Genomic DNA, 1,153,433 nt, shown 5'->3' with positions numbered 1-1,153,433 from the left:
TCTTTTCCTCCTTTTCTCTATCTCTACTGACACCATCTTTTTGTCAAACCATCATCATCTTTTTCATGACTACTACAGTAGCTTCTTCACCAATTTCCTAATTCCATAGCCAAGTGAGTCCTCTAAAAATACAAGTCAGATTTTAGTAGTTCCTTTGGTTGCTTCTCATTACATTTAGAATAAAATTTGAATTTATCATGGCCTATAAAGCATGACATGATCTAGTTCTGAATTCTGTGATCATGTTTTCTACAATTCTTAACCTCACTGCATGTTCTTTTAAAAAAACTTAGATTTTGTCATTTTGGCTCTATGTAATGGAAAACCTGACTAATGATGCCTTGAACAGAAAGGGATTTATTTTTCTCAGAAAACAAGAAATCCCTAGTAGGCAGTTGTTGAGTATTTGTGCAGCTGTTTAATGAATCCATGAAGTCCTCAGATTCTGTCTTTTCAATCTGTTGGCTTTTGACCTCATGCTTGCTGACTCGTGCTCCTAAGACGGCTCTTACAGCTTCAGGCATCACATCTACATCATCCATGTTCAAGTTAGGAAAAGGCAAGAGGTAAGAGCTAAACCAGCAAGCTCATTTCTGCTTTAGGGCCCTTGCATTTCTCATTTTCTGTAGTTGGAGTGCATTTTTCCACAGACTTTCATATGGTTTGCTCTTTGTAACCATTCAGGTCACATTGCAAACTTCATATCAGAGACATCACTTACTAATCTAAAGTAGCAGGTCCTAGTTGATTCCCATCGCTGTCCATTTTTTCTTATAGAACTCCATTGTCTAACACTAATTTTTTTCATTGAACTTCTATACAACCCCTCCCCATTGGAAGAAAAGTTTCATGATGGCATGTTTGCCTTGCTCACCACTATCACTAGAGCTTAGAATAGTCTATGGACATGGCGTATGTTCAGTAAAGATATGTTGAATGAATGGATGATTGCTAATCATAACCACCATTTATGGAGTCTTTATAATGTACATATATAAAGCACTTTTATATCCTCTCTTCTTTGACTCCCACAATAATACAAAGAAGTAGGCACTACATGTATACCCCTTTTACAAATTAGGAAAGCTTGGAGATATAGTGAGTATAGAGAGTACAACTATGGCTATACTAGCCTGGAAGGCAATAAAGTCTGGGATGGCTCCAGCAAATATTAAGGAAAAAGTCCTCTGAGATATCTTTGTTATCTTTGATTGGTCATATTGGATCATGACTAGATGAGAAGACAGAAAATGAGAATATTTGTAGGGTGGCAAATCTTCTACAAAAGGTGAGTTATTAAGTATTTCAGGCTTCCAGGCCAAATGGTCTCTGTTCCAACTACTCAACATTGCCACTGTAGTGCAAAAGCAGTTGCAAGCAATACATTAACAAATGACTGTGGCTATGCTCCAGAAATCTTTATTTATAAAAGCAGGTAGCAAGCTGAATTTGGCCATTAACTACTGTGCCAATGCCTGAATTATGGAAAACTTCATTTTGAATTTTTTTCTTAAAATTAAATTAATTTTATGAATTTAGAGAAACAGTGCTAAATTGCAGTCTTTGAAATGACCAGTGTTCGCTTCCTGGCTTTAGATAGGGCTGTGCTAAGCCATTCAAAGCCTAAGAGAAATGCACAGAAGACAATCTATATATGTCTTCTGCAATATTGTCTCCCTCTGGAAAATTCTTATCACTTCATGTTATAGTGCTAGCTTATTTCCTCAGTGAAGATGGAAGAGAATTGCTGGGAAGGAGGAGAGTTCAAAGGGCCAGGTACAAAGTCAGTCAATGCCTAGTTTCATTCTTGACTCAGAGATGGACAAACTGGTACCTTTGGCACCAGTTATTTCAGTTCTTCACGAGTTGTTTTCATTTCTGATGGGGTCAGAAAAAAATCTTATTCATCAAATGGTGTAGTCCTCATTTCATCTTAGTGGTAATCTGGATAAAAACACTTGATAAGTGGGGGAAAGTAGCTTAATTTAAGGGTGCTGAAAAATTCTACCCCGTTGCTGATTCTGTGAGATTTTCAGCTTATGAGTTCTGGTACCCTTTAGACCTTGATGTGTTTCTTGTGTTGTCTTCTGATTATAGGCCTTAGGAAATTAGTCTGACTTTTCCCCTTCTTTCTTTTTCCCTTCTTTCTACTCTCCTCAACTGTACTCCTTAGGGTTCTTCTTTTTTCAGATCTGAACTCAGAGCAAGATGGAGTTTGCCATCTCCCCCAGCCCCTATCCCCAATAATAATGTCCTATGGACCCATTTCTATCTCATTTTAAGTCGTGGCTCTGGGAAACAGAGATAATAGCAATAGTGAACATGGGAGTTATTCCACTGATGAAGATTTTACAAAAGTGGGCCCTGGTCTGATATTCCTCTATGTCTTAATTTTCTTTTTTTTAAAAATGAGACTTTTTCTTTCCTTTTCTTTTTTTTAACATGCGCAGGCACCGGGAACCAAACCTGGATCTCCGGCATGGCAGGTAAGAACTCTGCCAGTAAGCCACTGTGGCCTGCCCCTTAATTTTCTTTTTTAAAAAAAAAAAAAAACCTTAACCTTGCTTGGTATGATAAGAGCAACACATGTGCCGCTATTTTTGGCAATACAGTAGACTAAATATCCTGAAAAACATCCCAGTGCAAAACTAGGAATGCTCGATAAAATAGAACAATGATCATTTAAATATATAACTGAAATCATAAAAAGGTAAGAGAAATCTCAAGCAACCAAAAAACAAAGAATGAGCTGGAAACCTGTGTGGCAAGTTCAATGACTTCACTGGGAACGTTTGTCAATTTTAGTAACCAAGAGACATTCTTTACTTTTTAAAATTGTGCTAACATATATCATAAAACTTGCCATTTTAACCATTGTTAAGGATAAAATTCACTGGTGTTCATTCCATTTTATCATGTTGTGTTACCATAGACATTATCTGTTACCAAAACTGTATCAATCAAAACAGAAACTCTGTCCCCATTAAGCAATGTCTGTCCCTTCCTGTCCCCTTAATCCTGCTAATCTCTAATCTACTTTCTCTCTATGCTTCTTCTAGATCGTTCATATATGTGGGATCTTACAATATTTGTCCTTTTGTGTGTGGCTTATTTCACATAGAATAATGATTTCAAGGTTCGTCTATGTTGTATCATGTATCAGAAATTAGTTCCTTTTATGACTGGATAATATTCCTTTGTATGTTTGTGCCATATTTTGTTTATCCACTCATTGGTTGATGGATACTATTGCTTCCACCTCTGGTTATGGTGAATAATGCTGCTATGAACATTGGTGTGCAAATAGGATTTTGAATCCCTGCTCTCAGTTCTTTTGGGTATATGCCTAAGAGTGAAATTGTCAGGTCATATATAAGTCTATATTTAATATTTTGAGGAACTGCCAAACTGTTTTCTACAGTGGTTACATCATTTTACATTCCCACCAGCAATGCATAAGGGTTCCAATTTTTCCACATCCTTGCCAATTTTTCCACATCCTTTATTATCTTTTTAAAATAATAGCCACCCTCATGGGTGTAAAATGGTATCTCATTGTCATCTTTTCATGTGCTTATTGACCATTTGTATATAAACCTGGAGAACTATCCAAGTCCTTTGCCCATTTTTAATTTGGATTGTTTGTCTTCTTGCTGTTAAATTGTATTCTGTATATTAAACCATTATCAGATATGGCTTCCAAATATTTTCTCTCCACTATATAAGTTGACTTCTCACTGTCTTGATAATTCACAGACGTTCTTAATTTTTTATGATGTGCAATTTATTTAATTTTTCTTTTGTTGCTTGTGCTTTTCATATCTAAGAATCTATTGCCAAATATAATGTCCTGAAGAATTTCCCCTATGCAGTCTTCTAAGAGTTTTATAGTTTTAGCTCTTATATTTAGGTTGCTGATCCATCTTAGGTTAATTTTTGTAAATAGTGTGAACTGGGGCTCCAGTTTCATTCTTTTACATGTAGTTACCCAGTTTTCTCACCACCGTTTGTTGAAATGACTGTTCTTTCCCATTGGACTTGGCATCCTTGTTGAAAATCAATTGGCTGTAGATGTGGGTTAAGGGTCTTTCATTTTAATGGTTGAAAAGGAGATAGGAAATGAGGTTTTGGATCCATGCAGAAAGTGGAATTGGAAGTCTGAGACTCCTCTATAGCAAGGAGCCTCAAGAGATGCACTCTGAATAAATGAACTACTAAAAAGAAATTCTACCCACTGGCAAAAAGAGATGGCAAGGATACTTGTCTATGTTGGCCTAAGATCTGGGTTGTAAATAATAGCTTCCCTAATATAATCAAAACCTTCCCATATATGGGTTTTGGATTTGAACTTATACTACTTGAAAGCCTAGCAAACCCTAGTCTGACAAACTGAAGTCGTCCCCTGACACACAGCTGGATGCCTGCGCCTCAAATCAGGCTTTACCTCAAATCATACGAAACTCCAAATATAAGCGCACAATCCGCATTTCCAAGACACACCAGAACCATACATGCACCACTACAACAATGTTAACCAAAAGGACAGAGCAAAATTAGATCCTTAAGACCTTCTGATATTGGAATTATTTGATACAGGATATAAATTAAGTAGGTTTAATATGTTGAAAGAAATAAAAAAATGTAATAAACATGGAAAGAACAGGATATTGTAAAGAAAGCTAGGAATAGTAGGGGAAAGCAATTAGAACTTCAAAAAATAAATATGTAATCATTGAAAATAAGAACTTAAAAGTTGAATGAAATAACAGATAGGATCCAGCTGTTGAGACAAGTAGTAAACTAGAAAATAGAGCTACAGAATTTATACAGAAAGCACAATATAGCAAGAAAATGATGGGAAACATAAAAATAAAAATACATATAGGATAAGAATGAGTAGGGCTGATATATGTATATATATATATATATAATATAAATATATATAAAATGGGATTTCCTGAAGAAGAGAATTGAGAGAGAAGATTTATTGGATAATAATTTTCCAGATTTTATAAAAGGATACAAATATTTAGATTCAGGAAATATAAAAAATTCCAAATAAAATAAACCAACAAAAGCCATACCTAGTCTTATATCAAGAAAAAAATTGTAGAACATTAAAAGAAAAGAGTGTATTTAAAAAGTTGTCAGATAGAAATTACTATTTACAAAAAATGCACAAAAGACTTTTCAATGCTGATAATAGAAGCCACAAGACAGATGGTCAGTTTAGTTGAACACCATTAAGTACATGAAATCTTGAATAGGGTGTAAGATCTTGTTGGTTTGTCCACATAAGTGTGATGTCCCAATATACCCCAGAGTAATTTGGGCAGTGAATAAAGAATTATTTGCAAGGTCCCCTTGTGGAACTGGAGAGAAAGGAGGAAATATTCAACTTCCTCATCTGGAGAATTCCTGATATTCTTGCAAGCAGTGGGGACAAACAAATCAATAGGCTGAGCCCTTTATCTTGAGGTTTGCCCCTATGAAACTTATCATTCCAGCAAAGGATAGGCTAAGCCTACTTAAAATCAGGCCTAAGTGTCACCCCCAGAGAACCTCTTTTGTTGCTCAGATGTGGCCTCTCTCTAAGCCAACTCGGCAGGTGAATTCACTGCCCTCCCCCTCTATGTGGGACATGACTCCCAGGGCTATAAATCTCCCTGACAATATGGGACAGAAGTCCTGGGATAAGCCAGGACCTGGCATCAAGGGATTGAGAAAGTCTTCTTGACCAAAAGGGGGAAGAGAGAAATGAGACAAAATAACGTTTCAGTGGCTGAGAGATTTCAAACAGAGCTGAGAGGTTATCCTGGAGGTTATTCTTATGCATTATTTAGATATCTCTTTTTAGTTCATGGTGTATTGGAGTGACTGGAAGGAAGTACCTGAAACTGTTTAGCTGTATTCCAGTAGCCTTGGTTCTTGAAGAGAATTGTATTAACAATCTAACTTTTATAATATGACTTGTGGGACTGTGAAAATCTTGTGTCTGTTGCTCCTTCTATCCAGGATATGGACTGATGAGTGAAAAATCTATGGATAAAAAATAAACAAACAATAGGGGGACAAAGGGTAAAATAGGCAGATAGAAATACTAGTAGTCGATGAGAGAGAAAGGTAAAGGGTATGGTATGTATGAATTTTTTATTTTTATTTCTTTTTCTGGAGTGATACAAATCCTCTAAAAAATGATCATGGTGATTGTACTGGTTTGAATCTGTGGTGGACCCCAGAAAAGCCATGTCCTTTAATCCTCATTCATTATTGCTGGGTGAAAACTTAGTTAGATTATCTCCATGGCAGTGTGACTACATTTAATTAAATGGAATTGTTTTCCTACCCATTCCAGGTGGGTCTTGATTAGTTTACTGGAATCCTTTAAAAGAGAAAGCATTCTGGAGAGAGAGGGCGACAGAGTCGCTAGAACCATAAGAGCCCACACAGTCAGAGCCCTTTGGAGATGAAGAAGGAAAACTTCTTTGAAGGAGCTTTGTGAAAGAAGAAGTCTGGAGAGAAAGCTAGCAGATGATGCCATATTCACCATGTGCCCTTCCAGTTGAGAGAGAAACCCTGAACTTCATCGACTTTTCCTGAATGAAGGTAACCTCTTATTAATGCCTTAATTTGGACATTTTTATAGACTTGCTATAATTAGCACATTTTCATGGCCTTAGAACTATTAACTTGCAACTTAATAAATTCCCCCTTTTAAAAGCCATTCCATTTCTGGCATATCACAGTCTAGCAGCTAGCAAGCTAGAACAGTGATGAATACAACTATGTGATATTGTGAGTCATTGATTGCACACCATGTATGAAAAGTATGTGTGTGAAGATTTATCAACAAAAATATAAAAATAAATAAATTAAAAAAATAAAAAGCCAGAAGACAAAGGAATAATACCTTCCATCTGCTGGCAGAAACTCTTTATCTAGAATTATTTGCTCAAACTACCACTTAAGGATGAAAGTGGAAACAATTCTTCCTTTGTGCCCTTCCTTCCGACCCTGGCCCAGTAAGAATGTTTCCACGAAGAAGGGTAGAAAAAAGAAGAAGGGCTGTGCTGCCAGTGAGGAGATGACCAGTTTCAACACCATAAACATTTATAAGAGCATCCATGGAGTGGGCTCCAAGGAGTGTCCTGGGTAAAAAGAGATTCTGAAATGTGCCCCAAAGGATTTAGGAGTCCCAGGTGTGCACACTGACTCCAGACTCATCCCAGCTGCCTAAGGAATTAGGAATGCCCCATACTGTGTCCATGTATGGTTGTGGAGAAGAACGTGATGAGGCCGAGGAGTCACCAAACAAGCTCTGTATTGATTACCTATGTATCTGTTACTACTTTCAAAAACCTACTGTAGCATGGATGAAAACTAGCAGCTGCTTATCAAATAAAATTATAAAATAATTACACAAAAAGAATGAAAGTATTAGTTAGGGTTCTCTAGAGAAACAGAATCAACAGGGAACACTTGCAAATATAAAATTTATGAAAGTGTCTCACGTGACCGCAGGAATGCAGAGTCCAAAATCCACAGGGCAGGCTGCGAAGCCGATGACTCCAATGGATGGCCTGGATGAACTCCACAGGAGAGGCTCACCAGCCAAAGCAGGAATGCCACCTGTCTCCTCTGAGTCCTCCTTAAAAGGCTTCCCATGATTGGATTTAGCATCACTAATTGCAGAAGACACTCCCCTTTGGCTGATTACAAATGCAATCAGCTGTGGATGTAGCTGACGTGATCATGACCTAATCCTATGAAATGTCCTCATTGCAACAGACAGGCCAGCGCTTGCCCAATCAGATGAACAGGTACCACAACTTGGCCATATTGACACCTGTCCCTAACCATGACAGTGGCATAGAGAAATTTCAGTTTAAAGAAGAAAACAAAAGCCAAATCAGAAAAACTATGACATTTATTCAGAGAGGAAAAGAATATATCTACACATACACACACACACAAACAAGTAAATGTTAACCAAACTAAAATGGGCATAACTCTATTGATATACAACAAAAAGACTGAAAAATGAGACCATTATTAGCAATGTATTGTAACACAATGATAAATTTAATAGTATAAGAAGACATAATTCTAAATTTAAATGTGCATAATAAAATAAGTCAGAAATATGAACTATAACTTAAGTAGAAATTTAAAAATCCATCATCAACCTGGGACACTGCAAGATTTAGGAATCCCCAAAGCCACCTTCACTTCTGGCACTGTTTCAGTTTGCTAAAGTGGCTGGAATGTTACATACCAGAAGTGTGTTAGCTTTTCCGATGGGGATTTATTAAGTTACAAAGTTACAGATCCAAGGCCATGAGCATGTCCAAATTAAGGCAGCAAGAGGAAGATGCTATCTCTGACAAAAGGCTGAGGCATCTGGGGTTCCTTTGTCACATAGAAAGACACATGGCCAGCATCTGCTGGTCCTTAGCACCTGGGTTCCATTGCTTTCAGCATCTGATTCCAGCAGCTTTCTTTCTGAGCATCCATGGGTCCTCTCTTAGCATCTCTGGGGCATTTCTAACTCTCCAAATGTTTCAGCCTTTTATCCTCTCATAAAGGACTCCAGTAAAGGATTAAGATCCACCTTGAATGGGCTGGGTCACATCTCAATTGGAACAACCTAATCAAGAGGTTCCACCCACAAATGGGTCTGCACCCACAGGGATGATGAAAAGAAATAGTCTTTTCTGGGGTACATAACAAATTCAAACCAGAACAGGCACCAACTGTAAATTTGGGGGTTTCCAAGACCATCCTCAGGTTTAATAATTCACTAGACCTCTCAGAACTCAGTAAAGCCATTATGTTTATAATTTCAATTTATGATAGCAGAAGAATACAGGTTAAAGTCAGAGGGAAGAGGCACATAGGGCAGGGTCCAGAAGATACCATGGTGCAAAGTTTTCAGTTCTCTCCCAGTGGAGCTATGGCCCAAAATCTACTTCTCCAAGCAACTGCATGTGACAGGAAGCACAGAGTTTTGCGAATTATAGAAGCTAACCTAAGGCTTGATGTCCTGAGTTTTTACTGGGGCTTGGTCATACAGACATGGTTTACCACCTACCTACATGGCTGACCTTATCTTCATTCCCTCCAGAGGTTGAACTGATACCACAGAGCTCATCTTCATCCTGGGGTTTCTTGCACTCCTCTGCATACTGAATCCATGAAAAGCATGGACATGGGGGAAATTCAAGCACTGAGTGGTAGAAACTAGTTAGTTCCATTTAATGGTTTAGGAAGCTAGAGCCTACAGAGGTTAAATAACTAGCTAAAGTTTATGAAGTTAGTCAGTGTCAGACTTAGGTTTTGAACCAGAGTCCACTATTTCTGATCTGATTTGCTTTTCTAGACCCCAGGCAGGCTACGTGTACCCAGGTTAAATAGTTATCAGCGCTGCCCTCCCCCCAAACATTGCATTCATTTTTAGTGCCTTTCTGTTAAACTCTAAATGTGCCTGTTGACTCTGGTTAAAATTATGCTATATTTTTGATGATGCATGTTATATTCTTGAGATACTTAGATAAGTAGATTAAAATCTCCACTTTCTACCGCAGGAAAAGCTTTGCTTTGTTTTCCTTTCTCTCATTTACAATATGAAGAGGGGATGGGGAGAAAGAGGGAGTACATTTGCCCTAAAAAAGATCTGGTTTAGTTTGGATGATGAATTGTGGTCGGAGAGTTTCTAAGAAAATTAATAGAGAACTGAAGGAAAGATTTTTTATTTTTTAATATTTTTATTGAGAAATCTTTACACACACATTCCATATATGGCGTACAATCAATGGTTCACAATATTGTCACATAGTTTGTATTCATCACCATGATCATGTTTAGAACGTTTGTATCACTCCAGAAAAAGAAAAAAATAAAAACTCATACATACTGTATACCTTAACCCTCCCTTTCATTGATCACTAGTATTTTCATCTACCCAATTTATTTTATCTTTTGTCCCTGCAATTATTTATTTATTTTTATCCATATTTTTTAATTCATCTGTTCATACCCTGGATAAAAGGAGCATCAGGCTTAAGGTTTTCACAATCACACAGTCACATTGTAAATGTTATATTGAAGAAAAGTTTTTAACAGACTGGTCATTCAAGGAGAAACTGCTTGATGGTGGTTGTGCTGGTTTAAAAGGATGTATGGATCCTAGAAAAGCCATGTTTTAATCAAAATCCCATTTCATAAAGGCAGAATAGAGCCTGTTCAATACTGCATGTTTGAAACTGTAATCAGATCATCTCCCTGGTGAGTGATGTAATTGATAGTGGTCGTTAAACTGGATTAGGTGACGACATGTCTCCACCCATTTGGGTGGGTCTTGATTAGTTTCTAAAGTCCTATGAAAGAGGAAACATTTTGGAGAATGGAGATTCAGAGAGAGCAGAGCAGAACAACATAGCCACAAGGAGCAGAAGTCCAATAACTAGTGACCTTTGGAGATGAAGAAGAAAAATGCCTCCCAGGGAGCTTCATGAAACAGGAAGCCAGGAGAAGAAGCTAGCAGATGACGCCATGTTCACCATGTGCCCTTCCAGATGAGACAAGGATCCCTGACTGTGTTCACCGTGTGCCTTTCCAGATAAGAGAAAAACTGTGACTGTGTTCGCCGTGTGCCTTTCACTTGAGAAAGAAGCCCTGAACTTCATCAGCCTTCTTGAACCAAGATATCTTTCCCTGGATGCCTTAGATTGGACATTTCTATAGACTTGCTTTAATTGGGACATTTTCTTGGCCTTAGAACTGTAAACTAGCAACTTATTAAATTCCCCTTTTTAAAAGCCATTCTGTTTCTGGTGTATTGCATTCTGGCAGCCAGCAAACTAGAACAGTAGTTTGTGAATAGGACATCAGTATGCTGCTTTTCTTATATCAGGTGCAGCAGCTGCCAGAATGCACGGGAAATAATTCTAACCAATTTAGGTGCTGGGGAGTGAATGGAGACCAGAAGCAGAACAGATATGGGAAACAATGATGACAATGTTTTTGCTATATAACTTCAAGGGATTGGAGCCTTGATCACTTTAGGAAAACCCAGGGAGAGAACCTTAAAGAGACATCCAGTGGCCATTCTTTTATAACACAGAGTACCTTGATTAAGGTATTACACTGTTCACAGTTAACAGACAGTAGAGTTCCAAATGGAGATGTGGAAGAATATCTGGGAAAAATTTCATTCCTGGCTTTCAGTGGAATTCCTTAGATTAAAACAAGGCAGACAATGACATGATTTATCTTTGCAAAGGAAACTGTAGAAGAGATCCTAAGAAAAATGGATATGTATTTGTTATGTAAGTGTAATTGCCAATTACAAACAAAAGCAGAGCCAGTGGAAAATAAATTCAGCACCAGAAGGCAGATCCAACAGGACCACAGGTTGAAGGCTCAATGCAATTAAATTTGCTTAATCAAAAGCTGCCATCACAACCATTATACAATAATCAGGTCAAGGGCACACAACACATTTGAAAGTGGAGGATATCAGTTTCTAAAGTCCATTGGCCCAGTGGCCAACAGAAGGCAGACAGCTTCGGTGGAAGTTCCAAAGCTATCTGCAAAAGGTGCTGGTCTCAGTGTGGGGGCCGGGGCGGCAGCCTCACAGCACAGCCCAGACGTTTAGAGCTGGGAGTCAGAGGGACCCGTGTCAGCCTGCCTCAACCTGATGCTCACCGAAACGGCGGCGTCTGCACTGGGTTTTTATGCCTCAGAGCTCTGGCTTATTGAGGGAGTACTCCTCCGGCACGGGTCTGGCAAGTGCATTTTATACCCTTGCACAAATGTCTGGTTATTGCTTCTTACAAAAACATATTTTTCTCAATTTTTTCATATTCTATTTGTGGTCAACATATTTAAAATACTTTGGAGATTCAGGATCTAGAACACGACAGTATCATATAATCATCTTTCTGGACCTGAATGAGAGCTTCTGGGGTGGTGACAGTCCCATAGCAGGATTTATACCCCCACCCCCACTCCCCCACCCCTCCATTGAAAAGGGAAATTTAAGCAAGTTCCTGGGAACTGCTCCTTTACATATGTTTGCTTTTAAGTATTTTGGGTACAACCAGTGGCTTTCTGCATAGCAGAAATGAAGAACACAGAGCTTTCCCATTACTAGCTGGAATCTCCTGAGAGATTTTCTGTTTTGCTTGTTTTTATCTCCTTGGACTCTTCAGATTGCTTCCCTGCTTTGTCTTCTTTCCAGTTTTGGAAAGAGTTTTGGCTCTGTGATTTTTATCTTGAAGCTAGAGCCAGGGATAGTGGGTGTTGTTAGTTCCAAAGGAACCAAAACAGTTGAAGGTATTGTCAAATAAGAAACAGATCCGGGCTTGGTAAGGGGAAACTTTATTTGAAAGGATGATTGCAAAGAGGGAAAGGGGTTGTTGTAATAGAGGGGCAGGAGGGGTGGAGTGGTGTGATGTCGCAACAGGAGGCTGCTCTGACCAGAAAGTCCACAAATGTCTCAAGAATTAGGCAAAAGGCAGATGTGTATATCTGGACAAATTCTTGGTCTCCCTGGGCCTCAGTCGAATCTGCAAAATTGGGACAATAAAACCCACCCTATAGGAAAAAGAAAAAAAAAGAGTTAGGCAAAAGGGTTTTTCTCTTATGGAGAAGAAAGAACTGGGTGTAGGGAAGTGGAGGAAACAATTAGTGGGATCAGTTAGATCTGAGAATGTTCTGTGCCGGAGCAGCCTATTTTCTGGGAGGTATCCATGAAGTTCAGAGGCCGGAAGGAAGGAAGGAGAGAATCTTAACCAAATTCTGGTTACAAGCACTTTTATTCAGGTTAATCGGTTGGAACAAGTTAATCACTTATGAGGCAAAGAAGGGGAATTTGGAGGGTCGGAGACATCTGTGAATCTTCCCTAAGTCGTGTGAGGAAGGGGGCATCTTCACAGTAAGCTGTTTCCTGGAGTTAAAAAGGGTAGGGTTTTCTTAATCTTCCTTGTTCTCTAGGATCACAGAGCTTGGCTGAATTTCACCATTGCCAGTTACATTTGCTTTGTTAATTTAAAGACGAAGTAGAGGGAAATGATAAATTTTTCATGCAGGTTAGAATCTCACAGCTTAATTGAGTGATTCATGAAAGGAGCAGCATTCCATTCAGAAAGTAGAAGGGTGCTCTACTATAACCAAGAAATTAGGATTTAAGGGATGATTTTGATTACTGAGTCATCTTATGGATATTCCTTTTTGCTTTCTGGTGCATTGGAGTAGACAGAGGGAAGTACCTGAAACCTCTGAATTGTAATCCAGCTGCCTTGATCTCTGATAATGGTTGTATAGGCTTTTATTTTCTGCCCCTGTGATTGTAAAAACCTTGTGACTAACTTTCACTGGTACCCGTTTAGCCAGTTTTTCTACTTTAGAGCCTTGTAATCACTAAAAACAATTTCCTATTGTTTATTAATGGAAAGGTCTTTGGTCTGCCCAGAACTAACCCACCCTAAGTCTAAAGTTATCTTGATAACTGAGACTGGATCTAACCAAAAAGGCCCTCCTGACATGCGCAGTAGCTAGGGCTTGAACTTGCATGTCACCTATACCCCACTCTAATACTAAACATCATGCCTGTCAGCATATTAAGGCCACCATTTCCTTATACACATTCTGTGACTAAGCGTGAAATCAATCTGCGCATGCTCAGTAATTATTTCACCTCTAATAACGTCATCTGGGGGCCTTGTGCTCATTATTGTAAAACCTGCCCATCTTTTAATTCTATGAAACTATCATAATTACTGCAGTTCAGGGAGACAGGTTTTGGGCTGATAGGCCATCTGCTCTCCTGCTGCCAACCTAGTAATAAACATTTGCTCTCTTTGAAACCCCGGTATCCCGGGAATTGGTCATTTTTTGAAAATGTTTTTATTATAAACAGTGAACCGACATGCAAACATTCTTGACACGGTTACAATCAATGGCTCATGATATCATCACAAAGCTGGGTATTCATCATGATCATTTTTTTGAACATATGCCTATCTCCAGCAAAAGAAAGAAAAAAGAGAAAACCCATACATGCCATACCCCTTACCATTCCCTTTCATTAACCACCAGTATTTTTTTATTTTTAACTTTTTTATTGTATACTGTAACTTTTATACACAGCAAAGAAATAAAAAAGCAATAGTTTTCAATGCACTCTTCAACAAGTAGTTACAGGACAGATCCCAGAGTTTTTCATGGGCTACTATACGATCCCCTCATATTTTTCCTTCCAGCTGCTCTAGAATATAGGAGGGAAGAGGGCTTAAATATTATTTTATCATCACAATCGACTTTTTCTCCTTTTTTGTGTGTGAAAAATAACATACATACAAAAAAGCTATACATTTCAAAGCAAAGCACCACAATTAGAACTTATTTCAGAGTTTGACATGGGTTACAATTTCACAACTGTAAGTTTTTACTTCTAGCTGCTCTAAGGTACTGGAGACTAAAGGAGATATCAATTTAATGATTTAGCATTCATATTCATTTATTAAATCCTATCTTCTCTGTATAACTTTGATCTTTCCATCCGTCTCTTTAGGGGTGTTTGGCCTATGACAATTCTAAATTTTTGATATTGGAAGGGTCTGTCACTAATATGGAGAAGGGAGATGAAACTATCTGATGTTCTGGAGAGGCTGGGCTAGGTTTCAGGACTTATTTGGACCAGAGATGCATCTAGAGGTTGTAGCTTTCTGGAAAGTTACTCTAGTGCCTGGAACCCTTGAGATATTATGATATTGCCTTAGGTGTTGTTTAAGATTGGCCAGAAGGGTCCTGGCTGGGGGTTGGCAGGTTATGATAGGTAGCAATGTCTACCTGAAGCTTTAGTAAGAGCAACCCCCAGAGTAGCCTCTCAACTCTATTTGAACTCTCTCTGCCATTGATATTTTATTAATTACACTTCTTTCCCCCCTTTTGGTCAGGATGTAATTGCTCATCTCACAGTGCCAGGTCTGGATTCATCCCAGATGAAATGACCCTGGGAGTCATTTCCCACGTTGCCAGGGAAACTTTCAACCATGGATGTCATGTCCCAAGTAGGGGGGAGGGCAGGGCTTAGAGAGAGTGAGGTCACATCTGAGCAACAAGAGAGGTCCTCCAGAAGTAACTCTTAGGCATGCCTATAGGTAGGCTAAGCTTCTTTGCTATCTACATAGGCTTCACAAGAGTAAGCCTCATGATCGAAGGCACGGCCTATTGACTTGGGTCTCCCTCAAGTTTGATACAGTATCAGGGGATTCTCTGATGGTAAGGTTTAATAGTTCCATAGTCTTTCTCCCATCCCTCAGAGGACTTTGCCAATACTTTTTGATTATCTGCTTAATATACATTATCCAGGCATTACAATGATCTATACAGGACTTCTTTCTTATTCTGTGCTCCCTGTGTTTCAGGAATTGGTCATTTGAGTGCATCCAGCAAAGGAATGCTCAGCCTTTGTCTGGTAACACCACCAAGAGGGTGGATAGGGGATGTGAATAGGGGTGAATGTGAAGCAGGTGTGATGAGTTCAGTCCCTGGATTTTGGTGTGGTCAGTGCTTGTAGTCGGTCCTGTACCACAGAGCAGGTGATTTATCTTTGGTTTCCTCACTGGTAACCAAGATTTATCAACACCCTGACTCATGTCAAGCCACAATGAGAAGAGACAAATGGCAAGGTATTTTGTAACCATAAATGTGCCTATCCTCGCTGAACGTTAGGGGCCAGTCTTCTTGCTCTAGTGAAGTATCTTCATGTGAAGTGGATATAATCACAAGAACTAGGCGTGATCAGGGTCAAGTTCCAAATGAAAAGATCTTGGAGGTCCATTCTGGTATGTTAACTGAAAAGAAATCAAATCCCTCCAGTACTGCAAAGGATCCTATGTGTTAAACAGCCCCAGGAAACAGGAGGCAAGGGGTTTTTAGGGCCATCTGCAACGTTTTTTTTTGGGTGGGAAATGGAAATGCTGTTCTTTAAAGAGCATTTACAAAAATGTCTCATAACAAAAGGAAGACATCTCCCCAAATAAAATGAAAGCCTCATGGCCACAGCTGGTTATCCCAGGATTGTTTTCCCTCAATTTACACTTGAATGCCCTGTGGAATCTCTGCCTCCCCACCCCTCCCCTCCGGAATGCTGCAAAGTTTCCACCTTATCAAGAGAATTGTCATCAGACTCCTGGAATCTGAGCGTGCCCCTGCTCGAAGAGCCCTCAGAGGAGCAGGAGCTAGGGACAGAAGAGACATGGTCGTTTTCACTGGGGCATTCATCAGATTCTTGCTTCCATTTTCCTCTTCTCAAAGTCTTTCAGTGGTTCACTATTGCCTATCAAAGGTAAAACTCCCCTGCTGCATTCCTGGTGGTCTGATCTATATTTCCAGATGGTTAATGTGCCATAATTACCCCAGATATGACTCAAGGGCAGGAGTTAGCCAAAACAACACTTGCCCAATGTTTGTCCTGCAAACCTATCACACATTCACCTCACCCCCAAACCTTGTATCCACAGTAATGAAGGGTGACAAGGGAGAACATGCAAGAGTTTTAATGACCTAAACAGTTTTTCAAAAGATGTCCTCTAGAGAAGGAAACAGGAGAAAAATAATTTGTACTCCCGCCAGTTAATATCCCTCTTGGTTACTGATATGGGAAAACTGAAGGACTTAAAAAGGAAATGGAATATACTTGGGCATCTATTTCAGATATTTTAAATCATTTCATTAAATTTGCAAATGGTACCAAACATTCTAAATCCCTTTAGAAAGTGATTAATAAAAAGTACTCAGTTTATGGATAGAAAAGGATTTGGGCTGAACTTTAAATCTTTTCTGATTTGCAACTTTAATACACTAAATATAATTTTTAAAATCAAAGCAAATCTGAGTAACCTTTTCTGGGCACAAAGACTGCCCTTGAAGGCCCCAACCCATACTTCCCGGGACCTCTGGGACGTGGTCAGGGGCCTCAGGTGAGACTGGATTTAAGTTACCCTGTGTACTTCTTTTGAACAGCTTGGGATTTTTTTTTTTTTTTTTTTGTATATAAAGGGAATTTATTACATTACAAGTTTACAGTTCCAAGGCGATCAAAATGTCCAAACTAAGGCACCAAGAATAAGGTAACTTGACTCAAGAAAGACCAATCTGGGAGGGTGCATGGCTGACATCTGTTGGCCCTTTGGCTTGGGATTATTTTTAGCACCATGTTGTGCTTCTTTTATAATCGTTCATTCCTACCCAGTTTAGCCCCAAGACCAGAGAACATGCTGGCACGGGGTCACCCATGAGTTTAATTACGGATTTAGGAACAGGAGAAGGTTCTTCCCCATGGCAGCTGGTTGGGAAATGGAAATGAGCATTCCGCACAAAAGAGAGGAGTGTAACCTGAGTGGCTTATAAAAGTTGAGGTCCATAGGGTGTGACAGTGGAACCTCGGCAGGGTCTGAGATTTGGCTGGGGTGGGGGTATTTCAATGACATTCGTCCCCCACCCCCACCCCCACCCCGGGGGTCCGTTGTCAGTCTGTCTTTGGGGCATGTAGGTGCCACATGCAGTGACTTACTCTCTAATGGAGGAGGGAGCGGATCCTGGGCTCTGGAGTCTCATAATGTTCTTTTTTTAAATAATTTTTTAAAAAGTTGCTTGAAAATTCTCTGCAATAAAGTTGACTAACTTCAGATTCAGTAACAGAATAATGTTGGCAAGAAGTCCCTGAGAAGATGACACTGGGCCCAGTGCCTGGCGGGTGTCAGAAAATTGCCAATTATTTAAGATCTCATCATTTCCCCCAAACTGAGAAGTGATAGTTCACTTATGAGACAGACTTCTAGTTGTTCCTTTTTTGGGCTTATAATGTTCAAAGGGAGGAAGGACATTATTGGTAGCCGTCCCAAAAGCTTTAGTTAGTGATCACAGAGGAGGCTTCCTGGTGACCCAGTTACATAATATATTTGACTTATGGTTTTAAGTCATTAGAGATTTAAACTTGCCCCCAAAATCAAAGCATAGAATGTCTTAATCTGGATTATATATTGTTCAGAATTAAAAAAAAAATTTTTATAATGAGATTATCCTTGATATGTGCCATTATTTCCCCTCTTTGCACCCAGGCTCTTCAGGTCCACATAGAGCTTTTCTGAGATTTACAGAGACTTCTCTCTCTCTGGGTGACACTGCCCACTCTAATCACCATTTGGCAAGCAGAACATATCTTTATGCAATTAGAAAAAGGCACCCCTGGCTCCCGGCAGGTGCAGCCCTGCCCGGGGCACATGGCACAGTGAGTGTGGTGGGCTGGTTCCCACCCCCCACCTGGTCTCTAGGCTTGGTGCTGTGCCGAGGGCTTAATCCCAACAGCTGTCCACAGCAGCTCCACCTCCAATGTTCCTAGAAAAACCGTGTTCCAAGGTAACTGCAAGCTACGAAAAAGACTTTATTAATGCCATTGAACTATACACTTAAAAATGTTAAAATGAAAAATTTTATGTTACGTTACCACAATGAACTACATAATTTTAGATATCATCTATACAGACGTGCACATTTATCTGGGTGACACATAATCAATCACTACTAAACAGCAGATATTGGCCCTGTATAGAAACATTAAGACAATTAAAGGGGGAGCAGACAGGAGTATTGTTTGTAAAAATGAATTTATTAAAATGTTCGTAATTATAAAATATTAAAATGCACAGATTAATTTTAACAAACATTAAATACAAACTTTACATCTCATGCCACAGTGTATGAAAAGCATCATGAATATTTCAGTTCTATTTTAGTTAAGCTGCTCTTACATTTTAACTTTTCAAAGATTGTAAAATATGAACATGAAAAAATGGTACAAGGAGTATTTCAACAACAGATAACATTCTGTCCCCCAATGGCGAATTACCGTTTTCTGAAATCAAGATGCACGTGCAATGAAAAGGGAAGGATCTGGTGGCAGTTTACAAGATGGCTTAGTTTAGTTTTAAAACAAAAAGGATAGTACTCTCTTTCTAATATGAGGGATACATTAAGGAAAATTTCCTGAGTGTTTTGGGCAAATGGTTCAATCCATTACAATCACAGGTATTACAAAGGATAGGAAACTAAAATGTCTCTAGCGGTTAACACTGGGCAGGGCTGAGACCAGAGTCTCCTTTCACAGGTCCCTCACCAGCCGGGCACTCCATTTTCCCAGGGCTGCCACCTCTGGCACATTTACAGACACAGCCTGGTACTGCCTGCAGACAGAGCCCCACCGTTTCCTGGCCCACAAGTCAGCACCAGACTTACAGTAACACGGCCATGTCTTGGGTAGCCCTGGGTCTCCACTACAGCTCAGCGTCTTTGGCATTTTGGCAGTGCCAAATGGCACATTTTCTGCCTTCAAAAATACTGGGGTTTCTCTCTCCTGTCCATGGCAGCACATACTAAACTAAGAAGTTGGGAGAATCATCAACTGGGACCACGGTAACATGAATCCACATTTCTTTTTAAACTCGATGCTACATTTATGAAGATGAAGGAAAAAAATTCCTTTACTATGCTGACATAGTAATTGTGACACCCAAACATGTGATAGTCAGATGCTTCAGAGAAGAGAAGAGGTAAAACGGGAGGAAGCAGCACCCACACCCAGCAGCACCACCACAGGAGAGGGGGAAAGGAACAGTGGTACTCCCAGCTCAGCTGTGTGGAAAGAGGGGGGGAATCCATTTCTCCTCCCAGTGCAGAGTTAGACCCCCACGTGGCCTGTCTTGAGCATTCTCTGACCCCATCATTAACATTATCAAGAAAGTTAGTGGAATGACCCTGACTGCTGGGACAATTCAGAAGCCCGGAATATAGTCTTGAGCCATATATAGATACTGTTTTACAAAGTGGAGACATTTTTGGCAGCCATTTAAAATTGTGATTTGGAGTTAAGCTACTTTATGGCTCACTACCATCTAAAATCTGATCATCGAAATGCTTCACTCTCCTTTGAATGTTTCACTTTACCAAGGACTCCTGCAGCACCTGAGCATTTAACAGCCTCAGTGGATGGAGACCCATCCGGCAAGAACACGGTACAGCTACACCCAGCACAGACCTGTTGACCTGTTACGAGTCCAAGTGAGACAGTATCTTCTCCAGGGCCTGGCACTGAATTGGCAGTCAAGAGCAGGAAAAGCGGCTAAGGTGGACCAAACCAAGAGCAAGATACGTATGCCTAGTGTAGGAGTTCAGTAGGAAGTTACCTCCAAATGTTAGGGCTTGTGACCCAACTATTCTCCTTTTTAATACTGAACTGCCCGATTGACTCTAAAGGAGGCTGGAAGCTCAGTCAAATCCACAGTCTTTTCGGGATTGGAATAATTTCAGTATCTTTCTGTCTCTACCCCTACTTGCTTCCTCACCCCCATATCCCTAGTACAAACACACATTACAAACCTGTTCCTGGGCCCGGAATAAGAGAATGGCGGGTTCAAGGAAGTGCCATTTACTATGGCAGGTGCTTTGGTATGCTGGTCACTTTGGCATACAGAAATAAAGCCAAGCCATGCAGAATCTCTGAGGAAGGCACATCCCAGACTGGGAAACACAATCGGTATGAGCCACAATTAGGAAGCTTGCCATTCTTTTAACCACGCACAGCATTATCCTATCACAATGGATGAACAGTGAAGTCATTCATAATGATGCTTGATGACTTGTAACACTATTCATCCTGTGTCTAGTGAATAAAGGTCAACTGATGGGAATTTATGGGCTTATCATTTCCAGGCCATTATGTTGATAAAAGTGTAATTCTGATCATTTGATTTCATTTTTTTTTCAAGAAGCTACACATCTGTAGAAGAGGCAAATTAATTACCCTGGTCAACATGAGTTACAATTCTATTTGAACTTGTAACTTTCCCCACTTTTGTCATCTTATTCCTTTGAGGTTTGCAAAGCAGTCAACATTGATTAGGCATAGAACATTCTAGGAGTGCTCCTGGAAGATAAAAGGTGTCACTATAGATTCGTCCAAATACGCTCCAAAACCCTGCTATCTTCATTCCAATCCTCTAAGAGTGTTGCTTTGAGACGGAAAGATAGGCCAATTGAGGACTGAAACTATTTCCTCTTATTAACTGAGGTTTCCCTTTCTGTGAGGGAACAATAATGCACCGAAATATGTTGAGTTCTTGAGTCTATTTGCTACCTAATAGAGGATTCAAACTCAATTCTGAGTTGGTTATTTTTAATCACACTGAAACTATTAAGGAGGTAGGATATCTAGTCTTTGATGATGGTCCTATTTACTGGGATAGATTTGACAAAAGTGAAGAAATGAAATACTGCCTAAAAATAAAGGAGATCATGTGCTTGAAAACAGAATAGAGTGAAAAGTAATCAAATTGAAGGAAAAAAAGAATTCATTCTGCTTTAGGATGGGATGGTTTTAAGCACATTAAGAGACTTTTCTCTTACTAAAATTCCAATTTATCAAAAAAAGTAACATTTTTGGTTTTCCAAGTGATAAGTTTTATGCCCTTCTTGATCTAAGTTTTACATTTTCCAATTCCTATTTTACTAGGTGAAACTGAAAAATAATCTACATGAAATGGCAATAGTTAAGACTCATATTTGCCAAAGTAATTTAACTTAAAACATTCTCATTAGTGACTCATAATATATTTTGACACGGCTAAATTCTTTAAAGTGTGTCTTGGACCATAAAGCTCTTATTCTAATTTTGGTCGTAAATTCTTATCTACTACGTCTATCACCTTCTCAGCTATAACCCCAATATTTTCTGTCACATCTTTGAGGTGATTCTCACGAAGAAGCTTTTGGGTTAGGTATTTTTCTCTCTTGATCTTGCTCTTCGTGTTTTTTGAAACATCTGGAATTGCATAGGAAATGAAAAACTTCACTGAGTAGATGAGATGCTAAGGGAGAGAAAAAGAAAAATGTCAATCACCATGAAATGAAGGGAAGCACAATTTCTTTCATTCATTTTTGCTAGTGATTAGGGCAGTATATCTGCACTAGGCTGTGGAGATTCTGCTCTACCTCCAGACACTCAGACCCCAGTGAGCACTGTGATGTGTGGCTCTGCCTATGACACTTTGCTACTTATCAAATAGTATTCTTTTTTACATTTGTAATGGAGTAAAGAGCATATCTAGTATCTATATTAGTTGTAAAGGATTAAACAAATACCAACACACCCATAACGAAATTTAACAACTAGAAAACAGAATTACCACATGACTCCACAATCCCACTTCTAGGTATATACCTAAAAGAATTGAAAGCAGGGCCCCAAAGAGATATTTGCACACCAATGTTCATAGTAGCATTATTCACAATTGCCAAAAGGTGGAAGCAACCCAAGTGCCCATCAACCGATAAGCAAAATATAGTATATACACACAATGGAATATTATTCAGCTGTAAAAAGGAATGAAGTTCGGACACATGCGACAACACAGTTGACCCTCGAAGACGTCATGTTGAGTGAAATAACCCAGACACCGATGTATGATCTCACTGATATGAGATAATTAGAATAAACAAATCCACAGGGTAGGGAATGGGGAGTTAATGCCTGCATCGCACAGAGTTTCTATTTGGGGTGATGGAAAAATTTTGGTTAAGGATGGTGATGATGGTAGCACAACACTGTCAACATAACTGATACCATGGAATGATCTATCCGAGAATGTGGTTAACGGGGTAAATGGTAGGTTGTATATATGTTAATGGAATGAAACTTAAAAAAAAAAAGATACAAAACCACAGGACTGTAAAACATACACAGTGAACCCTCATGTAAAAAAAAGTATGGATTACAGTTAATAATACAATCATAATATTATTCCACCAATTGTAAAAAAAGATACCAAACTAATGCAAGGGGTTAATAATGGGGAGTAGGGGGAATACAGGAACTATTTTAGGCATGATTTCTTTGTGCATAAAAACCTACTTGTCTAATGAAAAAGTGCCTTAAACCTAGTAACTAGGACACTGACAATGCTATTGTATCTCTGTGTTCCTTTCCTATCTTATTCCCATATTTCTTCCCTAAAAGTAAACACTGTGCTGTCTGTGCATGTTTCATGTGTAACATTATTTTATTAAAAAAAATACTTTAATAAAATATATATATCTTAAAATATTTTTTAGTTTTGCTTGACTTGAGCTTTATAAAACCAGTATGATACTGTACATATTCTTTTGAAAATGGTTTTTTTCCACTCAAAACTAAGATTCTTCCATATTATCCATATAACCAGAATCCATTCATTTTCCTTGCTGTATAATATTCCCACTATCTGACCACACTACAATTGATTTATCTGTTCTCCTATCAATGGGCAAGTAGATTGTTTCTAGTTTTTGTTATTATGAAACATGCTGTTGTGAATGTTTTGGGCTTATATCCTAGAGTGTATCTGTAAGAGTTTCCCAAGAATATGCCCCTAGGAGTGGAACTGCTGTTCGTGAATATTCAATTTTACAAGAGAGGACCACAATATTTTTCAAAGCAGTTATACCACCTTATACTCTTACCACCAATGTGACACAGTTTCAGTAAAACACAATAAATTTAAGTCACAAAAGATGGGTTTTCTGGTTCTTGAAGCTAAATGTAATCCTAATAACACACTAATCAAGCTTCTAAGGCTTGTAATTAGGTGGTAAATATTCACTTAGGGTAAGAAGTGGGCTAGACCAATTGCAAATTTACAGCATTTTTAGTCATTTTTCAGAGTTAGTCAATTGTAGGAATATAAAAATGTTATGCTAAGAAGTTGGTATACAATGAAAAATTGAGATACTTAATAACAAGAAAACAAGTTATTATAGCAATAAAGTCCCTCAAGGGCAGAGATAACATCTTTATTCATTTTGAATGGGCCCTTATAAAGCCTAATGTGCAGCCCAGTGTCCCAAATTTAAAAGAGAGGGGTGGGGCACACAATTATACTGAATTGAATGGAATTGAGTCCCCCTTTCACACAACATGCTTTTAACCTTTAAAGCAGATAATGAACATCATTCAATTAATGAGGGTGTTATGAGTATCTCAGGTCCAACATGATTAGTATGCCCTAAAATATTTTTTTTTAGCAAGAGCTAAGGAAGAAAGTGTCATACATTTAAAGTACAGAGTTGGTATCACTTAAAGTTAATAGAAGTTCTGCAAATACACAGTCTTATAAACTATTTCCAAGTATTCTTTGCATACCTCCATGACGATGATAAAAGCCAGCTTGGCTGCTATCACATGCCAATAGTAGATGTTGTGTTTGTATTCCTGTGGGTGTCCAGGAGGGTACCGGAAATCACGATACCTGGAAACAAAACAGATGCATAATGGGAGATAATTTGTCATGGTCAAACGCTGTCAAGAAGGGCTCATCTGAAAAGAAGACATATTTAATATAATGCTCTTTTAAACTGAACATCTTATACATTTTCTCCTAAGAGCTCAATTTGGTAACTCTTCAGTAATATCTCATTTAACATAGGAAGATGATGGCAATGATGGATTCCGCCCTTTGTAAAGAGAAGTCCATCTTGATAAAAGAACAAAAGTATCTTAAATTTTCTTTTGGCAGAGCTTGTTCCCTGCTTTCTTACAGGTGTAACTGAAACAATTTAGCCTATTTAAGGGTCATGTTTATGAATTTGTTTATTTAGTGATACAAAGGTATGGGGCTATCTGGCCCTTTATATGAAATTGTCCCAGAGTACGATCTACTTTTTAGAATTGTTTGCCTAATTCCTTGTTGTTAGAAGTCATATGTCACTGCTGTACCCCAGGTAGTACATCTCTTATTTTCTGTCTGTAATCTATTCGACCTAGCAGAGTGAATTATGTATTCAAATTGTGTTAAGTAAGAATAAGCAGATTGGGTGGGCCACGGCAGCTCAGTGGCAGAGTTCTCGCCTGCCATGCTGGAGATCCGGGTTCGATTCCCGGTGCCTGCCCACATGAAAAAAAAAAAAAAGAAAAAGCAGATTCAACTGGGATTCTAAGAGGCTCTATGACATATGATTTTTTTTTTAATTAATTTTTAATTTTTTAAAAAAATGCCATAAAACATCAAACAAATGTAAATATTTATAACTTTTGATCATTCTGTTCTACACTATAATCAGTAAGTCACAATATCATCACATAGTTGCATAGTCATCATCATGATCATTTCTTGGAACATTTGCATGTATTCAGAAAAAGAAATAAAAAGAAAACAGAAAAAATTTCATACATACCATACCCCCACCCGTCCCCCTCACCGATCACCAGCATTTCATTCTAAATTTATTTTAACATTTGTTCCCCCTATTATTCATCTTTATTCCATATGTTTTACTCGTCTGTTGATAAGGTAGATAAAAGGAGCATCAGATACAAGGTTTTCACAATCACACATATGGATTGTGAAATCACACATATGGACATGCAATTTTGAACCACTTATTTTGGGCTTATTTCTGGTGCCTTGGTTCACATTGCATATTATTAAGAATTTTGAATCAGTGAAGGCTCTGAGGAATTAGACGAATAAACTTTAAAAGCACCTTTATCTTTAAAACTCTTTGACTGAAAGCAAATTCTACAATTTATAGTCAACAAACTTTATGAATTGGTAATTTAAATGGTCTGATCTCACCAGCCATTAAAATCAATGCAGAGAGCTTTGGAATACTTCTAGAGAATACTCCTATTAGAGTTGTGGTATTTACAACACGTCTTTGCATTTCTTTGCTAAGTGAGGTGCTGATTTGCAGTCATTCAATATCTTCAAGTTGTGTTTGAATAACACATTAGTTATAACAACTGAATTATCTTGCTTTTCAAAACTCTTGGAGTTTCTCCATTTCTAAGATATAAGAGTTTTCCCCTGGATTACCTCCCTAACATCACTGGAAATCTTATCTTTAAATCTTGGTTCAAAGTTTGGTTTGAAAGTTCTAACCCCATTCTGTATTCACTTTTCTATCTTATCTCTTTCTTAAGTTTGCTTGTAAAGAAAGCTATGGGGAAAGTGTCTCTAGCAGTTTTGACTTAGATGACACCAGACAGAGTTATAGTACAAGGAAAGTCCTAAAGGCGACGCGCATTTGCAAACATCGTAAAGAAGAGCTTGCCTGCATGTGGTGTGGTTGCCAAGCCCCGAGTATGGATTTCCGCGGCTTTTGTTTATGAAGTCCACGACTTTGAAGACGGAGAGCGTGTTGTTAATGTAGCCGTTCATGGTGTACTGGGTGTGGTCTCCGTAGGGAGGGACAGAGAAGGACCAGTAATACACCAGGCGGGGGATCATGTCTGAAGTGAAAGCAATGATCATGGCCTATGTCGGGAAGAAAACAAAGGGGGTGTCAATGCAGAGCCTTCGAGGCTGTGGTTAACAAACATATCAGAGTTATTGTTTCCATCAAATCGAACTTTTTTAAATTCAAGAACCAGAAACCTTAGTTTAACTGTGAAATGTATATAAATAGGGAATGTCCTAAAATCTTTGAGCAGTTGCTTCGAAGTACAGCAGTTCCTTTCCTTTCGGTCTTCAATTCTAAAGGAACATGCAGAAGTCCACCTGTGGTTCGGCTGCAGAGGCGTCACTGATTGTCACCTCGGATGCTCTGTAAGTACACTAAACGCCCGTTTTTATCCAGAATGGTTGTAGAATAGGTTACTGTGGGTAACTTGAGAGCTGCTGCACAGATATGTAAATTATTTTTTAAAAAATTTACAACATAAGAAAATTCAATAAACCTTACAGCTTTATACAATTTCTTTATGAATAATTAATCGACACAAACCTATTTTTTGCCACTTGTTTCTCATAAAAATAGCATGTAAACTGTTTATTTTCTTTGGTTTAAATTAAGTAAATAACTGCCTTCAAATTCACACTCTTTATTTCCACTATAGTGTCTTGACTTCTTTATTTTAAACCCACGGCCTGATTTATTTTAAACTCTCAGCATAGACTTACATCATTTACTTCCCCAGGGAGCAATATTTTAAAATTAATTTTAATAAAATGTGGGCAGCAGGAAACTATACTGGGGCTGCTCCATTCACATACTCAAGCAATGATATCTGTTTTGTTAGATTTATTGTCTAGGCCTCTAAACTTCTTAGAGATTAAATGGATAAAATGATGAAAGGTATAAATTACTAAATAACAAAGGAACTTTACTGAGTTCCCAGATGAAAGGAATGAGTTAATCTTAAACCTGGATTTGGGTCAGGCTGACAGCTATTAAAATGTAAAGCTACCATGAATTAAATACATTTTCTCTAAAATTTGTTAATTTGGGTTTTAAAACTTTCAAATTTATAAAATTAGTGTGAAAGGAGAAAGGAGAGAATGTATTTTAAACAAAATTCTAGCATATATTTTAAACCAAATTCTGTGTGAAGAAACAAAGCTATGTAATCCAGTCATTAATAGACACAGAACAACAGACATGTTCTTGGCTCAACATGATTTTTAATAGTTTTCATCTGAACATATGGATTAAGACACAGTGAGACCATAAACTAACAAACAAGATCTCAGCAAAGGAAGAAAAACAACTAGGGGGGTTTTCTACTGCAAACTGATCTCGAAGAATCCAGCTTTGTCATTTCCTCTGAAGCGAAAATCTGTGTATATGAGTGTGTGCATGGGCGTGTCTCGTGAGAGGCAAGAATATTTCACTTCTTTCCAGATTTGAATAGATTAAGCTGCCCTGTTACCATTTAACTCAACTGTATCTTCAACTATATCTATCTTTTTATAGAATCACCTGCAGATATGCTATAGTTAGAAAAAGGCCAGTAAGAAAGAATTCCATTGTCTTCCGACAAGATGCTTTTTCTTCTGAGTTGAGTTGCTTTTGAGAGACATGCTGCAGCAGTGCAAATAAATGCAGTGTGCTTCATTTCCCATGCTGTTTAGAACACAGTTTTCTATTTATATCAAAATAAATTAAAATTGGTCTTTAATAGCGAATACTCTGGCATGACAGCATGCTGTCATCCAGCTTAGTTACTGAAGCAGCAGATTGGTTTTATACCAAACTCCTGCTTGATACGCACTCTCGTCTGGTGGCTACTCTCTCCTCAAAAAAAAAAGTCCCATTGAAAGTTAGCCTTTTTTTTTGTACACTTTAGATTGTAGAAACACACATTATCTATACGAAGGGTTAAGGTTATCAAGGTGAAGGGATAAAAGGTGCATGACTTGCACCTTGGAAACTGCTACAAATCCTAATACTATGGAAAAAGGATTGTTCATAGTCTTAATTGATATCACAAATCAAATAAACAATTGTCTTAGGGTATAATAACATGATGTGTAAGCAATAAGAAAAAATAACTATAGGATATCAGTATCGCCAATCAGCTGGTGTGTTTGTACGTATATATATACACGTGCACAGAGGGTAGCCTTGGAAACACAGCTACTACTCCATCTGTGCTAATGGAACTCAGCCACTATCCAGCCTGGATACTGGGAAAAGGTGCCTTATACAATCGAACTAGAATGCTTAAGGAATGAGCAGTTTGAAACAACCGAATTTTCTAGTTAGCTGAAGGTCAAACAAAAGCCCTTTTAGTTGCAAACCCTGTTGCTGGAAATTTTCCTAAAGCACACGTTCCTGCCTCGCTTAGCGTAGCACAGCATATTGAACGTGACAGATTTGTTCTCGTATGACTTTGGAACTTGAAAGGCTTCCCTGTCATATGTCTGAACATCAGTCTTCATTTCACAGCACAGTGCATATTGAAGATATGGGCTATTTGGGTGAATGGAAACCCATATATTCTACCTGTTGTGTGATTTGCAACTTTTTCCTAAAAGTAGAGATGGCATATGCAATACAGATAAATTGGGGGTGGGGGTGGAAGGTGAAATCTGGGTTCCAGGTAATGTGGTTTGTGGTATAAAAATCTGACCATGGCCCACACAGTGGCACGTTTTGAAATGCTGCAGCTTTAGTTAAGGCCCTTGTCAGAGTCCACAGGTTGTTGTTGATGGTGATGATGATGATGATATGCTGATGAATAATGAAGATAACATAAGAGCAAGTAACATTCAATGAGACCAGGCTGCACGCATTAACTTCTTGAAGTTCCCCGACCACTCTCTGTGATATGTACGATTCTTATAATATATGGTAGGGAATTACACATTTTACAAGTGATAAAATGAAGCTCTGAAATAAGGCCTCCCCAAGACTACACTGCTTAGGACCTGCAGCGCTTAGCATCATTCCTCATTGCAGAGGCTGACCCACAGAGATTGCCTCCTTTGTTCTGCATCGGAATACGTTCAGGGGGGTAAGGCTTGATTAAGAAATTAAACCTGGGAAATCCTTTTGTTTGAAAGTTGACCTAGAAGCAAGGACAGCAATGAAATAAGGGAGGAAATGACCCTGGATATAAGCACGTTTCTAGGGAAAGAGAAACATGATGGGCTGTGGTAGGAAACGCTTCCCCCAGGAGCTCCTTGACCTGGGTGCAAGAAAACGAGACTCTTCAGACTGATCCATTACTCACACAGGTTGGAAACAAATGAGTTCTGTCCCCCCACAGCTAGGACACACGCAGGGCATGAGGCTGCTTCAGCCAATGACCACAGTGTGGATGCAAAAACCAGGGTGGGGCAGGTAGGGGGAGGAGCTGTGGGAAGTCCCCTAATCCTACCTCCTTCAAAAACCTCTGCCTTGGGGCCAAGGAAGATAACACACAATCAGGAATGGTTGAGGTATTTAAACTGCACCACAAACAGTTAACATTTTAAGTTAGAATATATAAATTATAGGTCTTACTTAAAAGGTTTTAAAACTCAATGCATAGATTTCTACTGCATTATAAAAGCACTATTGAATAATTTTTATAGTCATTTGAGGATCAAAAGTATTTCTTATTACTACTACCATCATGTTTCTATTCAATAAAAATTAGCAAATGAGCAAGAATAGCACAGTGGTAGCTTTTTAGCAACTGCCTCTCCATAGGTCTTGACTTTGCAAGTCTAGAATGATAATTTTAAACCAACAAAATTATAAACCAACAAAATTAACAAGAATAATAGAGTGATAGCAACTATTTCGTTTACATGGATGATATTCTTGGCATCTTTTTCTCACTTTAAAAAACAATAAGCATTGCATTCCCCAGGTAGCAACGTTGCTGCATTTTTGGATGTTTCAAGGTCTTTACCCTGTAAAGCCTACATCTACTCACATTGGTCACCACAGCCAGAATTGCTATTCCTTGCATGATGGGCTGCCACGCTCCGATGTCTTGGGCTTTTTCTGGCACCATGCGTCTATACTGGGTAGTCAGTTTCCAAGCATCCACTCTTATTTCCAATATATTGTTCACCAGAGCCAACAGAGGTGCCAGTGGAAAAGAGGCCACAAATAAGGTGACGAACCCAAACTGAATAACTGTCAATGGAATGGACACACATCATGGGGTGGTGGGTAGATGGAAGGACAACATGTTTTTCTTTACTCTTGTAAAGAAAGAGGCTAACACACAACTAAGTCCCAAAGAGAAAACACATCTATGGTAAATTGTAACTTAACATTGAACAGTGAAAGAATTCAAACAAAATACAAATATGAAATCTCTGGAAATTAAACTAATTATAGCCTATTTTTTCATATATATACACTTAACAGGAACGATCTATTTTAAATATTTAATTGAACAGAATTATTTGCTGGTAATAAACTTGAGATGCTCTAAGTATATTTTTGTTCTTAGTGTTGAGCTAACAGAATGCTGGAAGACAATTCATGACTTAGGATTAAAAAAAAGGAAAGGAATACAATGAAAGTAAACAGTTAAAAAGACAAAAGAAATATACCCCTGGGAAAGTTATAGTTTATAGAATGTTTGAGGAAATGTGCTGAAAAAAGACAAATGAGTGTGCTCCCCTGAGTCTCTGAATGCAAATATAGCGTATTCAGAGAATTTGTTATTACAAATCACAGAAATATGTGATAAATGTGCCTTAATAAGCCATAATATAGTCCTCCTTTAGGGACCTTTATCTGGAAATTGTTGCAGTCCAATGTGGCCACAATAAGCCAAGATTCTTTTTTCCATATCTGTACTTTACATGATTTCACCCTACATGGGACAGCAGAGATTTGGAGGTAAACCATACCCTGGGGAGAGGTAAAAAATAACCTAGATATCTAAAATAAGCACTGTTGGTTTTAGATCTTTCCCTCCTAACTGGCAGACTATTCGAGTATATTAGAGCAGATATGCAAATAAGGGTGTGGTTGAGGGGAAATTTGCAGCCCCTTAGGACTTTAGTTCAGACAAGGGGCAGAGACCACTCCTGTCATGAAAGACAAAAATGTAAACTATTTTCTTCTGGTCTGAGGAGTCAAGGGCATGTTGCAGAAGAGCAGCGAGGGCTGGAAGGAACTGGCAGGCCCCATAGGTCAGGCAAGAGTGGTACTATTCAGGGAAGTCAACAGGCAAGGACCAGAATTAATGATGCCATGGGGTCAGCAGCAGGAGCCACAGGCAGTGATGTGCACGTCCTTGTCTATGGCTTATCCAATCCTAAAGAAACTCATCCACCTACAGGGGCCAGCCAAGTAACAGAAATGCACAGAGGGGATGCAGAGCTGACCCTGGTAAGTTGGCAAGTATGTGTCCTGCTGAAAGGGAGGAGAGGTTACTCAGCCCCAGCCCACTGCTGCTACGTTGGAAGGAGGACCCAAGGTAGCCAGAACTCTAGACTGTTCAAGAGAAACCCAAAACTAGGATTATATCAGCAATAACCTCATTAAAAACCCAAAGGAGAAAAGATAACATCATGATGACAAAAGCACAGACAATTTAGGGATAAATTAATGAGAAATGACAGATTCCTCATGATAATGGAATAAGGAAAAATGAATAATGAATGGGATGGGTGGATGTATCCTTTATTCGGCAGATTCAATTTTGGGGACATATCAAGTCTTTTGTTTTTATTTCCTACAGAATAATTTAGAATGGAATGTAAAATCCAGTAATAATCTAATCCCAAATTGATTTAAGGAAAAAAAACCCTGAAAGGTGATCTTAAAATTCTCCAAGAAATACAAACAAGTAGGCGGGTAAAATAATGAGGAGGGATGTTTGCAAGGCCAACATTAGGGACATTCGGAAAAATAAGAATAATAAAATGGGACTAGCTCTAGGAGAAAATAAAATGTATTATAATGTTATGGTAATTGACACAATTTAGAGATAGTGTATGAATTGAACAGTAGATTCAGAAAGTAGCAACATTTATGATATTTTAGCATAAAAGTGAAACTTCGAATTGGTGGATTCAAGTTTTGGGACAACTAGCTAAATCATCGAAGCTCACCACTTTGACACCAAGATAAAAATTCCAGATGGACTGAAAAGTTTAAATTAAAATAATTAAGCACCAAGAAAAAACCAACATGATATACAATCTGTTTTGATATTCATGTGAGAAGAACTTTCTAAACAACTTTTGAAACTAAGAACCATCCCACCCTACCCCCAAAAGAGATGAAAGCAAAGACTGATCAATTCAGCAAGGCAAAAACACACCTATTCAGAAAACAAGAACAACGCTCCCCTGAAACTTTTTCATGAGTCTCCAATTACGTCCTATGTTTTCTTTTTCACATTATAGTTTCTTGAAGGAAAAAATACCTACACTGATTACCTCTTTTTCTCCATCACTCATTACCTCCTCAAAACCCTATTTCCTGCTGTGGCCCCTGTCATTGCATTGAAGCTCCTCTTGCTAACTTTGCCAATGAACTGGACATTCCAAAGCCAATATACACTTGTGATCCTTATTTGATTACCTGGCAGCTTCTGACACGGCCAAACATTCTCCTCTCCTTGGAACATTTTTTCCCCCTTCTATTTTGTTTTACTTAAATAATTTTAAAAAGCCAAGTTAAGTTTTATATTAGGAGATGGGGTAGGGGAGAAAAATTACCTAGCTATAGTGCTTCTTCCACTTTTCCCCATAATCCCAGCCATTAAGTGTGGACGTTAGCTCTTCCCCCACCCTCTGTATTTTTCATGATGCTCTTTTTTGTCCATCTTCAAATCCCTTTTAAGCATCTCTGTGCCCTCCAAGACTTCCCTGGGTTGATACCACTCTCCTGGACATCTTCCAACTACACTGCTGTTCTTCCCCCTCTTTGTGGACTACGCTTTCCTCCATTCATCCTTAAAATGCCTGTTGTCCCCAGGGCTTCATCATCAATCCTCTGCCCAACTGCTCTCAATATTCTTGCCTGGCATGTCTAATTCACTCGGGCCTCACCACAGGTGGCTCCTTGGAGCTCCTGATTTGTTGTTTCCACTTTTGTAATGGGCAGTATCGCTCAGATGTCCCATAGGTACCTCACACTCAAATTGTCTAGCACCGAACCATTTTCTCAAAATCAGCTCCTTTTATTTTCCACTCTGCATATTCAATCTCCTGGAAGTTTGTAAACAATTCTATTCCTCACCAGCTATAGGACTAGTTATCTCTTTATAGCTTATCAAATACGAACTCCCTATTGCTATTCCTATGCCGACAGCTTCTATTTAGCTACTTATCACCTGTTTGGGAAGCCTGCCATAGTCTCCTGTATTATCTCCCTCCCACCCGATATGGCCCCTGTCCAAAATATTATCTTCTGTTCTGCTGCTAGAATAACCTGATCTTCTTCAACATAAACATTATATGATTCTCTTGCTTACAAATATTCTAATGCATCCTTATTTCTTAAAGGCTAAAGTGCTAGTTCCTTGGCTAAGCACACAAGACACATCATGTATGACCTTGCTTTCCTGATATTCCATCTACAGATCCTTTGTTCAGGTCATAGTTTGTTTACTTGCCCTTCCTTGAGCTTGCCAAGCTGTTTCATGCTTTATGCTTTTAAACGTGTCTACCTCTCTGCGTAAAATCTCTCTTCCCTTCATGATCTAGGTAGCTAACTTCCATTAACCCTTCAAAATCCAGTTAAATATCACTCTCCCTAAGAAATCTGATTGGCATTTAATCTTCTCAACAACCCACTGAGTGCTTACTCTCCTCCTTCAGCTCCATGAAGAACCCAGTTTTACTTGTCTTGGTATCACCAACAACTGATACACTGTTTGGCACAAGCTGGTGTTCAATAAAAGTTTATAAATGAATGAAGGGAGGAAGGAAGATATAGAAGGTCTGCAAATCTTCCCTATAGTCATCAACCTACCATTTTGGAAAGCTCATTCTGCAAAGACTAGAAAATTTCAATGTGGGTTATGGATAGGAATGGGGTAAAGATGTATGAATGGGAAAAGGAAGACTGAGTCCTGGAGAGCTCATGGGGGGCTCTGGTGGGTGTAGTATAGGAAAGGGAGGAATCAAATGGGGGTGAGTTCAAGGAGATGATGAGGAAATTTGATACCAATTATAATAAATTGAACAGATAATAATACTTGATAGTTAACTGTTTTAATGGATTTTTAAAAAATTAATTTGGAAGTAGAGGAAGGTAAGGTTGACATGGCAAGGACAGAGGAGGAGTATCAGAGACAAATGGAGCTCATTGTATCACTTTACTATACTTCATTTACAGTTACTCACTGGGAGGATACCACCAAGTTCTCAAGATATCTGCTTCTGAGTTGTAGTACTCTATGTATAAAAGAATATCTTATGGTGTCCAGATTTTAAGATTGACAGGCTATTTCTCTTATGCTCTTGTGTCTGAGTTCTTAAAGGTCAAAACCAAACACTAGGGAAGGCAATCCTAGTTATCAGGCCAGGGTTACTTGAATGATCTCAAAAGATGTTGCAAAATTCACCAAATAAAATAAGTACAATTTCACCCAAAAACATTATATTACATAGAATTTTGTGGAGGTTGGTGGAACAATGTTGTAAAACCAGCCAACAGTTGTACGCACACGCACGCGCGTGTGTGTGTACATCTGGAGCTCTAAATTCAAGTCAGTTAAATATTTATGAGCACAGGTTGCAGGCATTAGTACTAGAAGCTGAGGTCTGACAGCTGCAAAAGACTTCGTAGCTACTTTACAGAGGTACAGTCTAGGCTGGGAGGGAGTCATGCATACAATTATATATCGTGTGTTAAGTACCAGGACCAAGGTAGCTCTTAAGAGCAGCTAATACCCAGAGTAAAAAGCAGCAAATCTGTGTGATCAGCTGAGAAGCGGTACTGGGGCACAACGGGAATTCACATTGGGTAGAAAAGACGGGAGGAGGCATTTCAGGCAATGTGAATTTGAGTTCCCTCCATGGGGTGGAGGCAAATTGAGCTGGATGGCCACGTACAAGGTCTAAGCAAGGGTGGGGGACCCCAGAATTGGTTGCTGAAAGATGTTCCCTCAAACTGCCAGCAGCCTCGATTAAAGCGGTAGATGGCAGTGTCTTTAATGGCTGTGGGAAGATGGGAAGTAGGGAACTGTGTGTGGTAAGACCACGACCCAAGATGCTCAGTATTTTTAGAGGAACAAAAATAATTCAGAAGGCCTTTGGAAATTCTATTTTCTACAAACTAGGACAAAAAATAGATTTTACTCTACTGTTGCATACAGAATAACAGACTTCCTTCTCTTAGAAACTGAAGAATTTCTAAGACATTAAACAGTGTTTGGATAATAGGAAAACAATTTTAAAAAATCTAAAAATCTGTCTATAACAGCTGTTAATCCATCCTTTCTTGTAGGGTAGGATGAGACCAAATTATTTGGTTGTAACTATTTTGATGAAACTATGAAATTCTAAGAAACATATCAGCTTTCCCCCAAAGCATGACCATATAACTTTTCCTCTCCATACCATTCATTTGACTAATCAAATACAATAAAATAACTCTGTTTCTAGGTTGTTGTTTTTTTTAATGTGTGCAATAGAAAATGATATTTGCCACAGGATGGTATTATTAATGATGATAATAGCTCTTATAAGAAACATTTACAATTATGACTCATTTTAGAGTAACAGGTAATTGGCCTGCAGTTCTTTTGAAAATAGACTTAGTGTTCCTTCTACATTAAATACTGCAGCTACACCCTTAAAAGCACCTGGCCATGAAACACAGCAAAAGCAAAACTGAAATTCAAATGAGACTCCAGGCTGCTGCAGAGTATCGTTGACTAAAGAAGCCTCGAGATGAACCTCTCACTCACAAAAGGAAGCAGATGTGCTTCCATGTATAATGTATATTTTTAAAAGCAATTGTTTTATATATAGAATATGATTTAATAAAATCACCCCTTAACTGCAGGCTTGTAAATAGGAGTCACAAAGGGTACCTCCACAAACACTCAAACTCCCATGCATATATGCAAGGCCTGTCAACCAAAACGCTGTGCCTCCTTTTCTATTTCCCTAAACAAAAAATAAAATAAATTCAATGCAATGGTTCGCTTAAAGGGCAGATACAAAACATGTAAATTGTTAAGCTTCTATTAGATATAAGCATGTTATGCATAACAGAAAACTGGTGTTTCCTATAGAAATCTATTTTGAGATGCATCCATTGAAAGGCAACTTGGAGTTCAAAATCAAGTTCAACTCAAGAGAAACAGAGCCCAAGCAAATGATAAACAAATGGACAAAGACATTCAGGAAGCAGGGGATTGTGCCAAATTGAAATTCCAGACCAGAATAAGCATTCTGAATTCAAGCCAGCAATTAGCCATGAGATCACTGAAGGAATAAGGCAGAGACCACTGGCAAAAAAACCCACAAAAAAACAGAAATTCTGTCAAAAGCAGGGCTGAAATGTAAAAGGGGGGGACCTTGTGATCACTCCTGCCACGAAGCAGCATGCTCCTATGGGTTTACTTAAATGACCTGGTTCAAAGTTTTTCTGCCAACAGCTGTGCCTGCATGCACCCCAGCTCCAAGCTGAATCACATCTAATATTAGTCATGGAGTTCACTCTCAGACAACGTAGTTAGAAGATTGGGAGATTAATGGTGAAGATATATCTCAGTGACTATTCGTTTCACTGCTTGGTAAAAAACCTTCAGCAATGCATGACAACAATGGTACACACAGCCAGCTACTTTATTTGAAAGCCTGATTGTATAGTTTTATCTGGTGCAGAGAAATGTACTCATCATTTCAATACACTAAATAATTATTTGGCTCCATAACAGATGCTTTTGAGATCCAAAACATATTTCAACATATTTTATAAGACTCAAAACTTTCAGTAACAACTTACTCATTTCAAGATATTCATAAAATAATCCCAGTTTGCCCATGAGCTGCAGATGGTAGTCCTGTTCCCAGCGTGGGGTTATCTTTTCTGATCCTGAAACTGTGCGACACCGTCCAATTAGATTCATGACCCAGCTGCCAAACAGATAAAATTATAAATTAGAGTATTATCAGATCAAGGCTATAAAAATATTTTGCCAAAATCTCAAAACTGAATATGTCATCCTTTCTTAAAATTGATTTCTGGTTTGCATGCTAGATGTAGAACAATGAAAATCTCTTCTCTACTTTTGCATTCCCTATCCCAAAATATTTTGAAAAAATAGGACTATATATCTGTATTTATCAAAATTGTAGCTGCTACTATTTTTCTCCTACTTCATTTCCATGTGGGCAGATTAGTATTTAAAAGATATTTTCCTTCATTTGATTAATTTCAGTAGTATCTCTCTTCTTTTCCATTTGTCCTCTATTCAAAATGATCTTTCCATTATAAAAATCACATGGTTGAAGACTAAGGATTGTGCTCCCTTTGAGAATCCTTAGTCCTATTATTTATAATGATTCTCCTTGCCCTTTCCACTCCAGTATGGATCAAAGGCAAGAGTGAGGTAGATGTGACAGTACAGAGCAATTCAAATTAAGGAGAAATCAACTGCACAAAGGGGGAAAGCCCACTTTTATGTTCTCCAGTGGTGAAGAGAATGTGTTATATGGGCGTGGAAGGCAGGGCAGGTGGCTGCAGAAATGGGTTTACTCCTGGAACTCAGATCTAGATAATGTGAACTTTCAGAAAGCAAGTCAGCACTCTTTATTAAAAGCTTTAAAAATGGTCACAGATGTTTACCTAGTAATTTCACTGGTAGAATATTCTAAGAAAATAAGCAGAAGTACAAAACTCATATTTTAGTAATCCTTATAATAGTACTTATAATAATTACACTGGGGAAAACAAATGTTCAGCCATAAATAAGTAATAGCACATCACCTTTTATGAATTTAAGGTAGCTGTCACTTTACTCAAATAACTTTTAATGACAGGGAAAATGTTCATGACATACTGTTTAATAAAAGTCAACCAGCCAGGTAATAATAATTTGACACTTGCTGTGTTTTCAGTGCTAGGAAAGGTGCTGAGGATAGAGCAATAAGTGGAGACTTAGATCCTAGCTGGGGTAATTATCCTGGTGATAAATGCAAAAGAGGAGTTGCCATGTGCTTGCTAGTATTTAATGAGGACCTCATCTAGTTTGGAGAATCAGTGAAGGTTTCCCTGGGGAAGTCAAATTTATGGTGAGAACTGAAGGACGAGCAGGATAAAAGAAAGCACATATATCATAATCTCAATTTTATTTATATAAGTAAAGTTTATAAACACAGTATCATACTTGATACTACTGCTTTCCAAACTCCTCCTGTTGGAAATATTTCTCCGTTCCTGGAGTACTTCTCACTCTCACTCTTCTAGCACTCCTGATCAGATAACCATTCCTTCTCTGGTATCCTTTCCCCAAGCTATTGGGCCAGATCTTCCAAGAATGTAACAATAACATGAATCCTAGCAAGCAGCCTGTTGGTCTTGGAGACCCATGTAAACCCAATAGCAGCAGATGATGACATTAAATAATGGCAGCTGAAGTAGAGAAAAGGGCTGAACTTAAAGTCAGAGGCTTGTTCAGATTCTAAGTTTGCTCCTTCCTGGCTATGTCTGTCAGTAAGTCCCTTAACCTATCTGGGTTTTCAGTTACTTCTTCTGTAAGCTGGGGTTACAGAAGACATTTGCCACATAGGGTTGTTATCAGTTTTAATTAAGAGCATGGCTGTGGCTGGGTCTAGCCTAGCGCCTAGTATGTATTATGTTTTAGTTTCCATGGTTGCTCAAGCAAATTTTGTGTAATTGGCCAGGTTAAACAATGGGAATTTATTCACTCATGTTTGAGGCTGGGAAAAGTCCAAATCAAGGTGTCATCATGGTGATGCTTTCTTCCCAAAGACTGTGGCATTCTGGGGCTGGCTGGGGCCACTCTTTGGTCCTTAAAGAGTCACATGGCAAGGCATATGGTGGCTCTCCTGGCCTCTCCCTTCTCTTCTGGGTTCCGATGATGTTCAGCTTCTCGTTTCCTGTGGCATTCTTTCTCTGTGTCTGAAGTTTATTCTTTTATAAAGGACCCCAGTAACAGGATTAAGACTCATCCGGGGCCATACCTTAACTGAACTGACCACATCAAAAGGTCCTACTTACAATGAGTCACACCCACAGAAATGGATTAGGTTTAAGAACATGTTTTCTACATACAAAATACATTCATTCCATCACAATATCCCAAAAGCTTCAAGTCATTTTAGAAATAATTCTAAGTACAAAATCTCATCAGAATAGGTATGGGGTGTGGTCTGCCTTGGGGCACTATTACCCTCTGTCTGTGGACCTGTGAAATGTAGAGAACAAGTTATCTGCTTCCAATATGCAATGGAGAGACAGGCACAGGATAAACATTTCCATTCCAGAAAGAATCTGGAAGGAAAACAGGAGCCCAGGGTCCTAAACAATTTTGAAATCCAGCAGGGTAATCTCAATTAGATTTTCAAGTCTGACAGTCACATACGGATTGATGTTTTCCTCTCCAGGCTGGATGAAGTGGCAGCCCCACTCCTCCAAAGCACTTGTGCAAGTGGCCATGCTCTCTCTTTTTTTTAATTATTATCTTTTTAGATTGATTTTTTTTAGTTTATTTTTAAAATAATATTTTTTATTGAGAATATCTACACATGTACAGTCCAACCATATTATATAATCAATGACTCACAATATCATCACATAGTTGTGTGTTCATCACCATGATCATTTTTAGAACATTTGCATCACTCCAGAAATAAAAGCAAACAAACAAAAAGCACTCATACATCCCCATACCCCTTACCCCTCCCTCTCATTAACCTACAGTATTTCAATCTACCCAATTTTTGTCCTTTATTTCCGCTTACTATTTATTTTTTTATCCTTTTTGTTGTTGTTGTTGTTGTTATTCATCTGTCCATACCCTGGATTAAAGGAGAATCGGACACAAGGTTTTCACAATCACACAGTCACTTTGTAGAAGCTATATAGTCACATGGTTTTCTTCAAGAATAAGGGCTACTGGAACAAGTTCAACAGTTTCAGATATTTCTCTCTAGCCACTCCAATACACTATAAATTAAAAAGGGATATCTATATAATGAATAAGAATAACCTCCAAGATAACCCCTCGACTCTGAAATCTCTTAGCCACTGACACTTTATTTTGTCTCATTTCTCTCTTTCCCCTTTTGGACAAAAGAGTTTCCTCATTCCTATGATGCTGGGTCCAGATCCTTCCCTAGGAGTCAGGTCATGTTTTTGGGTTTTTTTTGCCTTTTTCTTTAGTTTATTTATTTATTTTTTGTCTGTGGCCATGTTCTCTTGAACACAGGGGTAAAGGTTCCACCCTCTCCAAGCATCAGGATGGTGGCCAGGAGTCTACCAACCCAGGGGGCACTGACCTCTCTGAGCACTGGAGTAACTGCCAGGCTCTCTGTGAATGCCAGAACACAGGCCACACACATGCCAAGCACTCGGGTGGCAGCAATCTTCCTGAACAACCTGGTAGAAGGTCTGCACCCGCAAAAAAGCACTGGGGTGGGGCCAAGAAGATGTCTTAGGTGCAGACTTCAGCATCTAAAGTCCTGCCACGGAAGCCATTCTTCCTCCAATTTGTCCATTTTCTCTTCCATTTAGTCTAGACTGGCAGTGGTTCCTCTCACACAAGGCTCACAAAAAACTTGTAGGTTTTGCATGTAGTTCCCAGGGGCCCAAACCATCAGATAATCGAGCCCTCCATAGATCTTTCCTGTATGACTGCATTTCCAATCCTGACTTTCCCTGAAATGGCTGAGTGATACTATGTTCATTCCCCTATTCTCTGGGGACTCACTTTCTAGAAGCTCAGAATTTTCTAAACTATCAATTTCTGGTTTCCTTGTGTCTAGAAGTTCAATCTTCAGCTTATTTCTTTTCTCTCACATTTTACTATAAGCTCAAGGAGAAGCCAGGCTGCACTTTCCATGTTCAGTTTGGAAATCTCCTTAGCAAAAAAGCCAAGTTCATCAATTTCAAGTTCTGCCTTCCATCCGACATCAGAACTCAATTCCACCAAGTTCTCTGCCATTTTAAAACAAGGATCGCCTTTCCTCTAGTTTCCAGTAACACATTCAGTATTTCCATCTAAGACCTCATTGCAAGTAACTTTAGTATTCATATTTCTACCAACAGTTTCCTCAAGCAACTTAGGCTTTTTCTATCAAGTAGCTCAAATTATTCTGGCCTCTATCCACTGGCCAATTCCAAAGGCGTTTCCACATTTTCTGATATTTGCAATGGCAGCAACCTACTCTCCTGGTACTGATATCTGTTTTAGTTTCCTAGCCTGCTCAAGCAAATACCATGAAGTTGATCAGATTAAACAATTGGAATTTATTCACTCATGGTTTGAGGCTGGGAAAGAGTTCAAATCAAGTTGTCATCAAAGTGATACTTTCTTCCCAAAGACTGATGCTCTGGGGCTGGCTGCTGGTGCTCTTTGGTCCTTGGCTTGTCACATGGAAAGGCACATGGTGACATCTCCTGGCCTCTCCCTTCTTTTCTGACTTCTGATGCTGTTCAGCTTCTGATTCCTGTGGCTTTCTCTCCCTGTGTCTGAATTTCATTCTCTTTAAAGGACCCCAGTAATAGGATTAAGACTCATCCTGGGTGATGCCTTAGCTGAAGTAACCTCATCATAAGGTCCTATTTACAATGGTCCACACCCACAGGAAATAATTAGATTTAAGAACATGTTTTTCTGGGGTACATACACACAGCTTCAAACCACCATTAGTTAGTACCCAACAAATGTCAGCTGGATCTGAAGAGAACTTTTGCTTTTTGCTCTCTTAAAAAAAAAAAAGGCAGCAATTAAGACAGGGGAAAAAGAGTGCTGTGAAAGGTTTTACCTATGGCAATGGGAGAATCCTCCCCAAATACCAGGTTCCCCAGGACCTTAAATTGTCTCTGTATAAACAACAGCAGAACATGCCATAGCAAAATGCCAAGTGTGGGGGGCAATCATCACTAATTGACAACAGCACTTTGCCCACCAAGAAGAGAGGTGGCATCCTGACCCTTCTCCATGCAATGCTCCTGGCAGCTACTGCCAAATCCATCCATTCCTGCGTTCACTTGGCCAACATGCATTGAGCTTCTCCTAACTGCCACATGCTGTGAGAGACACTGGTGAAAAAAAAAAAAAGTCAGAAACTGCACTGATGGAATGCCTATTCTGGTGAGGTACCCACAAAATAAATATACGGTGTGTGAGTTGGTGGTAAGGGCTGTGGAGAAGACTAAAGTAGGGAAAGGAATGGAGAATGTGTTTGTATATAGGAAGGAGGGGTGGTGGCCAGGGAAGATCTCACTGGAAATGACACTGGACTAAAGATGTGAAAAAGTTAGAAGAGTGAGCCAAATAGGGGAAGATCATTCCAGAGGGAACTGAGAATGCAAAGACCCTGAGGCAGGAGCGGTCTCCTAGGAGGAAGCAAATCTTTGGATGTTTGGAGGGTGGGTAGCCTAAGAGACCACTGTGAGGATTTGTGCTTTTAATCTGAGGGAAGCGGAGGCCATTGGAAGGCACTGAGCAGAAATGTGACATAATGTGATATTGGACAAAATATTCCCATTTTAAGGCCGAGAGTAGTAAATAACCTCCTCAAGATCACAGAGCTGAGCTCGGAGAAAACAGCCTTGACTCCTGGCTCAATGCCCTGCCAACTACTGAGGACTGCCTCCACAGAGCTGCCTTGCTGTCTCTTCTTACATGTTAGGTTTTCTTCCCTCCCCGTGCCTTGTGGGCCAGATAACTGCTTTCCATTTTCATGACAATTTGTCCTCAAAAGAACTCTGAGCTGGCAGTGAAATGAGGTATGCGCCTATAAAGAACCCCTGTCCCCTCCAGCAACAGGTTGTAGTCTGCTCGTGGAATTTATCAGAAGAGGCACAACAACCACAAACAACTTCAAATGCAGATAGAAACATCTGGCTGAACTTTGACTGATTAAATAGCGCTTGTATGGATTTCAAGTTTGGACAGTGTTCTCATACTATAGAGACAGTTACTGCAAGAAAACGGAGCAGAACCCCATCCTCTCTATCACGTGCACATGCACTGCCACACTCACAGACGCTCAGCCTAAGATCTGGATCACCACTAGCTCTCTACGCTGGGTTTCCTGCTGCTACCAATCTTGGTGTTAACTTTTCACTCACCACTACCCAAGCTTTACTATGGAGAGATTTCTCTACTTGAGAACCTGCCCCTCGCTTCACAGTCTTCCATCCCTTCTTTCTCATCTGTAACATCAGGGAGGCAGCAGGAGGCTGTGGAAAGTGCAGGGGCTACGGAATGACACACCCCTGAATCTGAAACCATGGTTCATTGCTTACTAGCTACTTAACTGAAGTCACTTAAACTCCATTTTCTCACCTATTAAGTGGGGATGATGAAACCTGTAATTCCCAGGCTTGCCATGAGGATTAAATAATTCAAAACAGATAAAGAACTCAACATACTTCCTAATACTTTCATCCCCGGCTGTGTGGGATTTCCTATGGATCAATAAGACAATATGACTGAGGCCAACTGTAAATGTGGCCCAAGTTATTCAGAATCCTGGTTCAGGGACACAATACTATCTAGATTAGTGGTTCTCATGTCAGCACTTACAAGAATGAAGCAAATTCTTATTGAATGTGCATCTTCCCATGCCCCAACCGAATGTTCTGCAATTAGCCTGAGGCATGACCCAGAATCCAGTTTTGCCCCATCCATGGTTCTTTCTAAGGTGGCATCGAAACCACCCATGTCCATTACCTCTCATGACACCCAAACTGGTTTTGGTTTTTATTGCTTTATTTTCTGCAGTACCTCCAATTTACAGCCTCAGTCATTTGCTGAACTGTCTCCATTGCCCAAACAGGCAAGTATTTTTCTCTCTGAGCCCCAAATCCACCACAATTTGGATTCAAGATGAAATTTTTGTCCTGGCAACCACTTAGCATTGCCAACTCCTCTGATGTTTCCTCCTGTACTGTGCTGCCTGCTCCCCTACCCCCCACTCAAAACTAGAAGTCCATATCAGAAGTCTTTCTGATAAGCTTTCTTTGCTTAGCTATAGATTTATACTCTCTTGTTCAGTTTTTCTGAGGTGACCCACACATGAGTAGAAGGAAATGTGGGTTGTAGTCCATGTCTCTGTCCTTGATCTTTTGGATTGTCTACTGAGCTATGATACTAGTACAGGCATCTCAACCTTGACTATACATCTAAATCCCCTGCAGTTGCCCAGACTCTCCTTTGAAAATCTGATTCAGTGAACTTTGGACAAACATTGGTCTTAATGCTTTTACCTGATCACTTGCTGGCTGTTCTTTCAAGCTACCTTTTCCTAGACCCCTAGTTCCATTAAATTGCTAGGTAACTCTATTCTGGCCAACCCCAGAAGATTCCTCTTTCCGTCTGGGGTTACAAATAGTTTCCTGAGTAGTTTACCATGCAAGTTAGAATAACAGTTCACACCATAATATGGTGTTCTTTTCTGAGTAGTTATATATACATGCAAAGCATCGTGTGAAGCACTTTATACCTTTTCTTTCAGCATCTTCATTATCCTATTTATTCCATATACTAAAGACAATCAGCATTTCTATTTAAGACATTCTATAGTATTCTCACTTACTGATTTTGAAATACAAGTATTCCTCTATTTGGTTCTTGAGTTTACAATTTCTGAATAACTGTGTTTAAAAAATAGCCCTCTTTATGGTTAGCTGAATTCCCTACCTACTACAACTTATGCCTCTTTGACTGTCTTTGGTAACAGCTTGGACAGTGAGGGACACCTATTTTTGGGACTCTTTGATTGGCTCATCCCCTACCCAAATCATATCTTAGGCAGGGATATTTTTCCCTTTAACAGTTAACTTTTTTTTATTATACAAGTAGTATACTTTCATTGAGGGAAAATAGAGAAAATATATAAAGGAAGAAAATAGCCATCCATTATCCAAGTTCCAAAGAATGATGCCGCTAGCATTTTGGCACACTTAATTCTATTTATTACCCTTAACATTTTATCATAAATATTTTTCCAGAATGAGCTGCTTAATGTAAAACTTTGGCAAGTACAGAATAAAACAAATTTTTCCAAGAATGCCTCAAACATCAAAATCCTAGGCAAAGAGATGTCTTTTTTTCTAGACTGTGCTAGGCAAGTAAGTCAAGGGCTCTGAGCTTATTCTCTGGGTTCAACAAACAATGCTACTAATTTATTGATTTTATGTATTTGAAGCATAGGCATTGCTCATTCACTCAATTAATTGTTATTCACTCAAGTAATTGCTCATTCACTCAATTAATTAATTGAGTGGCTATGATATGACAGGTACTAGTTAAGTGCTAGAAAGACCCCAAAGGTTCCCAAAGGGAACCTGGAACACCATGCCAGATGTTTCTTTCCTTGCTCTAAGAATCCTCTAAGGGGGTATGGTCCCACAGGTGGGGAATGGAGAAAGGTAAGTTTATCGTGACATATGTTTCATCAGGCTCTTTCTTACGTATTTTAAAAGGGTGCAAACAGCTGCTGAGTGAGAAGGCTCTCATACAGTGTCTGGCACATTCAAGACACTCAATAAATGATTATTAGTGACTTTTAAATGCTTAGTATAAAAGGAAAAGAAGCTGAGAAAAGTTGTGGGAATAGCTGGTCACAGCTCTAGTATGGGTTGTCTTTCAGACAAAAGTGATGAGTTACCAAAGACAGTCAAAGAGGCATAAGCTGTAGCAGGTAGGGAATTCAGCTAACTATAAAGAGGGCTATTTTTTAAACACAGTTATTCAACACTTGATATGTTTACATTGTTGGCTGGGCCAGCTTGTCTGGAGACCTTTAATAACGATAAATTCTAATCCACTTTAGAGGTGGACACACAGCCATGTGGATACACAGGCAAATGATCTGGACAGGTGGGATGTTGTATCTCTATTCTATACTTCTAAGATTATATAGTTCAATACTCACGGTAACAACACTTCTTGTATGTTATTCCAGATTGCTTTTCCTCCCATGATTATCGTCAGCTGAGTTGTCAGTTCAAGGAGACAGCCACCCGGATCACACTGGAATGTTTAAAAGAAAATCCCATTCAAAATTTAGATGGGGACAATTTGGAATAGAATTATTTATTTTATTTTTCTGGTGTCTGTTTAGGTTTTAAAAAAAATCTAAGAACTATGCAATAAGAAGCTATGTATAGGGCAACCAAGATAAAACATGAAGTAGCTTCAATTATCAAGAGCATACAACTCTACATTCATACCTCTTCATTTCTGTATTTTCCCAGCCAATAAACTGGATCTCCTGGGTAACCTACAAATTTGCCCTTAAAGAAAGCTATGTAGAAACACGAAGAATAGTAGTTGACAAATTGGAATAAGAACATCTTCATGGTTAGGCTGTTCTCATAATCGGTTTGAGTTCTTGGGAGTTCTGCAGTGAAAACAAAGAAAAGTAAGATTAAAAAATTGTGAACAAGTTCAAGACCCTAATCAAAGACACCGATGCATGAGTTAGCATAGTAAAAAATAAGTGAATAAAATTCACAGTTTCCATTTATGTTGTTTTGAGTTCCTTAATATAGACACTGTGCTAATTCTAAGCCATCAACAAATTCCCAGGTGGCAAAATATCCACTGTTCCTTAAAATTTACAATTATAATGTTACTGAATGGGTAAGAACTATCTTCACTCAGGTCCAAGTTGACAGAAAATTATTTTGAAAAGCCTGCTAAATGACATTCACTTGTTCTCTTGAATTATAGTAATTAATGTAGGTTTGTTGTAGAAAACAAACAAATGAACAGTGACTTGCTAAAGGTATTTGGGGAAGACAAAACAGGTTATTCTCCCCGTTTGGAATCAGAATTGGTCTGACCATTTTTAGAAATTTCAGGGAATGGCCCAGGCATATGCCGAGTGTGGGAAACATGAAGCTTTGGCCACTACATAGCTGCCTGGGATAAAAGCCAGAATTGATGAGAATGTAGCTGTATTAAAACAAACAGCAAGGTGGAGGTGGGGGGAGACATAATAATGTGATCGCTTGTCCTCTCAGCAACAAACCAGCATATCTGCCATGGCAGCCAAGACCCTATTTCACTTATTTGCAATAAAGAGACTATTTACTTTCAACAACAGGGTAACATGATCTAATGTAACTGAAAATATTATTCAGCACTGCTCTGTTTACACAGAGCTTGGACATTATAATGACTGTCTGCTTTGCCTCTTTTTACCAGGGCAAAGCTGTAGATAATCCATATCCCATAGTCTAGAGAAAAATAGGGTTACATAGAAAACTACTGAAAATTGTAACATACTGGAAAGGAAACACCTGGATGATACAGTCTCTATTTTTACCTGGCTCTAGAAATGTATTAGAAGGTATCTTAGCTACAGTAAGAACTTACCAAAATTAGTAATCATGATTGCCACTTTTTCATAGATGGTGTTTAGAATCATGATAATGATGAAGCTGATGATGGAGGCGGTGATGGACGTGGCTGTCTGCGGAGTCAGATACCTCTGGATTGGGTCTGTCCCATTAAAGTGCTTGGGAAGTTTGGCAGAAAAGACAATGAACACTGAAAGCCTGTAGACAATGATTCCAATGACTGAAGCGATGATCAATAGGATCTGAAAGCACAACACACAGCAGCGTGAATTTCAACAGCCACATTTTTACTGTTAAAAAATTGGCCTCGGCTGGAATTGACATGTGTGAAGTGAGATAAATCTCACATAACTGCCACTGGAGAGGTGGAAAAAATCATGACTGCAAATTTCAAAGAAAGGAAAAAGAATGATGGAAGTCAAAAGAGGGAGTATCTTCAGATGGGGTAAAAACTGGATAACTGAGAGACACTTTTCCTTCTTCCAGAACAGGCTGTGATAGCAGCACCAGTGAAAACATCCTTTCCACAATTACTGAATTATTTAGGTTATAAATTAGTGTTTTCTTTCTTTTTCTCAGTTATAATCTATTAAAGGGATATGTTTCCTTCCAACAAAGAACCTAACCATTTCAGGTCAGCAGGCGCTAGCTCTTGCCTTACTCTCTGTAGCAGGTGAGACTCTAAACAGGAACAGTAAAGCTGCTGGCCAGACAGAGCCCCGATTTAACTGATGGTACCAGTATTAAAGCCTCTAAAAGCTTCACACGCTTTTCACACTCAGATCTGAAACCAGCAGCCATCTATCCTTGCATTGACACAGGATTCATTGCACTAGTGTAGCTGCGGGTATCTGAAGCACAGTTTCACATGGTAGAATTTCACTTCCACATAGGCAGGTTTTCTCTGGCTACTGAATAAGGCACATGAAAGGTCCCATTCATTTCTTCTTATTCGACACACAGGTACAGCCATCAGATGTCACGGGATAGGCATATTGAAACTGTTTGCCGGAAGCATACTTTTTTGGACATATCCAGAGCCAGGTAGTCAGTATGTCTGGCTGCACATGCAGACAGCCATGAGAGAGAAAAGCTATGAAGAATTTCAGGACCAAGCAGATCATGTCATGTGTTTATAGTAACAGTGGAGGGGCTACTGTTCACCTGTGGAGAGCAGCAAAGAGCGGGAGGGGAGACTTAGAGCTCAGACTCCAGAGCCAGATTCTGGCATTTGAATCCGAGCTCTGCCACTAGCTGTGCAGCCTTAGACAAATTACACAACCTTTTAGGCTTCAATTTCTTCACCTATATAATGGGGATAATAATAGCACCTAGCTCATAGGATTGTGAGGATTAAATGATTCACTATAGGTAAAACAAAACAACACTTTGAATATTAAGCCTGGACACATGAAAAACACATATAAATATTTGCTATAATTTTGAGGACCAGCATACTAAAAAGATATATAAATTTTTTTACTTTTTAACAGTTTGTAGAGAAGACATTTTCCCCTGTAACCTATCACATTTTCTCCTTTCTCTCACAGCTTAATATTTGTGAAAAGAGGAACATTTTGTGTTTGTGTGAGTGTGCATGAAAATTAGCTAAGGCTGAAAAGTATCAGAGAAGGTGTGTTCTAGTTTGCTACCTGCCGGAATGCAACAAATCAGAGACAGATTGGCTTTTAATAAAAGGGGATTTATTTTGTTAGTTCTTCAGATGAAAGGCAGCTAACTTTCAACAGAGGTTCTTCCTTACATGGGAAGGCACAGGGTGATCTCTGCTGGCCTTCTCTCCAGGCCTCTGGGTTCCAACAACTTTCCCCGGGGTGATTCCTTTCTGCATGTCCAAAGGCCTGGACTGAGCTGCGAGTGCTGAGATGAGGTATGCTGAGCTGCTTTGGCTGTACTGCGTTGAGTCTCTCATTTAAGCACCAGCCAATTAAGTGAAACATAATTCATTGCAGCAGGCATGCCTCCTAGCTGACTGCAGATATAATCAGCAACAGATGAGGTTCACAAGCCATCAGCTCACGTCCACAGCAACAGAACTAGACACCTTCACCTGGCCAAGTTGACAACTGAATCTAACTATCACAAGGTGTAACAAGTCTTCCTCTCGCCCCACAACATACACAGGCCATTTAATATTTTATTTTGTATTTTAATTATCTGCACAATATTTTTTATAACTATGAGGTAATTAAGATAGTTAGCATTCTTTAATTGCTAAGTATTCACCTGGATCTGGCTCAGCACTTTACATGTGTTTTTTCAATCCTTGTGAGGTAGGTAATATTATATCTCTCTTTATGGGTGAAGAAATAGAGGCCCAAAGAGGTTAAGCAACTTGCCCAACATTAAGCAATATGTGAAAGAATTGGGACACCCAAGCGTACCAGTATCCAAAAGGCACACCACCCTCTTCATGGCACTGCCTCCCAGGTGGTTTAGACTAAACTCTCAGTCATTTCAGAGATTTTACAAATTGCCTCTTTCAGAGTGCTTGATGTGTTCAACACTTCTTCACAGGAGGCAGCGAATCTTTTGTAAGATTGTAAATTTTCTTTTCTGATTATAACTATAATATATGCTCTATAGAAAATTTGAAAACATTCTGTAATGGACATAAATTGCTTTTTTTTAAATGTGTCTCTCTTCAAATATGTATTTCTATATCTGTACATAAATACACAGAGGCAGATATATGATATGTATATCACAGGGAATTTTTTCTTTGTTTGTTTTGGGGTGCAAGGGTGGGGAATTGAACCCAGGTCTTGTGCACTGCAGATGAGAATTCTACCATTGAACTACCCGTGCACCTCCATAAGTTGCTTTTGCTGCTGTGGATGTGTTCCCTATCCTAGAGGACCCAGCTCTGGCGGAATAACTGGCTCTGTTTTTAGCCCTGTGGCCTGGGGATGATTGCCGCAGCCCCTATGCTCCAGACTGGTTTAGGCCAAGTATCTCATTCCATTGGCCTCAGCAGCTGTTTCAGGTATTGACCCAAAAAGAGCCACTGAGATATGAGGAGACATCTGCTAGTACCTATGGGAAAGAGAAGTTTCCTCTATCAAGCAGAGGCCTCTTTGCTTGGATGTGATGTGAGTTCTGGTACTTGGCAGCCATTTTGCTAACATAAGAGGAGTGCCTGGAGCCATCATGACTGGCAGCCACTTGTGGCAGAAAGAAGACAGAGAACAAAACACAGCTGTGGTCATCATTTGGCTTGGAGTATATAATCTTAACCAAAGACATACTCCAGACCTGGAATTTTCAGTTACAGAACCAATAAATTTCTTAAAAAAAGACAAAACCCAGAAAAACAGCTGGAGATGGATCCTCTACCATATAAACTGGAAAAATTCTTAATTACAAAAACAAAGAAAAAAAATAAAAACAGGAAAAAATTTACCTACTATCCATAGATAGGCATAATTCCTTGAGAACTATGCATTGTTTACATATTTTAAATCATTTTATATATTAATTTATCCTTCCTTTTACATATCATGAATCATAGGCATTTTTATATGCCACAAACCACTTATGAACCTACTTTTTCTTAGCTTTACCACATTCCACTGAATGGAAATGTTTAAACAGGATATTTATTTATGTAATAAAAAATGTGATAAATGTCTGTAAATAAGCTTTATTTACCATTTTGAAATATTTCTCATTATAGGTTTTGAAAAACTGAATTAGTTGATTCAGGCATATGAATATTTTTAAGACTCTTGATACATGTTGCAAACCTCTCTCTAGGAAGATTGGACCAGCACAAAATGCCTGCAGCCTGGCATGAGAGGAGCTGATTGCTTCACTTTACACTCACAAACTCTGAGCCATGTCACTTAAAAATGGTTGCTAATTTGAGGTGAAAAATTGTATCTTGTTTTAATATACCATTATTTAATGACTATCAAGGCTTGACATTTTCTTGATGCTTACTGGCCATTATATTTTTTCTTTTGTGAATGTCTCTTCATGTTCCCTGTCTCTTCAACTATTGAGTATTTGGTGCCATCTTTTTTTTTTTTTTTTCTTTTTTGGACATGGGCAGGCTCTGGGAATTGAACCCAGGTCACTGGCATGGCAGACAAGAATTCTGCCACTGAGCCACCACCACCACCCATGCCCTTTTGGTGTCACCTTAAAGGTGATTTGGACTTTCTGTATTAAAGGCATTAACCTTTGCTTGCCTTATATGTTAAAAATGTTTTCCTGATATTTTGTTTAAACTTTGTAACTTTGAAGTATGGAAGTCTTTAAATATTTTCCTTTCAAATTTATTTCCATTGCTATTAAGTTTAGAATGTCTTTTTATATCTTGGGAGCATATATTCATCAATGTTTATTTCTAGTTTTTATGGATTAACATTTATTTTTTAGTATTTCTGGAATTTATTGTAGTATGTGGATTCATGATATGGTTTTAAAACGTTTTTGGCTTTTTTTTCCCCCATGATTGGTAACTTGTTCCATTACCATTTACTGGATAATCTTTACTCATCGTATTGATTTATAATGCCTGCTTCCTCGTATGTTATTAAATTATCAATGATATCAGGGCCAATTTCTGGGCTTCACGTTCTGTTCTATAAGCTGGTGGTCTGTTCTTGAGTTCTTCACTAAATTATTATATCATTAATATGATTTTAATAATAACAGACCTCAAATTAATTTTGTTAAGATCTGACATTTCAGAAATATTCTCTTCTTATCCAGAATCATTTAAGTTTTCTTTCAAAAGTTTTAAAGTTTCCTTTAATAGTTTCTATATCTTTTTAAGGCAATTCCTAGACATTTTATTTGGTTATTGGTTGCTGCTGTTAGAAAAGGGTAGAATTCTTAATGACTTCATTTGGTCTCCATACTAGAAACTGGACAATTCAGACTCACTGATATTCTGAACAAATGAGGTGAAAGAAACTAGAAATACTACCACTGTGAACAGGTAAAGAAAAACCAAGATATTCTGAAACCTCAGGAGTTGCTTCAAGGGTTGGCTGAGTAATTTCCTAAAACCAGTTGTCTTTCTGAGACTTTAGTTTCCAGGCTCAGCTTTTAGTTTCTCTGACATTTAAAATCAGATAAATTATATATATATAATTTAAGTAGCATTTTTTATTTAAAAAAATATATTTATTTTGAAACCTTCACACAATCCATCTATAATCAATGCCTCACAATATCATCACACAGTTGTGTATTCATCACCATGATCATTTTTAGAACATTTTGTATCACTCCAGAAAAAGAAAGAAGAAAAACTCATACATCCCATACCCCTCACTCCTCTCTCTCACTGACCACTAGTATTTCCACCTATCCAATTTTTATTTTTTACCCCTTACCCCCTATTATTTATTTTTCCTTATTATTATTTTTTTAACTCATCTGTCCACACCCTGGATAAAAGGAGTATCAAACACATGGTTTTCACAATCACATGATCACAGTGTAAAAACTAAAGTCATCTTCAAGTATCAAGTCTACAGGAACACAGTTCAGCAGTTTCAGGTACTTCCCTCTAGCCACTCCAAGGTACCAACAACTAAAAAGGATATCTATACAATGCATACAAATAACCTCCAGGATAACCTCTCGACTCTGAAATCTCTCTGCCACTGAAACTTTATTTTGTCTCTCTTCCCCCTTTTGGTCAAGAAGTCTCTCTCAATCCCATCATACTGGGTCCTGATTCATTCTGGGGGTCCTGTCCCACACTGCCAGGGAGATTTACACTCCTGGGGGTCCTGTCCCACACTGCCAGGGAGATTTATACCCCTGGGAGTCCTGTCCCACACTGCCAGGGAGATTTACACTCCTGGAAATCACGTCCCATTTGAGGGGTGGGAGGGCAGTGTGTTAACCTGTGGCATTGACTTACAGATAGAGGCCACATCTGAGCAACAAATGAGGTTCTCTGAGGGTGACTCTTAGGCACAATTGTAAGTAGGCTTAGCTTCTCCATTACAGGAATCAGTTTCCATGATTGAGTGTTCAGCCTGCTTATCTGGTTTTCCCCACTGCTTGTGAGAATAACAGGAATTTTCCAGACATGGAAGTTGAATATTTCCTCCTTTCTCCCTAATCCCCCAGGAGGACTTTGTAAATACTTTAAAATTAGATATTAAAAAGAATTAATAGTCTCTTACCCAGAATAAGACAGCACTTGCACAGAGGGCTATGCGTATACATTTTCCCCACACAGTAAAGGGAACACGTTCTTCTTCCTAATTAAAAAAAAAGTTTAGTCAATCAAGGGATTACTCCAATGAAATTATTTGTCTACTGAGCTGTCAATAAATCTTAGGCTTAATTTAATTTTTTTAATTAGTTTTTTAAACATAAACTTCTTACTCATAATTGCACATTTAAAAAGTAATTTCAAACATACACACAACAAAACATGTGCAGCATTCATTTTAATGAGTTTTTTTTTTTTTTTTTGAAAATGCAAGCACAAATAACAAACTATCTCCTCTGCCATGACTTGTGAGCTCAGGATTCTGGGTATCTGACAATGCCAAGCACCAAAGCTATATGCCAGCCCTTGTCTTATTTAGAAGTTATGGCAATGATTACAGAGTGACCAGGCAGGATGAAAAGTTTCACAGATGTCTTCAAATACTAGTTATCCCCTCTTTCTTTCTTGGTTCAGCTTTATATATCAATATGGTAAAATTACAAATTTTTACTATTTCCATCTTATTGTTTTACAAGAAAATATTCAAATATCTAAGAGAAGTCATGAAGTCTCATGATTTACCTGGATTTTTCAGGCAGCTGTAGTATAACAGCTGCAATTTGGCATTTACTCTATGCCAGCTACTCTTTCAATAGGTTGTATATATTTGCTCAATTAATCCTTACCATAATAACAGACACTTCTATTATTTCCATTTTGTAGATGAGGAAACTGAGGCCCAGAGAAGTTAAATAATTTTTCCAATGTTGCTTGTAAATTGCAATGCTGGGATCTGAACACAATCTCGTTCTTGAGACTTTACTACCACTATAGGCCTCTCTAAACCAATGGAGAACATATCAACAACAAAAATAAAATAAAGAAGAAAGATAAACAAAACGAACCTTCCTCTTCAATTTCAAAATGAACCTTCCTCTTCAATTTCTTAAAAAGCAATGTTTCAATGGGAAAATCACTTATAAATTGGCATTTAAGCTAAACCAAATTGGCTTTCTTCAGTATTTTTCTTATATGGCCAGTATTAAAAACTCTCTTTTTGTTTGTTTCTCTGTACTCAAAAGACTCTTTGAATATCAAATTTTGTCTAAGATTCAGCTTTCATTTGTGAGCATACAATCTTTCAACAACACATGCTTTTGACATTGCCTTCCCTAGGAAAAAGCAGGAACTATTCATAACATGGATTATTCAAAGCTTATTACATTGTAAAAGAGAAATGTCACCTTCTATTAATAATTGAAACTCATTCTTTTCCATTTGTACAATGAGGAGGTTGAACTGCTCCCTCCAGCCTCTTTTTAGCTCCAACATTCTATAAATCTTGATTCAATTTATAAAATCTATAGCTGAAGACATTTTCAGATGCTCTAGGTAAAAGCATTTTCTTTCCAAGAGCTATTCGTATTCAGAACCTACTGTCCTCATGCTGATGACTGCAAGTACAATCAGTTCTAAATTTTCTGTGCTGATGGAAAGAAACAACAATGCAGATGATTCAAAAGTCAGTTTTCACTGGCTTTGGAATATTCATACAGAGGTACATGGTTTTATTTTGTATTATTTGTTGCAGCAGTAGTAGTAGCACCAAATTTACCTTTTCCATTATATAAAATGCCTATTATCATGCCCGAACATAGTTGGGCTTCAATAAATTTTTTTCTCTTTCTGTATCGCTTCATCGACTTAAGGATAAGTGCCCCATTATTTCTGCGCATCCCCACCAGACAGTGGAGCAGTGACTGAGGCTTAGTGCTAGATAACCAGGCAGCTAATCTAGGATGAAAAGGGAGCTGTAATAATGAAGGTGCATGTGAAAAATTGAGAATCAACTATAAAAATCAAATGTGTCTGTCCTTATACACCCATGTCACTGAGTCTTTTTTGTTGTTGCTGTTGCATTTTTCTGTTATCACAAAAGAAGTCACCACATTTGCTTCCTCTGTCCACTGTTCTAAGCAGAACCAATGCGGTGGGTTTCGCCTTGCCTGCACAGGAGCTTTAAGAAGTCCCTAGGCCCAGACCGCACCCCAGACTGGTAAATGAGTGTCAACAGTGATGCAACCTAGGCAGCTCCCTGGGTGATTTCAATGTGCAGTCAGGCTTGAGAACCCTTGCATTACACTGACTGAGTTGCATTTGCATAGCATCCTCCTCACCTGAGTGACCTCATTTATCACCACGTGATTACACCGGGCTTCATACTCAGGGCGGGGCTGTTCTTCCTGCTGTAACTCAACAGTGTCCCATTCATACTCAAGCTCCGCCTGGCGCCGCTTCCAAAACTCCAAAAACAGGGTAACTAACAGAGAGAAAGAGATGCAATAGGAAGTTTCAGAAATCTGCACCTAGTACTGTTAATACAGGTGCTATTAATATTTCAAAGGTAGAAAAATGGCTTAAAGCCCTCCTCTTTTTAGAAAAAGTTACTAATTTACACAAGTTGTGAAGATAGACTATAGTTTCCCAGAAATTAATAATGGGATGGTCAGAAGGCAAACATGTCTGTTTATGCTAATCTGCCTGCTCCTAGCACTTTATTGTCAACTAAATAACTCATAATCCAAAAGCAGTTCGTGGGGCAGTGCGACGGTGGCTCAGCAGGCCGAATTCTCGCCTGCCATGCCAGAGCCCTGGGTCTTCCCGGTGCTTGCACAAGCAAAAAAAAGGCAGTCCATGGTCCATCCATTGGTTCCCTTCTCCCTCACTCCCTTCTTCCCTTGGTCCTGCGGGAAAGGGGAACACTTTGCATTCCCAAAACGTCCATTTGCCAGCCCCAAGCCAACGTAAATTAAAATAACATTCTCTCAGGTGGAAAACTGCTATCCTTCTCAATTTTGTGCAAAGAAGAAATCAAATAATTTTTAGAAATCTTTATTATTTGTTAGAATGTATTACCTAAAATACTAAATTAAAACAACATTAATTGAAAATGTAGTGTCAGGATAAATTCCCTGGGCCTTTTCCCCAGTCAGAAAAAAAGAGCTTCCCCTAAGGTCTTCTACACAGATACTCTGGAACTAGCACTATTCTGTCCATAGGTCATTAGCTGAGTGTCTACTACGTGCTGAGAATGAAGATTACAAGACAGTTCCTACCTTCAAGGTGCTCCCGGGTGTGCTATGGTGAACTGGTAATCACAGTATACTGTTTTGAGGGCCATGTGGTAAGCATGGGATTTTATCTTAGTCGGAACGGTTATGGGGGTCATTTCAGGGGAGGCTTTCCCAGATGAGGGGATCCCTCAGGTGAGTTCTGAGAGCTGAGCAGGGGACGGAGATGGCCTGGGGAGGGTGGAGACGGAGCAGTGTATGCAAGGACAAAGAGATCAAAGAGAGTCAGGTACCTTCCAGGAACTGCAAATAATCTGGTAAATGAATGCAGAGTGTAAAGTGGAGGGTGGGGCAGATATTACAAAGGGTTCTGTGTGCCTGGTAAGGCAAGTTTAACCTAAATTGAGACATCGAAGATGTCAGACAATGAGTTATAAGGAACACAGGAGCATGTTTTATTTTGGAAAGATTTCACTTTCTGAGTGAGGAAAGAGTTGTAGAGCAATACTAGAACCCCCCGCAGGCAAACGATGAGGGCCTGCCTGGGCAGCCGGGAGAGAAGCTGGTCTGTCTGACAGCTGGTTAGGAGGTGTGATGGAAGGGGAAGGGAGAGGCAAGGACGTGGCCAGGCTTCTGCAGTTTTCTGCCCTGGGTGATGTCCTACATTCCAGTGGCATTCCCTGAAATAAAAACTGCAGTAAGAGGAGCAGGTCTGAGAGGGAAGACAAGATGCTTGTTCATAAGCAGATTGCTTGCGGGCCAGTCTGGGAGAGATGCCCAGGAGGCAGGTAAAAGTCTAGAACACAGGGAAATGATCTGGACTGAGTTAGAATTTTATTGTGTTAAGCGGTAACTGGAGCCACGAGTGGGTGAGATCATGGAGATAGAGGGTGGTAATTCTCACTCTGGCTGCACAGGAGAAGCACCTGGAGAGTTTTTTAAGAAAAACAGATGCCCAGGACCCACTCCTGAGATTCTGATTTAATTTGTCTGGAATGGGGCCTATCATGGAATAGAGAGCGAAGGGAGCTTGGGATGAAATTCTGCAGCACAGCAAGCATTTGGGCAGCCTGAGATATAGGAGGGAAGTCCTGGGATGTGGATGTAAGGAGCTGAACTTAACCCTCCCCAAGACTGAAGACAACTGAAATGTTTAAAATCATCCATTTTGCAGCAGTGTTTGTTTTGCTTTTACTAATTTCTCAGTAACAATGAGTTGGAGTAGGAATAACCTGGCATTAAAAACAGGATCAAATCCTTTGTGATGCTGACTAGATGTGTGACTATTGGTTAACATGACTCAACTTTCTGAGCCTACTGGAGGGTGGAATCCGTCAAGTCCTGGTCACCCAAATACTACATATTCTCCAAGCAAATAGCTTGTGTGAGAAATGTGAGAGAGACTTAGCTGGCCCACCAGCCAAACCCCTGATTGGGAGGACTGATTTGGCCACTGCTGCTCATAGGAAGGTCATCCTTCTCTTTCTGTGTTCCCTGTGCATTCCTCCTGAGCTCCTTCCTGAGCTTGTGTAATCAGACATAGTACCTCCTGGATTGAAGAAGCCTGTAGTTCATTCATGGGAAAAGAATTATTTGTGCCCCCCAACCAGGACCTTCAAAAATGGACCTCTTGGTGAGAATAGAATTGTGGTTCCACATTTTGTTAGCTCAGCTACCCCACTGCTACCCCACTGCCTCATCTAGGCTAGCTTACAGACAGGGCAAAGGATCTCTTCTACTGATTTTCTTCTCTGCAAAGAAGAAAATCACACGAAAAGCATGGATTGGTGTTTAGGATATCATGAGCCAGCATGGACCATGGGCTGGGGGTTGGCCTAAAAGTGGGGGAGGCAATTTTCAGGTAAGTATATGATTTGTGCAATATTGATTGTAAGAGGTTTTCCACCCTCAACTTTTATAATTCCTAGGAAGCATTAAAATATTCTTTGCAGTTCCACATACATCTGGACACAGAAGAGATGCTACAAGAATATGATGGTGGTGATATGAATAACTTTACATGATCCTCCCACCTGTTCAGTTCTTTTCAGACTTTCTAATGAGTTTCACAGCAGTGGTTCTCAGAAAGCAGAGGTAATGAGGAAAGAGATATAAAGCACTTAAAGAATTCATCACACCTACATATCCTTAAAGATCTACATATGGTGTTACAAGTAGTGCTGAAGTGTTTTCTGCATTCTAAAATCTGATGAAATAAAATCACCAGCCCAATGCATAAGTTGGTTCTATAAACATGGTGTAGTTAATGATGACAGAAAGGAAGGTTTAGGAAATTTGAGGTTTGTCTTTTTAGTGTCAAAATTAATTTTTTTCATTACTTAAAATGTATCCCTTAATTAGGGCTAGCAGCATCCATTAGTATATGGAATTCAATAGATACGTGAGAATTTTATAAATTATGAAGACATGCTGAGACTAAGGATCAAGGCAATAGTTAAAAGTGCTGACCCATATGTTTAGCACATATGCTCTTACTAGAAAATAAAAACGATGTGTTTTATAATGGAGGAATACAGGGGATCTTATTTCATCAATAAATGAATTTGATTTTATTCTTCTATGCATCAAAAATTAGTCAGTGTTTGGTCTCCAGCCAAAACGTGCTACATTTGTCTGAATGACAAGGTAACTTATTAGATAATTTTGGCCATCTTACAGTTTACTTTTTCCAGGACTGGCAACCAATCTCTAACAATGTCCAAAATAATTGGACTGTCTGTTTCATAATCTATTTTATGACCCTTTATTGGCATGACCACTGCAAAAGAGAACTGCTGCTGAGGTCATCCTGTAAAAAAACTGTTGCTGTGATCCTCATGTGTTGGTTGATACGTTGGATTTTCACGAAGCAGAGGCTGGCTTCAGTTTCTTCCCCTACCTTCCTATAGCTTTAATTCCTTTCCCCTTGACTTACACAGTACAATTGGTATGCATTTTCCTTTGAAAATGGCTATTTTTTCCTTCCATGGTAAAATATTTATATCAATTAAACTCTTAAAAGTTTGCATTTAAAGAAAAATGATCATCACCTTATTACATTAATGATGCTATTCAAAGTAAGTAATATAGTGTTAAAGCTCCTATATAGGAGTTATATTCTTTAGGCATATATTTGTTCTATTTGTCAAATAGAATCTGCTATTATTATTGTAAAAGTAGCATGTACTTATTAAATACCCCCTCAAACAGCAGTGCAGAAAGAAGAAAGCTCCCCCATAATCCCTGTGTTGCTACTTCCCTTGCCCCACGAATGCTAGATTGTATCACAGCTGCAGGGATTGCTGCAGTCATGGCTCCTCATGAACCCTATTCCTACTGTACCAAGTCTTTGGTAGTCCTTCCCACATTGATGCTGCCGTAGTCACGTGACTGGCTTTGGACAATGGGACCTTCGCAAACTTGATGAAACCCTAGCTTAAAAAGCATTTGCTTGCCATCTCATTTCTCTCTTGAACTCTGAAACCACCATGTGAAGAATCCTGGGCTAGCCTTCAGAAAACAGCTTAAGCTCCACAGACCAAACCATCCAGCCGAATACCCACAATCCAGCCACGGTCAAGCTACCAGCTCAGTACTGAGTTCAGCTGAGCTGGCCCATTCCTAAGAATTTCCTAGTTGACCCAGGGAATTATGAGAAATAATAAATGTTTGTTGTCTTAAGCTACTATCTTTTGGGAAAACTTTTAATGCAGAAAAAACTCACTGATACAATGGCTTTGGAGTTGTAAATGGAGTCCCAGGGATGCCAAAACTTGGGAAATCAAAGATCCTAGAGTGGATTACTTTGATAGCCTATATAAAATTGTATAACACTATTATATGGGGTGTATTATGATCTTGGATTTTTTTTTTTTATGTTAAGAGGCAAAGTCACATGTAAACTGAAAAGAAAAAGAAAGTAACTTACCCCATACTCCCATAAATACTGCAAAGATTAAGGTTCCAAAGCTGTCAAAGATGCACAATTTCTGTAAAATGCAGTAATGACACATAAGTGAATCACCTTCACCACACACTAAGTATGCAATGCTTTGTGTATTCTACAGTCTGTTCTTTTTAAAGCTGATATCTAGTTTACCAATCATATCTATTATGCACTCATAGATAAGATTTCTCATTCTTTTAAACACAAACAACCCTTACAAGAATGCATTTTCCAACAGAATCATTTCATTTCATGACAAAGGAATATGTGCAACTGCTAAGAATCCACTCAGTTTAAAGCCTCTATCAAGCTTTGGAATAATAGCCTTTTTTTATCGGTTGTTACAGTGAATTTGAGGAAAGAATAAGGTCTTTACAGTATTCTCTCTTCTATATCCAATGACCTTTAATCAACTTTTGTACTTACATTTTGCATCTAATCATCATATCACCCTGGTGGGGAAAATTCCAGAATTTCTGCTTTTCTTGTTAAGGAAGTACAAGGCTGGAGTTCGTTTTGAGATGGCTATCCTCCCCAACCCCCAGGAGAAAACTCATAGCAATGCTTCTTCAAACTCAGCGATGGCTTATCTGTTGTCACTAACAAATGTGTCCATTGGAATAGGAACGCACAGGCACTTTTGCTAACATTAAAATGAGTACAATGATCACGAATGAATGACAACCTTGGGTGAAGGTGGCTCTACATACTAGTTTGGACATGTTTCGTTTCTTTGCTAGAATGTAAAAAGCCCATGGCTTCCTATAAAATTTTTCAATTAGTTACTAGTGTTTCCTTCCTAAAAAATCTATAAAGTCAATGGAAAAAGTGGCATGCCTATAGTATATCAACTTTATGATGGATCATATACAAAGCAAAGAAGACAGGAATTGGAAGGAAAAGAAGCTATAGGTGAGAAAAAAACATTTTCAAATGCTAATTCAAAACTGTTTCTAAGGAAAATTCTACTTTGCTTTAGATATCTTCATGTATTGCCTTTATATTAATGTAAAGTGGGTAAATTTCCATCTTGGTAAAGGCATTAGATCATTTTCATAAAAGAATATCCATCTAGCCACATTCTCATCTGGTTTCTAAAGCAAATAAATGTCTCCTCAATCATCTATACAGGCCCTTATCAGAAAGTACAACCCCATATCACCTTCAACCAATTCCTCTCACAAATTCAGTTCAAGGAAAATAAAATTAATAATCAGTTACTATTCTGGGGGACAAGGCCTTCCACCTGCTTTTCTAGCCATGTGTTGTAGCAGAAACACATGCTACATATTTCAAATCTCTTATCATTGACTTTTATGGAACCATCTTCTTCGAGTTGCTTCTTAATGTTATACCTCATCTTTTACTGAAAATTATGACAAGTTTTATGAAATATTGTTCTGCATATGTTATAATGCTATTATTGTTTTCTGCCCTCTTTTAGAAATCAATACAAGCCTCTTTCTATTTCATACCTCCTACTTGCCCTGACATCCCTACTCCCCCACCCCAGGAAAAAACTTACCTATGAATTCTTAGCCCTACTATACCTATGTTGAGAAAAAGTCAATGGAAGCACATTTGCCAAGGCTAGAGAGAAAAACAGGAGTGGCAATTAACAGCAAGTTTACCGCCAATGCCAGTTCAAGGTGAGACACATGTTTTACGTGCCTGGTTGAAGCTACCATTTTTGCCACAAGTGTAAGTATCAGGGTCACAGGGAAGTGATAAGATGACTGGCCTCTCTGGTCTATGTGCCCCGCAGGCTACATGGAAGTAGGAAGTACAGGAGAAAGGAAGCACAGAGGCTTTCTTGGTAAGAAGCCTAGCCTGGCTTGCTTGGCAGGATGGAATGAGAAAGGGAAAGATGGCCTTGTTAAAAGAGCAGTCCCAAGTGAGCATACTACTGTACTCACATGGAGTAGAAAAAAGAGAAAGAGAGGGTTACATATGTGAGCATCACACTTTTAAGCCTAGGAACTATCAGAAAATGACCATTTGGTATGCTTTACCCTTGAAAAATTCAAATTTTATAGCATGTTTCTATGACAAAATGTCATAACTATGTTTTCCTTTTATCTTACAGCCAGGAAGTTAAGATGCTCAAACACAAAAACATTATGAAGCCCTGTTATTTGTACAATTGTTTTTAAACATCCTTGATGACCCTGATTTAATATTTCTATTCCCATTTTGTTAATTCTTTTAGTATAAATGCCAATTAGTGAACACTTCATCTCTTTTCTAAGGAAAGAGGTACAATGAATTTATAAATAAATTTATTAAAGAAGGAAGAAATCATGAAATTAATCAATAAACAGAAAAGCATGGAAAAGTGCTCTTTCTTTTTCTCCTTTACTAACTTATGTTTCTCATTTAATCCTTTAACTTATATTCTTTTTAGCTCAAACGACATTGGCAAGACCCAAGGGATCCTTCAGGAAACTGGGAGAGAACCAAAATTGCTCATTTTTTCCCAGAACAATGTGGAAAAATGCACACAGGGTCATGTTTGAATGTTATGTGCCTATGGATGGGTAGAAGGGAGTAGAAGAAAGGAGACAAGAGGTGGTGTGTGGAGAGGGAGAGAACTTCTTAAAGAAAATAGAATTTCCACTTGGATTTTGTGGAGTAAAATTTGTCTGGGGTATTACCTTTGGCATCTGCCTTAAATTCCATGCCTTGGGATGCATGCTAACTAGTGGCCTTTAATTTACGAGTCAACATCACTGAAAGGCAGCTTCCCGCTTACTAGCTTTAATTCTTTCATGATGGGAGATCTATGACAGAAATTTATAGCCTTGAATATTTTTTGGTTTGGGAAAGGGCAATAAAATCCATTTCAATTCATAAATTAATTTAAAAAATCCAAGTGTTGACAATTCTCTACAATTGTTGTAATAAACTGGTTCAATGCTTTTCCAAGCTAGATTCAAGAGCCAAGTACCCAGAACCACTGTCAGCCAGCTAGGTGCACAGTAACGGCAGGAAATGCAGATTTGCTGTCAATTTCTGGCTTTGCCAGTTAGTACATGGGTGACCAAATTATTTAATCTCTCAGTCCTCAGTGTTTTAAAAGCAATAAGCACAAGACTTTTGCAAGGTATAAAATATTAAGTGGCACAACTATCATAGCAATATAGCCAGTTAAAATTTCTCAGACTTACATGGAGTAGTTCAGAATATTTTGAGGTCATGTAAGGATTCCTACATTTCCACGACAGAACAAGGGGACAGAAAGATCGTGACAAGGAAGAAGCGTATGCTAGTGTTGTCGAGAAGACTCTTCAACATAAGCAGACCATCTTTCTTTCTCTCTAGAGTTTATGGTCTGCTTTTCAGTAACAGCGCTCAAGCTTCAATATTTGTCCTAAACTTCCTGGATTTTAAAAAGTCATAAAGGCTCAAGACCAGCTGCATGTATAAGGGTTGCCAGATGTGTTTTTTTGTGAATGCTTTGAGACAGAGTATGTATTATTAGTTATAGATAAAACCTTTCTTATGCATAGTTGTAGATAAAGTCTAAATCTGACCACCAGCCATTATTCAGGGTCTTTAAAAATCCCAACATAGCTTCAGTACATTTTGAAAGCTGGAAAATCCAAGTATAAATTTCAGGTTTCCACTCATTTGAATTAACGAAAATACTCATGGTAACAAACTTATTAAATAGAATTCATGAGATAAGCCATATTATTTCTGCTTTGATTACTTGAAATACATGAGTAGTTTAGATTCTAACCGTCCACAGTGACCCTCTATGAGATGTGGATATGGCTTTTAACCTCAATTTGTTATTTGTAAAAAAGGGAGTAAACAATTGTATTCCACATCTATCCTCAGGATGTTTTGAAATTGAGCTGAAAAAATATCTTTCTGAATTCCTCAGAGAAAAAAAACCACAAGCTCTGCATTGTATGAATTTATTATTATTATAATAATTCATATTATTATATGAATTTATTAAAAACTCACTATATGTAAATGTTTGGAAAGACAAAGAATTACCTTTGAGGACTCGCAAGTGATATTGAGTCTCCAGAATGGACAAAGCTTATCACACTGAGGACACATTATAATCTTGCCACCAATTTCAGGGTCACAAACTTCTTTACTAAAGAAAAAAGAAAAATTAAGTTTAATTAAAAAATATTTATTAAATAAGACCTTCTGGTAGTATGATAAAATACAATATTCATTTGTGATAAAAACAAAATGTAACAAAACCCTTAGAAAACTAGGAATAGAAGGAACTTCACTAACTTGATAAGCATGAAACTACTAGAAACTACTAGAATAAACATAATGTTATGTAAAATCAATAGAATACATAAAAAAAAACCAACAATATACTCTGGTTTCTCTACAGATCGTATACATCTTTCACCTTTTACTAAAGATTTCCATGGAGAGAAACAAGCACGAGTTCCTAACCAATTTTTTGAGGCTCTGTTTTTACAGAGCTTATTAAGGTGTGTTGTAATAAAAGACATTGAAAGTGAAAAAAAAAAACAATAGAAAACATCGTAACAGTAAAATGCTGAAAGTATTTCCTTTCAATCAGGAATAAGAAAAGGGGTGCTATTATCACCACTTCTTTTTTATTGGAAATCCCTGCCAGCACATTAAGCCACAGAAAATGAAGATATGAACATTTGCAAAGAAGAAAGAAAACTTTTATGACAGATGATGATTGGTTACATTGGCAACTCAATAGAATCTACAGCAAAGTACTAGAATTAATGTGAGTTTAATTAATATACAAAATTATATTAATATACAAAAAGGAATCGTGTCACTAAACACTCGCAACAGCTAGGAAATTTTTCTTTTTTTTTTTTTTTGCATGGGCAGGCACCAGGAAACAAACCCGGGTCTCCAGCATAGCAGGCGAGAACTCTGCTTGCTGAGCCACAGTGGCCTGCCCAGGAAATAATTTTAAAAGGCAGATACCTTTACAAAAGATTAAAATTATAAAGAGCACAGGAATAAATCTAATTCAAGATGTTTAAAAATTATACAAAAAAATCATAAAACTATGTTGTGAGACACTGAAGAACTATATAAATGGACACATATTTTGTCCATGATTTTATAAGAACCAGTGATTAAAGATGTCAATTCTCTTTTATTTGAGCTGTTGATACAATGGAAAAGGAAAGGACTAAGGGCAAGAAGAACAAGGTGCTATTGGCATAGGTTAAGAAAAACTGACCAAAAGAACAAAACAAATATTTCAGAAACAGAAATATACATAATACATGCATGCATACATAAATACACACACACAAACACACATACACACACAAAATTGATTTGTGGCAGAGATGGCACTGAAAATCAGTCAGGTGATCTTTCAGTAAATGGGGATGGTGCAGTGGAATATCCATATGAAAAAACATGAAAGTGGACTCTTAATCATGTTGTATAAAAAATTCTAGGTGGAAAAAGGCAGTGTCAAAAGTATAAACTTATTAGAAGAAAGTAAAAAAAGAATATCTCCATAACCGTAGGGAGAACTTTCTTAAAAGAGATACCTAAAAACATAAACCTCAAAGGGAAAGCCTGAAGATTTCAAGATCTTTTTAAAGTGTGAATTTATTAAAGATACCATAAAGGGAGAGAAAAAACTAGCAACACAATAGTATAAGATGTTTGCAACACATAAAAATGTCAATGGATTACTAGCTAAAGTATTTAAAGAGTTCCTAAAAATTAATAAGACAGGACAACAAATGAAAGTAGGTTGCACATTGTTCCATCCAGACAAAACTACTCATACAGACTCCTATTTAAACAGGGCTGGAGCTGTGCAGTTAGGTAGCCTTGCAAATAACTCAGTAAAGAAAAAATGGGCATGGGAAGCATTATTGGAATGACTGAGTAAAGGCATCTGAAAATCTCTCCCTCCATAAAAACAATGAGAACACTGGTAAAAGTTGCCAAAATCAGCCTTTTCAGAACTCTGGAAATTAAACCCAAAGATTTACAGCAATCCAAGGAGCATTTATTTGAGACAAATGGCTAAATCTCTGTAAGAATAGTGAACTTCGTGGTGTTTTAGCTTGCCTTGTTCACATCCCATCCCCTTAACTTTGCAGCAGACTTAAAAATCAACAGCCTTGCCATCATGGTAGCTGTTAAACAGCAATCTAGTAGACACTGAAGGGGAAAGTAAGGTTTGGGAGCTACCCCAAATGACCATTCCCAGAGAAACAAATAGAAATTCTGGAGTTGCAAAGTACAATAACTGAACTGAAAAATTCACTAGAGGAGCTCCTCTGCAGTTTTGAACTTGCAGAAGAAAGATTCTGTGAACCCGAAGACTGGTCTATTGAGATCATCCAGTCTGAGGAATAGAAGAAAAAAGAATGAAAAAAACAATCACAGTCTCAGAGACATGAGGAACACCATCAAATGTACCAATAGAAATACATTGGGTTCCAGAGAGAGAGAAAAGAAAGAAAAGAGCAGAAAGAATTTTTGAAGAAATAATGGCTGAATACTTCTCAAATTTGATGAAAAACTCTAATACATATATTTCCAAGGAGTTTAACAAATTCCAAGTAGCAGAAGCTCAGAGATCTAAACCTAGGAATATTGTAGTGAAACTGTCAGAAGACAAAGAGAGAATCTTGAAAGCAACCAGAAAAAAAGTGACTCAGATACAAGGAATCCTCAGTTATATTAACAACTGACTTTTAATTAAAAAGCAGTGAAGAGAAGGCAATGGGTGGTATATTCAAAATGTAAAAAGAAAAAAAAATACTGTCAAATAAGAGTTCTATATCCAGCAAAATTGCCCTTCAAAATTGAAAGAGAAATTAAGAGTTCCACAGAAACAAAAATTGAAAGAAGACATGACTGGCCCTTCTTCCATCTAAGAGATACTAAAAGGTAATCCTTTGGGCTTAAATAAAAGGACATGAGACAGTTACTTGAATCCACCTGAAGAAATAAAGTACACTGGTAAAGGTAAATATATTTACATAGGTAAATATAAAAGACATATAAATATATTTTTATGTAACTATCCTATCTGATTTAGAAGACAACTACATAATACAATATTATAAAACTGCTCATGGACTTATAATTTATAAACATGTAATTTTTTTGACAACAATGGCACAAAGAAAGGGAGGGATGAAGTGATACTAGAGCAAAGTTTTTGTATACTACTGAAATTAAGTTGCCATTAATCCAAACGAGATTGTTTTAAGAGAAGATATTAGTTATAATTTCAGGGCAATAACTGAGAAAATCTCTTTTTTTAAAAATAGGTTAAAAGAAACAATAATGGAATTAACATGGTGTATTAGAAAACATCTGTTTCACACAAAAAAGATAGTAATGGAGGAAGAGAGAAATAGAAAAAACATAAGACATATAGAAAACAAATAGCAAGATGGAAGGAATAAATCCTACCTTACTGAAATTTAAATAGACTAAAACCTCCAATGAAAAGACAAGAATTGGCAGAATGGACTAAAATATAGGGTCCAGTTATGAGCTGTTTAAAAGAAACTTGCTTAAGGCTCAAAGATACAAATAGGTTTATAATGGTTAGGTTCTGGTGTCAACTTGGTCAGGTGGTGATGCCTAGTTGCTGGACAGTCAAGCACTGCCCTGACCATAGCTGCAAGGATATTTCATGGCTGGCTGATAAACTGGAAGGGTAGTTTATTAAATCAATCAATTGATTGCAGCTGTGCTGATTACATCTATGATCAACTAAGGGAGCATCCCCCCCCCCCCAATGGGATAATTCAATCAGTTTAAGACTTTTTAAGGGAGAAGAGAGACTTTTTCACTGCTTCTGCCAGTCAGCCTCCCCTTGGGGTTCATCCAGACCCTTCATCGGTGCTCCCAACTTCACAGCCTGCCCTATGGATTTTGAACTCTTCCATTCCCACGAATGCCTGAGATACCTTTATAAATCTCCTATTATAGATATTTCCTGTTAGTTCTGTTTCTTTCAATAATGCTAATACAAGATTGAAAGTAAAAAGATGGAAAAAAACATACTATGCAAATAGAAACCAAATCAGAACTGGAGTGTACAGTAGTATCACACAATATAGACTTTAAGAAGAAGTTTGTTATTAGACAAAGAAGAACATTTTATAATGATAAAAATGTTAACCCATCAGAGGGACATGACAATTATAAGCACATGCACCTAAAAACAGTGTCCCCAAATATAGGCAGCAACCTTGGATGAATTGAACGAATAGAAAATTCAACGATAATAACTAAAGACTTAAAATCCTACTTTTAATAATGGATAGGACAACCAAGCAGAAGTTCAACACAGAAACAGGTGACTTGAACAACATTATAAACTAACTAGACTTAACACACATCTACACAACCCTACTCAATAACAGCTGACTACATTTTTCTCAAGTTCACAAGCCTCAATAAATGTAAAGGATTGAAGTCATTCAAAGAATTTCCTTTGAACATCATAGAAAGAACTTAGAAATTAGTAGCAGAAGGAAATTTGGGAAATCCACAATATGTGAAATGCAACAACACAATTCTAAATAACCAAAAGGTCAAGAAAGGAATTACAGGAAATCAGAAAATACTTGAAGATTAAAAAAAAAGCATACCCAAACTTATAGGATGCAGTGAAAGCAATACTTTAAAGGAAATGTATGTGTATAAATGCTTACATTAAAACAAGAAGAACTGAAATCAATTATCTGAACTTCCACCTTAAGAAATGAGAAAAGCAAACTAAATGCAAAGCAAATGGAAGAAATAATTAGCATTAGAGTGGAAGTAAATGAAATAGCAAATAGAAAAACAATAGGAAAAAAATGAACAAAACCAGAAGTTGGTTCTGTGAATAGAGCAAAAAACTTACCAGCCATTAGCTAGACTGACTAAGAAAAAGAGAGAAGACTCAAATTACTAAAATCTGCAAGTAAAAGGGGACATTACTACTGACCTTGCAGAAATAAAAAGGATTATTAGGGGAAACTATAAATAACTATGTGCCAGCAAATTAAATATCCTAGAAGCGATGGACTAATTTCTTGAAAGACACAAACTACTGAAAATGACTCAAGAAGAAACAGAAAATCCATATAGACCTATACAAGTAAAGAGATTACATTAGTAAGAAAGATGTTCCACAAAGAAAAGCCCAGGTCTAGACATTTCTTCAAAGAAGATAGGCAAATGGCAAATAAGTACAGAAAATGACACTCAACATTAGGCATTAAGGAATTGCAAATGAAAACCACAATGAAATACCACTTCACAGTCACTTATGAGGGCTAAAATATAAAGCAGACAATAACAAGTGCTGACAAGGATGTGGAAAAATTGGAACCCTCAAACACTGCTGGTAGGAATGTAAAATGAAACATCCATTTTGGAAAACATTTTGGCAGTTCTTCAAAATGTTAAACATAGAGTTACCACATGTCCCAGCAATTCCATTCTTCAGTATAATCCAAGAGAATTGAAAACCTAAGTCCACTAAAAAATTTGTACACAATGTTCAAAGCAGCATTATTCATAATAATCAAAAGGGTAAGAACAACCCAAATGTCCATCAACTAATGAATGTTCATCAACTAATGGATGGATAAACAAATTGTGGCATATGCATAAAACTGAATATTATTCAGTGACAAAAAAGCAATGAAGTACTCATATATGCCAGGATAAAGATGAACCTTGAAGTCATTATGTGATGTGAAAGAAGCCAGTCACAAAAGGCTGCATACTGCATGATTGCATTTATATAAAATGTCCAGAATAGCCAAATCCAGAGATAGAAAGTAGATGAGTGGCTGCCAAGGGCTAAGGGCAGGGGTCTAAGGAGTGCTTGCTAATGGACAGTAGCTTCTTTTTGGGGTAATGAAAATATTCTAAAGCTAAACAGTGATGATGCTTGCACAAGTAAGTGAATGTACCTAAAACCACCGAGAGGTACACTATAAAATGGTGAATTCTATCTTAATAAAACTGTTATTTTAAGAAAGGGGTATAGACTTTTTTTTTTTTTTTTTTTTTACATGGGCAGGCACTGGGAATTGAATCTGGGTCCTCGGACATGGCAGGCAAGCACTCTTACCTGCTGAGCCACCGTGGCCCACCCAGGGGTATAGACTTTTAAGAGGCATTTTTAAGAAGTGGCAATAACTATAGTATACTCCATATATGCATACATATTTTCAAAATACAAAAACTAAATATATGTTGCAGGGACATAAATATATGTGATTAAAAAACAGTATAAGTAAGTAATGAAATGACAAATATAAAATTTAGTATAGACTTCCGGGTCAGGATGGCAGCTTAACAACGTGCACATTTTAGTTTGTCCTCCAGAACAACTACTAAATAACCAGAAACAGTACAGAACAGCTCCTGGGGCCACGTCAGTGACCAGACACACAGCATATCCCAGTCTGGACCAGCTGGACCAGCTGCGAGCACCCCCCAGAACCATGAGTTCCCAAAGCTGTGGCAGCCAGCACCACTCCCCCACAGCCCGCTTCCCAGAGGGGAAAGGAAAGGACTTTACCAGCAGCAGGGACTGTGCACAATCAAACGTCAATTGTGGAACTAATTAACAAACTCTGACTACTAAAAATAGGCCCCCAGCTTAGGTGAACCTGATCAAGGCAGAGGTTGCTCATTTTTGCCCCAGCACCAAGGGGGCAGGACTGACAGAAAAAGGGGGAAAAAAAAAAAAGAAGGAAACAGAGGTTTTTGTGGCTGTGTATCTACAAAGGCTTGACTGCCTCTAGATACAGCAGCAGGACTTTTCAGGCTGCAACTGCCCCAGGCATAGGCAGAAGTGAGCTCTTTTGGGGGCTTATCTGGAGCCTGTGCCTTCCCCAAGGGAGGGGTGAAGCCCGACCCAGGTGGAATCCCTCCATCAAGGAATTCAGACACCAGGGCTTGGTAATTTGAAGCCATTAAAACCAGCCTACAACCTCTCCTCTGTCTCCACCACGCCCCCAGCAGGGAGAGTCTGCCAAAGTTAAAGGTACCGCATCATCTTATGCTGGTGGGACCTGCAGTCAGACAAGAGCCACATACTGGAGAGGATAAGAAAAACAGAGTCCAGAGACTTCACAGGAAAGTCTTTCAACCTGCTGGGTCTCACCCTCAGGGAAAACCAGTGCAGGTGACTCTTTCCTCCTGATAGGAGGCCAGTTTGGTCTGGGAAAATCTGGCTGGGGTCTATAATATCTAAGTAGACCCTCCTAAGTGTGGGGAGGGGAAAGGCACCACACAAGCAGGGAAAGAAATAAGAAAACAAGAACTGAAAAATTCTCCTCTGTTAAACAAAACTTAAGCTAAAGGTCCAGATAAAGCTGAACGGAATGTCAAAGAACAGATAGACAACAAATTCATCCAACAAGAAAACCCTAGATAAAAGAAGTGAAAGCAATCTCCAGAATAAACTAATTAAGGTAATTAAATGCCTAGATGCCAGCAAAAAATAACAAGTCACACTAGGAAAATTGAAGATATGGCCCAGTCAAAGGAACAAAGCAACAATTCAAATGACATACAGGAGCTGAAACAACTAATTCAGAATATACGAACAGACATGTAAAACCTCATCAAAAACCAAATCAATGAATTGAGGGAGGATATAAAGAAGGCAAGGAAAGAACAAAAAGAAGAAACTGAAAGTCTGAAAAAACAAATCACAGAACTTATGGGAATGAAAGACACTACTAGTAGAAGAGATGAAAAAAAAAACAATGGAAACCTACTACACTGGTAGATTCTGAGAGACAGAACATAGGATTTCTGAACTGGAGGACAGAACATCTGAAATCCGACAAGAAACAGAAACTATAGTAAAAAAAATGGAAAAATATGAGCAGGGACTCAGGGAATTGAAAGACACTATGAAGCGCATGAATATACGTGTTGTGGGTGTCCCAGAAGGAGAAGAGAAGGGAAAAGGAGGAGAAAAACTAATGGAGGAAATCGTCACTGAAAATTTACCAACTCTTATGAAAGACTTAAAATTACAGATCCAAGAAGTGCAGCGTACCCCAAAGAGAACAGATCCAAATAGACATACTCCAAGACATTTAATAATCAGAATGTCAGAGGTCAAAGAGAAAGAGAGGATCTTGAAAGCATTAAGAGAAAAGCAATCCATCACATACAAGGGAAGCCCAATAAGACTATGCACAGATCTCTCAGCAGAAGCCATGGAGGCGAGAAGACAGTGGGATAATATATTTAAATTATTAAAAGAGAAAAACTGCCAACCAAGAATTCTATATCCAGCAAAATTGTCCTTCAAAAATGAGGGAGAAATTAAAACATTTTCAGACAAAAAAATCACTGAGAGAATTTGTGACTAAGAGACCAGCTCTGCAAGAAATACTAAAGGGAACAGTAGAGACAGATACAAAAAGACAGAAGAAAGGGGTGTGGAGAAGAGTGTAGAAAGGAAGACTATGAGTAAAGGTAAAAAGAAGGAAAATTAGATATGACATATAAAATCCAGAAGGCAAAATAGTAGAAGAAAGTACTACCCATGCAGTAATAACACTGGATGTTAATGGATTAAACTCTCCAATCAAAAGAAATAGTCTGGCAGAATGGATTAAAAAATAGGACCCATCTATATGCTGTCTCTACTCAAAGGACATGAGGCCAAGGACACAAATGGACATTTACACACCAATGTTTATAGCAGAATTATTAACAATTACCAAGAGATGGAAACAGCCAAAATGTCCATCAACAGACAGTTGGCTAAACAAACTGTGACATTTACATAAGATTGAATATTATGCAGCTGTAAGACAGAATAAAGTTATGAAGTATGTAACAACATGAATGGACCTTAAGGACATTATGTTGAGTGTGATTAGCCAAAACCAAAAGGACAAATACTGTATGGTCTCACTGATAAGAACTGACATTAGTGAATAAACTTGGAATATTTCCTTGGTAACACAGACCATCAGGAGATAGAAATAGGGTAAGATATTGGGTAATTGGAGCTGAAGGGATACAGATTGTGCAACAGGACTGAATATAAAAACTCAGAAATGGACAGCACAATATTACCTAACTATAATACAATTATGTTAAAACACTGAATGAAGCTGCATATGAGAATGATAGAGGGAGGAGGGCTGGGGCATAAATGAAATCACAAAGAAAGATAGATGATAAAGATTGAGATGGTGTAACTAGGAATGCCTAGAGTGTATAATGATAGTGACTAAATGTACAAATTTTAAAAATGTTTTTGCATGAGGAAGAACAAAAGAATGTCATTACTGCAGTGTGCTGAAAATAGATGGTACTTAATATTTTAAAATTTCAACTAATGTGTGAGACTAAAGCAAAAAATATTTGTTTGGTACAAATCTATACGTTGACTAGGGCATCTCCTAATATAACTTATGTAGATAGTTGATTGAACACCTGAAGTACATGGAACTTTGTATAGGACATGAGATTTTGTTGGTTCGTCCAGGTGATGCCCTGATGACTCCCAGAGTGATTTGATCAGTGAGCGGAAAAGTATTTGCAAAGTCCCCTTCGGGACTTATAAAAATGCTACTTTTACACTTTAAAATGTATTTCTGTGATGCCCTTTTTTTGCTGGGACAATATGTAAACAATGAAAGAAGCCAAAGACAATTTAGGCAAAAGGTATCAAATTCAGCATTTAGCCCAAAATTAAACTCTTTTTTGTAAGTGATAAGGGGAGGGAGTATTTCAAAGTCCACGTAAGAAGCCATAATGAGTACAAAGTGCTCAAAATCCTCTGTTAAACAGAATGGCTAATTATGCTTTTGCATCAGAGCCACGATGTGAGCATTCTGCCTTGGGAGCCAGGCTGATATGCTCAGGGCTAGAAAAATTTGGTCATCAGCTCATTCATCACTAGTGCCCCAAAATTTTGATCTGTCATACTTGATAGAGGCCAGGTGATCAAGAGAAAATGCTTGGTTCAGTGTCACATCCCTTCTGAGACTGAGGATGAGACTACCAAAAGCAGAGGACTACATACACAATTCAGAATAATTTTGGTGAAATTCAGAGTGCTCTGGCACCCATGTACGTCTCTACAGACAGTGCACCTGCTGTTTGAATTCTGACATCAAGTGCTCATTCTTTTTTTTTTAATTTGAGAACATTTTCATTGCTCCAAAAAGAAAATCCCATACGCCTTATAATCCCCTATTACTGACAGCAATGATGTGTTACCTTTGTTACAACTGATCAAAGAACATTACAATATTACTGTTATGGTCCATAGTTGCATTAGGATATTTTTCCCCATAAACCACCTTGTTATTAACACCTTGTAATAGCGATGAACATTCGTTCTAGTCCCTGGAAGAGCATTCTTAAATATGTGTACATTTAACCATAGACATCATCTACAACAGGGTTCACTATCTTATACAGTCCCATGTTTTATCCTCTAGCTTTCTTTAGTGATTTACACCACCCTAAACTGCCCCTTACACCCATAATTTGGTGCTATTAATTACATTCACAATAATGTACTACTCTTACCTCTATCTATTTCCAAACATTTAAAATCCACCTTATTAAAAATTCTGCACAAATTAAGTATCAGGTTCCCATTCTCTGCCCTCACTATAGCTCTTGGTAACTATACTGTAGATTTTAACTCCATGAGTTCAAACATTCTTTATCACCACCACTCCCCGCAATGTTCTAGAGAGATAATTTATAAAAAGAAAATGGAAAAAAGAGATCAAACAAGTACTACCTTGCCAGAGACCCGGGTTCGATTCTCAGAGCGTGCCCATGCGAACAAACAAACAAAAAACACCAAGTACTATCTATCACTTGAGTATTTAAATATGAATTTCATAAGATATATATTTCAAGTCACTTCTAAAAGAAGAAGATTGGGCAATTATAAATGCCAGTACCACTGTATTGTATTTTTTGGTCTGTAACACCATGTCCTACTTCCTATAGGTGCTAAAATACAAATGCATAAAAAGTAATGACAAATCTATGGTTTTGGAAAAACAATATATAAAGATAGCATTTGTAAAATACAATAAAAGGTGGGAAAGTGGGGGTGGATAGGAGCAGTACATATAACACTGTTGAAGTCAAGGTGACATCAAATCAAATAATTGCTATATATTTAGGGTGTTAAATTTTGAGCCCATGTAAACGACAGGGAAAATATATGAAAATATTCAATTAAAAAGGAGAGGGGATTCAATATGGTACAATACAAAAAATCAAATAAATATGAATGTAGACATCGACTGAAGAATTGAGGGACAAAAAAGGTCTGCGATTTACAAAGACTACTTTAAACAGCAAAAGGGCAAAAGAAATTCTTGCATTATCAGCAGTGATTTACAATGCAAATGGATTAACCTCCAATCAAAAGGCAGAGATTGACAGAATAGATTAAAAAGCATGACCCAATTATATGCTGTCTACAAAAGACTTGTATAAAAAACAAAGACATAAGTAGGATGAAAGTGAAAGGATGAACAAAATACATACTGTGCAAGGAGTACCTGAAAAGAGCTGGGGTAGCTACATTAATATCAGATAAAATAGACTTAAAATAAAAAAATCTGTTTCAAGGGACACAGAAAGTCATTATATATTGATAAAAGGGTCAATTCAACCAGAAGCTGTAGCAATTATAAAAACATACGCACCTAATAGCAGAGTCCCTAAATACATGATGCAAGAGAGACAGTTCTACAATAATACTGGGAGACTTTAAAATAGCACTTTCAGTAACAGACAGAACACCCAGACAAAAGATCAATAAGGAAACACACAACTAGAACAATAATCTAAGCCAACTAGACCTACCAGATAAATATAGAACACTTTGCCTAACAGCAATAGAAAATATATCTTCTCAAGTACACATGGATTATTCTCCAGGAAAGGCTATATCTAAGGTCACGAAACAATGTCAGCAAATTTAAGAAAACACTGAAATCATGCAAGGTATCTTCTCCAACCAGAATGGAATGAAGCTAGAAACCAAAAAAAAAAAAAGGAAGAAATGGAAAATTCATAAATATGTGGAAATTAAAAAACATACTGTTAAATAGCTAACAGATTTGATAGGAAAAAATTATGTTTTTATAATTGCTACAGAGAAAATGAAAATACAACACACTAAAACATGGGACGCAACAAAGGCAGTGCTAAGAGGGAAATTTATAGCTCTAAATGCTTACTTTAAAGGAGGAAAGATTTCAAATCATAAACCTAACATAAAAAGTGGGAGAACTAGAAAAAGAAGTGCAAACTAAACCCAAAGCAAGCAGAAAAAAATAGCAAAGATTAGAACAGAGATAAATGAAGTAGAGAACAACAACAACAACAACAACAAAAAAAAAAACAGAAGAATCAACAAACCAAAAGTTGTTTCCTTGGAAAGATGAACAAAATTGACAAACCTTTAGTTAGACTGACGAAGAAAAATAATAGAGGATACAATTAAATAAAATCGGTAATGAAAAGGGAGTCATTGCTACTGAATACAATGAAATAAAAAGGAAGATGAGAGGATACTATGATCTAATAAACATTTAAAATGCAGAATACATAAAGAAATTTTATAACTCAACAATTAAAAGGAGAAACCAATTTAAAAACAAGCCAAATAATAAAATAGGTATTTCTCCAAAGAAGATATACAAATGGCCAAAAGCATATGATAAGATGCTCAATAGCATTAGATATCAGGGAAAAGCAAATCAAAACATAATAAGATACCATTTCATACCCACTAGAATGGCTAGTATTAAAAAAAAAGGAAAGGTACAAGTGTTGTAGAGGATGTAGAGAAATAGGAACATATTCATTGTGGATGGGAATGTAAAATGGGGTTGCAGTTGCTGTGAAAGACAGTTTCATAGTTCCTCAGAAAGTTAAGTGTAGAATTACCATGTCTTAGCAATCCAAATAGCAAGTATACACTGAAAAGAAATGAAAGAAGGGACTTGAACAGATATTTTCACATTGTTGTTCAGAATGGCATTATTCACAATTGCCAAAAGATGGAAGCAAACCAAGCGTCCATCAACTGATGAATGGATAAGCACATGTGGTATATACATACAATGGAATATTATTCAGCCAAAAAAAGAATGAAGCCCTGATACATGCAACAACATTAATGAAACCTGAAGACATCACGTGAGTGAAATAAGCCAGACACCAAAGGACAAATAGTGTATGATCTCACTGGTATGAAATAATTAGAATAGGCAAATGTATAGAGTCAGAATCTAGGATATCGATTAACCAGGGGATGCTGTGGGTGTAGGAATAGGACATTAAAGCTTAAAATATATATGGTTCCTATTTGGGATGATGATGGTGATAGTAACAGAACATTCTGAATGTAATTAACGGCTATGAATAATATATTTGAGTGTAGTTAAAAGTAGAAATTTTAGGTTGGATATACCTTAGTAGAATAAAGGTTTTTTTTTTTTTTAAAGATCCATGAAACTACATGACAGACAGAAAACTGAGTTATACCATGATCTATAGTTAATAGTACAATTATTAAAACGTTCTTGCATCAATCATAACAAATGAACCACATCAATGCAAAGCATTAATCACAGGGTGGTATATGGAAATCCTGTATTTTATGCATGACTGTTCTGTAACCCACAACCTCTCTAAAAATAACAAGCAAAAAAAGAAGTAGAGAAGAAGAAAAAGCTATGCTAGTTTCACCAATTTTGCCATCGAAACCCTGAAGAAATTAGAGCTGCTCTTGGCCGACATTGGCAGGGCATGACGCATTCCTCTGGAAGCCAAAAGTTCAAGGACAATCCTGCCTCCTGTCTGCTTTTCTTTTTCAAACAAATTATTGTCTTAAAATACTGGAGTGTTTCCTGGGGGTAATATTCCTGTCAGAGACTGGCTGGGTTATCTAAGAAATTTTTTTTTCCATTTCATTTATTATACTCAGCACAAAGGGATATATCATCTAAAGCAGTAAGTGTTTGGTGATGAGTCTTCCTTTACTAAACAGTTGAAGACCCTGGAAAATGACTTCATGACTAATCAGCATTTCAGCATGGCAACAGGGATTAAACAGAGTTTACCTCCATGTACAGTTATCTTGATTAAGATATCCATAGAGAAAGCAAGCCACTCCTACTATTGCTGCCAGGAGCAACATCTGAGTGTAATAGCCCAGCCAGGCAAAATAGATTCCAATCTTCTCTCCATAATATTTCCTGAAGAAAGATAGAAATTAGTTTTTAGAAGACATAAATAATCACTCTGCAGCTTCATCCTGATATTAATTTCTGATTTTAAATAAAGGCAGCTTTAAGCTTGAACCTCTGACTCAATTCACACTTAAAATATACTCATTTTTATAGCAGGCTCTGAATTCTGATGAGAGAAAAAGTACATTACATATCACAGATGTACCAATCACTGGGCAGCCTATTGAAGCAAAGTAAATTAGAAAGAGCAAGGGAGGGGAACGTGCTGAATATGGAGGAAATAGGAATATCATCGGCATTCTTTGTAAAGACAAGCACAATTTTACACATTCTCCAAACAATTATTCTTAATATGCTTGAAACAAATGAACACGAACAGTCTTTTCACAGTTACATGCTTTTACTTATCTAGGAAACTTCCTTGGAGGAAAGATGAAATGTAAAATAGCAAGAAAATAACTGATAATAACACTAATTAGTAGTGGAATATCTCTGTGATCCTATAATTTATAGAGCTCATTTTGAGAATGGGAGAAGGCAGGATAAGTATAATTGAGAAACCTACTTTTCTCTAGCCTTATATCTAGCACTTCAATTATTTATAAACTTTTAAAGCTGATCAACAGGGTACTTTGGGGCAAAATGGAAGAGGCCAGACAGGTGTGAAGAGAAGAAAAGGGGACCTTAGACAAGAAGCAGTGACAGAGTTGTTTTTGAAAGGGAAACTAAATACACTTAAGCAGAAAGAAAAGGTTTGCAGATGAGGAGAAAACAGTAAGTGGTTGTTCAGGTGAACTGCTGTGGCTAATACTTGTTAAGACTGATCCATTTCTGCCTCAGTCTGACAACTGTGAGAGTACTGGGAGATTGTGTTCGCTCAGGGGCCTATTTGAGGCTGCAGGACAGGCCTAGCACGGACCTGGGCAGAAGGCACACCCTAGCAGGAACTTGCTCTGAGAACAGCCTGGGGGCCAGGGAGACTGATTGGAACAACTCTGTGCTAGACCAGAGCTTACAGGGCAATGCTAGTCTCTAAGGAATAGGTAGGGATGTAGGCCACTTCCATGGAGAAAGAAAAGCTGTGGTCAACACGTAATCAGGAGATGGGGACACAAAATACATTATCTTTGTGGCTTGTAGGCAAACGTCAGGCTCAGGCCAGGGAGAGAAAAGCCTGGGCAATGGGTTTGACCATGTTATGGTCTCATCACCATTTTGCTGTCTGTAATATGTTATAAATCATCTGTGTTGGAAATGCCACATTTAAAACTGGGAAGTATTTTAGAACTTGCCTGGTCCAATTTTCCAGTAGTGAAAATATGCTGCCACAGAGCTGGATGGGCAGTTTCTGTTTGGATATTTACAAATTTACAAGTAGGGAGTTCATTACTTCCTTAGGTATACCCATATTATTGCAGGTAACAAGGTCAGAAAGATGCCAGGCACTCAGTAGGCTCTTTCCATCTGGAAATGCACAACATTCAGTTCTCAGAAATTCTCTTGAAATACTTCTCTGATTTCCTCCCTACATTTTTCTCTGTTCTTGATTCTGGCACTCCTATTATTTGTTCATTGGACCTTCCAACTGATCTAATTTTTATCTTTTTCCTGTTTTATTTTTCTATTGCTATCTTTTTCTCCATATTCTGTACATTTATTCAACTTTAATTCTATAATGTTTTTAATTTCCAAGAGCTACTTTTTATCCTCAGAATGATTTTTTTTTAAGTAGAATTCTGTCATCTTATGGATGCAATAACTATCTAACCTTTGTCACTCTGAGGGTAATAATGAGAGCTTTGTGAGGAGGTTTTCTTTTTTCCTATGCAGTCTGTTTCTTTCAAACTGCCTTTTCTGTTTGTTTGGTTTGCTTTTTTCCCTTCTGGTAATCCCTGGAACCACAGATGGAGGCTTAACAGAATAGATGCTCAAGGGGTTACTAATGGGAAGTAACAAAGAGAAGGAACATAAGGAAATAAGGACTAGCAACTTGTTTCTATTCTCTGAATAGGGAATAGGAAAGTATACTTATAATAGTGGGTTAATCACCCTGCCATTGGGTGACAGGTTCCTCATAAAAGGGCATTAATCACATAAAAATGAAACATGAATGACACCCTCAAATATTTGTATAGACACAAATAAATACTCTCTTTTAAAATCTTATTCTACAAGCTTCCTGTTTTAGTTTGCTAGGCTGGCTGCTGAAAGCAATATACCATGAACTGGGTTGGCTTTTAATAATGAGAATTTATTATAAGTTTACGATTTTGAGGTCATGAAAATATCCAAATCAAGGGATCACCAAGATGGTGTTTTATTCTTGAAAACCAGCTACCAGTGATGCTGGCCTTCTCTGTCACACTGCACAGCATATGGTGGGATCTGCCATTCTATGCCTTCAGGCCTCTGGGTTTTGTTGCTTTCAGTTTCTTGCTTCCATGACTTTTTCTCTCTGTACTCATCCCATTTATAAAGGACTCCAGTAAGAGGATTAAGACACACCCTGGGCCATGCCTTAACTGAAGTAATCTCATGAAATCTTCCTTACAATAGGTTTACACTCACAGAAACGGATTAGCTTTAAGAACATGATTTTCAGGGGAACCTACAGTTCCAAACACCACAGTTCCCAAAGAGTTAATGAGAGAAAGTGTCTCTTTATGAAAGTAATCCACCTAACAAATGAAGAAGGCAGGAATTAGAATATCACCATTTGGCAAATCCGTAATATAAGATAATGAATCTAGGCAATGATCATTAATGGCTGCTATCATCACAAAATAAAGACTGCTGGACATTATGTGCTGCCTTATAGAGGTACACAAATCCAACACATCAGAGTTCTTGCTAAAAACCAAACTTGAATCAGATCAAGACGATACAGGAATCAACTTATTTAAGTAAGTAAGTTCCTCTGTCCCATGACTGAAGAACATGTTTAATGACACCAAAGGGAGGATGAAATCAGCTAAAGAAAGAATGGGAAAACTAATAAATTACAAGGGAATAAAATAGAAGCAAGAGAAATCTACAGATTAAAAAAATGGAAAGACATATTAACTGCAATATCTGGACCTTGTTTAGATCCTAAGTTGAACCAAAAACTGCAAAAAATAATATTTGAACCAATCAGGGAAATGTGAACACTGGTTATTTTATGATATTAAGGAATTTTAATGTTTTTTTTTTAAAAAAGAGCATTCTGGTTATATTTGAGAGACCTTATCAGAAATTTATATTAATGAAATGATATATTTGGAATTTGCTTCAAAATGATCTAACAGAGGGAAGGGAAGTAGGTGGAGATAAACAAGATTGATAAGGAGTTGATAACATTTGGAGCTAGGCAGCAGATAAATGCTGATTTGCTCTACTTTTCTTTCTACTTTAGTATATGTTTGAAACATCCCATGACAAAAACTTTTTAAAAATGCAAAAAATTCTTCAAATGTTTAAAAAATCTCTTACTTTTAAGGTTAAGGCTTTTTCTTAAGTAAATATGCATATACCAGCATGGGATATACAGACTTGAGGATAACTTATCTCCTCTTCTTCTCACCCTCACTTCAATCCATAGCCGAGTCCTCTCAAGTCTACTCCCGAAATACATTCCAAATCTGCTTCCAGGATCTCTCATCTGGAGCCTTCTACTTGGTCTCTCTGCATTCTGTGGCCCCCGTACTCTGTTCTCCACACTATCTTTGTAAAATATGGAGGTACAAATTGCTATCCCTCTAACTTCATGTCTCACTATGAAGACTTTGTCCTGGATTCTTCAGAAGCCTCCTCACTAGTCTTGGGGACTGAGTTTGCTGAAGCGATACAACATTCTTGGAAAGAGGCTCTTAGGGCTTTATTCTGATCCTTTGTTTCTCAGAAATAAAGTACCCCTGAAGCTTCATGCACCTGAAGGACAGGCTGGGAGGCAGCCTGTAGCTTAGCACTGCCTGTCCAAAGTAGTGGAGTCATTGGACCTTTTGGTACTTAGGCTGGGTGTCTGTAGGCTCTGGCTCTGAGGATTAGAACCTTCAGTAACTCACCAACACAGACATGTGACAATGCTTTCTCCTGCTTCCCATTCGTGTGCTCTCTACAACTCACCTGATGAGGTCCAAGGGCTGCTTTTTGTATATGCTTCGAGGATGAGCCCATTCCCTGTACAGAAGGTACCGTTCGCTGGGGCAGCTGGGATCCTCTGACCGGTGACGGAATTTACACTGGGAAGCAGAAAGAAAGAAGTAAGCATCGCAATAACTATATTTTCACAAATCTGTTTACTGAATCTGTGTTTAGTTTGGTACTCTTTGGTACTTATACGTCTCGGTCATTTGTGGAAAAGGGGCCTTCATTTGCTGGAAGGGATGGAAATGCCATTCAATTTAGTGATTCTCAACCAGGACCACTACGTCTTCCTTTAAAAGACCATTTTCAGTGGGGAGGGGGCTTGGTTGTCACACTCCTGGGGAGCACTGCAGTACATAGTGGCATATAAATAGGGCAGTTCTAAACAGTGACAAGTTGGGCCTCCAGAGCACTAAAATCACCAAAGTAAAGGAACACATAATAGTAAAGACCTCTCCTTGGACACCTGGGGAACAAGGGCTTTAGCTGGTTAGTGATAAGGTCAATTCTAAAACCCAGGCCTTTCCTTTCCCCTTTCCTGCCCCATTAAGCAGTTAATCTGGGATAACATGTAGAAAATAAACAACAAAGAAGCTCAATATCAAGTTCAACTTTAGCTTATTTAAAAAACAAAACAAAACAAAAAAACCCTGCTTCAGCTTGAATTTGGTCACTCCTTTCCTTCTTCCTGCACTAGCACCAGATGACCAGCCAGGCGAGCATGGGCCACAGCCTCTGCTCACCTCCCTTCCACAGACCACACAGAAGCATTTCCCAGCCTGGATATGAAGTCACTGAATTGATAAGCAGCTTTGTGGAAAGGGCCAAGACCTGGGCAGATGTCAACGAACACGACAGAACCTTGACATCCCAGATTAATGCTCATGATGAATATTTGCAAGTGTCCCCAAAGTTCATCTAACACTGTAATCACTGATTTTGATGAGGCACAAATAAAAACACATGGATTACTACACTGTGGCTGTTAGCCAGGAAGCTCAACATCTGCTTCTCCTCCCGATTTCCCAGCTCTCTACTTATCCAAGTGTATCAAACAGTTGTTTCCTGAAGGAGCTTGCTGAGCTGCTGTAACCAGACTTTATTCTGCCTCTGTCCTAATTTGATATAATCTTGTACAGCGCATTTAAATATTGTCTTCATCTGCAACTACCAGTACTATAAAGTAATAATTACCAATCTCAGTCATTATATTCCTTCCACTTAAAGATTCAGGTAAATTGATAATGAATGCAAAAAAGTAAGGAAGTAATCTAGTTTTGTATTTATTTCAATGACACAATTTATTTTAAAAGCTTAAGCTATGATGTCTCTATTCATGGAATTAAGGGTGTGAGACAGTCACTATTTCTTTATTACAGAAGCTGTAAGTTTACAGAATAATCATGCACATTTCCTTCCATTCCTTAGTGTTCTACATGTTTCCTTTTTTCTCAAGAAGGGGTACTGGATTTTATTAAAGGCCTTTTCTGCATCAATTGAAATGATCATGTTGTTTTTTTTTCCTTCATTCTGTTAATGCGGTATGCTACATTAATTGATTTTTTTCCATTGAACTACCACTGTATATCTGAAATAATACTACTTGGTCATTTTGTATAATTCTTTTAATGTCCTGTTGGATTTGGTTTGCGAGTATTTTGTTGAGAAGACTTGCATCTATATTCTTAAGTGATATTGGCCTTTAATTTTCTTTTCTTGTGGTGTCTTTAACTGACTTTGGTATGACAATGATGTTGGTCTTGTTAGGTAGTGTTTCCTCCTCTTAAATTTTCTGGAGGAGTTTGAGCAGGCTTCTTCTTAGAATTGTTGGTAGAATTCCCATGAAGCCATCTGCTCCAGGGTGTTTCTTTGTTAGGAAGGTTTGATTTCTGATTCTATCTTTTTTACTAGTTATTGCTTGTTGAGATCTTACATTTCTTCTTGAGTCAGCGTAGAGCACTTGTGTGCTTCTGGGAATATGTGCGTTTCATCCAGGTTCTCTAGTTCACTGGGTACAGTTGTTCATAGTACCCTTTTTATAATCTTTATTTCTGTGGGGTCAGTAGTAATGTTCCTCTTTTCATTTCTGTTTTAATCATTTGTGTCCTCTCTCTTTTTTTTTTTTTTTTTATTTTTTTTTAATTTTTTTTTAAAGGAAAGACAGAGAGAAGGAAGGAAGGATAGAAGGAAGGAAGGAAGGAAGAAAGGGAAACATTTTTAAACATTTTCTTGTTTTTATTGTATTCTGTTTCTCCGTTTTTGTTACATGGGCTGGGGCCGGGAATCGAACCGAGGTCCTCCGGCATAGCAGGCAAGCACTTTGCCCGCTGAGCCACCGCGGCCCGCCCCTCCTCTCTCTTTTTGAATGTGGTAGTATTGCTAAAGGTTTGCCAATTTTATTGATGCTTCTGAAGAACCAACTTGGTTTTGCTGATTCTGTTGAATTTTTTAATTCTCTATTTCATTTATCTCAGCTCCAATCTTTGTATTTTCTTCCTTCTGCTTACTTTGGGTTTAGTTTGCTCTTCTTTTTCTTGTTTCTCTAGTTTTGAGGTTATGTATCTGATTTGAGATCTTAATGTTCACATTTGTAGCTATAAATTCCCCACTGAGCACTGCCTTTGCTGCATCCTGTGAGATCTGTTATATGTTTTTAATCTCCATTCCCCTCAAGACACTTCCTCATTTCCCTTGTGACTTCTTTTTATTTACTGATTAAGAGTATGTTTAATTTCCACATATTTCTGAATTTTCCATTTCTCCTTCTGTTATTGATTACTAGTTTCATTCCAAGATGGTCATAAAATACACATTGTCTGGTTTCAGTATGTTTGAATTTATTGAGACTTATTTTGTGACCCAACATATGATCTATCCTAGAGAATGAGCCATGCATACTAGAAAAGAAAGAATATTCTGTTGCTTTTTTTTTTGGCATGGGCAAGCTCCAGGAATCAAACCTGGTTCTCCAGCATGGCAGGCAAGAATTCTGTCACTGAGCCACCGTTGCACCACCCACTTTGTTGCTTTTGATTGCAGTATTCTATATATGTCTCGTAGGTCTATGGGCTTAAAGTATCATTTAAGTCTTCTATCTTTTATTCATCTTCTGTCCTATCTAATATTGAAAGTGGCATACGAAAGTCTCCTACTATTAATGTAGAACCATTAATTTCTCTTTTTAAATCTGTCAGTATTTGCTTCTTATATTTTGAGGATCTGCTGGAAGGTGCATATATATTTATATTTGTTAAGTTTTCTTATTGAATTGACTGCTTTATCACTACATAAAGACTTATTTTCCCACGTAACGATTTTTGACTTAAAGACTAGTCTACCTGATATTAACGTAGCTACCATAGCTCTCTTTCGATTACTACTTGCATTGTATATTTTTTCCATCCTTTCATTTTCAACCTACTTATGTCTTTGAACTTAATAAGGTGAGTCTCTTGTAAACATCATATATATGTGTTATGTTTTTTCATTCATTCTGCTTATCCCTGCCTTCTGATTGGAGCACTTAATTCATTTATATTTAAAATAACTATTGACAATGAAAGACTTTATTCTGTAATTTTGCTATTTGGTTTTTATGTCTTATACCTTTTTTCCTCTTTCTTCTCTTTCTGGAACTCTCATAATATGTTTATTAGTATGCTTACTGGCATCCTTCAGGTCTTTTAGTCTTTTTTAGCTTTTCTAATCCTTTCCTCGTCCTGCTCCTCAGCCTGACTCATTTCAACTGTCTTGTCTTCAAGTTCACTCATTATTTCTTCTGCAACTCCAAACTCCTGCTGAAACCCTCCTGGGAACTTTTCATTTTGGTTATTGTTGTCTCAACTCCAGTAGTTCTGTTTGATTCCTTTTTAAAATTTCCATCTCTTCACTGAGAGTCTCATATTTTACATTCATTGTTTTCCTGATAGCATCTATTTCCCTCTTGAAGAACATTAAAAAAAAAAAAAATCTGTACTGGTATGTCTATAGTTTGGTCTTCCTCACTGGTGTTTTCTGGATTTTTATCCTCTTCCTTTGCATAGGCCATCATTCCCTGTTTGTTTTGTAGTCTTCTGCTGTACACTGTTAACTGTGGGATTTAATCCCAGAGTAACCTGTTTCTTAGGTCTGTATTCAACCAGTGATTTGACAGAAATTTTCTTGAGTGCCACGACCTAACAAAACCAAACAAACCAATGCAAAAAATGCCTTTCCTAGTCTTTGCAAATTGACTTTGCTGTTGCCATTGCTCTCCTTCAGAATTTAGGCTTTCTTTGAAGGTTAGCCAAAGGTGAATGCAAAGTCCAGGGTCATCCCTGTCTTTTCTGAGCCTGTGTCTCAACCTGGCTTGTGGTTGCTAGTGGCATTAGGAGTCCCCCTATTTACATGAATTTGAATGCCCCTTCTACTCCCTGGTAAACAGACTTTCTCCATCTCCTGGGTGCTCTATCACAGTACTCAAAGCTGGTAAGCTTTTTCCACCCACCCACCTGACTTAATTATGTCTTATACCACTTTTACTGTCCCAAGCTGCTTTTGCTTGGAGGGCATATTATGGGGGTGGGGTACGTACGGGAGAAGAATTTCCTAGTTCAGTCTTTCTCAGCTAGTAGGAAGCCAGTGACTCACAAAGTGAGCACAGACCCACTCTACACTTCCCTGGGAAGGGGGTGAGGAGGGGTGACAATGGGCCAGGTAAGGGTGCCAAGAGCTTCTCCTATGGCTCTTTGAAGCTGCATTTTCTCGAGTCAGCCTTTGCCCAGTAAATGCAGCGTTTTTTCTGTTTTCCATAGTTTTGAGGAGGGAAACAGTCACTTATGTCTATGTGCTTTGAAACAATAGCCACCACCATAGCTTGGACCCCAATGTTCTGAAATAGCTGATCAAAACCAGTGGTCAATGACTGGACTGCACAGCTCCAGATCTTGAAGAACTAGGTCTTTATATCCTACTCTGAATTCTGCAAGTATGCCAGAAGCTGGGGTTGAGGACCTCATGGCTGCCTGCCATGATGCTGAGGGATAGGTAATGGTGGCCACTGCATGGAGAATAAAATTCACCAGTATTTACCAAAATTTACCATCCTCTTCTGCTTTACCCTAGATATTGCATGGTGTTCTACTAGACTCTGGAGTTTTGAAATAGTTGATTCAGACATTTAGTGCCTGTTTAATAGTTGTTCTGCTTGAGGGACAGATTCCTAGAGTTTCCTAATTTGCCATCTTCCCACAGTCCTCTGAGGTGATCACATTTAAAATGTTTTTTCATGGGGAATGTTATCAGTAAGAGAAGTAATCTCATTTGAAAAGTTGTTGAAATCTCAAACCACAGCCCTTAAAAGATGCTAAGAACTTGCTTGTATTTCCATTATTACAAGAACTGTGACATAGGCCTTAAAAAACCCTGGGTTATTACAGGTCATAGTATGATAAACAGTATTTTGGAGGGAAGGGAGGAGAGAATTTACATTACAGAAAGTGATACATAAGAAGGTCTAATGTGTTCTGCTTGCAAAAAGCTCATTCTTATCTAGTTGAGAATAACACCTGTCAGTAAGTAGGGAAATAGCTAACACTCATAGGCCAGGAATTGTTTCAACATTTTACTTGGATAAATTTAATTAATTCACATAACAACTCTATGAGGGAGGTATTGTTCCATTTTATTGCTGAGATAACCAAAGGACAGGGAGGCTAAGTGACTTTGACAAGGTGAGCCTCCTAGAAAGTGGTGGAGCAGGCAGTCTGGTGCCAGATTTCGTACTCTTAACTGGTACTCTATTCTGCTTGACATGTTAACCTTAGGAGAGACACTGTTGTGTTCATTCATCCATTCACTTATTTCAACTGAGTTCCTTCTCTAGGTCTGAGATTCAGCAGTGAACAAAATGACATGGTTCTTGCCCTAAATGAGCTTACGATCTTACTTTGTATTATATTCATTTTACCAAGGAGGTGACTTATGGTCAAGAAGGCTCGCCCTTTCCTAGTGTCAACACTGGAGTACACATTAAGCATTTTATTTCATTTTTGCCATTTGACTTACATCGTGAAGAGGAAAAGCTGCTTTGTAGATCCCAGAGCTTACAAGTTTGTTAATTCCAAACTTGTTAACATTGTTGGTTACTTGATACTTGATCCGAGACAGGATGAAGTAAACCTAAAACGATTCCAAAATACAGTGTATAGTTTATAGAGTATAACTAACTAATCGTTGTTTTCTATTGTAACAGGAACCTGTGGGCATATTTATTCTTTTTTTCAGGTTTTAAAAACAAAAGTAAACCAACCAAAGAAAATCACTAATTATTGGCCAGCAGGTTCCATATCAACCCAAGACAGCAACTAATTTAGGTCTAGACTTACAATACGGCTTCTAGTGGCTGGGTTGAAGAAGGTATCTCTATCACGAATGTAAAAATCATTCATCCGGCCCTTCTCAAATGGGGCAGTGAAAAACTCTTGCTCTGGCTTGATGATACTTTCATCCACTCTGAGGAATTTTGCAAACCAGTTGAAACCACTGAAGGCTGAGAACCGAGTTTTCAGATCATTGGGTTTCAGAGGCAATTTGATGTGCATTATCTCAGCATATGTACATAATACCTCCCAAGGTGCATGGACTTTTACAAAAACAAGCTTGTCATCCAAAACCTATATTGGAAGAATGAAAACACAGATCAGGAAACCAAACCAACTACTTCTACAATAGTTTTAAAACACATAGATCTTTCTTTTGCTGACAGTTTCAAAAGCTTAAAATACAATACTGGTAAAAGGGAAGATGTTATGAAAATAAATTTGCAAACTACTATAAATTTTTGTCTTAAAGGTAATTTCTTGGTTTGAGTTATTGAGAAACTAATTCAAACCCTTATAATTCTTTCATGAAACTACTATTTTAATTGAAGCACACCAAGCTTGTTAATTTGCCCACCACTCCTTCCAAATTAGTGACTAAAAATAAAAGCACTAGGCTATTCATTGTAGTTATAATGAAAAAAAATTAATTTCTTAAACCTAGAAAAGGACTGTTTAATTTACTATCTTTTTCCATAGCATGTTGCATAGTCATTAAAAAGGATGTTGAAAGAATAGTATTATTGATCTAAAAATGCACTTCCTGGATATTAAGGGAAAAATAGAATTTATAAAACTGTGAAATGATAAATGCACTTTTTGAAAGGGAAAAATGTATAATTTGTGCAAAAAATAATTTGGAAAAAATAATTTGGGAAAAAAGGGCTATTTTTGGATTAAGCTATAAATGATTTTTATTTTCCCTATTCTTACATTTTCTAATTTTTTAAATATAAAACTTATTGCCTATATAATAAAATACTTTAAAATCTTATCATAAGCTCTTAAAAGAAGAAAACAATCATTTTCACATTTATTTATTATTGCATTCTTTGGTTATTAAAAAAGATCTGCAGGCTTCTAGCAGAAGCAAATACACATCCCATAATGTAGATTTTGTTGGATTCCCCTCCCAGTCTCATGACTATGGGGCATATGCTGGGTTGCATGTTTCAAATGCCATCTAGTATTCCAAGAGGCTTGCAGATTCCAAAGAGCTGTGGTCAGCCAAGGGTTCCAAAGAGGCCAACATTTACCGATCTTGTTGCTTCAAGCTGCAGGCCATCACAGATGAGGTTAGATTCATATGCTCGTCTTTTTCTCTGTCAAAAGAAATTGAAATATCTTTTAGGCTTTTAGTTTTCCCCACAAAGAAATAGGGCTTTAAGAAAAAAATAGCACAACAAAACCAGTTTGGACCTGATGAAGAGATGCATCTGCTTAAACTGGAACAGAAGCAACGAAGTTGCTCTTTGCTACTGGTGACTTTTAGAAATTTGATTTCTCAGTGGAAGGCTGTGGTGCATACTAGGATCCCCTTGGATGTCCTGTGGGTTTTTGGCCATTTGAGGAGCTTAACAGTTTCCTGCTTTGGCACAATTCCAGGAAACTTTTTTGGCTTATAAGAGATTTTGCACACAAATGGAGCTTTTTGAGAACCATTCACTGATATCATTTTCCAGAGTTAATAAAAGCCCATATTTGACACTCTAGATGTTAAAATTTAATTTCCATACCAGACATTCAAATTATTCAATTACTGAGTATGTACAATTCATGTCTGCATGCCCTGACCAAATGTAATTAAACAATACAGGACAATTTTGCCAAACTTCAAAGAAATCTTCCTCCCTAAAAGAATGGCATATTCAGAAAGCTAGAAACATCTGAATCTACAATAGAGAATTAGTTAATTGATAATATATCTGTGCAATGGCATATTACACAGCCATTTAAAAAGACAGAGAATATATTTATTGATATTAAATTCTATCTGGCTAGGCTTTTGCCACACTGTGTCCTAAAAGCTATAAGGTGGAAAAGGTCAAGGCAGTTAAAAGGGAACTTTTGATGAAACAGTTTTATTGTCTTAATGAAGTAAAGAAAATGGGTGATTGTAAGGGTTAAGACATGAGCTCTGAAATCAGAAGTCTTGAGTTCAAACTTTCATTGCATTATTGGTTAGTTCTACTACCCCTTGGCAGGAAACTTAAACTAACTGTGCCTCATTTTCCCTTTCTGTCAAATAGAGGAAGCTCATTACCGATCTTTTTAGGTTCTCGTGAGGATTATGAGTTAAACCAAATAAAGCACACAGACTAGAATTTCCATTTCTAGTAATTTCAGAAAGCAAATTGGACTAATCTTCCCATTTAAAAAATCTTATCAGTTAATAAGATAGATAGGAATTACCAGGTCAAGGTCTAGATAATCCAGCGGGCCTAGCATCAGGCCCCTTTCCCCAAGGAGCACTGGTCAGTTGGGAAGAGGCAGAGGAAGGGCTGAGCTGCTGGGAGATAGACAGTGCTGGCTCACGGAAAACCCCTAACAAATGCTGAACAGACGATGTTTCATGAAGAAGGCAAAGGTGAAAAGGTGTATGAATACACCTGGTATTTGACTTGGTAAATGTGAGTCCAAGTGGAATCTCTAATATATTCTTGTGGAGGTATCAGAAACAGAATATTGCTTTATCTTTATTTACTTACATTGTATTACATCATATTGCAATACATAATACATTATATAGTATAAAATTATAAAATATAAATATTTAAATATATGATATACTAATATAATAAATATATTTTAACTTTATATTTTTGTTACATGTAGCACGTCAGACATTGTTCTAAGAGATGCGTAAATATAAACACATTTAATTGCTTCCTGCAATTTAAGCATACAACAGAGAAAACTAGGGAAGAGTCAGCAAATGCTACAACCATCTTAAAAAACTGAAGAAGCAGCTTGCCTAGAGATTCCCAAGTCAGATGAGAAATGAAGACAGCTAGAGGTGCAGTCATGCCACTCTGCTCCCAGCAGGTGACTGTCTACTGACTGGCCCCCACCCCTGCCATCTCTGTGATTCCTGAGGGTAAGTTCTTCAGTCTTTTCTACCTCTAATCTGCCATGTCCCCGACCTCAAATTGGGACGTGGACTCAGATTCACCCTGATTTTTTGTTTAAGTGCTATTTCATCACTCAATCCTGTAACCCTCATATTATGATTCTTTCTTTTCTTGATTGCTTCTTTCCTAAATATTGCAGAAAAGCATTTTTGACCATGCAAACAGTGCTCAGCATAGTAGTACTTGGCACAGTATGTGCCCAAAATGTGTTGGTTGAAAGAATACATTCACCACACCCTTAACTCAATCAACAAACTTCCTGAGAGCCCACTCTTTTCCAAGCATCCTTTAAAGGGCTGAAGATTCAAAGATTAATTTAAAATAGTCTGCTATAGAGAACCACAGAGAAACTGAGCTTCCAGCAGCTTAGGACTTTCTCCTGATATAGAAGGCCTGAGACATTTATCCAGGTGTTTCACTGGCACTGTAAAGGACATCTGGCATTTTTATGGCCACTCAACCTTGAATTCCCTCCCACCAGAGCCCTCTTCCATTACAGCAGATGAAAATGCAGACCCTCCCTTTCCTGGTCTCCCAGGAGTTCGGCCTGGCAATGGCATTACCTGCTCTGGACTCCAACAAGGAAGCTAGGGATGCAAAGCAGCCAGGGCAATCAGAATCCATTCTGGGGTGGTTGGAGAGTGAATGCCACTTCTACAGGTGGCAGAGGGAGAGCTTAGGGCAGGGGCTTTCAGGGGCCACTGCCGGCCAGTGGTGCCAGCAGCAGATCTGTGTTCAGGGGAGCAACTGTGCTTGCTCTCCCACGCTCATTCTGCAATGGGATTTGGGACACTGTTTCTGGCTGTCTAGCCTCTAGGCTTGTTTATCCAACCATCCAGGGCAATCTGTGAGTTCCCTATCATCCTATTAAAAAAAACAATTATAACACATATGTAAAGCAAAATTTCCCATCTTAAACATTTAAAAAAATTTTTTTATTAATAAAAAAAATTAATAGACAAACATTAAGATATCATTCCATTCTATATATACAATCAGTAATTCTTAATATCATCATATAGTTGCATAGTCATCATTTCTAGAACATTTGCATCGATTTAGAAAAAAAATAAAAAAGACAACAGAAAAAGAAATAAAATGATAACAGAAAAAAAAAAGATTATACATGCCATACCCCTTACCCCTCGCTTTCATTTACCACTAGCACTTCAAACTAAATTTATTTTTAACATTTGTTCCCCCTATTATTTATTTATTTATTTATTTATTTTTAATTAATTAAAAAAAATTAACACAACATTTAGAAATCATTCCATTCTACATATGCAATCAGTAATTCTTAATATCATCACATAGATGTATGATCATCATTTCTTAGTACATTTGCATCGATTTAGGAAAAGAACTAGCAAAACAACAGAAAAAGATAGAGAATGATAATATAGAGAAAAAATAAAAATAATAATAATAAAATATATATATATATATAAAAACACATACACACAAACAAACAAAAAAAACTATAGCTCAGATGCAGCTTCATTCAGTGTTTTAACAAAATTACATTACAATTAGGTAGTATTGTGCTGTCCATTTTTGAGTTTTTGTATCTAGTCCTGTTGCAGTCTGTATCCCTTCAGCTCCAATTACCCATTATCTTACCCTGTTTCTAACTCCTGCTGGTTTCTGTTACCAATGACATATTTCAAGTTTATTCTCGAATATCGGTTCACATCAGTGGGACCATACAGTATTTGTCCTTTAGTTTTTGGCTAGACTCACTAGCATAATGTTCTCTAGGTCCATCCATGTTATTACATGCTTCATAATTTATTCTGTCTTAAAGCTGCATAATATTCCATCGTATGTATATACCACAGTTTGTTTAGCCACTCATCTGTTGATGGACATTTTGGCTGTTTCCATCTCTTTGCAACTGTAAATAATGCTGCTATAAACATTGGTGTGCAAATGTCCGTTTGTGTCTTTGCCCTTAAGTCCTCTGAGTAGATACCTAGCAATGGTATTGCTGGGTCGTATGGCAATTCTATATTCAGTTTTTTGAGGAACTGCCAAACTGCCTTCTACAGTGGTTGCACCATTTGACATTCCCACCAACGGTGGATAAGTGTGCCTCTTTCTCCGCATCCTCTCCAGCACTTGTCATTTTCTGTTTTGTTGATAATGGCCATTCTGGTAGGTGTGAGATGATATCTCATTGTGGTTTTGATTTGCATTTCTCTAATGGCCAGGGACATTGAGCATCTCTTCATGTGCCTTTTGGCCATTTGTATTTCCTCTTCTGAGAGGTGTCTGTTCAAGTCTTTTTCCCATTTTGTAATTGGGTTGGCTGTCTTTTTGTTGTTGAGTTGAACAATCTCTTTACAAATTCTGGATACTAGGCCTTTATCTGATATGTTGTTTCCAAATATTGTCTCCCATTGTGTAGGCTGTCTTTCTACTTTCTTGATGAAGTTCTTTGATGTACAAAAGTGTTTAACTTTGAGGAGCTCCCATTTCTTTCTTTCTTTCTTCAGTGCTCTTGCTTTAGGTTTAAGGTCCATAAAACCGCCTCCAATTGTAAGTTTCATAAGATATCTCCCTACATTTTCCTCTAACTCTTTTATGGTCTTAGACCTAATGTTTAGATCTTTGATCCATTTTGAGTTAACTTTTGTGTAGGGTGTGAGATATGGGTCTTCTTTCATTCTTTTGCATATGGATATCCAGTTCTCTAGGCACCATTTATTGAAGAGACTGTTCTGTCCCAGGTGAGTTGGCTTGACTGCCTTATCAAAGATCAAATGTCCATAGATGAGAGGGTCTATATCTGAGCACTCTATTCGATTCCATTGGTCGATATATCTATCTTTATGCCAATACCATGCTGTTTTGATCACTGTGGCTTCATAATATGCCTTAAAGTCCGGCAGCGTGAGACCTCCAGCTTCATTTTTTTCCCTCAAGATACTTTTAGCAATTTGGGGCACCCTGCCCTTCCAGATAAATTTGCTTATTGGTTTTTCTATTTCTGAAAAATAAGTTGTTGGGATTTTGATTGGTATTGCATTGAATCTGTAAATCAATTTAGGTAGGATTGACATCTTAACTATATTTAGTCTTCCAATCCATGAACACGGTATGCCCTTCCATCTATTTAGGTCTTCTGTGATTTCTTTTAACAGTTTTTTGTAGTTTTCTTTGTATAGGTTTTTTGTCTCTTTAGTTAAATTTATTCCTAGGTATTTTATTCTTTTAGTTGCAATTGTGGAATTCGTTTCTTGATTTCCCCCTCAGCTTGTTCATTGCTGGTGTATAGAAATGCTACAGATTTTTGAATGTTGATCTTGTAACCTGCTACTTTGCTGTACTCATTTATTAGCTCTAGTAGTTTTGTTGTGGATTTTTCAGGGTTTTCGACGTATAGTATCATATCGTCTGCAAACAGTGATAGTTTTACTTCTTCCTTTCCAATTTTGATGCCTTGTATTTCTTTTTCTTGTCTAATTGCTCTGGCTAGAACTTCCAACATGATGTTGAATAATAATGGTGATAATGGACATCCTTGTCTTGTTCCTGATCTTAGGGGGAAAGTTTTCAATTTTTCCCCATTGAGGATGCCATCTTAAACATTTTTAAGTGAGAATAATTACACTCACAATGTTGTATAATTACCATCACCACTATCCATTACCAAGACTTTTTTTATACTCTCAAACAGAAACTCTATACCCATTAAGCAGTAACGCCCCATTCCTCCTCCATTGTCCCCTAGTAACCTATGACTTACATTCTGTCTCAAATATTTTATGATTCCTAACATCCTTTTGATAAACTCCTTTTCTGCTTACATTAGAGCTCATTTCTGTTACTCATAATCAAGAATTTTTTCCAACAGAGGAGTCACAAGGGAATTGTTAGCCTAAAACCAGAATGACTGCAATGGTGGAGGAAGGGGGTATTCTCAAGGTACCCGGCATGCTGACTTCCTCTCCCCGAGGGGGTGAAGGTGATTCACACTGAGGCTGCACAAAAGGCAATCCAGATGGCCTCACCCTCAGGACACAAGCAGGATCCGTGACTGTGTCTCATGTATGTTGTAAAGTTAGGAATGATATAACAGGTAAAATGCAAGGTTCAGGCCCAAGGATTTAGCTCCTATAGATGTATGTCCTTCTAGTTAAAAAAGTAGGGCTTCTCCTTTGGTTTAATGAGTATTTTAACAATTTTAGTGCTTATAGGAAAAAATCACCAAATGGCATTAACTGGCTTCATAACAAATTCTCAGCAACCACCACTTAGGCCCACCATCAAGCAGCCATCCTCGTTCTGGCCACTACCCATCCATGATGAAGCTGCTCAGATTTTCAAGGTGCTCCTCAAGCTGTCTACACCCAGACTAGCATCCTCCGGAGGTGACCTTGCCTCCTTCCTTGGAGAGAAAATGACAGCCACTTGCTGTGAATTCCTCAAGTTTCCTTCTACTTCTCATTGGCTGAACTCCAACTTTCTTCATGCATCAGAAGATTTCATCCTTTTCAGACTTTTCTTGTGCTTGCTTCAGCAATTCCTTCTCTTTTTCTCTTCATTCTCTTCCTCTTCACTGCTTAATCCTCAGTCAACAAACGCCTCAAGTGTTTCCTACCTTAAGAAAATTAAATCCTTCCATGAACCTGACGGGTCTTTAAGGACCACACACCCTTCCCCAAAGAGATGTTTGTTATTTATTCTTGAGATCCTTAGCCCATGGAATAGACCTACAACTTAGTGGGCTTGTAATAATGTCTGATGAATGAACGGATTGAGTGGATGGGTAAATTGATGGCTCCCTATTATGTGAGAATGGCCTGAAGGAGCATAAATCATGACAGTTTAGCAACTGGGGACTGCTTTTGTGAATCCCCCAAATGTTTTACTTATGAGTATTTTGAAATACAACAGAGAAAGAGAGACATAATTTAATTATGAAGGATACTGGTACCAGATAGCTCAGGGGCATCTAGAGCAGGAAGTGATTTCCAGATACAAGGGGTAAGGTCCAGAGAATGCAGCAGCCCAACAGGAGGGCAGCTCTGTCATCAAACATACGGAATACAAACTACTACCATCTTGGCTGTAGCTAAGTCAGCCATAAATGTAATATGCTGAATTGTACAAGTTAGTCATGGTTCCTTCTCTCTGGAATTTTTAAATTGAGGCCTATAAATCCATATCACCTTCACGGACGTCTCTGCACTCAGGTTCTGTTCTACTAATTAGCTCCTGTAGCTCTTGCAATTTTGGTTTTCTTCTTTCTCCTGAGCATGTGGTTATGTACCAATTCTGCATTAACTTCCTATACCCACTCCCAACCCTAGTCACCTGTATTCAAATTTCTAACCTTATGAATACTCTAATTATTTCATATCAGTGAGATATACAATATTTGTCTTTCTGTGTCTGGCTTATTTCACTCACAAGAAGTCCTCAAGGTTCACCCACATTGTACAGTGTATTAGGACTTCATTCCTTTTTATGGCTGAATAATATTCCACTGTATGTATATACCACATTTTGCTTATCCATTCATCTATCAGTGGACCTTTGGCTTGCTTCCATATTTGGCAGTTGTGAAAATACTACCATGAATATCTGTGTACAATTATCTGTACAAGTTCCTGCTTTCAATACTTTTAGGTATACACCTAGAAGTGGGATTGCAGGGCCATTTGGTAGTTATTTGTTTAACTTACTGAGGAACCACTAAACTGTTTCCCACATTACTGACACCATTTTACATTCCCACCACCAACATATCAGGGTTCCTATTTCTCCACATCCTCACCTCTGCCTCTTATTGTTCTTGTTCTCTGCCTTCCTTCAGGTCTTAGAGGCTCACTACCTTTTTTGTTGCTGAACGTCTGGACAAAATAGGCAATCCAACCTGCTCTGAATCCACACTGTGCACCCAATGACCCCTTAGTCTCTCCAATGTGATGCCATGGACCCACTGCACTGGAACTCTAGGAAATGGATATTAATGCCTTCTTGGCTCTTATACCTCTTGGCACCGAAAGTCCTGGTTCTCTACTTTCGTTGATATCTAATGGATATATATCCTTTTCATTCTCTGAAGGATAATAATACACTTTATAGGTCCTCTCTTTTGCCCCATTTCTATATATAATAAGGGAGGTCACTGATGAGAGTGTGTAGGACATGTGAATAATTTAGATGCAGGAAACATTAGAAATAACTTCTTTTCAATCTCGTTTTAAGGACTTGATGATATTCTTTCCTGGAGATGAAGTGTGGTTTATTTAACCAATCTCAAACTGTTAGATATTTAGATTAGTTCTTATTTTCACTATTATAGAAATCCTTATAGAACAATCTTTGGGAATCCATTATTATTTCCTCAGGATAAAGTCCTAGATGTAGAACTGTTAAATCAAACAACATGTACAATTTTAAGTTTTTAAATATGCATTAACATACTGCCCTCTAGAAAGGTTGTACTAATTTATCCAATTTTAGTTCTTATGTAGTTCTTTATAAAGAACTCCTGAGATATTTACCTGATTTCTCTCAAGATAATTTGTATGCTTTGGAGTTGGCTTATTGTGCCCTCTATTTCACCACTAACTATAAATACTTAAACAGTGGAATCAAGGATAAGACATTTTTATTTGCTTAAACATGTTAATATATTGCCTTGGTGTTACTTTAATAAGGCAGTCCTTGTTATCTTCCTTTGGCATGGCAATTTACAAAGAGCCAGTGGAATATTTTTTAAATTTGATCAAACCAGTTTCCTTGGTCTGTCAGGAAGCTAAAGTAAATTAGCATATGTGCTATATTTGTCAAACGGACATACATCTGGAAAAGACTGCCTACTTAAGAAAAGATTACTTAAATCTAATTAATATAAAATCATCTTTATTTCCCTATAGAATTTACCTTCTATAAGTAACAGTGCTCTTGAATTAAAAAAAATTAAGGTAGAGCTGTATTCCTGTTAAAAATGAAAGATAATTAATATTGAATATGCCTGACATAGCCATCGCTCAGTAAATATTTGTTGAATAAATGAATGACTATCTGAGGTCAAACAATTTTTAACTAAACATGACCTAAGTGCCCTGTTGGAAAATTTTACATTTTAGAACCTAAACTATCTTCTATAGTCAATTATTGGTAGCTGCCCACATGAAATGATTTAACTATACTCATTGGCTCTGAAAAAAAAAAAAGCCAGTCATAAAATAATGTACACTGTAAATTTTTGCATCTCTAGGGGAACAAATTCATCTGTAAATTACAACCTGGACTTATTTTCTTTATATAAATATATAGCCTATTTTTAGTAAAGCCAAAGTAACTGCACCCATCAAGGAATATGTATATCACAAAAACATGCAAATGACCCCATTACTACAGGTGGAGAATGGTATTGGGGCCGTCAAAGTGAAGAGGGACAAGAACATCTGTCACTCCAGAAGCTGAATTCTATTCATATCTCTTTGAGTTTAATAAATCTGTCAGAGAAATAAAGAATAAAGAAGTCAAAACCACAAAGGACAGACTAGCATAATTAAGGAAGCTTTCTGTCCCAACGCACCTTAGATTGCACATCTTGTTTGGCTTTAAAAAGTCAATGTTGTGGAGGATTTTCTTGTGAATTATGCTATAAAAATACTGACTGTAAACACCAATATCTACCATTTTCTTTACATCCAGCCTTTTCAGCATAAGAAGCAGTTGTAATATCTAAGAAATAAAATTACTGACAATGCTGTGATGATAAAGCACAAGCCAACTGGGATTAATGAAATATATGCATAGATTGATTTTATCAAATATTCTTGCAGCTTTCTTGGCAAATCACTGATGTTGCTGTCAGTGAATTTGCAACTCGCCAGCCTTTGCAAAGCTTACACAGATGCATGAGAAGTCAAATAATATCGTATAATTTAAACGATTCTTTTGCACTTGACTTGTACAAAAATTTTCTGTCAAATTACTCTAAGTGCTATTTATTAGTTATATATCATATGCTCAAGAAGGGCTGATACATGGAATAAATTGTTTAATGGGAACTTAATTTAAATTCCCATGTTGGTGTTAAAACAAATGGACTGGTCTGATAAACAATTTACCCAAGTGGGTACTGTGTGTCCATCAAGGAACAGAAAACAGATGAACATTTTAAATGAGTGCAGTGGAAGTGAGTATTTGGCTGAAGTTCACGTCCAACTTTGTTTTCATTTTAAATTAACATTTTTGGTTTAATGACAAAAAAAAAATGAAGACTAATGGCAGGTACCTTAGAAAGTAGAAACTGTCAGATAATAGAGAAAAAAAAATCACCCGTAATCCACCGCTGAGATAACCACTATAAACATTTCAGTGTGGTGTTTTCCAAACCTACCTACTTACAAGAACAACTTGGAGAGGTTGTTTAAAACGTAGGCCCTCCCTGGGACCCTCCCTCTCGATTCTAACTCAGTAGATCTGACATGGGTCTGAGACGATCCATTCTTCTTTTTTTTTTCTGGCATAGGAAGGCTCCAGGAATCGAACCCGGGTCTCCCCTGGACGATCCATTCTTAACAAGCAACCCAGATGACTGTTATTAGACAAGTTGGAAAAATAGTTTTTACAATACACATCTGTGCACATACATGCACATGTATGTACACAAATGCATGTGTGCACACAAAGCTATTTTTTCTGCGTATTTTTCCTCTTCTATGTGAGAATTCAATATAGTTGATTTTACAAAATCCTGTACCTTTTTATATCTAAACCTTAAAAAAAAGTGACACACGGTGACTGCTGGGACAAGGATAAATGACAGACCCTTTATTCAAACCGATGGTTAGATCCCAGAAGGACCAACGAGGAAAAGTATTTTTTTACTCTTTATCTTTGTGAATATGTTGCTCAGGCCATCGGTCAGATGAGCTGGAAAAGTCAGTTTTATTGTGCAGAATTTCACTCTCCTCTGTGTTTGCTTGCCTGTATATCTGTTTTTAAGGTTTGGACCCCAAACACCATCCATTTCAGAAATAAAAAGCGAGTGTAGGTTCATTAATGTTATGCCGGGTACTAAAAAATAAAACCAAACATGCTTATACCAGTAACACATTTCATAGCTGTAATTTGAAAGTGCTGATTCTAATTTAATTTATTCCTTTTAACCTATAATCTTGGCATAAACAAGTAGGGTGTAAAGAAAGGACGAAGATAAAAATATAAAGAGCTCCAGGCCTCAGTGTAAAATACCGAGCAACTGAAGTTAGAGGTGAAGTGAACCACTCAACACTAGATATTCTAATGTGAACCTCAATTTTCCAATTCATGGATTATCTGTAGCAAATAAATAATTATACTCTTCTGTTATATAATAAATCATATCACATAAGTTATACGATTCCTCATAAATCCCTTGTATCATCTCTTTTTTTTCTTTAATTTGGAGAACGTAAATTTTCAATCTATTCAATTATGGCTTCTCTTTATGAGGGCCCATGGGATAAATTTCTCTCCAAAGGGTATTTCTTTTGAACAGCTAGTTTTGTTGAAACTTTGGATAACAATAACTTCCCCTATTTTATTTGGCTACCAGGATGCTCAAAGGCAAATTTGCAGCTGACCTCTAACTTCTGCTAGTTAAGAAAGACTTTACAGTCTATAATTAACAATTTTATTTATTAGCCTAAAGCATGGTCAGTTTATTTGTCTGACCTTTACATTTCTTTTATCCTTATTTCTTCATTTAATTATTTTCATTCTTTCTATATTTTTATAAGTGATCGCAAATGCTTTTTGATGAATTATAAACAAATAAACTATTTTTATCTAACTATTTTTTGCATGGGCAGGCTCCAGGAATTGAACCTGGCCACTAAACCATCAGTATACCACCCTAAACTATTTTTTTTAATGTACTGTTAACATAAATATAATTAGGGACCTAATGACTATTGTCACGGTCAGGTTCATGTGTCAACTTGGCCAAGTGGTGGTACCCATTTGTCTGGTTGGGCAAGTGCTGGCCTGTCTGTTGCTATGAGGACATTTCATAGAATTAAATTATGATCACATAGGCTGCATCCACAGCTGACTCTGTTTGTAATCAGCCAAGGGGAGTGTCTTCTGCAATAAGTGATGCTTAATCTAATCACTGGAAGGATTTTTTTTTTTTATTAATTAACGGAAAAAAAGAAATTAACCCAACATTTAGAAATCATACCATTCTACATATGCAATCAGTAATTCTTAACATCATCACATAGATGCATGATCATCGTTTCTTAGTACATTTGCATTGGTTTAGAGGAACTAGCAACACAACAGAAAAAGATATAGAATGTTAATACAGAGAAAAGAAATAAAAGTAATAATAATAGTAAAAAAAAAACAAAACAACACTGGAAGGATTTTAAGGAAGATTCAGAAGAGACAGGCTCTCTTCCTGCTTCGGCTGGCGAGCCTCTCCTGTGGAGTTCATCCAGACCCTTTATGGGAGTCGTCAGCTTCACAGCCTGCTCTACGGATTTTGGACTCTCTGTGAGACACTTTTATAAATTTTATATTTATGGATATTTCCTGTTGATTCTGTTTCTTAGAGAACCCTAACTAACAGAACTATGAAAACCACACTGCAAATTATAGCCAATAAGAAATGATTTTTTTGATTATCTGGACCGTTAGTTACCATCTTATTAGACATCATAACTATATACTTAATGCACATAAAACTGAGGTCTCAAGCCATGTGATCACCTCAGTAGAGACAAAATAAAGCATTTGATAAAATTTAAAATCCAGTTATTATGAAAACTTATTGAGTAACAGTAGGGAACTTCTTTACTATTTAAAAAATATCTACCAAAAACTTAGAGTTAAGTGTGATATTTCATGGTGAGATTTTAGAAACATTCTCATTAAAACAGGAACAAGACAATGATGACTAAATGTGTTACTGTTTTTAATGAAAAGGTCTCAGCCATTGCACTTACACAAGGAAAAGAAAGTAAAAGGAAGATCAAAACTATCACCATTTGTAGACAATATGTTCATCTTTTAAGAAAACTCAAAAGAAGCATTAGATACTGTTAGAACTAAAAAGAGTTCATCATGGTTATTAAACAGAACTTATAAAAACCAGTAGACATTTTTTAGGTACAATAATCAACCACAAACTGCAATTTAAAATGCTTCTGACAACAGCAACAAGAATTTTAAATAACTAAGAATAGTTAATAAAAATGTATAAGATCTTCATGGGCATTATTATATTACATCCTTTTTGATGAACTTTTTGATGAACTTCAACATATTTCCAAAGAGAAACATCTCGTCCAGGTTCTAAGCTAACTGATCTAGCCTCACGATGACTCGTCTGAAACAATGGGTAACAGTTTTAAAAACTCACAGGATCTGTAACCAATTAAGCAGTTGTCTCATTATTTGAAAGTTTGGATATAATTTAGTTTGATTACTAATTTTTTTAAAGAAATCCTTATTCTACAGCTTCCATTAGCCAGATTATTCTGCTACATGCTAAAGAATTCTCTTTTTTTTAATATTCTAGGAATTTTCATTCATTAAACATTCAGTTTATTCCTTGACAAATGCTATTCTAAGTGTTTAGCAAATTTTAACTCATTTAATTCTCATAATAACCAACAAAAACATAAACATAAAATAAATAAAAAATATAGAGGTAGATAGTATTCATAATTGCCACTTTTTAAAATCAGGAAACTGGGTCAGAGAAGTTAAGTAACTTAATCATTGTCACACAATTAATAGGTGGTGTGCTGGTTTGAAAGGATGTATGTACCCTAGAAAAGCCATGTTTTAATCCTAATCCCATTTTGTAAGGCAACCATTTCTTCTAATCCCTACTCAGCACTGTACATTTCAAACTGTAATTAGATCATCTCCCCGGAGATGTGACTCAATCAAGAGTGGTTGTTAAGCTGAATTAGGCGACTCATGTCTCCACCCATTCGGGTGGGTCTTGATTAGTTTATGGGAATCCTATAAAAGAGGAAGTATTTTGGAGAAAGTGAAAAATTCAGAGAGAGCAGAGAATGCTGCAGCACCACGAAGCAGAGAGTACATCAGCCAGTGACCTCTGAAGATGAAGAAGGAAAATGCCTCCTGGGGAGCTTCATGAAACAGGAAGCCAGGAGGGAAAGCTAGCAAAAACAAAAACAAAAAATCTGCCATGTTTGCCATGTGCCCTTCCAGTCAAGTGAGAAACCCAGACTGTGTTCACCATGTGCCTTCTCACTTGAGAGAAAAACACTAAACCTCATTGGCCCTCTTGAACCAAGGTGTCTTTTCCTGGATGCCTCTGATTGGACATTTCTATAGACTTGTTTTAATTGGGACATTTTCTCAGCTTTAGAGCTATAAACTAGCAACTTATTAAATTCCCCTTTTAAAAAGCCATTCCATTTCTGGTATATTGCATTCCGGCAGCTAGCAAACTACAACAGGTGGCAAAACTAAGAATTGAAACCAAACACCTGGACTTGTACCACTTGGCTGTACAACCTCATTTTTTAAAATATTTTTATTGATAAATCTTATCATACAAACATTCCATACGTGGTGTACAATCAGTGGCTCACAATATCATCACAAAGTTCTGTATTCATCACTATGATCATTTTTTAGAACATTTGTACATGCTAAAGAATTCTTAAGATCAGATAGAAAATACAAATTTATATTTCCATATATAAACTTCATCAGCTTTTAGGAAATACATTTTCCATCATTCTCCAGGAATGATTTCTGCTGATAAAAACTAAATAAAAATAAAACACACATTCAGGATTACTTACACTATTTCTGTGCTGACTGGGCACCCTTCATACCTGGCAAGTATCAGACAAAATAAATAAACTTCTGTCACTTGTTAGCAGTTCTAGCAGAAGGAAGTAGGAAGGAAGAAGGAAGAAACAATTACTAATGAAAATGAGCTAAAGGAATTGGGAAATTACATGGATTTGCTTTATTTAAAACACATTTACTCTTTATAATATGGATTGAACCTACTTAGATATGTTTAATTGTGCACTATGCCAGACACTTCTCCCTTTCTTTATTACTAAGAGCTTCCTGATTTTTTTCAGGTATTGGGTGATCAGTGACTCAAGAGAAGCAGAGCTAAGCTTGATTTTATTCACAGAGAACCAGCACCTGGTTTAAGAATAGAACTGCAATATAATTCGAGACAAGAGTTGTGAAGGAAGGGAAGTCTGCTAGGGCTCTGTAAGGAGAGCTCTTTCTCTTTTTCAAATGGACCATAAGAAAAGATCTTCTCTCCTCTGCCTCTGCAGCCAATTGTGGCCAAACTAGCTAAAGACCAGCCAACAAATTGAGGATGGCAGGGCATCATTTAAACAATAACTGATTTAACTGAGAAATGAGCCTATCTCCAGACTACTTCTTAAATGAGAAAGTAATTGTTTCTTTATCATTTAAGCCATTTTGAGTTTGATTTTCCAGTTATTCACAAGAGGGTGTGGGGGAAAACAAACTGATTCAGGTGTCAAGCAGTATAAGTAGAGCTCTTGTTGTTGAGGCAACTTATAATCACCACCATGTAAAATCCAGGCTTTCTATAGGAAGCTTTCTAAAGGAAAAGCTTTCTAAGAGAAAAAAAAAAAAAAAAAAAGCTTTCTAAGGAAAGCATAAAGGTCTATCTTTCTAAAGGAAGGCGTGACATTTATGAGGTTTTAACTAACATAAGGGTACACAATTACATGCTATTTGGAGTTTTGCTAGAAAAGTCTTTTCTCTTGTTCATTGGAGGATGCAACCTTTTACTACTCTATTATGTGTTTGATGTTTGTGGCCATATCATTTTTTTCATTCTCTAACCCTAAAAAAGCCTTGATGTTGCTTTAGGAATTCAATATGACTTAGATATGAAATTTTTCTCTCAAATAAAATAGGATTTAAAAATAGCCTTTCTTTGGTATTGCCCTAAATCCTGAAAAAGGCCTGACAAGAAGGGTGATAGAACACACAAATGTTTTTCCTATTAACAAAAATGTGGCTCCAAAGCTGCACTTTGAATTTTGATGGAGTCTAAGTCAAGTAATATATACAAATACAGTCTCAAAACACTTCAAAGCACAGTTTATAAAAGCAAAACTCACAGTATGTTAGTCTATGAATTCAAGGATTGCCAAAATTAACAATGACCTTTTTTTTTTCCTCCTGATTTATGAGAGTTATCCTGGGATCCATGTTTCTGTCTATTTCAAACGCAGAACTTATTAATAATGTAAGCAGCTCTAGGGCCCTCTCACCATGGTAGTAAAGCTCTTGTCTAAAACCAGAACTGTTTCCTTTATACTTTAATGGATTAGATCTGCTTAACTTACTTTATAAAGTGCTCAATCCAGCTCTATTGGCATATGGACACTTAATGAATATTTGATGATGGTAACTATGCCTGCATAGAATACATCCTAGCATCCACAGGAAATTGATAAAATCCTACAAGCTATTTTACTCTAGAGATAAAATTGTACAACAACAGAATGAGAGACATGTTTTTACACATACGGTGCACTGGTTTTAAGAAAACATCAAATAAAAGGAAATGATACAGGAATTAACATTTATTATCCAATTTAATTTGGATAATAATTATCCAAATTAATTGTGCCAAAAATTTACATAACATCTATATATGCTGTTTTATTTAATCCTATAGACTAGATATTGGGATTCTCACTATCCTGAAACTAATGTGCCACAGATTATAAGGTGCCATTATTTTATGTACTACACAAAAAAATTAAATCAATGAAGTTATGACATACCATTGTAAGGTGCACCCCAACTTGATTTCTGAGATGTCAAATGAGAAAAGAAAATATACGTCTCAAAAAAATAATATGGAATACTGATAAGAAAACTTGCCCAAGTCAGTTAGTAACTTGATAAAAACAGTTAGTGGCTGTTTACCTACCACTCATGCTCCTCTTGCATAGTATATCTTACCTGCAGGGAAACGGCTGCCTAGATAGAAACTATATTTTTCACCTTCCTAAGTCCTAACCAATAGGATGTGAGCACATCTGATGTCATCACTTATAAGTCAAAGTGGTAAAGAAGCAAGTGCGCCTTGTCCTTCCTCTTTCTTATCCTAAATGCCATTTATGTCGATGCCCAGGATGACCTTGGAAACTGCACGTTAAATACAGCAGAGCTTCGGTGTCAGCCTGGGTCCCTGAAGGACGTGCACGGAGCAGAGCCCTGCCCCTTCCCGCCTAAGCCTATGCCAAACCGGGATGTCACCTGTGGCTGGCTGCGGCCAATAAACAAACTTTCACTGTTAAGCCACTATAACTTGAGAGCTTTTTTTATTACAGCAACTGGAATTATTCCAACTAATATAGCAGCAGAAATAGAATTTGAAAGCTAGGTTCCAAAGCCTGGGCTCAATCAGATGTACCACGCAAACGTAAAACTCCAAATCACTCTTTCTCCTCACAAACAAACAAAACTACCAAAAGCAAAATACCAAGGATTGGTTCTATTTCTAAAAAATTTCATCACTTGGTGTACAAGAATGGGCAGAAATCAATAGACTTGATAGGTATATTTCAAAGGGAAAATCCAAAGATGGACAGTTACAGTTGTGTTTGTGTGTGTCATAGGACACACATGAGAAAAGTACAAAAAAAGGGAATGATTTCCCAAAAGTGCGTAAAAGTGACATTTACATGTATGCTCCATTTTCTTGTTCTGTTTTAGTTTAACGCAATTAGAGTTAGGTAAAGAAGGTCAAGGCAGTATAACCCTGGATTACAGCTTTAATATCTTGAAATAAAGACGGCTTTGTTACCTAAAAGAGCTTGAAGTAAAGGAAAAAGGAACTGGCTCAGCCTGACTGGCAAAGAATGAAAGGCAGAGAAGGAAGATGGCAGAAAAATTGAGAAGTTCTAAGCACAGGTTCTGGAGTCAAGATAAAACAAAAGTTTGAACTCTAGTTTCATTACTTCCTACTCAAAAGTCTATGATCTTGGTCATTTAACCACTGTAAGGGTCAACTTTGCCACCCATAAAATTGCTTAATAATACAGCCCACCTCACAGTGTTCTTATGAGAATTAAATGAGAAGCATGCAAAGTGCATGCACTATACTTGAGAGTGAGCACTCGCTGAAGGCCAGTTATTATTATACTTATTTTTGTCATTACCAATAATTAACTTTCTTCCTCTCTTGGGTGCAAGGCAGGTTAGCTTTTAATATAAAGGTGAGCTTTATATTTAAGTGCCAACTTTATATATAACGTCTCATGCAAAGTGCCAACCTTTGAAAGAGAGTCTGCCTTCAGCTGTGAAACCAACTGAAATTAAGATATCTGAGGGTTTCTGTTTAAAATTAAAAAAAAAAATCATTAACATGCCTTGAGGGAATAAATGATGAAAAGAAAAAATAAGAAAGTATATTTGGTATATGATATTTCAAATACCAGCATTCACTTTAATGCAGACATAAAAACAGTACTTTTTTTTTCATTTCACAATATTATAAGGAATAAAAATAAAGGAAAATAGCATTAAAAACTTACCCTTTGTTTTTCATTTGAACCCTTTTTATTGTTCTCTCTTCTACTTTCATCTTCGTACACGAGAACAAAGTCAATTCTTCGCTGGCCATCATTAAAATAGAGGGAGTTAGGCTTTCCATTAAATTCCTCCTACGTGGATTAGAAAAACATAATACAATTTTTTGAAAAGGTGTCAATTTGTAAGTGTTTGTTTTCTAACTATTATTCATCAATATGTCACAGAGAAAAAGAAAATCATCCATTACCAGTTACTTGACCAAGCAGTCACGGTTACCTTGATCTTTTCGAGCACAGTCTGTTCTCGGTGAAAGAAGCCCTTGAACTGAGCAGTTCATCATTTTTCTATAAATGCATGGGTATACACCAGAATTATGTACATAATAGAATTATTCCCAGCTCAAACAGCAAAAGGAAATGAACACAGTAATGAGAGGTGCCCATCTGAAGGGCTGAAGCTCATTAAACAAGAAGAAAAATCTAGGACAAAGATTGATTGTAAAAATGCCAGTCCTTGGCAAGAATAAATACCATTTTAGATACCCTGTCAATTAGAACTCTACTTCATTTTCATTTTTGAGGGCTTAAAATGTGTACTATTTCACAGGCAGTGCAACAGTGGCCCAGGGTAGAGTTCTCACCTGCCGTGTTGGTGACCCAGGTTCAATTCCCGCTGCCTGCCCATGTAAAAAAAAAAAAGTGCAATATTCCACATCAACACTCTCTCTTTGAGAAGAACGTGACATAGGAATGTCAGTGTATAATTTATTGAACTGGTATTAACCAAGGCCGTAAACTAGGTGTGGCTTTAATATGTTTTCTTATGACAAATAGCACACATGAGATCATCTCCTTAGGCTTCGTGATTAGAAATCTATTTTCAGACAACTTCAAGGTTAAAATATTCCTACTATCCTTTTCTTCAATTCACTAATTCTCTACCTGGAAGAGGGTAGAAGAGAATATTCTTACCTGAAAAGGGGAAGAAAAGATGGTGACTGGGCAGTTTCCAAAATGATATGTGAAATGTCCAACATTTTAACTAAAAAAACTACTGAAAGAAAATTCTACAACATTTCCTAAGCTTGGGAGTGGGGTGGGGGTAGGGGCGCTATGCAAAAAGAGGAGTGAGGAAACATAAAATTAAGATTTGAGACCTTTTCTGGTCTACTCTGGTCTCAGTAGTTTCTAAAGGATCAAAACCATCAGCTGGACAAATAGTTTAGGGATGCTGGAAATCTTTTTCTAGCCACCAGCATTCTCCAGAGACAAAGCATTATGGCCTAGGCACAAAATGGAATTTCTAGAGAAGAAATAAATACCGCAGTAACAGAGACAGGCTGGATGATGTTTGAACACTACAACTGTTTCCTTTGCTGTACAATTTCTGCAGGTTATTTCACCAGATTGCATGATTCAACTCCCAGGGACACTGTTGGTGGCTGTATGAACTAGGGAAAATTAACTTCTGGAAGGCTTAGTTTTTCTCAGTTATAAAATGTTAATAATAATATCTACACTTCATAGGTTTGTGATAAGCATTTAGGGAGATAATTTATGTAAAGATCTTAGTATAAGGCGTGTATTAAATAAATGGTAACCATTATATTAATGATCATCCACTATTCTTGTCACATGCTACATACATTCAATCATTCATTCAGCATTTATGCATTAGCTTCTGCATGGCAGGCACTGTTTAAAGCACTGGAATTATAGCCGTAAGACACATCTTAACTTTCATAGAAATTATATTCCTTAGCGGTGGGGGAGAGGGAGAGAGAGAGGAAAAGAGAGAGAGAGAGAGGGAGGGAGGGCGAAGGAGAGAGAGAGAGAGGGAGGGAGGGCGAAGGAGAAAGAGAAAGCAGCATTCCAAGGAGAGGGCTCATTGCTGCAGAAGTCCTAGGTTGGGAGGGACTTTGCCACAATCCACAAACAAAGAAACAGAGAGGAGACCCGGAAGGGGAAGGAAAGGTAAAGGAGATGAGAGTGGGGAGGCAGGCAGGCTAGATCAAACATGCCAGGACAAGGTATTTACCTTTTTATCTGAGTGCCTTGGGAAGTTATTTAAATAAAGGTAAGATATAATCTGGTTTATAATTTAAAAGATTTCCCCGATTCTGGTATGGAAAAATGTTGCAGGAAAATAATAGGAAGCAGGAAGAGACTTAGAAGGCCACTTTAACAGTCCAAGTGAATCCAAATGGTGGCTTTGGACTGGGTTGGTAGCAGCAAAAAAGGAGAGAAACAGAGCTTAGAATATAGTTCAGATATGTAACTGATGTACTTGCTGATATTTGTACAGAAAGAAAGAACTCCAGGATGTCTCCATGTTTTTGGCTAGAATAATTAAGTGAACGGTGAAGGTTTTCTCAATCTCATGATGCTGGATCCTGGCTCATCCCGGGAGTCCTGTTCCATGTTGCTGGGAGACTTATACCCCTGGGAATCATGACCCATTTCAGGAGGGGAAGGCAGTGAGTCCACCTGCTGAGTTAGCTTAGAGAAAGAGGCCACATTTGAGCAACAAAAGACGGTCTCTCTGGGTGACTGTTAGGTATAATTATAAATAGGCCTAGCTTCTCCTTTGCAGGAATACATTTCATAGGGATGAACCCTAAGGTTGAGGGCTAAGCCTATTGAATTTGTTTGTCCCCACTGCCTGCAAAAATATCAGGAATTCCCCAGATGGGGAAGTTTAATATTTCCACCTTTCTCCTCAGTTCCCCAAGGGGACTCTGCAAATACTTCTTTATTCTCTGCCCAAGTTACCCTGGGATATATTGTACAGGCATATCCTGTACAAACCAACAGGATCTCATGTCCTGTTCAAAGTTCCATGCAATTATGGAGTTCAAACAAATTGATCATACAAGTTAAATTAAGTAATGCATTACCCAATATATAAATTTTCCACCAAATAAACATCCTTTCCTTTGGTCTCATATAGAAGTTGAAGTTTTAAAATATGGATCATATCATCCTTTATGCTTTATTCTGATTTACCATAGTCCTATTGTAATCAGCTTCATTCATTTCATTTTTCAACTATTTTAACGGTTTCTGCATGGGGTAATGCTGGCTTTCATAGCTTCAGTGCTCTGACTCTGAGTCTTAGGTTTCACATAAAAACCGAAGTTTCAGGAAATGACCAGGTTATACGCAAATAGCTCATTATCACAGAATTTAGAAATATCAGTTACAACTTCTAAATATATGTGACTGCTGTAAGAGCTTACAATCTAGGAAACTTTACAATAGGTTCCAAACTGATTTGAATTCTCTGTGTCTATACATTATAATTAGTCCATATGGTTGACGCATGATAGTATATGTCTTTTTGTTTCTGACATATCATTATGATATCCTATACTGAACTGTCCTTAAGGCTCATCACCTCATTGCAGGCGTCACAACTTCATTCCTTCTTGAAGCTACTCAGTAGTCCATTGTATGTAAACACCACAGTTCCCCCTTCCATTCCTCAGTCTTTGTACCCTTAGGCCACCTCCATCCATTGGGAATCTGGAACACTACTGCCAAAACACAGGTGTGCAAAAGTCCAATCATGTCCCCACTCTCAGTTCCTCCAGGTATATATCTAGCAATGGGGTTGCAGGATCATATGGCAACCCCACCCTAGCCTCCTCTGGAACCACCACACTGCCCTCTGGAAGGGCTGCACTTCTCAGCTTCCTTACCAACAGGGAAAAGTGCCTCTCTTTCTCCACATTTTCTTCAGCATTTATTCTCTCTGTTCATTTTTAAAAAGTTTTATTTGCACATCATACAGTTCAATGTCATTAAATAGCCATGCCTTTGCTACCATAATCTAAATGAAGACATTTCCTTTTCTTCCACAAAGAATCCATACCCCTCCCCAAACCACCCTACCCCCAACTGCTTGTTGACATTTACTTTTGGCATAATGCCTTTGTTACATTCAGTGGAAGCATATTACAATGTTAATATAGACAATAGCTCCTGGCTTGCACTGATTGTACTTTTTCTTGTATATCATTCCATTTTCAACACCTTGCAATGGTGACATTCATTTGTTCTCCCTGATGCAAAAATATTTTTATATTTGTACATTAACTCACTATCATTGTCCACTCCAGGCATTCCTAATTCATACTGTTTCAGTCTTTATCCTCTATCTTCCTTTCCACTTACAAACATGCTCCCAGCCCTTCTGCCTCAACCATACTCACATTCAACTTCCTTCAGGGTACTTATATTATTATGCTACCATCAAATAGTATTATGCTATCCATTTCTGATTTTTTGCAATCAATCCTGTTGCAAATCTGTATTCCTCTAGCACAGAATGCCCAAACTTTACCCTATTTCTATCTCCTGATAACCTGTTTTCTTATCTTCAATTTTCAAAGTTCATTCATTAATGTTAGCCCTTAATGAGACCATACAGTATTTGTCCTTTTGTTTCTGGCTAAGTTCACTCAGCATAATATCCTAAAGGTTCATACATGTTGTTACATGTTTCATGACTTCATTCTGTCTTATACCTGTATAATATTCCATCATATGTATGCATATACTACAACTTGTCTAGCCACTCATCTGTTGATGGACATTTGGGCTATTTCCATCTCTTGGTAATCATAAATGAGGCTGCTATAAACATCAGTGTGCAAATGTCTGTGTCCTTGCCTTCAGTTCCTCTAAATACATACCTAGCAATGGGATTGCTGGATCATATGGCAATTCTATACTTAGCTTTCTGAGAAACTGCCAAACTGCCTTCCAGAGCAGTTGTACCATTTTACATTCCCACCAAGAGTGGGTAAGTGTGCCTCTTTCTCCACATCCTCTCCAGCATTTGCCATTTCTGTTTTTTTTTTTTTTATAATGGCCATTCTAGTGGGTGTGATATGATGTCTCATTGTGGTTTTACTTTTAATTTCCCTAATAGCCAGTGAAGTTGAGCATCTTTCATATGCCTTTTAGCCATTTATATCTTCTCTTCTGCAAAGTCTTTTCATGTCTTCTGTTCATGTCTTTTGCCCATTTTTAATTGAGTTGCTTGTCTTTCTGTCGTTGAGTTGAAGAATTTCTTTATATATTCTGTATACTAAACCCTTTGCATTTAATTTTGAGGAGATCCTATTCATTCATTCATTCATTCATTCATTTATCTATTTAGCTCATGCTTTGCATGTAATGTCTAGGAAACCGCCACCTGTTAGAGGATTTGTAAGATATTTCCTTATATTTTCTTCGAAAAGTTTTATGGTCTTAACTCTAATGCTTACATCTCTGGTTTTGAGTTAATTTTTGATAGGGTGTGAGATATGGATCCTCTTTCATTCTTTTGCATATGCATATCCAGTTCTGCAAATGCCATTTCCCAGAAGAGGCTGCTCTATTCCAGGGGGGTTGGCTTGACCATCTTGATCAAAGATCAATTGTCCACAGATAAGAGGGTCTATTTCAGAATACTCAGTTCGATTCCACTGTTCAGAACATCTATCTTTATATCAGTACCATGCTGTTTTGACCATTGTAGCTTTGTAATATGCTTTAAAGTCGGGTAGTGTGATACCTCCCACTTCATTTTTCTTTCTCAAGATATTTTTAGCTATTTAGGGTATGCTGCCCTTCCAAATAAATTTGGTTATTGGTTTTCTATTTCTGCAAATTAAATTGTTGGGATTTTAATTTGCATTGTATTGAATTTATAAATCAATTTGGGTAGAACTGACATCTTAACTATATTTAACCTTCTAATTCACGAACACAGTATGCCCTTCCATTTATTTAGGTCTTCACATGATTTCTTTTAGCAATTCCTTGTAGTTTTCTGAGTATAGGTCTTTTGTATCCTTAATTATTTATTCCTAAATGCTTGATTCTTTTGATTGCCATTGTAAATGGAATTTTTTTCTTGATTTCCTCTTTAGATTGCTCATCATTAGTGTATAGAAACAGTAATGATTTTTGGTGGTTGAGCTTGTACTCTGCCACTTTGCTATACTCATTTAGCTCTAGTGGCTTTGCTGTTTTTCAACATATACTACCATATGATCGGTGAACAATGATAGTTTTACTTCTTACTTTCTAGTACGAAGCCTTTTATTTCTTTTTCTTGTCTAATTGCTCTGCCTAGACATTCCAGCACAACGTGAAATAACAATGATGACAGTGGGCATTCTTGTTTTGTTCCTGATCTTAAAGGGAAAGATTTCAGTCTTTTCCCATTGAGGATGATGTTAGCTGTGGGTTTTTCATATATTCCCTTTATCATATGAGGTAGTTTCCTTCTATTCCTATCCTTTCAAGTATTTTCTTCAAGAAAGGATGTTCAATTTTGTCAAGTGCCTTTTCTGTATCAATTGAAATGATCATGCAACTTTTCTGCTTTGACTTATTGATATGGTATATTACATTAATTGATATTCTTGTGTTGAATCAGTCTTGCATACCTAGAATAAATTCCACCTGGTCATGGTATATAGTTCTTTTAATGTGCTGCTGGATTCAATTTGTAGGTATTTTGTAGAAGATTTTTGCATCTCTATTCATTAAAGAGACTGGTCTATAATTTTCTTTTCTTATAGGATCCTTGTCTGGCTTTGGTATGAGAAGGATGTTGGTTTCATAGAATAAGTTCAGCAGCTTTCCCTCCTCTTCAATTAAGTTGAACAGTTTGAGCCAGATTGGTAGTAATTCTTTCTTGAATGCTTGGTAGAATTTGGTCCTGGACTTTTCTTGATAACCAGTTCAATCTCTTTACTTGGGAATGGTTTGTTGATGTTGTCTATTTCTTTTCAAGTCAATGTTGGTGGACTAGAGATGAAATTGTCCATGTCATATACGTTGTCTAGTTTATTAGCATAGAGTTACCCATGATATCCTCTCATTATCTCCTATACTTATGAGGAGTTGGTGGTTATGTCCTGTCTCCTATGTCTGATTTTATTTATTTTCATCCTCTTTTTTCCCCTTTTTGGTCAGCCTAACTAACGGTCTATCAATTTTATTGATTTTCTCAAAGAACCAACTTCTGGTTTTGTTGATTTTCTTGATTGTTTTCATATTCTCAATTTCATATTTCTGCTCTAATCTTTGTTATTGCTTTCCTTTTGTTTGCTTTGGGGTTAGTTTGCTATTTTTTCTCTAGTTCTTCCAAATGCAGAGTTAAGTTTCTGATTTTTGCTCCTTCTTTTTTAACATAGGCATTTAAGACAATAAATTTCATTCTCAGCACTGCCTTTGCTGCATCCCATAAATTTTGGTATGTTGTGTTTTCAATTTTCATTTGCCTCACTTTATTTACAATTTCTTCTTTGACTCACTGGTTATTTAAGACTGTGTTGTTTAGCTTCCATATATTTGTGAATTTTCTGGCCCTCTGCCTGTTAATGATTTCCAATTCCATTCCATTATGATCCTAGAAAGTGTTTTGTATTATTTCAATCTTTTAAAATTTATTGAGACTTGCTTTGTGACTTAGCATATGGTCTAGCCTTGAGAATGATCCATGAGCATTTGAGAAAAATATGCATCCTTCTGTTGTGGGATATAAAGCTAGGTAAGTGTCTGCTAAGTCTAGTTCATTTCTTGAATTATTCAAAAATCTCCGTTTCCTTATTGATCCTCTGTTTAGATGTTCCATCCATTGAAGAGAGTAAGGGATTGAAGTCCCCAACTATTATAGTAGCAGTGCCTACCTCTCCCTTCAATGTCATCAGCATTTGCCTCATGTGTTTTAAAGCACTCTGGCTCAGTATGTAAATATTTATGATTGCTACATTTTCTTGTTGAATTGTTCCTTTTATTAATACCTTCATCATCGCTTTTGTTTTACATTTGAAGTCTTATTTGTCAGATATTAGCATAGCTCACCCTGCTCTTTTCTGGTTGTTGTTTGCATAAATATCTTTTCCCAATCTCAAACTTTCAAACTATTTTTGTCATTGGAACTAAAGTGAGTCTCCTACAGACAGCACATAGATGGGTCCCATTTTTTAATCTATTCTGCCAGCCTATAGCTTTTGATTGGGGAGTTTAATCCTTTAACATTTAATGTTATTACTGTAAAGGCAGTACTTTCTTCTACCATTTTGTCTCTTGGATTTTATGAGTCAAATCTAATTCTTTTTCTCTTTTTACCTTAACTGATAGCCTTCATTTCTACACTCTTCTCCAGATCTCTCTCTCCTATCTTCTCCTATCTGTTTGTTATGTTCCCTTTAGTATTTCTCATACAGCTGAGAAATAGTTTGCTACTTTTTCTTAGTCACCAATTCTCTCAGTGACTGGTTATCTGAAAATACTTTAATTTCCCCCTTGTTTTTGTAGGACAGTTTTGCTTGGTATAGAATTCTTGGTGGGCAGTTTTTCTCTTTCAGAATCTTAAATTTATCATACCAATGCCTTCTCACCTCCATGTTTTCTGCTGAGAAGTCTTTAACATAGTATTACTGAGCTTCCCTTGTATGTGATGGATTGCTTTTCTCTTGCTGCTTTCAAAATTCTCTCTTTCTCTTTGACATTTGACAATCTGAATAGTAAATGTCTTGGAGTATGTCTACTTGGATCTGTTTGGTGCATGATGCACTAATTGTATCTGTAATTTTATGTCTTTCAGAAGAGATGGGGAATTTTTAGTGATTATTTTCTCTACTAGTACTTCTGTTCCTTTATCCTTCTCTTCTCCTTCCTGGACACCCATAACACTTATATTCATGCACTTCGTGTTGTCATTCAATTCCTTGAGAACTAGCTCATATTTTTCCATTCTTTCCCTATATTTTCTTTTGTGTGTCAGATTTCAGACGTCCAGTCCTCTAGTCACTAATTCTTTCTTCTGCCTTTCAAATCTATTCCTGTATGTTTCCATTTTTTTCATCTCTTCTATTGTGCCTTTCTTTCCCATTTCTGTGATTTTTTTTGACTTTTAAGTTCTTTATATTTGCCCAGTGTCTTCTTTATATCCTTCCTCAACTCACTGATTCGATTTTTGATGAGATTTTGCATGTCTCTTCGAACATTCTGAACTAGCTGTTTCAACCCCTATATCACATTTGAATTGTTGGTTTGTTCCTTTGACTGGGCAGCATGTATACTTTGATTTTCCCAGTATGACTTGTATATTTTGCTGGTGTCTAGGCATTTGATTTCCTTACTTAGTTTACTCTGGGGATTGTTTTCACTCTTACACCTAGGGTTTTCTTGCTGGATGGCTTTGTTCCCTATCTGTTCTTTGACATTCAGTTCAACTTATTCTAGACCTCTAGCATAGGCTATTTAACTGATCAGTATTTTCAGTTCTTGTTTTTGCCTTGCCTATATGGAGCCTCTTTTAGGAGGATCTCCTCAGGTATTATTGACCCAAGTCCAATTTTCCAGACCAGACCGGCCCATGTCTCAGGAGGAGAGAGTAGCCAGCATTGGTGTCCACTGAGGGTGAGGTGCAGCAGGTTGTCAGACTTTCCTATGAAGCCTCTAGACTCGATGCTTTTCCTATTCTGCCCAGCACATGGCACCTGTCTGCCTGTGGCTTCCCACCAGCTTAAAGCAATGTGGTACCTTTAATTTCAGCAGACTCTCCCTGCCAAGGGTGTGGTTGAGACAGAGGCTGACAGAGTAGGTAGCTTTGACTGCTTCTCTTTTCTAGCCCCTGGGGCCTGAATTTTCTGAAGGAGGGCCCCCTTTCTTGGGCAAGACATACCCTTTAGGGAATTAACCCCTTTCACTTTGACTAGTTACTCTGTCTCTCCAACATAACATGCCCTAGTTCCTTCCTTGACTGGGGACAGTCCTGGAATCCAAGAGTGCTTGCAGTTCTGTCTACTGAGCTGTTAAGAAGTTGAAAACAAAAACAAAAACAAAAAGCCTCTTCAGAGTGGGATCCCCTGCTCCCAGGGCTTGCCAATCAAGACCTTGAGTTGGTACATGGCTCTGTGTATCCCCACGTTCTTTGTGCCCTCTTTTCTTGGGGTCAGCCCTTTTCCAGTATTTTGTGCTGTCCAACTCAAAAAGCCTCTTTTTTTTTTTTTTCCTTTTTTTAATCAGTCCCACCCCCTCTCTGCTGGGGTGAAACCTTTTTATTCCAGGTTTATCTGTTCTCAGGGCCTGTTTTCAGTAGTCAGAATTTGTTCATTAATTTCTCAACTGGAGTTTGGTTGAGCTAAGCCTTTGCTCCTAATAAAGTCTGTTTCCTTACCCCTTGGGGAACCAGCCTGCTGTGCCAGTGGGAGAGGGGTGCCAGCTTTGGAGACTTGGAAGACTTACAGTTCTGTGTGGGGTCTCAGCTGTTCCACCCTTTCCAGACTGGTGCATGCTGTCTGTCCAGTCACTGATGCCCCCCAGCAGTTGTTCTATACAGTTCCTGGCTATTTCCTAGCTGCTCTGAAGGACAAACTAAATTCCACACCTCACTATGCCACCATCTTTGCAGTTTTCCCTTGTGAGGAAAGTTGAAGAATGGAATCAAGACAGTATATAATGGGGCTTTCATTACAGCTGCAATATTTTCATTTCTTAAACATAGCTCTGGGGTGAATGTGGCAAAATAATATGATTAAATGTTAGTGGTGGGCAAAAGAGTCTTCATTACATTAATCTCTCTTTGTTGTTTAAAATATTTTATTTTTAAATTAAAAGGGAAAAAAACTTCTTATAGGTCTGGGAAGATTTTCTTAAACATATTATACATATTCTTGTTAAAAAAGTAAGTTAGGCACTAATAGCAACAAATGATAGTCAATTTGCTTCCCAGAGACAAAACCCCTTTCATTTCAGAAAGACAAGAACTTTTTGTTAGTTCCCTGGTTCTTGGATATTCTAATAATCAATTATAATTTAGGCTCCTACTTTTGGTCATTAGTTGCTCTGGTCTAATCTGCTGCATAATGATCTGGAAGACTTCGAGGTGCTGATGCCTAAAGCTTCGTTTTGGAACTATCCTCCAGAAGAACAAAGTTCAGCCTGGGCTTGACCTTTTACCACAGATTCAAGCTTCCTCAGCTTAAAAGGTGAATCCTCAGAGCCTGGGTGACTGTGGTTGGCTTATGATCTCTTTTCCTTCCTCTTTGACTGAATGCACCAGAGGGAACACGAGAAAGATCTACAGGTTTTTTTCAGAATTATAAGTATCTACCAGAAGATAAATTTCTACCATGATTTGTAACATCTTAGACCTATTTTTTGCTCACTTTTACGGTTCCCTATTCATTGGTTCCTCCTGAGAACTGTAGATGGAAACCTCATTCTTCCTACGTCTTATTTTCTAACCTTAGAATCATTTTTCATTACTTTTCTTTGAACCTCATTCCTTTATAGAAGGCACCATTTTATAACCCTAAGGAAATGTTAGATGATGTTAGAGACACACAAAAACTTAACTAGTATTTGGTATTTGTACCTAAATCCACAAATGATCCCACTCATCCCTAACAGACAATTAATTAAAAACAAAACAAAGTAGCAATAACCAAAAAAAAAAAAAAAAAAAATCCTGTAATTTAGAGCTTAAAAGAAACACTTGGAACACAGACCCAAAACAGTTTTGAACATATTACCTATAATAATAAAATAATAACAAAAATTCTCTATTACCATTTAAATTTGGAGAGAGTTGTTTTAATTTGCTCTGAGGAAAAGACTTGAGTTTATGTTTTTCACATAGCTTGGCAGGATTCAGACATTAATTGTGTTGTTTAAAATTCAGACCGCTTTGGTAAATATTCTTAACTGTTTTCAAATTTTTTTCCATTACAAATTGGTGGGGTGATTGCATTTTACAGTCATAGGATACAGCCATTTGTACGTCGACATTGTTGTAGCAAACTTAGTTTCATGAAATGTACTCAGTTCTCCTCTACATTTGGCACCAATTAGTACGTCACTAATTTATGATCACCATTTCCTCCTTCTCCTCACACTTTTGAGATGTATTTTTTGCTAGACACATGAAAGTTAATACTTGCTCTTCCTTTCCTCTTTTCCACTATGGGGCACATGAGGGTTTAATACACCAAGGAACCTGCTGATGTAAGCACCTCGGTGAGCATTCATCTCAGTCTCCTTTAACTAGGAATTTTAACCACAAACAGTGTGACTTTGCCTTGAGACCTTTCCTATCCAGGACATAGAGGGGCCAGGAAAGCAAAGACACATCAAAGTCTTAGACTGATGCCACTACCTGATTCGTTTATTTTCTATTTCAGTTATTTAAAGACAAACTTTAAAAATATTTAAAGCTATATAAAAATGCAAAGCCCTATCTTCTATGGTTCAGTCACAGTCCTTTGTGACCCCCTATAATTTCTCTTCCTTTCAAGTAGGATTTCACTAAGGTGACAATCAGGGCAGTTGCTAGAGGGGAATCTGCATGTGGAGGGGGGAAAAATTTCTCAGAATGGCAAAGGGGAGGTGGTGTCAGGTGGAGTATATTTACAAACACCTGGTGACCACTGCAGTCTGAAAGTATAAAAAAGCAACTTGTTCTCTGTAGCCCACATTCTGTTGCGTTTGGTAGAGTCCAGAAGGGGGCTCGCTGAGCTCAATTCTGAATTAGGTTGGGAATGAAAACCACATGTGCACACAGCTCCAGGCACTCTTCCTGGGCAAGGCCACTTCTCAGTGGCCCAGGTTGGCAGCTTGCTCCCAGATAATCTGGTCTGCACACAAGTCTTTCCTGTGTGATGGAAGACCATGGCCTTTTGTTTGGAGGAAAATCCCACTGACTTGGCAACAGTTGTTTGTAAGAAATAACTGGGTCTAACTCCGATACAGGGTGTTAGTTTGGAAGATTCCAGAATGCAATATATCAGAACAGGCATGGCTGTCAAAAAGGGGCAATTTAATAAGTTATAATGTACATTTCTAAGGAGTGATGGTGTCCAAATTAAGGCACCAACAAGAGGTTACCTTCACTCAAGAAAGGCAAATGGGTCAGGAATAGCTCTGTCAGCTGGTAGTCACGTGACTGGCAGCTGCTGGTCCCTTGCTCCTGGGCCTCTGTTTCTGTGAGGGTTCCTCACTTTACTTCTCTAGGGCTGGCTTTCAGCTCTTGGCTTCTGTTGGTTCTCTCCAAGTTCTGGCTTGCTTAACATCTTATGCCAGGGGGAATCGGTTGTGGACCCCAGAAAAGCCATGTCCTGTAGTCCTCATTCAATATTGTTGGCTGGGAGCTTTTTGATTGTTCACATGGAGCTGTGACCCACTCAACCGTGGATTGTAACTTTTGATTAGATGGCTTCCATGGAGTTGTGACTCAACCCATACCAGATGGGTCTTGATGAATTTACTGGAATCCTTAAAAGAGGAAACATTTGGAAAAAGCTTCAGAGTCCCGAGAGAGCCACAGATCCATGAGAGCCCAGGCAGCTAGAGACCTTTGGAGATGGAGAAGAAAAATACCCCCAGGGGAACTTCATGAAACAAGCCTTGAGTGAAAGCTGGCAGATATCGCCATGTTCACCATGCACCTTTCCAGTTGAGAGAGAAACCCTGAACTTCATTGGACTTTCTTGAGTGAAGGTAACCTCTTGTTGGTGCCTTAATTTGGACATTTTTATGGACTTGCTTTAAGTGGGACATTTTCATGACCTTAGAACTGTAAGCTAGCAACTTAATAAATTCCCCTTTTAAAAGCCATTCCGTTTGTGGTATACCACATTCCATAAGCTGGCACACTAGAACACATCTCATGACAATGTCTGCTGGGCTCCAAACATTTCCAAACATCCATGTCTCTGTTCTCTAAAGCAACTGTTCTCTAAACATCTACATCTGCTCTCTCTGTTGGCTGTGAGGCTTCTGTCATTTCCAACTCTCTCCAAAATGTTCCCTCTTTTAAAGGATTCCAGTAAATTAATCAAGACCCACCTGGAATGGGTGGAGTCACATCTCCATCTAACATAGGTCACACCCACAACTGGGTGTGTCACATCTCTGTGGAGATAATCTATTCAAACGTTTCCAATCCACAGTATTGAATTAGGATTAAAAGAAACTGCTGCCTCCACAAGACTGGATCACAATTAAAACATGGCTTTTCTGGGGTACGTAATACTTTCAAAATGGCACATATGGTATTATTAGAATCCAATGCCAGGGAAAAGACAGTCAATTTTCTACTGCTGTGAAATCCAGGTTTCCCATCTCTTGGCAGGAGACATTCTACTAGGCAATTGAGTAAAAACTAAATGCTGGGGTGGAGAGAACACATAACTGACCTAAATAAAAAGACCGATTTATGAACAAAAATGTGGCTACTTAAAAAAAGTCTCTCTTTCTTTTTTTCAGTAATAAGCTTCCATTAGAGACCCAATGCCCCCACCAATGAATATTGAAATGACAGAAAACTAAAACAACAACAACAATAAAAAAACCCTGCATTTATTGTACACCATGTATGGAATGTTTGTATGTTAAGAATGTACATGCTTGTATGTTGTTTAATCAATGAAAATTAAAATAATAAAAAATGAGAAATTTTTAAAAAGCCCTGCATTCCTATCGTAAAGTTTTGCTTTGCATGGAAGAAGTGAAATCTTAATAATTTCTCAGAATAAATACCAACAATCTTACTTAAATTGCTGCTTATTCATAGATTATTCAGGCATGGACCTCTAGGCCTTCTCTTCGTTGTCTACTCAAACTTTGATTTTTAGTCTTATCTACAAAGTCAAATACCACAAAAAAAGAGCCAAAAACCCTGAAACCCAATTTATCCTGTGTAGTAACTTAAGTTTAAAAACATTTGAAGAAAAGGTTTAAGATTTATCAGGTAGAATCACTTCAGAGGTCAGAGCTTATGTGTAGGTACTGATTTTCCCTTTGGGAAATCTATTAAAAGTCTTAAACTCACCAGGGTAATTTACTAATTGTTAGCAAGTCTTAGGCAAATGTCTTTAATGTCAAGGCAACAAACAGATCTCCAGTTTTTAACACTTTCTTTCTTCCTGGAAACAATATCACATAAATTTCTAATTACAGTTTGGAGTTTATGTACATTATGTCTGTTTATAGCCATTGCCATCTCGGGTCCTGAGGCCATCAGATCCCACTAAACTATCAATCAGCTACTCACTTGTGGCAACCTGGCCTAATACAGTTTTAAAAGATAAAAGCAGCAGTAGGCTAAAGAATCATCAATGTTCACTTCTCATAACATCAAAACGAACCAAAACCACAAGGCCAATCATTGCAGAACAGAGATCTGCCTACCTACATTATCTGCATCTTCAGCTGCTTGGCTTTGACATGTCATCCATGGGATGCTTGGTCTACCAAGGGAGACCTGAGAAACAAGAGCTTGCTGAGTGATCTAGGAGTAAGGTAACGTGAAGTAGATCAGGTGTGATTCCCTCACTCGATGTTTTCCAGGCCTCTCTCCTCATTTGGCTTCTCTCTTTTTACTTGTGGGCAATTCCTTCAAGAAAAGAGCCTCAAATTGCAGGATCCTTCTTACCCAAATCAGGACAAAAATGTAAACAGTAAAATTACTGTCTCCTGCTTTCAAGCTAGAGTTGTAAGTTTAAGACCATCAAAGAAACCAACCAAACAAAATAAGCACATTGTTTTGCTACTAGCTAGAAAGCACATTTGGGTGCCAGTCCTGTCCCAGGTGGTGACCCCCATACTGTAGGACAAGTGGTTGAAAAAGAATGTCCTAGTGGACATTAAGTCCAATGAGCATTTTCCAGTAATCACTTAGTAGGAAAATCTCATAGGCATGGATTATTTCATCTAAATGAAAAAAAAAAAAAAAAAGAAAGAAAAGAAAAGGAAGGAGCAACTAACAGAACTAGTCATCTTTGAATGAAACAAAGCATTGCATTTCTTGAATAAGATGCCTCAACTATAAGAAAGGAGCGATTACATGATGATGAGGTCTATCATCTGGGTGCAAGAAAGGGGCTGGGATAAAGGAAGGCCTAGGAAAACAGCTGCCTGATTCTAATTGCTTGGTGGCATTTAGGTTGGGTATAGCTGAGGACTCCACCCTACTAAGATCCTCCTGGGATCCCCAGGGACTCTGGAATCAGTACTTTGTGGTACATGAAATAACCTGCTCCTTAACATCTGTCCAATCTCACACGTCTCAAGTGTCTCTAAAATGGGTCCTCAAACAACCCTGCAAAACTAGGACTGGAAGTTCCATTTCCCAGTAGATGAATCTACTCCCATTGTTACAAATGCTGAACTTGGTCCTTCCCAGGAGAGTCATGGTCACTTTCCATTTGGCCCTTATTCAGCTTCAAGTTTCTTCCATTAAATCAGATAACCTCACTTGAGCTCGTGGCCTTGTCTGCAAAGCCACAATACAGGAGTCAAAATAGTTTCTCTTCCAGAATGCCTTTATTCTCCATATGGCACAAAATATTTTCCTGAGTATGCAGAGAAAATTCCTGGTGAATCCATACAGAAGCCTTCTGAAGTAGCAAAGGAGTGTAGCATATATCTCATTGGAGGTTCCATTCCTAAAATTATATATTTCAGGCTGGGAAATTAGATATCACCTGTGCCGTGTTTGGATCTGATGGGATGTTACTGGTAAAGTACAGAAAGATCCAACTGTTTGACATTGATGTTCCCGGGAAAATTAAATTTCAAGAATTTCAGACACTGAGTCTTGGTGATAGTTTCCCCATATTTGATACTCCTTGCTGTAGAGTGGGCCTGGGTGTCTGCTACTACATCCACTTTGCAGAGCTTGTGCAAATTTATGCCCTGAGAGGCTGCCAGCTGTTTGTATATCATGGTACTTTTAATTGAACTACTGGAGCTCATTGGGAGTTGCTTCAGCAAGGACAGGCTGTTGACAATCAGGTATACATGACTGTGGCATCTCCTGCCCAGGACGACCAAGCTTCCTATGATGCCACCATCCTGAACCCGAGGGGAGGTCCTAGCCAAAGCTGGCACTGAAGAAACAATCGTGTGTTCAGACACAGACCTGAAGAAGCCGGTGATATACGCCAGCAAATTCCCATTTTTAGCCAAAAGCGATCAAACCTCTAAGCAGTGAAGATGAGAAAGCCCTAAGGTGTATATTTATAACATATCATGGAACAGGAAGATAGGATTCTGCAACATAATCAACTTGCTACTGATTTAATACAGTTTTTTTTTTTTTTTTTTTAATTTCAGCCATTTTTCTTCCTGGGAATGCTCAATTAAGATGATGGCGCCTTAGCACATTGATACTGTCCACGCCATATTAAACAGCTAAAAGCGGGCAGGTCACTTACAGAGACTCAGGCTGGCACTGAAGAAAAGAAGGAAAGGGTGCTGGTTCTGAAGCTTCCTTCATACTTCAGTTGCCTCAGAGTTGTTGGTAAAAAGTATCAGATCTTGGTAATTTGGTGGTTGATTCACAAATATATTTGTGTCATAAACCTCTTCCTCATTTGCTCATGTTGGAACCCAGTATCTAGAAAACATTGTCTGGTGCTATTCTTTTCCTAGTAGTACCTTAAAAGTTACGTTTCTTTTTATTTTTTAATTTTTATTGACAAATCTTCACACACATACATTCCATACATGGTGTACAATCAATGGCTCACAATATGATCACACAGTTGTGTATTCATTACCATGATCATTTTTTATAACATGTGCATCATTCCAGAAAAAGAAAAGAAGAAAAACTGTACATCCCATACTCCCATAACCCCTTACCCCTCCCCCTCTCACTGACCACTAGTATTTCAATCTACTCAATTTATTTTATCCTTTGTCCTTCCTATTATTTATTTATTTTTTATCTTTTTTTTTTACTCATCTGCTCATACTCTGGATAAAAGGAGCATCAGACATAAGGTTTTCACAATCACACAGTCATATTGTAAAAGTTATATCATATAATTGTCTTCAAGAATCAAGCTACTAGAACACAGCTCAACAGTTTCAGGTACTTCCCCCCAGCCACTCCAATATGATATGGTTGTCATTTACTATGAAATTGGGGAGTATTTCAGGCTTACATGGGTTAATAGTCTCAAGCTTTACACATACAGGTTCAAGAAAGATTTATTGCCTAACAATAAAAAAATAAACAATATCAAAACAATCACATAATATAAAGAGCAACTGATATGTGTAAGTGGAAAAATGTTGCACTCTGCAGTTTTTGGGGTTTTTTTGTATGCTTGCTATCTCAGGGTTGCATTTCATTCTTTTTCCATGTGAGTATCACATTATTGCAGCACCACTTGTTGAATTTTTTTTTTTGTTTGCTTGCTTTTGTTGTTTTTTGTTTGTTTGTTTGGGAACTGCATGGGCCAGGAATCAAACCCAGATTTCCCACATGGCAGGCAAGAATTCTACCACTGAACTACCCTTGTACCCCAGCACTTTGCAGTTTTTAAGACTAGCAAAACAAAGTAGTCAATTCCAAGAACATAAGGAAAAATACTTTAATCATAGTAAAGAACTGAAATGAAAATATAAGATCTTCTATTAAAAAAACCTGAATCTATGTACACAACAAGGTCTAGGGAAACAAATTAAAGATTTAAAGCAAAAGCCTTTATGCAAATATTTAGATCTCAAGAAAATATGAAATATACTGAAATGAATTTTATTTACATGTCACACTGTTAGGAATACGATACATTCCTAAGTGTTTTCCCTGACTATGGCATAATTTGGACAGCCTCGAAGCATAAATGATAACTGAATTCTTTTCCCTTTATATATTTGGGCAGAAATACCACAGAGAGAGAAGAAACCAGGTTAGATTTTATTCCTTGTTAATTAGATCATCTCCACAGTCGGTAAATACATTGATATTGGAAAAGCGCAAAGTGCAAAGAAAACACCAAGTACTGAGACAAAAAAAATGCCAAGAACTAAGCAGGCTAAATATCGAAGGTGGGAAAACTAGTACTGTGAGAAGCAGGGGTGGGAAAAAGGAAGGAACGTTATTAGTAGCTGGGATGAGAAGTGACTGGACACACAGGAAGTCTGTGCCTTAAGCAGTGTCTTCTGTCCGGGTAAGGGGGAGTGAACGAGCATGTTTTTCACTGGAGCAGGCTGTCGAGAAAGAAGTGAGGTGGAAAAGCAGCCCATTCAAGGAGGGTGTACCCTAAAGTGAGGACTCCAGGGCTGTTTTAGAGTCAAATGTCTCAGTCTGTTTCAAGAGGATCATGGCTAGTGATGCTGTGATGATCAAGGTGTGTTCAGAGGTGATTGGGATGATTTTTGCACAGATTACACTGATTCCTTCCTCACTCCATTAACCATACTATATACTGTTGGCCTGAGGCCAGGTCTCGTCACCTTTGAACTCTCTGCTGTAGCAGGAGCTCAGTTTATTTTTTCCTTAGAATAAAAGTTGCTATATATTTTTTATGACTGTTAAAATATTATGTGCTCATTACAAAAATAATCTGAAGATACACAAACGTATAAAGAAAAAATAAAAGGCATATATTATCCCATTTCCCAAAGAAGAGCTGAACCTGTTAATATTTTGGAGTACATCGTTTTAGGGTTTCATATGCACACATACTCTGACCACTGTGCGTCATGTTTAGCATGACTTAGTAAAACAGACCTCCACTGATGACACATAATTTGTTTCCAATTTTCTGCTTTTATAAACACTGCTGCAATAAGCATCCTTGTACGTACATATTAGTGCACGTGTCTAATCACTATTTCCTTAGGCTAAATTCTAGAAGCTGATTTTAAGTGGCATGTCCTTTTAACAAAAAATTTCAATATACAGGTTGCTAAATTGTCATCCAAAATATTTATAACAATGAGCATTTCCATGCAGATTATGAGAGGGCCTTGTTCTGCCCTCACCCATGTCAGTCTTTTTCACATTTCTCAATATGATATTCAAAATGTATATCTTTTTCATTTGCACTTCTCAACTGGAGAGCCCTAACATGTTTTTGCTTACTGCCAAACTGCTACTTCTGTGATGTGCCTGTTAATATCCTTGACCTTAATGAATGATTTGATTATTTAATCCCTTTTTAGTAGATTCTCTTGGGGTTTTACTGAAGAGATCCTGAAGACCACATGGAGAGATAAGGCAAGTAGATGAAGGGTGATAGAGAATAGGCCTATAGGATTCAGCATTGTTCAGCCTGGCTGCTAAGAGATGATAGCTAAATAGGGAAGTTCTGCAAGGGTAAGAACTCAGGGTGAGATGTGGAAGGAAGAGATAGGGGAGGGCTCCAAGCAGCCCCAAAGGAGACACACACTGTATCAATTTATTAAGTTGCCAGAATGTGATATACCAGAAACGCAACGGCTTTTAAAAGGGAAATTGATAAGTTGCAAGTTTACAGTTCTAAGGCCAGAAAATGTCCAAATTAAGGCACCAAGAAGGTTACCTTTCCTCAAGAAAGGCTCATGCTGCCAGAACAGCTATGTCAGCTGGGTAGTCACGTGGCTGGCATCTGCTGGTCCCTCGCTCCTGGGCTCCATTGCTTTCACAGCCTCTGTTCCTGTGGGGGTTCCTCGCTTTGCTTCTCCGGGGCTGGCTTCATCTCTTGGCTTCCCTTGGCTCTTTCCAGGTTTTGGCTTGCTTACCATCTCACGAGAAGCCCATGGTGATGTCTGCTGGGATCCAAGCCTCTCCAAACATCCTTGTCTCTGCTCTGCCAGCTCTGAAACAACTGTTCTCCAAGCATCCGCATCTGTGTCCACACCCACAACTGAGCATGCCACATCTCCACAGAGACAATCTAAGCAAAGTTTCTGCCCTACAGTATTGAATCAGGATAGAAAGAAACAGCTGCCTCCACAAGATTGGATCAGGATTAAAATATGACTTTTCTGGGATACATAATAGCTTCAAACTGGCACATGCACCAAGCAATCTAAATGCATTTTAGTAGAAATGGAGATGATTTATAACCACTGCGGACCTTGTTATCCATTTGAACAGGTAGAATGTGCTGCCAGATGAGACACCACCAGAAGGGGCAGCTCCTGGGAGGAGTCCCAGTGCTCTTGGGGGGAATGTGTTTTGTATAAGGAAAAGAGAAGGAATAGTGTTGATAGTAACCTTCGTTACCATTTTTTTTAACCAACTAAATTTCCAAAGAAAAATGGAGATCTATTCCAGGACACGGTCAGCCAGCCCAGGGTTGAGCAATGCTGATGTGTTTTCTGAAATGCAGACATTTAACTAGAGGAGCCACACCAGTTTTAGATGTGCACCGCCCCTCTGCTGACTGACGTCCCATCCCAGCTTACATGCCAACGGTGTAACTACAAAATATCGGTTATTAATTTTGACTCATATATTTGTTTTTAGAACCCACTACTGATCTAGCTTATAAATGATTTCTGTTACAAGTTAAAACCGATGTAGAGAGTCTTTAAAAAGAGTCTTGTGATCTTACATTGGCGATAACCAGTTCCCACATAGCTCAACTTAGTCTTTTCAATATTTCTCATCAGGGACAGATATTGTTCATTTATAAATATCTAGATACAAATTTGCCATGCAAATTCTTTTTGTGTGTTTGCTACACACACAAGGGAATGTTCAAATGCCAAAAGACTTGGCATATGCATTTTGCCTTTGTTTCCCTTCGCCTGGATTAAAATAAACTCTAGGTTTCTATTATTAGAACATCACATTTGAGGTGCCTGGTGAGAGTGAAGGCATAATGCCTCAAGCATAATTATTGTTAAATATTTTTCTCCAGCACATGCCAAGGAAGCAGTAATTTTATCAAATGGAGTGCTTATATGATTTTAAATAATAGATTCTTAACATTTCTTAACTTGCTAAAGGAAATATGAAAATAGAACTTTAAATGACCTTTAAAAGAAAACTTCCTTAAAAGGAATTAAGTTACAAGGGGAGATAATAAGCATTCTATTGTTGGAAGAAAGATGCTAATTTAGGAGCCTTCACATAGGGAATGGATTCTTATTCAACCTTTTCCTTATACCCATAGTTAAGAGTAGAGATTGGAAATTTTTATTAACACAACTTCAAACTTCTTTGCTTTCTTGGTTTCCCAACAGACTTCCCACCATTTTAAAATCTCAGTTAAAACATCCTTTAAGGTGATCTGCAGAAAAGAAGGAGAGAGGTGAAGAAAAGTCAAAAGTAAAAAGAAAAGGAAAAATGTGAAAATGCCTCTAGTAGTTATTTTCATACTTTCTTTTTCTTGCAGAGGTCACTATCCATTTGCACTGTTCTCACCTGGTGGTGGTGATGTCGATAAAAGGAATTTAGGAGAGATTAAGCTGTCAAATATTTCCAATGGGAAGTATTAGGAAAGTTCAAGTGACAGATGTGACAAAGCAAGACAGTGGTACAAGGGGATTTTGTGGGAAAGCGTTACTATCATTCCCCCATGGGAATGATAAGGTTGAATGTCCCCAAAGCATTTTGCTTCCCTTTAATATTCTGTTGTGGGTTTAACAGCAATCCATTTACCCAAAGCTTTTTCGAGTCTATTAGTATTTTCAGTTTCTCTCACATCCTGAGGAAGATATTCCATAAATTTTCCAACAAGGCAATGTGGGGATCCTTTAGGAGCAAACTACCAATATTATATTCCGGAATCATCTAAACCAAAATATTCCTATGGCCAGATTCTTCGTGATTTAGGAGACTTTTATAATATTCTCACTATAACTATATTTAAGATCATTAGTCTTGAGGAACAATAATTGAAGCTCAATTTCAAAACTACAAGTTCCCCTTCACCTACCTCTTGCTCCTCTTAGCTAACGATATGTCAACTGTCTTTAGCATACCTATTTTGAGTTCTCTGAACCCAGCTGGTTATGACTCAAAAATACTAGAAGTTCTCATTTATCATTCCTGTATTTGCAAACTGACCCCTTTTCTCAGTCATCTGTTTCACATGTGACACAGGGTACTAACTTAAATCCCACACTTTTGAATGAATGGCCGCTCTTACAGGAAATTATAATCTGAGAATGAACAAGAAAGAATTTCATGCTAGAGCAGTCCAGACTGTTGAGCTGAAATAAGGTATAACTAAGGGTATAACCAAGGTAGCATGTCTTAAATTCTTTACTAGGTTCCTATGTAATACTTCCTCTGCAGACTCCATTAATGCCCCAGTCCCTCACTCTGTAGTGACACATGTATGACAGTCATCTAAGGATTTTCCTGGCAGAGCAAGATTTCTTTGGTGAGTGCTTCATTTTTCACAGGAGGTTTCCATTTACAATCTAAGAACTGCCCTGAGTTATTTTTAGACTTTCAGCTGCTCAGGGTTTGCAGTGAGCTTATTGCTATCAACAGCGACTTCCTTGTCTGTCCTGTCCTGTGTACCCCCCGGCCATCATCTGCTCAGAGGACTGCTCTGGGAATAGATGTTTGCAACCCCACTGAAGGCGAGAATAAGAAAAACAAATCAGAGCATCGCGCACTGTATCAGCTGGTTAATGTTTTTTATATATTGCATAGATTACGTTCTCTGTTTTAACTCAAGAAGCAGTTTACAAGAATGTCTGTTCTCTGTGAAGAAGATTCTCATGAAAATGAGGATGTACAGATGTTCCCAAAACAACAACAAACCCAAGTGCCTCATTTAAAGCAATGGCTCAAACATGTTTTAAACTGACTATAGATAATAAATAAATAAACCTAACAAAAACCCTCCTCCTGTCAATTATTTGAAATTGTCGAACAAAGTACTCTGAGGAAGTGCATTTTCAGAGAATTAAATGTCATGTCAATGAAAGCACACAAAGAATTTACTTTAACCTTTCTGTGCATCAAATCTTAAATGAAGTTTATAGTATTTTTGATATCTTAAAGAGAGGTTATTAAATATAACAAGCTATTATTATTATTATTATTATTATTATTTAGGAGGTAAAAACGAAAGGAGTTCAAGATAAGGATAAAGAACAATATCTTAAGCAGCAGGCAGAACTAGGTTCAAATCCCAACTCTGCCAAGTAAGGAGCCATGTGCCTTTGTTTGCGTATTTTATCTCTTTAAGGCTAATTTGATTTTTCTGTAAAAAAGGAAGAAAACATAGGAAGAAACACAGGGTTACCGTGGAGATTAAATAAGATAATGTACGCAAAGCAATAACACAGGGCTTGAAACACAGCAAAAGCTCAGTAAATAAATATAAGTTGAGGGTATTCTCTATTTTAACACTTAATAGTTCTTTATTGATTACTGATTATGTTGAGTACATTCACATACCTTATAATCATTAGCAATTTCCACCTGCATCAGGGACACTGAGGACTGAGGACCAGGGAAAGCATAAGGAAGAGAATGCACTAACCACTGAGACAATTGTAACTGATTTTAACATGACATTTGGCACAGTAACTCCTGGCAGCAGAGCAAAAAGGAAATGTGTTCGATGACTGAGCCCTTGCTATCAGAAGAAGAGGAAGCATTCTGATTTTTCTGGCAATGTCTCATGTGCGGCCTTCTATCATTAACACCCAGTTTTTATCCATTTCACAAACTGGCAATGACCTTGGCAAGGAACTGGGTTATAAAATATAATATCCAGGTAACCTTTCACATTTTCCTGTTTAATTCTCATACCACATCTACCTTTGAAGCAATGAGTCTATATTTCACTATGTTCCCATCCATTACCACCACTTTAACCTGCATTCTTGACCCTTATTGATTAGATTACAACCAATACCCCAGTCAATCTTATTACACCCAGTTCTGTCCGCCAGCCCACCTTACATACTGTCACATACAGGGTTTTCCTAAACATGTCCATCAAGTCACAGAATGGGTCAAAAACCTTCAGTCCCTCCCAGTGACCACTGGAGGAAGCCCAAACTTTTCATATAGGTATTCAAGACCTCCCCAAATCTAATTAGATCCCTCTGTGAATTAACTATTACTCTCCAATCCTAACCTTCTAGTCCAAACTCTTACTCATTGTCATTTTGACTGTCATGCCTTTTTCTGCCTCTATTCTTTCATTCATTTAATTTCCACTCCTGAAACATCCCTCCCCTCTCCTTACTATCTATCCAAGCCTTTAAGATCCAACTCAGCTCTTCTTTCCTGAATTCTTCCTGTCAAATTGGGTCCAGGTTTCTTTCTCCCTCACTACGCTATTGTCTGCAACAATGGATGTGTGTTCTGCAGACCTCTCGGGATTCCTGAGCTCCTTTCCGGGGGACCATGAGGTACAACCATTTTTATAACAACACTAAGATGTTATCTGTCTTTCTCATTGTGTTACCATCTGCACTGATATTTCAAAAGCCACGGTGGCTAAACAGCTAGGGTCTTAGAACAAATCAAAGCAGAGGCACCTGTTATAGCAGTTCTGGTATTCTTTACCTCTGTGTGCTCATGTGTGCGTGATCTCTCTCTTCTAACACGCACACCATTTCACTTGTTCTTGAGGAAGTAGTAAAAATCATTGATTTTATTAAATTTTTTTAAAATTTTTAATTTTTTTAAATACCAAAAGACACCAAACACAAACATTCTTAACTGTTGATCATTCCGTTCTACATATATAATCAGTAATTCACAATATCATCACATAGTTGCATATTCATCATCATGATCATTTCTTGGAACATTTGCATCTATTCAGAAAAAGAAATAAAAAGAAAACAGAAAAAATTTATACATAGCATACCCCTTACCCCTCCCTTTCATTGATCACTAGCATTTCAAACTAAATTTATTTTAACATTTGTTCCCCCTATTAGTTATTTTTATTCCACATGCTCTACTTGCCTGTTGACAAGGCAGATAAAAGGAGCATCAGACACAAGGTTTTCACAATCACACAGTCACATTGTGAAGATTTTATTAAATCTTGACCCTTGAGTACATAGTGTGTTTTGTTTTGCATGCTATATGGCAGGGGTCACAGTTCATTATTTTTCCATGTGAGTATCCCGCTACTGCAGCATCATTTGTTGAGTTTTGCTTGTTCATTTGTTTCGCTTGTTTGTTTTTTGGGGGAAGTACATGGATTGGGAATCGAACCTAAGTCTCCCACATTGCAGGTGAGAATTTTACCACTGAACTACCCTTGCATCCTCAGTACACAGTTTTTAAGTGTCCTATGTGACAAAATGGAAGTACCAGCAAGCATCTCTGCTGCACATCCCAGTACTGGATTGTCTCAAGGAAAAGTGCCTGTACAATTGTTTGAATTGTGAGCTGAATAAGTAATACACTGATTTTTTTCATGGAGTACCATCTTTACTTTGCAGACAACAGACGCAAAATTTGGTTATTTAGACTTGGTTTTTCTTAGACATTTTCTCAAAAATGAAAAAAAAAAACCACCGACAGAGTGGGCCATGGTGGCTCAGTGGCATAGTTTCTGCCTGCCATGCTGGAGACTCGGGTTTGATTCCCGGTGCCTGCCCACGTAAAAAGAACACTGACAACATTTATTGTCGATGGTAAAATTTCAAAGTGTCAGGCAACTATTAGAACTTAGGAGATCTTGTATTTGCCACTGTGAACTTGACAGTTTCCCAATATCCAAAGACTTCTGTTGAGACTGGAGGTTATGTTTATAAGCGTGATTTTTTTCACGTTGTATAATGAAATGAGCCAACATCTGGAAGATCTACTTAACCCAGTGAGCCAATATTTTCCACTCACCAACAACGCATAGTGATAAAAACCAGGCATGGGTAAAAAATCCATTTAGAATCCAAGATAGGTCAACGGTTTTTAATAGACAAAAATTTCCTTCATAATGGTTTCACATTCCACAACTAACCTTTAAGAAACTACCACTTGTCAAATTTTAGTGTGATATCAAAGAAAAATATCTACAATTATTTGGGAAGTCTTTAAAATACTTCTCCCTTTTCTAATTACATATCTGTGTAAGGTCAGATGTCTTCACATACTTTGACCAAAATAACAAATTGCAACTTTTTTTTTTTAACAAATTGCAACTTTTGAAAGCAGAAGCAGATATGTGAATCCAGTTGTTTTTTCTTAAAGATATCCACAAAAAAAACAGAAAATATTGCCACTTTTCTTAATTCTTGTTTAAGAAACCAGTTTTAAAATATCATTTATGTTGAGTTACAAATGAGGTTTATTATTGGTGATGTCTAAATGGATTAATAAATATATTTTAAAAATTTTCTGTTTAGATTTCTAATATAATTAATGTCAATAGATATAATACAAAAAAGCTCTCTGGGGTCTTTAATATTTTACTAAGTATGTAAATGGAAGACTAAAACAGTAATAGTTTATTAGTAAACTATTCATTTGGCTTTTAATTACGCATTATATGATATAATTGAAATTATAACAGTATGATACTCTACACATAGTATGTCATCTATTTTTGGCTATGCGTACTATCATTTATTTGGATTATAAGGATGAAAGAAAAAATGTTGTGGTTTCTGTGGTGTGGATTTTTTTTTTTTTAATCTACAGTACCTAGGAAAGTAACAAGAGATGCTTGTTCAGGTCATATATTCAAGTCAGTGCTTAACATATACATTTTATTAAAGGTTCATAACTAGGTTGCAACAGACTATATTAAGGTTGGTTTATCTCATGGTTGTCCAGGGGCTGCTCCAAAAGGCTTGGAAATCAAAGATACCATTTCATTCTAATGTAGCTATCAGTTTCCGCATGCCATCAATATACTTTTTTTGTTTGTTTTTTGCATGGGCAGGCACCTGGAATCAAATCCCGGGTCTCTGGCATGGCAAGTGAGAACTCTGCCTGTTGAGCCATTGTGGCCCACCCACCATCAATATTTATGATGGTAATATTGTATTCTATCAAGCAAAGTAGTTGCTTCCTATTTTCGCACAAGCTGTTCCTTTTTCCAAGAGTCTCCCTCCTTCCCTTTCTCCTAACTCCTCCTCAGGGAAGATGTCCCAGACCTCTTTGGATGCCTTCCTCCTTTTATACTCTCAGAGCATGTTACACTCCTCCCTAAATGTCACTTTTCACAATTTTAATTTAGCTGTTTGTATAATTATTTAATTAATGACTGTCTCTTCCAACTAGCATTTGTCCCCCAAGCGGGTATAGACCGTATCAACTTTTCAATGACGTTTCCCAAAAGAATCCATTTAATAGGGTTACAGCAATATAAAATGGATAAGTATCATTAAATTAATCAATTGAAATAAATTAACCCTTTATCTGGTAACATTCTGTAGTACTGTAGATAAAGTAACAGGGGAAAAAATCCATTACACATCCAAGAAGGAATGATCTCTTACGTGGTCTTAAAGTAATTGCCTAGAAAATAGAATAATGGATGGTAAAAGTGTCTAGGCGGCCACGTGAGACCAAGGAAGAAAGGTGGTGGCCTATTCTGAGGGGTAGCAAAGGAAATGGGGACAAAGAGACAGATTAAAGCTGTAACTGTCATTTTAATTATACTTAAAAACAACAGGCTTGGGGGATTAATACAACGAGCGTGACAGAAATAAAGTGTTAAGGAGGATTTTTGGTTTTCTGTCTTGAGCTGAGAGAATGCCAATGACATGTCCCAAAACTCAGAAAACTGAAAGAAAAACAGATCAGAAGGTGATAACTTGGGAGCTGTTAATGTAGAGCGAGCTGTTAAGTGCATCTAAGGAAGCGGGTATAAGAAGACTGAGTGAGAAAAGACTACCAGGGCTGAGTTCTGAGAAAGTTAACAGACAGAGAGAAAGGGTTTAACAAAAGAAGGGGGTCAAGCAAGGAAGAGAAGAAGTGGCCACACACTGCACACAGCCTTGCATTCTTTCATTCAACCAAACCCGACAACTACCATCAGTTGCATAGCCAACACTTGTCAGACAATAGGACATGTACAGAGGACAGAGGTAAACATTCTCGGCCTTAACAATTGTGGCATTGAGATATATTGCTTTGTAGTCCTTAAAGCACATCAATTAATAAATATTGAACGAGTGAATGATTGAAGAAATGAAAGATATCCTGGAAATTTTAGTGAAACTGATAGTGGTTAATTAAAAATAGTGCATAATTTAAATAGCTTCTTTCTGGGTGAACTGAAAATTCAATTAGCAAGTGTTAACAAGTGCATGGCGTGTTTATTTATTGATAGAATGTGCTGTTGGTATTTTAAAACATTGCTGAACATCATTAATTTTAAACCCACTGATAATTTTGGTGGGCACCTAAGTGCCTGTATTAGGACCCTCCCACATGCAGGAGTCATAAATGATCTCCTCTGCTCCTCTAAGGTGAATAGAACCGAAGTCCTGATAGCAGCAGAATGTGATTTCATTTGAAGGGAATGCGAAGGGGTATGGCTGGGTTGAGCAGCGCAGGGCCACAGCCATTTCCACGCTGGCTAGGTCCTTGCAATGTGCTTAGCTGACTATAAGCATCCATAAATGTTAGATAAGACTCCTCACTGTATTATTATTTTATGAATATGCTTTTAAGTTGGTTAAAACACTTTTCAATCTCTGTGCAGTCACTGAACAACACCCTGGAGAGGAAACCTACTGCTGATTTTTCACCTTTTTATTCATGAGGAAACTGCGATCCTAAAAGAGAAAGTGACTTGCCCACAGGGGACAGAGAGCAGAGCTTTAGTAAGGTCTTCTATTTTCCTGGAGTTCCATCTTGCTTGGCTTCCTGGGGGGATTTCTAGAATGACTTTTACCCAAAAGAAAAAAATTAAATAAGAAGTAAAACTTCTTTTCAAATTCTCAAAAGTATTTCCTCTCATTCAACACACTTTCTTCTTTAACCATGCTTCACATGTCACAAAATGGTATATTTACTTTTTAAAAACACTTAAGGCTGATGAAAGTACATGAAATGGTGGTGATACTATTAGTATTACTGAATGAGCTGTCAAAACTTTATGTGTTTTTATTTTAGGGGATTCGGACTTAGCAATCAAATTTTACTCCGGCTACAATTAGGGCCCTGACTCTAATTCATTCTAACACTGGAAAGATCCATATTATTGGCTTGCCATAATTAATGAAAATGTTCTTCGGTAGTTATTACAATCTGTCAGGTCACATTAATCTACATTTCAAAAGGGGACTTGGAGAAGGAGCTGCAAATGTATTTTTCTTTTGAAGTAGCCATTGGGGTTTTCTGGGTAAAAGCATATTGATGGTGTCTTAACAGAGACTGACTTAAAAAATACATTGAGACTTAAGTAAAGACTTTTTTTTTCATTATTTGTTGAAATGAGGAAAACCCATTAACCAATCAGACTTCAGAAATAAAAGGCTTTCAAATTATCTGTCCAAAGTCCTTAAACCCTACCAAATTAATTTAATTAAGAGTCCAAAATTTGGGGACAGCTGCTGCTGGATTTCCTCTGGTCGTCCCTTTCCAATTTTCCAGGAATCCTGTGGATTTATATCATGTGCACATTTCCACCAAGTTCTATGTGTCTCTTTAAATTTTTATTACAACTTTTTACATTAATGCTGTTTTTAAGGTCACAGCATGGCCAAGCTATTTGCAGACTCTCAACTTAAGCTCAATTCTTTTTTTTGCTTCTGGGGGTTTTCTGGCCATTATTGTAGAATGCTTCCAGATGACACAATCAAGTGAGTTCCATGGTAAGTACTGACATCACGTCTTTGTTCAGAATGCCCTCAGCAGGCTCTACGCTTCCTGCTCTCCTTGTACATGTTTTTATCAAATTAACTTTGACATTTCCCAGATAACTGAGAGGAGCTTGCTGAATTTCAAATGTGATACTCTGTTGGGGCAGGAACTCACAAAACATTTCACAAAGGTTTCTAAAAATAGGGGAATAAAACCAGGTAGAACTAACACCTTTATATGAAGCAAAGGGTTTTAATCAGTTAATAATTTGGCCAATAATGATAATAAGCTGAATGAGGAAAAAGCAAAACGGAAGGAACTCAGATTCATAAAGCAGCCACATTGAACTCACTTGGGTGGCATATTCACGGAAATACCTTCACCTTCCCTCATTCTCCAATTTCCATCAATTACCAAGGCTGCTACATACAAAACATGGGTCCCTGCCTTTCTGCCAGCTCTGACGTGTACTCGTTTCAATGTTCACTGTCCCCTGGTTGGACTGTCATCGGTCTGTCTATATTTGAACTCCTTCGGTGAGAAGGTATTTTAATTATGAGGATGTCTTTCTACTGAAATGAAATCTGCCTGCCTATATGTATCTTCTAGAAATGGGTCTTAATACTGTATTTTGCATTTCCATCTACCAACCACCATCATCAATAATTTAAATCTTATCACATATTTGCCTAAGTGTCAGGACTCTCCACTGGGTTGATCTTTCTTCTTTCAACCTGCTCCATTCTCACACAGAATGGGAAGTGGATTTATCTATTCTGACCAGGAGAAGCCTGGTACTTTCTTGTTCCCGTCACAGAGTCCTAATGCAACCTAGATTTGCATTAACTTTTTGACATTGTTATCACATGCTCAATTCATACTGGGCTTAATTAGCCAAATACCTAGCCTTTTCATGTGATCAGTTGTTAGCCTTGTCTCTTTTGTTCTTTTACTTAAGAAGCTGATATTTATGAATTAGGGGCAAGAGTTTACTCTAATTCATATTGATTTTTGTCTCCTCTAGAAATTGATTCCAATTCCTTATTCCAGTCTTGGGAGATCAATCACCCAGACACACACGTTCTCACTAGGCTCGCATTTCTTCATTCTATATTTAAATACAATTTTTCCACATACCCTGCCAAAATCAAAACACACAAAAATGCCTGTGGCTTTCTCCTGTTTTACTAATAGCCAGCATTAAAAAAAACTTCATGTGCTAAGTTTGGCATGATTTATTTTTATTGAACTCATGTTGGTGTCTGATGACCCTTTTCTAAAGCCTTTTCAAATAACATCTGCTTAAAAATCTTGTTCTGTAATACTCCTGGAGGTTAATGTTCCAGCTTCAATGTCTGCATTTATGAGAATTTAGCTCATGCCCAACATCTACCCTAACCACCAACACGATGTTGAATAATAGTGGTGATAATGGACATCCTTGTCTTGTTCCTGATCACAGCACTTTTTGAAAACTCACATTTGCCCCTCTCATCTTCTGGCACCAGTTCCAGCCCTATTTCTCCTCCAGAATACCAACTGCAGTTCCATGAGCAAATCTACAAGCTCTTCTAAAACCCTGGTTGATATACATATATACATTTTTTAGCTAGGAAATTTAAATTAATTTGTACAATTATATTCTTTTCTAAAATAATCTCATTCAACCTTGGCTTTTATACCCCCTTCACCAGGGCTTGATCCATTTCAATTTAAAGCTCACCCTCATTAGCAGACAAGACAAAAGTGATATAGAACCAATAAACTTTTCTCTTTCATTTCTTACCATGAAATTGTCTTCCTGGAGTTGTGAGCCTATCCCTGCTTCTTTATGCTCCAACATAGCTCAAACTCTCTCTATTTTTCTCTCTATTCATGCTAAGCATTTTCACAAGCCTGAATTCACTCTGGACTTTAGTTTTACTCTTTTTTTTTTTTTCAATATTGCAAAACATAAGACTAGTGGAGTGTTTCAGAGTACCATTAGTACAGGATGACACATGGTTAACACTCTGAGTTAAATTAACTTCAGTGGATCTGATCTGACCAGACCTAGAAGCCATTTGTTAAGACTCTGTTCTCTGGGAAAATACTTTCTTCATTCCAAAGAAGTGATTCAGCAAGAACTCTCCGAATGAGATATTTGCATTTCAGACTGCCTATTTTTGCTTCTAGCCCCAGTCCACCAATTTAGCTTCTGAATCAGCAGCAGAAAGCAAATGACTAGCCCTTTTCCCCCCTATTCAGACAAAACACACATTTCATCACCTTTTATTCTTGAGCACACAAAAAGCTTTCAATATTGAAATGCCACATGAATTCCTACTATAGCAAATGGGCCAATTTAGCAATTCTGACTACAAGTTTATCTTTGATCTCATTTCCCCCTTTTGAGAGTTCTTTTGCCAAATTAATGTCCCTTTGTTTAGCTTCCCTTTATGGTTGAGTTTTTCTCTTCTACTTTGGTAAATTTAGTGCCAAAGATACAAGATGTTATAAACAACCATATTTCTGAGTTAATAGAAGTCACAAGTGTTCAAGTTCAAGTTAAAAAGAAAAAGTTTCAGTGGAAGAGTCTGCCTTATTCTCAGTCTTCCTGATTCTGAAGATCTTGGAAGCTACAGGCAGAACCTTGGAGAAGAGTCTGCCTTATTCTCAGTCTTCCTGACTCTGAAGATCTTGGAAGCTACAGGCAGACCCCTGGAATTTTAGTTGGATTTCTGGGATTAGGATTAAAGACCTTGGCCCAAACTCAAAATGAACCATAGCATCTCTCAATAGCCCCAGCACAGATTTTGTTTTTGCAGAGCCATTTAGACCAGGAATGAACAATATGTCTGGATTTCTGGAAAACACCAAAGATCCTCGAACCCACTTTGAAATAAACCTGTCCAACATCTGCTGACCTGGGGAAAAACTCTCTTGGCCTATGGCACTGAGGACAAGGAAGTAAGACTGATGTTCTCCCTTGTTCCAAAAGTCACTTCCAAACCATAATTCCCCAATCTTCTTGGGTGGGGGGCTGGGGGGTATGAGGAGATAGTGTCTTTAAGGGTCATGGAAGTAGAATATACTCTCAGAGTTTCCTAGAGTGTATTATCCCCTACTTCCAGCTACTGGTCCTTGCTCATGAACAATCTGGCCCCTGACTCACATTTCCCTCTGCATTCCTAGTCCTCCATCATTCCAGAGAGACAAATCAGCATCCACTGGCATGATCAGTACAACTCTTAGCAACTTAACCTCTTTGTCACAAACCACTTTCTTTCTTCCACTAACTGCCATGGTCCCATCCTAGACCTTGTCATCACCTGAAAACTTCCCTTTCCAAATCACTAACTGAAGAATCCTTTCAACCATATCTCCTCATTTCATCATGACCTCAAAAGCCCATTGACTTCTTTAATCAAGCTGCTGATCCTCTTCTTTCTTCTCTCCCCTTCCTTTTCAAAGTTATATTTCACAGTTAACCATTTCACTAACACTTTTTATGACACTCTATGCTTTCCATCACACCCCATCTAGAATAGTCCCTGGTCTGGATGAAGGCTGTTCTGCTTTCTCAGTGTCTGCATGATACTGGAGAATGCCAAACAGCAGGGCAGTTTGATATCATCAATAATTCAGAATCATCAGCCACAGACTATTACTTACCACTGCCCAGAAATTCTAGAACTCTTTCCAAGTTTTTTGGGGTCAGCTTGCTCTCCCGCTCTCTACAATCACTTCAAAGTACCCCCTACCCCCCTCAGTGTTCTCTTCACTCTTGGCACTTGAAAATTAAAGCCGTCAGATGAAAACTCCCTCAACTTCTCTTTATTAAACCTGTAAACCAGTGGCATCTACCCTTTATTCCTGAACTTTAGAAGACACCATTCTTCCTGTCTGTTCTAGTTTACTAGCTGCCAGAATGCAACACACCAGAAATGGATTGGCTTTTACTAAAAGGGGGTTATTTCATTAGTTCTTCAGAGGAAAGGCAGCTAACTTTCAACTGAGGTTCTTTCTTATGTGGGAAGGCACAGGGTGATCTCTGCTGGCCTTCTCTCCAGGCCTCTGGGTTCCAAAAACTTTACCCAGGGTGATTTCTTTCTACATCTCCAAAGGCCTGCGCTGAGCTGTGAGTGCTGAGATGAGGTATGCTGAGCTGCTTGGGCTGTGCTGCATTGCACTCTCATTTAAGCACCAGCCAATTAAGTCAAACATCACTCATTGCAGCAGGCACGCCTCCTAGCCTGTTGTAATCAGCAACAGATGAGGTTCAGGTACCATTGGCTCATGTCCACAGCAACAAAACTAGGTCCTTCACCTGGCCAAGATGACAACTGAATCTAACTACCACACTGTCTGATATTGATTCCTGCACAGGTTGCTTCTGCTGCCCTTTCCAAAGCCATCAGTTAGGGACTGAAATATGTACTCTAGAAAAACATGTTCTTAATCTTAATCTACCCTCCTATGGGTGTGAACTGTTGTGAACAGGACCTTTTGAAGATGTTATTTTTAATTAAGGTGTTGCTAACTGAATCAGTTTGGGCTTTAATCTGGATTACTAGAGTCCTTTATAAGCAAAATGAAATTCAGACAAAGAGAGAGGAAGTCACAGGAAGAGCAAGAAGCTGGAAGTCAGTGGAACCCAGAAGAGAAGGGAGAAGTGCTGCAAGTACAATGCCATGTGAGAGAAAAGCCAAGGATCAAGGATCTCTGGCAACCAGTTCCAGAACACCACAGTCATCAGGGACAAAAGCATCATACTGCTGGCATCTCAACTTTGGATTTCTCCTAGCCAAATTTTGGATTTTTCAAAACTGTGAGCTGATAAATTTCCATTGTTTAAGCCAACCTTCTATACGGTTTTGTTCTAGCAGCTGAGAAACTAATACACCATCCATTTCTATAGATTCCTCTGTAATGGATCCTTCTTACCAATATCTGAACATGTTTGTTCTAGTTTGCTAGCTGCCAGAATGCAATATACCAGAAATGGAATGGCTTTTAAAAGGGGGAATTTAATGAGTTGCTAGTTTACAGTTCTAAGGCTGAGAAAATGTCCCAATTAAAACAAGTCTGTAAAAATGCCCAATCAAAGGCATCCAGGGAAAGATACCTTGGTTCAAGAAGGCCAGTGAAGTTCAGGGTCCCTCTCTCAAGTGAGAAGGCACACGGTGAACATAGTCAGGGCTTCTCTCTTGGCTGGAAGGGCACATGGCAAGTATGGTGTCATCTGCTAGCTTTCTCTCTTGGCTTCCGGTTTCATGAAGCTTCTTCTTCATCTCCAAAGGTCAGGAGGCATTTTCCTTCTTCATCTCCAAAGGTCGCTGGCTGGTGGACTCTCTGCTTCGTAGTGTTGCTCTCTCTGAATCTCTCATTCTCCAAAATATTTCCTCTTTTATAGGACTCCAATAAACCAGTCAAGACCCATCCAAATGGGTGGAGACATGTCATCCCCTAATCCAGTTTAACAACCACTCTTGACTAAATCACATTATCCAGGGAGATGATCTCATTACAGTTTCAAACATACAGTATTGAATAGAGATTATTCTACCTTTATGAAATGGGATTTATATTAAAACATGGCTTTTCTTAGGGGGCATGCTTCCTTTCGAACCAGCACAATGTTCAAGCCCCTCTCTATGACCAAGGAAATCATCCCTAGTTCCCATATTCTCCTCCAGTTTTAACTTTCTTATCTTCCTCCCCTTCATAGTCAAACCCTAGGAAGAAGAGGTCAGTATTTTCTTTTTTTCCTGTTCATTCCATAATCTACTCTAATCTGTCTGGAATTCCCAATACTCCCTAGAAATAGCTCTAACTAGTGAAACCAGTGACCTCAGTGACTTTTTAGTAGTCATCTAACTCTGTGGTTCTCGAATGGGGGCCACTTTGTTCCCCAGAGGGTTTTGGAAATGTCTGGAGACATTTGGTATTCACAACTGGGGAAAGAGGTGCTATTGGCATCTAGTGGGTAGAGAGACCAGGGGTACCGTTAACCACCCTATAATACACAGGGCAGCCCTCCGCTAGTTATGTGCCCAAATGTCAGCAGTGCTAAAGTTGTGAGATTCTGAAATTACTTGATCCCTATACAACCTCTGAAGCTACTCACCTCTTCATTTGCTTCTTGACCTCTGTTCTGCCACTCTCCTGTTTTTCCTCCTTTCTCTAAGGTCATCTCCTTTTGCAGCCATCTACTGAACCTTAAGTCACTGCCCTGACTCCATGGAAAACTAATTCCTGGCTCCATGTTACTTCTTCAATATATTACTCCTGTCATAATTCTTGGGGATTTCCATATCCATATTTGTGAGCCTCTGATTACCCAACCTTGCAGCTCTACCCTGCCTTAGCCCCTCGTTCCAGTATTCACATCCCAGACCTTGTCTTTACCAGCAACTATAACTCCTTCCTCAATTATAAATATCAGACTTTACAACTACCACCTCCTATTTTTTCAAGTTCAGTCTCACCAATACTTCAACTTCAAAAACTATCTGATTGCCATTAGGATTCCACTGATTGTATCACTTTAGCCTCCTCATGTGGAAGACCCATCGCTCTCTTACAAATACTCTGTAATGCCCTTACTTTTGTCTTGCTGTACTCTATCTATCTGGAGAAATCCTGAAGTTAATTAAACTCTCTGCTCCTTCATACCTGCTTCCCAAAGTTGAACTTGGATGGGGAAAGCCCAAACCCATCATGACCAGTAACTTCAAGCAGACTTTTAGTGCTGTCAGGCAACCATATTATACTTCCCCAGTACATAACTATCTCACTCTTTTAGATGACTCTCTCGTGCCTTCTCCTCTCTTTTCCTTCCTCACTCTTAGCTAATGCCTTGCTTCCCTGATAAGAAGCAACCCAGACAAAACTTCAGCAAGCTCCCACTATTAAATCTACCACCCTAATTCCACCTGTGCTCCAATACTCTGGCATCCCTCCTACTTCTAAGAATGAACATCCCTACATGCATGGCCAACCTCCCATGTATGGAACAGATTCCACCCCCTTCTTGTCCTCTCAAGGACATCATTTCAGAAATTCTTCCCTCTCACTCCTACATCATCAGATCCTCTCTCCTTACAAGGCTGTTCCCACCACTTTACAAACAGTAAACCCTACCATAATATTCAGTTATTTACTTTTTCATAAGTAAATAAATAGCCAAAAAAAAAATTCTCTCTTCAACCTAATTCCCCTTCCAGATACTATCCCCTTTCTCTGTATTCTTGTTCAGCAAAAAATCTTTGAAAGTATTATCTGAATTCCGTGCATCCAATTCCTCTTCTCCCATTCTGCCCTCAATCCTCTCTACCACTCAACTGAGACTTTTCTTAGCAAGGTCTCCTTAATATTGCTAAATCCATTTCTCCATCTTCATCAGTAGCATTTGGTCCCTCCTACCTACTCTATACCCTTTCTTCACTTGGCTTCCAAGACTCCCTTGGTTTTCCTCCTACCTCACAGGCTCTTCCTCCTCAGTCTCCTCTGCTAATTCTTCCTCACCTCCCTGACCTGTAAGCATAGGCACCTGCAAATCTTAGTCCCAGATCTGCTCTTTACTGTATGGATACTCCCTTGCTTCTCTTGTTCAGTCCCATGGCTTTAAACACTATGTATGTGCTGACAACTCCCAGATCTCTAGCTGTAACTCTCTCTTTAAATCTTTAACTCCAGACTCATACATTCAACTGCATATCAACATCTCTACTCTGATGTTTCAAAATTTACAAATCTAATATTAAGTTTTTATTTTTCTCTGCACACCCTCCACCCAAACTGCTCCTTCCATGGTCTTTCAGGCAAAAAAACTTGGAGTCATTCTTTAATATTCTTTCTCTTACACCTAACATCTGATCCACCAACAAATCCTATTTATTCCACTTTCAAAATATGTCCAGAATTTGAGTATACCTCACGACTATTATACCTAATGCTCAGGACCATGGCACCATCATCTCTTACTTAAATTCCTGAATAAGTTTAATAGCTCTCCCTGTGTGCTGGTTTGAGGCTGTTATGTGCCCCAGAAAAGCCATGTTCTTTAATCTTAATCCACACTTGTGGGGCAGATCTATTGTTTAGGGCAGAGGTTTTGGTTAGACTGTCTATTTCCATGGAGATGTGACCCACCAAATTGTGGGTAAGACCTTTTGATTAGGTGGTTTCCATGGAGATGTGTCTCTACCCATTCAAAGTAGGCCTTAATCCACTTACTAAACTCCTTTAAGAGGGAACCATGATGGAAAAAGCTCAGAGCTGACACACACATAGACATTTGGAGGTCCATGGAGAAAGAAACCATTCCCGGGGAAGCTGTTTGAAACAAGAAGCAGGGGAAAGAAAGCTAGCGGGTATACCATGTCCTTTCCAGCTGACAGAGAAACTCCGAACATCAATGACCCTCTCTTGAATCAAGGCATCTCTTTCTCTGGATGCTTAAGTTTGGACATTTGTACAGCCTTGGAATTGTAAATTTTTAATAAATCCCCTTTAAAAAACCAACCCATTTCTGGTATATTGCATTATCCAGCAGCATTAACAAACTAAAATACTCTGTTTCGACCACTACTCTCCCCTCCCTCTGCAGTCTCATCTTAATATAGCCAAAGTGATTCTGTTTAAAAGTAGGTCAGTTCACATTACTGTGCTCAAATCCTTTCAGTTTATCTTATAAAGGCTTAACCCCCAATGACTTCCCAACTCAGAGAAAAAGTAAAGCCTGAGAAGTTTTCTGCTGACTGACTGCCCACTACCTACTATTCTCCTTCATCCTTCATTCTACTCTAACCACACTGTCCTCCTTGCACTTGCTCAAACATACTATTTGCTCTCCTACCTCAAGACCTTTGTTCATGCTATTCCTTCTGCCTGGAATGCTCTTTCTCCAGATTTCCAAATAATTTATTCCATTACCCTTTTCAGATGTTTTCACCTGTCAACTTCTTAATGAGATATGCCCTGAATACTCTATTAAAACTGAAACCCCCCCAACTTCACCCCCAATCCTTATCTTCTTTTTCTCTAAAGGATTTATCATCATCTGACATACTATGTATTTTATTTATTTTTTGTTTTATATCTCCCTCTCTAAAATGTAAGCTCTACAAATGTACAGATACTTCTTTTATTTGTTCACTATAGTCCCTAAAACAGTAAACATCGAATAAATATTTATTGAATGAATATTAAGTCCTCCTTGGAATCACATAGTTTTATCTACTTAAAGATAATAAAATTTGAATTTGAGGGAATCAAGAGTATTTTCTGTAGAGCAGTATCTTCTCTCAAAAAGGGAGCCAGTTATAGAAAATCTCTAATGTAGATAATTACTCTTCAGAGATTCTCCTTTCTTCATAACAATGAGTGCTAAATGGAGGGGGACATATATCTGCTCCACTTTAATATTTATCTTCCTGAGTCTATTTTCCTAGTTTAGTCTTTCTAAATCCTGTGGTTTCTCATCATCTTCCCTGGTTTATCCTATTATAATCCAAATACTTTCTTTTTTTTACTTTTGCATGGGTAGGTACTGGGAATCAAATCCAGGTCTCCAGCATGGCAGGTGGCATGGCAGGCAAGAACTCTGCCACTGAGCCACCATCTCATTGCCCAATCCAAATACTCTTTTCCCAGGTCAAACTCTCTCCTAATATTTACTCTAAATCGGTAGAAACGGATACACAGAAAAACATCACCAGTTGGCAAGAGATAAGAGATGGTAAGAATTTTCCTGCCTTTAAAAAGTAAGGTCAGTTATATGTAAACCTGGAGTTCTGGAAAGGCCTGAAAAGCAGCTATTATTACTAGTGAAACTCACATCATAAAATGTAAGTTCTTTGGCTTCCTCTTTTCTCCCATTATGTGCTTTTATGTTGACAACAACCTTGCTTCCATCCAGGGCAACATCTCCCGGCTAACTGCAAGCAGATTCCCAGCTGCTAGACTAGAGCCCTTCCCCACGCCCTGCCCCTGACCATGTGCACTTGGGGGTCAGTGCCAGCAGAGGCAGGGTTTCTACAAAGAAACCTGACCACTTCTCAACCCACTATCCCCACACGGACCACTCAAGCCCCTGTTATTTTTTTTTCACTCCTTGAGACTTGGAATTAATCTGGGGTTCACTGGGCCAGCAATAACTGCCAAGCCCTGACTGACCCCTCAGATCTCCTTTCCTTTTACCCAAACCAGGGACTGGGAGCGAAAGCTTGGGGTGCCCTACACCTGCATTCAACTATGTTGCACAACAAGCTTTATCAGCTCCATCACCTTGTGGATGACCCCCCATCCTCGCTTTGACCAGTTACTCTGCCTAATTCTACAGCCTCCACTTCTAAATCAGCTCAGCCAGGCTATCTTGGGTCTCTGCTACTCAAATCCCGGCCTTCATCTGGCCAATCCCCTTCCCAGGCCTGATATCTCATCAGGCTTCAGGGTCCAGGCCCCAGAAGGATGGTCACAACTCAGTGGTTCCCAAGCACCTGGCCAAACGCCCATTCCTTGGACTCATTCCCCTTGACTTAACTGCTTTGAATGGTAGGTCTTACAATTAAATTATAGTTTATCAGTACAATGGAACTGATAATATTAGAGAAAATGATAGAGAAGAAAAACAACAGGGAAAAATGTTAATGAAAAAATGTTAAGTTAATAAACAGGCTACAAAAGAGGACATGCAGTTTGACTTTCATTGTGTTTAAATCAAAATCTGGACTGGGATTGAGATGGTTTCCCACCACAGTAGGACCACTAAATTACTCTCTCTGAGGCCAGCATTTAGCCAGGCCCCTTTCACACTGACCCCCACCCACACCTCACCTCACAGTGGGTGTCTAGTCTCAACATGTCAGCTCATGTACTTTATGTCCACGTGTTGCCAAGAACCCATGTACTTTATGTCCACGTCTCTGCTTGTCCCTTTAACATTGCAGCATAGCTCAGCTAAACTCACTTGCCTAGTGTGTACAGAAGAGTGGGAGGTGGAGAAGAGTAATGCTGGCAAGTAGGTCACAGATTGTCAACGGCCAAACTCTGCAGCAAGTTAGTAGAGGAGAAACCAGTGTGGACCCTGCATAAGAACAAGGGGGGCTGCTGTCTCCAAGCCACAAAGGAAGTTCATAATAACATTTACCTGCCCATTATTTACACAGACATTACCTAACTAGTCACATTACAGATATCTAGCTGTGAAGGTGAACTTCAATTTGCTATCATGCCTGTGACCAAGGCTATTCAACAAGCAGTGCATGCAAGGCGTAGTTTCAAATGAAAGAAAAGGAGAAATTCTGTAGGAAACAAACTAATAACAAGCACTTTTTTTCTTCCCGTTGGCCTAACTATATAAATACACTCTGTTGTATAAAAACACTAGGCTCTTGATCCTTCTAAAATCTTAACTATTTGAGGATAAGCCCTCAGTAAGCAGGGTCTATGCCTTGCTTTATTTTAGTTCAATTCTGCAAACCGCAGCTGGAATTCCACAAGGCCAGATGGAAAAAATAATAAAATGCCAATTTTCTTCCTGCTCCTTTTATTCTCCTTAGTCTTCTTTCTGTTGTCAATTTTGCTTAGCTTTTGGTTTCTTTCTCCCCCAGGTTTTACTGCCATCCTCTGATTCTGCATTAAGAAACTTGGTTTAAATCAACTTACCGGATTGTGTCCTGGCATTTGCCTAGTCCACTTGGCCATGCAACTAAAGCTGTCCGTTGACACGGATGCTGTGAACGTCTGCTACAAAAACGGCTCCTCTTAAATATAATGCCTGATTCCCTCGAGTGCCCCGTTCTCCAGGCACCTTTTCTACATCTCGTGTTTGTTTACCACGGAGACAGCCGTTGGAGTAATAATATGTTTACTATGGAACCAAGAGCACACCGGCTGTAGTGATGCTGAGTACGAAATACAAGCAGCTATTTACATGCAACACAGAGAGTAAGGGGCATGAGATGTGCAAAAATCCATAAGGCACAAGAAAATCACAGATTCCTTTCTAAATATGGTATGAACACACATTAAGAGACAGATAATAGCCAGAGCATAGAAATCTGATGTCAGCTACACATAAAGGCAAACTCACTAACAACTTACAGTCTTCCAATTCTACCTAAGTAGTCTGAAAAAGTACTATAGATATTCTTAAGGCATACAGATAAAATAGAATTTAAAAATGGATATCTCCACATCTTGAGTGACCTTAGATTTTTTAAAAATTTTATTTTACTGTGGTAAAGTATTTTACCATGCCACTGTAACCATCTTTAAGTGTACCATTCAGTAGCATAACTACATCTACAGCTGTGCTTTCGTCACCACCATCCATTACCAAACTTCTTCGTTACTCTAAACATTCATCTATTCACACAGAAACTTCCCATTCTCCCCTTCCCCAGCACCTGGAGATCCTAATCTACTTTACTAAGAATGTGCTTATTCTCAATATTTCATATTATTGAAATAATAATATGAAACAAGTATCATATAAGACTTGTCCTTTCAGATTAATTTTAAAAACAGGTCTGTCAGTAGGGTAAAAGATTATCCTGTGATTCTTGAGCGTTGACCCTGGTCATTCTAGCTTAGACGAGTCAATCTTCACACCATGAAAATGGAATATGGTGGTTAAGAAGTTAACACTGGTACAAAGCTTCTATTTGGGGTGATGGAAAAGTCTTGGTAAAGGAGGATAACAGTAGCATAATATTATAAATATATTTATCACCACTGAATCGAATATCTTTAAGTGGTAAAATGACAAATTCTAGGTTGCATATATGTTATCAGAATTTAAAAACCCATAGAACTCACAACACAACAAGTGAACTCTAATGTATATTATGAACTTCATATATAATTATAAAAATACTATTTCATTAATTGTAACAAAGGTACCATATAACGCAAAATGTTTATAATAGGAAAACCTTTGTGTATGTTGGGGGTTGGAGGGAGAGATGGCAACTCTTTACTTCCTACATGTTGTTTTCTGTAAACTTACAACTGTTCTGATAAATTGAAAAATATATTTAAAAAGAAGAAATTAATGCTGAAGTCGAAGGAAGATTACCAGTGTATCAGCTCTGCCTGTGGCAAAGGACACTGCTAAGGCATGCCAATCTCAAACATCATAATATACTACAATCTGTTCTTGAGAAAACTTTTATTTTCACATAAGGAATTGGTGTGTACTGTATATGCGTTTACCAAGCACACCAACACCTTAATGTGCACAGCTCTTTTTAGATAGATTTGTGGTAAGAAAGAGTTTCAACAAAAAGCAGTTTAATAAATAACAAAAAAGGGGAAGGCTCCATGGATTTGCATTAATATCATACTCAAATGTGAACTACCTGTGTCAGTTCCACTTTGGGGCTCTTACTGCAGAAGTTAGAAATACGACAAAACTGCTCTACTTTGAAATGCAAGAATATTGGTGAGCATTCACAATTTTCCTTCACTGAAAATCTCATTGAATATAATATGGAAGTCATTGAATACTATGTCTTTCTATTACATCCAAGTGATTTTCACAGTAGGCAATCTGCTAGTACACCACAGGCATCTCCGCACTTTGAAATAAAATGGCATTGTGGATACAGTTTTATGTGAGCTTCCTTTTAAGCCCAGAGTACTGCCTAGTTTCTTTACTCCTGGTTGAGCTAAGAGGGCAATCCATAAAGAGTGAATGAGAACAGGAAAAGTCCATAATGAATTCTTTTTCTGGCTTTATCAATAATACAGTTGTGCTCTTCCAATTACAGAAGTGGCAATTGTATATCACACTTTGAAAGTAAACCAAAAAAGATTTTTGCATTGCTAAAGTGGTAGACAAGCCATTTGCAGCAGGGGACAAAAATCAGTACGTCTAGATGGATCCTGGGATATTTTTCTTATGCATGTGCAGTAATATGGTACACAGGGTCAGAGAAACATTTCCTTCCAATACCCCTCTCCAAATGAGACTAATAGAAAATCTAATAGGAAGGACATTTTGCACAAGGCATCCTATGCGCTTAATTTTCTTAAACAAGGCATTAATAAAAGCACAGTAGCATCTAATAAGATTTTTAATTCCTTAAGGGTAGGAACCATGGCTAATCTTTAATGAGTCTAATTAAGCAGGAGCATTTAGTTCCCCTCTTGGTAGGAACAACCAGCAGAATATTCCTAGCCCTACAAGATGTTCATACAAGCTGTATCACTGCAGGCTCCAGAAGGAAATGGGAATTGGTCTGTGTCCACCACTATCGACTAGCACTGGCCAATGTACCTATATACGCACACTGAAAACAACTTTTTGAGGTTATTATCACCAGAAACTGATAGCAATGGCATCAATAAAGGAAGAGGGAGTTTTGGAAATGATCTATTTTACTGCAGAATGCGTTCCCATTTGCTATGACACAGTGGTACGAAGGAGCCTTCAGAGCATGATGCTGGGATGCCGCAGTTCAGTAATACATTTCTTGGGGACACTGGGGCTTTGAACAAAGTCACTGCCAGGCCTAACAGCCACTGATGGCAAGAATTTTTAAAAAGCTTTTTCCCCCATTTTAGGAAAAACCTCTAAGCAATACATTTCAAGATAGAGTAGCAGTACTCACAAACTCTGGTGTTCGGAAATCTGGCTGACTCTCCAATGATCCAGAATTGGGGACAAATGTCCGTCCAAGGTTCTCCAGCACTAAAATAAATAAATAAAGCATGAATTTTCACTGGCTCACATACTTTTTTGCTTTTAAATCAGCAGCACTGAGTTATCAACTAAACTTAGCATTTGTGACACATTTAAAGGTTTATATTATTTAACACTTTCAGCATTGGGAACACTCAAAATTTTCAGCGGCTGTTTCCCCTGTTGGACAATACCATGGTTGAAGGCTATGAGGTCTTCAGATAATTCGGAGCTAGATCTACCATGGAAAATCATTTGGCTTCTACACAGAAGGACACAGGAACTAAATGTTATAAAACGCTCACTAAGGAATGCCATTGCTGATGCTCTTGGCTCACTGCATCTCAAGGAACTGATACGGAGTCATTTCAGGGTAACAATTTGCTGTTTTAAAATCTGTTAGACAAATAGTAGGGAAACAGCATTTAAAATAAATTAGGTAGATGGAAATACTAGTGGTCAATGAGAGGGAGGGGTAAGGGGTATGATATGCATGAGGTTTTTCTTTTTTCTTTTTATTTCTTTTTCTGGAGTGATGCAAACGTCCTAAAAATAATCATGGTGATGAATCCACAACGATGTGATGATATTGTGAGCCACTGATTATACACCAAGTATGAAATGCTCATATGTTAAGAATGGTTGTGTTTGTATGTTGTTGCTTTTTAACTTTTTTTTATTGTTTAACATATACTGTATATTGTTTTAGCAATAAAAATACTTTTAAAAAATCTGTTAGAAAAGAACAGTCTGGCAGAAGTATAATGTGAGGCGTATATACATAATTTTGAATTTCCTAGTAGGAACGTTAAAAAGAAAAACAGGCGAATTCACATTTAATAATCTATTTCTATGATCCACTATATTCAAAATATTGTTTGAACATGGACTCAAAGTAAAGGTCAACGATACGTTTTACTTCTCTTTTTCTACTACATCTTAGAAATCCAGTGTGTAGTCACACTCATAGCATGTCTCAATTCTGATAGCCACATTTCAAAAGCTCAGTAGTGGGCGGTGCAATCGTGGCTCAGTTGCAGAGTTCTCGCCTGCCATACTAGAGACCTGGGTTCACTTCTCAGTACCTGCCCATGCAAAAAATAAAAATAAAAAAACTCAGTAGCCACATGTGTCTAGGTTACTATATTGGAAAATGCAATGGTCCAGGAATAGTACCAAACCCAGACTGTGAGTAGATCTATAAGATATTGGTCTTATCTTGTCAACAAGTTACTGACAAATGAAATAGACAGTTCTACGCTAAAAGATCCTGAGAGAAAAATGGCGGAGTAGGATGGGCTGAGTTCACCCCTGCTCCGTGGAACTCGAGAACTGACAAAAGAGTGACCGGGACAGCAGTTCTCAGGTGTAAGTGACCTGAAAAGGTCTTCTACACTATATAGGGAGTTTCTGCATGAAAAGGCTAAGGAACTGGGACAGAGAGAATGGGGTGAGTATGCTTGGTTGTAATCCCACAGGGGATAAGAGGCTGTACCCAGGGAGTAGCTGTCCCTGTAGCTGGCTTGAGAGAACTGCCCTGTCTGCTGCACAACCCGGAGTTCCCTTGGGAAACCCAAAAGTCAGCAAACTTGCTTTCCCTGCTCATACAGACCACCCAGCTAGTACACAGAGCCTACCACTCTTCTTTCCATGCAGAGGCCCAGAACCTCAGCAGTGTGTGGACAGGGAGGCAGGGATGGGGAAGCAAGGAACACCATGTACCCTGTGTCCCACACTACGCCTGGTGTCCCACCCCTGGGCTGTGCCCCACATCCTCATATGCTGCACCCCACCCCCGCCCCGCAGCCCCACTCCATACCCTGACCCCTACCCCATACAAACCCATGCCACCATGCACCACACCCCCACATGGGCAGGTAAAATGCCCAGTCCCACACCCAAGGCCATTCTAAGCAGGAGCCTGGGGGCCACCAGACCCATCAGGCCCACAGGTGGAATCTCCACTGAGGTGTACACTGCCACCCCCCAGCCCTAGGGCTGGCAGCTTTCAGTGTGCACCAGGGCCACGCTGGAATTGCACCAGGTGTCCATTCGGCTCAGCTGGCTGTTGCAGTCAGGAAGAGGGGAGTCTGAGGGGAAGAGGAGGCCCAAGAGCACCATCTGTTGGGAAGAAAGAGAAAGGGCAGTCTGGCAAACTGCCTTCAGTCTAGCTTTAAACATATCCTCAAGTGGAGTTCCATCCTCTGATGAGATATGTACCTTGGTCTGGGGAATTACTGACAAACCAAGTGTAAAAGGAGACTTTCGATGCAAATCCAAGTAAATGCAAGCCTTAGATGACTGAGGTTTCAGAATAACCCTATCAAGAAATCAAACATCTCAAAGCAAACAGAAAATTACAAAGCATATGAAGCAGCAAGCACATATGACCCAGCCAAATGACCACCTTAAACTGCTGCAGGAGACACCAAATTTGGAAGAACTAATCAAAGATGTTCATACAAATCTAAATAAATTCAGTGGGTTCGTTAGTGATGCAAAGGATATCAAGAAGACACTAGAGGAGCATAAGGAAGAATTTGAAAGATAAATAGAAAAATAGAAGATCTCACAGAGATGAAAGATACCACAGGCAAAATTAAAATATAGACTACAGAAACGAACAGCAGATTTGAAAAAGAAGAAGAAAGAATCAGGAATTAGAGAACAGGACAGCTGAATGTGAATGTACAAAAAAACAAATGGCAAAAAAGATGAAAAATTGGAATTGTATCTCAGGGAAATAATGGACAGTATGAAGTACACAAATATAAGAATCATCAGGGTCCCAGAAGGAGAATAGAAAAGCAAAGGACTAGGAAGATTAGTTAAGGAGATAATGGGAGAAAACTTCCAACCCTCATAAAAAACATAAATTTGAAAACCAAGGAAGCCCAACAAACGCCAAATAGAATAAATCCAAATAGGCCTATTCCAAGACATAGACTAATCAGTCTGTCAAATGATGAAGAGAAGCAGGAAATCTTTAAAGTAGCAAGAAAAAAATGCTTACTTCATGCAAAGGAAACCACATAAGACTGAGTTTGAACTACTCAACAAGCACCATGGAGGGAGAAGGCAGTGGTATGATATATTTAAAAACCTGAAAGACCTCCAGCTAAGAATTCTTTATCCAATTAATCTGTCCTTCAAAAGTGAGGGAGAGATTAAGAAATATGATCCATCAATATGTTGTTTACAAGAGACTCATGTTAGACCCCAAAATACAAATAGGTTGAAAGTTAAAGAAGAAAAAAGATGTTCATTCGAGCTACAACCAAAAGAAAGCAGGTATAGCTACACTAATATCAGATAAAATAGTCTTTAAATGTAAAGACACCATAAAAGACAAAAAAGGACAATGCATATTAATAAAAGGGACAATTCACGAAGAAAAAATAACAATCATAAATGTTTATGCTTCTAACCAAGCAGCGCCAAAGCACATGAGTCAAACATTGAAAAAAACTGAAGGGAGTGATAGATGTATAGTAGGAGACTTCAATACACCACTCTCTTCTATAGATAAAACAACCAGACAAAGGACCAACAAGAAAATAGAGAACTTAAACAATGTGGATAAATGAATTAGACCTAACAGACATTTATACATCATTACACCCCAAAACACCAGGATATACAGTCCTCTCTAATGCCCATGGAACATGTTACAAGATAGTTCATATGCACAAAATAGGTCTTTATAAATTTTAAAAGACTGAAATTATTTAAAGTATTGTCTGTGATCACAATGTAATAATGCTGGAAATCAATAAGTGCCAAAGAATCAGAACTTCCACAAATATATGGAGATTAAATAACACACTCTTAAACAATCAGTGATTCAAAAAAGAAATTGCTAGGGAATTTGGTAAATATCTGAAGATGAATGAAAATGATAATTCAACATATCAGAACTTATGGGATACTGCAAAGGCAATGCTGAGAGGGAAATTTATTGCCCTAAATGCCCATATTTAAAAAGAAGAGCAAAAATCAAGGACCTAACTGCTCACCTCGAAGAACTAGAGAAAGAAAAGCAAACGAATCCCAATGGAAATAGAAGAGAAATAATGAAAATTAAAGCAGAAATGAATGAATTAAGAAACAGACAAAAACAATAGAAGGAATCAATAAAACCAAAAGTTGGTTCTTTGAGAAAATCAATAAAAGAGATGGACCCTAGCTGGGTTGACAAAGAAAAAAAAAAGAGAGAGGATGCAAATAAAGTCAGAAATGAGAAGTGGGGGTGGGGGGTAGGGGGGTTACCACCATGGACCCTGTTAAAAAAAATGTCATGAAACGATACTATACACCAACAAACTAGACAATTACATGAACTGAACAAATTTCTGGAAAAACACAAAAAAAGCAAAACTGACTAGAGAAGAAACAGATCTCAACAAAATTTACAAGTAAAGAGATTCAATCACTCATCAAAAAATCTTCCTACCATGAAAAGCCCAGGGCTAGATGGCTTCACAGGGGAATTTTATCAAATATTCTAAAAAGAATTAACACCAATCCTGCTCAAACTCTTCAAAAAATTGAGAAAAAAGGAACACAAGCCGACTCATTTTATGAAGCTAACATGACTCTAATACCAAAATCAGATAAAGAAGCTACAAGCAAGGAAAACTACAGGCCAATCTCCCTGATGAATGTAGATGCAAAATTTCTCAACAAAATACTAGCAAATCAAATGCAACAGCACAATAAAAGAATTACACACCACGATCAAGTGGGTTTATATCAGGAACACAAGGGTGGTTCAATACAAGAAAATCAATCAGTGTAAGGCAGTACATTAATAAATCGAAAGGAAAAAAATCACATGATCATCATGATTGATGCTGAAAAAGCATCCTTTCTTCATATGAACACTTCAAAAGGTATGAATCGAAGGAAACTTCCTCAATTAAAGCACATATATGAAAAACTCATAGCCAGCATCATACTCAGCAGTGAGAGAGCGAAAGCCTTCCTCTTAAGATAAGGAACAAGACAAGGATGCCCTCTGACACCATTTGTATTCTACATTGTACTGGAAGTTATAGCTAGAGCATCAGGAAGGAAAAAGGAATAAAAGGCATCCAAACTGGAAAGGAAGAAGTAAAATTTTCCTTAATTGCAGATGACATGACACTATATTTGGAAAACCCTGAGAAATCTACAACAAAGCTTCTTGAGCTAATAAACAAATTCAGCAAAGTGATGGGATACAGTATTAACGGACAAAAATCACTAATGATTCTATATACAAGCAATGACATAACTGAGGAGACAATTAAGGAAAAATTTCCATTCAAAATAGCAACTAAAAGAATGAAATATCTAGGAATAAGCTTAACCAGGGTTAAGTAAAGGACCTGTACACAGAAGACTACAAAACACTGCTAAAAGAAATCAAAGCACTAAATAGGTGGAAAGACATTCCTTGGTCATGGATAGGATGGTTAAATGTCATTAAGATGTAGTTAAGTCTACCTAAACTCATCTACAGATTCAATGCAATACCAATCAAAATTCCAACAACCTACTTTAGAAGACTTGAAAAGCCAGTTGTCAAATGCATGTAGAAGGGAAAGAGACCTTAAATAGAAAAAACTATCCTAAAAAAGAAAAAATGAAATGGGAGGACTAATACTTCCTGATTTCAAAGCTTGTTATAAAGCACAGTAGTCAAAACAGCATGGTACTGGCACAAAGATAGAAGTATTGACCAATGGAAGCAAATCAACAGTGTGGAAATAGACCACCAAATCTATGGTCAATTGGTCTTCGAGAAAGTCCCCAAATCCACCGAATTGGGACAGAATAGTTTTTTCAATAAATGGGCATGGGAGAACTGGATATCAATAGTCAAAAGAATAAGAGAGGAGCCTTATCTTACACCCTATAGAAAAATTACCTCAAAGTGGATCAAAGACCTAAGTATAAGAACCAGCACCATAAAACTCCTAGAAGAAAATATAGGGAAACATCTTCAAGACCTAGTAATAGGAGGTAGTTTCTTAAACTTATACCCAAAGCACAAGCAATGAAAGAAAAAAGAGATAAATGGGATCTCCTCAAAATCAAATGCTTCTGTGCCTCAAAGGACTCTGTCAAAAAAGTAAAGAGGCACCCAACTCAATGGGAGAAAAAGGTTTTACTTTGTCCAAAACTTTGGAAATCATATATTGGATAAAGGTTTCATAGCCTGTATACGTAAAGAAATCATACAACTCAATAACAAAAGAACAAACAACCCAATTATAACGGGCTAAAGATATGAACATACATTTTTCTGAAGAGCAATTACAGATGGCTAAACAGCACATAATGAAATGTCCATTTTCATTAGCTATAAGGGAAATGCAGATCAAGACTACAACGATATATCACCTTATGACTGTAAGAATGGCTGCTATTAAATGAACAGGAAACCACAAATGTTGGAAAGGATGTGGAGAAATTGGAACACTTATACACTGCTGGTGGAAATGTATAATGGTAAGCCACCATCAAAGACAGTTTGGCAGAACCTTAGAAAACTAAATATTGAGTTGCCCTATGACCTGGCAATATCACTACTCACTGTATACCCAGAAGAGCTGAAAGCAGTGACACAAACAGACATTTACACACTGATGGTTCACAGCAGCATTATTCACAATTGCCAAAAGATGGAAACAATCCAAGTGCCCATCAATAGATGAGTGGATTAACAGAATATGGTGTGTGTGTATATATATACAGAATATATATGTATATATACATATATATATATATATATATATATGTATGATGGGATATTATAGCAGTAGTAAGACAAAATGAGGCCCGAAGCATATAACAACATGGATGAACCTTGATAACATAACGCTGAGTGAAAAAAGCCAGATGCAAAAGGGTAGATACTGTATGATTTTGCTTTTATGAACTTGGTAAAGGTAAACTCAGAGGCTTATAATATAGAATGTAGGGGACCTAGAGATACATGGAAGCTAGAGATGGGTGAATGGTTAGCAAATGAGGTTGCACTTAAATGTGAGGGAATGGATAGACATGAAGGCAGTTCATTAGTGGGTCTATAAGTAATATTACTATATTGAAGGTGAATATGATTGAAAGGGGTTGTAAAGAGCCAAGTAGCCCACTGATTAATACTACAAAAATAAATAAGTTCTTCCACCAACTACTTCAAAATAATGAACCTTGTACAAAGAGTAAATCATATTGGGGCACAGGGAGAAAACTATTGCATGCTATGGTCTGTGTTGAACAAAAAGACATCAACAGTACCACAGCAATACCAGGGATAAATAACTGGGGGGTGGGGGAGGACAAGAGTTGAGGAGAGGTTTGGATTTTCTATTTGGGGAGGGTGTGTTTATCTGTTATTTTTCTCTTTGGAGCAATGAAAATTGTCTAAAGTTGAGAGTACTGATGACTGTACAACTAACTGAAAATAACATGAGACATGGATTGTTGACTTTGGACGTTCTACATGATGCCCAGTGGATGGAGGTGACTGGATGATATACTGACTGAGAAGTAGAATGGCGAGCTGTGGTGTACACATATGATGGAATATCATGCAGCTGTTGAAAGGGACCAAGTCGTGAGGCATACAAGAAGGTGAATGAAACTTGGGGACATTATGTGGTCTAGAATAAGCTAGAAATAAAAGAATAGAGATTGTATGGTATCTTCCAGAAAATACTTATAAGATTGTAAGTTCTTATAGCAGTCATATTCAGTCTGGAGCCGCAAATGTTACTTCTAGATTTTGAAATGCTGCACTATATACACATAACCTGGTTTCTACCTGGAACTTTGGGTACCTGAGTGACATCTAAGACTCAGAGTCGGAGTTCTGAGGAGTTCAAAGTCAGCATTTCTACATACACAATTGCTAAATTGAAAACGAAATTAGGCTTCAATTACAGATGAGAATGAAGCCGATCTGACTGGGACCAAGGTAAATCAGAACACAGAGTTTTAAAGGATGACAAGGTCTGTAGTTTAGAACTTCACCTGCTGTATGAGACCAAAGGAAGGTTTCATTTTGTTCAAAACCTAAATTTTCTGTAGCACATAATCAACTCAACTTGTCTGGATACCTCTTTTAGATAACCCAAACACATGGAGCCCTGAAAGGGAATGAGGACCAATTCTGTACAGCTTACTGTAATATACAGATACATCCCAGAGTATGTTGGGCAGATAATTTAAGTTTTGGCAAAGTCCCATGAATGATAAGGAAAAGAAAAATGAAACTATTAAAATTTACCCCTAGACTGTCTCAAACATTAGGGATTTCCAAGTCAACAGGCTAAACCTTGAGGCTTACTTTTATGAAACATTTTGTAGGAGAGAAGCAAAGCCTACTTATAGTTATGCCTAAGAATTACTTCCAGAAAACCTCTCTGGTTGCTCAGATTTATTCTCCCTCTTTCTAAGCCCAACTACACTCCCCCCTACTTGGAACATGAAATCCAGAGGTGAAAGTCTTCCTGGCAATGTGGGATGTGACTCCTGGAGATCAGCCTAGCCCTGGCACTTTGGGATCAACAATGGTTTTCTGACCATAAGGGAGGAAAGAAATGTAACAGAAGAAGGTATCAGTGACTAAGAAAGTTGAAGGAGTGGAGAGGCTATTCTGGAAGCTTCTGCTATATAGTGCTAATTATCATGGTTTGCGAAACCCTAACCCAAACCCTTCCTGTTAACCCTAAAGAGCTCATAGAGCTCTATCAGAGATTCTACAAAGGTTCCATGCACTAAGATTATGTTCCAGAAACCTACAACCTCCACATTGCTTCTAGGCTAGATCAATTCTGAAACCCAGAGGGGCCACCTCTCTAGAACATCAACTAGTGCCATCCCTCTATCCCATATTAATGACAGCCCTTTCCAACATGAAAAAGTTAGAAACGACAGAGCCCAAATTCCCCTAAGACTGGGAGAGGGAACAAAGGAGGAGGGGCTGTAACAGAGAAGTTAGGAATTAACAATTGAGTATAACTGCTGAATACTGATATTTTTCTCCAGTGTCTTAGAACAGTTACAAGAAAAACCCTGAAATTGTGGAACTGTAACCCATACCACACTCTGAGATCTGCTCTATAACTACTTTTTACAATATATTTAGAAATTTATTGCTTTTTTATATATACGTTATATTTCACAATAAAATGTTAAAAAAAAAAAATCATTCCAAAGCCAAGGGGGTTAAAAAAAGATTCTGAGAAAACAAAACAATCATTTGCAGTGTGTGTAGTCATGGATTGGATTCTGTTTAAATAAACCAGATAGCAAGTCATTTTTGGAAAAAATTGAAAAAAAAACCAACATCTATTGTATTAGATTATATTAAGGAATTATTTTTAATATTGGTTGGTATGACAATAGAATTCGTCTATGTAGGAAAATGGTCTTAGTTAAATAGACTTAAATAAGTATTCTTAAAAATATAAATACCCTATTTAAATAACTTTAAATAAGGATTATTAAATATTTAAATTTAAATAAAGTTCTTATCAACAAGTTCAGCTTCTTCAACAAGTAATCCACATTTAAAAAGGAGACAGTTACAGATTTAAAGAGAGTTAAGGGACCTAGCAACCATTAGCAATATGTAGTCCTGGACTGGATACTAATTTGGACACATCAGCTTTAGTGGACATATTTTTAAAGATGGAGAGATTTCAACATGGAATAAGTATAAAATATGTTCAGGAATTACATTTAATTTTATTATGTATGAGGTCATCTTGGTTTTGTCGGACATGGTTTTTGGTTGTTGTTGTTACTGTCTTTTTGCATACTAATTTTAAAAAGAAATCCATCCGAGGTTTTTGTTGAAAGAGAAAGCTGACCTCCTCTTGATCCAGAAGAATCTCCTTCAGTGGCTTAAAAGAGGAAAGCTGGGCATTTATAGGGGAAATCCATTAAAGATCTAAGTGACTGTTTTACAGAGTTGAAATAGCACAGTTAAGCCAATTCAGTATCAGTTCTTAGGTTTGGCACTACGCTGAGAAGCATCCCAATATCTGGATCAGATTTTGAGTTCAGGCAAAATCTAGGAAAAACACTACCTTAATTTCTCCACTAAACTCACATCACTGCATTTCATTCTACTAGGAGCAATGACGGCACAAATAGGTAATTCTAACTTTTTATAAAAACGTAATTTCTCAGAGGACACCCTGCGTGTGAACCAAAGCAGAGGCAGGAGGCAGATGAAGCCAGCAAAGCCTGAAAAGGTGCAACAAAGCCAAAATTCAGGAGCTTGCCTCTGAGCTCTCCAGGAGGGCGACAGCAATTACTGCACAGTCTGCTTCACTTAGAGTTGTAACCTAATAAACTGGTTATTGCAACATCACAACAACAGTTGTCCAAGATAATTACATGTCCACAGACCACCTTTAAAACTTGCTAAAATGTACTTATATACTAGGCTATGAGAGTGTGCTGTAAATTGGTGTTTGCAGCCTGGTTTACATTTGGAAGAAAAGACCTAACCTTTTTATAGTCCTAAAATAGATACTGAATAAATTATGCCTTGGTTTTGACACATTGTTTTTTGGCAAAATCAGCAAGTCAATGAAACATAAGACTGTAGATTCTGCTTTAAAGGAGTATTATAAATCCGATGGAGTGATGTGATTTTTATATCTTATCTGGATTCCTTTATGATTAGATGCCCAATTTATCTATTACGTATCTGGGGTCAACAGATGGGCCAGAGCTACTGTGGTTGATTTTTTTCCTTTTTTAAATGAAAGAGCAGGCTTAAGAAAGTATGCAATTTGCTTAAAGACAGGAGAAACAAAGATGTATTACCCAGATGTTCTATTAAAGTAAAGGCATCGATGCAGCTTGAAAAGATTTGTGAGAGAAAATAAATAAAGAACTATTTTTAGTTTTTGTTATTCTGCTGGTAATGGAAACTAATAGATTCACTGGGTAATGTCAACACAAAGGAGAAAGTGTTGTGTTTTTATATAAAAACAGAAATGGCTTTATTGAAACATCATCTAGGTAGAACAAAGCAGCAGCTGTTGCTCTCATGACCTAATATAGTACTGAGAAGCAAATGATTTATGATGCTAATATGATAATTATACTTCCAGTACCAAGGAGCTCCAGTTATGGTTTGATATCTCATTTCTGGTAATCTAACACAGCTGAAAATAATCATTTCTCAGCAAAAATAAAGCAGTCAAAATCAAGGTGACATTTTGAGGCCATTTTATTAAAATGAGAGCAGAATCAGGGGAAAACAACACTCTGAAAAAGAAAGTATGTTAATTTTCTTTCTTCATATAAATACTTTTTTATTTAGTGTAATATTTTGGAATATATTTTTAGTATTGTTAAATATGCCTCACTTTATACACCAGAATCACACTATCTTTTTTTTTTTAACTTTTTTATTAATCAAAAAAAAGAAAAGAAATTAACACAACATTTAGAAATCATTCCATTCTACAAATGCACTCAGTAATTCTTAGTATCATCACATAGATGTATGATCATCATTTCTTAGTACATTTGCATTGATTTAGGAAAAGAACTAGCAAAACAGCAGAAAAAGATATAGAATGTTAATATAGAGAAGAGAATTAAAATAATAATACTAATAATATATATATATATAAAAAGGAAAAAGAAAAAAACAAAAACAAAAGATACAAACACACAAACAAACAAACAAAAAACCATATTTCAGGTGCAGCTTCATTCAGTGTTCCAACATAGTTACGTTACACTTAGGTATTATTGTGCTGTCCATTTTTGAGTTTTTGTATCTAGTCCTGTTGCACAGTCTGTATCCCTTCAGCTCCAATTACCCATTATATTACCCTGTTTCTAACTCCTGCTGGTCTCTGTTACCAATGATATATTCCAAGCTGATTCTCGAATGTCGGTTCACATCAGTGGGACCTTACAGTATTTGTCCTTTAGTTTTGGGCTAGACTCACTCAGCATAATGTTCTCTAGGTCCATCCATGTTATTACATGCTTCATAAGTTTAGTCTGTCTTAAAGCTGCATAATATTCCATCGTAGGTATACGCCACAGTTTGTTTAGCCACTCGTCTGTTGATGAACATTTTGGCTGTTTCCATCTCTTTGCAATTGTAGATAATGCTGCTATAAACACTGGTGTGCAAATGTCCGTCTGTGTCTTTGCCCTTAAGTCCTTTGAGTAGATACCTAGCAGTGGTATTGCTGGGTCGTAATCCATTCTGCCATTCTATGTCTTTTGATTGGGAAATTCAGTCCATTAACTTTTAGTATTATTACTGTTTGGATAATATTTTCCTCTACCATTTTGGCTTTTGTATTATATATATCATATCTGATTTTCCTTCTTTCTGCACTTTACTCCATACCTCTCTCTTCTGTCTTTTCGGTTCTGACTCTAGTGCTCCCTTTAGTATTTCTTGCAGAGCTGGTCTCTTGGTCACAAATTCTCTCAGTGACTTTTTGTCTATAAATGTTTTAATTTCTCCCTCATTTTTGAAGGACAATTTTGCTGGATATAGGAGTCTTGGTTGGCAGTTTTTCTCTTTTAGTAATTTAAATATATCATCCCACTGTCTTCTAGCTTCCATGGTTTCTGCTGAGAAATCTACACATAGTCTTATTGGGTTTCCCTTGTATGTGACAGATTGTTTTTCTCTTGCTGCTTTCAAGATCCTCTCTTTCTCTTTGACCTCTGACATTCTAACTAGTAAGTGTCTTGGAGAACGCCTATTTGGGTCTATTCTCTTTGGGGTGCGCTGCACTTCTTGGATCTGCAAATTTAGGTCTTTCATAAGAGTTGGGAAATTTTCAGTGATAATTTCTTCCATTAGTTTTTCTCCTCCTTTTCCCTTCTCTTCTCCTTCTGGGACACCCACAACATGTATATTTGTGCGCTTCATATTGTCATTCAGTTCCCTGATCTCCTGCTCAAGTTTTTCCATTCTTTTCCCTATAGTTTCTGTTTCTTTTTGGAATTCAGATGTTCCATCCTCCAGTTCACTAATTGTAGCTTCTGTCTCTTTAGATCTACCATTGTAGGTATCCATTGTTTTTTCTATTTTTTCTTCTTTGTCCTTCACTCCCATAAGTTCTGTGATTTGTTTTTTCAGATTTTCTATTTCTTCTTTTTGTTCAGCCCATGTCTTCTTCATGTCCTCCCTCAATTTATTGATTTGGTTTTTGAAGAATTTTTCCATTTCTGTTCGTATATTCAGCATTAGTTGTCTCAGCTCCTGTATCTCATTTGAACTATTGGTTTGTTCCTTTGACTGGGCCATATCTTCAATTTTCCGAGCGTCATCCATTATTTTCTGCTGGTGTCTGGGCATTTGATCAGATTTCCCTGGGTGTGGGACCCAGCTGGTTGAAAGCTTTTTCTGTGAAATCTCTGGGCTCTGTTTTTCTTTTCCTGCCCAGTAGGTGGCGCTCATGGTGCTCGTCTGTCTGCACGGCAGTCGGCCCGGGAAACCGCGCATGGAGGTGGGGGTCGCTGGCCGCCGCGGCTTGGGAGAGTGCCGGTCCTAATTGCCCAGCTGGCCCGAAACGCCAAGCGTGACGGGAGGGCCCCGCTATCCAACGTTCCCAGTCAGACTGGGGAGCCACGTGCGTGGAGGGGACCCCAGTCGCCAGCCGCCCTGGCCGGGAAAACGCGCGCCCCTTGGGTATCTCACCGCAGCAGATTCTCCCTGCCCGTTCAGCTGTTCCAGAATGGGGTACGCTGTCTTTTTGGTCTCTGTCGTGACTCCGGGAGCTGTTTCGTATTGTTTCTGTTTCTTTAGTTGCTTTTCTGGAGGAGGAACTAAGACCCGTGCGTCTTACTAAGCCGCCATCTTCTCCGGAAGTCCAGAATCACACTATCTTGACTAGCACTGGATTCGTTCATTTAATTTTAGCACTTGGAATATAAAAAGTATTTGGACCTCAGAGTTATCTGTTCATAGAAAGACTGACTAAATACTAAGAAGTAGTCATTCTAATTTGATGATAAATATATTGGCCTTGACATATCAGTGGAGCTTTGTATGGATACACAATAAAAAGGCAACTGGAGGTCAGGTTCAACAAACATCCATTGCCTACTTCGGATTTTGCACAGACATTGTGCTGTTAGGTCCTGGGGATATTAAGAACCAGACTTGAGTAAAGGAATTAAAGACATGACAAATGTTTATTTCAGTATAATTATTAAAGGCCTTAATAATTAAGATTTTACATGTGTATCAAGTTTACTGTAGAGATCAAACAATTGAGGATTTAAATAAAAAGAAATCCACTAAAGATAATCTTTCCCTAAATTTAATAGCAATTAGTCATATAACAGAAATGAAAGAGAGAACATATGTTAAGCTAGTAAGATGAAATGAATAAAATCCTCGATGGTGGATATGCTGACTTAACTATTTGTCAGGACACACTTAAGGGCCCAATAAAATCCTCTGGAGGACTGGTCATTTTAATGGGTTAATAACAGCTTTGGACCTCACCAGAAATTGGGAGTTCACATTATCACTCACCTATCAATCAGAAATGGAATAACTGAAACTTCTTATTAACTTACTGATTGTGAAACAGGCGAGTAACTTTTACAGCAAAGCTGACTGAGACTTACGTAAATCTAGCAATAAAAAGAGCCCATTTTCTACAATTTTATAACTTAGACCATCTACTATTATGAGAAAACATAAAATGACCTATTAGGAAATAACACAAAAGTACCCAATGGGCAGTGCCCTAGTAATAAAGATAATCAGAATTAGGCATCTACACTATTGAACTTAGAGCACCATAATGACAGGTGGTTGGGGCCAACTGATACATTTATTGTACATATAGTGATTGGTTGCCATTAAAATTATGAGAGACATGAGGAAAGAGCACATAAAAATAGACCAGTGCCTAGTGCAAAGGGCACTGGGTGTGCACTAAGAGGACTGGGTTCCAGTCCTGGTTCTGCAACCTCTTAGCTGCATGGTCCTAGGTGATCATTTGCTCTCCATATCTGAAGGCTGATAACATCACATTCCCTGCTTATCTCACAGGTTGTGCAGAAGATATAGATGCCAATTCAAAACCATGCCATAAAAAATAAAGAACCAGATAAATACACTCAATGACATGAAGAAATGTAACTGTAAATTCACTGAGTGTGTATTTTGTACATGACATTTCTAAATGTCTGATTTTATTTAATCCTATTTTTATCCCCATTTTCAGATGAAAACTACCAGAAATGACAGAAAAGGAACCTGAATGTGTCCAATTCCAAAACTGTACATCTTTTTGAATAAACAAGCTTTCCTCCTGAGCTGCTGTGAAAAATCTGTGGGTCCTGCTGATGTTAAATTTAAGTTGATAAACAATTAAAATAGTGTGTCTTAAGAAAAAAAATCAGGAAAGTATCAGCAAATAACTATTCATTATATAACCAAAGATATAACTTCCTGATAAACAAGCAATGAAAAATACAATGTAGTAGAACTTATTGACAGAGGGGCCACAATTAGAATTTCCCCTAATTATCACCAAAATACAGTAGAAGAACTAATGGAAAAGCTCCACAAAATAAACAAACAGATGCAATATCTAGCAAGTGACTGAAAACATTCAGGTGTCAAGGATGGAGCTAAGTGATGCGAACACAAAGGTCAAGATGAAGATGGTATAGAAACTGCCCTCAGGAAGTCTACAATCTAGTAAAAGTACATCTAAAGAAATGCCACAGGAATGGCTCCTATCACCTTGGGAATAAGGATGTGTTCATATATCCGGTTTGAGCGAGATATCAAATGATCTGCCAGGCTGTGTAGTACCTGATACTCTCTTCGCTCACTTAACTTGAAGTCTCTGAAAACTGTATATCAGCACACATCTTATGTTTGACCTGAATGTCAGCACTCACAAGTAGTTTTCTAAAACTGTCTACACATTGGAGCCACTGTTTCCTATCATTCCTTGATTGTTCCAGATTTCAAGCTTGGCCTGCTCCCTCCTCACTTACAGCTCCCGACCCCCCAAACATCCTATGGTGGTCACATATGACTTCCGAGTTCCATTGTCTCTTTTTCTGGCATCAATTTGATAGGATTACTGTGTTTTCGTGATAGTTAGGGGAAATTCTACTTCCTGTACTATCAAGAGGTAGAAGCCTACAGATTATAGGCCTTTAATATGACAATGAGATTCTGAAGTGGGAACATTCGAAAAGGTCATTAATGAAAGCAAAGTTAATAGGGACACATAAAAGAGAAAGACAGAAGAATTTTTATCAAGGTCAAGATGGGTATATTTTCCCTCATAGGGCAGTGGACTGAGAGCACACAGACCTTTACATTGTCTACTCCTGTGGCTTCAAGGCTGGCCCTGAATGGCAAGCCTCAGTTTCCCCTCAATAAGATGTAGATTATAATATCTACTTCAGAAGGTCACTGTGGAGAATAAATGAATTTACACACATGTAAAAGTTACTCGGAAACTGTTAAGTACTATACAAATATTGGCTTATTATTTTTACCTCAGTCTTTAATAAGTTTTGGCATCTTTAACCTTGTTAAGGTATTGATTTTTCCGACTGACTTTTTGTCCTCTTGCATTCCCTTTCTAAAAAAATAGTAAAATGAATATAACTAAAACATAGGAAAGAATAACATTAATTTAGAAAATTTTTTTTGAATGGCCTCAATGTCCTAAGTGCTGTTGGCTACTTCTTTTCAATGCAAAGAAATGTGAATCAGGATATGTTTTGCCTCTCTTTGCTGAATCTGGGTGGATCAGTATTTTACATCAGCTTTTTATTAGCATGTGAACTCAAAGACTGTAATATTTTACATGGAAAAAATATGGCAGACTTCAAAATAATTTTGGAATACAAGTTCCAAATCCAAGGAAGTACATGGTTACCATTAGAGGTTTTTGCTTTTGCCATCTTGAGAAAAGAGCTTTCTCTCTCCCTTAAACAGATTATTCTGGAAGTGGGAGAAATAGGAGATAAATGGGAAGAGAAAGGGAAGAACATCAACAACAAAAAAAACCCATTCAAGAAGATGTAAACTTTATAGGGTAATAAAATATTTAACTTACAGTGGCTGGGACTCAGTAATAGTCAATAGGCAATTTAGAAAATTAATCAGTTTTTCCCTGCATTATGAATAAAACTGTCTTGTTCCCAAAGCTTCCTCCTAGAGTGTTTGCCTTTTGGCGGGAACCTAGGGTAATCCTTGACTTATCTCTCTCTCTCAGTCTCGACATTTTGTCAGTCACCAAATTCATTTTATTTTCAGCCTCAACCTAAAGCTCTTCTACCTGGAATGCACAGCCTCCCAATCCCCATTTTACCCTTTCTTCAAAAATTTTTTTTTCAGTATCTGTACTGATATTCCAGACTAAGTTACTTGCCTCAGCTTCATACTCCTATAGCACTTTGCATGTCTAGAGAAATTTTGCACATCACTATAGGAGGGGTCCAAAATTCAATCATGTAGAATGCAGGGTTGCATTATTAGTTATCAAAATACAGCATATCGGGCCATGATGGCTCAGTAGGCAGGAATGCTTGCCTGCGATGCCAGAGGACCCAGGTTTGATTCCCAGTGCCTGCCCATGTAAAAAAAAAAAAATATATATATATATATATATATATATACACATATTTCAGTTGGTCTTCCATTAAAGTATGGAAAAATTTTTTTAAAAATAGGTGATTATAAACAGCATTTGCAACTTACATTCAACAAAGTCTCAAACTGTCATATGGTAGTTACTTTCTCATACTGCCCACTACAACAGAAGACAAAAAGCTCGAAGAAAGATAGGTGTCAATCCCTGTTAACACTGTCTGATCATGACTTCTTTTTCTTCTCCACTGGTCCATGAGCTCCTATAGAGCAAGGAATTGTCTTATTCTACACTTTGCCTTCTCAGAACCTGAAATGATACCTAGATGCTCAATAAATGTTTGGTGAATAAATGAATGGATGATGGAATAAATTATAAGTTCTTTGTCACTCCTGAAAAGTTACTAGTGGTTTCCAATTGCTCTGTCAGGATGCAATTCAATTACCTATGTAATAGTAAGAAAGTTTTTCCAGACACATAACACACTGGGTTAGACTGAGACACATATACACACAAAGCAGTCTAATGATATGGTGTCCCTTCAAGACAACATCCTGCAAATGTTTGGACATTTGTATAACAGTGGAGATTCTGTCAGTTCCCCCTTAGCTCTACCCACTGCTCCAGTAAGTTGGCAAACCAGCACATGCTTGTCAGCAGAACAAAATACTCAGGGACAGTTTAGTGGGCTCCCTGGGGGTCTCACCCTCCCATCCTTATCCCAAGCAACAACTCTGAGGATTTCTTCCACCCAGAAACAGCAATCTCCCTGAGAAGAGCTCAGATAACCACAACATTCTCCATCTTTTATGATTTCCAGCACAATTTAGTATTATTTTAGCTCTTCTTACAAACTGCCTCCTCCTGTTCTTACAACCCTCCAGACCCCCCAATAATTCAGCTCTAAAATATACCTAGAAGTTAAATATACATCCTTCAGAAGAACAGGAAAAACACATTATTATTCTCACACCCCCTACCAGATTAGCTAATGCTTTTCCAACCGCAAAAAGTCACAAATTTCTATGAGTCACACTGAATTTATCAGTTTCTTTACCATTTAAATAAACTTTATTTTTTTCAAAAATTAACATTTAACAACATTAACAATAAGCCATCATATAACTGAAGAATGATTTGATTTTACTAATTTTGTGTTGTTTATTAAAGCTTGCCTAAGAGAGAGTTGATGTTCTATTAAGAACATATGGTATTAATTACAGAAGTGTTTTCCAATAACCTCTCTAAAAGCTATCACATCACTTAACAGACAACTGGTTCAGGGCTCCTAAGGCCCGCAGGGCTCCTAGTTGAGCTCCATCCCATATTATAATTGGCTGCAGTTTCAGCTGAAATTTGGTTCTAGTCATTGACTTGTCAGTATCCAGATTGTAATGACTGGACATGCCCTAGAAATAAAGAATTCACCACTCTTAAATTTCTGTTGTCTTCAACCTTAAGTAAACTTTGGGTCACAATTCAGTGCTTAACCTACTCAAGAAGTCTCTAAAACCTACTAGGAGGGGTGGGAATATAGAAATGCAAGAAAACACTATATAGAGAGCTCCACATTCTTTTATCCAAAACCTTTGAAGTCAGATGAGTTTAGAATTCAGAACTTTTTAGAATTGAAAAAGTAAATACTTCTTACATTTGTGTGTGTATGTGTGTGTGTGTGTGTGTGTTTGTGTGTGTGTATATATATATATATATTTTTTTTTTTTTTTTTTACATGAGCAGGCACTGAGAATCGAACCCAGGTCCTCTGGCATCGCAGGCAAGCATTCTTGCCTGCTGAGCCACCATGGCCTGCCCTTACATGTATATATTGAACTTAGCTATTGTATATATTGAACATTGCCATCCAGAAAGCTCATGCCACCTGATGGTGGCTGAGGGGGAGTGTGCTCAGCATTCTTGCCTGCTGAGCCACCATGGCCTGCCCTTACATGTATATATTGAACTTAGCTATAGACAGAGTCTGGGACAGCGAAGCCTGGAACAGACACTCAAACACGTTCATATTTCTGCAGTCTAACATATGAAAATTCATTCTAAGGGGGATAAAATAAAAAAAATATGGCCTCATGTTGATCAAGGTCAGTTTCTCCAAATTGATCAAGCATGTCAGGTTTTGCAACCAAACTAATTACAAAAAAAAAAAAGTTTCCAGCATTTTTTGGATTTTTGCGCTGTGGATAAAGGATTGCAAATCTGTAAATAAGAATGGATTCAGTACACAATCACAAAAAAAACCCTCAAAATCTCATCACATTCATCAACAAATGAAAGGACAAACACAATGTGTAATAAAATAGATTATAACTCAGCATTATAAAGGAATGAACCCAATACACTTGACAACATGGATGAACTTGGAAGACATCATGTTGAGTGAAATAAGCCAGACCCAAAACAACAAATATTGTATGATCTCACTGGTGTGAAATAATCAGAATATGCAAATTCATAGTCAGAAACTAGAATACAGGTTATGAGGGGTAGTAGTGGGGGCATAGAATGGGGAGTTAGTCCTTGATTCATACACAATTCCTGTTCGGGGTAATGGAAAATTTTGGTAATGGATGGTAGTGATGGTGGCACAACCATTGTGTTTGTAACACCACTAAATGATATACCCAAATGACATATGTTACTAGAACAAAATTTTTTTCAAAATTATAGAATGGTACAATATAAACAATGAACCAAATGTAAACTATAGACTACAGTTATAACAAATTTTTTTTAATAATAATAATTCTTTCTTTCATTGTAACAAAGGTACCACACTAATGCAAACTGATAATAGGGAAAACTGTATGGGGGGGTATATGGAAACTCTGTATTTTCTGTATGGTTTCTCTATAAACCCACAACCAACTTCTTTAATAAAAAATAAAAATTAAAAAGCCATTAGAGCAGCTTGTCATATACATGCAGAACAAAAGACTTATAATTGCCTTCGAATGGAAGACCGATCGGAGGGAGAGGAAGAACCACATAGCTGCCATATCTTATCATCAAACAAGTTGAGTTTTTGCCAAACCAATGTCTTCCCCCAGTAACAGGCTTCAAATAAACCCTAACTCTGAAAATGAATCGTAAATTTAGATAAAATCAAAACTAAAATTGATAGACCAATTTTTCATTATCATTATCCAACTAACAGAAACTATTTATTAATGCCTAACATCAGCAAAAGCGCAGACAGCACACTCCCCCTCAGCCACCATCAGGTGGCATGAGCTTTCTGGATGGCAATGTGGCAAATGTAGCAAAAGCTTTAAAACACAATATATTTTAATGTGGAAAAGTCAATTATGAAGCTGTATTTACATTATGATCTAAAATTTATGTGGGGGTAAAAATAAAAGGATAATGGCAGTGGAATGCAACGATTTTGATTTTCTTTTTAATATTTGTCTATAGTTTCTGAAAGTTCTACAATTTACATATGCAAAAAGCATCTCAACCTTAACATGTTCAAACCTAAGTTACTGATTTCCACCCTCCAAAAGAGATTTGCTCTACCCCAGGTCTCACCCATTTCTGTAAATGGCCTCCACATCCACTAATGATATCAGACCAAAAATATTGGGGTTCTTCTTGACTCATCTCTTTGCCTCATGCCCAACAAACAATTCCTCAAGAGATCTTGTCAGCTGAATTTTGAATCTCCCTTAAAACCAGCTACTTCTTACCTCACATGTCCTAGATAATAACAGCTAACACAAAAAGAGTGTTTCACATATCCCAATGCCTAACTTATACCTAAGCTCTTTTCATATAGGAACTTATTTCATCTGCACAACAGCCCTATGAGCTAAGTACTAATGTTAAAATTTTATATCATAAATGAAGAGGCACAGAGAAGTACTTTGCCCAAGATCACATAGCTAATGAACCCATAAGCTGTGCTCTTAACCATTTTATTACACTGCCCCTTGGCTTTGGTAAACTGGCTCTCTTACTATATTCATCTCTGTTTAATCTCTCTGTCTCGGGAGGGGCCATCTCTGAAATCCTAATTTAAACAGCCCCACAGTTGCACCATCATTCTCTATCACCTTGTCCTGCTGTATTTTTCTGCAGCACCTAATTAATAATAATTAATAACTATTAGCTATTAAACATTGAGTATGTGAATTTCTCAAGGGAACTTACCTTGCTCACTGCTGTATCCCATGCATACAGTACAGTGGCTAGCCCAAGCTTGGAACTCTATATTTATTTGTGGAATGAATGGCCAAATGGATGCATAATTTATATCAGGCTATAACACTGGAATCAGGCTTGAATTCAAATCCCAGGCCTACCACTTCCTGACTGTGTGACCTAGGGCAGTTTATATAACCTCTCTATGCGTCAAGCACCTGAAATATGAGGATAATAATAGTCCTTCCCCTCAGAATTGTTTTGAAGATGAAATGAATTGTGGTATATGAAATGTTTAGCACCGTAGTAAACACTAGGTAAGTATTAGCAACTGATATCACACAATGAGAAAAAAAAGGTTATTTTTGAACCTTCTGGAAGATATTTCCAGTCTTTAAGAGGGGTACAACATGTTGGGAAATAAAAGTGCTGACAGTAGTTTATTACATGTTCTGTTACATCAAAGAACAGGACAGCTTATTTGAATTCAGTCTAATCCTGAAAACTAAGGAAACAACAAGCATTTTGCTGTATCTAAATTCCATTTTTATGCATTTTCTACTGTATTACTATTTAGATATTTCTAAATGGCCATTACTTAAATTTTGAATGTACAGGTACATTTCTAACTCATAAAACAGCAGACTGACAACAAAAATTCCTTTCAAATGTATAAGCTTTATTAGTTCAGGGTATTATTTTAGCTACATATAATCGCCTACATAAAATCGAGCATCTAAATCGTTAAGATTAAATTCATATTCAGCCACCAGCTGTCCTGCTACTACTGTGAGAGAAATCAAGTGCAACACAAATAGCAAAGTCCTCATCCTCTTCCCTGTTCATCCTTCAACAGCCCAGTAGCTTCAAGTGAGTTTTCAGAAACAGAACACCCAGATCCAGCCCCCCTATTCCCTTTTCCTGTGGAGGAGTCCTAACTACGGAGGAGGACAGTGACTATGCCGTGGCTAAGCTGTGTGTTCTGAGGGAATCTCAGCCCTTGGGGTAGGGGGTGGGTGCATAGACATTTGTGCAAGAAGCATCAGGCAAGGTGTCTTTAGCACCTTGATGAATTCCCTCCTCCAGGACAGCAACGCTCCTCTCTAGGCTGTCCCTGCATTGCAGATGATGCCACTTGAATCATTTGACAATCTTCTGACTACAACATTTCTCAGCTATGGGTATAATGCTTTAGAAGGTTTGAACCCATGCCATTTGCTCCACAGAAAGATGATAAACTCCTTGTGTGTTGTATTAGTTTTCCAGCTGCTAAAACAAATATACAATGAGTTGGCTTAATTATTGGAATTTATTGGCTCATAGTTTTAAATCTAGGAGAAGTCCAAACAGAGACATCAGCAAGGCTATACTTTCTCTTTCAAGACTGGTGTTCTGGGGCTGACTGCCATCGATCCTTGGTCCTTGGCCCATCACATGGCAAATGCACATGGTAGCAACTTCTTTCGCTTTCCAGTTATGTTGACTTTGATTTTCTTTCCCTGTGGCCTTCTATATAAGGTCTCCAGAAACAGGATTAAGACCAGAAGGTGCTATCTACAATGGGTTAAATCCACAGAAACGGATTAAGATTAAGAAAAGGTTTTTTTCCTGGTACAGAGAACTCCAAACCACCACGTCTTCTTTCATTGTGCTTTATTTCATTCTGTAACTTGAAATTGTCTTTCAGGTGCCAGTTTCAGGTGCCCCCTATTACTCACAATAGATGGGGTGGAGGTGTTGGCAGAGGGCAGGTCACAGTTTCAAGCAAGACCATTCCATACCAATTTGGGGGCTCTTTAATAGGTTGAAGGTCATTTCTTTTAGAATTCCATCAGGGACTTCAATCTTGATTCTTTTCCAGCTAGCCAATTACAGCTAAGGAGGTTCAGGCATTTTTACTGGGAAAATCCCACAATGTAATTCTTTAATTGAGATTTTAAAAAATAAACATTTTTAAAAATAGCTGAATTACCATATGGGCTCAAGGTATTTAAAATGTCTTTAAAATGCACTTAAGATATACTTCCTGGAAGATGGCGGCTTAGTAAGACGCGCGGATCTTAGTTTCTTCTCCAGGACACCTACTAGGGGAGTAGAAACGATACAGAAAGCGCCCAAAGCCACAACAGAGATAAAAAAGACAGCGTACCCCATCCTGGAATGGCTGGCTGGCTGAGAGAAGCAGCTCAGGTGAGATCGCCGAGGCGCGCGGGCCTCACCGGGCGGGGTGGCAAGTGGCTGGAGTTACTCCCTTCCCCCTTCCCGGGCCGGCTGGGAGAATTGGAGAGGCGGTCCCCTGAAACCAAGGCGGCTGGTGCCCACACCACGCGCAGCTCCCCGGACCAACTGAGAGAATTGGTTCGGAAATCCCCAGGCCGTGGAGAATGGTGACGGGTGGGGGAGGCCCCTTCCAAACCCGTAACTCCCGGGGAACGTGCACTCTCTCGGGCGGGCTGCTGCCGCTGGCGCCCTCCCGCCACGCTTGTCGCCCAGGGCCGACTAGGAAATTCGGACGGGCTCTTTCCCGGACTGCGGCGACCAGCAACCCTCCCTGCGTTTGGACCCCGGGCCGGCTCAAGCCGCTTCGGCTAGCGAACCCCCCGGACAGCGAGAGTTTTCCAAAGTTTAAGGTCCCACAGCATCTTTTACTGGTGGGACCCGCAGACAAACGTATGCCACAAGCGCCACCTACTGGGCAGGATAAGAAAAACAGAACCCAGAGATTTCACAGGAAAATCTTCCAAACTTTTGGATCCAATACCCAGGGAAATCTGTCTAAATGCGCAGACGCCAACAGAAGATAACGGATCACGCTCAAATAATTGAAAATATGGCCCAGTCAAAGGAACGAACCAATAGTTCAAATGAGATACAGGAGCTGAGACAACTAATGCTAAATATACGAACAGAAATGGAAAACCTCTTCAAAAACGAAATCGATAAATTGAGGGAGGACATGAAGAAGACATGGGCTGAACATAAAGAAGAAATAGAAAAACTGAAAAAACAAATCACAGAACTTATGGAAGTGAAGGACTAAGTAGAAAAGATAGAAAAAAACAATGGATACCTACAATGATAGATTCAAAGAGACAGAAGATAGAATTAGTGATTTGGAGGATGGAACATCTGAATTCCAAAAAGAAACAGAAACTATCGGGAAAAGAATGGAAAAATTTGAACAGGGTATCAGGGAACTCAAGGACAATGTGAACCGCACAAATATACGTGTTGTGGGTGTCCCAGAAGGAGAAGAGAAGGGAAAAGGAGGAGAAAAACTAATGGAAGAAATTTTCACTGAAAATTTCCCAACTCTTATGAAAGACCTAAAATTACAGATCCAAGAAGTGCAGCGTACCCCAAAGAGATTAGACCCAAATAGGCGTTCTTCAAGACACTTACTAGTTAGAATGTCAGAGGTCAAAGAGAAAGAGAGGATCTTGAAAGCAGCAAGAGAAAAACAATCCATCACATACAAGGGAAACCCAATAAGACTATGTGTAGATTTCTCAGCAGAAACCATGGAGGCTAGAAGACAGTGGGATGATATATTTAAATTACTAAAAGAGAAAAACTGCCAACCAAGACTCCTATATCCAGCAAAATTATCCTTCAAAAATGAGGGAGAAATTAAAACATTCTCAGACAAAAAGTCACTGAGAGAATTTGTGACGAAGAGACCAGCTCTGCAAGAAATACTAAAGGGAGCACTAGAGTCAGAACCGAAAAGACAGAAGAGAGAGGTATGGAGAAGAGTGTAGAAAGAAGGAAAGTCAGATATGATATATATAATACAAAAGGCAAAATGGCAGAGGAAAATATTATCCAAACAGTAATAACACTAAATGTCAATGGACTGAATTCCCCAATCAAAAGACACAGATTGGCAGAATGGATTAAAAAACAGGATCCTTCTATATGCTGTCTACAGGAAACACATCTTAGACCCAAAGATAAACATAGGTTGAAAGTGAAAGGTTGGGAAAAGATATTTCATGCAAATAACAACCAGAAAATAGCAGGAGTGGCTATACTAATATCCAACAACTTAGACTTCAAATGTAAAACAGTTAAAAGAGACAAAGAAGGACACTATATACTAATAAAAGGAACAATTAAACAAGAAGACATAACAATCATAAATATTTATGCACCGAACCAGAATGCCCCAAAATACGTGAGGAATACACTGCAAACACTGAAAAGGGAAATAGACACAAATACCATAATAGTTGGAGACTTCAATTCCCCACTCTCATCAATGGACAGAACATCTAGACAGAGGATCAATAAAGAAATAGAGAATCTGAATATTACTATAAATGAGCTAGACTTAACAGACATTTATAGGACATTACATCCCACAACAGCAGGATACACCTTTTTCTCAAGTGCTCATGGATCATTCTCAAAGATAGACCATATGCTGGGTCACAAAGCAAGTCTTAACAAATTTAAAAAGATTGAAATCATACACAACACTTTCTCGGATCATAAAGGAATGAAGTTGGAAATCAATAATAGGCAGAATGCCAGAAAATTCACAAATACCTGGAGGCTCAACAACACACTCCTAAACAACGAGTGGGTCAAAGAAGAAATTGCAAGAGAAATTAGTAAATACCTCGAGGCAAATGAAAATGAAAACACAACATATCAAAACTTATGGGACGCAGCAAAGGCAGTGCTAAGAGGGAAATTTATTGCCCTAAATGCCTATATCAGAAAAGAAGAAAAGGCAAAAATGCAGGAATTAACTGTTCAATTGGAAGAACTGGAGAAAGAACAGCAAACTAATCCCAAAGCAAGCAAAAGGAAAGAAATAACAAAGATCAGAGCAGAAATAAATGAAATTGAAAACATGAAAACAATAGAGAAAATCAATAAGACCAGAAGTTGGTTCTATGAGAAAATCAATAAGATTGATGGGCCCTTAGCAAGATTGACAAAAAGAAGAGGTGAGAGGATGCAAATAAATAAGATCACAAATGGAAGAGGAGACATAACTACTGACCTCACAGAAATAAAGGAGGTAATAACAGGATACTATGAACAACTTTACGCTAATAAATACAACAATTTAGATGAAATGGACGGATTCCTGGAAAGACATGAACAACCAACTTTGACTCAAGAAGACATAGATGACCTCAACAAACCAATCACAAGTAAAGAAATTGAATCAGTCATTCAAAAGCTTCCTAAAAAGAAAAGTCCAGGACCAGATGGCTTCACATGTGAATTCTACCAAACGTTCCAGAAAGAATTAGTACCAATTCTCCTCAAACTCTTCAGAAAAATTGAAGTGGAGGGAAAACTGCCTAATTCATTCTATGAAGCCAACATCACCCTCATACCAAAACCAGGCAAAGATATTACAAAAAAAGAAAACTACAGACCAATCTCTCTAATGAATACAGACGCAAAAATCCTCAATAAAATTCTAGCAAATCGTATCCAACAACACATTAAAAGAATTATACATCATGACCAAGTAGGATTCATCCCAGGTATGCAAGGATGGTTCAACATAAGAAAATCAATTAATGTAATACACCATATCAACAAATCAAAACAGAAAAATCACATGATCATCTCAATTGATGCAGAGAAGGCATTTGACAAGATTCAACATCCTTTCCTGTTGAAAACACTTCAAAAGATAGGAATACAAGGGAACTTCCTTAAAATGATAGAGGGAATATATGAAAAACCCACAGCTAATATCATCCTCAATGGGGAAAAATTGAAAACTTCCCCCTAAGATCAGGAACAAGACAAGGATGTCCACTATCACCACTATTATTCAACATTGTGTTGGAGGTTCTAGCCAGAGCAATTAGACAAGAAAAAGAAATACAAGGCATCAAAATTGGAAAGGAAGAAGTAAAACTATCACTGTTTGCAGAAGATATGATACTATACGTCGAAAACCCGGAAAAATCCACAACAAAACTACTAGAGCTAATAAATGAGTACAGCAAAGTAGCAGGTTACAAGATCAACATTCAAAAATCTGTAGCATTTCTATACACTAGTAATGAACAAGCTGAGGGGGAAATCAAGAAATGAATCCCATTTACAATTGCAACTAAAAGAATAAAATACCTAGGAATAAATTTAACTAAAGAGACAAAAAACCTATATAAAGAAAACTACAAAAAACTGCTAAAAGAAATCACAGAAGACCTAAACAGATGGAAGGGCATACCGTGTTCATGGATTGGAAGACTAAATATAGTTAAGATGTCAATCCTACCTAAATTGATTTACAGATTCAATGCAATACCAATCAAAATCCCAACAACTTATTTTTCAGAAATAGAAAACCAATAAGCAAATTTATCTGGAAGGGCAGGGTGCCCCGAATTGCTAAAAACATCTTGAGGAAAAAAAACGAAGCTGGAGGTCTCGCGCTGCCTGACTTTAAGGCATATTATGAAGCCACAGTGGTCAAAACAGCATGGTATTGGCATAAAGATAGATATATTGACCAATGGAATCGAATAGAGTGCTCAGATATAGACCCTCTCATCTATGGACATTTGATCTTTGATAAGGCAGTCAAGCCAACTCACCTGGGACAGAACAGTCTCTTCAATAAATGGTGCCTAGAGAACTGGATATCCATATGCAAAAGAATGAAAGAAGACCCATCTCTCACACCCTATACAAAAGTTAACTCAAAATGGATCAAAGATCTAAACATTAGGTCTAAGACCATAAAACAGTTAGAGGAAAATGTTGGGAGATATCTTATGGATCTTACAACTGGAGGCGGTTTTATGGACCTTAAACCTAAAGCAAGAGCACTCAAGAAGGAAATAAATAAATGGGAATTCCTCAAAATTAAACACTTTTGTGCATCAAAGAACTTCATCAAGAAAGTAGAAAGACAGCCTTCACAATGGGAGACAATATTTGGAAATGATATATCAGATAAAGGTCTAGTATCCAGAATTTATAAAGAGATTGTTCATCTCAACAACAAAAAGACAGCCAACCCAATTACAAAATGGGAAAAAGACTTGAACAGACACCTATCAGAAGAGGAAATACAAATGGCCAAAAGGCACATGAAGAGGTGCTCAATGTCCCTGGCCATTAGAGAAATGCAAATCAAAACCACAATGAGATATCATCTCACACCCACCAGAATGGCCATTATCAACAAAACAGAAAATGACAAGTGCTGGAGAGGATGCGGAGAAAGAGGCACACTTATCCACTGTTGGTGGGAATGTCAAATGGTGCAACCACTGTGGAAGGCAGTTTGGCGGTTCCTCAAAAAGCTGAATATAGAATTGCCATACGACCCAGCAATACCATTGCTGGGAATATACTCAAAGGACTTAAGGGCAAAGACACAAACGGACATTAGCACACCAATGTTTATAGCAGCGTTATTTACAATTGCTAAGAGATGGAAACAGCCGAAATCTCCATCAACAGAAGAGTGGCTAAACAAACTGTGGTATATACATACGATGGAATACTATGCAGCTTTAAGACAGGATAAACTTATGAGGCATGTAATAACATGGAAGGACCTAGAGAACATTATGCTGAGTGAGTCTAGCCAAAAACTAAAGGACAAATACTGTATGGTCCCACTGATGTGAACAGACATTCGAGAATAAATTTGGAATATGTCCTTGATAACAGAGTCCAGCAGGAGGTAGAAACAGGGTAAGATAATGGCCAATTGGAGTTGAAGGGATACAGACGGTGTAACAGGACTAGATACAAAAACTCAAAAATGGACAGCACAATAATACCTAATTGTAAAGTAATCATGTTAAAACACTGAATGAAGCTGCATCTGAGCTATAGGTTTTTGTTTTGTTTTGTTTTGTTTTGTTTTGATTTTACTATTATTACTTTTATTTTTTTCTCTATATTAACATTCTATATCTTTTTCGGTTATGTTGCTAGTTCTTCTAAACCAATGCATATGTACTAAGAAATGATGATCATGCATCTATGTGATGATGTTCAGAATTAATGATTGCATATGTAGAATGGTATGAAATCTAAATGTTGGGTTAATTTCTTTTTTTCCATTAATTAAAAAAAAAAAAGAGAAGGGATAATTGGAGCTGAAGGGATACAGACTGTACAAAGGGACTGGATATAAAAACTCAGAAATGGACAGCACAATACTACCCAATTGTAATGCAATTATGTTAAAACTCTGAATGAAGCTGCATGTGAGGTATAGGTTTTTTGTTTTTGTTTTTGTTTTTGTTTTTTTTCTTTCTATTATTGTTTTAATTCTTATTCTGTTGTCTTTTTATTTCTTTTTCTAAATCGATGCAAATGTACTAAGAAATGATGAATATGCAACTATGTGATGTTATTAAGAATTACTGATTGTACATGTAGATTGGAATGATTTCTAATTGTTTTGTTAATTCTTTTTTTAATTAATAAAAAATTTTTAAAAAAATGCACTTAACATGTTAATGATAGAAGTGATATAAATGGCATTGAAATCAGATGGTCCCACCCTAGGGAATAATAATCCTAAAGTTTGTTCTAGATCAAGGTCTTAAATTACTAAACTTTATGACTGTGCCTAATGCCTCCTTTTGTCCTTGTCCTTCCTTTTCAAGTAACAAGTTTATATAAGCATCAGACTTGCACACATAAAATAATAACTATTATTTATTTAGCATGTAAGGTTAGCTAGGCACTATAGAAGGTATTAGAGCTATAAAAATGGCCATTAAGTCATTCATATGTGAAGGCTTCAAGTAAATAAAACATAACTATCTAGGGAGAATAGATGCTTGTACAAAGCTGGGGGAGCCCAAAGAGGAGGCTCCTGAACTAGCTTGGCTAAGGGATGGAGGAGGTGGTCCCTAAAGCTTCACCTGACAGATGCTCAAGAGGAAAGAGAAGACTATATAAAAGGCTGCTGCAATAAGAAAACATAGGCTGGAACTAAAATAGTGGTGGTGGTAGTGGGGATAAACAGAATTAGAAAGAACCCAGTGATATCAAGGGTTAAAAATCAACAGGTCTTGCAGACCTAGATCGGAGAGGAGAGTAGGAGATGCCTTGACTAAGAGTCTTGTCTGACCTTTGTCCTCTAAGCAAGAAGGACCATTGAAATCTTCAATTGCCCCTTCACCAGCAACTGCAGGAAAGCTTATCTCCTGTTTGGCAGAGAAAGTGAAAAAATAGATGCTATCAGATGGAAACATCAAAAAGTTCCACTGTTGAATCAACCAAACTATATTCATTTATTCATATAATGAACAAACATTTGCTGGATTCCTGATATGTGCCGACACCAGGCTAGGCTCTGGGGATGCAGCATTGGCCAAGGATCTGGACCTCAGGCTCCAGCCAACCCTTCTTGCCTCCTTACAAGAGATGGCATCTTCCCTCTGACCTCAGTCCAAAGCTTCCTCCTGTGCCTTGGTTTGCATTCCCTCTGGCCTTCTCTCTACAGATTATTCACCATTTTTTCCTGTGACTTCATCCTACTCTTCTTTATTTCCTTTCTCATCAACATTTCACATGCTCAAATTTTTTTCCATTTGAAAAAAAAAAAAGGCCTCTCTCTTTAGACAATGTGACACTATCAAAATATTAAATGTGCAAACCCTTTGACGCTATACTTCCACGTTAGGACCTTGCTCTACAGAAATATTTCTGTACATACACAGGGATGTTCAGTATAGCAATATGAGTAAAAATACAATATGAGTTTAAATACAGCTCAAATATCTAGAGAATTCTACAGCAGAACAGAATACCATGCTTCTGCTTTAAGCACTATGTCTAAAATAAATAAAAATAGAAACTTCGGCACACCATATAGGAGATAAACCCAAAATTTGTGCTGTGTGTATGCTTGTGTGTGAACACACACACAGAAAAAAGTATATACTGCTTTGGTAACTGAATAAAGTAATAAAGAGGCTATCATAAAAATTAAAAATAACTTAAATCAGCCCTTTCCACTGTGTCCACTGCATTAAAACATAGTCCAAAATCCTTACCACCGCCGGCAAAACTCTAAGGTAAGCTGGCACCCCCTGACGACGTGGTTTCTGCTACTCCTACTCTGCCCTGGCTAAGTTCATCAATGACCTCCATATTGCCAAATCTAATCTCCAGTTTACACTTTTGCCTTCCTTGACATCTAAGCAATCTTTGGCATAACTGACCATGTCTTCATTTGAAGACTCTCTTTTCTTGGTTTTATGACCCCACATTCTCTCAGAGGTGCTCATTTCTCTGGTCTCTTTTGTTGATGCCTCTTCCCTGACTAGACCTTTACTTCTAAAAATATCCAGGGCTCCATCTGAGGCCCTCTTCTCTAAAATCTATCCCATGTCTAGGCTAAAGGCTCCATATTCTTCTCTATTTGGGTATTTCTTTTGAATTTCAGATTCATATGCCCATTGGACAACACCGCTTAAAAATCTCTCCCGGCACCTCAGATGCCGAGTGTTCAAACAGAACTTAGCACATGTACCACCACCCCCCATCCCAAAAGCTACTCTTTCTCCTTTACCTCTTGCCTCAGTAAATGGCCATCTTACCATCTAACCAGTATGTCAAGCCAGAAACCTGGATTCACCCTGATTCCACTTCTCCCTCATTCCTTATTAGAAAGAAAGCTATATCTGGAAGAGAATAAATGCTCACCTGATTGTGGAGAAGAAAAGAATTTATGGATGATTTGGTGAGAATGGGCGCTCAGCAGAAAGATGGTGGCTAGCATGCCAAACAACAGAATGCCACAAATCTTACACCTAAGCCTAGCACGCAGGCCCCGCCCCTGCTTCTCCGCTGACTGGATACTCCAGAGGTTACAGCCTATTCAGAGAGTCTAACTAATCCAAACTTCCCTTCGAAGGTTCCCCCTTTTGATTACGCTTTACATTTCAATGACCCTGGCCATTAAGAATTTGGCACCTATTCTAGGTTTGCATCAGAGGCTCTCCCCTTTCCCTGCCTGTGCCACCTTGTGTGAAAGCTATATTTAATTTTATTCTTACATTCCCTACAGTCAAACATCCACTATCCCGTGGTGCCGAATAATTCTGGAATCTGTACTCCTCTCTCTTTCCCACCCTGGTCCATGTACCCAGCAGCTCTTTCAGAACTATTCTACTACCCACCAGCAACCTTCACCCTCTTCTAATCCATTCTCCCTTCAGCAGCCAAACTGACCTTTTAAACACGAAATTCTGATCTAGGCAGCTTTCTGCTTTAAACCCATCGATGACTCCCCATTAAGAAGCCATTTTGAAATTTATGACAATGGGAATGTGTTATTTCTGTAGTGGGGGAAAAATAAAGTAGAAATTTTTACAGGAACCTGGCTATTAAGAGATAAAGACACTGTAGGCATTATGAAATTGGAGATTTCTGTAGAATTTTGGTGCCTAGTCAAGGCCTTTGCACAGTTGACCCTAATAAATAGTGAATGAATAAATGAGATAAGACAGAATTTAGGATGGCCATAGGTTTATGGAAGGAATGTTTTCACTTTCTGTTTTGCAAGATAAAATTCACATTCATACATATATGTATACACATATGCATTTATACATCTATATATAATGTCTGACAGAAGTGAGAAAAAACACATAGGAGGGGTTACTGATAGAAAGAGGCATATGTGCAAGGGTACAAATGACTTCAATAAATTCTGACATTACAATGCAATTCTCACTCAACCAGGAATTAGGCTAAACTCCACAGATTAAGGGTAATCCTCAACAAGACTGCCCTTCAGACACCAGCCACAAATTCTGGGATTCCTGGGCCACCTGCACTTCTGACCAAATGATTACAAATTCAAGAGTTCCCACTACTCCCTCAGGTTCAACAATTCACTAGAATAACTCACAGAAGCCAGGAAAATGCTATACTTATGATGATAGTTTTATTGCAACACAAACGGATACACAGCAGAAGTCAAAAGAACAGACACATGGGATGAGGTCTGGGAGGGTCTCGCACGCAGCTTCCACGTCCTCTCCATATGGAGTGGAATGGTCACCTCCCAGCCCATCCATGTAGATTATCAATCATGGTAGTGCCCCAACTTTGGGTAAGCAGAGTTTTTATTGGGGTCTATTATACAGACATGATTAATTGAATCAACACTTGTGGTTGAACTCTTATCTCCAGCTCCCTTCTACTGTCAGAAGGCAGACAGGATGATGTGGCAGCTCAAAGTCTCAACCCTCTAATCCCAAGGTTGATCTTTCTAGGCTAGCCTCCTACCCTGAACCACCTGTTAGCATACAATAACAGGTGTGGTCTGGGGCCTACCAAGAATAACGAAATTTCCCTATGAAGGGAAATTCCAAAAATTATAGAGGTTACTTCCCAGGAACTGGGATAAAGATCAGCCAAGTTCTTTGTTATACTTCAAGGGGTTAACTTAATCAGAAAAGAGGAAGGAGAAGCAAAGATGTGTGTAGATGTGTGTGTGTGTATGTGTGTACATACATACATACAAACACATAGTTTGGAGGAAGGGAAAAAAAAACAAGTTAGGACAATGGTCTCTGAAGGTTTCCATTTCCTCTGTGATTTAATAATCAAGATGACCTGGTAAGAGAGAGGGAAGAAGGTGGCACAGAGACTTGAGAAAAGTAGTACAAGCTTGACAAGGTTCCTGTGACTGACACAAAAGCACGAGCTGATTAGCTGTGCTGGGTTCAGTTTCTGCCCTGCTACTCTTTTCTTGAGCTCTGCAAATGCTCAAGACTCTGATTTTTCTTTTTGGCATCCAGTCCCTAAGAATACGGCCCCACAGGTCAGGAGAGTACATGAGTCCAATGTATCATAATGATCAAGGGATTATTATACAATAACAATAACCAAAACAATTCCAATGCCTTGTCCCACAAAGATTCTGTTTTAGTAATTAGGGGTGGGGTACATGGTTCTGAAGAACAATTAAGTTTGTGAAGCCCTGCCCTAAGGAACCGTTTCCACCTTGGTCTCCAGGCCACAAATTCAGTGGCCTCACAGATCACATTTTCTCCTCAGTCACTGCACTGACCACTGCTGGGCACGATGGGTTAGGGATCACACCCACCAGCCAAAACCACAGTGACAAGCAAGGTCCCTGCTCACTGAGAAACAGGAAGTTGGAGAAGAGACACAAAAAAGATGGGGCTATTATCTGGTCACGACTGCTTCGATAGGAAGGGTACACTTCCTGGTGAGGTAAAAAATAAAACAATAGGCTCTTTCTCTATTATCTTTTCTGTGTTTTTTTTTTTCCCTTCAAAACTTACATGTTAACTATCAAGAAATGAATCCAAGTATGCTTTGGAGCTGAACTATTCGCTGAAAATAGCCCAGAGGGGGGAAAAAATTCAGAATTTTAAGCTTCCTGCTCAAGAAATGTGAACTGCAACTTTTCTTAAGACATTAAAGATCTCAGTGTTACAAAGACTGACAAATTCGAAGAGAAGCTTAAATTTCACATTTCTTAGGTTGGCTGCTGAGACTCTGCTTCCTATTCTGATACTCACTTATACATGACTATCCCAACTTCTTGGAAATAAAATAAGTCTACAGGTACAAAGGAACCTTAAAAGTCAACTATTTCAAAGCCCTGTTTCTATAGATATGATGAGAGTGAGCTGCCTAGGATTAAATTGTTTGTAGCAAATCTGGAAATAGAATCCAAGTCTCCTAATATCCCATTCAAGACTTTATGTAACAGAAAGTCTGAACTCCGTAAAAGTTGAGATTAACAGTTTATATAGAAATCTGTTTCACAAGTGTGATCAACTTTAAGTAGCAATTAAAAGATTCATCAGTGAAACAATCATTTAAAGATGGTGTATTGAACACATGCATTTAGCTGTCCTCTCTCCTCAAATATTACTGGAACATAAACTGACAAAAAGAATAGACAAGGAGATAGCACAATTTTGCAAGCAGGGAAGCAAATCTGGTTTAGCAGACTGGAGAAAGCTAAATGCATTCTAGGCAATTGGTCTATGTTTAGTTCAATTAAAAAGAAAAAGAAGGGCGGGCCACGGTGGCTCAGCAGGTAAGAATGCTTGCCTGCCATGCCCGAGGACCCAGGTTTGATTCCCGGTGCCTGCCCATGTTAAAAAAAAGAAAAGAAAAAGAAGATATTCTTTTGTAACACAGCCTGGCCCCAACCTAAATTGGAATTTGGGGAACACTGGCCTGAAACAGAATTTTAAATTATAACAGTATCCTATGATTAGAATAATATAGTAAAAGGGAAGAGAAACGAGACAATTCCATAATAGTCAATCTTGTATGTCTTTGTATTAGAATAAGAATTTGCAAGGGGCAAAATTATCGCCCAAGTGAGTGAATTTTCTATGTCTGTGTTTTGTGTCTGATTTCTGTTAATTTGGTAATGCCAAATTAACAAATGAAAATTCTTAGGAGAGCTCTACTCAAATTGTTAAAGGTAAATAAGCATACACACACACACACACACACACACACACACAATTAGTACTTTCAGAGTACCAGAAATTAGGGAAGCCAAGCTTCCTAATGGTCAGTGAACTCCTACTGTCTTCCCCTCCGTGTCCTGGCTTGGTCTAACTCAGATTATGAACCTGGATACTCAGACCTTTGCCAATTAATTTATAAGATGGCTGGTGAAATTCATGTCAAAATCTGGATAGACAAAACTATTGGGAAGGTGGGGGAGAGGGACTGAGAAAAAGAAATCTTTCCGAGCCAAATAAGGCCCCATAAATCCTCCAGGCCCCAGGGTTAAGGGCCTTAGTATTTGAAACTCCTGTAAATGACCCGGACATAGGGAAAAAACCACCTGGAACTTCCTGAAGGCAGCAGCACCACAAAACAATTCTATCAGAAATATTAAAAAGGAAGGAAAAAACGCTGGCTGCTTTTAACTGCTATTGGGAAACAGCAAAGACCTTTCCAATTGTCCAGGAAATATCTTTAGGTGAAAGAGATCTGATGATTAGAAACAATTAAAAGGAGGGCATAGGAACTCTTGTCAATACTAGAGCCACTTTATCCATCTTAAATCTACCACCCTCATTTGGAACCTTTAAAACCAAGTTCAACAGACCAGGCCTCATTCTTTCTGTCTCACCCTATCCCTGGCCCCAGGGCCTCTTAAATCTTGGCCAAATATGAATGAACCAGTTAGGGTAGGTAAGGCAGGAAAGACGGGTCAGGTGCGGGCTTGGTTTAGAGTTCTGTCCACTGGGCCTGGAGATCAAGAATGACAGGCAGAGGGAAATGTTGTGAATTGGCCATGTTCATTCTGGTGGAATTCCCCAAGTAAAAATTAATTTTTTCCTAATAAGACCATTATGGTGGTAGTCCTGTTAGACAAACCTTAAAACATCTACAGCCTTGGAATGGGAATAACTGAATAAAATCTAGCTGCCAAATTTCAAAAGTTCCAGTAGGTAAAGGAAATGCCCTTGAGAACTATGGAAAAGTTTTCCTGGACTATGCTTGGGACAAATTGAACAACTGCAGTATATTTTCCAGAGCTTGACAGTCAGTGTGCTTTTGAGGTTCATTATAATTTTAGGATATTATGAAAACAAAGAGATTTTTAACCTCCAATGGAGGAAAATAAAACATTTCTTGTTTTAAGAAATTACTGGATGACTAAAGGTTTTGGTTATAATTAAAAGTCCTAGTTATTTTTAGGCGAATATGGAGGGAAACGTTAGTAACCATGAGGCAAATACAGCTGCAAAAATGCAGCAATTTTAAATTCTAGTCCTATTTCTATTCCTATGATGACTTATGAACCAAACAACTCTACTGGAAAAAAAAAGAAAAGAATGGAAAACCCTGGCTGCTTTTATATAAGCCTACAATTAAATCATTTTTAAGCCAGCCCTCCCTATTCACCTCCAGAAAGCTATTTTGGAAATCATTCATAATATAGCTCACTGGAATAATGATAAAATGGTAAACTAAAGGAAGTAATAGTTTTGGGAAACCATCCCCTAAAAATAGCTATGTCCTCTGAACTTTCATTGTTAACTACATAAAAATGGAATGGTCAATGACTGCACTAACTATCTCGGTTTAAGCTTCCACTTTACCCAGAGAATTATGAAGAAGAGAAAGTGGCTAGCTGAGCTAACATACCAGTGATCCTTTGCGGTGGCAACAGAAGTCTCTGCCCCTGTGAGAAAAACAAGTCATAACTGATGACAACAAAGGCTGTCGACATTCACGAGACGGCCCAGATTTTGCGCAAACATTCTGCTCCTGGGGCTTGCTGATTAACCAAACCATGTGCCCAAAGATATTCCGACTGGCATACCTACCCCTCACCTCTTACCCCTCCTCTCCCCTGAGTGTCCATATAAGCTGTCCCCAAACTGCAGCCCTCTGAGACTGTCTCCATTCTGAGACTGTTCCACATACATGCTGCTTTTGCTCAATTAAAACTCATTCTTGGGCGGGCCACCATGGCTCAGGAGGCAGCGTTCTTACCTGCTGTCATGGTTAGGGACAGGTGTCAACTTGGCCAAGTTGTGGTACCTGTTCATCTGATTGGGCAAGCGCTGGCCTGTCTGTTGCAATGAGGACATTTCATAGGATTAGGTCATGATCACGTCAGCTACATCCACAGCTGATTCCATCTGTAATCAGCCAAAGGGGAGTGTCTTCTGCAATTAGTGATGCTAAATCCAATCATGGGAAGCCTTTTAAGGAGGACTCAGAGGAGACAGGTGGCATTCCTGCTTTGGCTGGTGAGCCTCTCCTGTGGAGTTCGTCCAGGCCATCCATTGGAGTCATCGGCTTCGCAGCCTGCCCTGTGGATTTTGGACTCTGCGTTCCTACGGTCACGTGAGACACTTTCATAAATTTTATATTTGCAAGTGTTCCCTGTTGGTTCTGTTTCTCTAGAGAACCCTAACTAATACATCTTGGTACCAGGAGTGGTTCTTAAGGAACAGAATCTAAAAAATGGGTTTTTATGAATGGTTTTCTACTCTGACTGGGCTCAGAGACACTAAGGACTCTGATTCCCATACTCAGAATGACACTCCCAATCCATGGACTGAGTTGGCAAAGGAGATAGTCAAAATATCATCATTTTATTCTCCTAATGCTTCGCTTGTATGAAGCCAGACTCTGGGGGATAATGTTTTTGACACCTTTACAGAGTTTTGTAGGAATAAGAGTTATAGAGATGTTGGTTGGTTGTTGTTAGATACACTGTCTACATTAAAGGGTGAAAGGGATGGGCTTAAGGCTTCAAACAAGAAGCTTAAGTGCCGTCTGAAAGATGTAGAGGTTTCTATGAGTATCCTAAAGGAAAATTTTATTTCCTGTAGCCGTAGACTTGAGGTCTCTGAAAATCAGACTCAGAATCTTATTGTTAGAGTAGCAATTTTACAACGTAAACTGAAATCTCAGTCTTGCATGGTGTCTGCCGTTAAAGTGAGGGCATTGATTGGAAAGGAGTGGGACCCTGAAAAATGGGATGGTGACATATGGATTGATAATGATGTTGGGGGTGAGGTTGAAACCCTAGACCATGCTGAGCCTTCTTTAGATAACCCTGTAATAGTCTGCCCTGAGGACATAGCCACCCACCTCCAGCCTGCCTTGAGGAATTGGCCACCCAACCTCCTCCTGAAGGGATTAGCCCTAGAGTTATTAATCCTGTTTCACCAGATGAAACTGCAAATGAAAGCCCTGAAGCAAATGGCTTGGAAGATATTTCTAATTCTTTTCATGACCCACCCCCACCACTCCTCATTTCTTCTAGACCTATAACTAGACTAAAGTCCCAACAGGCCCCTAAAGGTGAGGTACAAAGTATCACACATGAGGAGGTACGTTATACTCCAAAAGAACTGTGTGAGTTTTCCAATTTATATAGACAGAAATCAGGGGAATATGTGTGGCAATGGATTTTAAGAGTGTGGGATAATGGTGGGAGGAATATAAGGCTGGATCAGGCTGAATTTATTGATATGGGCCCACTAAGCAGAGATTCTGCATTCAATGTTATAGCTAGAGCAGTTAGAAAAGGTGTTAACAGCTTGTTTGGGTGGTTGGTTGAAACATGGATCAAAAGGTGGCCAACATTACCTGAGGTTGAAATGCCAGAACTGCCCTGGTATAATGTAGATGAGGGGATCCAGAGGCTTAGAGAGATTGGGATGTTAGAGTGGATTTATCATGCAAAGCCTGCTCTTACACCCCAGGAATGTCCAGAGGATGCACCTTTTACCAGAACAGTGAGAAATAAATTTGTGAGACTAGCACCATCATTCCTCAAGAGCTCTGTGGTTGCACTTCTCTGTAGGTCAGATATTACTGTAGGAACTGCTGTCACTGAGCTGGAATCCTTAAACACAATGGGGATGACAGGATCCCGAGTTGGCAGAAGCCAGGTGGCAGCACTTAATCACCAAAGACAGGGTAGACGTGGGTATTATAATAGACAACAAACTCAAAGGAGGCATCAAAAATATATGACATGCAGAGATTTGTGGTACTGGCTAGTAAATCATGGGGTGCCTAGAAATACAATAGAAGGGCAGCCTACTAAATTCTTGTTGGAGCTGTATAAACAAAAGAGTTCTAGGTCAAGGGAACAGAAGTCTAACCTGAATTACAAAAACACAGAGTCACGGCCCCTTAACCAATTTCCAGACTTGAAACAGTTTACAGACCCTGAGCCCCTTGAATGAAGGGGAGGCCAGGTCCCTATGGGGAAGAAACCTGTTACACTGCCACAAATTTATACTGTTAACCTTCCTCTAAGTCTTCCCCAAGGAGACCGACGGCCTTTTACCAGGGTAACTGTGCATTGGGGAAAAGGAAATGATCAGATATTTCAGGGATTATTAGACACTGGTTCAGAAGTGACATTAATTCCAGGGGACCCAAAACGTCACTCTGGACCACCAGTCAGAGTGGGGGCTTATGGAGGTCAGGTGATCAATGGAGTTTTAGCTCAGGTCCGTCTCACAGTGGGTCCAGTGGGCCCCCGGACCCATCCTGTAGTTATTTCCCCTGTTCCAGAATGTATAATTGGCATAGACATACTGAGCAACTGGCGGAATCCCCACGTTGGTTCTCTAACTCGTGCAGTAAGGGCTATTATGGTGGGGAAGGCCAAGTGGAAGCCACTAGAACTGCCCCTACCAAGCAAAATAGTAAATCAAAAGCAATATCATATTCCTGGAGGGATTGCAGAGATTACTGCCACTCTTAAGGACTTGAAGGATACAGGGGTGGTGATTCCCACCACATCCCCGTTCAACTCTCCTATTTGGCCTGTGCAGAAAACAGATGGGTCTTGGAGAATGACAGTGGATTATCGTAAACTCAACCAGGTGGTAACTCCAATTGCAGCTGCTGTTCCAGATGTACTATCATTGCTTGAGCAAATCAATACATCCCCTGGTACCTGGTATGCAGCTATTGATCTGGCAAATGCTTTTTTCTCAATAGCTATTAGTAAGGACCACCAGAAACAGTTTGCTTTCAGCTGGCAAGGTCAGCATTATACTTTCACTGTCCTACCTCAGGGGTATATCAACTCTCCAGCCCTATGTCATAATCTTGTTCGCAGAGACCTTGATCATTTCTCCCTCCCACAAGACATCACACTGGTCTATTATATTGATGATATCATGTTGATTGGACCTAGTGAGCAAGAAGTAGCAACTACTCTAGATTTACTGGTAAGGCATTTGCGTGTCAGAGGATGGGAGATAAATCCAACAAAAATACAGGGGCCTTCCACCTCAGTAAAATTTCTAGGTGTCCAGTGGTGTGGGGCATGTCGAGATATCCCTTCTAAGGTGAAGGATAAATTGCTGCATCTGGCCCCTCCCACAACCAAAAAAGAGGCACAATGCCTAGTGGGTCTTTTTGGATTTTGGCGACAACATATTCCTCATTTGGGTGTGCTACTCCGGCCCATTTATCGAGTGACCAGAAAAGCTGCTAATTTTGAGTGGGGACCTGAACAAGAGGAGGCTCTGCGACAGGTCCAGGCTGCTGTGCAAGCTGCTCTGCCACTTGGGCCATATGATCCAGCAGATCCAACGGTGCTGGAAGTGTCAGTGGCAAATAGAGATGCTGTCTGGAGCCTTTGGCAGGCCCCTATAGGAGAATCACAACGCAGACCCTTAGGATTTTGGAGCAAAGCCTTACCATCTGCTGCAGATAACTACTCTCCTTTTGAGAAACAGCTTTTGGCCTGCTACTGGGCCTTAGTAGAGACTGAACGCTTAACCATGGGCCAACAAGTTACCATGAGACCTGAGTTGCCTATCATGAGTTGGGTGTTGTCTGACCCACCAAGCCATAAAGTTAGGCGTGCACAGCAGCACTCTATTGTAAAGTGGAAATGGTATATACGAGATAGAGCCAGAGCAGGTCCTGAAGGCACAAGTAAGTTACATGAAGAAGTGGCACAAATGCCCATGGTTTCCACTCCTGCTGCCACATTACCTTCTCTTTCCCAGACCAGAGCTATGGCCTCTTGGGGAGTTCCTTACAGTGAATTGACTGAGGAAGAGAAAACTCGGGCCTGGTTTACAGATGGGTCAGCACAATATGCAGGTACCACCCGAAAGTGGACAGCTGCAGCATTACAACCCCTTTCCGGGGTGTCCTTGAAGGACAGTGGTGAGTGGAAATCCTCCCAGTGGGCAGAACTTCGAGTAGTGCACCTGGTTGTTCATTTTGCTTGGAAGGAAAACTGGCCAGAGGTGCGTTTGTATACTGACTCATGGGCTGTTGCTAATGGTTTGGCTGGATGGTCAGGGACTTGGAAAGACCATAATTGGAAAATTGGTGACAAAGAGGTCTGGGGAAGAAATATGTGGATAGACCTTTCTGAGTGGGCTAAAAACATGAAGATATTTGTGTCCCATGTGAATGCACACCAGAGGGTGACTTCAGCAGAGGAAGATTTTAATAATCAAGTGGATAAGATGACCCGTTCTATGGATACCAGTCAGCCTCCTTCCTCAGCAACTCCTGTTATTGCCCAATGGGCTCATGAACAAAGTGGCCATGGTGGTAGGGATGGAGGTTATGCATGGGCTCAGCAACATGGACTTCCACTCACCAAGGCTGACCTGGCTACAGCCACTGCTGAGTGCCCAATCTGCCAGCAGCAGAGACCCACACTCAGCCCCCGATATGGCACCATTCCCCGAGGTGACCAGCCAGCTACATGGTGGCAGGTTGATTACATTGGACCACTCCCTTCATGGAAGGGGCAGCGATTTGTTCTAACTGGAATAGACACATACTCTGGATATGGGTTTGCTTTCCCTGCACGCAATGCTTCTGCCAAAACTACTATCCGTGGGCTTACAGAATGCCTTATCCATCGTCATGGTATTCCACATAGCATTGCTTCGGATCAAGGAACACACTTCATAGCAAATGAAGTGCGAGAATGGGCACATGCTCATGGAATTCTCTGGTCTTATCATGTTCCCCATCATCCAGAAGCAGCTGGATTGATAGAACAGTGGAATGGCCTTTTGAAAACTCAATTACGGTGCCAACTAGGTGGCAAAAACTTGAAAGGCTGGGGTAATGTTCTCCAGGAAGCTGTGTACGCTCTGAATCAGCGTCCACTGTATGGTGCTGTTTCTCCCATAGCCAGGATCCATGGGTCCAGGAACCAAGGGGTGGAAATGGGTGTGGTGCCACTCACTATTACTCCTAGTGATCCACTAGGAAAATTTTTGCTTCCTGTCCCTGCTACCCTGAGTTCTGTTGGTCTACAGGTTTTAGTTCCAAAACGGGGTGTGCTTTCTCCAGGAGAAACAACAGTGATACCACTGAACTGGAAGTTAAGATTGCCACCTGGCCACTTTGGGCTACTTATGCCTCTGGATCAACACACCAAGAAGGGGATTACATTATTGTCTGGGGTAACTGACCTGACTATCAGAAGGAAGTAGGACTGCAACTACACAATGGAGGTAAAGAAGAGTTTTCTTGGAATATAGGAGATCCCCTGGGGCGTCTATTAGTACTACCATGCCCTGTGATTAAAATCAATGGAAAACTGCAACAACACAATCCAGGCAGGACCACTAATAGCTCTGAGACTTCAGGAATGAAGGTTTGGGTCACCCCACCAGGCAAAGAACCACGGCCAGCTGAAGTGCTTGCTGAGGGGAAAGGGAACATGGAATGGGTAGTGGAAGAAGGTAGTGATAAATATGAACTTCGACCACGTGATCAGTTACAGAAACGAGGACTGTAATGCTGTTTTGTTTGTGTTATACTATTTAAGTTGTAAGATATCGAGTTTAAGAATGAATGTTGCCCAAGGATTTGCACGCTATTCTGGAGAGATTTAATGTGTTTCCAGTTATATGCAGGACAGTTGAGTATTGTCAGGTAAAAAAAAAAAAAAAATGCGTGCTTATTTGTTTTCATTTGGAAATTAAGTATGGTCTAAGGTGATATATATATATGCCAAGTTGACAAGGGGTGGACTGTCATGGTTAGGGACAGGTGTCAACTTGGCCAAGTTGTGGTACCTGTTCATCTGATTGGGCAAGCGCTGGCCTGTCTGTTGCAATGAGGACATTTCATAGGATTAGGTCATGATCACGTCAGCTACATCCACAGCTGATTCCATTTGTAATCAGCCAAAGGGGAGTGTCTTCTGCAATTAGTGATGCTAAATCCAATCATGGGAAGCCTTTTAAGGAGGACTCAGAGGAGACAGGTGGCATTCCTGCTTTGGCTGGTGAGCCTCTCCTGTGGAGTTCGTCCAGGCCATCCATTGGAGTCATCGGCTTCGCAGCCTGCCCTGTGGATTTTGGACTCTGCGTTCCTACGGTCACGTGAGACACTTTCATAAATTGTATATTTGCAAGTGTTCCCTGTTGGTTCTGTTTCTCTAGAGAACCCTAACTAATACACCTGCCATGCCGGAGACCCGGGTTCAATTCCAGATGCCTGCCCATGAAAAAAAAAAAAGCAGAAACTCATTCTTGCCTTTAGAACCATGTCACTGGTTGTTTCTTTCTGATGGAGAGCTCTGTCATCAGCCAGCCCCTGCCAGAGAGACGAGCATGGTACCTGCTGAGCTCTGCCCTTGAGCATCCATCCTCTCTGAGATGAGACCGTGGGTAGGATGAGTCGGGTAGGGTAAGTTTTGTTGAGCAACAGCCTGGTAAGGCCTTTGTGAATTCATTACTGAACCACCAGTAAGAGGTCTCCATTTTGTTGACTTGGTTTTATTTTATTACTCATGGGGTAATGGGAAAAGAGTCATCTGAGGCCCTCTTGGGGGAAACCTCCTGTCCAAACCAAGGCTTGTTATATGTCTAAGAATTCTGACATCAACCGCTGCAACTATCTTGATAAATGAGTTAAACTGACCTCTGATGAACTTAAACTTTCATGGCCATAATAAGGCAACTTTGAACAGCCAAACTCAATGACCTCGAGCAAAAATGCAACAGCCCAAATCTGAAACTAAGATTGCTGAGTAGGATGCTTTTAATAAATGGAAAGAGAACATAAGGCTCAGTTAGAATCAGTTAAGGAAACTTAAGAGGCAAACCCACAATCTAGCTCAGCAAACTGAAAGTGAGAGCTGTACAACCTCCACGTGCTCAGCTCTCCATCCTAAGGTGCTGCCAAAGCCCCTTTCTCCTCCCCTCCCTACACCCCATCTCCTGCACCCTTCCCCTTCAGGACCTTTAAAAACTAGCCTATCTAACCCAGCCCTAATGTTCCCCTTCAAAATCAAATCTATAGTCTTTCATCAATTGTAACAAATGTTACTGTTAAAAAAAATAGAATTGGACTTCCGGAGAAGATGGCGGCTTAGTAAGACGCGCGGGTCTTAGTTCCTCCTCCAGAAAAGCAACTAAAGAAACAGAAACAATACGAAACAGCTCCCGGAGTCACGACAGACCAAAAAGACAGCGTACCCCATTCTGGAACGGCTGAACGGGCAGGGAGAATCCACTGCGGTGAGATACCCGAGGGGCGCACGTTTTCCCGGCCGGGGCGGCTGGCGACTGGGGTCCCCTCCACGCACGTGGCTCCCCGGTCTGACTGGGAACGTTGGATAGCGGGGCCCTCCCGTCACGCTTGGCGTCTCGGGCCAGCTGGGCAATTTGGACTGGCACTCTCCCAAGCCGCGGCGGCCGGTGACCCCCGCCTCCACGCGCGGTTTCCCAGGCCGACTGCCCTGCAGACAGACGAGCGCCACCTACTGGGCAGGAAAAGAAAAACAGAGCCCAGAGATTCCACAGAAAAACCTTTCAACCAGCTGGGTCCCACACCCAGGGAAATCTGGTCAAATGCCCAGACACCAGCAGAAAATAATGGATGATGCTCGGAAAATTGAAGATATGGCCCAGTCAAAGGAACAAACCAATAGTTCAAATGAGATACAGGAGCTGAGACAACTAATGCTGAATATACGAACAGAAATGGAAAAACTCTTCAAAAACCAAATCAATAAATTGAGGGAGGACATGAAGAAGACATGGGCTGAACAAAAAGAAGAAATAGAAAATCTGAAGAAACAAATCACAGAACTTATGGGAGTGAAGGACAAAGAAGAAAAAATGGAAAAAACAATGGATACCTACAATGGTAGATCTAAAGAGACAGAAGCTACAATTAGTGAACTGGAGGATGGAACATCTGAATTCCAAAAAGAAACAGAAACTATAGGGAAAAGAATGGAAAAACTTGAGCAGAGGATCAGGGAACTGAATGACAATATGAAGCGCACAAATATACGTGTTGTGGGTGTCCCAGAAGGAGAAGAGAAGGGAAAAGGAGGAGAAAAACTAATGGAAGAAATTATCACTGAAAATTTCCCAACTCTTATGAAAGACCTAAATATGCAGATCCAAGAAGTGCAGCGCACCCCAAAGAGAATAGACCCAAATAGGCATTCTCCAAGACACTTACTAGTTAGAATGTCAGAGGTCAAAGAGAAAGAGAGGATCTTGAAAGCAGCAAGAGAAAAACAATCTGTCACATACAAGGGAAACCCAATAAGACTATGTGTAGATTTCTCAGCAGAAACCATGGAAGCTAGAAGACAGTGGGATGATATATTTAAATTACTAAAAGAGAAAAACTGCCAACCAAGACTCCTATATCCAGCAAAATTGTCCTTCAAAAATGAAGGAGAAATTAAAACATTTATAGACAAAAAGTCACTGAGAGAATTTGTGACCAAGAGACCAGCTCTGCAAGAAATACTAAAGGGAGCACTAGAGTCAGATATGAAAAGACAGAAGAGAGAGGTATGGAGTAAAGTGTAGAAAGAAGGAAAATCAGATATGATATATATAATACAAAAGCCAAAATGGTAGAGGAAAATATTATCCAAACAGTAATAACACTAAAAGTTAATGGACTGAATTTCCCAATCAAAAGACATAGAATGGCAGAATGGATTACGACCCAGCAATACCACTGCTAGGTATCTACTCGAAGGACTTAAGGGCAAAGACACAGACGGACATTTGCACACCAGTGTTTATAGCAGCATTATCTACAATTGCAAAGAGATGGAAACAGCCAAAATGTCCATCGACAGAAGAGTGGCTAAACAAACTGTGGCGTATACCTACGATGGAATATTATGCAGCTTTAAGACAGACTAAACTTATGAAGCATGTAATAACATGGATGGACCTAGAGAACATTATGCTGAGTGAGTCTAGCCCAAAACTAAAGGACAAATACTGTATGGTCCCACTGATGTGAACCAACATTCGAGAATCAGCTTGGAATATATCATTGGTAACAGAGACCAGCAGGAGTTAGAAACGGGGTAAGATAATGGGTAATTGGAGCTGAAGGGATACAGACTGTGCAACAGGACTAGATACAAAACTCAAAAATGGACAGCACAATAATACCTAAGTGTAATGTCACTAGGTTGGAACACTGAATGAAGCTGCACCTGAAATATGGTTTTTTGTTTGTTTGTTTGTGTGTTTGTATCTTTTGTTTTTGTTTTTTTCTTTTTCCTTTTTATATATATATATTTTTTATTAGTATTATTATTTTAATTCTCTTCTCTATATTAACACTCTATATCTTTCTCTGCTGTTTTGCTAGTTCTTTTCCTAAATCGATGCAAATGTACTAAGAAATGATGATCATACATCTGTGATGATACTAAGAATTACTGAGTGCATGTGTAGAATGGAATGATTTCTAAATGTTGTGTTAATTTCTTTTCTTTTTTTTGATTAATAAAAAAATTTAAAAAAAAATAGAATTGCACAAAAAAGTGTTATCAAACTGCAACAAACTTTCCACACCAGTACAAGTACTGGTAGTGGGGTGGTATATGGGAAGCGTGTATTCTATGCATGATTATCCTGTAAACCCACAACTTCTCTGATAAAATTTTTTTTAATTAAAAAAAATCAAATCTAAAGTAATTGAAACTGAAGATGAGACAGGAGTCATAGTTCCTCAGTATTCTTTTTTTCCCCCGTGGACCAAGAGCTGGGGTGGGGGATGAGCTGGGAAGGGAAATCCGTGGAGCTAATCCCAGGGTGGCCTGTTTCATTGATATGGGGAGTGGTCACTCAACTGCTTGACTGCTACAGACCTCCATGTGAGTCCAGGACACCCTGAAAACACATCAGGGAATAAAGTACATGTTATAAGAACAAAAGATTGTGAAATGTAGTCAAGATAGCAGACGCACTGCCACTGCAGTCAGCTGCCCATTGTTATGTACAGTACATTCAGCTACAGCAGACTGTAAAAGAGGAATCTACAAATCGAAGGAAGAGTTACAGCAGCTAGTAAGAGATATGTGACATGCTTGTGGGAACAGCTAATAAGAGAGATGACGATATAGAGGTGCTAGCCTCTAAGTTTTTTAAACTAAAAGGTCAGAAAAAAGACCTAGCCAAAGGTTAGAGCTACCTTAGCTCTACTATTGGGATCCAAAAACTTGGAATCTCCAAAAGAAAAAAATAACCAATAAAATTAAAGAATTAGCAAAATTATTTTTTGTCAGACCAGCAAACGGTCTCTTTTTTGTCCAGTAAATGAAACTATCATTGTGAGGGAATACTCTGCTGGGGATATAACTGAATTGGGCAAAACTTTTCTTCCTGGAAACCAAGAAGCAAATGCTTTTTAGCCTGTATCTGCCTGATATGTCCCACACCTGCTGCCTTACGATAACATAAAGAGTGGCCCAGAGGAGCTGCCACGGGGTGGCAAATAGCAACAGCATTAGGAATCCCTCTCAAGTAATCTGATTTAATAACTGTTATACAAGGCTGTGAAGCTTGCTGTCGGCTTCACCCTCTTTCAGTGCCCTATGGTAATGGGCTTATACATAAACCTATTGCGCCTCTAAAGGATTTAACAAACTATAGAAACAAAATGCCTTCTTAGATTTCAAAATTCACAGAAAATTAAATCATTGTGCTTTTTAGGGGGCAGTGTAATAACTATTTGTGCCATTAACTCTTGTTAAAGTGTAATTATACTGTTTCAAAAATGTATTGACTAAAGTTCTTTAAGTCCTGAGCATTATTCCAACAAGTTTAATTTTGATAGTAATCGTATGTTGTAAAATATTTGCTTGAAAACAGTTTCCAAAATTATTTTGGTAACTTACTGTATGTAGGGTATACAAGATGTGTTTTTATTTGAAGCAAAATAGAGTAATTTCATCCTAACTGACTAGTCGTTACAGAATTTAAAAAGAAGAAAATATAGGACAAAACCTGAATAGACATTGAAAGTTGCAGAAAGTTCATGAAAAGGGAAATTTACTTCTTATGGTCAAAGTCGGATAAGATTAATCTGTAAAATTTTTTTAAGGTCTTAGTATCAAATAATATACTGATGCAAAACTAAAATTTCTTTTTCTCTGTATTAAAGTAACAAAGTTTTCTTAAATTATTAGTCTGTTTTTAATAAGAACATATAAAAGTTTTTTCTAATGATCAGTATAAAGGGCAGAAAGTCTATGTTTTATCAGAATAATTGCTTGTATTTTATGATGTTCTTAGTTAAAAAAATCAAATTTGCTCAATTTTAAAAGAATTAAGACTTTTTTCCTATCAGTTGCATGGTTTTGCTCAGTTGCATGCACCTTGAGCTCTGAATGTGCTCAAGGTGAGCTGCAGGTGAGGGCTTCATCTTTAGAAAGAAAAAGAAAAGGGAAGAAGGAACTTTACGCCAGAAGAGGACCAGGTATATAGATTATGTTCTACCCATTAACTGGTGTAACCCTAGTAAAAATGTGAAGAAATTAGACTTCTGTTTTGCACTTATATGTTTAAACCTGGCTCCTGGTACTGTGCATGATGTCTCCCCATTCAAGTTACTGGCTAGGCCTGTTTCTGCAGTCCCTAATATTATAAAGGTATCAGCCACATCACCTGGACATGCTCCAGTAGTAGATGACAATTGCTGCTACTGAAGCCATCTGTGAATCTACGGACTAGAAATGGCTCAATTTCACTGGCTCTATAGTGGAGTGGACCCTACCTCCCCATTAGCTCTGTTTCATAGTCCCTGAGGGCGCTATACAGCAAGCTGATGGAGTCTTGAGCCCCCTGCCCTGTTCTCCAGGGACCAATGATGCTGCACTCCAACAACTGTACAAAGAACATACCTCCCATCAGCTGTACAAAGAACATACCTTCCAGAGCTATGATTGCCACGGTGATGTGGTTAGAACCTAAAAAGAATGCAACTGGCACTAAGGCCTGCTTCTGTGAGGGGACGTGAAAGCCTAATAATGGCTCATTAGCGGCAGATGTCCTAGGCCCCTATAGAAGAAAGTTCTACAGTAATTTTACTCACAGAAGACCACCTTCCCAGTCATGTACCCACTAAACATTTGTATTTGTACCTCTAGTTGTCTTTTCCTGCTTCATCTAAGTTCATCTAATGTCTTCCTTGATGAGCTGTAGCTGTAGCATCATCCCACAACCAGACTGTGGGGTATGCAGATATACCAGCTTCTAGGAGCTCTGGCCTCCCATGGAATATTCTTTCACTGCCTTTAGTTAACTGGAGTAATTGAATAGTAACTGTAAATCATTGATGACCCCCAGGAGGCAATTACCCAATTCTAACATGCTCTATAATTACTCTCTCTCTGTTCAACATGGTACTTCTGCTTTTAGACAACATCTAAAACAAGACCTACCCATCTGTGATATGTTTCGAATAGCTTAACCTGAATAGTTGCTGAATATGGTTTTCTAAGCACCACAACTCCTTCATATATTGAGAGACATAATGATCTGATTTAGCTGCACACCGACACATGAGTTAGACGTCTATGTTAGAAAGTGATCAAAACATCAATGTAGGGGCGGGCCGCGGTGGCTCAGCGGGCAAAGTGCTTGCCTGCTATGCCGGAGGACCTCGGTTCGATTCCCGGCCCCAGCCCATGTAACAAAAACGGAGAAACAGAATACAATAAAACAAGAAAATGTTTAAAAATGTTTCCCTTTCTTCCTTCCTTCCTTCCTTCTATCCTTCCTTCCTTCTGTCTTTCCTTTAAAAAAAAAAAAAAAAAAAAAAAAAAAAAACATCAATGTATAGCAGAAAAATGAACAAAAATTTAAACAGCTCTGAACAAGCCAGAGCAAACTTACCTCCCACCAGGTGCTAGTTAGTTTAGAACACACTTTTGGCCATACCTCCCTTATAATTGTTCAGGCAGATGAACATCAGGGAAGCATACACAAAGTTTTATCCAGTGCATCCCCAAATCTTCCTGCCTTCGAGATCACTTTGGTCTAAGAATAAAATGCTCTATACCATGATGGGAATGGCCCCTTAGAATCTTTCTCCCTAGTACTGGAGCTTTAGATGCCCTAATACAAGTAACAGCTTTAGCCAATTTCATTGCTCATGCTCTTAAAGATACTAAGTATCTTTATAGATAATGGAAAATGTAACTTTGTGTTCAATGAAATTAAGATTCTTTTGAAAGACTTTAAGAATTAGGTTTTGTGGGATGGTTGAAGACAGTTTCAAAGATCTTTTTGGTAACTTAACATATGCAGGTATGCAAAGTACACAGTATGTGCTTTTCTAAGGAAAGGAGTTTAGTTCCATACTGAAGTAAAATGACTGTTTCACATAGAATAAAAAGCAAGAATACGTAGGCAAAACCTGGGTAAAAATGGAAAGTTGTGGCAGATTTAAGGAAATGAATTTTATTTGTCACAGTTGTTGCTGAGTAGGATTTGGTAAGCTTGTTAATAATATTTTTAAAGATGTTTCATATCAAACTTATATTCTTGCAAAACTAGAGTTTGGTTTTCTCTCAAAATAATGAAAGTTTTGCAGATTATTGGTCTGTTCGTAATAGGAAGTTATGAAAAGTTCTTCTTAACCATCTGAGTATCCTGCAAAAAAGACAAGGACTCTGTGTCGTTTCAGAATAACATCCTTGCTAAGGTTTAGATTTACCTTATTACCCTTTATTGTCTGGGAAGACAAATCTCATTTTTAAAGGAAGTCATTCGTTTGTTTGTCTGTTTGTTTTACAAACACATTAACTTCTATTTTGCTCTTTTATTGTCACTGGCTAAATAAGGAACCAAATATTGATCCATGGTGACTCATTTCCCAGTTTAACATAATGTTCAAACCTGATAACTTTTGATATTTTGCTTTCCCAAAATCAAAATTTAAAGAATATCTTTTAATTTCAAACTATTACAGAGAATTTGTTCCTTCACTTTGTAAAGTATGGTGCTAAAAATAGTTAGGTTCCTTTGATAGGTTACAAGTTACATGGGAAGTGTTCAGGAAGTAGTATAAAAATTAAAAGAGATTTTCTCACCTTCTGTTAGTTACATTTATATGGGTAAAATGCTACTCATGAAAATATTTAACGATTCTATAAAATTCCTAAAGACTTGACAATGTTCTCATTATCCCTGTTATGTCCTAACACTGATCTGCATGATATCAGACAGCAGTATGATGCTGTTGGTCACGGTTTTAGATATTTTTTTTAAATGCTATATATGTCAGAGAAACAATCAAATTCCCTTTTCAGCTACACTGTTTTACTCTGATGCTTCTCTGAAAGTGCATGTGGTCAGTTACGCGTCAGAACTTCATCTTCAACAAAAAGGGACTTAAAAAGAGAAAAGACAAGTATACACATTATGTTCTACCTGTTAGCATAACACTGGTAAAAGTTAGGTCAGACAGGAAAAACCTCCTGCTATGGTCTGTGGTTGATGACCACAATATAAATAAAGTGTCAAATGCTTTTCTTTCTGGAAATGGCTTCATTTGGAAAATGCTCATAAGGGAATTAGAGCCTAGATTATAAACTCATGCAGTAGTTACATTTCTTTCTGGCTGGAAAATGTAATTTCTTTCTAAATTCTGAGATGCTTTGCTCTTGTGTGTAACCTGGAACTGTGGGTGTTGTGTGACACGCGAGACTCAAGAGTTGGCGTTCTCTAGCTCTGGAGACACTGCAGAAGCAGCATTAATTCTAAAAGATGAATCCATCCAACAGCTGTTGAAGAAGCTGAAGAAGGTATCAGATTTCAATTAGGAATGTGACTGGGACTGGTTAGGACTAAGGTGAATCAGAATACAGGGTAAAGAGTGATACTGTAAGTATTCTGTGACTTTAATTTTTGTGTAAGACCAAAAGAAGGGAGATTTTTTTTGACCAAAAATTTAAACTTTCTGTGGCACACTTTCTGATTTAAATTGTCTGGTCAGTTTATTTAGACAACCTAAAGCTTTATTTGATATAAAGCCTAGAATAAGGAATCAGAGCACGACATTCTGTAAAGGTAAATGTAATACCTTGATGTTTTTCGAAGTGTTTGGGGCATGAAATGAAAAATACTTATAAGGTCCCTTGAAGCACTGGGGAAGAACAGCATGGAATTGTAAATGTCCCCACTTAGGAAATGCTGCTGTTCTCTCTCAAACAATGGGGATTCCCAATTTACTAAAAGTGTTGTTAAAGAACTTTACAAAGTTAGAATCTATGGATCTAAGATTCATTCCTTTTAGAAAACATAAATCAGCCCCATTTGAATTTATAACAGAGACCTATGAAATCAACTCTGAAATATGATCCTTCTACTCCTTTTTAACTTTACAATCTCCAATTTATTTGTTAAATTTGTTTCTCAGGATCTTAAAGCCTCCAGATTGTTCCCATGCCAAAAAAACCCAGAAACCCAGGAATACCAGTATCTCCAATAATGACAGCCAGCAACTCATGAACATCTTCAACTGCAAGGAAAAAGGTTTCATTCCTCTACCCCCTAAAAACATCACCCCATTTCAGGTTGAAGAAGCCAGCACAGTTATCATCCAAAAACCCCTCAAGATTGAAGAATGGGCAAAAATAAGGTGGGATGTTAACTACTGACTATCGTTGTTTATATTTGTTATTGTAATAGCTGTTTTAGCTTAGTTACTTATTATTGTAATGGTAACAACTCCACCTCCACTTGTGTGAATCCATAAAAACCCTAAGCTCTTTAGGCTTGGGGGAGACAGATTTGAGATTTTTTTTTTTCCATGGGCAGGCACCGGGAATCGAACCCGGGTCCTCTGGCATGGCAGGCAAGCATTCTTGCGTGCTGAGCCACCATGGCCCGCCCATACCTGTCTCCTTTCTTGATGACCATGAGATAAAGCCCTTTCTCTCGCTGAAGCAACAAACCTACAGTTTTCACCAACACTAGGAAAGCCTAGAAGAAATTCACTGAATTCTGGAAAACACACAGTAGACTCAGGGACCAGCAGCACAAAGTCCCTCTAAGAAGTGGTGGGGCAGGAAAATATGTTGTAAATCTGTTTAGGAATTAGTTAGACTCCCACATTCTCTGCCTTACTCCCGGAAGACCAGTGATTCTCTGGCAATCCATCCTGCCCCCTTCCCACCTCGGATATTAGAAATGTATTCTCTGCAAATTGTCAACAGAGGATCTCTGGGCTGGAGGGTTATCAGGCAAAGCTGAGATGAGAACTCCAAGTGGAAAAAAGAGGTTAATAATAAATCACTGATAAATGCTGACATACCAGACACCTCATACATAGCTTTCTACCTGGCCAGATTTTCTCTGGGGTGTCTGATCAGCCCAAAGAAAAGACCTAAAATATTAACATCAAAGTTACCTTAAAAAAAAAAGCCTAGCCAGATTACCCTAGCATAAACCCATAATTGCCAAATTCCATGCACTATGACAGAATCTCTTTAGATTACTACACTAAAACAGGAGACAGCAAGATTTTCCAGACATTAGGGGAAGCCTCTGACAAACAGAAAAGTAACCTGGAGAAGAGAGAAATTCTCAAGAAGATGCCACTTAATAAAAATATATAAATAAATAATCTCCACTATCATCAGAAATATGAGAAAAATGCCTCCATGAAATAACGACAAGATGCTATCAAATAGACAGAAAAAGAGACATATTTAGAATATTAAAAAGAGCTATTAGAAATTAAAATAATGGCAGTTATTAATAACTCAATAGAAGACTTGAAAGATAAAATTCAAGAAATGTCCAAGAAATTGAACAAAAAGACAGGAATGGAAAATAGGAAAGATGGAAGATTTGGGGACTGGCATGGTCAGGTTTATGTATCAACTTGGCCAGGTGGTGGTACCTGGTTGTCTGATCAGACAATCGCTAGCCTGTCTGTTGCTATGATATGCATTTGCAATCAGCTAAGGGGAATGTCTTCTGCAACAAGTGATGCTTAATCTAATCACCAGAAGGCTTTTAATGAGGATTCAGAAGAGACAACTACGTTCCCTGCTTCAGGCCCCAGCCTCTCCTGAGAGTTTGCTGAAGACCTTCATTGGAGCTGCCAGCTCACAGCCTGTCCTACAGACCTCGGACTCTGCATCCCCATAGTTATATGAGACACTTTTATACATTTTATATTTACAGATAGCTCCTGCTGATTCTGTTTCTCTAGAGAATCCCAGCCAGTACAGGGACCAATTCAGGATAGACAATATTCAAACAATAGAGGATTCATGATCAAAGACAACGGATACCAAAGAAAGAAAATTCCTCAGTATTAAAGGTCTCCCCCTCCTAGAATTCAAGGACATTTTACTTTTTCTTTTCAAAAATAGGGGAGAGGGAGGTTTTCAAAGTAAAAAGCCCTACCATATTTCCAGCATATTAAATGGAAATAGACCTCCGCGGAGGCCCATCATTTTGGAATTCATTTGAAAAGACTTCAAAATTCCAAAGAGAAGATAAGTTTTCATACAAAGGATCATTAAGTCAGGATGGTAGGAACTTCTCAAGAACAACTCTGAAAAGTTAAGGCATCAAAATTCTGAAAGAAGATTAACTTCCACCTTAGAATCACAAACTTAGTCAAGCTATCAACTAAAATTCAGGTTAGAATAAAGGTACAACACTGCAAATCTCAGAAATTACTTCTCCTATACCCTTTCTGAATAAGGCACTGGCAAATGTGCTCTGCCAAAATGAAATAGTAAACTGAGAAAGAAGAATACATGGGTTCTAGAAATTTAGGGCTCCAATTCAAGAAAAAGGTATAAAGAATCCTTAGAATGGTGGTGACAAGTGATCCCTAGCTGTGTACTAATTCTAGAGAGCCTCCGAGACATACTGCAAAAAGAAGGTCAGAAGGTTCTGGGAAGAATTTCTTAAAAGAAGATGAATTGGAATATTCTCTATATGCTGACTATATTGAGAGATTTGCAACCAGGGAAGAGCTTGAGGTTGAATTATTTATTTGTATGTACATAAAATGCTAAGAAATTAAAAAATCAATATCAGCTGTATGAAAGAGAGAAAAGTAGTCAAACTCTATTACATAGTTCATTTGAAAAAAGTATTAAATAGTTATAATAAAGTAAACACTGAGTACTGATCTTACCAAAATTGCGATACAATTAAAATTGAGAAGATGGGGGGCGGGGAAGTTTGTGTGAGAAGGGGAGAGTGGCAGGGTAGATGAAAGAGAACTGAATATTCTTTTATGTCAGTAGATAATGCCTAAAACTGAAAAACAGTTAACTGTTAAAGACACAGCAGTAATTACTTAAAAAAACAGCTAGAATTGAAAATATTTGCCTTTGCAGAATAGACAATGGAAGGGTAGATGCTGTTTTTCATAACAAATACTGTAATATCTTTGATTTTCCTTTTAACCTCTTTTTAAAAAAATTTTTTTAATTTATTACAGTCACAATGTTGTGCCACCATCCATTACCAAAATTCTTTCATCAACTCAAACAGAAATTCTGTGCCAAATAAGCATTAACCCCCCCCCCCATATTTTTGGCTTTTGAAATTGGGAAGATGGTAGTACCGTTTACTGAAATGCCAAAAATTGGGTTTAAGGGGTGAGGTGAAGGTTTAGAGGGTATTTCAATTTCCTAGGCTGCTCCAGTAAATACCATGAAATGGTTCAAACACTGGAAATTAACATGCTTACAGTTTTGAGGCCAGGAAAATGTCCAAATCAAGGCATCATGAAGGTGATGCTTCCTTGCTGAAGATCAATTGCCATGACCCTTGAGCATTCTGCCACATGGCAAGGTGCATGGCGGTATCTTGCTGGCTGGTTTCTCCCTTCTCTTCTGGGCTTCGCTGATTTCAGTTTCTTGCTTCTGTGGCTTTCTATCTGTCTGAATTTCAATCTCTTATAAAGGACTCCCGTAAGAAGACTAAGACCCATTCTGAATGAAGTGGGTTATACCTTAACTGAAGTAACCTGATCAAAGGGTCTACTCATAATGGGTTCACGCCAACAGGACTGGAATAACTAAAAGAACATATTTTTCTGGGGTATATCCAACTCCAAACGAAGACAGATGGAATATGGGAGCAAATCAAGAGTTCCTCCTTGGGCATGAGGCATCCAAGGGAGATGTCAAGGAAGCAGTTGGCTGTTGAATCCAGAACACAAGAGAGGTCAATGTTGGAGATACTGGCTTAGGGTCATCGGCTAATCTGTGGTATTTAAAATCTTGTGAACAGATGTACATGTAGAGAAAACAGGAGGCCTAAACCACAGCCTGAAGAAATCTCAACACTCAAAGGTCAAGCAGAGAAGGAAATGCCAGCCAGGGATCAAGGAATGGCCAGTGAGGAAGGGGGGAAACAAGTTAGCAGAGAATTTCAAGAAGGGAATCAAAACCTGTGGATAAAGCTACTCAAAGATCCAACAGATAGGACAGGAATGTACCCACTGGCAACAGCAACATGCAGACCTTAAATGAAGCTGATGAAATCAATTTCAGAAGAGTGGTTGGAAAAGACAACAGATTTTAACAGATTGAAGAGTAACGAGCAACAAAGTGGCAAAAGTGCATGGACAGCAGGTAAGAGTGCTTGCCTGCCATGGCCGAGGACCCGGGTTCAATTCCTGGTGCCTGCCCATGTGAAAAAAAAAAAAATGCATGGAGATAACATTTGATAAGTTTCATTTCTTTTAAAAAGTTTTTAAAAGAAACTTTAAAAAAATACAAAATAAACACTCCCTCTCCCCGCCTCAATTATCCTTTCTTTCCCCAGGAACTTTGATTGGCTTTCTATCTCTGCAATTTGCTATTTCTAATCATCTCTTATAAGTAATGTCATACAAATTTTGCCCTTAGGTGCCTTATTTCACTGAGCATGTTTTCAAGGTTAATCTAAGTTGCAAAATGCCTCATAACTTCACTCTCTCTTATAGCCAAATAATACCCTATTATGTGTATGTATCTCATTTTGTTTATTCATTTGTTGATGGATACTTGGGTTGTTTCCAGCTTTGGGCTATTGTGATTAATGTTGCTTTAAATATTGGAATACAAGCATGTCTTTGCAATCCTGTTCACCCTTTTGGAGTATATATCTAGAACCAGGGTTGCTGGGTCAAACAGTAATTCTATAACTTTTTCAGGAACCACCATATTGCTTTCCACAGTGGCTGTACCATTTTACATTCTCACCAACAATGCACAGAGTTCCAATTTTCTTTCACATACTCTCAAACACTTGTTTCTTTCCATTTTTTTTTTGTTTGTTTTCTTGCTTTTTAAATAATAGCCATCCTTGTGTGTATGAACTGGTATCTCATGGTTTTAATTTGCATTTCCCTAATGGCTACTGATGTTCAGCATCTTTGCAGGTATTTATTGGCTATTTGTATACCTTCTTTTGAGAAATGTCTATTCAAGTCCTTGGCCCACATATTTTTTTATTATGAAATATAACATATATACCAAAAAAAGCAAAAAATTTTTTTTGGTATGGAAATATGCTCTCTTTTATTTTTTTCATCACATAGTTGCATATTCATCATCATGATCAATTCTTAGAACATCTGCATCAATTCAGAAAAAGAAATAAAAAGACAACAGAAAAAGAAATAAAACGAAAACAGAAAAAAAAAAGATTATACATACCATACACCTTACCCCTCGCTTTCATTAGCATTTCAATCTAAATTTATTTTAACATTTGTTCCCCCTCCCTATTATTTATTTTTATTTCACATGTTCTACTTGTCTGCTGACAAGGTAGGTAAAAGGAGCCTCAGACACAAGGTTTTCACAATCACACAGTCACATTATATAATCATCATCAAGAAACATGGCTACTGGAGTACAGCTCTACATTTTCAGGCAGTTCCCTCCAGCCTCTTCATTACATCTTGAATAACAAAGGTGATATCTACTTAATGCATAAGAATAACCTCCAGGATAACCTCTCCACTCTGTTTGGAATCTCTCAGCCATTGACACTTTGTCTCATTTTACTCTTCCCCCTTTTGGTCGAGAAGGTTTCCTCAATCCCTTGATGCTGAATCTCAGCTCATTCTAGGATTTCTGTCCCATGCTTCCAGGAAGGTCCACACCCCTGGGAGTCATGTCCCATGTAGACGGAGGCAGGGGGTGAGTTTGCTTGTTGTGTTGGCTGGAGAGAGAGGCCACATCTGAGCAACAAAAGAGGCTCTCTTGGGGGTGACTCTTAGGCCTAATTTTAAGTAGGCTTGACCTATCCTTTGTGGGGTTAAGTTTCATATGAACAAACCCCAAGACTGGGGGCTCAGCCTATTGCTCTGGTTGCCCCCACTGCTTGTGAGGATATCAAGAATTCAACTTGGGGAGGTTGAATTTTCCCCCGTTCTCACCATTACCCGAAGGGGACTTAAAAAGCAATAAATTTTGAAGTACATTTTAAATAGTAGTTATAGAACTGATTTCAAAGTCTGGTATGGGTTACAGTTCCACAATTTCAGGTTTTTCCTTTCAGCTGCTCCAAAACACTGGAGACTAAAAAGAAATATCAATATACTGATTCAGTATACACACTTATTTGTTATATCCTAACTTTTCTATATAACTCCGCCTTCTCCTTTGCTCCTTCTCCCATTCTTTAGGGATATTTGGTCCCCCATTCTAACGTCTTCATGTTGAAAAGGGCTGTCCACAATATGGGACAGGGGGATGTTCTTGTAGAGACTGGCACCTCTGGGTTTCAGGACTTATCTGGCCTGGTAACCATCTGAAGGCTTAAGGTTTCTGAAAAATAAATTTAGTGCATGCAACTATTATAGGATCTTAGATAGCATAGGATCTCAGAGTATTCTTTAGGGTTAACAGGAATGATATTGATTGAGTTTTGGCAAACCAAGCAAGTATCTAGCTGGAGCCTGCATAAGAGTAGCCTCCAGAATAGCCTCTCCACTCTGTTTGAATTCTCTCAGCTACTGATACTTCATTTTATTATATTTCTTTTCCCCCTTTTGCTCAGGAAGGCACTGTTGATTTCACAGTGCCAGGGCCAGGTTCATCCCTGGGAGTCATGTCCCACATTTCCAGGGAGACTCACACCCCTGGATGTCATGTCCCACATAGAGGGGAGGGTAATGATTTTACTTGCAGGGTCCAACTTAGAGAGAGAGGCCACATCTAAGAAACAAAAGACATTCTCTGGAAGGAACTTCTAGGCAAAATTATAGGTAAGTTTAACTTCTCAGCTACAGAAATAAGTTTCATAAGAGCAAGCCTCAAGATCAGGGGCTTGGCCTATTAACTTGGGAGTCTCTAGCATTTGAGAGAGTATCAAAGGTTTCCCAGGTGGGAAAATTTAATAGTGCCATAATTTTTCTCCAGTACCTCAAGGAACTTTGCCTATACTTTTTAATTATCTGCCCAACATACTCTGGGATATATCCACTGTGCCCATACTTTAATTGCACTGTCCTATTGTAATTGTTGTAATATAAACATCCTTTACATATTCTGGATATTAAACCCTTTCTGAGAGATGGTTTAAAACCATTTCTTCCATTCTATAGCTTGTCTACATTTGAGAAGTTATGCTTTAAAAGGGGAAAGATAAAGGGGGTGAGAGATGGAGAGGGATATTAGAGCCCAGCAAGATGTCTAGTTTTTTATTTTTAAGACAGACTTACCAGAGCATTAATTCATTCATTCATTCAGTCTTTCACTACATATTTACTCAGCACCCAGAACAATCTTCTTTGGACCTTACAAACTAGTAGGGGACACAGGCAATAAACAAACACAATGTCTGATGAACAGAAGGGCAAACTGAGATGTATACATAGGATGGCATACCAATCAGCTGCAAAAAGAAATGAATTCACAAGACATACAACTAGGTAAATGAATCTTGAGGATATTGTGTTGAGTGAAATAAGCCAGAAACAAAAGGACAGATATTGTATATAGTCTCTCTAACAAAAACTAACTATAATGAGCAAACTCTGAGAACTGAATCTGAGAGCACAGGTTATCAGGGGACTAGTACGTGGGCAGAGATTGGGCAACTGATTAAATAGTACAGAATGTTCAATAAGGCTCAATTGGAAAGGTTCCTAGATAAAAAGCTCTTAAAGCAGTCACATTTATTCCTGAGTTTTAACTGTGTTATTTCTACATTCAGAGATACTATGCTCTTTGTGTATAACCTGACAGTTCCCTGGAACTTTGGGTATCTGCGTGACACCTGAGGTTCAGATTTAGAGTTCCACAGTTATAAAAGTCAGTATTATCCCAAAGAGCAACTGTTAGAGAAGCTGAAAAAGAGATCAGACTTCAATTAGAGTATGAATGACACAGAACTGGTTAGGACCAAGGTAAATCAGACTACAGGGTAGAGGATGATATTGTCTGTATTTTAAAACTTCAACTTAGTGTGAGACCCAAGGAGGATACGTTTATTTTGTCCAAAATTTAAATTTTCTGTAGCATACTAGCTAATTAACCTGTCTGGTCAGTTTACTTAAACAACCTAATCACATGGAATCTATGATAAGGAATGAGATATTGCTATTCTGTACAGGTTAATGCAATGCCCTGATTCATTCCAGAGTATTCTGGGTAGAAAATTAAAAAACATATTTGCAAAGTCCCCTTAACTGGGGGAAAAAAATGTAGAACTACTAAACTTCCTCATCTTGGGAATTTCTGATATTCTCTCAAGCATCAACCCCAGAGAATCTCTTTTGTTGCTTACATGTGGCCAAATCTGCAAATAAACTCACTACCCTCCCCACTACATGGGACATGACTCCCAGGGGTGTACGTCTCCCTGGCAACATTGAACATGACTGGTAGGGATGAGCCAGGCCCTGACATCATGGAATTGAGAATGCCTTCTTGACTAAAATGGGGCTAAATAGGGTTAAGAAATGAAACAAAATAAAGTTTCAGTGGCTAAGAGACTTCAACTAGAGCTAAGGGGTCATTCTGGAAGTTACTCTTCTACAACTTTCAGTCAGATTTTGCCAATTGCCATAGTAGGACCAACCAACAGTATTCCTGAAAACCCTAAAGAATATCCTGGGTCGTAGCTAAGACTTTATAAAAGTTTCCCTTAGTAAGTTTAATTTTTCAGACGCTTAAGACCTCAGTCTGTTCCTATGCCAGACAAGACTGAAACCCAGAGGTACCACTGTCTACACAACTATCAACCAGTTTCATTCCCTTACACCATAAGGTCAGCACCCCTTTCTAGCATTAAGAAGTTAAAATGGTCATTGCCCAGATACCCCTGACGACTGAGAAAAAGACCAAATGAGAAGGAGGAGGTATGACTGAGAAATTAGGAATTAACAACTGATTATGACTACTGAGTCATTATACAGATCTTTCTTTTTAGTTTCTAGTGTATTCTAATAACCAGAAGTAAATACTCGAAATTGTTGAACTGTAATCCAATAGCCTTGATCAGTCAACCCCTTTGCAGTCAGCCCCCTCCCCTTATTTCCATGCCCTGGAACCATGATTATATAACTATATAGTTTTTATCCGGTGACCATGTGACTGTAGAAATCTTGCAACTGACACTCCTTTTTTCGAGCATATGGGTAGATGAATAATAAAATAAAGGCATGCATGAAAATTACAATAATTACAATAATAGATCAGGAATATAGTGAAAAAACACCCCGATGTAAACTATGCATAGCAGTTATAGTAATACTTTAATAATCTTTCATCAATTGTAACAAACGCGCCTACTAATAAAAACAAAATTACAAAAAAGTATCTAATCAATTACAACAAATTTCCCACATCGAGGCAGGTGTTGGTGGTGGGGTGGTATATGGGAATCCTGTATTTTACCCATGATTGTTCTAGAAACCCACAACTTCTCTAATAAAAAAAATTTTTTTAATTAAAAAAAAATGAGACAGGTTCATTTCCCGGAGCCTGCCTATGTAAAAAAACAAACAAACAAACAAAACATATATATGTTATATACATCAGGAAGTGATCGCTTTAGAACTAAATGTGATCGCTTTAGAACTTTAGAACTAATGAGGTGCAGGAGCCAGCATTCTCAAAGAGGAAGGGTTTGTAAGGTTCAGGGATGTGGAGAGGAAGATAGGGACACTGTTAGGTGAAGGGACGCTAGGAATCCAGTGGGGCTGACACAGCCAGGCAGGCAGAGGGTAAAAGTGAGGACAGAGCCCAGCAGTAGGAGCCTCACAGTATGTGGCTGGGGTTTGGGATCTCAGACAGCTTGTAAAGAAGCCACTACAGTGAGTATGAGGGTATAAGACAGGAGGGTTACTCCGGCCGTTGTATGAATTAGAGACCGTGAGAGGCAAGCCTGGAAGAAGGAAGATGACTCAGGAAGTGACTGCAGAAGTCCAGGCAAGATATGGTCTGGGTTTAATTACGGGGATGGGAGATTAGGAGAGCTTGGATTGGGGATGGTACTAACAGATCTGATACAAATGGTGAGAGAAAAGGGCAGCTGCATGCTTCAGTCTGGGGCCTCAGCAACTGGGTGGAGTTAATGCGGAAATGGAGAGCAATGGACTCCTTAGAAAAGGAATTAAGAACGTGGCTTTGGGCTTGTAAAGTTTGAGATGTGCATTCGACTATCAAGTGAAGAGGCTGAAACAAGCAGCTGAAAAGAAGGGAGAGGTAGGGACTGGAGATAAGTATGTGGATGTCATCGACATACGGATGGTGTTTAAGGCCCTGGAAATGAAGGAGATCACCTAAGGAGTGAGCCAAGAGTTCAGAGAAGTAAGCCCTGAGCCCTCCAAAGTTTAGAGGCCAGGAAGAGGAGGACAAGGATACAGGAGAAGAAACTGAGAAAGAAGAAGTGAGTTGTGACCAGAATCAAGATGGAGCAACATCAGGGAAACCAAATGAAAAAAAACACTTTCAGGAAGGAGGGAGTAGCCAACTCTGCCTGGTCCTGCTGAGATAAACATGTGCGCCCTGAGAAAGCACCAGGGCTGACTCATGATGAATAAACAATGATCTGAGATAACATTCCTCAACCATAAGTATATTTGGGTTACTTAATAATCTACAATGGTCACCCTCAGTTCATGTAGAACACCAACTCTCTGTTCCCGCAAATGCAGCATCACGGGGCATAACCTCCTTCAGGATTCTCCCAAGAAGTAACCCCAGAGATCCCCACATTGTTGAACAGAAAAGACTCTAATGGATAGACCTGAAAAATAGAGAAGCAGACCAGTGCTCACAGCAGAGACAGCAACATTTGCTAGGGCAGGACAAAACTCTGCTCCAGGTTTCTGCATTTTTCCAACCCACACCCTGTTAAAGGAAAATTACAGTAATTATTGCCTCCATTTTATACAGTCACTGAAATGGAGAAGATCTGCCATCCTTTTTGCAACTTCTCATTACTAACTGTTCCTTATCACTATTTTCCCCACTATTTTTTTAAGTCAGGTTTATTTAAGTATGCAGTTTGATGAGGTTTGGTGAAGGTATACTTTCTTGCAACCTCCAATCACAATTAGGATATAGAGTATTTCTATCACTCCAGAAAAATTCCTCCTGTCCCTTTGCAGTTAGCCCCCTCCCCTCATTTCCACCCCTTGGAATCAATGATCCAATTCCTGTCCTACAGTTTTGCTTTTTCCAGAATGTCATACAAACAGAATCGAATAATAAGCAGCCTTTCACATATGGCATCTTTCACTTAGTATAATGAATCTTGAGACCCATTCATGTTTTTGTCCATATCAGTAAGATGTTTCATCTTGCTGCTGAGTGGTATCCCACTGTATGGATGCACCACAGTTTATTCACTTACCAATCGATGAAAATTTGTGTAGTTTCCAGTTTTGCGCTATCATGAATAAAACCACTATAAATTTTGGCAAAAATGTCTTATGTGGACACATGTTCATTTCTCTTAGGTCAACACCTAGGATGGGAACTGTTGGGTAATATTCCATTTAGCTTTTGACCACGAATAATAGCTAACATTTACGGAACACTAGCTTTGCATCCGAAAATGCTGAAAGCTCTTTATATGCCTGTCATTCAATTCTTCAAACAGCTATCAAGAAGTTATTATTGTTCCTATTTTACTGATGGGGTCCAAAGAGATTAGGTGACTTTCCTAAAATCACATGCTAATGGGTAGCAGGACCAGGATTCAAATACAGGAATCTAATGGCAAAGTGTGAATTATCAACCAGTTTGCATTGCTGCTTCACTCAAAACAAATGCATGATTTCTGAGTGGCAAATCACAAAAAATTCTACTTGACACTATATTATGTTTGACTAAAATAAGCTAGCTATTTCTTTCCTCCCTTTATATATCATGGCTATGCAAGACTTGTCTGTGGTATTCTCCAAGAGTCATCACAATAACATGTTATTTGGAAATCAGAAATATTTCCAACTGTTTCACAGAAGTTTACAAACATTAACTTAATGGCGTCTAGCAACAACACTAAGGGAAGCAAACATTGGCCCCCTGCTGCCAGACTTGGAAATACTCCTGGTTAAAAACATATCACTTCTGGGAACTTCTCCACATTCAAGAAATAAGAGATGACATTCAGGGGGAAAACACAGGGACTTTGAAATCAGACATAACGGGATTCAAATTTTGGCTCTGCTCCCTACTGGACAGGTGTGTATATATCATCTGGCATGTAAAAAATAATGTGAATAAACCCTGATTTGCAGGATAGTTATAAAGATTCAGTGGTATAACATGAGTGAAAAACACTGAGTTTTACATATTAATAGACCCCTTCCTTGCTCTCTCTCCTTCTCTTACTGCTGAGACTCTGGAGTTAGTATGAGAGAAGTTGCTTGGAACTTTATTGGTTTACTACATTTTTCATCCAGCTGGCAGCAAAGGAAAGACTGGACAGAGGTAGTTCTTTGAAATGTCCTATTTTATGCCTTAAAAATCATGTAAACATTGCATTTTATTCCACAACATAATCAAAATTATTTTAATATAAAGATGTTTTACATTTATGTCCAGCTAGATTATTTAGCCTTCTTCTGAATTTTTAAAAAATATTTGTTTCAGGAATATTTTCTCTGATAGACAGTGACTTTACTTACTGTCTACCACACCTGGGATAGGAAGGCTCTTGATTATAAAGCATGAACCTAAGACTTTTAAAAATGATTCCACACACCCTGGAATCTCTCCTGTCTACAACATCTTAACATTCTGGGGTCTATCTTACAATACAGTCAGTTTGCAGTCTTGGCTCAAAAATTTTTTTAACTCTGAATTCTCTAATCGGAAACAGGCTTTCTAACATCTCTATAAGGAACCTCTTGGCCACCTGGAAGCCACAGAGAGACTGACTGCAGGCTATTTTTTGAGATAAATCCAATATCTTTAAGAGTAAGTATAAATACTGCAATTCTGAAAGGTTTCTCAAATAAAAATAAGACATTGGCCAACCATGATCTGAAGTAAACTTCTGGATGAAAAAGGAGATTGATTTTTTTTAATCATTTGAAAAGACTTGACTTAAACTTATTAATCCAAGGAAACCAAGGATTTAATTCAGCCACCTTAATGGAACATGACTGAGCAGAGTTATGTATACAGTACAATAAAGGAAATAACTAGGTCCTTAAAACATATTTCCATGTAATAACTATTTTCATCAGAAAAGTTTTTGTCTTAAGGTAATGTCACCTGCTCCCTTTGACTTATACCATAAATACACTTGTAAGTATATTAATCCAAGCTCCCTGTATGTTGTAAATAACCTGAGGAACACATTAAGATCACCAAAATATTTTCATTAGTTTGTCATCAAAATTATCCTTGTTGAATTTTTTTTTTGGCCAAAACTCTTTCTCCTGGAAGACTGAGCTGGGATGTCCTTCTTGGTTATGAAATCCTCATCCACAGTACAGGGGGCGTAGGCAGGTAAGAAATAGCATTTGCTTTTAAGAAGCTAGCTTAAAAGAATGAACTATTTTTAGTAATCCACATGGACTAAATGACACATAAAAAGTTAGGGGCTAAAATTCAACACTATTATCTGGGACCCTACTACATGCCAGCGTAGGAAGATATGCACCCTAACCTCCTGGCGCTGACAGTCCGGGGGGAGTGGGAAATAAGGGGGTTATATGAACATAAAGACAAGGGCATCTTACCCAGACCAGATGAGTGGAGAGTGTGGGGAGTCAGAAAAGGCCTCTTGGAGGCAGGAACGTCACCTAAAGAATGAGGAGGCATCAATGAACATGTTAGACAAATATAAGGGAGTGATTTTAGTCAAGAGAATGGCCACCTGGAGGCAAGTAGATCTGAGTCCCAGATCTGCCTCTGCAACAACCAGGGTGTGACCTTGAGGAAGCCAGCTGACCTTTCTAGTTCTTATTTTACCCCATCTGTGATATGGGATGGTTGGATTACGCTGATGGATTTTATCCTTTGCTGTGCATCAGAATCACCTGGAAGCATTCTAAATATACAGGCTTACTCCCCCAGAATTGCAATTTCAATTGATTGGGCACTAATGTTTCTTTTAAAGGCTCTCCAAGTGATGCTAACATGAACTAGGGCTGAGAACTTCTGAATGAGATGATTTCTCAAGTTTCTATTGACATTTTAGGTCAGTGGTTCTCAACCCTAGATGCACATTTAAAAATCCCAGCATAGGCCCCACCCTAATCAAGAAGGGGAAATGAGATGATCTAGAGTTCTGTCTCCCCACAGAAACTTTGACCAACAAGCAAGAATTGTCAGAAGCATCTTTCTCAGAGCTCCAAAACATAGATGAAGGACTGTAGTAACAGGGTGACCACCAAATCAAGAAAGACCACTTAAACCAACAGAATCTCAGTGCACCATGGCAGGATCCTCCTGCACCCCTCACCAGCTCTGCACTCCTGGGGCTGATTTTTAGTCTCAAAGAGAGCAGAGTAATCATCCTGAACATACTGGAAGGATGTATGCTGGTTCAATCTGGTGGTGACCTGAGGAACTTGCCATCCCAGAACTTGCCTAGCATGTGGAAGGCAGTTCACAGAGCTCTCCTACAGAACGCTATGGGAGAGCAGCCAAGTAGCCGCTAGAGCAAGGGATTGCTGGCTGTGGACGTACAGGGCAGTGCCCGGGGCCATGAGGGACTGTGAGGGACCATGGGGGACATGAAGAAACATTTGTGAGGGAACAGGGGTAAATCAGAACCATGTAAATAAGGGAGCTCCTAGTCCCACACTCACAGAAAGGATCAGCAAGACCCCTACACTCCAGCCTGGAGCCATTCTCTAAATTCATTGTAAAATAAACTAGAAGGAGAACACTTCCACAGATCAATCTGCAAAGACTGAGAAAGGTCGTTTCTTTTTATCCTTTTTTTTCCCCCTCTCTCTCTATTAGCTTTGGGCATTCAAGGAAAGCTCTGTCATAACACTAGCTGGATACAGGCTCAAGGAACAGATCTCTCTGAGTCTAAATTCCACATTAAAATCAAACTGTCCAAGTTTCAACAAAAGGTTACAAAACACACAAACAAGCAGGAAGTGAAAGCCCAGGCAAAGGAGACAATTAAAGCGTTAGAAACTATCAATGAAGAAGACCGGACTTGGGACATACCAAAGACTTTTTTAAAAAAAAATGGTTCTAAATATGTTCAGAGAGCTAAAGGAAAACATGGACAAACAATCAAAGTACATTAAGAAAATAGATGAACACAAAAAGATTATCAATAGAGAGAGGGAAATTATGAAAAGGAACCGAACGGAGTTGAAAATCACAGTAAAAAAATTATAAGTTCCTAAAGGGGTTTAACAGCAGATTGGAGCTGACAGAAGAAAGAGGAAGAAAACTTAAGACAACTGAAATCATCTGGTCTGAGGAGCAGAAAGAAGAAAGAATGAAGAAAAGTGGACAGAGCCTAAGGAACTGATGGGACACCGTCAAGTGTACCAATATACCCACTGAGGGAGTGCCAGAAGAAAAAGTAAGAGAGAAAGGGACAAAGAAGTCACACAGAAATAAAGGGTGAAAACTTCCCAAATTTAACCAAAGATGTTACGAACACATCCAATATGCCTAACAAATTCCAAACAGGATAAACCTAAATATACTCATGGCATATAATACACTGTCAAATGGCAAAAGATAAAGAGAGAATTCTGAAAGCTGCAAGAGAGAACCAGGGTTCTGGATAAGAATTAAGTACTGAGTTCTCATCTGAAACCATGGAGATAAGAAGGCAATGGGATAACTTATTTAAAGTACAGAAATTAAGACACTTCCAGATAAACAAAAGCTAAGGCAGTTTGTCACCACTAGAATGGTCCTACAAGAAATGCTAACGAGCCTTTTGCAGGTTGAAAGGAAAGGACAATAGATCAAGGCTGCATGAAAAATTAAAGATTTCAAAAAATTAAAGTTCTCCAGTGAGGGTAATGACATGGGTAAATATAAATGCCAGTACTGTTGTATTGCAGTTTATAACTCCACTTACTACATTTTATAGGATCTAAAAAGTAAAAGCATAAAATGTAATGATAAATCATTATTTTGGGACTCGTAAAATTACGTTAGAAGAAATGTAATTTTTGATAAGAACTACATAAAGATATCAGGAGGGCAGGGTACAGGAACATAGGTTGTATTCTATTGCAGATAAGTTGGTTTCAAAACAAACAAGATTGTTGCAGATTTAAGATGCTCTACTTAAGCCCCATAGTAACTTTATAAAGAAAATATGGGAAAAGATGTAAACTCATAGAAACAGAAATTAGAGTACAGTTTGTCAGGGGCAGGGAAGTAAGGAGAACGGGGGAATTAATGCATAATGGGCTTAGGTTTCTGTTTGAGGAGATGGGAAAGTTTCAAGAATGGAAGGTGGTGAGGGTATCATAATATTATGAATATGATTAAACACATTGAATGGTAAGCTTAAGAGTAGTTGAGATGGGAAAATTTAAGTTGTATATGTGTTCTCACAATTTAAAAAAAAGAGCAACTAAAGAGACAATGATAATTAGATGCAATGCGTGATCCTGGATGGAATCTAGCAAGAAAGGTAAAGGCTCAAGTGACATTTTTGGAACATGTGAAAAACTTAGAATATAGACTTGAAGCTTTATATCAACGTTAAATTTCTTTAACTTGATAAGGTGGCTACATAAGTGAATATCTTTGTTCTTAGGAAATGTACACGCCAGTGTTAAGTGCTCAAGGAGCACAATGCGTACAACTACACTTGAGTATTCAGAAAATGGACTGACAGGCAAGAATGCTTGCCTGCCATGCCAGAGGACCCGGGTTCGATTCCTGATGCCTGCCCATGTAAAAAAAAAAAAGAAGTATAAAAGAAAGTGGATTGACAGACGGATGAGTGGATGGATAGAATGATAAAGCAAATGAGGCAAAATATTAAAATTGGGGGATCTGGGTATCTGGATGGGGGTGGGTACAGTTATGTTGAAGTTCTCTGTATAGGGTACTATTTTTGTAAATGACCTGTATGTTTGAAGGTATTTCAAAATTGAAGGTTAAAACAAACAAAATCCCGGAATTTCTGTGGGTGGGACCCAGGCATAAGTATTTTTAAAGTTCTCCAGCAGATTCCAGTGTGCAGTCAAGGTGACCAGCCACCATTCCAGGCCCTCTTAATATTTCCCTTCCTATCATGGCCAATGAAGGGGGGAGAGCAAGAATGGAGAAGCTCATGATTTCCTCCCTCCCCCATTCCTTATGTCAAAGTAAAAAGAAAATGGAATACCAAAGGCTTCTGATGGATTTTTAATGGGGCTGTACCACACACTAGGGTTGATGTTATGCATATACATGATTCAAGTTGATGCATGACAGGTGGGAAATGCCCATTCCAAAATGATCTCAGTTCTAAATATAAAACTCAATAGAATACTTCTATAAAATGGCTCCATGGGGCGTTCCCTGCAATACTTTTACTTAGAACGTGATTTGCATGGTTGACTGTAATATGAACATTACATTCTCCACCCCTGAGGTTACTCAAATCCACTTATTAGGCAATGGTGAACTAAACAAACAGTAATTAGAAACACTCCAAACTGCCTTTTAAATCTGTTGCTAAATTAATGTTTTTCCTACACCAAAGCCCATACACACAGCATGTCCACAGGCATCAGGAAACCAAAGCCTCAGAAATATTTACATTAATAAGGGCATTAGCTACCTCTGAGCCATCACATTGGACTCTACAGGGAAGTAAGGGCCTCTTTGGAAGAGGACCTTTCATTACTGTTAGTTCTCACATCTGAGTAAATAAAGGGCTGCCCACATGTGGTTAGAAATCCCAGGTGAAAATGAGCTCTCTGGGGGTCTGGAAATGAAGAACTCCTCTGATACACGGCCTCATTTCCTGAAATGAGTCAGAAATGAAAGTAATTCTTCAGGAAAGAACATCTGTACCGTGCCACAGTTTATAAAATAATGCCAGATGATACCTGTGGCTGAGAGGCTGGGCCTGGGGAGGAGGAGAGAGGGCCTGGAAACCACACTGAGCCCTGGCCTCTGCCCAGCACTTACTTTCAGAGCTGCCGCCATGAGCCTGGAGGGTCTGCAAAGCCAGTGGGGGTGGGGGTGGGGGTGGGGGGCTGGGCTGTAAATCTTAGCAGCGAAACCGCTCACATTCCATTAGAAAGCTGGCTCCTCTCCAAAGGGTGGAGGCCGCCAGACAGGATTCATGTGCTGTCAAGAGCAAGGGAACAGCAATTCTTATAAGAAAAACTGTTTAACTTAACTGAAAATGGCATATATGCCAGTTAATGATTCAGACAGAGCTTTCTTAGGAAGGGGAACTGTGGAGTGATGGCCTCAGGCCTCCAAGGGAAGGGCATACTGACAAATGATCAAGAATTAGAGGATAACAAAGACTAAAATACCGTTCACAAAACTACTCTAGTAAGGAACAATGAATGGGAGCGTGAAAAACCAAGGCTGTTTTCACCAGAATCAGGGCCGGTAATTAGGTAGGTTCATCACTGTTCCTTCCGTCTTGGATTTTTAAAATGAAAAATCCAATTCCCTTCTTTCTTAATTGAAAAGAAAGCACTGAAAAAGTGCCCACTAATAAGCAACTAATCAAATTAAAATCTTATACATACACAATGGAATACCATGTAACCATTTAAAAGATGGTTTATCTGTGTGTGCAGATACTAAGAAATCTGTACATTGATACATTTAAAAAATGCACAATCCTCTTGTGTAAATACTTGTAAATAAGTGGGCTTTGTACAGAAAAGGGGGCCTGGGAGGGAGTGTTATTTTTCTTTTTATACCTTTCAATGCTGATTGAATGATCTTTTTTACGTACCTGCCCCCACCTACTTTTAATGACAATGGACATTAACTGTATGGGGCTATTTTTGGTTTCTTCTTTAAACTAGTCTCTACATATATAACTTAAAACAAATATATGTTATTTTAAGTAGATAAATAGAGGGATGTAATTCACCATAACAGAGCTGGGCACCCACAAAGGGGGCAAAAGTTCACTGTGTCTGCTACACACTACGCAGCCTCATTTGCCATGCAAAGAAGAAATTGGGGTTTAAGGAAATTCTGACTAAATTAGGATTATTCCATTAAGTGGCTTGAGACAAGACTAGAACAGGTTTTCTATCTCCTCATTTGGGACTCTTTCTGCTCATACCAGTTATCTTTTTGATATTTCTAACAAATCCCAAAACTCTAAGGACTAGAGTCCAGGACATTTTATATATTTGTGCCTTTTAAGGCTTAGCTTAACTCCTATGCTGATAATTAATGAAGAGAAGGTTTTCATAGCAATATCATTAATTCAATACTAACAACATAAAAGACCGATACAAGGGTTAAAAAATTTTTCAGAGAAACAAACTATATGCTGTATTTGTGGCCAATCACATTTTTTATACAATTTTACTGCATGTGGTCTCAGACACAATGTAATAATATATCAAAAGAAGCACAGTATGCCAAGGTCTAAATTTCTTTATGAAATTTTACAGATTTTTACAGATAATTCTCCCTTTAATAACTAGAGCTTGGAGATCCAAAGATGCATAAACTCATAGACTCTGACCAACCTTTCACCCAGAAAAGGATAAGAATCAGGCACACGAAAGAAGATCAAACCTGAAAGGTAAATATTTGGTCAAGGCAGCTAGAGGCATTCAGGGGAAAGTAGAATCACTTTTGCCTTGAATGGGTTAGGGAAGTTTCATCAAGGGAGCAGGCTCTATGCCAGCTCAGGATTAGAAAGCGAAAGGTTAAGGGAAGGAGATATATGTCCGCGCCTGATACAAACATTCTGAAGGTAAGAACTACACACCTAAGAGCCTAACAGAGGGCCTGGCAAATAGCAGAGCTCTGTCAGTGCTGGAGCCAGAAAAACAGGCGAAAAAGTACACATAATGTTCATGTGAGGGTAAGTCTGTAGTGTCGAGTTCTTCTAAGGAAGTTATGGGATGCAACATTAAAGTTGGGGCCAACCTGTAGATACACTGAAGTCTGAGCTTCATCTATGCACTATGGTATCTATGAAGGTGTTTCTACAGAGAATATTACAGAGAACAAGGATGGTATGGGCAGTAATGTGCAGGAATGACTGGAGGTGGGAGGAGAAGTACAAGAACTGGGGACATCAAGTGGTCAATCGGGTGATCAGCTGGGAAAAGAAAGAAAGGAACAATTAATAAATCCAGCAATCAACCAAGATCCTTGCAACTCAAAGGAGCAGCTGTACACGAGATGCATAGATATCACCTGGGAGTCTGGAAATGCAGTCTCATTCCCCCAGCCCCAACCTGACCTATGGAGTTAGAACCTGCATTTTACCAAGACCCCAAGAGATCCTTCCACACATGCACATTTGAAAAACACTGTTACTTTGTTTCTATAACTTTAAAGTTTTAACTATGTAGCTGCCTCCTTTCCAAAACATTTCCAGAAAATTATCGTTACAATTGGTCACCTTAAAGTCAGATGTAAACTGCCTTTATATTTGTTTGCTACAATTCAAGATGTTTATAGACAGGATGTAACATATGTGTACGTAATGTCACGCTATCCATGTTTTTTCCTACATTCCCACATCTTCTCCTAATAACCCGCCAGAGCATCCTACACTTAAATAACTTTCCACAGTGAAACATAAAGGTGGAGCAGGTCCAGAAGTATTTACAGAGAACTTGAGCTTTACAAAGGACAGTGGGAATCATCTAATACAATCCCTTCATTGTTTTCGTTGCTCCATCCCCTAAATCTTTTTTGTTTTTAATTTATGAAACATATCCACATACAAACACAACATTCTTACCATATGATCATTCCATTCTTGTTATATAATCAATAACTCACAATACCATTTTACAGTGGAAGTAATCCAGGACGTAGGAAAAGGGTGCTTCCAGGGTCCCTGTAAACTACTCAGAGTCTGGATTAGGACTCAGGGGTCTTCACTCCAGACCAACATACAGGTAACACAACACAATGGTTACAAACACCATCAGGCAGCTGAAATATTTGAGTTCAAATAGCAGCTTTATCACTTTGTTTCTTTTAGCTAAGTCTCAGTTTTCTATTCTGTAAAATGGGCATAATAACTGTCCTTGTAGAGCTGTTATAAATATTAAATGGCTTAGTGAAGGTAATGTGCATGATGCAAAGCCTGACAGTAAGTACTTAAAATACACTTGTTTTTGTTATTACTATTCCATGCTGTAAGATACAGAGATAAATAATCAAAAGAGCAGGTGTAAGGTATGGAGCCAAGGTATATATCTTCTTGGGGTCTCCTCAAGTTCTTTGAAAGAGAAAATGGTAATGGCTATTTGTTTTTTTTGGCGGTGGAATGTGCTGTATTTATTCCTTAGTTCTTTGGAAGTTAATACATGAATAAAGTACATCCAACATAGGAAGGACAGATGACTAAGACAATTTTTAAAATCAAAACACTTCAAAATCAGTTTAAGGTGTTCTTATATAAAGTACCATACAGGAGAATGAGAATGATTTTGAAACACTAAATTAATGGATTTAGCCAAAATCCAGGAAAACCATTTTTGTAACAAACATGCCAATGCCTTTTAAATTAAGCATGGAGCCTGCCTCCCTAAAAGACTTAAGATAAACAGGAAATCATTCCTCTCACTCATCACTGAAAGGGCCTGATAATTCTGAATTGTTCTGAGATTTTGATAACTAGGGATTGTTAAACATCTAAGCAACAGGATTTTCCAAGTACACAATAATCAGTTGATACAGGGTTTCAGAGAATCAGACCAGATTTTGGTGCTCTGATCCTTTTTTTTTTTTTAAAGGAAAATTTATTAAGTTGCTAGTGTACAGTTCTAAGGCCATAAAAAAAATGTCTATATTAAGGTAAGGCTATGAAAACGTCCAAATTAAGGCAGCAACAAGAGGTTACCTTCATTCAAGAAAGGCCAATGAAGAAGAAAAAATGAAAAATGAAAAAAAAGAAAAAGAAAGGCCAATGAAGTTGTTCAGGGTTTCCCTCTCAGCTGGAAGGGGACATGGAACAGTCTGCTAGCTTTCTCTCCTGGCTTCTTGTTTCATGAAGCTCCCAAAGCTTCTTCATCTCCAAAGATCTCTGGTTCCATGGGTGTAAAGCCTTTTCCAAAATGATTCCCTTTGAAAATAAATGCTCTGGTCTTTTAAGTTCCTTTTTCTATTCTTATTATCAGGGGCCCATGGTCCTATATCTAATGTCATTATGTAGACAGGATGCTCTATGAAGACAATTGCATGTTGTCTAAAACAAAGCAATGCTTAACTTTTTTTGTAAAATTGCCCTTAAGAAAGATATACTGTACATTAAAACTTAAAAAAAGATATGTACATTTACACACATATAAACATATGTATTCATAGCAAAGCTTTAGCAATCACCTGCTATCTAGCAGCCATCACGAAACTAATACATCAAAAGTCTGTGCTAACAGTTGTATACTCAACACTAAGGGGCTATTAAATTGTTTACTTTTTGGCCCAGGACCAGACTGTCACATATACTATATCACTAGAGGGTATCTGACTTCTTATAATTAATTTAAAAAAAAAAAAAGGAAGAAAAGAAAATTATTCAAAGGGATTAAATGAGCAAAATAAGACATAACTGATTAGTTTTGCCAGAATCAACCGAAATGTTCCAGTAAACGCAGGCGCCAAGATGAAGAGAGAAGTCAGCAATCAAACAAATTAGCAGGCTAAGGACCATGGTGGAATAAGGACCACACACTCACCAGGAGGTGCGCTGACTGCTGATCGACAGTAGCCAACACATAAATGTATTCAACACCAAAAATGAGTAACATTTTACAAGGAAACTGTAAAAATGGTCAAGAAAAAGTGGGAAGCAGAAAATAATACCTTTAAGGAAAAGAGCAAAGGCTAACAACTGAATGAAGCAAGTAAGGGGAGGATCACAGATAAATCAAGAGCCATGAGTTTGAATCCACTTCTCCATCTAACCAGTCGGTTTCCTTCAGAACATTTTAACTTTTCTAAGCCTCAGAATCTTCATCTGCAATTTGAGTAAGGAAGATTATACCATAATTCAAAAATTTCTTCTGGCTGTGATAACAGTCCAGGAGTTTCTATTTAGATGACAGATTTTTTTTTTAAATAATCATTACAGGCTACTTTTATTTTACTGTGGGCTTCAAGTTCACAAATTGGAATTTTCCACAGATAAATCAAGCTCCATCAGCACACATATGGAGCCACGGCCCTGAAAGCATGAGTCAAATCAAGGCTTCTGACGTGAATACAACAGCGGGACGGTTCACACTTTACCTGTGACGTAGGGTCACTCCAGCTGCAATCCCTTCACTTGTCTTTTCTAACTCTTCCCCATTGGACACATTTATGTCTCAGCCCCAATTCTTCACACAATCCTGCCAGAGGCAGGTTACATACAGGCTTACATACAGTTAACAGAGCTCATAAGATGTAATCAACAATGGAAATGTTTTGTGGCAAGTCCTAACCTTGAGAATGCTGTAGTGGAAAGCAATTACCAATTTAAAAAATACGCCTTGCTGCCTGCTCCCCTCCCCCGCCATTAGAATGAGTAGCCCAGTAATTTCACCCTGCCAAATGTTCATAAAATAGCCTGAAATACAGAAAAATATTTATACCCACAAATATCTTACATTATTTATAATGGAAAAAATAATCTGATATACAAGATCTTCAGTAAAGAAGAAATTATTTTGTAAATTTAATTCCAGTGTTGATTTTCTTTCTATATGCTCTCATAGTCCCCTGTGCTTATCCCTGTATAGGACTGAAGTTGTCTGCTTATTGTCTATTTCCTCCACCAGATTTAAACTGCATGGCAAACACCTTGTTTTGTTCACTGCATTTGCCATAAAGTCTAACTCATAGTAGGCACAAAATATGTATCTGCTGAATGTTTGTTAATAAATGCTGTCAAGCAAATCTATGTGAAGCAATGCTATGCGGTCATTAAATGTGGTTTGTGAAGCATTTTTAAAGACAGGAAATGTTCACAAGGCAAGTAAAGTGAAAAGGCAGGATACAGTGGGTCTAAATTTTAAGTATAGATAGTCCAGAGACATGCCATTTGAGTCAAAATTTTATCTTTACTATATTGGGATGTATTTTTCTTCTTTTTTGCTATGTCAGAAAGCATGCATTTCAGAGTAGTTGCACCATAAATACACTTTGTCCAGACTGAGAAGTAGCAATAGATGGTTGTTTTAGACCTGCAAGCTAACTGGATCAGTTATACACTTGACCTCAGAGGTAATGGTTTTCACAAACCCGTGAGGAGCCAGTCTGGAACTCTCATAGAGAGTGGGGCATCCTGATGGCCTCAGTAAACGCTTGATTGGTCATACTTAGAGATAAATAGAAACAAGGGCTTTGGAGTCATAGATTCAGGATTGAAATAACATAGACTTAGGACAGCCATTTACCACCCACGTTGCCTCAAGCACTCTTGGTCTGTTATCCTGCAAACAAATGAGGATAATTATACTTATCCTTGGGTATTATGAGCAATTATGGGATGATGCTTGTAAATCAGAGATGTACAAAAGCCCAGAGCCTGTGTTAAGTACTCAATGTCATTAGTTACCTTCTCTTTTTCTCTTTAGATCAAGGATCTACGTTGGAAACGCAACCTTGAAAACAACTTGATTGCTAAAAATGATAAACAAGTATCTATAATCTGCTAATGTTAACATGCTAGAGGTGGGGGAAGATACTTTGAACAATCTTCTAACCCACCCCTCAGAAGTCCTCACCACACAGTTCAAAACAATCTTCCTCTCCTTTGGTTCTGATTAATAGGAAAATATTAATCGCTATTCTCTGTGTCCTTCACATACCTGAAGCCTTGAATCACATTTCAGGTTTTTCTTGAGCACCCCCATTTTTAAATCTTGCTTCATTCCTTTTAGCACGTTTGCAGCACCATTGAGCCCTCTATAAGTCCCCTTACACCCCCACATTCTGTTAGTTGGAGTGCTTTGAGCATTACAGCAAGGCACATGCCTGATTCACGCATCAATGTGGCACTTTGAAAAATCAAATGAATTATCAAGCTTTTGAAGGTTACTTGATCCTGTGTCACTGTTGGGGGAGGAAAGGAGGGGTAGAGGAGGGGAGCTGCTCTTGAAAAAGATACAAATGGGACCAATGGTGCCCTCCTGCATGCTCCTGTAACCTTTGACCTTTGCTTTGCCTTGTGGTTACCAACAACAGTAAACTGATACCATTCCAGATTGCATCAGATTTGACAGCGCACCAAATCTCTTCCTTCAAAAGAACAGCTCTATCACTGAAAATATCAGTGATATCCCTTCCTTGATTAGCTCTTTTATTCTAATACTTCACTGAGCAATGCAAGAGGAAAGGGCCTAAACAAAGGATAAGGGAAATCTTCAGCAGTCTTGTTTTGTTTCGTTTTGACTTTGCACAGGCTTAAGTACCATCAGGCTGGTAAGCTCGAGTCCCTTCTTCCAACAAACTTGAGAGCTAAGTGGAAGGCATTCAAAGATAAGGCAGTCCTGCCTTAAGGAAGAAAAGAATATCAACAGTTACATCACAATACGATATGTTCTAAATAGGGCTGTAGAGAAAAACACGTAGAGCAACATGAGGAAGAACGTGGAAAAACCCCAGGAAGAAAACTGGGAACTTCCTGGGCAAGGTTCTAAAAGGTAGATAAATCACACAGTTCTGCACCAGCCTGAGCAATGAATGAGTAGACCTATGTGGTTTTGGGGGGATAATATCGTTGCAGTGGTTAATGCAGTCTATTTGATATCACTGCCATCAACTGCGTTGATTACTGGTTTAGTTTCCTAGCTGCAACACCATACAATGTGTTGGCTTACCAGGTGGTTATAAGCTCACAGACTCAGGTTTCTAGAACCCTTTTCTCCCAGGGTTGGTATCCTCTGGCTGGCTGGCAATTGTTGGGGTTCCTTCACTTTTCTCTCACATAGCAATGACCTTTCCTTTCAGGCTCTGTTGATGTTCAGCTTCTCCTTTGTTATGGACTCCTCTTCTGTGTCCAAGTTCCTTTACTCATAAGGATTTCAACCACACTGGACTAAGGCTGAGCCTCATTTAGTCTGGGCACACTTAACTAATAACATCCTCAAAAGTCCTATTAAAATGCGTTCACATCCACAGGACCAGGAGTTGGGACCTGGACATGCCTTTCATGAGAGGCATAAATCAATTTCTGGCACTTACTGCACTTGCTTTCCTGCTCTCCTCATACATTTACCTCCCAAATTAGATTCAAAACAAAATATCCTGTCCCCAGGTTTTCAGCCCCATCATGTTACATGCAAAGCTGCTTTGCCTATCAGGGAAAGAACACTGAAACGGCTTGGTTGGAAGAACCGAGAAGCACCTTTTCAGAAGTGTCATTATGGCAAGGCTGGTGACGAAGCCTCCCGCACCTGAATCCCTGCCCTCTGGACCTCAGGTTCCTCCCTTCAGCTGTGGCTGAGAACAGTGAATCTTCAAATCACCTCATGCATTTTTAGTTATATAATTCTTGTCAAAATAGTGGGGTGGTCCTTAACCTTTTAGGCCATGGAACCACTGAGAGATTCTAATGAAATCCAAGGATCTTCTTCCCAGAAAATATCTCAGAAGCACATAAACAGAAAACACTGTGTTCAACTTCAGGGGACTCACAACCCCCCAGGGGCTCATACACAGATCCCAGGATGAAGCATAAAGTTCAGTTTAAGTATTTTTGAGCCTCTTTACCATGTGCCAAGCAACATAGAGACCCTACCCTAAACTCAACCCTTCACCATTCTGAATGTCTGCCCACTCTCCCAAACTTTAAAATCACCTCTTAAATGAAAATGTTCAGAATCGTTCACCCTAACTCACAACACACACACACACACACAGCCCCATCCCTTATTACTCCCTCTGTGGTAGTTAGATTCAGTTGTCAACTTGGCCAGGTGAAGGTGCCTAGTTCTGTTGCTGCAGACATGAACCAGTGGTATGTGAACCTCATCTTTTGCTGATTACATCTGCAGTCGGCTAGGAGGCGTGCCTGCTTTAATGAATGATGTTTGACTTAACTGGCTGGTGCTTAAATGAGAGAGCTCAATGTAGCACAGCTCAAGCAGCTCAGCATACCTCATCTCAGCACTCACGGCTCAGCCCAGGCCTTTAGAGATGCAGAAAGGAATCACCCCCCAGGAAAGTTGTTGGAACCCAGAGGCCTGGAGAGAAGGCCAGCAGAGATTACCCTGAGCCTTTCCACGTAAGAAAGAACCTCAGAGGAAAGTTAGCTGCCTTTCCTCTGAAGAACTAATGAAATAAATCCCCTTTTATTAAAAGCCAATCTGTCTCTGGTGTTTTGCATTCCGGCAGCTAGCAAACTAGAACACCCTCCTTTCTTGTGAACCGTGCAATGCAGTTTTTTTTGTTTTTTTTTTTGCAGCTGTGAATTTCATGTCTTTCACCCTCTGCTAGACAATATAAGCAACCTGAGGGTGTGGGCTCCACCTCAATCATCTTTTATTTCCAGCTTCTAGTAAAGTATCCAAACTAAAGAACATTCTATCCGGAAAAACAGACACATAATCAGATAATCTTAATAAAGAGCTCCTTCAATTTGATGGGATCAGTGGTTTTGAGCTAAATCTTTAAAGAAAAGCAGTAACCTAAACTGAGTTAGGGGTGGCATTATAGGCAGCGGGGAAGTAAAGCATGCATTCAGGAACTAGAGGGCATATAGGGAATAAAGTTATTCAGGATTTGGAGAGCCTAAAAAAGTAGTTCGGGGGAAGCTGTAAGAGACAGGCTAGAGAAGTAAAGAGATGAGGCCATGGAGGATACTGAAGGAGTTGTAAGGAAGCTTGGGTTTATCCTAGAGGAGAAAAGTCACTGATTGATTTTTTTTTTCTTTTCTACTTAGAAAAGCAACAAATGATCATTGCAAAAAATGGAGAAAAGATGCAAACAAGAAAAAATTCATTGTACCACCATACAGAAACAACCATTGTTACTATTTCATTTTCTTATGTGTTACGTAAACATATACAAACGGGTATGTGAATGTGGTTGAGTTATTTTGATTTCACTACCGTTTACTGAGAATTACTATGTACCACTTTGCCAAATACACTACATGCATTAAGTCATTTAATCCTCACAATTAATTTTTAGAGATCATTACTTACTATTGTAATCTCATTTTATTTTTATTAGAGAAGTTGCAGAGTTACAGAGCAATCAGGCATAAAACACAGGGTTCCCACATTTCCCTTGATTATTAATGCTTTAAAGCAGTGTGGTACACCCCCAGAGAACAGAGAACCCCCCCTCCCCTTTTTTTTTTTAACATGGGCATGCACTGAGAATCAAACCCAGGTCTCCTGGCCTGGCAAGCGAGAACTCTGTCACTGAGCCACTATGGCCCAGCCAGAGAGCCTCTTTTGTTGCTCAGATGTGGCCTCTCTCTCTCAGCCAACACAACAAGCAAACTCACTGCCCTCCCCCTCTCTACGTGGGACATGACTCCCAGGGGTGTAAACCTCCCTGGCAATGTGGGACAGAAATCCTAGAAAGAGCTGGGACTCAGCATCAAGGGATTGAGAAAACCTTCTCGACTGAGAGGGGGAAAGAGAAATGAGACAAAACAGAGTGTCAGTGGCTGAGAGATTTCAGAGTTGAGAGGTTATCCTGGAGATTATTCTTACACATTATATAGATATCACCTTTTTAGTTAAGGTATACTGGAGAGGCTGGAGGGAACTACCTGAAACTGTAGAGCTGTGTTCCAGTAGCCACATTTCTTTAAGATGATTGTATAATGATATAGCTTTCACAATGTGACTGTGTGATTGTGAAAACCTTGGGTCTGATGCTCCTTTTGTCTATGGTACAGACAGATGAGTAAAACATATGGATTAAAAATAAATAAATAATAGGGGGAAGAAATATTAAAATAAATTTAGCAGATTGAAATGCTAGTGATTAATGAAAAGGAGTGATAAGGGGTATAAAAAAATAGGGGAAACAGACTAAAATATATTGGGTATATGGAAATACTAGCAATCAATGAGAGGGAGGCATAAGGGGTACAGTATGTATGAGTTTTTTTTCTTTTTCTTTCTTTATCTGAATTGACGCAGATATTCTAAGACATGATCATGGTGATGAATATGCAACTATGTGATTATATCATGAGTTATTGATTATATACCAAGAATGGAACAATCATGTGGTAAGAATGTTCATGTTTGTATGTTATGTTTAAAAAAATTTTTTTAATTAAAAAAAATAAGATGGTTGTAAATGTGATTGATTTCTCAGCTCTCGATTTGATGCCATTGGCCTATAGTTCTGTCCTTGTGCCAGGGCCATGCTGTTTATATTCCTCCAGTTTAGTAAGAAGTTTTATTCAAGGTTGGGAAATGTGAGCCCTCCAACGTCATTCTTCTTTTTCAAGATGACTTTGACTATTTGGAGCTCCTAACTTTTCCATGGAAGTTTGATGGTTGGCTTTTCCATTTCTGCAAAAAAGCGTTGTTAAAATTGTTATTGGGATTGCATTGAATCTGTATATTATTTAGTGTAGAACTGACGCCTTAACATTTATTCTTCCAATCCAGGAACACAGAATGTCCTTCTACTTCTTTAGGTCTTCTTTGATTTCTTTTAGCAATGTTTTGTAGTTTTCTGTGAATAAGTCCTTATACCCTTGGTTAGATTTACTCCTAGATATTTGATTCTTTTAGTTGCTACTGTAACCGGGATTTTATCCTTATTATTCCAATCGCTTTAGTATATGGAAACACCACTGGCTTTTGGGTGTTGCTTTTACCCTGCCACTTTGTTGAATGTATTAGTGCTAAGACCTTTGTTGTAGATTTTTCAGGATTTCCTATATATAAGATCATGCCACCTGCAAACAGTGAAAGTTTTACTTCCTCCTTTCCAATCTGGATGCTTTTTAGTTCCTTTTCTTGCTTTATTAATCTGGCAAGAAGCTCCAGTAAAATGTCAACAGCGGTGACAATGAACATTGTTGTCTTGTTCCTGATGTTAGAGGGAAAACTTTCAGACTTTAACTTCAGTATAATTGTAAGCTTTGGGTTTTTCATATACACCTTCTATCACATTGATAAAGTTTCCTTCTATTACTAGTTTTCTAAGTGTTTTATCAAGAAGGGTGCTGGATTTTGTTAAATGACTTTTCTTTATCAATTGATGATCATTTTTTTTTCTTTCACTCTGCTAATATGATATATATATTAATTGACTTTTTTTTTTACATGAACCACGCTTGATTCATGAGACATTATCCCACTTGATCATGATGTATAATACTTTTATGGCACCATTGGATTCAGTTTGCCAGTATGTTGGTGAAGATTTTTGAATCTATATTCATAAGGGATATTGGTCTGTACTTTCCTTTTCTTGTGATATCTTTGTGAGGCTTTGGTATGAGCGTAATGTTGGCCTCACAGAATGAATTAGGGAGTCTTCCCTCTTCATTTTTGGCAGATTTGAATTGTGCTGGTGTTCAATCTTCTTGGAATGCTGATAAAATTCAACAATGAAGCCTTCTATTCCTGGGCTTTTCACTGTTGGGAAGGTGTTTTGTTTGTTTGTTTGATTGGTTGTTTTTTTTAGTATGCAGTATGGTTGGGGTCACATTTCATTCTTTCACCATGTGACTATCTATTGGGAGGGTTTTGATTATTGATTCAATCTCTTCACTAGTCTTTGGCTTCCTGAAATCATCTATTTTTTCTTGAGTGAGTGGAGTTTGTGTTTCTAGGAATTTATCCATTTCATTTAGGTTATCTAATTTGTTGGCATACATTTGTTCATAGTATCTCTTCTTCAATACTTTTTATTTCAGTGGGATCCTTAGTAATGCTCTCCTGTTCATTTCTGATTTTAGTAATAGATATCCTCACTTTTTTTTTTTAACCAGTCTAGCTAAGGGTTTGTCAATTTGTTTAATCTTTTTGAAGAGTCGACTTTGGTTTTTGTTGAAACTTTCCAGTGTTTTTGTTTTGTTTTTTAATTCCCTAATTATCTCTGTTCTCATCATTATTATTTCCTTTCTTTTTTTCCTCTTTGGATTTGGTTTGCTTTTCTTTTTTTTCTCGTTCTCACAGTTGTGAGATTAGGTCTCTGATTTGATATCTTTCTTCTTTTTTTAATGTATGCATTTAGAGCTACACATTTCTCTCTCAGCACTGTCTCTGCTGCATCCTATAAGTTTCATTAAGAATGCATTGTTTAAGTTCTACATATTTGTGAATTTTCCATTTCTTCCTGTTACTGATTCTAGCTTCCTTCCATTCTGGCCAGAGAAGATATACCATATAATTGCAGTATTTTTTATTTTATTGAAACTTGTTTTGTGACCTAATATATGGTCAATCCTTAAGAATGATCCATGTGCACATGAGAATAATGTTTATTCTGTTGCTGCTGGGTGAAGTATTCCATACATATTCCTGTTAGGTATAGTTGGTTTAGAGTATCATTCAAGTCTTGTATTTCCTTATGTGCCTTCTAGTTAAATGGTCTATCCTTTATCGAATCTCTTACTATTAATGTAGAACCATCTATTTCTCCCTTTAAATATGTCAGACTTGGTGCATATATTTTGGAGCTCGGGTGTTATATATGTCAAATCTTCCTGTTGACTTAATTCTTTTATCTGTATAAAATAACCATCTTTGTCCCTCATAACTCTTTTTAACTTAAAGTATATTTTATCTGACATTAGTGTAGCTAGTCCAGCTCTTTTGGTTATTGCTTGCAAGGTATATATTTTTCCCATCCTTTCATTTCAACTTATTTATATCTTTGAATTAAGGTGAGTCTCTTATAGACTGTATACAGCAGGCTTATGCTTTTTTATCCATTCTGCCAATCTCTGCCTTTTGACTGGAGAATGTAATCCATTTACATTTTCCTTTTTTTTTCCCTTTTTGTTTTCTCCCATTTACATTTAAAGTCACTACTAACAATGCAGAACTTTCTTCTCTCATTTTGCTATTTAGCCTTTGCAAGTCTTATACCTTTTTCATCCTCCAATTCTTCTGTGAGTGCCTACTTCCATATTTATTTGATATTTTATATTGTACCACACTGAAACCCTTACCATTTCTATCTGCATATACTTTTCATATATTTTCCTTGTGGTTTCTGAGGGATTAAAATTTAACACCCTAAATATATAATACTATCTTATTTGATACAATTTGATTTGTACACATACACTGCTCCTATACCCCTCCATCCTCTCACCTTTTTTTCTGTACTTGGCACAACTTTGAATACTGTATGTCCAAAACCATTTTTATCATTATATTTTATTCATTTGTATCTTATTACCTGCACAAAGCAATAGTAGAATTACATACTAACAGTTACAGTACAAGTGTACTGGCATTTATACTTACCTAAATAGTTACTTTTACTGAAAGTGTTTATTTACGCACTTGAACCACTGTCTAGTGTCCTTTCCTTTCCATCTGAAGTATGGAACATTGCTTGTAAGGCAGGTCTGGTGGTGTTGAACTCCCTCAGCTTTTACTTATCCAGGGATTTCTTAATCTCTTCCTAGTTTTTGAAACAAAGTTTCTCCAGATATCAAATTCTTGGTTGGCAATTGTTTTCTTTCAGTAGTTAAGTATTGCAACTCATTCCCTTCTTATCCCATGGTTTCTGATGAGAAATCAGCATTGAATCTAATTGAGACTCCCTTGTACTTAACACATTGCTTTCAGAACTCTCTTCTATATGAGGAGAGTTCACAAGAAGAGAGTTGATCAGCATATACATGTTCAAAGAAGAGAGTTGATCTGTATATATACAGCATATTTTTTCTTCAAGTTCAGCCTGTTTAGTTCTTTTTTATAATTTCTCTTTTTTTAGATCCTTGTATTATTCATTCACTGTTTTCCTGATATCCTTCAGTTATTTCTCTGTATTTTCCTTCATTTTCCTTGAGCATAATGAACATCATTTTTATACAGTCTTTGTCCAGTATATCCATGGTATGGCTTCTTCACTGATTTTTCTGGATTTTCACCCCCTTCTTTTGGAAACGTATTTCCTGTTTATTTTGTTGCACACTATATACTTTAATATCTTAAAATGTTACCTTTGTGATTTTGGGGGAGATTCTATTTTTTGAATTTGTAACCAACTAGTGAAATGATAGCAATTTACTTGAGTGTCAGCTCTTCTATCATGAAGGTCAACCCAAGGCAAATGCAAAATGTAGGGTCCTTCCTGTATTTCTGGGCCTATGTCTCATCATAGGCCTGTACTTGACAGTGTGGCCTTATGAGTTTGCCTAGTTACAAGAGTTTAAATATCTCCCCTACTTTCCAGGAGACGCCTTCTCCCTCTCCTGAGTGTTCCACTGCCAGACATAAAGCAGATAAAGCCTTTGCCCCTAGCCACTGGCCTCTGTTGTTTCTTACATTGCTTCTGTAGTCTGAAGCTGCTTTTGCCTAGAGGGCAAATTCTGGAAGGAAAAGCATGCAGGAGTTTCCCAAGTCAATATTTTCCAGCCAGAGCAAGGCCAGGAACACACAAAGGGAGCACTGGCCAGCTCCAAACTGCCCCAGAGAGGGGATGAGAGAAGGGCAAGTAAGGGCACCAGAAATTTCTACTATGTCTCTCTACATCTGCACTTTCTTGACCTACTCAAGAGATGCAGCCTTTCAACTGTCCTTCGCAGCTCTCAAGACATGTACTATCTTTAAATCTCCTTCACCACCTTCCTTTACCCAGGCCTGGTAGAACAACAGTCACCCTCAGAGCCCAGGCTTCAGACATTCCAAATCGCTAATCAGAAGCCATGATTAGTGAGTGGCCCATGCCCACCCCAGATCTTAAAGAAGTGTATTTTTTTACCTTCCTTTCTGGAACCAGCAAACCATGCCAGGAGCCAGACCCACTGCTGCCTACCACGATCGTGGGGGACAGACGATGGTACCACCGCATTGAAAGAGCAACGTACTGGTTGTTACCTATTATAATTTACTAGCCTCTCCCTCCTACTCTTCCTGGACTGTTATGCAGTGTCTATTGGACTCCAGAGTTTCAAAATAGTTGATTCCAACAGTTCCCACCTGTTTAATAATTATTCTGGTGAAGGGACTGATTTCCGGAGCTTTCTACTCCCCCATCTTCCCATAGCCCTCTTTCTCTGTAATCTCATTCTAAGAGGAGAACATAGAACACAGATCGGGGGAAATGTCCAAGGCCACACAGCTAATATGTAGCAGAGTGAGATTCAACACTAAGTTTTCTTTCTTCAAAGACCATGCTTTTAGACTTTTTTTCCCCCTTATTCTGACTTTATTTTCAAGGTGAATGAATTATTTTATTCAATTTTCTTGGAAAAATCCCGTTGAGATTTTAATTAGGGTTGTAATAAACCTAAAAATAACCCTAAAAGAAGTAATACTTTTACTACATATAGCCTTCCCATACAGAGACCATAGAACAGTCCTGGTATTTATTTCAGTCTTTTTGCAGTCTGGGTAAAATTTGTAGTTTTCTTCATCAGCAGCTTATAAGTAGGAGGGTGACACTTCACACATGTGCTTTGGACAATTAATCTTGAATGGAATATGAAAGGAGACAAGTTGGAGAGAATGAGATTAGAAAGCTGAAATACAAACTAGGGAATACAAACACAATCCAGGTGAGAGACACTAAAGCCTGAGTGGAGCAGAAGGAACTGACTGGGAAAACACAGAAAAAAGAATGTAACTGGTATCTGTTTGGATGTGGGACAAAAAGAGGAAGCAGGTTATGTGAGGAGAAACAAGAAATAGTAGAAGGCATCTCGCACTTTTTGGCCTGAGAGTCTCAGTGAATGGTAGATACTATTCATTAAGAGTAAAAATACAAGAAGACACGTGGGTTGAGAGGTGGGGGGATAGAAAATGGGCTAAACTACGAACATCAAATCGCCAAATACATTCCAATGCTTACCACATGCCAGGTGACTTGTTGAGTGTTGGGGAGCCAGAAGTGAACCAGATTGAGGAGGTCAAAGCAGAGTCATGGAGTAGAGAGTATGAAGGAGTAAAAAGCAAGGGCAGTTGGGCGTTATGCCAGTTTGAATCTGTTGTGTACCCCAGAAAAGCCAAGTTCTTTAATCCTCATTTGATATTGCTGGATGGGAATTTTTAAATTATTTCCATGGAGATATGACCCACCCATTTGTGGTTTCCTTTGGACATGTGTCTCCACCCATTCAAGGTGGGGCTGCTTACTGGAGCCCTTTAAGAGGGAACTTTTGGAAAAAGCTTTAGACCTACCAGAACCAACAGAGTCAGCAGAACAGAAACACCTCTGGGGAAGCCATTGAGAGAAAGTTAGCAGATGCTGCCATGCGCCTTTCCAGTTGAGAGAGAAACCCTGAACATCATTAGCCTTCTTGAACAAGGTATTTTTCCCTGGATGCCTTAGTTTGGACACACTTATAGCCTTATCTTAATTTGAACATTCTCATGGCCTGAGATCTGTAAACTTGCTATTTAATAAATTCCCCTTTTTAAAAGCCATTCCAGTTCTGGTGTATCACATTCCATCAGCTTGCAAACTAAAGCAGAATTTGGTGCCAGAGAAGTGGGGTGTTGCTGCAGTTTGCAAATACAAAATATGTTGGAACAGTTTTTTAAATGGATAAGGGGAAAATTGTAGAAGAGTTGTGAGGAGCTTGAGAGAGAAGGCCTAGAATGCTCTGAAGAGACTGTTGGTAGAAATGTGGACTCTAAAGATGTCTCTCTCTGATGAGGCTGCAGGCAGAAATAAGGAATGTGTCACTGCAAACTGGAAAAATGGCGACCCTTGTTTTAAAGTGACACAGAATCTTGCAAAATTGTATACTGATGTTGGATGGGAGTCAAAATTTAAAGGTGAAAAACCCAGTATACTCAGCTGAGATTTTCAAATTAGATGAGTAAAGTGCAGCCTGGCTTCTCCTTACAGCTTATAGCAAAACATGATAGGAAAGAGATAAGTTGAGAACTGAACTCTTAGATGCAGAGAAACCAGAAATTGATAATCTGGAAAATTCTGGGCTTCCAGAAAGACTCGAGAGCCAGAGAAGAATTCTGCCTTAGAACAGACCATGTCTGTAGCTGATTTTGATGAGATTTTGTACTGTTTCTGACTTTGTATTTATTGGTACTGTTACTGAAATGATTTAAGGCTTTCTGATACTATTATACAATGAATGTCTTTTGCATTTAGAAAGACCATGTCTTTTGAGGATCCAAAGGATGGAATGTACCAGTTGGAATCTGTTGTGTACCCCAGAAAAGCCCAGTTCTTTAATCCTCATTCAATATTGCTGGGTGGGAGCTTTATAATTGTTTCCATGGAGAGGTGACCCACTCAATTGTGGGTGGTAACTTTTGATTAGTTTCCATGGAGATGTGTCTCCACCTCTTCGAGGTGGGGTTGCTTACTGGAGCCCTTTAAGAGAGAACTATTTTGGAAAAAGCTTGATAGCCACTAGAACCAACAGAGCCAACAGAATGAAAATGCCTCAGGGGAAGTTGTTGGAGAAGCCTGAAGAGAAAGCTAGCAGATGTCACCATGTGCCTTTTCATTTGAGAGAGAAACCCCAAACATTAGTGGCCTTCTAGAACCAAGGTATCTTTCCCTGGATGCCTTAATTTGGACATTTTCATGGCCTTAGAACTGTAAACTTGCAGCTTAACAATTCTCCTTTTTAAAAACCATTTAGTTTCTGGTATATCACATTCTGGCAGCTTACAAACTAAAATAGGGGTGTGTCTGGTAGAGCTGGCCTGGAATAGGTCTTAAGTTCAAGGGACAGACCAGAACAAATAAACTACAACTGTGAATGAGATTGCCCAGTGAAAACGTGTACAGTTAAAAGAGAACAAGAGTGGGCAAGGCACTTTAAATAACGCAGGTAGTTTAAGTCTAGCAGATAAAGCAGGAGATCAAGAAGGCAGTCACATGCAGGGGAAGAACCAAGAGACCCAGGTTACAGAAGATGAGAAAACTGAAGAGAATAACAACTCATGTTAACACCATAGTGTCCTTGAACTTCTCAGGAAGAGTAATTTTATTTTTTTAATTCAAAGGTCATTTAGTTTTAAACATTAAACAAAACCACATAAAAACTGCCTGATGAGGGTAAGAATTTACATCTCTTGGCTGACTCTCAATGCTTTCCCCACCACGCATATGGAGTTGCTGATTAATATGCAGTAGGAAGCAAATTTAAAATCACATGCTTGCCATTCAAATGGGAAAAGAAATGTTTTTTCTTCAACACACCCAATAATACATTAACATGTCTCCAGTTTAAAATACATTTATGAATAAATTTATACATTTTTATAAATTTTCTGGTAAGAATGATAATAGAACAATCTATTCCACTGTTACGTGAAACAAAAAAGAGGAATGAAAGATTCAGTTAATCAAGGAATTTAATATTCTTTATATTAAATATCAAACAGTCATTACTTGGGCTGCACAAAGGGTATACAGAGGTCAAAAATGATTATAATAGCAAGAGTTTGTGCTCAAATTTATTCAGTCAGTTACTTACATTTGCATAAGAAGTTTCCTCTATTCATGAATTTTTTTACCACATCTGAATGCTAGAAATCAAATTTGTTTTTCCTGATTTATATATGAGCAGTAATAAGATTTTGTAATGATTAACAGTACTAACAATCAAAAATAAATGGAGAACACTAGCCCTTCCAAGGTATGATACAAACCAACAGATATGAAAATAAATGACCTGCATTGCCTTAGGCAAATGTGGTTTAGAAAGCCAAGAAACCGCCAGAATCTGAAATGCTTACTGCACTGGCAGTGTTTGAAGAGGTCAGCAGAAGCAAGACACCATGAATTCTTCACCTTTTGATACTTTCGTCAATAGTGTGTACGTATACGAATGCATACACACACCTGTTTCCGTTTGCTAAGGCTGTCAGAACGCAGTATACCAGAAATGGATTGGCTTTTATAAAGGGGATTTATTAAGGTACAAGTTACAATTTTAAGGCCAAGAAAATGTCCAAGGCAAGGCACCAACAAGAGGATCCCTTGTCAGAGGAAGGGCAGCACCCCAGTTCCTCTGTCACATGGGAAGGCACATGGTGATGCCTGCTGGCCCTTCTCTCCTGAGCTGGTCTCAAAATGACTCTCTCAGGTCCTGTGGGTCCTCCTGGCCACCCCCAGGGAGATTTTCTTCTGCATCCAAACGTCCATGTCCTGGTTTCATCTCTTTGCTCTGTATGTCACCTCTGTGATCTTTCTCTCTTCATAAACTTCTTTAAGGACTCCAGTAAACCTAATTAAGACCCAGGATGAATGGACAGGGTCACAATCCCAAGGAAATTATCTAATAAAAAAGCCCCACTCACAATTGGGTGGTTCACATCTCCATGGAAACAACCTAATCAAAAGATCCTACCCTACAATCGGTCTGCCCCCCAAGACTGGATTAGGATTAAAAGATCATAGTTTTTCTGGGGTGCATAACAGTTTCAAACCAGTTAATTCACACTCAATTCTAAGGCATGCTGACCCTAAGAAGAGATTCAGTAGCTTCAAAATTAGAGTGGAGAGACCTGGGACCAGAAGAAGTGAGATCTACTCATGCAGGAGATGCTGATAAGAGTCAGCTTCCCTTCTTAGCACTTCCTGCTATTTAAATAGGTAATCTGAGATTGTTCCATTAATTCTATTAGGGTGTCTACTACTTATGACTCTGGCTCTGGGAAAATAGCAAAATAAGTTTTGCTTTTATGAAACAAAAAAGACTTTGGAGTGATTTTTCCTGAATTAAGGAGGACCCTATGATTCCAAGATGGTTCCTTTGGGAATAATGCCCAAGAAATAATGTTCACGACAACCTCCTATAGCAACATCTCTGCATTTATGGGGGTAGAGAGGGAAAATGTTGTAATGATGGTTTCTATTCTCTAGGTGTTCAGAAGTAAACAAAATTAAAAATTCAATAAATGCCAGAATAATAAAAGGAGGGAAGGAAGGAGGGAGAAGGAAAGGGATATATGGGTAATTGATAGAAAACAAGACATTATAAAATTAAGAGCACTCTAGTCAACAGGAATAAAATTTGAGTTTGATAATTTGGGCATGTAAAAATTAAAATAAATTAATTTTTTAGAATTTACAATGTAAGGGATTTTTATTTATCTATGGCAAGATTAAGTGGAAAAACTAGCTATTTTCAGTCAATTATAATATATGAAGGACTTGAAATTTGATGATTCTTGATCTGGGTTTCTTAAAATGTGACTATTTCACAGCTTGGCATTCAGATAAAACTAAATAAAACAGCAGAATGAGGAAATCTTGCTTTTATGCATTAAATGTACAGACTTTATTTGTTTACAGAAGAACTTGGCCATGATGCATATTTCTACTTTATATTCAACAGATAACTAGGTCTAACCTTTTATTTTTGTTATTTTGAGAAATGTTCACCATCTCTTTAATTCTAAGTACAGCTAATGAAAAAGAGTTAAATGTCACTATTTTATGTTCATTCCATCAGAGTGTGATAAACATGAGTAGCCAAATTTTAAAACACACCCACAAATTAAAGTGTATTATATTATATAATATTATTTTCCAAAAATAAATTTAAATTGTGGCAGTGAATAGTTAGTTCTTTAAGTACACACAATCATTAATATCTATGAAGTCTTCGACAAGCTGTCCAGTCATACAGTCCTCCTCTTCCAGGAAACAGGACTGTATGGTATTAAGGACACAGATTCTGAAGCCAAACAGACTCAATCCAGTTCCCAGCTCAGCCACTAGCTAGTTTTATATGACCTTGGTCAAGTCACTTAATCTTTCTGTGCCTCAATTTCTTATCTGTTAATAGGGGATAACAGTACCCACCTGGCCAGCCTGCTGTGAGAAATAATGAATTAGAATAGAGCATTTAGTGGAGTACCTGATACACAGTACATACTCAAAAAGGATTCGCTGCTCTTAATGTAATTATCTCATTATTGTTACTATCATCTATCTTGTGAGCGCTCCATGAAACAAAAATTAATTCAGGTCTAAGTGCTAGGTCTAAAACATTAACAGTTACTCCAAAATTCCATACTTTCAGCATACTATAATGAAAATTTAAGGTCTAGGCATCCCTTTGGTGAAATACAATTGATGATTATTGGTCTAATCATCTATTGGTAAGGAGCAGACCTAAGAGTGTTCTCAGGTCTTCTGACTCATGCTGATGCTCCTTCACCTCGTGGTGGCCTCTAACCCTGGCAGGCTTTCAATAAACTACAGCCACAAGTTCAAAAGTAAGACAAATTAATAAAGAATCCACCAAGTTAAATGCTTCCCTACAGAGCACAGCAAAAACAAAGTACATCTTTGTGACCTAGAGTCTTTGACCTGGGATAGACTTCTGAAAACACAAGAAAAGTTATCTTCACTGGGTCAGTCATGGATCACACAGTATTGCCTCCCCCAGGCAATAATCATCAACATAATTCCCATCCTCCACTCTCCCTCTACATTTTGGCCTACCTTTAAGAGGTCTGGACAATTATGTTAAAATTGGGATTTCTAGAGTCTAGGAGTGACCTTCCTTGGCCCTTCAAACAGCAACTCAAAAGCCTTTCCCTGCTCCCTTTTGGTTCCACCCAGTATCCACATCAATCTCCTTATTCTTAATATCAGTGAACTTTCTGGAGACTTCTGAAGAGTTTTTGCCACTCTCAAGCCTAAAACAAACATTCCAAACTTCATGCTAAGGATTATTAATATCCAATCACAGAATCATCAAGTTGGAAGGAATCTTGGATATAATCCAGACCAAACATCTCATTTTACCGATTAGGGAACGATGTTATTGTAACCAAATAAAAGACTGAAAGTAATCTAATGCATTTATATATTTCAATGAAACATTTCAATGATCTGTTTTCGTATTTTGAGACCTTAGATCTTTCGGGTAAGTTTGTGAATCATTGAAATCCAGGGTCTCAATTATACAGTATACACTTATAATCACAGGCAGAGTCGTGAAAAATACTTAAACTTTTTAAATCCTGTGCTTCCATTGATCCCAATTTCATATTTCATTGTTATTAAAGGCATCAACATTACTGTCATAAACTATTCAAAATAACAAAGTTTAATACTCAGTGTTTAATATTTCTGAATTCTAGCGTCTCTTCTCTGCAAGTGGGTCAGTGTGTGGGTTTGGGGGGGAGGGCTTAGAAGTAAGAAGCAAGCTCTGGAATACCACTGACTTCAAGTGGTGCTGCCCAATGGGAATGAGCAGAATGAGGATAATTCTTAAGAACACGCTTCTTTACCTGTGCTCTTGTTTTAAAAAGATGCATATATTATCTCACATTTACTAAACAGAAATCTAACATTCTATGTTTAACAAGTAAAATATAAATTCATACACAAACAAGAAAAGTTATTGTTTAATTCTGTGGATTCAACTTCTGTTTCTCATACATAGATTTAAGCTGATAGAATCAGGCTATGAAACCTTCCAGGCACTCTAAGAGTGGCCCATGTACTAAAGCCAATTGTTTAAAATATATAGCATGTCTATATATGCATGGGAAAATATCCAAAAGGATATAGCCCAAGGCAGATTCTAGCTAGAAGGCATGAATTGTGCAAGGTGAGGATCCATTCTGATTACTTGGTTCCTATTCCATACTGGCTGTTAAATATTTTATTTCACTTCTAACATAAACCAAAATAGGCATTATTATTAAGTGCTGATTTTTTGTTTGATTGGTTAGGATTTCTTTTTGCTTTCTCAGTATATTCTCATTTTCTTCCAGGGATAAAACTTATGTAATCAAACAAATATGGTATCAAACAGCCCAAATTATTCAATGCCCTCTGCTCCCTCTAAGGATCTTGATATATATTGTGCTGGTCTACAAGAATGCTTCACTATCAATAAAGCAAAGGAATTTTTCAACAAAACAAGGAAGGGTTGATAGTTCACAATAAGCCTATAATAAATCTTGCCTCTATAGAGAATAAGGAAGAAAAGTACAATGGCAATTTTTCTCCCTGAGGAAGTCTCAAAAGAAAGATACTGATATCCTCCTTGTGGTGTGATGGTTTCCACAAATCCCCAAAGCTAACTTAGAGAAAGAGATGAATTTCAGTTCCTATCCTTACAGTGATTTGTTCCTCACAGTCAACATCTAAAATTATATTTAATTATGTTGATGACCAGACCATTGTAGACAAAATGCAATAAGATGAAATAATATAACACAAAAAAATGTATATAAGATAAATACTGTTCTGGCCACTACTTCTGCTGACTCTGAGCCTCGGAAAAATTTGAAAATAGTTTTGGCTCAATAGAAGTAAACTGCCTACTACACAGGCTATTACCAACCTGTGTCCAAGGTGCCACTTCTTTGTTTTTTTTTGTGCTCCAACACTACTAAGCATTATGGTCCCTGGGAAACAAAACTCCTTCATAGTAGTGGAATGAATGTTTAATGACAACACTGATTGTCAGCCAAATTTCAGCAGGTCTCTCCATTTGAGAAACAATGGTGAAATGCCATTTCTTATAAACAGTTGCTAATTTTAAAAGTGGTTTAAAAAAAAAAATCACCTAGACATTTTAAAAATGATTGTGCGTCTTTGGAGATGCAGATACATGTTTGTGTTTGGAATTTTCTGACAACCTTCTTGTAATATATGTACTTCAATAACTTCTCTAAACCTTTTACAACTTTTTACCTTTTGGCTATTGTGATTAACAATATTCGGAATAAACACAGTTCTCCTGAGAAATGAGTTCTAGTGTTTTACTTAATTTCAAAAATATGGAAATACGATGCATCAAATCAGTTGCTTAGTCATAAATTGCTATCTGTTTTCCAACTGCTGATGTGATTTTGGGAAGACTGTCTCTGTGCTCTGCCTGGTGAAGATGGCACTAGCATCTCAGCAATCTCATATTAGACATAAAAATGTTGGAAAATATCCCACAGCCTCCTCCCCAATCAAGCCCATGGCACCCTCTCTCAAATTCTACTTTTCAGTATTGTAGTATTCTTTATACTAAATAAAAGCAATAACTAAAAAAAAAAAAAAAAAAAGCTTAAACAGTGATTGAGGGATCCTGAGATGTAGACTGAACAAATAAAATATAAACTTAAAAAATTAAATGATACAAAAATTAGCTCCAAATGGATCAATGACCTAAATGTAACAACCAAAACTATAAAACTCAGAAGAAAACATAGGCAAGTACCTTAAGGATCTTGGATTACACTTTATACCAAAAGCCCAGGCAACAAAAGAAAATATAAACTGTACTTCATAAAAATTAAAAACTTTTCTGCATCTAATAGCATTAGCAAGAAAGTGAAAAGACAGCAAATAAAATGGGAGAAAATATTTGGAAATTATTTTTCTGATAAGGGTTTACTAGTAAGACTATGTAAAGAATTCCAACAACTCAACAAAAAGACAAACAATCCAATGGGAAAATAATCTGAATTGACATTTCTCCAACAAAGACATAAAAATGGTCAATAAGCATATGAAAAGATGCTCATCATCATTAGCTAATAGAGATATGCAAATCAAAACCACAATGAGATACCACTTCACACTCACAAGAATGGCTATTTAAAAAAAAACAGAAAATAAATGCTGACAAATATGCAGAGAAACAGGAACTCTTGTGCACACACTGTTGATGGGAATATAAAATGATGCAGCTGCTATGGAAAACAGTTTGACAGTCCTTCAAAAGGTGAAACAAAGTTACCGTATGACCTAGCAATCCCACTTCTAGGTGCATATCAAAAAGAATTGAAAGTAGGAACTCATATATTCATAAACCAATGTTCACAGAAGCCTTTAATCACAATAGTCAAAAGGTAAAAACAACCCTAATGTCCATCAACAGATGAATGGATAAACAAAATGTGGCATTGTGCTGGTTTGAAAGGATGTACGTCCCTTAGAAAAGCCATGTTTTAATCAAAATCCCATTTCGTAAAGGCAGAATAATCTGTATTCAATACTGTATGTTTGAATCTGTAACTAGATCATCTTCCTGGAGATATAACCCAATCAAGAGTGGTTGTTTAAACTGGATTAGGGGAGATGTGTCTCCACCCATTTGGGTGGGCCTTGATTAGCTTCTGAAGTCCTATAAAAGAGGAAACATTTTGGAGAATGAGAGATTTGGAGAGAGAAGAGAATGCTGCAGCACCACGAAGCACAGAGTCCTCCCTCCTGGGCAGCTTCATGAAACCAGAAGCCAGGAGAGAAAGCTGGCAGATGACGCTGTGCTCACCATGTGCCCTTCCAGCTGAGAGAGAAAAACTTCACCGGCCTTCTTGAACCAAGGTATCTTTCCCTGGATATCTTAGATTAGACATTTCTATAGACTTGTTTAACTGGGACATTTTCCCAGTCTTAGAACTGTAAACTAGCAACTTATTAAATTCCCCTTTTAAAAGCCATTCCATTTCTGGTATATTGCATTCTGGCAGCTAGCAAACTAGGACAGGCATATACACATACAATAGATGATATTACTCAGCTTTAAATAGAAATGAAGCTCTGATACATGTCGCTACATGGATGAACCATGAAGACAACATGTTGAATGATATAAGTCAGACACAAAGACAGTTGTATGGTGCCACTAATTTCATATTAGAAATAGGAAGTAGAATGCAGGTTGCCAGGGGCATGGGAATGAGAAGTTAATGCACAATGTGTGCAGGATTTCTGCCTGTGATGGAAAAGTTCTGGTAACAGATGGTGACAAGGGTAGCATAATACTGTTAATGTGACTAATCCAACTAAATGGTATGCTTGGGAGTGGCTGATTTGGGAAAGATTATGTTGTGTATGTTTCCACAATTAAAATAAAAAAAGAACTAAAGATAACAGTGCCAATTAATTGCAATACAGGATCCTGGATTGGCTGTAATAACAGAGGGAAAAAAACTCAAAGGAACATTATTGGGGCATCGAAAAAAAAATGGAAGATAAACTAAGCTTTATATTAATGATATTAATGCTAAATTGCCTTAACTAGTGAAGTATATCTGAGATGATCACATAAGTAAATATCCTTGCTTTTATGGACGTATTGTGTTCAAAGAGCACAGTATATACAACCTACACTCAAATGTTGAGAACACAGGTCAATAGATAGAAACAATGATTTGGCAAACGTGGCAAAGTGTTAAAATTAGTAGATCTGGGTATTAGGAGGGTAAGGGGGGAAATGGTATGTTTGAGTTCTCTATATAGGTTTTGTATTATTTTTGTGACTGTCCAGAAAGTTTCAAATTATTTCAAAATAGAATTATTAAAAAATTAAATGAACAAGCAAATACTCCAGAAGAATGGACAAGAAAAAAAGATATGGACCACAGAGCGTTAATTTTGGCAATCAGTATTCTCAGGATTTTTTCCATCCTGCCAAGAGTTCAAAGAAGGCTACATTTTTAAAATGCCAGTTTTACCACAATTGAACAAACTTTACCATACAAGGTGAATGGGAATATAATGACCTTAAATGCCCATAAATTCTTTGTAATTACCATCGAGAGAAGTCCTAGCCCCTCCCTTAAATCTGGGTGGGTTTGTGACTGCTTCAACCAATAAGAGAATGATGGAAATGGTGGTATGTGCCTTCCAAAGCTAAGCTATAAAAGGCTGTGCAGCTTCTGTCTTGTTCACTAGAACAGGTCTTTGAACCCCAAGTGGTCATAATAAATCCCTCTACTCTGAGGCTGCCATGCTGGAGATGCCACATGTGAGTGCTCTGATGAATATCCCCAGCTGAGCTCAGCCATCCAGACATCCCTGGCAGGGTCAGAGAAACACGAGTGAAGCCGTCTGGGACCAGCCCACATGCCTAATGCACTCAGACGAGCCCTGGCTGATTTCTCCACAAAATCATGAGATATAATAAATCGGCTATTGCTTTAAGGACAGTTTGCTATGCAGTAACAGAAAGTCATGGAATTTGGAAAAGACTGTAAGAGATCTGCTGGTGAAACACTCTATTTGCTTTTAAGGAAACCGAGAGCCAGACTGGTTAAGTGCCTTGTCCAAGGTCACTGGTTAGTACTCGGGTTAAAACTAGCATGTAGGTTTCCAGGCCCTGACTTCTATTCTTTCAAAAGAACCCATCTTTGTTTTATCACAACCCACCCCTACCTTTTCACTATCTCACTATGTGGACTTAAAACATACTGGGGCATGTTCTTAGGAATTGTATCTTCTCCCCATTTTTAAAAGTTTTTAAGGACAATTTTGACATAGTTTCTTTCTTATGCCTTTATCTTACACACTTCCTTCAGCTGAAATGGGGGGAATTATACTTTTTGGGGAAGATGGAATAAAAATACTAACCAAAATTTGCTTCACTGATACAGACAAATGGTGTTACTTCAAAAAGTACAGGTGAGATTATCTCTAAGGCCTATTTCATAGGAATTATCTTCAAGTGAACATTACTTTTTACTAGTACTTACATGGCCAATACTTTCCTCCAATTAGTTAATTCCAATTAGTTAAGCCCTAGTTTTAGATCTAGTAACATAGCTCTGGAACCTTATTTCTTCAATTAGTTGAAATACATACTTAAAGGTAATACTGAGATTCCCAAGGTTAGTCTTTTGTGTAAGAAAGTTTATAGGGAACATTTCAGGTGCTCTTAAGACTCACTAAGAACCTAAAATTGCAAATTAATGATCTTGTCAGTAAGAAGCTTTCTGATTAAGTATTTTAGTCTTTGGGTAGTGAAAGTGTTAATTAATAAAGAAAAGAAGACAATTTTAAAGATACAGAATCAAGTACTGACAGCTGTTTAAAAAGGAAAAGTAGATCCCATATTGGCATATGCAGGCAACTAACGCATTGTAAGTAATTGGAAGTCACAGGACCACAAAGTTGTTGAATGATTTGGAAAATTATCAGTACCTAACATAATTTCCTAATTTCCCTCCAGGAGAAGGAAATACTACCAAGAGTTTTGAAAGTGAACTTTTTAAACTGATGTTTATCCTCCTTTATCCTGCTCAGTAAGACGCGGTTACCTCCGTGTCCTAGTCCAAAACAAAAAACAGATCCCTGAAATACCTTAAGACGGGAAAGTTTTGCCCTACCAATGAATTAGTCCTCAGCAAAACACAGTGATTTTCAAATGGATGACAGCACCTTCAAGAATTAGAAGGGTTCCACTAAGCCAAGGATTTTCCAGAATTGCAAACCTTTATAAGCTTGCATAACACTTATAAACCAAATACAATTAGGCTGACTGTAATCCAAAGGAATTACAATTACCTCAGAAGAATGACTCAAAATGAAATGCTTATCACCAATTAGAAAATAATATTGGTGAATATCTCATGAACATGATACGAATTAGATAAATTTCCTGTGTGATACACTCTTAATTATCAGAGAATAGATTTTTAATCATGTATTTTGTGAGTCTGCTTCTTTGATACGGAAATTGCCAAGTTCCAGTTCAAACTAAGCTTCCATAAATACAAAGTATTCTGGGTCCAGGACCTTACAGCTGTGGGGATGAGCCTCACATATTTGGACCACATATTTTAATATCAGCTTGCCAATAAAAATCTTTCAAAGCAGCGTCACATCATCTCCGTCATTTCTTCTTCACAGAAGTCCTCTGTGGAACACCAATAGATATCATCAGGATTTTAAGACTTTGAGGACCAGAAAGGTCAAGTAATACACAACAAAATGAACAACAATCTTGACTCAGTTTCCATTTCCACAGTACATTGTTCCTCAAAACAGGAAGTACTGTGAGTGGTGGGCCTTACTTTTGACTGTCCTCTCCTTCAACTGAAGTGGCATTTTAACAATGACTTGGTAAGGACCCACTTCTACCAGTTAGTGGAATGAACCCTCTCAGCTTAAACGGCTTTTGCCAATGTCTTCCTTCCACATTTCTTCAGGTCAATTGACCACAACTTTCTGGTTTTGTTCTAAAAAATTCACTGCTCCTAAGATATCTTTTCTTGCTACCTCATCTATATTCCCTACAAGCATAAGAAAAAACTCAGCCAAAGGCTTCTAAATCATATAGCAAAACAGTGGAAGAAACACAAGCACCGGTGATTACACTTCAATTCTCTCATTTATAAAATGAGTATCGGCCAACTTATCAGATGACTGCTCTAAGAATCAAGTGAGCTGCATAGTGCTTTGTTAATTGTTGAGTGCTATAGCTGTATGAAGTTATTACCACTATACACAAACATGTGAGGGCATGGGGGGTGGGTGTGAGATAGGCAAAGAGCAGTAACTTAAAGGTAACATTCATCAAACTTCTTCTTTTATTAACTCCTAGGACTCATTGTCATGGGGAAGATCAGCTTTCCACTTAGGGAGAGACTACCAAGATTTTCAAGAACATAAAATTAAACTGAAATGAGGTGGTACAGACTGCGAAATAAGGATCATAAACCCTGGGTGCAGTGGTAGAATGCTCGCCTTCCATGCGGGAGACCTGGGTTCAATTCCAGAACCATACACCCCCCCCCCCAAAAAAAAAAAGTTTATTGCTTTTTTTGTATATATGTTATATTTCACAATTTTAAAAATAGCAAATAAATAAAAAGAATCATAAACCCATAGCATATTAGCTAATCAAATATTAATATCTTCTATTGTTTTGTGTTTATCTCTACAAGCTGTTTCCAGTAAGGAAACTCAGGTATTTGAACCTGAATTGCACAGCTGCCTTCACCATTTACTTGCTGTGTGACGTTAGGCAAATAACTTAACTTTTCTTGTCCTCAATTTTATTATCCATAAAAAGGGTATTAAAATAATAGTGCCTACCTAAAAGGATTGTTATGACTATTAAATGTGTTAACATATATAAAGCACTTATAATTGTGCTTGGCACTTAATGTATATTATTCTTTTTATGTACCTTCTTAGTTTTTCACACTGTTAGACATATAGCAGACAATTAATAAATCCTGTGTTGATAGATTTCATTAAAAAGTATGATAGAACTGGCCCACTGAAGTAAGTCATCTGGTCTACCTCCATTTGCAACAGAGCTACACTGAAATACTCATATTAACATCATTGCCATATTTACTTTCAAAACACTCAGGGAAAAAAGTCTATACTTGAACCTAGTTAAGTGTTTAACAAAACATACCATTAATTTAATTGTAAGACTGAATTCCCTAAATCCTCTAGGATTCCTTCTATGCTCATTCCCATTTGTCTGAAGAACAGCTGGATTCTCTATATTATTTTGCTACTGGTCAGCTTTCTCTTTCGAAGCCCAACAAACTCAATCCCATAGTTAGCAATGTTTATTTTCATTTGAATTCCCAAGGATAAACAACTTTTCAGGTACTATACTGACCCAGGGTTAAAAAAAATCCTGAAGAACTCAAAAAGGATTACACTGGAAAGTGCAAGAAAACCAAAAACCACAAAATAAACTTTCAATAGGTTTCAGTCTTTTACTCAGTGGCTCTGAAGAACGTTGCTAATTAATGATTCTGATTGAAACTATTTATTGTAGAAGGTTAATATACTCATTTTCATTCATTCCTATTATTACATTATGAAAAGTAGTAAGCCCCAGGGTTAACTGAATAAGATCACTAGAGGAATAAAATCAATTTAAAATACTGTGTACTTAAACACAGACAGACTTGGAAATTCAATGCTTTAAGCTAATTTCCCTCTTGATGTCTTCAGACCTAATTCTACAACACAAGTAATACTTATTAATAATAATAACGTACCATATGCTATCTCTGTCAATTTAATAATCTTCTTGGCTTTTTTTTTTTGAGAAAAATGTCAGTCTAACTTCTAGAATCCCACCCAAGAGAATCTATGCAAAATTACAGTTAACAGATTCATTCTATAGGCATGATAATTAGCAATGGGACCATTTATGAATGCCTGTAATTAAGTTACTTTACATATTACAGTAATTTTATTTGAAATATGAGATTTATAACCCATTATTTGACTAATATGAACAGCTCCTAGTGCCAGGCACTGTATTAAGCCTTTAAATGTATTACCTCATTTTAACTTTACGATGAGAAAAAAGGCTCAGAGAGACTCAACAACTCCTTAGCATTGTACAGCTAGGAAATGGTGTTCTAACATCACGTGGGCATTCTAACATCAGAGAACTCCTCATAAGTCTTCCATAATGCCTTATACTAGAGAGATATCTGGAAACAACATTCAGTAAAACTGAGAAAAATTAGATTAAGGTAGGGAAAAGATCTTTTCTTTAAAGAGCCATCAGTCCAAGGGGGAAGGTGCTCCACTGAAGGGCCTCATAAAAATCAATTTTAAAAATCAGTTGTAACTTTTTTTTAAAAGACAAAGTAATGTCTTCTTCCTCCAATATGTTTATTAAGAAAAGCAAACAAAATTATTAAATTATTATGAATATTAAAAATTGCATTTCAGAACATTGAAATTGACAGATTATTTCACTGCAGATTTAGTACTAGAAAGAAATGACACAAAAGTTCAAAAGAAATGTGCCCAAGTTGCCATTTTCAATTAATTAACTCCTCTCCCAGCTAGGGCCAATCAAATCCCCTATAACTCCTGTCCAAATTAATGGTTTTCGGGATGGGCACACAATCCCATCTGAGCCATCTGCTGGGTTTTTCTTGCAGATGACACAGTAAAAAGGAATTGACAGATAGGAAACTAACACAACCCCATTGCTACACAAGGAGAGAGGTGGAGCAGCCGGGGCCCCTGCTGGGGAGTCTGAAGGGGAGGCTGGTGCCTGAAGCTAGAACACCTCTGAAGCATTCCCCTATACTTGCACTAACACATTGCACTAACACATCCCCTGCATTCATTGTTCAGGCCATTAGATTTGGGTTTTCTGTCCCCAATGACCAAAGATTACTAACTAAAAGAAGAGTAATCATATATTTTACACTCTCCCCTTTTAAAAATTATCATAATAATATATGTTCCTTAAGTTAAAAAGCCAAAAAAATGAAAAAAAATCATTCTCTACTCCTTCTCTTATCTTCCCCCAGTGTCTAGAGAAACTGCTGTAGTGCATGCATTTTAAAGCAGGTGAACCCCTGAAACACCACTGTGGGAGCTTATGGTGAAACTACAGGAAAGCATTTTCTGTTTCAAAGGCAGCAGTGTTGGTTAACAATTTTACAGCACCACGCAGTTGGCAAACCTTAACTCATGAGTTCTGCACCACAATTATTCCAGTTTTACCGAATTGACAATTCAGTCCTTTTGGATCAAGCCCCATTGAGAACCTGAGGAAAGCTGCAGGTTATTTTTACCGTACAGCTACAAATAAGCAAATGAAACATTTCCCATACATTTTAGGGGATACAAGCACACACACACCCAAGTCCCACCCTGTAGATCTGCACACCCCAAATTAAGAATGCTTACATAATATCAGTGCATGTGCAAATAAGAAACCAGAGATGGAGTAACCAACATCTTGCCAGACAATTTCTCAAAAAAAAGTTATCCACTATCCTTGGGATTCCTCCAAATCTCCTCAAAATACCTGTCAAATACTCAGCTTTAAAGAGCCTTTTTGAATTCCACAAAACCATGAAGGCTTTCATTCATTCATCTTCTATTGGTTACAACAAAGTTAAGGCAGGAATCATAAGGAAAAGAACAAGGAGAGAAACTTTTACTATTCTGTCACCAAATGTGAATTTATAGTGTTACTCTATTTTCCAATTCAATTTTTTAATTATTTGGACAGCTTTATACAGCACTTAAATTTGATTAACTAAAATATTTGTAATTATTTCTATAAAACACAGAGCAAAAGGTCCTTAGTACAATTTTATTTTATACACTGTTCTTATGAGAAAATGAGCCTCAATTTAAGTCATTTTCTCCATTCTGCACATTTCCAGGAGCTAACAGTTGTAAATAAGAAGGGAATCTGTACTATATCTGAAACTCCCTTATTTAATCTGTAGTAATTAATTACACTGAAAATAAATCTTATCTATAATTATCTGTAATAGGACCAAAAAACTGATAAATTCAATCTCTATATACCAGGAAACAGAAATACGTGGAAAAATTAAATACTCTAATCCAGGTTTTGCCATGGTTGAACAATACTAAGGAAGTGGTGCTTTTAAAAGTTCAAAATGCATGGCCAATCTATATACAATAAACTATTTTAACCTTTAAAAAGCTACAAAGCAATTTGTCATGACAATTACTATTATGTAATTCAAATAGAATTTCACTACTTACAGACAAATAAAGTAAATAAATTATGATACATAAAAGAAACCACAGATAAATGATCTATACACTGTATTTGCAAAATATTTATACATTATTATATATTTTGCAAATACATATAAATATTTATACATATATGTATATTGTGTTCTAGTTGCAGAAGAAAAGTAAGTAATCACAATCACATATTCAGTAAATTAAAGGAAGCCATGTGAAAAATTGTGACTTTTTACAAAAAAAAAATATTCAAAAAGGAACCTTTCTCTATTTTTTGGGGGGTGGAGGGTGGGGAGGAGTGCATGGTGGCATTTTACCACTGAACCACCCATGCCAATCCCTACCTTTCACTTCTTTTGTGAGAGATACAAGGAGGGAGCAAGTGCCTGGGAACAAACCAATGCAGGATCAAGGACCTGAAATAACGCGGTGATGGAGAAATGGGAGACAGACTGGCATGGGAAGTTCAGAAATGCCACAAGCATCAAGAAGGGAAGGAAAAAGCCAAGAGTGGTTCTCAACTTTTTGGGTTCTCAGCACATTTGCAAAACACTGGAGTATGCAACTAGGGGACTTTTTCTGAAACTGTGTTGGTGCAAGACTGAGAAAATGTCTATTTTCTATTGTGAATAATGGGGCAGGGCGGTGAGACGGTGTCTCAGTGGCAGAATTCGCGCCTGCCATGCCGGAGACCCGGGTTCAATTTCCGGTGCCTGCCCATGCCAAAAAAAAAAAGGGGGGGGGGGGGAGGGGGTGGTTTACAGTCTCACTTGAAAAGTTTAAAGGTTCATTGGCACCTCTTGCTGAGTGCAAGCTCTGCTCGGTCAGCCTGCTCAACCAGGTCACTCCAAAGCGCTGGGGAACAATTATTGAAAATAATTGTTTACAGCTCGGCACAGACTTTCTATTATGCCCGGGAGGTGGTTTCCCCACATTCCAGCGAACATTTGATCTTTCTTAGGTTCCAGGTTGGAATTAAGTCTCGATCTCTGACTGCAGGAAATTGTATCCCACTCTTACTCACAGCTCTCCTTACACTGCCAGCATAGTATGACTAATGAAGTGTAGCAAAGACAAAAAGGACATTTAGATCACAATTTAGGGCGCAAGATTTGAGGTACCACTGGTAAAAAGCTAAAGGAGGGAAGAGAGGTACAGCTCACTTTATCAAATCTACGGACAGAGGCAGGCCACAACCATCAAGGTCTGCTAAAGGTAAGGGGCAGCTAGAGACCCACATTGCAAAGAGAACTTCATTTGCAGGACAAGAGAGTAATTAGGATACACCGAGGAATTCAAACCAGAACCTAAAGAACAGAAGAGACTGGAGCCCCAGGCATGTTTCTGAGAAAGGAGTTTAGCAACTCGGAAGAAAAAAGGCAAGCCGAATCAGAACTGAAACACAAGATAATAGTTGACCGATACTAAAAGCTGAATTCTTGAATCCTTCCTGCCTCAAACCCAAGTTGATTCCAGAGACTGGTAGGTGGCTGAGCCAGGAGGCAGGACTTAGTCAAGAGCCCCAGGGAAAGAGGTCTGTGAAGGCTGGAATTCAAGCAGAGCCTAAAAGCCTGCTTTAAACCAGTCAGTGAAGATGACTAATAGTGGAAACCAGACTCAAGAAAGCATGAGTCAATAAATAAATAAATAACTCATGAGTCATCCTTAAGGGGAACCAACACTCTGTGTCAATAACTTCTTTGGGAACTTGGGACACATGTGCCTGAACAAATATTAAGGAATTTAATACCTTGCATCAACACTGAATTGCGCCCTCATTCTGGATAGGTTACTTCTCCATTCTCAGAGTTCTTCAGTTACCAAATGAGACCAGTAATCTTGTTCAAAATATATTTACCAGTAAAAAAGCATCAAAAAGAAAAAAGCTGACCTTTTGCAAAAATGTTTTTTTGTTATACTTGAACTCCTCACTCTGAAGGATAGTGTCCAGGAACAGTTGGCTCTGGACTGGTCTCACTCCTTAGTAAACTTGGTGGAAGAAGGCTCAGAATCAGCGTGCAGCTCAGTTCTGCTGTCAGAGCAGGGCAAATAAAATCCAAATTTCTATACAAGAGGACATGAGTTAATTTTCTTCACACACTTCCTTTGCAACTCAAGAAAACACTTGCTAATTTCCTATTACAGGCAAGGTATTGTGTGAACTGCTAAAGAGATTACAAAAATAACTTAGTTACAAATATAACTAAGACCAAAAAAGATTTGACTCTAAAGTTAAAATAGAATTAAAGATTAAGTGTTGTTTAATGTGTTACCTATCAGATGCAGTACTTTCCAAGACTGAATTCAAAATACTTTTCCAGACATTCTTATAGTTAAAATACTACTGGACTATTACTAATACATACATAACATGTATAAATCTCCAAAAATATGATTTGAAAGAAGCCAGGCACAAAAGACTACATTCTATGCAATTCCATTTTATAAGCTTCTAGAACAGGCAAGACCTATTTATGGTAGTACAAGTCATTAAATGCTGATCTGGATTGGGGGCTAGCAAAGGAAACAAGGGTGATGGAAGTGTTTTCTACCTTGTTCTGGATGGCAGTTATACAACTGCCAGAACTTAAACTGAACAATTAACTGTGCATTTTACTGTATGTAAATATACCTTTTAAATGATAACCAAAAATACTACTGGACCAAATTATCATTATTAGGAATAGATGGTTCAGATAAAAGCATGCTACAGGGTAATGGCCTCTTATATTTGATCTCCATGACATTTACTAAGAAAATAATTCCTATTTGGAGGGAATTCGGTGTAATGGATACAGCAATAAGTTTAATAACATAGCCCTATCACCCACTAGATTTCAATCATGTATAAAAAAATCCTAACAGAGAAAAATAAATAATTGGACTTTTTAATAGCAAATGAAACCTGAATCAGAATTTGCATGCTTCTTTCAGTCCTATCAAATGGAAACAAAATGAGTTTGGATTTGCATCTTCCACGTTACCATATTTCCGGAGACCTTTGGCTAGTCACAGGAAAGAAATTCCAGGGAGTGATTCTCTTAGATTGGGATTCTTTCAAGAACAAGCCTCAGGTAAACGAATCAGAATCACCCGTGGGGATTTTCCAACCTCAGGAATTCAGAATTCTGATTCATGCCCTGGGGGCTTGGCTAGGCCTCCCAGCCCAAACCAGCCACTCTGCAGGGAGGGAGGGAGCCACACCCCTGGGTGAGCAGGAGAGGACCAGAGTCTGCCAAGAGTCCAGGAAGTGTCCTCTTTACTAGTTCCCCACCTTGTACCCCCGACCCCCAGTGGAGTATGAGGATCAGATGTAGTCTTCCATCTCTCTTTCCTCCTCCCTTCTCAACTCAGCAGAAACTGTGCAGAATGGCTTGGGCTGGAATGACCAAATTTTGATGCTTTCCAACCCAGTCCTAATATCATATCCAATCTACCAAGGAACAAAGGAGCATAGGACCATACAACAACAGTGCTACTTGCTTATCTTTGCAAGGTGCAATAACACCTGCACAAACCATTAAAAACAAGCTCTTCACAGGGTAGATTCCCCCAGTATAACTAGACTTGTGACCTGAAAACATATGCGGTGTTTTACACGCCTTAATATAATGTATACCTTGCCTCCTGACAGTCCTGTTTTGTGAGAAGATTATAATCTAGGTCTACATCCTTTTGGAGCTATGAAAGTAAGAACTGCATTCGTCAGCCACGTACCAGTTAAGGATCATCCTCTTGAAATGGTTTGGATACAGCGAATTCAGTTTTCAGCTGTGCTATCCTGGTTCAGTTCTCTTTTCACGATCTGTAAATATGCTTTACTGGTATTCTTCATTACCATGTTTGTCTTCCCGGCCAGGCTGCCTGCGCTTCGACGGCAGGGATTGTCTCTGTCTTGTTTATTGCTGAATTCCCTGTGCTTCGCACATAGAAGGCACTGAATAAACATTACTACCTAACACCAGTGGGTTTATGTGCAGGTTTTAAGTTTTGACTTTATCACTTATTAGAATATAAGCTCCACTGAGGATAGGCTGTCCTCTATTCTATTCTGCATCCCCGTGCACATGACCCAAAGGAAGCCTTCAGTACATATTTACTGAATTAAAACAGATTGCGAGATGAGATCCATCCAGTGCTCTGAGCTAAATGAAATCTCTATGCGCATGCATGACTTTTTTAAAGAGCAGTGGACCTGATTTATGAGGTCACTGCTAGCAAATTCCACAGCCAGCTTCCAGAGGAAATTTTTTGCCAAATAAGTAAGTCAAGATTGTGTCTGAACTCTTTAAAACAAGTATCTTGGAGTATAAAACAAGCCACTAGCCACAGTCTGGGCAACTGTAACTCTCAGGAAAACCATGATTATCCCATTGCTCGAAAGCCATTTGCTCTGTTTGCTTACCCTCACACCACGGATGTGAGGCCTGCTTAGAAATCTACACATCTTCTCTATGATTTGTAGGCTGCAATGTTCCTGTTATAGAAACATGTACCCAGTGGGTACTAAATACTACTTTAACTCCAAATGGAGACTGGAAATATGAGACGATCTGCAATCTCCTGGACGGAATACAGGTTGAAACGGAGTAGTCGACAGAACTGCAATTCCAGCGCAATAAACTCAAGGATGGAATCTGGGCTTTGAAAAGTTACTTCCAGAATAATCTTAAACTCTATTTCATTAGTGGATTGAAAACAGGCTTCTTCCCTTCACTTTGCTCTCACCTGCCCAAATATAATCGAAGGTCTGAATTTTTCTCAGGTCTGGATGCTGCCGGAGGGGTCCTCCAACATTTCTTAAGTTCTAACAAGTGGAGATAGGCTGAATCACCCCCAAAGTTCAAGCATGCAAGATAACACCAGGTATTATGCCAGGTATCTTGTATTTTACAGAGTGGATGGAAATTATTTTCATTTTTTATATGATCAAATTTAAAAATAATTTGAACTCTGATGGTAGTGATCTCTGCGTATTCATGTCCGCAGCTTTTAACATTTTGCTCCCTATCATAGTCATCTATTTTAACGTGTTTTAAATGATCTCGAACTTCTCAATAATCTCAAGGAACAGAAAATTTCATATCTTTAGAATATTAAACATTTTAGAATTTTTCCTTTTAAAATAACTGGCTATTCAAATTATAACAAAAAAACCACAAATACAGTTTTATTAAAAGTTCACCTATTAACATGAAGAATGCTATTCCTGAGGCCTCAGTACAAAATACTCTAAGATCTTAAATTTTTACTAGATTAAGAAATGCTCATATTTCTTAGAATTTTTCTTTAGTCTGAGTATTATTTGATTTTCCGTTATAAATCTTTATACTATATTCTCTTACCACCCTCATTAAAATTAAACATTTAAAGTGATTTCTTTTGTGAAATGCATCTACTTGAAAATCCAACTTGAATTACTGAAATAACTTCTATGTCTCCCTTTTTAGTTGTTTTATAATGACAAGGACTATTATGTGTCAGGATGCATCCTTCATATTTTATATATATTAATATCTTAAACCTTACAATAATGCTGGAAGGTATCATTATCCATTTCGTATTATTACACCTACTACATTTTTCTGAGATGGATTCTAAGACTCCACAATGACAAGAACCTGCCCAGGGATTATATTAACCCCTTCAATCAAACCATACAGCTCTTTAATAATCAGTCTCTTTCTTTCATTTACTCATTCAGTCAACAAAGATTTATTTATCGCCTAGTATGTATATGGCACTATGCTGCTGCCTGCAGGTTACAGCTCTCCTCAAGAAGTTCACAATTTAATGGAAAGTCAAAAAGTCACAGTGAGCTATTTAAGTGGAAAGCGTGATCTTGGGAGAAAAGTAAAACCTCTAACACAGTCTGAATTAAGATATAGATTATCCCTTGTATGAATAAAATTACCTCACAATTATGGGGGAGGGCTTTAGTGAATTAGGTACCGCACTAGGCAGTTCTTATAAATTATAAATTACCTCATTCATTTGACACAATTACTCTATGAAGGAGGCACTACTGCTGAGACGTGAAACCAGGCTCAGGAGAGTTATGTTCGCACCAGGTCACACAGCTAGAGAATATCTAGGCCAGGACTTGAACCCATACCCCTACCTGTCTAACCAGGGGTATCCTCCACCTCTGCACAGAACCAGGTTATCTGATCACAATAAAGGAAAAGAGGTAGTATGAAGAAAGCTGAAAGAATGATGGACATTTGGAACACAGTAAAAAGAAGCTGTTGTGGGATAAGTGAAAGTCCCAGAAGCAGCCTGACAGCCAACTTCTTCCTCACCACTGACAGGCTCAATACAACAGGATGCCAGTCCTCAATCACGGCCAAATCAAGGTGAGGCTCCCTATCAGACAGACAGCTGAAACAGTCTTCTAACACTGGAGACATCTGTTCCTCTTAATCTCTAATAGAAGTATTTCTAACCTAATCCAAGTTTTCATCTTCAAATCCAAACCTGGAAAGCGCTCACCTCCACCTGACGCCTACTACCTCCATTCATTCCTAACCAGGGTTCAGGGAGGGGCGGGTCCCCTCAGGAGGAGAAAAGGACAGCCCAGGGCACTCTCTCTTTCTCCCCTCCAGATCCAAGTGGATGTAGATTCCCAAGCCATCCCCTTGGCCCTCAGACAGTGGGTGTTGGGTACACCATGATAGCAGGGGTCTGAGAAGGTCCTCTCTCAAGAAAGGCAAGATTAATTTCCAATTATAAAAGGCATTTAGAAAAGTGAGGGGCCAAAGCAGATACTATCTGCATACACGATGGTCAAAACCTGGAAAGACAGAAAGGGAAGGATGAAAGAAATCAAACAGGTTTTTGACCTTTGCTCAACGACCCCACCCCTTCCCTGTCTCCTGACTGCCCTCTTTCATATTTCCCCATTTCCAGTCATAACTATGGAATCATGCAGAACCCTGACCACGGAGAATCTCATCATCAATCTTCCCCTCCTCTATTGTCCTGTGGTGTTCAAAAGACTCGCTTTGTAATAAAGCTTTTCACTTCCTGCTTCAACATCTCCTTCCTCCCTTCTTGTGTGTACAACTCTCAGCGGATCTATTGGAGCATACACACTTTGGTTTGAACTGCCCAAGAGCAAAGGTCTTGGGAGGATGGGAGAAACCACAGGAAAATCCCTTGACCCAAGAGTCATTGATGGATCTGCAATCCTACGCTCATGAATCATTTTGAGGAGCCTACTATGTCTATGTGTTAGCCTTTATGACCTTTAGCTAGGAATCCCTGAAAGAGATTTTCCCTGAAACAGGTTTCTTAGAATTTAGAGAATACTGCTCTTCTGCCCAGATGTCTGTGAGAGCCCAGGGAATAAAAAAACACCACTCGTACACAATAATTATTTCTTCCCAGAAACCATATGCTCGTCCTCAACTCCTCCATCTTTAAATATATGTGTCCATCACTGCCATGATCATCCTTAACCTGACACTTATTGAGTAGCTCCTGGCTGCAAGGATAATGTTCTACAAAGCAGCACGAAACAGACAGCCACGCCTGGGGGTGGAGATGGCAGAGGTTAACAGCAGCAGTTCTCATGTCTCCTTTAAAGAAAAGACTTGAAGATGACAATATTCTAACAACCTCCATGGCCTGTCTACTGAGTGAAAGACTCAGTGCTTAGCACTGAACGTACTGTCTGACATCCTCCAGCAACCCCACAAAACTGAAGAAACAGGCTCAAAGAGGGCAGGAAACGTCCCTCAGGTGACACAATTGCAGGGGACTGAGCAGACCACCAGCTCAGGTCATCTGGATGCAAAACTGTTCCTCTTTCCTGGGATACAGCTCGCATCAACAGCAGCTAAATACCCTTTACTGCTCATCTTTCTTTCTTTTACTATATATATATTTTTGTTCTCTTTAGGGATTTATTTTCCCTCCAATTAAACCAAGCTCTCTCCTTAAAATCTAGTCTTCTTTCTTTCTAAGCAGCATCTAAGAGCAAGTAACATTTTACCCTGTTTCTTTACTATTCATATCACTTAGAAAAGAACGGTTTTGCTGTTGTTTCAAAAAAGATTATCTTATCTTTTGTACAAATTAAGGATTAAGGGGTTGTTTAGTAAGTAACACCAGAAGAACACAAGATGAAACAATAAATGAATGCAATTACTTCAAATCAATAAAATGAAAAGTACGTTCAAGCGTCTGTTTGAGTTTTACATGGGGGAGGGTGCTATATTAGTTTCATTTATAATTCAGTGAGGAATAATTGTCTTTAAACTTGGCATGAATCAGGAACCTGGACAATCCTGCTTAAGATTGTGCCTATATGATATCAAAACATCTGTATGACACAGAAAAATTTAGCCATAATTTTCCCTTCGTAAAAGCCAAAGATTATTTTTCAAACATCGAGATAAACTATCTGAAGGAACTATGAAAAACTCAATTATTCAAACACAATCTTATATGAAACAAGCTTTATACACAAGCCTGTAATGTGCATAATTGTACTTTGTGAAAGTACATGTATTTTATATGACTTTGACCAGGTCAAAGTTAAGATTAAAATTATAGAAAATAGAATTTTAAAGACCAATGCCCTTTTTTTTCCATTTCATATCAAATTTTGGTTTTTTTTAAAATATCTTTTAAGGATAAAGTCTGTAGTTTATTTAAGATTTTGAAATGCAATAAAAAAATTCCAATCACTCATCTAACTGAAAAAGAAATTGTTGTTACTAGAATTAATAAACACTCTGGTTTGTAAAGTGTAATGAGCAGTATTCACTAAAAAGTAATTCAAGGTAAAAATAAGCAATTAAAATGCCCATTTCTTTAGTTTCTCTAGAAATTGTTTAATTATCTCAATCTATCAAGATTCTAGAAAGAGAAGGATTAAACCAGGTTTTATTGCTCCAAACATACCCCAATTCCCTTATATTGCCCAAAATTAAAACTGTCAATTATGAGATGATTATGATACAACCACTGCAAATCTAAAAGTCTAAATTTTTTAAGAAATCAAAAATACCAAACAGATTCTTAGTACTCTATGTTAAGTGAAGTATATATGTAAAGTAAAATACAAATAAGCTTTAAAACCTGGAATATATATTTTTTGCAAGTATTACATTCTTGGGAATGTAAGCTACAGAATTTTTTTTTCTAAAACTTCAAAACCTTGATACCTGCACATGAAAAATCATAAATAATATCTAGATAAACTGTACAAAGAAACTGACACAGATATGCATACTTCTATAGAAAAGTAAATGCTTCAATAATTGTGTATTTTGGCAAAAGTTTTCAAAGTATGCAAATTTTTAAGTATTAGGCTTTTAAATAATGAATCAGACTATTAGATTTTTATTTTTATTTTTATTTTTTCCTTAAAAAAAACATATCAGGGCGGTGCAATGGTGGCTCAGCAGGCATAATTCTTGCCTGCCATGCTGGAGAACTGGGTTTGATTCCCAGAGCCTGCCCATGTAGAAAAAAACAAAATGCACATCAATAAAATGCAAAATGAAAATCAAAGGTATATGGCACATCATTCTTTTTAGTAAGCTAAAAACAATGGGATGTTTAGTAAGCTCGTTCTTTTTAAAAGGTGGTTTCTTGATTTCTCCCTTACCCCCAAAGGACACACTAATTTATTTAAGCATAGTCTCTTGACATTTAAACTTTTAAGTTCACTGTTGGTAAAATATACTCAGATTTCCTGGTGAAGTGCAATGACTATGCTGAAAAACTTACAAACAATATTAGTAAATTTCACACATTTACTAATCTCCTAAGAATGTACAATAGTATCAATCAGGAAACAATTGTACAAAGTCTTTTTTTTTATATAACTTGGTATAGGTAGAACAGCCAGTTTCTGATCTAAAATAAGTAATGCATTATTTCTATAAAGGTAACAACATGTAAGGCAGTTCAAACAATGCTGAAAAACCAAACAAAATACAATTATTGAATATCTTGCTATTCATATCAGCTCAACTTGTTAAAACACATTGCTCTTAAACCTGTACAGTACTCCACTTTCCACAGAATATCCCCACTCTTGAATAATCTGTTCTAAAGTGCCAGTATTATTTACACATTTTTTTTAGCCAAATGTCTGGCCAATTATTTAGATAACATCAGGTGAAGATGTCATCTGAGTTCTATTATCATTGACATTCACCAAAGGAAATTCTAGAAACTCCGCACTTGTCTCCTGTCCCCAAAAGTTCACCTGTCCATTGGCAGTGCTAAACTCAGTAGCTATCCAGCTATCAAGTCTTTGAACTTTTACTATTTCCCACATTATTTTAAAATACAATGTCCTATAATGAAAGCATTAAATATAAAAGCAAACTCTGTAGTTCACAAAATAATATATTTTCTTTCACATTTTTTTTTGGCTGCTGAATTCAACTTTATTACAGTGGATTCTTTCAATCAGTATTCAGACACACAGCCAGGGCAGTAATACCAAGGCAGAGACAGTTGCCCATTAACCCTTCAACTTGTCTTCTATACACAAGTTCCATTTGGTATGTTTCAGATGAATAGCATCCAAATGGTTCTTTGGTGCATGTCCAAAATATTCTATTGTTGACATATTCATCTAGTATTTTTCAAATTGACTGCTTCCTGGGAAGGATGTTAATTAATTTTAGTTGCAGTATGAAACAGCAAAATGAACTAAAACACATACAAAAACATTACATCAGACAATTATTTGATTGCATTAAATTTCCACAAAATCAATCAGTCAAGAAATACATTTGCTTCATTGAATATAATTGGAAATGATGTTTTCCTGTTCTAAAACAAGACATTTTTGCACAGATTCAGTCCTGACTGCTTTGTACCACAAACAAATCAGGCAGCTTAAATTATATATGGCAAGCAAACCTTCCACTGAAATCTAAAAAACAGCCCTTTAGCAAATATTTGTTAAGTCACTACTAACTTGCAGACATTATGATGTGCTGTGGGGTACAAAGCTTCTCCCTCCAAAACTATAAGCTTTTGTTAAAATGTAATGAATCAGCTATAATACAAAATACAAACCAGTAAATACAACAGAAGAAAACCTAAAAGATTACCTAACAGAGCAGAAACTTTCATCAAAATAAAACCATTTTAATCTAATTTGCTACAAATACCACTGTGAAAGTTCAGTACCATCTTCTAATTTAAAGCTAGATTATAGGATTCTTAACACTACATTATAATGTCCCCTCAAGAATGTCAGAATTTAAATAGTTTTTCTGTTGAAGAGCTTTGTAGGAGCTTTTGGTCTAAAATTCTTGGTCTATAAAAGGAAAAACAATAATAAATGTAGAGCAATCAACATACATGATTGCTGCAACCCCTTGAGAAAACAGAAAGTGGTGTACGTATAGCTGTTTCACTCCTTTAGAGCTATGTTTGTGTCAAATCTAAAGAACAATGAGTTTTCTAAGAGGAGACTGGGGAACCTTTTGGAAGGCAATTATTTGAGAGTTAGACCTAGATGATAAACTGTGACTGTGGATTTGAAATTGAAAATAACAGAAAGATTTACAAAAAAGTGTGAAGCCGTTAAAATAAAGGCTTTAAGGATAGTTTGCTCTGTTTTGTTTTTTTAACAGTCTTCCCCTGGTAGAGAATATAATGCTGATGATATGCATGCCATCGTGAATAAGACAAGGGTAGCAGCAGCACTTGTTTCCTGAGAAATCATAGCACATTAAAGAGAACCCAAACGCTGTTACCCCGGCCCCACTCCCTCACCTGCTGCCTCAGGCCTCCAAGGCTGACTCAGCACCATCTCTACAGCACTGTCCTGGCTTTTTCCCAAGCAACTTATGTGCTTTCTCCTTCATGCCTCACAAACCTGGGACATATCTTGATTACAGCATTAATCACAGATTACTGCAATTATCTGTTCACCCTCCTGTCTTCCTTCTAGATGGTAAGCTTCAGGGACCCCAGAACTAGCACAGTGCCTACTCTGCTAGAACAGTTTTAGAACAAATGACTGAGGGAATCTCAAAGTACCATAGGAATTGAGAATGTTACAAGGGCTACAAGACCAACTAAGCATTATGTTAATCAAATTATTTCAAAAGAGTAATTAATTCTTTCAACAATTATTTGGCAGTTTCCTATGATATGCAGGCACTCTACTCTAGGCACTAGGGAAACAGCTTAGAACAAAATCACAAGGGCACCTGCCTTCAGGGAGCTTCCACTTAAGAGGAGAGTGACGAAGAAGCACATAATTAAATAGATATATCTGGAATGTCTACAACATATGGGATATTTTGTTTTCTCCACAGAGGATCCAAATGGCATAGTCTCAGTCCCCAATAAATTTACAATCTATTCATGGGGATAATAAACATGAAGGTAATGTAAAAAGACAAAATACACGATGAATGCTAATCATGTAGAATAGAAAAATAAGGTGTGCTGGTTTGAAAGGATGTATGTCCCCTAGAAAAGACATGTTTTAATCTAAATCCCATTTCCTAAAGGCAGAATAATCCCTATTCAATACTGTGTGTTTGAAAATTTATCAGATCATCTCCCAGGAGATGTGATTTTATCAAGAGTGGTTGTTAAACTGGATTAGGTGACATGTCTCCACCCATTTGGGTGGGTCTTGATAAGTTTCTGGAGTCCTATAAAAGAGGAAACATTTTGGACAATGAATAAGAGATTCAGAGAGAACAGAGCAGAATAACACAGCCACAAGAAGCAGAGTCTACCAGCCAGCGACCCCTGGAGATGAAGAAGGAAAATGTCTCCTGGGGAGTTTCATGAAACAGGAAGTCAGGAGAAGAAGCTAGCAGATGATGCTGTGTTCACCATGTGCCCTTCCAGATGAGAAGGGAACTCTGACTGTGTTCACCATGTGCCTTCTCACTTGAGAGAGAAACCTTGAACTTCATCAGCCTTCTTGAATCAAGGTATCTTTCCCTGGATGCCTTAGATTGAACATTTCTATAGACTTGTTGTAATTGGGACATTTTCTCAGCCTTAGAACTGTAAACGAGCAACTTACTCAAGTCCCCTTTTTAAAAGCCATTCTGTTCCTGGTATATTGCATTCTGGCAGCTAGCAAACTAGAACATAAGGGCTGGGAGAATTCACCGATGGGCCCTTTGTGCTAGGAGGACCAGTTAGCATCTGCCTAGGTTTGTCATGGGCTTGGAAGAAGGGGAAGTCAGTGAAAAAAAAGAGGAGGTAAGCAGGGCATTACACAGATAGGGAATGGTCTGAACCAAAGCAGAGGGGAAAATTAAGACTTGTAAGAATCAAAGATTCTCCCATCCTGCATACCTACTCTCCTTCTCAGTTTATGCCTCTATATTTCCTCCACTCACTGAGCTCAAATCAGAATTATCCTGAGCTCCTCTCTGTGGCCTTACAGACACCGCCTCTTTCATGAGCTCTCAGACCCTCTGCTCTCCACAGCCATGGCCACTGCAAGCAGTCAGGCTCCTGTCATTTCTGAATCCAACTCCTGCATTCAGCTCTCCCATCTCTTCTCTCCAATCTGTTCTCCACACAGTGGCAAAGAAATATTTCCCAAAGCAAATCTGATCTTAGATCTTCTCACTCCTTTCCTTAAAATCTTTCAGGCACTGCAAATCACAGGGTAAAATCCAAAATCCCTAACATGCATGGAAGATTCTTCATTCCCTGACTTACCAGCCTGCCCAGCCTTGTGACTGCAACCATGGGAACTGCCCGGAGCTCCCTGACTCTCCTGCTCTCGCTGCCACTGCCGCTGCCTGGCCTTCCATACCTGGCCCAACAGCTGCTTCAGTGACGTTCCCTCCCACTCTCCTCCCCAGGTTTACATGTCATTATTGAAATAGCACTCCTTACAAATCCAAGAAACCCTCCTCCTCAAAATCAGGGGGTGTGGCTTACTCTTTTTTTTTCAGTCTTCCTGAGCCTAACCCTGCACCTGGTCCAGAAAGCACGCCTAATTAATATTGATGAAGCAAGACTGGGCCTAGGCCCAGGACTGCAGGTAATCAAACAAGAAGTAGTGAGGGAATGGAAGTGGTATGGGGAGATAAATCTATCTAAAAGTGTGATCGTGAAAAGGCAGCCAATTAAGACATTTGCAAGAGTCAGCTACAATATTATCTCTCAGCGGTGAGATGGACCAAGCAAAGCCTCTGTCCACTCCTCCACTGACACACTGTTAGCTGTGGAGATCAAAGAGCGAACTATCCCATAAATAGACTGGAAACCCCCAAACAAACCAACCAATAAAAACCTGTTTTGCCTGAATTATCTGGCTAGTTCCTGATAGCTCCCTTCTTTTCTGGACTCACTTTTCCTCCCTCAACAGAGTTTGAAACACAGAGAAGACAGAAAAGACCATACTATCATAGCTTCTATGGCTGCAGAAGATGTTCCTATTACTTTCTATCATTGAGAAGAGTTGATGAATTCAACTCACTGATAATGGAGGGCAGGGAGGCTTGAATGCAAAGCAGCCAAGGAATCTCTTCTGCACACCAGGTAGGGAGCACAGAGAACATGCTTCCCAGGGCTCAAGGGGACACATGAGCTCCACCAGGGCAACAAGGGGTGCCAGCCGTGCATTTCCTGCCACTACTGTCTAGGTGTAACCTCATGGTTGGTTGTCAGATTTAGAAAATGAGTGTAATTTTGGAAAAAATGCTCTCATGCTAACAGGGTGCCTCTCACTAGCAAATCTTTGGGGATGGTTTCTAGTGGCCATGAGTTAGACAACAAGGAAAAGACACCCATGGTGAAATTTACCATTTTTAATTCTCTTCATCAGTAAATTCCAAACAAGGATGAAACCCGACACAAAGTATGGAATACTGCTTCAAAAGCAAGGAGGAGCCCATTGCTAAAAAGTTTCTAAGTCTGCCTACCAGAGGGCACCTTTCCACATATTTATATAAAACATTTCTAAGCATAACCTGTGACCACATCTAGTTAGAAAAGCTTCTGTGTCTTGTAACTACAGCCAGTGATCATGGCAGATGTTCTGTCCAGGAACTTGTTTCAAAATAACTCTCCTGTGTTGAATTATAAAGTTACTATATAAAGAAATCTCATAGAAATCTTCGGTTTCTGAGTGCATTTTAAATTATCATGTAACTATAGGTAGTGACAATCAAATACCAGGATAGATATGTCAGTCCATAGCTATTAACATAGCCCTGCATTGCAAAATCTAGGCAAAGGTTAAAATTATAATCTTCATTGCACCATAGTCTCCTCTCCCACAGTTGGAAATTATAACTACTTTGAAAAAGGCTATGCACCATTTTCAGCTCATTTCTGGTAACCTTTAAAGAGATGTATTGCTTTACAATGACAAACTTTCCAATGGCTCGGGAAAACATTTTTCTTGATAGACAATCTTTGTAACCCACATTAAATTCATTAAAAAAATAATAACTAAGATCCATATTAGATATTTGTTGCTTGACAAAACAGGTTGATTTGAAGAGGGGGAGAGGTAGAAGTATTTAACCTTTTATTAAATGTATTGACACTTGTCTCCCTTGTTAGAACCAGCACTAATTACATCTGTAAAAAGAGCTTACTGACACACACTTAAGATAAATTATGATGTCTCATCAGGTAAGCACAGGTCAGAACAAACTAGTTTTCATTCTAAACTGAGATCTATTGATGGCACAGCAAGCTCTGAGCCTCTTGCTTACTTCAGTTGCTGTTTGGGTTTTGAAGCATTTTTATTTACAAGAGTACTCAATATATACAACCACACCTCACTAAAATGGGAAAGAATATTTTCCTATGAAACAAACTATGCCAGTTTTTTAATAACTTTTTAAAGTGTGCTGTTATGATTTACATTTGTATGTAATCATCACTCACTACTAAGTCCTGGTAAATAATAGCATAATGCATTATCTGATTTACTAAATCCTGGTAAATAGTAGCATAATACATTATTCCTGACATTATCTGATAGCCACAGTGTGGCTGAAAGTGTGTTAGTCAGCAACAGTTTTGCAAGTCAGAAAACCTGGGTTTGAATCCTACCAGCAGTGAGACTAAGCAGATAAACCTGTGAGCTTCAGTGTTCCCTCCTTATCAGGAGCTGTACTAGTCTTTGCTCTCTCCACAGTGACAGACATCTAATAAATTGTTCGCAAATGAAAGGTAATGCTAAACCCTAGAATGTAATCTCCTCTATTCAATTAGTCTCTGTTCAATAAGGAAGTTACCAAATTCTTTGGATTTAAACGAGTGCCTAAAATGTGAAAGGAAAAAAAGCCACACCCAACTCCTAAAATTAAGTTACTTTTAAGGTTATCAGAGAAGAATAGGGCTTTATGATTTGAGCAGCTGTTACGTTTTAAAACCAATCTGGCTTACAGGAGAATGATTGAGAGTCTGCTAAACAGACAAGACATGGTAATTTAATTGCCAGTCTTCTAAAGAGATACAATGTCATCATTCCCCGACAGACTTCTCTTTAGCTTTGCTCCCAGCTCCAATTCCTTTTCCCTTTTTCAACTCCTCCCATCCCTTTTGTTTGTTTAAACAGCTCTCCCTCCATTCCATCAGCCACTTTAATGCCTTTTTAAACTTAAGCCCAAGGCATCCAAAGCTTGCTCCCCACACTCCAAAGCCCCTCTGGAAGTGTCGACTCCGAGTCCACCCCAGGGTCAGTGGTCCATCACGCCCGGGCGCTTCCCCTCCAACCACCGATGGAAAAAGGATCCCGATCTTCGCGCGTCAGTTCCCCGGGGCCGCCCAGCCCAGTCCCAACCTCCCTCCTGAAACTGTCCTCTCGCTTTCACTTTACGGAAGATTCAGGTGGGTCACACCCTGCTGTTCAAATCCAGGCCCGCTCCCCGAACCCCGCCTTCCAGGCTCGCTGCCTGGACCGGAGCTCTCCCGGATCCCCAGCGCTCGTTCGAGACGGAGGAAATGACCCAAAAGTTGTTGCTTCTGAGTCAGGACTTCCGCACGCGGAGGCGTCCGCGTATCTAATGTGACTGTGCAGGGGCTGCGCTCCTCGCCCATCCGGCAACTGTTATCTGGGGTCCCCGCGTCCCCCGCGCCCCGGGGGGTGCCATCCGCCGTCCAGCCGCGAGGGAGACTGAGTCCGGGAGCTGCCCGGGCGGGTCCAATCTCGCCCCCGCAGGCCGGAGCCAGCTGCCTTCCCCACCTCCCTCTCCCGGCGCCCGCGCTCCCCTCCGGCAGGCGGAGGGTCCCCCGCAACCTCTGCTCCTCCCCGCGGAGCACAGCGCCCACGCGCAGCCCCAGAACTTCGAGCGTCGGCTCAGGCTTTCGGCTGGGAACGCGGGGATCCGCGCCGACCCACCCCGTCGAGCCCCTCTCTTACCGATATCCCCATCCTCGTCGTCCTCCTCCTCCTCCATTTCTAAGAGAGTGTCCCTGGTCATCATTTGCGCAGCCCCCAAGAAGACGGCTCCGGACTTGGTGCGAGTTGGGAGGCTCCGGGGATCGGGAATGAAGACGCACGGGGGCCGCGGGGACGCGACTGGCTCCCGGCTCAGGGGCCGCAGTGCCCAGCCCGCCCTCGGGGAAGCCGAGCAGAGGCGGCCGCTGACTCGAGCACTGCGCCAAAGGCAACCACTCGCCAGCCGAGCGGGGCCCGGCGACTGAGCATGCCCAGTGAGAGACGAGGAACGCTGCGGAATGACTGAACTTCCCCCGGTTTTATTAGGCGCTCAGAAGGAAGTCGGGAGGAGACGGGGAGTTAGCGTTTGCGTTCTGCGGCCGAGTGAGCTCGCAAAGAGGGAGGGCAGAGAACGCACCAGGGGCAAGCTGCCCCACACGCGGCAGCTTTCGGTTTTAAGGTCATATATGGACACACGTTGAGGCTCGCTTTACAGTTATTACTGCAGAATGGGGAAAATACGCTGCTGCAGGTCGGATGAAGAACCCTGAAGGCGAGCACGTTTGAACGGTGTACAAAGGCGACGTGGAACTAATGGAGTATCTTAAAGCATCAATTAATTATCCTGACCTCAAAGCGGGGAAAAGTGTGCTTTGGAGTGGGGGGGTGTGGGGGGAGAATGACACTACAGAAAAAAAAAGATTCAAAACTGGTAGATAATAAATAACGGAAGAAGAAGATAGACATCTCCTAAAGAACCATGATCCCATTTCCGCATGCAGAGGTTTAAGAGGTAGGAGACGCGCCCCTACCCCGCCCTCGCAGGCACACGCAAAGGGAGTGATCACAGTGATAACAGGTGTGCAGTCCAGTCCACGTCAAAGAGGTAAAAGAAGCCAATGACGTCCACTATGGTTAAATGTACACACTACTCTACAGTAGTGTGGAAAACATAACCAGAGGAAATTAAGGCAGAGTAAAAAAATGTATTCCTGGGGACCAAAGGGAGTTAATATGATAATCTCAAAAGGATTTATACTTTCAAGGTACATGGGGTAGTTTAAACTGCAGATTCCTTGGATTGTGTGTCTGCAAGGCTCTTTTCAAACAAGGTGGTAAAAATCAGATGAGTTAATTTGGACTTCTCAAAGTCAGGTGTGTGTTTGCAATATTGTTCTATTTCAGCTTTTGTCTCCGCAACCCTTCTCAAGGAAACGTTTTATATTTTTCCCCTGAAGTACCAGGTTTATTACAATAAAGCTAAATCTAATGTGCATTTTGTTCCCCCATATATTTGTTTTAATGTTGTCATGTGGAAAATAAAGCAGTTCAATCTCAAGTGGGAAAATAGGCCTGAATACACATTAAAAGGCATGAGAAGATTGTTTCTAAGAAGATATTCAGGAAACATTATACTTGCTTCTTAAGGTACTATTTTAAATGAAGTCAATTATTTTTAACATAAGAAGAATGCACTGCAATATCCTTAAGACAGAAAAAAAAGAGAGAGAGAATTAAAAAAATGATGAGGACAAGAGTTTTCTTTCTCCAGAGTTTGCAGAACCTACTTGAGTAGAAATTCTAGGGGTGTTTTGGTCATGTGATCAGTTTTCACAATTTTTATTTAATAAGGGCTTATGGCATGCTTTTTATATGCCAGGCACAGTTCTAAATGTTTTACAAATATTCAATTACTTAATCATCATAGCAACCCCAAGAGTTGTTGCCACCTTTATACTCTGGCCTAGGGCTGTTAAATAACTTGCCTAAAACCCCAAGGGGAGTAAGTGATAGAGCTAGGATGCAAATACAAGCAGATTGTTCCACAACCTGAGCTCTCTGCCACCTCATAAAACACCTCCAGAAACATTTCTGAATTCATAAAAAGATGTCAAAATGACTTTTTTTTACAAACCAATTCTAAATTCAAATTTTCAACTCCTTGCCATAGTTCTCTTACCAAATGTTCTGCTTTGTTTTATGGCCTACCGCTTCACCCAAAGTTAATTGGTAGTTAGAAAACTTTTGTGGTTGATTTTGCAACAGGTTTCAATGAGTCATTTGAAATGGAAAAAATCCTCACAGATTTTAGTCTTTACCTTTTTCTTGCGTGATAATGTTGCAGGAAGACATTGCTGGCCTTAAATGTTAAAATACTATTGCCAGAAGGGAAATGAATTATTTACTTAGGTTAACTGTGAGTCTGTTATTAGTAAATTCCATCCTTCCCTTTAATCCTTAAATCCTGCAGTGATCTCTCATGCGTTTGTTTTTCAGCTGAGCCATAGATCCTTCAAAAATAGGGGGTGCAACAGTAGTTCAGTGGTAGAGTTCTTGCCTGTGGTGCGGGAGACCTGGGTTCGACCCAGGCACCTTCCCCCCAAAAAACAAAACAAAACAAGCAAACAAACAAAAGTTTAAAAAATGGTGCTGCAATAACACGATACACACATGGAAAAAGAATGAAAGAAGACCCCGCCATACAGCATACAAAAATAATAATAATAAAAAAATAAATAAACAATGTAAGAACTGCAACCCCAGCATAGAAGAATTATCATCCATATCATGAATGGTTTGTGAAATAAAATGTTCATAACAATATATGGTGAGGTTATTTGTATTTACAAAGCTTTTCCAAATCAGGTATTTTCTCATTCACTGAACTTCTGATTATTTATCTTTGTCTGGCCACAGGTTGCTCTTTCTCTCCCCATCCCTTAAATATTGGTGCTTCTCTGGCTTTGCTCCAGACTTCTTTTCCTCCCCTCTTTCCCATCAAACCCATTCAGTCTTATAACTTTAATTACCATCTATTACAAGCAGGACCAGTTTCATGGGCAAGTGACCAGGTTTTAATGGGGCTTTTAATGGTTCTGAAATTGTATAGCATTATCTTTAAATTTTGTTTTCTAAGTGAAGTCCAATGGGACAATGGAGCATGCCTCAGCTCATGTGCAGGCCTGCCTCCTGCCACCTCTCCACCTTCCTGGGATGGTTTCTCAGTTGCCCACTCTAGCACCTCAGCCCTGTTTGACCTCCTCCTTCTCCTCACCCCACCCAGGACCACTGTTATGCCACCTCCATGGGCACAATGAAAGTCAGGATCAGGTCTGTGTACCCACGGTGTCCTGGGCAGAGAGTGGTCACAGTTCTCCCTGCCCTGGACTGACAGGCCACAGTATGTTCAGTGGGAGTCTGGCCAGAGATGAGTCCCTTGCCCATTCCCTATGCAAGGGCATTGTGCCAGTTTAAAGCTATTATGTATCCCAGAAAAGCCATGTCCTTTAATCCTCATTCAATATTGCTTTCCATGGAGATGTGACCCACCCAATTGTGGATGGTAACTTTTTTTTTTTTCGCATGGGCAGGCTCTGGAAAGGGTGTTAACTTTTGATTAGATGGTTTCCATGGAGATGCATCTCCACCCATTCAAGGTGGATTTGCTTACTGGATCCCTTTAAGAGGAAACCATTCTGAAAAAGCTTCAGAGCCAGCAGAACCAACAGAGCCAACAGAACGGACAGAGCCCTGGGAAGTCATTGAAGAAACCTGAAAAGAAAGCTGGCAGACATCACATGTGCCTTTCCAGCTATGAGAGAAACCCTGAACATCATCGGCCTTCTTGAGCCAAGTTATCTTTCCCTGGATGGCTTAATTTGAACATTTTTATAGGCTTGCCTTAATTTGGAAATTTTCATGGCCTTAAAACTGTAAAATTGCAACTTAAGAAATTCCCCTTTTTAAAAGCCATTCTAGTTCTGGTATGTTGCATTCTGCTTGCAAACTGGAGCAGGCATCCTGGCAGGGAAATTGTAATTCTTTGGAGATTGGCCATGCATCATGGATTGGAACAGCATGGCCCATGGGGAGAAAAGATACCTGGCTCAACTTCCCCATCCCTAAGAACATGTTTTGTCAGTCCCACACTTGGCAGGAGGGGCATCTGGCAGCTGAGTAAGAGGGCAGGGTCCCTGGGTACCTATGAGTGTCTGTATTCATCCTACAAGTATCACTGTGCCCATGAGAGTGCCACATTAAACAGTAAAAAAAAAAAAAAAAAGTAGATCAAGAGAGAGACCACAGAAAAAAGTTTGATGCGTTAGTACCTTTAACATAAACTGCTCTTTGAACAATGGGCCCTCCATTTTCATTTTGCACTAGACCTTGCAAATCATGTAGCCAGATTCCCAGATCTGTATTTCCAGCCCACATCTCTCTTCTTTGCTGCAGATGGTATGTCTACATCTCCTCTTGGATAGCTCATAGACATTTCAAATTCAAGAGCTCCAAAACTAAATTAATAAATGTATACTCTCTGCTCCGAACCTGTGTCCCTAATTCAGAGGAAGACACAGTTAATTACATAAGCAAGTAATTTGAGAATCATTTTTGACTCTTTCCTCTCTTATCATTCATATCCAGTCAATTGCTACAAACTATTATGTCTTCCTCTTGGACATCTCAAACACATCCTATATTGGTTGTCTATTGCTGCATAGATTGACATTTTATAAAAACCTGAAGGAAGTAAGACATTAAGATATACAAATACCTGAGGGAATGAAGTTTCAGGCTGAAGAAAAAGCAAGAACAAAAGTCCCAAGTAGGATGGACAAAGAAGCAATGGAGGCTGTGGTATAGCAGATTATCCCCAAAATTAGCAGATTAAAACAACAACAAACATTTACTATCTCACTCAGTTTCTGTGGTTCAGGAATTTGGGAGCAGCTTAATCAAAATGTTCTGGCTTGGGGTTCTCTCGTGAATTGTAATGAAGATGCCAACTGTGCTAATTTGAAACGGTTATGTAACCCAGAAAAGCTATGATATTTTAATCCAATCTCGTAAGGGAAGACCTATTGTTGGGTGGGACCTTTTGATTTAGGTTGTTTCATGGAGAAATGACCCCTCCTATTTAAGGTGGTCTTAATCTACTTACTGGAGTCCTTTAAGAGAGGGATATTTTGGAGAACAGCACAGATGCTTGAAGAAAGAAAACGCCCCAGCCGAAGCCAGTATGACCCATAGTTGTTGAGAGAGCCATTTTGAAACCAACCCAGGAGAGAAGGGCCAGCAGACTCCATGTGCCTTCCCATGTGACAGAGGAACCCAGACGCACTCAGCTTTCCTTCAGTGAAGGTATCCTCTTATTGATGCCTTAATTTGGATATTTCCATAGCCTTAGAAGTATAACTTGTAACTTAAATACCTTCTGAAAAGCCAATCCATTTCTGTTTATATTGCATTCTGGCAGCTTTAGCAAACTGAAACAACAACCAAGGCTATAGTCACTTGAAGGACTGACTTAGGTTGGAGACCAACTTCTAATGATAGTTCCCTCTCATGGTTGTTAGGATGAGTCTCAGTTTCCTTCCATGCAGCCCTCTCTGCAGGCTGCTTGAGTGTCCTCATGACATGATGCTGCTTTCTCCCAAAATGAGCAATCAAAGAGAGTGGACACGGGGAAGTTGCAAGTTTTTTATGACCAAGACTTGGAAGTCACACATGGTCATTTCCTCTGTTGGTTACACAGGTCAGCTCTATTCATTGTGGAGAGGCCTCTATGAGGGCATGAATACTAGGAGGCAGGGATCATTGGGAGCCCTCATGGAGGCTGGTGCCACATAACTCCATGATCACTATTCTAATACATACCACCACCACACTTCATCCTTTCATTAATTCATCCAATAAATATTTACTGAGGACTAACCCCTAGGAAGGCACTTTTCTGGCTATTGGGAATGAAATAGTGGGAAAAAATGTGTCCATGACTTTATGACCATCCTTTCCAAAAGACAGAGCCAAATAAATACATACATATCGGTTGAGGCAATAAGTATGAGTGAGAAAAATGAAGCACGGGAAAATGGATATTTGGGACAGGACATTATGTAGAGGATCAGAAAAAGCCTCTCTGATGAGGTGACATTTTAACACGAAATAAAGAAACAAGTCATATAAGCACCCAAAGGAACAGTTTAAAGAGGAGGGCAGTGCAGATACAAAAGCCCTGAAGAGGAACCATGCTTAGTGTCTTTGAGGAAGGCAAAGAGGCCATGGATTCTGAGGCATAGTGATGGAGGAGGAAAGTGTAGGAGATATGTTGGCAAAGGAGAGGAAGCGCTGAAAATCCTGGGGGCTGAGTGGGCCAACATAAGGACTTCGGCTTTTACTCTGAATAATATGGAAAGCCATTGAAAGCTTTAAATAGTTTAACTTACATTTTAAAAGGATATTTCTGGCTGCCATGTGGAAAATAGGCCTTTAAAGAACCAGTGTGGAAGCTGGGAGACCAGTTAGGAGAGAGTTCTACACTGTAGACAAGAGATGATGGTCTTGAACAAAGGTGGTATGGTGGATGCATATTATAGGTATGTTTTGAGGTAGATTCCTTGGAGATCCAGGGCCTGGGCCCCCCTTCCATATTGAGATTAAGCTGCTGCATGTAGCAACCTACAATAATTGGGACAGAAGTTAAAATTATCAGACCTCCTCAGGGTGGAGGGGGAAAAATGTACAGATAGCATCGTTAACAAAGCATTAAAACTCCCCTTTCAATCTAGAAATACACAGACGCTAGAGATGTGTAAATGGATAGCTAATGAGGTTGAATTTAAATGAAAGAGAATGGATAGAAGTGAAGGAAGTTCATTAGTGGGCTTATAAGTAATATTGCCATATTGAAGGTGAACATGATTGAAAGGGGTTGTAATAGGCCATGTATCCCACCAATTCACAAATATAAATAAGTTCTTGCGTGAACTACTTCAAAATTATGAATCTTGTACAAAGAGTCAGTAATAGAGGGGGATAGAGGGAGAATTACTATTGTATGATGTTCTAGTTTGTAAGCTGTTGAATGCGATAATACCAGAAATGTGAAAGCTTTTAAAAGGGGGAAATTATTAAGTTGCAAGTTTATAGTTCTAAGACCATGAAAATGTCCAAATTATGGCACCAAGGGAAAGGTAACTTAACTCCAAAGAAAGGGCCCATGAAGTTCAGGCTTTCTCTCTCAGCTAGGAGGGCACATGGTGACATCTGCTAGCTTTCTTTCCTCATTTCATAAGGCTTCCCTGGGGGCATTTTCCTCCTTCTCCAAAGGTCTCTGGCTGCTTGGGCTCTGTTGGTTCAGGTGGTTCTAAAGCATTTTTTCCAAAATGATTCCCTCTTAAAAGGCTACAGTAAGCAATCCCACCTTGAATGGGTGGAGATGCATCTCCATGGAAACCATCTAATCAAAGTTACAGCCCACAATTGGTTGGGTCACATCTCCATGGAAACAATCAAAAAGGTCCCACCTAGCAATACTGAATAAGGATTAATGAACATGGCTTTTCTGGGGTACGTAATAGCTTCAAACTGGCACATATGCTATGGCCTATATTTGATAGGAAGACATCAACCGTACCACAACAATACCAGGGATAAATAACTGGGAAGAAAGTACAACAGTTAAAGGGAGGTTTGGACTTTCTATTTGGTGAGAGTATGTCTTGGCTATTTTTCTCTTTGGAGCAATGAAAATTGTCTAAAAATGAGAGTGTTGATGATTGTACAACTAAGTGGGGATAATGTGACACATAGATTATTTATTTTGGACATTATATATGATGTTTAATGGATGGAGGTGGCTGAAGGATACATTGACTGAGAAGTAGAATGATTACTTGTGGCATATACATAGATGGATTGTGTGGCTACAGAAAGGAAGAAGTAACGAGGCATGCAATGAGGTGAATAAAATTTGGGGCATTATAGTGGTATAAAATAAGCCAGAAACAAAATAACAAATATTGCATGTTCTCTTTTAGAAGATACCTCTAAGAAAATTGGGGTCTAGATTGTAAGCTCTTATAGTAGTCATATTTAGTCCAGAGCTGTTACAATTATTTATAGATTTTGAGATGCTGCACTACATATGTAGGTATATATATATATATAACCTGGTATCTCCCTGGAGCTTTGGGCACCTGTGTGACACCTAAGACTCAGAGCTGGAGTTCTGTGGCTCTGAAAGTCAGCATTAATACATATGATGACTGTTAAGATGAAAAGAGGTCAGTCTTCAATTAGAGATTAGAATGAAGCCAATCTGGTCAGGACGAAGGTAAATCAGAATATAGGGGTAAGGATGACATTGTCCATATTTTAGAATTTTACCTACTATATGAGACCAAAGTAAGAGAGGTTTATTTTTTCTAAAACCTAAATTTTCTGTAGCACATAATTTTACACAACCTGTCTGGATAGTGCATTTTAACAACCCAAACACATGGAGACCAGAATGGGAATGAGCACTTGTAATTCTGTATAGCTTAATGTAATACCTGGGTACAACTCACAGTATGTTTGGCAGTTAATTAAAAAGTATTAGCAAAATCCCTTGAGGGATGGGATAAAAAATATGCAACTGTTAAGCATTACCACTGGGCAAACCCCTGATATTGCCTCAAATATTAGGAACTCCTAAGTCAATAGGCCAAGCCTTTTGATCTTGAGGCTTGCTTTTGTGAAGTTTATTTCTGTAATGAAGAAATACAAGCCTACCTATAGTTATGCCTAAGAGTTACTTCCAAAAAATCCCTTTTGTTGCTTAGATGCAGCCTCTCTTTTTCTAAGTCCAACACTTCAAGTAATATCATTACCCTCCCCTCTATGTGGGACATGACATCCAGGGGTGAAAGTCTCCCTGGCATCATGGGACATGACACACAGGGATGTATGTGCCTGGCCCTGGCACTGTAAGGATCAACAATACCTTCCTGATCAAAGATGGAAAAGAAATGTTCAAAATAAGGTTTCGGTGGCTAAGAAAGTTCAAGTAGAGTTGAAAGGTTATGCTGGAGGCTACTCTTATGCAAGCTTTAGCTATATATCGCTACTTACTGTGGCTTGCCAACCCACAACCACAACCATTCCTGTTAGCCCTAAAGAAAACCTAGGAGTCTATCTGAGATCCTACAAAAGTTTCACGTACTACAACAACTTTCCAGAAACCTACAAACTACAGATGGGTTCCTAGGATAGATAAGTCCTGAAACCCAGAGGGGGCAGCCTCTTCAAGAACATCAACCAGTTTCATTCTGCTATCACATATTACTGACACCTCTTTCTAATATGAAAAAAGTTTGAAAGGGCAGAGTCCAAATACCCCTAAAGATTGGGAAATTAATTGAAATTTATTGCTTTTTTGCATATATGCTATATTTCATAATACAAAATATAAAGAAAACTCCCCTCCCTTGTTCACTGTTGATAACAAACCCCAGTCCCTTGCATCACAAGACCCTGCTGAAACTCTTTTGTCACATCCTTGTCTTAAACTCTTATAAATTCTCCCTTGTTCTCCCTACCCTTTGCATAACACTGACTTCCATTTTCACAACAACTGCCACCAGGAAGGATCTTCTGTTCATAAGTCCTAATAAAATCTATGCTTAACTCTCCACCTAGTGTGTTCTTTGTTCTTAGAGCTGTGCTGACCAGAATTCTTCAAAAGCAGGGTTGAAATAACTGGCGAGGCAGCCAGGAGACCAAATAGCCGCAGGCCATAGTGGACTTGAGTGCTGGAAGGGACAATCCATGGGGGAAATCCCAAATTGGCCTCCATCATCCATATGGATAAAGGTGGCTGCTCTCCTAGACAAAGGGGTACTACCACAAGAGTATGAGAATGCTGTGAAAACTCTGGCAGGGCTGCTAACACAGAGGCAGAACAGGAGGCAAAAGCCACAGCCTGCCATCTAGAGGAGGAATTAAAACTAGAAAGAGACAGGTACTTTGCCCAGGCAGAAATGAAGGACTGTCTGATAGATGGCCTGAACCAAGCGGCTGGTCAGTTAGAGACTCTGGCAAGCAGGTATGCCAAAGTCACAGGCAGTAAGTTGTCTCTGGCTTGAGTTCAGAGGATTTTAGCTTCTCCAGAATGGAATCCCAAGGTATGGGACCCTCCAGACTCCTCCTGACAGGAGGAAGGAGAGGCCTGGGAGGTGGAGGAGGATGAAGAGCCCCCATAATACAACAGAAATGGAAGGTGTCACCAGATCAACCTCCTGGGGTTCAGCAATTCCAAACTCCTGAACAGAAATTATACATTATTATGAGAGGATATACCACAGCCAAATTGGGTGATTTGGTATAGTGGTATAGACAAAAAACTAGGGAGTCCCTACCCAATTGGCTTCTGAGGTTATGGGACACTGGAGTAGAGGGGGTGGTGCTTTCTGGAGTGGAGATGAGTTCATTGGTGTCTATTAAAACCTACCCTTTGCTACGACAACACTTGTATGCTACCTCAGCTGAAGCAAAAACCTCCTCTTTGCTGGTATGGCTGATTGATGGCTGTAAGGCTGCATGGCCTAATGAATAAGATATACCACACAATACACCCCTTTGGCAAAATATGGAGGAACTACAAGACAGTTTAAAGGGACTGGGAATGAAACACATTATTTATGCCATGGTTTTCGTGTGTCCTGATTCTGAAGCTTTTAACACAGGAATGAAGGACACGTATTGCACACTGACCCCAACCATTAACATAGGCCTCTTGTGTCTATCCTAAGCCTGCTAGTAGGGCAGCCCATTTCCCTTGCTGCTCAGACTATAGCTGACCTCAGAGAGTCGGAGAGGTTATAGAAAAAGGTTGCCAGGAATAAGGGCAATGGGAAATTGTCCCGTGGGCATGAAGGCCCTAATCAGGTATCCTACAAGCAAATGCCAGTGGATCTCATTGCTGCACGCACAGAGATAGAGGTTAAAGAATGCCACCTTTAGTGCAATGGCTCCAAACATTGCCTTTTACTACAAGGAATTAGCACTCAATTATGTTGTTATCACTTTGTTTTAAATTTAACTAATGCTTTCTTTAGTATTCCTGTAAACAAGGCCAGTCCACCTGCTTTTGCCTTCACCTGGGAAGGAGAACAAAAGACTTTCACCATGCTCCCACAAGGTTATTTATCTGCCACAGTTTTGTGGCAAAGGATTTAACTAAGTGGAAAAGTCCCACAAGCTTAACTCTATTTTACTATATTGTTGGTGTCATGTTAGCCAGTAACTCTCTTTCAGACCTAAAAGGAACCTCAAGCTCATTGCTGTCTTACCTTAAGAGTCAAGGATGAGCAATTAATCACAACAAACTACAATGCCTTGGCTGCTCTGTCAAATTTTTGGGTGTTATATGATTAGGCAAGACAAAAATTATTCCTCCTGCAGCAATTGATAAGGTACAATAGTTTCTTATGCTGCATATGTCAGAACAACTAACGGTTTTCTTGAGGTTGTTGGGGGCATTGGAAATCTTCTGTTCCTCACTTAGCCCAAATGTTAAAACCTTTGATATGCCAATTAGAAAAGGTCATACTTGGAAATGGGAGGATCTCCAGCAGGCTGCTTTTGAAAAGGCAAAAAAGAGCAATAACACAGGCACAAGCACTGGGGGACATAGATCCAGACCTGCCCTGTGAATTGGATGTCGCCAGCACTGGTATTGGCTTTGGGTGGGGTCTGTGGCAGAGGTAACATTCTAAATGAATGCCCCTTGACTTTTGGTCATAATTATGTAAAAGGACAGAACCGAGACACAGCTTCTAGGAAAAGCAATTGTGTGCTGCATATAATGCCTTATTGCAAGTAGTGGGACTGACCAAATTTGCCTAGTCACCTTGAAAATGGCCATCCCCTTTCTAAGCCATCCTCTGGCAATGCCCAGCTGAATACACTGACCAAACAGAAAGCTTACTTGCTAAAGCTCAGCATTTTTAAAACCCAGTCCTCTGAGTGTAGAAATGCATGAGATTCTTGGACCAGTGTCCTATATAGAAGACTCAATAGTTAAAGTCACTACACCTGAAATTGCTGTTGAAATGCCCATTATAGAAGGCATGGGTACCATTCCTGAGCCAGTTTCGTACACTGATGAATCCACTAGTGGGTAGCCTCCCACATGGACAGCTGTGGCAGTACAGCCCAGTACAGACACTGTATGGTGGGAGACTGACACTATGCAAAGCAGTCAATGGGCTAAGTTAAGAGCAGTATGGATGTTAATAGTGCACGAGCCAGGAGATGTTCTAACTATCTGTACTGACAGCTGGGCTGTTTACAAAGGCCTGATGTCCTGGATGGCAGCCTGGAAACAGGAACAATGGACAGTCACAGGTTGCCCCTTCTGGGGACAAGAATTGTCGAAAGACATCTGGGATGCCTGCCGATGATGAAAGGCAACCATCTATCATGTCCCTACCCCTCTCCCAACACATTACCCAGGAATGTGGGAACAGATGGACTCACATGGGTGCAGAGCAGCACAGCTGAAACCAAAGTGTAAGGCCTGGAGGAGAGGATCCCTTCCCCCATGACGTGATCTACCCCTGGCAAATATTTCAGAAAGCCTCTCGCACCCCAATCCATGCCAGCCCACGTCTCCTTCACCCTCCAGCAGTTGCCCCCTTGTGATAACCAAACATTACTTTACCTCCACCCTCAGACAGATGCATTCTTGCAATAAACTCCCTTTACTCAATATCCACTCTCCAGCATTTACAATGCTGCCTAATGCAGTGCTTAAAATTTTAAACTTTACCAATGTAAAGCTGTCAACTCCTAACTTAGCCCCATTTCTGAAAACTGGCAAATAAGAACTTGCCTAACCCTTGCCCCCAACTCTCTAACCCCAAGCCATAAAAGCTCTATCCCCTGCCACCTCGGGGTGGCTGTTTCTCTCTCTCTTGATATGCTGCTCGGGCAGCTCTGTTTCTTCTTGAAATAAAGCCTTTGCCTGAATGCCTTTGTTTCCACCTAGTTCCTGGTGAGTTTGCCTTTCACAAAGAAGCAGTGGAATGGCTTCATCAGAAAAGCAGACACTGAAGGTATCAAACTCTGTGGTATCTGGCCCACCAATTCCAGCTGACAACCATGCACCAGTAGCTAGCTAGTAGACATCACTGGAAAGTTCCCTTCATGTGTCCTACGTCGATCATGTGGACTACCACACAAGATGGAGCACATTGGCTAGTCACAAATATACTGGGGGCAAGTTAGGGTTTTACTGTTGCAGATATGGCTACAGGATGGCTGTTAGCTTTCCCGGTGGGGAAGGTGAACCAACAGAATATGCTACAACATTTGGAGAAAGTGAACACTCTGTGTGGAGTGCCTACACATAGACAATGATTGGGGGACCCCTTTCACTTGGCAAATACCCCAAACTTGGGCCATGGGTCAGGACATCATGTGGATGAGCCATCTACTATTCTGTCTCATAGGTGCAGGCCTTACAGAAAGAATGAATGGTTTGCTAAAGGAATAGCTAAAGTATGATAAGTGGTCCTTGCAGCAGTAGACTAATAGGCTCTATATGGCCTTAACTCACTTGAATGCAATGCCTCAAGCAGCTTCCCACGCCCCTGCTGAAATGCTAATGCAGGACCCATGCAGGCCCTGAGAATTCAAATTAAAGGGACAGCCACTTTGTAGCCAAAAAGGGGAAACGATAATAATTTGTTGTTGCCTGTACCTCAGACCATGGAAAACAAGGAAAATGACGCTCTTTGGCCTTGGTGCTGGCCTATGCAGCTGCATTGGTTGGGAATCCTAAGCCCATGGACTATAGGAGTCACCCAAAGTATTGTAATTGAACCATCATTTATGCAAAAGAATGCATGTTAAAATTTTTTTCACCAATCCAGGGCCTCCTATTTCCATGGGAGCCTTATGCATGACTATATGGACCTTCTTCTGCTCAGATTAATAATTAATGTAATGGTGGAGGACTCTCAAGTTTTGCAGGGGAGAATGTCTGGTATTTAAAACCTCCCGATAAAGTTCCTCTGCCTGGTAACTTGTTATCAACCAATGAAATTCTAGCATGTATATTGTTAAATCCTTCTGTTCCTCATAAGCATCTTTCTCTTCACCCATAGCACCCCAGCAAACACCTTCCTACAGTGGGCTTCAGCAGTGACTCACCCATATAAATCCAGTGTTGGGTTTGGCAGACTTCCCATCTTCAGGCATTACTGGCCTTCCAGGGACTGTGACCCCCGTGAATTGGACTGTACGGAATATCCTGCTGGGCTGGCAGAATTCAATGCAAAAAAAAATCTGTAAAAGAATCTTCTAATTCCCTTTCTTGGCCATTGTGGCGTCTCTTTGTTGGGTTGATACCTCTGTGTGGGAGACTCTTAGTGTCCTGCTGTCCCTTAGACTGTTGTAGGATATGGATGCCATGTCTGTCCTATGGTTAACATCATCAGTTGAGTGGGGATGGATTGTGGAGACCTAGGGCCTGGGCTCCCCCTCTATAGCTACTGCATATAGCCACCTACAATGGTTGAAACAGAAGTTAGAAGTCATCAGACCTCCTCAGTCTTTCTGCCTAGCATGTCTTTGGTCTTAGGGCTGCACCAACCTGAGCTCTTCGAAAGCTGGTTTGAAACAATTTAAAAAGAGTTTCTGATGTACTGGATATGGGGTTTAAGAGATAAAGAGAATTAAGGATGACTCCAAGGTTTGACTCTAGGAACTGGAAGAATGGAGTTGCAGTTTTTGAGATGTGGAAGACTATAGGACAGCGAATCAGGTGGAGGAAGTAGGATACAGGGGTTTAGTTTTGCACCCTTAAGTTCAAATATGATATAAGACATTCACATGGAGATGTCCTGTAGGCATGACTCTGGAGTTTGGAGATGTCTGCACTGGAAATAGGAACAGAGGACTGAGATCACTTGGGAAATGATCTTATATAAAGAGATGAGGTGCAAGGACTAATCTCTGGGATACTCCATTCTAATAAGTACATTATGAAAATGAGGAATAACCAGTGAAAGAGACTGAGAAAAAGTGGCCAGTGAGGAATGAGAAACATTTGGGAAGCATGAGTTTCTAGAACCTCATTAGAAGTTTTTCTAAAGAGGAAATGATCTGTGTCAAACACCTGTGTCAAATGATAGGGTGGCTTTGTAAAGACTTTAGATTTTCTTGTAAACTAGAATAGTTTTCCTTGAGAAAGAAGAGAATTGAGAATCGGCCATTGCATTTGGCAGTGTGGAGGTCATTGGTGTCCTCAGCAATTTCATTGGAGTGCTGGCAGTCAAATACCAGGTATGGGTTCACAGGAGAATAAGGAAAGAGGAAGTCATAGCTATGTGATCATAGTCAACTCTTTTGAGGAGACTTGAAACTCCTTCAGACCAATGAACTCTAGACTTTTAAATCTGATGTAGTTTCCCAGGCTGCTAAGCAAATACCATGAAATGGCTTGGCTTAAATAATGTGAATTTATTCATTCATGGTTTTGAGGCTGGGGAAATGTCCAAATCAAGGAATCATCAAAGTGATATTTTCCTCCTGAAAATAATGGTATTCTGGGGCTGACTGCTTGTGATCCTGGTTCTTTTACAAGGCAGTGTCTCCTGGTCTTTTTATTCTCTTCTGGGTTACACTTTAGCATCTTGCTTTCTCTTTCTGTTACTCGTTCATAAAGGACTCCAGTAATAAGATTAAGACCTATCCTAATTAAGGTAGACTACACCTTCCTTAACTGAACTAACCTCATCAAAAGGTTCTAATTACAGAGGGTTTGCAGTCACAAAAACAGATACAATTTAACTCTATAGTTATATATTAATCTCCAAGAATCAAGGCAACTGGATTACAGTTCAACAGTTTCAGGCATTTCCCTCTAGTTACTCCAATTCACCAAAAAATGAAAAGGGATAGAAACTATTTTTCTGTTTATTCTTTCAAATTCTGCTTTATGCTCTTCTAGCATCTTCTCGATCTCCTTTATGTCATCAGCCATTCCATCGATTTTATTTAGTAGAGTTATATGAACATCTTTGATCAGCTTTTCCATAGTCTGTTGTCTTCTCTGGTGTTTTAATTTGGTCATTAAGCAGGGCTATATCTGTCTGCATGTTGATATGCTTAGTGATCTTCTGTTGCCTTTGAGGGATGTAAACATCTTGATGGGGTTACTGTGGAAGTTGATTTCTTTCAGTAGTCTAAAGCTTCATCTTTGTGGGATGGCTGGGGAGCAGGAAGTGGGATATGGGGCACGGCACAACAGTGCAGTGATGTGTTGTGGCACAGGTATAGGCAGGGGTCAAGGATGCAATGCTAGTGCCTGTCAGCGTGGGGTGCAGGGTGTGGGTTTGTAGAGGTGCAGTGCGGGAGCTGTGGGGGCAGGTGTGGCTCAAGCAGGCCTTGGAGCACCAGAGAAGGGTGCAGCATGCATGGTGGGAGGCAGATGGGGGGGCTATGTGGATGCACAGGGGCTGGGTGGGCAGGTAGGATGTGAGTGGGCACAGGCAGTGTGAGGCATCGTGTGTATCAGGGTGTGGGGTATGGTGCACAGAGGTCAGGGCACAGGAAGGGCAGGGTGTGGGTGTGTCCTTGCACAGAAGGAGGTGTCCAGGGAGGCTGGGATGCAGATGCATGATGTGTAGGGGCAGGGCACAGGTCGTAGGGGTTGCGGGTCGGCGGCAGGTGATGTCAGGTGTGCAGGGCCCTGGCATGGCTGCACAGGTGTGTGGGGTTGGGGCAGGGATGCATGCATGTGCAGGGTAGGGCCTATGTAGTACAGATGCGCATGTGAGCACACGCCAGGTATGAAAGAAAAGGGTGCTTGTGCGGAGGGTGGGGCAAGGGTGTGCATGTGTGCAGTTCCAGGTGGGGTGCAGGGGTCAAGAGGTCGGTGTTTGGATGCGTGGGTGCCTAGCAGGGAGAATGTGGCTGTGTGTGTGTGCATGGGTCCGGGGTCAGGGCCTGGTGTGCATGCATGCCGAGATCAGGGGCAGTGGGGCAGGGGTGGGGCTGCATGTGGTCCGGATGTGCAAGTCAGCCCTTGCCCAGAGCTGGATGGGCGTGGCAGGGGTGTGTGCATGCGCAGATCTGCCCCCACCACTACCCGCCCCGCCACTGATGGCGCATGGACAGAGTTCAGGGGTGGTGGAGCAGCATTGCTCGCCTATATGGGCTGCAAGTGGGTGTGACCTGGGCATGAAGGTGAGTGCCCACAGCCCAGATGCACGGCCCACTGCAGGGAGGGGGATGTGGGGGTCAAGAGGCTGGGCACGGATCTGTGGGTCTCAGGAAGGGCAGTGCTAGACTGCCTGCTTGTGCGGGAGAGGTAGGTCAGGTGAGGCAGGCACGCGTGGGGAGGGAGTACCGGTGGGGGTGCTGAGAGCATGGTGGGGTGGGTGGGTGATGGGGTTCAGGTGCGTGGAGTGCGGGGTGGTTCACGGGGCGGGGGCAGTGCACACATGAGGGTAGCACATTCAAGGAACACAGGTTGGCTTACTTCCTTCTCCCCATCTCCCTGGCTGGGCACTCCTGAGAACTCCAGGCTTCGGGTTGGAAAGGAGCACCTTAGACTGTTTGCACTTGCTGGATGGTCGCCGGTTCTCTGCTCTCAATTCTTCTCCTCTTCAACCGCAGCCTCCCTTTTTTGTGTAGAAGATGCTGGAATCACCATCTTAGTCACCTTCCCATACCTTCTCTAGCTGTTCCTTGGAGCAGGGATGAACTCAGCCCATCCTATTCCGCCATCTTACTGGAACTGCTTCACTTTTTGTACACCAGTTTCCTCCCCTATTTTGGGGTAGGGGTATGATGGAGACAAAAATAACTCATTTTTTTTTAGTTTTCTTTTTTTGGTATTCTGTATGGTGAGGTCATATTTCATTCTTTTCCCATGTGAGTATCCTGTTATCGCAGCGGTTTTTGTTGAATTTTTTTGTGCTTGTTTTTGTTGGTTTCTTTTGTTTGTTTGTTTTGGGAAGTAGGTGGGCCAGGAATCAAACCCAGGTTTCCCGCATGACAGGTAAGAATTCTTCCACTGAACCACCCCCAACTCATATTTTATGTTAATGTTCTCCTTCAACAAATATTTGCTTAGCTTTTACTATATCCTGGGCACTGTGCTGGCACTTGGGATACAGCGGTGAACAAGACACAGAGCCGTCCTTTAATGAGCTTATGGTCTGATGAAAACTTTTGAGTGCCTATTACCTGTATTTTATGCATTTATTAAGGACTTTCATATACCTATTTTCAATCAATCCTCAGCACAGGATGGTTACCACTCAGGATTCCTGACCCCTTGCTTGCAACCTCCATGCCACATGATACGTAGCTGAACGATTGTTCATTCAATAGATATTTGAGTGCCTACTGTGTGCCAGGCACTGGAGATTTAGTGGGAAACCTGTTGGATATGATTAGATGTCATCTAATTTTTAAAAATTTTTTATCAATTAAAAAAATTACAAGAAACAAACATTCCCAACACATACACTCAGCAATTCACAATATCATCACATAGTTGCATATTCATCATCATGATCATTTCCCAGAACATTAGCATCAATTCAGAAAAAGAAATAAAAAGACAACAGAAAAATATAACAAACAGAAAAAAAAAATTTTACAGGCCATACCCCTTCCTGATCCCTTTCACTGATCACTAGCATTTCAAACTAAATCTATTTTAACATTTATTCCCCCTATTTATTTTTATTCCATATGTTCCTCTCATCTGTTGACAAGGTAGATAAAAGGAGCCTCAGACACAAGGTTTTCACAATCACACAGTCACATTGTGAAAGCTGTATCATTATATAATAGATGTCAGCTAATTTATATAATTATTTCCCAAGTTCATTCCAATGACCTCTGGAGTGTCTTAGAGCAGGGTGTCATCTTTTTCAGCTGTTCAATATTCAATCCCCATATTTTTTAGATTCATTGAAAAGATATATGAAAAGCCTGTTCCTTAGTAGCTAAAGGGAAGTAAAAACATTTGTCTACTGTTCATGGGCCGGCTTCTGATCCTTACGTGCATTTTCTCATTTAGTTTTCACACTAGGGACACGAGGTAGGCATTACCCATGTGCAGGAGGCGAAACTGCCGTTCAGAAGGGTTAAACATGAAGGACACTTAATAAGTGTATTTGCGAGGTTATAGCCTGATAAATGTAATCAAGAGAGCGCACATATAGTGCCTTAATTAATTAAATTAAAGTTAATTTGCATTCCTCCTAAACAGTGCCAATGTAAGCATTCAGAGTCATCAGAGAATCTCTGTTTCATGAAGTCATTTCAGGACACTTCATCTGGCCTCTGCCATCTCCTGCTAAAGATCATATCCATCTTCTAGCCTATGGAAAGGAGGAAAGACAATATTCAGGACAGATAGCATTATTCCTAGGAGATGACTGAGAAATTGTGGAAATCGTCTCTGTTCACATCCCGGTGACCTAAACTTCTGTGCATGACCCACATCCAGCTGCAAGGGAGGCTGGGAAATATAGCTTCTGACTGATTAGTCATGTGCCCAGCTAAACCTTAGGAGATTCTATCACTAAACATAAACAAGAATGAATACTATAGCAGTTGATAGACTCTGGCACTGGTAATAAGTGATGAGGCAGGAATTCAAACTCAGATTTGCTTGACTTTAATTTTGCATTACCTCTTTTAGATATGAAAGCTACAGAATTCTAGCTCTCAATCTATTTGTCTGCATGTGAAATAATAATAATAACAATGAGGAGGAGGAGAAGCAATTTTTTTATTGCTTTAGTTTAGGAGCAAGCGATTGGAATCATACGTAAGCCCCTCAGAAGCATAGGGGTATTTTTTTTTCTTTGTATGCTGTATGGTAGGGGTCACATTTCATTCTATTTCCGTGTATATATCCCCTTATTGCAGCACCATTTGTTGAATTTTTGTTTTATTTGGTTTTTTAATTTCTTTGTTTGTTTGGGAAGTGCATGGGTGTTTTGCTTTTAAACTTTTCTTCATGTAAATGCCAATTTTTTTTTCCAGTTTTCTTGAAAACATCTGAAACTTCTAGCATCCTGGGGTTGTGACTCACAGGAACTACTTATTAAATGAGTTACAGAAGAAAGAAAGAAAAATACAGCCGAAGTGCCATCCCTTTGCCAAATCTGTAACTGGAGATATTTTTTAAGTAGTACAGTACAAAAAACTGGAGTTTTGTTAAAGACAGCTCATGCTGAAAGAGTCCATTAGGAAGACTAAGTAAAATGTCCTTTTTTTTTTTCCAAGTTTTCTTTTCTCATCACCAAACAGAAATCTTTAAAATATATTCTAGGAAGAAAAAACAATAAACCATGTTTTTCCATTCTTGGCAAAGAAACAGTGAATTAGCTTTTTTTTTTAAAAAGGCCCTTTCTAGATCAGAGCAGGAAAAATGCCATATCCATTTTAAACTACTGTGTCCATAAAATGGCAAATTCTATTAGTTTGTTTTTATCTATATAAGTAAATTCAATTGTTACAGAGATGTAAGAATTCTTATATAGGGCAAAAGGATAACCCAAGACCATGGATTCCTTAAAAGCTAGTCTTCTTTATCATGGAATTAATCACTTTTCCTCTCTTTCCCCCTCTAGTCAATGGGGTAATCACTAAATCTGGTTGCCTGGAACACCATTATCCCAAACCATTTCCGCTTTGCTTTAGTTTGCAACATGCCAGAATGTGGTATACTGAAAACAGAACAGCTTTTCAAAAAGGAAATTTATTAAGTTGCAAGTTTACAGTTCTAAGGCTGTGAAACGGTCTAAATTAAGGCAAGGCTATGAAAATGTTCAAATTAAGGTATCCAAGGGAAGATTCTTTCATTCAAGAAGGCTGATGATGTTCAGGGTTTCTCTGTTAGCTGGAAAGGCACATGGCAATGTCTGCTGGCTTTCTCCCCAAGAATCTTAAAAGCTTCTCCAGGGCTCTGTCCATTCTCTTGGCTTGGTTAGTTCTGGTGGCTCTAAAGCTTTTTCCAAATTGGTTTGCTCTTAAAGGGCTCCAGTAAGCAACCCCACCTTGAATGGGTGGGCACACATCTCCATGGAAATCATCTAATCAAAGTTTACCCAATTCTCCATGGAAACTATCAGAAAGGTCCCATCCAGCAATAGTGAATGAGGATTAAAGAACATGGCTTTTCTGGGGTACATAATAGTTTTAAACTAGTACACACTTCTTTCATTTTTCCTTAGTCCCTAAAAATATATCCCCCTGATCTTTGATCTAATCCCTTCAATTGTTTTCTGAAAGTTTGCTAAAGATCTCCTAATTGCCAAATTCAATGCTTATATCATCGAGCACTCTTTGTAACCTTTTACTCTACTGACCACTCCCTCCTTTTTGAAACTATCATTTTTATAGATCTGAATATTTTCAAACTTTTGCCCTTGACTGTCCATTCTCTCTGTCCCTATCCCAAGAACCCATCCACCCCACCCCCTCTGAGGCTCTTCTCTTCCATCACTTTAACAGGCATCTCTATGCACATTCAGACGGGTCTCCCCTGAGGTCTGACTTTGTATTTTCACGGCATTTCCAACTCAGCATTTCTGTTAGGATACCCTACCAAAAGCCACAGATGTGACAGTGAACACTTTCTCTTCTCCAAAGCCAGGTCGCTCTCCTAGTCATCACCCTAGCTTGAGACCTTGATAAATGCATCTTGATTAATGGACCCATCATTGATCCTGTCTTTATCCTAGAACCCATATTCCATACCAAAACAGTGACTGAGCCCTGTCAACTCTTCCTTCGTGATGTCTCTCACATCTGCATGCAGATGTCATCCTTTCCATTTCTTCTGCTATCGCAGTGGTTTAGGCCTTCATGTCTAATCTCTGGACAACAGCAGGAATGAACGTGCTACCTTGTCTTCCTGCCCCAGATCTCTCTCCCTCTCCTGGACTCTGCTCCCATGAGAGTCTGCTTCAAGCACTACTTTCATTCTATCAATCTGGGAAATCTTCAATAGCTCCTTGATGACTAAAGTTCCTACACTTTAATCTACCTTTATTTCAACCTTGCCAGACATGTTTCTAGCTATTGGGAGCTAGCTTGAGGGAAGAAGATAAATGTTTTTGTTGTCACAGCTGTTGCTTTTGGTAGTGTTATACCTTTCTCATCCTGTCCCCAAGTACTTCCACTTCTTTACATATCCACAGGTACCATCATAGTTCAAGCAACCATCACCTCATACCTCAAGTATTACCATTACCTCCTAACTGGCCTCCTACTTCCATGCTTGTCTTAGTACAATCCACTCACCACAGCCAGAGTAGTCTTTCAAAAGATAAAGATAAATGACTTCTGTGATAGCTGGCCCACAATGAGCCTTTCAGTGCTCATACCACATGAAGTCCCATCCCCTATTTAATATGAGTATCCTGTTGCTTTTACTAAGACTGCAGTAGAAATGATACTATGCCTATTCTGGGGTGAAGCTTTAAGACGTCTTGGCAGCTTCTGCTTTTGTACTTCTGGAAACCTTGAGCTGTCATGTAAGAGGTTCAGCTATCCTGCTGGAAAGACCACATGGTAGAGAGCCTGACTCTGCATGGATAGGGAGAGAGGCCCAACCATGCCAGCGTCCAGTTGTATCTAACAGTCTAGTCATCTCTGCCAAGGCACCAGACATATAAGGAACTGTTTTGACTGCCTCAGCCAAGTCAAGTCCTCAGAGAACTGCACCCCCAGCTGACATTGCATGAAGCAGAAGAACGTCCCAGCTGAACCCAGTTAATTCACAGAATCATGGGGGATAATAGAATGGTTATTATTTTAAAACACTAAGTTTTGAGATAGTTTGTTATGGAGCAAAAGATAACCAAAACATTTGGAATGAAATCCAGCTTCTCTTTACAGTGGTCTACAGGTCCTCCTGCTGCATATCACTTGAATCTCACATACTATTTCATTCATACATATATGAGATTTATTTTAAGGAATTGGTTCACATGGTTGTGGGGGTTAGCAACTCTGAAATCTCTATGCCAGTAAATTCAGGCAATATTTGATTTTGTGGTTTTGAGTTTGATAGCCATTAGGAGAGGCTTTCAGGCTGGAATCTCAGATGAGAGTTGATGTAGCCTTGAGGCAGAATTTCTTCTATAGGAAACTTTAGTTTTTGTTTTTGTTCCCCACCCCCACCCCTTAAGCCTTCAATTGATTGAATGAGGCCCATCCACATTATTGAGTGTAGGCTCCTTTACTTAAATTAAAATCAGCTGATTATAGATGTTTTCTCATATCTACAAAATACCTCCACGGCAAATTTGAGACTAGTATCTGCTTAAATAACTGGACACCATAGCTTAGTCAATTTGATACATAAAATTAAGCATCACAACTCACTGTGCTCTGCCATATTGGTTTGTATCTGTTTCTCAGACATGACAAAATATACCTCACCTAGACCCTTTGCCTGTAATGCCGTTTGCCTGCCCATGCAGCCCAATCAGAAGCTGCTTTCTCTTTCTCTTCTCCTTCTTCCACAGCAGAGGCATTCTCTATCATGCTGTCTTATTTCCTTCTAAGCACTCATCACTGAAAAAAAAATTCATTTTTTCGCTTGTTTATTCCCCATCTAGCCTCCCCATCCCTTCTAGGATGTAAGCTTCAGTAGAGCAGACCCTTCATCTGTCTGGTCAACCAGATGAAGGGTTACCTTGAAGCTAATAATGCTTCTGCTCAGGGGTCCTCACTTGTATGGTCCTCTTCCAAAACCTTATATCTAATTTTATTCTTATTCTTAAAGAATAAGAATACAAAATTTTCCCAAATTGCTGCAGTTCCACAAAATCTAGATCCACTCTTGTTAATTACTATATCCCCACAGCCTAAAATGGTGCTCACCACATATAAACACTTGGAAAGTGTTTGTTAATGAATGAATGCTGCCTGGCATATTGGGAATTCCTAATGTGTCTTTTCATTCTAGGGTAGGGATTCCCATTCCTTTTACATGCATCCTGCATCTTTGCATCCATGCTAATTCTTTAAAACACCACTTTCATTCTATTCTGTATTCAAGAAATCATCAACAGAGAATAGAGTTCAAATCTCTTAGCCTGTCATTTAAGGTCTGCCATAACCTCCTTTTTCAACTTTTTAAACACTCTACCACAGCCAGACAGGTCTATGTACTGCTCCATGAACATTCATTGCTCCTTCTGTCATCCTAACCTTCACATTAGCTATTTGTCTCATCTGGAGATCAACTTTCTTCCAGCTTTGGCCACCTGGGCACCTTATTCCTACTTTAAGACCCTATTCATGTGGACTTACCACCGACCCAGTGTTCTCTCCCTCTTCTGAACTCTCTGGTCAGGGATGCCAATCATTAGAACTGCCTCATTTTACTAGTCATCGTTTTTTGTCTCTGAGTCCTACCTGCCCTTCTGGTTTATACAAGCACTTAATAGAGGGACCATAGTCTCATTGAAGCCAGTTTAGAGGCTCCAGTGGAGATTGAAGAGGTCCTTGGGAGGTCAGTTGGTCATATATTTGGAGCCACATTGGAAAAAGTAAAATAAGTTTATGGCTTTTTTGGAAACAAATACAATCACCAGAAAAGAGAGAAGAAATAAAGTCATGTAAGAATGGCAGTATAATATTTTTAACGTTAAGTTCCCAAATCATAAATTCTTCAAGGGGCAGCTCTATAAAAGTCCCCTAAAAGTGACTAGTTTAGGGATATTTGTTGCAAGATCGCACCCCCAAAGATATTATAGTTAGTAATTGATAATGTGGTGATGGTGGTGGTGATGATGATGGCAGCAATGCAAAGAATTCTCTGGTCCTTTAAGGTGGATGAGACTTTGGTATTCCTTGATGGGATCCTCCATGAGCAGAATTTACTTCTTTCTATATTTGCAACAACAAAGCAAGCCAAGTTTTTTCAAAGAGAAGTATAATTTATATTTCATTTTTAAAAATAGTTACATTTTCCCCAAGGCATAAAGAAAGAATTTCCTTCAAACAATATATTTCTAGAAAAGAAAGTATGTTTAGGAAATGGGGAAGAGCTTTTTGTTTCCTGCTAGCATCAGGCTTCTTTGTCTTCTTTTGTGTGTATTTCAGTGATAGGAAAAACGACAGTCCTTTAGTAGAAGTTAAAATTATAGCCCTAAAAAATCTACTCAAACACAGTATTTTATTTCAGTTTATGCTCATTTCCAATTGTGCTTAATCTTTTCCAGGCTTGTTATTGCTTTCTTTTACAGTTTCCACTGTGAAATGACTTTTTTAGTCTCTTTTGCCCTCTATTGAATTGCCCTGGTATAACAGTAACTAGCAAAAGGCTAGTTCTCTAGTATGTAAGGAAGACATAAATATTTGATCTCAGATCAGTGGTGTGTGTAATTGTTGCTGTAGAAGAAACCTTTGATTGCTGCCCAAACCTGAAGGCTTATTAAAACTTAATTTCTGGGTCCACTCCATATATATAAAACCCAGAACATTTCATAGCATGGAAGTCAACTCTTTTCTGTTGCTATGGTAAACAGTTCTCCATCCCCCCGGGGTTGGAGCAGGAGGACATGCACCTCACCCATGGAACTAGGATTTAGATATGAGATAATAATTCTTTCAATGAAGGCTGAAAAATTCTGGAAAGAAATATCAAAGGAAATTGTGGATTATCTTCCCTAGGAGTCATTAAAAATAGGATAGATTCTCATTTGTCTGTACATCTGACAGTTATTACTCTTACTAATTTCTGCAAAATCATTAAAAAGCAAAATTGGAAAAAGTAGATATGAAAGTAATGAATACACTAGCTTGGTTTTATAAATATTTTGAAAAGCTGAGTTGATTCCAAAAAAACTGGGAAAACTATGGATTTGTAGCAATTACATACTATTTATAAATCATATTTACAGAATTCCAAAACCATAAAAAGGAAACTATAAAGCAAATATTTTTCAAGTAGCAATGGCATAAATGTAACCTATGACATTTTCTTCCTAATACCCACATTATAAATGTAAATGGGCTTTAGCTGCTGTCTGACTCATTTCATTATATACAGATGAGTGAAGTACTAAAGAAGTAGTTAATCCTGCAGCTTAAATTTTATACATTAGTTTCAAAGTCTCTCAGCTAGCTCTAAAACTGTTATGGTAACACAGTTAACTGATCTATCTTCCACGTCTTCCAGTTGCCCTTCCTCCCTTCTGAAAAAAAAGGATAGCAGTGTATGAACGTAGGTGAGCCAAGAGGGTTAAATATACTTATCTACCCACTGGTAATTCAAGATTGACTAGAGGATAAATGTGAAAAAAGCAATCTAATGTGATTTTTAGACTCTAAGGGACTGGGATTCTCTTGATAGCATGCAGCATGGAAACAATCACCCCACTGAAGATCTAAAAGGCTAAAAGTACAAGTTAAAAAACTAGATGCTAGAATCAAACAATACAAAAATCTAATTCCAGTTATGCACTTAATTGTTGTGTGATCTTAAGCAAATTCCTTAACCTCTTTAGTCCTCAATTTCCTCATTCATATAATGTGAAAAATAAAATCTCATAGAGTTCTAAACATTAATAGAGACAATATCTTTAAAACACTAGGGAAAGACTTGGCCAGAACATCATTCAATTAATGTTAGGCATAATTAGCATTATCACAATGATTATAATTCTCAACATCACCTCCATCATTGTTAGCATTAATAATAGAGATTTTAATAGCCTTAACAGGCAAAATTTCTCTAGGCATTTTCTGGGCAAGAATGCAAAGAGAAGAAGACTGACTTCTATGTGTGCACCCACTGGGAGCTGCCATGAGGCTCCCACCCAACTCACTATTGTGATTGAGGCTGAAACCCAGGCTAGGAAAAGGTCTACAGTAGGCTCTTTCTTTGGCATCACCCATTGTGGTTCCATATTGTGCTTGTTTGAAGCTGCTATACATCCCCATAAAAGGCCATGTTCTCTAAATCCATCCCTGTGGGGGCAGACCTATTGTTGGTTGGGACCTTTTGATTAGGTTGTTTCCATGGAGATGTGACCCAGCTCATTCAAGGTAGGTCTTAATCCCCTTGCTGGGGTCCTTTATGAGAGGATAAAAGATGAAAATCAGACAGCTCAGAGAAGCTAAGTGATGAAATCCAGAGAAAAACCTCTAGAGGACAGAGAGAACCACTGAAACCAGCCCAAGAGAGGGACCAGCAGATGCCACCAAGTGCCTTCCTATGTGACAGAAGAACCTGGGGTGCCGGCAGCCTTTCCTCCAAGATACCTCCAGGTATCTTCTTCTTGATGCCCTAATTTGGACATTTTCATGGGCTTAGAACCATAAATTTGTAGCCTAATAAATCCCCTTTGAAAAAGCCAACCCATTTCTGGTATATTGTATTCTCACAGCTTTAGCAAATGGAAACACATGTCATTGGTTCACTTTGTAAACATGGTTCAGATCTGTTCAGTAAATTGGTCAGCCAAGGGATATAGAAGCCTTGAGCTGCCTGTTAAGTAGTTTTTGTTTCAGGTGTGCATGGTCCTCGTTCGGGCCAAGAATTAACATGAGGGATTTATTTGACAGCTATTGTATAAGGGAACACTGTTGCACAACTCTGGGCCCCCAAAATCATACAAGATGAGACCTGAATTCAAAACACAAGGGCATAATTCTGAAGCAACAAGTAGTAATATGTTTCAAATATAAGAATTCATAAGTTGGGGGCCCAGAGGTTCTTTATTTTCCTTTTCTTTCCAGCTCATACCCCGGTGTTATATCTGTTGTTGGCAGGGAAGAAGTAGGGTTCCTCCACTACAGCACACAAACATAACACAACATATAGAAAAATTTCCTGTGTTGGCCATGAATGAGACCTGATGGCTAGGAGAAACCAATGCCCACTAGTGAAGCTGACCTTGGTCTGTCTCTTCCCTATGTGAAAAAAATTTTCTGTCAGACTTTGTGTGAGTGTACTTTTCTGGTGACTCCGACACCTGTATTGACTGGGTTGAAATTTCTTTAAGTTTTCCTTTTTTCTGACTGATACTTTGGGGTAGTTGGCAGAATTGACAAGAGAAAAGATCAACATTGCACGGTGGAGGTGTAAAAGATCATCAGTCAGTCAACCTAGGGTGGTGCTGTGTCCCCAGAGGGTGCTGAGCTGACATGGGTGCTGGCCTCCAATTGACCAAAAGGGGACAAGTCTCCCTGTTAATGGGAATGAACTGGTGCAGTGGATAAGGGAGGTGGGTTAAGGAAGAGTTGGGAAATTATAACCTGGCTTCTAGCCATCTGCCCTTTACCCCAACACTGCCAATTGCCACAGTGTCTCAAGAGCTGCAAATTGTTCTGGAGCTGAGACTGCAGCTGTACACATAACCTTAAACCATACTTAATCTCTAAGTAAAAAATGACAGCCATATTTTTGCCTAACAATATTCAACTTTCTTATGTACAACCAGAAACATGTTAACTCTCCAGAATAGGATGCAACTCCTTGGGTAATATTCACTCTTAAATTTGATAGCCTATAACTTAAATACTATGACATGAAACTAATACAATTTATGTCATATAATAAGGGGAAATGGAAGAGAACAGAGCTATTAGCTTTATATACATATACAAACATGCAACAAAACAAGGGAGAACTGTTCATAACCATTACACTCCTTATTTCTGTAATTGGTCATAGGGTTGTAATGTGTTTTTGTCACTATTTTCTTCCACTACACATTCCATATTCTCTTTACCCTGAGTGAGAACCAGTTCTTTGCCTGGAAGGGTGGCCCCAAACTTCATTCCTGAAGTTTCTCCCTGGTAATCCTGCCTGGATTGGTTTGTTATAGTTTTCAGCATGGTAGTACTAAGAGACACCCTAGGGATCTCCTATATTCCAGGAAAACTCTTTACATTCATTGCGTAGTTACAGTACTATTTCTGCTTGCTAGTCAGAATTAATCACCCAATACAGTAATTCCCTTCTTTGCCTGTTGATTTGGAGGTTAGAGGATCCCAAAGTGGCCAGTTCAATGAAATCATTGTGTCTCCTTGTGGAAGCACTTCTTCTTTTGAAATTAAGACCTAAAGACCAGGAAAGCTTAAGATTGCAGGGACGGAGCAATATGTTTTAGTGGATCACTAGGGGTAATAGTGAGTGGTGCCATTCCCATTTCCACCACTTGATTCCTGGACCCATGAATTCTGGCTATGGGAGAAAAAGCACCATGGAGTGGATGCTGATTTAGAACATATGCAACACCCTGGAAAACATTGCCCCAGCCCTGCAAGGTATTGTCACATAGTTACTACCGTAATTGAGTCTTCAAAAGGTCATTCCACCATTCTCTCAATCCAGCTGCTTCACAATTATGGGGAACATGGTATAACCAGTGACTCCATGACCATATGCCCACTCCCACTCTTCATTTGCTATGAAGTGGGTTCCTTGATCAGAAGCAATCCTGTGTGGAATACTAGGACAGTTGATAAGGCATTATGCAAGTGCATGGATGGTAGTTTTGCTAGAAGCACTGCCTTCAGGGAAGGCATATCCAAATCTGGAGTATGTGTCTATTCCAGTTAGAACAAATTGTTGCCCCTTCCATGATGGAAGTGGTCCAATATAATCAACTGCCACCAGGTAGCAGACTGATCACCTCAGATAATGATGCCATATTGGGGATTGAGTGTTCTTCTCTACAGGCAGATTGGGCATTCAGCAGTGGCTGTAGGCAGATTGGCCTTGGTGAGTGGAAGTCCATGCTGCTTTGTCTTATCTCCATCCCTACCCCCATGACTACTTTGTTCCTTAACCCATTGGGCAATGAAAGGAGTGGTTAAGGAAAGAGTCTGACTGGTATTTACAGAAAAGGTCATCTTTTCCACTTGATTATTAAAATACTCCTCTGCTGGAGTCACCATCTGGGGATTATTCACATAGGATACAAATATCTTCATCTTTTTTGCCCATTGTGCCAGTTTGAAAGTATTATGTACCCAAGAAAAGTCATGTTTTAAGCCTGATTAAGTCTTCTGGGGGCAGCTGCTTCTTTTAATCCTAGCCCAATACCACAGGGCTGAAACTTTTTATTAGATTATCTCTATGGAGATGTGGCATGTCCAACTGTGGGTGTGACCTTTTGATTAGATGGAGATGTGACTCCATCCATTCTATGTGGGTGTTGATTAGCTTACTGGGGTCTTTAAAAGGGAAAACATGTTGGAGAAATGACAGAGCTGACAGGAACTTCAGAGCAGAGCTGACAGCAGTTGGAGAACAGAGACACAGATGTTTGTAGATGCTTGGAGCCCAGAAGATGTCACCATGAGATGTTAAGTAAGCCAGAACCTGGAGAGAGCCAAGGGAAGCCAAGGGATGAAAGTAAGCCCTGGGGAAGCAAAGTGAAGAACCCCCACAGGAAAAGAGGTGAAAGCAACTGAGCCCAGGAGCAAGAGACCAGCAGATGCTAGCCATGTGACTTCCCAGTTGACAGTGGTGTTCCAGACAGATTGGCCTTCCTTGAATTAAGATACATTTCCATGGATGCCTTAGTTTGGATATTTTTATAGGCTTAGAACTGTAAACTTGTAACTTATTAAATTCCCTTTTAAAAAGTTATTCCAGTTCTGGTAGATTGCATTCTGGGAGCTTGCAAACTAATACACCCACTTAGATCTATCCACATACCTCTTCCCCAGACCTTTTGTTACCAGTTTCCAACCATGTTCCTTCCAAGTCCCTGATCATACAGCCAAACTATTGGTGACAGCCAATGAATCAGTATACAAATGCACCTCTGGCCATTTCTTCTTCAGGATAAACAGGTGATCGAAGTTCTGCCCACTGGGGGGATATCCCCTCGCTACTGTCCTTCAGGGACATCCCATAAAGGGGTTATATTGCTGAAGCTTTCCATTTCTAGTTGGTACCTCCATGCATTAGTCAGGGTTCTCTAGGGAAACAGAACCAACAGGCAATATCTGTTAATATGAGATTTTATAAAAGTGTCTCATGCAACTGTGGGGATGCATGAATCTAAATTCCATAGGGCAGGCTGCAAGCTGGCAACTCTGATGAAAGTCTTTGATGAATTCCCCAGGAGAGGCTGTCTGGCTGAAGAAGAGATGAAAATCCTCTCTTCTGATTGCTGAAGTTATCACTTTTCCATTTAAACCCTTCAATTGATTGGATTAAATATCTCTCACTGTGGAAGACACTCCCCTTAGTTGACTGTAGATGTAATCAGCCATAGATACAATGAACTTACTGATGATTTAAGTCTATGAAATGTCCTTGCAGTAACAGTTAGGCCATTGCTTTCCTGACCAGATAACTGGGCACCATCACCTGGCCAAGTTGACACATGAACCTAACCATCACACTGCATATTGTGTAGAACCATTTGTAAACCAGGTCTGAGTTTTCTCTTCCTCAGTCAACTAATTGTAAGGAACTCCCCAAACAGCCAAGACTATGAGCTGGGAAAGAGAAGGAATGTGGCAGGTTTGGAGGCCAGGGGCACTTGGGCCACCTCCTCATATAACTTATTTGTATCCTCAGGACCTGCTCGAGCCCTATCTGTTATATCTGTTATATACCACTTCAATTTTATGATGGAGTGCTGCTGTGCACACCCAGCTTTAAGGTCATGATAGGCAACTCCATTCTCATGGTAACTTGGTGGCCCATGGTTAAGTGCTCAGTCTCTACTGTAGCAGGTCAAAAGCTGTTTCTCAAAAGGAGAATAGTTATCTGCAGAGGATGGCAAAACTTTTCTCCAAAATCCTGAAGAGTCTACACTGAGATTCTCCTAAAGGAGCATGCAAAAGGCTGCAGACAGCATCTTTATTTGTCACTGATTGTTCCAAAACCATTGGTAGTATCAATTCTCCAGCCCTATGGGAAAGATGTCCCAAGTGGCAGAGCAGCTTGCACAACATCTTGGACTTATCACATAGCTACCTTTTGTTCTGGTCCCCACTCAAAACTAGCAGCTTTTCTGGTTACTCAGTAAATGGGCTGGAGTAGCATACCCAATGAGGAACATGTTGTCTCCAAAATGCAAGAGGTCAACTAGCATTGTGCTTCTTTTTTGGTCAAAGAGAAGTCCAGATGTAACAGTGTATCCTTCACCTTAGAAGGGATATCTCAATATGCTCCATACCACTGGATACCTAGAAATTTCACTGAGGTGGAAGTCCCCTGTATTTTTGTTGGATTTATCTCTCATCCTCTGACATTCAAATGCCTTACCAATAAGTCCAGAGTACTTGCTATTCTTTTCTCACTAGGTACAATTAAACATGACATCATCAATCTAATGGACAAATGTGCTGTCTTGTGGGAGGAAGAAATGATCAAGGTCCCTGTGGACAAGATTATGACAGGGTTAGAGAGTTGATATACCCCAGAGGTAGGGCAGTGAAGGATTATTAGTGACCTTGCCAGCCAAAAGCAAGCTGTTTCTGGTGTTCTTTACTAGCAGTAATTGGGAAAAACAAAAAACAAAACATCTGCCAGATCAATAGCTGCATACCAGGTAGCAGGATATATATATTGATTTGCTTAAGCAATACCATATCTATAACAGCAGCTGCAATTAGAGTCACCACCTGGTTAAGATTACAATAAGCCACTGTCATTCCCCTAGATACAACTATTTTCTGCACAGGCCAAAAAGGATAGTTGGATGAACTGTTGAATGGGAATCACCACCCCTACGTCTCCAAGTCCTTGATGGTGGAATTAATCTCTGCAATCCTTCCAGGAATCCTGTATTGCTTTTGATTTACTATTTTACTAGGTAGGGGGTGGTTCTATTAGCTTCCATGTGGCCTTCCTATCATAATAGCCCTCACTCCACAAGTTATGGAACCAGTGTGGGGTGTTTGCCAGTTGTTGAGCATGTCTATTCCAATTATGCTTTCTGGAACTGGGGAAATAACCAAAGAATTATTCTGGGGACCCAGTGTGAGATATATCTGAGCTAAAACTCTATGGATTGCCTGGCCTCCATAAGCCCCTACTCTGACTTGTGGACCACAGTGACATTTTGAGTCTGCTGGAATTAATGTCACTTCTGAGCCAGCACCTGATAATCCATGAAATGTCTGATCACTTCTTTTTTCCCCAGTGCACTGTTATCCTGGTAAAAGGCCTTACATCTCTTTGGGGAAGGCTGGGAGGAAGGATAACAGTGTAGATTTTTGGCAGTGTACCAATTTCCTTCCCAAAGAGGATCTGGCCTTCCCTTCATTCAAGGGGCTCTGGGTCTGTAAACTGTCTCAAAGTCTAGGAACTGATAAAGAGGCCATCAGAGGTAATATCCATCCCCACATATAGTCCCCTAACTTCTGTCTATATAAATTAGAAAAATCATTCAGTTCCTTTGGACTATGGCATACCTCCTCATGGGCCACACTTTGTACCTTACCTTTTGGGGCCTGTTGGCACATCAGTCTAGTTATAGGTCCAGAAGAAAAGTGGTGGGGGTGGGTCGTGAGAAGAATTAGAACTGTTTTGCAAAGCCAATTACATCAAGGCATTCCATTGCAGTTTTATCTGGTGAAATGGGATTAATCTCTTCAGGCAGAGGAGTGAGAAATGTTTGCTCAGGGGAGGTAGTTACAGGTTTATCAGGCACAGCAGGGTTAATCTCTTTAGGTGGAAGTTGGATGACAGATTCCTCAGGGAAGACCATTACTGGTTTATCTGGCAAAGACTCAGCAGTATCTAAGATTTCAATGTCACCACCATTATCAACACATATGTCCCCACTTCAATTTTCTGGATCCCATTCCTTTCCAGCAATGCACTCACTTTAACAGCAGACACCCTGCAAGGTTGGAAACTTAATTTACATTGTAATTCAGCCACTTACACAGTGAGACTCTGGGTCTACATTTCAGAAATCTCAAGTCTTCAGCTTCAAAAAATAAGATTTTCTGGGTAAGCCACGGTGGCTCAGCAGGCAGAGTTCTCGCCTCCGATGCTGGAGACTGGATTAGCTTCCCGGAGCCTGTCCATGCAAAAATAATAATAATAATAAGATTTTCTTTCAGGCACATGTAGAAACTTTCATGTCCTTCCTGCAGTGCTTAAGTTGCAAATTTTAAGTCTTGGACTCATATCTTTCTTTTATAACTGTATCCAGCATATTCAGGAACAACCAGACAACACCAGTATACCCTTTAACTCCACAAAACTCAGTTAAGGTGTCAAAAACACTTTCAACCAGAAACTTTCTTCTTATAAGCATCTGAGTAGTCATATACAGTGGTGATATTCTGCATATCTCTATTTTCAACTGTGATCTATCAGTGCCATCTTGATTATTGGAAATAGAGTCACTAGTGCCTTTGAATCTAATCAGATTAAAGAACCAATTCCCAGAACCTATTTAGAAATATCACCATTAAGATGCTGTTTCTCAAGAACCATTCCTGGCACCAAAGCTGTATGAATCAGGGTTTCCTAGGGAAAAAGAACCTGTAGGAGATATCTGTAAATATGATATTTTTATAAAAATTGTCTCATGCAACTCTGGGGATGTAAAAGTCTAAGTTCCATAGCGCAGGCTGCAAGCTGGCAACTCTGATGAAGGTTTTTGATGAATATCCCAGGAGAAGTTGGCTGGCTGAAGTAGAGATGGAAAATTTCTCTTCTGACTGCTGAAATCATGACTTCTTTTAAAGCCTGCAACTCATTGGATGAGACATCTCTCATTGCTGAAGGCAATCTCCTCAGTTCTTGTAGATATAATCAACCATAGATGTAATCAACTTACTGATGATTTAAGTCCCCAAAATATCCTCATAGTAACAATCAGACAAGTGCTTTCATAACCAAACAACTTGTTTTAGTTTGTTAAATCTGCCAGAATGCAATATACTTAAATGGAATGGCTTTTAAAAAGATGAGTTAAGTTGCAAGTTTGCAGTTCTAAGGCCATGAAAATATCCAAACTAAGATAACTTGATTCAAGAAAGGCTAGTGGGTCCAGAATACCTCTGTCAGCTGGAAAGGCACATGGTGTCATCTGTTAGCTTTCTCTCCTGGCTCCTCACTTCATAAGGATTCCCCCATGGTGTTCTCCTTCTGAATCTCCAAAGGTCTGGCTGTGTGGACTCTCTTGGCTCTGTTGGTTCTAAAACTTTTTCCAAAATGGTTCCCTCTTAAAAGACTGCAGTAAGCAACCCCACCTTGAATGGGTGGAGACATGTCTACATGGGCACCATCAAATCAAAAGTAACCTCCCACAATTGGGTAGGTCCCATCTTCATGGAAACAATAAAAAAGATCCCACCCGGGAATACTGAATGAAGATTTAAAGGACATGGCTTTCCTGGGGGACATAATAGCTTCAAACCAGCACACAACTGGACACCAACACCTGACCAAGTTGACACATGAACTTGGCATCACATTGGAGGACTCTTATTTCCAATTTAAAAACATATTTGAAAGCAACAGTGATCAGAACAGCATGACATTGACACAGGACAGACATATGGACCAATGGTATCAAACTGAGGATTCAGAATTAAACCCTTCCATCTATGGCCAAATAATTAAAAAAAAATTTTATTAATAAAGCCAATCAACATACAATATGAACATTCTTTTTTTATCACATAGTTGTATATTTATCATCATGATCATTACTTAGAACATTTGCATCAATTCAGAAAAAAGAAATAAAAAAACAAAAAAAAATTTTAAAAAACAAACCCTTACCCCTCCCTTTCATTGATCACTAGCATTTCAATCTACTAAATTTATTTTAACATTTGTCCCCCCTATTATTTATTTATTTTTAATCCATATGTTTTACTCATCTGTCCATAAGGTAGATAAAAGAAGCATCAGACACAAGGTTTTCATAATCACACAGTCACCTTGCAAAAGCTATATCACTACACAATGATCTTCAAGAAACATGGCTGGGTGGGCCATGGTGGCTCAGCAGGCAAGAATGCTTGCCTGCCATGCCAGAGGACCCAGGTTCGATTCCCGGTGCCTGCCCATGTAAAAAATAAAATAAAATAAAAAATAAGAAAAAAAAAAAAAGAAACATGGCTACTAGAACACAGCTCTACATTTATAGGCAGTTCCCTCCAGCCTCTCTGTTATGCCTTAACTAAAAAGGTGATATCTATTTAATGCATAAGAATAACCTCCATGATAACCTCTCAACTCTGTTTGGAATCTCTCAGCCATTGACACTTTATTTTGTCTCATTTCACTCTTCCCCCTTTCGGTCAAGAAGGTTTTCTCAATCCCTTGGTGCTGAGTCCCAGCTTATTCTAGGATTTCTGTCCCACATTGCCTGGAAGGTCCACACCCCTGGGAGTCACGTCCCATGTAGAGAGGGGGAGGGCAGTGAATTAGCTTGTCATGTTTGCTGAGAGAGAGTGGTATGGCCAAGTCATTTTTGACAAGGATGCCAATGGGAAAAGAATAGCCTCTTCAACAATGGTGCTAGAAAAACTGGGTCTTCATATGCAAAAGAATGAAGGTGTACCCCTACCTCACAACAAATAAAAAAATAACTCAAGGATTATCTTGAGTTAATTGATCATCTTGTATTTGGTTCTAAATAAAAGAACCAAAAGTATAAAACTAGAAGAAAACATAGGGAATCATCTACAGGACCTTGTTAGGCAGTGGCTCTTTAGGATTTATACCCAAAGCACAAATTATTATTTTTTTTTAACTTTTTTTATTAATTAAAAAAATTAACAAACAAAACATTAAGAGATCATTCCATTCTACATATACAATCGGTAATTCTTAATATCATCACATAGTTGCATATTCATCATTTCTTAGAACATTTGCATCAATTTAGAAAAAAAATAAAAAGACAACAGAAAAAGAAATAAAATGATAACAGAGAAAAAAAAGATTATACATACCATACCCCTTACCCCTCACTTTCATTCACCACTAGCATTTCAAACTAAATTTATTTTAACATTTGTTCCCCCTATTATTTATTTTTATTCCATATGTTCTACTCTTCTGCTGATATAGTAGCTAAAAGGAGCATCAGACACAAGGTTTTCACATTCACAGAGTCTCATTGTGAAAGCTATATCATTGTTCAATCATCATCAAGAAACATGGCTACTGGAACACAGCTCTACATTTTCAGGCAATTCCCTCCAGCCTCTCCACTACATCTTGAACAACAAGGTGATATTTACTTAATGCATAAGAATAACCTCCAGGATAACCTCTCAACTCTGTTTGGAATCTCTCAGCCATTGACACTTAGTCTCATTTCACTCTTCCCCCTTTGGTCGAGAAGGTTCTCTCAATCCCTTGATGTTAATTCTCAGCTCATTCTAGGGTTTTTTCTCAGTCCCTTGATGCTGAGTCTCAGCTCATTCCAGGATCTCTGTCCCACGTTGCCAGGAAGGTCCACACCCCTGGGAGTCATATCCCACGCAGAGAGGGGAAGGGTGGTGAGACTGCTTGTTGTGTTGGCTGGAGAGAGAGGCCACATCTGAGCAGCAAAAGAGGCTCTCTTGGGGGTGACTCTTAGGCCTAAATTTTAAGTAGACTTGACCTATCCTTTGTGGGGTTAAGTTTCATGTGAACAAACCCCAAGCCTGGGGGCTCAGCCTATAGCTTTGGTTGTCCACACTGCTTGTGAGAATATCAAGAATTCAACTTGGGGAAGTTGAATTTCTCCCCACTCTCACCATTCCCCGAAGGGGGCTTGCAAATACTTTTCCAGTCACTGATCAAATCACTCTGGGATTCATCGGGGCATCACTCTGGACAAACCAACAAAATCTCATATGCTACCTGAGATTCCAAGTACTTATGACATTCACTCAAACTATCTACATGAGTTATATTAGGAAATGCTCTAGTCAAAATATAAATTTTATAACAAATAAACATTTTTGCTTTAGTCTCACACATAAGGTGACATTTTAATGTATTAATTATCATCTATTTTCAACACCCTGCAATAATGACATTCCTTTGTTCTTCCTCAGGCAAAAACATTTCTTAAATTTGTACATTGTACATTTCACTATTAGTATACACTCTAGGCATTCCTAGATTATACCATCTCGATCTTTACCATCTATCTTTCTTTCTGATTTCATTTATGTCCCCAGTCCTCCTGCCTCTATCATTCTCACATGCAGGTTCATTCAGTGTTTTAACATAATTACATTACTGTTAGGTAGTATTGTGCTGTCCATTTCTGAGTTTTTGTATTCAGTCCTGTTGCACAATCTGTATCCCTTCAGCTCCGATCACCCAATATCTCACCCTATTTCTATCTCCAGATGGTCTCTGTTACCAAGGAAATATTCTAAGTTTATTCACTAACGTCAGTTCATGTCAGTGAGACCATACAGTATTTGTCCTTTTGTTTCTGGCTAATCACACTCAGCATAATGTCCTTACGGTCCATTCATGTTGTTACATACTTCATAACTTTATTCTGTCTTACAGCTGCATAATATTCCATCTTATGTAAATGTCACAGTTTGTTTAGTCAACTGTCTGTTGATGGACATTTTGGCTGTTTCCATCACGTGGTAACTGTTAATAATGCTGCTATAAACATGTAAATGTCCATTTGTGTCCTTGGCCTCATGACCTTTGAGTAGAGACAGCATATACATGGGTCCTGTTTTTCAAACCATTCTACCAGACTATGTCTTTTGACTGGAGAGTTTAATCCATTAACATTCAGTGTTATTACTGTATGGGTAGAAATTTCTTCTACTATTTTGCCTTCTGGATTTTATATGTCATATCTAATTTTCCTTCCTTTTACCTTTACTCATAGTCTTCCTTTCTACCCTCTTCTCCACACCTCTCTCTTCTGTCTTCGTATCTGTCTCTAGTGTTCCCTTTAGTATTTCTTGCAGAGCTGGTCTCTTGGTCACAAATTCTCTCAGTGATTTTTTGTCTGAAAATGTTTTCATTTCTCCCTCATTTTTGAAGGACAATTTTGCTGGATATAGAATTCTTGGTTGGCAGTTTTTCTCTTTTAATAATTTAAATATATTATCCCACTGTCTTCTCGCCTCCATGGTTTCTGCTGAGAGATCTGTGCATAGTCTTATTGGGCTTCCCTTGTATGTGATGGATTGCTTTTCTCTTGCTGCTTTCAAGATCCTCTCTTTCTCTTTGACCTTGGACATTCTGATTATTAAATGTCTTGGAGTATGTCTATTTGGATCTGTTCTCTTTGGGGTATGCTGCACTTCTTAGATCTGTAATTTTAAGTCTTTCATAAGAGTTGGGAAATTTTCAGTGATAATTTCCTCCATTAGTTTTTCTCCTCCTTTTCCCTTCTCTTCTCCTTCTGGGACACCCACAACACGTATATTCATGTGCTTCATATTGTCTTTCAATTCCCTGAGTCCCTGCTCATATTTTTCCATTTTTTTTCCTATAGTTTCTATTTCTTGTTGGATTTCAGATGTTCTGTCCTCTGGTTCATTAATCCTATGTTCTGCCTCTCGAAATCTACCATTGTAGGTTTCCATTGTTTTTTTCATCTCTTCTACTGTGTCTTTCATTCCCATAAGATCTGTGATTTGTTTTTTCAGACTTTCAGTTTCTTCTTTTTGTTCCTTCCTTGCCTTTTTTATATACTCCCTCAATTCATTGATTTGGTTTTTGATGAGGTTTTCCATGTCTGTTCGTATATTCTGAATTAGTTGTTTCAGCTCCTGTATGTCATTTGAATTGTTGGTTTGTTCCTTTGACTGGGCCATATCTTCAATTTCCTTAGTGTGATTTGTTATTTTTTGCTGGCATCTAGGCATTTAATTACCTCAATTAGTTTATTCTGGTGATTGCTTTCACTTCTTTTATTTTTTAAATTTTTTTTAAATTTTTTTATTAATCAAAAAAAAGAAAAGAAATTAACACAACATTTAGAAATCATTCCATTCTACAAATGCACTCAGTAATTCTTAGTATCATCACATAGATGTATGATCATCATTTCTTAGTACATTTGCATTGATTTAGGAAAAGAACTAGCAAAACAGCAGAAAAAGATATAGAATGTTAATATAGAGAAGAGAATTAAAATAATAATACTAATAAAATATGTATATATAAAAAGGAAAAAGAAAAAAAACAAAAACAAAAGATACAAACACACAAACAAACAAACAAAAAACCATATTTCAGGTGCAGTTTCATTCAATGTTCCAACCTAGTTACATTACACTTAGATATTATTGTGCTGTCCATTTTGAGTTTTGTATCTAGTCCTGTTGCACAGTCTGTATCCCTTCAGCTCCAATTACCCATTATCTTACCCTGTTTCTAACTCCTGCTGGTCTCTGTTACCAATGATATATTCCAAGCTGATTCTCGAATGTTGGTTCACATCAGTGGGACCATACAGTATTTGTCTTTTAGTTTTGGGCTAGACTCACTCAGCATAATGTTCTCTAGGTCCATCCATGTTATTACATGCTTCATAAGTTTAGTCTGTCTTAAAGCTGCATAATATTCCATCGTAGGTATACACCACAGTTTGTTTAGCCACTCTTCTGTTGATGGACATTTTGGCTGTTTCCATCTCTTTGCAATTGTAGATAATGCTGCTATAAACACTGGTGTGCAAATGTCCACCTGTGTCTTTGCCCTTAAGTCCTTCGAGTAGACACCTAGCAGTGGTATTGCTGGGTCGTAATCCATTCTGCCATTCTATGTCTTTTGATTGGGAAATTCAGTCCATTAACTTTTAGTGTTATTACTGTTTGGATAATATTTTCCTCTACCATTTTGGCTTTTGTATTATATATATCATATCTGATTTTCCTTCTTTCTACACTTTACTCCATACCTCTCTCTTCTGTCTTTTCGTATCTGACTCTAGTGCTCCCTTTAGTATTTCTTGCAGAGCTGGTCTCTTGGTCACAAATTCTCTCAGTGACTTTTTGTCTATAAATGTTTTAATTTCTCCTTCATTTTTGAAGGACAATTTTGATGGACATAGGAGTCTTGGTTGGCAGTTTTTCTCTTTTAGTAATTTAAATATATCATCCCACTGTCTTCTAGCTTCCATGGTTTCTGCTGAGAAATCTACACATAGTCTTATTGGGTTTCCCTTGTATGTGACAGATTGTTTTTCTCTTGCTGCTTTCAAGATCCTCTCTTTCTCTGTGACCTCTGACATTCTAACTAGTAAGTGTCTTGGAGAACGCCTATTTGGGTCTATTCTCTTTGGGGTGTGCTGCACTTCTTGGATCTGCAAATTTAGGTCTTTCATAAGAGTTGGGAAATTTTCAGTGATAATTTCTTCCATTAGTTTTTCTCCTCCTTTTCCCTTCTCTTCTCCTTCTGGGACACCCACAACACGTATATTTGTGCGGTTCATATTGTCATTCAGTTCCCTGATCCCCTGCTCAAGTTTTTCCATTCTTTTCCCTATAGTTTCTGTTTCTTTTTGGAATTCAGATGTTCCATCCTCCAGTTCACTAATTGTAGCTTCTGTCTCTTTAGATCTACCATTGTAGGTATCCATTGTTTTTTCCATTTTTTCTTCTTTGTCCTTCACTCCCATAAGTTCTGTGATTTGTTTTTTCAGTTTTTCTATTTCTTCTTTTTGTTCAGCCCATGTCTTCTTCATGTCCTCCCTGAATTTATTGATTTGGTTTTTGAAGAGTTTTTCCATTTCTGTTCATATATTCAGCATTAGTTGTCTCAGCTCCTGTATCTCATTTGAACTATTGGTTTGTTCCTTTGACCTGGCCATTGTATTAGTTAGGGTTCTCTAGAGAAACAGAATCAACAGGAAACACTTGCAAATATAAAATTTATGAAAGTGTCTCACTTGACCGTAGGAACGCAGAGTCCAAAATCCACAGGGCAGGCTGCGAAGCCGATGACTCCAATGGATGGCCTGGACGAACTCCACAGGAGAGGCTGGCTCACCAGCCAAAGCAGGAATGCCACCTGTCTCCTCTGAGTCCTCCTTAAAAGGCTTCCCATGATTGGATTTAGCATCACTAATTGCAGAAGACACTCCCCTTTGGCTGATTACAAATGGAATCAGCTGTGGATGTAGCTGACGTGATCATGACCTAATCCTATGAAATGTCATCATTGCAACAGACAGGCCAGTGCTTGCCCAATCAGATGAACAGGTACCACAACTTGGCCAAGTTGACACCTGTCCCTAACCATGACAGTCCACCCCTTGTCAACTTGGCACATATATATATATATCACCTTAGACCATACTTAATTTCCAAATGAAAACAAAAGAGCAGACATTTTTTTTTTTTTTTTTTTTTACTTGACAATACTCAACTGTCCTGCATATAACTGGAAACACATTAAATCTCTCCAGAATAGCGTGCAAATCCTTGGGCAACATTCATTCTTAAACTTGATATCTTACAACTTAAATAGTATAACACAAACAAAACAGCATTATAGTCCTCGTTTCTGTAACTGATCACGTGGTCGAAGTTCATATTTATCACTACCTTCTTCCACTACCCATTCCATGTTCCCTTTCCCCTCAGCAAGCACTTCAGCTGGCCGTGGTTCTTTGCCTGGTGGGGTGACCCAAACCTTCATTCCTGAAGTCTCAGAGCCATTAGTGGTCCTGCCTGGATTGTGTTGTTGCAGTTTTCCATTGATTTTAATCACAGGGCATGGTAGTACTAATAGACGCCCCAGGGGATCTCCTATATTCCAAGAAAACTCTTCTTTACCTCCATTATGTAGTTGCAGTCCTACTTCCTTCTGATAGTCAGGGTCAATTACCCCAGACAATAATGTAATCCCCTTCTTGGTGTGCTGATCCAGAGGCATAAGTAGCCCAAAGTGGCCAGGTGGCAATCTTAACTTCCAGTTCAGTGGTATCACTGTTGTTTCTCCTGGAGAAAGCACACCCCATTTTGGAACTAAAACCTGTAGACCAGCAGAACTCAGGGTAGCAGGGACAGGAAGCAAAAATTTTCCTAGTGGATCACTAGGAGTAATAGTGAGTGGCACCACAACCATTTCCACCCCTTGGTTCCTGGACCCATGGATCCTGGCTATGGGAGAAACAGCACCATACAGTGGACACTGATTCAGAGCATACACAGCTTCCTGGAGAACATTACCCCAGCCTTTCAAGTTTTTGCCACCTAGTTGGCACCGTAATTGAGTTTTCAAAAGGCCATTCCACCGTTCTATCAATCCAGCAGCTTCTGGATGATGGGGAACATGGTAAGACCAGAGAATTCCATGAGCATGTGCCCATTCCCGCACTTCATTTGCTGTGAAGTGTGTTCCTTGATCCGAAGCAATGCTATGTGGAATACCATGACGATGGATAAGGCATTCTGTAAGCCCACGGATAGTAGTTTTGGCAGAAGCATTGCGTGCAGGGAAAGCAAACCCATATCCAGAGTATGTGTCTATTCCAGTTAGAACAAATCGCTGCCCCTTCCATGAAGGGAGTGGTCCAATGTAATCAACCTGCCACCATGTAGCTGGCTGGTCACCTCGGGGAATGGTGCCATATCGGGGGCTGAGTGTGGGTCTCTGCTGCTGGCAGATTGGGCACTCAGCAGTGGCTGTAGCCAGGTCAGCCTTGGTGAGTGGAAGTCCATGTTGCTGAGCCCATGCCTAACCTCCATCCCTACCACCATGACCACTTTGTTCATGAGCCCATTGGGCAATAACAGGAGTTGCTGGGGAAAGAGGCTGACTGGTATCCATAGAACGGGTCATCTTATCCACTTGATTATTAAAATCTTCCTCTGCTGAAGTCACCCTCTGGTGTGCATTCACATGGGACACAAATATCTTCATGTTTTTAGCCCACTCAGAAAGGTCTATCCACATACTTCTTCCCCAGACCTCTTTGTCACCAATTTTCCAATTATGGTCTTTCCAAGTCCCTGACCATCCAGCCAAACCATTAGCAACAGCCCATGAGTCAGTATACAAACGCACCTCTGGCCAGTTTTCCTTCCAAGCAAAATGAACAACCAGGTGCACTGCTCGAAGTTCTGCCCACTGGGAGGATTTCCCCTCACCACTGTCCTTCAAGGACACCCCAGAAAGGGGTTGTAATGCTGCAGCTGTCCACTTTCGGGTGGTACCTGCATATCGTGCTGAACCATCTGTAAACCAGGCCCGAGTTTTCTCTTCCTCAGTCAATTCACTGTAAGGAACTCCCCAAGAGGCCATAGCTCTGGTCTGGGAAAGAGAAGGTAATGTGGCAGCAGGAGTGGAAACCATGGGCATTTGTGCCACTTCTTCATGTAACTTACTTGTGCCTTCAGGACCTGCTCTGGCTCTATCTCATATATACCATTTCCACTTTACAATAGAGTGCTGCTGTGCACGCCCAACTTTATGGCTTGGTGGGTCAGACAACACCCAACTCATGATAGGCAACTCAGGTCTCATGGTAACTTGTTGGCCCATGGTTAAGCGTTCAGTCTCTACTAAGGCCCAGTAGCAGGCCAAAAGCTGTTTCTCAAAAGGAGAGTAGTTATCTGCAGCAGATGGTAAGGCTTTGCTCCAAAATCCTAAGGGTCTGCGTTGTGATTCTCCTATAGGGGCCTGCCAAAGGCTCCAGACAGCATCTCTATTTGCCACTGACACTTCCAGCACCATTGGATCTGCTGGATCATATGGCCCAAGTGGCAGAGCAGCTTGCACAGCAGCCTGGACCTGTCGCAGAGCCTCCTCTTGTTCAGGTCCCCACTCAAAATTAGCAGCTTTTCTGGTCACTCGATAAATGGGCCGGAGTAGCACACACAAATGAGGAATATGTTGTCGCCAAAATCCAAAAAGACCCACTAGGCGTTGTGCCTCTTTTTTGGTTGTGGGAGGGGCCAGATGCAGCAATTTATCCTTCACCTTAGAAGGGATATCTCAACATGCCCCACACCACTGGACACCTAGAAATTTTACTGAGGTGGAAGGCCCCTGTATTTTTGTTGGATTTATCTCCCATCCTCTGACACGCAAATGCCTTACCAGTAAATCTAGAGTAGTTGCTACTTCTTGCTCACTAGGTCCAATCAACATGATATCATCAATATAATGGACCAGTGTGATGTCTTGTGGGAGGGAGAAACGATCAAGTTCTCTGCGAACAAGATTATGACATAGGGCTGGAGAGTTGATATACCCCTGAGGTAGGACAGTGAAAGTATATTGCTGACCTTGCCAGCTGAAAGCAAACTGTTTCTGGTGGTCCTTACTAATAGCTATTGAGAAAAAAGCATTTGCCAGATCAATAGCTGCATACCAGGTACCAGGGGATGTATTGATTTGCTCAAGCAATGATACTACATCTGGAACAGCAGTTGCAATTGGAGTTACCACCTGGTTGAGTTTACGATAATCCACTGTCATTCTCCAAGACCCATCTGTTTTCGGCACAGGCCAAATAGGAGAGTTGAATGGGGATGTGGTGGGAATCACCACCCCTGCATCTTTCAAGTCCTTAAGAGTGGCAGTAATCTCTGCAATCCCTCCAGGAATACGGTATTGCTTTTGATTTACTATTTTGCTTGGTAGGGGCAGTTCTAGTGGCTTCCACTTGGCCTTCCCCACCATAATAGCCCTCACTGCACGAGTTAGAGAACCAACGTGGGGATTCTGCCAGTTGCTCAGTATGTCTATGCCAATTATACATTCCGGAACTGGGGAAATAACTACAGGATGGGTCCGGGGGCCCACTGGACCCACTGTGAGACGGACCTGAGCTAAAACTCCATTGATCACCTGGCCTCCATAAGCCCCCACTCTGACTGGTGGTCCAGAGTGACGTTTTGGGTCCCCTGGAATTAATGTCACTTCTGAACCAGTGTCTAATAATCCCCGAAATATCTGATCATTTCCTTTTCCCCAATGCACAGTTACCCTGGTAAAAGGCCGTCGGTCTCCTTGGGGAAGACTTAGAGGAAGGTTAACAGTATAAATTTGTGGCAGTGTAACAGGTTTCTTCCCCATAGGGACCTGGCCTCCCCTTCATTCAAGGGGCTCAGGGTCTGTAAACTGTTTCAAGTCTGGAAATTGGTTAAGGGGCCGTGACTCTGTGTTTTTGTAATTCAGGTTAGACTTCTGTTCCCTTGACCTAGAACTCTTTTGTTTATACAGCTCCAACAAGAATTTAGTAGGCTGCCCTTCTATTGTATTTCTAGGCACCCCATGATTTACTAGCCAATGCCACAAATCTCTGCGTGTCATATAATTTTGATGCCTCCTTTGAGTTTGTTGTCTATTATAATACCCACGTCTACCCTGTCTTTGGTGATTAAGTGCTGCCACCTGGCTTCTGCCAACTCGGGATCCTGTCATCCCCATTGTGTTTAAGGATTCCAGCTCAGTGACAGTAGTTCCTACAGTAATATCTGACCTACAGAGAAGTGCAACCACAGAGCTCTTGAGGGATGATGGTGCTAGTCTCACAAATTTATTTCTCACTGTTCTGGCAAAAGGTGCATCCTCTGGGGTGTAAGAGCAGGCTTTGCATGATAAATCCACTCTAACATCCCAATCTCTCTAAGCCTCTGGATCCCCTCATCTACATTATACCAGGGCATTTCTGGCATTTCAACCTCAGGTAATGTTGGCCACCTTTTGATCCATCTTTCAACCAACCACCGAAACAAGCTGTTAACACCTTTTCTAACTGCTCTAGCTATAACATTGAATGCAGAATCTCTGCTTAGTGGGCCCATATCAATAAATTCAGCCTGATCCAGCCTTATATTCCTCCCACCATTATCCCACACTCTTAAAATCCATTGCCACACATATTCCCCTGATTTCTGTCTATACAAATTGGAAAACTCACACAGTTCTTTTGGAGTATAACGTACCTCCTCATGTGTGATACTTTGTACCTCACCTTTAGGGGCCTGTTGGGACTTTAGTCTAGTTATAGGTCTAGAAGAAATGAGGGGTGGTGGGGGTGGGTCATGAAAAGAATTAGAAATATCTTCCAAGCCATTTGCTTCAGGGCTTTCATTTGCAGTTTCATCTGGTGAAACAGGATTAATAACTCTGGGCTAATCCCTTCAGGAGGAGGTTGGGTGGCCAATTCCTCAAGGCAGGCTGGAGGTGGGGTGGCTATGTCCTCAGGGCAGACTATTACAGGGTTATCTAAAGAAGGCTCAGCATGGTCTAGGGTTTCAACCTCACCCCCAACATCATTATCAATCCATATGTCACTATCCCATTTTTCAGGGTCCCACTCCTTTCCAATCAATGCCCTCACCTTAACGGCAGACACCATGCAAGACTGAGATTTCAGTTTACGTTGTAAAGTTGCTACTCTAACAATAAGATTCTGAGTCTGATTTTCAGAGATCTCAAGTCTACGGCTACAGGAAATAAAATTTTCCTTCAGAATACTCATAGAAACCTCTACATCTTTCAGACGGCACTTAAGCTTCTTGTTTGAAGCCTTAAGCCCATCCCTTTCACCCTTTAATGTAGACAGTGTATCTAACAACAACCAACCAACATCTCTATAACTCTTGTTTCTACAAAACTCTGTAAAGGTGTCAAAAACATTATCCCCCAGAGTCTGGCTTCGTACAAGCGAAGCATTAGGAGAATCGAATGATGATATTTTGACTATCTCCTTTGCCAACTCAGTCCATGGATTGGGAGTGTCATTCTGAGTATGGGAATCAGAGTCCTTAGTGTCTCTGAGCCCAGTCAGAGTAGAAAACCATTCATAAAAACTCATTTTTAAGATTCTGTTCCTTAAGAACCACTCCTGGTACCAAGATGTATTAGTTAGGGTTCTCTAGAGAAACAGAATCAACAGGGAACACTTGCAAATATAAAATTTATGAAAGTGTCTCACGTGACCGCAGGAATGCAGAGTCCAAAATCCACAGGGCAGGCTCCGAAGCCGATGACTCCAATGGATGGCCTGGATGACCTCCACAGGAGAGGCTCACCAGCCAAAGCAGGAATGCCACCTGTCTCCTCTGAGTCCTCCTTAAAAGGCTTCCCATGATTGGATTTAGCATCACTAATTGCAGAAGACACTCCCCTTTGGCTGATTACAAATGGAATCAGCTGTGGATGTAGCTGACATGATCATGACCTAATCCTATGAAATGTCCTCATTGCAACAGACAGGCCAGTGCTTGCCCAATCAGATGAACAGGTACCACAACTTGGCCAAGTTGACACCTGTCCCTAACCATGACAGCCATATCTTCAATTTTCCGAGCATCATCCATTATTTTCTGCTGGTGTCTGGGCATTTGATCAGATTTCCGTGGGTGTGGGACCCAGCTGGTTGAAAGGTTTTTCTGTGGAATCTCTGGGCTCTGTTTTTCTTTTCCTGCCCAGTAGGTGGCGCTTGTGGCGGTCGTCTGTTGGCCCGGGAAACCACGCGTGGAGGCGGGGGTCACTGGCTGCCGCGGCTTGGGGGAGTGCCGGTCCAAATTGCCCAGCTGGCCTTAGACGCCAAGCGTGACAGGAGGGCCCCGCTATCCAACGTTCCCAGTCAGACCGGGGAGCCACGTGCGTGGAGGGGACCCCAGTCGCCAGCCGCCCCGGCCGGGAAAACATGCGCCCCTCGGGTATCTCACCGCACCGGATTCTCCCTGCACTTTCAGCCGTTCCAGAATGGGGTACGCTGTCTTTTTGGTCTCTGTCGTGACTCTGGGAGCTGTTTCGTATTGTTTCTGTTTCTTTAGTTGCTTTTCTGGAGGAGGAACTAAGACCCGCGCGTCTTACTAAGCCGCCATCTTCTCCGGAAGTGCCGCTCTCACTTCTTTTATCTAGGGTTTTCTTGCTGGATGAATTTGTTGTCTATCTGTTCTTTGACATTCTGTTCAGCTTTATCTGAACCTTTAGCTTAGGTTTTGTTTAACAGAGGAGAATTTTTCAGTTCTTGTTTTCTTGTTTCTTGCCCTGCTTGTGTGGTACCTTTCCCCCCCCACACACTTAGGAGGGTCTGCTTAGATATTATAGACCCTAGCCAGATTTTCCCAGACCAAACTGGCCTCCTATCAGGAGGAAAGAGTCACCTGTGTCGGTTTTCCCTGAGCATGAGACCCAGCAGGTTGAAAACTTTCCTGTGAAGTCTCTGGACTCTGTTTTTCTTATCCTGCCCAGTATGTGGCGCTTGTCTGACTGCAGGTCCCACCAGCATAAGCTGATGCGGTACCTTTAACTTTGGCTGGGGGTTTGTTGGAGACAGAGGAGAGGTTGTAGGCTGGTTTTAATGGCTTCAAATTACCAAGCACTGGTGTCTGAATTCCTTGATGGAGGGATTCCACCTGCGTGGGACTTCACCCCTCCCCTGGGGAAGGCACAGGCTCCAGATAAGCCCCCAAAAGAACTCACTTCTGCCTATGCCTGGGGCAGTTGCAGCCTGAAAAGTCCTGCTGCTGTATCCAGAGGCAGTCAAGCCTTTGTAGATACACAGCCACAAAAACCTGTTTCCTTCTTTTTTTCCCCCCTTTTCTGTCAGTCCTGCCCCCTTGGTGCCAGGGCAAAAATGAGCAACCTCCACTTTGATCGGGTTCACCTAAGCTGGGGGCCTATTTTTAGTAGTCAGAATTTGTTAATTAGTTCCACAATTGGCGTTTGATTGTGCCCAGTCACTGCTGCTGGTAAAGTTCTTTCCTTTCCCCTCTGGGAAGTGGCCTGTGGGAGAGGGGTGCTGGCCACCGCAGCTTTGGGAACTCACGGTTTTGGGGGGTGCTTGCAGCTGGTCCAGCTGGTCCAGACCGGGGTACGCTGTGTGTCTGGTCACTGACGTGGCCCCAGGAGCTGTTCTGTACCGTTTCTGGTTATTTAGCAGTTGTTTTGGAAGACGAACTAAAACACGCATGTTGTTAAGCCGCCATCTTGACCCAGCAAAGCACAAATTCTTGTTCTTGTTCTTGAAGCAACAAAAAGAACAATAGATAAATGGGATTTCATCAAAATTAAACATTTTTGTGCAATGGACTTCATTACGAAAGTAAAAAAGATAATCTACAGAAGGGTGGAAAATATTTGGAAACTACAATACCCAGTAAGGGTTTAGTTTCCAAAATATACAGAGAAATCCTGCAATTCAACAATGAACAAACAGCCCAATTAAGAAATGGGGAAAATGAAGGAGACATTGAATGAGAAGTAGAATGGCGAACTGTGGTGTGTATATATAATGAAATATTGTGTGGCTACAGAAAAGAATGAAGTTGTGAGTTATGCAATGAGGCAAATGAAACTTGGGTATATTATATGGTGAAAATAAGCCAGAAACAAAGGAACAAATATTGTATGGTCTCTTTTAGAAACTATCTATATAAGAAAATTGGAGCCTAGACTGTAAGCTCTTATGGCAGTCACATTTAGTCCAGAGCTTTTAAGGTTATTTCTAGATTCTGAGATGCTGTGCTATGTATATATATACCCTGGAACTTTGGATACTAGTGTGACACCTAAGAATCAGAGCTCTGAAAGTCAGCATGGCTACGTACAACAACTGTTAAAGAGGCTTAAAAAAAAGATCAGGTTTCAGTTAGAGATAAGAATGAAAAAAAATGGGGTGCAAGCGTAGCTCAGTGGTAGAATTCTTACCTACCATGCAGGAGACCCAGGTCTGATTCCTGGCCCATGAACTTCCCCACCCCCTACCCCCTAAAAATCAACAAATGGTGCTGCGATAATGGGACAGTCACATGGAAAAAGAATGAAATGTAACCCCCATCATACAGCATACAAAAAAAAAAAGAAGAAGCTGATCTGGTCAGAACAAAGGTGAATCAGAATACGAGGGTAAGGATGAAATTGTCTGTATTTTAGAATTTCACCTACTGTATGAGGCCAAAGAAAGAGAGGTTTATTTTCTCCAAAACCTAAATTTTCTGTAGCATATTGTGCTGGTCTGAATCTGTAGTGGACCCCAGAGAAGTCATGCCCTTTGATCCTCATTCAATATCGCTGGGTGGGAGCATTTTGATTCCTTGAAGATGTGACCCACCCAATTGTGGGTGTAACTTTTGATTAGATGATTTCCATGGAGGTGTGTCTCGACCCACTGAAGGTGGAGTTGCTTGCTGGAATCCTTTAAAAAGGGAAACATTTTGAAGAGAGTCCTTTTTGGTAGAGCCACGTGAAAACCAGCAGATGCCACCATGTTCGCCACGTGCCCTTCTGGCTGAGAGAGAAATTTTGAACGTCGTTGTCCTTCTTGAACCAAGGTATCTTTCCCTGTATGCCTTAAATTGGACATTTCTATAGACTTGTTGTAATTGGGACATTTTCTCGGCCATAGAACTGTAAACTAGCAACTTATTAAATTCCCCTTGTTAAAAGCCATTCCATTTCTGGTAGCTAGCAAACTAGAACATATATAATCTAACTCAACCTATCTGTTGAGTTATCCAAACACATGGTGCCCAGGATGGGAATGAGGGCTTTTAATTCTGTATAGCTCAATGTAATACCCAGATACAACCCAAAGTATGTTGGGCGATTAATTAAAAAATATTGGCAAAAAATTATTGGCAAAGTCCCTTGAGGGCCAGGAGAAAAAATATGGAACTACTAAGATTTACCAGTGGGGAAACCAGTGATATTTGAGACAGTGGTGCTGTCTCATATATAAAGGACTCCCAAAACAATAAGCCAAGCCCTTGACATTAAAAAAAAAATTTATTTATTGACACATCTTCACACACATGTGGTCCATACATGGTGCATAATCAATGGCTCACAGTATCATCCTATAGCTGTGTATTCATCACCATGATCATTTTTTAGAACATTTGTATCACTCTAGAAAAAGAAATAAAGAAAAAAGAAAAAACTTATGCATCCCTCCCTTACCCTTCCCTCTCATTGACCTGTACTAATTCTATCTTCCCAATTTATTTTATCCCTTATTCACCATTATTTATTTTTTATCCATATCTTTTACTCATCTGTCCATACCCTGGTTAAAAGGAGCATCAGACACAAGGTTTTCACAATCACACAGTCACTTGTTCATTTGCATCCTCTCTCTCTGTCAATCTAGCTAATGGCCCATAGATTTTATTGATTTTCTCAAATAACTAACTTCTGGTTTTGTTGCTTTTCTCAATTGTTTTCATGTTCTTAATTTCATTTCTTTCTGCTCCAATCTTTGGTGTTTCTTTCCTTTTGTTTGTTTTGGAGTTAGTTTACTGTTCTTTCTCTAGTTTTTCCAAATGAGCAGTTAATTCCTTGATTTTTACTCATTCTTCTATATTCCAAAATTTTTAATATAGACATTTAAGGCAATTAATTTCCCTCTTCACACTCTCTTTGCTGCATCCCATAAATTTTGAGATGTTGTGTCTTCATTTTCATTTGCCTCAAGATATTTACTGATTTCTCTTGTAATTTCTTCCTTGACCTGCTGGTTGTTTAAGAGTGTGTTGTTTAGCCTCCATATATTTGTGAATTTTCTGGCTTTCTGCCTGTTATTGATTTCCAACTTCATTGCATTCTGATCCAAGTAGTGTTTCACATGATTTCAATATTTTTAAATTTATTGAGACTTGCTTTGTGACCCAGCATATGGCCTATCCTTGAGAATGATCCATGAGCACTTGAGAAAAATGTACATCCTGCTATTAAGTCTAGTTCATTTATCATATTATTCAAATTATTTGTTTCTTTATTGATTCTCTGTCTAGATGTTCTATATATTGATGAGAGTAGGGAATTGAAATCTCCAACTATTATGGAGACTATTTCTCCTTTCAATGTTGTCAGTGTTTGCCTCAAGTACTTTGGAGCACTCTAGCTTGGTACATAAATATTTATGACTATGTATTCTTGTTGAATTGTTCCTTTTATTAATACATAGTGTGCTTCTTAGTTTCTTTTAATTGTTTTACATTTGAAGCCTGATTTGTCAGCTATTAGTATAGCTACTCCTGCTCTTTTCTGGTTGTTATTTGCATGAAATATCTTTCCCAAAACTTTCACTTTTAACTTATTTTTGTCCTTGGGTCTAAAATGAGTCTCCTGTAGACAACATATAGATGGGCCCTGTTTTTAAATCTATTCTGCCATTCTGTCTTTGATTGGAGAATTTGATTCATCAACATCTAATGTGGTTATTGTAAAGGCAGTACTTTCTTCTACCATTTTGATTTTGGATTTTATATGTCATATCTATTTTTTTTTCTTTTTACCTTTACTGATAGTCTTCATTTCTACACTCTTCTCCAGATCTCTTTCTCCCCCCTTTTCCTACCTGCCTGTAGTGCTTCCTTTAGTACTTCTTTCAGTACTAAAGAACCCAGTTTCTTAGTCACAAATTCTCTCAGTGATTATTTATCTGAAAATATTTTAATCTCCCCCTCATTTGTGAAGGGCAATTTTGCTGGATATAGAATTCTTTGTTGGCAGTTTTTCTCTTTTAGAATCTTAAATATGTCATACCACTGCCTTCTTACCTCCATGGTTTCTGCTGAGAAATCCACACATAGCCTGATAGGGCTTCCCTTGTATGTGATGGATTGCTTTTCTCTTACAGCCTTCAAAATTCTCTTTTCCTTTTTGACATTTGACAATCGACAATCTGATTACTAAATGTCTTGGAGTATGTCTATTTCGATCTATTCTATTTGGGATACATTGCATTTCTTGGATCTGTAATTTTGTCTTTCATAAGAGATGGGAAATTTTCAGTGATTATTTCCTTCATTAGTCTTTCTCCTCCTTTTTCCTTCTCGGACACATACAACATGTATATTTGTGTATTTTATGTTTTCATTCAATTCTCTGAGACCCTGCTCATATTTTTCCATTCTTTTCCCTTTATTTTCCTTTGTATGTTGGATTTCAGTTATTCAGTCCTCTAGAGTCCACTAATCCTTTAGTCTGCCTCTTCAAATCTATTGTTGTAGGTTTCCATTGTTTTTTCATCTTTTCTGTTGTGCCTTTCATTTGCATAAGTTCTGTGATTTGTTTTTTCAAACTTTTGAGTTCTTTTTTTCACTCAATGTTTTCTTTATATCCTCCCTCAACTCATTGATTTGATTTTTAATGAGATTTTCCATTTCTGTTCAAACATCCTCAATTAGTTGTTTCAACTCCTGTATCATATTTGAAGTGTTTGTCCCTTTGACTGGGCCATAATTCAATTTTCCTAGTATGACAAATGTGTCTAGACATTTGTTTACATAATTAGTTTATTCTGGAGGTTTTTTTTCACTCTTTTACTTAGGATTTTCTTGCTGGATGGCTTTGTTCTCTATTTGTTCTTTCACATTCAGTTAAACTTATTCTAGACCTGTAGTATAAGTTCTGTTTAACTGATCAGAATTTTTCTGTTGTTTTTCTGCTTCTTACCCTGCTTATATGGAGCCCCCCCTTTTTTTTTCTGAGGAGTGTCTCAGATATTATAGACCCCAGTTAGATTTTCCCTGACCAGTTAGGCCCATGTCTCAGGATGAAAGTGTAGCCAACATTACTTTTCCCTGATGGTGATACCCAGCAGGTTGACATACTTTGCTATGAAGCCTCTAGACTCTGTGCTTTTCCTATCCTGCCCAGCATATGGCACTTGTCTGCCTATGGCTTCCCACTGGCATAAAGTGATGTGGTGCCTTTAACTTCAGCAGCCTCTCCCTGCCTGGAATGTGGTTGAGACAGAGGTGAGGTTGTAAGATGACTTTAATTGCTTCAGTTTTTCAGTCTCTAGGTCCTGAATTCCTTGAAGGAGATAATCCACTTGAGCTGGGTCCCACTTTTCTCTTGGGGAAGATATACCATTTAGGGAATTAACTCCTTTCTCCTGACTAGTTAGTTTGTTTTTCAGACAAGCTTAACTCCACCTTGCCTGGGCAGTGCTGGAGTTTGAGAGTGCTTCCAGTCTATCTAATGAGCTGTTGGGGAGTAGAATAAAAGCAAAAAAAAAAAAAAAGAAGAAGAAGCCTTTTCAGAGTCAGACCCCTGATCCTTGGGTTTGCCAATCAAGGGCTTAAGTTGGTTGGTGGCTCTATATATCTCCAGGCAATATGTGCCCCCTTTTCTTGGGGTCCAGTCCTTTTCCAATATTTTACACTGACTCAAAAAGCCATTTCAGTTATTCCCCACCCCCACCCCACCCCAGGAGTCCTACCCAGCTCTCTGCTAGGGCAAAACCTCCTAGTACCTTTAGAGTTTATTCCAGGTTTATCTGTGCTGGGGGCCTATTTTCAGTACTCAAAATTTGTTAATTAATTCTGCAATTGGAGCTTGGTTCAGCTAAGCCCTTGCTGCTAGTAAAGTCTGTTTCATTTCTCCTCTGGGAACCAGCCTGTCATGCCCTTGGGGGAGGGGCACTGGCCTCTGTGGCTCTGGGGCCTTACAGTGCTGTGTGGGTCTTGGCTGTTCCACTTGGTCCAGATTAGTGTACACTATGTGTCCAGTCACTGGTGTCCCCCCAGCAGTTGTACTGTTCCTGGATATTTACTAGCTGTTCTGGAGGACAAACTAAATCCCACACCTCACTAAGCCACCATTTTGCCCTGTCTCCACACAGTCACATTGTGAAAGTTATACCTTCAAACAATCATTTTTAAGAATCAAAGCTGCTGGAACACAGCTCTACCATTTCAGGTACTTTCCTCCAGCCACTCTAATACACTATAAACTCAAAAGGGATAACTACATAATGCGTAACAATAACCTCCAGGATAACCTCTTAACTCTGTTTGGGATCTCTCAGCCACTGAATCTTTATTTTGTCTCATTTCTCTCTTCCCCTTTTTTTGGTCAAGAAGGCTTTTTCAGTCCCATGACGCTGAAGTCCTCGATCTTGAGGCTTGCTTTTGTGAAGCTTATTTCTGTAGTGGAGATGTAAGTCTACGTATAGTTAGGCCCAAGAATTATTTCCAGAAAACTTCTTTTTGTTGCTCAGATGCTTCTCTCTCTCTAAGCCCAACTCTACAAGTAAAATCATTACCCTCCCCCTACGTGGGGCATGACTCCTGGGCATCAAAGCCTCCCTGGTAACATGTGACATGACACCCAGGCATGAAAGCCTCCCTGGTAACATGTGACATGACTGCCAGGCATGAAAGCCTCACTGGTAACATGTGGCATGACTCCCAGGCATGAAAGCCTCCCTGGTAACATGTGACATGACTCTCAGGCATGAAAGCCTCCCTGGTAACATGTGGCATGACTCCCAGGCATGAAAGCCTCCCTGGTAACATGTGACATGACCCCCAGGCATGAAAGCCTCCCTGGTAACATGTGGCATGACTCCCAGGCATGAAAGCCTCCCTGGTAACATGTGGCATGACTGCCAGGCATGAAAGCCTCCCTGGTAACATGTGACATGACTCCCAGGGACAAACCTAGCTCCAGCACCTTGGGATCGATGACATCTTTCTGACCAAAAGGGGGAGAAGAAATGTAACAAAATAAGGTTTAAGTGGCTAAGAGATTTTAAGTAGGATCTAGAGGCTATTCTGGAGCTGCTCTCATGCAAGATTTAGCTAGATATTGCTAATCACCATGGTTGCCAAAACCCAACCAAAACCATTTCTGTTATTCCTAAAGAACACCTAGGACTCTGAGATTCTACAAAAGTTTCACATACTAAGATTATTTTCCAGAAACCTACAACCTCCAGATGGGTCCACTGGCCAGATTGAGTCCTGAAAACTCAAACTAGACTAGAGGGGCTAGTCTATCCAAGAACATCAATTTGTTTCATCCTCATATCCCATATTATCAACACCCCTTTCCAACATAAAAAAGTTAGAAAGGGTAGAGCCCAAATATCCCTAAAGATTGGGAGACAAATCAGAGGAGAAGGAGTTTTAACAAAGAAGATAGGATTTAACAAATGAGTATGACTGCTGAATCATTATATTGCTATTGCTGTTAGTCTCCAGTATTTTGGAGCAGCTGGAAGGAAAACCTAAAATTGCAGAACGGTAACCCATATCAAACTTGAAATCTGTTCTATAACTACTTGTTACAATGTATTTTAAAGTTATTGCTTTTTTGTACATGTTACATTTTATAATAAATAAAGTTAAAAAAAAAACCCGTATGGGAAAAAAAATAAATGGGCAAAAGACTTCAGTAGAGAGTTATAAAAAAGAAGATATATAATTCGGCCAAATAGCACATGAAGAGATGTTCAACAACATTAGCCCTTAGGGAAATGCAAATGAAAACCACAATGAGATACCATTTCACACTCTCTAGAAATGGCTACTATTAAAAGCACAGAAAATAAAGTGTTGCAGGGGATGTGGAGAAATAGGAACATTCATTCATTGTGGTGGTAATGTAAAATAGTTTGGTGATTCCTCAGAAAATTAAGTATAGAATTCCCATACGAGCTGGTGATCCCATTTCTTTGTATAAATGCAAATGAATTGAAAGCAGAGACTCAGATATTTGCACACCTGTCTTCATAGGGGCATTATTCACAATTGCCAACCAATGAAGCAACTCAGATGTCCATCGAGAGATGAATGGGTAAACAAAATATGGTATATACATACAGTGCAATATTTTTCTGCCTTGAAAAGGGATGAAGTTCTGATATATTCAACTACGTGGATGAGCCTTGACGATATCATGCCAGTGAAATAAGCCAGACACAAAAGGAAAAATATTGTATGAGCTCACTGATATGAAATAATTAGAATAATCAAATTCAGGGAGTCAGAAACTAGAATAAAGGTTGACAGGGGCCAGGGTGGAAATCAGGAATGGGGAGTTAATGCTTAATTAGGGTGAGGGAGAAGTTTTGTTAATGGATGGTGGTGATATTAGCACATCAGTGTTAATGCAGCTAACACCACTGAATTTATATTTAAATGTGGTTAAAAGGAGGAAATTTTAGGTTGGATATGTTATTAGAATAAAATTTTCTTAAGAAACTTAGGACTTTACAGCACAAATGGTGAACCCCAATGTAAACTATGGAGTATAGTTAATATTATAATGATAATATATATATTTTTAAATCAGTTGTAACAAAGGTACCACACTAATGCAAAATGTGAGTAATAGGGGAAACTCTGTGTGTGAGCAAGCATATGGGAACTGTCTATTCTCTGCATACTTCTTCTGTCAGTCTACAACTTCTTTAATAAAAAAGGCAGTGGATGTAATCCAATAGTTAAAAAGTATAATTAAAACAATGATTTCACATCAATCATGCACTTATTTTCCAAATTTCAAGAATCCATCCTCTATTTTTCTTATTTTATATTCTGAAATTACCCAAACCATTGATCTAAATCTACAAGGTGAGTATAAATTTCACAAAAAGTCATGAAGTCCTTCACAAATTATTCATTTACTCAAGATTAAGTATTATACTGGCTATTATATTCTCCAATAAATCCTATTATCGATTATTTCTACAAATGATTTACACATCTAACTACATTTTTAGCTTGCTGCTTATTAAGTCTGAAACCCTTAAAAGATGAGATTAAAAATTATTTTAGATAATATATTTTCATGAATTGAATTATTTAAAAATGCCTGCAAAAGAAGCAAATCCAATTGAATCTACTTAGAATTGCTAAATGAGTTCCATTTATATGGTTTAAAATTGTCCTGTCTCTCTACTTTGTAACTTCTACCCAGTACTCAGAGCTATTTGTTTTCCTTAATTACTCTGACTCTAGAGAGGGAATAAGAAAGCACCAACATACCTGATACACTAATGAAGAATACACATTGGACTTTGCTGATGCATACCAAAAAAGTTCCCAGGCTTGCTTTTTTTGGCCACGTTTTCATGGCACATCTCTGGAAGTGGTCAAAGATTCTTTTTCTTTGACAACTATGTATCTAGTTTAAAAGAACTTCAATCAGTAGCAGATATTGATTTTCTTTATGTCTAAACAATACATGTCTTAATGAAAAAAGTTTTATTTTAGCATCATAGCTCATCACAATAATAGTAATGATGATATACAGGATATGTCAACTAACTAATTGACATGTGGCTATTAAATAATGAATAATGTTATAACAGTACATTGTTATGGAACACAACTCATAACATGGTAGATATGTTAAGTCTAAAAATAAAACAGCAAAGGAAACGGGGTAAGTACATTCTCAAAATAGTTGAAACTTAAGTGCCAAGTGTTGTAACCAATGCTTGATATATATTAACTCATTTAATCTTCATGACAACTTTGGAAAATTGATACTATTATTCTCCCCATTATAGAGATGAAAAAGATGGAGTCACAGAGGAGTAAGTAATTTGCGAAGCTGGTAGGCAGGAGATAGTCAAGCCCTGAACCCAGGTAGTCTGGTTCTGGTGCCAGAATTCTTCAACCTTAAGGTACGCTTCGTGATTCCACAGAATCCCAGAAATTAACACAGAAGAGAAGTTGGGGGTCATTTATTTGAGTTCTTTTTTAAGATACAAAGCTACAAATGTATCAGTGGGTGGTGTGCATGACACACCATAGATGAGAGGGAGGTGCGCCTATCAGCCTTCAAATGTCCTGGTCCCACCAGCCAGACCAAATCTGCAGGGAGATGAAATTTTCATACCCACGTGCTATTCAATAAGCATCATTCAGCAACTGTGCTGGTTTGAAAGTATTATGTAACCCAAAAAAGTCATGTTTTAATTCTGATTCAATCTTGTGGGGGCAGCCATTTCTTTTAATCCTGATTCAATACTGTAGGTTGGAATCTTTCGATTAGCTTATCTCAACTGAATTGTGGCATACCCAACTGGGAGCGTGACCTATGATTAGATGGAGATGTGACTCCACCCTAACACAGGTGGGTATTGATTCGTTTACTGGAATCCTTCAAAAGAGGAAGCATTTTGCAGAGAATCAGAAATGAAAGAAGCTGCAGAGCTGACAGAGAGAGCAGATGTAGATGCTTGGAGAACAGCTGCTTCAGAGAATGAGACATGGATGTTGGGAGCCCAGCAGACATCACCATGAGATGTTAAGTAAGCCAGAACCTGGAGAGGTTCACTCAGATAAAAAAAAAAAAAAGAGTTAAACCAATTAACCCATGCAATAACTCAAGACTTGAGTTAGAACTAAATCTTGTCCATATTTTAAAGCAGTTTTCAAATGAATTCTCCCAAATACTTTGAGGAAAGATTACTGTAACAAATGCTTCTGATTTAATTAAAATGCTATGACTGCATTACAAAGAATTTTAAAAGATCCATTTAAGGATCATTTGATCTTTCATAAGATGAGAAAAGAAGTATGGTGATTTTTGAAACACATTGCATTATGTGCATCTGGCAAATTACTTTTGAAGAACACCATGGAACCTTAGAATCTGCATTTCTGACTATATTGTTTGCAGATTTCATTGACATTCAACTCTGTGGGAAGGAAAAATTATTAGCAAAATAATAGTACCATATAAAAGTATTGTTCCTGTTTAAGTATTTCAAAGGAATAAAATGCATTTGGTATACTTTCTTTCCTTTGTCTCCTGACATGTTCTTAATACATGCACATGCAATCATATGGCAACATAAGTGGAATTGCAATTTCAGTCAAGTTTTGAAAGTAAGTGTACAAAACTTTATATATACATTCATACACATGTAACTATGTGTAAGTATAAAAATACTCATGTGTATAAATGTATACATAGAAGCATATATGTATAATTACATATTCCTTACTGTATTCTGTTAAAGGGAAAGGGAAGGAAAAGACATTCTTCTAAAAAGCAAATCCACATATTGTAATTATGCTTACAAAATCCTAAGCACAATCTTAGAAACCACCTTATAAATTCATGAGCCAAGAATAAAGGGATAATACTCCTTTTCTTTTTTTTTTTTCAGTTTACTCTAAGACATGAATCGTATCTTAAAACTTTGCAAATCTAAATTTAAATCAAGTTTCATAAAGCACTTGCTGCAGCAATGAATTTGAACCTATCTGTAAATGCCAACTCTTGATTTCAATCTACAATGTGATCTCAGGACCGGCACTTCTCCAGAACAGGTGCAACAGACGGACCACTCTCCAGCACCTGGTCAGAGGCCTGAGTGCTATGGAGGAAGGCCCACAGTGTTGCGAGTTGTGCTCACCGTCTCAGAGGGCTTCAGTTTTGGCTTCCTTCCGCACAGTTTGGTTGCCAATAGTGGAGAGGCCTGGAATTATGCAGGTCAGGCTGCCATTTTTGGGCTGTAAGAAGAACAGATCAAGGCTCTGCAGGGTCAGCCTGGGTTTTGCTGAGACACATGCCGACTTTTGTGCTTTTCCTTTCATAAAATCATCAAAACATGATATACTTTGGAAATTATGACATCTATCATATGGGAGAAGAGACATTCTACTTACTAAGTCATGGTGATGTCTCCAGTATGCCTTGAAAAAAAAAATCTACCAAAGGCAGTAATGCTGCAAATATATAATGAAAAGAATCCAGTTTGGCAGGATATGAAAATCTAGCTATTTGATTACATCATGAAAATCATATAAGAAAAAGTGAGTGAAAGTTTAGAGATAGGATCTATTAAAAAAAAAACGGGAGGATTTAGAGTCCTGGATTTTAAACCAAAAGGAGATGACTAAAATTACCTTAAGTGCATGAATTGTTTGGACCATACCACAGATGTGGGCAGTCACATACTTTTCTCCTCCTCCATAACTTGTAATTTATAGCAGGAAGGCTTAAATATATGAACTATGCAAAGAGAATAGTTCTTACAGTAAATAGTACTATACTTCAGTGGTTTACCAAAAGAACAGTCAGTGCAGAGGCAAACCATGAATTTTATCATAGTTAAAATTCCCAATGAGTTCCAAGGAATACCTTATACAAATTGCTCCACATTGCTTTCAATAATAAGAAAGCCACCATCTCAAAAGACAAGTCATTCTGTTTCTGAGCAACTTGAATGATTAAGATGTTCTTTCTCATTTTAAGGTGAACTCTATTCCCTGCAACTCCCATCCTTTAGTCTACTCTGGAGCTGTAAAAAATAAAAGGTGTTTCTCTTCTATATAATAAGCCACTAGATATTTAAAGGCCTCTACTGTAGTGTGCCTAACTTCCCCTTTCTGGATAAATATTCCTGTTTCCTCAAAGCATTTCTAATAAAATCAATAATCTTTCATTCTTCATTCATCCTTCCCTGGTTGTGCTCAATCTGCTCTTTTTTGTAAGCTGTATGGTGGGGGTCACATTTCATTCTTTTTCCACGTGAGTATCCCCTTATTGCAGCACCATTCGCCGAATTCTTGTTTGTTTGGTTTTTTCATTTGTTAGTTTGCTTGGGAGGTGCATGGGGCTGAGAATCGAACCGGGGTCTCGCACATAGGAGGCGAGAATTTTACCACTGAACTACCCTTGCACCCCCACCCCCAATCAGCTCTTTTGAAAACACCAGCACATTTTTAGGTCTTGAAACATGTTTACCAAGTGTTTCCTCTCTGGAAACAAACAAGCAAGCAAATAAATTAACATAGAGACACACTACATTCTTCTCTAGTTTTCTCTTTCTCTCTCTGTCAAATTTTTGAAAAGGTGCTGTTCTAGTTTGCTAGCTGCTGGAATGCAATATACCAGAAACAGAACGGCTTTTAAAAAGGGGAGTTTAGTAAGTTGCTAGTTTACAGTTCTAAGGCCAAGAAAATGTTCCAATTAAAACAAGTCTATAGAAATGTACAATCAAAGGCATCCAGGGAAAGATACCTTGGTTCAAGAAGGCCGATGAAGTTCAGGGTTTCTCTCTCAAGTGAGAAGGCATATGACGAACACAGTCACAGTTTCTCTCTCATCTGGAAGGGCACATGGTGAGCACAGCATCATCTGCTAGCTTCCTCTCCTGGCTTCCTGTTTCATGAAGCTCCCTGGGAGGCATTTTCCTTCTTCATCTCCAAAAGTCACTGGCTGGTGGACTCTGCTTCTCATGGCTATGTCGTTCTGCTCTGCTCTCTCTGAATCTCTTATTCTGTAAAATGTTTCCCGTTATAGGACTTCAGAAACTAATAAAGACCCACCTAAATGGGTGGAGACACGCCTCCACCTAATCCAGTTTAACAACCACTCTTGATTAAATCACATCTCCAGGGAAATGATCTGATTACAGTTTCAAACATACAATACTGAATAGGGATTAGAAGAAACGGCTGCCTTTACAATATGGGATTAGTATTAAAACATGGCTCTTCTAGGGTACACACATCCTTTCAAACCAGCACAGGTGCTTTGTGCTCTTTCCCCATTGCCTCATTTCCAAAGCCCCTGTAGTCTGGTTTCCGTCTTCATACTCGAAGTTGTTTTTTATAATATCACTGACGACCCTTGAAAGTGAGTTGGCAAAGTGACCTGAGAATGGGACTGGCCAGATAGATGCAGTTTCTTGGATCCATCACTTGCTAGTTGTGTGATCTCAGCAACCTATTTAACTTCCCTGTCTTGGTTTCCTTATTTGTAAAATAGATTGTATTAGGATCATGTGAGATACTCTTTGTAAGAGAAGCAGTAAAGTGCCTGGTGCCTCTTGGTGATCAACATCAGGTAATAGTCATTATTATTTTTGCTCTAATCTAGTGTGTATCAGAATCACCTGGTGGCCTTGTTAACACCCAGCTCACTGGGACCCACCACAGGGGTTTCTGATTCAATAGACTTGGGGTGAGGGCTTGAGAAATTTTGTTTCTAGTAAGTTCCAGGAGATGCTGCTGCTACTGGTCCAGGCACTGCACTCAGAGAACCACTGCAGCCTAAACCTTTGCTTCTCCAAGTGGATCAGCTGCATCACCACCACCTGGGGGCCTTCTAGACCTGCCCCACCCAAGACTTATTAAATCATTTTCTGCAAGTTAACAAGACACCAAAGGCTTCCTGTGCACATGAAAGCTGGAGAAGTGCAGGTCTATCATTAGATAGTTCTTGTTCCTTATATCAGTTGATTTAATAATATCAAATGCTTTTTTCTCACTCCTTTTAGAAACTCCTTTGGCTTTTCTGATATAATTTTCTCTAGTTTTCCTTCTACCTCTTTAATTATTCCTTCTCAGTCTTCCTTGTCCATAGCAAATATCCTCACCTGGATTCTGTTTTCCTCCTCATATTTATGTTGTTTAAGATTAGATTCCACAAGTCATAGCAAAACCCCAAATAATAATGGTTAAAACAAGATAAAAGTCTGTTTCTCTTAAGTCCAGATGTGGACAGCTCAGTGCTGATACAATTCTGCTCCACAAAGCTTTTGCTTACCCACAGGCTCCTTCTCTTTTGGTTCTTCATTGTTAATGGTTTCAATTTCCTCCATTACACCTGCTTTAAAACAGCCATCTGCTGCCCCTACCACCAGGAAGAAGAGTAAAACAGCTACCAGCTATCTTTTATGGAGGGGAGCTGGAATTTTCCATCTGATTATAGCTCATTAGCCAGAACTTAGTGGTCTAGCCACACCTGGTTTCACAGAAGAGTGGAAATTTAGTTTGGCTTCGCTAAAAGGTGGGAATTTACTTATTACAGAAGACAGTTATATAGCAGTTTGCTATAATCTGCCAGATCTGCCACAATACATCCATGTATGGTCTATCTTACCACATATTCTCCAAGGGAGGGAACCCCTATTTTCTATCCAGTCATTGAAATCAGCCTCAAATCTAGGATCCCTTGGGTCAAGTGCCCATACTTGGTCTAAACTGTTTGTTGGGGTGTTGGAAGGGCATGGGAGAGGTTACAATCATAACTGCCTACATTTGCCTGATGGATATGATCGTGTTCGAGGTGGTTTCCCTTGGAAGGGACTATGGTTGGGTTAGGCACGTCTATACCGTAGATGGGATTGCTAAATCTACTGTCCATGCCCAATAGACTCCTCACTCAACACAACCATATCCATGGCACTTGGTTTTCCCTGTGCTGACTCAGCTTCTCCCTGTGTGTTCACATGTCTCATTCAGATTCTTCTCGACCAGGACCTTCACCGAGAAAACTTCTGGACCACCCTATCTGAAATAGCCCTCTCCCCTTTCCCTCACTTTGTAGCCCCTTATCATGCTGTGTTTTTCTTTCCTAGTACTTATCACCGCCTGGAATTATATCAAATATGTATATATATTTTTATTTGGTTTATTCTCTGTCTCCCTTATTAGAATGTAAACCCCATGAGGGCAGGGACTTCGTGTATTTTACTCATCTCTGTAATTCTGAAATCTAAAGCACAGTGCTTGATAAAAAGTTCTTAAAGGAATGAATAAATCCTTTGAGCATTTGTTTACTTTACCTAACACAGATCTCATAGTCAGTAGAAGAAAGGTATTCTGAGAACAGGAAATTGAATTCTCTAAATTTTGTCTGGGCTAATGCTTCTATGGTTTTATAGTTCTGTGGCCTATAGGTAAGCATATGGACACAATGGTTGTTTTGGAGGCTCTGCTTTGTTTTGAAGATTCCATTCAAATTTTCCACTTTCTTTGATATGCCCACACCAAGTCATAGGTTCAGAGTTCTTCTTAGTGCAATGTTTTCAAATTGTGGGTTTAGGAATTAGAAATTGACTTAATGGATCATAGCCAGAATTATTTTAAAAGAAATATACTCGATTAGATGTCTAAGTTTATCACACATTTCAAGAGTAAATACTGTGTTATGAAATTCCTGCTTCAGTTTTGCATCTCTGTGTACATACATCTGTGTTGCAAAGTAAGATACATTTCTTACTATGGGTCATGGTAAAAAAATTTGGTGCTTTTGTCTTTAAGGAACAGAAATATACGGAGCTTATCTAAATTCAGTTTTTTTCAGCCATTGAATTAAAAAAAGGGTTTTGAATTAGAGAAGCTGTAGATTTACAGAAAAATCATGTAGAAAAGTAAAAAAGAAAAAAAGTCAATTGTGATTATAAATACACAGATATATGATGATGCTGGGAGCCATCGATTGTGCACTTTGGATGATTGCATGGTACATGAATATATAACATATCTCAGTAAAGATAAATAATTAAAAATAAAAGACATTGTTCCTATATACACCCCCTATTGTTAACATAGTGTGGTACCTTTGTTACAATTGATGAAAAATATTAAAATTGTACTATTAACTAAAATCTCTAGTCTATATTAGGGTGTATTTTCCCCCCTTATGCCACTCTATGATTAAATACCTTCCCTTAGTGTGGTACGTTTGTTATAATTCATGAAAGAACACTTTTATAATTGTACTATTAACTATAGTCCATCATTTACAGTAGGGTTCACAGTCGTGTTTTATCTTTTAATTTTTATTCTAGTAAAACTTCAGCCATTGAAGTTTTTTCAGAGGTTGAAAAAGAATGAATTTATTCCCTCACTGTTTAAATTTACAAAAGGTATGGAGGAAAATTACATATTGATCACAGCCTGTCCTGTGGAGTCAAGCCTAATGTATTTATTACTAAAAATATTCATATAAAGTTGTCCTAATCATCCTGGGTTTCACATACCTTCCACACACCCTTCTTTTTGGTTTGTAGGACTTGTGATAAAATTGTCTAACCACTGCTGCATGATTTGTGATAGAATAGCTAAGCACTACAGGACAGCTTCAATGACTTATAAACAACAGAAAAAACATGTCAACTGTGGAATAAACAAAAATATCTGAATTATCTTAAGGATATATATGTATATATATACACATACATACACACACACATATATTCAAAGTTTCTAGTAACTTCTTTTTTTTTTCATTATTTAGAGAATACTTTATTAGTTTCTGTAATCAAACCCATGTAGATAAGACCTTACATATTTAATACAGTGCATTACCCCTCTAGAAATGGAAAAAAATTAAGTTTAACATTTCTAGACCAATATGGCTGTTAATTTCTGTACAATGCCAACTCAACACGGTACAACTGGGATACTTTTTCCAAAGTTGACAGCACAGCTAAAGTTTCCAAAAATTCAACTTATATGTATATATATATTTATATAAAAAGACCAATAGCAGTATGTTATGCATCAATAGCAGCAACAGCTTTTCCAGGTTCTGCAGTCATCTGAACAAAATTATAGAGACATCTAGTAACTTCTTTAAAGCACACGCATGCATGCACACAAACAGAGCTCGTGCTGTCTCTTAAATTAAGAAACTCTTGTATAGGCTTATGCCATATTTTTTGGTAACAATCGTTCCAGAAAATTTTCTTTCATTAAAAACAGACAAACAAAGAAGCCAACAATCCATAATTAAATGAAAAGAAAATATTTAGTTTCCCCACATCCTCAAAGTTAACATACTTTCTTAGTACAGAAATGGTAGTAAGCTTGACAAGTACTGAATGTACACTCAAGAGGTATTTTTCCCTAGGCTTAACCAATTTAAAAAACGTATTAGTGATTGAAAATTATCTAGTCTTGCTATAAATAAGGTGGGTATTTTTCATTTCATTCTTAAAGTACTCTTACCTGTGAAAATATTTGATAAAGCCATAACAGGTACATTCCAAATTAACATGAGGTTTTAAAGTTGGTCACAATGGATAAGCAACTGAATATCATCTGTAATTTCAACTCAGGAGAACTTAAAATTATTCAACCAAAAACCTATTATAAAACACACAAAACACATCAACACTGACAACAAAATCACTGACTCCTGATTTAGAAGATGATTATCATTTTTCATCCTGTACCAAGGCTTCATGGAGTAAAACTCAAAGAAGGAGAATTATTCGCAGACCCCATTCCACAGGACTTAGCTTCTGAAGCACAGAAAATAACCTATTTCACCTTTAGGGAGGGTCCAGAGTAGAAATTAATAAAATGCTTTTTCAGTGCATGTGAAGTAAAAGGTGTGTATGCTACATAGATTCATCATAAAATAATAAATCTATCTAAAAAAATTAAAGCATGATCACCTAAGAATGGAATTTTTCTGGGACTGCCTAATAGTTATGCTTAGCTCTTACTGTATTAATATCATATATATATACATGAGACCACTAAAACTTTAATTTGATAGTCAATATACAATGCAACCCCACATTTATATTTATTTAAAGCTGACATAAACAAAACCTGCACCAAAAAATAGCCCAAATCACTTATCACTTTGAAACACAAATCTTGAAAGATGTTACCTCCTAGGACCCCTCTTTCTGTACAATGGCCTCTTCCTCTTCCTGCTACAGCTTCCCTTTCCTTGGATTTCACCTTAGGTTCAACATCCACAAATAATATATCCAGAAGCAAGCTATCTGGCAGCATCAAATATCAAATATTATTTCCTCTGATACTCAGTGTTTCCAGCTGAACAGGTTCTCTGTTCTTCAGGGTCATTTTCACAGCTTTTAGATGTGGATTTATGATGACCTCCACACCTATGAGGGTTCTGTGGACCTCTGTTCCATTCTTCAATGCAATGGCTACAGTTTCATGACCCAAGTTCATCAAAATCTCATGAGCTTCATCCTAGCAGTACTGTCACCCTTTTGGTCCCATAATGCACAAGACTAAACAACTGAGGATGGACAGACTGAAGTATCTAGCCATTTAATTTATTAATTTCCCCCGTCATTGAATTTTTCTTCTTTTTTTTTTTTAGTGGGTAGGCTCCTGGAATCAAACCTGTGTCTCCCACATGACAAGTGAGAATTCTGCCACTGCACCACCATTGCACCATCCCCAGCCATTGAATTTTTAAGTCATTTCTTCAATACCATTCTTTTGAGGAAAGATCAATCAATTTGGTTCAACACATTGTTTTTCAAACAATCTCTGCCTTTGAAAAACTCAATTTCTATCACGGAAAATGGAAATGCTATGCAGTATGAGAGATTCAACATAAAACACAATCTTAACAGGACTACAGAGCAGGGAACAATTAATTTTGTAATTCCTGAGGAATGTGTTAATATTTAGATTTGGGAGATGGACGTATTTATCGTTATTGGGAAAAGCACTAAAGACAAATTTTGCCTCTTTTACACTTCCAGCCTTGATGGAGAAACAGTCTTGGAGTCCTAGCTACTGAATCTATTTTTCTTAAAACTTGATGGTATTTGGATGCATTCTAATATCTTATATATATTTTCCCCTTCATAGGTTTGTATATGAAATTCTCCACAGGAGTAATCAGATAACATATATTTGTCCTGGCACCCTAGGAGTATAACAGCAATCTTAATGTAGATTTGAGGCACTGTAGTTTAACTCATTTTATCAAATCAGATTTTTTTTCAGTTTTGGAGTAATAGTCTAGTTCTGTGTCTTTCCATAAAATGTCTATTTGCTTTAGCACCCCGGTTATGGCACCCATATTTACTCAGGGTATTCCCACCAATACATAATTTTATTTATTTTTAAAAGGTGATAACTGATATACTAAAAACCATTGAGATGTACATTTTAAATGAGTGAGTTGTATGGTATGTGAATTCTATCTCACTAAAGCTGTTTTTGTATTAAATGGTATCTTACGTATTTGATAAAGTGTCACAGGACATTTACACATTTGTAAGAATTTTCATATTAAAAAATTCACAAATGTGAGAAGTTTGTTTTCAGACTTAGGATCTTGATTTGGGGACTCTGAACTATGGTCAACAGCCTCAGCAATAGGATTCATTGTTTACTAAATTGTTATTATGTGTCAGCATATACAAGCCAGAAATCGGGGTTGCAATGAATGGAAACCGGAAACCCAGGGTCAACCAGAATATGGAATGTGGTGGTCACGATTGCTGTGTATCTTCTCTCTGCCTCTTGCTGGCTTTGACCACACAGAAGGAAGCACAGAGGCCAGCAGCTTTTCTCCTCATTCCTCCCCACTCCACCACGGAGGAGGGACCACAGCTTTTTCTCTAGTCCCAAGCTAATAAGCAACAAACAAACCGAAACTGCAGCCTCAGGAAAGACTTGAGTGATCTTGACAGAGTCAGGTACCCTGTTCACACCAACAACTGCCACCAAGGCGCAGCCTCCTCTCACTAATCCAGTTTCTGATGAATACCCAGCCCGAGCCAGTTGAAGGTGGCAGCTAACTGGGATTTGTAAGAAAATGGTCATTTCCCTTTTACTCCTATAGCGAAGTGGTCCAACCCATCTCGGAAACGGGTGATATTTTGGGTGCATCAGATCAAAAACATCCACCACATAGGCATAAGTTAGATATGGATAATGTCAGGATTAAAATAACCCAGTTGTGGTGTATAAATAATCTTTAAGACTCAGCTCAGTTTGCAATCAAATTGTTTTGCCCCCAGGTAAAGAAACGCAGGTGGTTTGGCGCCCTTCTATGTGGGTCGTTCTTGAAGGGAAGCCTGATGAAACCTGGCTTTCTGGTCTCATTTGCGAATGGGTCACAGAGATGGAAGAGCAGGTTTTAGACACTACAGCTCTTGCAATGAAAAAAATAACCGAAACGAAACAAAACAAAAAAACTCAGCAAGTAGGTTTACCTTGAATTATTCAGTGTAAAAATGCTGACCCTCATTCTCTACCGCTCCTAACAGCTGCTCTGAAGGTTACAGAGTCTGTTGCTTACACAGCTGCTTTAGCAGAGAGTGGTCTAGGCAGAGATCCAGACTTCAGAATGATTAACCCCTTAATAGCTACTTTAAAAGCTTGATTTTTCATGTGTTTTTAACATTAGCTGGCATTCTCCCTTCCCCATCTATCACAACTCTGGACTTGACTTAAGATGTTTTCACTTCACCCTCTTCCCTTAGCAATGTTTTCATTTAAAAAAATCCTTAACATTAAAATAAAAATCTGTGACATGTTGTAATTTCTTTTAATCTTTTTGTTTACATGTGGGGGTATCACAATTCAATTTGTCATATGTCACTGCTGGAGATTCAACAGGGATAAGGTAGATTGCAAGCTATCATTTCAGGCTGGTGACATATTTAGATATATCATAATGGCAAGAATATGAGAAGCAGACTGGATTCTAGGAAGACAAGAAAATTGCTTAACCAAAACCAGCTGTTATGGAAGGGCTCTAAAATATGATGGTTTTATGACACGAAGTGATATAAGATAAACAGTGTGTAAATACTATTTTAGCCTGCTCAAATCAAGGAAATAGGAGCGATTTAAATTGTTTATTCAACAAGTATTTATCATGTCAATCATGTGCTAGTCTTGATGATAAAGAAGTAAACAACACTTCCGTGTCTGATATGATGGAACTTACTATCTAGGGTAAGAGGCATTAAATAAATATTTCCTCTAAATAAGTTATAATTCTTATGAGTGTTGTGAAAGAAAGGTACAGGGGGAGTTGTAAATATATAGTATATGGATGACTCCTAGACTGGTGTTTGTGTGAGGGGAGTTTTAGGATGATTTCTCTGAGACAGGGAGATAAAAGGATAGATGGAAAGTGAATAGGAAATGGCTAGGCCAAGAGAGAGATAAATAACATTCATGTGAAGAGAATAACATATGCAGAGACTGCAGCTGCGAAAAGTCATGGCCTATTTGAAGAACTGAGAGTGGTTAGAGTATAACCACATTAGGCCCTATGCCAGTTTGAAAGTATTATGTACCCCAGAAAAGCTGTTTTAATTTTGACCCAATCTTGTGGGAGCAGCCCTTTCTTTTACTCCTGAATCAATACTGTAGTTTGGAAATTTTTTAGTGGGTTATCTCCACAGAGATGTGACACGTCCAATTGTGGGTTTGATCTTTTGATTAGATGGAGATGTGACTCCAACTATTCCAGGTGGGTTTGGATTAGTTCACTGGAATATTATTTTTTTTTTTACATGTGCAGGCACCGGGAATTGAACCCAGGCCTCGGACAGGGCAGGCAAGCACTCTTAACCTGCTGAGCCACCATGGCCTGCCCTTACTGGAATCTTTTAAAAGAGGAAACATCTTGGAGAGAGTCAGAAATGATATAAATGGTATAATCCTCAGAGCCAACAGGAACTTCAGAGCAGAGCTGACACCCAAATGCCAGCATTTGGAGAACAGAGACACAGATATTTGGAGATGCTTGGAGCCCAGCAGACATTGTCATGAGATGTTAGGCGAGCCAGAGCTTGGAGAGAGCCAAGGGAAGACAAGAGATGAAAGCCAGCCCCAGAGAAGTAAAACGAGGAACCCCCACAGGAACAGAGTCTGCAAGCAATGGAGCCCAGGAGCAAGGGACCAGCAGATGCCAGCCACATGACCACCCAGCTGACAGAGGTGTTCCCGACCCATTGGCCTTCCTCGAATTAAGGTGTCTTTCCATGGATGCCTTAGTTTGGACATCTTTATAGGCTTAGAACTATAAACCTGTAACTTATGAAATTCCCTTTTTAAAAGCCATTCCAGTTCTGGTATATTGCATCCCAATGGCTTGCAAACTAAAACAGGCCCTGTTAAGGATTTTTAAGTTGATTTCACATAAAGCTGTATTAGTCTTTTCTTACCACATAACAACCACCAAATCTCAGGACCATAAAACAGTAAGCATTTATTTTTTCTTAGCCCAAGTCCACCAGGCTGGCTTGATTCAGGATGGGGGATTCAGGGTCAGCTAGAGAGGCTCTGCTCCACAAGTATCTCCCGGGGCCCAGACTGAAGGGCCAGTAGCTCCCTGGGAAAGCTTATTTTCACGGTCATGGTGGAAATGCAAGAGAGCAAGTCTGAAAGCCGGCAATAAGCATAGCTTCTGCTTGTGCCACATAAACTAATATCCCCTTGGCCAAGATAAATTACACAGCCAAACCCCACGTGGGTATACTCTTAAAAAGGAGGTCGATAGAGGAGGGAGTGAGCATTTTTTCAGTAACAATCTAATCTACCCACAGAAAACACTGAGAATTTTTAACCTAGAAGTATGGGGGATAAGTAGATTTGGTTTTAAAATGGGCATATTAGCTGGTATGGAGAACAGATTAGAAGACTCAAGAATGTACAGAAAGAGGTCAGGAGATTATTGTCTATTACAAGAGAGATGATAATGCCTTGGACCAGATATAACGGAGATGGATTGGATGGATTTGAATATATATATATAGGATAGGAGTAAGAAGATATGTTGTGAAAAAAAGGAAACATCAACTACTGGGTTTTGGCGTGAGTTCCTGGGTGGGTGGAGGGTTTAGGTATTGAGATAGAGTAAAAAAAAGAAGCTTTAGTGGGGGTAGATGATGAGTTTAGTTTTGGATTTATTTAAGTTTGACAGAAAGTTAGATATCCAAGTGCAGAATCATCACTCTCATTATTATCAATCATATCTTACACACCCAGTGCTAAATTTCAGGTTCTCCGTAATAGCATATATAGCTATACTTTCGTTTGCTAGTAACCAGAAGAGACTACAAGTGGATATTTCAACAACAACAAAGACATGTGAGTTGATGGAGCTTAGAGATAATTTGACCTATTCCCTTCATTTGACAAATTTTAAAAACTCCTATAGAAAGATTTGATTCCTTCTTGTATAGTTGTACTATTTTTAAAAAAGGATTGCCTATGTGGGTCAATCAATCAATTTTTATGAGCATTTATACTATGTTCCTCACTATATCAATTGATACAGGGTATGCAGTATAATTAATAAGAATAATTATGATGCCAACAGTAGCAAACACTTCCTAAACACTATGTGCCAGGCACTATACAAAGTATTTTTCACGTATTAACTTATTTATTCATCATGAAAATACCATGAGGTTATGAAGAAATTGAAAGTTATAAATGGTAGGAAATTTGCCCAATACCCATGTTTTTAATCACTATACTATATTATTTTGCTCCCTGGCTTCAAACAACCAAAAACATGGTTGGAAGGGGCAGCAAACTGTAGAGGAGACGTACTTAAATATTAAATTGAGGGGTTACATACTAGTAACTCCTGTAAAATTTTGTAGATTAAGGAATTCAAACTAGAGAGACAATAATGTAGATTTATGGATGGTGACATTCATTCTTTTTAGGATCAGGAAAATAATCTTTTTTTTTGGTTGGAAATCTTATAAGAACTGTTGAGTATGATAGAACTTTGACCTTTTTGCATACATTATTTCTTTAACCTTATGAACCTCCTCAAAGTCCCTTGACTACTTCCTTCTTTTTCTTGTTCAGTGCACCTACACTAAAAGCCCTCTCTAAAGCATGGACTCCATTGTCCTGAGCAGTTGTCCAGAGAATAGAAGTGTCAAGGAATCAGTTTCCCGCAGGGTAAACTTGGGAGATAGGAGACAGTTAAATTCTCCCTCCTGTCTCTCTACACACACACCCCCCCCCCCCCAACTCCTTGCAGACTACTCAGTGGTCTGATTCCTCTTTGTTACCCTTCCAGAGAGTCTCCATGTGCTGGATGAATCCATCCAGTCTGGTTCCTTTAAGATTATTCTCCTGACCTTGAGACGAGCAACCTGCTGGGAAGGTCATGCATTGCATCTTGCCTGACTTCCCTTTCTCCCTCACCCTCCCTGCTTGTGGTTTGTAACTCCCACATAAAATATTAGCAGCTTAAATCCTTGCTTCAGGCTGTTTCCTACAAGAAATGGTCAAATAAATTATTTAAGGCTTTAACTCCTTGAAAGTGACATAATGGTGCCTTTCATACATAGTAATTCCTAATTTTTTGAGGCAAGAATTTGAACTATGTGTCCTGTTCCAGGCAAGGTGAGGGGCTGTGTGATAGGATAGTCCTCCACCAAACTGCAAGAGATATGACAGACCAAAGAACAACTCGGAGAAGTCCAGCTTGGCAAGTTAGCTTGAGCATTATTGGGGGCTTTCACAGGGTCCTCATCCTGGGTGGTGGGATTCCTTGCCATGGTGGTCTGCACTGACCGGGGGGGAAGGCAGGGTTTTATAGTAGGCATAGACGAAGAAGGCACAGAGCCAGGAGAGTACATGCACATGACTATTAACAAAGTTAACTGTTTCTTAACGCTTGTCCCTTTGGGCACAACTTCACAGGAAGTTACCTTTGAGGAAAGATAACAAAGGCAGAGAGCTGAAAGAGTATGTGCAGAAATGTGCATAATTACTGACAAAGTTGAAGAGTTAGGAGATAGTGGAAGCAGGAAAGCATTACTATGTTACACGTCCATCAGAGTTGGTGGGTGGAGCCAAGTCACTTAGCTAGTGAATGAACTATGGAAAGCAACCAAAATGCCACATCACAGGTTGATTAGTTTATAGTCATTCCTCACCTCAATTTTTTGGACATAAATCATACTAATAATATAGTGCTCTCAAAAAGTATTTGGATATTCATTTTGTCCATGACAATGCAAACATGGTTATAACTTGATTGGTGATTGACCCTGGAATCCTCCCCCCAGAACTCCCAGCTCTGTGGGATTGACCTGGTCATTTCAATAATCTTGGAATAATGTAATCCTGCATTTTACATGATAGACATTTTTGAATCCCATTTATAGCGTTACAGCTGGGTTTAAATATTATACTTCATTCATTGTCACATATAAATGGATCTATTATGCAGTAGAATGCAAACATGAATGTGACTTTTGGAAGGCAAAACATGAAGCTCCAAAAAAATCATTTGCTTGCCACAGGCTGCTTTGAGGTAATATGTCCAGTCCTCTGGGAGTTGCTACTTGTTTGGAGTAATTAAGTTAGAAAATTTGAGAAATACTGCGTGATCGTACATATTCTCCTTTCCCTCTCCGTCCCCAAACATATTTCTTTATCTATAGAGTGACTAAAACTCAAAACCTGCCTCCCTATCTGTGTTTAGGGGGAGGTAGCAGAATTATCTTTCAGAGGAAGATTTCTCTTTAGTTTGGGAAAAACATTTTAGTGGACCTTTTGGTTGGCAAAATTAAGTAAATCCTAGAGCCTTACCTGAAAGGGAAAGGCTGGAACAAAGAGAAATGGAACTCCTATCTCTAGTAATGTGAACAGATGTTGCCATACTGAAAAGCTGGAATAAGTTGGCAACTTCATGGTGGGGCTGCCCCAGCGTGAGCCCATGCTGGTTTGGGCTAAGAAACAGGGATGTCTGGGCTCTAGATGTGGGGGAAGATGTTGGAGGAAAACCAGGCATTATGCGAGCTGACATTGGCTCTAGCAGCACAGCAGCTGGCTGGGGGTGAAGGACACTAGAGGATTCCACAGACAGTAGGAGTCATGACAATGAGAGCTGATATCTAAGTTCAGGCTCGCTTTTTTTTTTTTTTTTTCACTGAAATTCGACTGTGTTCTTAAGTCTCAGTTGTGCTCTGAGGCAATGTGGTCCTTCAGAGTGATGGGGTAGCATGTAAGAGTGATGATAGAAATTTGGGGAGCAGCAGTTTGGAATGAGGGGAAACAAACAACAAGAGAAGAAAGCGTATATTCTCAGAAGCATATACGCAAGGCTCTGGATATTCTGAGCCATAGGGGTTTAAATTTGTGTGTTTAGAATTTTAGGTATTGAATGATCACAGGAGAGAAGAGTCTTTGGATCTAAGTTACATATATATGATGTTGTAAAAGAAGTTATGGCATATTTATCATTGATAGAGTACATGGAGTGAAAAAAATGTGAATTAATGAACAACTTACTTCAAGATGCCCATGTAGGGGGTTCAAGGGTACTTATTGAACCACAGTGTGCTAAGTGCTGGGATATAAAATGGTAGGTAAGAGATGTGTTCTCTGCCCTCATGGAGCTGAGAGTCTAACAGAGAATACAAGTATTAAACAAGTAACTCCAAGTGTGATGAGTGTAAGCTCAGTGCCACTGATTGTAAGCTCAGTGGCAGAATTCTCACTTGCCATGCAGGAGACCTGGGTTTGGTTCCAAGTACATGCACTTCTGCAAAACTAACAAGTAAACAAACAAATAAAAATTCAACAAATGGTGCTGCAATAATAATGGGATTCTCACATGGAAAAAGAATGAAATGTGGCCCCTACCATATAGTATACAAAAAAAAAAAAAAAAAAATCCCCATCTAGGAGACAATGATGCTACCCTCTCTGAGTTGGAAGTTGCCCATGCAGGAGGGTCATGGGATTTTGATTTAATCAAAGATGATTTAAAGACAGAACACTACAGAGCAAGCAGAAAGGGGAGCAGAGAGTTTGGGGAAATGGGAAGATTATAAGTGCGAAGGCATTGCTCTTTAGCATCAGCTACAAATATTTCTAAAGACAGAGGGATCTTTTAAGAATATAAATCTCATGTCACTCATCTACTGCAACACTTCATTGATTTTCTATTACCTGTAAGATAAAGTATAAAAGTCATAGCTTCGTTGGTCAGATTGTCTGAGCTGGCTTATATCTTCCTTTTTGACCCTATCTCTTATACTCTGCTCCATTCTCTATTAACCTCAGCCATTCTGATTATTTAATTATTTATTCATTTACTTATTGAACTCAGTTCTTTTACCTCTGGGCCTTTGAACAGGGTTTTTCCTTTGCCTGTATCATTCATTCCTCATTTCTCTTCAACTCATCATTTAAATATCAGATGGAATTCCATTGCTTCAGGATAACCTTCCTCAGCCCCCAAAGTTGGTGAGGTCTCCCTGGCATATATTCCAAAAGCACTCTGTGCTTACTCTTCATCCCCTTTATTCAATCGATCATTCAACAAATGTTTATTGAGCCCCTGCTATGTGCCTGGCACTGTTATATGCATGGGAGATACAGTAGTGAAGGCAACAGACCAAAATCTCTGCCCTCAAGGAGCTTATCTGTATTCTCTGTTAGACTCTCAGCTCCATGAGGGCAGAGAACATATCTCTTACTTACCATTTTATATCCACTTAGCACTTAGCATACTGTGGTGCTTAGTGAATATTTGCCAACAGAATGAATGCTATGGAAGTTAGAGATTCGTTGGCGCTGGTTATGTCTATAACCTAGAATTCTTAAAATACCATGACAGAAAGTTTTGGCATGGTCAATGGCATAAAGCTATTTATAAAACATGAAAAGCTGCAAAACTTACTAGAAATTATGATTGATATAAAAAGATGGTTTGACCTGTTAGGTGAATAAATTTCAGCTTCCTAAGCCAAATATTGATTTTAAATCCTTTAAAAGGATTTAGTATTGAATGGAAGGGTCAAGAGCTAAATGACTCTGGTGGTTTTTGGAAGTCTTGGGCGGCCTCCGTAAATGCTTACTGCAGGAAATATTTGAAAAACAATCTTACATTTGTTTGGGGCAAGTTGTAGAATGTTTATTTCTTTTACGACCATATTTCTTAGCATGAGAGAATAGAACTAAGTGGGAAAACCAAGATTGCTTTAGAAAATATATTCTTTTGCAAATTGGATTTTAACTACAAATAAATATTGGTTCTGAATGAGAAAAGTTTTTAGAATAAAATAACTTCAATTCTAGATAGTAAATTCCTTGAGGACAGGCTTTGTACCACATTCACTTTTGAATCCTCGATATCAGTATAGATTTTGGCACACAATAAATTATCATAAAGTATTTTTTATTCTTTTCATGAATGAAGAAATGCAGTCTCTAAGTGAAAGAAAAGTCAGTCAAATTGCTTATTTTAGTTTGTAGCAACCAAAAAGTATTAATTGGCTAAAATTTTAAATTTTGTAGATTATTTTGATGTTCTAGATATAGCCAGGGAAAAGCAGTCAACCAAAATCAAAAAAAAATTTCAATTATAATATTTATTTACAGCCTACCTACCTCTATAAGAAAATCATAGATACAATAAAATAAAACCTACAAAGCGAAAGTCATAAAAAGAAAAACTGGTGAAGAAAATTGCAATAAGAAAACATTTTTGAGAAAAGCCATAGCTATTTAGCACAACACTTAGCTCTGAGTTTCCTGTCAGCCAATGCCAAGAGGAAAACATGATGCATGTACGCTTCTCATTATTCAGTAGAACGAAACACTGTAATCTATGAGGAGGGAAACCTTTTCCTGGCCTCAAGATCTGAGATAATTTATCATATTGGATTTTTTATAGCAGACATTGGGCAAAATATGGACATATTGTTAATGTCAATTTTACAAATATAGGTGAAAAGATGAATATAGCTGAGGCACTTCTTTTTTAGTAGGGGGTAAGAGAGAGATGAGGACAAAATGTTTAGTCATGGTTCTACAAAAGCTATTCCCTGAGGGTAAGATGAACAGTTTTACGCTTCTCTAGCATGATATGAGATAAAACTTGGAGTGGATTAAGAATGGAATATTTTATATCACCCTTGGGTCTGTATATTTCAGGACCTCAGGGTCAGTAGGGGTGCTTCATGAGCCAAGGGTGGGTGTAGATAAGTTTGGGTAGGGGTGGGGGTGGGGTTATGGCCTGTGGGAGAGGTCTGAGCCTTTACCCTATTCCTGACTCTGCAGGTTTCTCTCTTCTATGTTTGAATCGTTGGGATTCCTTATAAGATTTCTTTTGAAAATTCTACTGGGAGATCTGCTCATCTATAATATATACGTTTACTAATGAGACCTTTTTGACCACCATATTTAAAAAGCCCCCACCTGACATGACGATCAAGGATATATGTCTCCCTGGCAATGTAGGACCTATTTCCCAGGGATGAGCCTGGCCTGGACACCATGGGATCAACAATGCCATCCTGACCCAAAGGGAGAAGAGAAATGTAAAAAAATAAGGTATCAGTGCCTAAAAGAGTTCAAATAGATCTGAGAGGCCATTCTGGAAGTTATTCTTAATCAAGCTTCACCTAGGTATTGCTAATTGCCGTGGTATTCCAAGCCCCAACCACCAACATTCCTGTAAACCCTAAAGAACACCCAAGGTTCTATCTGAGACTTTATGAAAGTTTCACTCACTAAGTTTGTTTTTCAGAAACCTATAATCAATCTCCAGATGGCTCCTAGACCAGATAAACCTTGAAACCCAGAGTTACCAGTCTCTCCAAGAGCAGCAGTCAGTTGCATCCTCTACCTCATATTGTTGACACCCCTTTTCAACATGAAGTTGGAATGGATATTGCCCAAATATCCCTAAAGATAGGGAGAAGGATCAAAAGAGAAGGAGGTGTTGTATCAGAGAAGATAGGATTCAACAACTGAGTATGACTACTGAATTGTTATATTGATATTTCTTTTTACTTTCCAGTGCCTTAGAGCAGCTAGAAGGAAACATCTGAAATGGTGGAACTGTAAAGCATACCATACTTTGAACTGTGTTCTAAAGCTACTTGTTAAAATATACATTAAAATTTATTGCTTTTTTTGTATGTGTTGTATTTCACAATAAAAAATGTTAAAAGGAGAAAAAGAAAGCACCCACCTGCCCTGACCCAGCTATCCTTATTCTTTTTCCCTGTTCTGTTTTTCTCAACAACAGTTATCAACATTTAACTTACTACATAATTTCCTTTTTTATTTTGTGCATCACTTTGGGTCATAGCAGGAACCGGCATTCTTAAACTGGAAGATTTGAAGAGACTGTAATGAAGGAACAATTGACAAAGCTGTGGGTTAAGTTTAAGGAAACCAAGAAGAGCTAAGGCAGTACCTTGGGGCCAGATCAGCGTTGGTGGTGGGGGGCCACTGACAACCTCAGGCCTGAAGGGGCAAAGTGAAAGAGCAGTTAATGGAATCTAGAATGGATGGCAGCATGGAGAGAACTACCATTGGGAGGAGGATGCCATCATCCTATGATGAATAAATTCCCCAATTCTTTACTGCTCCTCTGTCTGATCCCTTGCAAGTGGGTTTCTTTGGCCAAATCTAATCAGAAGCAAGAGGGCAAGTGTGCTTGCTGATTCAGTCCATAAAGGTGGGCCATGGCTCACGGTGGAGAAGACAGAGAGTGGATTGGGAGGGACATACAGAAGATACCTGCTAGAGTGTGTTTACTGCCTTCTCACCCCACCAGAATGTAAGTTCCATGGCAGCTGGATTTTATATCTTTGAGTTTGATTCTCCACTGTATCACCTGTTCCTTGACCAATGCCTAGTTCATGGTTGGTGCTCGATACATATTTTTTTTTTTTCTTTTGGGGGATGATACATACTTCTTGAATGAAAGAATATCGGTTGTTTCAATGTGAGTTTAAAAACTTAATTACAATGATACACAATTATAAGCTATTTATAATATATTCAAACTCAAGTTGGTTCTTTTTGTCCTCCTGATTTATGAGCTATCTAGCTAACCATATATATTTATAATGTGTGTATGCATGTATGTAGCCTCAAATGGTGTACTTAGAATTATTGTATGATTAACTTTTTGAAATGGTTTTCGACTAGATTTTGAATAATACTGTATAGGCATTTTCTGTATATTAATATAATTCAAATCATTAAATCCTCTTTATTTCATATGTGTCTCACAGAGCCAAGGGCTGCACTGTCTTTTAAGACATGTCTATTTCAATGCAAAAATCATCATAACATAAAACACCAAGCACAATAACGTTTATATTTCAAAATTGGCAAAGATTTATCATGGAGACAACTGTTTTTGAACACCCTTCAGCTCAGTCAGATTAGGGAAGGTCAATGATTTATTTGAATGGACAGGTGGGTCCTAATGTATTCCTTTATAGTGATCCAATTTGGTCTCTGACAGGTTGCAAAAGAAATGACTCAGAGTACAGTGTCCTTCTCGGACACAAATTGTGGGGCTCCAGTAGAGGCGCTTCCTGACCTACCCTACGCTGGGGCTGTGGGAGGGCTGAGGCCTGTCTCTTTGAGTATTGGGAGCAGATAGCCTGTGAATTACAAAGGCCAGGAGCAGCACCTTGAACCTCAGGGAGTCCCTAGGAAACCACTCTCACTGCAGGAGGAGCTAACTTCAACAGGGCAGGCACAGCTGAAAAAAGGAGCTGGTCTCTGCTGCCCTGGTGGGAGCTTGTGAATAGTCTTTGAGGTTTGGGCTCCAGAGATCGCATTCTTTTTAAGACAATTTGGTGATGCCATGGCAATCTCTGTCAAAGTGAGTGTGATCGATTTTACTATTATTCTCAATGTTTGCTGCCCCTCCATGGGCTGTTGCTCCATGAAGGAGGATTTTATATTCCCTCTCCATTGATATCAGGAGTAGCCATGTGATTTGTTTTGTTGGTGAAATGGGGGCAGCTTGTGTTTTGTTGTGTTTCATTTTCCTCTGCTCTGAACTTAATGTTCCAAAGAGACCCTGCTCTATCAACCTGGATACTGGAGTGAAGATAATGTTTACAGAGTTGAGGCCAACAATGGACATGTAATATGAATGAAAATAAATCTTTGTAACTGTAAGCCACTGAGATCTTGGGGGTGTCACTTGTTATCGCAGCATAACCTAGCATATGCTGACTGACATAAGGAAATCACATGCCTCACAGCCTCTATTGATCCAGTGCTATGGCAAGAAACAGCTTTTATTGTGGGCTAATATGTCCTTGTAGAGCTCACCAGTCATGTAGGGCTATGAAAGCTGATACAGGTAAATGGGAACTGTCAGGTTAATGGGAAGTTAGGAACACACAATGCTTGCCTACTGAACAAAAAAAAAACACTTCAACTTGAGCGTGGCCTGAGCAAGAGAGTGTTGCTTATTTCGGAGGCTGTAACTGGCTCATGCTGCCATTTTGGACTTCCTGAATGATGCACTGGAAGGGGTCAACAGGGAACGGTGACAACAGGATCACATCCAAGACACTGGCATATTTGGAATAAGTATTGCACAGTGTAACAATAACATCTGAAATTGGCATTCCAGAAGAACAAACATTGGAAGCTACAGGATGTGGAAGCATTAATAACTGTCAAATGCAGGCCAGACAGGCTAACTTAATGGTGAGCTCAGTCCACTCAGGGCAGATAAGTCCTATCACTCTCCCTTTCTCCAGTCCCTCCTCCTCGGAGAGACATAAATCATATCCAATGACCCAATAAAATAATAAGGTTTGGCTGAACTTTGACAACAGAAAATAATAGAGGGCCTCAAATTCAGAGGGAGAAAAATAACAGGCATTTTTAAAATGGCTTTCTCACCAAAATAGAGGAAATCTAGAGGTGAGAGAAAAGTTATGCTTCATCCACAAGTTGTCAGCCTTCGGAAAATACCCACAAATCTAAGATATTTTATAGAGCTACAGAAAAGAGTCAGGTTAAGTGGGATTGTTGTTGTTTTTTTTTTCCCTCCCAGATATTTTCTCTATAAGGTGCTTAAATGGTTCCCTTTCTACAAGACAATTTATTGGAGATTAAATTTTCTTTCTTTTGTTTTGTGGCATGTGAAAAGAATGGGCTCTTAAGCAAGGCAGATCTGAATTTGAATCCCAGAACTGTTTTCTAGCCCCTTGATCTTGATAAGTATTTACTTTCTGAGTCAGTTTCTTCAATAATCCAGTTGTGAGAAATTAAATAAAACAATGTGTTAAGGTATTGGCACAGTGCATGACACTTAAATGCTGAATCCTTGTTAGTTTCCTTCTTTAATCTCTTGTAAATGCTTAAAGGCAGGAGGGATTATGCAGCTGGCACAGGTTAGTCCTGATACTTTGACTAATTGGGCACACTTGCTGCAGATTTGATCATCTTTATCATTAAAAAAAAAAACAGTTTACATAAACGGTTCAGTGGTAGAATGCTCTCCTGCCATATGGGTAACCCGGGTTCAATTCCCTGCCTATATGCACCCCAAACAAAGGATATATACTAATGTACCAATTGCTCTATTAGTGTATATGCCTACCAGCCCAGTGCTCTGCTCTAAATCCCTAAATCAAACTTCCATGGAAGTGGCTCCTGGATGTGATGAGCTTCAATGACATGTTTCCTACCCACTAGGGGCTGCTGGGTTTTGTCACTATTTAACATCTATTGAATTCAATAAGTATCTGGGCTCCTATTATGTGCCAGGCACCACGATCATTTATCTGTGGCCGTCTCTGCTCCCAGTTCTTCCATCTTCTTGTCTACAGTTGCGGAAGAATTGTTACTACTCCTGTGCTGAGCTCTCAGTTCCTTTCCAGACCCTCTGCGAACTTGCTTTGTGAATTATTTCTTCAACTGCTCATTGTTAACCTCATCCTTTCTCCTGGCTCATCCTCCTGGTTGGAGCAGAAAAGAGAGTAATAAACACCATTGAAAATATTTGTTACATTGAGGAATTCTCAGAGAGAAGTAGGACTCCTCATTCAGGAAGCTTCAGACATACTCTCTAGCTCAGGGCCAAAAAATACAAAGAGCATGAACAGGGAGGATGTTTGGGAGCAATTACCAAGATAATTAATTAAAGAATTTAAAGGAGCTGGGCCATTTGATTCCCTTTTCTATCCAGCACCCCGACCCCATCTCCCTTCAGCCTCCCACCCACACACCCACCCCACACTCAATAGCTGGTAGCAAGCATATTTTCCTCCAAGTTAAAGTTATAGCAACTTCTTAAATAAATGAATATTAGTCTAGTATGAGTTTTGGGGCTGGAGAAAGAAGAGACCTCTGGAACTCTACAACAATAGAGAGCGGAAAGAGGAAGAGGAGCAAAAGACAGCACATTCTCCTAGTAGAAAAAATAACAGAGTTCAGTAGCGTTCCGCCATGGTGACATGCAGCGGGCCTAGGACCAAAGAAAGAAGGTCCTACTTCTAGTGGGCCATCCTGTCAGCACACCCCACCACATTGGAATTTGGGCCCCGATTCCAATCAGAGGAGGTGGGCTTGTGAAAGTTGCAGCATTTGGATGCAATTATTAAACACATCTAGTGTTGTCAATTTCTTTTGTGATAAGTGAAGACAAATATTAGCAGTGGTCAAATGTTGTGCTATTTGCATGGTTTAATAAAAAATCCTGGTTATCTTATTTTTCACATACTTCTGTCCTACAGTGGCAGAGTCAGGCTATTCAACATACTGCATATAGGTGGTATATCACACACCTATATGCTATACAGTTATCCAAAATTTGTATGAAGTTTTTATAACCCCTGCATTTGTAGGGCTAATAAAACAGTTTAACAATAAAAAAAAAAAAAACAGACTGCATATAATTCATGAGCCATTCAAAATTGTAAAAATAGCCTTTTAAATTCACAAAATAAATGCTATTCTTTATTCAGGATAGTTTTGATTATTCTAGGTTCTTTACATTTCCATATAAACCTTAGACTTCGCTCATCAATTACTTATCTTACTCTTTAATATAACACCCTTGACCCAAGGATTCATTTTGTTGAACTTGAGTTATAACAAAAATTGCAAAATGCAATATAGCAAATTTAAAGAGTAACAGGCAAATAATGTAAAAATAAGTTAACTGAGAAAGAACTTAGTGCTATGAATGTAATATTAGCTGGGATGAACTGACATGTCCTTTTAGGATTTGCACAGCTTTAAAAAACACAATGGTTATTAAAATGTGGTAGGATTTCAGTGAAAATCACTATTAATCTTACATTTCAAACTAGTGAAATGTAAGGTAACAAAATGGTTTCACTACTTTTTCCTCTAAAATTGTCAAACTACCTGCAGACCGTTTACTAGACTCCTGGAGACCACCAGTTATCAACGAACCACACTGTACTGACACCAAAAGTTGAGGGGACAGTGTTCATTTCAGACAAGAAATTTAAAGTTGAGAAATGCTGTAAAAATAGAATTAAGAAGTATAACCTTCAAAATTAGATGGATAAATTGAATGAAGTTAACGATGTTATTTCATAAACATTTTTCTCACATCATTTCTCCAAATCTTCCCCTATAATTGGCTGTTTAATATTCTATTATGCAATTGTACCAGCAAACTGAATTCAAGAGTATAGTAAAAGAATCCTCAGTCACAATGATAGAAAAATGATTTATTAGAACATTTATTAATGCTATAAATCATATCATGGACTCATAAAAATAATATCAAGATCGTGAAAAAGCACCTCATAAAATTTAACACTGATTTTATGTTTTCCTATGTTCTCTAAAAATTCTCTAAAAATTACCCATAGCACAGAGATATATATTTCCTTGAAAGTTTGAAACAAAACCTTTCCAAAAGCCTTTTATTTTTAAAGGCAATGATTTAATAACCTTGGATTTCCTGGTTAATCATTGTTCTAGTTTGAAAGCTGCCAGAATATGATATACCAGAAACAGAATGGCTTTTAAAAAGGGGAATTTATTAAGTTGCAAGTTTACAGTTCTAATGCTGTGCAAATGTCCAAATTAAAGCAAGGCTATAGAAATGTCCAATCTAAGGCACCCAGGGAAAGACACCTTGGTTCAAGAAGGCCAATGATGTTCATGGTTTCTCTCTCAACTGGAAAGGCACATGGTGGACATGTCAACGTCTGCCAGCTTTCTCTCCAGGCTTCTTGTTTCATGAAGCTCTGGGGGTGTTTTCCTTCTTCATCTCCAAAGGTCTCTGGCTGCCTGGGCTCTCATGGTTCTCATGGCTCTGAAGCTTTTCCCAAAATGTTTCCTGTTTTAAAGGATGTCGGTAACTAATTGAGACCCACCTGGAATGGGTGGAGTCACATCTCCCTCTAATCAAAGGTTAATACCTACAGTTGGGTGTGCCTTTTTGTTGTTGAGTTGAAGGATTTCTTTGTATATTCTGGATATTAAGCCTTTACTGGCTATGTGGTTTCCAAATATTTTCTTCCATTGTGTTGATTGTCATTTTACTTTCATGATAAAGCCCTTAAGCACAAAGTTTTAAATTTTGATTTAGACATACTGATTAATTTATTTTTCTTACATGGGCAGACACCAGGTACTGAACCAGCATGGCAGGTGAGAACTCTGCCTGCTGAGCCACCATTGCCCATCCTATCAATTCTTAATGAGAAAAAAAAAAAAAAAACTAGCAGAGCCAACTGCCTCAATCTTACAGAAAACACTTAAAGTGTTGTAGTAACTGGGTAAGTGCTAAATCAAGAAAACACAACTTTAAAATTGATAGGAGAGGAAGTTTTGTGAAAATGGTGGAGTAGGAAATTCCAGGAATCAATCCCTATACCAGAAGAACAATTAAACCAGCAGGAACTATCAAAATCAATTATTTCAGAACTCCAGAGCCCACAGAAGAGTGGGAGAAAGAGGTTGGTAAATTACCATGAATACCAGTAAACTGCAGTTACCTTCACCTAGCCCCTACTCTTGTGGCAGGCAGTAGTGAGGTTCAGATCCTGGCACAACTTGCTGAAAGGGATATAAAAATCCACTTCCCCAGGGGTGGGCACTGACTGATCGAGGATCATGGATTTTGATTGGCTACTTTAGCTCACTGGGGGCCTGGGTCTGAGGGCAGCCATTGTTCAAGCCTAGCCCTGACAAAGGTGGCCGAGGAAACTTAAAGACAGCATACTTCCTCAGCACAGCAGAGAACAGTTGAGGGCTGTTGTGGGGCATGTTAAGAAAGCACAGCTTTGGAGAGGTGTGGAAAAAGCTCTCAGCACCCTTCCCAGACCCTCTCTCATCCCCTCACCTGGGCAGTTTAGGGCTGGTCTGCCCTCTCCAGAGAGATTAGACATTCTCAGTGGGCCTTTGGCCATGATATAGCCGGGAAAAACTGACCTGGGAAACTCTTCTCTGGCATTCCCTTCCTTCTGAGAATTTGCCTTCCAGCCAAAAGATTGCAAGACAACAAAGAAACAGGAAATGATGGCCTATCAAAAAGGAGAGGATAAAATTCAGAAAACGCAATGAAGAAGACCAGACCATAGACATACCAGACAACAACTTAAAAAAAAAGATCTTCAATATGCTCAAGGAGATGAAGAAAAAATGTAGAGAAAGAACTAAAGGATATCAGGAAAAAACAATTAATGAACAACACGAAAATCTCAATAAAGAGAGAGAAATTTTAAAAGGGAATCAAACAGAACTATTGGAGTTGAAGACCACAATAAGTGAAATGAAAAATTCCTAGGAGGATGTCAACTGCAGGTTGGAGCTGATAGAAGAATCAGTGAGCTTGAAGATAAAACAATTGAAATGAATCTGGCTGAGATTAGAAAGAAAAAAGAATTATAAAATGTGAACATAGCATAAGAGACCTATGGGACACTTTAAAGCATGCCAATATGTGAATTATGAGGATTCCAGAAGAAGAAAAGAAATGGGCAGAAGTAATATCCAAAGAAATAAAGACAGAAAAATTAAAAAACTTAGCAAAGACATGAATATGCACATCCAGGAAACGCAGAGAACAAATAGGATAACTAGGAGAAAAGATATGCCCCATTACATATTGATTGAACTGTTAAATGCAAAGCAAAAGGAAACAGTTCTGAAAGCTGCAAGAGACAAGTAACTTGTTATTTATAAGGGAACTGTAAGTGCTGCTTTCTCATCAGAAACCAAGAAGGCAAGAAGACAGTGGGTTCTAATACTTAATGCGCTGATAGAAAACAACCGTTAACCAAGAATTTTACATCTGGTGGGATGTTTCAAAAAAATAAGAGAGATTAGACATTCCTGGATAAACAAAAGCTAAGGGAGATTATCACCACTAGACCTGCCTTTTGAACAATGCTAAAGGGAGTTCTTCAGACTTAATGGAAAGAATACTAGACAGTGATTCAAAGCAGCATAAAGAAATGAAGACCTCAACTAAAGGTAATCATTTTAGTAAATTATAAATGCCAGTATGATCATATTGTATTTTTTTGGTATGCAACTTCACATCTTACTTCTTACAGGTGCTAAAAAGTAAAAGCATTAAAAAGCAATGATAAATCCATGGTTCTGGACCTATGATGTAGAAAGATCTAATTTGTAACCAGTACAAGAAAAGGTGAGGGGCAGAGGGATACAGGAATAATATATGTGTATGCTATTGAAGTCAAGTTGGTATCAAATCAAATAATATTGTCATATATTTAAGGTGTTAAACTTTAACCCCATGGTAGCCACAAGTAAAATATATGAAAGCTATATGCAGAAAGAAATGAGAACTCAATATGGACAAAACAAACAATCAATTAAATATGAAAGTAAGCATGAAGGGAATAATTGAGGGACAAAAAAAGGCACTAGAATTAAAAAAAGACTAAATAGCAAAATGGCAGAAGAAAGTTGCATTCTCAGTAGTGACTTTAAATGTAAATGGATGAAACTCTCCAGTGAAAAGACAGAGATTGGCAGAATGGATAAAAAAGCATGATCCAACTATAAGTTATTTACAAGATACTCTCCTTCAATTATAAGACAGAGGTAGGTTGAAAGTGAAAATATGGAAAACATACATCATGCAAGTTGTAAGCGAAAGACAGTTGGGGTAACTAAACTAATATCAGATAAAATAGACTTTAAGTAAAAAAAGATTATGCGTGGCAAAGATGGTCATTATATATTGATAAAGGGGCTAACTCAACATGAAGACGTAACAATTATAAATATATATGCAACTGAGAGCAGAGCCCAAAAATATATGAAGTAAATCTTGATAGATTTTAAGGGAGAAATAAATGGTGCAATGTTAATAGTGGGAGACTCTAATACACCACTTTCAACATGGATAGAACATTCAGACAGAAGATCAGTAAGGAAACATAAGACTTGAATGATACTCTGAACCAACTATACCTAACACACTTACATAGAGCAATTCACCCAACAAACACAGTACTTATACTTCTCAAGTGCACATGGGTCATTCTACAGGATAGGCCATATGTAAGGGTCACAAAACAGTTTTAGTAAATTAAAAAATATTGAAATCATACAATGTATCTGCTCTGATCACAATGGAATAGTGCTAGAAATCAATAACCTAGAAGAAATGGAAAATTCCCAAAATGGAAAAATTAAATAATGTACTTTTAAACAATCAATGGGTTAAAGAGGAATTCACAAAGGAAATTAGGTAATACTTTGAGTAAAATGAAAACAGAACATACAAAATCTTATGGGCTGCGGCAAAGGCAGTGCTTGGTGGGAAATATATAGGTCTAAATGCTTATATTAAAAAAGAAGAAAGATTTCAAATCAGAGACATAACTTCAAAACTGTAAGAACTAGAAAAAGAAAACAAACTAATCCCAAATGGGAGCAAAAGAAGGAAATAACAAAGATTGAGGCAGAGATAAATGAAAGAGAGAATAAAAAACAATAAAGGGATTCAACAAATCCAATGTTGGGTCTTTGAAAAGATAAGTAAAAATGACAAACCTTTAGCTAGACTGACAAAATATAAACAGAAAAGACACAAATTACTAAATTCTGAAATGAAAACTTAACATTACAACTGACCCCCTGAAATAAAAAGGAATATAAGAGAGTAAGAGGAACAACCGTATGCCAAACTAATCAGATAATCTATGTGAAATGGACAAATTCCAGGAAACACACAAACTACCTGCACTGACTCATGAATTAATAGACGATCTCAACAAACCAGTAATTAGTAGAGATTGAATCAGTAACCAAAAACCTCCAATAAAGAAAAGCCCAGAACTACAGTGGAATTTTACCAAACTTCCAAGGCAAATCACCGTCACTGCTGCTCAACCTCTTTCAGAAATTGGAAGAGGAGGGAACACTCTAATTCATTCTTCAGGCCAACATCACCTTCACACTAAAGCCAGATACAGTTACTACAAGAAAAGAATATGAATGCAAATATCCTTAACAAATAATAGCAAAATGAATGCAACAGCACATTAAAAAAAACTTATTTACCATGATCAAGTGTGAGATATCCCAGGTATGCCAGAGTGGTTTGACATAAGAAAAACAAATAATGTAATACATCACAGTAACAAAATAAGGGGAAAAAAAACACATGATCATCTCAATTGATGCAAAAAAGGCATTTGAAAAAATCCAACAGCCCTACTTCATAAAAACACTTAGAAAGGAACTTCCGCAATGTGATAAGGGGCATATATGAAAAACTGACAGCTAACATGATAGTGAAAGACTGAAAGCTTTCTCCCTAAGATGAGGAAAAAACTACTACTGATATTTAATATTGTACTGGAAGTTCTAGCCAGAACAATGAGGTAAGAAAAATAAATAAAAATCATCCAGATTGGAAAGTAAGAAGTAAAACTTTCTCTATTTGTAAATAACATGATTCTATATACAGAAAAGCCTGAAACCCCCCAACAAAGATTCTACAGTTAATAAATGAATTAAGCAAATGCCAGGAACAAATCAACACTCAAAAATGAGGAGTGATTTTATACAATGGTGATAAACAATTGGAAGAGGAAAGCAAGAAAAAAAATCCATTTATAATACCAACTAAAATAATCAAATATCTAGGAACAAATTTAACCAAGGATGTAAAGGACTTGTACACAGAAAACTACAAAACATTTCTGTATTAGTATGTAAGCTCCTTGAATGCAATATACTACAACTGGAATGACTTCTAAAAAGGGGAATTTAATAAGGTACAATATTACAGTTCTAAGCCTATAAAAATGTCCAAACTAAGGCATCCAGGAAAAGACACTTTAATTCAAGAAAGTTCAATGGGTCAGAAACACCTTTGTCAGCCTGGGAGTCATGTGGCTGAATTTGCTGGTCCCTTGCTCCTGGGCTCCATTGCCTTCAGCCTTTGTTCCTGCGGGGTTCCTCACCTTGCTTCTCTGGGACCAGCTTATCCCTTGGCTTCCCTTGGCTCTCTCCAGGTTCTTGCTTGCTTAACATCTTGTGTTGACGTCTACTGGGCTCCAAGCATCTCCAAACATCCGTGTCTCTGTTCTCTGAAGCAACTCTTCTCTAAATGTCTACATGTGTTCTCTCTTGGCTCTGAGGCTTCTGTCATTTATTTCTGACTTTCTCCAAATGTTTCCTCTTTTAAAGGATTCCAGTAAATTAACTAAGACCCATGTGGAATGGGTGGAGTCAGATCTCCATCTAATCAAGGGTCATACCCATAATTGGGCATGCCATATCTCTGTGGGGATAATCTAATCAAAGGTTTTCAACATATGTTATTGGATCAGGATTAAAAGAAAAAAATAAATGGCTGCTCCCACAAGATTGGATCGGGATTAAAACATGGCTTTTCTAGGGTATATAATACTTTAAAACCAGTACAATTGCTAAAATAAGACCTAAATAAATGGAAGTATGCCTTGTGTTCATGGATTGGAAGACTGAATATTGTTAAGATGTCAGTTCTACCAAAGTGATTTATAGATTCACTGTAATCCCAATCACAATTCCAATAACTTTCTTTTCATAAATGAAAAAGCCAATCATTAAATTCATATAGAAGGGTAAGGGATCCTGAATAGCCAAAGCCATTTTTTAAAAGAAGAATAGAGTTGGAAGACCCATACTTCCCAACATTAAAATTTAGGACCATGCGCCCTCCCAAACAAAAATTATTACCAAGCCACGATAATCAGAACAGAATGGTACCTACAAAAGGTTGGATGTATAAACCAATGGAATAGAATTGAGAAACCCACAATTTCTCTAAAAAATGAAATTTAAAGAAAGATAAAACTGACATTATCTTTAGTATTCAACATTTTAATAAAGATTGTATCCAATATAATAAGACAAGAAAAAGATGTAAGAAATAACTCTATTACCAGGAGATGATATGACTGACTATATAGAAAATATAAGGAATCTACAGTCTACTAGACTTTAACTACCAAAGTTACAGAGAAAAGATGCTGTCAATGACTATCAGTTACCATTTATGATATATATCCAGGAAAATGATACCATTTACAATAGCATCCCTTAAACATAAGATACCTAAGATTAAATCTAATAAAAGAAACACAATAAAGAGAAAATTACTAATTCTTATTGGAATATATAAAAGAAAAATTTCAATGAATGGAAATGTACACCATGTTCATGGATGATGAGCCTAAATATAAAATTGGAAATCTTTTCAGGTGGAGTAAGTATTTCTTTATTCTCCTCTTGAGGATCATCTTAAAGAAATAATATAACAAAAAACTGAAGTGCAAATTCCATATTTATCCAAATTAGAAGACAGCTAAATTCCCAAATCATAAAATAGAAGAAGAAGCTTCCAAACAGGGCTACCATTATCAGATTGTGATGTGGCACCTACTGAAGTTGTGCTGTGCGATTGTCCTGTTTCCAAAAGCAGTAGTGGTCAAAGAGGAGCTAGAGAACCCATAGGTAGATCGTGACCATGACTTCAGACTTTAGGAAGGCTGTAAAAGCTAAGAGGCTGAGCAGGAAGCAGGATCTGCCTAGGACCTGCTTTGGCTCAGAGAAGAAACAAACGTAGTAGGGCTGAATGAAGAACACGACAAACAGGAAATATTTCCAAATAACTATCTGTGAGTGAGGAGGTGGGAGGGTAGAGGCTCTGCATTGTGGACAGCCCAACTAGTGGCCAATATCACTTGTCAGGGACAGGTAAAGACTAGAAGAACTCATATACTCAACCTTGAGTCACAAAGAAAAAGTCTTTCCAGTTTGAAAAATGGACCCACATGAACTTCCTGCAAATAGCTGGTCCAGGAAAATTTACAAAATTTGAAGCTGTAACACACACGCATACATATAAAGAAATGCATACATATAAAGAAATGCACTTTGAATGATAAAAGGTGCAATAAGGTACAATCCATAACTCTAACATATATCTAGGCAATAAATAACATGGTATCAACATTCATAAAGCAAACTCTACAGGAAACACAAGGAGAAATAGATATATCTATATCAAATTTAACAATTGTAATACCATAGACACTATAAAAGAAACTTTGAGGACAAGCAATGGATTGAGTGAAGATATGTCAGATATATTTACAACAAAGGATTAGTATCCAGAATATATAAAGAATTTCTCTGAATTAAGAAAATAAAAAGGCAAGCAGCTCATTGAACAACGGTTCATGGACATAAACAGGAAAGTCACAGGAAATGAAACCTGAAGGCCCATAAATACATGAAAAGGTAATCTCTCAGCCTAATTCGTAATTATGGGCATGTAAATTTAAACAAGGAGATTCCATTTCATCCTCATTAGATTGGAAAAACTTAAAAGAGCTATTTCCAAATGCCGTAGAAGGAAGAAAACTGGAAATGTCATACACCACTGAGCCAGAGTATATATTAACAAAGAATTTTGGAGACTAATTTGGCAAGTGCTATAGTTGAAGCTGAAAACACATGTACCCTCCATCTCAGCAAAACTATTTCTATATAGACAACCTTAGAGAAATTCTTGCAGATGTGCAAAAGGAAACATTTAAGGATGTTCACTGCATTATTATTAGTAACAGCAGAAAATTGGATACAATCCAAATATTCCTCAGTAGGGAAATGCATAAGCAAATGGGATTTATTCATACAGTGGGACACAAGAGAGCAATTAAGTTGAATTAAATAGCTTTATATTTATCAACAAAGATTCATCTTGAAAACACGAGGAGTGAAAAAGAGCAATTTGTAAAAGTATGACACCATTAATACAGATTTTTTAAAATGTAGTAAATGAAAAAATGTTGCTTGTGTATACATATACACATGAACTGAACACTCACCAAATTAACAAATGGTGTTTTACTTGAGGGAGAGAGGGAGTTAAATTGAATTGAAAAGTATAGAAAATAGACTTCGCATTTATTTGTTATGTTTTATTTTTTTAAAAAAGACAAGAAAGTATGGCAAAATGTTAATATTTGTTAATTCTGAATGACAAATATACAGTTATTTTTATATATCTGTTGACTCTTTTTCCTTTTAATTTCTCAAAAATTATGAGCAAAAGAAAAGCAAAGTATCACCAAGATAATAAAAAAATATGTCTGTATATGCCTATATAAATGCCCTCAAGATAAAGCTAAAATTTTTGGTAGCTTCTTATGACCTAAGAAGCACAGGCTGCTTTCATTAGTACAGCATATAAAATATGCATGGTTACTCTTGCTTACCTTTCCAGCCTTCACAACCTCAGACAACTCCCTTATTCTTTTCTGCCAGTGGTCTCCAAACTTTTTTTTGGTCATACAACCCATTAATAGATAAAAATTTGAACTTGCATATCTTTTATTTTCATATTAATTTATTAAAAATGTATATATATCTATACACACACACACATGTACCACTGCAGTAAAATATCATGTAAATATATAAAATAGAAATTAGAAATTAAAATAAATATTAGTGGAAGTTTTAATATTTTCCTTTAGCAATGAGGGCCTTGAGCTATTTGGCTAGGGTTACCAAGACCTCTGGCATTCTTATCTACAGTATGCTGCTTCCTTTGTCCCCCTACTTCAAGAATCCATTCAAAACCTAGATTCTCCCTTAGACAAACTATGATTCAATAATCATTCATTCCTTTACAAATATACTTCTTAACCATTCATTAACAAATATACTTCTTAAACCAGGCACATTGCTAGGAACTGGATATACGAAATAAAACAAGATAGATACGGTCTTCATGAAATTTTCATTCCAATGGGAGAGGCCAAAAATTAACAACCAGGTACCTGACTATCTAAAATAATTACAAATTATTATGTGTGCTTAAAGGGAACAAACAGGGTGTGGCAGTTAAACATTACTCAGGTAATTAGGTAAGGCTCTCTAAGCAGATAGTTTTCAAGTTGACGCTTAAAGGATGAGAGGAAAGTAACCATGGGAAGATCTAGCACAACAGCTCCAGGCAGATGGAATAGCACCGATAAAAGCCCTGTCTGTGGAATATGTTTCATTTAGGAGCTGTCATGGGGCCAAAGGAGTTGAGCTGCATACGAGATGAGGACAGGAGAACAGCAGAGGCAGACCCTGCAGGGCCTAGAAGACCATGGGAAAAAGTTTGGGGTTTATTCCAAGTGAAGTGGGAGGCCACAGAGGCTTGTAATAAGGGAGTGACATCTGATTTAGGTGTTTAAAGCTCCCCATTTCTCTCTGCCCATCCCACTATCTGTCAACGATACTGTTATTTTTCCATCAAGATTTATAGCATCACCTATGCTTTTTCTATAGATTGATTTGAAAATTGCAACCCATCAACAGCATTTATATTATGACAATTACATAAATAAATTTCATGGCAGAACTGGGTGGACCATTTAGTAAGCTTAGCTGTAAGTGGGGTCTGCTCTCAACTGGAGGTGGCCTGCAGTTTTCTAGCATTTATGGAATATATGGGTAATTCTCTCTAATTCTGGATTCCAGTACTGAGAAGTCCATTTTTGCCATTTACCTAGATTATCTACATAACAGATCTATCAGTAGGACAGATACCAGAATTTATGGTCTTGACATAAATTGCTTATTCCAAACTCAGTGATCAGAACTGTTCTGATCACTGTTAAGAGGGAGGACAGAGAGGTTGGGAATGTAACTTAAAAAAAAAAAACGCAGAAAAACTCTCCTTCAAATGGAAGGGAACATTCAAATGGAAGGGAACATAGGGAGCGAGAAATGCTTTCCCCTCATTCTTTTTAAGGCTGTTCCCCGCTCTTTCCTCCTTATCCCTCCAATCTTCTGGTTTATTTTATAACTTGTCTTCCACTGAGGAAACCAACCAGGTCTTCTTTGCACATCATCTCCAGATTGCTTCCACTCATACCTGGTTGGATCTCTACTGAACCTGCTAATTTGTAATCTTGCTTTATTTATTCTCATTCACTGTGAACTTGAGGACGTTTGGGTGTGCACACAGGAATAGTTGCAGGAAAGAGTATTTGAGCTGCAAATTGTGACTACAAGTAAACACTTCAAAAATCACTTCATTACACTGTATCTGTTCCTTACAACAGATCTGTGAAGTTACTAGTACTCTGTTTTATAAAGGCATAAGCTGAGTTTAGAAATGTTAAATGACTTGTCCTTGTCCTCAATTCCATGACTCAAAACTGAAGGACCAGAATTCTAAGCTAAGTTTTCTTACTTTTAACTCTATTCTCTGTTCATGTAACACAATCATAATTTTTTTTCAATGTTTTTTGATTTGCTACTCTCGCCTGCAGATGAAAGAAGAAAATGCCAGAGTAATTCCTGAGGACAGAAAGATAAGAACAGCCTTTTTGTATGTTGGAGAGTATTATAACAGTCAAGTGTGTACACATTCTTTGTTTAATAGGTGCTATTATCTTCTTAATGCACCGTACCTGATGATTCACTTTGGGTTTGACAAATGGGTTGAAGCAGGAAGAAGCAGTCTGCTTTCTGCAGATTCTTTTTTTCATTCATAGATCTCCCTGGGAGGACAGATATTATTTCCATCAAGCCTTGGTTAGAGTAAGTTGGTCAATACTTTCCCCAGCTGGAAGGTCTTAATGGTAATTTCCACCTCATTTCCATATCATTCACACCCTTACCTGGACCCACCTGCCTCAACTTCTGGCCCACTCTTGTCCCTTCCCAGAATAATCTTCTAAAAATCATCAATTAGTTTTTAAGAAAGTTATATTATAAGAAATTTATTTCAACCATACACAAAAATAGAACAGTACAATTAATCCCCATATACCCATCAACCAGAATCAACAATTACCAAAATTATGTCACACAGCCTTAAGTATTGCTTTTAACTTTGCTGAAATGCCTTAAAGCAGATCCCAGCTCTCATGGCATCTCACATTTGACATAATTCAGTATGGTTTGAGGTCAAGCTATTAAATGCTGTCAACGTTCTTTTAAGTATGGGCTTTATCCTATAGAACATGATTATTGTAGACCCAAATTATTTCGCACACACCCCAGACATTTAAGGGCCGAATCTTTAGCTCAATTATACAGGTTTATTAATGAATAAATTAATATGAATTAATTAATCAAATGGGTTAATAGAGTGCACTTAACCCCAGTATCTAGAAGAAAAAAAATTCTACATGGCTTTAAAAATGGACTAGTTATTATTTGAGTGGAGATGTAGGAAAACCCAGCTGGGATGGCTGCTTCCCTACTGATGGCTGCTGTGCTGTGGGAAGCTCTGTCCTCTCTCTTCCCGGGTCAGAATGACTGCCAATCAGAGACCTGCTCCCTTGCGCACTGTCTCCACCACTGCGGTGGAGTAACCCACTGACCTCCACAGCCAGGCCATTCTGTAAGACCATCTATCCCCTCACCTGCTCTCCGGAGGCTGCTCTAATGACAGCTTTCTAGTTAGCACTGTTGCCAGCACACAGTTCAGCAATTGCTGCTTCAAGAACCTGTCTTGTTCCCTCAGGTAGACTGCAAGGACAGCAAGGGTAAGGGCTGTGTTTAGCCTTCTTTAATGTAACTTATGGAGCTTAGTAATGAGGTTTTGGCAGGTGCTCAATAAATATTTATTGAATAAACAGCACATGCAGCTCAACTGGAGCTTTCCTTTAGGCAGAGCTGTTAATGTCATTTTTTTTCTGCTCAGAAGCAATTCATAAGAAGAGAGAGACAAAGAAGGTAAAAAGCCAACCGTAAACAAACCCTGGAGAGGAGAGGTATTCCTGTCTAAGGATGTAAAAAAAAAAAAAAAGACATGCTGGGTTGGCTTTCATCTATCCACTCGTTCAACCTGCCCTACAAGTCCTCTTAAATCCTGCCCTTTTTATCTCAGCTTGGACAACCTACAAAGTGTTTTTCTTTTTCTTCCCTTGCACAAAATGACTAGGGCAATTGTCTGTTTTTGGCTCCTACTGTGGCATGATCACATGTTTAAGAATCATGAAACCCTCCGTGAGAACTCAGTCCCTAACCGAACCTTATCCCAAACCAACAGGCTCATTCCTGCGGCAGCGCCATGGTGCCACCAAGTGGACGGATTTTGAACAATTAAAATAATCGTCACTTTTGCAGCTGGAGCATTTGTTACCAGCTCATTTCCTGAGATGCAGACTTTACACTTGGCAGTTTTATACCTTAGATATTTGACGAATTTTAATAGTTGCTTCACTTACGCTGCTTAAAGTTTTATTTTTTTTAACTTCCTGCTTAGGATTTCTTTAAGAAAATTCTTAATGAAACTCTTTTTTGACATACAATACAATGGGTGCTTATCTTTTTATTTTACTACATTTTGAGAAAAAGTCTCTTATCTCTGGGTGAACTTTTAAAAGTTTAATTCTATTTTCTAGAGAGGTTTACTTGAAGGGAAAGAAAGCTTGCTTATGCAACATGCACCTTGCCTATAGGCAATTTTGTGTCTGGGATTTTCTGGACATAATCTCATGTCTTATTATTCAGAATATCAAAGAAATAGTGCTGGGAAAATTGAACTTCTGTATACAAAAAACCCACAGCTCAACTCTTACCTTGCTCCATATACAAAAATGAACTCAAAATGGATCTGAACATCATGAACACACCAAGCCCCAGATAGCTGCCCGATTTGAGAAAAGCCTTAAAGGAACAGGGCAGCTGTAGCACTACTTACTTTCTCTTCCACACCTGAAGTCAAGGATTTCTCACTTGCCCTGTCTCAAGTGAGGCCTCTTATAATGGATTTTTTTTCTAAAAAATAAATTGCTCAGTTTAATATTTTAGTTGTTTGAAGTCTATCTTGGCTCTTTATAACCTGGTTCAGTGCATGTTTATTGCTCCATGTGAAGCATGGAATTGGAAAAGTTCTGACTTTATTATAATAAAACCAACTGGTAAAATGTAGACAGGCTCGCTGGACTAACAGCCAAGAGATCCAAGGTCTGAGCCTAGGACTGTTACTAACAGGCAATGTGGCTTCAGACAAGACACTTAGGACTCTTTCTCTTAGTTTCCACATTTGTAAAATGAAGTAGTTGGTGCCCTCCCATTTTAAAATTCCGTGTATTTTCTAAAATTTCCTTAACAAGTTTGTGTTAAGCTGTTAATAAGGAGGTTGGGCAGGTTCTCTTGGATTTCTTCCCCATCTGCTTGATTTTTCTATGATTTTGTATATATATAAATCAGTATCCCCCAAAATATGAACCTTTCATTAAATATGATTAACCTTGAGATCTCAGTTTAATGTTGATGAGCAATTATGGAAGTTCTCTCAGAGTGCTGTATTTCCTTCAAGTTTGCTAAATGTACATCACAACAAATGTATTTGTATATTCTCATCAAATTTCAGGTTTGTTAAAAGAATAGTCTTAGCACCATACACCCTAAATGTGTCATTTAAATATACTTCTGCCATCTTCCATTAAATAAAGGGCAAATTGACCTCAGTGCACTGTGTCTCATGTCACTGCACCAGGGGATCATACAGTTGCTGTGAGGAGACATCAAGATGGAGTGGCAAAGTATTTGACCACGCAACCGGAAGCCTTGGATTTCACTATGAATCTATCCCCCTCAGAGTACCTGATTCTAGGGAAAATCACTTCCCATGACTGAGGATCTGTTCCCTTAACTGAGAAATGGTGGTAACTTTTGTCTAACACATTTGGTTATTCTAAGGTTCAGGGCTACATGTTAAAAACTCTGATGGGCAAGTGTGGCCAGTAATTAGTAGCAAGAGACTAAGGAGGGTAGAGAGGTGGGGACACTGTCAGACTCAGGGTGATTTAGAACTAGCAGCCCAGACTGGTGGTTCCTCTTGTGGGACTTCCCGGGCCGTTGGGTCTGCCTGGTCACCTTCTCCCCCTTGAGGGAGGGATGGGAGCAAACATGACCTCTGATGAGGTCCATTTAGCACAGATGGCAAGAAGGGAGAGCACGTTGATGTCACGGTCTAAGGATCAATAAAATAGAAGAATAGGTGAAGAAAGAAGAGGGGGATGGGAAGGAACCCTATGTTATCACTTGTGGCTAGTGAGACCCCCTGCCGGGTACTGTATGTATCATCTTTTCATATACAGGGATGACTTCTAGGTTTCTATGGATAGGAGTAGAGTCTCCAATGGTGATTCTCAAACAATCATTTAAAAAGTGACACTAAAAGATGAGGGATATTCTATTACAAAAAGAAACAAGAGTAGAACTATATTCTTCAAATATGTCAACATCATAAAAGACAAAAGCTGCAGAAATGTTCCTGATTAAAGGAGACTAAAAAGATGTGACAACTAAATGCAATATTTGATCTAGGCTGAGTCCTGTGTTGGAGGAGGATAAAAAGTGCTAAAAAGGTCGCTATTAGGTCGATTGACAAAATTGGAATATGGAGAGCAGATTAGAACAAAGTACTATATCAATGCTAAATTTACTCAAATTGAAAACTGAACTCTGATTACATAAGCAAATACCTTTATTCTTGGGATGCATGCTAAAGTATTTAGGAGATATGGGCCATGATGCATGTAAATCATCTTTAATGATTCAGGGGAACATATATATATACACATATATATATATATTCGGGGGGGAAGAAAGGGTGCTAAAATGTTATAGTAGGTGAATCTGGGAAAAGGACATAAGGGATATATATATATATAGCAGAGAACGTCATTAAAATATCTTTTCACTTATTTTTAATTTGGAAAGAAATTTCAAAGCCTGAATTAAATGTTCATTAAACATTGTAGTCATTAGCTTTAGTGATAAAAACATTTAAACATTGGCATGGCTTTGCTCTTTACCATTTACAAAGCACTTTAACGTAGTTTATCTTATTTAATCCTCATAAGAAGGTCCCATTTCATATAGAAGGAAATTGAGAATCAGACTTCTTCTGAGACCTTGGTCTTTGAATATTCACAAGAAAACGTTTCATGCACTAAGATAGGATGTGGTAAGCTCTAAGCTCTATGGCAGAACTTTCGAGTGGGTACTGAGCCTACCCTTTGAAAGACACCTGCCTCTCCGTGGATCAGAGAAGACTTATGGGGGGGGGAAATAGTTAAGCGGAGCATTGAAGGACACATAAAGTTAGCCAGGATAAGGGAACAGAAGAGAAGAAGGGAATTCCATATACAGGGGCTAAAATACGCAAGGGTCAGTAGGGAAAACAGAGCACGGGAGATCTGGGGGACTTGAAGACATCGGTAGAGTTGGAGCTAACGAGATCATGAAGGTCCTCGAATGCCATGCCACCAAGTATGGATTATTCCCTAATGGTTCTAAAATAACATTGAAGGGTTGTAAACAAGTAGTGAAATGATTGCGAGAATGGGGAATGGGTTGGCATGGGGGCGAGTCTGGAGGCAAGGATTTTAGCTCAAAAGCAATTGTAAAAATGGAAGTCAAGGGAGGACTGTGAGGGCAAAACTCAAATCCCAGGATGGCACGGCTTCTTACAGCTGTGTGCTATGGACAGAAAGGGAGTGAGACAAAGAGAATAGACTTTTGAACCCATCTGTGCTCTTCATCCTTGTAAGAGTTGTTATGTCACACCATCTTCCTCTTTAAAGAATCACATACTCTGAATGGTGTGGTCTAAATAATTAATTTGATAGAATAAAAGAGTATTCATGTTATGTGTTTAGTTTGCTAGCTGCCAGAATGCAACACACCAGAGACAGATTGGCTTTTTTTTTTTTTTTTTTTTTTAAAGAAAGACAGAGAAGGAAGGAAGGATAGAAGGAAGGAAAGGAGGAAGAAAGGGAAACATCTTTATTTTTTATTATATTTTGTTTGTTTGTTTGTTTGTTTACATGGGCTGGGGCCGGGAATCGAACCGGGGTCCTCCGGCATGGCAGGCAAGCACTCTTGCCCGCTGAGCCACCGCGGCCCGCCAGATTGGCTTTTAATAAAAGGGGATTTATTTCATTAGTTCTTCAGAGGAAAGGCAGCCAACTTTCATCTGAGGTTCTTTCTTACATGGGAGGTCCCAGGGTAATCTCTGCTAGCCTTCTCTCCAGGCCTCTGGGTTCCAACAACTTTCCCGGGGGGGGTGATTCCTTTCTGCATCTCCAAAGGCCTGGGCTGAGCTGTGAGTGCTGAGATGAGGTATGCCAAGCTGCTTGGGCTGTGCTACGTTGAGCTCTCTCATTCAAGCACCAGCCAATTAACTCAAACATCATTCATTGCAGCAGGCACGCCTCCTAGCTGACTGCAGATGTATTCAGGAACAGATGAGGTTCACATGCCATTGGCTCATGTCCACAGCAATATAAATAGGCATCTTCACCTGGCCAAGTTGACAACTGACTAACTACCACATTATGTAATACTGAAATATTGAGTATTGACCCTTGCGTACCAAAGGGGTATGAAACAAGTTAAGGCAATCATCAGAACTATCAAATTTCATCAATAATTGCTATTTATAAGCTTCATGTTTGTCTTCTGAATTTTGCATGAAAGGAATATATACAAACATATTCTTTAATTAGAGATTAAAAATTTTCCTTTTCTATTTCCTAGTGTTAGAATTAAAAGAAATGCGTCTTTTTCATTTTGGCAATACCCAGTAATTTAGACAGATAATAAGTGCTTTCTGGATAGTTGAAAGTCAAGAATTAAAACCATGCCAACTAAGACAGTTTTTCTATATCTGATAATTTTCATGAAAATCTAAGACATTTCTTTAAAATCAAACAAATATTAATAGGACATAAAATAAATCAATATTGTTTTTATTTGAGATAAACGTAACTTCAGATGATGTGTTTTTATGACTTACAAAAAAAATCATTGGGAACTGTGTGGGTTTATCTGAATGTGGAATTTTGTCTTTTGTAATTGTGAGCTATTTGAAATGAGAAGGACTAAATGATTTAAATATATGGATGGGAGGGCCTAGGGGATTAAGGAAGCCCACAATTCATTTGTCATGACTGCAACTGCAGAGTGTTTTAAATTTTTTTCTAAAGCCTCAGAAGATGACTCCAGACCAAAGACTGTGAGGGTCCCTGAATGTGTTGGAAAAGCTTTATGTAGATACATAAACCTACCCCTCCCTTGTGTCCAAATTTTGAGGCCCAAATTATAATTAATGTATTACTTTATATAGTTCACATAATTAATTTTGTAATTATAATTTATAAGTTAAAATTTTTTTAATTTTAAGAAAAATTATTTACTTAAAAAAAGTTAGCATTCTAATTTTCCTGGTCATTTGAGTGATGCTTTTATAATATAAAACCTTTATTTTTGCAACGAAAGTAAAATAGTGCAGCAAGTAGAGTACAAATTATACATTTATACTTTTATGCATGAAAAATTATATTTCCATATAAAATTTCTTTATATTTTAAATTACTTTAAATTATGCCATTCAAAGTTCTTGACTAAATCCATGCTACCATTTTCTTTGGCCTTTTTTCAAAAATATTTTTTATTTTGGTCATTAGAGTGCTTGCTGCATGAGGGGGAATATTTTCATAGACATGTCTTACTGGATACTTAATGGAGCCTGTCTTTGAGTCTGTTATTCTAGGATGCCTTTTTTGTGTGTTACAAGATGTCATCATACTCAGTTTTAAATGGAAGTTTCATGCCTTAAAGAAGATTTTTTTCATTTTATTTTTCTGTTGGCCATACTATGCCTCAGCTTATTAAACAAGAGTTTCAAGTAAGAAAAATAAAATAGAGTTTTGGTTGAAGGGGAGATAATGGCGCTTGCATTTTCCTGTTGGTGGCAGCACCATGTTAATTTGCTTTCTGGGTTCAGTACAAGGAGGGCTTGAATTTAAGGTAATCATTTCCAAACTGAGCATCGAGGGGAGCTTGGAGAACAGAATGTTTGGGATCAGTTTGCTGTACAATAACAAAGCTGTTGCATATGCACACAGCAAAGTGACCTTATTTCAAGAAAACCGAATAAGTTAAAACAAATTGATTTAGGAATATTATATTTATGTCACAAAAATTTTTATTTCTTCCCAAACTACTACTGAATCCTTTCAAAGAGCAAAATTTTCTATTGAATTTAAAATTTGTTAGTGATGTTAACATTTTTTAAATTTAGGAACTCCACAGTAAAGTATAGCAATTTTGTATGATACTAGAATATGCTGCATTTGGTAGTTTTTTTTCCCCAGATCTATTTCTATGTCTCAACTCAATCGAGTCTTCTACCGATTGTGTATAATAGTCCCAAAGAAAACAGAAGGTTAAAAAAGGATAGTGAATTGCCAATGTTCCAACCTAGAATAGAATCTGGGACCTGTAACTTTTAATCCAGCATCGTTTTTACAAAACTTCATTCCTATCAGGATAGTGTTTGTTTGTTTTTGTTTGTTTTTAAAATGGGGCATTATATCTATTGCAATTAATGTATAATTTCTTTTGAAGTCTGGCTGTATAAAAAGATTGAATTTACTGCATAGTATTCAGGTATACTGTTAAATAATGGATATTTGTATCACAATTAAAAATAACCTCCCTTTTATTGAAAATGTTTTAAGCAAATCTATTATAGTCACATACCATAAATTTAGGATAGATTCCCATATCAATAAGTTGATGGAAATTTGACTATTTCATCTTACATTCTGGAATAATAATTTGACATCACTTCTCTCTATAATGAAAACTAATCTTTTATTGTTTGTCATACCCATTGATTTCTTTTGAGGAAATATTATAAGTATGCCTTTGATCCAATGGTTTAAAGAAATATGTGTAACACACAAGTAGAATGAGTAGAAAAATTTATGCTTAGCATCACCAACTTAATTTAATACAAGGGGCAGAATCTAATTTTATTCCGTTAACAACAAATTTTGTTAAAACAAAATTTTATTCCGTTATCTTTTGCATGAAGATACATGCAAAAGCATTAAGCATTCAGGTTATGTATATCCAATATCATTCCCTTAAACTGAGCAATTTGTAAAATTATTTAACCAACATTTTGCACATAGGTGGTGTTCAATAACATTAATTTGTTAGTTAATCAACTTTAATAATCTCCTGATTCAGCTGATTCTTGATCTCTTTTCCTGGTTGTTGCCCATTGGGTCCACCTCTTGTCTAGTTTCCAGTTTCATGCTAGATCTTTCTCTTGAAATGAGCTTTTTCATTCTTCTTTTATTTCATTTTTTGAAATGTTCTGAACGGGGCTTTATTTTTGAAAAGCAGAGATGGCGAACTGTGACCAAACTTCCTGTTAAGTCAAGTGTGATCAAAACAGGAAGTCAGAGCAGAGCCAGGCTAGACATCTGATTTCTCAGGGATTAATCAGCTTCAGGGTTAGATGGGTCCAGTTTTATTCATTGAACAGAAATGCTGCTTTGATACCCAGTGGTGGTTTCTATATCTTTATAATGCAATGGTGGTTGGGCAGAAGTTAATAGCTTGATGGAAAGTGTGAAGTAATTGGTATGGCCCCATAATTGACTCGCCATATCTCCTAACTATTGGGTCCTTTTGAACTATCTGCTTATCAAATTCCTCCACCCTTCTATTCTTCCCTCAGCCTTTGGCATTCTATTTATCATGGGCTACTCATTTGGTGTCCCATTTTCTAAAACTATTCCCAGCTTCAAGATCATATTTTAATTTCATTAGGGAGTTTATCAGCTAGTTAGGAAAAGAGCAGCAGTTAAACCAAGTCACACAAATGTCTCAGTATTCTTTATGAGTGTTTGTAATTTAAAAGAATAAGTTTTTTAAAAACAAAAAAGAATCCATACTGATAGAGTTTCATAGCAATAAAAATATGTTTGAGTCAGGACTATCAAAGCTATTTATTAATGGAAGTTTATTCTCATTTTTATTCTACCTAGGACCTTTAAAGAGTGAAAAACAATTTATTGGGATAAAAGCTTATGTTTTAAGACCTTTGGTCGACCGTGATGGTGCCATAGGATACTCCAGGGTTCTATTTTCCCTCAGAAACTTTGAAAAACTAGTGATGAATAATAGAGCCATCTTCCTCAAAACTTTGGAAAATAGTGAGAGGGTTGCAATAACAGCATGAACATTGAATAAAAAAAATACAGCTTAACAACAGTAGGAGAAACTCAAGGTATCATGCTGGGTCATCCCCCAACTCCTCCCTAGCATGATATAGAGCCAGCCTGCACTTTCACTGTGGGTCTCTGGCCCTGTACTTGAGGGAGCAGAGTAACCCCTGTGTGCATCCTGGAAAGTCTACAGGTTGGTGCCATTCTACCGAGTGGCAATCTGAGGGACAAAACCAGAACACTTCACTTGGCTTATCTTCATAGAATTACCCTGTGGGCAGTATACACAAAGCAGTATAAGAAAAAATTAAATAGAAGTGACCTGGGGCAAAGGATTACCAGCTTCAAGATATACAACAGAGAAAACTTGGAGGGTGAAAGTCTATTTCAAAGAGTATGGGGGGTTTGCAAGGGTAGTTCAGTGGTAAAATTCTCACCTGCCATGCAGGAGACCTGGGTTCGATTCCCAGTCCATGCACTTCCCCCCAAACAAACAAAATTCAACAAATGGTGTTGCACAATGGGATACTCACATGGAAAAAATAATGAAATGTGATCCTGCCATAGAGCATACAAAACAAAACAAAAAAGCAAAGGGTATAGAGGGAGTACTCTGATTCCTGTAAATGGGGGAATTCCTAAAGCATGCTCAGGACAAGATACATACTCAGAAAAGATGAAGAAGATCCCACTACTTTTGCTTTGGGATGATCTTTTTGGTAGAAGTGTTAAATTCTGAAGGAGTGCACCAGCCAATGCAGAGCCAATTTGCAAAGGCTGCAAAAGGTGTTTTTTGTATTGGACTGTTTGTTTTTGTTTACTCCTAGAACTCAACGAAATCTCTGGCACATTATTAGTTGACTACAAACTTCAGGAATAGACAGTTAGGGTCTAAATTTCTGTTAAAATATTAAAATTTAATAGTGTGTAACAAAATATTACAAGACAAACAACAAAAAATGAAATGATGGCTCATGAAAAGGAACAAGATAAAACTCGAGAAATAATCAGTGAAGAAAATCAGACTTTGGTCTTAATGGACAAAAATGATCTCATGAGCTCAAATAGAAAAAGGAAAACAGAGTGAAAGAACTAAAATATATGAAAAAAATGCAAATCTCAATAAAGATACAGAAATTTTAAGAAGGAAACAAAAGAAATACTGGAATAGAAAATGCAATATCTGAAGTAAAAATTCCTTAGAGGGTGTTCTGGGGGTACACAACAGTTTGAAACTGTTGTGTACCCCCAGAAAAGCCATGTTCTTTAATCCTCAGTCAATATTGCTGGGTGGGGTCTTTTTGATTGTTTCCATAGATATGTGACCCACCCAATTGTGGGTGGTAACATTTGATTAGATGGTTTCCACAGAGATGTGACTCCATCCAGTCAAGGTGGTGTTGCTGGGAGTCCATTAGGATGAAATGTAATCCTTGAAATGTTTCAAGACACATTTTGTGTCTTGGAGCAGCTAGAAGAAAAAAACAAAAAATTGTAGAACTGTGACTCATACCAAACTTTAAAATTTGTTCTGTAACTACTTCTTAAAATGTACTTGGAGAATTATTGATTTTATATATATATATATATATTTCACATTAAAAAAGTTAAAAAATAAAAAATAAAAACAAACAAATATAAAAAAGAGATGCTAAAAAAAATCAAACACACATTTACCATGCAACCTAACAATTTTACTCTTAGGTATTTACTCAATAAAAATAAAAATATATGTCCACAAAAATACTTAAACAAAAACACATGAATATAGCAGACTTACTCATATATATGGCCAAAAACTAGAAACAGCCCAAATGTCCATCAGCAGAAAAATGGAATAACAAATTATGATACATTAATTCAATGGAATACTACCCAACTACTCAACAAAAAGATGAACTATTGATGCACCCAACACCATGAATGACTTTCAAAATGATTATGTTAACCCAAAGAAGAAAGATTCAAAAGAATATGATATAGAGATTCTATTTATATGAAGTCCAAAAAGCAAGATATAACTAGTTTATGATGTTTGAGGTTAGAAAGTAGTTGCCTTGGTCTGGGAGGTAGTTGTCAAAAGATTCAAGTGAATTTTCTGGGGTGATAGAAATGTCTATATGTTATTTTGGGTTGGAGTTACACAGGTGTCTACAATCAGCAAAACTCATGGAACTGAATATTGAAGATCTATGCATTTTGTTATATGTAAGTTGTATATAAAGCTTTCTATATAATAAAGTAATATAAATTTTTAAAGAGTAAAAACAAAAAGAGGTTTTGGAAACATTTTGGAAAAAGTTTCAGTGCTTACAGAACCTACACAATCAGAGATCTTTGGAGATGCAGAAGGAGAACAACCCTGCAGAAACCTTATGAATTGAGAAGCCAGGAGAGAAAGTTAACAGAGGTCGCCATGTGCCTTACCAGATGACAGAGGTGTCCAGAAGCCAAAGTTCCCAGCAGATGCCAGCCACAAGCCTTCCCAGCTGACAGAGGTGTTTCAGATGGCATCAGCCTTTCGTGAATGAAGGTAACTTCTTGTTGGTGCCTTAATTTGGCCATTTTCACAGCATTAGAACTGTAAACTTACAACTTAATAAATTCCCTTTTAAAAAGCTGTTCCATTTCTGGTATATTGCATTCTGGCAGCTTTAACAAACTCAACAGAGGTTTTCTTCTAAGTTGAGGAGTAGAAATAAAAAAGAATGAAAAGAATGAACAGGGTCTAAGAGACCTGTGGGATACCATCAAGCATGCCAATATATGCATAAGAGGAGTTCCAGAAGGAGAAGAAAGAGAGAAGGAGGAGCAGAAGGAGTATTCAAATAAATAATGACAGAAACTTCCCAAATTCAGCAGAAGACATGATTATGTGCATTCAAGAAATACAACAAATCCCAAACAGGATAAACCATAAAAGAACCAAACCAAGTCACATTGTAGTTAAACTGTCAAATGCCAAGGACAAGAAGAGAGTTCTGAAAGCTGCAAGAGAAAGGAAATGTGTTATGTATAAGAGAATCCCTATAAGATTAAGTGACAGTTTCTCATCAGAAACCACAAGGCAAGAAATAAGTGAGAAAAAAATATTTAAAGTGCTAAAAGAAAATAATTTCCAATGGAGAATTTTATATACAGCAAGACTGTCTTTCAATAAAAGATAATTAAGACATTCCCAGTTACAAAAGCTGAAGGTGTTTGACTCCACTAGATCTGCCCCATGAGCAATGTTAAGGGAAATTCTTTTGATTGAAAGGAAAGGATGGAAAGGATAATGAACGGTAGTAGATTGAAGTGGCATAAAGAAATCAATATCTCCAGTAAAGGCAAAGTTATGGGTGAATATAAATATGAGTACTATTGCATTGCATTTTTTATACATTGCATTTTTTGTATGTAACTCCATTCTTTACTCTTTACAGATTCTAAAGTGGGAATGCATAAAAAGTAATGATGTATTTCACATAGAAAAAGAATGAAATGTGACCCACCATACAGCATACAAAAAAAAGTAATGATAGTATTAGACAAAACATATAAAGATATTATTGTAACAAGTACTACAAAAGAATGAGTATTTGGAGGGGTATAGGAACATAGCTATTGAAGTGAAGTTGGTATTAAATCAAATGTGATTGTTACAGGTTTCAGATATTAAATTTAAGTCCCATGGTAACCGCAAAGAAAATATCTGAAAAATAAACACAGAAGGAAAAAAGAAGGTACTCAAAATTTTTCATTACAAAATCAAATAAATGAGAGTAGGCAATAATGGAAGTATTGCAGTATAAGATTTACAAGACTAAAGTGCAAAAGAGCAGAAAAAAGTCCTACCTTAACAGTAGTTACTTTAAGTGTCAATGGATAAAGCTCTTCAGTCAAAAGACAGAGATTGTCAAAACAGATAAAAGCATTACTCAACTATATGCTGTTTACAAGAGACTCTCCTTAAATTCAAAGGCACAGTAGGCTGAAAGTGAAAGGGTAGAAAAAATATAACATGCAGGCAGGTGAACTCACTGCCCTCCCCCCTATGTGGAACATGACTCCCAGGGGCGTAAATGTCCCTGGCAATGTGGGACAGGACTCCTAGGATGAGTTGGGACCTGGTGTCATATGATTGAGAAAGGCTTCTTGACCAAAAGGGGGAAGAGAGAAATGAGAAGAAATAAAGTTTCAATGGATGAGAGATTTCAAACAGAGTTGAGAGGTTATCCTGGAGGTTATTCTTACACATTATATAGATATTCCTTTTTAGTTTATGCTGTATTGGAGTGCTGGAGGGAAGTAAATGAGACTGTTGAGCTGTGTTCCAGTAGCTTGACTCTTGAAAATGATTGTATAATGATATAGCTTTTGCACCGCGAATGTATGATTGTGAAGACCTTGTGCTGATGCTCCTTTTATCCAGGGTATGGACAGGTGAGTATAAAGTAACAAAGGGTAAAATAAATTGGGTAGATGGGAATACTGGTTGTCAGTGAGAGGGAGGGGTAAGGGGTATGGGATGTTTGAGTTTTTTCTTTTAATTTCTTTTTCTGGAGTGATGCAAATGTTCTAAAATGATCATGATGATGAATACACAGTTATGTGATGACATTGTGAGCCACTGATTGTATACCAGGCATGGACTGTATGTGTGTAAAGATTTATCAGTAAAAATATTTTTTAAAAATAACCAGAGAAAGAAAAAAAGATATAATTGATACACCAAAACCTGCTTATATTTAAAATATACAATTTCATGTATTTTGATATATGTTTACTCCCATTAAACTATCACCACAATCTATATGATAAACATACCTATCACAGAAAACATATATATACTATGCAAATAAGTGCGCAAAAGATAGCTGAGGTAGCTATACTAATATCAGATAAAATTTTTAGTAAAAAATTTTTACAAGGGACAAAGAAACTCATTACATACTGTCAAAGCTTACAACAACAAGAATATGTAACAATCATAAATATAGGTACACTATTAGGCACAGCCCCAAAGATTATGAAGCAAATATTGATGGTTTTGAAGGGAGAAACAGATGGTTCTACATTAATTGTAGGAGACTGCCTGCAAACTGCTTTCAATAATGGGTAGAATATCTAGACAGAAGTTCAATAAGGAAATAGATTAATTGAATGATACTGTAAACCAAATAGACCTAACACACACACGTATATATATATATGAACAATTCACTGAACAATAGCAGAATATACAATTTTCTCTGGTACACATAACTCATTCCCCAGGATAGACCATATGTTTGCCACAAAACAAGTCTCAATAAATTTAAAAATATTGAAGTCATACATTATACTTATTCTGACCACAATAGAATGAAGATAAAATCAGTAACACAGAAAGAACTAGAAAATTAACAAATATGTGGAAATTAAAGAACACACTCTTAAACAACTGTGGGTCAAAGAAGAAGTCACAAGAAAAAAGGGGAAATATCATGAGGTGAATGAAAATGAAAACAATATGGAAAAACTTATGGGAAAAGGAACGCAGTGGTGAGGGGGTGTGTATGGCTAGCTCTAAATGCTTAGGTTAAAAAATAAGGAAGATCTCAAATCAGAGACCTAACCTCATAACTGAAGAATCTAGAAAAAGAAGAGCAAACTAAATCTAAAGGGAGCAAAAGGAAAAAAAAAAAAAAAAAAAAAGATTAGAGGTAAATGAAATAGAGATTAAAAAAAAAAAAAAACAATAGAAAGAATCAATGGAACCAAAAGCTGATTCTTTGAAAAGATCAATAAAATCAAGAGACATTTAGCTAGACTGACAAGAAAAAAAGTGAGAGGATGCAAATAACTAAAAGCAGAAATGAAAGGGGGTTATTATAACTCATCCCACAATCAGAGGATACGATGAATAATCATATGCAAAAAAAAAAACTAGATACCCTAGATGAAGGGAACAATGCCTAGAAACAGATGAACTATCTATACTGATTCAAGAAGGAATAAAAGTCTGAACTGACCAATAAGCAAAGAGAGCACATTAGTCATCAAATACCTCCAAACAAAGAAAGGGCCAAGACAAGATGGCTTCACTGCTGAATTTTAATAAATTCACACCAATCCTTCAGAATGCTGATGAGAATGGAATACCCTTAACACATTCTATGAGGCCAGTATTGCCCCAATATTAAAGCCAGATCAAGACATCAGAAGAAAAGAAAATTACAGCCCACTATGGCTCATGAATATAAATGCAAAAAATCCTCAAAAAACCTAGCAAACCTTATCCAGCAGCATATTAAAAGAATTAGATACCAAGATCAAGTAGGATTTACCCCATTGTGAGAGGGTAGTTTAACTTGAGAAAATCAATTAATGCAATATACCACAGTATTAGAATGAAGGTAAAAAACAACAACAACAGACAAACATGATAATTTCAATTGGTGCAGAATGGGCATTTGATAAAATCCAGCACACCCACTATGTTGGTAAAACACTCAGAAAACTAGGAGTAGAAGGGACCATCCTTAATATGATAAATGGCATAAATGAAAAACCCAATCTAGCATCATACTCAATGATGAGAGAATGAAAGCGTTCCCTCTAAGATCAGGAATACGGCCACCCTCTGTCATCACTGTTACTCAGCATTGAACTGAATGTTCAGAGTAATAGAGCAATTAGGCATGAAAAGAAATTTAAAAAACATCCAAATTGGAAAAGAAGAAGTAAAACTTTCCTTGTTTGTAGTTGTTATAATCCTATATAGAAAATCCTGAAAAACCCAGAACAAAGCAATTAGTGCTAATAGATGAATTAAACAAAGTGAATTAAAGAAAAGAATGAAATATCTAGGAATAAATTTAACAAAGGATATAAAAGACTTATATAGAGAAAACTACAAAACCTTACTGAAAGAATTAAAGATCTAAATAAATGGAAGAACACTCCATGTTTATGGAATGGAGGAGTAAATACTGTTAAGACATCAATTTGCACCCAAAGCAATTTACAGATTCTATGAAATCCCAATCAAAATTCCAACAGCCTTCTTTGCAGAAATGGAAATGCAAATAATCAAATTTATATGGAAATTTAACTCAGTCTGAAAAGTCAAAATCATCTTGAAAAAGAACAAATTTGGGAAACTCATACTTCTCAATTTTAAAGGTATAAAAATTACAAAACTATAGTGATCAAAATTGCATGGTCTAGCAAAAGAACAAACATACACAAAGGAACTGACTTGAGAATTCAGAAATAAACCCTCACATCTATGGCCAACTGATTTTTGGCAATGGTACCAAGACCACTCAATGGGGAAAGAAAAGTTTCTTCAACAAAAGATGCTGTGAAAACTGGATAGCCATACACAAAAGAATGAAATTGGACCCCTATCACACACCATGTACCAAAATTAACTCAAAATGAATCAAGACCTAAATATAAGAAGACAAACTACAAATCTTCTAGAAGAAGACATAGGGATGCATCTTTAAGACCTTGGGTTAGGGAATTGTTTCTTAGACACTTTATATCAAAAGTATGAATAACACAATAAAAAATAAATGTTATTTCATCAAAATTAAAAACTTCTGTGCAACAAGAACTATATAAAAATTAAAAGGACAACCTAGAGAATGGGAGAAAATATTTGGAAACCATATCTCTAAGGGTTTAATATCCAGAATATAAAAACAAATTCTAGGGGTGTGAGGGTAGTTCAGTGGTAGAATTCAGCCTGCCATGTGGGAGACCCATGTTTGATTCCTGACCCATGCACTTCCCAAACAAGCAAAGAAACCAACAAAAACAAACAAACAAAGAAACCAACCCAAACAAAATTCAACAAATGTTGCTGCAATAATGGAATACTCACATGGAAAATGAATGAAGTCAATCCTGCCATACAGCATACAAAACAAAAACAAATTGTACAACTCAGCACCAAAAGACAACCCAATGAAAAATAGGTAAAAGGCTTGACTGGACATTTGTCCAAAGGAGAAATACAAATGACTAAAGTGCACATGAAAATGTACTCAACATTATTAGCCATTAAGGAAATGCAAATCAAAAGCTCAATGAGATACCATTTCACACAGGCTAGAATGGTTACTATAAAAAAAAATGAGAAGTAAGTATTGGGGAGGACATGGAGATATTGGAATCATTGTACTTTGTTGATGGGAATGTAAAATGATACAGTTGCTGGGGAAAACAGTTTGACAGTTCCTCAAAAGTTAAGTATGGGAATTACCATTTGCCTTGGTGTGTTAGTTTGCAAGCTGCTGGAATGCAATACACCGGAACTGGAATGATTTTTAATAAGGGAATTTAATAAACTAGAAGTTTACAGTTCTAAGGCTATAAAAAATGTCCAAACTAAGGCATCCAAGGAGCAATACTTTAATTCCCAGAAGTTCGATGTATTGGGAACATCTCTGTCCACTGGGAAGTCACGTGGCTGGCATCTGCTGATCCCTTGCTCCTGGGCGCCATTGCTGTTAGCATCTGTTCCTATGGAGGTTCCTCACTTTGCTTGTCTGGGGCTGACTTTCATCCCTTGACTTCCCTTGGCTCTCTCAAGGTTCTGGCTTGCCTAATATCTTATGGTGATGTCTCCTGGGCTCCAAGCATCTCCAAACATCTGTGTCTCTTTTCTCTGAAGCAACTATTCTCCAAGCATGTACATTTGCTGCCTCTGTCAGCTCTGAGTCTTTTATCGTTTCTAAGCTCTCTCCAAATTTTTTCCTCTTTTAAAGGGCTCCAATAAACTAATCAAGACCCACTCTGAATGGGCTGAGTTACATCTCCATCTAATCAAAAGGTCGCACCCACAATTGTGCATGAGATAATTTAATCAAAGTTTCCAATCTACAGTATTAATTTAAGATTAAAAGAAACAGCTGCCTCCACAAGATTGAGTCAGGATTAAAATTAAAACATGACTTTTCTGGGGTATACAATATTTTCAAACTGACACACCTAGTAATCCCACTTCTAGTTATATACCCAAAACAAGTGAAAGCAGGTACCTGATCAAAGATTTGCACACCAATGTTCATAGTGGTATTATATACAATTGCCAAAAAATGGAAACACTCTAAGTGTCCATAAAAAGATGAGTGGATAAACAAAATGTGGTATACACATACAATGGGATATGATGGATATTATGCTGTAATAAAAAAGAATGCTTCAGGAAGCATGTCTCAACATGGATGAAACTTGAGGACATAATGCTGAGTATGATAAGCCAAAAACGAAAGGACAGATATTGTATGATTTCACTAAAATGAACTACCTAGAAAAGAACTCAGAGTCGTAAAGTATAGAATATAGAAGACCTAAAAACGGATAGAAGACAGAGAAGAGAAACAGTTATCTAGTATGTGCAGAATTGTTAATGAGGTTGAACTTAAATGTTTGGGAACAGATAGAGGTGATAGTAGTTTCTTATTGGGATTATAAGTAATAGTGCCATATTGTAGGTGAATTTGATTGAAAGGGGTTGTTTAAAGTTATGTATGTCACCAATTAACACTACAAATATAAATAAGTTCTTGCATGAACTACTACAAACGTATGTTTGTACAAAAAGTTAATAATAGAGTGGTATACAGGGTAAATTATCTATTGCATGTTCTGAACTATGTTTAACAGGAACACCTGAATGTTCTTTCATCAACAGTAACGTGTGTACTACACCAATACTGGGGATAATAATGGGGGTGGGATAAGGAATATGTGATGTTTTGGGTTTTCTGCGTGTGTGTGTGTGTGTATGTATGTGTGTCTATCTGTTATTTTCTCTATGGAGCAATGAAAATTGTCTAAAATTGAGTGTGATTGAGTGAGGACACTGTGAGACATTGACTGCATACTTTGGATAGAATATATGGTATGTGAATATATCTCAGAATTCTCAGACACAAAAGAAGTTAAATATTTTAAAAAATAATAAGCAGAAAGGTACAAGTGCTGGACAAGATGTGGAGAGAGTGATATACCTATTTAGTGTTGGTAGGGAGGTCAAAGGGTATAGCCTCCCTGGAGGTCAGTGTGGAGGTTCCACAGGAGGCTAAATATAGGGTTTCCATATGGCCCTGCAATCCACTTACTAGGTGTCCACTTGGAACAACTGAAAGCAGGGACACGAGTAGACATTTTCATACTGGTGTTTACAGTGGCATTAGTCATGATTGCCAATGAACAGAGGTGGCCTAAGGGTACATCGATTGATGAGTGGAAGAATGAACTGTGGTATGCACATATGACAGAACAACGTGCAGCTGCAGAAAGGAATGAAGTTGTGAGGCATACAACAAGGTGAAAGAAACTTGAGGACAACATGTTGAGCAAAATAAACCAGAAATGAAAGCACAAGTATTTATGGTCTCACTAATATAAACTAACTTTAATGAGCAAACTCTGAGAATTAAATTTGAGAGTATAGGTTATCAGGAGATAGAAAGTGGGCAGAGGTTAGGCAATCAATGATTAGGGAGTACAGAATATTCTATAAGGTATACTGCAAAGGTTCCTAGATTGCAAGCTCCTACAGCATTCACATTTATTCCTGAGTTTTAACTGTCATCTCTAAATTCGGAGATGGTGTGTTCTTTGGGTGTAACCTGGTAGTTATAGAACTAAAACTAGAACTTTGGGTATTTGTTTGAGACCTGAGACTCAGGGTTACAGTTCTGCAACACTGAAAATCAGCATCACTCTACACAGCATTAGTTAAAGAAGCTGAAAAAAAGATCAGACTTCAATTAGAGATATGAATGAGGCAGAACTGGTTAAGTGTAAGAAAAATCAGAATACAGGGTAAAGGATTACTGCTTGTATTTTAAAATTTCAACTTCAATGTGAGGCCAAAGGAAGGGATGTTTATTTTGTCCAAAACTTAAATTTTCTGTAGCACCCTATCTAACTTCTGTTTAACTTCTATATATTAGTTTTCTCTGATCAGTTTATTTAAACAACCTAATTACATGGAACGTAGAATAGGAAATGAGATCTTACTATTTTGTACAGGTTACTATAGTACCCTGATACATTCCAGAGTAATTTGGGCAGCAAATAAAAAACGTATTTGCAAAACCCCTTGCGGGACTGGAGAAAATATGGAAATATTTAATTTCCCCACCTGGGGAATTCATGATATTCATGACATTCTCTCAAGCATTAGGGACTCCCACTTTAATAAGCCAAACCCTCGATCTTGCCCTTATGAAACTTGTTTTTGTAATGGTGAAATGAAGCCTACTTATAATTACGCCTAAGAGTCACCCCCAGAGAACCTCATTTGTTGCTCAGATGTGGCCTCGCTCTCTAAGCCAAACACGGCAAATAAACTCACTACTCTATCCCTGACATGGGACATGACTCCTAGGGATGAGCTTAGTCCTGGCATTGTGGGATTGAGAATGTCTTCTTGTCCAAAAGGAGCAAAAGAAATGAAGCAAAATAAAGTGTCAGTGGCTAAGAGACTACAAATGGAGTCGAGAGGCCATTCTTGCATAAAAGAGGTTACTTTTCTGCACGCTTTAGCCAGTTATTGCAAATAGCAACAGTATGCCAAGCCTCAATCAACAGTATTTCTGAAAACCCTAAAGAATACCCTGGGTTCTATCTAAGACCCAGGGTATTTATTTATAGGTTATATATATATATATACATTATTTTTGCAGAAACTTAAGGGTCCCAAATTGTTCCTATGCCAGATAAGCCCCGAAACCCTGAGTACCAGTCTCTCCAAGAACATCAACCAGGTTCATTCCTCTACCCCATAAGGTTGACACCCCTTTTCCAACATGAAGAAGTTAAAATGGTCATTGCCCAGATATCCCTAAAGATTGAGAGAAAGACCAAATGAGAGGGAGGAGGTGTACCTGAGAAAATAGGACATAGCAAATGATTATGACTACTGAGTCATTATCTGGATGTTTCATTTTTATTTCCTAGTGTATTGGAACAGCCAGAAGGAAATACCTAAAATTGTTGAACTGTAATCCAGTGTCCTTGATCTTTGATAAGGATTGTATAACTATCATGTGACCATGTTATTGTAGAGTCCTTGTGACGGACACTCCCGTTATCCAGTGTATGGGTAGATGAGTAATAAAACAAAGACACACATGAATAATAATAATAATAATAATAATAATAAAAGCTGGGAACATGTAGAAAAATACCCTTATGTAAATTATGGACAACAGCTACAGTAGTATTTTAATAATTTTTCATCAATTTAACAAATGTAACTACTGTTAAAAATAGAATTACAAAAAAGTATTATCAAATGTAACGAATTTTACACACCAATGAGAGTCGTGGTGGTGGGGTGGTATATGGGAATTGTGGATTTTATGCATGATTATTTTCTGAAAGTTCCCTAATAAAAATTTTTTAATGTAAAATAAGTATTGGAGAGGATGTGGAGATATTGGAACCCTCATACATTGTTGGTGGGAGTGTAAATGGTACAGCTGCTGTGGAGAACAGTTTGGCAGTTCCTTAGAAAGTTGAGTATGGAATTACCATATGTTTTGGTAATTAATCCCAATTTTAATTATATACTCAAAATAATTGAAAGCAGGAACTTGATCAGAGATTTGCACACCCATACTCATAGTGGCATTATTCACAATTGCCAAAAGGTGGAAGTAACCCAAGTGTCCATCAACAGATGAATGGATAAACTGATGTGGTATGCACATTCAGTGGAATAGTATTCTGCCATAAACAAGAATGAAGTTCCAATCCCTGTTACAACATGGATGAAACATGTATACATCATGTGGAATGAAATAAACCAGATACAAAATGACAAATATTGCCTGGTCTTACCTATATTAAATAATTAGAATATGAAAATCCATACAGTTTAGGAACTAGAATACAGGTTGTTAGGGTAGGTTCGGTGTGAGAAATAGGGAGTTAACGTTTTATTGGTATGGAGTTTGTGTTTGGGATGGTGGAAAGGTTTTGGTAATGAATGGTTGGGATGGTAGCATAATGTTGTGAATATAATTAACACCACTGAATTGTATAATTGAAATTGGATAAAATGGAAAAATTTGGATGTATATATGTTACCAGAATACAAATTAAAAAAAAATAATCATAGACCTGCATGAACCCTAATGTGAACTCTGGATTATAGTTAATAGTATAATTATAATAATATTGTTTCATAAATTATAAGAAAGATACCATACTATTGCCAAATGTTAATAATAGGGAAAACTGCATTGGGAGGGGTGCAGTATATGGTGACTGCACTATCCGTGTTGGACTGTGTAAAATGCTAAGCTGCTATGTAGCTAGTTAGAATAATCTCAGTGATTTATTTAATCATCTTCCCTTCTCAGATATGAATGGAGTGATTAACGTTGTATATTTTGCATCAGAGAGAGATGCACTTAAAACAGTGTTTCTGCCTTTTACCAGCTGCGTGGCCATGGATAAGTTATAAAACTTCCCTAAGACGCAGCTTTCATGTCATCCTCGTGTGGTTGATGTGTGTGATTCCTGGATAGAAAGCCTTAATATCATGAATGTCTCCAAATCTGTATATAAATTTAAAGACTTTTGGATCAGAATAACATTGGTGTTACTTTTAATTAGTCAAAATAATTCTAAATAGATATGGGAGAATAAGTGTACCAATATCATCAGGAAAATTTTGAAAGAAAACAAATAGCAAGGAGGAAATTGCCACACCAAATATTAAAAGTTTCTATACGGCTACTACAATCAAATAATGTGAATATTGGCTCTGGAATAAATAAATTGATTAATGGGACAGATCAGAGTGCACAGAAAGAGATTAAAATATTCTTTCAAATAAAAACTTAGTATATGATAATGCTGACATTTCAATTTAATGGGAAAAGGAAGAATCACTAACAGAGTGTTAAAATAATTGGATATTTAAGCTTGAAGAAGAACAATTATAATTGTAACTTACAACAATACAAAAAGGAATTCGAACTGAACCAATGACCTATATGCAAAAATACAAACTGCAAAACATTAGATGATAAAGAGACAATGAATAATTTTAGGGATAGGATAGGGTACTTCATGGACAAGACAGAAAATACAGAAATCATAAAAGAATTGATAGATTTGGCTACATAAAAACCTAAATTTTCTGAATGTCAAAAGTCATCATCACAAAGTCAAAAGAAAAATGATAGATTGGGAAAGAATTATTTGCAGCACTATGATGAGGTAATTTCCTTTATATTCAGTAACTTCTGGAAATGGATAAAAGACAAGAAATATAATAGAAAATAGGTTTATGAGATGATTTAGCAATTCCCAGAAGAGGAATACAGATTACTAATAAATAAATCAGGGATATGAACATTAAAAAAATTGAGGTATCATTTTTCATGTATCAGAGACATAGAGATTTAGTAAAAGTATGGGGAAAACTGTCTTAGGTATAATTGGTGAGTGTATAAATTGCTAGGACATTTTACAAAGTTATCTGGTAATGTTAAATTTAAATTTGAACATCTTTGTGCTAGAAATACCATTTCTAGGAATCTAGCCTGTATAAGGAAAAGCCAAATATTAAATATTAAAGAAAAAGATGAGTGAAGCTGTGTATTGTTGCATTAAAAAAAAAAACTGACCAATTGACACCTCTCCACCCCAGCCCTAGGAAATCCCTGAATATCTGCCTGTAGGACAGGTATTGAAGGATTATGATTTATTCATGCTATAGAATATGATGCAAATATTTACACAGGTCTATACTCATTGACTTAGAAAAGTATCCATAATATATTGTGAAATGAAAAAAGCAAACAAAATAGTATGTATAATATGATCTAATTTTCATAAAAATACAAAGACTGTATAGATTCGATGTGTGTGTATATAAATATATATTAATGTGTTGTATAAGTGTAGAAAATCTTACAGATAATACATCACAAGAGATTAAAAAGCAGAGAAATGGGATTGGATTGGGGGAGAAAGAGAACAGTAATTTGTTTTATATCTCTATATTGCTTGAATTATTACAGAATACTTTTATTAGTATTATAACTAAAAACCAATAGAGAGTTTCTGAAAAATGCAAGGGATAAAAAGAACTGTATTTTTGTAAGCTTATTCATTCACAAAACATTTATTAATCACTTATAATGTGCCAGGTATTCTATATTAATTATTTAATCATCTAGCAATGCTAGATGATAAGAATTAGAATCCTGGTTTTACAGATGAAGAAACTGGAGTTCACAGAGGTTTCCGGTGGCTGACATCAAAGCCTGTGGTGAATCCCACCAATGAGTGCTTGATCTCTTCATTATTCATTTTGAATCTTTAGCGAACTTCAGGAAAAAGATATTTCCTCCTGTACCCTGTGTCTATAATGTCAACCTGAGGCACAGAATAAAAATGCCCAAATGACATTACCCATAATACATGATACCAACGTGGACTGGTTTTATGGAATCTCCTTTTGTCGTGTTATATTGAACGGACAGACAGTGAACAATGGTTATAGCTTTATCTTAGATGTTTTCGACATTTTATGTTCATTTTTATCTTTCCAAGCTGTCTAAGCTAGAGAGCTAAAAAATAAGAAGATGGAAGAAAAGGATATTTCAGAATTCATCTGACTCAATCATAGATAGCTGGTTTAGCTCAATGACATATTTCAAATTTTTATCAAAGATAAATCAAATAGAAAATGCCCATGACCTTATGATACAGCTGTTATACTTTCCCTATCTTTCAGTGTACTGAAGATTTCTTTGCTGCTGTAATTACTTGGAAAGGGCACTTTGATTACCTTGCCTATTAAGTCTAGTGATAACACTTATGTGTATTTTATTGTTATTTTATGCTATCACTTATGGATAAATTCTTATTTGTCCTTAACATCCAGCTCAATTATCACTTTTTATCACATTCTCACTCCCAAGTCAATTTTTTTGCACCCTCCTCTTTGCACCAGCAACACTATTTTTTTCTGCATGGGCTGGCTCTGGTAATCGAATCCGGGTCTCCGGCATGGCAGGTGAGAACTCTGCCTGCTGAGCTACCATGGCCCGCCCAGTAACATATTTTTAAATACAGAATTTATAATGTATTATTAATAACATTTATCATCTTATTTATATTGCAGAATCTCCGCTAAATTATAAATTCCTAAGGGTCTGAGACCTGTCAACCTGCTGTATGTTCATCAGTATCTTAAAACCTGGCATAGAATTTGTGATCAATATTGCAGAGAGGATTCCAGTTACAGGGTGGGTTGGGAATGGAAGTAAGATGGCAAAAAAAGTGTCTTCACCACATGGGCTTGAGACCACCTGCCTGTTCATCTCTTCCACATGCATAATCCCAGGATGCAGGGTCGTAGCTCTGTGATTTGCAGGCCAGTCTCCCTTCCAAATAGACTTTTTTTCTTCTCATCCTTCTATCTCCTCTCTCCCTGGCAAAATCAATTTTAGTAGTGTAGTCTTAGTACAAATACTAAAATAGCTGACACTTATACAGCATTTACTGTGTCCTACACTAAGTTCTTTACATATACTAGTTTAATCCCAATCTTTTAAATAGGTGCTATTAACAGATAATAAAACTAAGGTACAGAGAGATTAAAGAACTTGCCCAAAGTCGAATAGCTTGTAAGTGGTAGAGCTATAATTCAACTCAAGCAATCTGGTTCCAGAGTCTGTGCTCTTTGGAATAAAATTGGTTTATATAATATTTAATTTGATCAAGTAATTACAATGTTTACAACTGGCATAAACAAATTTCGGAATTGACACTCTCGACACAAGTTGTGGGGTGATAGACAAAGTCGGGCATAAAAGAGGGTGGACTACTGTTACCATTAAGCAGTAACCAGTGGTCATTAAGTAATACATTAACTGCAGGTATCAGATAATCTCTTGCGCTAGTTAAGCATTGGTTGATTAAGCAAGCTGTAATGTATTTTGTATCTTCCGAGGCCCTGCTCAGCTATTCCCTCCACCACATGTCTTCTCTGCCATCTCCCCACCAGACGCCAAATAGACTGCTTTCTCCCCTGTGACCCTACAGTCCATTGCTTCTGTTTCTATTATACACTTAGAATTTTTAAGTGTAGTTTTTTTTAAGGTGGTTCCTCTCTCCCAGAATTTGAACTAAATTAAATTTTACATCTTCAATGGTTAGCAAATTTCTGGAACATAGTAATTGAATACAGGCTTGTTAAATAAAACAGACTCTGGAGATCAGTGGAGGTTTTCTCCAAGAAAGACCTAGGCCTAGAATGAATAACTATGCAATTTATACCCTGAGAACTACTCAGGCTTGAAGTAAAGTCTCTCGGGAAACTCTGCACAATTCTTGCCCTAAAAGACAATGATTCTCTGAGGCCCCCTCCCTTTCTCTTCCTTCCTTTTCCTATAGGTAATTATACATAAAACTGTACAGTTTTTGTATAATTTTTGGCCCTAAAGCTATGAAGTCTGCTTCATTTTTCTAACTGTAGATTCCTGTACTTAATTTTAGGCGACAGAGTTTTCCTATGAAACCACAAATCACTGTCTATTTACAAAGGAGTCCAAGTCTTTAGAATGAAACAAGAAATCTCATCTTTATTTTTTTAGCCTGCCCAAGTTTTGGATAGCTACTGAGTGCTTATGTCAACTAGTTGATTATCATCACCACCATTAAAATTTCAATTTTCAAAGCTTAAAAGATTGTATGAAATTTCTCTAGAGAAGGTATAAGTTTTAAAATAAAAAAGAGAGAAAGTCCTTTGAAGCCATTGGCATAGGCACACCACTTTAGTGAATAAATATTTCAGTAGAAAAAGGGAACCAAACTTTGAAGAGGTTGATCACTGTCGAGGACCGTTTCAATTAAAAGGGAAGCATTATCAATTACCCTTTTAATGAAATGAGTCCTAAATTTTTCTCCTTCACTGCTATTATATGAAAACCATATATTTGTTGCTTTAGGCAACAAATGATATAGTATGTTTATTTTTATAATGACTTCCTTTATATAATTTCTAATCGATATAATCTACAAGTGATGGCTTGCATGTACAAGAGAGAGACTAAGGAAAACGGAAAAGAACAAAAGAAATTTAAAAAGCCCAGGAAATACTGGGATAAAGGTCAGTAGCCTTATATTTATGAAATTCTTCACTCACAAAATAATTTTTTGGTTGTGCTTTTATTGGAATTCTCTTGCTGATTGTTTTTCCATTTTTGTTTTATTGGGTGGGAACTATGTCCTTATCCTTACAACTTTATATTTTAATAGTCAGCAAGTATTAATATCACATGAACTATGTGGGAAGGGGAAGGGTCTGATTCTGGTATTGCGTTTATGACCGCCTGCAAGGAAACAAGCTGAGTGGACCACTGAGGGTACGAAACGCCTTCAGGGGCTCCATCAAGTTCTCAGTACAGAAACGTGAAAGAACTGTCTGCAAAGAAAGTCTTGATTTCTCGATTCCCAAACCACGATTCTATCAGAAGCTTCCCTGAGCTTTAATTGCAAACATACACATCTAGAAAAAATAGCATTTTATATATTAGTCAGAACTACTCCTGGGCAACAGCAGATAGTCATTCTCTTGGATGCCTTGGGTTATCTTCCTCGTGACTGATGCTCTGGCACCAACACCCCAAACTCACACACAAACATTGCCCAGCAGTGACTAGACAGGAAGGAGGAGAGAAGCATTTATTTAGAGTTTTTACTTACAGAGCTTATAGTTGAGTTGGGGAGACAGCCAATAAAAATTAGTACATAATATAGAGTCAGGCAGAAATAATAGTTTGAAGACAATGAAATCAGGAAGAGGGACTGATGTGTAGGGCATGTTAAGGGCATGTGTATGTGTATATGAGCATTGCATCCATGCGCACGAACATGTGTATACAGATGTGCATGTGTGTGCAAATGTGTGTACATAGTGGCATGATCCAATAAGGTGACACAGGTGAAAATGGGAAGAATTAAAGGAGTGAGCCTTTTAATACCACCCTTAAAGGTCCTTTCCCTGGACTTCCCTCGTGAGAAGTCCTCACTCTATCACATACACACATTATTACATATTAAAGAACACATGGTTCCCTTCTGTCATCCAGGCTCTGGCATTCAGTAGTGGCACAGCACAGCCACCGACCTTAAACATCTCATAAAAACTGCTCAGGTCCCGGGGGGCGCAACGGTAGTTCCGTGTAGATTCTCACCTGCCACGTGGGAGACCTGGGTTTGATTCCCAGCCCCATGCACTCCCCCCTAACAAACAAACAAGCAAAACAAACTAACAAAAAACAAACAAAAATTTCAACAAATGATGCTGCAATAACGGGATACTCACACGGAAAAGAATGAAATGTGACCCCACCATATAGCACACAAAACAAAAACCAAACAAACAAAAAACAAAACGAAAACTGCTCAGGTCCCAGGGAGATTCTGGTCAAAATCTTTGTGTCATCTCCTATATTCTAAAGCAGGTAGAAAGAAAAATCTGAGAGGATTGCATGGTAGCCCATGACAAACTCTGGGATCTGTCCTGTAACATGTTGAAGAGTGCTTTGAAAACTATTGCTTTTTTGTTTCTTTGCTTTGTATGTATGTTATGCTATACAATAAAAAAAAGTTAAAAAAAAAAAAGAATTTAAAAAAACCTCTTGTGCCATGACTTCAAAACAAAATGCCACAGTGTCCTAATGCTATAAGGGTGGGTCATGTAGGAGAGGCTATGACTAACAGAGGTGCTAAGATAAAAGAAATAGTAACTAAATTGTCCAATTCTTCCTTTTGGAATGGAATGGATTCTTTGCATAATTACAGATTCTTTTCCAGTAATGCTAAGTATCCATTCACTTCCTTCTCTTGGTGTTCTGATTTGTGGTCTAAGGTATTTACAAATTAATCTGACTGATTACATTGAAAATTAGATGGACATTGAACTCTAGAATTGTAGACAGTTTTATATTTGTAAAAATACTTAGTATGACAAGTAAATTTTCAGAAAAATGAAATAAAATTTCAGTTTTTTTATATAATTTATTCAGTTTGGATAATTATTTGTTATAATTTGTATTTTTGCCTTTCAATTTTAACAGATAATTTTGAAAATTTTAGAATAACATTTGAATATCTGAAAATAATTGTAATTTCCCATTTTTTACATTTACCTTTTTCATTTAAATACATTCATATTTTGTAATTTTCACTAGTTACATGTTATTTTTAATCTTTTAAATCATTTCAACAAAACACATTACATAAATATCTTGATAAAAACATAATTAGTGATTTTTGTTGAGGTGAGAGTAAGAAAAAAGTTTAATAGATTAAACATATAATAATTTCTGAATTATTTCAGAAACTTCGTAACTCATCTAAACGTTGCTAGTCTTTCCATGGAATACCCAACCCATACAATAAGAGTTAAAATTGGTAATCTTTCATATTTTTCTACTTAATCATTAATAGCCATACCTTTAAAATTAAAAATTATCATGAACGTTTATTTGTTAAGGTTAGAGGAAAGTATATATTTTACTTTGCAGTCTTTTTATCTTGACTTCTCATGTTATTTTTTTATTTTTTATGTTTTGCATGGGCAGGCACTAGGAATTTAACCCTGGTCTCTGGCATGGCAGGCGAGAACTCTGCCTACAGAGCCACTGTGGACCACCCTTGCCTTATCATTTTAAACACATGACACATGGACTTCTATTTTCACTCTTGCCCTGGGTCCTAAACCCCACAAAGGTCTGAGGAAAGCATGTTCTGGGCCAAGGCAGAGCAAATGTGAGGACCCTGATGTGAGAACAAGTGTGAAATCTTTGAGGCTGGGCAAAAAGGCCAGTCTTAACTGGAGCAAGATGAGGAAGAGGTGGAGAGATAGGAGACAAGTGAGAGAGATAGCTGGGCAGGAGGCAGGTAATCTGTGTATGCCACTGTAAGAAACATGGATTTTATTCTAAGTATGATAGGAAACCTTGGAAGAATGGAGGACAGGAGAGTAACACAATATGTACTCAAACAAATCACTCAAGATGCTATAGGGGCACACTACTGGAAATAGGAGAGCAGCCAGTAGTTTCCTGTAGTGGTCAGACAAAAGATGATGGTGACCTGAATGAGGGAGATTGTGGTGGGGTGGTCACTGGCACTGGGATTGTTTTTGAAGGTAGAGTCAACAAGACTTGCTGGTGAGTTGACTGTGGAACGTGAGGGAAAGAGGGAAGTTATGGATGGCCCCTAGGCTTTTGGACTCAACAATTAGGTAAATGTTGGTGCTGTTTACTAAGATGGGAAGACTGGAGAGAAACCAGTCTGGGGGAAGAAAATCAAGAAAATTTCTGAGATTCAATTTGAAACATCTTTTAGACATCCACATGTAAACATCTAGAAGACAGTTGGATATGAGTTTTGAGTTCAAGAGAAAAGTCATGGCTGCTGGAAATTCAATGTTGGGACACAGGAGCTATTGATACCATTTAAAGTCTGGGAACAGAAGTAATCCTCTAGGTGTGCTGGTTTAAAGCTGTTATGTACCCCAGAAAAGCCAGGTTCTTTCAAGCCAGTCTTGTGGGGCAAACCTATTATTGGATGGAACCTCTTGATTAGGCTGTTTCTATGGAGATGAGACCCATCCAGTTGTTTGTAGGACCATTTGATTAGGTGTTTCCATGGAAATGTGACCCCGCCCATTCAAGGTGGGTCTTAATCAACTTACTGGGGTCCTTTAAGAGAGCCAACACAGACAGTAGAGAGGGAAAACTAAGACACAGACATCTGACGAGGCAGAAAGAACTGAGAGAGCCGTTTAGACCTAGAAGCTGGGAGAGAGGGACAGCAGATGTCACCGTGTGCTTTCCTAGGTGACAGAGAAACCCCAGACATGATCAGCCTTTGTTGAGAGAAGGTATCCTCTTGTTGGTGCTTTAATTTGGACAGTTTCATGGCCTTAGAATTGTAACTTGTAACTTAATAAATTCCCTTTATAGTGTTTCTGGTGTATTGCATTCAGTGACTTTAGCAAACTGAAACAGGACCCCTTCTGTGGATAGAGAGAGGATTGAGTCCTGGGTATCTTCAGTATTTAAAGGTTGGGAAGACGAAGGAGGAAGAGCCAAACAGAAAATTGAGACTAAGGAACCAGTGACGGAAAACCAGAAAAGTGCCATGCCCCAGCAGCCAGGCCAATGGAGTATTTCAAAACAGAGTAATATATGTTTATTATTATAAGCATACATTTTTACACAAATGACAACATTTGAATTTCAGTTTATTTTGATTGCGTCTGGAAACCATACTAATGGCAGTTGAATGTATCACAAACATTTTGAAAGTAGTCTTAATCTGACTGTTTCCACTAAGGATAGCCTTAGTTTCTGCTTGGGGCTTTTTATAGTTCTGTTTTCAAACCTGTATTTTGTTTAGCAGGCTTTTAAAGCATCTTTGCTCTGTGTGTGTGTGTGTGTGTGTGTGTGTGTGTGTGTGTGTGTGTATTTTGGAGGGAGGCAGTTTTATTGAGGTACAATCCACATACCATGCAATTCGCCCACTGAAATGATAAAATTCAATGGTTTTGAAAGTATACTCACAGAGTTGGCAACCATCATTTTAGAACATTTTCATTACCCCCTCAAAAAATGTAGTACTCATTAGCAATCACTTATCATTTCCCTCAAACTCCTCCTAGCCCTTGGCAGCCACTAATCTACTTTCTGTCTCTGGATTTGCCTGTTATGGACATTTCATTTTGCCTGGCATATTTGAAAGGAAAAACAAAAACAAAAAAAATTTTAAATACAAGCCATAAAATTGGTGATAATTATATCAAATTAAAACATGCAGACATTTCAGAAACTTTCAACTATAACAATTACTAGGCTGATGCTTTCTGAGGAACCCTAACTGTGTTAGTGCAGGAATTTCCCATATTTATTCACAATTCTCCATCTCCATTGCCACTCTCCACATTAAGTCCACTTTCTACTCTTACTATGATCACATCATTACTCTCCCACCTATACTGACTAGACTTTTCTCTCTGATACATTTTTGTTTAAACTTAAACCAAGTTTAAGCCAAGTGACAATGTAAAATCTTCAACTCCCTACTGTATGTAGAATGAAGTTCAAATTTCTTAACATTACTTAAAAACCTTATGATTTTATCCATTCTGGCCTCTCTTGGTCTTATCTTATACCAATTCATTACTATTAGGAACTCCACTCTACCCTTATTGAACTACTTATATTTCTGTAATTTATTATGCTTACTGTTGCCTTTTGACCTTCTATAACTGTTCTTTCCTCTTCCTTACCTCCAGATCTACTTTTCCCTGTGGTCTTAGCTTATAAAATACTTTATTCAGGAAGCCTGCCACGACCCTTAAGCCAACTTTTGCCCCTCCTAGTCGATTCCCAGGTGTGCTGATTTGAAAGGATCTATGTACCCTAGAAGAGCCATGTTTTAATCCGAATCCTATTTTGTAAAGGCAACCATTTCTTCTAATCTCTCTTCAGTACTGTATGTTTGAAACTGTAATTACATCACCTCCCTTGGTGTGATTTAATCAAGAATGGTTGTTAAACTGGATTAGGTGGAGGGGTGTCTCCACCCATTTGGGTGGGTCTTGATTTGTTTCTGGAGTCCTATAAAAGAGGAAACATTTTGGAGAATGAGAGAGATTCAGAGAGAGCAGAGAATGCTGCAGCACCATGAAGCAGAGTCCACCAGCCAGCGACCTTTGAGATGAAGAAGGAAAATGCCTCCCGGGAAGCTTCATGAAACAGGAAGCCAGGAGAGAAAGCTAGCAGATGACGCCGTGTTCGCCATGTGCCCTTCCGACTGAGAGAGAAACTCTGACTGTGTTCACCATGTGCCTTCTCACTTGAGAGAGAGAGAGAGACCCTGAACTTCATTGGCCTTCTTGAACCAAGGTATCTTTCCCTGGATGCCTTAGATTCGACATTTCTATAGACTTGCTTTAATTGAGACATTTTCTCAGCCTTAGATCTGTAAGCTAGCAATTAAAAAATTCCCCTGTTTAAAAGCCATTCTGTTTCTGGTATATTGCATTCTAGCAGCTAGCAAACTAGAATACCAAGTAACCTGTATTATTCATATTTATAGCTAACTCTTATGACACTGTATTGCAATCCCCTTTTTCTCACCACTTTCCAAGTTATGAGCTTCTAGAAGAGAGAAGCTTTGTATTGTATGTGTTGTATCTCCAGCACCTTGTTAGTGTCTGGCTCTTATTGCTCTCTAATAAATAGTCATTGAATAAATGACTTATTTTGTAATTTTTAAGAAAGTTTGGGTATATTTAATAATGTATCTAATTAAAGGCATCAAAAAGTATCTTTTTAAAAATGCTGATTTTATTATCATTTATGTAGTATATCAGTTATTTTCCTAATTAAAGTATCTTTTAAATTTATTTTTAGATGAATTTACACACACACACACATCATCATCATCAGCATCATCATCATCATCATCATCATCATCTCAGGTACCACTGTCCTTTGCCTCTGAATGTCCAGTTTATTTTTGAAGCCACAGTTTATATCTATATATGTACACAGTGTGAGGGTAACTTGGTCTTTGTTCCTGTTATTTCATCTTAGCTTCCTTGCTGCTAAAACAAATACTATACAATGGGTTGGCTCAGACAAGGGGAATTTATTGGCTCACAGTTTTGAGGGAAGGAGAAGTCCAAAATTGAGGCATCAGCAAAGCAATGCTTTCTCCTGAAGACTGTGGCTTTTCTGACACATGGTGTTCTAATTTGCTAGCTGCCGGAATGCACTATACCAAAAATGGAATGGCTTTTAAAAGGGAAATTTAATAAGTTGCTAGTTTACAGTTCTAAGGCCGAGAAAATGTCCCAATTAAAACAAGTCAATAGAAATGTCCAATCAAAGGCATCCAGGGAAAGATACCTTGGTTCAAGAAGGCCGATGAAGTTCAGGGTTTCTCTCTCAAGTGAGAAGGCACATGGTGAGCACAGTCAGGGCTTCTCTCTCTCAGCTGGAAGGGCACATGGTGAATACAGCGTCATCTGCTAGCTTCCTCTCCTGGCTTCTGGTTTCATGAAGCTCCCTGGGAGGTGTTTTCCTTCTTCATCTCCAAAGGTCACTGGCTGGTGGACTCTGCTTCTTGTGGCTATGTCATTCTGCTCTCTGAATCTCTCATTCTCCAAAATGTTTCCTCTTTTATAGGACTCCAGTAAAACAATTAAGACCCACTCAAATGGGTGGAGACATGTCATTCCCTAATCCAGTTTAACAACCATTCTTGACTAAATCACATCAGCCAGGGAGATGATCTCATTACAGTTTCAAACATACAGTATTGAATAGAGATTATTCTACCTTTATGAAATGGGATTTATATTAAAACATGGCTTTTCTTAGGGGGCATGCTTCCTTTCAAACCAGCACAAATGGCAATGCACATGGTGGCATCTTCTTTCTCTTCTGGGTTTCACTGACTTCCAGTTTCTGGTGGCTCCTCTTGGCTTTCTCTCTTTTTGTCCAATTTCCTTTGTTTATAAGGACTTTAGCTATTAAAGATTAAGACCCACCCTCCTTCAATTTGGGAACACCTTAACGAATAACACCTTTTAAGAGCCTATTTACAGGTGGGTTCACATCCACAGCATCAGGAGTTGGGACAAAAAATGCCTGTTGTAGGGAACAGGATTCAAACTCCCAACAGTCTGGCCTCTGGATTCCCATAAGCAAATTCATCCTATCACAACATCCCCAAAACCTTAAGTCATTTCAGTGACAATGCTAAGTACAAAATCTCATCAAATCAGTTATGAGTATGTCTGTCCCAGGACAGAATTCCTCTCCATCTGATGGACCCGTGGAACCTAGACAACAACTTATTTGCTTTCACAACAGTGGAACAGGCAAAGGATAAACATTCCTATTCAAGAAGGGAAAAATGGGAAGGAAAATGAGCCATAGGTCCCAAGCAAGTCCCAAATCCAGCAGGAAAAACTCCATTAGATCTCAAAGTCTGAGAGTCATGCTTTGTCCTCTGGGCCTGATGAAGCAGCAGCCCCACCCCGTCCAAGCCTTTACACAGTGGCCATGCTCCCTCATACTGAGCTATAGGCACCACCATCTCCAAGCATCAGAGGGGTGGCACTCTCCCTGATTATCAGGGTGCAAAGCCTGTACCCCCAAGCAGAGAAGTGAACTTGCCATTTTCACAGACGTGGGTGGACCCTATTTGTGTGTGTGTGTGTGTGTGTGTGTACACTTAAGAGTTCCATTTCCCAGTTTATCTCTTTCCTCTTGCATTTTTCTATAAGCTGCAAGGATAAATAATGCTGAACTTTCCACACTTAGCTTGGAAATCTCCTCAGCTCAACATCTAAGTTTATCACTTGCAATTTCTGCCTTCCATGTGACATTAGAACATAATTTCACTAAAGCTCTCTGCCCCTTTATAATAAGGACGGCCTTTCCTCCAGTTTCTAATAACATATTTATCATTGTCTTTACTGTCCATATTTCTGCCAATAGTCTTTTCAGAGCAACCTAGGCTTTCTCTTTCAAGCACCTCCCAACTCTTCCAGCCTCCAGCCATTACCCAATTCCAAACCAATTCCACACTTTTAGGTATTTGTCATAGCAACACCCCACATTCCAGTACCAAAAACTGAATTTCCTAGCTGCTAAAACCAATACCATACAATGGGTTGGTTTAAACAATGACAATTTCTTGGCTTAGTTTTTAAAAAACACATCTTACTTAGAAGTAGACGTATATCTTTACTAACATCGGTATTGGTCTCTCTTCTAAAAGTATATAAGAAAAAATGAATTACACACTTAATTTTAGGAGTAAAGACTGCACCTATTTATATTTAAGCAAGAGAATATAAATCTAAATTCTTTATAAGAATTGCTAATTTTTGAGAAACATCTAGAAACAGTTCACTGGTAGGCATAACTAAGCTTTAGGCTCAATTTTGAAAAAGGCAGTTCACTGGTAGGCATAACTAAGCTTTAGGCTCAATTTTGAAAAAGGCAATGTCTTTTGTATCACTCCAACCTCTCAGGTAGTGCTTTCTTCACATGTCTGGTGCCTTTTGGGCATCCTGACTTTCCAGAATTCCTTTTCACATCCTACTTTCTCAAATCTGCATTCTTTTGGTTCAATCAACCTGCTCTGGTCCATGTCCTACTTTTGGCTAACATATACCCAAGAAAGAATAGGTATTATTTGGGTAAATGTATTTTGCTGCATTTTAATAAAAATTTCACTTATTAAATATAATAATACATTAAAGCAGTGGTAGGAAATATATCTTATACTGGCAATTTGAAAAATTCAAAGGAAGAAAATCTATGAAGGGTGGAAGCACAAATGGCTGTGACAACAAGATCTTAAAAAAGGAACTCTTAAGGGGGCATGGGTGTCCAGTGGTAGTATGCTCACCTTGCATGCAGGAGACCTGGGTTCAATTCCCGGACAATGTGCCCCCCCAAAAAAAGAAGAAAAAAGAAAGGAACTCTGAAGCAACATTATTCACAATAGCCAAAAGATGGAAGCAACCCAAATATTCATCAATGAGTGAATAAACTAAATGTGGTATATACGTACAGTGGAATATTATTCAGCCATAAAAATGAGTGAAATGTAGATACATGCCACAACATGGATGAACCCAGAAAACATCATATTGCGTGAAATAAACCAGACACAAAGGCACAAATATTGTATGATTCATTTACAGGAAATACCTAGAATAAGCAAATCCATAGGGTCAGAAAGTAGACACAGGTTACCAGGGGCTGGGGTGTGGGTAGGGATGGAGAGTTATTGCTTAGTGGATACAGAGGTTCTGCTCAGGGTAATGCAAAAGTTTGGGTAATGGATGATGGTGGTGGTAAGTCAATATTGGGAATGTAATTAATATCACTGAATTATACAAACAAAATTGGTAAAAATTTTGTGTTTATATAGTTAAAGTTGTTTTAAAAAGGGTGAAAGATTTGAGTAGAAACTTTATGAAAGAAGAAATACTGATAGCAAACAAACGTCTAAAAAGATGCTATGTAGGGAGATATCTTATGAAACTTACAATTGGAGGCGGTTTTATGGACCTTAAACCTAAAGCAAGAGCACTGAAGAAGGAAATAAATAAATGGGAGCTCCTCAAAATTAAACACTTTTGTGCATCAAAGAACTTCATCAAGAAAGTAGAAAGACAGCCTACACAATGGGAGACAATATTTGGAATTGACATATCAGATAAAGGTCTAGTATCCAGAATTTATAAAGAGATTGTCCAAATCAACAACAAAAAGACAGCCAACCCAATTACAAAATGGGAAAAAGACTTGAACAGACACCTATCAGAAGAGGAAATACAAATGGCCAAAAGGCACATGAAGAGATGCTCAATGTCCCTGGCCATTAGAGAAATGCAAATCAAAACCACAATGAGATATCATCTCACACCCACCAGAATGGCCATTATCAACAAAACAGAAAATGACAAGTGCTGGAGAGGATGCGGAGAAAGAGGCACACTTATCCACTGTTGGTGGGAATGCCAAATGGTGCAACCACTGTGGAAGGCAGTTTGGCGGTTCCTCAAAAAGCTGAATATAGAATTGCCATACGACCCAGCAATACCATTGCTAGGTATCTACTCAAAGGACTTAAGGGCAAAGACACAAATGGACATTTGCACACCAATGTTTATAGCAGCATTATTTACAATTGCAAAGAGATGGAAACAGCCAAAATGTCCATCAACAGACGAGTGGCTAAACAAACTGTGGTATATACATACGATGGAATATTATGCAGCTTTAAGACAGGATAAACTTATGAAGCATGTAATAACATGGATGGACCTACAGAACATTATGCTGAGTGAGTCTAGCCAAAAACTAAAGGACAAATACTGTATGGTCCCACTGATGTGAACCGACATTCGAGAATAAACTTGGAATATGTCATTGGTAACAGAGTCCAGCAGGAGTTAGAAACAGGGTAAGATAATGGATAATTGGAGCTGAAGGGATACAGACTGTGCAACAGGACTAGATACAAAAACTCAAAAATGGACAGCACAATAATACCTAATTGTAAAGTAATCATGTTAAAACACTGAATGAAGCTGCATCTGAGCTATAGGTTTTTTTTTTTTTGTCTCTCTGTTTGTTTGTCTTTTTTTTCTTTTTCCTTTTCTTTTTTTTTTTACTATTATTATTATTTTTATTTTTTTCTCTATATTAACATTCTATATCGTTTTCTGTTGTTTTGCTAGTTCTTTTCCTAAATCGATGCAAATGTATTAAGAAATGATGATCATGCATCCATGTGATGATGTTAAGAATTACTGATTGCATATGTAGAATGGAATGATTTCTGAATGTTGGGTTAATTTCTTTTTTTTCTTTAATTAATAAAAAAAAAAAAAGATGCTCAATATTACCAGTCACTAGGGAAAAGCAAACCAAAACTTCAATGAAACTACAACCTCTCAGATGGTGCTTTCTTACTTCACACGTCTAGTGCCTTTTAGGCATCCTGACTTTCTAGAGTTCCTGTTCACATCCTATTTTACTCAAATCTGCATTCTTTTGGTTCAGTGAATCTGCACAGCTCCATGTTCTCCGTTGGCTAACACATATCCAAGAGAAAATGTATATTATTTGGGTAAATATATTACGTTTGCATTTTAATGGGGACTTCTGGGAATGGCATCTTACTGCATGGCAGTGGCTCCAACGGTAGAAATTCTATTCACCCTGGAAGGCTGGTAGGAGTGATATTTTTAGGTAGGTCAGAACTTTGATGTTTCTGTATCACACATCTGGCTGGCTCTTAGTGTGTCTTCTGTAGGGTCAACCTCATCAACAGATAATATTTTGGGTCTGTTCTTTATTAATAAAAATAGCAGGTTTCCATTTTTAAATAGCAAGTAAAAATAAAAAGATTAATCACTCTTTCAATCCATTTTAGTTAAAGAGAAAGTCAAAGAAAAATCACATGGAATTAAAAAGCTGAAGCACATTCTTTGGTTTATCTTTGAAAATGTCCTCATTTTATGTACTTGAACATTGAAACTATTTATCTGAAACCCATACACTTTTCAGTTATTTGAACCTGGTCTAACTCTGCAAACATGAAAGCAATATTCAAGAAACTTTAAAAAAATTAGTGGATGGGTCAGACCTCTGGAAACCAAATCAATAATGCAAAGTGAAATAGAAAGCTAGTGATTGTCTGCTGACAGTTCATGATCACCTTAGCTAAATAATTTGATAATATGCTGCCTGAACTTCCTGAATTAATGCCAATTTTCCACTTTTGCACAACCATAGAAAAAAGGGAAGTTGATAAGTAAACAAATAACATTTCTTATATATATATATATATATATATACACATATATAAATATTTGTATATCTATATATCCATTTTGTGCAGCATGTGTAGAGAATGTGATGGCTATGTTGGGGAATAGAAATTTAAAATAGTAGAAATAGAGTTATGGCCCTTGTTCTCAAATAATTCATTAACCTACTTGAGTCAGTTCCATAGTAAAGTATTTAATTAACCCAGAAGAAAATAAAAACATGGAAGTTGAACAAGCACACAATTATTTTTACTGGCTTATAGAAAATACCCTCAGATCTTCTCATTCTCATCCATGCAAGAGAGCGAGGGTGCCTCGAATGTTAGCTGTTGAACAAAAGCACGGAGTGCAGTGATTTCAGACCCCAGGTCTGTGGCTTACATTGCATCATCTGAACTGAAGTTTCACTGTAATAACAGACTAGGCTTATAGTGATGAGCCAACAACTACATGGATGAAGGAGTCTGGTGAAAGAGTCCTATATTTACACAAGTGGTTCTGCCTTATGATCTCATACTCAGTGTGGTTATGTTTTATTCATTTCAAAGCAAGGAACGCCTGTCCTATCCTAAAGAAACCAGACCACTGCAGGAGAAAAATATTGTGATTCATTTGGATAAAATTTGGATAAAATGTACATTTAAGTTCATGAAACAGTGTAACCAATATGAACAGTATAACCCATTTCAGTTATTTGAGCCTTAGATATTGATATTGATAGTATCCTGAATATTTATTCCTATGGGCAAAAGAGCTTCAATATCTAAACATTGTTTTAGGTACACACAGAAGCAGCATAATTTTCTTCTCTAATTTATTATTTGCTGTTGGAAACCAAATCTGTTTATTATAACCTAAAGATGTGTTACAGATTTATTTCATAATGGGAGATTTTCAAAGTCCTGAAATGACATTGATGTAATGCCACTACACTGTTATAACCTTTGTATATTATTTAAGTGCAACAAATACTTCATTCATTGCTTGTCCTAAACTTTGCATTTGGTGACATTCTTGCTGCTGTTGATATCAGGTCTATTAAGCTGGACCTCATGGTCCATTACCCTTTCTTTAATTCTGACCCCATGAAGTTTAGGGGTCTTGAGCACAGTGTGAAAAAGCAAAGAGTTTCACTCTCACCCAAGGAGCTCATTAGGACTTTATAGAAACACAATAAATACTCACACAGTACTAACATTTGCACTGAGGGATGCTCACCAGACACACAGCCTGGTGTCAGAAGGTGTCCATTGTTCCCTTTTCCCAGGCCTGCACACTGATTTAGCTCCCTTACTACAGAGAGTGCTCATTTGTAGTCTTGCATTTTTTTCCTTTGTAGGAAAGATTCATTTACTGGTATCTTAGCTTTGTGGGATTGTATCTACCTCACTGTCATGGTCTATTTCTTAAAGCTTCCACTTAAATTTTGGATTGCATATTTTAAATTGACTCCATGATAGAGGTCATGAAAGAATTCCAGTGCTAATTGCTGACAGCAATATCTAGACTGGAGGCCTTTATTCTCCCATAAACTTCAGCCTAAGTTTATTTATTCCATTTACTTTATTAGCTTAGGTGTATAATATAGGTAAATATTGTAAGATTGTATATTAGGGGAAACCTGCCCCTGACAAAGCCACTTCAGTTTTAATTTTAAAATCTGGTGTGCATTAACTCTCTAACATACATTCCAGTATTAAAACATTTTATAATAACATATATGTTATTACACTGACCAAACAAAATTTGATTATATATTATTGCATCCAACCCCACTATTAGCAGGCTTATCTTTTAAAATAAATTTCAGTATAAAAGTGTCATGAAATACTTTCTTCCAGGGTTGTGTAAGAAGCATGAAATGGGATTTCTAGCCAGAAGTAGAAGCAGCTTGTTACTGTGAAGTCATTTTTTTCTAGGGATGGCTTTTATGAGGTATGGTTGGAGACTCGAGCTCTACCATTCAAATTAATCAGATTTTCTTGGGCAGAATGCTCTTGGAACTCCCTACAAAGACTCTTTTTCCTCCCTCCACCACCACTCTGCAAATTATTCAATGAAAACACTGGATTATACAAAACAAAAGGTTTTTCTGCTTATGTCAATCAAGCTTTGATGGTTTTGTTTTTGTTTCTAAAACAGGAAAATGAACAGACAATTTTGTTTAACAAAATCTGTATTAATCACCTCACCTCTACATAACTTTCCAAGTAAATTTCACTGGAGGCTTGGGGAAAATACAGGCAATTCAAAAATTTCCAATTTAAGACCATGGGATAAGATAAAAACGAGCCAAAATAATCTGCTTATTTTATCAACCATTTGCTCTTTAAAGATAAAAGTTCCTTAAAATATGTGGTATGCTTTGTTTTGGTGTATGCCAAGAACATTTATTTTGCTTTCTGTTAGGAACTCCACTATTTATATCATGGATTGCCTAATGGAATAGACCCAGTCATGCAATATAGCAACATGAACTAATAATGGAAGTTGGGCTGGAAGGGAGAAGTGAGGGGGTCAGAAGAAGAAGGAGAATTTCCCTAGGCAGTTAGTAGGGGAAAGGCATTCTGAACAGCTTGCATAGCATGGGCAGACTCATAGGTATGAAACACCCTCGTATATTTAGGGATTAGCTTGTATTGATATACCTAAAGCAAAAAGTCAGGAGTTGGGGAAATGATGAAAAATGTACTTGGAAAAGTAATTTGGGACCAGAATGTGGAGAGCCCTGGATACCACGTTAAGAAGGAATTTGATATTCCTCTTTATAGTACTGAAGGATTTTAAGGATCCATTGAAGGAAATAAAAGAACAACTAATATGAGCAGATCAATGTTTTAGAAAGATAATTGATAGCAAAGTGGAGGATGATTTGGAGGAGAAAGTAATTGAAAACATGGGGAGCAATAAAGAGGCTATTGCAATAATCCACGTAGGAAATTTATGTGGGCCTAAACTGTACTTAAGAGACATTTGTGAAGTAGAATAAATGTAACTTGATCAAATGTATGTAGAGGTGGGCAGTGAAAGAAGAAGGAAAGTAGAGATAAGGCTGAAGTCTCTAGGTTGGATGATTGGGTATATAGCAATATGTAAAAGCAGGTTTTATGGGGAATGTAATAACTTTGGTTTTAGACAAGCTGAATTTGAGATACTTGTAAACAACTAAGTGGAAAAGGACCATAGGCTATTGGAAATGCGAACCTAGAACTCAGGAGATATGCCAGGTTGGAGACAGTTTGGGGCTCTTCTTTATAGAATGGAAAGTAGAAGCCATAGGAATAGATGAAATTATTCAGGGAGAAAGGTACGGGGGAAGCAAAAAGATTTTGTGCATCTCCAAATGATTGACAGTACCTTCCTAAGATGATGGGCTGAGAGAAAATGTAAGGTCACTTCTAAGCATGTGGGAAAGAGCACCACAAATGAATAGTATCAACTAGTGGCTCCCAAAAGGGAAGTGTTTAGCACCTATGTCAGGTATTAAACACTTCCCCAGAGAAGGAAGAGACTCAAGAACAAAACCCTTAAGGGATAGTACTGGCAAAAGAGACTAAGAAGAGCAGTCAAAATTAGGAAGAAAATAAACCAATATATAGCATTGTAGTATATAGTTCAGTATCTGGGACACCTTATTCAATAAACATTTGATGGAATGCATGAGCTTAAAAGTCATGTTGACAACTGTGTTGCAAATTGGAGCAACATAAAAAGTTAGTGACATGATTCCTAACAACCAACACAATAAAATCTCTAAGTATACTTTAGGCCAAAGAAACTAATGCTTTTCCTAAAAGCATGCCCTCTTCCCACTTTTCAAATTAAGTATGAAAAATGTGTCTAGTATTATGAATATGACTTTGGAATAATACTGCAGGAAAAACAAAAAGATAACAGAATAAAAGTTTGTGTAGTTTGATGTAGATAATCAAATTGAGAAATTAAGGTAGAGAAATAACAATTAAAGAAAAAAATGGAAATGAAGGAAAGATACTATTTGGGAGGTAGCCAGAAAAAAGTGAGCATAATAATCATTTTTATACTCCAAAATGGAAATTCTTTTAAGGATGAAAACAAAGATGCTCCATGTTCTAGTTTGCTAGCTGCCAGAATGCAACACACCAGAGACGGATTGGCTTTTAATAAAAGAGGATTTATTTTGTTGGTTCTTCAGAGGAAAGCAGCTCACTTTCCACTGAGGTTCTTTCTTACGTGGAAGGTACAAGATGGTCTCTGCTGGTCTCTCTCCAGGCCCCTGGGTTCCAACAACTTTCCCTGGGGTGATTTCTTTCTCCATCTCCAAAGGCCTGGGCTGAGCTGCAAGTGCTGAGATGAGGAATGCCAAGCTGCTTAGCTGTGCTATGTTGCGATCTCTCATTTAAGCACCAGCCAATTAAGTCTAACGTCACTCATTGCAGCAGACACACCTCCTAGCCGACTGCAGATGTAACTGGCAACAGATGAGGTTCACGTACGGTTGGCTTATGTCCGCAGCAACAAGATTAGGTATGCTCACCTGGCCAAGTTGACAACTGAATCTAACTAACACATGTCCACCCCTTGTCAACTTGGCAACTTCAAGCATCACCTTAAACAGGTGCAAAAACTTCTCTTCTTGCTGTGGGCCTGTGAATCTCAAAACCAGTTATCTGATGCCAATAAAAGGATAAACACTGAATCCATAGGGAGAAACTGGAAGGAAAACCTGCAGGCAAACACCATTGGATTTCAAAGTCTGAAAGTCATTCATCCTTCGGCTGCAGAAGGTGGCAATCCCACCCTTTCCGAGGGCCTATGCAGTGGCCCACCTCTTTCCAAATCAACCTTGGGGAACATCGAGGAGACCACCTTTGGGCTCCACTCTCTCCAGGCATCAGGGCCACCCCTGGGCTCTCTGCCAATTCTGGGGCACACGCTCAACCCCTCCACATGGTGGCAGCCAGTCTCTCCCAGTCCCCCAAGGAGCGTGCTCTACATTCTCCAAGGCCTGAGGCTACACAACTCTTCCACTGCAACAGATGAGAGGCTCATCCTCACCCTTCAGGGTAAACTAACCCTCTCCATGTATACAGGTGGGTTCACTCTCCTGGCTGAGGTTTCTTGGCTTCAGACCCGAGTGTCCATGGTTCTCACTCTGCAAACTCCAGTCTCTCCCTTTTGTGTCCTCCTTTGTCAAGATTGGCAGTGGTTCTATTTACACCAACAGTCCCTTCATGCACTCCAGGTCTTCTCCATCATTCTCTTCACAATTCCTCCAAAATCTTCCCCTTAGCCATCCAAAACACCATTCAAACATATCTGGTTTTTGCAAACCACAGCAGCACCCCACTCTCCAGTACCAAATCTGTTCTAGTTTGCTAGCTGCCGGAATGCAACACACCAGAGACGGATTGGCTTTTAATAAAAGAGGATTTATTTTGTTGGTTCTTCAGAGGAAAGGCAGCTCACTTTCCACTGAGGTTCTTTCTTACGTGGAAGGTACAAGATGGTCTCTGCTGGTCTCTCTCCAGACCCCTGGGTTCCAACAACTTTCCCTGGGGTGATTTCTTTCTCCATCTCCAAAGGCCTGGGCTGAGCTGCAAGCGCTGAGATGAGGAATGCCAAGCTGCTTAGCTGTGCTATGTTGCGATCTCTCATTTAAGCACCAGCCAATTAAGTCTAACGTCACTCATTGCAGCAGACACACCTCCTAGCCGACTGCAGATGTAACTGGCAACAGATGAGGTTCACGTACGGTTGGCTTATGTCCGCAGCAACAAGATTAGGTATGCTCACCTGGCCAAGTTGACAACTGAATCTAACTAACACACTCCATCTACTCCATTAATGTACAAAATCAATCAAATACTTCCAACTTGCAGTGGGCAGGTAACACCACTGTTCTGCTATGCAGGTACTGTGTATTTGAAAAGACTTCTTTGCCCCGAAAATTGGAGTCTAAAAACAACGAACGATTCATCCATTCAATATTTTTTTTCCAAGTACCAAATCTGCACAGGACTGGTCACTTGTTATATATGTGTGGCAGGATAAAAGATAGGATAGGAAGGATTTGGGAACAAATGGGATGTAGTTGCTACTCATTAAGAATAACCATTTGGGATTGTAGTCCATCTATTGGATGGTCGCAGGGTATAAGGAATAAGTGCTAAGACAAAAACACCAATAATTAAAATATTCACCAGTTATGATAAATATGGTGAGATAAAGTAAAAAAGAGGAAGGAATGACATTTATTTTATTGGAAAAGGGAAGAGGATCAGAAAAGCCTCTTTGAAGATTTGCACTGTCTTAAAAGAACACGATTTTAGTTGGTTGGCAGTATGAGGTAAGGCAATGCAGTTAACTTGAGAAAGGTGAGGGGAAGAAAGGCCTGGCAAATTTTAGAGGCAGGGGATGAACCAACTGAGCCATAGAACATACTTGAGGAATCTTGAGTTTCTGATCCTACTCTTTACCACACTGTCTCACTTGACTCACCCTTATGTGTCCCCTTTGGGTTTGTGTCAGGCAAAGGCCTCTGGGGATTCTGATGAAGGAGAAGGAAGCACCCAGAATCCTCTGCGTCTGCTTTGTAATTGTGCTGTGATGATGCCAACACAAGGTTTTGTAAGTCAGCTGCCTCCAGCCGTTGGAAGAAATATTCTGCTGATGTAAGTTTTAAAGCCTCAGACAACCTAAAACGAAAGAACCCTCATTAAAAATGTGAATTAGCTATCTTACACATGCCATGAGGAGGGGCTGGAGGAGGGGCTCCAATCTTTCTTAACTTTTCATCAAAGGATGAAAAATATGGTTTTGTTTTCTCCCATCCTTGGAGAATTCTTTTTAAGATATGTAAAAGAACATATTCTTTCAAGTACATCATATACCTAAAGCTCAGGACTTCCCTTTAGGACAATAAAAATGATGTACTAGGGAAGATAACTCAGACAAATTGACCATACTATGATGTGATCTGTTGGGATGTGGGAAGAAAATATTAAAAATTGAAACTTTTATATGTTTTTATTTTAGATTGTACTTTAACTTCTTAATTATTTAATCCCTTTATAGTGTACATTTTGTTTTAGTAAATAAATAAACATACATAGGAATAGTGTACTATTTTTTTTAATAATAAGGATACACATCAGAAACGTTTTGGAGACCACTATAGTAGATGACCAGAATGTATAACATTCAATGAAAGAGGCACCAAAGAAAAGAATAAAAATTCAGAAGGAGCACTAAGATTCTATGCACATTTGGTAGGATGGCATCCAAAGGTTACTTTCTGAAAAGTTGTTTCTCCCTCTTTTTTAGGGTATTTGAATGAAATTTGATTGCACTTGAGGAAACCTGCTCAGGCAGGAGGGCCATTGCCAATCGTAAATTACATCATTAATTTCAGATAAAAAAACCTTTTTGAGCCAAAATGTTATTTTAAACCAATTTAGTTCACTTTTATTTCCAAGAGATCTCATTCTTAGAGATAAAGGAAGACTAATAAATGAACAATTGGGGTTTGTGGGATAGGAGTTCCTGATGTATACTAAACAAATTCTGTGTTGTGAGTTACAATTTTTTTATTATGCTTTATTACCTTTCTGAATTTGCTTTATCACGAGTTTAACACTGGCATTTGACCAGATATCCCACTTCTCTGTTTCCTTTTTCAAGTTTGTCTTCATCGGGCAAAAACTAGGGAAATGGTAGCCATGGCTGCTTTTATTCAATACCTTTTGTAGGGCCCGTCCAATGGTACCTTTATGTCCCTCTCCTTCTCCTGAAGCTGAGCCTCTGGTAACTATTTTGAGAAACATGACTCTACCCTCAAAGAAAAGATTTCCGTCTCTTTGTGGAGCTGAGCTCACTGCAATGTGGTGGGAGCCCACATTCCAGCATGAGATTAGGAAGCAGAGGAAACTGGTAGGAAAAGAGAAGAAAGAATGATACAAGACACAAGGAGAGGTGAGAGACATTATGGATTTGCTAGAGATTTTCATTTTCAGTACCCATTCATCTCTCCTTTCCTTGAATTCTGAGATATTTTTAAGTCTATATAATAAATTCCTCTGTATTTTTTGCTTTACAAAGTTAGCTTCAGTTAGCTTCAGTTATGAGTGACCAGAGTCCTAATGAGGACACCCCTTAGACATGGGGCTTCACGACTTCAGAGTGTGGAGCATTATACTGGCAGATGAAAGGCTGTTCACTTTCTTAATGGTAGGTAATTGGGAAAATCCATGCACAAGCTCTGCTCTGCTTCATTCAGCAGTAATTTCCCAACAGGTTCTGTCACATATCCATTAACAGTTGATGTGCTTGACTAAACTACAGCTGCTAAAGTGGCCAAAGTCATTGACTTTATTCTAAGGACAGTTACTTTTCAATATGTTTTTGGCCAGAAACTTACTTGATGCTATTAGTCAGTCGTATGACTTAATTTATCTGTGGTTCTGTGAGAGTCTTTTTCCACTGAAGCACTGGTTTTCTGGGAGTTTCTGTCTGCAGAAGCAGAGGGATAGGGATTTGACAGACTTAAAGATCATAAGGGATTTTTTCTCCAATGGTCTACAAAGGAATGGTGAAAGCCCTCTTCTGAGGAGTGATAAGTTCTTTGTTGGCAATTGGGAGCTCAACTTAGGTGTGATTTGGATAAATGTAAAGGTAATTTGTAGTCAGAATGGTCAAGTCTGAAAACACCAGTTATACTTCTGCAATTAAGAGAGATTCTACATTCTGCTTAACTCATTGGCAGGCAGCTGCTCACATAATTTGATTTGAAGGATACTGAAAGTTTCCCTCTCCAAAAAATTACTCCCACATAGAGTATATCACCAAGTCCTACAGGAAATTCCAACCCTCTTTGGTCAGACAACTAAAAGGGAGCTGGGAATTGTCCCCAGAAGATTGAACTGCAGATGTTATCTAGGAGCAAAGGAGAATCCTGGGAGTTCTATTGATTTCCTCATTGTGCATTGGCAAGCATTGGTTTATTAGACCAACAAACTGTGGCCTAGGAAACCAGAGAATAGAAGAGCTGGAGGTGAGAGGATTAAGGTGGGTGGGGAATAAGGGCAGAGCAAGTTATCAAACAGCTTGGGACAGAGATGGATCCCCAGGGCTGAGCAGAGAGGGCGGCACAGCCACAGCCCACACAATAACTCCTTTGCAGTTGGGGTGCCAGAGAGATAAGAAAAGAGACCAAGGGTGATATACAGAAATGCTCCAGGTGATGCTACAAAAGCAGGATGTCTCAGTGACATCAAGGTTTACCTTGTCTCTCTTGATCAGAAAAAATAAAAATGGCTATTTGAAGAATTTGTATTAAAATACCTAAAATTATTTTTCTGTATTCCTCAAATATCCATTATATGTCTCCTGTGAGAATAGAAGGATCAAGATGTTGATCCTTTGTTCTTCGGTACTTCCCCCCACCCCCGCAAGTATTATATTCCCCTTATATAAAGGTGGATTCGTGGTAGCTATGTACCCATCATGACAGCAGAACGGGATGGGAATGGATTTATACCCACACTGATTCACTGTTGCCCAGAAGTTAACCCTGGTTACAGTGAAACTAGCATGTCTCTTGACTAGGGTTGCCAGATAAAATGCAGGAAGCAGAGTTAAACTTGGATTCAAAATTCAAATTTAACTAGGTATCTTGTATTTTTATTTGCTAACTTTGGCAATCCTACTTTGAAATCAACAGGGAGAGTCTTTTTTCATAGTAGAGTATATTTTACATGGGAAGCAACTAAAATCGATAACGAGTTCATTTGAATTCAAGAAACATTTACTGAGCACCTCTTTTTTTGCAAAGTATTGTGCTAGGCTGTGTATGAAAGCAAAGATGGTTAAAATGTAATCACTGTTTCTCATGGTATTTATAAACTAGTAGGAAGGGCATTTGTGTATAAATAACTATCAGTAATACAAGGCAAAATGAAATATGCCAAATAGATTAAGAGTAAGGAGTGATTAAATTCAATGGAAAGAGTCTGAGTAGGCCTTTTGAGATATCTTTTGTCAGATCTCTGCCAATGGAAAAGAGTGGAAGGGCATCCCAGACTCAGGGAAAAACAAATATGAGCAAAAGTTTGGAGGAGTAAAAGCTCATGGTCCATGTTTGAGAAGTAATGAATAAACTAGAGTCTGGAACAGAGGATGTGCAGAACAATGCAGAGAAGATGTTGCTGAAAAAAGTGGGTGAGCTGTCTGCAGAAAAATCTTGAATATCATGCTAATGGTTAAGACTCTGTTTTATGAATATATGTAGGGAGGGGTCGAAAGACCCTAAAATATTCTAAACTAGGAAGAGCATATCCATACTGTGTTTTAGGGTGACAACTGCACAGCAATGTAATGACGGACTGGTGAGTCAGGAGTCCAAAGGTAGAGTGAGTTTAGCAGAATGATTGCAATTATTGCCAAATGAGGTATTATACCCATAATTTTAATTAAAGTTAATTACTCTCTCTTTAATATGCTGGAAAACATACTCTCTGGTTTTGAAGTGGAGTAAGAGCACCTTCAATGCACTTTCTGTTGTTGATCCTGTCCTTGAACGTCACACTGGCCCAGACATGCATTTTTCTCCTGTAGCTGGCAGCCTCTGTGCATTGCAGGCTACAACACTACCTTTCATACCTAAGAGATGCATAGAAAACTTGTTGGGATAGCAAATATCCTTGAACCTCTATGGTTTGAGATCCTGGATTCAAACTCTGTTTGCAAAGTGATGGGAAGTATGAGTACTGGTGATTGTGATAGTTATGGTGGTTGGAGGAGGCATGAATTAATTATTTACCAAGAATGTCTTCTCTCTGTAGATTTACAATATCAAGCTCTTCTGGAACGGACAGTTTTTTTGTCCTTAAATAGTGCATCTTCAGAGTACTGGTAATGTTTCATTTAAATTCAGTTTCTTTATTGCCATACTTATTTTTTAAGTTACAAAGAGAAAGAAAAAAAGCAATAGCCATAATTATAACTAAAACTCATTAACTATTATTAAATAATTAGTATTCACGGTTGAGAACTTTACTTGTATATCTCATTTAATTTCCTCACCAACCCTATGAAAGCGTCAGAAATGTTATTAAGAAGCAATTCATAGAAGAACATAAATGTTAGAAAATGAAAGAATCATAAATGTTATTAAACATTATAAAAGATGTGAAAGAAATGCAAATTATTTTTTAAAGATGCCATTTTCACTTATTAATTTGATACAGATTAAGAAGAAATAATACCAAGTGCTGGTTTTGATATAGTCTCATATGCTTCTAATAGGAGTGAAAATTGGTAACTTTCCTGGAAGGGAGTTTGTCAATAAGTGAAATGTTAATGACCCACAATCTAGAAATTATACATGTGGGAATTTGTTCCAGAGAAATAATTACAAATATATGCATGTTTTCTACAATACCATTACTGGGAATGAAAAGATCTGATTGTTCAATAGTAGATTTTTGAACTTTTATTTAAAAAAATTTTTTAAATTGTTGCACAGGAATATTTGATTAGGATGTGGAAGGTGATTTTTTGGGTCAATTCTTCAAATTTCCTTGGAAAATGATATTAAAACATTCAAAAAATGTTCTTCAAGTAACTAAAACATTACATATTATAAACAATATTTTAAATATTACTCAAATTTCCCTATTTTTATTTACATTACAGCATATTATAACCATACAGTGAAAGAATAATTATGACTTAAAAGTTCAATAATTAATTTTTCTGTCTCATCAATCAGCAATTAATATTCTTCAAAACATTAAGTAATTATTATTATCTAATAATCCCTGTGATTGTATCAGCGTAATTCAGTCCATAAAATAGGCCTTATCAAATTATTAATGAATTTTTCTTTTTAACTCTTCTTTCTATAAACTTTATTTAGGTTGTAGTGAGCTGGGTTTTTAAAAATTTCCTTTAAAATCCATTTTATTTTTGAGATCAATAAGAGATTTCAGCACCTAGTCAATCCATCACTCTTTTTCCCATGTTTAAATGAAAAACAGATAGACAGATAGAGATAGAGAGAGTTGTTTTACTGATTTTATTTACTCCTGTTAATTCTTTAGATTTTATTTCTCCCTCAACACAACTTGGTTTCATTTCGTCTTTTTTAGTCCAGTAGCCCTGTCTAAATTTTTCTAGTTACCTGGCAGTCCAAGGAACTTCTGTTCTATAAGGATTAAGTCAGGAAGCAGTTTTTAACTACAACAAATTGAAACGTTTGCACAAGGAAGTGTTGCTTTTATAAGTGATGGGAAACTTCAAATTTGATTACAAGCAACCTTTGGCTTCCTATCTGTTCAACAATAGGCCATGTTGTTAAGGGCAATTTCCATGCACAGCATGTGGGTCCTATTTTTTCATCCTTAGACATGGTTGTTTACTGTTCAGAACTGTTTATGCATTTTAATCAGGCTTTTTCAGTCTCCCTTAATAAATCATTACAAAGCAAATGTACCAAAACAAGAACTATTATGCAGTGTTGGTTGCCCTTACACATTATTTGCTGCCCTGGAGTTTCACTCAATACCCAAATTTAAAAAATAATGACAACAAGAACAAAATCCATAGCCAAGAGTATTATATCTGGAATTGCAACATTTCTGGCTAAATACCCTCTTTGAGCTCCATTCTTTAACAGTAGGAGCCTGACTTTAAAATTCAGTTCAAGTGAGAATGACTTAACAATTGGAACCTGCTGTCAGTCCATGGGACTGAAAGTCTTTTTGATGGGATGAAGCTGACAGCCTAGTTCCTGCTTGGCAGGCAGTCACATGAAGTGAGGCTGTATTAGTATAGATAATGTTCAGACATTCAGGTATCTTGCTGTCTGAGAAGAGTATTACTGGTTTCGGCTATGGTAGGCAGGAAAAAAAAAGACATTTTCAGGAGTTTATGCCTGAGTGAGAAAGGACAATGACTTGTTAGCATCATCTGGCAAGCCAGGCAAAAGAAACTGATTTATCTTTCCTCCCTCACTAAAGCCAAACGTTCATTTCATTTTAAATGAACTTTTAAAAAGTGCATTTCTTTTTCCTCTAAGAACTTTTTTGTTTAATTAAATGGATTTTCTTAATGTTGGTTTCTGGCATTAAGGATAGATCATTACCAAGCTATGATATTTTTAAGTCCAAGCCTAGAGGTAAGAATGCACTGAAGGATAAAGAAGGCTAGGGGCATTGTCCAATGTAGATTTGCATTTTAAAACATGACTTGTACTTAGAATTTAGATCCAATAATCAGACTGATATATTTTAGAATAGTTACTGGAAAATGAATAGCATAAATATGTATCACAATATGAGGTTCAGGAGAGCTTATCAAATATAGGGATAATAGGAAAATATTTTAAGCGAATAGATGCTCCCCAAAAACAAAACAATTACTTGGTAAACTACTTTGCAAAACATCTTGTATTACCCTTTGACATCACTTTGTAAAGTCCTCTGGAGTCACGTGGAGATCAGCAGAGGCAGGTGCTATGCATAATTCCTCACAAAACAGCCAGCCGAAGTGCTGTTTTGGACATGGCCTGGAGAAAAATATTTCGTGAGTGAGAAATCACATTGCCATGTGTTTCATCAAGAGGTAGACAGAAGTGTTTGAGAATTTTTTCTGAAAGTATTTCTCGTGAAGGCAACAGGCACGCTTTTGGAGGTGTTCTGATTTTTAATTCCCATTATCCAATAGTGTATTCCAAAAATATTTCATCTGAAAAATATGAGCTTGGCATTTAATTTACACATTTTCTGAACTTCACCATTTACCTATTTATTTTTTGCCCACAAATGTTTATTTTTTAAAAAATAATATTTCCCCCAATCCAGCTTCTCAAATTCTTTTCCTCATGATGTCTCCCAAGTTATTGGTTGCATTAGGGGTAAACTGAAAAATGTGGTCTTTGTACAACTACTTAATTATTCTTCCTGTAAATTCAATACACCTCTCTTTATTTCTTAGTTCATAACCCTAGACACATAGACTGTGTGCTATCACCTAATATTGATAATCTCCTTTACTTTAGTAAATGAACACTAATTTTAGCTATGCACCTTTTATAGAGGTAAAAGACCACATCTGCCAGCTTTTGTTGTGGTTAGGTGTGATGATATGCTTCAATCTGGACAATAAATACAAACAGAATTATTGCATGGAATTTCCAAGAAATCTTGAAAGGAGGAGGAGTGCCTTCCCTCTAATCCCTTCTAAATCCATAAATCCATCTATGAAATGTAGATGTGATGTTGGAGCTTTAACAGCCATTTTGGGCCATGAAGATTAAGACCACATCCTTGAGATGGCAGAGGAATGAATTGGAGTGATCCTGAGTCTCTGATAACTTTACAAAGCTGTCATTCAAGTTCTAAGCTGCTATTTAGGTTCTCAGTTATACAGAACTGAAATAATCCTAACCCTGGCCCAGATATGGGAAAAAGTTAGGAAAAACAATAAAGAGTTTAATAGATTAGCAGAAACTTGCCAAACTGTTAGAAAAAAGGTCACAGGAAAGAACCAAATGATTAGCCCAGTTGGAAACATTATATTCAGCAATATTTTCTTTTGGTTAATGTGTCTTTTGATAGCTAAGTGCCTGCTTGAACACATAAAATGGTTATGATTTGGATAAATTCTTCCTATGGCTTATGTTAAATCACTGATTGTCAAAATCTATGGATTATTGGCATAAAACTCTGAAGTGAATGCTGTCAGACATTTAAGAAGCAAGACAGGGATTTCAGTTTTTAACTGGTTTGGCCAGAAAAAGCATTTTTTCTAAAGTTCTGTTTGCCTTAATATTTTGATTTTGAACTATAACCAAACTTAAGAATTAAATAACTATTAAATAATAATATTATTATTACCAGCATTTATTGAACACTTACTATATGTAAGTATTTTGCTAAACTCTTTACCTATGTTAATTTCCTCATCTATAAGATAGAGTTATCATTATTATCCTTGCTTTACAGTTGAGGAGACAAAAATTCAGAGAATATATCAATGGCTTCAGGAAATATAAAACAAAGCAATAGAGGGGATGCAAGGGTAGTTCAGTGGTAGAATTCTTGCCTGGCATGTGGGAGACCCAGGTTCGATTCCTGGTCCATGCACTTCCCTCCCCCTCCCCCAAAACAAGCAAAACAAATAAACAAAATTCAACAAATGGTGCTGTAATAATGGGATACTCACATGGAAAAATAAGACAGAACTACCGAGTTGAGTATAGCATTTATGGGGGATTAGAGGATGTGAGTGTGTGTGTAGGAAGAGTAGCATATTTGCCCTGTGGGAGTCTGAAAATTTGGTAAAGATGGCTGAGAAGTTAAGGAGTGCTTTTTTACAAAAAACAAAACAGAGCTAGCACAACAAAAGTTGAAGTCCAGGACCTATCAGTGGTAGTGGCCCTGATGGATAATCCAGCCCTCATATCTATGTGTGTCTCAAAACTCAGTTCTTGAAACTGAATTAAGGTGACTGGGATTGATAGCATCCCCAGGTACCCGGCAAAAGCAAATAAAAATCCTCTCTAGAGAAAGGTCACATTATCCTAGTTTTCAAGTCATTTCACAAGCCAATTTGTTTTTAATGATATCTGACACCCAATCAGAGATAACCAGACATGTAGATTGGCTTTCATAAAGAGAACCAATAAAAACAATGGACAATAAAAATAGAATGCCAGGAGATAAATAATAAGACACTGATATAAAAGTAATTTTCTTATTAATTTCAAGGAGACAAAACATAAAATTGAAAATTTCAGTTGAGAGCCAGGTAGTACAAAAAAATGACATAGCAAATTTCACTCCCTCAAATCTATTCAATAGAAATTTTACAACTAAAAATGACAATAAAGTAAAAATTAACAAAGTTGGGAATGGAATAAATAACATAGACACAGATGAAAACCATTACTCAACTGGAAGAGAATTCAGAAGAAAACAGAGAGAGAAAAGACAAAACATGGGGAAAAAGAAAGAAACATAAGGGTAGAATAAAAAGGTCTAATTTATATTTAGTTTGAGCACCAGAAAGAGATGAGAGATAATGGAAAAACAATATTTGAAGGGATAATGACTGAATGTTCTCCCTAATAGCTAAAGACAGCAAATCACAGATTCAAGAAGCTCTAGGAATCAGATTCATAATAACTAAAATAATATCCTAACTAGCTCCATCATAGTAAAATTAAGGAAAACTAATGAAAAATAAGGAAAAGGCCAGGAGCCAAAAAAGAAATGAGATAGTCTAAGAGCTGATTTGTTGAAAGAAATTATGGAAGCTAGAAGACAGTATTATGAAATTGCTAATGTGCCAATCTAGAATTATTTACCCAACCAAAATATCTTTTCAGAATAAATGTAAAATAAACAAAAGTAAGAGAATTATTTACCAGCAGAGTCATAATAAATGAACCTAAAGCATATTCTTCAGGAAGAAGAAAAATGATGTCTAATAAAAAGTAAGTGATTAAGTGGTTAAGGAAGGGAAGAAGAGTAGGAGAAATTATAGAATGTGGGTAGATATAAATAAATACTGACTGTATAAAACAATGATTGACCATGACATATAGTTTAAATATGTACAGAATTCAAATATGTGACAATAATAGCACAGTTTGGGAGGAAAGGTTGATGTTGTTAAAGTATTCCAAAGTCCTTTTATTGCCTAGGAAGGGGATGAAAGCATTAATTAATATAGATTTTCATAAGTCAAATATGCATGTTGAAATCCCTGGATCACCTTTAAAGAATAAAACTAACTTCCAAGACAACAGAGGAAAATTATGGAATAAAAAAGTATCTATCCAAAAGAAGGGACAAAAGGAGAAAAGAGGAACAAAGAACAGGTGGAAAAAATAGAAAAACTGAGTAAAGTGGTATATTTAAATTCAAATAAGTAAACATTTGCATTAAATATTAATGGGTTAAATGCTTCAATTAAAAGACAACGATTGTAAGGCTGGATTAAAATATCCAACTACATAACTTTATACGCAACACATCTAAAATATCATGCCTACTTGGAAAAGCCAAAGGTAAAATGATGGAAAATGTTTGATCCTGTAGGAAGATATAGCAATTATAAAAATGTATGAACATTAATAATGTGATTTGAAAATATATAAAGAAAAGCAATTGACAGAACTACAAAGAAAAAAGAGACAAATACCCAATCATATTGAGTAACAGTTATAACAAGTAAATAAAAAACAAACCAAAACAAAGTGAGTATACAGATTTGAAGAATACAATGATGCAGACATAATGGGCATATATGTAACACTCTATCTAATAACAGCAGATTATACATAATTTTCAATCATGTCTAGCTTATTTATAAAAACTAATCAGATTCTGGGCCTAAAGCAGGTCTCAACAAATTTCTAAGGATATTTTCTAACTAAAATGCAACCAAGAGGGAAAATATTGAAAAGGTAACTTGAAAATCTCCAAATATTAGGCAATTAAAATATACTTATAAGTAACTAATTGGCTAAAGAAAAATTAGATTGGAAATTATAAAATAGTCTTAGCTAATTGATAATGAAAATACTATGAATTAAAACCTGTTGGGTGCAGAGACTTCCGGGCCAAGATGGTGGCTTAGCAATGTGCGTGTTTTAGTTCGTCCTCCAGAACAACTACTACAAAACCAGAAACAGTACAGAAAAGCTCCTGGGGTCACGTCAGTGACTGGACACACAGCGTACCCCACTCTAGACCAGCTGGACCAGCTGCGAGGTCCCCCAGAACCGTGATTTCCCCAAGCCATGGTGGCTGGTGCCCCTCCCCCACAGGCTGCTTCCCAGAGGGGAAAGGAAAGAGACTCTACCACCAGCAGGGGCCGAGCCCAACCAAACACCAATTCTGGAATTAATTAACAAATTCTGACTACTAAAAATAGGCCCCCAGCTCAGGTGAAACTGGTCAAAGCAGAGATCACTCATTTTTGCCCTGGTGACAAGGGGGCAGGGCTGACAGAAAAAGAAAAAAAAAAAAAAGGAAACAGAGGTTTTGTGGCTGTGTTTCTACAAAGGCTTGACTGTCTTTGGATACAGCGGCAGGGCTTCTCAGCCTCCAACTGCCCCAGGCTCATTTGAGGGCTTGTCTGGAGCCTGTGCCTTCCCCAGGGGAGAGGTGAAGCCCAACTCAGGTGGAATCCCTCTATCAAGGAATTCAGACACCAGGGCTTGGTAATTTGAAGCCATTAAAACCAGCCTACAACCTCTCCTCTGTCTCCATCACATCCCCAGCAGGGAGAGTCTGCCAAAATTGAAGGTACCACATCATCTTATGCTGGTGGGAGCTGCAGACAGACAAGCACCACATACTGGGAAGGATAAGAAAAATAGAGCCCAGAGACTTCACAAGAAAGTCTTTCAAACTGCTGGGTCTCACCCTCATGGAAAAATGATGCAGGTGACTCTTTCCTCCTGATAGGAGGTCAGTTTGGTCTGGGAAAATCTGACTGGTGGTCTATAATACCTAAGTAGACCCTCCTAAGGGTGGGGGGAAAAGGGCACCATACAAGCAGGGCAAGAAATAAGAAAACAAGAACTGAAAAATTCTCCTCTGTTAAAAAAAACCTAAGCTAGGAATGTCAAAGAACAGATAGACAACAGATTCATCCAGCAAGAAAACCCAAGGTAAAAGACATGAAAGCAATCTCCAGAATAAACTAATTAAGGTAATTAAATGCCTAGACACCAGCAAAAAAATAACAAATCACACTAGGAAAATTGAAGATATGGCCCAGTCAAAGGAATAAAGCAACAATTCAAATGAGATACAGGAGCTGAAACAATTAATTCAGAATATACGAACAGACATGGAAAACCTCATCAAAAACCAACTCAGTGAATTGAGGGAGGATATAAAGAAGGCAAGGAATGAACAAAAAAAAGAAATCAGAAGTCTGAAAAAACAAATCACAGAACTTATGGGAATGAAAGGCATGGTAGAAGAGATGAACAAAACAATGGAAACCTACAATGGTAGATTTCAAGAGGCAGAACATAGGATTATTGGACTGGAGGATGGAACATCTGAAATCTGACAAGAAAAAGAAAATGTAGGTAAAAAAATGGAAAAATATGAGCAGGGACTCAGGGAATTGAATGACAATATGAAGTGCATAAATGTACATGTTTTGGGTGTCCCAGAAGGAGAAGAGAAGGGGAAAGGAGGAGAAAAACTAATGGAGGAAATTATCACTGAAAATTTCCCAACTCTTATGAAAGACTTAAAATTACACATCCAAGAAGTGCAGCATACCTCAAAGAAAACAGATCCAAATAGAAGTACCCCAAGACATTTACTAATCAGAATGTCAGAGGTCAAAGAGTAAGAGAGAATCTTGAAAGCAGCAAGAGAAAAGCAATCCATCACATACAAGGGAAGCCCAATAAGACTATGCAAAGATTTCTCAGCAGAAACCATGGAGGCGAGAAGACAGTGGGATGATATATTTAAATTATTAAAAGAGAAAAACTGCCAACCAAAAATTCTATATCCAGCAAAATTGTCCTTCAAAAACGAGGGAGAAATTAAAACATTTTCAGACAAAAAATCACTGAGAGAATTTGTGACCAAAGAGACCAGCTCTGCAAGAAATACTAAAGGAAACACTAGAGACAGATACAAAAAGACAGAAGAGAGAGGTGTGGAGAAGAGTGTAGAAAGGAAGACTATGAGTAAAGGGAAAAAGAAGGAAAATTAGATATGACATATAAAATCCAGAAGGCAAAATAGTAGAAGAAAGTACTACCTGTACAGTAATAACACTAAATGTTAATGGATTAAACTCCCCAATCAAAAGACATAGACTGGCAGAACGGATTAAAAAACAGGACCCATCTACACGCTGTCTCTACTCAAAGGACATGAGGGCAAGGACACAAACGGACATTTGCACACCAATGTTTATAGCAGCATTATTTACAATTACCAAGAGATGGAAACAGCCAAAATGTCCATCATGGACAGGTGGCTAAACAAACTGTGGCATATACATACGATGGAATATTATGCAGCTGTAAGACAGAATAAAGTTATGTAGTATGTAATAACATGGATGGACCTTACAGACATTATCCTGAGTGAGATTAGTCAAAAACAAAAGGACAAATATTGTATGGTCTCACTGATATGAACTGACATTAGTGAATAAACTTGGAATATTTCGTTGGTAACAGAGACCATCAGGAGATAGAAATAGGGTAAGATACTGGGTGATTGGAGCTGAAAGGATACAGATTGTGCAGCAGGACTGAATATAAAAACTCAGAAATGGACAGCACAATATTACCTAACTGTGATACAATTATGTTAAAACACTGAATGAAGCTGACTGGGAGAATGATAGAGGGAGGAGGGCTGGGGGCATAAATGAAATCACAAAGAAAGATAGACAATAAAGATTGAGATGGTGTAATCTAGGAATGCCTAGAGTGTATAATGATAGTGACTAAATGTACAAATTTTAAAAATGTTTTTGCATGAGGAGGAACAAAGGAATGTCATTACTGCAGGGTGCTGAAAATAGATGGTAATTAATATTTTAAAATTTCAACTTATGTGTGAGACTAAAGCAAAAAATGTTTATTTGGTACAAAATTCATATTCTAACTAGTGTATCTCCTAATATAATTTATGTAGATAGTTGGTTGATCAACATAAGTGCATGGAACCTTGGGTAGGACATGAGATTTTGTTAGTTTGTCCAGAGTGATGCCCCGATGAATCCCAGAGTGATTTGATCAGTGAGTGGAAAAGTATTTGCAAAGTCCCCTTCGGGGAATGGTGAGATCGGGGGAAAATTCAACCTCCCCAAGTTGAATTCTCAATATTCTCACAAGCAGTGTGGACAACCAAAGCTATAGGCTGAGCCCCCAGTCTTGGGGTTTGTTCATATGAAATTTAACCCCACAAAGGATAGGCTAAGCCTACTTAAAATTAGGCCTAAGAGCCACCCCCAAGGGACCCTCTTTTGTTGCTCAGATGTGGCCTCTCCCTCCAGCCAACATAACAAGCAAACTCACCACCCTCCCCCTGTCTACGTGGGACATGACTCCCAGGGGTGTGGACCTTCTTGGTGATGTGCGACAGAAATCCTAGAATGAGCTGAGACTCAGCATCAAGGGATTGAGAAAATCTCTAGAATGAGCTGAGACCTGGCATCAAGGGACTGAGGAAACCTTCTCAACCAAAAGGGGGAAGAGTAAAATGAGACAGTGTCAATGGCTGAGAGATTCCAGATATCATGGAGGTTATTCTTACACATTAAGTAGCTATCACCTTGTTATCCAACATGTAATGGAAAGCCTGGAGGGAACTTCCTGAAAATGTAGAGCTGTGTTCCAGTAGCCATGTTTCTTGATGATGATTGTATAATGATGAAGCTTTCACAATGTGACTGTGGATTGTGAAAACCTTGTGTCTGATGCTCCTTTTATCTACCTTGTCAACAGATGAGTAGAACATATGGAATGAAAATAAATAATACGGGGAACAAATGTTAAAATAAATTTAGTTTGAAATGCTAGTGATCAATGAAAGGGAGGAGTAAGGGGTATGGTATATATAATTTTTTTTTCTATTTTCGTTTTATTTTTCTGTTGTCTTTTCATTTCTTTTTCTGAATTGATGCAAATGTTCTAAGAAACGATCATGATGATGAATATGCAACTATGTGATGATATTGTGAATTACTGATTGTATATGTAAAACAGAATGAGCATGTGTTAAGAATGTTTGTGTTTCTTTCTTGTAATATATATATTTTAAATTAATTAAAAAACCCAAAACAAAAAACAAAAAACAAACGTTGGGTGCAGTGAAAGCAGGGCTTAGAAAATATATAGCCTCACATGTAAATACTTGGAAAAAAAGAAAGGCTGACATTAACAATCTAAGCATTTATGTCAAGAATTAGAAGAAGAGTGGATAAACTTAAAGAAAGTAGATAGTAGGATTAATATATACGAGAGCAGAAATTAATGAAACACACAAAACAAAGAAACTAAGAAAAAAAAGAAGAGGCATAAATAATATCTGTTAGGAATTAAAAAGAATACATCCCTTAGGATAGTGCAGATGTTACAAAGATAGCAAGAAGATCTCATAAGCAATTTTATACCAGTATATTAAAAATATATGTGAAATAAATTCTTGGAAAATATATTTTGTCCAATACTGACCTAAAAAGTAATAGAAAATCTGAATATTTAAAAAGCTACTAAGTACTTTAGTCTGTAATTTAAAATTTTCCCTACAAAGAAAGCCCCAGGCCCAGATGGTTTAACTGGAAAATTATAAAAAATATGTAAGGAAGATATATTTTCACTCTTGCAAAACTCTTCCAGAAAATTGAAAAAAAAAGGAAAGCCTTTTTTTTTATTTTTTTTTTTTTACTTTTATGAAACCAACATACCTTTGATACAAGTCTAACAAGGACATGACAAGAAAGGGAAATTAAACTCCTATCTTATTTATGGATATGTATCCAAATAAATCAAATCCAGCAATGTCTAAAATGGATAATGTGTTAAATCATAACAAAGCTGGGTAGGATTCCTGGAATTCTGTTGGATACAATTTGACAATAAATAAATATAATTCACTACATTAACAATATGAGACAAATTCTGTGATAATTTTAATAAATGCAGAAAAAATTAACCTCCATTTATGATTTAAAATATGTTTTAGTAAACTAGAAATGGTTTCCTGATAAAGGTATATATAAAACCCTATAGATATGATCATACTTAATTACTTAATGGTAAAACGTTGAAAGCTTTCTCTTGAATTAAAAAATAAGGTGTCTGTTATCAGTTCATCTATTCAACACTGAACTGAAGAGCATATTCTTTAAGATACGTTTATGTGCAAGTAATAGAATGTCCAATTAAATGTGGTTTAAATATTCAGGGCAATTTATTGTCTCACATAACCGGAACTCTGGTCATAGAAAGTTCCGATATTTGCCTAGTGGCTCAGTGATGTCATCGAGGACCCAAGTTCTTTCTGCTGTCCCCCTCCATTGGACCCTTCAACTTGTCCTTTCCTAGTTCACAAGACAGTTGCCACAGTTTCAGGCATCAGGTAGACAGACAATATTTGACCAAAGAAGAATTGCACTGCCTCTTATTTTCTCTATGTAGACAGGAGGGAAATCTGTCCTAGAATATCTGTGGCAGGTCTTCTTCACATCCCTTTGTAGGAATTACAAAGGGCCAATTCCTGTACAAAGGCCAATCACCTAACCTCAATAGAAGCTTTGGCCTCTGTAAGGGCATGAAGGTTCTGTCAACAAGGAAAAAGAGGAGAGTAGGTAGAGAATGTCTTTTGTATAGGGAATAAATATTGTCTGCCACAGGCAACTAAAGTAACAATTTAAGCTCACACCTCAGTAAGTGATAGAAGATAGAACTGGGATTTCAACACAGGCAACCTGAGTCGAGTGACCACACTTTGTACCCCTTTGCAGTCTCAGCTTAGTGTATGCCTTAGAAAGCAATCAATATATTTTACCTTTAATTCTCCACCCAGAACCCATAAAATAAGCTGGGTTATGTTGACTGTCAGTGCCACCTTTAGAGTCTTTGTAGTATAGTATAGTATTCATAGCAACACGTTGACAATAATCAAAAAATAAGCTAAACTTCATCTGTTTTCCACAGAAAGTTTTAAATTTCACATAGAATTCTTTTAGAAATAATTATTTATAACATTTGGGAATTTAAAAATCAAATCTATCATGTGCATTGGAAAGAATGTGAGAATAGCTCATCAACTTTGAAATGCAATACTATGCATACAAATTGCATAAAAGGTTTATAAGAAGATTAAGTATCACTACGCAGAAAAAAAGAAACACGAAATATAAGGGCACATTTAAAAATAAAATGGGGATGTCTTAGAATAAATCCCCTCAGCAAAGCAAAAACAGTGAAATACGCTTATGGAGGGTAAAAGTTTTTAAATTGTGAAATATCATTTTTTCATTTCACAGTGCATCTAAACTATATGCAAATTACTAGATTACAATATAATAAAACAATTATACCTATTTATCACCTGCTGTAATAAAAGCAGATATAGTTAATTGATTCAAAATTCTCTTATAATAGTTTTAATTAGTATGAGAGTATGTGTATGTATGTGTGTATTTAGTATTGGTAAACAAAATAACTTTGTGAATGTTCACAACTCAAAAGTGACCATTCCAGCCCTATGCTGTTTATTCCTGAAGGCAATCATTAGGCTTATTTGGAACTGGGGGAATGAGGTAGAGGGTGCAAGACTCCTTCCATGTGGGTTGCCTACCAGCATTTTGAATATAGTGCTGAAGCCTGGAGGCCTCAGGATGAACAAACGGGACAATTTAATTAATTACAATTTTATTGATCTTTGAGTTCCTACTGTAAGGCTCAGTGCTAGGTCCAATGGGGAATATAAACCACCTAATATTTGCAGTCCAGGAGCTCATCATCTGTTATGGGAGAAGTTGTTATACATAAATAAATAAATGAAAGATTATGGTACAGGTTTGAGTTTGAGGAGTGATGAATCCTGACTGGGTGAGGACATGGGGAAATTTCATAATGTAGGCAAATAAAAGCCTATGAAGCAGAAAGAAGCTTGAGCAAAGGTTGGGCATACAGGACCCTTTGGAGGCAATTGGTGTATCTGAGAGGTGGGAGGTTTTAAAGGGAATGGGGCAGATTTTAGGGAGACTGGTGAAGTCTAACTAGTAGGGATCAAATCCCTCCTATGCCACGGATCCACGTTTAAGTCATCACAAAAGTCTGACTCTTCAGGTCGTTCCTCTTGCCTGGATCCTTATTGTTAGTATACATTCCATAATCTAACCCAAATCTACCCTTCATTGACCCCCAAACCTTTCCACTTTGCCCTCTCGAATTTATTATCTGTCATGAGCAAAATCTTCTCTATCCTCAAATTTTTTCTTTGCACATTCACTTTATCTATTTGCTCTGACCAAAATCTGACACTCTACTAAGGCATGCCCTCAAGCCTTCACAAAAACCACTCACAAACCACGGGGTTTGGAAGTGTGATAGGTGTCCCCGTCCCCCCTTTTTTATTATCCATTGTTGATTCCCAACAATTGGTCTTACATCCTTGCATAGAAAATTTCCTGTTCTTCTTAAGATGATTTTTTTTTTTTTTTTGGCATGGGCAGGCTTGGGGAATCCAACCCGGGTCTCTGGCATTGCCGGTAAGAATTCTGCCACTGAGCCACCATTGCCACCGCCCAAGCATGATTTCTGACTATCACCCTCTACTCCACCATGATGCGGTCAACCGCTATCCTTCTGGTTGCTTTTCCATGTTCACTGGAGATTTTAACACTTCCCTTATTGCTTTTCATACTATCACTAGGCTGTCATTATTCTTGGTCATTTCCATTTGCATGTGAATATCTCATCCAAAACTCTGGGCCTTTAAATTCTAGTCTTTCTTTCTTCCAGTGACCTTGTTCTTCACTCCTCTCCAGCTATCTGCTTGCACAGAAACAGTCACCACCAAAACAAACAAAAGACCCACTCCCAATAACTCATTAGCAAGTGTCCCTCTCTCTAGAGAGTACCAATTCCTGTCATATTAGCTTAGTTCTTCTAACATTCTGAGTTCAACAATTCTTTGATCCTGTGTAGACTTCCAATTTATTGACCCAATCAACTTTTTCAGTTTATTATCCATCTAATATACTCACACCTTGTTTTGCCCAGCTTAGATTTCATTGTTCATCACTACAAGCACTGCTTCCATCTAAAATCAGTTTCCACCACCCCCACCTTCCCTCTGGCATGCTCACTGGGAAAACCTAAACTGAGGTTAGATCCAACTCTCTGCTTGCTTTGGTCCTGCTCTGGTGCAGCTAAATCCACACCTGTAGAAAACTCTCTCATTTTACATGTATAATCACAGATATTAAGGGGCGGAGGGCTGCCAACATTCGTTTAGCTAATTCATTTTTCCATTCTTTGAGAATAGTTTTAACACCCTTTCCTTTCTCTTTGAATGTAACTTAACTCTTTCCTGCATCATTCATCAATGATATTTTTACTTCACTAAACAAAAAAGGAATCAGTTGAGAGTGCCCTTATTCCATCAATAAATCTATAAACCCATTTATATCTATGCTCATAGTCTCTGCCTTTGTACTTGTTAAAATGGGTAAACTGTCCATGTTCCAATATAAGGATAAGTAACTCATTTGTGCATTGACCCTAGGTCCTCTCACTTACTCTTACAGTGCAATTATCCTTCTTCATCCTGAAATATAATTTTATTCTTTTCATTGGGTTATTCCTATCATCCTGTGAGCATACTCTAATAGCTCCCTTTAAAAAGAAATCCCTTGCAGCTCCTCTGCAGGACATTGTGGTGGTTCCACAGGAGGCTAGGGGTAGGGTTGCCATATGATCCTGCCATCCTATTGTTAGGTATATACTTGGAGGAACTGAGAGTGGAGACTTGAATGGACATTTGCACACTGGGGCAGCAGCGTTAGTGCTTCACAGTGGATGGAGACAGCCTAAGGGTACAACAACTGAGGGAAGGAAGGAGGAACTGTGTTGTATACAAACCATGGACTACCGAGCAGCTGCAAGAAAGAATGGAGTTGTGAAGCATGCAACTAGGTGAATGAACCTTAGTGATTAAATTAAGTGTCACTCATTGCAGAAGACACTCCCCTTAGTTGATTACAGATGCAATCAGCTGTGGATGCAGTCCACATAATCATGATTTTAGTCCAACAAATGTCTTCATAGCAACAGACAGGCCAGTGCTTGCCTGACCAGATGACTGGGCCACCACCACCTGGCCAAGAGGACACATGAACCTGACCATGACAGATGGCATGGTCCATATTTTAAAACTTCAACTCTTGTGTGAGACTAAAGGGAGGGATGCTTTTTTGGTATAAAATTTATAATTTGGGTAGTGCATTATCTAATTTAGCTTGTATGATCAGTTTATATGAACACCATAATTACATGGAACCTTGAATAGGGCAAGAGATCCTGTTGGTTTGTAAAGGTTAGTGTGATGTTGTGATATATCCCAGAGTTAATTTGGGCAGAGAATAAAAAAGTATTTGCAAGCTCCCCTTGAAGGACAGGGGAGAAAGGAGGAAATATTCAACTTTCCCATCTGGGGAATTCTTAATATTCTTGTAAGCAGTGGGGAAAACTAATTCAATAGGCTGAGCCCTCAATTTGGGGTGTGCCCCTATAAAATTTATTCCTGAAAAGGATAAGCTAAGCTTACTTGGAATTATGCACAACAGTCACTCCCAGAGAACCTCTTTTGTTGCTCAGATGTGGCCTCTCTTTCTAAGCCAACTTGGCAGGTGAACTCACTGCCCTCCCCCCATGTGGAAAATGACTCCCAGGGGTGTAAATCTCCCTGACAACGTGGGACAGACTCCTGGGATGAGCCAGGACCCAGCATCATGGGATCTAGAGAGCCTTCTTGATCAGAAAGGGGAAGAGAGAAATGAGACAAAATAGAGTTTCAGTGGCTGAGAGATTTCAAAAAGAGTTGAGAGGTTATCCTGGAGGTTATTCTTAAGCATTATATAGTTATCCCTTTTTAGTTTATGGTGTATTGGTGTGGCTGAAGGGCAGTACCTGAAACTGTTGAGCTGTGTTCCAGTACCCTTGTTTCTTGAGATGATTGTAAAACTATATAGCTTTTACAATGTGACTGTGTGATTGTGAAAACCTGTGTCTAATGCTTCTTTTACCCAGGAATGGTGAGATGAGTAAAAAAAATAAGGATAAAAAATAAGTAAATCGTGGTGGAGGGGAGAAAAGGTAAAAAAATTGGGTAGATTGAAATACTAGTGGTCAATGAGAGGAAGGAATGAGGGATATGAGATATATGAGTGTTATTTTTTCTTTTTATTTATTTTTCTGGGGTGGTGCAAATATTCTAAAAATGATCATGGTGATGAATACACAACCATGTGATGATATTGTGAGCCACTGACTGTACACCATATATTGTCTGTATGTATGTGAAGATTTCTCAATAAAAATATTTAAAAAAAAATCTCCATTACTCTGCTCCCCTTTTAGCAAAACTCAAGAGAGTTCCTTAAACTGTCCTCTCATTTATCAACTATACTCTCTTAACCCATTCTAATGAGGCTTTCATCATTATTAATTATAATTAATTATTAAAGTAATAATTGCTAAGATTCTTAAAAATCTCCATTGTGCAAAATCTAATAGTTAATTCTTGGTCTTCATTTTATTCAACCTCTCTGCAGCAGCCAACAAGCTGATTCACCCTTCTGACTGAATCACTTTCTTTACTTGGCTTCTGGGATGCATGTGGTCCTGTTTTTCCTCCTCCCTCACCTGCAACTCCTTCTCAAGTCTCTTTGGCTAAATCCTCTTCCACTTCTTGACCTCTCAATTTTGGGGTGCTCCATGATACGCCTTCTTTTTACTATGATCCTAACCAGTGTAAACCCATAGGTCATAAGTCTTCTCAGATTACAATTTCTGGAGATTCTGAGCCATCACCTTTATGGTCAGGCAGCTTTGTTTATTTACCTTATCAAGCTGTATAAATATTAAGCTGAGAACAGAAAGACAAGTGGACATGCAAAGGCTCAGACATAGGAAGGAATGTAACATACTGGAGGAACTGAACCAAGGTTAATAACTGTCAGGAAAACTAATTTGAGGTGGTATTGCAAGGTTACCAGAAGTTAGGTCATGGAGGGCTTTGAAGAATATACTAAAAATTCTTTTTTTTTTAAAAAAAGTCAATGAAGGGTTTAAAGTAGGGGAGTTATATGCCTAGATTTGCATTTTATAAAAAGATTAATCTGGCTGCAAGTGGAAAGGAAATTAGAGCATTTCCATTTTTGGTAATATGGAGAAACTAATTCAAAAAACTTACTAGTATATGACAATTAAAAACACTAGAAAAATAACATTTATTTAAAATATGTAACTGGGATTTAATTTCAATTCCTCAATTTGGATATTCCTAAAACTTCATCTGGGCAGGGCTGAGACAACTGGAAGAAGTAAACACAAAGTATCTTTAGAGTGATACAGGCTAAAGTCAGACACTATACATTTTTATAAATAAAGGTTTATTAAAAATGACATCACAATCCAAAGTTACAACATAAAAGAAGGTAATTTAATAGGAGCAAGTTTTATAGGGCACATAAAGCAATAGGTTTAGAACCTCAGGATCTTCATATAACAGATTTTTAAATAGAAACTATAAAAATAAGCATTGTTTAAATTGTGTAAAAACATTAAAGAATGAAAATATCAAAAAAACAATATATTATTTTTTAATGGCCAGAAAAAAAGAACTAAGTAGAATATCTAGAAATTAAAATTAAAACATAATCATTTAAGCAAAAATTCCATTATTCATGTTAAATAGGAAAAAAACAGATGAAGAGATAAATAATGCCTGGAATATAGAAAGGCAGAAATTACCTAGAAGGCAGCCTAGGTAGCTGAAGGGATGAAAAATTGAGAAAGCAGGTAAGAGAAATTTGGCTAGAGTAAAAATATCTAGAATTGGTCTAAGAGAATTTCAGAAGAGAGAGACTAGAAAATGGAGAAATGAGACAATATTTAGAAAGAGCTGGAAATTTCCCAGATCAAATATATGACTCCTCTGATTGAGGAACACTAAAAGTCCTGAGGAGATTTTTTTAAAAGGGGAAAAAATGGGTAATCACTAGGTCTATCATTATGAAATACTAAAAGATCTTCAAACCAACCAAGCAAGAAATGGTTACCTACAAAAAGATGCTAGCTACAAAAGTATTGACCATTAGACTGGCAGCAGACTTTGCACCAGAAACAATACAATTCAGTAGACAATGGAATAATATTTCCAAGGGTCTTCAGAAAATGACTATAAATCTAGAAATCTATATACAGCTATAGCATCATGAAAGTTCAAGAGTGACAATAAACTGAAGACATTTTCAGTGAGAACCGCCACTCTCTGGAAAAAAAATATACTTCACAAAGATGGACTATGAACATGGGAATAAAGCTTGGAGTGCCAAAGAAGATGCTTGGAGTGTTGACAGAGAGAACAGATGCCTACACACAGACATTTGGAAATGCAGAGCCCAGCAGATGTTGACATGTGTCTTCCCATAGGATGCTAAGCAAGCCAGAACCAGAAGGATCCACAGGGGCTGACAGAGCCATTTGAAGCCAGAAACCGAGAGAGGATGCACATGCCAGCCACACGCCTTCCCATGTGACAGTGGCATTTTTTGATCCAGGTATTATTCTCTGGATGCCTTAGTTTGGACATTCTTATGACCTTAGAATTGTAAACTTATAACTTATTAAATCCCCTTTATAAAAGCCAACCTATTTCTGGTATACTGCATTCCAGCAGTATTTAACCAACTAAAATATCAGGAAATTAGTACTATAAAGCTAGTGCAATTATGTTAATGTTAGACAAAAAAACTTTAAGGATGAAACATTATTAGGAAGTAAAAGGGTGATAAATAGTACAATCATAAGGAGGATACAAATTCTAAATTTGCATGCTCCTAAGATACATATATCAAAAAACATTAGAAATAGAAAGCTAAATTAAAAAAAATATCTAAATGCAATGGGCGATTTTAGTAAATCTTAGTAAATGACAAATAAAACAGATAAATGATTTGGCTATGAAAGATTTATTCAGCAGCTCGATGTAATGAACATACATAAAAATTGCAATGAACAATTTGAGACTGCATACCTGAGCATGCATACACACACTTACACACACACACATATATATATTTTAATGAAATTTTATTAAGATATATTCACATACTATATAATAATCCAAAGTATACAATAAATAACTCACAGTCTCATCATATAGGTAGTCATGCATTCATCACCACAATGAATTTTAGAACATTTCATTACTCCAAATAAAGACAAAAATAAAAATGAATCCCCAAAACATCACTGTATTAGTTAGGGTTCTCTAGATAAACAGACTCAACAGGGAACACTTGCAAATATAAAATTTATAAAAGTGTCTCATGTGACCGCAGGAACGCAGAGTCCAAATCCACAGGGCAGGCTGTGAAGGTGACGACTCTGATGGAGGGTCTGGATGAACTCCGCAGGAGAGGCTCACCAGCCGAAGCAGGAATGGAACCTGTCTCCTCTGAGTCCTCCTTAAAAGGCTTCCTGTGATTAGATTTAGCATCACTCATTGCAGAAGACACCCCCTTTTGGCTGATTACAAATGGAATCAGCTGTGGATGCAGCTGACGTGCTCATGACCTAATCCTATGAAATGTCCTCATTGCAACAGACAGGCCAGTACTTGCCCAATCAGCTGAACAGCTACCACAACTTGGCTAAGTTGACACATCCCTAACCATGACAGTCACATACTGCTTATCCGCCCTATTATTTATATACTTCTTGTCTTTATTTTCTTACTCCTCTGCCCACACAATTTAAAGGGCGTATCGGTCACAAGGTTTTCACAATCACATGGTCCAACCATAAAAGCCACATAGTTACACAATCATCTTCAAGAATCAAGGCTATTGGATTACCATTCAACAGTTTCAGATATTTCCTGCTAGCTATTCTATTATAATAGAAACTAAAAAGGAATCTCTATATAGTGCATAAGAATACTCTTCAGAATGATCTCACAACTCTTTTTGAAATCTCTTAGCCACTGAAATTTTATTTTGTTTCATTTCTTTTCCTCTTTTTAGTCAAGGATTTCTCTGTCCCACAAGGCCAGGACCAGACTCGTCCTTGGAAGTCATGTCCCACATTGCCAGGGAGATCTAAACCCTGGGAGTCATGTCCTATGTGTGTGTGTGGGGGGAGGGCAGTGAGCTTATTTACAGAGTTGGCTTAGAGAGAGGGCACATCTGAGCAACAGGAGGTTATCTGGGGGCGACTCTTGGGCATAATTATAAGTAGACTTAACTTTTCCTTGGCAGGAATAAGTTTCAAAAGGGCAAGCCCCAAGATTAAGGGCTTCACTTATTAAATTGATAATCTCTAATGCTTGTAAGAATATCAGGAATTCCCCTGTTAAGGAATTTTAATATTTCCACATTTTTTCCCCTGTCCCTCAAGGTGACTTTACAAATACTTCTTAAATTTCTACCCAAATTACTCTAGGATATATTGGGATATTACATTAACCTGTGTAAAATAACAAGATCTCATTTCCTATTCAGGGTTCCATGTAATTATGTTGTTTGAATAAGCTGACTATACAGGTTAAATTGGATGGTGTGCTACAGAAAACATAAATTTTGTCCCAGATAAACATCTCTTCTTTTGGTCTCACACAGAAGTTGAAGTTTTAAAACACAGGAATATTTCCTTTACCTGTATTCTAACTTACTTTAGTCTTAACCAGATCAGCTTCATTCATATCTCTAATTGAAGTCTGATCTCTTTTTCAGCTTCTTTAACAGCTGCTTTGGGGTAATGCTGACTTTCATTGCTGCGGAACTCTAACTCCGAGTCTTAGGTGTCAGACAGATATCCAAAATTCAAGGGAATGACCAAGTTACACATAAAGAGCTCAGCATCTCAAAATTTAGAAATAACAGTTAAAACTCCTGAATACATGTGGCTGCTGTAAGAGCTTACAATCTAGGAACCTTTACAATAAGCCTATTGAACATTCTGTACCCCTTAATCACCAACTGCTCAGTCTATCCCCTGGTAACCTATGCTCTTGAATTCAATTCTCAGAGTTTGAACATTACAGCTGGTCAGTATTAGTGAGGCCTTATAATATTTGTCTTTTCATTTCTGGCTAATTTCTCTCAACAAACTGTCCCTGAGGTGCATTCATCTAGTTGCATGCCTCACAACTTCATTTCTTCTTGTAGTCACTCAGTATTTCACTGTATACATACACCATGGTTTGTCCTTCAGTTCATCAGTTAATGTACCCTTAGGCTACCTCCTTCCATTGCAGCACCATAAACACCAGTGTGTAAATCTTTGTCCAAGAATATACATAATAACGGGGCGGCAGGATCAAATGGCCACTCTATACTTACAGTCCCAAGGAACTACCACACTCTCCTCCAGAGAGGCTGCACCATCTACTTCCCTAAGCAACAGTGAATAGGTATATTTCTTTCTCCACATTTTCCCCAGCACTGGTATCTTTCTGTTTATTTTTTAAACAGCTTTATTCACACACCATACAATCCATCCTAAGTAAACAATCTATGGTTCCTGGTATACTTTCATAGTTATGTATTCACCACCACAATCTATATGAGGACATTTCTATTTCTTCTGTAAAGAAAGAAGAGTGAATAATGAAGAATGAAAAAAATAAAAAAGGAGAAACAACAACAAAATAAAAAAGGAGAATCCCATACCCCTCGCTTATATCCCTCTCATACTGACATTTAGCTTTGGTATATTGCCTTTGTTACAATTATGGAAGCATATTACAATGCTACTTTTAACTATAGACCCTAGTTTGCATTGATTTAATTTTTTCCGTACATCACCCCATTTTCCATACCTTGAAATGTCGACATTTATTTGGTCTCCCGCATGTAAAAACTTTCTTGTATTTGTATATTTTAATTACCATCACTGTCCACTCTAGGTTTTGCTGAGTTATACAGTCCCAGATTTTAGCCTCTATCTTTCCTTCTGTTGTCATACATGCCCCTACCCTTCCCCTTTCAACCATAGTCAAACTCAGCTTTGTTCATTAAACTTACAATATTGTGCTACCATAAGACAGTATGTGCTATCCATTCCTGGATCTTTACAATCAATCCCATTGACCGTTCTGTACTCCTTCAGCATCAAATGCCCAATGTCTACCCTCTTTCTATCTCCTGATAACTTGTGTTCTCAACTTTAACTCTCAAAGTTTGCCCATTATTATTTTTTTTTTTCTTTTTATCCTTACTGACAGTCTTCATTTTAACACTCTTCTCCTGTCTTTTCCTACCTCTCTGTAGTGTTCCCTTTAGTATTTCTTGTAGGGCATGTTTCTTGTTCACAAACTTTCTCTGTGTCTGTTTGTCTGAAAATATTTTAAACACTCCATTTTTGAAAGACAGTTTTGCCTGATATAGAATTATTGGTTGGCAGTTTTTCTCTTCCAGTATCTTAAATATATCATACCACTGACTTCTTGCCTCCATGTTTTCTTCTGAGAAATCCACACCCATTCTTATGGAGCTACCCTGTTATGTGATGAATCATCTTTCTATTACTGCTTTCAGAATTCTCTTTGTCTTTGCCATTTGACAATCTGATTAGTAAGTTTCTTGGAGTAGGCCCATTGGGATCTATTATGTTTGGGGTATGCTATGCTTTCTGAATCTGTAATTTTATGTCTTTCAATTAGAGTAGGGAAATTTTCAGTGATTATTCCCTCCATTATTCTTTTTATTCCATTTTCCCTTCTCTTCTCCTACTGGGATTTCCATAACATGTACACTTCCTGTTGTCCTTTAATTCCCTGAGACCCTGCTCATATTTTTCATTCTTTTCCCTATTTGTTTTTTCATGTGTAAGAGTTCACATATTCTGTCATTAATTCTTTCTTCTGCCTCTTCAAATCTGCTGTTGTATGTCTCTATTGTTTTTTCATTTCTTCTATTGTGCCTTTCATTCCCATAAGTTCTGCCATTTGTTTTTTCAAGCTTTTGAATTCTTCTTTATGGTTACCCAATGTCGTCTTTATATCCTTCATCTTTTTTGTCATATCTGCCCTCAAGTCGTTGATTTGATTTGGAAGGACTGTTTGAACATCTTTAATTAGTTGTATCAACTCCTGTATCTTATTTGAGGTGCTAGTTTGTTTCTTTCACTGGGCCATACATCTTTGTGCTTCCTACCATGACTGGTAATTTTTTGCTAGTGTCTAGGCATCTGATTTCCTTGACTAGTTTATTCTGGAGCACTCTAAGTATCTATTTTTCCTCTATTTTTTACCTAGGATTTTCTGACTGGTTGGCTTTCTTTTCTATCTGTTCTTTGACATTCAGTTCATTTTGTTCTAGACCTTTATTATAGCTTTCGTTTAACTGATCAGAATTATTCAGCTTTTATTTTTCTGGCTTTTGCCCTGCCTATATGGAACATGTTTTTGGAGTGTCTCCCCAAATATAACTGGCCCCAATCAGATTTTCCCAGACCAGGCAGGCCCAGGTCTCAGGAAGACAGTGTATCCAGTATCACATTTCCCTGAGGATGGTACTCAGTTTGTTGCCAGTCTTTCCTCTGAAGTCTCTTAACTCTGTGCTTCTCTTATCCTGCCCAGTAGGTCACACTTGTCAGCTCCCAGCACCCCACCAGTGTAAAGTGGTACAGTACTTTTAGTTCTCAGAAGACCCTGTCTGTTCCAGGGACATGGTTACTGTAGAAGGTGCACTGAACCTGTTTCTGTTTTCCAGCCCCTGGGGTCTGAATTTTCTAAATGAGAGCTACCACTGGTGCGGGGCCCTTCCCCTTTTCTTGGGGAAGATATGCCCTTTAGGAATTTATCTCCTTCACCTGACTGGTTACTTTGTCTCTCAGATATACTTTAACTCTGCTCTTGCTTGGGTCAATGCTGACAATTGAAAATAACCTGAGGTCTTCTTAAACAGGTTGTTAAGAATAGTTTTAAAAAATTTCTTTTCAGAGCTGGTACCCAGCCCCCAGGCTTGCCAATCAAGAGCTGGAATTGGTACTGGCTCTAGGTGCCCCTTTTCTTGGGGCACAGACCTTTTCCAGTATTCTGAGCTCAGTTGACTTCAAAAGTCTGTTTTTCTTCCTTCCATCAGCCCCACCTCCTCTCTGCCAGGAGAGACCTCAGTGTTCCTTTTATGCTTGCTCTGGGTTTATCTATGTTCAAAGCTTGTATTTAGCAGTCCAAATTTGTTAATTAAATCTGCAACTGGAGTTTGCTAGAGCTTTCCTTGCCTTGCTCCTTGTAAAGACTGCTTCTTTTTCCCATGGGGAAGTGTCTCCAAAACTGCCATGCAAGTGGAGGAGGGGTGTCAGGCTCCACAGTTTGGAAGACTGACAGTTCTGTGCTGTGATTTTGGCACTCCCATCCATTCCAGAATGGTGTATGATGTCTGTCCAGTCACAGATATCCTCCAAACAGTGGTTCCAGACAGTTTCTGACTATTTACTAGTTGTCCTTAAGGACTAAATTCCACACCTCCCTACACTGCCATCTTGCCCTGAATCCTCCCATACAGATATTTTAATACTTACATAAAACTTTAACATGCACCAGGCTACAAAGCAAGCCTCATAGGAACAGCATCATATGGATGATATTCTTTTGTAAAAAATGCAAACATATTAGAAAAAAATGACAAAACATGATATTAAAAACTCATACATTTGTAAAATTAACACGCTTTTAAATAATTTCCATGTCAAAGAAGAAATTATGATTATGATGAAAAGAAGAAAAAAATTTTTAACTAATTGTGCATGTGACCTTTTGTTTAGGTTACTTCTATGGAGATGTAGCATACCCAACTGTGGGTGTAGCCCGTTGATTAGATGGAGATGTGACTCCACTCATTCAAAGTGGGTCTTGTTTAGTTTACTGTAGTCCTTTAAAAGGAGATACAATGGGCAAGCCTTGGTGTCTCAGCAAGCAGAGTTCTTACCTGCCATGCCAGAGACCCAGGTTTGATTCCCCCACTTGCCTGGCAGTTTTGGAGACACTTCCCCATGGGAAAAAGAAGCAGTCTTTACTAGGAGCAAGGCAAGGAAAGTTCTAGCAAGCTCCAGTTGCAGATTTAATTAACAAATATGGACTGCTGAATACAAGCTTTTGCTTGCCCAGGCAAAAAAAAAAAAAAGCACGGGGGGGGCACATTTTGGAGAAAACACAGCTGCTAGAGAGTCAACAGAGATCCAGACATTTGGAGATACTGAGAGTGCTGACACAAAGCACAGATGCCTAGACACTGACGTTTGGAGAAGCAGAGTCCAGCAGACACCGCCATGTGCCTTCCCATGAGATGCCCAAGCATGCAAGAACCCAAAGTTGTGTCCTGGAGGAGCTAAGTGAAGGCCCACAGATGCTTAGAGAGGAAACCACTGGCACTAGAAGCTGGAAGCCATGGAACCAGGAACCAGGACCTGCAGAAGGCAGCCATGTGCTTTACCAGATCAGTCTTTCTTGAGTCAAGATATGTTTCTCTGGATGCCTTAGTTTTGACATTTTATGGCCTTAGAACTGTAAATTTGTAACTTGATAAATTCCCTTTATAATAGTCATTCCATTTCTAGGATGTTGCATTCCGGCAGCATTTAGCAAACGAAAACAAGGTGTGTAGCCAAAACAGTGTCTAGAAGAAAGTTTACAAGCTAAAACTATCACATTATTAGAAATAAAATAAAGATTTGTAATAATGAATAAATAATGAACATTTACTTAAGAAATTTGAGAAAGACCAAGACTATTAAACCAGAGAAAGTGGATGGGAATAATACAGATCAGAGGAGAAATTAATAGATAATAAGGAAAGAATATGGAGAATCATCAAGCTCCAAAGGCTTCGAAAAGTCTCATAAAATAGAAACCTCTGGCAAAACTGAAGAAGAATAAAAAGAGAGAAGGAACATATAAACAACATAGATAATGAAAAAGAAGACAAACAGGAAAGATTTAAGACTACTAAGAGCATTACTAATTTTCTATACTAATATATTTTAAAACCTAGATTAGAGAATTTCTTAGAAAAATAGAATTTAACACATTTAGGAAGAAATAGAAGACGAGACAGATACATAACAATTAAATAAGTTAAATAAGTAGTTAAAATTCTATGTACAAACTTCCCCTTCCCTGCCAAGGCCCAGATAGTTTTATAATCAATTCCTGCTATATTTTCAAGGAAAAATCTCAAATTTAAACAAACTCTTCCAAAACATATAAACTAAAGAATCTCCCCCTGAATTAATCCATGAGGCTAGTATGACCTGGCAAAGCCATTTTGAAAATAGAATTTAGGACTTTAGCTACTTATTCTCTTTCATTAAGATTGCTGACAAAGCAATCAGAAATAACCAGTTAATTCCATAGTCTTTGAATTCCTTGTATTATCCATATTTTTAATGCAGAATTCTAGGTTCTCCAAAACTTTACTTTTAACAAGCACTTTATTGTAAATGGACAGGCGTAATATATTGTTTAGCTCTTTAACCACTGAAATCCAGAAACTGTTGCCAGAGTAATAGTCCTGAATTCTAGCTGCAATTTCAGAGCCAGCAGCCCTAACTGAAAGCCAGTAAGCAACTCCACACTTTCCCAACTTCTTGTATCAATTTCTGTATTAGTCAGTCTTCTCTGTGATAAGCAACAGATGCTAATCATTTATGCAGAAAAGAAATTTATTAAAAAAAATTGTATTGAGAGAAATAAAGAAACAGGCTAGAGGCAAAGCCTCTCAGAATACCCCCAAAGTATATTGTAGCCCTGGTCTTTTCAGGGTTGACAAATTAAAAAATCAGGAAATTTCAGTTTTTAAGGGTCACGTAGGTGACATTTAAGCCATTGACTCAAAGTGGGACTCTCAGAAATGTGATACATTGAGGGGGGAGGGATTTAGATAACTCAGAATGCCTCAACACCCCCGTCTCCTTCGAACCCCTCTTGACAGCAAAAAGGACTCAGTACTCTCTATCTGATGAAGCTTTTCCGGCCTTACTTGAAGGCTTTTTTATGATTTTATCAGAGGAAGTACCTTGCTAGGGAAGACCCATTCTTCTCACACTCCTTTCCCACACTTCTTCAGACCTATGACTATAGTTAAGTAACCAAGTTTCCAGCATGCCTCCTCTTCTTATTCATCTCCTGTGTGTGCATGTACTATGTACAAAAGATACAGCAAAACACAAGAAAGAGAAAAAATCCAAATCTAAATGATGGAAAGAGATATATACAACAAATATTAATCAGAAAAGTAAGCAGATGAAGGTAGATAAAATATTTTAAGGCAAAAAGCATTAGTAAAAATAGTTTCAATTCAATAGGAAGATATACTAATTCTAGACTTGTATGAATGAAAATGTTTGAAGAAAAGAGTTACAGGGAGAAATAGACAAATCAATCACCATGGTGGGAAGTTTTCATATACTTTTCTCAATAATTAATAGTTCAAGGAGATAAAAAACTTAATAAGGATATGGAAGATTTAAATAAGACAGTTAACAAGCTTGACCTAATATATATAAGATAATATATTATAATATTATATATGATATAATTTTATATTATATATATAGTCAATAAATTTGACAACAAGTAAATTCCTAGGAAATAAAATTAACCAAAAATGACTGAAGGATAATATGAAAAACCAGTGTAGTGCTATAATCTTTCAAGAAATTGAATCAGTATTTACAAATTTTATCCCTGCCCATTACCTGGCCTATTTAGTTATACAGAAAGGTTCTTCCAAACATTCCAAAAATTAATAATTCCAACCTCATACTACTTTCTTCAGCAAACAGAAAAATCAGAGAACTGGGAAGGAAAATTATAGGCAAATATGACTCATGAATATAGATGCAAAAATTCCTAGACAAAATATTCTCAAACTAAATCCAGCAATTTAGAAAGAGATAATACAGCATGACAAAGTTGAGTTTATTTAAAGAATTGGATATAGTTTTGGTCTCATAGACCCCTTTATCAGTCTGATAAAGCCTATGACCCCTCCTGAGAAAAATGTTTTTAAATCATAAAATAAATAAATTAAAAATATGAAGGGTTAAAAGTAAATATTGAAAAGCAATTATAAAAATATTAAAAAGTAAACGTGATATAATGATAAATGTGCTGTTTTATTAATATATTAAATAATAAGAGAATCCAATGGTGAGTCTAATAACTACCTGAATTTTGAAATGGTGATAAATATAAATGATTTTTTGAGATATCTGCAACAATTATATTTTGATAATTCCATTGTGGTTTGTTGACTATGTTCATAATTGAAGGAAGTGCTAAATGAAAGATGTGATGTTTTCCATCCAAGTTCATGGACCCCTCTGTACAGGTTTATGAATCTCAGGTTGAGTCCCTGGTTCAGATAGAAATTTTGGCTAGAGATATTTGAGAATTCTCATCATGGAGGTAGTGGTTGAAGCCACAAGGGATGATGGATGATCAAGGAGGGTATGTAGAGAAATTAGAAAGGAAGTTTCCGAGGAACATCAGTATTTAAGGGGCAGACAGAGGAAGAGACACTGGGGAAGGAGAATGAAATCTAATGCTAGAAAAGGAGAAGGAAAATTAGAAGACTGAGGCCATAAAAATTAAAAGAGGGATCAGTTTCAAGAAGAGGGAAATGGTAATCAGTATTGTCAGTTTAAGAAAAATAAAGTAAAACATGGACTGAACAGTGACCACTGGATTTAGCATGGGAAATCACTGATGACTGAGGCAAGAGTAGGTCTCTGTAGGTTAGAGGGGGCAGAAGTCAGATTGCAGTAGTTTGAGGAGTGAATGGGAGGTTAGGAAGTAGAGACACAAAGTAGATGATTCTAGAAGGCTAGTCTTAAAGGTAAAAAGAGAGAGCTATAGAGTGATTGCTAGAAGGGCATCTCTAGAGCCAAGGAGGTTTGCTCTATTAGATTGTAGAGATTTGGACATGTTAAATGCAGATAGAAAAGACCCAAAAGAGAAGGAAATATTAAAGATTAATGTGTGGTTAAGTGTGCAGGCTTGGGGGCCACACTGCCCTGCTCCACATAATAATTTTTGTGGCCATGAATAAATTTTTTTCTTTAAAATGGAGATAAAAAAAACTATCTCAATAGGGTTACTGGGAAGAGTCCGGGAAAAGTGCTTAGGACACTGTATGATACATTGTAACTTGCAGTATATGTTACTTTTATTTTTATATAGAAAAGAATTTATTGATGATAAAGTCCCTGAGAATCTGATAGGAAATGGGTGTTACCATAATTTATTGTGTAACCAACTAACCCAAAACCCAGTGGCTTAAAACACAATCCACTATTACCTCGTGATTTTTTGTGTGTGTTGATGAGGCTCAGCTATGAGCACTCAGCCCATGTCCTATGCTGAGGCAGTAGGCAGGGCTGGAGTCATGTGCAGTTGCACGCTGGAGCTGGAATGAACTGAAGACTCAACACGATCAGCTCTCCAAGACGGCTCATTCACATGCCAATTTCCTCCACGTGTCCTGTTGTCTGTGTCTCTCTCTGATACTCAGCCCACCTCTCTCTCCCTATCCCTTTCATCTTCCCTGGGGTCTCTCCAGGACCCCTTCACATGGCTTGGGCTTCTTTCAGCATGATGGTCTTAGGGACATACTGCTTCTATGGTGACTTGCTTCTGAAAGGCAGGAAGCTGAAGCAGCCAGGCCATGTAAGGGCTATAACTGGCCCCACTGTCCATCGGCAGCCTCTGGGGTGATGTCAACTCTGATGCAAAGAGTGTTGTGTGATGCCTGACATCTGAGGTTTAGTAAGCTCTAGAGGTGGTTCTTATGCACAGCCAGGCTTTGAAATTACAGGGTTAGGAAACAAGAGGAGAAACACTGATTGCCCCAGCTGGAACTCAGTTTTTCTCAGAATTAACCATCTCTTCCTCTTCCTCATCCAACTTCTCTTTTCTGTTAGGGACCATAAATTGCCTTTTTCAATTTCATGATTATTTCCCTGGGGTGAATCATTCCTTCATTTTAGTACCATTATTTATTTATTTATTTGCATGGGCAGGCACCGGGAATTGAACCCTGGTCTCTGGCATGGCAGGTGAGAACTCTGCCTGCTGAGCCACCGTGGCCCGCCCTATTTCTTTCTTTTCTTTTTTTTTAAATAAATTTCACACATACAGGACCATTGTAAAACTAACACAAAACCCATTCAGAGAATTCAAACATATTCCCCCCACCCATAACCAGATCCACTCATTTAACATTTGCCATATTTTCTCTCCCTCCCTCCCTTTCTTCTGTCTGTCTATATGTCTGTTTATAGGTTGTGTACATTGTGCTCCTTGAACACATGATATTTCCATGTACATCTCCTAAGAACCAGATTACTCACTAATGAAAACCACCTTCAGCACAGTTAAGTATGTCCAAGAAATTTAATATTGACATAAAGCATACAGTCTATATTCCAATTTTTTCTACATGATCCAATAATGTTCTGTGTCAGTTTTTTATGTTGGTTCCAATCTGCTATTAAACTCCTCTAGGGAATTTTTATTAATGTTATTATGGTCTTTAGCACTTTTTGTTCCTTTTCATAATTTCTCTTATTTGATACAATTATCTTATTTTCTCTTTGTGATCATCTGTTATTTTCCTGATGTCCTTTAGGTCTTTGTCCTATAAAAAAAAAAGCTTGTTTTCCTTTAGCTTTTTGAGAATATTTAATATGATTTTTCAAAATCTTTATCTGGCATGTCCCAGCTCTGGTCCTCCTCACTGGTGTTTTCTAGTACTTTAATATTCACCTAGGCCATCACTTCCTATTTCTTTGTATGTTTTATAATCTTTTGTTGCAACCTGGAAATTTTGATATGTTAATATATTATCTCTGGAATTTAGACTCTCAGGTGTCTGTTTCTTAAGCTTGTATAACAAGTATTATTACAGAAATTTCCTTGAATACCAGGAGCTAAGTAAAAAAAAAAAAAAAAAAACAAAACACTTTTCCCGGTCTATGCAGATTAGCCTGTGCAAATCTGTGCAGTTTAGCCTATTAGCAAAAAATAACAGAGAACAGTCTGAGGCAAAAGCATACAGTCCTTCCCTGACCTCTGGGCGTATGCATTTGTCCTGGGCATGCGCCTGTGGACCTAGGAATTTTGCTGTTTACTTGGATGTGAATGTTGTCCTGCTCCTAGGAAACAGTGATCCCTCAGGGTTCTGGGTGTTACAGTGTATCTCCTTCAGTTGGCACTCCTTTGCTCCAGGGAGTTGCGATTTTCTACTGCCACATCCTGCAGGAACGCTGTGTCAACTGCCTCCAGGTGCAGGGCAATCTCTGGGAAGGCAAGTCTGTAATGCATATCTTGGTTCGGTTCTTCAGGTTGTCCCCAGACAGAAAGGCATAGACATATGCCCTCAGACACACACAAAGGTTATTCTGCTCCCTCGGGAGGACCAGGGACCTGCTTTGGGAGCAAGGGCTGGCCTCAGGAGGAGCTGAGTATGGGATGGGGGAGGGGTCAGCAAAGGCACCATGAGATTTCCTACCATTTTAAGTGTGCCTTTTTCTTGATTTGGTGCCCCCACTCCCACCCCCTTACTGCAAACCTTCAACTGTTTTCTGCAGATTTGAGAAAGATGTTTCTACCAGTTCATGCTGGCTGTTCAAAGCTTCTGCATAGGGTGGAGCCCTGGAGTTTCTCACTCCACCATCTTGATTGGGGTGGGGGCTCCAATATTATATTTTTAAATGGAGAAACCCCTTTTCTTTCTGAGTATTAAAAAAACCATGTAATCAAAATAATTCAAAGCTAAACATGATATCTTCTTATTGCTAAGACTTTATAGAAAACTTTTTAAATGGTTACCTTCTCATTTGAATCTTATTTTTCTATACAGGAGGATCAGTTCTCCATCATTCTACCACTCTCTATCAGAATGACCATGTTTCACTTCTTCATGGCTTCGCTTCAATTCTCAAGCCTATTTACTTCTTTTGAAATATAACCAGTGGCTCTACCCCTCCTACGTCCATAGTACTTACCACCAAAACCTGAAAAAACTACCCATTTCCTTTGTGCAGGAATGTGGAAAGTTCTGGAGAAAATCAATTCTCCAGGCTGACTAATTCATATTAAAATTATGATCCTAAAGCTCAACCACGCCAGGCAATCTAAAAATGTGTTCCCAATAATTTTTCTTTAAAACTGTGTTCTATTTCAAATCTACACCTCCATCCTCAAATCCCCAAGACTGGTTTGCTCCATCTCAAACTTATTTGAATGTATTAAAGCCATCCAGGAACTCCTTTGTCTTTCCACCACCAAATCTACAACATGGTTGCATTTATATCTCTTCCCATTTTCTTTGCAGGTATAATGGTGGTTGTAGCATTCCTCCTTGAGACGCCCGTCCTTCCACATCTCATAGATCATTTCTCTTATTCTTAATATCAGTCCTTCTCCAGTTTTTTCCTTTTCTCCTCCACACCAGTCCCTCTTATTCTGTTGGATTATTCCCATCAGCCTATAAACATGTTCTATTAATTGCTTTTCTTCTCTCTATAATCCTTCCTTACTTCATATCCTTTTCTGGCAACTGTTTCATTTTCTGTTTCCATTTTACAGCAAAAATTACTGAGAGTGACCTTCAGAGAGACTCTACCTACTCCCCTGGGTTTCACTCTTCATTTTATCTCTTTCTGCATAACAAATACTTTCCCATTCTTACTTTTGTAAACCTCCCAGCAGCTTCATACAATTTATCACTTTCCTCAAGAACTACTCTCTTCTCTCAGCCCATGTGTGTGGCTTTACACACTCTGTGGGAAGTAGAAGGCGTCTAAGTTGGTCCTGGTTATCCCTGTCTCCTGGTCCTCATGCACTAGTATGATTCTCAACCCAGGAATATGCACAGGATCTAGTGATTTGCTTCTAAATGAACACAATGTGGCAAAAGTGATAGGAAGCTACTTCTGAGATTAGATACCCAAAGACTTGGGTCTTACCCAAAGACTCTGGCTTCCATTTTGCTCACCCACTCTTTTTTTTTTTTTAAACTTTTTTATTGTATAGTATAACATACATGCAAAGCAAAGAAATAAAAAACCAATAGCTTTCAAAGTGCTCTTCAAGAAGCAGTTACAGGACAGATCCCAGAGTTTGTCATGGGCTACCATACGATCCTCTCAAATTTTTCCTTCTAGCTGCTCCAGAACATAGGAGGCTAGAGGGCTTAAATATTTTTTTATCATCACAATCAACTGTTTTCTTTCTTTTTTGTGAAAAATAACATATATACAAAAAAGCAATAAATTTCAAAGCACAGCACCACAATTAGTTGTAGATCATATTTCAGGGTTTGACATGGGTTACACTTCCACAATTTTAGGTTTTTATTTCTAGCTGCTCTAAGATACTGGAGACTAAAAGATATTTTAACGATTCAGCAATCATATTCATTTGTTCAATCCTATCTTCTCTGTATAACTCTACCATCACATTTATCTTTCTATCCCTCTCTTTAGGGGTGTTGGGGCTATGGTCATTCTAACTTTTTCATGTTGGAAGTGTCTGTCACTAATATGGGGTAGGGAGATGGAACTATCTGATGTTCTGGAAAAGCTTTCAGGACTTACCTGGTCAAGGGACCCATCTGGAGGTTGTAGGTTTCTGGAAAGTTACTCTAGTGTATGGAACCCTAATGGAATCTTATATATTGCCCTAGGTGTTCTTTAGGATTGGCTGAACTGGTCCTGGTTGAGGGTTGGCAAGTTATGATAGGTAGCAATGTCTAACTGAAGCTTGCATAAGAGTAACCTCCAGAGTAGCCTCTCAACTCTGTTTGAACTCTTTCTGCCACTGATATTTTGTTAGTTACACTTCTTTTCCCCCTTTTGGTCAGAATGGAATTGTTGATCCCATGGTGCCAGGGCTGAATTCATCCGTGGGACTCATCTCCCACATCGCCAGGGAGACTTTCACCCCTGGATGTCATGTTCCATGTAGGGCAGAGGTTAATGATTTCACTTGCAGAGTTGGGCTTTGAGAGAGCTGCTCACTCACTCTTGCTCCTTCCTTTTTCATTTTTATGGAGGCCAGTTTACACATGGTAATAACTGAGGGAGGTGTCTGGCCAGCAGCCACTAAGGAATTGAATCCCACTAATAATCAGTTGGTGAGCCTGGAAGAGAATCCATTCCAGGCAAGTCCTAAGATGACTGCAGCCTCGGGAGAGGTCCTTAGCCTGAGGTCTCGTGACGCAGATCTCAGATTCCTCATGCACAGAAACTGTGAGATAATATATATTTGTTGTTTTAAGCTGCTAAATCTTAAGGTAAATTTAGGGGCATACAGTTATAGATGACTAATATGTCAGGTTTACCTAAGAGGTCAGCTAATAGAGGCCACAGGCCAGATCCCTCCCATCACCTACTTTTGTACAGCTTACAAACGAAGAATGGCTTTTACATTTTTAAGTGGTTGAAAATGAATAAAAAGCAGAATAATCTTCTGTGAAATGGGAAAATTACACAGAATGCAAATTTTTGTGTCTACCTATAAATAAAACTATATTGGCACACAACCTAACATTCATTTACATGTCATCTAAGGCTGCTTTTGTACAGAACCCATATGGCAGGCAAAGCCTGGAATATTTACTGTTTCACCTATTATGGAAAGTTTTGTGACCCTTCTCTACTTCGCTGCCTACTCCTCTGCTTCTTGGCTGGCTCCATTTACTCTGTTCTGTCTCTAAACATTGCACTTTCTCATGGCTCTCTGCAGAGCCTCTGTGGCTTCAGATACATAGGTGTGTGTGCACAGAGATGGTATTTAAAAACACGGAACAGCTGGGATCTCTCACTCTCTTTATACCGGTATGTCTATATAAAAAATAAAAAATTATTTATAGTATATTATTTATAGAATATATATATACATATATATATACACACACAAGTCCTCACTCTCTGTTTCTGCTTCTATAGCTAACAAGCATCTCAAGCTTAACATGTCAAAAATAGAAGCTCTCCACTGCTTGCCACCTCCCAAACCTCATTATCTTGTTTTTCCCCTATCTTAGTACATGATACCAACATCTATTCGATTGATTTAAGTCAGACATTGAGTGATCCACAACCTCTATTTCTCATCTTGCATATTCAATCCTTCATAAGACCTATATTTTCTTGGAATGTATTCAGTACATCTGTGTTCCATAAACAGAGCACCCATTTCATGTTTTTCTTATCCCTGTTACAACCTATAATTATTTTTATAAAATTAATAGTGCATTTTCATTCTCAACTAGAATTTAAACTCCCCAAGAGTAGGGGTCATTTCTGTCTTAAACACCATAGTACCCCCAGTGCCTGGTCCACTGTAAGTACAGATTGGGCTTTTGACAAGTATTCTTTTGAATAAACAAACCGGGTAAATGCTTGATAACTGATAGCTATAGCTTGGAGGGATATTGATTCACTTTTTAAAAGTGCATTTTTGTTTTGCCTGTCTGTACCTACATTTAAGGGAAGTATCTGCAACTCTTAAAAGAATGGGTGAAGAAGGGAGAAGTCAGTTCCTCTGTTTTTAAAGACTATTTCATTAAACAACATGTTTTTAGGGAATAAATTGCTTTTATCACATATAGTTTGCCATTTTAATCATTTTTAAAAATTTATGATGCAGTGGCATTAAAGATATTCACAGTGTTGTATAACCATCAGCACTATTTCCAAAATTTGTCATATCAAACACATGAAACACTGTAGCAATTAAGCAATAACTTACTTTCCCCACTCCCTGGTAACTTCTAAACCACTTTCTGTCCTATGAATTCGCCAATTCAAAAATCCAGATACTTTATATAAGTGGAATCATATAATATTTATCCTTTTATGACTGCCTTATTTCATCTAGCATAATGCTTTCAAGATTCATCCATGCTATACCATGTATCAGAACTTTATTCATATTATGGCTGATAATATTCCATCGTATTTATATGCAACATTTTTGTTTAACCATTTGTCTGTTAATGGGCACTTGGGATATTTCCACCTTTTGGCTACTGTGAACAATGCTGCTATATACACTGGTGTACAAGTACCTATCAGTCTCTATTTTCAATTATTTTGTCCATATACCTGGGAGGTGGATGGATGGATCTATGTTTCACTTTTCGAGGAACCAACAAATTATTTTCCAGTGATTACATGACTTACATTCCTACAAGCAGTATAAGATGGTTCCAATTTCTTTACATCCTCTCCATTTGTCATTTGTCTTTTTAATTATAGCCATCCTAGTAAGCATGAAGGAATATTTCATTGTTGTTTCGATTTGCATTTCCCTAATGATTAATGTTTAATATTTTTGCATGTGCTTATTGGTCCTTTGTTTGTCTTTGGAGAATTGTCTATTCAAATCCCGTGCGTAATTTTTAATTGGGTTGTGTTTTTGCTGATGAGATGAAATTCTTTATATATTCTGAATATTAAATGCTTATAAGATAACGTGATATGTACATATTTACTCCCTTTCTGAGTGTTGCCTTTTCAATTTCAATAGTGTTCTTTAATACACAAATGTTTCTAATTTTAAGGAAGTTCAAATTATCTATTTTTTCTTTTGTTTCTAGTGTTTTTGGTGTTATATTTAAGAAACCATTGCAAAATCCACGGTCATGAAGATTTTCCCCTATTTTTTCTTCTATGAGTTTTATAGTTTTAACCGTTAAATCTCGATCTTTGATCCATTTTGAGTTAATTCTTGTAAAAATATAGCATGAAGGAGGGATCCAACTTTATTTTTTATGTGTGAACATCAGTTTTTCCAGTAAAATTTGTTGGAGATAATTTCTTCCCCATTGAATGGTCTTCACGCCCTCCTGCTGAAAAACAACTGACCATAAATGAGGGTTTGTTTCTGGGCTCTCAGTTCTATCACATTGGTCTCTATTTGTATCTGTCAGTACTACACTGTTTTGATTACTGTAGCTTTGTAGTAAATTTTGAAACTGGGAAGTGCAAGTCCTCCAACTTTGTTCTTTTTCAAGATTGTTTTGATTATTCTGGGTCACCTGAAACTCTATATGGATTTTAATTTTTATAGGGATTGCTTTAAATCTGTATATCTCTGAAATATCTTAAGTCTTCCAATCCCTGAACACAGGATGTCTTTCCACTTACTTCGGTCTTTAATTTCTTTCAGTGACGTTTTATAGTTTTCAGTGTACAAGCCTTGTTGCCTCCTTGACTAAATTTATTCCTAAGTATTTTATTCTTTTTGGTGCTATTATGTAAGTAGAATTGTTTTCTTAATTCCTTTTTAGGATTGTTCATTGCTAATGTACTGAAATACAACTGATTTTTTGAACACTGATTTTGTATCCTGCAACTCTTCTGAACTCATTAGCTCTAACATTTTTATTATTTTTTTTAATGTGGATTATGTAGGACCTTCTAGATAGAAAATTATGTCATTTAGAATAGAGATAGCTTTACGACTTCATTTCCAATTTGATGCCTTATTTCTTTTTCTTGCCTAATTGCTCTGGTCAGAACTTCTAGTTAAGCTATTAATGAGTGAAGAAATGAAGACTGTGGAGAAGAATGAGTAAGCTGCAGTTTAAAATTTATAAAAATCTGATGCCAATTATCTGTATTATATAAATACATGACTGAAGAGTCTGGGATTTTTCAACACTGCCTCAATTAACAATTGTAGAAGACAAAGTAAGAAAACTCGAGATAATTAATAGACATTATAAAAAAAAAAACCTACACAGGTATCTTAACTGCATCTAATTTGAGGCCTTATTACTATTCACCCGAACCAAAGATAACTGCTTGCTAATGAAACTGGATCCCTATTGTTTTATATTATATTTTCCTTTCATTTTACAATTCAGTACTAGTGCATTTATGTTCTGATTTCGAATTGATACTGTATATTCTTTGACTAGGTACTGTAGTAGACTCTATTATTGTTCACAGTACATAATGTCCCTCCCTCTTGGAAGATTTTATTTATTCCTATTGAACTCAGAGATGGGTGTGATTTGCTTTGTCTGATAACATGTGAGCAGAAGCGACATGTTCCACTTCTGGGCAGAAACTTTAAGAGTCAGTGTGTACTTCGCTACATTTTCTTTTCCTTCCACTCAAAGGCTAGAAATATTTCAGATAAGGGGTTACTCCATACGTCTGGGTACAGGAATGAATTCTATGTGGAGCAGAGGTAGCCAATCCAAGATGGATATAAACTTTAATGGTTTTAGGCCATTAAGATTCTGGAATCATTTATTATCAGAGCATGACTCAGCATGTCCCTTTGAACATTATATACACTTGGGAGCGAGTACAGTCAGATCTTACTAATTACAACACTGATGGGAAGAAGGCCATTTTGAATTAGTAAAAAGTCAAAGTTGTAGAACATCTTAAAGAAATCAAAACTTATGTTCAAATATAACAAAAACCCCAAATGGAGGGCTAAAAAAAGAACTGCCAAGTGCAAGTTATACTCTACTAGAAGGATAAGGCACTGGGAGGATCCCTCTAATTAAACAATAAAATCTGTTAGACACAAGATCGCAGTCTAACAAGAAGTGACAGATGTTGGTGTGCCAATCATAGAAGTGGTGCGCGGTATAACATAGCCAGTGTTGAAATGACTGGTCGGGGTGTATAGACTGAAAAAAAGTATAGTTGAAACAGAGGTCTTAGACTTGGGTTTGGGGAAAGCTAACAGATAGATGATGACGGAGAGAAGAACATATGTATGAATTTTTAAGCAGGAAAAGGCATTTGAGTGACATAAGGAATGTCATTTGAGAATTAACCACACAATTTTAAATAGTTGATTGCTAAACAAGGTTTACTTCAGTAGCTTTGTAATATTACTTGTGTGTTATTACAGTATCCAAATAAATCAAAGCTGCAAAAGACTGCGCACAAGGGGACTAGAAAGAAACCTAGGGATTCATATTTGTCTGTGTGCCTAAAATGCCTTTTGTATTTTACATGCAACAAATTCCTACTAGAGAAAGCAGGCAAGTAGATTAGCACACCTAAATTCAGTGCAGAGACTACATTCCTATCCCTAGAGCAGCATTTCACAGGGATTAATTTCTGTGTGTACTTCACCATTTTGTTAGTAAATCTATAAACACTTAATTTAACGTTCATCCAAAGGGATTATTTTGTTGTAAATATTGGGGATTATGATAATATTCATAATGCAACGTGCATCCTCGCTTTCGTCCAAAGCAGTAATTCAGGTCAAACCAGAATACTTTGTAGGATTTCAATATGAATGCGAAGCACCTGTGACTTTGAGGACACAGACAATGAGAAATGGTTGAAAAGATTACGTGTCCAGAGTAATTTCCTCAAAATCTTTCAGTAGTCTCACATTTCACTTTGGACCAAGCCGTACAAGTGGAAAAGTGGTTAGAAATGATCAATGAGCAAGCAATGCCAAATAAACTGAATGGCCTGGAGAAAAACTGGGAAATCTCCCAGTTACAGAACAAAGTTAGAAAAATAGAGCTTGAAGGTAAAATGCAGGGCACGCAGATGAACAATGCAGAGGCACGGCAAAATAGTACACAAAAAGCCAAACAGGGCCAGCCAGAAAAGACATGTGCAGAAAAAGTAGGACAATAAGAGCACGAGTTCTGCCAGACCCAAATTGAAAACATATTTATAAATGTCTTTCAGAGGTGAGCCAGATTTTCAGAATTTGTATTCAAAGATCCAAGAGCATTTGGGGGTGGAGTGGCTTGGAAGGAATGGAAAATGTTTAAGAAAGTATAGAATTTAATTGATTAATGATTATTCAAATGCTTGAATGTACCTAACTTTTAACATGTTACCTTACTTTTCTTTAAAATACGCAGTTTCTTTTCCCTCTTTGAAGAGAAAAGAGTTCAAGGACTAGGTTATAATCTGCCCGACGCTCTAAGATGTGAGTGGGTGTTGGGCTGTGGAGAGACTCCACACAATAGCAGTTGTTGACAAATATTTGTTTCCTCCTGAGTAACCATGCCCCAGCCAGATTTCCAGTGGGTTTCCGAAAAGGCCTCAATGATTCCCTTGAATCTTCTTTTTAAAGGTGGTTGATTTATGGAGCAGGTATTGAGGCTGCCTGGTTAAAGATCAGCAATCCATCCGTGGAGTTCATCATCAAGTGCATATGAAAGGGGCTATGAGAGAGGTTTCTCTATCCATCAAGTACAGAGAGAAGTTTCCTGCTCAAAGGAAAGAATTCAGTTGATTATGGAGAATTGGGAAGGGCTTCTTCAGATTCCATTACAGAAGTTCAAATCTTAGTGGAACTATTGTAAGCATGTGTTGTTTTAGAAAAGAAACCTGTTTGTGGTATTTGTTTACTACTTACCGTATTTGAGGGGGCTCTCTTAATATGGATACACATACAACAGAACCATTAAAACAAATGTAAAAGACCTACCATGAAATAATGGAGAAAGTGGAGAAGAGAGAACTACAAGTTAGGAGAGTGACTACAATTGAGCTCTAAAATTAATTCTTCTTGGCAGTCAAAATACATTAGGAAACAATGGGCTATATCGTTCTCGTGGCCTGATAAAATTAAGCACACTAGTTCTTCATAAGAGACAAGATTTCCTCAGATTTTAAATTCACAGAAGAGTAGACTCTGCCTCCATCTATCAAATTCATTCTCTTTTCTCTATCATCTCTGCCACCAGCTCAGCCCCAATCACTAGCATTTCTTATTTTGACTACTTTGTCTTCAACCAGCATCTATTCCAGCTCCCAGAATAGATTCCACACCACAAGACTGGTCTTTTAAAATGCTAATCTGATCACATCTCATTGTTCTAAGGATAAAAATCCAAAATCCTGATGGCTGTGCACAGGCTCTGCATGACCTGGACCCAGACTGCTTCTTTTTTCAAAAAATATTTTTATTGTAAACCTTAACAAACATATAAACATTTTTAACATACAAACATTTTATACATGGTGTAAAAAATGGCTTATAATATCATCACATAGTTGTGTTTATCACCATGATCATTTTTTGAACATTTGCATCTCTCCAGCAAAAGAAATAAAAAATAAAAAACTCATACATACCATACCTGTTACCCCTCCCTCTCATTGATCACTAGTATTTCAATCTATTCAATTTATTTTAACCTTAGTTCCCCCTATTATTTGTTTATTTCTTATCCATATTTTTTATTCATCTGTCCATAGCCTGGATAAAAGGAGTATCAGACACAAGGCTTTCACAATCACACAGTCACATTGTAAAAGCTATATTATTATACACTCATCTTCAAGAAACGTGGCTACTGGAACACACCTCGAGTTTCAGGTACTTCCCTCTAGCTTCTCTAATACACTATAAACTAAACAGGGGATATCTATATAAGAATAACCTCCAGGATAACCTCTCCACTCTTTTGAAATCTCTTAGCCACTGAAACCTTATTTTGTCTCATTTTTCTCTTCCCCCTTTTGGTGAAGAAGGTTTTCTCAATCCCTTGACTGAAGACCAGCTCATTCCAGGATTTCTGTCCCACATTGCCAGAGAGGTTTATACCCTGGGAGTCATGTCCCACTTAGAGGGGGAAGATAGTGAGTTTGCTTGCTGTGTTGACTTACAGAGAGAGAGAGGCCACATCTGAGCAACAGAAGAGGTTCTCTGGGGGTGATTCTTAGGACTAATTTTTTAAAAAATATTTTTATTGATAAACAACACACAAACACAAACATTCTTAACATACAAACATTCCATACATGGAATACAATCAGTGGCTCACAATATTATCACATAGTTGTGTATTCATCACCATGATCATTTCTTAGAACATTTTTATCACTCTAGAAAAAGACATAAAAAGAAAAAAGAAAAAAGTTCATATATACCATACCCCTTACCACTTCCTCTCATTAGTATTTATACTAGTATTTCCACCTACCCAATTTATTTTAACAGTTGTTCCCTTATTTATTTTTAATCCATATTTTTTACTCATCTGTCCATACTGTAGATAAAAGGAGCATCAGATACATGGTTTTCACAATCACACGGTCACATTGTGAAAGCTGTATCGTTATACAGTCATCTTCAATAAACATGGCCACTGGAACACAGCTCTACATCTTCAGGCACTTCCCTCTAGTATCTCTAATACACCTTAAACTAAAAACAGGGTAGCTATAAAATGCGTAAGAATAACCTCCAGGATTACCTCTCAACTCTGTTTGAAATCTCCCAGCCACTGACACTTTTTTTTTTGTCTCATTTCTCTCTTCCCCCTTTCAGTCAAGGTTTTCCCAATCCCTTGATGCTGAGTCCCAGCTCATTCTAGGATTTCTGTCCCACGTTGCCAGGGAGGTTCATACACCTGGGACCAGCCTGCTTCTAGAGCCTAAAGATAACATGAGTCTGGGCACTGCTTTGCTTGGGGGGTTCTCTCCCCTCCCTGCTTCCTTTCTATGGCTCTTCTCTTTAATAGGTATCTCCTCTTCCCTATTATTTTACTCCTGACTACATCGTAGGTTTTATGCATCTGACCCTGAAGGCACCTGAGTTTGCAATTATGCTCTTTCTGGACCAGATCCCAGCACAGGCCAAAATGGTTCATTAAAGACTAAAAACATTGCAGCAAAAATGACCTATTCAGACATTCTCAATTATGATTCTTTTTCATAAATATCAGTAGGCTCTAATAGCTAACAATAATTAAAGGACAAAGGCCCACCCACATAGCTCCAATTTGAGGTGTGAAAACAAATGTCAGACTGAATTCTATGAGACATTCAAACATTTATGTATAAGTGGGCACAGAAAAGGTCATTTAACATGTTTTTTTTTTTAAAGCTCAATGATGTATCCGCGATCTGTGCTTTTAGGCTCACATCCTGTATGAAAGAATCACCTGAAGAAAATGTGACAGTATTCCACTCCTGGGGTGCTGCTGACATCACAATTGGGATTAGGCAATACGAGTTCTCCACACCAGTGGCTAAACACAGGACTGGTTTAGGAGTAAGCCTTGGGCTTCATTTTAGAGGATGTAGGCTTTCATGCAAGGGTGGGAAGGCTTTTCTCCACATCTTTAAACAACACTTATTTATCCAATGAAACATCATTTCTAAGGTTCATTATGTTAGCTAAAAAATCATTTGGTGTTAGATGGGTCCCTGGACCAGATAAGTCCTAAAACCTAGAGGGCACATCTCCCTACCCCATCCTAGTGACAGACCCTTCCAACATGAAAAAGTTAAAATGCCCAAATATCCCTAAAGAGTGGGAGAAAGGGGGCGGGCCGCGGTGGCTCAGCGGGCAAAGTGCTTGCCTGCTATGCCGGAGGACCTCGGTTCGATTCCCGGCCCCAGCCCATGTAACAAAAAACGGAGAAACAGAATACAAGAAAATGTTTAAAAATGTTTCCCTTTCTTCCTTCCTTCCTTCCTTCTCTCTGTCTTTCCTTAAAAAAAAAAAAAAAAGAGTGGGAGAAAGATCAAAGGTGATGGTGGATTTACACAGAGAAGATAGGGTTTAACACACAAATATTATTGCTAGATCATTCAGTTGATATTTCTTTTAGTCTCCAGTATCTTAGAGCAGCTAGAGATAAAAACTTAAAATTGTAGAATTGTAACCCATACCAAACTCTGAAATCTGTTCTACAACTAATTGTTGTGCTGTGCTTTGAAATTTATTGCTTTTTTGTATACATGTTATTTTTCACAAGAAAGAAAAAAAAAGTCGATTTTGATGATAAAAAAATATTTATTCCTTCTAGCCTCCTATATTCTGGAGCAACTAGAAGGAAATTTCTGAGAGGATTGTATGGTGGTCCATGACAAATTCTGGGATCTGTCCTATACCTACTTGTTGAAGAGTGCTTTGCAAACTATTGCTTCTTTCTTTCTTTGCTTTGTATATATGTTATATTATACAATAAAAACGTTAAAATGTAAAAAAAAAAAAAAAATCATCTAGTGTGAACTGAAGGTAAACATAACTGGCGTGCTATAGTACCCTCATCTAGAGCAGTGGCTTTTGATTAAATGTCAACTAACAATCCCTGAAGAATGTGTAACCACCATTAGAATGTAGGTTAGAACTAAATAACTCACCTATATATATTCCAGTTTCTTAGGTTAAAGTTACACATATGTAGTATTCCAGAGAACTAAAATAATATTAAACTAGAGCTCAGAAAATTTAGAGAAATGGATTTTTCCATCTTAGACATACAATCCAATATACTTCTTCTCATCTAGATTTTTTTGACAGAATTTAGAGAGCATCAGTCCAAAACTGAATTCTCAAACAGATATTCTTCTGAATGTGTGGGAAAATGACTTGCTTGCTTCCTATGACAAGTATGCTGGTAGCCAAATCGATATTTAGCTATGAAAATCTGAGAGAATGACGTGTTCTTTTGAGTGAACCGAGTTGCAAGATTTTCCTAGGGCAACAGGGTGATATTGCACAAGTCCTTATACCAGTCATCAGGCAGCACAGAGATGAATGATGAGGTAAGGAAGCAAGTTTAATTTTTTTTTTAACTTACAAAAGGAAACTATTAGAGAGATTGTAGGTTTTACCTGAAATTTTTTTTTTTTGCATGGGCAGGCACCAGGACTCAAACCTGGTCTCTTCTGGCATGGCAGGTGAGAACTCTGCCTACTGAGCCACTGTGGCCTGCCCTGCCTGAAATTTTCTTAAAATGAAAAAAAAAAAAAGGGGGGGGGATTATATTGCTGGATGCAATATCGTCATTGCTGGAATATTTTAAGGGCAAATGTTATACATGGCCTTGATAAGAAAAGAAGCTTGCTGTGGTTTCCAGAGACTGTCTGATTTTGAACAATTTTGTTTCCAACTGGATGATTTGCTATCAAGTTGATTTTGCCATGGTGGTCATTACATAGTTTACTCAGGACCTACATTATCATCAACTTCACCATCATCATCAACTTCACATCAGATGTGATGACCTATTTATCAAATGCTTCCCACTACTCCAAAAACATGGATTTTGAGGGCCTTTTGGTAAAAACACATTAAACCTTTGCTTCCTCAAGCAAATATTTCTGAAGTCTCCTACACAAAAATCTCTGTTAAACTGTCATTTGGTGGAGAGGAAGAGTATATAAGGCCTGTTTTTATGAATCCAAACTATTTATTATTTAATTTTAAAAAGTATATATTTATATGTTTTTGGAAGTTTTTTATTAAAGTAAAAATAATTCCATTATATTTTTGAAATTACCAATTAAATCTGACAGGCTAGCTTTATAGATGTCAACCCTGTGTCCCTAAATAATCCATTACACTAGTATTTATGTAAATATTCAGATGATTGTTATTATGTTGACAAAGATCTGGGATGCTGAATGATTTATCTTGTGCCTTTATGATTCTATCATATTAAAAATTATACATACCACATGTACAGATACATACACACACAAATTTGCCTGTTGTACATGGAAGATGGCTGGAAAACACACACGTGACTATTCATTGTAGTCATTTCTGGGAAGTAGTTGATGAATGATAAAGGACTTTTTGGTTTATTTTTAATATGGAAATTTCAAAAAAACACAAATGTAGAAAGAATAATAGTTTACCAAATCAAAATACCATTATTAAGTTCAATAGTCTAAGCTCCTGACCATTCTTGTCTCATTTTTTACCCTCTAATCCTGCAAGGATTATTTTGAAGCAAATCGTAGGCATCACATTATTTCACCAGTAATTACTGCAGTACATATTTAAGTTAAGGAATCATTTAAACAACTAAAAAATAAAAATAATTTCTCAATATCAACAAATTTTAGTCAGTGTTTATTCCCATCATCTCATTTCTCTTTACCATTGGTTTGTTTCAATCAGAATCCAAAGTCTGTATTCCATCTTATCAATATGTTTCTTTTGAATCCATAACAGTTACCTTTTCCTCTTTTTTTTCTTTGCCATTTATTTATAGATGAAAGCAGTTATTTGTTGTGCAATTTCCTATATTCTGGATTTTGGAGGTGGCATCCTTGAGAAGTAATGTTTCTCTATTCACTGTATTTCCTGTAGATGCCTGGTCAGATTGCAATGTTCTAGGAAGAATACTTCAGAGACAGGGATCTGGCTAATCTAGGATGGCCCACTTGGGACAATTCAGCTCATTGCCATGCGGTCGCTCATCCTCAAGCAGGCTACCCCAGGTTTATCCTCATAGAAATTTAAGAGGTCTAAGAAAAGAAGTAGAAACACACAAGTGCTTTCTTAAGCTTCTGCTGGCTGTCTCATGGGCCAAAGCAAGCATGAGACTGAGTCCAGGGTAAGAGTAAAAAGCCATGGGTACAGGAAAGTCTTTAGCAGAAAACATACAATATCTGGTTGTTTGTCTTGTGATAGCAAATTGATCAATGGATTCAGGGGATGTCAGCCTGATCCACTTACTTTTCAGAAAAATGACAATATGCTAATTCTTGCATCACTTCTTCATTTATTAGCCACAATTTTTCTATAAAAGAGAACTTATCCTTATTAATTATTTGATTATGCTGATATACAGGATATATACTTTATTATTTCCACGTATTTGCTAATTTTCAGAGGTGGTGCCTTAGCAACATTCAAAGGGGATCTAAGAGGGTTTTTGTTTTTCCTAATATCATTATGAACTTATGAATTTTAACCTGTTTGATATGCTTTGATCCATTTGACACTCAAATTGTCCCATCTTTCCTTAGCAGGACCTCTTCAATTTGGTTCCTGTATTGCTTTTGTTTGTTTTACATGATCCCAGATAGCTTTGTCGCTTTCTTATGAGACTAGCTCTCCCAATCTCATCTGGCCTACCCCAGACCTGGATTTAGTTATTTCTCCAATGGGCCCTGGTTCTTTGTACTAGAGATTATTTAGAGATCACAATTTAGGTGCTAGAAAAAATAGATATCTTAAACCATGTTACAGCTAAAGATTCTGTGGCGTCAACATCAGAGTCTTGTGTATGCAGTGTGTAATGAACATCTAGTTTTTTTTGTTTTGTTTTATCACCAATCCCCACCTCATTTTCCTGGGAACAACATCCTGACCTTTTGGGGGAATTGCTGTTTCTCTCACTCCAATCATGTATCGCTGTCATCATACCCTGACCATGTAGGTCCAAGTACAGGCACGACACTAAGTTCTCTGCCAGCAGCTTTTGACATGAAATTGAAAAAAGAGTTAGGTTACCAAAAAAATTTTGTTGAGTTAGGCTCTGGAGCTGTCATCAACCACATTTTCTGCCACGTATGGGAAGCTGGTTTGATATCCTTGGTAACTGCAGGGTCTTTGTGGACATTCCACCTAATTTCTTGGCCTCAGATGTCTCTAACCTTCTCAAGCTCATTGACTTTGACTTCCTGCCACTTTAGCTTCTCATTCTCATGGCCTTGATCTTGGAAAGTTTCATTAGTTGGAATGCCTCTGTCTCTGAAATGTTAACTCTCACAGATCACAATTGTTTCTTTCACAATTGTTTCTTTCTCGCTATGGTATTCCTTATAACATATTCTCCTATGTTTCTTCTTCAGCCTAAACTACAAGATCTGTATTTTTAGCTTTAACTATTGCTCCTTAGTCTTTTCCCCATAGTCTACCCACAGAACTGTCACGTAGCAACCCAACTATTTCCCTTCTACTCTAAGACCTTTTTGGAGAAAATTAGTATGTGCCAATTGAGGAGCCACCTAAATCATGGTCTCTAGCCTCAGCTAGAGCTTCAACGCCACCTGGCACTTTACTCTCCTGTTCCTTCTGGGGCTACTCCAAACCTTCCCCTCATTCTTCTCAAGCCCTGACTCGACTCTTTTGCCCTCATTCTCAGCAAGCATCCTTATTTTTTAACTTTGTGTGTTAATGATTCTAATTTGATTCCCTATTAAGTTGGGCACTAAGCAAGATTCTTTGAATACATTATTTCATTTAATTGTCACAATAATCCTATGAGTTAGGGATAAACATTCCATGCTGCCAAAGAGGAAGCTGATTCTAGGAGAGGTTAAATGATTTAGCCATGATTGTTTTGCATATGAGTTATATATTTTTGAGTAGCAAACCATCCAGCTCATTGGCTTAAAGTAAGAATTATTTACTATTTCTCATGAGTTTAGGGTTCATTGGCTGCAGCGCTGGGATGGGATCACTCATGTTTATGTTGTCAGCTGGCAAGTCAATTGGGATGTGTATAATCTAGGATGGCCCAGTTGGAACAATTCAGCTGTGCTCCTCGTGGTCTTTCTTCGGTAACCCTAGGTTTATTCTCATGGGGATTGCAGAGATCCAGGGAAAGCAGAATAAACACCTAAAAGCTTTTTCAAGTCTGCTTGCTATCCCATAGGGCAAAAGAAGCCACATGTCTGAGCTGAGAATCAGTAGAGGAGGGGACTAAAAAGTTGCAGGGCAAAGGGAACAAATTAACTTGGACTATAAATGAAACCAATCTACTACATATGGTTCTTTAGTAGTAGAGATGAGTTTCAAACCTAGATCTCTCTTAACAAAGAGTCATTTTTCCCCCCTTCTTTACCAAGAAAATAGAAGTTACTAGGCAAAAACTCCAGGCCTTTTCCTCCTGTCACTAACAAATCTATCTGTATGCTTCTATTCATATCTCCTTTCCTCTCATTTCAGGAAAACGCTGTCTCTTCAGTTTTAGTTGCCCCTCTTGGATTCTGGATCATATTTCCTCCTGCCACCTCACGGACTTCACTTGCTTAATCACCTCCACCTTTCCTTTATCTTTATTCCCCTCTGTACTTCTTTTCTCTCATCATATAAATATACTCATCTCTTCTTCTAACCCTATAATTCCCTTTAGCTTTTCCCCTATGTTTCTTCAAACTCTAATTCCCTACTTTCTTACTGCTTATTGACCCCGAACTTTCCACAAACTGGCTTCTGCTTCCCGAGAAAACATCCTTGTCTAAGTAAAAATCTAGTTTTGTTTTAGTTCATTTGTTTTTGTTCTGAAGCATTTATAGAATTAGCATTATAGTTATGGTAGGGGACAATAAGCTGTGGAAACCAACTCCTAAATCTCAATGGCATACCCAGTGAAAGGTTTGTTTTTGTTCTACGTCATGATCTAATAATGTACTTGTTTGTGGTCTTCCACATAATGATTCAGGGACTTAAACCCTTTCATCGTGTGGATCTACTAATCCCCAGGAACTTACAGTCCTCAGCAGGATCTCTGCATCTGGCAGCTGAAGAGAAGTGTGTGTGTGTGTGTGTGGGGGGGGGGGTACTGTATGGATTGTTAAAGGAGGAATACAGGTTTCACTTCTACTCTTATTCCATTAGCCAGAACAGAATCTGCAAGGGAGTCTAGGAAGTGAATTACTGCTGTCTGTCCTGTTGGAAAAAAACTTCTGAGCATTTAGCAAACTGCAAACTGCTGAGTCTCTTCACCATAGATTGCCATCCCTCCTCTCTGAAACTTTCTCTCCTCTGTCTTCCATGACATTATTCTTTCTTGGTTTCCTTCTTCTCATCTATACTGCTTGTTTTCATTCTCCTTCACCACTCTTCTTTCTTTTCTCCATACTCTTAACTGTTGGTGCCTCCTAACATCCTGTTCTTGACTCATTTCTCTGAACTAGAGCATCTCTCTCTAATTTTTTGCTTGCACCCCCATGTAAATCTGTTCCTTTCCCTCTAAGTTCCCCATCTGAGCAAATGGCATTACCATCTATTCAGTCACTAAACCAGAAAACTGGAAATGATCCTACATGCCCCTCTTATCCTCTATAAGTGAGGTTTCTCAGTCATGGCACTACTGACATTTGGGGCTGGATAACCCTTTGTTGTAGGGAGCTGTCTTGTGCATCGTAGGATGTTTAGGAGCTTACATGGTATATACCTACTAGAGTCCAGTAGCATATCTTCCTGTTGTGACAACCAAAAATGTCTCCAGACATTGCCTGATATGCCCCAGTTGGAGTGGGAGATGGGCGGCAGGGATCACCTCTGGTTGAGAATGACTACTCTATATTATCATCTAGTCCTAGAGGTTTGATTTTCTCAACCTCTATCCCCTCCATTTCATTCTTCTTGATGCTAATTTTACTGTATCTCTCATAATTTTGCATCTGATTTCTCCAACTATCTCCTATCTGGCTGTGGCAGACCCCACAGTCATTCCCAACTCACATGGTCCTTGCCACCTTCCATTAAGGAAAAGTGGAATACTTGTTTTTCAGCCTCCCTTGCATCTAGAGACAGCCAAGTGACACAATTTAGCATGACAAATCAGGTTCTTGAAGAGGGAGACAATCTAACGTTAAAACTAAGAGCAAAGTCTTTGGAATCTTCCAGCCTGGGTTTTATCTTAGCCTCACCACTCTCACAGCTGTGTAGCCTTAGGAAAGTTACTTAAACTGTGCCTTGTTATTAACACTAGAATAATATAATAGTGCCTAACCTTATAGGATTATTGTGACGATGATAAGACATAAAGGTTTAATATAGTGCCTGGCTGAACATAAACAGTGTACAAATGGTGGCTATGATGATGGGGATGATATCACCTCTTATCCACAACCACCACTCACCTTTTAAGACTCAGTTCGGGGAAGACTTTCCTCTGGGAAGTTTTCGCTCACTTTTCCTTCTAAATTAGAAGCCAGGTGTTCCTTGTTTTTCTCTCCCACTAGACCTTTCTTCTCTATATATATTTATAGTAGCACAGCACAGCACAGTGACTAATAAATATGAAATGCTAAGTAAATGTTGAGTAAATGAATTAGTGAAAAATTACCTTGAAAATTACTTCCATTTAGGTTGAAGCAAAAAAAAATGTACATCAGATTAGAAAAGAATTTTAACTTTATCAGTTTAGCTACCCATGCTCATCTTTGGAGAAGGTGGAATTTTTTTTTGGGGGGGTTCATGGTCTGGGACTCGAACCCGGGTCTCCTGCATGAAAGGTGAGCATTCTACCACCCACCCACCCAAGTACTCTGGGGAGGTGGACTTTTAAAAAATTTTGAACAAAGCTAGTGTAAAATTAAAATTCACCAAAAGACGATTTTTTTAAAAAGAAACATTTCATTTGAACGTATCTATTCCTCACTAGCCTGAAAACTCCAGCCAATTTTAATGTAAATTGAAGCCAAGGGCCAATTTATTCTTAGAATAAAGAGGAAAAATATACATGTGCCTCCAAACTTTGCAGACATACTTAAAAAAAACTTATTTTAAATAAATCATCTAAATTTGGAGAGGAGAGTGACAATTGGGAATGTTAACTGACAGAGAAGTCACAGTTTACTTATAGAAACAGTTTCCAAAAGGAGGAGCTTTCAAAGTTGCTTTCTGGCTAAAAGGACTTTTAATTGTGTGCACATGCAAATGCACATACATGCTTATCCTTTTCATCTCTCTAGTCTCCATTTAACAAATTGTTAATAATAATTGAAAAATACCTAAATTACCAGAAAAAAAGGAGCAACTGTAATCTTAAATAATGCAGTATTTCCATCCCCATCTCTCTGAGGAGGAAGGAGTACCCAACCACGACTGGTTAAGAGGATTTGACGTTTCCTCCCGGATTTTGGACCCAACCATCTGTCTTTTGGCATTTACCCAACTCCAACTGAGTCCCCTTTTCTAGATCAAAATTTATTGGATCACCTCTTCTTGAGTGAAGGAGTTGTAGGCATGTCTCCAGATTCCTAAAACAAATATTCTTAAAAGGTGACAGGAAATAAATCATTGGAAATTGAGAAATTTCTTAAAAGGTCTCCAAGAGAAACACACGTCCATTACTCTTTAAAAAAAAAAAAATAGGGGGGAGGGGCTCGTTTAATATGCAAACAACTCACTCTAAAAGGTACTTCTCATTGGTCCAGTCTAACGGTCTCAGCGACACTTGGGAACTTCCCTGATGACAATAACCCTTCAAGTCACTAGTGACTCTCTTCACTTCCACTGAATCCCCGCCGGCTTCTGAAGGATTGACACCAACGCGTTAGAGCCAGGAGTCGCGCAACAGGCGTTAAGCCGCGCTATCTCCCCATGCGAGAATCGCCTTCCCGCAGACGCGCCTGGATTCGGTCGCCTCCACGCCCACCACCTCCAGCTACGAGTTCCCTCCCCTTGCCAAAGCACGGACTCTCGGGGCTGCACTTATTGTTGGCCGCGTCTATCACTTTGTGGGCCCGGTGACATGAATGGATGGGCTGGACACACCTTCCAGCCTCCTAGAAGAAAGCCGTCCGGATCTGCATAGAGGGCGGGAGAAACTACCCCGGCGTCCCTAGAACCTACGCCCCGGGCCACAGCAACACAGCTTCCCCTCCTACCCTCACTCCTCCCATCCCTTCAAAAAAACGCCCAATCCAAATAAATAATATCGTTCCAAGCCTCCCGTCGTCCTAGGTCCCCTCTCCTCCCCTCCGGCTCAGTGCGCCCCAGCCCTGCAGGAGGCGGCTGCGAGAAGCTGTGCCCTAGCCGGGTGCCGGGAGCGGGAGCGAGAGGTGGACGCCAAGCGGACCTGCAAGCGCTGCACCATGTTCCCCAGCGCGGTAGCTGCCCACGCCGGCGCATACTGGGACGTGGTGGCTTCTTCGGCACTCCTTAACTTCCCTGCAGCACCGGGCTTTGGCAATCTGGGAAAGAGTTTCCTCATCGAGAACTTGCTGCGGGCCGGAGGTACCCCGCCGCACGGGCTGCAGCCTCCCCAGCCCCACGGCCCGGCAACCGCCATAGCTGCCGCCTCCGCGCAGGTTCGGCCCCTGCCCGCTAGCCCGGTTCCCCTCAAGCTGTGCCCTGCTTCCGAACAAGTCAGCCCCGTTGGGGCGCCCTATGGCACGCGGTGGGCTTTTCAAGTGCTCAGCCCCTCGGAGGACGGTGCGAGGCTGCCGGGTCGGGCTCCGGGGGACCGAGACTGTACCTTCCAGACTTCAGCTCCAGGTGAGCCATCTTCTCTCATCTCCAGCAGCGCAAGGCCCCTTTCAGCCCCTCCGCCCGGGGATCTGGGCGCGCGGGTCGTGCGTAATGCGCCAAGGGCGCGCAAGATCCTGTGCGCGGAATTCAGAACTGAGGTGGGATGCTCTGGGAGTACCGCGAGCTTTAGTGGAGGTGACGCTTTGGGAGTAACGAGGGCACCATTATTTTTTGTAGTCCCCCCCCCCCCCATTTCGTACCACCACCTTCCTTTCTGTTTCCTTCTTTTCGACAAATTGTAGGGCTACCTTGACTTTCTGGGGAAACCCAGAAGATACCCCTGTGTGGGTCTGAAAAGGCCGCTCGGGACTCGAGACCTCTGGACTCGCCAGACCGGTTCAACGGCGTTTCCTAAATTCACCATTTCTGGCCGGTCCATTGCTGCCCCGCAGGCCGCGAGACCCTGGCTCTCTGGAAAGTTCTTGCTAAGGAGAGCTTAGCCCGCTTTTGCCCCTCTAACTGTTGAGACCGTACGGGCCATTCAAGAAAACGCGCAAAGAGCTTCGCAAGGAGAGTTGCGCAAAGTTTGGCTTTCTTCTCTCTTTAAAGCTCAAAGAAATCAAGGCAGACTTTCTTCGCACAGAGGTGAGACAGCCGACTTGGCAACTTGAATAGGGAGTACACCAAAAGGGTTTTAAATAAATAGGAATTTAACAAAAGAGGGGGCAGTTTGGGTTTGTTGTAATTACTGCATAAAACCTAACAAGAGGGTCTGGGAAGAAGGATGCTGACCGTTTAGTCAGATATTAGGCAAACTTATGAAGGGGCTGGTGAAGTTGGCAGTGATAAGGGAAGAGTTCCTTAGATACTCAGAAACTGAGATCCAATAGGATTACTGGTTTTTTTTTTCCTTTTTGCTGCGTCCTTAGACGATCTTAACGCATTCTCTTAATCCCCATGGGTTTGTCCAGAATGACTAATAGAAGCTTGTTCAGCAGATTCCATGATCCTAGCAAAATGCCCGATCAAATTTGTTGCTAATAGCTTTATAGAATTTAATATACTTAAAACCTGTCCTTGTCTTTCAGTTTGAAGTGGTTGCTGATAAAATGGAACAAACATATATGAGCACCGGTCTCATTCACATAGTGTAAAGCTTAAATTCTACAAACCCTTTGGCACCGTGGGAGAGGGAAAAAGATGTTTAAGGGAAAATTTCTGTGCCTTGGAAATTTTGGCCACTTGCCTCGTTTGGGAGTATTAGGAAAATTCGAAATGTATAAAAGAGGTTCTTGTAGAGAAGAGCTAGTAAATAATTAATGTCTCATAAAACAGCATTTTTAAAGATAACTTGGTGATATCTTTTGATTACTTAGCATGTGTCCATGGAAGTTATTTTTCAAGAATTCTTAAACTGTAACTGACCATAATTGGTTACTGAACCGTGTAAAGTTTTAGTCATTGTAGATTTTACAGATTAAATTTAACTACACTAAAGGTGAATCAAGGTAGGTATGTCAGTAACCCTCAAAAATAACTTTAAACACCTGTTCATTTTATTCAAAATACTTAAATTAATGGGTAAAGCATTTCCTAACTGCAGTCTTTATTTTCAAGAACATATTCATTCTTGTACATTTATTAAAGATGGTTTCTTGGAATAATTGGGAGTGTATAATAATTTATATTTTATTCAGTGCTTGAAGATTTGATGATCTCCTAGGTTGTCATTTGAACAGCCTTTTATTTTTTAAAAAATCATTCTTGTAAAGAATGTATTTTATTTTTGAAACTGGAAAAATACCTAAAGAAGAAAATTAAAAGCCCACAAATTTGTGCCCACAAATGTGCTACTTAAAACTAGCGTTTACATTCATTTGTATTTGTAATTTGACAAAAACATATTTTCTGAATGTTATTCAAGCTTCTTTTACATGCTAAATTCTTACCTTACCATATGCTATGAGAATTCTTTTACACCTTTTAAAATTACGAATTTTTAATGAGCACAAACAAGTTAGCTATCACCTGGAAATTAGGTAAAGATGAAATAATGATCGATGTTCTAAAGAGAGTGAAAGAGAGCGAAAAGTTATTGTTTTCAGATAAATAATATTGCTTTCTGAAATATCTATAAACTGTCAGTTCTGGTCTTTTAAGCACTAACTTGGGAGAGAATAATAGAATGAGCTTTTTAATAATTTTGGTGTATTGACCACCTATTTTTTTTTCACTTTAATTATTTAGTGCACCAGTCTAAATGTTAAATAAGATATAAGAACACTCCAGACCAATGATTGAGTTATTTTTAGGTGCATTGGTGAAATATAGCACCGTTTAACTGTTTTAATGCTTCTACATGCATGCATTTCAACTTTATTTTTTCTTACCCAGTATTAATAATATCCTGTATTTCATTCATTCAGCAAATACTTACTGAGTGTCTCTTATGTGCCAGCCTCTGTTCTAAGCCTCAGGATAAGATATGAAGAAAACATAATTCCCTTGCCCTTGTGAAGCTTACATTCCATGTCCTGTCCTACTTCAGAGTTTACCAAGGATTTCACAATTGCTAACTCCATTAGGCCTCATAACAGGCCTGTGAGGTAGCTATTGGAATCCCAGTTTTTCCTTTAAAGATTATTTTCTCTGATAATTTTCTTTCTCGGAAGTGTCAGTTTAAATTCTGTGGACGTGTGAAAGAGAAAAAAAATTGCCCCAAATCTTCATGCTTCTGCCTTAGATTAGTCTTTCATAGAATATGAGAAATTAATGAGGGATAATGGGCTAACCAATGACATATTATTACAAGTCAGATTGTGACTTTATATCTCAGCTCATAAGGAAAGAAATTAGCTCTCTCCTTCAATCTTGTTATTAGACATGTCTGAAAAGTGGTGACAGTTAAAACAGTAGCACAGATTTACAGGTCATGGATGAAAGTATAGCTGTCAGTGCTTCATCCCTAAAACTTGGCAAGTCTGACTATTTAGAGCAAGAAAAGAAACACTTCATAGTTATCTGTTCTCGAGTTTTTTTTTTTTTTTTTTTTAATGTAGTGTAGCTAAAAATTTTTACTTAAAAAATCAGAGTGCATTTTTCAGGGCTTGGAAGGGGTACATTTAGCAAAATAGTGGGTAGTAAGCAGGTTCACCTCCAGGGGTTGTATGTGAAAAAAAAATGTTTTGGGTCTATTATAGTTTATTAATAGAAAGAGGTTTTGCGGGTAAATCCTAATCATCAGTGATCCTTCCGAGAAGTTCGTTAATACTATTACTCAAATACTAGGCTAGATTAAAACATTTATGTTTTTATATACAAGAGAGGGTCTTGAATTTTGATCAGATTTAAACTGAGTAAATGTAAAAAGCTGAATAATTATACATTTCTCTTGGCTATGCCATCAATTTTCTTCAAAATAAGTAGAAAAAATAGTCTTGCTTTTAAATAACATTTTTATTATAAACATTTAGAGAATGTTTGACATAAAAATAATTTCCTGAATATAACTTCCTTTACTGCCTATTAAGTCTACTTCTCCTGCTATGTATTGATTCTTTAGAACAAAATAAAAGGATTGGAAAGCTAGTGTTCATTCTGGATAGGCAAGTTATATTGTACTTTTCTTAAGAAAGTAATTTTGCCAACTAAATTGTATTGAATAATGTGGATATGGAACCAGATCCAAGTTAGGGTTGTCACCATTAATATCTAACGTGCATTCCAATTTTCTTGTCCATCGCCCAGTCCCAGTTATTGTTTACCTAATAATCCTTGGCTCTATTCTAAACTACTTGCATTTAATGTTTGGGTTCCAACTGGTAGTTTTCTCCTTCTTCATTGAGATATACTGGAAGCGTGAGATAAAATAGTCTCTCTTACACTTCAGGGTACTTGGAAGATGGAGGAGTGCCTCAAAGGGGGATTCTAGTTTGACCAAAGACTTTGATCTATTAAGCCAGGATTTGCTGTTTTTGCTGCTAGCCCCATGTGGCAGATTTGTTTTGGCGAATTAAGATCACAGTCTTAAATGTTGATGCTGATCCAGAACCAAAACAATGAGAACAGGAAATTCAGAGCAGGACGATGCTGGAACCATCCTAGTGATTCCTTACCCAGGCATCACCCCAGCCTTGCTTTGGTGGAGTCTGTAGACAATACCAAATCCATATTTGTACTCTATCTGTATATTCTTTGTAATCTGTTTAACATACTTTGTATTTAAATTAACATATGAAAACTAATGCATAGTTCATGAGTGACGAGCTCTGATCAAATTGTTAATATGGTCTTTAAAGTTAATAAACTCCTTTAGGTTGAAGAGAGTTTTTGCAGTGAACAGAACAAGTAAAATTTTTAGATAGTCCTTTTCTGGTACTGATTGAAAAAGCCGCAGTCTTTACAAAACGGTATCTGAGCTAGAACTGCATTAGCGTAACAACAGCTGAGCATTTTACTTTCCTCTGACTTTAGAACCTACTCATTCTCCACACACGCACCTCTCTACTTTGCTTTCAGAACAAGCAAATCTGAATCTGTTAACATGTATTGAAACTACTGAAGCTTACTAGTAAAACAGAAGTATATCCCGCAGGCAAGTAGGAACTTTTTAGAAAGTTCCACTTATTTCTTATTCACTTTAGGGATTGAGGGTTGAGAGGCACAGAAAGTGGTTTGAATGCCCAGAAATCTGCATATGGATTTTTGCAGATTTAAGTTTAGGATTCAGAGAGTTCAGGTTACATACACAAAGCCAAAGAATATCATATGTTGTGGACAATTTAAAGGGATTGTCAAGGGTGATTTTAGATACACTTGTTTGCTGGTAAATGTGGCCCAGATGTTGGAACCTAATCTCGATTGTCTGCACTAGACTCTTTTGTATTCCCCTTTGAGTGTGCTACTCACTACCTGTACTTGTGTCCACCAGAAGAAGTCTCTCTTTGTTGTCAGAGGACATTTTACAGTTAAGTTTGTTGCTTGACAACAGAAGGGATGGTAACAACTGGAAAGTAAAGGAAGGACTTTCCTTACGTAATTTCTATTTAATGGTTGTGCTCATAAAATGCTTTGAGATACTTTGTTGTGAAAAGTTTTTACAGAAGTGAAGTGTTATCACATTAAAAGTATTCCGACATTTAGAAATCATTCCATTCTACATATGCAATCAGTAATTCTTATTATCATCACATAGATGTATGATCATCATTTCTTAGTACATTTGCATTGATTTAGAAAAAGAAATAGCAAGACAACAGAAAAAGAAATAAAATGATAATATAGAGAAAAAAATAAAAATAAAAAATACAAAAAATATATTAAAAAATGAAAACACAAAAGAATATACAAGAGAATTGTTGGAATCCAATGTTTTAAAATATAAGCATTTGAAAACATAAAGAAAAAAAAGACAGGACTTAATAAATGAATATGAATGCTGAATCATTAAATTGATATCTCTTTTAGTCTTCAGTATTTTTAGAGCAGCTAGAAGTAAGAACCTAAAATTGCAAAATTGTAACCCATGTCCATGTCTGGAATATGTTCTACAACCAACTGTGGTGCTGTGCTTGAAAATTTATACCTTTTTTGTATATAGGTTACTGTTCACAAAAAAAGAAGGACAAAAAAGTCTATTGTGATATTAAAAAGTATTTAAGCCCTCTAACCTCCTATATTCTGGAGCAGCTAGAATGAAAAATATGAGAGGATTATATAGTAGCCCATGAAAAACTCTGGGATCTATCCTGTAACCACTTTTGAAGAGTGCTTTGAAAACTATTGCTTTTTTTCTTTGGTTTGTATATATGTTATACTATACAATAAAAAAGTTTAAAAACAAAAACAAAAACAAAACACTGAAAACATAAAAAAAAAAAAAAGTATTCCGACAGGATGGGCCACGGTGGCTCAGCAGGCAGAGTTCTCACCTCCCATACAAGAGAACAGGGTTCATTTCCTGGTGCCTACCCATGCAAAAAAAAAAAAAGAAAAAAAAGGTATTGAAACAAATATATCCTTACATTAGAGCAGGTGGTAAGTACCTCATTTACTCTAAATTCAATCTGTTTTCTACCACCATATTTCTGCTATTGACATTATCCATAACTTTAGCTCCATCTTATTATAATAACTTTTGAAGGGACTTGATTTGTGACCCTTAATACAGTGTTTGTCTACTTAATCTTGGAATAACGGAGGATCTATATAAAGCTTTTTATTTTTAATTGTACCTGATTTTTTTTCCATAATGAAGTACAAAACTTTAAGTCTAATTTGAGAAACTTCAAGTTTTCATTCAAATGCACCTGGAATCTGTCAGGAATTAAAAGCAAATTGTAAAAAAAAAACTATATGATTTTTATCTGGGAATGCTTGTTAGAATCCTCATTTAAGACTTCATTAAAGCATGTTTCTATTTTATTCTTTCTTAGTAAGAAATTGGATTTTTGCCTTAACACATAACATGCTTACCAGACTCTTGTATATTTTATTCCAAAATATTTTGTTTTACTTTCAGTAATGTTTCCACTTTTAATGAAATCTCTGCCTTTCATTCTTTTTAGCCTCCAGTCAATACTTGATTTGGCAATGCTGAGTGATTCATCACTTTATATAAAGTTACCATAACTGATTTCATTTTTAATAGCATTATTCATTTTGTTAACCAGCTATTAGTTGTGAATATTTCAGGGGCATGCTTTTGTGAGTTATGTGAATAGTAAATTTAAGGCACTAAAATTCTCTCTGAAGTCAAAGATCAAAAAGCCTCTATAAGTTTTTAGACTTTTCTTTTAGTACCAAAGCATCTAGGAAAAGGAAAAAAGTTCACTCAGTCCTCTGGATGTCTTTTTCTGTATATTGCCACATCTTTAATTGCATCCTTATTTATAAATATCTTGAGGATCAACTAGGATTTTCACTTTTCTGTGACATCTTCAGGCAGCATGCCATGCCAACCTTAAATTTATTAATTCTAAGTCATTATCAGGAATAGAATATACAATTACCAGTACTCTTGAAAAGAGTAAATTTATTCTTTAAAACTTTAAATCTCTAATACTTTTTAAATTAAGCCATGTAAAGGGGTTAGTGAGTTATTCTTTGAGAAAATTTATATTCATTAAAAAGAGAATAAAAACCATGCCTGCTGGCAAATTTTTTAATAGGCTAACTAACTTAACTCTGGATTGAGTTTAGGTGCATTGAACCAATTCTTCAGTCATATTGGGTCTGAAATGAAAAGACAGTGTGATTCTTCAAAACAGGAGCACAGCCTCACCTATTTGTTTATGTATTTCCTATAGCTGCTTTTATATCACAATGGCAGAATTGAGTGGTTGCCACAGAGACTGTATGGCTTGCAAAGCCTAAAGTATTTATTATCTGGCCCTTTATAATGAATGTGTGCCAAGGCCTGCTTCAAAGCCAAATGGAAAATTGGGTAAATTTTAAAATACTATATAGTCTTCTAAAATACTGTATAGGCTTTAGCAGTATTTCTATAATTTTAAAGTCTAAAGTCTTTGTATTCTGTTTCCTCATTTCAAAATAAGAACAAATCTTAAGGTCAGCATATGACTTCCAAGTAGTTACTATAAAAATCCCATTAAGATTTTTTTTTGCGGGGGGGACTTGGCAGGCACCAGGAATCGAACCCGGGTCTCCAGCATGGCAAGCGAGAACTCTGCCTGCTGAGCCACCGTGGCCCACCCAAAAAATCCCTTTAAGATTTTTAATCCAGTAAAAATCTGTGAAATACTGTCTTCTATCATTCCCCCATAAGTAAAATATTGGAAAAATTGTTTAAAGATGCCATCCCCAAATTTAGTGGCTTAAAGTAATAACTTATTTTTTTCCCTCACATTTTTGTGGGTTGGCTGGGCTCAGACGGGCGATTCTCATGTGGAATCTCAAGGCTTTGTAGTTAGATGTAGGACTGGGTTTGATATCTCACATGGCTCACTCAGGTGTCTGGCAGTTGATGCTGGCTGTTGCTGGATGATCCTCTAGAGCTGTTTATTGCAACATCCACTGTTGGCCTCTCTATGGAAGGAGTGCCAAATAATTTGCAGCCATTATAAATATGCCAAAGGGTGAAATAACCATTATCAGACACAATTCTGGCTAGGTCTGTCTCCTGTTAAGAGTAGACTAAGGCAGAATTAACCATATAGAGAGGTACAACTCGTTGCTCAAGGAGTCTTCACAAAGTTTTGAGAGCTACAGCTACTATTCTGCCATAGTATTCTCCTCTGTGACATTGACTGTATAATAAAAAGAGCAAGGGATTCCCCAAATTGAGCTTATTTTTTTCAGACCTGGCTTCTTGAGACTCCTTGAAGAGAGCAGAGGTATTGACTCTCGGAACTTTTCATGGTCACAACGAACCAGGGTCCCACAGCTTGAGGAGAAATCCCTAAACACTGGCTAGACCCCATCGTCCTGTTGGTGGTGTTGTGAGAATAGACAGAAGATACTGGTGACGCATCCAAACAAATGGCTGTTGGTACCTATTGGCTAATTATTACTACAGTGGCATCCTTTCCTTTAGTCCCTCCCTATTCTACTCTATCTCATCCAACACTGCCACGTGAATTTCCCTAAAATAAAGCTACTCAGGGAAACCTTAATGTTTCCCATTTAACTATCAGATCAAATAAAAGTACTCATTTGGCCGTCAAGACTATTCCATCAGCCATGTTGAGCTCTTCTAAGCCACTTAAAGTTCCCTGTTTAGGCCTCCTCCTAGAAGTCAGGCGGGTCTCCTTAATGTGCCCCAGGTGCCAGCACCATCTCTGTCTCCTTTCCTTTGTCTATGTATCCTTTCCTTCCTGGAATACCATCCCTTCTCTTTCTTTGCCATATACCTTCCAAATAACTTCCAGATCAAGATCCAGATTAAGATTTTTCTCCTGCTAAAGCCTTTTTTTGACTAAGACTTCTTAATATTATTTTCCTTTACTTCTATATTTTAGAGAAATCTGGGTCATACTACTTCTTTCTATGCTGTCTTAGAGTTCATCTCAAATTATATGGTAATGATAGTAAAGGCTAATATATATTGAGTGCTTGCTATATATGGGATGATTTTGTGTTTTCAGTGGTCTTATCCTGGTTACACATTATAATACCCCCATGGAGCTTTTAAAAAAAATACTGTTCTAGCAGCCCCATTAATGGCCAGCCTGATTTAGCCTGACTGGGTTGTAGCCCAGGCAGCTGTCTTTTTTTTGCGGGGGGAGGCGGGTGCATGGTCCGGGATTTGAACGCGGGTCTCCCACATGGAAGGTGGGCATTCTGACCTCTGAACTACCTGTGCACCCAGGCAGCTGTAGTTTTAACAGCCTCCAGCCAATTCTAATGCATATTTAGGGTTGAGAACCATTGGTTAGGGAAACTGGCAGTTTCAAGTTTTTCAGATTTCATCTCTTTGTGTAATGCCTGAGATTTGACAGAACAGAGTTAAACTTGGAGTACTGAAGAGTACTGAGAAATTTATATTTCATTTATTTGACCTGCAGATTTAAATATGTATGTTAAGGAACATTAAAATGTAAATTGCTCCACCGAGAGAAGCAATTTTTCTCACATCATTGTATCCTCATCATTGTAGTCCCAGCATATCATGCAATACTTGGCCCTTTAGTAGACATGCAAGCCATATTATTTGTATGAAATTAAAGCAACAGACTCAAGCAAGTCGACAACACACTTGATTTTTCCTCCCATGAGCTGATAACTTTGTTTTTCTGTCTCTGAAATACTCTGTAGGTTAAAAAATATGAAGCTGATTTTTTGTTTACTGATGAGCAGAGAAGTAAAGGATAAATTTGTCTGATTTGCTTCACCTTGTGATTGAAGACAAGGTTTGCAATTGCATCACATAAATGAAACATTAACTTCCAGATTGACTGTGTGATAAAATAATATCAAACCCTATTAGATAATTCATGCTTTATGGGGCCAACCACTCAAGACAGGTGATTGCCATACTGCAAAGTCTCATTTTTCGGTCCACCCTATTCCACTAAATCTATTCCAGATAAAATCTGTTCAATTTTGTATTCTTTTCAGGTCATAAGTTTAGAGTTTTTTTTATTTTCAGTGACCATGTACCCAACACCTGAAGGAGGTTATTAAACTATCCTTTTGAAATTATTTGATTCCCTGTTATTCTTCCTCAGAAGTATTTTTTGACATTTTGGTTATCATAGTACAACCCCTTGGAATCTTCTCTCATTTCTCATCCACTTAAAATGTGCTGCCCAATCTTCATAGAGTTGCAGTAGGTTCCTGAAATGTATTTTAGGGTTTTATTGGTGGTCCTTAGTATTCTTCCTTTGCTATATCTCAAGTCAGTTAGTATCACAGTTTGTATTGACAATAAAAAGAATGTGGTTTCATCCCATTCAGACACCTCTTATTCTGCCCCATCAATAAAGGAGAGCAAAAATGACCCCCCCAAAAAAATGTTAGTTATTGTTTCCCGGACAACAGAATTTTGAAATTCGTTTTTCTGTCATTATGTTTGTAACCATCCTTGACCTTGAGTCTAGTTAGATCGCAGAACAGTCGAATAAGTTAAGAAACATGAGGCCATTCTACCATTACGTTAGCTACAAAGTTCCCATCTTCTATACATTCAAAATAATTGCCAGATATTTTGATTCTGTGTCTTCATAGAATCAAAACTTCAAGACTTCAGATAAATCAAAACATCTGATTAAGAAGTGAAAAGTTCATGAAGTTTTCTGGGAATAAGTGATTTTAGTTATTTGGATTCCAGAAGGCCCCAGTTTAGTGCCAAAAATTCTAAGTCATTTGTTTGTAACGTAACAGTTTCCCAGGGAAACTGAAAGTGAGATTTGTTGGCAGTGCACAGAATTTGGAGTATCCTGAAGCGTTGCACTAATAGAGCCTGATGTCAGGCTGTAGAACCTGACCAGTGTGCGTTTCTCCATAGGAAAGCCTATTTGCTTTCTCTTATGGGGAACTTGGTAGATTTGTCCCCTAGATAGGGTTCCAGCTCTTACTGAATAACTGGCAAAGTGTCTCTATCATTAAAATCCCTTTCACTTATATCTAATTACTCTATTATACTAAAATCCTGTCTTTCCTTTTAAGTTCGTTGAAAGCAGTCATCATAATCACTTGCCAGATGCATGCCCACTTGAGGTTGAATGTTAATGAATGGATGAGCTATGAAAACAGGTAGCCAGTCCACTGCCTGACATATAGGAGGCATCCCTTAATTATTATTATCCATATGAAATCTTGTTTGGTGAGCCTACAATGTTTCAATCCTAACATGATAAATGATAAAATAACCTCATCTAGGTTGCATTCATGTATTTGAAATGCATATCATCCAGGATGAAATTGCCTTGTTCTACCCTTTTCAGAGTAGTTCTTATGGCTTACACAAAAATTTTAAACATCTTTCAATCTGTCACTTTGTTTTCATCAAATTTGTTTCCGCTTTTGCTCATTGCTTTAAAAAGTATTTGGTTTGCAAACATTTAAAAAATATAATGCACATATATATAGGAATAAATGTAAATATATCAAAATGTTTTTAAAAATACTTTTAATGCATTGCACTGTTAAATCGTTACGTCCTAAGGCTATTCAGCACTCCTGCAATCACATGCTCAGCTGGATTAGCATTTGATTTATGTCAACGTTAGAGCGCATAAAAAAAAAAAATGGAGCACTTAATTGGAATTTCACAGCAATTTCCACATAAAACAGTTTAAACAAGGTGTATTTGTGTATAGCAATCAGGAATTGACTAATCTCCTGTGTAAATATATGTGTGTCAAAGAGGTAATTTAGAATGGTGAAGGGATTCTACACAATAGAACTTCAAGCCTGGACTGTCACAAAATATAACAAACAGTTATTTAGCCAAAATAAATTGTTTCTATAGATGTTGTTTTGATTACAGAGTTACTATATTGATATACGGTTATATAGTGTTATATAACAGACTGTTCAATGATACTGGTTAAATTTAACATTAAAATCATGTATCTCATTACCTCATTTATCACAAACTATTTTAGATTCTTATCTTTTATCTTTCCATTTTTAAGTCCAGGCTAAACTCTCTGGAAAATATTTTGACTAGAATAGGAACATTTGCAATTTAAGCATATCCTGTATCATTATTTCAGTGATATTACTAGGGTACTATCTTATTTTCTATGCCCCATATTTAGCAAAAATGTTTCTCTATTTGTGTTTCCAGCTACCATAATAAATATTTAATTTTATGTGGATCTATGTAAATGCAACATTACTGACTCTTTTTCTTTTTTCTTCTACTGCAATTTAAAAAATGCCAAGTAGCACAGCAGCCATAACTTCTTTATCTATGGGGTGCTTATTTTGGAGTTGAAATAAGTTAGCTAACAGAAATGCTTGAGAATCAATGTAATGAAACAACTTTCATACTTAGAAATGTATTTCCATTTTTAAACTACTTCCATATATTCATGGAAATAATGGAAAATATAAATCTGCTTAAATAATGCTATACTCTTGTAATATAATTTAGGATGTTAAATTCAATGTAATGATTTATCATTTCTATGATGGCTTTGTATTTAATGTAAAACAAATTATGGTTAGCAAAACTTTTTGAAAATTTATTATAGAACTTTTGAACACAAAATCTCCTTTATACATCATTACTTAGTTGCCATGTTTTATAAACAGTCCAGAAACAGATACTTTACTCTTTGAAAATCCAGATATTAAAAGACTATAAACATTAATATTGAGAACTTTCCCTTTCTATGTGAAGAAAACTGGTAATCATTTGAAATTTCAAGGCAATCAGGACCCTGAGACTCTAAAATTATTACTGGGCGATACTTTATTTTGATATATTCTTCAATGAGATGGGTGAAATAGACACATGCTTACTAGTTGGTTAAAATACAAACCTGAAATTACTGTTTTCTTGGAAAAGGTATGTATTCATATCAGAACAATGTTTACTGTGTGTCCTTAAGAAAAGGGAGAAGGTGCCACTGGAATGTGAAGGAAGACTAATAAATATATTTATTTTCAAGTCATGTTCTATACTTCAAAGTTGTCTTTTAGGAAAGATACTGTTTTTCAGGGGGCTGTGAGCAGAGGAGTGGTTAGTTCCTGATCTTCATTCTTTACTTAAGAACAACAGTAGCTTAGTTTGTAGATCATTTGTTCATTTACTGAAAATGTAAAAACTGTTTAGAATGTGTCAGGCACTCTGTTGGGTATGTCACGTCAAAAACAAATGCCTGCCTTCAAGAAGCCTCAACCCAAATTTATATTGTATTAAAGGACATGGTAACCAAAGCCTGACATATAGTAAGTGCTCAATAAAGGAAAACTTTTATTAATGCTCTGTGACATCCTTCCTAATTATTTTTTAACTACTGAGAAAAGAAGTTTAACGTTTCACTTACTTATTTACAAGGGTAATGATAATTACTCCATGTACATCTGTTGAAAATTTTATTAATTGCATGGTTTACTAAAATAAGCAGAACATAATTTCATGGTAACTCCCTATATTATAAACACTTACAAATGCTTTCAGGTTAACTAGATTCTCTTGAGAGAATCGTTTAACATGTAGATGTGATTAGAACTATATTTGTAAAATACTACTTTTTGTGTTTATGATATTGCTTTGTAAATGAACTTTTAATAACTTTGGGATCCAGCTAACTGCAGGTTGCGGAGAACTTGATATTCCTTTAAGAAAATTAAGCATAAGCACATAATATTCAGATTATTTCTTGGTAAGCATAATGTCTAGAGCTGTGCTATTCAATATGATAGCCCTAGGCACCTGTGTCTGTTTAAATTTAAATTAATTTAATTGAAAAGTTCATTTACCCAGTCATACTAGCCATATTGTACAGTGCTGATACAGAACACTTCCATCATCACAGGTAGTTCTACTGGACAGTGCTGACTTAGAGTACTTTAAATAAAGGAATATTTAATATTTATAATTATGACCATACAGAAAATGAGCTAATAAGTTTGGTGTTTATTTGAGTTTTTCCACCACATCTTCCAAGTCTTGATAAAAGTATTTGGCAAGCTCTTTATCAGAGAGTATTAAAGATGATTTTAATTTCAGTAAAAGTTACAGCTAACTAGCCAACTGACTAACGACTGAGAAAATGAAGTGCTTTTACTCAATGGCTTTTAGAAAACTGGAGTTTTGAATATTGTCTAAAAGGAATGGATAATCAATGAGATCAATGCTTTTTCTGCAGCGCCCTCCAAACCTTTTTTTCTGAGCGCCCCTCCATTCTACTCGGCTTGCTGCGGTGGGTCCTGTCGGCGCCCTGCATCCCCCACTGCTTTTCCAAGTAAGTTTTTATGCTTCATCAGCAATGCCTCAGTTATTCTGTAAACCAAAGCAGCAGGATTTAATGTGCTCTGGAAAACTAATTGGCAATGCAATGGCAAGGAGCTAATTCCTCACTAAAAATCACAGCAATCCTATTCAGGAGGTTTCCAGAGATTTATCAGACCTCGGCACACTGAGCAATTGTGAGTGGTTTCTAATGGTATTGAAAACCCGGGGCTGACACACCAAGGAAAGCTACTTGTTTTCCATTTGCTATAAAAGATCTCGGAGGCACCAGTTTGGCTCTCTGAAACGTGTAGCAATACTTGGTTAAAGAAGAAAAAGGAAGAAAGGAAAGGCTAAGAAATTGTGCTGTGTAAAATTTCCATTCAGCTTAAAATATGACGCTGAAAATCACTAGGAGTCTCTTGAGAGTAATTTAACGTCAAGATTTTAAAAGGAGGTACATATCTCCTCTTTATCCTCTGGAAGAAAACCATTCATAACTTAATGGCCTTAGGAAATATTTTCAAAAGAACGCCTCTCCAAACATTAGTAAAGCAAAATCTTAACAGTCTGTGAGAATGACAAATTTTCAGATAATTGTGGAGCACACAAATGCATCTCCCCCCCACCAAAGCAATCAACATCTAACTAAAAGTAATTAAACTTCGCCATGGTCTTGAGATTTCTAGGTCAGATAAGAATTTACAGGCAGAGAATTTGAGTTTCTGATAGAGAAGTTCAGTGGAGAGGGGTATGCTTGTTTCAGCTGCCCAAGAGCAGACATTTATTCAGGTTAACAGCTCTGTCAGGTGAAAAGTGAAAGATGAGTGAGTCACTCTGAAGTACGGGGCTCTATCGTGGTTGAATTCAGGTCCCTGCTGTCTCTGTGCATGTGTTTTATGAATGTTTCAGGAGAACAGTTGCGCCACAGAATGATTCCTGACAACTGAGGCAGCAAATGCTGGCCGTTTAATGAGCTGCAAGCTTCTGAGCATCTCTTTAGGGGGCTGATACTTTCCCACAGAGAACTTTACATGGCTGGGGCCAGCCACAATAGAAGACAGACCCGTGACCAATCATCACTTTCACTTGACTCATCCACACGCGACCTCACCACGATTTTTCACTGTGCAGATGAACTTTAGGAACCATTTCACATGGAAAAGGCTTGAGCAAGGGTCAGTTGCCCTTTTGTATGGTCATAAAGCAAGGCTCTGTGTGTCAGTCTTTTCTCCTGTCTCACATTCCAAGTGAATTTCTGGACACCATTTAAAGCACTTGACTGAAAAATAAAGCAGTGAATGAAACTGACTTTTATAGACTCATTCTAGCTCATCTTCCCATATAACCCTGTCCACCTGAAAAGGGATTTAGTGGATGAGCTGAGTGTATACAGGGACTTGCTGAATACATAGGGCCCATTATCAACTGTGGGGATTGTTTATTAACCAGGACTGATACACTGCTATTTTGGAAGTGACCTATTAATTGTCCATTTAACTAGAATGTATTGAATTCAAATAGAAAAATAGAAACCATGACTAAACCTTTTACTCGCTCCTTCAAGGTGGTCTCTGATAAGGGCGATTGAAAGCTGTTGTGCAAATTAAGGAGACATTTATCAACATAGAGTATCAGGAAAAGGTGTCTGGTGTGAAGACTCAAAATTCAAATATCTGATACCTCATCATAGTGACAGCTGCATGGAATTCAATTTTTTGGTGTTAAATTCCAGTGGTGGAGATTAAAAGAGGTCCCACAGTTATTGTCAGTTATTTCATCCTGATATAATATTGATCTTTTACTTTACAAAATCTCTGGCAATGTCGTTCAGGTAAATGGAAATGGAAAAAAGAATTTCCATGTAGCAGGTGGACATTTGTGTGTGTGCGTGTGTATTTTATAGTGGAGTTTTAAGAGTCACTAAGACATAAAGGTGTACCAATTGTATATTTACTGTTTACTATTGCCAGCTTAGTAAATAGAAAACATAAAAGTTCTAGAGATATTTCCTAGATAACTTGATGTTCTCAATTGCTTGAACAATTACTTTAACCAGGTCTCACTTTTCTCCATTTGTTTCTCAGTTCTTTTCATTTTGTCCCTTTTGCATAAATCGTGGTGTTTGTCTCGGCAGGCTTATAAGATTCTCCATTTATCTTTATTTTTTTTAATCAAACATGCAAGCTGAAAATCAGTACTGTTCATATAAAGATTGAGAATGCTGCATCTGGTTCGTCTCCATATCAAAAGTTGGGCCTTATAAGTAGTTTAGAGATGCCACAAATATGTTTTGTAAACTGTGGTGTCTCATACTGTTAGTTATACCTCTAAAATGAATTTCTTGCTTTCTTGTTACATTGTTATTCTTGTTATTGGCAGCAAACAGTAATGAAATGGCAGAATGATGCTGTCAGTAATGAATTTTACATAAATAACCGTGATACCAAGTTAATAAGGTTTATATCTGTTTAGCATTCCTTTTTACTAAAGACATTTACTAGATTTTTTTTCATTTCCTTTTGTTATAAGAATGATTTTTATGCCCGAACATTAAAATTTTTTTTCCATTGTACAAAAGAAGGAAAATGAACTGTCCAAGTAAACTTGCATTAAGTTTCAGCGTGGACAGCCAAAAGTAAGGTTTACAATAAAAATTTTAATAACTGGCAGAGTCCCTCAATATTGACTTCACTCTTTCCAAAAGACTAGGATCAGATCAACAGGTCTGTAACTATGCAAGCAAAGTATCATTTTGACTCTTTTAACATGATTCATTTGTTTAATATTGATTTACTTTTCCTTGTTAATGTTTTGGGTTTATAATTGACTCATTGTTGAAATGTGGAAACAATCATTCATCCAGTGCCCTTCTCACATATAGTAAATAGTTTAACAGGCTGTTTAAGCACAACTCTTACAGTGGGGAAAAATTAAAAGGCAATGGTAAAAGTCCTCCTACCCCTACCTCCCCCAAAGCAGTGTGCGGTAAGCCTTTGATATTACATCCATAAAGTTCTTTTCAAAATAACACGTTTCTCCTTGGCTAAAATGAAATGGAAAGTTGTGGAAATTATGCTGATAATAACCTTACAAAACTACCTGAAAAAGAATAGGAGTCTTAATTATGTAAACTGGCTAATTGGATTAATCACATAGTTCTTTGAAGGCTGAATGTAAATCTGACATTTTGAGAATTTTATACCTTAAAAGCCAAAGCTAAAATTGGGGGCTGCATTATAAAAATGTGAGCATGGAAAATATTCTGGGACAAACTGCTCAGCCTTTTTCTAAGAAGATGGACTTGACATTTTGAAATTGTATCTTCCCTTCCTTGTTAAAACCTAAAAGAGTGTAATATATAGTCCAAGCTTGAATTTAGGATTTTTGTGGAAGAAACCAGGAAAAGACCTCATTTTTATGATTGTGAATGCTTGTTGGTCCTGCTAATTTCATAGTCGAAGATGGGTAAGCATGTATGGGATGTTTGTATGTTTTTTTATCAGTCAAAAGCGAACAAACAAAAAGAAGACGGGTAAGGACCTGATCAGTATTCTTGCCACTTGGCCTGGCAGGGTTCTCTTTTACTGCTGTAACTAGAGAAGTGAGTTCACTGAGGAAGCTGACCATGACATGTGGAAATTCATAAAAGGTGACATAAAAAGTTTCTTTACATGGATTTAACTTTATCACTCAAAGATCTTCAGGAGGCTGCAACATTTTGTTCTAATAGAGAAAGAAGCCTAATTACATTGTCTAAAACTTAATGGCATTTGTGCAGTAAGTTGAACACAGTAGTGAAAGGAGGGATGTTTTATAGATAAATGACGTCTGGTCAGCCAGGAGGAATGTTTAAAGGAGTCACAGACTCATAGACAATAGATTTTCCAAGTTGATGGCTCTATTCAACAGCTCTAGAGAGGCAGTAAAGTAACGTTCCTGGCATGGAATCCCCTTTGTCCCAAAATGTTCATTAGCGCTTGGGCCTGGAGGACTGCTTAGTGATACAGGGTGCTTGTCCCTGAGCTTGTCTCTAGCCCTTGCCTAAACTTAACATGAAATCTAATAGGGCTACTTATGAAGTCCTGATTTTAGGTTCCCAAAACCAAATGCACAAGTACAGGACAGGAGAGAATTGACTGAATAGAATAAAGAAGGATGTAGTGCAAGCCCAAAATACAACTATAGGGCGATATGGGAATGTTGAGTTGTGCTTTTAAAAATAGAATATCCAGAACAAGGGGGATCATAGTCCTACTGGACTCTGTGATGGTCAGGCTGCCTACACTGGCTCAGTTCTGATGGCCCACTTTAAAAGGCACGTGGAACAAATTAGGATATACAGACTGGTTCAGGAGGTAGCAGCCATTGAAATGGTGAAGGATCTGTTTGATCAGGAAGGTTTGAGAGAAACTGAATATGTTTGGCCTAGAGAAGAGAAGTTAGGAATACCATGAGCATTATTTTAAAATTAGATATACTGTGTACAATATAGATATAGTGGATAGAATTAATAAAATTTAGGGGAAGTTAAATTTAGAATCAATGTAAGGGAAAGATTTCTAGCCCATCAAGTTTAAGACAATGAAATGTTATCATATGGCACTCCCAAATAGTAGATTATATGGAGAGTGGAGGTTAGATTTTTAGTTTAAGTAGGGTATCTTCTCGCTCCAAATCTCAAATCCACAGAAATTATATAAAAATACATATACGTACACAGACATTCACATACACACAAACCATCCCTATGCCACATCCCCATACTTGAAAATAAGAAGTGTAGCAAAACTCTTCATGGAAGAAAAATTGGAAAATCCCTTAAAGAAAGGAGACAGGAAGTTGTAGCTGTTGAGAGCATTGCTGCAAAAAAAAAAAAAGAAAGAAAAGAAAGAAAATGAGCACACAGACAGGAACCATCCCATATCTGAGGAAAGTTGACTCCAGGTACGAGAGACATAGACTCAAGGTTTGAAATAACTTATGTTTGAAAAATAGTTAATGGTTGCTAATAGCATCTCAGCTGGCCTGTTGGAGAGGCCTGAAATAAACAGATGGCTTGTGTCTTCTATCTCTGAGATACCACTGAATTTACATGAAAGGATAAAAAGAACTCTATTTCTGAAAGGTTTGTTGGTAACCTCCAGCTTCAATCCTCATGGAATAATCTTGAGACATCTAGATTCAGTGGTGCTTGTAGACTTGCATCTCCCTTACAACATCAGAAGGACATTGGGCTATAGATTAATTTTTATTGCAGAAAGACCAGGTAAACCCAGAAATAAAATCTTAAGCAAAAGGGATTATTAGGAGTGACCTTCATATATTGCTGCTCCTTTGGCTGCTTTGATTCCAGGGTAGCCCAGACTGGGAGTAGAGGCTGGAGCAGGAGAGCAGAAACCCGAGAGCAAGCCCAGCTCCATGACGAAGCACAGAGACCAAATGGAGCACAAGGTTGCACTGGGCTGAATGGTCCAGAAGCCTCTACAGAGCTTCCAGGAGCAATAAGATGAATGGGGAATATGGGACAAAGGAAGCCTTGCACAATGGGATCAATAATCCAGAGATTGAAAAGAGTCAAGACACCACACAGATGGCTGTCCTACTATTCATGGGGCAGGGCTCTGTGGGGTAGCAGTGGTAGAAAGACTGGGCAGAGCCGCAGCTATTTGCTCTGGAATCAGTGTCCAGAAAGTGACTGTCAGGTCCCTGTTTGTTACCTAGTGCTTCCTGGCTGCTGTAAGTGGCAGTGTCCGCTGTCTTCAGAGTTAAGACGTGTTTTCTGGAGATCAAGGCAGCTGAGAGAGATAGAAGCTTCCACTAGTTTAACGCTGTATTTCTTTCCTTTGCCCTAGTATTATTTACATACATCAGACTTCAATTAGTAACATCTCTTGTTGGACCCATTACACACAAGGAATCTCTGGGGGATGGGACTTGGGGGTGTCAGGATCCAGGTCTTTGAAAAACTCATGCCTTTGAAAAAAAATTCTAACCCCAATCGTTCTGCCATTTTAATATGTCTCTCTCCTGCATCTCATCTCTTTCCTTGCTCACTCATAACTTTGATGGTCATTGACCTCATTCTGATGTGATCACAGTAGCACAACTTAACTTTCTGGACCTAATTTTCTTCCTGTGGAAAATGGATAGCATATCTACCTCTGAGAATTGTTGTAAGGTCTACATGAGATGAGGTATGAGCTTTGCACATACATCAGCATATGTTGAGCCTCCATATGTATAAGCTGTATTATAAACCAATAATAATAATGATATCCCCAAATTGCTTGAGATTGCAGCAACTTGAACTGGTGGTTTCAGCTGTTTAGTTATTTAACTGTTTATTCTGAAATACATTCAAATTAGGAGGACATTAACTTGGTAATACAACCCCATACAGAAAACTCCAATATAATCCCCCCATTCCCACATCCACCAATTTTAACTTTTACCACATTTGCCGTGTCATTCTACCCATCTATCTATATATTCACCTATCATCTATCTATGCATTTTTCTGAACACTTGAGTATAAGTTGTATGCATCAAGCTCCTTGAATACTTAATACTGCCATATAAATTTCGCAAGAACAAGGATATTCACTTATGTGACCATCTTAAGTACAAAGTCAGGCCATTTAACATTGATATCAAGCTTATAGTCTTTATTCCAATTTTATCTTCATGGTCCAGTAATGTCCTGTGGTTTTTTTCCCTTTATAAGAGAAGATGATTTTTCTCCTCCCTTACTAAATTCTATACAGTATCTGGTATTGCTTTTAATTGTTATTGTTTCTTAGTTGCTCTTTCTCTTTTTAATTGTGGGAACATATATATACAACGTAGACTTCCCTATCTCAAGCACTGCCAAGCATGTCACTCTATGGGATTAATCACATTTACAATATTGTGGTACTCTCACCATCTTCCATTACTAAAGCTTTCCCATTTCCCCGAACAGAAACCCTATACATGTTATGAATTAAATTCCAATCCTCCCCCCTCTACCCAACCTCTGGCAGCCTGTATTTTAATTTCTGGCTCTCTGAGCATGTATATTCTCTGATATTTTCATGAATTAACCCATGGAGATTAAACTTAACTTCCTAAATATATAACAATCTTGTTTGCTTTGATACTAACTTAACTTCAATAGAAAACACAAACTATACTCTTGTACCCTATCTTCCCTCCACTTTTATGTAGTTCTCGTTACACATTACATGTTTATATATTATGAGTTCAGAACCACTGATGCATCATTGCATCTTATGCATTTCCCTTTTAGATCCTATGGTAATTAAAAGTGGAATTACAAACCAGAAATATAATAGTACTGGGATTTATATTTACCCATGAGAGTCATTACTCTCTTTATTTCTTCATGTGGCTTCAATCTCTTGTCTATTGTTCTTTCCTTTCAGCCTGCAGAACTCTCATACTTAGTATCTCCTATAGGGCTGATTTAGTGGTGATGAACTCTCTCAGTTTTTATGTCTAGGATTGTCTTAATCTCTCCCTCATTTTTTTTTTTTAATATTTCTATTCCTTTTATTCAAAATGACCTGGAACATAAGTGGCAATATAATAGCACGTATTAATTAGGCATTTTAGGTACATGGGTGTTTGTTGTACTCTGAACAACCTCTCTGAATTTTTAAGACTTTAAAAACCATTGTTTTATTTACTTGAGCTAAATTGCAAGCTTCCCTCTACAGTACTGCCCTGTCAACTTCACCTCTTTGGCTGAAGCCACCGGAGTTTCCATTTTCCCTGGTCTGTCACATTGTCCTATTTTCTTCCTACTTGGCCCCTTTTGCTGTTAGTAGGTATCCTCCTTAATTGCCTATTAATCATCCATCCCTCACTTTTATCATCAGAATATAAGCTCTATGAGGGCAAGGACTTCACTTGTCTTTTGTCTTGGCTGGATTCTAAGCATGAAGAACAGTTCCTGGTACATAGCAGGGGACTCGCTGAAAGAGTGAATGTTGAATTGGAAAGAAAAGAGCAATTTGCAGCCTTAGTTCTTTTAATAGCGTCCTGCAGCAATGCCCAGCTTCCTTTCAGTGTCAAAACCAAAAATTGTCTCACTTTTCAGAAAGGAAAAAGATGAGGTTATCTACTCTTCTTTCATATTCATATTACTGCATCTTTCCTGCTTGGGGGTGGGGCAAGGGGGCGGCAGTAAGGAAGAGCTCTTCTGAAAACCTCACTAGGACCTAGCTCTACTAATTAGCTTTCCAAGTGACTTGACAACATTTTCTCATGGTTCAGAATTTTCCTCTTGAAAGCTTGCTCTGCTTTTGGCCCAGGAGACTCAAGTCACTCAAGGACTCTTGTTCTTAAAGGTCCCAAGTACCCCTCATTTCTCTGAATATTTAAAAACCTATTTAGAATAAAATAGGAAACTTTTAAAAAAGCATAATACTGTGATTTTTTATGACTTGAAATAGAAACCACATCATTTGCTAAAAATGACCTTTTTAGCAGTCTGTAGGGCTTTAGTTACTTTTTTTTTGAGAAGCGGCAAAGTTTTGGTCTTTAATATTTAGCAAATGTTTGTATTAAGATTTAAAGACTATTTGCTTAAAACATGGATCATTTTTTTCTAAATATTTTTATTGTGGTAACATATATAGAACATAAAATTTTCAATTTTAACAATTTTTAGGTGTATAATTTGGTGATATTGATTACATTTACAATGTTATACTACTATTACCACCAGCCTCTCTTTTGTTTTTTGTTTTTTTATATTTTGTAAAAAATAACGTATGTAACAAAAGAGCAATAAATTTCGAAGCACAACCCAACAATTAGTTGTAGAACAGATTTCAGAGTTTGGCATGGATACAGTTCCACAATTTTATGTTTTTACTTCTAGATGCTCTAAGATACTGGAGACTGAAACAAATATCAATTTAATGATTCAGCAACCATACTCATTTGTTAAACCCTACCTTCTCTGTATAATTCCACAATCACCTTTGATCTTTCTCTCACTCTTTAGGAGTATGTGGGGTATGCCCATTCTAACTTTTTCATGTTGGAAAGGACTGTTGATAACATGGCAAAGGAGGGTGGAACTAGTTGATGTTCAGGAGAGGCTTGCCCCTCTAGAGTTCAGGACTTAGCTGGCCCAGGGACCCATCTGGAGGCTGTTGATTTCTGGAAAGTTACCCTAGTGCATGGAATCTTTGTAGATTCTTATATAATACCCTAGGTGTTCTTTAGGATTGGAGGAATGGTTTTAGCTGGGATTTGGTGAGCTATGATAGGTAGCAATGTCTAACTGAAGCTTACATAAGAGTGACCTCCAGAGTAGCCTCTCAACTCTGTTTGAACTCTCAGCCACTGACGCTTTATTTGTTCCACTTATTTCCCCTTTTTGGTCAGGATGGCATTGTTGATCCCACAGTGCCAGGGCCAGGCTTATCCCTGGGAGTCGTCTCTCGTGCTGCCAGGGAGACTTATACCCCTGGACGTCATGTCCCTAGTAGGGGGAGACTCCCTAATTTTTTAAAGCCACATAATCCTTTTAATTACAAGAAATCATCACTATCTATATGGCATCCTATATATGCTGTTACATACCACATAAACACATTCATCTTATTCCTAAGGAAATGTTTGTTAAAATAACAGACCAAAAGCTAACCTTCAAGCCAATCCCATAATCCAGCTTTTCCGAGCCAGTCGTGCATAGTTAAGGAAACCAGTAGGACAAAGAAACATTACATACATTTTAGAACATAGTTTGCCAGAACAAGTCCTATATATGAATGCCAGCCACCTGGGACACATTTAGTATTCATATTTTAGGCAGCATCTTTTATGCAAATTTTTAACCATTCTCATCAAGCACAAGTTTAGTTTGAAATTCAGGTAAGAATTGACACTTATATCAGGCAAATGTTTTATGTAATAACTCAGTTGTTTCAACTCAAACACCAGTTTTTAAAATCAATCTTAGTTTGTAACTCAGAAGTGCATTTGCCCTATGCAAAAAAAAAAAAGCTTAGAAAAAGAAGTCAACTAGCAGTATAAATCAGATCAAGATGAGGCAGACTTCAGCCTAGTGCCCGAAATAGTTTTTTATCTCACAAAATAAGACTGCATTCTTCTAAAGCAATCCTCTAAGCTGGCTTTTATTCTGCTGTATATTCAAGTCTCTTAACTCTCACTAAAGGGGAGAAAGAAAAAACTAGTCTTACCAAAAACTTTCTACTTTTTTAGTAGCCAGTTCTTCTTATTTTAGTTCATTATGTAACTCAGAAGTGCATTTTTTTCCCATTTGATAACAACTTTTTTCCACTGTTCTCACAGCTGTTGAAATAGAGCCCCAATTTCTTTTTCCAAAGAAACACCCACTCTTCTGATGTCATGCCACTTATAGGAATGGAGGAATGGACCGCTGCCGCATTTCCTTTAGAATACAATGCTTGGCTGAGGAGTCCACTTCACCCAGCCAGGCATTGAGGAATCTCAGCCCAGCCTCAGGAATTCAGTCAGAGGGACAGGAAGGGATGCACCCTCCTGCGGGTGCCTGAACCTACCTTTTCTGACCCATGATGGCTCAGATCACCCTGGAAAAATCTAAGGATCGGATTTTGTCCTTGCAAGACCCACAGAAGAGGTGTCCATGACCCTGGGATTTCTCATCAGTCTGCAGAGTTTGTGAACTTGAAAGATTTTAGCCAGAAAGTGTAGGCCCTGCTGAACACATCCTAGAAAAAGGTGTTCAGAGATGTGATGCTGGAGAATATTAGTCATCTGGTCCGGTGGCAAAGACATCTGGTCTTCAAATCAGATACACTTTCCCACTTGAAGCAAGGAGGATAACTGTGGAGAAAAGGAATTGGAGTTTTCCAATCCCAGCATTCAGGCAGGGAAAGTGGTCTTAACAAACAAGAAATGCTATCCATGCAACATATCTGCAGGAAAAAGACACATCTACCATCATGTCATTGAAACAGAATTCTCATACTAAAAAATAATAGCATTATGTGTAGTAAATTGCCAGAAGATTTTACTCGCAGAGCCAGTAACTCAACAGATGATACCTCACAATGAAAAGATACTCTACTTCAGCAATCTCATTGGAAAAGCTCTCAGTGACCAGTCATCTGTTAATAAACAAAAGCAAATATGCACTGGAATGCCATTCATGTGGGCATTCCCCATTCATGTGGGAAAGTCTTCATTCAGTGTTCTTCCATGAGACGACATGAGTACAGTAGAGAGAGACTCTATGAATGTTACCTTTGTGGGAAAGTCTTCACTTACCATCCTACCTTTAGAAAACATCAGAAAACTCACTCTGGAGAGGTACCATCAGATATTTATGTGGGGAAACCTCAGTATATTTCTGTGATGTTAGACAACATGACAAAACCCAAACTGGAGAGAAACCCTATGAATGCCATACATGTGAAATGCTTAAGTCAATATTCTGACCTTAGATGCAACGTGAAAACTCACACTATAAATGTTTTGCATATGGAAGCGATTTCAGTCTTTGAGTGAACTAGAAAAGTCACACACTGAAAAAACATTGTAATCACTCTGGTACAGTTTTAATTTATCCTGACTACCGAGTCAATCTAAGCCAATTTATACTGGAGAGGATCTTTGTAAATGTCATCTACATACAAAAGTAGAATGTCTGATGATATACATCATGAGAGAAATCATAATATATATGTAATGAATGTGGAAGACTCTTCATCCACTGCTTCACCTGATAGACAAGTCTTTACCAGAGGATGAAGCCCCTTGAGAGAGGGCCAGGTAATACATGCTGGAGATGTTCTTCATGAAAAAGCACACAAAATTACTTATTCACACAGCAGCTTGTAGGGCAAGTGTGAATACAAATTGTATAAAATTCTTACTGGTGTCATGAATGAAGGCATATCTTCAGTGATTACTCATTCCTTAGTATTAATATTCTTATGCTGAGGAATCAACAGTCCTAAAGTAAATTTAGGAAAACCTTCAGTTGGATTTCACATCAGAAAATTCATAGTGTTAAATAAAATCTTTTATATGGACTTTTAGCACTCAATTCAGCAGAGTCAAGGATTTTGAACAAGACTTACTATTTAAATTATGTAGAATAACACTGTAGAATTGTGGCATGTCATTGGTATTATGCTGCATGATGAATTTTGTAAGAATTAATATGAAGTGAGATTAATTCTATAGATTAGTACTTGCATATTCGTAAGCATCAAATATTATTGCTGAAAATCTAATATGTTGGCCATGTTCCAGCTTTGTTTTTATGGATTTCTAAACACAAATATTTAAATCTATCAGAACATAATTTTGAATGTTAACTCAAATGCTTATAATATAAAATTATGAATCTTAACCACTAGTTTAGTTTTATATATGTTCGTGGCAAGAATGAAAGCAAACTTGGATAAATAATACCACTTAGAGGTCGAGTCTTATGGTACATAAACACTCCTCTTTTAAAGTACCATTTTATTTTGCCAAAAAAATTTTAAGAGATTTAAAATGAAACTATCTTAAATAAAATCAAACACACCAAAGAAAAAAGGCTATGTTCTCTTTGGTACCAGTAGCTCACATACGCGAGTAGTCACTTCAGATTCCCTAGAATCTATAATGAAGTCCTGTAGAGTTTTAATTGTTCTGAACTATCTTTTCCTTTAATTAAATCCTTCCTATTTTTAACTATAAGTAAGCCAAGGTTTTCTCTTTGGAAATCTTCAACCTCAAGAATTGTTTGATTTTGTGACACCAGGGTCACAGGTATCACAGCATCCAGAAAGTCACCAGCCGTACATGCAGACCACAGGAGAAGGAAAACCTGACTCAGTTTCATTTCACCTCTGCCCCCAAATGACATGTCTCACCCCTATCCTGGATGCTGGATGAAAAGACTTAGAAAACATGCCTAGGTCCAGCCGCAAGAAAGGGAAAGTACGCTGGGGAAGCCGGATGAACCAGTGCTGAGTCAGCTGGGACGAGGGCACAGGTCACTGGCTTCTCCCACCTTCATGCTGGGCCCTGAGTGGGCCTCTTGCTGTACCCCACTCCCACCTTCCCCGGTGACCCTGGGGCAACAGCACTTGCAGCAGCCACACAAAGGTCACCACTGCTGCCCTACCCCCATGGGCCATCCCTTACCAGGCCCTCTCCCTAATTTTTTTTTTTTTTTTTTTTGCATGGATAGGCACCAGGAATTGGACCCAGATCTCCAGCATGGCAGACAAGAACTCTGCCACTGAGCCACCGTGGCCCTCTCCCTAATTTTTGAAAGAATTTTGCTGGAAATAGAATTAGTGGCTAGCAAAATTTTGCTGTCAAGCACTTTAAATGTGTCATTCAACTACCTTCTTACCTCTGTGGTTTCAAATGTGAACATCGATATCTGATTCTTTTGAGGTCTCTTTGCATGTGATACATTGCTTCTGTTTTGTAGATTTCAGAATTTATCTTTGACATTCAAATTGATAACCTGTATGGGTTTATCCTGTTTGGAGTTCATTGAGCACCTGGGATGTGCATAGTCATGTCTTTTGTTAAATTAGGAAAGTTTTCAGCCATTACTTGACTCTTCTCTTTCTGTATATATTACTACTCTTGATGGTATCCCACAGGTTCCTCAGGCTCTGCTTACTTTTCTTCATTCTTTTTCTTTCTGCTCTTTAGACTGAATGATTTAAATAATTTTATCTTCAAGTTCTCTGATTCTTTCTTCTGCCAGCTCCAATCTGCTGTTGAACCCCTCTGGAATTTTTAATTTCCTTTACTGTGCTCTTTAGCTTTGTTTGGTTCCTTTTCATAATTTCCATCTCTCTATTAATATTCTGTTCGTGTTCATTTGTCATTTTGTTGATTACTGTCAGTTCTTTGTCCGTATTTTTCTTTAACTCTTTGAGCCTATTGGAACTGTGGTTATTTGGAACCATGTACTCCAGAAAAAATGTTCTTAAATTTAATCCAGTCCTGTGGATATGAACCCATTATAAATAGGATCTTTTTGGTTTTTTTTTACTTGGGCAGGCACCAGGAATCTAACCCAGATTTCTGGCATGGCAGGCGAGAACTCTCTTGCTGAGCCACTGTGGCCCATCCATAAATAGGATCTTTTGATGAGGCTACTTCAGATAAGTATGGCCTACCTCAGTCAATATGGGGCTTAATCCTTCTACTGAGAACTTTATAAGTAGAATGAAATTCAGACAGAGAGAAAGGCACGGAAGCAAGAATCTGAAGGTCAATGGAACCTAGAAGAGAAAGGAGAAGCCAGGAAAGGCTGCCATGCACACTGCCATGTGACAGAGGAGTCCAGGGCCTAGGATTACAGGTAGCCAGCTCCAGAGTGCCAGTCTTTGCAAAGAAAGCACTGCCTTAATGATACATTGGAGTCTTTTCCTAGCCTCAAAACCATGAGCTGTTAAATTCCCGTTGTGGAAGCCAATCCACTGTATGGTGCTTACATGAGCAGCCAAAGAAAACTAAAGTAAGGACCATTTTTTAAAGTTGTTTTCTGGTATGTCCTAGGTTGGATCTTCTTCAGTGATGGTTTCTAATGCTTTATTTAACCTCCTTAGCCTGGGCCCTCGATTCCTGTTTTTTTTGTGTTTTATAATCTTGTTGAAACCTGTACACTTATATTTTAATGTTTTATTGCTGAAATTTTGACTCTGCAGTCTGTTGTATCAAGCTAGTGTTATAATCAAGTTTTTCTTGAATGTCAGGAGTCAACAAAAAAAAAAAAAAGAAGAAGAGAGGAAAAAGAGAAAGTACTGTTTCCAATCTTTGCAGATCGGCCTGTGCAAGTGTTTTCCTTCAGTGTTATCCATTCAGTGGATTATATGAAAATAGCTCTAGGCCCAAATATATGGGGCCTTCCTAATTCTTTCTGGACATATATTTTGTACTGGGCATCTCCTTGTGGCCCTAAGAATTCCTTCATTTCTATTGTTCTGAATGCCCCCCTTCCCTTGGAAGCAGTGTCCTCACAGTCCAGGGCACTGCACCCCATGTCCTATACCCAGCAATCCCTTACCCCAGGTGGCACAACTTGACTGCTTTCCCACTATATTCTGAAGGAGAGTTCTATGAGCTGCCTTCTGTATATGCAGGGCAAGTTCTGGGAGGCAGATTCCTCAGGCCCTACCAGATAGACTGGACCAGACATATGTGCTCCCAGCCTGTGCATGAGAGCCACTCTGCTTCCTCTGGTACCAAGTCCAGGGATATGCACTGGGAGTGTGTACAGAGCTGGTGATGAGTGTGGGAGGGGCCTGAGATCCAACCACTTTTAAACATTTATATAAATATTGTATAATATAACATTTATACATTCGTATAAAACAAAGAGAGGAAAAAGCAATAATTTTCAAAGCACTTTTCAACAAATAGTTACAGGACAGATCCCAGAGTTTGTCATGGGCTATGATACATCATCTCAGATTTTTCCTTCTAGCTGCTTCAGAACATTGGAGGCTAGAAGGAATATATATATATTTATCATCACAACTTACTTTTTCTTTCTTTTTTTGTGAAAAATAGCATAAATTTCAAAGCACAGTACAACAATTAGTTGTGGAACAGATTTCAGAGTTTGGTATGGATTACAGTTCCATAATTTTAGGTTTTTAATTCTGGCTGCTCTAAGATACTGGAGACTAAAAGAAATATCAATATAACAATTCAGCAATCATACTCATTTGTTAAACCCTACATTCTCTGTATATCTCAACCATCACCTTTGATCTTTCTCTCACTTTTTAGGGGTATATGGGCTATGCCCATTCCAACTTTTTCATGTTGGAAGGGGCTGTCGATAATATGGGGTAAGGGGATGAAACTAGCTGATGTTCTGGAGAAGCAGGGCCCTCTGCATTTCGGGACTTATCTGGTCCAGGGACCCATCTGGAGGTTGTACATTTCTGGAAAGCTACCCTTGTATATGGAACCTTTGTAGAATCTTATATAATGCCCTAGGTGTTCAAAAAAAGTCTTTTGGCTGATTCGGCCCTCATCCTGTTACTGCAGTCCTTTAACTGTTTTCTAGAGCCCTGAGAAAGATGTTTCTGCCAGCTTTTGCTGGTTGTTCAAAGCTTCTGTTGGGGAACAGAGCCCTGAAACTTCTCACTCAGCCATCTTGATCATGGAGGTATTTGTCCCAGCCTTGAAAATTTCTTTTCTGCTCTATGCCTTAAACTCCACATCTATTCATTTGTCTGTTTATTTATTCTTGCCACCTGGACATTTCTGAACAAATCAGGCATTTGTCTTGAATTTAGGAATAGTTGGCATCAAACTAATGGTATCAAACACTGAGAGCTATTTAGTAGCTTATGAGACGTTTTCAAGTAATAAGTTCTCAAGGTCTCTGTGTTTGTTTTGCAGGTATAAATCTGCGCATTTATTCTAGGTTGAGAAAATTTGAAAAAAATGGTATAGGTTCATTAACTTTATGGTTGGATCAAGAGACAACCCCCAAAAGATCCATGGGTGAGACGTGGGAAGGAACATCAGTGTTATAATAGCAGCATCATGATATGCTTCTTGGAGGAATCTGAGGCAAGAGCTTTCTGAAAACAAGCATAGTTTGTGTACTGAGAGCACTGCTAAGAGAAACCAGACAGTTACCAAAGAAAGGAATAATTTAATGTTCTTTATCTTTGTTTTATATATATATATATATATATATTTTGTGTGTGTGTGTGTACTTTTGTCGTGTTCATGTGTTTGTCATAGTGCACTGGAATCTGAGGGCCAGATCTGGGAGTTAACCCTTTAGCCCTCACAATCTCTCCAGGTCTTCACTTTAGAGATTGAGGTCTGTTGTAAGTCTGTGACTCCCAAAATATTAGTATTTACTACATTGGGGAGAATAATTTGTTTGTAGATTCCCTTGGTGGGAATCTTCTTTCTCTTTACTTAAAATTAACTCATTAGAAAAACCTGTTGGTTTCTGTTAAAAATTTTGGAGGCATTTAAATGTGTTTTCTTACCTATTATTTCATTTCAATGTGTGGATCTTGGTAAAGAAGGGCTAAAAAGAGTTAAATCGTGAACCCTATTTATAAATCTCTACTTAAAGAAAAGATATATGTGGATTATTATTAGTAGTAGTATTATTGCCTTGCTTTATAGGTACATGGTTTGTTTTGGAATTTCTATATAGAAATAAAACCTTTTGTTAACTCAGAAAATATTTGCCTTTCTAAAATTCTATATTGTTTAGGTCTTTCTTGAAAGGCTTCTAATTGTGACCAGTTATAATCTAAAATTGTTTCAGTTACCACTGGCCATAGTCTACCTTTCCAGCTTATCTGTTTGTCATCTTCCTACTCATACCCTATAATCTGGAAATGCTAGACTAGAGCCACATGTTTTACATTTATCTTCACCCTACCTCATGCCACTCCAGATGTTATTCCCTCTACTCTTTCTGCCCTTCCCTTGGGTAGACTTTATTCCTTTGTGTCTTAGTGTATTTATGCATGCTAGTAACTGCCTAGAATGGCCTAGGTTCTTTCCCTCTAACTGGCTGGTTCTTTTAGACTTGGCTCAAACTGCCTATAGGGTCTCAGCAAATTCATCATTTGCTCCTTTGTGATTCTGGAGCACCATATAGATCATTCTGTTCTTATATTCGAGACATCCATTTACTTGTTTATTCAGCAAATAATCATTTGGCACCTAGATGCTACCAGCCGTGACCGTGACCTGAACAAAGCCCCTGCTCTCCTGGCTCCTACATTCTGGAGCAGATGCTCGTGTTCTTCCCTGGGTAGGTGAGCTCCCATAGTGCAGGGGGTCATGTGCTCATTGTCTGCCTCCTCACTGATTACCCCAGTGAGCCTGGTACCCAGTATTAGTAGTTTTCTATTGTTGCTGTAACAGATGACCACAAATTTTTGGCTTAAAACAACACAAATATATTATTTTACAGTTCTGGAAGTCAGAAGACTGAAATGGGTTTTACTAAGCTAAAATCAAGGTTTAGCAGGGCTATTTTGGAGGCTCTAGAGGAAAATCTGTTTCTTTGCCTCTTCCAGTTTCTAGAGGCTGCCTACATTCTTTGTGACTTCTTCCTTCATCTTCAAAGGCAGCAGGCAGCAACTTCAAATCTCTCTTAACTATGACCTCTTCTTCTGCTCCCTTTTACATTTTTTTTGCCTTTTTTTTTTTTATTAATTAACGGAAAAAAAAAAAAAAGAAAGAAATTAACCCAACATTACCTTTTACATTTTAAAGAAACTTTGTGGCTGCAGGGGGTCTACCTGGATAATCCAGGATAATCCCTTTATCTATGGTCGCTGACTAACCTAATCCCCCCTTTCCACATAACCTAACATATGCCAGGATCTTGATTAAGATGTGGATATCTTTGGTGGGTGCTGCTAATCTGCTGCCATACCCAAGAAGCTCAGTGAATGAATGAATCTGTGAATGCATGTAAACTCCCAGAGAGTGGGAGCCAGTACTGTACTAGACACATAAAAGCAGAAACAGGTAAACGTCTCTGACCTCAGGGGTGTCAGCTGAACTGAGGGGGTGGTGATTGGGAGAACTCCAGCTCTCTCTTAATTTCTCAGATTCAACATCTCTGACTCTTGGAAACTTTCCTGGATGTTCCAGATTAAGATAGGGCTCCTTATTTTGTGCTCCCAAAGCACCCTCTGTAGGTATACTCATCAAATTTGTGATGCTAGTTCAATAAATGCCCTTCTGCTACGTTTTACAAGTGATGAGGGCAATAAAACAGGCTTGTTTTATTTGTCACTGTGTAGTACTGGGCAGAGTGCCTGGCATAAAGTAAATGTTAAAATTTTCATTGAAAGAAAGAAAGAATAAATGAAGAATTAGAAGTGTGTAGAATTTAGAGAAGAGATAATTTGGCCATGATACAGAGTAGGAGGATAATGTCCTGAGAAAAATAAATTAACTTCTCTCTCAATCTGATAACTGAGCTGTGACTCTTTTTCTCTATCTAGGAGAGGAAACCGTTCTGCCTCTTGTGACACAGGACTCTAATTCCAAAGCTCGCAGGGGTATTTTACGAAGAGCTGTCTTTTCTGAGGACCAGAGAAAGGCTCTGGAGAAAATGTTTCAGAAGCAGAAATACATCAGCAAAACAGACCGAAAGAAACTTGCCATCAATTTGGGACTAAAGGAATCACAGGTATTAATAAGCAGGAAGATACCTACTGTTCCTGAATATACTGAAATCTGTTCATTTGTCAAATGTTTATTGTACTTGGCATTGTGTTGGTCCCCAAGATTGAATTGAAATGATTTTCACAATACAATAATAAGTGGAAATATATGTTACAATTCCTATTTGGAAACGGGTCCATTTAACAGTAGGTCTAGGTTTTCACCATCGGACTGATTAATTCTTTCCAATGAAGAGAAATGCTAAGGATATGGCGCTTATTTTACTAAATTGTGTGCTCCGTATTCAGAGCAGCAGGCTAATAATCCCTTACAAAAGCAGGAACCAATTTTCCTGTCTTTCTCTTAGTTTCAAATTCAAAATCAAAGCATGGATAGATGACTCATAAATACCTCTTAATGGACTTCATTACTTTGGGCTTTGGTTTTATATCAAGTACAGTTAAGTAAATTCACATTTACAAACCTTTCTTGTACAATGATGTTTCATATAATTTTGAGTGAGACTTTTTTGGACCTTTATGGGAGTGCAGAGTATTTCATTTAAAGGTTCATTTCATTTTATACTTATTATAAATAATTTATACTGTAAAGCATGGGCATTTTCCTATTTAATTTTTAACATCACCATATGAAATAAATACCATAATTGTTCCCATTTTCAAGGTGAGGAAATGCAGAGAAATGAGTATAGATCCAGTGTCACATAGTGAAGCTCCTTTGGAACTGGCCTCTCAACTTGTGCAACCTGACTCTGAAGTTTGTGCTATCAACCGAGAGCCACCATCTACAGTTGTGCAGAATATTCACTGCACAAGAACACCTAGCCAAGGAAGCCAGTAGCTGCTGAAATGCAGCAGGTACTTTGCTTGCCAAACTGGGATTCCTTGTGCAAGGCTGTATCATCCTGATTTTTAGAATTAGCATAAAGGCATTGAAAGGCTAGCAAAAGCTCTGTCTTAACCTCTATGCTCTTATGTTCTTTCCTCACTACAAATGACCTGGTTTCTGACCTTGGACCTTATTAAAACAATTATTATTGGATGAAGATTTCCTTAATCTTGCTTCCTTTCCTTAGAGAAGTTATTTGTTGTCCTGCCCAGCCCCCTCCCATCATTGAGTAGGAAGCAGTATGTGGTGTGGTAAAGGGTAATTGGTAACAATCAGTCAGTCTATGCTCTCCTCCCTGTGTAGTACTAATGGTTCCATAACAGTAATAAAGGCAATCGACTGTTCTTTGCTTCAGTTTCTCAATAAAAATGGGAACAAATTTAGGTATTCTGCCTGTATCACAGAGCAATATTTTTGTATATAATAGATGAATTAGTAGTTATATCTTGATGGTCTCCTATGTGCAAGACACTTGAAAGGCAGAGGAAATATTGACAAATATTGATTAATATACCTGCACCCAAGAACCTTATCCACCCAATTGGGAAAACCAAACAGAAGTTTTGAAAAGTTAAATAACAACACACAACCATAATACAGGGGATGTCACCTAGTAGGTTAGATTTTCTGCCATCTAAAGGAGGTGGATCAGTGGTCCTCAGTGTTATGTGTCTCTCTGGACCCTTATGTTAATCCCTATCTCTGGAAAGGATAGCTGTGTGACTGGGCCATATATGCCCAGAAGTCTAGCGCTGGAACTATTTGATGCTCAGAGTTGCTGTGGGCCCAACTGAGGACTGCATGAGGGCTCAGTAGACCTGACCTGCATCCCGTTGACATGGACAAGAACTCCCATGGTCCGGAGGAGAAAATGTGCAGGTTTGGGAGATTAGGCAGCCTATGGCTGAGCCAGAGCAAAGAAAAGATGGTAAGTGGCTACGTTATCTGACAGACCTGTGAAGTGTGAAAATCTCTGATAGCATATATCATGTTCATGAAAATAGAATGTTGAAAAGATAATGCAATAGCCTATTAAAGAAAATATTTATGAGAGTATTCAAAATCTCACCATCTCAAGAAAACCAACTATTTTCTCATATGTATGTTATCTTCCAGTTCTTATCCACAGGCATATAGTTTTATAAAGTCAGTTATATTGTTTTTGAAAGTTCACGTGCCTAAGGAATGAATACTTTTTATCTTACTGAATTTGGCAGAAGGCATCATAAGTAATTTTAAATTCTCTAATTTTCTCATATATCAAATTACACAGTTAATACATTGACTTTATTTTGGTACATACAGAAAAACAGAAATCAGTAAAGTTAAAAATGAACATTCAATGGTGGCACAGTGGCAGAGTTCTCACCTGCCATGCCAGAGACCTGGATTTGATTCCTGGTGCCTGCTCATTCAAAAAAAAAAAAACAAGAAAGAAAAAGAAAATTTATTTAATCACCTTCTAATCCAACTCCTTGGTTACCACTATCTCTTATAAATAGCTCTCTTGTTTCAATTTATTGAAATATCTTGTGTTACTTTTTAAAAAAAATTTTTTATTAATTTTTAAATTAAAAAAATTACAAGAAACACAAACAATATATGCAGAACAGAATGATCATGTGTTGTATTACTTTTTAATTAATGTATGCAAGTATATGCACAAACATCTAATGATACAAACACTTTGCAAAATGTGTATGTGTCCTTACACTTGGTAAGGCACTTAATTCTAACAATGACAAAGAGATAGGTACTTTGATTATATGTATTTTACGAATGAGGAAACTGAAATAGAAAATCGTGTGTGTGTATGTATGTATATGTTTTAAAATAAAAAATGGATCATAGTGTACATATATGCATCAACTATTTTTAACTTTTTAAAATTGTATACTATATATACAAAGCAAAGAAGATAAAGGGAATACTTTTCAAAGCACACTTCAATAAGTATTTACAGAACAGATCCCAGAGTTTGTCATGGGTTATTATTCCATCATCCTAGATTTTTTCCTTCTAGCTTCTCCAAAACACTGGAGGCTAGAAGGAATATTAATACAGTGATTGAGCAGCCATACTCATTTGTTAAATCCCATTTTCTCTGTTTTACTTCCTCCTTCTCCTTTAATCCTCCCAATCTTTACAGATCTTTGGGAAATGTCTGCTCTGACTTTTCCATGTTGAAAAGGGTATGCACACTAAAGGATAGGGGGATGTAATTAATTGATAATCCTGGAGAGGCTGGTCCCTCTGAGCTCAGGATTTATCTGACCTAGGAACCCTCTGGGAATTGTATGTTCCAGGAAGGCACACCTAGTGCATGAAACCTTTATAGGGTCTCAATTTGAGCCCTAGCTGGTCTTAAGAGTCAATAGGAGTGATGTTGTTGGGGTTTAGCAAACCATGGCAAGTAGCGCTAACTGGAGCTTGAATAAGAGCAGCCTCCAAAATAGCCTGTAGACTCCATTTGATCTCTCTTGGCCTCTGATGCCTTATTTTGTTACACTTCTTTCCCCTATTTGATCAGGAAAGTTTTGTCAATTACTTGGTGCCGGGCCCAGACTCATCCCCAGGAGTCACACCCCATGTTGACACGGGAATTTTCAACCCTGAATGGCTTATATCACATAGTGGAGAGGGCAGTGATTTTCCTTGCAGAGTTGTGCTTGGAGAGAGGCCACATCTGAGCAACAAAGAGGGTCCCTGGAAGCAACTCCTAGTTCTCATTATAGATAGTCTTAGCTTTTCCCCTACAGAAATGTTTCATAAGAGTAAGCCTCAAAATTCAGGGCTTAGGGGCGGGCGATAGTGGCTCAGTGGCCGAATTCTCACCTGCCATGCCAGAGACCCAGCTTCGATTGATTCCTGGTGCCTGTCCATGCAAAAAATAAAAAATAAAAATCCAGGGCTAGGCCTATTTTCTTGGGAGTCCCCAGTGCTTGAGGAGGGTACCTGGGGTTTCCCAGACGGGAATGTTTAATAGCTATATATGTGTTTTTTTATCCCCTTTTAAATCCTCAAGGGTCTCTATCAATATTTTTTAATTATCAGCCTACCATAGTCTGAGATGTCTCCTAGTATATTAAGCTATATAGAATTACAAGGCCTCGTTCCTGTTTTAGACTCCAGGAATTTGATTTGTTTAAATGAGCTATCCAGAGAGGTTTATTTAGATTATGTGTTACAGAAAATTTAGGCTCTAGACATGATAAACCTCTCTGCTTTTGATCTCATACAGTAGCTGAAGGTGTAGAATGCATATGGTATCATCTTTTACCCTGCATTCTAATTTTCCTTAGACCCAGCCATGTTGGCTTTGTTTTAAACTCTAATTGAGGCCTGATCTCTTCTTCAGGTTACTTTAACTGTTATTATATATAGCTATGCTAAATGTAAGGTCTGCAGCACTCCATTAAGTGTCACAGAGTTACTCATAGTTCCAGGGAAATACCAGCTGGTGCACATAGAGTTTAGTGTCTCAGAATCCAGAAATACATCCACAACTTCAAATCAAATGTGGCTGCTATTAGGGCTCAATCTAGGCTCCCACTTTTTAATAAGTATTTTCTGAGAGAAACCTTAGCATATTTGTTCTTTTGTTTCTGGTTTATTTTGTACCGCCCATTGTCTTCCAGGTTTATTCAGTTCATTGTGTGCTCTTCAATGTCCCTCCATTTTGTAGCTACACCAAATTCCATCATATAAATGTATTACCATTTGCCATTATACTTCTCAGTCATTATGTCCTTCGGCTTTCTCCATCTATTGGGCATCATGGGTAATGTCCAAAATAAACAAACCATGTCTTACAGTGTCTTCTTTGGTTGTACAATCAGCAGCACTCTCATATTGACTCTTTCAAACCACTATCAAACCATTGAAATAGTTCATGTGAGAACTTATTTATAATTGTAAATTTAATCATTGGGATACATGGCACTATATATCCCCTTCAATCATATTCACCTTCAATATGGAAATGTTACTTATAAACCCCCCCATTAGTTATCATCACTTCTATCCATACCCTTGCATCTAGATTCAACCTCTTTATGTAGCTTTTCTTCCATCTCTAGCTTTTGTGTACCTCTAAGTTTACTGTATTCTACAGTGTAACCTCTGAGATTATCTTTACCAGAGTCACAATCGCAAAATCATACAGTATCTGTCCTTTTGTGACTGAGTTATTTCACTCAGCATTATGTCCTCAAGTTTCATCCATCTTCTCATGTTTCAGGACATCATTTTATCTTACTGCTGCATAATAGTCCATTGTATATATATATATATACCTATTGCATCATATGTATATACCTGCATTAACTTTTTATTTTTAAATACTCAAACTTAGAAGAAAATTGCAAAAACTATACAGAAACAACATACAGGACTCCAATATAAACTCCATCCAGATACCCAAATTTACTAACTATTAGCAGCTCTTTTGATTTTTATTTTTGTGTTTTGCTATTTGGGCAGGGGAACACATACCTTGCACTTTTAAAAAAAAACTTTCAAACTTCAGGACAATTATAAAAATAATACAGTCCCCACATAGAGAGCTTCAACATACTCCTGTCTTCCCAAATACCCAAATCCACCAACGTTAACGTTTTGAAATATTTGTTGTACTGTCTTATCTATCCATTTTTGAGCATTTACATGTAAGTTGTTTGCATCATGTTCCATGAACACGTAATATTGCCATAAACATTTCTTAGAACAGGGTATTTACTGATTTGATGATCTTAAGTGGAATTATAAAGTTCAAGAAATTTAACATTGATACAAAGTTTACAGTCTATTTTCCAATGTTTTTCCTATGTCCCAGTAGTATCTCTTTGGGCCTTTTCTTTTCCCTTGCTAAATCCCATCCAGTATCTGGTACTGCATTTAATTGTCACTGTCTCTTTATTTGCTCTTTTTCCTTTTTTTAAGCTATGGGAACATATATACAATATAAACTTTCCCATCTCAAGCACTGCTAAGCATATCATTCAATGGGATTAAACACATTCACAGTATTATAGTACTCTCACCACTTTCAATTGCTAAAGCTTTCCTATCTCCCCAAAAGAAACACAATATATATTATGAATGAGCTCCCTATTCACCCTACCCCCCACCTCTGGCATCCTGTACTATAATTTCTGGCCTTATGAGCTTGCATATATATATCTTTTAAATGTGACAGTTCATTAATTATTCAATTTAAGTTTACCAAATAAGTGATCTCTTTTTTTTTTTTAGGTTTTTAAATTTTATTTATTTATGAAACATAACCACATACAAATACAAATATTTTTACCATATGAGCTTTCCATTCTTGTTATATAATCAGTAACTCACAATATCATCACATAGTTGGATAGTCATCATCATGATCATTTCTTAGAACATTTGCATCAATTCAGAAAAAGAAATAAAAAGAAAACAAAAAAATTCATACATACCATAACCCTTACCCCTCCTTTTCAATTGATCACTAGCATTTCAATCTACTAAATTTATTTTAACGTTTGTTCCCCCTACTATTTATTTATTTTTAATACATGTATTTTACTAGTCTGTCGATAAGGTAGATAAAGGGAACATTAGACACAATGTTTTCACAATCATGCAGTCACATTGTGAAAGCTATAATTATACAATCATCTTTAAGAAACATGGCTATTGGAGCACAGCTCTACATTTTCAGGCAGTTCCCTCCAGCCTCTCTGTTATGCCTTAACTAAAAAGGTATTATCTATTTACTGCATAAGAATAACCTCCAGGATAACCTCTCAACTCTATTTGGAATCTCTCAGCCATTAACACTTTATTTTATCTCATTTTGCTCTTCCGCCTTTTGATCGAGAAGGTTTTCTCAGTCCCTTGATGCTGAGTCCTAGCTCATTCTAGAATTTCTGTCCCATGTTGCCAGAAAGGTCCACACCCTTGGGAGTCATGTCCCACGTGGAGAAGGGGAGGGCAGTGAGTTTGCTTGTTGTGTTGCCTGAGAGAGAGGCCACATTAGAGCAACAGAAGAGGTTCTCTTGGGGTGACTCGTAGGCTTAATTTTAAGTAGGCTTAGCCTATCATTTGCAGTGTAAAGTTTCATATGAACAAACCCCAAGATTGGGGGCTCAGCCTATTGCTTTGGTTGTCCCCACTGCTTGTGAGAATATCAAGAATTCTCCACTTGGGGAACTTGAATTTCCCCCCTTTCTCACTGTTCCCCCAAGGGGACTTTTCAAATACTTTTTTATTCACTGTTCAAATCACTCTGGGATTTATTGGGGCATCACTCTGGACAAACCTACAAACTCTCATGCCCTACTCATGGTTCCAAGTACTATGGTGTTCAATTAAGCTATCTACAAAAGTTATATTAGGAAATGCACTAATCAAAATATGAATTTTGTACCAAATAAACATTTTTTTTGCTTTAGTCTCACACATAGGTCGAAGTTGCAAAATATTAAATACCATCTATTTTCAACACCCTGCAGTATTGACATTCCTTTGTTCTTCCTCATGCAAAAACATAAGAATTTATACATTTAGTCACTATCATTATACACTCTAGGTATTCCTAGATTATACCATCTCAATCTTTATTGTCTATCTTTTCTTCTGATTTCATTTGTGCCCCCAGGCATCCTCCCTCTATCATTCTCACATTTAGCTTCATCCAGTATTCTAACGTTGTATTACAGTAAGTTAATATTGTGCTATCCATTTCTGAATTTTTACAATCAGTCCTTTTGCACAATCTGTATCCCTTCAGCTCCAGTTACCCAATATCTTACCCTATTTCTATCTCCTGATGATCTCTGTTACCAACTGAAATTCTCCAAGTTCATTCACTAATGTCAGTTCATATCAGTGAGACCATACAGTATTTGTCCTTTAGTTTCTGGCTAATCTCACTCAGCAGAAGGTCCATCCATATTGTTACATACTTCATAACTTTATTCTGCCTTACAGCTGCATAATATTCCATCATGTGTATATACTACAGCTTGTTTAGCCATTCATCTGTTGATGGACATTTGTGCTGTTTCCATCTCTTGGTAATTGTAAATAATGCTGCTATAAACATTGGTGTGCAAATGTCCATTGGTGTCCTTGCCCTCATGTCCTCTGAGTAGATACCTAGCAGTGGTATTGCCGGGTCATATGGCAATTCTATACTTAGCTTCCTGAGGAACTGCCAAACTGCCTTCCACCGCAGTTGTACCATTTGACATTCCCACCAACAGTGGATAAGTGTGCCTCTTTCTCCATATCCTCTCCAGCACTTGTTTTCTGTTTTATTGATAATGGCCATTCTGGTGGGTGTGAGATGATATTTCATTGTGGTTTTGATTTGCATTTCTCTAATAGCCAGGGAAGTTGAGCATCTGTTCATGTGCCTTGCATTTCCTCTTCTGAGAAGTGTCTGTTCATGTCTTTTGCGCATTTTGTAATTGGGTTGTCTGTCTTTTTGTTATTGAGTTGAACAAATCTGTTTATATATTTTGGATACTAGACCTTTATCTGATATATCATTTCCAAATATTGTCTCCCATTGCGTAGGCTGTCTTTTTACTTTCTTGACAAAGTTCTTTGATTCACAAAAGTGTTTAATTTTGAGGAGTTCCCATTCCTTCCTTTCTTTCTTTCTTCAATGCTTGTGCTTTGGGTGTAACATCTAGGAAACTGATCATGTGGTTTTTCTGCTTTGATTTGTTGATATTGTGTATTACATTAATTGATTTTCTTTGTTGAACCGTCCTTCCATACCTGGAATGAATCCTACTTGATCATGGTGTATAATTCTTTTAATGTGCTGCTGGATTCGATTTGCAAGAATTTTGTTGAGGATTTTTGCTTCTATGTTCATTAGAGAGATTGGTCTGTAGTTTTCTTGTAATATCTTTGTCTGGCTTTGGTAGGCTGATGTTGGCTTCATAGAATGAGTTAGGTAGCTTTCCCTCCTCCTCAATTGTTTTGAAGAGTATGAGGAGGGTTGGTAGTAATTCTTTCTTGAATGTTTGGCAGAATCACATGTGTGAGCTTGCATATTTTATTATATTTTCTTTGTAGTTACCATGGGGCTTAAATTTAATTTCCTAGATCTGTAAAGTTCTTGTTTGCTTTGATGCCAACATAGCTTCAATAGTATACGTGAGCTAGATTTCTATACTCCTCTGTGCCCTCCACTTTTATTTACCTGTTATATGTTATGAGTCCAAAATCACCGATTCATTATTATATTTTATGCGTTTCCCTTTTAGATCCTATAAGAAGTGAAAAGTAGAGTTAAAACCAAAAATGTAATAGCACTGAAATTTTTATCAACCTATGTCATTACACTCTCTGGAGATCTTTATTTCTTCCTATGTCTTTAATCTCTTGTCTATTGTCCTTTCTTTCAACCTGCAGAACTGTTTTTAGTATCTCTTGTAGGGCCGGTTTAGTGGTGACAAATTCCCTCAGTTTAGTTTTATCTGTGAAATGAGACCAAGGAGCCATCAAGAAGCATGAGCTGGCTCCACTGTACATATATTTTGACATTTTTCTGAAATGCGGTACAAATCACTGTATAACTAGCACGCAGATCAAGAAGTGGCACATTATCACCAAGCCTAAAATCCCCTGCATTCACCCTCCCAATCACTGCTCACTTCTTCCAAAGGTACCTACTTTCCTGACTTTGAGCAGTATAGATTAATTTGCCAGTGTTTACACTTCACATAAATAGAATAATTAGTACATATTCTTTTGTAAATGGCCTTTTTTTGGCTTATATTTGTGATCATTTATTTTTGTGATCATTTAAGTTGTTGTGTATAGAAATAGCTCATTCTTACTCATTGTTGCTAAATAGTCTTCTATTACATCATATGCCATATTGTATCCATTCTACTGAAGATGGGTATTTGGATTACTTTCAGTGGGCTGTTATGAACAGTGCTTCTAACAACGCCTGTGTTTTTCACTTTGCTTTCTTTTTCTTTCACTCAAAATTTCATGCCCATGTTTTGATGCCAGTACATCCAGATTAACCCCACTCTTTTTAGCAAGTGCCTTATAATAAATCATGACTTAGATGTATCATAATTCATTTAGCTATCCTCAAGTTTAAGTTACTTCTATTTTACACTATTGTTACTCATTTTACACATGGACTTTTAGAATATTTTGATAAGGTAAGGAGCTAGAAGTGGGATTTATGCATTGAACTTTATGTACATTTTAAATTGTTATAGATTTTAAAATTCCTTTCCAAATGCTATATTGTATCAAATTAAGTAGTGAATTATACCAACCATTGTCACTTTTACTAACAAACAATTCCTTTTTGCAAACTCTGTACTATTTATCATTCTTAAAATATGGTCAATTATATTCACAATGATATTTATTATGTTTTATTATTTGAATTTTCCTAACTGCCTGAACTTTAGGGTCTTTTAATTGTTTTCATGGACATTTATTGTTTGTGAATGGGCCTTCCCATGGTAGAACTGTTTTTTTTATCACACTGTCTTTTGGTCAGCATAGCAATTATTTTAGCTCTTAATCAAAATATGTGGGCTATTATAGCTTTTTACATTTTCCTATTGCAGATGTCGGAAAAATCCTCTCCAAGTTTGTAGATTTTTAATACGTTTATGGGGTCTTTAACTGTAGAAAATTTTTTTATTTTTATGTGGTCACATGGTCTTGATCTCAGTGTTTTTGTCATACTTAAGAAAACACTAATATCCCCAAGACTATAAAGATGATCTCTTATATATCACCCAAAACCAAAATCCTGTAACAATTAAGCATCAGCTCCCCATTTCTAACTCAACCTGGCCTCTGGTAACCTGTATTCTAGTTTGTGACTATGAATTTAATTTTTATAATTATTTCATAAAAGTGAGATATTTTGTATCTGGCTTATTTCACTCAGCATGATGCCTTCAAGGTTCATCCTTGTTGTCTCTTTTATCAGAACAGTCTTTTTATACAGCTGAATAGTATTCCATGGTGTGTGCGTATATGTGTATATGTGCATATGCACCATTTTTTTTTATCCTTTCATCTGTTGATGGACCCTTGAATTGCTTCCATCTTTTAGCAATTGTGCCACTATGAACATCAGTGTGAAAATATCTGTTTGAGTCCCTGCTTAATTTGGTGGGGTATATACCATTAAGTGGGATTTCCAGGTCATACAGTAATTCTGTATGTACTTAACTTTCTGAGGAACCTCAAACTGCTTTCCACAGATTGCACCATTTTACATTCCCATCAAAAAGGAATGAGTTTTACTATTTCTCATCCTATCCAACATTTGTTATTTTCCAATTTTTTGACTAGTAGCCATCCTAATATCTCATTGTACTTGCATTTCCGTAATGGCTAATGATGTTGAGCATCTCTCTATGTGCTTTTTGTTCATTTGTATATCTTCTTTGGAGAAATGTCTACTCAAGTCTTTTGTTCATTTTTAACTGGATTGTCTGTTTTGGTTGTGTTGTAGGATATCTTTATGTATTCTGGTTAATTAACTTTTATCAGATGTGGTTTCCAAATATTTTCTCCCATTTATTAGGTTATCTTTTTACTTTTTTGATAAAGTCATAGATGTACAAAGGTTTTTAATTTTGATTAAAACCTTATTTATCTATTTTTTCTATTGTTGTTCATACTTCTGGTGTAAAGTGTCTTAGAAACTACTGCCTAGCACAAGGCCCTGAAGATGCTTCTCTGTGTTTTCTTTTAGAAGTTTTTAGTTTTGATTTTTATATTTAGGTCTTTGATTCATTTTGAGATATGGTGTGAGGAAGGGGTCTACCTTCATTCTTTTGAATATAGATATCAGCTTTTCCCAACAGCATTTGTTGAAGAGAATATTCTTTCCACATTGAGTAGACTTGGCAGTCTTGTCAAAACTCAATTGGCCATAGATGTACAGGTTCATTTCTGAACTACCAATTTAATTTCATTGGTCTGTATGTCTGTCCTTGTGATAGTACTATATTTTGGATTACTGTGGTTTTGCAGTAAGTTTTAAATCAGGAATTGTGAGTCCTCCAACTTTGTCTTCTTTTTCAAGATGGTTTTGGCCATTCAGATAATTTTTACCTTCCATTATCCATTTCTGCAAAGAAGACTTGGAATTTTGATTGGGATTGCACTGAATCTGTAAATTGCTTTGGTTAGAATTGATATTTCAATAATATTAAATCTTCCAATACATAAACATGGAATGTCTTTGCATTTATTTCTGTCTTCTTAGATTTATTTTAGCAATGTTTTACAGTTTCCATGTACAAGTCCTTTAAATCCTTGGTCAAATTTATTCCTAATTATTTTTGTTGTTTTTGTTACTATGCGTGCATCTTCTGGTTTTACTTTTTTAATGTAATTTTATTGAGGTATATTCACAGTCTGTACAATCCATTCAAAGTATACATTCAGTGGTTCACAATATTATCACATAGTTGTGCATTCATCACCATGATCATTTTTAGAACATATATATGCATTACTCCAGGAAAAAGAAATTAAAAAAAAAAGAAAATCAAATATCCTATACCCCACTGTTATTGACCATTAGTGTTAGACTCTACTCAATTTTTTTTTTTTTTTTGGCATGGGCAGGCTCTAGGAAACAAACCCGGGTATCCAGCATGGCAGGCAAGAACTCTGCCACTGAGCCACTGTTGCCTGCCCTGAATTTTTTTTTTTTTATATATATTTTTATTGGCAAAGCAAAGCAACATGCAAACACAAACATTCTTAACATACAGACATTCCATACTTGGTGTACAATCAGTGGCTCACATTATCATCACATAGTTGTATATTCATTACCATGATCATTTCTTAGAGCATTTGTATTACTCCAGGAAAAAGAAATAAGAAGTCAACAGAATACCAAACATCCTATTCCCCACTCTCTTACTGACCACTAGCATTAGACTCTACCCAATTTTAAGACTTACAGTAGGGGTAGGTTAACTAAGACGATGTAGTATTGTCATATATATATATGACGTATATATATATATGATTGCCTGCCACATCATAAACACTCAGATGCTCTTGCTAGCCAATATATATTTCCTTTGCACAAATAATTTAGGGCAAGCTAAATGATGTTTTAAAATATCTAGGAAAGTTAAACAAGTTGTGAAAGATATCAAGTTTACAGGATGAAACCAATTTACCATGCCTGTTTGATTTAATAATTTCAATGGAAATATTATAATAAAGTAACTTCTCAGATATTTTTGAAGGAGTCCATATGAAAAGCCACAAGGGCTTTTTCAAGTTGGCGCTAATAACAGTGTTCTCTAGAAGGAATAATAGGAGAAATTACAATTTAAAATGCTGATATGAAATAATCTGGAATAAGTGTTCATTTTGTCCACTTATTTTATCAATAGGTGAAAATTTGGTTTCAGAACAGAAGGATGAAATGGCGAAATTCCAAAGAAAAGGAAGTGCTTTCCAACAGGTGTATCCAAGACGTAGGCCTCCAAGAGGATCCCCTGTCAAGATCTGCTCTGGCTTTCTCTTCTCCATGTCCTTCAATATGGGAAGTCTCCCAACAGCACTCAAGTCCAAGATGGAGGGAGAATTCTCCAGAGCCTTCAGAAAGACTAATCCAGGAAAGCTCCGGGGTACCACCCCCAGAAGCCTTGTATTTGTGTTCTGAAGAAGAAGCTGGAGACAAGGGTGTAGTTACTGCAACTGTGTGAATGGAAGCAGTGCTCATGTCATTTTAAAAGAACATTTCAGTAATAACATTTGGACTCTAAAGCCTGCTAGCTAAAATCTCTAACACCTTTGGAATGATGTATGAACTAATGCTTTAGGAAATCCGCTCTTCTCTTCATGCTTTTCACTGTAGGCCCAGGTATAATTTGTAAGTGAGATAGATTCTCCCAGAAGTGTGATGGAACTGAAAAGAGTGAGAGCAATAGTTGGCTCAGTCTCTGCTATGAGTATTATGTGTATATATGCATGTGTCTCTGTGTGTGTATATATATATAAATATTCATTAAAATACCATGGTAGAAACTAGTTGCTCTTTAAATATTACATTGAAACAAATTAATCTCCTTTTATATGAAGAAAAATAAACCATTGACTGAACGGTATTAATTTTTTGAAAATAATGTAAAATTTGGACTTTACCCCAAGCTTTTATACCACACATATTTTTTAAAATTCTGTATTTTCTGATTTCTTTTGGTATCTAGCAGTAAATAAATTTTAATAACTCAGTAATTCTAATCAAATAAGCCACTGTTATAAACATACACTGAAAGTATATTAAAAACTAATCCAATTAGCAAAGTAGAAGAATATCTGAGTGTAACTAATAGTATCCTTAATTTCCTACACTTTGTCATTTCATCAGTGAGTGAGATACCTTCTTAACTAATGACTGTCTTGCCTTTCTTTTCTGAAAGGATACCCCTGGACCAGAGTTTGCAAAATAAAATGTTCTTAAGGACCTATTAGGTAATAGAGGTCCTGGCCCACCTAAAAATCTTGGAGTTGAATATTGTTTAAAATATGCTGTATTGGCAAAATAAAACATCTGTGCTAAGCAGACTGTGACCTGTGGCCTAGACCACAGTAAGCTCTCGTGTCACATTTCATAAAATACTCCCAACTTAACTTCAAAACAGAAAAATGATGGAATCTATATTGATTTCTGTTTGTACTTCTGGTTATAAATTCAATTTTCCAATTAGATGGCATACTATATATATATATATATTAGGTTATTTTTATATGTTAACACACACTACGCAGATGTTTTATGTTTTTTGACTACCCTAAAATAGTATTATAAAATTGCATTTCTGGTAATGATTTGCTCAGTTAATGCAGAAATTTTTATTCTAAGTCCAAGAAGAAATTGTTTCACTTTGAAGGAAATGGAGCAGAAAAGGGAAAGATGCAGTTTTGAATTAGGTTATTATTAATCTGTGGACAAGAAAAATGATCAAACATTCATTATGTGCCATTTTGTTAGCTAATAAGGATTGTGACTTCTAATTTGCTTACCTTGTTAGCTATAGATTTTGATGGTTTAGTGTTTAGAAAAGAATATTTCAGAAGATAACAATTTATATCAACACCAGGAAATTATTTTATATGAATGGAATTTGAGTTGGTGTATGGTAGCCGTGTCTTTATCACAAGGTCTTTTATTTAAAAGTCATTGCAGAGGCTTATGTCAGTGCCTCTTTGTGGGGGATGAGGGAGGGGATCTGCTGACAACAATTTAAATTTTAAAACTGTCTTAAAATGACTTAAGATATGGTTTCTTTTCTTTATATAATATTAATGCCTATTTCCTGGTATCGGGTGCTTTCCATGTGGTAGGGATTGTACTAAACTTTCAGGGCAGAAACTTATTTAATCCTCATGATAATAACCCTGTAAGTTGGGCACTATTACTGTCATGACTCCTACTACCCAGACACAGGGGAACTGAGGCAGAGTATGGTTTGGGTGATTGACCAAGGTCATGAGGTTTTAAGTGGTATGTGGCCCTTGGAAGTCAAGTCAAATCTTGTAATCTTTCAAGCCATGTGGGAGTGCATACCATTGTAGAATTGTATTCACCCAACTATGGGATATGTTGTATGAGATATTTGGGGGATCGCAGTGAGATTTATTAAAGATTATCAGAAATGCATTGTATTTTCCAAGTCTCTTTTACTTCGTGAATGGTTTTCACTTCAGTATTCTCTTTTCTATTAGACTTTGAGGTTTAGGAAGAGCAAAGGATTGCAAAAACCTTCTGCCATGAAGCCTCTATACAGGATAGTTTTACAGGAATGTTTAAGTGTGACATGGAGGTGTATTTTATTTGTCATTCACTGCCAAAAATTATAAAATGTTTATCTACACTCAGTCTTTCTTTAAAGTAACTTCAAGTCGAATGAGAGAAACCTATGTCATGGCCGTGTGCTTGCCCAGGTTTTTGAAGTGGGCTAATTAGGTCTTAAGTGATCTTCCCCAAAGGTTTTACCAGAGAGGCCCAAAAAACAGCAGAGGCCATTCCTCTGACTGTTCTCTGCAAGGTTGGACTGATATATGAATACACAAATGAATATTTTAATGGGCTTTCACTTTGTAATGTGTTAAGGCTTAGAAAAGGTACAGCTTGGATGAATATATTAGTGGTATTTAGGAAATACACAGAAACCATACACCTGGTACACACACCTGCGTCTTTTGCCTGTACTCTGCCTTTACTTACCCAACTCGTTGGAGGAAACTGCTGAGTCCCATTATCCTCAATTCAAGGCATCTCCTTTCTCTCAACTTCTACTTGATTAATCATCATTCTGGCCTCACTGTACTTACTTGTATCTTTTCTTTGTTATCTAGACTACTTTTCTTCTTGACATCACATATTTGTATAGCTGTTGTGTGCTTTCCCTACAAATGATGTTAATAGGCACTGGAATATTAGAAGCCTGGAGGCAGAAGAATTTTAAATTTTTTAAAAAGAAATTGCCAAACATCTTAAGCATATGAGAAGGAATACATGATGAGCATCATTCCCTAAGCTTTTACAAAGATAAATATTTAGGATTGGAAGTATATAAGCAAAGTTTAGCTATGATCACTGGAACTGGAAACAGTGAAATCCATTCTCATTGATGTGAAATAGATAGCTTTATTTTCTTAGTAATAAGGTGGTTTTATGAAAAACCTAGTTTAATCCAGTATTTCTCAAACTTTAAAAATCCATATATGTGAAAATGCCATCTTTTACAAACAGTTTTTTTATGTGCTCAGATTTGGAATGTACTTCATACACTCTCCTGCAACATCTCCCACCAACTACACCTCTGAGAATCATTGCCATACAGATTTTTATTTCACTTTTCAAAGATAAAATCATAATTAAATTGTACTTATTATACATCCTTTCTAGGTCCCCCATCATATCCCCTTTTCTGATGTATCTCTTTAAAAGAGGCTACACACTCCTCAATGTATTCCATACCCCAATCCTTTATGACCAATGATTTCATCAAGCTCATTTGGCCTTTAGATATAACAAAACTATTTGACAGTTTTGATAAGACTATTATATATTTTATCTGCAATTATCTCATATCCACAAAACCTTTTTCTTCATGTATTTCAATACTTATTAGGAACAATGTGTGTCATTGTACTTAGGCTGTATGTGAGGGAGAGCATACTTCTTGCCCTTAAGGAGCTTCTAATTTAGCCTTATTCCCAAACAACTTTTGAAATATTCCATGCTGCTTTGACTGGATCCAATGAATTTAGGGCAAAAAATAATCTTTTGAAATCTTCCAAAAACCCTATCTCTCCATTTTCAATGGGAGCATTATAAATGCCCCCATTATGCAGAGAAATACAAGCTGCTTGGCATGACATCCCTCCTCCATTCAAACCACAGTGCTTCCAAGGGGAGTCAGTTTAAAGGCAGTATTCAGTAGCTTCCTTTTGTTCCTTAAATACTCTATTTTCTGTTTTTTTTTTTTCTTTCTACCCATGCAGGCTTTAATTAACCTAAACCTATGGGGGTTGGAAAGAGAAAATAAAAATAATGCAAATAGGAGAAAATCAGAATGACTGAAGTATTCTTGAATGTATAGGGGCAAAATTGCAGAGTTAATTCTATCATTATTAGCAAACTATTTCCGAAGTAAGCAACTATCCTAACAACTTAGTATTAGCCCCAAAAGGTGGCTCTTAGCTTCCAGCTGTTAGTTGGGTTCCATTACATTATTATTTTGATGACAAAAGTAATACATACTTGTTATACAAAAAAAATTCTTGAAAATATAGATAATAATAAAAATTCTTGCTAATTATACTATTTAGGTATAGCCAACTTAGCTTCTTTTGTGAAAAAACTCCAAACATTTTAGTGTGTGTTTTAATTTTCTAGGCTGCTCCAAATGAATATTGTAAAATGGGTTGGCTTAAACGATGGGAATTTATTAGCTTGCAATTTTGAGGCCGTGAAAATGTCCAAAGCAAGGCATCACCAAGGTGATGCTTTCTTCCTGAAGACTGGCTGCCAGTAATCCTTAGCTTCTCTGTTATATCACAAGGCACATGGCAGCATCTGCTGGTCAATTCCTTCTCTTTCAGATTTCATCTTGCTGCATGTCTCCCTCTCCCTCCTTCTCTTTCTCTCTCTCTGTCTCTCTCTCTCTCCATTCCATTTATAAAGGACTACATAATAAGGTTAATACTCATCCTGAATGAGGTGGGGTAGGTCAAACCTTTACTGAAGAAGTCTTATCAAAAGCCCTACTTACAGTGGGTTTGCATTCACAGGAATGGGCTAGATTTAAGAACATGTTTTACTGGAGTACAGAACAGCTTCAAACCACTACAATCTGTATGCATGTGTAAGAAGAGTATGTTTGAACAAATTTGGATCATAGTGTATATCCAGTTTATCCTGCTATTTTACTCAAATTTATACAGAGAATATTTTCCCATGTCATTAAAAATGATTTGAACATATTTATGATGGCTGTGTAATATTCCCTTATAACTCCTGTACTTCTGGAAGTGGATCAAGGGATAGGGACCAGAGGGTGGCAGGGGATGTAAAGAATGATCATGGGCACCTATACCATAGAATATTGTTCAGAAAAATAATCCAATGCCTATTATTAAATTAGGTCTCATCAGACATAAGACTTAAAAGGAAAATTGGGGAAATTGCGGGTTGTAATTTCAGCCATATTGAATATCATGGAGTATCAGACATACAAAGTGGAGGGTATCTTCGAAAATAGTTACCATGAAGCTTATCAAAACATACTCACATACCATTCAACAATACAAGGGAGCATACTCAAACTTTCACTACATGGCCATCAGGGAATCTACTAAGTAGTGTAATAATCTACCTTTCTCTAAGTGCTCTGTACAGTAAGACTGATTAATTAGTTCAGCTATTTCAGCTGCCTAGTATTGTCTACAAAGTAGGCAGGAGTCAAGCAAGCCAATATGGATCTAGCATCTATCATTCCCTTGAAGGCTGAGGTAATAAGGTTGATTTACCTATTTAGTCTAGAAGCCCCTAGCTCAGCAACAAAGTTGCTTAAACAACAGAAATGATAAGATAGTCTTTTGGGATCAGATCATTCAGAGGCAAAAGGGAGCTGGGAAATACTTAATGCAATTTGAACCCAGAGAAGAACTATCAAGTGTTAATCAAAAAAGCCAAAAAATCGGTTGTGGTAAGTTTGAATAAAATTCAGTGATATAAATAATTCATAATGTACACCTAATTAATGATAATCTGTTAATTCCATTTTGACCAAATGCTAAATAACAATAGTCTACAATATTGAAGCAAAAGTCTAGAATAGACAAAAATGAATTATTTAGTCTCCCTTGGCAGTCCATGTAATGGAATTTAATTTACATTGATTTGGCTTAAATTTTTACACCACAGCAAATGATGTACTACTTGCAAAACTATCTGACGCAGGGACAGTTCTGGAAAAACAAAAACCCTCCACTTTGGATTTCTACACTGAGAAATTTTAAGAAAATGCAACACTAATTTTTTAAAGCTCTCATATGGATTCCAGATGTTGACCATTTAATCCCAGAAGGTGTTTCTTTATTATACAAATATGGTGCACATCAAAAATTGGCATTGTTTAATTTATGGCTTACACGTGAATCACTGTTTTTTGTGATGTAGTTATTTTAAATGATTCATAAACTAAACAATGCCGATATTTAAGACACATATGATATTTGTATAATGAGGAAACACCTTCTTGCATTAAATAGTCAACATCTGGAATCCATGTGGGAACGTCTTTGAAATTTTGAATAAAGACAAATTAGCATGGCATTCATTTCTCAGAGACACAACAAGCTGGTAATCAAAAGACAGGTTGAGCTTGGTATATATCGTGGTTAAGAAAATAGGGATGTTGACAGGAGTGTCCAATAATATTTTTACAACACTATTTTGAGGATGGGGTAGATTATGGCTAGTGCTGAGTCCAGGATCAAAGATCAACTCAAGTGTATTCTCAAACACTCTATGGGAATGTAAGTTATTAAAAACTTTCTGGGAGGGCAATTTAGAAACATACATCAACAATTTGTTAAATGAGAATACCCTTTGACTAGACAATTGCACTTACTGGAATTTATCTTAAGGAAATAATCAAAAGTCTGCAGTTTTATATATGAAAATGTTCATCATAGCTTTTGGATAACAATAAGGGATAAGTTTAAATAAATTTTAACCAATTCATATCATGAAATCTTATGCAGCCATTGAATATTATGTTGTAGAAGTAAGATGATTTGTAAAAATGGCCATGACTCATTGTTATGGAGAAAAGCAGATTACAAATCAGCATATTAATAGCCAAATTGTGTGTGTGTGTGTGTATGTGTGTGTGTAAGTCTAGAGAAAACACTATACATACATAAATTAACTGTGGCTATCTCTGGGTAATGGGATTAAAGATGATTGCTTTTATTTTCCATGTTTTCTATTTTCCAAATAATCTACTACAAACCCATATTCTTACATTTTATGGCCAACTCATTTCTCTTTCTTTATTAGAGAAGTTGTGATTTTACAGAACGATCATGCAGAAAATATAGGATTCCCATATACCACCTCACCACCAACAACTTGCATTGGGGTGAAACAATTGTTACCACTGATGACAGAACACCTTTATAATTGTGCTATTAATTGAAGTCCATGGTTTAACTTAGGGTTCACAGTTTGTGTAGTGTGGTTCCATTTAAAATTTTTAATTCTATTACCTTATATACAATCTAACATTCCCCCTTTTAATCACATACAGATATACAATTCCACATTGTTAATTGGATTTACAATGTTGTGCTACCATCACCATCATTCATTATCAAAACATTTCCCTCATTTCAGATAGGAAACCTGTACATTTTAAGCTTTAATTTCCCATTCCTGTTCCCATCCCATCCTCTGGTAACCTATATTCTAGATTCAGATTCTATGAGTTTGCTTATTCTAATTGTTTCAAATCAGTGACGTCATGCAACATCTGTCCTTTCATGTCTGATTTATTTTACTTAACATGATGTCCTTAAGGTTCATTCACATCGCTGCATGTATCAGGACTTTATTCCTTTTTACAGCTGAATAAATTTCCATTATATGTATATACCACATTTTATTTATCCATCCACTGGTTGATGGACACTTGGACTGTTCCCATATTTTGGCAATTGTGAATAATGCCACTATGAACATTGGTATGCTACTATCTTTTAGAGTCCCTGCTTTCAGTTCTTTTGGATATATACCTAGATGTGGGATTGAAGTATCATATGGCAATTCTATACTTAGCTTTCTGAGGGACAGCTCAAATGTGTTCCATAGAAGCTGCACCATTTTATATTCTCACTAACAATGAAAGAATGTTCCTATTTCTCCACATCCTCTCCAACACATTATATTCTGTTTTTTTTTAAATAGCAACCATTCTCATGGGTGTGAAATGGTATCTCATTGTGCTTTTGATTTGCATTTCCCTGTTAGCTAATGATGTTGAGCATCTTTTTATGTGCCTTCTGCCCATTTGTATATCTTCTTTGGAGAGATATCTGTTCAAGTCTTTTGACCATTTTTTAATTGGGTTGTTTGCCTTTCTGTTGTTAAGTTGAAGGGTTTCTTTATATATGTTCTGGATGTTAAACCTTTAAAAGATATATGGTTTCCAAATATTTTATCCATTGTGTAAGTTGTTATTTTATTTTCATGATAAAGTCCTTTGATGCACAAAAGTTTTCAATTTTGATGAGGTACCATTTATCTATTTTTAATTTGTTGTTTGTGCTTCGGGTGTAAAGTCTAATGTTTCAGTTTGCTAAAGCTGCCAGAATGCAATATACCAGAAATGGACTGGCTTTTATAAAGGGGATTTATTAGGTTACAAAATTACTATGAAAATGTCCAAATCAAAGCATTAAGAGTGAGATACCTTTTCTGAGGAAAGGCCAATGCCATTTGGGTTCCGTTGTCACCTGAGAAGGCATGTGGCTGGCATCTGCTGGTCCTTCACTCCCAGGTTGCATCGCTCTCAGCTTCTGATTCTAGTGGCTTTCTCTATGAGCTTCTGTGGATCCTTGCTTGGTCCTCCAGGGATACCTCTCTGACCGTTCTGTGTAACATCTCTGGGGTGTCTCTCTTTCTCCCCCTCTCTGGACTCTGTATCAGCTCTCTCCAAAATGCATCTGGGTGTTTCTTTTCTCCCGCTAAACATCTCAGGGCTCTCTTTCAAAAAGGCCTCCAGGAAAGGATTAAGACCCACCTTGAATTGGGTAGGTCACATCTCCATGGAAACAACCTAATCAAAAGGTCCCGCCCACAACAGATAATGCACCCACAAGAATGGATTTGAAGAATGTGGCTTTTCTGGTGTATACAACAGTTTCAAACCGGCCCATCTAAGAAACCATTGTCTAACAAAGTGTTCTGAAGACACTTCCCTGTATTTTCTTCTAGGAGTTTGATAGTTCTACTTCTTATGTTTAGGTCTTTGATCCATTTTGAGTTTGAGTTGATTTATATGGTATGAGGTAGGGGTCCTCCCAACCTTTTTTTTTTTTTTTTTTTTTTTTTTAGCAAACAGAGATCCAGTTTTCCTAGCACCATTTGTTGAAGAGGTTATTCTTTTCCCATTGAATGGACTTGGCACCCTTGTCACCCATATTATTTTTTTAGATGAGAAAACATACACACATCTCAACTATAATGTCCCACTTAAACCTCACAGTCAATTGAGGTCTCTCTCACTTCAATCGATTTTGCCAGTATTTCTTCTTCCAGTAAATAGCAAAATAAAATAACTGGTAGTTAAATTCAGCAATTTGGGACTTAGCTTGACTCCTCCATCCATTTCTCTCCTAATATAATGGATTTTCTAGTCTTATCTATTCAGTCACCTACTGTCTCTTTATCTCTTCTATCTGTCCCTTTCTATCCACCTCCACAGCCCAACTTTATTCCGGACCACCATTCTTTCTTGTTTGCACTTTATGTTCCTTCTATCTTCCCCCCAATTCCTTCTTCAGACTGTAGATAAAATGCAAATCTGGTTATGCCACTCCTCTGATTAAAATCTCTTTCTGGCCCAACATCATTTTAATAGCAAAGCCAGATAAAGAAATCACAGTAAAAGAAAGCTACAGACCAGTTTCTCTTGTGAAGATAGATGCAAAAATCCTCAATAAAATGCCAGCAAATAGAATCCAATAGCATATTAAACAAATTATACACCATAATCAAGTGGGATTTATCCCAGAAATTCAAGGCTGGATTAGCATTTAAAAATTAATCAACGTGATGCACCAAATTAACGGAATGAAGGGGAAAAATCACTTGATCATCTCAATACAGAAAAGGCACTTAACAAAATCCAACACCGCTTCATGATAAAAAAATACTCAGGAAACTAGGAATAGAATGAAACTTCCTCAACATGATAAAGGTATTTATGAAAAACCCACAGCTAACATTATGCTCAATGGTGAAAGAGGGAAAACCTTTTCCATGAGGGCAGGCACATGACAATGATGCCAGCTTTCACCACTGCTTTCAATATTGAATTAGAAATCTTTGCCAAAGCAATTAGGCAAGAAAAAGAAATAAAAGCTATCCAAATCAGAAAGAAGTAAAACTATATTTATTCACAGATGACATAATCTCTTTTATAGAAAATCTCAAAGAAATCCACAAGAAAACTTACAAACTAATAAACTAATTTAGTAAAATTATAGGATACAAGGTTAATGCACAAAAATCATCAGTGTTTTTATATACTAGCAGAGACTATTCTTAAATGGGAATTAAAAAAATAATCCCATTCATAATAGCTCCCTCAAGAATAAAATACTTAAGAATAAAGTTAACCAAGTTGGTTAAGGACTTGCACACTGAAAACTACAAAACACTGCTGAAAGAAATTAAGGAAGACCATAAAAAGGCAGGACACCCCATGTTCATGGACAGTAAGACTTAATATTATTAAGATATCAACTATCCAAACTGATCTATGTATTCAATGTAATACCTATCAAAATTTCAGCAACATTTTTTGCAGAAATGGAAAAGTCAATCATCAAATTCATACAGAGTTATAAGGGGTCCTGAATAACCAAATCAATATTGCAAAGGAAGAAAAAAATTGAATGTCTCACACTTCCTGATTTCAAAACTTACTAGAAAGTCACAATCATCAAAACTGTGCAGTACTAGCATAAAGATAAACAAATAGACAAATGGAATTCAATCGTGAGTTCAGAAATAAACCCACACAATTGAAACCCACTGGTTTCCAACAAGGGTTTCAAATAAATCAACATTTTTTTGTTGTATATGTACTACAACAATAGAAAGTTTAATAAGAAAAGAAAAAAAAATTCCCTGTTTCCTCCTTGATCTGAGATCCAGACTAACCTGCCTCACATAGTCCACAATGTCCCTTGATTTGTGATTTCAGCTCAATCTCTTTAATCTCTCTCCACTCTCCTTCTTGTTGTTTAAATTCCAGGAACACTGGGTTTTCTTCATTTCCTTGCAAGCATCAAGCTCTCATAACACTCCCAAGCCTTTGCACAAGCTAATCCTAGATTGTGCTTCCTTTCTTTTCTCTACCTCTGTTTCTCCCAGACTACTGATATTCATACTTCAGCTCTTTTCTGGTCTTCTAGGTTGTCATCTTACTATATGCTCCCGTGTCTGAACTTCTCTCTTCCAAATACCCTTACTATCAGTGTAGTAACCTGTTTATCTTTTGACTTCCTGACCTTATATACTCTAGATAGACAGTAAAATGGTATTTTCACCTCTCCATTGTTAGCATTGGCAGAGAGCCTGAAACTCAGTAATCCCATAAAAGATTTTTTGAATTGACTTGAAATTAAATGGTACTCAAGATTTTTTCTTTAGCTTGCCCCATGCATTCATCATATGCAAAGTGCTCACATTAAATGAAAGGAATTTATTGTGAGATAAAGGCAGGAGAGTAAAAGTGGCAAGAAGAGTACCTGCTTTAATGATTCTAGAGATGATAATGATAATTTCCAAAGCATGGCAGGCTCAATGTGAAATGTTTCCAGTTTTCTACAGTCCAGTCTTTTTCACAAACTGTTCAACATTGGGCACAAACTCAAATTATGTAAGACATGATAAACAATTATCTATAAAATAAAGCAAATGGCTTTCTGATGCAAGTAAAGTAAAAAATGCATTATGTATAATTTCATTCTGTTCTATATAAGTAAAACTGAAATCTGTATTTTAAAATACACATATATTTAAAATTATTTTGTATAATGCTTTCCTTTATTTGTTGTACAAGCTTCCACCATCTGGTGGTTTAAAACAACAGAAATGTATTCCTTTACAGTTCTAGAGGTCAGAATCCTGAAATAGGTGTCACTGGACTAAGACTACAGTGCCATCAGCACCATTTTCTTTCCAGGGGCTCTAGGGAAGAATACATTTCTTGTCTCTTCCAGCTTTGTTGGCTGCCAGTATTCCTTGGCTTGTGGCAGCACCACTACAATCTCTGCCTCTGTGGTCACATTAGCTCCTCCTCCTTGGTCTGTATTAAATCTCTCACATCCTCCCTCTTCTAAGGACACATGTGATTTCATTCAGGGCCCATATGTATAATCCAAGATATTCTTATCTCAAAATCTTTAGTTACATCTGCAAAGACCCATTTACCCAAAAGGTAATATTTACAGTTTCCAAGGATTAGGCCCTGATATCTTTGGGGGACCATTTTTCAGCCTACCACAAGCAGTATTTTATCCTAGTCTTTACAATTAAGACTTGCTTTTAAAGGGCAGCTACTTTAGGTCAAAAGCATATTTTCATATTATGGTCCTATAAACATATTTAAATCCTCTTTATGTTAAAGAACTTCAAATCATAAAGATCAGAAGTCAAATCAGAAGTCCTAATACTATTGTTTTAATTACTATTTTCTTATCTCTATATGTCATATATCTGGATATATCTGTCCCTCTGCCTGGCTCCCTCATCTAGTCACTAGTAAGTAGTCAGCTGTACCTCCTAAACATTATTCATTTTTCTCCTTACCACATGCTTTACTCTGTTTTAAGCCATCTTCTTTCTCCTGAAACAGCCTCTAATTGGTCTACTCATTGACAATTAAGGAAGAGATTACCTAGCCATACTCTATCCTTAGCTCTCTAAAACAAGGTTTCTTAACTTCAGCATTACTGGGACTTGGGGCTGGAAATTCTTTCCTTGTCCTGTGCACTGTTAGGAAATTTAGCAGCAACTCTGGCCTCTGTCCACTATCAAATCCCCCCACCCTAGTGATAATAATAAAAAAATGTCTCCAGATATTGCAAATGTCCTTGTGTGGGTGGGAGTGGTGAGACTGCCCTGAGTTGAGGACCACTGCACTAAAACATACATCTGATCGTATCCCCCCCTCCTAACATTTCACTGATTCCTTGTTTAATCCATTCAACAAGTATGAATTTTGTAAAGCTCTGTACTAGGTTATAGGAATACAATGGTGAACAAGGCAGACAGGACCATTGCCCAAAAAGATGATATTCTATGTCAATAAACAGACAAATATAAGTAAACAAGAAATGATCAAAGTGTAGAAATAAGGTAGCAATGGGACAAACTTTACTTTGGGTAGCGACATTTCAGATACATCCTGACAAATGAGAAAAAGCTAGGCATGCAAAAAGTGATGGAAGGAAAGTTAGAGGTAGATGAAAGATCATTTACAAATGTTTTGAAGCAGGAAAATTTGCTGTGTCAGAGGAGCTGGGATAAACATTGGTTAGCAAGGGGGGAAAGTTTGTAGTGCTGGGCAATGGCTGGTTCATGTCAAGCTGAATAACATGTGTAAGGAGCTTGGATTTTACTCTAAGTGCAATAGGAAGCTGTGGAAAGGAGAAGGAATAACTTTACTATTATTTGGGGGAAAAATACTTCCTGCTAAATTGGGAATGGAGTGAGATGGGATGGTGTTCTAGTTTTCTAGCTGACAGAATGCAATATACCGGAAATGGAATAGCTTTTAGAAGGGGAATTTAATAAGTTGCTAGTTAACGATTCTAAGGCCAAGAAAATGTCCCAATTAAAACAAATCTATAGAAATGTCCAATCAGAGGCATCCAGGGAAAGATACCTTGGTTCAGGAAGGCTGATGAAGCTCAGGGTTCCTCTCTCAAGTGAGAAGGCACATGGCAAACATGGTCAGGATTTCTCTCCAATCAGGAAAGGCACGTGGCAAACATGGCATCATTTGCTAGCTTCTTCTCCAGGCTTCCTGTTTCATGAAGCTCCCCTGGAGGTGTTCTCCTTCTTCATTTCCAAAGGTGGCTGGCTGGTGGGCTCTCTGATTCTTGTGGCTATGTTGTTCTGCTCTCTCAGAATCTATTTCATTCTCCAAAATGTTTCCTCTTTTATAGGACTCCAGAAACTAATCAAGACCCACCCAAATGAGTGGAGACATACCTCTAGCTAATACAGCTTAACAACCACTCGTAATTAAATCACATCTCCAGGGAGATGATCTAATTACAGTTTCAAACATACAATGCTGAATAGGGAGTAGAAGAAATGGCTGCCTTTAAAATGGGATTAGGATTAAAACACGGCTTTTCTAGGACACATACATCATTTCAAACCAGCACAGATGGGCAAGTGTGAAAAAGGAGACTGAAAAAAGGCTATTATAATGAACTAAATGAGAAATGATGGTGGCCTGGACAAAGCTGGTGGCATTGCAAATGGAAATAAATATAGCTGAGATATATTTTGAAGCTAGAATGAATTGGACTTTCTGATGGATTAAATATGGTGGATGACAGGAATGAAGGGATCAAGGATATTCTGAGGCTTTGGGGTTGAGTACTGAGCTGGTGAAGTCAGTTTCTGAGATGTTGAAGGTTATGGAAGACAGGTTTGGATTGGAAATTCAATTTTTGACTCATTAAGTTGGTGAGACATTCAATTGGATGTTGGTTAAAGTTGGTTATAGACATCTGGGATAGAGAGGAGACCTCTGTACTGGAAATATAAATTTGGTAGTCATCAAAACATAGATGATATTTGAAACTATTAGATGAGATAATCTAAAAAAGTGTATAAAGAGAAGAAACAAGGACCCTACAGTGATTCTAAGGAAAACCAACAAATAGAGTTTGCAAAACAGAGTGAGAAATCATAGCTAGTGAGGCAAGAGGAAAAGCAAGAATGTGTTGTCTGGGAAACCAAGAGAGATTATTTCAAGAGAAGGTTAACTTCATTTGGAATTCTGTGGAGAAGTAAGATAAAAGGACAGAGAAAAGTCCTTTGGATTTGACAGCAGTGAGGATGATAATGACTTTAACTAAAATAGCCCTAACTATTTTGGTAAGGAGGGAAAGCCAGACTGAAGGGAGTTAAGGAAAGAATGAAGAGTAGGAAAAAGGAAATAGTTGAGTACAGAAAAAGTTTAAAGTTTTGCTATGAAGGGTAGTGGAGAGATAGGATAGAGAAGGGAGGGATTATGCAAGGAAGTAAGAGCCTTTTCTTTTTAAATTGGGAACTACTCGAGAATATTAGGAAAACAATGGAATGATTTAGTTGGGAGGGAATGATGACGTGGAAAAGAGAGAGAAGGAGTCACCTTGTAGAGAAGGGGCTTCCCTGGGAACAGGGAACACTTCCTTCATTAAAATCCCAGAGAAGAACAGTGCTGGTGTAAGTCAGTTTATGGGTAGAGGGTGAGGTGATGAGTCTTTATTTATGGTTTTCAATGAAGTGTGAGTCAATGTCATCAGCTGAGAGAGAAGACTGAGAACAGGTATGAGAGATTAGAAGAAAAAGGAGATAAAATGAAAGAGGGGTTAGGAAAGTAAATCTATTAGAGAAACAGAACAGGATTTGTGAGTATTGTTGAGTACCCATGTGTAGTTTGTCATGTGACTTTAAAGTGAAATAAGTAACTTTATATAATCATATATATGTCAGGTATCAGAAAATAAAACTTAATGTACAAAATGAATTCTGTGGCATGGAGGGCCCTTCAGTTTCTTTCCCTCAGCAGCTCTTCTGACAGGAGCTGATGTGACAGCAAGATAGTGAGCACAAACAACCAACACCTCACCCGCAAGAGGCCAGACCAGATAACCATGAGTGTGAAGCCATGATCTGCACCAGCCTGATATCTTCAAGTGATGCCTATACCACATATCACCCCCACCCCTCTTGGTGTGTTTTTTTTCTTTAAAACCACAAATTGTCAGAAAGAGAGTTGGAGCAATTTTTCCCTTCCTTTTGCTAGCAGGTTTTGCTGGCTCCCACCTGCCTGCTCTACCTTTGCTCTCTGCCAATCTATTTCTCTGTAGCAATAAACCCCTTAAGCTTTAACTCTGTCTTGTGAAATCCTTTAGTGACCCCATGTCTAACATAAATGGTGCCGAAACCCTGGAAATAGTCTGACTAAAGGCTTAGCTTTCTGGCCCCTCGAGGCTATGGAAACACCTTCCAGTCAACCCCTTTTGGAGATGAGACTGAGGCTTAAGTTTCTGGTCCTTCAGGGCTACAGGAGCAGGCTTCTGGTCACTCCATCCACTGAACCAGCATGGTTGCTATGGTTTCCATGAGCTTGACAGCTTGAGTTTACAGCTCAGATCATCTTAATGTGACACCAGCTCACATCTACAACATTCAAACAGGACTACAAACAAATTGACCCTAGATAAATGACACATTTCTACCCAGAGCCCCCCATTAGAGTTTTGTTCAGTGTCCCAGTGACACCTTGGCCCACCTCAGTGCACCTGGCCTAAAGCCTAACCTCAGTCTAAACTTTCCAGCTCTATGACCATTTTTTCCTGTGTAGCAGTCAAAAATCACTTGGGGGATGCCCTAAGTGAAAGACTGCACACTTTCCTAATCCACAACAACAAACCAGGGATGCTTGCTTTGTTGTTGAAATTGGATCTTGGATCTGGATAAATTAGCCTCACTTAATGCAGCACTTGTCCATAAGCCACCAACAGAGCTGGTAACTTCTGTAAGCCTCTTGTCCGCAGAGCCCCAATAAGAGTCAGTACATCCCAGACAAGTCCCTAGAGAGACCGTAAACCTTCAGTGGAGCTGGTAATTGTCAGCCTTGAAAGGATCAATTAAACATAAGTCTCCACAAGCAAACCTCTGTAAGCCTCCTGCAAGCAAAATCCCTAACACATAGCAAACCTCCCCCTCCATATTAAAAGTTAGGAAACATGGGTAACACCCTAACAATTCCTAATTCTAGCCCTCTTGAATGTTTACTTTGTAATCTCAGTAAACTCCCATTAAAAAAGAAACTAAAGCAAGAAAAACTTATTTATCTCTGCAATTTGGCTTGGACACAATACCCTTTCAAACAACAAAACTATTGCCCCACAACATGGCACTCTCGATGAAAAAATGGCCTCCCCCCAGTGATTTTTGACTGCTACACAGCTGAACAACTTTATTCCTCCATGCTATTCCATCACATAAGTGCTTCATGTCTGTTTAATTGTTAACTAATATATTTGATATGTTAAATATTTAATGCCTGTTTGTTAGCTAATGTGTTCAGTCTAATTATTAATTGGTATTGTCCTACATTTACATAGTCAAATGTTCATAACTGGTTTCTAACTACAAAAATTCTTTTAAAAAAGGAACCTTCAGGCTGTATTAAAAATTAAAGGCATTTTGGCTATGAGTCTGTAAAAAGCTTTATTTCTATTACATAATCTAACCTCACTATAATTTAAATAAAAATACTACTACAAGTAAAAAAATGGGCGTATTTCATCCCATTTTTACAAAAATGAAGATGGGGTGGAGTGGCATATTCAATCCTTTATTTATCCCTTTCAAAAATATTTATGCATTTCTGTTTTTCTTTTCAAATAATAAATTTCCTATTTATGTCTGTATGCATTTTTAATGTATAGTCTCATACCTCTGGATAGTAACAGCAAATTAATAAGAAAATTTTTTATGAGCTCTAGCCTAAAATCAATCTATCTGTGCAACCAATTAAAAAGTTTCCCCACATTTAAACTTAAAACAAATTCAACCGAGCTCAATATATTTCCCAAAATGTAATAGTCAATATATTTCTAAAGTTGTTTGTAAATTTAAAATATTATAAAAACAATAGAAGAAATTAAATATTGAATCTTTCAGTTAAGCAAATGCAATTTTATTCTGCTTAAGTATGTTCTCCCTAAATTTAAATTTACTAATAAATAAACTAACATTATACATACATTCTCAAAATTCCTCTTATGGTCGCCTAACAGGTTGCATAAACTAAGCAGTGTACCTAATAATAATAACACATATAAATTATAATAAAATTTAAAATATGCCAATACTTCAAATATATTCTATTTATGAAATCAATTGTTTAATAATATAAATAGAATTTTTATAACTTTAATTGAAGTTTTAAAAAAATCTAACTTTTCTTACTTAGCCATTTGTTACCTCAGTATGTATAAAAATTGAAGTTATAATAACTTTACTAATTTCAGTCTGTCATACACAAAAAGATATAAATCTTAGCTTCTAAAAGTTTATATTCTAGTTAAAATATACACCTATTAAGGCTTTATATAAAACAGTGGTGATAAAAGAATAAAAATGCTAAAAAAAAATTTTTTAAAGCAAAAAAATAAAAAATAACCTAAAAAGTCCTCATAAAAATAACACATATAAAACCTTTAAATAAAAAAATAGCATTTAAACAGATAAAACTCTAAACCAGCTTTTAAAAACTGTAAATTAACACATTCCTGGCATTACTTAGCAGTTAAAAATATTGTTAAGAAAAATTTAAGTTTTTGCTAAATTAAACTAAAAAAATTAAATATATTATAAAATAATCATCTATGTGCTCTAAGTATAAAGTATATAAATGCCTGGCCATATTCTAAACCCAAACATAAATTTCATCCCTTCCTTCATTATTTTATAAATTTCAGGCTCTTCTTCCCTTCATAAATACTATTATTAAAAGAAACTATACAGGTTCAAAAGCTTTGTAAGTTTATTATCAAATTTATTTCTAATTATAATTCAGTTTAAATAAAAACTATAGGTGAAATAAATACAAAAGGTAATAAAAAGTTTTTTAATGAATTTTGTTTGTTAATAGTAATTTTTAATTATAAGTTCTGAACGATTGTAAAAGCTTAGAAAAAAGTTTATTAAAATGAATTCTATCAGTCATAAAATAATTGCAAAGAGTTATAACAGAGCTTATAAAAATGAGTTTTGTCTGTCATAATTAGTACTAATCAAAATTTAATGTCTGTTTATCATATATTTAAAAACAGGAAAGCTTTTGTGTTATGCTGAATATTCATACAAAACTGAAGTTAAATTTTCTCTGTGTTCTATTAGCATTAATTGTTAGTATGCTCTTAATATAAAGTATTTTGAAAAGCAATTTTTCTTAATCATCCAAATATTGTATCTAAAATATTTTACATTAAATTAATATCCTTATTATTGTTTTATGCTGACATTATCCTTTATTTTAAAAAAAAGTCGATCCACTGTTGGGAATAAACTGTTACAAATAATTTGTTCTTTCACCTTGTATAAATAAGATGCTAAGGTACTAAATAACTTAACCTATTGCATAAACAGTGATTAAAATATATTACAACATTGAAAAAATTTTTTCTATCTTGTTACTAATTAAATTTTAAAATATTCATATATTTAAACCTTATATAAATTCCTAAGAATTTAACAATATTCTCACTATTAATGTCATATCCTAATACTAATCTATATAATATTAAGCAGTGGTATGATTTTATTAATCATGGTTTTAATTATTTTAAAAAGGCTACAAATCATAAAAACAGCCAAACTGTCAGTTGTACTGCTTTGCTCTAAAGCTTCTCTAAAAATATATGCTCAACTTAAAAAAAAAGTTAAACAAATGTATATTTTGCATTTTATCTGTTTAATAACATAACTCTAGTGAATGTATAAAAATATAATAGAACAAAACCTCTGCTATAATTTCTTAATATAAAACAACTGTCTAATGTTTTTATTTCTAAAAAGCTTCATTTAAAAATACTTATAAATATTAAAGCTCAGATTGTAAGCATTAACTATTATCATTGCATTCTAAGGTACTTTACTCTTTATAACTCTCAAATTCCAATTAAAAATGTAATGAAACTGACATAGTTAAAACCAAAATAAATCAATATACAAGGTAAAAAAATATTGTCTGTATTTTAAAGTTTTAACTTTTGTATAAGACTAAAAAACTGTTTATTTCTTACAAAACTTACACTAACTTAATCTGTCTAGTAAATTAAACAACCTAATTCAACTTTATGTAATATAAAACCTGAAATAAGGAACAAAATCTTAATGTTTGGTACAAGTTAATGTTTTACACTCTACATTTCAGAGTGTTTCAGGCAAAAATGAAAATGTGTCTACAAAGTCACATAAAGAACTGGGAAAAATAAAGCTATTAGGAATTTCCCAGGAAGCCAAGGCCTCAATTTTAGTGCTTGTCCTTATGAAACTTATTCCTATAATTGCAAACTAAACCTACTTAGAATTAGTGCCTAAGAGCCATCTCCAGAAGATCTCTGCTGTTGCTCAAATGTGGTCTCTCTCTAAGCCAAACTCTGAGCTTCCCCCCCAATGTCAGACATAATTTCCAGGTATATAAACCTGGCAACTAACAGCGTGAAATACAACTGATCTTATCATCACAGAACATGGCATCAGAACATCACAGAACACTGTAAGACATAAGCTGCAAAGATGAGCCTGGCCCTAGCATGGGTGAACTGACCAAAAGGGGGGAAATAAATAGAGTTTCAAAGGCTAAGAGATTTCAAATCCAGTCAAGAGGTTATTCTGAAGGTTACTCTTATGCAAACTTTAGCCAGATACTATGAACTGCCACAATATGGCAAATCCCATCCAACAATGTTCCTAGAAACCCTAAAAAATATCTAATATACTTTTAAGTTTGTTTTTCAGAAACTTAAAACCTCCAAATTTTTCTGGTGCCAAAGAAGCTCTGAAACCTAAAGATGCTAAATTCTCCAAAAATGCCAACTGATTTCATCAATTCATCCCTTTGCCCCTTAAATCTTATTAACAACTCACTCCTCTTTAATTATCCCTCTATTAATTTTCCTCCTAAACCCCTACCTTTTATAATGCCTGTCTAATTTTGTTCACAGGTCAACAGCAGCTGTGACCAACCAGCAAAATTCTAAAAGCATACTCCTGCTACAACAAAAATTTAAAACCAGCTCCTGTCACAGCCCAACAAATGATGCCTCTGCCTGGCTCAAAGCAATTTTTCCTTCCCCTACTTCACCCGGAAAAAGCAGGAAGTAGCCAAAAAGAGAGCACGACATCCCTACTCCCTCCAAAGATTGCTTTAAGTTAAGCTAAGGCATCTCCCCTATCTAATTCCAACTCCAGTCAATTTTATTAAAATAAAAAGGCAGGAATGTCAGGTGTCAGAAAATAAAACTTAATATACAAAATGAATTCTGTGGTGGGGGAGGCTTCAGTTCTCTCCCTCAGCAGCTCTTCTGACAGGACCTGATGTGACAGCAAGATAGTGAGTACAAGTGTGCCGGCACCCCACCCACCAGAGGCCAGACCAGATAACCATGAATGTGACATCATGATCTGCACCAGCCTGATATTTCCATGATCTGCATCAGCCTGTGGCCACACGTCACTCTCACCCCTCTTTATGTGACTTTTTCTTTAAAACCGCAAGCTGTCAAAAAGAGAGTTGAGCCATTTTTCCTTTCCTTTTGCTGGCAGATTTTGCCGACTCCCATCTTCCTGCTCTACCTTTGCTCTCTGTCAATCTATTTTTCTCTAGCAGTAAACGCCTTAAGTTTAACTCACTGTCTCGTGGAACCCTTTAGTGACCCTGTGCCTAACAATATATACATGATTTTTCTCTACCAATGTTCAGATGCAGTGCGTATATGATGAAAGTAGATATGCAACAATGGAGTTTTGTTTCCGGGAGAGTAGTATGGAAGGATAAAAGCAAAGGGAGCTGAGAGTATTTGTAAAGAGGGTGATTTTGATAGCGGAATGTGGGATGTGGGCTAGATAAGGGGGAAATGAGGCAGGCAGGGATTGACAGTGCAAAAATGGTGGGTTTAGTGAATACTAATAATTCATAATTCATTAGTATTATGAATAGATAAACAAGTGATCTGGTGGTTAGAAAGTATAATATTTGAAATTAAGATTTCAGAAATGATGCAGCTTCTTGTGTTAATGAGGTCTAGTCTGGGACATGGGGTCGGGTGACTAATAGGATGAAGAGTAAGGTCATTGGAGATAAAGAGATCAAGGAACTCAGAGGCTGGAAGGTTCCTGGAAGAGGAAAGACCATGTACAAATGCTTTGAAGCAGGAGAGCTTGTTATATCTGGGGAACAGAGGCAACATATATAGAGCTTTTAGGATGGTTTTTAAGATGAAGTCTAAATTCTTTAATAGGACTTACATAGACCTTGTGAAATGGTCTCTATATTTCCCAGTCTAATCTCATTGTTCAGGACCATGTCTTCATTCTGGACTTCTTTCAGCTTATTTGCTCTTGATGCTCTGTTGCCTCCAGGTCACAAGTTTTGCATTCTGCCTAGAACATTTTAATCCCACTGCACCTGCCTCCCATCCTCTGATAGTAAACATCTTTAAAATTTCCTAAATATGGCTTCCTTCATGAATATGGTCCTGAATATAAAATTCTGGGTGAAAACATTTGCTCTTCTTGCTGTCAGACAGACCTTGTACTTCTTTTATAATTGTTTGTGCGTTTCCACACTAGTCTGTAAAATAATTTTATTTTTACATTTGTTTAGAATTGTTTATGGGATAGTACATGCTTAAATTTTGTAATTATTTCATTTATGCTTTGAGAAGAATGTGTATTCTTTACTTATTGAATGTGGGGTTCTATGCACTCATTCATTCATTCACTTAACAAATATCTAATAAGTGTGTTCAATATTCCAGGAACTCTTTGAGGTGCCTGGGATACATCAGTGAACAAAACAGAGAGAAGTCCCTGCTCTTCTGGAACTTGCATTCCACTAGAGAAAGACATATAATAAACAATGATATAGTAAATAGGTAAATTAGGAATGTGTAAGAAGGTTAGAAAGGCTATAGGAGAAAAAGTATTACAGGATAGGAGGGATATGGCAAGCTGAGGGTGGTTCTTGCAATTGTATATTAGATAGTCATGGAAGGTCTCACTGATGATGACATTTCAGTAAAAACTTGAAAAAGGTGAGGAAATTAGTCACATGGAAAGAGATATCTAGGGGGAAGATCGTTTTAGGTAAAGCAAAGGGCTGTGCAAGGACTCTTAGAGGGAAGGCAGAGTATATGGTAGCATATGTGGTTTAGTGGGAGTTTGTATGGCATGTTCAAAAGACAGCAAAGAGGTAGTGTTACAAGATGAAGGCTGTGGATCCTTTTGCCTGATTGGCTCAATAAGCAATTCCTGAGACACCAGGGTTTCAAAGAGAGAGTTTATTACTACATGAGTAGCAGGAGAATAGACAGCCTAATGGCCCCACATCTGTCTCCTCAAGTCTAGGGGGTTCAACGTTTTTAATGATTTTAGCAAGTGGAGATGTGGTCATTTCTGATACTAAGTTCAAAGCAGAAAAGGAGACAAGTGTTATCATTATCATTTCAATAAAAGAACATAAGGTGAAAGGAGGGGAGGCACAGCTATCTGCTTCAGTACTAAAGGTGTAAACCAAAAGGAAGAAGCAGTTAATGGCTGACTATTAGCATAGGGGACCTTTGTTCTACCAGAGAGTGACCAGATCAAGGGCATAACAGCTCTTACAGTCACAAAGGCACAGGATAAAGGCTTTTACACTCATTTCAGATATCAGGGCAGCTGAATTATGGTTTAGGGCTTTCAGGTATTCTCCTGTCCACTCCAATATCCCAGAAAGCAAAAAGGAATATGATTCAGTAATCAAAATCATCCCTTAAATCCTAATTTCTTGGTTACAGTAGTGTGTCTGGACGGTGTGAACAAAAAGGAGGTAGTAAGAGATGAGGTCAGATAATAAGGAAGTGCAGATCATTATAAGGCATTGGGATTTTACTTTGAGTGAGGGGGGAGAAGGGAAGTGATACGATCTGAATAACATTTTCAAAGGGCCACTGAGACTACTCTTGAAAATAGATTAGAAGGAAAAAGGAGACTGTATTTAATAGTAATACCTTAATATTCTTTTCTCAACACTAATAGCTGTACCATGCCAATACTAGAGGTCAGTAATGGGGCAGGGGGGGGATAATGGAATGTTTTGAATTTTCCTTTTTTGAAAATTTCTCAGTTAAGTAGCAAGGAAATTATCAGCTGAGAGAGAAGATAAGAAGATACTGGAAGTTTAAGTAAAGGAGCTCATGTGAAATAATTTTTTGGAGAGTGAGTATATGGAGAAAATTTGAAATGTATCTGTATATTCAATCAAGCTTGTTAGTAGTATTGCCAAATCTTTATATACTTACTAATTACAGGTTTGTTTGCTCCAATTACTGAGAAAGCTATGATAAAATTTTATTGTGATAGAGAATTTGTCAAGTTCCTTTTATAATTGTCAAATTTTCCTTCACATATTTTAAAGGTATTTTATTAGATACATTTAAATTTAGATTTGTTATGTATTTCCAGTGAATTGAATCTTTTATTGTTATGCAGCAAATATCTCTAACTTTGGTAATGCTAATTGTCTTTAGAGTCACTTTTGTCACATCATCTTTCTTTTGAATGATATTTTAAGCTTTTACTTTTTAAAATACTTTATGTGCATTATTGTATGTCAGTTATACCTCAATAAAGCTGTTAAAATAAACTTTTACATTTTATCCTTTAATGTCCTTACGTTTTAAGAGTGTCTTTTGTCAACAGTATGTAGCTAAATTTTGTTTTGTTTAATCCAATCTGATAATTACTGATATATTTTGATATTTCTTATGTGTCACTTGCCACTTGCTGCCTTTTCTAAGATTTCTTCTTTTCCTTCAAGGTGTGAATGTTGTCATGCTTCTAGCTGTTTAGCACCTTTGTAAACGCTGAGTGTATTTGGACCAGTGTCTAGTTTTCTGAGTCCTGCCTCTTTAAGGATGGCCCAGAAGGGGAGAAGCAATGGGGCCTGAACTTCCCCTTACCAGATTCAGCCCTACTAGACTTCCGCTTCAGTCCCTGGAGGACTGTAAAGAATCCATTGGATGGGTGAGGGTAGAAACAGAAGAATCTGACTTTCAAAGATGACAGTAGGTGCACAATCACTTTCCTCTCACAGGAAAGTCAAATTCCTTTCAGCAATGCAAACATCTAGCAGCACCAGTGCAGCTTTCCTCATAGTCCATTTCTAGTGTTTCAAGCCTGGTTCTCCAGCCCTCTCAAAAGAATATCTCAGATCCTTTCTCTGAGATTTCTAGTCGTTCATCAAAATCCACATTCTTCTCTTCTTTCTAAGGTCACAGCTAGGCAACATTTCCCAGTCTACCTTGTGCTACGTGACAGAATTCTAGCCAATGAACCATGTATTACCTCCAAGCCTAGCCTACATACACCTCTTGTATACTCACTTCCATGCTCTTTCCTCTTACACAGAATGGCTGGAGACTACCTTGTTGACCTTGGAAGCCCTGTGTTGAAGATCACAGAATTTCTATCAGGCAGTGTCCCAAATGAGCATGTGGAGATCAATCTCCCTCTTCCCCCCTTAGCAGTTTAAGAGTCTGGTCCATTTGGTCACTTGGTCTGGGTTGGGGCTTGGAACCCGTACTTTCATAAGATCCTGGATGATTATGACACTTCACATTGTGGACCAGCATTCGGAAGTCTCGGATCTACGCATCAGTTAACCAGGAACATTTTGCGATGTCTGAAAACACTTTTAATTGTCACAATTGGGGTGGTGCTGTTGGCATCTAGTGGGTAAAGGCCAGGAATGCTGCTAAACATGTTACAATGCACAGGACACCCATTTCACACACACACACACACACACACACACACACACACACACACACATCCTGCAAAAAAGAATTATCTGGCCCCAAGGTTGAGGAACCCTGCTCTTAATAAAAAATGTCTGCATATGTACACAAAACTTTGAGCACAGTTCTAGGGGTTTCAGGAAATTTCTGAAGTATATGCATAAACACATCTAAATCAACTGATCTCAAGTCAAAACTCCTCCTGGAAGGCTCTATGCAGTCCAATTTCAGGAAGAAAATCAGAGTTCTCTGAGTTTCATTTCAAACAACTGAATTAGATTTCAGAAGGGTATAAAAAATGTGTTTAATGGTGTATATTCTTTGAAATAAGGCACACATTTTTACAAAATCTTTCCACTTTATTTTCAAATCAATGTGAATTTTAAGCCAAACATGATACAGATGTTTTTGATTCATACACTAATACATCAAGATGTTGTTTTGTATGGGTGATTTGATGTTAGCAAAATTGGGTGAACCACCTTCTTTTTAGTAAGTCTCTATAAGGTCATTTAATTTTTAAAGGGAGGAGGTCATATTTTTCCATTAGGAAATTCACTAATATGGGTTCAAATCATGTTCAAATACACAGTCCCATTGGATTTGGGTGGAAACAAGTCATCTCTTCTTTATTTCACGGTGCATTCAATAAGCAAGTGCTTGGGGAATGACTTAAGTGATGATTAAATGGATCTTTGTTCTATTATATTGCCAATAAAGTTTTGGTTTTAAGCCCCTTGTAACTGTTGCCTCATTAAAGCAGTTGAAAGTCCCAGGAAATGGTGTAAAGTTCTTAAGTGAACAAGTGTGCTAATAACTTTTATAAAAATCTCACTAATTTGGAATTTAAAAAAAACTTTCTGCTGTAACCTAGGGGTTCATTAAAAAGCTGGTGATATCTGCCCAGCATATGTATAAAAAGACATATTTTACTGATCCTTCAATAATATGTTCAGACTTCAGAATATATTATTAATACATGCTATTTACTTTTCATTGTTCTGGGATTGAAAAGTAGACAGGTTTAAGAAAAATGCACTCCAAATCATTGAGGTGTCTACATTTTTAATGCCATTGAGAAATATAAATGCCACTCCTTATGCTTTTAACTTTAGTTTGCATGTGTTTTTGATTGACCATGAAGGCATATTATTTATGCCATTTTTTCCCTATGATTGTAAAGCTTAAAATGCTAGGAATAGTGATTACGATTGAGTTATAAACATTCATTAATGACCATATTTGTGTTTGAGAAATGAAATGGAGTATTGAGGCAACTATTCTGGTTTTGTCTATTTACCCAATCATTTAAACACCTTTTTATTTGTTCTAGTCTCTGAACTAGGAATTTTGGATATATAAAAATGAATGGAACATAGGTCATCTCCTCAATGAGATAATGATTTAGAGTGGAAGATAGGGCAAGCCATTCATTCATTCAACAAATGTTTCATGAACACATTGTGTTACAGGCAGAGTTCCAGGCTCTGGGGATACATCAATGAATAACACAGTTAGAATCTCTGCCTTTATCAAGCCTACACCTAGTAAGGATAATATTGGGAGGTTGTGAGAAGAGAATAATAGGAAGAAGGCCAATTTTTGTGGAAGAAATATATGAACCATAATATTAACTATACCCTCCATTTGTTTAGCATCTAGTGTGTGCTAATACTTGGTAGGCTCATTTAATTCTTCCACTTCTATTGAGGTAGGTATTGTATTTTCCTTTTATAGATGAGTAAACTAAGGATTCAAGTTGTCAGATATTTTGTTCAGGTCATAATCTATATATATTTACTGAATTTGAATAGAATTCTGTTCAATAATTTTCAGGCCAAGATATCTGTACTTTATTATGTTGGTATTGAAAAGCCACCATAGATTCTTAATATTTTATTGGATGAATAGCAAGGAGGCATACAATGACTATAGTATTCTTGGTAACTCTCTCCAGGAGAGTTATTTGGTTATCAATGGGCATAAATACAGCTTGTCTTCTATAGCTTGGCACCTTAGTATATTTCATACTTTATTATACAGTATCTTATATATACGTCTGTGAACATTGTCATCTTCTTGAAAATCTGTACAAAAGATCTGTGGTTTTGTCTGCCTAGCATCCTTGTAATGTTGACAAATCCCATCCATTCTTGAGAAAAACCCATTCCTTATGATATGAGCATGGATGATCCCATCTACCAAATGCAGACGAGGTCACATGCCTCAACCCTGACTGATTTGAGCATTTCGGTCCCTTGGCTATAGTGCTTAGTTGAGAAGTATTTGCCCCTGGTAATTGCCAGCATTATTGGGAAAGTTGCTTTCTTTCTGTGGAGGTTATTAAGCCAGCATGATAGGGGTCTTTGCACGCTGTAGTTATTCATCATGAGAAGGAGAGAGAGAACCATATATAAGCAACTAGTTCCTGCTATGCCTGAAGCTAGACCTAAAAAAATTTCATTTATTTAAGCTAATGTAGTCTCTATTTTACTTAAGCTAGCCTGAGAAAGGTTTCATCACTAGCAATTAAAAGAGTCCTGACTATGGGGATGACCACGGCATTGATCTCACCTTTATCCTTCACTGTTATGAGCAAAAAAACTAAGTTGGTGAGCCCCCAAATTATTGAATTCAAATAATTAGAAATATGTAGGCAAAATATGCAAAAATACTTAATACTTTAAAGCTTGAACAACTGTCTTAGTTTTCTACTTCATATTTCAAGAGAAGGTATGACATCTTAGAATTATTAAGTGGCAGAGAACATGGTAGCAGATTTTTGCCTTTAAATATAATGCTGGCATTTGGGTTTCTGAGATAACTGTAATACAATTTTTTTCACAAGAAATGTAGCAATTCAGATATATCAGAAGCTTGATAGAAATTAGGTTTATGACAAGTAGCTTAGGATTTTCATGTTCTGAATCACAACATTTTCATTCAAGGTAAAGAAATGACTAATATCTCATGAATCAGAAACCCTGTGTAAATTTCAGAAATCACAGAATCAATATCACAAGAATTACAAAGATAGGCACAAAGCCTGATGAGGGATAAGGGTGGGGCACTGTATTAATAAATTAATGAAACTCTGAGATGAAGCAATGGTGGAGGCAGCTTTGGGAGTTCAGCTATGTTTACAAAAACCATTCTAATATGCACAGCAGGAAGAGCATTGGGTAAAACCTATTTGCCAGTTTTCATCCAGCATGTCTGCCTAAATGTCTGTTATATTGATGTGCTGAAAGAGAAGTACTTAGAAAACTGTTGGAATGTGTGTGTGAGAAATTAAACAAGTATCTTAGGGTCTTGGTAGGATTGAATGATTTCCATAAAGAATGGTAAGAATATTTTCATGAAGTCGGAGACCATGGCTTTGTAGCTGAGAGTGGCAGGTCAATAATGGTGGTTCGTTTCATTTCCTGGAAAAAGAGCAAATGTTTACTCCACTTTTTTCCTATAGCTAAGTAGTTGGTAATATTTGTTTAGGACTGATTATGAGTGTCCAATTTGGTTTTCTTTCATCTTTTCCACCCCAAACCACGCTGTATACCAATGACAAAATATTCATGATAGCTACTACAGTTTGAGCACTTAACTGATACTAAAAATTGTGCTGGTACATACATATTATATTCATTGCACCAATTCTGAAAAGTTGGTGTTCTTTTAAACCTTTCACTGGGGTGTGGGTGGGCGGGGGTGGAGAATGCATGGGTCAGGAATCGAACCTGGGTCTCTGGCATTCTACTACTGAACAACACTTGCACTCCCTGAAAAGTTGGTGTTCTTATAGCTGTTTTATGGATGAGATACCTGAGGCTTAGAAATGCTATGAAAATTCTCCTGAATCACCCAAGTGTAAAGCTACAGGGCTGGAATTCACACCAGGGCTGTCTGATGTAGAAGTTCATGGTGTCATTTTTTCACTCCCCTGCTTAAAAACATTTGCTAGATCTCCATTGTTTCCAGGGTAAGCAAAAATCATATGAAATGTATCAAAACACCTAGATGGGCTCCCTAAGACTCATAATCTGATTCAATTTTCCTTTACGTATCATTAGTTTATGTATCATTACTCCCGAACAACAGCAACAACAAACCTCTACTGGTGTATTAAATTTTAAAGATGGAACTTTAAAAACTTTAAAACATTCACATGCTTTAAATATCTTGAATCTAAACCCAGTAGACTCTGTAGGAATCTTTCCTTGAGAACTACCTTTCCACAGTACTTCACATTTCAATTGCTAGAATATCCATCTTTGTCACTTAATCAGTTAAAATAACCAGGTCTTATAATTGGGCTTCACATGCCTCAGAGTTTGGGCTACATTCCTGCCATACGGTACTATAAGGGACTTCACATTCCATATCTACTTCTAGACAGATAATCTAAGATCCAAGTTTATCTATTGTCTACAGTTTAAAAATTATTTTTAAAAGCTTTACTGAGGTATAATTAACACACAATATATTGCCATATATCAAGTATATAAGCTTTGACATACTTAAATACTCATGGAAACATAACCACAATCAAGATAATAAAAATATCCATCAGCCCAAAAACTTCCTTGTGCTCCTTCCCATCTCTTCCTATAATCTAAAGACGGATTACCGTCTTTAGAATCTGCCAAGCTGTTTTCCAGAGTAGTTTATAGTCACAACAGCAGCATATGAGCGTTCCAGTTCCTCTATATCCTCAACAACACTTGGGATGGTGAGTCTGTTTAATTTTAGACAATTTTAAACAAAACCCCAAAATATACAATAGGTGTATCTCAGTGTTTCAATTTGAATTTCTGTAATGACTAATGGTGCTGCATCTTTGTTCATGTGCTTGTTTCCCACTCATACATCTTCTTAGTTGATATATGAATATATATCATATAGTTGATATCTATTGATATTATTGATTAGAGTTGATAATCACTTGCTCATTAAAAAAGTGTTGTTTTATTAATTCTGGCTTTTTAGGATTCTTTTATACATCCTGGATAAAAGTATTTTTTAGCTATGTGCTTTGCAAATATTTTTACCAGTCTGTGGCTTATCTTTTTTTTTTTTTTTTATTAATTAAAAAAAGAATTAACAAAACAATTAGAAATCATTCCAATCTACATGTACAATCAGTAATTCTTAATAACATCACATAGTTGCATATTCATCATTTCTTAGTACATTTGCATCAATTTAGAAAAAGAAATAAAAAGACAACAGAATAAGAATTAAAACAATAATAGAAAGAAAAAAAAACAAAAAAAACAAAAACAAAAAACCTATACCTCACATGCAGCTTCATTCAGTGTTTTAACATAATTGCATTACTATTGGGTAGTATTGTGCTGTCCATTTCTGAGTTTTTATATCCAGTCCCGTTGTACAGTCTGTATCCCTTCAGCTCCAATTATCCCTTCTCTTTTTTTTTTTTTTTTTAATTAACGGAAAAAAAGAAATTAACCCAACATTTAGAGATCATACCATTCTACACATGCAATCATTAATTCTTAACATCATCACATAGATGCGTGATCATCATTTCTTAGTACATTTGCATTGGTTTAGAAGAACTAGCAACATAACCGAAAAAGATATAGAATGTTAATATAGAGAAAAAAATAAAAGTAATAATAGTAAAATCAAAACAAAACAAAACAAAACAAAACAAAAACCTATAGCTCAGATGCAGCTTCATTCAGTGTTTTAACATGATTACTTTACAATTAGGTATTATTGTGCTGTCCATTTTTGAGTTTTTGTATCTAGTCCTGTTGCACAGTCTGTATCCCTTCAGCTTCAATTACCCATTGTCTTACCCTGTTTCTAACTCCTGCTGAACTCTGTTACCAATGACATATTTCAAGTTTATTCTCGAATGTCCGTTCACATCAGTGGGACCATACAGTATTTGTCCTTTAGTTTTTGGCTGGATTCACTCAGCATAATATTCTCTAGGTCCATCCATGTTATTACATGGTTCATAAGTTTATCTTGTCTTAAAGCTGCATAATATTCCATCGTATGTATATACCACAGTTTGTTTAGCCACTCTTCTGTTGATGGAGATTTTGGCTGTTTCCATCTCTTTGCAATTGTAAATAATGCTGCTATAAACATTGGTGTGCAAATGTCCGTTTGTGTCTTTGCCCTTAAGTCCTTTGAGTAGATACCTAGCAATGGTATTGCTGGGTCGTATGGCAATTCTATATTCAGCTTTTTGAGGAACCACCAAACTGCCTTCCACAGTGGTTGCACCCTTTGACATTCCCACCAACAGTGGATAAGTGTGCCTCTTTCTCCGCATCCTCTCCAGCACTTGTCATTTTCTGTTTTGTTGATAATGGCCATTCTGGTGGGTGTGAGATGATATCTCATTGTGGTTTTGATTTGCATTTCTCTAATGGCCAGGGACATTGAGCATCTCTTCATGTGCCTCTTGGCCATCCGTATTTCCTCTTCTGAGAGGTGTCTGTTTAAGTCTTTTTCCCATTTTGTAATTGGGATGGCTGTCTTTTTGTTGTTGAGTTGAATAATCTCTTTATAAATTCTGGATACTAGACCTTTATCTGATATGTCGTTTCCAAATATTGTCTCCCATTGTGTAGGCTGTCTTTCTACTTTCTTGATGAAGTTCTCTGATGCACAAAAGTGTTTAATTTTGAGGAGCTCCCATTTATTTATTTCCTTCTTCAGTGTTCTTGCTTTAGGTTTAAGGTCCATAAAACCACCTCCAGTTGTAAGATCCATAAGATATCTCCCAAAATTTTCCTCTAACTGTTTTATGGTCTTAGACCTAATGTTAGATCTTTGATCCATTTTGAGTTAACTTTTGTATAGGGTGTGAGAGATGGGTCTTCTTTCATTCTTTTGCATATGGATATCCAGTTCTCTAGGCACCATTTATTGAAGAGACTGTTCTGTCCCAGGTGAGTTGGCTTGACTGCCTTATCAAAGATCAAATGTCCATAGATGAGAGGGTCTATATCTGAGCACTCTATTCGATTCCATTGGTCGATATATCTATCTTTATGCCAATACCATGCTGTTTTGACCACTGTGGCTTCATAATATGCCTTAAAGTCAGGCAGCGCGAGACCTCCAGCTTCGTTTTTTTTCCTCAAGATGTTTTTAGCAATTCGGGGTACCCTGCCCTTCCAGATAAATTTGCTTATTGGTTTTTCTATTTCTGAAAAATAAGTTGTTGGGATTTTGATTGGTATTGCATTGAATCTGTAAATCAATTTAGGTAGGATTGACATCTTAACTATATTTAGTCTTCCAATCCATGAACACGGTATGCCCTTCCATCTATTTAGGTCTTCTGTGATTTCTTTTAACAGTTTTTTGTAGTTTTCTTTATATAGGTTTTTTGTCTCTTTGGTTAAATTTATTCCTAGGTATTTTATTCTTTTAGTTGCGATTGTAAATGGGATTCGTTTCTTGATTTCCGCCTCAGCTTGTTCATTACTAGTGTATAGAAAAGCTACAGATTTTTGAATGTTGATCTTGTAGCCTGCTACTTTGCTGTACTCATTTATTAGCTCTAGTAATTTTGTTGTGGATTTTTCTGGGTTTTCTACATATAGTATCATATCGTCTGCAAACAGTGATAGTTTTACTTCTTCCTTTCCAATTTTGATGCCTTGTATTTCTTTTTCTTGCCTAATTGCTCTGGCTAGAACTTCCAACACAATGTTGAATAATAGTGGTGATAGTGGACATCCTTGTCTTGTTCCTGATCTTAGGGGGAAAGTTTTCAATTTTTCCCCATTGAGGATGATATTAGCTGTGGGTTTTTCATATATTCCCTCTATCATTTTAAGGAAGTTCCCTTGTATTCCTATCTTTTGAAGTGTTTTCAGCAGGAAAGAATGTTGAATCTTGTCAAATGCCTTCTCTGCATCAATTGAGATGATCATGTGATTTTTCTGCTTTGATTTGTTGATATGGTGTATTACATTAATTGATTTTCTTATGTTGAACCATCCTTGCATACCTGGGATGAATCCTACTTGGTCATGATGTATAATTCTTTTAATGTGTTGTTGGATACGATTTGCTAGAATTTTATTGAGGATTTTTGCATCTGTATTCATTAGAGAGATTGGTCTGTAGTTTTCTTTTTTTGTAAAATCTTTGCCTGGTTTTGGTATGAGGGTGATGTTGGCTTCATAGAATGAATTAGGTAGTTTTCCCTCCACTTCGATTATGTTGAAGAGTTTGAGGAGAGTAGGTACTAATTCTTTCTGGAATGTTTGATAGAATTCACATGTGAAGCCGTCTGGTCCTGGACTTTTCTTTTTAGGGAGCTTTTGAATAACTAATTCAATCTCTTTACTTGTGATTGGTTTGTTGAGGTCGTCTATTTCTTCTTGAGTCAAAGTTGGTTGTTCATGTCTTTCCAGGAACCTGTCCATTTCTTCTAAATTGTTGTATTTATTAGCGTAAAGTTGTTCATAGTATCCTGTTATTACCTCCTTTATTTCTGTGAGGTCAGTAGTTATGTCTCCTCTTTCATTTCTAATCTTATTTATTTGCATCCTCTCTCTTCTTTTTTTTGTCAATCTTGCTAAGGGCCCATCAATCTTGTTGATTTTCTCATAGAACCAACTTCTGGTCTTATTGATTTTCTCTATTGTTTTCATGTTTTCAATTTCATTTATTTCTGCTCTAATCTTTGTTATTTCTTTCCTTTTGCTTGCTTTGGGATTAGTTTGCTGTTCTTTCTCCAGTTCTTCCAAGTGGACAGTTAATTCCTGCATTTTTGCCTTTTCTTCTTTTCTGATAAAGGCATTTAGGGCAATAAATTTCCCTCTTAGCACTGCCTTTGCTGCATCCCATAAGTTTTGATATGTTGTGTCTTCATTTTCATTTGCCTCTAGGTATTTACTAATTTCTCTTGCAATTTCTTCTTTGACCCACTTGTTGTTTAAGAGTGTGTTGTTGAGCCTCCATGTATTTATGAATTTTCTGGCACTCCGCCTATTATTGATTTCCAACTTCATTCCTTTATGATCCGAGAAAGTGTTGTGTATGATTTCAATATTTTTAAATTTGTTAAGACTTGCTTTGTGACCCAGCATATGGTCTATCTTTGAGAATGATCCATGAGCACTTGAAAAAAAGGCGTATCCTGCTGTTGTGGGATGTAATGTCCTATAAATGTCTGTTAAGTCAAGTTCATTTATAGTAATATTCACGTTCTCTATTTCTTTATTGATCCTCTGTGTAGATGTTCTGTCCATTGATGAGAGTGGTGAATTGAAGTCTCCAACTATTATGGTATATGTGTCTATTTCCCTTTTCAGTGTTTGCAGTGTATTCCTCACGTATTTTGGGGCATTCTGGTTCGGTGCGTAAATATTTATGATTGTTATGTCTTCTTGCTTAATTGTTCCTTTTAATAGTATATAGTGTCCTTCTTTGTCTCTTTTAACTGTTTTACATTTGAAGTCTAACTTGTTGGATATTAGTATAGCCACTCCTGCTCTTTTCTGGTTGTTGTTTGCATGAAATATCTTTTCCCAACCTTTCACTTTCAACCTATATTTATCTTTGGGTCTAAGATGTGTTTCCTGTAGACAGCATATGGAAGGATCCTGTTTTTTAATCCATTCTGCCAGTCTATGTCTTTTAATTGGGGAATTCAGTCCATTGACATTTAGAGTTATTACTGTTTGGATAATATTTTCCTCTACCATTTTGCCTTTTGTATTATATATATCATATCTGACTTTCCTTCTTTCTACACTTTTCTCCATGTCTCTCTCTTCTGTCTTTTTGTATCTGACTCCAGTGCTTCCTTTAGTATTTCTTGCAGAGCTGGTCTCTTGGTCACAAATTCTCTTAGTGACTTTTTGTCTGAGAATGTTTTAATTTCTCCCTCATTTTTGAAGGACAATTTTGCTGAATATAGGAGTCTTGGCTGGCAGTTTTTCTCTTTTAGTAACTTAAATATATCATCCCACTGTCTTCTAGCTTCCATGGTTTCTGCTGAGAAATCTACACATAGTCTTATTGGGTTTCCTTTATATGTGACGGATTGTTTTTCTCTCGCTGCCTTCAAGATCCTCTCTTTCTCTTTGACCTCTGACATTCTAACTAGTAAGTGTCTTGGGGAACGCCTATTTGTGTCTAATCTCTTTGGGGTGCGCTGCACTTCTTGGATCTGTAATTTTAGGTCTTTCATAAGAGTTGGGAAATTTTCAGTGATAATTTCTTCCATTAGTTTTTCTCCTCCTTTTCCCTTCTCTTCTCCTTCTGGGATACCCACTACACGTATATTTGTACGGTTCACATTGTCCTTGAGTTCCCTGATACCTTGTTCAAATTTTTCCATTCTTTCCCGGATAGTTTCTGTTTCTTTTTGGAATTCAGATGTTTCATCCTCCAAATCACTAATTCTATCTTCTGTTTCTTTAAATCTGTCATTGTAGGTATCCATTGTTTTTTCCATCTTTTCTACTTTATCTTTCACTTCCATAAGTTCTGTGATTTGTTTTTTCAGTTTTTCTATTTCTTCTTTATGTTCAGCCCATGTCTTCTTCATGTCCTCCCTCAATTTATCGATTTCGTTTTTGAAGAGGTTTTCCATTTCTGTTCGTATATTCAGCATTAGTTGTTTCAGCTCCTGTATCTCATTTGAACTATTGGTTTCTTCGTTTGACTGGGCCATATGTTCAATTTTCTGTGCGTGATCCGTTATCTTCTGCTGGCGTCTGGGCATTTAGTCAGATTTCCCCGGGTGTTCGACCCCACAGGTTGAAAGATTTTTCTGTGCAATCTCTTGGTTCTGTTTTTCTTATCCTGCCCAGTAGGTGGCGCTCGTGGCACACGTTTGTCTGTGGGTTCCACCAGTGAAAGTTGCTGTAGGTCCTTTAACTCTGGAAAATTCTCGCCGTAGAGGAGGTTCGGCAGCCGAAGCGTCTTGGAAGAATGCCAGCCGGCCTGGGGTTCCGAATGCGGGGAGGGTCGCCGGCCGTCGCAGCACAGGAGAGCGTCCGGCCAAATTAGCTAGTCGGCCCGGGGCACCAAGCGTGACTGGAGGGCGCCAGCTGTCGCAGCCCGGGAGAGTGCACTGTTCCCAGCCGACGGGGGAGTCACGTGTTTGGAAGGGATCCCCCGGTCACTGTTCTCCGCAGTCTGGGGATTTCCGACCCAACTATCTCAGTTGTTCCGGGGGGCCTCGTGTGGTGGGGGCACCAGCCACCGCGGCCTAAGGGGACCGCCTGTCCAATTCTACCAGCTGGCCTGGGAAGGTGGAAGGGAGGGACTCCGGTCGCTTGCCGTCCCACCCAGGAAAGCCCGTGCCCCTTGGTGATCTCACCGGAGCTGGTTCTCCCAGATAGTCAGCCGTTCCAGGATGGGGTACGCTGTCCCTTTGATCTCCCTCGTGGCTCCGGGAGCTGCTCTGTATTATCTCCACTCCCCCAGTAGCTGTTCTGGAGGAGGAAAGGTGAGGGCGGCAAGGCTGTCGAGGCTGGTGGCGGAGGAGCATGGTGAAGGCAGGGGAAGAGGGCACCGTGGTGGTTGGAGAGCAGCCGGAGCAGGAGGGGGAGGAGAGGGGGGAAGGAGGTCGGGCGGCTCGGCTGCTGCGGGGCGTGGGCGCCGCGCGGCGGGCCAGCGGAGAAAGAGAGGGGGGAAGGAGGTCGGGCGGCTCGGCTGCTGCGGGGCGTGGGCGCCGCGCGGCGGGCCGGCGGAGAAAGAGAGGGGGGAAGGAGGTCGGGCGGCTCGGCTGCTGCGGGGCGTGGGCGCCGCGCGGTGGGCTGGCGGAGAAAGATGTGGCTTATCTTTTCATTCTCTGAATAGTATCTTTTAAAGATGAAAGGCTTTTTATTTTAACGGAGTCAAATTTAGCCACTTGTTTATTTATGGATTTTGTTTTTGGTATAACTAATAGATTTTTGCCTAATCCAAGTCACAAAAATTTTCCCCTATGCTTTCTTCTAGATGTTTTACAGTTTTAAGTTTTATATTATATATATATATGATCCACTTTGAGTTGTTTTTGTATATGTTGCATGGCATGAAATAGTTAATTTTTAAAATATGGAATCTATTTGTTCTGACACCATTTTTTGAAAAAAGAATCCTTTTCAACTTAATTGCCTTATCCTTCCACTTAATTGCCTTGCATCTTTGTAAAAATACACTTGTGTATAAATGTGTTAGCCTATTTCATTTTTTAACTCTTTAATTTGAAGTAATTTCAAATTTACAGAGCAGTTACAAAAATAATACAAACCCTATCCAGAGAATTTCAACATATAATCCCCCTCCCCAGATTATCTATCATCTAATCATCTATTTTCAAAACTTTGTGAGCAAGTTGCACATATCCTACTTGTATTAACTAGGGTTCTCTAGAGAAACAGAATCAGCAGGAAATATCTGTAGATATAAAATTTATAAAAGCATTTTGTGTAACCATGGGAACATAGAGCCCAAAATCTGTAGGGCAGGCTTTGAAGCTGGCGACTCCAATGGAGGGTCTGGACGGATTCCACAGGAAAGTTTTGTTGGCTGAAGCAAGAAAAGAGACTGTCTCTTCTGAATTCTCCTTAAAAACCTTCCAGTGATTACATTAAGCATCACTCATTGCAGAAAACACTACCCTTGGCTGAATACAAATGGAATCGGCTGTGGATGAAGCCAACGTGGTCATGATTTAATTCTGTGAAATGTCCTCATAGCAACAGAAGGCCAGCACTTGTTCAACCAGACAAATGGGCACCACCACTTGGCCAAGCTGACACTGAACCTGACAATGACAGTCCACCCCTTGTCAACTTGACAGCTATACATGTCACCTTAAACCATACTTAATCTCTAAATAGTAAATAATAAAAGACACATTTTTTCCCTCACCACGAAATACTCAACTGTCCCAAGTGCAACCAGAAACACATTAAATCTCCTCAGAATAGGGTGTAAGTCCTTGGGTAATAGTCATTCTAAACCTTGATATCTTACAACTTAAATACTATAACATGAACAAAACAGCATTACAGTCCTCGTTTCTGTAACTGATCATGTAGTCATAGTTCATATTTATCACACCTTCTTCCACTACCCATTCCATCTTCCCTTTACTCTCAGCAAGCACTTCAGCTGGCCTTGGTTATTTGCCTGATGGGGTGACCCAAACCTTCATTCCTGAAGTTTCAGAGACATTGGTAGTCCTGCCTTGATTGGGTTGTTGCAGTTTTTCATTGATTTTAATTACAGAGCATGGTAGTACTAAAAGACTCCCTAGGGGATCTCTTATATTCCAGGAAAACTCTTCTTTACCTTCATTGTGTAGTTGCAGTCTTGTTTTCCCCTGATAGTCAGTGTCAGTCACCCCAGCCAGTAAAATAATCAAAGTAATCCCTTTCTTGGTTTATTGATCCAGGGGCATAAGTAGACCAAAGTGACCAGGTGGCAGCCTCAGATTCCAGTTCAATGGAAACTTTGTTGTTCCTCTTGGTGTGAACACTCCCCTCTACTGCAACTAAAACCTGTAGACCAGCAGAGCTCAAGGTCACAGGGACAGGAAGCAAAAATTTTCCTAGTGGATTGCTAGGATAATAGTGGGTGGTGCCATTCCCATTTCCACCTCTTGGTTCCTGGACCCATGGATCTTAGCTATGGGAGAAAGTGCACCATACAGTGGACACTGATTCAGAGCATACACAGCTTCCTGGAGAAGATTAGCCCAGCCCTGCAATGTATTGTTACCTACTTGGCACTGTAATTACGTTTTCTAAAGGCCATTCCACTGTTCTATCAATCCAGCTGCTTCTGGATGATGGGGAACATGGTAAGACCAGAGAATTCAATAAGTATGTGCCCATTCCTGCACTTCATTTGCTGTGAAGTGTGTTCCTTGATCAGCAGCAATGCTGTGTGGAATACCATGACAATGGATAAGGCATTCCGTAAGTCCATGGATGGTAGTTCTGGAAGAAGCATTGCGTGCAGAGAAAGCAAACCCATATCCAGAATATATGTCTATTCCAGCTGGAACAAATCGCTGTCTTTTCCATGAAGGGATAAGCCAATGTAATCAGCCTGACACTATGTAGCCAGCTGCTCACCTTGGGGAATGGTGCCATATTGGGACTGAGTGTGGGTCTCTGCTGCTGGCAGGTTGGGCATTCAGCAGTGGCTGTAGCCAGGTCAGCCTTGGTGAGTGGAAATCCATGTTACTGAGTCCATGCATAACTTCCATCCCTACCACCATGACCACTTTGTTCATGAGTCCATTGGGTAATGACAGGAGTTGCTGGGGAAAGAGGCTGACAGGTATTCACAGGATGGATCATCTTATCCACTTGCTTATTAAAACCTTCCTCTCTTAAAGTCACCCTCTGCTGTGCATTCACATGGGACACAAATATCTTCATGTTTCTAGTTCACTCAGAAAGGTCTATCCACATACGTCTTCCCCAGACCTTTTTGTCACCAGTTTTGCAATTATGGTCTTTCCAAGTCCCTGACCATCCAGCCAAATCATTACCAACAGCCCATGAGTCAGTATACAAATGCACCTCTGGTCAGTCACCTTCCAAGCAAAATGAACAGCCAGGTGTACTGCTCAAAGTTTTGCCCACTGGGAGGATTTTCCCTCACCACGTCCTTCAAGGATACCCTAGAAAGGGGTTGTAATGCTGCAGCAGTCCACTTTTGGGTGGTACCTGCATATCTTGCAGAATCGTCTATAAACCAGGCCCAAGTTTTCTCTTCCCCAGTCAATTCACTGTAAGGAACTCCCCAAGAGGCCATAACTCTGTTCTGGGAAAGAGGAGGTAACGTGGCAGGAGTGCAGACCATGGGCATTTGGGCCACTTCCTCATGTAACTTCCTTGTGCCTTTAGGACCTATCTCATGTATATCATTTCCATTTTATAATAGAGTGCTGCTGTGAGTGCCCAACTTTATGGCCTGGTGGATCAGACAACTCTCAGCTCATGATAGGAAGCTCAGGTCTCATGGTAAATTGTTGGCCCATGATTAAGCATTCAGTCTCTACTAAGGTCCAATAGCAGGCCAAAAGCTGTTTCTCAAAAGGAGAGTAGTTATCTGCAGCAGATGGTAAGGCTTTGCTCCAAAATCCTAAGGGTCTGCATTGTGATTCTCCTATAAGGGCCTGCCAAAAGCTCTAGACAGTATCTCTATTTGCCACTGACACTTCTAGCACCATTAGATCTGCTGGATCATATGGTCCAAGTGGCAGAGCAGCTTGTACAGCAGCCTGGACCTGTCACAGAGCCTCCTCTTGTTCAGGTCCCCACTCAAAATTAGCATCTTTTCTGGTCACTCAGTTAATGGGCTGGAGTAGCACACCCAAATGAGGAACATGTTGTCACCAAAATCCAAAGAGACCAACTAGGCGTTGTGCCTCTTTCTTCATCATACAGGGGCCAGATGCAGAAAATTATCCTCTACTTTAGAAGAGATATCTCAACATGCCCCACACTACTGGGCACCTAAAAATTTCACTGAAGTGGAAGGGACCTGTATTTTTGCTGGATTTATCTCCCATCCTCTGACACACAAATGCCTTACCAATACGTCTACAGTAGTTGCTACTTCTTGCTCACTAGGTCCAATCAACATGATATCCTCAATATAATGGACCAGTGTGACATCTTATGGGAGGGAGAAATGATCAAGTTCCCTGCAGACAAGATTATGACATAGGGCTAGAGAGTTGATATACCCTTGAGATAGGACAGTGAAAGTATATTGCTGACCTTGCCAGCTGAAAGTAAACTGTTTCTGGCGGTCCTTACTAACAGCTATTGAGAAAAAAGAATTTGCCAGATCAATAGCTGCATACCAGGTACCAGGGGATATACTAATTTGCTCAAGCAATGATACCACATCTGGAACAGAAGCTGCAATTGGAGTTACCACCTGGTTGAGCTTATGATAATCCACTGTCATCCTCCAAGACCCATCTGTTTTCTGCACAGGCCAAATAGGAGAGTTGAATGGGGATGTGGTAGGAATCACCACTCCTGCATCCTTTAAGTCCTTAAGAGTGGCAGCAATCTCTGCAATCCCTCCAGGAATCCAGTATTGCTTCTGATTTACTATTTTGCTAAGTAGGAGCAGTTCTAGTGTCTGGCATAGTTCAGTATGTCTATGCCAATTATGCATTCTGGAACTGGGGAAATAACAACAGAATGGGTCTGGGAGCCTACTGGACCCACTGTGAGATGGACCTGAGATAAAACTTCATTGATCACCTGACTCTATAAGCCCCCACTCTGACTGGTGGACCAGAGCGACGTTTTGAGTCCCCTGGAATTGTCACTTCTGAACCAGTGTCTAATAATCCCTGAAATACCTGATCATTTCTTTTTCCCCAATGCATAGTTACCCTAGTAAAAGGCTGTCAGTCTCCTTGGGGAAGGCTAGGAGGAAGATTAACAGTATAAATTTGTGTCTTTGTAACAGGGTACTTCCCCCAAGGGGACCTGGCCTCCCCCTCACTCAAGGGCTCTGGGTCTGTAAACTGCCTCAAGTCTGGAAATTGATTCAGGGGCCGTGACTCTGTGTTTTTGTAATTCAAGATAGATTTCTGTTCACTTGACCTAGAACTCTTTTGTTTATACAGCTTAAACAAGAATTTAGTAGACTGCCCATTCATTGTACTTCTAGGTACCCCATGATTTACTAGCCAGTGCCACAAGGCTCTGCGAGTCAGATAATTTGACTCCAGCTTTGAGTCTGCTGTCTATTATGACAGTCACATCCACCTTGTCTTTGGCGATTAAGTGCTGCCACCTAGCTTCTGTCAACTTGGGATCCTGTCATCCCCATTGTGCTTAAGGATTCCAGCTCAGTGACAGCAGTTCCCACAGTAATATCTGACCTACAGAGAAGTGCAACTACAGAGCTCTTCAGGGATGATGGTGCTAATCTCACAAATTTATTTCTTACAGTTCTGGTAAAAGTTGCATCCTCTGGACATTCCTGGTGTGTAAGAGTAGGCTTTCCATGATAAATCCACTCTAACATTTCAATCTCTTTAAGCCCCTGGATCCCCTCATCTACATTATACCAGGGCAGTTCTGGCATTTAAACCTCAGGTAATGTTGGCTACCTTTTGATCCATGTTTCAGCCAATCATCCAAAAAAAACCTTTTTTTTACATGGGCAGGCACCGGGAACCAAACCCGGGTCCTCTGGCATGACAGGAAAGCATTCTTGCCTGCTGAGCCACCGTGGCCTGCCCCAAACAAACTCTTAATGCCTTTTCTCACCCCTCAAGCTATAACATTGCATGCAGAATCTCTGCTTAGTGGGTCCATATCAATAAATTCAGCCTGATCCAGCTTTATATTCCTCCCACCATTATCCCACACCCTTAAAATTCATTGCCACACATATTCCCATGGTTTCTGTCTATATAAATTGGAAAACTCACACAGTTCTTTTGGAGTATAATGTACCTCCTCATGTGTGATACTTTGTACTTCATTTTTGGGGGCCTTTTCGGACTTTGGTCTAGTTATAGGTCTGGAAGAAATGAGGTGTGGTGGGGGTGGGTCAAGGAAAGAATTAGAAGTCTCTTCCAAGCCTTTTGCTTCAGGGCATTCATTTGTAGTTTCATGTGGTGAACCATGATTATTCACTCTAGGGCTAATCCCTTCAGGTGGAGGTTGGGTGGCCAAATCCTCAGGGCAGACTATTACAGTGTTATCTAGAGAAGACTCAGCATGACCTAGGGTTTCAACCTCTCCACCAACATCATTATCAATCCATATGTCACTACCCCATTTTTCAGGGTCCTAATCCTTTACAGTCAATGTCCTCACTTTAACAGCAGACACCATGCAAAACTGAGATTTCAGTTTATGTTGTAAACTTACTACTCTAACAATAAGATTCTGAGTCTGATTTTCAGAGATCTCAAGTGTATGGCTACAGGAAATAAGATTTTCCTTCAGGACACTCATAGAAACATTTACTTCTGTCAGACGACAAGAAAGCATCTTGTTTGAAGCCTTAAGCCTGTTCCTTTCATTGATTAATGTATGTAACAACAACCAGCCAACATCTCTATAGCTCTTATTTCCACAAAACTCTGAAAAGGTGTCAAAAACATTATCCCCCAGAGCCTGGCTTTGTACAAATGAAGCATTGGAAGAATCAAATGGTGATATTTTCACGATCTCTTTTGCGAACTCACCCCATGAATTGGCAGTATCATTCTGATTACGGGAACCAGAGTCCTTTGAGTCCAGTCAAAGTGGAAAATCAATTGTAAAAACACATCTTTTTAAGCTTTTTTTAAAATTGCATAATATAACATATATACAAAGCAAAGAAATAAAAAAACAATCGTTTTAAAGTACTCTTTAACAAGTGGTTACAGGACAGATTTCAGAGTTTGTCATGGGCTACCATATGATCCTCTCATATTTTTCCTTTTCGCTGCTCCAGAATAGAGGAGGCTGGAGGGCTTAAATATTTTTTTATTATCACAATCGACTTTTTTTCCTTTTTTTTTTGTGAACAATAACATATATACAAAAAAGCTATAAATTTCAAAGAACAGCACCACAATTAGTTGTAGAACATATTTTAGAGTTTGACATGGGTTACAAATTCAAAATTTTATGTTTTTACTTCTGGCTGCTCTAAAATACTGGAGACTAACAGATACATCAATTTAATGATTCAGCATTATATTCATTTGTTAAGTCCTATCTTCTGTGTATATATTCCACTATCATTTTTTATCTTTCCATACCTTTCTTTGGGGTTGTTTGGGCTATGGCAATGATAAATTTTTGATATTGGAAGGGTCTTTCACTAAAATGGGGTAGGGAGATGGAACTATCTGATGTTCTGGAGAAGATGGGTTAGGTTTCCGGATTTATCTGGACCAGGGACCCATCTGGAGGTTGTAGGTTTTTGGAAAGTTACTCTAGTGCCTGGAACCCTTGTGGAATCTTATATATTGCCCTAGGTGTTCTTTAGGATTGGCTGGAATGGTCCTGGTTGGGGGTTGGCAGGTTATGATAGGTAGCAAGGTCTACCTGAAGCTTGAGTAAGAGCAACTTCCAGAGTAGCGTCTCGAGTATTTGAACTCTGTCTGTCACTGACACTTTATTAATTATGCCTCTTTATCCCTTTTGTTCAGGATGTAATTGTTGATTCCATGGTGCCAGGTCTGGAGTAAAAACCCATTTTTAAGATTCTGCTTCTTCAGAATCACCCCACTTCTGGTACCAGGCTGTATTAGCTTGGGTTCTCTAGAGAAACAGAATCAGCAGGAAATAACCATAGATATAAAATTTATAAAAGTGTCCAACAAAACCATGGGAACATAGAGTCCAAAATCCATAGGGCAGAATGTGAAGCTGGCAACTCCAATGAAGGGTCTGGATGAACCATAGGAGAGGCTCACTGGCTGAAGCAGGAAGAGAGACTGTCTCTTCTGAATCCTCCTTAAAAGCCTTCCAGTGATTAGATTAAGCATCACTCATTGCAGAAAACACTCCCCTTGGTTGCTTACAAATGCAATCAGCTGTGGATGCAGCCGATGCGGTCATGATTTAATTCTATGAAATATCCTCACAGCAACACACAGGCCAGCACTTGCCCAACCAGACAAATGGACACCACCACCTGGCCAAGTTGACACATGAACTGCTGACCATAACACTACTCTTTGAACATGATACTTCCGTGCACATATCCTATAAATAAGGATATTCACTTATGTAATCACCTTAAGTGCATTTATCAAATTAAAAAAAGTAACATTGATAGATACCTTACATTCTATATTCCATTTTTTTCTTATGTTCCAATAATGCCCTTTTCAGCCCTTTCTCCTCCATTCTTAGATCCCATCCAGTATCATATATTGCATTTAATTGCCATTATCTCTTTAGTTTATCTATCTTTCTTTTTTTCAATTGTGAAAACATATATACAACAAAATTCTTCCCATCTTAAACCTTTCCAAGAATACTATTCAGTGGGATTAATCACATTTACCATGTTGCTGCATCCTTACTATCACCCAATCCTTGAATTTTCCCTTCACCCCTAAAAGTAACCCTACACCCATTTTGAATTAATGTCTCATTGCCCCTATCCTCCACTAGTATAAATAGTACTAGTATTTATATTTCCCCAGATCATTATCTTTGCTGGAGATTTTTTCTTCATGAGAAAAAGTACTACTTCTATTGTGTAGTATCCTTTCTTTTCAACCTAAATAACTCCTTTAGTATTCTTGTGGGGCCAGTCTAGTGGAGAGGAAGACCCTTAGCTTTTGTTTATCTTGGAATGCCTTCATCTCTTCCTCATTTTTGAAAGATAATTTTGCTGGATATAGAAGTCTTGGTTGGCAATCTTTTGCTTTCAGCACTTTAAACATGTCTTCTAATTGACTTTTGGCCTCCATGGTTTCTGATGACAAATTAGCACTTAATCTTATTGAGATTCTCTTCTTCTAACACATTGCTTCTCTCTTGTGATTTTCAAAATTCTCTAGCTTTGGGCGGGCCACAGTGGCTCAGCAGACAGAGTTCTCGCCTGCCATGCCAGAGATCTGGGTTCAATTCTTTTTTTTTTTTTTTTTTTTTTTTAGGGAAACATCTTTAAACATTTTCTTGTTTTATTGTATTTTGTTTGTTTGTTACATGGGCTGGGGCCGGGAATCGAACCGAGGTCCTCCGGCATAGCAGGCAAGCACTTTGCCCGCTGAGCCACCGCGGCCCGCCCCTGGGTTCAATTCTTGATGCCCATCCATGAAAAAAAAAAATCTCTAGCTTTGGCTTGTCAGATTGATTATAACTTGGCATGGGGTGGATCTATTGGGGTTTATCCTGTTTGGAGTTTATTGTCCCTCATTGAATATCTCAGATGTTTATATTCATGTCTTTCATGTAATTTGGGACAATTTCAGCCATTCTGTCTTTTTTAAATCAAGATTTTATTGGATGAATGTTACACAACATTCTTTAACATTTAACTCTGAGCTATTTCACTTTCATTGCTTTAGTTGCTTAATATTTAAGCTTTGTTTCATGCTACCTTTTGTGTCTGTATTTCAAATCTTCATAAGCCTATTTCATTTTGTAGACTTGAATGACTTAAATTGCGTCTCAGCCATTCTGTCTGTGAATATTCTCTCAGCTCCATTCTTTTGTTCTTCCCCCTCTGGGGCTCCCACAGTGAGTGTACCGGTAGGTATGATGGTGCTCCACAGGGCTCTCAGGCTCTGTTCAATTTTCTTCCTTCTGTTCCTCTGACTGGGTGATTTTAATTGTCTTACCTTCAAATTCTCTGATTCCTTCTTCTGCAGCTCCAATCAGCTGTTGAACTACTCTAGGGAATACTTTTAATTTCTGTTACTATGGTCTTCAGTTCTGTTTTATTATTTTTTTCATAATTCTTACCTCACTATTGATGTTCTATTTATCTTCATCACTTATTTTCCTGATTTCCCTTTGTTCTTTGCCCATGCTTTTCTTTAGCTTTTTGAGCCTATTTAGGAACATTTTTTGAAGACTTTGTTTGTAATATCCCAGCTCTGATCATCCTCACTGATGGTTTCTAAAGCTTTAACATACTCCTTTGCCTGGGCATCAGCTCATGTTTCTTTGTATGCTTTGTAATCTTTTCTTGAAATCTGTATATTTTGATATTTAAGTATACAATTGCTGGAATTTAGACTTTTAGGGATCTTTTCCTTAGGCTTGCTTTGAGCTAGTTTTGTAGCAGAGCTTTCATTGAACGCCAGGAGCTAACAAAAGGAAGAAGAAGATAGTAAAGATAAGGAGGAAGAGGAGGAGGTGAAGGAAGATGAGGAGGAAGAAGAGGAGGAAAAGGAGAAGGAGAAAAAGGAGAAGGAGGAAGAAAAAAAGAAATTGCCTCTCCCAGTCTTTGGCAATTTGACCTGTGCCCCTTCAGGGGTTATTCATACAATGAATTTAGAGAACAGTTCTAGATCAAAATGTGGTGTCCCCCTCGATCCTTTCTGCACATGCATCTTGTTCTAAGAGTGCACACATGGCCCTGGGAATTGATACAATTGTCCCTTATTTCCTAGGAAATAGTTTTCTCATGATCCTGGGCACGGCACTGTATATCCTTCAGTCATCAACCCTATGCCACAGGCAGGATGACTTGACTGCTTTCCCACAACATTCTGTAAGAGAGCTCAGTGAGCCACCTTCCACTCACAGGTAAAGTTCTGGGACAGTGTGTCCGTCAGAGAGATAGATTGAGCCAGATATATGAGGACCCAGTATCTGCAAGAGTGTTACTCTACTCCTTCCAGAACCAGGGCCAGGGATATGTGCTACAAGTACAGATCAGCTCCATACCAAGTGGGTGTAGAGTGGTAGAAGGGTCAGTCAGAGCACCATGAGATCCTACAGCTTTAAAAAAAAAAAATATATATATATATATTTTTTTAAGGTTTCTTTCTTTTTTTATTAGAGATGCTGTAAGTTTATAGAAAAATCATGCATAAAATACAGAGTTCCCATACACTATTTTCTACATAGAAAAGTATGTCTTCTGCATATACAGATTATAATTTTATTTCTTCCTTTCCAGTTTGTATGCCTTTTGTTTACTTTGCTTTCCATGTTGCAGAAGCTAGAACCTCCAGTATGTATTGAATAGAAGTTCTGAGAGTGGAAATCTTTGTCTTATTCCTAATCATAAGAGGAAAGCATTTAGACTTTTTCCCATTAATGTGATATTAGCTGTATGTTTTTCATAGATGATCTTTATCAGATTAAGGAAACTCCCTTCTATTTCTATTTTGCTGAGTTTTTTTTTTATCAGGAATGGATATTTGATTTTGTTAAACACTTTTTATTCACCTGTTGAGGAGTTCATATGGTTTTTTAAAAAGTATGTTAATGTGATGAAATACCTTGATTGGTATTTGCCAATCAACCATGCACTTCTGGTATCAACCTCATTTGGACATGATTTGTGAATTTTTTAAAATATATTGTTGGATTCAACTTGCTACAATTTTCTTTGGGATTTGTGCATGAAGAATATTGGTCTGTAGTTTTCTTGTGTTGTAATATCTTTGTCAGTCTGTTATCAAGATAACCCTGGCCTCATGGAATGAGTTGGAAAATTCCCTCTTCTTCCATTTTCTGGAATAGTTTGTGCAGGATTGTTATTATTTCTTCTGTAAGTATGTGATAGAATTCATCAGCGAAGTTATGTGTGCCTGGAATTTTCTTTGTGGGGAGGTTTTTAACTGCAAATTAAATTTCTTTAATAGATATGAAGCTCTTCAGTTTAGCTGTTTCTTCTTGTGTGAATTTTGATACTTTTTGCTATTCAAGGTATTTGAACATTTCACCTAAATTTTTGAATTTATTAGAATAATATTATTCATAATATTTTCATATTACCCTTTGAATATCATAAAATATGAAGTGATGTCACCTCTCTTGTTGCTAATTTGTGTCTTCTTTTTTCCTGATTAGTCTAAAAAGAGATTAACCTTATCAGTCTTCTCATAGAACCGCCTTTTTTCTTTCCAATTTTATTTACCATTTTTCCATTTTATGTATCACTTTTTATATCTGCTGAAGTATTTATTATTTCCTCTCCTCCACTTAGTTTGGGTTCATTTTGCTTATATTTTAAACTTTTTTAAATGAATTTTTAATTAATCATGTTTAAGTGTATAATTCAGTACAATTAATTACAGATACCATGTTGTGCTACCATAATCACCAGTCATTACCAAAACTTTTTTTTTACTCCAAGCATAAACTTTGTACCCATTAAGCAATAACACCCAGTCCTGTCCCACCTCCCAGTCTTTGAAGTAATCTTCTTTCTGTCTCTATGAATTTGCTTATTATAGATATTCCATGTAAGTGGAATCATACAGTATTTGTCCTTTTGTGTCTGGCTTATTTCATTCAACATGATGTTATGAAGGTTTAGCCATGTGTAGCATATATCAGAACTTTATTCCTTTTTATTGTTTAATAATACTCTAGGTTATATATACAGTATATTTTGCTTATCCATTCATCTGTTTTATTGTACTTGGGTTGTTTCCACCTTTCGGCTGTTGTGAATAATGCTGCTATGAACATTTAGCACACAAGTATCTGTTTGAGTCCCTGTTTTCAGATGTTTTGTGTATAAATGTAGAAATGGAGTTGCCAGATCATACAGTAATTCAGCATTAAACTTTTTGAGGAACTGCCAAACTGCTTTCCATAGCACTGACAACATTTTATTTCCCCACCAGCAATGCATGTGTATACCAATTTTTCCCATCCTTGCCAACACTTGTTATTTTCTTATTTTTTTGGGTATGAAATGGTATCTCACTGTGGTTTTGATTTCCATTTACCTAATGACTAATGATGTTGAGCATCTTTTCACGTACATAGTGGCCTTCTGCATACATTCCTTAAGGAATAGCCATTCCAGTGTTCTGACCATTTTTTTTCCCTTGTGAAAAATCAGAACTTTATTATTATTATTTTTAATTGGCAATCCCTGCATCAGGTTTATTTATAAAATAGCACAGGAGGACCCAGCTCCATGCAGATGGCAGCCCAGGACTCACAGCAGTCCGCCTATCCTCACATTGACAGACAGAGGACTCTACTCAGGAGCCTTTGTGGGGGCCTGGGCACCTCTGGGAGCCTGACCAGGAGCAGTAACAGGAGCCAGAGCTGGAACCTGGCCTTGGTTTGATCCTTGGCCTTGGACTTGGTCTGCAGAGTCTGAGACCCTTGGTGATGCGCACATGAGCACACTTCCTGAGCTTTGGGTGGGCAATGTAGGCAAGTCGATTTAGCTTATGACCACCACCCTTTGGGATCTTGGGCCTTGATGGCCTCTGCACGGACACTCATGGGCTTGGCATTGCTGGTCTGCATCTTCTTCAAGCTCTTCTTGTTATGCTCCTTTGCAAAGTGAATGTTTTTCAAGAACTTGGGGTCCACTCCCTTCAGAGACTTACATCTTTGTGATTGGGGCCTCTTGATGTCATTTCTGGGACTGGTTGTGCATGGTGCAGTTATTGGACTTAGCCATGTCTGTGTACCCTCCCCCGCTGCTCCAGGAGTGCCTAGGGCCAGAACAGAAAGGAGGCTGCAGTGCACCACCCAGAATTTTATTTGAATTTTCTTCCTCTAATTTTATGAGTTAGTGTTGTTGTTGTTTTTAGATGTGATTTTGTCATATATTCACATACTATATAATCATCCAAAGTGTACAATCAATAGTTCACAGTATCTTGACAGAACTGTGCATTCATCGTCACAATAGATTTTTAAATATTTTCATTATTTAAAAAATGAAAATTAAAGTTAAAAAGAACACCTAAAACATCCCATACCCCCCATAAATCCCTATTATTTATTTAATTTTTTGTCTTTATTTTCTTACTCATCTGTCCATTCACTGGATAAAGGGAGTATCAGTCTCAAGATTTTCACCATCACATGGCTTTTGGCATTTTTAAATTGAATTGCTTGTCTTTTTATTGTTGAATTGTAGAAATTCTGTACATATTTTGGATATTAAAATCTTATCAGTTATACGATTTGTTACTATTTTTTTCATTCTATTGGGGTTGTCTTTTCACTTTCTTGAGAATGACCTTTGGTGTACAAAAGTTCTAATTATTTATTAAGTCCATTTAATCTTTCTTTCTGTTGTTGCTTACTGCTTTTGGAATCACATCTAAGAATTTATTGCCAAATACAAAGTTCTAAAGATTTTCACTTGTTTTCTTGAACAATTTTATGGATTTAGTGCTTATATTTATATTTACTTTTGCATCTGAATACCCAGTATTCCCAGTGCCATTTGTTGCAGAGACTATTCTTTAACCATTGAGTGTACTTGGCACCCTTTTCAAAAACCAGTTGGTCATAGATGTGTGGATTGTTCATCTTTTTTTAGTGTCTAGGCTGGGAGCTGAGATTATTTACATGAAACTTTTCTTCTTTTCTGTTATAGGCATTCAATGCCATAAATATCCCCCATGGAATGTCTTTGGTTGCAAACCAGAAATTTACATATCTTATGTTTTCATTTTCATTCAATTTAAAATACTTTCTAATTTCCCTTTTGATTGCTTCTTTGACCAACGGACTTTTATGATGTGTGTTATTTGTTTCTAAATATTTGGAGATATTCCAGAGATCTTTCTGTTATTGGTTTCTAATTTAATTCCATTGTGGTCAGAGAACATACTTGGCAAGACTTAAATCCTTTAAAATTTATCAAAAATTGTTTTATAGTTTAGAATATGATTTATCTTGGTAAATGTTTCATGTGCACTCGAAAAAAAATTGTAATCTCCTTTTGTTAGGTACAGTATTCTACAAATTTCAAGTAGATTAAGTTGGTTGATGTTGCTCAAAGCTCTTATAGCCTTACTGAATTGCCTACTAACTTAAAGCTTTGAGGAGTAACTATACAACTTCTTTAACTCCTTGAAATTGCTAGAATATGGCCATAAGAGTGATGTGTTCAACTATTGTCCCCCTATCAGATTGTTTCTGTTTAGTCCGACTTTGGGACTAATTTCTAAGTTATAACAATTTTGAGGGTGTCCTAAATAAACATACACTATCTTATGAGTAGTTATGTAAGGAAACATAGGAAACTTTTTTTTAAGCTAGAAATAAATAGCAAGCCAGGCCTTATGGAAACTAGAACATGGTTCTTTGCTGTTCAGTGTGTAACAGTTTGTCTCAGAGTCAAAAGGCAGTTTTTATAACCAAATAGACTTTCCATCTTCTGCCAAGCTTTGACAGTTCCTCATCCTTGGTCCTCTCCCTATCTGCTCTTTATAATCTCTTATACCAAAGAAACAATTCCTTATTTTCTTTCTCTGTGACTCAATGCTTCTTCTTACAAATTTTTACTATTTCTTCATTTTTTCTTTTTCTACTTTCTCTGGGGGTGTCATTCTACTTCTGGGCTACCGTATCATTTGTAATCCTCTCAGTCCTTCTCATTCACACAGTTGCAAAGAGGCTCTTGCCTGCCTTGTTTGTCATCACCTGTACAGATTACTCCCCTCCTATAGAGCTCCCATTCCCATTCATCACACAGGTCACCAGTTTTAAAACTAATTTTAAATTATTAGCTGCCAGTTCCCTCCTTTTATGCTTAAATCACTTTGAAGTGTCCATTATAGGTATGAAATTCCATCAGTATTTTAGTGCTAAAGATTGATAAAGTTTTATAGTTTAGTGTATTTTAATTATAGTTAGTGTATTTTCTTTTATCTTATAAGAAGGTTACAGATAGTTGTTTCAAAATAAGGATTAAGATGATTTTACTGCAAATTCAAAATATGAATTCCAAATATTAAATATTACCAGTATAAAGCTGTGAAAATAAAAATTCCTTTAGTATAAATACCCTTTAACATGCCATGTTTACTTGCTCCTCAAAATAAATTTAGCTAGGCCATGTTATGGATTTAACATAAGAGGATTTGAAATACAAATAATTTCATCATAACAGTAGGTAACTAATGCATTTAAAATTCAGTATGCTGCGGGAGACCCGGGTTTGATTCCTGGACCATGCATCACCCCCCCAAAAATATTTCAATATGCAATGCCCATTTCCAACCAAGATATAGTAACTAGTACTGGATTTACAGTTCTGTCTGAATGATGATAACAATAAGAAAAACCACAACAGAAAAATTTATTAAATAATGGTTTTAAAGACACTGGGCAGTAAGCACAAAAGACAATGCTTCCTGAAAGATTGGAAGAAACAAAGTAAGTCCTAGAGTTTCCCTGTTTAATGCTCTGAGAAAGTTTCCAGGAAGCTGCACAGTGCACAGGAACTGAAGTGAAGCCTGGAAGACTCCCTAAGTAGAGATGGTGGAGTTGGGAAAGCAGGGAGACCACAGCCACTAGACATAAGACAGGAAACTGGGGAGGGGAGGACTGCACCGAGAGAGTGCTCCAGATGTCTAGAGAGGGTCGCCCTTGAGTATTCAGCAGAGTACTGATGAACACACGCTTGTGAGAAAGCTACCTGAGGTGGGGAAAGATCCACACGAAAGGTTGAAAGTGTATAAAGCCTGGTGGTCATACAAGACCAGGAATAGCTGCAGCTCCTATATATCAGCCATACTGGAAAGCCTCATGACTCACAGGGCATTGGGTGAATACTCTGAACATCTTGCCTCAGCGGTGAAGAATTATGACCCCTAGTCTGCTCTGAAACCTTCTACTAAATCATAAAAGCAAGCCCTGAAAGAATCAAATGGTTTCCAAATAACTTAACTACATCCAAGAACAAAGCTCAAGATCATTTATAGGAATACAAAAAAGCAACACCCAATGAGGTAAAATGCACAATGTCAGGTAATCCAAACACAGATTACTAGACATACAATGAAACTGAATACATCACCCACAATGAGGAGAACAATTAACCCGTGGGGGCTTGTGTAGAAATTAGCGATCTGATTCTGAAATTCCCATGGAAATGCAAACGTTTTAGAATAGCCAAAACAGTTCTAAAATAAAAGAAGTTAGAGGGCTAACCTACCTGATTTCAAAAATTATTTTAAAGCTACAATAACCAAACAATGTGGTATTGGTGTAAATATAGACAAACAAATCAATGACACAGAATAAGATAGTCCAGAAATACACTCATACACATATGAACAAGTGGTGCAAAAGCAATGAAGCAGAGAAAGGATAGTCTTTTGAACAAATGGTGCTGGAACAACTGTATATACATATTTTTTTAAAAAAAGAACTTGCATCCAAATTGCTCATAAAAAATCAACTGAAAATGGATTACATACTGTGCTGGTTTGAGGGGAGGTATGCCCCCTAAGAAAAGCCATGTTTTGATATAAATTCCATTTCTTAAAGGTAGAATACTCCCTATTCAATACTGTATATTTGAAACTGAAATGAGATCATCTCCCTAGGTGATGTGATTTAGTCAAGAATGGTTGTTTAACTGAATTAGGGGATGACATGTCTCCGCCCATTTGAGTGGGTCTTGATTGGTTTATTGGAGTCCTATAAAAGAGGAAACATTTTGGAGATTCAGAGAGACTCAGAGAGAGCAGAACGATGAAGCCATGAGATGCAGAGAGTCCACGAGCCAGCAACCTTTGGAGAAGAAGAAGGAAAACGCCTCCCGGGGAGCTTCATGAAACAGGAAGCCAGGAGAGTAAGCTAGCAGATGACGCCGTGTTCGCCATGTGCCCTTCCAGCTGAGAGAGAAGCCCTGACTGTGTTCGCCATGTGCCTTCTCACTTGAGAGAGAGACCCTGAACTTCACTGGCCTTCTTGAACCAAGGTATCTTTCCCTGGATGCCTTTGATTGGACATTTCTTTAGACTTGTTTTTAATTGGGACATTTTCTCGGCCTTAGAACTGTAAACTTGCAACTCATTAAATTCTCCCTTTTAAAAGCCATTCCATTTCTGGTATATTGCATTCCAGCAGCTAGCAAACTAGAACACATACCTAAATGCAAAACAAAAAACTGTACATGTTTTAGAAGAAAACATAGGAAAAAATCTTTGTGACCTGGGTTGGGCAAAAATGTCTTAAATTTGACACCAAAGGAATAATCTATTAAAAAAAGAATAATTTGAACTCCATCAAATTTTTCTAAGTCTGTTCTTTAAAGGATACTATTAAGAGAATGAAAAGATAAGTTACAGACTGAGAAAAAAACTGAAAAGCACATATCTGAAAAAGGACATACATTTGAAACATACAAAGATTCTCAAAATTAAGCAAGAGAGAATTAAAAATACAATTTTTAAAAATGGGCATCAAGAAAGTGAAAAGACAACCCAAAGAATGGGAAAAATAGCTGCAAATAATAAATTATATTAAGTTTAATATATAGAACTCTTATAACCCAACAGCAAAAAGACAACCCAATTAAGAAATGGGTAAAGGGGTTGATAGCCATTTCTTCAAAGAAGATATACAAATGGACAATAATCACATGAAAGATGTTCAACATCATTAGCTATTAGGGAAAAACAAAACCAAAATGACATACCAGTTCATACCTACCAGGATGACCATTATTAAAAAATGGAAAATAAGTGTTGGTGAGGTTATGAAGAAATAGGAACCCTCATGCATTGCTGGTGGGTATGTAAAATGGTGTAGTCTCTGAGAAAACCAATTTGGAAGTTCCTCAAAAAGTTAAACTTAGACTTACTGTATGACTCAGGATTTGCACTTCTAGGTACATACCAAAAACAATTGAAAACAAAGACTGACAGATACTTGCGTACCCAATGATCATAGCCGCATTATTCACAATAGCCAAAGGTGGAAACAACCCACACATTCATCAGTTGATGAATGGGTAAACAAAATGTTGTATATATATGATAGAAAAAGGAATAAAGTTCTGATACATGTTACAACATGGATGAATCTTGAACACATAATGTTGGATGAAATAAGCCAACAGAAAAGGACAAATATTGTATGATTTCACTTACATGAAGTATCCAGAAGTAAGTATATTCATACAAACAGAAAGTAGATTATAGGTTATCACAGGCTGAGGGGTGGGTGGCAGAGGGGAATTAATGCTTAATGGATACAATTTCTCTTTGGTGTGATGAAAAATTTTGATTCTAATAGGTGGTGATGGTAGCACAAAATTGGGAATGTAATTAATATGACTTAATTATACACATGAAAGTGGTTAAAATAGGGTATTTTGTGTTTTATATGTTACTACAATATATTTTTTTAAATGGGCAAAAATTTGGACAGACATTCCACCAAAGAAGCTATATGTATGGGAAGTAAGCACATGAAAAGATACTAAACATCATTATTGCAATTTGCAATTAAGGAAATGCAAATTAAAACTACAATATTTTTTATATACTGTGGCAAATTGTAAACTAAGGTTTCAAGCTCTTCTTCATTCTTCATGATCGTCTCTTATTCTTTAAGCCATCACTTCTAGAATTTCCTTCCTGTACCCCCAAATTGGGTTAATGGCCTCACTGATGCACTCTCAGATTACATACCTGTGCACACTAACCAAGGAAACTCTCTCATAGGATCAGTGTATTTTTGTGTGCAAGTTATGCAAAAGTATAAACTGTAAAGTGCATATAAGCATTAGGATCATGCTTATACACTGCATCACTTCGAATTTCCTCTGCTTCTATTTGCTTGAATATTTTCCCACCCTCTTTTCTGCCCCTTGTTAGTGTATAAAGAATTCACTCTTATTGTCTCAATACCTATTAAGAAATGGGGGACTTATTACTCTGATGAGATAAAAAACTCCACCAAGCATGGGGAACTGATTGTTAAATTATTGAAATGAACATCTGAAGTATACATCGAGATTAAATCGCTACCTTTTAATGGGGTTTTTAGATGACAGCAGTGACACAATGAGGGCTGGCTGGCTTATCTACAGGCCTCCTTTGAGAAAGTTGTTTTTTGGAGAATAGTGGCTGCAGCCATCCTCTTAGAGTACTCTACTCTGTACCATGTAACTCTGGGACTTTGGTTTTAAGTGATGAGCTGAAGGGTTAACATCTGACCGGAGTCACACATTCACAGGCTAATCATGGCTTATACAGAGTGCCCATGTATTTACTGACTGGCTAGTGGATATTTGATGAGATCCTTAGTCTTAGTGAATTTGAAATGCAAATGAAAATGCATTTTATCCCAATACATTCATTATTCGCTGTCTGTTCTTTTGTGGCAACTAGAAGGCACCCAGTCATTCTGCCAAATGTATATGCTATCAGAGTATATGTCAGATTATGACATATACCTGTCCTAGCTATCAGAACTTCGGTGTGCTGCCTTGGCATCCCTCTCACTTCAACTAAACTACACTGGTCTAGTTAATGAACAGATTTTCTCTCCAGCCCTGGGACTTAAAACTCCCCAGAGCTCAAGCCTGCTTGTGTCACCCCACCCACAATACCCACCTACCTTACCTAAAATCCATAGCAGATCCCAAATGATAAGCTAACCATCCCCACCACCCTTAGACTCCCCAGTGCCTTTATTTTTTCATGTTTCTGCTTTAAACTAACTAATGCTTGACTCCATGGGAAATCTACTAACCTCCACCTAGAACCACAATAAGGGCACCAACCGGTCCCTCTCGCTCTGCTTCTGGGCTCCCTACAGTTGGTTGAGCTACCCGAGTTGCCTGTCTTGGCGCCCCCTTGTGGCACCCCTCTCCGCCTGGGCCCCGAGTGATGAACTGACTTTCCTCATGTATTATTGTCTAGGTTTCCCGTTTGTGTCCCACCTGACATCCACCCAGACCCAAATTCAAAATCCAACTTTATTAATTTGAAACACTGCCCCATACCAGAAACAGAAACAAAGATCAGAGAAACGACTCCCCCAAGTTTCCCATGCTTGCACAAAAAACCTTTTTACTTTTTTTTTTATGCTCTGAAAGATGAACTAAATCTGGAAAATAGGAGAAGGATGAAGTTCATCCCAGCGACCACCTGGCACTTGAACTCGACCACACTGAAAACAGGAAACTTCTTATTTCTTTCTTCTCCAGGTGGGTCTTCACCTGGCCGGCGATCTGCTGCGTCTTGGCCGTGGCCGGCTGCGAGGCCGAGGGTGCCCTTCACTTCATGGCTGTGGCAGCCGGCAGGCGTGGGCGGGGATTCTTTTTTTTTTTAAGTTTAAAAATATTTATTTAAAGATAATACTTAGCCTGCTGTGAAAGGAAGTTAGTTAAAATCATGAAATGGGAGAGAAAGTCACCTAAACACAATAAACAATTCAGGAACAGAGACATAGGAGAGGAGGTTTAGCCCCGCCCCTTCCCTCCCCCTTCCCTTCCCTCCCCCTTCCCTTCCCTCCCCCTTCCCTCCCCCCGCCCCCTCAAGGCCAGCACAGACACGTGCTAATTTTACCACTCCCAATGCACACTTACAGATGACAGAGGATCATTTGGACACGTTAGTCGTCGGCACAAAGGGCTCTCTTTGAGGTCAGGAATTAATAATAGGCCTGCCTGTTCATCATCCTTGGATTTGTTGATCTGGTAGTTGGACAAGCTCAAACACTTGTGTATGAAGCAGTGGTCGCCGATGTGCACCTTGATGATGTCAAATCAGGGTTCAAGAATATTGGACCAGGGTTGTAGAGAGAGTCAATATAGGTGAGTCCTTAACCACCAACACTGCTCCCCCTCCTCTAACTTTCCCCCTCTTCTGGTAGATTGAATTACGTGCCCCAGAAAACAAAAAATAAAAAACATGCTCTTAACCATAACCCCGTTCCTGTGGGTGTGAACCCATTGTAAATAGAACCTTTTGAAGATGTTATATTTATAGTTAAGGTGTGGCCAAGTGACTCAGGATAAGTCTTAATCCTACCACTGGAGGCTTTATAAACAAGAAAGCCGTGGGGAGGAGCAGAAAGCAGGAAGTCAGTGGAACCCAGAAGAGAAGGGAAAGGATAATATCATGTGACGGGAAAGCCAAGCAACTCAAGACTCGCTGGCCAGCCAGAATGCTACCATCCCAGGGAGGAAATAAGCCTTACAGACTCTGAAACCATGAGACAACAAATTCCTGTTTTTAAATCCACTCGTTGTCTGGTATATCTTATAGCAGCTGGGAAATTAAGACATCTCCCCAACTCCAAATCCAGCTAACTATTTCTACTATTGAAAATTAGGCTGATAAAATCATCTGACAGGAGAGAAGTCAGAGAGACTGGTCCTCTTCTAGTTTTTGACATCTTTGCAAGGTCTGAGCTATCCCTACAGAAACTGTGTTCTCTAGGGATAGTTCAGAGTAGTAAATCCTGAAATCCTGGATCATGAAGTACCCTGGGCAACCCATGTCCATCTCCACAATCCTGCCTGTCTATGCAGAACTTTAATTGACTCTCAAGTGCCAGGTTTGTCTCCCCAACAAGCTCTGAATTCCTTGAGGGCAGGAACCACTATTCCTTCTCTTTTTAAATTCCAGATCCCCAGCAAAGAGTAGGCATCGATTTAGTAAGTAATACTTAGGAAAGGTCAGTCTGTGGAACACCTCCTCTTCCTTCAAGATTGAAGTCAATTATCACCTCCTTTCTGAAGCCTTTCCAGATGTGCCCAATCAGAATTACATACCCCCTCATCTGTGTTCCCACAGTGCACCATAGTGTCTACATCATTGAATTGTAATCCATAGTCCATATATTTATCTTCCCTTCTAGCCCAAGAGTTCACTAACCATATTTGCATCCTTAGTGCTTAGTTTACTGTCTGTTACTCAGTCAACACCCGCATGGGTGGAGGTGGGAGAAGGCTCTCTCCTCTGACCTCCCAGAGCTGAGTCTGGGTTCAGTCAACATCCCAAGCCCCCATGTCAGGAAAGTAAGGCAGGTGTCTGATCTGTACTAAAATGACATGAGACAAAGGGGACAGTACCTTATACACCTAGGAGGCAAAGAAACTCTCAACCTGATGCTCTCCAGGTCCCTTCCCCCCCAGCACCTCAGTCTTCACCCATCCAGGTTCCCAGAACTGTTCATGAGCCCCATTCTATTTCCACACTCAGCCCTAAGAGGTTGAGAAGGACTTAAGGCTTCCCTCAAAATTTTGTTTGTGCCAACAGGGGTCTTCAGTGCCTTACCGGCTGGTCATTGGTGCTATTTCAGACCTCTGTCAGAACAGGAGGTGAGACTGAAGCCAGCAACTTGCAGTGGCTCTCAGGTACCCCTGCAGGCACTGCACCCATGAGCAGGCCTGAGAACTTCTTTTACGATTACTGGAGTTTGGGATCCTGATGGGAACCAGATAGCCAACTGGTGATTCCACTTGATGACTCTTGTGGTCCCTTCTGCCCTTATGAGTCCATGACTTTGTGTTTCCTAATAAAGAATATGCTTTTCTGAACTCTCACCACTAGTACTGACCCCTGCCACAAGTATAACACGGATCTTGCACTGAATTACAAATAGGAAAACCAACAATCCACTTTACTGAACAGGGCCAAACTAGAATTCTGTCCTGCCAAAGTTAAAAAATATCAGGGGCCCAAAGCATGGAATTTAAATAATGGATGTCCTTTAGAGATTAGATCATCCCTATTAAACCCCGCCAGCAAATGAAACACTTTGTCATATCCTCCAAGTCAAAGATTTCCCATGGCTGTGGACTTCAAAAAAAAAAAAATATTGGACCCTTGTTAGATCTCTGGAACTTGGGGGCTGGTGCATTTTCACGTGTGAGTGAAAGCACACTGTGATGGGACTGAAGCAAGCAGTTGGGAATTTCCCTGTGAGCTGGGGCAGTGGAAGACTCATTGTCACAGACATCTTCTAGTGGACATTTGTTTCAGTGATGGTAGAAGCAGAGACATGGAAGGTAAATGAGATTCCATCATGTGAGAGCACTTGCCTGTCCATCACAGGATAATTGCTGCTGAGAGAACCATAAGGAAACCAAGTGCTGCCTTGTATCCTGCCTCTATAAGGCGTGGTTCATATTTCTAGTGTTGATCAGTAGGACAAATAGGTCTATACAACCCATTTCAATCTTGCTCATTTTCAATATAAAAATATTACTTCTAGACCCACCAGAGAAAAACCATGTTCACTCCTATCTATTCCCTTGAATTGGAGTTAAACATCATTAGCTAATGATTCACCCATCTCTAGCTTCTGTGTATCTCTAAGTCCCCTATATTCTGTATTATAAGCCTCTGATTATACCTTTATGCTGGTCATAAAAGTGGAATCATACAGTATCTATCCTTTTGTGTCTGGCTAATTTCACCCTGCATTATGTCCTCAAGGGTCATCCATCTTGTCATGTGCTTCAGGACATCATTTCATCTTACTGCTGCATAATATTCCATTATATGTGTACACCACATTTTGTTGATGCACTCGTCTGTTGATGGCATTTGGTTTGCTTCCATCTTTTGGTGATTGTGAATAATGCTTCTATGAACATTGGTGTGCAAGTGTCTGTTTGTGTCATTGCTTTTAGCTATTCTGGATATATACCAAGTAGTGCTACTGCTGGATCATAGGGCAACTTGATACTTAGTTTGCTAAGGAACCGCCAAACAGTCTTACACAGTGGCTGCACCCCTATACATTCACACCAGCAGTGAGTAAGTTTCCCGATTTCTGCACATCCTCTCCAACATTTGTAGTTTCTTGTTTGTTTAATAGCAGCCATTCTTCTAAGTGTGAGGTGGTATCTTATTGTAGTCTTGATCTGCATTTCCCTTATTGCCAATGAAAATGAGCATCTCTTCATGTGCTTTTAAGCCATCTGTATTTGCTCTTCAAAAATGCCTATTCATATCTTTAACCCATTTTATAATTGGGTTCTTTGTTCTTTAGGTGTTGAGTTGTATGATTTGTATATACAGGAAATCAAACCTTTGTCTGATATGTGATTTCCAAATATTTTCTCCCATTGAGTTGGCTCCTCTTCACCTTTATAACAAAGTCTTTTGAGGTACAGAAGCATTTGATTTTGAGGAGTTCGCATTTATTTATTTTTTCTTTTGTTGCTTGTGCCTTGGGTGTAAAGTTTAGGAAGCTACCTCCTATTACTAGGTCTTGAAGATGTTTCCCTACATTTTTTTCTAGAAGCTTTATGGTGCTAGGTCTTGTATTTAGGTATTTGATCCACTTTGAGTTAATTTTTGTGTAGGGTATAAGATAGAATTCCTCTTTCATTCTTTTGGCTGTTGATATCCAGTTCTTCCATGGCCAATTATTGAAAAGGCTATTTTGTCCCAGTTTAGAGGATTTGGTGGCCTTGTCAAAAATCAGTTGACCATAGTTTGGTGGTCTATTTCTGTACTTTCAATTCAATTCTATTGGTCAATGCTTCTGTCTTTGTGCCAGTACCATGCTGTTTTGACCACTGTGGCTTTATAATAAGTGTTTTTTTTTTTTTCATAGGTGGGCACTGGGAATCGAACCCTGGTCTCTGGCATGGCAGGTGAGAACTCTGCCTGTTGAGCCACTGTGGCCCACCCTATAATAACTTTTAAAGTCAGGGAGAATTAATCCTCCCACTTTGTTCTCCTTTTTAAGGATGCTTTTAGCTATCGAGGATCTCTTTCCCTTGCAGATGAATTTGATAATTAGCTTTTCCAAATCTTCAAAGTAGGTTGTTGGAATTTTGATTGGTATTGTGTTGATTCTGTAGATCAATTTGGTAGAATTGACATCTTACTTAAATTTAGCCTTCCTATCCATGAGCAGGGAATGTCTTTCCACCTATTTAGATCTTCTTTGATTTCTTTTAGTAATGTTATGTAGTTTTCTGTATACAAGTCTTTTATGTCCCTAGTTAAGTTTGTTCCTAAGTACTTGATTCTTTCAGTTGCTATTTTAAATGGAATTTTTTTTTAGCTGACTCCTCATCTACATCATTGGTTGTGTATAGAAATGTTACTGATTTTTGAACATTAATTTTATATCCCGCCTCCTTGCTGAATTTGTTTATTAGCTCAAGTAACTTTGCTGTACATTCCTCAGGATCTTCCAAGTATAGTATCATATCATCTGCAAATAATGAGAGTTTTACTTCTTCCTTTCCAGTTTGGATACCTTTTTTCCTTTGTCCTGCCTGATTGCTCTAGCTAGAACTTCTAGCACAATGTTGAATAATAGGGGGCATCCTTGTCTTTTTCCTGCTTTTAGGGCGAAAGCTTTCAGTCTCTTTCCATTGAGTATAATGCTGGCTATAAGTCTTTGATATATTCCCTTTATCATATCGAGGTAGTTACCTTTGATTCCCAACTTTTGGAGTGTTTTTATCAGAAAAGGATGCTGAATTTTGTCAAATGCTTTTTTAGCATCCTTTGAGATGATCATGCGATTCTCCCTTTCAATTTGTTAATGTGCTGTTTTAACAAGAAGATTGATTTTCTTGTGTTGAATCATCCTTGCATTCCTGGTAAAAACCCCACTTGGTCATGGTGTATAATTCTTTTAATGAATTGTTGGATTCGATTTGCTACTATTTTATTGAGAATTTTTGCATCTATGTTCTTTAGGGAGATTGGCCTGTAGTTTTCCTTTCTTATAGCATCTTTACCCAGTTTTGGTATTAAAGTGATATTAGCTTAAAAACATATTAGCTTCATAAAATGAATTAAGTAGAGTTCCTTTTTTCTCAGTTTTTTTGGAAAGCTTTGTGCAGGATTGGTGTCAGTTCTTTTTGGAATGTTTGATAAAATTCCCCTGTGAAGTCGTCTGGCCCTGGGCTTTTCTTTGTAGGAAGATTTTTGGTGACCAATTGAATATCTTTACTTGTGATTGGTTTCTTGAGATCTTCTATTTCTTCCTGAGTCAATGTAGCTTGTTTGCATGTCTCTAGGAATTTGTCCATTTCATCCAAGTTGTCCAGTTTTTGTTGGTGTATAGTTGTTCCTAGTATCCTCTTATGATTTCTTTTATTTCTTCAGGGTCTATGCTAACGCACCCTTTCTCATTTCTGACTTTGTTTATTTTACATCCTCTCTCTTTTTTTCTTTGTCAGTCTTGCTAGTGGCCCCTCAATTTTATTGATTTTTTTCGAAGAACCAACTTTTGGTTTTATTAATTCTTTCTATTGTTCTTTTGTTCTCCCATTCATTTATCTCTGCTTTAATCTTTGTTATTTCTCTTCTCCTGTTTGCTTTGGGGTTCTTTCTCAAGTACCTCCAGGTTCTGCTGTTAAGTCCTAGATTTTTTCTCTTTCTTTCTCAAGGTCCTCCAGGTGTGCTGTTTTTTTGCTCTTTCTTGTTTTTTTAATATAGGCATTTAGGGCAATACATTTCCCTCTCAACACAGTGTTGCTGCATCCCATAAGTTCTGATAAGTTGTATTTTCATTTTCATTCATCTCCAGATAGCTACTGATTTCTCTAGCAATTTCTTCTTTGACCCACTGGTTGTTTAAGAGTGTGTTATTTAATCTCCATATATTTGTGAATGTTCTCGTTCTTTGCTGATTATTGAGATCCAGCTTCATCCCCTTGTAATCAGAGAAAGTGCTTTGGATAATTTCAGTATTTTTAAATTTAGTAGGACCTGTTTTGTGCCCCAGCATATGATCTATCCTGCAGAATGTTCCTTGAGCACTAGAGAAGAATGTATATCCTTGTGGGTTTTGGGGTGCAGTGATGTATATATGTCTGTGAGGTTTAATTCATTTATCAAGTTATTTAACTTCTCTATTTCCTTGTTGATCTTCTGTCTTGTTGTTCTATCTATAGAGAAGAGTGGTGCATTGAAGACTCCTACTATTATTGTTGACATATCTATCGCTTCCTTCAGTTTTGCCAATGTCTGTCTCATGTACTTTGGAGCTCCTTGATTGAGAGCATAGACATTTATGATTGTTATATCTTCTTGGTGAATTGACCCTTTAATTAGTATATAGTGTCCTTCTTTGTCTCTTATGATGTCTTTACATTTAAAGTCTCATTTGTCTGATATCAATGTAGCTAATCCTGCTTTCTTTTGGTTACAACTTGCATGGAAAATCTGTTTCCGTCCTTCCACTTTCAATCTGTTTATATCCTAGTGTCTAAGATGAGTCTCTTGTAAGCAGCATGTAGCTGGATTATGCTTCTTAATCCATTTGGTCAATCTGTATCTTTTAATTGTTAAGTTTAGTCTGTTACCATTCAAAGTTATTACTGAAAAGCGTTTCTTGAATCCACCATCTTATCTTTTTAATTTTATTTGTCAGATCTATATATTCTTTTCCCCCTCTCTCTTTGAATTCTTTAAATTACCCTTAGTGGTACTCTTCAATTCTGTGCCCTCCTCCAGACCTCCCTCTCCTGTCTGTTTTTTCAGCCAGCAAACCTCCTTTTAGAATGTCTTGTAGTGCTGGTCTCTTGTTGACAAAGCCTTTCAGGATTTCTTTGTCTGTGAAAAATTTAATCTCCCCCTCAGTTTTGAAGGACACTTTGGCTGGGTACAGAATTCTTGGCTGGAAGTCTTTCTCTTTCAGGATCTTGAATATATCATACCACTGCCTTTTTGCCTTCTGGGTGCTAGTTGTCTAGTCTGAACTCAGTCTTATTTAGTTTCCCTTGTATGTAGTAGGCTGTTTTTCTCTTGCCACTTTCACGATTTTCTGCTTCTCTTTAACATTTGACAGAGTGATTGGTATGTGTCTTGGGGAAGACCTATTTGGTTTTATTTTCTTTGGAGTTTGTTGGGCTTCTTGGACTTGTATATTTATGTCCTGTATGAAGGTTGGGAAGTTTCCCCCCATTACAACCTCAACCACACTTCTTAGCCCTTTATTCCTCTTTTCTCCTTCTGGGACACAATGATTCTTATATTTGTGCACTTTGTTTGGTCTGTCATTTCCCTGAGATCCAATACAATTTTTGTCTTCTTTTTTTAGTCATTTGCTGTTTTGAGTCTTTGAAGTCAGTTATTCTGTCCTCTATATCACTTATTCTTTCTTCTGTCTCTTCAAATCTGATATTGTGTGCTTCTAGTATGTTTTTTATTTGGTCAACAGAGTCTTTAATCTCTTCTACTATCTTCTTGATCTCCTTTATGTCATTTGCTATCCCAGTTATTTTATTAAGTAGAGTTGTATGAACATCTTTGATTAGTTGTTCCAACGTCTGTGTCTCCTCTGGTGTTTTAATTTAGTCATTACACAGGGCTATTCTGTCTGCACTGTGATATACTTAGCGATCTTCTGCTGTGTTCATGGCAGGTAAATATCTTGATTGCTTTACTTTGGGAGTTGATTTCTTTCAGGTGGCTAAGGCTTTGCGTTTGCAGGATGGTTGTTCAACAGAGGGCAGGATACAGGGTGGGGCACTCAGATTTATTTCAGGGCCTGCCAATACTTTTTAATTTTCTGCTTAACATATTTTGGGATTTATCCAGGCATTACATTAAGCTGTGTATGTTGGATTTTGCATGGGCAGGCACAGGGAAGCAAACCTGGGTCTCTAGCATTTCTGGTGAGAATTCTCCACCGAGCCACTCTCACACCGCCCTCTGTATGACAGATTTTTAAGTTAACATTTTATGATCTTTACATTTTGAAACCTGAGCACAGTGGCTACAACTCTGAGATATGGCCAAAAAATCCACAAAACTTCAAAGGGAAAATGATTAAATAAGGACTTTTTCCCCCTAAGTAAACTCATTCCAATTCATTCAGCACTTCTTAAATGCCATCTTGAAGAATTGTTTAGTTAGTCTAGATTTAAGCAGGTACTTCATAGACGTATCACATATTTAAACATTTTGAAAAATATTTTTATCATGTGAAGCTCTATAAAATTTACTATAAAAGCATAAAAATCAATTGAGAAAAACTGGCTTTCAGATATATTTTCATTAACACAAAGTCAAAATTTAATATTAGTCATAAGAATTCCAAAGTGGGAAGAATAGGATTTTTTTTCCTTCTTCTCACTGTTCAGAAGTGATTAATAAATAGAGGCCTGAAATTATATTTCCCTACCTCCAAACTGAATTCTTCATCACTAAAAGAAGTCATGACTTAAGAACCAAAAATTTAAACTTACACAACTTACGTCGTTAGCAGACCCTTCACTAATTGCGGTCTTCTTTGCTGGATGTGCCAGATGTCGCCTGGGTGTAGAAACCACACTGGTATCATAATGTTTTACAGTAAAAAGTTCTTGGCACACGCACAGTCCTTTCTTCTGTAGGAGAGCTATGGGGAGAAAATAATAGAAATGAACTTCTAAAGAGTTAAATTCTTGGAAATTTTCTGCCTCATGATTTTTATACAAATACTCCCCACCTCCCCATTCCATTCTTGCAGAGATTTCTAAAAAAAAAAAAAAATTAACCTTAATCCTTGTAAAAAACCACAGGAATATTGTGGTTATGTATTTCAAAGCTCTTCCATTAATGCAGGAAACTGTTAGTGTGCTTTGAACATTCTCTGCTTAGTTTCCTAATTATTTCAGTTTGTGCTTTGAAAGTTCACACAAAATGTTAAGGGAAACAGTTGGCCTAAAGATATATGGGTGCCAGTGATGGTGTTGGGTATTTCCATACTCTTAATGAGAACTTTCCAAGTTGTTGATAATTTACCAAAGAGATATTTCTGTTAGTGTATTTGTTTGCTTATATTTAAATGTGACTCATATAGATCTGTAATGGCTCCCTGTTTTTCTAGGATGATGATTCTTCAAAACTGTTTATGTTATTATTGTGAGAAATGTCAAAGTTGAAAGAATAGCACAATGAACACCTGAATAACTTCATCTAGGCTCATCAACTGTTCACATTGACATTTATCTGTTTTTCTCTTCAGATGTATGTTATGTGTGTGTGTGTGTGTGTGTGTATATGTTTTGCAGATTCATTTAAAAGTAAGTTGCAGGCCAGCATGCCAATGTATTCCTAATTCATCATTTCCTTATATAACCCTAATAATGTTATTGCATCAATATTTTCTGTAATTTGCTTATTCATTATTTTATTAGAGAGATTGTAGGTTTACAGAAGTATAGGAAATATAGTTTCCATATACTCCCCTCATACATGCAGTTTTCCCTGTTATTAACACTTTGAATCAATATGGTTCCTTTGTTACAATCAATGAAACAATGTTATTATAATTCCTCTTAATTGCAGTCCATAGCTTACATTAAGATTCACTGTGCTGTACAGTTCTGTGGTTTACTTTTTTTATTCTACTAACATATATACAATCTAAAATTTCCCATTTTAATTATATTCAAATATATAATTCAGTGGTGTTAATTACATACACAATAATATGCTACATCACCACCATCCATTACTAAAACTTTTCTGTCACTCCAAAACAGAATGTCTTTACCAATTCAGCATGAGCTCTACATTCCCTACTCCCATTCCAGCTCCTTGTAACCTGTATTCCAGCTTTGGACTTTATGAATTTGCTTCTTCTAATTACTTCATATCAATGAAATCATACAATATTTGTCCTTTTGTGTTTGGCTTATCACTCAATATGCTGTCTTGAAGATTCATCCATGTAGTTGCATGAATTAGAACTTCATTCCTCTTTATGGCTGAAAAATATTCCATCGTATGTCTATATCACATTTTGTTAATCCATTCATTGGTTAATGGACACTTGGGTTGCTTCCATCTTTTGGAAATTCTGAGTAACACTCCAATCAAACTTGTGTAAATATCTGTTTGAGTCTCTGCTTTCAGTTCTTTTGGATATATACCTAGGATTGCCAGGCCATATGGTAATGCTATACTTAATTTTCTGAGGAAATGTTCAGTTGTTTTTGGAAGATATTAAACAAGATATGTGTTAATTCTTTTTGGAAAGTTTGATAAGATTCACCTGTAAACCCATCTGGTCCTGTGCTTTTCTTTGTTAGGAGGTTTTTGATGACTGTTCAAAAACTTTATTGGCTTGTTGAGCTCTTCTGTTTCCTCTTGTGTCAGTGTGAGTAGTTTGTGTGTTTCTAGCATTTTTTCCCTTTTCATCTCAAGCTTGTCTAATTTCTCAGAATATAATTTCTATTTTTATAATTCTCTTATAATCCTTTTTATTTCTCTGGGGTTGGTAATGATGTCACCCTTTCATTTCTGATTTTGGTTATTTGTATCCTATCTGTTTTATTCTTCATCAGTCTAACTAAAGATTTGTTGATTTTATTGATCTTTTCAAAGAACCAACTTTGGTTTCATTGGTTCTGTCTGTTGTGTTTGTATTTTCTATTTCACTTATCTCTTTTGGAATCTTTATTTCTTCTTTCTGCTTGCATTGGGTTTGGTTTGCTCTTCCTTTTCTAGATCCTCCTAAGATATAAGTCAGTTGACGGTGAACTGGGAAATAGGCTCACAGGAGAGGAGTTTCCCAATTCAGTCTTTCCCAGCTGGAACAAGGCCAGGGGACCTACAAAGGTAGAACTGGTCGGCTCCAAAGTTCCTCGGGAAGGAATGAGGGAGAGACCAGGAAGGGTGCTAGAAACCTCTTCTATGGCTTCCTTAGGCTATGCTTTCTTGACTCGGAACCTGCCCAGCCAGTGTGGCCCTTAATGTGTCCTCTGCAGTTCTGAAGAAATGTCCCTTCTTTAAGTCTCCTCCACTGCCTTTGCCCAGGATGGGTTGCAGTAATGGCTGCCTTCAGACCCCAGGCCCCTAGTAATCCACAGTAGCTAACTAAAAGTAGTAATCAGTGATTACTGGATTTTTACGTCCCTCTCTGGCACCAGCAAGCTATACCTGGAACTGGATCCCACCACTGCCTGCCTTGAGAGTGAGGGATTGGTGACAGTAATTGTCACACACAGAGAGATCAATTTACTAGTATTTACTGCAATTTATCAGCATTTTCCTCTGTTCTTCCCTGGATGCACTGCAATGTTCTGCTGGACTCTGAAGTTTCAAAATAGTTGATTTAGATTGTTCCTGCCTATTTATAGTTCTTTTGGTGTAGAGATAGATTCCTGGAGCTTCCTGCTGTACTCACAATCCCCTTTCATGAAACTTTCTTAGTCTCTTTAAACTTGTTTCTTTATCAGAAAACATCATAGGACTATTGGGTTTATTGTGATAATTAAATGAAACAATGTATATAGACATATTAAACAGTTAATAAATCTTTATAAATGATGACCATTAATATTATGGTAAATATATGATAAATCATAAATAATTATAAATCATTATTCTGGCTTCTCCTTGTCTCTGGTCATAAATTCCTGCTGTTAAGCCTGAATGTTGATATTCTCCATGTATCCATATGGCCTCACTGTAACCATATGTCTTTGCCTCCCACTATTTCCATCTCTCACAGTCCTTTTTTTCACTGTAACTGACACATAGCAGGAATCTATGTAAGTGGTGACTGAGTGAGTGAGTATATTAATTTTCATCCTCATTTCTTTGCTCTTGTTGCCTAAAAGACCTTTTGCCTTTTGTCAACTAGTAAATTATTGACAGATCCTGATTAAATGCCTAGTAGTGTATTACAGGTTCTGTGCAATGTACTTTAGTGAATGCAAGGATTAATCAGATGTCAATTCTTCCCTTTCTGCTCTGAATGAGTTTACAATATGGTTGAGATGATAGGGTGTCTCATCTATCCTATCATAATAATAATGCACCAGAGAAAGTGGTGTGCTGAGAGAGATACAGAAAAACTTCTGAGAAAATTAGGAGGAGGAAAATATTTTGTAGTGGTCGCAGTCCTTGAGAGATGTCTTGATGGGTGGATGGGACTGGGTCAGAGATTGGGCAGTGGCGGTGGGGAAGGAAGATGGCAGTGAATGGTCTGAGTGCTAGAGGTAGAAGCAACACTGGGATGAACAAAGGTCCAGAGGTGGGGAGAAGAAATGTTTTAATGCCGCTGGAACAAAGCGTTCCTGAAGGAGAGCAGTGCGAGCTGTCTTGCTTGCTCCACCTAGTGGCTTTAGTGCTCAAGCATCCAGACTGGAAGGAAAGAAGAGAGGGAGGGAAGGAGGGAGGGAGGGAGAAAAACAGAGCTGGCCAGTTTTTAATTGGACTAAGTGACATTTTTTATACTTAATCTGTGTAATAATGTTTGCACTTATTCTTTAAACCTTAACTGTCATGCTTACCTTGTTGCTCTTAAGGCAGTTTTTATGCTTAACGTGAGAAATATAAGGAAAAATCTTACAAATTAATGAAGTAGATTACCCTTTTTTGCTTGCATTCTCCACAGAAGAGAATGCACAGCTATATGGGCAATATACATTATTTTGGCTCTTTTATAAAATACACCTTACCTATCTATTCCTACGATAGGTAAAATAAATGCATATGAAGTACTGACTATTAATCCATTATAAGCCCAATTGATGGCTATTTTCAAAAAGCTTATAATCTAATGTGAGAAATAATAAATATAAATTTAAAAATACAAGGCAGATAGAAGAAATTCAAGAAGTAACCATGATGATAATAATAATGAAAAAAAGAATTGAAGGAATACAAAACAGGGAGACCACTGTGGTCTAAGTCTAAGTACATATAGGCTGATTCACAACTATGGCATGGCTTCTTAATGTCCATTCATAACACGGTGGTACTGCAAGAATTTTATATAGCTATAAAATTATTGAGTGCCTTCATTGTGCCAGGCATTTTATATATATTTCTTTTCTTTTCAATGACTCTTTAATGGATATGTTAATATCTTTCTCTTCAGATGAGGAAACAAATACTCTTACTGTATGAGAGTAATGTACCCAGGTTTTATTTTGCAATCTTTTTGTACTCTGGACACACAGTCCAGCAGCAGTTTATTTTCAGGTAGAATAAGAAGTTTTGTGGGGAAATAATTCAAGCTGTGTGTCCACTTGCAAGGGCTGATATACATAACAGAGAGCAACCCTTCTCTCTTGTGAGAAAATAGCTCCTGAGACAGTGGTAATGTCTTGTTCCTCAGAAAAGAGAAGGGTTCTGAAAATGGCTTAGTGACTGTTCTAGTTTGCTAGCTGCCAGAATGTAATATACCAGAAATGGAACAGCTTTTAAAAAGGGGAATTTAATAAGTGTACTGTTCTAAAGCTGTGAAAATGTCCAAATTAAAGCAAGGCTATAGAAATGTCCAAATTCAGGCACCAACAAGAGGTTACCTTCACCCAAGAAAGGCCAATGATGTTCAGGTTTTTCTTTCAACTGGAAATGCACTTGATGAACCCGGTGACATCTGCTACCTTTCCCTCTAGGCTTCTTGTTTCATGAAACTCCTCCAAGGGCATATTCCTTCTTCATCTCCAAATGAAGATGGTCTCTGTCTTAGTGGGTTCTCGTGGTTCTCCTGGCTCTTGGGACTCTCTCCAAAATGTCTCCTCTTTTAAAGGATTCCAGTAATTTAGTCAATACTCACCTGGAATGGGGGGAGTCACATCTCCCTCTAATCAAAGGCTAATACCTACAATTGGGCGAGTAACTCTCTGTGGAGATAATTTAATCAAGTTTCCAGCCCACAGTACTGAGTAGTGATTGCAGGAAATGGCTGCTTCCACCAGATGGATCAGGATTAAAATTTAGCTTTTCGAGGATACATAATTCTTTCAAACTGGCACAGTGACTATAACAACTCACTATTGGTATAAATCTCCAATTGCTTTTATTACTTATTAACTCAGTATTCACCCTACTGTGTACACTGTCTGACCCTTTACACTCACGTTTACAACTGATCAACTTTTCTCCCCTGACACTATGCGAACAACACAAGTAGTAGAAACCAAGTTCAGAGTATCTCACGACTGGTCTTCACCTTACGGAATAATAAATGTGCTCTTAGCTACACTGAAACAAATAAAGTACCACAAAAAACTGTATGCCAAAGCCCTCACATTATTTTTATTCAATAAATTTGGCATTTTGTGTTTTTTTCACAGATGGTGAGTGGAAAAGTTTTTGCAGAGAATTCCTGGGAAACATTTTTCAATATTTAAAAAATTATATGTATTTTTTAATTTTATTTTTCAATTAAAAAATAATACATACTTGTGATAAAAACATTTAACATATGAAGAACAAAACAAAAACAAAAAAAAAGCATTTAACATATGTATGTACCAGTAGAAAGAATAAAATAAAAATGACAGAATTTTATTATATAGACACAATTCATATGAACTTTTTGGTGTATTTGATTAAGTTTTCTGCATTAATTTTTATTATACATAGTATCATATTGCATGTGTGTATGTAAAACACTTTCAAGTCTTAGATAAAAGATAACATGAAGAAAGGTTTGTTGAGATATCTTCTTTGCATTTTTAATATTTCTTTTTTTATTTTAAAATATTTTTATTATAAACAACAAACAGACATACCAACATTCTTGACATGCAAATATTCCTGACATACATTTTTAATATTTCTTAATTTAAACAATGCTCATTTATATTAAATCTGGGTTCTAATCTGTAAAGATACAGAAAACAATTATATGTATTCTTTTATATGATAGTTTGGAAGCTTTATGACCCAAGTAAATTATATTCTTAAAGTTAATCCATTCCTGTGGGTATGGACTTATTTTTTAAGTAGGCTCTTTTGGTGGGTAGAATGTTAAGATGTTACTCACCTCATTCAGGATGAGTCTTTATCCTCTTACTGAAGTCCTTTATAAAAAAAAGCTACAGTAACAGAGAGATAGCCATGGAAACAGGAAACTGAAAGCAAGAAAGCCTGGAAGAGAAGGGAGGGACCAGCAAATGCCATGTGACAGAGGAGTCCAGGATTGCCAGCAGCCAGTCTTTGGGGAGAAAGCATCTCCTGATGATACCTTGATCTGGATATTTTTCTCAGCGTCAGAACTGTAAGCTTGTAAGTTAATAGATTCCCATTGTAAAAGCCACCACATTGTATGATATCTGCATCTTGGTAGCTTTAGTAAACTAAAACACTTGACCACAAAAATAATAATGATGTTATCTACATGTTTTTAACTTTGTAAAGAGGCACCTGTCTCTTGAGTCATCTGAAAACAAAGTTTTGGACAGATAATTTGAAGCAATTTGTTATGTGTTGAATGATGTCCCCCACAAAGAAATGTTCAAGTCCTAAACTCATTTGTAAATGGGATCTTTAAAGATCCCATTAATTAAGATGGGCCCAAACTGAATCAGATGGACTTTAATCCAATCTGGCTGGAGTTCTGATAAGCAGAGGACATTTGGACACAGGAGGAGGAAACAGATGGGGAAAGAAATGGCTTTGTGATGGAGGCCAAGACTGAGATATGGATTGATGGCAACCCCCCACCAGAGTGCCACAGACTTCAGACAAAGCATGATTCCGACACCATGATTTTAAATTTCTGGTCTCCACAGCTGTGCGACTATAAATTCTTATTGTTTGAGCCAATCATGTGCGGTACTTTGCTACAGCAGCCCTGGAAAACTAAGGTACAACTTAAACACTAAATAATTTTCTCAGAAAAAATAAAGAAAATTAGGTGATTTTTTTCTACTAGATTTTTAAAAAGTCAGTTCTAACACCTTTTTTGGGCCATATTGTATTGTTATCAAGAGTATTTAAGTCACTTGGGGAAAATGAATTTATAAAAAGGTTATCCATGAAATAACAAAAAAGCATGGACAATGTCTAATTGAAAGTAAAAGTTATTGCATTTAGCGATCTTATTTTCTTCTTTATACGGATTATTGCATTCAAAATCATTGTTGTGCTTGATGATGTTCTAGATTCATGCGATTTAATTGTGGTGGCATTGTCACATTTTTCTGATTATTTCACTAGAGTAAAAAATGTGACTTTTCTACGGATTGATAATTTCTGTGTTTACTGTAGTGCTAATAGCCTTTTACTATTTCTTTCTCTGATACCCTTGCTGTGAGGTTAACTGTCTTCCTTCCATCATGATTTTTCTTTATAAGTTTAAACTACAATCAGGAAACACCTAAGTTCAGAGAGTGTTATTTCAGAATATCTGAAAAATTCAGTATTACATCTACTGTTATCAGTGCCCGTAGGTATATTAAACTCTACATTAAAAGCATTTAGAACAATTTTAGTTTTAGTTCTTATAGAAACTCAGCACTTGGAAATTTGTAATCATGTATTCACTAAAGTTTTTGAGATAATTAATACAATTCAGTTATTTTGATTAGTTAGATGTTAGTTCATTACTTGACATTAACATAAATCAATTTTATAGGTATTTGAACTTCAGGCAGCACAGTAATTTAAAAGTAAGTAAGAGGTATCCATAGAGTTTATTCTTTATAAAACCCTGTTACTTAACAAATTTTCCTTGTAATAACAAGGTTGGCTGGGTTTGACAAAAGAGGTAAGTTGCGTAAAGATCAAGATAGATAAACTTGTCTCCAAAGAGACAAAAAGTCTCCTTTTTTAAATTCCTGTCTCTTTCCTTCTTCGTTTTACTCTTTGTGTTCTCTCTCCTCTTGCCACTTCCTTTTGTAGGGACAACAGATCACACTTTAGGATGCTTGAGATACCGAGTCTTTCCTTTTTTTTTTCCTCCCTAGAATTGAGCATGTCTTGGTAACAACAGTCATGAGATCAGCACTCGGGTTTGTATAACTGGCCATATCTGAATTTTTGTAAGTTTGCCTTATGCTAGTGGATCAGCAGGAGCTCAGGGGTGCCTGAGATGGTTTGGAGCTCAACACAGTGACCCAGCAGATGTACAGAGGAGGATGCATGGGCCTCGGAATCAGAATGATCTAAATACAAACAGGTCTTTGTCATTTGTTAGCTGCTTGGCCTTGGACAAGGTACTGGAGTATTCCATGCCTTACTTTACTTATTTTTTAACTTTTTTTTATTGTATAGTATAACATATATACAAAGCAAAGAAATAAAAAAGCAATAGTTGTCAGAACACTCTTCAGCAAGTGGTTACAGGACAGATCCCAGAGTTTGCCATGGGCTACCAGACAATCCTCTCATATTTTCGCTTCTAGCTGCTCCAGGTTATAGGAGGCTAGAGGGCTTAAGTATTTTTTCATCATCACAATTGACATTTTTTCCTTCTTTTTTGATGAATAATAACATATATACAAAAAGCTATAAATTTCAATGAACAGCATTACAATTAGTTGTAGAACATATTTCAGACTTTGACATGGGTTACAATTTCACAATTTTACGTTTTTACTTCTAGCTGCTCTAAAATACTGGAGACTAAAAGAGATGTCAATGTAATGATTCAGCATTCATATTCGTTTGTTAAATCCTGTCTTCTATATTTAACTCCACCATCACCTTTGATATTTCAATTCCTCTCTTTTAGGGTTGTTTGGGCTATGGCAATTCTAAATTTTTGATATTGGAAGAGTCTGTTATTAATATGGAATAGGGAGATGGAACTATCTGATGTTCTGGAGAGGCTGGCTAGGTTTCAGGACTTATCTGGACCAGGGACCCACATGGAGGTTGTAGGTTTCTGGCAAGTTGCTCTAGTGCCCGTAACCCTTGTGGAATCTTATATATTGCCTCAGTGTTCTTTAGGATTGGCTGGAAGGGTCCTGGTTGGGGTTTGGCAAGTTATGATAGGTAGCAAGGTCTACCTGAAACTTGCATAAGAGCAACTTCCAGAGTAGCCTCTTGACTCTATTTGAGCTCTCTCTACCACTGATATTTTATTAATTACACTTCTTTCCCCCATCTTGGTCAGGATGGAATTGTTGATCCCACAGTGGCAGGTCTGGATTTATCCCTGGGAGTCATTTCCCACATTACCAGTGAGACTTTCACCCCTGGATGTCATGTCCCACATAGGGGGAGGGCAATGATTTCACTTGCAGAGTTGGCCTTAGAGAGACTGAGGCCACATCTGAGCAACAACAGAGGTCCTCCAGAAGTAACTCTTAGGCATGCCTATAGGTACTCTAACCTTCTCTGCTACCTACATAAGCTTCACAAGAGTAAGCCTTATGATCGAGGGCTGGCCTATTGATTTAGGTTTCCCTAAAGTTTGACACAGCTCAAGGGATTCCCTGATGGTAAGGTTTAATAGGTCCATATTCTTTCTCAATATTTTTTGTTATCTGCTTAATATATTTTAGGATGTTTCCAGGCATTACAATAATCTACACAGGATAAAAGGAATTCTTTCTTACTCTGTGCTCCCTGTGTGTCAAGTACTTAATTCTTTTAGTTGCTATTTTGAATGGGTTTTTTTCCTTAACTGACTCCTCAGCTAGGTCATTGCTTAAGTATAGAAATGTTACTGATTTTTGCATATTAATTTTATATCCCACTACTTTGCTGAATTTTTTTTATTAGCTCAAGTAACTTTGCTGTAGATTTCTCAGGATTTTCCAAGCATAGTATCATATCATCTGCAAATAATGAGTGTTTTACTTCTTCCTTTCCAATTAGTATGCTTTCTATTTCTTTGCCCTGCCTGATTGCTCTAGCTAGAACTTCTAGCACAATGTCGAATAATAGAGGTGACAGTGGGCATCCTTGTCTTGTTCCTGCTCTTAGGAGGAAAGCTTTCAGTCTCTCTCCAATGAATACAAAGCTGGCTATCGGTTTTTCATATATTCCCTTTATCATATTGAGGTAGTTACCTCTGATTCCTATCTTTTTGGAGTGTTTTCATCAGAAAAGATGCTGAATTTTGTCAAATGCTTTTACAACATCAATCGAGATGATCATGTGGTTTTTCGCTTTCAATTTGTTAATGTGCTGTATTAACAAGAAAATTGATTTTCTTATGTTGAACCATCTTGCATTCTTGGTAAAAACCCCTCTTGGTCATGATGTATAATTCTTTTAATGTGCTGTTGGATTCAATTTGCTAATATTTTATTGAGAATTTTTGCATCTATGTTCATTAGGGAGTTTGGTCTGTAGTTTTCCTTTCTTATAGCATCTTTACCTGGTTTTGGTATTAAAATGTTATTAGCTTCAAAAAATGAGTTAGGTAGAGGTCCTTTTCCCCCAATTTTTTGGAAAACTTTGAGCAGGATTGGTATTAGTTCTTTTTGGAATGTTTGATACAATTCCCCTGTGAAGCCATCTGGCCCTAGGTTTTCCTTTGTAGGAAGATTTTTAATGACTGATTGAATCTCTTTACTTGTGTTTGGTTTGTTGAGATCTTCTATTTCTTCCTGAATCAATGTAGCTTGTTTATGTGTCTCCAGGAATTTGTCCATTTAATCTAAGTTGTCTAGTTTGTTGGCATATAGTTGTTCCTAGTATCCTCTTAGGATTTCTTTTATTTCTTCAGGGTTTATGGTAATGCACCCCTTCTAATTTCTGATTTGTTTATTTGCATCTGTGCTAGTTTGAAAGGATATATGTCCCCTAGAAAAACCATGTTTTAATCAAAATCCCGTTTCGTAAAGGCAGAATAATCCCTGTTCAATACTGTATGTTTGAAACTGTAATCAGATCATCTCCCTGGAGATGTGATTTAATCAAGAGTGGTTGTTAAACTGGATTAGGTGACAACATGTCTCCACTCATTTGGGTGGGTCTTGATGAGTTTCTGGAGTCCTATAAAAGGAAACATTTTAGAGAATGAAAGAGATTTGGAGAGAGCAGAGAATACTGCAGCACCACAAAGCAGAGAACCCACAAGCCAGCGACCCTGGAGATGAAGAAGGAAAATGCTTCCCGGGGAGTTTCATGAAACAGGAAGCCAGGAGAGAAAGCTAGCAGATGATGCCTTGCTTGCCATGTGCACTTCCAGCCGAGAGAGAAACTGTGACTGTGTTCGCCATGTGCTTTCTCGCTTGAGAGAGAAATCCTGAACTTCATCGTCCTTCTTGAACCAAGGTGTCTTTCCCTGGATGCTTTTGATTGGACATTTCTATAGACTTGTTTAATTGGGACATTTTCTTGGCCTCAGAACTGTAAACTAGCATCTGATTAAATTCCCCTTTTTAAAAGCCATTCCATTTCTGGTATATTGCATTCTGGCAGCTAGCAAACTAGAACAGCATCCTCTCTCTTTTTTACTCTTTCTGTCTTGCTAGTGGCCCATCAATTGTATTGATTTTCTCAAAGAACCAACTTTTGGTTTTATCAATTCTTTCTATTGTTCTCCCATTCATTTATCACTGCTTTGATTTTTGTTATTTCTCTTCTTATGTTTGCCTTGGAATTATTTTGCTGTTCTTTTTCAAGTTCCTCCAGGTGTGCTGTTAAGTCCTAGATTTTTGCTCTTTCTTGTTTTTTAATATAGACATTTAGGGCAATAAATTTCCCTCTCAGCACAGGCTTTGTTGCATCCCATAAGTTCTGATAAGTTATATTCTCATTTTCATTCATCTCCAGCAATTTCTTCTTTGACCCACTGGTTGTTGAAGAGTGTGTTATTTAATCTCCATATATTTGTGAATGTTCTCATTCGTTGGTAGTTATTGAGATCCAGCTTCATCCCACTGTGATCAGAGAAAGTGCTTTGAATAATTTCAATGTTTTTAAATTCATAAAGACCTGTTTTGTGCCCCAGCATATGATCTATCCTGCAGAATGTTCCATGAGCACTAGAGAGGAATGCATGTCCTTGTTCACTGGGGTGCAGTGACGTATATATGTCTGTTAGGTCTAATTCATTTATCAAGTTATTTAACTTCTCTGTTTCCTTGTTCATCCTCTGCCTGGTTGTTTGATCTACAGAGGAGAGTGGTGTATTGAAGTCTCCTAATATTATTGTTGAAACATCTATCACTCCCTTCAGTTTTACCAATGTCTGTCTTATGTGTTTTGGAGCTCCTTGAGTGAGAGCATAAACATTTATGATTGCTATATCTTCATGGTGAATTGACTGCTTAATTAGTATATAGTGTCCTTCTTTGTCTCTTATGATGCCTTTATACTTAAAGTCTATTTTGTCTGACATCACTATAGCTACTCCTGCTTTCCTTTGGTTACAAGTTGCATAATCATCCTTCCATTCAATCTATTTTTATCCTTGTGTCTTAGATGAGTCTCTTGTAAGCAACACGTAGCCAGATACATTCCTTAATCCATTCTGCCAATCTGTATCTTTTAATTGGTAAGTTTAGTCTGTTACCATTCAAAGTTATTACTGAAAAAGCATTTCTTGAATCTACCATCTTATCTTTTTAATTTTGTCAGTCTTATATATTCTTTTCCCTCTTTCTCTTTGTATTCTTTTAATTACCATCTTCAATTCTGTCCCTCCTCCAGACCTCCCTCTCCTGTCTTTTTTTTCAGCCAGCAGAACTACTTTTAGTATTTCTTGTAGTGCTGGTCTCTTGCTGACAAATTCTTTCAGGATTTCTTTGTCTGTGAAAAATTTAATCTCCCCCTCAGTTTTGAAGGACAATTTGGCTGGGTATAGAATTCTTGGCTGGAAGTCTTTCTCTTTCAGGATCTTGAATATATCATACCACTGCCTTCTTGCCTCCAGGGTTCTAGTTGTGTAATCTGAACTCAGTCTTATTTGGTTTCCCTTTTATGTAGTAAGTTTTTTCTCTTGCCTTTTTCAGGATTTTCTGCTTCTCTTCAACATTTGACAAAGTGATTGGTATATGCCTTGGGGAAGAACTATTTGGTTTTATTCTCTTTGGAGTTTGTTGGGCTTCTTTGACATGTATATTTATGTCCTAATGATGGTTAGGAAGTTTTCCCCCATTATATCCTCAACTACCCTTCCTAGCCCTTTACTCCTCCCTTCTCCTTCTGGGACACCAATGATTCTTATACCTGCATGCTTTGTTTTTTCCATCATTTCCCTGAGATCCAATTCAAATTTTTTCATCGTTTTTGCCATTTGCTGTTTTAGTCTTCGAAGTCAGTATCCTGTCCTCTATATCACTTATTCTTTCTCCTGTCTATTCAAATCTGGGGTTGTGTGTCTCTCATATGTATTTTATTTGGTCAACAGAGTCTTTAATCTCTGTGATATCCACTATTTTTTATTTATTCTTTCAAATTCCTCTTTATGCTCTTCTACTGTCTACTTGATCTCCTTTATGTCATTTGCTATCCCACTTATTTTATTAAGTAGAGTTGTATGAACATCTTTAATTAGATGTTACAACATCTGTGTCCCCTCTGGGGTTAATTTAGTCATTACTCAGGGCTGTATCTGTCTGCATTATGATATGCTTAGTGATCTTCTGCTGTGTTGTTCATGGCATGTAAATATCTTGATTGATTTACTTTGGGAGTTGATTTCTTTCAGGAGTCTAAGGCCTTGTGTTTGTGGGATGGTTGTACAGCAGGGAGCAGGGTACAGGGTGGGGCACTCAGTGCCATGATTTGTTTCAGGGCAGGCATAGACGCAGTTTGGGGATGTTACACTGTTGCTTGTGAATGTGGGCTCCCAGCAGCAAAGGAGGATGTAGCTGAGTGGGTGCACCATTCTGGGGGGCATAACCCTGGTGTATGATGGTCTAAGGCATGGGGCCCTTTGTGCACATGTGTAGAGCTGTGGCCACAGGTTGGTGCTAAGCCTTTGTGGATTGGAGACAGATGTGACTCGGCTACACAGGTCAGCACTTTCTCAGAGTTGGGATGTCTGGCTGAGTGCCATGTGCATGTGCTCTTCTAAACTGAGGTTCCCAGAGCTGAATGATGTGATTGGGAGCCCATGTGCATGCACAGGTCTAGGAGTGCAGTAAACTAATGCACAGAGCTCAGGGGTGGGGGTCGGGATGAGGGTATGCAACACTATGGGCAGGGGGGCAGGGGTAGCCTGGGTATGGAAGTTAGTTACGTAGCCTTTATGTACTGGCAACAGCCTGCAGGGAACAGGGAGGGGGAGGCAGTGCTTGGGAGGAAGCAGGAGAGGTGAATTTTAGCTGCACTTGGGGTGGGAGTGTGTGGCAGGTACATGCACTGGGAGCTGGTGGGGTGGGGGTGCCTGGAGTGCAGGGAATGGATGAGGGTGACAGGGCTCAGGTGCGTGGAGAGTGGGGTGAGTCACTGGTCATGGGGCTGCACTGGTGAGGGTACTGCACCCAAGGAACATGGTCTGACTTACTTCCTGGTCACTGGCTCCTGTCTGTGCACTCCTGCAGGCTCCATGCCTCCATGCCAGGCTCCAGCTTTCTGCCTCTCAATTCCTCAGCCACTGAAACTAGGGCTGCCCTATGTGGTGCAGAAGGTGCACTCCTGAATCGCCACCTCAGTCACCCCCTTGTCACTTCTCTAACTTTTCCATGAAGCAGGGCCAATCTCAAGCTACTCTATTCAGTCATCTTCTTGAAAGTCCTTTACTTATTTTTGCATGAAGAGAAGCATACCTATCCTGTTAGGAGGATCTTGCAGACTGCTGTTTCACTGCAAATACTGCAAGTTCTTCCTTCATAACACAGTCTACCACACACTCTAAAGGCTCTCCATAGCACAGCATCTAACACACCATGATTTCCAAAGTCCAAGAAATCCAGCCCTATGACCCTATGACCAATTGCCTCAATATTTATTTTATTTTTACATTGATCTAGCTGTTACATGGCAGAAGACTAAAAGGTGATACCTAAACTCAAAGTGTCCAATTCATTAAGAAGCTATAATCACTCAGTAACATTTCTTTCTATATGATGCTGTGTGATCAGTCCCCTGCTTGATGATTCTAAGTAGTAGCAAGACCCAAGAGTAGGTCTTTGTCATGACACCTATATTTTATCACCCCTTGTCCTATAATTTATCAATGAAGAAATGTTAAGAATAAGGCATAGAGTTTTAGTTCTCCACCCAAATATATCACCTCCACCAGCCAGTTGCTGACATGCAAAAGCTGTCATTGAGATATTTTTATTAGGCATTAGAATCCCAGTTCTACCAGTCGCTAGCTGTGAGACCTTGGGCGAGTAATTTTAACCATATGAATCTCAGTTTTATTCTTAGAGCTATAAGGAATAAATATACCCTTAGTCCTGCCCTTGTAATTTGCCCCACACTATTAAGGAAAAGTACTTTTTAAAAATTCTAATACCCTTGATCATCAGAATCCAGCAACCTAACTAGCCAATAAATGTTAAGGCTAATGAGTTTATCAGAGCTATTTATTTGGAAGTAATTTGGCATAGTGGTTAAGGGCAGCATATTTATCTCTTTAATTGATTTCTTTCTTTCCATTCCACTAGCTACTACATTCTTACTACTACAATCATCTCCAGACTGGTCTTTTCTCTCCTTTTCCTGGGCATCTCCCATCTATATTCCTTATAGAAGCCAGAGCAATTTTTAAATTGCCAACCTGAGCATGTCTCCCCTTAAAATTTTTTTGATTGTACAATATTTTTCCGATATTCACCAATTTTCCCCATATTTCTCCCTTTCCTTTCACTCTAATTCAAGCAAATCGTGGTTAGTTTTGTATTCTCTGCTTCAGGGAAGGGATAAGGCAGGAAGAAAAGGAGAAAAATGCCTCCCTGGTTGTGGTAGTTAGATTCAGTTGTCAACTTGGCCAGGTGAAGTCACCTAGTTCTGTTGCTGTGTACATGAGCCAATGGTACATGAACCTCATCTGTTGCTCATTATATCTGCAGTCAGCTAGGAGGTGTGCCTGCTGTAATGAATGATGTTTGATTTAATTGGCTGGTGCTTAAATGAGAGACTCAACATAGCACAGCCCAAGCAGCTCAGCATACCTCATCTCAGCACTCGCAGCTTAGCCCAGGCCTTTGGAGATACAAAAAGAAATCACCCTGGGGAAAGCTGTTGGGACCCATAGGCCTGGAGAAAAGGCCAGCAGAGACCACCCTGTGCCTTCCCACGTAAGAAGGAACCTCAGTTGAAAGTTAGCTGCCTTTCCTCTGAAGAATTAATGAAATAAATCCCCTCTTATTGAAAGCCAGTCCATCTCTGGTGTGTTGCATTCTGGCAGCTAGCAAACTAGAACACTGGTTTTGATTTCCAAAAGTCCATCCTTACTAAGGTGGTCATACTACATGCCTTGGACAACAAGAATGAGAGTGAGGAAGCATAAAATCAAGAGAAGGATCTTTCCCTCCCTATTTAGAAATGAATTTCTGGGTTAGGGAGGGTGGAGACCAAGGAGACACACTAACATCAGACATATCACTGAGTTCTGAATAGGTGGATCCTAATGCCTTGCTTTTGGCAGGGCAGGATCCCAGGGAGCTATCAAGACCTCAAAGAGGGAAGCATGTCTATAGAACTAGGCAGATATTCCTGCGCCCCAGCAAGGTATGCACACAGCAAAATAGGTCTGACTTCTTTATGCCTGGCATGACTACAGCAGAGTCCCTAGATTAATAGGGCCTATGTGGGCAGGAATAGGAGACAATATCATGGCAGTGACTTCCATTAGAAAGGATTGTGGGGGAAGGGAAAACGAAGGATGGTGAGGATTGAAAAATTGATTTTATTGAAATTAATTTTGCAACACTCTGGGAAAATGACACCTTAAAATACACGAGTTGTGTTTTAATTCAATTATTACATGCAAAATAGCTTTAAAGGCAAATAGCATTAAAAGGCTTATTTTTAGAAGTCCCTTATTTTCTCCTCCTGTCTTTTCCTGTTCCCAAACCCACAGGTAATCACTTAAATTCTTGTTGCTATTCTGTCTGCCCACCCACCTCTGTTGATGTTGTTTTAAAAATAAATTTACTGAGGCATAATTTTAGATATAGAATTTGGTGAGTTTTGTGAAATGTAAACAACCAGGGGACCACCTTGACAATCAAGATGTAGTCCGTATCCATCACCCCAGATATTCCTTTTGCCCCTTCCCAGTTAATCTCCTTTCCCCACTCCTGGTCCCAGGCAACCACTGGTCTGCTTTCTATCAGCAGAGATTGCATTTGACTAGAGTTTCATAATATATTATATAGTCTTTTGTGTCTGGCTTTTTTGGCTCAGCTGCATGTTTTTGAGATTCATCCATGATGTTGAATATATTAATTTGGTTTTGTTTCCTTTTATTTCCAAGTAGTATGCCAATGCATGAACATACCAGAATTTGTTTATTCATCTGTTAATGAATATTTAGGCAGTTTTCAGTTTTGTTATTACGAATGAAGCTGCCATCAATATTTATGCACAAAACCTTGTGTGGACAAATGTTTTGATTCCTCTTGAGTCAATGCCTCGAGACTGACTTGCTGGGTCATATGGGAAATGTATGCTTAACTTTATAAGAAACTGCCAAACGGTTTTCCAAATGTACCATTATGCCTTCCCATGTGCAATATATGAGAATTCTAGTTGCTCCACATTCTCACCAACACTGAGAATTTGAGCATTTTATTGAATCCTGAAGGCTCCTTGACTCTTATGTAAATGGGGATAATCACAACAATTCTACCTGGCATCTATGTATGTGTGTTTATGTACATAAATAATAGAATGTTAACATTGAAATTTTGAGACGATATAAAATAAAATTGGTGCTGCATACTGAAGTGAAGTGCCATATAAAAATGCATATTTTTGAAGCATGTGAACAAAAACCGGTTTCATGACCTTGGATCTTTTTATTCATAGATAGGGTTACCAACTATCACACTTTGCCTGGGACTCAGATGCAACATTTTCCTGGGCTGGTCCCAGGCAAACTGGGAAGGTTGATCACCCTATTAAGGATATAAATAGGTATATAGACTGAAAAATAGAGAGGATTTGTGAAAATATTTCTTAGGTGAGAAATTGTCATGTTGGTATTTCACTGTTTTCTTTCCAAGGAGGTAGGCTAGGGTATTTTTGCCTCCCTTATCTCAAGCCCAGAGAGAGGGGGCATCAGTGGAGTCACTCCCAGAACTTGAGATATATATCCTGGATTTTGGGAGACAGAGTCTGAGTCGGGACTGATTCCTACCCAGAAGATTTTAAGTGCAGGAGAGGCTGATTGTGAGCTGCTTTTTGGGAGAGTGAACAAAAGTTGCTATGCTTGGGAAATAAGTGTTCTCCCCTCCAGCTGTGGGTTAAAAGATTTGTGAGGGTTCCTTGTAGACCAGCTATGGTCCACATAGCAGAAAGAGCTTTCTACAGCAATTTGAAGTCTTAGCTAAAAGCATTTCTTGGAAGAGACTGTGTGTGGAGAATAAACATGAAAACCAGGGGAGAGGGACCTATGGCAGGTGAAGACACTGCTCCCTTCACTGAAGTTGCAGCCCGAGGCACCCAACAGAGAAGTTTCTGATCAATTAAAAGAGTCTTCCGTAAATATTTGACTGGCTCTGATAATTGAAGCCATCCTGCAACAGAATCAGGTAAAAAATCGAGTAGTATCTTTATCCTTTTCTCCTCCGGGATAGAATTGAACTGGTGGCAGGGTCACTTATGAAGGGTATTCCAAGAGGGGATCAAGTGCCAGGCTGGGGAATATGGGGAAGTAGGGAAAGGAAACTGGTACCCAGAGATGGAAAAAAGGAACTCCTAGGAAAGGTACAAAGACAACCAAACTTGGTTGATCACCTTGTTTGTCCTCTTGGTCAATCAGTCAATTCATTAAACATTTATTGAAAATCTACTCACAGTGACAGCAACTGTACAGTGTGCTGAGAACACAGCACTGAACAGCGTACCCAAGGAGATCACATATCAATTTAAAGGATAGGCGTATATACATATAATTATACTGTAGTACGATGCATTAACAGACTAGTTGGGATACTCTATTTATTTTGTTTATATACTGGGGGAAATCAAGGTTTCATCTTTTGTAATGCCAAACCAATAATTCTCAAAGTAGAGAGCTTTCTGGTTAGGGCCTGAGGCCAGAGTGGACCTTCTTGCTCTGGGTCTCTTTTCTAGTAATGAACAACCTGACTGGAGTAGGTAGCTTCAGCTGTCAGCTTGACCAGATGATGGTGCCCAGCTGTTCTGTGGCTGGAGACTTAAATCATTAGCATGTGAAATTCATCTATGGCTGATTACATCTGAGATCAGCTAAGGGAGAGTGCTTTCCGCAATGAATGCAGTCAGCTAAGGGGAGTGCCTTCTGTACAGAGTAATTTAATTAGCTGGAGGTGTAAAAGGAGAGTCAGAAGAGAGGTCAGCAACTTGAACACAAATGTATGGAGATGCAGAAAGGAATCTCCCTGGGAAAGCTGATTGAACCCAGAAGACAGGAGAGAAGGCCAGCAGGCATCACTGTGTGACTTCCCATGTGACAGGGAAATCCAGAGGAGAGCCAGCTGCTTTTTCTTCTGAAGAACCATGAATTTGTAACTAAATAAATCCCCTTTATAAAAGCCAGTCCATTTCTGGTGTATTGCGTTCTTGCAGCCTTAGCACACTAAAACACCAACTTCTCTTCCAGACCCAGGTGGAGAAGCCAGACCCATCAAGACTTGCACCCCCACCCCCAATGTGGGGGGTGATTGCATGGAGTTTGGAAGAGCTAGCTAGTTTGGAAGGGCTATAGTAAAATATATCTATTTTAAGTCTGAGTTAAAACATTTGCCAATCAACCAGATTTTTATTCATTGTCTTCACATATTTAAGGCTCTAATATTTACCTTTCCAGCTAGTTTATCATGGCATTTTTTTTTTTTTTGTACATCTAATATCGGCTTATATGTCACTGAGTAAAGGCTAGATGAACAATTTGGCATTCTGAGGTCAACAGAGAAGAAGTGATAGTCCATGCTTTAAATGAATGTGACAGAACACTGGGGGAAATGTGGGTATCTAGATCTCAGGAGACAAAGGCCAAAGATAAAGTGAAGGGGGAGGGGACCCAAAACTTGAAGCTGAGCAAAAGTTAGGACAGTAGAAATGATCTCTAACCTACAGTTTTAAATTCTAGAAGACTATATAAGTATCTGTTTCCTATTGCTGCAGTAATAAATAACCACAAACCCTGTGGCTTAAAACAATACAAATTTATTATCTTATTGTTCTGGAGGCCAGAAGATTGTCATGGGTGTCACTGAGCTAAAAATCCAGGTGTGGGCAGGGCTGCACTCCTTCTTGGGGCGCTAGGGAACTCCATGGGCTTTTGTTTTTTCCTTTTCCAGCTTCTAGAGGGCACCTGCATTCCTTGGCTTGTGGCTTTCTTCTATCATCAGAGGCAGTGTGGCTGCTCAAGTCCTTCAGCCACCTCTCTGGTTCTCTGGCAACAACCTGGAAAGGTTCTCCACTTTTAAGGATTCATGTGATTAGAATGGGCCCACCTGGATGATCTGGAATACTCCATCTCAAGGTCCTCAACCTTAATCACATTTGTAAAGTCCCTTTTGCTATGTTATGTAGCATATTCACAGGTTCTGGGGATTAGGGCAAGGCCATTTTTTGGGAGGGGGACATTATTGGGCACACCACAAGCTAATAACATTGTCATTCACACCATCTGCTAAAATTAAATGAGCTAAACTTATTAAAGTACCTAGCAAAATCTAGTCGACACAAAGAAGAAACTGAAGCAATGCGGTTAATGATGAAGGTCACAATTTAATTGCCAAATCAACTGTGAGGGTATAGCCAAAAGTTAGCATCACTAGACAGGCTCATAAGGAGGGTAAAATTTACTTTCAAGGGATGCCTCATATATTTTCTGCTAAAGTAGAAATCATATGAACCTGGTAATCAGGGTTGTTACATTTTGGAACTTGTAAGGAGAAAACTTGGCTGGATCAAAGAATTTGTAGTTAAAGTTCAGACCATGAAATCCAGGAGACTTCGGGAAAATGATGGCATCTTCAATGAGTGGAAGATAACAACCCATCTACCTTCATATCTGAAAGGTAATATTGCTAATATTAAAAAGTAGCCAATATTTATTGAATGCTTCCTATGTGCTTAGCTTAGTCTGTCCCAAATGAATTAACATTCACAATGATTTTTTAGATATGCACTATTGTTACATTTTACAGTTGAGGAAACAGGTTTAGAGAGCTTGAGTAAGTGACTCGAGGTCACACAATGGGTAAGGGACTTAAAGCTGAGACTGCCTACTTGAAACTCTGGACACTTAGCTTCTGGACACCTTTTGGTATTTGGAACTGAGATTTAAAAGAGCCTTTACAAAGTTGACTTTTTTTTCAATGTCCTTTGAAATAAGTTTTTGAAGAATTAGTGATTTAAGTTACTCTTAATATAATCTGTCCCTTGGGGTCAGCATCTGACCATCTTCTCAAACTAACTATATACAACAGGGATGGTACATTACTTAAGCTGAAATAAGGGCATTTCCTTACTTTAGAAGCCCAGAATGTTTTAAGGATGACATTTTTAGAAAAAATATTTCAATTGAAAATTAGTATGATATTAATTACTTGTAATTAGTAATAATAAATAGAACTAGTAAGGACTAGTAAGAATATAAATAGTTTGGAAAAAATGTGTGTTAGTGTCTGATTTAGGTTTGACTATATATAATTACAGTAAAATTTTACTAATTATTTCTGTGCTAAAGTAAACAATGTATTTTTGTGGAAAGTTGTTAAAAACTAAGATCATTAAAACAGAAAAAAACTGAGACACTTAGTTATTAAAGCATTTGGCCTTTTGTTTTAGTTTCCCAGCTGCTAAAACAAACACCCTACAATGGATTCACTTAAACAACAGGAATTTTCTGGCTTATGGTTTTGAGGCTAGGAGAAGTTCAAAATTGAGACTTCGAGCAAGGTGATACTTCTCTTTGAAGATTGTGGCATTCTGGGGCTGGCTGCTGGTGATCAGTGTTCTTTGGCTTCTCTATCATGTGCACTATCTCTCCTTTCTCTTCTGGGTTCTGTTGACGTCCAGCTTCTGGCTGCTCCCAGTGGCATCTCTCTCCATTGACCTTAATTCTGTTTATAAAGAACTCCATTAATCTGGATCAAAGCCCAACCTGGTTTAGTTGGGCCACAAGAAGTAATATCTTGAAGAGGTCTTTTTTACGATGGGTCCACACCCACCAGAACGCAGACTGAGAGACCAAGACCACATCTAAACTGAGGTGCACAATCCAACCCACATCACCTTTCATAGAAGGAAACATGCAAACACAGAAGATAACTTTATGTTGAACAATTTCCAAATCCTTCATTTCTTCAGCCTTAGCATAAAGTGCACCACTTCTCACTACACTGCCATGCCATCCTAAACCAAACCACCTTCATTTCTTCCAGAATCTCTGCAACAAATCCTGACTTATTATCCAGGTTCTACATCTTCTGCACACAGCAGCCAGGGCATCCCCTGTATGTCATACATTTCATGAACGTAAATCAGATTATGGCACTTCTTTCCTTAAAGTCCTCTTGTGAACGGCTGAAGCCAACATCTTGCCAACGTCTCAAGCCCTGTGAGGCTCTGCTCCCTCTCTGAGCTTATCTTCCACCAGTCTCCTCCCTATTCAGTAATTTCTAATCATAAGGGCTTCTGGCCATTCCTCAAAAATGCCAAGCATGTTTCTTCATCAGGGCTTTTCACTCACTGTTCCCTCTGCCGAGATATATGCTTGGTTCACTCCTTTCCTTCCTGCAGGTCTCCCTGGACAAGAGATGTCACCTTATCAGTAAAGCATTCCCTGATCACGCTATATAAAATTATATCTCCTCATTTCCTATAGTTCCCCTTCTCCTTAAATTTCCCCTTCAATTTCTGCCTTCATGGAACTTGCCATTTAACATTCTATTTTTTCACATGTGGTCTAGTATGCTAGCTGCTGGAATGCAACAAACCAGAGATGGATTGGCTTTCAGTGAGAGGGGATTTATTTAGTTAATGTATACTTCTTCAGAGGAAAGGCAGCTAACTTTCAACTGAGGTTCTTTCTTACATGGGAAGGCACAGAGTGATCTCTGCTGGCCTTCTCTCTAGGCCTTTGGGTTACAACAACTTTCCCCGGGGATGATTCCTTTCTGCATCTTCAAAGGCCTGGGCTGAGCTGTGAGTGCTGAGATGAGGTATGCTCAGCTGCTTGGGCTGTGCTATGTTGAGCTCTCTCATTTGAGCACCAGCCAATTAAATCATTTGTTGCAGCAGGCAAGCCTCCTAGCCGACTGCAGATGTAATCAGCAACAAATGATGTTCACATGCCATTGGCTCATGTCCACAGCAATAGAACTATTAGGCACATTCAACTGGCCAAGTTGACACCTGAACCTAACTACCACAACATGTTTATTTGTTTGTTGCATGTTTCTCCCACTGGCAAACAGAAGTTCCATGAGGGCAGTGATCTAGCTGTACACCTAGTGTCTAAAACAGTGCCTGGCATGTAGTAGGTGCTTAATAAACATTTGTTTAATAAAGGAGTGTTATTGTTTTCCCAGAAATAAAATGAACATTTATTGAGGGGATGGAAAAATAAGGATAAACATAAACAAAGTAAGAGAATGAATGCCCAAAGAGATATCTCCTCTTAGTCTTATTGGATTTTTTTCAGGTTTTTCTAAGAATGTATTTTTTCTTTGTGTGAAATCAGGATTATTCTTTCTTTAAACTCTATATCTAGCTTTTTAATGTCAAACTATATTATGAGCATTTTCATATTATTCATGATTTTTGGCCTGAGTTATTTTCCCTGTTAAATTATAAAATCTTGGCTTTGCTGAATGTTTCCCAATCCTTCATATAACAATAAAGTAATAATTGTATATGCCCATTTATATCTAAAGGGTATGCAGTGACTAGCGTCATTTTGGGAAATTTAAGATTAAGATAGAAATCCTAGTCATTGAATGCTAGGTGTATTAAATACAGTCCGTGATGGCCAACATAATTTTCAGAAAGAGTAATTTCCTAGATAAAGCTTACTGTGTTGGCATGTCAATATTTTCAGGTGCCATGGCTGACAAGTTTGTACTAGTACACTTTAAAATTGCTTTATATTCAGTCCGTGGGTTGTGGAAATAGCAGTTTGTGTTTGGTTATCCAGAAAAATAGTATGTCATTAAAATACTCTTTATATGCAACTCTTGGAACATATCCCATACATAATGTATTCACAAAAAGTTCATTTTTTTTTTTTACATCTTATCACATAATATCACATAAGGAAGCACAGTTCTGATGCACTTCAATTGAATTATGCTTCTCTTTTTGACAGAATAGGGAAATACATTCATAAGAATGAACAAACACACCTTGAGCTACCTAATTTTTTGAGGAGGCAGAGAGAAGCACATTAACATTATCCTGTTATTAAAACATCTATGGGAAAGGCATTTTGGGCATCTAATAGCTGTTGCTTTTCTAAATTGTGTGCCAGAAATATTTTATATCAAAACTTGATGACAGTGACTCTTCAAAAAAAATAAACTCCTAGAAAAATACTTTACATAACTGTAGCTTTATAATGTGGATCTGGAAAAAAAATTCTTTTGCCTTTTCTCACATTGAATCTTTTGGTATTTAATTCAAACTGGCTCAAAGATTAATTTTTATAATTGACTGGTACAGCAAATTCTAAGCTATTTCTCATATGGTTAGAGACAGTGGTTGAGTTCATGGGACAGAATGCACCACTACAACATTCTCACAGCAATATTTATAAATGTTCAGTCAAATGAATTAATTTTTCTTCCTAAACCAATTCATTAATTTACAAATCAAGAAATAGAAATGGTAGAATGCTAAACAGAGTCTGGACAGGAAATGAGAAGATTCTATAATTCTTTAAGATGGGTATTAGTGTCAATCTATTATGACACTTTTTAATGAGGTGTAAATTCTAGTGTAATATGTGTATGAACCACTTAGTATCACTTGCAATTTATTCTTCAACTACTAATGAATTCCTCCCATCTTGCTATCCTGGAAATACATGTCCTAGGCCAGTAGGGATTCCAAAGGAGAAAACAGATGGGTCAGTGGAAATCCATCATCATTACAAGGGGAAAAAAGAATGGGGGGAAAACCTCAACTCTGAACTCCAAGCACATGGCCTGCTATAAAGAGACTAGACAAAAGCTACTCTATTAGTTATAAATTGTGCATTAACTATTTTCTTGATTAAAGGATGGAGAACTCTCTTTTAATAGTTATCTCTGTGTATCCTGGATGCTTTCCTTTGTAAAAATATAATTAACAGAAACTAATGGAAAAATTGACAGAAACATCTCTTAGGGTGATCCTATTTCTATAGCCCCATCCTCCATTAAGAATCTGAGTGCTAGTTCAGGGTCTCCAGACAGTAACTTGAGCCTTCCTCTTTTCTTATAAAAGAAAAATGCAGCCCAAACTTTGTGGTCTCTTGAGAGCTGTCAGGGAGAAAAGAATGTAATTAACATGGGGGATATTTGTGGGGTGAGGGCTGGGGAAAACTGACTTTAAACTTTAAAACCTAGGCTGAGGATATAATGCAATTTAAATGCAGTGTCCAAGGAGTCTAATGCACAGACAAACTGGACAGGGGAAACTCCTGGTGGTAGCTGAGTCTTGTGTCAGATGGTTTGGAGCTATGTATGTACTCAAGGAAAAAAAAAGCTCTTAAACTTACTTCATTCCTGTTGGTATAAAACCACTGTAAGTTGGACCCTTTTGGTGAGGTCAGTTGACACGTGGCTCAACTCAATCAGGATGGGTTTAATCCTATTACTTCAGTCGTTTGTAAGCAGAATGGAAGTCGGATGGACAGAGAGAAAGCCGCAGGAAGCAGGAAGCTGGAAGCTGGAAGTCAATGGAATGCAGAAGAGAAGGGAAGGCCAAGAGAGGCATCATGTTCATTGCCATTTGACAGAGGAGCCCAGGAACAAGGAGCACTGGCAGCCAGCCCCAGAATACTCGTCTTTGGGAAGAAAGCATTGCCTTGATGATGCTTGATTTGGATTTTCCTAGAAGACTTAAAATCGTGAGCCAATAAATTCCCATTGTTTAGGCCAGCCTATTGCATGGCATTTGCTTTAACAACAAAGAAACTAAAACAGGTGGAATTGGAGTTGTCGAGCAGGGAGCCATTGGTGCCTGATGGTGGGATGTTTCACAGAGGGAGCCTCTAAGCAAAGACCATCACCAGGGAAGGGGACCGGCCAGGGTTTGCTAGGTCCATTGGCCTCTCTTGACTACATCTCCTCCCCACCATGCTGATTCTAGAAACTAATTCAGGATGAGGCGCTCTTCCGCTTGGGAACCAAAGATAACAAGCATGCAGAAGAAAGTTCACTGGCTACCCCTGGTGAGGTTAGGAAGATTGCCAGCAGGACATACCAGGTATGGCTTTTACTGGCCTGGAATCTGGGTGGATATTGACAGAGATGTCAGATTTTGTTAAAGTTTTGGGGGACAACACTCAATGATACTACCCAGAGTCACAGAGATTCCAACTGTATTAGGTTATATAAAAGTACCCAAAATAACAAGTACAACTTCCTTTTATTTAATACATTATATGTTTGGAACACTATTTATACCAAGCACTTTACATTCTACAGATAAGGAAGCTAAAACTTAGAGGGATTAAATCTATTATTTATTTACTCATCACCTCATGCTAGTAAAAGGAAGTTCTAGAATTTCAACTCAAGTCTGTTTGATCTCAACTCTTGTACATGCTGTACTGTTTTCTCATTCTTATCTGTAACTTGTTTCTTTCAGGGCAACATACTTCTTCCGCATGAAAAGCTAAAAACCTCTTGGTAGGAAGATATTTCTCTGCTAAGCATGTCGAGCATCGATGACGCAAGAGGTATCTTCACCGGTGTCTATGCCCTACATCCTCAGAGTCTCGCTTTTAGCCTCAGCGCTGGGTGCTGGGTGCTGGCTGGTGTTCGGAACGTGAACTTGCTCCCATGCATGGAACTGTTCCCTAGTAGGGCCCCCAGGGGGCAGACTGCAGCAGCGATCGCCTGGAGCCCTCTAGTGGTCACGAGGAAGCTCAGCGTTCCTAGGAACATTCTCAAAGCCCAGCCAGTGTTGCCCAGGGAAGCAAGGCTGTGTGACACCCCTAGAGTCACCCTTATAGTGTCCCTTTAGGTGCCTCTGGGGCATGTCCACTGGCCCTGCCTCAACTCAAGATGACTTCTCAGACCTGCCAAGGGTGCTCTTTCGGATGCTGCAGGGTAGATTCTATCACTAAATTTCGGGAAGAATCTAATACAGGTATCTAGAGGACGTGGCAGGAAATCTCAAATTTATTTTTGTATGTCCCTCAAAATGCACAGGGTGTTTTATTTAAATTGACTCCCAGAAGCATCCCTGGATATCTTATACTTTCCCAAGGTAAATATTTAACTAATGCTAGTAACACTTTTAGGTTACATGGGGTAATATAATTATGATTTTCTGGGATGTTTCTAGTTATATTTATAGGATATATTTAAATAATATTGGTAAACCATGCATAGTTTAATGCATAATGCCATTAGCTTGTTTTTCATGACTGCAATGTAATTATGATGACATATTTCATTAGTTTTTCCCTATTCTTTAATAACATAACTCTAGATTATTTTTATTTTTTTGAGTGTAAATATATGAGTGTATTTAAACATACATATATTTTAACAGATTTATTTTGGTTATCAAATGTAGATAGCAACTTTATCTATTTCACTGTCTCCACTAGAATGTACTGATGTCATTTTCTCATTGTATTTAAAATAGACCAATTTATTTTGGAAAAAAAAAAGCCGCTTTTATAAAATTGCAATAGAAAATACTTTGTATTCATGGAAAAAGATACAATTTCTTAATGAAATAGGAAATAATTTCCACTAGGCATATCCTGTTAAAAATCATCCAGTTACCCACTTAACTATTACAAACAAATCAATTACTAAAACTCATTTGTTGATAAAATATTTACAAGGTGACTCAGTACAATGTTAAGTGCTGTAGAAGATACAAATAGGAATGTGACATGATTCCTGTTCTCAAAGTTCAGGGGGAGAAGCAAAGACAAGTAACTATCCTTTAAAGAAGACAAATTAACAGTGGAATCCCATCATCTCAGCAAAACAAAAGTAAACTAACAACCCCAGAAATAAAAAAGGGAGACAAAAATTACAATTTAAATAGTTCTGTTAGTACTGCTCATCATTCCTTTCAGTGGTTGCTTGGAGTAAGCATGAGGCGAGATGTGACTGTGTGGTTCCCTCAGTTTGTCTCTGTTCAGGGGCCCTCTCAAGCATAAGCATATTACTGAGCTGAGTGTGATTCTAATTTTTAGAGATATGCATATATGCATTTTTTTCATGTAAAATGGATCTTCCAACTGCTTCAACTGGTGCTTAACCAAAGAAACAGGAATCTGTTTCATTTAATGAGGGAAAAACAGGCTGTGCTGAATCAACTCATGGTCTCCAGGGGAGTACTTGTTGGAGGACTTTGCAGGGTAATTTTGATTATTCATGATTTTCTCATTTCTATTTTAGAATCTAGGAGGTATAACTCTATTGTAAGATATGTTTCATTAGAGAGGTACAAACAGCGTGCAGGGGCTTAGATGGCAAGTTAGATAGTTTGACTTTATTCTGATATACAGTAAGATGCTGTTAAGGGATTCTGAATGAAGATGGTCATCAAATTAGGTTTTGGGAGATTCATTTGGCAGTAATATTTTAGATAGGAAGGTGAAAAAACTAGAGAGAGAGAGACAATTAAGAAGCTATTATGATTGCTGAAGTAAATAAGAGGTAATGACGGTCAGACCTAGGGTAGAGGCAGAATATATTAACCTTTTTAACTGACTAGGATGGATTACAAATAGAGGTTTTAAATTGGGAAACCATGAGATTGGTGGCTCCTTTAATTAGAATTAGGGAAATCAGGAGAACTGGTTTTGGCTAGGGAGATAAGCATGATATTAGGAGTGCGAGGTGACCATGGGATATCCAGGTGGATATGTTCAGCAAGGGATTGGATGTTGGAAAGGATTGTAAAATTGTTTGGGTTTGTGGTATATTCTGTTTAGGAATGGCAGTTCAAATTATGAGAGCAGACAAATGGCTAATGAAGATCAACCTTAGAGGAAAAAAAAGAAGGCCAAGTACAGATTTTGGGGGATTATGTGCTTTTGAAATGAGTAAGGGAACCAAAGAAACAATGTTGAAGAAAAACATTCAGGGTAAGAGAATTTTAGGACAGGAGACATTAAGTGGTGCTGAAAGTTCAAGAACTAAATAGAAATAAGGAACTAATGTTGGATGTAGCGAAGAATATAATAGGGGAATAAGAAATATTCTAAAAATCTCTTATTTAGGTGAGATAATTTCAGGAAGAAGGGCTGGTAAATGATTTAAGTGTTGTTGAAATTTCAAGGAGATGGAAAATGAATTTGGAAAATTGAGAATTAAAATCCAAAATTAAGATATGTGGTCTATCAAAGGATTTTTTCCTGATTTATAAATTTGTGTTGAGACTTACAAATGTATAAAAATCTGCTTATATTTAGTTATACTAAACATATAAAAATAAAACTCTATATTGTAATAATAATAACTTATATATAATTTGTAACTACTCTTAATAATGCAAATGTAGGAAACTGATGTTTTCTCAGAAATGGATACCAGAGTTGTCGTTAGTGATTTATAAGAGTGTGGGCTAAAGATAGATTGCAAGCCAAAGAATAATTGGAGTTGAAGAAATACAGGCTTAGAGTTCATCTTTAGTGTATTTTTCAACCTTTTTATGTGCACATACTATTCTGAAATCACTTAATATGTAACAACTTTTGTCCATGCCCAGTACTAAAAAAAAAATAAGAAAATATCATACAGCATTTGCTGCCATAGAAGTGAAACTAGAAATATACAGAAACTACGTTTTAGTGCATAATCTGGAGAGTTCATGCAAGGGTTCAATAGAAGAAGAGGGGTTCCATGATGCCTTAATAATGTCAACATATATTTACGGTTCCTTCTTCCCATTTGTGAAATGCTGTAATTCTTTGTATCCTACGTCCGAAAGCCTTTGAAGTAGTGGGGTAGAAGATAGGAACCCTTCTACTGCAGAGAGATTTCCCGTATCAGACACTGACAGGGGTAGGGTGATGGCGCAATACCAATCCTTCCCTGAGTACTGAGGCTGTATTTGTGAGATATGGCTTCCTCATCTGAGCAATATGTATTTTACATTGGGCCTTTTCAGGCACTTAAAACAATTATGGATCATAGAGAATTAACTATGGCCTTTAGAACATATTAGGTTTAATGAGATAAGAAACATGATCACTATTCTTAAGGAATCAAGTTAGCATAAAATGGGAGAAAAATGAGTTGGCAATCTTTGTCTCAAATTAATCAGCCAATGTGAGCAACACATTCTATTCTGAGATAAGGAGTTACAAATACAGTAGTGGTAGTACTTGCCACCTGATAGGATTCTACCACATTTTCTTATTTAAAATGTGTAACATCCATCTCACACAGAGCTGGAAATAGGGCAAGTTTCCTCTTTCTCATTTCTTCCAGAGGAAGAGTTTCTTTTTTCCAGGAAAGTGTTTCTTCTTTCCTCCTCCCTCAAAAATAACAGCTCACGGAGGTTCAGGACACAGGACTTTTGGAACTAAAACTGAGAAAATTCTGGGTAAACCAGGACAAGTTGGTCAAGCTTGTTTGCAACAATGTCACCTGCAGTAATCTCTTCATCAATATTCCTTACTTGATGAAGATTTTAACACCTGGCTCATATCTTTTCCATCACTACCCTTGGTTGATGTATTTAATCCATTCACCCTCTGACATTTTAGTTCTTCGAACTTTTCCCTTAAAATCTTTTCCTCCCACCCCCAGACTTAGCTGCCAATGTTCATATTAAACAAATCTTTGGACTTTGTTATTATGAATAACTGTATCATCCTCAATATCTTAATTTCTGACATCCCAGTCACCAACAGTCACTCTTCTCTTTTTAGCTCACTGTCTCTGTGACAGTTATTTGACCACACTCAGGCTTCCAATCCATTCACTACCACCGTTTTTATTGTCCCTCACCCTCCAGTTCCTGTCCTTGTTTCCTCCATGTCCAGCTTAGATTCCATTGTCCATTTACTCCCTGCAAACACACTTAGCCTTCTTGCTTCACTCTCTGCCTTACTCAAATGGCAGAACACCAACTGTTTGCAGAAAGGTAGTATAGTTTAGTGGTTAAGCGTGAGATCTCTGGACCCACACTGCTTGAATTTTCATCCAACATTTACTAGCTTTGTATCCTTGGGCAAGTTTCATAACAGCTCTGTGCCTCCATTTCTTCATGTGTACCTATGTCAAGAGATTATTGTGATTCTGTTTCAAGGTAAAGTGCTGAGAACGGTGCTTGGCATATAATAAGCCCTCAGTAAATGTTTTTCAAACTTGTAGCTGGTGGCTAAATAAACACACACACACACCTATCTTGGCAGATCTCTTTTTAAATTTCATGACTGTATGTCTTAACGTGGGCCCTTAATACCACTGTGCATTTCAGTTGACCACATTTCCCATTCTATTACTGATTTGCTCTTTTCATGATCAGAGATGATTATTTCATGCCTTCTTTCTTCTCACACTCCCAATACCCTCTCCCTGCCTCTCACTCTCAGCTGATGACCTGCTTCTTACTTGAGAAAGCACATAAAATAAGAAGTTAGCCAACCTGCCACCACTGAACAGCCTCCCCATGTATGCCTATTTTTGTTACAATGGAAGTGTCTCTACACCCATTTTAGGACGATTTCTTTACTAGTACACTGGATTCCATCTCTTGTCACCTCAGCAATTTTGCTGCTTTTTTTCTCTTACATCATTACATTTATCCTTTCCTCTTTACTGTAATGTGCTATAAAGTTAATCAATAACCATAAAAGGAGAGAGACAAGAGACCTCCCTTACTTCTCTGCCCCCTATAGCTACCACAAACATATTTACCATTTTTTATACATACTTCACTGTTTCCACAGGTTCACCGCCTATCTTCATGACAAATCCAACCAGGCTTTTATTCCCACTGTTATACCGAAATCCTTGCAACCTCTATTTTGCCAAATCTGTTCTGATGGGTCCTCAGACCTCATCTTTCTCTGCTTATCAACAGTATTTAGCCTAATTGATCACTTCCACGTTCTTGAAACTTTTTTCCCCTTTGGTTTTGGGACACCTCACCTTCCTGATGTGTTGTATTTCTTCTCATTCTTCTCGACAAGATCGCCCTCAGGACACTTAAATGTTCACTTGTAAATACCGGAGCGCTCCAGAGCTCAATTCTCGGCTCTCTTGGGCTTGCTGAAGTGGTTGGAGTAACTGAAACCGGGAGAAATTAATTGCACAGTTTTTGTAAAAGGCAATTAGAAATATATTAGAATAAGGAAATGAGCGTGATTTGTAGGAAAGAGAAAAGTCATTTACATTTATGCTGAGTTCTACTAAATATCAGATCATGTATTTGTGGTGAATTCAGTTCCACAAATGTTTTCTGAGCACTGGAAACAGATAGTAGAGCGGAGACGCAAAGATGAAGCAGATGAAGTTCATAATAGCATGGTTCTGATAGTAGTCATATTGGTATCCTAATTAAATTAATAGAAAACCTAGGACTAAATCAATATTAGAACTAGAAGGAAAATTCTTGGTGTTTTCTAGGTCTCTGATAAAGTTAGTTGCCTCCACAGACTGAATACAATAAAGAATGAAGTGTGGCTAAATTACAGGTTTAAAAGGTGTTCAAGTGGAAAATTGCTAGAAAGGGTAGTAAAATAACCACAAAAATACAATTGTCCTTGGCATTTTCAACTTAACTATCTCAGAGCTTTTAGAAAATCTGTTCTTGTCTTTTTCAACAAGATATCCTGTTTTCCAGCCAGCCGCCAGTAGGATTTTTGTATTGGTACAATTGGATTTTCTTTTTTGTAAATTTTTTTTTAATGAAGAATAAACTAGACTATGGATAGATAATTTTGTTTTATTAATATTAGAACAAACTAATAATTTTAGTTATAAACATGCTTAGATGTTTTATGTATGGCACCAACAAAATTCAAACACATTTTGTCTATTTAGATTTGGATTTTTGGTGAATGTTGCAAAAGTTAGAGGATGACATTTGCAATTTATACCTAACTCTAAATAATAATATAAAAGTAATAGTGCTGATAGTGATTGCTACTTTCTATTGAGCAACTACTTACACTTGGCTATTTACTTCTGTTCTTTTATCCCTTTCAGTGACTTCATAAAGTGGTGTTATTATTCACAGGAAGTAACAGAGATTCAGAGAAGTTTATAATTTTTGCAAGGAAATTAGAAACATGCTCACAGTCCTCTTACTTCCAAAGGGAAAGGAAAAGGAAACAATTAAGTACCAGATTCTATGATTGTTACTTTTGTGTAAGTGTCTTTAATCAAAAGTAAGAGTTAAGAAAAAGATTGCAATATGATCTTCATACTTAACACATTGTACAACATCAGTACAGAATCTGATGACATTTTACATTAGATTTGTGGTGCTTTGTAATGACTTTTCCCTACCTTATCATTGCATTTTATATGCAGTGATTAAATCCTTGACTCTAAACAGAGTTAAATGCGTTATTTCACATACAGATTTTCCCTTTAATTTAATGATTGTTAAAGTATTTCTTCTCTGTAAATCAATTTATAAAACTATTAGTCCTCATTTAAAAATATAGCTGCTGGGATCAGGTTCTCAGTCTGTATACATATGACATAGCCATATAGATAACCTTTCCTATTGCAGCATCCAAGCACACAGCAGGTGTAGGACATTTTGAACTTCTCATTTAATAGTGGTTTCTTTAGAGATCTTTCCATCCGTTTGTTGGTTGTAAGTTAGTAAATGATATTTGGTTCTTTCTATGGTCAAGTGCATTGATGTGAATATCTTGAGATGAATGTTGAGTTCTTCTGTGTACATAATAAGAAACACCCTGATGGTCAAAAGGAGAAAACTATTAAAATGCCCTAAAGCTGGCAAAATAAAACAGAAATAAAAGTCAGGTAAAAGAGAAATTGGATTTTAACTTGCTCTCTTTAAGTGATTTATTACAGTTTCTCTTCCTGTGGCTCCTGCTAACTCTTCTGTAATCAGGTGTTAATGTTTCAGTTGAAAAATGAAGTCCAGGCAGATGTGTGAGTGGAAGCTAAGAGCTGAGAGAGTGTGGGGGTGATGAGGAGGGAAGGGAGAGCCAATATACTGCACCAGGAACTTTGAATCATCCTCTTGGATAATAACTTTTCTTGTTTTATTATTATTTTTTTAGTTCTTTATCGGGTAAGCGAGCTGCCTCTTTAGATTTTTCTTTGCTTAATGAAAGTAAATATAGAAGGTTTTAGACAACCCCCTTCCCAATCTTGAGAAATAAAAAAAACAGATATATGATACAGACCAAGTTTTCTTTTATCCACTGTCCTTGTTTGTTCAGGAGATGGAATTATAAAAATTGATTCTGGGCTGAAAGTTCCCAAATTACAACCTGGTTAATGACAACCTTAGAAATAAATCAGCATCACTATTGTTCAGTGCTTGTCTAGGTGTCTTAAGGAATGTTCACATGGTTTTGTACCCAGGAACTTATCATTTTAGCTAAACACAAATAATACTGTAAAATACAATTGATTGAATTTAATGATTGGATTTAATGAAGCTGTTAAATGCCAACTATGCACCATGTTTGATTTTAAGTAAAAAAAAAAAAGATGAATTAGTCTCTCTTCTGAGAGAGCGTAAGTCTTTTATGAGAAGCAGGCAGGTTGATAGTCAACAGTGATTGCTATTAATAGCAATTTAAAAGTAGGTGAATCCCGTATTAGGTTATAGACAAAATATAGTGGTTTCAAGAGGAAGGTGAGGGTGTGTAATTCTACAAAAGAGGCACTGTGTACTCTGTGCATTTCTTCCATTTGCCAGGTATGCAGAGTTCTCTGAAAAGTGCTTTGAAAAGTATGTTGGAAAATCCTAGGGTTTACCCCAGGTTTTACCATTTGGTGCAGTCCACTAATTTGGGGGAGCGAGTGAAAAATCTCCCGTTTTATCTCTCAGGATTCTGTTCGGTGTCCCCCACACGTGCTCCCAGACTGGCCTCAGGACCCCCGGACTTTCCTGAGCATTTCTTTTACCTTGAAATGATAGGTTTGCTTTACTAATCTCTAAGTCTGGAGGTGAATGCTATTCAGGTTTTTGCTTGCAGGACCTACCAAGTGCTTGGCGCATTGTAGCCTCTCAAATGTGGTTAACTGAACTAAGAAAAAGATATGCTGTTTTGATCCCACCCAAAAAACTTTACCCTTCTCCCCCTTCCCCAAATTACCTCCTTCTATTTGATTATGGGTATTAGAGAATACGCTTCTTTAATAAATTCCGTAGAAATTGTGAAGGATTTCCTTTTTAAAGCTATTTTAAGGATTTCCTAATTTCTTGTCCATAAGAAAAGAAGGATGGAAAATCCAGACCTCCAGCTTTATTTCTCATCCTTCACCCTTTTATCAGATTCCTTCTTTTGTTTGAAAGCAACTTCCACAAAGGACATTAACCTTGCATTTTCCTTTCCCCTTACATATTTAGACACACAGTCACCTGGTTTCTGTATTGTATCCATTAGTCCTATACAGTAATAGTATCTTTTGATGTTTAAAAGATGTTCCAGACTTAAGCACTTTAAAATAACGTATCATTAAATGAAACTAGATTTGGTGGCCAAGAAAATTCAGCTGTACTTCATTTATAAGGTATGGAATCAAAGCATATCACTAGTTGTGATACTTTTCCCCACAAGATGGCAGTGTAGTTCTTCTGATTATTTGAACTCTTACCAGCCCAAGGTTTTTTTTTCCAAAGTATTTTCCCTTCCATCTCTTTCTATACATATAAAAGTGACATATAACAAAGAATATAAGACCTTCACTTCATAAAAGGCTAGATTTGCTGTCTGATTTTGTTATACATTCATAGCAATGAAAGAATTTCTTTCATTGAATAATTAATAATAGGAATTACTACACAACAAATAACAAATAATCACCAGAAGTGAGAGGCAATATTTTTTCCCCAACTTTTTTCTTTAATCAATTGTTTCTCAAGGTAAATGAAAATTGTTAAACATAATCTAGCCTGCATACAGATTAGGAATTATTTTTTAACACTCAATGGAATTTTAGTGTTTTTTCAGATTGGGTGTTTGAGGATGAGTGACTTATTTAATACAATGAATATTTTTAGAAGTCTTTTATAATATTTCCAGTAAGTCTCATGCCTGTGAGATTCCTGTAGGTTTCAAGTCTGTTTCTTTATGATATCATGGCAGTGCAGCTTAACTGTGTCTTCCTGATCTAAGAGAAAGGTCTTCAGAATGGCCACTTCTGTTAAAAAGTGTCCAATTCATTTAGTCTTATGTAGAAAAAAACTTAGATATAGGACCAATTTTTAACTAAATATTTTGGTGTTTAATTGCATCTTCAGATTTGTTCCAAATATTTTTAGTACTACTTTTTGGAGTTTCAAAATTTTGTAGAGAAATTCACAAATGCATTAGTTTATAATAATGGTTTTGAACACTTTTTATATGTGCAAAGTACAGTTTCAATAGGATCTACACAGGAAAACAACATTTCACTATTACTTTCGTATGTTTCACTAAGCATGAAAAAATATTGCTTAAAATATATTGACTTAGATTTAAAATATTTGGGGGGTGAATTATTTTTGAGAATCACTTTGAGAATACTGGATTCATTTAATGAAAATTACATGTTGACCCAAAATATTAAAGGTTTTAATCAAAGCCCTAACATAATCTCCTTGTTAGACTCAGAAATTTATTAAACAAAAAGTCCAAGCATCAAGAGAAAACAAATTAGTACGTGCAGTTCCTAATTTTGTCTAATTACAATGAGTATGCAGTGTATTCACATTCATAAAATCACTTAAGTTATCAATGTCTGAGACAACAATTTGTGTTTATGAATTGCACATTTATATGGAGTGAATTAATGTGCTAATTAGAATACTCTGGCAAAAGAGAAGCCAGGCTGTGGTTTGGTTTCCTTTTATCTATTTACACCTAATTGGATCTCTTAATGGTGAGTGGGTGGAAAAGCCATGGTTAAATTTAAAATTGCTGAATGCAAGTTAGCAGATATGTTCATGCTTTTTTTTTGAGATTGAAATACTTAAATACTACTAAGTCATTTTAATAATTATTTTTGTCAAAGGCCTACTATAGGTCAGACACATCAAGCATTTATTTAATTCATGCAGTAATCCTATGGAGTAGGTCTCTATTTCTTTCACAGATGAAGACACAAACTAAGGGAAATTAAATTTACCGAGAGTCAGGCAACTCGTGAGTGGGGGTTGGGTTCTGAATGTATGTTCCTTAGACTTCAAAACCTATGCTTTTATCCACTAACCTATATTATGTATTTAACTGCCATATCATGTTGCTTTTAATGACATCCAACTTAAAGTGACATGTCATCTTCTTAGTGTGTAAAGAAGCTTAGGCTTTCTGATCGTGTTGTCTAGAACAAAATAGGGGCTTTTGTAAAAGGGATTGGTCAAGTTATGGTAATATAGGCAACAGGTTCTGGACTTTTCAAAGGATAGGGATGTGTGCAGCTCTCCTGGGGCAAAATGGAACTTTCCCTTCCCTTTTTGTCTTCACCCTCTAACTTTCTTCTATCTTACTCTGTTGATGTACAAAGTGCAAGCTTACCTAGGCTCTACTGGGTGAAATCTGATTGTATCAGTTTAAAAATACTTAAATCCCACCAAATTCATTACCTTTCAACACTTTGTCAAAAGATAAAATGTTTCTATTCCAAAATACTGCCAAACTCTTAAAAGAATGAGATTTCTTTACACTTGATAAACTAAAATTGCAACTGAAGGACTCTTTGAATCATTTATTAGGGAAGATTCTCCACACTTTATGTTGCTAAAAGATCTAGAGGTTATTAAAGAAAATACAGTCATGAATATCTTAAAAGAGTGGATAGGTGATCATCTGAGTGAGATGGGTTTGGGTAAAGTGAAGACTCATAGAGATATAAAATTCTTAAGGTTTATTTTAATTCTAAATTAACCTCAACCCTGAGTTCCATGACTCCTTAATTAATGCCAGAAAGAGGAACTGTGCCATGCGGGAAGCTACATCTAGCAAGAAGCTAGATAAGAGATTGAAGCAGAGCAGCACACAGACCTGGTGAGAGTTTTTGTGAATTGAATCTCTGATTGGCTGATTCTTCCTTTCCCTCATTCACTCATTCACCCAGTCACCAATTGATTGTACTTGGTGATTGTATCACATTCAGTTCAATATTTATTGATGCCTGTGTTGTAGGCACTGGGGAGGTACTGAAGGCCTTAATTTACATGGAAAATTAAATAATGAATTCAATGTGTTTGCCTCAACACATGATTATATCTTTTATGGTATCGTTGATTCAGATCCTTGGGGCTATAGTCCTTGTTTTTTAATTCTCAGATTGCTTGAGTTGATAATAATATGTCAATTGATAAAGAATCAACGGAATTAGGTACTTGGTTGACTGAATTCACCTAATTGATTTTTAAAGGATTTGTTATATGTCTTAGACATAGTCTTCATATATTAGGAAACAAAGTGCTCTGTTACATCCATATGGTAATCTGCTAGAAGTGGTACTAATAACAATAAAATAATGTCTATAATTGTAATGGTAAGCTCTACTTCATTGGTGGGAAGCAAACTTTATAAAAGTGCCTTAAATATTCCATTCATGGTCAGATTTAGCAGTTTATCTAAAACCACATTAAACACATATGTTATCTTGGACAAATCACTGTCATACCTGTCGCTCAGTTCCTCTTAAGTAAGACAAAAAATTGCACTAGATGATCTCTAAGTTTAAGATCAACACTAAAGTTTTATAATTTTATGATTTGATTTTCCTCCTAATCTTGGAAATTTGAAGAATTCTATTTTTAAATTTTACTGTCAGATGATACCTAGCAAGGTATCTTACACAAAGTAGACAATAAATTTAGTTAGGGAATAAAAGGTTTATAGAGTATTACACTGATATCAACTTTGCATTCATTAATTGAATCAAATGATCTGTATGCCTGGGAACCTAGCAGGACATTAAAACCAAGGTCCCAGGAACTCTTAACACTATGACCAAAGACTGAAGTTTTCCATAGGATGACACAGATGTTCAATAATGTTTTGTTTTTTCCTAAGAAAGATGTAAGATGTAGCCAATTCACTGACACAACAACATAGTCCTTGCTGTTGATATGATTAAGTAAATAAATGAATGGCTCAAAGTTTTAATCGATGGCTATTTTTTTTCTAGAAAACAGAAACAAACCTAAGGTCTCTTTATTCATGTAGCTTACAATTTAGTGGGTAAAGATGGATAAAAAACTTAGAAAATGGCAACAATTTTAGATAGTAACAAGGACTGTGCACAGGGTAATGGGAGAGATGTGAGGTGGCTGAGGGTGTGTATAGAGAGAACAGTCAGAGAAGACCACTCTGACAAGTGAAGATAGTGGGTAAAAATATTGCAGGTATTTAGAAAAGCTAAAGCAAAATCTTACTTTAGCTATGCATAGAGGTTGACATTTTCAAGGGATGCTAGTGAAGAAGTGGGCTGAGATGAAACTGGAATTAGGCAGTGTCGAATTGGTGTTGGATCTTCTAGGACTTGATAAAGAGTTTGCATTTTATTCAATTTGCAATAAGGATATGGAGGAGTTTTAAATATAAAGCACATGCTCCTGTTATATAAATGTATATTCTGAGATTGTGGATGTTGAGGTACACGGAGCCTAAAAATTCCTTCTCCTTCTCTTGTGTCCATAGTGATATCATATTACTACTTTTGAAATGCATTTCTGAAATGACTTTATTAAAATGGGAATGACTTTCTCTGTTTATGAATTAAGGATTGCAGTATTTTAAAATGTCACTTTGAGAAATGAGGAGCAAATACAATAAACTCCAAGAGGAAGTGAAAAATACGTTTGTAATCTATTTTCAGATAATTCAGCATTTACAAACTTTTTTATTAAGTGAAATTTCTGAAACAGTAGGTGTTTCACAATAAAACAAAGATCCTATTTTATGATAAGAACTTACAGATTTGTGATTTTCCCAATAATATACTTGATTCTATTAATTAAAGAAGAGTGCAGATAGATTCATCACAAAAATGCAGATTTTACTTTACTCAGGGGAAAGGAACATTCAAACATGATCTCCTGTGACAACAAAGAGAAAGTTGTGAACTGAAGTACACTGATAATCTTTTATAAGAGCTTTCCTATATAGAATGAAATGACGGTAACTTTGAAAGATATATTGGAAAGTTGATTCATGTCTACTATTAAAGTTAAGCTTACCTGTGGTGGGGTACAACTTGTGTATGATAATGAATAAAGTCTAGCTCAGCACAATTTTCCTTTTCTCCCAAAATATGAAAATATTAATAATTATATAGAAATTGTATAGTACCAGTTTGAACCAAAGTTCTAGTTTGCAAGCTGCTGGAATGTGATATGCCAGAACTGAAACAGCTTTTTAAAAGGGGAATTTACTAAGATACACGTTTATAGTTCTAAGCCTATAAAATGTCCAAACTTAGGTGTCATAGTCGGGTTCATGTGTCAGCTTGGCCAAGTGTAGTACCTGTTTGTCTGGTTGGGCAAGTGTTGGCCTGTCTGTTGCAATGAGGACATTTCATACAATTAGGTCATGATCACGTCAGCTGCATCTGCAGTTGATTCAATTTGTAATCAGCCAAAGGGAATGTCTTCTGCAATGAGTGATGCCCAATATAACCACTGGGAACCTTTTAAGGAGGGTTCGGAAGAGACAGGCTCTTCTTCCTGCTTTGGCTGGCGAGCCTCTCTTGTGGAGTTTGTCCAGACCCTCCATTGAAATTGTCAACTTCACAACCTGCCCTGTGGATTTTGGACTCTGCGTTCCCATAGTCATGTGAAACATTTTTATAAATTTTATATTTGCGAGTGTTCCCTGTTGATTCTGTTTCTCTAGAGAACCCTAACTAATACATAAGGCATCCAGGAAAAGATACATTGATTCAAGGAAGACTGATGGATCTGGAACACCACTGTCAGCTGGATAGTCACGTGGCTGGCATCGGCTGATCTCTCGCTTCTGGGCTCCATTGCTTTCAGCCTTCTGTTCCTGCAGGGGTTTCTCATTTTGCTTTTCCAGGACTGACCATCATCTTGTGGCTTCCCTTGGCTCTCTCCAGGTTCTGGATTGTTTAACATCTCATGGCAACATCTGCTAGGCTCCAAGCATCTCCAAACATCTGTGTCTCTATTCTCTGCCTATCAGCTCTGCTCTGAAGTTTCTGTTGGCTCTCTCTCTGTTGGTTCTGAGGCTTCTGTTGTTTCTAAGCTCTCCCCAAAATGTTTCCCCTTTTAAAGAACTTCAGAAAACTAATCAAGAACCACCCTGTCCTAGTTTGCTAGCTCCTGGAATGTACTAGAACTGCAAGTTTACAGTTCTAAGGTCATGAAAATGTCCCAATTAAAGCAAGTCTATAAAAATGTCCAAATTCAGGCACCAAGAAGAGGTTACTTTCACTTAAGAAAGGCCAATGAAGTTCAGAGTTTCTCTCTCAACTGGAAAGGCACATAGCGAACATGGTGTCTGCTAGCTTTCTCTCCAGGCTTACTGTTTCATGAAAGTCCCTGTTATGTACGGGTTCATGTGTTGTTGGCCTGTCTGTTGCTATGGGGACATTTCATAGAAATAAATCATGATCACATTGGCTGCATCCACAGCTGATTCCATTTGTAATCAGCCAAGGGGAATATCTTCTGCAATGAGTGATGCTTAATCTAATCACTGGAAGCCTTTTAAGGAGGATTCAGAAGAGACAGGCTGTCTTCTTCCAGCTTCAGTTGGCAAGCCTCTCCTGTGGAGTTCGTCCAAACCCTCCATCAGAGTCATCAACTTCACAGCCTGCCCTTTAGATTTTGGACTCTATGTTTCCATGGTTATGTGAGATACTTTTATAAATTTTATATTTATGGATATTACCTAGAGAACCCCAGGTTTCTCTAGAGGACCCTAACTAGTACAGCTTGGTACCAGAAGTGGGGTTCTTAAGAAACAGAATCTTAAAAATGGATTTTTGCAATTGATTTTCTACTCTGACTGGACTGAGAGGCACTAAGGACTCTAATTCCTGTAATCAAAATGATACTGCCAATCCATGGGGTGAGTTGGCAAAAGAGATAGTGAAAATATCACCATTCGATTCTTCTAATGCTTCACTTGTACAAAGCCAGCCTCTGGGGATGCTTTTGACACTTTTACAGAGTTTTGTGGAAATAAGAGGTATAGAGATGTTGGCTGGTAGTTGTTAGATACACTGCACACATGATTGACTGAAAGCGATGGGCTTAAGGCTTCAAATGAGAAGCTGATATGCTGTCTGACAGATGTAAACATTTCTATGAGTATCCTGAAGGAAAATCTTATATTGTGTAGCTGTAGACTTGATATCTCTGAAAATCAGACTCAGAATCTTATTGTTAGAGTAGCAACTTTACAATGTAAACTGAAATCTCAGTGTTGCATGGTGTCTGTTGTTAACGTGAGGGCATTGATTGGAAAGGAGTGGGACCCTGAAAAATGGGATGGTGACATATGGATTGATAATGATGTCAGTGGTGAGGTTGAAACCCTAGGTCATACTGAGTCCTCCCTAGATAACCTTATAATAGTTTGCCCTGAGACATAGCTGCCCCATCTCTAGCCTGCCTTGAGGAGTTGACCACCCAACCTCCACCTGAAGGATTAGCTCTAGAGTGATTAATCCTGTTTCACCAGGTGAAATTGCAAATGAATGCTCTGAAACAAATGACATGGAAGATGCTTCTAATTCTTTTCATGACCCACCCCTACTCCCCCTCATTTCTTCCAGACCTATAACCAGACTAAAGTCACAACAGGCCACTAAAGGTGAGATACAAAGTATCACGCATGGGGAAGTACTTATATTCCAAAAGAACTGTGAGATTTTTCCAATTTATATAGACAGAAATCAGGGGAATATGTGTGGCAATAGATTTTAAGGGTGTGGGAGGAATATAAGGCTGGATCAGGGTGAATTTATTGATATGGGCCCACTAAGCAGAGATTCTGTGTTCAGTGTTATAGGTCAAGGAGTTAGAAAAGGCATTAACATTTTGTTTGGATGGTTGGCTGAAACATGGATCAAAAGGTAGCCGACATTACCTGAGGTGGAAATGCCAGAATTGCCCTGGTATAGTGTGGATGAGGGGATCCCAAGGCTTAGAAAGATTGGAATGTTAGAGTGGATTTATCATGGAGAGCCTGCTGTTATACCTCAGGAATGTCAGCTAAATGTTCTGCACCTTTTACAGAACAGTGAGAAATAAATTTGTGAGACTAGCACCATCATCCCTGAAGAGCTCTGTAGTTGCACTTCTCTGTAGGTCAGATATTACTGTGGGAACTGCTGTCACTGAGCTGGAATCCTTAAACATCATGGGGATGACCAGATTCTGAGTTGGCAGAAGACAGGTGGCTTAATTGCCAAAGACACAGTGGACGTGACTATTACAATAGATAGCAAACTCAAAGCAGGAGTCAGAATAATCTGACTCACAGAGATTTGTGGTGTTGGCTAGTAAATCATGGGGTACCTAGAAGTATAATAGATGGACAGTCTACTAAATTCTTGTTTGAGCTGTGTTGTAGTTTGCTAGCTGCCAGAATGCAATATACCAGAAACAGAATGGCTTTTAAAGGGGGAATTTAATAAGTTGCTAGTTTACAGTTCTAAGGCCAAGAGAATGTCCCAATTAAAACAAGTCTATAGAAATGTCCAATCTAATTAAAACAAGTCTATAGAAATGTCCAATCTAAGGCATCCAGGGAAAGATACCTTGGTTCAAGAAGGCCAGTGAAGTTCAGGGTTTCTCTCTCAAGTGAGAAGGCACGTGGCAAACACAGTCACAGATTCTCTCTCGGCTGGAAGGACACATGGCGAGCAAGGCGTCATCTGCTAGCTTTCTCTCCTGGCTTCCTGTTCCATGAAGTTCCCTGGGAGGTGTTTTCCTTCTTCATCTCCAAAGGTCAAGCTCTCTGCTTCTCATGGTTATGTCATTCTTCTCTGCTCTTTCTGAATCTCTTTCATTCTCCAAAATGTTTCTTCTTCTATAGGACTTCAGAAACTTATCAAGACCCACTCAAATGAGTGGAGAAACCACCCAATCCAGCTTTGATTAAATCACATCTCCAGGAAGATTATCTAATTACAGTTTCAAACATACAATACTGAATAGGGATTAGAAGAAACGGCTGCCTTTACAAAATGGGATTAGGATTAAAATATGGCTTTTCTAGGGTGCATACATCATTTCAAACCAGCACAAGCTGTATAAACAAAAGAGTTCTAGGTCAAGTGAACAGAAATCTAACTTGAATTACAAAAACAGAAGGTCATGGCCCCTTAATCGATTTCCAGACTTGAGACAGTTTATGGACCCAGAGCCCCTTGAATGAAGGGGAGGTCCCTTGGGAGAGAACCCTGCTACAGAGCCACAAATTTATAGTGTTAATCTTCCTCCAAGCTTTCCCCAAGGAAACTGACAGCCTTTAACCAGGGTAACTGTGCATTGGGGAAAAGGAAATGATCAGATATTTTGGGGATTATTAGACACTGGTTCAGAAGTGACATTAATTCCAGGGGACCCAAAATGTCCCTCTGGTCCACCAGTCAGAGTGGGGGCTTATGGAGGTCAGGTGATCAATGGAGTTTTAGCTCAGGTCCGTCTCTCAGTGGGTCCAGTGGGCCCCCAGATGCATACTGTTATTTCCCCAGTTCTGGAATGCATAATTGAAATAGACATACTGAGCAACTGGCAGAATCCCCACATTGGCTCTCTAACTCATGGAGTAAGGGCTATTATGGTGTGAAAGGCTAAGTGGAAGCCATTAGAACTGCCCCTACTTAGCAAAATAGTAAATCAGAAGCAATACTGGATTCCTGGAGGGATTGCAGAGATTGCTGCCACTCTTAAGGACTTGAAGGATAAAGGGGTGGTAATTCCCACCGCATCCCTATTCAACTGCCCTATTTGGCCTGTGCAGAAAACAGATGGGTCTTGGAGGATGGCAGTGGATTATCATAAGCCCAACCAGGTGGTAATTCCAGTTGCAGCTGCTGTTCTCGATGTGGCATCATTGCTTGAGCAAATCTATACATTCCCTGGTACCTGGTATACAGCTATTGATCTGGCAAATGCTTTTTTCTCAATAGCTGTTAGTAAGTACCACCAGAAACTGTTTGCTTTCAGCTGGCAAGGTCAGCGATATACTTTCATGTCCTACCTCAGGGATATATCAACTCTCCATCCCTATGCCATAGTCTTGTCTACAGGGACCTTCATAATTTCTCCCTCCCACAAGACATCAAACTGGTCCATTATATTGATGATATCATGTTGATTGGATAAGGTAAGCAGGAAGTAGCAACTACTCTAGACTTACTGGTTAGGCATTTGCATGTCAGAGGAGGGGTGATAAATCCAACAAAAATCCAGGGCCCTTCCACCTCAGTGAAATTTCTAGGTGCCCAGGCGTGTGGGGCCTGTAAAGATATCCCTTCTAAGGTGAAGGATAAGTTGCTGCATCTGACCCCTGCTACGATGAAAAAAGAGGCACAAGGGACTAGTTGGTCTCTTTGGATTTTCCTAACAACATATTCCTCATTTGGGTGTGCTACTCCAGCCCATTTATTGAGTGACCAGAAAAGCTGCTAATTTTGAGTAGAGACCTGAACAAGACGCAGCTCTGTGACAGGTTCAGACTGTTGTACAAGCTGCTTTGCCACTTGGACCATATGATCCAGCAGATCCAATGATGCTGGAAGTGTCAGGGGCAAATAGACATGCTGTTAGGAGCCTTTGGCAGGCCCCTGTAGGAGAATCACAATGCAGACCCTTAGGATTTTGGAGCAAAGCCTTACCATCTGCTTCAGATAACTACTCTCCTTTTGAGAACAGCTTTTGGCCTGCTATTGGACCTTATTAGAGACTAAAAGCATAACCATGGGCCACTAAGTTACCATGAGACCTGAGTTGCCTATCATGAGCTGGGTGTTGTCTGACCCACCAAGCCATAAAGTTGGGTGTGCACAGCAGTACTCCATCATAAAATGGAGATGGTATATACGAGATAGGGCCAGAGCAGGTCCTGAAGATACAAGGAAGTTACACGAGGAAGTGGCCCAAATGCCCATGGTCTGCACTCCTGCTACATTACCTTCTTTTTCCCAGGCCAGAGCTATGGCCTCTTGGGGAGGTCCTTGTAGTGAATTGACTGAAGAAGAGAAAACTCGGTCCTGGTTTACAGATGGTTCAGCATGATATGCAGGTACCACCTGAAAGTGGACAGCTACAGCACTACGACCCCTTTCTAGGGTGTCCTTGAAGAACAGTGGTGAGGGGAAATCCTCCCAGTGGGCAGAATTTTGAGAGTGCACTTGGTTGTTCATTTTGCTTGGAAGAAGAACTGGCCAAAGGTGCATTTGTATACTGACTCATGGGCTGTTGATAATGGCTTGGCTGGATGGTCAGGGACTTGGAAAGACCATAATTGCAAAACTGGTGACAAAAAGATCTGGAGAAGACGTATGTGGATAGACCTTTCTGAGTGAACTAGAAACATGAAGATATTTGTGTCCCATGTGAATGCACAGCAGAGGGTGACTTTAGCAGAGGAAGGTTTAATTAATCAAGTGGATAAGATGACCCGTTCTGTGGATACCAGTCAGCTTCTTTCCCCAGCAACTCCTGTCATTGCCCAATGGGCTCATGAACAAAGTGGTCCTGGTGGTAGGGATGGAAGTTATGCATGGACTCAGCAACATGGATTTCCACTCACCAAGGCTGACCTGGCTATAGCCACTGCTGAGTGTGCAATGTGCCAGAAGCAGAGACCCACACTCAGGCCCCAATATGACACCATTCCTCAAGGTGACCGGTCAGCTACATGGTGACAGGTTGATTATACTGGACCATTCCCTTCACAGAAGAGGCAGTGATTTGTTCTAACTGGAATAGCCACATACTCTGGATGTGGGTTTGCTTTCCCTACATGCAATGCTTCTGCCAGAACTACCATCCATGGGCTTATGGAATGCCTCATCCATTGTCATGGTATTCCACACAGCATTGCTTCTGATCAAGGAACACACTTCACAGCAAATGAAGTGCAGGAATGTGCACATGCTCATGGAATTCTCTGGTCTTACCATGTTCTTCATCATCCAGAAGCAGCTGGATTGATAGAATGCTGAAATGGCCTTTTAAAAACTCAATTACGGTGCCAACTAGATGGCAATACCTTTGCAGGGCTGGGGTAATGTTCTCCAGGAAGCTGTGTGTGCTCTGAATCAGTGTCCACTGCATGGTGCTGTTTCTCCCATAGCCAGGATCCATGGGTTTAGGAACCAAGGGTAGAAATGGGAGTGGCACCACTCAGTATTATCCTAACAATCCATGAGGAAAATTTTTGCTTCCTGTCCCTGCGACCTTGAGCTCTGCTGGTCTACAGGTTTTAGTTCCAGTATGGGGAGTGCTTCCAGCAGGAGAAACAGCAATGATTCCATTGAACTGGAATATACAACTGCCACCTGGTCACTTTGGGCTACTCATGCCCCTGGATCAACAAACCAAGAAGGGGATTACATTACTAGCTGGGGTGATTAGCCCTGACTCTCAGGGGGAAATAGGACTGCACCTACACAATGGAGGCAAAGAAGAGTTATCCTGTAATATAAGTGATCCCTTAGGGTTTCTTTTAATACTACCATGCCCTGAGATTAAAATCAATGGAAAACCACAACAACCCAATTCAGGCAAGACTACCAATGGCTCTGAAACTTCAGGAATGAAGGTTTGGGTCACCCCATCAGACAAAGAACCACAGCCAGCTGAAGTGCTTGCTGAGGGTAAAGGGAACATGGAATTGGGTAGTGGAAGAAGGTAGTGATAAGTATGAACTAAGACCACGTGATCAGTTATAGAAATGAGGACTGTAATGCTGTTTTGTTCATTTTATACTATTTAAGTTTTAAGATATCAAGTTTAAGAATAAATATTACCCAAGGATTTGCACCCTATTCTGGAGAGATTTAATGCGGTTCCGGTTATATGCAGGACGGTTGAGTATTGTTAGATGAGGGAAAAATGTGTCTTTTATTGTTTTCTATTTAGAAATTAGGTATGGTTTAAGGTGATGTTTATAGCTGCCAAGTTGACAAGGGGTGGACTTTCACGGTCAGGTTCATGTGTCAACTTGGCCAAGGTGGTGGTACCTGTTTGTCTGGTTGGGCAAGTGCTGACCTGTCTGTTGCTATTAGGACATTTCATAGAATTAAGTCATGATCACATTGGCTGCATCCACAGCTGATTCCATTTGTAGTCAGCCAAGGTGAGTATTTTGTGCAATGAATGATGCTCAGTCTAATCACTGGAAGCCTTTTAAGGAAGTATCAGAAGAGACAGACTCTTCTTCCTGCTTCGGTTGGCGAGCCTCTCCTGTGGAGTTCTTCCAGACCCTCCATCAGAGTCGTCAGCTTCATAGCCTGCCGTATGGATTTTGGACTTTATGTTCCCATGGTTATGTGAGATACTTTTATAAATTTTCTATTTATGGAAATTTCCTGTTGACTCTGTTTCTCTAGAGAACCCTAACTAATACAGTCCCCCAGGGACATATTCCTTCTTCAACTCCAAAGGTCTCTGACAGCGTGGGCTATGACTCTTATCATTTTCGTGGTTCAAAAAAGGACTCTTTCCAAAATGTATCCCCATTTAAAGGATTCCAGTAAACTATTCAAGACCCACATGGAATGAATGGAGTCACATCTCCCTCTATTCAAAAGTTAACACAAACAACTTGGTGAGTCACACTCCGTGGAGATAACCTAATGAAGTTTCCAACATACAGTGCTGAAGAGGGATTAAAAGAAACAGTTGCTCCCACAAGATTGATTATGATTAAAACATGACTTTTCTAGAGTACATAAATCTTTTCAAACTGTCACACATCCTGAATGGGCAGAGTTACATCTCCATCTAATCAAAAGGTCATACCCACAATTGGGTATGTCTTATCTCTGTGGAGATAATTTAATCAAAGTGTGTTCCCTAAAATATTGAATTAGAATTAAGGAGATGGCTGCTTCCACATGATTGGATCAGCATTAAAACATGACTTTTCTGAAGTGCATAATATATTAAACTGGCACATGTACTTTGTCTTTGGGGAAGTCAGTTCATATCTTTGAACCTTGGTTTCCTCACCTATGAAATAATATTGGACCACAAGACTCCTAAGAAGCTTTATAGTCCTCAAATTTCTGTGATTTGATGTAATTAACACTAAATTAGTTGTGTAGGTGGAAGAGGAATAGCATAGAATATTTATTGTATAACTTTATGATCAATTGCTGAATAAAAGATGATGGGAAGGGAATAGAACAAGTAAAATTTATGATGCAAGATTCTTCAAAGCTGAATTGGTTTGAAATAACAAATAAGCCTTTGTTTGATAAGTAATAAGGAGTCATCTTGAAATTTGAAATTCTTTCTTTGAATTAAGTGGGAATTGGATTCCATAAACATTCCAAATATTGGTCATTTTGATACTGGAGAAGGGGGGTGGATTCTCTGCCCAATGTGCTCAAATGACTAATTCTTGACATACTCGGATTTCAAAGAGAGAAAAAGTTTATTGCCAGGTGTGAAGCAGGAGATCAGATGGCCTATCAGCCCTAAAACCTGTCTCTTTGAACTGCAGCAATTCTGATAGTTTTATAGTATCAAAAGATGGGCAGGTTTTAGGGTAATGATCACAATGGCTCTAGATAATTTAATTAGAGATTATCTAATTATTGAGCATGCACAGATTGCTGACATCCTTGGTCACAGAATGTATGTAAGATAATGGAAGCCGTAATGTGATAAAGGGAATGCTTTTTAGTATTATAATGAGGTATAGGTCACTTACAGGTTAAAGTCTGGGCTACTGTTCACGTCACGCCCATTTTAGTTAGGTCCAGTTTTGGTTATTAAGATAGCTTTGGAATTTGAGTAGGTTAGTTCTGGGCTGACCCAAGGCCCTTCATTAATAAATATTAGAGGTTGTCTTTAGTGACCATAAGACTGTGAGATAAAAAAAAAAAATGGATAAAATGGTGTACCAGTTTGGAAATGTTATGTACCCTAGAGAAGCCATGTTTCTCTAATTCTCCTAATCCAATTTTATGGGAGCAGCCATTTCTTTTAATCTTGATTCAATAACGTAGGTTGGAATCTTTTTATTAGATTATCTCCTTGGGGACATGACACATCCAATTGTGGGTATTAACCTTTAATTAGAGAGATATGTGACTTCACCCATTCCAGGTAGGTCTTGATTAGTTTACTGAAATCCTTTAAAAGAGGAAATGTTTTGGAGAGATCCAGAAATGACAGAAGCCTCAGAGCTGACAGAAACTTCACGACAGAGCTGACGCAGATGCAGACACATGGAGAACAGAGACATGGATGTTTGGAGATGCTTGGAGCCCAGCAGATGTTGCCATGAGATGTTAAGCAATCAGAACATGGAGAGAGCCAAGGGAAGCCAAGAGTGAAAGCCAGCCTTGGAGAAGTCAGTTGAGGAACCCCACAGGAACAGTGCTGAAAGCAATGGACCACAGAAAAAAGGGATCAGCAGATGCCAGCCACCTGACTTCTAAGCAGACAGAGAAACTCCAAACATCACTGGCCTTCTTGAACCAAGGTATATTTCCATGGATGCCTTAATTTGGACATTTTCATAAGCTTAGAACTGTAAACTTATAACTTATTAAATTCTCCTTTTAAAAAGCCACTCCAGGGTGCATGGGGTGGTTCAGTGGTAGAATGCTCAGCTTCTATGTAGGAGACCCAGGTTCGAGTCCCAGACCATGCACTACCCCCCCCACCCCAAAAAAGAGCCATTCCAGTTCTGGTATATTGCATTTTTGTTGCTTGCAAACTGACAGATGAGTGCAAGTGAAGGTCAGTCACAAGACTTTTACAATCACAAAGGCACAAGACATAAGCTGTATAATCATTATCAGAGATCAGGGCTGCTGGATTACAGTTCAGAGATTTCAGGTATTTCCCTCTGTCTACTCTAGTATACCAGAAAGTAAAAAAAAAAAAAAAAAAGGACTATCAATATAATGAATCAGTAATCATAATCATCCCTTACATCCTAGTTCTTGCTTACAATTCCAAAGTAGTTTCTGGACAGAAAGCACTATTCCTGTTATTTCCTCCTGTATGTGTTTTCACACTCTTCTGGCCTGAGGTTAGTTTTGTGAATTAGTCATGGTATTAAATCATTGCTTTGTTTCATCCGTCTTTTCTACTCATGAATTTCCCAATACAAAGGAATATCAGAAAATGAAAGCGTATTTCAAAATTAAGAAGGGAATGAGAACTCCAGCTGGTTGCAATGACTTTCCTTGAGTTTTGGTATATTTCTAAGACATTCAAATAGGGAGCTTGAATCTTAAAAGGGAAGTTGATTGTTTGCATGAGAAATATTTATCTAAAATATTCTAGGAGTTGAAAAACGTACAGAATAAATGCCAAGTGGTCTAATTGTTGTAAATTTACCAATGATAGATACATATAAAAAAATTAAAGGATATAATCTCCATTAAGTGAAATTTAGGACTCAGAATTAAAAATAGGATTCCAAGGGTTTGGTGTTTTTCAGCATTTGTCTAACAAAATAAATTAGGCAAATGAGAATTAAAATAAGGAAAACAAAAACCTTTTATTTTTCTACACCCCCTAGATTGTAAAGAAATTAAGGATATATCCAAGCACTGCAAGTTTCTCAAGACACAGTTAAAGACCCTTTTATTTCTCCCTAATTTAAAAAATGCCCAAAGGCTTCAATTACCATCTTTAGGTCTATTATTCCTTATAACCATGTCTCTGGCCCAGGCATCTTTGCTGAGATCCAGACTCATATATGACCTTACCTACTCAGTATCTGCATTTGGATATCTCATTGGAACCTCAACTCAACAAGGTCAAAACTAAACTCTTTACCCACCCCTACTACCCTTACCAGCTGTTTCACCTCCAATTCTTTATCTGAAAAATGACACCCCATTCATTCAGTTGAATGAACCAGAAACCTTGCCCCTGTTCTCTGCCTCCAATCCATCACAATCTCCTAGTTGTTTTTTTTTTTTTTTTGACCACTTACACAATATTTGAATCCGTCCATTTCTTCAGAGCTAATTTCCTGTTTTGAGCTACCCTCACCTGTCATCTGTACTGCTGTAATAGCACCTAACTCATCCTTCTATGTCGGTTTTCTATTGCTTCTAATATATAGCCAGGAACCAGAAAGTAATTTTTAAAAGCAAACATGATCTTTTGCTCTCCTTCTTAAAACCCTGCAAGGGATCAAAATGATTCAAGGAAGGGACAGTATGGTGGCTTAGTGAGGTGTGGGATTTACTTCGTCCTCCAGAGCAGCTACTAAATAGCTCAGAACAGTACAGAACAACATCAGTGACCATACACACAGCATACACCACTCTGGACCAGGAGGAATGGCTGAGAGTCCACACAGAACTGTAAATCCCCCAAGCTAAGGAGGACAGCACCCCTACCCCAAGAGTATGAAAGGTTGGTTCCCCAAGGGAAACAGACTTTACTAGCAGCAAAGCTTAGGTCAACCAAGCTCCAATTGTGGAATTAATTAACAAGTTTTGGCTACTAAAAATAGGCCTGCAGCACAGATAAACCTGGAATACACACTAAATGTACTAGGAGTTTTGCCCTGGCAGAGAGGGGGCAGGGCTGATGGAAAAGAAAACAACAGAGACTTTTCAGTTAGACAGCACAAATTACTGGAAAAGGGCTTGATCCCAAGAAAAGGGGCTCATAGAGTCTGGAGATACATAAAGCCACGGACCAACTTCCTGAGGAGCAGGGGTCCGGCTCTGAAAAGACTTTTTTTCTTTTTGCTGTTTTTCTACTCCTTAACAGTTCACTAGTTAAAACTGGAAGTGCTCCCAGGCTCCAGCAATGCCCCAGGCAAAGGTGAAATTAAGCTTGTCTGAAAGACAAAGTAACTATTCAGGTGAAAGTAGTTAATTCCTTAAACAGTGTATCTTCCCCAAGAGAAAAGTGGGGCCCAGCTCAAGTGGAATGTCTCCAAGGAATTCAGGTCCCAGGGACTGGAAAACTGAAGAAATTAAAACTATCCTACAACCTCACCTCTGACTCACCCATGCCCCCAGCAGGGAAATTTTGCTGAAATTAAAGGCGCCATATCATTTACACTGGTAGGAAGCTGTGGGCAGACAAATACCACATGCTGGGCAGGATAGGAAAAGCACAGGTAAAGGATTCATAGGAAAGTCTGACAATCTGCTGGGTCTTACTCTTAGGAAACACTGATGCTGGCTACTCTTTCTTCCTGAGATATGGCCTGTCTGGTCTGGGAAAATCTGATTGGAGTTAATAATATCTGAGGAGACCCTCCGCAAAAAAAAAAAAAAAAAAAAAAAAAAAGGCCCCATATAGGCAGGACAGGAAACAGAAAAATAAGACTGAAAAATTCTGATCAATTAAATAGAACCTATGCTAGAGATCTATAATAAGCTGAACTAAATGTCAAAGAACAGAAAGAACAAAGCCATACAGCAAGAAAATCATAAGTAAAAGAGTGAAAACAACACCCAGAATAAACTAATCAAGGAATTCAAATGCCTAGATGCCAGCAAAAAATAATGAGTCATATTAGGAAAATTGAGTATATGGCCAAGTCAAAGCAACAAACCAACACTTCAAATGAGATACAGGAGTTGAAACAACTAATTTATGATGTTCAAACAGACATGCAAAATCTTATCAAAAATAAAATCAATGAGTTGAGGGAGAATATAAAGAAGACATTGGGGAAACAAAAAGAAGAACTTGAAAGTTTGAAAAAACAAATTGCAGAATTTATGCAAATAAAAGGCATAATAGAAGAGATAAAAAAACAATGGAAACCTAAAACAATAGATTTGAAGAGGCTGAAGAAAGGTTTAGTGAACTAGAGGGCTGGACATCTGAAATCTGACAGACAAAATAAAATATAGGGAAAAGAATGGAAAAATAGGAGCAGGATCTCAGGGAATTGAATGATAACATGAAGCACATGAATATAAATGTTATCACTATAATCATTTCCTTGCATACTCCCTCTATTCCTTGTATGAGCCATAATCCTGATTAAATATAACTCTTCTTCTATTCTTTATCTCACACTTTTGTGTGAGACCAAAGGAACAGATGTTTATTTGGTTCAAAATTTGTATTTTGGATAGTACATTTCCTAATTTAAATTATATGGTTAGTTTAGTTGAACACTATAAGTACATGGAATCTTGAATAGGGTATGGGATTTTGTTGTCTTGTCCAGATTAGTGTGATACCCAAATATATCCTAGAGTAATTGGGGCAGTGAATAAAGAAGTCTCCCCTTGGGAGACTGGGGAGAAAGGAGGAAGTATTCAACTTCCTCATTTGGAGAATTTCTGATAATTCTTGCAAGCAGTGGGGATAACCAATTCAACAGGCCAAGTGCTCAATCTTGGGGTTCACCCCTATGAAACTTATTCCTGCAAGGGATAGGCTGAGGCTACTTAAAGTAAGACCTAAGAGTTACCTCCAGAGAATCTCTTTTGTTGCTCAGATGTGGCCCCTCTCTCTAAGCCAACTCAGCAGGTGAATTCACTGCCCTCCCCTCTACATGGAACATGACTCCCAGAGGTATAAATCTCCCTGGCAACATAGGATGGAAATTCCAGGGTAAGCTGGGACCCAGCATCAAGAAATTGAGAAAGCCTTCTTGACCAAATGGGGGAAGAGAGAAATGAGACAAAATAAAGTTTCAGTGGTTAAAAGATTTCAAACAGAGCCGAGAGGTTATCATGGAAGTTATTCTTATATGTTATATAGATAACCCTTTTTAGTCTATGGCATGTTAGAGTGGCTGGAGGGAAGTACCTCATACTGTTGAGCTGTGTTCCAGTAGCCTTGATTCTTGAAGATGATTCTATAAAGATATAATTTTTACAAGTGATTGCATGATCATGAAAACCTTGTGTCTGATGCTCCTTTTATCCAGGGTATGGACAGATGAGTAAAAAATATGGCTAAAATAAATAAATAAATAATATGGGGGACAAAGGGTAAAATAAATTGGATAGATAGAAATACTAGTGGTCAATGAGAGGGAGGGGTAAGGGATATGGTATGTTTTAGTTTTTTCTTTTTTGTTTTTACTTTTTCTGGAGTGATGCAAATGTTCTAAAAAATGATCATGGTGATGAATACACAACTACGTGATGATATTGTGAGCCACTGATGGTACACCATGTATGGAATGCATGTGTGTGAAGATTTGTCAATAGAAATATTTTTTAAAAAATGATTAAAAAAACAAACTTGCAAATGTTTCCCATTCTTTTAGGATAAGCCTAAAATGCATAATCTGGCCTTAATACCTTACATGATCTGGCCTGCTTCACCATATTCACCTTGATTCAGCCTCCCCTTCATTCTACTCACTCTGCTCATGTTGACCTATGGATTTCTTGTGTTATGCTCCTTCCTACTTCAGGGCCTTCATAAGTGCAATTTTCTTTGCCTAAAACAGTCTTCCCTGTTAATTCTTCAAATTAACTGTTAGCCCTCAGTGAGCAGATAACTCCTATTTATTAATCTATCCAAATAACATTTCCCCAGGGAAGCCAGTTTTGATCTCCTAGAAAAGGTCACATCTCCTTAATAAACACTCTTGTATCACTCTATACTTAATTTTTAAAATTTCATCCATTCAGTAATTATTGGGTGTCTGCAATGCCATGTACTCTTCTAAAAGCTGGGAATGTAGTGAGGAGAGACCACCTACAATTATAGGTCAAAACAAGATAATTCCAAAGAGTGATGAAGAGTATAAAGAAAATTGTTCCAGATAATGACTTGAGAAAGGTACTTTGGTTAGGATGTTTGCAATTATAGTTAAATGAGTGATGGTGTATTTTTTTGTTGTTGTTTAATGTTTATCTTCATATAAATATAAATGTCCCCAGAACTGGACTTTGTCTCCCTCACCCATTTGATATCCATAGCACTTGGTATAGAGCCCACTATGTAGTGGACTCAATGAGTGAATAAAATAACATACTTCATAAAGAAGAAAAAATCTGAAATGTTGATTTTTAAAAATTAATGTAGTGTTGTTTAAAAAACTATATGTTGTACAAACATTTGAAAAGGTATCACCTGTTTACTTTGTGTGTTATAAACTGTCTGCATTTGTTCTAGACTAATTGGCTAAATGCTAACCATGCCCATACCCATGCCATCCTAAAATATCAAGACTATGGTATGAACCAAATTCTTCTCATGTATTCTATTCCCTCAGCAGATGAGAACTCGCTTCTTTATATATTAGAAATAAAAGACTGTGGATGGATATTCATGACACTTGCATCCTAAAAATTCACCCTAACAGTTTTCAAAAACTGTATGTGGGATGTTGGCATATTTTTGTTATAAAAATGACAGTTTTAGTGCAAATTGTTCTCACTGTGACCAAGGAGGAAGAGCAAGCAAAGAGAAAAAGAATAAGTTACAGTACTACCCACATGTGATGTGAACCTGTCAAGCAACAGAAGGCAGAATTACTTTCTGAAAAGGTAGAGAAGTCCTTTTGTGGATTGTGAGGAGAAAGAGGATCACTAATATTATCTGCTTTATGCTATCTGTCTTAGAAAAGTCATTCCTGATATCCATCAAATGCCACCTTGCCCTCCTTTGAACTGCATTAGCAGTATTTTAAAAAGTCTTCTCAAATGACACTTACTTAATACTTAAATATTTACATATTGCTTGCACTGTTTTAAATGATTTTCATGTATTGACTCAATTAGTCTTCATAATAACCCTACAAGGTAGACATGTTAGTATTATTCCAATTGCACAGTTGAAAAACTGAGGCACACAGAGGCTGAATAATGTATAATTTGGAATTGCAATTTAACCCATCAGTCTAGCTCTAGGGTCCATAATCTGACCCATAGTCCTATACTGACTACGTAGTTAGTGAAGTGAAGTTTAAGCTTATTTTATGCTCTCCCAGATGGTAAGTTTCTGAAAACTCAGCCACTGTGTCTTTCTTTTATTCATATCTCCCATAAAACCTATCCCTGTATCTTATGCCTTTTAGGGACTCAGTTAATGTTTGCAAATAGGGTTGAATTGAAATTAGACAATGGTTTACACAAGTCTAATGCACACTTCCATATCATGGTTTGAATGAGAAGATGTTCATTTGGAAAAAATACAATCTTTAATAGATATATACAAAATAGGGAAACTGGCAAGTGTTGATTTTGGTGTTTCCAGCCTCTGTTGTGTGTGCTCCTTTCCCTTACTCCCCTAACCTCCCACCTGTTAGCTATGGATGTCTGCTTTTTGGATAGGATCTCAAATGTTTTCAATCACTATGAGAGTATTTATATTTTCAGAAGTATCAGTCACTAATAATTTTGGTCATTGGTCAATGGGGATTTGCTTAAGCAGTAGAGTCACCTCTGAGCTGTAAAAATAATACCCATTTTTAGGTAAAATATATTTAATAGGCCCGTTGGCAACTTTTGCACTTGTTTGTACTTTTCTCTCTACTTGTATAAATATAATATTAAATAAAACACAATTATGAAGTTTAATTTTGAGTTTAAAAATCTGGCAGTTCTGAAATATTGTAGTCATGTTGGTATTCATTCGCTTGTAGAAAATTCTGCTACGTAAGGATTTAAATTTAATTTTGACTTTTGTTATGTGATCTGTGCTCCACAAGTCTGTGGGCAATAGATGAACTTTAATAAAGCTAAAAATAAATAAAATTGGAATGTTAATAAACCTTGCAGCTCATTAAATGTTGGAATTCTCAGAGTATATATCTACTAATTTTAGATGAGAATACATCAGGAAACCTTTGTTACATAAGGGTTGTAATTAAGTGAATAATATATTCAAATTCAATACAAAACATCTTCTTCCACATCTTTTTTTACTGACAATTCTTTAGTAAGAAATTTCAGGGAATTGAAAAGACTTAAAAAGTATGATTAAACATGCAAATATAACAATTTATAGTTCTTTCTAAAGAATTAAAATTTAATGGATATGTCCAAATGGATTCTCTTCGCACATCTCATTATCTTTTTAATCTACTTAAGCATTTGTGATTTCATCATTTTATTAGGAAAGTGCACTTGTCTCTTAATCCTCTTCATTGTTCTGCTCCATTTGTATTTTTGAAAATTCTCCCTTAGATTTTTGGTTTCCTTATTCTATTAAAATATATACCCTCCAAATAATTCCTTTTTATTTCTCTCAGGATATTGAACATTATTCTTTTCTTTGAGAAGCTCTACAGTTTCTAACCTTAATAACCATGTGTCACTTTATTTTGAGAATCATTTTTGAACAACTACCAATTATCTATGAAAATATGCTTCAACTTATGAATGTATGACTATAAAGAAGTGAACACTCGTTTTATGTCCTTTTTCATTTGTTCTCCTCTGGAATTGTGTTTATTTTTAGCATTGAATATATATTAATGCAGTTATACCCAATATAGAGTAATTGGTTGCTTATGTAACTTTGTGTTACATTAATATTGTTATAAGATTAATAGTACTAATAGTAGTTTATCATTATTGCATCCTTCCTATGTGTTGAGCTCTGCTTCAATTCATTATATCATTGAATTTCTACAACACTCTTTAAAAATAGACACTATTGTTTTTTCCTTTTTTTTTTTTTTTTTTTTAAGGAAAGACAGAGAGAAGGAAGGAAGGATAGAAGGAAGGAAGGAAGGAAGAAAGGGAAACATTTTTAAACATTTTCTTGTTTTATTGTATTCTGTTTCTCCGTTTTTGTTACATGGGCTGGGGCCGGGAATCGAACCGAGGTCCTCCGGCATAGCAGGCAAGCACTTTGCCCGCTGAGCCACCGCGGCCCGCCTTTTTCCTTTTTTATTGCTGAAAAAACAGGTTTGAGAGCTTAAAAAATTGTTAGAGATGGGAAAGTGCATCATTTAGGATGTTTGTAGCTACATGTAATTGACTACTCAAAGTGGCTTACATAAAGCATTTATTCTATCACTTTTGAAGAACTCTGGCAGTAGAGTGGTTGAAGGTCTGATTAATACACTGGCTGAGCAGTGTCACCAAGGACTCAAGCTCATTCTTTCTTTTCACTCTGCCATTCTTACCATGTTAACTGACTTCATCAGGTCCCTTTAAGGCCATTTGTTCATGCTCTCCCTACAAGGGAGGTAGAAAGTATATACAGTATGTGGCCTTCATAGCCTGCACCTTGGAGCCAAGAACTGCCTTTAGACAGGAAAGGGACACAATGAATGACTGGTAGGTAGTGTCTGCCATGGAGGGGTGTTGTTAATCATCCAGAAGGGCCTGTTACTCTCCTGTGCATGCCATCATACAAAAAAATGAATAGAAAGACTCCTTTGGGAAGTTAAAGACAGACCATACATATAGTTAGACATAAAATCATTAGTGAACAAGGGTGGAAAAATGAGGCTTTATAATACGTTCAGATAGAAATTGTTTAGAGGTTTTTTTTAAAATTATTTTTTATTGATATGTATTATATATTAACATACCATGTAATCATCCAAAGTGTGCAATTAGTGATTCACAGTATCATTGTATAGCTGTGCATTTATCATCACAATCAACTTTTTTTTTCTTTTTTGTGAAAAATAACATAAATGCAAAAAGGAATAAATTTCACAGCACATCACAAAAAAATGAGCTGTAGAATAGGTTTCAGAGTTTGGTATGGGTTACAGTTCCACAACTTTAGGTTTTTACTTCTAGCTGCTCTGAGATATTGGAGACTAAAAGAAATAACAATATAATAATTCAACAATCATACTCATTTGTTAAATTGTAACTTCTCTGTATAGCTCTACTATCACCTTTGCTCTTTCTCCCACTCTTTAGAAGTATTTGGACTATGGCCATTCTAACCTTTTCATGTTGGAAGAGGCTGCCGATAATTTGGGGTAGGGGAATGGAACTAGTTGATGTTCTGGAGAAGCTGGCCCCTCTGCATTTCAGAATTTATCTGGTCCAGGGACCCATCTGAAGGTTGTAGGTCTCTGGAAAGTTACCCTTGTGCATGACAACTTGGCTGAGGTCACCAGTTTAGGGAGTGGTTGAGATAGGTCTGTTTGCTTTCAAATCCTGTCATCCCGCCATGGCCTAATGTTGCCTCTGAGCTTTCTGATAATTCACTCTACCGTAGTACAGAGTGTACTCAGTTTAGTGTAATCCCGAATGTATATTTCAAACATCTTGGGAGCTTTAAAAATGTACCGATTCTCAGGGATTGCCCCTTCCAGACAATAAAATCAGAATTGCTGTGGGGTGGGGCCCAGTCACTTTGGTGTTTTCTGTTTTCTTACTAATAAATATCCCAGGTAAAATGCTTATTTTGAGTGGCGTAAGGATTAAATAAATAACAGGCTGAAGTGATGTTTGAAAGTGAAATGGGCCCTTTTGGAAACTCAGATAATGGGCTCTCTGACAGTGAATATGTTCAGTAATAGTAATCAAGTTGTGTGCTAGGAATGTTAAGGAATTTGAGAATGGATGCAGTTTGGGCTAGAGAGCCTTTAGAATCTCTTCTGAACTTATGCAATGCTTCTGTGATACTCGTGTTCAATAAGTATTAAGTATGGCTTAAAGTGGTTACACTTCAAATTTTGTAATTTTGTTGATTTCTATACTCTATATGAAGTTCTTCAAGGAAAATATGTGTGTTGTGGTGAGGAAAATGAGATTTGTGATTATAATACTGGATGTAATGAAGAATACTAGGGAGATGTTATGGAGTTTATTGGAAAGGAGAGAAAGAAAAATTCACAAGGATGACATATTTAATTTTAATATCTATAATATTCCAGGAATTCTCTTATGTCTTTTACCCCATCTCAGGTATAATAATTCTCATTTTTAAAAATGTGCGTGTAGTGTGATTCTTGGTTAATATCAACTTTTTTCTAGCTTAGTCAAATTTTGAACTCATTTTATTGAACTGATTTTCTATTTCACTTACTATTCAGGCTGTTTTTATATTTTGAACCTCTTTTCCTTTTTACTTTTTCTTTTCCTGATTTGATTTCACTTGTCTATTTCTTATATAAAATTTTAATTTCTTTCTCAGCCCCTTCGTCTTCATGACCTGGAAACTGCAGTTATTTGCAGTTTTTGTACTGTTAAGGCTAGCCTGTTGATTGCTTGTCATCTGCTGAGTCAGTATCCTCTAATACATGGTACTTGCTAAATTATGTAAGCTTTTCCAATACTTTAACTTTGATTTAAAGCATACTTGAAATATATGATGCAGATTTTAGAAATTTAAATATAGTAGGTGATGAAATATTATATTTTGGAAGGTGGTGGCTGTGAATATGAATTAAAGGTGTTTGAAAAGCTTTTAGATTACTCTGAAGCTAGGTATCTTCCAGCCCAACTACATTTTCATCATGTTGAAACAAATTACAGAGATTGATGAGTGATGTCATTTAAGGAGTACAATGGGCTGACAACTTTACACATACAATTAACACAAATTACTAGGCAGTGGTGGTGATTATTTTATACACTTCCCCACTTTTGCATCTGTTACCACAAAATGCAGACAGCAGAGTCTTTGAGGGGACTGTTCTGCATTCTAATAGCTGATTGCAGTGAAATGTTGTCTGACCTTGGGCTCTGCATTTATATATTTTTTTGAATAACTTCAAAATAAGTTTCAAATTATTGAAGAGACATCTGTAATGTTCATTTACTTCTAAGTATATCACTTTCAATTCCCACATGTCTTCCCAGGCACCATGACAATTCACAAAAGATGAATAGAGACAGCAGTTCCTTAGAAACACATTAATGTGTTTAGGTTTCTTATTGGTGTTCCATGGCCATTGTTTAAGATCAGATGGTAAATAGAAGGGTGAGATGGTACCCGTGGCCTTCAGTTATTAAGACAAGGTAATCTTGAATATTAAATAAAGCAAAATGCATGTAGAAAGCAGTTAAAAGTTATTGACTCGGACTCCGGGAATTTATTATGTATTTTGATCTTTATAATCACCTTCTTTGGTTATCTTGCTAATTTGAAACTTATGAAAAGTATATTACTTTTACATAGTGCCTTTCCTGGAAATATTGTAAAAGCAAGTTCTCTTTCAAAAGTTTCTTTTGTTTTTATTATCATATATAATGATGACTCTTAAAGTTATATCTCCTGTCCAGGCCTCTTTCTCAATTCCAGGCTTGTATATTCAACAGCCTCCTGGAAATCCCTACTTTTATTTAACATCTGCCAAATATTTATTAAGCAGCTACTATATGCCAAACACTTTTCCAGCCTCTGACATACGTCAGAGAAGAAGACAGAAAAAATTTCATCCTCATGAAGCTATCATTTTATTGATAGAGAAGAGATGAGATAAATAAGGAAAATGTATGGGATGTTAGAAAGTATTAAATGTGATGTAGGGAAAACTCTGGGAAAGGGGGAGAGGGGATATGTGTGTGGGGTGGTTTGCAATTTTAAAAGAGGTGGTCAGGGAAAGCCTTATTGAGAAGGTGACATTTGAACAAAGACTGGAGTTGGTGAGGGAGTAAGCCATGCAGACATCTGTAAGAAGAGCATTTGAAGTGGAAGCAACAGCGTGAGCAGAGGTCTGACTGGCTTGCTCCAGGAATACAAGAAGGTCAGGGAGGCTGATGTGGAAGGAGGAGTGGAATCAGAGGGGTGACGTGGATCAGATCATGGAAGGTTTTATAAGGTCTGTAGCTTTTATTGTGCTTTTACTTCAAGTAAGATTGAAAATCACTGAGGGTTTTAAGTAGAGAAGTGACACGATCTGACATATTTTAATGGGTTCACTCATTTGGGTGCTATTCTGAGCATAGAACAAGGACTAAAAAGGAGACCAGTTAGGAAAGTTTGGAACCAAGGTGGTTGTGGATAGAGGTCAGTGGTCAGGTTCTGGATATATATGGTAGAAGAGCTGAGATTGGATGTGAGATGTGGGAGAAATGGCTCCAAGGTTTTTGGCCTGAGCTATTAGAAGGACAGATCTAGACTTTACTGAAATGGGGATTATGCTTTTGTTTACTCTGGAGGAAAATCTTTTAGATTACATTATTATGAAATACCTATAAGAAAAATCTCACTTTTAATCCTTGAAATGTGAGTTGTTAAATTCTTTCTTACCATTTTAATTTAAACTAAATCTGAATACCATTTTTTTGTAAAGAAGGCATAATGTTTTCAAGCTGCCATAATTTCCATGCAAATTATATGTTATATTGTATAGAATATACTAAAAAATGCCATGAATATTTTTAGTATATTAAGACTTCTGGAATTTCTTTGGTAACTTCACAAAAATATCTAAGTTGAAACATAATGTTCAGTCCTACCTGGACCTCCCAATTATCCCTGATTACCGTTTTTGAGCTAAGAAGGAGAAAAGTTACTATTGTATTCATTTTTGTTTCTAACTCTAGTCTGAAAGCTGACTTTTAAAATATCTTCCCAGCTCCCCCACCCATAGAAAGAAATACAAACCCATTGTGAAAATTTTGAAATATATGAGGACATATGAAGAAGAGACTAGCAATCAGCTTTATTCCTTCATTCTGTTGTTAAATTTTAAATCTTGAGATTTTCAATCAAGTGTGTGGAGAAAATAATGAGAACAAGGAGACCATGGCTCATTACCTGTATTAAGATGGATGTTTCAGTAAAGTTTCCTACTTAAGAAAAGAGCCCTAATGGTCTTGGATTATCTCATTTTCAGCACTATCTAAACAGTCTACTGATTTATTACAGAAGTTTCCCAGGTGAAATGTGCAATAAAATAGTTTGGGAAAGAGAACAAAAATACTTCCTCTGATCCTAGCATATTTATTTATTTGCTTAACAAAAATACATATAACACTTATTATATGCCAAGTCCTATTCTAAGAACTTTATACAATATTAACTTATTCAATTTATCTAATCACCAGAACAACTCCTGAGTTAGGTAGTATTTCAATTCCATTTTGTACGGAGGAAAAATTGAGGTTAAGTAATTTGCTCATGACTGCACAGCTGGTGAGTGGAGTAACTAGAATCTAAATCCAGGCATCTGGCTCCCCAGTCTCTGTTACTAACTCCTACACTCTGATGAACTCGGATCCTTTACGGTAAGAATTCATGTACATTTCTGTTTTGTTCAGATTGACCTAGTAAAAATCTAATATTGTATTTATTCATATAACTCTAATTTGAATTTATAAAGCTAGTGTGCTCTTATCCACTATTAGGCTTAGCATGTAGAAAATTCTGTAGTACAATTAGTTTAGGAAACTGCATATTCTATTCCCTTCCTGAGATTGATAATGTGTATTAGTATATTAAAAGGTATAGAGAAGTCCTATAAAAATAAACCCTTTATATTTTGTCTAAGTCTGTTTGATCAGAGATACCATCTTTTTAATGTAATATTCTTCAGCATCTCATAGAACCAGTATTCTGTGGAACACACTTTGGCAAATATTACTTTACAAGATGAAGTCTAAATTCTTAAAAATAAATTACAAGAGTACATTTCCAGTTTCATTTTACAGATTCATAATTCATTGCCGCTCTGTATAAATCATAGACTTTAATCACACCTCTTTCTTCACAATTAACTGTCCTATACATTTTCATTCCTCTAGATTTTGCTTATGCTTTTCCCTTTACCTGGAATTCACCCTTCCCAGTACCACCAATCTCCTACGAACAAATGAACAAAGACCTTCTTTGATCTTAACTTCAATTCAATCTTGAAGGCCCAGTTAAAATATCACCTGTAAAATTCATCTGACTCAGGGCAGGCCATGGTGGCTCAGCAGGTAGAATTCTCGCCTGCCATGCCAGAAACCCGGGTTTGATTCCTGGTGCCTGCCCATGCAAAAAAATAAAATAAAATAAAATCATTTGACTCAGAAAGATTTAACCATCCCCTCCCTTCTGATCCCATAGCATTTTATATGTTTTTTATTTATATGTGTGTCTTTTCCTCTAGCTTAGGGTGATTTGAAGTCAGGGATTTCCTTCTATTCATTTTTTGTTTCTCCAGCACCTACCACATAGAAAATATTTACCCATGATAGTACAGTTATCTTGAAAAGCTGCTCTAGTTTTCATTTAATTGAAATTTTGATACATTCTCCCAAACCAAGTCACCCAAAAAAGCTTTGTAGGTTTCTTTTGAGAGGCAAAGGTTAAGCAGATGCATTTACTTACTTTTATGGTGTTTCACACATTTATCTTTGTGAAATATTATAATTTGCGAATATCATTTAAAATGTAATCAACCTGGAATACTTAGTGCTTACTACAGAATCATAGTGGCATCATACAGCTAAATGATCACTCCTAGAAATATATGGTACTTCTTAATAGTATCTTTGAGTCTGAACAAATGTAATTAATGTTCAGAATGATTAGAATAATTTTCCAAAACCTGCATATTCCTCTGTTTACTTGCAGCAGTTAGAATATTCAGGGAGGAAATAATAACATGTTAAATGTCCCAATCATTTTGTTCCCTATGACTTTCTTCCACCCCCACATTTGGAGAATAGTACTTTATTTTTAAATGTAGCTATTAATTCACCTTTTAAAGTTAAGAGTATTTTATATATATATATATATATATATATATATATATATATATATATATATATATATATTCATAATAGCTTTGTTTTCTTATGTGCTCTAGTAATAGATATTTTTAAGGACAAAAACTTTTAAAGTAAATCTAAATTTAAAAGTATGTCTACTGACTCTTCTTTCTGAGAAAGTCAAAATATATTTGTCTCATGTTCTTTTCTGAAGGAATCCTCCTATAGAGTGGAAAGGCATGATCCAAACCTTAAAGATGTCACAGTGATTTTTCCATTACTCAACAGATTCCTTTTTAATCTTGCTATTGAGATAGCTTTCAATGATCTCTCTTTTTGTGTGTCATCATTAATACACTGTAAAAGGCAAAAGCAGGTTCCTATTCCTTACAATGAATGTCTTATCTTTAGTAGCACAAATGTTGTTCAACTCATTTACTTTAGATTCCCTGTTGAATATAACCTTATTTATTAAATATTTTAGTTTCTGGTTCTGTCATTGTCTCCAACACTACTCCTGCCTTAATTGATAAAGACTTTCATATCCTGTGGATGATCCTTTAACTACTATAGCCATTTAATCCCTTAACCTTTTCCTTCAGTGATCTTTCTTCAGCGTCCTGTCTGACTACAAATTCTTATCTTTCCAGTTTATCCTCTGACCCCTGCTTACCTACTATCCCTCATTTCCTTTGTTTTTCCTTCCCAGTTTACATTTCATGATTAATCACTGTAATCATTTCCTTGCGTACTCCCTCTATTCCTTGTATAAGCCATAATCCTGATTAAATATAACTCTTCTTCTATTCTTTATCCATCCTCTATAGCTTTCCAGGCTGATTGGTCTCCATTCAAATTCTTGGTCACTAAACTCAAGTGTGGTTTTAATGCTGCCTAGCAATCCTATTCCCCTATGTCACTCACACTTCCATATTCCTTGATGTCTGTTGAATATCTTTCTCTCTCTTCTCAGATCTCTAATATCTCTACATCATTCTAATTCTTCCAGATGATCTTGCTTCTTATTTCACTGAGGAAGTAAAATCAATCAGAAGAGAATGTCCTTAAACTTGTACCACCATATTTAAACATTTTCTGCCTTTGTGTGCCCAAATTCTGCCTTCCCTCTTATTATTGTAGATGAACTACCCAGGTTCCTAGCAAATATCAGTCCTCTACCTGTGTCCTAGATCCCATTTTTTCAAATACATTCAATAACATCACCCCAACAATTCTTCCTTTCTCCTATTCCACCTTTCTAATGATCTTTCCCATCACCATGTATACATGATGTTGTATCTGCCATATTAAAACAAAAACAAAGGCAGCCTCCTTTCAGCCTGCTGAGTCTTCTCCCCAGCTACCAGTCAGTTTCTCTCCTTCCTTCTGTAGCAAAATTGTTCCAGAATTGTCTATCTTCATTGTCTCTAATTTCACTGTTCTAGTTTCACTGTTGTTTCTTTTAAACAATTGTGAACAGACTTCTGTCTCCATAATTCAACTGAAATAACTCTAGTCAAGCTTGGTAATGACCTCCATGTTGCTAGATGCGAAAGTCAAATACCAATCCTCTTTTAACTTGACCTACAAACAGCACTTGACACTTAAGTGACACTGTCTTCTTTGGTTTTGCTCTTAATTCACTAGTTTATCCTTCTCTGTCCTTTGCTGTTTCTTTCTCTTCTCCTAAAGCTCTTAGCATTGGGATGACCCAGAACTCTTCTCTTTGTTGTCTATTCTCTTAGTCTTTATGATCTCATTTAATCTTATGAAATTTAAATGTTATCTACATACTGATGACTCTGAGCTTTATATTTCTGACAGGTACCTCTCCTCTGAATCCCTATAATGTAATTCCAGCTGCCAGCACAGTGTCTCCTTTTGGGCATCTGAGGGTCAATTCAATGATAATGTGTCCCAGACTGACCTGATTACTGCTTCCCTTCCCTGAACCCACTATTCCTCTAGTTTTTTCCACCTCAGGAAATGCGAATTTTATTATTTTGCTTATTTAAGTAAAAAAAACCTTAGAGTTCTCATTGATCCCTCTCTTTTTCCCCATACTCCAATATAATCTGTCAGTAATACTTTCTTTTCTGAATTCAGTAAATATGCAAAATCTCATCATTTTTCACCATATCTACCCACTCGTACTCCGGTTAGAGCCGTAATCATTTCTCGCCTTAATTATTGCAGTAGCATCCTAACTGCTCTATCTATTCTCCTTCAGTCTATTCTCAACAATGCATACAAAATTAAGCATTTAAAATGTCATATATTATCATTTATATTATAATATTCTCTATATAATATACTCTTTAAATCCTTCAGTGACTTTCTATTTCACTTAAAGAAAAGCCATAGTTATTACAATGACTCACAAGGCTCAAATGCATCCTGTTATGTCTTTGACCTCAACTGGTCTCTTTTTTGCATGGTCAGGCACCAGGAATTGAACCCGGGTCTCCAGCATGGCAGGCAAGAATTCTGTCACTGAGCCACTGTCACACCACCTGACTACTCTTTTTTTAACAATATTTTTATTCAGAAATATCTACACACATACAGTCTAACCATATTATGCAATCAATGACTTACAATATCATCACATAGTTGTGTATTTTCACCATGATTATTTTTTAGATCATTTGTATCATTCCAAAAAGAAATTAAAAGAAAAAAAAGAACTCATGCATCCCATAACCCTTACCCCTCCCTCTCATTGACCCACAATATTTCAATCTACCCAATTTTACTTTTGATCTCCCTCATTTATTTATTTAACTCATCTCTCCATACCCTGGATAAAAGGAACATCACACAAGGTTTTCACAATCAAAAGTCACGTTGTAAAAGCTAAATAGTTATACAGTCTTCTTCAAGAATCAAGGCTACTGGAGCACAGTTTAAGTTTCTCGTACTTCCCTCTAGCCACTCCAGTACAGCATAAGCTAAAAAAGATATCTATATAATGCATAAGAATAACCTCTAGGATAACCTCTTGACTCTGTTTGAAATCTCTCAGTCACTGAGACTTTATTTTACCTCAGTTCTCTCTTCCCTCTTTTGCTTAAGAAGGCTTTCTCATTCCCATGATGCCAGGTCCTGGCAAATCCTGGGAGTCAGGTCCCACACTGCCAGGAGATTTACACTCCTGGGAATTGTGTCTCAGGTAGTGGGGAGGGCAGTGAGTTCACCTGCCAAGTTGGCTTAGAGAGAGAGGCCACATCTGAGCAACAAAAGAAGCTCTCCAGGGGTGATATTTAGGCAAAATTATCAGCATGCTTAACCTCTCCTTTGCAGGAATAGGCTTTATAGGGGCGAGCCCCAAGATTGAGGCCTCAGCCCATTGAATTGTTTGTCCCCACTGCTTGTGAGAATATCAGGAATTCCCCAGATGGGGAAGTTGAATATTTCCTCCTTTCTCCCTGATTCCCCAAGGGGACTTTACAAATACTTTTTTGTTCTCTGCCAAAATTACTCTGGGATCTATCAGGTCGTCACACTAACCCGAACAAACCAACAAGAGCTCATGCCCTATTCAAGATTTCATGTAAAGTTTCAGGTAAACTGACCATAAAAGTTAAATTAGACAATGTGCTACATAAAATATAAATTTTGCACCAAATAAACATCTCTCCCTTTGATCTTGCACAGAGGTTGAAGTTTGAAAATATGGCCTGTATTCTGATTTACTTTAGTCCTATCCAGATCATCTTCATTCATATCTCTAGATGAAGTCTGATCACTTTTTCAACTTTTTCTTAAACAATTGCTGAATGGGGTAATGCTGATTTTCATAGCTTCAGTGCTCTAACTCTGAGTCTGGTGTCACATAAATACCCAGAGTTTTAGGGAAAAACCAGGTTATATACAAATAGCTCAGTAGCTCAGAATTTAGAAATATTAGTTTCAATTGAATATATGTGACTGCTGTAAGAGTTTACAATCTAGGAACCTTTACAATAGGCCCCGACCTCATAACCCATGCTCTTGACTTCAATTGTCTGAATTTGTATATTAATTCACATTAGTGAGGCATGATAATATTTGTCTTTTGTTTCTGACATTTTATTCAACATACTATCCTTAAAGTTCATTCACCCAGTTGCTTGCGTCACAACTTCATTCCTTCTTGAAGCCACTTAGTAGTCCTTTGTATGTAAACATCACAGTTCCCCATTCCCCTTAATCCTTGTCCCTTTAAGCCACCTCCATCCATTGCAGATCAGGAACACTGCTGACCTAAACACAGGTGTGCAAATACCCGTTCATGTCCCCACTCTCAGTTCCTCCAGGTGTATACCCAGCAACGGAGTTGCAAGGTCATTTGCCAACCCTACCCTTAGCCTCCTTTGAAACCACCACACTGTCTTCTGGAGGGGCTGTGCATCTCAGCTTCCCTACCAAGAGTGAATAGGTACATCTTTTTCTCTGCATTTTCTCTATCACTTGTTTCTCTCTGTTCATTTTTAAATGATTTTATTCGCATATCATACAATTCAACCTAAGTAAACAAACATGCCCTTGCCACCATAATCTATTGAAGACATTTCCTTTTCTTCTGCATAGAATCTGTACCCCTCCCCCATGCTCCACCCACCCCTGCCCACTGGTTGACCTTTAGTTTTTGCATAATACGTTTGTTACATTCAGTGGAAGCATATTACAATGTTACTGTTAACGATAGACCCTAGCTTGCATTGATTGTACCTTTTCCTGTATACCATCCATTTTGACCTCAACTACTCTTGATTTCCACCTAACTCCAGTCATGCTACTGCTTCTCTGACACATTGACTTACTTGCTGTTCCTGAGGTGTTCCTAGTACATTCTTTGTGAGGCCTTCTCTGAACACACTATTTAAATTTCTAACGTTTTTATAGACCTTCTAGTTACCGTTCTTATTTTATTATTTCTATAGAACTTATTATCATGTAGCATACTTTGTAATTAATTAAGTATAGGTTAGTTTATTGTTTATCTCTCTTGACTTGTGCTGGTTTGAATCTCTTGTGGACACCAAAAAAGCCCTGTCCTTTAATCCTCATTCATTATTGCTGGGTGGGAGCTTTTTGATTGTTCCCTTGGTGTTCTAGTCTGCCAGGCTGCCAGAATGCAACATACCACAGATGAATTGGTTTTTAATAAAAGGGGATTTATTTAGTTACAAACATATACTTCTTCAGAGCAAAGGCAGCTTACTTTCATCTGAGGTTCTCTCTTACACAGGAAGGCACAAGGCAATCTCTGCTGGTCTTCTTTCCAGGCTTCTGGGTTCCAACAGCTTTCCCCAGGCTGATTTCTTTCTGCATCTCCAAGGGTCTTGGCTGAGTTGCAAATGCTGAGATGAGGTATGCTGAGCTGCTTGGACTGTGCTGCATTAAGCTCTCTCTTTTAATCTTCCCATGAATTAAACCAAACATCACTCATTGTGGAAGGCACTCTCCTTAGAGACTGCAGATATAATCAGCCATAGATGAGTTTCACAGGCTAATGATTCAAATCCACAGCAACAGAACCAGGCAACATCACCTGGCCAAGTTGACACCTGAATCTAACTCTCATACATGGATATATGACCCACCCAATGTAGGTGGTAACTTTTGATTAGATGGGTCCCATAGAGATGTGTCTCTACCCATTCAAGATGGGGTTGCTTACTGAGGCCCTTTAAGAGGAAATCATTTTGTGAAGAGAGCCATGAGAACCATGAGAGCCCATTCAGCCAGAGACCTTTAGAGATGAAGAAGGAATGCCCCTTCAGGGGAGCTTCATGAAACAAGAAACCTGGAGAGAAAGCTAGCAGAGGTGCTTTTCCAGTTGAGAGAGAAACCCCAAACACCATTGGCCTTCTTGAACCAAGGTATTTTTCCCTGGATGCCTTAGATTGGATGTTTCCATAGCTTTGCCTTAATTTGGACATTTTCAGCCTTAGGACTGTAAACTAACAATTTAATAAATTCTCCTTTTTAAAAGCCATTCTGTTTCTCATATATCACATTCCAACAGCTTGCAAACTAGAACAGATTTTGGTACCTGAGAAGTGGGGTGCTGCTGCAGTTTGTAAACACCAAACATGTTGGAATAGCTTTTTAAATGGATAAAGGGAAGATTCAGGAGTTATGAGAAGCTTGATAGAGAAGGCCTAGAATGCTTTGAAAAGAGACTACTGGGAGAAATGCGGACTCTAAAGATACATTTGATAGGGCCTTGGACAAAGATGAGGCACATGCTATTGTAAACTGGAAGGAAGATGATCCTTGTTTAAAATGCAGATAATCTGGCAAAATGGATTAGTGGTTTTAGCTGGAAGGCAGATTTTAAAAGCCGTGAACTTGGATATTTGGCAGAAGAGATTTCCAAATTAGATGTGGAAAGTGCAGCCTGGTTTCTCCTTGTAGCTTATAGCAAAATGTGACAGGAAAGAGATAAACTGAGAACTGAACTCTTGGGTACAAAGAAACCAGAAATTTCAGTTCTGGAAAATTCTGGGCTTCCAAGAAGGAAGACCCTAGAGAATGGTGCCCTACGTGAGGATTTAACCAAACTTGAAACCAGTCAGCCATTTCACAAAAGCCAGGATTGGAGATGGAGCTATCCATGAAGGATTTGTGGAAACTCCTCTGCCTGATGGGCATGATCTGAGGCTACTGTAGAAAGCCAACAAGAGTTCTGTGGGACCTGTATAAATGGAACCACTGCCAGTCTTAACTGGGGGACTCAGAAAAAGGAAAATTGAAAGTAAAATGTCTTCAGAGGCAGAACCGTTGTGGCTGATGTCTGAAATCAAGAAGCCTTAGGCCAGGAGAGCATACCCACTCAAGCACATGGAGAGGGTAAGTTTGCCCCAAAGGCAGAGGATGGGTCTTCTGTCTCCTTGCAGCAGAAGAGTTGTGCTTCCTCAGGCCTTGGAGATGTTGGAGCACATTCCTTGGGGACTGGGGAGAGCCTGGCTGCCACCACATAGAGGGGTTGAGCATGTGCCCCGGAGATAGCAGAGAGCCATGTGTGGCCCTGATGCTTGAAGAGAGTGGAGCAGAGAAAAAGGTGGTCTCCCCAATGTTCCCCAAGGTTACATTTGGAAAGAGGTGGGCCTCTACATAGGTCCTTGGAAAGGATGGGACTGCTGCTTTCTAAAGCCCTGAAGATAAATGACTCTCAGACTTTGAAATTTAATGGAGTTTGCCCTGCACATTTTCAAGACTACTTAGGTCCTAAGACCAATTTCTGTATTATTGTATTCCTGAATACAATCCTGTATTCCTTCCAATTTCTCCCTAGGGAAATGGGGGATTTATCCTATGATTGTCCCTCCTTTGTGTGTTGGCAGCAAATAACTTGTCTGAGTTTTACAGATCCAGAACCAGAGGAGAATTTTGCTTTAGGAAGACCATGCCTGTAGTTGACTTTGATGAGATTTCATACAGTTTCTGATTTTGTATCATATTTATATTGTTACTGAAATTGTTTAAGTCTTTCTGATATTATGATGGAATTAATATATTTTGCATTTGGAAGAACATGTCTTTTTGGTGTCCAAAGGGTGGAGCATGCTGGGTTGAATATCTTGTGGACCCCAGAAAAGCTAAATCCTTTAATCCTCATTCAGTATAGCTAGGTGAGAGATTTTTTATTGTTCCCATGAATATATGACCCACCCAATTGTGGGTGGTGACTTTTGATTAGATGGTTCCATGGAGATGTGTCTCCATCCATTCAAGGTGGGATGGCTTACTGGGGCCCTTTAAGAGGGAAACATTTTGGAAAGAGAGAGCCATGAGAACCACGAGACCCATGCAGCCAGAGACCTTTAGGGATGAAAAAGGAATATGCCTCCAGGGGAGCTTCATGAAACCAGAAACCTGGAGAGAAAGTTAGTAGAGGTCACCATGTTTGCCATGTGCCTTTCCAGTTGAGAGAGAAACCCTGAACATCTTTGGCCTCCTTGAACCGAGGTATCTTTCCTTAGGTTGGACATTTCCATAGCCTTGCCTTAATTGGGACATTTTCAGCCTTAGAACTGTAAACTAGCAATTTAATAAATTCCCCTTTTTAAAAGCCATTCCATTTCTGGTATATTACATTCCTGCAGCTTGCAAACTAGAACACCACTGGAAATAAGCCTCATGAAAAGGTAACAATTTTTGTTACTGTTTTTCACTGTTGTATCACCAGTGCTTACAATAGTGTCTGATGCATGGTAGGCCTTTAATACAAATTTCTTAAGAAAGTATGTGTTTGATGATCACACCAAAGTAATATTCATTTGTGATAATTCAGAACAAAGGGACCACTCTGGAACTATTAGAGCTGGTCACATGATGTGTGATCAATCCACAGGTTGCAGGATATTCTGATAGTGATAATGGCTAGTAAGGATATTAAATAACTAATTTATCTTATAAAAAATGATTAGACAGAGATGTTCAATTTTCCTCAGTGCTCAGATAACCAAATATTAAAGAAAGAAATTGTATCCTTGAATCCTTTGCATTTTCTGATCCCTATAATTTTGCTTGATCATTTTTGTCTCATTGAAGACTCACTTTAAGATTATTTACTACTGAAAGCAAGCATATCTTACAAAAGAAACATATTTGGAAATTAGTGTTAGCCCAAATAAATTTACAAACAGAGAAGTTACATGCTTAAGATAAAAATATCAAGAGAAAAATTTTAAATACAAAAAGTACCACATTAAATATAAATTTATCAGAAAATAGAAAGTACATTAAGAAGAGACAATGAGAAAAGGCCAGTTTAAAATAGAAATACAATAAATGAAGTAATAAGATATTTTAGGAAAAACATAAGACTAAACTGATATGAACATATAAGGAAAAGCCTATATTATCAGAACTCTTAAAAATAAGAATCTTTTCTAAACTCATAAAGCTGGAGAAAAAATGTGTTCTAGTTATTGAATGTTCAGGGTCCTTATGTCTCATTTGCAGACTTGGACACTCAGCTGTACAGTGCCCACTGGGGGAATTATCAGGCCACCTTATATGAAATTGTTATGACTAGTGTTTCTATTCCTTTTCTGTCATTTTTTACTATACTGGAAATTTAATTATATTTGTAGCATACTGTTTTGGTGTATTGTGTGCTTCAAAGTGCTTTGAGGAGGTTAGAATATAAATGGTCAAACTCTCCTCATTTTTCAATATAAAAAGTTTTAGGAGTCTATATGAGTCAGGATGTACTAACCGCTATAAACAAACAATAAAAAATCTCAGTATCTCAGTAGCTTTTCTTCCTAGCTCATGTCATAATCCAATGTGTCCCTCCTCCATCTCCCAAGAACCCACATTGGATTATGACATGAGCTAGAAACAAACATCATCATTCAGGGATCCAGTCTCCTTCTATTGTGTGGCTTTTTTTTTTCATCTTTGAGAGCCACAGAGCCTTCCATTGAATTGTTTTCTTTCTTTCTTTTTTGTTTTTGTATCTGGCCAGGAGCAAAGAGAGAGAACAAAGTGTTTGTAAGGGCCAAATCTGATAGTATCAAATATCTAGCCATATTCTATTTGCCACCTCAGTTAAGGGCTCCACATAACTGTACAAAGAAGGATGTGTCTCCATAATTAAAGAAAATGGAGTTTGTTGAACATATGGTATTGTTTCTATCAATGTGATCATCTTTCCCATATATTATATTTCAGATTTATTAATGAAAAAGAAACAACATGGTTTTCTAAAATAACTCTTTTTCTTTTAATTTGCTATCTTTATAAGCTAGGGGTCCAGAAGAGCCCTAGACAGTTGATAGATTTGTTTTGAGTTTTTCTGGCCATATATATTCATTTGGCCAGATTTTAAAGATGCTAAGTTTTAATGTTGAAAAACACTTCTCCTTTCCATGTCTTACTCTGTCAGGGTGAATCTTTATTAGTTTTCTGTTGTCTCTGAGAATGTTATGATCAATTTCTGCATTGTGTTCTGTGATCTGGCAACCCTGACAGATATATCTACCAGCCTCAGTAGGTAATTATTACTCACAGCCATCTTGTCAAATTCGAGTAGATTTACAGCTTCTTTTTACCATTTTGATTTCATCGGCACTGTATACCTGGGCCTTCACATGAAAGCATGTCAATAATATATTTAGCATTTATTTGCATAAAAGAACACACAGACATTTACAAATTCTCCTCTGATTGATCACTCCTGCGTTTAGAAACCTCCAACGATTTCCTGTTTCTTCGAAATAAAGTCCAGAATCACTGGCTTTCAAAGTTATGAGTTTTACTTACCTGTTCAACCTTATCTCCTTCTTGCCCACCTTGTGAATCTAAGTAGACTCTAGTCACCATCCATCTAGGATATCCCTCATTCCCCTTTCTACCCTTTGAAAATCAACTTATTTACTTCAAAACCCAGGTCCAACCCTACCTGCTCTGTGAGAATTTCCCTGGACCCTCAGTTAATCTATTGCCCTCCACCTCCATGCTCCTCTAGCACTTTGAGTCAAATCTCTGTTATAGAACCAATTACGTATTGTTTTTCCCTATACTTTTCCCTATACTTTCCTTAAAGGCAAGTGCTTCTAGACCTATATATTATTATTGCTTCCATAGTTCCTATATATACCTTGGCCATAAACAATTCCTTTAAGAAATTTGAGTTAATTTTGAGTAAAATTAAAATTGTTCCTTCCTGTCATTTATTAATAGAGAACCCTTAACTAAGAGTTGGAGATATTAGAAATCTCCTGCCAGTTTATTTAAGGAAGCTAAGCAAGAAAGCTAACTTCAGCTAGATATCTTGACTAAGATGTGCATTTTTTTCTTTAAAAAAATCTTGCTGTGCATTTCATATTAGCTTATGCCAGCATATATGTTTAGCAACCATTAGGAGTTGCTTAATTGGGTTATTTTTGTGAGGTGGCACAACTTTTAGCCTTTCAAAAACTGAAATCCCCTTGCTTTCTGATTTAACCAAACTAACACCTGCCCTCTTCCTATCTTACTGAATGATCACTTTTTTTAAAAACTACTTTGACCTAAATGGAAATCTCTGATTCTTTTGTCTTTTTCTTCCTTCATAACACACTAAATGCCTTATTTTCCCTAGCCTAAATAATCAGACTGTCACACTTTATAAAGCCAAATATAGCAAAATATTTTACACTTATACAGGTATATAATTTAAACAATTATTAATTGTTTAAATGATGTTCACCAGTGTAGACATGTTAGATGATAATGTAACTCAGTTGTTTGCTCCATCTCTATTTGTACTGGCCATGTATTGCCCAAAGGATTAAATAGTTCCTTTAAGGATGTGAATCTTAAGGTGGAAGGATATGTTCTTGGGGGGCTGTTGGTATCAAATTAGGGCTGGAGGGTGATAATATAAACTACATAAAATATAATGCAACAAAAGTCTTATTGACTTTTGTGGTACAAATTGGAATCCCTTTGAGCTGTATAATTATCAATGGGAACAGAGTTCAAGGAATATGCTGTAAGTCTTCTAACTCAAATATATGGTAGGGTCACAGTTGCATGATAAACTTTCTCTCTGTGTGTTTATAATGGAGATTTATACTAAATTATGATTTTGCATTTATCTGCAAAAGTGTATTTTTAATTTAATTATCAGTGTGAATTCTAAACAATTATAAAACTAACTGTAGAAAATGAAAAACTAATTTTAAGTAAGGTTAAGATAAATATAATCTTAGATCGAAATTGGGTTTTCCTCTTTGCATTTCAGCTATGCCATTTTGTTTCTTTTAACTGAACTCATGTCTTCTTCCTAAGTTGGTTGTAATTTCCCCCATATCAGCCTTTGGCCAAAGTTGACACTCACTTACCCTAGTGTGTCTATTACCACAGCCAGAACCCAGTCTGCTTGTGTTCTATAAGTACCCAGGGGAAAGTCTTCAGGAGAAAAGTTCTTTCTCTTTAGAATTTCTCTTTACATTGTCCTATCTTATTCCAACCAAGCAAATATGAGTACAAATGTCACCGTTATTCCCACAACCTTCCCATGCATTTAATGCTCATTGGATCTTTCCGCTTTCCACTCTATTATATAACTAGATGTTTATATCTGTCATTACAGCCACTAACCTGGGTTATTGCTAGAATTTGTTGTGTAGGGGATCTAAAACGTTCCCTTTTCTACTGATTTTCCTCACCTGACATTGAGTTGTGAAAGCATAGAAAATAGTATCCAATTTTCTACTGAGGTATTGAAAATTCAGTATGCAGTACAGTCAATTTCTACTTCTACATCTGGTTTAAAAGCCAGAATGTAAATTATAGTTGTTTTAGTTTGTTAATGTTTCCAGAGATGGGTTGACTTTTATAAAGGGAATTTACTAAGTTACAAGTTTACAGTTCTAAGGCCATAAAATGTCCAAACTTAGGCACCCAGAGAAAGATACTTTGACTCAAGAAATGGCTGCTGACATTTGCAATTTCTCTGTCAGCTGGAAAGGTACATCTGCTAGTTTTCTCTCCTGACTTCTTCTTTCAAACAGCTTTCCTGAGGGATGTTTTCTTTCTGTATCTCCAAATATCTCTGTGTCAGCTCTGCAGCTTTTTTCAAATGGTTCCCTCTTTAAGGACCCTATTAATGATGCACCTTGAATGGGTGGAAACACATTTCCATAAAAACCACCTAATCGAAACATCCCACCCAACAATATTGAATCAGGATTAAAGAACATGGCTTTTTGGGGTTACACAACAGCTTCAAACTGACACAGAGGGTTAATGCTTTTTTTAAAAAATATAAACTTTTTAAACATAGATAAATATTTATTTTACTTTTTTGCACTAACCACTTTTAAACTAAATACATTTTACTTACATGCACTAAATAATTTCAAACAAATAGGGTTCATAAATGATGGTATATTAATTTCATAGATTATTAATTTTAAAAAATCACATACACTGTTGAAGACCTCAGATGTGAAATTTTGTAGTTCTCCGGAAATGGCAGTGATGCAAATGTTGACCTTATTACATCAGGTTTATTTAGATATATTGCATCAGGCTATTATGAAACCATATCATAAATTAAAGACAAAATGTTAGCAAGGTAAAATTAAAAAATTCAGAAATCAGTGCTTTCCTTATTACATTACGTAAAACAGAATTTGTCCCTTTGCCTCAAAAAAGTAGAAATAAAAATAATCCATAAAATGTGAAAAATCATTTACTTATCTGGTAAACTTTAATAGATATCTTTAAGTATAAGTCTTAGGTATTTTTTGTTGTTATTAATGCTGATTAAAGACAAAACTCTAAATTTGAACACTGAGAAATATGAAAAGAAATTCTAAGTCGCAGAATGTTTTCTCATCTCAAGTAACATTTGGAAATCTTTCTCAGGAAGAGACCAACAAATTATGAGTCCATTCTTTGACTGAAGGACTGAAAGGGCCCTTCCATTTGCAGGGCCTGGTGGGTTAGATGCCTTTCTTCCATGATGTTATTCTATTCTGTATAAGTTTCTGTTCTTGTTTTTACCATGCTGTATTCTAACTTTTGTTTATGAGTTTAGTTCTTAATATTCATATTTCTAGAACCTAGCACAATGCTTTCTATAAAGTAGATTCTTAATAAATGGTTGAAAAAGTCTAATGACTAAGTAAAAAAACAGACATGCAAGTAAAGGGGAAAAAAAACAAAAATGAAATTTCATAGAATACCCAAGTATTTTTTTTGAAATAACTCAAGTTGCTATTTTATGCCTCCTTTTCTTATCTATGCTTTCTCCCACATCTCTGTTCTCACTTACTTCACCCTTAAGTGTTCCTGTTGTTTCCATCTGGCCAGATGTCCTCCTCTTCCCTCTCCCACCCGATTCTCCCTCATCACACACACTTTTTTCCCACCACTACTAAGTACATATGGCCAGAAGATTGGACATAAATCTTATTTATTGATTATATCAGCAAGACTATATTGAAATATATGCTGGGTCAGGCACTAAACTAGATGCTGGAACCTCAAAGGTAAACAAGAAGAATTCCTGCCCTGAAGGAAGATACGGCCTAAGTAGAGGGAAGATCGATAAGTAAACTACCTTGTAAAATGATGAGATGTGGGTCAGAAGTGGCTACTGAGTGTTACAGAATTCAAGAATATAGTGGAGAGATGGGAATATCCAACTAAACTGTGGTGTGTGTGTGTGTGTGTGTGTGTGTGTGTGTGTGTGTGTAAGGGAGTGTGGTAGGTTGAATTATGTATCCAAGAAAACATGTTCTTGATGTTCATCTTCATTCCTGTGGCTTTGAACCCATTGAAAATGGAATCTCTTGAAGATATTTTATTTAGGACATGGCTCAACTGAATAAGGATGAACCTTAGTCTGATTTCCGAGGTCCTTTATAAGCAGGAGAAATTCAGATGAAGTAAGAGAAAAGGCCATGGGGAGGGCCTGGAAGTTGGAAGTCAGTGGGAATCCAGAAGAGAAAGGAGAGGACCTGGCCATATGAAGGGAAAGTCAAGGAACCTAAGAACTGCCAGCCCGCCAGAATACTACCAGCCCTGGAAGGAAACAAACCTTCCAGCCTTTTAAACTGTCAAACAATAAATTCCCACTAAGCCAATCAGTTATGTGGTATTTGTTGTAGCAACTTGAAAAACTAATACAGGAGGTGATGATGTGAGTCTTGAAGGATGCTTGGTTCATCAGGCAGGGCATGGGATGTGAATGGGCATGCAGTGAGGTGAAGGCTGTTTTAGACAAAGAACACAGCACAATACAGCAAAGTTTGCTGCTTTTAATACTGCTGATCCAACCTGACTTTCGTCTTCGTGTGCTTCTGCCCTCCCTCCCATCCCATCTCATCCTACGTCCCTTTATTCTTTTTCTTTTTCTCCCTCTAGAAGGTCCATGGCTAAATAGTTTCTAGAAGGAAGCTGGTTGTACTATCAAAGGGAGGGATAGTTTTTCATTTTTGTTATTTGATGTATCTGAAAAGGTTATTTTGTGTTTTTACTCTAAAAACATGAGAAGTTATTGTGGCTATATTTCATAAACTGCTATGGAAAGAGTTCAGTGAATATTGAACACCTGTGCTGTGTCTGGCAGTGGGGATTTCATGATAAAGGAAAGTAGATGTAAGTAATCTCTGTCCTTGTGGTGGTTACATTCTAGGAGAGAACACAATTATTAAATTGTTACAAGTATGAAAAGCTCTAAGAGGAGAAGTATAGAATATGGTGGAAGAGGATATATCATATTTATATATGACCAGAATATAGACAGTGAGGGGGAGAGTGGCATGAGATGAGGCGAGAAAGCTGAGCAAGAAATGGCTAATGTACAGTCATGTAGAAAGTGTGTTACCATTCAGCAAACTTGAATAGTTTTCTGAATGGTTCCACATGAGATAAAGAGCAAGTGTTTAGAAACTTTGCCACAGCATGTAAGCAAGTGATAAGTATCAGCTAATGTGATTTGCTATGTACATTCTATGTAGAAGTACCTTCTAATGGTTGCAATTATAATTATAGGAAAATATTCTGGACTAAATACCCAAACTAAGAAGCTTATTTCAGTGTAATGTAGAATATTACTTCTTCATTGAGAAAGTCTTATTATGAGAAAAATGCTAGTTGAATTAAATAGTGTGCTTAGGGACATAGTAAAAAGTATGAGTTATAAAAAGGGTAGTGTGTTAAATTCTACATTATTCTCTTTATTATGTGCAGATATGAAAGCTGATCATAAGAAATTGTTTCTTCATATGCAGTTATGATGCGTATAGAGGGAAAAAGTTCTTTTGAGAGCATTGTAACCACAAAACAATCTTAGTATTTTTGCAAGATAAGAAATCAGTTTTATCTGAGCATTTTAAAGTTGTGAATTAGACAGCATAGATTTGTTTATATGCCCGACATCTTTGATGTTTTCAGTGATCTTAAGTTCCATTTAATGGACCTATAAAAGTGAAAAAGGAATACATATTTTTCAATATTAGGTAAAAAACCAAAGGATCAAATTGAGATTTGGAGGCTTGGAAGAATAGTTTCTACAGACTGTTATTATGTATTCTATAATTTAGTAAAAGTTATCAATCAGATAAATGATGATCCTAGCCTTGCCCATGTATGGTGAGTTATCACTGAATGTCTTACAAATTTGATGGAATGTTTGGAATTTAATTTTTATCAAAAGAAGATCCATGCATGCGAAAATAGTGAATTTAACATCCCTTTCAGTTTTTGAAAGGTAATATAAATAGCCATAACTTTACATGATAAATGTTTGTAACTGTTTACAATAAAGATTAAAGACAAATTTAGGGATTCAAGATGCTGTATTTATAGCATCACTTGCCTCACTTTGGATAAAAATTGAAAACAAATATCATGAGCTTTCTGTAATTTTTTCCATTCCTGCCAATTTACCTCTGTGAAACTGGTTTCTCTATTTTAAGTGTTAATAAAACAAAACATAGATATATGTTTTCCCCTGAGAGTGTCATCATCATCAATCCAACCTAAATAAATTAAAAAGCCATGATATATGATATATACTAAGTCCATTCAAAGTATATTTATAGGAATCAAATATGGGGAATTGCTATTTCCGTCATAACTTTTTTCTTTTTTTATGATTGCAAATGACAAAAGCATAGTATACAATTCTCCATTTTAACCTCCTATATGCACACTTTCAATGAATAATGTATAAAATTTCTGTAACTTTTTCCTGTTATATTTATTCTGATTAGACTTAGCAAAATGTAATTTTAGGTCTGCTGAGTTTATATGCCATTTAATTTCATTTTTCTAGTAATTAATTTTATTATATTTTACAACAAAATTTTTAAATCTCTAATCCATTGATTCACAGTATATGTGAGATTGAAAAATAGTTAGTCTGTCACTGCAGGCAGTTTGGGAAGCATTTCTATAGGCCAGGTTTAGGATTTTGGGCTCTGTCCAAAGGGTATATACCTTTAACGTTCAACGACAGCTGTTATTCTAATTATTTAGGATGCTACAGGGACACTCACAATTAGGAGGCTTGAAGACTCCAGTTGTTTAGGTGCTTGTAACAGGACCTTAGCTAACCTCAAATGCTATGGCCAACTTGGCTTAAGACAGTGCCCAGCTACCTTCTCTGCAATCACCCCTGTCGTGCAATGAGAAAGCAAGATGTGGCCACAAACATTTCTTATACCAGCTCTGAATAATTGAAAGGTGCCATCTAGATATTTGATTTAGCTGTGTTAAAATAATGCTAATAATTTTCATTGAAGTGAATGGCTGATCGTTTATGCTAATTATTATTAGAAAGTAGTGATAATATTATTATGTATATTGCCAAATATGCAAAAGGTTAATTTGGCTATGTTTTGTTTAGGATAATAGAATTTTGGAGCCAAAAGAGATCTGAGTTTTTCATTTAACCTTCTAAAGAGAGGCTCAGAGAAGTTTGTGAGAAAGAACTGACTAAGGGCATGGATTTTGGAATCTGATTGTAAATGTGCAGAGGTAGAAACAGAATGCTGTGAACTGTGCTTGTAATTTAAGCCAGCAGGCCCAGAGGACAAACTAAAATTCACAAATGACTCGGAGACCTTGAAATCGAATGAGGTTTATTTGATTTTGGGATTTTGGACTTGCTTGGTACTTGTGATCCCAGTTTTCTTTCCAATTTCTCCCTTCTGGAATGGGAGTGTCCACCAATTATGTCCTATGCCCCTACTGTATTTAAAACTTTTTTTTATTAATTAAAAAATATTACAGGAAATAAACACAAACATTCTTAATATATGATGATTCCGTTCTACGTATATAATCTGTAATTCACAGTATCATCACATAGTTGTGTATTCATCATCATGATCACTTCTTAGAACATTTGCATCAATTCAGAAAAAGAAAAAGACAACAGAAAAATAAAACGAAAACAGAAAAAAAAATTATATATACCATACCCCTTACCCCTCCCTTTTATTGATCACTAGCATTTCAAACTAAATTTATTTTAACATTTGTTCCCCCTACTATTTATTTTTACTCCATACGTTCTACTCATCTGTTGACAAGGTAGATAAAAGGAGCGTGAGAGACATGGTTTTCACAATCACACAGTCGCATTGTGAAAGCTATATCATTATACAATCATCATCAAGAAACATGGCTACTGGAACACAGCTCTATATTTTCAGGCAGTTCCCTCCAGCCTCTCCATTACATCTTGGATAACAAGGTGATATCTACTTAATGTATAAGAATAACCTCCAGGATAACCTCTCAACTCTGTTTGGAATCTCTCAGCCATTGACACTTTGTCTCGTTTCACTCTTCGCCCTTTTGGTTGAGAAGGTTTTCTCAATCCCTTGATCCTGGGTCTCAGCTCATTCTAGAGTTTTTCTCAATCCCTTGATGCTGAGTCTCAACTCATTCTAGGATTTCTGTCGCACATTGCCAGGAAGGTCCACACCCCTGGGAGTCATGTCCCAAGTAGACAGGGAGGGTGGTGAGTTTGCTTGTTGTGTTGGCTGGAGAGAGAGGCCACATCTGAGGAACAAAAGAGGTTCTTTTGGGGGTGACTCTTAAGCCTAATTTTAAGTAGGCTTGACCTATTCTTTGTGGGGTTAAGTTTCATATGAACAAACCCCAAGACTGGGGGCTTAGCCTATAGCTTTGGTTGTCCACACTGCTTGTGAGAATAACAAGAATTCAACTTGGGGAAGTTGAATTTCTCCCCATTCTCCCCATTCCCCAAAGGGGACTTTGCAAATACTTTTCCACTCACTGATCAAATCACTCTGGGATTCATTGGGACATCACTCTGGACAAACCAACAAAATCTCATGTCCTCCCCCAGGTTCCATGTACTTAGGTTGTTCAACCAAGCTATCTACATAAGTTATATTAGGAAATGCACTAGTCAAAATATAAATTTTGCACCAAATAAACATTTTTTGCTTTAGTCTCATACATAAGTTGAAATTTTAAAATATTAATTACGATCTATTTTCAGCACCCTGCAATAATGACATTCCTTTGTTCTTCCTCATGCAAAAACATTCCTTAAATTTATACATTTAGTCACTATCATTATACACTCTAGGCATCCCTAGATCACACCATCTGAATCTTTTTTTTTTAGTTTTTTTATTAATTAAAAAAATTAACAAACAAAACATTTAGAAATCATTCCATTCTACATATATGATCAGTAATTCTTAATATCATCACATAGTTGCATATTCATCATTTCTTAGAACATTTGCATCGATTTAGAAAAAGAAATAAAAAAACAGAAAAAGAAAACGATAACAGAGAAAAAAAAAGATTATACATACCATACCCCTTACCTCTCGCTTTCATTTACCGCTAGCATTTCAAGCTAAATTTATTTTAACATTTGTTCCCCCTATTATATATTTTTATTCCATATGTTCTACTCCTCTGTTGATAGAGTAGCTAAAAGGAGCATCAGACACAAGGTTTTCATATTCACAGAGTCTCATTGTGAAAGCTATATCATTGTTCAATCATCATCAAGAAAGATGGCTACTGGAACACAGCTCTACATTTTCAGGCAGTTCCCTCCAGCCTCTCCGCTACATCTTGAACAACAAGGTGATATCTACTTAATGCATAAGAATAACCTCCAGGATAACCGCTCAAATCTGTTTGGAATCTCTCAGCCATTGACACTTAGTCTCATTTCACTCTTCCCCCTTTGGTCTAGAAGGTTCTCTCAATCCCTTGATGTACATTCTCAGCTCATTCTAGGGTTTTTCTCAGTCCCTTGATGCTGAGTCTCTGCTCATTCCAAGATCTCTATCCCACGTTGCCAGGAAGGTCCACACCCCTGCGAGACATGTCCCACGCAGAGAGGGGGAGGGTGGTGAGACTGCTCGTCATGTTGGTTGGAGGGAGAGGCCACATTTGAGCAACAAAAGAGGCTCTCTTGGGGGTGACTCTTAGGCCTAAATTTTAAGTAGACTTGACCTATCCTTTGTGGGGTTAAGTTTCATATGAACAAACCGCAAGCCTGGGGGCTCAGCCTATAGCTTTAGTTGCCCACACTGCTTGTGAGAATATCAAGAATTCGACTTGGGGAAGTTGAATTTCTCCCCACTCTCAGCATTGCCCGAAGGGGGCTTGCAAATACTTTTCCAGTCACTGATCAAATCACTCTGGGATTCATCGGGGGATCACTCTGGACAAACCAAAAACATCTCATGTGCTAACTGAGATTCCAAGTACTTATGACATTCAATCAAACTATCTACATGAGTTATATTAGGAAATGCTCTAGTCAAATATAAATTTTGTAACAAACATTTTTTGCTTTAGTCTCACACATAAGGTGACATTTTAAAGTATTAATTATCATCTATTTTCAGCACCCTGCAATAATGGCATTCCTTTGTTCTTCCTCATGCAAAAACATTTTTAAAATTTGTACATTGTACATTTTACTATTATTATACACTCTAGGCATTCCTAGATTATACCATCTTGATCTTTAACATCTATCTTTCTTTCTGATTTCATTTATGTCCCCAGCCCTCCTCCCTCTATCATTCTCGCATGCATCTTCATTCAGTGTTTTAACATAATTACATTACAGTTAGGTAGTATTGTGCTGTCCATTTCTGACAGCACAGAACTTAAGTTTTAGAGTATCTGAGTTTTTGTATCCAGTCCTGTTGCACAGTCCGTATCCCTTCAGCTCCTATTACCCACTATCTTACCCTATTTCTATCTCCTGATGGTCTCTGTTACCAATGACATATTCCAAGTTTATTCACTAATGTTGGTTCATATGAGTGAGACCATACAGTATTTGTCCTTTAGTTTTTGGCTAGTCTCACTCAGCGTAATGTTCTGTAGGTCCATCCATGTTGTTACATACTTCATAAGTTTATTCTGTCTTAGAGCTGCATAATATTCCATTGTATGTATATACCACAGTTTGTTTAGCCACTCGTCTGTTGATGGACATTTTGGCTGTTTCCATCTCTTTGCAATTGTAAATAATGCTGCTATAAACATTGGTGTGCAAATGTCCGTTTGTGTCTTTGCCCTTAAGTCCTCTGAGTAGATACCTAGCAATGGTATTGCTGGGTCGTATGGCAATTCTATATTCAGCTTTTTGAGGAACCGCCAAACTGCCTTCCACAGTGGTTGCACCATTTGACATTCCCACCAACAGTGGATAAGTGTGCCTCTTTCTCCGCATCCTCTCCAGCACTTGTCATTTTCTGTTTTGTTGATAATGGCCATTCTGGTGGGTGTGAGATGATATCTCATTGTGGTTTTGATTTGCATTTCTCTAATGGCCAGGGACATTGAGCATCTCTTCATGTGCCTTTTGGCCATTTGTATTTCCTCTTCTGAGAGGTGTCTGTTCAAGTCTTTTTCCCATTTTGTAATTGGATTGGCTGTCTTTTTGTTGTTGAGTTGAACAATCTCTTTATAAATTCTGGATACTAGACCTTTATCTGATATGTCGTTTCCAAATATTGTCTCCCATTGTGTAGGCTGTCATTCTACTTTCTTGATGAAGTTCTTTGATGCACAAAAATGTTTAATTTTGAGGAGCTCCCATTTACTTGTTTCTTTCTTCAGTGCTCTTGCTTTAGGTTTAAGGTCCATAAACCCGCCTCCACTTATAAGATTCATAAGATATCTCCTTACATTTTCCTCTGTTTTATGGTCTTAGACCTAATGTTTAGATCTTTGATCCATTTTGAGTTAACTTTTGTATAAGGTGTGAGATACGGGTCCTCTTTCATTCTTTTGCATATGGATATCCAGTTCTCTAGGCACCATTTGTTGAAGAGACTGTTCTGTCCCAGGTGAGTTGGCTTGACTGCCTTATCAAAGATCAAATGTCCATAGATGAGAGGGTCTGTATCTGAGCACTCTATTCGGTTCCATTGGTCGATATATCTATCTTTATGCCAATACCATGCTGTTTTGACCACTGTGTCTTCATAATATGCCTTAAAGTCAGGCAGCATGAGAGCTCTAGCTTCATTTTTTCCCCTCAAGATACTTTTAGCAATTCGGGGCACCCTGCCCTTCCAGATAAATTTGCTTACTGGTTTTTCTATTTCTGAAAAGTAAGTTGTTGGGATTTTGATTGGTACTGCGTTGAATCTGTAAATCAATTTAGGTAGAATTGACATCTTAACTATATTTAGTCTTCCAATCCATGAACATGGTATGCCCTTCCATCTATTTAGGTCTTCTCTGATTTCTTTTAACAGTTTCTTGTAGTTTTCTTTGTATAGGTCTTTTGTCTCTTTAGTTAAATTTATTCCTAAGTATTTTATTCTTTTAGTTGCAATTGTAAATGGAATTTGTTTCTTGATTTCCCCCTCAGCTTGTTCATTGCTAGTGTATAGAAACACTACAGGTTTTTGAATGTTGATCTTGTAACCTGCTACTTTGCTGTACTCGTTTATTAGCTGTAGTAGTTTTGCTGTGGATTTTTCAGGGTTTTCGACGTATAGTATCATATCGTCTGCAAACAGTGATAGTTTTACTTCTTCCTTTCCAATTTTGATGCCTTGTATTTCTTTTTCTTGTCTAATTGCTCTGGCTAGAACTTCCAACACGATGTTGAATAACAGTGGTAATAGTGGACATCCTTGTCTTGTTCCTGATCTTAGGGGGAAAGTTTTCAATTTTTCCCCATTGAGGATCATATTAGCTGTGGGTTTTTCATATATTCCCTTTATCATTTTAAGGAAGTTCCCTTGTGTTCCTATCTTTTGAAGTGTTTTCAACAGGAAAGGATGTTGAATCTTGTCAAATGCCTTCTCTGCATCAATTGAGATGATCATGTGATTTTTCTGCTTTGATTTGTTGATATGGTGTATTACATTAATTGATTTTCTTATGTTGAACCATCCTTGCATACCTGGGATGAATCCTACTTGGTCATGATGTATAATTCTTTTAATGTGTTGCTGGATTCCTCTTGTTTTTGTTTATTTTTCCTTCAGCCCTGAATCTTCTCTTCTGGAGTGAAAAATTTTGGTTCCTTTAGTGTTTATTCTGGGTTTATTTCTGCTCAGGACCTGTTTACAGTAGTCATCATCTGTTAATTAATTCCACAATTGGAGCTTGGTTGAGCTAAGCCTTTGCTTGTTTAAAATCTGTTTCTTTTCCCCTCAGGGAACTAGCCTGCCATACCTGTGTTGGAGAGGTACTGGCCTCCATGGCTTGGGAGACTTATAGTTCTGTGTGGGATCTCAGCTGTTTCACCCATTCCAAACTGGTGTCTGCTGTGTGTCCGGTCACTGATGTCCCCTCCAGCATTTGTTCCATACAGTTTCTGGTTATTTCCTAGCTGGAGAACAAACTAAATTCTACACCTCATTGTGCAGCCATCTTATCTCACCTCTGAAACTATATCTATCCCACTGTAGTTGAAAGTGACATTTTAAAGAGGTGTGGAAGCAAGCCACATGACCTTGTGGAAGAAAAGCACTCCAAACAGAAAAAGCTGATAGGTCAAAATGCCTGAGCAGCCACATGGTTGAAATGTTCATGGAATAGCCAGGATACCAGTAGTGGAGATAGAGAATGAGAGATTTTTTCAGAGAGGTACAGGTGGGGTGTAAACAACCCTCTTGTAGGTGATCAGGAAAGGCCATAATAATGGTGCATCATTTTCTTGAAAGATCTATAGATAGCCTTTATTATTGTTATTATTATTATTTAATTATTAATCTGTGGCTCTTCAGAAGGATTCTTTAGTTGTAGGGGCCTAGTTTGAAATCTCCTGATCTAAGGCTGGAGGCATAGTGCTCATCATAAAGTGATACCTCCATAACTATCTGTTGAGTACATGAATATTATGAGAATCAGGCTCAAGTGTTATATCTAAAATTAATTACTTGCAAATTATTTGACTTCACTGAAAAATGAGAACTTTGCCACCTTTCCTATTACATGATGATAAGAATGGCCAGTCTTCCCAACAACTCCTTTACTTAGTGCTATGAATATTGACAGACTGCATAAGGAAAGGATAAAGGTGAATGGAAAGCCCCTTGACCACTAACGTTTATTTACTTGCTCATCAGCAACTTTGTCTTTCTGTTTGCATTCCTGGCTCCAGCCTTTGGCCAAGATTATGAAGCTGGAGATAGAATCTGGCCCTGGCAGGGTGACTGAACTCTTGGGATATTTCTTCCTGTTGGAAGATAGGTGATATGTGTGAATAGACACTGGCTGAGTGAAGGCTCAATCTGGGTCCCTGCTAGCTTCTATGAATGCTAAAATCTTATCCTTATTCTCAAGCTATGCAGTTCAGATACCTGGTCTGGTATTTCTGCTTGGCAACTACATTTTCATCCAAAAGAAACTTCTAGAGATATTGGCCCAAATTGTGTGGCCAGTCAGGAAAGATTTTGAGTTATTGTGTCTTGAGGCTTTTACCAGACAAAGATCATGGATTCTTCTGCATGATGTGCTCAATAAGCAATTCCTGAGACACCAGGGTTTTAAAGAGAGAAAGAGTTTTTTATTAGGTGTGTAGTAAGAGAGCAGATGGCCTAGAGGTCCAAAATCTGTCTCCCTGAACTGCAGTAATTCTGATAATTTTATTAGAGAGAAAGATGGACAGGGTTTAGGATAATGAGCACCATGGCCCCAGATGATGCACTTAGAGGTGATCTAATTATTGAGCAAATTGATTATATGCTTAGTCACAGAACCTTTGAAAGAGAATGGTGGAATGAGGTATAGGTGACTTGTAGGCTAAAGTCTAAACTGCTGTGCATGTCAGGCACACCCATTTTGGTTAGATCCAGTTTCCCTTATAAAGAAAACTTTTGATTTGGGATGGGCTCTGGGCTGACCCAAAACCCTTTATTAGTAAACATTAGGGGCTAGCTTTAGTGATTCCAAGACTCTGAAGTTGAAAAACTGGATAACTTGGTACAAATGAAGGTTAGTCACAAGGTTTTTACGATCATAGGGGCAGAAGATGAGGTCTATGCAATCACTATCAGAGATAAAGGCAGCTGAATTACAATTTAGGGATTTCAGGAATTTTCCTCTATCTACTCTAATATACCAGAAAGCAAAAAGGAATATCTATATATTGATTCAGTAATCAAAATCATCCTTTAATATCCTGTTTCTCAGTTACAAGGCTTAGATTTAATAAACTTTCTTTGTAGTTTGAGCTACTTATAGCTGTAGAACAGGAGAATTATTTTTGGCAATAGCAGAGGCAGAATCAAATAAAAATCTTCATTTGAAAATTGAATTTTAAAATAATTTCTATGTTTACCATTTCTGGTGTTAAGTGTACAGGATAAAGGGGGAAATCTGACATAAGTAAAGCTGTTTTTTGGATATCACTAGGAATAGTCTGGCCTTTGGCCATTCAGAGGACGGTTACACTTCTTATAAGGTTACTAAGCAAATTCCTGTCTTTTAGTAGCATACCCTTAAACAAGGTCAGAAGACAGAGAACCAAGTCAATGTGGAGTCTTCATTCTATCCAGATGAACACTTAGGACTACAATGTATTGGCAAAGGAAGAATCTCTTTATGTTTGCCTATTAGCAGTTAAAAATAAGGGCTGCATGGTGGGATGAGCATTTAAGGTGATGACTCATGGCTCTTCAAGACTGATAACATTTGATAAGCCAGTAAATCCTGTGCTTAGAACACTATTTTTTTTTTTAACCAACAAAGCTCACTACTTAACAGTGCTATTTAGTTAAACTTATTCACATATTCAGTGCTCTTTACTTTGCTTATTCCTACAGACTGATTTTTTTTTTTTTAAAAAACTTTTCATTGTAGTAACAAATATACAACTCGGAATTTCCCATTTAACTATATTCCCAAGTGTACAGTTAAGTAGTATTAATTACATTCACAATATTATGCTGGCATCATCAATGTCCATTACTCTAACTTTTTCATCACCTCAACAGTAACTTTTCACCCATTAAGCTGTAACTCTCTTACCCCTCCCTTCCCTCTGCCCTTTATCCTATAAACTACCATCTGCCTCTGAAGTTTGCTTCTTCTCAGTGTTTCATATAAGCATAGACTATTTGCCTTTTGTTGGTCTGGCTTATTTTATTCAACGTGATGTCTTTCAGTCATCCATGTTGTAACATGTATCAGAACTTTATTCTTTTTTATAGCTGAATAGTATTCCATTGTAATATATATTACGTTTCATTTGCCCATTCTGATGATGGACATTTGGATTCCTTCCTCTTTTGGCTATTGTGAATAATGCTGCTATGAACATTGGTGTACAAATACCTGTTTAAGTCCATACTTTCAATTATTTTGTATATATGCCGAGAAGTAAGATTGCCAGATCATGTGGTAATATTATTTTTCTATTCTCCACATCCTTGTCAGCACTTATTAGTCTGTTTTTATTTTAAATATAGCCATCTGTTTAATTTTCTACCCCATAATGTTGATCCCCTTTTCAGCACAAAGAAGATATAATGGTCATTGCCCAGATATCTCTGAAGATTGAGAGAGTGATCAAATGAGAGGGAGAACTTGTAACTTAGAAGTTAGGGTTTAACAAATGATTGTGAACCACTGACTCATTATATAGGGGGGGTCAACATTATGAGGTAGAGGAATGAAACTGGTTGATGTTCTTAAAGAGACTGGTATCTCTGCATTTCAGGTCTTATCTGGCATAGGAACAATCTGGAGGCCTTAAGTTTTTGAAAAGTAAACTTACTAAGTAAATTTTATAGACTCCTAGAGCTCAGGCTATTCTTCATGGATTTTAGGAATACTGTTTGTTGAGGCTTGCCATACTGTGGTAATTTGCAATATCTGGCTGCAACATGCATAAGAGTAACCTCTAGAATGACCTCTTGACCCTATTTGAAATCTCTTAGCCACTGAAACTTTATTTTGTTTCATTGCTTTCCCCCCTTTTGGTCAAGAAGGCAGTCTGAATCCCATGGTGCCAGGGTCAGGTCCGTCCCTAGGAGTCATGACCAATGTAGTGGGGAAGGTAGGAAATTTATTTGCAGAGTTTGGCTTAGAGAGAGAGGCCACATCTGAGCAAAAAAAGAGGTTCTCTGGGGGTGACTCTTAGGCATAATTATAAGTAGGCTAGCTTTGTCATTTGTTGTCCATTTTTGAATTGGGTTGTCTTTATTGTTGAGTTGTATATCTTTATATATTCAGGATATTAAACTCTTATCAAATATGTTTCAAATTATTTTCTTCCATTCTGTAGGCTTTTTACATTTTTGATAGTGTCTTCTGATGCACAAAAGTCTTTAATTTTGACAAAGTCAATTTTATCTCTTTTTTCTTTTGTTACAGGTGCTTTTGGTTTTATATCTAAGAAATCACTGCTATATCTCAGGTTATGAAAGTTCCCCCTTATGTTTTCTTCTAAGAATTTTATTGTTTATAAAGTTTAAATATTTATAAATAAACATTTTGCTCTTATGTTTAGGTCTGCAATCCATTTAGAGTTCATTTTTGTGAGGTAGTGATCCAGCAAGTGGATATCCAGTTTTCCCACCACTATTTGTCAAAAAGGCTGTGCTTTCTCCAGTTAATGTTCTTGAAACCCTTGTCAAAATCAGTTCCCTAAGATCCAGTTCTATTTTTTCCATCTTTCTTGCTGTGTGTTCTTTTGTATGCTCTAGTTCAATAGTTCTGTTTTCTGCTCACTTATTTTTTTTCTGCTTCTTTGAATCTGCAGTTGTGTCTCTCGTATCTGCAGTTGTGTCTCTCGTATATTTCTAATTTGCCTATTGTATCCTTCGTCTCTGTAAGACCTGCCATTTTGCTATTTAATAGTTAAAATCCTTCTTTATGCTCTTCTAGTGTCTTCCTGATATATTTTATTTCTTTATAAATATCTTTGAGTAGTTGTTTTGTATTCTGTCTCTTCTGTATTTTGATTTGGTCATTTGGCTGGGAAATTTCTGCTTGGATTCTCAGACTCTGTGATTTTCTGTTGTGTTTGGGACATTTGATTATCTTAATAATGTTATTCTGCAAGTTGATTTCCTTCCCTTGAACTAATTTGGTTTTGCTTTGGAGGTTCCCTTTAGCATTTGGTTTGTCAGTAATCCTCCTTGATACCAAAGCTCAGATCTCATGTAGGAGGTACAGGTCTGCTTAAGGGTCTATTATAAGTTAAGCAGTTGTGCACGGGTAGTTCAGTGGCAGAACACCTGCCCACCATGCAGGAGACCTGGGCTTGATTCCCAGCTCATGCACCCAAGAAAAAATAAAATAAAATAAAATAATATGGAAAGATATACCCCAACTGTAGTAGGTCCCAAAGTTAAAAGGAAACACCCGAAGAAGGGAGAGAACATTTTAAAAATAAAAAACAAATAAAAATAAATATATATTTAAATAAAATAATTACAATACTAATAATTAAAATATATGGAAAAAATATATATTTTTATAAAGCCTACACAGATAGGGAGTTTGCCAGACTACACTTCCTGCTTCTTTCCAGCAGGTGGTGAACCTGAGGCACCTCCTCCCTTCAATCCTGCCCCTTCCTGCCTTCAATAGCTGGCCAGGAAGATGGCATACATTGTGGGGAGGGGGTGCTGGTCCTGGCACATGGTGGCAGGATGGCTGGTCCTGGTGCCTGGGATGGGGGAGCCAATCACACACCTGAAGGAACAGCCAATCTGCAGCACCCAGTGCCCAAGGGATCTGCTGCTCACTGTGCCCAATGGGACAGCCACTCACTGTGCCCAGCTGGGCAACTACTCCTAGCATCTAGGGATGCAGCTATTCATGGTGGACAGCTAGGCTCACCTCTAGGCTCCCTGTGGGCTCCTCTGACTTCTGAGCTGCTCAGGGAGCTATCTCCAGCCAGCAGGTGGGACAGATTGGAGTGGAGGAATGGTCAGTTCCCTTGGATTCACACTTCTGCATGCTCCACTGTACTCCTCTAGTGGGGGTCACAGATGAACAGAGTCACCTTGCTCTCACTGTCTCAATCCCCAACCTCTCCCCTCCACAAGAAACACTAAAAACTGTCTTTGGTCACTCACCACCCGGAACAGCAGTTCTGGTCATTCTCTCTCCATCCCCTATCCTGTACCTTAGAGCAGGGGTGAATTCAATTCACTCCAGCCTGTCATCTTCCCAGAAGTCCAGATATATTTTGCAAATATTTTCTCCAATTTTGTGGCTTGTCTTAGTTTCTTTATGATGTCTTTCAAAGACCTAGATGCTTTAAAATTTTAATGAAATGCAATTTATAGTGTTTCCCTTTAATGTTTGTGCATTTTGTGTCCTTCCTAAGAAATCTTTACTTAACCCAAGTCACATAGAATTTTATATCTGTTTTCTTTTAGAAGTTTTATAATTTACACTTAAATTTATGGTCCATGTCAGGTTAATTTTTGAACAAGTGCTGGAAGCCTTCCTTTTTTCCTCCCTCCCTGCTTCCCTCCCTTCCTTCTTCCCTTTGTTTCTTTTCCTTTAATTTTATTCTTTTTCAGATTTTCTGTTTCCTTTGCTTTTCCATATTAATTTTAGAATCAGTAAATCAATTGTTACAAAATCACTGGGTGGGATCTTGTGATCAATATGTGGATAATTGATACCTTAATAATAAGTCTCCTTACCTATTGTGCCTGTTTGAAAAGTTTTATGTACCCTAGAAAAGCCATGCTTTAATTCTAATCAACCTTGTGGGAGCAATGGTTTCTTCTAATCCCTATTCAGTACTATATGTTGGAGACTTTAACTTATCTCCATGGAAATGTGACTCAATCAGTGTGGGTATTAAACTTGATAGGTGGAGATGTGTCTCCACCCATTCCAGGTGGGTATTGATTGGATTTACTGGAATCTTTAAAAGAAGAAGCACTTTGGAAAAAGCTAGAGAACTACAAGACAGAAAGCCAAGAGATTCTGAGAGAGCAGAGAACGGCATAGCCATAAGAAGCAGAGAGTCACCAGCTAGCAGCAACCTTTGAAGATGAAGAAGGAAAATACCTCCCGGGCAGCTTCATGAGACAGGAAACCAGGAGAAAAAGCTAACACACAATGCCACGTTCACCACGCGCCTTTCCAGATAAGAGAGAACCCCTGACCATGTCCACATGTACCTTTCCATTTGAGAAACCCTGAACCTCATCAGCCTTCTTGAACCAAGGTATCTTTCCCTGGTGCCTTAAACTGGACATTTCCATAGACTTGTTTTAATTGGGATATTATGTCAGTCTTAGAACTGTAAACTAGTAACTTATTAAATTCCCCTTTTGAAAAGCCATTCTATTTCTGGTATATTGCATTCCAGCACCTAGCAAACTAGAGCACCCATAATCATGGTAAATCTTTCTATTTATTTACATCTCTTTAATTTTATTAAGCAATATTTTATAGTTTTCAGTGTAAAATCTTGCTTACATTTTGCTAAATTCTTCCATAAATATTTCCTATTTTTTAATGCTATTATGAATGGCATTGTTTTGGCTTTATTTCCAGTTATTCCTCACTAGCATGTGGAAATACCTTTATTTCTGTATATCAAAACTTGTATCCTGCAGGTTTGCTAAGCTCACTTATTAGTTCTAGTAATTTTTTTCATAGATACTTTGGGACTTTTTAAAATGCAGATGCTCATATCATCTGAGGTAAAAAAAAAAAGACAGTTTTCTTTTTTCCTTTACAATCTAAATGACTTTTATTTCCTTTCTTTTCATATTGACTGCAACCTTCAATATTATGTTGCCTTGCTAGATGCAGGATATGTTTTTAGATGAGCTTTACGAGGTAGAGGAAGGTCCCTTTTCCTTTTTACTTTGTAGTGAATTATTTATTTATTTATTTATTTTTCATGAAAGGCTGTTGATTTTGTCAAGCACGTCTCTCATATCAATGTGTATGATACCATGGTTTTTCTTTAGGCTATAAATATGGTGGATTATTTGATTGATTTTCAAATATTGAACTAACCTTGAATTCCTGGGATGGCCCCTTGTTCATTTATATGTATTTATATATTTATAAATTATATATGTATATTTAGAAATATTAATTATAAAGAAGGGGGTTCATATATATAAAAATTTAATTTATATACATTTGAATTAATATACATATAAAGTAACATAATATATATGTATATTTTGTTGAGGATTTTGCATCTCCAAAATTTTGCATTCCATTTGGTGGAATTTGGCAGTGAGACCATCTGGGAATAGAAATTTCTGCTAGTTCTGTTGGTTTTGACAGAGGAATGTGGAAATTTCCAACTGTTTGTGGATTTGTCTATTTCTTCCCTTAGTTTGTCAGTTTTTGTTTCACATATTTTGTAGCTCTGTTGTTAAGTGCATACACATATATGATTATTATGTCTTACTTGTAAATTAACCCTTTTATTAGTATGTAATGTCCTATTTATTCCTGGAAATTTTCTTTTCTATTTTATTTATTCTATTTCTATTTAAAAATTTTTCTATTTTAATATAGCCAGTCCAGATTTCTTTTGATTCATGTTTTCATATTATACCTTTTAAAAATTGTTTTACCTTTAACCTGCTTCATTATATGTTTTTTTGTTTATATATGTGTTTTATTTAACTTTTTAAATGTATTCTGCCAATCAGTCTTTTTTCATTGTTGTATTTAGACCATTTATATTTAAACTAATTATTGGTATGTTTAGATTTGGTTTACCATTCTATTATTTCCTTCCTTTTTATTACTTCTTGTTTTCATTCCTTTCTTTCCCTTTTCGTGCTTTTTTCAAGTTATCAGAACATTTCTTAGTATTCAAATTTATTTCATTTATTGTTTTAAAATATATCTCTTTGTGAATTTTATCAAACATTTCAAAAAGAACTAACAGCAATCCTTCTCAAATTCTTCCAAATATTGAAGGAAAAGGAATGCTATCTAACTCGTTTTATGAAGCTGACATCACCTTAATACTAAAATCAGATAAATATGATACAAGAAAAGGAAACTACAGACCAATATCCTAGTCAACATAGATGCAAAAAGTCTTAACAAAATACTAACAAATCATATCCAACACCACATTAAAAGAATTACACATCATGATCAAATGGGATTCATACCAGCAATACAAGGGTGGTTCAACATAAGAAAATCAATCAATGTAATGCAGCACATTAACAAATTGAAAGGGAAAAATCACATGATCATATCAAGAGATGCTGAAAAATCATTCAACAAAATCCAGCATCATTTCCTGATAAAAACACTTGAAAAGTTAGGTATTGAAGGAAACTTTCTAAATATCATAAAGGGCATATACGAAAAATCCATACCAGTATCATACTTACTGGTGAGAAATTGAAATCTTTCCCATTCAGATCAGGGACAAGATAAGGATGCCCATTGTCACCACTATTATTCAACATTGTATTAGAGGTACTAGCTGGAGCAATTAGATAGGAGAAAGAAATAAAAGGCATCCAAATAGGAAAGGAAAAAGTAAAACTTTCATTATTTGCCAATGACATGATCCTATACTTAGAAAATCTTATGAAATCTACAGCAAACCTACTTGCACTAATAAACAAATTCAGAAAGGTGGCAGGATACAAGATGAATGAGAAAAGTCAGTAATGTTTCTATGCACAGCCAACGACCTATGTGAGTTGACAACTAAGGAAAAAATTCCATTCAAAATAGCAACCAGAAGAATTAGGTGTCTAGGAATAAGCCTAACCAGGGATGTCAAGAACTTATACACAGAAAATTACAAAAAATTTCTAAAAGAAGGAAAAAATGACCTACATAGATGGAAAGGTATTCTATGCTCATGGATAGGAAGATTGAATTATCAAAATATCAATTCTATCCAAACTGATCTACAGATTAAATACAATACCAATAAAAATCCCAACAACCTACTTTGAAGACTTGGAAAAGTTGATTATCAAATGTATATGGAAGGGAAAGAGACCCTGAATAGGTTAAGATATTCTAAAAATGAAGAGTGAACTGGGAGGTCTATCACTTTCTAACTTTAAAGCTTACTATAAAGCCACAGTGGTCAGAACAACATGGTACTAGCACAAAGATAGAAGCACTGACTAGTGGAATAGAATTGAGAGAGCAGAGATTGACCACCAAATTTATGGATTTGATCTTTGATAAGGCCCTCAAATCCACTGAATTGGAACAAAAGAATAGTCTTTCAATAAATGGGCTTGGGAGTACTGGATTTCAATAGCCAAAAGAATGAACATGGACGCTTACCTTACATCCTATACAAAAATTAATTCAAGATGGATCAAAGACCTAAATGTAAGAACCAGTACCATAAAATTTCTAGAAAAAATGTAGGGGGCAGGAAATGGTGGCTCAGTGGTAGAGTTCTCGCCTGCTTTGCCAGAGACCTGGGTTTGATTCTGTTCTAGTTTGCTAGCTGCTGGAATGCAATATACCAGAAACAGAATGGCTTTTAAAAAGGGAAATTTAATAGGTTGCTAGATTACAGTTCTAAAATGTTCCAATTAAAACAAGACTATAGAAATGTCAATCTAAGGCATCCAAGGAAAGATACCTTGGTTCAAGAAGGCCGATGAAGTTCAGGGTTTCTCTCTCAAGTGGAAGGGCATATGGCGAGCACAGTCATCTGGAAAGGCACATGGTGAACATGGTCAGGGTTCCTCTCTCACCTGGAAGCACACATGGCAAACAGCATAATCTACTACCCTCTTCTTTCCTGGCTTCCAGTTTCACGAAGCTCCCTGGAAGGCGTTTTCCTTCTTCATCTCCAAAGGTCACTGGCTAATGGACTCTCTGCTTCGTGGTGCTGCAGCATTCTCTGCTCTCTCCAAATCTCTTTCATTCTCCAAAATGTTTCCTCTTTTATAGGACTCCAGAAGCTTATCAAGACCCACCCAAATGGGTGGAGACTTGTCATTACCTAATCCAGTTTAACGATCACTCTTGATTAAATCACATCTTTACGGAGATGATCTAATTACAGATTCAAACACACAGTATTAATTATTCTGCCTTTACAAAATGGGATTTTGATTAAAACATGGCTTTTCTAGGGGACATACATCCTTTCAAACCAGCCCAGATTCCCAGTGCCTGCCCATGAAAAAAAATACATATATATTGAAACACCTTCAAGATTTAGTAATAGGAGGTAGCTTCTTAAACTTAACACCAAAATCAAAAACAGACAACTGGGAACTCCTTAAGATCAAGAGCTTCTGAGCCTCAATTGACTTTGTTAAAAACGTGAAGAGGCAGCCAACTCAATGGGAGAAGATATTCGGAAACCATATTGGATAAAGGCTCGCTATCCTGTGTATATAAAGAAATTATATAGTTCAACAACAAAAGAACAAATAACGCAATTATAAAATGGGCAAAGGAAATGAATAGGCACTTTTCTTAAGAGAAAATAAATACAGCTAAAAAGCACATGAAGAGTGCCCATCTTTATTGGCTACAAGGGAAATGCAAATTAAGATGACAATAGATATCACCTCACATCTATTAGAATAGCTGCTATTAAACAAACAGGAAACTATGAATGTTGGAGAGGATGTGGAGAAATTGGAACATTTATTCACTGTTGGTGGGAATGTAAAATGTTTCGACCACTGTAGAAGTCAGTTTGGCGATTCCTCAGAAAACTAAATATTGAGTTGCCCTATGACCCAGCAATACCAATACTCCATATATATACAGAAGAGCTAAGGGCAATGACACAAACAGATATTTGTACACCAATGTTCATAGTGGCACTGTTCACAATTGCCAAGAGATGGAAACAATCCAGGTGCCAATCAACAGACGAGTGGATAAAAAATTATGGTTTATGCATTTGACGGAATATTATCCAGCAGTTAGATGAATTAATGTCCCAAAACATATGACAACATGGATGAACCTTGAGGACATAATGCTGAGTTAAATAACTGGAACACAAAAGGACAGCGCTGTATGATTCTGTTATTATGACTCTGATAAAGCTGCCAGTGTTTTGGAGCAGCTAGAAGGAAAAATGGGACCTGTTCTGAGGTTGCTTGTTGACGTGTGCTTTGAAAATTATTGCTTTTTTCTTTGTGTGTGTATATATATATATATATATACACACACACACAAAGCCTTGCCACCACATATATATATATATATGTGCTGAAGCACATATATATAGCTCAAGCAAAGTTGATATTTGAATAACTTTTTCTTGATATTTTGAGAATGCACACTGTTTGGATAGTTTAATCAAATGGTAATTAAGATAGTGTTAAATACTTAGAATTTAAGAACTGTGATATTTTTATCTATAGATTTTTTTTTCCTTCCTTTCTTTAATTTTTTTTTTTTTTTAACATGGTTAGGCACCAGGAATCGAACCTGGGTCTCCGGCATGGCAGGCAAAAATTCTGCCACTGAGCCACTATCACATCGCCCACCCATCCTTGCTTTAATTTTAACTTGGTTTATGAAACATATTGTACAAACAGGCTTTATGATCATTACTTAGATTTTTTTAAAAATATGCCTATGGATAAGCTAATTAAGATACCCATTTTAGGTAGTTAAGATTTTCATATGCTAATTGTAAAAATATTTGTATTTTCCTATAAAATATTTAGTAACATAGGACATTACTATAGCAATACATGTATTTGTAAGAACTTTCTACTTGATATTTTGAGAACATTTCACGTTTTTGACAAATGATTAAATGGTATCTAAGATAGTGTTTAATATTTAGAATTTAAGAACTTTGCTATCTAAATTTGTAGATTTTTTCCTTGTTGCCTTAAATTTTAAAGTGGTTTATGAAACACTGTGCAAACACAGGTTTTATGATGATTATATGGATACTTTATATGAATATACCTGTGGTTAATCCTACTAAGATATCTGTTTTTGGTGGTTCTAAGTGTATTTTTATTTTCTTAAATAAAAAAATTAAAAAATTAAAAAAATCTCTTTGTATAGCTTTTAAAATTAGTGTTCTAGGGAATACAATATATATTACTTAACTTTTCACTGTCTACTTAGAGTCCATATTTCCCCACGTTGATTGAAATGTAGAAGTCTTACCACCATATATTTCCCTTTGTTCTCACCCTTTTATATTGTAGTCGCTTTATGTATTACTTCTATGTACATTGACACTCTCCTTAGACAATATTAAAATTTTTACTTTGAATTGTGGTTGGCATAATAATGGCCCCCAAACAGGTTCATGCACTAATTCCTATTTCCTTTGAATATGTTAACTTATATGGCAAAAAAGACTTCACAGAGTGATAAAAGTTGAGGAACTTGAGATGTAGAGATTATCCTGTATTATTTAAATGGGTCAAATCTAATCACATTAGTCTTCAAAAGTCAGAAAACCAGAGAGACAACAGTGAAAGACTTGGCCTACTATTGCTGGCTTTGAAGAGAAAGGGACTATGAACCAATCAATGCAGGTGCCCTTTCCAGAAGCTGGAAAGGTTAGGAAATGGATTCTCCCCAAAACCCTCCTGAATGGAAGAGTGTCTTGTCAACACTTCGATCTTAACCTTGTGAGACTAGTGTCAGACTTTTCACAGATGAAATTGTAAGATCCTAAATTTGTGTTGTTTGTAAGCCATGAAGTTTGTGATTTTTTTTGTAAACATAGTTAGAAAACTGATATAACTGTCAAATATATTGGTGATTTGTAAGCTGATAGTTGAAAACTGATACGACTATCAAACATATTTTACAGAACTCAATAGACGAATAGTCTATTACATTTATTCAGATATTTATTATTTATATTGTTCTTCCTTCATTCCTCATTTTACAGTTGTCTTTCTGGTATCATCTCTCTTCTGTCTAAAGAACTTCCTTTAGCAACTCTTTCAAACTAGGTTTGCTGACAACGAACTCGCTTAGGTTTTCTTCATCTGAGAATATTTTTCTTTCATCTTCATTCCTATAGGATATTTTCCCTGCATATAAAATTAGGGGATGACAATTCTTTGCTCAGAACACTTTAAAAGATGTTCTTTCACTTCATCTTGCCTCACCTCAAAGTTTCTCATGAGAGGTCCACATTCATTCAAATTATTACTCCCCTGTACATAATGTGTCAGTTTTCTTTGCTGCTTTCAAAGTTTTTGTCGTTAGTTTTGTTTTCTGTTGTTATCAACAGTTTGACTATAATGTACCTGGTAATGCATTCATTTGGATTTATCTATCTTGTGGTTCGTTGAGTTTCATTTATGTCTTTTGACAAACTTGGGAATTTTTCAGCTATTACTCCCAAAATAATTTTTCTGTATTGAATTCTTTCTCCTTTTCTTTTTGGATTCTGACAACATGCTGGCTCTTTTAGGTTTTTTTTTCTTTTGGGTACATGGTCTTGGAATCGAACCTGAATCTCCCACATGTAAGGCAGGCATTTAACCTCTGAACTACCCTTGCACCCTCTGGCTCTTTTAGTTTTGACCTGAAAATTCATGGGGACTGTATTCATTTTCTTTTTAAATTATTCCCTATGTTGTTCAGATTGCGTTGTTTGCATTAATTTATATTCAAGGTCACTGACACCTTCCTCTATTATTCCCATCCTGCTATTAAGCTCATTCTAATGAATTTTAATTCAAATATTGTATTTTCCAGTTCTAAAATTTCCACTTGATACTTATTGTATATACTGTTTCTTTGCTGATATGGTCCATCTTTTCATTTGTTTCAAAAGTGTTTGCCCTTATTTCTTGGAGCATTTTTTTTTTTTTTTTTTTTTTTTTTTTTTTATTAACGGAAAGAAAAAAAAGAAATTAACACAACATTTAGAAATCATACCATTCTACATATGCACTCAGTAATTCTTAACATCATCACATAGATGCATGATCATTGTTTCTTAGTACATTTGCATCAGTTTAGAGGAACTAGCAACACAACAGAAAAAGCTATAAAATGTTAATATAAAGAAAAGAAATAAAAGTAGTAGTAATAGTAAAAAACAACAACAACAAACAAACCAACAAGCAAACAAAAACAAAAAAAAACCCTATAGCTCAGATGCAGCTTCATTCAGTATTTTAACATGATTACTTTACAATTAGGTATTATTGTGCTGTCCATTTTTGAGTTTTTGTATCTAGTCCTGTTGCACAATCTGTATCCCTTCAGCTTCAATTACCCATTGTCTTACCCTGTTTCTAACTCCTGCTGAACTCTGTTACCAATGACATATTTCAAGTTTATTCTCGAATGTCCGTTCACAACAGTGGGACCATACAGTATTTGTCCTTTAGTTTTTGGCTGGATTCACTCAGCATAATATTCTCTAGGTCCATCCATGTTATTACATGGTTCACAAGTTTATCTTGTCTTAAAGCTGCATAATATTCCATCGTATGTATATACCACAGTTTGTTTAGCCACTCTTCTGTTGATGGAGATTTTGGCTGTTTCCATCTCTTTGCAATTGTAAATAATGCTGCTATAAACATTGGTGTGCAAATGTCCGTTTGTGTCTTTGCCCTTAAGTCCTTTGAGTAGATACCTAGCAATGGTATTGCTGGGTCGTATGGCAATTCTATATTCAGCTTTTTGAGGAACCGCCAAACTGCCTTCCACAGTGGTTGCACCCTTTGACATTCCCACCAACAGTGAATAAGTGTGCCTCTTTCTCCGCATCCTCTCCAGCACTTGTCATTTTCTGTTTTGTTGATAATGGCCATTCTGGTGGGTGTGAGATGATATCTCATTGTGGTTTTGATTTGCATTTCTCTAATGGCCAGGGACATTGAGCATCTCTTCATGTGCCTCTTGGCCATCCGTATTTCTTCTTCTGGTAGGTGTCTGTTTAAGTCTTTTTCCCATTTTGTAATTGGGTTGGCTGTCTTTTTGTTGTTGAGTTGAATAATCTCTTTGTAAATTCTGGATACTAGACCCTTATCTGATATGTCATTTCCAAATATTGTCTCCCATTGTGTAGGCTGTCTTTCTACTTTCTTGATGAAGTTCTCTGATGCACAAAAGTGTTTAATTTTGAGAAGCTCCCATTTATTTATTTCCTTCTTCAGTGTTCTTGCTTTAGGTTTAAGGTCCATAAAACCACCTCCAGTTGTAAGATCCATAAGATATCTCCCAACATTTTCCTCTAACTGTTTTATGGTCTTAGACCTAATGTTTAGATCTTTGATCCATTTTGAGTTAACTTTTGTATAGGGTGTGAGAGATGGGTCTTCTCTTGGAGCATTTTTATAATAGATGCTTTAAAGTCTTTGTCAGATAATTCCAGCATTTGTGTTATCTTGGTATTGGGCCTATTGATCATCTTTTTTTTTTTTTGCATGTGAGTTAAAGTTTTCTTGGTGTTTATACCAAAAAATTTTGGATTAAATCCTGACATTTTTAATATGTTATGAGATGCTGAGTCTACTATGAAGAAATTTTTTTTTTTTAAATCAGGCAATTGACCAGGTTGGATTCAAATTGTGAGGTCTGATTAGCCTTCTTTTGGTATGTTTTAAAATCTTTTTAGTGTTATTTGGATCTATCCCATGTGTGCACCTCGCAGATGCCAGTCTGCACCTGGGATGTAATGTATTTTTTAGAAACACTCACCCTTTGTTTGGTGGCATTTCAAGTTATGACCTACTTCCCCAATTTGCTTGATAATATTTAATTTTCAGAGTCCTAAAATAGTTGCTCCATATATTTGGTACAGATTTTATATCGTTCAGTGAGAGAGAAAGAGTGGAGTATAATTACTCCATCTCACACAGAATTAGAACCTCATGTCATTCTTTAATTCTTGAAAGCTTTCAGCTCTTATTTGTTTAAATGTTCACTGTAACACTGTCTCCTTCTAGTCTCTTTTTCCATATTTCCAAATAGCTGTGTGCTGGATCTTCTAATGCTAATGTTCATATTTTCTCAACCTTTTATTCATATTTTCCATCTTTTTATCAATCATGCTACTTTCTTAGTAATATACACAGAGCTATTCTTTTATCATTAGTTTTCATCTCTATCTTATCTGCTGTTTCTTGTAGCCATGTTTTTTATATTTCTCCTTACATATATACATATTTCTATATCTACACATACAGAGAGGCAGATATGTGATATTTATATATATCATATGATGTATATATATATATCATAAGGAACTTTGTTCACAGTGTTTTTTTTTTTGGAGGTATTTTAATGTAATTTGTTATTATTATTATTTTATTGTGATCTTATCCTCAATAGGAATTTTCCTCTTGTGTGCCAGAGGCTGTGGAAGGCCCTTTCACAGAAGTTTTATATTTTCTTCTTTAGGAGATCCTGGTGCTTCTTGTTAATTTCTTATTTTAGAATTCCTACACCAGCGGGGAATGTAATTTTGACCTTATATCTGCAAATGACAAGGCTTAAGATTTGACATTTATTATGGATGACTCTTCCCCCATATGACCATGTGTGCACTTGACTAGCATTTTTGTCACTTTTTTGGCCAATGTGCAAAATTTTAAAAGATTTTTTTTTAAGAGATGGCGCATTTCTTCAAAACTCTCTGCTTTTATTAAGGGCTCAGTAACATCTTCACTGTTCTTGCTTTGGCCATAATGGATTGTCTCCTATTCTCATATGGATGTTAAAATAATATTTCATTGCCTTAAGGCTCTTATAGAGCCTGAAACCAGTGTCCTTAGCCTCCCCCAATCATTGCATCAGTTATTACTTTTGCAGTGTCAGAAGAGGCAACCATTTTACTGAAGTTTATATTATATGGCTACTATTTATATTAGTTTTTCATGGTTGCTGTAACAAATTACCACACACTTAGTGGCTTAAGATAATCAAATTTATGATCTTACAGTTCTGTAGTCAGAATTCTAAAATGGGTAACTGACTGGGCTAAAATCAAGTACCCTAATGGTACTTGCATTCCTTTTTTGGAGGCCCTTGAGGGAAATCCTTTTCCTTGAACTTTCCAGCTTCCAGAGGACACCACATTCCTTGTCTTATGGCGTTCATCTTCCATATTCAAAGCCCAGCAATATTTCATTGAGTTTTGTCATATTACACCAATGACCTCTTCTTCTGCCTCCCTTTTCCACATTTAAAGGACCCTTGTGATTACACAGGCCCACACAGATAATCCAGGATAAATTCCTGTGTCCATGTGGACTCCAGAAAAGCCATGTCCTTTAATCCTCATTCAGTATTGCTGGGTGGGACCTTTTTGATTGTTTCCATGGAGATCTGACCCACCCAACCGTGGGTGGTAACTTTTGATTAGATGGTTTCCATGGAAATGTTTTTCCACCCATTCAAGATGGGGTTGCTAACTGGAGCCCTTTAAGAGGGAACCATTTTGGAAAGAGCCATGAGAACTCACACAGCCAGATATCTTTGGAGATGAAGAAGGAAAACACCCCCTGGGAGCTCCATGAAACAAGAAACCTGGAGAGAAAGCTAGCCATGTTCGCCATGTGCCTTCCAGTTGAGAGAGAAACCCTGAATGTCATCGGCCTTCTTGATCCAAGGTATCTTTCTCTGGATGCCTTAGATTGGACATTTCTATAGCCTTGCTTTAATGTGGACATTTTCACAGCCTTAGAAGCTTAGCTAATTAGCTACCTTAATTTCATCTGTATTTCTTTTTGCCATGTAAGGTAAAATATTCATAAGTTACAGGGATTAGTAAATGGACATATTTGGAGGGCTATTATTCTTCATACTGCAGCTTATTTTCTATCAACTTTTAAAATATCTATTTAACTATAATAGAAACATTTTTTATGTATCAAAATGAGGACTGGCAATTTGGTAGTTTATCAAAAATTAGTACAAGTGGAGAATTACAAACATTAATGCATTTGTAATAGGTTATTTTAACTTGCAATGTATAAATGCATCTTTCTTAAGTTATATTTATGATGTAGAGACTTTTTTCTGTTTTATTTTCTTTGTTATTTTTATGAACATTATGGATCTGCCATTTGGAGTTCTCCTTCATCTTTCTTGCATACATAATACCCATGATATTGTCTGTAGTTTAGGGAGTTGGTTCTTTTAAAGTGCCATGAGATCTTAGAATTCTGAAGCAATCTAAATGCATCATCTTCTAATTTTTTATGATTTTTTCATTCCAATCTTGGATCATTGTTTTGCCCAGACCTAATTTGACAATACTAAAAATGTAAGTAGTAGAAATGGCTAAAGTTTGCAAAATTTAAGGAACTCCCCTCCTTTCATACTATAGAATTGTTGCTGGAATAAAGGATTCCCAGCTAGTGTCTACATGTATTAACTACTTTGCATCTAAAGGAGTCCATGTAACTAGAAATTGACACTCGTTGAGTATGAGAAGAAATAATGTGCATCACTTTGAGCCTAAGGAGTTTAAGAAGTGTGCATGCCTTTCCTTAATCACTCTTTCTCAATCTACTTGCTGGATCCAGAAAAGTTCAAGACTCTAAGATATGGCAGAGTTACAAGATGGAAGAAGTCTGGGTACCTGAATTATAAAATGGAGGAAAGCCACCTACTAATTAGAAAACATCCATATTGGGCTGTTGTGTGAGTAAGAAATAAATTTCTGTGAACCACTGACTCTTTTGGGGTTATTTGTTACAGCAGGTAGATTTACCCTAACTCAATGGCTCTCAACCAAGGGTGATGTTTGCCCCCAAAGGGACATATGACAATGCCTGGAGATAGTTTTGGTTGTTACAACTAGGGGTGGGGGTGTTGCTACTGGCATCTAGTGGATAACAGTCAGGTTTGCTGCTAAGCACCCTACAATGTACAGGACAGCTTCTATGATGAAAAATTATCCTATTCAAAATGTGAATTGTGTTGAAGTTGAGAAATCTTGCCCTAACACAATGACTCACTGTTCTAGTTTGCTCACTGTCAGAATACAATAGACCAGAAGTGGAATGGCTTTTTAAAAGGGGAATTTAATAAGTTACAAGTCTACAATTCTGAGGCCGAGAAAATGTCCCAGTTAAAGCAAGTCTATAGACATGTCCAATCTAAGGCATCCAGGTAAAGATACCTCCATTCAGGAAGGTTGGTGAAGTTCAAGGTTTCTCTCTTAAGTGTAAAGGCACATAGTGAGCATGGCCAGGGTTTACTTCTCGGCTGGAAGGGCATGTGATGAACATGGTATCATCTGCTAGTTTCCTCTCCAGCTCCCCAGGAGGTGTTTTCCTTTATCTCTAAAGTCCCTGGCTGGTGGACTCTGCTTCGTGGTTCTATGGCATTCTCTGTTGTGGCTTTCTCATGGCTCTGTCATTCTCTGCTCTCTCTGAATCTCCTGGCTTTCTCCTTTGCTGTTCTCTTCTTTTATAGGATTCCAGTAAACTAATCAAGATCTACCTAGAATGGGTGGATACATGTCTCCACCTATCAAGTTTAATACCCACACTGACTGAGTCACATCTCCGTAGAGATAAGCTAATTAAAGTTTCCAACATACAATACTGAATAGGGATTAGAAGAAATGGTTGCCTCTACAAATGGAATTAGAATTAAAACATGGCTTTTCTAGGGTACATACATCATTTCAAATCAGCACATTCACCTTTGTCATGACTTCCCAAAGCTTTAAACTTTAGTTTGATAGAAATACACACTTTCTCATTTTCTACTAACATTTTAATGCTTTAGGTAATATTTAATTAGATTACATGGTTACAGTAGCAGTTTTAATTGGAATAAATACTTTTGAGTACAAAATATTTTATGATCCACTCTGTTGGAGGGACCATAAATATGTGTGTGTGGGCTAAAAGAGAAACCTACGAACCATCAGCTTTCAGCATATGATTGACATGAGTCAGAGGGAAGGGAAAGTATCCTTAATTCATTTGGTTGAGAGCAAGGAGGTTAGGAGAACTTCTACATGGATGTATACTTGTGTGTATAAGTATATTTTCTTCTCATTCTGTCTTCCAATAGTGTCATTTTTTTCCCCAATAGCACTTTAAATAGCATTACTTAACATTAATTTTACATAACTTTTGTAGATACTTCATACAATTCAATATTTTGGACATGCTGCTATAGAAGGCTCTTTAATCCCTTGATAAATAATTTTCTTTAATTAATTTGATTAAATTATATTAATTTTATTTTGTGAAGTCTTGCAAATTCGGGAATTTTACACAACAGTACGTTATCACATGTAAGCATTGAAATATATATCAAAGTTTACAGAATTATACCTGGAGTTAAAATGAAAAATTTGATAAGGAGAAGTAATTAAAAATTAATTTGGGAAACTTCTCAGATTCTAATTCCTTTTTTAAAAATTCCAAGGAAAGAGCTAAAATTGTGTGTGTGTGTGTGTGTGTGTGTGTGTGTGTGTGTGTTTACCCCCCTGGACTACAGTAGAACAAATTTTCTGAAATAAGTATAATATATATATTGCTCTATAAGATGCTCAGCCTCTACCCAGTAAGTATTTTGGTAACTTTAACTGTGTAGGGTCCAGTTGAAGAAGTCAGTATCCACCTGTTTTGATCGAAAATTAAGAAACTCAATTGATCTCTGTATAGATTGTCATTTTAATTGCTTTTGAAAACTCTTGTGTATGCTGAACGGTGTTAAGTGTGGCCTGCAATGGCTCTTCTCTCTTACCCGGGCTTGGTTCCTTCTTTCTGCCGTTGTCTATCATCTAGCTAGTTAACTAGATATCTAGCGATTTAGCTATTATCTATTTATTCTTTGGGCGTGGGCAGGGGCCCTAGCTCTGTTCCCATTGCTTCTTAATTTGTGTTTGTCCCGGTGAACTGGAGGTCGGGTCTCAGCGCGGTGTTTGACAGGGGGCGCGCGAGGTCCCTGAGATGCCCAGCATCTCTTGTTAAGTTCTCTGAGCAGTCAGTGCGCGGGAAGGAACCTTTCCCCGAGGGCTCTCCATTCTCTACTTTGTCCGGTCCTACCTCTGGAGTCTGGAGTGCTTTGCAAGCTTTCTCCGTTACGCCCGGGAAAGGGGAGTTTGATGCTCCCCGGGGTTGCTCTGGAGCCTGTGTCTAGGATTGTGCGCGGACTCTTCTCCTTTGCCTAAAGGGCGAGGGCGTCTCTTTCTAACCTCGCCTCCTGCGGCTGGGTGGTCCTTTCTCACTATTTGTCTCTGAAGACACGCGCCTGAAACAAGGGGTGAGAGGAAAGACGGCCCATCAACTTAGCACCTTGAATTTAGATCTTAGGATGCCGAAAGGAGATTAGCGTTGTCCGGAGTCAGCGAGAGAGAGAGTGAGGAAGGCGGAGGCTGCAGCCGCTCGGCAGTTCCTTAGACGGGGCCTGCAGAACCAGGAACCGGTGCGGAAGAGGGACACCGAGCGTGGGGCCTCGCCCGCCACAGTCCCTCCCTTCTCCTCCTCTCCCCGCCTCTCCGGTCCCGCCCCTCCCTCCTCCTCGGAGCCGTCTCTCCTCCGCGCGTCTCCAGGCGCTCTCCCTATTGTCTCTGCCTCTACAACAGGTTCAGGCCGTGGGGAAGACGGCGCGGGTGAGGGGCCGCCCCGAGCCCACTGCTTCCTTGGGGCCGCCTCTCTTCTGGGCGTGCGTGACCCCGGCTGCTTTCCTTCTGCTCGGGAGCTGATTCCCTGGCGGAGCAGCCCTGGAGCGAGCCCGACCCCTCCCTCTGGGCTACCGTCCCAGCCCGCGCCGCCGCCTCGCCTCTGCGTGTGGGAATGATGTGCGCATCGGAAGGTCTAAGTTCTTCATGCGCCTGGGAGGTCCTCGCTTTTTTTTTCTGAGGGAAGCAAATCGTATTAATCCTAGTAATCAGTAATTCCAGGCAGCAGCAGGAGAGGCAAACGTTATTTTCCCGCTTTATTCCAAGAACCTTTTCGATTTTTATTTTTATTTTAAAGAGGGAGAGGATGGACTGAGCAGATTCACACCATGGAGTCTCGGGTCTTACTGAGAGTATTCTGTTTGATCTTCGGTCTTGGAACAGGTGAGTAGCCGCAGGGCTGGAGAGGGGGAAAGGGATGGCTCCTGCCTCGGGGCAGCCCGGGCTGGTTTAGGGACGCCTCGTTTTTCCCAGACCCGAAGTGGGTCTGGAGTGGGAAGCTTGGCGTGGGGGCCACGTTTGGATTTGGGTTTTATTCTGTGTTTGGCTTGGAGATGGCTAGGCGGGTAACGCCCCTAGCCCAGGGTTTGAGGGCCGAGGGGGAACTTTGCACCAAGAGGGATTTTAAAGTAGGTCATGGAAATGGGACTGGGTGCTCCGCTATTTAAAGCTTTACTGCTGATCACAGGTAGGGCTCTTGGCGACGGAGGAGGGGAGTCGCCTGGAGTCATCAGTTCCCAATATTGTCGCGAAGACGCGGTCCTTTGCTGCCTTGGAGGAAGAGGCTTGTATTTTGATGGGGCTTTCTCTTTCTTTCTTCTCCCCCCCCCCCAACCTCCCACCAGTTTGGGGGCTTGGTGTGGACCCCTCCTTGCAGATTGACGTCTTAACAGAGTTAGAACTTGGGGAGTCCACGACCGGAGTGCGCCAGGTCCCCGGGCTGCATAATGGAACGAAAGCCTTTCTCTTTCAAGGTATGAAGAGCATGCTGAGACTCCAGTGTGGTTTCAATTGGGTTAACCCGGGGCGGAGTTGGTCTTGCCGCTCTTCCTAACTTCTGTTTTGCCCGATGGACCACAGTATTTTAGCTGATGTGTGGAGGGGTCAGTGTGAGGCATATACACATGCTCATTTTTTTTTTTTAAGTGGTTTGACTTTCTCTCCTCCCGCCCCTTCCTTTTTCACTTTGTACTGTTCCCATTCTAATGGATAGTCCCTTAATTGCTCTACAGAAACTCCTCTGACAGATGGTTGATTTTAGAGTCTGGGGAACAATGAATTATAACACAAACACCTCATTTGGGTGAAATTGATTTAGGTAAGAAACAGGATAGCTTAATCTCAGCTAAGTAAGACACTGTTCTCTGAAAGTTTCAGGCACAATGGCACTCTGCTGGGAGGAATTGCTGTATGTGGATAGCTCTGAAAAAATAATCTCTCATGATTTTTAAACTACTGTATAGGACAAACACTGTATTTGAGACAAAATTCATCATTGAAAGATCGTGATTCTCCCTTCTTCACCAGTGAAGTTGAGAAGGGAAATAATAGTCTCTTAAAATTATTTTGAAAATATTTCAAGTAATTGTTAATTTAAAAGTACAACTAGTATCACTATTAATTACATACTTAGGGTTTTTAAAACTTTAAAAAGTCAGCGGGCATTTGCTATGCACCTGTCTACATTTTCAAATATATTTAAATGTGTAGGACAGTCAGAAAGCAAATTCCAGCGCATCAAGCCTTCAATTTTGATTTATCAAGGCTTTTGAAGATTGCTTAGTTTGTGGAAAGATGCTGAATATGCGCTTCTAAGGGTAGCTAAAAAAGTACAGAAAGACCAGGATCACATATGGTAAAGTACAGATTAAGGTAAAAGAGAAATAGACTTTAACATGTCTAATGGACTAAAGCATTTTCGTCCCACTCCATCCAGATTTTTCTTTTGTGATTTTGTGGTGGCTTCAAAAGAAGCACAACTTATAATTATTAAGGACTTGGATATGCAAAATAAAATTACGCCAGCAAACCTGCCCCCAAGAAATAGACACAAAATAAAACATGAGTGTGTCTTTAGTGGTGTTATTGCCTGATACAGCCAGTATGTGTCACCATGGACAGTAACACCAAAGCTTACAATTGAGAAAGGAAATTGACATGTTGCATTTATTTAAAGTAAGTTTACGCTCATAAGATATTAAGTGTAGTTTCTGTTTTAATTATTATGAGCCCACAAAAGTTTACTGTGAGAAATGTTTATGCTAACATTTTACTTAAAGTTGTTCTTTATTGTATCCTCAATCCTTTGAAAACAATTACCAAATCTAATAAAGGAAGTATGGATAGACTGTCAGCAAAATTTTACGCCATTGAATGGAAGGGTCATTAGGGTTAGACTTCCTTTTTTTTTTTTTTTAATTTCTGGTTTTCTGTCTCTATCACCAGGAAATTAAGTTATTTTGGGACTGCCAATTTGAGTAATAGGAAAGATTTACCGAAACTAAAGCTCCCAATAAACAAATGTTGTTGAAGTACCCTTAAAATTTCCAAAGATCCTTTACATTTTAATAGCGTCCTTCCTGGCATTGGAACTATCACAACTAGAAACCTTCAGACTCTGCATTTTATATTTTGTTGATAGACAATTACTAGAAATTTGTCTGAAGGAGCCAATATCTTTTCTTGGTTAATTTTTGAAAAGAATGTTTAGTATTTGTTTTGATTTACACTGGCAGCTTTTTTGAGTTAGTATTGTGTTCCAAATAGATAAGGGACATGGAATATGATTTTTTAAATTGTTCACAGGTACAATATTATCAATACACACTGATTCAATGACTGATTTTGTTTCCTTGTTAGTACCAAGCCCTATGTTTAGACAGAATAAATGCCTATCAAATGTAGCTTATTAGATTTGAAGATGTAAAATTTAAATTTTTACCACATTATGAACTTTATTTGATACAGCAAATCAATCGGGGACTGTTTACTGCCTGTTGTGTTGTCAAAAGGCATACATTACTGATGTATTATGGCCTACTAATTTCTTTTTTTTCTAAGATTCGGATTCTAAAATTGACATTAGATGAATCTTTGGCCCTGTATGATTACCTTTGGAAAGGTTTTTTCTCTGCTATTAGGATGTGGAAACTATTGTTAGAAAGTCAGTTCTGGATTTGCTGCTTCACTGGGATTCTGTGGGTTTCAGAGAGACAAAAGCTTTCAGACTTTTGGAGATTTTATAGGTTTGCTTTATAGTAAATTGAGGGTGCTGCAGATATTTTTGTAGAGTGTGAAAAATATTACAGCAAAAGTAGTAACAAATTACAAAAAGCCAAGATGCTCTCAGATTTCATATGAACTTATCAAGCTATCAGATAAGATTCTTTGTGCTATGAGATATGCTCTAAATAAATGGAAGAGAATTTGCACAATCAGATTTCTCCTATAGTAATATAAGCATCTTTCTTCCATCTCTTAGCTTTAAAATAAAGAAACCTGGACGTCTATGTTTTTCAATTTTTTTGACTCATTTAAACTTTGCTTCTCCTTTTGGCTTCTTCATTCTTCTCTTTAGTAGTGTTTGAGATGATTGCAATTCAGTACTTTTTGAAACTATAAATAATTTTTGTAAATTATTGTGAAATATGAATCTATTCATACTTACTAATTTTATCTTTTATAATATCTGCATAATAGGTAATATAGAAATGTATTTCAAAGTTATACCTGATTTTTATCATAACAGCAATCATAGTGTCACTAAAATTATTTTTTGTTGTTGAAATTTGATTTAGAGCTGCTTAGGAAATTTAAATAACATGCTAAAAGAGAGCATCTATTAATAAATGAGGATTTTGATTTGTGCCACTTGTAATAATTTTCAAAAGAAAAATGTGTCCACAAAACAGTTTGGAATCCTTATCAAGGTCTTTAAGTCGTCGAAAAGGTTTTTTTAACCTTCAATCTGACTCATAGTCACAAAAATATGCTTATTATGTAAAAAATAGAGGACCAAATGCTGAGAATAAAAAGAAGAAACCTTTGAAAGATTACAGAGAGTCCTGAAATTTTAAGAATTAACATAATAATAAATAGAATTCAACTTACTTATTGTAAAATCTTGGGAAAATTTTCAAGATAATGATCACAATAACATTTTGCCATCTGTATGAATGAGAGACCAAGAATGAGAGAAAAACAAGCACAGTTTTTGGGCATTAGCATGAATTTTAACTAACTGATTTTAACAACTTATCTGGCCAAGTTCCCAAAGTGAATAGTTTTTCTGTCAGTTTAATAAAACTTCTTCCAGAATGTTCATGGTTTTTGTAATCTTGCTAATCCCTACAAAAGAAGTAGATAAAACCAATGCACATTTTTTTTTTTTGTTCCTGAATTGGTAAATTTGGAAAATAAAAAGCAAGTACTTATTTTTAAGGACGGTACCATTTTAAAGGAAAAAGTGTAGCCAGGTCTACATCTAATGCTTTGTTTGTAACCCAGGAATAAATAGGTTATTTGGTGATGTGCCTTTGACTTTAGTAGGCAAAGGTAACTGCATTAAGGAAGGTGAGGTGGCAATGAGTCTTCAGTATGGTGGTCAATGATCGGCTATAGACTTAGGAATGATGGTCATTGGTGCCCAAATGGAGTGGAATAGCACAATGATTAAGAGCATGAGTTTAGAAACCAGATAGACCCAGGCAGAATCTCATTAGTTGTGTTACTAGGGTGAAGTAACTTATTTCTCTGAGCTTCAGTACCCTCAATTATAAAGTGAACGTTGTTGTGAGGGATTAAATGAGACATGTTCATTCATGCAAATGAATTTTTATTGTGTAACTACTATTCTGCTAGGTGGGGGTATATAACAAATGAAGTTAGAGCATGCTTTTGCTTTGTTGTGCTTTAAAAACAGCTATTAAACAAATAATTGCACAGATTGTGATTTAGATACCGTGAAGATAAATGATTTGAAGAAAAAGTAAAGATTTAATAGGAATCTGTATTTTTGTTTAAGGAGTCATGGAGTCAGGAAAACCTTCTTTGTAGAAGAGGCATCTAAGTTGATAGCTGAAGGATATATAAGAATAACCTGGATAGGAGGAGTTGTGGGGATTAGGGAAGGAAGCATAGTACAGGCAAAAGAAACTGTGTGTGCAAAGATTCTGGGCCTAGAATGAATGTGGTGTGAGAAACTGGAGGAAGTACAGAGTAGTGAAAATAGGACGTTGTGATATGAAATAGAGCAAATGAGGAAAGTGAAGACCGGTTATATGGTTGACTATGTTAACATAGTAGAATTGGAAATTTATCATTATATAAAGACACATTGTGTTGAAAGCATGATGGTCCCCCAAAGATGACATTTCCTAATCTCTGCAACCTGTAAAGATGAATATTAAGGTTGCAGATTCGATTAAGGTTGCTAATCAGCTGGACATAAAATAGGAAGACTATCCTGGATTATTTGGGTGTGCTACATAAGTGTTCTTTAAAAGCACAAGAGAAAGGCAGAAGAGTCACTGTCAGAGTAATGTGATCTGTGAAAGCATAGTTCAGTCATTGTGGGCTCTGAAGACAGAAGAGGGGCATGAGCCAAGGAATTGGCAGCCTCTAGAAGTTGGAAAAGGCAGAAAACAAATGGTCTCCTAGCCTTCAGAAGGCACACAGTCCTGCCAACACCTTGATTTTATCCTGTTGAGATTTTTTTTTACACGTTTGACCTCCGGAACCTTAACATAATTCAGTTGTGTTGTTTGGAGCCAATAAATTAGTGTTGATTTGTTATTGCAGAACTAGGAACCTAGAAATGGGATGTAATAAATACATAAAATTGTATAAGTGGCTTTGGAATGGGGCAGTGGGCAGAGACTTGAAGAATTTTAAGAAGCATTATAGAAAAAGCTTTGATTACCTTGAACAGACTGTTAGTAGAAGTGTGGATGTTAGCCACCCCGCTAGTAAGGACTTCGAGGAAGTGAAGAGCATAGTAAAGAAAACCTAAAATACCTTAGAGAATACCTAAATGACTATAAACAGACTACTGATGCAAGTATGGACATTAAAGGTGCTGCTGTTTAGGGCTCAGGTGGAAATGAGAGAATGTATTATTGGAAACAAGAGGAAATAATCCGTGTTATATAGTGGCAGAAAGCTTAGCTGAATGTGTACTGCAGTTGTGGAGAAAGAAAAACTTGTAAATGGTGAACTTTTATATTCAGATGAGACAATTTCAAAGAAGTACTGAAGGTGTGGTTTGGCTTATTCTTGTTGCTTATAGTAAAATACAAAAGGAAATAGATCAATTGAGGGAAGAACTATTAAGTAAAAAGGAACCAGGACTTGATGAATTGTTCAGTCTACCTAGATTTCAAAAGATATTAATATTAGATATACCATCAGGAAGGCTGCTCTGGAGAGAAACAAGGGTATGGTATGAAAACTTTTTGCAAGTGCTTTGGAAGGATAAAAAAATCAGAGTATTCAGTCACAAAGAGGGTTCTTTGAAGAGATTAGGCGCATATCTTATGGATCTTCTCTTCCATCTCAGCAGAAGTCAGGAAAAGAGATGTGATTGTCTATACCAGACATGTGGAGGAGCCTTTTGTCTAATGGAACAAATCCCTGTGACATACATATGAGATCCACAAGTTTCTTGAGAATATTATATCATCAAGAACACTGCCAACTTGGACCAAAAGGGACAGAGAGCGAATGAAATGAAAGAAGGATATCAGATCCCCGTAATTCTTCAGCAAGATACAGGCTGATGAATTTACTCCTTTGCAAACATGTGCTACCTCTCAGGAAAGAGGAAGGGTGACTTAGGGGGCAGTGTCAAGAGGGCAGAGCTGAGAACCTAGAAGGTAGTCCTGAGAATTACTGAGAATTAGTCCCAGGTCTTGAAATCAGATGGCGCTTACTTGGCTAGTATATTAGTTAATAAGCTGCTGGGATGTGATATACCAGAACTGGATCAGCTTTTAAAAAGGGAAATTTAATAAGTTACACGTTTATAGTTTTAAGAGAGGGAAAGTGTCCAAATTAAGGCGCCAACAAGAGGTTACCTTCAGTCAAGAAGGGCTGATGGGTCAGGAACACCTCTGCCAGCTGGGAAGTCATGTGGCTTCATCTGCTGGTTCCCTTACTCCTGGGCTCTAATGCTTTCAGCCTCTGTTCCTGGTTGGGGGTTCCTCACTTTTCTCCTCCAGAACTGGCTTTCATCTCTTGGCTTCCTTTGGCTCTCTCCAGGTTCTGGCTTGCTTAAAATCTCATGGTAATGTCTGCTGGGCTCCAAGCATCTCCAAACATTTGTGTCTCTGTTCTCCACTTATCTGCATCTGTGTCTGCTTTGCTGTGAAGTTTCTGTCAGCTCTGAGGCTCTGTCATTTCTGTAGACTCTGTCATTATTCTTTCCAAATGTTTCCTCTTTTAAAGGGTTCCAGTAATCTAATCAAGCCCCAACTGGAATGGGTGGAGTCACATCTCCATGTAATCAAAAGGTTATACCCACAATTGGGCATGCTTCATCTCTGTGGAAATAATCTAATGAAAAGAATCTAACCTACAGTATTGAATTAAGATAAAAAGAAATGGTTGCTTCCACAAAATTGGATCAGGATTAAAACAGGGCTTTTCTGGGTGGGCCACGGTGGCTCAGTGGGCAAGAATGCTTGTCTGCCATGACAGAGGACCCGGGTTCGATTCCCAGTGCCTGCCCATGTAAAAGAAAAAACAGGGCTTTTCTAGGGTGCGTAATACTTTGACACCAGCACAGCTAGATTTCTAAATTGCTTAGGAATAGTGATTCCTTTTTTCCTTCTGTTTTCTTCTTTTTTGAACAAAATGTCTATAGCTTTTATCTGATGTCTGTCCAACCATTGTATTTTGGGAGCAAATAACTTGTTTATTGAATTGCACAGGTTCACAGATGGGGAGGAATTGTGTCTCAGGATGTATTATATCCAGCACCTTACCCATATTTGATTTAGATGATGAGATTTGGTAGTTTTGAATTGATAAGATTCAGATAAGATTTTGGGCTTTGAGTTAATGTTGTAATGAAATGAGACCTTGGCTGGGGTGATGCATTTGGCATGTGGGATGAACGTAAATCTTTGGGGGCCATAGGGTGGACTGTGATAGGCAGAATAATGGTCTCACAAAGATGTATATATCCTAATTCTTAGAAATTGTTTATATGTAATATTACAAGGCAGGGGGTAATTAGGATTATAGATGGAATTAAGGTTGCCAATCAGATGACCTTAACATAAAGAGATTATACTGGATTTTTTTAGTGGGCCCTATGGAATTGTAAGGGTCCTTTAAATGTGGGAGAAGGAGGCAGAAGAATCAGTGTCAGAGAGACTTATGTAAGACTAGAATAGGCATTGCTTGCTTTGAAGAGTAAATGGGTTTCATGAGTCAAGGCATGTGGGCAGCTTCTAGAAGTTGAAAAGATGCAAGTGCATGCTTTCCCCCCAGAGTTTCCAGTAGGAACATAGCCTTGCTTTTACCCCATTGACACTCGTTTCAGACTTCTGACCTCCAGAACTGTAAGAAGATAAATTTGCATTGGTGTAAACCACCAAGTTTATGGTGACTTGTTACAACAGCAGTAGGAAACTAATATACATGTTAAACATTAACATTCATTATTTTTATAACTGAATCATACTTTCTTATTAGGCCCCATCCAACTATCTAGTGAGAGTGTTTTGTGGGATGATTGGAAACTTGAACTTGTGTCCTTGGGGTAATAGGGGAGATTTAAGTTTCTCTTTTTGCCAAATTTCAGTTTCCCTTTGTCATCTATTTGTTTTGTATTTACATTGTGTTTTCAGTAAGTGTCTAAATGACATTGAAACATGGACAGGGATAGATGATAATCTTATGTGGAAACTACATTTATAGCAAGCAGTTTAATAGTGGGTATATTTTGGCTTCATTATGTATAATCATATTTGTTAAGATTCAAATATTGACCATTATAATTTAAAAGGGTTGGGGAGAAAGCCGACAGAAAGAAAAGTGATTTCTCCCTCTCCATTTGGTCTGCTGCCAGGAACTGACACATAGAGAAGATTCCCTGAACTATTCCTATGGCAGTTCTGTTAAAAGTCTTTATTCTAGGGAAAGGTGGGGAGCCCAGGCAACCATGTGTCTTTCCTCATAAAGGGAACATATAGGATGAAGTCTTAGAAGACTATTCTTCTGAAAGGTCACAAAAGGAAGAAATGAAGGAGGCAACTCTTAGTCTATACTGATATGCAGTAGTAGTTATGAGCATGGGATCTGTTAACTAGATATCTTGGGTTTGAATCTCGGCCCTTCTGCGGATTAGTGTGAAATTGGTTTCGTTACCTAACTCATATCTGCATCAATTAGGCGGTAATAATAGTGCCTGTTTCTTAGGGATGATTGGAGGGTTATATGAGTAAGACAGTGCCTGAAATATATGCAGCATACAATAAATGTCAGCTATTATTTTTATTTTGGAGTTAGCTTAGCACCGGGCCATATTCCTTGGATCTTTAGGAGCTCTCAGGGAAAAATGCTAGATTTTGTGGAGAAACTATGGTAAGGCTACATTCATGTGATGGAGAGGCTAGGTGAAGGTAATCTAGCTTGGGAGAAGCCAACCTTGAGGCATCTTCTGTTCTATTTTGGCTAATTTTGGCTTTACTGGGGAGAAAAGGATTAGCTGATTTGAAATATAGATGGGGATCAGAATAAATAGCGAAATAAGAGATGATGGAGTGCAGTCTCTCTTGTTGCACCACTGTTTGTTTGTTTGTTTTTAACTTTTTAAATGTGTAATATATATACGAGGCAAAGAAAGAAAAAAAGCAACAGTTTTCAAAGCATTCTTCAACAAGTAGTTACAGGACAGATCCCATAGTTTGTCATGGGCTACCATACATTATCTCAGATTTTTCCTTCTAGCTGCTCCAGAACATTGAAGGCTAGAAGGAATAAATATTTTTTTATATCGTCACAATTGACTTTTTTGGTGAAAAACAACATATATACACACAAAAAAAGCAATAAATTTCAAAGCATAGTGTACCAATTAGTTGTAGAACAGATTTCAGAGTTTGGTATGGGTTACAACTCAACAATTTTAGTTTTTACTTCTAGCTGCTCTAAGATACTGGAGACTAAAAGAAATATCAGTATAATGATTTAGCAATCATACTCATTTGTTAAAACCTACCTTCTCTGCATAACTCCACCATCACCTTTGATGTTTCTTCCACCCTTTAGGGGTATTTGGGCTATTCCCATTCTAACTTTTTCATGTTGGAAGGGACTGTCAATAATATGGGATAGGGGGATGGAACTAGTTGATGTTCTGGAGAGGCTCGCCCCTCTAGGTTTCAGGACTTATCTGGTCCAGAGACCCATCTGGAGGTGTAGGTTTCTGGAAAGTTATCCTAGTGCATGGAACCTTTGTAGAATCTTATATGATGCCCTAGGTGTTCTTCACGATTGGTGGAAATAGTTTTGGTTGGGGTTTGGGAAGCTATAATAGGTAACAAGGTCCAACTGAATCTTGCATAAGAGTGACTTCCAGAGTAGCCTCTCGACTCTTTTTGAACTCTCTTAGCCACTAATACCTTATTTGTTATACTTCCCCCTTTTGGTCAGGATGACAGTGTTGATCCCACGGTGACAGGGCCAGACTCATCCCTGGGAGTCATCTCCTATGCCACCAGGGAGACTTTCACTGTCAAGTCCTGTGTAGGGGGGAGGGCAATGATTTCACTTGCAGAGTTGGGTTTAGAGAGAGAAGCCATATCTGGGCAACAAAAGAGGTCCTCCAGAAGTAACTCTTAGGCAAACCTATGGGTAGGCTAAGCTTTCCTGCTGCATACATGAGCTTCACAAGAGCAAGCCTCAAGATCAAGGGCTTGGTTTTTTGATTTGGGTGTTCCTAATGTTTGATACAGTATCAGGGGTTTACCTGGTGGTAAAGTTTAATAGTTCCATATTTTTTATTCCATCCTTCAAGGGACTTTGCCAATACATTTTGATTATCTGCTTAATGTAGTTTAGGATATATCCAGGCATTACATTAAGCTATACAGAATTAAGGGCCCTCCTTCTTATTCTGGGCTCCTTGTGTTTAAATTGTTTAACTGAGCTATCCAGACAGGTTGAGTTAGATTATATGCTACAGAAAATTTACAGAAAAGGTCTGGACAAAATAGACCTTTCTTCCCTTGGTCTCAAGGAGTAGGGGAGGTTTTAAGATGTAGATAGTGTCTTCCTTATCCCTGTGATCTGAATTACCTCAGTCCCAACTTGACTGGCTTTATTCTTATCTCTAAATACCAGGTTATACATATATAAAACAGCCTCTCAAAATCCAGGAATAATAATTACCACTCCCGACTAAATGTGCAGATATGTCCTTGAGCAGGGTGCGGGGTCTAGAGGGCCCTGGATGCAGATGTGGGAGTGTGTAGGGATGGGCACAGGTCAGCAGATTTGCAGGACGTGGATGGGGGGATGGTGTTGGGTGGGTGGTGCCATGGCATGGGTGCGCAGATGTGGAGGGGGTTGGAGCAGGTGGGCATGCATGTGCAGGGTGGGCGCTACATACCATACATTCACCCATGAGCATCTGCCAGTTGTGGGAGCAGGATGCTTGGCACCACTGTGTTAAAAGTGAGAGGAGCATAGAGAAAACCAATAAAAAAAAAGTATCAGAGTGTAGCTGTTTTCTGTAGTCACCCCAACACCCAGTACTTTGAAAGTTTAGCTTAGATTTTGAGTTATGTATGGTGAGGAGAAATGTTAGAAGCCCTGAGAAGAAAACAACATAATTTTTTCCTGAAAAATTTCTTGAAAATTGGTATCCTTGGCAAGCTACTGGAGATGAAGTATAAGATTTCAGGGAACCTTGAGTGGTGGCCTGTGTCATATTGACAGAACCATTCAGGTAGTCTTGAGGACTCTGAATTGGGGTCACTTTGCTTACATTTTCTCCTCTTTTTTTTCACCTTTCTCCTGCATATCTTCCTAGCAATAATGTTTCTTTCTGCAGTCCAAAGTCCCTGTGCTGATTTTGATTCCAGTAGCAGCTGTTGACTCTTGTTTCTTTTCTAGTGATTTACTGTCTTGTCTCCATAGTGAGACTATAAGTTCCCTGATGGGATGGATCATGCTCTATATTTCTCCTAGCCACCAGGAACTCCATGCTGGTATTCTCTGGATTGTCCTTGCTTTCTTTTCATGGTGGACTCTTACTTAATCAGAACTCAGCTAAGTTGTCACTGTAGCTGTAAAATCCTTCCTTTGGTGGAGTTATTGTTCTTTTCTCTGAACATTCTTATCATCCTTACTGTATTACAGCTAACTTTTGTATATATCCAAAATCTGACTGCATCTCTTTTCCTCATTGCACCTCCCTTGTCTGAGTCACTGCCACCTTTCACCTGGATTACTGCAATAATCCTGGTTTTCTTGGTTATATTCTTGCTCTTCTGCAGTCTACTCTCAACGTAGTTGCCAGAATGATCCTTTGTATTTTTTTAATGTATTCTGTATGGTGGGGGTCACATTTTATTCTTTTTCCATGTGAATTGCCTGTTATTGCAGCACTGTTTGTTGAATTATTGTTGTTTGATTTTTTGTTTGTTTGCTTATTTGTTTGTTTTGGAAAGTGCATGGGCCCGGAATCCTGCATGGCGAGTGAGAATTCTACTACTGAACTACCCTTGTAACCCCCAAAGTTATCTGCTCTGCCTTAGTGGTTCTCTGTTTCACTCAAAAAGAAAAGATAAAGCCATTATTTTGCCCTATGAAGCCCTACATGGACCCCCCAGGGTCCTTCCCATTATTTTTCTGACCTAAATCCTCTTCTCTCTCTTGTTCACTCTGTTTTGATTATACTGGTCAGGCACTCTCCTGCCTTAGGACCTTTGCACTGGCTGTTCATTCTGCCTGGAATGCTCTTCCCCCAAATATCTGCATGCTTACCCTCTATCTTCTTCAAATGTTTGCTCAGTTTTTTCAATGAGACCTATTCTGACTACCACATTTAAAATCTCAACTCCTCTTCCATCCCTGCCAGTATTTTTGACATCCCTTACTATGATTTACTGATTTCTATAATATTTATCATCTAGCATACTGTATAATCCATTTATTGATCATTTTACTTGCTTATTGTCTATCTCCCTGCTAGAATATAACCTCCATAAGAGGAGGGATTTTTGAATGTTTTATTCACTGATGTGTTCCCCAAGTGTCTGACACCTACCAGACACTCCATAAATATTTGTCAAACAGATATGTTAGGTTCCTGACTAGATTGTGAGCAACTCAAGGCTTAGGACCAAGCTACCTAGCCTATCATGGGTGGCACTTATGTGGTCAGTAAACTGTAGCTAGTGAATACTTGTGGCATTGAACTGAGTCCATTTATTCATGCATGTCTAATTTTCTTTTCTTGTGACATTATGTTGTATGTTTATGTAACTTTAAAGGAGGGTGAAGAACCCTCCTTTTAAATCAAAATACCTACTTTCTTGTCTTATCATAAAGGCAAGAAGGTGGAGAGGCATGGAAAAAGGTAGTTTTGCTTAACGTAGTGCTTTAAATTATTCGGAGAGGGGCTCTTCTCTATCCTAAGATCAAGTGTGCTGCAGAGGAAATTGCAGCATAGGGAAGAACCCGAGCTTCCTGAACACTTCTTGACAATGAGAGCTTAAAATTTCCTTTTAAAGTATTGTGAATTCAAAGTTCAGCAGGCATCATATTCATTTTAAAGTAATGAGAAACATTTCAAAGGCCAATAAGGATTTGTTTGGATTATATGTGCTATGATACTTCTCCATTATAGCGAACAAACTGTCCAGAGGACAGCAAGCGGGGAGTTGAAAGATCTAGAAACCATGTTAGATGAAGAGTGGTTAAAAGGGCTTGGAATTTGTATCCTGGAGAATAAAAGACCTAGTAAACATGTGATTTTTTCTTTTAAATATTCCAAGGACAGTCATGTTAAGGAGGACTTAGCTTTATTTTTGTGGTTCTGGAGCAATGATTCCAGATGCTGAATTGATAATTGTAAAAAATACAGAATCTCTGGCTCTCTTAAACTTACTGAATCAGAATCTCCAAGTGGTGTATCCTAGGAATCTGTACTTTGAAAAAGTGTTCCTGTGATTCTAATGTTCAATCAAGTATATGAGCTATTGATTAGAACCAGGCTGTCCACTATAGTAGCCACTAGCCACATTTGGCTATTGAGTACTTGAATGTGGTTAGTCCAAATTGAGATGCATACTGGATTTAGAGGACTTGGTACCAAAAAAAGCATGCAAAATTTCTGCATTTTTAATATTGATTATATATTGAAATATTATTTTTGATCTAGTGGACTAAATAAAACATTAAAATGAATTTCATCTGTTTCTTTTTGCTTTTTTAATGTTTGCTTTTTTAATGTTAATGTAACAAAGCACTTAACATTGCTTAAGTGACTTACATTTGTGGTTCTCATTATACTTCATTTGGACAACAGTGATCAAGAGGGCAAAATTAGACTCTTCAGAGAAATCTAGAAAGAGGCACATTTTTGAGTTAATGTAAGGAAAACAGTTTCAACAAATACAGTTTCTAAAAATTGAGTGACTTATTTAAGGACTAACCATTATTCCATCATCCATCCATCCTTCCATTCATCCATCCATCCATCCAATAAACATGCTTCTAATAATAAAGTAGTGATTACATGACCTTATTACAAGGAAATATGCTTCAGTGGGATGGGGATAAGTGTTGGACTAAATGGTTTATAAGACCACTTTACTTACAACTGAAAATAAATTATTGTTTTTCCTTTTATTGCAACCTCTGGTGTCCAGAACATCCTCTTTTTCATCTCTGTGATAATTCCTCATAGTCTTTTCAAAGCAATTTTCTTCTAAAAGGAATTATGGATTGTTCTAATATTCAAAAGTTTGCTATGGAGAGATATCCTGTCATTTACTATGGTGCTATGCATAGCATATCTGTTTTATAAATATTCATTCTTAATGGTAGTGATCCACTTTATTTCTTCCATACAGACTGCTTACCCAGTGTTTTAATGTTTAATCTATTTCACTTGTCTGTTTAAATTGAGAATCCCCTAGGCAAGCACTGTGTCTAATTCTATGTTCGTACAGTCTAACACATTGTACTGATGGACCATTAAATGTCCCAGAAAAAATGCCAAATAGATTAAGTATTTCGGAGCGGAACATAACATAATTTTAGAACTTATTTAAATTTTCAGCAGTAATTGATAACTGAACGTCTTCACTATGAAATATGTTTGTTGACATATGCTTGTAACTGAACAGAGTGCATTCTGGAGACTGACAGATTGTTAAAATGAAAATTAAAAAGGCATATAAAAATGGTTGCTTTAGGCTACCATGAGATGAATTGCTTCTAGTAACTGAGTGTTGAACCTGGATGTTTTCTGAAAGCCTAACGGCTTTGTTTGGAGAAGAACATGCAGTTCACTGACATTTTTGGTATAGTCTTACTACATTTCATCAAATTGCTAATTACATTATAAATATAGATTTATTTAAAGTGTATGAGTATTCCAGAGAGGCAGCTTATTTTATGATACTATCAATCATATGTTTGTTCTTCCTTCTGAGACTGATTTTCAAAAGTTTTGTTGTAATGCAAGTATTAGTGTTATTGCTTTTGCTAATACTTTCTATTCCCTGATGTTCAGAGTGAATTTATATAGGGTACTTAATAGATAATTTAATCCAAGCATCTTATAAAAGGCTTTATGTTTTTGTCTTTCAAATGAAAACAGTGGGATTTTTCATCCTGGGAAAAGAAATATCATGCAATAAATAAAAAGGAGACATGCTTTAATGTTTAAAAATGTTTTAAAGGAGGAATTGTTGAGTGACCAACTTAAAATTGAAGGGTTGGAAGTTAAAACTCATTTTAACTGGACTGTTCACATTTTTAACTCAAATCAGGGCTGCCTTTCTCAAATCCCTTACCAAGTTATTCCTTTGGTAAGGGAATTGGAATTTGGTTATAATTTCTCTGATTAACAATAATCCTGAAGAGATAGGATATGTTTAAAAAGTTTTTAATGATATGTAGTATGTATTCACATACTAAGTAATCATTCCAAGCATACAATCAATGGTTCAGAATATCATCATATAGCTGTGCATTTACCATCACAATTGACTTTTTCTTTTTTTGTGAAGAATAGCATCTATACAGAAAAGCAATGCATTTCAAAGCACATTGCAACAATTAGTTGTAGGACAGATTTTGGTATGGGTTACAATTCCACAATTTTAGGTTTTTACTTCTAGCTGTTCTAAGATCCTGGAGACTAAAAGAAATATCGATATAATGATTCAGTAATCATACTTGTTGGTTAAACCCTACCTTCTTTGTATAACTCCATCATCAGTCTTGATCTTTCTCCCACTCTTTAGGGGTATCTGGGCTGTGCCCATTCTATCTTTTTCATGTTGGGAGGGGCTGTGAGTAATATGGGATGGGGGATGGAACTAGTTGATGTTCTGGAAAGCTGGCCCCTCTGCATTTCAGGACTTATCTGGTCCAGAGACCCATCTGGAGGTGGTAGGTTTCTGGAAAGTTACTGTAGTGCATGGACCTTTGTAGAATCTTATATATAGGATGCTTTTTAAGTCGTATTTTTATAAGAATATTATACTGTGGGTTAAAATGATGAATTATTTGAAACTGAAATGAAGTGGATATAAGAACTTGACCTGGAGTACAATGTCAGTGGATGGATGGGACTTCACAACTTTTTAAGAAATGAGGCCATGTAAAGTGCAAGTGAAGAATACAGAATTGATGTTTGTTTTTTATTACTCATCCTGAAGATACTAAGACATTGGTGCAGAGGTCAGTATTTTTTAAAGTAGTTGTAAACATTTCATTATCCTTATCATAGGTACCTCTATAAAACAAAGCATCTCATAGTACATTTTCATCCTTTCACTGTCAGGATCTGGATTTTAATAATGGGGTTGCATGTCCAGTGAATATAGTGCAATTTAAATTGTCCTCTGATAATATACTTTCAAATTAGAAAATGTTTCAAGAGCTAATGGAAAAAAAATGAGTGCTCCTTCTGTGAATCATTGACCAGCCAGTAAAATGTCGAGTGAAGAGAACCCACTTATTTAATGGATGACTACATTTTCTTATTTTGGTCAGCGAATTAGTAAAGGCAGAGGATGAAGTTGGGCAAAGGCCAGTTTGGCTGTGGAAACATGCAGACTCAGTCTTCTAAAACTTTCCAGGACAGATATTAATTACACAGCTATCAAATAAGCAAAAGAAGGATTTTATATAATCACTATCTTAGCTGCCTCATGAAGAAACGAGAGGGAGTTTTTAAACTATACCCATTTGTGTGTGATGAAACTTTTCTCTTGTGGGGAAAAAACATAGATTAGAAGTGCAAATGCAGAACTCCTTCAGTTTAAACTTTTTGAGTTTAATTAACCACACAACAAACATCTATTGCTAGGAAGGTAGAGGAAAGGATTCATTTTTTCCCCCTAAGCTGTCTTTATAGAAGAAATAGGTAAAGAAAATATAATTTTTAAAAAATAGTTTTTCAATAGTGTATGTTGAGATATTAGTCCATGGAAAGAAATCCTTCAAACCATTACGTTTTGAGAAATGCAATTTCAGAAAAGGCTCTTCATTCAAAGAAGTGGAGTAAAAAAAAATTCTCTGTTCAAGTTGACAACCACTAAGACAGTGAATACATTTATATTTTAGTGGATTAAATGGAAAGGACTCATTGTAAAATGCATCTATAAAAATATGAGCAAGGACAATGGAAAGTGTGAAATAAATGTTCTTTCCAAGTTATTTCTGTGAAAAGACTTGTTTTTAATTAGAGACGGTAGAACCAAATGTACTTAAAAACAAAAGATCAAATGTTTTTGAAGGTCAAAATCTGTCCTTGTGGTTTTGTAGGTATTGAGGAAGAACAAAATATGGCATAAGACACCACAGAACAGGTTCAGCTGTCAGTCTGTGAAGCACGGAAAGACCTCAGTACTTCTGGCTCTGGAGCTGGTTTTTGCTGGCACAGATTGCTGCCACTGTTTGAAACTGAAATAGGCCATTTTGCACATGGTGCTTCATCTCTCTGTAGGAGGAAAGAGGTTTATAAATGTTAGTCAGACACTGTTCCCTCCTCCAAATAGAGCTGCTGAGCTTTTTATCATTTTAATTTTGAAAGTACTCTCATGTTTGCAGCTATAGTTTAATCCTATCTATAGCTATAGCAATAAATAAACAACTTACTGGTAAGAAATTATTCAGCAAAATATAAGCAGGATGTTGAAAAAGATCGAAATGATAATAATTTGACTCATCTATCTCATTTTTTTTTAGTATTACCATATACTGTGCTAATCAATCTACTTTTTTGTATGTAAACATATTCTTATTGACATGCAGTTGTAAACAAAGCAACCGACTTTGGGCTTGCCAGGGGCTTCAGTATACTTAATGTTTCACTATGCTGAAAGAAAATACTTAGAAATGACTACCAATTCACTTACCAAATCCTGAAATTTGCCTTTAATATTTATTTATGAATATGAATTAATTTATTCCTCATGATATGTTTATGGCAGGGAATGGGTGGGTGGGTTTGGAAGACTAACCTGAAAAGATATTGTCTACTATTACTGGGCGCCCATACTGAACTTGGCGGTTCAGTTGTTCTGCCCATATATATTTTTTTAAACTTTTTTTTATTGTGAAATATAACATATGCAAAAAAATAATAAATTTCCAACTACATTTTAACAAGTAGTTATAGAACAGATTTTAAACTTGGGTATGGTTTCAGTTCTATGATTTTTTGTTTTTTCTTCTAGCTGCTCCAAGATGCTGGAGACCAAAAGAAATATCAATATAATGATTCAGCAGTCATATTCATTTAAGTCCTATCTTCTCTGTTATACACCTCCTCCTCTCTTTCTTTCTTTTTTTTTTTTGTAATAAATAGCATGTATACAAAAAAGCAATAAATTTCAAAGTACATTACAAAAATTAGTTGTAAAACAGATTTCAAAGTTTATATGGGTTACAACTCAACAATTTTAGGTTTTTACTTCTAGCTGCTTTAAGGTACTAGAGACTAAAAGAAATATCCATATAATGATTCAGCAATCATAGTTATTTGTTAAACCCTACCTTCTCTGTATAATTCCACCATCAATTTTGATCTTTCTCCCACTCTTTCGGGTCATTTGGGCTGTGCCCATTCTATCTTTTTGGAAGTTGAAAGGGGCTATTGATGATATGGGACAGGGAGATGGAACTTCTTAATGGTCTGGAGGGGCTGGCTTCTCTAGGTTTTAGGACTTATCTTGTCCACGGACCCACCTGGATATTATATGTTTCTGAAAAGTTACCCTAGTGCATTGAAATTTTGTACCCTGGAATCTTATATAATACCCACATTCTTTAGAATTGGCTGAGATGCTTTTGGTTGGGGAGTTTGACAAGTTATGATTGGTAGCAATGTCTAACTGAAGCTTGCATGAGAGTGACCTCAGAGTAACTTATCGACTCTATTTGAACTCTCTCAGCCATGGATATCTTATTTATTCTGTTTCTTTCCCCTCTCTTAGACAGGATGATGTTGTTGATCCCACGGTGCCAGGACCAGGCTCATCCCTGGGAGTCATGTCTTTCACCCCTAGATTCATATTCTGTACATGGGGGAAGACAATGGTTTCACTTGCAGAGTTGTGCTTAGAGAGAGTGAGGCCAATTCTGAGCAACAAAAGAGGTCTTCCGGAAGTAACTCTTAGGCATACCTATAGGTAGGCTAAGCTTCTCTCCTACATACATAAGCTTCACAAGAGCAAGCCTCAAGATCAAGGGCTTAGTCTATTGATTTGGGTGTCCCTAATATTTGACACTGTATTAGGGGTTTCCCCAGTGGTAAAGTTTAATAGTTCCATGTTTTTTCTCCCATCCCATAAGGAACTCTGCCAACACTTTTTGATTATCTGCTTAATATACTCTGGGATATATCCTGGCATTTCATTAAGCTATACAGAATTAAGGGCTCTTATTCTCATTCTGGGCTCCCTGTGTTTGGATTGTCCAAATGATCTATGCAGACAATTTGGGTCAGATTATGTGCCACAGAAAATTTAGGTTATGGACAAAATAAACCTCTCTTCTCTTGGTCTCAAAGAATAGGTGAAGTTCTAAAATATAGACAATGTCTTCCCTACCCCTGTTTCTGAATTACCTTAATCCTGACCTCGTTGGCCTCATTCTTATGCCAGGTTATACATATATAAAACAGTCTCTCAAATCCAGAAATAACAATTACTACTGCAGACTAAATGTGGCTTTAGTTGATATTTTGAATGGAATTTTTTCCTTATTTGTCTTCTTCATTAGATCATTACTTTGTGTATAGAAACATTACTGATTTTTGCATATTAATCATGTATGCTGCCACTTTGCTGAATTTGTCATAGATTTCTCAGAATTTTTGAAGTGTGGTATTATGTCATCTGCAAATAATGAAAGCTTTACTTCTTCCTTTCTGATTTAGATGCCTTTTATTTATTTTTCTTACCTGATTGCTCTAATTTGAACTTCTAGTACAGTGTTGAATAATAGTGGTGACAGAGGGAATCCATGTCTTATTTCTGAAATTAGGGGGCAGGCTTTCACTGTCTTACCACTGAGTATGGTGCTGGCTATTGATTTTTCATATATGCCCTTTATGATATTGAGGAAATTTCCTTTGATTACTACCTTTTGAAGTGTTTTTATCAGAAAAGATGTTGGATTTTGTAGAATTCTTTTTAAGCAGCAATTTAGATGATCATGCCATTTTTCCCTTTTGATTTGTTAATGTGCTGCATTACATTGATTTAGTTTCTTGTGTTGAACCATCCTTGCATTCCTGGTATAAACCACACTTGGTCAAGATGTATAATTCTTTTAATGTGTTGTTGGATTCAGTTTACTGGTGTTTTGTTGAGAATTTTTGCATCTGTGTTCATTAGGGAGATTAGCCTGTAGTTTTCCTTTGTTATAACATTTTTACCTGGTTTTTGGTATTAGAGTGATGTTAGCTTCATAAAATGAGTTAGGTAGTATTCCTTTTACCTCAGTGTTTTGGAAAAGTTTGAACAGACTTTGTGTTAATTCTTTTAGCATTCTTTGATAAAATTCCCCTGTGAAGCCATCTGGCCCTGGGTTTTTGTTTATAGGAAGATTTTGGGTAACTGATTGAATCTCTTTGCTTCAGATTGGTTTGTTTTGGTCTTCTGGTTCTTCTTGATTCAGTATAAGTTGTTTCTATGTTGTCCATTTCCTCCTGATTGTTTAGTTTGTTGCTGTACAGTTGTTGATAATATTCTCATGTTTCTTTTTTTTTTTTATTTCTTTGGGGTCTGTGGTAATGACTCTTTCTCAATTTAAAATTTTATTTGTATCTTAAATATTTTTCACTTTGCCATTTAGCTAAGGGTTTGTCAATCTTGTTGATATTCTCCAAGAACTGACTTTTGCTTTTACTGATTCTCTATTGTTTCTGTTTTTTTGTTCTAGAGTTCATTTATTTCTGCTTTAATCTTTGTTATTTCTTTTCTTCTACTTGCGTTAGAGATAGCTTGCTGTTCTTTCTCTAGCTTCTTCAGTTGTTCAATTAGGTCTTTGGTTTTGTCTCTTTCTTCCTTTTCATTACATACATTTAGAGCTATAAATTTCGCTTTCAATACTGCCTTCACTGCATCTGGTAGGTTTTGATATGCTGCATTCTCATCAGCATTCATCTCCAGATATTTAACAATTTCTCTTCCAATTTCTTCTTTGACCTTGGTTGTTGATGAGTGTGTTGTTTAACCTCCATATGTTTGTGAACATTCTGTTTCTTTGATGGTTATTGATTTCCAAGTTCATTCCATTATGGTCAGAGAAAGTACTTTGGATAATTTCAATATTTTAAAATTTATTGAGACCTGTTTTGTGCCCTAGCATATGACTTATCATGGAGAATGTTCCATGAGCACTAAAGAAGAATATATATTCTGGTGTTTTGGGATGCAATGATCTATATATGTCTGTTAGGTCTAATTCATTTATCACATTGTTTAGGTTCTCTGTTTCCTTATTGATCCTCTGTCTTGTTCTTCTATCATTAGAAGAGAGTTGTGTATTGGAGTCTCCCACTATTATTGTAGAAGCATCTTTTGCTCCCTTCAGTTTTGCTAATGCTTGCCTCATGTACCTTGGAGCTCCTTGACTGGGTACATAAACATTTATGGTTGTTGTTTTTTTTTTTCTTGGTGAATTGTCCCTTTTATTCAGATACAATGTCTTTTATGACATCTTTGCATTTTAAGTCTATTTTGCCTGATAGTAGCATAGCAACCCCTGGTTTCTTTCTGTTATAGCTTATAGGGAATATTTTTCTTCATCCTTTCACTTTCAACCTATTTGTATTCCTTGGGTCTAAAATGAGTTTCTTATAAACAGCATATAGATGGATCATTCTTTTTAAATCAGTTCTGCCAATATGTATCTTTGAATTGGGGAGTTTATTCTGTTCACATTCAAAGTTATTATTGTAAAGGTAGTACTTGAACCATCTATTTTATCCTTTGGCTTTTATTTGTCCGATCTATTTTTTTCCTTTTCTATCTTTTTATCCTTTAAGTTACCCTTACTAATACTCTTCAATTCTGTGTATTTATCCAGACCTCTCTCTCCTGTCTCTCTCTCTCTTTTTTTAAGCCGACAGAACTCCCTTTAGTATTTCTTACAGGGCAGGTCTCTTATTAACAAATTCTTTCAGCATTTGTTAGTAGATGTTTTAAGAACAGCTTTGCTTGGATAAAGACTTCTTGGTTGACAATTTTTCTGTTTCAGAATCTTAAATATGTCATACTGTTGCTTTTTTGCCTCCATAATGGCCATTGAATAGACAGTACTTATATTATGGTTTCTCTTGTATGTGGTGAATTGCTTTTCTCTTGCTACTTTCAGATCTTTCTCCTCTTCAGCATTGACATTCTGATTAGTATGTGTCTTGGAGTGGGTCTGTTTGGATTTTTTTCTATTTGGAGTTCATTGGGCTTCTTTGATTTGTATATTTATTTCTTTTATAAGATTTAGGAAGTTTTCCAATTGTCTCTTCAAATACTTTTCCTAGGCCTTTACTCTTCTCATTCTGGGACACCAGTGATTCTTATATTTGTGCACTGCATGTTGCTCATCATTTCCCTGAGATCCAATTCAATTTTTTTCCATCTTTTTCACCAGTTTTTCTTTTGTGCATTAGCATTAAAATTTCCTGCCCTCTGTTTCACTTATTCTTTCTTCTGCCTCTTCAAATCTGCTGTTGTTTTGTCTCTAATATATATTTTTTGTATGCTGTGTGACGGGGGGTCACATTTCATTCTTTTCCCAAATGAGTATCCTGTTATTGCAGCACCATTTGTTGAACTTTTTTGTTTGTTTTGTTTTTGTTTGTTTTTTTTGGGGGGGAAGTGCATGTGTCAGCAATCAAACCTGGATCTCCCGCATGGCAGGCAAGAATTCTACCACTGAACTACCCTTGTACCCCTCTAATATATTTTAATTTGATCTACAGTATCGTTCATTTCCATAAGATCTGCTATTTTTCTGTTTACTCTTTTGAATTCTCCTTTATTCTCTTCTAATGTTTTCTTGATCTCCTTTATATCTTTTGCCAACCCAGTGAAGTTATTTTGGAGATTTGTATGTACTTCTTTGATTAGTTGTCCCAAATTTTGTCTCCTCTGTTTTTTGATCTAGTTATTTGCCTTTGCCATATCTTTTTGCATCTTCATGTACTTTGTGATTTTCTGCTGATTTCTTAGCATTTGTTTATGTTGATAAGGTTATTGTGAAAGTTGATTTCCCTCACTGACGTAAGATTTTATAGTTGCTTGGGTTTGCATTGAAGGTCTTTGGCATTTGGTTTATTAGTAATTTCCAGTCAGAACAACACCAATATCTACTGCAGGAGATTCTAGTCTATTTGGACATCTGTAGAAGATTTGGTTTTACAGTAGTTTGCCAGAGTGCACTTTCCTTGTCTTCCCAGCAGATGGTGCTGTTGGTCCATCTCTTCCCTTCAAGCCTGCTCTTTGACTGCAGCAGGCTGCTGTGCGGGGTCCAAACCAGGTGAAAATCCAGTCAATGCAGCAGGTCTTCATGTGTGTTGGAGACTACCAGTCCCGGGGGTGAGGGGCTGGACAATGCATCTCAGTGGAGAAGCAGCTTGAGAGCATGATACATGTGGTGATTCCCAGGCTTCCAGTTGGAATAACCTTGGGCTGTGGGGCTGAGAGTTCCACCTTCCCCAGCCCTCAGCCAGCTTGGAAGTGCCCTGCTTTTCACCAGCCTGCAAGATCTCTGCCTGCTATGCACCGAGGGCCTCTGAGGTGGGGGAGGAGCTCTTGGTGCTTCCGTGTGGCTCTCTCCCTTGTACCCACCTCTCTACCCATTCCCACTGTTAGGTCTGTGGGTCTTGGTAGAGAAAGGACATGGGCAGGATGACATACAGTGTCTCTCTCATTTGCTAATTGTTGGATCACCTTTGTTCTGTGTCCCCTTTCCTCTCGAGGGGAGGATCCCTCAGTCCTCCCCCATACCAGACACCCTTAGCAGCCTGCCTCAGATTTGGGGGCTAGGCATTGTGCACTGCAGCAGAGTCTCTGTGTGTGGCTAAAATAAGTCTGTTTCCCAAGTTCCCACCCTGGAGCTCCTGGCAGCGGGACTGAGAGATCGCTCTGCAGCTGGCGGTGGAGATGAGAATGCGGGAGTGTGCAGCTCCTGGTGCATAGCAGCTGTCCCCCAGAGAAGGTTATGATCATATAAACTCACCCTTTCCTTTCCATTGCAGTGTCTCTGCTTTCTCATCCAGGTGCTCCCTACACAGTGCAGAAGTCCCACTCTGGCTGTTTGTATCCTGGAACCACTGTCTCTATGGTTCTCTGCTTTCTCTCTAGTTTTTCCATGGCAGAGAAGTTAATTCTTCCTCTCCTGCTCTGCCATCTTCCAGCTCCTCCATTCTCTGCCCATTTTTAAAACGGGTTGTTCGTCTTTTTTATAATTGGTTTGTAAAGTTTCTTTGTATATTGTGAATACAGGTCATTTGTCAGATATATGCTTTGTGAATTTTTTCACCCACTTTGTGGCTTGTCTATTCGTTTTCTTAATGGAATCTTTTGATGAGCAGGGATGTTTGATTTTGATGGGGTCCAATTTGTCTTTTATTGGTTTGTACACTTTGTGTCCTGTTCATGAAATCTTATGTCTGTCTAATATTTAAAAATCCTCTTTTAACACGTGAGTTCCTCTTTCTCAATGTATAAATTCAGCAGAAAGAAACAGACCTAAGTGACCTTAAAATTTGAAAAAGCTTGTATTCACAAAATCATTGCTTACATGCGCCAGGGAGGAAACATACATGAATTCATTGAACTGGGTAAGAGATTATAAAGTGTAGTGAGATTAGTGGCTCAGTTGCCAGTACAAGCTTCACTTCAAGCTACGTAAGTTCAAGTATACATGATGGTTGGGCAGTGGGGGTTCCCACCTTGTGACCCTTGAGTGAAATAATTATCTTGTTTTGAATTCTTCTCTCTTCTGTCGCTCGCTGTTATTGGTGGAAAGGGTATATTTTATACATTACTGGGGAACTTCATGCACTACATTCAGTGGCCCTTGGTATAGTCAAGGAAGAGATTAAGAAATCTATAGTATTCTCTCTGGAGATAGCAACAGGTTTCTAAGGCTTTAGTCTTCTTGCAAAATCCTCGTTTTGAAATACAGAAGTTAAATGTTGCTTAGCCCTTTTTTTGCTTTGCACTTCTTCTTTATTGGGTCAAAATGGTCCTCCAAGGCAAAACAATATTTACAATATCTGAGATGAATGTATTCAGAGAGACACATTCATAATTTATTAAACATTGTCCCTGTTACACATAGGAAAATAGAAATAAGTCTGGTGTGTAAAATCTACTCTATTAGTCTCGGTGGAGTTAAATAATAAATAGGAATAGGAAATATATTTGCAGTACTTTGAAAGATAGGATTAATAGAAAAATGCATGTGAATAAGAATGAAGAATCAAATATTTCATTTGTAACTCTCCTTGGGTCCTTACTGCACCTGTGAGCTTGTGAGCTTGGCATGCGGTGAGTCACTGTCCTTCCAATGGTGATGATAATGGTGGTGGTGACTGTACAAGCCAATCTCTAGTCCATTGCTAGTGGTCTTTTTGTTTCCTGTCCTATCAGCTCTGGAGATATTAGAAATATAGAGTACAGCATATACAGTATTATGAGTTCTGATATCAGACATTGTATAATATTGGGGGCGAGGGGAATTTTGTCTGGTGATAATCAGCTGTTCTCTCTTATTCTCCCTCAAAATATTCTGAAATTAAAAAGTTACCTTCAAAAGACTTGTGATTAAATTTGAACTTAAAAAAAATGACCCAAACTGGGTATTAGCAACTTGAGAAATTCCTTTATCATTTAATTGTAAACTGACATTTTGTGTCTTTCTCCTCTCTTCAAATCATGTGACTTTTTAAAAACATTTTTTATTGTGAGATACATATACAAAAAAAGCAGGGCGGGCCATGGTGGCTCAGCAGGCAGAGTTCTTGCCTGCAATGCCGGAGACCTGGGTTTGATTTCCAGTGCCTGCCCCTGCAAAAAAAAAACAAACAAAAAAACCCAAAAGCAATAAATTTCAAAGTACATTTTAATGACTAGCTATAGAACAGATTTCAAAGTTTGACATAGGTTACAGTACCACAATTTCAGCTTTTTCGTTCTAGTTCTGAGACATTGGAGACTAAAAAAGAAGTATCAATGTGGTAATTCAGTGGTCATACTCATTTGTTAAATCCTAACTTCTCTGTTATAACTCTTCCTTTTTCTCCTTTGATCCTTCTCCCAATCTTTAGGGATGTTTGGGTTATACCCAACATCCCTAAATTGGGTGAAAATATTCACAAAGCATATATCTGACAAATGACTTGTATTCACGATATACAAAGAAACCTTACAAACCAATTATAAAAAGATGAACAACCCATTTTAAAATGGGTTCATGTTGAAAAGGGTCATTGACAATATGGAGTTTGGGGATGGAACTGGTTGATATTCTTGAAGAGACTGGCCCTTCTAGGTTTCAGGACTTATCTGGACTAGGAGCCATCTGAAGGTTTTAAGTTTCTAAGAAGTAAGGTTAGTGCATGCAACTTTTATAGGATCTCAGACAGAGCCCTGTGTATTTTTCAAGGTTAACAGGAATGATGTTGGTTGGGTTTGGCAAACCATAGCAATTAGCAACATGCAGCTGTAGCTTGTATAAGAATAGCCTCCAGAATAGCCTCTGTACTCTATTTGAACTCTCTTAGACTCTGATACCTTGTTTTATTGCATTTCTTTCCCCCCTTTTGGTCAGGAAGGCTTTGTTGATCTATGGTACGAGGGCCAGGCTCATCCCTGGGAGTCATGTCCCACATTGCCAGGGAGACTCATAACCTTGGATGTCATGTCCCACATAGGGGGAGGGTAACAAAATCATGTGACTTTTTATGGAAGCTTTTCATTGATGAATATATTTTAGCATGTAAAGGCTCATCTTAAAATAACTGTAGGGATATGTGAAGGTAGTTCAGTGGTAGAATTCTTGCCTGCCAGGCAGTAGAGCTGGGTTTGATTCCCAGTCCATGCACTTCTCAAAAACAAAGAAACCAACAAAAACAAACAAATAAATAAGAATTCATAGATGTGAAAACCTAAAATTGTGAAACTGTAACCCATGTCAAAATCTGAAATCTGTTCTACAACTAATTGTGGTGCTATGCTTTGAAATTTATAACATTTTTGTATATTTATTATTTTTCACAAAAAAGAAGGAATTAAAAGTTGATTGTGATAATAAAAGAAATATTCAAGCCCTATAACCTCCTATATTCTGGAGCAGCTAGAAGGAAAAATCTGAGAGGATTGTATGGTAGCCCATGACAAACTCTGGGTTCTGTCCTGTAACCGATATTGGAGTGCGTTGAAAACCATTGCTTTTTTATTTCTTTGCTTTGTATATATGTTATACTATATGATAAAAAAGTTAAAAAAATTAAAATAAAATAGAATAAATTAAAAAAATAAAAATTCGACAAATAGTGCTCTAATAACGGGATACTCACATGGAAAAAGAATGAAATGTGACTGTGCCATACAGCATACAAAAAAAAAAAAAACCGACCCAGGAGACTTTGAGATCAGGCAAAAACAAAGATAGCGTGACCTCAGATAAAATCATCAGCAACGGAAGATGGCGGCTTAGTAAGATGCGCAGATCTTAGTTTCTTCTCCAGGACACCTACTAGGGGAGTAGAAACAATACAGAAAGCGCCCAAAGCCACAACAGAGATAAAAAAGACAGCGTACCCCATCCTGGAACGGCTGGCTGGCTGAGAGAAGCAGCTCGGGTGAGATCGCCGAGGCGCGCGGGCCTTACCGGGCGGGGTGGCAAGCGGCCGGAGTTACTCCCTTCCCCCTTCCCGGGCCGGCTGGGAGAATTGGAGAGGCGGTCCCCTGAAACAAAGACGGCTGGCGCCCACACCACGCGCAGCCCCCGGACCAACTGAGAGAATTGGATCGGAAACCCCCAGGCCGCAGAGAACGGTGACGGGTGGGGGAGGCCCCTTCCAAACCCGTGACTCCCGGGGAACGTGCACTCTCTCGGGCGGGCCGCTGCCGCTGGCGCCCTCCCGCCACGCTTGTTGCCCAGGGCCGACTAGGAAATTCGGACGGGCTCTTTCCCTGGCTGCGGCGACCAGCAACCCTCCCTGCGTTCGGACCCCGGGCCGGCTCAAGCCGTTTCGGCTAGCGAACCCCCAGGACTAGCGAACCCCCAGGACGGCGAGAGTTTTCCAAAGTTTAAGGTCCCACAGCACCTTTTACTGGTGGGACCCGCAGACAAACGGGTGCCACGAGCGCCACCTACTGGGCAGAATAAGAAAAACAGAACCCAGAGATTTCACAGAAAAATATTACAACCTTGCTGGGTCCAACACCAAGAGAAATCTGAATAAATGCCCAGACGCCAGCAGCAGAAGATAACTGTCCACGCTCAAAAGATTGAGAATATGGCTCAGTCAAAGGAACAAACCAATAGCTCAAATGAGACACAAGAGCTGAGACAACTAATGCTGAATATACGAACAGAAATGGAAAACCTCTTCAAAAATGAAATCGATAAATTGAGGGAGGACATGAAGAGGACATGGGCTGAACATAAAGAAGAAATAGAAAAACTGAAAAAACAAATCACAGAACTTATGGAAGTGAAGGATAAAGTAGCAAACATAGAAAAAATAATGGATAGCTACAATGATAGATTTAAAGAGACAGAAGATAGAATTAGTGATTTGGAGGATGGAACATCTGAATTCCAATAAGAAACAGAAACTATAGGGAAAAGAATGGAAAAATTTGAACAGGGTATCAGGGAACTCAAGGACAATATGAACCGCACAAATATATGTGTTGTGGGTGTCCCAGAAGGAGAAGAGAAGGGAAAAGGAGGAGAAAAACTAATGGAAGAAATTATCACTGAAAATTTCCCAACTCTTATGAAAGACCTAAAATTACAGATCCAAGAAGTGCAGCGCACCCCAAAGAGATTAGACCCAAATAGGCGTTCTCCAAGACACTTACTAGTTAGAATGTCAGAGGTCAAAGAGAAAGAGAAGATCTTGAAAGCAGCAAGAGAAAAACAATCCATTACATACAAGGGAAACCCAATAAGATTTTGTGTAGATTTCTCAGCAGAAACCATGGAAGCTAGAAGACAGTGGGATGATATATTTAAAATACTAAAAGAGAAAAACTGCCAACCAAGACTCCTATATCCAGCAAAATTATCCTTCAAAAATGAGGGAGAAATTAAAACATTCTCAGACAAAAAGTCACTGAAAGAATTTGTGACCAAGAGACCAGCTCTGCAAGAAATACTAAAGGGAGCACTAGAGCCAGATACAAAAAGACAGAAGAGAGAGAGATATGGAAAAGAGTGTAGAAAGAAGGAAAATCAGATATGATATATATAATACAAAAGGCAAAATGTTAGAGGAAAATATTATCCAAACAGTAATAACACTAAATGTCAATGGACTGAATTCCCCAATCAAAAGACATAGATTGGCAGAATGGATTAAAAAACAGGATCCTTCTATATGCTGTCTACAGGAAACACATCTTAGACCCAAAGATAAACATAGGTTGAAAGTGAAAGGTTGGGAAAAGATATTTCATGCAAATAACAACCAGAAAAGAGCAGGAGTGGCTATACTAATATCCAACAAATTAGACTTCAAATGTAAAACAGTTAAAAGAGACAAAGAAGGACACTATATACTAATAAAAGGAACAATTAAACAAGAAGACATAACAATCATAAATATTTACGCACCGAATCAGAATGCCCCAAAATACGTGAGGAATATACTGCAAACATTGAAAAGGGAAATAGACTCATATACCATAATAGTTGGAGACTTCAACTCACCACTCTCATCAAGGGACAGAACATCTAGACAGAGGATCAACAAAGAAATAGAGAATCTGAATATTACTATAAATGAACTAGACTTAATAGACATTTATAGGACATTACATCCCACAACAGCAGGATACACCTTTTTCTCAAGTGCTCATGGATCATTCTCAAAGATAGACCATATGCTGGGTCACAAAGCAAGTCTTAACAAATTTAAAAAGATTGAAATCTTACACAACACTTTCTCGGACCATAAAGGAATGATGTTGGAAATCAATAATAGGCAGAGTGCCAGAAAATTCACAAATACGTGGAGGCTCAACAACACACTCCTAAACAACGACTGGGTCAAAGAAGAAATTGCAAGGGAAATTAGCAAATACCTTGAGGCGAATGAAAATGAAAACACAACATATCAAAACTTATGGGACGCAGCAAAGGCAGTGCTAAGAGGGAAATTTATTGCTCTAAATGCCTATATCAGAAAAGAAGAAAAGGCAAAAATTCAGGAATTAACTATCCATTTGGAAGAACTGGAGAAAGAACAGCAAGCTAACCCCAAAGCAAGCAAAAGGAAAGAAATAACAAAGATTAGAGCACAAATAAATGAAATTGAAAACATGAAAACAATAGAGAAAATCAATAAGGCCAGAAGTTGGTTCTATGAGAAAATCAATAAGATTGATGGGCCCTTAGCAAGATTGACAAAAAGAAGAAGAGAGAGGATGCAAATAAATAAGATCAGAAATGGAAGAGGAGACATAACTACTGACCTCACAGAAATAAAGGAGGTAATAACAGGATACTATGAACAACTTTACGCTAATAAATACAACAATTTAGAGGAAATGGACGGGTTCCTGGAAAGACATGAACAACCAACTTTGACTCAAGAAGACATAGATGACCTCAACAAACCAATCACAAGTAAAGAAATTGAATTAGTCATTCAAAAGCTTCCTAAAAAGAAAAGTCCAGGACCAGATGGCTTCACATGTGAATTCTACCAAACGTTCCAGAAAGAATTAGTACCAATTCTCTTCAAACTCTTCAAAAAAATCGAAGTGGAGGGAAAACTACCTAATTCATTCTATGAAGCCAACATCACCCTCATACCAAAACCAGGCAAAGATATTACAAAAAAAGAAAACTACAGACCAATCTCTCTAATGAATACAGATGCAAAAATCCTCAATAAAATTCTAGCAAATCGTATCCAACAGCACATTAAAAGAATTATACATCATGACCAAGTAGGATTCATCCCAGGTATGCAAGGATGGTTCAACATAAGAAAATCAATTAATGTAATACACCATATCAACAAATCAAAGCAGAAAAATCACATGATCATCTCAATTGATGCAGAGAAGGCATTCGACAAGATTCAACATCCTTTCCTGTTGAAAACACTTCAAAAGATAGGAATACAAGGGAACTTCCTTAAAATGATAGAGGGAATATATGAAAAACCCACAGCTAATATCATCCTCAATGGGGAAAAATTGAAAACTTTCCCCCTAAGATCAGGAACAAGACAAGGATGTCCACTATCACCACTATTATTCAACATTGTGTTGGAGGTTCTAGCCAGAGCAATTAGACAAGAAAAAGAAATACAAGGCATCAACATTGGAAAGGAAGAAGTAAAACTATCACTGTTTGCAGACGATATGATACTATACGTCGAAAACCCGGAAAAATCCACAACAAAACTACTAGAGCTAATAAATGAGTACAGCAAAGTAGCAGGTTACAAGATTAACATTCAAAAATCTGTAGCATTTCTATACACTAGTAAGGAACAAGCTGAGGGGGAAATCAAGAAACGAATCCCATTCACAATTGCAACTAAAAGAATAAAATACCTAGGAATAAATTTAACTAAAGAGACAAAAAACCTATATAAAGAAAACTACAAAAAACTGCTAAAAGAAATCACAGAAGACCTAAATAGATGGAAGGGCATACCGTGTTCATGGATTGGAAGACTAAATATAGTTAAGATGTCAATCCTACCTAAATTGATTTACAGATTCAATGCAATACCAATCAAAATCCCAACAACTTATTTTTCAGAAATAGAAAAACCAATAAGCAAATTTATCTGGAAGGGCAGGGTGCCCCAAATTGCTAAAAACATCTTGAGGAAAAAAAACGAAGCTGGAGGTCTCGCGCTGCCTGACTTTAAGGCATATTATGAAGCCACAGTGGTCAAAACAGCATGGTATTGGCATAAAGATAGATATATCGACCAATGGAATCGAATAGAGTGCTCAGATATAGACCCTCTCATCTATGGACATTTGATCTTTGATAAGGCTGTCAAGCCAACTCACCTGGGACAGAGCAGTCTCTTCAATAAATGGTGCCTAGAGAACTGGATATCCATATGCAAAAGAATGAAAGAAGACCCATCTCTCACACCCTATACAAAAGTTAACTCAAAATGGATCAAAGATCTAAACATTAGGTCTAAGACCATAAAACAGTTAGAGGAAAATGTTGGGAGATATCTTATGGATCTTACAACTGGAGGCGGTTTTATGGACCTTAAACCTAAAGCAAGAGCACTGAAGAAGGAAATAAATAAATGGGAACTCCTCAAAATTAAACACTTTTGTGCATCAAAGAACTTCATCAAGAAAGTAGAAAGACAGCCTTCACAATGGGAGACAATATTTGGAAATGATATATCAGATAAAGGTCTAGTATCCAGAATTTATAAAGAGATTGTTCATCTCAACAACAAAAAGGCAGCCAACCCAATTACAAAATGGGAAAAAGACTTGAACAGACACCTCTCAGAAGAGGAAATACGGATGGCCAAGAGGCACATGAAGAGATGCTCAATGTCCCTGGCCATTAGAGAAATGCAAATCAAAACCACAATGAGATATCATCTCACACCCACCAGAATGGCCATTATCAACAAAACAGAAAATGACAAGTGCTGGAGAGGATGCGGAGAAAGAGGCACACTTATCCACTGTTGGTGGGAATGTCAAAGGGTGCAACCACTGTGGAAGGCAGTTTGGCGGTTCCTCAAAAAGCTGAATATAGAACTGCCATACGACCCAGCAATACCATTGCTAGGTATCTACTCAGAGGACTTAAGGGCAAAGACACAAACGGACATTTGCACACCAATGTTTATAGCAGCATTATTTACAATTGCAAAGAGATGGAAACAGCCAAAATCTCCATCAACAGAAGAGTGGCTAAACAAACTGTGGTATATACATACGATGGAATATTATGCAGCTTTAAGACAAGATAAATTTATGAACCATGTAATAACATGGATGGACCTAGAGAATATTATGCTGAGTGAATCCAGCCAAAAACTAAAGGACAAATACTGTATGGTCCCACTGATGTGAACGGACATTCGAGAATAAACTTGAAATATGTCATTGGTAACAGAGTTCAGCAGGAGTTAGAAACAGGGTAAGACAATGGGTAATTGAAGCTGAAGGGATACAGACTGTGCAACAGGACTAGATACAAAAACTCAAAAATGGACAGCACAATAATACCTAATTGTAAAGTAATCATGTTAAAACACTGAATGAAGCTGCATCTGAGCTATAGGTTTTTGTTTTGTTTTGTGTTGTTTTGTTTTGATTTTACTATTATTACTTTTATTTTTTTCTCTATATTAACATTCTATATCTTTTTCGGTTATGTTGCTAGTTCTTCTAAACCAATGCAAATGTACTAAGAAATGATGATCATGCATCTATGTGATGATGTTAAGAATTAATGATTGCATGTGTAGAATGGTATGATCTCTAAATGTTGGGTTAATTTCTTTTTTTCCGTTAATTAAAAAAAAAAAAAAAAAGAGAAGGGATAATTGGAGATGAAGGGATACAGACTGTACAACGGGACTGGATATAAAATCTCAGAAATGGACAGCACAATACTACCCAATTGTAATGCAATTATGTTAAAACACTGAATGAAGCTGCATGTGAGGTATAGGTTTTTTGTTTTTGTTTTTTTTGTTTTTTTTGTTTCTATTATTGTTTTAATTCTTATTCTGTTGTCTTTTTATTTCTTTTTCTAAATCGATGCAAATGTACTAAGAAATGATGAATATGCAACTATGTGATGTTATTAAGAATTACTGATTGTACATGTAGATTGGAATGATTTCTAATTGTTTTGTTAATTCTTTTTTTAATTAATAAAAAAAAAAGAAAAAAAAAAAGAAAAAAAAAAAAACCTGTAAAATAAAAATGTCAGGAAATTGGATTTGGCTAGCCCAATTAACTAAAAGTTGGGCTCAAACTGTATTGTATTTTTCTTCATTAAGGTGGGAGTAAAAGTGGCTTAAATGAATATTGTCTAATATTAAATGAGACCTTAGTCTTACTATAGCATTAATGCTCTCTAGGATGCCAAGATACCCATGAATTTGTTCAAAACAGTAGAAGAATTCTAAAGGCAATGAATTATTATCATCATGGAGACCACATGTAATGGGTTGACTAAATTTTTCATTTTCAGTTGGCTTTGTTAACATCAAAGAAATGCTGCTCAAATTTGACTGGTGTCAGAGAAAAATGGGGGAAAGAGAGTGTGCTTAGTAAGCCAATAGGTGAAGAGTTGTGGGGTAAATTTGTTCACTCAGTTGTATAAAGCACTTTTTGTTGGGTGGCTTAGATACATCTTCAGTAATTTTAATGTTGATGATGTCGACTTTTTAAAATTGACTGCACAGTCACCATATGTACTAGGAACTGGTTTTCTTGACTTTCTAAAAGCAACAACTAGTAGACGCACCAATCCTTGACGGATTTGAACATATCACAAAGCTGAGCCAGAATGGAAGATTTTCAAATAAATCCAACAGGGTGCTGAAGTTCCATCTGTCTCATCAATTTATATTAAGTTCTTAATGATTAATGAATGTAGGTAGCTGAAGCCTTTGTACGTGTCCTCAGGGGACAAATTTTAAGAGAGACCTGATAACATTTGAATGGAGGGATTATATTTCAGATGTTTTAGTTTGAACAATTTTTTAAAAGGAAAATTAAAAAGAAAAAATGAAACAGAGCCCATGAAGCAAGTTGATATAAATAGGCAGTGCTGTTTAGTACAGAGAGAAAATGTATTTGCATTTTGGTAGTGTGGGTGCAGGTCCCAGCTGGGGTACAACATGTATGTTTTGAACTATTCTATCGGCAGGGAAAAGGAGAATGAACAATCTCCAGGAAATGTTTGAAAAAGGTCAGACCCTAGGAATTTCAAATTTTACCTACTTTATATGGGTCTTACTTCATACTTGTCTATAGAAGTATGGCATTTCTAAGCTTCTTTGTCCAACTGAAGAGCATCTCAGAGATGAGAGTAAATCTAAGATAGTTTAAAAATTGCTAGGGAGAAGAAAAAGCCCTGTACGTGATGACCTTATGTTAGTTGGCTAAATCTATCTTTGTGTTTGAGAGGTTTTATTTTCTTATATTTTTAAAATTGAATTGGTAAATGTTTCATAGACTTATTCTATCCAGTTGCCATTCCTGTTTCTGTGTATAGTAAAATTATTTATATTAAAGGTGGAAAATAACTTGTCAACAGTTTTCTGTGTATAGAATTATTTGGGGTGGCAAAAGCAAGGGGCTTGTTAGTAGTTTTCCATGTAAAGTTGTCCCTGACTGATTTGTCTACATGTCAGTTGCCATTTTCTCCAGAACAAATTATTTTAAACTTAGATATACACTTGAAGCTTTTTAGAAACAGTATAATGGGGGAAATTTCTTGAGGAAGAAGTGTTTTGTTTTGGGGGATTTTCCTGGAGGATTGTGGTAATGAATACCTCCTCCAAAAACTATTACAAAACAGGGTATTGCTTTTAACTCTGATGCTTCTATTGGAGTTGAATACTAAATAAGTAATTATAATGAGGGAAGTACATTTATAATAAAATCCCCTACATTCTATAAACATCTCTGTTTTAATTTTTTACCTAAATCATTATAGTCTTTTTCTGTAAGGGGAAAATGAAGTTACTGGGTTCTAATGCAATTTATCGACATTATGTGTTCAATAACTGATAGCAATTGCTTTGTATGTTAAAAGCAATTTAACATAAATTTCATAATTTAACATAAATTCCTTGTGAATTTGTGAAATATTATCATAAAATGCTTTTTATTACTGTGAACTTTGTGGTGTCAACTGTCATGATGTCCTTTTTTACACAAACATTATGTACAGTCACAGATACGTGCTTTTAAAAACTCAAAAAAAAAAAAAAGAAAAAGAAAAAGAAAAAGAAAAACGACCTGTTACTGATACTGGCTTTAGAACATTGTTGTTTGTGAAATGCCAGAATTCCATATGTATAGATGGACTGTTGTTAATTTTGGGAAGTGGTGTAACTGAAAAATCCCAAGTAGCATTTGTATGTCTCAAACATATTGAGGCGAATGGACAATGATAGATCATTTGGGCAATGTAAACATTATTGACCTGGGGAAAGTTAGAAAAATATATTTTAGGATTTATTTTGCATTGATAGGCTTAAATGGGTTCCATTGCTTATTATAAAATGTCATAATGTTTTAGCCTACTGTCTGAAATGGGGGACAGTGGAAGAAAAATTAATTTTTTTTTCACCTGGAACTTGGGCTGCCCTAATATTGCTGCAGTTTAAAATGCAATAGATTGCAGCAGCAACAATATTGACATGACAAATGATAATGGTTCCAGAGGAGCCATGCTGATCAATATTGCTAGTGATCCATAAGCTGAGGACTCTCTTAGCAGGGTTTGATATGATTAGACCACAGTGGCACTAAAGAAGCTATTCCCATCTGCTGTATTGAGAATCTTCATAAAAACAGAATGTCCGTGTTGATGCTGACACCATAGACGGCCTGCCAGTGCTGGGATTTTTCCTTAATGTAAATGCATTGTTAACTATGACGACTCCAAAAGAACTTTCGTGGTCTTTGGGGGTCAATAATCCCTAAATATATACTTGCATAATGAACCACAGATGTTGTGAGAACACTTTTATAGACATCTGGCCTATAAGTTGTCTCCTAAATGGCCTTAAACCATGTACATGGCCAAATCAGTAACTTCAAGGGATCCACTACAATCATTAGTCCATATGGTTATTAGTGCTCCTGGGTGTAAATGTTCGCTAAGTCCATTTTTATTAGATTAGCATTTTTATAAGTCCAGAATAAGCAGTGCTTTATTTAGCATGGAGCAAAAATCATTTTCTAAATCTAGAGTCTGGACTTTTAAAAGCCTTAAGGATTGCACCCTTGACATAAACAGAGATTAAGGCAGTCAAAGAAAACATACATCTTGGCTCAAAGACATTCCCTGGAAGTGGAGGCAAATAGAATTTTGCTGCCACAAGTTCTTTGGGGTGACTCTCATTTGATCTGAGAAAATAAAACTGATTGACATTTAATTTTTACCATAGGGCTTTATGTTTGTATTTTTAATGTTTTGTGTTTATGGAAAATCTATGGTTCACAAAATTCCAATTCTTTATCTTTACAACTTTAGAGCACTGAGTTTCCATTGAATGTAGGTGTTTAGAACTGTTCTCTTCTCCAACTCTCTCTGCATCAAACTGTTCAGTAGAACTTTCTGAGTAATGGGAATGTCCAAAATGGTACCCATTAATCACATGTGGCTATTGAGCACTTGAAATGTGACTAATATTAGAATGTGGAACTGAATTTAAAAAATGTATTTAATTTTAATAATTATAATTTAAATTTAAATACCCTCATGTAGCTAGTGTATGGATCTAGTCACTGCACTGTACAATACACTGATAGTATTGAACAGCACAGCTCTAAATACTATACCCTATTCCTGTCCACTTCCATGTGTTGGTGGGCTTTAAGTCAGGAATCACAATAATTGATTAGGAAAGGCTATACTCAGTAAATAGTGTCCGTCCTTTTATATATACTCACATTCGTGATGGGAAAAGTTTTAGTTTGATATGTACAATGATTTAATAGGAAAACTGGCTTTTTAGAGTAAAATTTGGAGCCATTTATTATATATATATATGCCTGTATTATTTAATCATAATTTTCTTAAGTTATAATGTGATCAAAGACTTTTCAACTTTTTAGTTTATAAATAAAAGAAAGTTTACCATAGGTTTTGAAAACTTTATTACAACTATGGAACTCTCATTTTCATTTTTGAATGGAAAATATAGGGGATTAAGAGGGTATGCCCCAAATATTTAACACAAACATTTGCAGAGCACAGGCACAAAATGGGAGAGTAGGAAGTTTTACAGATTGCTCCCTACACTACAAAAATGAATAAGCTAGAAAAAGATATTGGAATTAACTAAGTGGTAATCCTGGAACCAGATTGGACATTGAGAGCTACTACAGGAGTGACAGAAGAAGTAAAAGGCTGTTGAGAGTTCAGTTTTTCTAAGTGAAGGTGGGAAGTAGTGACCAGCCTCTCATTCCGTGGCTGGAGGCAGTAGTCAGAAATGATAATGACTGCAGAAATGCACTGGAACTCTGAGAGTGGTTGACTGGGGCCAGAGCATGCAGAGGGACCCTCTCCCTCTAAAACCTTTTTTATCCCTTCTTCTGTGTGTGCGCATTTTCTGGTCTGGCAGATCTCTCAGCCCAGAGCAGACACTGGCCTTCTGTGCAAAAGTGGCTTCTGACCTCCCACCAGTATCCATCATGAAGTAGAGAGCGAGTACACTTTTCTTTACCTTAGTTTTTATCCTTTTGCATATGGGTATTTGTTGGTCTAGCAGATCTCTGATGGCCCAGCACAAATGCAAACTTAGGTTTTGGCCCTTTTGGCTGAAGCAGGTTCTAGCCTCATACCAGCATCTACTGGAATATAAAGAGCCAGTGCACCATTTTTAATTTTTTTGGTTGGGTTTTTCTTTCTTTTATTTGTATTCTTGGGATGGCAGATTCCTGAAGGACCAGCATGGATACTGGTATAGATTTTTACCTTGACAGCAGCAGATTCTGGCTTCTCATTGGCAGATAAAAAGAGGCTTAGAGAGGCAGTAAGCATTCTTTTATTTTTTCTTCCTTTGTGTGTGTGTGTGTGTATGTATGTGGTGTTTTGTCTTTTAGTATTTTTTCTCTCTTTGCTATTTTTTCTTTTTTACTTCTTTATTTTCTTGTTCTTGGTCTGGTAGACTGGGGAGTGGGAGAACTAGTTTTCTAGACTCCAGTGTCCAGTATGCAGCAAAAAGCACAGAACTAACCAGGACACAGGAATGTATGACCCAGTCACAGGAAAACAAGAATTTGATGGAAATTATTCTGGAGGAAGTACAATCTTTGGAATTACTAATCAAAGATCTTAGATGAACTCTCTTTAATTGGATCAATGAACTAAATGAAAATAGGGATAAAGAACCAATAAAATCAGAAAAACAATACATGAACAAAATGAGAATTTCAATAATGAGATAGGAATTATAAAGAAGAACAAAATAGAAATCCTGGAGCTGAATGTATAATACCTGAAATGAAAAATTCAACAGAAGCATTCAACAGCAGATTAGATGAAGCAGCAGAAAGGATCGGTGAACTTAAAGGTAAGGTAATTGAATATGGACAGTCTGAGAAGCGGAAACGAAAAATAATAAAATAAAAAGAACAGAGCCTGAGGAAACTGTGAGACACCATCTATATCATAGGAGACACAAAAGGAAAAGACAATGATTAAGGGGCATAAAAAATATTTGAAGAAATAATTCCTGAAAACTTCCCAAATCTGATGAAAAATATGGATATACAAATCCAAGATGCTTAATGAATGTCAAGCAGGATGTTTCCAAATAGAGCTACACAGAGATACATTATAATCAAACTTCTGGATGCCAGTGTGAACAAGAGAATCTTAGAAATAGCAACAGAGACATGTTGTGCCCCATATAAGACATCCTAAAAAGATTAACATATGAGTCCACAGTAGAAACCATGGAGGCCAGGAACAGTAGGAGGACATACTTAAACTGCTAAAAGAATAGAAAGTAGTGATACAAGCATAATGTATCTGATAAAGCTGTCCTTCAAAAATGAGGGAAATAAAGACATTTTCAGACAAGTAGAAGCTAAGTGAGTTCATAAGTAGACCTCCTTATATATGCTATAAGGAGTCCCTCATGTTAAAAGAAAAATCATTTAGCAATTTGAAGCTGTGTGAGGAGAAAGACTGTCAGTATAGGTAACTATGTGGGTAAATTAACACCAGTATTATTGCATTTTTCATTTGTGATGCTACCTTTTATTTCTTATATGACTTAAAATTCAAATGCATAATAAACAAGCAGAAGTCTCTGTTACTGAGCACACAGTGCATTAAGATGTAATTTGTGACAAAAATAAAATAAAAGGAAAGGACAAAAGAATATAGGAACAGAGTACTGTAGGCTATTGAAGTCAAGTTGTTATCAACCCAAACTAAATTATAATAGATACAGTATGTTAAATGAACTCCCATGGTAATCAAAAGAAAATATCTAAAAAATCTACACAAAGGGAAATGAGAAATGAATCAAAATGGCTCATGTTAAAAAATCATCTAAATAAAAGGAAGACAGTAATGGAAGAAAGGAGGGATAAAAAACATTAGAACAAAAAAAAACAAATGAAAAAATGGTAGAAGAGAGTCTTGCTTTGTCAGTAATTACATTAAAATGTAAATGGATTAAATTCTCAATCAAAAGGCAGAGATTGGCAGAATGGATAAAGAAACATTAATGAACTGACTGCTGTTTTCAAGAATCCCATCTTGGATAAAAAGATAGAAACAGATTGAATGTGAAAGAATGGAAAAAGTTTCATTGAAATATAGTAACCAAAATAGGGCATATTAATATTAGACAAAATAAACTTTAAGCCAAAAACTTTTTTTGAGAAAAAGAAGGGAGCTATATGTTTATGAAAGGGCCAGTTAAAAATTTAATGGTTATAAACTCTTAATAACAGCTACCCAAAATATGTGAAGCAAACACTGACCAAACTGAAGGAAAAATTAAATAGTTTTATAATAATAGTTGGAAATTTCAATACACTTCTTTCAGTACTGGATAAAACATCTAGTCAGATGATCAGCAAGCAAACCAGCAAACAAACTGTGTGAATAACACTATAAACAGACACATTTATCAGACATATATAGAACACTTCACCTAACAAGAGAGGCTGCACAATCTCTTCAAGTGCATATGGATCATTTGAAAAGATAGACCCCATGCTAGGGCACAAAAGAAGTCTTAATAAATTAAAAAGAATGTTGAAATCATACAAAGTCACTTCTCCCACCACAATGGAATGAAGCTAGAACTCAACAGAAGGAACACTGGAAAATTTGTGAAAATTAAATAGGATGCTTTTAAACAATCAATGGTTTAAAGAAGAAATTACAGAGAAAATTAGGAAATACTTAAGAGGTGAGTGAAAATGAAGACATAATACATCAGAATTTTGGGAATGCAGTGTGGGGAGTGCTCAGAGGGAAATTTATAGCTGTGAATGTCTGTATTAAAAAAGAAGAAAGGTGTCAAATTAATAACCTGAAGTCACACCTTGAGAAACTAGAAGAAGAAGAGCAAAGTAGGCTCAAAGAAAGCAAAAGGAAGGAAATAATTAAGATTAAAGCAGAAGTCAATGTAATAGAGAATAGGAAAACGAAAGTTAATTCTTTGAAAAAAAATCAGTAAAATTGGCAAGTCTTTAGCTTGAATGACAAAGAAAAAATGAGAAATGTTGCAAATAACTAAAATCAGAAATGAAAATGGGATATTACTACTGACTTTATAGAATTAAAAGGGATAGTAAGAGAATACTATGAACAGTTTTATGCCTACAAATTAGATAATCTAGATGAAATGGAATGATCCCTGGAAATATACAAATTATCTAAGTTGACTTGAGAAGAAATAGAAAACTCAACAAAGATATAATAAGTATAGAGATTGAATCAGCAATCGAAAACCTTCCACCAAAGAAAAGCCCAGGAGCAGTTAGCGTCACTGTTGAATTCTACACCAATCCTGCTCAAATTTTTCTGAAATATTGAAGAGGATGGACCAATTCCTAACTCATTATTATGAGGTCAGCATAAACCAGGTAAAGGTATCAAAAGAAAAAGAGAATTGTAAACAAATATCCTTTACAAATATAGATGCAAAACTTCTCAACAAAATATTTGCAAGCCAAATCCAACAGTACATTACAAGATTATTTATCATGATAAAGAGGGATTTAGCACAGAAATGCATGTGTGGTTTATAGCACAAGAAAATCAAATATAACCTACCATGTAAAAAGAATAAAGGGAAAAAACCCACATGCTCATCTCAGTAGCCACAGAAAAGGCCTTTGACACAATCCAGCATCTTTCTTGATTAAAAACACTGAGAAAATTAGTAAAAGAAGGAACTTTTCTCGACATCATAAAGATTATTTATGAAAATCCCACAACTAATTGGGTATTACAACTATATACAACTAATATATTCAATGTTAGAAGACTGAAAGATTTCCCCCCTAAGATCCAGAACAAGACAAGTATGCCCACTTTCAAAACTCGTATTAAAGATTTTACTAGAAGTTCTAACCAGAGAAATTAGGCAAATAAATGAAAGTTATCCAGTTTGGAAAGGAAGAAGTAAAACTGTCTCTCTTTGCAGGTGACATAATCTTATATGTACACAATGCAAGGAATTCACAAGAAAAATATTAAAGCTAATAAATTCTGCAAAGTGGCAGAGTGCAAGATCAACACTCAAAAAAAATTATGTTCATAGAAATTAGCAATGCACTAGCTGAACAGGAAGATTAAGAAAACAATTCTATTTACAATAGCATATAAAAGAATAAATACCTAGGAATATATTTAACCAAAGATATAAAGACTGTACACTGAAAACTAAAAAAACACTGTGGAAAGAAATTAAAGAATCTAAATAATGACGACATTCCATGTTCATGGATTAGATGAGTTAATATTGTTAACATGCCAATATCACCCAAAGCAATCTACAGATTCAATACAATTCCTATAAAAATTCCTGCAGACTTTTTGCAGAAATTGAGAAATTAACCCTTAAATTCATATGGTAGTGCAAGGGGCCTTGAATAAGCAAAACCATTTTGAAATAGAAGAACAAAGTTGGAGAACTCACATCTTATAATTTCATCCTGTGCTAAAAAGAGACAATAATGAAAACTGTGTTACAAGCATAAATAGATGAATAGATCAAAGGAATGAAATTGAAAGTCCAGAAATAGATTCATACATTTGTAAACAATTGATTTTGACAGGGTGCTAGGTACATGCAATAAGAAAAGATAATCTCTTCAACTATCTCATTTGGTGTTGCGAAAGCTGGATATCCACATGTGAAAGAATGGAGTTATATCCCTAACTCACACCGTATACAAAAATTTACTCAAAATAAATCAAGGACCTAAATATAAGCCCTACAACTATAAAACTCTTAGGAGATAAAATAAGGGCACATCTTCCTGATTGGGATTCAGCAATGGATTCTTAGGTATGGCACTAAAAGAACAAGCAGCAAAAGAAACAGTAGATAAATTTTTGTCAAATTAAAACCTTTTGTGCACAAAAGAAAATTATCAACAAAGTGAATAGACTGGGAGAAAACATTTGCGAACCAGATATCAGATAAGGGCTTAATATCCGGACTATTTAAAGAATGTTTTCATTGCAACAGCAAAAGACAACCCAATTTAAAAATGGGCTAAGGATTTGAATAGAATTTCTCTAAAGAAGATAGAAAAATGATCAATAAACATATGATAGATGTTCAACATCATTGGTCATTGGGGAAATGCAAATCAAAACCACGATGAGATACAACTTCATACCCACAAGGATGGTTATTTAAAAAAAAACTGAAAGCGAGTATTGGAGAGGATGTGGAGGAATTGGAATTCTAGTGCATTGTTGATGGGAATGTAAAATGCTGCAGTCACTGGAAAGCAATATGATGATTACTCAAAAGTTAATATACTCAGTAGTAGAATGCTCACCTTTCATGTGGGAGACCTGGGTTCAATTCCTGGACCATGCACCTAAAAAAAAAAAATTAATATAGAATTAGTGTATGATCTGGCAATTCCTCCCCAAGGTATGTACCCAAGGAAAATGAAAACAAGGTCTCAAATAGATATTTTCATATAGCAGCATTATTCACAATAGCTCAAAGATGGAAATAACCTGTTTCCATCAACAAATGAATGGATAAATAAAATGTGCCTCATATGCACAATGGAATATTATTCAACCACATGAAGAAAGAAAGAAGTTGTAAGACATGCTGTAACATGGAAGCACCTTGAAAACATTATTACCAGTGAAATTAGCAAGGCACCCAAGGGCAAACATTGTATGATATCACTTGTAAGAGAACAAATTTTCAGAGATAGAGAATAGCAAATTTTCAGAGATAGAGAATAATTAGAAGTTACTAGGAGAAGGGTAAGGGTGAACGGGGGAGTGTTTGAGAAAGTAAATAAATTCAGTAAACACTGGTTGGAATTATCTGACCATTTATAGCTTGCCATAGTTCTGATAATAGAATGGGTCCAATTGTAATTAAAAAGTTTTAGACTCCTTTTGTACCAAGTGTTTTAGTTTGTTAATGCTGCCAGAAATGCATTATACCAGAAATGGGTTAGCTTTTATAAAGGGAATAAGGCCATAAAAATGTCCAAACTAAGGCATGCAGAGAAAGATTCCTTGACAAAAGACATTCTGGTCTGGGAAAGCATGTGACTGGCATCTGCTGGTCCTTTTTGCCTTCTTGTTTCAAGCAGCTTCCCGGGGGGTGTTTTTTTCCTGCATCTCCAAAGGTCTCTATCTGTGTTGGCTCTGAGTTCTTTCCAAATAGTTCCCTCTTTAAGGACTCCATAAGTGACTCACCGTGAATGGGTGGAAAATCATCTCCATGGAAATCACTTAATCAAAAGGTCCCACCCCCAATTCAGTGGGTCAAATTTCCATGGAAACAACTTAATCAAAAAGATCCTACTCACAGTTGGGTGGGTCACATCTCCATAGAAACAATGTAATCAAAAGGTCCCATCCTAAACAATACTGAGTCAGGATTAAAGAACATTGTTTTTCTTTTTTCTTTTTCAAACTGGCACAATAATAAATAAGTAGACACAATAATAAACTATGTACTAATGATTATTTTTTACTAATAGAAAAGGAAACTGGAGGTTTACTGTGGTCAGCTCTCCGGAAATCAATACTTCCTATTAAATTAATGATTAAGACATTTGGAATGGATTTTAAAATTGAGTAGACTTATATTTATCCTCCTCTTTATAAATTTTTTAATTTCTAATTTACATAACTTGAAATGCAGACTTTAAGTGTGTGTTCAATGAGTTTTTTAATCATTTCTTTATTAGAGAATTTGTAGGTTTATAGAAATATCATGCATAAAATACACAAAATAGAGTTCCCATATGCCACCCTATTATTGTGTAAATATGGTACATTTGATATAATTCACGAAATAACATTTTTATAATTGTACTGTTAACTATAGCCCATTGTTTACAATAGGACTCACTGTTGTAACATCCTATGTTATTTTCAAAATTTTTATTCTAGGAATATATATGTGACCTAAAATTTCCCCTTTCAACCATATTTATATATATAATTTAGTATTGTTAATTACATTCACAATGTTGTGTTACTGTTACCACAATTCATTACCGAAACAATCAGCCTACATAGATACTCTGTATAATGTAAGCATCAACTCCCAATTCCCTACCCTCGCCCCCCCAGCTCCTGGTAACCTATATTCTAGATTCTGACTTTATGAGTTTGCTTATTCTAATTATTTCATGTCAGTGAGATCATACAATATTTGTCCTTTTGTGTCTGATTTATTTCATTCCACATGATGTCTTCAGGGTTCATCCATGTTGTTTCATGAACCAGAACTTCATTCATTTATAATGCTGAATAAGATTCTCCTGTATGGTTATCTACATTTTGTTTATCTATTCATCCATTGATGGACCTTTAGTTGCTTCCATCTTTGGCAATTTAGTTCAATGTGTTTTGACAAATACATATACCAATGTATCTTATATTTCATCACTCTATGTTCTCCAACATTTTGCATATACAAAAAATTCCAAGAATCTGTATGCCTCTTCCATGCCATGTCCCTACTGCCCTGCCAGAACCTCTGAGGAAGTTCTCATTTCTATAACCATAGCTTAATTTTGTCTGTTCTAGTACATCATATAGATGGAATCATACAGTATAGTGTTTCTATGTGTGGCTGTTTTTTCCCCTGTTTCCTGGTAGGCAGCCACTCTACTGTAGGATTCATATTATCCTGTGAAGACTTAGTTTTCAGATCTGTTGAGTTGTTGACATGGTTCCAGAGTAGGCATTGCTCTAGAGATAGAGTAGCTCTTCTCCTAAGGCCTGGCCTTCCTAGGATGAATGCTCTCAGTATTTAGAGATGTCTCAGCACTTGCCCTGTTCATAATTCAGTGTCTCCCAGGAGCATCTCTATTTGGCCAATAGCCCCAGGAGTTGCTCTCTGCCAAGATTAGTAGAGTCTTATCTTGCACAAGCATGACTTAGTTCTTGGTCAGAGACTCTTGGGAAACCCTATGCAGGTTCCCGCACCTCCTTTTTTGTACATCTCTCTTCTGTCTTTGCTCGACAAAGACGTTGGTTTCTCTTTGAGCTCTGTACACTTCCCTGTGCCTCAGTTTGGAATGTATTCCCAGACAGAAGCCAGGGTGAATGTGGAGCTCGCTGTGTAAGCCTTCCATCTCTCAAGGATCACAGCCTATGCTTTCTGTTGTCCAGTGCCTACTAATAGTTGCTTTCTATATAGTTTTTTTTCCTTGTATGCTGTATGTGGGGTCACATTTCATTATTTTTCCATGTGAGTATCCTGATACTGCAACACTGTTGAATTTTTGTTTGTTTGTTTTGCTTGTTTGTTTGTTTTTGGGGAAGTGCATGTACCGGGACTCGAACCCAGGTCTCCCACATGGCATGTGAGAATTCTACCACTGAACTACCCTTGAACCCCCCCAATTATATAGTTTTATATAGCAGTTAAGTCTGGTAGTCATTACTGCTTTGTGGCTGGGATAGGAAGTCTGTGCTATCCTTCTGGGAATAACATTGTAAACAGGATTATCAGTCAGTTATGTTCTTGAAAGCATCTAATATTTAAGGATTTGATCTATAGAAAGTTGTGACAAGGTAAATGATACAGAAATAAGGAAAGTGAAAAGGACCACGGGATACACTTAAAGAAGTTCGATTACTTCTGGCAATGAAGAAGATTGCAACAATTTTGAAATGTCGTCCCACATAGGCTGCCAATTCTGTTTTCTCTTTCCATTGTAGTTTCAACTAATAGATTTCTGGGGCATTGCCCAGTGCACAAGTGTGCACTGGCCTATTTATTTTACACTGTTGGATTTTAATATAATTATGGTTTTCCCCTAATAGGTTGTTTGCCACAAAACAACACTACTTTTAGAATATTAAAAATATCAAGCTTAGGGGTCTGCCTCCGTATAGTGTTTTGCAAAACTACTCATTATCTCCTTAAATTCAGACACACACACAACTGCCTTAGGAAAATATTTCTGATATTTCAAATGGTATCTTTTCTCTATGCATCTGATGTATCTCTACCTTGAAATTTTTTCCAAGAATTGCTACATTTCCTGTAGCATTTTGACTTATGAATAGTACGATATGTTTCAAGTTAGAGATCTTAAAAAAAGTGATTGGAATTTCTGTTTGTCAGGGAACCCCCATGTTTAATTGTTTATTTAGTGATTGCTAAGAAATAGTACAGCATATGTTACATTATTTTGTAATAAAGAAAGCTTTGCTTAAGAAAGTATAAGTCAACATAGGTGAACACTTCATACTTATTTTGTGCCAGTTTGGATGTTAACTTTTTGAAAATGGAGAGACATTAACTACTTACAAAAAGACCACTATGGAATGGCTTAGTCAGTATTTCTTAACCAAGAGTAACGTATAAACCTTTCTTTCTTTTTTTTTGTTTATTTATTTGTTTTTGATGTATATGTTATATATTCACATACCATGTAATCATCCAAAAGGTACAGTCATTGGTTCACAATATCATCATCTAGTTGTGATTTATCATCACAATTGACCTTTTTCTTTTTTGTGAAAAGTAACATACATACAAAAAAGAAATAAATTTCAAAGCACATCACAACAATTAGTTATAGAACAGATTTCAGAGTTTGGTGTGGGTTGTAATTTATAAGCCTTCCCTGAAGGAAAAATCTTTTTGCTGACTCCCAGTAGGGCTTAAATAATTTATATTGTATTGTTCCTTAAAGTTACATATCTGTAAAATTAAGTATAAATTCCTTGTGGTAATGGCACTTAGGCTACTTTTAAATCAAAGCAAATTTACAATTTAAATTCAAACAACACTGTAAATACAAATTAACAATACTAGTTTAACAGGGCAGATGATGAAAAACTAAATTGTTGCTTACGATGTACATGCAGATTCTTTTACATCTAATTCATGTACTGTGGGATAACTCAATTCTTACATTACTTTGCTGTGCACTACTACAAAATCTTTCTTCTTACAGCATTCAGTGATGTTGCTAGGCCCTCTCATGGCATGATGCCATGATTTATGTTGGTTATTTACATGTAATTTTTGGCGTTTGTCTGTGGCAATTAAAAATAATACTGCCGGGAGCAATAAAATTATAAACAAAACCACAAAGGACAGTCCTCCACTAGAAAATGTTTTTCCAGATATTCAAGAGTATATTACTACTAATCTTTAAAAATTATGTCATATCACGAAATGATAAAATACTTGTAGGTAACCTATAGACCCTTAAGAATGCACCCATGTAAATAGAGTTTAATAAATAATCTTGCATAATGGACTTGAAAAGGGCAAAGATAGGATAGGAGACTAGGAGAATAAAATAATCATCCAGAAGTGGGATATCAAGAGCTTAAGCTAGAGTGGAAGTCGTGGAAATGGAAAGGAGAGTCAATGGACAGTGACTGATCACTAGACCTAGTATTCCAGTTATATGAAAGATTTTATTTGCTCATTCCGTCATTTATTCCATCATTTATTCCTTCATTACTGGAAGGCTGTATTCTTCGGTGGCTAAGAATCTCATTTCTGTCATCTGTCACTTCCTCATGGGATTGTTGAATGAGATAAAAAATGTAAAATTTTGGTACATAGTAAGTTCTCAATGAATGAGAGTTATTATTACACTAATCAACTGTGTTAGTCAGGGTTCTCCAGAGAAACAGGACCAACAGGAGAGATCTATAAATATGAAATTTATAAAAGCATCTCACACAACTGTGGGAATGGAAGAATTCGAAATCCATAGGGCGGGCTGTGAAGCTGGCTGCTCCGATGAAGAGTCTGGGTGAACCCCTCAGGAGAAGCTTGCTGACTGAAGAAGCAGTGAAAGAGTCTTTCTTCTTCCTTAAAAGACTGTAAATGATTGGATTATTTCATTGGGGAGGCACACCTTAATTGATTGCAGATGTGATCAGCCACAGATGCAGTCAACTGGCTGATGATTTAATACACCAGCTTCCTGGTTTATCAACCAGCCATGAAATATCCTTGCAGTACGTCAGGCTAGTGCTACCTGACCAGACAGCTGGGCAGAGCCCAAGTTGACACCAGAACCTAACCATCTCATCAAATCATACTGAGTTTTGAATTATGTCAGAAAGTAGACTGTGAAATAGATAAAGGTCTGAATACTGTTCTCAAGAAGTTTGCAGTTTAGTGAGGAAGACTGACATGAACCAAGTAAATACCCTGCAGAATGATAAATGTGGACAGTACTCAGTGGAATGGCATGCTGAGGGAGTCACAATTCTACCAACTCTATCTGGGTCTTCAGGACTGCCTCCAGGATGCCTGATTGAGCTGAAACTCGAAAAATGTTTGGGGCTTGTTTCTCAAGCTTAACGAGATAAGGAGGGCAGTTCAAGCAGAGTCACACATTTGCAAAAATATAGAGAGTTCAAGAGCTTGATACATTTGGGGACTGACTAGTGGTTTGGTAATGATGGAATGCAGCACACGTAGTAGAGTAGCCTGGGATGAGGTTGGAAGGGTAATAACAAGAAGACAAGATCGAATTTTGAGAATCATAAAGGAGGCCTAACCTGAGGCAGCTGTCTAGCAACTAGGCCATTGGTCATGGGGAGAACTGAGAAAGCTTGGGTTAAGCAGAGCAAACGTGCCCAAATATCAGAAAAGCAATACAAATCTGTTCTCAGATCACAAGCAATCGTACTGTCATGGAAATGAAGAGCAGAATTATTATGATCTTTTGCAGTGGAGTCATTAAAACTCCTCACCATGATCATAGTCTTTACATGGCAAACTGAAGGGATGATAGTGCTCAAGTGAAAGCTTCTCTAAGTTCTTTAGAAGTTTAAAGGAGAAATTTAATAAAATTCTAATAGAGGAAACAGCTTGGACTTAGATGATTATAAGTACACATTTTCATATTAGAATTTCTATATAAAAACGGACTATTTTTGGGAAGTATTTTTATTGATATACTTGTGAGGATAGTGCAGATTTTTTTTCTGGTTTTATATACTGTTTACTTTCCTGACTGCTAAAACAATTACCATATACAATGGGTTGGCTTAAGCAATGGAAATTTGTTGCTTCACAGTTTTGAGGCTAGGAGAAGTCCAAAATCAAGGCATTAGCAAAGCGATCCTTTCTCCTCGGTGACTGTGGTGTTCTGGGGCTGGGTGCCTGTGACCCTTGGTCCTTGGCTTTTCTCTCACACAGTAATGCACATGATGGCACATCTCCTTTCTTTTCTTCGTTCCGCTGATTTTGGGCTTCTGGCTGCTCCATGTGGCTCCTCTTTCTCTCTGACTTTCACTTGGCCTATAAGGGACTTATAGCCCAGCTTGATTCACTTGGGCCAGACCTTAACTGAAGTAACATCTTGAAGAGGTTTTATTCACAATGGGTCCACACTCACCAGAATGCAGACCAAGACCCAGTACATGTCCAAACTGGGGTGTACAATTCAATTCATCACATATAGTAATGCTCATGTTCTTAATTGATATTTTTGAAGAGAAAGATGGCTGCCTAAAAATTGATCCTGGTCCTTGTTACAAATTATTTTTTATGAGTTATATGGCATAACATTTACAGGTCTGCATGCATAGATTATCTCTGTTTCTTCTAATACAATTTTCCTTTACTAACATTGTCATAAATAATATGCAAACATGAATATAGACTTGCTTTTAAAATAATGATTGTTGTGCCTAATTTTCTGTAAAATTTTTGTTTGGCATCACCAAGGTTACCAAAGGGCAAGTAAATATCCTGCAGAAGCATAAGTAGTACAATTATAGAGAATAGTCATTCACAGATTATATAAAGGAATAAAATAAAAATTTTACAAAGATCATAATGAGAATAGGAAGTGGTGTAACATAAATTCACTCATGTGGCACAGATTGAAGCATGTGCGGGGAGGCGTGGGAGAAACCCAAAATTACACCCTCTCATCATACTCTGAAAATTGCCATCTTGTAGTGATCAGGTCCTCCTCCTTCTCAGATGTTGTAGTTTTTCTCCCAGATCAGGGGAAGAAAAATTTTATAGTTTAACATATTCCCACTTAGCTGGTGAAATAATTTACAATTGTGGCTATTAAGAGTGAAGATTTACATGTTGAAATGCCTGTTCATATCCTAATCTATTAGAGAAATATTCTATTCTTCCCATGATTTTTCTGCCACTCATCATCTAATAAAAATATAAGTATTTTAGTACTGTTAGAAAGCTATAGACATCTCCTGTTATTTGGCACCTAGGGCTTGGCTGTTGATTTAGTCACTTTGTAAATAAGCATTGTGCTAAGTGATTTACATATAGTAACTCATTTAGTTGTGGCAAAGACTTTATGTACTGTTCTCATTCCCATTTTACAGATGAAGTAACAAAGGCCCAGAGAGCTTAAATAACTTTCTCAAGCTAGAAAACAATGAAATTGGAATAGAAACTCAGTGTCCACTGACTCCACAGTGTACAGACTTATCCATAACACTTAATCAAAATGTAGATATATTTACGCAATGAAGGATTGGTATTCAGTTTGTGTATTAACTAAGTCATTCATGTTGGCATTATTTGCAAAAACTTTTCACAATTGTTATACATGAGTAATAGTGGCTGGTTTACAACATAGTCAACAACATAAGTACTCTTACTGATGTTACAGGGTATCTTCTATTGACAATTTCAGACATCCTTTTTTTATGTTTGTGGAACAATATGATACTAAATTCTGGTACCAAATTTCTCAGTAGATTTTATTACTTTTATAAAACTGTATTTTCATGTTTCATCTTTTAAATCCTAAAAGACAGGTAGAAGATTTGAAATTGAAGCTATTGGACTTCAGTTTCTATATAAATTTTAAAAGCTAGAGCGATAAAGCTCTATAGATTGTGACTTGTTTGTGTTGTTGTTAGTGAATCTTCAGTGAAGAGCGTTTACAACATTACAATAAAGTAACTCCTGTGCAGGTTTCAAAAAGGCCATTTTACTCTTGGAGCTCACATCTTTAGGAAACTATTCTCCAGTGATTTGCACTTTTACTTTAAGGTGATTTTAGGGTATTATAATAAAACATACACAAATATAAGCCTTAATGCTGCATAGAAATCAGAATTGATTTAATGTGTACCATTTAATTAATTTTTTATCTTTCTAAGGAGCATGGTTATTACCAAAAATGGACTGAAGAGTCAGAGTTTTAGCAGTCAGAAAAGTTAAAATGTAGTTCTGAGTTCTGCAAAAATATTTGAACAAGTATCTAGCAGATAAGAATTATTGTATTAAGAAAAAAAAGCTTTAAATTATTTTTCTATAGTATTTGGTTTTAAAGAGGGCTATCTAGATGCAAGGCTGTGATACTAATTAGAGGACAGGATGTAGGAATTTGCTCAGCATGGTGCCTGGTTCATGGTGAACAGTCAGCATAAGGCTAGTTGTCATACACTTGTATGACAGCTGCAGAGTTGAGTTAAGAGCGACCCTGGAGTCGATGGCCTGGACTCAAATTCTAGTGTGACTTATTATCTGGGCAACCTAAGCAGTGCTTCTTAACCCTCAACTGGGGCAGTTTTATCCCCCAGGGCACATTTGGCAATGTTGGAGACATTTGATAATCAAAATTGGGCATGGGTACCCCTGGTCTCTAGTGGGTAGAGCCAGGGATACTGTTCAGCATCCCACAGGGCAGTCAGTCCCCCACAATAACGAATTACTTGGTTCAAAATGTCCATAGTGCTGAGTTTGAGAAATCCTGACCTAGAGCATGTAATTTAATCTCTCTGAAAAATGCAACACTACTAGTGCCTTACTAAACTAATACAAAGAAAGCACTTAAAACAGTGCCTTATGTATAAGCACTGAGTAAATGCTAGCTCTTACTATTCATTTAGCAAGAATTTGTAGAACGCTCGCAATGTGTCGAGGCCTGTGGGAGATGCTGTGTATAGCTCGGGAGCCAAATAGGCATGACCTTTGGCCTTAAGGGGGTTGCTGTTCACGACTATCGAGGGACACCGAGCGGGAGAGGAGTCTACCAATGGTAGTAGGGCTGCATCATGCGCCATAGATCTCTCTTCTCTCAAAATACAGTGCTCCTTCCTCGTCTTTTATAATAATCTGTAACTATATTCCAAAAGAAGAAAAAATTAGCTTCAGCTTCCCCAACACGCTCATCTGAACTTGAGCATCACGAACACCTCACCCCTGATCTGTGTGCAGGTACTGCCTGTATCTCCAAGCCGATTTTGAGTTTTGGGGGGGGTCTCTTTTATGCCTGTGACTTTCCAGTTGGGGATTACTCTTTGTTCCAGGACTGCCTCTCTTCCATCTCCGCTAGATGGAATATTTCTGATCTTTTTCCAGCAGTTCTAAGATTCCTAGATTCTTCTACACCCTTCTCCCTTCTTTCCTTCAGAACTGCCGTGAACATCTCAGATCCTTGTCCTTGCTCTTGCACCCCGATGTGGTTCATGCAGATGAACCATTCATGAGTGGTTCATGAATCTGTTACCGTTGCAGATACTTTTAAGGGAGAAGGGAAGGTATTCTTGGGATCCTGATTGGGAACTTGAATATGGCTTCATCTGTGTCAATCCTTTTAGGCTGGAGTAAACAAGACACTCTATGACAACCTTTCCCCGTTTCTGAGTCAGTTCTGACCACTACACACAATAAATTGGGACCTCACCCCACCAGTGTGAGGGGAGAATGGATTGTAATTCACTGTGCTGATGACCGGTGTCTGGTGTGCCTAAGAAGAGCCTGCCTCTACATGCTGACTGAGCAATTAACTTTTCCTTATGTCCCACTCTGTTTTTGGTCCAGTCTCTATGAGTAGGCTTCTGCTTTGATTTCCTCCTAGTCCTGCAGTTCTCTGAATAATGTAGTGTCTCTGAAAAGTATTGTCACAGAACCATTTTCTAGTCCTAACCTCACGTATAGACTTCTGCCTCTTCCCACCTCCCTCACTCCCACACATATGCCCCAGCAGTACAAAATTCTTGTAGGATTATGAAAATGAATGGACCATCCTTCTTCATGCTTCCTTCATGTGCTTTGATTTATCAACTTAAACCAAGCCCGAGTTTCCCTTTACCCTTTTGACTAATAGATACTTGATTGCTGGCTTCTTTCTTTAGTATCTTGCTTAGAACTTGGTCGGTTATCCTATATTTCTGTCTCATTTGGCTTCCAGCTTTCTTCCCTGCCCACTGAGGTGTCAGATGCTGCCAACTTCATCTTACTGGATTCATGAAACCAGAATCTATTGGATTTAAGTCAGTCACAGCATGGATCTTCTCAGGACCTAACCTTCATGTATAACATTGCTTCTGTGTAAAAATGCAGACCAAGACCCTGAAAGCTGTGATGCTTTGGAACATAGGCACATCTATAAATTGGGCATTAACCACAGTAAAATGCTTGTGTGTATGTCTGTCTATGTCTTATGTATGCATATCTATATAAAAGTATGTATTAAATATATATTTTTATCTTTACTCCTGCATTTATGTACATACTTTATGAAGCAGGAAGAATGGACAAAATTGCTAAAAATAAGAATACAAGAAAAAACAAAATCAGAGTATGGAGAATAAGGACAGAAAGTATGGGAATGAGGGCATATATGAATTAATCACTGGTATTAGTTTTTAAATATGAAATGTAATGTTGACATTTTAGGCCTAATTTCCTAAATTAGAAATGGAAATATACATTTCACATACCTATATACCTATCTGTTATTTAGGACTGTATTTAAATGTGCTATTAAGTTACAGATGTCTGTTTTAATCTTCCAGATGCTAGAAAGAAAATGATTTTGGACAAGTGGAATATGAAACAAAGGGAAAGAAATATATGGTTTGGAATAACATCCAAATAGGAAAGGCTGGGATGAAAAAAAAAGCAGCTTGTTTAAACTCAGATATTATGGTTTCAATAGAATTTTAAATCCTAAGAATTTTCCTTCCCTGGATTAATGAGATGGTTAGACCTGGTAATTAGTGTGGGCCATGCCCCAGGACCTCTCCATAAACTTCTGTGCAGGATAAATTGTGTTTGCATGTGAAATTATCAGGTATTGCCTACAGCTGTGCAGCAAGTTCAAGGTTGTAAACCTTGCTTCATTGGGGAATTCGGCCGGGAGGGGAGTAACTCATCCTTCCACAACCAAGGAAGGCATGTTGTTTTATCTTCCAAACCTTGAAAAGAAAGATTAATTCAACTTTATTCAATGGGGATTGAACACTTTCTGTCTTTCTTGGGCTATATTTGTCTTTGGTGGTTGCTTGAGTGGGTTCTTGCCCTCAAGGAGATTAAAATCAGTCTTTCTGAGGATGTAAGACTGTCATAAAAAGCAATTAGACAAGAAACAAAGAGCACAAAGTGCTGCGCTGAAAAATAGTGAGTATTAGTAAACAGTCACGTCTGTGGGCGATCATGAAGTGAATAAAAAAAGTGAGATATGAGATGTTAAATCCTGACTGCAGTGTAAATTCCAAGATTATTTTAATGCCCAGTTCTATTCTCTTTTATACAATGTGGTGAGGAAATAATCCATACACTACCCTATGACTACCCCAATTTTTGCCTGAACTGTTTTTTTTTAAATTTAATCTTAAATGTAAACAGGGAAAAAAATCAAGAATATTTATTCTTATGGGTTCTAAACATTTTCTGTAGGTCAATTTACAACTACACCAAAAACTGATCGTGGAACTGTGAACAGCAATTCCGAAGATTAATTTGGCTTGGAAATGTGTCTCTGACCATTTGATTTGAATTTTTTTTTGATATAACAGAAATTTATATTATTTCTTAAAAAAAATCTAAAACCACACTGTAATCCTCCTAGGGAAAAGTTCTGTACCTGTCCTTAAGGCCCTCTACTATTTGTTTTGTAGGAACATGCTCATCTCAAAATGATACAAAGGACTAAGTTCTCCTAATAATTCTGGTATCCCCAGCCAGAATTGGCAGTTCATATATTCCCAAGGGAAAAGAGAGAGTCTTTTTGTTTAAAAGAACTTTCCTTCAGACTCCTGCTAGGCCTTAATACATAACAATGCGAAAATACCCTTGTAAATTTTTTTGTATGTATTTTTTTGTATGTTTAGTTTGTTGGAAGTATAACCTTTTCTCATTTTTCAATCATAATACAATCATATTATAATAGGTTGCAATGCCAATAAATATTTTAAAGCAAAATAAATCTATAATCTTTACTTAGTTATTTGAGTTACAAAAGAAATCTGTAATCTCTACTCATGTCTAAGAACAGTGAAAAAGTCATCAATGAACAGAACAATTGTTTCCACTTACTGCTTGTTTTCAATGTAGACCACCATGCCTCACAAAGAATTACTGAATTGCTCCCTGCACTCAGAAAACTTATCACACACTGAGGCAAGATCAGATATATTAAAAATATACATATAGAAACACCATGTTAACAGGAATCATTCGCCTACTTCTTTTCCTACTTCCATCCCCAGAGTAGTATTTACTCTGATTCTTTTGTCATATTGTTTTGTACTTGTTTATTTTGGTCTTCCCTTATAGACATAAACATAGCCCATTAAAGATATAAAATAATTACTCTTTATCTAGGGGAAGTTATGTTTTTTTTCTTCTAGGGGTTGGCAAACTACAGTCTGACAAACCAAATTCAGGACCTGTTTTTGTATGCTTCCTTGAGTTGAGAGTGGTTCTAAAATTTTTAAAGGATTTTTCTTTTAAAGAACATGCATCAGATATATGTAGTCTGCAAACCTAAAATATATACTCTCTGGCCCTATACAAAAAATATTTGCTGACCCTTGTTCTAAAGAATGACATTCCGGGGGAATATCTAAATAAATCATAGGAGATTTCGGGAGCATACTAGTTAAGTAATAGGCTAAGTTCCTTTAACAAGGGAAGTTTAGTTCTTTCTCAGGTAATAGTTTAGAGGTAGACAGGTGGTCCAGGGCAAATGGGTAACACTGCCTAATGAGCTTTTTCAAGGACCCAGATTTTCTTCTGTCTTCTAGCTCCTTCCTTCCTTCACTGAAGAAGTTGACTTACTTCCATCACGTTCCTATTCCAGTCTGACACATTCCTATTTCAGTCTGAGGGAAAGGATAGTGGAAGACAATCAGCTTCCTTTTAAATTATATAATCTGGATTGTAACATATCACATCTGCTCACATCTAAATGGGTACTATATAGCTACAAAGGAGACTAGGAAATTTAGTTTCTAAACTGGCAACAGTGTGCCCGGATAAAAGTAGGGAGTTGTATTACTAAAAGGAAGATCATGGCTGCTATTGGATGACAATTAGGTGTCTGTCACAATGAGGTAGATAGTTCATGGTACTGATCATTCTTGATTTCAGTGCTGAATTCCCAAACATGATCATTATATGACCACTGGTGGGATCAGATGTAAAGGGTTTAGGAATTGCTAAATCAGCACTAGAAATTATATAGCTTCTAGTGAGGTAAAGTCTAGAGATTAGTTTAGGTATTAAATGAATCTCTTGGGTTTACCCAGGGCTAGTAGGAGCATTTAAACAGTGAATTTAGTTTAGAAAAACTTAAAGGTATGTAAAAATGTTTAAGAGGAAGGAAGATGGAAGTGGGGGCAGAGTAGGGAAGGTGAGTAGGAGTTGGGATGGTATCCAATCTGATAGGTGGGGCAAGTTCAGTAAGTCCCCAAAGCTCAAAGTCAGGCAGGCATCATTTGACGTGTCTAGCACTCTGACACCCTTTAGCAGGCTTCATCCTTTCCTGTGGGGCAGCATGGAGAGAGATTTGGCAAGATTCTGACAGAGCAGCAGAGCCTCAGCCAAGCAGATGGATGTGTGGGGTAGAATTTAGAGTTCTAGGCTGGGAAACTGAAGCAGAAGCTCAACTTTGTAGATGTGGCCAACATGATGGGTATGGGAAGTGTTTTATTTTAGAGGCTGTCCAAATTCCCAGAGCTCTTTCTTGTTGAAACTCTGAAAAACAAGACTTAACTCCAAGTCCCACTTCTGATTTTCTGGAATTATTATCATAACTGGCTTAGAAACTTAGGGGAGGCAGTTGTGGGGCCTGGGGAAATCAGGGCAGGACAGACATGAGGGCTAGTGTCTGAAAAGCTGTTTTGGAAAGTTGATTATGATATTATCATAAGTTTTTATATTTTCTAATACTTTTTTTCTTTCTTGCAGTGAAAATGATGATAAATCTAGCCTAATTTTGATAGGGGACTTAATCATGATAACTTATCTTTTTGTGTCTTGTTATTCTGAAATAACTCCATTATTTTAATTAAATAAAGATAAAAGCAGTGCAAACTCCCAAAATTGATTTCACCTCTGCATAATTGATGGGACACCATGTACGATCTCTTTGGCAATTCAGCAGAGATTCTGTGAGAATCTGCTTGTGCAATCTGAAGGTGCACAATTCATAACCTTATCATTTTATAGCTGTAAAATATTATGTAGATCTCTATTCTTTTCTTATTCCTATAGTTAATAGTTACCAATCAAATGCTAAAGATATGTAGTTAAAATAACTCCTTGATCCTGTTATGCTTTCTTTCTTCTTTCTACACTAATCATTCTATTAGAGCCATGTTAAAAAAAACAAAAAACTGGCAAACATTTTGAAAGGACATCTTTTTTCCTTTTCCTTCTCAGTCCCTGAGAAAGAAGTCTTCTCATACATATATATATATGATCAAACTCAGAATATAAAAGAATAACTTGTGATTCAGTTTTCACTCTAAAGAATGTTCTGTTTTGAGTTTATGATTATTCTCATCTAGATTAACTCTTAAAAAACAGTCATTATAAATGTTGTGTTAGTTAATTTTTTTAATTAATAAAAAAACAGTCATTATATATATGTTTAATATATTGCTACATACTATATATGTGATATTTTACCAGAGGAGTAAAAACCTAATTCATACATTTATACACTTGAATGTAAAGATAAATATTTTTTTAATTAAGGACTACCTCATACACCAATAAATTGTGTCAATATATGAAGGTACAGTTGAGCTTTTTCATCTATTGTGGAACAATGCCCGATTTTTGTTTGTTTTTAGAAATTCAAATACTTCAGTTATTCAAGGTTTCAATAGCTTTAATTAAGGCAGAATTATGTCCTGTAAATTATGACTCATGAATTTGTTAATTTTCTTTCTGTATTTAAGACATTGACCTATGATATTCGTTGGCAAATGGTAAACATTCAGTCTGGGTTCAACCCTGATACAACATTTGGATTGGTTTAAATAAAGGTCTTTCACAATAATGAGTCTTAAATCCTCTACATATGTTCACATGGTGTTGTTGAGACTGCTATATACAGGTAATGAGATGGGATCAACAGAGGAATGCAACGAGACATTTTAGGGTTAGGAGTGTGGATGACATCATCATCATGACTGTCACCATCACCATTGTTATCATCAATCATCATCATCCCTTTTATTTGATTCCTGTTTCTACTTATTTGATCTTATTCTTGAACAGTGGTGCAGTTAGAAATAGAGATGATAAAGAGGAAGACCATTCTGGCTGGTTTCCCCTCTCTTCTGGAATCAGAACCACTGGTAACTTCACTGCTAAGTCGCTGAAGGACTGGCTTTACACTAGTCAATATCTTTAATATGATTACAAAACCAAGTGCCAATTTAAATTAGAATCTACAATGAAAATTATAACAATGAACTAGACTGGAATACCCATACTGGTTGATCAGTGATCCTCTTTCTGAAGGAAAATATACCCAGGAAGCCAAATTATTATCAGAAGTTTGTTTGTTAGCATGGAATCAAAACAAGTAAAATGGAATCATCCTCATAACTTAAGTCACTTGTATGTCAAATTTTAGTGCCTTTATTTTAAGCTCCAAAAAAGAGGCATTTTATTACTTGTAGCTTCTTTGCATCCTGAATACATTTTGTTCTGTTTTATTAATGAAAATTCTAACACATGATTCATATTACTTTGCATTTAGTTGCTGGATTTTAGGATTTTAGTTTAGCTGCTAGATCCTGGAATAGAACCTGTTTGATTTTTTTTCTTTTTTTATTTGTTTGGTTGGTTAATGCTTATATTCAGATTTCTGATTATGTTAATGGAAGCATATTTTTATGTGATTGAATATCATTAAGCCAACAGACTTGTTTTGGAAAATATATATATATTCTTATTATGCATTGAAAAATTATAATTAATTGTAGACTTGAAAGAAACTTTTGAGGTTGCTGTTTGTGCCTCTTATGGTTTAATGGGAATAAGAATTTAGAAGGGGAATGTCTAATTCTGCTTTCTAAGGGTATATGTACTCTTTTAATCTAGTAATGTAAGGATATATCAATATTAATGAGTGATGATGCAGCATTGCTAGATGTTGGTTTGGATCGCACACATTTTGCCCAATTATTATTTGTTTATTTATTTTTAGGAGGCAGAATCTGGACTTTATTTTTTAAATGCAATTAATTTTTTTTGTTGATTTTTAACTTTTTATTGTGTAGTATAACATACATACAAAGCAAAGAAATAAAAAAGCAATAGCTTTCAAAGCACTCTTCAACTGGTGGTAACAGGACAGATCCCAGAGTTTGTCATGGGCTACCAGACAACCCTCTCATATTTTTCCTTCTAGCTGCTCTAGAATATAGGACGCTAGAGGGCTGAAATATATTTTTTTATCATCACAATCGACTTTTTTTCCTTCTTTTTTTGTGAAAAATAACATAAATACAAAAACAATAAATTTCAAAGCACAGCACCACAGTTAGTTGTAGAACATAGTTCAGAGTTTGACTTCGGTTACAATTCCACAATTTTAGGTTTTTACTTCTAGCTATTCTAAAATACTGGAGACTAAAAGAAATATCAATTTAATGATTCAGCCTTCATATTCATTTGTTGAATCCTATCTTCTCTGTGTAACTCCACCATCACCTTTGCTCTTTCCATCCCTCTCTTTAGGGGTGTTTGAGCTATGGGAATTCTAAATTTTTGATTTGGAAGGGTGTGTCACTAAAAAGGGGTATGAAGATGGAACTATCTGATGTTCTAGTGGGGCTGGGCTAGGTTTCAGGACTTATCTGGACCAGGGACCCATCTGGAGGTTGTGGGTTTCTGGAAAGTTACTCTAGTCCCTGGAACCCTTGTGGAATCTTATATATTGCCCTAGGTGTTCTTTAGGATTGGCTGGAATGGTCCTGGTTGGGGGTTGGCAGGTTATGAGAGGTAGCAAGGTCTAACTGAAGCTTGTATGAGAGCAACCTCCAGAGTAGCTGTTCTACTCTATTTGAACTCTCTCTGCCACTGATAGATTATTAATTATATTTCTTTTCCCCTTTTTGGTCAGGATGGAATTATTGATCCCATGGTACCAGGTCTGGTTTCATCCCTGGGAGTCATGTCCCACGCTACCCCTGGATGTCATGTCCCACATAGGGGAGAGTTGCCCAATTATTTTATAAGAAGAATTAGTTGAAACATTGCCTTTACTTTTTAAGCTTGGTGTTTTAAAACCTAGTGCAGTTTACATTCCTGTAGTATAGATTAGGGTGTCTAGCTGAGGGATTACATGATGTGAATTGTTTTGAAAAGCCTAACCTAAAGATAAAAGGAAATTGTTTTTTTTTATTTTCCAAATACATTTTTATAAAAACTAACTTAAAGTTAAGGTTAACTACTCCCCTGGGTTGGGATACTGGCTCTACCATTTGAGTTTGGGGGTTCATCCCTATATCCTGTCATTTTGCTTTTGATATTTCCTAATAGAACATGTTCACAGAATGTGATTTTAAGCCACTTAGGGTGATTATTGGTAGAGTCTTGGCTTCCTTGTGCTTCTGTCTCCTCATCTGCAACTTATATTACTATGAAACTAGTAATACTGCTTATTCAAAGTAACTGTGAGGCTTAAATCAGATTGTTCATATTTAAAGGCTTTGCAAACTATATGGTGCTAATCAAATTTTAATAGGTTTAAAATTGTCTATTCTTTTTCCTTGGAAGTTAGCACTATAGAAGAATAGATACTTTGAAAGAAAAGTAATAACAATAGATAGTAATTAGAATAATAGTTCTAACAGTGTATTTCTAACCTGACTTGGAAGACAACAAAATTTCATAGAGACTGGAAGGAGATGGTAATTTGGTGACTTGGGAACATTCTAAGTCAACACATTCTACATCTGAGATTAGACAGATTTATAATTGAATTTGCACATGGTATTTTTATTAGTCTGGTTATACAAGGAAAAATCAATTCAGGTTTTTACACACTGCAGATGGGATAGAGAACTGCCAGTGGGAACAGATTAATTTGATTCATAATTGTAGTGATGCAGTTTAAGTGCATCACTCCTAAGAAGGAGATAGTTTTTAATATTTTTTTGTTATTGGGACATGGACAAATCCTTTCTCATTACTTTTACTACTAACTCACTAAAAATGCTTAAAGAAGCTCCAAACTGACCCTGTTTTTCAGTAAATACACATACAGAAATGCATTAAGATGCAGAAATGCATCTTAAATCTCTTTAAGAAATAACTTTCTCCCCTCTTCCTCACCTTTTTTTTCTCTCTCTCTTATCTTTCTCTTCTTAACTATGTATATGGGGAATACACAGAATATTGTTTAAATCCCTGGAACTTTTTAATACATCCACATATAAACTCACCACTTCATTCTGGTAGCCTCATGACTAAAAATGAATATTTTGATGTGATTGATTCTGAGCTGCATTATTATTTATTAATAGTTTCTTTAAAATACCACTAGTTGGTTTCTAAGTGGGATTTTTTAGGCTCTACACTCAATAAAAATGGAAAACACTGACCTGAATTTTAATTTTAAACTCACACAGTTCTCCAATTAAGAAGACCCAATGCAGCATGGGTGTGTTAATAAGTCTTTCTATAGGGCTTATTAGTAACCTTTCCAGGCCTCTTTTCTTAGCCTGTTTTTCTCTAAAGAGAGAATTCAAATAGTCTTTGACTGCTTTTAAAAGAAATTCAATTTTATATTGATTTTTGCTTGTAAAAAACTAATAATTCATAGTTCTTTAGAAGCAGAGAGGGGTCTTGTATTTTAAGAATAATTTGATTGCCAAAAATGTTTATGTGAATTTTTAAAACTTGGATACTGGTATTTTGTGTTTGGCATGCTTTGAATGTAAGCTCAGAAAACTATTACAAAGGTATTATGACTCTTGTTAATTTTAATGGCTTCCATAGTCTCATTGCTTGTTTTGAATACTAACAATAAGTATAATCTAAGCGTCAACACATGGTACTTACTACATGCCAGGCACAGCTAGTAATTTGCAAAGCTGGAATCGAAACCTTAGTTCTGAATTCAAAATTTGTTCTTGTAACTACTACATCTTATTTGTCTGTGTTTGGTTCCTAACAGGAGGCCTTGCTAAGAAGTTGCTTAATAAATATCTGAATCATAGTTTTATTTCTTGAATCTTAAAGTTAATTCTCACTCGGTGGTTTCTTTGATTTGATTTTGGTTCTTACTGTAATAATAGTGGGCACTCAGATATTTTGCTGAATATTATATAATCCTTAAGATGAAAATAGAAGGCAGGAATGCTAATTTTATAGATTGAGAAATGGAAATGCAAATTGGGAAAGTGACCTTTCTTAAAATCACTGCTAAATTATTCACTTAAGGAACTGAAAATGTTATCTGACATAATTACTTTATTCCTGGATTGCTTTTTGTTGGTGCTCTCTTTTTTTTTTTTTTTTTTTTTTTAAAGAGAGAGGGAGGAAGGGAAGGAAAGACAGAGAGAAGGAAGGAAGGATAGAAGGAAGGAAAGGAAACATCTTTAAACATTTTCTTGTTTTATTGTATTTTGTTTGTTTGTTTGTTTTTTACATGGGCTGGGGCCGGGAATCGAACCGAGGTCCTCCGGCATAGCAGGCAAGCACTTTGCCCGCTGAGCCACCGCGGCCCGCCCCGCTCTCTTATTTACATGTTGTTTGTAAGTGGCAGTTAAGCATGGATCAATGAGGCCATGTTTAGGAGGCAGTGCAATTTAGTGTAAAGAATACTAGACCAGAAATTGTCATCCTCATTAGACCTCTAATCCACTTGGGTGAATCATAGGATTGTTCCTTAGCTTGTTTTACTCATTGATAAAGGAAGTAGTAATAATTGCCCCTGTCAACTTTCTAGGCCTGCATGAGGATAAAATGAAATATGGATTGAAAGAAAAAAAGTATTGCTTTACAGTTTTGAAGGATAAAAGTTGCATAATATATATAGAATTTTACATATATATAATATTAGCTTTGTATATAAGCTTGTAGATCTTGTCCTGAGTTAGTGTCTCTGTGGTCCATTCTTCCATCCTCCCCTTCCTCCTGTTGATTTACTTAAGCACTCCTATGAGGTTAGGTACCTTCTAACCCTGTACTGCCAACCCTGACCACTCTCATGAGATCACATTCTGTAATTGGCAGTCCCTACTGGACACTGCCACATGCATGTCCCATGCCACCTCAAACTTACCATTTCTAAAACTGAAATTCCATCCAGGCTTCAACATGTCTCTGCAGCATTTCCTTTCACTCATCTTTCAAGCTAGAAACTTTGGGTTCATCCTCAATTTCCTTCTTTTTTTGCTTTTTATTTCTTGCATGCATTTTATCAGTGATCAAGTTTTTAAAATATCTTCTTTTTAAATATCTCTTGAATCCAAACTCTCCTTTTATTCGGATGCTCCTCAGTTTAGCCCCCAATCACGTCCATCCAGGACTCAGACATGATAAATTCCTGAAAAATATGTTTGTAAGGGGAAAATAGATTTAAATGTTATTAGGGTGGGGTGAAGTTGAGTGGGAGATGATATTCTGTTGACAGAGTGCTGTACATAATCATGCCTGTAGGTGTTCTCTGTCACATCTAGGTAGCTTAAAAACCTTCTCCTATGCCCTGGACTACTTGGACAGGGGTGCCAGGTGAGGAGACCATCCTGACCTCTTGGTAAGTCAGGCTGGGCTTTTCCCTCCTGCCTCTCCTCTGTCCACCATAGGTGGGAAGTTCATGCAAGTCCCAGTTTTTAAACTTCTGTGCCATGAACTAGGCTCATTATTTTGGAAAAAAAGTTATTATTTTTTTTGTTGCTGTAACATGAGCTGAATGGACTTCTACTGGCCATGCCTGTGCTGGAGAGTTGCTTCTTCCTGCAAGTCATCCAACCCCCATAAAGGGAGCAAAGCACGGAGATGATGGGCCTGGAGGAGAGATTGGACAGGGGAAGTGATCCTGTCTTCAGTGAGTTAAGCTTCAAATCCAAGGCTCCATGGGATCCACGAACCACCTCGTGGGGTGGAAGATGATTCTGTTCTGCAGGACACCTTAAGGACATTCTTAAGTGTCTCAATTCAAATATCCATGCTACCTTGGTGTCCACTTGGCCTGCCACGATGTGCAAGGACCAACAGCTCTGTATAATCCTTATTTTGTCAAGGCTGCGAAAATCAATTTAACAGAGGAAAATTAGCTTAAGGGTGTCAAAATGTGATGTTTAAAGATATGTGAAATATAAAAGCCACTGATCACCCAAATTACCAAAGCTTCTCACGTATACTCCCTAGCTGTATGTTTTCTTTCTTCCATGTGGCTACCAGATCAAGTTTTCAAAATGCAATTTGATTAGATTTATTTAATGGTTTCTTTTCGTTTCCTATTCTTTTACATTCTTCTTCCTTTCCCCTTTAAAGCCAATCTCTCCATGTCATTTTTGTCTGAAAACAAAACATTTAAAAAAACGGTAAGACTTCCGGGTCAAGTTGGCGGCTTTACAGCATGCGCATTTTAGTTCGTCCTCCAGAACAAGTACTAAATAACCAGGAACAGTACAGAACAGCTCGTGGGGCCACGTCAGTGACCAGACAACAGCGTATCCCAGTCTGGACCAGCTGGACCGGCTGTGAGCACCCCCCAAAACCGTGAGTTCCCAAAGATGTGGCGGCCAGTGCCCCTCCCCCACAGGCCGCTTCCCAGAGGGGAAAGGAAAGGACTTTACCAGCAGCAGGGACTGGGCACAATCAAACGCCAATTGTGGAACTAATTAACAAATTCTGACTACTAAAAATAGGCCTCCAGCTTAGGTGAACCTGATCGAAGTGGAGGTTGCTCATTTCTGCCCCGGCACCAAGGGGGCAGGACTGACAGAAAAAGGGGAGAAAAAAAAAGAAGGAAACAGAGGTTTTTGTGGCTGTGTGTCTACAGGGGCGTGGCTGCCTCTGGATACAGTGGCAGGACTTTTCAGGCTGCAACTGCCCCAGACATAGGCAGGAGTGAGCTCTTTTGGGGGGTTTGTCTGGAGCCTGTGCCTTCCCCAGGGGAGGGGTGAAGCCCAACTCAGGTGGAATCCCTCCATCAAGGAATTCAGACACCAGGGCTTGGTAATTTGAAGCCATTAAAAGCAGCCTACAACCTCTCCTCTGTCTCCACCACACCCCAGCAGGGAGAGTCTGCCAAAGTTAAAGGTACCGCATCATCTTATGCTGGTGGGACCTGCAGTCAGACAAGCGCCACACACAGGACAGAATAAGAAAAACAGAGTCCAGAGACTTCACAGGAAAGTCTTTCAACCTGCTGGGTCTCACCCTCAGGGAAAACCGATGCAAGTGACTTTCCTCCTGATAGGAGGCCAGTTTGGTCTGGGAAATCTGGCTGGGGTCTATAATATCTAAGTAGACCCTCCTAAGTGTGTGTGGGGGGGAAGGCACCACACAAGCAGGGCAAGAAACAAGAAAACAAGAACTGAAAAATTACCCTCTATTAAACAAAACTTAAGCTAAAGGTCCAGATAAAGCTGAACGGAATGTCAAAGAACAGATAGACAACAAATTCATCCAACAAGAAAACCCTAGATAGAAGAAGTGAAAGCAATCTCCAGAATAAACTAATTAGGGTGATTAAATGCCTAGATGCCAGCAAAAAATAACAAATCACACTAGGAAAATTGAAGATATGGCCCAGTCAAAGGCAGACCAACAATTCAAATGACATACAGGAGCTGAAACAATTAATTCAGAACGTACGAACAGACATGGAAAACCTCATCAAAAACCAAATCAATGAATTGAGGGAGGATATAAAGAAGGCAAGGAAAGAACAAAAAGAAGAAACTGAAAGTCTGAAAAAACAAATCACAGAACTTATGGGAATGAAAGACACAGTAGAAGAGATGAAAAAAACAATGGAAACCTACAATGGTAGATTTCAAGAGACAGAACATAGGATTTCAAAACTGGAGGACGGAACATCTGAAATCCAACAAGAAACAGAAACTATAGGAAAAAAAATGGAAAAATATGAGCAGGGACTCAGGGAATTGAAAGACACTATGAAGTGCATGAATGTACATGTTGTGGGTGTCCCAGAAGGAGAAGAGAAGGGAAAAGTAGGAGAAAAACTAATGGAAGAAATTATCACTGAAAATTTCCCAACTCTTATAAAGACTTAAAATTACAGATCCAAGAAGTGCAGCGTACCCCAAAGAGAACAGATCCAAATAGACATACTCCAAGACATTTAATAATCAGAATGTCAGAGGTCAAAGAGAAAGAGAGGATCTTGAAAGCAGCAAGAGAACAGCAATCCATCACATACAAGGGAAGCCTAATAAGACTATGCGCAGATCTCTCAGCAGAAACCATGGAGGCGAAAAGACAGGGGGATAATTTATTTAAATTATTAAAAGAAAAAAACTGCCAACCAAGAAATCTATATCCAGCAAAATTGTCCTTCAAAAATGAGGGAGAAATTAAAACATTTTCAGACAAAAAATTACTGAGAGAATTTGTGACCAAGAGACCAGCTCTGCAAGAAATACTAAAGGGAACACTAGAGACAGATATGAAGACAGAAGAGAGAGGTATGGAGAAGAGTGTAGAAAGGAAGACTGAGTAAAGGTAAAAAGAAGGAAAATTAGATATGACATAAAATCCAGAAGGCAAAATAGTAGAAGAAAGTACTACCCATGCAGTAATAACACTGAATGTTAATGGATTAAACTCTCCAATCAAAAGACAGTCTGGCAGAATGAATTAAAAAACAGGACCCATCTATATGCTGTCTCTACTCAAAGGACACGAGGCCAAGGACACAAATGGACATTTACACACCAATGTTTATAGCAGCATTATTAACAATTACCAAGAGATGGAAACAGCCAAAATGTCCATCAACAGACAGTTGGCTAAACAAACTGACATTTACATAAGATGGAATATTATGCAGCTATAAGACAGAATAAAGTTATGAAGTATGTAACAACATGAATGGACCTTAAGGACATTATGCTGAGTGTGACTAGCCAGAAACTAAAGGACAAATACTGTATAGTCTCACTGATATGAACTGACATTAGTGAATAAACTTGGAATATTTCCTTGGTAACAGAGACCATCAGGAGATAGAAATAGGGTAAGATATTGGGTAATTGGAACTGAAGGGATGCAGATAGTGCAACAGGATTGAATATAAAAACTCAGAAATGGACAGCACAATACTACCTAACTGTAATACAATTATGTTAAAATACTGAATGAAGCTGCATGTGAGAATGATAAAGGGAGGAGGGCTGGGGACATAAATGAAATCAGAAAGAAAGATAGATGGTAAAGATTGAAATGGTATAATCTAGGAATGCCTAGAGTGTATAATAATAGTGAAATGTACAATGTACAAATTTTAAAAATGTTTTTGCATGAGGAAGAACAAAGGAATGTCATTATTGCAGGGTGCTGAAAATAGATGATAATTAATACTTTAAAATGTCACCTTATGTGTGAGACTAAAGCAAAAATGTTTATTTGTTACAAAATTTATATTTTGACTAGAGCATTTCCTAATATAACTCATGTAGATAGTTTGATTGAATGTCATAAGTACTTGGAATCTCAGGTAGGACATGAGATTTTGTTGGTTTGTCCAGAGTGATGCCCTGATGAATCCCAGAGTGATTTGATCAGTGACTGGAAAAGTATTTGCAAGCCCCCTTCAGGGAATGCTGAGAGTGGGGTGAAATTCGACTTCCCCAAGTCGAATTCTTGATATTCTCACAAGCAGTGTGGACAACCAAAGCTATAGGCTGAGTCAGTCTTGGGGTTTGTTCATATGAAACTTAACCCCACAAAGGATAGGTCAAGTCTACTTAAAATTTAGGCCTAAGAGTCACCCCCAAGAGAGCCTCTTTTGTTGCTCAGATGTGGCCTCTCCCTCCAGCCAACATGATGAGCAGTCTCACCACCCTCCCCCTCTCTGCATGGGACATGACTCCCAGGGGTGTGGACCTTCCTGGCAACGTGGGATAGAGATCTTGGAATGAGCTGAGACTCAGCATCAAGGGGCTGAGAAAAACCCTAGAATGAGCTGAGAATGAACATCAAGGGATTGAGAGAACCTTCTAGACCAAAGGGGGAAGAGTGAAATGAGACTAAGTGTCAATGGCTGAGAGATTCCAAACAGAGTTGAGAAGTTATCCCTAGAGGTTATTCTTATGCATTAAGTAGATATCACCTTGTTGTTCAAGATGTAGCGGAGAGGCTGGAGGGAACTGCCTGAAAATGTAGAGCTGTGTTCCAGTAGCCATGTTTCTTGATGATGATTGAACAATGATATAGCTTTCACAATGAGACTCTGTGAATGTGAAAACCTTTTGTCTGATGCTCCTTTTAGCTACTCTATCAACAGAAGAGTAGAACATATGGAATAAAAATAAATAATAGGGGGAACAAATGTTAAAATACATTTAGTTTGTAATGCTTGTGGTAAATGAAAGCGAGGGGTAAGGGGTATGGTATGTATAATCTTTTTTTCTCTGTTATCGTTTTATTTCTTTTTCTGTTGTCTTATTTCTTTTTCTAAATCGATGCAAATGTTCTAAGAAATGATGAATATGCAACTATGTGATGATATTAAGAATTACTGATTGTATATGTAGAATGGAATGATCTCTTAATGTTCTGTTTGTTAATTTTTTTAATTGATAAAAAAATTAAAAAAAAAAACTGATAAGACAACATCCACACTCTTCGTCTAAAAGCAATGGTGAAAATATAGAAATTTATTGTAGGTTTTCTATGCCTATTAAATCATAAAACTTTCTAAAACTCCTCTTTAAGCATCATCTTGTAAGACAGATGCAACACATTTCTGAATTTCTTTTCTCTGGCTATAAAAGCTCAAGCTCTCTGGGTCTCACCCTTGGGTCTCACTGTGGATCCCATCCTTGTTTATGTACTCAATATAGTCCTTCCTTTTGTTTTCTCGTGTGCATCCCCATCTGTCATCTTGTTCAGCTGTACAAAGGATGCTGCTCAAGCTCTCCCTGCTTGAAAAGGAAGGAGCCTAATAAATATTTATAGTTTAATTTTAATTTTTTTGCCTATCAAATTAAAGTGAAGTAATGAAGTTTGTGCATGATTCACTTTTGTATAAATTAGAATGGATTAAAATTTTAACACTAGATTAAATCATTGTCAAAGATTTACATTCTTATGCTGCCATGGGGAAGCAGAAAGTTTTGTACCCAGAAAGAGTTGTATGGAATCTACTTCACAACCCATCTTATCCATCTCATGATACCTGAGAGACGCTATTATGTTAACCATGGCAGAAATTGCAGATTATTGCCAGGCTTGTGAGTTACAAATGTTCAGTGGAAATGAAGAAGCTTCTTTTTAGCAACAAAAAAGTTTCTTTTCCTACAACTTGGAATATATATGCTGGGCCTGTTTCCATTGCTCTAGATTTGGTGGCTGGCTGTTCCTGAACCAATTTCCGTGGCTAGCAATAGGTAATACTCTGACTGGGCAGGCCTATGTCACATGACCACATCTATCAGGGAGGGAATCATAAAGTGAGAGTGGGGAGGGATCATTTCCCTGTGGTAGTTTGTTTGTTTTTAACAAGAGGGTAAATTGATCATGTGTCAGAAGCAACAGGTGTCTATTATATTGGCATACAAGGTTCTGCATCATCCAATCCAGCTTTCCTGTTCAGCTCCACCAGCAGTGGCTCTTTATCACATATTTCAATCATGTCACAGCACTCTGTTTTCTTCTAAACTGTTCCTATTATTGGGTGCTCTTCTGTTCCTTTCCTACCTTGTCAACTCCTCATCAGATACTGTTTTATAAGCTGCTTCTCCAGGTGCTCTATGCTGCCCTACCCTTGGTGATCAAAGGAATACTTTATATCTATTTGTATGATAGCATTTGTTGCATTGCATTGGGATTATTTGTCCCTTCTATTTTTTGAGTGTCTTCAGGGCTTTTCCATCTCTTATTTGTTTATGCAGTCTCACTGATGAACGCAGACCAAGATGATTGCATTTTTTCCTTGTAAATTTGTGGGCCTGGAAGGATGGGGAACTTTGGATTAATCTTACAGTCTTAGTCTCACCACCGTGGCTGTGGTTCTCAACAGTTTCTGCTGCACCATTGCCCAGGAATTGTCAGGAAATGCATGGGAGAACTTCTGATTATCACAGTGATTGGGAGTGGGGGGTGGGGGCGGGATAGATGCCACTGAACAATCATTGAGAAGGGACCAGCCGTGCTAAATGTTCTGCATTGCACAGGACAGGGCTGCCTATGGAAGGATTGTCCCTCTCCAAATGCCAGTAGTTCCCCATTGTGAACTATTTACCTAGGCTCAAATATAAAATAGAAGAGAATGATTTGATCACAACAAAAATTGTGTTCTGTTTCCTCTCAACCCTTTGTACATAATTTGAACAGAAGAGTCTTATACTTAGTTTATGGCTTGAATGATAGATTTCTCCTGCCCTCTATATTCAGCCTCATTTCTATCCTTATTTCCCTGTGTCCTGAGTTCTGAGGTTGGAGTGCAAGGCTAAACCATGCAGAAGTGTAGGGTAAAAATTCCTCCTTTTCCCAGGTAAACCTTTGGCTAGGCTTTCTTTAATCATGGGGAGAAGAAAGTGGGAATTAAGTCTATTTCTTTTAGCAAATACAATGAGTTAATTTGATCTCAACGTTTCATCCACTGCACAGAAGGCTGAGAGTGACTAATTTCAGTGATCTTTAAAAATATCTATTTATAGCAAGCCTTATGGCTAAAATACATCAATGTGGAAGGTGGCACATAGATTTAAATCCAGTTTTCTGCCATGAGGTGTCAAAAAACTTAATAGCTCAACTGCGGTTCTTTGAGTTCTACTCTGGGAAGAACAAAATATTTTTTGTTCTTTGTTTAAATGACATGGTTACGGTACCTAGGATATAAGAGGTATGTAAGGAGAAAAATTGGGAGTGTGCTTCTTCAAATAAGGCTTTTTGATTCTGTGACATTTTTGAAAAAAGATTCCTGAAACTCAAGATAAGCTCAGTAATTCATGTGATTTTACTTTCCTGTGTTATATGTAGCAAAAATTATTGTTGAAATAAAATTTACCAGAAGAGTCTGAAACTTGGTATTTATAAATTATTACTTGATAAAGTTTTTTTTGAAAGATGTTACATGTAACGATTACTTTATAAAACCAAATTCTGATCTCTTTTTAATTTGTGTTTTTCCCTTTTTAGATACCCCCAGAAGTATAAAAGCATCCTCTGCTACAGCTGAACAGTTTTTACAGAAGCTGAGAAACAAAAATGAATTTACTATTTTGGTGACTGTAAAACAGAGCCACTTAAATTCAGGAGTTATTCTATCTATTCACCACTTAGATCACAGGTATGTATGGCTAAGTAAGTATGGCTAATTTCCCATAATGTCATTATATGTGGTTAAATGTGCACATTAAAGAGAAGTAAACAAAAGAAAGATATGACATATGCAAGAATGGCTGCGAGAATTATATTGTTGCATTATGCAAAGTCACAAGCACAAGTAATATAGGTCTGCCTAAAAGCAGAAGGAGCTCCACCTTTCAGATTGCTCAGAGCACACAAATGTCACAGTTCCTCAAACAAGTTTATTAATCAATAAATTCTTCTTGAGATATCTTCCTCAATGTCAAAGTCAAACGTACTTCTTAATTTGTGAGTAGTTTACCATGAAAGTACTCTATTCTTTTCCTTCAGGAAATTGCCTGGGTTTAGAGTGTAATAGCCTTATAATTTTAATTGCTGACAGATAAGTTCTTTTTCAATGTACCTCTTAGATTGCAACAGTAACAGCTGAATTCTTGGATGTGTGTTGAATAAAAATGCTATCTAATATATCCCAGCTTGTCTTTATGTCAGAAGCACAATTAGCAAAGCTAGAGGGAGTAAGGAGCAGGAGGGGTGAAAGGGTAGAAGAAATGCATCCATGAACACTTGGCATATTCATAATTTGCTATGAAATAATACCAAATAACTTAAAGTAATTCCTTCCTGAAAGAATAACTACAGTTCTGTCAATGAAAGTTCCATTAGTTCCATACTTTGAATACTCAACTCCACTGTTTACTATATGTGAACCTTAAACAGGTCACATAATTTCTCTGTACCTCAATTTCCTCATCTGAAAAATGGGGATATGGTGCACGGGTGATTCAGTGGTAGAATGCTTGTCTTCCACACAGGAGACCTGGGTTCGATTCCCGGACCATGCACCTAAAAAAAAAAGAAATGGGATAATAGTAGTACCTCCGTCATATGTTGTGAAGATTAAAGAGCTTATATACATAAAGTGTTTTACATATATTAAGGCTTTAATCATTTGTTCAGGTATAGGCAGAAATCTCCTTTCTTGGTTTCTCTTATCAGAGGTGGGATAGTCTGTAACTTTGAGGATATTTACTAAATTCTAAAGGGCAACCACTAAGAAATATGTATGGAGAATAAAATATAGCAAGTCTGTTAGAGAGCAAGTTTCCTAATCTCACTCTATCTGACATGCTTTCAGGGTTTGAAGGCCTCCTCTTACTCGGTCTTCAGCCTAAAGGATTGGCATAATTTCTCCCGTCCCTCACTTGTCTCTGGCCTAGGTCTGAGGGGAGCATGCCATCCTAACAACACTCACCCAGTAACTGCTTGGGACCTTCATGATGAGGCAGAATGAGAGAGGGAGAAATGTGATCTCTAAAGGTTCACAAAGGCTTTTCCCCACAGAATGTTCTGGCCGAGGGAGACGCCTGTCTTCAAGTGAGCTCCTTGCTTCCAGCAGTGTGCCTCTGTCATCTTAACTGGCTTTTAGACAACATGAATGACATATATTAAAAAGAAGGTTGGGGGTACAAGGGTAATTCAGTGGTGGAATTCTCACTTACCGTGTGGGAGAACCAGGTTCGATTCCCGGCCCATGCACATCCCAGACAAACAAACAAAAAAATCAAATAAACAAAAATTCAAGAAATAGTGCTGCAATAAGGGAATACTCACATGGAAAAAGAATGAAATGTGAACCCTGCCATACAGCATCCAAAAATATAAAAAATTAAAGAATATTGTTCTTTCACAGAGCAGCTCGATTATTACTGTCTAATTGTTAGGAAATTCTTCCCTGTATTTTTGGCACTAGATTTTACTGACCTGTAACTTTCTTCCACTGCCCTGTTTATAGAGACATGGAACTTTCCCAGCCTTCTTCCCGATTGCATTCCCCTCACATATCTGATGTCCACTGCTGTTATATCTCTTATCTATCTCTCTTGTCTCTGGGCTGAGCAGTGCTGAATGCTCCATCTGCTCCTTTTCAGTATTCCTTTTTTTCTTTTTCTTTTTTCACATGGGCAGGGACCAGGAATCGAACCCAGGTCTTCAGCATGGTAGACAAGAATTCTGTCACTGAGCCACCGTTGCACCGCCCTCCATCTGCTCCTTTTGAGACTTGATTGTGAACACTTCTTTAGGCTATTACCCTCATTACATGCATCCCAGATGGTCAAAGTTTTTGTTTGTTCCTAGAGTTGAACATTTAACTCCATACCTATTTGACCAGCACAGACTTGTTGTAATCTGCACATTTTCTGTCTAGTACGTGTTAAAATAGTTTGAATTTGTTTTAGCTCCTTAAGCACATTAATTGAAATACTCAGACCTTTAACAGATGACTTGCTGTCAGACAGATAGATCCTTTCTTAGTGTTCTTAGGAAATATATTTGTTGAAGTTATATGCAGGGCCTTACTTACACATTAAGTACACATAAAAAAATAAAAAAATAATGTTTTTTTTTTCAAATTTTTGTAGCAGTGTATTTTCATTGTAGAACATTTGGAAAACTGACAAGTGTAAAGAAACAGGCAAAATTATGTAAACTCATATTACCAAGAGGAGATTTACACTGATATACTGTCATATTCTAATTCAGTCCTTTTGTTTATGTGTGTAGATATACCATTTTTTGTTTGATCAACATCTTATTTTTTTTTTAACTTTTTTATTGTATAGTATAACATATAAACTAAGTAAAAAAATAAGAAAGCAATAGTTTTCAAAGTACTTCTCAAAAAGAAGTTACAGGACAGATCCCAGAGTTTGTTGTGGGTCACCACATGATCCTCTCAGATTTTTCCTTCTAGCTGTTCCAGCATATAGGAGCCTAGAACAACATCTTAGTTTTGGAAATTTAACTCATTTCTATTTTTGGCATTAATAAATAGCATCATAATTAGTAGATATTTATAAATGAATCTTAGTGCTCCCATCTCATGCTTTCTAGTTATATTTATTAAATTTAAAGTTAATTCTGTAATTTATTTCTTTATGCATTCTACCCTTGTATCATCTATTAATTTGATAACGTTTACCTAAACAAATACCATATTTGAGATATATCTTTCCATGATATAAAATAATTTTTATATTTGCAAGGCACTTTTTATTTGGTCAGTAAGCTGTTGTTAAAGGCTTATCATGTGCTGGGAACCATGCTCAGTGTATTAAACACATTTGTTCATCTTATCAGAATTCTATGGTGGTTAAGGGTGCAAGCTTTAGAGATGGACTGCATGCGCTGCAACCAATAGCTCTGCTACTTTAATGAGTTTGTAACCTTGTGCAAATTATTTAATTCTTCTGTACTGTAGGTTACTCATCTGCAATCCATATAAAATGCTTAAAGTTACCACCATCAACAAAAAAGTCCCATAACTGTACATTTTACAGATGAGAAAAACAAGCCTTAGAGAGGCTATGTAGTTATCAAAGTTTCCCCAAGAGTAAGTGGCTTAAGGGTAGGGTTTAAACTCAGGTAGCATAATTTTAGAGTTGGCTCGATATTCTATGCTATGTGTCTTCTCAGTGTCTATGAGAGGTTCTTAGACTGAGTTCTCTTGCGTTCATTTTTTCACAGCATCACTTAGCTAGTGAATAACAGAGTCAGGGCCCAAACCCAATTCTTACGATTCTTGGTTCTGGTGTTTTTACCAGTACACTGTGATATCTCCCAATTTCCTATCATGCTGACGGATCTTTACAGTTTGTATTGTTTTGTTTCCTGTTATTGTTGCTGAAGTTATCTTTCTTCCTTAGTCTCACATATCTCTTTAATTTAATCATTTCCTGGATACATATTTAGTTATCTGCTTTCTTTCCAAAGAATTTAAGGTGTTTTCTACAGGACAAGATAACAAAATGAAATATGCAAATTAGAACAAAGAGAAAAATATATAACCTTAACCAAAAATCAAGAGAAACACACCTAATCTTGGTACTAAGCCAGAAACGTATTTCTCCTATGGCATTTTATGGTAAAATGTAGTACTTTTCTTAGAGAAATAAGTTCAAACGCCTCCTGTGAGACTGGTGGCATCATGCCATAAAGCACTTCAGAAAAAGCAAATCTATAGTGATTCCAGCACTCTACACCGATGTGTGAGCAGGAACACAGCCTTGGAGGCACTTGGCACTATGCTTTCTGCTAAAAAAATGTGAATAGTGCCGCCCTTGTGGAAAGAATGATAGACCATGTCTTTCAGGCTATACCCCATGTAAATTGCTTCTCTACTTATGAAAAATACTGAATTAAAAAAAAAATACATTGAATTCGAGTTTGTCTTCTCTGATAAATACCCAAATTGCAGCTATTCTTTGTTGACTGCTAAGTGAGAGTCCTGATTTTCAGCAGTAGTTGAGATGGAGGAAATGCTGACATCCTCTTATAAAAACTGAGGAGCCTAACAAGGACGTGCTTGGATGGAAGGCACCCACCTCCACCTATAGGGGATAGAAGTGGTAGTTTCCAAGAGCAGAGCCAAGATTTTCCTTATGAAGTAGTTTGAGTTCTGTTTTCGTAGATAGATGGATAGATCACTGAGGCCTCCATCTTTTAGCCTGAGAGTCTGGAAATTTTAATTACATTAAACGTTTCAAATGTAACACGTAAAACTCATAATAAATTTGGCAGATTAGAAAAATCACAAAGAATTACAGTAGAAATCATCTATAATTTGCCTTCTAGGGATAGTCCCTATTAATATTTTCAGGTATAATACTTCTTCTAAAAATGTTTAGATAAAATATTTTTATTTAAAAATGGAATGATAATGTACTTTATAGCTTGCTTAAAAAATTAATCATAATATTCTGAATATTTTCCCATGCCAATAAATATCCTTTTATAACTGAATTTTTAATTACTAAAAAGCATTCCATCATTGAATTAAAATGAAAGGAGTGCTCAATTACTCACATCTGTCATTAAAAATCCGAACAAGGTGTTGATAAATATCTGATTTTGAGCAGTATAACTGCTTGAGGTATCTGTTAAGATGAACTGGTTTGCAAAATGTGTGCCTGGATAAGTGAATGAATTTATGTGTTCCACAAGATAGTGGTTATAAACCAGTTCAATGTTGGAAAATACCTATTAAAAAGACTGGTCAATCTGCCATGCTTTTAACTGCAGGTCCAGCTGTCCACAGGTCCCTCCTCATGCACTATAGTTAGAGCTCTTCTGCATATGAAAGGATGCTCATTTCCCATTCTTTTTGGGGGGGCATCACGGTGGTTCCTCTGAGCACATGCTCTCAGTTGAATTGCTTAGTAGAAAGCACAAGACCAAGACCTTGTGTTATTACTCCATGCATTTAGGCTCTGAGAGTTAGACCCCAGAGTGTCTGCTACAAACCAAATGCTCAGTAAGCATTAATAGTGTTATTAGAGATAATGCGAGACTGCTTCTCTCCTCTTTGTGTCAGTCCTTTCCAATTTTATCTCCATTTGAGCTGATTTCAGTGAGCACCTCACTATCATGCAGGCTACTCTGAAGCCTAATTAAGTAGGGAGCCTGTAGTAAGGGATAGAGACTGTGGGGGAATGTCAGCTCTGGTCCTGGTAGAGATGAAGGAAAGGTATATCATTCTGTAGGAGTATAAATAAAATGAAAACGCTCAGTGGCCTGTCTGCCCATCATCTACATGTAATGGCCTTCTTTTCTTTATGCTTCTTCAAATCCTGCTTATACTCAAAGCCTTGAGTATAAGATACTTGAAGATACTCATATCTTCACAAAGATCTTCCTAATCTTTCTAGTTCATATTAATTTCTTCCTCCATTAGACTTCTATGCATTTTTCCATTTGTGTCACTTCTTTTGGCATTTCAGCATATACTTGTTATTTTCATGTTCTATGTGTACACATACGTATTATTCTCATATGAGACATTAAAATACCACTTACTGATTTTGGTCATAAAAATGCTTGAGAATTAAAAATTATGATTACTGTTGAATTAGCAATACATCTGATAGCTCAAAATTTAAAAGGTATAGTAGAAGGTATAGAGAAGAATATCTACTTCCATCCCTGTCCCTAGCCATCCAGTTTCTATTCCTGAATCTATTGTTATCATTAAGAACATTTTGAATATAAGGTAAATATAATGAAAAAAATGTAGCCTGCCCAATCTAGTGGTGTGCTGGAGCCAGCTTATTACTAGCTTACTAGAGTTGATGGTTATATTTTCAGGAACTTTGTGAGCTGGTTGATATTACTTTGGTAACTTGAAATAAACCAGCTTGTGAGTATCCACACCTAGGAAGTCAGCAAATACTACAAAGTGGGGCATTTCCCTCCAGAGCAGTGGTTAGATATTGAAATCCTAGCTTCTAGAAATAGCCACCATTAATACTCTGGGATAATGCTTTCTTATCCTTTTCCCAGTGTGTTAGTGCTGTGTGTTGTGTGTGTGTGTAAAACTTTACATAGGCAACAATAATTTTTTTATTGTAAGTTTTTTTTTGCTGTCAAAGGTTGTGCATTACACTTGTAAACTCTGCTTTATCTATCATGCTGACATACAAATTGAAATAGGAAACAAATATTTGTTGGATGAAGAAATGAGTGAAAGATCAAAAGAAAGATGGTCACTGGTATACTGGAAATCATAAATGACATCCCAAAGCTTTCATCAAGCTAGGCAAGAGGATCTGGAGAATGTTCAAATTGCTGTATTTATACATGATGCTTAATCTATGCTGAAATGTCATTAGCTCTAGTGTGCGATTTTCACTAACTGGCAGTCACTCCCTTGAAACAGCTAAGTCTCAAACTCTTAGGGAATAACGACACCTGTAATGAGCTGTATAGCAAAATCTCAGCTATTGAGTTAAAGCTGGAAACTTAATCACACAACTTTGTTGGTTTTGACATATAAGACTAATGGACATGCACTGGATTCTGGGGTATTTGAAGCAAGCTAGGAGCAAGATGGAAGTAGAAAGGACAGACAATCAAAACATTTCAGAACTAGAAAGTGGCTTCAGAAAAGCTTTGGCACTGAAACATGGGTTGAAACAAAGTAACATAATTATGAAACTATTGGAAACTCCCATGGTGATGTCCTGGCATGCTGTGAGCCAAAACATCATTTCAAATGATGTCTTCAAGTAGAGACTGATATTAAAATTTAACAATAAACTTCAAATAAGCACAGAGTAAAAAGACTAGACTCTTCAGTTATTGCGATTTGAAAGGGAAAGAGTAGAGATAAAGCAATAATTTCTAATACATTGGTTTACTTATCTGTTTTTATAGGAAAGATAGAAGAGAAATGTGAAAAAGTAAAGGCTTGTTGAAAAAAAGCAAAAGTATATTTAGCAATAAAAAAAATAAAATTTTTCCCTCAAATTCCAAGGACATTGTTCCATTCTTCCGTGTTTTACAAAAGAGCAGTTTCTTAAGGATAAATAAATTCCTTTTGCTATTCCTTGGCATAGATTTGGTGTAGCTGCTTAGATTATGTTCTGTAATGTAATATTTCTCCTTTATTTAAAATGATCTTGGGCTTTAGGTATATAAATTGGTTCTCATAGGGTTTTTATTGGAAAATTTCCTGATACCCAAACATTATTTATGCTTCTAAGTTTGAATGCTTTGCAAAGAGCAGATACAGAATTAATTTGTGGCAATAGCTTTGCGAATCAATATAAAACTGTCTTGTAGTTTGCCATCATCTTCTGTATTAATAAACTTGAGGTGATCTTTTTTTTTCTCTACTTGCCTAGCATTAATTATTATATATTTTGGGTAAGAATGTATTTATGTATGAGAGTGATAAAGTGTATCTTCTTAGTTGTGAATGCTTGTCATGTATTAAGCCATTTCTCTTTCTTGACACTAGTGAGTAAAATTAAACCTATTGGCAATATTTGCTTGGCTTAATGGTTCTGAACTAAAAGACTACTTTGTTTATTATAGATAAAATTAACAGACTGACATAGAGGCCACTACACTCTTTACTTTTTGATTATACTTTATTTAATATATAATATTAAAGATAATAGGATTTATAATGAAAATTCTGAAGCACAACTTCTACATTATTTAAAAAAACTTTATGCTCTTAGGATAAGTTTCGATATCATTTTTTCTCTAATAATGGTGTGTTTCATGTGTATTTTAATACCACTCTTATTATTAGAAAAAGTGGCAATATAGATTCTGATATGGTTAAGCATAAATCTATCGTTACTGCATGACAAGAGTAAGCAAGTGTGGTAAGATGCTGCCCCAAAAAACAGCCAAATTAAAATTCAGACTCAGCAAGCAAACAGAATTTCTCATATTTCTTATATGTATCAAATTTTCATATAGGGGAAGTGATGGAAAGTACACATTTTAATTTAGAGAGGTTATTTCATGGAGCACAAATGAAGAAGCAAGGCATTCTCTTCCCTCCTGCCAGCATAATACTTTTTCTGTGGGGCCAAAGAATGAGTCAAATTGGCTCTTGTTGCTATGACCCACAGACCAACCAACCCGTATCTGCATCTGCTTCTGTCTTAAATTTTGGGTATTTATTTCTCTGGACAGGAATAAATAGGACCAGGCATATTTCTAGGCTCCATCCTATTTTGGCTATGTCCAATTATCAGCCCCCAAATATCTTAGGCCATTACAAGACCCTTCTGCTGCATCTATCTTGCTACTCCTGTACGTCTAAACTCTTCACTCCACATGACAAGATAGTCAGCCGGAACCTTGGCTGCCAAGTAGGCAGCTGTTTTTGGGGAACAAACCTCCTGGGTTGTGGGAAACAAGACTTGTTCTTGTTTGAATATTTTCATGCCTTCCATTTGTATGCTGTTTTCTTTTCTTTTTTTTTTAAAGGGCAGGCACCGGGAATTGAACCCAGATCTCCAGTATGGCAGGTGAGAACTCTGCCTGCTGAGCCACTGTGGCCTACCCTGTTTCCTTTCCTTTTAAATGATAGTAAAGATGGCTTGTCCATTAGAAATAATTGGCTATGTAGCTTATAGTGATCAGTTTGCTATTCAGTTTGCTATGTAGTTATATTTTGTTGTATATTTTTTAAAGAAATATTCTGGCATTAAAAAAAATTTCTAGTGACTTAAGGAATTTTCTAGATACTTGTGCCTTTATTTTTTTTTTGTGGGAAACCACTCATGTGTAATTGTGATATTTTAAAATTGCACAATTGTTTTGATACCCTGCCCACCTTTTCCCTCACATTTAGTCTCTTAAAATGACAGGAAAAGCCAAACAATCACAGGTATAATATATTTAATAAGTTTACCTCATCTGTTCCTATTCATAGCACCCAGTATTCCTCTGAAATACCAGACAGACGTGGCAATGGCCAACACTACATTTCATACCTCTCAGAGTTTAAAAGTTTAGGTTCTCTGACCATTCTGTATTGCAGTGGCACTTATCCGGAACTTGGGGACACACTTCTGGGGAACTTTACCCACACTTAGGGAACTTTAATGTACCAATGAAAAAAACTTTTTCCCCATCAGGGGGAAGAAAGAAAATCACTCCTCAAAACCCAGCAGACCTGGCTAGGAGATCTTTCCTCCTGTCCCATGTCTTCAGGCTCTTTTTGTTCTTGCAGTGAGACAAGAGACCAAAACCTAACCTGCGTTACAAGAAACAAATGGCTATAAAGGGAGTGATCAGAAACAATTCCTTTACCCCACATCCGATGTATGTATGGACTTCACAGAAAAAAAAAAAAACCCACAAATTGCAACAGCTAGATTTACAAAATGCATTCATCCAAGAGTGGTAAAAAGTAGGAAGGGGAGGTAGGAGGGTAAGCGGCACAAGAAGGAAAACAAAATATTCAGATCAATCCAGACAGAGGGGCTGGCAAACACTAGAAAAATAGCTGCAGGAAAGCCTGTGGTCCTTTCAGACTCACAGTGGTTTTAAAAATCCACCTACTGGTGTCAGGAGAGTCTGGCTTATGAGCACTAGAGACAAAAATTCCAAACCTCAGAGAGCAGAGGATATGCAGAGGGCCCTTGGCAGGGTGGGTCCTGCCCTCCTTGAGTAGGCGAAGTGAACAGGGAAAAGATCTGCTATTGCCTCCTAATCCTGCCCATCCCCTTCACATGGCAGGAGATTCAGTGGCCTGCAGCAGCCTTCAATTTGGCAGGCAATGGATGTAGTGAAGAGAACTTCTCTGCAGAGGCTGAGCTTACTTAGGGCAGGCTACAAATAGACCATCTGGTGGAAGCGTCTTGCTTAAGAAGACCACCAAACAGAAGAAGTGCAACTGGAAAGCTTGGCCAGGGTCTTTGCTTCACTGGCACTGATAATGAATAAAGGAAAGAAGTCTAAGAAGAGTCAGCCACTGATAATGTATAGGACTGCATTGCTGGGAGAAAGCCCAGGGGCAAACCAAATCCAAAGTAATAAGGCTAGTTCCTCTCTGTATTTGACAACCACTGCTGCATTTCAATTCCTTTATTGAACCAGCAGTATTCAAAGCACTAAAGAGAGTAGAGAAGGGACATATGCAAGAGACTAGCCAGCTGGCCAATGAGATAGGTGGGAAAGAGACTCAGACATCCCCTACATCAGGAAAAGAGCCTGCAGCAAAAGGTTGAAGAGCATGTCAGCAATTATTTTGCTGACATTAGGGAATGGATGAGGCTTCCTCCCTGATACCTCAAATGCCAGAGCAGCTATGTCCTGAAACCAAATGGCATTGACAACTTTCCAAAGCACAAACAGGGGGAGCACCCAAAGAGCACTGAAAATTGACATTAGGAGGAATTTTAGTCAAGACCAAACATCTCTATGCAGGGATGGATGACTAATAATTTGTGCTGTTACTGACTGAAGTGCAGGAATAAATAACACTTGGTAAAATAAGAGGAGATGGAACCAGAATACTCATCATTCCAAGTGCAGCACTGGAAAATTCTACTAACAATCCGTGGTTCACTCTCCTGCTTCCACTCCCTGCTCTGGGCTCTCCAGGCCAAGACGCTACTTGCTCTTGGCTGCACTGTCTGCTCCTCTTTTTTGCTGGATTTGAGCATCTGGCTTTGCAATTGTACATCTCCCCCAGATGGAGTCTTTAATTCCCCAGTCGAGGTCCCAGAGAAAGGTTTTGACACAGTCACCCATCTCTTCACCACCCAAACTACCAACACACAGAGGAAGAAGCACCCCCAGATCTCTCATTTTGAAGGACCCAGCAGCTCTGCCACACAGGCCACAGCCCCTTGCAGGCTGTAGCCCTGCTCAGCTGCTGGGTGCCCAGCTGTGCACTCCAGCCGGGGCTGTCCCAGGGCCATTTTTAATTCTGGGTGCATGGTCCAGGAATCGGTTTCCCGCATGGAAGCATTCTACCAATGAGCCACCTGTACACCCAATGCCTTTACTTTTGCATGGTGAGTTTGAGGGTAGTATTTCAGTTATATTCTTTGACTTTGATAAATACAGGCTCTTTATTATTTGTTCTTTCACCAGTTTTGAAGATGTTTTCATGTCTAAAATTTAGAGGTCAGTAGCTCTCCGATTCCTTTAAGTTACAAGCTTATCACAGCTAAATTATTTTAATATCTAATCCCACATTTTTTACAGAGGTTTTTCATAAATGAAGATTTTTTTCAGTCATCAGCCCAGAATTTTTTTGTTTTTTAGAAAGAATAAATTTTATTTTTTCATTTACTTCTCATAAATTATGCTTGTTAAATGCAACGCCATTAGAATGTCTACTTTTCTGAGAACATTTTTTTAAAGAGAATTTTCGTATTCTGAATGTTAGGGGAAAAATGCAATTTTCTAAGTATGAATTAGGTTCTTCTTGTGCTGAACGTACTGTGTTTGCTTCTATATTTTCACTCATTTAAAAAATGTTTTCTTATGGCTCAGTACCTTCATGTATGGAGATAAGATACTGACATTCATTTTCCATAAGTTCATTTGATGTTGCAGTATGTATGGGGGTTGCGGTTTTTCATTTTGTTTCATGGTCAGGTAAAAAAAAAAAGATTGTAAATCTTCACTTCAGAGTTTCTGTCTTTTTAAAAAACTTTAACAGAAGGCAATGCTTTTTGAAAAGAAATTAATCATTATTATTTATAAATATGGTGACCATAGAATTCTTTTGATAATCTCTCTCAAAAGAGAGACATACTTCATGCACTTTTTCATTCATTCAGAAACCATTTAAGATCCCTTGGACATCATGCTAGGTCCTGGATATTTGGAGATGAAAAACATGGTCCCTGATGTTTAAGAGATCATTGTAGAGTAGGGAAATACTAAGTGAAAAACAATTACACTGCAGTGAGATAAATGTAAAGTAGTTAGAGTCTTGCATACTTGCTATGATCTTAGCCCTTCTCCAAGCTTGCATTGTCAAAGCACTGATAAATCGCTTACCTTATAAATACTTCTTTGGACACAGCTTTGTGTGTGGGCAGCTCTTTGGGTACATTGGGCAGAACCAGGGCTTGGAGCCAGAATGTGTGACTTGGTTTCAGTTCTATCTTTACCACTTCTTCACCCGATGACCCTGGACCAGTCCCTCTTTGAATCCCAGTATCTCAAAGAAGGTTATTAATACCCAATCCTGGGGCTTTTTTAGAGGCTGAATACACATTGTTAGGGCAATTTACCCAATCCTGGGGCTTTTTTAGAGGCTGAATACACATTGTTAGGGCAATTTTCTAGTATCCTCTTCCCTTGCTTTGTTTTTAAAAGCAGCTTTCACTATTTTTCCAATTTTATAAATAATCCATATTCATTGTAGAACATTTGAAAATATGGGTCTGTAAAAGAAAGAAGTCTTTCTCAAACCCTTTACCAGAATAACCTTTGCTGACATTTTATTTTCTTAAAGTCTTTTAGATGTATAAACTTTAAGATCATGAGATCATCCTAAATAGGTAAAATGTCTTATATTTTCAAATGTCATTGATTATGTTTCTACAATTTATTTATTGGTTTCATGATATTTTATCATACTGATACTCTATAATTTACTTACCTAATCCTTTATTTTTGGACATTTACATGATTTTCAGTTTTCCAGGATTATAATTCTGGAAGCAACTATAATGTATTTTACTACCACTATGTCTGGCATGTAGGATGTGCTCAATCTCTGTAAATTGTTGGGTAAAAGGGTATAATATTTTTTTCAAGGTCTTTTTTTTTTAACTGCATTGTCTATTTGTCCTCAGAAATCATGTTCCAATATAAAGTTCCACAAATCATGTGTGAGAATGTCACTTTCACTGTACCCTGGCTAAACTTGTCTTATCATGTTAAGTAAATGTTAATCAGTTTGAGTTGGGGAGGAGTATATTGCATTTCTTGATTACCAGTGATACTGAGCATTTAAAGAATTTTCTTTTTATGGACATTAATTTTCCTATGAAATTTTATAACACTTTATGACTTCTTTGTGTAATCATGGCTAATAACCTCCTGTGTGCTGTGCTTTGCATACTTGTTTTTCTGTTTGTTTTAATTTTGTTTGTTGTAATTTTTATATCCTTGAGCTGAAAGGATTTCATTTAACCTCATTAAATGCAATATCCTTTTCATCCCTTCAAGAGTCCTATAAAGTAGCAACTATTATTATCCCATTTCACAGATGAAGTAAGCACAGAGGTTAAATCATTTGACTAAGTTCTCATACTAAGTGGCAGAGACAGACTTTTCATCTAAAACTTTGACTCCAGAGCACTTCTTATTCACATATGTCTTATTATTTGGTTGTTTCTTTCTTGTAGATTCTTGCTTTGCTTAAAATGATTTTTCCTACACTGATTTCAGATAGTTTTGCTTTCTGATGGTCTTCATTTCTGTCTAACTTTTCAATCCATTAAAAATATATTTTAGTGTAGTAAGAAATGAGGCTCTCAATATTTTTTCAAACAAATAACTAGTTATTGTAACATCATTTATTTAATTTTTTTCCTCCCTCACTTAGAGCTCCTTCCTTTATCATAAACCAAATCTTATATTTATGTTAAATACCATTTTGGAACTCTCTTGTGTTTCATTAATCAGTCTTATTTCCATACTAGAAATATACTTACATAAACATCTCTTTACATTATAAATATGGTGTACATAATTAAAAAATACAATACGAAAAAGATAAATTAAGCATCACTACTCAAATGTAATATATCGACATACTTATGAGTGGTATTTAAAAAAGCAATATGGCAGGTGGTATGATGATGGCTCAGTGGCAGAATTCTCACCTGCCATGCTGGAGACCTGGGTTTGATCCCCGGTGCCTGCCCATTTCAGAAAAAAAAAAAAAACAAAAACAATATGGTAGTTAAGTTGGGGCAGTGACTAATTAAAATGTTCCTTGACCATAATCAACCGATCTATTTCTGTGTGCAATAAGTGTATGTACTTCTAAATTTTATGATATTGGATAGATATAGATATAGAAATATCCATCCAATTTGGTGTGTGCATAGTTTTCTATATACCATGAAATATTTTATTGTCTTTCATGTTAAGTACTTTTCTGCAATATCATTTTATGGTGGAACAGAATATCATTGAATAATACTTTGACTTTAACCAATTTTACGTGTTGATTATCTACCCTACATATTTCTATTATGAATAATTCTGTAGCCAATACCTTTTTGGCTTGATCTTTGTTTATATCCATTCCTAGAGCTTTTAGGAAAGGGATTACTGGATAAAGGGCCATATGATTTTTAAGGTTTTTGAAAAAGAGTGCTAAATAACTTCTAGAAAAGGTTTAACATTTTACAATATCATTAATTCTTTAAAGTGCCCACTCATCTACTTTTTCCAATAATGAGTTAAAAACATTTGCCAGTTCAATAGGTGACAAGTAACACTTTGTTGATGAGATTGAATGCTTTTTTGTTGTTATTATTTGTTTGTTGAATACTTTTTCATGTTTATTGGCCCTTCATATGTCTTCTCTGAAAAACTGCTTGTTTAGATTCGTTAAACATTTTTCTACATTTTATTAATGATTTGAAGAATTTTAAATAATGGTATTAAACTCCTTGTCATCTGTATTTCCCATATGCCTTAAAGTCTTTAGGATATTTTTGATGTATTGAATTTTCTTGACTGTTATGAAGCCAAATCAATCATTTCTGTTTTCTAAAGGGAGGATTGTGTTAATGGCATAATGAAGAAATGATGATTTTTTTCCGCTATCAACAAGAAAAGAGAAGCCAATTAGAAAATTTAAGATAAAGATATAAAGCAAAATATAATCCTGTATGAGAAAATCATGGTCAAACATACAAAATAAAACAAAATTTGTCATGGTTCTGGGCATTTGTTGGAAAGTAAGAAAAAGTCATCGGTTCTCAATTGGGTGAACATTCTTCTTTGGGCATTTAAGAGTTTAGGTCCTGAACAAATAGTGACAGGAAAGGTTATCTGAGCACATGACTGCTACATACATGGACATAAATGTAGATACTATTGATTGATTTCCTATTGATCTTTTAATTGAGTATCTGGAAGGGAAGTAATAGTACATTTGTATTTAACTTTCCCTCTTATCCTGCCCCACTGTGTTCAGTAAATGATCTATTTTAATACCTGTAGTCTCTGCCTAATAAGAGAAATAAATTAATATTTTGGACTTAGCTCTAGAAATACTTATATAGTGTTATATCCAGCAGAGCAACCTGCTGTTCCCAGTGCACTTACTGAATGATGTGTCCTTTTTTCACGGATTTGTAATGCCACCTCCTATTCCAAAGCTACCTTAATGCAAAGGTCTGTTTCTGGGCCCTGAATTCTCTTTTAGTGATCTGTTTGTTGATTTCTGCAACAATGCCACACTACTCTGCTGACTATAGTTTATAATAAGAATTGATATTTGATCGTACAAGTCTCTTCTTCTCTTTAGAATTTTTTGCTGTGCATGAAACTTCAGTCTTTGGTCCAAAGGTCAGACTGTTTGTCAAGTTATTTGAAAAAAATATCATTGGTATGTGGATTAGAATTGTATTACAGATGTCTATTAGTGCATTAATTTGATATTTTTATATTTAGTCTTTCTTTCTAGGAATATGGCTTATATATCCATTTTTTCATGTTTTCTTTTTATCTTCTTTATAATGGTCTCCATAAAGGATGCACATCTTTTGTTAAGTTTATTCCCAGGAACCTTATAGGTTATGCTTTCACTGAGGTAGGAGCTTTATTTTTTTATTATAGTTTCTAATTTGAAGACTTTTAAATTGCTGTATTTGTAGAAAAATGGATTTTGGTTTGTACCAAGAATAATATCTCCCATAGATAGTATTTAAGCTGCTTCCTCTTTTTGTCTTTGGATTCTTTGGATGCAACTCTGAGTATGATAAGAACATTTCCAATGTGCCGTTAAAGTTCATTTAATTCTCTTATCTTGGTCTGCTGTACATTGATATGAAGTGACATTGCAATTATCTTTTCCAAGATGAATATTTAGGGATTGTTGTAATACTACATTTAATTCTTTGACATTAAAACTCTTTTCCTTTTAGTCTTTTCATGTAAGTGTGAAACTTCCCTCATGCTTTTGAGGCTCACCATGAGTCGCTTAGAATGATTTTACAAAGGGGTCATTTAAAAATTATTATGATATTTCTGAAATTTATTGTTGAGAGACCGGAATAGAATTCAGATCATTAAAAAAATTTCTTTTAGTTATGGTGAAGAGTGTATCTTTTTAAAAACCCATGGGAAATATTATTTTGATATCTTTGTTGACAATTGAATATGTGCTAGAAGAAATTTTATTTCCTTTGCTGTTTGCATTCTAGAATTCTGTTGTTCTTGGAGAGGAGTTTTATATATTTTTTTTTTTTTTTTTTTTTTTTTTTTTAAAGAGAGAGGGAGGAAGGGAAGGAAAGACAGAGAGAACGAAGGAAGGATGGAAGGAAGGAAGGGAGGAAGAAAGGGAAACATCTTTAAACATTTTCTTGTTTTATTATATTTTGTTTGTTTGTTTGTTTTTTTTTTTACATGGGCTGGGGCCGGGAATCGAACCGAGGTCCTCCGGCATGGCAGGCAAGCACTCTTGCCCACTGAGCCACCGCGGCCCGCCCGAGTTTTATATTTTTGTGGTTGAAACCATGTATTGATGTGTTTCATAAGAGCTGATAAAATTCATTCATATTTTAACTCCTCTTTTCAGTGATTTTTACTATTGAGCATTTTGAAAGCATCATCAAGGAAATGATGAAATGGTGTCTTTTTTCTTTTGTACTTTAATCTTTGATTATTTTTAATTCTAGCTATTGTAAAAATTGTTTGATTTTATAATAGCTAGCATTTAAATGTGGGATCACACATTCTTGAGAATATTGAATGCATCATCAGAATTTGTAAATTACTGATATATCAGCTTAAACCCATTTAATTCAGTCTGTAAAATGCCACAGTACTAAACAACCAAACAGGAAGTAAGATAGATGTTAAGGCGTGTTTTGAGTAAACTACATGAGAGTAATTTGCTTTGCAAATGACTTTAAACTAAACCACACACTTCTAAGACTGAGCATTATTTTTATAGTACTTTTTTGCTAATATGATGTGAAAAATCACTATCATTTCTAAAATTTATTGTTGTTTGATTATTAGTGAATATGAACACTTTTTATATGATTATTAGTTGTGGTGCTTGTGAATTGATGAATAGTTTCTAAATAGCCTTTCCCATTTTTCTGTGAAAGTCAACATTTTTCTTGCCTATTTGTAGGAGTTCTTTATATCTTAAGGATGTTAACTTATCATCATATATGCAGCTCATTAAAAAAATTTCCAAAAGCAAAATTGTTTGCTTTTAATTTAAAAAATGTTTTTTTGAAATAGTCTCAAGCCTACAGAAAAGTTCCAAGAAAAATACAAAGAACTCCCGTATCTGCTGTATTCATATGCTCCAACTGATAACAGTTTTAACTCATTTGTTTCATCAACTTCCCTCTATAGTCTTTTACAGATAAGATGTTCCATCATCCCTAAATACTCTGTATGTTCTCAACACAAGGACACTCACCTATATCGCCGACATAGTCTTCCTATAAGGAAGTCAACCTTGACACACAATACCGTTCAATCCACAGTCACCATGCCAATTTCACTGGCTGCTTAGGGTCTCTTTTTTTCCTTTTTTGGTCCATGATTACTAGTACAACTGTTGTGTTAATTGTCATGTCTCATCATTTCCTTTAATCTGATATACTTCTAGCCTTTCCCTGTCTCTCATATCCTTTGTTGCCTTAAAGAGTGCAGGTGTTTAGTTCTTTGATGATGACCTTCAACCTGGGTCCATCTGTTGTTTTCTCAGGCCAAGCATTCATGTCAGGAATACCACAGAAATGGTGCTAGCTCTTTAAAGTGGCCCACATCTGGAGATACCCTAAGTTATTCCCTCCTACTGCTGGTGATAATAACTTACCCGGTCAAGTTAGTGATCTGCCACATTCTTCACTATTTTTTTCTCTTTAATTTTGATGAGTATTTTGTGGAGAAATACTCCGGTTTTATTCCAACATCCTTTTACCACTAACCTTAGCATCCATAGACCAAGCACACCTGTGTCAGCTACTGTTGCTTTTTAGCGATGTGAATAAAATGATAAAATTGAAAATTGAAACTCATTTTTGCTTTCATATTCATTTGCTAGTGGTATCAGAAACTTGAGGAATACGTATTCATGTAAAAATATATCCTGCAAAATTATGATTCAAACCTTTTGCATCTTAAGTGCACATTAGCATTCACTGTGTAAGGCATCTTGAAATTAACTGCTATGTTTTTCTTTTTTGAAAATTATTCATCTATACTGAATAAAATTCAAAGAACATAACAGCTTATTACCATTAAGGTGATTTGTCTAGCTTTTCTATTTCTTGTCTTTATAATTTCATAGATATACAGTTTTACATTTATTGAACTAAAATATCAGAGACTTTTAGAAAATAAGATTTAATATATATATAAATATATATAATATGTTAGAGAGTAATAAATTTTGCTGAGTATTTCTTTTACGTTTGGCCTTTCATGACTGTCCTATTTACAGGTTCTCAAATTTTTCATTTAATCTGGTTATTGATAAACAATAAATAGAATTGAATCTAATTTTTCTGACATTTTAAATAAGTTAAAATGCATGTTTTCTTCATTAAAAAAATGTATCTGATTGTTTTCTATCAGCCAGTAACTAAAATAAATATTTGGCAACATCTTTCCAACCTCGAACTTGTCAGAATTAAAAATCCATTGCATGAGTTTTGATCAATGACATTAAGAAAAATTGTGTGTATATTTTAGTTTGCCATCTCTGAATTTCTTAACCTAGAGTAATATGAACTAATAAATATGAAATCAGTACAGACGTGTGTGATGTAAAGTAAGAATATGGTAGAAATATATGAATTCTAGACATGAAAAAGGAAGGTCTGCAATTAAAGCATTCTGGGGAGTGGGGGTGAAATAGGAAGCTTTTTGAGGGTCTGAACTCCATATCTTTATCTTTGAATCCTCTGTGCCTAGTGCTGTGACTCCCATATAGGTGGCTAATAAATATTTGCTGAATAACTGAATGAAGGAGAAGCACTGAGCATCTTCTGATACCAAGTCTTGTGGTACCTGGCTGACTTCTTAGGTGCATCAAAATGTCTTCCCTTCATTTTGTTTAACACTTCATTAAATGCATATACTGTGCCAGACACTTTACCTCATACATGGGTTACTCTCATTAAATCCTCACCCAAATCATGGAGGTAGGTACATTATTATACATTCTAATAGATAAAATAAAGGGGCTCTCAGAGTTTAAAGCTCATATCTAAGGTTACACAGTAAGTGGCAGAACCAAGATTTGAGCCAGGCTGCTTGGCAGCAAGGCTCATTCCCCTAATCATTGTCTTAACTTCTTTGCTAATAACAGCCCAGCACTGTGGTCTTACTATTTCCATCAAAACCCAGAGTTTATTGACAAGGTTAACATGATTGCCTTCTTTCTGCTTATGAAGAAAATAATCATTTATTTTTACTTAGTTAGACTTTTTTGTTTATACTAGTAGTTTTAAATTCAAAATTTTTCTTCCTCTAAGTTTACTTTTTAAAAATTTTAGCAATGTCATCATGGTCTTTCAAAGTTGATGCAATATAAATAAAGCCAGCTATGATCTATATATTGAGAAAAAAATTCTTTTATTTCTTTCTCATTGCCTCATTGTAAAAAGTATATGGTAAAGCTTGAAAATAAGATTCCTAACTTTTGTGCATTTCCATAATAGCTAGAATTTGGGGCTATGCTGATTTTTGTATTTCCTTTAGTTAGGGATGTTCCATAGTCACTTAAATTAGGAACTCTTGAGGCAAAAGGCTTAGTAGGAACAAAATGTCACCTCAGCAGATGACCCATGAATTCTGTTGCTTTCTTCCTTGGCTTTTATTTATATTGAACAATAGGGGAGACATGATAACCCATGAAGCATGTCAGAAAGCAGATGCTGCAGTGTTGACAGCTTACTCTCCCCTGTGACTAATTCCTTTCCTTCAAATACTGTCTTCCTAGAAATTCTGTCTTACATGCATCGATGCTTTTCGTTTACCTTCCATTCATAGTCTCAGAATATGTTGCATATAAAGCTGTTGGAAATTCCTAAACAGGCCAACCTCTGTTTTCCTAAAAGATTCCTATTGGTTTTTAGGACCTTAGGAAGGTAAACTTAAGATGAAGGTTTGAGACTATATAAAATACTTCACAGAATCATAGGATATCGAGGGTCTCACAGAGTCATTTAGTCACCAGATGGATGTAACCCTAAAAGCATCAGGGATCACCTATAGGTGAAGGAGAAGATGAAGAGCCACCATTTAGGGAATATCATTTAAAAAAAAAAAGAAATTCTTTGTTGTTTGTTCTTTGAAAGAGTGCAGTTTGTCTACGTACCTTAATAGAATTTAAAACCACTTAGGTATCTGGAAATAGATAAGAACATTAGTTTGGTCTTGGGAATACACACACACACACCACACACATACACAAACATGCACACACAATCAAATCTTAATTAATCTCAAACCACAGAATAATTAATAGGTATAGACTGGATTTTAAGAGTTCATCAGGTTATTTCCCCTAACTTCTCCCTTCTTATTGACATTTAGCTTTGGTATATTGCCTTTATTACAATTAATGGACGCATATTACAATGTTAACTATAGACCCTAGTTTGCATTGATTGTATTTTTTTCCATATGCAATCCCATTTTCAACAACTTGCAATGTTGACATTTGTTTTCCCTCATGTAAATACTTACTTGTATTTGTACATTAATCAACATCATTGTCCACTCTAGGTTTCTCTAGCTTACACAGTCCCAGTTTTTATCCTCTAACTTTCCTTCTGGTGTCATATATGCCCTTAGCCTTCTTTCATTTTTAATCTATTTTTTCCTTGGGTCCTAAGTAAGTCTCTTGTAAACAGCATATGGATGGGTCCTGTTTTTAAATTCATATGCCAGTCTGTGTCTTTTTTTTAAACATTTTTTGTTGTGTAATATAACACATATGCAAAAAAGCGCGATGAATTTCAAAATACATTTTAACAAGTAGTTATAGAACCGATTTCAAAGTATGGTAAGGGTTATAGTTCCACAATGTCAGGCATTTTCTTCTAGCTGCTCTGACACTGGAAACTAAAAAGAAATATCAGTATAATGATTCAATATTTATACGCATTTGTTAATCCTACCTTCTCTGTTATAACCCTTCTTCTCCTTTGATCCTTTTCCCAATATTTAGGAATATTTGGGCAATGACCATTCTAATTTCTTCATGTCGAAAATAGGCATTGATGCTATGGTGTAGAGGGATGCAACTGATTGATACTCTGGAAGAAACTGGTAACTCTGGATTTCAGGGCTTATATGGCCTAGGAACCATCTGCAGGTTTTAGGTTTTTGAAAAATAAACTTAATGAGTGAAACTTTTATAGAATCTCATAGAGTCCTGGGTGTTCTTCAGGGTTTACAGGAAAAGTGTTGGCTGGGGCTTGGCATGCCATGGCAATTAGCTTGCATGAGAGTAACCTCCAGAATAGCCTCTTGATTCTATTTGAAATCTCTTAGCCACTGATATCATATTTTGTTACATTTCTTTTCCCCCTTTTGGTTAGTAGGCATTGTCGATCCCATGGTGCCAGGGCCAGGCTTATCCCTGGGAGTTCCATGTTGACAGGGAGACTTACACACCTGGACATGATGTCCCACATAAGGGGGGAGGGAACAATTTTCTTGGAGAATTGGGCTTAGAGAGAGAGGCCACACCTGAGCAACAAAAGAGGTACTCTGGAAGTAACTTATAGGCATAATTATAAGTAGGCGTGGCTTCTGCACTACAGCAATAAGTTTCATAAGAGCAAGCCTGAAGATCAAGGTTTTGGCTTATTGACTTTGGAGTCCCTTGTGTTTGAGAGACTATGTGCATTTTCCCAGGTGGGAAAGTATAATTTTCCGTATTTTTCTCCAGTCTCTCAAGGGACTTTGTAAATACTTTTTAAAAAAATCCTATGTCATTTTTTTATTTTTATTTTTATTGAGATATCATACATCATACAGTCCATTCAAAGTGTACAATTAGTGACTCACAATATCACATAGTTTTCCATTCATCACCATGATCATTTGTAGGACATTTGCCACACTCCAGAAAAAGAAAGAAAAAGAAAAAAGAAAAAACCTATACATCCCATACCCCTTATGCCTCCCTCTCACTGAGCACTAGTATTGCAGTCTACCCAGTTTTTTTACCCCTTATCCTCCTATTATTTATTTATTTTTTGTCATTATTTTTTTACTCATCTGTCCATAACCTGGATAAATGGAGCATCAGTCACAAGGTTTTCACAATCATACATTCACATTGTAAAAGCTATATAGTTATACAATCATTTTCAAGTTCAGTGCTACTGGAATAGAGTTCAACAGTTTCAGGTACTCTCTCCAGCCACTCCAATATACCATAAACTAAAAAGGAATGTCTACATAATGCATAAGAATAACTTCCAAGATGACCTTTCAACTCTGAATTCTCTCAGCCGCTGAGACTTTATTTTGTCTCATTTCTCTCCACTCCCTTTTGGTCAGGAAGGCTTTCTCAATTCCATGATGCCAGGTCTCAGCTCACCCCTTGGAATCATGTCCATCTTGCCAGGGAGATTTACACCCCTGGGAGTCATGTCCCATATAGGGAGGAGGGTACTGAGTTTACCTGCCGAGTTGGCTTAGAGAGCAGTCTATGTCTTTTGATTTGACAGTATAATCCATTAATATGTAATGTCATTACTGTAAAGGCAGTACTTTCTTTTACCATTTGTCTTCTGGATTGTATATGTCATATCTTATTTCTCTCTCTCTCTCTCTTTTTACCCATATTGCAATCATTTCTACACTCTTTTCCAAACTTCTCTCTCCTGTCTTTTCCTATCTGCCTGTAGTGCTCCATTTATTTATCTCTTGTAGAGCAGGTCTCCTATTACAAGCTATCTTAGTGTCTGTTTGTCTGCAAATATTTTCAATTCTCCTTTATTTTTTGGGGTGGTGGTGGTGGTGGTTCATAGTCCAGTAATCCAACCTGGATCTCCTTCATGGAAGGCAGGCATTCTACCACTGAACTCTCTTTCGTTTTGAAGGACAGTTTTGCCAGATATAGAATTCCTGGTTGGCAGGTTTTCTTTTTCAGTATCTTAACTGCATCATATGACTGCCTTCTTGCCTCCATGATTTCTGCTGAGATATTCATGCACAGTCTAATTGAGCTTCCCTTGTATGTGATGGATTGCTTTTCTCTTGCTGCTTTCAGAATTCTCTCTTTGTCTCTGACATTTGACAATCTGATTAGTAAGTGTCTTGGAGTAGATCTATTAAGATCTGTTGTTTTTGGGGGTACGCTGTGCTTCTTGGATCTGTAATTGTATGCCCTTCATATGAGATGGTTAATTTTCAGTGATTATTTCTTCATTATTCTTTCCTCCCCTTTTTCCTTCTCTTCTCCTTCTCTAGCATCCATTACATGTATATTCATTGCTTCATGTTGTCATTAAATTCCCTGAGAACCTGTTCATATTTTTCCCTTCTTTTTCCTCTATTCTTTCATATGGAGAATTTAGATGTCTTGTCCTCTAGTTCCTTAATCCTTTCTTCTGTCTCTTCAAATCTGATTTGGTATGTCTCTGATGTGTTTTTTTCATCTTTTCTATTGTGCCTTTCATTACTATAAGTTCTGCCATTTGTTTTTTCAAGCTTTCAAGTTCTTCTTTATATCCAGTTTCTTCTTTATATTGTTCATTTCTTTTGCCATATTTTCCTTCAGGGATTTTTTTTCCACTTGATTTATAAGATTTGTTTGGAAATCTTTAATTAATTGTTTCAACTCATGTATCTCATTTGAAGTGTTAGTTTGTTCTTTTGACTGGGCCGTATCTTCGTGCTTCCTCTTAAGACTTGTAATTTTTTGTTGATGCCTAGGCATCTGATTTTCTTGATTAGTTTATTCTGGAACTTGTTTTCACTCTTTCACTCAGGATTTTCTTGTGTTTGGCTTCATTCTCTATCTATTCTTTGGCATTCGGTTCAACTTATTCTAGACCTCTAGCATAGCTTCTATTTAACTAATCACAATTTTCAGCTCTTGTTTTTCTGGTTCTTGCCCTTCCTATATGGAACCTTTTTTTGAGGAGGATCTCTCCAGATATGATCAACTCCAATCAGATTTTCACAGATAAGTCCAGTTCAGGACTAAGAAAGATGGTGCAATCAGTATCGAGTTTCTCTAAGAATGAGACCCAGCAGCATGCCAGTCCTTCCTGTGAGGCTTCTTGATTCTGTGTTATTCCTATCTTCCTTTGCAGGTGGCACTTGTCAGCCTGCATCTCCCCACAAGCATAAAATGGAGCAGTGCCTTTAATTCTCAACAGACCCTGTCCTTGCCAGGGGCATGATTGAGACAGAGGCTGAGGTAGAAAGTGGGCTTAAGCTGCTCCTATTTTCCAGCCACTGGGGTCTGAATTTTCTAAATGAAAGCTGCCAATTGTGCTGGTCTCTGCCCCCACCCCTTTTCCTGGGGAAGAGACACCTTTCATGCAATTATCCTCTTCACCTGACTAGTTACTTCATCTCTCAGACATTCATGACCACAGCCCTTGCCTGGGGTAGTGTTGAATCCTGAGATTGTCTGCGGCTTTATTTAATGGGCTGCTACAATGTAAAAAATAATAGAAACATTTGGGGATGGGAAATCCTTTTCTGAGGTGGACCACAGTCCCCTGGGTTCACCAGTCAAGAGCCAGAGTTGGTACTATGCTCTATGGGCCCTTTTCTTGGTGCATAGCCCTTTTCCAGTATCCTGAGCTTCGCCAACTCCAAAATCCTCTTCTTTTCCTGTCAGCCCTTTCTCCTCTCTGCCAGGAGAGACCTTAGGTTTCTTTTCATGTATGCTCTGGGTTTATTTATACTTGGAACTTGATTTCAGCAGTCTAAATTTGTTAACTAATTCCATAGTTGTGGCTTGGCTGAGCTTCCTTCCCTTGCTTCTAATAGAGACTGCTTCTTTTTCCCATGGGGAAATAACTCCAAAACAGCCTGTTGTGCCAGTGAAAGAGGGACACCAGCCTTCATGGCTTGGGAGAACTTCCAGTTCTGTGCTGTGAACTTGGCACTTCCACCCATTCTGGACTTGTGTACCATGTGTGTCTGGTCATGGGTGTCCCCCCAAAACAGTTGTTCTAGACACTTTCTGGCTATTTACTATCTGCCTTGGAGGATTAACTAAATTCCACACCTCCCTATGCTGCCATTATGCTGCAAAACTCCTCTGCCAGAGTTTCCATATTTCTTGACCCTACTTGACAACTAGTACCCAGTGGTCTATGTTCTCATAGACCCAGGGGTCACTTCACTCCACTTCCTCTCTAGAGAGATGTGAACAATATTTTGTTATATTGATATTTTAAATTATTAAACTAACAGTAAATTTTCGACATTTACATTATTGCAGTTTTCCAAAATTATAAGTCAGAGAAATTCACATTTTGCAGGTCTTTTAAAATAACTTTTGGGTAGGAGTTTCATCTTTCAATTCAAGCACAGTGATCCTCAGTTAATAAATCCCCTAGAAAAAATGTGTTTTATAACTTTACAATATTGAATGCACATATATTTGCCCTGCCACATCTTCTTCAGTCTTTCAAAACAGAAGTATTGGTGCTTTTATTTTATTTAAATGACCAAATTTTTCTAGCTTTTCTTTCTTGTATGTTAATGTGAATTGTATGCAAAACTCTGACAATTTCTGGAAATTAGAAGAATATAATATATTATACTGGAGTAATAAGTTAGGAAAGATAGGGGCCCAATTTCTTTTCTTTACTCTTTTTGTTGCATGTGTATATCAGTTTTTTTCTGCACCATTTGTTAAAGAATATTTTTTCCCTATTGAATGGAATTGGCACTTTTGTTGAAAATCAGTAGGCCGTACATGTTTTGTGGGTTTATTTCTGAATTTTCAGTTCTACTTCACTGGATTATTTGTCTATCCTTATGCCAGTACAACACTGTTTTAATTTCTTTAGCTTGGTAGTAAGTTTTGGTTCAGAAATTGAATCTTCCAACTTCATTCTTCTTTTTCAAGATAGTTTGGGCTAATTAGGGACTTTGCCATTCCACATAGATTTGATGATTGATTTTTCCATTTCTGGAGAAAAGGCTGCTGGAATTTTGATCAGGGTTATATAGAATATGTAAATTGCTTTGAATAGTATTGACATGATGATATTAGTTCTTCCAATCCACAGGATGTCTTTCTATTTATTTAGGTCTTTAATTTCTTTCAGCAAGGTTTTGTAGTTTTCAGTGAACAAAGCTCTTACATCCTTGATTAAATTTATTCTTTCATATTTTATTTTTTTCAGATGCAATTGTAAATTAAATATTTTTCTTGACTTTTTGGATTGTTCATTGTTGGTGTATAGAAATGCAACTGATTTTTGCATGTTGCTCTTATACCTCTCAAATTTGCTTAATTTGTTTTTTATTTCTAGAAGCTTTCTTATAGATCTTTGATATTTTCTATTTATACGATCATGTCATCTGCAAATAGAGATAATTTTACTTCTTCCTGTCCAAGATGAATGCCTTTTGTTTCTTTTTCTTGCTCTGGGTAGAACTCTCAGTACAGTATGGAGTAGCAGTGGTAAAAACAGGTATCTTTGTTTTGTTCTTGATCTGAGGAGGACAGCATTTAGTCTGTCACCATTCAGTATAATGTTAGTTGCGGGTTTTTGTTTTTTTTTCAAATGTGCCTTTTATCTAGTTGAGTATGTTGCCTTCTAATACTATTTTTTTCTGAGTTTTTTTTTAAATCAAGAAGCAGTTTTTGGGTTTTATCAAATCTCTTTGCTGCATCAATTGAAGTGATCATGAGATTTTTCACCCTTCATTTTGTTATCATGGTATATTACATTGATTGATTTTGTGTGTTAAATCACTTTTGCATTCCTGGGATAAATCCTACTTGGCCATGGTGTATAATCCTTTAATATGCTGTTGTATTTGGTTTACTAATGTTTTGTTGAGGACTTTTGCTTATAGATTTATAAGGGATGCTAGTGTGCACTTTTCTTTTTTTTTTCTGTGATGTCTTTATCTGGCTTTGATGATGGCTTAGGGTGATGGTGGCCTAAATGAGTTGGGAAGTGTTCTCTTTTTGGGAGAGTTTAAGAATGATTGCTGTTAATTCTTGGATGTTTGGTAAAATCCCTCCCAGTGAAGCCATGTAGTTCTGGGCTTTTTTGTGTTGGGAGGTTTATGATGATTGGTTCAATTTCTACTTGTTATTCATCTATTAAGATGTTCTGTTTCTTTTTGAGTTTAGGTAATTTGTGTGTTTTAGATTTTGTCTACTTCATCCAGGTTATCTAATTTGTTAGTCTACAGTCATTCATAGTATTCTTTTATAACCCTTTTGTTACTGTAAGGTTGGTGGTAATATCCCATTTTCATTTGTGATTTTAGTTATTCATGCCCTTTTTTGTGTGTCAGTCTTGCTAAAAGCTTGTCAGTTTTATTGAACTTTTCATAAAACCAACTTTTAGCTTCATTGATTCTAGTTTTTCTTTTTTTTTCATATGTTATTGAGATATATTAACATCACATATTCCTTCCAAAACATACAATCAGTATCTCATAGTATCTTCACTTAGTTGAGCAGTCATCATCACACTCAATTTTAGACCATTTTCATTATTCCAAAAAGAAAATATCAGACACACAAAAAACAAAAGCCCCAAACACCCCATATCCCTTATTTTACCCTAGGATTGGTGTTGTACACCAGTTGCTGTTGATGAAAGAATTTTAAGATGTCATTGTAAAAGTATAATTCATAACTTGCAGTAGGTGTTTCTCCCCATATACTACTCTATTATTAACTCTTTGTACCAGTTTTGGACATTTGTACTAGTTCAAGAACTTAATTAAATTTGTAGTGTTAATTGGTGTCATGCATGACTTTAAATAACCCCCTTCAACCAAATTTACCTACAATACAGCACTATTTCTTATATTCCTTTACTTCATACTATTCACTATTGAAATCCAACCTCCTTTTACATTCTGAACATACTAGGTTATTGCTCCCCCTTCTCTAGCTTCTGTCTAACTCTAGGTATCTTATATTCTACATTTTAAGGCTCTGAGTTTACATATTTTAGTTAGTTCATATTAGTGAAATCATACAATGTTTATCTTTCTGTGTCTGAACTTATTTCGTTCATCATGTCCTCAAGATTAATTCATGTTGTCACATGCTTCAGTATCTCATTTCTTCTTACTGCTGCATAATATTCTTTTGCATGTATACCACATTTTTTCTATTCATATGTTGATGAGCATTAGAATTGTTTCTTTCTTTTGGCAGTTGTGAAAAATGCCACTGTAAACATCAGTGTGCAGATGTCTATTTGGGTCCCTGCTTTCAGATCTTTTGGATATATACTGAGTAGCAGAATTGCCAGATCATAGGGTAACTCAATATTTAGTTTTCTGAGAAACCTCCAAACTGTCTTCCACAGCAGCTGTACCATTTTACATTCCCCCAAGCAGTGAATGAGTGTTCCTATTTCTCCACATTCTCTCCAACGTTTGTTGTTTCCTGTTTGTTTAATAGCAGCCATTCTTATAGGTGTGAGGTGGTATCTCATTGCAATCTTGACCTCCATTTCCCTTATAGCTAATAAAAATGAGCATCTCTTCATGTACTTTTGAGCCATCTGTATTTGCTCTTCAGAAAAATGCCTATTTATGTCTTTAGCCAATTTTATAATTGTTTTGTTGTTGTTCTTTTGCTGTTGAGTTGAATGATTTCTTTATGTAAACAAGATATCAAACCTTTATCTGATGTGTGATTTCCAAATATTTTCTTCCATTGAATTGGCTGCCTCTTCAACTTCTTGACTAAGTCTTTTGAGGCACAAAAGCATTTGATTTTGAGGTTTCCCATTTATCTATTTCTTCTTTCATTGCCTGTGCTTTGGATGTAAAGTATTACTAGGTCTTAAAGATGTTTCTGTACATTTTCTTCTAGGAGCTTTATGGTACTGATTCTTATATTTGGATGTTTGATCCACGTTGTATTAATTTTTGTACAGGATGTAAGGTAAGGGTCCTCTTTCATTCTTTTGGCTATTGATATCCAGTTCTGCCATGCCCATTTATTGAAAAGATGTTTTGTCCCAATTCAGTGGATTTGCAGGCCTTGTCAAAGTTCAGTTGGCTATAGATTTGGTGGTCTGTTTCTGGACTCTCGATTTGATTCCATTGCTCAAAACTTCCATCCTTGTGCATGTACCATGCTGTTTTGACCACTATGGCTTTATAATAAGTTTCAAAAGTAGAAGTGTTAATCCTCCCTCTTCTTCTCTTAGAATGCTTTTAGCTTTTCAGGGTCTCTTTCTTTTCAAGGTGAATTTGGTAACTAGCTTTTTCACGTCTTTAAAGTAGGTTATTGGAATTTTGATTGGTATTGCATTGAATCTGTAGATCAATTTGGATAGAATTGACATTTTAACTACCTTTAACCTTCCTATCCATGAGCAGGGAATGTCTTCCCCCTATTTAGATCTTTGATTTCTTTTAGTAATGTTATGTAGTTTTCTGTGTACAAGTCCTTTACATCTCTAGTTGAGTTCATTTCTAGTTTCAGTTCATTCTAAAATTTGATTATTTGGTTACTATTTTGAATGGAATTTTTTCCTTAACTGACTCCTCAGTTAGGTAGGTCATTATTTGTGTATAGAAACATTAGCGATTTTTGCACATTAACTTTATATCCCACCACCTTGCTAAATTTGTTTATTAGGTCAAGTAACATTGTTGTATATTTCACAGGATTTTCCAAGTATAGTATCGTGTTATCTGCAAATAGTGAATGTTTTACTTCTTCCTTTTCAAATTGAATGCCCTTTATTTCTTTTTCCTGACTGATTGTTCTGGCTAGAACTGCCCTACATTGTTGAATAATAGTGGTGACAGAGGGCATCATCATCTTGTTTCTGATCTTAGGGGAAAGCTTTCAGTCTCTGATTTTGGCTTTCAGTTTGTCATATATGCCCTTTATCATATCCAGGAAGTTACCTTTGATTCCTGCCTTTGGAGTGTTTTTATTAGAAAAGGAAGTTGAATTTTGTGAAATGCTTTTTCAGTATCAATTGAGATGACCATGTGATTTTTCCTTTTTGATTTGTTAATATGCTGTATTGTATTAATTGATTTTCTTGTGTTGAAACATCCTTGCATTCTTCATATAAACCCCATTTGGTTGTGGTGTGTAATTCTTTCAATGTGTTGTTGGGTTCGATTTGCTAGTATTTCGTTGAGGATTTTGGCATCGATTTTCGTTTTTTAGTTTTCCTTTCTTGTAGCATCTTTACCCGGGTTTGGTATTAAAGTGATGTTTGCTTCATAAAATAAGTTAGGTAGTGTTCCTTTTTCCTCATTAATTTTTTTGAAAAGTTTGAACAGGATTGGTATTTGTTCTTTTTGGAATTTTTGATAAAATTCCCTTGGAAACCACCTGCCCTCATTTTTTTTGTAGGAAGAGTTTTGATGACTGATTGAATTTCTTTACTTGCGATTCAATTGTTGAGGTCTTCTTGAGTCTGCTTAGCTTGTTTGGGTGTTTCCAGGAATTTGTCCATTTCACCTAATTTGCCTAGTGTTTTGGCATATAATTGTTCATAGTATCCTATGATGATTTTTTTTTAAATTTCTTCAGGGTCTATAGTAATAACCCTGCTCTCATTTCTGATTTTGTTTCTTTATATCCTCTTTTTTTCCTTGTCAACCTTTCTAGTGGTCCATCGATTTTTATTGACTATCTCAAGTAATCAAATTTTGGTTTTATTGATTCTCTCTAAAGTTCCTTTGTTCTCCCATTCATTTAACTCTGCGTTAATCTTTTTTTATGTCTCTTCTTCTATTTGCTTTGGGGTTAGTTCGCTGTTCTTTCTCAGGATCCTCCAAGTGAGCAGTTAAGTTCTCGATTTCTGCTCTTTCTTCTTTTTTCATATAGGCATTTAGAGCAATAAATTTCCCGCTCAGAACAGCCTTTGCCATCAGTTCTGGTATGTTATATTCTTATTTTCATTCATATCTGAAGAGCTACTGTTTTGTCTAACAATTTCTTCCTTTACCCACTGTTTAAGAGTGTGTTATTTAATCTCCATATATTTGTTCAAGTTCTTGTCCTTTGGTGGTTATTGATTTCCAACTTCATTCCATTGTGATCAGAGAAAGTGCTTTGAGTAATTTAATTGTTCTTAAATTTATAAGGACATGTTTTATTTCCCAGTTTGTGTTCTGTCCTGGAGAATGTTCCATGAACACTGGAGAAGAATGTATACCCTTGTGTTTTGGGATGTAATGTCCTAAATATGTCTGTTATGTGTATCTAATTTGTTTATCAAATTGTTTAATTTCTTTATTTCCTTGTTGATCCTCTGTCTGGTTGTTCTATCTATAGAGTAGAGTGGTGTATTGAAATCTCCTACTATTATGGTTAAATCATCTTTCACTCCCTTAGTTTTGCCAATGTTTGTCTCATGTACTTTGGAGCTCCTTGATTGGGAGCATAAACTTTTATGGATGTTATTTCTTCTTGGTGAGCTACCTTTAATTAATATATAGTATCCTTCTTTGTTTCTTATGTTGTCTTTACACTCAAAGTCTATTTCTTCTGATATCAGTACAGCTACTCCTGCTTTCTTTTGGTTATAGCTTGCATGGAACATCTTTTTCAATCCTTTCCCTTTCAGTCTATTTGTATCCTTGTGTCTAAGGTGAGTCTCTTGTAAGCAGCATATCGCTGGATCATATTTCTTAATCCATTCTGTCAAAATGATCCACCATCATCCTTTTGATTTTGTCAGATCTGTATATTCTTTTCCCCCTTTCTCTTTCTATCCTTTAAATTACCATTACTGATACTCCTCATTTCTGTGCCCTCTTCCAGATTTCTCTCTCCTTTTTATTTTTTTCCAGCTGGCGAAACTCCCTTTAGTGTTTCTTGTAGGGCAGGTTTATGGTCGATAGATTCTATCAGCATTTGTTTGTATGTGAAAATTTTAATCTCCCCCTCAGTTTTGAAGGACAGTTTGGCTGGGTACAGAATTCTTGGCTGGAAGTCTTTCTCTTTCAGGGTATTAAATATATTGTACCACTGCCTTCTTGCTTCCACAGTGTCTGTTGAGTAGTCTAAGCTCAGTCTTATGTCATTTCTCTGACTGTTTTCTGGATTTTCTATTTCTCTTCAACACTTGACAGACTGATTAGTATGTGTATTGTGGAGGCTTATTTGGATTTATTCTGTTTGGAGTTCTCTGATTTGCATATTTATGTCTTTTATAAGGTTTGGGAAGTTTTCCCCCATTGTACCCTCAACTATTCTTCCAAGCCCTTTTCTCTTCTCTTTTTAGGACACTGATGATTCTTATATTTGTGTGCTTTGTTTTATCCATCATTTCCCTGAGATCCAATTCAAATGTTTCCATCTTTTTTGCCATTTGCTCTTTTGTGTATTCGAAATCAATTGTCCTATCCTCTAATTCTCTTATCCTTTATTCTGTCTGTTCAATTCTGCTGTTGTGTGTCTCTGGTATATTTTCCATTTAGTCTACAGCGTCTTTAAGCTCTGTTGTACCTGCTATTTTTCTATTTATTGTTTCAAATTCCTCTTCATGCTCTTCTAGTGTCTTCTTGATCTCCTTGATGACATTAGCTATCCCACTGATTTTATTTAGTAGAGTTGTATGAACATCTTTGATTAGTTGTTCCAAAGTCTGTGTCTCCTCTGGTGTTTTTTAATTTGATCATTAGGCTGCAATATATCTGTCTGCATCTTCATATGCTAAGTGATTTTCTGTTGCCTTTGAGTCATGTAAATATCTTGATAGGGTTACTGTGGAATTTAATTTCCTTCAGAGTTCTAAACTTCTGTATTAGCACAGCAGGTGTGGAACAGGATGTGGTGCATGGGGGCAAGGTACAACAGTGTGGTGACAGGGTGTGACGCAGTTATAGGGATGGGCCTGGGATATTGTGCTGGTGCCTGTGAGTGTGGAGTGCAGGGCATGGGGTTGTGGAGGTGTAGTGTAGGGTCCTTGGGGGTGGAGTGCAGGTCAGGCAGGCACTGGAGCACAGGAGCAGGGTGCATCATGGGGGACACAGAGGTAGGATTTGGTGGGAGGTAGATGGGTGGGATGTGTGGATGCACAAGGGCTGGTGCACAGACAGGATGTTGGTGGGCGTGTGGAACATGGGAGTTGTGGGTATCAGGGTATGGGGCACAGAAGCCAGGGCACAAGGAGGGCAAAGTGCGGGTGTGTCCTTGCAAAGAGGGAGGTACGCAAATGTGCAAGTGTTTAGGGGTGGGGTACAGGTTGCGGGGTTGCAGGATGTGGGTCAGGGGCAGGTGATGTTGCGTGGGCAGGACTCTGGTGTGGTTACACAGGTGCAAGGGGATTGGGACAGGGTGCATACTTGTGCAGGGTGGGGGCTATGTAGCATAGATGGGCACATGAGCACCGGGAGAAGACTGCTTTGTGCCGGGTGGTGGGACAAGTGTCTGCATGTGTACAGGATGGAAACATGGCATACAGGGGTCAAAAGGGTGGTGCATGGATGCATGGATGTCCAGTGGGGAGGATGTAACTGTGCATGTGCATGGGTCTGTGAGAGGGGCCCTGGTTTGTGCAGGTCTCAGGGGTGCAGCCCTGATGTGTGTGTGTGTGTGTGTGTGTGTGTGTGTGTGTGTGTGTGTGCAGAGCCCAGGGGAAGTGGGTTGGGGTTGCACCTGTGTTGGCTGGGTTGGGGATGGATGTGGCCCCAATGTGCAGTTCAGCTCTTGCTTAGAATTTTGGGGTGCCACGGCAGGGGAAGATCTGTGAACGTGCAGATCTGGGAGCGCCAGATGCTAATGTATGCAGAGCTCAGAGAGGTGGGGTGGGATTGTGTGATTGTATGGGCTGGGGGTGGTTGTGGCCTGAACGTGGTGAGCTCTCGCAACCTAAATGCACAGTTGAGTGCCTGTAGGGAGCAGGAATGGGGAGGTATAGGTGTAGGGGTTGGGTGTGGGTGCACTGGTCTTGAAGGGGTGGGGCAAATTCTGCACTTGTGCAGCAGAGATGGGTTGGGCTGGGGCAGACATGTGTGTGCATGTGCGCAGGGGAGGGTGTGGGGGACATGTGGAGTGGGGGTCGGGGCAGGGTGCTTGGAGTATTTTGGGAGTGGGGTAACCAGGTTTAGGTGCATGGGGTGTGGAGGTATTCCCGGGTGGGGGGGCGGACACAGCACGTGTGAGGGCAGTGCATTCAAGGAATGTGGCTTGGCTTACTTCCTTGTCCTCGTTTTCCTGTTTGTGCACTTCTGAGGGTTCCATGCCTCTGTTTAGAAAGGGGCGCATTAGGCTATTTGCACCAGCTGGATGGTCTCTGGTTCTCTGAGTCTCAGTTCTTTGGCTTTTGCAACCAGGGCCAGCCTATGTGGTGTAGAAAACACTCCAGGTCACTTAAACTCTGGAATCTCAGTCCCAGTTGCCTTCCTGTCACCTCTCTAGCTGTTCCTTGGAGCAGGGGTGAATTCACCCTATCCTATTCTGCCATCTTCCAGGAACTGAGAACCTTTTTTAGATGCATATTTATTTATAATTGTTATATCTCCTTGATAAATTGATCCTTTTATCAATATATAGTGTTCTTCTTTGTCCCTTTTAGAGTTAAAGTCTATTTTGTCTCATAGCTGTTTTTGGTTACTTTTTGCATGGAATATTTTTTCCATCTTTTCACTTTCAAGCTTCTTAATGTTTTTGAGTTTAATATAAGTCTCTTGTAAATAGCATATGTTGGATCATATTATTATTTTTTTTAATCCATTCTGCCAATCTCTGTCTTGACTGGGGAGTTTAACCCATTTATGTTAAGATTACTACTGATAATGCAGAATTTGTTACTGACTTCTTGCTATTTGTTTTTTGTGAGACTTACACCTTGTTTTTCTCCCAATTCTTCCATTTCTACCTTCTTTAGTATTTAGTTGACCTTTTGTAATGAACCCTTTAGAATGCCTTCTCATATATGTGTGTTTTTCACCTAATTTCTTTGTGCTTATAATGGTACTTAAGTTTCACATCTTGAATCTATAACAATCACATTTGGTTTGATATCAACTTAACCTCAATAGCTTACACAAGCTATGTTCCTATAAACCTTTCTGTTCCTGTGTTCTTCATAACACAAATTATATATTTATATATTGTGTTTCCAGCACTGTAGATTTATAATTACATTTTATGCATTTGTATTTTAGATCATTAAGAGATAAAGAGTGGAGTTACAATACCACAATACAATAATGCTATCTTTTCTCTTTACACTGGTTCCAGACACTGCACTGCACATCACATAGTCAGAAAAGCTTTGCCCTAGGCAGATGTGATTTGGTCATTTTCCTACTGTATTCTGTAGGAGAGCTCTGTGAGCTGCCTTCTACATGCACAACAAATTATGGGAGGGTGTCTTGCAACAGGTATACTGGTTCAGTCCTTCAGTCTATTACCAGACTGATTAGCACAGAGAATACATGCTCCTAATATGTGCACAAGAGTTACTCTGCCCCCTCCAGAACTGGGACCAAGGACCTGAACTGGGAGTGTATGCCAGCCGCACCCTGAGCTGTAGAGGAAATGGGAAAAGGTACTATGTGTTTCTACTATTTTTAAGTTGTTTTTTTCTTGATTCAGTGCTTGTCTTGTTCCTTTCAGCCTTGAGAAAGAGAGTTCTGCCAGCTCTTATTTGTTGCTTAAAGCTTCTGTGTGGGGATGCAGCCCTGGTTCACATGTGAGGCATGGTTCACTGTGCCATGTTGTTCAGGATCCTCTCTTCCTTTGTTTTTAAATTGTGTTTTTCTTAATTCTTTGTTCCCCTCATTGCAACAACCTTTTAAACAATTTCCAGAGCTGAGAAAGTTGATTTTGCTAATTTCTGCTCTTTTTTCATTGTTGCTATGGTTATGAAGGGAAGGAATCCAGGAGACTCTTCTTCCACCATCTTGCTGATGTCACCTGCCAGAACATGGCTTCACTTTTATTGGCATAATAAGAAACCCACAATATGTGGTATGTGAAACATAGTGCAAAGGATACATGCACAAATGCTAGTATTGATCATCACTGGGCAGCAAGATTATTAATGATCTTAATTTTCTTACTTGTTCTTTTGTGCATTTTTTAAATTTCTAGCTATCATTTTATATCAGAAAAAGTATATATGTATGTATAATTTTACATATTTATGTAGATCTAAATTTTACATATTTTATGTATGTGTATTTATTTATTAGAAGAGAATGTAGGAGCAAGTTGTTAAATCTTTCACAACCAGCTGTATACTTCACTCTCTCTGCTTGTTCTTCCTGTAAGGTAGGAATACATAGCTTGAAGTCAGTGTTTGAACTTGTTCTAGTTTGCTAGCTGCTGGAATGCAACACACCAGAACAGATTGGCTTTTAATAAAAGGTTTTTATTTCATTAGTTCTTCAGAGGAAAGGCAGCTAACTTTCAACTGAGGTTCTTACACGGGAAGGCACAGGGTGATCTCTGCTGGCCTTCTCTCCAGTTCTCTGGGTTCCAACAACTTTCTCTGGGGTGATTCCTTCTGCATCTCCAAAGACCTGGGCTGAGCTGCAAGTGCTGAGATGAGGTATGCTAAGCTGCTTGGTCTGTGCTATGTTGAGCTCTCTCATTTAAGTACCAGCCAATTAAATCAAACATCATCCAAATCAGGCATGCCTCCTAGCCGACTGTAGATGTAATGAGCAACAGATGAGGTTCACATGCCATTGGCTCATGTCCACAGCAACAGAACTAGGTGCCTTCACCTGGCCAAGTTGACACCTGAATCTAACTACCCCAGAACTCATGGAATCTGTGAACACCCTGAGATTGTAAGCCAAATTTTCTACAAAATTGCGTATATGCATTTCATATCATTAAAGCAGTCCACATTCCCCAGTGTGTCTTCCTCAACCTTACCACAGTGTGCTCGTCTTCCTTGAATCTCTTCCTTGTTTGAATGCTTTCTCTGAATGTCTTTCTCTAATTTCCACCTGCATGGTTTCAGTCACAACTAAGTAAGTTGAGGTAATGAGAAGGCCTAGTTTTAAGTAGGTTATAACCTTTATCCAATGGCTTATTTCAACTGATCAACTCTCACTGATACGTCTGTGCTTTGGAGTAGCCTACTTATTATCAGTGCCTTATATTTGCTCTTTTCCAGTCTTTGGAAAATACTTTTCTCAAATTGATACTTTTGAAGTCCATTCTATGCCACTAAATCTTTCTAGCAAAAGTGTCTGAATATTAGGGTGTTAGGGTATTTTCTTATATAGGAAAAGAGAGGTTTTGACCCCTTTGCTTTTGAAATGAAAAAGTATGGTAATAAGATGGATAGGTTGTTATTTAAGCCACCATGTTGGATACAGGGCTTCAATCATGAATTAATTTCATATTAATTAATTAATAAGCAGATATTTCCTCTTGGTGATATAATTTTGACCCCTAGCTACATTTTTTCATGAAGATGCTTTGCTATCCTAACTTATTTGTCTACATTCCTCTTCTTGTATCAAGGTTTAATAGAAGTATTATTGTGCATTTTGAAATATCTGTGCTTAATTTTCACTCACTAATGTGATTATTATTGAGGATCTCTAAGCTTGTTTGGCCTTGTGCATTGCCACATGCTTGGTGTCCATTGTAAATATTTTCTGGAATAAATGAACAAATTAATTATTGTTTTAAAAAACACCTCTTTTCTTTATGTTTTAATATGAGGACTAAGCTTTGTCAAACTGAAATGGGTCACCTTAGGAAGTGGTGTATTATTGGTTGTTGGATGACCATTTGATGGGAATACCATAGAGGAAATTCAAGCCTCTCTGTTTGGGCAGATTCTCATTAAAGTACTTTCTGTCTCTGTAATTCATGTTTGTATAAATTAAAATCTATACTGTAAACGTTACTCATGTTTAAATATAATGCATGAAAATACCTCATAGAAGATAGAAATCATAATAATGGCATTTATAGTGTACTAACTCTACCAGGAACTGCAAAATAAACATTTACATCCCTTATTTCACTTAATTCTTAAGACAACCATATGAGATTACAACTCATTATCCTTATTTGGTAGGGGAGGAAACTGAGACTTAGAGAAAAAGTCTCGACTTGCCCATTTTCATGGTTAGTAAACTATGGAGTCAGGACGAAGACTATGGGCCCTCTTAAATTGCTACATCATGCTACCTTCTCGAAGACCGAGTACCATTAAAATCAAACAAACAAGCTAACAAGAATAGAATAAATATGGTTGCATTGAGAGATGCCAAATATGTACCTTTTAATTCCCACTCTCCCATGTCACTCAATACCCAGTAACTTTTTGCTGTGGGCATTTTTGTTGTTAATCTTGACTCATGGTTGAAGGTGAGCCACAACCTAGAGATTCCTCCCCATTTAGAGTTTTCTTACAGGTTATGTCTGAAGGAATCACTGCAAGTGGCAAGGTGAAACAGTAAATTTTTTATAACAAATAAAACCATCTAAAACAATAATTTTGGCCCTACCACTGCACTGCACTTTTCATATTTTGTTGGGTATGCTAGAATCCCCATATCACCACTGCTGTCAATTAGTTTTTTTTGTACCAAATAAACATTTTTTGCTTTAGTCTCACACAGAAATTAAAGTTTTAAAATATTAATTACCACCTATTTTCAACATCCTTCAGTATAGACATTCCTTTGTTCTTCCTCATGCAAAAACATTTTTAAATTTGTACATTTAGTCACTATCGTTATACATTTGGGCCTGGGGGCACAGATTAGTTTCTTTTAAGAGTGAGTTAATTGGGTCGGCCATGGTGGCTCAGCAGGCAAGAATGCTCTCCTGCCATGCCAGAGGACCCGGGTTTGATTCCCTGTGCCTGCCCATGTAAAAAAAAAAAAAAACAGGAGTGAATTAATCACCTGTTTGCCTCTAACTTCTGGTTTCTTTCCTTTCCCCATTTAAAAATGTATTCAAACTGATCATTATTCACAGGATTATCTATATGAAGCTATATTTTTTAAGTGATGCTTTATTGGTTTTATTGATTAATATAAAAAGTTACTATTTATCATGTGCTTACTGTATTATAGGAACCTGGCTTTATACAGTTTATCACAATAAATCTTCATTTTGTAGATGATGAAATTGAGATATTGAGAGATTAGGTAATCTTCCCAGATCGTGGGTAGAAGTGAGAACTTGAGTTGGGTTTTCAGTTCCAAAGCCTATGCATGTAACTGCTTTGCAATTGTGCCATCCCTGAGCTGCACTAATGATATATTTGGCCCGAGGAGTGCATGTGCTTTTCTTTAGGTGACTAATTTACAGCCAGGTTGTACCTTTATATACTGAGATAATCTGATCATTTTTCTATTTAGGTTTAATTTAAGGCAGCAGAAAATTTCTCATTTCATGTTGAGAAATTTTTGTCAGATGAGATATGCCTTTATTTTTGTTTATATCCTTTGATCTTGAATTATGAAGGAGGTTGTTAAAATGAATGATGCATTGCCACTCTTGCCTATTTCTCTGAAGCCTAATCTTAAATTAGTTTATATTTCTACTATTGCAAAGGATATTTGAATAACAATGGCCTCAATTATTATATGAGGGTGAAACTTATTTCTGATTTCAGTTAGCTCTCAAAATCATGAATAACAAACCTAGGACACATGGTATGTTCATGTGTGACAAATTATATGCTTGGACTTTAAAATTAGATTTTTAACTTAAGATAGTAACTGCTCATTAAAGACAAAAGAGAAATTAAAGGAGAATAAAAATAAAGTTGAAAAATCACTTATACTTCTCGCTTAAATATAACTGTTTTTAAAAATATTGGTACATTTTAGTCCAGTTTATATATTTTCCATATGGTTGCTCTAATAAGATATCAGTTAGGGCTTTTGGTTGTAAGGTGGAAGACCCTCCCATCAGAGCAGACAATAATAAAAGAAGCTCTGGTGGGCCAGAAACAGGAAGCAAGATGCACAGTGACCCTGACATGGCTGGCCGGAAAGCCTCTGCCACTAGCACGATGCGGAGACTAACTATTTGCTCTTCTGTTCCTCGCTGCATACCATTGAGATTCTGAGTGAGTCCCAAGGAAGAGGTCTGAATAGTAGGGTATGTCATGGGCCTGCCCTTGGCTATACCAAAGGAAGGAAAATGGAAGATTTGACTTTGTTTTTTCACATGAAAAGATAACTAATATTTACTACCTTTGGTGTTTTTGATGTGCCAAATTCTGTTCTGAGTGCTTTCTTAAATTAATGCATTCAAATTCTCAGAAAAGCCCTATGAAACAAGTACAATTATTATGCCCACTTTATAGTTGAGTAATAAGGTGAGACTGAGAAAAATCAAGTCACTTACCACTGCTTGGACAGTACTGGGATGTGAACCCAGTGGTGTGGCTTTTAGGTTTGTTGGTTTAACCACTATGCCATGCTGAGCCTTGGTGGTGGGGAGGGAGTGGGTGGAGACAGGCTTGCCTCCTACTTAGACCCCATCCAGTAGGGGAAAGTGGACTTCCTGAAATGAATATAAACTGTTGTTAGAAAATTGCTTAATCAAAGTATACCAATGTTCAATTCAAATCCTCTTAAAATTATTCAATAATCCTATTTCCATATCTTCATATGGTTTTGTACATCTTAATAGTGACTGGTTTTGAAGACATTCTATTTTATAAAATTCATAAGCAAGGCATGGATTGACTTCTTTCACCCTTCTTTTGTCCCTACTATTAATGAGAGCTGATAGTTACTCAGTACTAACCATGAGCCAGGCACACTTCTAAGTGTTTTGCATCATTATTGCATTTTCTCCTTATGAAATATTTTATGTATTACATATGTATTTCAATTTTTCGAGAACGCCAAGTGATGATTATGACTATATAACTTTTTGTATAAAGGGTTGTTTTCATTGATAAGGCATTTTGTAGTCCCTATTTCAGCATTGAAGGTCACTTTCAGTGGCTCAAGTTTAGGAATTCAGTACAGGTGACATTTTGAATATCTGAATGTCAGATAATGAGATCTGACAGCAACAATAGGGTTCTTGCCTCTTAACAACTGACAAGTATGTAACAATGGGGTGGCATGTTCACTGAAGTAATTTTTTTTTAAATACAAACAACTGTCATTATAGAATTCAAGAGCTGAATTGATTAAATAATAAATACTTGCATTCAAATAATAAGATAATGAGGACTCAGTGCTTAGTGTCTTCTGGGTCACAAAACAAACAAATTGGTGCTTTATTTATTCTTAATTTCTAAAGACCGTTTATATTCTTGAAATATAGTTTATCTATTTTCATTTTTTATCTTAAAATAGAATTTTTACTATATATATAATTTACTGCATTACAGAAGCAATATATAATTACTGAAGAAAATTCAAAGATATGAAAATATATAGGAAGATCCTTACATCCCATCCCCTAACTGTTCTCCCCTGCAGAAACCACTGTTAACAATTTGGCATACATCCTTCTTGTCCTTTTTTCTTTTCAAAAGACAGAATGTGTACACACAGTTTTACTTCAAAAATGGAATTATAAAGAGCTTTCTTTTTTGTCTTTGTAATAGTACATTGAGTCATTGTTTCGTGTCAGAACCTCACTTTTTTTTAAGAGTGGTATAGTACTCCAGAGTATGGGTCTGCTATAGTTCTTATCAATAGATAGTTGTTATTTTAGCAATTTTTAACCATTTAAAATAAAATCTGTAGTGAGAATCTTCTGCATATATCATTGTTAATTTGTGCTATTATTTTAGTAGGATAGGTTTTTTTAGATTTTGAGTTGCTGGTTTATGTTGCTGGATTATGTATATTTAAAACGTTGATAGTTTTGACACACTGCCTTTTAAGAAGCCCATTTCAGTTTATGTTGTCATAATAGCATATCAGAGTGCTTGTTTCCAGACATTCTGATATTCATATATTATTAAATCTGAATGTTAAATCTTTTAATTTTTTTACTAGTCTGATTGGTAAATCCAATGAGTTGCTTTTTCTTATTGATTTCTCAGTGTTCTTCATATATTGTGGAAATTAACCCCTAAATTAGTATATATTTCATAACTGTCTTACAGAGTGTCATCTTTTGTCTAATTTTATTTATGGTGTATTTTTCATTGATAATTTAAATGTAGTAAAAATATAGTGAAGCTTTTTTAAACCTATGATTTCTGTTTTATTCCATTTTCTTCCTGCTCTCAATCATGGTTTGATTAATTTTATTCTTTATTAGCGTTATTCCCTTAAGCATACAAACATGTATAGTATTTCTCACCAACTCAGAAAAGAAAAGCCTCCCTTGAGTGTATGTCCTTCAGCAGCTACCTTCCCATTTCTCCAAAAGGTGTTTGTAGTCATTGTCTCTTATGTCTTACTAATCATTTTCTCTTGAACCCACTTCAAGCAGTTACTTCTCTATATAGTTTTCTGAAATAATATTATCCATGTCACCAATGATCTCATCTTGCTAAATTCAGTGGTTAAATCTTCATCTTACTTGACCCGTCAGTTGTATTTGACATAATTGATCCCTCCCTCTTTCTTGAGATACCTTCTTCATTAAGGCTTTGAGACACCTCTCTCACTTTGTTTCTCCTCTAATCTCACTGATTACACTTTCTGGTTTCCTTTGTTGGCTTCTCCTGAAAATGTTCAAGTTCCTCTCTTCTTTAATTATCTAGATAATTCCTATAACTTCATGGCTTAAAATGCAATCTTTATTCCTATGATTTCCATACTCCTATTTCTAATATGGACCTCTTGTAGCTATAGAGACCCTCTCTATATGTTCTCTTGAGGTAACATTAGATATTTAAACATAACGTACTTTTTAAACTCTTGATTTGCTTTTTTCCAAACTTTCTTCTCCTATAATCTCCATCTCAGTAAATGGCACATCCTATCTTCCATTTGGTGAAATCTAAAACATTGGAGGCAAAAACTCACTCCACCATTTGTTTGTTTTGCTAATGTACAGTGTTGAGAAACAATCTCGTTGGTTCTACTTTCCAAATATTTCCAGAATAGGACCACTTCCCGTTGCATCCACCACTACCAACCTGGTCCAACACACCATCATGTTTCCTGTGGATTATTGCAATACCCACCACTAACTTACTGTTTCGGCCCCCATTGCACCCCAAATTTAGTTTTCAACACAGTGACCAAAATATTCTTTAAAATCTAAGCTGGATCATGCTACATCTTTACTCAAAACTCCTATTTCTTTTAGAGTACCTCCTGAAATCTTTATAATGGCCTCAAGTTCCTACCTATTCTGATCTCACCTCCTCTTCCTCTTCCTCTCCCTTTTTGATCTCTGAGCTCTAGTTGCCCTGCCACTTGGCTGGATCTCAAACATACTAGAAATGCTCCTCCTTCAGATCCTTTGTATTTTCTACTTCCTTTGCCAAACCACTCTTCTCTCTGGTTTTTTCATTGCTTGTTCCCTCTCTTCTATTTAGTCTCTGCTCAACATCACTTTATCAGTGAGGCATTTAAAGACTCTAAATATGAAATAGCACCCCTTCTTCCTCTAGACTCTATCTCCCTACCCTATTTACTTATGTCTATAGCACTTATTGCCATCTGGTAAACTATCTTTTCCTTGTTTACTTGATTATTATCTGTCTTCCATCACTCAACTTTAAATTCCAAGGGCAAGGATTTCCATTTTCTTTATTGTGGTATCCTTGGTACTTAGATCAGTACCTTGAACACAATAAACACTCAGTAATTTCATCTTTATTGAATAAATATATGAATGAATGTCATGATTAGAAAAGCCACTTCATCCTCAGAATTATGATATTCTTCTAATTTTATTTATATTTCTTTAATTATTTTACTTTTCACATTTAAATCTTTAATCACATGATATTTTCCCAAACCATTCCAGATGTACGTAGTTTCTAAATATATTTTCACTCAATAAATACTTTCACCTGGCCTGAAGTTAAAAATTATTTTTTTCTAATCCTAGCATAGTATTTAACCATTTGTCATTAGCTTTGTCACTCAGCATGGTTCTCTGGAGGTTTATTCTCTCAAGATTCATATGGGTTGTTGTTTGTTATTGTTGTTGTGTATGTGTGTGTTCTTATCAATTTCTGAGTAGTCTTCCATGGTATAGTTGTATAACAGTTTGTTTAACCATTCATCCGTTGAAGGAAATCTGGATTGTTTCCAGTTTGGGGCTATTATGAATAAAGTTCCTACGAACATTTGTTTACAGATTTTTGTGTCTTCATTTGTCAAGATATGTCATTTCTTTTGGATAAATGTCCAGGAATGCAATTGCTGAATGATAATACATCTTCAAAGTATCCTATTTACAAATGGGTTCATACTCACAAGAATATTGATCAATATAAAGAACATGCCTTTTGTAGGAATACCTGATTAATTCTACCTCAGGCTACCTTCTGGACCCCAAAATATATGTTCTTCCCACATGGAAAAAATATATTCACCTCATTCCAATGTTCCAAGTCTTAAGTCAGTTCAGTAACAGTTCTAAGTACAAAGTCTTACCAAAATCAGCTATGGCGGTTGCACAGGTGTTTCAGTGGTAGAATGCTTGCCTTCCATGTGAGAGACCCAGGTTTGATTCCTGGACCATGCACTGAGAAAAAAAATCTGTTATGAAATTGGTCCATCTTATATAAAAACTCCTCTGTCTGTGGACCTTTGAAACCTAGAAAACAAGTTATCTGCTTCCAAAATACAGTGGTAAACATGTAGGCATAAGCTTGGTATTCTCATTCTAGAAGGCAGAATAAGGAAGGAAAACAGGGCTCATGGGTCCCAAGGTAGTCTGAAACCCAGCAAAGCAAAGTCCATTAGATTTTAAAGTCTGAGAGTCAATAGTAGATCAATGCCTTGTCCTCCAGACCTGTTGAAGGGGCAGTTCTATCCTTTCGAAGTGCTGGGGCAGTGGCCATGCTCTTCCAAAACACTGGGGATAGACCCTAGCCTCTCTGAGCATTGCAGTGGTGTCCATGCTCTTCTTGAATGCTGGGGCATAAGCTCCCTCTCTCTGAGCATTGATTTGGTGGCCTCACTCTCCTGTGAACATTAGGGTAAAAGACCCACCTGCTCCGAGCATGGGGAAAGAAGCCCTACCTTATCGAAAATCATGGGTGGAAGCCCCTCTCTCTTGGCCTGAGAAGATCTTTGTCCAGACATTGGTTTCCATGGTTCTGCCTTTGAAATAATTTTTCCTTCATTTTGTCCCTTCTCTATCCATTTTAGTCCAGGCTGGCAGTGAGTCTGCATATACAAAATTCTCAAAAACCTTGCAGGTTTGCTTGCAGTTCAAGGAGGTACAAACCATCAGACAAAAGGATTTTCCACAGATCCTTCCTGGAGAAGTGCATCTCCAATCCTGACTTCCTCTGTGATAGATCCAGGAGTTATATGTCTGATATCCAGTCTACACCTGTGTATGGGGTCCCATGCTCGGGGGGTTCACTTACCAGAACCTTCAGGAGGGCCCTGATAGACCATAAATGGTCCTAGTCTCAGAGTACACTATCTTGATTAGCTGAAAATTTTCCAATTTATCCATTGCTGGTTCCTTAACAGTTCACTCATCAGTTTATCCTTTTCCTCTTTCATTTTACTAGAAGCAGCAAGGAGAAACCAGGCTACACTTTTACATTTAACTTGGAAATCTCAGCTAAATATCCAAGCTCATTGCTTTCAAGTTTTGCCTTTCCTCTGACATCAGAACACAATTTTGCCAAGTTCTCTGCCACTTTACAGTAAGGATTACCTTTCCTCCAGCTTCCAGTAACACAATTACTTTGCTTTCAGGCCTCATCAGAAGCACCTTTAACATCCATATGTCTACTGACAATCTCTTCAAAGCAAGTGAGGCTTTTCCTATCAAGTGCCTCAAAATTCTTCCAGGCTCTACCCATTACCCAATTCAAAAAACAGTTTCACATTTTTAGGTATTTGTAACAGGTGCAGCCCACTTTCCATTACCATAAATTGTTTTATCTTCCCAAAGCTACTACAACAAATATAGTACAATAGGTTGCCTTAAACAACAAATATTGTCTTGCAGTTTTGGAGGCTGGAAGTTCAAAATCAAGGTTTTGGCAAGACTGTGCTTTCTCTCCAAAGTCTTTAATATGCTGGTGCTGGCTTTCTGTAGTCCGTAATGTTTGTTCCGTGGCTTGCATCTCTGCCTTCTGTGACATGACAATCTTTCTATCCTTGTGTCTGCTCTTTTAATTTCTACTGACCTCTTACTTCTTCCTATAGCTTTTTCTACTTTCTGATTCTTAAGTAAGGCTTCCAGTAGTATGGATTATGGCTCACCCTGATTTAATCTGACCAATTCTAAATAGGATCTTAGATGAACCTGCTCACAAATGACTCCACACCTTAACTGATAATACATCTTCAAAGGGTCCTAATTACAAATGGATTCATGTCCACAGAGTGGATTGAGATTAAGAACATGTCTTTTCTTGGAGTACGTATTCAGTACTCCAAGTGCTATCTGCCACATAGGATCATATATTAGTTGCATGTTTAGTTTTTTAAGAAACTGACAAACTGTTTCCAGAGTGTCATTTTAGAGCACCGTATGAGAGATCGCTTCTCCACATCCTCATCAGGATTTGGTGTTGTCACTATTTTTTATTTTAGCCATCCTGATAGGTGTGTAGTAATAGCTCATTGTGGTGTTAATTTGCATTTTCCTAATGGCTAAGGATGTTGAACATCTTTTGCCACCTATGTCTCTTATTTGATGAGATAACCCAGGTTTTAACTTGTTTGTTTTTTCACATTAAAGTTAAGGGCTCTTTGCATGTTGTGGATACTTGTTCTTTGTCAGGTATGTGGTTTGCAAATGTTTCTTCTCAGGGTCTTTCACAGAGCATAAATTTTAAATTCTAATGATGTCCAGCATTTTATTTTCTTTTTCATGGATTGTGCTTTTGGTGTAAAGTTTAACAATTGCTTGTCTAGCCCTGCATCCTGAATATTTTTTCCCATGTTTTTCTTTAAAAATCTTGTAGTTTTATATTTTATATGTACGTCTGTGATCCATTTTTGTAAATTTTGTATAAGGTGTGAGGCATAGGCTGAGTTTCATATTTTGCCTATGGCTGTCCAGTTGCTCCAGCACCATTTGTTGAAAAGAATATCTTTTCTCCACTGAATTTCTTTTTTATCTATGTCAAAATTCAGCTGGTTGGGAGGCAGTGCAAGATGATGGCATAGGAAGGTGTGGAAAGTAGTTAGTCCTCTAGAGCAGTTAGTAAAAAGTCAGTAACTGGCTGGGATAACTGAATGGGGAAAACCCCTGACCAGGCACACATTGTATACTAGTTTGGAATGGGTAAAAGGCCAGGATCATAGCACAAAATTGTAAATAAGCCCCCAACTGTGGAGGCTGGTGCCCTCCCCACTGGCATGACAGACTGTGTTGGAGACACTTCCTCATGGAAAAAAGAAGGAGTCTTTACTAGGAGCAAGCTCCAGTTGTACCTTTTGTTTGTAACTCCCCAATATATTTTTATTTTTTGTTAGAGAAGTTCTGGTTTATAGAACAATCATGCATAAACACATGATTACCATATACCACCCTATTACGAACACCTTGCATTGTTATGATATGTTTATTACAATTGATGAAAGCGCATTGTTATAATTGAACTATAAATAATAGACCATGATTTAACTTAGGTTTCATTGTTTATATTGTTTCAACTATATATATATATATATATATATATATATATATATATATATATAAAATAGTTAAATATATATATTTAACTATTTTATTAAGAAATATCGACCCAGGTAATATGTAATATGGTTGTTCCAACCATGTTATATAATCAGTGGCTCACAGTATCATCACATAGTTTTCTGTTCATCATTATGATCATTTTTAGAACATTTTCATCAGTCCAGAAAAAGAAAGAAAAAGGAGAAAAAATAACTCATACATGCCATACTCCTTACCCCTCCCTCTCATTGACTGACAGTATTTAATCTACCCAATTTTTACCCTTTGTCTCTTCCATTATTTGTTTAATTTTTAACCTTATTTATTTATTTATTTATTTTTTTACTTATCTACACATACTCTGGATAAAACAAGCATCAGACCCAGGTTTTCACAATCACACTGTCACGTTGTAAAACTCTATAGTTATACAATCTTCTTCAAGAATCAGAGCTACTGAAACACAGTTCAACAGTTTAATACTTCCCTCTAGCCACTCCAGTACAACATAAACACAATACACTAAAAAGGGGCATCTATATAATACATAAGAATAACCTCCAGGATAACCTCTTAACTGTGTTTGAAATCTCTCAGCCACTGAGACTTTGTCTCATTTCTCTTTTCCCCCTTTTGGTCAAGAAGACTTTCTCATTCCCATGATGCTGAGTCTTGGTTCATCCCTGGGACTTAGGTCCCACGTTCTCTGGGAGATTTACACCTCTGGGAGTCATGTCTCACACAGAGGGGAGAGCAGTGAGTTCATATGCCAAGTTAGCTTAGAGAGAGAGGCCACATCTGAGCATCAAAAGAAGCTCTACTTGGGTGACTCTTCAGCATAATTATCAGTAGACTTAGCCTCTCCTTTGCAGGAATAAGCTTCAAAGGGGCAAGCCCTGAGATTGAGGGTTCAACCTATTGAATTTGAATCCTCACTGCTTGGGAGAATATCAGGAATTCCCCAGATGGGGAAGTTTAATATTTCCTCCTTTCTCCCTAGTCCCCCATAGGGGATTTTGCAAATACTTTTTTATTCTCTGCCCAAATTACTCTGGGATATATCGGGACATCACTCTAAGCTGTACAAACCAACAAGACCTAATGCCCTATTCAAGAATCCATGTAATTATGGTGTTCAAGTAATATAAGTTAAATTGGATAATGTGCTACCCAAAATATAAGTTTTGCACCAAATAAACATCTCTCCCTTTGGTCTCGCACAGAGGTTGAAGTTAGCAAATATAGGCCATATCATCCTTCACCCAGTAGTTTGATTTACCTTAGACCTATCCAGATCAGCTTCATTCATATCTCTAGGAGAAGTGTGGTCACTTTTTCAGATTTTTTTTACAGTTGCTGAATGGGGTAATGCTGACTTACATAGCTTCAGTGCTCTACCTCTGAATCTCAATGTCACATAAATACCTGCAGTTTCAGGAAATGACTAGGTTATATGCAAATAGCTCAGTATCTCAGAATTTAGAAATATCTGTTACAACTCCTAATTTTTGTGACTGCTGTAAGAGCTTACAATCTAGAAACCTTCACAGTAGGCCCAAACCTGATAATCCATTCTCTCTATTTCAATTCTCTGAGTTTGTATATTATAATTAATCCATATGAGTGAGGCATAATATTTATCTTCTTGTTTCTAGCATTTTATTCAACATACTGCCCTTAAGGTTCATTCACCTAATTGCATGCCTCACAACTTCATTCCTTCTTGCAACCAGTCAGTTGTAAATACCACTGTATGTAAACACCACAGTTCCTCCTATTTCTGTCATTTGTACCCTTAGGCCACCTCCATCCCCTTTGAATCATGAATAGTGCCACCATAAACACCAGTCCCAAATACCTGTTCATGTTCCCACTCTCAGTTCCTCCAGGTATACCTAGCAGCAGGGTTGCAAGGACATATGGAAACCCCACCCCTAGTTTCTTGTGGAACCATCACACTGCCCTCCAATGGGGCTACACTTCTCAGTTTCCTTACCAACAGTGAGTAGGTACATCTCTTTCTTCACATTTTTCTCTAGCACTTGTTTTTCTCTGTTCATTTTTAAGCAGTTATATTTGCACATCATGTAATCCAAGCTGAATAAATAGACATGCCTTCACCACCATAATATGAAGACATTTCCTTTTCTTCTGCATAGAATGCGTACCCCTCCCCCATGGCCCCCACTTCTTGACATTTAGTTTTGGCATAATACCTTTGACATTCAGTGGAAGCATATGACAATGTTACTGTTGTCTATAGACCCTAGCTTGCATTGGTTGTACGTTTTCCTGTATACCATCTCATTTTCAAGACTTTATAATGTTGGCATTCATTTATACTCCCTCGTGCAAAAACGTTTTTATATTTGTACATTTAATCATGATCATTCTGCATTCTAGGCATTCATAAGTCATACCGTTTCAGTCTTTATCCTCTATCTTTCCTTCTGGTTTCATATGTGACCCCAGGCCTTCTCTCTCAGTCATACTCACATTCAGTTTCATTCAGTGTACTTATTGTGCTGCCATCAAGTAGTGCTTGGTATCCATTTCTGAATTTTTACAATCAGTCCTGTTGCACAATCTGTATTCCTTCAACACCAAATGCCCATTCTCGACCCTCTTTCTATCTCCTGATAACCTGTGTTCTTAAATTTAACTCTCAAAGTTCAGTCATTGATATTAGTTCATATTAGTGAGACCATACAGTATTTGTCCTTTTGTTTCTGTCTAATTTCACTCATCCATGTTGTTACATGCTTCATGACTTTATTCTGTCTTACAGTTGTGTAGTATTCCATTTTATGTATGTACCACAGATTGTTTAGCCACTCAGCCATTGATGGGTATTTGGGCTGTCAAGCTTTTTCCAAAATGGTTCCCTCTTAAAAGGCTTCAGTAAACAACCCCACCTTCAATGAGTGGAGACACATCTCCATGGAAACCATCTAATCAAAGGTTACCACCCATGTTTGGGTGGGTCACATCTCTGTGGGAATAATCAAAATGATTCCACCCAGCTATATTGAGTGAGGATTAAAGGACAGATTTTTTCTGGGGTACATAATCTCTTCAAACTGGCATATTCATGGTGTGTAATTCTTTTAATGTGCTCCTTGGATTTGATTTGCAAGTATTTTGATGAGGATTTTGGCATCTATATTCATTAAAGAGATTGGTCTGTAATTTTCTTTTCTTGTAGTTCATTGTCTGGCTTGGTATTAGGAAAATATTGGCCTCATAGAATGAGTTAGGTAGCTTTCAAATTTTTTTGAAGATTTGAGCAGGATTGGTGCTAATTCTTTCTTGCATGCTTCATAGGATTCACATGTGAAACCATGTAGTCCTGGACTTTTCTCTTTTTGGAGCTTCTTGATGACAGATTTGATCTCTGTACTTGTGATTGGTTTGTTGAGGCCATCTGTTTTTTTTTTAATCTCAAGTCAATGTTGGTTGTTCATACCTCTCTGGGAAGTTCTCCATTTCATCTACATTGTCTAGTTCATTAGCATGTAGTTGTTTACATTATCGTCTCATTACCTCTTTATTTCTGCAGGGTAAGTGATTATGTCCCTTGTTCCATTTCTGATTTTATTTATTTGCATCTCTGTTTTTTATCAGCCTTGCTAAGGGTCCATCAAGTTTACTGATTTTCTCAAAGATCTAACTTCTGGTTTTGTTGATTTTTCTCAATTGTTTTCATATTCTCAATTTCATTTGTTTCTGCTCTGGTCTTAGTAATTTCTTTCTTCTTGCTTGCTTTGGAGTTAGTTTGCTCTTCTTTCTTTAGTTCTTCCAAGTGAGCAGTTAATTCCTTGATTCCTTGATTTTTGATGTTTCTTCTTTTTTTAATATAAGCATTTAGAGCAACATATTTCCCTCTCAGCAATGCCTTTGCTGCATCCCAGAAATTCTGATATTTGTGTTTTCACTTTCATTTGCCTTGAGATATTTATGGATTTCTCTTGTCATTTCTTCCTTGACCCAGTGGTTACTTAAGAGTATGTTGTTTAGCCTCCATACATTTGTGAATTTTCTGGCCATCTGCCTGTAATTTATTTCCAACTTCATCCCATTATGATCCACAAAATTGTTTTGTATAATTTCAACCTCTTTAAATTTATTGAGACTTACTTTATGACCCAGCATAAAGTCTCTCCTTGAGAGTGATCCATCAGCACTTGAGAAAAATGTGGACCATACTGTTGTGGGGTATATAAATGTCATTTATCTTATTATTCAAAATCTCACTTTCCTTATTGATCCTGTCTAGATGTTCTATCCATTGATGAGAGTGCTGAACTGAAGTCTCCAACTATTATGCTAGCAGTGTCTATGCCTCCCTTTGGTGTTTTCAGTGCTTGTCTCATATATTTTGGAGCACTCTGGCTTAGTGCATAAACATTTATGATTGTTCTATCCTTTTGTTGAATTGTTCTATTGTTAATACACTGTCCTTCTTTGTCTCTTTTAATCGTTTTACATTTTAAGTCTAATTTGTTGAATATCAGCAGACATATCCTGGTCTTTCCTGGTTGTTGTTTGAATGAAATAGCTTTTCCTTACCTTTCACTTTCAACCTGTTTTTGTCCTTGAGTCTAAAGTGAGTCTCTTGTGGACAGCATAAAGATGGGTCCTGTTTTTAATCCATTTTGCCAGTCTGTGTCTTTTAATTGGCAAGTTTAATCCATGAACATTTAATGTTTTACTTTAAAGGCAGTACTTTCTTCTATCATTTTTTCTTTTGGATATTATATGTCATATCTGATTTTTTCTCTGTTTACCTTTACTGATAGACTTCATTTCTACACTGTTCTGCAGAGCTTTCTCTCTTGTCTTTTCCTATCTGCTTGTACTGACCTGTTTAGTATTTCTTGTAGAGCTGGTCTTTTAGTTACAAATTGTCTGTGATTGTTTGAAAATATTTTAATCTACCCCTAATTTTTTGAAGAACAGTTTTTCTGGGTATAAAATTGCTGGCTGGCAGTTTTTCACTTTCAGAATCTTAACTATATCATGCCACTGCCTTCTCACCTCCATGGTTTCTGATGAGAAATCCACATATACTCTTATTGAGCTTCCCCTTATATGGGATGGATTGCTTTTCTCTTGCTTCTTTCAAAATTCTCTGTTTTTGACATTTGACAATCTGATTAGTAAGTATCTTGGAGTACATCTTTTGAATCTATTCTGTTTGGGGTGTGCTATACTTCTTGGATCTGTAATTTTATGCATTTTATAAAAGATGGTAAATTTTCAGTGACTATTTCCTCCCTAAGTCTTTCTCCTCCTTTTCCCTGCTCTTCTCATTCTGGAAACACATGTATATTCATGTGTTTCATGTTATCTTTCAATTCCCTGAAACCCTGCTCATATTTTTCCATTCTTTTACCTGTATTTCTTTTTGTGTGTTGAATTTCAGATGTCCCATCCTCTAATTCACTAATCCTTTCTTCTGCATCTTCAAATTTATTGTTGTAGGGTTCCATTGTTTTATTCATCTCTTCTGTTGTGCCTTTCATTCACGTTAATTTCTTTGATTTTTTTTTCAACTTTTGAGTTCTTCTTCATGTTTGCCTAATGTCTTCTTTATCTCCTCCCTCAACTTGTCAACTTGTTGTCTGTTCAAATGTCCTGAATTGGTTCTTTCAGCTCCTGTGCCATTTGAAGTGTTGGTTTGTTCCCTTGACTGCACTGTATCTTCAATTTTCCTAGTATGACTCATTATTTTTTGCTGGTGTCTAGGCATTTCATTTCCTTAATTAGTTTATTCTGTGCATCATTTTCACCGTATTACCTAAGGTTTTCTTGCTGGATGGCTTTGTTTTCTATCTGTTCTTTGATATCCAGTTCAACTTATTCAAGACTTTTAGCATAGGTTCTGTTTAACTGATCAGAATTTTTGATTTCCTGTTTTTCTGTTTCTTGCCTTGCCTATATGGAGCCTTTTTTTTATAGACCCTAGTCAGCTTTTCCCAGAGCAGGCAGGCCCACTTGTCAGGAGGAGAGAGTAGCCAGCATCAGTTTTTCCTGAGGGTGAGACCCAGAAGGTTGTCAGAGTTTCCTATGAAGCCTCTAGACTCTGTGCTTTTTGTATTCTGCCTAGCCTGTGGTGCTTGCTTGACTGTACCTTCCCACCAGCTTAAAGTGATGTGGTGCCTTTAACTTCAGCAGACTCTCCTTGTCAGGTGTGTAGTTGAGACAGTGCTGCAGTAGCAGGCAGGCTTTGATTGGTTCTGTTTTCTAACCTCTAGGGCTTAAATCCCCTGTAGGAGGGCCTCCACTTGAGCTTGGACCTACCCCCCTTTTCTTGGGGCAAGATCTTGCCCCACCTCGCCAATTACACTTTTAATAAACAAATTTGTACTGCTGAATACAAGCTCTCAGCACAGATAAATCGAGAGCAAGCAGGAAAGTAATTCTATGGTCTTTTCTAGCAGAAAGGAGACAGGGGTGAGAAAGAAAGAAAAGGGAAAAACGGGAGGCTTTTGGAGTCATGCAAGCTCAGGATACTGGAAAAGGGCTGTGCCCCAAAAAGGGATACATAGAGCTGGTTACCAACTCCGGCTCTTGAGTGGTGAAACTTGAGGGCTGGACACTGGGTCTGAAAAGGGATTTCTTCTTCTTCTTCTTCTTTTTTTAACTGTTCTAAGTAGCTCATTAGAGAAAGTCTCAGGCATTTTCAATTGTCAGCACTTACCCAGGCAAGGGCAGAGTTGAGAAAGTTCTGAGAGACGAAGTTTTAATCAAGTGAAGGAGATATTTGCATAAGAGCAAGTCTTGCCCAAGAAAGAGGGGGGTGAAAGGCAGACCCAGCTCAAGTGGTGACCCTCATTTAGAAAATTCAGACCCTAGGGGAAAACAGAAACTGATTAAGCTTCCCTTCTGTCTCAGCTTCTCTGTCAACCACACCCCTGGCAAGGACAGAGTTGGCTGAGAATTAAAGGCGCCCCATCACTTTATGCTGCCAGGAAGCTGTGGGCTGACAGGTACCACCTGTTGGCTAGGATAGAAAAGGCATAGGATCTAGAGGCTTCACAGTAACTCGACAACCTATTGGGTCTCATCCTCAGGGAAACTTATTACTGATACACCTTCCTCCTGAAATCTGGGCCTGTCTGGTCTGGGAAAATCTGATTGGAGTTGCTCATATCTGAGGATACCCCCCCCCCCCCAAAAAAAAAGGAAAGAAAGAAAGAAAAAAAAAGAGATTCCTTAAAGGAATGGCAAGAACTAGAAAAACAAGAGCTGAAAAATTCTGATTAATTAAATAGAAACTATGCTAGAGGTCTAAAATAAGTCAAACTGAATGTAAAACAAACAAACAAACAGAGAACAAAGCCAAACAACAAGAAAACCGTATGTAAAAGAGTGAAAATGACTTCCAGAATAAACTAATGAAGGAAATCAAATTCCTAGGCATCAGCAAAAAATCATGAGTCATACTAGGAAAATCAAAGATATGGCCTAGTTGAAAGAACAAACTAGTACTTCAAATGAGATACAGGAGTTAAAACAATGAATTAAAGATGTTCAAACAAATATACTAAATCAAATAAAAAATCAAGTCAATAGTTGAAGTATGATGTGGCAAAAGAGATGAAGGACATAAAGAAGATACTTGATGAACATTAAGAAGAACTAGAACTTTAAAAAACAAAGGGCAGAACTGTTAGGAATGAAGGGCACAAAAGAAGAAATGAAAAACACAATGGAGACTTAAACAGCAGTTTTGAAGAGGCAGAAGGAATGATTAGTGATCTAGAGGACATGGCATCTGAAATCCTACATATAAAAGAAAAGATAAGGAAAAGAAGGGAAAAATGAGCATGGCCTCAGGAAATTGGGTGACAACATGAAGTACATGAATATACATGTCATGAATGTTCCAGAGAAGAAGAGAAGGTAAAAGAGGCAGAAGGAATAATGGAGGAAATAATCACAGAGAAATTTTCATCCCTTATCAAAGACATAAAGTTACAGTCCCAAGAAGCACAGCACACCCCAAACAGAATAGATCTGAATTCTGAAAGCAGCAAGAGAAAAATGATCCAGCACATATAAGGCAAGTGTGATAAGACTATGTAGGGATTTCTCTGGAGAAACCATGGAGCCAAGAAGGCAGCGTTATGAAGTAGTAAGAAACTGAAAGAGAAATACACCAGCCAAGGATCCTATATATGGCAAAAATGCCCTTTCAAAAATGAAGGAGAATTTAAAATCTTTTCATACAGATACTGAGAAATTTTGTGTATAGGAGACCTGATCTATTAGAAATACTGAAGGAACACTACAGGCAGATTGGACAATATTAGAGAGAGACATTTGGGAACGAGTGTAGAAATGAAGACTGTTAGTAAAGGTACAGAATAAAATCATGATGCATGCAACAATGTGGATGAAACTTGAGGGCATTATTTATAGTGAAATTAGCTAGAAACTAAATTACAAATACTGTGTGGTCTCACTACTAGGAATTAACATCAATGAGAGAACTTTGAGCCTTAAAGTTGAGAACCCAGTTTATCAGGATATAGAAAGAGGGTCAATATGAATCATTTGTTGCTGAAATAGTATAGAATGTTCAACAGGATTCACTGTAAAGATCTAGAAATAGATAGCACAGTACTACCTCATGGTAGCACAATATTGTAAGTACACTGAACAAAGCTGAGCATGAGTGTGGTTGGGAGAAGAAGGCAAGGGCCATGTGTGACACCAGAAGGAAAAATAGAAGATAAAGACTGGGACTGTATAACTTAGCAAGCCTAGAATAGACAATGATGTTGATTAAAGGTACAGATGAAAGATTGTTTTTACATGAGGGAGAACAAATGAATGTCACCATTTCAAGGTGTTGAAAATGGGATGGTGTATGGAAAGAATACAATTAATGCAAACTAGGGTCTATAGTTAATAGTACTATTGTAATATACTTCCATTAACTGTAATAAAGGTAGTATACCAAAGCTAAATGTCAGTCAGGGGGATATAAGGGAGGGCTATTGGGTTCTTGTTATTGTTGTTTCTTCTTTTTATTCTTATTAATTTTTTTCTGTTCTTCATTCTTTGTGGAAGAAATGGAAAAGTCCTCATGTAGATTGTGGTGGTGAATGCATGACTATGTGATTACACTGGGAACCATTTATTGTTTACTTAGGATGGATTGTATGGTGTGTGAATAAAACTTTAAACTTTGAAAATAATAAACTGAAAATATAAGTGCTGGAAAAAATGTGGAGAGAGAGATGTACCTATTCACCGTTGGTAGGTGTGCTAGTTTTAAACCGTTATGTACCCTGGAAAAGCTGTGTTATTGGGCGGGGCCTTTTCACTGGGTTGTTTCCATGGAGATGTGACCCCTACCACTCAATATGGGTTTTAAACTGCTTAAAGGACTCCAGCGGGGAGTTCTTTAAGAGGAAGATCTTTTGGAGAAAACACAAGCTGTTGGAGAAAGAAAATGCCCCAGCAGAAGCCAGAAGGACCCAAAGAAGCTAAAAGACCCATTTTTTTAAAACCGACCCAGGAGAGAAGGGCCAGCAATGTCACTGTGTGCTTTCCTTTGTGACAGAGGAAAAAGGACAGATATTATAACATCTCACCAATATGAACTAACTATACTGTGCAAATTCTGAGAATTGAATTTGAGAGCATAGGTTATCAGGCAATAGAGCATAGGGAGAGATTGGGCAATTGATGATGAAGGAGTACAGAATGTTCAGTGAGGCTTATTGTAAAATAAGGCAGAAGTTCCAGCTCCCTACATGGTCTCCAGTGACACTGTGGTAGGGGTAGTCTCATAACTACTGGGTCATAGCTAAGGTCCTGACTCTCTACTAGGCCTCCTCTGATGCTATCACTACAGGGAGGGATAGATGTGATTTCACTGCTGCCATGTGAGGGGTGGAAGTTCAGGCTCCCCATGTGCTCTCCATTGATGTGCAGCCTCATTATTGGCCAACAGGGTTGAAAGTATTGGCCCTCTACTTGGACTTCTCTTGGACTGCCCTGAAATAGGTATAGGATGCCCTGTTACTGCTTTGGGAAGTTGAACTATAGACTCCCTACATGGCCTTTGCTGACATGGGTAGGATTAGGGCCACAGGGTTTTTTTTTTTGTGTGTGTGTGTGTGTGTGTGTGTGTGTGTGTGTGTGTGTGTGGTGGTGGTGCTTGACTGGAGTAGAATGTTCATTTTATAAAAATTTTCTATCTTACTATGCTATACCTTTCCTGCTCCTTTGGCTAGGCAGAATGGGCTCTTTTACTGGGACATTTTTTGTTTGTACTTGTTTGTATTTCCAGATTTCCAGCTTCTAGCTACAAGTCTAGAACGTATAAAGGATAAAAGAAGACCTAGGAAATTCACCATTGTATTTTCTCTCAGTTCCCAAGGTTCTTAGCAAGTTATCTTTTTTCTTTTATTTTTTAGATTTTTCTTATACTTTTTAAAATTGTTCTTACTTGGAGGAATAGGAAAAGTGTGCCTAATCCATCTTTCTGGAGGCAGAGGTCATCTCAATTATATTTGAACTTTGTTTTCTGAATACAGTGGGTCCCATATGGTCCTTCATCTCTGTGCAGGTACCTGGAACTGGAAAGCAGTGGCCATCGGAATGAAGTTAGACTCCATTACCGCTCAGGCAGTCACCGTCCTCACACGGAAGTGTTTCCTTACATTTTGGCTGATGACAAGTGGCACAAGCTCTCCTTAGCCATCAGTGCCTCCCATTTGGTTTTATACATTGACTGCAATAAGTAAGTGAAACAGTCTCAGTTCAGGAAATGGACGATTCTGAGAAATGACTGTCTATTCACATTCCTTCTCTGATATTTATTTTTTTGCAGAATTTATGAAAGAGTGGTAGAAAAGCCCTCCATGGACTTGCCTCTGGGTACAACATTTTGGCTGGGACAGAGAAATAATGCACATGGATATTTTAAGGTATCTTTTGAGACTAAGGTCTGAGAATCAGTTAAAAATGTCAGTACTTTCTAATGAGTTTGAAAAAGTACATTTTATTTTTTGGTATGAGACAAAATTTATATAGTTTTTCCCTTTTTATGTTTGTATTTTTGTTTGTTTTCTATTTGTGATTTTTAACACTGGCATTTTATTTAGCCAGCAAAAACTGTTTTCTTTTTTTTTCCCAAGTGCATTTGATCTTTAGATATTGCAGATATGATCAGAAGGCTGCAGTCAGCACAGTTAACATGTAATTCTTGAGATTAGTCATTCAAAGAAAAATCTAAAGCGCTAATATACAAATAAACTTTGTGCCACTGAAACAGAACCATTGATGATATTTTTATAAGGATTGCTAATAATAGAGGATGGGAAAGCTTTTTGATATTCATTATTCATGATCTCCTTGTACTGTAGGAAGTGAGAAAGGAATACATGTAGATGCACAAGTCCACAAAACTAGAAAGTAGTTATTATTTTTTCAAAGTGTCTGCTTAGAGACAACACTCCACAGAATTTCATCTTTGTAGAGGACATAAACAGTATCCCATTTAACTGTCTGTATTTTAAGTTTAAAAAAATAAAGCCCAGAAAATTGTTTGACTGCACACTTGTAGTATAATTGTTTTCACATCAATACTATGAAAGTGTCTGCAAAAAAGTGTCTGCAAAACGAAAGTGGCTAAGTAGATGATTGTTACATGAAAGAATGGTAGGTGGTGTGTCTAACTCATGGGTTTCACAGTAGAGTAGGTATGCAAAGTTTATAATCCCAGAAAGGTGTTTTTAAAACTTAAATAGTCTGTTATGTAGCAAATGCTTTGAATAATAATTGAATGTAATTTTGTAAAATTACATGTAAAATGTAACATTGAATAAATGTTTCATTTATTCCTAGCCCTGCTAGCCTTGATGCAGTGCCTTTTGCATATACATAATCCTGCTAAGAGAGGTTAAATGATTTGCCCAAAGCTAGGCAGCTAATAAGTGGCAGAGATTAAGGACTGATTCCATGCTTGCAAATCCTAAAAAAATCTGTGCTTTTTTTTTTTTTTTAACTGTTTTTATTGTATAATATAACATATATACAAAGCAAAGAAAAAAAAGCAGCGATTTTCAAAGCACTTTTCAACGAGTAGTTACAGGACAGATCCCAGAGTTTGTTATGGGTTACCATTCCATCTTCTCAGACTTTTCCTTCTAGCTGCTCCAGGATATCGGAGGCTAGAAGGAATATTTATTTTTTTTATCATCACAATCAATTTTTTTTCTCTTTTTTTTGGTAAAAAATAACATATATACAAAAAGCAATAAATTTCAAAGCAGAATGCAACAATTAGTTGTAGAAGAGGTTTCAGAATTTGGTATGGGTTGCAATTCTACAACTTTAGAGTTTTACTTCTAGCTGTTCTAAGATACTGGAGACTAAAAGAAACATCAGTATAATGATTCTGCAATCATACTCCATTTGTTAAAACCTACCACCTTTGTATAACTCTAACATCACCTTTGATCTTTCTCCCACTCTTTAGGGGTATTGGGGCTATGCTCATTCTAACTTTTTCGTATTGGAAGGGGCTATTAATAATAAGGGATAGGGGAATAAAAAAACAATACTCTTTTCCCATATAAAAGATGGCAATTGGGTGCTGTGAGTGCCAATTCTATTCTCTCAGGAAGACAAAGCTACTTAATCATTCCAGTCCATGGAGTTCAGATGTGACTTCAGAATCCTTCTCACAGACAAATTGTATGCACACCTGTAGGGGTCATTATTTTTGCTGTAGTGTGTGAATGGTGCCCACTCAAGTTGCAGGTTACCCAAGCTCTACAACTGTACACGGTAGTACGGTTTTCTCATTGCCACTTCCAAGTGATAAGAATTTGTACATAAATTGCTTTCTTTATCCAAACCCAAGCAAACAACACATCCAGCAATTGCTGCCACCAAATACTGAAATAATTATTATTCAATTGATACCCTTTTTGTCACCCTTTTTGTGTTATGCTATTAACAATATTAAACATGTAGGTGATATATAGGCCAATATTTGACTGGTAAATCTGCGTAGGTACATTCAGAATTGTCTTGACAGCATGGTGGTTTTACCACCCAAATGACATTCTGTTTGCATTCCTAAAATGAATAAAGTGAAATATCAATTAAAGAAAATATAAAAAGTTGATGAAGGAAGAGAGGAGTAGTGGATGAAAGGGACAGCTGGAGTGTGTTGGTAAGGTTACTTTGGAACTACCATTAGGACTTTTCTTTAAGAACCCAACAAGCCGGAAGCTAATTATACCTAAATGACAAATGATGCATGTAAGTTTTGCCTATAAACACATGATATAGCCTTCTGTGTAAAATGGGTAATTTCCAGCTGACATTTTAAAGAAATTAATGCTAAAACTTTCTGTATTTCTCATATCTTGCTGCAACTGTTTAATAAATCTGTTGTTCTTTTGGAATTAAGAAATTAATTTTAAAAGATATTGAAAAGTGAGAAATATTCAAATGAGCATTGCTTTCATGTTGCAGTTTCCTATCCTTTTATTTTTGATGATTACAGTTTATTGAAAGTTGGCATCACTTTCATTTTTGTTGAAACCAGAACTGATTTTCAGGTTAATTTTTTAAGGTCATTTTCAAGGCTTACTTAAGTATCTAACTAAAAATAACATCTCAAAATAACACGACTGTTTTCTCTTAATTATGTCTTGACATTTAATCTTAAGGCCTTAAAAATATTATCAATAAGAGAGTACATGGATAATCGTCTATTTTGCCCAGTGTATTTCTTTTCCTTTGGTGTGAAGTGGAAGTAATGTATTAAAAAATACTCTTTTCTCAGGGATTTGCAGTCTATCCTGTAGTCTCACCTGTTTGGTCTGTCTAGTCTGTCTTGTCTGCCTTCATGAACTTGACTGCTGGACGTAATTTGGGTAGATGAACGTAATATGTCTTTTTTAAAATTTTTCACACACAGGGTATAATGCAAGATGTGCAATTACTTGTCATGCCCCAAGGATTTATTGCTCAGTGCCCAGATCTTAATCGCAGTAAGTCTATTACTTCTTGCACTGTGTGATGAAAAGTGTGTTTCTTGCTTACTTTTGTCCATAATGTCAGTTTGAAATTGGACTTCCCATGTATTAGTTGTCAGCATAGATTTAACTGGGTTGAACTTCCTGTAAATACAGCTTGACCAATGTAGTGTTTGTAATTCCAGCCTGTCCAACTTGCAATGACTTTCATGGACTCGTGCAGAAAATCATGGAGCTGCAAGACATTTTAGCGAAAACATCAGCCAAGGTAAAAGCTACTAAGAAATACATGGGGGTAGTTCAAGTCCTTGCGTTCTTTATAGTTCCTTTTATAACCACAAATGTTCACCTTTGAGAATGTTCTTATACTCTGCTGTTTGCTGAGAACTGTAAGCTTTCGCAGTCACTGATTCTAAACCCCTGCTCCAGGAAAGGGTTTATCAATATTCAAATCCTAGCCATCTGTATAACAAAGATTCAGTAAATCAGAAATGTAGCAGCTTGTCTGATTTATACATTGTTTATTACAATAGGATTTACTGTTTAGTTTTATTCTCATCATTATTTATTTTTATTGAGTTTTTCAGAATAAGGTTGGTGGTGGGGAGGACATTGTGAAGAATATGGACACCAGAATTGTGTCCTGGAAGTGGTCCCACCAAGTACTGCTACCACTATATTACCACTCTGTTACCACTGTGTTACCACTGTGGTACTGTTCACTAATGTGAATATATCAGTTTTCCCTACTGTTTCGCAAGACTATTTCATGATAGTTACTGATCACCCAAAGGTTACGCTGTGTGTTGTATGTCGTATATTGTATGATTAATTTCTCGTGTAATATAAATTTAAAGATTTATTTTTTCATCTGTGTAAACGTTCATGAAGTTAAACATCCTTAAAAAATGCAAAATGCTTTTCTGCATTGTGGGTGGTGCTATTTTGAATTAACCTTTGATTGTTGTTCTCATAAATTATGCTGTTCTTCAAAGGCAGGGAGCAAAAGGAAGAGGGGGAGAAAACCTTTTCTTTACAATTAAAGGCTTAAATAGATTTATTATAAAAACCAGTTGGGCATAATGCTCATCACCACTCTATAATTAAGGAAAGTAGGATTCCTACTGGAGTGTTGTGCATGTCTGCGTTGCTGGAATGGTGAACAATGTGACCCCCTTTCTTTGTGCCACAGCTGTCTCGAGCTGAACAGCGGATGAATAGATTGGACCAGTGCTATTGTGAAAAGACTTGCACTATGAAGGGCACCACCTACCGAGAATCTGAATCCTGGACAGATGGCTGTAAGAACTGCACATGCCTGGTATGGCTTCCGTTTGAGTTCAGACTAAGGGGACTCAGATGCCTCCATTCTTTAAAAATTTATTAAAACAATGTAATCATGAAAATTTCAAGACCCATTTCCTCAAGACACAGAACTAAAGTGCCAGGCAAGCTGGTCAAATCTACAGAACTGGGTATTGCATTATTAAAACCCTTTCCAGTCTATAAAATGACGATGGTTTCAGGAGTGCCAGGAAGTTGTATGTTTATTGGTACACACAAGAAGTTAGCAATTTAAATTAGGACAGTTAGGTGATTCCCAAAAGGATTCAATTCTTTTATCCTTTATATTTCCAGTGATTTTCCTCTTGTGTTTTTAATACATTTTAATGAAGCTAAATTATATGCAATGTTGAATATTGTGGGCATATTGGGCCTTATAAACAAATTATTGAGTTCAAATAAATAAGGTTTTTCTAATTTTTACTAATAAAGTAAAATATATTTGTGCATTAATATTTCAAAATAAATATTCTTTTTCAAAGTAGAGTTCAAAATAAGTTTGGTTTATATGGAACTTTTCCATATAAACTCATCTGTTAAAGCTGGTCAACTGGAAAGAAGAGCAGTATGTCAGCCCTTTTTTAAAAAAATTTCCCTTAGTTCCCCTAGTTTATTCAAAAGCAGAATAGTATGCATCCGAAAGGTCAAAGGTAGCTGAGAATGCCTGCATGTGTGTGTGTGTGTGTTGTGTGTGTATCTGTTGTGTTATTTGCATTTAGGACCATATAATACCAAAATAGTAGAATGTTCCAAAAACAGTAGAGCCTCCCTAAACTTGGTAATTATGAAAATCCAAAAATCAAATTGACTAAAATAAGGGGATGTGGTACAGTAAGGTCAATAAAATGACTAGGAAATCTTGAGCAGCTGGGAGTTTTGGTTGACATTCAGGAATTAAATTCTTTGTGATCCTGTCTGCAGTTTGGTGCTTCCTTGGGGTGTTGGTCTGCCTCCGCTTAACATCCATGAAAGAGATTCTTGGTCCTTTGATGGTGCAGCCTTTCCAGGAATCTCTTGGGTTGTTGGTGCCAGTTTTGTGGGCTAATCTGGCCTGAACTCAGCCTGTTATTTCCCTTCCAAGTTGTGCCCTTCACTCTAACTCTATCTTATCTACCTTCTTACTGAAGATGAGAACTCGTAGCTTTGTTTGGAGCAACAGCTAGGCAGAGGATGGGAGCCCATCACCAACTGTGCTGTAACCCAGTTTATATTGTTGTGGGTGTCTGTATCATGAGATTTTACTGTATACTAACCAAAGATAATTTATGACATATTAAGTGGAGTGAAGAGTTTGGCGTTAAGGAATATATTCAGGGTGGGCTGCGGTGGCTCAGTGGCAGAGTTCTCTCTGCCATCCAGGTTCGATTCCCGGTGCCTGCCCATGCAAAAAAAAAAAAATCTGTTAAAAGAAATATATTCAGTGGTACTTGAAGATTACTAAACTGCAACTTGGAAATTCTTTAAATGTTGTTTTCTTCTCAGAATGGAACGATCCAGTGTGAAACTCTGGTCTGCCCGATTCCTGATTGTCCGCTTAAGTCTGCTCTTGCATATGTGGATGGCAAGTGCTGTAAGGAATGCAAATGTGAGCATAACTTTTAGTCTGAATACTTTGTTTCCCCAAAAGTAAAGCTTTGTAATCATACATGGTTGGCTAACTCTGGGCAAGCTAAATAGCTTTTAGAAGTGATAGAAATAGGAAAATGCCTTTTCTATTTTGGTTTGTTAGTTCTTTTCCTTTTGCTATACTTGTATTCCAGCAGGAATTTTTTTCTTGGAAATATCTGTTTTCTATATTAATAGTAGTAGGAAAGATGTGAAGAAATTTACTCAAAGGCATTTCACTTACTAATCTACTTGATATAAGTAACTCACAAATAAGTGAAAGAATGGTTCATACTCAGCCACCATAACCAAGGAAATCCTTGATACAAGTAACCTTCAACAGCAGATGATATGCTGATCTATCAACCCAAACCTCAGATGTCCATGTTATTACATGATTGGCCATTGTGGACTAGGGCCATGACCTTAATTTGTAAAAAGAAGACTCCCACCAGAGAAAGCTTTCTTGCCTTTTAGCAGTTATTGTATATAGTTCACTTCTTTGACTCATCTCTAGCTATTCTCATAGGGTTCTAAATCATTCATTCAATATCAGGAAAGCATTTCATCTGTGTTACTTATACTTTAAGAGACTGCACTTAAATTGTTGTTGAAAGAAGCATTTAAGTGTTTACCTGTTTTTGAACGAAGGAATAGCAACATGCAGGAAGGCTGACTTGTTATAATAAAGTTTGGAGAATATACAGGGACTGTTGTATGTAAAAAATATATTCATACATGTACGTATATATATACCCACACAGAAACCCAGTGGCTGCTTTTGTTATTTGTTGTTGTTTCCCCTACTCTTGTATAATTGCCTACAGAGTGTACAATGTGCTTCTGCTGGTGAGAATAACCAGTTATCAGAGACAAATCAGGAAGTCACTTTGTAGTCCATTGAATTAATTCCCTCAGGTGCTCATTTATATTTAATTTTAATAGGCTTTACATCGAAGCCAATCCATTTCATCAAGTATGTTAGCCTAATCAAGTAGATGTCATGGGATCAGGACAAAGTGAATACAATTATTCTTATACATGTTACCAGCTAATTTTCTTCATGATGAGTAATCTGAGTTTCTCCTTAGACTTCTCCTAATAATTTGAAGCTTATGGTGATGTTCTTGTAAGGGCCCTGTGTAGAGCTTTATGTTCTACAGTAGCAGGGATCATATTTTTTGCCTTGCCTTTTTAATTCTTCATTCCACCCATACTTGTACATTATTACTTGTAAATCTGATAGATTTGCATTAAGTGATGTCAGCTTTGTTAGAGACAGGCTGATTGAAATAATGGGCCACTGTGATAGAGCATTAGTCAGAAATGGTGAATTTCAATTCTGATATTATCATTTGTCTCTGTTAACAACAGTAAGCTGCCTACTAAATCAGACTAATGCTTGAACTCTTCTCCAAAAGTATGCTGTTAGAATTATTGAATTGGTAAAATATTCTGAGATTCATTAATACAAAATGTTTCTGGCAGACTTTTATATTAATGATTAAAAATCTATTGGTTTTGCCTCATATATAAAATAGTGAGAACTGGAAGTAAGTAATCAGGGAGGGAACCACAACATCATTGAAAAAATGCCAAAATCATTTATTAAATCTGTTTATATGGATAAAAAATAATAAGGATAAAGTGACTGCCTTTCTGGTCATTTCTAGCAATATGTCAGATAAATGCCATAGAATATAGAATGCTTGTGACTACATTTGTTTGTATTTGATTATTTGAACTTCTAATTCTGATAAATTCAACACTTTATAGCAAGATATTTTTAGTAAACATCCATAGAATTTTTTCCTCAAGGGAAATAGGCATTTAGTTTATGTGGGTAACTATCTTTAGAGATGTTTGGGAATGAGTGTCTACAAAGCATACTTTTAAAGCAAGTTTCTAAGATATTTCAGGAAATGTACTCCTGAAAAGTTTTGCAAGGACTTATAAAAGGCAGATAACATTTGAAATAATTTTAATAATTATCCCTAACTGACTTGTTTAGTAAATATGTATTTTCACATGTGCTTTAGAGTGGGAGAAACCAATAGTCTTACATATCCTTGAAGTTGCTCTTATATGTATATGAGGGAGAACAGTCTCATTTTCCTGTATTAGTTTGCCCAGTATTATCATTATTATAATTTCTGAGAAACTTCATTTTGGCAGAGTAAAAGTGAAGTCCTATGTTTTTTACTTTTTTCAAACGCAAGCATAAACCTTGCTCGCAGGTCCTGTACTCATTCTAATTATCCTTGAAACTCTTCTCCTCAGTTGTCTTTTAAATGACATCAAATTAATAAAATGCATTCCTTAGTGGGAACTGTTTAAAGAAATCATTTATTGTTTCTGAAGCCCTTGGAAGGTAAAACACATAAAGTACCTGCTGAATGTGTTACCTTGTCACCATCAAAATGAGCAAAGCAAATGCATGCGGCCAGTTAGTTTTTGGTTTTCTTTAGCTGGTGCTTTCAGTCTTGCCTCATTCAAGTTGTTTGTGTAATTCTGAGCAGCCCTATTTTGCATCTTGCTTTATATTTCCCTCAATAACTTCGGCTCCAGTCTTTTATCCTAATATGCTGGTGAATAGCAAAAAGGTTGTCGTTCTGGGAAAGAAGTCAGAGCGAACTAGGCCTGTCACTTTTTTTTATTTGAATCTATGTAAGTGAAGTGTTGGAAGGAGGGGCTTAATCTTTCCTGCCCTGTGGTTAAGCTACTTTGGTGATGTGAATCAGGGTAAAATCCAAAGTCAAGAGTGCCAACACCAAATTATTAAGGAAATTAGAATCACAGCTGTAGTGAAGTCATATCACTTCCATGTATTATAAAATACAAACTTTATTTCTCATTTGATTTCTATAAGTCTGTTTGGTAGGTCTCCATCTTCCTAATAAGAGGGAATACTTAACTTGGGTGAGGAACACACAATTTGTCCCAGGAAAGTTCCACCTGAAAGGGCCGTGCTCTGCCAGCTTGCTTCCTTCCTTAAACCATCCATTACAATTACTTCTGTTAATGTACCACAGCCTTGTCTACAATTGAAGCACTGTTAGGCAGTTTTCCAGTTAGGGGCTATATGAATAGTCCTTCTGTAAACATTTTTCATACGTCTTTTGGCATAAATAGGCATGCATGTCTATGAGTATATACTTAGGAGTGGAATTGTTTGATCATAGGGTAAAACTGTTTTACTCTATGGAAAAAAACTGCTCTACTTTTAGGCAAAACAATGTTGCCATCAGTTTTCTGAAGTGGTTATACCTGTATACTCTCCCACCAAGTATATGAGAGTTCTAGTTGCTGCACACCCGTATCACACTTGGAATTTTGGGTCTTTTTAATTTTAGCCATTTTAATGAATGATATTGTATTGTAGCTTTAATTTGCATTTCCATGATGATTAGTGAAGATGAATACCTTTTCATATGTTCATGGGCCTATTTCATTAATTTTAAATGATAGGAAATAAGACTGTTTTGGTAAATGCACTTTTCCAAAGAGCATTTTTTGTGCTTTTGGCAGGAGGAGGTAGTTTGGTGGGTTTGATTTTTTTTTTTTTTTTAATTTACACATTGGCGTGCAAATCTGGATGACTCTTGCTTGCCAAGTTGCTTAAAATGCATAGCAAGGAGGGGTGGAGATTAAAAAAATTGGTATTCAAGTAACTGGGGACTTTTTTAAAAGCAAATGACAATCTAATAAAACTGATTCAGACAATTTTGAACAAGTGATTCTAGGGATGAGGAATAAAAGCCAGTGGCATATGATTCACCAAGAATCACTTTATGTTTTTAAAGGAAACTTATTTATATAGGCTATGTTAAAAAAGAAAGTAAATTTGGATCAAAGAAACCAATAAACTTGGTGGTCTCTAAAGGAATGCTGGAAGCATGGGAAATAAGCGGGATGAGCTATGGGTTCTCATGCATGAACACAATTATAAATTAGTTGGCATTATGGGACACAAAGGGCTACATGACTGGAATGCCAGTGTCGAGTGAGGGGATCTATGCAATAATATAAAAGGTAGAAATAACAGTCAAAAGGAAGGTGTGCTGTTTCATCTACCAGATGCAATACTTTTAGAAAGCTTCCTGAAAGCTGGTGATTATTATGTCAAGCAAACAACAGAATGATCTGAAAGCTAATGGTTTTGCTGCAACGGATGTGTACGGTCTTAGTATGCATCCAGGCTTTTCTTAGTAAATTAGCTAATTTAGTATTTCAAATACTACTGGATAAATCATAAACTTTGAACACTTCTGAGTCTATTGGAATGCATAGACAAATGGGTAAGAAAATACTCTACTGTGCACTACTTAAGATAATTGAGTTTATGAAAGGGAATATGTTCACTAAAACAGAGTAGCAAAGTTTTTTTAAGGGGAGTTTTCATTAAGATAATCCTGTAGGCTGCTTTAACACTGTCATTAAATTGTGCTGATTATTTTTTTCATAAACTCCTCAAAAGGCCTTTGGCATATTGCTACCTTTTAAATATAAAAACCGGTAAACATCAAATCAGTGGTGAAATAATGACCAGGCAATATATTAATAAATAAGAATAATTAACAACGTAGCCTTCAGATTAATTACTCTACGAAACACCACATGACATATTTTAATGATCTTTAGAAATATTTAAATCTACCGTTAGTCAACTTCTGGCAGAGCTGGAATGCCAGGAAAGTGCAAGGCAGAATCAAAAGGTGATGACAGTGTCACCCTGTATGTCACAGACCTGAGTGGTCTAAGTGTATCAGTGTAGATGGGGAGTCCCTCCAAATCTGGGGTCCTTGCTCCTCACAGCTTAATATGAGCCACATTGAACAGGCTGAGGAAGTAAAAGAGGTTCATTTACACGACTAGGAGGGCAGGGGAAACTTCCCAAATCTGCCTCCCCATAGTGACTTTTCAATTGGCCCTTAGATACTTTAGAGACAAGGAAAGATAATCATCTTGGTTAACAGGTAACTAGGGCCTGGAGAGCATCATTAGTTCCTTATCTCAGTTATTTTCTACTTCCTTTAGGATTTATATCCTCTGTGACACCTGGGCATGGTGCCTCCAACTCTGGGGTGATAGATAAAAGCTTATACGTATCTGGGTGTGGACTTTAAATTCATTTACATGTTGCTCTTTTGACACTCAGAGCTCCACTTCACAGCTTACTTACAATTTTAAGGTTGTATTTAAAAGGCTACTACTACATAAGAGTTGGTTAACTCTTACTATCATTATTTTCTCCTAATCTTAGTACAGTATTTTTAGTGTTTTAATTAAAAATATTGTGTGCATATCGTAGAAATTCAAACCATACAATAATAGGTAAAATAAAACATAACAGTTCCTCTTTTTTCCCCTCCTCTAAACTCCTAGTACATTGCATATCTTTTCAGATGATTTTTTTGGGGGGGTGCATAGTCTGGGAATCAAACCTGGGTCTCCCACATAGGAAGGCAAGCGTTCCACCATTGAACCACCTGTGCACCCTCAGACGATTTTTAATTCATCCATCCAAATAAATGTGTGTGTAGGCTTTTTACATATAGTAAATGCTATAATACATTTTTATGAACCTTTTTTATTAGTAATATATCTTGGAGACTTTTCCATGCCACCTAACTTTAAAAAATGGCTGTGTATTATTCCACTGAATAGTTTGTATAATCGTATTTCTTCCCTCTGAAAGGATATTTGGTTGTCTCCAATTTTCATACAGTATTTTATGAAAATATTGCAGGATGCCATTTATACACAATCTCTGTGTATTTTTATATGGCTTTACATAGAGGGTAAATTACTGATGGTGAAATTTCTGGGTGAGAGACTATGTCACTTTAAATATTACCCTCTCTTGCCAAATGACTACAAAATTGGCCTTGCTGCCTCTCCCCTTTAGCGAGGGAACACTAGGTGGCAGTGCTGAGGGAAACCTGAAAAATAGTACTTTCTCTTGTTTTCACTTAGTCTTCAGAAAGCGCATTAGGGAAGCTTTTTTTTAACCAAGCAACCTTGACAAGGTAGTGTAACATGGGAGCTCCTCCAAAGGTAGATTGTGTATGGAAGCCCAAATATCTTTGTTTTACCATAAACGATATTATATTGTCTTGTGAGCTCCTGTGAAATTATTGTTAAAATTAATTGCTGTTCTGCACCTTCAGTAAATTCCATAGATGGCATATGAATACATTGTATTTATTTTTTCTGAGATGAAAGTGGTTTTCCAGAATACATAACATGGGCACTGCTCTCTGATTCTGAGGCATTATGCTGTGCCTATATAATCATGTTTTATTTTTAAATAATAGAGAGTACTTGGTTTCTCGTACTTCACTCTAAATTGCAATTTCTCTTCATTATTAAAATCCTTGAATAAATGTATTCTGCGGATGTTTTTATTTTGCATGCCCTATTACATTTTATCAAAAAGGATTTATTTGCTCGTATAATGACATTGCTTAAATGGCCTAAAACTCTTTAGAAGAAAGCTTTATGCAAATCCGTTTGTAATAATAATGAAAGCAAACTGTGTAGCACAATTCTGGGAGGCTAAAAGTGGAACTCTTTAGGTGATCAGAAGGCTAGTCCTCCTTCTTAGCATAAGGTATAAGACTTTGAGACAAGTGAGAGGATTTCAGACTTTTAACAAAGTAAAAGAAGGATAATCTAGGTATCATTCATATGACACCTAGATTTTAAGACGAAAACCAATTATCATAGGGAGAAAATGCAGCTTCTTATTTGTTGTTAGGTAATTTGTTTAAAAAATGAGCTTATTTTCCTTTCAGTGGAGATCATACAAAATGGCATTTTGAAATCAGTATAGGGAACAATAAGAAATATGTGATTTAAGTATCAATTGTTTTTAGTACTTATGTGTAAGGTAGCAACTCTGGAAGATCAGCTGAATAATGAAATGAATGGTCATGTAGTACCTTTTGTAGATTTAAAGCCACAGCACCCACTATTCCCAACACAAAGCAGCAACTCATCTGCACTGGATTCTCCACAGGATGCCTTGAATAATATATGAGTCAAGCATTTACAGATTGCATAAAATTATTATAGATTAAAAATTAAATGAAGAAAGCACAACGATATAGAAGTTCAGTGTGAGAAGGGGACAAAGAGGAATTATCTTTTTCAGCTTAGAGATGGTTGCAATGGAGTACAATTCAATTGCATTTCCTTAATGCAAAAGCTGGCCCCAAATTCAAAATTATTTAATGATAGAAATACATATGAAGGGCAGACACCCGTGGCTCAGTGGCAGAGTTTTTGCCTGCCATGCTGGAGACCCAGGTTCAATTCCCAGGCCCTGCCCATGTTAAAAAAAAATACATATGAATATGAAATTTCTTTAAAAAGTTGTTCCTGGAGTGGGTGGTGGTAAGAATGGAGCTGTGTCCAATTCAAGAACATTAGGCTACTTGTGGGAATGGCTTCTATAACTCCAAGACTTAATACTAGAATATTCTACCCACATTATATATGAGAACCTCTGCTTAGATTTTGCTTGTACGTGGCAGCAGCACCTGTCCACATCCTTTCTTCATCCCTGTTGCTGGAATACTGCCCCTTTTGGGAAACTGGCTACATGGTCTTGTTACCAGACAAAGGCCATGGATTCTTCTGCCAAATGCACTCAATAACCAATTTCTGAGACACCAGGTTTCAAAGAGAGAAGGAGTTTATTACTAGGTGCGTAGCAGGAGAGCAGATGGCCTAGCGGCCCATAATCTGTCTCCCCAAACTGCTGTAATTCGGATAGTTTTTAGAGAAAAGATGGGCAGGATTTAGGATTATGAACACAGTAGCCCAAGATGATGTAATTAGAGGTGATCTGATTGTTGAGCATAGACAGATTGATTACATGATTAGTCACAGAATGTATGGAAGAAAATGGTGGAATAAGGTATAGGTGACATGTAGGTTAGTCTAAGCTACTGCGCATGTCCGGCAGGCCTGCTTTGGTTAGATCTTCTCTTGGTTATCAAGATAATTTTGGACTTGGGTGGGTTAATTCTGGGTAGACCTAAGACCCTTCATTAACAAAATTGCCCCCCAAATTCCTAAAGTCTGGGAGAGGGATCAAAGGAGAAGGAGGACTTGTAACAGAGAAGATAAGAATTAACAAATGAGTATGGCTCAAATCATATTTAAATTTCTTTTTAGTCTCCAGTGTCTTGGAGCAGCTAGACAGAGATATCTGAAATTATGGCACTGTAACCCATACCATACTTTGAAATTTTTTCTAAAAGTACTTATTAAAATGTAGTTTGAGATTTATCACTTTTTTGTATATATGTTACATTTTACAATAAAAAACAATCAGAACCAAAAAAAAAGTCATTCAGTGGCCATGGAGAATTCTTTGGCCCCCAAACATTTTTTTTTAAGTTTTCTTTGTCTTTCCATCAGTAAAGTCTTTTTGTAATTACTGGTGATGGAATAAATAATTCACATCCTCTTAATTTTCCAAATCTTTTGTAGCTTACTGCATTCTCATAAAATTGTTTTATTTTTGTCAGGTTGTTCTGCTGAAATGAATTGTGCTATCTCAACATTAAATTAGGCCGTTCTTATTCAACTTTTAAATGTTAGTGCTTCAAATACATGGAATGTTTTTATTTTAGGTCATGTAAAATAATAGTAATAAAAAAGAATAAAGGTAACTCAGTATTAAAAAACATTAGGACAATTTATTTTCCAAAAGATTAAATTTCCTTTTTCCTTTACAAAAATGTCCCCATTATTCCATGCCTTTAGAATTTTGCTCCACTGGATTCCTGGGGTTATTTCACAGATGTGATCTAGGAGGAACTGGAGAGCCTGCACAAAAGTATCTCATGATGCTAATAATGAGTGTGTGCAAATGGTTTTGGATATTTTCTCAGTTTTTATTCAGTCTATTTAAGCCCTTTTTGACCAATCTCAGGTCCTCATGGATTATTGTAGCATCATTTGTAAGAAGATATGAACCATGAACTTTTCTTTTTCTGTCATTATTGTTAAATTTGGGAAGTTAATACTTTGTTATGTTTGGAATAGGAGGGAAAAAACCTGCAATGAGTAGCATGTTCTTTTCAGACTCTTCTATGGGTAAGCATCATGGTTTTAAACCTTTATCTGGTTGTAAATTAGGTCATCGTGCAGCAAAGCGGTATTGAAAGTTTTTCCTAAATATGCTTATGCCTGTAATCTACCTCCAGCTTTTCTCAGACCCTGAATCTCAGAGGGTCGCTACTTTTATTTTTTGGTTGAGAAAAAAGGAGGGGGTGGGCTAGCGTAAAACAAATGAACATTGTACTTGTTCAGTGATTCATTTTATCTATTAATATTCCCTTACACCGAAGTTCCTAACTGCTGGAGAATTAAATCTGGGGGAGATGATCAGTAGAATCTGAAGTAGGGTATACGATTTGGCTGAGTTTTTTGTATGCCCAGGAATGAGGATGGAAACTGGAGAGCTTGGAATAATCCTAGAAGTGGCTGATTGGGAATGGTTGTATGATACATATAAAAATTGTGTAAAATTAAGTTTCTTACCTCTGAGTCTCTTTTCCATTATTTTCGTTCATTTGGCAAGTAGTTATTAAGCACTGTGCCAGTTTGAAACTGTTGCATACCCCAGAAAAACCATGTTCTTTAATCCTATTTCAGTATTGCTGGGTGGAATCTTTTGATTGTTGTTTCCATGGAGATGTGACCTACCTAGTTGTGGGTGGGACTTTTTGATTAGGTGGTTTCCATGGAGATATGTCTCCACCCATTCAAGGTGGGGTTGCTTACTGTAGTCCTTCAAGAGGGAACTACTGTGGGAAAAAACTTGACAGCCCACACAACCAGAGACCTTTGGAGATGAAGAAAGAAAACACTGCTGGGAAGCTGTTTGAAATGAGAAGCCAAAGACCCCAGGCAGATGCCAGCCACATGCCTTCCCGACTGACAGAGGTGTCCTGGACCCATGGGCCTTTCTTGAATCAAGGTATATATCCCTGGATAACCTTAGTTTGGACATTTTTATAGCCTTAGAACTGTAAACTTGTGACTTAATAAATTCCCTTTTTAAAAGCCATTCCCTTTCTGGTATATTGCATTCTAGCAGCTTTAACTAACACAAATACCTTCTATGAATTAGGCTGTAGTGTACACTGGGAATATAGTGGTAAACAAAATAAAATTGCTCCACAGACCTAATCATCAAGTCAGGGAGACAAATATTTATCATCTAGTGTATCAAAGCACAAAGCAATGTTGCATAATAAAGCATTTATAAAGCCCCTGTAGTAAGTGGAATTCATTTAGCAGGAAGAACAGGGAAGGCATCTCTGACAAAGTGATGCTCTAGTTGAGATCTGATGAACAAATAGCATTAAACTGGGTGAGGAGGGGAAGGAAGAAATGTTCAGCGCCCCCAACCCACCCACCTGAGCAAATTGAATATGCACAGGGTCTGTGGAGGGAGGGAGCATACTGTGAAAGGAGTTAGTATAACTGGTGTGCAGAGAATTGAGAGCATGATGTGAAATGCAGCTGAAGGGGTAAGAAGGGAATACATTAATCAGTTTTCTTTTATACTAAGGGCATGAGATGGAAATTATATATTTTAAAAAGGTAGGTCTGTTTTTGCAGTTATCAAGGGAAAAGATGATGATTGTTACATTAGATGGAGGTTGTGGGAAGTGGTTAAATTCTGGATATATTTTGAAGGTAAAGCTTTCTGATGGCTTGGACATGGGGCATGAGTAAAAGAGAAGAGTCAAATGGCTGCAAGGTTTTGGAGTTGAAGAAATAGAAGGATGAAGTTACTATCAATTGGGATGGGGAAGCCTACTAATTGAACAAGATTTGGTGGGGGAAAAAAAAGGAGTTTCATCTCTTTTTGGTCTAGCTGCCTCATGTTGTCAATAGTAAATCCTGATGGAAAAATCGTAGATTTTCAGTACTTTTCACAGTATTTTACATTTATTTTTTGTGAATAGATTATTTTTTTTTAACTTTATATTTTTCAATAAGCTATTATTTCTATACAGGAAGGTTATTGATTTTGGTCTATTTATTTTATAACTCAATTGTTGTTTAAATAGTTTCTCAGAAAAAAAATTTCTTTTTTATTCCAGGTTATCATTCATATCTTCCATTAATAGTGATAGTTTTATCTACTTTCCACTATACCTCTAATATCATTAATTCTAATAATAATGATTCTGAAACTACTTGTCATAGGGCCTTTTTGGGCCATGGTAGAGACTATGGATTATATTCTTACAAAGTGTATGCAGTAGTCTAAGTGAAAACGGGAATTAAGCCAGGATAGTGGCAGTGAAAATGAAAGAAAAATAATAGTTTTGGTAATGCAATGCTTAGCCTTTGACTGAACATAGATTCTGGAAGAGAGAATTAAAGATTGATTCCAACATTTCTATTTAGGAAACAGAGAAACACACAGGGTATGACTTATATTTCACCTTTAAATGAAGGATTATTTACTTAAGGTAAGTGTTTGTAGGGGTAACAGGTGGGCCAAAGACTATTCATCATTTTAAGACCTTTCCCAGAAATTATCAGATAGCATCCAGTTTACCAGCTCAGTTATCTTACCCCTTTACCAAATCAAAAGTTTTGCTACTGTTGTTAAATCAGTAAGAGTAAAGTGGTATCTCATTGTCGCTTTGTCAGTTCTTAAAATGGCCTTATCTAACTTGAAAGTCAGAAAACTTTCTAACTTGATCAGTCAGAGGTTCTCTTAATTTTTCTCCTGGTATCTTTTCAATACTTAAATCTATTTAGGATTTATCTTTGTATGTGGTATGAAGTACAGATATGACTTTTCCTCCCCCAAAGGGTGAACATCTTGTTACGCTAGATGAGTAGCATTTTGAAAGGGAGAAATATAGCCTGGGAATTTCGTGTGAAGGAAATAATATGAAACAAAACATAGAGTTGGTAAAATATAAGGCATTTTTAGGTAACATTAAGGAAGAAGGTGAAGTGCACTATAAATAATGATCTATGACTTGGCGTGTGACCTTGCACACTGTGCATAACCTTCTGTTTCTTCATCTGTAAAATGGGAATAATAATGCTTACCTTATAGGCCTATCTTAGGTTTTCATGAGATAATATTATAATAAGTATATATAAAGTCCTTGATACAAGGGCTGGTATTTTGTAAGCATCCAGTAAATATCAGCTAGACTATAATGGCTTGCTTGCTACCACTTTTCCATCATTCATTTAGGGCTTAAATGTCATTTAGTCCTAATGAACTAAAAGCCTTTGGAATATTTTGCATGTAGAATAATGTGATTTTACAGCACTGCAAATGATAAGTTGGAGAAGAAAAAGAGAGTAGGAAAGAAAAGGTTAGAATTCATCCAGCCATTCACCATTCATTCGACAAATAACTTAGTGCTTGTAGGGTCTATGCAGTCGTTGAAGGGCAGGGAGAAGTTAGGGAATAAAAGAGACTGAAATTTCTAAGTCTCTGGTTTGAGGAGAGCTTATTTTCTGTGGGGGGAAAGAGGCAGTGAACAAATACCACGAAATAATGACAGAGTGAGATTGAGATGCCATGAGACAAAACAGATAAGAGTAGAGAGCATGATGGGAAGAGTGCGCTGTGGTCTCTTCAGGAGGTGATATTTGAGCTGAACTAAGTGAAAGAGCCGTCCATGTGGCTTATCAGGTGCAAAAACTGTTAAGACAGGTGTGTGACTAGCCTAGTGTGGTCAAAGAACTGCAAGAAGCCTGATGTGGTTGGGAGAGAGGGCCCAAAAGACATGGTAGGAAAGGAAAGAGTCAGGGGCCAGATCCGTACACTCCTGTAAGCTGTGGTAAGAATTTGAGATTTTATTCTCAATGTGTTTACAGTGGTTTAGGGAATACCTGCCGTTGAGGACTTAGAATTGGGCAGTGGCAGTGATTGGGACACCACTGTGGTTGTGTGTGCCTTGTTAGAAGGAGTCAGTAATGCCATCATTTTCAGTTGAGGTAACTGAAAATGATGGTGCTGTGTAGAGAGGAAAAGTTGATTTTCAGGAGAAAGTAGGAATGTGGGAAGTAGAAGAGGAACAATTAGAGTGGTAGCTGGGAAGCTAAGATAGTGCTGGGTCCTGGATGGAGTCATTGGGCACTTTTCAGGAGTTTCTGAATTTAATTTTATTGCTCTTCTAAGAATGTTAGTGACATTTGTGGTGAAGCACAAGCAATAGTGTGGTGGTAATTAACTGCAACTGACATCAGGAGCTTTAGGTTGGAGTCCAATCTCTCTCATTTGTGACCATTGTGAACCTGGGCAAATCATTTAAGGTAACCTCAGTTTCTTTATTTGTACAATGGTGATAAAATCTACCTCGCTGGTTTGTCGTGAACTTAAATGAGATCCTGTATGTCACCTTACTGCTGGATTAATAAGCCCCGTTAAATAGTTGCTATTGGACTGTTATTCTTGAGAATGTGTATGCAAGTACTTTAGGAATATGAGAAAAGAACTAGAAGTCTGAATTGCTACTATGTCAGTAAAGCTGAGCTCCAATTCTTTTTTGCACTGTTTCTGTTGTAGCATTGTGCTGATTGTATAATTTGAGACAATCAGTAGTCGTCATTGTTTTTTGGAAATGTGTGTAAAACGGAGTGGTAGTATTACTTTTTGTCAGAAAGTTCAAATGGAAGTTTTATGCAATGCGCTAATCAACTGGAGCATATAATAATTTCTTTTTGTAATTTTATTGTAAAGTAACAAGTTTACTTATTTCAGATTTTGATGAACTCATTATTTTTACCTTCAATTTCAGTAAATTAAGAAAGTGGATAATGTTCTATAATGTATAGAGTTTTAGAATTATAAACTCAAAAATAATTATGGGAAAAATATGAAATATCCTGATCGATATTGAATCTTAAGAGTTTCTGGTTTTGTTTTTATACATATTTATTTCTTGGAAATTAAAGTTGAAATTAAATCTGTTCCTAAATCTGTATAACTAAATAGCTGATTTGAATGAGTATTTTGAGAGGGAAGATAAAGGATGCCTCACATTTCAAATGAAATACATGTGAAATCTAGTTACCTCAGAGGCTCAGACGCTAAAAGCATCTGAGCCACTCCCTTGAGGCCATTAGGATCACAATCAAACAGAATATGAAGAATAAAATATAATTGAATTGAAAAAAAATCTGTGCTGGCCAGCGAATGTCTTTGAAGAACAAATGATTCATCTGAAATCAAAGCAATATTTATTAATATATCTGCTATTCCTTCATTCTCTCTTTTACCTACTCTGTAATTTTATTTTACTTCCTATTACCTTGTCTCTTATTTCTTAATGACCCAATTTTCTGATTGGTCCTTTTTGACCTACACAAAAGCCTACTTAAGCATTCAATGAATTCTTTATGAAATTCAGTAGTAATTTAATCTGCTCTGCCAGGTCCTTTTAGGAGGTTTGTTCTGCTCTCTAACTTTCAAGCTGGAAGGCTGTTTCCAAATCCTGATTTTTTTGTCCCTCTGCCAGTTGTATTTTAGGGAGAACCCCAATACCTTTCCAAATATTGTCCACTGTTAGTTTTTTTATTACTCTGTCATCATTTTCTTTTGATGTTGGATCACTTTTAGAAATGCAGAATTCAATTCAGGCATCTGAATTAATTGCATTCATTACCTGTTCTTTTCACTCTCCGTTTTAAAATATATTAGTGTTTGCTATCTAGCCTTATTGTCTTGGATATGTGTGGCATGTCCATGCCTGGGTATATAGAAACGTAATAGGACTAGGCTTGCCTAGAGCTTTGGTCTGCCCTAATGCCTTTGGCTGGTATCAGATGCCCTGGGAGTGCGGCATCTAAGAAAGGAATGAGAAGTCCTTGTCCATGAGCAGTGTTCACCTGGATTTAGTGAATTTCTGGTAGAGTGAGCTTCTCATTAGTCTGTCTTCTATTATTTCATTTCACCCTGGTAATCTGCACCTGGCCATGGAATAAACTGGGCTTTAAGTTGCTTGATTTTACTTGCATTTTACAATGTAAGCTTAGGATGGCCATAAAATGTTTATTTCTTATAGGTGAATCCTCTAGCATTAATATATTAGGAAATATCTACCTTCTTATAAAAGTCTAAAAATAATTTGTCCTATCGTGATCTAAAAAAAAAGATTCCCTTCCTATCCATCTGCTCTGCTAGGCAATTATGGACTTCTCAGATGCACTGGAGTGGCCATGAAGAGACGCATACATCTGTCTTCTTTTGATCTTTAGCAAAACACACTGGTGAACTTGCATTATATTTTTGAAAAAAATAAAAGGAAAAACACTACTCCTCTGGGTGGCTTTCCTCTCCTTTGAAAAATGACACTTCTCTGTAGTTCCAAGTCCTTGTGGATGTGATGGTGCTTTTCTTGTAATGTCCATTACACAAGAGTTTGGTATTCCTTGGGATCTCTTCTATAATTTCTTATTTTCTCTTCCTGCTAGTTTCCTGCTGTTTTTCATCGTTGACGTAATTTCTTTCCCTCTTTTGATTTTGCTGCTGGAGAATATTTTCCTCCAACCCAGTCTCTTGTACACTCAACATGTGACACATTTTACTTAGTGTATAAGACAGTACTTCTTACATCATGGCCATTTCTCTTTGTTGTTAATTTGCCTTCCTGCATAATTACATTCTGCCTAACGGCATCGTCTCTTCCTTTCTCCCATCTCTGTCTGCTGGGGCTCTAAGAAGTTGCTCATGATACCCCTCCCCTTTCCCTCTCCATGGGTTGTTGCCTCATTATTATTGTTAGGGAAGTACAATGGCATCTTGGAAATGAATTTGATAATCTCCAAATGATATAAACTCTTCTTTATTCTCTCTTTTGAAGAAAAGACAAAATAATTTCTCCTATAGGGCTTGGAAATGTGGAAAAAAAAATGTGTGAACAAGAGAAGGTGTCATCTGACACACGTTAGCACTGCATTAATTTTTGTTGCATATTATACATGTCCAGGCTTGGAAAAAGACAAAAGAAAAGACAAATGGCCAAAAGTATATTAAAATTGATTCAGGAAAATTAATAGGACAATGACAAAAAAGTTACATTCTTTTTTCCCACTGTATATCACTACACTGCACAAAAAAGCATAAGTAAATATAAAAGGAAATGGAGAGAACATTTAATAATATTGTATATGTATAATAAATAATTTTTAAGGTGCTTATAATGCATTATTTATCTCTCACCTTTACACTGGCTCCTGCTGTACTGAATCCCCCAGAGAAATTTTTTTTGCACTTTGCTTTTAGCTAAACCTGTTGGGAGAAACCGAACTGAAGTAGCAGGCAGTTTCCTGAGTGTCATTACCTGTCAGTCTTTGATTCAAACCCTTGCCAATGTTAACAAAATATCAGAGTTAGTCTTTTTGGAGTCATCTTTTTGTTGAGAGGACTGATTTCTTCATGCAAGGTTAATGTGGCATGAAGTCATATTAATTTAATGCTGAGGTCTTTGTATCAGAGCCATTTTGCCTTTTGTAGTCTCTATGTATGAGGGAATACAGATATACCATAATACACTTGCTATAAAATGGAGTAGAATTAATTAAAATATGTTTTGTCTCTTCTTCTCTTTTTGCTAGCCTTTTAGATTCTCTTTTTGGCATTCAATTTTATTGTTTGAATACTTAATTTGGAAAGTTGATCTTAAAGTCAAACTCTTTAAATATGGTAAATGGATAGATCTTTTTATTGCTTTGATACTGTCCAATTTTGCAGAATTTGGTTTGTGTAAGTCAAAGCTGCCTGGATATTTCCAGTTCTATTCAAGAAGCAAAGTATGCATTATTTAATTATATTCCCATGGAAACTAGGCATTTTACAATATTAATCTTTCATATGATTCAATTTAGGTCATATTATATGTATGGTGATGATAATATCCCAACTGCTCCATTTAGGTTTCCTTCCTTTGCATGAGTAATATTTAGTCTTTTAAGTATTTAAAAAGAGATAAAGTCTGTTTAATATATTGAATGGTATCTCTACTTTTATTATTTTTATAGAACAGTATTATGAGGAAATGCAAAAAAAAGGAGTGATTCCTTGTCTATAAAGATTAAAGGAGAAAAAAAATATTATGCTTATCAATGACTTTTGAAAGCATTTCTGCTGTGAAACAGTTGACTTTTTTCGATGTTGTTGAATACATTTCAGATACAAGAATAAAGGGACAATTTTATTTATATATTAGATGGTTAGAGTATGGATGTTTACATTACTTGTATTAAATAATGACAATATTGACAAATGTACCCATTGGTTAGAAGTTTCTGAAAATGGGTGATAAAGCTTCTAATCTTCTGCATACAACATGCTGATAATTTGCTCTTTCCACATTTCATAGCATCTGCTGATCCTCTGGTGAACAGTACTTATTTGACAGATGGGAAAACTGAGAATCAGTAAAGGAGAATATAGTGTACTGGTTAAAAGCCTGGTCTCTGAAGCAAGACGACCTGGTTTCAGATCTTGACATTACCACTTACCAGCCATGTGACCTTGGTTAGCTAGTCACTTAACCTCCCTGTGCCTGTTTCTTCAAGTGAAAAAAATGAATATAATAATGGTATCTAGAATAGATTTACTGTTAAGAGTCAAAGAGCTAATATATATAAAGTACTTTGGAACAGTGCCTGACAAATAGTAGACTTTATATGTGCTGCTTATTATTATTGCTCTAATTGTTATTATTATTATATTATTATTATCATGTGACTCCTCCTGCCAGGACCCTGTGGGAACATACAGGTAACCTTTTTAGCATCCAGGGAAGAGCATGAGGAAGAGGCTGGTAAATACCAGTAAATTGCTCTCTCCACGTGGTAGTTACTGTTGTCCATTCCCCATTCTCATGGCAGGCAGCAGTGGGGACCAGCCTCTTGAATAATTTGCTGGTGCCAGAGAGACACATAAAAATGTACTCCCCAAAATCCAGTGCGGGGCGGGGAGGGGGGGTGTTTGCTGACTGATGCTGATCACTGCTTTTCATTGCTGGGGCTTCACTCTGAGGTTGGCTGCTACTGTTCCAACTTGGCCCTGAGAAAAGTGGCAGAGGAGACTTAAGGAGGGTCTTCTTTCTCAGAACTGTGGAGGATAGTTGAAGGGCTACATTCGCTGGGCAGATGCCAAGTTAGGAAAGCTTTCGGGAAGCCTGTCACTCTTCCTGACTCCTCTGCTTTTCCTTCCCTAGGGCGGGTTGGAGCTTGCAGTTACTCTGTTTATTGGTCCCTGGCCTTTATTCTTTATAGGAAAGAATGACTTTGAAAACTCTACACTGGGAAACTCCTTTCAGCCTACACCTCTCCCTTGAATTTGCCCTTAATGCAAAAGCAGTTTGAGATAAGAAAAGCAGTATAAGAAACTATTGAGGCAGATGGCCTTGGGCTAAAGCTTATTTGCTTTAAGTCCTGCAGTGGAACACCCAGGAAAGTGAAGAGGTCTAGAAAGTAGAGGAGGCTTTGAGAGGCCTATACACAGGGGAACTACTAAGGCCACTAGTAACCACATGCCCAGGATGAGACAGAAGCCCAGAAAAGACAGGAAGAACCCTGCTCTTTGCATTAGCCTTTGACTGACCTTTTTGATAGGAGGACTGAACTCTGACAAAGGGCATGACCAATGCAAAGGCAATTTGCAGAGAGTGAAAAGTGTCTTTTTTGCTTAGATTTGCTTGCTTTTGTTAGCTACTAACAACCAAGAAAATCTCTGTTATATTACCAACTGGTTACAAACTCAAGAAACAGATATCTCAAAGGAATAAATTTAAGAGTTAACATTTTAATATCAAAATTACAGTATTCAATAAAAGATAGAAAGACAAAGAAACAGGAATGAGGGCCCATCCAAAGGAAGAGGATAAAAATCCAGAAAATATCAATAAAGAAGACCAGACCATGGACAAACTGGACAAGACTTTGGAAAAAGGATCTTTAATATGATTAAGGAGATGATGGAAAATACAGAGAAAGAACTCAAGGATATCAGGAAAGCAATGAAGAAACAATATGAGACAATGAAAAAAGAGATAGAAATTTTTAAAAAGGAACCAAACAGAATTACTGGAGTGAAGACCCATAATAACTGAAATGAAAAAATCCCAACACAGTTTCATTATAAGGATAAGGCAATAAAACTGAGTCAGTATAAAGAGCAAAGAGAAAAAAAGAATTATAAAAACAAACAAATACCCATAGAGACCTTTGGAACACCATCAGGTATAGTAATCTACACATTTTGGGAGCCCCAGAAGGAGAAGAAAGAGAGAAAGGGGCAGAAGGAATATTCATAGATGAATTAAAGAAGACAGCACAAGGGAAATTAAGAAATATCTTGAGGTTAATGAAAATCAAAACACAACATAGCAAAACTTACAGGATAACAGCAATGGCAGTACTGAGAGGGAAATTTGTAGTTCTAAATGCTTACATTAAAAAAGAGGAAAGACTACAAATCAGAGATCTAACCTCAAAACTGGAAGAACCAGAAAAAGAAGAGCAAAGTAAACCCAAAGCAAGCAGAAGGAAGGAAATATCAAAAACAACAAAGATTAGACCAGAAATAAATGAAATAGAGAACCAAAAAATGAAATTCTTTGAAAAGATCAATAAAATTAACAGATGTTTAGATAGACTGATAAAATGAAAAAGAGAACACAAATCAGAAATGAAAAGGGGGACATTATCTTTAACCACATTGAAATAGTAACTATTAGAATAACTGTATGCCAACAAATTAGGTAACCTAAATGAAACAGATGAACTCCTAGAAACACAGAAACTACCTACACTGACTGAAGAAGGAAGAGATTGCAAAAATAAATAATTAGTAAAGATTTGGTTCAGTAATCAAAACTCTCCCAACAAAGGAAAGCCCAGTCAAGATGGCTTCACAGAGGAATTTTACCAAACAGTCCAAGAGGTATTTAACACCAATCCAGCTCAAACTCTTCCAAAAAGCTGAAGAATAGGGGACACTCCCTAACTCATTCTATGAGGCCAATATCTCCCCATAGTAAAGGAAGACAAAGACACCACCAGAAAAGAAGATTGCAAACCAGTGTATCCCTTATGCAAATAGATACAAAAATCCTCAACAAAATACCAGCAAACTGAATCCAACAACATATTAAAAGAATTACACATCATGATCAAGTGGGATTTATTCCGCTTATTCCAGGTTGGTTCAACATGAGAAAATCAATTAATGTAAGGCACCATGTTAACAGAACAAAAGAAACAAAAACACATAATCATATCAATTATTGCTGAAATGACACTTGACAAAATCCAGCATCTCTCATGATGACCATGCTTAGGAAACTAGGAATAGAGAAGGAAACTTCCTCAACACGATAAAGGGCATTTGTTCTAGTTAGCTAGCTGCCAGAATGCAATATACCAGAAATGGAATGGCTTTTAAAAAAGGGAATTTATTAAGTTGCTAGTTAACCATTCTAAAGCCATGAAAATATCCAAATTAAAGCAAATCTGTAAAAATATCCAAATTAAGGCACCAACAAGAGGTTACCTTCACTCAAGAAAGGCTGACGAAGTTCAGACTCTGTTGAAAGACACATGTTGAACATAGTGACATCTTCTAGCTTTCTCTCTAGGCTTCTTGTTTCATGAAGCTCCCCTGGAGGCATTTTGCTTCTTCATCTCCAAAGGTCTCTGGCTCCATGGGCTCTGGTCTCATGGCTCTCATGGTTCTTGTGGCTCTGAAGCTTTTTCCAAAATGTTTCCTCTTTTAAAGGATTCCAATAAACTAAACAGGACCCACCTGGAATGGGTAGAGTCACATCTCCCTCTAATCAAAGGTTAATGCCCACAATTGGGTGTGTCACATCTCCATGCATATAACCTAATCAAGTTTTCAACCTACAGTACTGAATAGGGATTAAAAAAAACGGCTGGTGAGCCTCCAATCTTGGGGTTTGTTCATCTGAAACTTAACCCTGCAAAGGATAGGCTAAGCCTACTTAAAATTAGGCCTAAGAGTCACCCTCAAGAGAACCTCTTCTATTGCTCAGATGTGGCCTCTCTCTCTCGGCCAACATAGCAGGCAAACTCACTGCCCTTCCCCTCTCTATGCGGGACGTGACTCCCAGGGGTGTGGACCTTCCTGGCAATGTGGAACAGAAATCCTAGAATGAGATGGAACTCAGCATCAGAGGATTGAGAAAATCTTCTCAACCAAAAGCGTTAAGACTAAAATGAAACAAAATAAAGTGTCAATGGCTGAGAGATTCCAAACAGAGTTGAGAGGTTATCCTGGAGGTTATTCTTACACATTAAATAGATATCACCTGTTTAGTTAAGGTGTCATGGAGAGGCCGGAGGGAACTGCCTGAAAATGTGGAGCTGTGATCCGATGGCCATGTTTCTTGAAGATAATTGTATGATGATATGGCTGTCTCAGTGTGACTGTTTGGTTGTGAGAGCCTGTGTCTGATGCTCCTTTTGTCTACCTTATTAATGGACAAGTAAAACATATGGATTAAGAAAAAAATAAATAATACGGGGAACAAATGTTAAAAAACATTTAGTAGATTGAAATGCTGGTGATCAGTGAAGGGGAGGGGTAACGGGTATGGTGTGTATGAATTTTTTTCTGTTTTCTTTTTATTGCTTTTTCTGAATTGATGCAGATGTTCTAAGAAATAATTATGATGATGAATATCCAACTATGTGATGATAGTGTGAGCTATTTATTATATAACAAGAATGGAATGATCATATGATAAGAATGTTTATGTTTGCATGTGGTTATGTATCATAAATAAAAAATAAATTAATTAAAAAAAAAGAAACAGCTGCCTCTACAAGATGGATCAGGATTAAAGCATGGCTTTTATAGGGTACATATCCTTCCAAACTGGCACAGGCATATATGAAAACCCATAGCTAGCATCATACTTAATGGTGAAAGACTGAAAATTTTCCTTCTAGGGTCAGGAATAAGACAAGGATGCCCCTTCTTACCATTGTTATTCAACATTGTACTAGAAGTCCTAGCTTGAGTAATTAGGCAAGAAAAAGAAATAAAAGGCATCCAAATTGGAAAGGAAGAAGCTAAATTTTCCCTATTTGTGATGATATGATCCTATATGCAGAAAATCCTGAAAAACCTACAACAATGCTCCTAGAGCTAATAAATGAATTCAGAAAATTGGCAGAGTACAAGATCAACACCCAGAAATTAGTAGTGTTTTTGTACACTAGTAATGAAACATGGGAAGAATAATTCAAGAAAAAAATTATATTAGCAAGTTAATAAATCAAAGAACTAGGAATAAATCTAACAAATGATATAAAGGACTTCTACATGGGAAACTACAAAACATTGCTAAAAGAAATCAAAGAAGATCTAAATAAATGGGAGGACATTCTATGTTCATGAACTGAAAGACTAAATATAGTTAAGATGTCAGTTCTACACAAAGCAGTTTATAGCATAACATAATCTCAATCAAAATTTCCAACACCCTTTTCTGCATAAATGGAAAGCCAATCATTAAATTTATATGAAAGGGTAAGGGGCCCTGAATAGCCAAAGCCATCTTGTAAAAGAAGAACCAAATTGGAGGACTCATACCTCACATTCTTAAAACATATTACAAAGCCGCAGTACTCAAAACAGCATGGTACTGTTGGAAGGCCAGACATATACACCAATGGAATTTAGAGTTTAGAAATCAAACCTCTACATTTATGGCCAGCTGAATTTTGACAAGTGGGCAAAGACCAGTTTCTTCAACAAATAGTGCTGAGAAAACTGGTCTGCACTTGATAATAAATAAAGGTACCTTATACCACATACAAAAATCAACTTAAAATGGATCAAAGACCTAAATATAAGAGGCAGAACTAAAAAATTCCAAGAAAAATACATAGGGAAACATTTTCAGGAGTTTGTGTTAGGCAATGGTTTCTTATACTTTACATCCAAAGCATAAGCAACAAAAGGAAAAAAGAGATAAGTGGGGCTTCATCAAAATTAAACACTTTTGAATCTCAGATAACTCTACCATGAAAGCAAAATGACAACCTACACAATGGGAGGAAATACTTGGAAACAACATATTCAGTAAGGTTTAATATCCAGAATATATAATGAAACCCTTCAATTCAATTACAAAAAGACAAACCAATTAAAAATCGTCAAAAGACTTGAGTAGACTTTTTTCAAAGAAGATATACAAAATAGACAAAAATCCCTTGAAAAGGTGTTCAACATCATTAGCCATTAGGGGATAGTGGCTCAGAATCATAATGATATACCATTTTACACCCATCAGAATGAGCACTAGTAAAAAAAAAAAAAAAAAAGACAGAAAACTACATGTGTTGGAGGGAGTGTAGAGAAATAGGACTACTCATTCATTACTGGTGGGAATGTAAAATGATGCAGCTTCTCTGGAAGACATTTGGGCAATTCCTCAGAAATCTAAGTACATGTGTTGGAGGGGGTGTAGAGAAATAGGAATACTCATTCATTACTGGTAGGAATAAAATGATGCCGCCTCTCTGGAAGACATTTGGGCAGTTCCTCAGAAAGCTAAGTATAAAATTCCCATACAAACAGCAATCCCATTTTTAGGTATATACCCAAAGAATTGAAAGCAGGAGCTGAAACAGATATACTCACTGATTTTCATAGCAGCATTATTAACAGTTGCCCAAAGATAGAAGCAACCCAAGTGTCATCAGTTGAGGAATAAACAAAGTGTTATATGTGAACACAATGGAATATTATTCAGCCCTAAAAGGAATGTAGTTCTAATACATGTAACACATGGATGAACTGTGAAAACATATTGAGTTAAATAAGCCTGACACAAAAGATAAATATTGTATGATCTAATGGATATGAAAAAATTAGAATAAGCAAAGTCACAGAGTCAGAATCTAGAGTTATAGGTTACCAAGGGATGGGGTTGGGGTAGGGAATATGGAATTAGGACTTAAAATGTAAAGATTTTATATTTGGAGTTATGTTAAAATTTTGCTAATGGATGGTGGTGGTGGTAGCACAACACTGTTGTATTAGTTAGGGTTCTCTAGAGAAACAGAATCAACAGGAAACACTTGCAAATATAAAATTTATAAAAGTGTCTCATGTGACCATGGGAATGCAGAGTCCAAAATCCGCAGGGCAGGCTGTGAAGCTGACCATTCCAATGGAGGGTCTGGTTGAACTCCACAGGAGAGGCTTGCCAGCCGAAGCAGGAAGAGAGCCTGCCTCTTCTGAATCCTCCTTAAAAGGCTTCCAATGATTGATTGAATCACTCATTGCAGAAAACACTCCCCTTGGCTGATTACAAATGGAATCAGCTGTGGATGCAGCTGATGTGATCATGATTTAATTCTATGAAATGTCCTCATTGCAACAGACAGGCCAGCACTTGCCCAACCAGACAAACAGGTACCACCACTTGGCCAAGTTGACACATGAACTTGACCATGACAACTGTGAATGTAATTATCAGCACAAATTATATATTTGAATGTGGTAAAAATGGGAAATTTTAGGTTATATATATTTTCCCAGAATAAAAATGTTCACACAGTGAACCATAAGTTAAACCATGGACTGTACTTAAAAAGAATAATTATAAAAATGTGCTTTCACCAATTGTATTAAATATACCACACCAATTCATGTTGTTAATAATAGGGTAGTATATGTGTACCCTAAATTTTATGAACGGTTTTCCTGTGAACCCACACATTCTCTAATTTTAAAAAAGAATTCAAAAGGATGAGTTTGGAAAATTTGAAAGTGTGTGTGTGTGTGTGTGTGTGTGTGTTTGTATGTGTTTGCGTATGAGGGAGAAATCATTTTAGAAAGATGGAATAGCAAATACAGAGTCCTTGAAACCAGGAAGAGCATGGCTTTTAAAGGCCAGTGCATCTGAATCAGTGTAGTTTGAGGAGTAGGAGAGTTAGGAGAATTGGCACATTTTTATTCATTGCACAAACCCTTCCCAGCACTTGACTAGTTGTTTGGAATATAAATATAATAATATAGTTCTTCTCAATAACTTATAGTTCAGTAAAGGATAGTAGATTGCAATACCTTGTGCTCCTTGCCAAGTTAGTGATATTCCAAAGTGGTATGAATCCATAGAGCAGAGAGAAACTTCCTCATTTGCGGGGAATCAGGGAAGGCTTCTCAAAGGAAGAAATGTTTGTACTAATCAGAACTTTATTTGTTCTTTGTGAGGTCTTTCTTGGATAGTACCAACTGTCTCCTTGTAGCTTTATTATTGAGTCTCTCAGCAGCTGGTATATGTTTTTATCTTGTTAATTTGCAGTTGGTCACACAATTCTTTGTAGCTATCCTTTTATCCCTTTTTTCCTCGTTTGTATCTGGGTTTTAATTAGATTGTGAGGTTCTTGAGAGCAAGAATTCTCTCTTGATTGGATACCAAGGGGAGGGTGTGCTGAGATGGAGGGGAAGACTTACTTTGATAATTAAATGACGATATGAAATTAATGAAGAGCAAAGCTCATGTTTAATAACCAGCAAAAGAGTGGAAGAATGATTCTCTGTAGACCAATACTCATTTAATGACGGAGGTTCATCAGAATTGTTATGCAGCCAGGTAACAGCGTTCTAAGTGCTAGACGAGCATAGATTGTGAAGGATTGTTACAGCTCAAGAAGAAGTATGTGCCAGAAACAATTCAATGAAATGAAGTGATTGAAATTAAAATAACAATAGCAATATCTTTAGAAATGGCTTCCATGACAAATTGGAAAGGAATGTAGTAGGAGTGGACAAACAAATACTGACATTGCTTATTAAAGATATATAATTTTATCAACAAAAGAGCAGGTGTTTTTTATAACGAATTATTGATTGGGAGCTAAATATATACTAGTTGCCATTGTTTGTTAGTCTCATTTATTGCAATGACCAGTACTGCTGTATTCTGAGCAATTATGCGTGACCAAGAAAACATGTGGGACTTAGAGTAAAATGAAATACTTCAAAAATGTGCATGTTTTATTAAACAATGAACTGCAAATTTTAGAAAAGAACTAATTCTAGTATAGAACAAGGTACTTATTTTGAATAAGTTGTTTTGAATTTTTCTTATATCACTTGTACAAAATAGAAAAAAATATTTTATCATTAGCTCTAAATATTTATGTAAAACTTTGAACAACTGAGAAATAATCCTACATTTTATATACTTGATTATGGCATTAAAAATTGATTATGACAGTAAATTGATAACTAGATATAATATAATATAATATATATATATATATAATACTTAGATTGCAACTGTTCCATACATGCATAAATTTATAGAATGAATTAGGGGAATTTCCCATTAATTTTAATAAAAATTAACTTTATTCTTGCATATATAAGCTTGAATGTATTAATATACTATGTATAATTTTCCTTTTAACTTCACTGGCTGGGAACACTAAGTCTAAATCAGACATTTCCTATTCTATAATTATTTTTGTATAAAGTGTCATTTAAAAATATCTTTTCAAAATATTAACAATAAGGTTAATTAAATTTAATGACTAAATTGTCTTTAATAGCAATTATTAGGGACTGATTTCTGGGAGTAGAAATTTGGGGTTGACTTCTTTTTTGGTTTCTCTCTGTCTATTGTTGAATTTTTCACAGCAACCTAGTAGCAGAGTAACTTAATATAGAAGACACCTGTATAAGATCCTATTTAATTCTGTGTACTATTTGTTGTTTTTTTAAAATAGGGCTGATCCTAGTGTATGTTTGATATTGAACACTAGTCTAGTGTGTACTTGCACTTTAGAGTTCTAAAATCTTAATTTTTGTGTTGCAATTTCTGTGTTATAAGGCCTCAGGAGGAATCTAGAATTTTTTGTTTTAGCAACCCTTGGAGTTGCCTGCCTATTTTTCTGTTTTGTGTATTTATGTGGGGTTGGTATATATATTTTTAAATTGAGTGCTTGTTTTTAATTTGGACTAAAAGTTTTATTATTGACTAGTCTGAACTTCAGATTTATCTGGACTTCTGAGTCTCCACATTCACCAACAGAGTATTTATTCCCTTCTATTTTAAATTAATTAAAAAAAGGAGAAGTGACAATGAGATTTCCTGTTCTGATAAAGATAGACTAAGTTATTCGAACTAAACCCATCGGAAAGCAACTATCAAAGTGATAAAAATATTTTAAAAGATTCTTAAATACATTAAAAAATCAGAAAAAATATTGCAAGTGATTACTAGACCAAAACTGATGAAAAAACACAGAGATGAGAGCAAAAAAATCAATGTAGTTATTTTTGCTTTGAGAATATTTTTACATTCTTGGAAAATTTGAGTTTTCCCTTTGATAGCCTAATGAGGGAGAGGGACAGAAAGAAAAGCCCAGACATATGTATGTTAGGAGTATATAGGGGATTCATCATAATAAACTTGCATTCCAGAAGGTTGCCCCTCCATCATGAGGCTGTTCTGGTTTGAAAGGATATATGTACTCTAGAAAAGCTGTGTTTTAATCCTAATCAATCTTTTGGGAGCAACAGTTTCTCCAATCTCTATTCAGTACTGTAGGTTGGAAAACTGATTAGGTTATCTCCACGAAGATGTGACTCAATCATTTGTGAGTATTAAATTTGATTACATGGAGACGGGACTCCACCCCTTTGGGTGAGCCTTGATTAGTTTATTGGAATCCATAAAAGAGGAAATATTTTGGAGAAATTTGGAGATTCTCAGAGAGCAGAGAATGACAGAATGACAAAAGTCATGAGGAGAACTCATGTACCCAGAGACCTTTGGAGATGAAGGAAAATGCCTCCCAGGGAGCTTCATGAAACAAGAATCTGGAAGACTTTGCAACGTGCCCTTCTAGCTGAGAGAGAAAAACCCTGAACATCATCGGCCTTCTTGAACCAAGGTTCCCTGGATGCCTTGATTTGGACATTTTTATAGACTTGATTTAATTGGGACATTTTCTCAGCCTTAGAACTGTAAACTAGCAGCTTACTAAATTCCATTTTTAAAACCCATTCCATTTCTGGTATATTGCATTCCAGCAGCTAGCAAATTAGAACAAGGGCAAACCAGGAATAAACCAGACCTTCCATGAAAAGCCTGACTTGTACAGGCATACCTCAGAGATACTGCGGGTTTGGTTTCAGATAAAGCAAAATCACAATTAAGCAAGTCATGTGAATTTAATGTTCACAGTATACTGTAGCCTATTAAGTGTGTAATACCATTAAGACTAAAAAAACAGTGTACATACCTTAATCAAAAATAATTTATTGCTAAAAAATACTTACCATCATCTGAGCCTTCGGCGAGTCATAACTTTATGAGGTGGAGGATCTTGCCTCAATGTGATCACTACTGACTGATCAGGGAGGTGGTTGCTGATGAAGGTGGGGTGACTGTGGCAATTTCTTAAAATAAAACAAAAATGAAGTTTGCCATATCTTAGCTAGATCTTCTGGATAACTTGCTGCAGCTTCTACATCAACACTTGCTGCTTCACCTTCCATTTTTTGGTTTTTGTTTTGTATGCTGTATGGTGGGGGTCACATTTCATTCTTTTTCCATGTGAGTATCCCCTTATTGCTACAACATCTGTTGAATTTGTTTGTTTGTTGTTTTATTTTTCATTTGTTTACTTGTTTGTTTGGGAAGTGCATGGACTAGGAATCGAACCTCGGTCTCCCAATGGCAGGCAAGAATTCTACCACTGGGCTACCCTTGTGTCCCCCTCAACTTGTACTTTTATGCTATGGGGATGGCTTCTTTCCTCAAACCTCATGAACCAACCACTGCAACCTTCAAACTTCTCTTTCTGCAGCTTCCTCATCTCTCTCAACCATCACAGTATTGAAGAGAGGGGTTTGCTCTGGAGTACACTTTTGGCTTAAGGAAATGTTGTGGCTGGTTTGATCTATCCAGACTTCTAAAACTTTTTCCACTTAAGCAATGTGGCTGTTTCACTTTCTTATCATTTATGAGATCATGGAGTAAAAATTCTGATTTCCTTCAAGAACTTTTCTTTTGTATTTACAACTTGGCTGTTTGGTGTAGAAGGCCTAGCTTTCTTCCTATCTTGGCTTTTGACATTCCTTCCTCCCTTAGTGTAATCACTTCTAGTTTTTGATTTAAAGTGAAAGACATGCGACTCTTCCTTTCACTTGAACATGTAGAGGCCCTTGTAGTGTTATTAGCGGGCCTAATTTCAATACCGTTGCGTTTCAGAGAATAGGGAAGACCAAGGAAAAGGAGAGAGATGGGGGAAGGTCAGTTCAGAGCAGTCAGAAAACCCACAGCATTTGTCCACCATCTTATATGGACACAGTTTGTGGCATCCCAAAACAATTACAATAGTAGCATCAAAGATCACTGATTACAGATCACCGTAACAGATATAATAATGATGTGAAAGTTTGAAATATTGTGAGAGTTGTCAAAACATGACACAAAAACATGAAGTGAACACGTTCTGTTGGAAAAATGGTGCTAGTAGAATTGCTTATTGCAAGGTTACCACAAATCTTAAATTTGTGAAAAAAAAAAGAAAGAAAGAAAAAGAAAAAGCCAGACCTATGAAGCACAATGAAGTGAAGAACAATAAAACAAGCTGTATCTGTGGTCATCTAGGTTGTCTAGGTAGTCTCAGGTCATGCATTTAATTTAAGTTCATGTCTATTCATTCTGATGAAGGAAAATGAATATCCCTTATGAAAGCATCTACCTTTTTTCTAGATCTGGAGTTAAATTTAAATAATTATTTTCAAGTACTACCAGGCACTTAAGAAAATAAAATACTAGGAATGACAACAGGTGTAAGCAACAGAAACAGATTACAAAGATGTTAGATTAGAATTAAGTAATATGTAATATAATACAAGTATACTTATTATTTTTAGAGTAATAGCATATTAAGTCTGGGTATATCTTAGGGGACAGGAAAACTAAGATAGTCAATTTGAAAAAAGAAACAAACTCTAGAAATGAAAAGCAAAGTAATTGGAGAAATTACAGCCTCAACTGATGGATTTAGCAGCAGAATAGACAGTAATATGTAGGGTATTCGTGAACTAGAAAATAGATCAGAAGGGATTATTCAGAGTTTAGAACACAAGATTTTTTAAAAAAAGATGGAGTTTTGATATGCTTAATACTGCCAGAACGCAATGTATCAGAAATGGAATAACTTTTAAAAAGGAAATTTATTAAGTTACAAGTTCACAGTTCTAAGGATATAAAAATATCCAAACTAAGACAACCAGAGAAAGATGCCTTGACTCAAGAAAGACCAATCTGGGAAAACATGTGGCTTGCATCTGCTGGTCCTTTGGCTACTGGTTTCAAACAGCTTCCTTGCGGTTGTTTTCTTTCTGTATCTTCAAACATCTTTGTCTGTGTCATTTCTCCAAAATGTTTCCCCTTTTAAACAACTCCAGTTAATTAATCAAAACTTACCTTAAATGGGTGGAGTCACATATCCATCTAGTCAAAAGGCTACGCCCACAATTGGGTGTCTCACATCTCCATGAAAGTAATCTAATCAAAAGTCACACCCACAATTGGGTATGTGGGTCAGTCTCCATGGAAACAGTCTAATCAAAGGTTTCTACCCTACAATATTGGATGAGGATTAAAGGACATGGCGTTTCTGAAGTACGCAACACTTTCAAACCAGGACAGATAAAATATACTGAAGAAAGGGAAGGAGATAGGAAGAATAGAGGAAGAGTTTTAACATATATTTCAACAGACTCCCAAAAGGTGAGGAGAGGAAAATGGCTGAGAATATTTTGGAAGTGGTAAAAGACACCAATTTGCAGTTTTAAATAGCCTAGTAAATTCCCTGAAAGATAAATACACATAAATCTACATCTAGACATGAAATGGTGAAACTGCAGGAAAAAAAAAACAAGAAATCAGAAAAAAAAAATCATCATTTAAGAAAAAACTCTTAAAATAAACCAAGACAACATTACTTTAAAGGAGCAATGGACAGATTGATCACACTGACTTGTTGACAACAAAATTTGAAGCCAAAGGGAATAAGATGGTACATTCATTATACTGATGGAAAATCACTTCTGACTTGAATTCTATACCCAATAAAAATACAATTCAAGGATGAAGTAAATACCTGTCTTGTATCAAATAGCACCATATATTCCAGCAGAGTTGGGATTTGCACTTATGCCTGTACGACTAGAAAACTAGCCCTCTTTCTACTTCACCACTACCACTAGTATAAAATACTAAAAATAGAGGAAGAATATGAGAACTCTATATTGACTTAAATCTACAATTTCTCAAATTAAAAAAAAAGTGAAGATAAAAAGATCAGTTGGGGGTTATTGCAGTAGCTTAGAATAGGAGGTGGTAGAGATGGAAAGAAGTAAATGCAATTCAAATACATTTGTAGTAGACCTATAGGATTTGTGAATGAACTTGATTTGGGGTGTATGAGAGAGAAATTAAGGATGAGTCCCAGTATTTTGGGTTAAGCCAACTGGTGAATGGTGGTGCCAGTACAGATGGAAATCATCAAGGAGGAAAGGATTTGGAAGGAAAGCCCAGAGTTTGGTTTTAGATGTGATAAATTTGAAATATCTGTAGATTATATGAGGCTATATTTAACAAGTAAGCAGTTGCTATACAAGTCTGGAGTTCAGAGAAGAGGGCGAGTATTAGAGACATATATGAAGAATTAACACTGTAGGGACAAATTTTTGCTTTGGAAATGGGCAGTATCTCCTGGGAAGATAGTGTAAAAAGAGAAAAAAAGAGAGTCTAGGACTGAGCTTGGAGAACTATCTGAGTGAATAACTGTACCATTAAAAGAAATACTGATGGAACAAAGAGAAGCATGTGGTTTAAGGAGGTACTTGATGACATGTTTGGAACATGTTGAGTTTGAAGTACTGATGGGATTCTTGTCATTTCTATTTGTGGTGCCTAGGCAAAATTTATAGTACCCCCTTCATAATGTTAATATGCTATTTATACTTTATGATTCAGTCTTAATTATATAAATTTTAAGAATAAAGCATTTTTAACCATGAAAAAAGGAATAAAGTAAAAGTGAAAAAATTCAGAAAAATTGAAAATGTAAAGTTGTATATAGTGTGTAAATCTAAATTAACATTGCTAGAATAAGAAACTCCTCATCCTCATCCTCATAATATCTTCTGGAATTTAAAAGAAGTTTTTAAAATACAAAATAATATTATAGTAGGATGGTGGATAAAGTGGATGAAAATGTTTTAAGATCTTTGCATTGCACCAGAGGAGTTTAGAGGTATTGGCTAACATTCAGTTTAACTTGGTTAAGGATGAAGAGTGTAAAATATCTAAATATTGAATTGGCATAGGGGAAATAGGGATAATGAAGAAATACTCAAATCCAAAAGAATATTAAAAAAGAGGAGAAGACGAAACAGTGGTGGCTGGAAAAAGAGGAAGCACAAAACAAGACAATAGATATAAAATTAAATATTGCTACATTTAATATAAATGGGCAATTCTAGTTTAAAAGTTTTAATATTTTGAAACAGAATTAAAGAAATCCACCTCTACAGTGTTTACAGGATATACGTGTAAAACATAAGGATACTGGAAGATTAGAAGTGAAAGACAGTAAAAAATAAGTCCAAACAAAGGAAAGCTGGTTTCTTCTAATTAATATCAGATGAAGTAAACTTTAAGGCAAAAAGTATTATTATAGTTATCTCATAATGGTAACATTTCAAATTACAAGGAAGATATAGCAATTTAAATTTGTATGTACCTAATGATATAGCCTTAATACATATAGAGCAAAATTGACATAGGAAGCAATAGCTGAATCTATGGTCAGAGTGAAGTGATAATTGACAAAAATACAAGCACACAGAGAATCATTAAAGATACAGAGCACTTGAATGTGATTAATAGTCCAAATCTAATGAACATATAGACTGTTACACTTCCAATGTTCATTTTACATATTCTTAAGACGTTACAAACATTGACTATATACTGGGCCATAAAGCTCGTCTCAACAGATTTCCAAGAATTGAAATTAATCAGGGGATATTGTCCTACTACAGCGCAATTAAGCTAGAAATCAATAATAACCAGTAAGAGGACAATTCCATGCTGAAATTCATTCAGTTTCTCAAAGAAGCCAAACTCATTCCCATCTCTGCTTGGAAAACTTTTTTCCCATTGTTCTTCCCCAGACCATACTAGCTCCTCTCCTCATTAGGTCTCAGCCGCAGTTTCATCTCCCCAGAGAGGCTATTCCTGATCAGTCCAAAGGAGCCCTCCCTGTGACGTCCTGCTTATTCAGATTTTTGCTTGTTTTCTTATTACTAAATGCACTTATTGTTTATTTGCCTGGTCGAGTACCCTTTTATTTTGCAAGCTCTGTGAGAGCAGGGTCTGTGTCTGTCTGTTCACTGCTGTGCCCCCAGCACTGAGTACAGTACCTGGCATGTAGTCACAGTTCAAGAAATGTATTTTGAAAAGAGAATGAGAATTTCTATAATTTTCTTCTCAGTAAATGGAGGGGAGGGGAAATGTGCCAATATCTACGATCATATCTTTGAAGGCATGGCAAATTATGGGAAGGTCTTTCAATTTTTATTTAATTCCAGAGGCTTTTGGTAAAATGTAATAAAATTTTCACACATTACGAGAACGGTTTGAATTTGGAGTAATTTAATTCTTAATAATCAGACTTAACATAACGTATTTAACATTTTAACCTCACTGTTTCATTTGGTAGAGCTTTCAAGGATTTTACTTAATTGACCACTACAGGGAAAAACCGTCTGAAAAGAGGAAAATGATGTAATTCAACAAATATTTTGTTCTGAACTTCTATTTAATTAGTTGCAATTTCCAGTTTTACAATGTTTAGGAATTTTTCTTTCTCTCTCTGTATCTCTGTTTCTCTCACACACACTCACTTGCTCACTCTTCCTCCTTCACTTTTACTTTCTCCTCTTCCTTTCTCTTTGCTTCCATTATTGAAAGCAAATTATGTTTTAGAGCTATAAACATAAGTAAATGATGGAGAAGTAAGCCAGTGAAATAGAACTTCAGGTTTATAATATTATCTTTAACTATGTTATGAGAATACAACAATTTTGCTCAGATTCTTATTTGTTCTAATATTTTAAAATATTCTTCAAGTGAGGCTAATAAGCATTCAGGATTGAGAACCACTGGCTCAGTAGGTTGGGAGTAGAGGCAAAACCAAGTTAACATCCTGTGAGTCACTCACTTGTATTATCCAAGATCAATTTATAATAAAAGCTCCCTGAATTAACTAGTTGGATTAAGCTACATATATGATTCTCAACACTGATCATACATCAGAATTACCTGTATATTCTTTAAAACTCTAGTTATCCAGGACCCCTCCCCTAGTGATTCTCATGTAAATTGGCCTGGATTATACATATAATGGGTCTAGGGTTTCTGTTTTAGGAGATGGGAAAGTTTCAGTAATGGAAGGTGGAAGGTGGAAGGTGGGGAGGGTATTGCAATATGGTGAACATGATTAATCCCATAGGAATGGTATGGGATTAATTGAATGGTATGCTTAGGAGTGTTTGAGAAGGGAAAGTTTAGTTGTATATGTGTTCCCACAATTTAAAAAAATAAAGGAACTAAAGAGAATGATAATTAAATGCAATACTTAATCCTGAATAGGCTCTAGCAAGGGAGAAGAAGTAGGTCAAAGGGATATTATTGACACATGAAAAAAATGCAATATAGACTATAAGCTTTTATATCAATGGTAGATTTCTTGAACCTGATAACTGCACTTAAGGTGGTTATATAAGTGAATATCCTTGTTCTCAAGGAAATGCACATGACAGTATTAAATGTTCAGGGAGCATGACGTATTTAACCTGCTGAAGTGTTCAGAGACAGTTTAGTAAATAGATAGACACACAGAAAGATAAATGGATAGATAGTGTAGAGCAAATTGCTATACAGTACCTCATGAGAACATGGGTTCAGGCACAACAGAGACTCCCAGCAGGTGACTGCTTTATTGCTTGCATAGCACAAAGAGTCCAAAAGAACAGGGAAAAGACCTCACTTTACCCAATCCCCTGAAGAGGCAGGGTCAGTGGATGGCAGCTCCACACGCCTCTCTTTGTGTAAGAGATGAGGGATCAATTGTGGTTGGTCCTCTGGGAGTTTACTCCTTGGCTGCTCCAAATTTATGTCAGAGATGAGGGACACATTGCATAGACTGAATGGTGAACTTTTTCTGTGTATATGTGTGGGTGTGTGTGCAGGAACCGGGAATTGAACCGGGGTCTCCAGCATGGCAGGCGAGAATTCTGCCTCTCCACCTGCTGAGCCACCATGACCCACCCCAAATGAAGAACTTTTATACCTTCCAAAGGAAGGGGGCTCTCATTGAGCAAGTTTTGTGCCCTGGCAAGCAGCTGTGACTAGTTAAGATTTAATGTCCCCCCTGGCTGTTAGTCTCATGTGAAATAGAAACATATTGTACACCTGCATGTAAACAAACAAAAGTGGAAACATAACAAACACCTGCACACAAACAAGCAAGAAAGGAAAAGGAGGGGGATAGGTAAGGGCTGGGAGATGGCTGCTGAGTGTGTCCTTGACATCTCCAACAGATAGATAGAATGATATGGCAAATGTAGCAAACTGTTAAAATTGGTGGACATGGGTATCCAGGGGGATAGGGGTATGTTGGACTTCTCTGTATGTGCTCTGTATTATTTTTATAGCTGTCCTGTAAGTTTGAAAGTATTTCAAAGTAAGTTAAAACAAAACAACAACAACAAAATGGGATGGAAAGATTCCTTTTCAAATTACTTGGAAAGTATCTATTTTACTCCATTAAGAGAAAATCATACTGGCAATTACACACAGCCTATTATACATTTTATTTATACAATCAAGACTACAATGAATCATAATCAAGGAATCCATACTAAAGAAAAGCCTTCTACATCAAAACCTTGAATTAATGTAGATTTGTGTGTTTTAAATAAAAATGTTTAAGGCACATTTTTATTGTTGTCTATGATTTCTTACTTGAACTGATTTTTTTCAAATAATAGACTGTATTGGTTTCTTAAATGCTACCAGAATGTGATATACCAGAAGTGGAATGACTTTTGAAAATAGAATTTAATAAGTTATGAGTTTACAGTTCTAAGTCTATGAAAATGTCCAAACTAAGGCATCCATTGAAAGATACCTTATTCAAGAAAGTCTGCTGGGTCTGAAACAGCTCTGTCAGCTGGGAAGTCACGTGGCTGGCATCTGCTGGTCCCTTGCTCCTGGGTTCCATTCTTTCAGCCTCTGTTCCTGTGGGGGTTCCTCACTTTGCTTCTCTGGGGCTGGCTTTCATCTCTTGTCTTCCTTTGGCTCTCTCCAGGTTCTGGCTTGCGTAATTTCTCGTGACAATGTCTGCTGGGCTCCAAGCATCTCTAAACCTCCATATCTCTGTTCTCCAAGTGTCAGGATCTGTGTTAGATCTGCGCTGAAGTTTCTGTTGGCCTTGTCTTTCCTGAGGTTTCTCCAAAATGTTTTGCCTTTTAAAGACTCTAGTAAACTAATCAAGAACCACCCAGAATGGGTGGAGTCACATCTCCATCTAATCAAAAGGTCACACCCAAGATTGGGTGTGTCACATCTCCTTGAAGATAATCTAATCAAAAGTTTCCAACCTACAGTGTTGACTCAGGATTAAAAGAAATGGCTGCCCCCACAAGACTGGATTGAGACTAAAACATGGCTTTTCTGGGGTACATAATATTTTCAAACCAGCATGTGGAACAATGCCTATCCAGATAACATAGGGTAAAAAAGACTTCTACACTATATCTATGTTACTTTCCCCATTCGAATGCTTATTTTATTTTCCTATTTCTTTTTTCCCTGCCTAGTAAAATAGTTCTCAAGCTTCACTACATATTTGGACAGAATTAAAAAATAAAAGAGGCCCATGTCTCACCTCAGAGATGATTATTAATTGGTATTGCATGCAACTGGGCCATAGAGATTTTTAAGTGAGTCTAATATGCATCCAAAGTTGGGAACCTTTAACCTGGTAGGTTGGGAGTATGTATAAAACCAATGTTAATAATCAGTTCCAGCATATGTAATTATCCTGATTGGTTGCTCATTAGAATCCAGTTACTAGGTTTACTATTATTATTTTTATTATCAGCAGCAGTAGGCTAGCAGTAAAAAACTATGCAGTATTGGAGTTAAGAACATCAGGATTCTGAAGTAAAAAGCAGATTTAACTTCTGTTTTCACCACTTAGTATTTGTGATAATTTCCAAAAAAAAAGAAAATTTGAGCATTTTCCTTCCTGAGACTGTTTAGTCACCTTAACATCAGAATCATCATGGTAACTACCTTGCAGAGTTGCTGTGAGAACTGAGTGATAGAATGCCTTCTGTAGTCCCAATCTGAGGTGCAAACTGATTCTAATTCTCTACTGTTGTTCCTTGATGTTGCTACTCTTATCCCTTCATTTTTTGGCATCTCTGCTTCTACAGAAGTCAGAAACTTTCTAAGAAGCATCCTATTGTCTTTGTTTTCTATATAAACCTTACTTCCTTGCCATAACTAAATTCCTGATAACATGCTGATCTTTGAAAACTTTTCAAGTCAACTTATTCTACAATGGCTTTTCTATCCTGGAACTAGAGAGACTCACTACTTGTACTTCCACTTCTAGATCATGGTTCCATTACCAAGAGAGAACCGTGCTTATGTTCACTTTCTTTTGCCTTTATCTTATAGAGCATTTCTAAAGTTACTTAGGTCAGCACCTTTCTTCTCAAAGTTCTTCAGTGGAGCTTTTTCTTATATTTGTAATACAGTTATATTGTTTACCACATTCTACATTCCATTTCCGGATCTACTGACCTCTTAAATGATTTTTTAGAATCAGTATACATTAGGCCCACTCTTTGTACTGTACAGTTTTAAAGGTTTTGACAAATGCATAGAGTCATGTACCCACAATTTCAGTATCACAGAATAGTTTTAGTGCCCTGAATATCCCGTGTTTCACCTATTCAACCCTGTAGATTCATTTTTGAGTCCTCCTAAATCTTTAGTTATTTCATCAACCCCAGTTTCCTAAATTAGTGAACCTACTTCAGCTTCCCACTTTCTGCCTAATTAAACTGGATTCCATAGTCTGCTACCTTAAGGGTGCAAATATAATCACTCCAGATGTTCTCTCTTCTTGACAGTTATGGTCCATTCTGATCTTAATTAAATACAACTATCCTTTGCCTCCCTTCACTCCTGCCTCAACCAGGCTGTGAGTAATGGGGGGGCATCTTTACAAATTCATATCCTCTTTTCTAACCTGAGTTCTCACTGCTGCTTACTAATGCTTGCTTTCATCTGCAGTTAACTTCCTATTACCCTTTCTTCAATTCTAAATATTTTCCACTCATGCTAATTTCCCACCCTACATTTAGCTTCCTTGCATATTTTTATCTATCAGTCAGTTTCTTGGCATTAAACAGAATTCATCTCAGATGGTTCAGATGATGTGTACTTAGTGTCTTTTCCTCACCTTACAGAGGTGAGGGCAGCGAATGGGGTGGGGTGGAGGGACAAGGAGATGAGACATCCAGAGACTAGCAACTGCAAGAAGCGGATTCTTTTGCAGTATTGATAATTCCCTGACTTCTGCCTTACCTTAAATTTTTAGTTGGCTGCCAGAGAGCAGCATGTTGTTCTTCATTGGTACCACAATGTCAACACTGTTCTCCTCACCCTCGAACTTGTTTCATTCTCTGTGTTCCCTGGATTTGTTAATAGAATCATCGTACTTCCTATTCTTCCAATTGACATACTTTTTCAGAGACTTTAACTTTTTCTATTTTACCTCCCATATCCTTTTACTTGTTAAATTCTTTCCACAACTATAATTGCATCTAATATTCATTCCTTTCTTTTTTTTTTTTTTTGAAAGCATGTATATCTTGCTTGGATTGTTGCATCGAGACCTAACTCATCTCCTTGTGTTTGATTTCTCAGTCACAGAGTTGTCTTCTTAAGATACAATTTCTTTTGGTCACATCATTCCCTTTCTCAGAATCTTCTGATAGCTCAAATATTGCCACCAGTGAGTATAAATCCATTATTTTGTTACTGGATATTCTTCATAATCTGTCTCTATCATCCCTTTTCAGACTGATTTCTTAATAATAGTTCTCTGAAAGTCTGTATCCATGTTCCACCGGTCAACTTTCCTTGAATATGTCATGAATACTCTTTCCCTTGTTCAAATCCTATTAAAATACTTGTCCATCAATGCTCATTTTCAAACACTCCTCCTCTATGAAGCGTTTCCAATCCAACACTAGTAAGAATGTATTCTTTTCCTTTGTCTCCATACAAATTCTGAGCTGTATATTGTTAATTATGTGTTTGCTTACTGTGCTGGTTTGAATCTATTGTGGACCCAAGAAAAGCCAGGTCCTTTAATCATTCAGTATTGCTGGGTGGGAGCTTTTGATTGTAGCCATGGAGATGTGACCCACCCAAGAGTGGGTGGTAACTTCTGATTAGATGGTTTCCGTAGAGGTGTGTCTCGACCCATTCAAGGTGATATTGCTTACTGGAGCCCTTTATGAGGGAACCATTTTGGAAAAAGCTTTAGAGCCCATGCTGCCAGAGACCTCTGGAGATGAAGAAGAAAAATGCCCCTGATGGAGCTTCATGAAACAAGAAGCTGGGAGAGAAGGCTAGCAGACTTTGCCATGTACCCTTACAGCTGAGAGAGAAACCCTGAACTTCACTGGCCTTTTTTGAGTGAAGGTAACCTCTTGTTGGTGTATTAATTTGAACATTTTCATAGCCTTGCCTTAATTTGGACATTTTCATAGCTTTAAAACTGTAAACTTGCAACTTAATAAATTCCCCCTTTTAAAAGCCATTCCATTTTAAAAGCATTCTGGCAGCTTGCAAACTAGAACACCTGTTTTTCCCACACTAGGGAGAATGCTTCTTGAAGTCAGAGAAGGAGCTTTCCTAGTACAGTAGATTATTTTAATAAATGCTTCTAATTTCCACAAGGTTTTGCCACTTTTGCTGCAAGTCTATGTGGGTTTATTTTGTTTCTCCTCCTTTTGTTATCCTTTTGTTGCTTTCTGCTTTTCTTTCCCCTGCTCTATTTCAGGTATAACTTATAAATTTTTTCCTTTGCCTTTTGCCTCTTTGTTCTGCAAGGAGCTTGTTCCCTTTAACCTGTGCCCTTTCTCTTCCCTTGGTTAGTATTCTTTACATAAAGGAAGAAGTTACTAATATACGTTTCAGGAAACTGACTTTTTAAAATGCCCCGCTACTTGTGTCATTCCCCCCAGTGAAATGTCTTTGTTTTCTTGACCACCAGAGATTGTCGTAAAACAGTACAATCATTGTTTCAGGGTATTTCTTTGTACTATGTTAATTGAGCACTAATATGTGGCTTATAATGAAAAGTATCATACTTTACAGTTCACAAAGCATTTTATGTCCAACACTTCCTTCATTATGACATAGAAACAATATGCGTCTCAACACATGTGCCAGTTGTTTTGGACAAAAAGTTCCACAAAGTTAAAACAAATTTTAGATGTTCAAGTTTTGCCTGAATTCACTAGATTTTTTTATTGGTATGAAAATATACACAGTACTGTCAGATGTATCCTAGTCCTGGCTTTTAAAGTGACAATGTGCAAATTTTTTCTTATTATGTTGTGCATTGCATTTTCTTTATAAAGTGATAATAAAACCTGTTGCCTCATTGCGTGTTCCTGTTCTGTCACTTTAATAGTATTCACGTATTGACCCAACCTATGTTTTTCCTTCAAACCTTTGCTCCTACATATTGCATTTTTTAATTAATTTATTTTTTAAGGGGATTAAAGGAATTAGCTTATGATCTTTTTTTTTTTTAAGACTTAATTTTATGGTTCATAAGCCAGAATCAGGAATAAGTCTAGTGCTGGAAAGGTAACTAAATCAAAAGAATTTCAGAGTATAGCTTAAACTGTAATTTAAATGGGTACAATTAAACTGGTGTTGAAAGTAATGACTCCCTGCTCCTAGCAACAGACTTGGCCTTTCCACTGTTATCCTCTAAATATCCAGTTTTTGTTTGCCCATAGTATAATAGCTTTTCAAACTCAAAGGCTCATCTGGATGGGCTGTTTGAATTTTTGCTCTTGTTCTGTTCTGGAAGTTATTTTTATCCTCCGTTGCCTTTTAACCCCTCACTACTGCTAGATTTATGGTATTTTAGGGCCTTTTCTCTTACTGGAAGAATAGGCTACTGACCTGAATTGAGGCCCCTGAGGAGAAGCACTCTTTTGGTTATTTAGAAGCCCAAGGACATTGACATATATAAAATGGGAAAAAAGGGTAGCACAAATACTCTCATGATCTCATTTCCTAAACTCTAATATTAGTCTTGCAAACAACTAAATTCCCAAACAATTAATGAGATTTAGTTAAAGCGAGTGATCATGTATAATTAATGACTTTGTAAATTATTTAAACACTTTGAAATTTAATCATTTTAAATAGCATTGGCTCATGAAAATGGATTTTATTAGGGGAAAGAGAAAGTTTTGTTATCAAATTGTCCAAGCAGACTTCTTTTGTGTGTGCTGATTTGTATTGTTCATGTTAATAAGTTACTGCTATGAGAATAGCCAACTACTTTTTCATTGTTAGAAAAACGTGCTCATATTTCAAATGTTTCAGATTACTCAGGCAGAAAGTAAACTGCTGTTTTACAAAAAGGACAAACTCTTTCCATGAGATCCAATTCATAGAACCTTTACTATAAAGAATCAAAACAAACAAACAAGGAAAAGACCAAATAAATACAAAGAGAAAACTGAGAATGAGAGAGGTGTAAGTCACTCGACTTCAGCTTTTTCCTCAGACAGGAATCTGAAAGAGAATTTACCAAAAACTTTTACAAACTGTTAGAATTTATTATGTAGGACTAGTGTTGGGTGCTGAATAAGATCCAAATGACAAATAAGACATGGTTCCTGTTGTTATATAGGAAAGATAAACAAGTGCACAATTAACTAGAGAAGAGGAAAAATGCATTAAGTGCTATAATAGAGATTTAGCTATTGTGAGGAGAGAGATATTAATGTTTATATTAGTACACAAGACTTTTATGACAGCTATATTGTTAAGACTGTCTGCAAGTAAATCTAGATAAATATAGCATGGCTAACTTAAGTCTTTTAAGAATATTAAAATGATTTTAGATTTGTTTGACTCCACAGAATCTTGGCATGCCTAATGAATGCATTTATTGTACCTTCTTTTTTAAAGGTTATAATAAAAATATAAAGATACAGAATTATAATTAGTGAGATTTTATAACTCAATGGCTTTGATTGTGTATCACTAACAAATTACAATCATGTTTACTCAGAATGAAGTAACTGCTATTATACATGAAATTTTAAGAGCCTTTCTAAACAAAATTAAGGTAAGAATACCATACAGAAGCCACTACTATATAGAACTGCCCTTAACAGATAGCTTTATCAATCCAAAGATCACTGATACCTAGCATTTCAAAAAAGAATAAACACCAACCAAACAAATCACAAATCCCATTTCTCAACTAAATGAACTATACTCATTTTCTTTTTTGGTCTGTATAACATTTAATTCTGCATTGTATCATTTTTCATGGTGTTGATACCAATTGGGAAGTTTAAAGTAGACTCTTATATTTTCAAGTCATCAATAAAAAGGAAAAGCTAAATATGTCAAGAGTGAGGAAATGTTCAGAAGTGAAATATGATATGCCTTTTTTTGCGTATATATTCTATAATATTTTTAGATAGATTTGGGTAATCCTTTCCACAAAGGCTTGCATGAATTTATTTAAATCTCATTAGAGTGATCTGCAGTTGCTAGCGCTGTAAAAATGATCAGCAAATCAGAATTTTAATATCTAATTTGGGACTTTCAGAGTTTTACTGTCTTATCTGTTTACCAGTCTGTGCTATAAATTACTTTTCAATTTTTAACAACTGATGACTTTTAGATTTGCATCCATACCGTCTCCTTTCTTCCTCTTTGCTGTTAATTGTATTTACATTGTAAGAATGGGAAAAATGAAGTGAAAAGAATTCATTAATTGCTTTTGCAGATTCTCTTCTAATAATGGTACTTGTAACTTTGTAACTAATGATGTCTAACTTGGCCTGGAAAAACATGCATACTTATTATATCATCCCATTTAATTTCTCCAAGCTCTTATTAACGTCCTCGACCTGTGAGTGAACAGGCTCTGCATGGGACAACGGCGAGTGACACAATTCACATAGACCATGATATGGATGGTTATGAAAACAGCACTGTTTACTTGAGTCATAATAAATATGCATTTGACATTGGTTAATATTAGTAACTAAAGAGTAGCTGTAGTGTTATGGGTTAGTCTGCTTTCATGGAAGACTCACTTCTTAGTCTGCAAAGGGGTAAACCTAAAGGCATGAATTAATATCCATCTGCCAAGCATTTCACATCTTAAAATATGTGCACATAATATACTGTATCACTTGGCATAGATCTTTGACAATGCAACTTGATTGATATAATTCTTGTTAATCATAATGGCTGGTAAATGGTTTGGGGCATCAGAATCTAGAGTATATGTTACAAAGAGCTTAATGCTGTATATATAAACACATACAAACACATATACACACCCCAAGCTGAAAAGAAATGAAGCCTCTGACTTTGAATATGAATGCAATTGAATTAACAAGAAATCAGTTAGGCAAAAATGATTATTCCTTCATTGTTTTGTTGAGGACAAAACAAAGTTTTCTTTATTTTATTGGGGGAAAGTAAGCTAGCAGATGCCTTTCAGTTAGGGAATTCTAGAGACCACCCTGTAGCCATTTGGTAGCCATCACAATTATTGTCATCTCTGAGGCTTTGTCCCTCAGGCATGCAGAGGCTGGCCTTGGTTAAAGTCAAGGAATGCGCCTAATCTGCTCTTCCTCTTGTTTCAACTCTCAGGGCCCAGTTCCTTCATTTTGCCATCTGTCTGCCTATGGACCTCATTTGATAAGCTATCTAGACTTTTTCTAAAAGCAGGTCTCTATTTTAAAAAGATTTCTGTTTTCTCTCTTCAAGATTTATTTGTTCTATGTTCTACTCTCTTGTGTCCTTCTAACCACCCTAGGCCTTGTAAACTAGACCTTTTAATGATCTAAAGTGAATGATATGACAAGCACCTCTGCTGATTTTTTTTGGAGTGGGGGGGCACTCCATGTTCCCAGTTCCATTTTCTCTCCTGCTTTGTGCCCCAGGAGGCTGATTTCTGCGGACTAGTATCACTCTGGTCTTCTTGCCAGTCGGCTTGGTGTCAAGTTTTCCAGTAGGTGGCATTGGAAGGAAATTGGAGGACAAGAAGAGAGAGAATTGGACTTCCGGAGAAGATGGCGTCTTAGTAAGATGCGCGGATCTTAGTTCCTCCTCCAGAACAGCTACTAGGGGAGTAGAAACGATACAGAACAGCTCCCAGAGCCACAACAGAGATCAAAAAGACAGCGTACCCCATCCTGGAACGGCTGACTGGCTGAGAGAACCTGCTCCGGTGAGATCGCCGAGGGGCGCGGGGTTCCCCGGGCGGGGCGGCAAGCGGCCGGAGTCTCTCCCTTCCTCCTTCCCGGGTCAGCTGGCAGAATTGGGCAGGTGGTCCCCTCAAGCCACAGCGGCTGGCGCCCCCACCACGTGCGGCCCCCTAGACCAACTGAGAGAATTGGATCGGAAATCACCAGGCCGCGGAGAACGGTGACCAGGGGGGTCCCTTCCAAACACGTGACTTCCCGGTCCAACTGGGAACGGTGCACTCTCCCAAGCCGCGGTGGCTGGCACCCTCCCGCCATGCTTGGCGCCCCGGGCCTAATAGGAGATTCGGGCGGGTGCTCTCACGGGCTGCGGTGCCCGGCGACCCTCCCCGCGTTCGGACCCCCGGGCCGGCTGGCACTCTTCCAAGCTGCTTCGGCTAGCGAACCCCCCCACGGCTAGAGTTTTCCAAAGTTAAAGGACCCACAGCACCTTTTACTGGTAGGACCAGCAGACAAACGTGTACCACGAGCGCCACCTACTGGGCAGGATAAGAAAAACAGAACCCAGAGATTTCACAGAAAAATCTTTCAACCTGTTGGGTCCAACACCCAGGGAAATCTGACTAAATGCCCAGACGCCGGCAGAAGATAACGGATCACGCTCAGAAAATTGAAAATATGGTCCAGTCAAAGGAACAAACCAATAGTTCAAATGAGATACAGGAGCTGAGACAACTAATGCTGAATATACGAACAGAAATGGAAAACCTCTTCAAAAACAAAACCAATAAATTGAGGGAGGACATGAAGAAGACATGGGCTGAACAAAAAGAAGAAATAGAAAATCTGAAAAAACAAATCACAGAACTTATGGGAGTGAAGGACAAAGTAGAAAAGATAGAAAAAACAATGGATACCTGCAATGGTAGATTTAAAGAGACAGAAGCTACAATTAGTGAACTGGAGGATGGAACATCTGAATTCCAAAATGAAACAGAAACTATAGGGAAAAGAATGGAAAAACTTGAGCAGGGGATCAGGGAACTGAATGACAATATGAAGCGCACAAATATATGTGTTGTGGGTGTCCCAGAAGGAGAAGAGAAGGGAAAAGGAGGAGAAAAACTAATGGAAGAAATTATCACTGAAAATTTCCCAACTCTTATGAAAGACCTAAAATTACAGATCCAAGAAGTGCAGCACACCCCAAAGAGATTAGACCCAAATAGGCGTTCTCCAAGACACTTACTAGTTAGAATGTCAGAGGTCAAAGAGAAAGAGAGGATCTTGAAAGCAGCAAGAGAAAAACAATCCATCACATACAAGGGAAACCCAATAAGACTATGTGTAGATTTCTCAGCAGAAACCATGGAAGCTAGAAGACAGAGGGATGATATATTTAAATTATTAAAAGAGAAAAACTGCCAACCAAGACTCCTATATCCAGCAAAATTGTCCTTCAAAAATGAGGGAGAAATTAAAACATTTTCAGACAAAAAGTCACTGAGAGAATTTGTGACCAAGAGACCAGCTCTGCAAGAAATACTAAAGGGAGCACTAGAGTCAGATACGAAAAGACAGAAGAGAGAGGTATGGAGAAGAGTGTAGAAAGAAGGAAAGTCAGATATGATATATATAATACAAAAGGCAAAATGGCAGAGGAAAATATTATCCAAACAGTAATAACACTAAATGTTAATGGGCTGAATTCCCCAATCAAAAGATATAGACTGGCAGAATGGATTGAAAAACAGGATCCTTCCATATGCTGTCTGCAGGAAACACATCTTAGACCCAAAGATAAACATAGGTTGAAAGTGAAAGGTTGGGAAAAGATATCTCATGCAAACAGCAACCAGAAAAGAGCAGGAGTGGCTATACTAATATCCAACAAATTAGACTTCAAATGTAAAACAGTTAAAAGAGACAAAGAAGGATACTATCTACTAATAAAAGGAACAATTAAACAAGAAGACATAACAATCATAAATATTTACGCACCGAACCAGAATGCTCCAAAATACGTGAGGAATACACTGCAGTTACTGAAAAGGGAAATAGACACATATACCATAATAGTTGGAGACTTCAATTCCCCACTCTCATCAATGGACAGAACATCTAGACAGAAGATCAATACAGAAACAGAGAATTTGAATATTACAATAAATGAGCTAGACTTAACAGACATTTATAGGACATTACATCCCACAACAGCAGGATACACCTTTTTCTCAAGTGCTCATGGATCATTCTCAAAGATAGAGCATATGCTTGGTCACAAAGCAAATCTTAACAAATTTAAAAAGATTGAAATCATACACAACACTTTCTCGGATCATAAAGGAATGAAGTTGGAAATCAATAGTAGGCGGAGTGCCAGAAAATTCACAAATACGTGGAGGCTCAACAACACACTCTTAAACAACGAGTGGGTCAAAGAAGAAATTGCAAGAGAAATTAGTAAATACCTTGAGGCGAATGAAAATGAAAACACAACATATCAAAACTTATGGGACGCAGCAAAGGCAGTGCTAAGAGGGAAATTTATTGCCCTAAATGCCTATATCAGAAAAAAAGAAAATGCAAAAATGCAGGAATTAACTGTCCACTTGGAAGAACTGGAGAAAGAACAGCAAACTAATCCCAAAACAAGCAAAAGGAAAGAAATAACAAAGATTAGAGCAGAAATAAATGAAATTGAAAACATGAAAACAATAGAGAAAATCAATAAGACCAGAAGTTGGTTCTATGAGAAAATCAATAAGATTGATGGGCCCTTAGCAAGATTGACAAAAAGAAGAAAAGAGAGGATGCAAATAAATAAGATCAGAAATGGAAGAGGAGACATCACTACTGACCTCACAGAAATAAAGGAGGTAATAACAGGATACTATGAACAACTTTATGCTAATAAATACAACAACTTAGATGAAATGGACAGGTTCCTGGGAAGACATGAACAACCAGCTTTGACTCAAGAAGACATAGATGACCTGAAAAAACCAATCACAAGTAAAGAAATTGAATTAGTCATTCAAAAGCTTCCTAAAAAGAAAATTCCAGGACCAGATGGCTTCACATCTGAATTCTATCAAACATTCCAGAAAGAATTAGTACCAACTCTCCTCAAACTCTTCAAAAAAATCGAAGTGGAGGGAAAACTACCTAATTCATTCTATGAAGCCAACATCACCCTCATACCAAAACCAGGCAAAGATATTACAAAAAAAGAAAACTACAGACCAATCTCTGTAATGAATATAGAGGCAAAAATCCTCAATAAAATTCTAGCAAATCGTATCCAACAACACATTAAAAGAATTATACATCATGACCAAGTAGGATTCATCCCAGGTATGCAAGGATGGTTCAACATAAGAAAATCAATTAATGTAATACACCATATCAACAAATCAAAGCAGAAAAATCACATGATCATCTCAATTGATGCAGAGAAGGCATTTGACAAGATTCAACATCCTTTCCTGTTGAAAACACTTCAAAAGATAGGAATACAAGGGAACTTCCTTAAAATGATAGAGGGAATATATGAAAAACCCACAGCTAATATCATCCTCAATGGGGAAAAATTGAAAACTTTCCCCCTAAGATCAGGAACAAGACAAGGATGTCCACTATCACCACTATTATTCAACATTGTGTTGGAGGTTCTAGCCAGAGCAATTAGACAAGAAAAAGAAATACAAGGCATCAAAATTGGAAAGGAAGAAGTAAAACTATCACTGTTTGCAGACGATATGATAGTATACGTCGAAAACCCGGAAAAATCCACAACAAAACTACTAGAGCTAATAAATGAGTACAGCAAAGTAGCACGTTACAAGATCAACATTCAAAAATCTGTAGCATTTCTATACACTAGCAATGAACAAGCGGAGGGGGAAATCAAGAAACGAATCCCATTTACAATTGCAACTAAAAGAATAAAATACTTAGGAATAAATTTAACTAAAGAGACAAAAAACCTACATAAAGAAAACTACAAAAAACTGTTAAAAGAAATCACAGAAGACCTAAATAGATGGAAGGGCATACCATGTTCATGGATTGGAAGACTAAATATAGTTAAGATGTCAATCCTACCTAAATTGATTTACAGATTCAATGCAATACCAATCAAAATCCCAAGAACTTATTTTTCAGAAATAGAAAAGCCAATAAGCAAATTTATCTGGAAGGGCAGGGTGCCCCGAATTGCTAAAAACATCTTGAAGAAAAAAAACGAAACTGGAGGTCTCGCGCTGCCTGACTTTAAGGCATATTATGAAGCCACAGTGGTCAAAACAGCATGGTATTGGCATAAAGATAGATATATCGACCAATGGAATCGATTAGAGTGCTCAGATATAGACCCTCTCATCTATAGACATTTGATCTTTAATAAGGCAGTCAAGCCAACTCACCTGGGACAGAACAATCTCTTCAATAAATGGTGCCTAGAAAACTGGATATCCATATGCAAAAGAATGAAAGAAGACCCATATCTCACACCCTATACAAAAGTTAACTCCAAATGGATCAAAGATCTAAACATTAGGTCTAAGACCATAAAGCAGTTAGAGGAAAATGTTGGGAGATCTCTTATGAAACTTACAATTGGAGGCGGTTTTATGGACCTTAAACCTAAAGCAAGAGCACTGAAGAAGGAAATAAATAAATGGGAACTCCTCAAAATTAAACACTTTTGTGCATCAAAGAACTTCATCAAGAAAGTAGAAAGACAGCCTACACAATGGGAGACAATATTTGGAAATGACATATCAGATAAAGGTCTAGTATCCAGAATTTATAAAGAGATTGTTCAACTCAACAACAACAAAAAGACACCCAACCCAATTACAAAATGGGAAAAAGACTTGAGCAGACACCTATCAGAAGAGGAAATACAAATGGCCAAAAGGCACATGAAGAGATGCTCAATGTCCCTGGCCATTAGAGAAATGCAAATCAAAACCACAATGAGATATCATCTCACACCCACCAGAATGGCCATTGTCAACAAAACAAAAAATGACAAGTGCTGGAGAGGATGCGGAGAAAGAGGCACACTTATCCACAGTTGGTGGGAATGCCAAATGGTGCAACCACTGTGGAAAACAGTTTGGCGGTTCCTCAAAAAGCTGAATATAGAATTGCCATACGACCCAGCAATACCATTGCTTGGAATCTACTCAAAGGAATTAAGGGCAAAGACACAAACGGACATTTGCACACCAATGTTTATAGCAGCGTTATTTACAATTGCAAAGAGATGGAAACAGCCAAAATGTCCATCAACAGACGAGTGGCTAAACAAACTGTGGTATATACATATGATGGAATATTATGCAGCTTTAAGACAGGATAAATTTATGAAGCATGTAATAACATGGATGGACCTAGAGAACATTCTGCTGAGTGAGTCTAGCCAAAAACTAAAGGGCAAATAGTGTATGGTCCCACTGATGTGAACCGACATTCGAGAATAAACTTGGAATATGTCATTGTTAACAGAGTCCAGCAGGAGTTAGAAACAGGGTAAGATAATGGGTAATTGGAGCTGAAGGGATACAGACTGTGCAATAGGACTAGATACAAAAACTCAAAAATGGACAGCACAATAATACCTAATTGTAAAGTAATCATGTTAAAACACTGAATGAAGCTGCATCTGAGCTATAAGTTTTTTTTTGTTTTTTTTTACTATTATTATTACTTTTATTTTTTTTCTCTATATTAACATTCTATATCTTTTTCTGTTGTGTTGCTAGTTCTTCTAAACCGATACAAATGTACTAAGAAACGATGATCATGCATGTATGTGATGATGTTAGGAATTACTGATTGCATATGTAGAATGGTATGATTTCTAGATGTTGGGTTAATTTCTTTTTTTCCATTAATTAATAAAAGAAAGAAAAAAAAAAAAAGAAGAGAGAGCATTGGCCAGGTTTATTCCCTGCTCTTTCCCTGCACCAGGCTGCATTGTTGGCTGTAGCTGTGTGTTTCATGATTACAGTTTTCACTAGACGTCCTCTCTTCCATGTCTTTGGCTCACCTTGGGCTCTAGTAAAACCATTTCCTCTCCTAGTTCCTTAGCTCCTGGTCGATGGTGACTTCTGGCTATTGTCAGAATCTAGGTCCTTCACGTTTTTTGTTCTGTTATCTTGATCCAGCTTTCCTCTCTGAGTTCAACTCTCAGTCCCCTGTGTTCTCATATAATTCAATGCATTCCTCTATTACAGAACTTAAGTTTAACTTTTATTGTAGTTTTGTATGTGTCTGATGCTCTACTAAGTAGTGAGGCCACGAATCATGTCTCACTCATTTTTGAAGCCCAGTACCTAGTAGAGTACCCGTCTTGTACTAGGAGCTCAGTAAAGGTTTGTTAGATGTACGAATAGATTGATATGCCTCTTAACTCCTGTATTCTGCTCCTGAGAGGTTCCAGAGCCATTCAGACTGTACTTTTAGAATTCCTTAAGGTGTTTTCAGGTGACTGTAGTTTTTTTGAGTTTCTTAACACTTTTTCCCTAAAGAGTCTAGGCAAGGCATGCCCTACTAGCATTACTGGGAATTTGGAGTAAACCTAGAATTATAGAGAATCACAGCAACTGATCCAAAAAAGAATGATTCAAAAATCACTCACTTATGGTTCTAAGCCATATTCACCCTGTTTGTTCTCATTATTTGAAAAGGAATGAAGAAATTGTGATCTCATTCATTTTTGAGCTTTTTTCCTCCTTGCCAAGCTCCATTTGGTGCCCTATTGCCTCATAAGTTGCCTATTTGAGTTTTTTGAATTAAGAGTTTGGAATAGAAGGTCTATCTGCTCTCCACTAATATGAAATTATCGTTAAGATTTTGTGTAAGGAGAATTTGGCCTTTTTTTAATTGATTTTTTTTACTATATTTCCTTTCCCTTCTATTGCAAGAGAGACTCAGAACATCAGTTTTTCTCTTCAGCATATTCTTGGATTTGAATAGGCTGCAGTTATCAAGTCATATAATATAATGGATTTTGAACCTTTCAATGGTGGGTGCTGAAGAGAATTAACAAGGGTTTCATTTATTCTCATTATCCTATAACATGTGCTACTTATTAAGTATAATTGAAACATACTAAATGCCAGATCTTGGTTTATTATTATTTATTTTTAGGTCTTGATTTTTTGAGGTTAATGGATCTCATCAGAAAAAAAGGCACAATCTGAAAAATTAAATGTTGGGGAGATGTATTTAGAATCAACCAGGTTAATGAAATAAACATGCTATTTTAATTCATAATATGATAGATAGTATGCAACTGACAAATCTGTAGTTTCATTTTGAATATTCATGATTGAGCAAGTTTCAGTCAGCCTTTAAGCAATATAATTTATGCAAGTAAGATGTATTCTTTTCCAGCAAGCTCCAAAAATTCAAAATCAATTTCTTTGTAAAAATATGTCATGCACTTAAAATTATTAATAAAAGCTGAGTAAGGAGATGAGTTGAAGGGTGACATTTTGCAAATGTGCATGCTTTCTATTATGTGAATGTCCAGTTTTAAATAATAGTTAATTCTGCAGCAATGGTGAAAGCTGGGTTGCATTTTGGATAAGAATATTTATACATTCAGATGTATATTCAATAGTGTTTTTAAAAGTATGTCTAATTTCCTTGTTATCTATTATTATTAGGAAGTTGATACTTTAAAGGTAATGAAAACATATAAATTCCAAAGACGGAAAGATTTACTTCTAATCTACCCAACATAATCACAAGGAAATATATATATTCACTTTGTAAAATCTGTGCAGCTAAAATAAAAAATTGGGTTTTTTAAATAAGGAGGACAACAAGCCGCCCAAGTCTGTTTAGGTTCCATTATTGTGTGATCTCATCTCCTGATGTTTTGAAGTAATTAGCTCAGGGTATATCAAGGTGTTATGGGACTTCAAAGCATCTACAGTATTGGATCCACTTTCAAAAAAAACACAATACAAAATCATGAAAGCAGAGGTTAGTTCAGGGTTTTGGAAAAGGCCTAAACCCGAAAAGGGCACTAAAAGTTAAGCTTCTCAGGGTGCATCTGCCTCTACTTAGATGATGAATGAACAGAAGTAATGGGAAACATTCATTTAAATTCAAGCAAACAATTTCTGTGAACAGCATGTGTGAATTGTAAATATCTTGCAATTTTCAGCAAAAGATGATTTGATACTCTGTATGCGTTTTCACTAATCAAAAATGTTTTCCCCATTGAATCTGAAGTTAGTTTTTAAATTTTATGTAATTGAGGTGGAAGCAAGGTAGGCCCAGACTAAGATTTTTCAACCAATATCCGAAATGGGGTACACTAATTCGTGGTACTTAGAAATAAAATAATTCGAAACATTGAAACATAAAACTTACATGTATGCTGAAATTAAAATAGCTTCTTTCTAATTCTGTTGTAAAATGTTCTTTAATGGTACTTTCCTCATATATGTGTTACCCCTGATTTGCGCTGCCCTAAGCACCTGCTTAATGTTCCTTTTTCGGGAACAGAGTCCTAAATGGGGCCTCATCTAGGCTTGTGACTCTGCTTATCAGCATTCTTTTTTCAGAGCTTACTTCTGACTTGCCACTGTCCCTTATCCTTTTTGTGCCTTATTTTACTTTCTAAACTTAAGGCCATGACGGTAACTAGAGCCTATGTGTGCCTTATAGTAGATTGAACCTAGGTTTATTTTCATTCTAATACCTTAAAAAGGTGTGAGAACCTATGAAGTGTTGTTACAGAATGATCTGAACACTTTAAGCTATTTTTTCCCATTGAAAAATAAACATATATATGTTTTTTTATTCCAAAGCTATATGCCAGTTCCAAGGACGAACCTACTTTGAAGGAGAAAGAAATATGGTCTATTCGTCTTCTGGAATATGTGTTCTCTATGAGTGCAAGGTAAGGTAACTCTTTGTGGGTCTTTTAAAATTTTTTCAGTTATACAAACACAGTAAACATTTCTATAAAAGCTCATCCTTGTAATCTTTTGTAAAATTTTAAGGTGAATCGAAAAACTAAAAATATTAATTTTTCTAAACTGTGAAAGAAATCCCCATTACTTTTTGCAAATATACAAATATAAGTGCTTGAAAAATATTTTTCACAATAAATAAAAATGTTCTTTTGTCAAATAAAAGTTGTATAAAGTTGTCTTATGTTCCCAAATTCAAAACAGTTCCTTGTTTGCTGTTATGAAAAAATGCAGGTAAAGTTAGACTCGGCCTGTTGCTGGTCATTGTTTTATCCTGTGTGAGAATCATTCAGTTCAATTAAAATAAAAATATAAAAAGTAGCTAATAAAAATGAACTGCTTATTGGAGATGAAACTTATGTTGATCTTAATCCTGTTGGGAGGAGTATTTTAAATTATCTGAAGGGAAATTCCTCATAAATTCACTTTCTGTGGTCTCTTGAAATATTCTTCTGAAGAAAATGAAACCCTTTGCACTCTGTTTTTTTACCTACTAATTGAAAACTAAATATGTTTCATGATACTTTTTGTATTTGTCTTTTATAATCTGTAATAATATATTTCTAAATGTTATAAAGCTACATTTCAAGCCAAATTCTATTTGAAGGTAGCTACATATATTTGTTTTAGGGCTCCATTTACATTTGATCCTTAATTTTCCTCATTAAATGTCTCTCTTACTTGAGTTTGGGTCAATTTATTATGTATAGAGTATGTAAAAAATTAAGATAGGTGATTTACTTTGCAGTCACCACAATAAACTGTGACCATTTATATGATTAAGAGTTGGGGAAAGCAGAAATCCTAAAAATTTTGCCAAAATAAATTGAATCTAAAAGGAATCAGCTATATGCATTTTATATTCTAAGTTGGAAGTCCTTTGGTATAAGCAAAGAAGAGGCATGAAGAGGCAAGACTGATTTGATTTCTAGAGCGTGACGGCTCTAATTTCTTCATGCCCATTTCAAAGTGTTCTAGCTCCTTCTTTTGGTTGATACAAGCTCTCCTATGATGTAGGTTACCATCTTACAGGTATGAGACCTGAGATATAGGAACATTAAAATGGATTGCTGAATCTGTTTTTCAAGATGGATTTTACTTTATCAGTATCCCTACACCAATACTGTTTGGAGTTGAGTAGCTCCCGTTATAGATATAGGAATTGGAAGGCTTAGAATGAGATCTAGTAATTCTAAAATGAAAAAAGAAAATGAAAGAAAAGTTACTTCAAGGAAGGCAAAAACTTTCGTCAGCTAGTTTCTAATGGTAAACTGTAACTTTAACATATCAGCTTTAGATTTAAAAATCTTGATGGTATCTGAAGTTTTTATACATCATTGTGTGTATATGGGGGAAAGCATATGTATGTATTATGTATGATATATGTGTATGCCGTATGTATGCTATACGTACATATTGAGATGCATTTGCATGTACATTTTTCATTTAATCAGAGTGTGCCCATAATGCTAGTGATACTGGTTTAGAAATTTACTGGGATGGTTGCCTGCGTGATTTATTTTTCTTTTTTTTTTTAACATGGGCAGGCACCAGGAATCACACCCGGGTCTTTGACATGGCAGTCGAGAACTCTGCATTGAGCCACTGTCACACCAACCCACCTTTGTGATTTTAAAGTTGCTACAAAATTATTTCATTTTAAATTAGTTTAGTTAAAAATCTGTAATTGCTAATACTGCAGGTGCTTAATAAATAGTTGGTGAATGAATGAATATTTCCTTTTCTTTGCTCAAATGAAAAGCACTATTTTCTATCTTCTCATGCAGTGTTGTTGAATAGAAATATGATGCAAAACGTATGTAATTTTTAGTGGACTAAAATTTCTATGTTTAACCCTATATGTAGGCGATATTACCATTTCAGCATATAAGCCATACCAACATTATTAAATATTTTACACTCTTTTGTTGTTCTAAGTCTTCAAAATATTATGTATATTTTGTGCTCAAGAACTACATGTAACTAGTGGCTATTGATTAGATAGCAGTGCTCTCTCAAATTAGGATAAACATTTGTAGTTCTTGAATGATTTCTTGACATTCAGAACTTCTATTGTTCCTTTTTTTTTTAACTTTTTTTATTGTCTAGTATAATGTATATACAAAGCAGAGAAATAGAAAAGCAATAGTTTTCAACGCACTCTTCAAAAAGTGTTTACAGGATAGATCCCAGAGTTTGTCATGGGATCTATGATGATAGATAACATATGATCCTCTCCTTTATTTCCTTCCAACTGCTCCAGAATATAGGAGGATAGAGTGCTTAAATACTTTATCATCATAATCTATTTTTTCCTTCTTTTTTGTGAAAAATAACATATATACAAAAAAGCTATAAATTTCCAAGCACAGCGCCACAGCACCACAATTAGTTGTCGAACATATTTCTACAATGGTTACATTACAATGGTTAAATATTTCTACCTATGGTTACATTCACAATTTTAAGTTTTTATTTCTAGCTCCTCTAAAATAGTGGAGACTAAAAGAAATATGAATTTAATGATTCCGCATTCATATTCATTTGTGAAGTCTTATCTTCTATGTATAATTCCACCATCACCTTTGATCTTTCCATACCTCTCTTTGAGGTTGTTTGGGCTATGGCAGTTCTAAATTTTTTATATTGAAGGGTCTGTTACTGATATGGGGTAGGGAGATGGAACTATCTGATGTTCTAGAGAGGCTGGGCTAGGTTTCAGGACTTATCTGGACCAGGGACCCATCTGGAGGTTATAGGTTTCTGGAAAGTTACTCTAGTGCCTGGAACCCTTGTGGAATCTTATATATTGCCCTAGGTGTTCTTTAAGATTGGCTGGAATGGTCCTGGTTGGGGGTTGGCAGGTTATAATAGGTAGCAAGGTTGCATAAGAGCAATCTCCAGATTAGCCCCTTGACTCTATTTGAACTCTCTCTGCCACTGATATTTTATTAAGTACACTTCTTTTCTCCCTTTTGGTCAGGATGTAATTGTTGGTCCTATGATGGCAGGTTTGGATTCATCCCTGGGAGTCCTCTACCACATCACCAGGGAGACTTTCATCCCTGGATGTAATGTCCCACGTAGGGGGGAGGGCAATGATTTCACTTGCAGAGTTGGGCTTAGAGAGACTGAGGCCATATCTGATCAACAACAGAGGTCCTCCAGAAGTAACTCTTCAGCATGCCTATAGTAGTCTAAGCTTCTCCACTACCTACACAAGACTAAGCCTCATGATCAAGGGCATGGCCTGTTGATTTGGGTATCACTAAGGTTGGAAACAGTATCAAGGAATTCCCTCATGATAAGGTTTAATTGTTCCATAGTTTTTCTCCCCTCCCTCAGGGGACTTTACCTATACTTTTTGATTATCTGCTTAATATACTCTAGGATGTTTCCAGGCATCACAATAAGCTATAGAAGATTAAAAGACCTCCTTCTTATTCTGGGCTTCCTGTGTTTCAGTTGTTCAAATGAGCTGTACAGATTGGTTGAATTAGTTTATGCACTACTGAAAATTTCAGCTCCGGATCAAATAAGCCTTTCTTCCATTGGTCTCAAAGAGTATGTGTGGTTCTAAAATTTGTCACTGTCTTCCTTACCCCTATATTCTGAATTACTTTAGCCCCAACTTGTTCAGCTTCATTCTTATCTCTAAATATCAGGTTATATATATAAAACAGCCTTTCAAAATCCAGAAATAATAATCACCACTCTGGACTTAATGTGTCTGCTCTAAAATCTTACAATCTAGGCCCCTATTTTCTTCTAAGCATTTTCTGAAGGTGACCTTACCATTGTTGTTTTGTTTGTTTGTTTGTTTCTGGCTTATTTTGTCTCACCAAATGTCCCACATGTTTATTCACATCGTTGCATGTCTCATGACATTGTTCCTTTTTTAGCAGCACAACCTTCGTTCATAAGCATATATCATCCTTTGCAAATCTACTTCTCTGTCAGTGCATCCTTGAGCCACCTGCATTCATTAGGCATCATGTATAGGTTCCAAAGACCACAGTCCATCAACATTCTCAATTTTAGATAATTTCACTGTTTCAAAGAGATAGAAAACCAATAAACGTGCCCTCACCAAATAGGAAATCTAAGCCTCCTCTTAACTCTTGTAGCCTCCCCCCATTATTTACCTCTGCTGTTGCTATGGTAGTGCTGATGGTTTCCTTTTGAACATAGCTCATAGCATGCAATAGCAGTTTTCCCCCTGTACCCTGGACTTAAACATTCTTAGTACAAGAATCATATCTTTCAAGTAGTTCTTACAAGAACTCATTCATATTTCTAGTGTGAGTCAGTCGGACACGTAGGTCTATACAACCCCTTTCAATCTTTTCATCTTCAATATGATAATATTACTTCTAGACCCACTAAAGAATCACCTTTGCTCCTATCTATTCCCTTACGTTGGAGTTCAACCTCATTCGCTAATGGTTCACCCATCTCTATCTTCTATGTATTTCTAAGTCCCCTATATTCTGTATTAAAAGCCTCTGATTATACCTTTATGCTGGTCGTAAAAGTGGAATCATACAGTATCTGTCCTTTTGTGTTTGGCTAATTTTGCTCAGCATTATGTCCTCAAAGCTCATCCATCTTGTCATGTGCTTCAGGACCTCATTTTGTCTTATTGCTGCATAATATTTTATCATATGCATATACTACATTTTGTTGATCCACTCGTCTGTTGATGGGCATTTGGTTTGTCTCCCTTTTTGGCAACTATGAATAATGCTGCTATGAACATTGGTGTGCAAATGTCTGCTTGTTTCGTTGCTTTCATCTCTTCTGGGTATATACCAAGTAGTGCTATTTCTGGGTCATAGGGCAACTCAATATTCAGTTTCCTAAGGAACCGCCGAACAGTTTTCCATAGTGGCTGCACCATTATACATTCCCACCAGCAGTGCATAAGTGTCCCAGTTTCTCCACATTCCCTCCAACATTTACAGTTTCCTGTTTGTTTAATAGCAGTTCATTCTTATAGGTGTGAGGTGGTATCACATTTTAGTCTTGATCTGCATTTCCCTTATAGCCAGTGAAAATGAGCATCTCTTCATGAGATTTTGAGCCATCTGTATTTGCTCTTCAGAAAAATGCCTATTCATATCTTTGCCCATTTTATAGTTGGGTTGCTTGTTCTTTTATTGTTGAATTGTATGATTTCTTTGTATACACAGGAAATCAAACCTTTGTCTGATATGTGATTTCCAAAGATTTTCTCCCATTCACTTGGCTGCCTCTTCACCTTTTTAACAAAGTCTTTTGAGGTGTAGAGCATTTTATTTTGAGGAGTTCCCATTTATCTATTTTTTCTTTTGTTGCTTGTACTTGGGGTATAAAGTTTAGGAAGCTACCTCCTATTACTAGGTATTGAAGATGTTTCCCTACATTTTCTTCTAGAAGCTTTATGATGCTATTTCTTATATTTAGGTGTTTGATCCACTTTGAATTAATTTTCATGTAAGGTATAAGAGAGGGTCCTCTTTCATTCTCTTGGCTATTAATATCCAGTTCTTCCATGCCCAAGTATTGAAAAGACTATTTTGTCCCAGGTCAGAGGATTTGGGGGCCTTGTCAAAAATCAGTTGACCATAGATTTGGTGGTCTATTTCTGCACTCTCAATTTTATTCCATTGGTCAATACTTCTGTCTTTGTGCCAGTATCATGCTGTTTTGACCACTGTGGCTTTATAATAGGTTTTAATGTCAGGGAGTGTTAATCCTCCCACTTTGTTCTTCTTTTTTAGGATGCTTTTAGCTATTCGGGGTCTCTTTCCCTTCCAGATGAATTTGGTAGTTAGCTTTTCCAAATCTTCAAAGCAGGTTGTTGGAATTTTGATCAGTACTGTGTTGAATCTATAGATCAATCTCAAGGGAGAATTGACATCTTAATTATACTTAGCATTCCTACCCATGAGCAGGGAATGTCTTTCCACCTATTTAGATATCCTTTAATTTCTTTCAGCAGTGTTATGTAGTTTTCTGTGTACAAACCCTTTATGTCCCTAGTTAAGTTCTTTCCTAAGTATTTGATTCTTTTAGCTGCTATTTTGAATGGAATTTTTTCCTTAACTGACTCCTCAGCTAGGTCATTGCTTATGTATAGAAATTTACTGATTTTTGCATATTAATTCTATATCCTACCACCTTGCTGAATTTGTTTATTAGCTCAAGTAACTTTGCTGTAGATTTCTCAGGATCTTCCAAGTATAGTTTCGTATCATCTGCAAATTATGAGAGTTTTACTACTTCCTTTCCAAGTTGGATACCTTTTATTTCTTTGTTCTGCCTGATTACTCTAGCTAGAACTTCTAGCACAGTGTTGAATAATAGTGGTGACAGTGGGTATCCTTGTCTTGTACCTGATCTTAGTGGGGAGGCTTTCAGTCCCTCTCCATTGAATATAATGCTGGCTATCGGTTTTTCATATATTCCCTTTATCATATTGAGGTAGTTACCTTTGAGTCCTATCTTTTGTAGTGTTTTTATCAGAAAAGCATGTTGAATTTTGTCAAAGGCTTTTTCAGCACCAATTGAGATAATCATGTGATTTTGCCCTTTTGATTTGTTAATGTGCTGTATTACATTAAATGATTTTCTTGTGTTGAACCATCCTTGCATTCCTGGTATAAACCCCAGTTGGTCATGGAGTATAGTTCTTTTAATGTGCTGTAGGATTTGATTTACTAATATTTTATTGAGAGTTTTTGCATCTATGTTCATTAGGGAGATTAGCTGTAGTTTTCCTTTCTTATAGCATCTGTACCCAGTTTTGATATTAAAATGATATTAGCTTCATAAAATGAGTTAGGTAGAGTTGCTTTTTCCTCAATCTTTTGGAAAACTTTGAGCAGGATTGTTGTTAGTTCTTTCTGAAATGTTTGATAAAATTCCCCTGTGAAGCCATCTGGCCATGGGCTTTTCTTTGTAAGATGATTTTTGATGACTGATTGAATCTCTTTACTTGTGATTGGTTTGTTGAGATCTTTTATTTCTTCCTGAGTCAGTCTAGCTTGTTTGTGTTTCTCCAGGAATTTGTTCATTTCACCTAAGTTGTCTAGTTTATTGGGGTATAGTTGCTTATAGTGTCCTTTTTATGATTTCTTTTACTTCTTCAAGGTCTGTGGTAATGCAGCCCTTCTCATTTCTGATTTTGTTTATTTGTCAGTCTTGCTAGTAGCCCATCAATTTTATGACTTCCTCAAAGAACCAAGTTTTGGTTTTATTGATTCTTTCGATTGTTCTTTTGTTTTCCCATTCATTTATCTCTGCTTTAATCTTTGTTATTTCTCTTCTCCTTTTTGCTTTGGGGTTAGTTTGCTGTTCTTTCTCAAGTCCTTCCAGGTGTGCTGTTAAGTCCTCCATTTTTACTCTTTCTTGTTATTTAATATAGGCATGTAAGGCAATAAATTTCCCTCTCAGCATACCCTTTGCTGCATCACATAAATTTTGATAAGTTATATTCTCATTTTCATTGATCTCCAGATAGCTACTGATTTCTCCAGCACTTTCTTCTTTGACCCACTGTTTTTTTAAGAGTGTTATTTAATCTCCATATATTTGTGAATGTTCTCATTCTTTGATGGTTATTGAGATCCAGCTTCATTCCATTGTGATCAGAGAAAGTGCTTTGAATAATTTCAATATTTTTAAATTTAGAAAGACCTGTTCTGTGCCTTAGCATATGATCTATCCTGAAAAATGTTCCATGAGCACCAGAGAAGAATGTATATCCGTGTGTTTTGGGGTGCAATGATGTATATAGGTCTGTTAGGCCAATTCATTTATCAAGTTATTTAACTTCTCTATTTCCTTGTTAATTTTCTGTCTGGTTCCATCTATAGAGGAGAGTGGTGTATTGCAGTCTCCTACTATTATTGTTGAAACATCTATTGCTCCCTTCAGTTTTGCCAATATCTGTCTCATGTACTTTGGAGCTCCTTGATTGGGAGCATAAACATTTATGATTGTTATATCTTCTTGGTGAATTGACCCTTTCATTAGAATATAGTGTCCTTCTTTGTCTCTTATCATGCTTTACCTTTAGAGTCTATTTTGTCCGATATTATTATAGCTACTCCTGCTTTCTTTTGGTTACAACTTGTGTGGAAAATCTTTTTCCACCCTTTCACTTTCAATATATTTGTATCCTTGTGTCTAAGATGAGTCTCTTGTAAGCAGTATATAGCTGAATTATGTTTCTTCATCCATTCTGCCAATCTGCATCTTTTAGTTGGTAAATTTAGTCCATTAACATTCAAGTTATTACTGAAAAGGTGTTTCTTAATTCCACTATCTTGTCTTTTTAATTTTATTTGTCAGATCTATGTATTCTTTTCCCTCTTTCTCTTTGTTTTCTTTAAATTACCCTTAGTGGTACTCTTCAATTCTGTACCCTCCTCCACACCTCCCTCTCCTGTATTTTTTTTCAGCCAGGAGAACTCCTTTTAGTATTTCTTGTAGGACCGGTCTCTTGTTGACAAATTCTTTCAGGATGACTTTGCCTGTGAAAACTTTAATTTCTCCTTCAATTTTGAAGTACAATTTGGCTAGGTACAGAATTTTTGGCCTGAAGTCTTTCTCTTTCAGGATCTTGACTCTATCATACCACTGCCTTCTTACCTCCTAGGTGCTAGTTGAGTAGTTTGAGGTCAGTCTTATTTGATTTCCTTTGTATGCAGTAGATTGTTTTTCTCTTGCCATGTTCAGGATTTTCTGCTTCTCTTCAACACTTGACAAACTGATTAGTATGTGCCTTGGGGAAGGTCTGTTTGGATTTATTCTGTTTGGAGTTCTTTGGGCTTCTTTAACTTGCGTATTTATATCCTTTATGAGGGTTGGGAGGTTTTCCCCATTATATCCTCAACTACTCTTCGTAGCTCTTTACTCTTCTCTTCTCCTTATGGGACACCAGTGATTCTTATATTTGCATGCTTTGTTTTGTCTATCATTTCCCTGAGTTCCCATTCAAATTTTTCCATCTTTTTTGCCATTTGCTGTTTTGAGTCTTCGGAGTCAGTTGTCCTGTCCTCTATATCATTATTCTTTCTTCTGTCTCTTCAAATCTGGTGTTGTGTCCCTCTAGTATGTTTTGTATTTGGTCAGCAGAGTTTTGATCTCTGCAATATCCGCTATTTTTCTATTTTTTCTTTCAAATTCCTCTTTATCCTCTTCTGTTGTCTTCTTGAGCTCCTTTATGTCATTTGCTATCCCACTCATTTTATTAAGTAGAGTTGTATGAACATCTTTAGTTACTTCCAAAGTCTGTGTCTCTTCTGGTGTTTTAATTTCATCGCTAGGCAAGACTATATCTGTCTTCATTGTGATATGCTTAGTGATCTTCTGCTGTCTTCTTCATATGTAAATATCTTGATTGATTTACTTGGGAGTTGATTTCTTTCAGTGGTTTAAGGCCTTGTGTTTACAGGATGGTTGTACAGCAGGGAGCGGGGTATGGGGTGGAGCACTCAGTACAGTGATTTGTTTTAGGGCAGGTATGGGCACAGGTAGGGGAGTTAACACTGATGCATGTGAACATGGGTGCCCAGTGGCCAGGTTGGATGTAGCTGTGTGGGTATACTGGTCTGGGGAGTGCAACCCTGTGTGTGCTGGTCTAATGCATGGGGCCCTTTGTGCGTATGTGTAGAGCTGTGGCTGCAGGTCAGGGTTATGCCTTCATGGATTGGGGGCAGATGTGCCTGGCTGTGCAGGTTGCACTTTCTCAGAGTTGGGAAGTGAGGCTGAGGGCTGTGTACATGCGCGATTCTAGGACTGCTGTGAAGTGTGGTTCCCAGAACTGAATGATGTGATTGGGGGCCCCTGCGCATGTACAAGTCTGGGAATGCCATAAACAGATGCACTGAGCTCAAGGAGGGCAGGGTAAGGCTGTGTAATACTCTGGGGGATGGGTAGCCTAGGTTAGGGCCTGCAAGCCCACCATATATAGGGGGAGGGTAAAGAACTTGTGGCCATGTTAAATCCACTACAAGTGTCTAGGGCTACTCAGCAAGTAGAGGGCCTGCAACTTTTATGTGCTGGCAACAGCCTGCAGGGAACAGGGACGGGGAGGTAGTGCTCAGGAGAGGTGCAGGAGAGGTGGGTTGGGCTGCACTTGGGGTGGGAGTGTGGAGCAGGTACATGTACTGGAGGCTGGTGGGGTGGGGGCACCTGGAGTGGGCGGGGATGGGAGCAGGTGACGGGGTTCAGGTATGTAGGTTGTGGGGTGAGTTGCCGGTCATGGGGCTGCACTGATGAGGGTAACCCGCCCAAGGAACGTGGCCTGACTTACTTCCTAGTCCCGTGTTCCTATCCATGCACCCCCACGTGCTCTGCAGATCCATGCCTCCGCGCCAAGCTCCAACTTTCTGCCTCTCAGTCCCTCGGTCTCTGCAACGAGGGCTGCCGCATATGGTGTAGAAGCCTCTCTCAGTTCAGCTGCACTCCCGAATTGCTGCCTCAGTCGCCCTCTTGTCCCTTCTCTAACTTTTCCATGGGCCAATTTTGAACTATTCTAGTCCCATTGTTTCTTCTTCCTTCAGAAGCCTTAGCGCTTTTGTTTACACCATTACGTAATTGACAGCTTTCTCAGTCCTCTCTTCTCAGGATGTCAATTCTAGTTTCTGTGTTTTGTGACCTTGAAAATGTGTCCTGGGAATCTGTGACTCTAATTGTTACACAGAGAAAAATAATGTGGCTCTGAATATAAGATTACCAGACCTGATATTGTTAGACCAAAAGAAGACTACCATTTGACTCCACTGTATACATTTCTCCTGCCAATGTCTTCCTAAAATATTATAACTTGGTGAGCATCTTTTATATAAATATGTTGAGAAAAGGTAGTTACTGAAATGCATATTTATTCCAAGAAAGTACTACATAAAGAAATCTCATCTAAAAAATCTAAGGTATTGAGTAGAAGTTAGATGGAAGTCCTCAAGTTCCAAGAGTTATTTAATTACTTTTGTATTAGTATGCTTAATATCCCATAGTTAATGACCCTTGTTATTAAGAGATTGAAGATGGTCAACATAGAAGGGAAATGTTTGCCTCTATGGCAAGCTAATAAAGTTATCAGAAAAATATTTTATATTTTGGTTCCTCTTTGAAAGGAATTCTATATATATTCTTGGTTGTTAGAGCTATAATGATTGTGCATTTTTTTTTTTTTTTGGTGGGGGATGCTGCATGGTCTGGAAATCAAACCCAGGTCTCCTGCATGGAAAGTGAGCATTCTACCATTGAACCACCCATGCACCCATAATTTTACTTTTAATGTCCATTCAATAGATTTTTTTTTTGAGTGCCGACTAGGTGCCAGAAAATTTTCTGGAGATTCCATTCACAAGAGAGACATGGATCCTGCCCTAACTTTCTTTATAGGTTTTGTGAGTGATCCAGAATACTCTTTACCATAGTCAGCTATGAGAATCTATGATAGTTCAGAAAACTTTGAAATGAGCATGTTTGTAATGCTGTTTTTTTTTTTTAATTTTAGCATTTGTTCCCCGTATTATTTATTTTTATTCCATATGTTCTACTCCTTTGTTGACAAGATAGATAAAAGGAGCATCAGACACAAGGTTTTCACAATCACATAGTAACATTGTGACAGCTATTTCATTATTCAATCATCCTCAAGAAACATGGCTACTGGAACACAGCTCTGCATTTTCAGGCAGTTCCCTCCAGCCTCTCCATTACATCCTGAATAACAAGATGATATCCACTTGATGCATAAGAATAGCCTCCAGGATAATCTCTCGACCCTGTTTGGAATCTCCCAGCCACTGACACTATGTCTCATTTCACTCTTCCCGCTTTTGGTCGAGAAGTTTTTCTCAATCCGTTGATGCTGAGTCTCAGCTCATTCTAGGGTTTTTCTCAGTCCCTTGATCCTGAGTCTCAGCTCATTCCAGGATCTCTGTCCCACATTGTCAAGAAGGTCCACACCCCTGGGAGTCATGTCCCACGTGGAGAGGGAGAGGGTGGTGAGACTGCTCGTTGTGTTGGCTGGAGAGAGAGGCCACATCTGAGCAACAAAAGAGGCTCTCTTGGGGGTGACTCAGGCCTAAATTTTAAGTAGACTTGACCTATCCTTTGTGGAGTTAAGTTTCATATGAACAAACCCCAAGACTGGGGGCTCAGCCTATAGCTTTGGTTGTCCACACTGCTTGTGAGAATATCAAGAATTCAACTTGGAGAAGTTGAATTTCTCCCCGTTCTCACCATTCCCTGAAGGGGGCTTTGCAAATACTTTCCACTCACTGATTGAATCACTCTGGGGTTCATCGAGGCATCACTCTGGACAAACCAACAAAATCTCATGTCCTACCTGAGATTCCAAGTACTTATGGTGGTCAATCAAACTATCTACATAAGTTATATTAGAAAATGCACTAGTCAAAATATAAATTTTGTAACAAATAAACATTTTTTGCTTTAGTCTCACACATAAGGTGACATGTAATGCTCAATTTTTAATCAATTATTTTTCTTTTCCAAAGTGAGCTCTAGAGCCAATTCAAACTGTATCTTTGCCACAATTGTCATCTGGATTTGCAAATATGTGTAAAATAACAGGATTTTCTAGGTTTATCCATGTTTGGCATATTGTAGACATGGCTACAGTGGTATGATCCAGTTTGTAGTGCTTCTTTCCAGTTGTGCTTTAATGTAATTTCAGAATTGAGTCTATCACCTGTGTTCTCTGAATTAAAGTTTCACTCACCTGTTAGAAAAGACTGCTGGATTTAGAAACTTCCTAGTAAGCCCTGATTAAAAAATTTGAAGCATTTCTTTTCTGTTGCCCAACAGGACCAGACCATGAAGCTTATCGAGAGTTCAGGCTGTCCAGTGTTGGATTGTCCAGAGTCTCATCAGATTATTTTGTCTCACAGCTGCTGCAAAGTTTGTAAAGGTAAGACCTTGTTTGTTTGTTTGGTGAAGTGAGATTTATGTGGAAGAGTCATTCTATATGGCTGATACTGCTGACATTAAATGGAATTTTTATAAGCAACTTATTTCCAAAGACTAATAGGATTTCCCTAAATGTTTTCCTAATTTGTTACACAGTAGGTAGTCATTAAATATTTATTGAATTGAGTTAAAACCTAGATGTCACCAAGCATCTTTTTTGTTAGGTGTTTTGTGTCGGTTTCAGACTCTGGATCTGTATGTTTTTCTGTGCACTTGTTTTGAATCACCACAACATTGTTGGAGAAAGTCATATGGCAGTGCTGTTATTTTATTGACAGTCACTGCTGCCTGGCAATAGTATTGTTTTTTTTTTTGGTTTGATTCTCATGTCTTCTCTACTTCCTTGCTTAATGTCCACTATGTCTACTTGAAAGCCTTTTCTTCTCAATTCTATTGTCTTTCATTCAGACAACATTGCTTGTTCTGTGTGTCCTCTGTGATGATAGGCCGAAGACCAATAGGACCAGTAGGTAGAACGTACTTACATTTTCAGTTCAATACAAGAAGACACTAAAATTAGCACAATTCATTAATCCAGTGGGCCATCTCAAGAGGAAATGAGTTCCCCATCACTAAAGGTTCTTAAACAAAGTGCCATTTTGTTATAAATCCAAGTATTAAGCTAAAATATTCATTATATGCAACTTTTTAAAGCCCCTGCCAATCCCAAAATTATATATGTCTTCCTATGTTAAATTGGAATTATATGTTTATATCTTCCTTCTTTATTAAATTATGTACCTAGAGAGCAGTACTGGGTCTTTATATTCATCTTTATATCCTTAATATCTAGTATTACAACTGGAATGTATTTTGTGCACATTAAATGAACTGTCAGCACTTACTTGATTAGTGATATTTATGCAAAACAAAGCTTAAATAGAAAAAGAGAGGAAAAGAAACTTTATAAAATAACTACTATTTTGTTTCCTCTTAACCTAATCTATTAAAAGTAGTCAAAGATCCCTCTCTCCCATTTTTATCAGGTGATGTAGGGCTTTTTGTTTTGTTTTTGAGTTGTTTTTTTTAAAGCTCTTTCTTCCATTCATTCAATTAAGGGTTTTAAAATCTCAGTTTTGTACAAAGCTGTTTAGGAATTACAAAGTGGTAAGAGTTGGTCTGCCCTTCAAGGAGTTTTCAGGGTAGCCCTTAGGAATTGAGGAAAATTTACTTCTACAAATAATTATAATCAAATAGGTATATAATATGGACTATTAGAGTTTTTGCCCTCATTATACCTGAGCCACTGAGGTACAGAGCATGTGTGGATTTGCTATGAATCAAGAATACTCTTTTCAGTACTTTAATTTGGGAACCAAAATCACCCAGTCTGCAATGAGTGTCTTTAGCATCCAAAAGTAGGCTTTATCAATGTTTCTCAAACTTAAAGGTGTGTACAAATAAACCAGGGTTCTTATTAAAATGTAGATCCTGATTTGTAGAATCTACATTTCTAGTAAGTTCCCAGATAGTATTGATACTGCTGGTCAGTGGGACCACTGTTTGAATAATGCTTTGGGTTGTGTTTTCCAAAAGACAGATTCAAATAGGGTCTTTGAAGATGTAATTAGTTAAAATTAGGCCGAGCTTGATTACAGTGAGCCCTAATCCAATATTACTGGTGTCCTTATAAGAAGGGGGAAATTTAAACACAGGATCAGCAGATATGAAAGATGAAAATGCCATGTGACAATGGAAGCAAAGAATGAAGTGCTGTAGCTACAGGCCAAGAAATACAAAGGATGGCTAAAACAATTAGAAGCTAGGAAGAGGCAAGGAAGGATTATCTCCTCCCATATTTCAGAGGAAGCATAGATCTGATGACACCTTGATTTTTGACTTTCAGCCTCCAGAATTCTGAAACAATAAAATTTCTGTTGTTTTAAGCCACTTAATTTGTGGTATTTTGTTGTGGCATCAAAACTAAGGCAAGTAGTTATCTCTTACTGCAGAGCAAACTGTCCCCAAACTCAGTGGCTTAAAACAGTAAACATTTTATTACATATCACAATATTGTGGGCTAGGAATTCAGACAGGGCCCGGGTAGATGATTCTTCTGATCCATGTGGTATTGACTGAGGTCACTGGGCTGGGCTGGAAGGTTCAAGATGGCCTCACTCATATGCTGGATACATTAGTGGGTATGGCTGAAAGGCCAGGCACAGCTGGGGCTTCCTTTCTCTTCATGTAATCTGGAGACCTCCCTTTAAGGTCTCTCCAGCAGTGGCACAGGTCTCTTAAAGTCAGAGCATCATTTCTGAAATATTCCATTTGGTCAAAACAATCACAGATCAGCCCAGATTCAAGGGGAGGGGAAATAGACCCCACCATATATAGGGGGAGGTTAAAGAACTTGTGGCCATGTTGAATCCACTACAAGTGTCTGGGGCTACTCAGCAAGTAGAGGTGAATAGCATAGAGTCAGTCAAGTTGAATAGGGCATGATTTAGATAAGAAGTTGTGATAGGGCATTGCTAATGTTAAGTGATGACCTGGCCAAGTTCTTTTTAAAGGGCCCTGATATATTACAAAAGCAAATTAAGAAATGGAAAATTTGGTTATAAATTTGTTTATAATGTTAAAAATTAGTGTATTTATCAAATTGTGAACCCTAAAGTAAACCATGGACTTTAGTTAATAGTATAATTATAAAATGTGCTATCATCGCTTCTAACAAAAGTTCTACAAGTCAAGATGTTTTCATGGGATGGTGTATGGGAATCCTGTATTTTATGCATGATTGTTCTGTAAATCTATAACTTCTCTATTATAGGAGAATTAAAAAAAAGGGATAGATGAATAGTAGAAGGTTGTAAAAATATATACTTATAAATATATTTTTTATATAAATGAAACTTTGCAAAGTAGTACTATTAGAAAATACAGACCTCTAAATTCCAGAGATATGAAGGACAGTATAAAATAACAAGAGAGCCCAATTTTTCAGAAAAGTGTAAAATTCCTAAAGAGAGCTTAAATACATGAAAAATTGAAAATTAAAAGGAGAAATACAATTTTTAAAAAATGACATTGAATAATTGTTAGGGACAAAGTAGTAAGCATTTGAAATGTAGAACAAATATCATATTTCCTTTCTGTTTCTTCCTTCTGACTTACCAAAATTATTTCTCTATTACATATGTTATATTGCAATCACAACAATTAAGATTTAGCAAAAAGAAAAAAAAATAGTGTATTTACACTGCACACTCAAAAATACAACTGTGATCTATACCCCTTCCACCTGAGATTCTGATATAATTGATGTGAAATGGGGCCTTGGCATCACTATTAAAAAGAGTAAACCCTTTCATGTATTCTTTCATGCAGCCAGGATTGAGAACCACTAGCTTAGGTAATATTCAAACAGAAATTGGACAAGTTGGCCCTTCTTGAAACATTTAGCACCATTTATAATAAAGATGGCTTCATTTTTTTTTTTTTACAAAACAAAACCTAATACATTTTGTTGTTCAAATATGCAAAATTTAAAAAAGTATTTTCCTGGTGTTCTCTGAATTTTAAACTCAAGTGTGAGAAATTGCCAAGGCTTAACTTCTGAGACAACTTCTATACATAAATTGTGGCAAATTCACTTACAATAAAATTGGCCTCCAGTTTCCAGTGTTTTCCTACTGTTAAAGATGCTTTCCTCATGTTAAAGATGCTGTGTTCACATCTGCAAGAGTAAGATGTTCAACAGCATTTAGTAAATGTTCTCTGAGGGCAGAGCGTGTGATTAGAGTGTTAACCTTTCTCATAGACACTCGACAAGTGGTTGGAAACCAAGCTGTGCACTCAAATAAACCCCTAAATCACTAGCACCAAATAAAATCTAACCAGTACTGTTTTCCAGGTACCTGCTACTGTCTTCTGTAGTAGCAAATCTGAAGCAATGTAGCAGCAACTTTTCTTTTTAACGTTTTCTTTCCCTTTGAGAGCCCTTCCAAGGAAGCTTATTACAAATTATAATGTGACAGAGACTTAGTAATATAGTGAGGACTTTTGACTTAATTACAGAAATGTGACATCACCTTCATATCTGTATCCCCTTTCCTTCTCTTTCTCCATCCTTGACATCCCTCTTCTGTGCCTGAAAGGTCACCAAGTCTTATCCATTGGATATCTTGCTTTCATCTCCGTCAGCATGCCTCATCGTTGTCTTACAAGTAGTAGGGGCAGAACATTGAGTTAATATAGATTGTTCCCTCCCAACTTCTGGATAATCCAGTTTCCCAAATTATTCACTTACCATTTTCATAATTCTTATCTTTGGGTTACTAATTACAAAATAGTAATTTTACATTTTTTGTTAATTACTAAATTAGTTAAATATCTTTAAATCTATTATTACTTAACTCATTTTTAAATTTAATTTCATTCCTAAGTAATGGTATCCATGCAAAATTTTTTTTGCTAGATTGATGCATTTCTTATATACATTAAAATAAATCTTTTGCTATTAGTATTTTATTTTATGTTCATCCATGTACATGAACTACATTTTAGGAAACACTGTATAATCCCTCATCTTACAAAACAATACCTAAATAAATTAGTGTTCCTTTAGGTATAAGTGATAAAACACCTAATCCAAACTGGCTTAAGCAAAAAATGGAATATATTGGCTCCAGTAAGCAGAGGGTAAGTTGTCTCCAAATGTATGTTGATTCGGATCATCATCAAGATGAAAGCTGGCTTTATTTTCAAGTTCTGTGTTTATAGGTAGACTTCTAATAGCCTTTTGCTCACATCATTATGACATCCAGCTGGGTGAAAGAGAAATTCAACAGCCTCATAAACTGAACAAAGTTCCAGATTTGAATTTCAATGGTCTTTATTAGCCTGAATTGAATCATATGCCCAGACTGGAACAAGCTATTGTGCCAGCCAGGAGAATGCATTGATTGGGATGGCTCAACAAATGGGGGAGGAGGGTGGGGATAGAGTCCATTTTCCTAATAAGTATGTAGACTGACAATAGGGGTGAGTGGTTCATCCAAAGTATAATTTTATATATATATTTTTTCCTGCAGAAAGGAAGAATGGCTGCTTGTAGGCAAAATCAACAAATATTCACCATGAAATTATTGTGTTCTTGTTCTCCTGGTTATTATGTATAACCATTAGATATATTGTTCTTACTTACTCACAATCTTTTGTATCCACCCTTCCCTAGTTATAGAGAAATGTGCATTTATAGTTTATATAAAGATCTACATGTAATAAAGAAACAGAACTTCATGTAAACGTGTAAAGTTTACAAAGGGAGTAAAAACTTGGCATCCTTGAGGTTAAAATCTTAAGAGGTAAATAAAATAAAAACTAGCCTGTGTTATATTATTGGTCCATTCATTTATAACAAATATTTTAATTTTCTTCTATGATACTGTTCTCAACATATTTGATTTGTAGCTTATCAACTAATAGCCTTAATTATTAATACATACTATACTCCTCGTTATGCTTTTACTTAGATGATCTTATTTGACCCTCACATTTTGTAAGGTAAATTTAATCCTAATTTTGCAGGTGAAAAATATTGAAGGTTTAGGAAGATTAATTAATTTACACAGCTAATAATTCGTACAGCTTATTAAATGGTAGAGATTGGATGCAAACCCAGATCTGTCAAGACTAAAAGCCAAATGCATATGACTAGAAATGTAACTATGAAGGTAATAGGAACAGGGCTTCTTGCCAATCCATGATTCTTTTTGTTCTCTATAGATTGGAAACAGCTCACTTTGAGTCTGAATTTTCTACCTGTCAGTAGTTAGCATTTGACCTTGGCATTTTATATCTGAACAGTAAGACAACCAATAGATTCAATTGATTTATTTGTTGAAAGAATAAACCAAAATAGTCATTTGACATTGTTTGGAGTACATTAAAATTTGCTTGATTGACATTTTCAGTTTTTGTATCTGGGTTAATAGTATCCATTTGATAAGAAGTAGTGATATTTTTAACTTTAACCTAAAACAATGAAAGGTGTAGTGCACTATTGTTTTACAGCTGAAAAATATTTGTAATAATTAAACACTGTAAGGTGTTTGTGAGTGGTGTTAGATGCTGATATAAGTAATCTCACCATTAGTAAGGCAGAACTGATGACAAATTATAATGGATGGAAGAGGTATATTGCACAGATGATGTGGGAAGGAATCTGAAAAATGAGAGAAGCAAAAAGGCAGCAAAGTGAGAGGTTGAGATAGAGTTTGAAAAAATATGAACCTGTAAAAGAAAAAGAAAACTACAACATGAGTAATATCCACTCCTAGTTACAGCCCTCTAAAAATTATTTGCGGTGTTACAGTTAACATTATATAGAGATTTAGCACTATTACTTTAGAACAGGAGCTTTTGATTCTCTATGTATCTTAAAGAACAGACCAAGTTTTTAGCACCTTTGTCTTACTTTAGAATAATTATGAAGTGATTTTTTTGAGCTTTTCCATTTTAATTTGATGATGTGCTGAGCTACTGGGCTAGAGTGAAGATGGCTTTTTAACTGAAATCATTCATCCCTCAGACATTGTAAAAAGACAATGGAATACATTTTTAAAAATATGGCCTCAATTTAGCTATTTAAAGAAGGAAATAAAAAGATCTTAGGAGAAAACTAATTTTTTTAAACTTTTCCTTTTCTTAAGAATGAAGTTTTTACTTATAAATTTAGTTAGTGAAGTATTATATCAAAAGAGAAGTTAAATTGCCAAATGATTTAAGTGCTGTTATGGGCTCTATGTTTTTTGTTTTTTTTCTTTAGTCTTAATAACTTCTCTTCTATTTTGTTTTATTTTATTAGAAATCACTAATTCATTTGATTTTTTAAAATACATTTTTAATGCCACTCCTGCATTTTAGGAGTACCATTCTTCTTAAGGCTCATTTGAATTTTACCAAGGGGATTTTATGATATATCATAGTTACATTTCATGGGGGTAATGTTTTAACTTTGAGCGTTATTCAACATTATTAACACATACTATACCTGTTGTGCTTTTACACAGATGATCTCATTTGAGATCTGTTTGGGTACCAACCAAGCAAAATAGATACCAGCCAACCATTGTGCTGTGTCAGCGTCTACCTGCTGGCCAAAGTACTGTTTTGTTCTATAGACATATTGTTACCAAATACGATGAACCATTTTAAAACGTCTCTTCTCATGATTTTCTAAAGTAAAATGAAATAGTAATTCATTAGATAATCCAAAACTAGATAACTTATGCATCAGGCAATTTGGAAATTGTTTGAATGATATATAATCATGTAATTTCCATTGAATAGGGATTTCACTCTTCAAGTTTTTCATTTCAGTTTCTTAGTGTGGTCTTTGAAAAAGGGGTTCAGGCAGAAAAAAAGATATTGGGAAATTGCACATGATTGGTGTCACTGTTTATAATGTGTCCCATTTTTCTTTCCTCTCATAAAGACTTTGGGTTCTGTGAAATCTTTGTATTCATAAAAATGTTCTTCTTTTGAGTGGACGTAATTTGCTTTGCTGATTTCTGGAGAAAATTAGTTTAAAGTGATATAATTTTCACTTTTTAACACATTTAGAAATTTTTTTTAAGGCTGCCAAGTTGTATGTTTCATTTCTAAAATACACAATATGCACATTTTATCTGGCCTAGTCTGTACTACTCTTAAGTTTTTGATAATGTTCAACAGCTAATTCTTGTATTACCTTTTCACTGTATCTTTCTATATTGTAAATCTTCATTTGGGACTCCAAGAATTTTTTTTCAAATATATAGACAGTACTCTAATTAAAATGTTAGGGACTAGATGATATTTATAAAATCAAAAACAAAGACAATTAACTTGAAGTAGAAATTGAGCTAAGCACAAAGAATTTTTAGTACTTGTAGTATGTGATTCAATAGCCATTGGGTGGAGAATATTAATTAAGAAAAGATCATTAAGGGAGAAATAGCTTCAAAATTAAGGAAGCTATTAGTAGACAAAGTTTATTTAGTCATTGTTTTAGTTTACAAACTACTGAATGTGAAATACACATTACACATTTCAGAACTGGAACAGCTTTTACAAAAGGGGAATTTAATAAATTACAAGTTGACAGTTCTAAGGAAATGAAAGTGTCCAAATTAAGGCACCAACAAGAGGTTACTTTCCCTCAAGAAAGGCTGAGACTGTCTGGAACAGCTCTGTCAGCTGAGAAGTCATATGGCTGGCATCTACTGGTCCCTTGCTCCTGGACTCCTTTACTTTCAGTCTTTATCTGTGGGGGAGTTCCTAACTTTGCTTCTCTGGGGCTGGCCTTCCTCTCTTAGCTACCCTTGGCTCTCCTCAGGTTCTGGCTTGCGTAACATCTTCTGGGAAGGCACACGGCAATCAATGTCTGCTGGGCTTCAAGCACCTCCAAACATTCGTGTCTCTGCCCTGTCTGTCAGCCCTGAAGCTTCTGTTGGCTCGCTCTCTGTCAGCTCTGTTGTATTTGTCGTTTCTGGCTCTTTCCACTGTTTCCTCTTTTAAATGATTCCAATAAACTAATCAGGACCCACCTGGAATGGGTGGAATCACCTCTCTATCTAATTGAAGTTCACACCCACAATTGGAAGAGCCGTATCTCCATGGAGATAATATGATCAAGTTTCCAACTACAGTGCTGAATAGGGGTTAAAAGAAATGGCTGCCTCCACAAAATTGAATCAGGATTAAAACATGGCTTTTCTGGGGTACATAATATCTTCAAACTAGCACCGTCGTAGTTTCATTTGCCTTAATAAGTTTCTATGTTCTTGCAGGTTACGACTTTTGTTCTGAAAAGCATAACTGTATGGAGAATTCTGTCTGCAGAAATCTGAACGACAGGGCTATTTGTAGCTGTCGAGATGGTTTCAGGGCCCTTCGAGAAGACAATGCCTACTGTGAAGGTAATCCTTGTAATGATGTGTAGCTCAGCTGTTTAAATTTCCTAGGATTACTGCATGCAAAATTTGTTAATTTTCCAGGTTGCCAAATTGATGGGACCATTAAAAGCAGTGAATTTAATTTGAAGCATATTAATCAGCTAAAAATAATTATCTCTCAAATTAAAGTGTTTCAATTATCTGCTATATGTCAGAGTAATAAGTTAATATGGCTGGTTTCTTGAATTAGAACAATACTTCCACTATGAAATTGTCTTCTTTTTTTCATAATTAGGTATCCAGGTAGCTTACATATTGACATGATTACAGTGGCTGGCAGTAAATATACTAGTCACATTTTTCCAGATAATGTTGTGTAACAAAAGCTGTCAATTAACAGGAAGATAAAATGCCCACTGCTATTATTCTTTGCTAGAGTAAGTAATTTCTTTAGTTGTATTTATGTGTTATGGTATTTCGTAAATAACTTTAGTGGAATAAATAGTTTCTTAATTATTTTTAGAAGTTTTGACTAATATCCAAGATAGCTTATTCTCTGATGCAAACAGTCCAAAAACAGTGAATAAGGCCTTGGCATTCTAAATGCTGTGACTTTGACCATTCATGAAGACCCAAGAAGTTTGTTACATGTAGTAATTAATAATTTCACTGAGACATGGGTTTGAATCATTCCCATTAATTGTGTGACTGAGGTTCTGAGCAACTTATGTAGCTTGTAGGCCTTGCAAGTAATTGATTTGGTGGTGTTTGGGCATTTGGAAGAGTCAAGCAAGTAGCATAAGTCTTTGGAGACTAAAAATGTCAGGTATAAACATACAGCCTCTATTTAGCCATGTGATGATTTGTTGTCTCTTGGGAAGCCAACTCCTACTGTTTCCCTTAACTTAAAATAGATTTTCTCTGCTTTAAATACCAATATTCATTTTTTACATTGATCTTTGGATCAAAGTGTTTCTGTAAGTGCTTCTGATTCAATTATAAAGGGACCATTTAATTTTTGCCAGTATTTATCTTTGATGAAGAAAGGGCATGTGGCTTTCTCCTATTCATAATGCAGATTTCTTTAAAATTCCTCATTTTGGAAGGTTTTATATAAGAAGTGAATTTCTACCTAGTGTTTTTTATCCTTACCTAATGTAGAGTTAGACTTTCTCATGAAAAAACGTATTTTCATTATAATATGCGGTACATCTTTTTAATTCTTAATTTTATAAACATTATGTTTATTCTGAGCTGCTGCTTTTGTTAATGTTGTTGTTAAGCATATTCACTCATGAATTAAGGATTTCGTGAGCACCAAATGCTTTTTGAGGTACTAGACAGTAGGTGGTGAATCAGACTGGTCATTTTCTTATACCCAGTGGCTTACATTCTAGGGGGCAAAGCAGACAGTAAGTAGATAAGCATAGATATAGAGAAGATAATTTCAGGTAGTGATATATAATAGGAAAAAACTGAATGGGATGATGTTAAAGAAATTTGGGGGGAGTTAGTTTAGATGGGATGGTTAGGAAAAACCTCTTGGAGTATGTAACAGTTGATCTGAGACTGATGACAAAGGAAATAGCCTTTGAAAGACTTTGGGACAGAGCATTCCAATAGAGGGACTAGCAAGTGGAAAGGTCATAAGTGGAAATTAGCTGGGAATGTTCTAGGAACAGGAAAGACAATGTGATGTAATAGTTGAGTCAGAGGGGATTGCAGTTGGAGATTAGGCAGTGGTCAAATATTGCAGGCTGGCCAAGTAAAGTAAGGGTTTAGATTTCTTGTAAGTAGGGGAGTAATATGATCAGACTTGTATTGATTAGGATAGCTCTGGCTGAAGTGTATGTGAACTATGGGATGGGGGGTGGTGGGAAGAAAAGAAGTATAAATAAACAGACCTCAGTTGGAGGTCTGTTGCAGTAGTTATTGGTCTGTTGCAGGCAAAGATATTTGTACCCTGGACTAGAAGAGTGACAGAGAAAGTGAAGAAGAGGTGGCATATTCTTGGTATGCTTTGAAAGTAGAGCCAACAATATTTGCAGATGATATAATGTGGAGGGAGACTTAAATAGAGGATCAAGGGGAGTCAAGGTTTGGAGTTGGAGCTGTGTGTGGATGATGATGTTGCTATTTATTGAGATGGGAAAGGAAGAAAAGTAGAAAAGGAAAAAGAAAAATAATTTAATCTAAGATGTATTTAGATTAAATTATTTATTGATGTAACCTGCTGAAAATTGGTTCAATCATAAAGATTAGGTCCATCAATTTTTATCTGCAAGTCTATGTGTTGCAGACATCAGCATCTGTTTTCTCATCTTGAATGAATCCAACTGAAAATGGTTTGTAACTTTGTTATATATTTGTCATTTTGAACAATAAATCTTAAAAAGTTTAGTAATGAAAAATCATTTTGATTTATTGTAGAGATCTTGAATTTTTGGTATATAGAGGACTTCTGATATTATTAGACCTTTCGTTAATTCATTCCATGTTACAGATTTCGCAGTATTCTTTTTTTGCATGGGCAGGCACCAGGAAGCAAATCCATGTCTCTGGCATGGCAGGTGAGAACTCTGCCACTGAGCCACCGTGGCCCGCCCTGCAGTATTCTTATATTATTGAATTTGTTTTTCCTTTTTTGTTCTGGCTTTATTGTTGCTAACTTTAAGTATATTTTGACTTCTTATGAAGCTACTTTTTCTTTAATTATGCAATTGTGTATGTTAAATATCAGCCTTGGGTCTTACAGGCATCTGGTCCTCTAAGAAATTAAACTTGTCTTTATATTCAGAAATAAACAAATGTGAATAAAACAAATTTTATTCACATTAAATCTGTGGGATTGTTTTAACAATATGATTGTGATTGTGACTTGATTTTTACTATGGTTTGCTTGATCAAGGTTAATATAGCACTGGTGTATGCTGGAGTACATTGATTCATTTGACAGATGTTTATTGAGTACCTACTTTGTGCAAAGCTAGAAGCTAGGGGTGAATCAGTAAATAAGATATACATGACTGGTATTCCCTCAGGCAAGGAAGACAATAAACAGATCAGTACACCAAATAACAGTTAATTGCAAATGTGATTAGTGCCCCAAAAGAAAAATAGGCTACTAGAGGGGGTCTGATGTAGTCTGGTGGTGAGTGATGAGATCAGGAAACATTTGCCTGAAGAATTCTTTTCTTTATTCTGAAATCTGAGGGGTTAGTAAAAATCAAATAGGCATAGAGAATCTCCCAGGTGGGGGGATCAACATGCCTCAAAGCCTCAGGATGGGAAGAAACACTTTTAAGAATTGAAGGAAGGCGAGAGGCTAGACGACAGAGGGTAAGGGAGAGATGCATGCATGAGGGTTTACATTAAGAGCAAGAGGAACCAGTGAAAGGCTTTAAACAGAAATATAATGATCATATTTGTGTTTTAAGTAGATGACTTTAGCTGCAGGTTGAATGGATGGGTGGGGGATTGGATGCAGGAAAACCGGTGGATGAGAAATAGCAATGGTTTATGCTAAAGAATGGAGATGGAGATGTGAATGCATTTGAGAGCATTTGTGAGATAAAATCATGCAGACTTGGTAAGTAATTGGCAATGTTGAATGAGAAGGGAAGAGCTCTCAAGCTTGATTTCCAAGTTTCTAGCCTGAGAAATAAGCAGATGGTGGTGTGTTTTACTGTGGAATCAGATTGGGTGGGAATATTGTAGTGTTGGGTTTTTAGTGTCTATGGAATATCTATGTTGAGTAGCCAGTTGATCATATGTGGATCTAGACTTCAGAGAAGTTGGATTTAAAATTTTGGATTCTTTGGAATACAGATGGTAGTTGAGCCCATTGGGGTAGAAGAGATTATCTAGGGAGTTTTGAAAACTCCAGTATCTGAGAAAAGAATGATTTAGTGATGAAGACAACAAAGTCATGCCTGTAATGCAGAGGAAAGAGAGGAGAAGGTGATGTCACAGATATCAAGGGAATGATAGAATTCAAGAAGAAAGTAGAATGTATCTGACATAGCAGTAAAGATGAAGATTGAAAGATGTCTTTTGCATTTAGCCTTATGGATAACAGTGAGGGCGTTAGCTGTGTTGATTTTGGTGCAATCTTGGAGTCAAAAGTCAGTTTGGAGTAGATTTAAGATTACTGTAAGGGGAAAAAAATGGATCTGTTAGAAAGACAGAATTCCTTTCAAATGCTTCCATTTTATGTTCTGTTTCTTTTGTTTTTTGTTTGCTTGTTTCCCAGTATCTTAGCTACACAGATGATAACTTCTTATTGAATGAGTTTTACAATTCCTTAGATTTTTATAAAGGTGGTTGTGTTAGGATCTCTAGAGAAACAGAACCAACAGGATATATTTGTAAACATGAGATTTATAAAAGTGTCTCATGCAACCATGGGGACATGAATCCAAAATCTGTAGGGCAGGCCGTGAGCTGGCAGCTCCAGTGAAGGTCCTTAGTGAACTCCCAGTAGAGGCTGACTGGCTGAAGCGGAAAAAGGAATTGTCTCTTCTGAATTCTCCTTAAAAGCCTTCAGATGATTAGATTAAGTACCACTCATTGCAGAAGACACTCCGCTTAGCTGACTGCAGGTGTAATCAGCTGTAGATGCAGCCAGCATGCTCATAGTTTAAGTTCATGAAATGTCCTCACAGCAACAGATAGACCAGTGCTTGCTTGACCAGACAACTGGGCACTAGCATCTGGCCAAGTTGAAACATGGACCTAACATCACAGTGGCTTAATGCTATGATTTTATGCCTAAATCACTCATTCAACTTTTAGATGTAAAGGATCTAAAATACTTTGAAGTACCTTGGCCTATTTAACATTTCCTGCAAACTATATGTTTCCCCTATTTCTCTTTTAAATATTATAAATTCGTCTCCATTAATTTAGTGTCCTTAATGTCTTATATATTCTAACAAACATTCTTAGCACTTGTCCTTTCATTTGGCCTCTTGTCAGTATATACAATCTATAAAAGTTGTCAAAATAGGTTGGACATCATGCTTTTCAGAATGGTTCTGTACTCTGTCTTCCCTTTTAAACTGAAAATAGAAAGAACTTTTGTGTTTTGATTGTATCTTCCTTCTTGAGATTCCATTATTCATTATTGTATTAGAATCCTCTTGGTATTCTTTTTTAGCTAGTGTCTTAAGAAGTTGTTCATTTGGTAAGTTTCTCCCTTTAATCCTTATTAGTTGCCAGGGATTACAGCTGTGTCAGTCCAACACTGCTTTACAGTAGAGAAGCTTTTCCCTAATCCCCAAACCCATAAAATTGCTGGCACTGTTGCTATTCAAGTCTTTGATACGACACTAAAAACATGAAAAGAGTGCTACACAAGTGAGTCATTTATTAATTGCATATCACACTTAATTACTTAAATTGGTAAATGATGCCTTGCTAGTGAATTCTAAAATAAGTCTGTGAGACATTTATTCACATTAATAAGAGTCTGATAAACCATTTTGTGTAATCTGAATCTCCTAAAAGTATGTAATCCGTTATTGTTAGACCAAATTCTCTTGGATTCATTCATGCTTTTCATTCTGATTCCTTCCATTTTTTACTTAATGTTACCTTCTGTTTAATCATTCTGTTTCCAATGTCTTTCTCACACTTAACTGACCTGGACCCATTTTCCAGATTAATGGTCACAAAATACCATTTCTTTTGCATGAGAGTACGGTGTCTTCCTGTTGCTCACCACCTGAAGCTCAAACTCTTTTGCCTTCTGTTGCCTGGCCCTACATTACAGCTCATCCATGAGACCCCAGTTAGAATGCCTCTTTAGTTCTGGAAGTCTCCCTTCATTTATTAGTCAGAGTTCTCTAGGGAAATAGAACTGACTGGAGATATATGTAAATATTATTAATATATTTATAAAAAGTGTTTCACATGACTGTAAGGATGCACAAATCCAAATTCTGTAGGGCAGATTGCAAGCTTCCTTCATTGCAAACTCTGATGGAGATTATTGATGAATTCCCCAAGAGAAGCTTACTAGCTGAAATAGAGATGAAAATTCTCTCTTCTGGCTATTGAAATCATCACTTCTTTTAAAGCTTTCAGCTGATTGCATGACATGTCTCTCATTGTTGAAGGCAATCTCTTCAATTGATTGTATATACAATAGCTGTAGATTCAATCAATTTACTGATGATTTAAGTCCACAAAATGTCCTCACAGTAACAAACAGGCCAGTGCTTGCTTAACCAAACAACTGGACAACATCACCTGGTCAAGTTGACACTTAAACCTAACCATCTCACTCTGCTATCTTGACTACTTCCTTTGTTCATGATTCCACATCTGGCAGAAAAAGTGCTTTTTATTTTTTAATCCAGCTATCCACGATTTAATCATCATTTTAGATTCTGCTCGACTTTTTTTTTCTTTCTGTTTTGGGGATTATTTATTCAGTGCATATTTTCCTCAACATTTAAAACATTGCCATAAATTTTACTAAACAATTAATGCAAGGATAACTTTGGATAAGAAGATTATTATTGAAAACTAGATATCTCTATGATTTAAATTTAATGGTTAATAGTATTTATTTTCATATCACACTTCAGGAAATAGCATTTTTTCCTCAATTTTATAGTATACCTATCTCATATGCTTATCTTTTAACTGCATTGTACAACATCCCATGACCATATACACACCATCAAATGACAAATTTGATAGGTATATATGTGGTTTTCAAAGAAATGCACACTAGAGATTTTATTAATGTGGCATTATATACTGTATTCCTTTTTAATACAATGTTTTGCCCTTCAAAGTATTCGTTAGTTTAAAAGTTGAATTTATTATTATTTTACCTTTAAGATAATAATGAGAACATCACACCTTTTAAGGGGAAGTTTGTCTTCACGTTCTAGGAACTTTATTACATAGAATTATTTTTTAATATTTTGAAGTGGCATCATGTAACATTTGGTGTTCATTCATTTGGAAATCACAGAGAAGTTTCTTAAAAATTTGTAGTGCATTTACTGTATTTTTTTTAACTTTTTTTATTGTGAAATATACATACAAAAAAGCAATTAATTTCCAAGCACATTTTAACAAGGAGTTGTAGATTTTAAAGTTTGATATGAGTTATAGTTCCTCATTTTTTTGTTTTTTTCTTGTATCTGCTCCAAAGCACTGGAGACCAAAAGAAATATCAATATTATGATTCACCAGTTATATTCATTTGTTAAATCTTATCTTCTCTGTTATGCTACTCTTTTTTTTTTTTTTACCTTTTTTTGTGATAAATAACATATATACAAAATAAGCAATAAATTTCAGAGTACATCACAACAATTTATTGTAGAACACATTTTAGAGTTTGGTATGGGTTACAGTTCTGCAATCTCGGGCTTTTACATCTAGCTGATATAAGGTACTAGAGACTAAAAGAAATATGAATATAATGATTCAGCAATTATACTAATTTGTTAAACCCTACTTTCTCTGTATAACTCCACCATCACCTTTAATCTTTCTCTCTTTCTTTAGGGATAAATGGGCTATGCCCCTTCTAACTTTTTTATGTTGGGAGGGGCTGTCGATAGTACTAGATAGGGGATGGAACTAGTTGATGCTCTAGAAAGGCTGGCCCTTCTGTATTTCAGGACTTATCTGGTCCAGGGACCCAACTGGAGGTTGCAGGTTTCTGAAAAGTTACCCTAGTGGCATGGAACCTTTGTAGAAGTTTATATAATGCCCTAGGTATTCTTTAGGATTGTCAGGAATGGTTTTGGTTGGGATTTGGGCCAGTTAAGACAGGTAACAATGTCTAACAAAAGCTTGTATAAGAGTACCCTCCAGAGTAGCCTCTAGACTTTATCTGAACTCTCAGTTACTGATACCTTATTTGTTACACTTCTTTTCCCCCTTTTGGTCAGGATGGCATTGTTGATCCCATAGTGCCAGGGCCAGGCTCATCCTTGGGAATCATCTCCCACAGTGCCAGGGAGACTTTTACCCCTGGATGTCATATACCATGTAGGAGGTGGGGGGCAATGATTTCAATTGCAGAGTTGATCTTAGAGAGAGAGAGGACACATCTGAGTGACAGAAAATCTTTGCAGATTTCCCTTATGAATTCAGCATAGATTTAACATTTCAAATTCTTTTTTTGATGTTTATCTGACATAGGAATTAGTACTTTATTCTCTCCCTGATTTATATTTGATTGGCCAATAGTGATATACTTTATTATATACTGTTATTTATTAAGGGTTTCAAATATGTGTGTCTCGATATATTTCTCATACCTGTAAGTATCACAGATTCTTTATTTTCTTTGAATTTTTCCATACTTCTAAATTAGGGACAGACAATGTAGAGCTTAGAAATAGTTTGATGTGCTTAGATATATTGAATAAATGGGCACCTTTAGGCCACCTCATCGTTAATTATGCATAAGAAAGTCTGATTGCCATATTTATTTTTATAACTGTAAGGGGGAATTCAGATGTTTCAAATGTGTATATATTAGGCTTTAAGAATTATTTTCAGTAGTGCAAAAAAGGGAATTTATTCATCCATAGCACTCATTCTTTGTTAAATTATGTGTATTTGTATGTACCATGAATACTAAGATGACTACAAGTCCTAGGAGTTTTCACATCTCTACCATTACTTTTACTGAAGACTTCTAAGTTTTACTTAAAATTTGAACTCTTTCCATTAATAATTGCAGACCAACTGTGGTGATTTGAAGCTGTATGTGTCCAAGAAAAACCTGTTCTTAAATCTAATCCATTTCTGTGCTGTAAACCCATGTAAGTAGGACCTTATGATGAGGCTACTTCAGTTAAGGTGTGACCCACCTCATTCAGGATAAGTCTTAATCCTATTGTCGGGGTCCTTTATAAATGAAATGGCTACAGAGAGAGAGAAAGAGAAAGTCATGGAAGTAAGAAACTGAAATCAGCAAAACCTGGAATAGAAGGGGGAGACCAGCAGATGCTGCCATGTACCTTCCCATGAGACAGGAGCCAAGTCTCACGGGCAACTGGTCTTCAGGAAGAATGCATCGTGTATCACCTTGATGAAGCCTTGATTTGTACAGCTGTAAGCTTGTAAACTCCTATTGTTTAAGTCAACCCATTTCATGGTATTTACCGGAGCAACCTCGAAACCAAAACACCAGTTCACTTGAATATCGACTGTCTGCTATATGAAGGTATTTAGTAAATGCTAGTTGAACCTGCAGATTGGCTACTTAACAAATATTTGTTTAGTACCAATTCTATGCCAAACATAGTAATACCCTTGAACTATTAATTATTATATTTGGACATCCAGGTCAAACATCTATTTTCTTATTTAATTCCTCCTTCGTATCAAATGAAGCAGTCTCCTCCCACCCTATTTCCATTTTTTAAATGCATTTCTGTGGCTAATGGTGCTTCTTCTCTCTCCTTTCTTTTTCTTCTGCTTTTCATGGGAATGTAACCCATGTATACAGTAATGCAATTCTTAATGAAAGTATGTAATTGCTCTATTCTTTTCTATTTTATATTCTTCTTCCTGCTATGGTTGTCAATAGGACTATATTAAAAATCACAGCAATTACTAATAACCATATGGTCCTTTGGAGGTTTCTAAATTGCTTTTTATATACATCATCTTATTTCATCTATCAGTCTTATGATGCAGTCTTTATTATAATCTCCTGCTTTAAAAGTTGAAAAACCGAAGAGCTTGGAAATCAAATGACTTACCTGAAATCACCTATCCAAATGACAATAGCAAGTCTGTATTGTCTGTCTCCAAATTCTTTTTTTTTAAACACTTCAATTTACTTATTAGATACATAATCTAATTCGTATTTTTATATGTAGCTGTAGCATATAGTTTTCTTTCACAAAGATTGTTTTTTTTTCTTTTTAGCAGTTAGGCTTTAAAAATGAAATATTTCTGGGGGTGCAAGAGTAGTTTGGTGGTAGAACTCTCGCCTGCCATGTGGGAGACCCGGGTTCAATTCCTGACCCATGTACTTCCCAAAAAACAAAACAAACAAAAGAAACTTACAAAAACAAACAAACAAAAAATTCAACAAATGGTGCTGTAATAAATAGGATACTCACATGGAAAAAGAATGAAATGTGACCCTGCCAGACAGCATACAAAAAAAAAGTGGGGGGGGGGGATGTTTCTATAAAGTAATCAAATCTATAGAACATCCAGAAAGCAGCCAGTTGGCATTACAGAAATTGTATAATGAGTTGGGCCCATGTAAACAGCCTAAACAAAAAGATAATAGGAAAACAGTTCTTTCTTTCTCTCTCTTTCTGTCTTACTTCCTACCTTCCATCATCCTTCCCCTCTTTACTTCTTTCCATCTCCCTCTCTTCTTCCCTGCCTTCCTCCCCATTCTCTCTCTCTCTCATCACAGCTGCTTGCACACTCACCCTAATTCATTCCATGATGAATTCCTGACACAGCCAGTGTCTGCCTATCACTAACTATGGAACACAGAGGTAATACAGAACGTTCCATTTTAGAGTTAGGAGACTGATAGCCTCACAAAGTTGCACCAAGAAATTTAAAGGGAAATATGTAGAACAAGCACTATTCCCTGATTACAAACCCAGCATCCAAGTTCCCGCTGAAACTAATGGGAGTTCTGTTAACTGAGCAGGGATAAATAATGAGAGAACCAGGCCCTATGGGATTAATTAGGGACTTCTAGCAGACTGTAGCTTTCCAAAGTATGGTTAATGATACATTCTCTGTGGTGTATTATGGTAGAGTTTCTTAAATAAAAATGTGAAAATTGCACATTTAAAAAAAAAGAAGAGTAAAAGCATTTTATAATGTTTCCAAATATGAATTGGCCTTTTGATGGTATCTTCTTCCATCCACCCAGGTGAAATATAAAAGAGCCTTTAGTATTAATACGATATATGGTAAAATAAAAATACTTTTAGGCATTGAGGGACATAGATTTTACAAGTTTACAATGTCGAGTAAAAATGGAATTTTTTCCAACAGAATCTTGCCATCTCTGATTAAGAAGTTTGGTGCTGAACTTTTGAAAATTCCTTCCAAAGTGACACAGCTAAGCTGTTTTTTGGGGGAGGGGGGGAGCGGTGCATCGTCTGGGAATTGAACCCGGGTCTCCCACATGGAGTGCGGGCATTCTAACTACTGAACTACTCATGCACCCCAACACAGCTAAGTTTTAACTTGCATTAGCAATTCTTTAGGGCTCATTCATCATTTACTCTCTGTATTAGATAACTTCAGCTTTTTCTGAAGCCAAAGGAATTTCCGTTCATTTGTGAATTGAACATCATTGAGATATCAAATCAGAGGGAAAGGGCATTTGTTTTTTTTGAAGCCAGGGTCTCCTCTGATATGAAGCAGAGGACTTTTAAATTTCAAAATCAAACCTAGGGCAGTGCCCCTGTCGCTCAGTGGCAGAATTCTCGCCTACCGTACTGGAGATCCAGGTTGGAGTCCCGGAGCCTGCCCATACCAAAACAAAACGAACAAAAAAAAGTAGGCCTGTTTTAATACTCTTGGCAGTTGTTTTCTAAGACCTTAGTATTCAACATGTGGTCTATGAACCATCACCTGACAGCCTGTTAGAAATGCAGAATCTTGAACTTCACCCAGACCTACTGAATGAGAATCTGCACATTAGCAAGATCTCCAGGTGATTCCCATGCATGCGAAAATTTGAAGAGCACTAGTTTTAGGGATAGAATTTATTAATTTAGTAGCTTAATAATTTGGTAACTAGCCAACATTTTTCAGCCATATGCTCAACTGGAGAGGAATTTTAGTGTTCGTATTCTCGGTTTTATTTTGAACAGCATACATTTGGCTTCTTCAATATTGTCTCTCAGAATGTGAAATCACTTAATGAACTTGTTAAAAAGAGTTGGGTCCCAAGAATTTCCATTTTTAGAAGCTTCCTATGTGATTCTTTTGCACATTGAAGTTTGAAAACGATCATTTTAGACAGTTTTATATTCAGATCCTACTAAAGATAGATTTTCAAATAATTTATCTATTATTTTAGAGTCTTTAGTTAATATGCACCTGCCTTGAAAGATGAATTATTCAACCAGTGGTCATATATTTCTCTGTAGCAGAGTGATTTTAGTTTAAACTAGTGTTTTTCAACCTTGATATTATTGATGCTTTAGACCAGAAAATTCCTTGTTACAGGGGGGCGATCCTGTACATTGTAGGATGTTTAGCAACATCCCTTAACTCTGTCCACTAGATGCCAGTTGTACCTGCCCTTGGGGGTGATTTTAACACTGTACAGTGGAAGAGACATAATTTAATGCTAGGAAAGGGTGATAAATTATCATATTTATGACATAAACAAGGCTATTACAGGACCTAGGGACCAAATAACAAAATAGAGTTAGGAAAAGAACATTTTCTCCGGTTTTGACTATCTCTGAACATATGGTGAAGGCTAAAGATGCTGTGTGGTACCTCAAGAGTTTTGTAGCTTTGGAAATGGGGCTTTTCTCAAAGAGACAAAATTAGGGACACAAGAGTATGTAACATTTAACAGAGGCTCAGAGATATGAAAAATGCCCAGTGGATGCCTGAAGCAAGGAGGTGTGGGGTTGGTCAATGGTAATATTAATGTGTTGCTTATTCCTGAACCCATACAAACACACTGGTACACTCAGAAATAATTGGGAAGATGTTGAAGGGAGACCAGGGATCCTTTGGCAGCTAGGGAAATTTGTGTCCATGGCCTGTGACATTATTGCATTTCTGGCAAGATTCTGTTTTTTGTTTGGCCCGTTAAGTCACCAGATTTCTCACCTTTGCATTTCTTTGTAGTCTGATAGAAACATTTACTGCCTGCCAATGTCAAACAAGTATTTATAATTGTTATCCTTGCATCAAATACAAAAAGTAAATCAGAATGAATAGCTATTTTATATACACTCCTGTGAGTAAAGAGTAACCTTATTATATTTTAAAAAGATAGAGGAAAATTTGGGATTTAATAGGCAAAATGAGTAGCATGTTTAATGAATCAAATAGAAATCTTTCCATTCTTGACAAATGGTGGTAGCTCCAATATTATGGAAAGAACATTGCACAAGAAGATTTGGCTGTGATTCTTACCTTCAAAATTAACTAGCTGTGAAAAATTGTGCAAGTCACTTAACATCTCTGAGCCTCAGTTTCTTCATCTATTAATAGGGAGAATTTGACTCAGGAGGTGGTAGGAAAGAGTAGAATTTAAATAAGATTAAGTATGTGAAAATGCCTAGCAGAAAAATAACTAATTGGTAAATGTATGTTAACAAACTTGTGTTTTTCATTTATATTTATTACTGCCAGTGGGTCAGTCAATTCATGCAACGTGACTTTACTCTTTGAACTAATACTACTAGTTGATTGCAAACTTGGGCCGACAATACCCTTGGAGTACATGTGATGGTATTGTCTTATATTTGAGGCTAGTTATAATAATATTTTTAATTGCTTCAGGAGGTAAACTACCTTGGATTATTTCCAGAACTGAACAATCTTATGCCAAATTCCTTTCTGGTCTGAATAATATTCTATTAAGCTCTTGGATATAGAGTATGTATAATTCTTCCTCATTTTACAAATTACATGACAACACTTTAAATGTAGCCAAAGGTATTCATGTTATTTTTCTGGAAATTAATGGCAGAGTACAATAGTTGATAATTACATATGCATTGTAGTTGTTTATTAATATTAAGGGGAAATCACTGCTTAGAATTAAGTAATTCATTTTAAACAAATCAGTTGCAGGTGTCTTATGTGAAGCAATAATTCATTATCATATTTTCATTAGAAAAATGCAAAATACTAAAAAAAAAAAAACACCTCCCTAGAAAGGAATCCACTTGAAGTGACATGTGAAGCATCATATGATTTAACAATTTTTAAAAATTTAATTAATGGAAAAAAGTCTTTTGGCAACTCCATTAAGTTCTTTTTTTTCCCATTAAGTTCTAGGTCAGATATAGTTAGAGATTAAATTATAAATGCCAGCTTTATTTTTCCTTTCAAGTAATACAGGTCACATGTTCTAGTTTCATTTGTTAAAAGTGTAGAAGTCAATTAACAAATGCTTGCGTGGAGCAAAACACAGCTTTTTGCATTGCTTTTACATTCTCTTCCTTTCCTTATCCATTCCTCAAGCTTTCAAAAAGAAGAACCAAGTCCAACATAAAATAAGATTGTCATGTGCATCAAGAACATCTGAATTAAGGCTTAGAAAAAGGAGAGGGGGGCTTGAACATGGTTAATAGCAGGAAAACAATATAGCTAGAGATATGTAAGGATTGTATTATAAAATAAATCTACCTTTGATTCAGTGGTTCTGGGATTGTATTTGGTGACCCATTGTGAAAATATGTGATGTTGTGAGGGAAAAAAAAAGGAGTAACATGGTCAAAGTAACAGGCATTGGAGTCAATGTTGGTTTCATGATGTTAAACATATTTTATCTTGAAGACGATAGTTGTCTTGAAGCTAGAATCTAGTAGTAAGATTTAAGGAGACAACAGTAACCATGGATTATGGACAACATCTAGGCACAAGTTAAAGCGTATAGCAGAAAGGGGTAGAGATTTGAGTTACCTGAAAGGCATGGCTAGTTTCGGCAAATACTATTCCAGACCAAGAAATTCTTATATATTTTGATGCAAGGAATAGTTAGGGAATCCATGGGACTCTTAACAGTTGCAAAACATTGATGAAGAGGCAAGAATATCATAGTTCTAAGTTGAATCTCTTATTCATTGGTATGATATAAAAAATAGATCTCTGGCCTTTTAATAATATGTAAGAAGATTTTCATTTTTAGTTTAAATTCAAAAGCAACTTTTTTTCCATTTTAAATTTTCTCCAAGTAATTTTTTTTTAATGTGAAGAATATGCTCTAAATAGATTTTTAAAAATTGTTATGCAACGGTGCAACAGTGGCTCAGTGGCAGAATTCTCGCCTGCCATGCCAGAGACCCAGGTTCGATTCCTGGAGCCTGCCCATGCCAAAAAAATAAAAAATAAAAATAAAAATTGTTACCATTAAATTGGAATGTGATAGTCAAGCAATGGTACTGAAATTGCAGAATTTACATATTTGCTTATACTCAGTTGTTATGAGGTTAATATTTCCTAATCAACATTAAATATTAAGATTGTCAAATTTAGTAATGAAATTTATTGTTTTATGTATAATAAAAGCAATTGGGAATTGAAGTGACTCCATATCTTTCATGAAAACACTAATGCAATGTTTAGATTAATCTCATAACTCTAAATGGGTAGTCATTTGGCTATTATATTATCATGACCAAAACCCTTTTCTGGCATATATATATATATAAAATCCCTGTATATATGTACACACACACACGTACATACATACATATATATATGCGTGTATATAGTAAATAATAAATTAGCTTTTAATATTTAAAAATAATAATCTGCCTTATTGAAAAGAATGCTATTCAACTGATGAATTTTCAAATCCAACATGACAAGGCAGTCATTCAAATGAGCCTATCTGTTCCTTAGTCACGAGCACTTTGGATTCAGTCAAAATGGCTACTAACTAGCAATGAATAAACACAGATAAAAAGTATAAAAGTAGAGACAGATGTAACCCCCATGGAAAGAGGTTAGGAAAACTGCTGGGTGAAGTGGGACCAGTTTAGACTGGTAGAGAAGAGTGAGCAAAAGGAAAGAACTTTGCATGACATGTTTTGGAGGTTTTTTTGCACCAAGAGGCTTATATCCATGAACGTTAGTAGATTAAACTGCAAAAAATAGGGTCCAAGATGGAAAGGAACAGTGGATAATGAGGAGAGATTCTATTCAAGGTTTGCCAGCTACTAATTTATAGTAGACATTTGGGAAACTTCTCAATTTTACAAAGGTTCCTTGGCTGTGAAATGTGGTCATTGTGATAACTGTGTGTCCTCCCTACATCACAGGTTATTGTAAAAATCAACATATACTGCATACAAAATGTACTCTAAAAACCAAAGTGTTATAAAATGTTAGATGATACATTTGTGCATTCATGGTTACCAACCTGGCTGACCCTGTACTCTGCTTGGTAATTTTACTGTGCACCTACCTCAGTTTCCTCTCATTTCCTACCATGGCCGTTTTAGACCTTCTGCATTGCCTAAAAACTTTTGACTGTAACTGTTCTTATTTTCGGCAGATAACTTATTTGCCAACAAAATTTCAGTGGATTCACACTGACCATAAGATAACGTCAAACTGTTTCACATATTTCAAGACCATCACACAAAATAGCCCCTGCTTACTCCGTAAACTACAAAGAATATTTTGCTTTTCTTCTAACATTCCAGGTTCTTTCATGTCCCAGCATATAGATACAGTACTTTTGTTCGTAATGCTCTCCCCTTTCCCATCTTACTTGGCTTACTCAACTTCTTTTATCCTCTACTTAGATACCGCATCCTCCTGGAAGCCTTACCTTACCTGAAAGACTAGGTTGGGAATGATGATACTGTCCTTATCAAATGCCCTTTATGTTTTGTTATTATTATTTCTCCCTTTGCAGAGAGACTGTAAGCTCTGTTAGGACAGGTAGTGCAACTGTCTTATTCGAGGCCATGCCATGAATGTCATAGTAGGAATTATGTTAAACGGATAAACTGTTCACACCTATGTTGTTTGTCTTTAATATTCCAAATCTGTCATATTTGCCTATAGAAATTATTTTATGACCCATTCTCAACCCTGTCTCAAATTGTTCTACTGCATGTCTTCCATATTCTTTTTAAATTTAGGAGTCCCAGAGGTAAAAATAATATATTCTATTAAGAGTAGGAAGAAAACCAGTATAACACCAAACCTTTCACCCTTCCTGAAGAATGTACAGTACAGTTTAAAATAAATGAATTAAAAAAAGAAGAATGAAGAAAATGAATGACCATGATTTTGAAATGTCAAAAAAATCATGTTTTATTAATGTATGATAGATACAATTTTTAATACAGAAAAGTCAATGATATTTGGTAAACAAACTCATTAATGTCACTCATTTTAAAAAATGTGATTACTGGCAATTCCTTTAAATGTTAGCCTATTTGTAAACAACATTTTAATTTATTCTTTACTGATCTTTCACTGAGCAACCTATTTATACTTGCAAATTTTTTGCTTTAAAAATACTCTTATCTACCCAAATGTTTCTTTCAAATCTCTTTCCAGAATTACATTTCTCAGAGCTTAACCATTTTTCTGGTTTGTGAATTAAGTTGTTGATCTCTTTGCCACCTTTGTCTAGCCAGTTTTTCACAGTTGATAGGCCAAGGCTTAGCAATAACCCATACTGATCTGTATTATTCTTCAAAATGTGGAGTCCTTACAGTTGAGTTACAAGTCACCAAGTTTTTATTGGCTAAGCAAGAAGGCATTCATGTTCATTGATATGCTAATAAAATTCTTTTTTAACAGGGTAAAATTGCTATAAATGCTGTGGCCTTAGAAATACACTATCCTTTTATTTTTTAAATAAACATCAGTGACATCCAGCATGTTCAAGTGGGGGCAGCTTTCCTGTGGCAGAAACACACAGGAGAAGGGACACAGGCCTGAGTGCTCACTGCCTCTGATAGTCCAGAGGCAAGTCCATAGGCCAAAAGAATATTAATTTGGGACCTGGGGTCTGGAAATGTTGTTCCGGTTATGACTGCCACTTATTAACTGTGTAAGCTTGTGCTAGAGAGATTCTCCCAAAGCACAGATCTAATTAAATTAATCCCCTCATTAAAACCTTTTCCATTTCGCATAGGATGAAGTCCAAATTTTTTAACGAGGTGCATGGAATCAGATTCCTGCCACCTCTTTAATTTGTCTCTGTTTTCTCCATATCTCTCATTTCTTCCATTATAAATGGATGAGGTTGAGCTAGATAGTTTCTAAAATACTTTTCAGATCTAAAAGTCTCTGATTCTGAGTGATTACAAAGTCTGCTTCGGCTTTCAGAGAGGATAAAAGACAATTTATAAATGTATAGAACCCTACAGCTAAAATAGACCATCTTGAATTATTCTGGGGCATGATAAGTTGTTCATGTAGAAGAAACACAGTTTACTTATGCTTTTTTATGTTTAAGAGAGTAAGATTGTGTTCCCTGCAAAGTTCTGAAGAATCAGATTCTCCTTTGCATCCATCTGTATTGTGTTATCTTTTATAGAACCATAAAGTTTGAGGGCTAGTAGTGACTTTAAAAACCTCTGACATTTGTTTGCTTGTTTTCCTGACAGAATTTTTTTTTCATATAAAACAAAGTTAAAGCACATCTCAACCCTGCAATCTGCCAGCATATCTTCTTTCTACAAGACACAAGTTAGTCCCTAAGATTATGTAGCAAAGAGTCTTTAGGAGAATTTGGTTGGGAGAAGTAGAAAAAGCAGATCTCAAGGAAGCCTGGTCAAGCCCAACAGATGAGATACATCCCTGAACACTAGAGCAGTCTTTGTTTTTCAGATCCTCATAAATTTTATTCACAACATTCCCACTGGAGTCTTCATACTTTTCCTCAGTGTCAGGCTGCCACCGTTCTGATGACTTCTACAGTTTTAGCTTGGCTCCCAAGGAGACAACATCTTCAATCTGTGTCACATTAGCAAAGTGGGCAGTATTTGGATGCCCAAACACCTTATGCCATGGGCATAACGCCGTTCAACAAAGTGTCACTGGAAGGTGTTGGGCCCTTGGTAGGTATAGTTTCCACAAATCATCTTCACTTTCACTGACCTGCTCTTCCCTCTGCTCCTCCTCTCCCTCTCCTCCTGTCCTCTTGCATTGTACATTTTCATGCATGAGATGCCTCAAGAATTGCCACATATTCACAGATCTAGGCTTCTAGAAAAGCAATATCTTTGTTCCCCTCAGCATCTCACTTGGCACCCTTTGTCTTGGGATTTTTGGCAAACAGAGTGGTATCAAGTGATTCTAAGGACTTTCGTTTGGTGCTGAACAGCCTCTGGGCTTGTTCATATTTTAGGCCTAAAACTAAGAGTGCAGATTTCAATCTGGCCCAGGAGGGCCAACTCCTCTCAGGAAAAGAATGCAGAGAGGTTGATGACAGGCTCTGACATGGGTCAGGGCACTTTTTATCTCTTTCAGCCATTCAAAAAGGTACTGTTCTGCTCAAACTCAGTCTATATCTTTCCAAAAAGTTCATTCTGGTTTTGGAGGGGCTTCACCCTATCTGTGTAATCCTTAAGGTACTCAAGTAACATCTCTAGGTATCTTTTATACTCTACATTCTTCCTTTCTTTAGGAATGTCAAGCAACTGGTCAAAAGTGGACAGGTATGTGATTTAATCCAGCTTCTCAGAGGCCTTCAGGTTAATGTACTTGAGGTAACAGTCATGGAGATCAAGGTAATGACCGTATCCCTCTTCATCAGTGAACTCCACCATTTTTGTGCCTCTTCACTTAGCACAGACTTCAGGAACTCTTCAAATCAACTGATATGGGCACACAGATCTCATTTGGGTGCTTCTGGTGGAATTCTTTTATATGGTTAAGTCTGTTATAGAATTCAGCAAATTCATTGGGTCCTGAAATGGCATTGAACTCCTCCTTTCATAACCCAACCTTATCATCATACAAATCCCTCAGGTTCCTGCCGACATCTGTATACCTATCTTGGCATGGCTCATATGCAGTGGTCAGAACTGATCTACTCCCAGAGTATGGACTTCTTAGTAAGCATCTCCTTAGCCATGATGTCCATGAGCCATTCCTTCTCCTCATGATATTGCCGCTGCTGCTCCAGAATCAACTCCATCTTCCCTTCACCATTGGATCTCCTAATGTTTGTTTTTATAGATGATGAAATTAAGGCCCAGGTTTTAAATGCCTGTCAGATTTGTAGCAGATCCAAAACTAAAATCCAGGCTTCTTTATTCCTATCCCAGTGTCCTTCCATGATACTGTTTCACCATGATGGTTTATGTTCATTGTTCATACAAAAAAAACCCATGTCTAAGTAAACGCCTCAGCCGTGCACTGCAAAGACAATGGGTTCACTCTCTAGCTGGGATCCAAGTCGGAACAATGTGAATGAATGATAGAATTCTGTGTTTCATTCCACAGATATTTAGTGAGGGCCAGCCATTGTTTTGGATGAGGTCCTAAATCTTGTATTCCAAATAGAAATAGACAACAGACATATTAAGAAAAATTTAGTGGGATGCTTTCCGGTAATGATAAATAATATGGAGAAAATAAGAAAGGTAATGAGATACAGTTATTGGGGCTGGGGAGGATATCCTCCATTAACAACCACCTAAAACTCATACCTTCTTTAATTTGTAAAAGATCTCCACCCCTCAGTTGTACCTCTCTTATAACTCCTCAGCTAAATCATCTTCTCAACTGGAAGGTTTGTTTTTCTGTGCTGCCTTCCCATCCCTTCCTTCTAAATGTTTCATGTCTTCATATCACAGCAAAGAAAACCACTTCCTTTTATTTGTTGGACATTTAAGTGGATTCACATAGTATCTCCCATCCCACAACTATATTGGCATTTTTTCCTGCACAAACTCCAATAAATGGGTTATTCCTGCCTGTGGTGCCTTCCCTAAGCTTTAATCTCTACATTATTCCTGCGCATCTTTGAACACCTCTCTTTGACAGAAAACTCTCTTCTAACTTTGTGCAGGTCCTTCACTTGAAGCCTACCTTTTCTTCAAAATCCACCTCAAGCTCTGCCATGCCATCAACTTTTCCCTTGTCTCTCCATCAGGCCATCATCCCTCATCTGGACACCAGTCCTTGTAGTTGCTTCATGGTATCTAACATATACTGCCTCCTATTGTTTTTCATATAAGTGTGTTCTGGCTTCTTAAATTTATTATCAGCTCCTCAAGCTGGGGAGAAGGCAGAGTTATAAAGTTACTTATGTCACCAGAACCTAGAACAGAAATTACCAAATGTGCTTTGCATTAGTAGGTGCTCAGAATAAATAAACATTGTTAAGAAAAAAGTTGGTATTCTGTATTCAATGCACACTGTATACGTTTCTATGATATATGTATCACTTCATAACTATCATTTATGTGTTATTTTCTTCAGCTAGAATGTCTTTGTTGTAAAATGCAGTACTTGGAATATAGTATATGTCTTTTATATACTTGTTGAATAGATGATTGGAGATTTAAAAAAAAAGACTAGATATCTTAGAGCTTACAACTTGCTAAAGTATTTGGTGCATTTTTAGGAGGGGAGAAGGGGGTAATATAGTAATATGATGGCCATGAAATTTAATTTGACCATATAGTATTCTCCTTTCAAGGAGCCATGAACTTCTCTTAATGGCCTTGTTCTCTAAAATGCAGCTTGTGAAATTTTGGCTTAAAATCCAGAAGGTTTCTAACTGGAAGATGATGATGATGATGATGATTACAATGCTGGTGATGATGATATTTCTGTTTCCTGAATTGTTAGTCCTTTCAGGTCAGAATCTGTTCTTAATTTTAAAGGGACATTAAAGGCCACATGATTCAACGATGCACCCTTCGCTTGAATCTCTACAACATTCTCAGCTCATGTTCGAATGGTTCCATTTGGCAGGAAGCTAGATTCTGTGACAACTCTTTCCAACATTTTGCAGATCTTTTTATTTAGTAGAAAGTTGTAGTAAGGCAAATTCTATCCCCAGTGTTATCTCCCCATGGTTATAGTTCTTCCCCTTGAGGCATCAACATCTGACCAAAACTCTATTGAAGTCCCTTGTACAGAGAAGACATTCACAAATGTGTAGAGAACTGAGCTGAATTGTGAGAATTTGGCTCATTAAGTTTCTGAACTGGAATTTGAAACTAAAATATACTCTGGACTAAATTTGAACACAATTTTCCACCAGATTACTTTTTAGTCATGCCATTTTTGTGCCTGTGAGTGTCTGCTCATGTAAATGGAAATGACATTTATGTTGCTTTGCAGTTTTAGAACATAAGTGCAGCTCTTTGGGGAGTTCTTCCTCAAAAGATAGGGCATGAAAAATCATGAAATGCAAGTAGCGATTAGATATATAGTATTGTGACGTAGTTTTTCATGCTTTACTTCTCTTCTCCTCACAGCATTGCTCTAAGAAATAGTCCTGGCCCTCTCTATATATCAATCATGAATCTCCAGTAGCTCTATATGATTCAAGTTATTCAAATTCCTAGAGGGCTTTCACATTGAATAGACGCCTTGCTTTTGCTTTACAACTCTACATCAGGTTTTCTCTGACATATGATAGTTTAAAAGGGAAATAGCTGCAAAAGAAAATTGGGCAGGTCAGTGTCCCCAGGTCTTGGGTATATGCCCAAAAATGAACAACGGTGAGAGGCAGTGTTATAGAAGGCCAACTGACCTTCTACACAAATTATCCCTCTTTATCTTTATAAACCAAATTGCCCATGTTAACAGAAATATTAGTAATTCACTGTCTCTTTCCCTACTTCTTCCAATAGTATTTTAGTCCTCCCAAAGTTCCCATCCCTCAGGTATTCTTAAGAGATAGTCAGAGTGCCTCACATATGTGTATGAGTTCAGTTCATCAGGTTTGGATGCTAGTCCTGCTGGGAGAGACGTCTTTCTGTAGGACAGTACTTTGTCTTTGAAAAGTGCTACTGTGCCTGCATGAATGAACACTTGCTCCAGCCTGAATACACTATCCCAACTGGCACACCACTGAAGCTGATTTCCTGTCTCGACCAAGCACCATGCTCTTTCACCAGGAACTATTCTTGTTTTGAAGAAATATTCTTGTTTTGATGAAGTACCACAGTTACTTAGAATAACTCCTCCCTTTGATAATTGGTGTCACTAAGTTATGTTCCTTATTCCTGGCTCTTTCATCCCATAGGTAGATTCTCCATGTTTTTATGTACATGGACTTCTTGATGGCCTCCTCCCCAGTCACAAGTCCTGCTAGAGCTTTTAGTAACTTTCACTTCTCTACAGCACGCTTTCATAGAGGTCAGGTTAAAGTCCATTGATCCAGCTGAGGAAATCAATGATGCCATGTGATTCCTATTATGATTTTTTTTTCTTCAAATATCAGGGCCTAATAATGGAACACTATGCTAAGGATCAGGAAATGTAAACTCTATTCTGGCTCATTGTTTACTTCCCATGAAATTTAAATTTCTTTCTGTTTCATGGAGATATTGTAGATTATTGTTACTGTGAATTAAATGCTATAAACTTCAAGAATATAAAATACTATGAAAGTACATGTGTAGAAAATGATGATAATGTAGAAAAAATCTTGTTCACCCAAGAATAATTATACAACTCATAAAAATTTTTCGGTGGAAATTTAGATACTATGTGTGTTGTTAGATTCGGTTGTCAACTTGGCCAGGTGAGCATACCTAGTTCTGTTGCTGTGGACACAAGCCAATGGTACGTGAACCTCATCTGTTGCTAATTACATCTGCAGTTGGCTAGGAGGCATGTCTGCTGCAGTGAGTGATGTTTGACTTAATTGGCTGGTGCTTAAATGAGAGAACGCAATGTAGCACAGCCTAGCAGCTCGGCATTCCTCATCTCAGCACTAGCAGCTCAGCCCAGGCCTTTGGAGATGCAGAAAGAAATCACCCCAGGGAAAGTTTTTGGAACCCAGGGGCCTGGAGAGAAGACCAGCAGAGACCATCCTGTGCCTTCCACGTAAGAAAGAACCTCAGTGGAAAGTTAGCTGCCTTTCCTCTGAAGAACCAACAAAATGAATCCCCTTTTATTAAAAGCCAATCCTTCTCTGGTGTGTTGCATTCCGGCAGCTAGCAAACTAGAACACTGTGTTCTAGAGGTGGAAGAGTAGCTTCCTTTCACTTGATTTATAATCATCCTAATACTTCACACTTGAGTAGTGATTTCCAGATTTTTTAAGCACTTTCTTATTCAAAACTCATGTGATCCTGTAAATTAGACCATTTCTCGGTTCATGGAAAGGAGAAGTTATGGATTTACACAACAGCAACATAAAATACAGGATCCCCAGTATCACCCTATTACTAGTGCCTTGCCCTATTATGGTCTTAAAACCTAGAAACAAATTAGTTTTCATCATATTCCCTCAGAGTGATTGCAGTTTGATTTCTAAGCTATAATTGAAACTTTCTTTGCAGACCAGGATAAGTAGTGTACTATCATGAGAGGACTATTATACTTGAAGTCAGAAAATCTGTGAGCCATTCTTAGATGTTCCATAAAACAGCCTTGAAATTTTTATTCATTCATTCTATAGTATTTATTGACCTCATAATTTCCCAGACCTCCTACAAGGTCCTGTGGATGCAGGTATCCATTATGTACTTAGTGATTCCAAACACTGCTTGTACAGTAGACCAGGGTCATCAAACTTTGGCCCACAGGGCAAATCTGGCTTACCATCTGCTTTTGTAAAAAATATTTTATTGGAATACTGCTAGGATCATTCATTCATGTACTGTTTATGGCTGCCTTTATGCTGCAACAGCAAGATCTAATAGCTGTAACAAAGATTTTTAAACCCACAAACCCTGAAATATTTACTGATTGGCCTTTTATTGGAAAAATTTATTGCCCTCTGCTTTAGATTCCCCATGGAGAAGATTAAAATATATGCATATAAATAGATATATCAATATTCATATCTATCTATCTATCTATCTATATCTATCTATCTATCTATCTATCTATCTATCTATCTATCTATCTATCTATCTATCTATCTATCTATCTATCTATCTATCTATCTATCTATCTATCTATCTATCTATCTATCTATCTATCATTGTTTGGATTCCTCCCCAGACATTTAAATCAGATTTTGGAGTGAGAACTTAGAAGTTGGCCCAAGAATTAATGATTTTATAAAGCAGTTCACATGAATGTAATGTGCATGTAGAGTTAAGAAATAGTAGTAGATAATCCCTACCCTTGAGAAGCATATGATTTATTAGAGAGAAAAAAGCTTAAAAATTTAATAAAGGCTTAACTGATGAATATATAATGAAATGTTTTCCAGGTCCTAAGGAAACACTGGATAGGGAACATTTACCTTCATTAGGGAAGTTTTCACAGAGAAGAGGGTATTTAATCAGAATCTTGAAGGATGATTCCACTGGTATATAAAAGCCACTGGGAGTAGTGGCAGTGGGAGACAGAGTCGCGGTTACAAGTAGTGAGACTAACATATACAAAGGCATGTAAGTATGAAAGATCATGGCCTATTCAAGGAAAGAGCAAATGGGTCAGCGTGACCAGAACACTAAGAGATGAAGAGGGAGTGAGCTCATAGGATATAAAGCTAGAAAAGTAAGGATCAAACTAGGAAGGGCTTTGAATACTAGGATAAGAAGCTTGGAATTTATTATGTTGACTATGGGGGCAAATGGAAAGTTGAGCCTCTCTAGACCTCAGTTTTGCCATCTGTAAAATAGTTACCTTAGATGATTTCTATGAATCCTATAGCTCTAAAATTTATGTTCCTAGGATTATGCTAATTACTTCTTTGGAGGCCATCAGTGTTGGGGACATAGTTGGGGTTGTATGAATAGTTTGACCTCTGTAACATGACCCTTGATATCGGTACTATCTTGTGTTTTAAGAAAACAAAACTTCTAAAAGGAAAATACCTTATCTGGTCCAGTATTACATGTTGATAGTATATCTATAAAATACTTTATGTTCTGCACAGAGAGTTGCTATAAAATGGGAACAGTTTTATTTTATTGTCAGTATTCACATTCTTCACAGTTAATACCAGGTCCTCTCATGGCTTAGAATTTGTAGGTCTTTATCCTCAAAACCTGATGTGTGAATTATTATGGCAGATCTTCAATATTGTATCTTATTTTACTGTTTTATAACTTCTCATCTATGCAAGTCTCTACATTGTAATTTCATTCCTGTTGAGATACTTACTGGGCTAGCTATATTTCTAGTTCTGTCTTTAATAAACTATATGTTATTGGCTTCATATCTTTAACTGAAATTTATACAGCTGTAAGACAGAATAGAGTCATCTAGCATGTAACGTGGATGAACCTTGAGGACATTATGCTGAGTGAAATTAGCCAGAAACTAAAGGAAAAATACCATGTGGTGTCCTTACATGAGCTAAGATTATTGTGTGAACTTTGAGAATTAAAGCCAAGAACACAGGTTATTAGGAAATAGAAAGAGGATAGAGATTGGGCATTTGGTGCTGAAGTAATACAGAATGTGCAACAGGACTGATTGTAAAAATTCAGAAATAGATAGCACAATACTATCTGATAGCACAGTAATATAAGCATACAGAATGAAGCTAAATGTGAGTATGATTGAGGGAGAAAGGCTGGGGCACATATGACACCAGAACAAAAGATAGAGGATAAAGACTGAGATGGTGTAACTTAGGAATGCATAGAGTGGACAAGGATGATGACTAAAATGTTTTAGCTTGGGAGAGAACAAATGAATGAACATTGCAAGGTGTTGAAAATGGGATGATATACAGGAAAAAATACAATCAATACAAGATAGGGCCTATAGTCAACAGAAGCATTGTAATATGCTTCCACTGAATATAACAAAGGTATTATGCCAAAACTAAACGTCAGCAAGCAAGCGATATGAAGCAGGGATCTGGATTCTTTGCAGAAGAAAAAGAAATATCTTTATATAGATTATGGTGGTGAAGGCATGGCTATTTACTTAGGTTGGATTGTATGATGTGTGAATAAAACTGTTTAATGATGAACAGAAAGAAACAAGTGCTAAAAAATTGTGGAGAAAAAGAGGTACCTACTCATTGGTGGCAGGGAAGCTAAAAGGCACAGCCCCTCTGGAGGGCAAGTGTAGTGGTTCCACAGGAGGCTAGAGGTGGGGTTGCCACATAACTGGAGGAACTGAGAGTGGGGACACAATGGACATTTGCACACTGGTGTTTATGGCCTGGTGTTTATGGTGGCAGTGCTTGCAATTCTCAATGGATGGAGGTGGCCTCAGGGTACAATGACTGAGAAATGGAAGAGGGAAACTGTGGTGTATACATACAATGGACTGCTCAGTGGCTACAGGAAAGAATGAAGTTGTGAGACATGCAACTAGGTGAATGAACCTTAAGGAAAGTATGTTGAATGAAATGTCAGAAACAAAAAGACAAATATTATCGTGCCCCACTTATATGGACTAACTATAATATACAAACTCGGAGAATTGAAGTCAAAAGCATAGGTTATCAGGTTGGGTCCTATTATAAGGGTTCCTAAGATTGTAAGCTCCTATAGCAGTCACATGTATTAAGGAGTTGTAATTGTTATTTCTAAATTCTGAGATACTGGGCTATTTGTGTATAACTTGGTCATTCCCTGAAACTTCTGGTACTTATTTGATACCTGGGACTCAGAGTTAGAGCACTGAAGCTGTGAAAGTCAGCATTATCCCATACAACAACTGTTTAAAAAGTTGAAAAACTGATCAGACTTGGACTAGAAATTGACTGAAGCTGATCTGGATAGAAATAAAGTAAATCAGAATACAGTGTAAAGTATGATATGGCCCATATTTTAAAACTCCAACTCCTGTGAGAGACCAAAGGGAGATTTGGTGCAAACTTTATATTTTGGGTAGCACATTATCCAATTTAATTTGTATGGTTGAACACCATAATTTCATGGAATCTTTAATAGGGCATGAGATCCTGTGGTTTGTACAGGTTAGTGTGATGCCTTGATATATCCCAGAGTAATTTGGGCAGAAAATAAAAAAGGATTTGTAAATTCCCCTTAGAGGACTAGGGAAAAAGGAGAAAATATTCAACTTCCCCATCTGGGGATTCATGATATTCTTGCAAGAAGTGGGGACAACCAATTCAATAGGCTGAACCCTTGATCTTGGGGTTTGACCCTATGAAACATATTCCTGCATAGGAGAAGCTAAGCCTACTTATAATTATACCTTAGAGTCACCCCCAGTAAACCTCTTTTGTTGCTTAGATGTAGCCCCTCTCTCTATAGTAACTTGTCAGGTAAACTCACTGCCCTCCCCCCTACACAGGACATGACTCACAAGGGTGTGACTCTTCCTGGTAATCTGGGACTGGAGTCCTGGGATGAACCGGGACCTGGCATCATGGAATTAAGAAAGCCTTCTTCATCAAAAGAGAAAAGAGAGAAATGAGACAAGATAAAGTTTCGGTGGCTGAGAGATTTCAAACAGAGTTGAGAGGTTATCCTGGAGGGTATTCTTATGCATTATATAGGTATCCTTTTTAAATTTATGGTCTATTGGCAGCTAGAGGGAAGTACCTGAAACTGTTGAAGTGTATTTCAGTAGCCTTGACTCTTGAAGATTAATGTATAACAGTGTAGCTTTTACAATGTGACCATGTGATTGTGAAAACCTTGATACTCCTTTTATCCAGGGTATGGGCAGATAAGTAAAAGAATAAGGAAAAATAAATAAATAAATAATAGGAGAGGATAAAGAGTAAAAAAAAAAAAAGGTGGATTGAAATATAGTGGCCAATGAGAGGGAGGGTTAAGGGGTCTGGAATGTATAAGCTTTTTCTTTGTATTTCTTTTCTGGAGTGATACAGATGTTCTGAAAATAATCATGGTGATGAATACACAACTATGTGATGATATTGTGAGCTGTTTTTTGTATACTATAGATGAACTGTATATACAGATGTGTGAAGATTTTTCAGTAAAAATATTTTTTAAGAAAAAGTCTGCTATATATTGAATGCTTTATTTACTTCATGCAGCGTCTCTCCAAGTGTAATGAATAGCTGGTTTGAATAAAAAAATAACATATCATAGACTTAGCATAGACTTAGATTGAAGCTTCCAAGATATTAAGGCAGCTCAATCTGTAATTTCTGATTAATTTTTTGAAACACAAGTAGATGAATGCACTGAGAAATTCAGGATATTTGGAATGATGCAAGTTGAAATAGACCTCTTTGAAACTCTAGCAAGAGCTGGTTGAAAAAGCTCACGTGATTTCTGTCATTTAAACCTCAAATACTAATCTTGAAGGAGGTATTTTGAATGCTTTTTTAAAATGCTATCCAATTAGTCACTATTCCTGTCTCCCCATCAAAGAAATTTATAGAAAAACTCTGGAATATTGGCCGCTATTGACCTGTTGGCCCTGCTTTTTCTTCCTAGATGTTGATGAGTGTGCGGAGGGGCACCATTACTGCCGTGAGAATACGATGTGTGTCAACACACCTGGCTCCTTCATGTGCATCTGCAAGACCGGATACATCAGAATTGATGATTATTCTTGTACAGGTAAATGGTGGCTCTTTATGAAATAAAATATTTCTATACCTTGTTTACTTTTAAAGGTTTTTTTTCAGTTCTAATTATTTTCTGATTGATATTCCAAAAGGATCCCCTTATAACAAAACAAATCATAAGCAAAAGCATATCTTCTTGATTTGGTAGATAATATTGAACCTGTTCTAAGGAAAGGAATGCCTCCTTGCTCTGGATGAGTTTTATACTCCTTGCTTGGAAAGTAAAGAAAAACTAAAGAACCAAATCAATATTATACCAGATTTATACTTAAACAGTATTTATACTTAGAACTTGTATGAATTACTATGGCAAATCTGAGAAACAACCACTGAGTGATATGTTTTTTTTATATTACAGTAGATTTTTGAATGGAGGAATAATGACATAAATGTTGTGATAAGTGCTGTGTTTTTAGAAGTAAATTCTAGAGGTGCTTGAAAATGGGAATATTAAGAAGAACGGAGTTTGTTACACGTCTGAGAAATGTAGTTAAGCCATTTATAATGAAGAAGTGCCACTTATATTTGCATTATGAAATACCACTGCCTTTCATACTATCCAGAGCCCAGTTTCAGGGAGGTTTTGAGTGTTAGTAATTTCCAAAGTAACTATAAAAGCAAGTTGGTTCTGGGATATTCGTATTTTATAGGTTCCTACCTGTAGTTCATGAAAGACAATGGTACTAGAAGGGTAACTTGAAGGTTATCGGATTTAAGGCAATGCATGTTTAAAATGGACGTTCCTTTGGATTTCTAGTTTTATTAAATAAGAGGAATATAAAAATAACATATTTTAGAAACAAATGTAGAATCATAGAACTAGAGAGCACCTGAAATGTTATTCCTATCATATTTTCCTCTACCTCCAACATCATGATTTTTATCAAATGGATATATAAACAAAACCAGGAAAAGATACTCAATAACAATCCCCAGTAAAGATGTGAGTCTATAATAAAGGTATTATTTTATGCCTGTGTATTAATGTGCCCATTTCTAGGTCTTATAAGTGACCACACTGTATATAAGTGGTAGCATGTTTATTAAATACCTCACTAAATTCGAACTTGGTATTTTTATGGAAGCAAAATGATGGAAATCAGATATAATGAGAAGTGAGTTCCCAATCAATAAGGAGTAACCAAAAATATCCTGAAGTTAATGTCTTTTCCAATGCCTATGAATTTACAATGCCTGCTTTTGTTTTGTGTTGTTGTTTTTTTCCCTTTGGTCAGTTCGTTCTGAACATTTCCACATCATGGGAACAACTGTGCAATTCTTCTGTAGGCAAAATTTAATGACAGCAAGTGGCAGAGTGTCCGGAAGAAGAACTACAGAATCATTTTCTCTTTTTCCTTCACTCAGAGATGTTTTTCAACATAAATAAAGGAATATAAAAGAACAAGCCTTAGTAAATAAATGGAGAACAAAAATACATAGTTTACTGTAATTTTAGTATTATCAGTAAGCCTGAAGTCCAGTTTTGAACAGTTAACAAAATATAACCTACAATAAAACTACTGCCTCTCAGAGAATGCTATTTCAAGATGTGCTTGTTAAAAGTGAGTGGAGGGCGGCCCATGGTGACTCAGTGGCAGAGTTCTCTCCTGCCATGCCAGAGACCCAGGTTCGATTCCTGGTGCCTGCTTATGCAAAAAAAAAAAAAAAAAAGAGTGGAGCAATTTTTGGAGGAGTCTACTAATTCTTTGGCACCAGAGACCTAAAAAAACTTGTACATTTTTATGTTTTCTAGGGATACTTTTTTTTTCTTATATCCTTAAATGTGTCAGAGATTTTAGGTTAAGAATATATGACAGACAATTTAGTCGAGTGTTGAATGGGGAGTGTTTCTTCAGGGCAGGGTATTTTCAGGATATTCGCTTCTATTCTGAGTCTGTCTGTTGGATGTCAATTCAAGAACTGGTTTAGTTTTCATTCATTCTAGTGAATCTTCTCCTTTGGCTTTACATCTCCCAGTACGTTTTCCTTCCAAATAAAATCCTACAAATTACTACTTAGGGAGAATATTCCCTTAGGATTCCAAAGTATCTAATAGAAATGAAATATCCCTTTGTAGGAATATCAAGCAAAGCCAAAGTCATTCTAAGAAAAGCTATTCAGGCCATGGTTTTTATGCTTAAGGAACTAGAGCCAAGAATTTGGCTGATGCTGGAATGTATTTCCTTAAGGAAGGATGAGTGTTTCCAATTAATACCACTATTTCTATGCTTTCACTTAAAGAATAGAGACTTTTTTGTTCTTTACTTTCCCAACTATTAAGACTAGGTCTGCAAATTTGTGTGTTTGCATCTGTACACAGATGTTGGGTTTTCTACGGCATATGAGTGGATTTTATTTTGCAGTCCAGAGTCAAGGGATCATCGTCAAGTTGTCTTTCCATGTTAAGCTGTGTAAGTTTGGCACATATTCGGAGTAGTTGAAAAGGACGTAAGTGTCTAAAATTCCCCCCAATTTGATGTTTTCTGTTTAAAAAGGATTGCTTTGTCAGAAGGGTCTAAAAAATGACTTCTTTAATGTGGGCTTCCCTTGTGACTGAAAGTATCTAGGGTGTACCATGTCAAGAGCTCCTGCCAGATCAGAGCAGGACTGTATTTCTCTGTATTTTCTATAAATTCTAGTAATGGACACCCCTACACTTGCAGTAGAAGGCCTTCCAGAATAAATGTTAGGATGCTGCTGCAGAGCTATTCCCTGATGTTTGTGGCTGAGCTCTTGGAGATCAGAATTTCTTTTGCTTCTGTACCCATCGCTGATCCCTATGACGAGCAGTGCTGCCACAGCACACGTGCACTGATAATCCCAACACTGTACCCAGCAGACACTCAGGGTTGCTAACTCCATCTGAAATATAAACATAGACATCCTAATTTAAAGAAGAATCCAAGAGCAACACACGTTACTATATAGTCAAGAATTTTGATTAAAGAAAAACCCTGTAGCTCTGGCATTGATATTATATATGCTACAGAGTAATTACCTTAGGTAGTTGGAATTGCACATTTTTTCTTTCAGTTTCAGATTATTTGAGTATGTTTTCCCCGTGAGCTTACAATTTTTGAGATGGAAGAATTTTTAAAGATAATTTAGCCCCAAACCATTCCTTTTCATAAGTGAGGAAACAGAGATGAATTGCCATACCCCAGGTCACACCGTTAGTGAGAGCCTCTTTACCATTAGTTCTTATGCTATTTACCCTCTGTCTAATTTGCAGCCATATCAAAGTAAGTTAAAAGAAATGATTCATACACTATATAGAAATGCATTATTCAATTTATGATGTTCAGTAATTAAACAGCCTTTCATATAGATTATTTCAGTTCATTAGCTTTCAACTCTGAGAGGAATTTTTTCCCTACGGATCTTATAATAATAATCTTAAATCAGCATTAAGCGGAAGAAATGTGAATCACCATTATCTGGGCCTCTGACTCTACCACACACATTTGTATCAATGACTTAGTTGTGACATTTGCACAAATGATGCAGCAGTTTATACTCTTCTAAACTCATTAAAATAATTTTCCTTTGAGTGAGGATGTTATTTTGTTTCCTAATTAATTTTCATTATTTCTCTCCTTCTCATATCCTTTTCTATACTCAGAGGCAAGCCTGCGTACCTATAAGAAAAAGGAAGAAGAAAAGAAAGAAGGAGAGAGGGAGGGAGAAAGGAAGGAAGGAAAAGAATGATGGAGGGGGAAAGTGAGGTAGGGAGGGAGGGAAACAAAAAGGAAAGGATAAGAAAAGAAAGAAAAAGATAAGAAAGAAAAGGATTGTGTTCACGTGAGCTGAGATGTTGGCAGCCCACTTGTTATCCCTGATTGTAAAAGCAGTTCAATATTTTTGCATAACAGCATTTCTAGGACTTTCTTGGATCGCTCAAATAAGTAGCAATTAAATTGGGCAAATCTTCTTCAGTCGTATTAAGCATCTCTTCTTGGAACTGATTTTTTATAGTGGACAAGGTAAAAAATACCCCTAGAAACTAAGATGGAATCAAGAATGCTCAATTTTGGAATTCTTAAAGAATCAAGTCCTTTTGAGTGAAGAGGCAGTCATTTCAAATGGTTGAACCTAAACTGATTGTTACAGTAAAAGGAACTTCTGATTCTTTCTCTATGCTGATGAGCTTGTTAAAGGGATTTACAGTGGCCTTACCTCACTAACAGTCTTGGCCAGTTTAGAGAGTAAGTCAATTCTTTAGGCAGTGGTTCTCAGATGGGGGCAAAACAACCCCCTTCCCAGAGGTTTTTGACAATTTCTGGATACATTTTTGCATGCACTAACTAGAAGGATATGCTACTGACATCTGATGAGGAGAGGCCAGGAATGCTGCTAAACCTCCTGCAATGTACAGGACAAAGAATTATATCGCCCCAAATGTCAGGAGTACCAAGGTTAAGAAACCCTGATTTAGAGGTACCCATGAAAAATTGTAAAAATACACAGTTTCTTTTTAACTTGTCTTCTTCTTCCTTTAGGCCCCTTGTAGTGACACCTTCTCTCACTTCTTTTGGTATCCATTTTCCTTTCATTGTCCTTTGGCCAAAAAGATGACTTCCTTCTCACTAAGACCCACTCTTCCTCAAGTTCTCCATCCTTTCTCCTATCAAAAACCTTTCTTAGCTTAACCTAGGGAAATGAGTCTCCAAGGTAAAATTTCAGGTCTCAGCAGAGGAGGAAGGTCGAATTCCTTAGGGGCCTTCACATTACACTATCCTGATGCCTGCTCAGTATTTCTGCTGATACTACTTTTATTATTTGAGTGTTTCTGGACGGAGGCTGTGGATTCTTTTACCTGTGTGCTCAAATGACCAATTCCTGAGACACTGGGGTTTTAAAGAGAGAAGACGTTTATTTTTCTAGGCAAAAAGCAGGACATCAGATGGCCTATTGGTCCCAAAATCTGTATCCCTGAACTGCAGTAGTTCTGATAGTTTTATAGCATTAAAAGATGGGCAGGTTTTAGGATAATGAATACAGTGGTCCCAGATGTGAATTAATTATTGAACATGTGTACATTTATTGCATACTTAGTCACCTAATTATATAAGAAAATGGTAGCCTTAAGATGATGATGGGTATGATTTTTAGTATTATAATGAGGTGTTTATAGATTAAAGTCTAAGCTATAGCGCATATCAGGTGGGCCCATTTTTTGTTAGATCCGACTTCAGTTATCAAGTTAACTTTGGACTTGGGGTGGGTTAGTTCTGGGCTAACCAAGACTATTCATTAATAAACTTTAGAGGCTATCTTTAGTGATCACAAGACTCTAAATTTGAAAAAGAAGATTAATGGGTGCAAGTGAAGGTTAGTTACAGGGGTTTTACAATCACAAGGGCACAAGAGAAAAGACTATGCAATCATTATCCTAGATCAAGGCAGCTGGACCACAACTCAATGATTTCAGGCATTTCCCTCTGTCTATTCTAGTATACCTGAAAGCAAAAAGGACTATCTATATAACAATGCAGTATTCATATCGTCTTTAAATCCAAAATCTCAGGCAGATGAGGCCCTTCTGACGCTGGCTTTTGACCATGTCACACAGCACAGGGCGTTGTCCACACATGTGTAAAGCACACAGGACCTTGACTAGTTGCTTCATTTTTGTTGTTAAACAAAGAGCCTTCTCTGGTGTTCCCCAAGGAGTTTTCACTTCTGAAAGTACTTAGCTTTTTATAGTTATTGAATATTCCTAGTGCTTACATTTTATGATTTTATTGTTGTGGCCACTTCTTTTCCCTAATATGGTCAATACCAATTTGTTTTTTAATTGTCACTAGCATAGTGTTTGTCAGGCTTGCTTTACTTAGTAATTACGGAGAAATGGTCATGAATTCTGTAATGAGAGTAAGTTTTCTTCACTTTTCTTTGTAGTGTTGGTTTCCTAGCATTTAAGAGTCTTGGCTGCTACTGTCATGCTTAAAAGTTTGCAGAGAACTATGTACTGCTGGGCAACTGAAGCAATCATTTTATGGCAGTTGTAACCCATGCATGCTCTTTCCTCACATAGCTGCCTCCTTTGTGTTTCTTTAAAGTTCCTTATCAAATAATACCATAATAGATAATTTGCTTAGAGTGTTTAAAGGCCGCAATTGCCTTATCTCTTTATATCCTGCCTTCTTCCAAAAATCATTTAAATTGAAATTGGTCATATATTGTGTGGGTGGACACTGACTAATTATCAGTTATTTAAAATGAGCTTTCTGTGGATTTATCAAAATCATAAGCATGGAGCAAGACAAATAATTCAATGGGGGGAGGGAGTCAAGGGAGTCAAGGGAGTTGGGTGGGTGGATGAGAGAGAGAGATTGAGAAAACTGAGGCTGGTGGCAGAGAGGATGGGGGGCCACAGGAAACACAGAACAGAGAGAATAGGATGTGAAAAATAGGCATACCAACTTTAACAGAATTTCTAGATAAACAATGTTACTTTCATTGGAAAATACTTTGTGCACTTTATCTTTACTAAAATGCCTAGCATAGAAGGTATGTTGACTAAATGCTAATTGCTGTTATTTTTTTAATTGTTGTTGTTATTAGATAAGTTATCCTCTTGAAGAAATGTCTTATTTCTCTATGACGCTTTCAACTTGGCACTTTTCTCTAGTTACTTTCAACTGAGTCATTAATTTTCATAAAATGCATAGTTTTGTTAGAGCAAGCATGGACTCAGTGCGTTGTTGTTTGTTCAACTTACTTTTTGTGTACCCATGAACAAGGGCTTATAAAAAGAATGAGAAACCTTGTTGTAACTGAATATCTGTTTCTAGAAGACATAAAAACTCCTTCAACAGGAGCATTTGTTGGACTTTCAAGGGGGGGGGGTGTTCCTATAGTTTTTGTGATGAATGAGCCTTAGATCTGATACCCGGGGCTAGATGGATGTATCTTGGAAACTGCTGTGGATACTAATCTGCCCAGAGGAAAATAACTGACCCTTAAAGAATCAGTGAGTGTGGTCTGTTCTCAAGCAGGGCAGAGTTTATGAGCCTGGCTGCTTATATGTAGATTTCTTTTCTAAAGAATCACAATCAGATGATCAAACAATTCCACCATCTGGCCACTGGTTGCCATGGCTATTGGAAAGACTTCTGCATTTTTATGAACAAGCTCCAAACTTTTTCAGTATTACAAAATATAATAAAATTGTGGTGTTTGTCAACCTTTTGTAAAACATGAAAATCAATTATTAGGTTTTAAAATTTAAAATATTAACTTTGTAATTAAAAGATGCACCATTCATTTCCTGAAGTTCCCTACATATTATTACACTGTGTAGTTATTATTGAGTAATTTGAAAAAATAAATATGACCCCCCAAAAAAATTAAAAGCAAATTAAAATACCAAGCCCAGAACTCAAAGAATTATTAATGTAAAGCTCTTTTTAAACAAACACAATAAAGGAAGCATCGCCAGAAGATTAGAATTCTAAAATTCTTATTTTAGAATTTTCTAGAACAATATTAGAAAACTTACAGAGAACAGAAGTGAGATGTGCCTACATAATGACTGAGGAGACCAAGGCAATGTACTTATCTCTTTTTCTGAAACACATATATACACACATACAATTAACAGTCAGCTCAAAATGGAAAAGGCAAAATGGGAGCTGGCACTGGCTTTTTAAAGATGAACAGCTTGGAAAGGAGTCTCTACTCATCATATTTGTCAGTGAGTGGAGGAAGCATACCCGACTTCAATTTAAGCCTCCTAGCTTGTAAGAGCCCATGTACAGCACCTTTCTGCACAGCTGTCGCATCCATGTGCAACCTTGGCCCGGCCATGGTTTCGAGTACCCAATGACAAGTTTCTATGCAAACCTGCTTCTGTGAATCTTACCCATACCCTGAGAGGATGGGAGATGTCTCATTAGCAAACCTCACCTGATTTGTCTTAGACAGTAAACCCTAATTCACCTTCATTTCAAATGGATATATTATTTGAGTTATATTTTGAGATATTTTTATTTGAAAAGCATAGAGTTGAAAACTCACATTGAGGAATAAAAAGATTGTACATGCCAGGAGTGTCATAATAGTGGTGTCTTAGCAACAGACACCTTTGGAGGACAGGATTATTGAAGTGTCAATTCAACAAATGCCTTTCATTTCCATTCTTGATTGTTGGCTTTGACATGTTAGCTGGAATGAAAGTTTGACCTTCTGTATGGCTCCACACTGTTTGAGTGCCCTATGAAACACAGTTCATCTGGTCTGCTGCTGATTTAATCTTGCAATGAGTGTGTAACTTCCTGGTGACATTCCCTCATCTTGATGCTCCTTTTCACCCCAGCTCTATCTGCCTCTGCATTATCACATCCAGATAATGAGTTTTGGGCTCTGAGGGTGTTTCTTCTTCCAAATCAGTTTTGTCTCTTGTATGCTTTTTTCTGCGGTGAGGCAGAGCCACATTAACTCTTTGGATAGTGCTTTTGCTGTCTGTGATCATGATTGCTACTTTCTTCATATAACTTTTGATGCTAAATAAAAGGTTTCCTTTTATCAAAAGGAATGGCATTACATTGGTTATCAACTGCTATATAACAAATTACCCCCAAATTTAGCAGCTTACAATAATACACATTTATCATCTCACAGCATCTGTAGATCCAGAATCTGGGCATGGTTTAGCAGGTCCTCTGCTTTTGGGTCTTTCACAAGGCTGAAGTCAAGATGTCCAAAGCTGTGGCAGGATTCATTTCCAAACTCTTCTGTGTGGTTGTTGGCAGGATTCAGTTCTTCACGGATTGTTGGACCAAGGGCCACAGTTCTTCATTGTTTTTGTCCTCAATTCCTTGCTACACAGCCCTCTCCAATGTGGCTGCGTGTTTCATCAAAGCCTATATGAGAGAGAGAGAATTTTCTGGCAGGATGGAAGTCACCATCTTTTGTAAACTAATCACAGAAGTGGCATCCTGTTACCTGTGCTGTGGCCTGTTCTTGAGAAGCAAGTCACTAGGTGCCGCCCACACCCTGGGGGATGGAATTACACAAGGGCATGAATGCCAGGAAGTGGAGATTATCAAGGGCCATCATAGAGGTTACCTACTGCAGATATTAAATACTATGTGTGGCCAACCAAACCATTTCTACAAGTAGCAATAACAGCACCAAGTAGAGTAAAAGTAAAAAGAGTAATAAAAATGTATTATGTAAGAACTGTATGTGGGTGAGTGTGAAAAATTCATGAGATGTTACAGATCTCTTTCACTTTTCTTCACTCCAGAGCTTTGCTATGGGTGCATAGTACAGTTTGTGTTCCCATTTAACGAATGGAGATGTGTAATTGCATCATTACAGTGCAATGTGATATATTATGTAATAGATAAATGTGTAGAGAAGCACAGGTTCTGGTTCTGTGGGGAACCCAGAAGAGGCCATGGCCAATCTGGCTTAAGCCTGGGTATGGGCACCATCACTGACTGAGTTTAAATTGAAATTTTCAAGAATGAATAGACATTTCAGGAGAGGAAGAAGTTAGAACATTTCAAGAAGAAGGAACATAGGTATGAAAGCATAGAGCGTGAGTTGTTGTAAAATAGCTGGTTTTGTATGAATGGATCTGTAAGAAATAAGGCCAGAATGTCTTGTCAGAAATGCTAAGGCATATTTTTAAATCTCTGAAACATTTTAGTCTGGGCACATTCTGATTAAGGTGTACACATCAAAAGTGTCCGTGCTTTATTTTGTTTTTATCTTGCTTTAGTTATTTGCTGAAAAATTATTAAATTGATGATACTTGTAGCAATCAAAGTAGACTTAGAATGAGGTGTCATGATATTTCATTTCCAAGAAGACAAAAGTTTTGTTGGTATTCTTGGAATTTCTTGAAAGTAAGTTTTCAGTGTGACCAAATGAAAACTAATTTTGGAATTTTCTAGAACAATATCTAGTTCTCTAGGCACCATTTATTGAAGAAACTGTTCTGTCCCAGGTGAGTTGGCTTGACTGCATCAAAGATCAAAGATCAATTGTCCATAGATGAAAGGGTCTATATCTGAACACTCTATTTGATTCCATTGTCTGTATATCTATCTTTATGCCAGTGACAGCTATTTTGACCATTGTAGCTTCATAATACACCTTAAAGTCAGGTAGCGTGAGACTTCCAACTTCATTTTTCTTTCTCAGGATACTTTTAGCTATTCGGGGCACAGTGCCCTTCCAGATAAATTTGGTTATTGGTTTTTCTATTTCTGAAAAGTAAGTTTTTGAGATTTTAATTTGTATTGCATTGAATCTGTAAATCAATTCAGGTAGAATTGACGTCTTAACTATATGTTGTCTTCCAATCTATGAACACAGTATGCCCTTCCATTGATTTATGTCTTTTGTGATTTCTTTTAACAATTTCTTGTAGTTTTCTTTGTATAGGTCTTTTGTCTTTTTAGTTAAATCTATTCCTAAATATTTTATTCTTTTGGTTACAATTGTAAATGGATTTTTTTTCTTGATTTTCCCCTCAGATTGTTCATTGCTAGTGTATGGAAACATTACAGATTTTTGAGTGTTGATCTCATAACCTTCCACTTTGCTTTACTCACTTATTAGCTCTAGTAGTTTGACTGTGGATTTTGGGGGGGTTTGACACATAGTATCATATCATCTGCAAACAGTGAGAGTTTTACTTCTTCCTTTCCAATTCTGATGTCTTGTATTTGTTTTTCTTGTCTAATTGCTCTGGCTAGAACTTCCAACACTATGTTGAAAAACAATGGTGATAGTGGACATCCTTATCTAGTTCCTGATCTTAGGGGGAAAGTTTTCAGTTTTTCCCCATTGAGGATGATGTTAGCTGTGGGTTTTTCATATATTCCCTTTATCATATTGAGAAAGTTCCCTTCTATTCCTATCCTTTGAAGTGTTTTCAACAAGAGAGGATGTTGAATTTTGTCAAATGCCTTTTCTGCATCAATTGAGATGATCATGTGGTTTTTCTGCTTTGTTTTGTAGATATGGTGTATTACATTAATTGATTTTCTTATGTTGAAGCATCTTTGCATACCTGGGATGAATCCCACTTGGTTATGGTGTATAATTCTTTTAATGTGCTGCTGGATTCAATTTGCAAGAATTTGGTTGAGGATTTTTGCATCTATATTCATTAGAGAGATTGGTCTGTAGTTTTCTTTTCTTGTAATATCTTTGTCTGACTTTGGTATGAGGGTGATGTTGGTTTCGTGGAAAGAGTTAGGTAGCTTTCCCTCCTCTTCAATTTTTTTGAAGAGTTTGAGCAGGATTGGTACTGCCTTGTGAGACCTATGTTGAATTTCTGAGCTACAGAACTGTATTGTCTTATTTTAAGCCAGCAAGTTTGTGATAATATACTATTATTAGCTAACTGTTGAATTATCCAAAACTATACTTCAAAATTATTACTTCCCATCCCAAAGTACTCATCTCAATTGCTTCTCTTTTCTAACTATTGGCTAGAACCAGTAATTTTGAAGTAAGTTGTCCAGTGTTTCTGGGAACACATTAAAGAAGTTGAGGTAATTCGATTCATATTTGTGCCAAAATCTTTAATCCTAACAAGTGAGTTTCTTTTTTAAATAGTTTACTATAAAAGTTAGGGGTGCTTATTATTTTTAAAACATTTTCCTGGTTTGCATTGGTCAGTGCAAAAATTCACACACATACACACGCAAACAGGCATAATCATGCAATAATAGGTAGCTAGGCTTATATTTATTCAAAACTTAGTGTTTGAAATGATGACACAGTTCATTTCTCATGTTCAAGTCCTAACTGCCAATCCTATAATTGTGATCTAATTTGTTAATAGAGGACTCAAAGATGTTACTAGTCAAGACGGGATCAAATTGGATTATGGTCAAACCAAAGCCGATATAACTGGTATCCTTATAGGAAAGGGAGAAGTGGCACGGACAAAAGACAGAGGGAAGAATGCCACGTGCTGACTGAGGTAGAGAGGGCCATAGATTGTCAGAAAACCACACGACACTGGAAGAGGCAAGGAAGGATTCTCCTTTACAGATTTAAGAGAAAGCATGGACCTAACGAAACCTTGATTTTGGACTTCTAGCCTCTAGAACTCTGAGTCAAATTTCTGTTGTTTTAAGCCATCCAGTTTTGGGTATTTTCTTACAGCAGCCTTAGAAACTAAGACCACCTCTTTTTTAAAAGTTTCTTAATCGAGTGGCATGAAGGATGTTGTCAGACAATTCTAAAAAGCAACATTAAAAATGCATTTGAGAAAAAAGGACATGCTGGCCAAGATGGCGGCTTAGTAAGGTACGTGTGTCTTAGTTCCTCCTCCAAAGCAACTACTAGGTGAACTGAAACAGTGCAGAACAGCTCCCGGGGATACGGCAGGGAATGGACACACAGCGTACCCCAGTCTGGACTTGCTAGTCTGACTGCGAGACTCGGCTGCGGTGAGATCCCCGAGTGGAGCGTGATTTCCCGAGCAGTGGCAGCTGTGGCGGCCGGAGCTCCTCCCTCCCTCCTTCCCGGGCCGGCTGAGAGTCTCGGAGAGGAAAGTTTCCCAAGCCGAGGTGGCCAGCACCCCTCTTTTGCGGGCGGCTTCCTGGTCCGGCTACGAGTCTCGGATCAGAGGGCTACCCAAGCTGAGGTGGCCCTCCCCTGTGGGCGGCTTCCTGGTCTGGTGGGGAATTCCCCAGGCCGCGGCGGCCGGTGACCGACGCCCCTCCCCCATGGGCGACTTCCTGGTCCGGTGGCGAATTCCCCAGGCCCAGTGCGGCCGGCGACCAGCCACAGGGTCACCTCAAGCCGCGGCGGCTGACGCCCCCACCACGCGTGGCCCCCCGAACCAACGGAGAGAATTGGATCGGAAATCCCCAGGCCGCGGAGATCGGTGACCAGGGGGATCCCTTCCAAACACGTGAGACAAACCTGTGCCACGAGCGCCACCTACTGGGCAGGATAAGAAAAACAGAACCCAGAGATTTCACAGAAAAACCTTACAACCTTGTTGGGTCCGACACCCAGGGAAATCTGACTAAATACCCAGACGCCAGCAGCAGAAGATAATGGTCCACACTCAGAAGATTGAGAATATGGCCCAGTCAAAGGAATAAACCAATAGTTCAAATGAGATACAAGAGCTGAGACAACTAATGTTGAATATACGAACAGAAATGGAAAACCTCTTCAAAAATGAAATTGATAAATTGAGGGAGGACATGAAGAACACATGGACTGAACATAAAGAAGAAATAGAAAAACTGAAAAAACAAATCACAGAACTTATGGAAGTGAAGGATAAAGTAGAAAAGATGGAAAAAACAATGGATACCTACAATGATAGATTCAAAGAGACAGAAGATAGAATTAGTGATTTGGAGGATGGAACATCTGAATTCCAAAAAGAAACAGAAGCTATCGGGAAAAGAATGGAAAAATTTGAACAGGGTATCAGGGAACTCAAGGACAATATGAACCGCACAAATATACGTGTTGTGGGTGTCCCAGAAGGAGAAGAGAAGGGAAAAGGAGGAGAAAAACTAATGGAAGAAATTATCACTGAAAATTTCCCAACTCTTATGAAAGACCTAAAATTACAGATCCAAGAAGTGCAGCGCACCCCAAAGAGATTAGACCCAAATAGGCGTTCTCCAAGACACTTACTAGTTAGAATGTCAGAGGTCAAAGAGAAAGAGAGGATCTTGAAAGCAGCAAGAGAAAAACAATCCATCACATACAAGGGAAACCCAATAAGACTATGTGTAGATTTCTCAGCAGAAACCATGGAAGCTAGAAGACAGTGGGATGATATATTTAAATTACTAAAAGAGAAAAACTGCCAACCAAGACTCCTATATCCAGCAAAAATATCCTTCAAAAATGAGGGAGAAATTAAAACATTCTCAGACAAAAAGTCACTGAGAGAATTTGTGACCAAGAGACCAGCTCTGCAAGAAATACTAAAGGGAGCACTAGAGTCAGATACAAAAAGACAGAAGAGAGAGGTATGGAGAAGAGTGTAGAAAGAAGGAAAGTCAGATATGATATATATAATACAAAAGGCAAAATGTTAGAGGAAAATATTATCCAAACAGTAATAACACTAAATGTTAATGGGCTGAATTCCCCAATCAAAAGACATAGAATGGCAGAATGGATTAAAAAACAGGATCCTTCTATATGCTGTCTACAGGAAACACATCATAGACCCAAAGATAAACATAGGTTGAAAGTGAAAGGTTGGGAAAAGATATCTCATGCAAATAACAACCAGAAAACAGCAGGAGTGGCTATACTAATATCCAACAAATTAGACTTCAAATGTAAAACAATTAAAAGAGACAAAGAAGGACACTATATACTAATAAAAGGAACAATTAAACAAGAAGACATAACAATCATAAATATTTATGCACTAAACCAGAATGCCCCAAAATACGTGAGGAATACACTGCAAACACTGTAAAGGGAAATAGACTCATATACCATAATAGTTGGAGACTTCAATTCCCCACTCTCATCAATGGACAGAACATCTAGACAGAGGATCAATAAAGAAATAGAGAATCTGAATATTACTATAAATGAGCTAGACTTAACAGACATTTATAGGACACTACATCCCACAACAGCAGGATACACCTTTTTCTCAAGTGCTCATGGATCATTCTCAAAGATAGACCATATGCTGGGTCACAAAGCAAGTCTTAACAAATTTAAAAAGATTGAAATCATACACAACACTTTCTCGGATCATGAAGGAATGAAGTTGGAAATAAATAATAGGCGGAGTGCCAGAAAATTCACAAACGTGGAGGCTCAACAACACACTCCTAAACAACAAGTGGGTCAAAGAAGAAATTGCTAGAGAAATTAGCAAATACCTCAAGGCGAATGAAAATGAAAACACAACATATCAAAACTTATGGGACGCAGCAAAGGCAGTGCTAAGAGGGAAATTTATTGCCCTAAATGCCTATATCAGAAAAGAAGAAAAGGCAAAAATGCAGGAATTAACTGTCCACTTGGAAGAACTGGAGAAAGAACAGCAAACTAATCCCAAAGCAAGCAAAAGGAAAGAAATAACAAAGATTAGAGCAGAAATAAATGAAATTGAAAACATGAAAACAATAGAGAAAATCAATAAGACCAGAAGTTGGTTCTATGAGAAAATCAATAAGATTGATGGGCCCTTATCAAGATTGACAAAAAGAAGAAGAGAGAGGATGCAAATAAATAAGATCAGAAATGGAAGAGGAGACATAACTACTGACCTCACAGAAATAAAGGAGGTAATAACAGGATACTATGAACAACTTTACGCTAATAACTACAACAATTTACAGGAAATGGACGGGTTCCTGGAAAGACATGAACAACCAACTTTGACTCAAGAAGACATAGATGACCTCAACAAACCAATCACAAGTAAAGAAATTGAATTAGTCATTCAAAAGCTTCCTAAAAAGAAAAGTCCAGGACCAGACGGCTTCACATCTGAATTCTATCAAACATTCCAGAAAGAGTTAGTACCAACTCTCCTCAAACTCTTCAAAAAAATCGAAGCGGAGGGAAAACTACCTAATTCATTCTATGAAGCCAACATCACCCTCATACCAAAACCAGGCAAAGATATTACAAAAAAAGAAAACTACAGGCCAATCTCTCTAATGAATACAGATGCAAAAATTCTCAATAAAATTCTAGCAAATCGTATCCAACAACACATTAAAAGAATTATACATCATGACCAAGTAGGATTCATCCCAGGTATGCAAGGATGGTTCAACATAAGAAAATCAATTAATGTAATACACCATATCAACAAATCAAAGCAGAAAAATCACATGATCATCTCAATTGATGCAGAGAAGGCATTTGACAAGATTCAACATCCTTTCCTGTTGAAAACACTTCAAAGGATAGGAATACAAGGGAACTTCCTTAAAATGATAGAGGGAATATATGAAAAACCCACAGCTAATATCATCCTCAATGGGGAAAAATTGAAAACTTTCCCCCTAAGATCAGGAACAAGACAAGGATGTCCACTATCACCACTATTATTCAACATTGTGTTGGAGGTTCTAGCCAGAGCAATTAGACAAGAAAAAGAAATACAAGGCATCAAAATTGGAAAGGAAGAAGTAAAACTATCACTGTTTGCAGACGATATGATACTATACGTCGAAAACCCGGAAAAATCCACAACAAAACTACTAGAGCTAATAAATGAGTACAGTAAAGTAACAGGTTACAAGATCAACATTCAAAATCTGTAGCATTTCTATACACTAGCAATGAACAAGCGGAGGGGGAAATCAAGAAACGAATCCCATTTACAATTGCAACTAAAAGAATAAAATACCTAGGAATAAATTTAACTAAAGAGACAAAAAACCTATATAAAGAAAACTACAAAAAACTGCTAAAAGAAATCACAGAAGACCTAAATAGATGGAAGGGCATACTGTGTTCATGGATTGGAAGACTAAATATAGTTAGGGTGTCAATCCTACCTAAATTGATTTACAGATTCAATGCAATACCAATCAAAATCCCAACAACTTATTTTTCAGAAATAGAAAAACCAATAAGCAAATTTATCTGGAAGGGCAGGGTGCCCCGAATTGCTAAAAACATCTTGAGGAAAAAAAACGAAGCTGGAGGTCTCGCGCTGCCTGACTTTAAGGCATATTATGAAGCCACAGTGGTCAAAACAGCATGGTATTGGCATAAAGATAGATATATCGACCAATGGAATCGAATAGAGTGCTCAGATATAGACCCTCTCATCTATGGACATTTGATCTTTGATAAGGCGGTCAAGCCAACTCACCTGGGACAGAACAGTCTCTTCAATAAATGGTGCCTAGAGAACTGGATATCCATGTGCAAAAGAATGAAAGAAGACCCATATCTCACACCCTACACAAAAGTTAACTCAAAATGGATCAAAGATCTAAGCATTAGGTCTAAGACCATAAAACAGTTAGAGGAAAATGTAGGGAGATATCTTATGAATCTTACAATTGGAGGCAGTTTTATGGACCTTAAACCTAAAGCAAGAGCACTGAAGAAGAAAATAAATAAATGGGAACTCCTCAAAATTAAACACTTTTGTGCATCAAAGAACTTCATCAAGAAAGTAGAAAGACAGCCTACACAATGGGAAACAATATTTGGAAACGACATATCAGATAAAGGTCTGGTATCCAGAATTTATAAAGAGATTGTTCAACTCAACAACAAAAAGACAGCCAACCCAATTACAAAATGGGAAAAAGACTTGAATAGACACCTCTCAGAGGAGGAAATACAAATGGCCAAAAGGCACATGAAGAGATGCTCAATGTCCCTGGCCATTAGAGAAATGCAAATCAAAACCACAATGAGATATCATCTCACACCCACCAGAATGGCCATTATCAACAAAACAGAAAATGATAAGTGCTGGAGAGGATGCGGTGAAAGAGGCACACTTATCCACTTTTGGTGGGAATGTCAAATGGTGCAACCACTGTGGAAGGCAGTTTGGCGGTTGCTCAAAAAGCTGAATATAGAATTGCCATACGACCCAGCAATACCATTGCTGGGAATCTACTCAAAGGAATTAAGGGCAAAAACTCAAACGGACATTTGCACACCAATGTTTATAGCAGCGTTATTTACAATTGCAAAGAGATGGAAACAGCCAAAATGTCCATCAGCAGACGAGTGGCTAAACAAACTGTGGTATATACATACGATGGAATATTATGCAGCTTTAAGACAGGATAAAATTATGAAGCATGTAATAACATGGATGGACCTAGAGAACATTATGCTGAGTGAGTCTAGCCAAAAACTAAAAGACAAATACTGTATGATCCCAATGATGTGAATCGACATTTGAGAATAAACTTGGAATATGTCATTGGTAACAGAGTTCAGCAGGAGTTAGAAACAGGGTAAGATAATGGGTAATTGGAGTTGATGGGATACAGACTGTGCAATAGGACTAGATAAAAAAACTCAAAAATGGACAGCACAATAATACCTAATTGTAAAGTAATCATGTTAAAGCACTGAATGAAGCTGCATCCGAGCTATAGGTTTTTGTTTTGTTTTGTTTTGTTCTTACTATTATTACTTTTATTTTTTTTCTATATTAACATTCTATATCTTTTTCAATTGTGTTGCTAGTTCTTCTAAACCGATGCAAATGTACTAAGAAATGATGATCATGCATCTATGTGATGATGTTAAGAATTACTGATTGCATATGTAGAATGGTATGATTTCTAAATGTTGGGTTAATTTCTTTTTTTCCGTTAATTAATAAAAAAAAAAAAGGACATGCTTATGTGTCTACAATACCATTATCATGTCTAATAAAATCAACTAAATTGCTCCCTAACAAAAAAAAAAAAATGCATTTGAGCATGTAACCAAAGCTAATGCCCCATGAGCAAAAAAAAAAAAAAAAAAATGCATTTGTAAGAACAAACAAAAAAAGCAACAACAAAAAAATGCATTTGTAGACTTGGGTGGTTGTGGGAGATCACTACTGTCATGTTGTTGAAAGTGAATTTCTAATTTAGGGAGGCTCCATGCCAGCAAACTATATTTGAGTCACAAATTAGTTACCTATGGATTACAGTCAGCTTTCAGTGGCAATTTTTTTGGCTTTTAGGGCATTCTAATTAATTCAACAGTCAAAAGATTTCATTATAAAAACTGGATTTCCAGTCGTATTTCCAGATTGTTCTCTGCATTGCTACACTATGACTATAAGCTGCAGCTTATTAATGTCTGCCTTCTGAGAAGGGCAAGTTCTCTCCAGTTTACTGCAGCACTCATCTCCAAGACACTGAGTGCAGCAGTTCCAGTAATAAAACTAATGTCCAAATACAAAAGTTCTTACACCCAGTAGGCTTTAATCATTTACTTTATCTGTCTGACTTACAAACTAGAGTATTTTTAGTCTGTAACCATGATTTATATTATTAAAGTAATCATAAATATGGTCATATTTTAAGCCATGGAGACTTTAATATAGAAATAATGTCAAAGTTTGGCTTTTTTATGAGTCATGTCCCTACTCAGTTCATTTATCTATTGAAATACATTTCAGAGGAACCAACAAGGCTTGCAACTAGGTGAATGAACCTTGAGGACAGTGTGTCTTCAATGAACCTTGAGGACAAATTGAAATAAGCTACACATGAAAAGACAAATATTGTGATGCCTTACTAAGATGAACTAACTATAGTGAGCAAACTTTGAGAACTGAATTTGAGAGCATAGAGTATTGAGTGAAAGCCTATTGTAAAGGTTCCTAGACTTGAAGCACTTGCAGCAGTCACATCTATTCCTAAGCTGTAACTGTTATTTCTAAGTTCAGAGATGCAGAGCTCTCTGTATATAATCTGGTCATTCCCTGGAACTTTGGATATCTGTGTGACACCTGAGACTCAGAGCTAGAGTTTTACAGGTATGAAAGCATTACCCCACACAGCAATTGTTAAAAAAAAATTGAAAAAGGAGATGAGATTTCAACTAGAGGTATGAATGAAACTGAACTTGTTAGGACTAATCTACATCAGACTAAAGGGTAAAGAATGATATTGAGTGTGTTTTACAATTTCAACTTCTGTGCAAGACCAAAGGAAGAGATGTTTATTAGGTGCAAAATTTATACTTTTGGTAGCACAATATCTAATTTAAACTGCATAGTCAGTTTATTATCACCATAACTATATGGAACCTTGAATAGGGAGTGAGAACTTTTTGGTTTGTACAGGTTAATGTGATGTCCCAATACATCCCAGAGTAATCTGAGCAGATTATAAAACAGTATTTGCAAAGTCCCCTTCAGGGACTGGGAGCAAAAGTGGAAATATTAACTTCCCCACTTGGGAAGTTCCTGATAATCAATAAGCCCTCGATCTCGGGACTTGCCTTTAATAAGCTTATTCCTGTGAACCATTGGTTGTATACTTTGGATGAGTTTATGGTATATGACTATATCTCAGTAAAATTACATTGCAAAAAAACAATAAACACTTCAAAAATTTAAATATCATCTGATTGACTTTCTTTGTGAAATTATATTTTAGTAACTCTAAATAGTAAATATACTGTTATAATGGATAGTATATAAACAATTTTTGCCATCAGTTAGTTGGGTATTTTTTAAAACTTAAAATTTTAATTCATTGCAAAGTTTATAGAAGAACAAATTGTTTCGACCAAACTAGAAAGGATACAGAGAGGTGAAACAATTGAATACTGGATGCTATTTTGTGGGTGCTGGCCCACCTGTGAAACATGGTGTAATATCTTTCAAAAAGGAGTAATAGTCAGTGGCTTGTATGGATGTAACAGGACTTTACATAGAAATGAAATGTAATCATCCGAGGGAATAGAACACGTAGATCCAATATGCAGGATTTCACTTAGAGCTAATCAGTGAAGGAGGACATGTTACTGTCTGCAAATCATCTATAAGCAGAATTGGGCCTGGACTGTAGCCCTTAGTTTGCCTGATATTAATGATGCTTTTGATTTTTCTCATTTCTCTTTGCACACTTTGCAGTTAGCAGATTTACCCCTCCTTTAGAAGTGATTGTTTACACATTCCTAGGTAGTATCTGATGAGTCCGGTGATATACACTGATACAGCACAGTAGGAGGAGTCCTGTGCAGCTGCCTACCCTTTGCCCTTGTGATCACAGGCAATAGCAGCTCTCTGAATCTCAGTTTCTTGTCAGTAACTTGGGAAATTTTTGTTTGTATGTAATTAGGGCCCTTAGTTTTAAGTAATAGAAAAAAATTCTGGCTGTCTTAACTTTTAAGAGATTTCCTAAAAAGATGTAGGTGCCTTAAAGAACACATATAAAGGTTGAGGAACAGCTGGAAAATGTACAGAAACCAAGAGTTTCTGAAGCCTTGGAAACATTCTGCTCAGGATGGAGCAATAATAGGATGTTGTCAGCCCTGCTACTGGGTTCCATCCTAAGATGGTGGAAATGAATTCTAATTAGCTCTTGGCCTTTCAGTCACTCACTTGACATTCAAAATTCCTGGGCAGAAACATAAAATTGTCTTGATTTACGCTTCATGGCCATGTTTTTGTCAAGTGGAAGAAGACTGGTGGGCTAAGAAGAATCTTGCCTTCTTTTGGCTGCCACAGTGCGGGCAGGAAGGGTGGCCCACAACCTAGGCTCACACAGTGAATGATGTTTCCAAAATAGAGAGGCAGTTCAAATACTGTTAGGCTTTAAAAAAAAGGGAAAATCTGCATTGCCCTCCCTTCTTAATCTGCTTGGTTGGTGTGGTAAAACTATGCTTAAAAGAATGCTGAATAACTTTCAAAGCATTATAACAATATAAGGTGTTACTATCCCAGTCCAGACCTTCATTGGTTTTTTACCTGGGCTTTCTAGGAATTCTACTGACTGTTGTGCTGTCTGTAATTTTTTTTGCCTCTTCCTGAAACTTTGTCACCAGATTTTTCTTCATCTCCAGGGTAGTCATTTCCCTTGCAAGAAACTTCAGTGACTTCTCACTGACCACATAGTTACACTCACAGAATTTATTGAAGCAGCCTACTTTTCCAGCTTCATGTCCTTCTACGAACCAAGGGTTTCTGTTCTGAAAAACTATTATGGTAAACTATGATAATATATCACACCATAATGCAATGCTGTTATAACTGTCTCCAGTCCCCACTATCAAACAGGGGTGAGCTAAAACTTTTAACATTTAGGGGGAAAGAGACAAAAAGGAGAGAGAAAGTGACTAGCTCATGGTCATTTGAGAAAGTAGCTGTTCAATTCAGTGCATACTTAACTTTGCAAGGACTCAACAGAGGGCACACCCTAAAGCCTTCCTGTGAGAGAAGGCTACTATGCTTCCAATGTGTCAATCCCAGAGTCCAGCCCTATAACCCTCCCCATTGCCCCCTTCTCCTATACAATAGAGTCACTCCAAGCCTGGTGTCCTGTGCTGTACAGATTCACCTGCTTACTTCTAGTCCTAGTCATGAAAACTGGGCACTATGTTGTCCCAAACCAGTAGTGGCAGCAGCACCTGTTCCAGCCCCTTCCAACCACACAATACATAATCATAACTGGACAACAAAATGAAAATATTGTTTCTTACTAACCTCGTCATAATACTACCTTTATTTTACTTGGTTGAGTTTTTGGACCCCACTTATCCCATTATGGCAGATTTTATTATATCATTCTCTGGCACCCTCTTTGCTGATGTAATTTTTACTGGCCAGATCAACCTTCTTTTCTTTTTTCTTCACCTATCAGAATGCACCTTCCCTGACTCAGCAAAAATGTCTCCGCCTGTACGAAGTTTCTCTGAGTCCTCATTAGAAAGTGCATATGGATTTTGTTGCTAATGACGTGAAGCCCAAGTGAATTTAATACTCACTGTCCTACTCAAAATTTGATATTTTCAATAGATTGCTTCCTCTGCATTTCTATAGCTTTTAGTTAAATCTGTTTGTTTTTATAGTTAATTCTTTATATTAGTCTATCTTCTGCGAAGTTATATGTTATTTGAAGGCAGGTGTTGTGTATTTCTCATCTCCTCACCCAAAGAGTAAAGTTTGGTGGGTTTCACAAATGTTTCTTGAATCAATTAATTAAAAATTGGCATTCTTTCTATATTTGAGTGAGAGCAAACAAGTGATTGGCCAAAGCATTCATATGAGAAATGTTTTTTGTGTGTTTTCAGAAGTAGTCTTAGCATCAGAATCCAAGAATAGACCTTACAACTAGGCAGCATTTATGTAAAATGTATAGCTATCATCTTTTGAATGCTTCCCATGTGCTAGATATTTAATTAACATAACAAACCCATGAAGCAGATATTATCCTTGTTGCATAGATGAGAAACCTCAGAGAGATTGGGTAATTTATAAGTCCATAGATATCATAAATGGAGGAAACCTAATTCCAGTAAATAGAGGAAGGAATATTTAGCCACTTTCTGCTTCCCTGATTTTGGGGATGGCAAAAACATCCCTAGAATAAAAACATGAGAGCCTCTCACCTGCCATGTGGGAGACCTGGTTCAATTCCCAGCCCATGTACCACCACCACCAGTACCACCAACCCCAAAATCAAACAAACATGTGACCCAAAGATGTAGTTGTGGCCTTAGGCTGGGTCAAAGCCTGACAGTCCTCAAGTTCGTATTCATTGGTTATGTATCAGTGCCAGTCCCAGGTAGGATTGTGAAGGGGGTACTACCGACTCCTGGCATTTTCCTCTATGCTTTTGGTTACTAGTAACCTTGAATTGCTTCAAGATGATTAGCATGAACATGTGCTATTGCACCTTAGTGTTTTCTTTTCACAAGAGCTCATAAAGCCAGGCATTCATAAAATAGTTATTTACTGAACATTTATACATACCTAAGGCGCTCTGCTAATAATGAGAGTTAACATTTATTTGTGTTTACTATGTGCTAGACCATGCTAAAACTTTTATATATGCATTTTCTCATTTAATCCTATTAACCACCTTTCAAATCAGTACTATTATCTTCATTTTGTCTGATGGGTCTAAGCTAAAGAAGTTAGGGAAACTTCCCAAATGTGTAAGCTTAAAAGCTCTCTGACCACTCAGAAAATTCAGAGAAAAATTAGGTATCCCCAAAGTATTCTGATTTAGCAATAAAAATAGCTGCATGGACCAAGAGTGATTTTAAGCTACATGTATTCAAGTTTTTCCCTGACCTCTGTTCTTCACCTGAACTCTTTGCTTCTTATTCACAGGCTGGGGCTGCTCACAAGCCTCACTCTGGAGCCAGACCACCTGGATTTGAATTCTGGCTCTGCTGATTACTCTGTGACACTGGGAAATGTACTTAACTCTTGGTGCCTCTGTTTCCTCTTCTATAAAATGGAATTGGAAATAATAACATCTATCTCACACTCAATGTAAGAAATAAATGAGTTACTATATATGTAAGAAGTTTACAACAGATTCTGGCACATATAAGTGTTTTATTTTTATAAAATATCCATTAACTATTATTTGGCAGGCCTGTGATTGATGCTAAGGTCTATACAACTATAAATAAGACCTATTTCTTTTAACTTTATAACCTACAAGGGGAAACAACTGTATTCAACTAAAAGTAGTAAAAGACAAATGCTGTGATTGTTAAATAGAGTTGTAAGCAATGCACTTACACATTTTACTAGTATAAAATTATAAAGATGAATGCAGGGTGCACGGGTGGTTCAGTGGTAGAATGCTTGCCTTCCATGTGGAAGACCCGGGTTCAATTCCCAGACCATGCACCTAGAAATAAATAAATAAATAAATAAATAAATAAATAAATAAAAATTTGTAAGAATGAATGCAAAATGAGGGTAAAATGTGATCCTGGAGAAATATTGGTTGAGAGTTAGGAATTGAGGGTGTACAGATATCACTTACTAGCTGGAAAATTCAACCAATTGCTGAACCTATCCATTTTATAAGGTGGTAAAATGGAGAAATTACACCTACCATATAAAGGTATTATAAGGATTAAAAGGATATGGTGTTTGAAGTGCCAACAACAATGGCAAGTCATCAAATTTCGCAGCCCCTTCTCACTAAATTGTGCTATGGTCTTGGGTAAATCTCTTAACTTTTTTTTTATTTCCGTTTCTTAGGGTGTAAAATAACATGTGTTAGCTAGATAATATGAAATGCTATTCTGTTATGCAACTATAAAAGAAATCATTGTAACCAAGGAGCAAGTTGAAATTCAGACTGAGAAAACATTTCTCTCCCAATAGTACCGATTTTTGCCGTGACCCATTTGCTCAAGCCCATGACCATTGACTGCCTTAGATTCCTGGTTCACTCCCCACACTCAGGCCGTTCTTAGGTCCTTTGTTTTAGTTTTTAAAACAGAAGCTTAAATCCAGACCCTTGTCTCTGTCTCCCCTTTCATGGTTCACGTCCAAGTCACAGGACTGTTGTTACCTCCTCATTGGCTACTCAACTTTTGCTCTTGCTGTCTCTAATCTACTCTGCACACAGCAGTAAAGGCAATAATGAGAGCATGAATTGGCCTGTGTTATGTCCTGCTTGTTGCTATTCATTGGCTCTCTCCATTATAAGACCTGAGCTGTGGCCCCTCCCTACCTCCCCTACCTTGTCTCCTTCCTCTCTGTCTTGCCTCTCATGTCATTCATCGGCCTCCTCTCATTTCCTAGAGGAAACACCAAGCTCCCTCCTTTTTTCCCTTACCTGTATTCTTTCTGTCTTACTTGAAGTACCCATCCTCTCCCTCTTCTTGCAAAACCTAAAAGATGACTCCTTCCTATCTTTTAGGTTTTTGTTTTTTTTTTCCACATGGGCAGGCACCAGGAAACAAACCCGGGTCTCCGGCCCGGCAGGCGAGAACTCTGCCTGCTGAGCCACAGTGGCCCACCCCATCTTTTAGATTTTAACTTCAATATTACCTCCTCAGAATTCTTCCTTGCTCACCCCATCCAAACAGCCTTGTCCCTACCCACTGTGGTTCTTAATCATTTAACCTAATGTTTCCTCTGAAAGTTAACACACACACACACACACACACACAATTGCACTCACACACACTCACACCCCTCTGTGTGTTTTTCTTAATGTATTGCCTGTCTTTGCTCCTGCTCCTGTAAGCTCCACAAAGGCAGGCATAATGTTTCCTGGTTCTGCTTTGCTCACTGGATTGGTTTCTGAGACATAGTAGTTGTTTGATGAATGAATGTCAGTAGGTATTTGAAACTATTAATTCATTCAGCAAATATTTGTTCAGTAGCTACAGAGAGCATCAGAGCACATGACATCTGAATTTTAACAGAACCAAAGATGTGTAAAGGAGTGTATGTTGTGTCTGCACATACTCTTTACCTTGTCTGGCATGCAGTATACGTGGGATAAATTAGTTCTTTTGGAAGATCGACAATCAAATAGTTCTTTACTAGAAAGCTGAGCATGCATTAAATGAAGATTTTTCTCCTTTGCCGCAATGATTTGTGATACTTGCCTGATTCTACTTGAAGGGAAATTTAGGATATACCTTTTAAATACTAGTAGGTGCTTGTCATGGCTCTTTTTCATTTCTTAATTACATTGCCTAGAATTTATCTTTGATGTATGTCCCACCACAACTGACACTATCTCTTTGTCGTTCCTGCAAGGCCCTTACTCACATTTGCTGCTCTTTACTAAACCAAACCTGGTTTGATGTGTGTTTTTCTTCCTCTGCAACATAATGACCTAAATGTGTTATTCCAGGATTATCTCATCAGAGGGAAAGAATGAGGTTGTTAATCCCCCTGCTCTGGCCTCTGTGTTGATAGTAGCTGAATCTTCCTTCGTAGCTGTATTAAGTTGGAGGCATTTTCAACCCAGATGTTCTTCCAGAATTATTTCCTTCTAGTTTGTCTTATCAGTGATCTTTGTGATGAAATTAGTTTTTTCTTGGTGAAATGACTGTTACAATTCCAAGTAAAAATTGTTACTTATGTTTTTAAGTAAGGTCTTCTAAGTATTCTCAAAAGTATAGACCAGCTTTTTGTTATTGTTACTATGTCTAAATATGTGCTGTTTTATGCACATAATAGAATCATCCCAGGAAAATGAATTTGCATAATTTATCAATAGAAGCCCTACTGAAATTTATGGGAAAGCAAACAAACACCAGTTTTAAAAGCTGAATATTGATGAATTTAAACATAACCCATTTAAATGAAATCCTAAATTTGCTTCTATCCCATTGCTGCCTGTTTTCTTTTATAGATGTGGGTTTTTGTTTGTTTGTTTGTTTTTTGTGATACAGATGGAATAGATTCACCTGGGATAATAAATACAGAAAAACTCAAAAAAGAAAATTAAAATTTCCCAATATCCCATCTTCTAGTGATATTGTGGTTAATAGCTTAGAAATAACTTTTTTCTTTTATCTATGCATGTAACACACATGTACATTTTTAAAGCACTAATGTGGAATCATACTATCATATTGTCTTTTAATCCTTTAAAATTATCAATTTAGTGTGATACTTTCTCATATCAATGATATTATTTAACCACTTAATTTTTAATGGTGGTGTAGCATTTTATAAATTATGCAAACTATAATTGATTTAACCAGTCATCTATGGATGAAACTTTAAGCTCTTTCCAAAATTTCACCCTTACAGCTCGTGTGGTACAAGAATTTTTGTATACCTCTCGGATAATTTTATTAGGATAAATTTCTAGATGAGGACTTATTAAGCCCAAGTTTTACACATATTAAGACTTTAGGTATGTATTATCAGATTGTACTCTTAGAGTTTGTAGCAGTTTACCCACCAGCAGTGGATGAGAAGGTTGGTTTTCTGAACTCTCATTTGCACTGATACTGTTTTCCTTTTTTATCTGTCAATATCGTAGGTTTAACATTTGCAGAGATATATTTTAAGGAAAAAATATATTTTTAAGAATAATTTATATATATCTTTATGCTTCCAATATCTTTTATTACCAATGAATATGATTTTATTTTTCATGTGAGTTTTAGCTTTTTTTTCCCTTTTATGAATTTCTTGTTTATGTCCCCTGGCCCATTTACCTACTTTCCTCATTGATTTCTAATGAATTCTATGTGTATTCTACTCACCCATACCAATCCCTGAGACTCATAAACTGAGTCTTGGGAAAGTGTATTAGTGATTTCTTTGATTTATTCTGGCCTTAGGAACACCTGTGAAAGGGAGGCACTATTATCCCTGTTTTAAAGAGGGGAAAATTGTGATGCTAAAAATTAAGAAACTTGAACAAATCCTCACTTTTAAACTCAAGGACTGTAACTAGATTTGATGCCAAAACCTAGAATATTTCAGCTATACTCTTATTTATGTTTATGATTTCCTTTTTCTTTTCCTCTTTATTATAATTTATTTTTCTCACTATTTTATTTTTATAATATATCAATTTTAATCCAACACTTCTTTAGATTGCCTCTTAAGTTGTGGAATGAGATTGGACTTCAGATCAGACACTGGGCATTGTTAGTTGCCTCGCAGAAAGTGAATCATCCCATTAACCTTCATGTTTACCAAGTCCATTTTTAAATCATGGGTTAAATTTTATTGAATTTTACAGTTTATTTTATTCCTTACTTCTAGAAATAACATTTTTAAATAAGTAGGCTGAGGAAAGAGAGATATGATCTAGCTGACTGGGAACTGCGATCCCTTTTGCACTGTTCCTGGTTTATTTTTCATAAAAGGAGATGCTAATATTACAGCCACCATTTTCTGATATGTGCTTAAGTTTGGATTTTTATCAATGGCGATGGCTCTGTATAGAGCTAGCCATATGCTCCTTTTCAGCTGCATCTGGTTCCAAGAGAATGCAGCTATAGAATTCTGGATAGGATCTGATATCTGTGTAACAGTTTTCTCTGTATGGAAAAAACAAAAACAAAAACATGATTCTATCCAACTCTACTGCTCTTAATTGGTTTAGTTATAAAAGTTATAAAGTGTTAATATCCTCAGTTCCATGTTGTGAGCCCCAACCCTGTTGAATTCCAAGTATATGTGATGACTGAAAGAAGTATTTAGAAACAAATGCATTCCTGAACAGAAAAGCACAAAGGATTATTTGTCTTATTGTAGAGTTTCTACTTTATAGTATGTAATACTGAAATTGCCTGCCTTCTTCCTCAAATTTTTTGCTATAAATAATAGGATAACCATATTATAACAAACAAAATACTATCTGGAAGATCTTTCTGGCTAATAATGCTTGTTGCTATGCAACCACATTCCCAAAATAGCAACTGAAGCAGTGCAATGTCAGCATATCTAAACAATATAGAACATAGAACCAGATCACATGTGCACAGATTTTTACAATTTTTGTGTTGCTAATGTGATTATTTATCAAACTCAGAAAAATTAAGTGCTTGGTTTAAAGCTTTTGGCAATTCAGGGGGCAGAATAGATAATTATTTGTGGAGACAGATTGGGTTTGAATCCCAGCTCTGTTGCTTAATTGCCAAGTGACAATGGGAACTATCTACTCCATCAGCCTTAGTTTTATCATCATTCCTGTTGGGATATTAATATCTACCTTAAGGAATTATTATGAAGACTATATAAAAGACTCCGTGTAAAATGTTTCATATAGTTCCTGGTACATAATAATTGTCTAATGAATTAAAATTGTGATGATGATGATGATAATGGTAGTTGTAGAGATCATAAGAACAGTTTTCAACTCATATTTGTGATGCAATCAACAAATATTTATTGAACACTAGGGTTGGATGATAAACAACACAAATATGCCTTTGCCCTCAGCCCTCAGTCCTCAAAGAATTTACAATTTCAAGTGGGAGACAGATAACCATAAGGTACAAGATGACTACTGCCAGACACATACAGGGCCATGAGTTGGAGAAAAAGTTTGTGTATTTGAGGGACTGCAAAGAGACCATGTGTTTGTGGCATCATGTGCAAGAGGGATCCTGACCTGAGGTGAGAATGAAGGGATGGGACAGAGCCAAATAACATGGAGTCTTTTAAGCCATGGAAGCATTGTGGATTTTAGTCCAGGTATCATGGTAAGCCTTGAGGTGGTTTAAGCAGAGATGACATGATCTAATTTAAGTTTTAATGACTTTCTTGTAAGGCTATGTGTAGAATTGTTTGGCTAGAGCTTAGAGCAGAATTGGGAACCCTAGTGAGGAGGCTTCTTCATGCAATAGATGGTGGTGACCACAGCAGGGTCACCTTGGAAGTGCATAGAAGTGGACATATTCAAAATGCTTGAGGGAGACTTATGATTTATGGATTGTACAGAATGAGGGAAAGGGAGGAGTGAAGCATGACTCATTTCTAAATTGAGCAGCTTGGCAGGTAATGATAGTGAAGAATGAGTTAAGATGTTAAGATTAGCAAGGAAAGGGAATTGGCAACCAAGGAACTCAAGGTCTAATAAGGAAATAGTAAGTGGTCCATTCAGCTGAAGATGGTTACTAAGTGTGTGTGTGTGGGGGGGGGGGGATGGGAATTAATGGGATAAGTGGTTAGTTTGCATGGGTTTATGAATGTCAAGAATTATATGTGGGTAGGTATGGTTTTTCCATTTACTTAATTACTTACATTCATATCTGTTATCAGTAGACTCCCTCTTTTACTTTCTGCTCTAGACAGGTCTAGTCCTCATGGGAAATGATAAGGACAAGAAGAAGAATATAAAGAACGAACTATTTGGACCTAGGATGACCTATTGGGTATATCATGGCCACATACAGCTACTGAGTATTTGAAGTGTGGCCAGTCTGAATTGGGATGTGCTTTAAGTGTAAAATATATACCACATTTTGGAGACATAATATGAATAAAAAGAAAGTAAATTATCTCATTAATAGTTTTAATATTGATTATATGCTCAAATAACAATATTTTGAATATATTTGTTAAAATAAAATAGATTACTAAAATTAGTTTCATCAAATTTTAATGGTGCTATTAGAAACACTAAAATAACCTACGTGACTCACCTTGCATTTATGTTGGACAGCACTGATCTAGACTACTACTAACTCATGCCTGCCTACCAGGCTACCTGGAGAGTGAGCATTCATCTTGCCAGTCCTATAGTTTGTTGAAAGCAGTGATCCTGATGATTAGAGCAAGCAAGATAATGTGGACAAATCATTGCAGGATGTATATCAACAAACACTTGACCAGGGTCCTTGGGAGAAGCAAGAGGTCAGCTTTACCCACAGGAGAACTATTAATCTTCTACCACTCAAAAGGATGATTATTTATAAAACAGCCGGTAGTTCAGCTGATTTCTCTTCTGATTTTATTTCTTTCCCTACAATGTTTTGTATAACAGGTTTTTCCCTGTGAATTTTCTCTAGTTAGTTCTTTCCACTCAAAATTTTATGTTGTGCATTTTACTTCCTTCAGCCAGGTAGCAGCCCAATGCAAATCATCATAGAAAATGCTAATATATTAAGGACTTCTTTCTATATACCATTTACACATCTTAAAATCCTCACAAGGATATTTAGCATGCATTGATGTCAATGATGGGATAAAGTTTGTTAATAGATTCTGTAATGACATTACAGTAAACTCAAGTGAATGATTTTTGAGCACGCCAGAAGTCAAAGTTGTGAATCTCGTTAGCATGGAAAATTTCTCAAAGTCAGCTCTATTTTTCATTTGTGCTGAAAGGCTACATGAAGGAGGTAGAGTTTCAGGAGTAATTAAATGGATAGAGTTCAGCAAGTTAAGGACGTGCATGGAAAAGGATGCTATATGCAACTGTGGAGTAAGAGAATACTCTCATAAGAGTGAAAGAACCACTGGGACCAGAAAAGCCGAGGAATGATGAGGAAAGTAGAGAGGATGAGGAAACTTGGCTTTTCAAATAAGTAAGAGTCTGAAATTCATGGTTCATATAATAACCTTTTACCAATTAAAAAGGTTAAAGCAGTGGGTAGAGAGAACCATTGTAGTACTTTTGAAAATTAGTTGGATGGAACTAGCATCTTAAGCAGAGGAATGTAGTCTCATAAGGATGAATTTCATTTCCACAGCTACTTTTTTTTCTAATGCAGATGTGTTTCATTTTTATACCAACCTCTTTCTGAATTTATAAGGCTTTGTTTAGTGTAAGTTCTTGCCCAAAGTAAGGTAATGTCCTTGGCCATTGGGAATCATTGAGACTTTGAAAGATTTTGCTTTGAGCCAATGAGGGAATCATTTAAATAACTTCCCTCTTGACATATCCATTTAAATGTGTCCCTAGCACATCCAGCTTAACATACCCAGTTGCTCAATCTGGAAATCTAGATGTAATCCTTGATTTTTACCCCCTCTCACCCTAACATCCAATACATTAGCAAATTCTAACAATTCTACCTCCAAAATAGATTTTGACTCTCTGTGTTTCTCCATTGCCAATGATCCCATTGCAGTAAAAGATCCTACCCCCTCTTTCAAGACATTTGCAGCAATCTCTTGAATGCACTCTCTGCTTCTCCACTTGCCTTGCTCCAACCCATTCTTCACACTGCAAAGTTATTATTTTTTTTAAATTCATAATACCTTTCAGTGGTTTCCCTTTGATTTTAGGATAAAAAAGAAATCACTCCTTAATATATCCTTGAGAGCCCTGGATGATCTGGTTTCTGTCTACTGTCCAACTTCATCTCATTCCAGCCCCTCTTCACCTCACTTCATTCCAGCCACAGAACTTTTCTTCAGTCCTTCAGACACATGGGGGATGTTCCTGCATTCAAGTCTTTGCACATCCTATTCCATCTGCCTACAACAATTCTTTCTCCTTTTTTGCTGGGTTGATCTTACTCTTTAGATTTCACTAAGAGTATCTGGGATCACCTGATTTAATATTGGTCTCCCCTGTTATTCCCTCACAAAATTTCCAAAACTTTTTCCTTCATAACACTTACTGCAGCTTGTGTATCCATTTGTTTAATCTCCATTTCCCTCTTACATTATAAGCCCTTCAAGTGCAAATTGCATACCTATTTTTTTTTTTACCAGAATACGAGCAGTGCCTAGCACCATGTCTGATTTACAGTAGGTGGACACCAAATAGTTATTGGATAAACAAGCTTTAAAGAGGTGGTATAAATATTTCTTCCATCAATATAATAATAAGCCTTTGCTTTTGTAAAATACTATATAGTTTTCAGAATGATTTACCATAGGTTTTCTTATTTAAATAAGCTCTGTGAGTCGAATAATAGACCTGTATAAGTATAAGTTATATATAGGCGATTTGGTCAATTAAAAGTTGTATTTTAAGACAGAATTTTTCAGCCTGCAACCTTTTATTCTGCCAGAATGTATTTTCCTTCACAGAAAGAACCCTTCAGGGCTGGTTATGAGGGAAGGAAGAGAGGTAGCGATTTTCCCTATACACTAGAAGCTCTTTTAACTAACACTGACTTAACCTAGTTATCAGATGAGTTGATATTTCAAAAAACATATTTTCCAAACTGTAGTTTACCAAAATAATAATAACTGGTTGAATAGATGGAAAATAATTGATGCGGTCAAATAACAAAAAAAAGATGTTATCAAATTAAGGGTGATATGAAAATAAAATATTGGGGAAAAATTCACAGAAATCTACTCTTCTTCATTTGGATTGATCTTGCAAGAGTCTTTAATTTCTCACTTTACTTTAAATAAATAAAAACTGAAAATGTTACAGAATACACTGTCAGATTTTTGAAAGAAAGATTTTGTGAAACTCAAAGCAGAAACTTGACTTTCCATTAGAGACTGACAAGCAAATATTCATTTGTGTATTTTAAGTTAAAGTGTTTAAGATGTGTGTGTATTACTTCTTGTGATTTCTCTCTCCCCTGATTGTAACACCACTCTGAATCATGTGGGGTGAGAAAGATTCTGTAGAATTGATATTCTATATGATGGGGAGGACCCCGTACTAACTACCATCCTAACGAATCACAAAACATGTGAAGAGCATGATTCAATACTTACTGCCTCTCTCCACACTTCTTTAGCACTTACCTCTTTCAAACCGGCTTCTTTCTCCCCTCTTCTGAATTTGGTATCATGGAGATCACCAGTGACCTAAATGCTTACTGGAATTCCCTTTTCTCATGTCTCACCGGCATATACTGTTGCCCTTGCCTCTTAATCAAAGCTCTCTCCTTGACTTCTATTAACCAACTTCTGACTTTTCTTTTGCCTATCTGACCCCTTTATGGGTTCATATATCTTCTTCCTGTTTTCCTATTTTCTCTTCCGATTTCTTCTTCTTCCTATTTTGATTTCATTCTACACACAATTTTCATTGTGTGTCCACAGTGAGTCTACTAGTCCAGTCAATAAGACACTAATGCTCTCTGGGAGTCAGAAAGTTGAATCAGTACTATTATGTGGTATTTTCAGAAGGAAAAAGGTAGATTAAAAAATTTCTAGATTGAAAATAATATTATGAAAGCTTTTGTGTATTTATAATTTTAGGTAATGAAATAACAAAATTACAGTGTAGTTTTAAATTCATGTGCATCAGCATATATATAGCACAATGCAAGCCAGAGTCTGTGGTTGGCAGTGATGTCCAGGGAGTGATGATTTGCTATTTTTAGTCTGCATTTTGAGTCAATTACCATTATATGAATAAAAATGAATGATAAAAATAACCTTTTAGCCCAGAAGTACCAGAGTTACCTCTATATTTTTTCATTGCAATGTAACCAGCCCACCTCTGAGATGTGGAGTCTAGCCGTGAAGACTTTGTTAGTACATGTGGCTGTAAAGGTGGCATCCTGCACATTAACAAATAGGCTGTCTTCTGACTTCTTTGTAATGCTCTTGTCTCTTATTCATTACTTCAGGGGAAACAGCCCTGCATTCCTACTCCTAAGCACAATATTTCTTTAACTGGATCTTCATATTTTAATTCTCCCTAAATCAATATGAGTTTAGATAACTCTATTGACAAGATAATCCTACCAACAGGAAAAATGTTTTTCAATAAACTTTATTTTTTTGTCCTCTTAAGACTATTTCAAAAGATTTTTTTGACGATAAGTCTGCTACCCTGATATTTTTACCTTTATAGTGGACTCTGTAAATAGGCTAGAACTGAAATTATACCCTTTCATGCTTCATTTTGAAAGTAACTATTTAGGTCATTTGTATAGAAATAGATCTCACTCATAAGTAAAATTAATATAATAGAATGAAATTATAGCATTGGACTCCTTTTTACCCAAATTGCAACACTTTATATAATATCATGTCTCTTGTACTATAACTGCATTCAAATAAAACCTGACATTACACAATTATTTTACATTGAACAGAGAAACTGTTAGTTCTATCTCTCACTAATGTCTTCACTAGTCTTCAGACCCGTAGAATTTCAAATTTAGAATTATGCTCCTTGGAAGAAAAGGCATGAACAGAGTAAAAAAGCCATTTAGTCTAAGGAATACATGTATCTACTACATAGTTTTTGAAACCTTGCTCTGGGTTGGGCATCGTTCTAGTCACACAATTTCTGTTCTTATTGTCCTTACAACCTGGGAGGGTAGAAGCAAGAAGAAGGATAGTGTCCTAATGCTAAACGTGTGTTATGAAAGAAGACTGTAGAGACCAGCATTGGCAACCTACTTAGATTATGTGGTCAGATAAGGCCTCATTGGGGTTCTGAGCAATGAAGAGCCTGGGGGAGAACATATGGGGTGGAGAAAATAGCTGGTCCAAAACCCGGAACAAGATAGTGATCAGTCACAGAGGGCAGGTCCCCAGGTTAGGATAGTTCTGCAGAACCCAGTGGCATTGAAGGGTGGACGAATAGATTTAGTCACCTTGCTTTCAGCTTATATGAGACCACATTTTCAATTAGATCACATTGAATTATAGTGACTCAGTATTTAACATCCTCTACCAAATGTGGATGCATGCTGCTATTCTTTAATAACATTGCATAACTGCCAAATCTAAGAAATTCAGAAAGGATTTGTTGATTTCCCATTGCTCTCACTTCCAAACGTAATACCACAATACACTTCATATTATTAACACTGCCTGCTATATCGTAAAACGTGAAGTATTCTTCTTTTAAGATACGAGTTGTGTGTGGTCAATTGTACCCTTGTTTTTATTCATGCTGCTTGATATTCATATTGCACATCCATCTTGATATGTTGATAGCACTTATTTGCCCAGTTTTGTTACCAATAATATTAAATTAAAAGGTATTGGGCGGGCCACAGTGACTCAGTGGCAGAGTTCTTGCCTGCCGTGCCAGAGACCCAGGTTCAATTACCGGTGCCTGCCCACGTTAAAAAAAAAAAAAAAAAAAAGCTATTGAAAATGCATCCAGTCCTTTTGTGTCACTATGGAATGAGGAACCATTTTTCAAATCACCGTCTAATTGAATTACATATCAGCCCTCTTTTCTCATCTTTGCATTTCACTGCTGTGCGTATTTGTTACTCATTATCAGGCATGTGACCTTTACTTTTTATCTCCTCACCCATTTATTCACTGGTTTCTACTGATGATGCCAAATTGTGCTAGAACATGTGAATCCAATAAGGATATGATTAGTTCCATTTAATGATAATCAGCCTACTGGTATAGTTTCTAGGAATATGTCCCATCATTAAAGCAGGAACACTTATTTGCAAAATCAAAACCATCTGGTTGCTATTATATGTCTGTTGACATATCAGTATTATCATATGGGGAATAAAAAGTATATTCCATAAATAAAGAGCTTGTGCTACTATCTCATATGTGGGATGCTTCTTAATATTATGTTTAAGCTATTCAATCTGCTAAATCTACTCTTAGAATGGGAATTTGGTAAATTGTACTTTTTTTAAAAAGGAAACGGAAGCAAATTATATCTGCAGGCAAGTATATCCCTGTGCATTCTTATTTTTTTATTCTAACAACCTACCTGTAACTTGCAAAAGATTTTGGCTGTCAGCCAAACTTAGACCAGTCAACTATTACAACTGTTTGTGTCTGTATATATTCTCAAGTGTCTTTAAATTTGAAGTGAAATAAGTAACAAGCTTGGTGTACAGCAGACCCCTCTAGACCAAGGATTTTGACAGATGCTTTATTTATTCAGTTCTCCTGACTTTTTTGGTGCATTTGCTTTTCTATAGGGTATTTTGTGCAACTTTATAACAAGTGATAACAGATTCTTGATTTAAAGCAAAACTTTGTTAGAAAGATTGGCATTTCAATGTAAAAAAATAGATTAAAGCAGAATGTAGACACAATACTTGAATTATGCTAAGTAATAAATGTCCACTTAGATTTGGAGCCCACTTTAAACTTTTATGTGGTAAAATATTACCTGAACTATGTAGGCAGAGACTTTGATTGGATTGACAAGAGAAGCAGTCCTGAATTTCATAAAGCAATCACCAGGGAGACTGTATTGTCAGCAGTAGTAATTACAGCAGGTAATTGTGTCATTTACCCTGTTACAGACCACTGAATGTGACGAGCAGGGGACAGACCAGCTGTCACACCCTGTTAGCTTTCACATTCTGGGATTTGCAACAATCGCACTAGGGCTCACTCTTGGTGAGTAGAAGGAAAACGAAAGTAAACCAAGATTAAAAACTATTACAGCTTTTATAAGGATAAAAGTATGCATTTCTTTAAAGGTTGAATTTCAGCATGAGTATTCCTTTCCTTCATGTTTGTTTCTTATAGTCAGAACTATTGGGCTAGAAATAAGAGTAGGTAAGAACCAGTTCTGCCATTTATTAACTGTGACCTTGGATAAGTCATTTAATGTGCCTAACCCTTCATGTGGTCATTTAAAAATTGAATGGTATTTTCTCTAAGCTCCATTTTGTAAAAAAAAAAAAATTAGAAAATTATTAATGTTTTAATTTTTAAAAAAAATTTAAATGTTTTTACTGTGACTATTCTCCTTTATGTGCCATAGTTATGACAGTAAAAAAATTAGGGTCCTTGCCCCAATGGAACTTTTATTCTAATGCAGCTGTCAGGCCATAAATACATAAGTGCTGTGAAGAAAGAAATCAGGGAACCTCAGGGATGTCAGAGTCTTTCTAAGGAGGTACCCATTAAGCAGAGTCCTGTGATAAATGAGAGAGAAAACCATGAAAACGTGAGTTAGTAGCATCTCAAAAGGGGAAGGAAGCATGATGCTTTGCAGAGCAAACAGCTGAAGACCAGTGTGGTTGAAAGGAGAAGTTGAAGATGACTTCCTTGGGGACACCTTGTGGCCACCGCAAGGACTTTGGATTTTATTCAAAGCATGAAAAGAATCCAGGAAAGGGTTGAGAGCAGAAGAATATCATGATCTGTTTTATGTTTTGAAGGGATCATTCTGCCTGCTGTATGAAATAAGAAGCCTACTGGTGGGTATATTTGCATTTTTAACGATGCAGTCAACTTTGTGGATACTTTTAAAAAGATCATGTAATTCAAATTTATGGGGAAAATTTTTTGTAGAGACATTAGAGAAGGCTAATGAACATAGTTGAAAGTCTTTTGATGTTTTTCAATTACCTTTTGATTTTCCTTTTTCCTTAAATAACATAGAATTGTCAGAAATAATCACAAATGAAGAGAAGAAGCTTAACTTAATTTGTGTTGATAAGCTTGGGTTTTTCAACTCAATTCAGGAAATCTTTTGAGTTGTGAAAATGTGTTGTTAAATGTTTCAGTTTTCTGGCATACTGAATAAAGGAATACCATACAATGTACAATGTATGTACAATACCATACAATGGGTTGGTTTACACAATGCAAATTTATTGGCTCACAGTCTTGAGGCTAAGAGAAGCTCAAAATCATGGTGTCATCAAGGCAATGCTTTCTATCTGAAGACTGGCATTCTGAGACCAGCTGTTCGTGATCCTTGGTCCTTGATTTTTCTATCACATGACAATGCTCATCGTGGCCTCTCCTGGCTTCTCTCTTCCCTTTTGGGTTCTCTTGACTTACAGCTTCAGGCTGCTCCCTCCGACTTTTTCTCCCTATGACCTTCCCTAAAGGCCATCAGTAATAAGATTAAGATCCCTCTTGATTTACACCTTAACTGAAGTTACTTTATAATAAAAAGGTCCTAATTACAAGAGTTTACACCCGCAGGAATAGATTAAGTTTGACATTTTCTCTGGGGTAAATAGCTCTAAACTACCACACTTGATTTGATTACATGCAGAATAATGAATACTTTTCTAGAGATTTTTCTCTGAAACAGTTGAACAGGGAGTGGAGAGTGGAAACTTCAGGAGTGTAAATCCAATTAAACCTAAAGAAAAGCCTTCTATTACAAGCATTCAGTTTCATACCAGAAGTTTCTTGTAACATCATAGAGGGAAGTTTTTCTTGTTGGTGCATGTGCCACATCAATGCAGTTCTTCATGCATTGAAACATTCAGTCAACAAACATAGGTGGACTAAATGCCAGTCATGTTCTCTGCCAAACACTCAGGATATAATAGGGGTAACTGCAGAAGGTTTGGAAGTGATAATATATGGAGCTAGGGGACTCAAAGTTGCATTTACACATCAAAAATATATAATATTGTTTTTATTTAGATATCTGGGGGGACTGGGGAGTTGATTGGTGCCCATTACAGAATGACTAACTACTCTCTTAACCATTCTTCATATTTCAGTGGTGGTATAAAAACAAAACACATTTTCCTTGTCACCAAGGAGCTCACAGCCAGAAGTGAAGAGTGGTAAATAAATAGAAAACTACCCTCCAAGGCATTCACTGCTGTGGTAGAGAGAAACACAGCAGGCTAGGGAAACATGTTAACTTAGGCAAAGATGCTGAGTCATGAAAGTGATAAGGTAGTAGGCAAAGGAAATAAGAATTTAAAAAGCAAGACAAATCAATTTCTGCCCTTCTACTTCCCCATTCTCATAATAATTCTATAATTAGCATTAAATACTGTATTTTCTCTAATATTCTTTTCAGCAATGATCTATATATAGTTAAATGATTTCTATACTCTTTTAGTGAATTCTGTTTTTCAAAAGTTCCAAATCATGATTCTATCATTCTGTTTCTTCCATCTCCAGTAACTTTGGGGATGATTATGTTTCACTATCAAAACAATCATTTTAATTTAGTTTATCATTTTGTCTTGGGGGTACATGGGTTGCAGGTAGAAAATGGAAATACAGAGGCCAGGTTGAATGACAGAAAATCAGGAACATTAGTAAGTCGAGGTCAACTTAGTCAAACAGAAGTTAGCCATCTATTCTCAGTGACTACAAAATTTTTCCATCTTGCCTCCTTGCCTCCCTCCTTTTGTCACATCTTGCCTTAAAGGGATATTATAATGAGTGGGTGGATTTCATTACTGAAGATATGTGGGACATGTTCAAATAACACAAATGAGGAAACCCTTTAAATATACCTAATTTCGATTTGCTAGATCTGTAGCCCCAGAGAAAGGGAGATGGGGGGGAAGAAAGAAGTGTTGAGGGAGATGCCAGGTATAATTAGAAGAGGTTAGGATAAGAGGAGTGAATACAAAGAGAAAGTGTTTTCCCCAGAGCAGCACATTGCTGATGGTAATTAAAATATACACATGCAGTCAGGGAAAAGTTTGCAAGTTATAATTTTCTTTTAAAAAATTAATTGATATTGTGGAAGAATAAAGGAAAGTAAGATGAGTAAATTGGATAAGTGAAACTTGTAGTTGGAAAGCAAGGGGAAGAAGCAGACATAATAAGGCAAGTAGTATAGTGTGCCAGTTTGAATCTTGTATACCCCAGAAAAGCCATGTCTTTTAGTGCTCATTCAGTATTGCTAGGTGGGAGTTTTTTGATTGTTCCCATGGGATATGACCCACCTCTCTTCTTTCAAGAGAGAAACCCTGAATGTCATTAGCCTTCTTGAACCTAAGGTGTCTCACTGGGTGCCTTAGATTGGACATTTCTGAGCCTTGCTTTAATTTGAACATTTTCAGAGCCTTAGAACTGTAAAGTTGCAACTTAGTAAATTCCCCTTTTTAAAAGCCGTTCCATTTCTGGTATATTACATGCTGGCACCTAGTAAACTAGAACACATAGCAACCAAAAGAATCAAATATTTAGGAATAAATTTAACCAATGACACGAAAGACCTATATACACAAAACTTTGCTAAAAGAGACAAAGGAAGACCTAAATAAATGGAAGGACATACCATATTCATGGAGTGAAAGACTGTATATAGTTAAGATGTCAATTTTGCCCAAATTTATTTATAGATTCAATGTAATACCAATTGAAATCCCAATAACTTGTTTTACAGATATAGAAAAGCCAATAATTAAATTTATTTGGAAAAGTAGGGTGGCCCAAATAGCTGAAAATATCTTGAGAAAGAAAAAAGAAGTGGGAGATCTTGCACTACCTGACACTAAGAATATTCCAAAGTACGGTGGTCAAAACAGCATGGTACTGGCATAAAGGTAGATGTACTGACCAGTGGAATTGAACTGAGTACTCAGAAATGGACCCTCATATCCACAAGCAGTTGATCCTTGATAAGGTGGGAGAAGTCAACTCAAGGGGGACAGGGCAGCCTCTTCAACAAATAGTGTTTGGAGAGCTGGATAGCCATATCCAAAAAAATGAAAGAGGATCCCTATCTCACACCTTATACAAAAATTAACTAAAATTGGATCAAAGACCTAAACATTAGAGCCAAGACCATAAAACTTTTAGAAGAAACTATGGAAAAATATATTAAGGATCTTGTGATAAACAGTGGTTTCCTAAACCATACATCCAAAGCATAAGCAATGAAAGAAGATCTAGTTAAATGGGATCTCTTCAAAATGGAATACTTTTGTGCATCAGAGAACTTTATCAGGAAAGTAAAAAGGCAGCCTACACAATGGGAGACAATATTTGTAAACCTCATATCAGATAATGTGTTCATTTTCAGAATATATAAAGAGACCCTACATTCAACAACAAAAAGACAAACAACCCAATTAAAAAATGGACAAAAGACTTCCAAAGAAGAAATACAAATGGCTCAAAACCATATGAAAAGATACCCAAAGTCACTAGCTTTAAGGGAAATGCAAATCAAAACCACAATGAGATGTCATATCAGTCCTACTGATTTTTTTTATAATCAGGCCATTATAAAAAAAAAAAACAACAGCAGCTGGAGAGGATGTGGAAAAAAAGGCACACATTGATTGTTGGTGGGAATCCAGAATGATAAAACTACTGGAAGACAGTGTGGTGGTTTCTTAAGAAACTAAGTATGGAATTGCTGTAAGATTCAGTAATCCCATCACTAGGTATATATTTGGAAGAAATGAAAACAACAACACAAATGGGCATTTGCACACCAATGCTTATAGTGACATTATTCATGGTTGTCAAAAGATAGAAAGTCCAAATGTCCATCAATGGATGAGTGGCTAAACAAACAGTGATTTATACATATAGTGGAATATTATGCAGCTGTTACATGAAACATGTAACAATGTGGATGAACCTTGAGGGCATTATGCTGAGTGAAATTGGACAGAAACAAAAGAACAAATACTGTGTGGTAGCACTAGTATGATCTAACATTCATGAGCGAGCTTTGAGAGTTAAAGTTGAGGAGACGTGTTATCAATAAGTAGAAAGAGGATAGAGATTGGGCATTTGATGCTCAAAGATTACAGAATGTTCAACAGGGTTGATTGTAAAGATCCAGAAATGAATAGAACAATGCTATCCATTTGTAGCACAATATTGTAAATATACTGAATGAAGCTGAGTGTGAGTATGGTTGAGGGAGGAGGGCTGGGACATGTATGACACCAGAAAGAAAGAGGATAAATATGGGGGCAATATAACTTAGTAGTACCTAGAGTGAACAATGGTGGTGCTTAAATGTACAAATATAAAAATGTTGTTGCATGGAGAACTACAAATGAATGTCAGCATTGCAAGGTGTTAAAATTGGGATGGTATACAGGGAAAATATATTCATTACATTACATACTAGGGTCTATAATTAACAATAGAATTGTAATATGCTTCCATTGACTATAACAAAGGTAATATGCCAAAGCTGAATGTTAACAATCAGGGGATATTGGAGAAGGGGTATGGGATTCTTTGGAAATGGAAATGTCCTCATACTGATTATGGTGATGAAGACATGACTATGTGATCATACTGGGAACCATTGACTTTTTTACTTAGGTTGAATTGTATGATGTGTGAATAACTTTTAAAATGAACTGAGAGATACAAGTGCTGGAGAAAATGTAGAATGTACCTATTCACTATTGGTAGGGAAGTAGAGAGGTACAGTCCCTCTGGAGGGCACTGTGGTGTCTCCACAGGAGTCTAGGATAGTTAGTTGCATAATTGGAGGAACTAAGAGTGGGGACATGAATGACACTTGCACACTGGTATTTATGGCAGCAGTGTTCTTGGTCAATGGATGAAGGTGACCTAAGTATCCATCATCTGAAGAATGGAAGGGGAAACTGTGGTATATACATGTGGATACAAGAAGGAATGAAGTCATGAGGCAAGCAATTGCATAAATGAACATTGAGGATAGTATGTTGAATGAAATAAGCCACTAATATGGACTAACCAAAATGTGCAAACTCTGGGAATTGAATTTGAGAGCATAGGTTATCAGGTAAAGGCCTACTGTAAAGGGTCCTAGATTGTAAGCTCCTACAGCAGTCCTACCTATTCTAGAGTTGTAACTGTTATTTCTAAATTCTGAGATGCTGAGCTAGAGTTATGCAGCTAGGAAAGTCAGCATTACCCCATATGGCAACTGTTGAAAGCACTGAAAAAGTGATCAGACTTCAGTTAGAGATATGAATGAAGCTGTGTGAGGCCAAAGGAAGGGATATTTATTTGAAATAGAGAATGTAAAATTTATCTAATTAGTATGGTCAGTGTATTTGAACACCATAATTACATGGATCCTTGAATAGGGAGATCTTGTTGGTTTGTACAGGTTGGTGAAATGCCCCAGTATATCCCAGAGTAATTTGGGCAGAAGATTTAAAAGTATTTGCAAAGTGCTCTTTAGGGACTGGGAAAAAAAAGGTGGAAATATTAAACTTTCCCAACTGGGGAAGACCTGATATTCTTACAACCATTGGGAACTGCCAGTTTAATGGACCAGACCCTTGAGATCTTGGAGCTTGCAAAGGAAAAAGTAAGCCTACTTGTAATTATGCCTAAGAGTCACCTTGAGAGAACCTCTTTTGTTGCTAAGATGTGCCCTCTCTCTGTAAGCCAACTCTTCAGGTGAGCTTACTGTCCTTCCCCCTACATGGGACATAACACCCAGGGATGTAAGTCTCCCTGGCAATGTGAGGCAGACTCCGAGGGACAAGTCTGGCCCTGGCATCGTGGGTGTGAGAAAACTTTCTTGACCACAAAGGGGAAGAGAAATGAACAAAATAAAGTTTCAGTGGCTGAGAGATTTCAAATAGAGCCAAGAAGTCATTGTAGAGATTATTATCATGCAGTATAGATATCCTCTTTCAGTTTTTTGGTATATTGGAGTGGCTAGAGGGAAGTACCTGAAACTGTTGAACTGTAATCCCATAGCCTTAATTCTTGAAGCTGATTGAATAACTATAGAGCTTTTAAGGTGTGACCAACCCTGTGATTGTTAAAACCTTGTGATTGACACTCTCTTTATCCATTGTATGGACAAATGAGTAAGGAAAAAAACAGACAAAAAATAAATAAATAATAGGGAGGAGGTGGTATGAGATGTTTGGGGTGTTCTTTTCCACTTTTTTTTTTACTTTTATTCTTTTTTTTTCCTTGAGTAATGAAAATGTTCAAAAATCGATTGTGATGACTAATACACAGATATATTATGATACTGTGAACCACTGATCGTACAATTTGGATGATTATGTGTATGTGAATATTTATCTCAATAAAATTATATTTAAAAAGAAGTCAAATAGTGAAATGAGAAGGGAAAGTAAAGGAAACAGGAACTCATCCCCATTAGTTGTCATTCACCTGTTTCTTAAGCCACACGTCTTCTGTTTTTGAGGTCAAATTTGTATTCATATCCAAGCAGCAATCTGATTGGAATCCTTGAGGAGGAGGGAAGGTTTAGCTTGTAAAGGTGGAATGCAAACTATTCAGAGTGAATGATGAGTTGGCAGATTAAAGTCTTTCTCAAACTCCTCTGGAAATGCTCAGTGATCCCTGGGGGCTAAAGTGTCCTCTGTGAGAAGCAGTCAGGAAAAAAAAAAAAAAAAGATTGTAGTCAGAGGAAATTCATAAAGTAAGAGCGAGTGATTTAGAAAAAGGTGTACAATAAAAGCCATTGATTGCTAAGAAAAATATATACAATATAATAGGAAAAGACTCTCTAACTGTATTATCAGATGAGAAAATCCTTTTCAGATTTAAAATAAAGTGGCTTTCTAAATGACACAGAAATGATTTTAATATACTCCTAAATTGATTCTTGGCACTCAAGAACTGAATGAAATCCAGGTGCAAATTAGCCTCCAGCATGCTTCCTGGTATTTATATATACACCTAGTACATAAAAATTATGTATATATTATATTTACATGTAATATGTATATAAATTATATATATTTATATAGTTACAAAAATACATAAACATACATACACATATATGTGCGCACATATATAGATATGCATATATGTGTATTATTTTATGAGGCAAGAACATCTATAAATATATTGAGAATAGGATTCTGCCTTATTCATCTTGTAACAGGCACTACTTTTACTTTAGCACATTAGACCTTAACAGGTATCTGTAGCATTAATAACACATCATTGCAAATAGAAATATTAGAGGAAGCAGTATAACCAGTGGATGCTAAGTAGTCTAAAACGTAATTAATTCTCTGAAGCACATAGTTCATATTGCAGTATGAAAAGAAATGTTCAAAAGAAATACATTGCCTTATATCTGTATGTTTTATCAGGGAAATTGAAGAATGCTACGTATAATCCTATGTTACAGAAAATTATTTTATATCTTATATTTTGCTATGACAGATCCAGATAACATGTCATAAGAAAGATGATTTTGTAACAAGTGCTATTCTTATAAATTGAGTTCTGAGTGAAAAGGTTGATGGATTGCTTTTGTCCCCTAGTTTCATCCCTTTAAAACCTGAGTAATCTTTCTATTTTCTGTAAGTTAGAAAGTTAAAAGTCAGAATACAGTGTGTAATCCAGGTGTGTAAATCTTCTCAGATCTTCTTACAATGCATTGAAAAGACTGTCTAGGTAGGAGTACTATAGTTTTTCTAGGATAATTTTATATTTCAAAAGTTCATTTTTTTGTATTGCATTTGTTTTGAGATTTTTTTCTGGTGAACTTTGTTGGATATAATCTGTAGTCTGTATATATCATAAGATAAAACAAAACAAGCTTTTTCCATAAAATCAGAATTTTGGATTACCTTATGAATTTGTTGTAAGGGTAAGGAGGAAATTTGGGTGTGCTTCAGTTGTCCAGATTCTTGATCAAATAAGAATTAGGAAAGCAGGCTGAGCATGCCAGGAAAAAGACTAGAAGAAAATAAATCAAGCATGTCAGGAAGGAAATCCGAACAAATTCCTAGTTGCCAAATACACTGAAGAATAACCAAAATTCAGTATGGAATTGGTGTGGTCAGTGAGCAGGACACTTGAATAGTGAACAAAAAGTTTGGGTTAAAATGAATTTTAGTGGGTTTGCTGCTCCTGCCACATAGGGCAGATTTAAAGTATGATTGTTTACAGTCATTCTAATGACATTGAAAGTAGATTTCTGTTAAATTAACATTATAATAAATACATATTTCTGCAATATAAAGTGAATAAATAAGGTAATCATAAAAACCAAAATGAATAGCTTTTGGTTACTAATATAACAGACATTTTTTCTCTTGATGTAACTACTGAAAGTATTGGATTTGGCATTTTAGAAACCAGAAAAAAATGTTCAAATGTATTTGATTTCAAAGAAGATTGTGAAGAGAGAAAATTCTGGGATATTTAATGATTTTCTCTACTGAATTAAAATGATATAGAGGAAATGAGAAATAAAGGAAAAAGACATTTTTCTACTATAATAGATAGTAATATGAGACGGTAACTAGTATTTTTTGCCTATTATTTGTATTCATCATTTAAGTTTATTATTCACAACAACTCTCAAGTATATATATGAATTTCTTCTTTATGCTTAAAAGATTGGATAGCTTTCTCAGGTCCACAGAAATAGAATAAAATGGCATATAAATACAAGCTTGTTCCCGGTGCCTGCCCATGTAAAAAAAAAAATCAAACTTGTCTTGAAATCTGAATATGTACTTTAGCATACTCTCTCCCTGTTATTGAACATTAAAATAGGTATGTAATTTCCTCATTTTTCCACTTTATCCTCATATAAGGATATTTCAGGGGTTACTGAAAAACAGTTTGTGAAAAGATTTTAAATCAGTTAATGAATTGTAATACTGTTCCCAAAGAATAAGTATTCATTAGAACATAGCTATTTTTTATTGTGAAAAAATAACATATTAACAAAAAAAATAAATTTCAAAGCATGCCACAACAATTAGTTATAGAACAGATTTCAGAGTTTGGTGTGGGTTACAGTTCCACAATTTTAGGGTTTTCCTTCTGACTGCTTCAAGATGCTGGAGACTAAAAGAAATATCAATATAATGATTCAGCAGCCATACTCATTTGTTAAATCCAGTCTTCTTTGTTATAACTCTACCTTCTCTGTTGATCTTTCTTCCAATCTTTAGGGGTATTTGGGCTATGCCCATTCTAACTTTTTCATGTTGGAAATGGCTATCAATAATATGGGATAAGGGGATGGAGCTAGCTGATGTTCTGGAGAGGCTGGCCCCTCTGGGTTACAGGACTTATCTGGCCTAGAACATAGCTATTTTGATTGCAGGGATTTGTATGACTGGTGGCAACGGGCACAATGTCTTCATATACTAGATTGTTAAATATGTGTGAAGGAGAGAGGAAGAAAAAAGAAGGATTTATAATTATTTCTCAATGACCTCCAAACCTTCTAGAAATTGTTGAGTTGCTAATATAGAACATTGTTTAAGCTCAGTTTGTACTTATTTTGAAAAGGTCTGCAGTCGAATAATTATCTTGTGAATATACTAGTCAGCTGTGGACAAGTTCAGAAAAATTGTTTAGTTTGGTAGAAAAGAGACAATAAATTTTGTGTGGGGGCTCACAGATTCTTATCATCCTTATATAGATAACCCGAGTGGTCTCAGTATTGGTGGATCAATGGGCTGAATTGTGCTGACGCTTTTCATTGGTCAATACAGATAACTAAATATTTACTTTGGAGGGGACACATGCAAATGAAACTCAGGAATGAACCTCTGCATAGCTTAGGGCAAGCAATTCTGGTCTATAGACATATGAGGAAAATGACTAAGCAGCTATACATTTTTGAGATAAATAATTCCTCCAAGCCTGTAGTTTCCTGTTGTTATAAGCTCTACAAGAGTAATTTCCATTTCTTCTATGATCTTCCTTGCTACACGACTTAACCATAAACATGAGGGCCCTCATGCTTAGGTTTCTAATAATCAGATAATAGTTAGGACCCAAAGGCAGGTTACCATTGAGTTTATGGCCATATCCTGCCACATTCTTAGAATTTGTTCATCGTTAAAGTTGTATTCCAGAAAACACTTGGGTCAGGGAAAGTAAGGCGGCTTTCTTTGAAAGTTACTATAGCTCCTGATTCCACGACTTTTCTAGACTTGGACAGGAGAGTGGAAGATGCAACAAAGACAGAATATATTTTCTGAGGCTGGAAAAACCCATGAGAGTTGAGAAAAGGTTCTCTGAGGTTAGCAGGCCGGTTATGAAGGTATATTAGGTTCTGTTAGTGGAAGAGTAGAATCTGCTGTATAAGGTATCAGCCAGAGGAGCAAGGGTTACTAGGGGATGTGACATGAAGTAGAGATATTGGGAGCAATGGACAGTGTTACCAGGACCTCACCACCAGCATCAAAGGAGAGGCCTCTCGGACACTGGGGGTGTCCATTTGTCAAACTGGTAATGTAGAGCTACAAGAGATTTTTCAGTTGGGGAAATCGTTGCTGACATCTAAGCTCTGTGACCTGATTAGTTTGTGTTGCAGGGATTTACTCTCTCTCATATTGGTATTTTTATCTTCTTTTAAAAACTCCTCTCAACCTTGTGAAAACTTAGATTGTAGTATGAACAGAAAGTAACTCAGTCCTTTGCCATAAGTGGTTGTATAATTTAATAAAGCCCCTGTTGAACAGGGTTAAAAAATAGTAGAAAATACAATAAAGTCATGCTAACTTTCTAATTGTGAAGCAAAAGAAACCACATAGAATAAAAATACATTAAGCTGTGTAACATTAAAAATTCTTTGGATAATTACAAAGAAGCCACTAGGAAGGAAGAAATTTATTGGGGAAAATAAAAGCATCAAATTTGTCACGTGGCCCTATTGTGTAATAATAAAAAACCTCATTTTTTTAAGTCACACAGATGTTGTAAATCACAAATCTACCACTTAACTAGCTGTGAAACTTTGTGCAAGTACTTACCCTCTCCAAACTGAGTGTAATTTTCTGTGAAATAGCAGTAATGTATCCTAATTAATATGCAGGTAATGTGGTAATATGTGTTAAATGAGGTAATGTGTGCTACAGAGTATGTGGTATGTAGTAAACTGTAAAATTGTGGCTATGATTATTATGAATCTTTCAGACTCATTCAAATTTGTACCCTCAAGATCTTAAAAACAAAAGAAACAAAGTAAATGAATGGTAGTTCAGTTTAGAATCTGCAACCCGCTGCCTCTCCTCCACCCCATGTAAAAAATATCCATGTCAAATGCCTGGTTCTTCATGAAACCATTCTTGGAGTCCCATCTGACCCAACCAAAAATGACTTCTTTCTCCTTGATCTCTTTCAATCCTCTATAAGCAGAGTTTACTTCTTTACTTTAGTAGTTCTCAAAATGAAACCAAGAACTAAGGGCATTTGCCCTTTATCTTATCTTCCCAACTCAACCTTAAATTTATTGAGGGCAGTTCTTATTTATAATCAAGATCTTAGTGCACAATAGACATTAAAGAATAGTGTATTTAATTGAATTGAAATGTAGATGTATCTGAAAATTATTAATTTTAATTCTCGTTTTCTGCAGTATTGTTATTTTGTATAATACTGAATTCTTGAATAGAACATGTGCCATGTATACGGTATGTCTGGGTTGAAATCATAGCAACAAAAGCTACGTGTATTTTAGAATGGCTGTTTTGACACTAGATAATACATTTATTCTGGAAATAGGTCAGTATGAATAACAAATTTAAAGTTCAATTTGACTTCAACCATATATATTTTGACTATTGATTTTGTTGGGGTAGAGTCTTAAAATGAATTTCCATACATTGAACCACCCGGGTTATGAGTTCGTCCATGAAACCAGAGTATTGTTATAGGTAATATATGCATTTAGAAGAATCCAGATGCATTATATTATTAATTTTTAGTATAAGAATTTTATTATATTGAACCTTGATGATGGTGTGAAATAAGTTTTAAGTATATCCAGAACAAAGAATCATGACATCAAGGGCAAAATTTGCCAGCTGTCCTTATAAGAATTTGTGGATTATGAACTTAATGTGCTATAATGATTGACACATATATTATTTGCTTTTTATTTGAGAAGTTGTGGTTTTACAGAAAAATCATGTATAAAATGCATGATTTATTCCTAGTTATTTGGTTTTTTCAGTTGTTATACTAAATGGAATTTTTCTTGATTTCTTCTTCTGATTGTTGATTACTAGTATATAGAAATACTGACTTGTTAGCTCTAGGAGCTTTATTGTAGATTTTTTTTAGGATTTTCAGCATATAGGATCATGTCATCTGCAAATAGAGAATGTTTTACTTTTTTCTTTTATAATTTGGATGCTTTTGTTTATTTTTTTTGCCTAAATTGATCTGGCTAGAACATCCAGTACAGGATTGAATAAAAGTAGTGACAGTGGGTATTTTTGTCTTGTTTCTGCTGTTAGGGAGAAAGTTTCAAACTTTCACCAGTAATATGATGTTAGCAGTGGGTTTTTTCATGTATGCTCTTTATCACACTGAAGAAATTTCCTTCTATTCCAAGTTTTCTAAGTGTTTCTATCAAAAAGCAGTGCTGGTGGTTTTTTTCCCCTTCATTCTGTTACTGTGGTATACTACATTAATTGATGTTCTTATGTTGACCCACCCTTGCATACCTGGCATAAATTGTACTTGATCATGGTATATAATTTTTTAATGTCATCAGATTCTTTTTGTCAGTGTTTTGTTAAGGACTTTTGCATCTATATTCAGAAGACATGTTGGTCTGTAGTTTTCTTTTCTTGTGGTATATTACCTGGCTTTGGTATGTGGGAGATATTGCACTCACTGAATGAATAAGGGAATATTCCCTCATCTTCAGTTTTTTTGGATACAGTGTGAGGAAGATTGGTGTTAATTCTTAGAATGCTTGATAAAATTCCCCTGTGAAGCCATATGGTCCTGGGCTTTTCTCTATTGAGAAGTTTTTTTTAATGTAATTTTATTGAGACATAGTCGCACACCATACAATCCATCCAACATGTACACTCAGTGGTTCATAGTATCATCACATAGTTGTACATTTATCACCATAATCATTTTTAGAACATCTGCATTACTCCAGAAAAAAAAATAAGGAGAAAAAGGAAGACCTCAAACATCCCATACCCCTGACACTTCCCTCTATTGACCACAAGAATTGCACTCCAAGTAACTTTAAGACAAACAATAGAGGTAGGTTAATGAAACAGTGTAGTATCCACACACACACACACCTACACATCAGTGGGATACAACAAAACATCCAGAAGTAGATCCATACAAACACAGGCGACTGACTTTGTTTTTTGTTTTTTTTTTTTTTCGCAATGTAGTTATACAATCATTATCAAAGATCAAGCCTACTGAATTACAGTTCAAAAGCTTCAGGTATTTCCTTCTGACTATTCTAAAACACCAGACACCAAAAAGAAATAACTATATAATGAGTCTTAGTCACCGTCATTCATCAGATCCTAATTTCTCAATTACACCTTCTCCCTTACATTTGGTCTTTCCCTCAATCTTGAGGGATAACTGGATAATGACTATTTTAACTTCTTCATGCTGGTAGGGGGTGTTAACCTAATGGGGTAGAGGAATGAAACTGGTTGATAATCTCAGAGAGATTGGTACCTCTTGGTTTCAGTATTTATCCGGCCTAAGTTTCTGAAAATATATATATACTTATTAAGAAAAACTTTTATAGAGACTTAGAGCCCAGGGCACTTCCTAGGGTTTTCAGGAATAGTGTTGATTGGAACATGGCATACTGTGATAGTTTGAAATATCTGGCTAAAGCTTGTATAAAAGTAACCTCCAGAATGACCTCTTAACTTATTTGAAATCTCTTAGCCACTGAAACTTATTTTGTTCCATTTTCTTTTCCCCCTTTTGGTCAAGAAGGCATTCTCAATCCAACGATGCCAGGGCCAGGCTCATGGCATGTCCCACATTGCCAGGGAGACTTACACACCTGGGGGTCACACCCCACGTCAAGGGAGAGTAGTGAGCTTATTTGCAAAGTTGACTTAGAGAGAGAGGCCACATCTGCGCAACAAAAGGGGCTTTTGTCCGGGAGTGACTCAGTTATAATTACATGCAGACCTAGCTTCAACATTGCAAAAATAAGTTTCATAAGGGCAAGCCTGAAGATCGATGTCTTGGATTATTAAATTGGGAGTCCCCAATGCCTGAAAGAATATCAGGAATTCCCCAGGTGTGAAAGTTTAATAGTTCCACCTTTTTCCTCAGTCCCTCAAGGTGACTTTGAAAATACTTTTTAAATTTCTGCTCAAAATACTCTAGAATGTGAAAAGAAGTGTAACAAATAAGGCATCAGTGGCTGAGAGACTTCAAATAGAGTCGAGAGGCTACATTCTTATGCAAGCCTCAGTTAAACATTGTTACTTATTATAGTTTGCCAAACTCCAACCAAAACCATCCCTCCCAACCCTAAATAACACCTAGGAAGTTATATGAGATGCTACAAAAGTCCCATGCAGTAGGGCTACTTTGCAGAAACCTACAACCTCCAGGTCAGTTCCCAGACCAGGTAAGTCCTGAAATGCAGCGGAGCCAGCTTCTCCAGAACATCAACTAGGTCCATCCTCCTCCCACATATTATTGACAGCCCTTTCCAACATAAAAAAGCTAGAATAGGCATAGCCCAAATACCCCTAAACAGTGGGAAAAAGATCAAAGGTGATGGTGGAGTTATACAGAGAAGATAGGGTTTAACAAAAGAGGATGATTGCTGAGTCTATATATTAATATTTCTTTTAGTCTCTAGTATCTTAGAGCACCTAGAAGTAAAAAACCTAAAATGATGGAATTGTAACCCATACCAAACTCTGGAATCTGTTCTACAACTAATTGTTGCAATGTGGTTTGAAATTTATTGCTTTTTTGTATATATGTTATTTTCATACACACACGCATACAAATCAATTGTGGTAAATGCACAGCTATATGATGATATTGTGAGCCATTGATTGTATACTTTGGATGATTACATGGTTTGTGAAAATATTATATATATTTATACATACATATATATATGTGCTGGTTTGAAAGGATGTATGAACTCTAGAAAAGCCATGTTTTAATCAAAATCCCATTTCATAAAGGCAGAATAATCCCTATTCAATACTATATGTTTGAAACTGTAATCAGATCATCTCCCTGGAGATGTGATTTAATCAAGAGTGGTTGTTAAGCTGGATTAGGTGATGACATGTCTCCACCCATTTGGGTGGGTCTTGATTAGTTTCTGAAGTCCTATAAAAGAGGAAACATTTTGGAGAATGAGAGAGATTCAGAGAGAGCAGAGCAGAACGACATAGCCACGAGAAGCAGAGTATACATACTCTGTATATAATGACTGTCTTTGACTTAAAATGAATTTTTTCTGATATTAGCCTAGCTTCTCCAGCTCTCTTGTGTTACTGCTTGCACCAGCCAGTGACCTTTGGAGATAAAGAAGGAAAACACCTCCTGGGGAGCTTCATGAGACCAGAAACCAGGAGAGAAAAGCTAGCAGATGATGCCATGTTTGCCATGTGCCTTCTAATTGAGAGAGAAACCCTGAACTTCATGGCCTTCTTGTACCAAAGTATCTTTCCCTGGATACCTTTGATTGGACATTTCTATAGACTTGTTTAAATTGGACATTTTCTCGGCCTTAGAACTGTAAACTAGCAAATTATTAAATTTCCCTTTTTAAAAGCCATTTTGTTTTTGGTATATTGCATTCCAGCAGCTAGCAAACTAGAGCAATATATATAATTAAAAATTCTCTGGAATGTATTTCAGTATTACATTAGCCTGTACAGAATAATAAGATCTTATTCCTTATTCTAGGAATAATTCCATGTAATTAGGTTGTGTAAATAAACTGACCAGACAGGTTAAATTAGATAGTGTGTTAACAGAAAATTTAAATTTCAGATAAAATAAACCTCTTGTAGTTTTAAAATACAGGCAGCATCATTCTTTACCCTGTATTCTGCTTTACCTCAGTAAACCCTTGTAGAGCTTATAACCAGATCCCTTTCATTTATGTCTTTAATTAGAGTCTGATTTTTTTTCAGCTTCTTTAATAATTGCTGTATGAAATGATGCTGGCTGTCAGAGCTGCAGAACTCTAATTCTGAGTCTCTGGTGTCACACAGATACCCAATGTTCCAGGAAACTGTCGGTTTATATATGAAGAACACAGCATCTCAAGATTTAGAAATAACAGTTAAAACTCAGGAATAGGTGTGACTGCTGTAAAAGCTTAAATCTAGGAACCTTTACAATGAAACTTAGTTGAACACTCTGTACTCCTTAATCACTGATTGCCCAATCTCTGCCCTCTATCTATCCCCTAATAACCTATGTACTTGAATTTTTAGAATTTGCACAGTATAGTTTATATTAGTTATATTAGTGAAAGTATACATTATTTGGCCTTTTTTCTCTGGCTTACTTCACTCTACATAATGCTCTCAAGGTTCATTCACCTGTTGCATACTATATGATTTCATTCATTCCTGCAACCGCTCAATAGTCTGTTGTATGTATACATCAGCATCCACTCTCCTGTTTGTCAGTCATTGTATACTTAGACCCTCTCCATCCATTGCAAATCATGAATAATCCTGCTATAAACACCAGTGTGCTTATTCATGTCCCTGCTTTTAGTTTTTCTAAGTCTTTGTATAATAAGGGAGTTGCGAGATCATGTGGTAACCCTATACTTAGCCTCCTGTGGAACCACCAAACTGCCCTTGCAGAGGGGCTGAACCATTCTGCTTCTCTACAGACAGTGAATAGGTATACCTCTCTTTTTCTTACTGGGAGGTTTTTTATTACTTATTCAGTTTCTTTATTAGTTATTGGTTTGTTGCAATCTATTTGCTCTTCAGTCAGTATAAGAAGTCTATATGTTCCTAGGAATTTGTCCTTTCATCCAGGTAATGATTGTTCATAGTATCCCTTAGTAGTCCTTTAAATCTTTCTTCTTTTCTAATGTAATTATTTAGAGCTCTAAATTTCCCTCCACATCCCACAACTTTTGGAATATCATCTTTTCATTTTCATCCACCTTGAGGTATTTCCTAATTTCTTCTGTGATTTCCTTTTAATCTATCGGTTGTTTACGAGGACATTGTTTAATTTTCACATTTGTGAATTTCCCATTTGTCTCTCTTGTTATTGGTTTCTAGCTTTATTCTATTCTGATCGCAGCAGGTATAACAATGCATTGTATTATTTTGATATTTTTGAAATTTTTGAGACTGGTTTTATGACCCATTATAAGATCTGCCCAGGAGAATAATCCACATGCATTCGAGAAGAATGTGTTTTCTGTTATTTTTGGGTGAATTGTTCTGTATATGTCTGTTAGGAATAGAGTATCATTCAAGTCTTGTATTACCTTATTGATCTTCTGTCTAGGTGTTATATCCATTATTGAAAATTGTGTATTAAAGTCTTCTACTATTAATGCAAAACCATCTATTTCTCCCTTCACATCTGTCAGTATTTGCTTCGTATATTTAGGCTCTGCTGTCAAGTGAATACATATGTATAATTGTTACATTTTCTTGTTGAATTGACCCCTTTATCTGTATATAATGACTGTCTTTGACTTAAAATGAATTTTTTCTGATATTAGCCTAGCTTCTCCAGCTCTCTTGTGTTACTACTTGCACGGTATATATTTTATTCCATTCTTTCATTTTCAACATACTTATGTCTTTGAATTTAAGGTGAGTCTCTTATAGATAGCGTATAGTTGGATCATGCTTTTTTACCCATTCTGCCTGCCCCTCTCTTTTGACTGGAGAGTTTAATCCACTTGCACTTAAAGTCACTATTGATAATGTAGAACTTTCTTCTGTCATTTTGCTGTTTAGTCTTTGTAAGTCTTGTACCTCTTTGTCCCCCAATTCTTCTGTTAATGTCTACTTTTATATTTATTTGTTTTTTTAATATTGTGCCATATTGCGCCCCTTCTCATTTCTATGTGTATATATTTTTCATATATTTTCCTTGAGGTTAACATGGGGTTAAAACTTATCCCAAATATATAACAATCATATTTGATTTACCAAAATGATTTCAATAGCTTACACATACAATGTTCCTATACCCCTCTATTCCCCCACTTTTTTTTTGTACTTGTAACAAATTACATCTGTGTATACTTATGTCCAAAAGCTTAGATTTATCATTCCTCTTACAGATTTGCATTTTAGCACCTGTACAAAGTAAGGAGTGGAGTTACCTACCAAAAAAAAAAAAAAATAGAACACAACATACTATCATTTATAATCACCCAAATGGTTACCTTTATTGAAGATCTTTCTTTCTTTTGCCACTTTGAAGCTCTCTCCTTGTCCTTTCCTTTCAATTTGAAGAACTTCCTTTAGCATTGCTTATTGGGCAGATCTTGTGGTGATGGAAAAGTAGACATTCTAACCACTGAACCAGGCATTCACCCTCTCTTCCATTTTTGAAAGAAAGTCACATTGGATATAAAATTCTTGTTTGGCAATTGTTTACTTTCAGCACTTTAAGTATTCAAATCCACTGCCTTCTTTCCTCCATGGTTTGTAATGAGGATTGGCACTCAGTCCAATTGGTACTTCATTGTACATGATGTGCTGCTTTTCTCTTTCAGCTTTCAGAACTCTATGTCATTGTATTAAACAGTGTGATTAACTGGGAATATTTTTCTTCAAGTTAATTCTGTTTGTTGGTCTCTAGGCTTCTTGGATATGAATGTTCTTTTGCTAGTTTGGGAAGTTTTCGTCATTATTTCTTTGAATATTTCTTCTGCCCATTTCTCTCTCTCTTCTCCTTCTGGGACTCCTATAATGTCTACATTGGTATACCTCATAGTGTGCCAGATCTCCCATCTGGTATTACTTATTTTTATAATTTTTTTTTCCTTTCTGCTCTTCATACTGTCTAATTTCAATTGTTTTATCTTCAAGTTCACTTTTATCTGTCAGTTCCAATCTACTGTTGAAACCCTTGTGGAAATCTTTCATTTCATTTTGTGGTCTACAACTCCAGTAGTTCTGTTATATTCCTTTTAAAATTTTTTATCTTTTAATTGAGATTGTCATATTGTTCATTCGTTATTTTCCTGATATCTGTTGGTTCTTTCTTATTATTTTCTTTCATTTTCTTAAGGATATTGAAGATCATTTCTTCAGAGTTTGTCTGTTATGTCCACGATCTGGTCTTTTTCCTTGCTGTTTTTTTGGATTGTTATTCTCTTCCATTTGCTGTTCCTTTGTCTTTTAATCTTCTGTTGCACCCTGCATATTTTAATATTTTAAAATGTTTACTCTGGGATTTATCCCCTGAGATGTCTGCTTTTTATTTGTAACCAGCTTATGAGATAACAGAGATGTTCTTGAGTGTCAGGGGCTAACAAAATTAAGCAAACTAAACAAAAAAGACCTTTTACCATCTCTGCAAATTACTTTTGCATTGGCTGATCTTTTCCATCAGAGTTCTGCCTTGCTGTCAGGAGTTAAATCCAAGGCTAATGCAAAGTGTAGGCTCCTCACATTCTTTTCTGGGCATGTATCTTATCCTGAGCTTGTGCTTGGTAGTTCCCTGTAACAAGGGTGAATACCTTTCTACTTCCCAAAACACAGACCTTCTCCCTCTCCTGGTGTTCCACTGTAGCACTTAAAGCAGATAAGCCTCTGGCCATCTGCCTCAATTGTTTCTTACACTGCTTTTCATTCTTTCAAGGTACTTTTGCCAGGAGGATAAATTCTAGGAAGGACGGAAGTTTTCCAAGTCAGTCTTTTCCAGCTGAAAAAGTCTAAGGAGGCATAAAAAAAAATTGCAGGCTGACTAGCTCTATACTGCCATGGGGAGGGGCTTAGGGAGGGAACAAGAAGAGTACCAGGAGCTTTTTCCAGAATTCCCCAAAGCTGCACACTTTTGACTCAGCCCCTGCCCAGCAAATGCAGCCCTTCAGCTGAATTCCATTGCTCTGAAGAAATGTACAGTCTTTAAGTCTCCTCCCTGACCTGTTTCTGGAGCAGACTGTAATAATGGCCACCCTGAGAGTGGGGCCCCCAGCAATCCAAAGTAGCTAATCAAAAGCAGTGACAGCATTGCCCACCCCCCACTCCCCTTCTTGGGGAAGTGGATTTTAATGTCCTTTCTGTCACAGCAAGTTATTCCAGGGGCTGGGGTCTGCTGCTCCCTACCACAAGAACCTGAGAAAGCACATGGTTTACCAGCCTCTTCCTCTTGTTCTTCCTACTGTGTGGAGTTCTTCTAGACTCCGGAGATTCAGAACAGTTGATTCAGACAGTTCTGCCTGTTTAATAATTGTTCTGATGGAGGAACTGATTCTTGGAGTTTCCTACCCTACCATCTTCCCACAATTCTCCCTACATCCACGTTATTTTAATTTAGTACTTTTAATGATGGTATTTCTTTTCTATATGTTTATTTTTTCAATTTCATTTCAATTTCAAGTTCCTAGATATAATGATGAACTTTTTTAACATGCTGCTGTTTTAATAAAGAAGAGTTTAATAAAGAAACATTTGGTTTCCATCCCAACTATTTATTGAACTATCATATCACATAAATAACGAAATTTTTACTGAGGACTTGAAAATATTGTTCTGTCTTAAGGATTGGATGTTTTAAACATCAGATCTGAAATTTTTGCTTCCTAATATATGTGAAATTTGGAATTCTTTCTTTGTAACATACTGGCATGCTCTTCTCAAATATTGGAACATAATAGTGATTTAAATTTTATTTAAAAATTTCCCTTATTACTTTTAATTTTACTTATTATATCTTGAAAATGTTAGAGGAAATATTAAAAACATTCTAGGAGAGGCTGATTAGTGAGATGGTGATGGAACCTTCAAGGATGTGTGAGTTAGGTAAAGATGAAGATGAGTTAATTTAACCAAAATCAGATATGGAGCACCAATCATTAACTATTTATTGAAATAAACTTACAGAATACTGTCTCAGTGCTTCATTCTATTCTATTTTGTGAAGGACTATCCAATTAAAATGAATTCTTCTGGAGACTATAGGAATTTTAAAACACTTTCTAAAGCAGTTTACTTTGGTTGAAAATTATGAATATAATTATAACTTTTTTAGGCCGTTTGAAAAAATTAAAGTGATAACGTTAAGGAATTATTTTCTGTTTTCATACTATGTTCTGATGCCTTAATTAATATTTGAAATATCCCAATTAAATAAAACACCATCACAGTTAAATCCATGTAAAAAATGGCTTAGGCTTTCAATATCTCTTTGTTTGGCACCTAGTACAGAATTGGACAAATTGGAATTGACTCGAATGACAATGACAGAGGGAATAGTTCCTAGCTTGCTTTATTCATTCATTTATTAAATTATTTATTCAAGAAACATTCTTTGAATGTCAAACTGAAATTCAAAGAAAGATGCAAAATGCTTGTCCAACAATTCAGACTCCCTGGGTAGGGGCTTGAGGGTGGAGGAATAAGGAAAAGTAGACAATTATGATAACATTTAATAACAGAACCTTTTATATGGTGTTAAGGTAAATGACATTAGCCCGTAACTCTTCAGATGGGGGAGGATAAGGTATTTCCTCATGGCATGACATTTACTTATAATCTTTAAAAATGATGAGTTTTCCATGAGAACCCATTGGGGAGGGCACTTCAAGCACAGGGAACCAGATATGTAAAGTCATGGATGTGTTTTAAAACCGAAAACTGTTTTTACCCTTGAATTGCTTAGAAACACACTGACTAATTTCAGTAACCATGAGAATAAATGACAACAGAGGAAACCAGATCACAGATCACAGGTTTTATTGAACATTACCGAATTGGGTGCTAAACTGAATCTTGTGGGTGCTTCCTTTACCCAGTGAATACAGTTTAATTAAAATGACAACCAAGGCAGGGATGTAAACAGCATCGAATCATGCAGCAGCTGCTTTAAAGGGCCTAAGGCTGTCCATATAGAGATTTATAGATTAACTGCAGCACTTTGAATTACACTGGGAAGAAAATTGGCAGAAGGTGCAGACTTCAGAGTGTGGATTTATTTTGCTTCAGGAAGCTGAACCCAAAGGCGGGTGGGCTGCCCATTCTGGTTCCTTTGAAATTTTATGGTGGTCCTCAAGGGTAGCCCCAATTAGGAGACATGTAGTAGTTAGGTTCAGGTGTCAAATTGGTCAGGTGATGGTACCCAATTGTTCTGTTTCTGGGTAGATCAATCATCAGCATGTGAAATTCATCAATGGCTGATTACATCTGCAGTAGACTGAAGGGAGTGCCTACCGTGATGAGTGACATTGAAATTTGATTAGCTGGAGGCATAGAAAAGAGAGGTCAGAAGAAAAGCCAGCAGCTCAGATCCAGACATTTGGAGATGCAGAAAGGAATCGTCCTGAGAAAGCCATTTGAACCCAGAAACTGGGAGGCAAGGCCAGTAAACGTTGCAGTATACCTTCCCATGTGACAGAGAAAGCCAGGGGAAAGCCAGCTGCTTTTTCTCTGAGGAACAGTACATTTGTAACTAAATAAACCCCTTTTGTAAAAGCCAGTCCATCTCTAGTGTATTGCATTCCAGCAGCCTTAGCAAACTAAAACAGATTTTGGTACCAGAGAAGTGGGGTACTGCTGCAGTTGCAAAAACTAAACATGTTGGAATGGCTTTTTAAATGGGGAGGATCCTGTAAGAATTGTGAGGAATTGATAGAGAAAGCCTAGGTTGCTCGAAGAAACTGCTGGTAGAAATATAGACTCTAAAGGTACTTCTAATGAATTCTTAAAGGAATGTGATATTGCAAATTGGGAAGAAAATGACCCTTGTTTTAAGGTGGCAGAGAATTTGGCAAAACTGAGTCCTGGTGCTGGATGGAAGGGAGAATTCAAAGGTGATGATCTAGGATACTTGGCTGAGGAAATTTCCAGGCCAAATGTGGAGGATGAAGCCTGGTTTCTCATTGCAGCTTATAATAAAATGTGACATAAAGGGGATACCCTAAGAACTGAACTTTTGGGCACAAAGAAACCAGAAACTGATGATCTGAAAAATTCTTGGCTTCCAGAAAATGAGACCCCAGAGAATAGTGCCCCACATGAGGGTTTAACCAATCATGAAATCAGTCAGCCATTACAAGACAAGCCAGAATTGGAGATGGAGTTATCCAGGAAGGATTTTTGGAAGGTCCTCCTGTCTGATGGCTTCAATCCCTGTATGCCGAATACCAAGTACCAATTTCAACAGATTTTTAGTGATACCTGTATAAACAGAATCTGAACTAGAAAGAAAAAGAACAGATTAAAGGAAAACAGCCTCAGAGGCAGAACCATGGAAGCTAAGGTCTGAAGCCAATAAACTTTTGGCCTTAAGAGCTGATCCACCTATGCATGTGGTGGGTGTGAGTTTGCCCCACAGGCAGAGGGCAGGCCTTTCACCTCAGTGTTCAGGAAGCATTCTGGTGCCTGAAGGCCACAGAGAGAGTAGAGCACATTCCTTGGGGGTTGGGGAGAGCCTTGCTGCCACCACATTGTTCTAAAGGAATTGAATGTGTGCTCTAGAGATGGCAGAGACTCTGGGTGCCACCCAGATGCTTGAGGAGGGTGGGTCATAGAAAAAGGTGGTCTCTCCAGTGTTCCCAATGTTTCAACCTCATCCCAATGTTTGAAGAGAACAGGGCAAGTGTATAGGCCCTTGGGATGGGTGGGACTGCTACTTTGTAAAGACTGGAGGATGAATGACTTTCAGACTTTGAAATCTAATGGAGTTTGCCCTGAAATTTTCAGAATTGTTTAGGTTCAGTGATCCCTCTTTTCCTTCCTGTTCTCCCTGTAGCAATGGGATCATTTATTCTATGTCTGCTACTTTTTTGTATATTGGAAGCAGATAACTTGCTTTAAGTTCATAGGTCCACAGCTAGAGTAGAATTGTGCTCTGGGACAGAGCATACCTGTAACTGACTTTGATGAGATTTTGTATTATTTTTGAGTTGGTATTGTATTTGTATTGTTACTGAAATAATTTAAAGCGTTTGTGATATGGTGATGAAATGAATGTATTTTGTATATGGAAATATTTAGTGTGTTGTATGCAGGACAGATGAGCATTATTAGGCAAAAAAATGTGTTATTGTTTTCTATTTAGTGATTGTGAAAAACATCTGTACTGTTTTCTATTTAGAGATTAAGTGTGGTTTAAGGTGATGTGTATAGCTGCTAAGTTGACAAGGGATAGACTCTGTAGTAGTTGGGTTCAGGTGTGGGCCTGGCCAGATGATGGTGCCTAGTTGTTCTGTTGCTGTGGCCTTTCATTAGCATGTGAAATTCATCTGTGACTGATTATATCTATGGTGGCTGAGGAAAGTGACTTCCACAATGAGTGATATTTTTGTTTAGCTAGAGGCTTAAAAGGGAAAGGGCAGAAGGGAGCTCAGCAGCTTAGACCCAGACATTTGGAGATGCAGAAAGGAATTGCCCCGGGGAAAGTCATTTGAATCCATAAACTAGGAGGGAAGGTGAGCAGTGTATCTTCCCACATGGCAGAGAAAGCCAGAGGATAGCTTGCTGCCTTTCCTCCAAGGAACAGTAAATTTGTAACTAAATAAACTCCCTTTATAAAAGCCAGTCCATCTCTGGTATATTGCCTTCTGGCAGCCTTAGCAAACTAAAACTATGTGGAATTCAGCTTTTTTTTCCAAGCTACAATAATAAGCATGAATTTATAAAGCTAGGAAATTATATGTTGCTAGAGAGTAAGGTTGGAGTTTTGTGAAGTTTGAGTAATTTTGCCAAGAATTTGGACAAAAGGGCCATCCTAAATTTTGGTGATTGAATTTTCTTTCTTCTGAAAAGTTATTAGGAGTAAGCTCTAAGAATTTTATGTATGACTTTAGTTAAAACTATCCATAATATTGTGCTCCCAAAGCACTGGGCATAATGTCACAATGGAAAGTTAATTTTTATTTTTTAAAAATAAACTATGGGACATTCTATTTTAGTAATTGAAATAAGTGATTTTAGTCTAGTCTCATCTGCCTATGCCAAAGGCACTTTTTTTCCAGTTACAGTTACTTCACCTTTATAAAGTCTAGAATAAGGGTTCTAAAATGAAAAGCAAATATTTCTTTTCACTTAAATGATTTACAACATAGTGAATTAATGACTTGATCAGTGTGAGTGTATTAAAATATATTTAATGTTAGGCCCAAATAATATTTATATAGGAGCCTGAGTAATAAGTAGTGTCACCAGAGGGATTTTAGATGACAATTAATTTGTATGCATATCCTCACATATTTCATTTCCTACTCATCTTGGTTTTGATGTGAGAACTGTTTCTTTCTCCTGTTCACTATATTTATTCCTCGCATTTACATTTTTGCTGAACACTGAACTAGAATTCTGAGTTCATCTGATATTCCTGTGAATTTGGGCAGGCTAAGTACTCTGAGTCACAATTGACTTACCTTTAAAATGTTGATAATGATATTGATTCTGCTGTCTCATAGGAGTGCTGGAGATCAAATGATTCAGTGTTTTCAAAATGCCAATTTCAGGAGGTTTCATGTTGATGGTATATTTTAAAGTTTGTATTTGCCCATATTGTAGAAGCAAGTTTGTCTAATTTAATAGAAATCTTTGCAAAGGGAAGGCTCTTAACAAGGAAGTAAAATTTCCCCCAATAGTTTGCATACATATCTTTATGTTTACAAATGCAGATGCACTTGTTAACTGCTGGCCCCTGACTCCCAAAGCTTCAATTCCATTATGATTCTTCAAATCCTGTCCATGGTCAGGACTTATTGAGCAATGCAATTTTAGTTCCTTCCCTGTTACTCTTAGCACACTGCAAGAAATAGTCCGGTAGCATATTTATTTCTCAAGAATAAGTCCCCAAATGTTAACCACAGAGACATTACAGTTGTCTCTGCAATCTGTGAGAGTTACCACAGTAGCAAAAGACTTCCTACCTGCTGTCTCTACTCTGCAGTCCCCATGCTTGCCTCCCTTCTCCTTCTATTCTTTCCTATCAGTTGGTGGGCCTTTGTCAACTTTTGCATTTAATGTTGTAGATGTGTCACCTATACATGTAACTCAAGAGTTGTACACTGCTACAAAATCCGAGCTCTTCTTTAATTTCTAAATTGTGTATGCCTGCGTTCTAAAGAAATGTCATATAGTAACAAAGGTGCAGGTGCAGCATGAAATATGTCTGAGAATCTATCTTTGAATAACAAAATTTTTTATTCCTAATTTCAGAACATGATGAATGTGTCACAAATCAGCACAACTGTGATGAAAATGCTTTATGCTTCAACACTGTTGGAGGACACAACTGTGTCTGCAAACCAGGCTATACTGGGAATGGAACCACATGCAAAGGTAAAAAGTTGAAATACCAAAATCTCTTCCATTAGGGATAGTGCGATACATCCCTCCCTTCTGCTACCCCTTCTCTTCACTGTTATCTACCCTACGGGCATTTACTCCAGTCTTTGACAGCTTTGGCATGTGGCATAGTCTTTCTTTCAGATTTTTCCATCCTCCAGGATTACTTCAGTTTTTGAGTGCCAACCTGTTCAACTCCTTCAACTTAATGTTCTTTATCTCAACTGCAGTGGTTTTCACTCTGTTCTTTAGCAAACCACACCCATGACCATATCTAAGACATTTTTGTCACCAAGGATGCCCCTCTTTGAAATCTTAAACTTCAACATGTTATTGTTTGGACCACAAGTTATTCTCTTTCCAACTCTGTTCCTTCCAGAACTCTTTAATTTTTTTATTAAAGAAATTGTGGGTTTACAAAGCAATCATGCATAAAATACAGAATTCTCATATAGTACCCCAACACCAATACCTTGCATTGGTGTGGAACATTTGTTACAATTGATGATAGCACATTTTTATAATAGTAATATTAATTAAAGTTTAACTTAGGGTTCAATGTGTAGTATAGTTCCATGAATTTTTTTAAAATTTTATTCTTTTACCATATATATACAATCTAACTTCCCCCTTTTAATCATGTTTAGATATATATTTCAGTACATTTAATTGCATTCACAATGTTGTACCACCATCACCATCCTCCTTTACCAAAGCACTTCCATCATTCCAAATAGGAAACCTATACATTTTAAACCTTAACTTCCCATCATTACCCCACCCTGACCACTGGTAACCTGTATTTTAGATTCTGACCATATGAGTTTGTTTGTTCTAATTGTTACAAATCAGTGAGCTCATTCAATATTTGTCATTTTCTGTCTGGTTTATTTCACTCAACAATATTTCTTCCAGGTTCATCCATGTTTTCATATGTATCAAGACTTTATTCTTTTTTACAGCTGAATAATATTCCATTGTGTGTTTATATTTTATTTATCTATTCAATGTTTGATGGCCACTTGGTTTGCTTGATTCTTTTGGCAATTGTGAATAATGCCACTGTGAACATCAGTGTGAAAATAGTCCCTGCTTTCATTCTTTTGGATATATATCTAGCAGTAGGATTGCTGGGTTGAATGGTAGTTCTATACTTGGCTTTCTGAGGAACTTCTAAACCGTCTTTAGCAGTGGCTGCACCATTTCACAATGCCACCAGCACTGAATCAGTGTTCCTATTTATCCACATCATCTCCAACACTTGTTATTTTCTGATTTTTTTTCTTAGTAGCATCTATTACTAATGGCTGTTAAATGGTGTTTCATTGTGGTTTTGAGATTTGCATTTACCTGATGGCTAATGATGTTGAGCATGTTTTCATGCACTTTCTGGCCATTTGTACATCTTCTTAGAAGAGATGCCCATTCAAATCTTTTGCCTATTTTTAAATTGGGTTGTTCGTCTTTTGGTTGATAAGTTGAAGGATTTCTCTGTATACTTTAGATATCAATCTTTTATTGGATATGTTGGTCTCCAAGTATTTTCTCCCATATTGCTTTTTATTTTTGTTATAAAGTCCTGTAAGGAACAAAAGTTTTTTTTGTTTTTTTTTTTTTAATTTTGATGAGGTCTCATTTATCTGTTTTCCTTGTACTCTGGGATTTAAAGTCCAAGAAAATATTGCCTAACACAAGGCCCTAAAGATGCTGCCCTATACTTTCTTCTAGAAGTTTGATAATTCTAGCTCTTTTATTTAGATTTCTGATCCATGTTGGGTTGACTTTTGTATATGGTGAGAAGTAGGGGTCCTTTGCCAATGAAGATTCAAGTTTCCCAGCACCATTGAAGAGACTATTCTTTCTCAATGGAGTAGTCTTTGCCACCTTGCCAAAATCAGTTGGACCTAAACGTGAGGATTGATTTCTGCATTTTCAAATCAATTCCGTTGGTCAGTCTGTCTGTCCTTGTGCCAGATGATTAGCTTTTCCATTTCTACCAAGAAGATTGGAATTTTCATCAAGAGTTCATTGAATCCATAAATAGCATTGGGTAGTATTGGCATCTCAATCATATTTAGTCTTCCAGTCCATGAACATGGAATGTCCTCCCATTTGTTTAGGTTTTTAATTTCTTTTAGCAATGTTTTATAGTTTTCTGTGTTCAAATTCTTTATATCCTTGGTTAGATTTATCCCTAGATATTTGCTTCTTTTAGCTGCCATCATGAACTGAATTGTTTTCTAGATTTCTTCTTCCAATTGTTTATTGCTTGGAATATAGAAAACTTCTGATTTGGGAGTGTTGACCTTATACCACCATTTTGCTGAATTCGCTTATTAGCTCTAGGGTCTTTGTGCAGATTTTTCAGGATTTTCTGTATTTACGATCTATGACTCTTAGTTTTCACTTTCTTTGACCCTTTCCCTTCACCCTGTATACCAGTTCCCTCTCAGCTTCAGATGTTTCTTTTTCAGACCAAATATATATACCATAACAGCTATTTTTTGGCAGCACCATTGTATTAGCTAGGGTTCTCTAGAGAAACAGAATCAGCAGGAAATATCCATAGGTATGAGATTTATAAAAGTGTCTCACGTAACCTTGGGAGCAGAGTCCAAAATTCGTAGGGCAGGCTGTGAAACTGATGACTCCAATGAATGGTCTGGACACACTCCACAGGAGAGGCTTGCTGGCTGAAGTAGGAAGAGAGGCTGTTTCTTCTGAATCCTCCTTAAAAACTTCCCCGTGATTAGATTAAACATCACTCATTGCAGAAGACACTCCCCTTGGCTGATTACAAATGCAATCAGATGTGGACACAACCGACATGATCATGATTTAATTCTATGAAATATCCTCATAACAATAGACAGGCCAGCACTTGCCCAACCAGACCAATGGGCACCACTACCTGGCCTAGTTGAAACATGAACCTGACTATGATAGTCTACCACTTGTCAACTTGGCAGCTATACATGTCACCTTAAACCATACTTAATCACAAAATAGAAAACAATAAAAGACACTCTTTTTTTTTTCCTTGCTAAACAATACTCAGCTGTCCCACGTACAAGTAGAAATGCATTAAATCTCCACAGAATAGGGTGCAAGTCCTTGGGTAATATTCATTCTTAAACTTGATATCTTACAACTCAAATATACTATAACATGAACAAAACAGCATTACAGTCCTCATTTCCGTAACTGATCACGTGATCGTAGTTCATATTTATCACTACCTTCTTTCACTACCCATTCCATGCTCCCTTTAACCTCAGCAAGCGCTTCAGCTGGTATGGTTCTTTGCCTGGTGGGGAGATCCAAACCTTCATTCCTGAAGTTTCAGAGCCATTGGTAGTCCTGCCTGGATTGGGTTGTTGCAGTTTTCCGTTGATTTTAATCGCAGGCATAGTAGTACTAAAAGATGCTCTAGGGGATCTCCTATATTCCAGGAAATCTCTTCTTTACCTCTGTTATGTGGTTGCAGTCCTATTTCCCCCTGAGAGTCAGGGTCAATCACTCCAGCCAGGAAAATAATCCCCTTCTTGACTTGTTGATTCAGGGGCATGAGTAGCCCAAAGTGACCAGGTGGTAGCCTTACATTCCAGCTCACTGGAATTATTGTCTCTCCTGGTAGAAGCACTCCCCCTTCTGGAACTAAAACCTATAGACCAGCAGAACTCAAGGTCGCAGGGACAGGAAGCAGAAGTTTTCTTAGTAGATCGCTAGGGGTAATGGTAAGTGGTGCTACTCCCTTTTCCACCCCTTTGTTCCTGGAGCCATGAATCCTAACTATGGAAGAAACAACGCCATACAGTGGACACCGATTCAGAGCATATACAACTTCCTGGAGAATATTACCCCAGCTCTGCAAGGTTTTGCCACCTAGTTGCCACCATAATTGAGTTTTCAAAAGGCCATTCCACCATTCTGTCAATCCAGCTGCTTCTCGATGATTGGAAACATGGTGAGACCATGGAATTCCATGAGCATGTACACATTCCCACACTTCATTTGCTGCGAAGTGTGTTCCTTGATCAGAAGCAGTGCTGTGTGGAATACCATGATGATGGATAAGGTATTCTGTGAGTCCACGGATGGTAGTTTTGGCAGAAGCATTGCATACAGGGAAAGCAAAACCAAATCCAGATTTGTGTCTATTCCATTTAGAACAAATCACTGCCCCTTCCATGAAAGTTGTGGTCCAATGTAATCAACCTGCCACCATGTAGCTGGCTGGTTACCTCAGGGAATGGTGCCATATTGGGACTGAGTGTGTTCACTGCTGCTGGCAGATTGGGCACTCAGCAGTAGCTGTAGCCAGGTCAACCTTGGTGAGGGGAAGTTCATGTTGCTGAGCCCAAACATAACCTCCCTCCCTACCACCATGACCACTTTGTTCATAAGCCCATTGAGCAATGGCAGGAGTTCCTGGGAAAGGAGGCTGACTGGTATCCATAAAACAGGTCATCTTATCCAATTGATTGTTAAAATCTTCCTCTGCTGAATTCACCTTCTGATGCACATTTACATGGGATACAAATATCTTCATGTTTTTAGCCCACTCAGAAAGATGTATCCACATACCTCTTTCCCAGACCTCTTTGTCACCAATTTTCCAATTATAGTCTTTCCAAGTCCCTGACAATACAGCCAAACCATTAACAGCAGCCGATGAGTCAGTATACATATGCACCTCTGGCCACTTCTCCTTCCAAGCAAAATGAACAACTGGGTGCACTGCTCAAATTTCCACTGACTGGGAGGATTTCTCCACACCACTGTCCTTCAGGGACATCCTGGAAAGGAGTTGTAGAGCTGTAGTTATCCACTTTCAGGTGTTACCTACATATAGTGCAGAACCATCTGTAAACCAGGCCCACGTTTTCTCTTCCTTAGTCAATTCACTGTATGGAACACCCCAAGAGGCCATAGCTCTGGTCTGGGAAAGAGAAGGTAATGAGGCAGGAGTGGAGACCATGGGTATTTGGGCCACTTTTTTTACATTTTTCCTCATGTAACTTACTTGTGCCTTCAGGACCTGCTCCATTTTATGATGGAGTGCTGCTGTGCATGCCCAACTTTATGGGTTGGTGGTCACACAACACCTAGTTCATAATAGGCAACTCAGGTCTCATAGAAACTTGGTGGCCCATGGTTAAGTGTTCAGTCTCTGATAAGGCTCAGTAGCAGGCCAAAAGCTGTTCCTCAAAAGGAGAGTAGTTATCTGAAGCAGATGGTAAGGCTTTGCCCCAAAATCCTAAGGGTCTGCATTGCGATTCTCCTATAGGGGCCTGTCAGAGGCTCCGGACAGCATCTCTGTTTGCCACTGACACTTCCAGCACCATTGGATCTGCTGGATCATATGGTTCAAGTGGCAGAGCAGCTTGTACAACAGCCTGGACCTGTCACAGAGCCTCCTCTTGTTCAGGTCCCTACTCAAAATTAGCAGCTTTTCTTTCTAGTCACTTGATAAATGGGCCATGATTGTGTTTTTGTAATTCAAGTTAGACTTCTGTTCACTTGACCTAGAACTCTTTTGTTTATACAGCTCAAACAAGAATTTAGTAGACTGCCCATCTATTGTACTTCTAGGTACCCCATGATCTGCTAGCCAGCACCACAAATCTCTGCGAGTCAGATTATTTTGACTCCTGCTTTGAGTCTGCTGTCTATTATCATAGCTACATCCACCTTGTCTTTGGTGATTAAGTGCTATCACCTGGCCTCTGCCAGTTGGGATCCAGTCATCCCCATTGTGTTTAAGAATTCTAGCTCAGTGACAGCAGTTCTCACAGTATTATCTGACCTACAGAGAAGTACAATTACAGAGCTGTTCTGGGATGATGGCACTAGTCTCACAAATTTATTTCTCACAGTTGTGGTAAAAGGTGCATCCTCTGGACATTCCTGGGGTTCGAGAGCAGACTTTCCATGACAAATCCACTCTAACATCCAACCTCTCTACGCCTTTAGATCCCCTCATCTACATTATACCATGGCAGTTCTGGCATTTCAACCTCAGCTAATGTCAGCCACCTTTTGATCCATATTTCAGCCAGCCATCCAAACAAACTCTTAATGCCTTTTCTAACCCCTTGAGCTATAACATTGATTTGAATGCAGAATCTCTGCTTATTGGGCCCATATCAGTAAATTCAGCCTGATCCAGCTTTATATTTCTCCCACACCCTTAAAATCCATTGCCACACATAGTCCCCTGATTTCTGTATTTATAAATTGGAAAACTCACACAGTTCTTTTGGAGTATAATGTACCTCCTCATGGGTGATACTTTGTACCTCCTTTTGGGGCATGTTGGAACTTTCGTCTAGTTATAGGTCTGGAAGAAATAAGGGGTGGTAGAGGTGGGTTATGAAAAGAATTAGAAGTATCTTCCAAGCCATTTGCTTCAGAGCATTTGTTTCATCTGGTGAAACATGATTACTCTGGACTAATCCCTTCAAGTGGAGGCTGGGTGGCCAATTCCTCAGGGCAGGCTGGAGGTGGAGTGGCTATGTCCTCAGGTTAGACTATTACAGCATCACCTAGAGAAGACTCAGCATGGCCTAGGGTTTCAATCTCTCCACCAACATCATTATCAATCTGTATGTCACCATCCCATTTTTCAGGGTCCCACTCCTTTCCAATCAATGCCCTCATTTTAATGGCAGACACCATGCAGGATTGAGATTTCAGTTTATATTGTAAAGTTGCTACTCTAACAATAAGATTTGAGTATGATTTTCAGAGATCTCAAGCCTACAGGTACAGAAAATAAGATTTTCCTTCAGGACATTCATAGAAACATTTGCATCTGTCAGACAGTACACAACCTTCTCATTTGAAGCCTTAAGCCTATCCCTTTTACTCATTAATGTATATGGTATCTAACAACACCCAGCCAACATATACATACCTCCTACTTCCACAGAACTCTGTAAAAATATCAAAAACATTATCCCCCAGAGCCTGGTTTCGTACAAGCAAAGCATTAGAAGAATCCAATGGTGATATTTTGCAACTCACCTCATGGATTGGTGGTATCATTCTGATTATGGGAATCAGAGTCCTTAGTGCCTTTGAGTCCTGTCAGAGTAGAAAACCAATCATAAAAACCTATTTTTAAGATTCTGTTTCTTAAGAACCACCCCACTCCTGATACCAGGCTGTATTAGCTTGGGTTCTCCATAAAACAGAATCAGCAGGAAATATCCGTAGATATAAAATTTATAAAAGTGTCTCACATAACCATGGGAATGTAGAGTCCAAAATCCGTAGGCATGCTGTGAAGCTGATTACTCCAATGAATGGTCTGGATATACTCCACAGGAGAGGCTCGCTGGCCGAACCAGGAAGAGAGGTTGTCTCTTCAGAATCCTCCTTAAAAGCCTCCCAGTGATTAGATTAAACATCACGCATTGCAGAAGACACTCCCCTTGGCTGATTACAAATGCAATCAGATGTGGTTGCAGCCACGTGATCATGATTTAATTCTATGAAATGGCCTCATAGCAATAGACAGGCCAGCACTTGCCCCACCAGACAAATGGGCACCACCACCTGGCCAAGTTGAATCATGAACCTGACCATGACGACCATCAGCACATTTCTCCTACTGTAAAATATTTCCACTCTACTCTACAATGTGTCCACTTCAGGTCAGCCTGAGGGTTTCTTTTCTGCCTTGTGTTGTTGGTATTACTTTTGAAAATTATTTAACTATGTCTGTTAGGTCTTATGTGTTGTAGTTTCCCATTTCAGCTGGGTTGTCAATACCAGTTGATAATTCTTTTAAATATCCTATGGAATTCAGATTGCCTTTTACATCAGTGGATATTCTGACTGCACTTACCGTCACCTATAAACTCACTCTTTTGCCACTGTACTCTCTTTGTTTGCATGAGATGTGCTTATCTCCCACTTCTCAAGGAAATTAGAAATTCTATTTTGGGCATCATATTAAACCCATAGGATGAAATTCATATTCCTTATGTTAAATAGATTTATTTGTTATTTGTCTAACTTAGGCACTTTAAGCTTCAAAAGCTTCAAAAGCATCCATTCCTCATTCTGCAAACACAAGGCCTTAGAAAGAAATCAACTTTCAAAGTAAATCAATCAAGATATTTACATGCAATGAAAACAACAGTAGATCACTAAGCATATCACAATGCAGGCATATATAGTCCTGCCTAACAACCAAATTAAAATACCAGAGGAGACACACACATTGGAACAGCTAATCAAAGATGTTCATACAACTTTACTTAATAAGTGGGATGGCAAATGACGTAAAAGAGATCAAGAAGACAGTAGAAGAACATAAAGAGGGATTGAAAGAGTAAATAGAAAAACAGTGGATAACACAGAGATTAAAGACTCTGTTGATCAAATAAAGAACATACTAGATGCATACAACACCAGATTTGAAGAGACAGAAGAAAGAATAAGTGATATAGAGGACAGGATAGCGGACTTCAAAGACTCAAAACAGCAAATTGCAAAAGCATCCATTCCTCAAATGTACTGTCCTTTATCCTTATCAAACTACTTGGAATTCGCTAAAATCAATTTTCTATGATACTGTGTATGTGACAGTTAGGAAATAATTGAATGATTTTTAATGCAGTGGCCACATTATGATGGATCTTAAAGCCTGTTCTACAATAAATTAAAGCCAAATATGGATAATCCAGAGGATAACTCCAATTTGCAAAAGTCTGTGGAAATCTTTAATGCGAATCATTGTGAAAAAGGTCCAGATGAGTATCTTGGAGTCCAAATCACACTAAGATTTCCTTGGAGAAACTACGCAAAAACTGAGAAAGCCAGACCTGTAAAGTTATTAGCATAGTACAACTGAACGCTTAGGACTTCCCCAAAGCTTCTGGATCTTCTGAGATATGTTTGGTCTAAGAGTTCATCTGGGAGCCCCACAGCTTCTCTCTCTTATTTCTACTTGACTGTAATGCCTATTTGGTATGAGAATTAAATCATATGGCATAAAGGACTCTTGACACCATGAGGAGAAGCAGGCAATTCTTCTCTTTGAAGGAAGTTGAACTTTCAAGGATCTCCTTATAAATTCTGTCTGGAAGTTATAAGTACAGGTTGCCTGAATAAAAATTTTTCATTTCCTATGTGCATCTCTGTTGGGAATGGGAAAAAAAAAAAGCTGATAGATAAGTAGTCTATGTATAGAATCTGAATCATTGAGTCTTGTGATCTTCTAACAAGGGTGCAATTTTGTAAATTACTGCAAGAAACATATACCCCTGGTCTGGTAGATATACCCTCTATTACTTATGAGGTTTGAATTCCAAATTCCTGGTGAGGTAGACATCCTTTTAGTGTAGGATGAACACAAACTTAGAACCTAGAACCAAAGAAAAATTTTGGGGCTCTTTTGGGCCCATTCCTTTAACTCAGAACCAAAACCTTAGCTTTCTACAATTTAATGCTTGGAGAAAGTGCATTCTAGTTAAATAGAAGAAGCAGTGCCAAAACATTAGAGTAAAAACCTTTCATCCAATACCTAGAGCTAAACTGATCTAGTTCATCTGTTATAGTCCTTTATCAAGGTAGGGGAGCAGCCCTTGAAATTCACAGAGCCAAAGAATGAGCTGAAGTGAAAGCAGAAGATCCTAGGTAAGCTTAGTCTCACCCTATTTGTTTTTCTCATCTTTAGCAGCAACACATCCCAAAGATCAACCAAGTAAGGGCTCAAAACTTACTCATAGAAAAATTATTCTTCTCCTCCCACATCTACTCTGTTAGCTCAAGTTATATAATATCTTTACCCTTGATTCTGATTCTTGACCACTTCTTAGCAGAGGAATGTAAGGTTTTCCCTGAAGACCACAATGGCAAATTCTTACTGGTGGGTAATTCATCACCAGGACTAGTTTAGAAACATTTGTAGAATAGAGCATTTCCATAATATTTTGCTACTTTGGCCAATGGATAGAATGATCAGAGCCTTATGAGATTCAGCCATTTTATTTGCAAGTCTCATTCTCTTGATGGTGGTTTGTTCTTTAAGAAAACTTCTAAGATAGCTACACTTGCCTTTTCTTTTACTTTATCTTAAAGTTGGAATGCTAGAATGAGATGCAATCCACATTTTAATGCACTTCCTTTTGCATAAGGTTACTGTTTATTTTTTTAAAAAACTTCAGTTTTTTACTATAGAAGTGAAACCTTGCTTTTCCATTGGAAAGACTGTTGTTTTACTAAATTGTGTTGAGGTTTCTAACAAGGATAGAAACTATACAACATTTTTAAATAAAGGCTGTCCCAGGAAATCTGGAATGGAGAATATTATGTGAATATAATATTATTATATGAAAATAGTGCAATACTCTGAATGGAGAGTATTATATGAATATAAAATATATTAGCTTTTATGATTCAGTATCCACACCTCCATGGAAAAAAGATAAGTGGGTTTGGGGTATCTTGAATTACTTACTTCTAAGGGTCCTAAAATTATGTATCTGAATTATTTTAGCATTTTGCAAAGATGGCTGTAGGAATGGAGGAGCCTGTATTGCCGCTAATGTATGTGCCTGCCCACAAGGTTTCACCGGACCCAGCTGTGAAACGGGTAAGAACATCACTTTATCCTCTAGAAAATGAATTTTTACTTCATTGAATAAAATAACCCACGAGGAGAAAAATATTACAAGTTTCAAGTGGGCTATGAAAGTGTGGTGTTATTAATAAGGTACTGCTAAGAGGGAGGAGGTGGGAAGTTTCAATGATGCATATTCACTGGGTGATTCACCAAAGTTCACTATAAGAGGGGTTTGCAGCTATTGTAGCTGGAAGCATAATGAACTTTTTCAGAAAGATGTGTGGGATTGCCCAGGATTTTGTAATTTATTTTACTCATTGGTAGTGCATTTTACCTGGAATCTATGAGATTATATTCAAGTATAGAGATCCAAGCTTATGGCTGACCAAGTTCCTAGGACCCAATATTTCCTACACTCATATTTGAGAATTTTAAATAACTTTTTATCTGCTTCATTCAGAATTCATTCATTCATGTTCTTTATTTAGAAAGTTTTAAAAAATCTTCTCCTTAATTATGCCTCATCTGTGTTCATTCTGAACTCATTCTCTGTGATGGACACCAAGGCTAAAACTTTAAAAAAAAAATGTTTAAAAATTATGTACAGTCTGTATATAGCTTATAACCCAAAGTAAAATGCTTTATCAAATGAAAAACATACCTTAAGAATGAAGAGAAAAATGTTTTTAAAGAGACAAATATTTCTATTTCTGTTGGTTGAGTTCCAATTCCAGATGACCCCAGAAAGTCTGGTTGTTCCCCCTAAGAAAAGGCTACTGCCACTGGTGATTGATAGTTGTCCTCCTATATCAGTTCTGTATATCTCAGTGCAGTACTTGCAGTGTATGCTCTGCCTCCGTTCCACTTGCAGAGGCATCATCTGCTTTAACAAAAACATTGACTGATCAGAATTTGAGACATAATTGTTTCAGGTTCACACCAGCAGTGTGCACAGAAGGAATGCTCACAAAAGGGCTTGCATCCCTTGATCAACTCTTTCTAGAAGTACCTGTTACTGGTGTTTTTCAAACTTCAGTAATTCACAGGTCTTTAGTAACAAATGCAAAATGAGTATCTTTTATATCTGGTTCTTCCTTAAGATGACCACTTAGGAGTTCTCCAAATTTATGCATGTGAGTCACCCATAGAGCCTGTTAACTTAATAAAAATACAGATTTCTGGTAATTAACCATCATAGGATTTAGTACACTCACACCCATGAAGGGACTCTGTGGACCTCTTGTACATCAGCACCTATGGTGACCGTGTTTTCTGAATATGGTATTTGTGCTACTTTTGGTTCAGTCTTGGTGCAGAAATATTAGCTTTTGGGGGGGTATTTCTATGGTGTGGGGATAAGGGTGCAGTATTTTTAAATAAAATTTGTCCCAGAAAATCTGGAATAAGTAGTGGCTATGCTCTTCCTTCTTTCACTAGAAAAAAATATCTGATAATATCCAGAAAACCTGGAATGGCATAAAATTAATCTCAGTAATGTAAAATTTAAGACTGGAGTTAAAAATAACCCAACAGAATATTTGACTTTCTCCATTTAATTATCCTTGAACTTTCAGTCTATAAGACAGTTCCAGATTTAATCTAAGTAGCTGTTGGTAACATCCAAGGGCTTTAAGAAAGATAGATGTGATTCTAAATCTAATTCTACCACTTACTTGCTATATAACCTTGAGTATGTACAAAACTTCTCAGTGTTTTCTGCCCTATTATATCACTTTTATTTGTTCACAACTCTCTTCCAAGTATTAACCCCATTTACATACAAAATATGGCTTCAGAGAGATTACATTTTTCCTCCCAGAGTTAGCAGCTGAGTAAAAAAGGTCTTTCTACTCACAAACCCAAACTTTTATTCTAACCCTTTAATTTATATCAGTATATCAGCACTTTTGAAAGCTTCCTCTGGAGTCACTCTTATTCAGTAAAAGAGAGAGAATGTCTCAATCCAAGACAGTCCTTAGAAGGCCCCCCGCAAGGACAGATTTGTATGTTTTATCCTAAAAATTCTGTAGGTGTTACATTTCTGTTCCTTAATATATGAAATATTTTATGTACCATTGAGTAAAATTGGTACCCTAAGACAATGGGTCATATTTTACTTCTGCCTTCTGGCATCTCTCATCACGTGATCAAATTTCACAACTTAAGAAGCATTGCATTCCTGCCTTCTATCTTAGAAGTTGCAATAATAGTCCTTGAAAAGTTGCCTCAAAGCATCTGTCATATGGCTATTCTTTCAAGTTAGGTCCTCCCCCATCCAACACCACCACTTTGCTGATATGGTTATAAAATAAGAGTTTGGAACCTTTTATTACAATTGTAGATGAGAAGACTCACATGAAATAGCTTATTAATTCATTAACCCATTCAGACATTTATTCAACAAATACAGATATTTATTTAGGCCTGTTATGTGCTAGGCACTGGTCTAGAAACAAGATGATGGCAGTGAGCAAAACCAAGGCTCTATCTGTATTGAGTTTGTAGTCTGGTGGAGTAGAGGGCAATCAATGGGAAAATAAAAACATAAAATAATATCATGCACGAGCAGGTGCAATAAAAAAAATTAAAGCATATAATGTGAAATTATTTTATTGAATGATGATCCTTACATACATTATATGTATTATTCATATTATAAATATTTAATCTATTAAGGACCTAACACCAGCTTCTATATCAAGGGAGGTCCAAAATCTCAGTGGTAACACAAAAAGTGTTTTGCGCACATCTCAGTTCAATGTGTCAAATGTGGTGGGGCATTCGGAATTTGGCGAGGATTGGGATGAACCATGCGGTTATTCAGACACCAGGGCTGTTGGCATCTTACAGAGAAACCATGCTCAGGCTGTGGCCTCCAAGGCCACCAATGAAAATAATGACCAAGAAGACATGGAGAAGATACACCCACTGTTACTGCTTCAGGTTAGAAGGGACATGCCACTTTCTCTCACAAACCATTGGTGAAAATTAATCACACAAACTCAAGGGAGATGAAAAATACAGTTTAGTTGAGTGTCCAGGAAGCCAGAATGGGTTTGTGGAATATTGAGCCAGTCTTCTGCCACATTGATATCTGGAAATGATGGTACTCTTTACTCTAAAAAATCTAACTATTTTCTACATTTTTTCATCCACTTAATGAGGAACTCTGAGTTACTTCATGTGAATCACTGCCTTCTTTCCACATCCTTAGCCTGACATCCGGAACTCCTGCATGTCCACCACTTGGACATTATAATCCATGAATCCCCTGAATGTCTATGTATATGTGCATTTTTCTACAGAGAGAACGCAGGACTTTTAAAGATTTCATACAGGTTCTATAAATTCAAGAGTAAGAACCACTGGGGAGAATCTTCCATGATTTATAAAGAGAACTAACTGCTATTTCATTCTGAGGATGGAGATTCAAACTCAAGTATCCAATACCTCCCAGATGTTTCCTTAGATACTTTAAATCAAAAGACACCCAAACTGAATTTATCTCCTCCTCCAAGACTCATGTCTCCTCTCCTCTTCTCCTCCTCCCCTTTCCCTTCTTCCTACCCAAATCTGCTTTTTACTTCTTTTTATTTCTGTGAATGGCAGCTTTATCCACCAATTTGTCTAGGCCTTTATTCAAGGAGTCATCGTCCTCTTGTCTGCTTCTGCATTCCGCCACCTGGCTAATCCTTTTCATTCTATCTCTTTACTATCAGTCGTTATTTTTCTATTCTGGCTGGTGCTGCAATAAATAGTTCAGGCTCTCAGATTTGTCCCTCTCTAGTTCTGTCTCCACATAGTATCAGAATACAAATCTGATCATATCACCCCATAATGAAAAAAAAAAAAACTTCAGTGCCTCCATTGCCCTCAGGATAAAGGCCACATTTCTTCGCATGACATTGAGGCTCATCAAAACTAGACCCTGCTTATCTATGCAGATTCATCTTCTTGTTCCTCTGCCTTCTCATCATCTCATTCCTCTCTCCAGGCATTAGGAGTCTTGGAGGTATAGGAAGTAACTTGGTCATTTTATATCCTCAAGCATAATATAAGGCCTACAACTTAGTAGGTGTTACATAAATATTTGGGGAATAAACAAAGGTGTAAGTGAGTGAACAGTTAAATGGTAAGGAACAAGTTGATGTGGTGATTTCTGTATTTGATGGATTTTTTAGAATGTAAGTTTAAAGAAGAGTCTCAGGGTATCTGGTCCTATATGTTCTTTGGCAGATAAGGTAGTTAAGGCACAGAGAAGTGAAGTATCTTACATAAAGTATTTCAAGATCTGGAGTTTAGAACTCAGGTCTTCTGATTCCAAGTCCAGTATTTATTTGTTTCTTTTTTGTTTCCCTCTATGTCGTGCTGACTGTCCAGGAATTCATCATACTGTCCTCATTAGATCTGTACCTTTTGTTATGCCCACATCTTTAGCTGTCAACTAATGCTGCTGTCTTTACCAGTGAATACAGTGTAATTTTTCATTCCCATGGTAAGGAAAGCATCAGGATTATCACAATTTCTTTGGTATAGTAATGTCCTAGATTTGTAGGACACCATTGTAGCTACCATTTGTAGTGGTAGCTTAGAAAGAAGATACCTACTGACCCAGTGGCCATCTGTTGAGCTCTCACAGTAGAATCACTGAGGATGAAGTAAAAGGATTTACAGGTAGTTTGAAAGACAGTTTTCATGTATGTGACATGTACCATCCTTTGTTACTTTAGTTTAAAAGATCTCTCCTGTACCTTCTTCTCCACATTTATTTAGCCTTTTCCAGTATCATGTATATCTTAGGAGAAAGGACTAAAGCCATTTACAGCTTCGCATAAGGGCCATATGTATGCGTTTTACCAAATAAAATTAATTTTCATGATCTTTTTTATCCACTATGAAAGCACCTGTATGTACAGTGTAATTCCACTTTTAATTAAGTACCCTAATTTTCCATCTAATGTTTAACTTGGATTTAGCAGGGTGATTATTTCTTAGATAACTCAATAAAATGTATTAAAAATCTATGTGCTGAGGTTTAACAGCCCTATTACCGCCACACTGCATTTATTACACAATTGCTGAACCTCAGTAAACATGTGTCTAATGATCTAATTAATATGCAAAGCTGTCTTTTTATCCTAAAAGTAAACCTTTCAGTCATGATTTAAAGTATAACTCTAAAAGTTTTGATAGTTCCATATACGCAACTGCTGAATTAAATCAAATATGAAGTTGACTTAAAATGACAAAATGAAGGATAAAACAAGTTGCAATACCAAAAGAAGGACATCAAACACATTGGTGATGAATGACTTCTTTTTTTTCCTGTGTATAAAATAATGGTTTCTTAGTAGTTAAGTGAATATAAATTTCTGTTGCCTTCCCATGTTTTTGTAGCTTTGTAGTACCTGTAGTTTCCAAATGATAAAAGGAAGCATGAGGCATATATGAGTGTTGCTTTACTTATGGAAACTTCAAATTGAGTGAGATTGATCAATGAACAAAAAGTTTATGTTATTACTAAAGTTTATGTTGTTACTGTTATGGTAGTAAAAATCCTTTAATTCCTATATAGTAACAATGTCATTTTGTCCTTAGTATTTATAGCTAGAATTTATTATTAATGTCAAACCATATTGAATTTCCTGATATAGTTGAATTTGGCACAATTTTCATCATTAAAAGATATATTCATTTAATTTTTTGATCCATTCACTTTTTTTAAAAAAGGCATTGTTCTCTATAAGCTTTCAATGACTTTATTTCATTTTATATAGGAAGACTGAATTAAGAGAAAATTCTCAAAATCTTCCAGATATAGCATATATTTTCTTACCCAAATAACTCACAGTGGATTTCCGTTACATATATATACATGTTTTTGTGGGAAAAGAAGAAAATTTGAATAAAATATTTGAGATAACTTGACAAATATAATATAAAAAAGAAAAACTTTAAGATTCCTTTGCCTTAAATAAGGGCGAACTTTTTTTAGTATTATTTTGAATTTATTCTGGTGTAGCTGAACATATAAAAACTTTAATTGAAGAATAACTAAACTTTATTGTAAAATTAGGATGAAGAAAGTTCTTTTAGTCCATCGCAGTTTATTGAAAGTCATTTTCTCGATCTGAACTTCTCAAGGGAAATGATGCAGAAGAGAGCATTCAATGGCTTTTGTAAAGTATGCTCTACCCATACGGGTCTGTAATCTACCAAAAATGGGATCTCTACTTATACTTGCTGAGACCACATCTGATCTTGAAACTCAGTCCTTAATGATTAAAGAGATTGAATTATATTTGATCAATAAATGTATATTAATGAACTTTGTATGAATTAGGGGTTTATAGCCAAATGACACTTTCCCCTGTTACAAAATTAAGAAAAGAAAGAAAGAATAAACACTCTCCCCTAAGGCTTTTTGACCATACGTAGAACAGGAATTTACTTAAGACATTTCTTTATGTTGATGATCCTTAATTTCTTTTAAATTACTTTTAATTGCTTAATGTTATGCCAAACCCTGATCCTCCTTGAAGAATCTAGTAAATAGGACAAAATTTGAAGTCAGAGAGATATCAGCCTGAGTCCTGGCTCTAGTGGTATGAATTTTTTCATGTTATTTCATTTTCTATGCCTCAATTTTCACGTGTATTGAATAAAGATAATAATATCTACCTCATAGGCTTGTTCTGGGTATGAAATGAAGTAACGTAAGTAAGGCATTTTCCTTACTGTTAAGTCCCAGTCTGGTATATGGTAAATACTCAATAAATGATACCTAGTGTTATAATTAAAGTAAATTCTAAGCATAATATTTTGTATACAAGAACTGTTTGAGGTTTTTGGACATTCCTTGAGTTTGCTGGGGATACCTAATATGTTATAAAAGAAGGGTTAAAAATAATAAATTATTCTAGCATTCTCAGTTCATTTATGAGTCAATATTAAGTATAATTTCACTATACTTTAATGGCTTAAATGTTTAAAGTAGCAATTTGTATTCCTCATATTTACTTCAAAATTGTTATATTTTAGTTCTTTTGTAAATCTTTAAAAATTAATGTTTTATGGAAATCTAAACCTTTTACTATTTAAGAAGTGATTAAAAGTTTTCAGTGTTAAATCTTAATGTCATTCTGCCAACTTCTTCAGGTTAATTGGGGAAAAAAAAATCTTACTCACTTTTTCCGTCTACCAGTCATGTATAAAAGATAACAGCTGTGATGGGGGGAGTTTTCATACTTTTTTGTAAAGACCTACCTAATTAAAACAGGAGCTAAGGATGCATCATAGAGTTAACATAAGGGGAAAAAGTACTATCAAGATGTTAGAGAACAGGTCTCAAAAAAAGAAAATAAGCTAAATAGAATTATTTTGGAAATTTAGAAAAGATCTTCACTTTTCATTAGCTCTGTCACCTTTGTATAACAGCCTATATCGTACCTTTGAATCCCTCATTTTTAAAAAATTCCAAGCCCACCAAATAAAATCACTTTTTATATTTTTTTCCTTTGTTCTAAAATTAAACACCTCCTTAATATTTTAAATAAGCAATATTTATGCACATAGTTTGAATTTAAAAGGACCAAAGAACATATAGTGAAATAAATATCCTCTATATCTCTTCCCCCATCATTGCCCTTTTCATTGAACAATATATTGTGGAAATCATACCATTAAGTGCTCATTAGATACAGTGATTGAAATGGCAAGGCCAGTTTTATAAGGTTCTGCTGCCACTTAAATATTGGTTGTTAAATTTGTAAGTCTGTAGTTGTCAGTGTGAATATGCATCCAGGGGACAATATCTTTCTCTTCCTTGGGCAGCCCCAGACTTTGGCTGGTAATGTTTTGCAGCTTTCTTGATCATAAATTCTAAAAACTGTTTAACATAGATAAGCTGATGAGCTTTTTATTCATCAGAAGTATGATAGGTGGTATGCTGGAGAGATTTTAGAAAGAGATAAAGATATGAACGACTCCCAGATGCTTTCAGCTTCTGGAAATTAGTCTGTTGTAATTCAAAATATATGCAAGATAAAATATTTTATTTACACTCAAATTGTCTTTGTTTCTTCCCTACCATTCCTTCCTTCTTTATTTCACTTCTTTCTTCCTGGAGGGCACATTTTTTAGTACTCTCTTACAGCAAGTCAATTAGTGAAAAACTTTCAGTCTTGATCTGGAAAGGGCTTTATGCCATTCTCATTCTTTTTTGTTTCTTGTGGGGTGGGGGGTGGGGGGGGCGCATGGTCCAGGAATCAAACCCGGGTTTCCCCCATGGAAGGCAACATTCTACCATTGAACAACCCGTGCACTCCATCTCATTCTTAAGTTAGGTGGAAAACTGTATTTTTCTTTAAGTACCATAAAGGAAATACTCCATTGTTTTTTGGCCCTCTGAGGTTTCTGTTCAGAAGTCTGTTATCAGTTCAATTGTATTTCCTTTTGAAATACTCTCCCTTTTTTGTACTCATTGCTTTTAAGAGTCTCTTTTTGGGGGGAGTTGTAGTTTCAACACATTATGTCTGAGTATGAATTTATTTGTGTTTATTCTGCTGGGGTTCCTTTGGATTATTGAATCTGAGGAGTTAATTTTTCTTTATTAATCTAGTCATTGACCATTGCTTCTCTTCCATTCTCTTTATTCTTTCCTCCTAGAATTAGTGTAGGATATTTGTTGGCCCTTATCTTTCTGTTTCATATTTCTTCACCTTCTTTTTTCTCTTAATCTCTTCAGCACTCAGTACTTTGCCCTTTGTAATTTCTTCATATCTGTCTTCCAGTCTTTTAATTATTTCCTCAACTGTATCTAATTCCTGCTTAGCTTATACATTAACTTTTCTTTTTTGCTTCAATAGTTCTTTCAATTTATGGTGGTCTCTTTTTCCAAAGAGTTTAGTTCTTTTTCTCTTAGTTCTTATTCTTTTCCTGAGGTTGTGAGTCCTTTCTTTTATGTTAACAATTTTAAACATACTTTTTATATGACAAGCAAACACCTGATTACATGTGTAAAAAGTACACTTTCAAGTATTAGACAAGGTTTCCACTGCCAATTTTCTCAATATTCGTATCTGAAGGTAATTATAAGGCTGAATAAGAATGAACTTGGACCTCTTGTTTAATCAGAAGCCTTAACAAAACAAGTTACAGGAATGTTCTGATATTATTAGCCTTTTAATATGTAAAACTCTATCTTGTCCTAACTAGACTGAGATGTTTTCATTTGCCTTGAGCAGCCTTTAAAATATAAATTACTTTCTCACTCAACCTGTGTTTTTTTAAGATTTTAAAAGGCCAAACTGTATCTCAAAATTAACCTTGCCTTTGTCTTTTTTATATAAAGCTGAATGTATTTTTACTACTTTTTATCTTTCTCTTAAAATATTTAATTCAAGGAAAATAAAATCATTTGACTGCAACTGTTTGTGCTTCTTTTTGCTTGAAAACCAGTCAGCCTAGTAGACTGATAAGTATGAATTCTTTTTACTATAATAGTCCTGATTTTTACCACTTTGGCATAAAGAAATTAATTAAAACACCGGCACCTATAAATAGACCACAGTGGGCAAGAATCGAGAGTAAGTTACAAATCACAGATGTTAAAATCTTTACTAGAAAGGGGACTCTTTCCAAAATCATAAAACTTAATTACAAAACAGAGAGTACTCTCTGTTACACAGATAATTTTGAACACTACATTAAGTGAGAGGCAAGATTTTGTCAGTGTCTACAATCAGTTAGGTTAGAATCGACCAACTCATTTTACTTTTTGTAGAAGCAGAATGAAGATAATTATATTGAATTTTATTGGAGTCATTAACAAATACCCATACTATATTATATGACGTCAAATCTTTAGCTTCAAGAGGGTTACATTCTTGAAAGGCAAATTGAAGGGAGAAATTTGTCTTTAAAAAATATCCTACAAAATAAAGGTATCCTACATTTGCTAGTCATTTATTTTAGCCCAGCCTCTCCACTGGAATTGTTCTCTTGGAAATCAACTATAACTTCCTAGTCACTATTTCCAATGTGCTCATATTTCTTAACATTTCTGTAGTATTTGACGTTATTAAGCAAATTTTCTCTAGAAACTCTCTTTTCTTTTGATTTCCTTGACATGACAGTTTCTTCAGTCTTTCCTGTTGCAGGGACCCTATGTGGGAGGTGTTTTTTTTTTTTTTTTACATGTTTTACATATATATATATATATGTATGTATTGGAGGAAAAGAAAAAGAAGTAAGTGGATTGCTCAAGGTGATATAACTATCAAGAGCGTGGAGCTTAACACAGGACTGATACATGGACACTTAGTGCTATTACACTCCCCCAGTCTGATTGCCTTTGTTTGCATTTTCCTTTCATTTCTTCATCTCATGAGTGTGGAAATCTGAGAAGATTACACACTTGATACATCTCTGTTCTTTCTCAGCACTCTCTCTCATGTGGAGCTCAAACACTCTCAAGTCTTTAACAGGCGTCGTCCCATCCAGACACCTCTCCAAAACTTAACTCCCACATTCTAGAAGGCTACTCTCTATTTCCAGTTAATCATTTTTTTTACTACACTGCAGCCTGCTTCCCTGTATTACCTAGATTCCAAATGCTTTCTTTTTTCCATACTGGAATATCCTAGGCTTGACAGACTACTCATCTCCCGTCATTTTCTTCATTCCCCTCAAAACAACACCAACATAAAGTAGTACATAGCAGAATTTTAACCAAAGCTTTGAGAATAATGGAGGGGGATTAAAGGGGATCAAAGTACAGGAAAGAAGCTAAAATGACATAGACACTCCACTTTTCTAAAGTCAGAGGCAGATTGTCCATTAAGCTAATGAAGCTTAAACATCAACATTCCTTATTTCAACAGATTTCTCCCAATGTTTTGGGAGGGGCCCTAACAATGTATTCACCTAACCAAATATTTTATAAAATTTTCAATAGTAACATATTTTGGCAATCTCTTTTTCCAGAAAGGGACCTCAAAATTATATAGGCTTCAGGGCCCACAGGTCCTCACCTGCACAGAGCAGTTCTTATCAGCTGGGGTATCTCCCACCTCAAAGCCCTGGCATATTTTCATTCCTTCTATGTACTCCCCCTTTTTCCTGAGACCCTATTCTCTGTTTGTAGCTCTCCATTTTAAATCGTTAGCCATCTTCCCCTCTCTCCAACCCCCTCCACTCTGCCTGGGAAGAAGGAAAGCAAGCATCACCTTCATACCCAAGAGGTCATCAAGGTATTTTCTTAAACCAAAAACTTCTCCTTTCTTATGATCCATGAACTTTTAATATGCAAAAACATCAGTCAATAATTATTTTGAACTTCCTTTTAAAATTTCTTAACGCACAGCTGATTATTAAAAACTTACCATGTGCCAAACATTGTGCCAATTGCTTCACATTTATGAACATAAATGTTAAATCCTAAATACCACCCTCTGATAGGAATATAGTTATCCCCACATCTATTTTAGAAACCAGGGCTAAGAGAGGTTCAATAACACATTCAAGGTCACATGGAGGATATATAGTAGCATCCAAATTTGAATAGTTATGCCTGGTCCCAGACATGCACTTGTAACCCCTTCTCCACTTGACTATGTAGAGAACCACTCTTTGTGAAACTTTACTTGATTTGTCCAACCAAAAGCATTCTCGTCTTCCTCTGAACTCCTCTGTTTGTATCAATCTTACTCCACTTCCCCCAAATTACCTTATATTGTTATTACTTCTAAAGCACAATAATATTATCTTAACCTCTTATGGTGCTTCTACAATGCTTATGGCAGTTAAGCAGAAATCATTTATGGACAGTTTTATGGCTACAAAACAATTTGTGTTTTATCTGAGTAACTATTATGAAATTCTTAAGAAGGGTACTTTAATAAATCCTGTTGAAAGGGTAATCATTTATTACCTTAAGCGAGATATAGCCTATCTGTCCTGTATCTCTTTAGTGATGAACCTGGGCTGCATCATGGAAAATGTATACTTGTTTTGTCATTCACAACACAGTGGTGTCATCTTTTCTAATGGGTGATATTGGCTATAACAATAAGGAGGCAGTTGTTGGAAGAACACAGGTGTTCCTAGTTGGCAAGGGAAACAACTGTAACCCTAATTAATCAATGACTAAAATGATCTCTCCCCTGACTCTGAGAAATTTGGCCACTGACGTATAAACAAAGAATAAATCAGTACTTAATAATAGATTGGTTCAAGATGAGTTTGTTATGAAAGATAAATTATGAGTTGGGTTGGTTTTAATGTGATTCAACAAAGGGAGTGTACAGAGGACGAGACAGGAATATTTTCTCAGGCGGAGCAAGTACATGAATAAAGTGAAACTGAAACTGGGCATCAATCATTCCAGTAACAAAGATAAACATTGAATAAGCAAAGATAAGGTATCTAGTGGGCTAGAACAAGTAGGTGGTTTCCAGCATGAGAATGGATAATATACAAAGTTTCTGTGAGGAGAATGTAAACAGGTATTCTGATGAAGAAATTTTGGTTGGCCTTTCTTGTGACAAATAAAATCCAGAATACTTCTTAAGAGCAACTTTAAAGGGCATATTTTTTAACAACCATTGCTTAAAAGTAGTGCCTCTGTGCATGAAAGGTCTATATGAAGCACACTTTGTCATCCTTCTATTTGAATTTAAATACATAAAAGGAATGTTTTGGTGTCCAACAGTTCTTTTGGCACTGGACTGAATGAGAGGAATGAGCATAAACTGTAGTACCATGTTAGATTCAGAAAGAGTGTACAAATCGTATGAAAATAAGCATCATGGTCCAAAATGTAAGCTTTGGCATCAGAAGGCTGCATTTCACTGTCCTCACTCTACCATTTACAGTAGCACCCTGTAATACTGGTCAAGTGACTTCATCTCTTTTAATCTCAGTCTTCTCCTGTGTGAAAAGGGGTTAACATTACCTCTTATGGTGGCTATGAGTATTAAGCTGATTCATATAAAGCTTTTAGCACAGTGTCTCACACATAATATGTGTTAAAAATGTTAACTGTTATTAAATCTAACCAATGAAAGCATGTAAATTATGGCTATCACTCATATGTACACCTATCTCAGATTCTTTTTCTTTTGGTTTTGCCTCACACACATCAGGAAACACATATTTACATGCTGTCAGATCAAACAGACCAACTACTTTCATCGCTACTTCTTATGTCCTATGGTTGTAAAAGGGAGAGCTCTGAAGTAGGGCAACTCCATGGTGTCCCTGAAGGGGGCTAGGAGTTCATCTCTGAGGTTTGAGGCGCCCCTAGATGCAGGTCAGAAGAAAGACAACAATTATGTCAAAAGATCTCCCATAGTCTTGCAGCAGTAGATAGAACATGGCATGAGAGTGTTTCTGATACCTCAGGATGCCCCAGGGGGGAGACACAGACTTTGACTTTATGAAGCTAACTCAGTGATGGTGCTTATCAGTTCCCACTAGAAGGGCCTAGTTATTTTACTCTCCACTCCATGTAGGTCAAGTCATCAAACACATGGATTCAAAATTTAAACCAAATCTTACAGCATTGTAAAAATTGTTTATCACTTTGGAAAGTTCATTTGTATGGAACATGGAAGGCAAGGAAACACATACCCAGGGAGAACTTTTTTTCCTAATATTTCTTCCAACTAAATGATAGAATTTGGAAAATCTAGAATCTTAAAATAACACTACATTGCAGTTATTTAAAAATAAAATCGGGGGCAAGATGGTGGCATAGTGAGGTGTAGATTCTAATTGATCCTGCAGAGCAGCTAGTAAATAGCTGGGAACTGTATGGAACAACTGATAGGCGGGCATCAGTGACAAGACACATGATGTATACCAGTCTGGAACAGATGGAATGTCTGAGAACCCACACAGAGCTGTAAGTCTCCCAATGATGGAGGTTGGTGCCCCTCTCCTACATGCATGGCAGGCTGGTTACCCAAGGGGAAAGCCATACTAGGAAAATCAAACATATGGCCTAGTCAAAGGAACAAACCAAAAATTCAAATGAGTCAAAGGAGTTGAAATAACTAATTCAGGGTGTTTGAGCAGACATCTTATCAAAAATCAAATCAACCAATTGAGGGAGGATATAAAGAATACTTTGGGATAACCCAAAGAAGAACTCAAAAGTTGAATAAAAACTTGAATAAAAAATTGCAGATTGATTTTCTCTATTGTTTTCATGTTCTCAATTTCATTAATTTCTGCTCTAATCTTTGTTATTTCTTTCCTTTTGCTTGCTTTGGGGTTAGTTTGCTGTTCTTTCTCCAGTTCTTCCAAGTGGACAGTTAATTCCTGAATTTTTGCCCTTTCTTCTTTTCTGATATAGGCATTTAGGGCAATAAATTTCCCTCTTAGCACTGCCTTTGCTGCATCCCATAGGTTTTGATATGTTGTGTTTTCATTTTCATTCGCCTCGAGATATTTACTAATTTCTCTTGTAATTTCTCCCTTGACCCACTGGTTGTTTAAGAGTGTGTTGTTGAGCCTCCTGGTATTTGTGAATTTTCTGGCACTCTGCCTATTATTGATTTCCAACTTCATTCCTTTATGATCCGAGAAAGTGTTGTGTATGATTTCAATCTTTTTAAATTTGTTGAGACTTGCTTTGTGACCCAGCATATGGTCTATCTTTGAGAATGATCCGTGAGCACTTGAGAAAAAGGTGTATCCTGCTGTTGTGGGGTGTAATGTCCTATAAATGTCTGTTAAGTCTAGCTCATTTATTGTAATATTCAAATTCTCTGTTTCTTTATTGATCCTCTGTCTAGATGATCTGTCCATTGATGAGAGTGGGGAATTGAAGTCTCCAACTATTATGGTATATGTGTCTATTTCCCTTTTCAGTAATTGCAGTGTATTCCTCACGTATTTTGGGGCATTCTGGTTCGGTGCATAAATATTTATGATTGTTATGTCTTCTTGTTTAATTATTCCTTTTATTAGTATATAGTGTCCTTCTTTGTCTCTTTTAACTGTTTTACAATTGAAGTCTAATTTGTTGGATATTAGTATAGCTACTCCTGCTCTTTTTTGGTTGTTATTTGCATGAAATATCTTTTCCCAACCTTTCACTTTCAACCTATGTTTATCTTTGGGTCTAAGATGTGTTTCCTGTAGACAGCATATAGAAGGATCCTGTTTTTTAATCCATTCTGCCTGAGTTAAAAGAGTTGAAATAACTAATTCAAGGTGTTTGAGCAGACATGCAAAATCTTATCAAAAATCAAATCAACCAATTGAGGGAGGATATAAAGAATACTTTGGGCTAACCCAAAGAAGAACTCAAAAGTTGAATAAAAAATTGCAGAACTTATGGGAATGAAAGATACAATAAAAGAGATTAAAAAAAAAAACAATGGAGATCTAACACAATTGATTTTAAGGGGCAGAAGGAAGGATTAATGAAGTAGAGGACAGGCCATCTGAAATCTGACACACAAAAGAAAATATAAGAAAAAGAATGGAAAAATATGAGCAAGGTATCAGGGAATTGAATGACAATATGAAGCGCATGAATATACATGTTATGGGTGTCCCAGAAGGAGAAGAAAGGGAAAAGGAGCAGAAAGACTAACAAAGAAAATAATTGCTGAAAATTTCCTATTTCTTATGAAAGACATAAAATTATAATCCAAGATGTACAGCATATCCCATACAGAATAGATCCAAATAGAACATTTACTAAGACATTTACTAAGCAGATTTTCCTATATCAAAGACAAAGAGAGAATTCTAAAAGCAGCAAGAGAAAAACAATCTGTCACATACAAGGGAAGCTCAAAAAGACCATGTCTGTATTTCTCAGCAGAAACCATGGGGTGAGAAGGCAGTGGCATGATATATTTAAGATTCTGTCTTTCAAAAACTGTCTTTCAAAAAAAGGGGGATATATTAAAATATTATCAAACAGTCACTGAGAGAATTTGTGACTAAGAAACCAGCTTAATGAGAAATACTAAAGAGAATACTATAAGCAGATAGGAAAAGATGAGAGAGATAAGTCTGGAGAAGAGTGCAGAAATGAAATCTATCGATAACGGTAAACAGAGAGAAAAAATAAAATATGACATATAAAATCCAAATGACAAAATGGTGGAAGAAAGTGCTGCCTTTACAGTAATAACATCAATGTTAACAGATTAAACTCCCAATCAAAAGACATAGATTAGCAGAATGGATTAAAAAACAGGACCCATCTATATGCTGTCTACAGGAGACTCACTTTAGACTCGAGGACAAAAATAGGTTGAAAGTGAAAGGTTGGAAAGTGATATTTCATGCAAACAACAACCAGAATAGAGCAGGGGTAATTATATTAATACCTGACAAATTAGACTTCAAATATAAAACAAAAGAGACAGACAAGGACACTGTATATTAATAAAAATAACAATTCAACAAGGAGTCATAACAGTCATAAATATTTATGTACAAAGCCAAAGTGCTCTAAAATACATGAGACAAACAATGACAATACTGAAGGGAGAATTAGATACATCTCCATTAATAGTCAGAGACTTCAATTTTCCACTTTCATCAAAGGATAGAACATCTAGACAGAGATCAATAAGACAACAGAGATTTTGAATGATTGGATGACTGAACTAGACTTAACAGACATTTACAGAACAATAAAAACCACAATAGCAGGATACACATTTTTCTCAAGTGCTCATGGATCATTCTCAAGGATAGACCATATGCTGGGTCACAAAGCAAGTCTCAATAAATTTTAGAAGATTGAAACTATGCAAAACACTTTCTTGGATCATAATGAGATGAAGTTGAAAATCAATAAGAAGCAGAGGGTCAAAGAATTCACAAATATGTGGAGTCTAAACAACACAGTTATAAACAACCACTGGTTCAAGGAAGAAATTACAAGAGGAATTAGTAAATATCTCAAAGCAAGTGAAAATGAAAACACAACAGATCAAAATTTATGGGATGCAGCAGAAGTGGTGCTGAGAGGGAAATTTATTGCCCTAAATGCCTATATTAGAAAAGAAGAAAAGCGAAAATCAAGGAATTACTGTTCACTTGTAAGAACTAGAGAAAGAAACTAACCCTAAAGCAAACACAAGGAAAGAAATAAAGATTAGCAGAAATAAATGAAATTGAGAATATGAAAACAATAAAGAATATCAACAAAAACAGAAGTTGATTCTTTGAGAAAATCAATAAAATTGATGGACCCTTAGCTAGGCTAAGAAACTCAATTAACACAAGAAAATCAGTTAATGTATTATGCTATATCAATAAGTCAAAGTGGAAAAAAACACATGATCATCTCGATTGATGCAGAGAAGGTATTTGACAAAATTCAACATCCTTCCTTGATGAAAAAATTTCAAAGGATAGGAATAGAAAGAAAATTCCCCCATATGATAAAGGGAGTATACGAAAAACCCACAGCTAACATCATCCTCAATGAAGAAAGACTGAAAGCTTTCTCTCTAAGATCAAGAACAAGACAAGGATGACTACTGTCACCATTGTTATTCAACAGTGTGCTGGAAAGTTCTAGCCAGAGCAATTAGACAAGAAAAAAGAAACAAAGAACATCCAAATTGGAAATGAAAAAGTTAAATTCTTACTGTTTGCAGATGAAATGAATTTTTTTGGATATGTTGAAAATCCAAAAAAAGTTTACAGCAAAGCTGTCTGTAGTGGTTCTATACACTAGTAAGGAGCAATCTGAGGAGGAAATCAAGGAAAAAATTCCTTATACAATAGCAACCAAAAGGATAAAATATGTAGGAATAAATTTAACTGAGGATGCAAAAGACCTATACAGAGAAAACTATAAGAAACTGCTTAAACAAATCATGGAAGACCTAAATAAATGGAACAGCATACCATGTTCATGAATTGGAAGACAAAATATAGTTAATACGTCAGTTCTACCTAAATTGATTTAAAGATTCAACACAATATCAGTTCAAATACCAACAACTTACTCTGCAGAAATAGAAAAACCTACAATCAAATTTATTTGGAAGGGCAGGCTTCCCCAAATAGCTACTAGTATCTTGAGAAAGAAAAATGAAGTGGGAGGGCTCACACTGTCTAACTTTAAAGTATATTACAAAGCTACAGTGGTCAAAACAACACTATAAAGATAGATATACTGACCAATGGAATTGAATTGAGTGTGCAGAAATAGACCCTCTTATCTATGGACAATGAATCTTTGATAGGCAGTCACACCAACTCAACTGTGACAAAGCAGCATCTTCAATAAATGATGTTTGGAGAACTGGATATCCATACGCAAAAAAAAAAGGATCCATATCTCACACCCTATACAAAAATTACCTCAAAAATCAATCAAAGACCTAAACATTAAAGCTAGGATCATAAAACTTTAAGAAGAAAATATAGAGAAATATCTTATAAATTTTGTGATAGGAGATTGTTTCCTAGACCTTACACCTAAAGCACAAGTAATGAAAAAAGAAATTAATAAATGGGATCTCCTCAAAATTAAACACTTTTGGGTGTCAAAGAACTTTGTCAGGAAAGTAAAAAGGCAGCCTATTTCAATGGGAGACAATATTTGAAAACCACATATCAGATAAGGGTTTACTATCCAGAATAAATAAAGACATTCTACAACACAATAATAAAAAGACAAAAAAATTAATGGACAAAAAACATGAATAGATACTTTTCAGAAGAGGGAATGCAAATGTCTAAAGGCACATGAAAATATGCTCAGTTTCACTGGCTAATGGGAAATGCAAATCAAAACCACAATAAGATACCATGACACCCACTAGAATGGCCCTTATGAAAAAAACAGAAATTGACTAATGCTAGTGATGATGCGGAGAAAGATACACACTTATTCACTGTTGGTAGGAATATAAAATGGTACAACTGCTCTGGAAGCCAGTTTGGTGGTTCCTCAACATGCTAAGTATAGAATTGCTGTATGATCCCACAGCACCATTACTAGGTGTACATTCAGAGAAACTGAAGGCAAGGACACAAATGGACATTTGCACACCGATGTTTATAGCAGCATTATTTATGATTCCCAAGACATGGAAACAGCCCAAATGTCCACCAACAGATGAATGGCTAAACAAGCTATAGTATATACATATGATGGAACATTACACAGCAGTAAGATAGAATAAAATCATGAAGTATGTAACAATGTGGATGAATCTTGAAGGCATTACACTGAGTGAAATTAGCCAGAAACAAAAGGACAAATACTGTATGTTCTCATTAATATGAACTCACATTATTGAATGAACTTTGAGAGTTAAAGTTAAGAACACAGGCTATTAAGAGATAGAAAGAGGATAGAGATTGGGCATTTGGTGCTGAAGGAATGCAACAGGACTGATTGTAAAAATTCAGAAATGGATAGAATAGTACTATCTGGCAGTAGCACAATAAATATAAGTACACTGAATGAAGCTGAATGTAAGTATGGTTGAAGGAGTACTACTGGGGGCATGTACACCAAAAGGAAAGATAGAGGATAAAGACTCAGATGGCATAACTTAGGAATGCCTAGAGTGGAAAATGATGGTGATTAAATGTACAAATATGAAAATGTTTTTGCTTTGAGGAGAACAAATGAAGGTCAACATTGTAAGGTGTTGAAAACAAGATGGTATACAAGAAAAAGCAAAATCAATGCAAGTTAGGTTCTCTAATCAACAGTAACATTTGTAATAATATGCTTCCAATGAATGTAACAAAAGCATTAGGCCAAAACTAAATGTCAACAAACAGGGTATATCAAGGAGGGGTGTGTATTCTTTGCAGAAGAAAAGAAGTTCATATAGAGTATGGTGGTGAAGGCATGTCTACTTACTTAAGTTGGACTATATGATGTGTGAATAAAATGTTTAAAAATGAACAGAGAGAAATAAGTGCTAGCAAAAATGTGGAGACAGAGATGTACCTATTCACTGTTGGTTGGGAAATTGAGAGGCAGAGCCCCTCCAGAGGACTGTGTGATGGTTCCAAAGAAGGCTTGGAGTGGCGTTCCCATATGATCCTGCAATCCCATTGCTAGGTATATAACTGGAGGAACTGAGAGTGGGGACAGGAATGGGCATTTGCACACTGGTGTTTCTGGTCACAGTATTTATAATTCCCAATGGATGGAGGTGACCTAAGGTTACAATGACTGAGGAATAGAAGGGGGAACTGTGGTGTATACATCCAAGGACTACTGAACGACTGCAAGAAGGAATGAAATTGTGAAGCATGCAACTAGGTGAATAAACGTTAAGGACAGTATGTTGACTAAAACATCAGAAACAAAAAGACAAATATTATCATGCCTCACTCATATGGATAACTATAATGTACAAATGCGGAGATTTGAAGTTAAGAGCGTAGGTTATCAGATTGGGGCCCATAGTAAAGGTTCCTAATTGTAAGCCCCTATAGCAATCACATATATGTGATTCTGAAATTGAGCAGCATACTTGCCCTTATGGAGCCTATTCTAACCCCCTTCCTTAAAACATAGCCCTTATTTCTTAGTAATTTTGATACAAAAATGCTGTAGAACAAAACAGGGAAAAATGGCTACCCATGTGTCTACCACTGCACATGGTATAGCAACCCTATTAAATGTTTTTTATTACTGCTATTTTATAACTAATGAAATTGCCTTGAGACACTTCCAGGACATCTTAATAGACAGAGTTTCTTATCATAGTAGTGATTTGGTAAATTCTATATAAATATTTTAAATATGTTATCAGAAATGAGTGAGAAATTTGAGAACTTGATAGGTAGACAAATAATACTAATCTGTTTAGCAGAATCCATGCAAATGATAGCTCATTTTATAAAAACTTACCAAAGTACTCAAAAATGTTTGTTTTAAGAAAGCAGTACCTTGCAATATATATAAATGCTTATATATATATATATGTATGTGTAGGTTTGTATGAATAAATATATACACATATGTATATATACATATACATATCAGAGGTGATTTTTGTCCCCCAGGGAATATATGAATATATGGCAATGTCTGGAGACATGTTTGATTATTATAATTGGAGAGGCAAAGGAATTCTATTGACATCTATTGGCTAAAGCCCAGGTATGTTGCTACTCCTACAATGCCCAGAACATCTTCCCCCAAAAAAGTATTATTTGACTCAAGATTGAAAAACTCTACATTAGAGGCAACCACTAGTAATCATTGATGTGTATACTGATAGATTTTGTTCGATGTTTTTATCTGCACATGTACTACACACATTTACATGCTGGGCAAATGGGTTAATATTACACAAGTTATTCTGTGACTTGTTATATCTACTTGCTACAAGTTTTTCACTCAATACATTTTAGTTCTAGCTCATTCTTAGGAATTACATAGTATTGTTTTGTTTAAATATCATAATTTATTTAACTTCTTATATTAACAGACATTTAGATTGTTTTCAGTCATTTTTCTATTTCAAATGATTGCAGTGAACATACTCATATGTACATTTTCATACAAATGTGGAAGTATTTCTATAGAACGCCTTCCTAGAAGTAAATTACTGAGTTGAATGGTATGCACATTTAAAAATTTGATAGGTACTACTAAGCTCTCCAGAGAAGATTAACCCAAATCATACTCCCACCAACTGTGTATGGGAATGGAATATTTTAAACTTTGCAAGTATGTTTTACTGAAAAGGGATATAAAATTTTTCTTGGTTTTGAGGATGTTTGGAAAGACATAGCCACAAAAGCCCACCAAACTGTCCAAAAGAACATAATAGTAATTAGAAAGTAGTATATGATAATCACAGATTTCATTCTTTTACAAAAGCAATAACACTGAGAGGTCTAATCTCGTAGCATGTATATCTACTATCTACATTATGCTGGAAAATTTTCTGCAGAGCTAATGGCTTCCAGCTGCCTTGTTAATATGACCCACTATGTGATCTGCCTTCACCTAACTGCCTGGTAACTGATGTAATGGCAGTTAGTTGTCCATGGGATTTATAGTTACTTGGCTTTTCAGTAAGGCAGAGAAAAAAGGAAATTGGGAAATAAGTCACCCGCAGAGATCATTAACAAAGGAACTATGAAGGAAGGAATTTTAAGAATGAGACTTTTTGGCTAGTAATAGAATCAGAAACATAAATGATATCTTCCCCTAACCTTTCCCAAACAAAATGACTGTATAAAGACCCAGAGGGATAATATAAGGATGCCACTTAGCTCACTGTTCTCCACATGAAGATGAAGGAGCTGGTTGTGAACCATAATAGATTTATTGGCTGAAAGGGTGTCATGTCACAAGAGAGATGATAATTGCACAATTGTGTTGTCAACACAGCTTAAGGAACCATTTACATGGCATTTCTCACACACTTCTGTCATTGAGATATTTCTCCTGCAGGGCTACTCTGAGTACCTATATGTAGTCACCTCTGAATAGGTGCTGGGGTTAGTGTTGAGATAAAGCGGAGGCTTCCTTTCCTCACAAAGTTTACATTTTAGGAGGGGCAACATATATTTAAAAGTCAATTATATAATTATTTAACAGTCTTTGTGATAAGTGTTAAAAGTGCTATGAAAGGATGTAGCAAAGGACCTGACCTAGTCTGGGGGGGGTGGTATCCCTAAGGAAGTAACATTTGAGCCAAAATGGGGGAACTGTTACCGCTTTACATTTGAACACTTACAGTACTTTATCATTTCACACGGAGGCCCACTTCATACATTTCCTAGTGTTGCAGTCCTTTCTGAGAATTAAGCTGCCCTGTAGAGTGAAAGCATCATAAAGAGAATAATCTTATCAATCTTTGCTTTTCCATTGTTAACTAGTACATTTCATGGCATGTGGTAAATTCCTAATAAACAGTTTCATTCATATTCACTCATCCACTCATTCGGCAAATGTTATGTTATACCAGGCGTTATTCTAAACATCCCTGTGATAGTGGTGACTCGGGCAAAAAGATCCCTGCTCTCATAAAGTTTACATTCTGGTGGGCAATCCAGACAACATACATTTAAATATATAATACCACGCAGTGTGAAGTACAATGAAGAAAATAAAATAGACTAACGTAGCAGAGAGTAAGTATTAGTGGTTAGGGAAGTCTTTTTTAAAAGACATGGAATTTAAGCTTTGAATTTTATACCCTCAAACTATACAAACCTCCACCCTTTCTTGTTGTTCATTCCCTTTCCTTAATTGCACATTTCTATAGCTGACTGACTATAGTCCACACCCTCTCCCCACTGGCTCTTTCACTATGCAAATGGATGATTCAGTCAATATCTTGGCTTTTGCAATTTGACCCTCTTGTCTCCTTCCTCCAACCTCAACCACCCCCTCTGTGGTCTTAACCATTACCTCTAATTGCAGCTCTCCTAAAATCTCACTTTCAGGCATTCTACTCTTTGGCTACCACCTCCTATCTTTCTGTATCACATACTTGAGTATTTTCACTCTGTTAATTGTTTGGCTTTATTTAGAATATTAATCATTTTATCTAAACATTTTTCTAATGACAAACCTGAGTCCATAGCTAATCAATCTAAACACCCATTTATGAATACCCTTATTCTCTTGCTATTTCTCCTTACATTGTATTAGTTGGTATAACCCAATCCCTTGTCAAATACAGAACCACTCAGTTCCCAAGCAATGACTGGCTGGAGAAAAACACACAACTGCACTGACTGATCACTCTTTAAATACATGAACACAAATCTCAAAAGGGAATGTAAAGGGACTCTTCCTTAGAATGCTCCTCTCCTACTCTCCGAAATAACTCCTCCGTGCCCATTTCTACCTCCTCAACTTCTCACAGCTCTCTGTCGAACTACCCTGTCCAAACATTTGCCTATTCCCTATTACGGATGACTTTGTCTCTAACTTCTTTGAGACCTAAGTGAAAACGAGGAATAAGCTCTGCAAAGATTTGGAAAAAAAGGGTGTGTAAAATTGTTTTGTAGTTCTTTTTCTACATTCCTTCTCAAAAATGCCTGTTCTCTGTTCAAGCTAATGTTCTATTTTCAAGTCATAATTTTCAATTTACTTTTTATTACGCTTTTGTAATCTCTTAGGAGGAAAATGGCTCCAAGGCATGCAGGAACCCTAACTTTCTTTTCAAAAAGAACTCTGGGTTTTTTCAAGAATGTATATTTTAATCTTTTTAAGTGTATAAAAAGAAAATAAGTTAAATAAGCCCATTAATTGTTTTACATATAATTTTAAAAGATTAAATTTTACCTTATAGCTAATACTCCTTCCACCAAAATTTCTCCTTGAATCAATGTATTGATTGTCAATGTTTAAGCAAATGTAAAGAAACTGTTCCAGTTATTTAAAAGAGTGTTTTACAATAAGATCATTTATGAAAAGATAATTTTTCAGCTATGATTCAAGTTATGAGCCTTTATTAGTTTATTCTGTCTTTAATTTTTCAAGTGGACAGTATAAATTGTAAAGCAGAATCGCCTTTTTCATTTGTATATTAAATGTCTGTAAGATGAGTTCTAAGCGCATTTCCTGTCATTAAAACTTGTATAAACCAGAATAGTTTTCCGTTAATGGCACATTGGTTGTTAGGTAAAAACTGATGACTCTAAGTATAGGCTTTAGTCTAGAACAACTAGAAAGTTTATTCATTCACTGGGAGAACTGAAATTATACACATATGGAAATCACCTACAATGTACGTATAATCACTTGTATACTTGAATTAAATTAAGACTTGGGAAGTTGAACTATAAATATGCACCATGCAAATATTTTTAAATGCTTAAAAACATGAAGTGAACATGCAAATGTTTTACTTTATTGACAGTTTTTGCAATCAGATTCTTTTCTCTACTGACTTAAAAAGCATCAAAATAATTTAAATTCATATTCAAGCCCTTTCTACGTCTAACATCACAGAAATAGGCATTTTATAGGAGATGTACTGGAATACATAGCTCACAATCAGTAAAACACCCTGAGGTTTCCTTATTGTGATTTTGGGAACTTAAAGCCAATTGCCAGAAATCCAGCAAACCCAGATCTTTTGATTTTTATGTTGCCTGTACTAGTGTATGGATATGTCTGCATAAGAATTTACATTTTATAAACTGGGAAATGATATAGAACAATAAAACTTGTCTAATGAAATTTCATATGGCTTAAAAATGAACTGGTTTTTTACATGATTTCTGGGGAATAATATACTTCAGAGGCATACGTTTATGCATTAAGATCACTATTGTATTGACAGTTTAACACTAGATTGTTTTTATCATCTGTAGGTTTAATAATCTATACTTTCCATATCTTATTATCACAAATATTAAAAATTGATTGTGGGATGTCTTGTGAATATTGAAGGCAATCTATGAGGTTAACTCTACCTTGTATTCTTGAGATGAACTAGTTTCTGTGGAACTTTGGAAGATATACTAGAGGCCACTTTATTCTGGGGAAAAAGTCCAAGTTATGGGGCTGGGGGGAGAGATGGGGAAGAGAGCATTAGAGGTCCATGGAATGATGTCTGTCCTACCTCTGTTCCCTAAGATATTTTGTGATGTTCTCTGGTGGATAAAAAGCCACCTCTTTTTATCCTTTCATCAATGTAAATCTTCCATTTAACTATTTTCTATCCTGATGAACCCATTATGCATTTAAGAAGGTTATGATAGAGTAGGAATCTCTAAGTAAAAATTAGTCTTAAAATGAAATGAGTTCAGAGTCCACTAAGACTGATTTCTGAAGAGGCTTATTGTAACCAAGATGTTGAGATTTAAGGATGATTATGATTAGTGAATCATTGTATAGATATTCCTTTTTACTTTCCAGTATATTAGAGTAGATAGAGGGAAATAACTGAAATCTCTGAACCGTAATCCAGCTGCCTTGATCTCTGATAATGATTGTATAGCCGTTGTCTTGTGCCCTTGCGATTGTAAAAACCTTGTGACTAACCTTCACTATACCCATTTTATCCATTTTTTGTTTTGTTTTGTTTTGTTTTAGAGTCTTATGAACACTAAAGACAGCCCCTAATGTTTATTAATGAAGGGTCTTGGGTCAGCTCAGAACTAAACCACCCCAAGTTCAGGGTTATCTTGATAACCAAAGATGGATCTCACCAAAATGAGCCTGCCTGACATGAACTATAGCTTAGACTTTAACCTTTTTATCACCTATTCCTCATTTTAATGCTAAAAATCATACCCCTCAGCATATTAAGACCACCATTTTCTTATATACATTCTGTGACTAAGCATGTAATCAATCTGCACATACCCAACAATTATAACCTTCAATTACATCATCTGGGGCCATCATGCTCATTATTCTAAAACCTGCCCATCTTTTGATGCTATAAAACTATTAAAATTGCTGCAGTTCAGGGAGACAGATTTTTGGGTCGATAAGCCATCTGATCTCCTGCTTCACATGTAGCAATAAACTCTCTTGAAGCCCCGATTTCTCAGAAATTGGCTGTTGAGTGCATTGAGCAGAGAACTCCCTGCCTTCGTCCAGTAACAATACTCTCTAAACATATGCCATCATAGAAGTTTTCAGTACTGTTCTTTACCATCCCAACAACCTATTTTTAGGTTCCAATAAGGCTTCTGTCTTGTTCAAATAATCCTTTGTAAATAACCCTATAAAAGTAATGCTGTTGTTAAAAATATTTGGATAATGCTTAAAGTTTCACAGAACTTTGGCTTACATTATGCTAGCTGATCCTTTCAGAGAGCCCTTGAGAGACATTAACATATATTCTCCATTTTAGAGGTGAGATAATTGAGGTTTAAAGGTGTTACAGATTATTTTCTCATCTTGCACAACCAGAAAGAGGCAGAACAAGAAATCAGTCTTGTCATTTGTTTCCAAATGTTTTGTAAAGCGAATAATCCCATTGATTTAATACTGTGAGAAAGAGCAGTTTATTTGTGTTAAACTAAACAGTAAAAACTAACCTGATATTTAGCAGACATTCCTCAACTTTAAGGATGCAGTACTAAATGATTCTTTACTTTGTAGTAAGACATCCAACTAGCCGAGAATATAAATTTTGGAGTCAGCATCTAATAGGTTCTGTTGGAATATAGTTCTCAAAATTTAACTTCAGCTGTTTTGAAGTTCCTTGAGATGAACAAATGTGAGGCCGGTATGTTAATTGTTTCAGAACAAAATGGGTACTTTTAAGAGTTTGGCACATGAAGCTGAAATCTCAGGTGAATATTTGCCATGCACTTGAGCAGATTTAAACTAAGTTTTGGGGAAAAAAAAGTCTTACCTATAAGCAGCTTCTGATTTTTGACTAAAACTTGTCAACTTGCCTGCCCCTGTGACTGAAGCTAGAGCATGTTTTCTCCTCTTAATAAACAAAGCAAAACAATAGCATTTCAGGGACCAGTCAGAAAATTAAACTTCAAAGTGATTTTGATATAGCACTTGCCAAAAGCTGGGTTAAAACCTCTGATATTTCAGAGAATGCAAATCAAAAGGACATATTAAAATCCCTTCCTCTGAATTCTCTGAACTCCATCCCTGTATTGAGTAAGGAAATTTGAAACAATGCCTCTGAGTAAAGGCTTTATTTACTAAGTTATGATTTAACTGAGGGAAGACAGAGGAAACAGGCATTTGTCATTACAAAACAGTAATAAAACATTGGCCATAACCTTAAGACATTTCTCTTATAAATTGCTTTTTGGATTCAAACCAGGAGAAAGTCTGTTCTGTTGTTGTTGCTCTGGCCCTTGCTTTGGGAAAAGCTGTGTGCGCCATTTTGGTTGTTTAAAACTGTCCATGTTTCCTTTGTGATTTTGTTGCCAGAAAACTCGCTTGCCAAAAACATCTAGGACACATTCCTCTCCTGTGAGGTTTCTGCTGCCTTCTTTTTAATTATTCATTATCCTTTTGGGGTGCATGCTTTAGCTAAATAGACACACATCTCCAGAATTTGAAAAGATCAAGAAGAGGCTTGAATAAAATCAAGAACTAAGCTCTAGAAGAAAGAAAGTGGGACAACCTTATGACTTCAATGTGATATTCTTAATAATGGTATTTTCTAACCCCCTCTTACATATCCTTAGGCCTTTTTCTATCTTAATTATTTCTTTACTTTAAATTTCTTTACAAAATTGAAAATTTATTTTTTCCTCTACCCACACTTGAATATGCTTTGTGTCAGGATGCTGTTTGATGGGACATAATTAAAATTGAACATGCTATCACTGGTGTTTATGGTGGTAGTGTTTCCAAATTCCAATGGATGTAGGTGACCTAAGGGTAGATCCACTGAAGACTGGAAGGGGAAACTGTGGTGTATGCATACAATGGACTCTTAAGCGGTTGCAAGAAGGAATGAAGTCATGAGGATGCAATTAGATGAATGAAACTTGAGGACAGTAAGTTGAGTGAAATAAGCTGGAAATGAAAAGACAAATGTTATAATGCCTCACCAATATGGACTAACTATGATGTGCAAACTCTGAGAATTGAATTCAAGAGCATAGTTTATCAGGTGAAGGCCTATTGTAAAGATTCCTAGATTGTAAACAGTCATATCTATTCTGCAGTTGTAATTGTTATTCTAAATTCTGAGAACTCACTTGTGTATAACTTGGTCATTCCATGAAACTTTGGGTATCCGTGTGACTTGGAGCTAGAGTTCTGCAGGTGTAAAAGTAGCATTACCCCATACAGCAACTGTTAAAGAAGCTGAAAAAGTGATCTAACTTAATTAGAGATATTGTAACTAGTGCTGGGCTGGCAATAGTGCCAGCTGAGCCCTGTTCAGATTCATTGATCTGATAGTAAAAAAATTTAGAGATGAGAGGGCCAGTAGGAATAAGTGGTAAAATTTGTTAAAAAGAAAGAGATAGTACACATTAAAGAGATAATGTGGACATGTTCAAGAAGAAACACGCACTGAGTGGAGTGGGTTAGCTTGTTTTATAGGAAGGTTTTCCTGCCGGCAGGTTTCCATAATAACCTTTGAACACCAGGTGTCTTCTTTGTGCAGGTTCCCATAGTGACCTTTGAATATTAGGGGCTTACATGGTTTCTATTAACCAGGAGCTTATAGGGCTAGCATTGTTTCAAGAAGAAATAACTGTTTATGGTTGTGGCCTGCCCATCATGTGTCCAAAATTTGTCTTTGGACATATGTTTAACAACCTTTACAATCCCAGGCTTTCTGTTAACTAAGAATTTGCTTTGGGCCCATGATTTTACATGCTTTTATGGTTTGGGGAGATTTCCATGGTTCGGGGAGGTTTTGGGGCTTTAGGGGAACTTTTTGTACCATGAAGTTTGCAACTTTGCCTTACTTCCTTTGGAGGTAGATAAGAAACATGGAACTCACAGTTGTTTATTAACTTTTTTTAAGAGCTGAATAGGAAACCAGGGGCCTGCAGTTGTCTGTTATCTCTTTCAGAGCTGTGTGGGAAAACAGGAACCTGCAGTTGAACTATTCTATCCTGTTGCAGTCCTCCCCTGAAAGAGTTAAATTCCCTTAATCCTAAGGGTAGGTTGAGGAATGAATTTTTAAGGGGCTTGTTGCTAAAGTGTAGGAGGAAGGCAGGGTTTTCATAGTGGGCACAGAGCTAAGAGAGTACAAGTACCTATTGCTAATAAAGTTAACTGATTCTTAATGCTTATTTCTTTGAGCACAACTTTTTATGGGGTTAATTTTTGGGAAAGGCAACGAAGGTATAAAGCTGAGAGAGTACTTGCATAATTACGGACAAAGTTGGAAGCTTTGGGGAATATTGGAAAATGCTAAAACATTGTTACAATTTTCCCCATCCCACCACTTTTACAATCTTACTGCCACCTCTTCTGCATTAAGTCCCTGAACACAGGAATAGACTAATCATTTAAGAAAACTTTGAACATGGAATGGGAGGTTACAGGTTTACAACTTGTAGTGTGGAGAAATGAGAATACAATAATATTTGGGAAGGCAAGCATGCTCTGGCTTGCTTAGAACTGCCCTGTCCCCAGTTCATTTATTTTGTTATATAATGATATCCCATTCCTATTTGAATGTGGACAATCATCCTATGTGCCAGTGCATTGTTAAATCAGAGTTTTGTTGCTTCAGATGCCACCTTTAGTAACTATGCAGTGTAGTGTTCCAAACAGATGTCACATATGGGCAGGTCGGTTTAGATGTACTCTGATAATAGAAATAGCATATAGAACAGAGAGGGAATAGTTATAAAAGCATATTAGAAATAGGTTGTTGCCACCTTGGGGACATGAATGATTAACAGCTATTATTTAATTACCCCAGTAAATTGAGGACAGTGGAAGAATATTTCATAGGAAGCTAGAGTTACTTGAAGCTGGACTGTATTTGCATAACCAACAGTCAGTTTGGTTGTGGAATACCTTTATAGCGGCAACTGGTTAAGAAAGATAAACTTATATGCTTTTTCTAATATAACTAGGGTTGTATTCATTAACAGGTAGAACATAACTTATATTATTGCTATGCTTTTTTTAAAAAGTCTCATTTTGTTGAAGATAAATTTTTTACTTGTATTTAGAGGAGCATTAGAGTAAAAATGCAATTGAGAGGAAAATTTGAGTATAACACTGAACATTTCTTATGCAACTTATTATTAAATGAATTTAACTGTTTTAGCACTTAGTTTTTATAAGGTGAAAAAATGAATCTTTTTGCAAATGTTTGTAAGAAAAGAAATCCTTTTGGGTTTGACCTTGAGAAAGGAAACTGTTAACAGTTGTCAAGTTTGAAACAATGCTTAGTTTCTTATTTTATTAAAAATTATTATTTATTAAAGTTGAGGAAAAGACAGCTTTTTCAAAAGCGAGAAGTTTTGTATTTGAACAACTAACGGTTCATTAATGTTAACACAGACACAAGAAATTATTTTGACAAACTATAGACTTTTTCGTTTTTTACACTGACTACTTAAGGAAAACTTTTTGCTAAAGATGGAATAATAATTTAAGAAACCTTTGTCACTGTAACAGTAAACTAAGTGTTAGTTTTGCATTAGTGTATCATAGACCCATCAAACTTTTCTTATCCTTGACCATAATTTCTCTTTCTGTGAACCTTCTTTCCGTTTCCATTTAGGTTTTGTCTTACATTTTCCTCATTCTGTAACCACCATTCATCTTATCTTAGGGCAAAACTATCTTCTTTTTCCTTTTAATAAAAACACATTCTTTATATCCTTCATACTTAAGTTACCAAAGTAATTTTGAAAACTGTCTCCAAGCAAAAATCTCACAACATACAATTACCACCAAAATAAAACATCCGGATATGCTTAATACATTTTGAAACTAACAATTTTGCCATTTGCCATTTTGTTGCTTTTATGCTTACTCTTCTTTAGATTCTGGTTTCTGTTTATATCTCAGCCAGTAGCCCTGAGAGTATGGCCTAGATTCTTTGGGGTAACAAAGAGTGCTCCCCTGGGGTGCAGACAAAACTTAAGGTAAAGAGCTCTTCAAGGCAATTTGAGCTTTAGAAGGTGCAAATAGAGACTGAGAATTTGAGTATAAAGGTATGTAGAAGAAAGCTTTCAAGCTTTTGCTTTGGCAAACAGCCTGTTATTTGGATTTGAGCACTCAATGCCTTCATTCCTAGAAGTGTGATGGGACACTGGTATTATTAAAAATTGGTGACTTAAAAGAATACCACCAATTTGGCAGGGGAGAAGTGGGGTGAAGTCTCCAGCCTGAGACCTTTTATTTACTCCCACTATGGGACAAGTTTTAGAGAAGAGGGGCCAGAGTGAGAGATTAAGACAGAATATGTGGCTCTTGTATTAATTTTAAAAAATAACGGTCTTAACTGGCACATCAAAGGGTTACCTGAAGCTTGTAGAGATCGACAGTCTTCAGTGAGGTCCAGGGAGCTATTGGCCTCAGAACCTTCTAGACTTGAGGGGGCCAGTCTACAGGGCTCTCAGAGAGGCCTCGTTCCCCCTTGAGAGCCTGATGAGTTCATGGGCCCAGTGTCCAGCTCTCCCATATTTAGGGCATGGTCCAAGGGGCTTCCTTCATCCTTGGCACTTCTTTGTCATCAGGGACATTCTTGCTTCCAGTGCCGTGATTCTCCACACTGATGTAGGCTCTAGGCGGCTTCTACCCAGGGTAGCCTTGAGGTGGCTGCTGTTTACCATTTACAGCTGAGTTATGAGCCTTGGCTTATTCTGGTTTCTCCTTGCTTTATCCTCCTCTGCAGTCCTGTCTTAGTTATTAAAGATAGAAGAGGCCATATTCATAAGGTTATTCATAGGCACATGTGACCTGAAGACTTCTTCTGCAGTTTTTTCCTTATGTTTGAGGCTAACTGGCTTATAAAGTAGGTTTTTTTAACTGAATTTCCTCTTCCTCAGAGTTTGGATTTACATTGGTATATGTTTTAATGGCTTCCACTAGCTTCCCTTGGAACAGAGCAGGATTTTCCTGAGTTATGCTCATCATGCATGTTGTAATTTACAGGCTTGATAACACATTTTTTTTCATACCTTTCATATGTGGTCTCTTTTTGCAAAACTTGGCATACTGTCTTGGGAAGAACGAAAAGAAAGGGAATAGAAGTCAATAAACATGCATTTCATGGATCGGTTCCTCAGGGAAAGGAATCACTTAGTGTACGTATTGGTGAAACTGGTTGAGGGAGAATCTGCAAGCTGTAGTTGCAGGTAAATAAAGAATTCTCATATTTCATCTATAATGATTATGCTCAAGAATCACCCTCAGGGAACCTATTTTGTTGTTCAGATGTGGCCTCTCTCTCTAGGCCAACTCCATAGGTGAACTCACTGCCCTTCCCCCTACACAGGACACGACTCCCAGGGTTGTAAATCTCCCTGGCATCGTGGGAGCGAGAAAGACTTCTTGACCAAAAGGAGGAAGGTAAATGAAACAAAATAAAGTTTCAGTGGCTGAGAGATTTCAAATAGAGTCATGAGGTGCTTCTAAAGGTTATTTTATGCTGTGTAAAGATATCCCCTTTCAGTATTTAGTGTATTGGAGTAGCTAGAGGGAAATACCTGAAACTGTTGAACTGTAATCCAATAGCCTTGATTCTTGAAGATGACCGAATAACTATAAAGCTTTTAAGGTGACAGTGTGTGAGTGTGAAAACCTTGTGACTGACACTACCTTAATTCAACATATGAACAAATGAGTAAGGAAAAAGAAAAAAAGAAAAGAAATAAATAAACAGTAGAGGGTGTGGGGGGTAAGGGATGTTTTGGGTGTTCCTTTTTACTTTTAAAAATTTTTATTCTTATTTTTATTGCTTTTGTAGTAATGAAAATGTTCAAAAATTGATTGTAATGATGAATACACAGGCTTATGATGATATTGTGGACCACTTATTGTATACTTTGCATGATTGTATCTCAATAAAAAACCATTGAAGACAAAAAAATAATGGTACTTTTATTAAGTAGGATAGGTAACACGGAGAAAAAAATTTTGAAGAACTAGAAAACTGACAAATGTTTGAATATAATATTAAATTTAAAAATCCATAAATAAAATTTCATGCATTCAAAAAAATTAAATATGCTCTATTAATAAGATCTGACTCCTCAAAGTGAATTAGTAAAAAAATTTTGGTAAAGGAGAGAGACAAAGAATAGTCTAAAGCACTAGATTCACAGATCACTTATGGATTAAAAGAACAATTTGCTTCAATATATATTTATGAACATCTATATTTCAGAGATAATGCTTGGTATTATAGGGTATTCAAAGATAGATGCAACCCAGCTCTTATCTCTAAGGAATATAAAATCCAGTAGAGAGTATTGAAAATACCAAATTACTATAGTGTATGGGGATTCAAAAATTCAAAGAACAGAAATGACCTATAGTTGGGGAGATAAAGGCAAAATCCAGTAACATGTTGGATTTGTTTAGGTATACATTATGGGTGAAATGAAGTGGAATTACTATTATGTAAATGTTTTTATCAAAGATGTGCTCATTCATTTGGAGCTAGGTTTAAAGGAGGTCAGGCTCTAGGCATAAACCATAAGAAAGGTGTTCTTCCAGGGAAAATGATGTTAATCATGATGAAGCATTCAATCATTCCACATGTCTGCTGTTAGGATAGGCCCTGGGATAGCACTAGTCATTTAAAGGTTTAAAAGATTTACTACCTAACCTCAAGGAGCTCATAATTTAGGAAATAAACAGACTTACCCAAACCATTTAACCAATAATTTACAAATGTAACTCTGATAAATCCTACAGAGGGCAAAGCTGCTGCACTACACAACTATAAAAACCTCTCTTCATATTGTGACTGATGTAGGGAGGTGAGAGAATTGACCTACTCAAGGAGGTCAAAAATGCTTTACTGAGGCAATTGGATTGAGCTGATATCTAAAGGAAAGTTAAGACTTAAGGGGAGGAGAAAACTGTTCCATGTAAAAGAGCCTATAATGGGGGCACTATGGCACATTTGAGGAAATGGAGAAAGGAGGCCATGTGCCTGGTACACGGAGCCCAGGGAAATCCTCTTGTGACCTGAGGCTTCAGAAGTAGTAAGGGGCCAAACCACCAGGGCTTGCTGGTCATTAATCTTTTGGTCTTTATCTTTCAACCCAAGATCAACTAGTCCTTTGTGAAATTAGCCAGACACAAAAGGATACATACTGTATGATTCCACATTTTTGACCAGCATAAAGGTATAATCAGAGGCCTATAATACAGAATATAGGGAAGTTGAGATACGTAGAAGCTAGAGATGGGTGAACCATTAGCTAATGAGGTTGAACTCCAATTCAAGGGAATAGATAGGAGTGATCGTGGTTCTCTAGTGGGTCTATAAGTAATATCACCATATTGAAGATGAGCAAGATGAAAGGGGTTGTATAGACCTATTGGTCACATGATTACACTAGAATTAGGAATAAGTTCTCACAAGAACTACTTCAAAGGTATGATTCTTGTACAAAGAGTGTTTAAGTCCAGGGTACAGGGTGAAAACTGGTATTGCATGCTATGAGCTATGTTCAAAAGGAAACCATCAGCACTACCACAGCAACACCAGAGGTAAATAATGGGGGAAGGGACAAGAGCTAAGAGGAAGTTTGTTTCCTTTTTGGCGAGGGTATGTTTCTTGATTTTCTTTCTCTTGGGAACAATGAAATTATCTAAAATTGAGAATATTGGTGGACTGTGGACTTTGGGCCCTCTACATGATCCCTGATGAGTGCAGGTGGCTGAAGGATGCACTGATGGAGAAGTAGATTGGCTAACTGTGGTGTATACTTATGAACGAAGGTTGTGTTGCTACAAAAAGGAACAAAGTCGTGAGGCATGCAACAATATCAGTGAACATGTGGGACATTTGGTGAGACAAAATAAAACCAGAAACAAAAGAACGAGAATGGTCTGGTCACCTTTAGAAAATGTTTATGAGAAAACAAGGGCCTTGTTTTCTGTAAGCTCTTAGAGCAGACACATTTAGTTCCAGAGTGGTGATTATTTCTGGATTTTGAGAGGCTGTTTTATATATATATATAACCTGAAATTTGGACATAAGAATGAAGCCGAATGGATTGGGTTTAAGTAATTCAGAAGATAGGGGTAAGGAAGACAGTGTCTATATTTTAGAACCACACATACTCCTTGAGACCAATGGGAGAAAGGTTTATTTGATCTGAAACTGAAATTTTCTGTAGTGCATAATCTAATTCAACCTATCTGTATAGCTCATTTGAACAATTGAGACACAGGGAGCACAAAATAAGAAAGAGGTCCTTTAACCCTGTATAGATTATTGTAATATCTAGATACATCCTTGAGTTTATTAAGCAGATAATTAAAAAGTATTGGCAAAGTTCCTTGAGGGATGGGAGAAAGAATATGGAACTATTAAACTTTACCATCAGGGAATCTCCTGACACTGTGTCAAACTTTAGGGACACCCAAATCAATAGGCTATGCCCACGATCATAAAGCTTACTCTTGTGAAATTTATGTAGGTAGCAGAGAAGTTTGGACTACCTATAGGCATGCCTAAGAGTTACTTCTGGAGGACCTCTGTTGTTGCTCAGATGTGGCCTCAGTCTTTCTAAACCCAACTTTGCAAGTGAAAGTATTGCCCTCCCCTCTACGTGGGACATGACATTCAGGGGTAAAAGTCTCCCTGGTGACATGGGAGATGACTCTCAGGGATGAACCCAGACCTGGCACCATGCGATCTACAATTCTGTCCTGACCAAAAGGGGGAAAAGAAGTACAATTAATAAAGTATCAGTGATAGCATTCAAATAGAGTCGAGAAGCTACTCTGGAGATTGCTCTTATGCAGGCTTCAGGTTAGGTAAACCTAGCTACCTATCATAACCTGCAAACCCACAACCAGGACCATTCCAGTCAATCCTAAAGAACACCTAGGGCAATATGTAAAATTCAGCAAGGGGTTCCATGCGCTAGAGTAACTTTCCAGAAACCTATAACCTCCAAATGGGTCCCTGGTCCAAATAAGTCCTGAAACCTAGCCCACCCTTTCCAGAACATCAGGGATATTTCCATCTCCCTACCCCATATTAGTGACAAACCCTTCCAATATGAAAAATTTAGAATTGCTATAGCACAAACACCCCCCAAAGAGAGGGATGGAAAGATCAAAGGTGATGGTGGAGTTATACAAAGAAGATAGGATTTAACAAATAAATATGAATGCTGAATCATTAAATTGATAGTCTCTAATAGTTAAGGCAGCTAGAAGTAAAAACCTAAAATTGTGAAATTGTAACCCATGTCAAACTCTGAAATGTGTTCTACAACTAATTGTGGTGCTGTGGTTTGAAATGTATTGCTTTTTTGTATATGCGTTATTTTTCACCAAAAAAAGAAGGAAAAAAAAGTCGAATATGATAATAAAAAAATTTTTAAGCTCTCTACCTCCTATATTCTAGAGCAGCTAGAAGGAAAAATGTGAGGGGATCGTATAGTAGCCCATGACAAACTCTGGGATCTGTCCTGTAACTACTTGTTTAAGAGTGCTTTGAAAACTATTGCTTTTTTATTTCTTTGCTTTGTATATATGTTATACAAACAATAAAAAAGTTGAAAATGAAAAAAAAAAGAAAAAAAAAGCAAAGATACAGCAAATAAAAAACAAATCTGCAGGGAGTTTATAGAACCATCTGCCTGTAAATACCTAACTGAAAATTCAACTTTCAAAACAATTCCTTACTATGATATCTCCTTTTATTTAAAAGTTCAAAGTTAAGTAAATTGAAAAGGTATTAGAAACAATAACTAATAAGATGATGCTTAATTGTACTCAATAATTTTTCTTTTTTTGTCATTTGTTCATTACAGAAATACTTGTTTTAGTGATGCTATGTAGAAGATGCTTGTTAGACTCCAAGGATACCGTAGTAAAGAATGCCTGCCCCCTAGGGAGAAGAGACAGACCATGAATGTGGTATATATATATGTCTTAATGAGAAAAGTAAAGCAGGCAAGGAGAGAGGGTTGAGTTTAGATGCATTTGGAGGTTGCAACTTTAGATTTCTAAGGAAGGCTAGACATTATCATAAATTCCTAAAGAAGAAAAGGAAACAAGTCACGCAAATATCTGAGGAGAGAATATTCTCGGCAGAACCAACATAAGTACAAAATTTCTGAAGCACTAGTATCCCTTGATTCAATGTTTTATATTCTTAATACTGATTTAAAAATATAATCATCCAGGTGATTCAGTGGTAGAATGCATGCCTTTCATGAGGGAGACCTGGGTTCGATTCCCAGACCATGCACACATACCCCAAAATATTGATATTTAATAAAAATTATAGTGTCACAGAATAAGTGGTTTCTTTTATTTATCTCTTCAAACCCCATTTAATATGACATGCAATGTGCTTAATGTGTTTTTTTTTTTTGCAAGATATGTTTTAAAAGTTTCCTCTGAGGATAAGAAAACAGATTATGAAAAATAGTAAGGGGTTGAAAATGTTTTAAGTACAGTTTAAATCAATACTGGAAAAGTCCCTGTTGCCAAAGATGAACACACCCACCTCTAGATTTTTATTTTATTCATTTTTCAAGATTTATGAAATTTCCATTCTTTCTTCCAGCCAGAATTTGCAGTTATTTAGATGGTGAACGTATAAAAACAAAACAAAACTGGATGAAGTGAGAGAAAATGACTGGAAAACTTTTTGAATTGCATGGTCAGGGAAGAATTCCAAGATTCCAGGCATGTAAGATTTGAGTGCAGAGTGCCTCTATGTTGAGCATTTTGTATTAAATTTCCTAGAAAATGATGTGGTCTTCCATGTAAAGTTAAAATCTTCCTTCAATGCTTGGAATTCTTTATTAATTATTTTTAAAATACATTTCCTTTTGCATTTATTAAGGTCTCTATTTCAGAGACCCCAATTACCCTTGAGCTGAATTATGTTTGCCAGTCATACATATCTATTAGCTTCATCCTAATTGCTTGAATCTTTTTTTTCTTCCAACCATATATTCTAGAATTATCACAAGTCTTTCTTTTAAGTTGATAACTTTAAGCCATCTATATTCTGTCCTTGCAGTTTGTAATTTATGTATTGCTTCAGGGGAGATGCCATTTTGATTTTCAATTGTGTTTCCTTAGGTCTGTAATTTTTATTTTCCTATTTATTTTTTTATTTTACTATCTTGTCTTGAATCTTATATAACTAATATATTCCTATTAAGCACTTTTGGGGAATTTTCTACTCTTTTAAGGTGTGCTTTCTTTTGGACTGCATATTTTCTGTCTTTCTGTGTTTTTTTCTATTGTTTTCATATTTTCTATGTGTTGATTCTATTACACTTCCTTATATTTACTCACACTTGGGCAGTGTAGTCTAGATTTTCTATGTGACTTATTTCTGCCCCTATTAGAAAACTGTTTATTGTCCCCTTCTGAGCTGTGATTTGAAGACTGGGCATTTTGTGTGGCTTGAGGGCTTGGTGGACTGAGGAGAAAGCTCAACTGAAGTAGTGTCTTAGAATTTGTGAGCTCTGCTCTTCTAAAATTGCATGAAATATTCATTGTCAAAGTGCAACCTATCTAGTTGGAGAATTCTTCTATTCCTCCGTAGATTCATCCTCAGGCATCAGGTCAATCCCGTGATGTGGTACATCACTCTGTCACCTTCACTTTTCTTCTAACCATCAGCCTTGTTTTGTACATTTCTCCCCAGCTACTATCTTCACCGCTCCCTAGATAGAAGAGAATACTCAGTTTTCTTTTTGCCCAATCTGGAATTATCATTGAGGAATCTGAGAGTCTTGTCTATTTTCCAACATGGATTCTTGAAAACGGGGCAGGATGAGGGATCTGACCATGTCACATAGCTCCATTTGTCTGCAGAAACTTTCTTTAGGTTAGAACTTTGAATTGTGCCCTGTTGTTTGTTTAGTTGGTGGTAGTGGGTTTTTGTGGTTGTTAGTTTTAATCAGGTATAATTTATTTTGTTCAGTATTAGGAGAGGGAGATTCTGCACTGGTGTTCATTCTGCCCTCTAGGCTATAAATCTCCTATCACCCATATGTGACCCTATTGAACTCCCTCATTTACATATATATGCACTGACTCAAAAACAAACAATATCAAAATATGCTTGTCTGAAATTATCTTAAAATTGTAGAATATAAAATCTTCTTTTATTTGCTATTTCTTAATCAGGATTGTATTTATATATTTAAGAAAAATTCCTTTTTTCATATTTATTATAAAAATAAACCTGAATTATTTAATCTTAAAAGTTTTATATGTAAATAAAATATTTAATAATTAGCTGTGGAATAATGAATATCTTTCAAAAGAGGAAGATAATTAGAAATAACATTCTTAATCCATACCGAGTTATTTCTTTTTTGACTTATAAAAGTTCATATCACTTTTGTTATGGTTGCTCTCTCTTCTTCATTTTTCTTCCTTCCTTCCTTCCTTCCTTCCTCCCTCCCTCCCTCCCTTTCTTTCACTTTTGTTCATTTTGTTCATCTCTTTTGTTCATTATGTATATATAATCTATATATTCTGAAAATGAAATTCTTGTTACGATTAAGTTTCATGTTTCTAAGAGAAATGCCATTCTGTATTCATACTTTTTGTGCAGTTTAGTTATCATAATTACGGTGCCCCAAGAGCAGATCTAAAGTTGAGAATAAGAACTTATCATATTGCATGTATTATGCTGAAATGTTTCAACATTCATTCAGATAATTCAACAAAAATATTTACCAAATATGGGAATAACAACATTGTGCATAAAATTAACTTATTTCTGGTAAATATTTATCGAATGCCTACTATATGGCAGGAATAGAGATACTGCAATGAACAAGATAAAAATATTTTCTCGTACAGAGCTTTACATTAGGATAAATAAGATGGACAATATGTCAGTGAACAAATAAGTAATTACCTCATTGGATTTTTCATAAGGATCCTCAACTTTAACCACTTAACCTTTCAACTCAAATCTGAAGTCCAGGCTAATTGCTAGCTTGTGCCTGAATTATGTGCTCAGGGTGGCAGAGCCATTCATATTTTCTGAAGCAAGGAAGCATTATTGTGCATAAAAAATATATAAGGAAGGGAGAATGAAGAAGTGAAACTCTTCAAAGATTGCCCCATTTACTACTCCACCATCTAAAAAGAGAAAATGGTTGTAAGACTATTTAAAGGCTGACCTCCATGATAGATTTTCCTCTGTCTGCTGAAATGGCTTTTGTTCATACAGCAGTTTTCAGAATGCTTCTTTATAGGATTCTACCTGGCTTTTTTTCCCTCTGAATATGAAGTGTGTGTACTATGCTTCAAACCTTTTATAACTCAGAATAGTGTCGTTCTGGCCTTGATTTCTTATGGAAAATCCCAATGGGATTCTCAGTGCAGCTTCCAGAGCTGACTTGAGAATATTAGCTGTCATTACTAGTCAAGAAAGCAGTACCATAAAGTATTGTGCAAAATTTGATTTGGACAGATGCACTTCTGTCCAACTCTTTAAAACATGTATACTAGCATTCACTAATTGATATAATATTTATGGACTACAGATAGTAATTTTGCCCCAAGTCTGAGATGTGGGAAAGTGAAGTAATTTAGTTTCCAAGGACAAATTGGCAGGAAGAAGAATAAAACATTGTATTTCTAAAGAGCTAAACCTTGTAAAAGGCAGAAAAGCACAGTGTAACTCTCAGAACAAGCACCCAAAATTGTAATTGTGTTCCATCAGTTTAAATTTAAAACTTTAAAATATTTTTTTAGTTTAAATTTTAATGGACATTGACATAGTCCATGGTGCTGATACCAATAGGAAAATGCATTGGGTAGCAGTTAAAAAAAAAAAGATTGAAAGATACATCCAATTCATCATGCTTATTAAGTGTTCTGAATTATTAGCTTCAATTGATACAAGTGTCATCTCATTTGATGGTATGGGCCACATAATAGGAGACTCTGACAGTCCCAGTTGTCTGTGGGTCTGTGATTGATCAGTTTTTGGCAACAAAGAAATGTTAATAGGTCTACATAGTGAAGCAGTCACTGGAAAAATCCCTTTCACAGTGTTTCTACCTAATTGTGTAGTACCACCATTGCCACACATGATATAACAACACAATGAAATTTCCTTTTGCTCCCATTTAGTGGGTTATGGGGGTGTGCAGAAATCAATGGAGGATCAGGAGCCTGGAAAATTACATACTTGACGAATTAATGAACTATAATTCCGTATTACATTCACAATCACATTGTGCTTCCTTTTCATTAATGGAACTAAATTGGTTTTCCATAGACAGGGTACTTTTAAAAAATGCAATCATGCTTTTGCTCAGATAAAAAAAAAGTTACCTGCTTTATGGATGGGGCTTGTTCTATCATGAAATGTGTCAGTAGGAAATTTAGAGAGAAAAACCTATCTGCTGTGTTAACCTGTTGAAGTGCCTTGAAATTGTCCTTTAAATCCCTGGCTGGAAATTGTAACTAATTTCCCAGTCCTTGTTCTTTTTAAGGAGAAAAATGGTCTTGAGTTAGATAGTACTACCTTAATAGAGTGATACTCAAAGTCTCCTCCAGAGAGAATGGATATTATCTCATAAAAATGTTCATAGATGAAAATCTAGGTAATATTCAGAATGCTTTTAATATCTCAACATGTATTTCAGTTGCTTCATATTATTTCTATAAGTCCCAAAGCATAAAAGCCTTTGGACATTGTCTTCATACTTTATAAAATTGCAATCTAAATGTAATTTTTAAAATCTTTAGAGAGATCTAAAAAGAAGCCATTTATAAATTCAAATTAAGATTTTTTTTTTTTTTGGCAGTGATTAGTTTATCCAAAATAGTTGTTCTTCATGCTGGGCAGGTTACAGGTATTGCTTTCTAATTATCACGTTCCTGTATCACAGTGTCATACATACATATGCATTCATTTCAGAATCACAATTGAGCATGTGACAGTCAAACCTTGTCTGTGATGTAGGAACCTGATATATTTGTCAGGAGTCATATGTCAGAAATAATTTTGTTAATTTCTAGTAATGTTATTATTATATACACATCCATCAAATTCTAACTGTTAAGAATCAGTCCATATTACTTTCCTGTCTAGATGATTCTCTTTTAAATATTATAGTGAAAATATGATGAGCCATAAAACTATAGAATATAATACCTTATTTTAGATGAAACAAATCCGAAGGCTTTTATGCTTCCATGCTCTCACAACATTGTTTCATTTCTGTTATATCAAGTCTCTAATCAAAATTCAGTCTATATAGAACTAAACCATCTCTAATATGAGAATAATAAAATCACATAAAAACCAATGCATATTTTCTGGCAGAAAGTAAACCATCATTTAAGTTTGGTTTCTCACTATGTGATTCTGCACACTTTTTCCTGAAATTGCAATACTCTACTAAGTTTGTGTTTCCTTTTTGCTAAGCATATGTGTCATTCCTTACATATATTGAGCTACATTCCTATTACCCATCTACTTCACACATTCTCGCTTTTATAATCATATATCAAATCAAGTCCCTTTCATTTTCAATCTTCTTTTCATTTATAAAGATTGTAATGACTTCTGTCTTACCATTCAGGCTGACCAGGCCCAGTATGTTTTATTTTTACTTTCATAATTATTTAGTATTCAACTCTTCAATGAATTGTTTTAGGATTAGTGTGAATTTATGGGTTCTATTTTACGTGTATTATTTGTGTGTACCCAAGTCCTCTTTTTCAACTTTAAAAATTTACAAATCTACTGAAAGCTTTTGCCAGCATTCCCAAATGGCTATAGCCTAGGGAGAAGTTCTCACCTGTAAAGGGAAGCAATAAGTACTTTGCAAGATTATTGTGAAAAGAAAATGAGGTAACTGATATACAACACAGAGCATAACGCTTGACACATTTTTCTATGCCCATTGTCATTTTCTCTCATGTTCCATGTTCTAATTCATTTTGTATCTTGTTCACTTTTAACCAATCATGTTTCCACTTCAGGATGATGTCCTGCTTGATTCTTCCCCTCCGTCCATTCCCATAACGACTTCACTGTATCAGACCCTCTCTTACATTACCATGACAGCAGTCTCTGTGCCTGCCTTCTGTTACATCTCCAATCTGCTCTTCATACTGATGCTAGAATGCCCTTTCTAAACCCATTGATGGTGCTGGTTCCTAGCCTAAAACTCTTCAATGGTTTCTTATTAACTTTACATAAGGAATAAAAACCGAACTCTTTGATATAACCTTTACGCTCCTTTAAGATTTGGCTCTCATTTACTTCTTCAGCCTTTTTTCTTGCCAATAAAGCACACATGAACTCTGTAGAATTTTATTTTCTTTTCCTAACTAACTTCATCCATTGCTGATAAAAGCTAGCCTGCTATCTGGGCCATTTCTTCTCTTTGACATTATCGTCTTTATATTTATTGGTATCCATGAACTAATGATATGTTGATCTCTGAGTTTTTCCACTTGAATTTGAATTTCCTTAAGGATAAAAGCTGTTGTGAATCTCTAATACACATATATTTCTAAAAATAATTCTTTATACTTGCAAAGATATGGGAAACATCTGTGATTTCTCACTCTCATTCACTGCATCGAATAGTCCTCAGGTCATGTCACTACCTCTTAAAGAGCTTTTGAATCTATCCAAGAAGTTTTTCCCAATCTCTGTCCCTACGTCACTGTCTTTATCATCGCTCATCTGAACTATTGCCAGAGACCCTATCCCCGTAATCCCTCTCCTCAAATCCATTGTCAAAACTGACACCAGAGAAATGGCCTAAAATGCAAACAGACCAGTCACTATCCTTCCTCCAGTGACTCCCTATTACATAGGGTAAATATTAAGCTGCTTCGGAATATACACCCATCAAAATCCACTCCCCAGTCACCATCCCAGTGTCATCATCTTCTCCCTCCTGTTCCTTCTCTACTATACTGTTCACCATAGTAATAATAGTAATAGCAACAGCAACTATAATTAGGCATTTGCTCTGTTTGTATAAGCTTCATTTGTATTCTTACATTTAATCCTCATAAACCCATTTGAAGCAGGTGCTATTATTAATTATATTTTACAAGAAAGTAAACGAAGCCCAAAAAAGGTTTAGAGTTAGCTTGCCCCAAAATCATTTAACTAGTAAGTTTCGAGGTAGATACTAGAAGTCAAGCATTCTAATTTAGGAGCCCACTGTAGACCAGGCTTGTGCATATCATGCCCCTTTGTCTTTGCACTTGCTGTTCCCTTTGCCTAAAATTATCACCCCTCCCCCCAACACATGCATGCATATACACATACACACACACACACACATACAACATTTCCTAGCAAACTTGTGATCATTTCTCAAAACCTCTTCATTCTTACAGTCCTCTCACACAAGAGTTTGTTTCTCCTTTTTTATAACTTCTGCATTCCTACAGCTCTCTATTGCTGTAAAATGTTATTCAGTATTATTATAAATCTCCCATCTCGTCCCATCTCATTCAGGGAATGGTAAAATTAAAAGTGTAAAATTAAAAACCAGGAACAGGACTTGGGGAGTGAAGAGGAAAAAAGAATCCAAAATACAGATGATAATGGTCTATTGACCATATGTTATCAATTCTAAGATACACGTATTTCATATGTGCTTCAACTGAAACCAGGATGCATCTTACAATCAATGGTGTGTCACTGTTTAAATGGTAGCATTTTTTTCTTAGTGATATATAAAATAATAATGGCTCAACTTATACTTAATGAAAGGTCTTGGATTTATGAAATATGGTAGTTGTTAATCAATATGGTAGTTGAAAATTAATTTTGACACTAAGTCTCTTGAAAGCTGAAACCAAAAGGGAAGAAGTCCATTTACAGATCTGACTGCTGGACGAAAGAACATTCCCTGGCTCTTAGGGCAGTGGCTTTCTAACTTAAGGTTGACAGGAATCATCTGAGAAGAATGCAGAAATATGCAGATTATCAAACCCCATTTCCTGGAAAACTGATTTCTGAGGATTAGGCCAGAGATCAGAAATCTGCATCTTTGTCAGGCATCCTCAGGTTATCCTGACTCAAATGGCCCACACTGTGAGAGTCACTGCCTTGAGGGATGCAGAGTTTTTTAGGGTTTAGCTATCAAATGATGCTTCAAACTGAGTGTGGATTGATATAGGGGATAACGCCAATAATGCCCTCAATCCATGACAAATGCAAAGTAGTCATATTGCAGGCTATCTTTTTGTATCATATAATAAAAGAAAAAGGGAGGACATAATCTTAAAACGTATATGAATTTCCTAGAACGTGGTTCTGGGAAAACCAAAATAATGCAATCTAAATGTGCCACTTATATCCAAATTAGTATATGGGTAACCAACAAGCTGTGTGTCTGTCATTCAGGCAGTGTTTACTTTATATTTTCTGAAACAAATTGGGACATAGCCTGCATCCTTATGCCTTCAGAGCCTAGCCTGGTACCTGGCATATTGTGTATACACAACAAAATGCTTTCACACGTGATTGCATAACAAAATCAAACAACAACAACAAAAGAATGCACCTCCATGAGACCACTATATAAATACAGAGACCTGAAACAATCAGTCCTGAAGACTATTAAAATATTTATATATTGTTCAGCTTTTCCTTTGATAATAGCAATTATAAGCCACATTCAATATTTTATTTTTTTGTTTTTTTCCTCGGTAGTATCCCAAATGTAGCTTGTTTTGCTGCGCCTTTCCAAAATTTCATGTATCTATTTTTGCTTTCTAGTAGTTTCTTCTGCAGATGCAGCTCATTCAAATGAATTAATAACATTTCCCTACTGATTTGGGTTTTTTTTTTTAACTCACTAACAACTTTAGGGACAACTTTTAGTTGGGATTGGAAAGTCAACTATTATATTATTTCATCACCGAAATCATACAGCTGGATGAAATTGAAAGGAGAAATGTTCCACTACATTTAACCACAAAGTAGTTTCATTAAACCACAGAAATGTGTTATCATCTCATTTGTGTAATTTTCCCAAAATAGTAGTTCTAATTCCCAAAATATTTTTTTCTTGACCTGCAGAAAATTCATTAAAATAAGATTACTGATAACCATGATAAAAAGTTTTCAACTGGGAATAATTATAGCATTATAGGGACCAGAAGTAAATTAATAATTCTCTGCATTTTATAGTATCTGTGACATTAAGCTTTTATTTCTTCCAACCTATCTGTCAGTTTAGTAAAGCTAAAAATAGAAAAGGCAATTTATACAGCAAGTATCATTGAACTGACAGTTCTTTATTTTCTGTAAGAATTAATATGTATAATTATGGCCCTGGGGCAACATAAAACCCTTCCAAATCAGTAAAGAAAGATTGAGTTATGTTCAGCATAGTTTTAATAGCTAATGGGTTTTCTTATCTTGTAATTAGTAGAAAATATATCCTTGAATGATACATACAATGATCTACTTAATCAGACTCACTTTCCAGTTAAGTAGGGCCACCCTTTCCCCCCAAAATATGGATGAATGATAATTTATGGGATCAATATTAGTAAATTTATACATATGCAAATAATATATCACCTTCAAAGCAGTAGTTTCTGCTTTAAATTAAGGACTTGGTATTTTGCTGATGACAGAGGCAGAGACAAAAGGAAATAAAAGTCCATCTACATGTTTTCTATGTATTCTAATGTCTCCTTTTTACCTTCTTTCTTGAAAGGATACTTGAGAACAAAATAATTTGTTTTGTGGGCTTTTTTCATGCACACAGAAATAGTGAAAAGGAATTCGAGCTAAATCGTTATCCATTCTATAATTAATCTCTCCCATTTTACTGGCCCCATTACCTTCGCTTATAAATATTCTCAGGTTTCATTACCTTCAGAAATTCTTTGAGTCCTTGCTTTTGCTTCCCCCTCAAAATAGAAACTTAATCCTCTCCTTTTTTTCATACTTTTTTTGAAATGAATTCTACATTCACACTTTCTTTCTTGACTTTTCATTCACTTTTCAACTTATTTCAGTTTGTACTCCTTTATTCTCATCTGAATTGCTGTATCCACTGACCTTTCTTCCATTTTTATTCAATGTAATCAATTTGACATTGTTTTAGTTTGCCAAATGCTGCCAGAATGCAATATACCAGAAATGGAGAAGCTTTTAAGGAGGAATTTATTAAGTTACAAGTTTACAGTTCTAAGGCCATAGAAATTTCCAAACTAAGGCATCCAGAGAAAGATGCCTTGACTCAAGAAACGCTGATGTCTGTCACATGGGAAGGCACGTGGCTGGCATCTGCTAGTCCTTGTTCCCAGTTCCATTGCTTCCAGCTTCTGATGCCAGTGGTTTCCTCTCTAAGCATCTGTGGGCCTTTGCTTAGCTCCTTTGGGACAACAACTCTAGGTTCTGGCTTGCTTAGCATCTCATGGAAAAGGCACATGGCAAAATCTGCTAGGCTTTGCATCTGCAAATATCCTTGTCTAGGCATCTGCTTTCTCTGTTTGCACTCCAAGCATCTCCAAATGTCTGCATCTCTGTTGGCTCTGAAGCAACTGCTTTCTCCAAAATGTCTCCCTTTCCAAAGGCTCCAGTAGTCATAGTGAGTATATCACTGTGTATTTTTAATATATCTGTGTTTGTATTATATGCACATATATATTTATCATTTGTAATATACTAATAATATGGTTGTTTTCATGCGTCTTTTTTCTTATTTTGAGGAGAAGAAAGAACATTTTGTATATTTACTGACACAGAAATTCTCTCTGGTATTTAGGAAGTTTACCTGGATATGATAAGAAACCAAATAGCAGCCTAAAACTAGCATAGCTATGCTCTTAGAAATCTGCCTTCTTAGGGGCAAGGATGATATTAAGTCATGAATCAGCCTGGGAGATAGAGGTGAAGATATTCATTTATAGACAATGTTTCCTTTTGACCAACCCTCCATAGCCCAACTGGAACAGAGAGATAAATAGAGTAGATAATAGATAAAGCCTCAGAGAAGAGAATCCCAAATTATAGGTCATGTTTTATGGCACATTTGGGATCTTTGGCCTATAGCAAAACAAGATTTGAAAGTCACAGCAATAACTTTAAGACACTGAGGAGAAGAGCACTATTATTAATGTGGGGATTTGGGGATAGTGTCCTCAAGATGTAAACACAAGTAACTAGTTCAATTTTGTTCTCTTTTCATGTTTTTATATTGTCTTAACATCGTGTACCAAAAATACTTTGGTAAGTGCCTTCTTTGTGGGGACAGTCTATATAATATGAAGAGAGGTGGTAATAATCATAATAACTATTTGTAGAAGTCTTTATTATAAAAAAGAAAAGGCTGCATGTAAAAATTTAGAATAGTTATTTTCATTGTAAAGGACCCTGTGATTGAAGTTTTTTTTGTGAAATTCCAGAAACACAGTCAATCTGAGTGAAAGAGGTGGTTTTCTTGAGTAAGTCTGAAAATATAGTTTGTATGAAGAAAATGTGTAGCAGCTTTTAGCATCTTTAAGGCTCAGAAACACATCTAGGAGTTGATTATACTACTTTAATTTTAAAGTCGTATTTAAAATTGACAAGCTAAAAGGTATAGCATTCATCTACTTCATAATATTGAAGGACAAAGAACCATGTGGGAAACCAAGTCAAAATTACCAGTTAACCTTTAGCAACATTTGTCTTTTGGAAAAGTTCATGTTTCTGTACCTGAAAATGTTTTCAAATTTCATATAGTGAATAAAGTACCTAAACAATCTCATTAAATGATCTAAAAGTAATCTTAAAAAAATGTACAACTTTGAATCCTAGACTTCACTACAGATGACATTCTTGCAGCAATATCCCACATCTCTGCATTGATTTTTAGCAACCAAGTTAGTCATTTTCTGGGATAAGTATCCCTGGAGTGGATCTAGGGATTCTTACACATACAACCTGTGTTTCCTTGGGCCCTCCAGTTTCTCCAAAGAGATTCTGATAGGGAATATTAAAGGAGATTGCTTTGTCTCCTGAGTAATCAAAGCTTTCATTTGTTTCTTATTCCCTGATGATAAAATAAAAATCTTTGTGTTTAGGTCCTTGATTCATTTTAAGTTAATTTTTGTATGTGGTATGAGGTATGGGTCCAACTTCATTCTTTTTGCATGTGGATATCCTGTTTTCCCAGCACCATTTGTTAGAGAGACCATTCTTTCCCATATTTAATATATTTGACACTCTTGTTGAAAATAAATTAGCCATAGATGTTAGTGTTCATTTCTGGACTCCTAATTCTAATCCATTGGTCTGTATGTCTGTCTTCAGGCCTGTACCACACTGTTTTGATTACTATGGCTTTGTAGTAAGTGAAGTATAGTATTGAAATAAGGGAATACTAGCGGCAATAACAAATAGAGCTAAAGTGCATTATGAATCACAATTGAAGTTTATCTTTCACATAACTGTCCAAAGTGTCTCTGATTAGCGGGAAGCTTGGGAGCTCAAGCTCCTTCCATATTGTGGCTACCCCCATTTCCTGGGACCTCATTCACTGAGCCAATAGACAGGCAAGAAAGGCGGTGGAAGTAGCCCAACTGCTTTCTAAAAGTCTTGGCCACATATATTCCGTTGGCTGAACCTCATATACTCTTAGTTGTGTGCCAAGAAAGAAAAGGAATAGATTTCTGTCAATTGTTAGCAATTTCTGCCATAGCTATGTTTAACTCTATATTTTTATTCTTTCTGAGACTTTTTCTTATTAGTACGTACTGTGACTCTATTTAATATAACAAAGATATTAACTATGCAGATAGAAAACTTTATAGCCAATGAGTTAATTGTCCCTGTCTGTTTAATAAATTTCACTTTTCTAGTGAAGTGAATTTCTGTATGCATAGTCGATATTAGAGTGGAAACAATTACAGAGCCATCTCCCTCCTTATTTTGGAGAGAACATGCCACTGTGGTATAAACAAAGGTGACTTAACAGAAGATTCTTTTGTTTTTTTTAATTATCTGCCACAGGAAGTTCGAAGTGTGTAGTGCTTATTATTATACTGTTGTGCATTACAGCTTTTTGCATTATTTTTTAACTAGTTCCGGTTGAAAGATGGGAAAAAGATAATATTCACGATTTAGCTTTAAAGTTCCAAATTAAAATTTTGAAGTGATTATTGTTAATGTAATTCTAAGAGAAAGTGTTGATTAATTGAAAATAAAATGACAGGTAACAAAATCAAAATCTGTTCTACAGCTAATTGTTGCTCTGTGCTTTGAAATTTATTGCTTTTTTGTATATGTTATATTATTTTTCACAAAAAATTAAAATAGGATTGTGATGATAAAACATATGTATATATATTCCTTCTAGCCTCTAATGTTCTGGAGCAGCTAGAAGGAAAAATCTGTGATGGTATGGTAGCCCATGACAAACTCTGGGATCCGTTCTATAACTACTTGTTGAATAGTGCTTTGAAAACTATTGTTTTTTTCTTTCTTTGCTTTGTATATATGTTATATTATACAATAAAAAAAAGACAGGAAACAGTGTACATCATATTCTTTGAACCACAAAAAGGAAAAATGGGTAGCTTAATCTTTCAGACCAGCCTCCTAATATTTTGTCTGATAGTAAAGTCCAAAGATTCTTCTTGTTTTACACTGTCACTGTAGGCCAAAGTTTAAAAAACCAACACTTAGATTTAAGGCTAACTTAAAGTTATGCTCTTAAATCCTTTACAGAATCCTTTCCTTTGAAGAAATACTATTACTTAAATAAGTTCCTCTCACTAATGCCCTTTCAGTTGAAACCCCCATATGTGTATCCAAATATATCCCACTCATGAGTCAGTCCTGTGGGTTGAGGATTAATTTATCAGAGTTCAGCAATATTTACTGTGACCTATTGAGCACCAGACTGTCTCCCAGAAACAGAGGGACTCGGAGATGAATAATGCACAATTCTCACCCTCTAGGGGTCCCTCTAGGGGTCTTTGATAAGACTAACAGACATGCAGCAGAAACTCAACAATATATGCATCAGGAGAACTATATATATATATATATGCCATGGAAAGTATGAATAAAACCAAAATGCATTAGAAGAATGGCAGTGTATACACGTGACATAAATTAATGTTTCAAGAACATATAGTCAAGTCTATCTAGTCTCATCTCCCTCTGTACCCTTTCCACAAATCCTATACTCCAAGAGGCAGTCTGGCCCTTACCTTCTCTGCCTCTGTGCTTTTGTCTAAACTTTACCATTAGGGAGACCTCTGATGTGGTCTCAAACATAAGGGACTCCCAAGTCAAAAGGTCAAGGCCTTAATTTTGAGGCTTGCTTTTATGAAGCTTATCTCTGTAAGCTTCTGTAAATTTATAGATATATAAATTTTTTTAATTGTGAAAAAATAACACATACAAAAAAGCAATTAATTTCAAAGCACACTGCAACAATTCGTTATAGAACAGATTTCAGAGTTTGGTACGGGTTACAGTTCCACAATTTTGGGTTTTTTCTTTTAGCTACTCCAAGACACTAGAGACTAAAATAAGTATCAATATAATGATTCAGCAGTCATGCTCTATGTTTTGGACATATCTGTCCTAGGAACCCATAGGGAGGTTGTAGGTTTCTAGAAAGTAATCATAGTACATGGAACCTTTGTAGAGTCTCAGATAAAGCCCTAGATGTTCTTCAGTGTTGGCGGGATGCTTGTGTAAGAATAGCCTCCAGAGTAGCCTCTCAACTCTCTTTGAACTCTCTTAGCCACTGATACTTTGTTACAATTCTTTTCCCCCTTTTGGTCAATAAGACATTGTTGATCCCAAGTTACCAGGGCCAGGCTCATCCCTGGGAGTTGTATCCCACACTGCCAGGGAGACTTTCACCCCTGAATTTCGTGTCTCACATGGGGGTAGGGTAATAATTTCATTTGCAGAGTTAGACTTACAGAGAGTGAGGCCACATCTGAGCAACAAAAGAGGTCCTCCAGAAGTAACTCTTAGGCATAACTATAGGTAGACTTAGCTACTGAGATAAACTTCATATGAACAGCCTCAAGATTAAGGCCTTGACCTTTTGACTTGGGAGTCCCTCATGTTTCAGACCATATCAGGAGTTTCCCTGATAGTAAAGTTTAATAGTTTTATATTTTTTCTCCTGTCCCTCAAAGGATTTTACTATGCATATTTAACTGTAGAAAATTTACTAAGTGAAGAAAAGTATATATAACACAATTAAAATAATCTGTAATTTTAATAGTCAGAGATAACTGCTATCTTATTCTATTCATGAATTCATCTGTATATTCACATACTTGAATAATATTTCATTCATAATTTCTATCCTGCTTTTTTAGTATGACATTTTATTATGAACGCTTTTTAATGTCATTAAGAATTTTCAGAAACTTCATTTTAAGAGGGTTATAACACTTTGTTCTATGCATATCCCAGCATTTATTAAATTACTCCCTCATCATTGTATACTTAGGATATTTCCTGTATTCCAGCAGGTTAATACAGAAACTATTTAGATAAAATGGGACTTTAAAATGCTTCATGTTGTTGTCTAATGCACTGAAGCTGCTAAAGATACAAACTGCTTACCAAGCTTTTCATTAAAAGTAGAACCTGCCTTCGAGCAGTAGCAGAATGAATTCCTGGGAAACACATGTTCTACCACAGAAAAGCAACAAGTTGCTGTGATAGCGCTGTTCACATAGAAATTACTTTTTCCTTTGGGAACTTCCATATCATTTCTTCTATCACCATATGAATCTTTTAAAAAAATAAATATGTGTGTGTGTGTGTGTGTGTGTGTGTGTATAAACAACAATGCACTTGAAATTAGATGTAAAAGATAAATAAAATACCTGTCACGTAGTAGCAAATAAAAACCATCACCTCACCTGTCCTACTCCCTTCATAAAGATAATCATAAAAATGCAGTCTAAAGGATGTTTCTTTTTCTTTGTAAGAAAAGTACAAAATTAAGCTGGGTCTGTAAGAGTAAAAAAACTCAGAATTGGAAACCTTTTGATCTAACATTAAGGGTTACTTGACGATAAAATTGGATTATACAACTGATCTGATTGATTGTGCAGAAATAGGTTGTTAAAGTGAACAAGAAATATAATTAATCAGGAAAAAATTAGTAACCTCATATTGACAAAACCAGACAGTTACCATCAGTCTGCATAGATGAGAGGTTTTATAGCAGCATTAGAGAGCAAACCTGCCTTTAAGAAACCCTTAGGCTTTTCACTTAATTGTAATTGGAAGAGGTTATGGCTTGCTTTGTTGCTTTCTTTTTGGTATTTTTTTTTCCTTCGATTATTTCTGTGGGAAAGATGTGATGTTTTGTTACTAACTGAAAAACCTGTGTCAAGCTAATGGGTGTTTCTGCAGAGATGGAGGCTGTTGTTATAATAAAATGGGCTGAAAGTAGACAGTCCATCAGAGATATGACACTTGCTCAAAGCCAACAGAAGCTATCCATCAGTACATTTCATGGTTAGGACCCACTCAAAGCTCAATCTGACAACTTCTTATTCAGATATATGGAAACCGTAGTATTGCATTTCTTTGTTTATTGGCGTCAGTAAACCCATTTCACTCAAAGCAGTATTTCTTGTGATATAGGTTTGTCAGTTAGTTTGCAAATGAATACAAAATAGCTACTTTGGCTGTCATCTTACCATTCCTGACATGCCATTCAAAGTTTTCTTGAATAACCAGTAAGCGAGCTTATCGAAATACATAAAGCCTTCTGTAGCATTATGTTAATAATTAAAAAGCTCGCACTAAAATATTGCACAAAGACATTCTAGCCCTCTTATTCTCTTGAATAGTTTGAGAAAAAAATCTTCCTTCTCCTTCTGGAAGTTGATCAAGTAGGTGACTAATCCTTGCTATTATAAGGTGGCTCTGGGAAGCACAGGAATTCAGACTTTCTTGTTTTCATGCTGACTGAGAGCAGTCTGTTAATTTTTGTAGAGCTAGCAGATGCTTCATATTATCAAGGGAATCTAACTCTCATTATCATCTAATATACAAAAAAAAATTCCACTTTAAAAGTAGGTACTTGATCATAGTGTAATAAATGAATAAATGTTTTAAGTGATTTGCTAATATCAGTAGCAATAAAGCTGAAAGTTTTTTCTCAGTCTTGCTTTACTCAATGGTTTATCTTTCACTGAACTTTTAACTGATCAAAGTTTCAGAGTGAGGAATTTCTCTTTCCTGAATTCACATATTTCTCCATCTGTACTTCCCACAGGCCTCATATCTGCCGTGTATCTGAGTTATTTATGCTCATGCTTTATCTTTCCTACTAGTCTATGAGCTCTTGAATATATCACCACAGTGCCTAATATTTGCTTTTTGTATGATGGTCCTTTGATAAGTACTTGTTAAATGGATGGATGGGTAAAAGTCCTCTAAATCTCACATTTAACGTGGCAGCCATGTGAGAAGAGTAGACGCTGCAAAGATTTTGAGTTTTAAGAAGTTTTCAGATTTCCATTTTATTAAACACTTGTGATCTTGTTGTTCGTAAATTAGAGGGACTTTCAATTCTATAAAATAAACCAGAAGTTATTTATTCATAAGTCTTTATCAAGAGGCAATTAGGAATGCTCCTTAACACTGTTGACTTTTTTTGCTTGACACTCCTCTCTTCTTCCTTGGTTCCTGTAGTTAGACTTGTGTTCTTGTCACCTTGCTGTTTACATTTCCTCATACTGTTGCTCTTCTCTTCCCACCCCACTCAGTTTTCCCCAAAGACTGTCCTGGGTTTTTTCTTATCTTTCAGTAATTACAACTTTGATGATTTCATCCAATCAGTTTCAATTTTGGTAGCGTCCTCCACTTTCAGTTCTGGATAAGTTATGCTCAATCCCCAGCCCTGGTATCTTTTTCCAGAGTTTCTGTCCCATTTTTCTTTGTCATGTCATCATGAATGCTAGCTGAATTGCTCTTCTATTATACTCAGCATTTCTGAAATGAAGTTTCTGGCTGTTGTTTTTATGTGTATGAAAGAAAAGCACACACATGGTTAAAAATATCAAGCAGAAGAACTTTGCATGAAAATAATAGCTTTCTGATCCATTTCCTACACGTTCTGGCAGTCTTTCTTAAAAGGAGTTCCTCACCTGAACTACAGAAAATAACTTGAGGGACTATTTTTTTTTTTATACATCCTAAGAGTAGTGCATGACTAGTACCATGCTAGATACATAGGTGAGAAGTTAATTCATGACTTAAGCTTAGAGCATGAGAGCTAAACTTCCTTATGAAACCTTAGTTGAAGGCAGGCAGCAGGAGCTGAAGAGGCTTGAAGATATCTGCTTGTGAGGCAAAGGTGTCTTCAAAACTAATGACACAAGAACTTTACTTGAAATTAATGAGTACCCTGATGATGAGGTACAGAAAAGCCATGTGCTAACTCTGGACGAATGGCCAGAAAAGTGGTTGAGATGCAACATTTCAGCAAGAGCAAGGACATCAGCTATGAAAGAAAAAGTATTTCTATACATTTCTTAAGGGCAAGAGTGGACTCAGGATATTTTTTTCTTCATTGTAGAAAAGCAGTTGAGATGAGAAGGTTAGCAGACCAGCGGAACACAGAATAGTTGGTGTGGAGATAAGTGAATTGGGATTCAAGAATTTTTTAAAGAGCAGAATTGTTCTTACTCAATAGAACCAATTGCTGAAATTCCTGGAGCTAAAGTGTTTAAGAGTTCTTCAGGGTATACTTCATTGTACTATTGCAGCATTTATTATATTTCCAAAGTAAATATTGGTGAATTTGACAGGGTTTAGGATAGAGGAGGCTTAGTTGCTGTTAACCCACGTGATTGAGGAAGCTAGGTGGATATAATGTTGTCCCTAACAAGAAAAGGGTTCCAGTACTTCACGTCTGTTGTTTTTTTATGATCCAACTAAACATGGAGGCCCACCATTTTATATTCCAGACACTGAAATTAAACTGCTGTTTGGCACAAAATGTAATAGTCATTGTCTTGAGAAGGTTGATACTTTTAAAGAATGTCATAAAAGTTGGGAAATTGACTACATATTTGAAAAGTTAGGTCTATTTGCAGACAAAATCTAGCATATCAACATGTTTTTTGAGCAACTGAAAATTATGTTCAGGTATGAAAAATATACTGAATGACTAAGGAAAATCATTTACCAATCACATCACAGATCTTTGATCAAAAATGCAAATAACTTTTTAGAGAAAAATACATAATAAAATGTTTAAAGTGACTACCTTTCAGAGGTGAGAGTAATTAGGTGTATAAACAGACTATACTTTTCTATTTTACTTACAGATTATAAAAAATGTTTACCATGAGCATGTATTACTTGTATAATATATAAAAGAGAAATGCAAGTCATATAACAAAGAAATGTAAGAGAGAAAAATTGACATTGAGTGTAATAGTTTAATATGGTGCAGAGTAAAAAGAAAGTAATCTAAGAAATTACATAAAATAGTCATCTTTACTATAAACACTCATTATGCACCCCTTTTCACATTTTGTCTCCTTATGTAATAATTTTATATGTAAGAGAATTAAGAAATAAGTTTAAAAGTTTAGTTAAATGCACAAACTTATATGGAACCAAGTGTTTTTCCTCAACAGTAAAAATTTTACAAATTTTAAAATTCAGTTTTTTTCTTGAGTTTGAAAAGAACTCTAGGTTGATCTTGTTTAAATGATAATCTTATGAAATATTGTGAATCAGACTTATGATAGTTCATTATGAAAGTTTAGATTAAAATTTGTTTTTCATTAACACTCACATTTTATTAAATCAAACATTATCCTCTAACTATACTACCTAGAATTTATTATTTATCTTGTTTAGCTCATGTTAATAGAATGGTGTATTTTATTTAAAATATGTTATTTGTGTGCAAAAAAATCAAAGCCTAAGTAGAGACCTCTACCCTCTCCTACGTACTTCATACCATTATAGTTATATCACTAGTTCCTCCGAATATATATTTCAGCCATCAGCAATGTATATTTCTACCGTCATGTCTTGTTTTATCAATTAAAGACAGTTTTTCTTGATACCCCACAACGCAAGATAAAGATGTTGGTTCTGCTCCTCACCTCCACCTGCCAGCCTCTGTGTTCTTCTTTCTCCCAAATTCTGTCTTCTGTCTTTTTATATTATCAAGAAAGGCATGTAAATTCTCTTCATTAACCACAATTAAATATCCTATGCCTTCACTGTGGGTTGGGTCTAAACTTGAAAATCCATCGTGTTTGCGTCATCGTGATAGGTGATGTATTCATAACATGATTTCGTTTCTTATCTTTAAAAAATCTGAAATTGCTCACTGGCATTCATTTTTATTTTACATGTCGGCATATATTTATTATTTAATATCATGCTTTCGGGCAGTCTGTGATGGCTCAGCAGGCAAAGTTCTTACCTGCATGCTGGAGACCTGGTTTCGATTCCTGGTGCTTGCCCATGCAAAAAAAAATCATGCTTTCCATCATGTCTTCTAATCTAAAGACTGTTCTCTATCAGTCTGTGTTTCATCATGAAAACAGAACCACTACAGGTGGAAAATAAGTTTTATCTAGAAACTAGGGCTTACATAGAGCTGGGAGGAACTGCAAGGCCACAGCCAGAGATTTGTGAAACAGCCACTAATGACTTCAGACCTTTGCTCTCGAATGAGTGGAAAAACCAGAGCTGGCAGGAAGCTGATCACCATGACTTCCCAAGGCCTTACTTTACTCTGGAAAGTCTCAGGAGCTGCTCTCATTATAAAATTTATACAGAACAATATAGGGAAAGATCTTCTAGGAAATGTAATTCCACTTTTTAAGAGTAGAAAGGAGTTGCTAACAGCATATGTCCCTTACAGCTTTTTCCCAAAACTCCTCTGTTCAAATCTTCTATGAATGGGAGAAAAGGATCTGAGCAGAGATATGATATAATCTGACCTATAGTTAAAGGATCATTCTGGTTGCAATGAATTCAGAATGGACTGTGGAATGGTAAAAGTAGAATCAGACAGATTAATTAAGCTTTTATATTATCAAGATATTAGATGATAATGACTTGAAATGGAGTGATAAACATGAAAGTGGTTGGAAGTGATTTTTAGATTAAGGATATATTTTTAAGGCATTGCCAATGGGATTTGCTGATGGATTTGAGAAAAAGAGAGATTAAGGATAAATCTAAGAATTTGCACTGAGTAGCTGAAGAGTATTGTCATTTTCAGACATGGAGAAGACTTCAGAAGGAACGCTTTGGTATTCAAGTGCAAGTGTGAGATAATGAATATATGAATCTTGAATGAAGAAAGGTCTGGGATGAAAATAAATGAGCTGCTATGTTACTTTCCTAGGGCTACCATAACAAAGAACAAACTGGATGGCTTAAAACAACAAAAATAACTTCTCTCATAGAATAAATAGGAGTATGAATCAAGGTGTTAGCTTTGCTCCCTTTGAAGGCTCTTGACAAGAATCCTAGTAACCCCATGCATTCCTTGATTTGAGACAGTTAAATCCTATCTCTGCTTCCATCTTCACGTGGTCTTCTCTGGGTGCCTGTGTCCTCTTCTATCTTATACCAGCCATTGAACTTAGAACTCACTCTAAATCCAGAATAATTCTATTTCCAGATCTCTACCTAATTACCTCTACAAAGGCCCTATTTCCAAATTAGATCATGTTCTGAGGTTCCTGGTGGACATGAATTTGGGGAGACTACTACCCAACCCACTATAGGTAGTTTTAGTGTATTGGTGGGATTTAGGTATTTGAAACCCTGATACTAGAGGAAATCAACTAATAAGTTAGTCAACACAAAAGAAAAATACATTGACTTCTAGGGAGGATGGCAGAGTACGAAGCTCAATAACTCAATCCTTCCATCAAAACAACTATTAAACAAGCAAGAACTATCTGAAGCAACTCTTTTAAACTTCAGAGGCCAGAAGAACACTGTACAGCATCTAGGGAAGAGCAGAAGGAGGGGGTTGATAAATTGCAGTGACAAACTATAAATTTTTCTCTCTGCATAGAAGCTGCCAGCACCCATCCCCCACCTTCACCGTGGGCTGCTGCAGGGTCCATTTCCAGGCTGGCTGCTGCTGACAGAAAGGAATGTAAAATTCCTTTTCCTCAAGAACAGAGATATGCACAGCCAATCACTGGTCTTGGCTTTGATCAGCTAATCTGGATCTCTGCGTTCCAGCAAGAGGGCAGCTATTATTTCAATCCACCTTGGACAAAGATGGTGGCAGCCATTGATTGCTTCAACCCTCCCCAGACAGGGGTAGAGGCAGTAGAGATTTAAAGACACAGGGCCTCCTCAGAGCTATGGGGGACTGTTAGTTGAAAGGCTACACTTGTTGGGCAGGCAAGAAAAGCTCAACTTTAGGGAGCTTTCGGAGAAACTTTTGGTACCCTTCCTGACTCCCTCCACAGGGCACTTAGGAACCAGTCTGTACCACCGTCATGAGTCCCTGGCCCTGTTTTGACTGGGAAAGACTGAATCAGGAAAATTCTTCTTGGAGTAATCCTCTTCCGAGAATTTGCTTTCCAGGCAGAAGTAGTGTGAGACAACAAAACTCCAACTGTAAAAAATAAAAGGAGTATAAAAAAACAATAGCGGCAGACAGTCTGGGTAAATGTCTGCTGGCTTTACATACCCTGGAGAAGGAGGCTTGTTCCCTGGAAAACGGAGAGGATGATAAAATTTATGTACTAAATCGGGAAACTCCAAAGCCACTGACAAGCACAACCCAGAATAAGATAGAAGCCCAATAGGAAAGGAGAAAACCCTGCTCGGTGCATTCCTCTTGGGCAGACCTTCCTGATAGGAGGGCTGAAGTTCAAGAAAATCTCTGTCTTATCACCAGCTAGTTACAAAACCAGGAAACAGACATCTCAGGGAGTAAATCCCAGAGTTAATATTTTAAAATATTAAAATACACAGTGTGGAACCAAAGAGTACAAAAAACAAACAGGAAATGATGGCCCATCCAAAGGAAAAGGATAAAGGTACAGAAAACACCAACAAAGAAGATGAGAATGTGGCCACACTGAGCAAAGCCATTAAATAAATTATCTTAAAAATGTTAAGGAAATGAAGGAAAGTACAGAGAAAGAATTACAGCATATAAGGAAATCAATGAGTGAACAATATGAGAGTCTAAGAGAAGAGATTAGAAATTTTCAAACAAATCAAAACAGAACTGCTGGAGTTGAAGACCACAATAACAAATGAAAAATGCCCAGGAAGGTTTGAAGAGCTGAATGGATCTGGCAGAAGATCAGTGAATTTGAAGACAAGATACCTGAAATTAATCAGGCTGAGAACAGAAAGAAAAAAGAGATATTAAAAAAGAAAATAGTCTAAGACATCTATGGGACACTATGAAGGACACCAATGTACTTGTTATGGGAGTCCCAGAGGAGAAGAGATAAAGGAGCAGAAGAAACAGTCAAAGAAATGATAACAGAGAACTTCACAAACTTAACAAAATATGTGAATATGTATATCCAAGAAGCTCTGGGAACACCAAACAGATTAAACATGAAGTAAATTATACCCCATCATAAATTGATTGTACTATCTAATGCAAAAGACAAGGGGAGAGTTCTGAAAGCTGCAAGAGAAAAGCCAAAATGAGTTCTAAGTACTGAAATGTAAGAACACTAGGAAGTGGTTCAAAACAGTGTAAAGAAATAAATACCTCAGGTAAAGGAAACCCAGCATAAAGAGAGACAAAGTAAAGGTAACCATTCGAGTAATTATAAATGCCAGAATTATTATATTGTGTTGTTTGGTATGTAACTTCACTTCTTATGTTCTACAGGTGCTAAACTGCAAATGCATACAAAGTATTGATAAATCTGTTTTCAGATATACCATGTAAAAAATTATAAATGGGAACAAGAACCAAAAAAAAAAGTGGAGGGACAAAGCAGTATAGGAAAATATATGTGGATGTTACTGAAGTTAAGTTGGTATCAAACAAAATATAATTGCTACATATTTAGTATGGTAAATTTTACCCTATGTTAACCGCAAGGAAAACAGGTGAAAAATATATCTAGATAGAAATGAGAAGGTACTCAATATGGTACAACACATAAAAGCAAGTATATATAAAAGTAGGCTTTAATGAAAGTGAGAGACCAAAAAAGGTATAAGATGTACAAAGCCTAAATAGCAAAATGGAAGAAGAAATCCTGTACTTATCAGTAGTAACTTTAAACGTACATGGATAAATTCTCGAGGCAAAAGGTAGAGATTGGAAAAATGGATGGCTCAACCATATCCTGTTTGCAAGAGACTCATCTTAAAGTCAAATATGCAAGTAGGTTGATGGTGAAAGGATGGAAAATATATACTATGCAAGTAGCAATCAAAGGAGAGCTGGGATGGCTATACTAATATTACATAAAATAGACTTTAAGTCAGAAACAGTTATAAGGGACAAATATGGTCATTACATACTGATAAAGGGGGCAATTCAACAAGAAAATGTAACAATTATAAACAGATATGCACCTAACAGCAGAGCCACAAAATATATGAAGCCAATACAGATTTGAAGGGAAAAATTGATGGTTCTTCATTAATAATAGACAACTTTAACACACCACTCTCAATAACGGATAGAATATCTCATCAGAAGATCATAAAGGAAGTATAGGACTTGAGTGATATGCTAAACTAACTAGACCTAACAGATATATATGGAGCACTGCACCTGATAAAAAGAACATACACATTCTTCTCAAGTGCACATGAATCAATCTCCATGATAAAACATAAGTTGGGTCACAAAACAAGTCTCAATAAATTCAAAAATATTGAAATCATACAATGTATGTTCTCTGACCACACACCAGAATGATGCTAGAAATCAATAACATAGGGAGAAAGGAAAAATTCACAAATATGTGGAAACTAAACAGCATGCTCTTAAACAACCAGAGGGTTAAAGAGGAAATCAAAGGTGAAATGAGGAAATATCTTGAGGAGAATGAAGATGAAAATACAATATAGCAAAACTTATGGGATGCAATGAAGACAGTGCTGCAAAGGAAATTTGTAGCTGCAAATGCTTATATGAAAAAAAAAGAAGAAAGACTTCAAATCAGAGACCTAATTTCAAAACTGGAAGAATTAGAAAAGGAAGAGCAAACTAAACTCAAAACAAGTAGAAGGAAGGAAATAGCAATGGTTAGACCAGCAATAAATAAAACAGAAAACAAAAACACAATAGAGAGACCCAACAAAGCCAAAAGTTTGTTCTTTGAAAAGATCAAAATCAACAAACCTTTAGCTAGAGTGGGAAAGAAAAAAAGAGAGCAGATACAAATTATGAAAATCAGAAATGAAAAAAAGGGGGCATTACTACTAACCTTACTGAACTAAAATGGATACTATGAACAACTGTATGCCAATAAATTAGACAACCTAGATAAAATGGACAAATTCTTAGAAGCAAACAAATTACCTACATTGACTCAAGAAGAAATAGAAGATCTTAACAAACCTGCTACTAATAAAGAGACTGAGTTGATTATCAAAACTCTCCCAACAAAGAAAACCCCAGAACCACATGATTTCACAGGGGAATTCTATCAAATGTTCCAAGAGTACTTTACTACCATTTTCAAACTCTTCCAAAAAAGTTGAATAGAGACCACTCCCTATTCATCCTTAAGGCCAAAATCACCTCCATACCAAAGCTGGATAAAGCTATCACCAGAAAAGAAAACTACACACCAATATCTTTTATGAATATAGTTGCAAAAAATGCTCAATAAGTTACTAGCTAACCCAATGAAATAGTATATTAAAAGAGTTATACACCATGATCAAGTGAGATGTAGCCCAGGTATGAAAGGTTGGTTCAGCATAAGAAAATCAATTAATGTATTACACCACATTAGCAGAATTAAGAAAACAACATGATATCTTGATTGATGCAGAAAAAGGCATTTGACAAAACATAACACTGCTTCTTGGCAAAAATGCTTAGAAAATTAAGAATAGAAGGAAACTCCCTCAATATGATAAAAGGCATATATGAAACGCTCACAGCTAACATCCTACTTAATGGTAAAAGACTGAAAGCTTTTGCTCTAAGATCTGGAACAAGCCAAGAATACCCACTGTTACCATTATTATTTAATGTTGTACTAGAAATTCTTGCCAGAGCAGTTTGGCAAGAGAAAAAAGTAAAAGACATTCAGGTTGAAAAAGAAGAATTAAAACTTTCCCTATTTACAGATTATGTGAATCCTGTGTGTAGAAAATCCTGAAAAAAATCTACAGCAAATCTCCTAGAGCTAATAAATGAATTAAACTAAGTGGCAGGGTATAAGATCAACACCCACAAATCAATAGTGCTTCAATACACAAACAATGAATAATCAGAGCAAGAAATCAAGAAAAAACACCATTTATAATAGCAACTAAAAGAGTCAAATATCTAAAAATAAATTGAACCAGTGATGTAAAGGTCTTGTGCAGAAAAAATAAAAGAAGTTCTAAATAAATGAAAAGATATTGCATGTTCATGGATTAGAAGATTAAATATCATTAAGATTTTAATACCTCTGAAAGTAGTTTATAGCTTCAATTCAGTAATAAAAGTTCCAACAACCTCTTTGCAGAAATGAAGAAGTTAGTCATCAAATTAATATGGAAGGGAAAGTGGCCCTGAAAAACTAAAGCCATTTTGAAAAAGAGCTTACCCTTTCCAATCTCAAACTTATTGCAAAGTCACAGTCATCGAAACAGTATGGAACTGGCATATGGACAGCCATCCAGACCAATGGAAAAGAACTGAGAGCTCAGAAAACAACCCTCATATTTATGGCCAACTGATTTTTGACAAGAGGACAAAGATCACTCAATTGGGAAACAATAGTGTCTTCAACAAATGATGCTGGAAAGATTGGCTCTCCATTTGCAAAAAAGCAGAAGGAAGATCCCTACTTCACACAATATGCAAAGATTAACTCAGAATTGATCAAGGACCCAAATATAAGAGCTAGAACTATCAAAATTCTAGAAGAAAACATTGGGAAACATCTTTAAGACAGTTAGACAGTGGTTTCTTAGACTTACACCCAAACCACAAGCAACAAAAGAAAAAATAATGAGACCTTGTCAGTATTTAAAACTTGTGTTCCTCAAAGGACTTTATCATGAAAGTAAAAGGACATTCTACACAATGGGAGAAAATATTTGGAAACCACATATCCAATAAAGGATTAATATCCAGTATGTATGAAGAAATTCTTCAACTTAACAACATAAGGACAAACAACCCAATTTAAAAATGGGCAAAAGGCTTGAGCAGACATCTCTCCAAAGAAGATACACAAGTGGGCAGAAAGCACATGAAAACATGTTCAACATCATTAGCCAACAGAAAAATGCAACTCAAAACCACATTGAGAAACCATTTATCATCAATTGGAATGGTTGCCATGCCAGTTTGAAGCTATTATGTACCCCAGAAAAGCCATGTCCTTTAATCCTCATTCAGTATTACTGGGTGGAATCTTTTTTATGTTTTCATGGAGATGTGACCCACCCAATTGTGAGTGGTAACTTTTGATTAGATGTTTTCCATGGAGATATGTATCCACCTGTTCAAGATGGGGTTGCTTACTGGAACCCTTTAAGAGGGAACCATTTTGGAAAAAACTCAGAGCCAACAGAGCTCACACAGCCAGAGACCTTTGGAGATGCATATAAAAAGTGCCCCTGGGGAAGCCATTGAAGAAGCCTGGAGAGAAAGCTAGAAGACATTGTCAAATGCCTTCCCAGCTAAGAGAACCAGAACATCATTGGCCTTCTTTAGCCAAGGTATCTTTCCCTGAATGCTTTAGTTTGGATATTTTTATAGCCTTGCCTTAACTTGGCCATTTTCATGGACTTAGAACTGTAAACTTACAACTTAATAAATTCCCTTTTTAAAAGCTGTTCCATTTCTGGTATATTGCATTCTGACAGCTTTCAAACTAAAACAGTTGCTATTACATAAAACAGAAAATAGCAAGTGTTGGAGAGGATGCAGAGAAGTAGAAACACTTACTGCTAGTGTTGTTGTATTTTACCTTCAAAGCACTTATCACAAGATTTTCTTCTTTTTTTTATAAATCTAATATTGCATAAATATTTGCCTGACTAAATTCTGGAGAAAGTAATTTAATTCTTTTCAAAAGTTTTCCCCTTTCAAAAAAGTATCTTTTGAAAGGGGAAGTAACTACTGGCAGTAGAAGATGGTTTGGCAGTTCCTTAGAAAGCTAAGTATAGAACTATCATATGACCAGCAATCCCACCACTAGATAGTGATGAGAAAGTTTCATGTTAACAGGTTGTAATTGCATCTTAGTGAATGTTTTCAGCTTACAACCCTGCCTAGTCTCCCCTATGACTTGACAGGATTCTAGGAGAGTAGCATGGTGAGCTTACTATTTAGTTAATTGTTATTACAAAATATCATTCATTCAGAAAATATTTATGAATCTGTAATCAACAAAGTTGATATTTAAAAAGTAATACAAAAAATAAAGCATCTGGGAATAAGTCTGCATTCTGAAATCTGTAAAATATTAGAGAAGGAGGAAATGTACCAAGTATATGGATTAAAAGACTCAATAATATAGATATATCAATTATCCCAAAATCAATGTATGGAATTAATAAACCTAAACAAAAACTTAACAGGCTTCCCTCTCCCATACCTGTTTTTTGTTTTGTTTTGTGAGAAAATTCACCAGCTGAATCTAAAATTTAGGTGGAAAGATGAAAAGCCCAAGAGTCAAGATACTTTTGAAAGGCGGAAAACTTTTGAAAAGAATTAAATTGCTTTCTCCAGAATTTAGTCAGGCAAATATTTATGCAATATTAGATTTATAAAAAAAAAAGAAGAAAATCTTGTGATAAGTGCTTTGAAGGTAAAATACAAGGAAAATATGGGGAAAAGTAAAAAAGCAATGAGCCATAAGAATTCTAACATACCCTTTGGAGTCAAGGAAGACTTCCCAAGAGAAATTGCTTTTAGTATGAGAACCAGAAGAATGGAAAGTAATTAATCAGGTAAAGAGATAAGAAATTGAAAAAGAGAACATATGCAAGGATTCTAATGGAAAAAAGAAAGAAAGGGAAAAAAAATCTATAATCTCCAGGGGCCAAAAAAAAAAAAAATCAGATTGCCCTAGTCTTTTATTCCCTGGTACTTCACCATATGTGTTTTTTCTCTGGTAGCTCCCCATATGAATGCCAACTTGGCTGGCCTGACATCAACACAGAGGGTATGAGAGGGACTTGTACGCTGACGGAAGATAAGCATTTGAGCAAAATATGCTTCTTTATTCCTGTTTCTACTGTTTTTACCCTAATTCAAACCTTCATTAGCATTTGCCTAGGTAATGAAAATCAGCCTCTTAAGGATATTCCTGCCTCTAGTTTTGCACAGTTCTGTCTGTCTGATACATAGAGAACTGCCCTGCCCTTCCCAAAATGTATCTTAGGTCGCACACATCACTCTACTGTTAAATAACCCTTCCGTGACTCCTAATTAACCACAGAAGAAAAGTTTAAGCCCTCCTTCTGCTTATTCTCAAATAATCAAAATTTTTGTATGCGCTATAAAACTCTAAAGAGTTATTTCAGAGGTAGAGAGTTGGAATTTATGCATATTAAGTGCCAATTATCAGCTGGGTACTGCTTCTTCTGTGCGACCTACATGTTAGCAGCACACTAGTAAGAGAGAGATTATTATTCCTATTTCAAAAACAGAAAATCATAGAGGTTCAGTAGCTTACTCAGAGTTACACAGCTGGCAAGCCAAAGAGCTGGATTCATTCACATTGAGATATGCACTGGGATATGCCAAAGCATAGGCTGTTTCTGGTTGCCAAATGTGGGCCTTGAGAGGCAGCCTACTATGGGGAAAAGAGCACTAGAGTAACAGTTGAAAGACAGTGTGGGTCTTATTGTGTGACCTTGGGCAATGTATATGCTCTTGCAGCTTCATTGTCCATAACATAGGGATAAGAATACCTCATATGGTTTTTATGAGCATAAAGGATATGATAAAGACATTTCATCTATTCTTTTTTTAAGAGTAGCCATTAACTTCCTTGTGAACTTTATTAATTGATAGGTGATTGATGAAAACAATTTTCACTAAATCTGCAATGTTATCACCAAACTTTTACAGAGCATTTGATGGTTTCCAAAGTGCTTTTACATATGTTATCATCTGTATTTTAAAAGCATTCATAGGAAAAAAGTCTTATGTACACAATATTTTATACCAAAATCTGGCATAGTTTATTAAAAATAGTGTAATGCTCAAATAAGTTTGCATTTCTTGAGCAGTCACACCTAAATGTTGAGAACCTCATCAAAAGGCAGAAGTAAATGACCTTGCTATTGAAAAAAAATGTTGCAGATAATCCAGGAAACAAATAACCCACAAGTGGGTAATCAAGAGTTGATTAATTGTTTTGAAGATCTTTAATTGCCTGCTGTTTATCAATATAATTTAACCACCAGTACATAGGATGGTGATATAAATGGGTCAAGTTCTATTTTTATAGAAAATTATATCATATTTTTATTAATGGTAAACAATAGGAAAAACAGTCCCCTCATTATTTGACTTTGACATTAAAAAGAGTTTGGCTTTCTTTTCTTTTGTATACAATAACAGAGGAGCAACTGAACATTTTTCTGGTAGCTTGAAAGGGAGAGGATTAAAGTAAAAGTTGAGGTCCATTTCAGCTATGGATGATTCTAGATATTTGAGCATTTTTTGTTCTTCTTTGCCAGGTTGTTATAGCAGCAAAAACTATTACTATGTTTGATAAACAGGTGAGATTGTGTTTCTCATCCTATAAGTACACTTAACTATACAAGAAAATAATTTGTCATTTTATAAAATGACCCTTTAAAAGCTAATGGGAAAAGCCGTTTTTCAGACTGTTTGTCTTTTGTTTTTGCTTCCTTTTTGTTTTTTGGCTCCTTTTCCTCGAACATAACTGCTTTCTAAGAAAATCTATCCTTAGCAGTGCATTCCATTTTTACTATCTAAGTGAATTTTGGTCCCTAGAGTATGACTGCTATTCATGACTCTTGTTATATGGCTAAAACATCTTTTGGATTTTTTTTTTCTCTGTGCTTTGGGACATCATCTTAACCGCTGACTACTAAAAAAGTTGTAATTGTCCCTAAGTAACCAGAAACTAGTGCCTAAGACAATATATAATGGAACCATAGTTTTTCATAAGAAGTATTTTTAGTTTTTTTATATAACGTATCTACAAAGTACAAAATTAAAGCTCTTATAATCAAAACTAAATCATATGAGCCTGCGTATCCTGTACTAGTCTTTTTTCAGTACTTTTATTCAGTTTGAGAATAGTTTGTTCAAACTTGGTACTTTCTACACGGGCTAAAGTGGTAACATTTTTCCCCTAGGTCTACTGTTCTCCGTATATCTAACTTAATTAGATAATGCAAAGTTTGGTCCTGACTTACCTAACGAAAGTTCTTATGAGATAAATTATTTGAAATCTTTTTTTTAATTTTTCTGTTATTACACAATATGTCTGAATTTAAATGTTATAGTCATGCTAATTTCCACATGACTTACAGATAGCATAAACTAATTTCATAAATTGTGGGTCTGATTTCAATTCTTCAAATACTGAACATTTATTGAGTAACTAAGGACATGCTTATTTTCAAAGAGCTTGCAAATGAAATCTTTGGCTTTGATTAGAACTATGATCTAGACAATGTTTAAATGCACCTTCCAGTGGGAAATGGGAGCTTTGGTGATTCAAGCACACATTTCATTTCATTATGACTCTAACCAAAGCCAAAAAATTTCAACAAACTAATCAAAATTAGCACAATCACAAAAATGTAAAATGTAAAAAATATATATTTGGCTAGTTTTCTTCCCTCCCCTAAATGCTAGCAAGTATCTTTTGTCGAGTCATGTGTATGTATACATTTGTGTATATATTCCTGTTCTTAGATCTTTTGTAAATTGAATCATATTTTAGATGAACTAAGGCATTTAACTCATAAGCAATTACCCAGCAAATATCTCTGAAATGTGGGTAATTGAACTAAACTGTACATTAGTGCTTTCAAAGTTTCATTCATTTGGGTGCCACCTATATAATTTTTGTCTTATTAATATTACCATTAACATAAATATTTACTTAATATTGTTTCTGTAATTCCTCTCACTTTTTAAATTTAAGCACAACTTCACTCTGTGCTCTTGCTATCACTTGCTATAAATGGAAATAACTTAAAAAATATATAGCCACTTAAATTAGGTATTTGCCCAATGTCACCTAAAATCTTGTCCTGTGCCGCTGTTGCTAATATATCACACATTGGAAAACATTGTTTTATTTTATTGTAGGTTCAGATTTTCATATATTTAATTTTCTTAAAATAAAGCACAATTTAAATAGATAATAAATTCAGTGTGGACAGAAGTTGCTTCTCTCTTGTGCATCCTTATATCCCCAGCACTTAGTGCCTGACACATAACACGTATTCAATAAAATTTGAGTTGTAAATTAATGAATGATGTATATTTTTGCATATCCACCTTCTAAAATATTACCTAGTATTAATATTTAAGTAATAAAATATGCTCAAATTATATGTGAAAATACGTTATGTATTTTGTCAGGCATGTGTTTGTATCCCCAGTCTTTTATAACGCATTGTATGTCTATTAAATGTCAATGAGAAAACACTACAAATCAAAGAAAGTTGCTATAATATAAATAAATAGAGATGAGAATGAAGCAGTATAAGAATGGACCTAGTAATTAGAAAAGGAGTGACAAGAGAGAAAAGAAGTGAGAAGTTAATAATTGGCATATGTATCTGTCATGGGTCCGAAGTAACCCTAAAACTGTGTTAAAACAAGAAGAGACCAAATTAAAGGCTAAATTTTGGAGAGAAAGCTGCTTTAGTAGAGAAGGCTCTGTTGCATTAATAGTTAAATTCAAATTACCAACCCTAATGACCAAATCCTTCTAAAATGAGTCTCCCCCTCATGACTTTCTTCCAATAAAACTCCCAACCTGTTTTCTTTTGTCCATGCACTTAAGAAATGACTTAATCAATTTTCTGCATCGCTTGGATTAGAAGAAAAGAATATATAAAGCCGAAATGAGCATAACATTCTGGACACATTTATAATCAGAGATTCATCAGTTAGAGAGGCGTCTGAAATACAAATAGGCTGTTTCATAAAAGCTACGCGGTCTTAGTAAATGGAATCAATTCAATTCATATCAACTGTGTAACAGGAAGTCAATGGTTAGGTGATTTGATTAACAATTATTTTGACAGTAGGAACTGACTTCTTTTTTTAAGTATTTTAACTGAGATATATTCATATACCATGCAGTCCATCCGAAGTGGATAATCAGTGGCTTTTAGTACATTCACAGAGTTAAGCATTCATCACTATAACCAATTTCAGAACATTTTCATTACTCCAAAAAGTAAAACTCCATACCCTTAGGTAGTCACCTCTCAATCCCTCTATCTTTCCCGAGCCCTACATAACCACTCATCTAATTCTGTCTTTATAGATATGTTTATATTTACATTTTATGTGAATGGAATCGTATCCTATGTAGTACTTTGTGTCTGGTTTCTTTCACTTAGCATTATGGGTTTTTTTGTTATTGTTTTTTTATAAATTAGAGAAGTTGCAGTTTTACGTAAAAGTCATATGAAAATACAACATTCCCATATAGCCCCTATTGTTAACATTTGCATTGGTATGTTACCTTTGTTACAATTGATGAAAGAATATTAAAATACTACTGTTACAACAATCCATAGTTTGCGTTTAGATGTATTTTTTCCCATATATACTACCCTATCATTAATACCTTATAATAGTGACATACATTTGTTATAGTTCGTGGAAGAACATTCTTTTATTTGTACTATTAACCACAGTCATCATCTGCAACAGGGTTCACTGTGTTATACAGTTCCATTTTTTTATCCTCTAGCTTGCCTTCTAGTAACATATTCAATCACATTCTGTAAATTACACCCACAGTAATGGGCTACCATCACCTCTATCCATTTTCAAACATTTACAATCAACTTAATAAGAAATTCTGCAAGAAGTAACCATCAGTTCCCCATTCTCTACCCTCATTCTATCTCTTGGCAACCCATATTCCAATTCTAACTCCACAAGTTTACTTATTATAATTAGTTCATATCAGTGAGATCATACAATTTGTCCTTTTGTGTCCAGCTTGTTTCACTCAAGACTCATCTATATATATTGTTGCATGCTTCAGGACGTAACTCTTTCTTACTGCTGGATAATATTCCATTGTATGCATATACCACATTTTATTTGTACATTCATCAGTTGATGGACAATTGGGTTGCTAAGATCTTTTGGCAATTGTAGGTAATGCTGCTTTGAACATAGGTGTAGAAATTTCTGAGTCCCTGCTTTCAGTTCTTCTGGGTATATATCTGGTAGTGGGATTGCTGAATCACATGGCAATTCTATGCTTAGCTTCCTGTGTAACTGCCAAATTGTCTTTTACAACAGCTGCACCATTTTACATTCCCACTAGCAGTGAAAGAGTGTTCCTCTTTCTCCACATCTTCTCCAACACATGTGGTTCCTGCTTGTGTACTACTGACCATTCTAGTAGGTGTGAAATGGTATCTCATCATAGTTTTGAATGCATTTCCCTAAAAGCTAGTGATGTTGAGCCTCTTTTATGTGCTTTTAAGCCATTTGTATTTCCTCTTTGGAAAAATATCTATTCAAGTCTGTTACTCATTTTTTTAGTTGGGTTGTTTGTCTGTTATTATTGAGCTGTGGAATTTCTTTATATATTCTGGATATAAACCCTTATTGGATACATGGTTTCCAAATATTTTCTTCCATTGAGTAGGCTACCTTTTCACTTTCTTGACGAAGTCCTTTGAAGCACAAATGTTTTTAATTTTTAGGAGGTCCCATTTATCTATTTTTCTCTTGTTGTGAATGGCTTTAGGTACAAAGTCTAAGAAACCATTTCCTACCATAAGATCTTGAAGATGCTTCCCTACATTGTTTCTTGTTGTTTTATGGTCCTGGCTTCTAAATTTAGATCTTAGATCCATTTTGAGTTAATTTTTTATATAATATATTTGGTAGAGGTCCTCCTTTGTTCTTGTATGTCCAGTTCTCACAGCACCATTTGTTGTAGAGACTAATCTGTCCCAGTTGAGTGGACTTGGCAGCCTTATCAAATTCACCTGACTATATATGTGAGGGTCTTTGTTTTAGTTAGGGTTCTCTAGAGAAACAGAATCAACAGGAAATATTCATAAATATAAAATTTATGAAAGTGTCTCACATAAGCATGGGAATGTAGAGTCCAAAATCTGTAAGGAAGGCTGTGAAGCTGATGATTCCAATGGAGGGTCTGGATGAACTTCACAGAAGAGGCTCGCCAGCTGAAGCAGGAAGAGAACCTGTCATTTCTGGATCCTCCTTAAAAGGCTTTCAGTGATTGGATTAAGTATCACTCATTACAGAAGACACTCCCCTTGGCTGATTACAAATGGAATCAGCTGTGGATGTAGCCGACATGATCATGATTTAATTCTATGAAATTTGTCCTCATAGCAACAGACAGGCCAGCACTTGCCCAACCAGACAAATGGGTACCACCACCTGGCCAAGTTGACACATGAACCTGACCATGACAGTCTTTTTCTGAATTCTCAATTCAATTATGCTGATTACTATATCTATCTTTATGCTGATACCATATAATTTTAACTACTGTAGCTTTATAATATGTTTCAAAGTCAGGAAGTATGAGCTCTCCATCTTTATTCTTCTTTATCACAATATTTTTGGCTAATTGGGCCGCTTACCCTTCCAAATAAATTTGATAATTGGCTTCTCCATTTCTGGAAAATAAGCTGTTGGAATTTTGCTTGCAATTGCGTTGAATCTTTAAATTAATTTAGATAAAACTGATATCTTAACAATATTTAATCTTCCAATCCATGAACATTTCTGTCCTTCCATTTATTTAGGTCTTCTCTGATTTCTTTTAGCAGTGTTTTTTAGTTTTTTGTATACAGGTCCTTTACATCCTTGGTTACATTTATTTCTAGATATTTGAGTCCTTTAGTTGCTATTGTAAAAAAAAAAATGGAACCTTTTCCATGATTTCCTTCTCAGATTGCTCATTACTAGAGTGTAGAGACACTACTGATTTTTACATGTTGATCTTGTAGCCTCATATTTTGTGGAACTTGTTTATTAGCACTAGTAGCCTTGTTGCAGGTTTTCAGGAATATTGTTATCCTATTTTCTCTGTTATACCTCCTCCTTCTTTCTTTGATACTACTCCAAATCTACATGGGTCTTTGAGCTATGACTATTCTAACATTTTCATGTTGAGAAGCGGGGTCAACAATATAGGATGGGGGATGGAATTAGTTGATATTCTTGGAGAGGACTTATCTGGCCTAGGAACCGTCTGGAGGTTATAGGTTCAGAATATATGATCATTTCATTTGCAAATAGATTGTTTTGTATTGAACCATCATTGCATCCCTGGGATAAAACCCACTTGATCATGGTGTAATTCTTTTAATGTGCTGTTGGGTTCAATTTGCAAGTACTTGGTTGAGGATTTTGCATTTATATTCATTTGAAAAATTGTTTTGTATTTTTCTCTTCCTATAGTATCTTTATCTGGCTTTGGTGGAGTGATGTTGTCTTCACAGAATGAGTTAGTATTTACTCCTCAATTTCTTGAAGAGTTTGGACAGGATTGATATTAATTCTTAGAAAGATTGGTAGAATTTACCTGTGAAGTTATCTGGTCCTAGGCTATTCTTTGTTGGGAGCTTTTGATGACTGATTCATTCCCTTTACTTGTAATTGGTCTGTTCAGATTTTTTGTTTCTTCTAGAATCAAGTGTAGGTTACTCATGTGTTTCTAAGAATTTGTCCATTTCATCTAGGTTGTCTAATTTGTTGGCATATAGTTGCTCACAATATCTTCTTATGACCCTTTTTATTTCTGTAGAGTCATTAGTAATGTCCCCCTCTCATTTCTGATTTTTTTTATTTGCATCTTCTCTCTATTTTGATTTCTCTATCTGGCTAAAGGTTTGTCAATTTTACTGATCCTCTCTAAGAACCAACTTTTGATTTTGTTAATTTTCTCAATTGCCTTTTTATTCTCAATGTCATTTATTTCTACTGTAATCTTTCTTATTTCTTTCCTTCTGCTTGCTTTGAGAGTAATTTTCTGTCCTTTTCCCAGTTCCTCTAGGTTTTCAGTTAGGTCTTTGATTTTAGCTTCTTCTTCTTTTTTAGTGTGTTTAGAGCTATACATTTCCCTTTCAGCTCTTCCTTTGCTGCATCTCATACCTATTGATGATGTGTTCTTATTTTCATTTGTCTTGTGATATTTACTACTTTCTCTTGCAATCTCTTCTTTGACACACTGATTGTTTGAATATGTTCTTTTAACCTCCATGTATTTGTGAATTTTCCATTCCCTACCTATTACTGGTTTCTAGCTTCATTCCAGTATGATCAGAGAAAGTGCTGTTTATAATTTCAGTCTTTTAAAATTTATTTAGATTTGTTTTCTGACCGAATATGTGGTCTCTTCGGGGAGCTTCTGCAAGTATTTGAGAAGAATGTGTTTCCTGCTGTTTTGGTGTTGCAATGTTCTATTTGTGTCTGTTAGGTCTAGTTCATTTATCATACTCTTCAAGTTCTCTGTTTCCTTATTGATCCTCTGTTTAAATGTTCTATCTATTGATGGAAGTAGTATATTGAAGTGTACAACTATTATAATAGAGTTATCTATTTCTCCCTTCATTTTTACCTGCGTTTGCCTCATATATTTCAGGGCACCCTGGTTAGGTATTGTGTTAGCTAGATTCAGTTGTCAACGTGGCCAGGTGAGCATACCTAGTCTTGTTGCTGCGGACATAAGCCAATGGTACCTGAACCTCATCTGTTGCTAATATCTACAGTCCGCTAGGAGGCGTGTCTGCTGCAATGAGTGACGTTTGACTTAATTGGCTGGTGCTTAAATGGGAGATTGCAATGTAGCACTGCTAAGCAGCTCAGCATTCCTCATCTCAGCACTAGCAGCTCAGCCCAGGCCTTTGGAGATACAGAAAGAATTCACCCCGGGGAAAGTTGTTGGAACCCAGGGGCCTGGAGCGAAGACCAGCAGAGACCATCTTGTATCTTCCGTGTAAGAAATAACCTCAGTGGAAAGTTAATTGCCTTCCCTCTGAAGAACCAACAAAATAAATCCCCTTTTATTAAAAGCCAATCCTTCTCTGGTGTGTTGCATTCCAGCAGCTAGCAAACTAGAACAGAGTTGGTACCAGAGAGTGGGATGCTGCTGCGGTTTACAAATGCCAGATTTGTTGGAACTGTGTTTTGGATGGCTAAGGGGAAGACTTTGGAGGAACTGGAAGAGAATGATGGAGAAGTCCTGGAGGGCTTGAAGAGACTGTTGGTGTAAATGGAACCACTGCCAATCTTGGCAAAGGAGGACACAAAAGGGAAAAATTGGAGTTTGCAGAGTAAGAACCATGGAAGCTCGGGTCTGAAGCCAAGAAACCTCGGCTGGGAGAGTGGACCCACCCATATATATGGAGAGGGTGAGTTTACCCTGAAGGGCGAGGATGAGTCTCCCCTCTCATTGCAGTGGAAGAGTTGTGCAGCCTTGGCCTTGGAAAAGGCGTAGCACGCTCCTTGGGGGACTGGGAGAGCCTGGCTGCCACCATGTGGAGGGGTTGAGCATGTGCCCCAGAAATGGCAGAGAGCCCAGGGGTGGCCCTGATGCCTGGAGAGAGTGGAGCCCAGAGGTGGTCTCCTCGATGTTCCCCGAGGTTGATTTGGAAAGAGGCTGGCCACTGCATAGGCCCTTGGAAGGGGTGGGACTGCCACTTTCTGCAGCCGAAGGATGAATGACTTTCAGACTTTGAAATTCCATGACACTTGCACTGCATGTTTACATCTGTGTTTCTTCCAATTTCTCCCTATGGAAATGACAGTCTATATCCTGTGAATATCCTCCTTTGCATCTTGGCACCAGACAACTTGTTTTGAGATTCACAGGTCCACAGCAAGAACAGAATTTTTTGCATCTGTTTAAGGTGATGCTTGAAGTTGCCAAGTTGACAAGGGGTGGACATGTGTTAGTTAGATTCAGTTGTCAACTTGGCCAGGTGCGCATACCTAATCTTGTTGCTGCGGACATAAGCCAATGGTACGTGAACCTCATCTGTTGCCAATTACATCTGCAGTCAGCTAGGAGGCGTGTTTGCTGCAATGAGTGACGTTTGACTTAATTGGCTGGTGCTTAAATGAGAGAACTCAATGTAGCACAGCCTAGCAGCTCAGCATTCCTCATCTCAGCACTAGCAGCTCAGCCCAGGCCTTTGGAGATGCAGAAAGAAGTCACCCTGGGAAAAGTTGTTGGAACCCAGGGGCCTGGAGCGAAGACCAGCAGAGACCATCTTGTGCCTTCCACGTAAGAAAGAACCTCAGTGGAAAGTTAGCTGCCTTTCCTCTGAAGAACCAACAAAATAAATCCCCTTTTATTAAAAGCCAATCCGTCTTTGGTGTGTTGCATTCCGGCAGCTAGCAAACTAGAACAGGTATATATATGGTTATGATTATTATTTCTTCTTGGTGGATCGCTCTTTTAATAATAGGTAGTGTTCATCTTTGTCTCTTTTAACAGTTTTACATCTAAAGTCTATTTTGTCTCGGATTAGTGTAGCTGTCCCAGCTCTTCTTTGGTTACTGTTTACATAGAATATCTTTTTCCAACTTTTTATTTTCCACCTTGTTTTAGTTTGTAAGCTGCTGAAATGTGATATACCAGAAATGGAATGGCTTTTTAAAACGGGATATATTACATTGCAAGTTTACAGCTGGAAGGCCGTGAAAATGTCCAAATTAAGGCAGGCCTATAAAAATATCCAAATTAAGGCATCCAGAGAAAGATATCTTGGTTCACAAAGGCTGATGATGTTCAGGGTTTCTCTTTCAACTGGAAAGGCATGTGAGGGGACAGCTGCTATCTTATTCTTCAGGCTTCTTCAATGGCTTCCCTGGGGGGCATTTTCTTTCTTCATCTCCAACAGTCTCTGATTGTGTGGGCTCTCTTGGCTCTGTTGGTTCTAAAGCATTTTCCAGAATGGTTCCCTCTTAAAGAGCTCCAGTAAGCAACTCCACCTTGAATGAATAGAGAAATAGCTCCATGGAAACCATCTAATCAAACGTTATCAGCAATAATTGGGTGGGTCACATCTCCATAGAAACAATCAAAAGATCTCACCCAGCAATATTGAATGAGGATTAAAGGACATGACTTTTCTGGAGTACATAATAACTTCAAAGTGGCACAAACCTGTTTGTGTCCTTGAATCTGAGGTGAGTCTCTTGTATATGACATATAGATGTCTCATACTTTTTTATCCAGTCTGACAATCTCTGTCTTTTGATTGGGGAGTTTAATCCATTAACATTCTATGTTCTTATTGAACAGGCAGTACTGACTTAAACCATTTAATACTTCGGTTTTCTTTTTTGTTGGTTTGTTTTAGTTTCCAGTTAATAGTTCCTGCTCCCTTTTTTAAATGTATTTTTGTTGTTGTTGTGAAATATAACATATATACCCAAAAAAAGCAATTATATTCAAAGTACATTTTAGCAAGTAGTTACGGAACAGATTTTGAAGTTTGATATGGGTTACCGTTCCACATTTTCAGGTATTTCCTTCTAGCTACTCCAAAACACTGGAAGATAAAAGAAATACCATTATAGTGATTGGTCATACTTGTTTGTTATCCTATCTTCTCCATTATAATTCCTCCTTCTTTCTTTGATCCTACTCCAAATCTATGGGGGTCTTTGGGCTATGACTATTCTAACATTTTCTTGTTGAAAAGTGGGGCCAACAATATCAGATGGGGGATGAAATTAATTGATATTCTTGGAGAGGATTTATCTGGCCTAGGAACCCTCTGGAGGATATAGGTTCAGAAAGTAAACTTAGTACAGGAAACTTGTAGAGTTTGGTTTTTATGTTCTATATCTTATTTTTGTTTCTCTTTTTGCCCTTTAATTACCATTACTGATATTCTTCATTTCTACATTCTCCTTCAAACCTCCTTCTCCTGTGTTTTCATTTTAGCCTGCAGAACTCCCTTTATTATTTCTTGTATGGGACATCTCTTATTGATAGACTCTCTCATTTTCTGTTTATCTGTGATTATTTTGTACTCTCCCTAATTTTTCTTAACTTTTTTTATTGTATAGTATAACATATATACAAAGCAAAGAAAGAAAAAAGCAATAGTTTTCAGAGCACTCTTCAAGTAGTAGTTACAAGAGAGATCCCAGAGTTTGTCATGAGCTACCTCACCATCCTCTCAGATTTTTCCTTCTAGCTGCTCCAGAATATAGGATGCTAGAAGGAATAAATATTGTTTTATCATCACAATCAACTTTTTTGTGAAAAATAACATATATACAAAAAAAACAATAAATTTCAAAGCACACATAACAGTTAGTTGTAGAACAGAGTTCAGAGTTTGGTATGGGTTACAATTCCACAATTTTAGATTTTTACTTCTAGCTGCTCTAAGATACTGGAGACTAAAGGATATATCAATTTAATGATTCAGCAATCATATTTGTTTGTTAAGCCCTTCCTTCTCTGCATAGCTCCACCATCAACTTTGATCTTTCTGACCCACTCTTTAGTTGTATTTGGGCTTTGGTCATTCTAACTTTTTCATGTTGGAAGGGACTGTCAGTAATATGGTAGGGAGATAGAACTAGCTTATGTTCTGTAGAGGCTGGGCCTTCTAGGTTTCAGGACTTATCTAGCCCAGGGACCCATCTGGAGGTTGTAGGTTTCTGGAAAGTTACCCTAGTGCATGGACCTTTGTAGAATCCTATGTATTCCCTAAGGTGTTCTTTAGGATTGGCTGGAATGGTTTTGGCAAGTGTTCTAGTTTGCTAGCTGCCAGAATGCAATATACCAGAAACGGAATGGCTTTTAACAATAGGAATTTAATGAGTTGCTAGTTTACAGTTCTAAGGCCGAGAAAATGTCCCAATTAAAACAAGTCTATAGAAATGTCCTATCAAAGGCATCCAGGGAAGATACCTTGGTTCAAGAAGGCCAGTGAAGTTCAGGGTTTCTCTCTTAAGTGAGAAAGCACATGGCAAACACAGTCAGGGTTTCTCTCTCAGCTAGAAGGGCATATGGCAAATACGGTGTCATCTGCTAGCTTTCTCTCATGGCTTCCTGTTTCATGAAGCTCCCTGGGAGGTGTTTTCCTTCTTCATCTCCAAAGATCACTGGCTGGTGGACTCTCTGCTTCATTCTCTGCTCTCTCGGAATCTCTCATTCTCCAAAATATTTCCTCTTTTATAGGACTCAATAAGCCACTCAAGACCCACCAAATGGGTGGAGACATGTCATCCCCTAATCCAGTTTAATAATCATTCTTGACTAAATCACATCATCCAGGGAGATGATCTGATTACAGTTTCAAACATACAGTATTGAATGGAGATTATTCTACCTTTATGAAATGATATTTTGATTAAAACATGGCTTTTCTAGGGGGCATACTTCCTTTCAAACCAGCACAGCAAGTTATGGTAGAGAGCAATGTCTAACTGGAGCTTGTGTAAGATTGACCTTCAGAGCAGCCTCTTCACTATTTGAACTCTCGCAGTCCTCTCCCTCATTTTTTTTTTATTAATTAAAAAAAAAAATTAACAAACAAAACATTTAGAAATCATTCCATTCTACATATATAATCAGTAATTCTTAATATCATCACATAGTTGCATATTCATCATTTCTTAGTACATTTGCATCGATTTAGAAAAAGAAATAAAAAGACAATGGAAAAAGAAATAAAATGATAATAGAGGAAAAAAAAAAACTATACGTACCATAACCCTTACCCCTTGCTTTCATTTACCACTATTTCAAACTGAATTTATTTTAACATTTGTTCCCCCTATTATTTATTTTTATTCCATATGTTCTATTCTTCTGTTGATATAGTAGCTAAAAGGAGCATCAGACATAGGTTTTCGCATTCACAGAGTCTCATTGTGAAAGCTATATCATTGTTCAATCATCATCAAGAAACATGGCTACTGGAACACAGCACTACATTTTCAGGCAATTCCCTCCAGCCTCTCCACTACATCTTGAACAACAAGGTGATATATACTTAATGCATAAGAATAACTTCCAGGATAACCTCTCGACTCTGTTTGGAATCTCTCAGCGATTGATACTTTGCCTCATTTTACTCTTCCCCCTTTTGGTTGAGAAGGTTCTCTCAGTCTCTTGATGTTAATTCTCAGCTCATTCTAGGGTTTTGCTGGGTTCTTTGATGCTCAGCTCATTCCAGGATCGTTGTCCCACGTTGCCAGGAAGGTCCACATCCCTGGGAGTCATGTCCCACGCAGAGAGGGGGAGGGTGGTGAGACTGCTCATCATATTGGCTGGAGAGAGAGGCCACATCTGAGCAACAAAAGAGGCTCTCTTGGGGGTGACTCTTAGGCCTAAATTTTAAGTAGACTTGACCTATCTTTTCTGGGGTTAAGTTTCATGTGAACACACCCCAAGACTGGGGGCTCAGCCTATAGCTTTGGTTGTCCACACTGCTTGTGAGAATATCAAGAATTCAACTTGTGGAAGTTGAATTTCTCCCCACTCTCACCATTCCCCGAAGGGGGCTTGCAAATACTTTTCCAGTCACTGATCAAATCCTTCTGGGATTCATCGGGGGATCACTCTGGACAAACCAACAAAATCTCATGTGCTACCTGAGATTCCAAGTACTTAGGACATTCAATCATACTATCTACATGAGTTATATTAGGAAATGCTCTAGTCAAAATCTAAATTTTGTAACAAACATTTTTTGCTTTAGTCTTACATATAAGGTGACATTTTGAAGTATTAGTTATCATCTATTTTCAGCACCCTGCAATAATGACAATCCTTTGTTCTTCCTCATGCAAAAACATTTTTAAAATTTGTACATTTCACTATTATTATACACTCTAGGCATTCCTAGATTATACCATCTCGATCTTTAACATCTATCTTTCCTTCTGATTTCATTTATGTTTCCAGCCCTCCTCCCTCTATCATTCTCACATGCAGCTTCATTCAGTGTTTTAACATAATTACATTACAGTTAGGTAGTATTGTGCTGTCCATTTCTGAGTTTTTGTATCCAGTCCTGTTGCACAGTCTGTATCCCTTCAGCTCCAATTGCCCACTATCTTACCCTATTTCTATCTCCTGATGGTCTCTGTTACCAATGACATATTCCAAGTTTATTCACTAATGTCGGTTCATATCAGTGAGACCATACAGTATTTGTCCTTTAGTTTTTGGCTAGTCTCACTCAGCATAATGTTCTGTAGGTCCATCCATGTTGTTACATACTTCATAAGTTTATTCTGTCTTAGAGCTGCATAATATTCCATTGTATGTATATACCACAGTTTGTTTAGCTACTCGTCTGTTGATGGACATTTTGGCTGTTTCCATCTTGCAATTGTAAATAATGCTGCTATAAACATTGGTGTGCAAATGTCCGTTTGTGTCTTTGCCCTTAAGTCCTCTGAGTAGACACCTAGCAATGGTATTGCTGGGTCGTATGGGAATTCTATATTCAGCTTTTTGAGGAACTGCCAAACTGCCTTCCAAACCGGTTGCACCATTTGACATTCCCACCAACAGTGGGTAAGTGTGCCTCTTTCTCCACATCCTCTCCAGCACTTGTCATTTTCTGTTTTGTTGATAATGGCCATTCTGGTGGGTGTGAGATGATATCTCATTGTGGTTTTGATTTGCATTTCTCTAATGGCCAGGGACGTTGAGCATCTCTTCATGTGCCTTTTGGCCATTTGTATTTCCTCTTCTGAGAAGTGTCTGTTCAAGTCTTTTTCCTATTTTGTAATTGGATTGGCTGTCTTTTTGTTGTTGAGTTGAACAATCTCTTTATAAATTCTGGATACTAGGGCTTTATCTGACATGTCGTTTCCAAAGATTGTCTCCCATTGTGTAGGCTGTCTTTTTACTTTCTTGATGAAGTTCTTTTGCACAAAAGTGTTTAATTTTGAGGAGCTCCCATCTATTTATTTCTTTCCTCAGTGCTCTTGCTTTAAGTGTAAGGTCCATAAACCCGCCTCCAATTATAAGATTCATAAGATATCTCCCTACATTTTCCTCTAACTGTTTTATGGTCTTAGATCTAATATTTAGATCTTTGATCCATTTTGAGCTAACTTTTGTATAGGGTGTGAGATACGGGTCCTCTTTCATTCTTTTGCATATGGATATCCAGTTCTCTAGGCACTATTTATTGAAGAGACTGTTCTGTCCCAGGTGAGTTGGCTTGACTGCCTTATCAAAGATCAAATGTCCATAGATGAGAGGGTCTATATCTGAGCACTCTATTCGATTCCATTGGTCGATATATCTATCTTTATGCCAGTACCATGCTGTTTTGACCACTGTGGCTTCATAATATGCCTTAAAGTCAGGCAGCATGAGACCTCCAGCTTCGTTTTTTCCCTCAAGATACTTTTAGCAATTCGGGGCATCCTGCTTTTCCAGATATATTTGCTTATTGGTTTTTCTATTTCTGAAAAGTAAGTTGTTGGGATTTTGATTGGTATTGTGTTGAATCTGTAAATCAATTTAGGTAGAATTGGCATCTTAACTATATTTAGTCTTCCAATCCATGAACATGGTATGCCCTTCCATCTATTTAGGTCTTCTGTGATTTCTTTTAACAGTTTCTTATAGTTTTCTTTGTATAGGTCTTTTGTCTCTTTAGTTAAATTTATTCCTAAGTATTTTATCCTTCTAGTTGCAATTGTAAATGGAATTCGTTTCTTGATTTCCCCCTCAGCTTGTTCATTGCTAGTGTATAGAAACACTACAGGTTTTTTAATGTTGATCTTGTAACCTGCTACTTTGCTGTACTCGTTTATTAGCTCTAGTAGTTTTGTTGCAGATTTTTCAGGGTTTTCGACATATAGTATCATAGCATCTGCAAACAGTGATAGTTTTACTTCTTCCTTTCTAATTTTGATGCCTTGTATTTCTTTTTCTTGTCTAATTGCTCTGGCTAGAACTTCCAACATGATGTTGAATAACATCACATCAAGGTGATAGTGGATATCCTTGTCTTGTTCCTGATCTTAGGGGGAAAGTTTTCAATTTTTCCCCATTGAGGATGATATTAGCTGTGGGTTTTTCATATATTCCCTTTATCATTTTAAGGAAGTTCCCTTGTGTTCCTATCTTTTGAAGTGTTTTCAACAGGAAAGAATGTTGAATCTTTTCAAATGCATTCTCTGCATCAATTGAGATGATCATGTGATTTTTCTGCTTTGATTTGTTGATATGGTGTATTACATTAATTGATTTTCTTATGTTGAACCATCCTTGCATAGCTGGGATGAATCCTACTTGGTCATGATGTATAATTCTTTTAATGTGTTGCTGGATTCGATTTGCTAGAATTTTGTTGAGGATTTTTGCATCTATATTCATTAGAGAGGGTGGTCTGTAGTTTTCTTTTTCATAATATCTTTGCCTGGTTTTGGTATGAGGGTGATGTTGGCTTCATAGAATGAATTAGGTAGCTTTCCCTCCACTTCAATTTTTTTGAAGAGTTTGAGCAGGATTGGTACTAATTCTTTCTGGAATGTTTGGTAGAATTCACATATGAAGCCGTCTGGTCCTGGACTTTTCTTTTGGGGAAGCTTTTGAATGACTGATTCAATTTCTTTACTTGTGATTGGTTTGTTGAGGTCATCTATTTCTTCTCTAGTCAAAGTTGGTTGTTCATGCCTTTCTAGGAACTTGTCCATTTCATCTACATTGTTGTATTTATTAGCATAAAGTTGTTCATAGTATCCTGTTATTACCTCCTTTATTTCTGTGAGGTCAGTGATTATGTCTCCTCTTCCATTTCTGATCTTATTTATTTGTGTCCTCTCTCTTCTTTTTTTTGTCAATCTTGCTAAGGGCCCATCAATCTTATTGATTTTCTCATAGAACCAACTTCTGGTCTTATTGATTTTCTCTATTGTTTTCATGTTTTCAATTTCATTTATTTCTGCTCTAATCTTTGTTATTTCTTTCCTTTTGCTTGCTTTAGAGTTAGTTTGCTGTTCTTTCTCCAGTTCTTCCAAGTGGACAGTTAATTCCCGAATTTTTGCCCTTTCTTCTTTTTTGATATAGGTATTTAGGGCAATAAATTTCCCTCTTAGCATTGCCTTTGCTGCATCCCATAGGTTTTGATATGTTGTGTTTTCACTTTCATTCGCCTCGAGATATTTACTAATTTCTCTTGTAATTTCTTCCTTGACCCACTGGTTGTTTAAGAGTGTGTTGTTGAGCCTCCTGGTATTAGTGAATTTTCTGGCACTCTGCCTATTATTGATTTCCAACTTCATTCTTTTATGATCTGAGAAAGTGTTGTGTATGATTTCAATCTTTTTAAATTTGTTGAGACTTGCTTTGTGACCCAGCATATGGTCTATCTTTGAGAATGATCCATGAGCACTTGAGAAAAAGGTGTATCCTGCTGTTGTGGGGTGTAATGTCCTATAAATGTCTGTTAAGTCTAGCTCATTTATTGTAATATTCAAATTCTCTGTTTCTTTATTGATCCTCTGTCTAGATGATCTGTCCATTGATAAGAGTGGGGAATTGAAGTCTCCAACTATTATGGTAGATGTGTCTATTTCCCTTTTCAGTATTTGCAGTGTATGCCTCACGTATTTTGGGGCATTCTGGTTCGGTGCATAAATATTTATGATTGTTATGTCTTCTTGTTTAATTGTTCCTTTTATTAGTAGATAGTATCCTTCTTTGTCTCTTTTAACTGGTTTACATTTGAAGTCTAATTTGTTGGATATTAGTATAGCTACTCCTGCTCTTCTCTGGTTGTTATTTGCATGAAATATCTTTTCCCAACCTTTCACTTTCAACCTGTGTTTATCTTTGTGTCTAAGATGTGTTTCCTGTAGACATTATATAGAAGGATCCTGTTTTTTAATCGATTCTGCCAGTCTATGTCTTTTGATTGGGGAGTTCAGTCCATTAACATTTAGTGTTATTACTGTTTGGATAATATTTTCTTCTACCATTTTGTCTTTTGTATTATGTACATCATATCCGATTTTCCGTCTGTCTACACTCTTCTCCACACCTCTCTCTTCCATCTTTTCGTATCTGTCTCTAGTGCTCCCTTTAGTATTTCTTGCAGAGCTCGTCTCTTGGTCACAAATTCTCTCAGTGACTTTTTGTCTGAAAATGTTTTAATTTCTCCCTCATTATTGAAGGACAATTTTGCAGGATATAGAATTCTTGGTAGGCAGTTTTTCTCTTTTAGTAATTTAAATATATCATCCCACTGTCTTCTTGCCTCCATGGTTTCTGCTGAGAAATCTACACATAGTCTTATTGGGTTTCCCTTGTATGTGATCGATTGCTTTTCTCTTGCTGCTTTCAAGATCCTCTCTTTCTCTTTGACCTCTGACATTCTAACTAGTAAGTGTCTTGGAGAACATCTATTTGGATCTATTCTCTTTGGGGTGCACTGCACTTCTTGGATCTGTAATTTTAGGTCTTTCATAAGAGTTGGGAAATTTTCAGTGATAATTTCTTCCATTAGTTTTTCTCCTTTTCCCTTCCCCTCTCCTTTCGGGACACCCACCACACATATATTTTTGCGTTTCATATTATCATTCAATTCCCTGAGCCCCTGCTCATATTTTTCCATTCTTTTCCCTATAGTTTCTGTTTCTTTTTGGATTTCAGATGTTCCATCCTCCAGTTCTCTAATTCTAACCTCTGTCTCTGGAAATATACCATTGTAGGTTTCCATTGTTTTTTTCATCTCTTCTACTGTATCTTTCATTCCCATAAGTTCTGTGATTTGTTTTTTCAGACTTTCCATTTCTTCTTTTTGTTCATTCCTTGCCTTCTTAATGTCCTCCCTCAATTGATTGATTTGGTTTTTGAAGAGGTTTTCCATTTCTGTTCATATATTCAGAATTAGTTGTCTCAGCTCCTGTATCTCATTTGAACTATTGGTTTGTTCCTTTGACTGGGCCATATCTTCAATTTTCCTGGTGTGATTTGTTATTTTTTGCTGGCGTCTGGACATTTAATTACCTTAATTAGTTTATTCTGGATATTGCTTTCACTTATCTTACCTAGGGTTTTCTTGCTAGATGAGTTTGTTGTCTATCTGTTCATTGACCTTCAGTTCAGCTTTTTCTGGGCCTCTAGCTTAAGTTTTGTTTAACAGAGGGTAATTTTTCAGTTCTTGTTTTCTTGTTTCTTGTCCTGCTTGTAATGTGCCTTTTCCCTCCCCACCCTTAGGAGGGTCTACATAGGTATTACAGACTCCAGCCGGGTTTTCCCGGACTAAGCTGGCCTCCTTTCAGGGGGGAAGGAATCACCTGCATCAGTTTTCCCTGAGTTTGAGACCCAACAGGTTGAAAGACTTTCCTGTGAATTCTCTGGACTCTCTTTTCTTATCTTGCCCAGTATGTGGCGCTTGTCTGTCTGCGGGTCCCACCAGCAAAAAATGTTGTGGCTTCTTTAACTTTGGAAGACTCTCCCTGCTGGGGGTGTGGTGGAGACAGAGGAAAGGTTGTAGGCTGGTTTTAATGGCTTCAAATTGTGAAACCCTGGGGTCTGAATTCCTTGAGAGAGGGATTCCACCTGAGTTGCATTTCACCCCTCCCATGGGGAAGGTTCAGGTGGGAGCCAGCCCTGAAAGCAGCCTGTTTCTGCATTTGGGGCAGTTGCAGCCTGTGTAATCCCCACTCTGGGAAGCCTCCTGTGGAGGAGGGGTGCCAGGCGCCGGCCGCCGCAGCTTAAAGAACTCTGCGCATGGCTTGGTGAATTACACGTGGCTTGGGGAACTCACTGTTCTGGAGACTCGCAGCCGGTCCAGCTCGTTCAGACTGGGGTATGCTGTGTGCGGTCTCTGTTGTGGCTCTGGGAGCTGTTCTGTACTGTTTCTGGTTATTTAGTAGTTGCTCTGGAGGATGAACTAAAAGCGCGCACATATTGCGAAGCTGCCATCTTGGCCCCGACTCCTCATTTTTTTTTTAACATGAGCAGGCACCAGGAATCAAACCTGGGTCTCCAGAATGGCAGGTGAGAACTCTCCCAGTGAGCCACCATGGCCTTTCCTTTCCCTCACTTTTGATGGACATTTTTTCCAGATAAAGAATTATTGTTTGTCAGACTTTCTCTTTCAGTACTTTAAATATTTCAAACTACTGATTTCTCACCTCCATAGTTTCTAATGAGAAATAAGCACTTAATCTTATTGTGGTTCTTTTGTGTGTGATGAATCATTTTCTCTTGCTGTTTTCAGTATTCTCTCTTTATCTTTGGCATTTGAAATTCTGCTTAAAGTGTGTCTTGGAGCAGATCTATTAGGATTTAATCTGTTTTGGAGCACGTTACACTTCTTGAACATGTATATTTCATAAGAGTTGGGAGATTTGGGGCCATTATTTCCTCAGATGTTCTTTCTGCCCCTTTTCTCTCCTGTTCTCTTTCTGAGACACCCATGATACATATGTTCATGTGCTTCATGCTGCCATTCAATTCCCTTAGACCCTATTTCATTTTTTCCATTCTTTTCTCTATCTGTTCTTCTGTCTGTATGATTATAATTATCCTATCTTCTAGTTTGCTGATTCTTGATTCTGCCTGTTCAAACCTGCTGTTGTATGCCTCTAGAGTATTTTCAGTGTCTTCTATTATGCTTTTTATTCCCATAAATTCTGTTGTTTCTTTTCATACTTTCTAATTCTTCTTTATTCTCACCCAGCATTTTTTAATATCCATTATCTCTTTAGCCATGTTTTCATTCATCTCCTTTAATTCATTTAGGAGATTTGTTTGAATATCTTTGCTTGATTGTTCCAAATTCTGTGTCTCCTCTGAAGCTTTAATTTTTTCCTTTTGGGCCATATATCCCTTTTTCTTAGTATGGCTTATAATTTATTGCTGATGTCTAGACATCTGATTATCTTGATGAGTTTACTCTGTAGGTCAGTTTCCCTATCTTGCCTAGGGTTTCATTTTTCGGTTGGCTTTGTGTTGAGGCTCTTCTTTGACACTTGATTCAACATCTAAACCTGTAGAAGTGCCTTTTAGATGAGTGTTTAATAAGATTCTTTCAGCTCTTCTTTATCTGGTTCTTGCCCTGGGTATGCAGTACAATTTTTAAGAACGCACTATTCATGCAATTATTTCACCATAGCGTAAGCTTCATTTCCTCTGTTCCTTTTCTGGGAATTTTTTATCTATTCTGTTTGGGGATTTTTTCTTTTTGCCTCTATAAAAAATATGTTAAAATATTGTTTATTTTTTAACTCTTTCTTTTATTACCTCTAGCTGCTTTTGCCCGGAAAAAAAATTCTGAGAGGTGGGTCACCCCACAGAATCTTTCCCACATCAGGATTTCCCAGCCAAAACAGGGCCAGGGACCCATGAAGGGGTGCAGACCAGTTCCAAAGAGCCATTGGGGGAGGGTCAAGAAAGACACGGTAAAAGCCTTTTTGATGTCTCCCAAAAGCTGCACTTTCCTGGCTTGCCTATTATATGACGCTCTTCAGTAAACTGTTCCCCACATCCCTATGGAGGTCCTTCACCTTTAAATATCTATGGCTTTCACCCCTTTAGGGGGTAGAATTGAACCAATGATCCTGGCTGGGGTGGGCTAAAACAGTAGTTCAGAACCAGAACCCAGGAATCTAAATTTGCCTATCAAATGCCATGATTAGTACTTGGCCATGAACCGCCACCTTTCCCTTTCCTGGGAAGAAGAGCTTTCACATCTCCCTCCCCATCTGCCACAGCCCACCAGTCACTGGGTCTGAGGTAGCTCACCTCAAACATGGGAAATTGGTGACAACAGCCACCACAGAACAAGTTACAGTTTTTTACTGCAGTCTCTCAGTTTCTTCATCTTGTTCCTCCAAGGATGCTATACCGTGCTCCCCTGGCCTCTGTAGCCCCAGAACAGTTGTTTCAAATGTTTCTGCCTGTGCACTAATTGTTTTCAGAAGAGGAGAGAATTCTGGAGCTTCCTACTTTGCCATCTACTCCATAAGTTTAAACAGAACACTGTGGACACACCCTGACTAGTCCTGGAGCCATGGACGTCTCCTCCATAGGGCATGCAGGAATGAAGTGTTTCCCCTCCCTGTGAGGGCAGTGCCTGTGTACCCCAGGAACTGGCTTTTTAAAAAATATTTTTATTGAGTAGTCTTCACGCAATATAGTCCAACTATATTATACAATCAGTGGCCTCCAACATTATCACATAGTTGTGTACTCATCACCATGACCATTTTTAGAACATTTGCATCACTCCAGAAAAAAGAAATAAAAAGAAAACCTCATTCACCCTATACCCCTTCTGGTTCAGAGCCAGAACCCAGAAATCTAAATTTGCCTATCAAATGCCATGATCAGTACTTGGCCATGAACCGCCCCTTTGCCCTTTCTTGGGGCACATCTCCCTCCCCATCTGCTGCAGCCCTTTCATTGACCACCAGAATTTTAATCTACCCAATTTTTTACCCTTTATCCCACATATTATTTATTTATTTATTATCCTTATTTTTTTACTCATCTGTCCATACCTTGGATTAAAGGAGCATCAGACACAAGGTTTTCATCACATAGTCACCTTATAAAAGCTATATAGTTGTAAAGTCATTTTCAAGAATCAAGGCTACTGGAATACAGTTCAGCAGTTTCAGGTACTCCCCTATAGCAGGAACTGGCTTTTAAGAAGAGAAATCACAAAGGAAAAACCAGTCATAGTTCAGAAATACTTTGGAAATATTGCAGTGACATCATATATTTTTTCTTTTGGCCTATCCCCTAATCTAAGAAGATGGTTTGCATACTCTTTGACAGTGGGGACTTGGTTCTATCAAGAAATAAGTGAGTAAAGGCTTATTTCTCTGTTTTTTTTGTTTGTTTGTTTTAACTTATTTATCCATTATTCATCCATTTGTTTCTTTCCAAATCAAATGTCAGAAAAGAAGAAATTTAGAAAGAAAACAAATGAAATATGTGCTTCTAGGAACTTGGAGTCAGATGAGACTGAAATAGGAAGAGATGAACTTTGTTGAGTTGAAGTGGGCTGTCTCAGGGCAAAGGACTCCAACAGGCAGGTGGCCTTAACTGCAATGTGCGGGTTGTATCATATCTGGCCATTACAGCAGGGGAGATGGCGCAGGTGTGGGAAGCATATAAGAAAGGACCAGGATTCTGTCTTAGCAGGTAGAATCTTCAATCATGGCATATGGCTTTAAAGGTGGCGTTGGAGTAATATATGTTTAATTTGGGGGTCAGCCGTAATGATATAGTGCCAACAGATAATTTATCAGAGTCTTAGTGAACTCCAAAGCACCCAGAAATCAATAAGATATATTAGAGGGAGGGGAAGTTTCATAAGAAAACTGCAGAGATTACTTTGCCCTCCATAAATAAAGGGACTTAGTTGGGATTGGATGTTCCCACAATTCAGCAGACTGAACAAAGTAAATAAACTACTGTGTCTTTTGGGAATATTAAGAAGCCTCTAAAGGAAATATCTGAGACTCAATATACATGTACTTGTGTAAATATTTTGCCAGTTTCATCCTTGTATCCTCTTGTAAGAAGGAGCACATGCCAGAAGTCAGAAAACTATGAATTTGTAGGTGACCTTTGCTAAATCCTATAATTCCTTTTCCCTCAGTTTTTCATATGTTCCATAACTTGATTACATAGCATACATACTATGAGTTAATAATGTGAAACATTAAAAAGTGATATAAAAGGTATGTATTTTAAAAACACATATTATGTTAATGAAATATGAATGCTATCACCTTATATCAGAGATGAGTGGTGGGTTAGTCAGGTTGAGATAGTTTGTACTGGTAGCCATTTTTTTAAAAATGACACATAAATATCAGTGACTTAAAACAACAAAGGTTGAGTTTTTTTGTTGTCCTATATGTCCATTCCAAGTAGGTGAGGAATGTGTTCCACATCATCCTCACTCAGGAATTCAGGCTAGTGGAGTCTTCAGAGTCTTTGAAACTTGCTGTGGTAGGGAAAGGGAGCATGTGAATCACACACTGCATCTTAAAGGCTGTTCCTAGAAGTAAGCCACATCATACCCTAATTAGCCTAAGTAAGTCACATGGCCATACTTAACTTGAAGAGACCAAGGTAGTTCAATGAAGAAGAACTGGAAATATTTGGCAAACAGCACTAATAACTATCACAGATGTTTTCTTTCCGTTTTCTACAGTTGAAAACCTTTTGCCAAAGAGTAGCCTCTAGATGTTTCACCTGTTATTTATATCATTACATTCTTACTGTATAGCTTTTAGCAACTAAATGGGCTTTCTTGATTCTTTATTTTCTGTTTCAAGGTTTTGCTGGAATTAAAAACATCAGTAGACTTGTAGCAGAATATTCTCATTTCTATGAGAAAAAAAAGGAGCAATTGTGTAACGCTATTTATGTTTTCTTTGCCAAACAGATATTGATGAATGCTCTGATGGCTTTGTTCAGTGTGACAGCCGTGCTAACTGCATCAACCTACCTGGGTGGTACCACTGTGAGTGCAGAGATGGCTACCATGATAATGGGATGTTTTCACCAAATGGAGAATCATGTGAAGGTCAGTACTAAGAAAAGACCCAGACTTAAAGATCTTCTCTTGGACTTAGGGAATCTACAGTCAGATGTAAATCATAGACATTCAGCTAAATGTTTAAGTTATTGCTAATTTTTGTCTTATGTCTACCAGCAGTAATTGGAATCCTGTCAAAATCTAAATTGTGCTTGCTAATTGTGATAATTATTTGATTTTAGATAATTAAAGTCTGTGACACTGTGTTGATTTCTAAGTTGCCGGAATGTAATATACCAGAACAGGAAAAGCCTTTTAAAAAAGGAATTTAATAAGTTTCAAGTTTATAGTTCTAAACATATAAAAATGTCCAAACCAAGGCATCCAGAGAAAGATACCTTGATTCAAGGAAGGTCAATGGGTACAGGACACCTCTGTTAGCTGGAAAGTCATGTGATGGCATCTGCTAGTCCCTTGCTCCTGGGCTCCATTGCTTTCAGCCTCTGTTCCTGGGGGTGTCAGCTCTGCTCTGAAGTTTCTGTCAGCTCTACTCTGTTATTTCTGTGGTTTCTGTCATTTTGACTCTCCAAAATGTTTCCTCTTTTAATGTATTCCAGTAAACTAATCAAGACCTACCTAGAATGGGTAATCACGTCTCCATTTAATCAAAAGATGTGGACAATCAGCCACATCTCTGTGGAAATAATCTAATCAAAAGTTTCTGGCCTACAATATTGAATTAGAATTAAAAGAAACAGCTGCCCCTATAAGATTGAATCAGGATTAAAACATGATTTTCCTGGAGTACATAATACTTTCAAACTGGCACAAACACTAAGCAAATTCTCTGTGGATACTTGCAAAATACTTGCAACTGTTGAAAGATGTTTTTTTAGAACAAATGATCCTTAGGATCACATAGCTTTTAATGGCAGCATGTAAAAATCTTATCTACATACAAATAGCAAGAAATAAGTGAGGAAAGCAACAATAGAAGGAAAATGGGAGTAGAGGAAATATGAAATAATATGGCCAAGTAATATACATAATACATGTTACTTAAGGCTATTCCTAACAGAACAAGGCTTAGTAAATATTTAATGTTGGATAAAGAAGATAGGTTCTTGCTTTCAAGAAATTTTCAATCTAATAGGAGTAAAAAATTCAATCAGATTACATTACATTTTTTGCTACTAATTTTGGATTATTTTAAATGAATTGTCTATTAAACAACTCTTTGTCTTCTATTATGTGGTGCAATTTTTAGAAAGTAGGCAAAGTAAGCAGAGCCAAAAGAATAATTGTCAGAGAAACCACTCCTATTTACACAGAAGGGTTTGCCATCAGAAATCTTGACACAAGGATGGAAAGACAAAGCAAAACTCAGAATTCATTATTTTCTCTATTTGTGTTTATACCTTCATAGAGCAACAGCCTGAGAGAATATTGTGGCTAAAATGACGGTCAGTGAAAGCCTTTGGCAATCTGCTTAACAGTACTTGACACCTAAATGATAAGATGTCTTTTATCCTTTGGCCTCAAAGGGTTTTCACCCAAGGAAAAGTAAAACAGACTTGGATGATGGATGCCAGGGCTCTCAGAGCTTTGCCTGCAGCAGAGGATCTAGAGTCTAAACCACAAAGTTCTGGGCCCTTAGCAGAGGCCTCCCCTAGATTTTCTTATAGAATGGGAACATAGTTGCCTTTCCTGGAGTTAAAACCTGTTATTTGGAAATTAGCATGTAACTGTGGTCTGTAGGCTTCACTTGCACTTGTGAAGGTTCCGGGATGAATACTTCCAGCCCTGGAGAAGATGCCAGCAGCCGTAGATTGCAGTTTTGGAGACAGATCAAGCAGTATGATTTTGCTTTTCCTGGAGAGGCTACTTTGCTTATGTTCTATAATGTTTTATGATTAAGGAGTCTTCAGAGCTATTTTTTGCTTTTGATGTCATCTTTTTTTTAAAGCTATACACAGAGAATGAAAATAAGCTAATTATAAATCTTTCAAATCATGCAAAAATATATAGATCAAAGCTGAAAAAATACATCTTCATTTCATCTCCCCCTTTCCCCATCCCTTCCACTTCTCCTCTAGAAGTAACCTGTGTTTAATTTGGGCTGGTTTCCTTGTACACCTTTTTCTGGATATCTGAATGTGAATAGGAAAAACATACACCTCTGCTGATTATTTTGCTTTAAATGTGTAACTTCACTGATCATCTCATATTAAATGTGTGGCTGCAACTCTCAAAAGAGCTGAATTATTTATTGATTGATGAACAACAAATTACCCCAAATTTTACTAGCTAAAAATAGCAAACATTTATTATCTAACATTTTCTTTGGGTAAGAATCTTTGTGCAGCTTAACTGGGCATCTCTGGTGCAAGGTCTCTAAAAAGGTTGCAGTCAAGCTCTCAGCCAGGGCTGTGGTCTCAGTTTGAAGGCTCTAAGATCTGCTTCCAAGTTCACTCATATGGTTTTTGGCAAAGTTGGACCCACAACACATGGGCCACTCCACTGGACTGCCTCAAAATGTGTGTGTGGATTCCCCCAGAATATTCAGTCTAAGAGAATAAGCACCCAAGATAGAAGCCATCTTTTTATAACCTGATCTTGGATGTAGAATTCCATCACTCCTGCCATATTCTGTTTGTTAGAAGTAAGTTAATACATCCAGCCAAGAGAAGGTGATTACCCAAAGGTGTGACTACCAAGAGGCAAGCATTATTAGTACTATTTTAAGGACTACCTGCCAGGAAGGCCGTTAGCACTTCCCAACATTCCTACTTCATTTGCCTAGCTACTCTCTGATAAAACCATTTCAGACCTTTACCAGTCTCCTCACATGTTGGCTATCTCTTTCATCCTCTTCATACTTTTTTGATGGTCCTATTTTGTATTTAACTGAGAAAACAGAAGTAGTCAAAAGAGAACTACTTCATCTTCCCACCACCAGCTACACTAGCCTACTCTCATTGATGTCTGTATTTGTTGGCTTCCCTCTTTCTTGTTTCTTGGGATAAAGTGACTCTGCTTCTATCAAAAACCAAGCCTTCTGTTGTACCTTGCATTCTATTACTTCTCACTTACCCAAAGACTTTGCCCTTGTAACCATCCACTTTCTCTTCCATATCATTAAACATTCTTCCTCTACTACTTCATTCCCATCAGCAGACACTGACTGTAATAGCACCCATTTCAAGAGATAAAACAAAAACAAATAAAAAGTAACCTCCTTTGACATCACCTGACTTTCTGAATATTTCTTCATTATTTTACTCCCCTTTAGAACAAGATTTCTTAAAGAAATTTTCTATGCTTATCTCTGCTTTCTCTCTTCCATTTATCTCTTTAAACACCACAGTATAATAGGCTTTAGTCTCACTGCTCCAGTAAATGCTATCTTTTAAAGATTATTAAAAACTTCTACCTTGCCAAATCCACTGCTTAATTATTGTCAGCTTGCTGGACTACTTGGACATTCAAAATGATCACTGCTTCCTCTTAAAACATAACATTCTTCATTTGGCTTTGGGGACACCACCCTCTCCTGATTTTCTCTTACCCTGCAGTCCTCTCCATGCTCCAGTGGATTACATATTCAAGTGCGTACGGCTTAAGATTTTAGAAATCTTTTATATCTGTTCAATTCCTTAATCAACTAGTTTCATGGTTTAAAATGCCACCTATTTTTTCTTGATCCCTAAATTTATATTCCTAAAGCAGACCTTGTCCCTAGCTCCAGATTTATATATCTAGTTGCCTAATAGGCATGTCAATTTGGATTTCGGAAAGGCAATTTATACCATATATGACTGAAACAGAGCTTTTGATTTATTCTCTGAATCCTACAGATTCCTAAACACAGTGGTCCAGACCAATATCTAGGAGTCATTTTTTTTTCTTTCTTTTGCTCATACTTCACTTCCAATACATTAACAGGTCTTGCAGGTTCAACTTTCAAAATATATTCCCAATTTACTGTCTCTCACCACCTCTGCCGTTACCATCTTGGTCTATACCGCCATTATCTTCTGTCTGAATTGCTTTGACAGCCTCCAGACTAGTCTTCATACTTCCAGCCTTCACGCACCTATGTTTATTTTTTATCTATAGCGCTCAGAATGATCCTCCTAAAACTGAAGCTAGCACATGGTACTCCCCTTTTCAAACTCATGGAACACTTCGATCTCAGATTAAAATCCAAACCCTTGCCAGGGTTTACTAGGACTACATGATATGGGCCTTAGCTGTCTTGCTGCTTCTCAAACACATCAAACCGATTCTCTTTGAATGTGTTGTCACATTTGTCTGGAACATCCTTCCCCAGATATTTGCATATTCTTCCTTCATTTAATTCAGATTTCCTCTCCTGGGTATCTGATTTAAAATAGCCTCCCACTCCGCATACTCTACCAACTTTCCCTGCTTCACTTTTCCTCATGTAAATTATAAATTATCCTGCAATTCTAATATATATATTTATTTGTTTATTTGCTTATTATCTGCTTATTAGACTATAAGCTCCACCAATCATGGATTGCATTTACCTGTCAGCCACCATGTCTCCAGTGCATAGAAAAGTGCCCAGCACGTAGTCAATGGTAGATTTATTTGTCTAATTAAAAAGGTTGAAATGGATGACAAATAAATAGATATAGATAATATCTTCATCAAAAATAAGTAGCTAATATCGCCTTCTGCCCAAATCGATAATTGTTATTCATTCATAGAATTATTTACTGAGTATTTACCATGTGTTAGGTACATAACACACAGTATATTAGAAGTAGCTGTGAAACTTAAGGTGAAAACTTAATTAGTTCATTCATGAGTGTTAAGTCCAGGAATTAACTAGAACAAGGAAACTTAGCCATTAAAATAACATATGCTAAATAATAAGCTAGGGAAGTGAAGGATTCTCTGAGACCCATACACAGAAGATGCTTTTCAAGGAAGTTTCACAAACAGGAACAGTAGAAAATCTTATTTAAAAAAAAAAAATCACAGGGCAGGCCATGGTGGCTCAGCAGGCAGAGTTCTCGCCCACCATGCCGGAGACCCGGGTTCAATTCCCGGTGCCTGCCCATGCAAAAAAAAAAAAAAAAAAAAATCACAATTCTGGAGATGGTTCTACCGTTATCTACCAATAGAATTTATAAAGATTATCGGAAAAAATCTACTACTCTGTGAGAACACAATGTGCTCTCTAGAATTCTTTTAAACGAACCCACCTATGATAAAAGACTAAAATGCTTCTAAACAACCATTCATGTAGTGCAATTTCAGTGATTTGTAGAATTGAAATATTAGTATTTAGAAGGATGCAGTTTTAAGAGTATGATTATATCTGAGTAGGTGCCATTTTCTGTTGCTGAAGAAAACATCATTTCAAAATGGACAAAGCCATAGCAGTGGGTTTACAATTACTCTGAAGTATAAGATTCATACTTGAATACTGTGCACTACTTCACTACTTTTTAGAATACAGTTATGCAGTCTACAAAACATATGTTTATAAGCTACATTTATACAAATTATGTGTTATTTTGCTCATCTATTTATCTCAGGGGTATAGACATTTAATCCTCAGGTAACATATCAGCGTACCAGTTTCCTTTCCATACCATTATTTCTTCTGTGCCTGAAAATTTGTCTCTCTCTGGGTAGGCATCCCAGTATTTTATTGCTTTTTCACAAAAGTATCTTTTATTTTCATACCCATATTTCCCCTTATTGCTTTTATTTCTGAATGATCTTTAAGCTCAGTAATGCTCAGTAATAAGACCTAAAAAAAAATGTTTACAAGATACTGTCTTTTAAGTATTCTGTTCAAGCCAAATACTCTGTAAGTTCTTAATCTGAACCATGAAAAAGGATCAAAATTGAAAGAATCCAATTCAACTCAACAAGTATTTAATGAGTATATGCAAAGGTACTTTTCCAGGCATCTATTACATACAAATATGAAAGGTATGTGGTCAGTGCTCTCAACTTGAGAAAGTGATGAAATGTGTATAACAAAACTGTCATACAAAATGAAATGTAGTGTCTTAATAGATGAGAAAGCTACAAGACAAGGTTGAAAATAATAAATGTTGAGGTAAAATATAAATGCAGTGCAGTGAGGAAACCAGAGAAATTCTTCTTTGGAGTCAGAAAAGACTTATAGTATCTAGCATTTGATTTGGGATTTTAAGTATAATGAGACTATTAGAAGGTTGAGATAGGGAAAGAGAATGCAAGCAGAGAAATATCTCTAAATCCTTTACTAAGAAATTTGAACTTGAAACTGCAGGACTATTTTTGGGAAGGAGTATAATGAAAAGTACGCCTGCCCGAAATTCATATCTTTGGCCCAGTCCTATTTTCTGACTTCATAAACCCTTATATCCAACCACTTACTGGACAGGTCCACTTAAGCCCTCAGCCCTAACCCCACTCCTCCTCCCCAGCAAAAACAGGTTCTTTCTATAAATATCATTAACTGAATTCTCCAAGCCAGAAATCTAATGATTCTTGACCACTTCCTTTCCATCATCATTGAAGCCAATGAATCACTAAGTCTTGTTGATTCTATCTTCCTTATCTCTTTCTATCCATCCCCACTGAGTACATCATTGTGCTTAAGAGTGCAGACTTGGAGCCTGACTTTTTGGGTTCCCATTTGGATTCTATACCTTACTGTCTGCGTGACCTTGGAAAAGTTGCGCAACATTTCTATGATCCATAAAATGGGGATAATAGTTGTGCCTTCAAGGGTTATTGTGAGGATTCAATGAGTAATTATATGAAAAGTACTTAGAATCTCATGCACACCAAGTAATATATGTGTTTGCTTTTGTTATATGATCTGATTATCTATCACTGGACTACTGATACAGCCTATATAATTCATCTCCTGGCTTCAGATTTTGACCCACTCAGATCCTGTTCTGAGATAAAGTCAAAGAATCTTTCTAAAGTCAAAATCTGATTCTGACTTATTTTTTTGCATTTCCCTAAAATGACATTTCATTACCTTTATGATAAAGTTCAAATTTCTTAACATAGCTTTTACTTGTGTCCTGAGTACTAATTCAGTTTCATATCAATGCTAGGGAAGTGATGGACATGCTCTGCAGCTGTCTCCCAGTCCTTGTCCACCTACTCCATCCCCCTCCTTTTTCCTTCTTGCTTGTTTGTGTTCAGGTGTCCAATATATTTCCATTTGGGACAGGCAGCTCCATCTGCTTGCCTGGTGAAAAATGCATGCTTTCTGCTCAGTGGTAGAGCTCCCTACCTCTGGGGTGTATAGAAACCCAACACTCACTTGCTGCTTTAACTTAAAGTTATTTTACTAAATTTTATTCAAATATACATATATACCCTGCAGTTCACTCATTTTCACTCAAAAATTATATACCATGAGTTATATCCAGTCGTACCCTGTGAGAGCCATTTGTGGACTTGTCTCCTAGAACACATGTGCAAGAGTTTCTCAAGCTAAGGTATTCACGTTCTAGAAATGAAATCACTTTGTGAAAGGGTTTGCACTTTATCAACTTCCTTCAAAAATATAAAACTGTTTACTAATATACATTTGTACTAGCGTTGTATTTGTCCTCATTGCACTACAATCTCACTAAGAATAACTGTCTTTCAGAGCTTTAAGTTTTTACCAGTTTGGATCAGGATATAAAATTATACCTCAGAGTAGTTTTAATGTGCATTTACCTCCTAATAAAGTTGAATATATTTTTAAAAAAGAAAGAAAGAAACCCAACACTCAGGCAGCACATGTGTCCCTCCTCTTTGACATGAAGTGGGGCAGGCAGAGCCACCATCCACTGACCATAACCCAAACAGTGTCCTTGGGGCAAGTGAAGAAAATTTATCCAGGAAAGTGAGTGTGTGAACTCTGCCAAATGCTACTAGATCAAGTAAGATGAAGACTGAGATCTGGCCAGTGGATTTAGCAACATTATTTATTCAATAATCACTCACAAAAGGAGTTATCAGTATTGTGAAAGTTGGAATTTTTATAACCATAGTGGGCTTTTCAAAGAACTTATACCTTTATTATATTTAATTTGGGAATTGAATGTTATAATAAAACTATATTTAAAAATGAATTCCAAAATTCTATACTACCAATCAATTGGGAAACACTTCCACATTGTGAAACCCAGTGTAGATAACAAGCAGAAAAGTCAAGATAAGTTCAAACCAACCCAAATCCCGTTGGATAGCAAGAAGCCATAATTAGGGCATTATGATGTTTCTGCCTACACATTTCTCCAGATATGGCAAATACATGCCAACCATCACTGTGAGCAACTTTTTATTCTTTTTCTTTATTATAATTGGAATTTGTTTAAGAACAGAGATTGCTGTTGTGCCTTGACAATTTCTCTTCTTTGTCTTCAGAAATAAATCCAAAGACTTTCTGCCTTCGTAAAAGAAAAAAAGAAATGCATTACCTGATACAGAGCTTTTATTTTGAAATGTCAGGCAAAATATAATGATTACAAAAATCTAGCCATTGTCATTAATGGAATAATGTCTTTAGAGTGTATGTGAAAAGGGTTATGGAAAAAGGGGTGTTTGTAGTTTGTGGTCAGAGAGACTAAGGGTAACATTTTTCCTGCTTATAATAATTCCAAATTATAAGAATTTTCAATGGGAAATAAAAATCAACTCATCAAATATACTATACTATTCTGAATAGTTCAAATACAGACCAAACTTATAAAACTTCATTTCGATTACCAAAAAGAAGAGGGAAATTTTTGTCTGATGTGAAAGAAATATGCATTAACCAATATACTTTTAAAATATTTTGTTTTAAAATATCCTCATACTGGATAACAGTTCTCTTTCAGATCATAGTCTATAATTATAAATAATATTATCTTTGACTAATCAAGCTGTAAAAAGTTTCCCTGTAGTTACAATAAAAATATTTTCAACTATTGTCTCAGTTCATTGGTTTCATTAAGGTGGGAACTTATAAAAATCAAGGTAAAAAGAGAAAAATATATATCATGTGGTTTATTTGATTTTCAAGAATTCATATATAACAGAATTGAAGTATTTGAGAATAACCATGACTAAGCTATGATCTTAACTATTCCAAATCTTTAATTAATGTTAAAATCAAACCATTTAAGAAAGATATTACTAAACTCTACCTTTAAAATCTTCAAGACAAATCCATCCACAGTCCCCCTTGTTAAAAGCTATATGTTCCATCTTGCCTCTAATCTACTTCTCGTATTGTGATTTAATTCTTTATTTCTTTCTTGACCTTTACTCAGAGGGAACAGATGAAATGGGAAATAACTGCGTACTCCCACTCACACGATGTCCCTGAAATGTATTTTGGCTTGTGACCTTTAAATTATGGGGATAAATACAATGAATTACATCTCCTCTTGTGGACCTGATCTGTGGGTCAAGATCCGTTTGCTTTTCATATATATGAAAATGCTTTAGGCTGTGATTGCCGTGCAATAGGTAAGGTCAGGTGAAGAACGGGCTATTGCCAATTGAGTCGGGCAGGGGGAGAAACAATAAACTGAAATGGAAAGTTAAAAAATAGGGGACTCTGTGCAAGGGAGATAGTAATTGGGGAAGTTCACTTCCCTTTCTATGGGTGAGGGGCAGGGTCTAAGAGCAGTGTGAAAATGCCTGAACTGGGAAGAAAGAACACCTAGGCAAAAACTGAAAAGGGTTTACATGTGGTGGTGAGAATGAGGTTTGAAATAGAATAAAATGCCCCAGGAGTCCTATGACATTTCATCCCCCACTAAGAACAGATTTTCTCTAAACGCCATTTTAGCATTGGGAATAATTTCCTCAATAAAACAGCATAGACAGTTTTAGGATTTTCACTGCCAACAGTTTTTGTTTGATCAATTGAGTTATATTTTTACTTTCAAAAAATATAACTGTTTCACAAAGCCTTATGGTATTTAAAGAGATATAAAAGGTGGAATTCTAGCCAATGTTTTCTAGTTTTTCAAATCAAACGTGGTAATCATGGTAATATTTTCCTGTGAAAAATACTCAGATCACTAAAACTGCTTTAGTCAGCAATTCCTATTTAAGGAAGTACATGTTTGTAAGATGAAAATTAAATTGCAGCTGAATGTCTTATGTCAGGAGACGACTTACCTTTAGTGCAGTATTTGAACTGAGCATATTCTAAGCACATTGCATGCTGCTTTTGCTTGGCTATAGATATTGACGAGTGTGGGACCGGGAGACACAGCTGTGCCAATGATACCATTTGCTTTAACTTGGATGGTGGATATGATTGTCGGTGTCCTCATGGAAAGAACTGCACAGGGGACTGTATCCACGATGGAAAAATTAAACACAATGGTCAGATTTGGGTGTTGGAAAATGACCGGTGCTCTGTGTGCTCATGTCAGGTTGGTATAAATAGAAAATTTAATCAATTTTTACTGAGGCATCATTTTCATACATTTTAAGTATGAAATATTTGAAAATGTATACCTCCATTTAACTGCCATCACGATCAATGTAACAGCATATTTCTATCAATCTGAAGTATTGCCTTGTGCTTTTCCTAGTTAGTCCCTCTCCCTTAACCCCAGGAAACCACTGCTTGCTGTCACAAACAGATTTGTATTTTGTAGCGCCTCATATAAATGGAATCATAAAGCATATTCTCTTGTGTCTAGCTCCTTTCATATTGCTAAATATGTCAGTAATCTGTTCTTTTGGATTGCTGAGTAGTATTATGATGTATGGATATACCTCAATGTGTTTATTCATATGTTGATAATGTTATCACTAACTGCTAAAGCTTCATAGTCACAATATCAGATTTGGATGAATCCATAAGTGAATTCAGAATGGACATGATAGGATTTAAGAGTGAAAAAATACCAATTTGAACTATATTTCAGATATAGAGAGGTATTCTCTTATGTTTACATAGTTCATAATACACGTTTAAATCGAAGTTAAATGAATAATACTATATACAAAGGACTTAGTTTTTATGAAATAAATTGATAGGAGTTTATATTAAAACATAAGTTCTTAAATATTCCAGGAACTTAGCAAGGTACAAGCCTTATTAATAGCTACTCAAATGCAAACGCACATGCCTGCACACAAAACAAAATTTAGTCAGTATTCAAAGTATATACAAATATATAAATATTTGTATATATGTATAGTATATATATGTGTATGTGTGTGTGTGTGTGTATGTCTATACACACATACACATTTATATACACATAAAGTCATAAGTGGGTACAATTTTATACTTATTTCTAGAAAATTTCCTCCAGGTCAAGTCCTTTGAGAAATAGTGTGTGGAAAAAAAATGGGAAGTTCTCAAAGTTGATTAACTTCTATGTGTTAGCTACAAAATAGAACTTTAGAGAAAATTAGTTATTTTGGGTAAACAGTATGCATTAATTCAACTTTCAAATAAATTCTGATTCAAATAGTATATGATTTTACATAGTGAGAAATGAGATTTGTGGTAACTGCTGCTTGCGTCACCTCATATAGAATGGATTTGTAATGTGTCGGCGGATGGTCTGTGACTGCGAGAATCCCACAGTTGATCTCTTTTGCTGCCCTGAATGTGACCCAAGGCTTAGCAGTCAGTGCCTCCATCAAAATGGGGAAACCTTGTACAACAGTGGTGACACCTGGGTCCAGAACTGCCAACAGTGCCGCTGCTTGGTAAGTTTAGCTACATGAAGTAGAGAAAAAGTTTAGGAAGAGACTCGGAAGAGGAAAGAAACATTTCCCTTCTCCTATTCCCCAGTTTTCAATATCTTGCCATTGTGTTGGCAGTTTCATGAAGTGAGCCTGGAGGGCGGGCCATGGTAGCTCAGCAGGCAAAGTTCTCACCTGCCATGCTGGAGACCCGGGTTCGGTTCCCGGTGCCTACCCATGCCAAAAAATAAAGGTGAGCCTGGTTAGGATGATGAGATGATGGTTATGCAATAGGACCCAAGGAGGAAACTCCTGGGATAGACATGGTGCCCCATGTTGTGTTTTCTTTCTCTGAGAATACTATCTCTTTCAGGAGTCTTTTCATAGCCCTAACAAAGGAAAGACTTTCCTACCTTCCCCATCCCATCTAGCATAGACTTACTTAGAGACAGTCATGGATAGAAAATGACATTGATGAGAAATAATCACTTTTTCCCCAAGTAGACCTTTTGTCAACCCACTTCAGTCATCACACTCAGACTTAAAAATACATACACACATTTTTTGCTTTTTTCTGCTAGATATTATTATGGTCAAAACTATTCTGATAGGCACCTTGTTTTTGTACATAATATGGATACACAGTAAGTATTGTTGGAATTGATACTGTATATATTTATGAAACTTCTAGTGGAAGCAATAGGTAAAAAATTAAGTAAGACTTGATGATAATGAAAATTCCAGGCTTTTTCATTTGATCAAATCTCTTGTTTCTTTCTAGCAGTGTAAGTGAAAAGGAGAATTGGTGTAGGTGTCTTTATGGTAGAAAGTTTCACGGAGATGCTACTTTTGAAATTACAGCTAGTTTCCTTTGTTTGTGTGAGGAATTTTTTAAGGTATTGCTTGTTTTTGTTTCCTTTTTATACTTTCAACTAGAAAATCAATTGAAAAAGCAAGGTCAGTTTCTGTGCTTGAAGGCTCTTTTCATCTCCAAAACCATGAGATTTAGAATTATGAAAAAATAGGAAACAGGTGGGGACTACATTAAAAAAAAAAAAAAAGATCCAATTCACACCATTTTCCCAGGTGTGGGGTAAAAAAGACCGAAATCAGCTCCTAAGTTTGTTTATTTGTTTTGCAAAGTCCCTATACTGATATACAAATGAACAAGGAAAAAACTGCCAAATTCCCATTATATTTCATTTTATTTTCTCTTAAGTGGATAAAACTTTCTTTATGTAGAAGGGAATGAATGCAGATGGGAAGTTAGAAAAAAAGACCAAAAGAATGAAAAAGTTATCTAATAGGCAAAAAGTTAAATAAAAACTTCTCCTATATTAACTCTCTTTTGTCATGGGAAAGACAGGGACATGCAAATTTTATTGTTTCAAGAGAAATGGTCCTTGCTTTTTTTTTTATTTTATTGTTCTTGTTTAATCTCTAAAGATAGCTTTAAAAATCCAACTGCAATAGAGATGTCACCCCTCTGGTAGCACTTTTGTAAATTCCCGACAAGATTCTTGGCTTTGAAGGTCAAAGTAGAAATAACCATAAAATAAACTGAGTGTTCCATCTCTAACCCCCTTCTCCTCTATTCCCTTCCTTCCTTTACCTCTTCCATTGTGCACCTGTTTTCCTTACAGCAGGGGGAAGTTGACTGCTGGCCCCTGCCTTGTCCAGAGGTAGAATGTGAATTCAGTGTCCTCCCAGAAGATGAGTGTTGTCCACGCTGTGTCACCGACCCTTGCCAGGCTGACACCATCCGCAATGATATCACCAAAACTTGCCTGGATGAGATGAATATGGTTCGCTTCACCGGGTCCTCTTGGATCAAACATGGCACCGAGTGTACTCTCTGCCAGTGTAAGGTAAATCCCACTAAGTACAAGTAGTGAGCTCTTTCATAAGCATTAATGTGCTTAACTTGGGCAGGGGGAAGCATTGTTTTGTATTTATTGTTCAAACAGAGGTAGAAGGAGTGCCATTCAGCTTTACGAGTACCACAGCTGACTGGCATATGCATCCTCTTATTCCTACTTTGTAGAATGAGGCGCATGGTCAGAAACCAGAAAGATCAGTATTTATAACAACAGAAAAGAAGAAATAGCTACTTAAATTGCCCTCATTTGCATCATAATTGCAAATCTATATGCATCCTCAAATTGCCATCTATATGCATCATAAAAAATCTACAACAAATCTCATGTTTCTCCTTTTATGATGGGAAACAATATTATTTTATTGATTTTTATCTGGTCCTTTTATGAAGTTTGTAGGATTTATCAGTTAAGTAGATATATTACATTTTCCAAAGTGGAAATCAATGTGGCAAAATGGGCAAATTTCTTGGTTTATTGTGGTCAGTTACACTGAGTTAAAAAAAATTAAAGATCTGTTGTTCACATATTATTCCTACAGTTGGAGAAAAATCATTTAAAATACTTTTCTAAAATTTCTCCTTATTCTCATAGAAAAAATAGAGCATTATGCCTTTTATTTCCATGAAGGGAGAATTATAAATAATGTAGACAGAGTATATAGTTCATAATAGATAATGACAAACTTGAAAGCATTTACTTTGATTATGAGACCTACAAAAATTTAGTTGAATAGTCGTTAAAATCCATAACCATAATTTTGTAATCAACAGTAAAACTAAAGTGAATAACCTGGAAAACTTAAACAACAACAAAAAGCAAAAGGCATTTTTCCTACAGAGTACAGCCAGATATCTTTAACAGCTCTCTTTTTTAAAGTGAGCATTTCCAGTTTTTGCTTGTTTTGGTTTTTTTTTTTTTTTCAATTTTCAATAGAGCAATTCAATCTAGATTCACCTAGTACACGAGAGCAACTTGGGGGAACAGAACAAAGAAATATAAAATGCGTTAAGTTTGGACATACCATTTTTATCTATGTCAACCCCAAATTTCTGGCTCTTTCAATCAATGCAATTTGTCAATCAGACAGTTTTTTACTAAAGTTCCAGCTCTTCCCAGAATATATTAGCAAATTTAAAAGTTAATAAACTACAAACAAATGTTACTAGTAATGTATATGCAGTGTTCCTTTCCTAAATATTTAATATGAGTTCACTTAACTGTGCGTGTAGCCACACTTTAGCCCTAATGGCCAATTGGGAAATACTTTTTGACAGTTAATTAACAAATTGAGTTGAGCCCCTTTACACCACCCTTCATCTAACTGAGATGCCTATTTTTGTTCTTATGTGTGAAAATGAAATATATAGTCGGTGATGGGATGAAGAACACGCCAAATACAGCTCAGACAGTTACTTCTATTTAAAAAAATGCATTCAGTAATAGCCGGAAACACATTAACATTTTTCTGGGGCAAAGAGCATGCATGAGGTTGTCATTTGCTGCCTTGTAAACAGCTCCTGGGGTCTTTTTTTGGGGGGAAGAGGGGTGCATGGTCCAGTAATCAAACCCGGGTCTCCTACATGGAAGGCAAGCATTCTATCAGTGAACCACCATGCACCATTTCTGGGCTCTTTTGACTCTTGGTAGGAATGTACTCCAGGGAGTGTAACTCGGCACTAAAAGTACTGATTCTCAGAAGTTACTATTTGATGCCATTTCTCTTTTCCCTTGTTATTAAATATGTTAAAAGAATATGCTTAATTTTACCAAGTTTATCCAAAATACTCATTTTTCGACATTTTGGGAGGTTAATTTTTGTGCATTTTCATTGAGAAATAGTCACATATCACTCATCTAAAGTGTACAGTCAATGGTTCACAGTATCATCAAACAGTTGTGCATTAATCATCACAATTTTTGAACAGTTTTATCACTCCAAACAAATAAAAATTAAAAAGAACACCAAAACATCCCATACCCCTTATCCCCTCCCCCATTACTTATTTATTTTGTCTTTATTTTCTTAATCATCTGTTCATACACCAGGTAAAGGAAGTATCAGTCACAAGTTTCTCCCAAGCACACACACTGCAAAAGCTATATAGTTATAAAATCATCAAGAATCAAGGCCACTATATTACAGTTCAACAGTTTCAGGTATTTCCTAGCTATTCTAATACACTAAAAACTTAAAAGGGATACTTATATACTGCATGAGAATAACTTAATGATCTCTCAACTGTATTTGAAATTTTTTAGCCACTGAAACTTTTAGTATTTTTTTCTCTTCCCCCCTTTTAGTAAAGAAGGCTTTCCATGATGCCAGGCCCAGGCTCCTCCAGATTCATATCTGTTGCCAGGGAGATTTACACCTCTGGAAGTCATGTCCTATGTAAGGGGCAGGGGAGTGAATTCACCTGCCATACTGGCTTAGAAAGAGAGTTCACATCTGAGCAACAAAAGAGTTTCTCTGGGGATAACTCTTAGGCATAATAAGTAGGCTTAGCTTCTCCTTTGTAAGAATGCTTCATAAGACCAAGCCCCAATATAGAGGGTTTGGCCTATTAAATTGGTAGTCCCCAATACTTAGGAGAATAACAGGAATTTCCCACATGGGGAATTTTAATATTTCCACTTTTTTTCCCCAGTCCCTCAAGGGGACTTTGCAAATACTTTTTATTTTCTGCCCACATTACTCTTGGATGTATCAGGGCATCACACTAACCTGTAGAAAACAACATCTCACTCCCTGTCCAAGGTTCCATGTAATTATGATATTCGAATAAACGTCATGTAAGTTAAATTAGATAGTGTACTACAGAAAATATAAATTTTGTATCCAATAAACATCTCTTCCTTTGGTCTCACACAGAAGTTGGAGTTTTAAAACACAGTCAATATTATCATTTACTCTTTAGTCTAATTTACCTTAGTCTTAACCAGATCTTCTTCATTCATATCTCTAATTAAAGTCTGATCTCCTTTTCAGCTTTTTTAACAGTTGCTATATGGGGTAATGCTGACTTCATAGCTGCAGAACTCTAGTTCTGGGTCTCAGGTGTCACACAGATACCCAAAATTCCAGGGAACAATCAATTTATACGAAAAAAGCTCAGCATATCAGAATTTAAAAATAACCATTACAACTCAGGAATAGATGTGGCTTCTCTAAGAGCTTACAATCTAGAAACTTTTATAATAAGCTATCTTCTGATAACCTATGCTCTGGAAGACAAATCTCAGGGTTTGCACATTATTTTGTCCATATTAGTAAGGCATTATAATATTTATCTGTTTTTTTCTGGCTTATTTTGCTCAACACTGTCCTCAAGGTTCATTCACCTAGTTGCATGCATCCCAACTCCATTCCTTCTTGCAACCACTCAATGTTCCATTGTATGTATATACCACAGTTTGCCATCCATTCATCAGTATATGTCACTTAGGCCACTCCTATGCATTGCAAATCATGAATGCTGCCACCATAAACATCAGTGTACAAATGTCCATTCATGTCCCTCTTTTCTGTTCTTCCAAGTTTATGCCTAATAACGGGGCTACAGAAACATATAGCACCCCTACATTTAGCCTCCTGTGGAACTACCACACTGCCCTCCAGAGGGGCTGCAATAATCTACTTCCCTACCAATAGTGAATAGGTACATCCTTCTCTCCACATTTCCTCCAACACTTGTATCTTTAGTTTATTTTTTAACAGTTTTTTTCACACACTATAAAATTCATACTAAGTAAACAACCAGTGCTTCCCAGTATAATCACATAGTTATGCATTCACCATAACAATCTTATATAAGGATATTTCCATTTCTTCCACAAAGAAAGAAGAGGGAAAAAAGAAGAAAAAAAATAAGATATAATAAATAGGAGAAACACCACTACCACCAAGAAACCCATACCCCTCTCTTATATCGCTTTCTTACTGACATTTATTTTGATCTATTGCCCTTGTTACATTTAATGGTAGCATATTACAATGTTACTGTTAATTATAGAGCATAGCTTTCATTGATTGTAGCTTTTCCATATACCATCCCATTTTCAACACCTTACACTGTTGACGTGCATTTGTTCTCCTTCATGTAAAAAACTCTTTTATTTGTACATTTAATCCCCATCACTGTCCACTCTAGGTTTCACTAAGTTATACAGTCCCAGTCTTTATCTTCTGTCTTTCCTTCTGGTGTCACATACGCTCCTAGCCTTCTTCTTTCAACCATACTCACACTCAGTTTTGTTAACTGTACTTACAACATTGAGCTACCATCAGATAGTATTGTACTATCCATTTTTGGATCTTTACAGTAAATCCTGTTGAACATTCTATACTACTTCAGCATCAAATGCCCAATATCTGCCCTGGTTCTATCTCCTTATAACCTGTGTACTCAGTTTTAACTTCAAAGTTCACTCATTAGTGTTAATTCATATTGAGACCATACAGTATTTATCCTTTTGTTTCTGATTAATTTCACTCAACCTCATATCCTCAAGGTTCATCCACATTGTTGCATGTGTCATGACTTTATTTTGTACCCTTACTGATAGTCATCATTTCTATACTCTTTTACAGACCATCATTTCTACACTCTCTTCTCTTTTTCTGTCTACCTGTAGTGTTCACTTTAGTGTTTCTTGAGCAGGTCTCTTGTTCGCAAACTCAGTGTCTATCTGAAAAATTTTTAAACCCTCCCTCATTTTTGAAAGATAGTTTGCCAGATGTAGACTTCTTGGTTGGCAGTTCTTCTCTTCCAGTATCTTAAATATATCATACCACTGTCTTCTCATCTGCATGGTTTCTGCTGAGAAATCCCCACAGTCTTATTGAGCTTACCTTGTATGTGATGGATCACTTTTCTCTTGGTGCTTTCAGAACTCTCTTTTTCTTTGACATTTGACAATCTGATTAGTAAGTGTCTTGGGATAGATCTGTGCAGATCTATTCTGTTTAGGGAATGCTGCACTTCTTGGAGCTGTAATTTTATGTCTTCCATAAGAGATGGGAAATTTTCAGTGATTATTTCCTCCATTATTCTTTCTGTCACATTTCAGTTCTCTTCCTGGGACACCCATAATACACATATTTGTGCTCATCATGCTGTCATTCAATTCCGAGACCCTGTTCATGTTTTTCTATTCTTTTCTCTACCTGTTCTTCTGTGTGTAGGATTTCAGATGTCCTATCCTGTAATTCTTTCTTCTGCTTCTTCAAATTTGGTATTATAAGTCTCTTTTGTGTTTTCCATGTCCTATATTGTGCCTTTCATTCCCATAAGTTATACCATTTGATTTTTCAAGCTTTCTAGTTCTCCATGTTCATCCAGTACCTTTTTTATGTCCTTCATCTCTTTTGCCATATCATCCCTCAGCTCATTGATTCAATTTTTTACGTGATTTAACATGTTTGTTTGAACATGAAAACATTCAATTTCTATGTCTTGTTTGTAGTTTTAGTTTGTTACTTTGTACCATATCTTCATTTTTCCTAGTATGACTCATAATTTTCTGCTTGTGTCAGATATCCAATTTCCTTGATTAATTTATTCTGGAAGTGGTTTTCCCTCTTTTACCTAGGGTTTTCTTGTTGGTTGACTTTGTCCTCTATCTGTTCTTTGGTATTCATTTCAACTTATTCTAGACTTCTAGCATAGCTTCTGTTGAACTGATCAGAATTTCTCAGCTCTTGTTTTTCTGGTTCTTGCCTTACCTATATGGAAACTTTTCCTTGAAGAGTGTCTTCCCAGATATGATGAACCTCAGTCAGATTTTCTGAGCCCAAACAGACCAAGGTGTCAGAAGAAGAGTGTAATCAGTATCAAGTTTCCCTGAGGAAGAGAACCCACAGGTTTTCAGATTTTCCTGTGAAGTCTCTAAACTCTGTGCTTTTCCTATCATGCCCAACAGGTGGCACTTGTCAGCCTGCAGCTCCTTATTGGTGTAAAGTGATGTGGTACCTTTAATTCTCAGTAGACTTTGTCCCTGTTGGAGGTATGGTTGATACAAATGCTGAAGTAGAAGACATTCTTAAGCTGTTTGTTTCCCAGCCTCTGGGATCTAAATTCTCTGAATGAGAGCTACTATTTGAGCTGCCCATCCCCCTTTCTTAGGGAAGATATACCTTTTAGGGAATCATCTCCTTCACTTGACTAGTTACTTTTTCTCTCAGACCTATCTTAACTCTGTTCTTGTCTGGATCAGTGCTGACAACTGAAAATGTTTGAGGGCAGGCCACAGTGGCTCAGCAGGCAAGAATGCTCACCTGCCATGCCAGAGGACCCAGGTTTGATTCCTGGTGCCTGCCCATGTAAAAAAAAAAAAAGAAAATGTTTGAGAATTTCTCTAATGAGATAGTTAAAAAGAGCAAATACATAAATAAATAAGAAATCCCTTTTCAGAACCAGTCTCCAGCACCTAGGTTTTGCTGCTTTCTTGGAGCATAGCCCTTTTTCAGTATTCTTAGCTCAACCAACTTCGAAAGTCTCCGTTTGTTTGTATTCTATCAGTCTCACCTCCTCTCTGCTGTGACAATCCTCAGGGTTCCTTTCCTGCTTGCTCTGGATTTATCTGTGCTTGGAGCTTGTATCCAGCAGTCCAGATTTGTTCACTAAAACTGCAATTGGAGCAGGCAGTGCAATAGTGGCTCAGTGGCAAGAATGATCACCCACCGAGCTGGAGACCCAGGTTCAGATCCCAGAGCCTGCCCATGCCAAAAACAAAAACAAAAAACAAACAAAAAAAACTGCATTTGGAGCTTGGTTGAGCTACCTTCTCTTGCTCTTAGTAGAGCCTGTTTTTTCTCCCATGGGGAAGTATATGCAATACATCCTATTGTACCAGTGGGGAAGGGATACCAGCCTCCACAGTTTGGGGGCTTTACTTAAGGTTCTGCACTGTCACCTCAGCCCATCCACCCATTCCAGACTGGTGAACCATGTGTGTCCCATCACAAGTGTTCCCCAAACAATTATTCCAGAGAGTTTCTGACTATTTATTAGCTAATCTAGAGAACTAGTTATAATCAACACCTCCCTTCCAGCCAGCCCATCTTGCCCTAGCTCTCTGTGGGGTTATTTTTAAAACAAACCTTATTTATGCAAAACAGGATCCAAATATTGCTTTAGAGGTGAATATTCTTCCCAATTTGGTGTTTTATGAGGACTGATTCTTTTCCTACCATCTCTCTGTTCCACCTCCATCAAGTGTGCTCATTCAGGTCAGTAAATATAAATTATACAGTGTATTGTGATAAGTATCAGGGATATAGTGATAAGCAAAAACAGTCACAGTCCTGACAGATTTTGTCTAATAACTTATTTTTTAGAGCTCTTTTGTTTAATATGGTAGTCAATAACCATATGTGGCTATTTAAATTTTTTTTTATGCTGTATGGCGGGGTCACATTTCACTATTATTCCATGTGAGTATCCCATTATTGCAGCACCATTTGTTGAATTTTTGTTTGTTTGTTTGGTTTTCTTGTTTGCTTTACTTATTTGTTTTTTGGGAAGTGCATGGACCAAGAATTAAACCCCAGTCTCCTGCATGGCAGGTGAGAATTGTGACTATTTTAATTTGAATTAATTAAAATTAAATAAATTTAAAATTTAACTCTGTGGCACTAGCCACATTTCAAGTTCTCAATAGTCACATGTGACTAGTGGCTATCATATTGGGCAACATTTGTAGGGAACATTTCTGTCATCGCAGATCATTCTGTTGGGCAGTGCTAGTCTAGAGATCAAGAATAGGACCTCTGGGGCAAAATAAAAAAGAATGGGACCTCTGGAATCAGACTCCAGGATGCAAAGCCTGATTCATCCACACCTAGCTGTGTGACCTCAGAAAATGTTCTCCAAAATCTCTGTAGCTCAGTTTGTTCACCTGAAGAACAGGAACGGTGATAGGATCTATCTAGAAATATCAATAGTATTAATGTTACTTTATTGTTTTCTTTTTTTATTGATACTACTTTAGAAGGTTACTAAAACAATTGAGATGATCTGCACATAAAGCTTCATACAGAACTCAGCACATCCACAGCAAGCTCTCAATAAATATTGACTATTGTTATTGTTGTAGTAGAGTAAAAAAGTAAATATCACATTAACGATATATTAATGAAGTGATAAAACAGATAAAGATAATATTATCAACTGTGATAAATGCCCCGAAGGACAGGTATAATGTATTGAGACTGGACAACTTGTGAACCAATACTTGTGGAGGAAATAGCACTGTTGATAAGATCAGAGAAATAAGAGTTAGCTAGGTGAAATGTAGTAATATTTTTCCCTTCCATTTTAAAGGCTTCTTCACTTTTAAATTGCTTAGGTTAAAAAGAAAATACTTGCTTCTTCCACTCAGAAGTTAAACTCTTGAGTTGAAGTGAATAAAGTTGAGAAATAAAGAAGGAGAGAGAGATCAGAGGGTCCTTTCCTTTAAGTCATCACTGAGCGGGAAACGTTTTTTGATTCCCAGGGAGATTCTCAATATAATATGGAAATAATTGAAGTATGGAAAAAATTAGAGATTTTTAACAGTGAAGTTCCTGGCTTCCTGAATATTGCATTCAGCAACAACTGAGAACTTGAAGGTGCAAAAGTTGTCATTTGTACTAATATTAGAATAGATAACTAGATCTTTGTAAACAAATACTGCATAAATGGGCATGATTATAATGGAGAATTTAATATATAACCAGGGCAGCTTTATAATTATAAATCACTGGAGAAGGAAAAGATTGTTCCCTACGTGTTGGACTTAGTAGTTAGTAATTTGGGGGAAATAATTTTACATACCTTTATATTGTACACCAAAATAAATTACACATGAACAAAGTGTTAAATATTAAAATAAAACATGTAATTAAATAGCAAAATATTAGATGGAAGATGACTTTTCTAAGCTTAGAAGTGCTAAGATAAACCTCAAAGAAAAATGTTGAACTTCTATAAAGAAAATAAACAAAACTAAAAGTCCTTACTAGAGACTCAGAAAATATTAACAGCAGATATAACTTCTATTTTAGATTCAAACCATATAAAGCTAATAAGAAAAACTTATTTTCCTGTAAATTAATCAACGAAGGTTGTATAAAAATTCACTAAAAAGTACAGCTATTAAAATAAAGAAGTCAAATATTCAAATTTTAAATAATTAAAACTGACATGTAAACTAACATAACAAATCATTATTTTCACTTGCTAACAGTCAAAAAAAATTTCAGGATAATTTCAAAGGCTGTCAGAAGTGTACTATTATTGTTATTCTTATGCCTTAGTAGTGACATCGAAAAATACATGTCAGTAACCACATACACGCAACACACCAGTAAACATCTTTTGTTCCATTAATCATAGGTGAGAATCTAATCTACAGAAATAATCTAAGATATATAACAAGTAATATGCATGATAACATTCATGTCAACATTATCTGAACTATAGAATTGAGGAAGAAACCAAAATGTTCCACAGAAAAATGGTTAGAAAAAGTGGGTAAATGAACTATGGTAATTCTATAGGATGAAAAATGTATTATATTACATTATATTATATTATATTTATTGTAATATTATTATTCAGTCATTAAAATGATAAAATTTTAAATATATATACTATATAATTAAATATGCATTAATTAATCTTAATGCATATTTAATTATATAGTATATTGGCAAGAGGGTAAATCTTTGAGAATAAAGGAATATGAAAATAGACTGTAAGAAAACATCCAAAAATTCTGCTAGTAGTGGTATTTTTCAAATACTATATGATACTGAAAATTAGGAGTTGACTGTCTTCTAATTTTAATTTTAAAGTTTAGCATGAAAAGAGGGAATACGATTTCTTTAACAATAAAGATAGAAATAGCAGGAAGTTAAGGAGATTCATTTTAGCATATTTGTTAACTTCGTAAAAATAGTTTTATTGTTCATTTGGATACTAGGTGGTTACTCTTCCTATAGTCAGACTAAGTTTCAGTGGGCCACATTTTGTTTTCGTTTTTTAAAGGTAATATTTATATACAGTGAAATGCACAGTTAAGTGTATAATTTGATGAGTTTGATCAATCAAAATATAGAATATTTCCAACACTGGAGAGAATATCATTGTATTTCCTTCCATTCAATCCTTCCTTCTCATAAACAATTTCTCTTTAGTTTTATTCATAGTTGGCCTATTGTAATATTTCATATATAGCATGTACACTTTTACATCTATTTTCTTTCATTCAATATAATGTTTTTGACATTTATCTTTTTGCTGTGGTTATTAGTAGTTCATTTTTTCATTCTGTCATATTTCATTGCATAAAACTATCACAATTTGTTCATCCATTCATCTACTGTCAAATATTTGGATTGTTTCAGTTTTGGCTATTATCAATAAAGTTGCTATGAACATTCATGCATAAGTCTTGAAAATTTCTTTTTATTTTTGTATCAGATTTGATAAGTTGTTTGTATTTCAGTGAATTTTCTCCCTTTCAACCAGGTTGTCAGATTTGTTGGCATGGGTGTTGATATTTTTCCATTATTATCCTTTTAATGCTAGCTGGACTTAAAATCATATTCCTCCTTTAATCTTGATATTTGTCATTGTGTTTTCTCTCTTTCTCTCTCTTGCTTTTCTTATTAGTCTGGCTAGTTGTTCTAGTTTGCTAGCTGCTGGAATGCAACACACCAGAGACGGATTGGCTTTTAATAAAAGGGGATTTATTTTGTTGGTTCTTCAGAGGAAACGCAGCTAACTTTCCACTGAGGTTCTTTCTTACGTGGAAGGCACAAGATGGTCTCTGCTGGTCTTCTCTCCAGGCCCCTGGGTTCCAACAACTTTCCCTGGGGTGACTTCTTTCTGCATTTCCAAAGGCCTGGGCTGAGCTGCTAGTGCTGAGATGAGAAATGCTGAGCTGCTTAGCAGTGCTACATTGCGATCTCTCATTTAAGCACCAGCCAATTAAGTCAAACATCACTCATTGCAGCAGACACGCCTCCTAGCTGACTGCAGATGTAATTAGCAACAGATGAGGTTCAGGTACCATTGGCTTATGTCCGCAGCAACAAGACTAAGTATGCTCACCTGGCCAAGTTGACAACTGAATCTAACTAACACACTAGTGTATTATTAATTTTGTTAATCTTTTCAGAAAACCAACTTTAAAACAACTTTGACTTTCGTAATTTTCTTTATTGTTTGTAATCTATTTCTTTTACTTAAACTATTTTTATTATTTTCTTCTATTTCTTAAGCTGGAAACCTGAATAATTTATTAAAGCCTTTTGTTCCCAAATACAATCATTTAAAGCTGTGAATTTACCTTGAAGAACTTTTTTAACTGTATTTCGTACATTTGGTGTTTTGTATTTTCATTATGATTCAGTTAAAAATATTTTCTAATTTCTCTTGTGAATTTTACATGTCTTGTTTAACATTAATTATGAATAGGTCCCAAATAGTTATTTTCTATGAATCTTATTGTCACTGATTTCTAATTTGATACTTTTGTGATCAGAGAACATACTCTGTAATATTTCATCTTCTGAAATCATTTGAGAATTATTTTAAGACCAAACTATGCTCTATTTTGATGACTATTGTACGTGTACTTGAAAGGCATATGTATTTTGCAGTTATTGGATAGCAACTATGTGAATTTTGTTGACAGCATTTCCAATTATTCTATACCTTACTAATTATTGTGTAGTTGTTAGTATGAATTTCTGAGTTGGGGGATTTAAAATATCCAACTATGATTATGGATTTACCTATTTCTCACTTTTGTTCCATCAGTTTTTGCTTCATGCAATTCGAATTTACATTAGAGAAGTACACATTTATGACTTAATGCCTTCTGAAGAATTTATCTTTTTGTCTTTATAAAATGTCCCTCCTGATTTCTAGCAAAGCTCCTAACTTGAAATAAATTCTGTCTGATACATATTTAGTCATACAGTACATTGTTTTGATGCATCTACTTTTAATCGTTCTATGGTTTTATATTTAAAGTACCTAATTATAGAAACTGTATTGTTAATTCTTAATTTTTTATACAGTTTGACCAATCTCTGCCTTTTAATTGAAGTGTTTATCTATATTTAATTTAATTTTCAACATTGTTGGATTTAGGGCCCCCATTTTGCCATTTGTTTCCTCCTTGTTCCTTCTATATTTTATGCCTCATGCTTCCTTATCTCCATTATTTAATGGCAATTTTATATTATCCCATTTTAATTGTTCTCTTGGATTTTTAACTATAACTCTTCATATTATTATTTTAGTCATGCTAGAAATTGCAGTATATACCAATTCATCACAGTATAATAAGATTTATTATAACAATTTATTTACAATATGAGAACATTGCAATAGTATTCCGTCCCCCAGGCCTTTGTGCCGTTATAAGCATACATTTTATAACTATGTACACTATAAATCCTATCATTCTATGTTATGATTTTTGCTTTTAAACAGTCATATATCATTTAAGTAAATTGTGAATAAAATGCTATACACTATATTCATTCACATTTTTAGCACTTCCAGTGTTCTTCATTTCTTCTTACATATTTGAGTCCTCATTTGGCGTCATTTTCCTTCAGATTGAATAACTTCCTTTAGTGTTCTTAGTGTTCTCTATATTGCAGGTCTGTTGCTAACAAATTCTCTCAGTTTTCATTTGTCTGAAAATGTCTTTAGTTTTGATGAATATTTTGACTGGTTATAGAATTCAAATATTTCCCAGCACTTTAAAAGTGATAGTCTATTGTCTAGTCTCCATAGTTTGTGATGCAGAGTCAGCCATCATTTGTATTTTTGTTCCCCTGTAAGCAAAGTCTCCACCACCCCCACCACCTTTTGCTTTCAAGACTCTATCCCTGGGTTTTAGCAGTTAAACTATGATGTACTTAGGTGTAATATTGGGGGTGGAGGTTGGGGTCAGGGTCAAGCTTTATCCTCTTTGGACCTTCCTGGGCTTTTTGTTATCTAAATTGATGTTTTTAACCAAACTTGAGAAATGTTGGCCTTTATTTCTTCAAGTTATTTCTTCACATTTTCTTTCTTCTATTCTTCTGAGACTCCAGAAGCATATGTTAGTTAGATGGTTAATATTATCCTGAAGGTCACTGAGACTCCATTTATTTTTATTTCAAGCTTTTTCTCTCTATTTCATAAATTATTTTATTTCTGTTGCTTTACCTTCAAATTTATTGAGTCGTTTTGCCATCTCTAATCTTCTTTTAAGATGATTTTTTCATTTCATTTTATTTCAGATTTTGCAGTTTTCAGTTCTATAATTTTCATTTGATTCTTTTTATAATTTCCATTTCCCTGCTGATATTTGTCTTTTGTTCATTCATTATGATCATCTTTTCTTTTACATTTTAAACACATTTATAATGGATACTTTTAAGCCCTTGTCTGCTATTTCCAACATCTGGGTCATCTTGAATTCATTTACTATTCGCTACATTGCTTCTTGATTAAGAGGCATTTTCTCCTGTTTTGTTTTGTTTTGTTTTCACATCACTAATAGTTACTGGTTCACTGGATATCATGGATCATGTATTCTATGGATTCTAGACTATTCTCTTCCTCTGAAGTCTATTTCCTTTTGTTCTGGAAGGTTGTAAATTAACAGGTCAATCATCTTTCACCTAAGGAGGCTTATCCTTGCATTTGTTATCTGGGTCTACTCCAAATTTGCCCTTAGTTTTAGGGTGAATCTCTTAGTTTTGAGACATTGTTTTAATTCCTTTTTGGCGTTCTAATGAAAAGTTTTAACTGCATATTTAATGGAGTTTGAACTTAATTTAATGAAAGATAGGACTTTCTAACTTGACAGGAGATTCTAAATACTACCATCCCCCCTTTACCCTCCACCCCCACTTCCAGTAAACAGCATCTGAAATCCCTGCTCAGATCTTTGAGACTTCAAACTATGGCTCTCTGATGAGCTCTTTGGAGTCACCTTTACAATTCAAAGACCAGTCACAGATTTGACAGTAGTTTATATGTTCATCCACTCTCCTGTCTCTAGATATTTCCCCTAAATTTCCAACCACTTTGATAGCTCCAAAAGCTGTCCTCTGACATCACAGGATTCTAGCTTTCTACTTTATTTCTAGCAGTCCTAAGCTTCACAGGCTAGCAAGAAGTGCCCTTAGTGGAAATGCAAAGTAAATAGGAGTCTCATAGAGTACATTTCCATCATTTCTAAGGTTGAAATCCTGTCAGTGTCTGCCTAATTTTTGGTAAATCTCAATTGATTTCAAATAATTATTTTTATAGTTTTTCCAGAATTTATCATTATTATCTACATACAGTTAGGTTAGTCTTACATAAATAACACTGCCATTTCTGAAACTGAAATTATCTTTCATGTATGAACTATTGGTGTTTCACTAGTTGAGGAGTTGGTATGATATTATTTGTAGAGCATTTAGCTCAGTATAACAGAACATAGAGTAATATGGAATAGTAAAAACACTCATGGAAAAACACTATTTTGGAAAATAAAGTCATTTCCCAAAATATGTTCATGGGACCCATACTAATGATTTCTACCCTTAGGATTCTAATGCTACTTTCACATATTCAGTGGAAGAAGACTCTGGAAATTCCCTCTCTTTTTGCTCAAAAGCCATACAATTTGAGAAACTGATACTTTCAGGAGCTGGTAAAACACATTACTTCACTAGGTCATTGGGTTAGAAAGGATCATGTTAACCAGGTTATGGTCAGAAAACCTCTGCCTCTAAGCATAATGACAAAGCTTCAAGAAACTGTGAAAGATCCAAGAGATGGTTGAGTTTTCTCTTGCTGCCAGAATAAGAACTCTAGTTAATAAAAATTTACAAAGGAAGGGGTTGATAATATACTTCTTGGGTACAGACTGATATTTCCCTTATTTGGTATTCTTCAACACAGGCTATAGTATCATATTCTTTTAAAATGAAAAAGTTATATTTTATTATAGCAACAGACACTTTTGATTGTATTATATTAAAGTATAATACATTTCAATCATGTCAAGTCAGTTATCAGAGAGAAAATATAGAATAGAAGATGAGTTTTAGGGTCAAACTAACCTGAGTTTTAATCCCAGCTCTACCATTTCTTAGTTGTGTGATTTTAGACATGATTTAAGATTTCTGATCTTCAGTTTCTGAATCTTCAAGTATGACTAAAAATAGTGATCCCAGTGGGGATGCTGTGAGGTTAAAGTGAGATAAAGTATTTAAGGTGCCTGGCAAAGTGTCTGACACAGAATACACACTCAAGAATGGATATTCTCATAATGATTGTAGTAACACTATCATTATTATCAGGTGGTTAAGGAAAGAAAGAGTGCATGGATTCAGAAACATACAAGATGAAAATAATTTTCCTTCTTTATAATACACCATATGTTACGAGACAAAGGTTGAGGATTCTTTTGCACTCAATGGTCACTCAAATGACAATTCCTGAAACACTGGGGTTTCAAAGACAGAGTTTATTACTAGGTGCTTAGCAGGAAATTAGATGACCTATAGGCCCAAAATCTTTCTCCCCAAACTGCAGTAATTTTGATAATTTTATAGCATCAAAAGATGGGCAGCTTTTAGGATAATGAGCTTGATGGCCCCAGATGATGTAATTATTGAGTATGAGCAGATTGATTACATGCTTAGTCACAGAATGTATGCAAGAAGTGGTTGTCTTAATATGCTGATGGGCATGATTTTTAGTATTACAATGAGGTATAGGTGGTGACTTATAGTTAAAATCTAAGCTACTGCACGTCAGGTGGGCCCATTTTGGTTATATCCAGTTTCAGTTATCAAGATAACTCTGAACTTGGGGTGGCTTAGTTCTGGGCTGACTCAAGACCCTTCATTAATAAACATTAGGGACTGGTTACAAACTCTAAAGTCAAATGTTGGATTAATGGGTACAAGTGAAAGTTAGTCATAAGCTTTTTACAATCACAAGGGCGCAAGATTAAAGCTATGTGCTCATTGTCAGAGAATAGGACAGCTGGATTACAATTTTAAATTTTAAGTATTTCCCTCTCTCTACTCTAAAATACCAGAAAGAAAAAGGAACATCTACAAATAATTAAGTAATCAAAGTCATCCCTTAAATCCAAATTTCTCAGTTTCAACTCCTTCCTCTTATTTGATAATTACCTCTCAATCTTTAGGGATATCTGAGTAAAAAATCTTCTAACTTCTTCAAGGCTGAAAAGGAGCATTGTTATTAAGATGAAACTGCTTGCTTTCTGTGGAGAGTCAGGTACTTCTGGTTTCAGAGCTTATCTGGCACTGGAACAATCCAGAGGTTTTAAGTTTCTGAAAAACAAACTTAGTAAGTATAATTATATAGAGCCCAGTGTATTCTAGTTTTTTCAACTTTCTATATTCATTCAGAGCTAATAGTCAGTAATGACTGCAACAAACAAAATACACTTCCCCAAATGTTCTACCACTTTCTATGTCCACTCAGGGCTTCAAATGACTTTAAAAAACAAAATTCATTTCTTCAAACTTTCTATCACTTTCCATATCCATTCTATCCATAGTTTTTATTTATACAGATTGCACATAATCAGAAATAAATTTGATAACAAATTTACAAAGCTTTTTGAACATGCATACTTCCTTCCAATAACAATATTCATGAAAGGGAGAAAAGAAAGAGATACTACAAAATAATGGAAGAAGGAAGAAATGTATGCTTGGATTTAGAACACAGCCAGGCATTTATATATTTTATAATCATAACACATAACTGATTACTTTGCAATATACTTAAATTTTCCAGTCCAATTAAGCAGTACCATCAAAGGTCAGAAAGCCCCATGTTTAAAATATAATCAGCTTTTCAATATTTAAGGAATATATATCTGAAAAAAACTCAGATTTTCTCAACATTATTCCTAAGTACTAAATATACTAGGAATATGTTAATTAAAAAAATTAAACTATGGATTTTTAAAAACTAATTCATATTTCTGGTTATTCAAATGTTTTTATTTCCATACTTAAAGATCTTACAAGTATAAGATCTTTTAAAATTCTTCCAGTATTTTCATTCCTATATAATTACTGTCTTATACTATGCCCTGCTACAAATATATTCTAACTAAAATATAAACTCCTGAAGCTAAGAATTGGGTTTTCCTTATTCATGACAGCCTTCACTAACAAAAAATATACTAATTGACGTTAACAAAGTCACTACAAATTTAAATTCTTTCACATACTTAGGTAACAAATGGCAAAGTAACTAAAAAGCCAGATTTGGGGGGATCCAGGTAATCAGGGTTATTTTAAAAATCCATTATATTTCTTACTAAACTTAAATAATCTCTTATTTTGAAGCATCAGCATGTTTTTATTGTGTTATATTTTAGGTGTTTGTTTTATTGTATTATATTTTATATCATTTACCACATGCATTGCTCAGTTCATGTAACCTAATCTATCTAGTTTTAAGAGGAATTTTGAGAATGTGCTTATAATACTAGCTTATTTTATCAGTAAGCTTGTATAAATTTAGGAAGAACATACCCTAGCAGAATAAAATTGCATTTATTCAATTCAGAAATTTATTACAAATTTCCTTTTATCGGAGGTTGAGAAAAATCTCTTTGTTTTCATTATATCTTAAAATTGCACATAATTTTAAAAATACAGTGGCTATCAAGTGCTGGAAGATGTACTACAGTTTTTAAAATATGTCCCAAGCCTAAATCTGGGAAAACTTTTTCATATCTTTCAAAGATTTTTTTGGGAAAAGTTTTCCATATCTTTCAAAGACTTTTTATTTTACTTACTGAAATTCAGTAATTAGATTTTACTCAGTTACTCCTATCCTGAGGCTGTTTGAATTTTAATAATAATCTAATTACTATGGTTACTATTGCAAAGGTAATGTTGGAAAAAAAATATTAACAAATATGGCTTATTCTGTAGCATTTACTATGCTTACCATTTCTAATCCACAAGCCCAGTAAAAAGAATTCTAAACCACATGTACCCCATTTTTTCTCATGGCTGCCTTAGATACTTAGGCCCTGGGGTAGGGATAGATTGGGCAGAAAGAATGAAGCCTGGTTTGTGGAAAGTTTTAGGTGAGGGCCGTGTAATTTTGAGACTTCCTATGCCCTTCTTTTAACTATCTCTAATTATTAGATCTTTTTCACTAAAAGTTGTGACTGGGACAACTGGAAAAGTTCTTTGCCTTTCCCAGAGGCACCTCTCCAGTAAACTTTTGCAGCATTCAGGAAATTCCAAGGCAATTTCATTTTAATGTTCAGGTTTGTTTACAGTAATTATAAAACTATGGCTTTTGAATCTTGCTGCTCAGAGAGTTTTTTTTGCTTTTTTTAACTTCAGAAGTACCAATTTATATATTTATATAAAGTCACTATTTATTTCTTAAGCAATTCCAATAGAACATTTTTTTTAATTTTGGTACTTGGTTATTACCATCCAGAGGTATGAGAATATACATTGGACAGGCAGGCAGACACAAAAAGGAAGTTAGTTGAAACTAAAAAAAAAACTAAAAAAAAAACCTAAAAAAAAACACAAATATTTTTGAGAGGGGCAAAATAAAGGATTGAATATACATTATCTTATCCTGTTTCTGCCTTTTTTGCAGAACAATTTTTACTATAATATCTTTAACTTTAATGGCCATAATTTTTCATTTTAAATCATATTGAGGCTAGATTATATTACAGAAATAAATCTTTTTGTCATAGACTCATCACTAAAATCTCTCCAATTTTCAATACAGCCCAAAGTTTCTCTTTTTAAAGAATTTTTGTATTCAGTAACCAATTAGGAACATTTGACCAATACAAATGTAGTAAGACACTAACAAATTTAACACTTAACAATATATTTAAGTAACACACCAATTAACAACTTGACTGAATGTACCAATTAACAATTAAACAGGCAGTAAATACTCACCTTACCTAGGTAACACACCCACTAGCAGTTAAACAGCCCTACTGAATTTCATTGAACACCAATTACTTATTTTATAGGAGAATACTCAACAGACAAACTTAGGTTAGGGCCTCAAACCCCATACAGAATGGTACCTAGGAAACAGAAGGTATAGAGGCCAGAGTAAGAGTGATCATTCTGGAAGCATGACCCAGGCCTAGGTCCATGGGAATCCAACCGCCATATTAACTTCCCAACCCACTTTGACTCCTAGTGGACCCACTCACCAGTCAAATGTACAGACATGGAAATGTAAACAATTTCTCTCTTTGAAGATTTTTAAGGTACCAACTGTCTCTGGAGTGCTGGCAGAATAGAGAAAAACCTGACTGCTGAGTCTTTAGACTAAATGCAGGCTTGGTTACTGTGCTTCCCATTTCTGCTGGGGCCCCAAAGCCTTGGGCTGCATCCCTTCTGGGCTTACCAAGACAAAGAAGGTGGATTCTTTTACCTGATGCACTCAAATGAGCAAGTCCTGGGACACCAGGGTTTCAAAGAGAGCAAAGGTGTATTACTAACTTAGTAGGAAGTCAGATGGCCTAGTTGGCCCAATATCTGTCTCCCCAAATTGCAGTAATTTTTGTTGTTTTATTAGAGAAAAAAATGGGCAGCATTTAGCATAATGAGCACACTGGATCCAGATGATGTAATTAGAGGTGATTTAATTATTGAGCATGCTCAGATTGATTACATGCTCAAGTCACAGAACGTATGTAAGAAAATAGTGGTCTTAGTGTGCTGATTGGGTGTGATTTTTAGTTTTTAATGAGTTATAGGTGACTTATAGGTTAAAGTCTAAGCTACTGCGCATGTCAGGTGGGCCCATTTTGCTTATATCCAGTTTCTGTTATCAAGATAACTTTGGACTTGGGCTAACCCAGGACCCTGCATTAATAAACCATAGGGGCTGTCTTTAGTGATCGCAAACTCTAAAGTAAAAAAATGGAATAAATGGGTACAAGTGATGGTTAGTCATAAGGACTTTATAGTCACAAGGGCATAAGATAAAGACTTTACAATCCTTATCAGAGTGCAAGGCAGCTGGATTACAATTCAAAGATTTCAGGTATTTCCCTCTGCTTACTCTAATATACCAGAAAATAAAAAAGAACATCAACACAATAATTAAGTAATCAAATCATTGCTTAAATCCCAGTTTCTTAGTTACATATATTCTTTTCATACTTAAAAAAAGAAACAACTAATTATGCATCTCTCGTTCTTCCCTGACCATTTCTCCTCCCTCATCTCATACATTATTTTTTTCACCAAGTTAAAATCCTCATCCAGGACTTTTGTCAGTTTCTCAACTACACAAAGCTTTTCTCACCTCAGAGCCTTTACTCATGCTGTTTCCTGGGCTTTTGGCCTCCGTATTCACATAGCTGTCCTATTTTTCCTTCAGCTCTTGGTTGGATATAAATATAACTGCCACAGAGTAGTTTGGCAACCCAATCTAAGTACCAATCTTTTATTAATCACATTGCACCATTCAGTTTGTTTCCTTTCTAACATTTTCACAATTTGTGATTATATAGTTTACTTAATACTTATTAGTTTTCTCCCCCAAAAACTATAAGCCCTATAGCCCTATGAGGGTAATAATTGTGTTACTTTATTCATCATATATCACTACTCAATGAATATTCTGTGAATGAATAAATAAAAGAACAAATGTGAGCCAAGAAAATGAATGCCATATGGATAAATAAAGTTAGCCTTTGATTTGCCACAATAACTGCGCATAACACCTATTTCTGCAATAGTAGAGACTTGAAAAGTGATTGAACCATTGACCTTTCAGGGGTTAGCATAAGCAACAACAAAAAAGCTGCACAATATTGTTATGTGTGTCATTCAGTAAGGATGAGCATTTACTAATGGCTTTCAAAATTCACACTTCACTTTTCTTTCCCCTGTTTCCTCTAGAATGGCCACATCTGTTGCTCAGTGGATCCACAGTGCCTTCAGGAACTGTGAAGTTAACTGTGTCATGGGAGATTTCTGGTTGAAGAACGCTCTTTCATTTCAAAAAAAATTAAAACTTAAATTGGATGATTTGTGGGCAGCTAAGTGCAGCTTTGTTCATTGCTAAGTGAACTTTCAATTATGAAATTTGTGAAGCTTGAGAGAATTATAAAAGGAAAATTGTTGGGACAAAACTAGACCACAATTCTGCCTCTACTGAATTTGACCTCACCATGTAGAAGAATGAGTATGAAATGCACTCCATGGCGTCATGACCCCTGGATATAAAGCCTGAGCCCATCGGATCTTTGAAAACCTCTTGCTTCACTGGTGCAGAAAATTTTACTCTAACTCAGAATCTTTATGAATCAGTTAGGTTCCTCACTGCCACAAAAACCCTAAACATGTAAGGCAGTGAATGAATTATATTTTCAGAAGCATAGCAAGGAAGATGTTAACATGTTATGTACAGTACATGCTCTGAAAAGAAATCTGAAACAAGTTTATTGTAATGATTAAAAAGTAATGCACAGGCATGGTTACTTAATATTTTCTAACAGAAAAAGTCATCTCTATTTCCTTGTTTTACTGCACTTAATATTTGGTTGAATTTGTTCAGTATAAGCTCGTTCTTGTGCAAAATTAAATAAATTTTTCTCTTACCTTATAACAGTTGTGAGTCTTTGAGTGTCTGGTTTAAAGCATTCTTTTTTTCCCCACAGATAGTTCTACATACAAATTGCTTTCTGACTCCACTGATGAAAAAGTCCCAGTGTGCTATTTCCAAATTGAATGGGGATTTTCATTAATTATATACCTAAGTGGGAAATGGAACTGATACCTTCCTTCTGCCTCCCCAGATTCTCTTCCCCTTTTCTACCCAACTCTGTATTCTGGGGGGCTGACCTGCGTTAATGGGTTCCCTTGCCCTCTGGACTCCTATTCGGTTCAACCCGTGGAAAATACTAGCAGGCTAAAAGTGTTACCGGG

The 1,153,433-nt window shown here is 37.2% G+C and overlaps 3 protein-coding genes, 3 non-coding genes and 4 pseudogenes across 11 annotated transcripts; 6 read left to right on the top strand and 4 right to left on the bottom strand.

The window, feature by feature from the left end:
- Positions 1-18,433: 18,433 nt before the first annotated feature.
- Positions 18,434-278,756, bottom strand: ANO6 (anoctamin 6). Of its 2 annotated transcripts, XM_077170647.1 has the most exons (21): positions 278,362-278,756; positions 222,314-222,376; positions 154,537-154,616; positions 109,444-109,572; positions 91,007-91,072; positions 89,757-90,044; positions 89,437-89,550; positions 83,371-83,486; positions 79,138-79,272; positions 65,030-65,135; positions 61,004-61,064; positions 56,182-56,324; positions 53,973-54,050; positions 47,819-48,044; positions 46,669-46,838; positions 46,371-46,468; positions 37,243-37,373; positions 30,242-30,447; positions 26,149-26,351; positions 24,239-24,344; positions 18,434-21,929 (listed from the first exon to the last, which is right to left on the bottom strand). In XM_077170647.1, the coding sequence occupies exons 1-21, from the start codon at positions 278,423-278,425 to the stop codon at positions 21,723-21,725; spliced, it is 2,790 nt and encodes a 929-aa protein (XP_077026762.1). In that variant the 5' UTR covers positions 278,426-278,756; the 3' UTR covers positions 18,434-21,722. The 2 variants fall into 2 exon arrangements, with proteins under 2 accessions (XP_077026762.1, XP_077026763.1); XM_077170648.1 differs by lacking the exon at positions 222,314-222,376 and having other exon boundaries at positions 278,362-278,754.
- LOC143643093 (U5 spliceosomal RNA) lies at positions 65,371-65,486 on the top strand. The gene has a single exon (XR_013156130.1). It is a non-coding gene; the product is annotated as a U5 spliceosomal RNA (small nuclear RNA).
- Positions 125,631-126,465, top strand: LOC143691717 (omega-amidase NIT2 pseudogene; annotated as a pseudogene).
- A 151,324-nt stretch (positions 278,757-430,080) lies between the features above and the next one.
- Positions 430,081-430,151, top strand: TRNAA-GGC (transfer RNA alanine (anticodon GGC)). Its single transcript has one exon. It is a non-coding gene; the product is annotated as a tRNA-Ala (tRNA).
- Positions 430,152-479,296: 49,145 nt separating this feature from the next.
- Positions 479,297-527,218, top strand: DBX2 (developing brain homeobox 2). The gene is made up of 4 exons (XM_077167957.1): positions 479,297-479,756; positions 494,015-494,110; positions 513,099-513,286; positions 526,584-527,218. Exons 1-4 carry the CDS (start codon positions 479,354-479,356, stop codon positions 526,896-526,898), a joined length of 1,002 nt encoding a protein of 333 aa, XP_077024072.1. The 5' UTR covers positions 479,297-479,353; the 3' UTR covers positions 526,899-527,218.
- A 49,715-nt stretch (positions 527,219-576,933) lies between these two features.
- On the bottom strand, positions 576,934-577,368 carry LOC143689912 (large ribosomal subunit protein eL29 pseudogene; annotated as a pseudogene).
- Positions 577,369-621,571: 44,203 nt separating this feature from the next.
- NELL2 (neural EGFL like 2) lies at positions 621,572-1,153,101 on the top strand. Of its 5 annotated transcripts, XM_077170644.1 has the most exons (22): positions 621,624-621,669; positions 621,772-621,829; positions 706,242-706,327; positions 706,789-706,917; positions 779,874-780,024; positions 839,051-839,224; positions 839,315-839,411; positions 842,420-842,492; positions 842,663-842,745; positions 843,670-843,798; positions 845,304-845,406; positions 898,938-899,029; positions 911,934-912,036; positions 920,873-921,001; positions 950,167-950,292; positions 1,014,777-1,014,899; positions 1,025,419-1,025,514; positions 1,117,782-1,117,922; positions 1,128,102-1,128,295; positions 1,129,416-1,129,592; positions 1,131,212-1,131,436; positions 1,152,405-1,153,101. In XM_077170644.1, the coding sequence occupies exons 3-22, from the start codon at positions 706,273-706,275 to the stop codon at positions 1,152,453-1,152,455; spliced, it is 2,451 nt and encodes an 816-aa protein (XP_077026759.1). In that variant the 5' UTR covers positions 621,624-621,669; positions 621,772-621,829; positions 706,242-706,272; the 3' UTR covers positions 1,152,456-1,153,101. The 5 variants fall into 5 exon arrangements, with proteins under 5 accessions (XP_077026758.1, XP_077026757.1, XP_077026759.1 ...); XM_077170643.1 differs by lacking the exon at positions 621,772-621,829 and having other exon boundaries at positions 621,572-621,709; XM_077170642.1 differs by having other exon boundaries at positions 621,572-621,829.
- Positions 688,585-688,655, top strand: TRNAG-ACC (transfer RNA glycine (anticodon ACC)). The gene has a single exon. It is a non-coding gene; the product is annotated as a tRNA-Gly (tRNA).
- On the bottom strand, positions 790,215-791,105 carry LOC143691714 (etoposide-induced protein 2.4 homolog; annotated as a pseudogene).
- LOC143690110 (splicing factor 3A subunit 3 pseudogene) lies at positions 939,320-940,817 on the bottom strand (annotated as a pseudogene).
- Positions 1,153,102-1,153,433: the final 332 nt, after the last annotated feature.

Source organism: Tamandua tetradactyla, chromosome 7, assembly GCF_023851605.1.
Source record: "Tamandua tetradactyla isolate mTamTet1 chromosome 7, mTamTet1.pri, whole genome shotgun sequence".
Taxonomy (NCBI): domain Eukaryota; kingdom Metazoa; phylum Chordata; class Mammalia; order Pilosa; family Myrmecophagidae; genus Tamandua; species Tamandua tetradactyla.
The sequence above is the reverse complement of the archived record's forward strand: the minus strand, read 5'-3'. Positions and strand labels throughout refer to the sequence as shown.

Excerpts from the sequence above, each read along its gene's own strand:
- NELL2 (XM_077170643.1), top strand. The coding sequence starts at position 706,273 with ATGGAGTCTCGGGTCTTACTGAGAGTATTCTGTTTGATCTTCGGTCTT. Across the intron at positions 912,037-920,872 it reads CTGCTGCAAAGTTTGTAAAG|GTTACGACTTTTGTTCTGAA; the intron begins GTAAGACCTTGT and ends ATGTTCTTGCAG. Across the intron at positions 1,014,900-1,025,418 it reads GAATGGAACCACATGCAAAG|CATTTTGCAAAGATGGCTGT; the intron begins GTAAAAAGTTGA and ends GAATTATTTTAG.
- DBX2 (XM_077167957.1), top strand. The coding sequence starts at position 479,354 with ATGTTCCCCAGCGCGGTAGCTGCCCACGCCGGCGCATACTGGGACGTG. Across the intron at positions 494,111-513,098 it reads ATCCCCCACTGCTTTTCCAA|GAGAGGAAACCGTTCTGCCT; the intron begins GTAAGTTTTTAT and ends TTCTCTATCTAG. Across the intron at positions 513,287-526,583 it reads TGGGACTAAAGGAATCACAG|GTGAAAATTTGGTTTCAGAA; the intron begins GTATTAATAAGC and ends TTTTATCAATAG.
- ANO6 (XM_077170647.1), bottom strand. The coding sequence starts at position 278,425 with ATGATGACCAGGGACACTCTCTTAGAAATGGAGGAGGAGGAGGACGAC. Across the intron at positions 91,073-109,443 it reads GTTCAAATGAAAAACAAAGG|AGAAAAAGACGAGCATATGA; the intron begins GTAAGTTTTTAA and ends TTCTTTTGACAG. Across the intron at positions 65,136-79,137 it reads CAAGATAACTGTACATGGAG|TAAAGAAGTTTGTGACCCTG; the intron begins GTAAACTCTGTT and ends TTTTTTCTTTAG.